The 854988-nt window shown below is 41.6% G+C and overlaps 2 protein-coding genes, 3 long non-coding RNA genes and 2 pseudogenes across 51 annotated transcripts; 4 read left to right on the forward strand and 3 right to left on the reverse strand.

Annotated features, from left to right (window-relative positions):
• Positions 1 to 34170: 34170 nt before the first annotated feature.
• Positions 34171 to 221592, reverse strand: VPS41 (VPS41 subunit of HOPS complex). 6 transcript variants are annotated; one of them, XM_070059751.1, is made up of 31 exons: positions 221525 to 221562; positions 210303 to 210341; positions 196853 to 196885; positions 195352 to 195399; positions 185034 to 185141; positions 177046 to 177123; positions 140755 to 140829; positions 131346 to 131408; positions 127114 to 127179; positions 106119 to 106238; positions 104332 to 104478; positions 97005 to 97071; positions 88924 to 89021; positions 85438 to 85567; positions 83853 to 83968; positions 82137 to 82193; positions 79455 to 79516; positions 77650 to 77731; positions 75773 to 75865; positions 74712 to 74839; positions 73208 to 73352; positions 71005 to 71046; positions 70554 to 70604; positions 67930 to 68067; positions 59790 to 59844; positions 55048 to 55188; positions 53752 to 53888; positions 39021 to 39120; positions 38868 to 38912; positions 36543 to 36622; positions 34171 to 35973 (listed from the first exon to the last, which is right to left on the reverse strand). In XM_070059751.1, exons 5-31 carry the CDS (start codon positions 185049 to 185051, stop codon positions 35893 to 35895), a joined length of 2415 nt encoding a protein of 804 aa, XP_069915852.1. In that variant the 5' UTR covers positions 185052 to 185141; positions 195352 to 195399; positions 196853 to 196885; positions 210303 to 210341; positions 221525 to 221562; the 3' UTR covers positions 34171 to 35892. The 6 variants fall into 6 exon arrangements, with proteins under 6 accessions (XP_069915852.1, XP_069915851.1, XP_008259882.1 ...); XM_070059750.1 differs by having other exon boundaries at positions 195352 to 195410; XM_008261660.4 differs by lacking the exon at positions 196853 to 196885 and having other exon boundaries at positions 221525 to 221586.
• Positions 58424 to 73210, forward strand: LOC103349453 (uncharacterized). Of its 2 annotated transcripts, XR_007922347.2 has the most exons (6): positions 58424 to 58998; positions 66506 to 66758; positions 70692 to 70852; positions 72279 to 72392; positions 72758 to 72827; positions 73006 to 73210. It is a non-coding gene; the product is annotated as an uncharacterized lncRNA (long non-coding RNA). The 2 variants fall into 2 exon arrangements; XR_007922348.2 differs by lacking the exon at positions 66506 to 66758.
• Positions 181936 to 193997, forward strand: LOC127492670 (uncharacterized). Its single transcript, XR_007922351.2, has 3 exons — positions 181936 to 181996; positions 184668 to 184815; positions 188831 to 193997. It is a non-coding gene; the product is annotated as an uncharacterized lncRNA (long non-coding RNA).
• Positions 221593 to 277802: 56210 nt separating the features above from the next.
• POU6F2 (POU class 6 homeobox 2) lies at positions 277803 to 776277 on the forward strand. Of its 2 annotated transcripts, XM_051852905.2 has the most exons (10): positions 277803 to 277977; positions 370681 to 370852; positions 491318 to 491409; positions 495714 to 495942; positions 640476 to 640864; positions 714383 to 714523; positions 744049 to 744255; positions 758318 to 758486; positions 768403 to 768571; positions 771921 to 776277. In XM_051852905.2, exons 1-10 carry the CDS (start codon positions 277873 to 277875, stop codon positions 772423 to 772425), a joined length of 2178 nt encoding a protein of 725 aa, XP_051708865.2. In that variant the 5' UTR covers positions 277803 to 277872; the 3' UTR covers positions 772426 to 776277. The 2 variants fall into 2 exon arrangements, with proteins under 2 accessions (XP_051708865.2, XP_051708863.2); XM_051852903.2 differs by lacking the exon at positions 714383 to 714523 and having other exon boundaries at positions 277808 to 277977.
• LOC127492700 (U2 spliceosomal RNA) lies at positions 307151 to 307321 on the forward strand (annotated as a pseudogene).
• Positions 545822 to 547237, reverse strand: LOC138845810 (mitochondrial import inner membrane translocase subunit Tim23-like; annotated as a pseudogene).
• On the reverse strand, positions 710634 to 781409 carry LOC103349454 (uncharacterized). 40 transcript variants are annotated; one of them, XR_007922154.2, is made up of 8 exons: positions 781064 to 781111; positions 779695 to 779783; positions 779105 to 779168; positions 761316 to 761510; positions 719266 to 719372; positions 716439 to 716624; positions 712702 to 712846; positions 710634 to 712613 (listed from the first exon to the last, which is right to left on the reverse strand). It is a non-coding gene; the product is annotated as an uncharacterized lncRNA (long non-coding RNA). The 40 variants fall into 40 exon arrangements; XR_011383160.1 differs by adding an exon at positions 759359 to 759459 and having other exon boundaries at positions 761456 to 761510; positions 779695 to 781100; XR_011383158.1 differs by adding an exon at positions 759359 to 759459 and having other exon boundaries at positions 779695 to 781100.
• Between the last annotated feature and the right edge of the window lie 73579 nt (positions 781410 to 854988).

The following is an 854988-nucleotide window of genomic DNA, read 5'->3' on the forward strand; positions in this document are numbered from 1 at the left end:
CAAAGAGGAGACTGGTCTTGCACAGCAGCATGGTTTCTGAGACACCACCACCAGATAACCTAAATAGTCCTGGTATCCAAGAAAGATGGTAAGGATCCACAGTGTGTGGATGGGGCAAAGACCTGTTCTCATAGTCTCTCCATTGTCCCAGATTCCTCTCTAACTCTGTGTTTGAAAATAAAATTTCAGGCCGGCACCGCGGCTCAATAGGCTAATCCTCCACCTTGCAGCGCCGGCACACCGGGTTCTAGTCCTGGTTGGGGCACCGGATTCTGTCCTGGTTGCCCCTCTTCCAGGCCAGCTCTCTGCTGTGGCCCGGGAGTGCAGTGGAGGATGGCCCAAGTGCTTGGGCCCTGCACCCCATGGGAGACCAGGAGAAGCACCTGGCTCCTGCCATGGGATCAGCGCGGTGCGCCGGCCGCAGCATGCCTGCTGTGGCGGCCATTGGAGGGTGAACCAATGGCAAAGGAAGACCTTTCTCTCTCTCTCTCTCTCACTGTCCACTCTGCCTGTCAAAAAAATAAAATAAAATAAAATTTCAGTCCCAGAAGATCTCTTAAGCTCATTCTGTAGAACAACAAAGATTTTCTTTAGAGTTGCATGTTGAAGAGTCTGCAGAATTTTTTTAAAGGTTTATTTATGTACTTGAAAGAGTGAGGGAGAGACAGATCTTCCATCTGTTGCTGGTTCTATCCCCAAATGGTCACACTGGCCAGGGCTGGGCCAAGCTGAAGCCAGAGCTTCTTCTGGGTCTCCTGCATGGGTGCAGGGACCCAAGCACCTGGGCTATCTTCCACACTTTCCCAAGTGCATTAGCAGGGAGGTGGATCAGAAGTGGAGCAGCTGGGATTCAAACTGGCACTCATATGGGATTCCAGTTTCACAGGCAATGGCTTTACCAGCTACACTACAGTGCCAGCCCCTGCAAAATTTTAAGCCATAGATAAATTTGTATATTCACCCACAAAATAAGCAAATCTCAGAGGAGGCAAATTTGCAAAGAAATAACTGTGGCCTACCAGTTCCAAGTCAACAACCACCCCATTAAAAGTCTTTCTTAAGTCTGGAACTGTTAGCAGTTCCTTCCAACCTGCTACCATATGTTCATCTTATGGAGTACAGTAACCACTCAGCCAGCCACAGATCAAAAATATTATTAAAAATAATTTCATAATCCTTGCAAACTATGTATTTCTGGTGGGGAAGGAAGTAAATTTGGAACTGGGGCCTTTTGTAGGAAATAACATCTGCAGAAACTAAAACTGCATTCTTTGGGTTTCTATGAAGATTGAGGCTACAACTTCACTAGCGATGTGCCAAGTGTGGTTAGGTATGCTCACAGGTGGAGAGCTACTGGGCTTCTTTGTCTCCTGCCCCCAGAGCAGCCCCTTTTCATCAGGCTGGCTGCTACCGCAGATTCCAGCATTGGAAGCACTTTCTTTCGGTGTTTAGTCTTTGTTCATTGTGAAAATTCAAATTGAAGGAGGCCAACAAGGCCTCATGAGAACATGTATCTTGTGTGCGTGCATCTCTAACCCCTGTCTAGTGAGGACAGAGTCTCCAATTTGCCAAAGGAACAATCATCCATCCCTTAGCCACGGAGTGATGGCAGGGTCTGGGATTCCTCACACCAAACGCGCTTCTTTGTCCCCAGACCTCGGTTCTGTTCGTGGTGGAAACTGCGTTGGAGAAGCATTGCTTTTTCTTGAAATCCGTTACGGTTCATGGTAATGCAGAAAACATTTTGGGCTCCTGCGTTTCATAATTTAGTTTCTGAGAAAAGGTCATTATTTTTAATTGTTAGCTCAGGAGAGTATTTGTTTTTAAAAAGTCTTTCTAAAAGCCTCTGAAGGATAGAAACATTTTGTTTCTCTGATTCTTTCCCAGGCATGCCACTATACACTGAGGATTATTCTGTATACAGAATGAATTAAAACATAAAAGGAAAAATGCATCTGTACAGAATATGTTTTGTTTAAATTCATGTTCTTTGGAAAAAGTCATTGTGATAGCATGTTAATCTTGGGCTAGTTACTTAGCTCCTTTCTGCCTCTGTTTCCTTATCTCAAAAATAATGATTACAAATAGCACCACTTTTGTAAGATTGAATTGGGGATTTAAATAGTTAAACTATGTCAAACCCTTGGGATGGTGCCTGGGTCAATGTCAAAGTTTTATGTTTGTTATCATCATCCTGCATTTCACTGAGTTCTGCCCCTATTCTTCCCTCTCCATGTAGAATCTGTTACTTGGTCAGAACACTCAGGCTGATTTCAATTAATTAAAAATTTAAATGACTTGTCATATTTCCTGTTTACTTTGACCAGTCACCTGAGAGATGTACACTATTTACCTATAAACATGGGTCGAGAAACACCCCACTAGTGTGTCAGGAGGCCAGTACGGGTGGCATCAAATACATCCCTAGCATGCCAGAGAGAAGAAGGTGAGAGCTTTGCCTGCTTTTAGCTAGAGACATTTTGTTTTATGGGTGAAAGCCATACTTGTCATTACAAAGGAGATGTAGATGATGCTGTGTCTATATACATATTAGGAGAGAGTGATAGGTTATCTCTTTTGACTTTAACTTATCAACATGTAAAATATGCTTGCTGCATAAGAAAATCACCCATTACTAGATGAGATCATGGCGGCAACTGAAAGTACCAAATATGTCTACCAAATCTATCCCAGTTTTTTTTTAAAAGATGTATTTATTTATTTTGAAAGAGTTAAAGATGGGGAGAGACAGAGGTCTTAAATTTTCTGGTTCACTCTCCATATGGCCAGCACAGGGCCAGTCTGAGGCCAAGAGCTTCTTCCAGGTCTCCCCTGTGGGTAGCAGGGGACCAAACACTTGGACCATCTGCTGCTGCTTTTCCCAGGACATTAGCAGGGAGCTGGATCAGAAGTGGAGCAACTGGGACTCAAACTGGCACCCATATGGGATACCAGTGTCACAGGCAGTGGCTTTAACCATTAGGCTACAGTGCCCCTCAGTTTCTGTTAATGTTGGCCTTTCACATCCATGGGTTCTCCATCTGTGGATTCAACCAACTGCAAATGGAAAATGATATTTTAAAAGTAGCACTTTTTCTGAATGTAGGTGACTTCCTGTCCTTATCATTATTCCCTAAACAATGCAGTATAAGAGCTACTTGCACAGTGTTTACATTGTGTTAGGTATTGTAACATTGTGTTAGGTCAGTAATATAGAGATGATTTGAAGTACATGGGAGGTTGTATGTAGTTTGTATGCAAATATTATACCATTTTATTTAGGGACCTCAGAATCTGTAGAGTTTGGCATCTGAAGAGTCCTGGAACCAATTTCCCACAGATAAAGGGACAACTGTATTTAGGACAATGGATAAGTTGTCATCAGCAGGACTTTATCATACTAACATGATTAGTTATCCTACTGATTTTATGCTTCCAATGCTATAGAACTGAATTCGAGACCATTGCTTGACCAGAATAACCAAGCAAGACCTCTTCCACCTGCTCGTCCCTGACTCTCAGTGGCCCTTTTATCCAAACAACGTGCAGAGGAAGGGGCAGATCCGCCTTCCTCACCTGGGCACAGTAGAACAGAGAGGACATCGCAGATTTGCGCAATATTCAATGAAGTGTTCCAACTCAGCAGTGGCTTGTAGCCCAAAGTGTGCCAGACCAGTTAGACCAGCCATTCTTCCTTCCATGAGGTTGAGGGGGGGAATGGATGGGACAGAATATCCCTGTCAGGACTGCACTACCCCTCAACCCCCAAGTCACACACCTGTAGTCAAAGCTCCCCTTATTCCTCTCCAGCATCAGCATCCTTTGCCCCTACATCCAGTCAATGTCCTCTCCTTCCTCTGAGCATACAGGGACTCCACTATACTCTCATTCCCTTTCCAATTGCTGTGGTTCAGCGTTCATCTTCTGTATCCTGAACTGCTGCAACAGTCTCCTCGCTTGTTTGGCATCCATCCTCACCAGCAGAATCATCCTTGTACCTTGTACAGATGTATTTCTATGGTCTGTCTTAGCCAAATATTAAAAATGATATTAAGGGCCGGCACCACGGCTCACTAGGCTAATCCTCCACCTTGCGGCACCGGCACACCGGGTTCTAGTCCCAGTCGGGGCGCCGGATTCTGTCCCGGTTGCCCCTCTTCCAGGCCAGCTCTCTGCTGTGGCCCAGGAGTGCAGTGGAGGATGGCCCAAGTGCTTGGGCCCTGCATCCCATGGGAGACCAGGAGAAGCACCTGGCTCCTGCCATCGGATCAGCGCGGTGCGTCGGCTGCAGTGCGCTGGCCATTGGAGGGTGAACCAATGGCAAAGGAAGACCTTTCTCTCTGTCTCTCTCTCTCTCACTGTCTACTCTGCCTGTCAAAAAAAAAATGATATTAAGGAAGTGGGAACTTAATCTGCTATGATATTTAAAGATGGGGCCTTTGGAAGTGATTGGGTTTAGGTAAGTTCTTGAGGGTGAAGCTCCCATGGTTGGATCCTAGCAGCTTTATAAGAAGAGGGGCAGAGACCAGACCCACAGACATAGCCACATGTGTTCCCCCATTTGGCCATGTGATGCTCTGTGTGGCCTCAGAATTCTGCCACTATCACCTGAACTGAACCAATGCCAGAAACATGCCCTTGATCCTCCGGAACTTTGACCTAAATGGACTTCTTGTAAATTAGCCTGTTTCTGCTATTTTCATATAGTAAACACACAAAAAATACATGTAGAACTCAGCTCTCTCTAATGACACCTCATTATTGATAGGATGAAGTTCAAACTCCCTGGCCTAGAAGATGATGGTTCCCAAAACTGATCGTGCATCCAGGTTATATGGAGTAATCTATGTCTTATTTTTATCTATTCACTCGAAAGGCAGAGATAGACACAGAGATAGAAGGAGATTTCCCATCTGCTGGCTCAGTCCCCACATTAGCACAACAGCCAGGACTAGGCCAGTGAAATCCAGCAGCCAGGAAATCAATCTGGGTCTTTCATGTGGGCAGAGACCCAGTTTCTTGAGCCATCATCTGCTACCTCTCAGGGTAGGCAGGAAGCTGCCATGGAGAGAAGCTGAGACTTGACCCCAGGCACTCCCATGTGGGATGTATCCCTGGAGTAGTCTTTAAGCAAGAGTGATCTCAGCCACGATGAATCCTTGGGAGTGGGATTCAGGAATCTGCTTAGTGCTGTTCACACAAGGCCCTAATGCCACTTTGCCTTCCTGCCACTCCCTCTACCCTGTTGGCACGTAGACTATTTCACATCTTCTACCATGACACAACTTTCATGCAGAGCAACTTTTTATATTTTTTCTAGAGTATCTTTACCTTCCCCCTTTGCCTTAATTCTTCCCAATACTGTAACACATAGCCCCAATAACATCTGCTCTGTGAGATCCACACGTATCCACTGTGAAGAGGTGGTCTCTCCTCATCACTGGTCCTGTTTATCTTGGAAATTTAAGGGATATAGTAAGTTCTAGGTCTTTGCTAGTTTTACACAGAAAGTATCAAATGAAAATAGCAACTCTATTCCTGAGTGGCTGCACCTTGGATGGTGAGTGTGGTCACATGGGCTGCTTACCATACTTCTGTTTGGTTAAACAACCTCCATATGGGCAATATCTACCTTACTTCACTTCCTGTAAGTAGGTGGCAGAGAGCTCAAGTGCATGAGGCAGGAGGGAGAGGCCAAGAAGCATGTCTAGTTTCTCTTCCCAACTTTTCATCAGGTAACCCACTCAGCCTGGTTACCTAGAAGGACAGAGAGGAAGTGGGGAGAAGAGCTTGGGGTTGACTGATAGAAGTTCCATATGGGCCTGCGCCGCGGCTCAATAGGCTAATCCTCCGCCTGCAGCTCCGGCACCCTGGGTCTTAGTCCCGGTCGGGGCGCCGGATTCTGTCCTGGTGGCCCCTCTTCCAGTCCAGCTCTCTGCTGTGGCCCGGGAGTGCAGTGGAGGATGGCCCAAGTGCTTGGGCCCTGCACCCATGTGGGAGACCAGGAGAAGCACCTGGCTCCTGGCTTCAGATCAGCGTGGTGCGCCCACCGCAGCAGCCATGGGGGGAGGGGGGTGAACCAACGGAAAAAGAAGACCTCTCTCTCTCTTTCTCTCTTTCTCTCTCTTTCTCTCTTTCTCTCTCTTTCTCTCTTTCTCTCTTTCTCTCCCTCTCCCTCTCCCTCTCCCTACTCTGCCTGTCAAAAAAAAAAAAAAAAAAAATTAAAAAAAGTTCCATATGGACACATTGGGATTTTGGGGGAAAATGTTCCTAACAGTGCTACGATTATTCTATCATCTCTCCTGCTCTCTGGGCTCTTAGAATCCTATAGATGCTTCTGTTTATTTTTGCATTTCCTCTGCCTCATTAAATATTTGTTAAATAAATACTTAATACTGAAGCATTACTTCAGAGTATGAATTGTAAAGATAGTTATAGCTCAAATTTCTAAACCAGAGTTCTTGGTAGCTTCTACTTCACAACAGTCTGATATAATTCCATGGTTTATTATGTGAAGAAATTGTCTACAAGTGTTATTTGTCAAACATTTTTGTCCCCTAAATAGCCAAGGTTTCCATCTATTTTTAGCTGCTTTCTTAACTTAAATAGGATGAAAGCCAGCATCCAATTTCATGCTGCTGTGTACATGGTTTAAGAACAATTTCTAAATATTTGCTGGCTTCTGTGAGGAAAACAAGGCCTTGTGGAGTTTCACATATCTAGGTTGATTAGAACCAAACGAGCAGCCTATGATCCTTATCTCTGTAACCCTTCTTCACATGGAAAGGAGATGACAGGTGACAGCTGAGAACTGTCCTTCCCGATGAGATGGTAGAGGGAAACTGTCTGCCGAGCCACGCTGTAAACTGATTTGGAAATCAGTAAACATGAGAGATGTAAAGTCCTCAGGCATTGGAGATTGAGTTGGAAAGATTAAAGACTTTCAAGCCAGAGACCTTTGTCTTGGAATCTGGGCTAGTCTTGGCTTAGAACCAGTTTCTTCATCTCTGAAGAGGCGTTAATATCATGTTAGTAGAGCTGTTTCCAATTCCTGAGTAAGGCTAGGCATAGCACCTGGGGGAGCAGGTACCAGTCAGTGGCATCAGTACCTCAAGTTCACCGCATACCAGTGGTGTGGAGTGCAAGAGCTGCTCTGTCAGATCTTGGAGAGAGAAGGCTGGAAGTTTTTTTTTTTTTTTCCTAAGCAAATTTATTTTTCAAAACCTCCTTCTGAGGCATTGCTCATGTGTTCCAAGGTTTATATAGTTTTTTTGGTGAAAATGTAAACACACGTTTGGGCACTTTCACCACATTACCAGTGCTGTACTGTTTACCTTTTTGACTTGAGCACAAGCTGTGAGTTTCAGTTCTCATCTGGTCTACTTGGCTGGGAGGATGACATTTATGCCACTTAGGAGTGGCTGACATTTAAATCTTAGCAGTAACTATTGGAATATTTCCAGGTTAATCTTGGAAAATTGACTTAAATCCAGTTACTTTTTTTTCTCCTAAATGGATTCGTGAGAAACTATTGTCAGTTACTTTTGAGTTAGAGTGGCACCAGGCAGAGAGGTATGGCAGGGGCCTCTTCTGTGACCCATTTCTATTGACTTGCCAATAGAATTAAGCCAAAATGACTATGTCACTTTCAAGATTAGGCTATAGAAACACTGGCTGCAATCTTGGATGGTTGCTCTTTGTCATCTGCTCACTTGGAAGGAAGCTGGTGGCTATGTTGTAAGCTGTCCTATGCACAAGCCCGTGTGACAAGGGACTGAGGAAGACCTACAGGCAACAGACTATGAGGAAATCAGGTCCTCTTCCCATTGCCTCTGAGGGACTAAATCGTGCCAACAACCAAGGACGACCATCCCCATGTTAGTGTACATATGAGACTGAAATCCCAGCTCACAGCTTGGCTGCAACCTCATGACCGATCTGTAGCCAGAGACCACAAGCTGAGTAGTGCCCAGAGTTCAAATCACAGACACTGTGACATAAATCATAGTTTGTTACGCTAAGCTGCTAAGTTTTGGGGGTGACTTATTCCATAGCAGTAGAAAACTAATACAGGAAGAGTAGACGAAAAGGGGTTATAAGAAGCAGCTTTTACCATTTATTCCTTCTAAATTGTGTGCATTTCTAATTTTATTTTTATATTATGTTTACTCTCTAAAATACTGTTAACAGGTGTTATTTAGGTTGATAAATTATGGCAAGCACTGCATATTGGCTCAGTCAATACAACAAGAGCGTCTATTGCCTTCTTTACCATAGTAGCTAGAAGGCATTAAAAAAAAAACCTACATTTCCCAGACTCATATAGCTGGGAACTCATATCTGACCTAGTTTTTGCCATGTAGATACACTGCTGGGGTAAAATGTCAAAGAAGGAAATTAGCAATTTAGAATGGTGGCATGTTCTGATAAATCTGCTAAGAGAGATGTCTGCTGTTCTGCAGTAACTGCCTAAGGTTCCATGCTCCAGATGTAGATGAGACTCTAGTACTCAGCATGGAACATACCAAGTGATAGAGAGAGGTGGCCACAGAGTTTCCGTAAAGTAGCTGGGTTAATCATTTAGTGCCTCTGTCCTGGGTGGTTGAGCAACATCCAAGGAAAAGATTTAACTAAACACTTCTGCCTCATCCGCATATACTTCTTCTCAAATTTTAAATTAAATTACATTTAACTTTCCTTTTGGTATAAACAAGCATTAAATAAAATACATAAAATTGTATCTTTTTTAGTTAAACCAACTTTACTTTGATTTCCCTCATTACAAAATGACATTGTGGGTAGGAGCAAGAAATAACAGGTTCCTCTGGACTAGTTTCCATGAACACAGATGAAGGGTTTGAAGTAGCCTGATCCAGCACTAGCTGAGATGCTGTCCACTGAAGTGTCAGCAGATTTGTAAGAAAACGGTGAAGACAGTGTTATCAGATTGTCTAGTTCCATTCCCGACCCATCATTCGTCTGAGCAGTTGGACCTAGCAAGACTTCTTCCCAAAGACCATGAAATTCAAGAGAATTGCCTTAGAAGAGGGATCTTCAATGGAGGTCCAATGTGTAGACACTTTATGTTACTAAAATGTAAACAAGCATATCCTTAGAAATACTTTAAGAAAAAAAATTACATCTCTGAAATGAAGTTAATGAGCATCATATTGAAAAGGAAGTCGATAATGAGTAACTAGTGTTGACTTGCATTCAGCCTTTCTTATCCACAGGTTCTGTGTTGTCAACTTCTGCATCTTGCATATTCATCCATCCTCAGACAATATTTTTAAAAACATTTCCTGTGTATTGAACATACACACATTTTTAAGTCATTAGCCCTTAAACTATACAGTGTAACAACTACTTAGATAGCATTTGTATTGTATTGATATTACAGTAATTTAGAGATGATAAAGTATGAGGATGAGTGTAGATATTTTCCAAATTCTATGCCATTCTATATGAAGGACTTAAACAATCACGGATTTTGGTGTCTTCAGAGATTCCTGGAACTAATCTCTTGCAGATACCAGGAGATAACTGTAATCTGGTGAATTTGCTGAATCACAAGGTCAGAGACAGTCATGTGATTAGTCACCTACAAAGCTTAAAAACTTAGACATCATCTAAGCAACATTATACGTTAACAGATAATGGAACATCTTTGAGAACAATGCTACCAAAGCATCGTTTGCAGACTGCAGCTTAACCATCACCCTGGATCTTGTTAGAGTGCCAACTCCTAGAGCCCTAACTCAGACATTTTGATGTCTAGATGTGGGGCACAGAAATCAGTGTTTTAAATCAGCCTTCTAAGTGATTATGGTACAGGCTAAAGCTTGATAAAAAATATTCCAGAGTTTAGTAAAATAAACATGGGGCAGCTCATGAATGCTGTACCAGAATAATTTTTCATTATCATGTAAAGGTAGTAGAATCATTTTTTATTAACTCAGGAAATGTATTTCTCATGAGTATAGTGAGGGGAATTGAATGAAATAGTTAAGTTTCACAGTTGATGAAAGCCAGCATCTTATTGAATGGGGAAAAGTTGGTAGTATTTCCACTAAGATCTGGTACCAGACAAGGATGTTAACTTTCACCATTCCTATTCATATAGTTCTGGAAGTTTTAGCCAGAGCTGTTAGGCTAGAGGAAAAAAATCAAAGGGATACAAATTGTAAAAGAGGAAGTCAAATTATTCCTGTTTGCAGGTGACATAATTTTATATATAGGGAAACCAAGGCACTCTACTAAGACTATTGGAACTCAGAGTTTGGTAAAGTTATAGGATATAAAATTAACACACAAAAATTAATAGCTTTTGTATACACAGAAAATTGCCATGGCTGAGAAAACTTGTAAGATCAGTCCCATTTAGACAGAATAAAGAAGACATAAAGATGACACAAAAATAAAGAAGACACAAAAATATGGAAAAATCCATGTTTTTTGGATTGGAAGAATTAATATAATCAAAATGTCCATACTAGCAAAAGCAATGTACAGATTCAATGTGATCCCAATCAAAATACCTAATGATATTCTTCTCAGATCTAGAAAAAACGATGCTAAAATTCATATGGAAACACAAGAGACTCCAAAGGCCTATAGCAATCTTATACAACAAAAAGCTAGATGTATCACAATACCACATTTCAAGACATACCACAGGGCAATTATAATCAAAACAGACTGGTACTGGCACAAAAATAGACATGTAGACCTGTGAGACAGAATAGAAACCCCAGAAATCAACCCATGCATCTACAACCAATTAATCTTTGACAAAGGAGCTCAAATCAATTCCTAGAGAAAGGACAGTCTCTCCAACAAATGATGCTCAGAAAATTGTATCTCCATGGTGCAGAAGTATGAAACAACTTTACACACAACGCCTTATACAAAAACCAAAATGGATCAAGGATCTGAATCTATGACCTTGATACAATCAAATTATTAGAGCATATTGGGGAAACTCTGCGAGATATTGGCCTATGTAAAAACATCTTGGAAAAGACCCCAGAAACACAGGCAATTAAAGACAAAATAGGGATCTATGCTGTGGTGTAGTAGCTTCAGCCTCTACCTGTGGCATTGACATCCCATATGGGCTCTGGTTTGACTCCTAGTTGCTCCACTTCTGCTCCAGCTCTCTTCTAATGGCTTGGTAAAGCAGTAGAGGCTGGCTCAAGTTGTTGGGCTCCTGTACCACGTGAGAGACCAGGAAGAAGCTCCTGGCTCCTTGGCTTTGGATAGGCCTAGCTCCAGCCATTAGAGCCATTTGGGGAGTGAACCAGTAGTTGGAAGACCTCTCTCTGTCTCTCCCTCTCTGTGTCTGCAACTCTACCTCTCAAGTAAATGAATCCTAAAAAAGAAAAGAAAAAAAAAATAGACAAATGGGATTATATCAGGCTAAGAAGGTTCTGCATTGCAAAGGAAATACATAACAAAGTGAACAAGTAACTGACAGAATGGGAGGAAATATTTGTAAAATATGCAACTAAAAAAAGGATTAATATCTAGAATTTATAAAGAGCTGAAGAAACTCAACAACAACAGAATACCCCAGTCAAGATGTGGGCAAAGGACTTGAACAGATGTTTTTCTTTTTTCTTTTTTGACAGTTAGAGAGAGAGAAAGGTCTTCCTTCTGTTGGTTCACTCCCCCAAATGGCCACTACTGCTGGTGCTATGCCGATTCGAAGGCAGGAGTCAAGTGCTTCTCCTGGTCTTCCATGCGGGTAAAGGGCCCAAGCGCTTGGGCCATCCTCCACTGCCCTCCCAGGCCACAGCAGAGAGCTGGACTGGAAGAGGAGCAACCGGGACTAGAACCCAGTGTCCATATGGGATGCAGGCACCACAGGTGGAGGATTAACCAAGTGAGCCACAGCTCCAGCCCCATGAACAGATGTTTTTCAAAAGGTAGACTTGAAATGGCCAACAGACACATGAAAAAATGCTCAGGATCAGTAGCCATCAGGGAAATGCAAATCAAAACCATAATGAAATTTTTTGACAGGCAAAGTTAGACAGTGAGAGAGAGAGAATGGTCTTCCTTTTCCGTTGGTTCACCCCCCCCCAAATGGCCGCTATGGCCAGCGCTCTGTGCCAATCCGAAGCTGGGAGCCAGGTACTTCCTCCTGGTCTCCCATGCGGGTGCAGGGCCCAAGCACTTGGGCCATCCTCCACTGCCTTCCTGTGCCACAGCAGAGAGCTGGACTGGAAGAGGAACAACTGGTTCTAGAACCCGGAGTGCCAGTGCCGCAGGCGGAGGATTAGCCAAGTGAGCCACAGCACTGGCCACCACAATGAAATTTTATCTCATTCCAGTTAAAATGGCTGTCATACAGAAATCAACGAATGATAAATGCTGATGAGAATATAGGGGAAATGGTACCATAATCCACAGTTGGTGGGAATGTAAACTGGTGCAGCCACTGTGGAAAACTGTATGGAGGGCCTGTGCCGCGGCTCAATAGGCTAATCCTCCGCCTAGCGGCGCCGGCACACCGGGTTCTAGTCCCGGTCGGGGCGCTGGATTCTGTCCCGGTTGCCCCTCTTCCAGGCCACCTCTCTGCTATGGCCAAGGAGTGCAGTGGAGGATGGCCCAAGTGCTTGGGCCCTGCACCCGCATGGGAGACCAGGATAAGCACCTGGCTCCTGCCTTTGGATCAGCACTGTGCGCCGGCCGCAGCGGCCATTGGAGGGTGAACCAACGGCAAAAAAGGAAGACCTTTCTGTCTGTCTCTCTCTCTCACTGTCCACTCTGCCTGTTAAAAAAAAAACTGTATGGAGACACCTCAGAAAGCTGAAAATGGATCTGCCATATGACCTAGCCTCCCACTCCTGGAAATTTACCCAAACAAATTAAATCAACATATGAAAGACTGAACTGTACCCCTGATTTTATTGCAGCTCAGTTCATAACAGCTAAGATATAGAATCAATGCAGATGTCCATCAACTGATCACTGAATAAAGAAATTACAATATACATACACTATGGAATGCTACTCAGCCATAAAAAAAAATGAAAGCCTTTCTTTCACAATAAAATTGATGCAACTGAAAACCATTGAATTAAGAGGGTCACCAAAAAGACAAATACCATATGTTTTCTCTGATCTGTGTTAACTAATAGAGTACCAAAATTGTAATGTATAGTGAGTGAAATTGATATTTTGAGCTTCAATGATGGTTGCAGCCCTTGTTGCTACTGTTGAGGAGCAGCGGTTTTTTTTTGTTTGTTTTTGTTTTTGTTTTTTTTTTAGTTCATACTATTTGTTGAACTCTACTTGGTGTAGGTTTAATTTTATGAATATGGAGTGGACTGAAAGTAGATCATCATGGAAATTGAGAGGTAATAGGAAAGGAAGGAGGAAGAAGGTTATGAGCATGGGCAGGAAGGAGGGGAGGGTAGAGAATATCACTATGTTCCTAAATCTGCATACATGAATACATGAAGTTTGTATACCGTAAATAATTTTTTAAAAAGCCAATGAAACACTTCAGGAATCACAACTTCCAGTTGCTTATAGGGCCCCACATGGTTTAATGCACTGCTGTTGTAATTTGAAATTTCTTGATAATTTTCACTGTGCAATGAGCCCAGAAAATTGTGTGGCCAGCCCTGATAATAAACATTAAACTAGTCAAACATAGAATATCATCTTCACAGTACTGAGTGTAGACATTATACCTGTTTATAGAAAAGATACTTAATGTTTAAAATAATAATAGATTCAAATAAAAGTCATGGAACATTCCATCAAAAACATGGAGACGCTGATAGCAGAAGAAAGTCTAAATGGGTGAATTCCCACATGATCCATAGGGAGAGGTAAGTAGATTTTGTTTTGCTAATGAAGTTGACTTGGAATATTCACATTTTAGCTTATTACTTAAAGTTGAAATAAGATCAGTCTTAATAATTTTAAAATTACCACAGGGAGATGAGCAAGATGACCTCAAAGAAAATATAGGCCATGTAACAAAGATAGGAAATGAGAATAAAACTTTGTATAGTAATAACACATATGAATGGGTATTTATACAAATACGAATCACAAAATTTAGTTGAATGTATTAATGTCTTTGGGAGATACAATTAAAAGGTCTGTTAATATCTACAAAAATAAGACAAAATTTTAAATAAAAACAAAATAAAACATGGGCTATAACTCCAGTAAAAGGGAGTGAGGTGTTTCACTAGAAGTTAAAATACTACTTGGGACTCTCACATCATATATCTGGGTGCCTGGTTCAAGTTGGGCTCTGTTTCTGACCCCAGCTTTCTACTAATGTACACCCTGGGAGATAGCAGATGATGCTAAAGTGTTTGGACTTCTCCCACCAATGTGGGAGACCTGGGTTGGGTTTCAGGGTCCTGGGTTCCACTGGGTTCCAGGCCTGGGTGTTGTGGGCAAGGGAAGTGAGCAGGTAGATGGAAGATAACTCCCTCTTCCCTTCTCCCCTTCTTCCCACTTCCTTTCCTTCCTCCCTGTCTCTCTTCTTCTCCCTCTTCCTTTCTCTGGCTTTCAAATATATAATAAAAGAACATTAAACTTGGCTGAAAGTGTCACTTTATATGGATGAAGAGACAGATAGCTCTCATCTTCTGGAATACTCCCTAATGCCCACAGTGGCCAGGACTGGGCTGGGATGAAGCCAGGATCTGAGAACTCAATCCAGGTCTTCCAGGTGGGAGGCAGGGATCCAAATACTTGAAGCATTACCACCACTTCCCAGAGTCTGCATTAGCAAGAAGCTGGAATTAGGGACCTGTGGGGAGCAACTGAGACTAGACTAAGTTACTGGAATTAAGACTTATTCTATGCATCTGCTCTCCCACAATATGGTGCTGGGGAGGAGTAAACAACTTCTACGCAGCTGCCTCGCCAATTTGACTGATAAGCTGCAGAAGCTGATCCTGCTCCTGATTGGAGGAGAGCAGCGTGCTCGGCGTGTGGGCAGCAGAGCATGGATTGGCGGAAGAGGACTATAAAGGACGAGAGAGACAACATGCACCAGGAACATCTGAGGAACCCCTGAGAGCCGGCCGGCGGTGTGCCGCTCCTCTGCGGAGGTGGGGGGGGGGGCAGCAGCTAACCCGGGATGGCATCGTTCCTCCGCGAATGAGGGAACGGCAGCTAACCCGGGAAGAGCCGGGCAAAAAGAACAGCGCAGGGTCCGGTGTCGTTCCTCCGTGAATGGGGGAGCGACATAATGGTGCCGTGACTTGGATATGAAACCTAGGAAGGAAGAAGCGGGAAGAAGTGGGAAAATACCGGAGAGAGACTAGGGAGAGCCTAGGGAAAAGCCAGATGGAAAAAGTGCCGGAAGAAGCTAGCGAAAGCCTAGGCATAGACTCTGATACGGACTAGGAGAAATCTAAGGGTGAAAGTGAAAGTGAAAGCTAGAAGAAACAGACTCGGATATGGACTGCCGGGAGAAGCTAGGAGAAATCTAAGGTCTTCCTTTGCCATTGGTTCACCCTCCAATGGCCATAGTGTGTGCCTTGCCAATGGCTATGTTGATGCTGAGTGATGAACAGGAATTTAACAACACTGCTTCTGTGCCCAGCCCAGTGATTTCTTAGAGTGTCAGAGGGAAAGTGAAGCATCAGGAGCAGGGTCTTGTCCAAGTCTGTTATCTGGCTAGGAAAGTTTGTCAAGTGCCTTTCCTACACCGACCTCATCATTCTCTTCTTATGGTATTCTCTGGTCCCCCCAGGGCTCACCTTGTATCCCTCCCTGGGTAGCTGTCAAGAGGGGAGAAGAGCTGGCCCCAGATTCATCTGGATTTGAACCCCAGTCCCTGGGAATCACTTACATATTTGATGATGGATGTTGGGTGTCTTCTGAACCAGCATTCAGAGCCTTTTGGAACACATGGCCTGGGCTTCCTCAGATCATGGTGTGTGGCTCCTGGAAGTGAAAATCTTGGTAGAACAAGATGGAAACCCAGGGGACTTTTATGACCAAGCCTCCATATGTTTGCCACTCTCGTGGTTGAGGCACTTGCATTGTAAGAAACTGTATGAGACATGCTATGATGCACATTTAATCATAAATCTTTTCTCCTTTCTATTGTGTTTGATTAAGTTCTATTACTTGTGAGGTACTTGAAGAAATGCCCCAATATTACACTGGAGATCACTGCTACTTTGGCTTTATTTCAGTGTGTCTTTTTTTTTTTTTAAGTAGCTATCAGCGGTAGTGATAAATATACAAATGTTACAGACAGCAAAAAGGGCAAAGAAACTGAGAATTTCCATAGTTGTAACATACAGAAGACCTTTGGTACATCCATGTCTTTCCATGTATGGAGAGCAAAGAACTCCATTTTCCTAAAGACTGATGCAAAATACTCTGTCCACCAACACTCATGCCTGTGATCAGCATTCTATAATGGATAGTCTCTCTTGTTATCAGGTTATCATTCTGTTCTTCAGCAGACTTCTTTTTAAAAAAAGATTAATTTTATTTATTTGAAAGGCAGAGTTAGAGAGAGAGATATATGTCTTTGATCTGCTGGTTCACTTTGCATATGACTGCAACAACTGAAGCTAGGCATAGCTGGAGCCAGGAGCTTCATCCAGGTCTCCAGTGTAGGTGTAGAGGCCCAAGGACTTGGACCATCCTTTGCTGCTTTCCCAGGTGCACTAGCAGGGAGCTGGTTTGGAAGTACAGCAGTCAGGACTTGAACCAGCATCCATAGGGGATGTCAGTGCTGCAGACAGCAGCTTAACCCACTATACCAAAATGCCAACCCCTTCAGTAGATTCTTTCAGGAAAATTCGTCCACTGTATCATGATCTTGCCTGGCAGGTAAAATTTTTAGATTATATTTTTAAAAGAATATAGAAACACAATTTTCTTTCTCTTTTAATTTCTCTTAAAATAGTTGATTTTTTAAAGAATCATTGATCCTAGCTGCTTTCTCCAACATCCCAACACCAATCTTCAGATGCACATATTGAGAAAATGAAATCACGTCTTTCAAGAGAAACCAAGCCAAGTTTTTGCTGCCTTCTGTAAAAAAGTACATCACCCACGAGCCTGATGATATGGCACACAGACAGCTTGAGCTGGCTCTGAGAAAATGCCTTGGAAGATTCGTCCTAAAAGTGTATGTTCATCTTAATAAGCAAGACTACAAAGACAGAGTGGTACCCAAAAACAGCCAGAAAGAAGCTACAGATATCTTACTTTGGTGTCATTAAGAAATACACCAACCAGTGCCACTCAACACAGAGTTCTTTCCAGGTCAGGATGAACTTGGAATTGAACTGCTACTGGAAGAACTGGCAAGACAGTTCCATTTCTTAGTCATAAATTGTGGGAACAACTGTAAATAATAACACATAAAACCATAATGAATATTTTCTTTCACAGGGGTGAGAATCGAGGGATAGAACTTCCTTACTCATAGAAGGAAATTGATAGCTGTAATTCTGCTGATGATCTTTTAACATTTTTGTTATTCCAGTAATATGTATATGTATCTTATAAAACACTATATTAAAACAGTATAGACAAAGCCATAAAAACTTCTCCTCTTTCCCAGTTCTTTCCCTAATGCGTTTCCTCACCTAATAGGCAAATTTCTCCTGGTTTTATTCATACCTATGCCTTTCTATAGGTTGTATCAATCTGATTGCTTTGTTATATTGTGTGTAAGTGGGATCATTTTGTATGTGTTATTTTGTAACATCACTATTTACATGTCTTGATCACTTGAGTATTTGGGTTCTCTAGAATTTCTGTAGTATAACCCATGTAAGCTTTTACTGATTGACATTTACAGTGACTACCATTGGCCATGGTATTTGTGCACACAGGTGAGAACTTCTTTAGGATAGAATCTACAAGTTGAATTACAGGAATGAGGCCATGTGTATTTTTAATTTTAATTATGTTGCCAAATTACCATCCAAGAAACTGAACAATTTGCACCTCCAACCTACAGTATAGAAATGTATCTGTTGTCTGTCTCCCTGCCAACAGCCTTGGCATATTTTATTGCAGTTCCCTAACTGTTAGTGATGGTGAGCTTTTTCTGTGTGCTGTTTTGCCATTTGTTTTTGGTTTTCAGTGAATTTATTTTTCTTACCTTTTCCCTGTTTCTTGCTTGGATTGTCTCTTCCTTGCCCTCTTCCTGACCCTCTCTCCCTCCTTTCCTTTCCTCTCTTACCCTCTCTCCTTCCCTTTCTCCCTCCCTCCTTCTCTTCTTTAAAATTGCTCTTAGTGGTTTATATGCTCTAGATATTTAGAGGAATTTCTAAACATCTGGAAGGCAGGAATCATGCCTTAATCTCTTTTTGTATTCCTTTGGACTTAACATTGTGCTAGCTTGTTCTTGTGTGGCATTTACAAACTTAAAGACTACTTTGGTTAAGTGACACATACACAAAATAGACATAATTACTAGACTAAAAGTGGATGTCCTGGAAAAGATTAAGAATGTGTCAAAATATCTGGTTAGGATATTAAAAAAGGACTTAGAGACATTATGAAATTGGCAAATCCTTTTTAAATTATTATTATTTATTAGAAATCCAGGAAAGAAGAAGGAAGAAAAGAAAGCAGTGTTCAAGGACAGACTTGCAGATGGATTTGCACCATCAGGAAGGCTCCTGCATGAATAGACTCGAGCTCCTGGAGGGGCATTCATTCTCGGTTGTCAGGACAACTCTGTTCCGAGGGACTGTGTCAGCAGAATTCTTCAGTAATCCTTACCCTCCCGCTGCTGGACTGTTCATATCTCCGTATTCAATAGAGCAGGCTTGCACATTGCTGTCTGATTCAGATGCTAGTTCAAGACTCCACCCCCGGGGCGGCACACCCCTCTTGTTGGCCACATAAAGTATTATGCTAAATATTACTAAGATGAAGATAGAGCTTTCGTGATGTTACATAGGCAACGATGAGTCTTACGTACTTTTGGAAATGCTTGAAAACAGTATTTTCAGAGGGCCAAAGGAATCACTTTAACCTAATATGAACATTTGGTTATTTTTTGTAAAGTAATTCAGTCTGTTTTCTCCTTGCATTAAATATTAGAAATAAGCTGTAAAAATTCTTCCTTGGGAGAGGCTTTCTATCTGGCCTCCCTGCCTATACATTTTCATTCCAAACTCTCCTAGAATCATCTTCCTGCTCTCCTGGAGGTACCTGTCACACTTTGCCTACCTTTTGGCCCATGTGTCCCAGTGCTGCGGTCCTTCCTCTCTCGCTGGGATTTCTACCTTCCAAAAGACTACTGTGACCTTTCCAGCCCCATCAGTTTTCTATTTCAGCCCCACCAGTCATGGAAGATCAAGTTCATGCTCTCAGTCACTGCTGCTGGGAGTACAAATGGGTAGAGTACTTCTGGAGGTTACTTCCTCTTTGGGAGGTAATTTGGCAATAAGTTTCAGAAGTCTTAAAAGTCAGCATATCGGGGTGAGCATTGTGGCATAGTGGGCAAAGCCATCGTCTGTGACATGGGCATCCCATATTAGTGCTGTTTGTGTCTCAGCTGCTCCAGTTCCATCCAGCTCTCTGCTAATGGCCTGCGGAAAGCAGTGCAAGGTAGGGTAGCCCAAGAGTTTGGGCCCTTACCACCCACGTGAGGGATCCTTATGAAGTTCCTGGCTTCAACCTGGCCCAGCCCTGACTGTGGCAGTCATTTGAGAGTGAGCCAGTGAGTGAATGGAAGATCTCTGTCTTTCCTTCTCCTCTCTCTGTAACACTGACAATAACTAAAGAGTAAAATCTTTTTAAAAAACTAAATAGGCTTGTCATTTGAGCCCTAACGTTATTTTAAGGACATGAAACAACAAAGATACATAGAAAAGAAAGAGTGTGGAAGAAGGAGATGGGCAGGATGGCAATGTCTCTCCACATGAGGGTATTCTCAGTTTATCTTTTTGAGTAGTTTTTCACTTAGTAGGAATGAAATGATTTGGATATTGGGATCTGCAGTGATTTACAAAGCAATTATACTGTGTATTTTTAGCATTTTCTAAATTTTCTTCAACGAAAACAAAATAAACTATTAAAAATGATCAACAAATATTTTGCAGGGAGAAAAATGGGGAGGGAGGGAGAGGGAAGGAGAAATCTTACGGATTTCTTATTTCTTATGGATTAAAAGAGTTAAAAATACTGACAAAACCATTATGTCAGTATGACGCAAATTTGCCTTTTGATATGAACATGAGCAAGGGGCCAGTGCCATGGTGCAGTGGGTTAAAGCCCCAGCCTGCAGTGCCGGCATCCCATATGGGTGCCGGTTCTAGTCCCGGCTGCTCCACTTCTGATCCAGCTCTCTGCTAATACAACTGGGAAAGCAGTGGAAGATGGCCCAAGTCCTTGGGCCACTGCACCCACATGGCCTGGATGAAGCTCCTAGCTCCTGCCTTCAGATTGGCTCAGCTCCAGCCATTGTGGCCATTTGGGGAGTGAACCAGAGGATGAAAGATCTCTCTCTCTCTGTTTCTCTTCCTCCTCCCCCCTCTCCTCCCCCTCACCTCCCCCTTCTCCTCCCCCTTCTCCTCCTCTTCCTCCTTCTCTCTCCCTCTCTCTCCCTTTCTCTCTCTCTCCCTTTCTTTCTCTCTCTAGCCCTGCCTTTCAAATAAATAAATAAATCTTAATCTTTTTTTTTTTTAAAGATTTTGGGGGAGATCATTGTCATGGCTCAGGGGGTTAAGCTGCTACCTGCAACCTTAGCATCCAATATGACCCCTGATTTAAGTCCCAGCTGTTCTACTTTTTTTTTTTTTTACAGGCAGAGTGGACAGAGAGAGAGAGAGAAAGGTCTTCCTTTTGCCGTTGGTTCACCCTCCAATGCAGCGCACTGCGGCCAGCGCACTGCGCCTATCCAAAGGCAGGAGCCAGGAGCCAGGTGCTTCTCCTGGTCTCCCACGCGGGTGCAGGGCCCAAATACTTGGGCCATTCTCCACTGCACTCCCGGGCCACAGCAGAGAGCTGGCCTGGAAGAGGCGCAACCGGGACAGAATCCAGTGCCCTGAACGGGACTAGAACCCGGTGTGCCAGCACCGCTAGGCGGAGAATTAGCCTAGTGAGCCGCAGCGCCGGCTGTTTTACTTCTGATCAAGCTCCCTGTTAATGCCCCTTGGAAGGCAGTGGAAGATGGCCCAAGTGCTTGGATCCCTGTCAACCACGTGGGAGACCCAGATGAAGATTCAGGCTTCTGGTTTTGATCTGGCCTAGCCGTGACTATTTCAGCTATGATATATATTATGTTATATTTATATTATATTATAGTTTTTAAACAAATTCTTTGAATGATACATACTTCAATACACATGAAATAATATGTGTAACATTTGCTTTAAAACTATCTGATGGTATTGGGGAGGAATGTGAAGGTATAGAAGAAACAAGCTTGACTGCTGGAGTTGAGTGGAAAGTATATGAAGGTTCATTATATATATTCTAATTTAATGTGTGTTTGAACGATTCCATGATAAAAAGCTGTTAAAAGAATGAATAGCCTATTCAGAGCCCTGTAAAATATAGGAGGAATACATATCATTGAGGCGGGGGGGGGCCTGCACTTTGGAATTACACCTCCCCCCCAACCCCAATCCAGTCTTCCTCCATCTCTCTCCTAGTCTCTGGACTCTGGCTGTCACAGTTCATCCTTTGTACCACTCTCTTATGGTACAAGATGGTAATTGTACCATCCATGTCACTATCATGCTTTGTGCCTCAAATTTAAAGCAATCTAATCTGAAATTCTCACCCTTCTTGCTTCTGGACTTAAGAATGATTTCTCTGTCTTGGCAAGGAGTCCACTGGCAAAATAACTTGTAGAAATATTCCTCTGACAGGATGTTGGGGTCCCTCCTCATCTGCTTCCCTAACCTCCTGGACAATCCTAACCAGGCACAAACCAGGCCCATGGGTCTGTTCTCCTATCTCTGCAAGATTGAAATCAACACCTCTCATCCAGGAATTCTAGTAATAGATGGTTTGCATTAGTTGTTTCTCAATCTTCTTGCTCTGTTGGTGTTATTGTTAATGTATGTTTGTATTACAATCCAAAGGAAAATGCCACTCTTTGAAAGGTAAACATTAGTTTTTTGAATATAAGTATTGTTTCTTAGAGTTACTGGGCTTGCCCAAGGGTCTTAGTACAAGTATGATCATATGTTGTCCCATCATCTGTCCTGAAAGATTCTAGGAATTCTCACATTAACTTGGTAGTAGATGTAAGAAATTCATGTTTTCCTTATACATTTTTTTGGTACTTTAATCCTTTAACTTCATTGCAAATCAGAGTAGTTGTGGAGATATAGGGATGGGAGTATTGTTTATATCTCATTTCCTAAGCTTTGAGAAATATGGTATGTCCCCAGCAATGCCAGTCTTGAAGACTTTAAGATGTTCATAAGGACTCTTGTTTCTTGCTAAATATATAGAATTGTCTATTTATAAGTATCCTGAAGTGTAACATCCTGAAGATACATGCACTGTTAAATTGAGTTGGACTGTAGTTTCTCCAAGTAGAGCCAACCTCATGTAGGGTGGGTACCCTCCTACTACTATAGGTGCTCTGGTGAAGGCCCGTGTCTTGCCTGTATAGTTACCAGGTAGGGATCCCTCCTGGTCTAATCTTTCTCCAAATCCTTTCTCCCGAGTAGCTAAAGTGATCTCTCCAGAACATGGCTTAGTCTGGTCATGCCACTCCTGTGTCACATCTTCGAGTAACCCTTCTCTCCCACTCTGCTTTTCTAATGACTGAAGACCAACCTGTTAGGTCCTTCACAGCTCAATGACACATTCTGTTCTTACACTTCCCTAATATGACATCTTTCACACTTACATAAGCTACTCCCTCTGTCTGGTATATAATAGGCAGTTGAATACTTGCTGACTGAAGGAATGACTAGATGGCTGGCTTATATGTATCCTTTCAGAAGTGGCTCAGGAAGTTTCCCTCAGCCCCTGTCTGGTTCGGTAATTAACTTATGTGCACCTATGGAATTTGATGCATCGCCTGTTTTGGAATGATCTGCTTGCACTATGCTGCTAACTTTTTACCTGTTTTTCTCTCAGTCCACAGTTGGTCTCCTGTACTCCATTCTGTGGGGGCTTCCAGTCTGCAAACTCATTTCCTAGCTTCCCTTATCAGCCATATTCCTATTATACCCTGCCAATTAAGAACCACTCCTGGGGCTGGCGTTGTGGCTTAGTAGGTTTGAGTCCTAGTTTTTCTACTTTCTACCTTGTTCCCTGCTAATGTGCCTGGGAAAGCCCCAGAAGATTGCCCTAGTATTTAGATCCCTGCATCCATGTGGGAGACCAGATGGAGTTCCAGGATACTGGTTTCAGCCTGTCCCAGCCCCAGCCATTGTCATGCTGCCTTTCAGATAAAATAATTTAAAAAAAAAACAAAACAAAACAAAAAAAACTCTTAGGAGAGCAAAAGAAAGGCAGACGGAATCTTCCCATGTTGGCTCCAGCAGTTGCTAGCAGCTGCTTCAGTGACAGCAGTGAGGGGTGACTGCAAACCCCAGCAGCTCTGTTGTTGCCAGGACAGATCACATCACAACAAGAGGAGGAGTGCAGATGGCTTACGGTACAAAGGCAGAGCCTGCCTATTTCACGGGCGTAGTGCAGAGCAGCATTGGCAATTTCTTATCTTTGTATATCAGCTCGTCTTTGGATTTCCCTCCCCAGTCTCCTTCATTCTTTTGCCTTTTTTCTTAGCATTTGCAACTTCATTGTCATAACTTCCATGTGTGAAATTTCCTGTTTAAAATCCATTATGGGAGTGTTCTCTTAACCTGACCAGTTCTTTTTTGAAACTCTAATTAGCTCCTTTGGAGTAGAAGCTATCTTATTTTTCTTCTAACCCTACTGCCCACCACAGTATGAGTACAAGGGACACATATATGATTATATAGAGATTACATAATTATTCTTGGGATTTTTTGGTAAATAGGCCTTTATAGGTTAAGTATATTAAGAAATATATTTACCTTAACTCTCCCTCTAATCCCCAGCCTCTTCCTCACTCTTTATCTGTGCTATTTCGGTGAAACTGACTCCCATACAGTGGCTCAGATTGTGTGCATATGAACAGAGCTGGCCAATCACAGTTAATGTAGGACATTTTCTGGAACCACTGGGAAAGGGACTCCTTTTCCTCAGAGTGGTGCCTCAGATGGATTGCAAATGCATTTCTGGGGAAAAAAAAAAACTTAGCTCAACTCTCTTGAGGCCAATGTGTCTTTTCCACTCAGAAACTTCACGATTTGTTACCAGAAAGTGAAGTTTCCATTATTTTTGTGGCCACAAAGAAAAATTATATTCATAAAATTGTAGCCGTGGATACTGCCAGTGACCAGACTGCCAAAGTTATTAAAGTCATTTTTCTGCATTAAATGGATACAAGAAATTGTAGGCACTTTGGGAGGAAAACTACAATCTAATATGTTTCCAATGATTTTGAAGGACTATCCTAACTATGTATTAGGGTGCAGCCTTGAATAGAGGGTCACCCAAAGGTTATGTGGCAGGAAATCACAGATATTTCAGGCAGGACTAAGGCTGTTGTGAGGTATAGGGAAAAAAGCAAGCTGCAAACCAAGTAATAACTTAGTTCCTCTGTGGGCCCTCGATGCTGTGCATTCACCAAAATGGCAGCCCCCAGGAAACTGCCAACTTCATGAACACATTTTGAAGGACCACATGGTGAAATCATTCCTCCACTGTCTGACTCTGCTTCTGGATTTATTTAGCAAAATGAGAGGATTAGAAAGGGCCAGTCCTTAGCACATTTGTGTCAGCTCCCTTTGGGAGCATGTAAATCGAGAAATATATACTGAGAACATATTGTGTGCAGAGTACTTTGTGAGTAGGGGTAGCACAGAACACTCCAAGTTTCTATTCTTCTGTTTTGGTCCTATAGAATGGCCATTATAAAAATGTGTAGTATGTAGTGCTTGGAAGAGTAGAAGTTTGCACAGATCTGTTTGCAACTCTTGATTTTTACCATTTCTAACTTGGGCAAATCGTTTTATCTAGTTGGGTCTTAGTCTCCATCTTTGTAAAATGAGGGTAGTATTTCTTATTTCATGGAATTATTGTAATGATTACATGAGGAGATACAAGGTGACTTCAAAATGTTCATGGCAAATGGAAATAAAAGGGTAAACATTTTAAAGTTGATACCTATGAGAAATCCTCAGAAAGATAATTAAAATACATGCTATGGACAAATTATACATGGATTTCAAAATATTTTGCACCCAAATAAACATGTTTAATTTCTTCTTTCTCACATATTTTTTGATGTACTTTCATATATGCACCCTGAAGATAGAAACGTCTATGAAGGAGCATCCTAAGTATGTGTTGCAAGCACAGCCTTGTATTAATCATGTAACGGAAGACAGAATATAACCCACTATCTTTGGTACCATCATCGTCTTCACGGTTGTTCTCATGCTTCCATAGTGTACCAATTAAACACTTAGCTTTGAGATGTGGCAAATGCTTAAAATGGGCCCTGAAGGACGGGTAAATATCTGGAACTGTGGTGAGGTCAGGATTCTCTCTATCTGAAAAGGAGACCCTCACACAGCCGTAACTGTCAAGATAGACACCTCGGAGTTGTCAGCACAGTTGACTTCACACGTACAATCCAGAGACACAACTGTTGTGCCTAAAGAACCCATGGCTTTTCTGTGGGTAACAGAGCCTTCATTATGAGCCTATCGGAGCAGATAAACATCTTGTGAGAAACTACACCAGAGAAACGTACAAGATGATAGGGGAGCCCAAGCAGGGGAGAGGCAGATTCAGAATTCTTATGGGCCTAAGAGAGCCTGAAAAACGGCTGTCACAAGGAAAGTGACCACCTTAATAGAACCGCCCATCACCCAAGGGTTGCAGCTCACAAGAAAGTGCTGTTTTCACGTGCATGTGAAATTCCTTGACCCCCGATTCTAATAGCAATGTCAATTTCTTCCATTCCTTTTCTTTCTCATCCTTATTACTTTTGCTCCTAGTTCTCCATGTCTTTTATCTTTTTAATCATGCCCTTCGCACAGAAAGGATCATGCCTGGTTCCTCAGACTACCTCAGAACACAGCAGTGAATAATGCTATACCTGGCATTTATAGAGAGTAGGGGGAACCTGAACCAAGATGGTCCCAGGTTTAGTTTACTACAGGGAACAGCATCTACTTCTCTGTCTTGCCTTCAGCTACTTGATTTGTCAGGGCTGACTGGACTGATGCACATTTAACTCACTGTTATCCTGATGGTCAGGGAACACATATTTGGGTGTCTTTTACATACATCTCCAGGTAATTAGTTAGGTACTAGGGCTACACACAGAATAAATAAGATACTCTTTGCTTTCTGGGAATCAGTTCTAATTGGAATTAAATAAATAATTAGTCTGTGGGTTCAGAAGTCTTTGGAAAAGTCTAGTTTGCTTTGAAGGCTCTTAACAAGGCAGTACCTTACCTGGGAAGCCATGTCTAAGTGAAAGGATATGTAGGAATTAGCTAGAAGGCATCACAGGACATATCTTCCCTTTTCTACTTGTCATCACTTCTTCTACCAGTTCAGCCCAGACCCTGCCCCTACTCAATGGAGAATTCAGTCAGCCTCCACCTCCCACCCCGTCCCACTTCAGCCTATACTACTCATATAAGTGAGATGCAGTATGAGAGCACAACTTAAAGTCCTAGATCAAATACTGGTGAACTGCCTGTCTTTATGGCAGGACTCTCCCTGGAAGCCACACACTCTTGGACTCTTCGGTTTATTTCTCTGGATTGTTCATGGAGGTCAGCTGTGACAATTCTTGCATGATGTCAGTTTTGTCTTCTGAGGATGCACGAGGGTCTCCTTTCCATATAGACTGAGTCCTGGCCTCACCAGAGTTCCGGAGACTGAGGCACAACTCCATTATTCATGGGAATTGTATTATGACCAAGCTTAGTTTGAGTTGTTTCTCTGCCACTTGCAACTAAGAATCCTGATTAACACTCTGGAAAAAAAAAAAAGAAAAAAAAAACAACAACAAAACAAAACAAAACACCCTACATGAAAGATCTCTATGAGTGAGATCCCAGTGAAAAGAACAGGTCATCAAAGAAGGAGGTACCTTTCTCTGAAGGGAGGAGAGAACTTCCACTTTGACTACGACCTTGTCTACATATGATCAGAGTTGGTGAACTCAAAAGGCTTCCACAGCCTTGTTAACTCATGACAAGAGCCTAGGGTGATTACTGATGCCATAAACAAGAGTGTCAATTTGTTAAGTCAACAACAGGAGTCACTGTGCACTTACTCCTCATGTAGGATCTCTGTCCTTAATGTGCTGTACATTGTGATTTAATGCTATAACTAGTACTCAAACAGTATTTTCACTTTATGTTTCTATGTGGGAGCAAACTGTTGAAATCTTTACTTAATATATGCTAAACTGATCTTCTGTATATAAAGAGAATTGAAAATGAATCTTGATGTGAATGGAAGGGGGGAGGGAGAGGGAAAGGGGAGGGTTGCGGGTGGGAGGGAAGTTATGGGAGGGGGGGAAGCCATTGTAATCCATGAGCTGTACTTTGGAAATTTATATTCATTAAATAAAAGTTAAAAAAAAAGAATCCTGATTAATAGTCATGTAACTTGATGTTGGCATAGGCACATGTTTTTGTGTAGTACATATTTTGAACCTAAGTCTTAACATTGTGTTTTTAAAATTGGAGTGAAAGAGTCTTGAAGATATCTATGTTAAAATGAACTTCAAATTAGGGTAACATGGTCTATTTAAGTATTTTACTAAGCTCCTAGGAATACTTTGTTTCTGGATGTTTGGAATTAAAAATTTATGTCCTTAAGCCTGTTAGCATTGTTTAGACAATTCCTGCTATACTTTCAAATATACATTTTGGTGATACAGAATCAGAACATGTTATACCTGAAGGAACAACAAAGAAATAGTGCATTTTGGAAAGAGATGTAACATGTGAAGGGCTCAGGAGGCACCCTGGTTGTTGTCACAAGCTCAGAAAGTTGTCTTCGAGACAAGAAATGGTGGCTCATTCCTGTTGGATAGACAGCATCCATTGACAGAATAAGTAATGATCACCTTGTCGTAGTTTGCGGGGGCTGCCGTAACAGAACTGAGTAGTCAGCAGACATGCAGATTCGGGTTCTGGAGGCTGAAAGGCCAGGATGAAGGTGTTGACAGATTTGGTTTCTTCTGCGGCCTTCCTGGGTTTGCAGATGGCCACCTCTTTGTGTCCTCACATGGTCCTCCTTCTGTGTACATGCATGCCTGTATCCACATTTCCTCATCCTTAAAAAAAATCTTTAAGAGGCAGAGAACCATCCTCCCAAACCCCAACACACACCAGAAGAGAGGAATAGAGGGATAGTAGACAGATCCCATTTGCTGGGTCACTCCCCAGATGCCCACAAGAGCTGGGGCTGGAAGAGGGAACTGGGAACTTGATCCAGGTCTCCCACATGTGTGGCAAGGACCCAACTACTTGAGCTACCACCTGCTGTCTCCCAGGGTCTGTATTGGTAGGAAGCTGGAATTGGGTGTCAGAAGAGCTGGATATCAAACCCAGGTACTACAATATGGGACGTGGGCATCTTAACCACTAGGCAAAATGTCCACCCTAAATTTCATCTTATTAGAGTACCAGTTATATTGAGTTAGGACCCATACATTTTACTTCATTTTTACCTTAACTACCTCTTTAAAGACTTTATCTGTACATTTAGTAACATTCGTAGGTACTAGAGTTAGGACTTCAATAAATTAATTTTGGGGAACAAAATTCACTCAGCCAATAACATGCATGCAAACATATTCACACTTATTTTCCTTTCAGGAAAGCAACATCTAATTTTTCTTTTAGAAACTAATGGACTGGCATTGTGATTCAGCAGCAGTGCCCAGCATCCCACAGGGCACCAGTTTGAGTCCCAGCTGCTTCCCTTGTGACCCAGCTCCCTGAAAATGGCCTGGAAAAGCAGTACAGATGACCCAAGTGCTTATGCCTCTGCCCACCCGTGTTGGAGACCAGGATGGAGTTCCAGGCTCCTGGCCTAGCCGTGACCATTTGGGGAGTGAATCAGGGGATGAAAAATTGATTCTCTCTTTCTCTCCCTCCCTCTTTTCCTGTCTCTAACTCTGCCTTTCATAAAAATAAATAACTTTTTATAAAAATGACAAAAAGTTGGCAACTCTATAGGAAGTAGCATTATTATAAGTGTGAGAACATGTTAATCTAACAACAAAGAGAAGGAAGCTGCAAAATAGTCAACTGGGAAAGACAAGACACTCTTGCCTAGGGGAGGATGGGCAGAAGGACCCTGTAGTGATGCTGAATTACAAAGCTGGCCAAAGACGTGGGTATTTAGAAACATGGCTGCTGGGCATAGGATCTGAGCATAAAAATAACAGTGTGAGAGTAACTGATTGGTTTTGCTGTTCCTGATGAAATATGCTGTTTGTAGTAGCATTTACATGTGAAGAGAGTAGCAGGGGGCCTTAGGAGACCACCCAGCATTAGTCCCCAACCTGGACCACAGCCAGCCCCTTTCTCTCCAGGACTCACACCCTACAAGGACACCCTTAATTCTAGCTGGACATCTCCGGATGTTAGAAAGTTCTCCTCTGTTGAGCTCCCACCTTGCTGTAACTGATCGATTAATCTAACTAGATTTCTGAAGCAACATGAAAAGAAAGCTATCTTTCCACTTCGTGTGTGACAGTTCTGCAATGTTAATGTGCTTTTCCATTTTCATGTCTTTCAAATCATGTATTATCCTGTTCCTCCACTTGTTTCTTAAATAGTATAATTTAAAATTCCATCACTCTCTTAGCTATTCCTCTTTATTTGGTCAAAATTCCTGTTGCAAAAATGTCCCAAAGTGCTTTCACCCAATGAAAAATCCTACTTTATGTGACTAGGGCAGTCTATTAAAATGCTGCAAATTTTTTTTAAAGCAATTACTGATGGTTCACATTTGTGGTCAAGTAACAGTAACCAGGCTTATGATTGCAAAGCACTTGCTGTATAGTTTTCTACTGATGCATAACAAATTACCCCCAAAATTTAGCAGCTTAAAACATTTATTACTTCACAGATTCTGAGGCGTGGCTTTGATGGATGGTTCCAGCTCAGTCTTTCATAAGTTTGCAGACAAGTCGTTGGCTGGACTGCGGACCTGAAGCATTGACTGGAATTGGAGGATCACGTCCAAGCTCGCGCACACAGCTGTTGGCAGGGGAATTCTGCTCCTTACCAAGTGGGCCTCTCCACACAGGAGGTTGCCTCCTACAGGGTGAGTGATATCCATCTCCTGTTTTCTATTACCTAAGCTTAGAAGTTATGCACCATCAATTCTGCCATGTCCTATTGGCAGATCAACCCCTGTAGGGTGGGGATCGGGGGGCGACCATCGCAGACACAGACATTTATTAAGCATTTGCTATGTGGTAGTTACTCTTCCTGTGCCAGTGCTGGGTAAGCATTTTCCATGCATCATCTCACTTCATGCTGTCAACAACCTCCCAAGTAGGAGCTATCATCATCACTCCACTCTACATTTGAAGCAAGTTACCCTTAGAAATGTTACCAGAATTGTTGCTTAGTAAGTGATATAGCAGAGATTAAAACTTAGTTCTAACTTCAGAGCAGAATGCTCCTATTATCTTGTCCAGGGCCTCTCTTCATGTGCAGTATTAAGCAAGTGTCCTTTAACCCATACCCATACACATATTTTTTTGGAACATAATTGCAGAATTTTGTATTTTGTCCCAGTTACATTGTGCCAAACTCATTAAACATTACAAGGTAATTTCATCTTTTGATTGTATCATTTGTGATATCCTTTCACCCCTATTTGTGCCATTTACAAATCCTACTTGCACACAGAACATGATATAAACCAGTCATGAAGAACCCAGGGGATGCACACGTGTTTATGAAGTAGATATGCAATATGCTTTTAAGAACTGAAGGTTAAATATGTACTCCATGGCCACATGGTGTCAGTATGGATATGAGTGTGTAATTTGATGTAGCCGAGGTGGCCTACCCCTTTGATGTTCACATAAAATTGGCCAAGATCTTTATCCATTGTTCTTTGGGAAGCCCAGCTGATGAACTTTTCTGAAAATTCCGGAGTTTCTGTATCCTTGCCGTGGCCAGTGCTCTGAGCTCCTGTCCTATTCAACTCCAGCTCTGGCCTGCTGCCGCTGTTCACTTCTTTCTTCTCTTCAGGGCCTCCATGTTGAACACAGCACCCCAGTTTTCCATCAGAACTCCTTACAGATATTATTTTTACACCTACTTTACTGAACATTGGTGGGGGAAAGCATTTGGGAGTGAACCGGAGAATAGGAGCTCTCTCTTCCTCTCTACCTCTTAATAAAAATAAATAAAACATTAAAAAAATTAGTCAGTAGCTTGCTAGAGCCTTAGCTTTTGAGTGCCCCGAAGCAAAGTTTACACCAAAACTGACAAATGTAAGAGCCAGTTTCACTGGGCTGTTTCAACAGGATTCGGCATAGTGAGGAAGTAATTAAGACTAACTTGGATGACAAAACTCTAAATATTTCAGCACTAGAGTCATGGGGTACTTCTTCCAAAAATTTCACACAGGCAGAGGCGTGGCAGGCGCTTGGCATCAGAAGCAGCAGGTTAGTGCAAGGAATTATGACCCCCAGATAGAGTTGCAGACGTCTAAGATGTAGATGCTGGCAGGCTGGCGGGGATGACGTCACTACAGCCAACGCTGGCACAGACAGAAGTCAGTTGATGATCACATACCACATACCCGCTGACCCTGGCGCTCACTGAGAGCATCCTTACCACAGTCTCACATCCAAGAGGCAGAGTTGGAGGAGAGTGGGTGGGTGGGGCCTAAACCCACCAAGAAAAGCTGGATTTATCCAAGTTTACTGTGAACTTCATGCCCTTATGTAGAATTTGGAATCTTTTGTAGTCCTGGGTTGTTGGACCAAGATTATACTTGCTGCACGCACACCTGCCATGTAGTGTGATAAGGGCAGGTGGATCTCTGGGTAATATGAGGACAAGTAAGAGGTCTTATAGCCAGTCTGAGAAGGTCAAGGTCAGTGAGGAGTCACATCTGAGCAGAGTCGTGATGGATAAAGAACAGCAGTGGTTCAAAGGTAAAAGGAACCACAGTAAACTCCCTGTGGCGTTCAGGGAGGGATGATTCTAAGGCTTTGAAGTCAAATGCAATAAATAGGCTGCACAGGTCAAGCCAGAGAGCAAGGCTCTTCACACACGGGGCCTGGGGACTCCTGAGACAGGACAAGTGCAATGGCCCAAATAGGTTCTCATTCCAGAATCACCATCCATTCTGGGTGGATGTGTAGGAAACCTAGGGGAGTGCTCCTCCTGGAGACCCACTTCTTCTTACTGAGAATATCACATTGGTCATAACCATCCTGAAGCCTGCGCTGCATGAGACAAGTGGAAGGCTACTTTTTTCTTTGAAATTATATATTTAGCAAAAATTCCAGGAAGGGGAAATTAAAGTTAATTAGCAAAACTGTCCAAGATTATTAGCCTGAGTCACAATAGCAGAAACTACAAGTGACAGAATTTTTAGCATAGAGATATCTCCCACACATATATGTGTACACAGAGTATGTCTTACATGATGTTCCTGAGAAAGTAAAAGAAATAAATTATATTTTAATGTACACAGCATTAATATGAGGATCGGCAGAGCTTTGCGGTACAGGTTAAGCCACTGTATCCCTTATCAAAGTGCCAGTTTCAGTCCTGGCTGTTCCGCTTCTGAGCCAGCTCCCTGCTAATGAACCCTGGGAGGCAGCAGATGGTGGCACAAGTACTTGGGCCCCTGACACCCATGGGGGAAGCTCAGATGTAGCTCTGGGCTCCTGGTTTCAGCCTGGCTCACTCCATAGCTATTGCAGGCATTTGTGGAGTGAGCCAACAGATGCAAGATCATCTTTCTCTCGCTCTACCTTTCACACAGGTGAAAATGATAAACAGTAAAATAAAAACAAACAAGGACTGGCAAGGCAAGGTGGCCGCAGCCGAGGCTGTGATGGGTGTGTCCTGTGGGACGGCTTTGTAGGTGTTCTCGGAGGTTCTCCCTTTGCTTCTTCAGCCTCATCAATGGGCCTGTGAGCCACTTACTCCTTTATAATACACCCCTTTCTCTTCAAAGAATGGATTTTGCTTTCTAGATATTACTCGAAAAAGGTCGTGTAAGTACTTAGTACAAAAAGGACCAAGTATGCAGTGGGTAAGACCCGATACCGTGCAGGCTGTCTGCCTGGGCGAGTTCTGGCTGTAGCACTGACCAAGTGTCAGCCTTGGGCTTAACTTCATGTGCAGCAGTGACCTCTCAGGGGAAATGGTGGTGTTCACCATATGCCAGCGGATATATGCAAGGTGCTCCTCACAGTGCCTGAGGCACAGGGACTGCTCAAGAGATTTGTTTTTTATGATGTTAAAATGTGTGCTTTAACAGTAGCACAACCAAATTAAACAGTCATTAAGAACATCTTAAAAATTCTCAAGGATGAATATTTACCAGTATGTTTTTGGCTAAAAACAAAAGAACTGCTATGACAAAATAACTTTGAAATGGGTTGTTTCACAGAGAATAGCTTTCTTTAAAAACAGTGCAAAACAAACACCTTGCAACTATGTTTCCTCTTTTCCAACACAAGTGAATTAGGTTGGCTTTTTAACCAGTGTTTTGAAATTAGTCAAACATAAAAAAAGTTCACTGACTTAAGTTTGCCATATTTAAACAAAGAGCAAGAAAAAAATTTTAAAGGATTGTTTGTTCTTTAATAGAATTGTCTGATATGGTTAATTTAAAAAAATTCCAAAGAGCAAGCCTGGGTTCATAAACAATGAAATCTGTATTGTTCAGGAATTTTCCAATGTGTTATTTCTGAAACAGTGAAGGAATATATTTTAAGTTTTTTAAAAATGAAAAAATGGTTAATTATCATCTCTGTTTCTGTACTCAGAATTTTCTTCATGCCTGGAGATAATAGTGTAATTTACCTTTAAATCAAAATGATTTATGGAAATTATTAAATCCTATTAGTGGCTTTATAATCATTTTGGAAATAAACTTGCTCAAATCGTATGAAGTAATGATATAAGTTTAATAATTTAAGCTGAATAATTACACTAAATTGGTAATGTTGAAAACAAGATAGGCTTACTTGTAACATATTTTTGTGAGGCAAGGGTTTCATGTTTTTCAAAACATGTAAATTAGCGATGTAGCAGGAAGAATACCAGACTTGGAAAAAGAAAATGTAAGAAGGTGGAGGAGTACATTCAGTAACAGCAAAGATTCTTCCAATGCTAAATATTTATGACTAACAAACCTGTTGCTTGCTAGAGAATTTTAACCCCAAGCTAAAGAGATGTATCTGTTGTATGTTTGCTTTGAACTTAGTCCAGTGATTTTTTTAAGATCTTTTATTTATCTGAAGCTTAGAGTTACGGAGAGGGCGAGCCAGGACTTGAACTGGAACCTTTATGGGATGCTGGCATCACAGGCAGCAACTGAACCCTTTGTGCCCCAGTGCCAGCTCCAGTCCTGTGATTTCTGAAAGGGAGAGGGAGCCCTGATCTGAAATAGGCAGTCGTCTCTGCCATGACAACATTTCTACATACTGGGTTCTTCACCTGTGACCCGAGGATGTAGCATCTTCTTCCTGGGGAGGTCGTCAGGATCAAATGGATGTTAATGGGAGTGCTGGCGGTCTACAGGTGCTCAGGAATCAGGAGCATCCTGTCCTCCCTAAAAAGAAGGCAGAGAAAGCTGCACTCCCTCCTGCTTACGGGAGTAGGACGGCAGGAATAAGTGTATGTGTTTTTTTACACTTTTATGCAGGGATATCCCAAGACAGATGAGACCAGTGACTGTTACAGTCACCAGTCCGAGTTCTCTCTCTCTACTGTACCTTTTGTTCTATGGAGAGGCCCCATAGAGGGCAAAAGGAACCACGATCAGACCCAAGTGTTGGCATCAGACAGTCTCATTTTTCCTGAGAATCCCCCTCAGTTCGGATGGGGTTGATTCTTTCCTTCCCACCAGAAAACCCAACTATAACCACTCCGCCACCAAAGGGTTGAAGCCCTGTTCTATTCCATGTAAGGCGTTAGACTTCTTGATTGCAGTTGTTCAACCCAGTAGAAGTGAGTCCTTCACAATGAGAAGAGCCTACATTTATCCCACCAACAGACACTGAGTGCCAGCCAGGGCCAGTTACTCTGCTAGCTGTCAGGACACACAGAACACGTGGCTGGTACACATAAAGCCACAGGAGACCAGCCTGTTAATGCTACTCCCAGATGTCACTGGATGAATGACAGTGTCATGGTGATGTTTCATTACATGCTTCTTAAGATGTGAACCACAGTTGATGACATAGAAAGTAAGTCAAACTTGAAAGAGAGAATGCGGCTAGCAGAGTACATGGAGGCGACGTCTGAGCTGTGGGAAGAAGCTTGTGGGAGAACTGCAGCTGGAGATGTTTTCACATGGCCAGGACAGTGATCTGTAGACCACTCAATGGTTGAACGGCTTTATTCAGGTCGAAAAAATCTGCTTCTGACTCTTAGGCTTATGTATCAGTTACTCAGTAATAAGCCAGACAAATGACTACAGACCCAAGTGTTTCAGGGTATGGAAAAAGCCCTAACTTCTGCAAGACAGGCAAAGATGAGGAAACCATATTTGAGCTAACATGAACATGAACAAAGCTCTCCACTACTGGTATCAACAAATAATTCTGTTTTTGCAAAAACAGTCTTAAAAAGAGTCATGAGGAGGGGACTGACAAGCAGAATTGTGCTACTTTTTCATCTCTAAAATTGCACTTCCTGGTCCACGGTTCTTAGCGCTGCAGATGTTACAGTACTGTGCAGGAGAATTCTAAAAATGAAATTAAAAAAAGAACAGGTTAATAAAAAAGCTCTACTCTCGAATAGAAATATTATTGCAGTGTTAGAGGGCGAAGGGGATGCAATGACATGTCACTCCTTTTTCTGGACATTACTTCTGGTTCATGTAGGAACAGTCTAGACCAGATGTTATTCCGTGAGTCAAAGCATACCTTGGTGTATGTGGGGGATTTGTTCTAGAGCCTTCTAACAAGATCCCAGGATACTCAAGTCTCCTATATAAAATAGTGGTGTATTTCCATATAACCTACCTGCAGCTTCCTATACACTTTAAATCATTATTAATAGAATACCTAGTCCATAATGTAATTTTCATGTAAACAGTTGTTAATAGAGTATTATTTAGGCAATAACAAGAAAAAGTCTGCACATGTTCAGTACAGATGTAATTTTCTTCCAAATAGTTTTGAGTGGTGGTTGAATCCATGGACACAGATGGTTGTGTACTAGTGGAGCCATAAGGATGACGGTTATAGTTTTGAGTATACTCTGATTGTTTCGGTTTTTCTTGAGTTGTCATTTGCCAAGCTGTCAACTCACCATGCTAGGCACGGGCAGGCACTCCTTGTGGAACATGTGCCGGCAGTGGAAGACCACCACGCTGAAGGGCTTTGCTGCATCTGGGGGCAGGGAGGGGGGAGGAGAAAGGAGAACTCAGTGCCATCAGCAGGTCAGGCATAATCATGACACTGTGTGATTCACAGCTTTCTTACTTGGTACCTCCTATCTGAGCAATGATTTGAGTCCTGACTGCTCTGCTTCCAATCTAGCTTCCTGCTAGTGCACCTGGGAAAGCAGCAGGGGGTGATTCAAGTGCTTAGGCCCCTGCCACCCGTGTGAGAGACTTGTCTAGATTTCCAGGCTCCTGGCTTCAGTCTGGCCTAGCCCTTGCTGTTGTGGGCATTTGGGGAGTGAATCAGCAGATGGGAGCTCTCCTCCTTTGTCTCCTCTTCTCTGCCTTTCCAATAAGTAAAACAAATCTTAAAAAAAAAAAAAAAAAGCCTTCCTACATTTGCCAAGACCATGCATTGAAAAAAAAATGTATACACACACATTTTTTTCATTTAAGAGACACAGCTGGAGTTTCCATCTTCTGGTTCACACCCCAAATGCCCACAATAGCCAGGGCTGGGCCAGGCCAAAACCAGGAACCAGGAACCAGGAACTCAATCCCAGTCTCCAGTGTGTGAGAGGACCCAAGCACTTGAGCCATTATCTGCTGCCACCTGGGGTGTACTTGTAGGGAACTAGAATTGGGCGCAGACACTATTAATGGCCTGGGAAAAGCAGTGGAAGAGGGCCCAAGTGTTTGGGCCCCTGCTACCCATGTGGGAGACCTAGAAGAAGCTCCTAGCTTCTGGTTTTGTCCTGGCTCACTGCTGGCCATTGTGGGCATCTGGGGAGTGAACCAGTAGATGGAAGGTCTGTTTCTATCTCTCTTTGTAACTCTTTCAAATAAATAAGTACATTTTAAAGAATTGGGAGCAGTCAGGGCTTAAACCCAGGCAGTTTGATGTGGGATATGGTATCCCAACTGGTTTCCTTAGCACTAGCCAAATGTTTACCCCATGACCTTGCATTTAATTCATTCCTGCTTGGGCATGTCCCACCATTGGTTCCTGCTGTGTGTGGGCAGCTTATTTCTGGGAAGAGCCAGTACCCTTAGCAGATGAAATTGGTCAGTTGATTTAACGGCAGTGGGATACATGTGATCACTTTCTATTAAAACACTGTGAAAGCTCACTTGCTGGGTGAACATTGTGACACAGTGGTTAAGACGCTGCTTTGGATGCCTGCATCCCATACTGGAGTGCCTGAATGCCTGAGATCAAGTGCCATGTTCACTTCCAGTCCAGCTTCCTGCTTATGCATACCCCGAGGGGCAGCAGGGAATAACTGAATAACCTGGTTCCCTGCCACACATGTGTGACACCTGGAGAGAGTTCCTGGCTCCTGGCTTTGGTCTGGCACAGCCCTGCCTGTCATGGGCATTTGGGGTATGAACCTCTCTGTCTCTTTGCCTTTCAGATAAATAAAAAAGGGAAACTCACTTCTTTCCCTGCACCACTGCAGTTTTTAACAGAAGGTCTTAAAAACCCAAACCCATTACCTGTAGACAAAAGCCTAAGTGGAAGCACTTCCCCTGCCCTACCATACAACCTGTTCCTATGATGCATATGCACGCCACCATTTTGGGATGTCTCTATACTGAACTTACGTGCATTTCCTTTTCTCATGTCATAATGATCCCTAAGTAAAAGGACACAGTATCTACCAAGAATCATAAGTAAACAAATGCTCATGTCTTGTAAAGGGTTACAGAGTTTCAATTAGATGGCAACTGTTAGGCTTTTGTGAGATGTGAGATGATTTGGATGCCCAGAACCACGCAGCAGAGGAAGAGGTTTAGGCACCTACACAGTGCTTCCCAGCATACACGTGTGCTTACCCAGTGTGCAGTTTAAACGGGCTGCTGCTCAGTTTTTGCTTGGTTTTCTTTTATGTGAGAACTGTAGTTTTCAAAGAATGCCCCCTAAGCCAGGAGTGTCACCATCCCCCGGGAAATGGTTAGAAATGCAGGTCAGCAGTCCCCATCCTGGATCTTTGCCATCAGAAACCCAGGGTGAGGCCTGCAATGTGCATCTTAAGGAGCTTGCCAGGTGATGCTGACTTGCCCTAGGCCTTGAGAACCACAGATCTCAAGAATGGCAGCACCAGCATTTACCGAGGGAGGGACGTGGGACTACGCTAGATGATTCTGAAAGCTGTGGCAGTCCACAAATAGTAATCAGCTACTCAAAAATCCCAATTCCATCCATCAGTGATGTGTGTCTGAGACTATTTTCCCCTTCCCGCCCGTCTTACCTGATGGCAGAATAGGGGAAAGGCACGATTCGCAGATATTCTCCTCTGCAAGACAAACGCACACATTTTGCATTATGCACTGCTTCCACCTGCTCTGCCTGTTCTGAAAGCAGGGCACACCGGAGTTCACGGGATTATTTCAGCTTTACCCACCATCAACCAGAACACCTTTCATTTGAGTTCGGTGCATTTTCTTCAGCAAGGACAAAGAGTCAGCTACGAGAATCTTCTTGCAGCCTTCTCGAAGCAGAATCTAGTGCACACATTTAAAAAGAAAGGCCATCTTAAGTAGACTCAAATGCTGGGGGGTGGACCGTGGGGTGCGTTTAATTGGAGATTCAGAAAGGTGGTGTGAAATACTGCACCTACTGCTTCTCCTGCCCGCAGTACCCTCTTCCCTCCGACCACTGCCAGACTGACCTTCGCAGTCACGATGCAGTCATCATGCCCTGTGGTTTTTTTCTTGCAACCCCACACAGTGCCTGCTGTAGCATTGTAAAATCAACCACAAGTTCTAGAGTCTGGCAAAGAAGGCCCTACATGAACTAACCCCGTTGCTGCTATCTAGGGAGGATTTCCTCATGTAGACTCTCTAGCAGGTTGGTCACATCACGTCCTCTTCATTCCAACCTTCAGATCTTTGCTGAGGATGCAAAACCTGCTATTCCAGATCATTCGTTTGTTTCATAAACCCACTGACTTCCCAAATGCATCCTGGGTCGCTGTGATGTCTAAGGCAAAACCAAACAGATGTGATGTCCATTCGATGTCTCCTCTCGGCTGCAACTTGCTTTACATTCTCTTCTAAACCCAAACCACTTAGCGTAGTGCTGTGAATGTGGCATGTGCACGTGTGCAGTGGTAAATAACCACCTTAGCCCTCCAGTATGGGGACCTGGGCGGCTGACAAGTGAAAAATGACCATAAACAGCAACATTCTGTCACAAGGCCCATGCTCCCATTCCTTATCCCAGTAATGCACCCTTTGCTGCTTTATGCATTTTTCTTGTTGCTCTGTGGGCTTTCTATTATTTGCTCCTCCCCGCCTGGAGGATGCTGAGAGGAGCACAGCACTTCAGCAGCCCAGGAACATGCGGCCGAGGATGAGGCCATTTCAGTTGGTACCAGACTCATATTTATTTCAGCACCAGGGCTACGACAAGTCCAAACTGCCCACCTTCTTTTAGGCAGGGGGCACAGAAGGGAGAGGCGATATCTTCACCTGATAGACACTCTGGGCCACAGAATGAGCTTCTACCCTTTGTTGGGTTTTCTTAGGTAGTACTGGTGTACTGGCTGAGTATGCCTTATCTCTTCAGGCTTTGAAACATTTGCATGTACACAATGAGTTACCTTGGAAAACGTCTCAAGTCTAAAGCAGAATGTATGTCTACTTTACCTACATCTCACACACGTGGCCAAGATCTGTAATGCATCTCTATTCTGACCGTGACTCATCACATGAGGTCAGGTGTGGAATTTTCCATTTGTCGTGTCATCTTAGTGCTCAAAAGATTTTGGATTTCAGATTTTGAGATTAGGGATGCTCCATCCATATAGGAAACTGGGAGGGAGGACATGCGAGGTGTGGTAAAGTCAGAACTCACGGAACTCAAGGCCTAAAGGACTGAGACACCTTGGAGCTATGCCAGTGGCTTTCCTCTTCAGGAGCAGTGTGTCACATCACATGTAGCAATGTGCAATTTTATGTCCCTCACGTGAAGACCCGGCTGCCTCACCACGGTGCAGCCCTGTGGTTGTGCAGCACGTGTCTTCCAGTGGCTCTGGGGCATGGCAGGTGTTTCTATTGGGGTACACCTTGACTGCTCTCAACTCTAAAGCGACAGGGGCACTTTGGTCTCACAGGTTCCCAATTCCTATCATCAGGGAAGGGGAGTAGGGAGCAGCCAACAATGGTGTCTCACGCCCAGTCTCCTACAGCAGCACCCGTTCCTCTCAGATCCCAAAGAGCACGGGCTCCGAGTCAGCCAGATGCCTTTCCCTGGTAATGGTACACAGGCAGATGTGTAGGAAAACAGATCTGATGTCCAGTATATACCTATCCCTTCTGCTAATGAATGGAACATCAAATGATTTTAACGTCCCTACACTGAGAAACTGCCAGTGTAGTTTTTATCCTTTAAACATGGAGTCTTAAATTCATTTTAAAAAGACATTAAACTTGTAGCAGGCACCATTAAGGTATACAAGAAGAGGTGAAAAATAACAAGACAGACATCTAAGAAATACTGATGTCAGAAAACTAAGGAAATGTATAAGCAAACATGTAAAGCTGCTTAGCCTGCAAAACAAGGGAACAAAGAAACCTTAAGAAAAATGGAGTCCGTCACAACACCACAGGTGAAACATTTCAAAAAGGACTGGCTCTGACCCTTCGTGGGTGTTTGATGCCCACTGCATGAATAATCCAGGAGGGAGGGCAGAGCCAGCAGTCTAGACAGAGGCCACTATGTCTGCAAACTAAAAAGGAAAAAAGCAAACCCTGCAAACCAAGATGGAACCATCTCCACCGTAGGGCTGCATTTTTCTAAATAGGTGCCATCCATCTACCTGCGCAAAGTATGTTCTAGGAAAAATGTGAGCAAGCAGAGGCAGCCAGCCAGGCGGAGAGAAAGCATCCACTGCTCACTGTGTCACTTTCTACTTCAGCTGACCAAAATCCAAGCTCCAAATCAGAAAAACAGGAAAACGGTGTAAGCTGCCTTTGCATGATGCAAGGCAGGTCTTTCGAAAAGTGAGCTGCTATCTGTAGAAAGGAGTTGTTTATCCTGTAGCATCTCTAATAATTTGAAGACAAGGGTGTGAAAAAGGCTTGTGCAAGATTATCCTGTGATGTCATAGAGGCACTGTTTTCAGTAGCAGACATGACAAGATATCAGGTGGACTATGATTTCCCAGGAGCCACATCAGTGACTCATGAGAAACGTGCTGTTGATGACACTAATTTCACCCTCAGAAGTTCATATTTGGTACTTCCCACAGATGCCTTTATTAGACACAGATGGTTCAAAGTCAGACACTGTAGGATATGGCGTAAGTAGGTCATCTTCGCACTCATGATTTCTGTCTACTTTCGTCTTCCAAGGTGAGCTTCCCAGCTGGGGGCTGTCACCTTCCACCCGTCCCCAGATTTGATGTTCTTTTACCCTCGAGGCACACACACACTATTCCGGTAGCCAGGTTTTCAAAGACCAGAATGGTATCAAATCCACTGCTGCTCTCATTCAGTACTCTAATTACTTTATGCCATATTTTCTAAAATATGAATTTTTAAAAAATAGAATAATAAATTTCTAAGTTCCTACTATCTAGATACAAATCTATTAATACTTAGCCATGTGAGTCAGCTCTTATTCCAGAACATGAAAGTATTTCACAGGTGACGCTTGCACACCCCAGCTCCTCCTACGTCCTTACAAGTACAACTCCAACCCTATTTAGTGTGTGCCCACCTCAAATCTATCACTGGCTGCTATAACATGGATCCTGGGAAACTGTCCCTTCCAAATCAAAAAGAAAACTTCATTAGGAAAAGTCCCTTTGCTCTCCCACATCTTCCTGCTTGAAATGTAGATGTGAAGCCTAGACAGAGAGCATCTACTTTGTGACCAAGAGGTAGCAACTTGGGTACATTCTCCTGTTGAAGGACATTTACGGCTGTTTCCAGGTTAAGCTATTAAGGATGTAGTTAAGGGCCGGCGCCATGGCTCACTTGGCTAATCCTCCGCCTGCAGTGCTGGCACCCCAGGTTCTAGTCCTAGTTGGGGCGCCGGGTACTAGTCCTGGTTGTTCCTCTTCCAGTCCAGCTCTCTGCTGTTGCCTGGGAGGGCAGTGGAGGAAGGCCCAAGTGCTTGGGCCCCTGTACCCACATGGGAGACCGGGATGAAGTACCCGGCTCCTGGCTTCGGATAGGCACAGCGCTGGCCGTAGCAGCCATTAGGGGAGTAAACCAACAGAAGGAAGACTTTTCTCTCTGTCTCTCTCTCACTGTCTGTAACTCTCTCTCTCACTGCCTGGCCAAAAAAAAAAAAGGATGTAGTTAAAAATGACATTCTTGAACAGACCTTTGGATGGACCTGCTTTTCATCTCTTACATAAACATACCTAAAGGTGAAAATTCCAGGTCAGGGAGTAAGTATATGGTTCATTTCCTGAGTAACTGTCAAAGAGTTCTCTAAACTGGTTTATTCCATTTTAATCTATCCTCCTTATTCTGCTTAGACAAGTCTTAGTCTTTCATATTTTATATAGACCCTGGGACCAATTTATGAATTTCCATGACAGATTGTTTTGGCATTTTGATTAGAATTTTTTATTCAACATATAGCTTATTTTAGAGAGAACAGAAAATATATGATATTAATGTACTTTTAACAAATAAATGGCCAAATTCAATTTATTGATTTTCTGCTAAAAAACAAAGGTGCAATCATACTTTCCTCATCCTGTCTTTGCATAATGCTGGCGTTAAGGTTGTCCCAGCACCCAAGGAGGAGTTCACGATTGTTTCCACTCTTTTCTCTGGCAAACTCACGTAACACAGAGATGCACACTTTTTAAAAGACTTGATACACTTGTCTTGAAATGTGTCTATCGAATAGTGCTTCTGCTGCGGTAATATGCTCTGACTACTAATTGAGCTTCTTTGAGTGAATGATGGTAATTTGTATTTTCCTAAAAAACTTTGAGTTTTCAAAAATTGATATAAACTCATATCCTTTACTTATTTTAGGTGCTGAAAACTTAAATCGGTCTGCACGGTCTGTCTTTTCTGTGTTTATTCTGGTTGTGTTTCCGTATCTTTTTCTCAGAATTCATGGAAGTTGCAAACACATTCTGTGATATTTTCAGAGTATTTGTCGACCACAGAAGCTTACATGTATGCGGTTTTAAGAAGCACATCTTTCTCCCCTACAAAACTGTTTCTTGTTGAGCAAAGTATGCCTACTGGCCTTTCTCAGATGAACTCAGCAAAAAAAAAAAAAAAAAAACAAAAAACAAAAAACAAAAAAAACAAAAACAAAAACAAAAAACTCTTGTCAGTTTCCTCCTCTTTCACTATTCTTTATGGTGGACAGCCTCGGATATCACTTTCAGAAATTAAAATCAGTTTGAAGCATCTTGTTATCCATGAAATGTCTCCACATAATACATAAGACAGTACTACTATTCTTTGCTTTGTAATCTATATTTCTTATTAGAATTTCATGGGGATAAGCCACAGTCATTTCCTCAGTTTCATAACATTAATTTTCATCTCAAAAATATCTGTAGGCATTGCTTAGACAGCACAATATTATCTTTCAGAGATTCATTTTTATTATGGGACTCTCCTGGTTTTTTTTTTTTTTTCAAAATTACACAAATCTGTGGGGTTAACTTCTTCCCACATCCTCTTCAACCATTCTTCTTTTCTTAAAATTACATTGCTTCCTTCTGTAGTTCTGTTTGTCTGAATTTTACAATTTATTAGTATGATTTTATTCTTTCCTCTTCATTTTTAAGACAACCAGGTACAGCTTCTATAATCAGTTTGTTGCATGCACAGTTTGTGCTATTGTAAATTTAAATAGGGACATGCTGGAAACCAACTTGACTTTAGATTTGCACTGTAGTTTCCCTCTTATTTCTCTGCAGTTCGTCACCATTGATAATAAAACCTCAACCACAAGCAAAACGCCAGACTCTGAGACATTTTATAAAGCAGTAAAAGAACTGTACGTCAGCAAAGTTATTACGGTTCATTAGAAACAGCTGCCGTGGGAAAAATATCATCAAAAATTGCCGAGTTTCTGGAATTTTTATTTTAAGATTCTTTGAACATTGAACTTTTTGCTGACATCATCTTGTTCATGCTTAAGTGCTTAGCATTAGAATTGCAAATGACAAACGGCTACCTGGTTTTATAAGCCCCAATATGATACAAGGCTGGACCAAGAAATGTTCCCCTCGTGTAGTCCTTCCTTCAAGCCACGGTGCTATGGGACTTGATTCTATTTGAAAAAGCTTTGCTTTTGATGGAGTTACTATCAGAGATGATGAGCTGCAGAGAAATAAGAAGGAAAAGATAGGAAGATTCCCTGGTCTTGTGTTGAGTTCAAACAGTCTTACAAACACAATGGTATGTAATGTTATAAAGCTTCTATATACCAATTAAAAAGAAGCTACAGCTGTTTGTCATAGGTACCTGTCATCTAAAGGCTGTCATGAGACTACTCTGAAAGAATTTGAAAGGAAAAAAAAAATCTAATGTGGTCTTAAAAGTTTATTTCATGGATTTATAAATTTGAAAGTCATCTCTTACAAGAAAATTAAGAGCTTATATATCATGAGTCACAAAGAAACTCATGTGGGCTCAAAAAAGGAAAATGAGAAAGAAGTCACTATCTTGTCTTAATTCATTTGTTCATAGATATCAAAGTACAGAAATATAGGAAACAACAAAGAAGTAACAGTCACTGTGCAGATGCGAATAATGCGGAAGTAACTTTGGAAGGCAAGCAGTTGTCTGGAGTCAGTTTGTGTGTGTGGAGATTAACGAGGAGAGTGTTACAGCTGTTTCTTTATCCCAGAAACACTCATTCAGGTCAGGAGCTGCTTGGGAAGGGGCAAGTGTTGCTCATCTGCAGCTCAGTGAGACCAGATGTGAGGGCCTGTTCCACTGAACACACCGTCTGACACCCGAGACACTCAAATAGGCAAATAAACGTGTTTGTAAGCCGTCAAACACATGGTATTTTAAAGACAACTGCACCTGGAGAGATCAAGAACTTCTACAGAAACTCCACTGAGGAGATGGCCGTCAGGGTCTGAGCGGGGTGGTCCTGGTGCCCAGCCCCAGCCACGGTTAAATCTCAGAAGCTGCTAGGAAGAGGACTAGAAACAGAAGGGAGCCAAGGAATGAACTTCTTGTCACTTTATTCATCTCTGTGTGCAGATCACTTTTTTTTTTTCTTTTTTTCTTTTTTTTAATTTAAGAGACAGAAGTCAGAGCAAGCCATTCAAGAGAGAAATGAGAGAAATGTCTGCGGCCGCCAGGGCTGGGCCAGGCCAAAGCCAGGGGCTGCGAACTCAATCCAAGCCTCCCATGTAAGTAGCAAGAAGCCATTACTCCTGGAGTCCGAGCTGGAGCTGGGAATCAATCCCAGTACTTCAATATGAAATGTAGCTATAAATGTCATTTGAAAAAAAAAAATGTTTAAAAGGTAGAGAAGACAGAGTGAGATCGTCCATCTGCTGGTTCACTCCCCAGATTGCTGCAACAGCTAGGGCTGGGTTACACTGAAGCCAGAAGCCTAGAGCTCCATCCAGGTCCCCCACCTGGGTGGCAGAGGCCTGAGTACTTGGGCCAACTTCTGCTTTCCCAGGCATATTAGCAGGGAGCTAGATGGGAAGTATAGCCAGCTGGGACTTGAACTGGCACTACGTTACAGGATGCTGGCATTGTAAGGGGTGGTTTAACCTACCCCTAAATGTTACTTTTTCAGGCAAAAGAAGGAACTATGCGGAAAAAAAAATCTTAACAACATATCCCCAGAAATCTAGGCAACTTTTTTATAGAATCTAGAATCAGTATTGTGGTTTACATTAAAATATTAACAGTAAATATATAGCTATATTAAATATATAAAAATGACTCTAATAGGAACTCAGAGACACGATACCTTAGAACTGACATTGCTGGGTGCCAGTTCATAGGCTAATGCCAGACAGATGTGTAAGATGTATCAGGTGGTTTAAGGACCTGTTCCTCCCCAAGAGGTCCTCATCCAGCACATCTGGGCTGGTCCCTGAAACTCTGTAATTTAAAAAGGAATTCAGATAATTCTTGTGTGTCACTAGGCTTGGCAAACAGCAACTGAATTTAATGGAAGAACTGAGATCCAGAAAGTGGAATTACCTTCCCAGAGACCTCATGGGCTTGTTAAAAACAGAGCCAGGGCTGGAGTCCAGGCTGCAGCATCGTGTCTGCTGCTCCTTAAAGCACAGCAGGCTGATTGTTTGGCGTGCGAGCCCTGGACGTTTCCCTGGTGGAAACAGTGAAGGCATCTGCGGACACCAATGGGACATCTGGAGCAGCACTATACACACAGTTCATTTTCCCCGGAAAACATAACATAAAAGCAGCACCGCAAAGCACACACAAAGCACTAAACAGGCCTGACTAGACTTAGAAAGGGGGATGAGTACCCTGACCATGACCCTGGAAGCATGAGCACCAAAGAAAGTCTTACAAAGAGAGGTATAAAAATAAAAACACAGCCACAATCGCTATATTTAACTACAAAGAATGGCAAATCTCCTCCAGCCAAGCTTCCATCCCAAGAAAAAGGAGAGAACAGAGCGAATGCTCCTTTCCTCGTGAGGTGGCGGCGACTTTTTCCCCCCTGAGCAGGGATTCCACATTGGCACCATTTTTGAAGGCTGAAGGAAAAGAGAAAGTTGGGCAATACCTCTCTCAGGCTGGCAGCTGGGTAGGGAATTATTTATCCATGAAAAAGTTTCACAACCCTCTTCTTGGTTATACATGCAGGCAGAATAAAACATAAAACAGTAATGAAAAGCATAAACTATGGAAGAAAAAATAAAACCTCCAAATCATGGAGGCAGGGCAGCACAGTCGGAGTGGAAGGATCTGCATTCCCGGCTCCACTGCACTGACTTGGGCTGCTCGTTTAGGATCTCATAGCGTCAGCTTTCTCATCTGCAATGCGGGCTCGTGGTGAGGACATGTTAACACACATGGGAGACTGTCAAGTATAAATGGAGGCACCCATTTGGCCTGGTGGCTAGGACTGGTTGGGATGCCAAGCATCCCATGTCAGAGTGCCTGGATTTGATATCTGAGGCTTCTCCTGATTCCAGATGCCTGCTAATGCAGACCCTGGGAGGTGGCAGTGACAGCTCAGACACCTGGGCGGCTGCCACTTACAGAGGACACCCAGCTGGAGTTCTCAGCTCCAGGCTGCCATCTCAGCAGGGGGCCATCGTGGCCATTTCAAGCGTGAACCAGAGGATGGGAATATGTGCTTTCTGTCTGCCTTGCAAATAAATAAATAAAAATGTAAAAGGATAAGTAGATCCAAATGCAATGGTCAATCAACAAAACAGAACAAGTCTGGAGGAGCTCATTGCTGTGTCCATCTGTTAAGGGTCAAGCCTCAGTTTCCAGTGATTCCTGAAATCCTGTAAGCAGGAGACCCAAAGCAAGGCACCAGAGCCCTGTTTGTCTTCCAAATCTTGCTCTAGACAGAAATGGAGAGAATCCTAGTAAGGCAGGTGCTGGCCTAAAGGCAGTTCAGCTTACATCACTGCTTCACCTGCAGCTAACCTTATGAATTTCTGTATCTCCTGCAGCACCTAAACTGACGGTTTACTCCAGCTGCAGCCTTTCCTTGTCATTCTGGGGGAAAACAGAGGTTCAAAGATCTGCATGACTTGTTCAGGATCACATGCTCATTTACATGCGCCTCAGGCTCACCTCCGGGACCCGGGGGCTTAGCCTGTGCTGCCTTTTTAGGAGCGAGTTAAACATGCTTATTTTATTTTCTCCAGAGTTGTTACCAACAATGAAAAAGTGAGAATCTATCTTAATCAGCATACTTCTAGGGTGTACTTGTGGTTGTAAGAGCTAATGTAGCGGTGGGTATGAGGAACAGAGGTTGAAGACGGTGCCTGGGATGCCTGCGTCTCATATCAGAGTCCGTCAGCTTCCTTTGCAATTCCAGTAAAGCACAGCCTGGGAGGCAGCAGCGAGGGCTCAAGTAGTTGGGTCCCTGCCACCCCTGTGGGAGATCTGAATTGTGTTCCAGGCTTCTGGTTGTGGCATGGCCCAGCCCCAGCTGTCATAGCACTTGGGATGTGAACCAGTGGATGGAAGGTTGCTGTCTGCATTTCAAATAAATAAAAATACCTTAAAGTATATATTTATGGAGAGGGAAACAGATAAACACACACTGAGACTGCAAGTGTACAAAAGTCGCTGTGGGTGAGAAGGTAGATTTAGTCAAGAGAACCTGGCTGGGTTCAAACCCAAGTCACCACCTGCCCAAACTGGCAAATCATTTATCTATTTGAGAATCAGTCTTCTCATCTATAAAATGGGGATGATAGTTCCTACTGAACTGCTATAAAGATGGATTATTTATGAAGTGAGACAATCAATAGAAAAGTGTTTTAAGAGCAAAGATGCTAAAATTCTTAAGGAAAAAATAATAATGGAAATGGTAAATAATGCTAAGTGTATCAATAAAATGTTTAACAAATAGAATGTATAAGTATTAAAAATATAAATAAATTACAGCATTAAATAATTTGGAAATTGGTCAGTTTATACTGAGGACTGAAAAATTAACACTATCTTATTTTGGAAGCAATTTATGTCAAAACAAATGGTATCTGTCCTTGAAATCAGGCCTAGAGACATTTTATGTTTCTAAGGACACAGGACACTTTTAAACTTTGTTGAGTAATTAAGCTACTGTTTGAATATTTGGGGCCCGTGTGTTACTGTTCTGCTCCTGAAAGTCTTAGGTTAATGATACCAAGAGGGTGGGAACCTAATCCAATTATGTGTTTGGAAACGGGGCCTTTGAGAGATGGTTAGTTTGACAGGGTCAAGCCCCATGGTTAAATTCTGGAGGCTTTACAGAACACCACATGACACAGATAGAAACATGCATGCTCCTGCCGTGTGGTGCCCTGTGCTGTCACCACAGGCTGGATCCATGGACCCAACTGATCTTGGGCCTGTGGTTCTCCAGAACCACCAGCCAAATTAAACTTCTTTCCTTCATAAAGTTAGTCACCACATGTATTTTGTTGCAATGAAAAGTTGACAAATTGTAACAAGCTCTAAAACCATTAATAAAACAAACATTGATAGTATAGTTGATACATCAATTTTTTAACTTCAGTTATGTCATAGGTATCATGCTAAATAATGCTAAACTTCAGTGAGAGGTTACATTTTAGAAAACATGACTATAAAGCTGAGTTCATGTTTTTTTCCCACAGCCTTACCCTCTCTCTTTCCAGTTAACAATTGGCTAATAAATGACCTTCCAAAACATTTTCAGTGCCCAAAGAAGTTTTAAAACTGTATCATAAATAGACTGCTCTATTGTAAACTCCCCTTAGAGATTTCTAGTGTATACTAGTAAGAAGTATAGCTGCCTAGAAGACCTGGGGCAGCATTTTTTTGTTTAACAAATGGTTCTTAAAATCCACTGGAATCAATATGCCATCCCACACAGAGTAGGCTTCAAATTCTTGGAAATTCATGGACTTGCAAAATTTTCCCCAAATTTTGAGGATTACTGGAGTTGTCAATTTTTTATTTCACTAAATGAGACCATATGAAAATCAACTACAGTTTTACGATCCAAGTAAAACTAAAAACAATCAAAACCATGGACGCAAAACTCTTGAAACTGCAAGGGGCTCTATAGATTGGTTTATTTTCATAGCGATCCCTAATAGGTTGCCTAAAGAAACAAAATAAATGGCTATTAATGAAAAAGAACTGTCTTGCCCAAAAACAGAAATCTAAACTCTCCATTGGTTAGGTAGGAAGTACCCCCAGAGACTCTCTGAGACCTGTCCCAGTAGGCCATCTTCTCTTGGACTCTTCCAACAAGAGAACTGTGCTTCAGTGCGGCCTACAGGTGTGGCAGTTTCCATGCTGCTGCACCTGCCCTCTGGGCACCACCCTCTCCTGGGAGAAGCCAGTCCTTGGCAACCACAGCTCTCAGGGCTCACTGACAAACAATTCTGAGCCTCCTTAACACATCACCCAGCTGCACACTTCCATGTTGTGAGGGAAAGCTCTCTGTGTATCTTAAAATACAATTCAGATGATAAAAATATTGATTTAGCAGCTGTTTTGGTGGGTGGTTTCTATGTTAGGCATTCATTTTGCATCTAATAGTAATTTTATTTTTATTTCCAGTTGACTCAGACCTATGCAAATGTATTCATTAAAAATGAATGGGCAGTGAGACCACAGTGGTGTCCATAAGCCTGGTTCTCTGGAATAAGAGCCTAGTACGGGGATTTATTAGGTGATTCTGGAAGCATGTGGAGCCTGGGAGAAAAGGCAGGCAGTTTTCATCCCAGAGGCCGAACGTCTGCACTGGGGCTGAAGGACAGAGGGATACGTATTTCATTGCTTCTCTTGAGGAAGAGTTGTTCAGAGACAACTAAATGACTTATTTGCAAATGTGGATCTGAAGCTTCAAGCACATCCTGGCTTACCCAGGGGTAGTCAGGGCCAATGAAGTATAGGTCATTATCAAGCTCATTTGGAGGTTTACAAAAAAGACTATTTTCTCCCAAGCCCAAATGTAAGTATGGGAATTATCAACTTTCCTACCTGAATTATCTTTCCACATTTCTAGGGCACTGCACAAAATGCAAGCTCCTAACATCAGTGTTCCTCACCTATCAACCCATTCCCAAATTTTTACTTCCTTCTGGCCTTTCTCATTCTCACTCCTGTAACCACTCTGCTGAGTCACCTACAACCTTCCAAGCCCAAGTGGAAGTGAAGACCTGCAATATCGTTAGGATTTTAGCAGAATAGGGCCTCTACTTCTGTGGCTTAACTGAATACCAGTTTCTCTCCTAGGAAGCCAATTACCCACATGCTCTCTTGAGTGAAGGCTCTTTGAACTCTCATATATGCACCTATAGGAAAAATCTCTATTTCTTTAAAGTTGTGTTACCCACTCACGCCACAGTCTAGGAGGACTGCAAAGTTAACAGTCCCGCTCAGTGACAATGCTGGAGCCTGGCTTGTGAGGCCCCCATCTTCCTCCTATTCCTCAAAGTCCATTTGGATGAATCAGCAAAGGCTGTGGCCTCAGCTCCTTAGCCAGTTTGACTCCAGTGACCTTTACCTTCAGCCTGCCTTTTGAAAATGGTCACACTGCTGCACTTGGGAAATGTTCATGGCACTGTAACCCATTCCTGGCCAAACCTTCCTCTGCATCTCCTGCATCAGTTCTGGATGCCAGGGAGCATCTCTCGACTTCTCTTTCTCACTCTGCCTCTGACGGAAAGCTGTCACCCTGACAGCCAGCGGCCCTCTCCTTTGTTCCGTTCACAGTGTCCTATGCATTCTTATTGCACTGCTCCTTTTCTTGCAACCTGACCTTTTGGCTTCACTTTTTTTTTTTTTTTCATGGAACTTACTTTTTTTTCTTTTTATTTAAAGATTTATTTATTTGAGATTCAGAGTTACAGAGAGACAGAGAGAGTTATCTTCCATCCTCCAGTTCACTCCCTAGATGGCCAAAAACAGCCACGTTGGGCCAGGCCAAAGCCAGGAACCAGGAGTTTTATCCAGGTCTCCCACATGGGTGGCAGGGGCCTAAACACTTCCTAGGCCATTATCAGGGATCTGGATGGGAAGGATCAAACAGATGGCAGCTTTACCTGCTACTCTACAATGCTGGCCCCAGAACTTACTTCTTAAGGGAGAGGACAAATAAGATAAAGATATGCAATTTCTAGTGTGCTAAAAGGTCATCATGCCACAAAGAAAAGAAAACTTGGTAAGAGGCCTGAAGTTATTTTAAATAGGATTGTCAGATAGCTGAGTGACTTAAAGTATATTGAGCAGGGCAGGAGGTGTGGATCTGCAGGCATTTGGTCTCACTGCCAATGAGCCTCCAGTTTTGGTCACTTGGGCACCAACTACAAAGCTCATGTGGGACTAGTCTCACAGCTCCCCTTACTTAATTTGTCTCTTACTCTTTTTTTTTTTTTTAATGAAGTGCAACTTTTGTTATTGTTGTGGCTCCCCCCCCACACCTCCCTCCCTCCCGCAGCCCTCCCCTCTTGGCTTTACTTGTAAAACCTTTATAGGAAAGCAGTTTCACTCATTGTAACAAAACTCATTTTCATGTGCATTAAAGACAAAATTAAGAGTCTGAATTTTTAAAGAAGTATGTTTTCAAAATTTGCAAGTTCTAAAGAAGCTGCTAGCAGCAAAAATAATCGTTAAGTCTTTTTAAGGAGAATATTAGGATGTTTTAGTGTTTTCATATTAATTATTTATATGAAAATAATGGGTTCTATTTTTCTGATCACAGATTCTGTATTAACAGAGATAATGAGGTTGTAACATTTTAGAAAACAAAGACAAATAGAATACTATATTTTAACATGTTTCAGGCCATGGATTACCAACTGACTTCAAGGAAAATTATTAAACTGTTTAAAAACCTTTCTTTTTAATTTTCCCAAATGAACACAATATTTTTTCACCTTGAAACTATCAGAACAGCTGATTTAGCAGCCAGCTCTACTCTTTTTCTGTCTCTTTTTTTTTTTTTTTTTTGGACAGGCAGAGTGGACAGTGAGAGAGAGAGACAGAGAGAAAGGTCTTCCTTTTGCTGTTGGTTCACCTTCCAATGGCCGCTGCGGCCGGCGCGCTGTGGCCGGCGTGCTGCGGCCGGCACACCGCGCTGATCTGATGGCAGGAGCCAGGTGCTTTTCCTGGTCTCCCATGGGGTGCAGGGCCCAAGCACTTGGGCCATCCTCCACTGCACTCCCGGGCCACAGCAGAGGCCAGCTCTACTCTTACACCTTTCAGGATGCCATGCTGCTACCGTTCCCACACACACGTCACAACGCCTTCTCAACTCCAGGGGACAATCCAGGGATGGAAGGGCTTTCTTCACGGCTGAGGTTGCTAGTCTCTTTTACCTGAACAGTGTCCCAAATATCTGGGCCTAAATAAAATGTAACTATCATACTCAAAGATTTTGATTGATTTCCAACACAATCCCTAGAAATGTTCATTCAGCAGTCGGTCAACTAGCTGAGCATGCTGCTTTGTCCAGGAAAGGATACTTACTTGCAAATTGTAGTCCTGGAGAATTTTAACCAAGGAATCTCTCAAATTGGGAATCTCCATTCCTTCTTTAATACGGTGAATCAGCAAAATTGGGTCAACGTGTGTGCCAATGTTGTTTAACAAGCCGGTAATAAATGCTACAATATACCGCATAAAACAGCATGTAAAGCAAATGCACTTAATTTGTACATAAAGTAATTTTAGATAAAAAATAACAAACTATCTCCTTCATAGTGTTAATATAACTATTTGTATTTCTGAACTCTTAAGAACTAATCTTCCTTTAAGCTCAATCTGCTAAATTCTACAGAACTAACTTCCTTTGAAATATTAAGGAGAAACTAAATGAGTTTTAAAAGCAGCTGAACAAATGACCTGGACTTAGTTTTCAAAATGGAGTTTGTAATGTTGAAGGAGGGGAGCAACTTCTATTTCCTGAGGACTTAAATGGCTCAACTGTTACCCACTTTTCTCCAAAACTCTGCAAGGTAGTAAGGTCATGTATCCCCAAGCTACAGACAAGGGCAATGGGGCCTCATGTATCACAGGGCCTTCCAGTGAGGAGACAGGACTCAACTTCAGGATGTGTTCTCTGTAGTCTCCCTTATCCATGCAGATCCTCAGACCCCCACTTAATTATGCTAAATGCGATTCTTTACATTTTCAAGAGAACACAGTCATTAGAGATTATAAATCACTATTGCTAGTTTCTGAGTCATTTGTATCTTCAAAGGAAGACTTGGGTTACTGTTGGGTGACTGCTTTTGTTTGTTTCTTTCCAAAATGGGAGGCACAACACAAACGGCCAAGCTGAGAGTCAACAAATGTGAACTCCTAGTGCTACATTGATAAAATGGGGTGGGAAAGGAAAAGACTAAATACTACAATGCAGGCACCCAACTATGGTCAAAGTCCAGAAACAACATGTTTCCATAAAAAGAGACTGGTAAGGGCTGAACGTCTCTCAATAAAGGTCTCATAGAAGCAAAAAACAAAACTAAGCCAGAGCAACTTGGAGGACATTTATTCAATGTGCAGCAGGTAAAAATGTGCCTCATGGGCCATGGCTGAGAAGCTGTGTGGCCACTTGTTGATCACACTCAGGTAGTGCAGAGTGATGAGGCTCCAGGTTTCCCTGCACAGGAGTATCCGCTATCAGTACAACATACCTGGGCTTCCTCTACTGTAGATATTTTGCCATATTTTTAAATGAATGTATCGAGATAATTCTTACTCTAGACATAACTGGCTGTTGAAGAGAAAAAAGTGAAAATCGCAGGTAGTTTTTCTGCTTACGTGGTTTGTCAATGGAATATAATATCAAATCTTCCCAGAGTTCTCCATCATCTTGCTCCTTGGCAAATTCGATTGCTTTATCAACATCATGTAACTCCTCCATAATCATCTTCAGGGCGCTTCGGCTATTTCCCATTCGGCCTAGGTGGTGTGAGGAAGTGAAAAAGACTTCATTATTTTTTTAAAAAAATTTATTTGAAAGGTAAAGTTAGGTGTGTGGGGGTGTGAGATATTGATCTTTTGTCCGCTGGCCCACTCCCAAATGGCTGCAGGGGCCCAAGGACTTGGGTCATCTTCTGCTGCTTTCCCCAGGCCATTAGCAGGGACCTGGATTGGAAGTGGAGCACCTGGGGCAGGAATCAGTGCCCATTGTGGTGGTGTCTTAACCTACTATGCCACAATGTCAGCCCCAGTTTATTTTAAAAATAAGAAATAGAGTATATCTTAACACAGTTTGAAAGCCAAAAGTATATTTTCTTATGTGATATTAGAATTACTGTCCATCAGTCTATTCAATAAATGGTGCTGGGAAAATTGGATTTCCACATGCAGAAGCATGAAGCAAGACCCCTACCTTACACCTTACACAAAAATCCACTCCACATGGATTAAAGACCTAAATCTACGACCTGACACCATCAAGTTACTAGAGAACATTGGAGAAACCCTGCAAGATATTGGCACAGGCAAAGAATTTCTGGAAAAGACCCGGGAGGCACAGGCAGTCAAAGCCAAAATCAACTATTGGGATTGCATCAAATTGAGAAGTTTCTGTACTGCAAAAGAAACAGTGAGGAGAGTGAAAAGACAACCGACAGAATGGGAAAAAATATTTGCAAACTATGCAACAGACAAAGGGTTAATAACCAGAATCTACAAAGAGATCAAGAAACTCCACAAAAACAAAACCAACAACCCACTTAAGAGATGGGCCAAGGACCTCAATAGACATTTTTCAAAAGAGGAAATCCAAATGGCCAACAGGCACATGAAAAAATGTTCAAGGTCATTGGCAATCAGGGAAATGCAAATCAAAACCACAATGAGGTTTCACCTCACCCCGGTTAGAATGGCTCACATGCAGAAATCTACCAACAACAGATGCTGGCGAGGATGTGGGGAAAAAGGGACACTAACCCACTGTTGGTGGGAATGCAAACTGGTCAAGCCACTCTGGAAGTCAGTCTGGAGATTCCTCAGAAACCTGAAGATAACCCTACCGTTCGACCCAGCCATCCCACTCCTTGGAATTTACCCAAAGGAATTTAAATTGGCAAATAAAAAAGCGGTCTGCACCCTAATGTTTATTGCAGCTCAATTCACAATAGCTAAGACCTGGAACCAACCTAAATGCCCATCAACGATAGACTGGATAAAGAAATTATGGGATATGTACTCTTTAGAATACTATACCGCAGTAAGAAACAACGAAATCCAGTCATTTGCAACAATATGGAGGAATCTGGAACACATCATGCTGAGTGAAATAAGCCAGTCCCAAAGGGACAAATACCATATGTTCTCCCTGATCGGTGACGACTGACTGAACACCAAGAGGGAAACCTGTTGGAGTGAGGTGGACACTATGGGAAATGGTGGCTTGATCAGCATAGCCCTGACTGTTAATGAACAACTAAATACATTATCCCTCTTAGTAGTTTTTTTATCTGTTCTACTTAATATGACTGGTTTAGATCTGTAATTGATGCACAGTTATTCTTAAGTGTTGAAAATTAACTGAAATGTGATCCCTGTTGAACATGTTGGTGGGAATGGGAGAGGGAAGAGATGTATAATTTGGGACATGCTCAGGCTGACTTGCCCCAAGTGGTGGAGTTGGAAGCATACCAGGGGATTCCAATTCAATCCCATCGAGGTGGCATGTACCAATGCCATCTCACTGTTCCAGGTGATCAGTTTCAGTTCACAGTTGGTCATGGTGAAGGGACTGGGAGTCAAAGGGAGCACATAGACAAGTCTAGTACCTGCTAATGCTAACTGATGGAGTAAATAAAGGGGAGAGTGATCCAACATGGGAAGTGAGATACTCAGCAGACTCATAGAATGGCAGATGTCCTAAATAGCACTCTGGCCTCAGAATCAGCCCTAAAGGCATTCGGAGCTGGCTGAAAAGCTCATGAGAGTATTTCAGGCATGGAAAGCCAAGACACTCTGGCAAAAGATCTCTGCGAGTGAGATCCCAGTGGAAAGAACAGGCCATCAAAGAAGCAGGTACCTTTCTCTGAAGGGAGGAGAGAACCTCCACTTTGACTATGACCTTGTCTAAACAAGATAAGAGTCGGAGAACTCAGAGGGCTTCCATAGCCTTGGAAACTCATGACTGGAGCATAGGGAGATTACTGATGCCATAGACAGGAGTGTCAATTGGTAAAGTCAACAACAGGAGTCACTGTGCACTTACTCCTCATGTAGGATCTCTATCCTTAATGTGCTGTACATTGAGATTTAATGCTATAACGAGTACTCAAACAATATATTTCACTTTGTGTTTCTATGGGGGTGCAAACTGTTGAAATCCTTACTTAATGCATACTAAACTGATCCTCTGTAAAAAAAAAAAAAAAAAAAAAGAAAGAAATTATCAATTCCCAACTTGACTCTCACTGGGATTAAACATGACAATAGGTCTGCTCTGATTTCATCATCATTTAAAAAAATCATCTATTATTTTTCACTTTATGTTTCTGTGTGGGAGCAAACTGTTGAAATCCTTACTTAATGTATACTAAGCTGATCTTCTGTATATTAAGATAATCGAAAATGAATCTTGATGTGAATGGAAGGGGAGAGGGAGTGGGAAAGGGGAGGGTTGTGGGTGGGAGGGACGGTATGGGGGGAAAGCCATTGTAATCCATAAGTCGTACTTTGGAAATTTATATGCATTAAATAAAAGTTTAAAAAAAAAAAAAAGAATTACTGTCCATAACACAGTGAAATAAATAGTTCCTATTTTTGGTGCTAAGTACTCATTTAAGTGTTTTATATGGCTGTACTCATTTAAATCATCATTAAAATCCTATGAGGTATGTTCTACAATTTTCTTATTTTACAGAGGAAACAGAAATGGTCAAGATCATACAGCTACTAAATGATTGAGCTGGAATTTGAACCTTGGTCTGATTCTGACTTCCTTTCAGTAGGGGTGTATTTTTTGGGGATGTTGATACCTTCACACTCAGATACAATTAAGACTTTAACAGGCCTCAGTGTCATTCAGCCTCTTTAGGTAGCTTTGCATATTGCTCCTCTGTCACAGTTAGGACCAACTGCAAACTCATTTATCAGAGGACTATTCTACTGTGCTCTTTTGCAAGTTTAGGGGAAAGCCCTTTCCACCGTCCTCATGACAGCAAGTATTTACCAACGGGGCTTCTACTAGCTAATTGTCTTTAAACACATTACTCATCGATCTATTGGCATTTCAATGGTTTTAATAATTTCCTGGGTTTTTAATGGAGTACATATAAGAGAGCCCTACTCAGTGGAGGCCCAGCTTTCAGTGGAGAGATGTGGAATATAATCCCTACCCCTGTCCTTTGCCCTGCACAGGAATCGGTAAAGTATCTTGAATCCTCTCACCACGGGCAGCCAGTATCAACTGACAACAGGGGGCTTCTGAATAAAATGACATCTCATTTGATATCCCCTCTATTGCTTTTCCTGCAAATATTCTTTCCAGTTTATGTCTCTAAAAAGTTAACATTTTAAAATGTGTAAGATTTTACAATTTTTATGAAATGAGGCTATGTCTCCCTTTAAAAGTTCTCTACTGCTTCTAAGACAATATGATATTGTGACAAAATTTTATTCCAGCAGATTATTTTGGAAGAACAGTTCTAGGTCTATGCTGAGTACTCATGAACCTACAAATGCCGAAACAGGAAGAGATTTGGATAAGTTTTTCAACAGAGGCTAAAGAAGCCAATGAGGGTGAGTGCTGTATGAGGGAAGGGAAAGTGGAAAAACCCTACTGGGGTGGGCAGCATCCCACGGGGCTCCATGTTGTATGCCACCGACACCTGCACAGAGATTCCTTTCGAAATCTGTGATAAAACCACATTGTTCTTACACGTGTGGCTCCTGTGGAGACATGTGAACAGGTAAGCGTTCTGGGCTCTGGGATGCATGGTACAGGGCTATGACACATGCAGGACTGACAAATACAGCTAGAGAGTGTTAAAAAGTTCTCCTCTTTCGAGAGCGCCATCATCAACTGCATTTCCTTATTTCGGGTGTGAATTTTGAAAATGAATATTATTTGTATTCTACTAATATGATGATAACCTAAGCTATCAACCCATCTACAATTTATTTCCATATATGTTGTGAGGTATATAGGACAGTTTTACTGTTCCTTTTGTTTATCACACATCACTAATACATTATTTCAACAGTATTTATTCAACAACTTTTCCTGCTGTACTGTAAGTCTCCCTTTTCATGTGTTCAATTCTCAAGCAAAATAGATTTGAACTTCTGTGATCCGCTGCACTAAAATCTAGGTTCATTCTTAAGTGAGGAAGTCTTCAAAGAGCATGTGGGAAATTGTATTATGGAAAAAAAAAAAAAAAACTGCATAGAGATCAGAATTTTCCCCCACCCTCCAAAATAAATTTATCCTTTGATTCCATTTTTTCCACAACTTTTTGAAATTTCCACAACTTTGACAATTCATGGCATACTCTTACCCTTTTTGAGCAAAATGAATAAAAGTTACTTACTCAGAAGATAAACTGTCTCTTCTACAAAGTTCCTCTGTTGACAGATCTCAAGAGCCTGCAATTACAGCAGGGTAAAAATGTTACCATGGCATATGAACCAAGAATAAATATCAGTAGAATCCGTAAGAACTTCCAAGTTTTGCCATTGCCTTCCTTTAAAAGTTCACAAACAAAAATGAATATCCCTGCGTCTTCCTGGTGGCTGTCCTCATGCACCTCTCCGAGAGGTCCTGGGGTCTGTCTCTCTACAGTTTAACTGACAACATTTTTGAAGCAACTCCGAACACTCTGAGCATTTTCCCAGTATTTAACACATGCTGTATTCAGTGGTATAAATGAATGAATGAATTTACTGGGAATATTTCTATTGCTAGCTCACAGGGTTTAAAAAACTCTGCACAAGGATCTGTCAAAAATGAAGGAAAAAACATATATGCTGGGAAAGAAGAATCAAACAGGTGGAAAACAAGTGAAATTAGGGGCCAAACAGGTGACAGCATTTCCAAGGGTATAAAAACAGACATGCTATATATGGGGAAATAATTTTACATGAACTGGCCACATCTACCATATGCTCTGTCTTGGGCACTAGGAGATCAGATTTGCTAGAGATACACAAGTGACAGTGATAAAGATGGCAATGATAATGACGCCTAGGAGGTGAAAAAGAGCAGGAGGAGAAGAGTTAGTAGAGGCAGAACCACCATGAGTTCACTCGAGGGAGCTCAAGGTCCAGGAGGGGTGACAGAGCTGGGACATCACTCCCCTGCTGTACTGTGAAGTCTCCCTTTTCATGTATGAGCAAGGGAGGGCCATGTGCACAGGCAGGGTTGTGTGCATAGGAAGGGACACTGAACTCATGTGGTTCTTTTCTGAAAGGTTCTACAGGAGAGGTGGGATCTAAACCAGGTACAGTTCAGAGGGAAGCCTGTGTAACCCTCTTTCCTAACCTTTCTCAATGCCTGGACTTAAAGCCAAAATCCTTACCATGCTCTGCAGATATGCAGGCCGTCCAGAGTCAGGCTGTGCATTCTGAGTGGTGTTCATCTCTCCGCTGTATCCCTCCACCGGAAAAGCTGCCCTCACTCCCTGTACCCTCCACCTGGCAAGGACTTCAGACAAGCATTCCCAAGGACCCCACTGCAGAGCGGGTTCCAGGTGCCCCATCCTGCTGCACCTTGTACACGGCCCCACAGCACTTCACCGCTGGAGCAACCAACTATTTGCCTGATCAGTCGTTTCATTTGCCTCTGCTGGGACCATGCACATGTTGAGTCCTGTGGGTTGCACAATGCCTGGCCCACTCCAGGTACATAACACATGATTTTAAAATAAAGGACCAGGAAGAAAAAGGTTCAGGAGGAAGCTTGCATATTTAAAACAACCTTAACTGGTTGTTTTAAAAACAAGAATCAGAGAAAAAGAACAGCTCAAGTTAATTAGCTCTTTTGGCTCAATAACCTATCTTGGAAAGTAACAGCAGGAGCTGGTTTTGATATTTTGAGTTTCGACTGAAAATGTTTCTGTAGGCTTTATGTTTTAAATCAGCTAAAGGGCAGAAAAAAAGGCTGATTACAGAGAACAATGCAGCAAAAAAGGAAAAATAAAAGCCACATATGTCAGTTATATAATGGAAAGTCACAATGAGGAAGAAACACTTAATTGTATGACACAAGATTTAAAAATTAGGTAGCAGAGCAACTAGCTGTCCCCAATATCCTCTTCCCATTCCTGTCATGGCAGTAAGACACTGAGTGGATATGGGGCTCAAATTAAAGAGCAACAAAATCTCCCAGTTTTCCCGGGGTGGGGGAGCCACTTGTCTGATGTCTCCAACTGAGCAGCAGAAGAAAGGTGGGAGGAAAGCTTCCAGAATCTTCCTTTAAAGCACTGCGTTTGAACCCCAGGGCTTCCTTACTTGTAGTCATGTCATCCAGTCTGCTTTGGGAAACTTGGATGTAAAAGATGTGCAAAATACAGGATCAGGAGCAAAGAGCCCTGGTCTCTGACTTGTGGCAGGGTCACTCCACCAAGACACCCATCGACAGAGAATTAATCTGCTACTCTCTTCAAGCCCCCATTATTTGAGGATTTTCATCATTCCTGGTTCAACCTAACCCTAGCCAATGCCTAGAAAATCATTATTTGCTTTTTTAAAAATATGGTTTACTGATTTCTGTATGTCTCACCTGTCAATCACCATTATACACAGTGGCACATGTTATAGTTTCTAGCAGTAGCCTAAATTATCCTCTTCTCACAAATGAGGAAGTAGAGACTTTAGAGATCTCCGGAAATTCTGAATAAAGTATTTCTAGTACATCGAATTTTTCTACTATTGACAGTGTTTGAAAAACCATGTTTCCTCATTTTAGATTTCTGAATGTTTCTGGACCATGGTGCTCCCTCTAGAGGGAAAAGTAGGGAACCTTAAGATTTTAGTAGACACTGTCTCGTCTCATCTGTCTCTCTCTCTCTCATACACACACACACAGTCAAAACTAAAAAAAGACAGACTCATGAAATATTGAGTACAACACTATGCAAAAATGATTTTTAATGCTTCTTTTCTTGATTTACTACAAAGGTAAGAAAAAAAGCTAGGTATCTGGGCCAGTATTTCCAGGCCAGTGTGTGGCACAGTGATTAAGCTGCCACTTATGATACCTGCATCCCACGTGTGAGTCCCGTAGATGTTATAAAACAAAGAGTAAATTTGGGGTAACCATCAGGAACTTTAACTGTAGATTAAATGATGATTTTCTACCAAGTCTTTATTCCTATCATTTTTTTAGTCTTCTCTTTACATTTCTTTAATGAAAATATATGAACTCTGTATCTTTCAATTTTATTCCTCTAAATTCATTAATACTGCCACCTTGTGAATGCTAGTAGATATGAGAGATCATAAATTCAAGTATAAATTAGCTATTTTTAAAAAAACCTATAAAGTGGACACTCCTCTTTTAACCACTCTAGGCATAATCAAATCAGATGTATAAAATGAGCACTAGTGTCTGATGACTGCATTTGAAAATAGGACAGATTAGCAGATTAAACATCTCTTTCATAGTACTAGCAATATTTTAAAAAATCTTAGTTATTAATCATCTTGTTAACCTAAAAAATGATTAATCATAATAGAATATTGGGGCCTGATATTAAAGAGATCCACGGTCCAAGTGTTGTTCCTCAACTTCTTAGCTCTAGACTGGTTTAACTCCCAAAGATTTTGCTTATCATGCATAAAATCACACTATCCACCAAACTGCAATACTTTAGAGACTGGATGAAAGAATGTGAAAGCACAGCACATATCCTAAAGCAAAATAGCAACATAAAGGATTCTGATTCTTTTAAAATTACTGTAGATATTATAAATTTCTATGAATTGTTTCTCCTATAGAGGGAACAACTTCATAAAAACCTGAATTTAAGGGCTGTAGTGATTTTGAATCCTGACACTCTGGCCTTTATTTTTTCTAAGATTGATTTATTGGAAAGTAAAATTAGAGAGAAGACGAGAGGTGGTGGTGGGAGGAGAGGAATCTCTTCAGTTTACTGGTTCACTCCCTAAATGGCCACAATGACTGTGGCTGGTCCAAGCTGAAGGCAGAAGCCTGGAACTCCATCTAGGCCTCCCACAAGGATAGTGGGAGCCTACGTACTTGGACCATCATCTGCTGCCATCCCAGGAACAGCAGCAGTTAACTGGAACAGAAGCAGGGCAGCTGGAACTTGTATATGGGACACAGGTGTCATAAGCGGCAGCTTACACTGTGCTACAACATTGGCCTGGAAACTGTGGCCTTAAATAATGAGGGCCCTAAACGGCTTCTGATGTGATGTCAGGGTCTCTACAAAGTTTCTGGACAAATACTACTGACTGTGGGATTTCAGTCCATTAAAGTTGGGAGCCAGTGTTGTGGCATGGTGGGTTAAGTCCCCACTTGCAGTGCTGGCCTCCCATATCAGATTGCTGCTTTGAGTCCTGGCTACTCTGCTTGAATTTCAGCTCCCTGACAGTGTACCTGGGAAAGTAGCAGGTAATGGCTCAAGTACTTGGGCCCCTGCTGCCCATGTTTGAGACCCACACGGATTTCCAGGATCCTGGCTCTGACCTGGCTCAGCCCTAGCTGTGTGGCCACGTGAGGAGTGAACCAGAACCAGTGCATGGAAGAGTCTCTCCTTCTCTCTCTCTCTTTCTCTCCCTACCCCCATATCTTTTTTTCCCCCTCCCCTATCACTCTATCTTTCCAATAACAAAATAAATGGTAAAAACAAAAAAACAAAACCTAGAACCTTAAAATTTCAACCAGTTTCCAGTTTGAAACCACACCTCCTTTCAACAGTTACCAACCCCATGGGGCCAGCGCTATGGCACAGTAGGTTAATCCTCTGCCTGTGGCGCCGGCATTCCTTATGGGCGCCCGTTTGAGACCTGGCTGCTTCATTTCCAATCCAGATCTCTGCTATAGCCTGGGAAAGCAGCAGAAGATGGCCCAAGTCCTTGAGCCCCTGCACCTGAGTGGGGGACCCAGGAGAAGCTCCTGGCTGCTGGCTTCAGATAGGCCCAGTTCAGGCCATTGGGGCTATTTGGGGAGTGAACCAGCGGACAGAAGACCTTTCTCTCTCTCTCCCTCTGTCTGTAACTCTGTCTCTCAAATAAATAAATAAAATCTTAAAACAAAAACAAAAACAAAAAAACAGTTAGCAACCCCAGAAAAGGCAGACAACCAGAAACGAAGAAGATGCAGCTGTTCTTCTGCCACAGTGAATTATAAACAATAGTGGATCAACACACTCTGAATAATGCCTTTTAAACTTAAAACACTTCTCATTTAAAATAAAAACACAAAACCCATCAAGTACCTATAGGGCCAACTCATCTATAACTCTTCTAAGTAGAAATTTCCTTGGGGAGAGGAGGCATTAGAATTTTCAGTTCTTAATTTTTTTTTTAAAGATTTTAATTTGAAAGGCAGAGTTCAAAGGGGAGGGGGAGAGGGAGCATCTAGACACTGGTTCACTCCCCAGATGGCCCCAAAGGTTAGAGCTGAGCCAGGTAGAAGCCAGGAGCTTCTAGGTCTCCCACGTGGTTGCAGGAGCCTAAGCACTTGCGCCACCTTCCATTGCTTTCCCAGGCACATTAGGAGGGAGCTGGACTGGAAGTGGAACCCGTGACTTGAATCAGTGCCCATATGGGATGCCAGTGTTCCAGGCAGTGGCTTCACAGGCTACACCACAACGCTGGCCCCAAGTTCTTAAGTTTTTTAAAAAGAAATTTTATTTATATGAAAGCCAGGAGCCTAGAACGCCACCCAAGTCTCCCATATGGGTGGTAGGAATCCAACTACTTGAGTCAGGATGTCCCCCTTTCCCCAGGAGTGTACTAGAAGGAAGCTGGCATCAGCAGCAGAGCAGGGACTCAAATCCAGACACCGCAATGTGGGATGCGGGGGTCCCTACTGGTGTCCTAACTGCCGCACCAAACACCTGTCTCTCAGTTCTACAATGAAGATTCAAGAGAAAAGGAGACCATGTATCCTATGAATCTTTCTTGAGACAAGGAAAGTAAAGCTGTAGCCCATGACCTTCACTTCACAACTAGCATGCTTGGGATACATTGAATGTGCAATCTACCTTGTCATTCATGGTTTGGTATATACTTTTCACCTTACAAATAAATATAAAAGGATTTCATTTTTAGAATGATTAGGTGCATGTAGAATTTTAATTTCTAAGGAAAAAAGTAAGATAATGCAAAAGCTTTGGGTACCTGAACAAAGGTAGAATAACATGTTTTTTGCAAATACATGGGTTTCCCACAATGGGTCCTGACAAAGAGATACTCTCTGATGATGAAATCCCAGTAAAAGCCCATTTAGGGAGCTCTAAAAGTGTGGATTAGTAACTTGATTATTTTACAATGGCCCATTTTTTTTAATTTTAATTTTTTATTTTAACTTTATTTAATGAATATAAATTTCCAACGTACAACTTTTGGATTATAGCAGCTCCCCCCCGCCCCCATAACCTCCCTCCCAACCATAACCATCCCATCTCCCAGACCCTCTTCCATTCCATTCTTCATCAAGATTCATTTTCAATTATCTTTGTATACTGAAGATCTACTTAGTATTTACTAAGTAAAGATTTCAACAGTTCGCACCCACACAGACACATAAAGCATAGAGTACTGTTTTAGTAGTAGACTTACCATTAATTCACATAGTACAACACATTAAGGACAGAGATCCTACATGGGGAGTAAGTGCACAGTGACTCGTGTTGTTGATTTAACAACTGACACTCTTATTTATGACATCAGTAATCACCTGAGGCTCTTGTCATGAGCTGCCAAGGCTATGGAAGCCTCTTGTGTTCACAAACTCTGATCTTATTTAGACAAGGCCATAGTCAAAGTGGAAGTTCTCTCCTCCCTTCAGAGAAAGGTACCTCCTTCTTTGATGGCCCGTTCTTTACAATGGCTCATTTGTACAATTGCTGTCTGTAACCTATTTTATTCAAAATTCTCTTTCAGTAGAAACAATGAGATAACTTGAAAAAAAAAAAAACTATGCGTAAACATAAGTAACTGAGTTATTTTTATATGCAACTTGGTGCTTTCAGTGGGTTAGAGAGAAAATTTCTAAATGTCTACAGAATCTGAGTTCTATAAATTACAAGTATGATTTTCTGCTGCTTTCCTTCAGGTACATCAGTAGGCTTTCAACTGGATACTTCTAGGCTTAAAGTCAGACAGGCTGCACGTGTGTAAGAAACATGACCTGCTGGGATCTCCATGCCCCGTGCTTCACGAGTGAGAACGAGCCAGGAATGGCTGCTCATCCCCATGCATGCATGGCTCGGCCTGAGAAGCCAACTGGAGCCATCCAGAGACAATCACATGCCCTCTGCAAACACCGGACATTCCTCCAACATGGAGATGGGAGCACTGATCAAAGAGTAAGGGTCTCGCTCTAATTCCAGATGCGAGTTTCCACCGTAGGAGAGGAGGACAACATCTGCCCTCATTTCTAGAGCATGACGATGCAGTTCCACATGTATTCTTAAGAAAATGTTTCAGGGCCCCAAGTATAAAATGGTAAAGCTTTTCATAGTTTTAGCGTATTGGCCAGGCATTTTTTCCCAACTGACTACAGAATTTAAAAATCCACTGAGCTGAATTTGGTTCAAAGTAAATCTAATACATTTAATCATCATACAACTGTAAGCGTTCTAGCATAAACTGTAGGTTAGCTACCAACTTCTTTCTACTTATCTCTCACAGGTCACATATGTTATTTTGTTGATACAAAAAGCCTACTAAAACGCAATTGTTGTCTGGCTAGCTAAATGCAGTAAGATATTTGTAGATGTCCGACAGCACTGGATGGGATCAAGAACCATGGTAAACAATACTGTCAGCCTTAAGATTGCCCAGTTACTAATACATATAATATTTAAAGTATTATAGCTTATTTTGAAACAACAGTCTCATAATACGAGTTCTTAATTAGTCCTAAATAAAACTTGTATGTATTTAATTCACTCATTCATCTACTCACTCATGAAGCCACAGACCATTTAGTAAATGTGTTTGTAACATATACTGGGTACGAGTTTACTAGAATGACTAACATAAACTCTTTGTCATTGAGGAGTTTACAGGCAGTGGAAAAGAGAGACAAGTAGCACGATGAGTTGAATGGAATGGAGTGCGGGAGACAGAAAGACAGGAGGAGGGCATTTAAAGCAGACAGGACCATCACCCTTGACTCAGAAAAACTCGGTTCCTGACTGAAGCAGCTGCTTCCGTCTTGCACCATCTGAGCCTCTCCCAGTTCTGAGGTGCTACTCTAATCCTGAAACAGACTTGGGCTCCTGGTAGTGTGTTTTGCTTGGTGGCTAACAGAGTCTTGGGCTCCTCCTGTCACAGAAATGCCTGACTGCCTCAGCAACATCAAATCCCACAGGGCCTCTTCTCATCGGAATGACCCAGCCAAACCTAGTGCTTCAAGAGAGAGGAGCAGTTTTCAACAGGTGGACAGAGGAAGGCAGATGAGGGTGGCACCCAGCCCAGGAACAGGGACAGCTTCCTCACCTGAAGCATCCAGACGGGGAGCCTGGGCCTTACCTTTTCCAGGGGGCAGTGCGTACTGTCTCGGAGGAAGGGCAGTAAGTTTGGTCGATCATATTCAGCGTAAAGGCTGATCTGTTTCTCGTGGTAACGCTGCCCCTTATGATGGTCCCTCTTGAAAAGCTTATGCAAATACTAAAAGGAACAAAGGATAAGCCATGAATATTACAAGAAGAAAGCAATACCTGGTCAACACTGCCATTTTTATGTCAGTTCCCATGGAGAGGCTGGAGAGAGAGTTTTCAGGAAAAATCCTAAATGATGAAGAAGTAGAAAGAATGCCTCTTGGAGAGCAAGGGAATTCTGACATCTTCCAGAAGGGCCCTGAATGGCTTGGCTGTGTCCCTTACCAGCAATGTGGCCTTGGACAAGTCATGACCCTCTCTGTGACTCAGTGACTTCATCTATGAAAAATTTCATTGGGTTGTTTTGAGGTTTAAATGAATTACTGTTTGTAACTCACTTAGAACCAGACACACTTGACATGTACTGAACACACCTGAAATGTTAAAGTGGTTAATACCATCATCCTCATCATCTCCACCTCAGAAATAAAATGCTTGACTAATGTAATTGTTTCTTAGATCATAAAAATTCTTTTACGTGAAAGGGGGCAAAGTCACGGGACAGGTGTATATTCTTGAACACTCAAGTAGCAGGCACTAAATTAGCTCTCATATTTTGCAGCTTTTCTCTATTAAAGTATTATTGAGAACTGTGTGTACAATGAAATGCTGCCTGTGTTGGTGACATTTGAAACAAAAATGAAAAGTGAAAAGCTAGTTTTCAAAACTGATTCCTTGCCCTAGCTGACAAAGTTGATGAACCCGGTCAAAGGAAGTGGGTAATTCACTTGGTTTTACTCTCAGGTAAGGTGGAGGCTATTAACAGAGTACTCAGAAGTTGGAAATCTATGTCCAAGGCTTAAACGTACCTGTAAACAAAACCCTCGCAGTCCACTGGAGCTGGAAGACTTACTCACACAAAGGACAGTCATGACATGAGGGGCTGTTTCCAGTGGACAAACCACTGAGCATTCACACAGCCAACCACAGAGCATCAGCTTGCCCCCTGAAGCTGCAATGCTAGAGAAGCTGATGTTGACGTTTGTGGCGGTACAGTTGCCTACAAGCCTAACCATGACACATGTAATCACCTTAAGAATCACTGCTTGGGCTTACTGCTCCTCCCAAGATGGAGAGCCAGCAGCATTGAGACCAAATCCATCAATAGGCCCAACGTCTGACAGGGAGCACTGCTGGTAGACTGGCACTGGGATCAGGGTTGGAGCTGGGATGTATGGTGCCATCTCCCAGAAGTGCCAACGGGATGGGAGGCTCTGTCAGATTTATAGAGATGTGTCTGGCAGGGGAGAAGAGCCATTCCAATGTGGGCTTTCCCACTGTTGTTCCACTGCACTAATTGATTACATTGTCACACAGAGCTGCTACCCCTAATCCTGTCTATGGCTTAAATAAGCAAGAAACCACTACGTATAAACAAATCCCTACAGTGGTCAGCAGCATGGTGACTTGCTTGGGTAAGCAGTAATGTTGAGATTTCCGATCATGAATGATATAGCCAGAGCAACTACACAACCCCTCAGTGCAAAAAACAAACAAACAAAAAACAAAAATCACAACAAAAAATACCAGAGACCAGGAAACATCTCACATGCCTACCTGCAGTCTTCAAGAGTCTCATATATAAAGCTGACTTACAAATAAAATGCTCCCAGGTTCTGGTCCTGGGATGCAAGGTGATGGGCAGAGATGTAAGTGTGTTCTTTGTATCTGATGCCCTCAGTTCAACTCCATAATTGCTATCACTTCTGAAGCCTTTTCTTACACTTCTATTCTTTGAAATTCAATTATATTTATTTTTGTTATATAGAATCAGAGAAGCAAAAACCAGTACCAAACTCTAATAAAACTGATTAATTTGGCTGAATACTTTTGCATGCATTAACATTCTAAATTAAAAATAAACACACATGTCATATGAAATACAGAAGTCAGTTTTTTAAAATGTTAAAGTACTAGCACATAAATGATACAGTGGTTTCCTTATACAATTTTTAAAGGACATCACTCTTGCTCTACTCTCATGATGATGCAGTACACAGAATCCAAGTAGCACTCCCCCAGGAAATCTAGAACAACAGGTCTTAACAGCACAGACCACACGAGAGAAGAGGGACTGGCTATTATCAAGGTGAAAGAAAGCTGAGGCTGTGCTGTGATTGCTCTGTGGTGCTGGACACAGCGAGGCTGTGTGCTGTTTCCCCAGCAGAAGGCGGCAGCGTGTGCAGTACTCCTCAGAGTTTGCAGTGGTTTCTGCCATGACTCCAGTCAATGGCGACTAGAGTGGGAAAGTGCTTACTCCTAGGCACAGTAACAGAGTGACACAAAAATGAATTGAAGTCTATATCACAATTCAACTGTAAGTCAAAGTTCAAAAGTCTCATCTGCATTTAACCTTTAGCCTTGGATTCAGAGCATATGCCCCATTTTAGGAATTAAAAAACTTCCATAAAGAGTTCACTCCAGCATGTTTGCTCCAGTATTGAAAGGTGATCTGCCCACCACTCAGTTAAGAAGGCAAGAGACTGTCATGCTTACCACATGCTGCAGTTCTGGTCGGTCTTCCAATTCTTCTACTACCTTTTTAATCTATAAAGAAAAGAACATTTTGAACAGAGTTATGAGGACACAAGTGCAGCTGATAAATTATCTGATAAACATCTCTCCTCTTTGTAGCTGAAGTGGTTCCGGACAGTCAACTGGTAACCAGTAACACATTGCTATGGTTTGATAGTTACAGAAGTGCAACTCCTGCTCCCCCGCTTCCTCTCTTGGGATGTCACTTCTTTCTTCTGCATGCATGCTGCTTGCCTCTCACACAAGCTTCCTGTCACCAGGTAATGCCCTGTGTTGCTTTGGGATTCTGCCTGCAAGAAGGCCGTCATCAGATGCAGCCCCCAACCTCAAGAACTATCAGACAAAACAAACTTCTCTTCTTTATAACTCTCCCAGATTATGGTATTATCAGCAGCATAAACTAGACACTTACTGAAATTTTGTCTTCATTGTCCAAAAGCATGTCAACAGCTTTCTGAAACAGAAATAGTCATGGTCATTGAAATCCGCTGTACAAGATGGGAATACTAAACTTAATATAAGGCATATGCTATCTCAGTTAAAGGTTAAATATTATTTTCTGTATTTCAGGAGGCCCTTTGCTTTTCAATGGCCCTTATTTAAAATGACATTTGTAAAAAAATGCATTTTCAAGAAGTCTCAATCTGAAACCTGTGTGCTTTGCCTACTATTGGCAAAGTGTCTTGCTATAACTCACCAAATATAAAAAAAAAATCTCAGCTACACATATTTTAGCCCTCTTCATGTCAAAGACATCACTATAAGTTCTTATGCAACTCTTGGTAGTTAATGGAAAACATCTCATTCCAGAACCACAAAGATGAGCGTTACTTGTGACTACTGGAACCTTGACTAAGTCTCCCTATGAGTGCCTACAGACATAATAAGGAACTGGTCTTAGGCAGAAAATATTTGAAAGAGCCAGAAAAACAATAATACACCTTTAGTGTCACAAAGATATAAGGTTACTGACTTTTAGAATTTACGTTGGCCACCCTTAACATTAATGAAACGTAAATTAGAAAGCTTACAAGAAGTAGCAGGAAGACAGCCCACCAGCCTGAGGCTTATACAGAGTTGCTGAACCCTGTTTCTTTTTTTCTAAGTTAATTTATTTCACTTGTGTGAGAGGTGGACATAGATAAAGCCACCATCCGTTGGTAATGTCCTTAAGAGCTGGGACAAGGGCACACTAATGCCAGGGGCTAGGAACTCAATTCAGGTCTCCCCTGTGGGTCAAGGATCAAATTACTTGAGCCATCACTGCTGCCTCCCAGGGTGTGCATTAGTAGGAAGCTGGAATTGGAAGTAGAGCTGGGACTTGAATCTATTGGCATCTTAATTGTTAAGCCAAATAGCCATCCTTGGGTCCTGTTCTTGACTTCACTACTACCTAGCTGGCTTCTCCAAACCTTATTTTCATTCTCTGAAATATAAGGATGCTGGGATAGATTATCCCTAAGTTCTCTTCCAATCAGAAATCTCTATGATTCCTTAATTTTGGTTCACGTTCCTGAATAACAAATGTGTTTTGGTCAATTCATTGTTTTTCTACGGCTACGTGTGCAAAACTAGGCTCTCAAGACACATGAGGGAAAGAGGATGGGCATGAGGAGAGCCTGGATGTGGGGAAAATGCAATTAATTTTTATTTAGGCATCTCATTTTCTTAATTATTCTCTGTCAGAGAAGCAGAGCCTTTGTACCTGAGCTTCCTTGGAACCCCCTGCTGCTTGGTGGATCTGCGCCTCTAAGGACGTGAATCATAAAAAAAGGAGGCTACCGCATCTTTTAGAGAAAGGTAGATCTAGCTCCTATCTAAAAAGTTTGTTTGTGGAGATTAATATAACACGTAATAGCGCTAATGCAGTAAAACATCATTAAAAATGCATGCAGCCCTTAGGGTTCTACTTTTTGATTTACCTAAAATTTCAATTTTCTGAATAAAGAACTCTGTTTTTTTTTCTTTTTCAGTCTTGTTATTTCTGTCACCAATACTTACAATTAGATTCCTTTTTATGAACTGGTGAGTGTGTACGTGTGCATACACGGTGTGTGTCATTTACAAAGCCACTATGAGCTGTGGAGGCTGAGTCCCCTCATTAGTCAAGTGAGTCACTACTCACATCTGCCCAGCAATAAAATAACACATTCTGCATGTCCTAGACCTGAGTCTCAGCTGAAACCAGTGAAGCTGCTCCTGCGAGATCCGTGAGAGCTCAAGAATCAAACAGCAGTAAGTGGATCAAAATAGAAGTGTATTTACAATTTTAACTTCTGAACCGAGATTAAAATGTTAAGTGAGCCAGAGCATATGCCTGGTTTATTTGTTTCTATGAATTACATGAGTTTTACAAACACACACACACACTCACCCCTTTAAGTTTCTTATCAAATTACATTTTCTTTTGCAGAATAACCACATCAAGGAAAGGATTTATGAATGCAAGCTATTAAAATAACAACATCTACACCTGGTAGAGTGCTTCCAGCATGATCAGCAGATGGCAAGGCTACCTGACTCTTTCACCAATCCAGCATTTGGACAGATATCTAACTAGTACAAATTTACAATAATACAGCTAGTTTATCCAGCACAAATAAGAAATATATTACCTCTGAATCAAAATCCATTAATAAAACTATTTTATCCTTGATGGAACTGAAAAGATTATGCTTGTGGATCAACTGGAAGACATCTTTATGCCTTAATGTAAGGTATATTTCCAGAGCATTGCCATAGTTTTTGTCATAGGTGTACCTGGTAACGCAAAAGTTTTGAAATTAATAGTCTTCACTAGCTCTAATTAAAACATACATATGCAGATCATGTTGCATAATATTAAAAATTAAAACATTTATTCAGAGGGGAAAAATTTATTGCAAAAAAAATTCCTTGGGAATAAACTACACATGACCAGTAGGTATCTCATTCTCAGAACCTTGTCTTTCATTTCACCACAATCTCAGAAAATTTGTAATATTCAAGTAATAAAATTTTTTATGGGGGGGAATGTTCAATCTCAAAAGTATTATAGAAATCTGTATACCAGAAAAATAAATTATGAACCAGTATGAAAAATTCTCAATTTAGTAAGAGAAAAATCAGCAAAATTCCTAAGCGTTGAGCTGAAAAATGGGTTATCTTCCAAAAGCCTATGTGTAAGTGGGTTCTACAGAATTGAAATGCGTTCTTTCCCTTTAGATTTTTCATGTTAAGTTCCTAAGTCAGCTTCCGAATGCCAGCTAAACAGGAACTGTATTGCTAGTTCTTTATTAACAGTAGTGCCAAATCTAAGGGACATCTAGAACAAGCTTTCCAAAGGAAGATGATAGGTGTTCTGAGTGAGAATGCGGGAAACACACCCCCTCTGCTGAAAACCCGAGGCAGTCCTGAATTCTAGGCCATTCTGGTCAACATCTGTTAGTTTTGGGCGAAAGCAGTAAGAAGATGGGGCCCCTGAGGGGGGTGGGGTGCTGAGGAAGAGCCAACAGGATGACTTCTGGGATGGACCCACAGTGTCCCTCTTCCTGCCCTAGCCTGAGGCTCCCTGACGGCATGAGTGTGTATCATCTATCTCTGCCTCCCAGGCATCTGGCACAAGGCTTCCTGCACCAGAAGAGTGCACAACAGATACGGAAAATAGCAACCAAGCTTCCATTCTGAGGCCAGAAAGTTGGGTACCACACTCGGTGCTCTAGTACAGCATCTCACTCAATGCTTAAAACGATCTCACGAAAAAACCTGTAATGTACAGATACGAGCTGATGCTCGAGAGGTTAACTGACTAAGTTCTAAGGATAACAGAATCCAGAGCCTTGCTCACTGGCAGACTGTTTTGCTTGCCTGATCTAAAACCCAGCTGCCCTTCTGTTGCCCAATGCTGCCTCTTCCCAGTGCTGAGGGCTGGGGTACTTCCTCCCTCTGACAACACAGCTGCATAGTTCCACACACTGTCCTTGCCTTCTAACTGTTATTTGAGATTTATGAAAAGTTCTTAGTAAAGGTAGAAAAATAATATAAGTGGCATCTTCCTCATTCAGAGTTTGCCCAATCTCCAGAATACAAAAGTTTACAATGAAGACCGACTTAGAGAAAGAAGTCCTAGAATGTACTCACAGTTCGGCCAGGGTTTTCAGTAAAGTCTTGTTCTGACTATCTTTCTTCAGGTGGTCCCGGACTGCTTGAACTATTACCGAATTGTTATACAGATCTCCAGGCCATTCTCGGATCAACGTGGCAAAACCCTATTTAGAGGGAGAAAGCAGAGAAAGACGCTCTTCAAATCAGACTTTATGAAATAAAAATTGGCTCCTCCCAGCACACACAACTTTTATAATAATCCTTGGAGTTTCCACAGTGACTTGTGCAGGTAGTGGGCTGAATGGGGGCTGGGGCTCTGGAAGATGAAAGCAGGATTAGGTGGGTGGGATTTTCCACCCCTCAACCTCTGGAGAAGGGACAGCGGCTAAAGGCTGAAAAGATCCCCCAGTGACTAATAGGTCAATCAATCATGCCTAAGTAATCAAGCTAACATACAAATCAAAGGACAGGTTTTTTTATTTTATTTTTTGACAGGCAGAGTGGACAGTGAGAGAGAGAGACAGAGAGAAAGGTCTTCCTTTGCCGTTGGTTCACCCTCCAATGGCTGCCGCGGCCGGCGCGCTGCGGCCGGCACACCGCGCTGATCCGATGGCAGGAGCCAGGAGCCAGGTGCTTTTCCTGGTCTAGCATGGGGTGTAGGGCCCAGGCACATGGGCCATCCTCCACTGCACTCCCTGGCCACAGCAGAGAGTTGGCCTGGAAGAGGGGCAACCGGGACAGAATCCGGCGCCCCAACCGGGACTAGAACCCGGTGTGCCGGCACCGCTAGGCAGAGGATTAGCCTAGTGAGCCGCGGCGCCGGCTAAAGGACAGGTTTTGTAGAGAGAACATGGAAGCCCTGAGCCCCTTCCCATATGTCTTGCCCTGCGCATCTCTCCATCTGTATCATCTGTAACATTCTTTAATAAACAACCAGCAATGAAAGCGTTTCCCAGAGTTCTGTCAAAGCTGAGGCCGGGGTTGTGGGTGGCCTAACTGGCATTTTAACCGCGAGGCGAACTGCCTGCCTCTGCTTTCTACATGTCTTAAACTTCCCATTGAGAACAAGTCAGTATGTCCACAGCAGAATGCCACACCTCATAATCACTTTCCAAGAATTCATGTAAGATCATTTCGTAGATGAGTGGCTTCAGAACTGGATCCCCTCTTGGCAAATAAGGACTGATAGCCTAAGGGAAAGGGAGAAAAAAGAAAAAACCTTCAAAAAGCAGTGAAATGAACCTATATCATAATTATGCACAAGATATAAATGTACATTTCTAATTTAAAAATTAACAAAGTGAACCTTTATTTCTCTGGTCTTACTGAGGAATTAATGAAAATCTAAATAATAAGAGAGAGAATGTCACAGAGATTATAAAAGTCAACTTCTTAGGTAATCAAGGAGTATAGGTCATCTGATCACCTTTCTTCAGAAACTGAAATATATTCACCTTTAAAACTCACAGTCGTCTTCTGAATTTAGGAAAAATACCTCTTGTATTCCTAGTACAGTATTTTCAGTGTTGTGTTAGAAGTTAAATATTTCAGTACTATTCAGTTACCCTAGAGTGCCCCCTACACACCATGGTCGTGCTTTGGGCTTGGGACATGAACGAGGGTCATTATCGCCCACCAGCTCAGAATTCCACAGGCAGACATCTGCACAGGTAACTGTGCCAATCTATGCTGAGTGCTGCAGGAAAGGCGGTAACAGGACTGTGGCAGCAGGGGAGAACCGTGCCCACTGAGGCTGGGGTCTGTGAGGCAAAGCAAGAGAAGGACATCTGGCAGGGGAAAAACAGTAGCAAAGGAGTGCAGCCAAGGATGTGCATCTGTGCTATGGAGGCCCGACAGACGTGAGACAGGGGTCACTGAAGGGAGATGAGGCTGGACAGGAAAGAGATGTGGGGCCGTGCAAGCAATCCCAATTTTATTCTATGGGAAGAGGGAAGCCATAGGTACTAGGGAAGTCACAGATCTTTCTGAAGGCCCTTCCAACAGCTCAGGCTGATACAGGAGTGGAAGGGCAGAGCCCAGTGGGGCTGACATGGCAACGAGGTGGAATATGAAATAGAACAAGAGGTAAGATGTTCTCAAGAACAGTGGCTTTGAGCTGTCGAGCATGGGGGAATGGGTTTACTGTGTGTGATAAACACAGACTGAAAGGAGGACAAATTTTGGAAGGAAGTAGAGTTACATTTAGCTGTCATTATCAGCAGTATAAACAAAGAGAAGTAGCCATCACACACAATTCCAAAGAGAGATCTGGGTTACGTAGTCATCCGGGTAAAGAGGGCCACAGGACTGAGAAAATCCTTGAGGAACAGCCTGGTAAACGCCGTAAGAAGTTTGTTGAGGGCCTCTTGGGGAAGAATAAATTTATGGGACTAGCACAGTACAAGTCAGAGGGTTGAGGAACTAAATAACCATGATTTTAAAAAATTATACCATAATTCCAAGAGAGCATTCAGAAGGCCCACAAATACTGAAAAAATTTAAAAACATTTTAAACTCAGGAATAACTGATGATTCATCTGGATGTTGCATATTGTTGAAAGATTTAAAAACAAATATAAAAATTTTATTAGTGTTACATTGTCAAATTTTTCCATTTGTTTTCCAACAGGTAAAATGCTAATTAAAAATATATTATTTCTTCAGCAAATTAAAAAAGTCCTATGTTTTACAATGTACTGAGATTATACCTATTTTTCAAAATCATTAAAAAGAACATGAAAATTCTATCTAAACACAGAGAAAACTGCAAATAAAGTAAACCTATCATATGCATAATATAAATGTTTTATAAACATAAAATATTATTTTTATATTTTAAAATTTCTACAAGTTTTTCTTTCTTTCCAGCTGGGATAATACTTCTCAATAAAGAACTATTATTTTCAGTTTATTTCCATCTCAATATTAATATGCTATATGTAAAAATAAGGAGTTAAAATAAAGCTTTGCTTACCTTAAGCTGTCCAATTTCTTTAAATTTATAAACTTCATATTCCCAAAGTGTTGCATTTTTTCCAAGAATCTTCTGGCATTTGCTGGTAATAAAAACATCCCAGAGAGGAAGAAAGTATAAATAAAACAACAAACAGAGATGAAGTAAGTGGACATTTTCCTCTGTGGTTTAGATAAATCTTTCTTCCCAGAGTTTAGACAGATTTCTACCTCAAGTGCCAATGGACATGAGGGAATTACTGTTACTCACTTGGTTGCATAACAAGTTGACAAATACCATAAATACTTCTAAGTAAATACTTGCAAGTAAAGATGAACATATTTTAGAAGATGACTGGGGGCTTCTCCCTAGCCTGAGTTTCCTATTTACCCACGTAAGCACTGCTGGTTTTGAGATTTTTCTTGCCCTGAAGAAACTAACAGACCCAAAAGTGCTGGATCCTTCCTGGGTGGTTTTAAACAAGGACTTAAAATCAGCCTTCAGAAAACTACAAGGCTCTCACAGTGCAGAATCTGGATGTGTGACTTTATACATCAAAGGCATGCACTTTCTCCAATGATCTCAAGCTAGTGAAGCCAGACCTGCGGGTCATCTTCCAGGGCTGCCACATGGTCATGCAGGTGGGTACCAGCCAGAGCCCTCTCACTCACCCACAGGCCCGCTATAGAACACTTATGCTTTCACTTGGGACCCTGGGGTCTGACCACTTCCATTGGTCTGACCCTCTTGTTTGGAAACAATTCTCCTTGAACTGTGAGTGGAGGCACAGAATCATGGACTACCTTCCAAGGATGCTTATAAAGCAAACAGCCCTCAAAATGAGAGGATCCAGGTAGGGCCTCCCTCGGGAGCAAAGGGCAGGTTTGATTACTGTCTAGAACAAGAAAAGAGCTCTGTGCTTCTCAGGCAGCCCTCCAAGCAGACACCCTAAACTCAGGATTCCTCTCCTGTAACACTATCCACAGCACAGGCAGAGTCATCTAGGTTACTGTGTTGTTACGGGAACTGGGGAAAATACTGATATTGCAGTTAATACAACTGGTGTAATAGTACTTTGGCCACTACTACTGGTGTACTTGCATGCTGGTTATGATAAGTGCTGAGAGAATCCTTTAGCTCCAATCCAGGCAACTCCTGTCTTCTGTTGGCACCCATGAAACTGGCAGGTTAACTTGTTAGTTCATAAATAAGGTAAACTCTCACATACTTCATGGTTCTTTTCACTTCTCATAAACTAATGAGAAAAATAATTTTCCTTTGCTGAAAATGTGATAGTAATTGGAGGGATAATACATATGTTAATCCATTTTGTGGTTGAAACCATTAATATTCAAAAATTACCTTTGCTAGAAATACATGAAAAAAATGTTTGCTACTTAGAATTGTCATCACTGGCCAATTCCATGTATCTTTTTTTTTTCCCCCAAAGATTTAGTTATTTATTTGAAAGGCAGAGTTAGAGAAAGAGACAGAGAGAGAGAGAGACAGAGAGAGTGAGATCTTCCATCCACTGGTTCACTCCCCAAATGGTTGCAATGACTGAAGCCAGGCCGATCCGAAGCCAGGAGCCAGAAGCTTCCTCTGGGTCTCCCATGTTGGATGCTAGGCCCAAGGACTTGGGCCATCCTCTGCTGCTTTCCCAGGTGCCTTAGCAGGGAGCTGGATCAGAAGTGAAGCAGCCAGGACTCGAACCTGTGCCCATATGGGATGCTGGCACTGTAGGCTGTGGCTTTACCTGCTGTGCCACAGCGCTGGACCCCAATCCCATGTATCTTAACAAATAATTGGGAACATGTCATTACTACCGTGCTGCTGTGTCATATTCTCCTTTCTCCACCAGGTGATTTATATAGGCCAAGCCAATATCCTAGAGAAAAATGAAATGAAGGAATTTTTAAAATTCAGCTGGAACAACTGAAGTAAGTCCCAATTTCTGAGCAGACCATGACATTAGGGTTCTGTGAGCACTGTTTATTGCCACCTGTTTACATGTCTTGTAAATTTGCTTTATGTAATTATGGTTGCTTCTTTTTTATGCACATTATAAAATTCATAAGTTTTCAAAAACAAATGTGACTATTTCAAAGGTTCCTAATCTACTTCCCTCTAAGAGATCTGCTACACAGGAAATCTCTGATACTAGAAACTTGACCCAATAATCCCATGTTGTCCCTGGATATAAAATTCTGGTTCTTAGGCTTTCATCAGGAAAGTGTGAACCACCTAACTCCATCCCAAGGCTAAAGCAGTGCTGTAAGAAATGATATAATAAAATGCTGTAATAAAATGACAGACTTATAAAATTTCTTCTCAGAAGGCAGAAACAGCAGTAATTCATTTCTTCTTTGGATGTCTGGTATAAAATCATATCATGCTTAGAGAAAAAATTTTGTGCACAGTTAATAAATAGGGCACACCCATTTCAAGAGTGATAGGAAACTCCCATAGTTTTGATTAGCTTATGGATTCTTTAATGAGTACTAAGTGGAAGATGCTATTTCAAATCTACAGGAGCTCAAACGAAAAATGGTACCTACTTTATTTCTCTGGAAGCAGCTCACAGCTCACAGTGTTTTCCGAGGGTCTGCCCAGTGTCAGAGAAGACAGTGTCTCCCTGCAGAGCCAGTCCCTGCGGCACTTCCCCACACATCCATGCCTCCTCACCGTGGCGTGCTCAGCACCCCCGTTTCTCAGTATGTTTTTAATGCCAACACTATTTGAGCTTTTTTCATTTGGTGTAAGCATGTTTAAATGTCTCTTACACAAAATACCAAATCCCAACAGTCACCACCACCATGCCATGATGTCACAGCCTTGCTAACACTTCACAGCTAACCTGAAAATCTAACTTCTACTCTACTTGATCGTCTCCTTTTCACTTCTCACTCCCTGTAACGTGGAAAATAAGTAATGTACTAGTTACTTGAAGGTTAACCAAAGCAGTCAACAACTGACCAGCTGAGCTTGTCTTATCTTTTTGACCCAGTAACCTCAACTATTTAAGCATGAAACCCTCTTTAACCCCAAAGCTCCCATGACCCAGTCTTCTTGCCATTCCAGATCTGCTTTGAATGTATTAACCCCTGAATCACAGTGTTTCTGATGGTTCCATTTACGGCTCACCCTGCTCCCTGATGCCATACACCAGTGCCATGTGGGCTGATCCAAAATCACAAATCCCACAGACACTTGTAGCTGGTAATTCCCTTGTCTATTTTTGAATCCAGATGGGATGTCCTGTCGATGCGTCAGACTCGATGTGGTGAGAACAGAATTCAGTTCCACCAGTCCTCCCCACAAAGCCCAACTCTCTGTTAGTGAATGGCAGCACAGTCCAGGCAGAAGCCTGAGATCCACCCTGGCTTCCACTCACTCTCTTGTTCACAGTGTCTGACACCACACTCCAAAGAATCAGGGTCACTGTATCTCCCATCAGCCTTCATTTTGCCATTGCACTCCCCATTTAGATAACCAGCTGGCCTCCCTCTGGCCCACGGTCTCCATCAGAGAATCTTTCTAACAGGGAGATCTGAGGTAGGACTTAAGGCTCAAATTGCAATCTGCAGCTCCAAGACAGACCCCCGTTCTTCAGGGTCTACCTTTGGTCCCTCAGCTACGCCACGTAACCAAGCAGACCAAAACACCTCGTTTCTTTGCCCTTTCACCTGCACTAAGGGCTGGAATGCTTGTCCTTTTGTTTTTACAGAATCCTTGCTTATTCTCCACAATTTTGACTGAAAAATAAAGATGCTGTGGTTTGCTTTGCGCCTAGTATTCCCAAATCACCTCGCTCACACCCAGTAGAACGAAGGCTTTTATGTGGAAGTTTACAGAAGAGCTTCAGGTGAGGAAAGTGCAGGAGAAGGGATTTGTCCTGAAACCCACGCAGCCATAAAAGACTGACTTTCCCGTTTTCATCCTTAAAGCCAGGGCACTGGGCTGGATGCTGTCTAAGGACCCTTCACACCCAAAGGACATGATTCTGCTCTCCAGGCGCGCATTCACTGTCACAGTTAGCAAAGAAATAGGCTTCCAGACACTCGATTTTCCTGGAGCCCGAAATGTAATAAAAATATATTTGATGTCCTAGATTAGTCTCCATAACAAAATCAACCGAGTCTGTTATTATGGAGACATTGAAGCAATCTAGTTTTAAGAAACCATTCTTTTGATAAATTTTGTGGTAATGTGATTTTTACCTACGATTTAAAGAAACTTCCACAAATATAACTGGAAAGCTATGGATTTAAAGTGTATTTCACAAATATGGTTTCCAGATTATCTACAACTACCTCCTAGCAGGTGTTAAGTCTCTTGTTTACAAGCAGAAGCTGATTCAATAAAATGAAGTATTTTGACCTCACAGGCTAGAGAATTAGTTTGAAGTAAATTCTCCAAAGGACCTGTTCTTTTCAAATTATTTTCAGTCTTGTTATGACTTACAGAAACATAAACTTTTATTTCAAATAATAAGATTGTACACTTACCAGAATCTTATGCCTTTTAATGTTCTTTTGGCTAATTTCAGCTGCCATCAAAGCTTCCTTTGTTTACAGAAGCACGATAAAAGCAGTAGAAAAGGAGGGAGGGAAAAAGAGAGAGATTGAGGTTATAAACACTACATTTATTATGTTTTAACATTCTGGACTACATAAATAAAGCCCCATTTTCCCTATGGCTTTTGCTTGAAGCACTGGAATTTTTCAATGCTATGGTTGAATGAGCCTCACTAAATTCAACCTCAAACACAAAGGCAGTCAACCAAAATGAAGACTTCTCTCATTTCCATTTGAATTCCACATTATGATATTGGAAACACATTTTAGACACAAATCAAAAAAAACAACAAAACTTCCAAGGCTCCAAACAAAAAAAAGGGCGCCTATCATTCTAAATATGTATGAAATACACTGACAAAGAGGCACTTCTCCTGTGTGTTTCAATAAAAAATAAACTATATGCTTGTGTTTATGTCCATCTACAATGAAGCTTTTGAAAATCTGATTTTACTTTGGAGATTTTCCTAGTAATTCTCCAACATAAATGTTTGATTCATAAAATTATGTCTTTAAGAAACTATTGCGGCCGGCGCCGTGGCTCAATAGGCTAATCCTCCGCCTTGCGGCACCGGCACACCGGGTTCTAGTCCAGGTCGGGGCGCCGGATTCTGTCCCGGTTGCCCCTCTTCCAGGCCAGCTCTCTGCTGTGGCCCGGGAGTGCAGTGGAGGATGGCCCAAGTGCTTGGGCCCTGCACCCCATGGGAGACCAGGAAAAGCACCTGGCTCCTGGCTTCGGATCAGCGTGATGCGCTGGCTGCAGAGCGCCGGCCGCAGTGGCCATTGGAGGGTGAACCAATGGCAAAAAGGAAGACCTTTCTCTCTGTCTCTCTCTCTCTCTCACTGTCCACTCTGCCTGTCAAAAATAAAAAAATAAAATAAAATAAATAAAAAAATAAAAAGAAAGAAACTATTTCATCTAAAGCAATAAGGTGAAATAACTGAGTTAGGAACTGGATAGTAATACCTGCAATCTAAAGAGTTCATGAATTGAAAAAAAATTGTTTTCCCAAGTCTTTCCAGGTAGTTACAAACTGAGAGCAACAAATAGTGGACATTTCATTGTTGTTTTTAATTGATTAGTATATAGGCCTACTTACAGAGTTTCTCTAACTAAACCAACATCATAATGCCTTTGCAGCAACTGAAATAGAAAAATGTTTTCTTTTTGAGAAAACATCATGCATTATTTACTCAAGTCCATCTAAATCAAGACCTAGTGAAGTTGAAGACATTATTCTATGCAAACCACCCTGAGTATTATCAGTTCGATAGCTTTACTTTTACATAAGAACTAAGCACAGAGTGATGGATTTCACTAAAATATAAAGGGGACCACTCTGAAATACTAGCTCCATTTAATTTCCTTGGGGAGAAAAAGTCACAAAATATGAACTCCAAGAGGCTGGGTCTAACCTACTCCCTCCACCCTTCTCCATCCCCCCCCCCCCCATTTATTAGCAAAGCAAGTGAATCTTGCTATAGTCTCCTTGTCCCCCAATTTCTGCAGAGGGTATTGGAAGCCTACTAGCCTTGCACAGATTTTTGGCTCGGGGCAAACTAATTGAAAGATTTACTACAAAAATCTTTTATTCTTTCTATGTTTCAGTCAGGTCAATACTTTGAAGAAAATAAAACCCAAACTACTTCATATTTCTTCTTTTCAAGGAGCCAGTCGATGTGGTCATCTTGGTCTCGTTCCTTGGCCACAACGACATCTCTCGGACTCACGATGTAAAAGAGTGATTCCCCTTCCGAGGATTCTACAGGTAAAAGCACAGGGAAGACTCGAGTAATTCAACAGCAGGAAACGTGGCCAGGGTTGCAGGAACCTGGCTACTCAATTTAAGACTGGAGAGAAAGCTTGTCTATTCCTGTAGCAAATGTGTTGGCTCTGCTGAAAGGGAAGAGAGGTGAAGACGGGATAGAGGATGACAGAATATATACCAGTGTTTGCAAAGAATGTAGAACTATTGAAAGGGAAGGGATGGAGGCTGGAGAGGAGGAAGGGAGGGAGAAGCAGAAGAGGAGAGAGGGGAAGAAAGGAGTGAGGAAAGGAAGGAGGCAAAAAGGAAATACCAAAAATTTTTTTTAAAAAGGTGAGTTTAAGATTCTGCATTTAATACATTAACATTCTGACTTCAGCTGAAAATAGTGTTCAAAATTCTCCATGCCTATTGCATGTTAGAATCCATCTACTGTATATAAACTTTCTTTATGGCCATTTATAGCACAGTTCTATTTTTACAGAACAATTACACCCTACAGTCCGCAATAAATGTTTCCTCCTCATCAAGGTCAAGGCCATCTAAAGCATAAATGACGGACGCCCAAGCCCTGGGGACATAATCTATCATTTCAGCATGCTGTGCACAATGCCGATCGCAAGGGTTTCCTGCAGAATTCAATTATAGAACCTGTTCTGAGGGGTTTCCAAGTGTGCGGCAGAGTTGGCTCTGAGCAAAATGCCCAGACTGGACACTTGCGCTCCGGGAGTCACAGCTGCTTTAACCACGTCCAGAATCCACGTCTGCAGCTGCTCAGGAATCACAGGACAAAGTTCAAACGTGTGTGGACTAGTTCTTCATTTCCTTTGACCAAAATGACAACCGCAAACGTTCTCAAAAGCTGTCCATTGTTTTTAATGCAGAAAAGGATTTCTAAAAAATTTCACTCTTCTGTTCTCATTAATGTATCTTACAGGGGTATGATGCCACTCAAGCACAGGTGACCGCGGCGTGACTAAACAGCAATGATTCCCCTTTGTTTCTCAGTAGTGATTGGTATATTCATTTATTCACACAACAAACGTTCGCCAAATGCCCAGTGTGGGCTCTGAGCACCTGGTCACAGACAGAGAACTTCTCCACTGTCCCCGTGCAAACCTCCCAGGGACACAAAGCTGGGAGTGATACGACAACCACAGAGTCACGCTGTATGACATCAGGTTGAATGGCGCTGAAGCTGTTAGCACAGTAACTGAAAAAGTAAGGCACCAACTCCTCACTTCAGTCCTGGCCACGTGTCTAGTCTTCCCTTGTTGCTGTAACTCAGGCAGGTTCCATGGTCCAGATACTCTGGGCCCAGAAACCGTCATTTTCAACATAAAAGGCCCACCAGATACTAAGATGTTTTCTACACCTGGATTGGAATTCCCTTTTCTATGAGTAAAGTAGAAGGGAGGTAAGCAAAAGTACAGAAACCAAGTGAGCAGATCTTTACCAAGTCTCACCTAAATGATAATCTCTGCACTCATTCTCTTGAAAGCCTCGGACCGTCAGCGCATCCGAAGAGATCTCCTCGCATGTCTCGGAAAGTGGCTGGATGATGTCCAGTCTGGGCCGGGCACAGTATTCTCTTTCCTGGAGACAAAGCAGGAGGGAGAGGCTTATTTAATTACATTTTTGTAAGTTACACAAATTCACACTCGCCGGAGTTTAAACATCTCGGGACACAGATGGCCTTCTAACAGCCTGCCACGGACACCCTCCAATCACTCTTACTTCCTGCCCTTTTGCAAGAGATAAACAGGACAGGTACCGCTGTGTCAGCTCCCAGGGTACAGGTAGCACAAAGACAGTGGCCTTGTACTTAACCAACTTTATTACCGCTCTTCCACATGAATGGAAGAAAAGATAGTATCACAAACTGCAGCATTAGCCAAATCATTGCCAGTACCGTAAATTTCCTGATCAGGGTGAAAAGCCAAAGATTCAAGCTGCAGTCTAAATTGGAACTTCCTGGATGCTGGGAGTGTTCTTACCTGCATTGCCTAACGTGGCAGACAGTAGTCACAGGTGTCCCATGAACACATGAAACGTGGCCGATAGAACTGAGAGAGTGAATTTCACATTTTGTTTCATTCTACTTAAATGGCCACATTTAGCTAGTGACTATAGCTTTGGACAACATGGCTCTAGAGCAATATGGAAGGGCAGTGGGGGCTGGCATTCACTGAGAACCTGTGACCCGTCAGCTCGCCTAGTAGATGATCGCACACAGATTCCTCTGACAGATTTCCCAAGCTAACCCCACCAAGTATTATTGCTCCTAATTTCACAGATGAAGGAGCTGAGGATCAAAAAGTAAACTAAGATTAAAGTTATGTAAGCAAAGAGTAAGATCAGGATATATAGCAAAACTGAAACTTAGGGTGAGCCTTGGATTTTAAATTATTTTACTTTAAAGTACATGCTTTTTGAGTATTCTGCATACAGACGTAAAATGCACACTTGAATCATTTTCTAAAACAGTATGATGCTGGTATGGAGAAGACACAGATGAATAAAACCAAATGGAAAAATACCCAGAATTATACTCAGATCTCGAGGTTTCCTAAATAAAACAGTACATCTAGATTTTTCTGACCAATTTCGTTAGGTTAACTGAGTAGCTTTGTATCTCATATTGGAAATATTTCAAAAGTAAAATAGCAATTATTATTATCAGAAGAAATGAAAAACTTCTCAGTTTTTAGACAACAGAAACAAAATGGAGAGGGAAATTCAGTGACTTGATATTTTAACAAGTGACTGCTTTTAATTGTAACAAACATACATAAAAATCAGAACAGTAGTGTAGGAAAAAAATTAAAATAAAGTTGAAACTGCCTCACCATATCACGTAAAAAAGCTGCTTTATAAGAAAAGCATCAGTCATGCAATTCACCTTTTGTTCCCTGACCAAACAGCTCCACTTATCTGTTAACTTCCTAAGAGCAGGGACTTCCTTTTGTTGATCTTTGATCCCCAGTGCTTACTGCAATTTTTCACACTCCTGCGCTTTATTAACGAGTAAAAGAAAAGTAAACATGGGGGGAAGAGCTTAATAAATTAAAGTATGTCAATCAGAAGGAATAGTACACAACTACTAAGCGTGATACTGATGGAGACTGCACATAAATATGGAAAAACAATGGAATAATGTTCATTATAGGGCAATACAGAATAGCATGTGGCTAGGACTACAAGATGTGACAACACGCATGAATGGAAAAAGCATCACATGAAGACTATCAGGGGGATAATAATGCATGATATAAAAATGGATTTTATTTAATGGAGTTAAACCAGCTTTTGGATATCAGAAAACAAAAGGGGGCAGGATGCTACAAAGCTTCTGTCTCTATTCTTTTTATCTTAATAGTTTATTCTGTATTTATGGATTTAAGATGCACTTACTTGGTGTTCTATAAAATGAATAAACACTGGCACACATTTTTTTCTTTTCCTGGTTTAAAAAAATTTTCAACTTAATATTTATTAACGTATTTTTTAATTTGCATTACAGTGAAATGCTTAATGTCACTTCCAAGACCTTCATTTTCTTCTCTGAAAAAATTCCATTTTCTAACTTGCTTTTGTATTGGCCTTTGCTTTTTATTCCTTTTCAGTACTGTCTGTTATTAACAAAGGTTTTCTCTTTCTTCTTTTCTTTCTTTGGTCAATTGTTTATTAGGCTTTCCTTTTTCATTTTACTGCTTCTGTCTTTACTTCTTTTCAATCACATTCTCAAGCCTCCCCACATTCCTCATCAAAAAGCATTGTGTTTACTCCCTCAGGAGCCACTGCTTTTCTTTATTTTCAAAAAATAAATAAAATAATAATAAACTGATGTCCTGCAATAGGCCTAGAAGCCAACCCTATTGATTTTAGTGGGTTTGAGTGTTCACTTAAGTCTACAGCGTTGCATTGCCTAGCAACATGGGCACCCAGAGCTTCAGGTTACTATAGTGATGGCTTCCTAATGCAAGTGTGCTCTCAGAGAAACACTCAGGAGCAACTACCACTTCAAAAAAAGGGCTCCCAGGGTTTTCCTCCCCCATTTTATTCCTTACCATTTGAAGAGTGGGGTGGGGTGGAGGAAGAGGAGACAAACAAGAGAACCCACTTACTCACTTACTGCAAAGGGCTAGAGAATCAATTGCAATTTCTTTTATGTACGGCATCCAAAAGAAAATCCTCCACAGTGAGCTCTCCTGGTTTATGTATTGAAACCTCCCATACCCCCTTCCTGGCAGGACCCCTGGACTCTAACAATAGGGACAAGCTGGCAATGGGGCCTGCCCTGGGTTTTCAAGGAAGACCAGTACGTGCCCCAAGCACAGGCCAAAGACAGAGGTTTCATTCCAAAGTCACACACAGTGAAATTTAGATCACCTGCTACTTGCCATTAGCCACACATTTCCAGGTACTGTCATCTGCATGAACAACTGGGAGACAGCGACAGTCCTTTTCAAGGCCGTAATCAAGCTGCTCACAAGCGCTAGGCCACTGGGAAGCAAACACATACGTCTGGACCAGAGGAAATAATGAAGTGCCCTTTCTGTAATTCCCTCTGACCACAGGACCCCATTGTACAGCCGATCAACTCCACTGCTGTCATTTCTGCTAATGCACACTGTCAGCTCACATTCCTCGCCTTTCAGCAAGAGGAATCCTTCACTCCGTTTGGCGCAAGTACCAAGAGAGATGGAAAAAACGGGAAAAATGACTCTTCCTCGCACAGAAGGAGGAACAAAGGCAGGCGAGGAGTGCGGGCTTTTGAGAGGCAAATACGTTAGGTCTACAGGGCAATCTCTGCTGACCTGATTTTATAGGTCAGAAAGTCGCGCTTGGCATAGAGCTGATGCCTCTGACAGCAACTTCATCTGAGTATAATGCTGAAAACGAGCACCCCCGCCCCCACCACCCCTTTGTATAGGGGAGAAAACAGTTACCGATTTTTCTGAAACCTCCTTTACGTAGGAAAGTACAACAAGCTGATCACAGAGAGGTGCCAGTCCACTGATGTAGAACTCCGTTTCAAACTGAGACACTGCAGACAAAAGGGAAATAGGAGCCACCATTAACAGGAACCCAAGGCAGTGACGATCAGAGGGCCACGTTAAATCTGAATGCTAGATGATGCTAGATGGACTCACTTTAATCAACGCTAACATAAAGGGGGCACGGATGAACATACTTTCCCCACTCAGCACTGAAGGTACTTCACAATCGCCAGTACTGGAGAAGTAGGAAGGAACCCAGCCCTAAAAATTCCCATCCCGAACAAGACTGGACCCAGCAGTAACGGCAACATGAATGGTAACCCGGTGCTCAGGTAGCTTAAAAATGACATGGGTAACTCACGTGAACCTACTCTGTTAATAACACGCATGGCTGCGTGCAGGTTTCTCGCGGTTGGAGCATTACTGTGGTACACATGTCAACAGAGATGCTATTTGCATGAGGGGTCTTCACAAGGTTCATGTCAAATGTGTATTAGGAAAAAACTACCCTTGGATTTCAAAATTTCCTCTAAGTAAACTTACCTTCTAATTCCATTTTCCATGAACTTTTTGAAGTATCCCCATTGTTATGAAATGCTGGTTTTGTATTAAATATTCTATTTAAAGATCTTGAGTTAGAAAAAAATCATGTAAATACAGACATTATGATGAGATACCAGAATTTTTTTTTTTTTTTTTTTTTTTTTGACAGGCAGAGTGGACAGTGAGAGAGAGAGACAGAGAGAGAAAGGTCTTCCTTTGCCATTGGTTCACCCTCCAATGGCCGCCGCTGCAGCCGGCGCACCGCGCTGATCCTGGCAGGAGCCAGGAGCCAGGTGCTTTTCCTGGTCTCCCATGGGGTGCAGGGCCCAAGCACCTGGGCCATCCTCCACTGCACTCCCTGGCCATAGCAGAGAGCTGGCCTGGAAGAGGGGCAACCGGGACAGAATCCGGCGCCCCAACCGGGACTAGAACCCGGTGTGCCGGCGCCGCAAGGTGGAGGATTAGCCTATTGAGCCACGGCGCCGGCTCCAGAATTTCTTAAGTAAAATAAATGTCAGAAAAAAATAATAAACTTTTCTTTATAAAAATAGTTGATTTAAAATTTAGAGGATGGGCAGGCTTTTGGCGCAGTGGTTAAGATGCTGCTCGTGATACCACCATCTCATACAGATTCAGTCTCTGGCCCTGATTGCTGACTCCAACTTCCTGATAATGCACACCCTGCAAGGCAGCAGGGGATGGCTCAAAAACTTGGGACCCACCACCCATATGGGAAACCAGACTGGGTCCCTGGCTCCTGGCTTCAGCTTGGCCAATCCCTGGCCAAGTGGCATTTCCCAAATGAACCAGAAAATGGGATATCTGTCTCAATAAATTATTTTTTAAAAATGTATAAGAAATATTGTATTAAGAATACAATACAGATATAATTGCACTAGACCCAAAAGATCTAGTAGAGAACTCTTGTGGGGAAGTACAAATATTACTATTGTATGACTGTAATGATTACCTGCTGTGAAAAAGAAATGATTGCTACCTCCAGATTAAGACTGAATTCAGGCTGGGCCGCGGCTCACTAGGCCAATTCTCCACCTTGCGGCGCCGGCACACCGGGTTCTACTCCAGGTCAGGGTGCTGGATTCTGTCCCGGTTGCCCCTCTTCCAGGCCAGCTCTCTGCTGTGGCCAGGGAGTACAGTGGAGGATGGCCCAAGTGCTTGGGCCCTGCACCCCATGGGAGACCAGGAAAAGCACCTGGCTCCTGGCTCCTGCCATCGGATCAGCGTGGTGCGCCGGACATGCCGGCCATTGGAGGGTGAACCAACCGCAAAGGAAGACCTTTCTCTCTGTCTCTCTCTCTCACTGTCCACTCTGTCAAAAAAAAAAAAAAAAAAAAAAACCAAAACTGATTTCTGAGTGGCCTGTTACACAGCAAAATCCACCTGCTACAGCAGAGGTACAGGCCGACATTCTTCCAGGAATCACATGCTGTACTTCATGGATTCATCTGGAAGTAAACTCTTATTTGGACTCGCAACATTTTCTAAGAATTTCTTGATTCAGATCTTCTCCACAGTTCTGGGTATTAGCTACAGATTTAGTTAGTTTCTATGATGAAATTTCTTTTCTTTTCCCACGTAGGGGAACTCACTGTATCATGTTGGAAACAATATTGAATGTCAGGTCAAGAAATCTGGGTTATAACTTCCACTAAATTGATCTTGGACAAGTCACTTTAACTTCTATGGGTATAACTTTTCCCATCCACAAGATAAAAGAATGGGAGCAGAACTAAATCCATAATATAGATGAAATGAGGGGCTAATAAAATTTTTCTTCTTTCTCCACTCTCCTTTGCAGATCACTTAGTGTTCTTTGTTTTGCCAGTCTTCAATGCTTGTCCATAGACAACTGTTTACACAATTTTCACACCAAAACAAGACTGAAGATGACCAAAAAACTTGTGAAATAGCAGTATAAACTTTTAAAAGGGTCACATTTTTCACACTTTGTCCTTAGGTAGACTGCATAGGTGGTTATCTTGGGAAGAACCAGAGATGAGTTCAAGGACAGGTGCTCTTGTCAAAGTTTTGCCACTTAACACGTTTTTTCTTTTCCTCTGTGGGCCTGAATTGAGTATTTTTATCTAGGCACCAAAAAATCATTTCGGTAAAGCAGTAATGTGATGAATGTTCACCACGGAGACCCAGCTTCAACGCAGTCCAACTCTAACACGGCTGTACATGCAGAGACAAGTACCCCCAGCAGAGCCGGGCTGAGGAAGGTTCTAGAGAAGCTCAAGGCGCTGGGGCGGGGGTTGGGGACGCCCAGGAATGGGAACACCTGCAAGTATGAGATGCTGCTGAGCACGATGGGGCCACACAGCATCCAGTGATGGAAGAAGCTGCATTTTCACCTTCTACAAGACATGTGGGCACATTAACAAGAGCTTCCAGCTACTCCTCAGGTTGTTAACTCTGATTGGTAGAAGTGAACTTGAGTTCTGTTCTACAACAGCACACTGCATTGTTGAAATGCTACACATACTAGTCCCTCACCAGCAACCGGGGTGAAGAATAGAGACTCAGAGATCCCTCAGACACTGTCCTCGCGGGACCCAGAAGGAGGCTTTGCTGGGTTTCCCTTCCATAGACACCCACGAGAAAATACCACCGAATGGCAAAGCAGCAGTGGGTGCCAAGGGACTCTTCCCACTGGGGGAGCCAGGTGGGCCACCTGGACTCACTGACTGGCAGCAGCACACAGCTCTCCTGCAGGTGGATAACTGTGCCTGAAGGCTGCTGCAAGACACGGAACAGAGAAGCCAGAAGGAATCCTATCCAGATCTTTCCTCCTCAGTATCCTGATGTTTTGCTCCAAAGCAGCTTGACCAGTGACACAGAGAATTTTCTGTTTTCTCATTAAGGACATGACAGAGTTCTAATGTGCTTAAAGGAAAGACTAAAGAAGTACATATCTCTATTTCACCTCTCAGCTCCACACACTACAATGAATATTTACTAACAATAAATCTTACAGGACTTTAGTCACTGATAATTAGTAATAATTTAGAAAAAGACTATATGCAGTGGATAAATTATAAAATGACCCCAAAAATTTATGAAGAAAAATTTTTGCAGTATACATAAACACTGTCAAGATTTTCAGAGGCTCAGTTAATCAAATTACCAATGTGTATAAAATTGGAACTAAATCATTCTTTTATTTTTGTTAGAGTAATTTCTCAATAAAAATTTTCTTACAGAAAACAAAATTGTAATAACATCCAGTATGATCCACACATAAAGAGTCCCAAATTAATAGCTTTATCACTCAGCAATTCATCTGCATTATGACCACTAGAAAGCATATCATGTGAAATAGAACTCACTTCCTTATCTGAGTTGCTGATTTAGGAAAATGTCTATAGCTGTTCTTAAAATAAGACATTTGAGAATGAACACTGGCATCTTATTTTTCCATAATTCTACTAATGTAACAAAACATGACTGCTTTTGGATGTAATATGATTCAATGTATTCTTTATATTAATGCTGAGTCCGGGAAGGGTTAGCCAGAACCAGTGTTGTCAGAATAAACAAGATGGTATAAAGAATACTACTATGATTTAGAGAAAGAAATGTTGAATGGCAACATTTTTCTTCCAAAGAGCATACATAAAATATGCAAAAGTTTATGGGCTTTGTGAAATATCTCCAAGTAATTACTGGCTTTATACTTCAAACTCAGAGTGGACCAACAGACGGTTCACTTTGTTTTTCCTGAAATTACATACCAATGACAAATCATTTTGATAAAAAGCTTTCTCTTTTGTCCTAAAGGTAACCCAGTTGGAATATAGGTGGCTTAGTGGTCTAGAAGCATAAAAACTCATCTTTAAGGCAATCATTTGGAAAAGATAAACCACAAAGAAAACAAACACAAACTCTATTGCATTTACAGAATATAAGCAGAAACAGAAAGCAAAAGCTGCTGGGCGGGGACCCCGTTTCCAGAGGGAGCCACAAGACACAGCTGTACTTCAGACCCAGGAACGGGTCCAGAGCCTTGCAGCGCATGCGCTGTGTTCGCACACACAGTGTTCTGATGAAGACCAGCAGAGGGGGCGCTACAGCTGCCACGCAGCCTTCCGCATCCCGATGCGGGCGGAAGCACTCCGCACTCTGGTTATTCAGGGGAAGGCATTCCTAGACACACTACAGGAAGTAACTCAGAAGCCAGCTGGGGCACCAGAGCAGCAAAACGGCTGCACCTGCTCAGTCTTCATCTCTTCACAAAAACGTCAAAGAGTTTCTGCACCAAAATAAATGCAACTCCATTTTCCCCTGACTTTTAAAGGGTCTGAAAGGTCGGAGGGTTACCAGCAACTTAGTTCAGTAAAGAGCGTCTGGGCACCCAATTATGCACGAGGTTCTCTTCCAGAAGCATCAGGATGCAGAAGATCTTGGCCCTGATGTATGGAAGAGTTTAAGCCGGTGTATTTACAGAAATATGAAAAACACCTCATGCGATCTGCAAAAATGGAAACAGGTATAAAGTAATAAAGGGTGCAAGGCAGGAAAAGGTACTTCCTGGAGAGGTGTGGACAAGGGTGGAATCGGTGTCAGCACTCACAACTATCAGCCTGTTAGCGGCACTGACAACATAAGACAAAACCACCTCTGTATTTCACTTAAAAGAAACTGTAATGTGCATTAGATTGCAAATGCTAAAAATCAAGGTTTTATTTAAATAAAAAGATCACCCCCAAATAACTTGCAAGTAGATTATCTCACTTAATATTCTATGTTCAGACTTGTATGAGATGACACTTTAGTCAATATCCTTAATACTTATAACTCAGTCATATTTAGGCTTGTAGATATACTTTATTGAGAAACAAAGTTGTGAAATGTATTAATCACTTCAGAATATTTTAGTAAACTCTTGTTTATATCTTCCCCAGATTCTCTTTCAATTACTTTTATTAAAAACGATAGTTTAAATAAAAAACCACTTTTTTTATTAATAAATGTCATGATGTACAGAACAATGCTGTGTTGAGAGGCAGTGTGTTGAATATTTTACATAAAATATTTCCTTTCACCATGACAACCTTGTCCTCACGTTAGAGGGCCAGAGAGAGAGGTTAAGTGATGTCACTAATGTCACTTAAGGAGAATTTGGCAGACCTAGGACTCTGAAGCCTTTTTCCCAGACACAAGTCACTCTAGAAAACGGTGTACAGCGGGGTGCAGAAGTGCTCTGATGAGAAGTGTGCAAGTGCTGGCCACAGCAGAGTTTTAAAACTTGACCTCTCTGGGGATTGTGTTGCATGTGGCCGGGGTGCCCCAGCCCGCTCTGCACTTGAATTTGCAAAGGCACAGCAGAACATAGAACTTGTACCTCTGCTTTTTACTTATTTTAACCCTTTTGATCTCACTACTGGTCCCAAAATGCCCATCAGGTAAATGCGATCCCCACCACCCCACTCCCTGCCATGTTCAGTGAATCTCTCCATAGGTCATAACTCTTCAATAAGCTTAATCGTTATCATTACTATTTTTTACTTACAAGAACAAATTGATAGCTTCTTGACAACATTAACTTCTGTGTTGTTTCTGAGATTTTGACTTCTAAGAAGAGTTGCAAACGTTTTGGCTTCTAAGAAATGTATGGTCATAGATATTTCTTTAATACCAATGCCATTTTTACCTCGTTTCCGAAAGAACAGAGGATCACACTGTTCAGGATTAAAGCAAGTTGTAATCCAGACCTCCCAATATTTCCCCTTTCCTTTATCCTACTCAAATACTCTTGTACAAACCACTGTGCCTCCCACTGTGGAAATGGTTTCTATTTTTTAAAGGTTTGCTCTCAAGAAGGGAAAAAAAATGGTCCTCCACCACGGACTCTAGTAGTAAAATGTCAACAATGCAGTGCTGTTAGGAACCATGCTCAGTCTTTGTCATACAAATTATATTACAAATAACTGCACTTTAATAATGTGATGCCAGGGCTGTGGGCTATTGCAGCCACTGTCTACACTTGGGGCAGTTGTTAGCAGTCACAGCGTTGAGACAGAAGTGTGCACGGTGATGATACCCACCATGATTTAGTGAGCACCTACTGTGTGCCAAGTGCTTTGTTAGGCACGTTACCCACGTTCTGTCTAATTCTCACAACCGCCCTAAAAGGTAGGTATTAGTGCCCTCTCTTGACAGGTGAGAAAAGTCTGGCTGAGGAACATTAAGCAACCTTATCAAGATCTTACATGGGCAAATGATTTATTTCAGCTTCACCTTATTATAAATTTATATTCCTCATCCACCATAGAAATAGGCAAATGAGCTTGTTACCTGACGTACAAAATGCAAAACTGCTTTTTTCTCAGAACAATTTTTCTAAAGTTAGTTACAAAACTAAGTAATAAAATTCACAGTCTGCCTCCCGTGGCTCATTTCTCCTGAACGGTCGTTTCTGAGTTACTGATTAATTCAACACAGGATTACCTAGTGCCTACAGGCCATTCATTGCACCAGGTCCTTAAGATCCACACAGCAACAGAAACCATGCTGGGCGTGTGCTCCCAGGTAGGTGATGGCCTGGTGGAAGAGGAAGGCAGCAAGGACACACACAGCCACTGCAACTGAGCCCAGTGCTGGAGAGGGGAGCTACACAGGGTTATCCGTGCCCACACAGGAGGCCTTGACCTGGTTAGGAAGCTGTGGGCTCTCCCAGGAGAGCCACACTGAGTGAAGGATGAGTAGAGAGGATGAAGTCAAGGAAGCTGAAGTGGGAAGAACATTCTACACAGGACAAGGAGGAACGAGGCTGGCTGGCAGGAGGCCTGTGTGCTAACACTAACAGCCCAAGAACCCAAGGACAGAGGAGCTGGAGAGGCAGTGCGAGCTGTGATCTATGCCGGCGAGTTTCCCCTGTATCCTGAAGCCGGGAAGGAACACAGCCCGAGCTGCTCTGGGCTTCGACTGCACTAAGACTGGCTTAGACGCGGTCACGGCAGAAGGAGATGAAGTGCTAAGGAGGCTGCTGCAGCTCTCCAAATAAAAGAGCCACAGCAGCTGGGGCAGACCTGTGAGGAGGAGCATGAGTATTTAGGAAGTGCGAGTGGGCAGGACCAGCTGTCAGTGGTGTCCTAGGCGCACGTGTGCATTAGCTTAAAATTCTCACAGCCAACCTGTGAAACACGTGCTCCTTCCCGCACTTGACAGGTGAGAACACGGAAGCCTGCCGAAAACTGCCCGAAGTCCAGGTCATAAGTAACAAAACCAGAACCAGACCCGTCGTTATTTGACATCAGAGACACCTACAAAATCACTGTGTGGAAATTAGACTATATAAAGGGTCTCCGGAGCCAAGGTTCAAAACTCAAAGGATTCTTGAACAATATATTTCATTAAGGTCCCCAGGAAGGAGCCTTGACAAATGTGGCCTTAGGTTTCCACTTAATCAAATGGGAGCTCTTTTGAAGTTTGACACTCGCGGAAGGCAAGCGGTGGAGCCATACCTATTTCAACATAGCGGCTTGGCAAATCCCTCATTTCACTGGCATGTCGTTCCTTCACTGAGCATATCTGGAAAATAAATTCACAGGTTACTTTATTCACCTGATGGAATATTCTTCATACTGTTTTATTCAATGTGCTATTTTTGTTAAATTAACCATGTAGCACTGAAGATGGAGTGCACACGAATTGAGCCTATGACTTCAATGATAGAAACTAATTTGACTGACATACAGCAGCCACTGCTTATATCCTCCACCATTGTTCTTCAGTAAAGTCTTAGTCAAAAGAAAAAAAAAAAAAAGAGGAGGGAACTATGATATCCTTTGAACATATTTCTAATGACCCATTCTCTAGAACTCTACTATAAATGTTACAATCAATATCATACACGATGATGGTCCCATGAGATTCTACTGCCTAGTGACACTGTGGCCAGGTTAGTTTGTGCATATACATTTTATGATGTTTGCATAATGACAAAAATCACCTAACTCTGCATTTCTCCGAACATAGTCCTGTTGTTAAGTGACACATGGCTGTATTTCCATCACTATCCTTTATAAAGCTGTACTGGGAGCCACAGCCAACAGCGCCCCATGGTTAGTGTGACCAGTGTTCCCATTAGACCTTGGGTTTCTGACTACATATTAGAAAATATGTTGATAAACATACTTTGCAAAAGTGGCACATACTTTTCTCATCTCAGTCTAATATGATCAGTATGTAACATGAGTTACATCATAGCCTGGCCCTTAGCCTGATTTTGTTATAGCCTAAAAGAATAATTTTCACATTTTTAAAGGGTTGCAACAACAAAAGAAAGAAGGAAGGAATGACAGGGGGCAGGAAGAAAAAAGGAAAGAAAGGAAACAACAAGAAACAGTAGAGATAGTATGTGGCCTACAACGCCAAAAACATTTACCAGAGCTGTTTTTAGGAAAAGTTCGTCAATCCTTATTTTAAATAATGTACACAGTTTGGGTTGAAACATATCTATGAGGGGACTTCAAAAAAGCTCATGGCAAATGGAATTAAGTTTATTTTGGTGCAAAACATTTTGAAGTCCACACATGCAAGGGTCTTCACAGTTTACGGAAAATGCTTATTACAAAAACTAACCAGAGATTTCAAAAAAATATTTGCATCAAAATAAACTTGTCTTTTAGGCTGATTTTTCCAAAAATTTTCTGAAGTGCCACTGTGTGACCACACTCGTCTGCCGAGTATATCCCCATCTATCTGTACCTGCCCAGCCCTCTCACACACACACAGGCAGCAAGCGTGTATGCTGATCTGGTTTCCGTGGGGGAGGGAGGTGATATTCTGGGAATAGTTTCTATTTTCTTTGCTTCGTTTTCTGAAGTAAATATATTCTCCTCTGTAATAAGAAATGAACAATGCACATAGATTCAGCTATCCAGGTAAGACTAAACCTGAAGTCAGGCTCTAACCCTGCGTGGTTCTTAGCGGTCAGGTTGCTGTCCTTTCCCTTCAGACGGTGTTCCCGAGAGCTGCTCTCCTCGACACAGCTACTCGCAGGCATCGCAGGAACACGCCAGGGGAAATCAACTCTACTTCGTGCTCCAGCACGAAGAGAGCATCATTAACAATCATCACTTCTATACAAGTTCCTTTTACTAACCTAACAACTTACTACAAATCATTTATTATTTAAATATTCTTCCATAACACAACTCTTAGTTGTCTTTATACTATTTTAAGAATGCATTTTAACTCATTTCATCAATCCCCCTATCATTAGTTGTTTGATTCTATCTCTAGTGTAAGCAATGGTGCACCTGACATACTTGTATAGAAAAAGGCTAAGATTTTTGTTTCCTTAGGATAAATTCCTAGAAGTGCAATTGACAATCAATGAGCAGGTTCACTCTCAGAAGGTTTTTTGTTTGTTTAACACACGTGACCGAATTGCTGTCCTGCAACACCTCAGCAGGCCCGAAACTGCACAAAATGACCCTGGTTCTTTACACAGGACTTGAATCCACGCCTGTGGGAGCAGAAGCTTCTACTCAGACATGCCCAGTTATCTTTTTCCTTGATTCTTTTTTGTCATTTCTCTCCTGTCCATCTCATACAATTTTCTGTCCATTCCCCCAATCTTCCTCAATTTCCTTCTCGTTTGGAACTTACAAGGTATCTACTCTCCTCTCCACACTTACCAGGAAAACCACAAAATCATCAAACAGTCCACAGTGCCAAATGGACAACTGTTTTAACTTGCTGATAAAAATGAAGAGGAATATTTCAAATGTTTTGAACTATAATAAAAAAGCAAATATAAGAGCAAAATTAAGTAGCCCTTTTTGAGCAACTACTTGGCAACAGTCCCAAGGATTTTTGTGAATCATAGTTATTAAAATTACAGTGCAGTCCTCTGGCCTCAGAATCAGCCCTTAAGGCATGCGGATCCAGCTGAAAAGCCCATGAGAGTATTTCAGGCATGGAAAGCCAAGACACTCTGGGAAAAAACAACAACAACAACAACAACAACAACAACAACCAAACCCTAAATGAAAGATCTCCGCGAGTGAGATCCCAGTGGAAAGAACAGGTCATCAAAGAAGGAGGTACCTTTCTCTGAAGGGAGGAGAGAACTTCCACTTTGACTATGACCTTGTCTAAATATGATCAGAGTCGGTGAACTCAGGGGGCTTCCATAGCCTTGGCAGCTCATGACAAGAGCCTAGGGTGATTACTGATGCCATAAACAAGAGTGTCAATTTGTTAAGTCAACAATAGGAGTCACTGTGCACTTACTCCTCATGTAGGATCTCTGTCCTTAATGTGCTGTACATTGTGATTTAATGCTATAACTAGTACTCAAACAGTATTTCCACTTTGTGTTTCTATGTGGGTGCAAACTGTTGAAATCTACTTAATATATGCTAAACTGATCTTCTGTATATAAAGAGAATTGAAAATGAATCTTGATTGAATGGAAGGGGAGAGAGAGCGGGAAAGGGGAAGGTTGCGGGGGGGAGGGAAGTTATGGGGGGGGAGCCATTGTAATCCATAAGCTGTACTTTGGAAATTTATATTCATTAAATAAAAGTTAAAAAAAATTACAGTGCAGTCAGAAAGACACACAAATAAGGCACTTGACTAAAGTGTGATGGGGAGGCAGGGGTACCACGAGCAGGGCAGGGAGGCTCCTTGGAAGAAGCTGCATGTAAGCTGAAGCAGCAGAGACGGGACAAGTGCACAAGACAGCACGATGATCAGAGCACAGTGAACAGCACGAGCGAAGCAGAGTGGAGGAGGTCAGGTCTTCAATGGGCAGTGAAAATCCTCTGAGGGCTTGGAATAGGGCACTTTCATCATCTGATTTGCAAGCTAGAAAGACTATTCTGGCCGGTGCCGCAGCTCACTAGGCTAATCCTCCACCTGCGGTGCCAGCACACCGGGTTCTAGTCCCGGTCGGGGCGCCGGATTCTGTCCCGGTTGCCCCTCTTCCAGGCCAGCTCTCTGCTGTGGCCTGGGAGTGCAGTGGAGGATGGCCCAAGTGCTTGGGCCCTGCACCCCATGGGAGACCAGGAAAAGCACCTGGCTCCTGGCTTCAGATCAACACATTGCACCGGCTGCAGCGGCCATTGGAGGGTGAACCAAGGGCAAGGGAAGACCTTTCTCTCTCTCTCTCACTGTCCACTCTGCCTGTCAAAAAAAAAAAAAAAAAAAAAAAAAAAAAGACTATTCTAGGCTTCCACAGCCTGGGAGGCACACGTCAAGAGCCTCTGTTGATCACTGAGGTCACACATATAAGAGTGTTAATGGTTAAATTAACAACTCGAGTCACTGTGCACTAACTCCCCATGCAGGACCTCTGTCCTCACTGAGTTGTACTAGGCGAATTAACTGTAAAACTTGTTCTCAGTTTTTTTATATTTTGTGTGTGTTTTGTGTGTGCAAACTGTTGAAATCTTTACTTAGTACAGAATTGGTCTTCTGTGTATAAAATTAATTGAAAACGAATCTTAATGGAGAATGGGATTGGGAATGGGAGAGGGAAGAGGAGGTGGAGTGAGGGTGGGAGGGTGGGTATGGTGGGAAGAATCACTATATTCCTAAAGTTGTACTTATGAAATTTGTACTCGTAAATAAAAGGTTTCTTTGGGGAAAAGAAAAAAAGAAAGAAAGGCTATTTATTCTAGCTGCTCTGTTTATGGTGAAATTAAGGGGCAGGGTGGAGTGGGGAGGCCTGGCAGGAAGACTGACAGCAGAAACTTGAGAGATGTTGAAAGGAACTGAGAACTGACTGGGTTTCCTCCAGGCCTCAGACACCCTGGAGGGGGACGTTATCAAGTCTAACCTGGAGATGAGACCATGGGTGCTCCGAGACTTCCCCGAGACCACGAGGCCACGGTTAGGACTCACACTGAGGCCTGCCCATCCCTCCCTAGCCACATCGCCATCTCTCTCTGCACTACTGGCAAGTAGTCATCAATTTGCCCGTATATGTATGTGGAATGCTAGAACACATGGTAGGTTCTTGGTGAATGTTTGCTGGGCAAATGGCCGAGTTAATTAAATGGCTAGCTCCACTGGCACACTTCATCACCCTGGATCTTGTTCCTTCCCAGTATGACCGCCTCCTGAGAGAAGCCGACGTCCTTACGTTCTCTTTGCTCCACGGAACTAAGATTCTGAACTAAGAAGTGCTCAGCATACTCATAAAGCGGAAGAGAACGAAGCGCCAATAAAATGAACCGTGCGACACGAACATGTTCTCGGAACTGGATGCTAATTTGGGCGTGGTGAAAGCGCATTCATTTTTCTGGCTGCTGTAAGAGACTACCATGAACCTGGAGGGTGCAAACACCTGAAACTTATCCTCCCACAGTTCTGCAGGCCAGGAGTCGAAGGTCAGTTTCACTGGGCTGAAACCAGGCTCTGCAGAGCTGCACTTCCTCCACAGGCCTAGCAGACTCTGTTCTTTGCTTTTCCAGCTGCTGGTGGCTGCCATGCTTCCATCTCTGTCCCTGTGCGGGAGGGGCTTCTCTTGTGCAGGAGCACTGACCTCGACCTCCCTCCCAGAAGTACACATGCACCTGTATTTAGAGCCCATCCAGATAAGGTAGCATAACCCCCCATCTCACAACCCTAAATTAATCACATCTTCTGTCCTATACAGTAATATTCACTTTTCTTCCCATACATAGGGCTCCAGGAAACAAGACCTGCTGTCTTTGCGGCCATTATCCAGCCACTAGAGACAGTACACTGGTAGCAATCAGAGAACCTCTACATGTCCCTACAGGCTCATTTTCCTTGTCTTCCATCCTAAGAAAGTAAGAGTTGAAAAAAAAAAAAAAAAAGAAAGAAAGAAAAAGAAAAGCAGAGAAAAGTTACCTGGTCCATTTCAGAAATTTTTTAAGTATTAAGAGTGTTAGATTATTGGCCGAGTAACTAGACACATGCGTTAGGGAAATGAGGGGACCAGTTGTTTTATCTTAAACTACTCTTAGAAGCACTTTTCTTCTTTTTTTTTTGTTTTTAAAGGTAGAGTTAGACAGTGAGAGAGACAGACAGAAAGGTCTTCCTTTTCCGTTGGTTCACCCCCTAAATGGCTGCCATGGCCGGTGCGCTGTGCAGTTCCGAAGCCAGGAGCCAGGTGCTTCCTCCTGGTCTCCCATGGGGTGCAGGGCCCAAGCACTTGGGCCATCCTCCACTGCACTCCCTGGCCACAGCAGAGAGCTGGACTAGAAGAGGAGCAACTGGGACAGAATCCGGCGGCCAACCGGGACTAGAACCTGGGGTGGTGGCGCCGCAGGCAGAGGATTAGCCAAGTGAGCTGCGGTGCGGCCAGAAGCACTTTTCTTCCAGTTACTCTACATATGAATCTGGCTGTCTTCATCTAATACATGAAAAAAACTACCCATGTTCAATTCAAAGGAAAGGAAAGAGACCCTGAATAGCATTATGGTAAGGGCCTGGAGGACAATGCAAGTTTGTTTGTTTGTTTGTTTTTTTGACAGGCAGAGTGGACAGTGAGAGAGAGAGACAGAGAGAAAGGTCTTCCTTTGCCATTGGTTCACCCTACAATGGCTGCCGTGGCTGGCGCACCACGCTGATCCGATGGCAGGAGCCAGGTACTTCTCCTAGTCTCCCATGGGGTGCAGGGCCCAAGCACTTGGGCCATCCTCCACTGCACTCCCGGGCCACAGCAGAGAGCTGGCCTGGAAGAGAGGCAACCGGGACAGAATCCGGCCCCCTGACCGGGACTAGAACCCGGTGTGCCGGCGCCGCAAGGTGGAGGATTAGCCTAGTGAGCCGTGGCGCCGGCCGACAATGCAAGTTTTTAATAACAATCATAGCGTTAGTAGTTGGTATGCTTTCCTCTTCTCCAAGGAAGAGTTCACTCTAAATGGCCAGGTGTTTTCCCGACTGCTCTAGAATTTTAGGGCGCACTGCTGACAGCGAATGTGTACTGAGTAATTGCAGAGTGTTGGCGCTTATGCTCAGCTCTTTATAAGAACCATGGTTTTGCAGGTGAAGACAGTGCGGCTTGGCGAGGGCACAAGAAGTAAATGAAGACGTTGGAGCTCATCCCAGGTCTGTCTGATTTCAAACCTTTGAGTTTGGCTGGGATACCTCCTCATACCATTTTTACGAAAGCTAATTTTTAGCTGATTTTGTTTCAATTCAGCTATTGTTTTTTAAAGGGAAGCAACCCAACTTCTGGCTCTGACTAATCTAATCTAACAGAAGCACTGGGAGGCAGGAAATGAACGTGAAGGAGCTGGGGGCCCTCCCGTAGATCAGCTGAGTTTCACCTATGCAGGTCCATGAGGGTCAGGTATCACATCCCAGGAAATACTCCCCAATGTTTTTATTGATAATAAGTCTGGGTCTTCCCTGTGAAATTTACCCTGCAAACGGTATGATTTAGTGTTAACCTTCTTTCCTCACCATCAATAACCCTAATAAAGAGGCTAAAGGCCAAAGCCTAGGGAAACAAAGAAGACAGACAAGAAGATCTAAGCAACCAGCGAAACTAAGCACGAATTCTATAAATAGCCAAGGCTGCCAGGGTTGTGGGAAATTAAAAAAGGCCCCCCCCCCCCCAAAAAAAAAAGGCAGCACCAAGCTGAACGTGGAGAAGCTCCAGAGCGACTTGCAGAGCATGGAGAAGCGCCTCCTCCCACTCAATGTGCGCGACAGCATTAGAGCATGAAGTGGTTACCCCACACAACACTCAAGTGCAAAACACTTAGGTTCTAGAGGCCGTGCAAGAGCTCACAGTCATCTGGACCACTCCCAGGGGACCTTTAACTGCACAGACTCAGGATAAAGACCAAGCGACAGCACCTTGACGGAAGTGCCCCAGCCGATAATCAGGGTCACACTGTCCTTCCAGCACAGGCTGCAGGGGTACATGTCTGGCCGGAGACTTATGTCATCCCGGGGCACGTTGGTGATTCTTTGCTTTGAGCTGATGTCAAAAATCTTCACACCCTGGAAGATAAAATAGCATAAAGAGAACTTTACTCGGAACCCCAGCCGCACAACACTGATAACCCCCACCATAAACTTCTGTTTATTGAGCACAAAGCCACATGAAGGCAAGATGGCCCTGCTCCATGCAAACCTTACTGGAATGAAAAATACAGGAAAACCTGCCACCTTCTTTCTGGACAAAGAGATGTTAATACTGGCTGCACGGGTGACTCCAATCCAACCCAAGTGTGAAACGTGTACATATCAACAGCCGCATTTCCAGAGTGACAGACGAATAACATTTCTAATTGCATTGTTCCACCACAAAAAAATGAGGGCTGTTTTCCAAGAAGGCTTTGAATCTGAAAAAGCACCTATACAAAGAAAACTGCATCTGACATTTTAAAGTTCTCACATGGAAACAGCAAGCAAGCTGCAAACTAAAAAGGAACCTAGAGGCCTCAGGTTTGTTTTCTTTCACTGTGACCTAGGAGAAGTAAGAAAAGTTATGAATAGCAATGTAGATTCTGGGGAGATTTCTACCATTTGAAGCTGGAATGAACTGATTTATTAAACTGTACTTTGAAATAACAAAAGATAGGCCACATGCCAGAAAGGTCACTTTCAGAATTGTCTACTAGCTCCAATTCATACCAAGTAAACTTTAAGTATTGCACTTAAAATTACTATTCACTTTCCTAAAGGCAGGTCTAGGGGCCAGTGCTGTGGCATAGAAGCTAAGCCTCTGCCTGCAGTGCTGGCATCCCATTTGGGCATTGGTTCAGGTTCTGGCTGCTCCACTTGTAATCCAGCTCTTTGCTAATGTGCCTAGGAGCGCAGTGGAGGATGGGCAAGTCCTTAGGCCCCTATACCCACGTTGGGAGACCTGGAGGAAGCTCCTGGCACCTGGCTTTGGCATGGCCCACCCCCAGCCATCGTGACCATTTAGGGAGTGAACTAATGGAAGATCTATCTGTCTCTCTTTCTCTCCATCCCCCACCCCACTTCTGCCTTTTAAATAAATAAATATATATATATATATTTTAAAAGGCAGGTTTATGTTTTTGCTTGTAATTATACAGGACATAAAAGGGAAACAGCAATAGTACTTGTTTCATATCAACTGTTACTTGCCCTTGGCCAATAGGCAAATAGTATTTTCAAGACCACATTTCTAATGCAGCCCCTCATCTATTATGGTGGCTTTTCATTTTCTAGGCTACTCTCCACACCTCAGGTTCAGACTCTACCCAAATATGCTGGGAATTATGCTATTATAAAAGCCAAGAGCAGTCTAATTACTTCAACCTTGGAGGTATATCAACTGCCATGCCATCTTTTATAAATGACTCCACAGTGAGTGTTGTCTCCACCCTGTGTTACAGTCCTATCATTCCAGCCCACTGGTACCACTGAACAAGAGGGAGGAGCTGGCACTGTGGTGCACTGGGTTAAGCCAACGCACTGGAGACACCTGAATGGAGTTCCAGGCTCCTGGTTTCGGCCTGGCCCAACTCCGACTGTTACAGCCATTTGCAGAGTAAACCAGTGGACACAAGATATCTCTCGCTGTCTCTTCCTTCCTCTCTGTAACTCTGACTTTCAAATATATAAAATAAATGATGGGGGGGGGGACTTAGAAGGAAATGTGGTTTTACCATGTTATTGGCCCAAGCAATGAGATGGCCTCTCCACTTCACGTTCCTTATGTTTCCTTCCCCTTCGTGCAGAACGGAAGACTTCCATCTGTTCATCCACGACCGCTCAAACAGCAGCAACTAGGGACAATGAGCGTAAACATGGAATTTTAGAAACTGACAGCCATACAAGTGCACTCGAACCCTTAGTTTTTTGCCTCCTATGGGACTAAATAACAAACAAGTCATTCTTGACATTCTCTAATGTAGATTTATAGTAGTAGATGGTTTACATTTTGGGAAAAATTCCCAGCATATCTTATCCTCCGGGAGACAGTTTTTAAAACAGATTTGTGTAATGAAGTCACTGCAGAGACAAGCCACAAGATGGCACCAAAATACCAAGATTCATGGAAAACAGCACACTGCAGTTAATTCCAACGACTTGTATCACAGAAGTTTCTTCAAATGTTACCAATAGACTACTTTACTTTGTAAATTGGAAAACACAAACCATCTATGATTTTCACTGCAAATAAGGTATCAGTCACTTATGAAACTGCAATAGTTACAAACAAAAGCTCACATTTTTCATTCAACCCAGGATAAGTAGTAATTTCTGAGCAGTAACTCTTATCACAAAATAGGAAAAGCTGCTTCAGAATTAAGTTTATTTTAAAAGTTTATACTAACTATGGGCTTTTATTTTTAAGGGAAGAATCTATAGTTTAAAACATTTGCTGAATAAATTTTAATGAAAAACATAACTGTCCAAAGACATAGACTTTGATGAAGACATAGTTCTGGTAATTCATGCATCACTAGAGTAAAACAAAAATATTTTTCTTGATATATCAAATTTAAATCCTTTAAGGAAAGACATTAATACAATGCATAACTGAAAGCATACAATCCTGAAATACATTTACTCTTTAAGAGCAAACGCTGCTAACAGATTCCTTAACAGTATTTTCAAAATTCCTATCACTAGAGGCAATTTCAGTTCACCTCAGTATATTTTGTGTCCTCTCCCCACCCGCAGAGATGGAAAAAAAATCACATTAACAGCAGAAAGAGAATACATTCACATCCGACTTGTGTTTCCTATGTATCTTTCTCAACAGGTCCTATCGGCAGAAGGAATGTAAGACAAAAAAGCCTAAAATAAAGTACGTATCGTCTGCACAAGGAAGCTAAGTATAGTCACTTTCAAATGATATCACAATTTGAAATTCTCATTACCCATGGAAAAGCAACACAGCCCTACAATTTCCACAGTGGAGACTGGAAGCAGGGATTTTTATGGAACACATTTGGCTCAGTCTTTCCCCTGAGCTATGTCCTACCCGCTCATGACCTTTAACACATCGTGCCCTCTCCTATCTCAGGTTCAAATGTAAAAATCACTATTTGTGGAGCCGGTGCTGTGGCGTAACGGGCTAAGCTTCCACTTGTAGTGCCGGCATCCCATATGGGTGCTGGTTCATGTCCCAGCTGCTCCTCTTCTGATCCAGCTTCCTGCTTATGGCCTGGGAAAGCAGAAGATGGTCCAAGTGCTTGGGCCCCTGCACTGATGTGGGAGACCCAGAAGAACTCCGGCAGTTGCGGCCATTTGGGGAGTGAGCCAGCAGATGAAGACCTCTCTCTCTGTCTATAACATTACCTCTCAAATAAAAGAACAAAATCTTTAAAAAAAAAATCACCAGTTGATAGGCAGTGTTGTGGTGCAGCGGGTTAAGCTGCCGCTTGTGAGGAAGACAGCCCATATTGTCGTACAGGTTCAAGTTCTGGCTTCTCCACTTCCAAACCAGCTTCCTGCTAATGCGTCTGGGAAGGAATCAGATGATGGCCCAAGTACTTGTGTTCTTGCCACCCATATGGGAGAACAGGATGGATTTCCTGGCTCCCGGCTTGGGTGTTGTGGCCAAATGGGAGTGAACAGGCAACTGGAAGATTTTCTCTCTCTCTTTGGCTTTTTCAAATAAATACATAAATAAAAATTTTTTTTAAAAAAATCACCACCACATTGTTTTCCTGCTCCCCTAGTGAGAGAGCTCAGCATGTGTTCTGTCTGTGATTCATTCTCCCTATGCCATCTCACAGAGAACAGAGCCCAGGTGTTAGGCCAGTATTTTGTCAGAGGACAGATTTGAAATTTAGGAAAGGAGCAGAGAGAACTTGGAGATCCATTCCTGTTAGAGAGAAGAACACACTCCATGAAAACTATACAGCTGGAACTAGCGTTGCGATGTAGCGAGAAAAGCTGGTCTGTGATGCCCGCATACCATATGGCCGCTGCTTCTTGCCCAGGCTGCCTCACTTCTGACCCAGCTTCCTGCTAATGGCCTAGGAGAAGCAACAGAAGGTGGCCCAGGCATCTGACCCCCTGCCACCACATGGGAGACCTGGATGAAGCTCCTGGCTTCAGTCTGGCCCAACCGTGGATATTGTACCCATTTGGGAAGTAAACCAGCAGATGGAAGAGTGCTCTCTGTCTCTCCCTCTCTCCATATATAACTCTTTCAAAATAAATAAATAAACAGATTTCAAAAAAATAAAAATAAGGGTCTGGTGCTGCGGTGTAATAGGCTAAACCTTCGCCTGTGGTGCTAGCATCCCAAATGGGCACCAGTTCATCTCCCGGCTGCTCTTCTTCCGAGCCAGCTCTCTGCTATGGCCTGGGAAAGCAGTGGAGGATGGCCCATCTTCTCCATCCTCACGGGAAACCAGGAAGAAGCTCTTGGCTCCTGACTTTGGATTGGTCTAGCTCTGGCCGTTGTGGTCATTTGGGGAGTAAACGAGCGGATGCAAGACCTTACTCTGTCTCTCCCCTCTCTCTGGAACTCTACCTCACAAATAAATAAAAACTTAAAAAATAAAATAAGTAAACACCCACAACTAATAAAAATTCTTTTCAACATGAGAAATACACGAGACCCAACTGCTGATCCTAAACTGCAGCCCGGGTCTGCTGGAGAGGCCGCTGAGCAGGGGCCGGGCGCAGTGAGCACTCACTAACCACCTGCTGGAAAGAATGCTTGGACGGCCAGGAGAGAAGTGTGGTGGAACGCTGCAGCCAATCTCCCCTCCCTCACCGATCCCCACCCGGAAACAACCAATGCAGAATTTAGAGAAGAAAAGTGCGTGTGTTAGAAAAATTAAATATACTCCACATTTGAAGTTAAAAATACTGTAGAAGATGCAAAAAAGAAGATCCAGGGAAGGCCGCTGATTTCACTCATTTCCAGAAAAAGCCTTCCTGGGAAGGAGTTGGTGGAGTGGGTACCAGAATGGGCAAACACCTCCCCGGTGCAGCATGATGTGGGCTGGAAGTGAGAAGACCCTGTACACAAAGGCTTGGGTCAACTCACGTAGCTACTAATGTTCCAGTGTCACCTGGCAAGCACGGTTGGGGAAAAACGCAATTTATGACAAGAACCGGAATTACCCGGAAGAGAAATCTCCAGCTCCTGGCTCACATGCAAGTAAGACACTGAAAAACCCAGAACTTAAAGAAATGTAATTCTTCTTACCATTCTAAGGTAACAATAAAATTCAGCAAGAAATTAGTACTGGAAGACAAGAAAAATAAAGCAGGTCTTAAAAAAATACTCTCAGTCCTTGGGCAAAAGAAGAAATTGTATTACAAGCAGAATACTTGGAAAATGAGAATATAAACATGACAAACCTAAACTTTAGGGATGCAATCAAAGTTGTAAACAGGGAAACATCTAGAGATCTGAAAGTGAGTAGGAACAAAAACAGCTGTGCACACACTCACTGAATGAACACTTGAGGGATATAAAACCGGATCTGAATCCATGGAAAGCTACTTTGTGTTCATGGACAAGGCCCCAAATCCTAACTGAAGAGCTGAAGTCACTAAATTCATCTGTGATTTTAATGCAAGCCCTCAGAAAATCTCCAAGTATTATGTCTAGAACTCTTAAAATGCTAAACATTCATTTGGGGAAAGGAGGATGGGAAGAAATGTGTTTTAAAAAACTAAGTAATTTGGGGGGGATAGGGCGGGTTTGCCCAGCGAGATGGCAAATCATTTTATAAATTTAATGAGCAAAACAGCAGAGCAATGGTCCTAGAATTGGTAGATAAAAGAAAAAGAAAAGACATGACAAAGATGGATCAGAGTGATATTGTCAGGCCTGGAGGTGGGGAGGGAAGGTGTGCGGGAAAGAGCTGCCTGCAAACTACTGAGCAGGAGGATCTGCGAGCACGGTGGATTCGCAGCCTTAAAAACGATCCTGTAGGTCCACGCCTGTGTGTTTATGCTAAGAACAGATCTGCGCTAAGACAAGTAAAGATGTATGCAAAGCTATTTATGACAGTGAGGAACAGACTAACAACCAAGGCGTGATCAAGCACAGGGTGCTAAGGCAAGGTAACTGTAGAGCATGTGTCTATTTTTAAACAACTTTCTCTGTGTAGATGCATGAACCTAAGTAGATGCTCGGGGCATATGCAATTAAAAAACAGATTACTAAACAGTACAAGATATAATATCCTTTAAACAAAATATGAATGTATATTCACATATAAATATTATGGGAAAATATGAAAATTGTATCACAAAGATATCATAATTACAGAAACGGATTCCAGGAGATTCAACATTGATTATTTGTATTTTATAGGTATTCTACACTGAATATTGTGAATTACAGTATAATGCTAACACATTAATGGGGATGAAAATCCATCCTCTTCTTTTCATAATCAGGATAATTTAGGGTTATACTTGAAACAATAAACAGTAACAAAAAATTCCCTGTTACTTGAGGAAGGAATGTTTGAAGAATATTAAAAATGTGTTGGAACTAATTTATGTAAACCATACCTACTTTTTAAATAAAATATTAACTTCTTTAGAAATTTTTAATAAAATCTTGTTGCAATTCCGACCACAATTCAAACTCGCAGCTTTAAGTCTGCTTGCAGTCGTGCAGGGAGCTGCGGCTGGCTGGACTCCAGCTTCCCTTTGTCTCCTGTTCTGGCTCCTAGGAAATTTTCCAGCAGAGGGCAGGAAGAAAAGGAAGAATTCTGCATTCAGTTCATCTCAAGGCTGACTCCAGTAAACCTTGTGGATCTCGCTCTGACATGGACTCGGAATAGCAAAAAAGCTTCTCGATGTTATGTTTATGGTACAGACAGGTCCATGCCATTCTATGCAACAACTGCTCAAACAAAAATGGAATATACTAACTTCTGTAAATGAAACTAAGCTTAATGAATTAACATTATAATTGGAGACAGGACTCCTGTTATTTTTGTTATATTTTCTCAAACAGCAGGATAGCTTGAGTATATGAAATGCTTGAAAACACAAGAGTTTCAGATTTCAGAGTTTTTGTGAATTCTGGAATAATAATTGCATATACTGTACCAGCTGAGCATCCTTAATCTGAAAATCCAAAATCTGAAATGCTCCACATGGTTCTTTTCAACGTTCTGGATTTTGGATCGCAGATTTTTGGATTAGGGATGCTAATCTTATAATTCCAAATCACTTTACCTTTAGGCCTTATGTTTGAAAAATAAGAAATTATCTGTCAAGAAAGAATCTTAAATATATTAAGGAAAATCACCACTTAGGGGAATTCTTTTGTAAGTCAAACAACTTCCTCTGAATTCTTTGGTTCTATATGCCTTTTATGATCATGCTGGTTTCAGCAGAGCACAATGAGTATGGTGCTTTATCTTGGTGTTAAATCACAAAGATTTGTGTGTCACTTGCGTTAACTTGTACTCCCTTTCCAACAGACTGTCCACGCATGGCAGAAAGGGACCATATCTTGCACTCATATTTTCCCAGACACATCAGGCATAATAAATATTAGACAGTAAGCAGCCTTTCCTACGCCTACTAATCCTAATTGTTTACTTCTCTGCCCACACACAGGAGGAGCTGTGGAACTGCCCAACACTCCAGTTAGCTACTCAGTCCACCATTAGTTAGTAATGCCTCTAAACTCTTTTGAACAACTGGAATCTGCCCTAATCTCGATATTTAAAGGAAAGAATCCTGTGACCAATTTATACAATTAACACATTTTCACTTTTACAAAGGACTCACTCACTCACACTGATCCTATGTCCAATTCCCATCATGTTGGTTTATTTTCCTTTGCTCAAGGCCAGGGGATATAACTTGTCAAAACTTTCAACATTATTTTTAAGGTCAGTCTTCCTCTACTCACTTTCAGTAACTGCGGTTCCTTTACTTCAGGGACAAATTACTGACCGTGAATTTGGCCTGAACAGTGATTTCTTTGTGTGCCCTTCTGAAGGCTGTCTTCACTGACCTGGTATCTACTTCTCCCAGCTCTTGCACCTGCCCTCATGATACAGGCCTAGCCCCTTGGAGCATTTGTTTCCGTCTTGCCTCTCCATCCCTTTTTTATTCTTTGCTCATGAGCTTAACTTTCCAATCCATGTGAAACCCTAAGTTTCAGCTAGTAATCTTGAAGTCATTCTCATTTTTGTTCTCTGCAACTCTTGTGTGGAAATTTATTTATAATATTTACTCCATAGGATACAGAGTATCCTACAAGAGGGAGAAGAAATGATCCACTCTCCATTTGCTTTTTAAAAAAAAAAACAAAACCCAATCTATGGGAATTTCAAGCAGAAACACATTTTCTGGCAGCAATGCCAAGGAAAGTTCTGCTTTAGTGATTTAAGAAAAGATAAACTACTTTTCTTAAAAACATTCTACACTAATTTAACTACCACAACACTATCTGCCTTTATTTCACTGACATTTAATAAAATCCATTCCTTTCTTCTAGTCATAAAACTGCCTAGAGACCTACTGAGCACGAATGTTCTACAAAGCATTTTAGGGAGTGAGCCATTGAGCGAGCTACCCTTAAAAGCAGCTGGTTAATTTATTTGGTTCATCTTCCGCATCCTGTAATATTGAATTGTCATTATCACAATACTGAGAGCAATTTAAGCTCAATGGGAGCTAAGTACAGAGAGAGCAAAAGCTGTTTCCAAGAGGTATATTTTTTTGTTGTTGTTGGAGAAAGTATTTTAGGGCTTTATTTCCCATAAATCCACATTCTGGCAGTCAGCACTCTCAGTACTTATATTTCAATAGGAGTGCTCACATCCTCAGCAATATACTTTATTCTCCTATGTTTTGTGCTGATAAATCTATCTAATGCTTCGCTACACTATAGAGTGGCGTAAGGATGCGCAGCTCACAATCTCCCACACGTGTGGCGAGATTCCTATCACGATGTAATAAAGCCACAGCCTAATGCCCGTCATTACCCATCACTCACTCCTCCCTGATGGAGGAAAGGGGCATGATTGGCCTTGTTTTAATCACCCTGTGATCTTTCACGTTTATGAATCACTTGGCTCCTTCAGGCTTCTCCAGCGCCAGTAACTCTGCCAGCTTCGGAGGCAAGCAGGAAAGTGAGGCGTGGGCAGGGAAAGTCTCAGACGCTGCGTGTCTGACAAAAGTCTTCCAGACCATGGGGAAGTCTTGGGTACCAACTGGGTTCCTACTGGAAGGTTCAAGGGGCTTAAAGGAAACAAGGATTTCAAAAAGATCACTTCTCTTAGGTCAGAGAAGGTGCTGGGATGCTCGAGGTAGAGATTACAGCACACCACGCACGACAGGTTCAGCAAGAGCAGACGCGGGGCACAATGAGGGGTGGGGGCGGGCACTTGTCACAGGAGGATTTGAAAAGCTGAGATTAAGAAAGATCGTGAAGGAAACTTAAAAAGTCCAGAAGGCGAGTGAGAAAAAACACAGGGAGGGAAAACATTAGTAAGCGTGGAGAAGGCCTGGGGCCATGACCGGCTACTGACAGCAGGCAGGAGACTTGAATCTTAATGGAGGCAGAAAGACAGACAGAAAACTGGGGAGCACAAGTGCCTCTATTTTGCCTCCTGCTTTAGCTCAGGACCAACATTTAAAACACACAGCTTTTCTAAACACCACCAACAGGTTCACAGTCTGCATCAAGAGAGAACTCAACACATGGAAAAACAAAGATGGAAGTTCCCCAATAGAATATTGTTTTAAATGTGGTGGCTATTTTCTGGACGAGCAATGATCCTCCAATCTCCTTTCCCTACAGGTAGTCTAACATGTCTAAAGAAGTTAACACAGACCAAACAGTGCTACCACAGAAAGTCTCCACACTCAGGGATGCCCAGAGCCCATTCCGACAGGCAGCATTGGAGTAAACACCGTGACCCTGCAACACAGACTTGGGACAAGTCTTTGAATTTAACTGATCTTGTGAAAACTACGAAAATAGAACTATGCTTTGAAACTTAAAAAATACCATATCAGGATGAGGTCACAGTCAATTTACCAACCAAGAAATCTACACTTCAGGTTCCATGGTAACAAGGGAAGCTAAACACTAGAGGTACCATTTAGGAGCAGTTTCCTTTTTATTAAAAAACTAGGGATGGCAGATAAAGATCTAAGAATCCACCTATCCATCATACTGCTTAGCAATCAAGCCAGTGCATGAAGGGTCCTATTTAAACTAGCAATTGCAGTGTCTGCACATGTAAATTTATAACTGTGAATATCCTTTCAGAAATGATTAGGGACACTTACTAAAAATTTTACCACTAAAAGAAAATCTTGTACGTGAATCCTGTGGACTTAATAAAGCTGGTTAATGCCAAATACACTGTGTTTCTTTTCTAGTTTGCTACTGTGTAAGGATCCATTTCTGAGGCTGGGCTCAAAGTTGGACCCCTGCATCGGTAGGGCAGAATCAACACAAAAGTCATTCAGTGGGTGATTAAACTTAAATTAATGTTGTGTGCAATGAACAAATATTTCTGATTTTAACTAAACATCTCAATGATAGATGAATGCAGAGACAGAGATTCTCTCATGTAAGTACATGAAAGAGAAAGACACAAGTGGCAAGTCTTGAGTAAGACAAAAAGTTACCTGAATGTACAGGTTTATGATTTAAATAAGCCCTGAAATCAATTCAAAGTGAAGCAAAAGGGAAAAAAAAAAGAGAGCGATCAGGACACCACCCGCAAAAGAAACCAAGTGACATGAACCTGCCTTCATGCTTTATAATCTACCCTCTTACCACCTTCATAAAAACCTAGGGTTAATGGGGCACGTGGGCCAGTCACTGATAGTGTCCACCGAGGTGGCAGAACTGATGGCTGTTGGGTAGACTCACATCCACCTGGCAACAGATATTCATCCTCTCTATACGTACTTCAGTGTCTACTCCAAAGTCGCACTTAGCCTCCTACATAATGCCTCTCTGGGCACACGAATAATTATTCCAGATTTAGCCAAAATTGGAGAAAAGGCTGCAGGCTATTCAGTAAGCAGCAATAATTTGTGCTCAAACTGACAATAAATATCAAGTAGACAGTCTTCATTGTCCTAGCTTCTACGGTAAATATTAAAAACTGCCTTGAGCAAAAAATATAATCAAACAAATCACAAAGGAAGATCTAAAAGTGACTAACATAGATGCTCAAAATCTCTTAATAATTCAAACATATTACAAAACAGAACAATTGAATACCTTTATATATCAGATTGGCAAAGATGTGGTGAAATACATACTCACACATATCTGGTATAAATTGATGTAAGTTTTCTGGAATGCACTTGCACTTGATAAGTATTATCAAATGCCTAAAAAATAATCATGACTTTGACTCAATCTTCCAATACTAGGAAAACAGTCAGAAGAACAGATCAATGTTCACACCCAAAGGTTTCGAGAGTCATTGCAGCATGCTTTATGACCAACACTGGGTACAACCTAAAGGTTCAATGGAGAATAGTCAGGAAAATTATATAGATCTGCAAGATGGCTGGAAGAATAGACTTCAATAATGTAGGGAGTTTCATACGATGGGGCATTAAGTTAAAACAAGATCTGAAATAGCTGAGGAGAGGGTGTTCAGCCTAGTGGTTACAATGCCCACATTTCACATCAGAGTGCCTACGTTTGATTCCCAACTCTGGCTCGTGATTCCGGCTTCCCGCCAATGCAGACTCTGGGAGGGAGTGGTGAAGTCTCAAGTAACTGGGTTCCTGTCGCCCGTGTGGGAGACCTGGACTGCATTCCTGGCTCTCAGGCTCAGCCTCAGTCCAGCCACAACTGCTGCAGGCATTTGAAGCAGTGAACCAGCGAACTGGAGCATTGTCTCCCTTCCTGCCCCCAAATAAATAAATAATCCAAATAAATAAATAATCTAAAAAAAATAAATAAAACTTTAAAATAGTGAAGACTACTTTATACCTTCTCATTAATTTTTATTATACTAAAAGTAATGCATGCTTACTACAAAAAAGAAGAAGAAATACCAATGAAGGTCACAGAGAATATTTACAATTTTGTCATAAACTAACACTGGGGCCGGTGCTGTGGTGTAGTGGGTGGGGCCTCCGCCTGCAGTGCTGGCATCCCATGTGAGTGCTTCTCCTGGCTGCTCCACTTCCCATCCAGCTCTCTGCTATGGCCTGGGAAAGCAGTAGAAGATGGACCAGGTCCTTGGGTCCCTGCACCCCCAAGGGAGACCCAGGAGAAGCTCCTGGCTCCTGGCTCCAGATCAGCACAGCTCGGGCTATTGCGGCCAATTGGGGAGTGAACCAGCGGAAGGAAGACCTCTCTTTCTCTCTCTCTCTCTGACTCTCCTCTCTCTGTGTAACTCTTTCAAATAAATAAATAAATCTGTAGGATCTCTGTCCTTAATGTGCTGTGCATTGAGATTTAATGCTATAACGAGTACTCAAACAATATATTTCACTTTGTGTTTCTATGGGGGTGCAAACTGTTGAAATCTTTACTTAATGCATACTAAACTGATCCTCTGTAAAAAAAAAAATAAAAAAAATAAATAAGTAAAAAAAAAAAAAAAAGAAATTATCAACTCCCAACTTGACTCTCACTGGGATCAAACATGACAATAGGTCTGATCTGATTTCATCATCATTTAAAAAAAATCATCTATTATTTTTCACTTTATGTTTCTGTGTGGGAGCAAACTGTTGAAATCTTTACTTAATGTATACTAAGCTGATCTTCTGTATATTAAGATAATTGAAAATGAATCTTGATGTGAATGGAAGGGGAGAGGGAGTGGGAAAGGGGAGGGTTGTGGGTGGGAGGGACGGTATGGGGGGGGGGGAGCCATTGTACTCCATAAGCTGTACTTTGGAAATTTATATTCATTAAATAAAAGTTAAAAAAATAAATAAACTAATACAAATACTATTAATTGTTTGTTGTATAGCCCTCTATGAATATCTCTATATATTTCTATAAAAATTACAAACAGATAGCATACGTTTTGGTAAAATACCTTAAGCAGAAGCGATCTACCAAAAGCCAGACATTTTTACTTTTTCTTCCAACTGAGAAAAGAAAAGCTGACATCTCGAAGCTGGCCTGGCACTCACAGCCAGGCCTTGGTGTTCTCTGGGTGAATATCAACAACTGCACAGGATACCAACAACAGACAAGGCCACTTCATGACCATGAAGGATCAGGACAAAAACAAGATCACTCCATAATCACATCTGAATGCAGTAAGTTTATAAGACAGAGAAATGAGCAAACATTCTGTCCTGGATAAAATAAGAGGCTGCTGCTTCTTAACCAGTCATGACTTCGGCCCTGGTTTAGTCTTTCCTTCTTTTAGGTAAGATTTCTTAACCCACATGTGGAATTGCTCTCTGTTTCTGACAGCATCCAATGTGGAGCCACGCCCTGCTTGGCTGAACTTCCCTTCAATCACCTCACACCAACCCCAGTCCTATGGTATCTCCTCCCAACACCCTCTTCCCAACACCCCGTGAAGATCCTCCTGGTGACCTTGGCAGCAGGGCAGGACAACTAGTTCAACAGCGTTACACATTGAACTCATTCCAATCTCCATTGTTGGGAACATCTAAGAACACTGGCTGAAACTGAATTAGAAAATTAAAAAGAAAAAGGCAAATGGGGGCAAGGGAAATCCGAAATGCTTAGAAAAAAACGCAGGGTTGTGGCCAGCGCTGCGGCTCACTAGGCTAATCCTCCGACTGCAGCGCCGGCACCCCGGGTTCTAGACCTGGTTGGGGCACCAGATTCTGTCCCAGTTGCTCCTCTTCCAGGCCAGCTCTCTGCTGTGGCCCGGGAGTGCAGTGGAGGATGGCCCAGGTCCTTGGGCCCTGCACCCCATGGGAGACCAGGAGGAAGTACCTGGCTCCTGGCTTTGGATCTGTGCAGCGTGCCGGCCTCAACACACCAGCCGTAGCGGCCACTTGGGGGGTGAACCAACGGAAAAAGGAAGACCTTTCTCTCTGTCTCTCTCTCTCACTGTCTAACTCTGCCTGTCAAAAACAAACAAACAAACAAACACAGGGTTGTAAAGTTACCCCAGGGTGACATGTACCTAAGCACATTTATGTACACAAATACACGTTTGCATTTTCCCTTATCATAAGGCTTGGAATATTCATTTTCTTACCAAGTCACCACTCAGATTTACAGCTTTTTAAACTGCATTTCACCAACACTGTGCCACTCATGTGCTTCTGAAAACCTGCTGTCGTCCTGAAACCAGGACACTACATTTGCACAGCACCTACCATGAACCCTGACGTAAAGCCCTGTTCAAGAAGCAGATTCAAGGCAAATACATCCGTGGGAGGACTGGGTTTAGTTTGTGCTGATGTTGCTAGTTAACAATGGCTGCGATCAAAACCTATGGCGTTAGTGGCGTTACACAGCCAAAGAGCAAAAAATTTTTGAAGCAATCAAGATTTCTTTTTGGGACTAAAAAGGATTTCTTTCTTGCTTTCTTTCTTTTAATTTATTTGACAGGTAGAGTTACAGACAGTGAGAGAAAGAGACAGAGAGAAAGGTCTTCCTTCCGTTGGTTTACTCCCCAAATGGCCGCTATGGCTGGCGCTGCGCTGATCCGAAGACAGGAGCCAGGTGCTTCTTCTTGGTCTCCCATGTGGGTGCAGGGCCCAAGCACTTGGGCCATCCTCCACTGCACTCCTGGGCCACAGCAGAGAGCTGGACTGGAAGAGGGGCAACTGGGACAGAATCTGGCACCCATATGGGATGCCGGCGCCGCAGGCAGAGGATTAACCAAGTGAGCCATGGCACTTGCCCCTAAAAAGGATTTCTATCTTAAGCATTAGGTTTCTATTTTTAGCCTCTACCAGTCCAGCATAAACAGAAAAACCCACCCAAGTAAACTCCAACAATAATGCTATTTTACAACTTGGTTTTACATGCCTAAAAAGAAATGTCTGCAAAGGTTACACTGATGTTTTACTTCCTGTACGTTGATTTTTTGTTGTTGTTAATTCTGGTATTTGACAGCATGAAATGAAGTTCCAGGAGTGGAACCACAATTTATTACATAGTACCCAGAAGAAATAAAGGTATTTATTCATTGTAGTTTATATGTAATTATTAGAACAAAAATTAGCACTTGCTGATGGTTGAATACTGGATTGACTAAGAAGTCTTAAGCATATACAAGCACGTATGATTTAAGAAAATTTTGGGGGGCTGGCGCTGTGGCGCAGTGGGTTCAAGCCCCAGCCTGCAGCACCAGCATACCATGTGGGCACCGGTTTGAGTGCCGGCTGCTCCTCTTCTGATCCAGCTCTCTGCTATGGCCTGGGAAAGTAGTAGAAGATGGCCCAAGTCCTTGGGCCCCTGCACCCACATGGGAGACTCGGAGGAAACTCCTGGCTCCTAGCTTCAGATCAGCTCAGCTCTGGCCACTGTGGTCGTTTGGGGAGTGAACCAGTGGAATGGAAGACCTCTGTCTCTCTCTCTGGTTCTAACTCTCTCTGTAACTTTTTCAAAAAAAAAAAAAATCTTAAAAAAAAAGGAAATTTTTGAACCAAAACAAACTTCTTTCAACTCCATTTTTCACTAGACTTCTGAAGTACCCTCCTATTTTTAATTCTGAATATGCTCAGAGGCGGCATGAAAGCTACAATGGAAAGTAGCGCGTGAGGGAAGTTCCCACCTAGAAGGCTGCTCATGATCAAGCAGCTCCCAGCCACTGCACAGCAGACAGAGAGGGGTAACCCACAGCAAGCCCCTTCCAGCCCTAGAACTCCGGCTGCCATCTGACCCGAAGATATGCAAATCAATCAGGAAGATCACTCAGCATTTCACATCCAGTGATCAGAGAGAGATGCCCCATGGGCGGCAGTCAGGAGTGGAGGGAACAGAGATCCTGCAAAGGCTTTCGGTGTGAAGATGAGTGACGTCTGGCAATCTCCGTACAGGATGGTGACTGCAGTCACTGATATATATTAGAGACGTGAAATTCGCTATGAAAATGCGTCTTTAGTGTTATCACACAACACACACACTATAACTGCATCAGGCAATGGATACCATAATTAGTTTGATTGTGGTGGCCATTTCACAATGTACACATGTATCAAACCGACACCTTGAACAGCTTAAGCATACACAATTTTTATTTGTCAGTTATGTCTCGGTAAAGCAGGAAACGATAATCTTGGAAAACTATGAAGATTTTCATTTTTATACAAAACTGCTCTATCGAATCCTCTTTCAAAAAGGACTCAAGGTGCAGTCTGCTGTTTGCAGATCCCCAGCGGAAGCTGACTGCAGCTGGCTGATGCTACCTCCTCTGTCCTTCCAGAAAAATCTGCCACATGCCTTCAGCCCTGCGCAGCGAAGCGCTTTTCTTCATTTCATTCACGAAGTCCTCTATGTATGCTGACTGACACGTTTCAGCTTACAAAGCAACCTGTCCCTGCGGTGAGGTCCCTCCTTCTATCCCAGAACAATGCCAAACAGCTGACGATCTCGTTTCTAAAAATGAACTCCACTGCAAACAGCATTGCGACAATTTAATAATTTGTCAAAGGAGGAGCACCAGTCATTATGAAGTATATTTCAAAGTTCAAAGGTCAAGGTCATATGAAGCTAAGGCTTATCTTGCTGACAGAGGGGGTTGGACAATAAAAAAGAAAAAAACACTCAGACCAGATCCACTTGGCAGATTCACTTCTAAGTAAGAAACTTCATTTATACGCTCATACATTAGAAGTCTTGCTACACTGGAAGGTTACACTTAAAAACATTTTACCGGTTCATGTGTTTGGAAGCTCTCTCCAATGGTACTTTTAAAAGATTTGCTTTTCTGTTCCCTCTTTCTTTTTCTCAACACGGAAACAAAAGAGAATTTAGAATAAGCTTTTTATGCTCATGTGTCAAACAGAGCAGTCCATAAATCCAGCTATGGCATTCAACTACTAAGAAACTGCCTTGAAAACCTAAAATAAAAGTTTATGCCAGACAGAACTATAGGCTCCTATTCCCTATTCCTGGTCCCCGGTGGGCAAGGAGCTATCTCTAAAGACTGAAGAAGCCAGAACTTTAAAAAGCAAAGACCAACAAATGTGTCAAACTACAGTTGCAGGATTTCGCCTGCTGCACTGCTATGCTTTGCAGCGCTACTTTGAAATGTAGGTTGCAATTAAAGATTTCTTAAAGGAATCAAAAATGCCTACTACATTAAAACAATTCAAATACTGACGTAGACATCTCTCAACTTTTAAGAAGAGCATCACCAACATCTTAGCGCAGGACAGCAGTTGCCCTGTTCTTTGTGCCACTTTAACTTCTTGCTCACGGGAGTTGGCCCATCATTCTGAGGATTTCACAGCTGTCACAGTCTGCAGATCATTGTTCATAAGGGTTAAGAATCTTTATTCCACATTACAGCGTCATTTGGCAGTCTTAGCCCTACTTTTCTTGCTGAAGATAATTTTAAAGGCAGAAGGTCACAACCTCTCAGGCGCTATCTGTCTTTACTCTCTTTCCCTTCATACTATCTACAGTCTGCTTTAAACAGACAGGTTTTGATATCCACAACAGATGATTGTTGCAAGGTTATCACCATTTGCTAAATGTTGGGCTCTTCCAAGTTGTTCTACTTATTTCTGGTGCTAGTTTCAAATTGCAGTTGAAATGATCAGAGTTGTGATTGGGCCAACACAGTCTTTGTTTTCCTCCCTTTCCAAGTATAAATTTCCAGGACTCAGTTACAAAAAGAGCAGCTCCTCCCAGAAATTAGCTTACAGGTTCAAAATGAAAGTCACCAGTGCACAATCATCCTCCTTTCTGAACGCCACCTTATAAAAGCTTTTTTCTTAGTTTTTGAAATAAAAGATTAGAAAATTAAATTAGAAAAACACTTCTGAAATATCCTCAACAAAATAAATCTGCTTCAAAGCAAAATACACTGATGGGAAAGTCGTGTAGCATAAGTGCACATCTTACACATACAGAAGGAAGAGACTCTCGGGACATTTCTGCCAGCCAAGACAAGCTGGTGCACATTTTTAAAATCTCTACGTAACCAGGTCATTATAGTCTATCAAATAAATGCTACTTTTTACTATTTACTAAATATTCATGCATATTTGTATAATAAACCTTAATGGATCCAAAGAAATCAGCTAATAGATTGTATGTCAGAAGTCCCTAAACAGAGGACATACTGAACGTTTCTAATGTAAGTAGGAGAAATCAGAATGGCTTTTTAAAGGGAAAGAATCCCAAATAAAAAATATACTAGTTACTTTATCATCTCTTACATAATAATAGAAAAATTAATGACTCAAAAAACCAAAAGAGGTACTGGCACAAATAGATATATAGATCTAATAGAATAAAGTGCAACATTATAGTTAACTGATTTTTTTTTTTTTTTTTTTTTGGACAGGCAGAGTGGACAGTGAGAGAGAGAGAGAGAAAGAAAGGTCTTCCTTTTCCGTTGGTTCACCCTCCAATGGCCACTGCAGCCGGAGCGCTGTGACAAGCGCGCTGCGACCTGCGCACCACACTGATCAGAAGACAGGAGCCAGGTGCTTCTCCTGGTCTCCCATGCGGGTACAGGGCCCAAGGACTTGGGCCATCCTCCACTGCACTCCCAGGCCACAGCAGAGAGCTGGACTGGAAGAGGAGCAACCAGGACAGAACCGGCGCCCCGACTGGGACTAGAATCTGGGGCGCCGGCACCGCAAGCAGAGGATTAGCCTACTGAGCTGCGGTGCCGGCCTAGTTAACTGATTTTTCAAGAAAGAAGCCAAGACAATGGGGAAGGAATAATTATTTTGAACACATGGTGCTGGTTCAACTGAATACCAACATGTAAAGCAAGGAATCTGGACACAGCCGGTCCTGCCACCTAACAGTATATACAAAACTGAACCCAAAGTAGTTCCTAGATCTAATTGAAGAACCGAAACTACAAAAGTCTTACTAGAAAACATAGGTACTAATAATCAGGACCTTGGATTACATAATGATTTCTTAGAAACAATTCCATTGCCTTGCACAAGTACTGAAAATAAAAAAAGATAAATAGGACCGTATCAAAGTTAAAAAAAATTATGTGCTTCAAAGAATATATTTTATAAAAATATAAAGAGAAAAGACAATTGATAGGCTAGGGAGAATATCTATAAATCAGGCATCTGATAAGGAATGTGTATCTAAAATAAAGTGTACAACTGTAGAATAAAAATGGGCAAAGAATCTGAATAGATACTTTACCAAAGAAGAGTTATTCCTTTTTGGTCATGAAGTGCTGAGATACACTACACGTGGATATACCTAGAAAACTAATGAGAAATGCCAGATACAAAGGCTACCTGTTGTTCCATTTACATAAAATGCCCACAAGAGGCAAATTTATAAAGAAACAAAGCAAATTAGCGGTTTTCCAGGGGTAGGAGGAGAGAAGAAAGTAAGATGGGTGTGACTGCTGATGGGCACAAGATTTCTCTCTGGAGGGATGAAAATGCTCTAAAATATGATTATACTGATGGTTGTGCAGTACTATAAATATACTAAAAACCACTGAGCAGTACATTTCAATAAACTGCTAAACTATACAGTGCAAACTATGTAACAATAAAGCTATTAAAAATTCCATTGAAATATTCACATGACTCTTTACTTCAAAACATCACACATGTAATTTTATCAAGCCCAGAATACTAAACTTTGTATATAATATACTAAGTCCTTTAGTCTGTATGTTTTTTTTTTAAAGATTTATTTTATTTATTTGAAAGAGTTACACAGAGAGGTAGAGACAGAAAGAGAGGTCTTCCATCTGCTGGTTCACTCCCCAATTGGCCGCAATGGCTGGAGCTGCGCCGATCTGAAGCCAAGAGCTTCTTCCGGGTCTCCCACATGGGTATAGGGGCCCAAGGACTTGGGCCATCTCCCACTGCTATCCCAGGCCATAGCAGAGAGCTGGATCGGAAGTGGAGCAGCCGGGACTAGAACTGGTGCCCATATGGGATGCCGGTGCTTCAGGCCAGGGCGTTAACCTGCTGCGCCACAGTGCCGGCCCCTAGTCTGTATGTTTTTTTAAAATAATTTTAATCTGGAAACTCTAACTTAATAGTAGCATCACTTTCCTATTCAATTTTTCACCAGATGATCTGAAATGTTTGTATTTTACTCTTATTTCATATGAATGTAAGTATCTTTTTGTGTTGGAAAGAAATGTCCACATATGTATTTCTAAATAGGAAAAATGAGAAACTGGAATTCTTTTTCATAGAAGACAAACTTCCAATTAGTCAGTGATAACTAAAGAGAAGTACCAAACCCTGATTTCTCAATTGTCCAGCATTTGGTGAACCTGACTTATTTTATTGCTTATCACAATGTCCATCTTTCTACAAGCTCTACCCACATTGCCTCACCAACACAAAGGTGACAGATTTCTCTGATGTTCCTGCAATGTTCATATATCTACTCAACAAACTCTGATCTGAACCGCTCCATTCACATTGTCCTTCCTACACACGTTTGCAAATGGTGTCCAGGGCTAAGAAGAAGGACAAAGATATTATAGCAGTTAGCCCAGGCACCCTGCAGATAGATATAGTAACATTGATGTAGCAAACTTGATGAGACTACAAGTATCTCTCCCAGTGAAAACAAGTATTACCTTTCACTGATCATTAAGAACAGAAACTAACACAGGAAAATCTCACCTCCCAATTTGAGACATCAAATTCATATTATCTGGGAAATCAACATTGTTATTATCTTTGGCATCTTCCTTTATTCTAATACTTTCAAGGAACAGGGGACAACTGTGAAGTCCCCAGTTCCTGAAATTGGAAACTGTAACTCACAACTGCATCACAAACTTGTGATTTATGAATTGAGTACATGGTGGATAATTATTAAGAAGGGAGAAGACGACTTAGAAGCAGACTGCCAGCCCCAGTCAAGCCTTCAATGACCACAGCCGTAGTCCATTTCTTTACTGTAGCCCTTATGAAAGACCCTGAAGCCAGAACCTAACAGCTGAGATATTCTCTAATTTTCAAATCAGGACATAATAACTATTTGCTTTATTATTTTTTTTAAAAAGCAGTGACTTACCATCCTTCATCCTTGCTAAATTAAAAAAAAAAAAAAGAACCACAGCTGAGAGTTAAATCACAGCTTTGTCAATTTATACTACAGTACATGCTGTTTCCTAACCAAAAAAGTCTTTACTAAAGAAATACAAGAGAGATTCTGAAGTTAGTCCTTCCTGGAGCTGACAGAGATAAGCAAGGTAGTCACTTCTACAAGAGCGGAGCATCTATAGCTCTAAGCTAGAGGCTGTGAGGCAAAATCAGTAATTCCCACTGAATAGCCCCACGATGCTGAACACGAGGTGGACAGAGCGAGAGCCTGTGGTCAATGAAGGGCTGAGAGGTAGGCGGATGGGCCTAGCTCTTCAACAGAAATCTGAGCTGCTGGTGCAGCACTGGCTTCATGCTGGGGAGCGCAATGAGGATCCCGGACCAACCAAGACAGCCACAACAAGGAGCGAGGGGATGCCCAGGACACTTTCCCACACCATCATTCCGTGAACTTCCAGACCAAGGGAGAAGAACCCGTACCTATTATAAGATATTAGAGACCCTTTGGTATCTGGGGCTCAAAGTAGTCATCCCATGGCTTTGCGCTCCTGCAGAAATAGCCTCCTTGTCACTGGCTCCAAACAGTATGAATCACACTCAGTTTCACCATGGTGATGATGTTTTGATGTAAAAATGGTTTTAAAATACCTCTAGTTCGTAAAAATAGAAAAAGACTGACTTCTATATATATAAAAAAATTCATTAATTTGAGAATTTACCATACCTATAAACAGAAATATATTAATATAAAAAGTTTCACTCTTTTATTTTTAAAATAGCACCGAGACAATAACATGTGCCAGGAAGATGTCAATAACAAGTAAAGATAATTGTACTATGAGTTTATCAAGGCCTGTAAGAGATTTTCCACAATGGGGAAAGTGTCACTAAATATTTTTGGTATTACTATTATTATTGAGAGGGAGAACAGGTGAGGGAAGAGAGCGAGGGAGAGGGTGGTAGGAGAGAAAGATGGAGAGGGAGAGGGGAGAGAGGGAGATACTGCTACCAGCCACTGGGTCACTTCCAAACGTCTGCAATGGCCAGGACTGTTCCAAGCCGAAAGCAGGAGCCAGTGTTTCAGTCTGGGTCCCTCACACAGGTGGCAGGCAGCCAACTACTCAGCCATCACTCACTGCCTCCCAGGGTCGGCACTAGTGGAAAGCTGGAGTCAGGAGTCAGAATTGGGAATCGAACCCAAGTACTCTGACATGGGTGCTGGTATCCCAACCACCAGGCTAAATGCCCACTCTGCTCTTTTGGTATTTTAAATGCAGCCTCTTTCCTGTGGAATGGAGAAAGTTTCAAATTTCTATATGGTATTTCAATTATCCTTTATCTACTTCACAGGAATACTGTAAGAAACACTGAGGCCAAAACTTTCCCAAGACATGATGGTCTAATGATTTCATTACATTTTTCTTTCTTAAAATTTCTTCTATAGTCAGATGTTAATAATATTAAGGATAAATTAGAGATCAGACAGAATACCCACAAAAGGTACATGTCACGATAGACACACACACAATTTACCTTTTTCCCTCCGGTTACAAACTGCTTGCAACTGGATCTCACAAAATGTGGGTGCACAGCAATGATCTGTAAGAGAAAGTTAGGAGTGATGGTGAAAGCACGGAATGAAACCCTTTATGCATTCCAAACAGTGTGACCTAGGCACTGTCCTGATGTCCTGGTAGGAAGTATTATATTCAGATAATATTCTATAGCAACTGACGACATCTGAGTCTTGCTTTTATGAGAAAAGATTTCAAATCTTCTAGGAAGCCAGGCCAAAACTCAAAAACTAGAATGAACTTGTTCTAGTGACTGGGGGCCTCTGAGTCAATGTCCCCTCTTTAGAGGTAACAAGAAACCACAACTGTTTGTAACTAAATACAAACCAGAGAAGAAAACTCGAGAAAGGACCTGATGACCTCTTTACCCAAGGTGCTGCCCAATGGATGGCACCAAGCAGAACAGCACAGCAACATCAAACCCCATTGGTGAGAGACACACAGAACCCCTGGGCCCAAGAGCTGCAGAGCAAACCATTCAGGAGTTTCCCTTTTACTACATCCCAACCTCCTACTCCTGTGGTTGTTATGTGCTTTCCACTCTGTCAGTCCCTTTCCTGCCCATTTTTTGCACAGCTTTCCCCCAAGGCTGTCCCAACACCAGGTTACTATTTCTGTCATTTGCCAGTGGCTTCATGTTTATATGACATTATTAACTTGGAGTAGGGCTGCACAGTGAAGGCAACAGTGAAATTCTAGAGGCTTTCCTCAGAGCAGCTTGCATCTGGGCTCATGTGTTACAGCTGTAGTTCTGCATACACTCTGCTTCCTCGTCACTTCATCCTCCAACCACCCATGAAATCACCTACTTAACAAATTTTATTTCTAAACCCACTCAAGGAATATTCCTAGGAATAAAAAAATGCACATGATTATACTTTTATAAACCTTCAATTAAATATGCTTTATAGGGCCAGCAACACAGCACAGTGGGTTACACTGCCATCTGTGATGCCAGCATCCCAAATTAGCACTGATTTGAGTCCTGGCTGCTCCACTTCCAATCAAGCTGCCTGCTAATGTGCCTGGGAAAGCAGAGAAAGATGGCCCAAGGGCTTGGATCCCTGCACCCATGTGGGAGACCTGGAAGGAGTTCCATGCTCTTGATTTCCACCTGGCCTGGTCATGGCCATTGTGGCTAACTGGGGGAGTGAACCAGTAGATGGAAGATATCCCTTTCTTTCTCCTTCTCTCTCTCCTTCCCTCCTCACGCTGTCACTGCCATTCAAATAAATAAATCTTCAAAACTATAGTTTACATTCTTATTAATGAACTAATACATTTCCCTACTCCACTGGAATGGACTAATAGATTCCTCTTCCTAAGTTGTCTTACCACCCTTCATTTCTCTAACCATTCCTTCCCCTCAGGTTAGCCTTTCTTTCCCTCAACACTTGCCTAATCCATCCTAAACACCAATATTGAAACACTTATACATGCTGCTGTTCTACATTCTTAAACATCTCCCCAACAGTCTTTTTAGCTCTCTCCTAATGGGTAACTCCAGATATGTGACAGTTATCCAACCATCTTTTCTGTTCCTTAATCACCCTACAAGTAGCCAATGGAACAAAATGTAGTGAAAATATGGGGTTGGGTATTTCCCATAGCTTTTAAGACACTGTCTGGAACATGGGCATTCCAATGTCACATGCCTGGGTTCAAGTTCTGGCTCTACTCCTAATTCCAGCTTCCTGCTAATGTTCACCCTAGAAGGCAGCATATGATGGCTCAAGTAGTTGGGTCCCTACCACCCATGCGGGAGACTGGGATTGAGTTCCAGCTCCCAGCTTCAGCCTAGCTCAGCCCAGGTTACTACAGGGATCTGGGGAGTGAATCAGCAGATAAAAATTTCTTTCTCTTTCTGGTGTCAAGTAAAATTTTTAAAAAGGTTGTTTTTAAAAGAAACACTTGTTTTCCGTGAACTTCATGAAGACCTTACCCCTCCCCCCTTCCTTTCCTGTCCTTCAGGCTTAAGGAAATAAAGCCATCGATGCTGCTGATCTTCGCTGCCTGATTCTGCAGTCGCTGGGCTCAGCCTGACCGCCTTCATGCCTATCTTGTAGGCAGAGGGCCTTGCCCTCTTTTCCAAGATTCTACACCCTGCCTAAGCTCTGGTCTCATTGCTTAGCACTGCTCCATTAAGTACCCCCTGTCTTCTCTACTTAACCTTTCTCCCTTTGTTGATTTTTTACCATGGACCAGAACTGATCTGTAGGAATCTTCCCTGGATCCTGCCCCTCAACCTATCAGATGACCTCTTTTCTTTACCACCATATGTCTTGAAAGTAGAGCCTTTACTGGTTCAGCTTCCTTGCCTCCAGCTTCCTTCTGGATACATGTGAGTCTCCTGCACTTGAAACTCTCCCCATCACAGAGGTTGCCAGACAATTCATAATTACCAAATAAAATAAATAATGCCCTCGTTCCAGCCCTCCCACCACCCATTCTCCACACTGCCTGCAACACCGCCACCCACCTCTTCCTCGTGGAAACCCACTCTCCTAGGGCTCCCCCCACACACCGCTGCTCTGCTGCCTTTCCTCCAGCCCCTCTAAGTGCGGCTCCTTTTCCTTACGCCCCCTGAGTCTTTGGAGTGCTCCAGGAATCCACCGTCAGTCCTCTCCGCTTCTCACTCTACGGCTTTAAACTGGATGATGTATTTTTTTAAAAGGCGTCATCTCACTCAACTGTGGGTAGTAACTTTGTGTTTAAGAAACAATCCCTGGGCCGGCGCCGTGGCTCACTTAATTAATCCTCCGCCCGCAACGCCGGCATCCCATATGGGCGCTGGGTTCTAGTCCTGGTTGCTCCTCTTCCAGTCCTGCTCTCTGATGTGGCCTGGGAAGGCAGTGGAGGATGGCCCAAGTGCTTGGGCTCTGCACCCGCATGGGAGACCAGGAGGAAACACCTGGCTCCTGGCTTCAGATAGGCGCAGCGCCAGCCGTTGTTGCCATTTGGGGAGTGAACCAGCAGAAGGAAGGTCTTTCCGTCTCTCTCTCTCACTGTCTAACTCTATCAGTTCAAATAAGTTTATCTCCTAAAAGCTGTCCAAATTCATGTCCTCCATTCTGTTTTGAATACTTGCAATCACTTTTTTTTTTTTAATTGAGATACTGAAATAACTTGCCTGGAGTGTCAAATTAGCCTTTTTTTTTTTTTTTTTTTTAAAGATCTATTTATTTATTCAAAAGACAGAGTTACAGAGAGCCAGAGGCAGAGGGAGGGGGAGGAGGATTCGGAGTGGGAGAGGGAGGGGGAGAGTCTTCTAAATTGTCTCTTATTCCCAATCACTCTCCTGTTTAAATCACTTTCCATTTTTACAAATTAGGCTTTCTGAAACACACTTCAGACCCTATCTTTCTTTTACCTGTTGGTCAATAAATGTCTGAATAAACAAGTGAACAAAATGAACAACCTATTCCTGTTACAACTATAACACAGTTTAACTACCATAACTATTACCTCAAGATAGTCCTTTTGCCTCATTTATCAACTACCTCTCCAATGTATACAGTAGACAGTCACCATATTAATTTTCCAGAAGTTTGTTCTAGTCTACATGGCTTCTTTGTTCTTGAACATTTAATAATTCCTCCTTATCTACCAGATGGAGGCTAAATCCTGCAGCTTGAATACAGAGCCAATCTAGTCTGCCTATAAAGTTCTCTCACCAAATCAGTCTTGTACGCACCATCTAGACAAGAGTGTTGGCCATTTCCTGAATGCAATTGGAATTTTCTAGCCTCCCAACTTCTATTATGCTTCTCTTCCCCATTGAAAGCCAGTTTTTCTCTCTGCACCTGTCCATTTATCAAAGCCCAACGATCATACCATCCATGAAGCTGTCGCTAACAGAACAGCTGGAAGTGACTCCTTTCACTTGGGACCATCTCCTAAATGCTGTGACTACCTCTTTGAACCTTCAATCACAGACTGGGAGAGTGTGTGTGTGTGTGTGTGTGTGTGTGATCCCACCCACCATACCAAAAGCTCCCTGAGGACAGACTGAGGTCAGTCACTCAATATACATCCTGGACTCCCTCATAGTATCCCAATGGTATCTAGCACGTGGTTAATTTTTGAATTCTTATTGAAAATATTAGCATAGAACTAGTACTGCTCACATTATTATCTTTATTGCTTTAATTGAGAAAATCCTTAGGAAACTAAAACTTGCAGAATACTTACTTTAATGGGGCAGTCAAAAGTCTCATGAAATTCTTCTCCAGAATACAGTCCAAATACCTGCACCTACAAAGTAAATGCATTGTGTCAGTTCCCCACGAAAGCAATGGAGAAGGCTGCTAAGTCCATAAGAACATGTGTAATCATTAACAATCATAAGGCATTCAAATAATTCTAAAGTCCTTTGACCTCTGTTTAATATCCAATAGAGGGGCTGGGCCTGTGACATAGAGGGTGGGGCTGCCACCTGCAATGCCAGCATCCCATGTGGGCACTGGTTTGAGTCCCAGCTGCTCTACTTCTGATCTAGCTCTCTGCTGTGGTCTAGGAGGATGGCCCAAGTGCTTGGGCCCCTGCACTCACGTGGAGGACCCAGAGGAGTCTCCTGGCTCCTGGCTTTGGATTGGAGCAGCTCCATCCATTGCAGCCAGCTGGGGAGTAAGCCAGCAGATGGAAGACCTATTTTCTCTCTCTACCTCTGCCTTCCAAATAAATGGATAGATCTTAAAAAAAAAAAAAAAAAAATCCAATGGACACAGCTCCATCAGGGTGAGAGTACTTCATGGCAACCAAGCTGTGAGAAGCCTCTTGTGAATACAGTTCCCACTAGTCACCACACTTCTGTTTCATTAATGGATGCCAATTTATTTTTTTAAGATTTATTTATTTATTTGAAAGACAAAGTTACAGAGAGGTGGAGGCAGAAAGAGATATTCACCCACTGGTTCACTCCTCAAATGGCTACAACAGCCGGAGCTGGGCTGGTCTGAAGCCAGGAGCTTCTACTGGGTCTCCCATGCAGGTGCAGGGGCCCAAACACTTGGGCCATCTTCCACAGCTTTCCCAGGCCATAGCAGAGAGCTGGATTGGAAGTGGAGCAGGTCTCAAATCAGCACCCATATGGGATGCAGGCACTGAAGGAGGCAGCTACACCACAAATATCCATGAAGAAACTATCTTTCATTCCTGAAAGGAAAAGGAAGCTTCTTTTTAGAGATCTCTCTCTCTTCCTCTCTCTCTCTTTCTCTCTCTCTCTTTCTCACATACACACACACTCACGTAGATATCAACCACACAAATCAATGTGGGTAAGATTAGGAGATCTTCATTTATATATGCTGAATCTGCGCAGAGTGTAAAACTGAAATATTTCAGTTCCTTCTTACCACTGCTCCCCATTTAAAGTTCTTTAAAGCTATTTTACTCATATTTTTTTCTGAGTACTTAACAACAATAGAACCAAAAGAGAGCTGGACAGATATACTCAGATGCATACACATATAAATAAAATGTGAAGGAAATAGATCATCCGTTTACAGATTAACAAATTCTTTCGACATGAATATACCTCATACCCCTGTGCAGCCAACACTATCAAGAACAGAACCCCAGATGCTCCTTCCTCCTTTTCCAGTCAGTATAGCCTCAAACTAACCACTACCCTGAAATCTACCACTATGAATAACTTGTGGTATCTAGATTTTATACAAATGTACAAGATCTGTCTTCTATCAATATTCAACATATTCTTCATGAGATTTATTCATACTGTTGTATAAAGCAATAGTTCTTTGTCACTGGCATGTAGTTCTTAATTTTTATTTATTTAAAAAGCAGAAAGACAGTGAGAGAGTTGGAGCACAAGAAGAAAACAAGTGTGAGAGCAACACACACACAGAAACAGACAGGCAGACAAGCCAGACAGAGATCTCCCATTTGCTTGTCCACTTCCCAAATTCCGCAATGTCCCCTGGCCAGAGCCAAGGCCAGGAGCCAGGAACTCAATCCAAGTACTTGAGGCACCACTGCTGCTCCAGGAGGTCTGTACCGGCAGGAAGCTGGAGTCAGCAGCTAGAACCGGGTATCAAACCTAAGCATGTAACATGAAACACAGGCATCTTAATGGGCACCTTAACTGCTGGCCGAATGCCCACCTTGGTGTAGCAGTTCAGTGCATGCATCTACCACAACGGACGCATTCCTTCCACTTGTGCTGTTTCCAGATTGGGGCAATTAAAAATAATGCTGCTGCAAACACTGTTTATAAATAATTTGGTGCACTTCCATACACATCTATGAAGACTATCTAAGCAGGAACAGAACTGCTGAATTGTAGCTTGTGCGTATGTTCACATTTAGTAGACAGCCAAACCATCTCACAAAGGGGTTTAAACTAATTTGCACTCTCACCAGCAGCACATACAAATTCCAGGGGCTCTCAAAGACGTGGAGCTAGCTAGCAATTTGAGGCCAATGGGAAGCGTGTCCCAAGACTTCAGATGTGTTCGTTTCCTAGTCTCTTGGGTAGTGCTATTATTTCTTCTTTCAATTCTTAAAGAAATTCACTCAGTGAAGCCATATGGGTCTAATGTCTCTGCTATAATCTGATGTACGTGCCTGTCCCAAATTCAGATGTTGAAACTTAATTCTCAACGTGATGGTATTGGAGGTTATTAAGTGATGAGAATAGAGCCTTACTGAATGGCATTAGTGCAGTGAAAAGAGGGCTCAAGGGAATGAGGCAGACAAGTTAGATGACAGCATTTGTCCCCTCCATCAGGTGAGGACACGGTGACCAGGCACTATCCTGGAAGCAGGCAGGGCAGCCCGCACCAGCCAGCCAATGCAAGCACCGTGCTATGACAGCGGCCTTCCAAGGCTGTAGGACAAGGAAGAAGAAATTTTTGTTGTTGACAAATTACTACAAATGGGCTAGGACGGGCTTCATTGTAAGCAGGTTTTTATTTACAAATTCAGTTTTTAAATAGATAAAGAACTATCTAAACTTGCAATTTCTTCTTTTTGTAATCTTGGCAAGTTAATGAATGGTTCATTCCTTCAGCAGAACATTGACCTGTGTCATAATTTTTGGAGACAGATTTGTCCACTTTAACATACTCTGCTCACTTTCTGACTACTCTTCTCATTCATTTGTGCCAGGTACATTATCTGGGTTCCAAGAACAGCACATGATAGAGTAGAACACAGAAGAAATTTGATTTACCCTGAGGTTGTCTCTTCCTATGTATTCTTGACAAGGCAAATACATGTGTGCCCCATCACCTCCTTGCTTCTCCTCATTTAAAGGGTACAAAGCCAGTACTTTTACAAAAATGTATAAGCATAGGCTGTTCTTCTAATACAATGGTGGTTAAAACAAAGCATCCATATGGGAGACCTGGTTGAAGCTCCTGGCTTTGACTTGGCCCTGTCCTGGCTATTGTGCCCTTTTAGGGAGTGAACAAGTAAGTGGAAGATCTCTTTCTATATATCTCTTCTCTAACTCTGCCTTTCAAATAAACAAATAAATCTTTTATTTAAAAAAACCATATAATTAAAGGTTACAATAGAGGGCTCCTTTTGAAATTGGCATTCCCTGCAGACCTGACAACTTCCTTGAATTTGCCACAAAAACACTTAATGAGGAAAAGAATTCGAAACTGTGGGCCTCACAGTTAATCTGCTGCCACGCCTCGAGGCATCTCCATTAAAAATAAACCCAGAGAGTCATGAGCACCATAGACAGTACGTGATGTATTTTAGTACCTGAAATACAGAGACATTTTCCCCATGAGAAAGTGAGGAAAGTGTGTAATCCTGCTCCCTTTGGCATGGAATCTACAAATTTATCACTCAGAACACGGGGCAACAGCCCCCGTGATGCAGAGGAATCAGGACTGAGGTGGCCAGAACGTGATCCCAGCCCCCAGTTAGTGTTTTCCTCATAACAGCCCCTCTCAAACATCCGATCAAAAAATAACAAGTCAAGAATTAGAATGGGGACAGACACATGAATTGCCATTACATGTCAAGTGGCAGTAAAAAGGACCCAAGGGGTTGGTGTTGTGGTGCAGAATGGTAAGCCAATTTGCAATGCCAGCAATCCCATATCAGAGAGCTGGTTTGAGTCCTGACTGCTCTGCTTCCAATCCAGCTTCCTACTAATGCACCTGGGAAGGCAGGAGAAGATCACCTAAAATCTTGGGCCCCTGCCATCCTTGTGAGAGATCCAGATGGAGTTCCTGACTCCTGGCTTCAGCCTGGCCCATCCTGGGCTGCTGCCAATTAAGGAGTGAGCCAGCAGATAGAAGATCTTTTTCTTTCTCTGGCTCTCTCAGAGGGACAACAGTAGGGTACAGTATTAGCAAAAAGGGGTGATGACAAGAGAGGCTTCTACTTCCCCCAAATCTTCTCATTCTAAGGTTTTGAAGAGGATGATTCTGCCATACCCAACATTATAATAACTAGGGCCACACTGCTTCTGTGTGATTACTCAGGTTCAAAAAGAACTCCTCACCCTGTTCTGGAGTGAATAAAAAATTTGTTTAAATTAATTTTTTCAAAAAGCAAGCAAAATTATATACAAGGTCTGTTTAAAAAACTGGAGTTGGCCGGCACTGCGGCTCACTAGGCTAATCCTCCACCTGCGGCGCTGGCACACCAGGTTCTAGTCCTGGTTGCTCCTCTTCCAGTCCAGCTCTCTGCTGTGGCCCAGGAAGGCAGTGGAGGATGGCCCAGGTGCTTGGGCCCTGCACCCGCATGGGAGACCTGGAGGAAGCACCTGGCTCCTGGCTTCTGATCAGTGCAGCGCCAGCTGTAGCGGCCCTTTGGGGGGTGAACCAACAGAAGGAAGACCTTTCTCTTTGTCTCTCTCTCCCACTGTCTAGCTCTGCCTGTCAAAAAAGAAAAAAATGAAATAAAATAAAATACTGGAGTGGACACTGTGGTGCAGTGACTTGTGACTGCCAGACCTCATTTCACCACAGGTTGGAGTTCCAGGTCTGCTTCCAACAGAGCTTCTTGCTAAATGCACCCTGGGAGGCGGCAGGCGACGGCTCAAGCCCTTGTGTCCCTGCCACCTGCCACCTACGTGGGAGACTTCAGTGCAGTCCCAGCCTCCTGGCCTCATCCTGGCCCAGCATCTGCTCCTGTAGGCACTTGGGGAGTGGACCAGAAGATAGATGATCTTTCTTTTTCTGTTGCTCTGCCTTTCAAATAAATAAATAAACTTTAAAAATTACTGCACACCACCATTCCAAACATTCAGAGCAAGGGGGAGAAACAAACATGCTTTTAAAACTGTGTTAATAATAACCAAAGAAAAACTATAAAAATATTTGGCAACCTCCTAAGAAGTCAAAGACTTCTAGAAACCTGGAACAGAAAAATAGGGTGAGGGTGATAATGATTACAGAAATAACTAACAACTACTAAGTGCTTTTCTCTTCTAGGTACTATTCCAAACAATTTATATGTACTAACTCATTTAATCCCTTCATAATCAATGAAGCTGCTGCTGGTTTCCATCCTCACGTTACAGGGAAGGAAACAGACTGAGGCACACAGAGGTACAGGTAACCTTCCTGACGCCGCGCAGGAAAGGGTGGCAGGGTAACTTCACTCCTCATCACCAGTCCATACTGCCTGAGACTTTAGAGGCATGGCATGAGGTTATACATTTTTAAAAAATTAAGTATTTATCAGGCTGATATGAAAATAGGAAAGATTGATTGCAGGAAAATCAGAAATGCCAAACGGAATAAAAATCTACCCCCAAACTAAAAAGGGATGACATGGATGTTGGAAGAAAAGCACACTGGCAAAGAAAATAAATAAGTACAGAAACTGTCCCTGACTGCAGAGAAAGGAGAAGGCAGAAAGAATGAGAAAGCAAAGAATGCACGTGGAGCAACACGCAACGTGACCACTTGTCTACAAAAGGAGAAAGCAAACACTGTTTGTCCACTCTCCCTCTTACCTTGAACAATAATGGAGGAGGGGAAGAGCCAGATTGCAAAGGATTAGAGATGAATGGTTCCAATAGAAACAGTCAATATGTAATACAACATCTCCATACAGGCGTCCCACTGTGCCCACCACCCAGCTGAGTCACTGGGGGCACTGGGAGGCCAGGCAACAAGCCACCTCCACAAAGCTGAATGCCAGCCCCAGCAGCTAGAACGCACAGCTGTGCTCATGGCTTCTAAAGCAATACTGTCTCCAGCCTTAAACTACTGCTGGAATTCTTTGAAGAAATGAAAAATGGAGCTGAAGCAATAATCAAAATTATAAGTGCAGTCAACTTTCCTGAAATGAAAATAATACTTCAGCATACAGATCAAAAGGACCTGCTACGCTCTAGACAAGAAGAAATTACAAGAATATCATTATTATTTCCGTGTTCTAATTATTCTAAGTCCAAGCTCCAGTGCAGGATGAAAAAAATATATAATGTTTTATAAAAGAACAGAAGTAGGCTGTCCTTGGACATGTCTTAAAAAGTGAGAAAAAAAGAGAATGACATCTCCAAAATTTTAGACAGAAAAATATTTCAACCCAGGACTTTATACTAAATTAGAGTCTAGTTTATATACAAAGGCAACATAGGCAAGAGGTCAGAAAATAAACTTTGTATGTATTTATTCTGAAAGTTAAGTGAAAATACAAGCTAACAAAATGAAACTGCATGCACAAATGATATACTTGTGTATTTCTCAAAAATGTAGCACTCAAGCCTTGAGAGGTCATAGGCAAAAAAGACTGGCAGTGAGTCACAGAATTACGACTTGAAAATTGAGTGCAGGGGCCAGTAATGTGGCATGGCAAGTAAAGCCACCACCTGCAGTGCCACATCCCATATGGCCGCCAGTTTGAGACCTAGCTGCTCCACTTCTGATCCAGCTCTCTGCTGTGGCCTGGGAAAGCAGTGGAGGATGGCCCAAGTGCTTAGACCCCTGCACCCACGTGGAGGACCCAGAGGAGTCTCCTGGCTTTGGATCGGAGCAGCTCCAGCCATTGTAGCCATCTAGGGAGTGAATCAGTGGATGGAAGACCTCTCTGTCTCTGCCTTTGCCTCTCCGTAGCTTTGTCTTTCAAATAAATAAACAAATCTTTAAAAAAAAAAAATAAGTGAATGCAGGAGCTGGTGTTGGGGCACAATGGGTTGAGCTGCTGCCTACAATGCCAGCATCCCATTCGGGCACAATGTGGAGTCCCGGATATCTCACTTCTGACCCAACTTCCTGCTGATGTGTCTGGAAAAGCAGCGGAGCATGGCCCAATTACTTGGACTCCTGCACCCATGTGGCAGAAAGGGAAGAAGCTCCTGGCTCCCAGCTTTGGCCTGGCCCAGTCCTGGCTGTTGTGGCCACTTGGAGAGTGAAACAGCGGATGGAAGATCTCTTTCTTTCTAACTCTGCCTTTCAAATAAGTAAATCTTAAAAAAAAAAAAAAAAAACTGAATGCAAATACCAAAGATATCCTTTCTTTAATACACTAAAGAAAGAAAAACAAATCACAATCACCACTTAAAGATTCATTAATCTGGATATCTGGAGTGTATCCTTGTAGACAACTTTATGTTTTTATCTTCACTAACCACTATACCACATCATTCTAGACTAGCATTTCAATGTTCACAAATGGCAAGGTGTACTGTAAGATTTATTTTCAAATCTACTACTGCTAATAGAATATATGAGAAAGTCATTTTTCAAAATATACAATGATTCTGCACCAAAATATAGCATTTATAAATTTTACCAAAATAGAAAAACAGATGTGTCTTCCAAGAAGTATACCGTGAGATATTTCAGGGTCTTCTCATGATCCACCAGAGCTGGCAGTTAAAATATTTTGCCCCAATACATTTAATAATAATTCTTCAACATTGAAAGCTTTAAAAATTTCTAGACAAATACTTAGTAAAAATTCATTCCCAGTTCAAAAAATAAATATTCTCTGTGACCAAACAGTTTAATTAACTTGATATCAGCCCAGAAAGAATCCTTTGCTTTAAAAAAAATGAAACCATCTTTCTTTATAAATACAGGAACACAAAAATGTTTCAATAATGAGGCTAATTCTTCTCAATTTCTGCACAAACCAACTCCTTCCTCATCTCTCACAACTGCTCATCTCAGAATTTTAGAAAGCACTGCAAAATTTGATGGTGCTTTCTGGAAAGCAGGAGTGTTCCAATTACTGTTTTAAAAGACTCTTTGCACAACATTAGCCTTAGATGTATGAAATGCATTCTTGTATGTCAAGAGGACTCCATATTGCTTTTGTTAACAGATTAATGGGTCTAACATTGTTAGCAGAAATAAATGGGCATATTTCTTTCACACTTAGTATTGTTTTTAATTTATTCTTGCTAATGATCCATTGAATTTAGAGCACATGAAAATACAAAATTAGTTGGGGCCAGCACTGTGGCGTAGCAGGTAAAGCCATTGCCTGCAGTACTGGCATCCCATATGGGCACCAGTTTGAGACCCGGCGGCTCCACTTCCTATCCAGCTTTCTGCTAAGGCCTGGGAAAGCAGCAGAAGATGGCCCAAGTCCTTGGGGCCCTGCACCCACATGGGAGACCCAGAAGAAGCTCCTGGTTCCTGGCTTCGGATCAGTGCAGCTCCGGCCTTTGCGGACATCTGGGGAGTGAACCAGCGGATGGAAGACCACTCTCTATCTCTCTGCCTCCCCTCTCTCTGTGTAACTCTGACTTTCAAATAAATAAAATAAAAAAGTTTAAAAAAATACAAAATTAGACTAGGAAATCGCTATTCAGTAAGGAAGATGTAGGTTATATAACAATTCTTAATGCACTCTCTTCTTAAAACTGTTACCTTAGAAAAGTGGCTTAAATACACTGTGTGTTAGAATTTTATCATCACACACCAACAGTTAGAAAAGACTTCCATCGACTTAAAAACAAAGAAGACATTCTTATAAGTGGAAAATCAATCACCACAACCACTAAATGTCGCAGCTCAACATCAGCAAGAAGCACTGATAATTGTTAGTTATACACTGCACCAGTGATGTATGTCCTCGGTCGAGGAAGTAGGTGCCAGATTTTTAGAAAACTGTACATATATTGATTTTACATTTATTTAATGTGGCCATTGTAAGACACTTTATTTTGCTGATAAACTATGATTGCTTATCAAAAGATTCTATAATTCAAGAGAAACATTCATAACTTGTGTGTGAAAATGAAAACCACCAGCCCACAGAAATCATGCCCACAAAATCCAATTTTGTGGATTTATGGCACAGAGGCCCTAAACTACTGTCTTGCAAGAACTGCAGACTAGTCACTGCAGTAGAAGTGGCACAGCAGTAATGACCGAGCTGACACATCACCATACCACAGCTGTTAATCAGCTTCATACCAGTTACATTATTGACATTCTTGTAATTACTTTTCCTAAGGCACATTTGTGCAAAAATATATTTTACTTTAATTATGAGCAATCGGAAGTAAGTCCAATACTCAAAAAGAATAATCAAGGTCTCCCTAACGCAGGTATGTCGTAAGCAGAGTGCTTTTCCGATCACCTGAGGTCAGGTAAAACTGTAGCCCTCAAACTCAGAGTGCCACCTTCATGTGACCAGGCTGTCTCCTTACCTTGCCATCCTCTGAACACACACCCATGTGTTCTCCACTTTCATCCAGGCTAATCTGATTTATCTTCACAGGACTCTATAAAACACGAAGAGAGGACATACAGAACTTCAGAAAAATGTCTATCAATAAACAAATGTCTGCTCATGTGAAACTGACGTGGTAAGGCCAGAAACCCAGACTCTCAGCCCCTCAGCCACCCCTGCCCTCGGAAATCTATTTCATCTACCTGACATTCTGGCGAAATATTAGCTGTTATGCTTATATGCCTTTTTAATCTGTTCTGTTGCATTTATTCCACATTTCTAAATTTCTTTCCCCACCAAAATCCCTTAAAAGAATAAGACAAATGAAAGCCAAAATAACAACCATTACGTAAATAAATGAAAGTTTTAGTTTGTCACATCAACCAACATATTTGTTCTTCTAATTATTTTTTATTTATGCTCAGTATTTTCTGGGGTAACCTAAGGGCCTACTTGACATTAACTTTGTCAGACCCATTCTTTTGAGTTATCTCAAATTTAAAAATCTGCAAGGATAGGAATCAGGCTTCTTACTTTGCATGTGTTTTCCAAAGAGTAATCACACAATTGTATTTTAAATATTTTTACACTTTGTTATGTATGCTTACTAAAATATTCACACAGATGAATTTTTCTAACAGAAGAAAAAAATCAGTGAATACTAACATTAAAAAATAGCAAGCTTCTTAAATAATGACAGTTCCCAACTACTTTATACAAAGCACTGCAGGAACAAACTAACCGTGAAAAGAAACATATGCCTATAGCAGTTACAACATGAGCATGCAAATAAGTGTTGTTTGACTTGCTTCAGAAATAGAAAAAATGAAATGCTGAGTTCTCAACTAGAATGTATCTCCAAGCCAGGAAGCAAATGTCAAGACAGACTGACACTCCTAGACCTTGGAAAGGCCACTGCCTCTTGGGAGTCACTCCCACGTAAAAGCTGAGCCTGCTGGCTACAGAAGCCATTTTCCCATTAATTTCCACATGTGACACCAACAACATTCTTGGGATCAGTCCATGAAAAACAAGCTAGTTCCATAAAAGCTCCTAGACTGTTAGAAGAGGCAAGTGTCTGATCAGTTCCACAGGAGGATACACAAAGCCCATGGCACAGGAAAGAGCAGAGCTGCACCCTGAAAAGGAAGACACAGAGATGTGTACTGCACCGGGAATCTGGTGTGGTGCAGTAAGGAACCCACAGAGTCAAAACCAGGGAGCAGCGCTGTGGCACAGCAGGCAAAGCTGCCACCTGGGGCACCAGCACCCCATATGGGTGCTGATGTGAGTCCCAGCTGTTTCACTTCCAATCCAGCTCCCTGACAACACGCCTGGGAAAGCAGAAGAAGATGGCCCAAGCACTTGGCTCCCTGCATCCACATGGGAGACCTGGAAGAAGCTCCTGACTTCTGGCTTTCGACAGGCCCGGTCCCAGCATTGTGGCCATTTGGTGAGTGAATCAGCAGATAGAAAATTCTCTCTCCCTCTCCCTCTCCTCCCTCCCTCCCTCCCTTCCTCCCTCTCCTTCTCTAACTCTGCCGGTCAAGTAAATAAATAAATCAAAAAAAAAAAAAAAAAAAAAAAAAAAGACAAAGTGGAACTGGGAAGTACAAAGCAGATTATAGCTGACTGCTGGCTAAAGTCTGTGTGTCCAGCTTCTAAATTCCTCAAATTGAACATCTCCTGTTAACAGCTTCCTTATTGTTTTGTTTAAACAAAATTTCAATATCCATTTTAGTAGGAACAAAAAGAAGTCTTCAAGCACATAATGAAAAAATGATGCTTGAATTCCAAAATTTTTATACCAAAACAGACTTACCTTTTAATTGCATTTTCCATGAACTTTTTGAAGTTCCCTCATATAAACCACACATACCTCTAATTATAATTTAATTGTAACCTGGTTATAATCAGCCTCAAATTAAAGTTTAATGGATGCGTGCAGCCTAAGTTTCCTATCCTGTCCAACGCTGTACAACTCACATGTGACAATTTTAAAAAGTTAATTAAAAGTAAGTAAAATTAAAAATACAGTTCATCAGGTACACTAACACAAGGCAGGTGCTCAACATCTGCTGTGTTGAGAGAGGCTACTGTACTGGGAAGCAGACGGGTCACAGAACATTTTCATTAGTGAGGAATATTCGAGTGGACAGCACTGTTCCCGCACACACAAAACTGAGACCCAATGCTGAATGCAATCAGGAAGCCAAGCCTTCTATTAAGGCCCTTCTTGACCACAGTTTACATTTAGAAGTATAATTCCTTTCATATATATGGCAAAATTTGTCTGACTAGTTCTTGGACTTTGGTACTGTCCTAATAGTAATCACACTGTACCATTTCTAATGGCCTCCTGTATACACATGATCTGGAAATCTACCAGAGAATAAAGCAGTCTGCTAATAGTGGTTACCTCCACCTCAGAATGAGGAAAAGAACTCAAGAGTTTATGTGAGTCAACTAAAGCCCACTTAGGGGCAAGGCTGCACAATGTATCCCAAGCACAAATAAACCAAACTTTTCATTACAATGTGTTTCTCCCTGAACAGAAATTATGTGTATCATCACATTAGTAACATCACAGGGGGGAAAAATCAGACCTAAAAATTGTGAGAATCCTCTTTCTTTCATAACTCTGCTAACAATAAAAGTGGTTTTTTTTTTGGTTTCTATCTGCCAATAATCAATATTCATTGATTCACTTCCCTAATAAACTTAAACATTTTTCTTAAATCTCTTGACTAACTAACTTGCATTTCTGTAAACTGCTTGTTCACATCTCTCATTTTCTCTACTAAAATGTCTATTGCCTTGGCAACTTATAAGAGCTCTTTTACTACTTTTAGGGGATGAGGCATAATATTCACTCAGACATTGCATAGTGGCATATTTCTTTTAAAGGATAGTTATTGCTTTAGTTCTTTAATTAAGTCTAATCTTTTCAGGATTCATTTGATTTCTTCCAAATGAATACCCAATTGGGCTACCACTATTCATTTAGTAATTCATCTTCTGCTCTTAAAGGAACTATGCTTATTGTATAATGAATATTTATATACACTGTGCTGACCTTCTGAGTTTTCAGTTATGGCCTCCGTCACTTCTGTATCAAGTCAACATTGATTTAATTATGAGGAGTGTACAGAACACTCTGATAACTGCCGTGACAGGTCCCAGTTACCAGTGTTCATATTTTCCTTGGCTTTTCTCAAATATTTGTTCTTCCCTGTGAGTTTTAAGACAAAATGACTTGGGGCCAGTGCTGTGGTGCAGAGGGTTAATGCCATGGCCTGCAGCACAGGCATCCCATATGGGCACAGCTTTGAGTTTCAGCTGTTCCACTTTCAATCCAGTTCCCTGCTAATGCGCCTAGGAAAGCAGGGGAGGCTGGCCCAAGTTCTTGGACCTCTGCACCCACATGGGAGACCAGGAGGAAGCTCCTAGCTCCTGGCTTCGGCCTGGCCCAGCCCAGTCATTGCAGCCATGTTGGAGGTGAACCAGCAGATGGAGGATCTCTTTCTCTGTAACACTGCCTTTCAAATAAATTAATCTTAGACAAAAAAGCATAAAATGACTCTACCGTTGCCAACCCTAATGGTCCTAATTTACCCAGAGACTGCAACACTGCTGATAACCCCTTCTCTTTGCTTCTGGCACATCACACTTCTCGGGTCTTTCTTTTAGACTTCTGGCAGCTCCTTCTCAGTCTCTGCTGTGCCAACACATCACCCCCTGATCTCCAGACACCAGAGTTCGGTCCTCATACCTCCTCTCTTTTACATTTATACTCTCAACATTGGTATTCTTTCCCAGGTCATGGAATGACTCCCAAATTCTATAACCCCACTCTGGACAGCTCCCTATTCCAAAACAACATAAAGACTGTTTATTTTATATAAACTCACACGTCTGGTAACATTTCAGTAAAAATATATCCAAAGCCAAGGTCCTAACTTTCCCTTCTGAAGGGCCTCCTCCTTCTCAACTACTGACGCCTATGTTCTGCCAGCTGCACAAGGAAAAACCTTGCACCCACACTGGCTCCTGTCTTTCTCGGTCTACAGGGGACTGGTCAGCAATTCCCATCACCTGGTAAGACAGAATCTATTTGGACTTGGACCACACGTCACCACACCTACAGCTTGCGTAATGACCCAAGCCATCACCATTTTTATGTTGTTTTTCATAATAATCTTCTGACTACTTATCCCCCTGCTGCCCTAACTCTCAGAAATCTGTTCTCAGCAAGTCAACAGAGTGATGCTGTTGGCAGATTTTTAAGATGTTGCTCCTTTGTTTAAAACCTTCCACTGGCCTCTCTTCTCAGGATAAAAGCCAAGGTTCTACTATGACCTCACAGGAATGATCCAGCTCCAGCCCTCCGTCTAACATCTGACCTCATCTCCTCTCCCCCTGGTTTTCTCTATTCCTGATGACCTCTTGAAGGTTCTCAAGCCATTCAGCCTTTTCTTTTTTGTTCGCCTGATACCAGGAATGCTTGTCCACCTGCTCTCCCCCAGAAATCATGACTCACTGGCCCACCTATCTAAAATTTTAACATTTTACCAAAACATTTATAACTCCTCACTGTTTTTCTTATTTCCTCAGCCCTGATCACTACCTATCTTACTATGTATTTTATTTATAATCAAGTTCAGTCACTAGAATATTAACTTCATGAGAAAAAATTCAAAGAATACCAAATTCCAATCATACATTAATTCTTCCAGGGAATGGAATTAAAATGAAACACTTCAAACTCATTTTACCAAGTCAGTACACTCTTATAACAAAATTCAGTAAGGATGAAAAAGAAGATATAAGCAAATTGCATTCATTAACATAAATGGATAAATCCTGAAGAAGCTATTAACAAAGTCAACATATAGAGAAAAGCCAAAAATTGATTACAGAAACACAAGGCTGGCTTAACACAGAGGAATTAATCAATATAATTTTCTATATTAATAAAAGAAAATTCATAGGATCATCTCAAAGATGCAGAAAGTTTTGTTGCTGTTGTTGTTTTATGAAACTCAACCCTCATTCTTGGCAAAAACTCTCAGCATGCTAGGAGATAAATTCCTCAGTATCATAAAAGGTATCTTTGGGCCGGTGCGGCGGCTCACTAGGCTAATCCTCCACCTTGTGGCGCCGGCACGCCGGGTTCTAGTCCCAGTCGGGGCACTGGATTCTGTCCCAGTTGCCCCTCTTCCAGGCAGGCTCTCTGCTGTGGCCAGGGAGTGCAGTGGAGAATGGCCCGAGTACTTGGGCCCTGCACCCCATGGGAGACCAGGATAAGTACCTGGCTCCTGCCATCGGGTCAGCACGGTGCGCCGGTCGTGGCGGCCATTGGAGGGTGAACCAATGGCAAAGGAAGACCTTTCTCTCTGTCTCTCTCTCACTGTCCACTCTGCCTGTCAAACACACACACACACACACACACACACACACACACAAAGGTATCTTTGGCTAACAAATGTAATGGGTAGCAAATGCACCTGCCTGCACTTAATGGCAAAATGTTGACAACTTTCCTTTTGTTATCTTGACAATTTTGATACCTCTAATACATAAACATGGCTCATTCTTCTATTTATTTGGGTCTTCTTCAATGTCTCCAAACAAAGTGCCATACTTTTCCCCTTAGGGGTCTTATCCTTGTTTGACAGTTTTACTCTAGGAGTAAATGACTTGGAGTAGCAATGACAGTAAGCATGTTTGCCTCATTCCTGACATATAATTTGAAAAGTTCATGGAAAATGGCATTAAAAAGTGTTTCTTTTTGGTGTAAAAAATGTTGAAGTCCATAGTTTTCTTGTAGTATGTATTTTCCATAAACTTTTAAGGATATACACACACATATATATATTAATATGATTATTAATACATATTAATATGATTTAAAAACTCTTAAAGATTTATTTTGAAAGTCAGTTACAGAGAGAGGGGAGGAAACAGAGATCTTCCACCTGCTGGTTCACCTCCTCGATGGCCACAACAGCAAGCACTAGGCCAGGCCAAAGCTAGGAGCCAGCGGCTTCTTCTAGGTCTCCCATGTGGATGGCAGAGGTCCAAACACTTGGGCCATTAGCAGGGAGCTGGACTGGAAGTAGAGCAGCTGAGACATGAACTGGCACCCATATGGGATGCTAGTGTCACAGGCGGCAGCTCTACCCACAAAGCCATAATGCTGGCCTTGGGTTTCAACACTTCTAGCATGAAAATAAACATGTTTTAATCCCATTTTTTAATGAATTTGAAAAAATGTATGTATTTACTTATTTGAAAAGCCAAAAGAAAGAAGGAGTCCTTGCATTCACTGGATCACTCTCCAAATACCTTCAACAGCCAGGATTGGACCAGGATGTAACAAGGAGCTGGAAACTCAATCTAGGTCTCCAAAAGAGTTCCAGGAACCAAATTAGCCGGGCCATAACCACTGCCTCACAGGCTGGGTATTGGCAGGAAGATAGAATCAAAGGCCAAAGCTAAGGACCAAACTCAGGCACTCCAATGTGGGGTAGAGGTATCTTAATCAATAGACTAAATGCCAGCACCACCCTAAATTTTTGGAATTACATATAATATGATCTCACTTATACAACAGACAAAAATAGGCTAAACTATATCACAAATACAAGCAGTTTTGTTCTTTTCTTCTTGAATTTAAAATGAATTTTTGACTTGGATATTAGATCCCATATAAATTTGACATTTCAAAGGGTATAACTGCTATTTTTTCCTGTTAGCTTGTAAATGTAAATACAGCATTATATGTTCTCTGATTAATGTTCTTATTGCCTTAATCTTCATCACATATCAATCACCATCACACTGTTTTCATTTATAGTATATTTTTCTCGCCTCTTACTTTTTGCTTCTATCATTTTGTGGAATGTATGTCCTTCAGAGCTAGACATCTTTTAAGCAACAGTATCTGCAACATCAAGCCTTGCCTTAGTTGCTATGTTATAGTTTTTCAAATTATATTTCCTCATTTCATATTTATTTTTTTTGCAACACTGCTCAAATTCTCTTTTCTATTCAATCTACTCTTATTTTACTAGTGATTATCTTTAAATTATTATAAATTATACTTGAATTATATCTTCCCCCAAGTCAATGCAATCGCAGGGACTGACTCATTGAGAAAATGAAGTAGGCAGTACATGATGATTTACTACCTCCTTCCCTTCTTTGTCTTAAAGTGAGAGTACAAATATTTTCTATCTCTTGGGTCAAATTAAATACAACTGAAGAGCAAAGCTAGTTAATACATCAGTAAAAACCCTAATCTTAAACTGTAAGTTTTAAGCATGAATCCTGAGATAGAGTGTTTCACTGCTGGGAGACATGTAATTTTTAAATTGATTCAGAAGTCATTAAAAATGAAGGCTATTTACCCTTTGCTATGTAAAACACCAATGGCTTTGGAGTTTATTGCACATCTTAGTTTTCTTAAGAGTAGTTTATGAAGAAATTCGAATTTTTTACTCACTAAAATCAAACCAACAGTCAACTCACAAGAAAGAGAGTAAAAATTATAGGTAAACAAGAATAAGAGTCTGGGGTAGGCATTTGGCCCAATAGCTAAATCACTGCTTGGAACATCTGCATCTCATATCAGAATTTCTAGTTCAGATCCAGCTTCCCACTAATGCACATCCTGGGAGGCAGGCGATGATGACGCGATTCTTGGGTCGCTGTCACCTACACAGGAGACACAGATGGAGTTCCTGGCTCCTGGCTTCAGCCTCGCCCACTCCTGGCTGTTGTTGGCATTTGGAGAGTGAACCAATAGATTATCTATGTTTTTCTGTCTTTCTGCCTCTCTTTCAAATAAAATGAAAATAAATCTATTTTTCAAAACAAAAGAACAAGAGTCAATCTCACTAACAACAAGCACATGTAAACTAAAGCACTGAGGTATTTGGTCTATGGAATCAGTGAAGCTTTTTTTTAGGCACCTAGTTTTAGCCAGGATGCACAAAAATGGACATTGTTCTTATACTGCTTCAAATTTGAAAAATGTTTCTGAAGGGTATCTTTATTTTCAGTGATAACATCACTATGCATATTCTGATTCTATAACAGCTCTCCACAATGTTTAACAGAAAACAAAAATGTAAGAGGTTTTCTATTACAAGTATTGCATGCAATAAGCATGCAACTGGCCTGGCATCCACAGCTCCCCTGCTCATAAATATGCAATGGCTACATATACCTACCGCTTTTTTTTCCTCCCTTCTATTTTATTCTTTAGAAAAATTTGACACATAGTAATTACAGATATTTATGGATTACAGTGTAAAAATCTGATTCATGTATACAACATGTAATGATCAAATCAAATTAACATTTCCATCTCCTTAAACATTTATCATTTCTTGGTGCTGGAACCTTCGATCTCCTCTCTTCCAGTCCTTTACCGGATATAGTGAATTCTCTTACACTATAGTCACTGCACTGTGCTGCAGAACATGAGAACTCACTCCTGCTACCTAACTGCAGTTTTTTAAAGGTTTATTTATTTATTTGAAAGTCAGAGTTACACAGACAGAAGAGGAGAGGCAGAGAGAGAGAGAGAGAGACCTTCCATCTGCCGGTTCACTGCCCAAATAGCCGCAACAGTCAGAGCTAGACTGATCCAAAGCCAAGAGCCAGGAGCTTCCTCCCAGTCTCCCACGCGGGCGCAGGGGTCCAAGGTCTTGGGCCATCCTCCACTGCTTTCCCAGGCCATGGCAGAGAGCTGGATCAGAAGAGGAGCAGCCAGGACTTGAACTGGCGCCTATATGGGATGCCAGCACTGTAGGCCGGGGCTTTAACCCACTGTGCCATAGCATGGGCCCCTCTAACTGTATTTTGGTTCCTCTTTATTACCCCACTTCCCTTTACACCTGCTTCCCCTGCCTCCACTTTCTTGTGACCACTCTTAGTCTTTACTTCCATGTGGTCAGCGTCTGCTTTCTGCAGATGAGTGTGAATGTGTGACAACTGTCTTTCTGGGCCTTTTCTACTCCATTTCTATATACTAGAAACCAAGATACAACAACAGCAAAAGAAATAGGAAAAAGAGAAGGGGGTAGTGAGATTTCCTCAAACTTGGGAAGGAAATGACGAAGTGGGACTCTGGATTTCCCAGTGACTGATTTTTCTTTACCTTTTCCCAGAACAGATGATGAGTAGAAGATGCCCCATCTAAAGACCAGCTGGCAAGTGTGCCTGCAGAGCCAGTGGACACTGGAGTAAACGTGGGAAAGAGAAGGGCACAGGGAAAAGAAGACCAGAGAAAAATGGTCTCAGATGCATTTTCCATTAGCTACAATTTTATTCCTAATGGAGGCATGTTTGGAATTCTGGACAATATAAGTGAATTTGTTCAAAAATCAATAATGTCAAGCTGACACTATAGAACATACAAAAATGTTTCCTTAATGGAAAAAAAAAAAAAAAAAGGTGAGTACACAGCAGGGGGCAAGGACCAGCACACACCTTCTAAATCCAAGTTCACTACAGGAAGCCTCATGTTCTTAAATTTAAAGAAAAAGCAAAATTAACCAACACGTACACCTCATGTGATAATCAATGACCTAATGTAAGATGCTTGAAATAAATACACTTAGTATGGATTATGTCAGCACTTCAATTAGGAATAAATTCATGGTCATTTGGAAAGCTGCTTTTAATGGTGTTCTTTTGTGGCAACTTCTTTTCCCCTGACACTCCTCGTCATCCCACCTTAAGCTATCGGTCCCCCAACAGTGAACCTAAGAAATCAATCTGCTAATGTAGAATTTGTAAGGCTCCTCTGACTAACAAATGGATAATTGATTCCTTCACAAATGCTGCATCCCCATGGACATGGAGTGAAGTGAATAAGAAACACAAGACGGGATTTTCCTTTCGGTCTCTCGGAGAGCCACTGGTTAGCAATCCCAGCCTCGACTCGGCTGCCGACGCGGCTTCATGGTCTTTAGCCACACTTAGCAAGCAGGCCACACTTACAGTCCATGTGTGAAAAGCAAAGGTCTGTTCTTGCCTCCGTGGGGAAAGCTCATCTTGTTGCTATTTTTTCCTCTCCACTGATACCACACTCTGGAGTTAAGCAAGAGCCCCATCCGGATTTAAGCACACACCCCTAAATGGCAGGTTTTCTACTAATTTCAAACACCAGCATAGAACAAACCCAGAACCAAACACTTCTGTTCTCACTGACTTATTTCAAAGTCAAAATGGCCTAACCTTGAACCATAAACTCTCAAATCTTCTCAGCTATTTAAGATTTCATCCTTAGTATTAAATCCTTTGGTTCAAGACAGAGAATACAACTATCAACAATCTTGAAGTTGGAGAAATTCTGCAAAGCTTTCTTCCAAGTCCCAAAATATAGGTTCTAGAAGAACAGAAGAGAAGATAGAAGGGTTCCAGCCAAGTCCTCAGGAAAGCCACCCAGTCAACGCTCCCCAACCTCATCTCTCTGTCACTGCCGATTGTCAGAGGAACTGGATGCAGCCCACCCTCTGCCCCCTGCTGCCAGCTGCTCTGCCCAACATTACCAACATTACCAAGAACTTCCTGAGGCCGAAGCAAGGTCTTCCAGCCTAATTTTACTTGACTGCTTTGGAACAACTGACCCTGTGGACCATGCTTCCCTCCAACTCTCTTCCCTCTGCAGTGACAAGGGTACTTGCTCTCTCTCTCTTTTTTTTTTTTTAATTTGACAAGTTGAGTTATAGACAGAGAGAGAGACACAGAGAAAGGTCTTCCTTCCATTGGATCATCCCCAAAATGGCCGCTATGGCCGGCGTGCTGCGCTGATCCAGCCAGGAGCCAGGTGCATCTTCCTGGCCTCCCATGCAGGTACAGGGGCCCAAGCACTTGGACCATCCCCCACTGCCCTCCCGGGCCACAGCAGGGGGCTGGACTGGAAGAGGAGCCACCGGGACTAGAACCCAGTGCCCATATGGGATGCCGGTGCCGGAGGCAGAGGATTAACCAAGTGAGCCACAGTGCCGGCCCCATAGGGGGTACTCTCTAAAACTGAACCTAGCACAGTGAGCTAAACAAACACTGCGGGGGGCCAGCATTGTGGCACAGGGAGTAAAGCCACCACCTGGGATGCCAGCATCCCTTGTGGGCACTGGTTCAGGTCCCGGCTGCTCCACTTCCAATCCAGCTCCCTGCTAACATGCCCAGAAAAAGCAGTGGGAGATGGCCCAAGTGTTCGAGTCCCTGTAACCTATGTGGGAGACCCAGAAGAAGCTCCAGCCCCAGCCATTGTTGCCATTTGGGGAATGAACCTGCAGTTGGAAGATGTGTTTGTGTGTGTGTGTGTGTGTGTGTGTGTATAATGCTGCCTTTCAAATAAATAACTGTTGTTCAAAAAAAAAAAAAATACTGCTGGGGCCGGTACTGTGATACAGTGGGCTAAGCCTCTGCCTGCAGTGCTACCATCCCATATGGGCACCAGTTCATGTCCTGGCTGCTCCTCTTCCAATCCAGCTCTCTGCTTATGGCCTGGGTAAGCAATGGAAGATGGCTGAAGTCCTTGGACTCTGCACCCACATGGGAGACCCAGAAGAAGTTCCTGGTTCCTGGCTTCAGATCTGCTCAGCTCCAGCTGTTGCATCCATTTGGGGAGTGAACCATTGATGGAAGACCTTTCTATCTGTCTCTATGTGTGTGTGTGTCTCTCTCTCTGTAACTCTGCCTCTCAAATAAATAAATAAAATCTTAAAAATAAATACTGGTGAGTAAGATAATAAATAAAGATGAACTCATTTGCTCTTGATGGCCCCAATAGCAATCCTCCCTAGCACATTAGGTTCCCTCCATTCCCAGACTACAAAAACAGGGACCTACTGCATATTGTCACGAGTGACATTACAGAATGACAGTTACTACAATATGCTTCCCCTTAAGCGAAATGAGAGGAAACTTTAAATCTCAAAAGAGCAAGGATGACAAAAAACTGGAGAGGGAGATTTGAAAAATTTCTCTAAGAAAATGAGAGATACCCTCCTCATCTGGCTTCAAGCAGCATTAAATTCTAAATATTATACATTCGAAATGCATGAAGATAAAAAAAATCTTTAACAACACAAGGCCCCAGTCATGCAAGGTAGCCAAAGGACAGGCTCTCTAAATCCTTTCATTCTTTGGGTCCATTCATGAACACAAGCCGTCTTCTGCCTGACACCACCAATGCTGCTCAGGGGAAGGGCACCAATCCCTCCCTCACTTCACGCCCTTTGGTCCTCAAAACGTCCTGGTATCTGAATTCTCCTCCATTGCTTCCAGTATACCCACTTCTCATTCCCTTCCTGTCTTCCCAGTCATGGTCAGAGCCATGTCCCTCCAGCTCTGGCCTCACTACATAGTTGTACACTCACATTCAACTGCTGCATCGCAGCTGCATATCCTCTAGTTCTTTCCAGAAACAGTGTCTTCCCCGTATTCTGATTCACCGAATGACCCTCCGTCTGCTTAGACATCAGATAGCCACAGTGATGAGAGGCATCCAAGACAATTTTTCTCCTGCACTATTCTCCCTCACACCCTACACAAGCAACCAAAGGTCACTCAAGTTCCATCCCACTCATTAGCTCTCAGATCTACCCTGTTCCCACTGCCGGAGTGGACACCACTTTCCCAAACTAGCCTCCCATTCATGGATCCTGCCACACTGTAACTAAAGCCCTATTCGCCACATTAATCGCAAGGTCATCCTTCCAGAAGCAAAGTATACACATTGCTATCCTGTTTAAAGCACAAATCCCTGAACATGGCTTTCAACTAGAGTGATCAGAATCTCAGTTCACCCTCATCTGTGTGTCTGCATATGATTGCTGTCCAGGGTTAACTGCTCGTAGTTCTCCTTTCACTTCCAAGTCCTGTTCTGGATAAGAAAATATGTGGGGCCAGTGTTGTGGCAAAGCAGGTAAAGCAGGTGCCTGCAATGCTGGCATCCCATACGCATGCTGGTTCATGTCCTAGCTGCTCCAGCTCCCTGTCAATGGCCTGGGAAAGCAGCAGAAGATGGTCCGAGTTCTTGGGCACCTGTACCCATGTAGGAGACCTGGCAGGAGCTCCTGGCTTCCACCTGGCCCAGCCTTGGCCATTACAGCCACCTGGGGAGTGAACCAGTGAATGGAACCTCTCCCTTTCTCTCCCTCTCACTCTTTCAAACAAATAAATAAATCTTAAGAAAGAGGAAGGAAGGAAGGGAGGGAGGGAGGAAGGGAGGGAGGGAAGGAGGCAATCCTACTGGAAAGTCTGTTCTTTATTACCTTGTTCCACTTATCATTCTAGGGTCATTTCCAGCCAGACTCAAAACTTCCAGAAGATTCTAGTCATCTGATTTTTTTTTTTTTTTTTTTTGACAGGCAGAGTGGACAGTGAGAGAGAGAGACAGAGAGAAAGGTCTTCCTTTGCCATTGGTTCACTCTCCAATAGCCGCCGCGGCTGGCGCGCTGCGGCCAGCGCACCACGCTGATTCGAAGCCAGGAGCCAGGTGCTTCTCCTGGTCTCCCATGGGATGCAGGGCCCAAGCACTTGGGCCATCCTCCACTGCACTCCGTGGCCACAGCAGAGAGCTGGCCTGGAAGAGGGGCAACTGGGACAGAATCCGGCGCCCCGACCGGGACTAGAACCCTGTGTGCTGGCGCCGCAAGGCAGAGGATTAACCTAGTGAGCTGCAGCGCTGGCCTCTAGTCATCTGATTTTAAATGTTCTGTTTAACTGTTTCTTTATCCCAGAATAGGCCATACACAATTCCCCTCCCTGACTTTCCCTCTCAAGCCAATTCCTGCTCTTTTTGTAAGAGTCAATGCAAATACCTACTCCTCTGTGGTGGACAGAACAATCCTTTGCTGTGCCCCCACATCTCTCACTCTCTGAGCTACTTCAATAAAATAACTCATTGTGTGGCTGTCTCTGGTGCTTCACTGTGAGCTTCAGGAGAGCAGAAACTGACTTTAAAGTCAGCAGCCGGCTCAGAAAAGCTCAAGGAAGCTGCTGAAAGGGTGAGCGCCACAGTTGTTCACAGTCTGAGGCACATCTCACGGAACCAGGGTACAGGTAAATGCAGAGAGAAGCAAAAGCTCTACAAGAGACAACAAAAACGCAGAATGGGCAAATACGGAAACACGATCTTGTTAATGTCATTTCCTTTAAAATAAGAAAGGGTAAGGTGGACATACCCTTGCTCTTTGGGGACCTAGCATTTTTTCTTTTTATAAATAAAATATGCTTTTAATTCTTTTGTTGTCAAATTCATCTTTTTTCAAAATTCTGTTTAAGTTATAAAACTTCCATATATTTCATTTATGCAGATTTAGGAACACAGTGCTACTTCCCACCCTGCACTGCCTCCCACTCATGCTCCAACTCTTCTTCCTCCTCCCTCTAGGATCTTCAATAAGGAGACCCAGGGCTGGTAGCACACGTGGTATGAAACCTGTCTCCATGATGCTAACTGTAATCCGCAGTTAAAACGAACATGCAAGAAATGTGTCTTCTTACGAGGTTTTAAAAGCTATTCTGTCTCTCCGAGGTTAACTAACTACATTGATTTGAGGATCCTGAAGGCATGAACCAGCTTTGAACACAGCTGCTATTTCTACAATGGGATAAAATGTTTTATCAGTAACAATCCATTCTTCCTTGGGAAATAATTAGGAAATTTCAAGAGCTACAAAGTCATTTTCTACTTTGAACAAACAGGAGGAGTTAGTGGTGGAATGTACCATAACTGACTACACAACATATGAAAAATTCTATATTGGGGCCAGTGTTGTGTGCAGCAGGTTAAGCTGTATGTTGTAACATCAGCACCCCATACTGGAGCATGGGTTCCAGTCCCAGATGCTCCGCTTCCAATCTAGTTCTCTGCTAATGAGTCTGGGAAAGCAGCTGAAGATGAACCAAGTACTTGGGGCCCTTCTACTCAAACGGGAGACCTGGATGGTGTTCTGGGTTCCTGACTTTGACCTGTCTCAGCCTTAGCTATTGCGGCCATTTGGCCAGTGAACCAGCAGATAACAGGTGAAATACCTCTTTTTCTTTGTGTCTCTCCCTCCCTCTCGGTCACTCTATTTTCCAAATAAATAAAATAAATCTTAACAAATTTTTTTGCATGATACGGTAACTGAAATGTCCTTTTATTCCACAATTAGCTATTGGATCTCCACTATAAATTTATACTTTCAAAAGGTAACTGTTTACAGAAGCGAAGCTTATTTCTATATATAAATTACTTTTTAACATTTTATTTCAGAAAACTTTAAGTTACCAAACAAAAACAGGAAAGTGGTAAAGAGTTCCCAAATGCCCCTCACTTCATTTTCCCTATTAATATCTCATATTAGTGTCTGTCACAATTAATGACCCACATTCAGCTTCCCCTAATTTTTTTATACATAAACCTTGTATCCTACCCACACCTGCCTAAGTGAAAAGAATTTAAGTTACATGATAGTTAAAACCTTGAACATATCAACACTGGTATTTCAATAATATGAAAGAATGACATGTCTATTACTTAAGGCTATGACTTTTGCTCTCCTAACACAGAAGCTCCAAATGCTCCCCAAATATCACAACCCACTGAGCTGCAGGTGACTTTGACCCAGGGACTATGAACCTGCTGTGGTACTTCATGGAGCTTTGTGGTTCCTCAGAGCTGGCCCCTGATGCTACAATACTGATGTGAATAATACGGTTATTTCGAGGAACATAAAGTGCACTATTCACAAGTATCTCCAGATGGTCCCAATAAATATTCTCTAGCTTCCTCAAGAAGACTTCTTGCCTTTGATAGGAAAAAATAAATGGGTTCGCTATTTTTAAGTAGCCACTTGAGCTTATCTTCTATTCCAATGATCTAAATATCAAATTAATCTATCAGCAAATAAATGCCCTTGATTTAAAACTCTAGTATCCTGAAAATAACCTCAAAACAAAACTCATCTGTGAGAAAATGAGAAAAGGTTTTGCAGAAGAGTCATCTTATCTGAAAAGAGTAATTTTGCCTATTCATTGAGTCATCATGGTTTTTAAGTTAACAATGGAACCTTCTTCAGCATTATGAGAAAGCTATGAATCCGTTTTTGCTGGTCATTAAAACATTCCTAAGTACCCTTTTTTCTTAACCTAGCTTTTAAAGTATCCTCTAATCAAGGATTTATAATCACCCCCCACAAGAGCAGATGCAACTTGGATGCTGCCAACTCACAGGACCACAGGCAATGACCATGAGCAAGCTCTTCTGACCCCTAAAATCCTAGGCTGCTGTCCCTACCCAGGGCTTGAGACCAACTGCCCTGCATGCATGGCTGCCCGCTAAAAGGCCCAGGCTTCACCCCACTGCTGTGCCCAGCCAGGGCGGCACAACCTCAGCAGAGGCCAGGGGCACGGAATGGCCTTTCTGCCGACGGAAGACTTATTAGACAGATGCTCGTTTTCTAAATCCTGACAACCTTTAAAAGCACAGGGAGGATTTGGAAGGGATTGCCTCCTAAGAAGCTGGCATACTGCTGATTCCTAGAGCTGTTTTCCTTTTGTTAAACTTCATCTTCTGCCAGTGCCTGCCTCCTCCCCATGAACAATGGCAGGAGGCTGGCTTGCACACAACACCAGACAGCAGTCGTGTACTCCAGGCAGTTATTCACAGCCTAGGCCCTGATTAAAAGCATTGCTCAACAGGAGGAAAAAGAACGGGCTTTTGGTGCACATTCCCCCTTTCCCTTGCATGTCAGAGACTGGGCTGGACACCAGGTATACAGTGGTGAACCAAGTAAATGTGGCCCTTGCCCTTGTTAAGCTTGCAAATTACTGAACTACTGCTCAAGTTTAAGAGGGTCCCCTTGTGGGCTGCTACACACCCTGCAGTTGTCCTCTGCAGTGAGACAGATCAATAGTAAATCTAGACTCGTGGCTCATTTGCCACAGAACTTGCAGTGCCCACATTCTATTGTTATTATAAGAAAGTCAAATTTCCCTAATAGTTTAGATGAACATCTTGGATAAGTTGCATTGTGGCCTTCCCACAGTCTTGAATGGTTGTCTATCCTGCGAAATTTGGCACAAAAGTCAGGAAAACTAACAGGGCCTCATACTTAACTCAGAAGTAGTGTGAGGGCTGGTGCTGTGAAACCAGCAGTTAGCCACGGCCGACTCGTGATGCAGGCATCCCTTTTGGGAGCAGTGCTTTGAGTCCCAGATGATCAGCTTCCTACCGGAATTCCTGGCCCGAGTATTTGGGCCCCTGTCACTCAGGTGGGAGATTCAGATGGAGTCCTAGGCTCCTGGTTCAGCCTGGCCCAGCACCAGCTATTTTAGTCATTTGGGTAGTGAATCAACAGATGGAAGATTTTTCTTTCTCTTCCTCTGTCTCTGTCACTCTTTCAAATAAATCTTAAAATAATGTGTGGACCAGTGTTGTGGTGTAGCAGATAAAAAAGCTGCCACCTGCATTGCCAGCATCCTATATAGATGCTGGTTTGTGTCCCAGCTGCTCCACTTCTGATCCAGCTCCCTGCTAATGGACTGGTAAAAGCAGCAGAAGATGGCCCCAGTATTTGGGCCTCTGCCACCCACATGGGAGACAGATGAAGCTCCTGGCTCTTGGCTCTCAGCCTGGCTCGGCCCTGACTGTTGTGGCCATCTGGGGAGTGAACTAATGGATGGAAGATCCCTCTATTTCTGTCTCTCCCTCTGCAACTCTGACTTTGAGATAAATAAATCTTAAAGAAAAAAAATCAGAGTGAACACCAGCATGAGGAGATAACCAATTTTCTCTTTCTAGTTTACATACTTTCAATGAAACATTACTGAAGACCTGCTGTAGGGCAACCAGTGCACTTGATTCTGAAGCCATTAGTGAAACAATCCATTTCACTGAACACCACTGTCAAAAGCATAAAAATTTGTTTCCATATACAAATAACCTGAAATGAAATACAAGTAATATTTTCAAGATGGTGACATAAAACTAAGAAATATATTTAATATTATATTTAATGTGCATTTAATAATGTATTTATTATTAAAAATCATTTGTTAAGGGGCCGTGGTTAGGAACACTTGTAACACCGGCATCCTACAGCAGAGTGCTGGTTTGAGTCTCAGCTGCTCCATTTACGATCCAGCTTCCCTTTAAAGTGCCTGGGAAGTCAGTGGCAGATGGCCCAAGTTCTTGTGTCCCAGACACCCATGCAGGAAAGTAGCAAGATGGAGTTCCTGGATCCTGGTTCTGGCCTGGCCCAGCCCTGGCTCTTGCGACCTTTTGGGGGAGTGAACCTACAGATGGAAGAACTCTCTCTCCCCCTTTCAAATAAATGAGCATTTTAAAAAAAGCCTGTTCTTAGACTGAGTAAATATTTTTACTTGTGTGATTGCTTACACATGTATCCACCAGACACCAACGAGAGTAACAGAAAGCACAGTTATCAAATTACCACAGGGAATACTGAAGAACAATTCACTACTGATTGCACTTAACAAAGAACAGCTAATATTATCAAATACCACAGGTGATACAAAGAGGATTCAACAAAAATGTGCACAAGCAAGGCCTGCCTTCAAGTCTGAGATCCTGGCACCCTGAATACCCCTCTACTTTATAATTCAGCACAGAACCTCCCAGATCATGGCTTAAATGCCGAACTCCATGACCAATTCAACCTGAGAACAGAGGCTGTGTTTTATTAATCTTTTATCCCTTCCATATCCTTTGAGAGCATTTGTTGAAGGAATGACAAGCAATTACTGAGAGCATCAAACAAGCACTCTTGTGCGTGGGTCAGCAAGGACAGGGTCACAAAGACGGAACGCTAGAGTATTTCCATTGGCAAACACAGGAAAGTGAATTCCACGCAGGGCCAAATGACAAAGTCTGAACACAGTGTGTGCTATGACATGGAGAAACTGTCAAGGGTGAGCAGTGCACGTGCCAGGTGCAGTGCTGAAGAGCCGTTCCATTCACCCAGTGTCAAGAGTCACTTGAGTGTTTTCAGGGAGGGGAGTAACAAAATCCCAGCAATACTTTGGGAAGATTACTGGGGCAGCTTTGTGAAGGACGGATTAGGAGAGACACGAGGCAGGGAGATCAGTTGGGCTTTACTGCAATAACCCAGGCGAGATTCAATAAAGACTTGAACAAGAGTGGTGGCAATATAAAGAACGAGTGAAGGGAAGCCCGAGCTAAAAGCAGCATCAAGAGGATATACAGGGAATAAGAGGCCGAGGAGGGAGGATAAAGCGTCTTGGAGATGGAGGTAAACACGGAGGAGCAGAAGAGAGGAGGGCCTCCTGGAGCGGCGATAATCACCAGCGGCCCGGAAGAGTCTGGTCTTTGCAGCCAGGCACAGTAAATTTTTCTTGGCTGCAGTATTTAGATCTAGAAACAGTGGGTGAGTTTACCTTGTCTGGTGCACTAGACCTCACCGAAAAAGAAACCAGAACTTTAAGAAGATATGCTGTCTGCTTACGAGGCCTGACCCCTGGCAGGGAAAAAGTTTAGAGCTGTCAGCCAGAACTCAGCAGACGAGGTACGGTGTTGTCCCTTTGGCCCCAGTAGTAATTCGTACAAGATGCAACCCAACTAATCTCAACTACTGAAAATACTCCTTGTGTACAGAAACAAACTCTCATGTTTTAACATACAAACAGGTTTGGTGACAGGTGGATATGGCAATTACAGTGCCCTCTGCAGCTGGTCAGACCCCCAGTCCCAGTCTGCAAGGAGTCTATCACCATAGCTCCATCAAACAAAATTCTTCTGTTTCCAGCAAACAGTCCAAGAGAGTGCAGTAAGTTTTTTTATAAGAGTAATGCAAGAGAAATGGGGTTAGCACCCTGAGACCACAGAAATAGAAAAAGAAAAATAAGCATATGACTATCCTGTAAAATTAAATCTTACAGAGTGATCCCTTAGGCTGTCCAAACCCTACAGATCTGCTATGACACACCTCTGAGGATAGACCTCATTAACAAATGCAATTCAGGAAAGCTAAATGCAAATCTATGATGGTTGCAAAGGTATTTGAAAATCCCACTAGGGCCCACAGATATCTAATTTCTCAATTACAAGTTAGCAATACTATCAGTGATAAAAGAAAATGGTAAGGAATAAAATGTTCTTATTTATTTTTCTTATTTTTATTATTGCCTTAAGGAGCAGCAGCAGTAATGTTCATGTACTGTTATTTATCTAAAAATTAACATTTGAAAAATAAAGTTCTGGTTTTTCACAGATTAGAAAAAATTTATTATCTAAAAAATGGCAGGAAGTACAAATAGTATAAATAATTGAAATCAAGTTGTTAACCAAAAAGGAAATGCCTAATTCACTTTTCCTTACATAAGATAAAGACAGCTTTAACACTTCACAAATTCACCTGTACTTTCACCACAGGAATTATTGTTATAATGTTCTCCAGTGTACAAACACCTCTTGATCCATTTCCCATTAAATTCCCTCCCAAGTAGACTGTCTTCTCCCAAGGTTATCAAAAGAAGCACCTTGTAAACCAAGTTTCGATGTCTCTTTACATTAAAAAGAAATCTCTGGGGCAGGCACCTTGGCTCACTTGGTTAATCCTCCTCCTGCAGCACCGGCATCCCACATGGGCGCCGGGTTCTACTCCCGGTTGCTCCTCTTCCAGTCCAGCTCTCTGCTGTGGCCCAGGAGGGCAGTGGAGGATAGCCCAAGTACTTGGGCTCCTGCACCCTCACGGGAGACCGGGAGGAAGCACCTGGCTACTCCAAGTACTTGGGCCTTCTTCCACTGCTTTCCCAGGCACATTAACAAGGAGCTGGATCTGAAGTGAAGCAGCTGGGACTTGAACTGGTGTGCAAAAGGGATGCTGGCATCATAGGTGGCGGCTTAACCCACTATGTTGCAGGGCCAGCCCCTATGGATCCCAGTGTTAAGCCTGGTGAGGTGACTTCAGAAACTTTATTATTTTTCTTTCTTTCTTTATTTGACAGAGTTATAGACGGAGATAGAGAGGCAGAGAAAGGTCTTCCTTCCATTGTGCCACTCCCCCCTCCCCAAATGGCCGCTATGGCAGGGGCTACGCCCATCTGAAGCCAGGAGCCAGGTGCTTCCTCCTGGTCTCCCATGGGGGTGCAGGGCCCAAGCACTTGGGCCATCCTCCACTGCCCTCCCAGGCCACAGCAGAGAGCTGGACTGGAAGAAGAGAAACCGGGACTAGAACCCGGCGCCCATATGTATGGGATGCTGGCGCTGCAGGAGGAGGATTAACCAAGTGAACCACGGCACCAGCCCCTACAATGAATATTCTAAGGCTGATCATATGAAAGAAATAAAAATAATAATCCTCCTTTGGGAAGTGTGAGAGCTCCTGCAATCAGATGAATTGGCTTGATTTACCTTCTAATAAAAGTTAACATTTACTGAGACTTGCACTAGCTATTTTACATGTATTAGTTCATGTAACCTCAAAATTGTTATATAAATCAGGTGTGATTATGACGTACATTTTACAGAGGACACTGAAATAGAAATGACCAAGCTAAGGACCATGGGTCAAAGACAGGAAAGCAGGAGTCTGACCCACAGCCTGACCTGTGCCCAGTGTGAGACTCACTCACTCCTGTCTCAGAACCACACTCGCCACCTACCAAACCTGCCAAGCATCCTCCCACCCTAACAGTACTCCCTCTCTAATCACTCCATCAACAGTTCTCTCTACATCCATTCCGCTCACTAAAAGTTACAGTAAGCTATCTTGTTTTGGACTAAGCTCCTGTACTACCCCAAGAGATCAGACTAAAAATCAAACTGGAGTCACTCATGATAAAGTTCACAGTTACCAAACTGAAACCTTCCAAGAAATCATGAGAGAGATAACAAGGAAATTTGTCAAAAAGCTAGTTTTTTATTTTTTTTTTGACAGGCAGAGTGGACAGTGAGAGAGAGAGACAGAGAAAAAGGTCTTCCTTTTGTCGTTGGTTCACCCTCCAATGGCCGCTGCAGCTGGCACACTGTGCTGATGCGAAGGCAGGAGCCAGGTGCTTCTCCTGGTCTCCCATGGGGTGCAGGGCCCAAGCACTTGGGCCATCCTCCACTGCACTCCGTGGCCACAGCAGAGAGCTGGCCTGGAAGAAGGGCAACCGGGACAGAATCCGGCGCCCCGACCAGGACTAGAACTCGGTGTGCCGGCGCCGCTAGGCGGAGGATTAGCCTATTGAGCCGCGGTGCCGGCTCCAAACAAGCTAGTTTTAACTGGCATAATAACATAGTTCCCTCTGACTTAATCCTTAGCAAAAAAAGTAATGGCAGTAATAAATATTACCCAATCAGAATCCCATATAAAGCCAATTAAGCTCTTTAAACTGAATTCACTGTAATTTTATCTTTTAACATACGATATTGGATTTCCAGTAATGCAACAAAGTCAGGGGCTGAACTGGGGCTAAGAAAGGCAAACAGGAAAACAGCAGATTCAGGAGGTTCCAAAATTCTGAGTAGTTTTTTTTTTCTCATCAAGGCAAGAACTTATGTCTCTACCATAATATCAAGGAACAAATCCTTCTTCTCAAGCCAGAGCTAGAACTTTCGTCTTGAGGAAAAGTGGAAGTTTAATGTAAAACACAACAATTTAAAACTTTTAGAAGAAATGATAATGTATCTTTCCAACATTATAGGTGCTAAAAACAATTTCCTGGGGTGGGTGTCTGGTGCAGAGGTTAAGCCATTGCTTAAGATCTCTGCATCGCATATCAGAGCACCTGGGTTCAGTCTGGGCTCCACTGTTTTCCAGCTTCCTGCTAATGGGCACCTTGAGGGGCAGCAAGTGATGGTTCAGGCGTTCCAGTCCTTTCTACCCATCTGGGAGCCTGAACACCGTTCCTGGCTCCTGGCTTCAGCCTGCTCCAGCCCCAGCTGTCACCAGAGTCTGGGGAGTGAGTAAGCAGATGGAAGCTCGCTCACTCGTTCTCTCTCCACTTTTCAAATAAATTCAATAAATAAAAGTTAAAGATTTTTCCCACAGAAGACACACACACAAACACACCAGTTTATAAATGAGAACACTGATATTTACTGAGTTAAAATCAATCATTTCTGAGTTGAAAGGACCATAAACGGGGAACTATAAACCAGAGGCGGGAAGACATTTGCCATTCTGGAAACAACGAGCTGTGTTCTGACTGTGAGTGTCGCCTGGCCTGGAGGAGGGCTCCTAACTCCCGGCCCTACACTGGAGGAGGGCTCCGAACTCCGGACCCGGCACTGAATGAGGGCTCCTAACTCCCAGGCCCAACCCTAGAATCCGGTACTGAGGAGACACTCTGCTGTACAGACGGGTTAGACGGGCACCTTGTTTGTCCTTGTTTTACTTCATGCCTCCCTGATGAGATTCCTGCAGCAATGGAGCACCCTTTCACGTGGCTCCTGGGCATCCTTGCTCCTCTTTGGAGAACTACCTGCTGATAGTGTCTGCCCAATTTCATTCTCGGTTGTGTGGGTTTTCCTTAGAGATCTCTAAGAGTACATTACATAATAACATCTTAACAAAAATATAGAAATCCCAAAAGCTTAGGACAAATACCTTATGACTGCAGTTTTTACAACACTTAGAAAGAATGCAAGTACACAAGAATTCAAGTGCACATGGAAGCAACTATACAGTTCAGATTTTAAATATTAATTTACGTAAACCTGGGTGTTTACCTAGAAGTGAATCATTAGTGTTGTATTTAATAGTAGAAAACCCGACAAATATTAAATTTGATTTGCTGGTGACTTAATTTTTGCTCCATCATGAGCTACCCTGAATAATGTTACTATTGCAGGGTCATTTCTGTTTGTAAATAAACTTTTTTTTTTTTTTTTTTTTTGACAGGGACAGGCAGAGTGGACAGTGAGAGAGAGAGACAGAGAAAAAGGTCTTCCTTTTGCCGTTGGTTCACCCTCCAATGGCCGCCGCGGACGGCGCACTGTGGCCAGCGCACCGCGCTGATCCAAAGGCAGGAGCCAGGTACTTCTCCTGGTCTCCCATGGGGTGCAGGGCCCAAGCACTTGGGCCATTCTCCACTGCACTCCCTGGCCACAGCAGAGAGCTGGCCTGGAAGAGGGGCAACCAGGACAGAATCCGGCGCCCCGACCGGGACTAGAACCTGGTGTGCCGGCGCCGCAAGGTGGAGGATTAGCCTAGTGAGCCGCGGCACCGGCAACAATAAACTTTTAAGTTACAAATCAATTCAGAACTTTTTACACATAGGGCGACAAAACATATAAACTAACAACTCTCTAGAGTAAACAGCCTCATTAATAACAAAAAAAAAATTACAAGCTAAATAAACTCCCATTTCTAGAAATCTAAGTGGCAACGGATTTGTTAATGATAGCATCCATGGTTGATGATGTGCTAGTGATACACTCTCAAACAGTGCTGGTGGAAACGTAATTCAGTACAACCTAACTACAAGGACACGTGGCAATCTGTAGTAGAATCTTCACAGTGTATACAGCATCCGATCTAAGTGATTCCCTCACAGAACTTATTTAAAGGAAAAAATAAATGAGTCACAAGATTCTACACTCTAACCAAAGATATCCAACCCAGTGTCATTCCTGCATTTGGCATGAATCATTTGTGTTCGGGTATTGCAAAGTTGGCATGGACAACTCCAAGCAGCACAGATGCAATTTTTTCTCTGGGAAACTTCTACACGATCAGCGTGGAACTCACCCATATTTCTGTCATTGTGCAATTGAAAGCACAGATATATTTTATATATATATATATTTTCTACTACAGTAAAAGGGAATATGATTGTTGGACTACTTCACAAAGCATTTAATTTTCTTCCTCTGGAATGAAACTCCAGGCAACTACTAATATTTGTGTCACTACAGATTTCTTCATATTTTCCTAGAATTTAAGTGCAATCTACAATGCATAACCTTTTGGGTCTGGGCTTCTTTCACTTGACATGATAGCCCTGAGATGCATCCATGTTGTATCATTTTTGAACTCCAAGTATATCAACATTTTGTTTATCCAGTAACCTGCAGATGCATATGTAAATGGCCTCCAGTCTGTGACTATAACCAACAAAATCGATGTGACCATTCATATACAAGTCTTTGTATGAACACACGTTTTCATTTCCTATGGCTGGAAAGGCTGTAGCATATGGTAGGTGTATGTTTAACATTTTATAAATGTGCCAAACTGCTTTCCAAAGTGGTTATACTATTTTACAATTCCACCAGCAGTGCAGATTTCCAGTTCCTCTATATCTTCACCAACACTTAGTATGGTTAGCCTGTAACTTCAGCTCATTCAACAGGAATACTGAGTGACATGTGTTATGACATTTTATTTACTTTTAATATGATTTTCCCCCTTGCTATCAATTAAAATTTAAAAAGCTAGTGTGTTAGGATAGTTGCCCCCAAATGTTTCAAGTTTCTTCTTACAGGAAGTATAAAACAGGGGCAATCAAATGAAAAAAATGTTATGCAAGAATTTCATCTTGATTGAAGTGATGAAAAGTACTCTTTAAGGGGCTGACCCTGTGCCACAGCAGGTTAAGCCCCAACTTGGGACACCAGCATCCCATCTCAGAGTGTCAGTCCAAGTCCGGTTGTTCCACTTTCTATGTAGCTCCCTGCTAGTTCACTTGTGAAAGAAGTAGATGATGGTCCAAATTCCTGGGCGCCTTCTACCCACATGGGCGACCTGGATAGAGTTCCTGGCTCCTGACTTCAGCCTGCCCTACCCTACCCTAGTCATTGCAGCCACCTGGGAGTAAAGCAACAGACAGAAGCTTTTTCCCTTCTTTTCTCTCTCTCTCTCTCTCTCTCCCTCCCTCCCTCCTTCCCTCCCTCCCTCCCTATATTATTCAAATAAATAAATCTTCTTTAAGAAAACATTTTAAGTGTTCATATATCCTAATATATCATGATTCTATTAAACAAAGAATAATTGATATAATTATAGCCAAAGAAAGAATTTATAGGGATGGTTAATAAAACAAAGCTATTCAAACAGAAAAGCAGTTTGCTTAAGAAAGAAGTATACACTATGGGAAAATTCTGACACACACTAACCAGGTTCTCAGAGACTAAATAGTCTGTTATTAACAAAACCAAGGTATAAGTTACCTGCTATTGAACTACACACAAGACACTCGTACTTTATCCTTACTTAAAGCCCCTTGCCTCCACGGCATCTGACTTACCGTCTGGTTTCACTTAGTTCCCTAAACACTTTGAACTCCAAAGGTAGTCATCACAAAGACAATTCCCTGAAAACATTCCACTGTTTTCCCTCTGGTCCTGTGGCCAAGCTTACCAAATAGGTCTCTGCATTTCACCATCCATTCTTCCCTCTCCACCCCCCAGTCACGAGCTCCTGGAGGATAAACATAGCGTCTATGCACGTTCAAAGTCTGCGATAAATGCTCCTCACTCTTTGGTGACTCCCTGTTTCACAGGAATAAGGGATCACCCTGTGTCATGCCCAATCTTAAAAACAAACAGGTAATTAAATAAATAAAATTTGCTTTATTTGAAAGGCCAGTAACAGAGAGAAAGAGGTCTTCCATTGGCCGCAGCAGCCGGGACGGAGGCTGAGCCAGCCAGGAGGCTGGAACTCCATCTGGGTCTGCAAGTAGACGGCAGGAATTCAACTGACTTGAGCCATCATCCTTGGCTTCCAGGCACATAAGCAAGGAGCTGGAACAGAAGTAACGTAACTGGAACTTGAACTGGCACTCCCATTTGGGATGCGGGTGTCCCAAGCAGGGCCCAACCTGCTGTACCTCAATGCCTGCCCTTAGCCCCACTTTTAACAACCTAAAACAAAGCATTTATCTTTCAGGTTTCATCTTGAAATTCACTTTCTATGGGTTCCCCATCTCCACTTGTAAAAAGGTAACCCCTCTTCCTGAGTTTTCACCTAGTTTATAATCCTTTTAATGCACTTACTTTGAGATAAGTGCCTCAGTCCCAAAGAGAACCACGCACACTGAAGGTATACTCCACTAACAAAATGAAACCCACAGGCTTCAGGCAACTAAACCCAGTCTACTACCCAGTTCACAAGTCATGTTCCAAAAAGTTACAATGATTCAACCCTGACTTTTAAGTAGGTTCAATGCCAGTATAATTTCCTTCAGTGAATAAATATTTTAAATTTTAGCCGTTTAAAGATACTTCCCCAAATGCAGTTAGCACTAACAGGTCAGGTATCACAACATTCTGTTAAGTATGACACATAAAGTGAGAAAGGCATCCTTAAGTCTGAATATATTTTCTTAGCCACTTTGGTACCTAGATGCCACCAAAGTTATCAAGCTACCTATAAATACTTAATCCACAAACTTGAGATTATTTCTTAATGCAGAAAATTGGAAATATGACTTTCCTTGGCATCATTTATCAGAAGTTAGAATGATTTCCATTTAAGTAATTCTCAACTCATTTGACACATCTCTTATCACTCAAAATACTGAGTCCAAAAATAGAAAATGGGTTCTTTAAACATACAAGAATCTGAGACCTGTCAATCAGTCTTAGACAAGAATTATAGGCACTGGCACATTTGAGCCAACAATGTACCACTTTGATCATATCAAAAGATACATGCCCTGCTTCCCAATTAACGGTGCTGCATCTGGAATAGCATACTACAGATGGCATTTGCTTCAAGTCGATAAGCAAGGACCGTTAGACCAGTAATAGAGTAGGGTTTCTCTGCTCAAGAAAAGATTGCTTAAGTTTTTAGATCTGCTCCAAAGATTCTTTCACTAAAATCACCCCAATATCACACTGGCCACATTAAGAGTAAGCTCAAAATAGCTGGGCTGTTCAGGGGGATCATGAAGGTATGGTATCTGTATTAGCACTCAGATAGACAGCCATGTCCATATGGTTTCCCTTAATTTACAACATAATAATCCTAATATGGGAAAGGAAAGTAAAAAACTTTGATTATCTGGAGAGCAGTCCAGACACAGGGAACTTTTCCGATTTGGAACTCTTCGTTCAGCCAACCTCCACGAACATCTCCCTTCTATCAGTTCACCAGCCTTTCTGCCAAGCAGAGATACACTCTCCTCAGATGCACTCCTCCATGGGAAAAGGACTCCATGGCACAGAACCTCAACAGCTGCAAACCAGATGCGTAAGAAGCAAAGGTTACCCAGAGAAGAGGATTAAGCCACTTAAGATAAAAGAGGTGCTACTGAATATTAAAAATGTAATTGAAAAAGCTAAAGGAACTCTAAATTGTCAGGATTATATTGGGAAAGAGAGAGAAGAGAGGGAAGCTAGGCATCTCTTTTACTGAAACATGAAAGGAGAGATGGGCAATCCCCAAACAACATTTATATGTCAATACAAAGGGAAGAGAAAAGAGGAGCTGATTTATTTTAGTGATAAATTCTTCTAAGCCAAAGAAAGCAACAAAAGGTCAGGGGTACCGTCTAAAAGATGGCCAAGTCCTGAAATTCAGGGAGAGAAATGAAACTATCATTCACAGACAGGAGCCAGTCACAAAAACATCCTTTTTAAACCTGGGTTAAGGAAGCGACCTAAGAAGAACCGCCTCATATGTGAGGAAGATCTTGAATGTATCAGGAAAGAAGTGTAGAAGAGTAAACAGGCATGGAACCCATTTCCCAGAATATGTCAAGCCAAATTTCCTTTACACTTCCCTAATTGGCACCTTTTACATTTGGCATGATTGTGTAGTCTCCTCAGCTTCTAAACTTGGATGACTTCCGGAATTCCCCAGAGCAGCTAGGAGAAGTCTGAGTATTTATTGAAAACATGGCAGAGTTTGCTGAATAAAAGGGTTACTTCCTAGAAGCAGCATTTAAGGTTCAGATTTTTTTTTTTTTTTTTATTAATCAGCTTGCAATGCCATACAAAATCCCATAGACTGAGTGGCTTAAGTGACAGCATTTTTTGTTTGCTGATAGTCTTGGAGGCTGGCAGTTCTGCTGGATGTTCAGGTTCTGGTGAAAACTCTCTTCCTGGCTTGCAACTGCAGCCCCCTCACTGTGTCTTCACATGGCTGGGGTTGGGAATGTGTGGAGGGACAAACTCCACGGTATCCCTTCTTATAAGGGCATTAAGTCTACTAGGAGTTCCTATTCTCATGACCTAACAAAAACTGAATTAATTCTCAAAGGCCCTCTCTCCAAACACCAGAACAGTGAATACCTATGAATGGGAAGGAGAGAAGATACGAATCACCCTACAGCAGATCTCAAGATAAAAATTCCCAATTAAAATCCAACGGGGGGGGGGGGGGCAACGCTGTGGCACAGGTTAATCCTCCGCCGGCAGCACCGGCATCCCATACAGGCACTGGTTCTAGTCCCGGCTGCTCCTCTTCCAGTCCAGCTCTCTGCTGTGGCCTGGGAAAGCAGTGGAAGATGGCCCAAGTCCTTGGGCCCCTGTACCCATATGGGAGACTGGGAAGAAGCTCCTGGCTCCTGGCTTTGGATCAGCACAGCCCCAGTCATTGTGGCCATTCGGGGAGTGAAACAACAGAAGACCTTTCTCTCTGTCTCTCTCTCACTGTAACTCTACCTCTCAAATAAATAAATCTTTAAAAGTAAAAGTCCAATGGGGAGGTGCTGGCACTGTAGTTACCTGCAGCACCAGCTCCCCATATGGGCACAGATTCGAGACCCAGTTGTTCCACTTCCGATTCAGCTCTCTGCTAATGGCCTGGGAAAGCAATGGAAGATGGCTCAAGTGCATGGGCCCCTAGACCCACATGGGAGACCCAGAAGAAGCTCATAACTCCTGGCTTCAGAATGGCCAAGCTCCAGCTGTTGTGACCATTTAGGGAGTGAGCCTGTGAATGGAAGACCTCTCCCTCTGTCTCTCCCTCTTTCTGTGTGTAACTCTGCTTCTCAAATAAATAAAATCTTTTAAAAACAATTCAATGGGGAACTGAGGGATGAATAATAAACAGGAGAGCAGAAATCTGGTTCCCAAAGAACCTCCTGCAAGGGGAAGTAATGACAGAAAAATAAGCAGCTTCATGAATAGGCCTCAAACTGATATCACCAGCGAATATATGCTTACTAGCAACCAAATGGCTGACAAAAAAAGACAGAGGGGGACTCAGAGAGGAGTAGTGCAGTAGGAAACCTGGCTCCTGTCCTCTAAGACCTAAAATTTGAAAATGAAGCTGCAACTGACACCACAAGGAGCCACATTACAAGTCAAATGATTCTGATGATGAGTTCAGAGAAAGCAAATAACCATCAGGACAACAATCCAGGGGAAGAATATCTCAGAAAGAATGGAACTCAGTGGAAGAAGGGCACTACAGAGAGCAAAGACGTGATGGGAAGTTTAATAGACACGAACGCCCTATGCAATTTAAGATGGTGAGTGGACCAAAAGGAGTAGCTGTGGAGCTAACTGATTTGGAAAGGTTTTTGGAAATACGGCTATGGCCTGGAATGTTTATCTAAAGAGTTAGGGATGGGGCCGGCATCGTGGCTCACTTGGTTAATCCTCTGCCTGCAGCGCCAGCATCCCATATGGGCGCCAGTTTCTAATCCCGGTTGCTCCTCTTCCAGTCCAGCTCTCTGCTGTGGCCCGGAAGGGCAGTGGAGGATGGCCCAGGTGCTTGGGCCCCTGCACCCCATGGGAGACCAGGAGGAAGCACCTGGCTCCTGGCTTCGGATCAGCATAGCTCCAGCTGTATCAGCCATTTGGAGGGTAAACCAGTGGAGGGAAGACCTTTCTCTCTGTTTGTCTCTCTCTCACTGTCTAACTCTGTCAAATAAAAAAAAAAAAAAAAAAAAGAGTTAGGGCTTTATCTGGAATATAATGATTAGACTGAAGGGTGAGGAGGGTGACCAGAAACAAGAGATTTATTTGGAGTGTGCTAAAATACTACAGTGTGAACAAGTTACGTCTAATAGTGATCTGGGTTTTTAATAGGACATGAACATGAAAAGTGAAGATCAGCAATTTAGGAAATGAATCTATGAGTTTAATCCTAAATCAAAAGCAAGAACAGAAATACTAGACTCTGGTACCTGGAGTTCAGAAAAAACCCTCAACTCATCTCTTTCTCAAGAGATTAATTCCAAAACTTTTCTTTTATCTTAACATAAAACTCCCAGTAAATCCTTCTTTTGTCTTATTTTTTTTCTTATCCCTCTCTTTTTATAAGCATCCATTTTATTTCCCTAATGTCTTTTGCCATTTACTATTCTAGCAAAGAAAGAAAAACATATAAATGTAAACAGCAGTAATCTGTGTTTGATCAGTGGCATTTTCTGGTCTTCCACTCACACACTTAAAAGAGTGCTTAAAACATATGGCTTATTGCTTCAAACTAGTCAGCAAAAGAAATGGCCCAATAATTTGCCTGTTGCTTCAAAGTAAGTACTGTTAATTAGTAAGTTTTATTAAATTTTGTTTAAGGAATACAACTTCATGCATATAATATATACAGATTTGAGAATGTGATGATCCCCCCAACTTCCTTCCCACCCATACTCCTGCCTTTCTTCCTCCTCCCTCTTCCTTTCCCATTTTTATTTTTTTACAGAGATCAATTTTAAGTTTTAAATTCATCTGCTAAAAGTACAAGCTCCTAAAGAGAAAGTAATGATTTATAGGCATAAAAATCATGTGGGGATTTAAAGGGAATTTAAGATCTTCTATGAATTTTGAAGTCATATATTATACCCTATATAAGCAATTAAGACCGCCATTATTCACAGGTGCATGGCCTGATCTGTATTAAAGAAGGCAATTTTCTTAGCAACTTGGATCATTTTATATGACAAGCTAGGCATATTTTAATTTTAATTTTACTCTGTTAAGTAAACTTTATAAATGAAGTGGGAGTTAACATAAAATCTAAAATTTATCTAAAAATCTCAAAAAAGACAATTTGTGGCTGAAGCATTTTAATTCACAAGTACACGGAGTATTCTTTCACATATACTGAAATCTGAATATCAACATGCACAAGGAAAGCATCATTCTAGCAGCGGTCATTCTCGATCAACGGAATCACAGCCACAGACAGCTACAGAACACACAATTCTATCAACCACAGTTCAGTTTCACCTTTTCTTGGACATCATTTAGAGGTTACTATATAGCACGTGCACATTTGTGTCTGGCTTTTTTGAGCACTAAATCTATAAAATGCATCTATGTTGTTGTATGTATGGATGGTTTTTTAATTACTGAGAAAGCATCATAATTTATACATACATTCTACTACTGACATATAATTGGGTTGTTTCTAGTTAGGGGACATTATAAATTGAAGTACTACGAAGCTCCTCTACATGTTTTTTGTGGACACATGCATTGTATGCATTTTTCTTGAATATGAACTGCTGGGTTATTGGGCATAAATAGTCCTGACTTTAATTTTATATCTAGATGAAAATAATTTAGACAATTTAAAATGAGATAAAATAGTAATATGTTATATTTGCATAAGAATTTTTATTTTCCCAAGAAATATTCTTTCAACCCATTCATTGCATGTATAGTTTTCCTTCTGATAATAAAAGTCATGTAGCAGTAGCTCCTAACCTTGACTGATCAATAGGGTTTTTGTTGGGCAGAGAGTGGGACCATCAGGGAATCACTATTTTAAAAAGGTCTCCCAGGTGCTTCTGATATTTGAGCTGGGATAGAATCATCATACTATAGGCTGTCTAACTTTACATTAAATGCATGTGTTATAAAAGAATAGCTAAAATCATTTTGTATTTTGAAGAGATTTATTTCTCCATTAATATATATTACATATTAATATATGTATTACATATTAATATATATATTAATATATACATTAATATATATATATTAATGGATATATATATATCTATATCCTCCCCCTCTCTGTAACTCTGCCTTTCAAATAAATAAATCTTTTTAAAAAAAGAATTGAAAAAATTCCTTTTTAGAGGAATGATATGGAGCCAGCATTGTGGCATAGCAGGTAAAGTAACCACATGCGATGCCAGCACCCCATATGGGCACAGATTCGAAACCCAGTTGTTCCACTTCTGATCCAGCTCCCTGTTAATGTGCCTGGAAAAACAATGGAAGATGGCCAAAGTGCTTGGGCCTCTGCACCCACATGGGAGACCGAGAAGAAACTCCTGGCTTCAGCCTGACCCAGCCCCAGCCACTGTAGCCATTTGGGGAGTGAATCAGCAGATGGAAGATCTTCCCTGCCCCCAGCGTGCCTCTTCCTCTGTTTAACTCTTTGAAATAAAAAAATAATAATAATAATAATAAATAAATAAAAAGACAAATGATACAAAGCCCCACAAAGTAACTGCATCATCAGAAACAGGAAAATAATACAATAAAGGAAAAAAAATCTCCCCAGAGATGAGGACCTGAGGCAAGGATCCTTTCAGAAGGCAGTAACAACCTGAGAGTTGTCACTTGAAAATCATTTACCGGGGCCGGCGCTGTGGTGCAGTGGGTTAACGCCCTGGCTTGAAGTGCCAGCATCTCATACGGGCACCGGTTTGAGACCCAGCTGCTCCACTTCTGATCCAGCTCTCTGCTATAGCCTGGGAAAGCAGTAGAAGATGGCCCAAGTCCTTGGACCCCTGCACCCACGTGGGAGACCCGGAGGAGGCTTTTGGCTCCTGGCCTCAGATCGGTGCAGCTCCAGCCGTTCCGGCCAATTGGGGAGTGAACCATCAGATGGAAGACCTCTCTCTCTCTCTCTGCCTCTCCTCTCTATGTGTAACTCTGACTTTCAAATAATAAATAAAACTTAAAAAAAAAAAAAAGAAAGAAAGAAAAGAAAATCATTTACCTAACACGCTAATGATCATGAAGAGGTCATGGCCTTATACCACAGCAGACTATCAACTTCTTGGAGAAGATAAATAAACCAATAAAAAGTGGCACCAAGAAATCTTCCTCCCCTGACAAAGAAAGGTGCAAAGCTACATAGAGTTTAATGTTCAAAGATATCATGCAGGGAGGGACTGAAAGAAAAAATGAGTAAAGGTTTGGGCAAATGTATGAGTGATGTTATAAATTACCTCAATGAGGAAGGATGTAGGATATATCTGACATAAAAACATCAGAGGGGTCGGCGTTGTGGCATAGCAGGTAAAGCGGCCTGTTGCAATGCCCACATCCCACATGGGTACCAGTTCCTGTACTGGCTGATCCACCTCCAATCCAGCTCCCTGCCAATGGCCTGGGAAAAGCAGTGGAAGATGGCCCCAGTGCTCAGGCCCCTGCTACCCACTTGGGAGACCTGGAAGACTCCTGGCTTCGGCCTGGCCCAGCCCTGGCCATTGCAGCTATCTGGGGAGGGAATCAGAATACAGAAGATCTCTCTCTCGATCTCTCTCTCTCTCTCTCCACCCCCCCCCCCCGATCTCTCTCTCTCCTCCTTTCTCTCTGTAACTCTTTCAAATAAATAAATAAATCTTTAAAAACAAAAGAGAGAGAGGACACAGCTGAAGGCTTATACTGAGTAGAAACAGAGACTGCTTTTGGCAATGGAACAAACAGCATGTGCCCATGAATCTTACACAGCAAGCAAACACTGGAATTGTTATATAATATTGAACAGATTGCCTTAGACCTAGAGTGTCAGAGAATCATTAAACTAGAGCAAGAGCTGTCAGAGGCCATGCAGGCAAGCTCTTCCTTGAAGGTGAGGAGGCACTCATGAAGAGAGCAACAGCCCAGCATCAGCTACACATCGCAATGGAAAGCAATTCAGACCAGATACATGGGCCATCAAGATGCATATCCCAGGCTGGCTGTACAGCCTAGCAGTTAACACACAGTTATACACACATGTCCCACCCACACTGACATGCCTGCTTTCCACTCTCAACATGGGTTTCTGACTCCAGCTTCCTGCAAGTACAGACCCTGGGAGGCAGAGGTGATGACTCAAGTAGCTGGGTTCCTACTAACTACATGGAAGGCTTGGATGGAGTTCCTGTCTCCCAGCTTCAGCTTGTAAACCATTTGGGGCATTTGGCAAGTGAAATAGGAGTTGAGAGCGCTCTGTCTAATTAAAAAGATTCATGATCAGTAGCCAGGAGGAGGGTGAAGAATGGTCAACAGTACATTCTTCTTGCCTGGAGAGGATGCTAAAGCAAAACAAGAGCCTGTAATTCACCTGACCTATCAGTGTGATTAGAGCTCATACTTCCCATTTCCAGGCTTCTCCAGAGCTCGTTCTGTGGTCCCATTTCTTATAAGCAAATCAAAGCTTCACTTCTTTCACACCCAATGTGTCAGTTTTAGAAACTGCAGCCTCCTTCATAAACAACATCATTATTTTATGGGATGGAAGTGCTGATGCCTTCTTCAAACTGTAGTATCTGCCTCCCAAAATCATCTTTCCAACCCTATGTGTTCATCTCCACACAAATACACAAGTTCTCGATACTTTCAAGGTACACTGAAAACACCAAAATCAAATTTCAAATTTAACATTTCCTTCATTCTCAATGATTCTAAATAGCAATTAAAAACATTAAAAGCCTGGTTCTTTGCTTTCAATCAATATAATCTGACAAGAGCCCAAGTATCAAAACAGTCACATAAAACATGTTAGCTGTATATTTAGAAGAGATAAACGGATCCAGCAAGGCTATCAATCAATTTTCAATTACATTTGGCATCTCAATAAAGATGACAGGGCACATACTTACAACTCACATTAGTTACCAAATGAGGGGTTCATAGTTTAAGGATTAACACAAACTCCCAGAGTACACAGCACTTGTGACATTAATCACTAATAAAAGCAGTATTTTTCCTCTAATAACGATTCATCCAAACATCCTATACTGTTACAATTTAAAAAAAACACACAAAGGAGTATTCTAGATGTTCCATTTAAGGTCAAATGGGTAACTACAATTAACTAAAGAATTGCAAGTACACAGATTTATTAAAAAGATTTTTACATGGAGTTTGGGTACAAAAGATACCTAGTTCAAAATGGATAATTTATATACATATATATATATATATATACACACACACACATATATATATGTACACACACACATACATATAGATCTTTTTCCTAAAATTTAAAATTGTACCATATACTATTAAACCAAGATTTATACTCTTAGCACTCTGATTTAGTTTATAAAGATCCCTTCTTTACATTATTCAAGCAAATTGCTAAAACTAACATTCTAAAGTATGAAGTCTTAGCATGGAGTTCAGCTCATGCATTATTTTACACCATATACTTACTACATCAAACTTCTGAGTGATGTTTCCTTGGACGTCAAGTAAGTAAACCTTGCCATAATGTGTGCCCAGTGCAAGAAACTGTAAGAACAACAGAGGGGCAGTTAATTAATGTACTATTAATACATCACTAACAGAGCCATTTTCAAAGTCAAGTTGCTTAATGCATAAATGATCGGCAATGTCTCAGAAGATGTGCATTCCTTGGAGAAGCCTTGTTGCCAGCTTCAGGGAAAGACCAGAACAGGGCCTATTTTATTGTGATAGTGCAAGCGAGCTGTCAAAATGACTCATGAGGTCCCTCATCTACTGACAACTAATGGTGTGTGTGCAGTCTGTACACAATGCCTGATGGACTGAGGCCGTAAATTAAAAATGCAGCTGGGAGAGCACAACCACCCTATAGCTGAACTCAAAGTCAGAAGGGAATGATTAAGAAACTCCTCCTAATTTATGGCAAATGTGTAAATCTGTGCTGATATTTAACTTCAATGCACACAAGCAAAATATTGTATTTTAAAACAGAGAATATATGCCATATTGAGGGATGAAAAAAAAAAAACCTCAGATGAACAAAACCATCAGTTAGCTCTGGGATGTATCTATAACAGTTAATGTATAATACTGAATGTAAGTATTTATATTCAAAGGCAAAAATGTCCTTTTCTGTCACCAAAGAACCATTGAACTACATATTCATTTTATGACATAGAACTAGTTCATAACTCTGTTTCTTGACTTCTTTGAACTAACTGTAAACAACCAGAAGAAACTGTAAGACTACCTAAATCTCACATGAGATTCTTCTTCCTTTTTATTTCTTTAAGCATTACTCAAACAGTCCAGGATGCTCTGCATCTCATTCCAGGTGATCATGCTTCATTGCAACCTGTAATGAAATGCTCAAATTTACAGGCGCTACTAAGCATTTCAGTCAAGCAGCACAATCTTTAAAAAATAACCTTACAGAAAGTCAAGATTCAAAAGGATTTATCAAAATGGAATTGCTTAAGATGAAATTTCAGCTCAGGCACTTAAAATATGAAGCTACATTAAAGAAGAGTCACAAAGAGGGAAAGAAGGGGTTCGTTAGAAATTCATCCCCTGCAATGCCTTTCACTCCTGCAAGGTTGCCTTTTTTCAGGAAGAAAAAAGTCCCCCGGGTAAAAAAATCAATACTGGTTAATAAAACATCAGGTGTGCAGACATAACTAGGTATGACGACTCCGCTGCACAGGCCTGCCTGAATGCACCAGGTGCCATGCCGATTAGTCACCCAGGGCAGACAGCAAGCCCGCTGCAAACAGGATGCTTGGGTGCTGCCTGGGTGAGGGGGAAGAGGTAATTCTGGGGGGAAATTAGCCTGAATATTTAAACCCAACAGGAATGCTTCCTCCCAAGTCAAAGAACATTTCAACAGAAATACAGGGCTCAAGTGGTTGTAATTTTATCTCTACAGTGACACTTCGACAATATTTGAAAAGAAAAACACCACTTAAAATACTCACTAAAACAAACGATACTCCATTCTGTGGCCATCTGTGGTGAAGGAATGGCTCTTAAAAGCTCACTGCAACCCAAGTATCTCACAGTATTGATTCCCCTCATAAATAGTGTATTTTGTTTGTTAGGAAACTAAGGGAGCCAGGATCCTTAAAATGCTTTAATACTGTGTCATTATCTGACACCTAGTCAGGGCCATTTTTGAACTTCTAATTATATTCTATCTCATGGAAGTTTTAGAGGTTCTAGGCAGGACACTTCAACCAAACATTAATTCCTCTTCTGCCTTTGTTTTCAAAAACTAGTATTATTTGTTCAATACTTAAGGTTAAAGAAATCGTAAAATAATTATTTTTTGATTTTACAGTTTCAACTTATAACTACAATTGCATTAGAACATTTTTTGGAAAAAATGTACAGTTATTTTTATGGCAAGGCAACTTGTTTAGGAAAATATTTCATCATTTAGATTAAATTATTGCTACTACAGTTTAGAAATAACTATGCAATCTTCAAAAACAGTGTAATAAACTGATCATATGTGTTTAACTATGAAAATTACAGATAAGTCACATTTTCATTTGTGAATGCTTTCAACTATTTCAATACAACAAAAAAATGTAAAATTAGCCACAAATGTGACAGAACATAAATGTAAATCCTTCAAATTTTACTCTTCTTCCATTCACTGTCTTGAGTTTTTATAACCACTGAATTTTTTTTGCATGAAAGTACTTGAAATCTACAAGAAAAGAAAAAAATACATTTTTGCTAGCCCTTTCAAGTTTAATTACAAACTTAATTCATTTTTTTTTTTTTTTTTGACAGGCAGAGTTAGACAGAGAGAGAAAGAGAGAAAGGTCTTTCTTTTTCGCTGGTTCACCCCACAAGTGGCCACCACAGCTGGCGCGTTGCAGCCGGCACGCTGCGCCGATCCAAAGCCAGGAGTCAGGTGCTTTCCTGGTCTCCCATGCGGGTGCAGGGCCCAAGGAGCTGGGTCATCCTCCACTGGACTCCCTGGCCACAGCAGAGAGCTGGCCTGGAAGAGGGGCCAACCGGGACAGAAACGGCGCCCCAACCAGGACTAGAATCTGGGGTGCTGGCGCCGCAGGCGGAAGATTAGCCTAGTGAGCCACAGCGCCGGCCCAAACTTAATTCATTTTAAAAGATATCAGATTAGGGATCACAGTCTTTGACTCTACAAGGCATAACTGCCTTTACTTTGAGTAGACTGTACTTCCTATAAGTATGCAAACAGAAGAGGTAGTGATCAGTCCTTAAAAATCAAAAAAGAGAGGCGAGCACTGCAGCATAGTAGGTTAGGCCTCCACCTGAAGCACCAGCATCCCATATGGGTGCCGGTTTGAGTCCTGGCTGCTTGGCCTCTGATCCAGCTCTCTGCTATTGGCCTGGGAAAGCAGCAGAGAATGGCCCAAGTGTTTGGGCCCTTGTACCTTGTGGAAGACCTGGAAGAAGCTCCCAGCTCCTAGCTTAGATCAGCCCAGCTCTGGCCCTTGCAACCATTTGGGATTGAATCAGCGGATGTCTGTCTGTCCTGCTCTCAGTAACTCTACCTCTCAAAAAAAAAAAAAAAAAAAAATCAAAGGGTTGGCGTTGTGGGTAAAGCCACTGCTTGCAGTGCCAACATCCCATATGGGCGCTGGTTCAAATCCCAGCTGCTCCATTTCCAATCTAGCATTCTTCTATGGCCTGGGAAAGCAGTGGAAGATGGCCCAAGTGCTTGGGCCCCTACACCCACATGGGAGACCTGGATGAAACTCCTGGTTCCTGGCTCTGGATATGGCCAGCTCCAGCCATTGCACACATTTGGGGAGTGAAACAACAGATGGAAAATCTCTCTCTGCCTCTGCCTCTCTGTAACTTTGCCTTTCAAATAAATAAATAAATCTTTTTTAAAAAAATCACAAAAGAAACAAGACAGAGGATATTTAAAATTTGGTCAGCTGTGCTGTAGAATCTACCTTTCACATAGTGCTTTACAGTATCCAAAGCATTAGAGCAGAAAGTGCATTCAATTTACATGACAAAGTAAGTTCCAGAAGGTGATGAGACCTCTCTGGAAACAGTCAATGACTGCAAGAGTTAGGACCAGAATTAAGAACTAAGATACTCTCTACTGGTCAGAATCCTTTTACTAGAAACAGGAGCGCCAAAAGTTGGCACTGATTACTATTCTCAACTATTAGGTTCTTTGGCCAAGTGAGTTTATCATGGTATTAATACAGTTTGAGCTCTGGGCAAGCAAACTCTTCTCCAGTTCATTAATTTACTGGTTCATCAACAAATAAACATAAAGCACTACAATACACTTAGATGGTAAGTGTGATTCAAAAGGGTTGTGGTATAATGACAGAAGTAGATTATAAAAAGTTACCCACAATTGCACAAAAAGAGCATGCTTAAAATGGAAGTTTCTCTGAGATTCTATGTAACACAGGAAGTAGCACCATGAACTTTGAAGGAGAAACAAAAAGGAAAAAAGAAAAAAAGACAGGCAGATTGAGTAGGCTTGTGGTAAAGACCATTTTAGGCAGAATGGATACAACTTGCTCAAAGGCACGAAGTCAAGAAATTAAAAGCAGCTTTATTTTAGATGGATGAAGCATCTAATTCATGCCCAGGGGAAGAGACAGGTGATGAGGTTGGAAGGGTTGGCTAATCAGAGGTGTTCAAATATTTATGGAGAGATGAAAGGTAGAAAAGCAGAGGAAAGAGGAGTGGGTAGGTCCAAATCATTAAGGCATCAGGAAGCCAATTAAGGAACCTAAAGCGGAGGATTATGATCAGAGTGGGATTTCTGCAAGAGTACTTTAGCAGAGGTGACACGAACAGGCTCCAGTGAAAGCAAATCTGAAGGGAAATACGTACTAAGGGAAACAGTTCACACTGTGTGTATTAGCTACAGGAGAAATGATGAATGCCTGAACTAGTAGATGAAAAGGGCTCAGGATGGGAGTGGATTCAAGCAGAGGAGATGGGGCTAATATTCAGATAGAAGCCAAGTGTCTCTGCCAAAGCACCATTTTTGGCAGAAAGTGGTAACAAGGCTAATTATTCATAGGAAGCAAGACCTCTGAGGGCCTTACATACCATATTGGACATCTGAGAGTTTACTGGTAAGTTGATGAAAATTACATAAGGGTTATAAAATTTGTACATTTCATTGATCAATCTGGCAACCAGGTGGTAGATGGATTTAAAGTGGAGATATTAAGGGACACAAGAGATTCCTCTATTTACAACTATAGGCAAGAGAAGATGAGACCTACACTAGAACAAGTGTAGTAAGAAAATCACCAGCACATACAAGGAGTTGCCTTTGGCTTAGGTAATAAAGGAAATGATGATGTCACTAAATGGGAGAAGAATGAAAAACAGAAGCAAGTTTCCAGGAAAAAGATGAACTCATTATGGACATGCTGAGGTTCAGGTAAAATAGAACAAATATAGAGATTTTTAGGAAGTACCTACATAAATAAGCATACCATTCTAGTGAGGGTTAGTGGGTAGACGGTTACAGAAATCATGGTATCTAAAGCTAAGCAGTACAAATTCATAACTGGTGCATAGGGAGATTACTGATGCCATAAACAGGAGTGTCAATTGGTAAAGTCAACAACAGGAGTCACTGTGCACGTACTCCTCATGTAGGATCTCTGTCCTTAACGTGCTGTACACTGAGGCTTAATGCTATAACGAGTACTCAAACAGTATATTTCACTTTGTGTTTCTATGGGGGTGCAAACGACTGAAATCTTTACTTAATGTACACTAAACTGATCTTCTGTAAAAAAAAAAAAAAAAAAAAAGAAAGAAATTATCAATTCCCAACTTGACTCTCACTGGGATTAAACATGACAATAGGTCTGATCTGATTTCATCATCATTTAAAAAAAATCATCTATTATTTTTCACTTTATGTTTCTGTGTGGGAGCAAACTGTTGAAATCCTTACTTCATGTATACTAAGCTGATCTTCTGTATATTAAGATAATCGAAAATGAATCTTGATGTGAATGGAAGGGGAGAGGGAGTGGGAAAGGGGAGGGTTGTGGGTGGGAGGGACGGTATGGGGGGAGAAGCCATTGTAACACATGAGTCGTACTTTGGAAATTTATATTCATTAAATAAAAGATAAAAAAAAAAAAAAAAAAAAGAAACATGGATGATGGACCATGTTGGGAAAACCAACACAAAACAGAAACATGTAGTTAAAGCAAAATGAAAGAAACAAAGGAATATCAGAAATGGTAACAAAATTAGTAAGAGAATGGTGTCATGATGAGAAAGTTTTGAGAAGCAAGGTGAAACCCACAGTTTAAATCAGTGAAGGATCTATCAGCTGGTGAATGTAGACAAAATGCAGGGTGGCCATGCAATAGATATGATTCAGCAGCAGAACGGAAAGAAGGCCTGATCCTGCCATGTCAGGGGAGCTCAAGAACATCATGTTAAGTCAAAGAGTCCAGATACAAGTGATGAAATGACGCATGATTGCACTTACCTGAAACATCCACAATGGACAAATCTACAGGGCTGGAGGGCTGAGTAGTGGTTACCCGTGTTCCATGACGGAACAGGTATCTCTTGGGGAGAGGGAGGAAACACGATGAAGAGCACAAGTGGACAACCAAAGTCCTGAACTGGTGGAAGGAAATGCCCTGTGGGTAAGGATGGGTATGGACTCACACAAACTGGGAAAGAAGTCAGGAACTGAGTCTGATCATGCCTCATGGTTTCAATTTTCTTTAAAAAAAAAAAATATTATTTATTTATTTGAGAGGTAGAGTTACAGTGAGAGGCAGAGACCGACAGAAAGGTCTTCCATCCACTGGTTCACTCCCCAAATGGCCACAACAGCCAGAGCTGGGCCTATCCAAAGCTAGGCGCTTCTTCCATGTCTCCCACGTGGGTGCAGGATCCCAAGGACTTGGGCCATCTTCTACTGCTTTCCCAAGCCATAGCAGAGAGCTGGATGGGAAAAGGAGCAGCTAGGCCTAGAATCGGCACCCATATGGGATGCCGGTGCTGCAGGCAGAGGATTAACCTACTGTGCCACAGCGCCCACCTCCTTGGTTTAAATTTTCTTGAACAGATATAACATCATCCTCTGAGAGTGAGGGGACAGGAGTTAGGAAGGGAGACTGAGGACTAAGAAATGATGAAGGACAAATAATAGCAATTGTTCATGGCATATTTACCGAGGCACATGAGTGTGTACTAAAAGGTGGCTGCCTGGGTCATTAGAGTGCTGAATCAGGGTGGAGAGTATGGCTGAGGAGCACAATGCAAAGACAGGAACAGAAGATAGCTGAAGACACCAGGAGAGTTAGGGTAATTACCCATTTCATAGACACAAAAAGTAAAAGAGAAAGAAAGAACAGATTACAATCTGGTACTCCATCAAGCCAGAGAATAAGGTCTATGTACAGAAAAAAAAGGGGTCAACAAAGTGGTGGTGGCTAAAGATCTTCAAGTCCCAGGTGCTGACACCACCCACAGTGCAGCCTGAGTACAACGATGAGATGAGACAGGGAAAGGGTGGAAGCCCTTGGAATTGAATTAGGTTGAAGATCTGCAAGCCCAGTCTTCAGTAAGTGCAGGAAATGACAGACAGTTGGGCGATGACAGCAAGGGGAATAGGTCAATGGTGTTGCAGCCAAATGGAAGAAAATCTAAACAGGAGGCTTTCTGGTAAAAATGGGAGAGCATGCATTCCATTAGTGCTGAGTGAGTACAGAAACATGTTTACAATAGAATGAAATGTGAAATAAAAAGGTGTACAGGTGGGAGGCAAGGGATGGATGAGAGGTGGGGAGTTCGCCTTTTGTGACAGGATCATAGTCTCCTAAGGAAAAAGAGAGCAATGGTTCAAATTCCCCCTAGTCCAGTATTCCAGAGAGAACACCTGCTCTTGTGGTCCAAGAAAAGGTTAAGGGTGTTATCCAGTACTTAGTCTGGACTCAGAAAGTTGGTGAGGGCTTTGTCATAACAATGACCCAATGTTGAATATAGTCAATCATCCATACAATGTATACATAATCATTTGGGGTACTTCTATCTATTCCTAACATTTCCAACGTCCTTTCTTCTATCCTTAGAAAAGCACTGAGCTCCACACTGTTCTAATCGAACAGGTTTCTAATCTCATCATTACGGCCTGAGGAACTAAGTGATAAGGTTTCCAAAATTGCTTCACAGACAACTTTCACTTTGACCACTGGGCAAGCTCTACTTGATATACCCTTGGTGGGTGTTGCATGTGTGCGTGGGAGAGTGTGTGACTATACACATAAAATATTTTGGGTCATCAGTTTCGTTTGTTTGTTTTTCTGGTGAGGAAGAATGGCAGGGAGACACAATCTCTATTAAAAAACAAAAACAAAAACAAAAACAAAGCCACTGCTGAGAGGAGCAGAACTCTGACGTTTAAACAGAGGTACATCAGAAATTATGTAACCCCTCACCTTGTCATGGACTGTCATGCAACTCGCTGCACCCTTCTGAAGAATTTCAGTGACTCCATTGGAAAGCCTTTCATACTTCAGTTTGGGCTCCTCTTCACTCTCTTCTTCCTGCATGAAAGCAGAGAAAAATGACAGCCATTACAGATTTGTTCTGGAAAACACAAAACACACCTCTTAAGAGGGAACCATAGACAATTTATTCAAGGATTGTCAATAACTATAACCATAGATAAAGGTTGTTTTTATAAAAAAATTATTTTATTTATTTGAAAGAGTTACAGAGAGAGGTGGAGACAGAGAGAGAGGGATCTTCCATCTGTTGGTTCACTCCCCAAATGGTTGCAACGGCAGAGCTGAGCTGATCCAAAGTCAGGAGCCAGGAGCTTCTTCCAGGTCTCCCACGCAGGTGCATGGGACCAAGGACTTAGGCCATCTTCTACAGCTTTCCCAGGCACATCAGCAGGGAACTGGATTAGAAGAGGAACGGCTGGGACTCAAACCAGAGCTCATATGGGATATTGGCACTGCAGGCCGGGGCTTTAACCACAGCACCTGAAGCACCTGCCCAATAGCTAAAGGTTTAGATCTGAAGTGACACCCTGACAGTAGGAATGCCATTTTAGAGCACCGAGACTCCATCTTGAAAAAGCACCCCCACCAGGAGACCATAATCAAAACTAAGACAATAACCATACACATTCTGCTTGACAGAACCCAAAATCCCCTAGCATGATCGCTCAAGCTTAAAACAGATAGGTCGGCACCTGGACTAACTGGTATTGTCAAGATTATAACTGATATTAGTTTCCTATATGCTTTAGGTCAGCTTAGCATTAGTAACCATGTATTGCACCTGCCCTCCCTGTGGTTTTTACCTCTATAAAATCTGTTGCTTTGAGCTTTGGGGTCAAGAGTTCTTTAGGGCATGAGCCCACTGGCTAAAATAAAGGACTCATTCCAAATTCTCATTGTGTGGCATTTCTCTGACTTGCTTCCAGTACAACAGATCTTCACATTTCATTTTGCCAATTGGGAGTACAAAAGGCTATACCTCCACCAGAACAGGTTGAGAAGTTGAAAACAGGAGTACTCTACTTTGTTGTATCATCACTAACTTTATTATGCTCAACCTAACAGTGTAGCTCAGCATCATAAGCCATTCTTAATCCTCTCTGATAAAGAAGAAAGTTTGTGAAAAAATAAAACTATTGGGACTGCTACAATTTTCTCTACTTATGTCACTGAGGATTCAATAAAAAAAAATCACCAGGTATGCCACAAGACAGCACCAGATGATGAAAAATCAAGGGAAAAGATCATTAAAAAATTGGATAACCCAGATTTTGAAGTTACCAGAAAATGACTTTAAAATAACTATGTTGAAAATGAATGAAAAAGGAAATTCTCAAGAAAGAATTGTAATCTGTAAAAAAAGAATCAAATGAACACTTTAGGACTCAAAAATCTATTTGAAATTAAGAAGTCAATACATAATTTAAGAGTAGTAAAACAAAATACAAGATTAGTGAAATTTTACCAAAACAGATTAAAAAAAAAATCTAAAGGTAAGTCCAGAGAAGAAAAATACATATACAGAAAGCAATGTACGACACATGTGAAACAAACTGAAAAAAGTCTAACCTAATGTTAGTTTTTCTTTTTTATTAAGTTTAAATTTATAAATAAAAATTGCGAGGTAGTAAAACAATGAGTTCCCATGTACTCTTCACCCCATTTCCTCTAGTAACATCTCATATTAGCATATTTGTCACAAGAAATGAACCACATCCAGCATCCCCTATGTTTTTAAATCCAAACTCTTTGGGGCCCGGTGTTGTGGCGCAGCAGGTTAAAGCCCTGGCCTGAAGCGCCAGCATCCCATATGGGCACGGGTTCTAATCCCAGCTGCTCCTCTTCCAATCCAGCTCTCTGTTATAGCCTGGGATAGCAGTAGGAGATGGCCCAAGTCCTTGGGGCCCTGTACCCATGTGTGAGACCTGGAAGAAGCTCCTGGCTTCGAATCGGCGCAGCTCTGACCATTGCGGCCATCTGGGGAGTGAACTGGCAGATGGAAGACCTCTCTCTGTCTCTTTCTCTGTAATTCTTTCAAATAAATAAAATAAATCTTAAAAAAAAAATCCAAACTCTTTTTATCCCTTCCACCCACCCCTAGCCTCTAGTAATCAACATTCTGTATTCAAATTGAGTTTTTGATTTTTGTTTAATTTTAGCTCCCACATACATGGGAGAACATGATTTATTTATGTGTCTGGCTTATTTCACTCAACAAGATGTCCTCCAATGCCAACCATTTTACTGCAAATGATAGGATTTCATTCTTTCTTATAGCCAAATAATATTCTTGTGTGTGTGTGTGTCTGTGTACCACATCAGGCATTCATCTGATGACAGACACCTTTATTGATTCCATGTTTTGGCTAAACAGTGCTGCTCTGAACATGATGATGCAGGTATCTCTTTCATGTAATGTGTTCATGTCTTTGAGGTAGATACCGAGTAGCAGGACTGCTGGATCATATAACAAGTCTAATTTTAGTCTTTTTTTATTTTTTTTTTAAGAAATCCCCATACTATTTTCCACAGTGGCTGCACTAACATACATTCCCTCCAACAGTGTGTAAGAGTTTCCCTTTTTGTGTATCCCCTCCATCAATTGTTATTCTTTGTCTTTTGGATAACAGCCATTGTGATGGAGCAAGGTGATTGTTCATTGTGGTTTGGATTTGCATTTCCCTGATGTTGAGCACTTTTTCATATATTTATTGACCATTTGTTCTTATCTGGAGAACAGTCTATTGAGATCCTTTGTCCATTTCTTCACTGGATTTTTTTTTATTGTTGATTTTTTTGAGTTCCTGATATAGTCTGAATATTAATCCTTTGTGGATTAAGTAGCTTGCAAATATTTTTCCCATTTTGTCAGCCACTTCATCACAATATTGAGTGTTCCCTTTGATGTGCAGAAGCTTCTGAATCTGATATAATCCTATTTCTTTTGCTTTTACTGCCTGTGCTTTGGATATCTTACCCAAGCAGCTACCACCTACACAAATGTCTTTTTTTAAATATTTATTTATTTGAAAGGCATAGTTACATGAGAGAGAGGAAGAGACAGAGAGAGACAGAGAGAGAGATCTTCCATTTCTTGGTTCACCCCCCGCCCCCCAAAATGGCTGCAACAGTTGGAGCTGGGCTGGTCCTAAGGTAGGAGCCAGAAGCTTTTCCCTGGTCTCCCACATGGTACAGAGCCCCAAGCACTTAGGCCATCTTCCACTACTTTCCCAGGTGCTTCAGCAGGGAGCTGGAGTGGAAGTGGAGCAACCAGCAACTGAACCAGTGCCCATATGGGATGCCAGCACCATACGTGGGAGCTTTATCCGCTATACCACAGCACTGGCCCTATTCCCCTACAATTTCTTCCAGCAACTTCATATTCTCAAGTCTTAAATTTAGGTCTTTGATCTGAGTTGGCTTTTTTATATGGTGAGAGGTAGGGAATTAACTTCATTCTTGTACATATATACATGTCAGCACCATTTATTGAAGAGATTATACTTTCTCCAATTATTATCTGGGAACTTTTGTCAAAAATCAGTTGGCTATATGTACTTGGATTAATTTCTGGGCTCTCTATTCTGTTCCACTGATGTACCTATCCGTTTGTTATGCCCATGCCATGCTATTTTAATTACTATAGTTTTGTAGTATGCTTTTAAGTTAAGTATTGTGATGCCTCCAGCTTGCTTGTTTGCTTGCTTGCTTGATTTTTTACTCAGGATCACTTCAGCTATTCAGATCCTTTTGCGATTTCACATGAACTTTGGGATAAGAAAAGATGGAAAGGAAGAGGAACAACATCCAGAGAGATAAAAACTGGGAATTTCACAGAACAGATACAAACATCAACTCACAGATTCAAGAAGCCCTGCAATCACAGCAGGATTAAATATGAAGATAATCACACTAAGGAAACTCACAGTAAAAAGTAAGTTAGGTGGAAGAAAACTGTCTCTTGCAGAACAGTAATTGCTTGCCTCCTAGAGATTATGAGGGAGCCAGGATAGACTAGGCAGAGACTACCAGGTCAAATGCCCACAAAAGTCATTACCTCTGGGACAAAGACCTACATCTTCACATGCAAAGAGGCTAATCTGTGGATAAATGGAGACAATGGAATATATCCAGGATCACACTAGTCACTGAACTCTACTAACCACAGAGGCCTCTGCAATTTCTATGCCTACAAGTAACTATAAACTATGTGATAAATGGAAAATGTTTTGAAATGTGTTTACTTAGGTGTGTTAGTTATCTTTTGCTGCATAATTAATTATGCTAAAATTTACTGTAATACATTTGCAGCAATATATCTGTGTTACTTCATACAGTTTCTGTGGCTAAGCAATGGTTTGCTGGGTGGTTCACTCAGGACCTCTCAAGGGATACAGGCAAGATGTCAACTGGTTCTGCAACCTCTGAAAGCCTTCACTGCAGTTAAAGCAGCGGCTTCCAAGATGGCTCACTCGAGTGACCGGCAAGTTGGAGCTGGCTATTGGCTGTTGGCAGGAGGCTGCAGTTGCTCGCTCATGGACTGCTTGACTGTCCTTCCAAATATGGCAGATGGCTTCTTTCAGACTGAGTGATCCATGACATCGGAAGGGAGAAGGCCCACGTTTTATCTGACCTAGTCTCTAAGACTGTATATTGGCTTTTCTACAATAGTCTGCTGATTAGACAGGTCAGCCATGACTTGGTGTGGGAAAGGAAGACATAGGGAATGGGTGACAGGAGGTAACGATCATTGGAGGCCACCATGTCTGCTAGCTGCAAGGACAGTAATCAGTCTTTAAGAGCAACAAACTCAGTTTTAAAAGATAAGTATTCCATATCAACTGATAAGCAGCTTAAATTTAATCCCTCTACCATAATTAACAGTTCTTTTAGAAAGAGACTATTAATATCAAAGGTGGTGTACCTACTATTAACTTTCCAAGAATAACTTTTTAAAAAGCAATAAAAGGTAGTACAAGAAGCAGAGTAATCCTAAAGACCTACACATTTCTATAAAAAGGTATCTAATGATAATCAGCTCAACCCAAGGAGCTGTTACACTCCAAACTGACCTATTTTCAATATAAAATATGAAAGAGCTAATTAACCAAGTCTAAATAAACTTGAAAGAGGAAAACTACAGAAAGCAATAAATAAATGCTCCTTCTTATGTATCTATAAGCAAGAAACAGAAATGATTACAAAATTAACATTTAAGTGTAGCACAGATGATGTGTGCATTTTGAAGTAAATGTGTTAAATACAAATTGAATCCTGAGTGTTGGTCTTTATAATAAGATGCCACATGTTGCTCAAGTCTGGACATCAAATGTGCATCCAATGTGAAAAGTTAATTCTAGCCTCTCGACTGTTTTGCATAAAAGCACTCATCCACGGACCATTAGATAAAGTTACTGTAAATAAGGTTTGCCAGTCTTATTTAAGTGAAAACCAAATAATTTCTCTTACATAAATATACAAAAATAAATACTTTCACAACACAGTTCACTGAAGCATTCGTGCTAGGTTTCAAAAACCATAAATAAAATGAAAACTCCAATATTAGGCACTTGATGTACCATTTCATGTTTTTCTGACAGGTATCCTTTATGTTAAGTTAAAGGCAGACTAAAGGTGAATTTTTAAGTTTTTTTTTCCTTCTGTCATAAACAAAGAAAACAGAACGTGATTCAAAACTACAATTCACAGAGATTATACTGCTGTGGCAGACTCCATAATACATTTTAAATAAAAACATTTTTAAAAATCAAGGAGATTTAATATAGAGCTGCACTTTTTTTAAAAATTTAAACAGAAAAAAAGGCTTCCAAGTGCTGGAACTTCCATGGTAAACAATCCAGCGTTAATAAAAGGCAAATCAATAATTTTTGTTAAATTTTAATAATCCTACAAACCTACAAATAAAACCATCAACAGTGTGAGGTGAGATGACAGTTAACTGCGTTTCTATGACAACCTAGTGGAATAGTACAAGTCCTGACTTGCAGCTAAGCGAAGATATGAACAGTGACATTTACCCATACACGAAAAATTTGCAGCTTTCCTTTAAAAAGAATCAATTCTTCAACTAACATGGATTTTTACTAACTGTATAGTACTTTTAATTAAAACTAGTCCTTTAAACCACCCTACAGAACTCTAGAACACTATCGGAAAATAAAGATCCTATCATGCTCATTTTCCCAGAGCTTTGTTAAAAGGGGAAAAAAATTATTTTAAGGGGACAACAAATTACAGCAAATACTTTTGACTGAAACACCGTTGAATCATTTATTCCTGTATTTTTCCTGTATTTCCCATCTGTATTATTTCTTACTACCACACATGAACCTACAATTATCTCCAAGTAAAATGTTTCTTAAATGTGTTAGGTGGTCATTTGGCCTAGTGGTTAGGATTCTGGCTAAGATAACTGCATCCCATATGAAAATGTTAGGGTTAAATTCCCGGCTCCTGCTTCGGATTCTACCTCCTACGCAGGCGGCAACAAGTGATAACTCAGGTAGCAGGCTATGTACCACTGATACGGATGATGTGGGCTGTCTTCCTATCTCTGACTATGGCCTGGCCAGGCCCAGGCCATCTGGGCATCTAAGGAATGGACCAGCAGATGGGAGTGCTCTCTCCCTGTCTCTCTGCCTCTCAAATAAATACATAAAATTTAAAAGGAAAAATAATGTGTCACATGAATTCTAGGGGTTAATAAAAAGATCACTACATTTTTTATTTTTAGTATTTATATGAAAGTTAAAATTTTATTTTTGGATACTATTTATTAAAACCCAGTTCCATTTTGTGTCCACAAAATAAAATGATACTAGAAAACCACAGAGGAGAGGGAAAATATTTTATAAAATCCAAATTAAGAGAGTGGAAAATACCACCAGTTGAGCACCCTTAGACCATTCTGCACCTCACTCTGTGGAGATGGGCTTTATCCTGGCCAGCTTCAGCTTTGAGAACGACCTCAGCTGAACTGCCAGGAATTTTAATACGATGAATGCTTTACTCGGTTTCATGTCATCAACTACATCTGACTAGGGGCAAAGCCTTTTAATAAATATCCAATGTTTTCAAGCCAGATACAATAGGGAAACACTAACATCCTCAAAAGAAATCTTCACAGTTTAAAAAAAAAAGAAAGAAAAAGAAGAAGCTTTTATACAGTTTGAACTTGCAGAGTAAAGACCAGGTGTTAATAAAAGCAAATCAATAATCAACAGTGGGTATGAAGGTATGAAATAAAGCTTTCTTCTTCTAGAACACTCTGTCTAGAACTCTCAATTACCTTTAGGAGAATGGAAATGGCAAAATTGACAGTCAACATTTCAAGTTTAATATATAAAAATAGCTATTAAAGTCCAACATTATAACATTTGAAGTTCAGAAAATATACATTTAAAAATTACCTCTTTTATAGAAGCCCTGCAATGTATTAAAATATTTCTTTTCTATTACTATTGATACAGGAAGAACAGGGAAAAAAAGGCTCCACACACAAATAAAAATTTAAAAGAACTGAAATACTATAAATCAATCAAAACATGTCTTAAGTATCAAAAACATAATATTTTAAGGTAAAGAGCAAGTCATTATCACATGGTACCATCAAAAAGGCAACATACATAGATAAGAGCTATATGTTACCACACATCTTTATTTGAAACTATAATGGTATCACTAAATGTACAAGCAAAATATAGGTCATATCTAAAAGCATCCCATGGCTCTTTAATTTTTTCCAGAGAGGGTAGGAGAGATACATGATGGGGGGGGGGGGGGCGGATATTAAAAACCTCTGAAGACCAAAATCAATCCATGACTAATGACATTAATTAGTTTGCATTGCCAAACTAGCCCCAATCACACACAAAACAATGAAAACAATGAATACTACTTCATTAAAAGGGCAACTGCTACCACTAGTTATTGTATGCTACAGCTCTATTACAGAATGATCATTGTATTTATACAAAAAGATGACTGTGTGGTAGGAAAAAAGGCTTTCAAGTGTCAAAACATATCAAGAAAACTACATAAACAGGCAGAAAGAGTAACTTTTGGTTTCCATTAATAACACAAGGTATTATAGCTGCCTCAATGACCAAACTTTTTAAGAAAGTGACATGGAGATAATGGAATTCATCTACAATAAAACAACAGTGGTCAAAACGCCCGGGATGCTTTTCATCACACGCCTCTGACAGATAAGCAATTACATTCTTATATCTATGCAAACAATGTTGTTGAATTTTCAACTTTCAAGCAATATTGCTATTATGAAAAAAATACATTAATAAAAACATAACTAAAATTAGGAGTTAGTGTAATCTGGATGGCATCAAATAGAAAATTAAATTCTAGTCATATGCATAAATCATTTTTTAAAGCATGAAATACATATGGTTAAATAAATGGTTTGCAATTGGAGATTATGTTTGGCAATATGTGGAGTCGTTTCTGCAGTCACAGTTGGATGGGGTGGGGGGAGGTACTATCTGCACCAAGCCGGTAGAGTCCAGAATGATGCTAAAGAACCTACAATGCACAAAACACTTCCAGAGGAAAGATCATCTGGCCCCAAATGCCAACAGGGCCAAAGCTGAGAAATTTCAGGCTAAATCGATCTCACAAGACAAACTAATACACAGTGAACTGTTTCCAAAGATACCTGAATAATAAAGGGACATGTCACAGTGTCTTGCTAAGTGAGAAAGTCAATCACAAAACTGATAATCCAGGTTTGATTTAAGAAATTGATATGCACAGGCAGGGGGAAATTAGAAGCAGCAGCAACAGAGTAACACCTCTTCGGCCTTAGTGTCTTCATCTGTAGAACAGGAGGAAGGGCTAGCAGGAGCCACATCCCAGTGTTGCTGTGACCGCTAAAGATTACAAACAAAAGTCACTATTGTGGGACACACACACACTATATTTTCCTAAATTTTCTAAAAACAAGCCCGTGTTATGCTTAGTGTAAAAATCAATGCTATTTTTAAAGTCAGCATTCAACATCATCTTCACAACTTTCTAACTACTGAACTAGATTCGTATCTCTTAAAGCTGTTTTCCTTACCGTAACACTCTGACCAGGAAAGTGAGAAAAAGTTGAGCCTCTAATAATTGAAGAGCTCTACTTAAGATTCACAAGATATGCAGTCTTCATAAACCCTGGTCTCTCCTTTGCCCTGTAGTATCAGAATTTCATGTCCAATTCAAGGAAGAAAAAAATAAGGTGAAGGTTCCCATGCCCTAAGCCACATCCCATAAACAGGATCAACTCTCATCATTTATTTTATATTGGGAAAGCGATAAGAATATATAGAGGAGGGGAAAAAATGAGAAAAGCAAATAAGCTTTTCATTTCCTTCCAGCCATATGGAATAACCTCACCAATCTCCAAGATATGCCATTCAGGTGGACAATTTCCGCCACTAAAGCCAACATAACCCTCTTTTCCTTTTTTCCCAATATCCTTAGGTGATCACAAGATCCTTCGAAGCAGGGTTTATGCCTTTTCATTGTTCTGAACTTCACCTAACAAAACTGTGGGGGCCTAATAAAGACCAGGGAAAACGAACATGCCTAGGAACAAGGGACCGAGTTTAGTAAGCAGCTTTCCTAAGACATTTTCATTTAGATTTCCACACAGGAAAATCCAAATCATAGCCTATCAATCAAAAGGACCCTCAGAGATCTTCTAAATCACGTGTTATTGTATTGACACAGAGGGGGAACACCAGGGAGCAGAGAGGTGACCATATAGAAGGAAGGAGATGGCTATTTGAACACATGTAAATTGCAATTACAGACGAATTTACAGAAACGAAGCTCTATCATCTTCTAGCTGCAAAAGCAAACAGAAGCCATGCAAACTTAATTTTCAGAAAACCTTACATTTCTAGTATATACATCGTTATATGAAAAAAGAAAATGTTCAAGGTTTGAAATGATTTTGTTTCAAAGTACCTCCCAAGCATTTGTAATTGCACGATCCATAGTTCAAGTACACAGGAGAACCTTGTTAGACACCTTCACCAAAGCCTCTTCTAACCTCTCGATAATTTCAATAATATAATTCCCGTAAAGAAATGGTAAAAGCAAAGATGAATTAATAAACCAGAAAACAAAACCAAAATGAATCCAGGCATTAGTACTTCTTAAACAGATAGAATTAAGGCAACCACAGAATAAACTGAGAAAGCAAAAGTCGTCCAAGTAATACCTGATCCTGCAGAAAGGCACCCAGTCCAGGCCATTTTAGCAGCAAGTTCTGTTAGAAACCTCCGAAGAACCAAAGAACAGAAAATCCTTTATTTAGACTGTCCTATTGTAGGAAAACATAAGAACTTCTTGATTTTTTTTTAAAGATTTATTTATTGATTTGAAAGGCAGAGTTAGAGAAAGAGACAGGCAGAGGCAGGGAGACAGAGAGAGGGAGTGGGAAAAGCAGAGAGAGAAAGGAGGTTAGAGATCGATCTTCCATCTGCTGATTCGCTCCCCAAATGGCCGCAACATCTGGGACTGGGCCAGACCAAAACCAGGAGCCAGGAGATCCATCAATGTCTCCCATGTGGGTACAGGGGCCCAAGGACTTGGTTCATCTTCCTCTGCTTTCAGGCGCATTATCAGGGAGGTGAATTAGAAGTGCAACGACCAGGACACAAAATGGTGTCTGTATGGGATAACTGTACTGCAGGTAGCAGCTTTACCTGCTATGCCACAATGCCGGCTGCCCCAAAGCCCCCAATTCATTTTAAAAGGTAGAATTATCAGCAGCCAGCACTGTGGCATGGCGGGTAAAGCTGCTGCCTGCAGTGCCGGCATCCTATATGGGTGCCAGCTGTAGTCCTGGCTGCTCCACTTCTAATCTAGCTCTCTGCTATGGCCTGGGAAAGCAGAAGAAGATGGCCCAAATCCTTGGGCCCCTGTGCCCTCATGGGAGACTCGGAGGAGGCTCCTGGCTTTGGATCGGCACAGTGCCAGTGGTTGCGGCCAACTGGGAAGTGAGACAGTGGATGGAAGACCTCTCTCTCTCTCTCTGCCTCTGGTTCTCTCTCTGTGTACTCTTTAAAATAAATAAATAAATCTTTAAAAAAAAAAGTAGCATTATCATGATATCTAAACACCCTCAAAATCTGTCATTCTGCCTTTCAAATAAAATAAATCTTAAAAAAAAAAAAAAAACCTCCCAAAGAGTACAGCAAAGGAAAACATCTCTACATGGTTCAGTCATCTCATGTAAAAACTGCAAATGGAACGTCAGAAGTCAAACTCAGCATATATAAACAGAAAACATTTCAGATCAAGTATTGCAGAAATGCAAAGACTGGACATTAAGAAATCTGACTTCATCGCTTGATAGAGAAAAACCATAGGAGTATCCTGACAGACACTGAGACAGCATTTATAAACTTCAACACCCCTTTCTGATTAAAAAGAAAAAAAAAACTTTCATGTAAATGAGATTTCTCTCCAGAAGAGCTGAGAATCAATACCAGAGATGAGTACTAGAATTCAGAAGCCAACATGGTACTGACCAATCAAATACGAGAGGCATCCCCATCATCAATGGGAAGCAACCTTACAGGTGCCAACTATCACTTCTGTTTTCTTAGAAAGCAATTCACAAGTTTTAGCCAAGGCAAAAGACAAGAGAATGAACAAGGTCACAAATACATCATTGCTGGGATGGCAAACACAGTGTCTGGCGAGACAGAGCTTACCTGGGCTGCTGATGCTCTGCCCCCAAATCAGCCCTAGAGATGTGGTAAAAATGAGAGGAAAGAAGGATTCCAGAAATTAACATTCCCAAGTAAGACACTCTGGGGGTGACTGGAACCACCCAGAAGGTGGGGGGAGGCCCTTGCAGCTGGGCAGTAGCAGCAAGAGGAAAGCTGTTTCTATCTCGCACAGTGGCTTCAGGAGGCTTTGCTGCCCATTCACTACAGAAGCAGTGGCAGCAGGCCAGCCCTGGCCAGGGGTGAGGACTGACCAGCTGCACTCACTCCTCCATCTTGTACCTTCCCTGCCAAGTGGAGATGGTCTCATCCCAAGGATGCTATCCTCCAAGGACTTACCTAGAGGGTACTTCACAAAACTCACAAGAGTCACCCCCAAATGCCCACACTGAAACACAGCTTTCAAGAAAGTATCTAAAATAATACAAGACAAAATTAGGAGATGCTGTAAAAAAAATATGAGGATCTTGAAGCCACTGCTGTGTCACAGTGGGTTAAGCTGCCACTTGAAGTGCTGACATCCCAGATGGCCCACTTCCAATCCAGCTCTCTGCTAATGTGCCTAGGAAAGCAGCAGCAGATGGCCCAAGTGCTCAGGGCCCAGCAATCACGCAGGAGACCTAAAGAAGCTCCTGGCTTCTGCCTGGCCAAGCCCTGGCTTTACAGCCATGTGGGGAGTGAACAAGTGGATAGAAGATATCTCTCAGCCTCTGCCTCTCCCTCTCTATAACTCCGCCTTTCAAATAAATAAACAAATCTGAAAAACAGAAAAAAAGAAATATGAGGATCTTAAAGATCATCAAATATCTTGAAAAAGTTCACTAATGTTATTTATTTGAACAAGGATAAGAGGACAGAGAAGGGAAGGGAGAATTATCTAAAATCCTCCTGGGATTCAAGCTGCCAATCACAAAATGAAGTTTTTTATGCCAGCTCTACCACTCACAGCCCTTTTACACTGGGAAATTACTTAAAACCTCAGTTATCTTGTCTTTTGCAAAAAGGGGATGATAATACATAGTTCGGGGGACTTCTGTAAGAAGTCAGTGTAATAGATGCACCAAAAGCATAAAGCCCAGTATCTGGTAATATCCACGGAATCCCAGTGACTAAAAACATTACCCTTATGTGTATTACCACCTCAAGTTTAAACTGTAGAACACATATCCTCCCCTGTGAATTTACTTCCTATCACATTCCCAAAGTATAAAACCCAGCAATCACTAACATTTCTAATCTAATTATCTCTTTACATTACTTTTGGAAAAGAAAAAAAAAGACATTACTTTTGCTTTAACCATCATTTAAAAATGGTTTCCCATATCTAAGTGTGAATCTTGTTATTAGTGAAAATACTACCATCTCCTACTTAAGCCAGCAGCTTCTTCCAGATGTGTTTCATGAGCAAAGACAGCCCAAGACAGGTTCACTACCTGAAAACTGCCCAATCATTGGCAATGGAAATGATGACAACCCACTAAAACCTTGGGTTTTATCAGGGGGGTCCCTCATTCCCATCCCTCGATCATACTATTCTGAGAGATTTATTTAATCCATAAAAATCTCTGGAGAAAACAGGCTTATTCTAAAGTAAAGAACCAGGATGACATGGTTGCCTGTGAATCTCAATATTTACAATCAGGTGCACTAAAAGTAAAATAGTCCATGGGTAAAAAGAAACCTACCTACCATTTATATTTACTAGAGTATTTCTTGAGCCTACAGAGAAAGGAATGCCTTAAAGTCTTGACAGTGGAAAATCAGGCCCTCAAGTCCCAGTCATCTAACTAAATTATTGACTGCATTAGTGTCCGACTGCTGCTGTAAAACACACCGCAAACAGAGCAGCTTGAAACAACACCACAAACTCGTTTTCGCACGATTCTGTAGTTTAGAAGACCAATCCAGATTGCTGGGCTAAAATCAAGACACTGGCAGTGTCGCCTCCCTCTGGAGGCATTCAGGGGGAACTCCCTCTCCTCGACCTTGCCAGCCTCCTGTGCTGCTGACCCCTTCTTCCACCTTCAAAGCCAGTGAAGCAGACTGAGCCCTCCCCACCTCACATCCCTGACCTTTTCTCCCCACTCCTGTTCCTCTTACGGTTACACCAGCTCTGCCCAGACAACCAGGACAACCTCCCATCTTCAAGCCAATGGATTAGCAATCTTCATTCTCCCTTGTCCTGTGACATGACATATATTCTCAGGTTCCGGGGGTTAGCAAGCAGCCATCTTTGGGGACCATTTTTCTGCCTGCTACTAAGAATTGCACAAGGATCACAGGGGAAGAAAATGATGGTGGACTATGGAGTGGGATGCCCCCAGCACACCCAAGGCTAAAGGACAGCTCCTTGGTGCTTGTTCCTTAATTAAATCACGATTCCTCTGAGGACACAGCTTGAGATAAAACAGTTCTCCGTTTGAGAGAGGCCAGGGGTGGTCCTTGATCCTGTGTACTAACGGGCCCTCTCAAAACCCTTTCCCACCAATTCAAAACAAGGACACAATGGCAGCTTCACATAATCATGACAATTAATTAAACCAATCAAATTCACTCACTCATTCATAAGCAGCTCTGCTAGGTACTGGGGACAATCTCTGCCTTCATGAGCATGCCTGGCACAGACATGAACAACAACAAAATAACACAACAGCAGCAATGGCAGCACACTTCCTAAATTCCTTCTAATGGCACACAAAGGGCAAGACACAGGTTCTTTACCAGTCACTTGATAAATGCACTCCTCATCTCATTCCATATTGCATCATTTTGTAATACACAGGTACAACAACTTCTGAGAACATCAAAGAGCTTTTGTCAACTCAACCTCTCTTAAGTGCATTCCACCCAGATCCCACCAGGAATTGCCATAAGAGTTGTCGGATCCAGCCAGCACCGTGGCTTACTTGGCTAATCCTCCGCCTGCGGCGCCGGTACCCCAAGTTCTAGTCCCGGTTACTCCTCTACCAGTGCAGCTCTCTGCTGTGGTCTGGGAAGGCAGTAGAGGATGGCCCAAGTGCTTGGGCCCTGCACCTGCATGGGAGACCAGGAAGAAGCACCTGGTTCCTGGCTTCGGATCGGCACAGTGCGCCGGCTGTAACAGCCATTTGGGGGGTGAACCAACAGAAGGAAGACCTTTCTCTCTGTCTCTCTCTCTCACTGTCTAACTCTGCCTGTCAAAGAAAAAAAAAAAAAAAGAGTTGTCAGATCCAAGGGTGAACCCCTACACCACACGTATTCCTCCTCCTGCAGTGACACAGCCACCATGCCCTTCCTGTCTTGGCCCGAGGGCCACCACATCCCACTGGCTTTCCTCTTACCGCACTGCTACTCGTGCTCAGTCTCCTCTGGTGATCCAGCCGCACCCACCTGATCTCTAAAATGCTGTCACAGCCCTGGGGCCCAGGCATCAGGCGTCATCTCCATTCTTCTTCATGCCCTGAACGATCTCACTCAAGTTCATGATTTTAAACACCACCTAAATGCTGCCTCACAAATTCTTACCTCCAGCCCAGGCCTGAATTAGGGTTCTTTATCCAACTGCCTACTAGACAATTCCACTGGGATGTCTAAGTGACATTTGTCACTTAAAATATTCAAAATGGAATTTCTGATCTACCACCCACCACCACCACCTCACCCTCAGCTCCATACTCAGCTCTAGCCAGTGTCTTTCCCTCTCTTGGTTAACAGCAACTACTTCTTCCTAACTGGTCAGGCCTGCATTCTGTTCTTTCACTGACACCTCTACATCCCAGTCAGGAAATTTGTTGATTGAAAAATAAAACAGCACCTTAAATCCTTCACCACTGACCTGTGGCCAGAGTTCAACCAAAGCCTCCTAATCCACCCCAGCCTCCTGCTTATTCCTTTCAGACTTCTTTCAAAACAGCATCCCGAGTAAGCTTACTAAAACAAAGCTCCTCCAATAGGGTTCCATCTTACATTAAAATCCAAGTCCACTCATTGCCTATAGTCTCTTCTTCCTTAGCTTCCCATGATTTCTCCAACATCACTTTCTGTCATCCTGTAACAACCATGCTCACTTCTCAAAGCCACCAAGGATGATCCCACTCCAAGCACTAGACTTGCTCTTCCTTTTACCTTGGAGACATTCTCCTCGGATGCTGGCTCACATGTCATCAGGAAAGACGTGCGTTCTCTACCATCCAGGATACAATAGCAACTCCTTGGCCCACTCCAGTTTCCTCTTTACTCAATGTTATTTTTTCATTCCACAATACTTACTATCACCTGAAATATTAAAGTGTTTTTGTTTATTGCCTACCTTTCTCAGTAAATACTGGCATATCCTAGCATCTGGCTCACAACAGTATTCAATAAATATTTGTTGAATGGATGCAATGATCAACAATCTTGGACTGCATAAAGCAATTTTTCTCCTAGGTGGTGAAATTATAAATTCTAGTCAAAGATACATCAGGCCAGAAGGAGTCATGTTCATCTTTTCAATTTGTAGCAAATGGCAGAAATATACCTCTAAAAATATTGTATCTAGCAAGTTTTATTAAGTTTCTAAACATATAATTTTTATAATATATGCTTCAAAGGAATGTTTATCCATTCCTGGATGATGCAATAATCAGCAGAACTTCTTAATATTAATAGCTTATTAAATGAAAGAGCAAGTTTTTAATCCAAGGACTGTCTGGAAGGATAGAACATTATAACCTCATGCTCCTTTTTTTTTTTTAGCCATCAATCTTAAAATAGGCTACATTACCATTTTAGCTACTAGTTGGTTTAAATTTGTTTATTAAAATTAATATATTTAAAGAATTTAAAGTTCAATAAAAGATTCATAATGCTCTATCTACTAGGTAAAATAGATAAATTATTTTTGTGGGATACATTTTCTGATTTAAAAAGCCATCTCCTGATTTCTCTCAATGACAGCTTTCATTTTAAGAAAAATGAAACAGAACTTGCCTTGTTGCTGGGGCACCCAGAAGTTGCATTTTATTTTACAAAAATTTCTCATTCAACGTAAGTAGCACACAGGTTTATTTTAAGTAGCTTCAGCTATTTATCCACTTGTTTTATTAAAATTTACATATCTAGCATATTCAAGGCCTCCTAATTGTGGTACTTGGAGCAACTAAACCAGATCTAAAAGCACTTCTATTTAGGAGGCATGTTTATTAATAATGGTAACAAATACAAAGACAAAAAGGTAACACTAACTGCTCTGTTATTACATGCCCTGGCCTAGATGCTGAGTAATGCAATGTGCCTGCAATCCTTGCTTCAATGGAACACACTGAAGGCAGAATAGACCTCACTTTAGTTGTTCAGTTGCATTTACAAATCGCCAAGGGTCACTGGAACCCTTATCCAATACAAAGCAGACACCAATACATTTCAGCTTCCATTTGGTGCTCTTCTCTTACCTTGCCACCCCTCTTTAGTCTGATGCTTTTCCCCTTCTTATTCTTCTCTTTGCTTTTCAAGAGTAATTTTTAAAATGTTGGAGTGACAATTTGATGCTTCTACTGTAAAATTCTTTGTACAACCCACTAAGCTCTTCTGAGAAAGTAAGATATACTTCTAGGTACATAATGCACCAAGAACCCATTCAAAGTAAACTGGATTTGAGAAAAAGAAAAATCTATCTCTGTCAGGCAGAGCTTCTTTTGTTTCCAACATGCTGTTCATGCTCCAGACACACAAAAGAACCCAAGGAATATGAAGTCATTTCTCTAGTGTTGATGCATTTGTTTCCTCTCCCTGCATCACTGCTTCCACCCACATCTGTGTCATGTTAAAGCAGTACAATTTTGAAACTTGTTACAACAGCATAACCAGCCCTTCTGCCTAATACATACTTCCTGGTAGGATTGTGGGTGCAGAGTAAATGAGATAATCCACGTAAAGCACTCAGTACAACATATAGCACATAGTAAGTGGTCCTCAATACTTCAGTTTATACATAGGCAGGACTTCCAAGGAAGATCCATCCTTCCTTCCTTCCTTCTTTCTTTCTTTCTTTATTTGACAGGTAGAGTTACAGACAGTGAGAGAGAGACACAGAGAATGGTCTTCCTTCTGTTGGTTCACTCTCCAAATGGCTGCCACAGCCGGTGCTGCACCGATCCCAAGCCGGGAGCCAGGCGCCTCCTCCTGGTCTCCCATGCAGGTACAGGGACCCAACCACCTGGGTCATCCTCCGCTGCCCTCCTGGGCCACAGCAGAGAGCTAGACTGGAAGAGGAGCAACCGGGACTAGAACCCGGCACCCATTTGAGATGCTGGCACTGCAGGTGGAGGATTAACCTAGTGAGCCACAGTGCCAGCCCAAGATTTTCTTCTTTTAATCCTTTCCAATTCTGCAAAGGTACAGTGGAAGAGTCTGACATAACTAGCCAATCACAGTGAAGCTAGAGTCGGTGTAATCACAGGTTAGGAGCCCAAGCTGTGGGGTCAGGCTACTGGATTCAAATCCATGACAGTCAGGCAACCTTGTGCAAGTGAACATTGAGTCTTGTATCTTAGTCCATTCTGTGCTACCACAGCAGAATAGCATGGGCTAGGTAATCTGTAAACAACAGAGGCTTATCTGGCTCACAGTTCTGGAGGCTGGGAAGTCCATTATAGAAGGGCTGCATCCACTCAGTGCCTTCCTGCCACACCATAACATGGCAGAAGGCATTTCATGGCGACAGAGCACATGTGAGAAGGGGCTGAACTTGATTTTTAACAAATATAGCCTCTCAATAACAGCATGAATGCACTTGTGCTGACACAGCCCTCATGACTCAGTCACCTCACCACTGTTGCACTGGAGATTCAGTTCCCAACAGGTGAAATCTGGGGGACATGTTCAAACCATAAAAATTTGAAAAGTGGAAGCAACCATTATAACCAAGTCAGAGGGGTAATGAATACACCAAGAGAGTTTACCAAGTACAGAGCTCTTTCTACACTTAGAATAATCATCATTATCAGCATCTCTGCTCAAAGGGGGCTCACAACCCACCTCAAGAGCAGTGACTTGTAGGATTTTTAACAGTAAAATAAAATCTAGAAATTAGTTTTCTCACCTGCTTTGTTTGGAAATGTATTTAATATGGAAACATATTATTTGTTTCAATCTATTGAAAAACTATTATATAAAAAACTATTATAGGCCAGTGCCATGGCTCACTTCGTTAATCCTCCGCCTGTGGCGCTGGCACCCCGGGTTCTAGTCCTGGTTGGGGTGCCGGGTACAAGTCCTGGTTGCTCCTCTTCCAGTCCAGCTCTCTGCTATGGTCCAGGAGGGCAGTGGAGGATGGCCCAGGTCCTTGGGCTCTGCACCTGCATGGGAGACCGGGAGGAAGTACCCGGCTCCTGGCTTTGGATCGGCGCAGCACTGGCCATGGCAGCCATTAGGGGAGTGAAATAACTCTCCCTAATTCTGTCTGGCAAAAAAAAAAAAAAAAAAAAAAACCCACCTATTATAAAACTATTAAAAAAGGACTTTATAGGAAAAGAATGATAGACTATAGAGAAATCATTCTTTAGGTTTAGAATTTAGGCTTAGAACATTATTTTTTTTTAAGTCTTGATGCTGGACTCAGTTTCCCACAACACAGCTGAGCTAATTACTCTGGAAACATCTTACTTCCCCCACATAGCTCATCTCTCACACTTGATCCTACACTTCCTCCTGAATGAACTGCGAAATGATCACCTTGACGGTGGAATCCTCTTTGCCTTCTGCTGTTGTCTGGCTGACACTCCTGCATGAGGACATACATAATAACCACTCAAATGCTCTTCCAGGGTCTCTTTCTAGTTCATTTGTCATCAAACCTCACAATCAAGCCTTAGGTAGTTCTCTCACAGCCACAAAATCAAGTCCATGATGCCTGCTTTGCTATATTAGATGTTTTACAATCTCATCCAAATTTCCTTCTCCAGCCTCATTTCCCACCTTCCCCCTACATCCAGCTTCACTGAATGTCTCAAGGTTAGCTGAGTATAAGTGCACTTGCATGGCCCAATCCCTGCATGTACACTTCCTTCCTCCCAAGAACGCTCAGCTTCTCTGCTCGGTCTGACCTAAGGCTCTAGACATACTCACTCTTAAAGATTCCAAATGAAGCCCTCCTCATCCACCACACTGTGCTCCTACCTAACTCGGCTACCACTTACATCCTAACAATCAGTTCTTAACATTGAAAAAAATCTTAGTGCTTTAAAGGTGGAAATGAAATCTTTTTCTATAATAATGGACTTCTTTGTCACACCTTTCATAAGTAAAATACCATAAGAAATTGTCCAGTTCATCATCTCAAGCTGAGATGAACAGTATACTGCATATTTAAAAAAACTCCGGCCAGTGCTGTGGCTCAATAGGCTAATCCTCCACCTTGCGGCGCCAGCACACCGGGTTCTAGTCCCGGTCGGGGCACCGGATTCTGTCCCGGTTGCCCCTCTTCCAGTCCAGCTCTCTGCTGTGGCCCGGGAAGGCAGTGGAGGATGGCCCAGGTCCTTGGGCCCTGCACCTGCATGGGAGACCAGGAGAAGCACCTGGCTCCTGGCTTCGGATCAGAGCGATGCACCAACCGCAGCGTGCCGGCCGCAGTGGCCACTGGAGGGTGAACCAACGGCAAAAGGAAGACCTTTCTCTCTGTCTCTCTCTCTCTATCCACTCTGCCTGTCAAAAACAACAACAACAACAACAACAACAAAACTCCTAAACAGGAACACCAGATTAGTTAACTTACAAAATTTGCCAAAACAAATTAAGTATTAACATAAGTGCTAGTTCATTAACTATGTAAATGACACACTTACTTATTTTAGTTACAGTATGGTTTTGGATTTCTACTTTAACTGCAAAGTACGAGTTATAATTGTGGAAGTTTTACATAATGACATATACATGCTTTCAATTATACTACACTCAGCAATTTCATTTCATTTGGTTGCAGTTGCCAAGATCAGGGAAAACAAGTGGGCAAGTTTTGGGCAGGCAATATCCTTTTGTCAAACATAAATAAAAACTTCAGATAAACCTGGTAAAACCACAATGGAATACAATTTGGAGATACCTCACAAATCTGAATATAGTCCTACCATATAATCCAGCCATCCCATTCCTGGAAATTTACCCAAGGGAAATGAAATTAACAAATAAAAGTGTTATCTGCACCCCCATGTTTATTGCAGCTCAATGCCATGGAATCAACCTAAATGCCCATCAGATGAAGACTGGATAAAGAAATTATGGGATATGTACTCTATGGAATACTACACAGTGGTTAAAAAAATGAAATCTGTTCATTTGCAACAAAATGGATGAGTCTGGAAAACATCATACTTAGTGAAATAAGCCAGTCCCAAAGGGACAAATACCATCTGTTCTCCCTAATTTATGATAACTAATAGAGCACCTAAAAGGAAATCCGTAAAAGTGAAATTGACACTTTGAGAAGCAATGACTTGAATAGCCCTTGTCTTGACTGTCAAGGAATAGTTTTTTTCTTCTTTTTTCTCTTAATACCATTGGTTGAACTCTTTACTTAACATGGAATTAATCATATGTGTATAAAGTCAGTTGAAAATAGATCCCAGTAAGAAATAAGAGTGGGAATAACAGAGTGAAGAGGAAGTTCTTAACTGTACAGCTGAATAGTTCTGCATACATTTCTCCAGACTTACTTCTAAGGGTACAGCTAAAAACTTCCCATGGGACTGAAAATCCCATTAGTTGGGTGGTAATAATGATATCTTAAGTGTTAACGTGATCATATTAAGTGTTAAATTGATCATATAGATAGGATTAAGTATTAAAAAGATCATATAAATCAGATCAAGTACCTGGTAATAACAACAGATAGAATTAAAAAGGGGTTCGGACATGGGAAGCAGTCCACACAACAGACTCATAGAATGAATGACAATCGCTCTAAATAGCATTCTGACCCCAGAATCAGCCCTTAAGACATTCTGGTCTGGAGAGCATTTCAGGCATGGAAAGCCAAGACACTGTAGAAAAAAAAAAAAAAAAGTCCTACATGAAGGATATCTGTGAGTAAGACCCCAGTGGAAAGAAGGGGTCATCAAAGGATACACTTCTCTAGAGGAGGAACGAACTTCCACTTTGCTTATGGACCTATCTAAATACTGACAGAGTTTGTGGACTCAAAAGGCTTCCATAGCCTTGGCAGCTCATGTCAAGAGCCTCGGGTGATCACTGACATCATACATCAGAGTATTAATGGTTAAACTAACAACAGGAGTCACTGTGCACTTACTCCCCATGCAGGACCTCTGTCCTTAATGAGTTGTATTATGAGAATTAACTATAAAACTTATTCTCAAACAGTTTTTTATATTTTGTGTGTGTGGTGTGTGTGTGCAAATTGTTGAAATCTTTACTTAGTACAGAATTGGTCTTCTGTGTATAAAGTTAATTGAAAATGAATGTTAATAGAAAATACGACTGGAAATAGGAGAGGGAGGAGGAGGTGGGGAGAAAGTGGTGGTGGAAGAGAGGGTATGGTGGGAAGAATCACTATATTCCTGAAGTTGTACTTATGAAATTTGTACTCATTAAATAAAAGGTTTCTTTGGTTAAAAAAAAAAATAAGAACTTCAGATAAACCTAACACAATGCTTCTCCTGGGATAATGCAAAAGCCTACTTTATTTGAAATGCATCAATTCATAAAATCATAAATGGTTATGATACATGTTTGAAAACACTCCACATTATTGTTTATAGAAATGAAATTGAGTACTTGAATAAAGAGGTAGAATGTATATATGAAACATGGTTATATATTAACTTGACAGGAATAAACATAATGGAATGAAGGGACACAAGAAGAAGGGGAAAGAATAAAGAAGAATTCTTCAGCCAATTGAGTGGTGTCTCAAACCAGGAGGGGGCTTCAAAAAGTATATGGAAAATTCCCATTTTCAATTCATCAATTCATTATATTTTTCCACGAACCTTTTCAAACTCTTGTGTATCACTTCTGGAAGGAAAAAGCTATTCCAAATGAGTAAAGAAACTCAGAGAAAACTCCTCCAAAGGCTGGACTATAAACAAACTTAGTCTATTTACCAAGTATTACAAAGTCTAAACTTATCAGCAGTCTGCCTACATGGTCCATGTACTCAATAGAATCAAAAGTATCTGGAAGAATAACTCATTCACAGAGCTACTGGGGAGTTTCTCTAAGCACAAAGGTTGAAGCACCAAGCTAGACAATGAAGTGCCACCACCCCCACAGTTAAATACCAGCTGAAGAGCACCAATATTTACAGAGGGATTTCTATGTGCTAGGGACTACAGCACTTACTTGACAAACATTAATCTTGTCCAGTCCTCACAGCAATCATGTAAGGCAAGCAACAGTACCCATATTCCACATAAGGACACTAAGGAACAGAACTGTATGAGGGAGAGCAGATGCATGGACCCCAGGGTCCAACGCCAGTCCTTCAGCTCTATCCCAAGCAGAGGCACCTAAGCTAGATGGTGAAAATGATGGAAACAGCTGGTGGCTACCATTTCAGCCTGGGACATCAGATGGCCCACCCTGTGGGTCTGTTTCCTCAGCTTAAAATACCTACCTTCTTCCATTTCTTTTCTTAATTTGATTGACTCTCATTTCCTAACTTCCTAGGCTTTTTTGTTTATTTTTCTACTCTGAGTTTTTGAATTTCCAAAGTAAGGTCATTTGTCATATCTGCAAATATTTGTTTAAAGATTTTCAACTCATGATTATTACAAATTTCTACTGCTGAAAATTATTTCACTTTGTTTTAAATTTATTTGAGAGGCAGAGAGAGACAGGGAGAGACAGACAGCTCTCCCAGAAGCAGTCCCATCCAACACCATCACCTCTGGTCCCAGGTACATTCAAACACCCTCCCATAAATTCCCCAAATCCACCAGGTCTCACATCTGCTCCCACACTTCTGTACTCTGTGCAGCCATCCTCTAAGGATGATTTTTCTTAATGCATTATTTTTATTTATTTGAAAAGCAGAGAAACAGAGACAGAGATTTTTCTATTCACTGATTCACTCCCCCAAATACTCCCAATAGCAGGGTGGTACCAGGCCAAAGCCAAGAGCTAAGAACTCAACCCAGTGTTTCCATGTGGGTGGCTTGGACTCAACTATATGAGCCACCACCTGCTGCCTCTTCCAATGCATATTAGCAGGAAGCTGGATGGGAAGCAGAGACAGGACTCGAACCCAAGCACTCTGATACTGGACCGATATGGAGCCTCCCTGGGGCTCAGCCACATTCTCTTCACTTCTACCAGCCTCCATCTGACGCTCAACTCCAGAGCCAACTCTGCTGGCTTTAGATGTTTATTTCCCTACTCATACTGAAGTCGTAGTTCTCCCTGCCTCCTAATTATACTGGAGGCCTGGATTATGTATGCTTTCACTTGTTCTCCTTGTTGATCTGTTTAATATCGGCACGATATGTAGAAAGACTGAGATTTAGGTAGCTGCCAAAATCCCCCTTCACTGTGAAATGAAATTCCTGAACAGACGCCTAATACCCTAACTTGACTAACATGACCTCTACCACCCCAACATGGCTCTGCACAAGTGATTCCATGAACATGGGGATCTCAGTGAACTTAAGATCTCCAAAAATAAGAATGGTAATCTGAAATGGTTTGCAATACTTTATTAGAAATTTAATATATATTAAACTACCTATATGTATCTCAGAAATGCCTTACCAGTAATGGAGATGCTAAGTAGTGAAAATGTTAAGAAGCAACTGCGAAACAGAAAATGCTTTCTAGCAGAATATGAATAAGCCCATTTTTCCCTGAAAAAAGCAAATAAAATCAAACCATACAAATTTAATAGACTATCGTGACTACAGTCATAAAAATAAAGCGTGATACAGTTTATCAATTTTATTCACAGATTAAGAAGAAACACAGTTTTTGTTCATTTTCCTATGTTTATTTTGAAAGAGTTACAGAGAGCATGGGAGAGACAGAGAAAACAAGATCTTTCATCCACTGGTTCACTCCCCAGATGGCCACAACAGCTAGGAGCCACGAGCTTCATCAGGACTTCATCAGAACTCCCACAAGGTTGGTAGGAAACCAAACACTTGAGCCACCTTCCAACACTTTTTCCAGGACATTAGCAGGGGCTGGATCAAAAATGGAGCATCTGGGACACTCACCAGCACCCATATGGGAGGGATGCCAGTGTTGCAAGTAGGGGCTTTAACAGCTATACCACACACCGGCTCCTGTGTTTATTTTGTAAGCTAATCCATTTACTATTGTTAAAGGCAACTACCACGGCTCAATCACGTATGGCCCTACTTTATCACCCCATCACCTCCCACCACTAGGGATAATGCCGCATTGAACAAAGCAGAGCAAGTCCAAGACAAACTAACACGGTTACCTTCAAATTCCAGGGCCTTACCTCAGACTCATCTGTGGATTCCTCAAGAGACCCAGATTCCTACAAAGCACAGAGAGGGAAATGGTCAGAAGAGATGACAAAATAAAAAACACTCGCGAGAGGAAATGATCCCCGAGTCCCCACCACCAACACCCACGTGCCGCTTGTTGGAAGGACTGCGCAGGCCCTGACTCCTAAGTGCTCTAGCGACCCGACATGAGGACTCTGACGTCATGGGATCCACGCTTCGGTCGACCTCCCACCAGCAGTCAGCCAGTGAACAAATCACCACAGCAACTAGTCAGCTGATCACCTGGAAGAGATTCCCTGGCTAAAAAGGAAAACCCATCTGGCAATGTGGCCTCCTTGAGGCCTTTGTTTTTCATCCTTGAGGAAACTGCCACTCGAGGTATCGGCAAGCCAATTTTTATACTGAAAAGCTCTTGTGCTATTAACTGTGATGCTATTAATCTCACTGAGTCAAAACGATTGTCTTCCCAAAAAAAAGAATCCTCCAGAAGTGGTCCCCAGCCCACCCTGTGCAAACAAGCTGTGTGATTTACATGCAGTCTTTAAACCATTAACCCTACGACAAATTCTGCCGTTTAACACGGTTTCCCGCTTGCTAGACAATGAATCTCGCTGCCTTGGGTGAAGCCAGGCAAAAAGGGAAAAAATACACTAGATCCTGCTAATCTCTCATCTGTCCACGGAAAGACAGAATCTGCTGATGCCATGCATCCTCAAGGAGGTCAGCAAAATGAAGATTTACTTAACGTACTTATAGATATCAATAGCAATAAAAGCTTACCACTAATATGCTGACACTGAATGTAAGCATTTTACAGCAATCCGTGAGATAAACAAAGAAAGAACAACAACAAATGGGGCAAGGACAGTTTAGATATAATAGTTTTCTATGAGAAAATGAACATGTTAAAGACAGTCAGATGCATATACTTGTATTACTCAAGACAAGCTGACTACCAGGAGGAATGGAAATTTGGTATTTAGAAACACTTTTACTTCAGGCACTGAAAATCAGTAAGAGCCTGTTAAGTGGCAGGCCGCTCCTGGTCAAAGGTCATCTTTAAACTGGGGATAAATGATACCTATAATTGAGAATTTTACTGTAGTTACCTAATTAACCATGATGAATATTATAATCTGCTCTACATTCCAATATAGCTGGCTGAACTCAACATTAATCTTTAGTCTTAGAAAGCGCTCATTAGTTTGCAGTTACAATCCTCTACAGTAACTTTCTGTTCTTTATACCATTAAGACACTTAAAAAATCCAAATCTACTACTTGACGGTTTTCCTAGGTAGTTAATGACATGGAGGATACTACGTTCTAAACCATTTCTGCTTTGCACTAACCACCCCAGTTCCTGGTTTTACTCTTCTGACCATCTCAATCCTTCTCTTTTGGACATGTTCCACTTCTAATATTAATATTCACTAACTCAAAGAAACAGAGAGTCCAAACACAAATCCAAACTTATACGGTCAACTAATTTTTGACAAGGGTATGGAGAAGACACAGTGGGAAAAGCAGTCTCTTCAATAAATGGTACTAGGAAACTGATCTCCACACATGCAAGAAGGAAACTGGATCCTTATCATACGTCACATACAAAAAGCGACTCAAAATGGAAAAAAGACCTAAACAAAAGACCTGAAACTGCAGCACTCATAGAAGGAAAAATCGAGGGAAAAGTTCCCTGATACCATCCATGATAGTGATTTCCTGGAGATCAGACCAAAAGCTCAGGCTACAAAAGCAAACATAAATAAATGGAACTATATCAAACTAAAAGGCTTCTGCACAGCAAAGAAAACAATCAGCAAAATGAAAAGGCAACCTACAGACTGGGAAAAAACATTTGCAAACCACCTATCCGTTATGAAGTTAGTATCAAAAATTTATAAAGAACACAATTCAATAACAAGAACACAACCCAACTTTTTGACTTTTCTCCAAAAGAGACGTAAAAACAGCCAATAGGTACATGAAAAGTGCCAAACATTGTTAATCAATCAAGAAAATACTAATCAAAACCACTATAAGATACCACTTCATACCCATTAGGATAACTATGATCAAAATGACAAAGGAATGGGCAGGTGCTATGGTAAAGTGGGTTAAGCGGCCACTTGGTACACCCACGTCCCGTATGAGTGTCTCAGATCAAGTCCTGCCTCCACTTCCAATACAGCTTTCTGTTAATGAACCTAGTAGACAGCACATGATGGCCCAAGTGTTTGGGGTCAAGTCACCCATGTGGAAAAACGAGACTGAGTTCCTGGATCCTTGCTTTGGCCTAGCCCAGCCCCATCTCTTGCATGCATTCTATCTCCTCATCTCTTTCTGCTCCTCCTTCTCCCTCTCCCTGTCACTTTTCCTTTCAAATAAATAAATAAATCTTTTAAAAAGGCAGATGTAAGTATTAGCTTGGTGAGAGTGTGGAGCAAAGCAAACTCTCATTCAGTATTGGTAGGAACAGACACATACAGTCATCATGAAAAACAAAGATTCCAGGGGCCAGCGCTGTGGCACAGCAGACAAAGCTGCGGCCTGCAATGCCAGCATCCCATTGTGGGCACCGGTTCGAGTCCTAGCTGCTCCACTTCTGATCTAGCTCCCTGTTAGTGCACCTGGAAAAGCAGCAGAAGATGACTCAAGTGCTTCAGTCCCTACCTAGTCCAACCCCAGACATTGCAGCCATTTGGAGAGTGAGACAACTGATGGAAGACTGATATCTCTCTCTCTCTCTCTCTCTCTCCCCCCCCCCCTGTAACTCTGCCTTTCAAATAAATAAATCTTGAAAAGAAAAAAAAAGTCCTACAAAAATTAAAAATATTGACCTAAACTCTATCTTCTGGGGATATAACCAAGGAAATAAAATCAAATCACTACCATGTTAAAATATCTGCACTCCCACGTTCAATGAAGCATCACTCACAATCGCAAGATGCAAAAACTACCTCAGTGTCCATCCACGAGTAAAGAAACTGAGAAATACTCACATGCATGAATTTCAAATGTTTTTGCACCAAAGTAGACTTAGCTTTTAATTTTTTTCCACGAAATTCCTGAAGTACTCGTGTGTGTGTAAACATGTATACAATATACATGTACACATACACCTGAAAGCACATTTAAAATCTACAGTTTTCTTAAAATATGCATCTTCCATGAACTTGTAGAAGACCATTTATTTGTACGATTTCAAAATTGTTGGCAGCAAAAAAATTAATCTTTTAATTCTATTTTCCACAAATTTTGTAGCCATCTCATACAATGGGATATCATTCAACCTCAAAAAGGAGGAGTTTCTGCCATTTGCTACAACATGGATGGCCTGTGGAACATTATGCTAAGTGAAATAAGCTGGACACAGAAAGAAAAGTATTACACAATCTCACTTATTTGTGAAAAACTTAAAAAAAAAAAAGAGTCAAACAAATACAGAGAGACAGAGAATAAAACATGGTAACCAGTGGCAAGGCTTGAGGAGATACAGGTTAAAGGATGCAAAGTAGCAGAGATGTGGGATGAATGGGCCTAAAGAATTAACGACCACCTTAAGTACTATAGTTAATAAAAGGGTACCTTATACAGGATTTTTGCTGAATGAGTAGATTATAACTTGTTGGTTTCAATCTGAAGCTTTAAAATCCATGGTTATTTCTAAATCCAAGCCTTCTTTCAGAGCCCACGCTAGATCTCACTTCCTTCATAGAATTGTCTCCAGTGAGCCCAAGTCAAAAGGTCCAGATCTGGCCTCCAGAGGCCTTTGTTTTTCCCATATCCTCAGCTACCCCTACAGAAACTGCCTTGTTCTAACAGCAACCATTTTAAATACATTGTGGATAAACCCAAAGGCTGTGGCCTTTTTGTCTCCAGTATTCTACCCAAAGTAACAGCTCAAAAACAGGTTTGCTGGTGAAAATAAGAAATCAGCTGCTGATTTGACACAGGAGAATCCTGCCCCCTCCATGCTTCCCCAGTACATTCCCTTACCATGCAGGAGCAACATCAACTGCATTTTCTCCAGGCAGGCGCTTGAACGACCCGCTCATGCTACAGGACAGTTACAGAACAGGCACTGGAACAAGGCAGCTGTACATGACGACACAGCAATTCAAAGAGGACATCAGTGAACTAGCAGATCTCTCAGGAGACCTCTCTAGCACAGGCTTGCAAGCAACCCCAGCCATAATCCTACCATCAGCATGGGCCCCACGACAGTGGTCTGGGAGAAGACAGCATAGCTGGCCTCAGAGGCCACAGAAGGGTTAACTCAGGAGAGAGGGAAGCCAGGACCATCCTCAAGGTCTCAGAATTTTCCAAGGGCACACATTGTTTGCTGGCAAAGAAAAACAGAATTTAAGGGGGAAATGGGAGGCTGCAGTCTTAAGATTGCACCCTACTGTTGAAATCTTTACTTAATGCATACTAAACTGATCCTCTGTAAAAAAAAAAAAAAAAAAAAAGAAAAGAAAAGAAACTATCAACTCCCAACTTGACTCTCACTGGGATTAAACATGACAATAGGTCTGATCTGATTTCATCATCATTAAAAAAAATCATCTATTATTTTTCACTTTATGTTTCTGTGTGGGAGCAAACTGTTGAAATCCTTACTTAATGTATACTAAGCTGATCTTCTGTATATTAAGATAATCGAAAATGAATCTTGATGTGAATGGAAGGGGAGAGGGAGTGGGAAAGGGGAGGGTTGTGGGTGGGAGGGACGGTATGGGGGGGAAGCCATAGTAATCCATTATTCGTACTTTGGAAACGTATATTCATTAAATAAAAGTTAAAAAAAAAATTAAAAAAAAAAAAAAAAGATTGCACCCTAAGTTTCGCAGGAGTGCCGACCTGGGTCCATGCTTTACAAGGCTGGCATGGTAGCACAGCCAGTTGAGCCGCCACTTGTGACACTGGCATTCCATATCAGAACGCCTGTTCGAATCTCGGCTGCTCTGCTTCCAATCCAGCTCCCTGTTAATGTGCCTGGGAAAGCAACAGATGATAGCCCAAATACTTGGGTCCCTGTCACCCATGTGGGAGACCTGGATGGAGTTCTGTCCCTGGCTTCAAGCCCTGGCCAGCTCCAGCTATTGTGGCCATTTGGAGAGTGAAACAGTGGCTAAAAGATGTCTCTCTTCCTCCCTCCTTCCCTCTCTGCCTTTCAAATATATGTCTTTTAAAACAGAAGAAGCAGACCCAGGCCCTGAGAAATCAATCTGCACCTGCAGAAGAACATGAAGCATTCATCACCGTTGTGCAACGTTCTCTCCCTTCCTAACAAACCAAGAGCCAGCAGACCTTAACGGGAAGGAGGGTTGGGCAGGGCCAACAGTGTGGTGTGGGCATGGGAAGACATATCTCACGATATGTTTGATATCCCTGTGTCACAGAGCCACCATTTCATTACTGTTATTGTATTTACTTGAGAGAGAGATGGAAGACAGAATGAGAACTCCCATCCACTGGTTCACTCACCACATGCCCACAATGGCCAGAGAAGAGCTGCAGCCAAATGCCAGAAGCTGGGACCTCAATTCAGGTATTGCATATGCATGGCAGAAACTCAATTACAAGAGCTATCACTGTTGTCACCCAGGGTCTGCATTATCAAGAAGCTAGAATCAGGAGTGGAGCTGGGATTTGAATCCAGGTACTCTGACATGGAATGTGGGTACCCCATCTAGTATCTATTTTGTTTGCTTTAAACTTTATCTTCATTTATATTTCAAAGGCAGAGAGACAGAGACAGAGACCATCCATGTTCAGGGCCACTCCCCAAATGCTTTTAAGTCAAGACTGGAACAGGCTGAAGTCGTAAGCTCAGAATCAATCCAGAGCTCCCAAATGAGTAGGAAAGGGACCCAAGTACTTGAGCCATCACCTGCTGCCTCCTGGAGTCTCATCAGCAAAAAGCTAGATGTGAAGTGGCATAGCCAGTACTTGAACCAGGATGCTGGCATCCCAAGTGGCAACTTAACTGCATCACACACCTGTCCCTTAACTGGTATCTTAACCTCTAGGCTTTATGTCTGTTCCCAGACCTTCGATAGCAAAAAGCTTAAAGGAGCTGTGGCCAGTTTTATGCATCCAGGGACTGAGATGGCTGGTAGAAAAGGATACCTGAGGATCTGGCAGGAGCATGGGGACTCAGCTTACCAACCCCATTCAACCCACTGGGCTCAGCTACTACCCTCATGCTGCAAATGAGAAAAGTTTGATGTCTGCCCCAGAGTGGGAAAAAGGGACAAGCTCAGTGACCCAGTCAGCAGTCTGACTATGCACGGGAATCACCTATTCTCAGTCTAGGGGACTAATAGTCACTATTATACACCATCCTCACAGACGTTGATTCAACATCTAAAACAAGAGCCTGGAATCACAACAGTTGTTAACAAATTCCAGGGGGGAGTGGTAGGTATCAAGAAGCAACAAAAGCATCTGTGATTCAGCAGTCATGAATGGGGAGCTGCGTGAGGCACAGGCCCTGGTATATGCCCCTCTCCAAGGTGGTAATGTGGTATTAGAGAGACTTCTAGTAGGGCACAGCAGTGAAGACACTTCACTGCTGTTGGGATGGCCACATTCCATCCTGGAGTGTCTGAGTTCACATCCCTGCTTCACTTCTGATCCAGTTTCCTACTGTCATGCACCCTGGGGGGCAGCAGATGACAGCTGAAGTACTAGGGTCTCTGACACCTGCATGGAACGAACAGATGGAGTTCTGGGCTCCTGGCTTTGGCCTGACCCAGCTCCTGCTGTTGCAGGCATTTGGGGAATAAACCAGCAGATGGAATACATTTCTCAATCTCTCTCTCTCTCTGGGTCAATCTGCTTTTTAGATAAATATAAAATTCGAAAGATTAAAATGAAAATAGCAAGATTGCTAATAATCGGCTAGTGACATCAGCCTCCAACCCAGACAAACCCTAGTGGAAACAACAATGACAAAGCAATAAGCAAGTGTCACTAAGTTAATTTGTGAGTGCACTTTACTTACATGATAATAACGAATGAGCCCTCTAAAAATTCATATAATGCTATGCTTTTGGGACTTCTTGTTTGAGCTTTGTTTTTCTTTTAGTTATTGGTAACACTGTTTCTAAAAATCTTAGCCACACTGTAAGAAAACAGAAAGGGGAATACCTAACCCAAGACCAGGTTTAGATGATTAATGGTTGTCCTATTAACAAGACAATCATTTCAACCTACCCACTTAACCGTATTTTATTTCACTGCATGCTCACAGGGATCTCGGGAAGTAAAGTTCCCAATTTACAGGGAAGAAAATGGAGGCATTCAAATGTGTTGACTTTTATTTTATGCATAACACACAGGGTAAACACAATGCATATACAATCCATAACAAAAACAGAATTTTCCTGATGTCTAAAATGTACAAGGGGATTCAAAGCAGAAACATTCCTATAAGTTCAAGGGATAGATAATTTGATTGCTCAAACATTTTAATGGACCAGGCCTGGGGCTGTCTGAGTGGGAGAGATGAAAGGGTACCAGGGGAGCAGACAGGACTAAAAAACATAGGAAAATCTACATTAATTTGAATTAATAACTTTTAAAAATTTCAAGAAGGTCAAATAATTTTAGGAAGTTCTACTGAACCTAAGGATAATCTGACAATTCAGAAGACTGTGCCTCCCTAGTAAGTGCATTTAAGTCTTTTATTACTGAACACCTGCTACCTGTGAAGCAGCAGCCCTGTGGGAGATACAGACAAGAAGAGGCTCTTGTCCTTATTCTTGAGAACTCCGCAATCCGCAGAAGAGATAAGACAAATACACCAACAAGCAGACTTCAGCAGAATGCTATTGATAAGACAGGCATGGACAAAACTGTTGGGCGTCTGTGATGATGAAGGGCAACTCTCTATTATTTTGAAGCTACATAAAACTGCCGGTTAGATTTCTGGGAAGAATGGAGTTTTAGTTCCTTTGGTGAACTGTAAAATATATATACAGAGTAGTTTTACAAAATTTACCATATTTAGCCAAAGTAAGTCTTTTTAAGTTCCAATAACTTAAGATTTTTTTTGTTAGATCCAAAAAGTGATTTTTAGCTTTATTCAGTAAACTGTTTCATATTAACTTACTCACTGCAAAGGTCACCAGTTTGGTTCTTCCCCAAATTAAGGAGGAACAAGCAATCAAAAAAGTATACAAAGCTTAGGAAAGTTTTAGTTTTGTGTTGGCCATCTTGGAGGGCTGTTTTCATTTACAGTACATGATAACCTGTGATTTATCATGGTGCTGTATTTAATACACATCTCAATGGCTAACACATTCAGGAGGAAAAGACTGTATCATGATTTTCTAAAAAGCTCAAGGTAGCAGAATAATACAATTAGTAAATTTATTTACTTTTGTGTACTTTTAGCCTTCAAGAAATTGTACCATCAAGGCCTTATACTTCATCCGATTTTAATAGCTTCCTATAATGAAACACAAATGCGCCAGTCAAGCGGAGTGAGAAAAGTCTAACCACTTTTCATCAATAAAGAACAGACATTATTAGTGCAATTATTAAAAAAAAAAAAAAAGGACCAGTTATCTATGTTGGCTTCTTTCTGCCACTGACCGTAGACAACCAGCCTTTGTAGGGAAGACACTGACACCACTGGGAAGGCAAAGTGTTTTAGTGAAAAATCGGGAGTTCAGAGACCTAAAACTAAAGATTTATTACAGATACAAGCTTCAAATTATTCAAGTTGTCTCAATTTCAATTTGCTTATGTGTACAATTCATTTAACATTCATTTATTAAGTACCAATTATTATTCTGGGTGCTGGACATACATACAGCAGTGAACAAATCCTTGTTATGATGGAGCTAAACATATTTAGGGTGACAGTACACAAAACACACAAAAAACTAAACAGAAATATTAAAATATAACATATCCTATGGTAATGAGCAGCATTATATCAAAAAATAATGCAGAAGGAGGTTTCACAGAATGGTCAGAGGGTCCAGAGCTGTGGCACAGCAGGTAAAGCTGCCGCCTGTGGCACCAGCAACCCATATGGGCACCGGTTTGAGTCCCAGCTGCTCCAGTTCTGATCCAGCTTCCTGTCAATGCACCTCGAAAAGCACAGGAGGATGGCCCCTGTACCCACGTAGAAGATCCGGAGGAAGCTCCTGGCTCTGTTTCAGCCCAGCTCTGGCCATTGTGGTTATTTGGGGAGTGAAGCAGAAGATGGAAGCTTGCTCCCTCTCTTGCTTGCTCGCTCTCTGAAACTCTTTCAAATAAATAAATACATCTTGCAGAAAATAAAATTAAATAAAAAAGAATGGTCAGAGGAAGTCTCACTCAAAAAGAACACCTGGCCAGAGACTTAAAAGAAGTGCAGGGAAAGACCATAAATAAGATCATAAAAGGGAGCCGCACGAGTAAAGCCCCTGAGGTAGGAGCTAGACGAAAGCCAGGGTAGTTGATGCATTCTGCCAGAAAGGGAGGTGACGGTAGGGGAAAATGAGGTCTGAGGAAGGTAGCGAGGGTTGGCTGGGACACAGTCCTGCAGGGAAACAAAGTTATTGGAAAGGCTTTGACTTTCCTCAGAGTGGGATGGGAAGCCACGGGAAGATCTGGAAAGTGGGTGGTATTTGACCTGACTTATATGACAAGTCTATAGGAAGTGAAATTAAAAGATATGTTTATGTAGGTGCAAAAAATTTGGAAATCCGTGCATACATATCAAAACAAACATTAACTTCACAGAATGCTTTTGCAAGGACCAAATGCAATGGGAAAAGGTGCTTTACACTGGAACGTGCAGTACAAATTGATGCATTCGGATTACATCCCTAACTTTCTACGCTGCTTCCTACACCAGCTTTGCCCAACACTTCCTCAGCATAAAACAGCAAGTACTAAGAGCAGTTCCTTGCACTGTATTACAGTGTATCTAACAAGATGAGGAATTTGGCTATGTGCTTTAAAACCAAACCACAAAACAACATTTCAACATGAAATGAAAATAAACAACGCAAAAAACATTCTCACCGCTAATCAAACCAGGCAATCACAGTCATGAAATGATAAGTCCTTAAGGAGCATCTTCGTTGAACTGCCCAGAAAGGAAAAGAGAAGCCCTCATATTCAACAGGAGATTCTCTTGTTATCACAACAACCAAGGAAACTCAATTTCCACCTGGTCAAATGTCTTAATTATTGGCCTAGCTACAATACATTCAAAGAAGATTTTCATTACGAAGTGAAAATAAAGCACCTTACAAATGGTTAAAACAAAAATAGCGAACCAGGTAAATGTCTCTTAGGACCGTCAATATGCTCATCCTCAATCCACTTTTAACAGGACACACGGCAACCGAAGGCCCAGCTACTGTGTGAAGAAAAGCTGGGTCGGAAAAAAACTGAAAGGGCACTGGAAAGAGCAACTTCAGCGATCCGCCCCAGGTTCTAGCCTCGATCTGCTTCCTCTCCTTGTGGTGGTTGTGTCGACTCTGCCATTTCACCTCCTGGGTGGCTTTCACTCTGGCCATGTGAAAATAATTCAGATTCCCACCATTAATTTTAACACCCCACCGCCAGTAGCCAGCCACAGATAATCCCACTTAACTTTTACCGAGCCCAACAGTTCTAAACACCAATTTTGTGCCTTTACTCACTCCATCTTAGCAATGTGTTTGAAAGTTAAAGGGGTAGCCCAAAGTCACTCGTCTAGTGGAACCACACTGGAGCGTAAGCCTTCGGACTCCGGAACCTGAGCCTTGAATCCCCGCTGCGCAGCAAGTGTTCGCCTCAGCCAAGTTCCCCGTCTGCTACCCCTCCCCTCTCGCACAGCACTTCCCACAGTCCATCCAGCGGAAAACAACTTGAACTCCAAGCACCTGCACTCAAAACTCGGGTCATCTCTTTCGGCCCTCACAGGCAGTTCTGGCGGCAGCTCCATCGGTCCCCACGCCAACAGGTCACGGAGCACAGGCCACAGCACCCGACCCAAGAAAAGGCCGACTCCGGTACGGCGGTGTGTCAGGCGCTCGGCCCCCCGGCCCTCCCAGCAGCAGGCAGCCATCCCATTCCAGCTCTCTGCGGCCCGACAGGACCGTTCATCGCCACGCCCCGCGGAGGATCTGCCTGAGCCTCCAACAGCCCCGCACCTCCCACCACGCCCGGATCGTCTTCCCTTCCCTTAAGCCCTGCACCACCGTCACAGCACTTACCTGCTCCTCTGCTTCCGCCATGGTGCGGCCGTCGAGTCACATGACAAATCCGGAAGTGAGGAAACCCGGGCTGTGTCCGGGCCATGCTGGGAATTGTAGTTTCAGCTGCATCTGGGCCTGGCCATCTGGAATAGATGGTGAACTTAGTGGGACTCATATGGGCTGCCAGCAACCCAAATGCAAGGGAGTTCTACTTTGGAGAATCTGAACATAACCACTGTTAATGCTGTAATTTTCTGAGATGATTGTAGTGTCTATTAAATGCTTACTGTATTCCAGAATCTGGGTCTATATTGTGCATGCATTATCTCGTCTAATCCTCCCAGCAACACCCACTATAACTCCCAACAGTGAAGAACATTGTAACTCAGAAGTCACCCACCTAGTAGGAGACACAACTAGGGTTAGAATGTAGCCCTGTCTGCTGTGATTAGCAAATACTGCTTAGTCTACAAACTTCTTGCTATGTTTTTAAGTATATTAAGGGAATATAAAAAAATATTAGCAGTGGAGAACCAGAGAACAATTTATACTCCAACAAATATTATTTAGCTCCTACTACTTACTACTTTATTTTGACATCTGGCATGTTAACATTGACTTTTTAAAAAATTGTCATTTAATTAACTCACTGGTTAAGATTTTATTGAGCGTGTTCTACAGGTAAATATTTATGGCTGAGTATACACCTGTCAGGTCCAGCCTTGTGGCTCAATGGTTAAGCCACTGACTGCAATGCTGGCATCCCATATGAGCTTTTGTGCAAGTCCCAGCTGCTCCACTTCTAATCCACCCCCCTGCTACTATACCCTGGAAAGCAGCAGCAGATAGCCCAAGTACTTGGGAATCCAGGCTCCAGGCTTCAGCCTGGCTCAGCTGAAATGAATAAATAAATCAGGAAGGGAGGAAGGAAGAATATACAGGTGTGGTTAGTAAAATCTGTGAAACTACTGAATTCCTCCCATCTTAGAGTGACTAACCCCCTTGCCATATTTCTGAGCCATGATGAACTGACCTCCATAATCTCCAGGACTCTGTCTTTCCCGAAGACAGGCATTTTCTTCTTTCCATCCACGTGGGCAGCTGGTAATGGGCCAAGGGCAGCGTGTGCTGGATGTCTCCGTGCTCCTCTTGGCTCGCTCTGCTGCACCGACTCACACCTACCAGGAAGTTGTGGACTCAGCTCTCTGTGCATCCCCCGAACTCCAACTGGAACTTTCTTAGCCTCTGGGTTGTGGCATCTCTGAGACAAAAATAGATCAAACTCAAAACATTTTGGGGTCCTTAGACAAGCCTCCAGGGCTCTAAGTATCAACCTGTCCGATTCAGTTATTTCTAAGATCTCTTGCAAAGCAGTCCAGGACCAGACCTTGTTTGTGATGGATTCTGTGTCCCAGAAAGACCTTGGACCAGAGAGGCTGTTGAAGCTCTGAGTTAAGCTTCCATAGCAGACAGAAATAAACCTAACCTTCTAGTTTTCTGACTTTCCTCACACACTGTAATTTTCCCTTTTTCTATTATGAGCCAGACCTACAGCCTCTCCAAATTGGCAATCTCTTCTGCTTTGGCGAAACACAGATGTGATTGGGATGAGGAAGGAAAATGGAGGATTATTACCACTGTCTTCTCCCCCAGGGTGTTTTTGTTTTATTGTTCAATTTTATTCTGGTGAGAAGGCAGACAGCACCTCCAGAGAAACCGTGATTAAAAACTGGGAAAATCACAGCTGAAATCTGGAACAAAATCTTGTTCTTGTTCTATCCAAATTCTGTTTTTCTTTCCCAATAGTGTGTAGGCCTTATGTACTTATTTATTTATTTATTTATTTATTTATTTATTTATGTGAAAGGCAGAGTGATGAGCCCTTAACTCTTTGAGACCTTTACAACCCAGGGAGGTCACAGCTTCTCTGTTTCTTCCAGGCTGGCAGGCTTCCTCTTAACGCCTCCCAGCCTGGAGGCCAGTTGTGCTGTGTCCGTTTCCAGGGCGCAGTAACTTGGCCCTCTATTGATGTTAGAATCATGTGTGGAGACCGGTGGAAAGCCTTTATTCAAGGGGCCCTCTGAGAATCCCAATAAGCCCCTTACCATGGTTGCTCCCTAGTTTCATTGCTGATTTTACTACTTTCTCAATTCTTGACAGCTGGGACTCCCTAGGTTTATATGCTGCTTAAGTTCTTCACGAATTCTCCAAGGGCCACGACCATTTCACCCAACACACTGAATCTTCTCTGGAAGACCTCTTGGTGGGAAACACATAATGGCAGAGCAGCCATCCGCTCTGGCCCTTCCAGGTCCCTCTAGTTTCTAGGATGAAGAATGCTCAGCCTCTCCTCTTTCCCTTTTTCAAAAAGCATGTTTGGGGCCTGACTGAAGAGGCGGAGTTTGCTACAGAGTTCTTTGCTTGTTCAACCTCAGACTCAAAATCCCCAACTCTATTCCCATTCAGGATACTGTTTTGACTATAATAAAATACGATGACAATTAAATCCAATATTGTCTCCTTTTGCACACATACAAAAGCTGAAGAAATATAAATATGGAAAGATGGAGTACAGGAAGAAATCAACTATGGCTTGAAAGTTCAATGGGCAGGATAAATTCAGATGTGGCCTTCCAGCCCCAAAGTTTTGTGGGGAGCAACTCGGACTAGACTGTTACTGGAATTAAGACTTATTCTATGCATCTGCTCTCCCACAATATGGCGCTGGGAGAGGAGGAAACAGCTTCTACACAGCTGCCTCCAGTTCAACCAATAAACAGCAGGACCTGCTCCTGATTGGAGGAGAGCAGCGTACTCGGCGTGTGGGTAGCAGAGTTGGGATTGGTGGAAGAGGACTTAAAGGAGGAGAGAGACAACATGCACCAGGAACATCTATCTGAAGGAACACCTGAGCAGCCCCCGAGAGAGCCGGCCGGCGGTGTGCCGCTCCCCCGTGGAAGTGGGGAAAGTGGCAGGGGGAACCGCCCTTCCACGGAGGTGGAAGGGTCAGTAGCCAACCCAGGAAGAACCAGCAGCAAACCTGGGGAGGGCCGAGCAGACAAAAGAACAGCGCAGGGTCCTGTGTCGTTCCTCCGCGAAGAGGGGGAGCGACATAATGGTGCCGTGACTCGGATAGGAAACCTAGGCAGGGTTTAGTGTTGTTCCTCCACGAAGAGGGGGAGCGACAAAGTTTCTTACGCAAAATGGGAGTTTGGGACTCCATTATTGTGGAGGTCCTGTAACCTCGTACTACTCCAAGTGTGGACCTCAGATCATCTGGAGGTTTGTAAGAATTGAAGAATTGGTGCCCCACCAATGGACCTATTAAACCACTATCTACATTTTTAATTATATCCCTAGGTGATGTGTGTATACATTGTAGTCTGAAAAGTGTTCAGCCTGATGGGTATTGGCCCTATGTCAAATCAGCTATTTTTTTCTTACAAAATCATTACATTAGTTCACTCTCCCAACTTCAAGCCATGAAGGTAAAGGTAAGATTCAACTTCTCCTTCTCTGTCTGTAGGTCCTTAAATTGTTAATAGGCTTCAGAAAGCAGGTGTACTAGCTCACATTTGTAGAGTGGTTTGTTGTTTTAAGGATCTGTCTCATAAGCTTGTTGTATAGACCTGAAACTGTTTACTCAGTCAACTATCACCATTTTAGTCATAATAATAACTTTAGGTCATTGATAAATGACGCAGTCGCCTTCAATATTTTCCATTGTAAAATAGCATTTATGAATTTAGGAAACTTGAAAAATCAACGATGTGGAAAGATGAAGTTAAAAAATATTCTGGGATGGGCATTTGGCTCAGCAGTTAAGACACTCCTTGAGATGCCCTCATTGCATATTGGAGTGCCTGGATTCGACTGTGCCTGCTTTGAGTCCTGGCTGCTCTTCAGATTTCAGCTTCCTGCTAATGCACACCCTGGGAGGCAGCAAGTGATGGCACAAGCACTTCGATCCCTGCCACCAACATGGACGGAGTTCCAGGCTCCCAGCTTCAGCCCCATCTGTTGCAGGCATTTGTGTGTGTGTATGTGTGTGTGTCTGTCTCTGTCTCACCAAATACAAATAGAAAAATTTTTAAAATTTATCCTCACAGCCCTTCTAGTTAGGTATAGCTTTATAGATTCCTTTCCCAATCTGTAGCTTTCATTCCTTCTTAGATTTCTACTTTTTCAGTCTAAAGGTCCTTCCTGGTTGACAGCCAATGACAAGCAAAATTATACCACATCACACTACAGACTCCAAGCCCTAATCTTACCTTTGCTTTAATTAACTTTATCTCCAAATAGGTAAAATAATATTGATGCTATCTTTAGTAATTCTGTCAAGGCGCAGCTTACTTTGCAGGTTAGTTTTTCAAAAACTGTACCTGGTGAAACCTGTTGCCATCTAATATTAAAAATGTCATTTTAAGAGATGGCTTATTGGAGAGTTACCTGAGCAACTACACTAGACTTTTTAAAGACTGTTCTCCTGATCACAAAAATAATGCAAGTACATGATAATTGGAAAAATACAAAAATTACCAAATAAAATCCAAAAGTCACTCAAAATTCCTCCGTCTAGATCATCAATGTTGCTTGCATCAGGCAGAGACCCAATGGAGGCAGAGTGGGAAAAAGGAATGACTTCAGGTGTATCCTGATTGGAAGGCGTGGCCTGGGAAAGCTGTAGGTGGGCTCATCAGAATTGGGACCTATGATACAACTGTTTAGGGCTACATATTTAGGTTTCTCTGGTATGTTCTAAGTTGGGAGTAGGTACAACAGCTAGAGAACTTGTTCACCAGTTATTAGTGAAGTCCTAGTCATCTGGGGCAAATTATTACAGAAGTTAAGCGTCCTGCATCACTACTAGAAATAGCAGTCTGACTTCTCACAATTTATTTAGAGCAGATTGGCCTCCTGGGCAGCGTGTTGTAGGTAAAGGGATGGTTTCCCAGCAGGTGATCGCAGGTTGTGGGCAGGGCAACCAGGGCTGGGCTGAGTCTGAAGCTGGAAATCAGGAAGTTGTAGGCCAGGGCTGCATTATGGGTGACAAGGATCCTATTATTTGAGCCAGCATCACTGTCTCCCAGAGTCTGCATTAGCAGGAAGCTGGAGTCAGAATTGGGAGCCAGGAATCCAACCCAATTTAGGACATGGGCATGTTACCCAGCATCTTACCCAGTAGGCTAACTACCTGCCCCTATCTTTTTTTTTTTTTTAATTTTTTTAGTTTCATCAATTCAGTTGGAGAAAATAGTATTTTACTTCTAGTTTTAATTTATATTTCTCTGATATCTGATGAGTCAATACATTTCATAAATTTACTAACCATTTTCAGTTCTTGTCTGTGTTGTTGCTCTTTACCCATTTTTGGTTGGGAAATTGATTTTCTTCCTTATGGCCTTAAATAAGAAATATCAAGCAGCTAGCAGGTTATTTGGTTTTGAAGCTAAACTGGATCTAGTGCTGAAGACAAATAGTCTGATATTTTCAGCAAGTAACAGATATTTGAAGTATAGTATAGTGGTATGTATAATTTTATAATCTACAGAGAATCTTTGGGAATATATAAATTTCAGGACATATTGAAGGGCTAGAGTTTAGATTCACTCTGATGGTTCTCCTGCTATGTTCCTATGAAATCAGTGTGTCTTGACTTTTGCACAACAGTTATTGATAAACAGTCACTGCCTTTTTCTAATTCACAGAAATTAATTAACTAATTAATGGGGAAAATATTCTATTTAGGGCTTTTTTCCATACGTGTTTTCTTGGAATCTTTTATTTTCCCTCTTGCTTAACTACAAACAAGCACTGATACATAAAAACTTCTTTTAGTAATTAATTATTGTATTTAATTAATATACTTATTATTTATTAATATAAAGTAATAAGTTTTATTAAATATTAATTGCCCAATATTATTAAATAATAATAATTTAGCCAAACACAGATTCAGAAAGGATCTCTCATACTTGCTATGAGAGCCTCTTAGTTTTAAATGAACATGGGTCAGATCCACCTATAACAGTGCCTGAAGTACATTAGAAGCTTAATAGCATATTTAAAAAAATTTATGAGAGTAGAATTAAAAGATAAATTTAGTGCCCAATTTTTGAAATCCATGCACAGTTTTTTTCATAATGTACAATTCCCATGAGCTCTTTGAAAATTCCTAATATGCATAGATTTCAAAAAAATTTTATACCAAAATAAATTTATCTTTTAATTCAGTTTCCACAAGTTTTTGAAATAGCCTCACTTTTGTTGACTGAATCAGCCAACTAATTTAATATAGTTAACATATCTGCATTCCATGATGTTTGCCCAAGAACTATCCTATTTGGTGCCCTGCCACCGAAATAAGTTTCCTTTCTGTTCTATGAGAAAATAAGACATGGAAGATTTAGAGCAGTGGAATGACTTGACCAAGGTGACATTTGAGAAGTTTAAGCCAATAGTCATGTGAAGTCTCAAAAGTGGAAGTGATCAAATCTGAAAGATCAGAAATGACTTCGTGGAAGAAGGCATGTCAGGGTGAGCAAAAGGCTGATGGCAGCCAAAGAAAAAGGAAGATACAAGTAGTCCACATAGAGGCAACAGTATGAGAAGAGACATAAAGATGCATATAGCTTCCAAAAAGTCAGATGTTAAGAGACTTAGGTAGGATGATGCTAGAATCTCTGCATGCCAGAAATAAATTTGTGATAATTTCACGGGCAGTTTTAGCAGAGATTGATAAATGCCTGCCTAGTATCCATAAACCACTACTTCATTAGTAAAAAGAACTTCTATAACATTGGGGGCAGCAATTTGTTTAAATAAAAGACTGCTTTCCTGGGCTCCATGACAGATGGGACTATGTGATTTAGTTCTAGTAAGTAATGTATGAATGAAGTGTTGTGTGGCTTTCCAGACTTTTTAAGGAGGACAGACAAGCTGAAGGTACCTTTTACTCTCCCTGTTATGATGAACCTGATGGAGGAAACCCAATTCTAAGGGATGAAGCAGAAAGGTAGAAGGTGCCTGTGTTCTGATGATATTTTGGAGCTACCAGGTGCCTCTTCACTTCCTACCTCCAAGCTCTTTTTGAATGAAAGAATAGGGGCCGACGCTGTGGCACAGTGGGTTAATGCCCTGGCCTGAAGCTCTGGCATCCCATATGGGCACCAGTTCAAGACCTGGCTGCTCCACTTCCAATCCAGCTCTCTGCTGTGAACTGGGAAAGCAGTGGAAGATGGCCCAAGTCCTTGGGCCCCTGCACCCATGTGGGAGTCATGGGAGAAGCTCCTGGCTCCTGGCTTCGGATTGGTACAGCTCCTGCCATTGCGGCCAATTGGGGAGTGAACCATAGGATGGAAGACTGACCCCTCACTCTCTCTCTCTTGATCTGCCTCTCCTCTCTTTGTGTAACTCTGACTTTCAAATAAATAAATACATCTTAAAAAAAAAAAAAGAATGAAAGAGTAAACCCTGGTGTTACTGTGGCTTGCCTAACACCAGTTGACAGACTAAATCCTAACTGATACCCTGGTGGGGAACCATTTGAGAATAGGAATGACATGATCAGGAAGCCATGCCCATGAGTGGAGGGATCACTTTTCTACTTGAACACCTGAAAGCCAAAGAAGCAATCCTCTGCTCATGTTGCAATAACAAACTTTTCCATTTGGGGAGCAAATTTGCCTTTGGCCCTTTCTTTTTCATTAAGAGCTTGGGGATCTGATCAGGATTCAAATATTCTGGATTCCATATGACTATAGAGCTTTATATGTTAATAAACTTTTCCATTGAATTGATTACCATAATTTATGTTTCCATTCATTTGTTTTTGAATATTTAAGTGATTTTAATTTTTCACTATTATAAACCCCATTGTGAATGAACATTGTATCTTGTGCACTTGTCCAATTTATAATTATTTCCTTAGAAAAATGTGTAAAAGTGGACTAGCTGGGTCATTGAATCAGCCTTAGAGGTTGTCATACAAGGTCTTTGGAAATAGGAAATGCAAAAAAATAAACAAAAATAAAACTTCTTCAATACTCTATTTTGAATAATTTCAAATCTTTTATTCATTCTTTGGGTTCCTATTATATGTCTTCCTAACGAATAGTTCAGAGACCATCTGTTCGAGTTTTCCCCAGGCGTGGACTGCTCATGTGTGATCCACTTACTGAGCTTCTTTCAGATTCTTGACAGAAAAAGCACAAAACTAATTTTTTCAAACTTAAAGCATGAATTCAATCTGTTCAGAATCCAGGTGTTTAGCTGTGTCAAGAAAATGTATTATTTCATACAGGCTCTTTCATTTTCAATCAAAATTTTGCAACAAAATTCTTAAACACACCCTGCCATTGGATCCAAATATCATCTGTGAAACATCCATTTTTCAGCAAGAGTCCAATTTCAAGGTGTGTTTGGAGAGGAAGAGCCTTTTCTTTCTATAGATCTTGAGTTCATAAAGACATGAAACATTGAAAACAAATTGGGAGGAGAGACTAGAAAAGAGGAGGAAGAGGAAGGGTTTGCTGTAGAAGTGTTATCAATGGCAGTTCCAGGTCATGTTCCAAAATATAGCATAACTATTATGTTAATTGGTTGAAACTTATTATTTACTTTTTTACACAAAAGGTAATATAAATGTCTTTTTAGGGAGCAATCTCTTTTGTCTATAATACAAGTAAGTACATACATGGTATTACTTCTGCGGTTATTGGTCATTAAATTAAATAAGAAACACCATGATGTTGGCTTCATAATTTTTTAAATTTTATTTAGCTATTTTCATCTAATTGAAAGAGAGAAAAATATATAGAGAGAGAATATCAGTCTTCCATTCACTGATTCACTCCTCCAAATGCCTGCAACAGCCTAGACTGGGTCAGACCAAAGCCGATATTGGAGGACTTCCTCTGGGTGTTCAGTGAGACTGGCAGAGGTCCAAACACTTGAGCCATCATCTGCTGCCTTCTGGGCTACATTAGCAGGAAACAGGATCAGAAGTGGAGTAGCCAGGACTTGAATCTGCATTTTGATATGAGACACAGATATCCAAAGTGGCAGCTTAACCTGCTGCACCACAAGGGCTGCCCTGGTTCATAGTTCTGTACTTACCTCAAACATTAGTTCACAAAGAAAACCAAACCCCATCAGCACAGGGTTTTGCTTCTCGGTTTATTGTGTTTCTGCTGTACTTCAGTCTTTTATTAGAGTAACTAGGATGAAGTGTGATAGCTGGGACCTTATCCATTGTTTGTGGCATTGTTATCATAGGAAAACACCACCTTTGTTTCAGAAATGAGATTCAGGGTTTCTTGATGGTTGCTTTAAGGAATAATTCTAACCATCACTAGCCCTGTCCCCTCAAAAGGGAGCATACCAAGTACACTGCAAGAATGGAAACAGTTCACAAATTGAACTAGGAAGTTAACAATGCACATGAAAATAAAGTCAGATACAGGTCTTCAGATAATCTTTGTTACATAGTTGTAGTTTGACTATTGAGAGAAAAAAAACACATATTCTCATGGAAACCAGAACCCAAAACCTCTCATCTCCAACTAAAATAGCATGAACTTTTTCTCTGACATATAAATGGCCAGAAAGTACTGGAGAAATTCCTCCTTCCCCTATGATCTTCCAAGTCCACCAGAAATACTTTTCCTTTCAAGCCTTTCCCCCATTCTGGTTCCTGCAGATTCTGCTTCCAACTGGAATGTTCTGGCCTTGCTCTGCCCACAAGCCAGCTCCTACTCCTTGTCACTTACTCTATTCTAGAAACGTTGACCTTCTCTTCATTGTACTTCAAAGCCTGTCATTGGTGGAGATGAGTGGAAAGAGGGAGGAAGAAAGGCCTGGCCATGGAGAAGGAAACCCACCTGTTGATACAGATGGCTTCTCTCTGAGAAGGCTGCCCCTGGCATTCTCCAGCTCAGATCTATCTGTTGCACCCAAGAAGGCCTCCTGGTCTAGCATATTTGTGATGTGTTGTGCTAGGTACTGACTGCATCATCATTTCAGCACCCTTCTCCTATCTTTCCACCATTCCATGTCTCCAGTCCACCACCCACAGGAAACCTACAAAGTCCTTTCATTTATTGGATATGGTTTACTGATCTTCCTTTCCCTGGGATTTATGGAATGAAAACTTTTTCCTGATCCTATGGATTCTGTTAGATATCATTTTTGTTAAAACAAGTTCAAATTACTTTTCTGGGGCCGGCGCCGTGGCTCACTAGGCTAATCCTCTGCCTAGCGGCGCCGGCACACCGGGTTCTAGTCCTGGTCGGGGCGCCGGATTCTGTCCCAGTTGCCCCTCTTCCAGGCCAGCCCTCTGCTGTGGCCAGGGAGTGCAGGGGAGGATGGCCCAGGTGCTTGGGCCCTGCACCCCATGGGAGACCAGGAAAAGCACCTGGCTCCTGGCTCCTGCCATCGGATCAGCGCGGTGCGCCGGCCGCAGCGCGCCGACCGTGGCAGCCATTGGAGGGTGAACCAACGGCAAAGGAAGACCTTTCTCTCTGTCTCTCTCTCTCACTGTCCACTCTGCCTGTCAAAAAAAAATTACTTTTCTGATGGTTACAGTCAGAATCCTAATTAATGTATTTACCACCCCACGGCCAAACACATACACACTGACTTTCTCCTCTAAGCAATCTTTGTATCATATTCTTGCCTTTTGCTCCAGTAAGTGGGCTTTGGTAACCAGAGAAACAGTCTTGGTTCCCAGGCATAAGGGAGTAAGAAAAAAGTATTATAGAATAAGAAGAAACAGGGCCAAACTCCCTGCCCACATGCAATCATCACTCCCACCGTTAGCTTACAAGAGCCAGGACTTTGCCCCTTCTGATGCCAGCTGAATCTGAGCCGGTAACTGATTTTACCATGGCTTCTTTGCTATATTTCAGATGACCAGTTACAGATAGGTCAGATTCTGGACCAGGAGTCTCCTGGAAGCCAGTTTCAAATTCTGGAAAAACTCTCATAGTGAACTCCTCATAGATATGGGCCTGATTGCCTTGTTCTGGACCTAGGTCAGTAGAGTCCAAGCACTGGGTTCCCATTTCTGGCTGATCTGGATATGGGATGACTGTGAAGGATAGAATGTTCAGGGAAATCCTGAGGCCAAGCAAGCAGTCAGCCAAAACCTGCCTATAATGCCATGGTACTATTCTTACTGTAATAACTATTCGGTCTGTTAAAAATGATATATCCCTTCTTGCTGATCAGGAGAAAAGATTCCTGCTTTTAACAAAAGGAATAAAGTACTAAGCAATAAAACTTAGACATGATTTTTGCAATTAACCATACTTCCTAAATAAGACACTGTCTATTCTCAGAGTATTTCTTTGAGTTCCCATATGATAATGATTAAAAATCTCACCTCTTTCATAAACAAACTGAAAGAAATTACAAGTTTGTCTCAGTTGGCACTCCAGTCCACAATTTGCAAATATTATATAAGACTTTTATGTTAAACTATAGAATGGAAGAAAATCTTCACACTTTACCAGTGATAGCATTTGAAGATCTGGCATAATTTCAATATAATTTCATACATGGCAAAGTGTTCACTGGTGACAGAAATAACCTGTGCTCTAAGTGCTACATTGCTGCAAATGACTGGAGTTCAGCGCTTTCTGTGTGTCTCCAAATCCAATCATTTTATCCTGTAATGGTGGCCTTTCGATGTTTGCCTGTGCTTCAGTCTGTAAATCAACCTAGCCTCAATGAAACTCTGAGAAATCATGCCACAGTCACTCCCAAGTCTACTGTCCCTGCAAGACCCATGTTAGAGTGTGCAAACCATGTTTTTTGACCAGAAATCCCCTCTAACTTTAAACAGGATGTGCATTCTTGCCAAGTATAGGACATTTGGCTCCTTGCTTGACACCATCCCAACTTAGGTTTCAGGAAGTTGAGTCATTAGCATTCATGTACACGAAGACTGGTGATACATAGTTAGTACCGCCATACTAAAGTGTGCTCATGGGCCTTTCCTCATTACTTATTGTAGGAACATTTCTGGGAAGATTTTTGTTTTGCCTATGCAAAGGGTTATATAAGGCAGCATGTTAGGAACCTTCATGAATTAATTCTTAGGCCTTTCACTGGATTCTTTCATCCATGAGATGTATCTAACATCCTGGTTTCCCTTTCAGACATATTAATAATATACTATTACTATGTAATTCATTTTTTTCAAAAGACATGTTGACTTCTGCTCATCTGTAAATGAGCATGTAAATGAGCTAATTTAACAATTAGCAGGTAGAAGGTAAATAAATGAGCCCACAGGTTACCAGACAATTCCACTAAACACAGTGCAATGATATTCAACTAAACTCAGAGAAACAAATTGATTGTGGCCATTTCTGGCTGGAAGTTGTTCTCCTTGCCTTTCCCCTTTTTGAGGATAAGTCCCAAACCAGATCTGTTCTCTTCTCCAAAACTTCGCCCTCTTGAATTTCCTTTCTCCATGATTGGTGCAATCCATTTCATGTTGCTGTAGCAGAGCATCTAACACCAGGTAACACAGGACGTCAAGAGATTTGTTTTGCCTCACAATTCTGGTGGCTGGATAATCCTGATATATGGTACTGGTGTCTGATGAGGGCTCTCTGGTGATATCACAACATGACAGAGAAGTAGAAAGGCAACTCACTGTGTGTCACAGGCACCAAACAAGTGGGGTGGACTTGCCTTACAGCAACACAATCTCTTGAGAACTAATCTAGTCACTTGAGACCACTCCTGAGACCAAGTTAACCCCTGTGATAGTAGTGCCTCTGTGATTGAGTCAATTCCCACTAGGTCTCGCCTCTTTACTGTTACATTAGGAACTCAGCTTCAAGCACATGATCTTTGGGGACACAAATTCCATCCAAACTGTAGCAGTGCATGAGTCTAAAACCTGGGAGGCATCCTTGATGCAATTGCTTCCTCTATACGCTCAGATTTCAACAAGTCACAAAGTTTTGTTGAGTCAGCCTGTGAACCCCCATCCTTGTGTGTGTTTGTGTGTCTGTGTGTGTACACCTTTCTCTCCATCCCCATTGTCTCTCCTACTTCAGTTCACCATCAACCTTCACCTAGAACAGTATCCTGACTGGTCTCTCAGCCTCCATTTCCCTCCCTTATTCTCAGTGAGCCAGGGCAATATTTTAGAAAGAATGTGTGGTTGTAAAACTCCTTTACCTAAAGCCTTCATTGGATCTCCATTGATCATGGGATAAAAATCTCATTTGGAATGCCCTAAGTGCTCCAGTCTTTCAAGTTCTTGAATTCCTGGGCCTTTGTTTTATCTAAGAGAAGCTACTTGCCCCCTGTCCCTGTATACCACCATCATATTTGATTATAAAAGCCTCAGGCTTCAGAATTGTCATTCATTATTGTCTTAACAACAGCAATAAGACTTGTCTATTAATCGCTTCCAAACAAAATATACTTTCTATTTCTGGTTTGTATTTGTAGCAAATACCCTAGAATTTTAAGGATCTCAAGTTTCCGGATTTTTAAAATTTTCTGGATCTCCCATGCAAGTGCAGGGGCGCAAGCACTTAGGCCATCCTCCACTGCTTTCTCAGGCCACAGCAGAGAGCTGGATGAGAAGTGGAGTGGTCAGGACTCAAACCAGCACCCATCTGGGATGCCAGCACTGCAGGCAGCAGCTTCACCTGCTACACAGCAGGGATAGCCCCAAGCATACTCTTAATTCTTTGGGAGATAAAATTAATTCTACTCAGCACTTAGAAGAATTAGCTACTCCTACTAAGAAATCAAATATACCCTCTAAATGTAATGCTTTTATCTCAAAAGAATTCTATACTCTTTGGCCATGAAAACACTTTTTAAAAAAGTTGTGTGGACATACTGGTAAGTTCCAATGGTTTCAGTGTTCTAGACTTGATATTGTAAACTTAGGAAACAGAACCTCAGAGGAAGTCCACAGAGCTGGTTCTAGAACAATTATAAAGAGCAATTGTAAAGAGCAAGTAGCACCCTGCTTTTTCTAATGACCGTGGAGCTGGAGGAAAAGCATCTTCAATATAGATCTTTCAGTGAACAAAAGATTCAAAAAATTAATTCAAAGAATCAGAGTTGTCTTAAGACCTAAATTATTTTACAAGTTTTGCTAGGATATATAGTGATATATTAACTTGTTTTCATCATCAAATGACATCCTGGAAGGGAAGAAAAGTTATTACCGACAACATTAGACACTGAAAGAAACTTGCTAAACTCAGAGTTGAAGTAAATGATTTTCTGTTTATGGAATGATGCCATAGTGCTTTAAAAGGGACCTGGTTCCTGCCACCAGATCATCTCAGGGCGCCGACCGCAGCGCGCCGGCCGTGGCGGCCATTGGAGGGTGAACCAACGGCAAAGGAAGACCTTTCTCTCTGTCTCTCTCCCTCTCTCACTGTCCACTCTGCCTGTCAAAAAAAAAGGGGGGGGGCTCTAGGTCCCCAGGATCCCTAATTCCTTCCCAAGGATAGAAGGACCATCTCATGTTTGCAGAAGTTATAGTTCCAACATAACCAGGTATAGATAAATTGCAAACTTGAGGGACAAGTGCTGTGGCATAATAGGATAAGCAACTGCCTGTGGTGCAGGCATCCCATATGGGCACCAGTTCAAGTGCCCGACTGCTCCGCTTCCAATCCAGCTCCCTGCTGATGGCCTAGGAAAGCAGTGGAGGATGGCCCAAGTGCTTGGGCCCTGGCACCTGCCTGGGAGACCCAGAAGAAGCTCCTGGCTTCTGGCTCCTGGCTTCAGATCAGCACAGCTTTGGCCATTGAGGCCATCTGGGGAATGAACTTGTTGATGGAAGACCTCTCTCCCTCTCTCCTCTCTCTTTCTCTCTCTCTCTCCCTCCCTCCCTCTCTGCCTCTGCCTCTCTGTAACTCTGCCTTTCAAATAAATAAAAAGATCTTTAAAAAGAGTATACTTGAATATCTTGTATCTAGATGGATAGACTCTGTGTATTTTACATTTTTTTTACCTTCTGCAATATACAGTAAGAAACTCATTCTACAGCATGATCTTGATATTGATATCCACATATTTTAAGGGAGCACACACACCTGAAACCACATTTACATAAAATAATATTTACCTTTAGCATGAATGGTACCTACTGACATCACTGAAATTCTCTATTCTATTCTATTCTATTCTATTCTATATTATCCTACAGTATTCTGGTCACTATTCATGAAGTTGATTTCATTATCATCAATTACAGTATAACCTGAAATTGGAAAAGTATTTGCTTAAAATTTTTTGAAAGATTTATTTATTTATTTGAAAGGCAGAGTTAGAGATGGAGAGAAAGAAAGAGAGAGAAAGGGAGAGAGAGAGAGAAAGAGAGAAGGGAGAGACAGAGATCTTCCATCTGCTGGTTCATTCTCCAAATGGCCACAATGGCCAGAGTTGGGCTGGTCAAAAGTCAGGAGCCAGGAGCTTCTTCCAAGCCTCCTACATGGGTGCAGGAGTCCAAGTGCTTTGGCCATCCAAACACTTTCCCAGGCATGTTATCAGGGAACTGGATCAGAAGTGGAGCAGCCGGGACTCAAACTGGAGTGCATATGGGATGCCTGTGTCACAGGCAGCAGCTTTTCTTGCTACATCACAATGCAGGCCCCACTTAGATTTTTGACAATAAGAAAATCACAAAGAAAGTGAAATAGACTGGGGTAACTCCAGATTTTTTACTTTCTTGTATATTTTTCCCAACTTTTTTCCCTTTGATCTTCAGGTGTTGCTGGTGGTGCTCAATAACAGGAACTTCCATGTCATCTTCACCTTCAGCATGCGAGCAAGTTGGGCCAGATCTGAAGTGGAACAGCTGAGATTGGAACCAGCCCTCCCATGTGGGATGCCGGGGTTGTAAGCAGCAGCTTACTCCTCTGTGCCACAATATGCACCCCTGAGGATATTTCAAGTATTAATCCATGCATCAGTAAATTTTTCCTCTGATACTCCCCTGAGGGGTAACAGTTTAAAAACCCCAGAATAAATGATGCACACAATAGCCCCGAGTAGATCACCCCACCCCACGCCTGCACACAACTCATCAATAGATTCCAGCAGAGGTACATGGGACCCATTCTGTTGGCTGCAAGTGTTTTCCACAGGGTCTAACCCTAACCAGATGGCCACTTCCTTCATCACAATTTCCACTCCAATGCTGGTATCAATTCTCTCCTTTTCATCGAGATAGCCTGCCCTTCCTATTGCCTCTTTCTCCCCATACTCCTTCAATAATTGACACTAACCCAGAGCCCTGAAGCCCAGATGCTCACCCTCGGGCAGCCCTTGATTACTGAGCTACAGAGTGGCTACGTCAGCCTTCAAGTCCTGGTCTCTTCGCTTCAGCTCAACGCCATTAAGTGGTGCTTGAGAGAGACTGCTTAAGTCCATGGCTTTGTGGCGGTTTTTTTTTTTTTTTTTCTTTCCCTTACTTCTTCCTAGTGACTCTAGATCTAAAGAAATACATTTTGAGGTAAGAGCTTCTTCCAGGGTGGAGAGTCTATTTGTAGGTTTCAAGGAATTAAAAACCAGGCCACCACCTGCCGAGAGAGTTAAAATGGACCCAAACAGCTCTCCGGGAGGAGGGGTCTGCCCTTATTAGGGAAGTGACTAAGTTTCATAATCCACCAAACAAATGAATTTCTCAGTAAGGGAAGAGACCATCTAGAAAAGATTAGGTGGCATTCCAGAGGTGTACACTTGTAAGCAGAGAATTCTAGTTGGGTGAATGCATTACCAAGTAAGTTAATAACCGAACTGACCATGTCCTAGTAATGGGCAAAGTATTTCCCTGAAAAATAATTTTCCTGTGTTCTTTTCATTTTGTAGACTCCGTCATAAGCTTTTGTGAACCCATGACCCGCACTGAGAAAAGCTCTCATCACTCATACTGACCTTCCCTAGTAGGCAAGACTCACTTCCTCCTCACCCCCCAATCCCAGATGAACTCCAAGGAATAAGATGTAGACCCCAGGAGCTGCATGCACTGGGAATTATAACTAAAGGCTGATACAACCTTGTCACATTTGTGGCAATAAATTAACTAGTTAGATGTCATATTAAGTGGAATATATTCCTGTTGATTGTCAAAGACTAGATATTGAACTTATTTGAGTGCCATTGTTGATTTATATTTGCTTTGTAGCAACACAGTATGGGTGCCTCTCCTTTAAGACAACAAAATTAACCATGTAATTCTCTTCACATATCTGGCAGCAACTTTATCGCATTGATAGGTTCCAAGGTTGGCACTGGAAAGAATTTTCAGCTGGGGAGGACTGGCTGCCCAGCCCTGGCTGCCTTCCTTGGCAGAGGCCATTTTTCCATATCAGTGTAGACAGTTCTCAAGCTTTTCTTAGAATCCAAGACAAAGGAAGACATGACTGGAGGCAAGTAAGGCTTACCCATGGTCACTGATGAAGACTGTTTCTTATTTTGTCCCAATAGGACATCATATTTGAATACAATTTTCCAGTATCAGAATAAGAGACACAGTGTGTGAGTTTTTTCTCTACATGCTCACCTATGATAAATATAACCATAATAATTTATATGCATGTACCACATTCATATATGCCTACTTCTTAAATTATCTTAATATTCTTTTGAGCAAGTAATGACTGTGCCCTGTCCTTGTTTAAAAATATTCTAACTCCTTGTTGTGGATTGAACTGGATTTGGTGCCCTAAACTCATGTAGATGCTTAAACTCTGATGTATTATGCTAATGGTTGGTGGATTCATGCTAATGTTTGATGGAGCAGGTTAGAGGCATGATCTAATTAAGGGTGGGGGAGGCTTGGGAAGAGACTGGTCTGGATTAGCTTGCTAGGATGGAGCCTATGATTGCATCCTGATGGCATTATAAGACAACACCACATAGAAGGAGCGTGCTCCCTGTCTCTCCTTCCTGGCTCGCCATGGGATTATTACTCCACACACGTTCTGCCACTGCCAACCGCCATCAGATACCAGTCTAATGGGGCCGCCCAATCTTCAACTGTGAACCTCCAAACCATGAACTGAAATAAACCTTCTTCCCTAAGAAGTTCCTCTCAGGTATTTGTTCTGGTGACAAAATCTGTCTAACAATTGCTGTTTGATCTATGAGATGAAGTCTAAACTCTTTAGCATGGCATTCAGCTCCCTTCAAGGAGTGGAGCGAAAACCAAAGGCTCAAAGTTGAACAGCAGTATAATTTTTCATCTTTGCCCATTTCCCTTCCAAATATGTGATCTTCAAATGCATTATGGACCAGTTTTTTTCTCTGCCATTTTCCCATCTGTGTGACTTGAGGGAAAAAAACTCAATGGAAGCTGAGTTTCAGGAACACTAACTAGTTTCTTAATGGTTACACAGATAAGAAAAAAAAATGGCAGAGATGAGATAGGGACCCAGTCTGTTTGACACCAGGGCCCGTCTCTTCCTGTTATTGCCTGTTAGGCCACTGAGTCCTAAACCCCCAAACCCAGTAATCTGGGACACAGATAATCCAAAAGCTAGTGAAATGTTTATTGCTGGGGGAAGCCCTTCACTAGGGCCATTCCAAACTGCGGAAACCACACACTGTAGACTTATCAATGAGCCTTCTGCATGTCCCCCACCTACCTTATCAGGGCACACGTGGACTTCTGTATCTCCCCCTGTAAGCAACCTAAAAAGGGACTTTGCCTGTTGCTCCAGTAGAATGAAGCCTGATTTCAACCCCCTGCCTTCTGTCCAGGCAGGCTCCAGCCCCACTCTTCACCCCCTAATTGGTCCCTCCTGAAATAAAGTATTTTCTACATTAACTGGCTGCCTCCTCACCTTCTTCGAACCCTAAAATCCAACACCTATATGTTTCCATGAGGTAAGTCATTGATGTTCATAGCAATTGAGACATAGCATAAGATCCATCCTAGCTTACTGTTACTACTATCAGTTCCTTTCCCAGAGCACCTAGTAGTGCATTTGTTACATAATTAGCATCCCATGGATCAGGTTAATGGCTTTCATTTCTCAGAGGAGGAATGTGAAACTCGAGGTGGTTAAATAATGACCTGCACAGTCACAGGGGAAGAGGTGGCAGAGTCAGGACTAGAATTCAGATTATTTGATTCTTAGCTCTGTGTTCTTGCCATGTCACCCACTCACACACTAATGATCTATTTAAAATGCATAGACGGAGAGATACAACTGAGAATAAAATCATAAATACTAAATTTTCTGAGACGAGATTTCTTGGAGAAGAATCTATCTCACTCGTCTATTGGCAGGTTTGAAAAAAGTATTGTTTTCTTAAAAAACCATTGTACTTTCTATTTATTTATTTATTTATTTTAAAAATATTTATTTATTTGAAAGTCAGAGTTACACAGAGAGAGGAGAGGCAGAGAGAGAGAGGTCTTCCATCCTCTGGTTCACTCCCAGATGGCCGCAACAGCCAGAGCTGCACCGATCCGAAGCCAGGAGCCAGGAGCTTCCTCCCGGTCTCCCAAATGGGTACAGGGGCCCAAGCAGTTTGGCTATCTTCTGCTGCTTTCCCAGGCCATAGCAGAGAGCTGGATAGGAAGTGGAGTAGCCAGGCCTCAAACCAGCGCCCATATGGGAGGCCGGCACTGCAGGCCAGGGCGTTAACCCACTGCACCACAGTGCCGGCCCCACCATTGTACTTTTTAAACAGAATTGTTTAAAAAGATGTATGTATTTATTTGAAAGTCAGAGTTACATAGAGAGGAGAGGCAAAGAGAGAGAGAGAGAGGTCTTCCATCTGATGGTTCACTCCCCAGATGGCCGCAATGGCTGGAGCTGCACGGATCCGAAGCCAGGAGCCAGGAACTTTTTTCTGGGTCTCCCACATGGGTGCAGGGGTCCAAGGACTTGGGCCATCCTCTACTGCTTTCCCAGCCCATAGCAGAGAGCTGGATTGGAAGTGGAGCAGCCGGGTCTCAAACCAGCGCTCATATGGGATGCCGGAGCTTCTGGCCAGGGTGTTAACCTACTGTGCACAGCGCTGGCCTGAAACAGAATTTTAAAATAAAGCCTATGCTTCCCTATAGATGAGTTAAACCAGATTTTCATAGGTAAGCTAGAAGGATTTAGAAGCATAAGACACTTAGGGTAAACATAAAGGAATTTTTTTTTATGCAATGCTTAGCATATCAGAAGGAAAGTCTATGTGTGTACTTAGTTCTAACTACTTCTGTCCAGGTCACCCTTTTTGAAAATACAGGGACAAGTCCAGAATCTAGAATAGATATTTAGCATTTGATAGAGGAAAGCCACAACTAAAAATCCAAGTATGGCCTTAGAAAAAGCAAAACTGTTAGGTTTTTCTGCCTGCCATTCTTTTCAAAAACTGTTAACTCATCCAACTCTGAAAATGAGTACAGCTTTAAGCTAAAAGAAAAAAAAAAAAAAAAAAAGGAAAAGGAGAAAATTTCTTCCTCCCCAGAGTTTGTAATACCCTATTAAAAGCTTGCGAATAAAACTTCCTTCCCTATCAGTGTTGTTTTTTCCCATTAAGCAAATATTGATTTCCCCTCCCCCTTTTGATACAGAAGTCCAAATTACCATGACTCTTAGGTTTGCTTCCTTCTTTGTGTACTAACAACAAAGCTGCATGTTTTGTGAGTTGCCTGCTGCTAGGCAGCCAACAGGGGGTGCTCACTGCATATTTTGATGAGGGGAAAAAAAAGATTGATTCAAAATAATCTTCAGTTTTCTTTTGCTTTTACTTTCAATAAAAAGTAGACTATAGTTCTTTTCACACACAAAGGTTTCTCAAATGTGTTCAAAAGCTCAGCGAGGGAAATGCATAGATCAGTGAAGAAGGAGGCCTTAGGGAGAAGCACTGTTTACACATGAAATGGGCATTTGAGGTTCCAAGGGACTTGAGTCCCTGAATGATTGGGCCATTGATCAATTACACCTAAATTTTCTGTGCTATAATGACTACATGTATTGGACAATTTATCAATTTCTTACTTTGTGTACATGGACACAGAGTGAATGGTGAGAAAATATATTCTAATTTTGCTTTTTCCATGTTATTATTAGCATATCTCTGCTCTTTTTTATTATACACTTTTTTGGGATACAATGTAATGCTTCACTTCACATACACGGTGTGTGGTGATTTAAGTCAGTGTTGGCAGAGTTAGGACTGGGCAAGTGCCAACTCCTTAAACAAAATTTTTAAAAGTTTGGATAAACACATAATAATAGTACATATTTCTGGGGTACAGTGTGACAATTCCATACGTGTATACAGTGTCTACTGATCAGATCAAGGCTGCTAACATTTCTTCCTCTTTATCCTTAATTTACGTTTGGAGTCATCAATTACTCAATCCTAGTTACGCTTTAATTACATAATAGGTTATTGTGAACTATAGCACACTCTTAGCACTCCATTTCTGCTTCTCCATGGATAGATTGCAGAATGGGTGTCATGTATTTCTGCTGACAGTTTCCCTATGAATAAACTTCTTGGTGTCCAAATGGCAAATGAAAATAATAATAATGACACTTTGGTATACAAACTTTTAAGAACAGCCATCCATTATAAGATTAACAAAAAACTGGGAGGTGTTAGGATTTGAAATGACTTCCTTAGAATGCAGTTCTGTTTGAATTGATAAATCCTTCAAAACAAAAGAACATGTGGCATGTTCAAATATTTTCTCATTGTAATGTTTCAAAGGTCAAGCTTAAACTTGAAAGGAGATTAAAGAGAAGTTGCTTGGACATCAGACAAACGCAGGCAGAAACAAGTTATTTTGAATCATTTGCCTCTGAAGACAGATGAAAAATATCAGAGGTAACAAGCTCTCATTAGAAGAAAATATAGTATGTGGCAAGCCTTATAAAATTTATTAGGATTATCATCAAGAAATACTGAAAGTTAAAGGTCTATATGGGAATATTTAAAAATATTGAATGTTGCTTTCTATTTATCAGACTAATAAATATGATTTCCTATATAATTTTTAAAGGGTCTCCTTTGATTTACACAGCAAAGTCTTCAGGAAGAGTGATGGGCTTGCTCATTATTCAACAAAAACCACAAGGAAAAATGTACATCTTAGAAACATACTTTGTTTTCTCTTTCTGGAGTCCAAACAACTTCCAGCTAAAAGACATATTTTGATTAAGATAATATTTTTCCCTAATCAATACTTTTTACCTCTGGGTTATTACTTCCTTGAAGGCTTCTCTGCCTTTTTTTTTTCCTTTTCTAAATTAGTCCATGTAGTTTATGAGAAATCATCAGTACTGCCATACACGGCCGTTTACATTAAATCTTTCCCTTAATATTTACTGCTGGGTGGCAGGGCTTGTCTCCAGCCTTTATGGTTTGGCATCGAATCTTGAAATGTGTATTTTATACTTAATTGGAGTGGGGATAGGAGCACAGGAGCAGAATTAACCATTAATGAAATAAGATTCCGGCCGAGCAACCTTCACGTTTACGACTGGCGGGGAACACGCCTGAATCCTCTTGGTGTGAAACCAGCCCAGGGTGCTGGGCTTGCTCTACTTCTGTGCCTATGATCCTGTGCGCTGCGGTCTGTGGCAGACTGCAGGGAAAAGGCCCAGTCTGGATTTCTGTATTTGTCTCATTGCACACAGTCAGCTCTGGTCTGTGAACCACATTGTGAGGAGTTTTGGTCTGGGTGTTGAGGAGTGAAGGGGAAAGTGACCCCTCTTCCATTTTATGAATTCCTCATACCCTCCCATGTCTTCTGCTTCTCCAAACACTTAAGGGCTGCACATCTACATGCCTCCCAAGCTCACCCCAGTGTGTGTGCAACCACACACACACACAATGTAAGGACCAAAATTGAGGTTCATTGTTATGTGCTATGCTAACATATGGTAAAATTAGGACAGCCTTCAATGGCATAATCCAAAGCTCTTCTCCTCATTCTCCCCACTGATAAGATCCCCTCCCAAATAATCATCTTTATCCAAGGACCTGGTGCAGTTCCTGCACAACAGGTTTCAATTTCTTACCCAAACTACAGAATGACCCAAACAAGCCAATCACATCTTCCCATGGGAACCAGGGGGCACTTCTCCTGCTTGATGCTACAAAGCCTGCTTCTCAGAACCCCTGGTTGGTCACTTTGTTCTCATGCACAACCCCTGTGTGGTATTTTGCTCTCTACGTTCTATTTGTGGTTAACAAATTGCTCTCAATATCATCTGCCCCATGTTGAGTGCAGTGTGGTTGGCCATCCTCATAACTCCACAGCAGGGGTTTCATCAGTCACCAATGGGGTGAATGTAAATGGCCGCATTTATAACACACACACACACACACACACACATACTTACACACACACATACACAGGAAGTTTCACCTAAGCCTGAATTCCTAGGACAATGCCTTAAATCATGGTCCTGTTCCTGGGGTTTGCACTCGAAATGGGGATTGGGAGGGTGGGGCTTGGAAGTGGGAGTGATTGAAATGAGGGTAAAGAGGCTGTGGATCATGGGAAACGGGATACACAGCAGACTCATAGAATGGCAGATGTCCTAAACAGCACTCTGGCCTCAGAATCAGCCCTTAAGGCATGCAGATCCAGCTAAAAAGCCCATGAGAGTTTCTCAAGCATGGAAAGCCAAGACACTGTAGGAAAAAAAACTGACCTAAATGAAAGATCTCTGTGAGTGAGATCCCAGTGGAAAGAACGGGCCATCAAGGAGGGAGGTACCTTTCTCTGAAGGGAGGAGAGAACTTCCACTTTGACTATCGCCTTGTCTAAATAAGATCAGAGTTTGTGAACACAAGAGGCTTCCATAGCCTTGGCAGCTCAGTACAAGAGCCTCGGGTGATTACTGACGTCATAAATTAGAGTGTCAATTGTTAAATCAACAATGGGAGTCACTGTACACTTGCTCCCTATGTAGGATCTCTGTCCTTAAAGTGTTGTACTATGTGAATTAATGGTATAACTACTACTGAAACAGTACTCTATACTTTGTGTATCTGTGTGGGTGCAAACTGTTGAAATCTTTACTTAGTATATACCAAGTTGATCTTCTGTATATAAAGATAATTGAAAATGAATCTTGATGAAGAATGGGATGGGGGAGGGCGTGGGAGATGGGAAGGTTGCAGGTGGGAGGGAGGTTATAGGAGGAAAAGCCACTATAATCCAAAAGTTGTACTTTTGAAATTTATATTTATTAAATAAAAGTTTTTTTTTTTTAAAAAAGAGGGTATGGATCTCCAGGTTTAGAATCACAAGGTCTAAGATGAAAAGGAATAGAATCAAGAATGCCTGGGCATATTGTTAGCACAATGTGCACTTTCCTTCATTCTTTCCATGGATCATTGTGTGGTCCAACATGATTTTGGAAGTATTTTTGTAACGTGTTATATTTATAAAAGGAAGTAGGTGGTTCTTAAAATGATGGTTAGCTAATAGCTACTGATTCACTTCCCTCCGTTCTGCCACTAAAGTTCCATGACATTAAGCAGAAGAATGAATCCCTGAACCTGTGCTGGGCCCAGGGCAATGTTGCTGTCCTAACAGAAGCGGAAGCTGTGGGGCCTCTGGGGAAAGCAGTGGGAAATCTCCCCTGCCCCTTCTATTCTCTCCATCTTCATTTATCTTCCCTATAAACAAATTTTAAAAATTACCTATGAAGTTTACCATCTTAACTGTTTTTAAGGGCACAATTCAGGGGCTGGCACTGTGATGCAGTGGGTACTGCAGTGCTGGCATCCTATGTGGGCACTGGTTCAAGTCCTGGCTGCTCCACTTCTGATCCAGCTCTCTGTTATGGCCTGGAAAAGCAATAGAAGATGGCCCAAGTGCTTGGGCCCCTGCACCCATTTGGAAGACTGGGAAGAAGTTCCTGGCTCCTGGCTTTGGATTGGCACAGCTCCAGCCATTGCGGCCACATTGGGGAGTGAACCAGAAGATGGAAAACCTCTCTCTCTGTGTCGCCTTCTCTCTCTATGTAACTCTGACTTTCAAATCAATAAATAAAATCTTTAAAAAAAACCAGATTTAGAATGATCTTCTTATACCCTTTCCTCATCCATTCTAAATGTGTTATAAAATCCAACTTGCCTCTGTCTGCAAGAAAGCATGCTTTATTCTACCCCTCATTGGTCTCTATAATCTTATTTCATTATTTTTCATTTTGGAATTGCAGTTGTGGGCACAAAGTATCACTTACAAAATTTTCATTCAATGAACGAAACTTCAAGTCTGAAACAAGACTATTCACCAACTGAGTATCTCCAAGTAACTCTTCTCTAATTATATATGTGAACCAAGTTTTCCCCACTAAATTTAAGGCTTCTGATGAGTAGGGATACAATTTTGATGCTTGTTTTGAGTAGACCATAAATAAAGAATAATGCAATGCTTTTATGATAAAATGAACAGTGAAAAATGTGGTGAACAGAATAATACATTCTTAGCTGATGAAAAAAGATCACTTAGAACACAGAAATGCTTCCCCGCTTTGTGGTTCAGACATTGTGTTTATCAAAAGTGTGTACCAAAGCAAGCAGGTTGTTCGTGAAGGATCTGGAAATGAGTGTTGTGCTACCTTGACACTGAAAGGTGGTTACATGCTGTTGGTACCAAGGCTAAGCCAAGGGGATGCCATATTGACTACGTTTAGCATATCCTTAGAGTCTATATTAAAGCTATAGCAAAAATTACCTGAACTCACATAATGGACCCAGGTCTGCAAGATTCCATGGTAAAAAGATTTAATGTGTACCTTTCCTAGAGACAAACATAGTTTCAAGACTATTGGAACTTGCCAAGAGGGATAGGGATCCTGGCCATCAATTGTTTGCTCTTGTTAACCTCATCCCTAGTGTAGAGGTAGATAAGATCACACAGCATAACCTCTTTATTAAATGCTTGATTTACTGGTTCATTTGCTTAACACCCATACTTCCCAGGCAATTTTCTTATTTTGACATGTTTCTTTATTAAGGTTTTTTTTTAGAGAGATTTCCTATATTTTGGCTCTCGTGATTTTTATTTCTTATTGTAAAGCAACAAACTGGCAACTCTAGTGTCTAACTTAGTCTTCAATACTTCAGTGTTGCCAAAACCATTTGTTGAACTTGATCTCCTCTGTGTGCTGACAAGAGTGTCTAACTCAGGGGCCTCTCTGAGAGGTCCTCCTCTGGTCTTGTTAGCCTGGCTGATTTCACTTCTATCCTGTCCATACAATGGACAAATGTCTTCATGACCCATGAGTCAACATTATCCATTTTCCTCTTCATTCTTATCTTCCACAAGTCTAACTAGATTTAAAGAATAGCCAGTTATTCATTCACTCATCATTTATTATGCATTTACTACATGTACAACCGTTTGCAATGTGCTATGGGAACAGGTGTTGATCATGCCACAGTTGAATTTTGGCTACCAGAAGGTTTTGAATCCATTTGAATCAATTTATACATATGCAACTATTAGGTTCTTTTTGGTAGACACTGGTAGTCACTAAAAATCAAAGCTCCTGTGGTTAGCTAATCCTCCATGATCTGTTCTTAAAGAAGCAAAGTCTCAGAACAAATTCTGTCTCACATACAAACAATCATTGGATAAACATTTTTAGCAAGCAGGCACATAAACCATCACACAACTCATTCTGTGAGTTCCAGGAAGGCTTCGGTTCTTTCATGAGGTCTGCAAACACCTGGAATTGAAGGTTCACTTGACACACTGTAGTAACAGTCCAACAAAGAACTTAGTTTACCTGCTAGCTGGCAACAGACAACCATTAGTCTTTAAAACTGAGCCTGGAGTCGTGCTCCTGACGCTGCCTTGAAGGCTTGCAGATGCACACAACAGGGTATCTAAAGTAAGCTCCTCAGTCCATATGTGGTATCTCCAATGCCGCTTGTTTAACTAATTCAACCATTCCTAAAATTTTTTCACACTTATCATCAGTCCAGTAATTTCACTAATCAAAATCCATTTCAAAACTCAATATATAAATTAGCAAAGTTTCCAATTTCCATACCAGAAAAAGATAACCATAGCTTTCAGATCACTGTTGCCTTCCATGTGAAATGCCAGCTGATCCCTGTTTGAGTGAATTCCTGATAAGGATAAGTAACTGCCTTTAGGGTGTAGATCAAAATTAACACACATTCACTTATATTGTGCTGTCTTGTACTGAAATATAGAGATCACACACAGGGCTATAAGATATTTATATGGGGTCTTTAAAAAGTTCATGGAAAATGTATTATCTTTTAATTCCATTTGAATGAACATTTAAAAATGTATGAATTTTATTTCTTTGAAAGGCAGAGTAACAGGGAGATCTTCCATCTGCAGATTTACTCTCCAAATGCCCATACCAGACAGGGCAGGACCAGACTGAAGCCAGGAGTCAGGAATCCCGTTTGAGTTTTCCTTGTGGATGACAGGGACCCAAGCACTTGAACCACCACCTGCAGTCTGCCAGGGTGTGCATTGGGAGGAAGCTAGAAAGCAGAGTGGAGTCGTGATAGCACCCAAGCACTCTGATAGGAGATGTGGCCATCCCAAGTGGCAGCTCAACGGCTGTGCCCAGTGGCCATTCACCACCCCAAGCATGAAGTTTTTGAAGTATAGCTTTAATAACCTTTCAGTTTCATCCAAATAATATTCAAACCAAGGAAGAGTTTTGGGAGAATGGAGTTTAAGCTCCTCTGGAATAAGCTGTTTTAAAAAACGCTTTTTAGTGACAACTCTTCCAAAAAAGGGAAAACGTTATTGTAGATGTATTTATCTATTTTTCAGTTTAAACTTGTTGGAGTGGGAGACAGAATTCCTCTTGGGGTAAAAGCTCCTTTTTTTCCCCCCAAAGATTTATTTATTTATTTATTTGAGTGATGGAGCTACAGACAGAGAGAAAGACAGAAAGTTCTTCCATCCATCAGGTCACTCCCCAGATGGCCACAGTGGCCTGAGCTGGGCTGATCCGAAGCCAGGAGCCAGGAGCTTCCTCTGGGTCTCCCACATGGGTGCCGGTGCCCAACACTTAGGCCATCTTCCACTGCTTTCCCAGGCACATTAGCAAGGAGCAGGATCAGCAATGGAGCAGCTGGGACCTGAACTGGAGCCCTTATAGGATGCCAGCACTGAGAGCAGCTTAAGTCGCTGAGCCACAGCACCACCCCAAAAGCTTAGTTTAGTTCAAGAAAAAAATTCAATTGGAATTTTTCCTCTTCAATAAGAGGAGTCATTATTAGGCTGTCAGCTTAGCGTTCAAGTAGAGAGCAGAAAGGGAGGAATGGGAAGCCGTGTGATGGCTGAGAGGAAGGACCGAGAGAGACGGAAGTGCCTGGTGTCTGGAGGGAAGAAGGACCCACACAAAGCATCTGTGCTAAAGGTGACCTTCGGATCTTAGCACACTGACGCTTATACTCAACTTTATGTGGCTGCCAATTCTAACCTGTCTGTACGTATTTCACTTCTTTTAGCCTAAGCCTTCAATAAAATGTTTGCTACACACAACAGCTGTGGTCAGTGGTCCTTTGAGAAAAGGAAGGAAGCAAGATGGGGTGGAGGGTGGGGTAGGGAAGGTCAGAGAGAGGACAGCAGCCCAGGCCTTGACCATGGCGTGCAGTAACTGAAAACTCAGAGAAATGTAAACGCAGACTGGGCGCTGACCACTGAGCTGCTGACGCCCCTCCAGGAGATCTTGGGGAAAGGTTGAAGTTCCTGGGATGCATGTTAAACAGGCTAGTAGGATCTTAGTTTAGATATTAAATGGAAATGTGACTCTAGGACATTGGAAGACATAGGGACATCTAGACCAAAAAACTAGTGTTAAATTAAAGTAGATTCAAACCTAGAACACATCTCTTGACATCTCTTTCATCCTTGTTTTTTTTTTCTTTTCATATTTTGGTTTGAATAACTAAGCAAGTTGAACTTGTAGTAGAATTTTAGGAAAAGCTTCACTCCATGTTGACTGTTCCCAAATGCAAGGAGTTCATCTATGGATTCTTTGCTATTTAACTGAGAAAATGCATTTTTTTACACATTGAAAATTTTCTTTTGTTTTAGAGGGGGCAACATTTTATATTTTCAAGTATATTCTTCAAATATTTTCTGATATGAGGATAGCTTGATGTTTAAAACAGTTTATAACCCAAATCCTAGCTGTTGTGTGTCTACACCCCACCCAGTACCATGGCTCTGGCAGTAAATGTGGAAAACACACAGAGAAAGAGACAGCTGCTGCCGTGGTCAGACTCCTGCCAGCAGAGAGGTAAACGCTATGGAACTGAATGCAGTGTGCTTACCCTTTATCCAACCCAAGCACCCTTCCAAAGTGGGACGACTTAGAGGTCATAAATACACATCCCTCCAAAATGCGTCCTCCAAAACTTGTTTCTGCTATGGATAGTCTGTAAGGACCAACCTTAGATTCGGATGCTGAGGAGGCCATATTTGCCTTCAGGACTAAAGTTTATTCACAAATCATTTCTGGGCCTCCCCCCAGTCCCCAAGTGTTGTCATTGTTTTATAGATCACTGATCATCTTGAGCTTTTCCATTGATCTTCGTTGAGTTTTAACATGCCTAAAACATGAGGCCGACAGTGTCTGCTTGCTCTTTTATTTGTAATACTTGATGGTTTTGAATTTTTATGCACATTCAAGATTCATTCCTATACCTTCAGCGTGCAGATAACATTAAAAAGAAAGGAATTAGAAGTGTTTCTGGGTTTCTGACATGTGAATGATGTAATGCTAGTGATGCTAGAGTAAGCTTTATTTGTGGAATCGGGGTGCATTGAATGCGAGGGTGTTAGTTAAAACATGGAGGACAATTTTAGCATACATAGTCTCAGTCTTTAGAATTGTGGTCTTTAAAACAGAAACAGACAGCCTGAGAATGATTAAGGAAGAAACACGCTACTTGTGAATTTATATGTGAGTGGCTGTGTTGGAGCAGGGCATGTAGGCGAAGACAATGCCAAGATTCTCAGACAAAAATGTGAGTACTAGGAACAATTTTGTTCTATACACTCACCTACAGTTTGTAATCTAGGCCATTCTTTGATGCCTTATTTTCTGTCTACACCATCTGATCATTGTGGATGAAAAATCATTGTGGTGAATATTGGATTCAAGAGTAAGATTTCAAATTCAAAATCCGTTACTACCAACTAATCTCTCTGAAAACATGGTACCTCTTTTGGCACGAGTTCCTCCATCAGTAAAATTAGTTTTATAATTTTGTCAAATGGAAAATCTTGGTCAGAATTACTGCGTTTCATGGAACATGTGATTGACTGTAAGACACACAATTATTTTATGTACAGCTATGGAAAGAAAAAAATCTCCAAACTATAATATCATTGACTGGAAGATGCATTGTGAGTCTGGAGATGCTAAACTATGAAATCTTGACATCAATGAGATATAACAAATAAATATTTACTTTTATAGAGTCTTGTAAGCCTTGAAGTACTATACTATTGTTACTTATTCATGTATTGAAATGTAACATAACATGAACTTTATGGATTCTGGTAAATTACAGACTTTTATCAAAGCCTGGCACATGAGAATCAATAGCTTTCCTTTTTTTTTTTCTTTTGACAGACAGAGTGGACAGTGAGAGAGAAAGAGAGAGACAGAGAGAAAGGTCTTCCTTTGCCATTGGTTCACCCTCCAATGGCTGCTGCGGCTGGCGTATCACGCTGATCCGAAGCCAGGAGCCAGGTGCTTCTCCTGGTCTCCCATGCGGGTTCAGGGCCCAAGCACTTGGGCCATCCTCCACTGCACTCCCGGGCCATAGCAGAGAGCTGGCCTGGAGGAGGGGCAACCGGGACAGAATCCAGCGCCCCGACCGGGACTAGAACCCGGTGTGCCAGTGCTGCAAGGCGGAGGATTAGCCTGTTGAGCTGCGGAGCCGGCCTACCTTTTTTTTTTTTTTTTTTTTTTTTGAAAGAGTTACAGAGAGAGGTAGAGCCACAGAGAGAGGTCTTCCGTTCTGTTGGTTCACTCCCCAAATGACAGCAATGGCCAGAGCTGAGTTGATCCAAAGCCAGGAGCCAGGAGCTTCTTCCAGGTCTGTCATGTGGGTGCAGGGGCCCTAGGAATTGGACCATCTCCCACTGCTTTCCCAGGCCAAAGCAGAGAGCTAGATTGGAAGCAGAGCAGCCAGGCCTTGAACCAGTGCCCATATGGGATGCCGGTGCTGCAGACTGGGGCTTGAACCCACTGCACCACAGTGCCAGCCCCAGTAGCTATCCTTTGAATCTTAATAGGGTAGTAACTTTATGAAACATCACTTTGAAGTTTACTTAATGAAAGTGACAATAGGTTCAAAAGATAAATGTGTTCTTACGGAGTCATTACATACAATGAAAATTACATATGCTTTAGAAACAAATGCCTGAAGTTTATTACACAGAAGATCATGCGATTCCTTTATAGCTCTCCTTTGTAAGAAATGAAGTGGCTGGCTTCTGAGCACAGATAGTGTTACCTTTGAAAGTTCATTCTGAAATAGATGATGAAATTAGTAAAACTAGCACTTAGTCTTGGGGAATTCTAGGTAAAATTCCATGTTACCTTTCATAGCTTGGATTGTTGGTACAGCTTCATGTGGAAAATATTCTGCATCTTTTGTTTTGCTAAGTGAAAGGGCAAGCAAATTTTAGCAATGACACCAGAGAGTAGAAGTAGTAGGTGACTTAAGGGCCACCTAACTGTCCTAATTTCACTGGTGGTTAACTATCATGTAAGAACTTCTCCTGGTCAAAATGTAGAAAAGAAAAAGGGGGATTTTCCAAAAATTCATGTAAGTTGTATATTATGCAAACTGCATAATTTCATACATTTTTCCACCAAAGTAATCTTTTCATTCCATCTTTGACAAACTTTTTGAAGTATGCTTATAATACAAATATAAAGAAGTATTTAGGGAATGGAAAACTTACTGAACAGTCTGATAATTTAAATTTGTGTGTGCACTTCTTCTTGAGCATTGGAGTGATACTGATCCCACTGAGAGACTATCCAAGTCTAGGTTAGGTTAACTCATAGAGTATAATGGACATAGGATACAAAATGGTTTCTAATATCTAAAAGATCCCTTACATATATTTGCCTTTCACTTGTATCAGCCAGGATGCTTTGCTATGCCTGCACATCACCAACAGCTCAAGTGTGTTCCAAGAACTGTTCTCCGCAAGACTGAAGGGTTCTCTGGTTTCTTCACTCTGATCCTAACTATTACAAAGCTCCTTTTTATAGGCAGATTTATGGCAGGAGGCATACAAAATGATCACTTTCAGCATCAGACTAAAACACATAGCTTAGTCTCAAATATCCTGTAGGTCAAAAGTATGGCTTGAAGATGAAAGACTTAGTACTTTTCTAAGTCTGGACTTTTTTTAATGGACATCAACTCAAGGTGATTAGCATATCCATCACCTAAAATATTTATTATTTCTCTTTTTTGAGAACATTCAAAAGTCTTCTCTTATATAGCTATCTGAGATATACAATGCATTACTATTAGCTCAAGTAGCACTACTGTGCAATAGAATGCTAGAACTTAGCCTTCTGTTACATTGTACCTGTTGCCCAATATTTTCCCATCTCCCCTTTCCCTATTCTTTTCAGATTCCAGTAACCTCTATTCTACTCAACTTCCATGAGATCAATATTTTTACATTCCGTGTAAGAGTGAGATCATGTGGTATGTACCTTGTGGTGCCAGGGCTCATTTCACTTTTTTACCAACATGTTGACAGGGTCATAGCTGAGCAGGATAAGTGGGGGAGGGCCAGGGACTTGAAGGTGGCAGAGCTCTGACATTGTACTCTGCATTTTAAAGCAGTCAGTATCTTCAGAAACTCCTGTTTATATAATTTCTTTAAAACTTATTCTTTCCCTGATAAACAGGTATGGAGCAAAACTAGAGAAAATTTTTTGTTGATATAGCAATCTTAAGTGTGTAAGCGCTTAGTGGAACTTCAAAGTATGTAGAATAAAAACTGACGGAACTGAGAAATCCACAATTACAAATGGTGGTTTTGGCAGTCATCTCTTAAAATCCTAAGTAAGAAATTAAGATGAATAAAATTGGACAACATCATAAATGAATCTAACATAATTGAGATTAAAGTACACTCCACAATGGCAAAACACATAATTTTCTTTCTTTTTTTTTATTTGACATGTCGAGTTATAGACAGTGAGAGAGAGAAACAGAGAAAAAGGTCTTCCTTCCGTTGGCTCACCCCCCAAATGGCCGCTATGGCCTGAACTGTGCCAACCCAAAGTCAGGAGCTTCCTCCCAGTCCCCCATGTGGGCGCAGGGGCCCAAGCACTTGGACCATCCTCCACTGCCCTCCCAGGCCACAGCAGAGAGCTGGACTGGATGAGGAGCAGCCGGGACTAGAACCCGGCACCCATATGGGATGCTGGCGCCGCAGGCGGAGCATTAACCAAATGCGCTACAGTGCTGGCCCCTAAAACACATAATTTTTCAAGGATACACATAATGCTCTTCAAAAGAGATGCTAGGCTATAAAACAACTCTGAACACATTAAAGGATTGAACTCATATAAGGTATTATCCATTAGTCATAATATGATTAGAATCAAATTAGAAGTGGTAAAAAGATATCTAGAAAAATCTTTAAGCAATATACTCCACATAGCTCATAGGTCAACAAAGAAGTATAAAGGAAATTAGAAAACATGTTGTATTAAATTAAAAACACAATGTAAGGCTGGCGCCGAGGCTCACGAGGCTAATCCCCCACCTTGTGGCGCCGGCACACTAGGTTCTAGTCCCGGTCAGGGTGCCGGATTCTGTCCCGGCTGCCCCTCTTCCAGGCCAGCTCTCTGCTGTGGCCAGAGAGTGCAGTGGAGGATGGCCCAAGTGCTTGGGCCCTGTACCCCATGGGAGACCAGGATAAGTACCTGGCTCCTGCCATCGGATCAGCGTGGTGCGCTGGCTGGCGGCAGCCATTGGAGGGTGAACCAATGGCAAAGGAAGACCTTTCTCTCTGTCTCTCTCTCTCACTGTCCACTCTGCCTGTCAAAAAACAAAACAAAACAAAACACAATGTAGGCCGGCGCCATGGTTCAATAGGCTAATCCTCTGCCTGTGGCACTGGCACACCGGTTCTAGTCCCGGTCGGGGTGTCGGATTCTGTCCCAGTTGCCCCTCTTCCAGGCCAGCTCTCTGCTGTGGCCCAGGAATGTAGTGGAGGATGGCCCAAGTACTTGGGCCCTGCACCCCATGGGAGACCAGGAGAAGCACCTGGCTCCTGGCTTCGGATTGGCACAGTACGCCGGCTGCAGTGGCCATTGGGGGGTGAACCAACAGAAAAGGAAGACCTTTCTCTCTGTCTCTCTCTCTCACTGTCCACTCTGCCTGTCAAAACAAACAAACAAACAAACACAATGTAACACATTTTGTGAGATTGACATAAAGCAATCACAGGCAGAAAACTTATACTGGCAAAGAAAGAGAGATTAAAATCAATTATCTAGGCTTGCATTTTAAGAAATGGTGAAAGAAGAGAAAATTAATTCTTCCAAAAAATAAATAATATTCAAACATTACAACATAAATGTTAATTAATTGAAAAAATAGTAGAGAATCAAATCAAAATGAAAAGTTGGCTCCTTGAAAACTTTATAAACTTCTAAATATACTGATAAATTAACAAACACATGAATTATCAGTATCATGACTCAAAGAGTGCTATTTTCCAGTAAAGAAATAGGAAAATGCAACTCATAACTGAGGAAAGTATACTAAATAGAAACATTCTCAGAAATAGCCTGTGTGATAGATCCAGGAGACCCTAGCATTAAGGCAATCATTATAAATACATGCCACATGTTCAGGAGGATGGAGAAAAACATAAGTGAAAGCTACCAAAACAAAATTTTAAATTTAATAAGGTATAATACCTAAAATTTAAAGCTTAACTTGGATAAGCTTAACAACAGATAAGACACCACAGAACAAAGAACTAGTGAGCTCATAGACAACCACAGAAACAATTCAAAATGAAGCACATGAATTAAAATGGGGAAAATTGCACAGCACATTGAAGAGCTGTGTGATGATGTCAAGCGCTCTAACATATATGTATCTGAAGTCCCAGACAGTGAGGAGAAAGAAGATAAAACTTAAAGAAAAAACTTTGAAGACGTAACCTTCAAGTAGAAGAAACATGAAGAAAACGACACAAACACATATCACAAGCAATCGACTGAAAACTAGCAATATAGAGAAAATCTTAAAAGCAGCCAAAGAAATAGGACATCTTAGGTACAGAAGAACAAAGGGAAGAATGAGTAAACTTCTTGGAAACAACAATGGAAAAAAGGGAGAGGGGAATAAAACAACTTTGGAGTACTGGGGGAAAAAACTGTAACCTGGGAGTCTACATCCAGCAAAGTGTTTTTGAAAAAGTAAGACTTTTTCAAGAATACAAAACACATCAGCACTATAAGAAGTGCTAAACAAAATATCCTTTAGGCAAAAGAAAAATAGAAACACATGGAAATTTAAACCCATCTAAAAGAATGAAGAGCATGAGATATGGTACTTAAGTGGTAAATATAAAAATCTAAAAATTAAAATATTCTGTTATTTCATATCTATAATCTTAAAAACATATCTTTTGATTATTATATGTGGTACGTATTAAAGCACTTTATAAATATTATGAAATGCCTTTAATGCGCATGTAAATAGGTATATCTTTGCAAAGTGTGGTTTGTACTATGAAATAAAGTACAGAATATAATGAAATGAGAAAGAGCCTACTTTGATTCCCTGCTTTTTGTAAAAGAGACGTTGCAGATGAGACGTCAAGGATGATAAGAAGTTAGTCAGGCACAGCTGGGGAGACAGAGCAGGCCCTGAAGAGGGCCAGGTGGGACAAGTTCTTGGCAGAAAAGGTGTCAGCACTTGAGAGGCCCACATGACTGCAGACCAGCGAGCAGGGAGGCAGAGTTATAAGACAGGACATTTCAAAAGCAGGCAGAGAAAGGTTTTTGGGTAGGGAAAAGTTTGGAGTTGGGAATTATTATGAAATGGATGTGTCCCTCTCAATATTCATTTTGAAGCCCAAATAACTAGTACTCATATCTTCAAAAAGAGCCCGTGTTTGGAAATTAGCCTTTATAGAGTTAAGTAAAGTAAAATGAGATCACACAGCCCTAATTCAATAAGGCTGGTGTTTTTTATAAAAAGCAGGAGACTGGGCGGCCAGCAGACACAGAGGTGAGGCTCCCGTGAAGGTACAGAGCAGAGTCACCTGCAGGTCCAGGAGAGGCCCTGAGAAGAAACCAAGCAGGCCCACGCTCTCATCTTCAGTTCCAACTCCAGAACTGTAATGACACAATTTCTGTTCTTTAAGCCTCCCAGCCTTCGGGCCTTTGCAATGGCAACCTTAGGAGACGAATGCAGAGGCTTGACATACTGGGATTAACTTCAACACATTTACTGTTCATTACCTTCGGGTAATGATGTCAATATTCAAGTATGTGTGAAACAGACTTCTCAGGGGTTATCTCTGGAAGGTAGTTCAAAGTGGCTTTTCAGTCCTCAATATTGAGAAATACCAAATGAGAATATTTCCCTGTGCCCTTAATCATGGATGAGCTTGATAACAAAAATACACCATCGTGGCATTTGATTTTCTCTGCTCTGGGTTAGCTGTTTAAACTGTAGTTCACGAAGCAACAGTAGTTGGGAAAGTTATGGGGCCAGGTGTGATACTGGGTAGCAAGTTCTAGCTGATATTCATGGGTGATTTCAGGGTGTGGTATTTTTCTGCTCTCGTATCTAAAAAGGCATCCTCCGGTAACATCAACCCAACCTGTTTTGGAGACGTTGGTTTGAGTTATCTCAACGGTTTTCTTCAAACTTAATTTTAGGGAATTCTACTGCTTCTTAATCTACCCTGTTTATCAAGTTCAACATTAGGGGTACTTGAAATAGCAAATATTTTCTTGTGTTGGAGATACTAACTTTCAGGTACTCATGGTTATAGACAACTACTATTGTCCCTGTTTAGCTGTTGCAAAATTAAAGTCTCTTAGCATCTCATTTGCTGCATTTCTCTGTTAAAATAGTACTTCTCTTTGATGCACTCCAAGCCTGCTGTCAGTGAGACATAATTGTGCCCATAGAGGAAGATATGTTACAAATACTCATAGCAGGATAGACTTAAAAGTAACTCAAGTTGAATGCAATTACATTATTCAAACTGAAAACCCTGTAAAAAATTTGTTTCAGAGCTCCTTAACAAGGCAGATGTCTCATTTGGAGGCATGTAATAATGACTTGCCGTTTATCTAAAAGTATGCCTCTTATATCAATAATTGAGTAAAATAGATAAGAGATGTCTTAGAGCAGAGCTTTTCAGAATAGCATCAGCATCTTCAAATGCAATGTTATACTTACTTGCTCTGGCTGGGCCACAAGAAATATCAAAATATCAAAGGTTCTATTTTGATTTTGTGGTTTCCAGCAAGGCACTGAACAAGCAGTGGATATTCAGAGTTCAGGAGTAGAGAATCAAAGACGAAGCTAAGAACAAGTAAACAGCTTGAGTTTTGGAAGGTTCTGAGCAGTGGATTTAGGAGAGTGCAATATAGTCTAAAGGTCAAGATTAAGCATCTCAGGAATATTCTAGTCACAATAAGAACCAAAACCAAAAGCTGTTCAGCAATAACTTGAAGAGTTGCGGAGAAGTTATAACAAGGAAATTATAACATTTCATTGAAACCTAAAGTGAACATTTGAGAGTCACTTTTTTTTTTTTAAGGTTTATTTATTTGAAAGGCAGAGTGAGAGACCAAGAAATGTCTTCCGCCCTCTGGTTCACCCTCAGCAATGGCAGGAGCTGGGCTGGTCCGAAGCCAGGATCCAGGTCTCCCACGTGGGTGCAAGGGCCAAAGGAGTTGGGCCATCTTCTACTGCTTTCCCAGGCCACAGCAGAGAGCTGGATCAGAGTGGAACAGCTGGAACTTGACTTGGCACCCATATGGGCTGCCGGCAGTGCAGGCGGCAGCTTTACCCGCTATGCCACTGTGATGGCCCCAAGATCCACATCTTAAATGGGTGACTGCTTATAGTAAAGATGTTATTTACCTGCAAATAAGTATAATTCTAATAGATATATTAGTGGAAGGATTCTGGTGACTTCTGCTCCGTGGTTGTACTTTTCTAGACTATTTTATAAAGAGCATGTATTCTTTTCCTTAAAATAAAAAAACTCAGAGGAATCTCCCATCAACAGGCTAAATCCTCAGATGTCTGCAGTAAAGGCCAGGACCAAGGTTGAGGGCTGGGAACTCGATGCAGGTGTCCCTCGTGGGTATCAGACTGAAGGACATGAGCCACAACTATGTGAACCATCACCTCCTGCTTCCAGGGAATGGAGAGGAGTGGAAACTGGGGCTCAGGCTTGGGCACTCTAAAGGTGAGATACAGGTGCCCCAAGTGGCAAGTTAACTGGTAGGCCAAAAATGCTAGCCCCTATTTTTTTTTCCAAGACTAAGCTATTAAAATTATACTGATAAGTGCTGAAAATACTTCTGCTGAGTGGCAGCCTGCAGTCGGTGATGTGGGGATCCACTGTCCTCGGTTTTGACTGTGGGGCCACTGGATTGTGCATTTCTAGGGGGTCCGTTCTCACCATAGCCGCTGTGATTAACTCTCTGGAGTTGTTCAGTACACAACTTAAGTTACACAAGGTGACCCTGAAAACATGAAGATAATTTCCCTAAGAATTGGGGAAAAAAAGAAACTTCTTTTTTTCTAAAGTTTACTTCTTTTGAATAAGTAATCTCTTACCGGAGAGATCACATCTTAGAAAACTCAGCCCAAGTGCCACATTACCAAGTTGTAGGAACCCCATGAAACTGAAAACAGGATTGTGTTAAATCTCCGGTGTCTTGACTCTCTTCTGCTTTAATGAGACAGCAGCAGGGCGCTGAAGATGTCTGAGTCCTAGCTAGACCTCCTCATTTGACTGTTGGTGCATTGGAAAACCGGTCCCTAGCTGTCCATCAGTCAGCTGACTGTAGTGAGGATAGCAACTGTGATTACAGTTGGTGCTGTCAGAAGGACAGATTTTGGTTTTAAGAAACTCAACTAGGGGCGGGCATTTGGCCTAGCGATGAAAATGCAAATTAAGACACTGGTGTTTGATACTGGGGGAGGGGGTTGGGTCTGATAGCCTGCTTAGCCTCTGGCTTACAGCACCCTGCTAATGCAGGCCCTGGGAGGCAACAGTGATGGCTCAAGTAACTGACTACATGCACCTGGGTGGAGGACCCAGCCAAGTTCCTGCCTCCCAGTTTTGGCCCAGTCCTGGGGAGTGAATCAGCAGATGAAAGATCCTTCTTTCTGTTCTTTTGCCTTTGGAATAAATACATAAAAATGTTTTAAAAGGCCAAAAATCACTGAGTGAATATGTGATCCCATACTCATTTGCAAAAGTATCTAAATATGTAATAAAGTACAAAATATGTAACCTAAAATAAATAAACCTGTATCTGAATATGTGAAGCATATAAGCATTCAACTCAAGAAGTTAACAACAAAGGAAAAAATAAGGGCGGTGCTGTGGCGCAGCAGGTTAACACCCTGGCCTGAAGCACCGGCATCCCATATGGGCACTGATTCTAGTCCTGGCTGCTCCACTTCCGATCCAGCTCTTTGCTATGGCCTGGGAAAGCAGTAGAAGATGGCCCAAGTCCTTGGGCCCCTGCACCCGCATGGGAGACCTGGAGGAGGCTCCTGGCTTCAGACTGGCGCAGCTCCGGCTGTTGCAACCAATTGGAGAGTGAACCATCAGATGGAAGACCTCTCCCCCCCCTTCCCCCTCTCCTCCCCTCTTCCCCCTCTCCTCCCCTCTTCCCCCTCTCCTCCCCTCTTCTGCCTCCCCTCCCCTTCCCCCTCCCCCTCCTCTCCCCTCTTCCCTCTCCCCCCTCCCCTCTCTTCCCCCACCTTCTCCCTCCCTCTCTCCGTCTTCTCCCCCCTCTCCCCTCTCCTCTCCCTCCCCCCCCTTGGTTTCTTGCTGGCTATTGGTAGGAGGCTGCCCTTCATACTTTAACACATGGACCTCTCCAATCACCACAAGGACACTTGAACATAGTAAGCAAGCAAAAAGAACCTGGAAGAGTGACCATGAGACACAAGTCAACGTCTTTTATACTTTGGCCCCCTATGATACACTACTGGGTCTACCATATCCTATTAATTAGTAATTAATTAGTCATTAGGTTCTTCTCATACACTCCAGTGGATGTGGATTGTAAGGGTCCAATTACTCAGGGAAACACTTCACAAGTTGCGTACCACAGAACTCAAGGATATATGCTTTGACCTCTAAGGAACCTACATGAAGATACTTAAAAATATTCACAGAAAATAGAATTAACAGATAAGATTTTTTTGGTGCCAAAAAATGTAAACCTATATATATAAGGGATCTTCAAAAGGCTCATGAAAAATGCAAATTATGGAAAAGCAATGCATGGATTTCACAAACTTATAACCAGAATAAACTAATTCCATTTTTGATGAACTTTTTGAAGTAGCTTTATGTTAGTTATTAAAGATTAAAGGTCTCATTGTTAATTCCAAACATTTTAGTTTCCAAAATAATTTTCTTTGACTCATAATTTATTCAGTGTATTTTATACTTCCTGATATATATTTTCAATGTAAATTATTTTGCTTGTATTCACAATGTATTCCTTTCATATTTTTTACTTTCTTGTCTCCTATGAAATGCACTGTACTTAAAAAAATTTCATCTGTTAACTGGCTGAGAAGTTGTATTACTATTTATCAGTGATTACTCATAAAAATTTAACATGAATACTTGATTTCTAGAGATTATCAATATTTATACTCTTCTTCTGAATAATAAAAGACCTTTAAATATTTTAACCACAATCTCCAACCTTCCCATTTTACAAATTATTGTTAGTTAGTAATTTAATTCTACCTTATTTTTATCCCTCATCTCTCATTAATGATATTTTACCTTTTTGCCTCCCAGACTCTGCTTTAGATACATCCACATGGTTTACCAGATTTTTCCTATTGTAGTTTAAGCTTTTTACAAATTATTTCATTTTTTTTATCATTGTTTTTGAATATGTCTAAAGTTTTCTAAGAAATTTGAGAGGCAGAACTGCAGAGAGGTAGACAGCTTCCGTTCACTAGCGCTAGATGACTCCCCAAGTGTCTACAAGTGCCAGGGCTGATGCCAGGAGCCAGGAACTCGGTCAAGGCCTCCCACATGGGTGGCAGGGACCCAGCTACTTGAATCACCACACTGCTCCCAGGATCTGCAGTACTAGGAAGCTGCAGTCAAAGGCTGGAGCTGAGTGTTGAACCCTGGCATTCCAGTATAGTTGTTGAGCACCTTAACCTGTGTCTTAAACCCGGGGACAACATCTGCCCTGGTTCTTGATATTTTTTTTTCTAACTTTATTTAAGGTATACAAGTTTCATGTATTTTCTATATAGAGATTCAGGAACATAGTGATACTTTGCACCCTACCCTCCCTCCTGCCCATGCTGCCACACTTCTTTCTCCTCCCTCTCATGTTCCCATTATTTTCTATAAGGATCTATTTTCAGTTAACTTTGTACTCATACGATTAAGCCCACACTAGATAGAGAGTTCAACAAAGAGTATGAAGAGAGACACCGTTCCTCAACAGTCGAGACAAGGGCAGTTAAAAATCCTCGCATCTTGAAGTGTCAATTTCACTCCTATGGATTACATTTTAGGTACTCTGTTAGTAATCATCTTGGGGAGAACATATGGTATTTATCTTTTGGGGACTGGCTCACTTCTCTAAGTATGATGATTTCCAGTTACATCCATTTTGTTGCAAACGACTAGATTTCATTTTTTTTCACTGCTGTGTATTCCATGGTGTGCATATCCCATAATTTCTTTATCCAATCTTCAGCTGACAAGCACTTGGGTTGGTTGCATATTTTAACTATTGTGAATTGAGCTGTAGTAAACGCGGGGGTACAGGTAACTCTCTGATATGCTGATTTCATTTCCCTTGGGTAAATTCCCATGCATGCGATGTCTGGGTCATATGGTAGGACTAGATTCAGATTTCTGAGGTATCTACGTATTGTCTTCCACAGTGGCTGTACCAGTTTACATCCTCACCAAGAGTGGATTCGGGTACCTTTTCCCCTACATCCTCGCCAGCATTTGTTGTTGATTTCTGTATGAGAGCTGTTCTAACTGGGTGAAGGGAAACCTCATTGTGGTTTTGATTTGCATTTCCGCAATGGCTAGGGATCCTGAGCACTTTTTCGAGTTTCTCTTGGCATTTGAATTTTCTTGCAAAATGCCTGTTCAAGTCCTTCAATCTGAGGTCATTTTCTTCTTAGTGACATATACCTTTTAGTACCTCTTTTGTAAGAGTTCTCATGTCGAGCTCATGTTAGGCCTTTTTTGCTGGGCTCCACATTTCTTAAACCCTTCGTGTAGCTTCTATTCTTCTAACTCTTTGAGCTGCATTCTTGTTAAAGTTCCTCAGACCCATACTTCAGTTCACCCACTCTATCTTCACTTGACTTTCTTCACTTAAACTTCTCTATCTAGCCAACCTTTGAGTTTTGATGTCAATTTTATTTTTTACTACTAGAGGATGTATTTGATTTTTTGACTTTTCTTATTCATTGCTTTTTTTCCTTAATGTTTAGTACTTTTTGCATTTGGTTAATTATTAGAATCATACTCATCTTACAATTTTTAGAGTATGTGAGATTTATCCCCTATTGTTTCTGATGCATATTCCTCTTGGTAGACTGTACTTCTAGTTTTTTTTATAACCTCATAATTTTTTTAACTTTTATTTAATAAATATAAATTTCCAAAGTACAGCTTATGGATTACAATGGCTTCCCCCCCAAACTTCCCTCCCACCCGCAACCCTCCCCTTTCCCTCTCCTTCCCCCCTCCATTCACATCAAGATTCATTTTCAATTCTCTTTATATACAGAAGATCAGTTTAGCATATATTAAGTAATGATTTCAACAGTTTGAACCCACATAGTAACACAAAGTGAAAAATACTGTTTGAGTACTAGTTAAAGCATTAAATCACAATGTACAGCACATTAAGGACAAAGATCCTACATGGGGAGTAAGTGCACAGTGACTCCTGTTGTTTACTTAACAAATTGACATTCTTGTTTATGGCATCAGTAATCACCCTAGGCTCTTGTCATGAGTTGCCAAGGCTATGGAAGCCTTTTGAGTTCACCGATTCTGATCATATTTAGACAAGGTCGTAGTCAAAGTGGAAGTTCTCTCCTCCCTTCAGAGAAAGGTACCTCCTTCTTTGATGACTTGTTCTTTCTACTGGGATCTCACTCGCGGAGATCTTTCATTTAGGGTTTTTTTTTTTTTTTTTTTTTTTTTTTTTTTTTTGCCAGAGTGTCTTGGCTTTCCATGCCTGAAATACTCTCATGGGCTTTTCAGCCAGATCTGCGTGCCTTAAGGGCTGATTCTGAGGCCAGAGTGCTGTTTAGGACATCTGCCATTCTATGGGTCTGCTGTGTATCTCACTTCCCATGTTGGATTGTTCTCTCCCTTTTTTATTCTATCAGCTAGTATTTGCAGACACTAGTCTTGTTTATGTGCTCCCTTTGGCTCTTAGTCCTATCATTATGATCAATTGTGAACAGAAATTGATCACCTGGACTAGTGAGATGGCATTGGTACAGGCCACCTCGATGGGATTGAATTGGAATCCCCTGGTATGTTTCTAACTCTACCGTTTGAGGTAAGTCAACTTGAGCATGTCCCGAATTGCACATCTCTTCCCTCTCTTATTCCCACTCTTATATTTAACAGCAATCACTTTTCAGTTAAGTTTCAACACTTAAGAATAACTGTGTATTAATTACAGTATTCAACCAAAAGTATTAAGTAGAACAAACAAAAAAAATACTAAGAGGGATAACGTATTAAGTTGTTCATCAACAGTCAGGGCAAGGGCTGATCAAGTCACCATTTCTAATAGTGTTCATTTCACTTTAACATATAACCTCATACTTTACCTATGGGAATTCCATAAGTGAAAAATTGTTAGTCTCGCATTTATTTCTGTTAGATAATCCTAAATCACAAGTGCTGGACCAATTTTCATTATAAGTGCAATATAAGCAAACAAACAAGGGCAAATGCACAATGAAAACATATGTAAGGAGTAGGTTTGCATCTAAACCAATGGGGTTAGGAGTTAAAGAAGCTCATCTCTAATTCATATCAACTACTGCCTGAAGGCCTCAATTCTTTTCCTCACTGGGCATTAAAATAAGACTTTCTTCATAAACAGGCCTAAAAGCCCATCTCCCATGTTTTCATATCAACCTGAGAACTTACTGTGTTGGTTTTCCACTTTGTTTCCCAGACATTCCCCTCTGTTGCTGATGAGTCCAGGTTTACCTTTAAAAATGTACTCTTCAATAATGTTCTGTTCCCTGTGATTGCTGCTTCCTATTTAGTTTGAAGTGGGGTCTAGCTGTCAATTATTTGTTCAGTAAAAGGCCTGCAAGTTTATTGGGACTGCTACTTCTCAAACTCTCCCCTGCATCAGGACACTTAAGTTTTGCAGGTACTGATAGCTAAACTTAGACTGTGTGGCACCAAAACGGTTTGTTTATCCTCAAATCCTGCAAGATCACTGGGCTTACATAAATAGTAACTGCAACAGTGGGAAGGGGTGCTTTGTTGAAATACAGCCCCATAAATTGTCCAGCTGGGCTAGCCAAAACATGCGTAAAGTCAGAGGAAAAGGGTAACAGATTAAAAAATATAATAGATATTAAATATGAGTAGCAGTTTCAAATCATTTTTAATAAATGGAAAAAAATTCTCAAAGATGGAAAACCTAAACTACGCAGAAATGAAAGAAAGTCATCAAAATCACTTAGGTTTTTATGATTGATCAATAAGTAGATACATTATAATCAAGAGTGATATTTAATTTTATGAAAAATTTAATATGCATTCCAGAACAAAGCATGCATGTAGTTATATTAATGGTATTGTAAAGTATTAATCAGAAGCGAAAATAGATTTGAGTTACAAGTATAAAATGAAAAAGCCAAGAAAAATCTTTAATTTCAAATTTTGAATTGAAAATATAAGTGTAAAGAGGTTTTTTTTTCTCCCTTGTGAAAGTTTCTATTTTTCCTTGCTTTGACCACTGAAATGATGTATGACCAGTGATTCTAAATACCATTGTTTTCTAAAGAAAACCTGGGACTGGCAGAGGAAATGAACAAAAAGATCCTGGAACATGTTGTTGGCACAGAGAGCAAGGAAGCTATCAGAGGCTAATGGGATCATGTCAGAGTACACACAGCCAGCTTGATGGGCTCCCCTGGCACGGGATGTGACGAGCTGAGCTCCATGAGAATAATGATTGCAATTGGTTAAAACTCGCTGAAAATATCAAAATCTATGAGTTATTAGTGATAATAAAAAAGAATTAGAAAGAAATAAAACATAACTCATCACCCAATACTGGAGGTTGCTAGGGCACAAACACATTGCTCTAAAGATGGATAATGAAGCAAAAAGAACTGCGTGTTCCTGCCTTTGCAGCATGCACTGTGTTTCAGAGGAACCAACGATACACAGCAAAGGAGTTTCTCTGAACAAAAATTGCTAATAAATGCAGAAGGAGTTGCAAAAAAGACCATTTTGTACCTTAAAGATAAGTAACAACTTTAGTAATTTTTAATGGACTGTTAAACTATTAGATGAAATCAGTAGAAATTTATACAATCAAAGTTACAGGTTTTTAGCACATAACTGTGGAAGTTTCTTTGCTCTAAAAGTAAAACATGGAGTTAGCCTTGTTGGTGCAGCCAGTTAAGCCACTGTCTGTGATGCCAACATCCCTTATTGGAGCACTGGTTCAAGTTCCGGCTGCTCTGGTTCCCATCCAAATCCCTGCCAATGAAGCTAGTAAGATGGTGGAAGATGGCCCAAGTACAGGGGTCCCTGCCACCCATGTGGGAGACCTGGATGGAGTCATAGGCTCTTGGCTTCTGCCTGGCCCCAGGCCTTGACGTGGTGGCCATTTGGGGAGTGAACCAGCAGATGGAAACTGTCTGTGTCTCTGTCTCTGCCTTTTCTGTGTATAAAAAAATTGCAGCTCAATTAAAATTAATAAAAACCAGATACCCACAAATGGGAAGTTTGTTATAGAAAAACTGATGGAGAACTTGAGTCCATTTAACGACAGAATAATTCTAAATAGTTGTGCTAATAATTGTTATACAACATAATGTGTTTCTTATTTAATCAATGATTTGGGAGGCCAACATTCTGTTCCAACCACTTGCTTTCCTTTAGAGTATTTATCATAGTTAGATTTAGACATTCATTGGCAGAGTGAATTGTTTAAAATCTGACTCTACCATGAGTCTGGAAACTAGTTGAGCAGGGATCAAGAAGATATTTTTATGTTTTGTCTTCAGTACAATGTGTACTCCAAATCTAACAGTTCATGCCCTATAAAACATACACAAATAATTAGTAATTTTCAATTTAGTTAATCCTCAAAGGTGACCATATGGTTGAGGAAGTTTTATTTTTGACAGTTTTACTGAGGTATAATTGAAACACAACACTGTCATATTTATAGGACATAATTTGAAATGATTTGACATAGGTATTCCATGAAACAACCATCACAGCCAACATAATCCACATATCACCCCTAACAGCTTTATTGTGACCCTTTCCTGACCCTTAGCCATTCATGCTGTATTGTATAACATCAAAAATTATCATAGTACATTTTAGGTATGAGGGTAGTTCAAAAAGTTCATGGAAATAGAATTAAAATGGAATTTATTTTGGTATAAAAATTTCAAAGTTCATCAATAGTTTTTGCATCATGGAGTTTGTCCATGCTGTGAAATTTCTGTAAATTTTTGAAGACCCCTTTATTTGCATGAATTTCAAATTTTCTGCAACAAAATAAACTTTTAACCCTTTCCATGAAATTTTTGAAGCATTTGCAAGTCAATTCACTGTATATCAGCTATGTTCTGATATGCTTTCTGTTGCTATATACTGTACATTAGTTTTCATATTCTAGAATGTTTTTGTAAATGGAATCATACCCCAAGTTCTCTTGTCTGGTCTCTTTTACTTGGGGCAATTGTTTTGCAACTCATTCATGTTGTAGTGCCTAACAACAATTCAGTTCTTATTACTAAAATTTTTCCCATTTTATTTGAAAGGCATAGAGACATAAACAGAAAGAGTGGGCAAAGAGAGGGGGAGGGATCTATCCTTTGTTCTACTCCCCAAAAGCCTGCAACGATCAGAGCTGGGCTAGGCCAAAGCAAGGAAATCCAAACTCCATTCAAGTGGGTGACACGGACCCAAGTCCTTGAGCCATCAACTGCTGCCTTCAAGGATACACATTAGAAGAAAGCTGGATTGGAAGCAGAGTAGTTCGTACCTGAGCCCTGCAGTATGGAAAGCAGCTGTCCCAAGAGGCACCTTAGGTCACTGCCCCAAATGCCACTCCCAGTTCTTTTTTATTGGTGAGTAATATTTCATTATTCAAATATATACAAATTTTCTACTTCCCTATTGAAGAGCGTTTGGGTTGTTTATAATTTGGGGCTAATACAAATAACGGAGCTATGAACATCTGTGTGCAAGTCTGTATGGACATACGCTTTGATTTTTTATGGGGAAATACCTAGGAATGGAATGGTTACATCATACAGGAGATATATAGTTAAATTTTCAAGATATCCAAACTCATAAGAACTTTGGGTGATCGCTGACATCATGAATAAGAGAGTCAATTATTAAGAGGAGTCACTGTGCATTTTCTTCCCATGAAGGACCTCTGTTCTTAATGAGTTGTACTATGAGAATTAATGGTGAAACTAATCTTCAAACAGTATTTTATACTTTGTGTCTGTGTGGGTGCAAACTGTTGAAATCTTTTTTCAGTATAGTTGATCTTCTGTATATAAAGATTATTAAAAATGAATCTCAATGAAGAATGGGATGAGAGAGGAAGCAGGAAGTGGGGTGGGAGTGGGAGGGCAGGTATGGGGGGAAGAACTGCTATATTCCAAAAGTTATAGCTGTGAAATTTATATTAAATAAAGCTTTCTATAACAAATGTCCAAATGATTAAAAAGTGGTTCTAAGATTTTCCTCTCCCACAAGCAAGGTAGGAGAGTTCCAGTCCCTCCACATCTCTGCTAATACTTGGTGTGGACAGACTTCTTAGTTTTTTTTTTTTTTTTTTTTTTTTTTTTTGAGAAGAGGTGTACATAGTGCTTTTCAATTTACCACAGGACCATGTCTCAAATGAACCCAATTTAGAAATCACGAGTCAAATGCTCTTAACCTGCTGAATATCATATCTGAACAACGCAATACACAGTGCAGCAGAGACAGAGGAAAGAGGTTCTGATGGCAACATTTTGAAAGATCTGGTATGTTCTTCATGCTGATGAGACAATTCCACTTAGAGATGGAAACTTTGCCCACGTGAAAGAGAAAGAGGGTAAGAACAAAACTGTGGCATAACCGAGGGGGGATGAGATCTTGTGCACAGTGGCAGCATCCTTCTTACCCAGGAGCAAGGACATTTCATCCACTCCAGACTGGAGAGGCAGAGCCTTGGGTACAAATGCGTGCAGACTGCAGGACTTGGTTGTAGGAGTGAGTGGGATTTCTCTGCTTCTGTGCCTTTGGGGAGAGCAGAAACAAGGTCATCATTGAGTAGGACTGCTCAGGTTTTGGGAGGGAGTGGAAAGTGTAGAATTGTATACTGGGCAAGTAGGAAGTGATTTGACCAGGGAAATGGGCTGATGGCCAGGCACCATGAAGGACCCCTTTGAGATTAATTTTCTTTTCAAAAACAGAGTTATGGAGTGGGGGGAGGAGAGAAGTCTTCCATCCATTGAGTTCACTCCCGACGTGGCCACAGCAAATAGGGCTGAGGCAGGCTGAAGCTAGGAGCTGGGAGCTTCATCTATGTCTCCCACATGGGTCATCTTCCCCTGTTTTTCCTAGGCCATTTGCAGGGAGCTGGATCAGAAGTTGGGCAGCTGGGACTTGAACTGGTGCCCATATGGGATGCCAGCGCTGCAGACAAGCAGCTTAACCCACTGCGCCATAGTGCTGGCCCGTGAAATGCCTTCTATTGCCCAGCAAAGTCTGAGTTTGGTTTTCCATTTCTTGTATGATAACAGACACTACTTTAGATTCTGTGTCACTTCTTCAGGTTCTGCCAAATATTTGAACTCATTCCATCTCACTTTTCTTAGCTCTTCTCTTTTACTGTGGCTGTTGACTCAGATGCAGAATTCATGTGCATTTCCCTGAAAAAATGTCCTTCACACAAGAATTTGAGTTAAGATTTTGCTTAAGGTTTGGGAATGAAAGTACACGTAAAAAGCAGAGAAAAATAAAGAATAAGGGCCAGGGTTGTGGTGTAGTGGGTTAAGCCCCTGCTTACAATGCTGGAGTCCCATATAGGACTGCTGGTTTGTGTCCTACCAGTTGCTCTTTTTCCCATCCAGCTCCCTGCTAATGTGCCTGGGAAAACAGCGGATCACAGCCAAAGTACTTGGACGCCTCCTATTCCTGTTGGAGATGCCAGTGGAGTTTCAGGCTCCTGGCTGCAGCCTGACTGAGACCTAGCCATGTGGCTGTTTGGGGAGAGAATCAGTAGATGGAGGATTGCACCACACATGCTCGCTCGCTGTCTTTCCATTCCTTTCTGTCTCTTAAAAACAAAAGAGGCAATATTAACAACAGTATATTTAGTTAGCATTGGCTATTGCCTATTTCTTCATGTAAGAATCTCTTTACCTCCTGGGATGTGATAGGGAATGTCTCACCACCTCCTACATTCCTGGATGCCTGTTCCTGACCTGTGTGGTCTTTTCTTCCTCTTCCCTCCCCTCTGTTCTCCCTGGCCTCTACTTCTATTTTATTTAGCTATATCTTTATTACTTTGTTTTTTTTCCATTTGAATTTGGAGCTTCCTGGTTTGATGGTATATCAAATATTTTCCAGAAGAAATAAAACCCTCTCCCTAAGAGGATAATCCTGAATGTCAAGGCTAGATAACTGTGCAATTATATACATCCTGTTCCATTTCATGAACGTCATTTGTTTTTTGTCCAATGCTTCAGCTATCGTTAGACAATGAAATGCTTAAGAATTGTAGATCTCAATCTTCAATGTTCTATGTAGATCTGGCAGACTGACATGAGGGTTTGTCAGTTACAAGATGTTTTCACAGGAGAAAGCATTAACAGGCCAACACCTTCCTTCTCTGCCAGTGCCACAAAGGAGTTCCCAGGAGCGCTGGGAGTAGCATCAGAGCATTCTTGGTCCTTTGGACTCTACTTGGAGGCCTGTGACAGTCACTAGAATACCCTTGAATCCCTGGGACACAGATCTGATGATCTCTGCAGATGAGTATTCTGTAAAAAACCTTTAACTTGATGATTTTATTTTTACAACATTACCATCTAGGAAGCAATGCTTATGTTGCTTTACTCTTCTATATAAAGTTATTGTTTTAGGTGCATTTTTCTTGGAGAACCTGTTTGTAATATTCAACACAATACTGCCATTGGTATGCTCATCTATAAAATTATGATTTAAAAACTACCTTTTGGGGCCAGCATGAAGATTAAATATGTTACTGTAAGTAAAATGCTTAGACTAGTGGCTGGCAGACAGTAAATGCCCTCCTGTGTCCACAGTTCTAAGTTTTCAGTCTTGGGACCTCAGTGTACTCCTATAGACTTAAGATCTCAAAGTTTTTGTTTTTACGGGCCATGTTTATCAATGTACTATATTAGAAGTTAAAACCAAGAATACAAAAATTACTAATTCATTTAATACAGCATAAATAATAGGTTTGAAAAAACTAACTTGAATTTCCCCAAACAACATCATTAGAAGAGTGGCACTGTTCTAATTTTTTTTCAAACTTCATTGGTGTCTGGGTTACTGGAAGACACTTGGAGCGCTGTGCCTACTCCTGCATTTAGCCTCTTTGGAAATCGCACATCATGGAGCCTCGGGAAAACACTTGATATATGCTCTTCCAAAAGTGAGTAAAAAAAGAAAAATCTCATTTTAGTACTGTTAAAGTTTTTGCCCTCACCGACCCCTGGAAAGGACCTCAGAAACCCTCAGGAGTCCCTCAGACTACCCTGAGAACTACTCCGTTATTTGCTATTCTTAGTGATTCTGTTATTGATGGTGATTACAGAGAAATCCGGACTAGCAATGGGTTTTCTAAAGCCAGAGCTGTGTGTGGTGAGGTTCCGCAAATGAATCTGGTTCTGTGCAAGAATCCATGAAAAACTGTTTGTCTTTAGAACCAGGCAAGTAGGTCTAAGTGCCGTCAACCTATCCATAAGAGAAATGGAAGGACCGTGGAATTCGGCTTTCTCAGCCATGTGGAGCTGTGACTAGGGAATAAAGAAGAGTAACAGTCTCCCCTGTGTACTGTGGCTGTAAGGAAACAGTATGGGCCTGTCCTGTGCTGGAGAATTTTCATGAGAAGTTATGTTACCATTTGGGCTTAGACACCAACACTGCCAAAACACAGGGAAATTCAGGATAATTTCATGTGCCTTCCCCAAGCATATGTAGGCAGAAGAAATATTCTAGAATATCAAAATACATCGCTGTAAAGAAAACATTTCATGGCAGGGAGACACTTGGCTCCTTATGCTGGCTTTTTCTGTTTTTCCCCTGGTAGAAAAGATGACAAAGTCGGGGCGGGGTGGGGTGGGGGGCAGGTAATGCATTGGTATATTCACGGGTCTGCCTTGTCCAGAGCCAACAGGCTCTCAAACTTCTCAGCTGTTCATTGAAACGGCAATATCTTGTCACTGTTTCTCAGGGGAAAACCACTGCTCCCAAACCCTGCTGTAGAAGAAAACTGTAAATCATGGATCCTCGGGAATAGCAGCGTCGTGGCTCCACATTCACAAGCTGCTCTCCGCTCTGCAGTCCCTGGGTCTTAGAGTGGCCACATTTCTCTCCTCTCCTCCATTCTCTTTTAAAAACAATCACTTTGCTCTTGGTACTTTCCCTGTCGTCACCTTCACTAGAAATATGAAAATAACAACAGCAAAAGATCCCAGGGTACAGATTAGTAGTACTCATCAATGTCCCGTGGAAGTAAAAGCTGTCTAATGCCGCCTCTGAAAACTGATGGCGGTTGAAAAGACCATTCCAGAGCGATACTCTGCAAAACTGGAGAGTCTAGGCACCAATGTAGTGAAAACAGAAAGCCATGGATCATTCCAGAGGCTCGTGGTGCCAAATGAAATTCTGGGGGGGAAAAAAGTGACCTTGAAAAAGAAGATGGGAGCAAAGTCAAGTTGATCCAGCCTGAAAGGTGGATCAACACTGGCTACCTTGCATCTTGTCCACCTGCTGTCTGGTCCCCACATCAGCCTTAAGCTGTGCAATGCCAGTCAGCTCCATGGTGAGCCACACCGTACACAGTGCCTTGCTGTGATGCGTCCTCTACGTAAAGGCTGCAGTCAGCTGGCAGGGGGAGGATATGGGGAAAACAGGAGTTGGAGGAATGGTCATGTTAACCTTCTAGAAACCAGGAAGGTGATAAGTAAGAAAAGCGTGAAAACAAGGAGTAGTTGAAAAAAAGGCAAACAACAGTAAAACTGAAAAACAAAAGGAAAAAAAGCAACTACAAGAGAATGGGTCTTGGAGAGGAAGGCAGGTCATATAGAATTGAAGTCAACCTATGTGTTTGGATGACACAAATGGAAATACAATAAATCCAGTAAAAGTGCATCTTTTCAGCATCTATCCATTTTTTCCTGCTTTTGATCTTCTGCCACAAGAGGCATCTAGCTATATTATCTTTCCTTACCACTGGACATTGTATGATATTTACTGGATACAAGCAAAGACAGAGGCGACAGCACTTCTACTTTATCTTGGTTTCCAGTGCTGCCTTTACCGCTCAGTGTCCTAAGGCTTAGTGTTCAAAACCCAAGAACACTCCTATCATAGAAGTTGGGGTCTGGAGTCGGGGCCGATGCTGGGGCCTCTTTGGTCTGATTCACGCCTTACATTCAAGGTGTTCTGTGTTGGGAAAAGAGCATGCCTAACTGCTTTGTGTTGCAAGGAGGGGGTCTTGCATGGTCGTAAGAAGGCATGATTTTGCAGCAATTTCACAGGAAGATGAGAAAGCAGAAGAGACGGACATTTGACTTAAGGAATTCCCTTTCCTAGCTCCTATTACGGGAGTGAGAGTAAACACTAGTTGACATACCCCCTGATCTCTCCCATTTGTTTTCCATTGCCCAAATCGTGAAAGTCCCTGCCAATCACTCTGATGGAGAACAGATGGCTTTGCTCATGCTGTTCCCCTTGCCTTGAATAGAAGCTGCCCTCAGTTTCCATCACAACCAAAATTCTTCCACCATCTCTCTGGAGTCTTCCTCAGTCCCCCAGCAAAATTCCTCTTTCCTGCCTGTCTGCCTGTAGTCCTCCCATATGGGAAAATAACTAACATTTGCTTGGTACCTACAGAGCTTGTAATTGAATAAACTCTCACAAAACATCTCCCCAAATCCTTACACTACCCACGAGGGCATATTACCTCTGGGATAAGAGAAAACATAATCTCCTGACTCCGAAGTTGCTGCATTTCCCAAGGCCATGGCCTGTCCCAGAGAAGGGATCAAGTCCACCAGGACCCAAGTCTGTACCATGATAGTGCCTAAAATAAACACCTCGCATCTGCAGGAATCAAACAGTCCCCTGAAGAGAAATCTATGAAACATTTGCTTTATTCTTGTTTTAAAGCAATCTGTGCTGTTTTGCTGTATTTCCAGCAGTTAATAGGGTACTTGTAACTAGGACAGGCTCCACACGCACTTGTTCATGCTTGGTATGAAGATGACCGTTACTCCGTTCTCTGGTTTCATGCCAACGTGAATTGCCTTGGATTCAGCAGAAGGTTCAAATTGTGTCCCTGGTCATCTTGAGCAGTGATTTTTTTGAGCCTGATCTGTAAAATGGGAATAATCCTAGCAGCCTCGCTGAGTTGCGAGGACTGAGTGAAGGCGCTTCCTAAGAAGTGTCTACACAGGGCCTGGCCCAGGGCCTCGTGGGTGCTGGCGAGTAATAATTTATGGCCGATACCGGCTGGGTAGTCTCGGAAGCCGCCGCAGTATGAGCAAACAACTCATCGTCCCTCTGCGCATCTGACCGCCATCATTTGGGGAGCGGGGCTCTCAAGGGGGTCTTCAGTTGCATTCTGCAGCCTGGCTCCCTCTCTCACTCGGACCTGCATCCCTGGGGAGTTGTCCAGAACGCCTGGGGCTCCGGGCAAGTGGGGTGTCCAAGGAGGCTGCAGCGGCCCGCAGCGACCCCACCTCGGAGCGCCCCTCCCACGCCGAGACCACACTCCCAGAGTCGGAGTGGGCACAGGCAGGGGATGCTGGATGCGGGGGTCCCCCGGGAGGCGCCGCAGCCCAGTCACCGTTCAGGGCTTGGCGCCAGGCTGCTGCTGTGCTGGGCGGAGGGCCCGGGGTCCTGTGCACCCCTCCTCCGCGACTTTGCATTGGCCGGGTCTCGGGGAGCAGCTGTAGGGCGCCGGCAGGAGCCGGGTTCCGAGGGATGACGCACGGAGCAGGGACGCCCCACCTGCTCTCTGTGAGCCCGCAGGTTCGGGCAAGTTTGGCTCGGTCCCTGGGGGTTCTCACGGCGGCCCGACCCCCGATCTTCCTAGCTCCTCTGTCCCTGCGCTCCGCTCCCCGGCTTGGGAGGCGATGACGCGGGTCGGGGGTCTGGGGCGACAGAGCGGTTGGGGATGGAGGGTCTGACCGAGGCCCTGTCCAGTGCCGGGTTCCCCGGGGGCGGGTGGGGGGTGGTGCCCAGTCAGCGTGCGTATGCTTTTTATTTGCGGGATGCTGTTGTGCCTGTATCTATTTTGTGAAGTCACTGCTAATGAGAAGACTGAGACTTCAAGCTTTCCTTCTTCCTAAAACTTAATTAGTATTTTAAAAATTGCTTTTTTCTTTACCTGTAGTTCCTTTTGATTTTCAAGACATTATGTGATACTACATATAATATATGCAATAGTATATATTCTGTATTAAATATTTCTCCTCACTCTCCGGCCTCTCCAGATTAACATCAGCTTTGAACCTTGAAAAACATCTCCGTTCTAATGACAGTTTTCCAGAAACAATTTTTGTAAAGTGAGGGAGAGTTCATTTGTGAATGGGTTTCATTTTGGGAAGTGGATGTATGCAAATGTTAATGAACTGAACGTTAACTGCACAAAGCTGTTCCATTCAGGGCTTCTGCAGGTGGCTTTGGGTGTCCAGAGAGCAAGTTTGCGGTATCTGTAGGATTGTCCTGGAAGCCAGGTTTGAATGTTCATCCTGAAAGGGTTAAAAAGCCCCTGGATTACATGCAGGTCTTAGAATAACTGGCCCATGACGCATGCATCAGCAAGCTCCTAGAGCATGTGGGATCAAATAGCTTAAGTTACATGTAAAAAGTTAAAATATTTGACATCACGTTACATCAGTTTGAATGAGCTGCAGGTAAATCATTTTCTAACCTTTTAGAAAAATGAAAAGTTTAGTGACTACTATTTACACACTTTGAATATTTTATGTTGAGTGGTCATCACAGTTCACACAAATGGTTGTATATCCACTTCCAATCAACACACACCAGGGTATCTGTTATGTGACAGTTAACATTTCAAGCTCTTCTATAAAGGTGACTTCATATAAAACAGCAGAGATTACTGTGTATTGTCAAAAGGTCACTTAGAGATTTTGAAAATAAAATCATTAGCTATAGCTTAAAAGAAGTATGGCAATGAATTATAATTTGAAACATGCATATGGTGGCATAAAAATCAAAGCTTCAATTACCACTCCCATGAAATAGTTAATTTTGTTTTTGTTTTTCTCCTATACATAGATTTCTAGAGCATTTAAAAAATCCTCATAGGTTTGTTAAGCCCTTAGTGGAAGATTACAGCCAACGTTTTGTCTTTGGTGAATAGCTGTTTGTCTCACTTTATTTACTTGGTATTGGATATTTGTCAATGTCATTTCATATCTACAGAAAATTCTTACGCTCCATGGAGGTAGTGAATGTGTGTGTGCGTGTCTGCCGGAGGTCACATGACGGTTTCATCCTATTTGGTGGAGCAGCCTGACTTTTTTCCCCCTTGCTTTTGGTGATGGTTGTGAGTGCAGAAGTTGATTGACAGATGCATGCCAGAAACCCCCATTCTCCTTTTCAAAGACAACATATGATGGATTGCGATCTCTCAGCGCAGCAGGACACGGGGACCATGCCAGCTGTAATTGGTCAGGTATGGAGTCAGCCATTTCTCAACTCTCTTTTTTTCCACAAGGGTCTCACCATATGATTCACATAATTCATATTTACTGTACCATCTTTCTATCTGTATCTTAAGCTACCTGCCAGTGTAGTGCTGAAAGTGCGGAAGGCAAAAGGCACCCATTAAATCTGGCCAGGAAACCTCCGCTTAAAACTTCAACGTGCTGCCGTGAAACAAAACCTAAAACCACCACCCCCCAAAAAATTTTTTTTGAAGAACAAGTCTAATGTATGATTTGATGTGGGTGTTTAAGAAATTATTGGGGGGATTTATTTTCTGTTGAGATGAAGTGTGAGAAGAGAATAAAGTACATGTTTCCTAGGTAGGAGTGAACAGTGTTTCTAATGCTGTCCACTGTTTTTATTTTGGCTGTGTTGGTCCCTCTGTGCCCCTCTCTCTTCCTAAGGAAAATATAAATGTATGAATGTGTGTGCCTTTACTTCTACCCCCAGACAGCGTGTGACTGAGCTAGCTGAATGCAGTGGGAGTATTGGCTGCTGTGGAGGGGCAGGCTGCAAATTAAACACTGCCACAATCGGAAAGGTCCAGGTGGTCTGCTGGCGCGTCCTAATGCAATCTAGCACAACAGCTTTAATAAACAGCTCTATTTAGTTCCTCCTCCTGGTATCCAGGGAGGTGAGCCGGTCCGGGGCTGCGGTGATGAAATGCCAGAAGAATCTCTCTCAGAGGCCTCACCAGCTGGTTCTTAGAGCTTTTCTGTTTTGTCGTCTTTGTCTTCCAAATGGGTCAGTGAGTCTTGCTCTTTCTGTTGGGTGCTTTCTGGGAAGTCGGTAGTTGATGCTTGTGTTCAGAGCTTTGCCTGGTAAGCGGAATCAGGAGAGGAAAGGATCCTTGTCTTTTCATTTGCCTTCAGATAACTGAAGTGGCGAGAGCGGGAGAGTTGGCTGCCGCAGAAGGTGCTTTCTCTGACTGTGATGGGGGTGGGGGAAGGAGACAGGGAGTGCACAGAAATACATGGCTCCTTGTAATTATTTTTGGGATTGTATTTTTGACTAAAATTTGAGTTATCTATGCTTACTTGCAAATTATTAACTCATCAGGCAGAATGTGGTGACGCATATTTATGAACTCTTAAAAGTTTTCTTTTTTTTCCTACACTTCCCAAATGGAGACAAGCTGGCAAGGTGATGACATAAAATTTGTTGGCTGTATGTTAATAGCATGGTGGAAAATATACCATCTTACTCTGTTTTCAACAAAATTACAGCGAAGCACTTCAGGGTTCTGAAAGCACATGGTTTATTAATACCAGTGTGCTTCATAATGTATTTTTAGATGGAAAATGTCAGATACATAATGCCATGTTTCCATGGGCTCATACTATTTTAAAAGAAGTAGATATTTGCTTCCATAGAAAAAAAATATTTTTAAAAAACTTTCATGTTGGTTTTTGTCCTACCGACAGGTATAGAGTGAAATCTCTGGGCATGTATTTAACAGAAGAAAATATGTAAAATGATTTTATGTTCTGTTAATGCCTGTTTCAGTGTACATGTTTGCTGATAAGCAAGTGTGTATTAAATAGAGCTAAAAGAATCGTAGTGTAGGCAATTAAATAAATACCTGTTAAAATAGATGGCCTTTTGGTATGTAAATAAAACTTGAGCCCTTGATGACTGTCTTGTCCTGTTTAATGAAACTTTCCTGAGAATGCCCCTTCTATGTTTCCAATGGCATGGGTATAGGACTTAGCACTGTGAAAATTAATCTGCTTCAGTCCCAGATAAGAAATAAAATTTCCTTTTGAATATATTTCTGGTGATGAATCAGAGATCCTTCTAGCTTGCCATTCAATAGCACTTACTGGAAATCAATTGTAAAGGTAAATACTTTTAAAAGGTTCAGATGTATACATTAAAAAAAATCTGTGTACATTTTACAGATCCAAGACTCAGTTTGTAATTTATCAGGACTTAAAATTAGTTTCATTACTTGCTCTCTGTATTTTGTGTGTACTCTCTAATTTTTAAAGGCTCCCTAGTCCAGGAACTCTGCGTGTTAATGATTTGTTATGATACTTAGTACATAGTTGCCTCAGAGCAACCATATGTTTTCTGAAAATGTTCTTTCTCATAAATTATTTGTTTAAAAAACTCATTGTCAAGTTAGCAAATTCTAAAAGCAGTGATTCTGAAGATAAAATTTGTCTAGGCTAAACATGTACAAACTAGAATGTTTTTTTATTTGACATTGAAACTATTAAGTATTCAAAGGGAAAGAAAAATAACATGTTATGCTATACACATGGCATAAATGTCAGAAAATCTAAAATGCATCTTTAAATATAAAAAGGCGGCATATACATTTAAAATTAATTCACTTTGTACAGCATGGCTAAGAATCTGTACTCAAATGATTACTTCTAACAATAAGGAAAAGAACATGAAAATAATTTTTACTATTCTGTAATCACTCCTAACCAAAAAGGAATGTTTTATTCTTTAGCTCTTAGCATTTAACAGGTATGGACAGTCTCACTTGAGAATGCAAATGTTTGTGTGTATTCTTTCTAAACTGTGTATTGGAATCATAATTGGTTTTGCCCATTTCCTTTCTTCCTAAATGGCTTTGGGTTGAGGAGCAAATACCTGGTTTTAGTGATCTTTTCTGTTCAGGACACAAAAGATTCCCATGAAATATGATCCAGAGGATTTTTTCATTCACCTCTGGGATGAGTATCCACAGTGGCTTCCACTGGGGGAAAGGGAAGACTTTTCTGTGTTGCCAGCCATGAGCCAGCCTGTGGCTTCACAGAGTAGATATTGCTCATATGTGCCTTTCCCCAAGGATTTTCCCTCCCCCCAAGCAAGCAATTAAGCAGTCTACTACTTGCAAGAGCAAACTCCCTGCCAGCTATATCAAGCTCAAGAAACTCGGTTCATTCATACAGGTTTTGGAAATCAAACCAGATTTTTGTTAGCAGTTTCTGTAGGAAGCTTTCTAACCCCTGGAACCACAGGATGGATTCGTATCTTTCAGATGACTTTCAAATCAATTCAAACTGAACAGTGAGACAGCTCCTGGGCCGTGAGTTTTGAATATCATTTAAAAATGAAGACTTGTGTTTCTACCCGTCGTGTTCATTAAATGTTTATTGCGTTTTTCTTTCTGGGAGACCTGAGCTTGTGAGTGACAGATTAGTTTGTCAGTATTACAGACCTCCTGTTTTTTTTTTTTTTTTCCTTTCATCTCCTGTAGAGGGGTAACCATGTCCAATATCCCCAGAAGACCTGGCCATCCTATCATCCTGATGGGAAGGCTTGAAGGTCCAGGCTGGCTACACATGTCTGTAGATTCTCTCTTGCAAATATTACAAAGCAAAGAATATTAAATTACTTGCTAATAAAAACAGTAGAGGAGGCACAGTGGATAGAAATATTTATCAAGCACATAAGAGTTTACTGGGATTGGGGGTGACAACCAGATAAAGTGCTCATGAGTGCACTGCCGTTTGACATTGCTAAGGAACCAGAAGTGAATAGACCATGCATTCCACAAGGGGTCTCATAAAGTTCATGGGCAATGTGTATTATGAAAAAAAACATGTATAACTTTCAAAGCTTTTTTTTTTTGCATTAAAATAAACTTTTAACTCTTTTTCCACAAACTTCTTTCTTGAAATGCCCTCGCCTATTCCAATGGTGTTAAAGTGCAATTGAAAGTTTTTTTCGATTTTCCTTTCCCGAAGAATGGGTCTGTTTTTCAATGTGGATTTATACAGTCTGAAGTGCTTTGTGGTTGTACATTAGAAAGCCGACATAGGTGTGTGAGACTGGGCTCAGTATGTGTGCTAATGAGGGGACTGACTGCAAGCAGCTATAGTGCTTTTGGCTTAACCAGATCTCGGTGCATGTTTTCTTATATGGATATTTTGAAACAAAAAATGATTTCATTGCCTTAGTATCAAAATGATTAATTTTATATTTTGTGCTTAGTTACACCCTCTTGTTCCCAAAGGTATTCAATGTAGTTTTAGCATAATTTGCTTACCTGGAACATGTGGAACTGATGTGAGCCGCAGGTTGCCTGGGGAGAAGGAGCCCCTGCAGAGCGTACAGGGCACCCTTGTGGATTGTGCACAGTCCTCTTAGACTCATCTTCATGCCCTCCAGAAAAAATGAAAATCGGGGACTTAACCCTGTTTTACATAGGCCAAACATAAATTTACTCCAAAAAAAGTTGCTTTCTGGGTATGAATGCTTGTGTCTTGAAACTAAGGTATTGCTTCAGTGAGTTTATCTTTCCAGGGTGGGACTTATTGCTGCTTAAATTTAACTGAGAATGCTCTCCCCCAAGTCATTACAGAGGGATAGGTACTGGGTAAGACAGATTAATTAAAGGGTATTCTTTCTGAGTGTACAATGGTGATTTGGTAAGTGCCAGACTCACTAGGGTTGAGTTTGTACTATGTACTTCTTTTTTTTTTTTTTTTTTTTTTTTTTTTTTTTTAGTGCTGATTCTTTTATTTCAGTTCTATGACTTTGTTTTTTTTTTTTTCTTTTTTTTTTTTTTATCTTTTATTTAATGAATATAAATTTCCAAAGTACGACTCATGGGTTACAATGGCTTCCCCCCCCATACCGTCCCTCCCACCAACAACCCTCCCCTTTCCCACTCCCTCTCCCCTTCCATTCACATCAAGATTCATTTTCGATTATCTTAATATACAGAAGATCAGCTTAGTATACCTTAAGTAAGTATTTCAACAGTTTGCTCCCACACAGAAACATAAAGTGAGAGTTTGTACTATGTACTTCTGATTGACCTTAAACTCTTCACTTAATCCTCTACTTCGAGGAAAATTTGATGTTAGGTTTTCCAATACTTTATTAGGTGTAGTCAGTTTGTTACCTTTAGAATATTTTAAAGTTGAAGTAGGTATTTAAATTGCAAAACTGGGGGAGTGCGCTTTTAGTCCAGTGGTTAAGATACTCAAATCCTCCATCAGAGAACCTGCCTGGGTTTGATTCCTGGCTCTGGTTCTGACTCCAGCTTCCTGCCATTGCAGACCCTGGGAGACATCAGTGAGAACTCAAGTCATTGGTTGCCTGCCACAGAGGGGGAGACTTGGAGGAGTTTCTGGATGCCAGTTTTGGCCCTGGCCCAGCCTAGGTTCTTGCACTTATTTGAGGAGTCAGCCAGCAGCAGGAAGCTCTCTCTCCTTCAGATAAATAAAAAGTATAAAGTAAGCTTTTTTTTTCACTAAAATAAAATTCAACAACATGATAATACTACACAATGATGTTAAGAATATCAAACAACCAATACATAAAAATAGCTTTTTTATTTTTAAGATCAATTAATGGAACTATATAGTCAAGTATCAAGTTAATATTTAAGAATTGAAAGCTTTCAGGTTCCCACACCTACATATGCAGTGAGGTTGCTGTGACTCTTAAAATGCGAATGCTTGTGAGAAAATTTGCATGTAGTAATTTTCATGTGTTTAGAATCTATAGTCTTCTTCTGAAGTTTAGTAAAATAAGGCATTTCTTTACTGAATTTTTTGTGCTATATAAAACTACGTTACTGAATACAGTATCTTTCTCATCTTTGTTTACCAAAATTAGACTTTAATATACCTCAAATATTGAAAAACTCCACTTTTCAGTTGTTCTAACACTTGATCATGTAGAAAGTTGTGAAATAAAATGCAAATATAAAAGGATCAGAGTCGAAAAAACAATGTGCAAAAAGATAATTTGATTACTAAAAATCCAAATTACAAAACTTTTTTGTTTGTTTTCTTTCTTTCTTTTCTTTTTTTTTTTTTTTTTTTTTTTGACAGGCAGAGTGGACAGTGAGAGAGAGAGAGAGAGACAGAGAGAAAGGTCTTTCTTTGCCGTTGGTTCACCCTCCAATGGCCGCCGTGGCCGGCGCGCTGCGGCTGGCCCACCGCGCTGATCTGAAGGCAGGAGCCAGGTGTTTCTCCTGGTCTCCCATGGGGTGCAGGGCCCAAGTACTTGAGCCATCCTCCACTGCACTCCCTGGCCAGCAGAGAGCTGGCTTGGAAGAGGGGCAACCGGGACAGAATCCGGCGCCCCGACCGGGACTAGAACCTGGTGTGCCAGCGCCACTAGGCGGAGGATTAGCCTAGTGAGCTGTGGCGCCGGCTCCAAATAACACAACTTTTAAATTGTCTTATAATCAATCACTTCTTGAGAGATAGTAGCTGCTCTAAATATAATCTCAAATATTCACTTACATTTTTCCCCTCTTTCCTCTCTTTCTTCTTTCTCTCTTCCTCCCTCCCTTTTTACTTTTTATAGGTGAAATGCGTGTCCAATGAAGTAAATTACTAAGTGAAGCCTCATTTTGTGAGCAGATTGCTCTGTTGAACTAACTTGTCTTAAGCTGGTCCAAAATTGTAACCACGATCTGTGCCAGTGTTTTTTTTTTTCACACATTTCTTCTGAATCTTAATTTGAAGATAGGGTTTGAGTTATACAACATTCCAGTAGGAATTTACTTTTCTATTCTCTTGTTCATCTTAGTTCTACAGGATGAGCCAATTATGGTGAAAATTGCTTAATTTTTATTTGAGAAGTTTGTTCCTAGTTTGCCCTATGCGTATACGACTATTTTTATACCCATCTATAAATGATCATTACTCTAGGCTAACACTACTTGTGAATCTAAAATCATTGTATATAAGTAGCAACAGAATAATTGAAAACCTCTTTGATTATTTATAAAGGGAAACTAGGTTTTAAGACACTGTATTTTTCAAGTTGGCTGACTTTAGGAAAGAGTGTTTTGTTTGATCACTAGCTTTACCACCCCCATGATATGAAGGACTTTTTCCTCCAAAGACAGAGATTAGCCGCTGATACCTGCACTGATTCCAGGTGAACTACAACCCCATCTCCTTCAGCAGTGCTTTTGTAATCATAAGATCAAGGGAAAAAATTGAGGATCAACAGAATATTCTAAATTTCACCTATTTTCAGTTTTATTCCCTAGGGGGTGGATTATTCGAGTAGGAAAAGGTGGCCACACAATTTCCAGCTATCCTAGGGTCAGAGATGCAAATAAATATGTTGACACCTGTAATAAAAAGGATGCAGCCCCTCAAATGCACCTCTTCCTTCACTGTCATTTGTCCATCAGCTTTTCTTCTCTTATCCACTGAAATCCAGAGGCGGTTCGATGAGTAATAACTGAAAAGTGCATCTTTGTGGGCTGCCCAGGCAGCAAACGGCAGCAGAAAGAGACGAGACCTCAAGCAAAACAGTAGCAGAAAACTCGCCAATATACTTGCTTGTTAGTTTGTATTTCTGCTAAGTTATTTTGTAAGCTTACTTCATTTCACCTAGCGATTTAGATCACACAAACAGAAAAAAAAAATCTCAGAAAAAATTAATCAAATCCAAAGGCAAGGGGAAGGAACCCTTCACCGTGCTTGTGCTATTCAAGGATTTTAAAATTAAGGAATGCTTTTCTTTTACTTAACTTGTTGAATTGTTTTACACGAGTTCAGTGCTATGATGCTGTGAAATAGCATTTTTGTTGCAACAGATATTTTAGGGCTTCATATAATGTTGACAGTGTATTTTATGAAGAAAATATTTCTGATACCTGAAAACTTAGAGAAACAAGTATACTTGAAAAAGATTACCTGTGAAATGGTGATTTTGGCATTGATCAGAACTTGAGCAAACGTTTTTTAAAAATTTCTTCAAAAGGCAGAGTTAGAGGGAGACACACACACACACACACACACACACGGAGTTCTACCCACTGGTTTGTTCCCCAAATGGCCATAACAGTTGGGGCTGGGCCAGGCTGAAGCTCCACCCAGGTATACCATGTGGCTGCAGGGATCCATGCACTTGGGCCATCTTCTGCTGCGTTCTCAGGTGCATTAACAGGGAGCTATATTGGAAGTGGAGCAGCCAGGACTGGAACAAGCACTCCTGGGATTCCAGCATTGGAGGCAGCAGCTTAGCCTGCTATGCCACAGTGCTGCCCTAAGGAACCTCTTCTTAAGTAGAAGAAAGTGCACAGTTTATAGGAGCTTAGTTTTCCATGTAGAACTTACATACAGTTTTAAGAACTATTCAGTAGTTTGAAAGGTAGAATGACAGGTTAAAGAAAGATCTTTCATCCACTGGGTTCACTCCCCAAATGGCCATAATGTCCTAGATTGGGTCAGGCTGAAGCCAAGAACTGCAACTGGGTCTCCCAGGTGGGAGTCAAGGATTTGAGTACTGTGGCCATCATCTGCCTTTGCAGGCATATTAGCAGGGAGCTGGACTGGAAGTGGAGCAGGTGGGACTCAGGCCAGAATTCTGATATGGGATACCAGCATGCAATGCAATGGCTTAACTTGTTGCTCTACCATGCTGGCCCCCATATACACTTTTTTAAAAAATGATTTTCTTTGAGAGGTAGAGTTAAACACAGAGGGAGAGATAGAGAGAAAGGTCTTCCATCCACTGGTTCACTCCCCAAGTGGCAGCAACAGCTGAAGCTGGGCCTATCTAAAGCCAGGAGCCAGGAGCTTCTTTCTGATCTCCCACATGGGTGCAGGGGCCCAAGCCCTTGGGTCATCTTCTACTTTTTTCCCAGGCCATAAGCAGAGAGCTGGATCAGAAGAGAAGCCAGGACATGAACTGGTGCCCATATGGGATGGTGGTGCCACAGGGAGAGGCTGAGCCTACTATGCTACAGCACTGGCCCCTCCATATACACTTGTTTAAATAAAACACTTTACTGCTAAGTTTAAGAGGCAAATATTGTTCCAACATGAGATCAGAGACACTGTCTTCCTTAAGTGATACTGAATGATAATATTTCTCCATCTTCAGTTCTATTTGTCCAAAATGGAAGCCCAGCCAGGGCAAAAATGGAGCCAGACACACAGCACTAGACTATGGCAGGCCAAACTTGCTTCAGACAGCCCTACTTAATTTTGTAAACCTGAAATAATGCTAAAAAAAACCCGACAAGGCTCTTTCAACCTTTTTTTCCAAAAGGTTGAGAGTTGGGACAAATGTAAGATGCTGCTTAATGTGCACGAATACAGCCAAGAACATCCAACGCGTCTCACTTAGTGTCAGTCCTGATGATTCCTCGCTGTGGTCTGGGCAAACTATGGTCTCTGGGCTGAAACAATTTTATCCAGTTCTTTATAAAAAACAGAATGTTCCAGCTTGGATCTTATATCCTTAGGGTTACGATATTGAATTCTGAATTGGGAAACTTAATCTTGCAGCCCGATTTGACAAGATGCTGCTTGAACAGCAAGCAGAAATGATTGTGGGATGAAACGCCCTGGGTCAGAATTTGGGAAGAAAGAGATTTTGTGGAAATTTGGCTGTGACATAAGAACCTCAAGTTTGAAATTTTCTTTTTATTTAAAAGTAAATCTTTTCTGTATTTGTTTTCTTTAATTCTTTCCTTAAAGAATATACGTTCTCAGGTATATTTCTAGTAAATTCTGATGTAAAAGATGTGTGTTGTAATATTCAAAATATTTCTGGGACCAAAGGATAGCATTATTGCTCAAATCCAAAGCAATTATACTTTATTCCTTGATAAAATGTTATTATTAAACACAAAGATGAAAGTTGTAGTTTCCCATTTGAAAACTTTTTCCATTTGTAAATAAATCTGTATCTTGTTTCTAGGGGACTAACAAATCTAGAATAAGAATGAAAAAGCAGCAAGCTAGTCATTTGTGAGCACACAAACACACTTTAAACATTTTAGAAATACTTCATTATTTAACTTACAAAAATCTAAAAATAGTTTGTCTGTTTTCAGGTTTAGTACATGAAAAAGTTTTGGTAGATGTTTTCTTGACTCCTCTCAAGTTCGAGAGCGTGGGAGAAGACTTTAATTTTTAAACATCAAGATTGTAGAAATTTGTGTACACGGCTGGCAACTATATTGCAAAGGGATGAATATTACTGTTGCCTGCTTCCAGAATCACGAGCTGTGAGTTTTGCAGTGTGCTTCCAGTTTTTGGCTGCTTTGTACAAATGCTGTGACATCCATTGGGATCAGTTTCTCTCTTCCTACCATTGCCCATCAAATCGAATTTCAACAGTTAGTTCAGGCAGAGAGAGGAACATCTGAGCAAAACCGACAGAACATGAACACAAATCTTACATGCACATGACTGAAGCAAGCTGCATGGCAGACTCCTGTGAATCTTTGAATTTTTTATTAAAAATTATAAAAGCCATGTGTGCCTATAGCAAACAATTTCAACAACACAGAGCACAAAGTGAAAAGCGAAGAACCCTTCATTCCATTCCCTGCGAATAACTGTTAATTTCTGGAAGGCTGTATGAGAAATTGTTATCTTTCTATGTTTAAGCATAGAAAATATTCATAATTATCAAGTAGCTAAGTACTATATATGGAGTTCTGCAGCTTCCTTTCACATTTTCAAAACATATCTAAGCATGTCGTGTTCTAAGGAACAAATCTGTATCTTTCTATGTAGTATTCCCTGTTACAGATGTATAATGATTTATTTAACCAGTTCTGCCTTGTAGAACATCTAGATTTGTAAAACAAATTACTCTCTGCAATTAGTCTGAAAAACAGATACTTCATTTCTAATGCAAGGTTCCAGCACTCCATATGGAGTTTGCTGTCCTCAAGGAGCTTATAATGTTAAATGCTAAAACTCAAAATGTTTAATGTTAAAAGTGAAGGGTAGCTTTATGTGCAGAGAAAAGGTGTTTAGATGCATTATGACTTTAAAACCTGTCTGTTCCAAGCTGAACAGACAAATGCACAAAATGTATAACTTATTTTCTTTCATGGGCCTCAATGTTATTTGTTAAGGTAATTGACATAGATGTGTGTTTCCAATGCCTGATTCAGTTAGTATCCCTAGATTAGTGAAAAGGAGCCCAGAAGAAATTCATGGTAATTAATGTCACTTAAATTCCTGTTTTCTGTATTTCATGTTGTCAGACCAATCCTTCAACCCTGATTCGTAGGTTAAATAATGCAGTCAGGAGAAGAGCTGAATCAAAGCTTTGGCTTTTGAATTGTACTAATTTAGGGTTTTGATAAGGCATGCAAAGTGTGTGCTACTTAAATATTTAAGAGAATGTGAGAAGTTATGTTTTCCATTTCTTCTGGGACATGTCTCTGCTCATTCCTCTTGATCATATTATCTCATATACACTAAGAAGAAAGTGAAGGGGAGCAGTAATTGATATCTTGTATTTGAAGACAACATGAAAGTTTGAGCTGACTGTGACATTTTTCCCCCGCACAGATGTTCAGAATTGTTTCAATGGGTGGGTGGATAATGCTTTTTTCCTTCTCTGATCTTTCTTCCGGATGTTAGGATAAGCATCCTAGGAAGCTATCATGCTTCGTGCCTGGGTTTAAAAGTCGTGGGCTCCATCACCTGGCTCTCACGGACAGGTTGCAGAGCTGCCTTTGACAGTAGTGATCTCATTTCAGAGCCACATCTGCAGAAGTGGGTACCAACCCATCGGTCTCCCTTCATGGATGTGGAAGCTCCAAGTGGTCGTATTTATAAGGGTCTTATTTATAGCCTTACTGTTCATGAGTGGAAAAAGAGATTTGAACCCAGATATTCTTTATACAGATTCACTGTTTCCTCTACCTTTTTTTAAAAAAGATTTATTTATTTTATTTGAAAAGCATCTATATGTATCTATCTATCTTGGGCCATCTTCTGCTGCCTTCCTAGCACATTAGCAGGGAACTGGACAGGAAGTTGAGCTGCTGGGACAAGAACCAGCACCCTCAGGGCATGCGGGCACTGCAGGTAGCAGCTTGACCTTCTGTGTTACATTGAAGACCCCTTTCTTCTACCTTGTAACTGGCAGCCTTTCAGAATTCCTAGGGGCAACCTTTAACAGTCTACTTACGTGAAGGACTCATCCCCAGACATTCTGTTTCACTTGATCTGAGTAGCTTCAGAGATCATTGCGAGCTATCATAGCACCTCCTAAACTGGATGATTGTTGTTTTAAATAATAACAAATGAGGCAATGATGACTGAACACTGTGTCCCCCCAAATCGTAAATCAACAGAAGAGGAATGGAGGGAATGTAGTCTGGTGTTCAGTGTGTGTGTGTGTGTGTGTGTGTGTGTGTTTCTCTGGGAATCTTGTAAACTTTGAATATATGCAGTAATGTTTAATAACACTTTTTAATACAGAAAGTGCCTAAATATTTAGTCAGCCCCGAAACAGCCACACTACTAATAAGCCACCAATTAGTGAGCGCTTACTAAGTGCCGGGCACTTCACAAGCATAATTTAATCCTCGCCACAGGTCTATGAAATAGGTTCTGTTGTCTCCAATTTACTGAGAAGTTGAGACTAAGGAAATGAGGCAAGTCATGCAGACAGCTAAGTGGCAAAGCTGGCATTTGACCTGAGAATGTTAGAGGGCAGGATAACTCCTTAATCACACTCAAGACCACAGAATTGAAACATGGCCCTGCGTGTTACCTGTGGAAAGTGTGACTCCTAGTTTCCTCTGTTGGTGCAGCGGACTTGACAATAGAAACGTCTCTAGTTTACTCTTTCTCCTCCCTTTTCTGCATCTCTTCCTCCCAAGAATCTGTGGCTCATTCATTTCATGCACTGTATATGGGAAATTTATTGTCATCAAAGCACGGAGTCTTCAAAAAGTTTGTGGAAGATGCATATATGGAAAAAATGTGCATTTCAAATAATTTTTGCACCAAAATCAGCTTATCTTGTCATTCTATTTTCCATGAACTTTTTGAGGTACCCTCATATCTGTTATGATTGGGCTCCCTGTGGTAGCCTGGAAGATGATTCTTTTATTAAGAATGAAACAACAGATGGTGAGTGGAAGATGGACGAGGTCTGTGTTCTTTGTTAGCTTCCATCCAAAGAGCTGCTCCCAACTGAACAAGGAGTTAGCCTGGCCTGAAGGAGTCAATTTCCTAACACCGCATGGCCATGCAGCCCTTCAGTGAAGTGACCAGTGAGCACTGTTCTGCGTACGAGGAATGCACTTCCCACACACGGTGGTAGGGAAGGGCTGAAGACAGTTTTTGCTGATGGATTCCCAAGGATTTGTGAAATTTATAACCTCAAAAACTTGTTTTCCTTTTTTTTTTAGTCTTTTAACTGATTAACATTCTGTCTTCTATCTCTGTCCTTTAACTGATTAACATTGTTGCCCGAATCTGAAGGCAGAGTGTTAAATTTGCAAGATCCATCTTTCAATCCATCTTTTTTTTCTTTAAGATTTACTTATTTGAAAGGCAGAATTAAACATAGAAGGAGAGGCAGAGAGAGAGAAGTCTTCCATCTGATGGTTCAGTCCCCCAAATGGCTGCAACAGCTGGAGCTGCCCCGATCCGAAGCCAGGAACTTTTGGGTCTCCCATGCGGGTGCAGAGACCCAAGGTCTTGGGCAGTCTTCTATTGCTTTCTCAGGGCATAGCAGAGATTGGATTGGAAGTGGAGCAGCCAGGACTCAAACTGGCTCCCATAAGGGATGCCAGCACTGCAGGCGGCGGCTCCACCCGCTTATGCCACAGTCCCAGCCCCTCAATCCATCTTTCACAAAACCTTAACTAGATTGTAATCACTTGTAGATTCATCAACCCTTCTAAATGCATTTTTATGAACTAATTATTTTATAATTAAGCATTATAGTGATGGGAAGTTAGGGATTCTATTAAAGAATTTCTTAAATTTTGGAGAACCTTCTTGTAACATTGATACTTCGATTTCCATGAATTTTGAAATTGAATAAACGGTGTCTTTTATCTTGCTTGCCTATTGTCAAGTAAATTTCTTCCTATAAAATGGCATTTTAAACTTTGGTGGTCTGGGGGTAGAAGTAAGGTTGATAAAAAGTCTCTTCTCTACCTAGTAGTTGGAAATTATCACCTCTAAAATACTTCAGATTTGATCCTTCAATGTGCATGTCCATTGAAGAGGGACATGTCTGATATTCTGAGTGTTTTGGAGCACACTCTTGGTAAACAAGGAAAGTAACATGTTCTCACGGGTTTGAGCTCTCCCTCTAGAGGCAGAATTTAGCTCCAGTCCCTCCTTAGTACCTTTCATTGCTCTAGGTAATATCCATTTTATCATTTCTCCTAGAAGTAATTTTTCCACTTGGTTGAACAAGCTTTTCATCCAGCTAGTCTTCAGTCTCTAAAACTAACAAAAAGGGTAAAACTTTGCATTTTGTTACTGATACCCTTTTTCTGTTATTTCTAATTTACCTATATTAATCAAGGTTTGGATAAATGCCATATCATCCCTTCCTAAAAGAATGGGAACTCTAAGCCGTGGGAGTGTTGCATGGATGGGGCAGAGTGAAGCAACAACCCGGAAATAAGTTCAGGTGCCAGAGTGGGATGGGGAGCCACACAGTTGGTTGGAAAAGCCAGGTGGGTGAGGCAGGGATTCCTTAAGAGTGTTGTACGCTGGGGGTATAAGGACTAGTACCTGGCAGGCCTCAGAGGAGACAGGAAAATAAGGGCGAGGGAGAAGTATCAGAGGGCTTGATTCTATAGGTGCTAGAGAAAGAAGGAAAGGATAATCCTGCATGGGACAGCAAGGAAAATCTGGTTAACTGGACAAGGTTGCAAAGTGAATTCAGAAACCAGGTGGCTGCCTATTACCCCAGGGTACAAGTACAGAGCAGGACCAGAAGGCTGACATGTGAGGATATGTAAAAAACATGGAAAATGGAATTAAAAATAAGTTTATACAAAAATTTTGGAAATACGAGACAGATCTTTAAGTTTACAGTAAAGTGTATTATGAAAAACTATGGATTTCAAAATTCTTGTGCCAAAAATAAACATCTTTTAGTCCCATTTTTATTTCATGAAACTTTGAAGTCCCCTTGTGTGTGAATGCCATTTAGATCACCCATATGGTGGTGTTGAGCAGAGCCTGAGGCAGGCTTGGGTGCAAATATACTGAGCAGTGGCCTTCTGAATAAAGAATGATTGCACTTACTCGCCATGTAGGATCTCTGTCCTTAATGTGTTGTCCAATGTGAATTAATGCTATAACTAGTACTCAAACAGTACTTTACACTTTGTGTTTCTGTGTAGGTGCAAACCATAGAAATCTTTACTTAATATATACTAAATTGATCTTCTGTATATAAAGATAATCGAAAATGAATCTTGATGTGAATGGAATGGGAGAGGGAGCGGGAGATGGGAGGGTTGAGGATGGGAGGGGAGTTATGGGGGGAAAAGCCACTGTAATCCAAAAGCTATACTTTGGAAATCTATATTTACTAAATAAAAGTTAAAAAACAAGAATGGTTGTGTACTTGGAGCATCCAGCTGACTCCATCTTGTTTCCCACATTTCCCACTTTCTCCACCACTCCCATTCCTCTTCCTGGTTCACCCCCTCTTTACTTCATGCCTGTACTCTGTCTGTTCTTTCAGTTCCCATCCAATTCTGATGCCCTCCATCTCCACATTAACCCTCATAACCTACCGTTTTGATCATATCATTCGTTTGCTCACACTCCACCTGTGTTGTTGATATTGTTCACTCTTATTCCAGGTGCTGGTTATTCACCTTAGAACACAGCTTTGAGTGTTTTGTTTTCCTGATGTGCAACATTCAATGGTTCATGAACCTCTCCCAGATTTGCTTATGTTCTTTCACTCCCCCAATTCAGATTCTAAACTCTGGTTTACTCAAACTAGATTACTTCCTTTTTCCAAACACCTGAAGTGTTTTTTTTTTTTTTTTTTTTTTTTTTAAATTCCAGACCTTCAGGTTTCCATCACAGTTTCTGTTTACTTAAATCCTGTCCATCCTTTTGAGGCAACAGTTCCTCTGGAAGTCCTTCACCTGCCTGCCTGAACAAGTCTGGCCTCATATGAATCCTCAGAGCGTGGTTTTGTAAAACTCTGTTCTATTTTCCCACAGTGGTGACCTCTGGGGTTTAATCCTTTGTATATCCCTTTGGTACCAAATATCTCTCGTGCTTATGCTAAGGTTGGTTAAGGGCATGACCTAGGATCTAGATCCAGTGAGCAGAAACATTTTGTAGTAATGGAAAAAAAAATTCACTCAACAATCAATCAATCATTGAATAAACTTATTAGTCAAGTTTTGAAGCCTTGGGGATAGAAGGTCCCAGCCATTTTGGAACTGAGAGCAGGAATAAATTTATGTAAGCAAATATGATCAGGTCCTTCTAAGAAGAAACGTGAGTTTCATCTAATTGTAGAAATTGTACAAGAAAGAGGTCATCAAGTCCAGCTGACCCAAACCAAAATTTAGCTCCATTCCCTCCTTAGTACCTTTCATTGATCTAGGTAATACCTATTTTACCATTTCTCCTAGAGATGAACTGATTTGATCAAGGGTGATGAGAAACCTGGCTGAGACCCTATTCTCTGGGCACTTACTTCATAGCTATCGGGCCACCCATGAGTGGATACTAAGTATGAGCTCTTGTTTTTTTTTTTTTTTTTAAGATTTTATTTATTTATTTGAGAGGTAGAATTAAAGATAGCAAGAGGGAGAGACAGAGAGAAAGGTCTTCCCTCTGCTGGTTCACTCCCCAAATGGCTGCACCAGCCGGAGCTGTGCCGATCCGAAGCCAGGAGCCAGAAGTTTGTTCTGGGTCTCCCATGCGGGTGCAGGGCCCAAGGACTTGGGCCATCCTCCACTGCCTTCCCAGGCCATAGCAGAGAGCTGGACTGGAAGTAGAGCAGCCAGGACTCGAACCAATGCCCATATGTGATGCTGGCGCCATAGGTGGAGGATTAACCTACTGTGCCAAGGCACTGGCCCCAAGCTCTTGTTGATTTAGATTGAAGGAACATAGATTTATTCTTTGCAAAGTTGTCTTTACATGTGTATCTATTTTCTCTGGCCATTTTTGTAATGATTAAATCTTTTCTCTTTCCATTCTTCCCTTTTCATCCCTTCCAGAGCCCCTATCAACAATCATGTGTATAAGGTGTGAGTTATATATTACTCTCCTATTTATTCTAGTCATAAATTACTTGTGACAATTCTTAGACCTTGAAACTTCCAGAGATTAAGGGTGGTGGAGGGAATCTTCTTCCACGTTCTTCATCAGGTACAGTGTAGCTTGAGCTGTCCTACATGATTATGATGTACTAGAGTGAATTTTGACCACTCATGAAGATGATGCTACAGTACCCAGCTCAGTGAGAGAATTTACACTGGATATAATATGATCTCATCATAAAAAAGTATACCTATAGGTAGATGTGTATATATCTTGATATTTATGGGATACATGTACACCAAAAATAAGTATATATACTCTAAAACACATAAATAATTATAGACATTTCTAAAATTTATTTGATAGGCAGATATTTAGATAGATAATCTCCCATAAGCTGGTGCATTTCTCAAATGACCACAATGTCTAAAGCAAGGCAGGGCTGAAGTCAGGAGCTGGGAATGCAATCCAAGTCTCCCAAGTGGGGAACAGGAACTGAATGAGGTGAGCCATCACTGCTACTACCCAGGGTCTATATTGGAGAGAAGTTGGAATCAGGAAATAGAGCCAGAAATCCAACCCAAGGCGCTCTGATGTGGGACATGGGTGTCTTAACTACTAGGCTAAACACCTTGTAACATATTTTAGTGGGAGGCAATTTTGGGAAAATTTAAGTTCTAAAGATTTTCTTAATGCTGATTGTGTTATTTGTTCAAATGGTGTGTTGGGAGAGGGCACAGGGAGAAAGAACAGGCCACCACATTACACTTTAAAGCCCCGCAGCAGAAAATAGCACAGTACATTAGAAAGTTAGTTTTAAGGGACAGACACTGGAGTTGGAGTAGTGGGTATTCAGGAGTGGATTCTAGTAGCAGTTCCATCTTATAGGTTTCCTCCATGTATCATTTGAAAAATGTGAAATCTATTGTTGGCCACAGAGGGCAGAATTTCCTCAGTGTTTTGGAGAACTATAATGTCCCAGCGCATGTATTTCTTCATAAACTACATGAGGCAAAGGCCATATTTTCCCACTGTTTCTAGCACAATGCTTGACACATAGTAGGCACGCAATAAAGATTTGTCAAATGTATGAATGCTCAGGGTTTCCATAAAGGCAGGATCCAAGACTGCAAGTGGTTCGTACTCCATTTTTATCGCCATTTAGAACTTACAGCTCCCATAGCAACAATAGCTTGGACCCCTCAAGCGTGTGTAGTATTTAGTACTTTGGTATGTGGTGTCAACTTCCATGTCATAATAAACTGTATAAGGAACTGATTAAGTTACAGTTGTTGTGGGAACCACTGGCTTTTTCCCATCTCAAATAAGCCCTTGCCAGCCATGCCATCCTTGTCTAGGCTGTGGCAACCTCATACAACTGTTTCATGCCAACTCTCTCCCCTGGTCCTGGCCCCCTCTTTCATTGACAACATCCACTTTTAAGCTTATGTACTGATTATATGGCAATTATGTTCTTAATAGTATTTTTACCATAACACTGTAATATTAATATTTCTAAAGCCCACTTTTACAGTCATGATTGCTTTGTTGGAAATATGTGCATTTGGCAAAGGGGGATCAATTCAAGAAGGTCTGGTTATGTGAGATATTTTCAGTTCAGTGCAAGAGAACAAATATGTTTCCTACCAAGGATGGAATCTCATTGCTTTGTTTCCTTAAAGTAGACATGGTAACTTTTCCTTTTCTGTTCATAATCATAGATTTTTGAAAGTCTCTTGAAACTTGGAAAGATAATTAAACCACATTTTAGCTCTACTTGTAATTCAGTTTTGTGAATGGGAAGACAAGAGAAGGGAGCAGTGTATGGGTGAGTGTGGGGAGCAACTGGGAGCAACTCGGACTAGACTAAGTTACTGGAATTAAGACTTATTCTATGCATCTGCTCTCCCACAATATGGCGCTGAGAAGGGAGAAACAGCTTCTACACAGCTGCCTCCAGTTCCACCAATAAACTGTAGGACCTGCTCCTGATTGGAGGAGAGCAGCGTACTTGGCGTGTGGGTAGCAGAGTTGGGATTGGCGGAAGAGGACTATAAAGGAGGAGAGAGACAACATACACCAGGAACATCTAAGAGGAACATCTATCTGAAGGAACACCTGTGCAGCCCCCGAGAGAGCCGGCCAGCGGTGTGCTGCTCCCCCGCGGAAGTGGGGAAAAGTGGCTAGGGGGAACCGCCCTTCCACGGAGGTGGAAGGGTCAGTAGCCAACCCAGGAAGAACCAGCAGCAAACCCGGGGAGGGCCGAGCAGACGAAAGAACAGCGCAGGGTCCTGTGTCGTTCCTCCATGAAGAGGGGGAGCGACAGGTGAGGAGTGGGGAAGTCAAATCAAGTGAAATGCTTTTCTTTTCAAGGTTTCAGCATATTTGGGGGTAGCTGAATCACACTGCTTAAGCAGGCTGGCCTTAGCAGAGAATTCTGCTTGTGTTAAGTGAAGCTTGGAGATATTCTGGGGGATTTCCCTTAGGGAGTATATCTATGACTTAATAAATAGGGAGACCCTTATTGTTTAACAACGATTTACTTATAAGTCTTTATTTCTAGTGACCACTTGTAAGGTCTACCGAAGCGAGCTCAATATTTTACAAATGCTTATTATACATCAGTGCCAGTATCAGACTCCTCTCCACTGTATTTCTTCTGTTAACCATGCTCTTTGTTCTCTCTCCTGCTCTCCTTTCCTTCAACACACACCCATGAACACCCCAACCTGTAACTAGATGTTAATTTTACTTTGATGCATTTGTAATGCTGTCAAGACTGAGCACTTTGGATCTTTGTTTCTCCCCATAAGTTACAAATCGCTTAACTCAAATATAGTTGTTGAAGTGGAATAAAAATATTGCCAAATTTTGTTCATAGACTGTCTAAAAAAGATCAAGGCTGATCTTTCCCACTCAAGCCTTGGTGTCTTTCCTCCTCCAGGTATTGGGTCTCCTGTGCAATGTCTTGTCCATTCTTAACAATGATATGACCTTTATTTTTCCTCCTATCTTCCAACACCTCAGTTCTTGGCAAGCCAAAATTACCTGCCAGGTGTTCTACAAATATCTGTAATTGTGTTCATATATTTATGTGCAAATTATCATGAGGTATTCACATTTTACATTTTTCATACCATTATAGAATCTTAACCTGAAAGATTGAGTGGTAGAGATCTCACATTGAGCAGGTGAGAGATGCTTTCTAGTGAATAATTCTTTATTTCCTCTCAACTCACCCCTCCTATCAGGCCACTTTTTCTGCTCTTATGCAACACCTGTTCTTGATAGTGACCATATGGTCTGTACACCATTTGAAAACAACTTCTTATGGGCATAGCAGCACTAAATTTCCATACTGAAACAAAATATACTGGGAAGATCATTCTTTGTCACAATTTTTTTTCCTCTTGCATTAGGTTAGAATTTATAACCAAAGAATTCATTGCAGGTGACAGATTAATTTCTGTTGTTTTTATTTGAGTACCTGCTTTAGTCAGAGAATGTATAAGGTACTAAGGACAGAATAACTATGATAGGTATGATTCCTGTACCCACCACCTACTTTGCGTTGCAGGCAAAGAAACAGATGTGAAACAAGTAAAGAAAACAAAGAAAAATCCCACCTGGTGATAAGCATTAGGAAATAAACATTACTAAAAGGATAAATTGTAACTGAGGATGTGCCATAGTTTAAATACAATTTGAGTGTGTTCTCCAAGGGTTCGTGTGTTGGTAGCTTGGTCCTCAGTGTAGTGATATAAAGAGATGGAGGACCCTCTAAGAGGTGGAGCCTTGAGGGAGACAGGCCGCTGGGGGTGCTGCTCTAGTGAGAGATCCATGTATTTCTCTACTGGGGCAGCACTTGGTTCCCATGAGAGTGGGGTGTTATTAAAGAACAAGAATGGCTCCTCTCCGCTCTCTTGCCTTGTGATCTCTTCTGCAGAAACATCTATTGTGATGCCACCCATCAAGAAGCCCTCACCAAAGACTGAGCCCCTGGGCTTTCTGACTTGAAGGTTAGCCCCTAAGACTGTGAGCTGAATAAACTGCTTTTCTTTTCCAATGGACCACCCTGAGGGGGTTTGTTACTGCTCAGGTGGATACTGGGAAATGTGGGAAGGCCACGATTCAGCTAAGCCCTGAAGAATGAATGATCAACTTGGGGAGAATGGGGAAAATGGATGGTGATAATGGCATGGTGAAGGTAACGGTGTAATGATGATGGTAGTGATTATGGTGGTGGTTGGGATGGTGGTGGTGGTGATGTGTTCATAAATCACATGAGGTTTAAAATAACAGGGCTATATCAAATGTTACTCTTTGACACTTTAACCCAAGAAGACCTAGAAATAATAACAAATAGGATATTAAATAAGTTATGTTTGCCTTTTGTACATCTTTCTTGAAGTATGTACTTAGTAGCAAAGGAGCAAGCAATGCTTCCAGAGCTATGCAATTATCTTTGGATAAGGAGTTCTAGAAAAACTAAGTGACTTTGTTCTTCTTTAGGCAAAGTCTAGGGATTTTGAAACTGATTTCTTAACATAATTCTGGTTTTGTTTTGAGATCAGTAATTTAAAAGTATTAAGGTATAAAAAGGATTGCTGACTTGCTACTTTGGTCAGTTTCTTAGCAATACAGCTGTTTGCCTTTTTTTTTGGGGGGGGGCATTTCTGGATATCTCCTGATGCTCATCTCCTCCTTCCCTGCTGTGTTCCTCCTGTCTTTCCTTCTGCTCCCTCTCCTGCCCAGTGTATCCTTGGCATATACATGTGAAGGCTTCCTGAAGGATCAGATATTAGTGTTAGGTAAAGAAGAAGACGCTGTATTAAAGTTTGCTGAACTGCTAGTAATCGTATTCCTCTTCATCCATAATCAATGGGAGAAGACTTGTGGAAAACCAACCCTAATTACTTATCCTCACTCTTGAATTTGGGAGACTTCATGACATGGAAAAACTCTCCGTTATTTAGTTAACTGGAAAAAGCAGGTTATAACACATTATGTACTACATGCTTGGATTTTATAAATAATACAAACATGTAAGAGGCATATCTAAATATTTATGTATGTGTACAGAAACCCATCAAGGTTACACTAAAATATTAATCTCTTACTTGTGGCATAGTTTGAGAGTTTATTTTTTATTTTCTAAATTCTTAGAATTTCGGCAATAGAAATATATTTAAAATAACCCACAAACATAATAATTTGTTTTGATCTTTGAGCTAGTTGTAATTCTTCTCTTTTTAAAAAGATTCATTTTTTTTTTATTTGAAAGGAAGAAAGACAGCAAGCATGAGAGGGAGAAGGAAGGGAGAAAGGAGAGAAAGAGAGACAGATTCAGACAGAGAGACAAAGGTCTTTCATCTGCTGGTTCAACCTCCAAATGGTCAGAATGGCTGGGGTTGGGCCAGACTGAACCCAATAGCCTGGAACTCTCTCCAGATCTCCCACACAGGTTGTAAGAGCCCAGAATCTGGGCCATCTACAGCTGCTTCTGCTGGATCTGAAGTGAAACAGCTGAGACTCAAGCCTGACATGGGTCGTGGATTGCAAGTGGCCACAATGCCAGTCCCAGTAATTCTGTTTCTAGGAAACACTCTGAGATCTGCATGAAGAAATTCTGTTAGAACTCATACAGAAAAGAAGCTCTAATGTCTTAAAAGAGGGGAATGACTCAGTATTTTAAGGTAAATCCATAGATCATATGATATTAAAACTGTTTTCTAAGAAGTTGAATGACCTGGGTATGTGCTTATAATATGTAATATTAGGTGAAAAAATGGTTTATATGGTAAGGTACTAATTATTTAACAAAAGGTATGTGTAGAAATTAAAAAGATCATAAAGAGTAACCAAACTTTTGGTTGTGATAATTTCTAGGTTCTAGGAATCATATTTCTTTACTTATCAATGAACAGGTGTTCCATTTAAAATGAGATATATAAATGTTTAATATTTTTAAAGGAAACAGAATAAAATATGTAATGATTCATTCAGATGTTTTGGTAATAATAATTAAGCAGGCCTAGAACACATTACTTTTCTACATGTACTTCTAGTGGCTTAAGGAAAAAAATAGCCTTGAATTTCTAGGATATTTATTACAAACTGAGTAAACTTTAGTAAATACAAAGAAACCTAAAGTTTTAGGATTGCACCAATGGATTGTACAAGGGGTCTTCCAAAAGTTCATGGGAAGTGCATAGAATCACAAAGCTATGCATGGATTTAAAAATGTTTTGCACCTGAGTAAACTTTTACCTCCGTTTTTTTTTTTTTTTTTTTCCCTGAGCTTTCTGAAAGTTCTCTCATCTGCACAGATGTAGGTTGGAAATATTCTGTCAATGTGATTAATAGAAAGATTGTCAACTCTGCTTAGTTGGCCGGGACTGTTCAGAGTAATAGTCAAGAGATGAGTTTTCTTGCATACTGGCCATTTGGAATGATAATTCATTCTACTAAATTGGTGCCCCTGTGAAGCTCCAGGACAAGCCCAGTATGGATGAACTGACCCAACTGCTTAAGCATCTCTGGATTTCTGAGGAAGGGGAAGAAAATTGTGCACTAGTAGCACTGCCTGTGCTGAGAAGCCCTCAATAAATCAAGGAAGGGCATCTGTGGTCTTTCCAGGTGCCATTTGAAATTTTAACTGGAAAGGCAGTACTTTGTGAATATTTATTTACATGCCTGATACCTGTCTGGGATTAAAAAGTAAAACAAGAGGATTAGTTGTATTAATAGTAATAAAAATACACCCTACATCACGGCTGCCAATTATTGCGCACCTGCTGCTGTCCCGGGCCTGTGAGAGAGAGAGAGACGCTGGCATTTGGCTCCTCATTAATCAGGATGCTGCCCTTGATTTACTGCAGAACATGCTCTTTCCTGAGGATGATGGGATGCAAAAAGACACAGTGGCCAGCTCAGCACGTGTGGTCTCTCAGGCCCAGCTTCCCACCTCCCAGTTTTTGGTCTGGGCCCTGATGATTTTCCGTCTCTGTCTGAGGAAGATGAGCTTCAAGGTGAGAGAACAAATCCCGTAAGGTAATTCTGTCACTCACCTCATCTTCATAATCTTCCCTGAGCTTCCTGTGCTGCTCACCCTGGTATTGATCGTGTCACAGGCTATAGCAGACCAAGGCAGGGGGCTGAAAACCTTTCCTCGCAACCCTGGCTGGTGCGCCTGTTTCGGCTCCGAGAAGAAAAGCCTGCTGTGAAAACAATCAGTGCATTTGCTTTAGATCTAAGTGATTCCAACTAGGTCGATGCTTCATGCTGATGTGTTGAAAACATTTAAAAAATTCCTCCGAGTTTGATTTCCACGGGAACGTTGTGGCATGTGTCTCAGTGTCTGCGGTTGTTATTTTTCATGATCGCAGCCAGCAACTGCTTCCTGCCACAGCACACAAAGCAGTAGGGGAAGGGAGGCTTTTGTGTCGATGGATATTTACTAGCGATGCTTTTGGGGAATGGAGGGGAGAAACATGTGTGCAGGTTTCATTGATGAGCACGCGCTATCTTGAGCCTGCAGTGGTAGGGGTCTCTGTTTTTGGTCTTTTGTTTCACTCTCAAAGTGAATATGACCAAAATACAAAGCAATGGACTATTCTCTGGTCTGGCTTTGAGTTTTGACATTTTTCCCAAGGCAAATCGCTTGTAACTGTGCCAAGAGGTGCTTAATCTAGGATCTATTTGATCTCTGAAGGTTTATGTTTATATTCAGAAACACCTTCAGCTCTTCATCCCATCTTGGCACCAAGTGGTACCATAGGCATTACAAAAAGGAGCGCTCTTCACCCAAGTTAATATTTATGTAATATCTGACAGTGACTCAGGACAATATTTAACTGTAGAATCTAATATTATGAGTTTTCCACCAAAAAGTAATCTCCTAAAGGAAGGGAATGCTATGCCAGCATTTATTTTTAATTCTATCGGTTGGTTCACTTCCCTCCCCAAATGGCTGCAAAGCCTGAAGCTGGCTCAGGCTGAAGCCAGGAGCTTTGTCAGGGTCTCCCATGAGTGTAGGTGCCCAAACACTTGGACCATCTTCTGCTACTTTCCCAGGTATATTAGCAGGGAGCTGGATTGGAAATGGAGCAGCTGGACTCCAATTGGCACTCATATGTAATGTAGGCATCACAAGCAGTGGCTTAACCTGTACCACAATACTGTCCCCAGTGCCAGCATTTATATTGTTCATTGTTTTTTTGAGAGGTCGTGATTGGGAATATGGGTTTCAGTCTAAAATTCTGAGCATGAGGGGCTTGCATTAGCCTATTATATCTGATTGCACATCTCTCGCTTTTTTTTTTTTTAAAGTTGTTTATTTGAAAGTTATGAAGAAAGAAAAAGATCTTCCATCTGCTGCTTTACTTCCCAAATGCTGGCTACAGTTGGAGCTAGGCCAGGCTGAAGCCAGGAGCCAGGAATTCCATCAGGGTCTCTCATGTGGGTGGCAAGGATCCAAGTATTAGAGCCACCAGCTGCTGCCTCCCAGGTTGTGTGTTGGCAGGAAGGCTCATTAGAAGCGGAGCTGGAGGTGGGACTCCATCCTGGGCACTCGCATATGGGCTGCCAACGTCCCAAGTAGCAGCTAAGCCTGCTGCATCACAACACGTGTCTCACCTGATCACGATTTCAAGTCCTCCATCGTGGCTATTAAGAGTAAAGTCCAGGATTTGTTTTACAACAACAGAAAGCTAATCTATAAGCCATACCTTCAAAATCACATTTGTTTTCTTTAAAAATGAAGTCAGTAGACTGACCTTAGGGTTTTTTATTTTCCATGCAGCTCCATGCCAGATCAATGACAATATCAGAGATAGAACTTGGTTGTTTGGCATTTCATCTTCCGAGTACTGCAAAAAGTAGGTGTGTCAGTTCAGCTGAGTTTCTTTGTGATGTTGTCATATCAGTAAAACGTTAGGGTTTTCTGCTAGGCATGAACTCTCTTGGGTTGTGTTACCCTGTTTGCTGCTTACTGTCAAGTTGCTGAAAGAATGTTCTTAGGATGATCTGAGAGGTAGTGGCAAATGAGTGCTCTTCCTCAGGTATTTTGCTGATTTTTCAGAATGCCTACTAATAGGGAATTTCAACAAAACTGTAATATGTGAGAGTGTTCTATAAAATCTGTTCTATAATGTTTTATAAAACATTTCTGTTCCCTTTAGTTTGATGTGGGAGAGCCCCTTTTGCATAGATTTGCTGCTCCTCCAAGTTAGATTTAGTTTCTGTCTGAATTGTTCCCTAATTTGTCAACAGTTCTCACCTCCGGTGAGCTCCTTACCCTTGGGTGACACCGTGGTTTATATTTCTGAACACTTCCATTGAGTTCACCTCTCTTCTTGCTGTTTAGAATTTGTTTTCTAAACACAAACTGCGTATCAGTGATGTTTTATGGGACTTTTATATCATTAAAAATAAGACAGATATGATCCGGCTTTTAGAGATGCTCTACATCTTTGAATGCTACCTGACACTTATCTTTCCATCTATTTGTATTGAGAAGCTCTAAATTATTTAGAGGATGTTAGGTCAGTAATACTTATGACTTCCTTATGAAGAAGAAAATTCCATTGAACATGCTTTGTCTTGAAGGTGGATCTAGGTTAATGATGAATACAGCAATGGAATGTATCCCCAACTTTCTGATCTCTTCCCTTTCTATTAGATATATGCCTTTTAAAAACAGAGCACCGTTTTGAATGCCTTGGTCTATGGAGCCCTGGGGACAATGTAATCAATTGATTTTCCATGACAATGGTATTTCACAATGTTGTACAGCATGAAGATGGTGGCATTTATGTAAAGCGGGTCCCTTTCTTTCCAGTAAGAGCATTTGAGCACACTCAGGGAGTGGAGCTACTGTAAGTCGACGAGTGAGGAAAAATAATTCTAAAATGTCATCTCTCTGGCATCATTTCATTCATTTTAAAAATGAACTCCTTGGGTGTGCTGTAGAACTAGTATTTGTACTTTAAGTGTACTATCAAGAGCCCTATTTGTAGAGAATTTATTCACTTAATTTATGTACTCAGCCTGTCAAGTTACTTTGTTTCTGGATTATGTTTTTTCCTCCTGGAGCACAGGGAGAGTCCAGAAGGGTTGCAAAAAGACAAACCGGAGGCTTATAATAAGCTTATACTGGCTCACGTGTGAAGCTTAGGCTACTATAGATTTTCCAGAAAATCAAATATGGATGTGACGGAAATATCTTTTCTAGCTAGGAGAAGCGACTCATTATGGGACTGTTAACTGTGCAACCCCTGCGAGTGTCTTTAAGCACTTAAAAGCTGATGCGTAGTGGCAGGAGCTCCAGAGGAGCAGAACCTGATGCGGCAGTCCCAGAGGACGGCTTTACAGTGAGTGCTTCCCCATGGGAAGTGGCTTCACATGGGCCCGGGAAGATGGCGTGTGGACAATGTTCTCGTCCAGCTAACTGGAAAAGCACATTTCCAGAGAGTAGAGTCTTTTACTAAAAAATTGAATGTGGGGCTGGCGCTGTGGCATAGTGGGTAAAGCCACCACCTGCAGTGCTGGCATCCTATATGGGTGCCCGTTCTAGTCCTGGCTGCTCCACTTCCTGTCCAGCTCTCTGCTATGGCCTGGGAAAGCAGTAGAAGATGGCTCAAGCCCTTGGGCCCCTGCACCCACTTGGGAGACCTGGAAGAAGCTCCTGGCTTCGGATTGGCAAAGCTCCAGCTCCAGCTGTTGTGGCCAATTGGGGACTGAACCAGAGGATGGAAGACTCCCCTCCCACACACACTTTTCTGCCTCGCCTTCTCTCTGTGTAACTGTGACTTTCAAATAAAATAAATCTTAAAAAAAAAAATTGAAGGTGAACGTGCTGAAAAATATGTGGATGCAATAAATTTTATAGAAATGAGACAAGGTCAGACATTGTTCAGCTTTTAGTGTTAAAAAGTCTGTCTCCTATGCCTTGGTGATGTGAAGACAACATAACTGAGGAGTTGTAGGAGATGCCGGTGTGCGGGACAAGGCTGAGTTCACGGACTAATCCAGTAAAATACCAGACTCTGCTAGAGGTGTTAGACTTCCTCACTCTGTTCTTTGGTCACTCTCTTTGTGTTGCCATTGCTTAAGGGAAACTCTGCAGGGTTTCTTTGTCCTGTTTTTGTCCTGATTTCTTCCTGACTTGGAGTTGTGTGGAAACTTCTCTCTCCCACGTGGGAGAGCTCTTTTTCACAGTGGGCAATGAAAGTACATCCCTGGTTTAATGCATGAAGGACCCTCCCTACTTCTCAGTTTTCTTTGGCAAAGGCTGAACTGCTTCCACAAAGCCTTGGCTGCTTCTTCCTATTGGTGGTGGCCTTTCTTTCCTGCTAGTCGGCTTCGGGGGCCTTTGGACTAAAGGATGGTGTTTGGGCACAGATTATTGTCTTCTTTCTTGTGGTCTCCATTGAGATGACCACTGGGAATATTTAGCATTTTAATTAAGGATTTTTTAAAAAACTTTAAGAAAAGTTTTTAGTTTATATAAATGAAATAAATTTCATGTATTTCTTTCATATCACTTTAACAGTATAAGGATACTTGCCACCAAACCCTCCCTCTTTCCATCACTCCCACTCTCCCTCCTTTCCTTATTTTTCTTTTTATAATAATACACTTTTAATTTTTTTATAATCCCAAGTTTATAATCCAAAATTAACCCTCTGCTGAATAAAGAATTCAACAAGCAATGAATAGAAAAACCACTGTTCCTCAAGAATATAGACAAGGGCTATAAACAATAAATAATCTCAAAATGTTAATTGTGCTTGTATACATTGCCTTTTTGTACTCTGTATATTACCACAAATTAGGGAAAACATGATATTTGTCTTTTTGGGACTGGCTTATTTCACTAAGCATTTTGGTCTCCAGGAGAAAGATCAGATTAGTAACTGTATGAAAACATTGTTTTATTCACAAGCCCAAACTTAAAAATATTTGGATACCTAATAATTTCTTGCTCTTGGAATTCATTTCCTCTTCCTGTTTTAAAAACATAACAATCATACCTATAGGTTTGATGTTATGTGAGTGTATGTATATTTATTCTACATCTCAGAAGAATTAACAAGTGGAAATTGGTTTTAGGGAAATGTTAATTTGTTTAATCATTTGCTCATTCATTTACCTCTCAACATCTCTTCTCGGCCTTTTGGCTAAGATCAAGTGTAGTATCTGTTCTTACCATTCACCTGTCAACAGATAGCTGTTCAGCCTTTTTTCTATGGCAGAAATTTTTTTGCATGCTGAGGATGAATGTAAAAGCATACATGGTTTTTGCCCACAAGGAGCTTATGCTTAATGTAAAAAAATGTCAGGGGCTGGCTATAAGGTGCAGTGGGGTAAAGCCACAGGCACCGGTTCGAATCAGTGCTGCTGTGCTTCTGATCCAGCTCCCTGCTAATGTGCCTGGGAAAGTGGTGGAGAGTGGCTCAAGTACTTGGGCCCCCATACCCGTGTGGGAGGCCCAGAGAAAGCTCCTGGCTTAAGGCTGACCAATCCCTGGTTGTTACGGTCATTTAGGGAGTTAACCAGCAAAGGGAAGATCTCTTTCTCTCTCTCTCCTTCTCTCTCTCTCTGTAACTCTGCCTTTCAAATATACAGATTTTTCTTTAAGTCAGTAAATACTCTTAATGTAATGATAATGGGTTTCATCCATCCAGCTAACACATATTTATCAGGTCTCTGCTGTGAGACAAGCATCTAGGAGTTGGAAATAAGATATGAGCTAAAAACAGTGCAATCCTAGTCTCTCACAGTATAGTGGAAGAAACATGAGTTAACCAAATAGTCACATAAGGAAATATAAACTAAACTAGCATGACGCGTTACCAAGGGGAGGCGAGTGGTGGGGGTTTCATGTGGACAATGAGCTGGGGCAGTCGTTCATGAGTAAACTAGGGTCCCCAGGGAGGCAGAAGAAGAGGGAGGAGAGAGTGCTGCTGGTGGGTTGGACAGCATTTGCACAGTCTAACTGAAGGGGACAGGGTATGCCAGGGTCTGAGGACCTAGGGAAATCTGAAGGCCACTGTGGCAGAAGCACAGTGATCCAGACCATACTGGCCTTGTTGAAGACCTCGGCTCATCCTAACAGCATTGGGGAGCCATTGTGTGTCGTGCACACCATGGGGGCAGGAAGGGCCAGAGAAGGTGCCCCAGCACGCTCCTGTGCTTTCATGGTTCTGCTGTTCATGTTGTCGCTCATGCGACCCTGAGCTCCTTGGTGCGGGAACTGTGTGTGTCTTCTCTCATAGCTGAGCTTGTGTCTAACCCACAGCTGCTGAGCTCCACTCATGCTTATTGAATCAATGAGTGGGGATCATTTTATAACTCTCAAATCTTCTTTAGACATGAATGAGGACAGTTTTTCAAAACAACAGGTAAGACACGTGCACGTGTGCATTTGTATATTTGTTAGTCACTTACAGTCTCTCTCGGATCTGAAAACCGTATACCAACGCCATTGCTCTTACCTTGGCCTGAGTTGTCATCTTGTGGTGGTGGTGGTATGTGGATAATCACAATGGTTTCCCAACTGTTCTTTTTCTTCTCACTGTTGATTGTCACACAGCAAATAGGGGAATCCAATGATAATCAAACACAAATTATTGTAGTCCTAGCTTGAACTCCTCCTCTTGTGGGTCTCCATGATACCCAGAGAAAGAATCCCAAGCCGTTATACCTGCTCCCAAGACCTTGCCAGGTATCATCATCTCTTATCTCATCTCCTGCCACATGTCCCCTAGTCCACTGTGTGCATCCACACCGGGCTTCTGGCAGTGCCTCAAATGTCTCACGTATGCTGCGGCCTCAGACTGTGTGCTTTCTGTTCCTTCTGCCTGGATAACTTTCCCCCCAATATTTGCATGACTTCTTATGTAGCACATCCAACTTTTTCATTAAGATTATTCCTAGATTTGTGTATGTGTGCATGTGTGTATAAGATCCAAATGTTTTCTTTTTCAGAATTCTTATATTCTTTTAGTTGAGAGATTCTCTTCATGTTAGCCACAAATTTATTTCTATTATTTTTCCTAATAGTTATACTTCTAGTTTTCCTCCCCTATAGTATTGGCTAACATTCTCATGTAAATTTATTAAACCCACGGTGACAGCAGGCATCTTTGCTTTCTCTCCAGCTATTGAAATGTGCTTGTGATTTGTCTTAAATGTAGAATTAGACTGGACTCTTTCAGTTACCAATGTCAGAAACTCAAATAATGCTATGCTAAGCAAGAGAGGGCTATTCCAGGGATAGGACGGTTTCCAGGCAGAGAAGGATGTTGAGGTTTACATAATTCTATCGTGGCTATGCCTCTCTGTTGTCTTCTCTCACCATTGTTTTCCATTGTAATGGCTTATTTTCAGAAATGTTCTAAGCTGGGCTGATCCAGAGCCAGGAGCTTCTTTTGGATCTCCCACAGGCATGCAGGGACCCAAGGACTTGAGCATCTTCCACTGCTTTCTCAGCCCATTAGCAGTGAGCTGGATCAGAAATGGAGCAGCTGGAGCTCAAACCAGTGCCCATATGGGATGCCAGCACTGCAGGTGGCATCTTACCCATCATGCTACAGTGCTGGCCCCTTGCTTCTGTTGAGGTCACAAGTCTGTCCTTCAGTTCAGTTACTATGTCTGGTGCCATGATTGGCTATGCTTGAGGCAATGACCTGAACTAATATGGTCACAAAATCTGAACTGAATGGACATGAAGTCGGTTACATTTTTTTCTTTCTGTAGAAATATTAACATTATAGTTAAAAATGTGCTGGCAGTGTTAATCTGTAATATAACTATTGTAGTATCTGCAAAAAACTTCTGAAGCTGAGCTTTTGTTCATATTTTGCCCCAGTGTACTCATATAAGCAGTTGTAATCCCATATAATTTGTTTTCTCTATTTATAAGGTGGATATAAAAATGCCAATATATGAAATATTGACTGTAAAATAAGATAAAATGATTCATAGCTTAACATAGATGAATTTTTTGAAATTAAGTTATTTGAAAGGGAGAGAGAGAGAGAGAGAGAGAGAGAATGAGAATCTTCCATCTGCAGGTTCACTCCCCAAATGGCTACAACAACAGGGGCTGGGCCTGCTCAAGCCAGGAGCCAGGAACTCCATCTGGGTCTACCATGTGGGTGGTGAGAACCCAAGTGCTTGAGCTGTCAGCTGCTGCCTCCCAGGCACAATAGCAGGAAGCTGGATTGGAAACAGAGGCAGGCCATGAACCCAGGAACTCCAATATGGGATGCAGGTGGTCCGCACAGTGGCTTAACCTGCTGTGCTAGAACACTCTCCTGGACATAACACTCTTATGTCATTGAACCAGTGCCATTTAAAGTAGAAACACAATTAATAAAAGTTTAGAAGTGGGGAGAGAGATGGAACAGAGCATTTTTTTTACTTTTAAGTATTCTGATATGCCTTTACCTTTCATCAGGATGATTCAGTTTTCCTCCAAGAAATTTATTACTCAGAATTCACTGGTTTCTTGGAAACACTTCTTAAAGGGCATTAGGACTCTGTTCTATTGCAGACCTGAGTATCCCAGACAACTGCGTGGTCATCTTCCTGGAATTTCCTTTAATTTTGCTTCTTTGGTCTAATGTCTCCTAAATCACATTTCTTCACTTGTGGATTCCATTTTTTGGTTGTTGTTTGTATACATTTTGAAATATTTCTTTAAGAACAAATCCATACATGGAAAGTTTTATGTCTGAATAGGACTTTATTTTGTTTTGACTCTTGATTGAGAGCTAGAATTCCAGGTTCAAAATAATGTTCACTGAGAACTTTTGAAGGCATTGCCATGATGTTTCCTGGCATCCAGCATTGCTTATGTAATGTCTGAAACCAATTTGGTCCTTCTGCTTTTGAAGATAAACATTGTAATCTCTTTAAGAGCTTTTAGGATATTCTTTAGAATCCCAGTGTTCTGAAATCTTATAAGAATGTGTTTAGATTTTTCCCTAGCACCAGATGGACTCCTCAAAATGAAGTCTCGCATTCCTTTCGTTGGTTTAAGCTTTGGATAATTACATTTTATTATTTCTTTGATAAATTGCTTGCATCCCCTTCCTTACTGACTTCCTTCTGAAACTACGAGGAGACAGATGTTGATGCTCCTGGACTGATTGTGCTGACATTTTTCACATTTTCTGTATATTATTTTTTTTCTGGAGTCTGGAAAGTTTCCTTGACTTTCCATCTAGTATTCTCTCAAGCTTTCAGATGTCAGGAATTACATGACTCATTTTTGCTAACTCTTATTCCCCTTATTATTGCAACTGTTCTTGTTTTACGGATAAAATAACTTGTTGAATCTCACCATAGAACCCATTTCAATTATTTTAAACTTCCTTTCTCTCCCCTGAATTAGTTCTGTTTCCTCCAGCTTAGTGAATTAACTTGCGCTTTTTGACTGTTCTGATTTTTTGGTACAATTTTTCTCAAGCATCTTGTTGCAAGTCTACTTACAGTGCTCAGCAAAGCCATGGGATAATTATTGAATGTTTCTGTCCTGGGTTTCCTTCCCAGCTTTCATCAGATGTTCATCAGATTTCATCTGTGACTTTGGGAACTGGAAACAGGTGGACAGATAGGGTGTCCTCTGTCAGACCCCAAAAGAAATGTGGCCTCTAGTCTAGAAACCAGGGATTCCATGTTGAAAAGCTATTGAGGAGGTTCAGAGGAAACTCCCTCATTTGGGCCTTGATGGAACAATGCAGTCCTCATTAGACTGAAATGGAGTTTAATGAAAATTTCCAATAAAATTGGAAAAAATATCCAATCAAGATACTCAAAATCTACTTCAAGATGTTGTGCAAGCATCATAGAGCCCACATTGCCTTCTCATTCCTCTGTTCACATGATTTCTTTCATTTTCAAAGCCCATGCAGAAGTATTCTATTCCTGAACTACAGCATTGAGGACAAAGTCTAGCTAATTGGCATTCTTTAGAGGAGCTGGTTGAACTGGTCTTTGCAGTGTTAGCCGTGCCTCCTTTTCATTACTGTTCCATGAACATTTGGAAAGAATACACATCCTACATCTGTAACATACAAAGTTTTCCCCTCACTTCTTCTCTTCCATAAATCAAACTCCTTAATTGTGTTATTCAAGTACTCTTTTTCAAATACTTGATCTGTCACATTCTGAAAGAGGTTTGTTATCTCCCTTAAGACTGCAGTTTGCCAATTTCTCACTGTATTTCTAAAAGTTCTTTTCCTAATGTGTTTTGAGGTTAGTTTTTTTTTCAATTTACAAAGTTTTTGACATACCTGTTTGGCAGAATGTAACTTTTATAAATATGAACTATCCCATTTAATGCATTTTGCTCGAGCTATACTTTGCTTGTAATATTGCCACCTGCCTTCCTATTGTTTCCATTTACTTAGGTTTTCAACTCTGTATTTTCAACCTTTTCTTATGTTATTTAAAATCCTCTTTTAAACAACAGCCTTTGACTGGGTCTTGCTTTTCTTCTCTAATCTCGATTTTAGACCCTTTGCCATTTAATAGAAAAATTTAATTCATTCTATCAGTAATGTTAATTGATGTGTTTGGTCTTCGGCATCATCTGTTTTACAATTTTAATTGACAATAATTGTATGTAATATCAATTTCTGGGGTATAATGGGATGTTTTGATCCCTGTTTATTCATATCACGTCGTGATTAAAATCTTGTTTTAGGCTGGCACCGCGGCTCATTTGGCTAATCTTCCGCCTGCAGTACTGGCACCCCGGGTTCTAGTCCTGACTGGGGCACCGGATTCTGTCCCAGATGCTCCTCTTCCAGTCCAGCTCTCTGCTGCGGCCCGGGAGGGCAGCGGAGGATGGCCCAAGTGCTTGGGCCTTGCACCTGCATGAGAGACCAGGAGGAAGCACCTGGCTCCTGGCTTTGGATCGGCGCAGCGTGCCAGGTGTAGCAGCCATTGGGGGGTGAACCAACGGAAGGAAGACCTTTCCCTCTGTCTCTCTCTCTATCTAACTCTGCCTGTCAAAAAAAAATTCTTGTTTTAGTTTATGCTTTGTGGTTATTTCCTTTTGACTGTAATGATTTTTTTTTTTCTTACCAGCTTGAAAGTTGTACGTGTATGTCTTCTAGTTGCAGGTTACAATAATTTTTGTAACAAGCATACTTGACTAAATTTTTTTAAAGCAAGATATATAGACTGTAACCTCTCTCCATAACCCGCAGGTAAGATAAGAATCTTAGCATTGGTTTACTCCACTCTAATTGTCCGTGTTTTATTTAAAGTGACCATTTTTTATCTAAAGCATCTGAAATTTTAGTTCTAGAATTTATTTTAAAATGACTTTATTAAGAATGACTTTAAAAGTCTTTCCTTCATAATTGGTATGTTTCAAAATCATTAATCCCTTAGGCTTAATATTTTACAGTTTTTATTTAAAAATATTTCTTATATATTACAAACTTTTTTATTCTACATATCTTCATATCTATCTTAAATAATTTTAACAAAGGGTACATCCATGTCATATTATTCAATACTTGCTTTAAAAATTAAAAGTGATGATTTACATGGGAATGAAATTGCATGAAAATTGTTTTTGCTCAATGTTTCTTGAAATAATACTCATATTCTTGCAGTATATGAAAAAGCTTTGACTTCTCTGCAGAGAAGTGAGGAAATAAGAACAGTGTATATATTTGTATGTGTGGGGGGTACTTCTAAAAAGTTTGTGAGAAATGGAATTACAAGATGTTTATTTTGGTGAAAAAATATTGAAATCATTCATAGTTTTTTCATAATGCAATTCTCTGTGAACTTTATGAAGACCCCTCATATTTCTGTGTAGCGTTATTTTTGAATGATTCCTGGGTTTGATTTTGACATTATCTTTCCTCCTTTTTGATGGTAACAGATAATGGCAAAGGTGGATGATGGTATCTTGTTTTTTTTTCCTTGTATAAATAAAATATGACTGCCACTCCTAAAAATTTTGAATAGGTTCCTAAGATCCAATTCTAGGAACCTATGATTTGAGCACTTTTCTTTGAAAATGATCTTTTTCTTTCCTTTTTGTGCATATATTCAGGATTTTATCTTTATCCTTAGGTTCAGAAATGTGAAGATATGTCAGAGAATAGAATATGGGGGAAAAAAAAAACTTTCTACTTCCTAAAAAAGACCTTTAGATACAAAAACTTGGGACTTTCTTTAGCTCAGGAAAAAATTATTTTATGAGCTCGCTCTCTCTCTCTCTGATTTCTTTCATTCATTCATTCATTCATTTGAAAGAGTGACAGAGAATGAGCCACAATAGCTAGGGCTAGATTACACAGAAGCCAGGAGCCCAGACTTCGATGTGAGCCTCCCATGTGAGTGGCAGGGACCCAAATACTTGAGCCATCACCTGCTGCCTCCCAGGTGCATGGTCAAGACGCTGGACCTGAAAGAGGTGGGACTCCATCACTGGCACTCCACTACAGTATTCTGGCAACCGAAGCAGTGGCTTAACCCATTGTGCCACAACACCTGACCCTTTCTTGTATGTTTGAGTATTTTCCTTCCATTTTCCCTCTTCTGTTATTTTTTGCCACCATCTCCTTGGCCTTCCAGTTTACAGTTGATTTTCTTTCTCATTTTTCCAGTTGCTCTATTTTGATGCTTATTTACTAATTTTCATTTTTTTTATTCAGAATAAAATATCTTCTTAGGATAGGCATTTGGTATAGCAGTTAAGATGTCACTTGTGATGTCAACATCCTATATGGCAGTGCTTGAGTTGACACCTGGCTCTTCTTCCTATTCCAACTTCCTGCTAATGGACACCCCTGGAGGCAGGCTCAAGCACTTGTGTCCCTGCCACTCAGGTGGGAGACTTGGATTGGCTCCTGACTTTAGCCTGGCCTCACCTTGCTGTGAACATTTGGAGATTGAACCAACAGATGGAAAATCCCTCTGAAACTGCCTTTTTTCGCCTTTTTAAATAAATAAATAACATTGAAAATAATCTGAAAAGTCTTTCTTGAAATTTACTGAAATGACTTGAATATGAGGGATCTTCAAAAAGTCCCTAGAATATGTGTATTATGGAGGAAAAAACTATGCATAGATTTCAAAAGTTTTTGCACAAAAACAAAATTTTAATTCCATTTTCCATAAAATGTTAAATTAGTTTGTACATAAAACATATTTTATATATTTGATTTTCTCCAATTTCCTTCATTCTCTGTGCTATCAATATTAATTCAATATTGCATGCCGATTATCTCCTCTACATAAATTTTTTTCAGTTAAACATGCAGGTGGACACTTCTTACAGTACTGAGGCATGTGCACAGCCTTGGGGACACCACCTCAGCCACTCCCTACGGCACATTTTTGCACCCTTTACACCTCATAGGCAACTGATTTTTTTTTTTTATTTTTGTCATCATAATTTATGTTTGCTTTTCTAGACCCTCCTATAATTAGAATCCTACATTGTGGACTCTTTATATCTTCATTCTATAAACCAAGAAAGCAATTTGAGACACACAGAATATGAGAATAAGAATTTATTTCAGCCAAAGCGAGGATTGCCACCTGGGAAGATTTGTATTTTGGTTGCCCAAAATAAGTGCTCTGGAGTGGGCAAAAGGGAGGAACGGAGAGGGGCTTGCAACTGGGTGGTTGTTATAATTACGTTGGTTAATGAGAAAAATACAGACTGTTGGTGGCTACTGCTCACTGCACGCTCTATGTTTCCAGGAAGAAAATTGAGATACATGAGAACAAGCTTTACCTGAGTGCTTTACTACTCTTAGGGTGTCAGTTTGTTGAATGGTTGAAATGACACAAATCTGGGGTTCTGACATGTATGACTAGGGCCTCATAACTCATGTCTCACCAGTCTAATGGTTTTAGTAAGCCTTAGTCTTGCCTGATTTCAAATCCTATTTCAGTTCTTTCACTCTGTATACTGTCTATGAAACTCATCACACTTTGCACGTGTCAGTACTTTTTCCCCTATGTCTGCCTTATTCTAGCATTATTTCTTTCTTCTTCCGTCCCTCTTCCTTCTTCTTTCTTCCTTTCTTTTCTTTCCCTATTTTCTCACAGGGATATACCACCATGTTCATCCACTCATCTCTTGGACATTGGGGTTACTTCCATTTATGAGCTCCTGTGAATGGTTGCTATGAACATTTTTATGCATGTACATATATGGACGTATGCTTTTATTTCTTTTGGATAAATAACAAAAGTAAAATGAGTAAGTCACTGGGCAGGTATTCCTGTAACACGATAGGATGCTGCTAGCTTTCCAAGTGTATGTAATATGTAACACTCACAGCTGCAGTGTAGGTGAGACCAGCTACCCTATATCCTCATCAGCACTTGGAGCTAGTAACTTTTGTCTTTTTATTTTAAGATATTTTAAATAATGCAGAAAAATATAAATAATAAATCAATGAGCATACCATATTTAATATTTTGCCACATTAACTTTGTATGTAAATGTTACACTACCTCTAGCCATGCTAACAGATTGTAGTGATATCTTATTGTGGTTTATGATGTGTTTCTTTTATGACAAATGAGGTTGAGACCCTTTATATCTGCTCATTGACTGTATATCTGCTTTATCAAAGTATTAGTTCAAGTCTTTAGCTTAGTTTTCATAATTAGGTGTTTTTTTTTTTTTTTTTTTTGAGAGGCAGAGTTAGACAGTGAGGGAGAGAGACAGAGAGAAAGGTCTTCCTTCCGTTGATTCACCCCACAAATGTCCACTATGGCTGCCGCACTGCTCCCATCCGAAGCCAGGACCCAGGTGCTTCTCCTGGTCTCCCACGCGGGTGCAGGGCCCAAGCACCTGGGCCATCCTCCACCGCACTCCCCGGGCCACAGCAGAGAGCTGGCCTGGAGGAGGGGCAACCGGGACAGAATCCGGCGCCTCAACTGGAACTAGAACCCGGTGTGCTGGCGCTGCAGGCGGAGGATTAGCCTAGTGAGTCATGGCGCCAGTCCAAAATTAGGTTTTAAAATACACCCTCTTATGGGAATTTAAAATACATATGCTAGTCTTTATTGGATGTATTCATTGTAGATATTTTGTCAGTGTTTAACTTGCCTTTTCATTTCCTAAACAAAGTGAAAGAAGTTTAAAATTTTGCTAGCGTTCAGTTCGTTACTTTTCTCTTTTGTAGCCAGTGCTTTTTATTTAAGATGTGTTTTATATAAGATTCCCCTCTCCCTTCCCCACGACCTCCCCTAGGGAAATATGTCTGGAGACATTTTTGTCACAACTAGTGGAGAGGAGGGAATAATTCCATGTATGGATACAAGCCAGCGATGCTGCTAAGTACCCTTATGTACCCTAAAGTACAGGACAACCCTCCCACAATGTAGAATTATTCAGCCCCAGATAACAATAGAGTTATGGCTGAGAAATTTTGGCTTCTATTTTTCTCATTGGAGGGATCATATTAAGAAGTCTTCTCCAATTGATTTTAATTTATGAATTTATAATAAGGTCTTATATTTTCTTATATCACACTATAGCCACTGCTAATTGAGCATTTACTATGTCACAGGCTCCATTCTATATGCTGTGTTTTATTTCACTTCATTAATGCAAGAAATTGAGGCCAGAAAGGAAAAATAGGTATATCCATTTGGCCAGCCAGAGACAAGATTTCTATACAGGTCAGTAGTGCTAAACTTTGTTTTATGTTTATTTTAAACATTTAATCAAAATTATTAGTGATAGCACTCCAATCTGCAAATTCACTCCCCAATTGTACCCTGTTGCTTAAGCTGGGAACAGTAATTCAATCCTGGTTCCTTACATGCATATTTTCATCTCCATCTTAGAGATTTCTTAATGAAGAAACAGGCCTCATCTGATAGCCAGAGATGCATTTAGGCAATTGATTGCTTTTCTGTTTTTGTTTTCTATTTGACTGTCAAGGCTTCTGATGATTGAAAGTGGTATTGAGTAGGTTTTGCTTGGGATTAAGATTAATAAAAGATGTAAATAATTTTTTCTGACTGTACAGAAAACAATGTAATTAAACTGTTTATGAAGATTATAACAAATTTCCAGAAAATCTGAATGAGTAATAAGAAATATACTTACTGCTATGCATTGGGCAGGTGTTTGCTAAAAACACTCAGTAGGCATTCTGTCATCATCCAAGCACACTGACGAGATGTTTCTCTAATGCAAAGTACATTGTGATACTACAGAACTGGGCATACATTGCCCACAAGGGTTTTCTTTATTTTTTTAACCCTTAAGAAAGCTTTGGAAGCACTATTACACAATGGATAGGGAGGAGGGACTTCAGGCCTAAGACCCAATTCCAATCAGCAGCTATGTTTCAATGTATTTTTTTCATATTCGAAATTCAGTTTCAAGGGCTTTAGTGATTTTAGAAACGCTTGGTTACGCAGGGCGGAGTACAGACTCTGGCACTGCAAGAACAGCCCACAAGGAGCTGGTCATTGGTCAGTTTTGCTAATCGTGTCTCCTTCCTTCTCCCATAAGCATTTGCTTTGTGCTGCATCCATGGAAGTTTGTGCAGTTCTCTGAAATGTTTCGGAAGTATCTTAGGTTTTCATTTCTCCATCTCTTTGTATGTACTGAATTTTTTAGATTTTTCTTTATATTTCTACCTGGGATACAGACACATTCAATTTGAAAAGAGCATACAAATGTATATTTCAAATGGATATACCCACTTACGTTCCTTTTTAAAAAAAATTAGTTAAGAGATTCTGTAGACCACACTCTCTCCAATACTTGATGCAATCAAATTATCAATTCTTCCCAAGCTAAGAGATATAAATTGTATCTCTTCATTCTCCAATGGCATTTTCTGGATTATTAATGGGATTATTAATGGGATTAAGGATCTTTTTATATGTTTACTTGGCATTTCTGCTTTCTCCTATGAAAAGCCTCTTCATGTTTTTTCCTCATATTTACTATTTTTTTCCTCCCTATCTGTGCCTTACATATTTACTTTTTTATATTGCCTTTTGGGGGATGGATATTTTAATCTTGGTGCAGATGAAATGAATTTTAAAACTATTTTATATTTCATATTTTTAAAGCATTTTAAATTTTTTCTCTGCTGTCTAGATCACCAACACTTCACAAAAGTCTTGATGTCTGGCAGGCCAAGCAACCCAATGCCTTGTTGAAATTTTACTTTGAATGTGTTGATATCTTTTATAAAATAAATAAAAATAAATTTGATAAATTTGAGGAGAATTAACATCTGTATGTTACTGAGCCTTCTAATCCATGATCATGGGATACCTCCTCATTATAGGCATTCTTTAATCTCTTTCTATAATTGCTTATACCTATCCATAGAAAGTTTATACATTCCAAGGGATGATGTTGTGGTATAGTGGGTAGAGACACCTCCTGTGATGTTGGCATCCTATTTGGACAATGGTTCATGTCCTGGCTGCTCCACTTCTGATCTAGCTCCCTGCTAATGTCCTGGGAAAAGTAGCGAAAATGGCTCAAGTACTTGGGCTCCTGCCACCCACATGAGAGACCTAGATGAAACTCCTAACTCCTGGCTTGAGCCTGGCCCAGCCTTGGCTGTTGCAGTCATCTGGGGGAGTAAACCAGCAGATGGAAGATTCTCTTGCTCTCTGTCTCTCTCTCTATCCCCCTCTCTCCCATCTCTCTCTCTCTCCCCTTTTCTCTCCCTCTATCTCTGTAACTCTGACTTTCAAATAAATAAATCTTTAAAGAAAAAAAAGCTTATGCATTCCATCTGTATTGGTTTTCAGTATCTTTTCCGGATATTTTCATGGTTCCTTTATAGTTTTCTCGATCTTCTTAACAGATATTTTCCAACTTTTTGTACTCTTTTTAAGATCGCTTTTATAACTATTATTGCTGGTGTGTGGAACAGATATTTGCATATCAATCATATACCAGCCATTTGCCAGGATCTCAACTTCCAATATTTTGTTTTATGATCTTTTGTTTTCTGTGCAATTACAACATAATGAAAAATAGCACGTTTATTCCTTTTGTGTCCTTTCTACTTTTATGTTCTGTTAAACTGGTTAAAATATTGACTCAATATTTTACATAAAAAAGTGGCTTTTCCTTCACTGTCTGTTAGTTCATTCTGTTGTCTTTTTCACTAATTATTTAGATAAATGCTCACCTCACTAATATTTTATTTTCTATTTGTATTTAGCCTTGTAATTTCTCCAGAAAAACTGCTTTTTTCTGTGTCTCAACGTTTTAGTTTAGAGCGCAGTATATACATTATAATTGAGATAAGTATTTTAAATTTCTGTTATGATTTCTTTGCATGGGTTATTTACTGGATTTTGTAAATATCAGCAAATACAAAGATGTCAGAGAATGTTGATATTGACTTTTACATTAATCGTATTTTGGTCAGACAATGTGATATGTTTAAAGTTGTTTCTTTGAAATTTTTTCAAATTTATTTTAGAACTTTGCATAACTGTTGCATGGTTTTTTTTTTTTTTTTTTTTTTTTTGACAGGCAGAGTGGACAGTGAGAGAGACAGAGAGAAAGGTCTTCCTTTGCCGTTGGTTCACCCTCCAATGGCCGCCGCGGCCGGCGCACCGCGCTGATCCGATGGCAGGAGCCAGGAGCCAGGTGCTTCTTCCTGGTCTCCCATGGGGTGCAGGGCCCAAGCACCTGGGCCATCCTCCACTGCACTCCCTGGCCACAGCAGAGAGCTGGCCTGGAAGAGGGGCAACCGGGACAGAATCCGGCGCCCCAACCGGGACTAGAACCCGGTGTGCCAGCGCCGCTAGGCGGAAGATTAGCCTAGTGAGCCGCGGCGCCGGCGTTGCATGTTTTTGAGAATATTTATTTTGTTAGTACTAGGCAAAGGTCCTATATGGGTTAATCAGCTCAAGTTTGTTAATTATATCGCTCACATTTTCTATATTTCAACCAATTTTTATACATTTGCTCTCACAAAAATACAGAGATATGTGAAAATCTCTGAGGATTTTGAAAAGATCTCCCAATGCCTGCCTTATTTCACTTACCACAATGCCGTTCAGTTACAGGATTGTGCCCTTTTCTGATCATTACACAATTACTGATTTTTTAGATTTTAATACTGTTTCCCTTGACTTTATTTTTTAAAGACTTCATTTATACATTTGATTCTCAGGGTCACAGGAAATGCATAAGAAGCACTACAACACAACTCTCTCCCTTTCTCATGTTAATGTGATAGTAATACAAAGAGAACAGATTCAATGTAGTTTGTAAATACATATGATTTCTCCTCCCTCTGTTCTTTCCCTCCCTCTTTTCTTTCATTCTTGTTTTTCAAATAACAAATTTTTAATTTACATTATAGTTGAGCGTGTATGCTCCACTAAATAAATGGTTCAGCAAGTAAAAAATAAAGGGCTATAAATAGTAATCAAGTGAAAAGCGGCCCATTTCACTTATATACAGCAAATTTTAAGATAATCAAAGAATTATATTATTAAACTAGAAATTAAAATCTCTACAATTCTATTTCTAATATTTTTGGCCTCTTTTGATTAGGTATGTGTAAATTTAATATTGCTTTAGCTTCCAGATGAATTAACTTATTTGTCATTATGTGGCAATTATCCCTAATAATAAATTTTGTCTTAAAGATTATTTGTGTGAATTAATATAATCTGCCTTGACTTCTTTTGATTAAAATGTGTCTGGTACATATTTTTCCACACTTTTCTTTGCCCTTCTTATATTCATATTTATGTCCTTATGACTTCTATGTGTCCTTTGTAAACAACATGTAGCTGATGTTTTGGAAAATGCCTAACCATCTATTTATCCCTTGATTTACGTTTGTAAAACCATCCATACAATCATGAATATTTCTTCTTTTTATTTTCTACAGATTTCACATTTTCTCTACATTCCTTTCTGTTTTTAACCTTTTTTAAAAGTTTGCTTTTGAGAATTCTTTGTTTATTTCTTATCTCTTCTTTACTGTCCCTCTTTTGAGTTTGAATTTTTACATTCTTTTTCTGTTCTTAAATTTTAATATTTTTACCATGAATTTTTAACTTTAAAAAAATCTGAAGTAAACATTTTATCTTCTTTAATAAGTAACAAAAGAATGTCTAAAAAATCTCTGTTCACTTCCACTGCTAACTCATATACTACTGATATTCTACATTTTAAATTCATTTTTAATACTCTTCAAGTTCATCATCATTGTTTGCTATAGATGATATTTGCCTGGATTTACTAGCATGTATAACATTTTATCTGATTACCATATGTTTTTTATTTCAATTCATTTTTCTTTCAAGATTCCAACAGTAAAATATGTTAGGGATATTTGTAATTAATCTAAAATGTCTTTTTTACCATTGTTCTTAGAATATAATTTTTAGATACAAAATTCTTTGTTTTGCAGTTTCACAACTTTCCATTTTGCATTTCTTTTTGTTTCAGAAAATATTGTATTTCCTGAATCTGTAGATTCATGTCTTTTATCATTTCTGGAAAGTTTTCATTTGCGATTTCTTCCAATATTCCCTTCCGTGCATTCTTTCTAGCCTCTCCTTTTGGGATCACATTATGTTGAAGCTTATTATGTCCACTGTGCTGCTTTATCTTCATGTTTTTCTTTGACTTGTCACTCCATATTGAATCCTGGAACACTTCTTTGGACTGGATCATGTCTAGCTTTTAGGCCATTGTAAAGATTTTGGCTTGAGAAATTTACCAAAATTAAAACAATTGACAATACTCAGAGTTGTTAAAGGAAGATGCTATTGAAATGTAAGGTGCTTAGGTCTTTTTGGGAAACAATTTGATAACTTTTGTTTTAGTGATCACAATTTGACTAAAATTCTTGAAATTATAATTTTAGGTGTAATAATTTTTTTAAAGATTTATTTTATTTGAAAGAGTTATACAGAGAGGAGAGGCAGAGAGAGAGAGAGATCTTCCATCTGCTGGTTCACTCCCCAATTAGCAGCAATGGCTGGAACTGAGCCCATCCGAAGCCAGGAGCCTCCTGTGGGTCTCCCATGCAGGTGCAGGGGCCGGAGGACTTCGGCCATCTTCTGCCACTCTCCCAGGCCACAGCAGAAAGCTGGATTGGAAGTGCAGCAGCCAGGTCTCGAACCAGCACCCATATGGGTTGCCATTGCTTCAGGCCAGGGCATTAACCCGCTTCACCACAGCGCCAGCCCCAAGGTGTAATAATTTTTAAATTTTCATATTAGAAGCTATTTTATGGAAAAGGAGACCCAGAGAAAATGTTTAAAATTAAGCTCATAGTCACTTTAAATGTTAAAATGTTAAAAATAGCTTGATATCCAGCCATGGACAACAGTTTTTTTTTTTTTTAATATTTATTTATTTATTTGAAAGAGTTACCCAGAGGAGAGGGAGAGAGGGAGAGAGAGGTCTTCGATCTGCTGGTTGACTCCCCAATTGGCCACAAAAGCTGGAGCTGTGCCAATCCAGGGCCAGGAGCTTCTTCTAGGTCTCCCATGCGGGTGCAGGGGCCCAAGGACTTGGGCCATCTTCTACTGCTTTCCCAGGCTATAGCAGAGAGCTGGATCGGAAGTGGAGCAGCCGGGACTAGAACCAGCACCCATGTGGGATGCCAGCACATCCAGGCAGTGGCTTTACCCGCTATGCCACAGCACCAGCCCCGAGACAGCAATTTTTAAAGCCAGTTTAGTGGTATTGTTGAGTAATAATTGAATGACTTTTTGCAAAATGGAAACAATAAAATCTTAAGTGAATGAAGTAGGATAGTAAATATACCACCTGATGCTAAATTTAAGTGTGTGTGGTAAAGAACTATCAATAGGATGACTATGGGTTGTACATTTTCTAATGCATAATTTTATAATTCAATAAGCAAGTGCAGCTGTCAGGCAGTAATATTTCATGCAAAGAGTTCAGGAGAACAAAATGAAAACAAAAGGAGTAATACTCTCAAGACCTTTTCAGTCAGTTTAGGACTATTTAGGTGTTAAAGGGACATTTTCTAAAACTGATACTTCGACCATTCTTCTCAATGATCCCCGGAGTGCAGGAGTCATTTCTCTTTAAACCTCAAGGAAGTCATCTTCAGAGACACCCATAGAATGATTTTCAGTGCCTAAGAAAATCATTTGGATCACAAATTATTTCTTTGTACCAAGAATGTGATTTATAGTATAAATGAATGTGCAGAAGAAATACCAGATTCATCCAAACCTTGATACAATGGCTACACGTAAGAGTGCATAGCTCTTGATATTGTTCAAGAAGTGATGCCTTTGGCCCAAACCTACTGTCAGTTGATTTTAGAAAAAAATCTAAGTATTTTATTAGACACTTATTAAAGTATAATGATTAGGATCAGCAACATGCATATTTGATACTAATTTAATACTTTTGATAAAAGCATTTAATACTTTGCAGATTTGGAATTCAGTTCTAAATATTATTAGAGAAAACATTCCAATTTAAGATTACATGTAGGGGGCCAGCACCATGGCATAGTAGGCTAAGCCTCCATCTGTAGTGCCAGCATCCCGTCTGGGCGCCGGTTGGTGTCCCAGATGATCCTCTTCCCGTCCAGTACTCTGCTTGTGGCTTGGGAAAGCAGTGTAAGATGGTTCCAGTGCTTGTGCCCCAGCACCTGCGTGAGAGAGACGAAGCTCCTGGCTTTGTATTGGCCCAGCATTGCTGGTTGTGGCCATTTGGGGAGTGCAGCAGAGGATGGAAGGCCTTTCTTCTCTCCCTCTCTCTGTAATTCTGCCTCGCAAATACATAGATAAAATCTTAACCAAAAAAACTAGTCCCATAAGTTTCAGGTTTAATAAAGATTCTATGTGAGTATGAAAATGTCAACCTCTGCTCTATAATTCTATCAGTATGTTATTTACTAAGTGGCCCTTCTTTCTCCTTTGAAAGGGAGCCACCTTGCTTTCTTTTTACCATTTACCTTTCTTAGAATTACATTTATTTTATAAGACTCAGGATTCCATTCTGTGATAATATCTCATGTGGAGGAGTTTGAATTTTCATGTTTCAAAGTTGTGTCTCAGGTGTGAATCACAAAGAATGCCACTCATTGCTTATAAATCAGGGCTGTGTTCTGGATACTTAAAAAAAGGCATATTTCCTAAAATATTTACAGATCTTGAGAGCTCTTGTTTTGTGTGCTAGCCCAGGGGGTGTTTCTGTTGCAATTTGTTTACTTGTGAGCTGTGGATGTTGGACTCTGTAGAAACTTGACCTTGCTTCTTAGAACTCTTATATCTTTATTCAGAAAATCATGGAAGTGACTGGTGGAAGACCATAATTGTAGTGAGTCCTTCATGCCCAAAGAAATGACAGTCACATGGCCGGTGCTGCAGCTCACTAGGCTAATCCTCCGCCTGCAGCGCCGGTACACCAGGTTCTAGTCCCGGTCGGGGCACCGGATTCTGTCCCAGTTGCTCCTCTTCCAGGCCAGCTCTCTGCTGTGGCCTGGGAGTGCAGTGGAGGAGGAAGGCCCAAGTGCTTGGGCCATGCACCCACATGGGAGACCAGGAGGAAGCACCAGCACCGGCCGCAGCAGCCACTGGGGTGTGAACCAACGGAAATAGGAAGACCTTTCCCTCTGTCTCTCTCTCTCACTGTCTAACTCTGCCTCTCAAAAAAAAAAAAAAAAAAAAAAAAAAGTCACTGTTTTGTCCCTGAGTGTGTACCATTGTAGCATTGTTCAGTTAAAAATGGGGAAAAGCTCTGACATGCAGCCCCCATCCCTGGACCGATACTTGTGAATGTCCTCTCTAGAACCCGTCTTACAGGAATTCAGGTGAACTAGGATTGCATACCTGGATCACATCTGCTACAGTTGAAAACACACCAAACCATCTTCTCCCTTTCTTTGTCTGAGAATGGTAGGCATTACAGTACTGCATCCCATGGAAGAGGTTTTCTTTCCAAAGGAACTCTCTTAAAGTAAATTCTGGCATAAGCTTGCAGAAGTGCCAAGACATTCAGATGTAAGCCTGCCAACTTGAGTGTTAGCTTTGTCTTTTTTTTTTTTTTCTTTCTCCACAAACATCACAGCACACATGATCTTCAGCGTGCTCTGAGGCCCTCGAAATGCCTCGCTACCACACAGGCCATATTTTTTAATAACCACTTTAACACAGAGCAGGGGAAATCGTAGCCACACACAGCTCAGAATGCTGTAACCCAGGGCCTCCCGGGAGCAGTCGGGCCACTCCCAGGCTTGTTTCCTCGTGACACACATCTTCTGTCTAAATTCTTTAGCGAGGATTCTCGGGCCTCCGAGAGAAGAGCACGAACTCGCCAGCTGTGAAACAAACGGCGAATGTGTTTGTGGGAAGAGCTGGGAGTTGCAGTAGTTCAGTGTCATCCAGCGTATGTGATAAAAACCCTGAGAGTTGCCTCGTCTTTGCCTAAGGGGAGAAAGAAGTATTCCTAGAGGGGCTATTAACATCCCATGATTCTAAGCATATCACACCCTAGCTGTTTTTAAGCATCAAGAGAATACACACATGTCGAGATGAGTGGTTACCTGAAAACAACACAGGCGTGTTGGCTGAGGGATACCACAGTCACATCACGGGGCTGCCCAGCAAGCTGATACAGTTACAAACATATATGTGTGTATGTCTATAATGACATTTCCTCGCACCGCATCTCTCAGGTTACAAGCAGCTAATAATTTTCTTTTCCTAGTCACAGCCAAACATTATAATGGCACAAACCATAAATCAACATCAACATGGAGCATTGCTTAGCAAATATAAATGTATGTGCATTGCAGAATGATCTGAGACTACAAAAACACATCAGAAGTCAAAAGTAGCTGGTGGAGAAATGCTATGTCCTTAGTTTATTGAGATTGTTTGGCGCATCCTAATGCACTGTCATTGAAAGTATAATTTTTCCTTTACAATCTACTTAGCAAAGATTTATCGATCCTCTCCCCCTTCGTCGAGAATTACTGATCCATTTTAGAAAATCAGATTTTCACACCTTTCATGAGAATGTGCCCAGCGCAGTTCTCAGGGGACTGCCGGGAAAGTTGACTTTGACACGCAGTCCCTTGGAACTTGCACATCACAGCCTAGTGGCTCGTCGCTGATTTGTTGCACCAGGCAGTAAAATACTTTCCTACATTTATAGAGAAATGATTGTACTGCAAGGACTTATTTTTCCATGCTAGTGGATGTATTCAGGGTCCTGTTATTTTTGTAAACAGCATTTTTCAGATGTGGCCCTTTTTCTTATTCTCTTCTCCTCTGTCTTCCCAGCTGTAATGTTCTGAGCAGTAAGGTAAGATAAAAGTTGTTGAAATTCATGCTGCAAAGCACTGGATGCTGTGGAATTTTTCAGTGTGTGTGTAAATAACTTTCTTTGAGGCATACACGTCTGCTCTACCCTCATTATGGAAGTAACCGAGGCAGCTAAGCCGCCGACATGCTATATTGAAGTATGCATCATAATGAAGGTGATTTATTATAATTAAAACAGTGTGGAGAGGAGCTTTGTATTAGACATATTGTTCTACAGAAGAGCTTAATAAAGAATGTTATTATTAGTTATGGATTTGGGTGAAGGATGTTGTTTACTGGGAGTTACGTGAATATTAGTCAAAGTCTGGAGTTGCTTTTTGAGTTCTTCTGTATCGGGAGGGAGGAAACATTCAGTGAAGGAAGAATTGTTACTGCGGGAGGCTAGTGTGTGTGCTTGCAGACAAGAAGAAAATGACGTGCACCTGAAGTGCTCTCTGTAGGAGCAGTTCTAGAATACTTTATTACGTATCTGTGGAGGCAGTGACATGGACTGTAAGTAGCTCCTGTCTCTTGATATAATAATGCACATAAAGTCGGGGTCAGATGGGGTTCGTTCTGGGCTTCGATGCCGAGGGAGGTCACGAGGGGAATCGATGGACCAGAATGAGCCTTGAGTTTCATACAATCAATGCGATTTGTCTATTTAAAGTGGACAATGCGGGGTGTGAGTCTCAAGGTTCCAATGTGGCTCAGCTTTTCAGATCAAGAGTAGATTGCAATGCAAATAGCGTGTTGATTATCATAATTGAGATGACATGGGGAATGCAGAATTGAAGAGGCAGTCTGCAAACTCTGCCTTCAAGTTGACTGTAATTTGGGCAACCAGATTTGGAACCACTGGCTTGCTTGGGGATACTTTGTTTCCTGTTTATTTTCCCAGTTTTAATGAGAAATAAAGAAACCCTTTTGAACTGAAAACACTTAAACTGTAATATTTTAAAATCTTCTGTATATTTAACCTGCTTGCTTCTCCATCCCATTTATCCATCATCAGATGTTGTGCATTGGAAGGTAGATGGAAGAATCCTCTAATAAGTGTATGTTTTCAGTAATAGCACTTATAAAGTATATATTTTTAAGTTTTCTCTGGCTGGGAGGTAAATAGAAGATTTTTTTGACTACACACAAAACAGAGTTCTGACTATGCGCTGGCGCTTAAAGCTCTTAACTCTGTGTGCAAGCAGATCCTTATTTCAAAGGACAGCTTAGAGATGTGGTTTCCCCACCGAAGAAAAGTTCTGGAGCTGCTAACGGATCTTTTATGGGTTTCTGTTCATCAAGTCCTGCTGCCCCTGAGATACGCTGTATGTCATTTAGGGAAACGGATGCCAGAGGGAAGGCGCTGCCACTTTGTTTTGGGGGAGAGGCAAGTGAGAAGAGACTGGGGTTTATAGAAATATTCTCTGCGAGTCCAGGAATCCCTCCTCTTCTGCTGTGCCCCAGTGACAGAGACAAGTACCTGGCAGATCCTGAATTTTACTTTGGGGTAACGTCACTGCTTCCTGCAAGCGGGGCTTCTACTGCACTGAAGAAAACAGGTGAAGGAGATTCCCAGACACAGAGGGCGAGGGAGCTGGGGGAGTTAAGGAATCCTAACCTCCATTAAGCCCACACACATTTGCCCCTCAGTAGCTACTTGATGGGTTCTTTGCACTCTGAAAGATAACATTGCTGCCTAAGTTTTAATTTAAACTTAATTTAATTGGAACTTCCAAGATTTTAATTTAGTAAAAGGAGACAAGAGGAAATAAGTTGACCTGTGGCTGACACCCAAGTTCATGCTCCCGCGCACAGGCCCTGGCAGCCTCGTGCATTCAAATCAACCGTGTTTTACAAAGAACGAGTTGAGTGTATTTGCAATAGTGTGTCACAAATATGGGTCCAAAGAGGTCTACATTTACTTGCTGCAACTGGAACCCCCACCCCCAGAGGGTAAGTGTGCGAGAGAGTCCTTTTGCCTATGGGGTACCTTTTTCTGCCTAGGGCAGATTTTTATAGCATTATTCACAGTCCACTCAAAATTACCAAGTTAAAAATTAGCCTGCTGTGGACCTACTGAATTTCGAGTTCCTCCAGTGGGTGCTGTGGCAGGGCCAGGTCTGATGATTCGGTGAGCCTATACAGCCCGTGGGCTGGACGTTCCCCACACTGGCCCCACAGGGTGTTGTTGGTGGACATTTGCAGGTGGGACTGGCCGTCTCTTGCCTGGATGGCTGGGTCTTTTTGAAACCCAGTTGCTGTGTCTGGGTTTGTGTTATCATCCTCACCCCTCATGATTCTCTTTAATCATCTCCAGGTTTTTGTGCAGTAGGAACGATTGGAATTTAGGATTTGTTTGATTACAATATTCTCCAAACAACTCAGAAACAAGCTACCGAAATAGCATTGTTAGTATGTTTCCATCGGGTAAAAACCTTACATTTCAGGAAGCTGAAGTACTTTGCAAACACCTGCAAGGTATGGCAAGAATGGCATGATTATAATGAATGACACTGTACACATTGCATCTACATAATGCTAATTACAAAACTTGTCTTTAAGGGCAGGATGATTATTTTCTTTGCTTTACCAATGACTCCATACGACACTGCAAGATGTGTGCCATTTGGAAGTGAGAGGAAAGAACTTTCACTTTTGCAGTTGTGATTTTTACTTCCCAGAATAACTTTAATTGTGAAAATAGTAGGATACTTAAGCTTTCTCTGACAGACTTTTTTTTTTTCTAAATCATGTTTTATTTTCTATGGAAGAATACCTGGTAAATGGAAAACGATACATATCTTGCCAAAATGAATTTACAACATGCATCATTTTATATTTTGCAATCTCTCATGTGACATTTGAGACTCTTATACATACTATTGCCCTTATATTTATCATTATTATTTAACTGACATTAATGTCCTAATATTTTATTTAATGTTAATGTCCTAAGATTTTAACTTGTGGGTCCCTGGAAAAGCGACAGAGTAGCCCTCATTATTATGATTTGTAAGTTTTTCTTATGTAACCCTCATTTGAGAAAGGAAATGGAGACTCAGTTGCTGTTTAAAGACCCTGTGGCCTTATGGGCAGGGTGACTGAAGACTGCTGGGAGATTCTTCTTCCTCTGGAATCACTTTTCCCTCCGATGAGGATCCTGAGCTAATGGAAAATCCCTTAATCTCAAGAGCATCCCTGAATGTGCCACCCTGAAAATTAACCTCATTCATCCCTTTCCCCCACCTTCAATTTTTTTTCTTTTTTGAGATCTCAGAAAAATTGAGCACATAAATTAAAGTGTCCCCTCATCTGCCCTAACTTACGCAAACGGCATTTGCTCAACTGCACCCCGTGTCTCGGGGACCTTGGCAACATCACACGCTCATATTTCCACCCAGACGGACTGCTCAAGAGCGATTTTTTTTTTTTTTTCAAAAGATCCCAGAGATGAAGGTTGCTGCCTTTCCTTTCTTAATTTTTTGAGACACTGATTGTGGCTGTTTCTGGGAAAATCCCACTTCCCAGCTGTGTTTGCTTTCTCCTTTGTGTCTCCGGAATCTCGTGGAGCAAGTGAGGAGTCCAGTGTTTCCTGCCTGCCTTCATGGCAGGAGGCACCCCTTCCGTGTCTCCTGCACCACAGCCCTCTCAGTCTTGTTGCCTGATCTTTCTCAGCAGCTGGTATCGCTTTGGGAACAGGTTCTATTGAGGATACTCTCTAGAGGGATCTTGGGCCCCATCACCCCGATTGCTTAGAGATACCAGGGGTTGAGGTTGTTACATCCTTTTATTTTCTGAAGTAGAGGAGTAAGCAACACACTTCTCCCATCATTTATCACCCCATAGTAGTAGAGGCAAACAAGAAACGTGCAATAAGCTATTTCCCATGAATCTCCTGTAATTCAGACATGCCCTAGGTTTACGTCGATGGTCTTGGACAGGGGAGTCCTTGTTGGAACATTTTGCTCTCCAAGGCAGTCTGCTGAAGGGGCCAGCTGAATGAATGCATGTGGTCCACAGAGCTGTAGAGGCTGCAGCTAGCTGAGCATCCAACATTTAAGGAGGAAAGCGAGTTAGCAGCTTGGGAGGCCCTCTAAGCACAGGGTGATCCTTCTACGTTTACGAACTATCTGGGGAACTTACTCTGCGCCACCAAGAGATGGGCACTATTCACATTTTCTGACATATCCTTTTCTTTACAAACAGTAATTCCTATATGTCCATGGATATTGGTTGCAAGTCCATTATTTGAAATGGCATAGTGTTTACATGTACCGTTAATACACACAATCTTTCTGCACACTTTAAAACACCTCTAAATTACTTAAAAGCCTAATGCAATATAAATGTTATGTAAATAATTGCTATAAGGTATTGTTTACAGAAAAGAGGCAAAAAAAAGGTCTGTACATAGTACAGTTGCATTTGTTTTCTGAATATTTTCGATTCATGATTGCTTACATCCATGAATGCAAAACCCATAGATGTGTGTTGGCGGCACCATACTTTTCCATGATTTTGGTCTTCCAGTTCCTTAGGGACACTAAATTTTGCCTTTTTTTCAGGGAAAAACTGAGACGGCTATTTCTAAGGAATTTGAACTTCTATGAACATTTTAAGGCCTCTATTTTTTCTTTTCACCAAAATGGTAGCTTTATTTTAACAAGAATAAATATATTTGAATCCCAGAAGGTTTCAGTTACTTTTAAAGAAGATAACAGCAGAGATTCCCCCTCAAAACAAAAGCAACATCCCGAAAAATATAGCCTTAAGGCAATTTGAATCTTACAGAAATATCTTCCCACTTTTCAATATGCCTTCACTTTATTATAACTTTGGAATTCAGAGAAGTGTTTATTTTGTTTTATATGTCTCTTTAAAAACTTCTTTAGTAATCTTACTAAACTCCAAAGAAGCTTTGCCTTATTCTCTGTGTGCTCATCAGCTTTTCCTGTTGTTCTTTAACTCTTTGTCCTCTGATTAAATCTTGATGCATTTAAACCACACTGCCAATAACACTCTTTAGGCTGACCTCAGCTGTGTTTTTGTGATTTGTCTTGGGCCCCTTTGTCCCCTGTCTCTGCTTCTGCTGGTGGACAGTATTATGTCACCACAGAGACTCAAGAAGGGGGAATTGAAGGTGCTTAATAAGGGTAGAAGACAAAACTGCTTATAAAATTCTTGCAGTTCCCTGGAAAGAAGTGATATAAATACATGGACTAAGGGCATGGGTTCAAGCCAGTTTGAATTCACATAAGTTTTGCTGGACAATTGTATCACAGTATTGACTGAAGTCCAGATTAGGGCCTCTGGGGTGTCTCTTTCTCTACTGATTTGCAGTTTATTGGCTCCACGATTCCATTATTCTCTATCTGATTTTCTCAACATTTCTCTTGCTTTTTATCATGGTCAAAGTTCTGTTTGGGTATGGCAGATACAAGAGGTTCCAGGATGCTGGTATCACATTTAATTTCCCTGATTGTTGGAAACTTTGTTCTCCACAGTTTATTAAAGGAAGAAAATCAATAGTTGAGAAAATTCATTAGTTAATTCCCATTGAGATATGACTTTTGGGGGGCCATCAATGTCCTCTGAAGCCTAAGTCTGTAATTTTATAAAACACAGATGAAACCCTTTATGGATGCATCAACTAATTGCATTCACTGAAATAAAGAAACTATTTTTTTTTCTTCATTCACTAAAGACATTCTCCATAATTGCAAAAAAGAAAAGAATGGTACAAAGTGATCCCATGTGATCCTAATTAGTTCAGTGGACATTTGGGCTCTATCAATTACTTCAATAACTTAGGAGTGGGGATGTGTTGGGTACAGAACCCTCAGAATGAGTTGAAGCCAAAGTGAACGCACGGTTGAGACACAGATAACATCCCAGACTCTGATCTAATACTCCTCTGTATGTAACACCATGAAAAAGACATGTCTGAAAATTTGCATTTGTAGTTGGTGAATGATGGAGAATGCATTTGAAAATTAAACTGAAACCAGAAGTTTGTTTGGGACTCGGTTTGATGTTGGATTAAGAGTAGAGCTGGATGCAATGACTTCAGATCCCTGATGAGTGCAGGTGTCTGGAATCCTGGGCTTACGAAGGTTGTACTGAATTTGCTCACCTGCTTTTTATCAGTGGTTGCATAGAAAGATCTTCATTATTTCCTAAATGTCTGAACTGGCTCACTTGTTAAGGTGTGACATTTATATACAGGTATAGGTATAAGCCACTGATGCTCTATCATTTAGTCACCGCCCATTTCATCATGCTTTTGTTTTATTCTTGGTCCTGCTTTCTCTCTAGTCCCTCTTTACTTCCTGACATGTGTGAACCCCTTCTTATTCCTTCATTTGGAATGAGCTCGGTCAACTTCTAGTGTTTTTATCTTGCAACTTTTAAGGAGTCAATGCTTTTCTTGTATGTAAAATATATATGTAATAAAACATACAAAAATATATTAACAGCATTTCTTTATCTCTACTGCTATACAAACATATCTATGTGTTTCTTTTTTTTAAATTTATTTGACAGGTAGAGATATAGATAGAAAGGTCTTCCTTCCGTTAGTTCACCCCCCAAATGGTCGCCAAGGCCAGCACTGCTCCGATCTGAAGCCAGGAGCCAGGTGCTTCCTCCTGGTTTCCCATGCGGGTGCAGGGCCCAAGCACCTGGGCCATCCTCCACTGCCCTCCCAGGCCACAACAGAGAGCTGGACTACAAGAGGGGCAACTGGGACTAGAACCCAGCACCCATATGGGATGCTGGCGCCGCAGGTGGAGGATTAACCAAGTGTGCCACGGCGCCGGCCCTATCTGTTTCTAACCTGAGACAAAATTGTGTTTAATAAAGTTCAGGCATTTTCTCTTCAAGATCCATTTTTCAATCTTTTTTTTTTTTTTTTTTTTTTGACAGGCAGAGTGGACAGTGAGAGAGAGAGAGAGAGAGAAAGGTCTTCCTTTGCCATTGGTTCACCCTCCAATGGCCGCTGTGGCCGGCGCGCTGCAGCTGGCGCACCGCGCCTATCCAAAGGCAGGAGCCAGGTGCTTCTCCTGGTCTCCCATGGGGTGCAGGGCTCAAGGACTTGGGCCATCCTCCACTGCACTCCACTGCACTCCCTGGCCACAGCAAAGAGCTGGCCTGGAAGAGGGGCAACCGGGACAGAATCCGGCACCCCGACAGGGACTAGAACCTGGGGTGCCGGCGCCGCAAGGCGGAGGATTAGCCTAGTGAGCCGTGGCGCCGGCCTCCATTTTTCAATCTTACCTTCAATAACTAATGTCTGTTTTAAGATAATAAACAACATTACTTCTTAGGGAAATAGACAGGGAGTCAAAACATAACATAAAATGTAAACTTGGTATCAGAAAAACCCAAAGCTATGTTTTCCTAGGGAAAATACGTCAAAATGACTAACAGGAGTGTTCTTGACATGAGAAGTTCTATGAATTTTTAATTTTCTCCTTCATCCTCTGACACCTGTAGGGAAGCTCCTGTTGCCCTTCCGCATGCAGAGAGCAGCCTATGCCCTGGGGTGGTCTCTGGGATAGGCCTCTCACCCCCACCCCGGGTGAATTTCTTAAGGAGAAACAGGTTGGGGGGGCACAGTGTAACCCTAAGACAGCTGTGCTGGGGAACATGCCCAGATGTTTTGACTACAAACAAATTGTGCTTGTTTACTCAGGTAGCATTTAACTCTGGGCACCATGGGAAGGCAGGGCGGGATACTGACCAACCAACCGGCCACCTTCAGTCCCTCCTGTAAGTAAAGTTCATGGCTTTCCCAACTGGACTTCCGGTGGTTTCTTTGGAATGAATGAACATATGTGTTAGCCCTCTTGAACCTGCTGTAGCGTGATAGTAATAAATGATTTTTGTATAGTAATCATGAATTACTTTTGTAATGTTTCAATTTTACCTTAAGAAAGCTATTAAATAATACTGGTAATGGAATGAATTCAAACAACACTGAGGTAGGAAAAGGGTGATGTGGGAGTGGGTGTTTGGCCTAACAGTCAAGACTTGTTGTCCCACATCAAAGCCGGTGCATTTGAGGCCCAGCTCCATCTCCTGACTCCAGTTTCCTGTTAATGCAGACTCTGGTCGGCAACAGTGATGGTTCAAGTACGTGGGTTCCTGCCACCCATGTGAGAGACCTGGTTTGAGTTCCTGGTTTCTGGCTTTGGCCTGACCAGTGGCCAATGAGTGCATTTGGGGTGTGAACCAGCACATGGGAGCTCTTGCTCTCTCTCTGGCTATTTGCCTCTCAAATAAATAAAATATTAGCAGATGCCTGAGAGACCACTTCAAATTAAAAAAAAAGAGAGAGAGAGAAGAAACAAAAGCCTACAAAATGATGAGGTGGTGCTTGTCCGCTTGTCCACTGTGGTTCTGCTGGGGTTTCAGTGACTCTTTCTGACGCTGTTTCTGTGCCTCTACACTCCCACACAAACACATGCTATATACCTACTTACATCCTCACACATACAACCCCATTTCATTATCAAAATAGGACCTCACAGAAGCCAATAGACTGTTTCAGGCTGGTTAGAAAGGGCTGGTAGCCTGGATGCAGTGGTAAGAATGTTTACCCCATGGAAATCAACAAACACTGATCAAGGCTTCCTTGTTTGATTGGGGCTTGTTTCCCAGCACAACCACTGGACTTAATATTTTATTCTGTAACTTGCTGTTTACTTAGCAGTTTATCACAGACCTCGTTCTAAGTCAGCCCTTAAAGCTGATTAAATGATGATTCTTATGATTTCCTGATCTTCTATTACAAAGATGTAATTATCTCTCTGTTGATGAACTTCTGTTTTTTCTAAGTTTTGATACCACAAACAATACTCTGGGTGTATCAGCCTTATGTCCTTTGATATATTTGTGTGAGTCTTTCTGAAAGATTCCTGTAAGTGGGAGTTCTTGGCCATAAGACATACACATTTAGAATTTAACTAATGCTTGCAAATAGCTGTAGTTTATACAACAACCAATTCCCCATTTTGTGGTCACATACCTTGACATTATCTTTTAAGTTCTAATTTTATAAGCAAAACAATTAGTACATCATTTATCAGTAAAAGTAATCATTCTTTAGTGATCATTTTAATACTTGCTTAAATTGATTTATAGATATGTTAGATACTACATTTTTGATAGGTTCTATAAATATTTTCTTCCAATTATATTTTAATCTTTAAGGCTTATTTTGTCTCTGTAATTAATACACAATTACTCTTATGTGTTTAATTAATGCTATAATTAGTACTCAAATAGTATTTTACACTTTGTGTTTCTGTGTGGGTGTAAACTGTGGAAATCTTTACTTAATATATGCTAAATTGATCTTCTGAATATAAAGATAATTGAAAATTAAAACAAAAGGCTTATTTTGTCTTAATTAAAATTTTTCTTGATGACATTTAGGTTACATGTCAAACTTGCAAAGGCTTTTCCTAAGACTATAAAATGATTAGATGATATCCTTAATTTTCTTCAACATGTTTTTATGGGAAATGAAACTTCCCTTCCTATCTAAAGACCCAGAGAGTATTGAAATGATCTTTTTTTTTCTTCTGTGTCTTCATTTTTCTCCATGGGAAGAATTATTGGTAATATTTATTGGATCAGACTGAGAAATGTGTGGCCAGATTATCAAACGTTGTAGCTTCCTATTGTATGGTCTTTTGTTCTCTTGGACCCATACTACGAAGTACAGAGAAAGGGTGAGCAGGAGAGGGTTTGGAATAAGCAGAGGTTGTTTGTCCTCCCTGCATACATCTGTGTAGGGCTGCCTGTATAACACTTTGAAATAGGTATCAGGAGCAGTAGAAAATAGGCAACGAAATCATCAGGCTGCAAAGTATGCACAAAGGTAAGTGAATGGTGATTTCTATGAAGTTACTTCAAAAAGTTCATTGAAAATGGGATAAAAATATTTACTTTGGTGCAAAAGATTTTAAAGTCCATACACATGCAAGGTCTTCAAAAAGATTTTTGGAAATGTATATTATTAAAAATCACAAGATGACCTCATTTTTTTGTACGAAAATAACTTGAATTGCATTTTCCATGAACTTTTTGAAGTCCTCTTGTATTATGCTACTCCCCGTTGTGGCATATGTTCCTAGTGTTTAGTTTCCTACATGACATTCTCTGTGCTTTTGGAGTTAGGGAGAGCCGTCTGATGAGTTCTGACCAGTATACTGTGGGGAGAAGTCACGCGTGTTACCAAGCCAGAATGTCCTGTTGGGGCTTTGAGACCTGCATCTCCAGTGATCATGGAAGCATGTGTACAGTAAGAGCCTTGGTTAGCAGAGCCTCTGGCTATGATGAACAGAGCCCCTGCCAACCTATGTTTGACAAGTAGCAAGAGCAAGAAAACTGTGTTGTTGCACCTCCCTGAGATTGTGAAGTTGTTTGTTGCCTATTCGTCACATTTGTCAACAAGTAGGGGGAGGTCTCACCCCATACTCATCTTCTTTAAAGTCCGCCTCTTTGGAGGGGCTTGCCTTGCACTGTCAATCTTCAAGTGGTAAATGGATCTTAGCACAGTTTGCTGGAGATCAGTAAGGGACCAGCTTTTCAGTTCCATGTGGATGGTGAAGTCATGCCTTCAGTGTCCATTCTGATCTGTTTTTAATTGGGGCAGAGGGAATAGGAATCTCTTAGTCTGTCTTTGATGCTGCATCTTCCAATCAGAGGTCTTACCTTCTGGGATTTGGAGATAGCCAACTGGACTTGGATAAAATTGGCGGTTTGATCCTCACTGGGCTAGTGGTTCTTGAGAGCAGGTATGTGGTCGCTAAGCTGGAACCCAGAGGGGATAATTGGAGTTAGTATTGCTAATGCCTCACAAAAGACATCCTCTATTTTTATAGGAATTTAATATTTATTTCATAAGAACAAAGTTCTAACAAGTTGTATTTTTCACATTATTGTGTTTAACATGATGCATTTCATTCAAGAATGCTGTTCTGAATTCTACCACCTTCTCATGAAAAATGGCAAGAAAATGCATTGGGGAAAAAATGGAACTCTTGGAAATTTCACTGTCTGGCCTGGGAATGGGCAGCAATACTGCAAATAGCAAGGACTATTTGTGAGAGCAATTTGTGTGGCATTATTCTGCTGTCTATAAATATGTCCCTGATGCAAGAAGACCAAGGAGGGGGGAATTCTCCTTTAATACTCACTTAGAGAAGTGAAGGACTGCTTTCCAAACCAAGGCAGTGCTGCTGCAGTAATGGGGCATCAAACAGGCAAAATTGTATGTGTTGTCAATGGCTACAATGTAATTTTATTGATTTACAATGTTTAAAGTGAGGACATGATTTCTAGTTTATATAAGGTGTCACATTGGAGTAATTGCACACCAACTGGATTTTATGAGCAGAAAAGAACATGGTAATGCCCACATAGATTCTACCGGTGCCCAGCATTTACAGTTGCTCAGTAATCAGGGAGTTATTATTAGAAGTTGTCCTGCTTGAATACTCATAGGAGGCAAAGATGTTACCTGACTTGAATTTGATGTCAATATACTTATACATGGCCCCCAGCTTAACAGTCACTCAATTTATAGATTTTTGATTTTATGATGATGCCCAGGTGATCCTCATTCTGGGGAAACCATGTGTGGAATTTTCAATTTGGATGTTTTCCTAGCTTGCAGTGTGCAGTCCCATCTTCTCTGTTGATGCCAGGCTGTGGCAGCCCCGTTTCCCTATCAGTTCTGTCTTCACCAGGGTTACAGATGACCTTGTGATGTTCTGTGTTGCCAGCATCTTTGGATACAGGTACTCAATAAATTAGATGAGATATTCAATACTTGAATATGGAATACTTTGTGTTAAATTATTTTGCCCAACTGAAAGTGTCTTCAGGCTATTTAAGGTAGGCCAGACAAATTTATCATGTCTAGAAGGTCAGGTATAGTAATGCATTTTCCAGTTACAATGTTTTCATATTGTAAGATGAGGAGAAACTGTATTTGAATCATCTGAAAGAAAGCATCTTCCAGCTACTTTCTTGGCTTAGTCTAAATCTCTTCTGTCCTTGATCCTTGACTGTCCAGGATTCCAAAACTCCACACACTGCACTCTCTGGCATATGCTTTAAATATCCCAGTCTTAAGCACAAAGACTTTGGGAAATAACAACTCCCTTTAAGCAGCTCACTACAGTCTGGAGCAGTGATTCCTCTATGACCTACATCAGAATCACCAGGCCCTGTCTCAGACATATTGAAGCAGAATCTCCAGGAATGAGGAGCTAGAAAAGTGCATATCATACAAGCATCCTGGTGGGTCTGTATGCACAGCATAATCTGGGAGGCTGGAACTGAAGAAAGGATGTGCCTAATCTATGACCCATATGACGCTCAAAGAGAATGCATGGAGCTTATTTTAATGATTTTTGGATTACACTTATAAAGTGCTTTTATTCAGAAGTTTACATCAACTTTCCGACTGATTTTCATGTAGTTTTAAGGCATATCACATTCAAAATTTATTGTGTAGAAGAATGTATGCCCATACACACTTATGCAGAGATTATAGATATCTTATGTAAATACCCTATCTGGGATATATCTATTTCTCTTTAGATAATGAAATATTGCTTTGAGATATTTTGAGAAAATTCTGTTTCATACAGGAACAGATCATAGTATTTTTGATTTTTAAATGAAAAGATGTTTTCTGGAACTGATACAAATTTATAAAGCAATTATCAAAATATTGCCACTTGTGTCATAAAATAATGTTGTCCAAGATTGACCACTTTTGTGATGTGATTAAATTAGAGATCCATTTCTGTTCTTACTAGTTGTAGTGGGTTGACATGGGTTGTTATTTTGCACAGGCTAAAAATTGCTGACTGACTCAATGAGTAAGTTGATAAATATTCTCCCTAGAAAGAAATATGCTCCAGTTAGCATTCAGAAAGAAAAGATGCTTTCCTGTTTTAGAAGATGACTCTGGTGTCTTTTGTAATCTTGATTAGTTTAGCTGGGAAACCTATTAACTGGAAGTCACTTTGAGTACTCTTGGAAGGCACAAAAGGTGAATTCCTATCTGTGATCATTCCAGGGACAGTGTTTGGCCCCTTTCTGAATTCTCATCAGATGTGAATCTTGCCTGACCTATTCTGCTTTGTGGAAGACACAGTGGCACAAAGAATATTTGACCTAGTAGTTAGTGACTTCTCTGGGCACTCAAGTATACCCCTTTTTGCAATGACATTGCTTAAGGCTCTTTGGGATTGTCAACTATGTAGCTGTGACCTGGTCCACACGTCTGTCAGTTTCATTCCTCACAGCAACAAGCATCATGAAATCATATCTTGTACCATCCTGAGTGGAGAAATTGTCAGCACCTTGGTTAGCTGCAGGATCAATGGGTGTGAGCCAGAGAAAGGATCATGGATTCCAACTCTCACCTTAAAATGTCCTTGAAGCTTTTGGGCATGAAACGAATCTGTGCAACCTTAATTCTTATTCATCATAGGGAGATTGAAGGAGGAGTTTCCAAGCCAGGTGTCTTTTCCAAGAAGTTTTTTCCTAGGCCAATGTCTTTCCCAATATTCTCCCCCGATAATTGTTGGTATCAGGTCGTAGATTTTGATCTTTGTTCCATTTTGAGCTGTTTTTTGTATAAGGTGTGAGGTACAGGTATTGTTCCATATTTCAGTATGTGAAGATCCAATTTTCCCAGCGCCATTTGTTGAAAAGACTGTCCTCTCTTCAGGACCTGATTTTAGCTCCTTTGCTAAAGCTAAATTGGTTGCAGTTGCATGGGTTGATTTCTGGGGATTTCTATTCTGTTCCACTGGTCTACATATCTAATTCTGTATCAGGACCAGACTCTTGATTATAACTGCCCTGTAGTAGTATGTCTTGAGTTCTTGTATTATGATGCCTCTGGCTTTGTTTTTGTTGTTAAAATTGCTTTAACTGTTTGGGGTCTCTTGTGTTTCCATATCAATTTTAGCATTATTTCTTCTAGATCTGAGAAGAATGTCATTGGTATTTTGATTAGGGTCATATTGAATCTGTACATTGCTTTGGTAGTATGGACTTTTGATGATACTCTTCCAATCTACATACATGGAAGATTTTTCCATTATTTTGGCATTCTAATTCTTCAAAATTTAATTTTGTAATTTTCATTGTAGAAATCTTTCATCTCCTTGGCTAAATTTATTCCAAGGTATTTCAATATTTTTGGTAGCTATTGTGAATGTGACTGATCTGAGAAGTTCTTTCTCAACCATGGCATTGTCTGTGCATACAAAGGCTATTGATTTTTGTGTTAAATTTATATCCTGCAACTTTACCAAACTCTCTTATGAGTTCCAACAATCTCCTGGTGGTCTTTGTGTTCATTTATGTATATACATACATATACATACATATGTATATATAATTAGATCATTTGCAAACAGGGATAATTTGACTTCCTCCTTTCTGATTTATATCCCTTTGATTTATTTTTCTTGCCTAATGCCTCTGGCTAAAACTTCCAGAACTATATTGAGTAACAGTTGTGAAAGTGGGCATCCTTATCTGTTTGCAGATATTAGTGGAAATGCTTCCAACTTTTTCCCATTTAATATGATGCTGGCTGTGATATCATAGCTTTATATTAAGTTTTTAAGCCAAATAGTTAATGTATATTCCTCCAACTTTGTTATTCTTGAAAGTTATTTTGGTTATTCTAAATTCTTTGTATTTAAATATAAATTTTAAATATTGATCAACATGTCAATTTTTATATAAAAAAGTTCCTGTTGGAATATTGATAGGAATTTCTATCTATAAATTTTGAGGACAATTATTTTAACAATATTAGGGGGCAGGTGGAGCAAGATTGTGACAGTATGATCCTACATCCTTCACTGTGCATACCCTCACAGGGTCACCAATTTGAACAGCTATTTAACAAATCAGGCTTCCTTTATAAGAGCTGAGGAAGTAAACTGAGAGACCACAGTGCCTGATTTTCATATCATTTAAAAGAATGTTTGTTCTACATAAGACCACTGGTTGAACTCTGCAATCAATGCACAATCATTCTTAGGCATTTAAAATTAACAGAACATTGATCTCTGTTAAACATAGGAGTGGGAATAAGAGAGGGAGGAGATACATAGGACGGCACATGCTCACTCGGACTTACCTCCAATGGTGGAACTAGAAATGTGCCAGGGGATTTCAACTCAATCTTACCAAGCAGGCAGGTACCAATGCCAGCGCACTTGGTAAAGTGATAAGTATAAATACACAACCGATCAAAAAGATAGGGTAAGTGTCGAAGAGATCACACAAATAAGACCAGTGTAAGCAAATAATGAAGGATAGAATTAAAAGGGAGAGAATGATCCTGCGGGGGAAACAGGACACACAGCAGACTCATAGAATGGCAGCACTCCTGCCTCAGAATCAACCCTTGGGACATTCGGATCTGCCTAAAAGGTCCATGAGAGTCTCACAGGCATGGAAAGCCATGACACAGTGGCAAAAAACAATCTAAATGAAAGATCCTGGTGAACAAGACCCCAGCAGAAGGAACAGGCCATCAAGGAGAGAGGCGCCTGTCTCTGAAGGGAGGAAGGAACCTCCACTGTGATACGGCCTTGACTAAACAAGTTCAGAGTCGGTGAACTCAAGGGGCTTCCATAGCCTAGACAGCGCATAGCAAGAGTCTTGGGTGATTGCTGACATCATAAATAAGAGTGCCAATTGTTAAATCAACAACGAGAGTCACTGGGTACATGCTCCCCACGTAGGATCTCTGTCCTTAATGTGTTCTACTATGAAACTTAAAAACAACACTACTAGTCGAGCAATACCCTATACCTGGTTCAGTTGTGTGAGTGCAGCCTGTTGAAATCCTTGCTTAGTATATACTAAGTTGATCTTCAGTATATGAAGGTAATTGAAAATGAAACTTGATGACGGGTGGTATGGAAGAGGGAGTGGGAGAGGGGAGGGCTGCGGGAGGGAGGGAGGTCGGGGGGGGCACAACAATACAAAAGTTGCACTTAGTAAATTCACATTTATTAAATAAAAAAAACTATATAACAAACAAAAAAAAAAAAGAAAAAGAAAAGAAAAAAAAACTTAATACTTTACCCTTTTAGTAATTTTTTATGTTCTACTTAAAACTATTGGTTGAACTCTGTAATTAATACACAATTACTCTTAGGTGTTTAATTAATGCTATAACTAGTACTCAAATAGTATTTTACACTTTGTGTTTCTGTGTGGGTGCAAACTGTGGAAATCTTTACTTAATATATGCTAAATTGATCTTCTGTATATAAAGATAATTGAAAATTAGTCTTGATGTGAATGGAAGGGGAGAGGGAGTGGGGGAGGGGAGTGTTGTGGGTGGGAGGGAAGTTATGTGGGGGGGGAAGCTATTGTAATCCATAAGCTGTACTTTGGAAATTTATGTTCATTAAATAATGAAAAAAGAGAATAGGTATACTAATGAGGGCAGGAAGGGGGGAAGAGTTGCCTGCATCACTTCTCCTCTGACTCCAACTCATTTATTAGAAGTGAGTACTGATACCTTTCATAACAAAAATGTGGAAGTATAAATTACAACTGTAGAGCAGATGCACAAAAAAGGAAGAAAATGCCTGTGATTTGTTATATATTTAGTTAAGGTGGGTTTTTTCTACCTGTATTTAGAACTATAGTTATGTAATTTTTATTTCTTATACTCATTGGGCTTTGATATCAAGCTTGTGTTGGTCTCCTAAAATGAACTGGAAACTGTTTGAGCCTTCTACATTTCTGGAAAGAACATAAAATTGTGCTATTATTTCTTGGGTAAGTACTTAGGGTGGGCATTTGATCTAGTGGCTAAAATGGTAGCTAGGATGCTCACATCTGACATCAAAATGCCTGGGTTCAATATTCAGCTCTGTCTCCTGATTTGTTTCTTGCTCACGTGACCCTGGGAGCAGCAGTGATGGTTCACGTAATTGAGTTCCCACCACCTGTGTGGTGACCTTGATTGAGTTCCCAGTTTCTGATTTCAGCCCCCCAGTCCCTGCAGGCTTTTGAAGTGAACTAGTGGATAGGAAATCTCTCTGTACCCACTTTCATTTCTGTTTCTACATAAGCTGTAATACTTAGAAACTATAATTTCCCTTGCCCATTTCAGTGATAGGGCACTTCATGTAGCCCAACCTAGCGCTCTATGATGGACTTCAGACTTTTAGGAGGAAAAATTATTTTTCTTTTTTGTATTTTATGCAAATGATCTGATAGTTACTTGGAGTGGGTTTATGATAGGCCCAAGTTCTACAGGCAAATGAAGACACCAGTGAGGAAATGGTACCAACCTACAACAGTGAACACAAACAACTCATTCCCCATTTTTACCTAAGATCAAACCGTAGAGCTGGCATGCTGCCTTGGACTTTGTTGCATATGCTTGAAAGGAATTTGGAAGACAATTGTGGTGAAGGCCAATGTTCTATAGACTACTTGTTATTTTATATGCACATAATATACAGGGCCTTGAGGTATCTGATAGGAAAGCATAAAAACATTTGAGGAATGATCACTTTTCTGTACTTGTGCTTTTCAGAGATACCCTACAGAAATATTAATCTTGAAAATAAAAAGCCAAAGCTCTTGGTGTATGAATTGAACAATGTTTGAATAAGGCATTTAATAATATTCTTTCAGACTTTATATAAGTTTTTTTTTATCAAGTTGTAAGATAGTCCTTTCATTTTCATGACCATCTACTCCAGGAAAAGGAAGATTCGTCTGTTAAAGCAGCTGCTAGGGCATGTTCTCAGAAGAAATATGGATCTAGTAGGGGAAGGAGTGGCCAGGAAATTCATCAAAAAGAGTTTGACCCAAGCTCCTTATTCAAACTTAGTGTATCTAACACTGTTTTTGTTTCTCTGTGGTTCAATTATTTTCTTCTTGAAACTTGGGACATCCTTGTGGTAAACAGTAATGTGATGTTGGGAGTTGTGTTAGTTGATATACTTAACCTTTGGTGGCTCCTCACCTGTAATATTCTCATGACTGTGAACTGGCGAGGTTGTCTTCTACCAAAAACTGTGGCAGGTGATGGTGGATGACTTGGTTATTCATGTGTTAGGTGATGCAACCCTGAAGCACATTGCTTACCGGGTGGCATATGCAACTTCAGAAAGTCTTGAATCATAGCAGAAAATAAGCATCACTTATTGTTTCTGCAATGTAACAAGTAGTGGTCTAGGCTGGTTTAAAGGTCATTATTCTTATTCAGAGTAGCAGCATAAGATAGATACTGTGACTACAATAATCAGGCCCATGGAAATTAAATGATGATACAATACCTCTTGAGCAATAAGTAGGAAGGCAAGATTTGAAACTTGATATATATCTGGTTGCAATGCCTGTGTTCCTGGGTGCTACACTATACTGCTTCTTTGATCACAGAAACTTAGAAAATTTAGACCATAGGATATTTAGCCAAAAACAATGTCACTCCTTCATTTGTTCATTCAATACTTATGAGGTTCCTACTATGTGCCAAAACTGTGCTAGATCTTGGTTTTGTCCACTCTTATATGTCTTTTTTAAAAATTTATTTATTTATTTGAAAGGCTGAAAAACTGGAATGTATATCAACAATGAAGATATATTACATTTGTCAGAATGGCAAAATTCAAAATAGCAAATGGTCATGAAGCTGTGGTGTGACAGAAACCCACATTCATGCTGGTGGGAGTGAAAAATGGCACAGTCACTATGGAATATAATTTGGTAGATTCTTGTAAAACTAAACATAGTTTTATCATATAATCCAGCAAACATACTCCTTGGTATCTACTGAAATGAACTGAAAATGTGTGTCCATACAAAAACTTGTAAAAAAATGTCTAGAGCAGCTTTCTTAGGAATTGTCAAAATTCAAAATCAATCAAAATTCTTCAGTGAGTAAATGCATATATACAGATTTTGAGTGTTCTCACGATAAATAAATCTCATGTGTTAATTAGCATTTTTTAGTTTTTGAAATAGCATATTTACATTATAGTAAAGACGCTTAATACTTCATTGAATAAGTTTTACAAGGAAAAAGCAAAGAAACCTTAGTTTAGTGGGAATATAGACAACAGCTATAAACAATAATTAACTGGAAAAATGACCATTTCACCTACATATAGTAAATTATAAGTAATCACAGATCATTAAAACTACAGTAGTTTTTAGCTTCCACATATAAGAGAGAACATGCAATATTTGTCTTTCTGGGTCTGTCTGTCACTCAACATGATGTCAAAAAAGAAAAAAGTGTGTCAGTATTGCTGCAAATAAAGTTTGTAAAAGTTTTATACCTTTGTCAAACCAATGTTTAGGAATGTTATACTGGGGTCCAGAGCTGTGGTATAGAATGTTTAGCCTCTGCGTATAGTACCAGCATCCCCTATGGACCCCAGTTTGCACCTGGGAAAGCAATGGAAGATGGCCCAAGTGTCTGGGCTCCTGCACTGATGTGGGAAACCGAGAGGAAACTCCTGTATCCTGGCTTCAGTCTTGTCCAGCACTGGCCATTGTGAGTATTTGGGGGAGTGAACCAGTGGATGGAAAATCTCTCTATTTCTGACTCTCAAATAAATAAATCTTTTAAAAAAAAGCTATACTGCAATAGTTTTAATGATCTGTGATTACTTTAAAATTTACTGCATTTGGGTGAAATGGTCATTTTTCCATTCAATTATTGCTTATAGCCATTGTCTGTGTTCCCAATAAACTAGAATCTTTTCACTTTTGACTTGTTAAACTTCTTAGTCAGTGAAGTATTAGGCCTTTTTACTGTAATGTAATTTTAAAATATGATATCTCAAAAGCTAAAAAAGAGAAGGAAAGATGGTGGGAGAAGAGGGAAGAGAGAGGGAAGGGAAGGTCTATATGTTCTTGGAAATGTATCTACAAATCACACTGAATCTGTTAAAAACTAAAAGAATATAAAAGAGAAGAAGAAACTATAGTAATATAACATTCGTAATCATTGGCTTGAAAGAGATATAAAAGTTTTGCAAAACTATATTTGCAGTAGTATTGATACATACAGTCATTGCTCTTTTATTTCCTTTTTTGGTGGGGGGGTGTTAAATTTTAGCTCCCACTTTTAAGGGAGGCTGTGTGGCATTTGTCTTCCTGGGTCCAGCTTATTCCACTCCACATGACGTCCTCCAGTGGCATGTGACTATCTCAGTGTTGATCATGCTGGGCCAGTTCTTCCTGGAGCGGAATGGGTTTTCACAACTCCGTAGCCAAATCCTCTTTATTTCTATAAAATGTCACTATTAAAGCATATTTTATTTTATCTCCATATTCTAGTTTTCTTTTTCTGGCACTCTTTGACTCTTTTTTTTTCTCCCTAGATTGCTCACTTAATATTTCTCTAATTCTTTCATTTTATTTATTTGCATCTAATTTTGTTTGATATTCTAATCCAGCATATTTTTAACAATGTCTCTCTTGCCAGGTGCTATTTCACTTTTGTCTTCATTTTTGTGATGTCTGCTTTTCTTTTTTCCTGAGTGCTGTGAATTCTTACTTTCTCTGTGATCTTCCTGCCTTGTGTGAGATATTGACTGATTTGTATCCTTGTTTTATAGAGTTTATTGTCACATTCAGTTTAAAAATGTGTAACAATATATTTGGAAATGTTCTTTAGGCTGCCTCATGGCAAAAGCTTATCAGTGACTGTTACTTTCCTGATGATTTCATTTTGAAGTTGCATCTTCATTTTTCTTATTATACTATATTTATAAGAATAAAATGATTAAAATTATTACTCCAGGAACTCAGAATTTTTTAGAACTCAGCACTACAATGCAACAGAAACTACATATGTTGTGTGTGTATGTGTATATCTCTGTGTACATGAGTGTAGGCGGTACAATACTGTTTCCATGCAGTAGAATTTTTTAAATTACAGTAATATGCAAATGAGGCTGTTTATGTAGACTTTAATTTTCTTAAGTCAAGTGAGAACAGCACTGCTGGTTAACTCCCAAGCTGACTGAACGGCATTGTTTTTCAACTATATGTTGCCTATAGAATGAGTTGTCTCTGTCATTCCTCTCATTGGAATCAAACAAGATCCAGAGAAGACTGATATTTCTATCAGTTCCTGTCCCCTACTTCTATCGTTGAAAAGTGATGATTGTTAGCTGTGAGCTCAGAGTGTGCTGGTCGTCTTGGAGAAGGTGCATTAATAGGATTTTCTGAACTCTGTAGTTGTGTCTTCCCCTCTCAACCTTTGGCTTACCACTTGCGTCATTACTGGTTTCCTGTTTAAGGTTTCCAGTGTCTACTAGTTTTCTTAAAGGCAATGTTTGTGTTTCTATTTCTTATCCTCCTTCATAGTTTTGTATGCTTTTAAAAGGCGTAACTGGGGAACGTTTGCACATTATCATTCTAAAATGAAGATGATACATTTAAAAGTATATATATTTTAATATGAAAAGAAAAAGTACATCATAGTTTTAGCCTGTTTTATTTTCTTTAATACTAAGTTCATATTTTAAGTTTATCTATTTCTTTGTGCTTTGCTTTTTTATCTTAACACTATTTAATACCATGTTTTGTCAATTTGCAAAAGAACATTAACGCAATGAATGTCTAGTTTTGTTGCTCTTAGCTTCTCATGTGCCTCCTAATTGTTCAGTGTTTTCACAATTAGAAGTTCAATAGTTGGTATACATCGGTGTATTTTCCTTTGTGCTTTCTCCCAATGATCACTTCTTAGAAATAGTTCCCTGTCCCCAGGCTATTTAATTCTCACATTTTAATCCCCTCCCCCTTTATTTTGTAGCTTCACTTTCTGCATTTAGCTCTGTTCCACTTGAGGCGAGGTGTTTTAGTTGACACGCCTCCGCGTAGTTGCACTTGTCAAGCTCCTTGACTGGGAAATCTTGTCCTTTCCCAGTGATGGGTGAGTCTTCTGTAGTAAGTATTCTGTAACACAGTCTATTCCTCACACGATGAGAGTCCACACTAGGCATTGGTTTCTTCCTCCAGATGGACATGAATATTGTCTCTAGTTTTCCTCTGACGCACCTGGCTCCTGGCTGACCAGTGAGGGTAATGAGGAGAACCTGTCCAGCTCCGGTGCCCAACAGGGGCTCTGTCTGTATGCTCTGAGAAATTCAAGTTCGTTTCTTTCCTATTCCTACTCATAGACTTTCTCTCCACTCGGTGAAGCCAGAAGCAGTAGCTATTCCCCCTCCCCCAACCCTTCCATTTACATGCACCAACGGGAAGGCAACGCACTTCCCTGTGTCTTCTGGTCCAGACTAGCTATAGTTTCTTCATGTGACTTAGCCTCCCAGCTTCCTGGTGACATCTGAACCAGGTGACAGCTAGGTGAATTGAGAGAGAAAAGGGGACTCCGGATTCTGGTGGGTTGGAGGCTTAGGGAAGAGCAAGGGTCTTAGTGTTGAATGCCTGTGGATCCGGAGTAAGGCCAAAAGGCGGCTCGGACCCACCCATCCCCCATGCAGTGCAGAGGGTCCGTGCTTAGAGGACGCATTGCTGCTGTGTTCTCATTCATGACCAGTTACTGCTAATGTTGCTGAACATTTCTCGTGGAATGTAAGGATCTCCTTTCAGCAGTCTGCATTGTTTCTAGCTCTGATGGTCTTCATGTTAATGGTTTTCATAATCAGAAGTTGGAAATGAATGAGATGATTATACTATTTACAAAGCATCAGGAGAATAAATTCTTTATAGGATTAGATGTACAAATAGGGTTTACTCATCAATTTTGTTTATGTAGTTCAAATGATGAAGGGAATGTCTGCAAAATCTGAATCATGTGTCATTTGTATTTTGGTAAGTTTTATTCATTTGAATATTCACATCTGCTGATTTGAATATTCACATCTGCTGATTCTAGATCAACAGCCAGATCTTCGTCCTATTTTTTAAATTTATTTTTGTTAATCTAGATTTTATGAAAACTTTTAGTTGCTTGACAAAGTAAATACTTTCAAAGACTACAGAAATATAAATTCATACCTATTAGATGCTGTCACAGCAAATAGACTCTTGAAGCTTTTATATGGTGTCTTTTTGGTATGCTAACGCAACAGTGTGGAAATCGTGAAAGTGCACGATCATTTTTGTAATGATGTATGTATCAGATATATTATCAGATAAATCAGGGCTCAGACAATACCCATACAATCTTCTTTTAAAAACCACCAAAATCAAATGATGAGTTCAATGAAATAAATGGGCACTTGTCACCCTTGTGGGAGAGCATTTCCCTCTAAGGACCATTGTTGTGCTAAAGATTATGCATCTATTAGTTACAATTAAAATGAAGAACTGAAGAAAAGGAACTTAGGGGGGCCTGGCGCTGTGGCGCAGTGGGTTAAGGCCCCAGTCTGCAGTGCTGACATACCATAAGGGCGCCTGTTCAAGTCCCTGCTGCTCCACTTCCCATCCAGCTCTCTGCTATGGCCTGGGAAAGCATTAGAAGATGGCCCAAGTCCTTGGGCCCCCGCACCCACGTGGGAGACCTGAAAGAAGCTCCTGGCTTTGGATTGGCTCAGCTGTGGCTGTTGCAGCCATTTTGGGATTGAAACAGCGAATGAAGACCTTTCTCTGTGTCTCTCCCTCTCACTGTGTGTAACTCTTTCAAATAAATAAAATAAATCTAAAAAAAGAAAAAGGAACTTGTGAGGTAGATGGGTTGTTGGAGCCAATTAAATACAAAGTGGCCTGAATAGTGTAAATCTAGTTAATTGAATCAAATACAAAATATTAAAAGAAAAAATTTCAGTGTAAAATGTTTTTATAATACTAAACTTGGTGTAAAATTCCAAATTAAAGATCTAGAATGTGGTATGTATTGGTGATTGTACAAGATATGTAAACTCATTACTTTTTAAAAAATACTTTAGAGAGTATTAAATGATATCATTAAATTCTCAATTATGATAGACAAAAATCAAGTCAATTTATATTTTTAAATGGTAGTAATCAATTGAGGATCTAAAGCAGGCTATAAAACTTCACAATTTCTGTCAATAGTTAGCACAAGCACACACAAATGAAACAAAAAACCCCTACAAATAAACAAAAAATTCTAATATAAAGGAAACATAATTACTGAGAAGGAAAATTGAACTAAAATTGAAAATAGTAATAAAACTAAAAAAATTAAGGTAATCACATTAAGATAAAATATATTATGAAAATGAAACGGTTTAAAATTTTTCTATATAATATAAGCTGTAACTTTATTTTTGGAACTTTCCAGCTATCTTTGTGATTTTAGGAGCATGCCTAAAAGCAAGTATTATAAAAATGGTGAAGCAAAGAAGCAAATACTTATTGGTAAAATTCAATGAAACAAAGAGTCCAGAGTAAATTCCAGACAAGAAACAGTAAATGATAGAGTTCTCTATTTTTTCATGGCAATAGAATAAACAACTAATTGAAATATTATACTTTAAGGCAGAAATTCTTGGACAATGCAAAGTGAGTCAAATAAGCATTTGAGAAATATTAACATTTTTATCAACTTCAGGTAGACTGAGACATAAATAATGAACATAATAAACAATTGACATAATTTTAAATGCCTAATTTATATTTCCAGTTCTCTGATATCTAAAACTTAGAATATATGTTGTTTTTACATATTTGCACATGCATAGGACATTTATAAAAGCTTGATCTTAAGGTATGACACAAAATTACCCTCAAAGAACTCACATTCTCTGCCATAATACATTAACACTAAAAATTAATAAAATATTTCAGAAAATGTTCATTAAACCTAAAACATCTCTAAAGTTACTAAGTAAAAGAATAAATCAAAAATCATAAGATGAATTGTTAACAAAAATTTAAATGATGAAATGATATTTCAGAGAATATAACAAATATATAACCTTTTATTATCTCATTTTTTAAAGTATCACAGTGTGAAAATCAAAGACATTGGGTACAAAGATTATCAAGATAAAAGAAGAAAATAATTTTTTAAAATTTGATACATTTATTCCTTGGGAAAAAATAAAAATAAACATTTGATCAATTTAAATGGCAATGGAAAAATATAGCAGCACCAGTGAGATGAAACAGGGATATGAGAGATTAAAATTATAAAAGAAAATTATATACAATTCCATTTAGATAAACATGAGAATCTTGACAAAATGGGTGAATTTACAAGGACATATGAATTATTCAAATTAACTATAGAATTTATGGGTACTACAACAATAAAATAAATTATTTTTAATTTCCTCCAAAAGGAAAAAGAAGAAAAGTGACTACTTAGCACAGATAATTTTACTAGAAAATTATTTCAAATTTTAAGGTACAGATATATCACCCCTATTACTTCAGATATTGAGAAACATGAAAAGCAACCAGAAGCATTTTATAAACTGTCTTCTTGGTACTCAAATAGACTAGAGCAATTGGTTTATTTAAACAAATTATTTGTAATAGATACCCAGGGAAAATATCCAATAAAGGGCTCTACCGCAACAGTTGATTTAAGAACTCAATATCACTGGATCCAAAGAAACTTGACCATGAGAGATTTACCTGCATGAGACTTCACACCCTTCATTTTTGAAAGAGAAAAAATTGATAAAACACAACTATTGCCAATTTAAAAAAAATCTTAAAATTTGTTAGTATAAACCTAACCTCTCTTAAACCAACCCTAAACATCCTATAATATCTTAAGTGATGCAGTAGAAACATCCCAAATAAAATCAGTATCATTCATGTTATTTCCAGTTTTCTTAGTGATACAAAATTCAACCATAAATAAAAAGGGGACATTCTGTGATAGATAGGAAAATATATTCACAGTCCTAATAGAATACTCTGAAAACTCAGTAGATCTTCTTTAGAAGTAAAAAACCATATACAAATTGATTATAGGAAGGGAAGTTGATTTTTTGTTTACAATAGAAACAAAACATTGGAAAATGTTAGATAAAAATATATTATTGATATGAAGAAATTTGGACCATACCTCACTGATAATAATAAAAGAAAATGTAAATAAATGGAAAGAACAAGCAAATTTCTTGCTGGTGATACTTTATATAATAAAAATGATATCTTTCTCCTCCCACTTTTAGAATTTGTCAATGATTTTGAAGTACATCTGAGAAATAGCTTATTGCATTTTTGACAGAGGAAGATTGTGCCCTATTATATGTATAAATATGTGTATTTGTGTTTACATATTTTATGTAATGAGTCGCATCTTATATTACATATAAATTATGCATATATTTAATATCAAATGTTTTGTGTATATAGCATGTTTACATGCATATATATGCACATACAGAACACATGTATATGATAATATGTTTCATTAGACAACAATGGTCTCAAACCAGAGGAGATTCCATTACTACTTAATATTTTTATTAAAAACAAGAAAGCATGTCAATGGATTATTTAATTATGTTCTAAAATTTGTTTGGAAAATGTAAGATTTTTAAATTAATATCAGATACCTGTATACATTCCAGATAGAATATAGAATTACTTTAAAAATTTAGAAAACTTAAAAATTGGTGAATATGACTTCCCATGGATAGGGAAGGGATTTCTCCTAATAAAACAATAGAATAAAGGATAAATATGACAGAATAAAATATTTTAAGATCCTTTTAAAACCAACATTAATAAAAATAAAAGGAAAATATAAATCATCATAAAAAATAGGGATGCAAACAGTTTAGAATCAGGAAGACTGCCAAATTATTTAGCTTCATTTATTTCATTGTCATCATAAATGAAATGAAGAAAATAGCTCTCCTGGCTGTTGGGAGTTTAGAAATAAAGTGTATATTTATAGCACAGCAAATTCTCAACACATTGTGTCATCCATTATTTTTCTAAGTTTTACCTATTTTATGTGGATACAAAGTTTCAATAAGAAAAATATTTAGACCCCCAATAGGAAGACAAAGGAAGTGATTAACTTATAAAAGAAACTTAATTAGGTAATAAAGTTGATAAATTTAACCTTGTTAATGAAATGCAAATGAAAATATTAATAAAATGCCACTTTCCATCTAATAAAATAAAAAATTAAAAATATGAAAGAGGTTTCTCAAATCCTGGGAGCATAAATTTTCTGCCATCTGATCTTGAAGACAATTTGGCAGTGGTCCATATTCTTTTAACCTGTAATTTCACTCTTGAGAATGTATTTAAACCTGTCAAAATTTTATTTTCATGTGAGTAAGTGGACATATCTTAAATCAAGGGACTCCATGATTTTTTGATAATCCAGCTTTATCAATGAAATTTTTTTACATGTAGCTTAAGGTTCTTTTTATGATACATATTTTTACCACTAAAAAAATACATGACATAGAATTGAAAAAATTGGGGTAGAAATTCCATTACTTTGTCCCTGCACCTCAATGCATTGTCTTGTAACCACCCCTACTGTGCACATATCTCATTTTAAAGACCACTGTCCAGAATGCTCAGCAGTTAGATAAGAGTTAAATAAATCAAGGCACATCCATCAGGTCAAATATTATGCAGCTGTTGGAAACCACAATTTCAGATGTTTAATTTTGAGAACATGGTTACGATGTCATATAATAATGTCTGCGAAGGCAAATACAGTTTCTAGCTGTCTTGCCATTCTAAGCCAAGAACTACCTAGGGGCACATGTTGGGTCCTTAGCAAATATACATATATATTAAGTGAAAAATAAATTAAGAAAGCAGAATACTATCTTGCATGTACAATGTGATTCCAAAATATTAAGATATATATACTATAAATATATGTAGGTATGTATACATATATCAACATTTTCTGAGTTCTGTATTACTAAATTAAAATTCAAGGCAGATATGGCTGAAAAATAGTGCTTAAATGTAATATGACTCTCAAATTGAATGGTAAATCTTGAAAGGATAAAAGGTAATATCAGAAATAAAGGGAATATGAAATAAATAGCTCAGAATCCCAAATTTTATAACTCAGAGGACAGAATAGGAAGAAGTTGTAAAAGGGCTTCTCTTATTGAAAAGCTATTATAAATCTGTGTATTGCTATCATATGCTTCCTTCTGAAATACCAGGAAATCTTGATAACTCTTTTTTTATTCCTCAGCATTTACCTTTATGATAGATGTCCTCATACTTTAGTGTTCATAGGAATTTTCTGGAAACTTGTTAGAGGTGTATTTCTGAGCCTCATCCTCTGAGATTCTGCTTGGACAGGTTTGAGGACGGGTCCAGTGACTTTTCTAAGACTTGATAGTGGTGAAGCATCAAGAAGAATGGGCCTTGGTGGCTGTAGGGACTAGCTCCTCTCCTCCCCTGGCTGCTCACACCCAGGGTGCACTCTGCCACTCATCCAATCAAGCCCAACAGGTCGACAGATCATGGGCATTTCTCTTTGTCTTCATTCCCTAGACAATACAGTAGAGCGCCGGTTTAGGTTACAGTAGATATCCTAAGTGATCTGGAGATGATTTGGAACACACTGGAGGCTGTAGATGCGTTATATACAAATAGACACCATTTTACACCAGAAGCTTGAGTATCTGCAGATTTGGGGTGTGGGGTCCTGGAACCAGTCCCTTGCAGATATGAAGGGATGGTTGTACACATGACACACTCACCCCCTACCCTGCATGATCCATATGTCTATTCACAGCAATGCGTGGTTACCCAATAGCATGGTGTTTGTTTGGCCTTCACCATAATTTCAGCTGCAAGAAGGCCCTGGTCTTGCTCTGTCTTGTTCAAAGAGTGTCCTCTTCGGATGGAAGAGCAGGTAGCATACATTATTAACTTGATACATAGTTGTTGAGTAAATGTCATTAAATGAGGAGAAAAGGATTCCAATACTCCCTATGCAACAACACATCAAACTATTTTCCACTGGACTTCAAAAAGGTATTCCATGTTTAAAAATCTGTTGTAATTGGTTATCAGCTTTTATAAATCAAAAACATGGGAATTCATTTCTTAGTTTGTCTAGATACTAACTTAAATTTACTTTCATGTTTACCTTTAATTTAAAAAAATTTCATAATTTCTCTGATTTTTGGAAAATTCTGCAGGTTGGATCATAGTTTTGTTTGGCATACTAAGGGAATGAGTGCCCACAGGTGGTCCCCTCAAGACCAGAAAGCCAACGGCAAGCCTTGAAGGCACAGATGAAGTCCCACAGGGCATCCCAGCAGGTGCCTCTTTTAGTAGGAATGAAGGAAGGCAGACACATGGACCTTGTAGTCAAAATATGTGAGAAAGTGAAAGCCAGCAGTATTTCATTTCTCATTTGCTTTGTGCAGATAAAATACATGTATGCATGGAGATTCAATTGAGGCCACTTAGGGCCCTCGTATATTACTGTCATGGGAGTAGATCCCACTTATGACATTTGGATTTGGGATGGTTCAGCCATGATTGAAGTTGTCTTTATTCAGTCTGTGAAGCATGTGTCTAAGCAAATTTATGGTAGAAGGTTGGGAATGGCATAAATGGAGCCTTGTAAACTCACCGGGAAAAAAGTCACTTGTTTACAAAGAATTTAGCAATCTGCTTTTATGTGCCTTTGTGGATGCGCCTCACTGATCTGTTAAAATAAGTTTGTTCTCCTATTTATAACAGATCAGTCATTCTAATTAAGGCATGTACTTGAAGATATTAAGCCAGAAATTTGATAGAAATAGTCATTGACAAACAGCAGTGACCTGGACTTTCGTCTGCTCCATGTGACAATGCAGGTCTTCAATCCCAAGGACCCTCTAGGTGGCTCTGTAGACACCTTGCTTCCATGTGTGACTTTCAGAGTTGAAGCTGGTGGGTCACCAGCTGCCAGTTGTCTCCCTAAAATCAGGACTGAAGCCTAGAAAACCACAGTTAAAACTCTCTGGGTGGAACAACCTATTCATTCCTTAGCAGACTTCATGGTGTCAAAACCATGCTTCAAAGACAGGGTGGTGTTTGTGTGTGTGTTCCTATTTCTCATCCTTTGGGACAGTGTCAGCATTCAGATTGGGAATGCCAGGAAAACGTGGCTGAAATTCATACATGCTTTTTTCATAATATGCATTTTCCATGAACATTTTGAAGACCCTCGTGTATGTGGATTTGAGTTTTTTGCACCAAAAAAATTTCCTTTAATTCTATTTTTCCATGAATGTTTTTAAGTACCCTTGTATGGAAGCACACTAAAGATGTTGAATACCTTTCCTCTCTTTCCTTTATTGGTGTCTATTTAACGGTGAAATTTTTGAAGGTAGAAAATGCTTCTTTTTTTCTTTCTTTCCTTTTTTTTTTTTTTTTTTTTTTTTTTTTTTTTTTTGACAGGCAGAGTGGACAGTGAGAGAGAGAGACAGAGAGAAAGGTCTTCCTTTGCCGTTGGTTCACCCTCCAATGGCCGCCACGGCCGGCGCGCTGCGGCTGGTGCACCGCACTGATCCGATGGCAGGAGCCAGGTGCTTCTTCCTGGTCTCCCATGGGGTGCAGGGCCCAAGCACTTGGGCCATCCTCCACTGTACTCCCGGGCCACAGCAGAGAGCTGGCCTGGAAGAGGGGCAACCAGGCAAATGTTTCTTAATCTTTCCATTCTCCATTGTCCCTGGCATAATACCTTGTACATGATGAACTGTCAGTATGTATTTCTTGAATTGCATCAGTTTTTCTGAAGTAGACCCTCATTCGGAGCTGTCATCAATCCCTGCAAACTAAAGAAAACATAAACATGAATCAAGGCTGGCCAGGTTTTAAAATGGCCTCCAATGTTAAAGGCTGGGGATGTAAAGAAATATTTAGGGGCTGGTGCTGTTGCATAGTAGGCTAAGCCTCCACCAGCAGCACCAGCATCCCATAAGGGTGCTGGTTCGCGTCCCGGCTGCTCCTTTTCAAATCTAGCTCTCCGCCTATAACCTGGGAAAGAAGTGGGAGATGGCCCATGTGCTTGGGCCTCTGCACCCAAATGGGAGACCCAGAGGAAGCTCCTGGCTGCTGGCTTTAGATCAGCCCAGCTCCGGCCATTGGGGCCATTTGCGGAGTGAACCAAAGAAGACTTTTACTGTCTCTCCCTCTCTCTCTAGCTCTATCTCTCAAGTAAATAAATATTTAGATGAGCCCCTGTTTATGATTTGGGTTAGACACAAAATTGCAAAATATTTAAGTGTTAATAAATATAGCCGACAGGGTGAGGAGAAACCATAGGAAATAAACCTCCAAGTACACTTATTCGTGAGAGCCCAAGTCCCCAGGAAGGAGAGATTCAGCTGATTTTTCCAATCACATTCTCCCTTCCTCCCCACCTCCATCTCCTTGGAATTATTATCTGTGCTCCTCTTAAAAGCTCAGAAGCCTTTTGTATTGAAGCAGCATTCAAAGGACAGTCAAGGGTCACATTTGGAATATTAAAGGGGAGTGGATTACAGATAAAGGCAGGCAGGGAACACCCAAGGTAGAAAAGGAGAGGAAAAGGTCCCTGGAGTGGGAAGGCTACCTGGACTGCTGGGAGGGACAGGAAGCCAGAGCAGAGCCACCCACAGGAAGCACTTCATAGCGCGGAGCCGTCCACAGGAAGCACTTCCATAGCTCCCAGCTGCCCACAGGAAGCACTTCCATATTGCCTTGCTGCAGTTTGCAAGTGGAGGGCAGGAAATTGCATATTAGAGAAATCAATTAAGCCTTTTGAACAGAAGTAGAATGACTCCTTTAGAGAATGTGCAGTCGTGAACCTTGTGGCATTAGAAGCCCAATGCTGTTTTAATTCCACGGAATTTACAGCTCGCTGACAGTTACTTATTTCTTAAAATAATAAAGCTTGAGGATTTATAGAGCAAATTCTTTCTCGAAAGACTTCTGAGTTATTTAGTTCTTAAACATCTAACAGTTTTTTGACCTTTCTTCCATCTTTTATAGATATCGATTCTTGTTTTTGTTTTTCAAACGAAATCAATGGGTATTTAGGGAGGGTTTATTATATGCCAAGCATTGCCTTCTTCTTTGGAGGAGGATACAAAGACAGGTGGGGCTCCGTGTGCGCACGTAGGGGAGAGGGAGGATAAGGGAAGTGACTCTTGAATCCCTTTGGAAATCTGAGGATGGCTGAGGAGCTTCTCAACAATAAAACACACAGAGGTTCACACTTGTGGGAGGGTCACAGAAAGAGCATGGAGCAAGCAGAGAGAAATCTCTTCTTGCTGTTATGCCGCCAACCTGTGCCTAGCACCATTTGTGAATTATTTAATCTGCAAACCTATCCCATGAGACACTGTGCTATCATTATTAGTCCCATTTTCCTCTTAGGGCAGTGGAGGCTTAGAGATGCAGTAAGACTCTTGCCCCAGGCTTCTCTGTGAGGGCAAGGGGATCCCAAGAGCCTGAGGCCAGGCTCTCTGGCCCCAGTGCACAATCCTCGCTGCTGGCACCATGGGACTAAGACGTGGCAGGTCACAGGTGAGGGATGGGTGTGCGGGGTCCCGGGTCCCAGATGAGGCTGGCCGCAGTCAGCCCCCTACGGGCTAAAGCGCTTCAGTGAGTACCTTAGGCCAGGCAGCTTTGCGCTACTTTATCGCCGTGTGTCAGAAAACCCTCTGAGCAAGTTAGCATCATTGTACTGTGAAGAGCACATTCTGTGGTTGTGCGTTGCCCAGCCAGACATCGTGGTGGAACAGAGGGAGACTTGGGTGGGGCCAAGTGTGTGGCCCTGGTTTGTCGTAAGCAATAGTTTGGATCCAGTTCAGGAGATACTGTGGACACAGTCAGCTTTGGAACTGTCAGCAGGGGGCAGAATGGATGTTTCTCTTTATTTATGGAAATCGGAAACTGTAAGGAACTGGATTTTTTTTTTTCTTAAGGAAAAAGCTTTTCTCTTTAACTGTGCATCCTTTGTTATACAGAAAGAAAAGATGGAGTTAATGTGTACACATATTTAAGTATTCATTTAACTATTTTCCTTTAAGAATAAGTGATAGAATAACATCTTATTTCCACTATGCTGTGTGTGTTTGAAGATACAAGCTTCTGAATGGCTTCTGCTAGAATTTTAAGGTACTAGAAAATAAGCTTTTCCCAAGACAGAAATTCGATGTTCCCTTTTTGGAACTCTTAAGCAAGCATACAAACTGTCAAATATAAATTCACTTTACCATGAGTTGTATTCTGATTAAATTCTGATACCTACTTGAAAGTATCAGATCACAAAGAATGTATGAATATAGGGTATGTGTATGCTTTGTCAATTCTGCTGTATAACCCCATTACCAAAAGACCAGATCTAGATGAGCCTGGATTGAACTCTTATTGATGCTTTTTCACAAAGGCAGCAGAAATTGAATTGATGGTGTTATTAGGTTGTCAATACCAGTGTCTCCCTTTCTTCCCAGATAAGTATGTGTGAAGCATCATCCCCACAGTCATTTTAACCTCCTGAGGGCAAAGAAGCTATGGAGGTTCAAGGTGCTGTCCTGGATAGGTGTCCAGCTGTATACAAGATGCTTTGTAGAAAGTCCAGAATGGGCAGACTGTCTGTTAATCTACAGGTTTGTGTTGCTGTTGATGAGTTGTTGTCCTTATTTGCTTGTTTGTATTTAAATACAGCTGCATCAAATGTTTTCATTTTCTCTGGAGTTATCTTCAGAGTATAAGCAGAGTGAAGAGGATGTGGGAATCATGGTTGAGACCTGGAGAGGGATAGAGGCCTTAGGGGAGAGGGAAATTATGCACTTATCTGAGGTTCACCAAAAAAGACAAGACACTCTCCACCTGGGCTCATATGTTCCCTTTTATTGTTGGTAAATGTGAAACCAAACATTTTACTATCATTGCTTTCTTCCAAGATGATTCCAAACATTCACCTTCACCAATGTTTCCCTAGATAAAGTATGGCAGAGCTGGGGCGGGGGTGGGCAGCAAATAGTGTAATTTTCCCAGGGCACCTTCTGAGCAGGGGCTCTTGATCCTATTTCATTCTGTAATGACTTTTTCTGCCTCTAAGACAGTGTTTAACTGCAGGTCATTGCCCAGAAGAGTTGGTTGTGTTGCAGGTGGCCTAAGTGAACATGTATGCAAAACCATTAGGTTCTTGTTGGGAGATAATGATATAAGTGGTTAGAGATAGGAAGGGTTTGCACATTCTTAAAGCTTCTAAGTCTGGTTATGATGAAAACAGACTCTCAGATCAAGAGCTGTCACATATTTAGATACTTATTAAACAGACTCTTATTATCAACCATTCCAATACAGCTTGCTTAAGCTGTTTGGTAAGCTTGAAGTTGTAGAACTTTGTCATTTTAGGTGAATCTTTAACCTTTTGCCTGGAAGATCGACTAAGGAAGATAAGGGAAAGTTCTAGAAGCAAGATCGGTTTCTCTAACAGTTCATACCAGGCAACTAATATTCTCAGACCCAAAGGCTGGGCGTGAAACAGTTTGCAAATCAAATTAGTCCCCATGCATATACACAACAAGACTTGCTAGATCCTCAGTACTCTTTAATTTTATGCAAGGGTAGAGAATATCTCTAAAATATCTTAACCAGTACAATTATATTGAATACGACTAATTTAACCAATAGGAACTCATTTGTAACCTCCATTAATGCTGATCAACATAGCTTTAAGTCTACCCAAATTCAAATAAGTTGTAACAAACAGCAAAATGCAGAGTGAATGAATGGTGAACAATGAATAGAGGCGAGATAGCCACACAGTTTGTGATAGCTAAACTTGGAATATGATCTTTTTTATTAAATTTTTGATCATAAATATTGATTAAGGCAATTGAACCAAGAATGAAACTTGGGTGTGGACAATTTTTTTTTCTGGAAAAGGAAAGATAGTAAATATTTTAGGCTTTTCCCAGCAAACTTTTAAAAGGATCTGTTGCTGAACATGTGGCTCTTTCTCTCCATCTCCTGATCTCTGTCTCTTGATCTTTCTCTCTTATGCTCTTCCTCTCCCTCTCTTCCTTCTTTGCCCCTTCCCTCCAGTCTATTGCGTTTCCTCCAATAAACCCTTTCCCTTAAAAAATTTTTTTTAGGCTTTGCAAGCCATAAGGCAAAATGCAGCCTACCTATTTAGAAGGGACATAATCTTGGGGAAGGCAGCTCTATTCAGCTCAGGGCAATTTGGGGAGAGAATTCAGTTGTGAGCAGTTGGGGACTGACATTCTTGGCTTCGGGGAAAGAGAGTGACTGGGTCTTAAAAGGATCCGGGTAGAGCACCCCAGCATGCACTGTGGTATACATATGTGTCTTCTACAATGTAATGGTTTAGTGACTCCTGCTTCAAACTGAAGGTATGGAGAAAAAAGTAACCCACAGTCGGTTGGATATCTTAATGAGGAAGCAGTATTATAGAAAGTCGTCAGTCTGTATAATACTCTGTCTTTCAAAATATATTCATATGTGTTATCTGTACATTATCTGACTGAGCCTCACAATTTTCCCCAGGAGATAGAGAAAACCATGTTGATGGGGAACCAAGATGGAAGGGGTGACAATTCATGTTTAGTCCTGTATAGGATTAGTGCTGAATAAGGGACTGTGAAGTCCTTTGTAGTCTCTTCAATCTTCTCACTTTATAAACCCAGCATTTGTTTAAAAAAATTTTTTATAGATTTATTTATTTACTTGAGTGGCATAGTTAGAGAAGGAGAGACAGAGAGAGGTCTTCCACCCACTGGTTCACTCCTGAAATGGCCACAACTCCTAGAGCTGGGCCGATCGGAAGCCAGGAGCTTCTTCTGGGTCTCCCATGCAAGTGCAGGGGCCTGAGCCCTTGGGCCATTCTCTACTGCTTTCCCAGGCCATTAGCCAGGAGCTAGATCAAAAGTGAAGCAACCAGGACTTGAACTGGTACCCATATGAGAAGCCCGGTACCACATGCGGATGCTTAACCTACCACACCATAGTGCCGGCTCCTTGTTTCAAATTTTGAATGCTGGGTTTGGGCATTTGGCAAAGTCATGAATTTGCCACTTTGAACACCTGTCCCCATATTGGAGTGCCTGTGTTGGATTCCCAGCTCTTCTACCCATTCCAGTTTCCTGGTGGTGAGCACTCTGGGAGGCAGCAAGTGATGGCTCAAGTAATTGGGTCCTTGTCAACCATATGGGAGAGTTGGATCAAGTTCAGTCTCCTAGCTTCAGCTTGTCCCTATTCTGGCTGTTGTGGGCATTTGGAAAGTGAACCATCAAATAGGAGATCTCTCTTGATTTGTCTCTGTCAAATAAAACAAAATTTTAATGCCCTGCTTGATTATCACAGGATACAAATTTACTTATTTTGGGATACAGTGTAGCTCCAGCCATTGCAGCCAGCTGGAGAGTGAACCAGCAGATGAAAAACCTCTCTCTCTCTCTCTCTCTCTCTCTCTCTCTCTCTCTCTCTGTGCCTCTCTTCTCTCAATGTAACTCTGACTTTGAAATAAATAAATAAATAAATATTTAAATAGAATTTCTACTACACTACGTTTAAGTGATATGGGGGAAGAGACAGCTGCTGGGAATATGGGATTGAGGAAGAAAGTACAGGTTGGGATCAGCACTTTGCTGTGAAAATCTACTTTGGGACAACCAAGGATATATATTAAAGGTCCTTAAAAAGTTCATAGAAAATACGTAGTCTGAAAATTATGCATGGATTTGAATTTTTTTTTTACCAAAGCATCTTTTAACTCAACTTTCCATGAACTTTTTGAAGTATGTTTATAAAACTTTGTAAGTTCATTACAATGTGACCTTCTATTTGTTGACTATTTGCTACAAATGTAGGACTTTCTGCTTTTTCCAAAACAACTCTTGTTTTTGGTCCAAAAGTAGCATTAAAGATAAACTAATTGGGTGAATTTATGGTATTTTAGTGTCCTTTGATCTTCCTAAATGTTCAAGATTTTAAGCACTAACTATGAGGAAAATTTAAAAAGTTGAATTGAAATTAAAATTAAAATTAAATTAAATTTAAAAAATTGAAATTAAAAGCCAAGTTTATTTTGATACAAAACATTTTGAAATGCATGCATATGAACAATCTTCAAAATTGCATTGAAAATATGTAGTATGAAAGAACTGTGTGAAATTAAAATCTTTTCAGCAAAATAAACTTGTTTTAGTTCCATTTTCCATAGACTTTTTGAAGTATCTTTATATACTTATATTAACAGAACAAAAAGTACAAGATTAATATAGTCTTGTTTTAAAATATTAAATAAAATGTCTTTCTAAAAGCTTTTCAAAAGCTATTTATAGAAACAATAAATATTGAATGATGAAACAGTATACAAAATTTTTATAACTTTTTGGAAAACATTCTGTGAATTAAATATATTGAACTAAATACTCACTACTTGGTACTTGGTAAAAGAAAGAACTGTGCCTTTCTTCATGGCTAAGACCATACACTTCACACTTAAAATTATCTTTTCCCCAAACCCACTGAGGTCTACTTTCTTGTAAATTATTTGTTATTTTGATTTTTACCACTTCTCAGTTTGAGAAACTGGACACAAAATATGATACTGGATGTACATGTTAAATGAGTGGTAGATCATTTGCTTCTACCTTTCAATAAAATTAAAATGTGGCATTTTAAGAGGGGGATGGTCCAAAACATTCTTTCTTTAAAATACAATTTTTCTATGGAGTTCTAGAAATAGATTCGTTGTGGATAACTTGACCATTCTCTGAGACTTCACAACCAAATGAGCTATTGCCTTGGATTTTTGAAGCCTGCCTATCTTGTTTACATTTTCCTCAAAGTCACTCTGCTGGTGTATTCCATTGTTGGTTTGTGTGTACATAAAAATATGCTGGACCTAGTTCAAGCTCAGTTTCAAGGCTGTTGGGTATTTTCATGGCGTGGCTGCCGCTAGACATGGATGCTTTGCTAAGTTAATGATCTTGCTATCTTTAGTTTTTCTGATTATAAAATGAGAATGATTATGCTTATAAAAACTCTATTGGTTAAATTATTGAAGGCTGTGAGCTGAATTATATCTTTGTTTTAAATCTGGTATTATTTTTAGCACCCTAATAAAAGCCCAAGTAGAATGCTCCTTTTTAATACACTGCCCTATATCTACTCTTCAAATAAAGGTTACACAAGAGAAATACCTTGGGACATCTCTATTTAAAATTATTTTAAAGATATCAGAAACAAATGAGAGTACACATGGTTAGTGCACACTAAGCCCTATACAATTGGATACTATCTGCACATAAATGAACTTCAAGGAATGTTAATTAAGTAAGTTAGAATGTGACAAGTACTAGGCAGACACATACTTAAAGGAGTCTTTTAGTCTAACATTATAGAATCATACTTTAATTTTGTATTTAAATCGTACTTTAATCATACTTTATACTTTAATTTACTGGTAATTTAAGCTGACATACTCTAGATCTATTAGATAATACTATAATAAGGGATATAAGGAAAAGCCCTCCTACGATTAGATTATTTGGGGAGATGCTGGTTTAATTAGTTAGATTGTTTTTAATAGTTTATCTTGCTGTATTTTCACATGGGTATGACTGCAGAACTCTTTCATTGAACAGCTTCTGGGACATGTGTTTTGTGAAGTGCACATTGGAAAATATTATTTTAGTCTTACATTTTCATTTTCTAGATGAGAAAACTGAGGTAGCTAGCTGCTTTTATCTAAGAGTGAGACTGAACTCAAGATACAGATATTGGACACTATTTGATACTCCTTTTTTTTTTTTTTTCAAGATTTTATTTATTTGAGAGTTAGAGTTTCAGACAGCGGGAAAAACAGAGAGAAAGGTCTTCCATCCGCTGGTTCACTCCCCAAATGACTGCAAAAGCCAGAGATGAGCTGATCCAGAGCCAGGAGCTTTTTTGGGGTCTCCCACATGGGTACAGGGGCCCAAGCACTTGTGCCATCTTCTATTGCATTCCCAGGCCATAGCAGAGAGCTGGATTGGAAGAAGAGCAGCCAGGACACAATCCGGTGCCCATTTGGGAAACCGGCGCTACAGTTGGAGGCTCAGCCTACTATGCCACAGCACCAGCCCTGATCTTCTTCTGTTGACACCATATTGCCCCATAGATTGCAGCCCAGTAGTGCAAGCTAGAGCGGTGTTTTGTACCTTGATTCTGTGGAGAAGATACTGCCACACATCATGCTCTGGAAATCGGTTATCCAGGTGCTAACACCCTTCATTAGCACACTGGCTCTGTTGCCCTTAACCTGAGATTTTTGGATACCTCCTGAATGACTAAGTCTCTAAGTCTTGGCTTTTTCATTGAGCACCTACTGTGCAGTCTAACATGATAGCAATCTTTGGAGATGAATGGATTAAGGTAGAAAGTGCGGCTTTACCACTTAGGTGTGTGTCTTTGGGGTAAGTCACTTTGCTTCTCTGAGTCTCAGTCCCTTATCCATAAGATGAAGTTAATATCCTGTATGGTTTGGGTAACGTTAGATATCTGAAGAGTCTGTCTAGAAAATTCACCCAATAAATGGGGCCTATTTGTATTTTGTAACAGTCCCTGTAATAGATAAATAATTACATTGTAGTTCAGATCTTTGTCATAGTCTGTTCCTCATGGGACACGCTGAACATTTTGGTCGAGATTTTGCTAGTAGAAGCGGTTTTTCTGGTTCTCCCTTTTTCACTCTTTCTTGGGTTTCCCACGGCCTTTGTGAGTGTCCTGCACTGGCATGTGCCATGTTCTGATACTGGACACATTGGACACTGCTCTACATTCCATCAGTGACTTCCTTCTTCTACTAGGGTTGAGAAGCCAGGTGCCAAGACTGTTCAACTTCTTCGGCCGTGGTACTAACAACTCTAGGTTTTCAAGAACAAAGTCTTACCAGCTCACTTTTTCGAGCTGCACCAGCTGTTTGTGTTCCTGGTTGCTGCTGCGAGATGCTTATACAGAGTGAAGTCGCAACTCTTAAATTTCTGCAAGTACCTATGCAGGTTCACGTTGGAAAATCCTTTCTTCAAGCCAGCAGAAAGGATTTCACAAACTGCCATAGCACTTGGCAGTGAGAGAGCCACTTGGAAGCCGAGTGCTACTAGAGAGAGGCAGTCCCCCACCACTTACGAGACTGTACTCAGTGGTGACTGCTTGTGACACATTTTCAAATGGATCCCCCAGTGGCCGCAGCTGTGATTAAAAGCTGTCTGCTCTCTGCCTCACTGGGGGTTTGCTGTTTAACCATGTCATGCACATATATACGTGCACTACAGCTACAGCGTGGAAAACGTAAACTCTTTTGTAGGATGAAAGATCAGATGAGTACCCGAACGACAAACTCTTGCGTTTTCTGAGCAACTGAAAGGCACTAGTTGGGAACCTAGCCAGGTAGGAGGTACATAAAAGTAATTGAAGGAAGAAGAGCTAATGGTCAGTGAATATATGCCATCTGCCAATACATGCTTTGCACACAGCAGCAACACTGAACATCTTAAAGATTTAAGTGCACTTGAACTTAGCAGCTGCATTTCAGCTCCTCGGTGTGATTTGGCATTCAGTTTGACCCCTCACAAAGAAGGCAAAAGCACAGTTTGTTGTAAGTCTACCCACATAAGAGTGCCATTCTCACACGGGTTGACTATTAACATTACCTTGAAAATGCTCAAGTGAGCAGCTCAGCCACAGACACAGGGTGCTCCAAAGGCACAAGTCATCCCCCTTCCTTTAGATGAGAGAGACCGAGTGAGTATTTAACCTATTGTAAAGAGAGCCTATTAGAATTTAAACCTGGGCTTTTTACACCACGTGACAGGTGTATGGGGATACTTCAAAAAGTTTGTGGACAAATGGAATTCAAAGGGAAGTTTATTTTGGTGCAATTTTTTTTGAGACCCATGCATAGTTTTTTAATATGCATTGCCCATGAACTTTTTAAGAGCCCTTCCACTTAAGAATTCCATGAGGTGAAGCAGTGTTTTTCCCTTCCTACCCACTCCCACACAACTGAATTGGGAGAATTCAAGCACGCATTTTTTCTGGATATACAGGACGGAAATTTGTGTGCGTTTAGAGAATTGTGTGTGTCCTTTCTCCCCTGCCTGCCTTTTCCCCTACCCTCAAGTTTCAAGCACTCTAAAACCGGGTGATCAAACCCAGTAAATGAAATGCTCATCTGTCACCAGCAAATTGAGGCTGCCAATACGGTGAATCGACCACATTGATGACATTGATTATATTTCAAATATTTACAATATGGTGAGACAAGCCTAATTTATTTTCTAAAGAGTTCAAGGTAGGTATCACCATTTCAGAAGGGGGAAACAATGGAGAAATGTTTGTGGTTGCTATCTGCAATAATCTGATGTTGACAGAGAGTAGTATTTTATTTAGTAATTAACAGTGTAAAGGGGAGAGGAGCTGTCATGTTGGTTCTTAAGCTGGGGAATGTGATGAAAGATGATATCTACGATCTCATCCTTTCCACTTGTTTAGGATTGTCAGGATGAGAAATGTCAGCATTATGAAAGCCCGGCTCTGCTCTTGATATGATAAAACCCTTCAAAAGCCAGTCTTTCTCTCTCCCTCGTCCCCCTCCTTTCTGGATCTCTCTCTGCTCTTGCTTTTTTATTTATCCTGTTTTGTTAGATGGCAGAAATATAATTCTTTTCTTTCTTCCTATTATAAGCCACCATTTTTGTTTTATTATATGTTTCACAACCCCTAATGCCCCACTGAAAATTACCTTGTTAAATGACAGTGTTTCAAAGCCATGAATCCTTTCCACCATTCCCTCAGAGGTTTGAAACAGTCAACAGACTGTAAAGAATAAATAATAAAAAAGTATTGATTATTTTGATGACTGTGAGATTCAATTAAGTATTAATTTTGCCCTCCAGTGGACCTATCAAGGTATTCAAAAGGGAGGATTCGGCTCAGCTAAATGCGTGCTGAGTGCTTCAGCCTTAAATAGGGAGAAAATGTGTTTACCTACAGTATTTGAAGAAAAGTGCATTGATGCACAGAGTCCAATATTTAAGTGCTGTGCAAATTAAGGCCTGGCGACAGTGACATTGTTTTCAGTGGTATGAGTATTGACTAAAGAAGTGCATTTGATGACAGCTTAAACTATTTGTATTGATTAACATTTTCATAGATTATCATGTGTCATATCAAATTCACTTTTCAGGCATGAATACATTAAAAAAAAAAAAAACCCACAGCAGACCACAACCAATGTAATGATGGGATGGGGCATGTCGCCCCACCTGCTCCTGTGCTGGTCACCTGTTTCCTGCTCAGGAACCATTTAGCCATGAACATGGCAATAAATACCTCCCAGATCACGCAAAAGGGGCACTTCTTGCTTTTTTCCTCCTGCCTCGTACTTGAACCAAAACAGTATTATGCATCTTAGTTTGCAAATGGAATAAAAAGGCTATACTTGGAAAAATAATTCTGATCCTAACACGCCCTCCTAAATGAGCTGAAGATAAAGCAGATCTAAATTATTGGGGGAAAAGTTTGCCTTTTTTTTTTTTTTTCTGGAGGTGGTTTTTGTTTTTCCTTTAATGCTCGGGGCGTATGATGCTCTAGGTATCTGAATTATTGAACACAGTTTGTAAGTATTTTCCTGATTCCTTTCTATAAAGATTTAAAGCCAATTTTTATCTATTTTGTTGTGTACTATTTTCTTTAAAATGTTCGTTTGATTTGGGGTTAGCCTGGGTCCTGGTCCCCATTGTGGAGCCGGAGAAGTCAGTTTCTAAGGGAGCTGAGAGAATTTACATAAGAAATATCTGTTCTTCCATGGAAAGCGTCTTGAGGTCTCTTTTCTCTGCTCTTGGGATCAGGTTTAATTGCTTCTCCCCCAGGGAGACCGCTTCTGAAATTAGCCGGCGGTTCCTCCATAGGGTGCTCCTGCCTTTTCAGTAGGTTGCTCAAGTACAAGCCTAGCACTTTCTTTTTTCTTCCCGCACTAAAGACAGAACAAGGTGTAAAAACACTCGCACAAAAGCACACCCCACAATTAAAGCTGTGTTGCTTAGGTGGCTTTCAAAGAAGTTTTTTTTTTTTTTTCTTCCGCCCTCCGAAGCCTCCTGCATCTCTCACATGCTAGTTGCGCTTTAATAGGGTGGGGAGTAATGGAGAAGTCATCGGATCTGTAATAGCTCTTCACTTGACTGCAGCCAGCAATAACAGCGGGAGCAGCCAGAGATAAGAGAGGGAGAGAGGGAGAGAGAGAGAGAGGGAAAAAGAGAGAGAGAGTGAGAGAGTGTGTGTGTGTGTAAGAGAGGGAGAAGAGAGAGGGCGAGGGAGAGAGAGGACACGCACCCTAAAGCTGCCACTTTGCTTTCCTCCCCTTCACTCTTTCCCCATCCTAGGATCCAATGATAGCTGGACAAGTCAGTAAGCCCTCGCTGTCAGTGCGCAGTGAAATGAATGCGGAGTTGAGAGGTGAGGACAAGGCTGCTACTTCAGACAGCGAGCTGAATGAGCCCCTGCTTGCGCCTGTGGAATCAAATGACGGCGAGGACACTCCCAGCAAGCTCTTGGGTAAGTCTGTCTAGGTATTTCATTTCAGTCCTCCCATGTTGTCCGGAAGAGCAATCCAATCCGCCCCCCCACCCCTCCCTCCTTCCCCCGCGCCGTTGTTCATTCCGTTTTCTTGTACGGACTAAAGAGGAGCTTCAGTCTTGGAGGTGCTAAGCCGCAAAAGCCGCTTCCAGCTGGCTGGGAGGGTGTCCTCCAAACTTTGAGCAACAAGGAACTTCCTCGCTGCCCATTTTAACTTGTCAAAGCTTGTGGGCGTCCCCGGGGCTGGGGATTGTTTCCCAAAAGAAAATGGTAATAATAATCAGGAAATCAGTTCCATTGTGAGAATTGGTTAACATTTATTGAATACATATCGACTCAGTTTCGGGTTGCTTCGCAGCCTTTTGTGAAGGGGAAGGAGAGTGAGAAGTTATTATCTGTAGTCAAAGGACGGGAGAGGAGAGCTGCAAAATATCAATACAAGTCGCGCTGCGCCAGGTAAACAAAGGTGCCGACGAGAATTGCTCCCAGAAATAACGTTTTGTCATCACGATCAGGGTGAATCCGTTTTTCTCTTAAAAGGGTGATGAGGACGCAAGCTAGGTCCTGGGCAGCCCTCACCTAGACCCTGTTCCATTTGATGTTGTGTTTAGAGCCTCATGCTAAAGGTGGAGGCAGCCCAGGACCTTTCAGGAATCCTCGTTTCGTACACAAAACAAGAACAAGCAGCGTGCCACTCTAGCAGAGACATCTGTCATTCAAACAGATGACACTCTGTAAGCCAACTCAAACAACTGTGATCTCTAATCAGAAAGGGGAGAGGGTGTGGAGGCGCGAGCCTGAGTGATAGATGTTGATGGATGTCTCTGCTGGAGAGCACTTTGTGGTTCAGAGTGACATTAGTTTTCTAGAACAATCGCTCCTGAAACACTTGCTTTTAATTATTTTCAAGTGTGTGTACACACACACACATACTAACCTGATCTGTGTGTATATCAAGCAGAGCACTCTTTGGTCCCAGGAGGATAAAAACAGTCATGTTCATGAACTCCAAAACATCCCTTGCGTAGACCACTTTGTTAAAGTCTTTAATTCAGTTTGAAAAATAGGCTGTTGGTTTGTTTTCTTAACCTGCGGAGAGAAAGCTGCCTTGGCAGTGTGGCAGCTCTGGGCCAGCTTCAGAAGAGAGACTTTTCTCTAATTTTATTGGCAACTTTGGTCAAATATTGGAGGGTGGTGCAGAGAAACTTGGCTTTGCTGATTTTTCTGTTGGTAAAATACTGTAACAGACTTAAGGGTATAATAGCTTCCAGTTTCAAGAAATACCGATATTCATTGAAAAGTAATTTCACCTCTTACATAAGATTTTCAAACCTAGGCTTTAGAATTTGTACTGTAAAGAAGTTGTGTGTTTTTTTTTTTTTTTTGCCTAAGTTTTTATCCATATAGGGAGAGTTAGTTCCTAACACAGTCATTTCATTTTAGGGGGTTAGTGAGAGAAGTTGGATGAAATTATGAATTGCAGTAAGGCTAAAGCCATGTTCTACTCTGATATTGAGTACACTAAGGAAGGACTTTGACTTTTAAAAGTAATCAACTGTGAGTTCAGCATAGCTGCAGATAATAAATTATTTGTTCCTAAACTTTGTATTTTTTAATAAGTGAATGTCACATAGACTTTGACCAGAGAGCTCCAACTTGTTGGCTTTCAACTGACAAAAACTGATTAATTCAGCTTCTTAACACAAATTTAGATTTCTCAGTGTTGGAAATTGTGATGGATTTGTTATGTTACCTCTTAGTGACTTACATGTGTAGAGAAATAAGCTCCAAATGATTCTGAGAGTCGGAGATTTGAATTAGTTCATTGAAAATAGATTTTGGGCAGAATCTTTATAGGTTACCATTTATTAAGGAATAACCCTTTAATTTGGAAATCATAGTGGGGTTTAGAAGGTACTAGCTTTCATTTTGATTTTCACAACTTCTGAATTTTTGAGGGGGGAACCCAAGAAAATATACATTCTTATTTTATATCCCTTTTGTATATCCTACTTTTTGCCTTTGATCTCTAAAATATTCAAAGCAGTGATCGTTCCCAGTTAGGTAAAGAGGAAATCAACACATGAACCACTTTTAAAAACTTGTTGAAAAAATTAGAAGTGATGTGAAGCACCCCAAGATTTTTGCATGATTTCCTCAGCCATTGGCTCTGTTACGCTTTCACTTTTTAATATGAGAACTCAGCCTTAGAAATTCTTGTTTATGTAACTTGACTAAAACTTTCTGGAATAATTGTCTCCCAGAATGTTCAGCAACTCTGGGGACACAATTTAAGGGACCATTATCTTCCTTGACATGTATACGTTCAAGTCTTGCTTTCTCATCTTCAAATGTAGAACAGATTAGACTCCACTTGATAATGAAGAATTGCATTCTTTCTGAATCATTGAGAGCATCCATGTTTTCCTTTAAACAGTGATTGTCTAAGGTTCTCTACCTCTTTCTGGCACAATCATTCTTACAGCTTATAAATCGTATTATTGAAAACTGTGCTTCTTTAACGACATGGGAGGATGAAGACAGATCATGTGCAGCTTGATCTGTTTAGATTCGTGGAGAGACAGTACCCAACAAAAGACGACGAACTCTGTCTTTTATTGTACCTGGAATTTCAGTATAAATGGATTTCTTTGATGCCTAGTTCCCCATCTGTGTCTTGTTCAAATTAGCAGTCTGGAGGACAAGTCTGTTTCTCTCACAGTATGGTACCTTCAGCCCAAAACTGCAGGAGAAAGGCTAATACTGATGCCCTCTATGGATAAACAAAGGGAATTCCAGGGACCATTGGGCTTTTTATGCCTCTCCTTAAATTGCACCTCTGCACTTAACAGCATCCAAAGGGAAACATACTGTGCAGAATGTGTCAGTGCTTGGAGCAGCTCGAGCACCCGAAAGAGAACAGTGAAGCCTCATGCCAGGCTAAGTAGAAAGTTCAGAAAAGGGCCCTTGTGTTTCATAAAGTAATTACACAGGAGGTAATGTTTTGCTTAACTTGAGCCATGGAAATGAAAGTACACTTAGGAGAGATGAACCCACGTTTCATTGAGAGACACGCGGTTAGGTAGTTCTGTGATGTCATTAAGTTGTGCATATTTATCCTTGTATAGCCTGTAGAGTAAGTATCTCCTCTTCCAGTTCTTGCTTTAGTATTATGCTAAGTCTGAGCCCTAAGAAACCTTGTAGGGGGAGAACAGCCTGTGTGTCCAGGCATTCCTAGGGGAGCTAGGTACTGCGTCTCATGGAACTCTGGTGGCATGACCCAGTGAGCGATGCCACATAGAATCACTCCTCTAACATGTGACTAGGGGTGTGCGTATTGGAAGTCATTCTCAGAACTGGTCTGTGGCAAACAGTGTCAAAGGGAAGAGGTTGCCGTGTTTTCTCTGGAGACATTTATAGCTCTGGTGTCAATGTGGTACTTCACTTTTAGCTACACCCATCAAGAATTCAGTGCTCCACATTCAGTCAAGTTGGATGCTAAAATTCAAATGATAGCATCAACAACTCGGGCAGGAAAATGGCCGCAGAAAGGATAAAAGTAATATATATCCCTGGAAAAATATCTGCACTAAAGTTTTCCCCTGTATTCTCAGTCCGAGAAGTGAGACCTCATAAAACATGCCCTAAATATTTCCTCCCATATATATTTGAGGCTTGGAAGATGATTTATTAACAGTGTTTCTCCTGGGAAAATTTTTATTGTTTCAAGTCAAACCTCATGACTGCTTTAAGTCCCAACTACCTTGGGTGGCTGTCTCAGTCTGAGGGTGTTGCCTCTCAGAGAGTCCTACTGCACTGTAGCTCAGAGCTTTGAGAGGACATGAAAGCACAACACCAGGTATCAACATTGTACCTGAAATTAAAAAAAAAAAAAAACAACAACAACAACAAAAAAAACAAAACCTTGCTGTTGCTTTTCCTCTCATAATGGTGTGTGTTGAAAAATCACATGCAGTGGTGCTTGTAAGAGTGTATATTTTCACTGTCCTTCATCTGTGAACTACTAGAATAGAGTTGAAAGTTGAGTCGGTGTGTTCTCTATGATAGAAAATATACCATCTATTGCGGGTTTCTTTTTCCATTCTGTAATCTTTCTCACAGAAACATGCATTAGGAAATTTTTTTCTTTTCAAATTGCCATCCAGTTTGACTTGATTAGAATTTATGACACTGGAGTCGTTTTCAATGACACAAGGATAAAGGACTGAATTGTCTGTCACCCCTTGAGACAGTGGTCTCTGCGGGTCAGTGTGGAGGTCATGGCAGGGCATTGCAGGGCCTGCACTTGGGGGTGATGCTGCCTCTTGCCTGTGCATGAGTGGAGGCCTTCATTATGGGATCACTGTCTGTGTTACTTGATTCAAACATCTCTCTCAAGTCTTCAATACCTTGGGTATTTGTAATAGTCTGATATAATATGCTAGAGCCAGTAATCAGTGCATAAGACTTAAGCCCAAGAGAGATTTAGCTGGGAGATGATGAGAAAAATTCTCTAGAGAAATGCATTTATTTAAGCATATGAATCGGGCTTCTACATTTTTAAAAGTTTCTATAATATATCCATTGGAAATTCATTCTATGTCGAAAGTGTTCTGCTGGGGAAATATTTAAAGCAGCATTTTAAAAATCAACTAAATGATTTAAGTAATAGGTTCTATGTGAAAACAGTGATTCAAGAGAAAGCAGTAGAACCTGCATTTGCGTAAATAAGTGGAATGTGCTATAAGGTATTTGTCAAAAATCATTTATGGTTTAATAGTCAAACAAGCCCTTGTGCTGCTATCTGACTACTTGAGGGTGAAGGTGCACGTTTAGATACGTTTCATACATGTAAGAAACCCTAATGCACTAAGATATTTTAGAAATCAGTGAGAGGCTGTGTATCTCTAGACACATTTAGTTTTGTGGCTCCCCCACCCCAACCTGGAAAACCATTGTAAAGCTGTGTTGATAAATAAATCCACTTTCAATACCATTAATGTGTAAGCTTTGATATGAAATTAAATCCACAGAGAGAGGCATCATGATCAAACTTTTCGCCTTATTCCTCCCCATAAGCTGTACTCATTTCCAGGTGCCTCTCGGTGGAGGACAGTGTGCAGTGAGAGGCAGACGATTCGGTGGGGCTTTCCTAGTGCCTCGTTTTCTGTCTCTCTGCCATGCCTGTGCGGCTCAGGTCAGGCCTCTGTCTGCAGCAGAAAGTTGAGTATTGCAGCATCCAAGGATGCTACGTGGTGGTGCATTAGCAAATCAAAATGCTGGTAGAGGTGCACTTTTTTTTCCCCTTACATGTTGGTCCCTATGGTTTTTCTATTTTGTGATTGTTGTTAAATTTTCCTATAAACAATTGGAAATAAGACAGAGTGTTAGAAATCTGATTGTTCTCTACACTGTTACTCCTTTAAATGATCCCATTTTAGTCTTTGCAACACATTGAATGTTTTCGACTGAAAGGTTTGTGTGGCATTAGGTGTTTTTGTAGTTCACCTACTCCAGTTTATGTCATAATTAATAGATAGAGGTGCATTCCAGATTCAAACTCCCAAGGTTCAGCCCTGAAATATTTTGCCACCTTTCCTAATTACCTGGCTTAATTATATAGTCAGCATGATTCTTTTCAAGAATTGTCCAAATATACTTTTTCTCCTCATTTTGAAAATGAGGTTTAAGTGGGTGGATTCAAGCAGACTTTGAGTTATTAGATAGTAAACAGATAATTTGTGAGAGAACTGGTACTTTCTTTGATTGACGACCTTGCTGGTTTATGTTTGGGGATTAATAATACATCAGACATTCGCACATTAAAAAGAAAGTAGATGTGAAGAGGAAGGGAGGCGAGGTGAGTCCTGTTATTGGGCTGCTCCTGATTAACCAGGCCTCCCTTTGGAATGCAGAGGCAATCAGACAAGCGGGTACATTGGCCCAAATGTGCACCTGGCTCCACTTAACATGTGCCTTGATTTTTTTTAATGCAAAAGAAAAGATAGTAAAGTGTTTATACCAAACTGGCACCCTGTCAGGGTGCAATCTGTATAAAGTTTCCTGCTGTCAGGTTAATAAATTTTTAAAAAATATCCAAAGGCAGAGGTAGAGAGAGAAAGCTCATAGTAACAGTTGCCCCTCTCCGGCAGGTGGGTTTCTCTTTAATATCCAATGTGGCTCTGAATTTTCTTGTTTGTTGTCTTCCTCGATTCTATATTTTGCTGGTGTGTCTGTTCAGCTTGCCTTTCACTTCTATATATTTATCATTTCAAATTTCAAATATCTTCAGAAAGAAATGGGGGAATGTAATTTGTTTTTAATTGTATATAATATTTTACAATTGAACTTAGACTTTTCATGCTATGACTCTGAATGAGATTCTAAGTCTGTCAACACTGGATTTTTCTCTGAGAATACCTTCATGTACTAATTATATTTAAAAAGTCATCCATCAAGGAGTAACTGGGGTCTGACAATGTGGGGGCTTTGAAGATCTCTGATTATTAAATAAGTTGACCTGACTCTTAATCTTTAAATTTAAATATCCAACCGTGTAACTCTGAGTCAGATTTCCTAAAAATTTGAAACAAGCATGGACTTGTTGAGTGACATTGTGTACTCTATGTTGTGACATTGCTGGAAGTGCTCAGCCATGGACCAAGCTTCTTAGTGTGAATGGACAAATCAGAACAAATAGCATTGAATCCCTTCTGGTGAAAGAAAGTTTATCATTCTTAGAAAAAGGGAATTTAACTTTGTTTTATAAGATGATTTTTTCCAAACTACCTAATTAAGATAAATACTCATGAGGTCTTTTTAATACTTACCAGCTAGTTTATAAATTCCCAGTGTGACATATGAATTTTATTTGAGATTATAAATATATAAATAAAAATAATTTGAGGATATGATGGAAAAGCCATGCTCAAGCTTTTCTTACAGGCTTTTCTCTTTAGGTACATTTAAGGACTTAGATGAGATGAGAACATACCATGATTTTTTTTCCATGATTTTTATAAATTAAAAAATTAGCCACATGGAGCAACATTATGAATATAGTTTAAGTCACTTTTATTGGAGGACTGTACTGCCATCAAAACCGTTTTTAATTATGAGGAAAATTATTGGGTTATAGTTAGAGAAACTACATAATAAAGTAAGTGATTCAGAGGTTTGCTATACTGAAGACTATCGGAAATAGGATTAGATAATGAAACTTGGCATTTATTACATTAAAAATCATCTTAGTAAATAACCAAGAAAAAAAACCCATTGGTTTAGTATGAGGATGAGGGAGAAAATGAAAGTATGCAGTATTAGAACACTTATTATTTAGCATGGAGAGCCAACCTGAACTGATTTAACAATTTAAGGAGTATGTCTTTCCTGCTATATGTACTTGATGTTTACAGTTTTCCTAATATTTTATCTTTTGCTGTGAAAGAATCGGTATTTTTCTGAATGGATATACTTTCCAAATACCTGTATGACTTTAATTCATCCTACTAATTAGGGGGGAAAAAGCCATGTTTATGTGACCAAAGTTTTTGCATGCCAGGAAATCCATACTTAAAGATGAACAAAGTGTTTTAAAATTACATTTTCCACTTATCACTCACATACTTTATTTTTGTTTTCCGCATATTTTCTTTCTCAGGCAATATAAATACACAGTGAATAAGTGTGGTACTATCCATGTAAAACATTTGTGCATTCTTACGTAAAGTTTTCCTCTTGCTCTTCCTCACTATTCATACAAGGCTTCAAACTGTCATACAAAATTCATGGTGTTTATGTATTTTCTCTATCATAGAATTAATAATGGCTAATTTACATTAGCAAGCTTTTGTTTAGTTCATGCCATCCACAGATTATTTAAATGTACTTGTCCCATACTTCTGTGCACTGAGAAAAATGGTTCCGACATAAATTTATCAACATGAGTTTGCCTATAAAGAGCAATTAATCATATTATAGCATTCTAATATAGTTAAGTAGTACTCAAGTATTATTATAGTATCATTATGTTTCCCAGTGTCATCTTGTGTGCTGCTGTTTGTTGAGCAGGGGAGACAACAGGATTCTTCAGAATTTGTGCAGTTTAACTTAGTGAAAAAACAAACTGGGGAGTATCTGCCGTTTGACTTATATGTGGATGTAAGACATATATGTATGTATATATTTATACATGTATCTTCAATGCATGCACAAGTTACCCAAGCTAGGGAAGACTGTTGGTATATACATATTAGAAATTAAATATCCATCTGTTTGTGGGATATGCATCTATTGCAATATAAATTCTGTCCCTTTTTAAGTAAAGGGCATTTGTTAAATACTGTATTTTTTGTAAGTGCAATTTTCCCTTAAGAATTCTGTGTGCCTAGATATATTTTTATGCATGTATATGTAAGTATATATCAAAGTAGAGTGGTACACAATCAAGAAATCACATTATAAACATTTACTATTCAAATAGCAAAGTATAATTAATCTCTGTTTTGCCATTCCTGATGGTCACATATGTGGTGATTTGTTTGTTAACACTGATGTGGCAAGATTTGTTTTTACAAACTGACGGTTTGGGGTTACTTATTGCAGGAAAGAATCATTGCTGTTGAAGTAGAAGAGAGGCTAAGGGATTAATTTGATTTAAAAATGCAAACATTTGAAGCTGTTTAAAAAGCATGAAAACTTATTATTGCAGAGTGACTTTTTGCCAAAATCAACCAAGGGTAGAACAGAAAAGAAAATCAAATGGAAAAACACATTTTCCTGTATTAAAAAATGTACAGATGTGATGGTGGTGGGGAGTGAATTACACTTTATTCAGGATGGGCATATTTTCTTTTATATATCTATTTCCTTTAAAAAATTTTACAAAATACATATCAAAAAGGAAACAGAATTTGCAAAGGCACATGAGAGAAATATCACATATAGCAGAGATTTTCATGGCTTGACTTACTTAATCCATATTTTGCTCTGTGTTCAATGAATGGATAAATACCCAGGGCAGGGATCATCCACATTATGTGGAAAACTTTCGCAAGCTTTCGCACAGAAACATCCCTCAGTGTAATACAAAGGTAGATTTTAGTCTTGAGACTAACTTAGGAAATTGTTGGAGTTTTCGGGCAGGCTGGTCCATTTCCTGGCTCTAGTTTACAATCTTTACTTTTCCCGTTGCATTCTGATTGCATCATCATGTCCTAACACACCCATTGGAATCTGCAGGCGATCAGAAGTGTGTTAAAAATTATGCATCATGCTTTAAAAGGGAATAATATCTCCAACTGCCTCTTTAAAAAAAAAAGTCAGATTGGAGATTGCTGCTGGCATTGAGATGGTTGTACTAGCCTAGAATGGTAGCTACATGTCTTGTCATCTGTAGTGTATCCATATGTTTTTATAATGATACAATAACCTGAACCCTGTAACGGTTTATGGTCCTTTTGAGAATTCTTATGGATTCTTAGAGTGACGGAGGTCTGAGAAAAGATCTTGAAAGCTCTCACAAAATCTGGCTGGGTGACAGAAAACTGGCATGACTCTGATTGAGCTGTTAAGGAATCCTATTGACTGGGAACATCGTTAAACTTTTAAGTTAAAACAAACCACAAAGCAAATGGCAGACGTGAAGGCTAAGGGGTACCCAGAGGGATGGCAGAAATTAAAAAGTACTGAAGAGTGTAGAGTAAGAGGGAAAACACAGCAACCTCGCTGTGATCTCCATCTCCTACTTAGAAATAGGATTTTGTTTTTTATGTACTGTGCTGAACATTGCAGTGTGCGTGGAAAAGCTGTATCCGGGCATCTCCTTCATGGAATCTGTCAGAACTGATTGTTGCTCTTTCATTTTCCTTGGCTATTTTTAGTTGATGGTAAATAAATAACTTGAATTTTGAATCTGGCACTGGTGAGATATAAAACCAGAAACAGCAGGAAATAGCCATGATGAGTGCCTTGACATCAGGATCCTCTTAACATTTGTAATACTGCTAATTTCTATGGGCTTTTTAAAATACACTTCCACATGAGCTCTCAAAACCCATAAAAATGTGGCATGTAAAGTAAATTGTTTGTCACTTGCCGACGACCTGCCATATTTATTGTCAGGAGAAATGGACATTAGTGGGAAAAGCAGTTGTTAAAGGCCAAACAATTTTTAAAGATGGCAAAGATGTGCGAGGGTTTTCCTTTTTCTAACAATGAGCCACCCCTTCAGACATCAAAAGACAAGATAATAAGACACTTCAAGCACAATTCAAGATTATATTCAACATCTAAAGGCTCATCTCTTGTCAGTTTGCATTTACTCTCCCAGGGAAGTGATGCTTCTATCATCTTGCTGTCAAGAGGAGTCTGGCAGAAGAAGCGAGGGCTCTTATTTCACACACTTAGGGTTTTCTTTTTTTTTTTATCAAATAGCCCACACTCGTTCTGATTCAGCCAAAATGGGGGGATAATTTGAAGAAGGTCATGCACAAGTACAAAAATCTCATATTGATTTGTGTGATTAGAAGGCATTAAAATTGCACGTTTATGTTAGTTGCTGAGATGTTTCGTCAGTTTATTTGGTAATATGTTTTTGCAGCCTAGAGAAAAAAATGACTTAGAATTTTTTTAAGAAATACATGGCTGGAAGCTGAAAGTGTTTTAATGTGGCCATGTTTGAACATTTAACAAGTGAACGTAAAAATAATTGAGTGCTTTTAGTTGAATGATATTTGAAATGACTTATTTCATGAAATACTTCATGCAGCGGAAAAGCAAAATAGCACAACTGTGCCTCTTAGGTGAAATAAATATATAAGTGGAACTATTTTTTAAAATACTTTAAAAATTGATTTCATGTATTTAATATATATATAAAAGGCAATGACATTTTTCAATATAAATTTAATTATGAGGCTATTTTACAATAGTTATCAAAGTTTTTTTTTTAACATTTTGTACTCTTTGAAATTACATTGTCATTATATTGTTCATGTAATGCCATTCTTAGTATATATACCCTTTTCCTGAGAGGGTACTAAAGAATAAATAAGAGTTATTATTATTCTCTGTCAAAATTCATCCGATTTTCCCTTTCTTTCTCTGATAGTCGCAAAGCCACACAAAGAAACATTCTTTTCTGGTTTTGGTGGTGGTGGGGGGCACATTTATAGAAGTGAAAAGAACTATTTTTTTCCTCAAAATAAAACAATTGATGAAAATAAACCCATGATATCCTGGGATCCTATCTATATTGAATCTTTGAAATTACTTTTCCTAGGAATTTTCATCAACTCTGTGAGTCTCCACTACTTATATTTCTCTGCTTTGCTGGGAAATATTTTGAAGCTGGCTTTCCTACTCTTGTGCCACTTTCATGTATCAAAATAAAGGAGCTGTGCACTCACACAGTGGGGGGACAGAGTGTGGAAACCCGTAGCTTATTCTCCTTGCTGTATGGTTGTACTCTGCACTGTTTAGTTTATGCATTCAACATTGAAAGGTGAATTCACCCACTAACAACTCTGTTGCGGACTTTGTCTGTAACAGGGACTGTCTGGGGACCTGGTGGAGACTATATACCAGTCTTCATAGTCTTCATCACCTAGCTGACCCACTAAGATGGCTACTGATGATGTCAAAATGAACAAGACATGATCACCCCATGCTAAAACACCCCACAGCTGGCATGATATATTGATGCTCTTTCTGGTACCTCTCCAGGAAATTATAATCTTCAAGGTCATGCATTTCAGAAGTTTTTAGTTGACTAGAATCCTCATGTCAACATTTTAGAAAAAAACACTATTATCCCTCAAAAATGGGGAAGAGGAAGAGATTATTACATGATTTATGACAAATTACATTTATAATATTCTTATCAGAGGGCTTGGTGTATATAATGTGAGGTACAATTTCTATTCTTTTAGTTGTGTCCAAAGGGAGAACAAACTAGATTTATCTTTTCTTCTCTGTCTCTCCAGCTTTCATTCTTCATGTCGACTTTTTTCCTTACAATGTAGAGTGCCTCAGGGCTCTGGAGTGGGGTTGTTGAAAATGTTGGCCTGGCTCTGCCACTTATTAGCTGCCTGGGCAAAGGACACAGCATGTTGGATCCTCAGTTTGCCCGACTCTAAGTGGTGGGATGGATGGTACTTGGCATGGCAGGCTTGAAACACAACTTGAGCCCTATAGATTACCTGGGTTCTAACCAGCCCTCAAGAAATACCACACTTTATTATTCAGAGTTGACAACATACTTGCCATTTTTAGAGACTATTTGAAATCCAACAATAGAAATCTGTAACCTTTGGAATTAGCCATGCTTCTCTGTAAAGAAGCAACAATCTCTAGGGCCCTCCTGATCAAAGCAAAGTTCTGGGGATCTTTCTTCCTAATGACAACATCCCTTCCTCCTCCGGGTACATCTGCCACTGTGTTCTCTCCAAGTCCATTCAGGAAAGGATGAAGTCTTATAAATGGATAACCGAGATTCCAGAGGGAACAGTGACTCACTTTCTTGATCTTGGATGGGTGGGTGGGTGAAGGGTGCAGGAGGGGCAGTTACTTATCTTACTCTTTAAAAAGGTGGGGTCTGTGCTTCTGTCCAATAATAGAGATTTTAAAAATAATGTTGGCATTGAGAAGTGAGATTAAACCAGATGTCTGTGGGTGGCAGCAAGCACGCCTCTAACTCGTGGTTGGTTTGACACCCTGGTAGCAACTTGCCTTTGGGTGAAGTTCCTCCAGGGCATGTTAGCTCTCTCCCAGGGAGTTTTCCAGCTTCCAGGCCTGCACCTGTTTTTCTCTGTCTTAACCACATTGCTGCCAAAATTAAGAATATAGTATTTGCCTCCAGTTAAATGCCTTGAGATCTTTCAGAAAATGTTTTTGTGATCATATCAAAATGAACTATGGAAATTTCAGAGAGAAGCCTCACACTGAAGTTGTGTGAAGATTTGAGAAGAGTGCAGTGGAAGGATTGTAACCCAGGTTCAAATTGTCTCTTGATCTAGGCAGAGGGGTATGAGCTCTTCTAGGGCCCTATTTCTGTTTCTGTGATATGCAAGTTAGAATATGCTTCTGATGGGGTGTTGAAGACTATGTAAAACAAGTAAAGTGTCTTCACATGGGGGTGTTTGATTCACGTGAGTTCCTTCCCTCCTATCATTCTCAGCCTGAGAACTGAAGATCACTCTGTTGGGGGCACGCTATGTGGATTCGATATTAACTGTTGGGTAGGTATGGGTTTTTATGAGGTTGGTTTTCCAAGTCAATCCTTCTCCATTAAAAGCAAAAAACTCAAGCTAGATATGAGAAGAAGGCTTGATTAGGTTGTAGCCTTCTCTGTCCTGGGGGAGTTCTTTCCTGTCCCTAAAATGAAGCCCTTCTCAAAGTGTTAGTCATGTATCAGGGCTTGGAAGACTGCTCTAATTTGGAATCATGATGTTCTCCTACTTTAGGGAGTTTTAATAGCCAGTGTTTAGAATTACCTGATCTTTGTTCCCCTGAGGAACAAACCAAAAGTAACATTGCAACCTCAGTCTATCATTGCAACAATTCTTAGAGTTGAACATTCTTTGAATATTTAGTAGCTGAAATTGACCTTGGAATCCATATTTCGGGGGAAATCTGTCCTTAGGATTACAGGGTTACAGATTTTGGTTAAGACTAATAAGACCTCATTCCTCTCTTACATTCCAAAATAGGATCACTAACAGAGCATCTTTCTTTGTTGTCTTCATTTCCATGACAACCACACACATTTTTAATTACATATTCATGCCCCATGCACATTTCTCAGAAATTATTGGCACTTTTAAAACAACTTATTTAACACATGTCAATTCTGATTAATGTATGATTATAATGAAGCATATTTGATCATGCTTTCAGATTGAATGTACATGTTCATATAATATTAAGAAGAGACATGCTCTCCTTTGAGCCAGTGGCAGTGACTATCACCTTCATTTGATGTGTCTGCTGCACAGTTTTGCCTTTATTCCCTAAAAATGCAGGACATGTTACCCCTTGGACTCCCAGATGTTCTTGCTGTCCCCTTTTGGTCTTGTCTTTGGATAATCAAACTTATATCTGGCTCCACATGGCTGGACCACTGGGTAGTGTTAGTGCAGAAAGGATAATGTTGGGAGAAGACAAGTACGGGTTCTATTAAGGTGAATATTTTGTACTGAGGACAAAAAACCACAGCTTGCTTCTGTAGGATGGGGTGGATCCAAACATCTTTACAAAGTGTTCCCCAGCTCTGATGCATCTTTCTCACACCTCCTTTCCAGCTGCCACCTGAAAGAGCCTTCATCAAGCACCATACTCTACAACCAGTTTCTCGTAGTTTTATAAAAGTTAACTTGCATTCTCAATCAGTCTTGACGAAAAGTCAGTGCTTACAAGGAGAGTTCCTTCTTCTAGGCAAGATTAAAAAAAATCCCCCCCCCCCTTTAAAGACTTTTATTTATTTGAAAGTCAGAGTTACACAGAGAAGTCTTCCATCCTCTGCTGGTTCACTCCCCAGTTGGCCACAATGGCCAGAGCTGAGCTGATCCAAAGCCAGGAGCCAGGAGCTTCTTCCAGGTCTCCCACATGGGTGCAGGGGCTCAAGGACTTGGGCCATCTTCCACTGCTTTCCTAGGCCATGGCAGAGAGCTGGATTGGAAGTGGAGTAGCCAGGACTCGAACCAGCACCCATATGGGATGCTGGCACTGCAGGCAGCAGCCTTACCCACTAAGCCACAGCCCCAGCCCCAATTTCCCTCTTTTTATGTTTTAAGGTGGTTTAAAAACCGAATTTCTTGCTCAAGGTTCTTAAAACTTTCATTATCTTTGACACCACTAAGAATTTCCAGGCTAGGAGAAGGGGGTGAGGAAAAAGGGAGGTAATGGTAAAGGGTAGAAAGTTTCAGTTTGACAGGGGAATTTTTTAGTGATCTGTTGCACAGCATGGTAACTATAGCTAACAATAATGTATATTTTGAAATTTTCAAAGGAGTTAAATTTTAAGTATCCTCTCCACAAGAGTAGGTGGGAGTGATGAGTGCATTAATTAGCATGATATTCATTCCACAGTGCATGTATAGAGTATTAATATATTACACTGGACTTCATAAATATATAGTATTTTACTTGTCAATTAAAAGTAAGATTTACATAGAATTTGTACCTTATAATTGTGCATGTTTATATATACATGAATTTGTATATAGTATGTACTGATAAAATCACAGTAGCTAACATTTTCATGTCTTTTTTTTTATTGCTTTATGTTTGGAGAAAGTCAAGCTCCTTTCTCTTAGTTCTTCATAAAATACATGACAGTTTATTGAGAATTAGAGACCCACTGTGCTCAAGAACATTAGATTGTATGCCTTCTACCTGACTTAGGTTTGATATTTGATATTTAACCTCCTTCAAGAACGCCTACCTTCCTTTCCAATGTCTAGAAACCACTTTTTGTACTCAGATCAGCATTCTTTTAGCTTCTGTATATGAGACAATATGTACTCTTTGTCCTTTTCATCTGGTTTATTTCACTTAACATAATGTCCTCCAGTTCTACCCATGTTGCTGCAAATGACAGAGTTTTTCTTTTTGGTTGAATAATATTCTATATTGTGTATGTATGCCATATTTTCTCATCCATTCACCCATCACTAGGCTTGATTCCATATCTTGGCTGTTGTGAATAATGCCACAATAAACATGGGAATGTAGGTATTTCTTTGAAATGCTGATTTTGTTTCCTATAGATCTATACGTAGAAGTCGGATAGCTGGATTATATCATGGATCTATTTCTGTTTTTCTCTTTTTTGAGGAAATTCCACACTGTTTTCCATAATGACAACACTGATTTATGTTCCACAAACAGTGTGCAACACTGCCTTTTTCTTTTCCTTTTGTCTCATTAGTTATTTCTTGTCTTTTTTATAATAGTCATTCTAACTGGAGTGATATGGTATCTCTGTGGTTTTGATTTGTTTTCATATACTTGATGGCCATTTATATTTCTTCTTTTGAAAAAATTTGTATTTGAATCAATTGTCCATTTTGAAATTGGATTATTTGGAATTTTGGGGGTTAAGATTTTGAGTTCCTTATATATTCTAGATGTCAGCCAGTTATTAAATGAATAGTTTGCAGATAAGCATTTCCTCCCATTCTGTTAGTTATCACTTTGATTGTTTCCTTTGCTCTGCTGAAGCTTCTCAATTTGGTGTAATTCCATTTCTCCATTTTTGCTTTGGTTTCCCTGTGCTTTTTGGTATCTTTCTTATAAAAAAAAATCATTGCCTATAATAATGTCCTGAGGTATTTTACTCCTATGTTTTCATCTAGAAGATTCCTGTCTTATATCTGGGTCTTTGATCCATTTCGAGTTGATTTTTTGTATATGGCGTTAAATTCCAGTCTTCTGCATATGGATGTCCAGTTTTTCCAGCACCATTTATTGAAATGCTGTCCTTATTGCAATTTATGTTTTTGGCACCTTTGTGAAGAATAAGTTGGGTATAGATGGGTGGGTTATTCATTCAAAATATTAAAATAGGCTTTCTCATTCTAAGACTTTCTTTAAGGTGATTTTCCCAGGAAAATGGCAGTATTTTTATTCTACCTTTTAGAAGAACACCTTGGTCTTATCTATCAGAGATGGATTTCCCCCTCAGCTATCAGCCTTTTAGAGAAAAATCTATAGAATCTATACAGCAGTACATTGTTAGCCAATATTACTTCATTTCAATTAGGTGAAAGGGGCCAGGTGCAAATAACCGTTTACTATCTTGAGGTCTCTCTAAGTTGCTTATAATGAGCTTACTGAGAGATTAATTTATTCAAAAATTAACACTTACTCAGTGTGCCCCAGCTTCCTTTGCCCCTTTTCTGTGTTGAAAATATTTTGACCAAGCTTCTTTATTTCCCACATTACAATGAATCTTGCCTTCCCTTGCTTTCCAACTATTCCCTCATTTTTTACCCTCTTTTGCAGTCATTTCCAGCGTTTGCCCAGTATTATAATGACTTGTGCATTTGTCTGCCTCCCTTGCTGGGTAGCAAGCCCCTAGAGGACAGATAATAGATCTTGCATATATTAAGTGCCAGATAAATGTTTTTTGAATTGAACTGCTTCTGAATTGAATGTTTCTGGACATCATCCACACTTGGTAAATACTTACTGAATATTAAGAGAAAATAGACTCTCTCCACAGGAGATAGTCTTACCTAGGGACAGAAATAAGTGTGTGTGTGTGTGTGTGTGTGTGTGTACATCAAGTTAGTTAAAAAATAAAGAAATGATTATTCACCTGTTTTTTCATTTAGTACTTTTGGGTTAAGTATGTATTAGTTGCTGAGAATACAGTGATAACTTAGACAGAATTAGTCTGTATTCTCACAAACTTTATAGATAGTAAGGGACTCAAATACTAAGAATCACCATCCAGAAATTCAATCATTTACCATTGTGAGAAATGTTCTGAAAGAAAAGTGCCAGAGCCATGGGAGTAAACCATGGGGCAGGAGGGTGGCTCGGCCAGGAGGACCACTGTTGTAGTCAACAATGAATGGACATTATGTGAATATTACTCTGGCAAGTTACCTTTCTCCAATTGGATGCAATGTTAGTGAGATTTTCAAACACAATGTTCTATTTTTTCCTTGCACAAATAAATGTTATATGCTTCAAAGTAGATAATCGGGTGCTTTCTTCTGAGAAGGTAATTCTTAAACAGAAGGCTCAAAGACTTACAAAACACCCAGAGTGCTTCTAGATCATGGTGCCCCTGGATAACATCCACTAATTTTTACCCCCTTGATTCTTGGAAGAGTCTTTGTTACTGTCTTTTCTAAGTACTAGATCTTTAACATCTTCCTTGGACTCTGTGGACCACCCTAAATAGTTACAACAAATTCTATTTTTTTGCTTAAGTAAGAATTGTTTCATATTACTTGCAATTGAATATTCCTTGTACTTGGATATTCATGATCTTTGGGTTGCATTTAGATGAGCCATTTTTCTAAAATTTAAATCTCAAAATTAGAACAAAGTATGCATTTCAGGTTGGGTGAATAGAAAAACAAAGTGAAAAGAGCTGCTCACCAATAAATTGCTCTAACAGGAAGTAAGAATTAGGTCTTTGTAGTATGACAGATGCTAAAGTCTGAGTTCTGACTATGCAAACCTGGGAAAACTCGATAGAAACCACAAAGGTTCAAAATTCTGGAGCTGCCATTCATTCCTGTTGCCTAGCCTGGGACAAGCAGAGCACTTACCACCTGCTTGGAATGTCCTGTATTAAAGTGTCACTCGAAGTATAGCTCATTCTTAAAATACAAATACTCTCATCGTGGTTCTGTGGTTGTTGCCATTATTATATAGTTAATGCCAGTATTGTTGCAGTAAAACACCCTTGTAAACTCATAGGCTTACACAATGCCGACATTTGTTTTGCTCACAAATGTCCTGTTTGGGCAAACTTGGTAGAGATGGTGCCTTTTTTTTTTCTTTATTTTCTTCTTTTTAAGCTTTTATTTAATAAATATAAATTTCCAAAGTACAACTTTTGGATTATAGTGGCTTTTCCCCTCATAACCTCTCTCCCACCCACAACCATCCCATCTCCCACTCCCTCTCCCATCCCATTCTTCATCAAGATTCATTTTCATTTATCTTTATATACAGAAGATCAACTTGGTATATTCTAAGATTTCAACAGTTTGCATCCACACAGATACACAAAGTATAAAGTACTGTTTAAGTAGTAGTTTTACCATTAATTCTATAGTACAACATATTAAGGACAGAGATCCTACATGGGGAGCCAGTGTACAGTGACTCCTGTTGTTGATTTAACAATTGATACTCTTATTTATGACGTCAGTAATCGAGATGGTGCCTTTCTCTTCCACTTGATGTCGACTGTGGTTATGAAAAGATTGGGAGCTGGAATTATCTGAAGACTGGTTTTCTCATTTGGGGTGACATGTACTGACTATTGATGGGAGACTTAGCTGGGTTGGTGACCAGAGTATCTGCATGTTATATATGCTTCTCTGTGTGATGTGTGACTTGGGCTTCCTCACCATGTGGTGGCTGAGTTCCAAGAACTTGGAGAGTGAAAGTGAGAGAACACACACACCAGGTGGGAGTGTCTGGCTTTAATAAGCTAAACTTTTCTATTCTGGTCTTAAAAATCAACAGCATCTCTTCCACCACTTTCAATTCATTAGAATTAAATTATTAGGGGTGGGCGCCGTGGCACAGTAGGTTAATCCTCCGCCTACAGCGCTGGCATCCCATATAGGTGCTGGTTCTAGCCCCCACTGCTACTCTACTGATCCGGCTCTCTGCTGTGGCCTGGGAAAGCAGTGGAAGATGGTCCAGGTGCTTGGGCCCCTGCATCCATGTGGGAGACCAGGCAGGGGCACCTGGCTCCTGGCTTCGGATTGGCATAGCTCCTGCCGTTGCAGTCATTTGGGGGAGTGGGCCAATAGAGGGAAGTCCTTTCTCTGTGTCTTTGCTTCTCACTGTCTATAACCCTACCTGTCAAATAAATAAAATCTTTAAAAAAAAAGAATTAAATTATTAACCTTTCCCTATCCAAAGAGAGCAACTAAACTCTATTTGATGAGAAAAATGTCAACAAATTTATGGATGTTTTAAAATTACCTTAAAGGTAACTTGAATATTACATGTACATATCTGTTCCTTTTCTCTCTCATAAGTTAAAATAAACAAATTCATTTTGGAGGCAATGTCCTTTGATTAGTGAGCCAGATATTCTAATGGATCGAGTTTCTTGCCTCAAACAAGGTTTGAGGCAAGGTTAAATGAGGGATAATGCTTGTAACATTTAATGAGCAAAGTTCAGCATCTTCTAGATACTTGTGTATTTGGTTCTACTGAAAGTTACCTTTCTTTTAACCCTTTTATTTTCTTTATAGAGATTACCGGATTTAGTTTAATTTCTGGAAACTGAATTTTTACTCAAACATGAAAACATAAAGGAAGTTGTTTCTCAGGGTGTCAGGGGTGGGGAGAAGATAGAATCTGGAAGTGGAAGTCTCCTCCATCCACACTTATGACAGACCATTGCTTACAGCAAATGAAAACAGATTTCCCAAACCCAACATATTAAGTTCCGTACATTTCTCTTTGGTAATAAAAGACAGAAATTTCAGTTATAATAAACCATTTCTGAGCCTTTATGTCTACTACTCGACATTCTGAAGAAAGATGAGCTGGTAAAGGAGAGTTGGTATGTTTGGATGTATTTTATGCCTTTACTGGTTTTAAGAATATCCTCTGTACCACACTTCCTGAAAGTATTTAAAATTAATTAAGCCTACATTTGAGGTTTTATTTCAATTTTTTTTCCCACTTACATGTAGGAGACTCCCTCTTCAAGCATTTTGAGTTCCCATAAAACTTTATTCTGCATTTTCTTTTTTTTATTATTTGACAGATAGAGTTAGACAGTGAGAGAGAGAGAGAGAAAGGTCTTCCTTCCGTTGGTTTACCACCCCCCAAATGGCCGCCATGGCCAGAGCTACGCCGATCCGAAGCCAGAAGCCAGGTGCTTCTTCCTGGTGTCCCATGCGGGTGCAGGGGCCCAAGCACTTGGGCCATCCTCCACTGCCTTCCTGGGCCACAGCAGAGAGCTGGATTGGAAGTGGAGCAACCGGGACTAGAACCCAGTGCCCATATGGGATGCTGGTGCTGCAGGCGGAGGATTAACCAAGTGAGCCACGGTGCCGGCCCCATTATTCTGCATTTTCTAACTCATGATAATTTCTATACAGAAGGATCATTACAGGCAAGGATGAGTATTGTTGGAGTTTTAGACCAAGGAGGACACAAATACATATCTGTAAGGATCTTGATGCCTCTGTTGAGGAAAGTAGGGGAGAAGAAGATCTCATTAGAACTCAGAATTAGCTGTAGTTTTTTTTTTTCTTTATCTCTTTCTCTCTAAATGCTTGCTTATTTATTTTCATCTACTTGAAATAATGACAGAGTGAGAATAGTGATAGACACTCCATTGACTAGTTCACTCTTCAGATGCCTTCAACAGGAAGGCCAAAGGCAGGAGCCTGGAACTGTATCTGAGTCTCCCATGTGGGTGACAGGAAGCCATGCACTGTTCCCTGGGGAATGCCCAGAAGGCAGGACGGTCCTTGTTTGGTGCCAGGCTTCACACACAATTCTGTCAGGAACTGCGCCTCTGGAGGAAGAGGTATAAGTAGTGATCTGAACGTGTTGAGCTTGTTGCTTGTAATCATTTGCGTAGGTCAGGTTGTGTCACAGATATGCAAAACGAAATACCAGTCTGCAGAACTCTTCCCCAAAGCTCTTCTTTTAAATCCAGTTAGAAGAGCTTCCTTGCCCTATTTAATATAATAATATTAATAATTGGTTGAACTCTGTAATTAACACACAATTATTCTTAGGTGTTTAAATTTAACTGAAAAGTGATCCCTGTTAAATATAAGAGTGGAATAAGAGAGGGAGGAGATATACAATTTGGGACATGCTCAGTCTGACTTGCTCCAAATGGTAGAGTTAGAAATGTGCCAGGGGATTCCAATTCAATCCCATCAAGGTGGCATGTACCAATGCCATCTCACTGGTCCCAGTGATCAATTTCTGTTCACAATTGATCATAATGATAGGTCTAAGAGTCAAAGGGATCACATAAACAAGACTAGTGTCTGCTAATACTAACTGATAGAAAAAAAAAGGGAGAGAACGATCCAACATGGGAAGCGGGATACACAGCAGACTCATAGAATGGCAGATGTCCTAAACAGCACTCTGGCCTCAGAATCGGCCCTTAAGGCATTTGGATCTGGCTGAAGAGCCCATGAGAGTATTTTAGGCATGGAAAGCCAAGACACTCTGGCAAAAAAAAAAAAAAAAATCTCTGCAAGTGAGATCCCAGTGGAAAGAACAGGTCATCAAAGAAGGAGGTACCTTTCTCTGAAGGGAGGAGAGAACTTCCACTTTGACTATGACCTTGTTTAAATAAGATCGGAGTTGGCGAACTCACAATGCTTCCATAGCCTTGGCAACTCATGACAAGAGCCTAGGGTGATTACTGTCGCCATAAACAAGAGTATCAGTTTCCTAAGTCAACAACAGGAATCACTGTGCACTTATTCCTCATGTAGGATCTCTGTCCTTAATGTGTTGTACAATGTGAATTAACGCTATAACTAGTACTCAAACAGTATTTTACACTTTGTGTTTCTGTGTGGGTGCAAACTGTTGAAATCCTTACTTAATATATGCTAAATTGATCTGCTGTATATAAAGATAATTGAAAATGAATCTTGATGCGAATGGAATGGGAGAGGGAGCAGGAGATGGGAGGGTTGCGGGTGGGAGGGAAGTTATGGGGGGGAAAAGCCATTGTAATCCATAAGCTGTACTTTGGAAATTTATATTTATTAAATAAAAGTTAAAAAAGAGCTTCCTGATATAACATCTATCCATGTATATATTAAAAGCTGAACTTTTACTGTTCACAGGCATTCTTTAATGATGATGATTGCATAGACTAGCATTTTCAAAATGTTGTTACAGAAACAGATATTTGCCAGCGTGTAGTTGCTGGAACTCAGTTAGTACAGAGTTTATACTGTTGTTAAGCATTGTTTTTCTCCACTACTTAGAGCTTTGTGGTGGCTTCCTATAACTCACAGGATAAAGTTCAGACTTCCATAACATAGTTTTCATGTATCAGATATTGCTTAACAATCTATAACCTAATGCTATAATCATTCTGTATAAAAATGGTTTTATAGTTTTTCCATGTTTAGCTTGTTTATATGGAAATGATAAACATTTTTTTCTACCTATGTAAATTTTTATAGCAATGGTTTGAATGACTGAGAAATATTTTATCATATAGATATGCCATAATTTCTTTAATTAATCCTCTATCTTTGAATAGTTTGATTTCTTCTGTTTTTTTAAATTGAACAATTTGTAGAGAAAATTTAGTTCATATTGTTAATAATTTCCTTAGGATAAATGAATAGATGTAGAATTATTAGATCAATAGAAATGAACGTTTTAAAGCGCTACAGAAAGGATATGCAAATTTACACATCTGCCATGTTTTGAGTCTCTATGTTCTGATCCCTTCACTAATTCCGATTTTTATCATTTTTAGTCTTGGAAAATTTCTAATGTTCATATCTTTGATTTCTAATTTAACTTGAGTGGTCTTTTTGTGATTTTTGGCTACTGAGTAATTCTGTGAATGCTTCTGTGATGTGTGATTTGACCTCATTTATCAGGGAATCTTTTTCTCTTGCTGTTTTACATGAATTTTTTTTTTTAAAGATTTATTTATTTACTTGAAAGTCAGAGTTACACAGAGAAGGAGAGGCAGAGAGAGAGAGAGAGGTCTTCCATCCGCTGGTTCAGTCCCCAGATGGCTGCAATGGCCAGAGCTGTGCCAATCCAAAGCAGGAGCCAGGAGCTTCTTCCAGGTCTCCCACGTGGGTGTAGGGGCCCAAGGACTTGGGCCATCTTCCACTGCTTTCCCAGGCCATAGCAGAGAGCTAGATTGGAAGAGGAGCATCCAGGACTAGAACCGGCGCCCATATGGGATGCTGTCACTGCAGGCGGTGGCTTTACCCACCACGCCACAGCGCCAGCCCCGATTTTTAATATACAAAAGATACCAGTGCTGGGGCAAGGGTGTGGTGCAGTGGGTTAAGCTGGTGCTTGGTTGCCTACATCCTGTATCAGAGTGCCTGGGTTTGAGAACCACGTCCCATCCAGCTTCCTGGTAGTGCACACCCATCAGGCAGCTGACGATGGCTCAGGCCCTTGAGTTCCTGCCGTTCCTGAGGGAGATGCAGAATACCTTGGCTGTTGTGGACGTTTGGGAAGTGAACTAGAAGATGGAAAACCTCAGTCTTTCTCTTCTCACTGTCACTCTGACTTCCAAATAAACAGGAAGTGAATGTGTTTTTACACTGATCAGTGTTAATTGTCCAATGTTACAAACTTTCATAACTGTTAGGTAAGAGCAAATAAAACCATTAACAAAAGTATGGTGAGAAAGCACTTTATTTTGAATTGGCTAATTATGGAAAGACCACCAATTTGTTTATACATGACAGAATGACCCTAGCTAATTCAAACTGGGTAACTTGAAGAAAGTTTAAAAATAGTACAATTTAACAAGAGTTTGGATAGAATACAGGGAAACATAAGGGATAATGGGCCCCTCCCTGCCGGATTAGTAACACGGTGACCATATGGTCCTTGAGTTCTTGCCCTTTTCCCTGTAAGAAGAGGCTCCTGTGGCGAGGACCACCTCTGAGGGGGGATGCAGCCATCCCAAGAAGACCTCATAGGAAGTGAGACAAAGGAATAGATGTACTAATGTTATTTTCTTTATCCATTGACAAAATCCAACTGGAAATGGGAGAGCGAGAAAAGGCTTTGAATTAGTCTATGTAGGTGATATATACTTGTCCACAGAAGGCAGAATATAAAAGGACAAGTGGTTTCAGCATGATGGAGTATGACTATGGCCCTGAAATCAGTCTTGGTGCCCTTCCTATTTTTAATTCCTCAGTTTCGTAGACTTCAGCTGCTGTTTGATGTCTGTGAATCTCATCTGTAACATGAGGTTTACCACCTTACCGACCTCCTAAGGGCAGGGTGATAACTGAAGAAGTTACAGCACTTGGTACAGCCTTGGAGTACAGTGGATATGTAGTTGTGAGAGAGAAGAAAGGGCCCAAGGAGCTGGGATGTTTTCTTTCCCTTTCCCCTCTCCTTTAATACTCCTCACTGTTCCGTGGTTCCTAGTTGAGATTCGACTGGGTACCTGCAGTGTAGAGGGACCGATCCTATTCATTTCCTCAAACCTCAGCTGGAGAGTTCATTGCCACGGCTCCCCCCCAGTGCCCAGTCCAACCTTCATCTGCTACCTCTGCCCAGTGACCTTGAGAACACTCTGGAATCCTGTGCCCTGTTCCAGACACTTGACCGTATCTCACCAGCAGAGGCACTTTCCAGTCAGCTCACATCCACCCATGGAGTCTCTCCCAAAGGTATTTTCATTTTTCAGAGAAATTATAAAATGAATACATCTCTCTCTCCCTGCCAAACCTCTTTTTCTCACAATAACCAAGGTGAGATGGGTCTTCAGTATCTATCCACAGATGTTAAATGTTTTCTTTCTAGACTAGAGAAGGATAAAAACCGAATCATTAACCCAACAAAAATAGATATGTGGAGGGGCTTGTGTACGCCATAACACATAGATTTATGTGGATGAAGGATATTCAAAAATTCATGGAGATGCATGTTATGAAAGACACTATGCATAGATTTAAATTATTTTTGAATCAAAATAACCTTTTCTTTTAATTCCATTTTCCATGAGCTTTTTGAAGTATACTCTTGAGTTTTGTTTTGCTTTAGGTAGTAATTTACAACAAAAAGTATTCTGGGTGGGGGTTTGGGGCAGTGTGTAAGCCACTGCTGGTTATGCCCACATCCCACATTGGAGTTCTTGGGCTTGAATCCTGGCTCCACTTCCGGTTCCAGCTTTCTGCTTATGTGCACCTTGGGTGGCAGTGGTGATGTGCTATGTGGGAGACCAAAACTGGGTCCTGGGCTCCTGGCTTTGACCTCACCCAGCCCCAACTGTTGCTGACTTTTAGGGGAATGAATCAGCAGGTGGAAGATTTCTCTACCTCTCTCATTCTGTGTCATCCTCTCTCCTTTGCTTTCAAATAAGCAAAAATGAATGTTAAAATATATCTTCTCTTGGAGGATTAGTAAAAGAGTTTCTCAGTAAGAACTAGACAAGAACTTCAAGCATAGAATTGCAAGGAAAATTACTTCCTGGTTGTCTGTACCTTGGGGTTTCTAATCCTGCTGTTAATAATTACTTTCTGAATTAATTAAGAGTAATTCCATATTATTACCATTTTACAACTAATAGACATAAAATTGTCACATTTTTGTTGGTATTGATCGAAGGCACAAGTATCTGGGCTGAGATGGTATCTGAAAGGAATAAACTTTGCCTGATGAATGTTAACATAACATAACCATGCATACAATGAAGTAGTCCTTCCATGTGCTTGATGGGGTTTTCAGATGAATATGAAATTATTTATAGAATTTTTTTTGACAGGCAGAGTGGACAGTGAGAGAGAGAGGCAGAGAGAAAGGTCTTCCTTTGCCGTTGGTTCACCCTCCAATGGCCACCATGGCTGGCGCGCTGTGGCCGGCGCACTGCACTGATCCGATGGCAGGAGCCAGGTGCTTCTCCTGGTCTCCCATGGGGTGCAGGGCCCAAGCACTTGGGCCATCCTCCACTGCCTTCCCGGGCCACAGCAGAGAGCTGGCCTGGAAGAGGGGTAACCAGGACAGAATCTGGAGCCCCGACCGGGACTAGAACCCGGTGTGCCGGTGCCACAAGGTGGAGGATTAGCCTAGTGAGCCGTGGTGCCGTAGAATTTTCATATTGTAAGAAGTTCTTATATATGAATTTACAGTATTTTTATAAGATTGGTAAAAAATTAGTTTGGTAGAGTAATTTATATTGTTAAATTTATTTTATTTATTTGAAAAGTAGAGCGATAGAGACAGAGATCTCCTATCCATTCCTCAAATGCCAGCAATAACCAGGGGTAGGCCAAGCTGAAGCCAGAAGCCAGGAACTCAATCTGGGTCTCCACATGAGTGACGGGACCCAATGCCTTGATCCAGCACCTGCAGCCTTCCAAGATATGCTTTGGCAGAAGCTAGAATCAAAAAAAGAGGTCAGACTCAAACCCAATCATCCGGATAAGGGATGCAGGTGTCCCAAGGGGCATCTTCACCAATGTACCAGAGATTTGTCCCTATATTATATTTTAATGACTTGACAAATATTAAAAATCTAGATATGATACATCAATTATGTAGCAAGAAATATCACATAGATGGCATTTGATGAAGTTATTTTCACAACACTTTGAGTGAAGTTTCTCATTTGAATCAATGATTCCAGAGCTCAGAGAGGAATCTTGTAGGTCAAGTTAGCTATTAAAAATTTGAATACCTATCTAGGTCTATCACCAGTAAAGTGCTACAGCCAGCTTATGGTGGCTTATCAGAGACAATTGCTGTATTTTCAGGAATTTTGTGAGCTAATTATTAAACACAGATATTATTAAGAACTAAATTATAAAATCTTACATAAATTATACTAAAACAGGTAACAGATACTCAAAACTTGCTGTTTTCCAAACATTTTTATTATCATCTATGCTCTTGAGGTTATTCACATTGATTCTATTGGCAAGAGGTAAACACTACATAATGATGTACTATTGTGCTGCTTTTTCCAAATCTGATATCATGTTGGGACCTTGAAATTGTCCATGGAAGAGAGTATTTATACCATGGAAATTGGCAAATGCTTCATTTGTTATTTTATTGATTGCCTGAACTTAAGAAAGAGATGGAGAAAATTCTGGCAATGTAGATTAATCTTTAAAATATATATTACCTCTATAGATATTATTAGTAGCATGACAAAATGGGGAAATCATTTTCCGGTATTCAAAAAGTATTGTAAGATTCTGCAAAAGGAAATCACTTATGTCATTGAGAGTGAGTGAATTTCCAAATACTTCTTTATTATTTCACTTTAGCCTTACTTGTTAACATGAATGAAAACATCAGTTAACATTCAATCAGAATGTTTGTCAGTGGCATGAGTGACATTTTGCTGAGTAGGATAGTAATCAAACATTTGTAAGTTGATTCTGTGACACTATTGTTAGAGAATTATAAAAACATATGGATTTCTTAAATAAGTTAGAGGATAGGCATACAGAATATAAACAGTATTGTATATTTGTGTTACTATTTGTAACATTCTTTGTATCGGTTATGATGAATGATGCACCCATATATAAACATTTTCCCTCCAGGAGGTTAGCTGTTAAACAAGTACCACCACCCAATTCATGGGATGCTGTTAGTTCTAGAAACATGTCTGAAAAAGTTTGCTATCTTTGTCTCAACACACTTGATTTCTTTTTAATTCTGACTGACACATAACACCTGTACCTGCTGTGTTTTGATCCATGACTGTATTGTGTAACTAGCATACCAGTTTGGGGTTTGTAAGGACCCACAAAGACATTCCTATAGGATTATTGCGGTAGCATTTTTGGTTCCAACTGAATTTTTTTTTCTTAAATGGTTGGCTAATGATTTTTTTTTTTTAATGTTTTTGACAGGCAGAGTGGACAGTGAGAGAGAGAGAGAGACACAGAGAAAGGTCTTCCTTTGCCGTTGGTTCACTCTCCAATGGCCGCCGTGGCCAGCGCACTGCGGCCGGCGCACCGCGCTGATCCAATGGCAGGAGCCAGGTGCTTCTCCTGGTTTCCCATGGGGTGCAGGGCCCAAGCCCTTGGGCCATCCTCCACTGCACTCCCTGGCCACAGCAGAGAGCTGGCCTGGAAGAGGGGCAAGCGGGACAGAATCCGGCGCCCCGACCGGGACTAGAACCCGGTGTGCCGGCGCCGCAAGGCGGAAGATTAGCCTAGTGAGCCACAGCACCGGCCGATTAGTAGTATTTAGATTTCAGTTAAAGTAAAAAGTTTGATCTCTATTCAGATTAAAACAAATATAGCCTTTTTAATCATTTAGACTTTGATTAACTTTGCATACAGAATTCAAGAAACACTCAAAAAATAAGTGCTAGCTACCACATCCTGCAGCTGTATCATTATCATATATACGTAAATGCTTTAGTTATAGGTACTGATGTAAATATAGATGTAGATATTTATGCAGAACGACCAGAACGGTATGATATCTTCACGAAATTGAAGAGCATTCTGTTGAGACAGTGGAGAACTGCAGCCCAGTCCAATGAATGCTCTGGAAGACAGAGGGATTTCCAGCCACGTCACACAAGGACTGAATAATGAAACAAAACCGTCAACCTGCAGAAATGAAAACTGAGAAGGCCATAGGAGATGTCTGCAAATAGTGGGGAGTTTCCAAAAATATTCTAGGAAGACTAGGCTTACTCTGAGCGGTTTCAATAGGTTTGAAAAGCCTTAGTGGATGGAAGTCACAAGGAGCTGGGTTCCGCATAATGCAAGAAGCATCTGATGGCTAGAACTGACCACAGTCAAACCTAGGCTCTTAGGCAGAGGTGATTTCTTCATCATTAAAGTCCTTCAGGCTGAAATTAGTCTTTCAAATGTGGGTAATTAAAAAATTCACATAGTCCTCTGCTACTTTTAAATGAATTCAGGTAAAACCCCAAGGGAACTAATACTCTTACAAAGAAGTGTTTTCTATTAAAAAAAAGTTTCTGTATGTGGGAGGTGGAACTTAGCACAAACACTTCCTGATCAGTTAATAGTAGGTAATGCATTGTTACATGCTTGCACTGTGGATACTGTGCCGGACTTCAGATCCTACTTGTCCACTCTTTTTCAGTGTAGCTTTGTAGCCAGAAATAAGGGGCAAGGCAGAGGGGACGCATTCAGAAAAGCTGATTAAAATGAGTTGCCACTGGCAAGCTCTTTCAGGAAGTATCCACATGAAATTGCCTAGAGTGTAAGAATTGAGTGGTTTTTCCCCTTCTACTTTTAAAAATGTTATCCTCTAGAGGCCAATTATATTCCTCCCAAATCAGTGTTTCACTTAAAAAATTCATAGATCAAATGAGCAAAAATGAAACTTGACTGGCACTCTGGAATATTAATTAAACTTGGCTACATGTGTAGCTATATAATAGTTATATGCTGAAAAGATTTGTGTTGATTAGCAATGCTAATTAGATTTCTAAAGTTTCTGTTTCCCTGAGAAAAGAAACTGCCATCTTAAGCTATTATAGATTAGATGTTTATATTTTTAACCCCCAATTAACTATTCTTGATTTTATAAGCTTGTTGAATATTTTTAATTTTAATTTTAATTTTATTCTTTCCAAAAATATTATTCACAAAAATCAGAAAAATTACATAGATAGTCTGGTTTTATTCTTGAGTCAACTTGGAATATAAATTAAGAAGAAATACAAGTTATAAAAGGAAATAGGTGGAAAAGTTTTGAAATACATAATTTTCCTGCATTTAAAATCAGACACTATGCTTAGAAAAGAACCTCTTTGTACTCATTTTATAAAAACATCTCAAATAATATTGTTTGCAAAAGTCTAGGGAGAAAGTATCCTGGTTTTCTTTTGTTTTATTTATTTTGTAAGCATAAAAAATAGAAAAAAACAGTTTAAGTGAAATGAATGGATTAAATCTGCTAGAATTTTTAAAACAATACTATAAGTATTTAAAAACAATACAATAAGTAATTTTATATTTGGGTAAGGTGAACTGGCTCAGAGATTCGTGGCAGCATCAGATGAGGTTAATATGTGGAGCAGCCCACCAAGAGAAATAAATATATCTTCTCTCCTCAAATCAGTATAAAAAGGGTGGGGGATACACAAGGAGAAAAATAGTTAAGGAAAAAGAAAATTATCTCAATGTTATGTAGAGGAAATCAGAGCTGATATAGGCAGAGACAGATGCAGGGCTCCTAAAGATCTAACCCCCTAGTCCAGAAGATCTAGACATACGAAGAAGTGAGATTGGTAGGATGGCATCTCTCGCCTACATTTGTTTCTAATGATTGCAAATTAGTTCTTCAGGAACTGGTTTTTTTTTTTTTTTTTTTTTTTTTTTTGACAGGCAGAGTGGACAGTGAGAGAGAGAGACAGAGAGAAAGGTCTTCCTTTGCCGTTGGTTCACCCTCCAATGGCCGCCGCGGCCGGCGCACCGCGCTGATCCGATGCCAGGAGCCAGGAGCCAGGTGCTTTTCCTGGTCTCCCATGGGGTGCAGGGCCCAAGCACCTGGGCCATCCCAGGAACTGGGTTGTAACAATAGTTCATCTAGTCTGTAATCAAAATCCAAATCCTTCAAAATCTTCAAAATCCATCCTAATCCAAAATAATGTGTGGATCACACGAAGTTGCTTATAGTGGAGATTCACATGAACACATTGCTTCCAACATGGTGTACTGCTGTTGGTCACAAGGGTTGAGTGAAGGGAAGAAGAGTAGAGAAAAAAGGAATATAAATGCTTGCCATTACTGGTGAGAAAATTCAAGGAAAACACTCTTCTGGCCAAATCTATAGCATGTTTTTTCAGGTAGAGCTAAGTAAGATATGAATCCTAGGAATGGTTTGATTGAACACTAATTTGGGTAACATCAGGATTCTAAGGAATAAGGTTTACAAAAAAATTCATTAATCCTTAATGTATAGAGAGATAAATATGATTGAATGTGGGTATGAAATGGCATAGAAAAGTGCCTATATTACACACATACAATGAATGGATCCAAATTTCTATACCATTTTTGTCATTGATAACAGCCATATGATGGTGATGGTGACAGTGGACATGATTATCACCTTCCAACTGATGGTAAAGATCATATCTGCCTTCCAGTAATTTAAATAAGAGTCATTTCTCTTTGGCAGGGCTAGAATGAATATTTGACTGTAGGAATTTAGCATTTACCCTTCATGGGTCAATGGGTAGGTGAGTCTTAAAACCTCTTTAGGTAGAGATTATTCTAATGGAAACTTCTCCCAGCCCCCTGCTTTTCAAAGGCCCAAAGCAATATTCCATATTTCTTAGAAGAAATAAGGTCAAATGTGGGGGGAGTACAGATAAACAGTATCATTCACATGGAAATAATCACCTCCCTTTAATGAAAAGGTGGTTTTTCTGGAAAAAAATGGAACTGATTTTTCATGGTATTAAAGGCAGGAAATTTTATTTTATAAAGGTCATTGGTAAGATGCTGAGTTACAGTTTTTAGACCATAAAAATGAAATTGTTAAATCTTACAAAAATAAAATTGTTCATCTCAAAAGGGGATTGTTGTGTTTCAATGTTTTAAAAATTTTAAGAACTGTGAGCATCAAGCTATTAATTCCATAAATTACTAAATGGATCTTCTCTGCAAAGGAAATTTAAGTGTTATAAAGCAGGCATAACAAATTACATCCAAATGTGAGTTCATGTACTGATAGGTGGTAGATACACAGAAATGTGCTTTTGTGTTTGCATTCATTGCCTAGATTCCCTTGATTTATACAGGAAAAATCACAGGGGTTTAGGTAGCCAGGCTACATACATATTAGCAGTTAGAATATAATTAGCAGTTTGTTTTCAGCAATGGAAAGACAAGAGACACCTCATGATCATGGCAGCCATGGTAAGCAAACCTTTAGACAAGAAATACCAGACTCAGACTGGTGCCCATGATGCCACACCCACTGAGGAGGGAGTCAGACCAGCCAAGGTTTCAGGAGACTCTCTGCAGTATTTCTAAGTTCTCTTATGCAGTGTGATGTCAGCAAGTGTGAAGTGCAGTCATATCTCTCTTAACCCGCTTCAATTTCTTTTCACTCTTCTAATAGAGCTCAACCTTCCTTAAATCCTTCAAAGTTTGGTTTTTGTAGGCACCTTCCATTGACATTTCACTTGATCCTCTTCTGTGGCCTCTTTTCCGGGAAATTGATCTCCAAACAAGCTCATTTCAATTACAAGTGTCTCCTGGCAACCCTGTCACTGTTCCCTGTGCCCTGTAGAGTCTGCCACTCTGCTTTGTGTGGACAACTTTATGACTTGAAAAGCCAGACTAGGACATGCCTACGCCTCAAAGCCTTGCTGGACTCCATGGAAAGCTTGGAAGTGAGAGCAGATGCTTTTCTCTTTCCTGAGACAGAAACCAGAGGAACCCTTGACATGGGCTGGTGTTTTATTTTAGGGGGAAAAGTGGGACTTCATCAGGTCAAAGCTCCTGGAGAAAAGGCACGTGGCCTGCTGTGTTAGCTTTCTGGGTGCCGCCATTTTTAACAGGCAGTAGAAGTACAGTGTTTGGCAAAATGAAATGAAATATGATTTTTTCTTCTTTATAGGAATTCTGTCTTTAATGTAGGTGTGTGACTCTTACGTGGCTGCTCTTAGCTGCATTGTGGAAAGATTTGATTACAGACCAAATTCAAGTTTGGAATGCCTGTTTTCATGTGCAGTTGAGAAAGTCAGAGTTTGCTCAGAGATTAGGTAACTCATTCACTGTCTTCCAGTGGATCTGGGCAAACCTACCTAGCAGACTAGCATCTCCATCTGGGCATTTTCTTTTTAGACTAACACTCTCAGGGCCAGCTCTAAGAGAGACCATGAAGCAAGTTACCATCACTTTCAATGTCATCGCCAGCTGCTGTGGCTCATCATTTATGAGCACTTTTCATAAGGGACCCCATTTTATCCTTACCACCCTCTGAAATAGATCTTATCACCCTTATTTTGCAGATGAGAAAAATGAAGTGGGAGGCTGTTTAATATTACAGACAATAACTAAGGAAAGTTAGATTTGAACTTGCAGCTGTCTCACCCAAAAGTCCTCCTTTGTACGACTAAATTGCTGATCTTTGGAACTACTCTGTGAGGGTGTTTTATGTGTTCTACTCTCTCTAACCTCTTTCCTCTTCCTTGAGACAACTTTCTGTCTTCCCTCCAGTGCCACGTACCTGGTAATCTCCCTTTAAATACAAATCATCAAATTGAAAATGTACACTACCATTTTCATGTGTTAACACCTCCTAAGTGAACTTGCACACCAACTATTTATTAAAGAAAGGAAAACTTAAAGCTAGAAGTAGAGTTTTAGGCAATAAGTCCGACAGATACTGAGATTCTGTGAGTGTGTAGTAACAGCCTGTTCCAATTTCTCTGAAATGACATTATGTAATAGCCACCTTCTTGTCAGTATGGTGAGTCTGAGAGAGCCCTCCTTTTTTGAAGTGAATTACAGCCAGGAGGCCCACGCTGTTGCATATCCATTTCATATATTTTGAAAGATTGGAGTTTAATTCAGCACTGTAAACTCAGAAAATTACTTAATAGCAAATGAATTATTACATCCCTTGTTATGTAGTAAATCATTATGATAACAAATCTCCTATGTGGTTGTTGTGCTCTTGGACTTGAGTGTGTAGAGCAAGGGAGAAGTTAGCATAAATGACTCTCAAAGAAGTGCAATTGAACCACAGAATTATTCTCCCCGGGAACTAGCTCCCATATTGATACCACCAAGAGTTGGATGAACTAATAAACTAAAGCTAACAATATTAGAGAGGACTTTGAAATAAAAAAATATTGAATGCATGTACTTCTTTCCACTTCCTACTGTAACCTAATAAATAGAACCATAAAGGAATCTATAAAGGTATAAACCTACAAGAACAAGGAGGATCAGGAGCAAGACATGGCAACAGACTTTTCAAGGGGGGAAAACAGGTGAGTAATCTCTGACTTGGCTTGAAGAGGAAGGTGGGCCCTTACTGTCTGGATGAGGAGAAGTTGATAGGTGGGGAGTTAACCCACAGGACCTGGGGCACCTACCTCATACAGGGAGTGCTGGCGTGAGCTGAGAGCAAGAGCTATAAATGGCAATGAAGACCCCAAGACATCATCTGTTCCCTCCTTAGAAGATATCTCCCCCATCCAGGAGAGACATGAACCTCACTCACTGGGAAAACTGAGTCAGAAAGGTGCTGATCAGAAACTGTCAGGGGCACACAGCCACGAAACAGATTGTCTACAAGACTGACCTCAAAGCCACTACATGAGAATTGGACATACAGATATTATACCCTTAATTCCCTTTTGCTGCTCAGTGTCTAAATGCTGATGGCCATATTTATACTCATATAGCAGCACCTCTACCCGCAGGACCCCCATAGCAGAAGATGAGATAATTCTTCTCTGGAGAAATAGAGTGGGCCAATAGAGGAGACCCCCAGCTCTGATATTGAGCATTCTCCAGCAAAATGATGCATTCTCAGCTCTTAAATCCCAAGGAAACAAACCCAACCTATGCATATCATGTGCAAAGTCTTTTTTTATTGTCCTTTTAAATAACAGCTGATAGTGAAGGATTATTAGATGTTTGAGAAAAGTCTTCAGTATGAAAGATACATAATAAAGAAAGATTGGGAGGAGGAACTCTGAAAAATAGAAGCAATGAATACACCTAACTAAAACTGGGGAAAAAAATTTCTCAGCAATCCAAGGTACTAAAATTATTTAAAAAAACAATGCTACAGAAAAGGGACAGAGATCAAAAAATAGTTCTTAGAAATTAAATATGTGATGACAGAAATAAAAATTTCAATGGAAAGTCTAGAAGAGATAGTTGAAGTCCATCAGTTGTTTTCATGCAATACCTAGAGAGCAAATATAGGACGGAAAAGATCAAAAAGAAAATTATAGATAGAACCAGGAAACGCAATATCTGGTTAATAGGAGTAATAGAAGATGAATAGATAAAAGGGAAAAGAATAAATTATCAACACGCAAAATAATTTATCATCAATGAAGAACTTGGAATTTTTGAATCAACAGGTCCCACTGAGTACCTCCAATGCATTAAATGAGAAAAGATCACAACAAGGTAGTCATTGTGAAATTTTAGAAGAGTCTGAACAGAGAAACAGCCAAAGGAGTTGGAGTGGGATCTGTTTTCTCAGTAGTAATGTGTGAAGATAGAATTCCAAGCATTGCTCCATTGTCTTCTAAGACAGCCTACACAATAAATGATAGTTTGCATTCACCTGTGTTCATTTTTCAAAAATTGTATTTCCCATGCACTGCTTCTTGGGAAGCTGCTAAGGATGTGCCCCACCAAAATGAGAGAATAATCCAATAAAGAAGATCTCAGAGCCATAAAAGGGGCTGTGACCCAGGAGAGAGGGAGAGAGAGTCCCAGGAGTGTGCAAGGCCTTGGGAGCAGCTAGACCTGCTTGGGACAGATTCCAGGGATGTCCTTGGTGTGTCTAAGGCTACAGAGGGCACTGTTCAATGTCTGATGCACTCAACAATGTTGAGGGCATTTTGCAAAGAGTTTGGGAGAAGTAATGATTCATGGATGGAAAATGCCAAATTTGATGTGGTGATTATGAATTACCAAAGAAGTGTTAAGAAATGAACTTAATCATTGCACCCTGTCTCAAGTGTGAACAATAAATACACAATAATGCAAACACCTTAGAGTGATGTACTTAAACATAATGTAGTTATTATGGAAGAGAGTCAAAGAAGGATGGAGGGAAATACCTTTCCATCTTCCAGAAGAGAAGCTGATGAAGAATGGCGAATCTAGAGAATCAAAAAAGAGCATGAGGAGCCTATTATCCAGAAATACAGGTGTGGGGGATAAAATACAGTGAGGAAGGATGGGGTCAGATGAATAATTTTCCCTGTGAGATTTGTACCATTTGATTTTTATTTTTCATAGATTGATTCATTTGAGAGACAGTTACAGAGAGAGGAGAGACAGATCTTCTATCCTGTGGTTCATTCCCTCAAGGGCTGCAATGACCAGGGTTGGGCCAACCTGAAGCTAGGAGCTTCATCTGGGTCTCCCATGTGGGTGGTAAGGGGTCCAAGCACTTGGGTCATCTCCTGCTGTTTCCCCAGGCATGTTAACAGAGAACTGGATCAGAAGTAGAGCAGCCCAGACACAAACCAGCATCCATAAGGAAGCAGCTTAACCCAGAACACCTGCCCCCCATTTGATTTTTAAAATGTGCTGTACTGGAACTGGCGTTGTGGCACATTGGGTTAACACCCTGGCCTGAAGTGCCGGCATCTCCTATGGATGCTGGTTCCTGCTCCACTTCCAATCCCGCTCTCTACTGTGGCCTGGGAAAGCAGTAGGAGATGGTCCAGTCCTTGGACCCCTGCACCTGCATGGGAGACCTGGAAGAAGCTCCTGGCTTCAGATCAGCGCAGCTCCGGCCATTGTGGCCCATTGGGACGTGAATCATCAGGTGGAGGGCCTCTCTCTGTCTCGCCTCTCCGTATGTAACTCTGATTTTCAAGTAAATAAATCTTAAAATAAATAAAATGCTTTATTTATAAAAATTAAAAATGAATTTAAAACCCGAAGACTAGACCTAAAGAAAAACTATTCCTATGTAATACACTAAATAAATTAATAATGGTTTTGGTTTCTTATGCCATAATTTCTCCAGAGTAATAAGAATATATGTTATAAATGGCTAAATACAAGGTAATATGTCTAAACCTAGCACTATGAATTCACAAAAGGAAGAAACCTGTGAAAAACCAAAATTCTTAGAGTAAGGAACTTTCAGGTCCCTTATTTGATGCTGTGCAAAATGGCATGAAATAAAATCCAAGCCAAGTTAAGGTGCAACATGGTAGGAAAAATTATAAATATTACTCTATAGAAGTTTAATAAATATCACACAATACTTACTGACTAGATGCTCATTAACTCCATGCCAATGAAAATATTTTATCAGGTGAATTCAGACATATTAAACTCTTTCTATATATATAGTTATAATGCCCTGTATATGTAAATAACTATAACACAGGAATAAGACATCAACCAATGCAATATATGAGTATAATTGCCTCTCTATTTCATAAAAAGTCAGAGCTTGAACAAAAAGCAACATGATACTGTAATCTATTTCTGGGTAGTATTTCACCACATTTAGCAGTGAAATAAATGCATTTTCATAGCTACCTCTTGATAGAAATCTAGGGAGAAGGCTACAATTTTCTAATTTATTGACAACTCAACAGGTGGCCTTTCTATTAAATATATTTTTATTCCACTTTTTTCTATTTCTTTTTTTTTTTTTTTTTTTTTTTTTGACAGGCAGAGTGGACAGTGAGAGAGAGAGACAGAGAGAGAAAGGTCTTCCTTTGCCGTTGGTTCACCCTCCAATGGCCGCCGCTGCAGCCGGCGCACCGCGCTGATCCGATGGCAGGAGCCAGGATCCAGGTGCTTTTCCTGGTCTCCCATGGGGTGCAGGGCCCAAGCACCTGGGCCATCCTCCACTGCACTCCCTGGCCATAGCAGAGAGCTGGCCTGGAAGAGGGGCAACCGGGACAGAATCCGGCGCCCTGACCGGGACTAGAACCCGGTGTGCCGGCGCCGCAAGGTGGAGGATTAGCCTATTGAGCCACGGCGCCGGCCTTCTATTTCATTTTTAAAATGCCAATTTCTATCCAGTGTCATGAAATCAGTGCAATAGGTAATAATAGCATCTATTTTTTAAAATAGAAGATTTCAGAATATTATAGAATGGAATATAATATTTATGGCTCATAATTTGAAAAATACTGTACTGTCCCATAATACTTTCTTAATTGAATCCCTTTCCTTTCACTATACCTTTTAAAGTCCTTAGCCCTCATTGGAATCTGGTACAGGAGGGGCAGGACTAGCGAGAATCACTGAAACTGGAGAAAATTTGCGAAATAGCAGTTTTGGTGTCTGCGGCTTTTCGAACTGATACATAGTATTCTACTGGGCCACTTGGCTCATTTTTCAATCCTTGAAAATGTTTTGTTTTACCATGACCTGCAGTGAAAATATGTCAGCATAGAAGTTGAGGGTAGGTATTGTTCTGTAAAATTACTGAGAGGGAGGTTGGGGGGAGGGGAGAGAGACATTGCTATTGGGAAGGTGAAAAAGTCACAAGAAGTCAAGACCATGACCTTGATATTTGCTAGCCCTAGGTTTGAAGCCTGGCTGTACCAGTTATAAACTGTGTAACTCAAGGAAGTTGCTTATTCTTTTTGAATCTGTTTCCTCATCTGTTAAATGGGATCACTGTATCTGCCTCGTGATTCTCTCTAGGATTGAGTGTGACCATCCTTGTTACCTACATTTCCCTGTTCTTGCCAGGGAGCAAGCCCTGAGTTGATGCTGACTTTCCTTATCAAATGTTTCCTATGCAGACTGGTCTCTCTTACAAGTGGTATAGTTCGGCCGGCACCGCGGCTCACTAGGCTAATCCTCCGCCTAGTGGCGCCGGCACACCGGGTTCTAGTCCCGGTTGGGGCGCCGGATTCTGTCCTGGTTGCCCCTCTTCCAGGCCAGCTCTCTGCTGTGGCAAGGGAGTGCAGTGGAGGATGGCCCAGGTGCTTGGGGCCTGCACCCCATGGGAGACCAGGAAAAGCACCTGGCTCCTGGCTCCTGGCATCGGATCAGTGCGGTGCGCCGGCCACAGCGGCCATTGTGGGGTGAACCAACGGCAAAGGAAGACCTTTCTCTCTGTCTCTCTCTCACTGTCCACTCTGCCTGTCAAAAATAAAATAAAAAAAAAATAAAAAAATAAAAAAAAATAAACAAGTGGTATAGTTCAACTTGACAGTTTATATATGAATTTCCCAACTGGACTGAAATACCGTCTGTCAAAATTTGTGCTCCTTGTTATTCTTCCTCCTTTGCTTCCTGACCATAGAAATGTAATAATGAGTTTGCTGTCTGCTTATTTAATTACACATTTAGTCAGAATATCTTTGTTCAGAAGGCTATATATCCACCCAGGAGGAAAAGATTAATGTGCATTAACTTAGCGTATATGATAATATCTACAGATAAGTATATAATAACCAGGTTTAGGTAGTGATGTGATCATTGATTACACATCCAGGGTGAGAGATCTGATTCCATTTCCATTCTCATACCTAATTTTGATGTAACTTTGAGTCTATCATTTGAGTGCTTTTGTAAATAGCTGTTTTATGAAATGTTCATATATATTTTCTAGAAGGATTTTGAACTTCCAGAAAGTTCTAATGCAACTTACCTTTAAAAAAGTCATGAGCTTCCCTGGTGCGTTTAAACAGTGGCTAATTTATATAATTCATGTGATCCACTTGCACTGGAATTTGGGCCCAGCAAGAGGAGCAGCATGACAGAGGAGAAACAGCACGTGCTGTGGTCCAGGCAGAGTACCTATCAAAAGCTCTCTTCACCCCTCCCTTGAGAACCTGGGAAGACTCCCTCATCTACCTGGATTTCAAAATTTTTTTTGCCCCCAAATAAACTTATTTTTAAATTCTGTTTTCCATGAACGTTTTGAAGATCCCTCCTACCTGTAATTTGTCCTGCTGTCTGAGTCATTGCCCTGCCCCTGGAGGTAACACAAAGGTTTCTCATCTTCAGAGAAGTAGGAAAATCCAAAACACTGACCTCGATTAGAAACCGAGGAAGCGGGTGTTCAGGAAGCTGGTAAGAAATAAAATGTTTGGTTAGATGCTTATAAAAATATCATCTTCAATATTTTTTGGTTTGGGCCTGAATTAAAACATCCACTTCTAAAATGTAGTTCCATGTAGTTGAATGTAATTCTCTCAGGTATTAGAGAGTCAATTGCTTGCTAGTTTAGGGCGTTTTTGAAAGTATTGTGGAGCTTCTGTTGTCCTTTCTGGTTTGGCAAGGATTCAAAATACAGTAACACCACTCCTATTATCTCTTGCTCATTTCCAGACTGTCCTGGGTGTTTTTAGGGCATCTGTTAGGATTGTACTCCCTCATAGCAATGACTCCTCAGTTTCCTGGAGAGGGAGGTTCAGCTTTTCTTGGTCTAACCGCCGCTCTATTTTTTCTTCTTTATTTATAGTTACACATACTGACATTTAAGTGACGTTACAGATGTCAAGAAAAGTATCTGCTTTTGAAATTTGTAAACTAATAATGATAGAAGTATCTATGCATATATAAGTAAATTGTATATATGCATACTCAGTTCTTGCTTTACCTTAATTTCCTTCTCTGGGGGCTGGTGCCATGGCTCACTATGCTAATCCTCCGCCTGCGGTGCCAGCACCCTGGGTTCTAGTCCCAGTTGGAGCACCGGTTCTGTCCCGGTTGCTCCTCTTCCAGGCCAGCTCTCTGCTGTGGCCCGGGAGTGCAGTGGAGGATGGCCCAAGTGCTTGGGCCCTGCACCCACATGGGAGACCAGGAGGAAGCACCTGGCTCCTGGTTTCGGATCGGCACAGCGTGCTGGCCATAGCAGCCATTTTGGGGGTGAACCAACGGAAGGAAGACCTTTCTCTCTGTCTCTCCCTCTCTCTAACTCTGCCTGTCCAAAAAAAAAAAAAAAAAAATCCTCTGTAGAATGGGCTGCCCATGACTTACATGAATCTGGTGCAGATTAATGAGTTAACATCTATGGTATGTTTTACCCTGAACATTTTGGGAAACGAGCAGCAGAAATAAAGAACACTTTAATTCTTGATTAGTTTGCTATGAAATTCAGTCTACTATTAAATTTCTACCAATGTAAAAATTCCATTATCTTTGTGCATTTCAGAAATGAAATTGCACCATGCAAAAGCAGTATTTTGTGATCAATGACAGTATTTCTTATGGAATAGCCAGTTGTATTTTGAAATGAATAAAAATGACTTTCCAGATAGTGTAGAGACTCTTACTACTGTCATTATAGTACTCAGGTGACAATAGTGACTTCCAGAAACATTGGAGAGTTTAATTCTCTGATTTGTCTCTTCCTACCAGGGGCTACTGAACTCCTGGGACTTGGGGTGAGCCTTCATTCCCTAGAAGCAGATTAAAAATAAATAACAGCAGCAACCACCACCAAAACTCTTTGTTGAAGGCTGTCTTGTAGCAAAACAACCACAAATCTTGGGTGGATAGACATTGTGTGACTTGCAGAAGAATGCTCTAAGGGTGGAGGTGCATCACAGATTTCCTTATCTCTGTAAGCCTTACATGTTTTCGGAAGTTGAGTTTGCCTACATTTTGTCATGGTGATTAGCTGAAGCAAAATAAATCCTCAAGCTTCTGGTCACACATCTTTTCATTTCCTTATTTTTCCCCTACATGAGTGTTTGTGTACGGTCAAAGACAAAGCTTGTATCGCCTACAGAAATACTGATAAATTTGCCAAAATAATGGAAGTGTGTATGAGGCTCAATGTTAGATGTCTATTAAAATGTCTATGTGGTATGTAATTTATATAATACATAAAATTATAGATCCTGTGTCCTTCTATAAAAGTCTGTCACAATTCCTTTTATTTTTTTGCTTTATTTTTAATTGCACTGCGGCTTCCATAGAAAATACTTTTATTCCCTCAGCAAATGAAAAAATACCACATTGGTCAACCTGAAATGAAGCACTAGCCCAGCACTTATCTTGAAACTTTGAACTATGTATATGTGAAGTAGACACTTATGTATCTGTGGCACTGTGTTAAGAGAGAGATTCCTATACAGTTGGAATTCAATGTTAGATGGTATTTTTTAAAGCTGAAATTAGATTCTCTGCTTTGATTATTCCATTGTGGGTCTCGGTTATATTTTAGTGTCCTTCACCCTTTCTCCTTTATTATTTATAACTCCTACTCTTTGAGCAATGACCAGTACTAATCTGTAACCTTCTGTCCTTCTGCCTGATTCGCTGCCTTTTTTGAAACTCCGAGATTGAAGCATATATTCTGAGACTTTCTGTTAAAAAATATATTACATTTTTTCATATTTCGGAGCCTGAAATAAGAATTGGTCCTGGGTTTGCTCGTCATTCATTTTCAGCAGGGCAGCCTGAAAAAGAGAGAAACTATAAAGAAATCACATTTTTTGTATTCATTACGCTATAATATCTCTCACATGAACACACAAATACACTTTTATTTAAAATGTTTTGTGTTGCTATCTTGATTGCTATATGGATGCATTGGGTCTTTCTATCTCCCCATCTTCTCTACCTCCTGTCCCCAGTAGTGGAGCCTAAATAATGATAAAAACAAAGAATAGTGATTCACTTGTTATTCCTGTGCTTTAAAAAGAAGTGGGGCATGAAGCGGCATTAGCTGCAAATTCCCTGAGGACTAAAGACTCCCACCGGTTCCAGTCTCCTGAATGGTGCTTGACCCTCCCTTCAGCTAATGACTGAAATGGGATCCATTGCCACTGGGAGCTTTTAATTTCTTTACATTGTTTGGGTTGCTCTGATGCAATTCAAAGTGACAGCTTTCATTCCAGGCTGGCTCATTATCAGTTCTTCCACCAGAGAGCAAGGACACACATCTTCATGTGCCCATTGGACCTGACCTTCATCACCAAGTCAACTGAATTTAGCTTGGCTAAGGTGAAGGAATACAGTAAAATGGGCAAATCATCACGTACCCAACGGGATCATGGAAAAGAAACAAAACACGAAGGCAAGGCATGGTTTCTGTAGGATTCATAAACTGGAGAACTGTTTGATTAAGAGCCTCCCCTTGAGTGCAGGGACACTTCCAAAGTAGTTCCAACTATGAGAAGGTACAGAAAATTAAGGTGTGCATCTGGAAATGGATGCGCCATGTCTTGGTTCACTCTTGTGTCTACTGTTTACCATCCTATTTGGCTATGAGCACTTCTCATTAGGTAGGATGTTGAGTGATTCCATGCTACTTAAGTGTGAGTTTTCTTTTCTTTTGCTAATAATAACTGCATAAACTACAGGAAAGTTCATGGATTTCTGCCATGCTTAGTCTACATTCAGAAAGAAAAAGATCAAATCTACTCTAAGATTTCCCTAGGCAGACCTAGCAACAGTTCAGCTCATAAGGTACCATGGCTGCTGACACCCGAAGGGAGGGAGACACTGAGTCTTGTGGATGTCTGGGCAAAGTTTGTCTCAGGAAGCACTTGCAAAGGCCCTGAAGCAGGAAGGCACATTTCATTTGATCCTGTAAGCCACCATAAGGACTTTAAATAAGATGGAAAACCAGTGCATGACAGATCTCTCTGTATGTTCCCCAGAGAACAGCAGTTTAGGCACTATCACATATATGCATAAGCATTTATATTTTTCTTTTTGTTGATTCATTTCCCTGTGTTAACCATATCGTCTCTCCAAGATTAAATTCAATATGGGGCAAAATGAGATTTCTGAACTCTACTCAAACGATGCTATTACTAACCAAGCAACTAACGACGAGATCTGCTCCCCAAATATAGAGAGACTGAGTCAGAGGCATGAAGTACATGTTAGGAAAGGTGCAGAAAGTAGGCAGTTAATCTAAACATTAGCAACTGGAATATGTGGATTGTTACATGTAACTTGATTGCAGTAGCTAAATATATCTGATTATCAAGGGGTAGTGTTTCTGCATATGACTGTATGTTTGGACAGTTTGGTGAATAAATACAAAATTCTAGTCTTCTGTCAGTTTGCACAGAAAAGTCTCATTATCACCAGTGAGGGAATGGAGTTGATGGTATTTTATTCTTATTCAATGTTTGTATTACTAGGAAACAAGAAAGAAAACCAAAGATACCCAGTTGCTTGGATCTATGATCGCCATGTGTTCTCAGGCAGCCTGGTAGGCAGATATAAGCCATTTCTTATCTCTTATTCGAATCACAAGTTATTCCTGCTCTCTGATTTAAGTTTTCTGCAGAGTGAAGAAAGTACATTTGCCTCTGAAAAGGAATTCAACTGAAATTCTGTGGGAGTATATTAGGCTCTAAGAACAAATCTCCTGCCAGCATCCTTATTTAGTAAAAGACTCTCTAAATGCAGTTAGGATGAAATCCAGGATCAGGATAAGAGTGGATATTGCTTTTGGAATATCATGGTGAAAATAAACATATCTGAAAAGACAAGAATGCCCCTCAGGGGTTCAGGCTGAATAAAAGGCCGGCGAAGGATTCAAAGGGGAGCCTCTTTATCTAGGTAATTGGTCATTTCTTAGTGTGGCCAGAAAAATTGTCTTTGAGTTGTGTCTGCCTATCATCTCTCTGCTTTCCTAGGAGAATGGCTTTCTCCTTGGGAATTTCAAGGTTTAGTAATACAGAGGAAGCCAGTTAGAATCCCATACTCTGTGGGGACAGAATTGTGTCTGTTTTGTTCACAATGGCATCTGTATTGTCTAGAGAGGTGCTAGGTATGTAATAGAAACCCTATTAATGTCAGTTAATGGAAAATCAACCTGAACTGACTTAAATATAAATTATTCTTTAGGAAAACCTTTAGAAGTACAACTGATGCCCCCCTCCCCCGACTCTGGCCCTCAGTGAATCATCAGTGGACTAAGGTAATTTGATTTTGAGGTGAAGGACACTCTTGACATTTAACCCTAGTGGCTGTTGGCAATGGCTCCACCATACTCAAACTAGTAGAACATTTTGTGTGTGCATCCAGATGGCTGCTAAATAGGTGATAGCTCTGTAGGCAAACACACATCTGATTATTATCACTATAATATAGATTTTATTGAAAGTATATTTTGTTTTTAATTGACACACAGTATACACATTGGGATACAGTGTGACATTTCAGTATATGTATATAATATGGAATGATCAGATCAAAGTAATTGGCATATATCTCACCATGGACATCTATCATTTCACTGTGTTAGAACATTCAAAATCCTCACTATTTTGAAATATTCAATTAACTGTTGTCAATCATAGTTATGCTACTATACTATAGAATAATAGACATTGTTCCTGTGATCCGACTGTCTCTGTACCCATTTACCAACCTCTCTCTATTCCTCTTTATACATTATTCTTCAACACAATTTGAAGAATTCATTTAAATTTCTTTGCAGCATATACATAAATAAAATATCATTTTTGAAAAGTATAGAAATCTGTATGTATTTGTATGAGTGTATAGGTGAGTGTGTTTTAAATTTTTTACTTTCTGTAGGGGATTCTTTATTAACGGTGGGAGGAAGTATATTTCATATTAGATGAGTGAGAGTAATTAAATTCAATTAACTCCCCACTGCCTGGAAGGCAGGGACACACAGTACCTAGAGAGTTGGACACCTGCAATTTTCCTTAAGGATTTTATGCTTTAAAAATAGGATGCTTGATTTAAACACCCATGGACCACTCTTTTTGATTTTGTTGACAATGCCTAGAACTGCATCATAGCTGTAAAACTTCACTTGAGAGAAGTCATGTAGATACAACCAACATGCTGAGCTAAGTGCACCACTCTGGGGATTTTCTGACTTAAAGTGTTTCCTTATATTCCTGTACAAAGGTAAAATGAAACTGCATACAGCAAATTAGGGAATACTTCATAGACTGTTGTTTAAAGTAGTTTCACGTGCACATAAAAGCTCTTCAAAAAGTTCATGAAAAAATGAAATTAAAAAATAAGTTCATTTTGGTGTAAAAGACATTGGAAATCCATGCACATTTTTTTTTCATAATATACATTTTCCATGGACGTTTGGAAGACCTCATAAATGCAGAAGTCACTTAATGACATGAAATATATTATTCAAAACAACTCCAGAAGACTGCCTTCTGTTTCTCAAAGAGTAAGAAAATAATTTCAAAAACTGTGATCTCTTCTGGACTGTGTCCGTAACGGCTTCTGAAATGTTTAGATGCCACGCAGAGCCTGGGTGGGACTGTCAGTCACCCCCAGTGAACAAGTGGTATCTGAAAAGGTGCTGTTTAATGAAAAGGGCACACTTGGGATTTGGCGTTGGCCTTGAGGAGGAATCTGCTGCTTCCTTCCGCGTTCCCACCTGCTGCCCAGCACGGCAAGCCAGCAAGCTCGTTCTCCGTCTCTCGGCTGCAGGTGAACCCGGCGCTGAACCACTTTCACAGTCCAGAAAGCATGACATTCCTTGTTACCAGTGGGAGGAAAGGCTAATTGAGAAGTGTGTATAAAGGCTGTAATGAGTAGCATTTACATGTATTGATTAGAAGTAGGGCCACCGTTTCTCATTTATCACCACCAGCAGCTGTGAAATTTTCCCCACGTCGATTGGCACAGCTCATATTCCCGCTCCCCTAGGCCTTTATTGCTTTCCCCCTCCTCCCCTCCTGAACCGGAGTGCTGATCCACCAGCTGGAATGGCCTGGTAATTACTCCAGCTCCTCCACCAGCTGCCACAATTGCCAAACCGCTGGAGTGAAAAATTCCATCCCGCGTTTCCGATTTTTTACATTACCATTGCATAATCATATTTGACGAATAATTAACCTGGGTTAATACTTCAGGGAGCCATTTGCAAGTAAATTGATAAGCTGAGTGCTGCCACGCTCTCGAGGGCCGAGGCCTCGGCGGTGGCGTGCTGCTGCCTGGCCTCCCTGCTTTCTGGGGAGGGTTCTTTCAGGCCCCCGGCGCTGATCAAGGCTGCCCATTTTTAAGAAAACCCCTTGGACCCTGACTCAGTTGGGTCAGAGGAGCAGTGACCTTAAATCTGAGGTCGCCATGAATGGTCAGGGTCCCCTTTTTCTTAAAGGGATAGCCTTACTGTCCACATCCTGGGAGTGGGATGGCTATTGAGAAATTTACTTCCATGATTGTGGCTTGAGATTTAGGAAATGATCGGCCTTTTTTTTTTTTTTTTTTTTTTTTTTTTTTTTTTTTTTTAATCTCCAGATCTTTCGCATGGACAATGGTGAGGCTCCTTTTGCTGGATGGAGAGGGATTTTGCTTCCCTTTCCCGGAAGGGCAGCCACAGTGGAAGCGACCTGTGACTGGGATAGAAAGAATTGGGGGAAATAGTACATAAGGATTGTATTTCTAGGTCATAAAAAATGTTAGCCCGCCGTTCTGGAAAACCATAAGACTGAAGCAATAGAGGATTAGCACAGTCTAACCATCTCAATTCTAAGTTGTTCACAATCCCATTTTCTGTACCTACTAGGATAGCAACTTTTTTTTTTTTTCCAGTTGCTTATTTTCAGCACTTCCTGATTTCTTATCTGCTCACCTGTTCCTTTTGGGCCATGGTCTCTTTCATAGCCAATCAAAGGGATGAATTTTGAGCCTGTGATTTCAGAAATAATATTTGTACTGCGTGGTGGGCCTTGGTATGGTGAACCAACTGTGCTTAAAGTGGAATCTGGATGCAGGGGCACAACAGAAAGTCAGCACTTGGTATTTGTCACTGTGTGAGGTGTAGGCAAGGAAAAAGCTGTTCCTTTCAGACTCAACTGTAGCACTAAGTGAAATCAATGGCCAAACAATCTAACACAATTGGTCACATATTGATAGAATTAAACACCGCTGTTAACGTGACTTGTCATTGATCCGACAAAAAACAGAGTTCAGGGTCGGAGTAGTCTGACGCCTTCAGATTCTGTTTACAGAAAAGAGGTTTGGGGTGGAGAATGGGAAATGAGAATTATTTTGCTCCATCTCCTTGAAGTCTGCATTTTTGTCTTCTCCACTTCACTCTGGAACACACTTTTACGATGGTGACTTATTTTTCCCATCAGTGACATGGAAGAAGGAAGTAGAGGTGCCTCACTGGGAGTTAACATATGATGTTATACTAATATTTATGTTGAAAACATCTTCCTGATGGTGTGTGAGGTTACTTCTTTGAAAGAAATCCTATCAATTCTTGTGGATAGTGAGACAGATCAGTCTAGCTCATAGAACATCCCATGCAGGGAGGTGTTGTAATGCACTGGGTTACGCTGCCATTTCAGTGCTGGCATCCCATGTTGGAGAGCCTGCTCAGAGTCCTGGCTGTCTCACTCCTGATCCAGCTTCCTGCTAAAGTACCACAGAAGGCAGTGGAAGATGACCCAAGTGTTCAGTCCCTGCCACCCATGTGGGAGACCAGGATGGAGTTCCTGTCTCCTAGCTTAGGCCTGTCCCACACCTGGCTTTTGGAGCCATTTGGGGAGTGAGCCAGCAGATGGAAAACTTTCTCCCCCCCCACTTCCTGCTCTCCCTTTCTCCCTAGCTTTCTCTCTCTCTCTTTCTCTCTCCCACTCTCCCTCTCTCCCTGTCTCCTTTTCTCCCTCTCTTTCTTTCTCTCTCCGTCTCTCTGTCTCTCTCCCGCTCATTTGTATGTATGTGTTTGTCTCTCTGCCTTCCAAATAACAGAAAAGTCACATTCTATTGTGTCCCATAGCTTGCCTACAAGCAGGGATCTGCTCATCAAATAGAAGTTCTGAAATCCTTTCCCTTCATTTGCACGCAAATACCATTGCAAACTCTGAGGACCAGGAGAGCCTGGCTGTGTCATTCCTTGTGACACCTTTGAGTATTGTAGTCAGCTGCTGTTGGGGCTGCTTCTATCATAAGCATTGCATATGACTAATAAAAGAATGTCCCCGTCAGAGAAAGTCGGCTGTGGAGAGTCGCCTGTGTGTTACGCTTGGAGTCAAGAGCACCCACATCGATTGCTTGATTTCTGAAGTGCTGTGTAAGAGGGAGCAGGGCTGTGTCGGTGCCTTGTCTCTGCTGTGAATAATCAAGAGAAGGGATGCATTTGAAAGGCTGAGTCTCTTTCCTTTCTGAATATATTCAAGAATGAGAAATGAAGTATTTTTCTGTATGGTACAGCCCGTTTAGTTTCTTCACAGCATTCTCCTTATTTTGTACATTGTTTCTTGCTTAATATAGGTTTTCTGCCACAGAAGGTATTCTCCCTAAATATGATCTTATCCTATTCTGCAGAGAATCAACCTAGTGCTTACCCAGCCTGTGGCTTGATAGATGATGCATAACTCAAAAGAATGATGTGATGGTGAGACTGCTGGTGATAGACGATGCAGATAACAATATCTCTTTCCTCTTCCTCATTCCACCTTTAACAACGGAGCTCCAGAGTTATTGTCCTAAAGTTGGGTCTAAACTTTAACCCTGCTACAAACTGCTGAGTGCTCCTTTTATCTATGGCACAAAGTCCAACTCCTTTGATGTAATGCTGAAAGCCATCTGCCAACACTGAGAGTCACCTGTCGTTCCTCTCTACCCCACCCAAGATGGTGTGCAGTCACAGCATCTTGGGCCTCAACTCTGGCTGTGTGTCAGGGTCACCCCTGGAGCCTTCAGTGGGGGCCTAGGCCCAGTTCTAGAGATTCGAATTTGATAGCACCTGTGTGAGCCTGCCTTTTTTTTTTTTTTAAAGCTTCAAAATCACACTAAACTACCAGTGGATGGAATGTGAGCAAGATGATAGCCAAAGATCAGTTCATAATTCCACAATCTCATAAGTGAAGAATGAACAAAAATAACCTTAAAAATTATGAAGAGAATAATAACATATATAGACTGAAATAAAAGTGAAGAGTGAAATTTAGTAAGTTAGACAACTAAAAACAAAGACAAATTTAGGAAACAGATTGTGAGGAAACAGACACAAGCATCTGATAGTTTTATGAACAAATAAATGCCAAAAAAAATGAAAACCTTGATCAAATCGATAATTTATAAGAAAGTAATTATGAGCATTGCTATAAAAACTTAAAAATATCAGCTATGTTCTATTAACTCAAGAAATATTGATCAGTTGTTTGCTCTGTTTGCTATGTTCCAGCTACTGTCCTAGCAGTGAGGAAAATAGGCAGAACCCAACCTCTGTGAAGTTTATTTTCCATAAACCTGAGCATCTCACATAACAACCCACGTGAAGAAGACAGTAAACCAACTTTGTACATAAATAGAGATGGAAAAATGTTAAGTATAAGGCCAGGAAACTATATTCAATAGTACCTGAAAAGAATGATTCATTGATATTCAACCCAGGATTGTATAAAACTAGAAAATATACTAATATAATACATTAAAGCAATGTCTGCTAATTTTAAGAATCTACATTCTATTATCATAGATGCTGAAATGGTACTCAATAAAATTAAATACTCATTGCTGATTAAAAACAATCTGTTGGCAAACTAAGAATAGGAGGGTATTTCCTTAACCTGATAACAGATATCTGAAACCCAGAGCGATTGTTGTACTTCATTGCAAGACAATAGATTCATTCCCATTAATCCAAAGATGCGAGATGGATTCTCACTGTCAGCACTGTTATTTAGCATTATCTCAAGTTTCAGGCAAATATAATAAACCATGAAAATAAGAATATCTATAGAAAGGAGGCAAAATTACAGTCCTGTGATGACAGTATGATTAGACATACCTCAGAATCCAGGGCAACAACTAAATAATGTTTTGAATTAATAAGCAAGTTCATCAAAAGTGAATGGCTGCAGGATAAATATACATGAATCAATGACATTTGTCTATAATGGCCAGGATAAATATAAAAGAATCAATGATGTTTCTCTATAACAGCAAACATGTTAGAAGATAGAATGGCAACTAAAACTATGAATTATCAAGAAATATGTGATGTCTATGTTGAGAAAATAACAATTTTGTGAGTACCTTTAGAAGATTTAAATAAAGTTTTGGATAGGAATATTGCAACGTAAAATATTACTAGTTCTCAAATTAAGCATCATTTCAGTCAAAATTGATAAAGCACTACCTGGTTAGCTGGACATACCACATCTAAATAAAAAGCTAAAAATATGAAAATTTGGAAAAATAATTTGCAGATAGAACTTGCCATGCTAGATTCTAAAATATTTGAAAAATTTTGTGGAAGATGGAATTAAAAGACGTTTAGGTGCAAAAAATTTCTATAATCTGTGCCTGGCATTGTGCAGCAGGTTAAGCTGTTGTTTGTGAGCGCCATCCCATATCAGAATGCTGATTTGAGTTCTGGCTGTTCCCCTTTCAATCCAACTTCCTTCTAATGCTCCTGGGAAGGCAGCAGATGATGGCTCAGGTCCTTGGTGCCCTGCCACCCACGTGGGAAACCTCATCTCCCTCTCTCTGTAACTCTCTTTCAAATAAATTAAAACAAAATTTTAAATTCTGAAACCCATACCTAGGAGGAATCATTCTTTTTTTTTTTTAAACTTTTATTTAATGAATATAAATTTCCAAAGTACGACTTATGGATTACAATGGCTTCCCCCCATACCGTCCCTCCCACCCACAACTCTCCCCTTTCCCACTCCCTCTCCCATTCCATTCACATCAAGATTCATTTTCGATTATCTTAATATACAGAAGATCAGCTTAGTATACATCAAGTATGGATTTCAACAGTTTGCTCCCACACAGAAACATAAAGTGAAAAATAATAGATGATTTTTTTTAAATGATGATGAAATCAGAGCAGACCTATTGTCATGTTTAATCCCAGTGAGAGTCAAGTTGGGAATTGATAATTTCTTTTTTTTTTTTTTTTTTTTTTTTTTTTTTTTTTTTTTTTTTTACAGAGGATCAGTTTAGTGTACATTAAGTAAGGATTTCAACAGTTTGCACCCCCAAGGAATCATTCTTAACTCCCTTTCCCCATATATATTTATATGGGGAATCATTCTTAACTCCCTTTCCCCATATATATTTTTAAAAATTTCCTAGTATTATAATGATATGAAACCTGAAACAATAAAATCCTGCTTCAAGACTTAAAGTTCAAATCAATTAAAGATACTTCTGAGCCAAATCCTAACATATGGGATTGATCGAGAGAGTGGATTGGAATGGCATGTACCTATGTCCTGGAGTAGAAATATATAGATATGTTGGAGCCGGCGCCATGGCTCACTAGGCTAATCCTCCGCCTTGCGGCGCCGACACACTGGGTTCTAGTCCCAGTTGGGGCACTGGATTCTGTCCCGGTTGCCCCCCTTCCAGGCCAGCTCTCTGCTGTGGCCCGGGAGTGCAGTGGAGGATGGCCCAAGTACTTGGGCCCTGCACCCCATGGGAGACCAGGATAAGTACCTGGTTCCTGTCATTGGATCAGCGCGGTGCGCCGGCCGCAGTGCACCTGCCGCAGCAGCCATTGGAGGGTGAACCAACGGCAAAGGAAGACCTTTCTCTCTGTCTCTCTCTCTCACTGTCCACTCTGCCTGTCAAAAAAAAAAAAAAAAAAAAAAAAAAAAAAAAAAGATATGTATAGATATGTTGAAGAACTGAACTCCAATGTATCTAGTTGTTAATAAATTTAGCTTATATTACTATACACTTTTAAGAGAGCAGTTTTAAAATGCTTATAAAATAGGCAATTTAAAATACATGAACAAAAACCCTTTTCTGACCCAAATATACTTCCTCAAAGAATTTAAAAAAGGGTGTAAAAGGGGCATGGTAGGCCGGCGCCGCGGCTCACTAGGGTAATCCTCCGCCTTGCGGCACCAGCACACCGGGTTCTAGTCCCGGTTGGGGCGCCGGATTCTGTCCCGGTTGCCCCTCTTCCAGGCCAGCTCTCTGCTGTGGCCAGGGAGTGCAGTGGAGGATGGCCCAGGTGCTTGGGCCCTGCACCCCATGGGAGACCAGGAGAAGCACCTGGCTCCTGCCATCAGATCAGCGCTTTGCACTGGCCGCAGCGCACCGGCCGTGGCAACCATTGGAGAGTGAACCAACGGCAAAGGAAGACCTTTCTCTCTGACTCTCTCTCTCACTGTCCACTCTGCCTGTCAAAAAAGAAAAAAAAAAGGGGGGCATGGTAGTTATTATCAGTGTAAGTGGGCCTTACAACATTGTTAGTAGTAGCATTGAAACTCAAAACAACTTAAATGATAAGCATCAAACAGCATGCCGAATAAAGCATGGCACTCCCACAAATTGGAGTATTTTGAAATGTATGATTTGAGTAGTCCAAATATATTGTTAAAAAGCAAGATTCAAAACTATATTCAGTATATAATTCCATCATTAATGATTACCCATGCATGCAAAATATGTATCAAACTGTTACCAATGATTACTTCTGAGAGGGTGAACTTGTGGATTTTTTAAGTTAAAAATTTTTTAGTTTTTCAAATTTTCTAGTTAATTGTAACAGAAATGAACTTTACTAAATATAACAATAAAATAAACATTAAAGATTTCTTTATTATATCCTGCTATTCATTTCTGTGAATTTTTAGGGAATTCACTAATCAACAGTAATCTTACAAATTCTGGGTGTCTCTTTAAAACCCTATATGATGTTCCTAGCTATGTTATGATTAAATGTATGCAAAATGACCTCCATGGTTTGATTCTAAGCTTCTAGGGGGTGTAAGCATTGACTAAGAAGTTTCTGTGAGAAACATCACACAGCCCTGGAGAGAGCTGTCTGTACGCATTCAGTGATGTGAAGAGGCTGCAACTAACCTGGAGACTGAGGGACCTGAGTGCAAAGCATGCGCTCTCAGGAACTGGGAAGCTGCAGTTTTTTGCCATCAGTTTCGGTGATGATGCTTATCTGCGTATTTTTGAATGTAAGGAAACAGTTTAATGTAGTAATTAGAAGCAAGGCATTCAGACATCAGGCCTTGGAAACATTAACCTCAGCTTTTCTATATAATGAGGAGAGTACTGTTACTTCCAAGGAGGTGGTTGTGAGAGCTAAATGAGATGATTAAGTTTACCAACAATGTCTGGCCCAAAATGTTAGTCTATTATCTAACATAGATATTATGAGCAGAATTTTGTATTTACGGTAGTCTCCCTTGCACACCCCATCTGTCTCTTTCATATGATGGAGACTTGAGAGTCTCTCCTCTTCCTCCTCCTCTTGCTTCAATGCCTAAACCGTCATTCATAACTGATAGGAGAGGGAGCTTTCCATCTCATTGCGTGGTCAGCTTCCATGGACATGAGACATGAGCAGTCATGCAGACCCATCACAGAAGGACTTACTCTCAGTCTGATGCTCTGCTATTACCATCTTGAACCTTTAATGTTTTTAGACAAAGGGCTCTGTGTTTGTATTTTGCAGTGGACCCTGCTGTATTTAGTAAGTGGTTCCATCTTATTGATCCCAGAGAAAATGCTGAAATTTATGCTTGTCAATGGGACTATAATGGTTCCTCAAGTATGGAGGTGTTAGGTATATATGACTGGTCTTCCTCCACTCGACTCATTTATATTGCAAGAATCATCCTTTACCTAGAGAGACAGCACCTTTGAAGACTGGGTTTAGGGGACCACTCTGGTGCAGTTGATTTTATGAGTCTCAACTTGGATCTCCTGTGCTCTGCTTCCGCCATCTGCCAACCGAGTTATTTATAAGAGCAGCCACTGCTCTTTTCTACAAAACCTAATTACTACGTATTTTATCTTAGTTTTCATAAATTACTAAGAGTCACATTGCTCCTGCTTTGGTTGGCCTTGGCTGGTTTCCAGTCCTGCTTTTTGGGCAATGTTCCATAAGCATGGAAGCAGCTTCTGCAGTCATCCGAGCTGGGCTGCTTCTCAGGTGGTGTCTAGTTCAGGAGCTAGACTGGGAAGGCATTTTGAGGGAGCACTTTGGATATGCAAACAGAAGCAGATTTCTTTAGATTGGGGCAGATTTCTGGGTGATTCCATGTTGCTTGAGAACCTAGGGAAGATGGACAGGAAGTATGTAACACATGGTTGTGGCTTGGTCTATGACTTGTCACGTCTTGGTTTGCAGGCTGATTCTCTTGCAAAGACATTTGGGGCTGCCTTGTACTTAACACCTGCTCTGTATCTAGGAAAAACTTAAACAACCAGTGGGTAGCTGATTTGTATTATGGGTGAAAATAAGATGCCTATTTTGTTTTATTTGACACTGGAGAAGGCAGAAATTCATAATAGAAAAGCAGTAGAGACAGAGTCAGAGAACTAATATTGTTGCTAACCAGAAGCCATCAGATATACTCTCTGAGGGTCATAAAGGTTACATTGTTACTTACCCTTCATTACATCATTGGGTTGCCATAAGGATCAACTGGGATGAGGTAAAGTCCTTTGTAAGCTACGGAGTGCCACAAATGTACCCAAGCTTGCTTTGGATGCAAAATTTATATATTGGAGACTGAATCTCCCAAGTTGTATGTTAATGCTATTGGGAGATGAGACCTTTGGGAGGTGACCAGGATTAGAGGAGGTAATGGGAATGGAGTCCCTGTAATCATATTAATGTCCTCATCAGATGAGGAAGTGTGCCAATTCTTCATTACTATAATGAAATACCTGAGATGGTAACTGTATGAATAGAAAAGGTTTATTTAGCTCACAGTTTGTAAGGTTAAAGTTCTGAGGTCACTGGTGCCAATGGTTTGTCCTCCAGTGAGGGCAGAGGATGGCAATGGGATAGCATCACACAGCAAGCCAGGAATCAGAGAGAGTGGCTACCCCCAGTGCAAGCTTTCATAACAACCTTCTCGTGAGATTTCAAGAAGTCACCTGAGAACTGGCTTCCTGCGGTAGTTCCACCACCTCCAGAGAGCATCACCCTGGGAACTTGGCCTTTAACTCAGGGTGCTTTGGGAGATGCCCGATGATTATCTGAACCATGGTAGGAAGGGAAGCCAGAGCAAGCACACATGGTCTTTCTCACCATGGGCTGCCCTCCCTCATGTAACTGATCCAGAAAAGGTCCTATCCAGATGCTGCAATAGTGCATTTGGACTTCCAGAACAATGAGCTAGATAGACCTCTTTTCTTTATAGGTTACCTGATCTGTGGTGTTCACTTACAGCAACAGGAAATGGACTGAGATGAAGCTCTAGCCTGTGACTTCTGTTTAACCAATCTAAGCACAGAATCCACATTTATTTCCTTTCATGGGAATCTCCCAGGAGAGGGATAGCTTGTGGTAGAGGCTAAATGCTCCCACTTTCAGGGCAACTACAAATAAATCCAGAATGGCTGCGGCATGGAGGAAGTTGGAAGAGTGTGTTCATTTCCTTTAAGAAACTACCACAAACCAGAGGTTTGAAACAACAGAATTCATTCCCTCAAATCTTAAAAGCCAGAAATCTGAACTCAGGTGGGGGCAGGTTGCATTCCCTCTAGGGACCCTGGGGGACAACGTGCTCCTCGACTCTTTTGGCTTCTGGCGGCTGTTGGCATTCCATGGTTTGTGGCCGGATCGCCAGAATCTCTTCTTCTGTGACCTATTACTTTCTCCTCTGTGTGCTAAAATCTTCCTACACCTCCTTCTTTGTAAAGCTCATGTGGCTAATCCAAAATATCCTCCCCATCTCAAGATCCTTAGCTTTATCCCATCTACAAGGACCATTTTTTTTTTCTGTAGCATTCACTCTTTGTGGGAGAGAGTGAAATTATTCTATCATGGGGAGGGGCATGAGGAGATCTCCAACAGCCACTTAAGTCTCACGCAGGTGTCTGATATATCTCAGTTGCTGTGGGGGTCACTAGGAGTCTGTGGAAATGGGCTGGAAGGGTAGGAGCAGAGGCAGGGAGCCCAGTTAGAAAACTGCCTAAGTACCTTGCACACAGGGTGCATGCCTGGGTGCTGGAGGGGTCCTGTGCCAGCTCCTTGGATTGTGTAGGGTCTGTAGCCCATGGAGAATCTTAAAGTCAGAAGTTACTCTGAGAGCTCCCTGGGCACCTGGGCGCCCTGAACTGCTCCACACCAAGCCCAGTGTTCAACCTACCTGTTCTTATTTCTTCCTTTTCTTTGGAAATGCTTGAAAACATGTGCAAGGTGAGTTGATCTTGAATGCAGAATCTTTTCTCAGGAATGTTTCTAATTTGAGAAAAAAAAGGCTTACTGAAGTATCTTGGTTGGGATTTCAGACTCAAGCAGTTGGAGAAGATGAATTTTCTCTTCCACAATGGCAAACTTGATCATATTCTTAGGGTTTTTTGAAATTCCAGTTCAATGCAGACATCTGTGCCATCTCACAGTTTAAGATACAGGATAAGGAAAACAGGGAGGCCAAAGCCTAAAACTCTGTGATTTCTTTATTCTGCAGGATGCTAATGGACTCATTGACTCAAGTTTTAACCATGCTTTTTATAAGTATTTAACACAGAAATGCAGAAATCATTGGTGTTTTCAAGTTCTATCCCTAATGTTTATCCCACATTCCTGAAAGCATGTATTTTAATACTGCAAATAGAAATGAAATATTATGGTCTTAAGTTTCTTTTCTCAATCCCACAATAATTATCAATAATATAATGTTATTCCAAAATGTTCTTGGAATAATATAATTAAAATATAAGTTTAAGTGGTTTTTGTTAAATGGTGAGAATTTGAATTGGTCCTCCTTATTATAGTATTGAAATTAAGTCTTCCTAATTTATCAAGACATGTTTATGCCCTGATTTTATGTACTAGTATCTATCAATATACATTGTGATACTTGAAAAAATGAATAAAAGATAAATTTACTTTGCAAAATTTTTTGAAAACTGCGTAGTTTCTTATTGATATATATATATATCAACTATTTGAAGATTCCTCATATGCATGGGTTTCAAAGCTTCTTTGCATAAAAATAGACTATCTTTTTAAAAAGATTTATTTATTTGGAAGGCAGAGTGACAGAAAGGGAGAGACACAGAGAGATCTTCTATCCACTGGTTCACTCCCCACATTGCCGCAATGGCTGGGGTTGGGCCAGGCCAAAGTCAGGAGCCTGGAACTTCATCCAGATCTCTCATGTGGTTGGCAGGGACCCAAGCATTTGGGCCATCATCTGCTTTCCCAGGTGCACTAGCAGGGAGCTGGATTAGAAGCGGAGCAGCTGGGACTCGAACCGGTGCTCTGATAGGGGATACCAGAGTCATAGGCAGTACTTAACCTGCTGGGCCACAACTTTGGCCCTAAGACTTATCTTTTAATTCCATTGTTCTACAAACTGTTAAAAGTACCCACATCATCATAATGTTTTTATTGAAAAAAATGTTTTAAAATGAAACTTTGAAAACAGTGTTAAAAAATATTGTCACACCAAGCTATAACTTGCACTCCTAAGAAAACACCAAAGTGTCTTCCAGTATATGGGTCAGTTCTTAAATCTCTTTGAAAAGCAAATGGTGCCGGCGCCGTGGCTCAATAGGCTAATCCTCCACCTTGCGGCGCCGGCACACCGGGTTCTAGTCCCGGTCGGGGCGCCGGATTCTGTCCCGGTTGCCCCTCTTCCAGGCCAGCTCTCTGCTATGGCCAGGGAGTGCAGTGGAGGATGGCCCAGGTGCTTGGGCCCTGCACCCCATGGGAGACCAGGAAAAAGCACCTGGATCCTGGCTCCTGCCATCGGATCAGCGCGGTGCGCCGGCTGCAGCGGCGGCCATTGGAGGGTGAACCAATGGCAAAGGAAGACCTTTCTCTCTCTGTCTCTCTCTCTCACTGTCCACTCTGCCTGTCAAAAAAAAAAAAAAAAAAAAAAAAAAAAAAAAAGAAAAGCAAATGGTATAAGCCAAAGTGTTGAGGGCTGGTCTGGTGGCTGGCAGCTTGTATCCTGCCCTTACAGAGAGCTATGGTCTACTCACCATTCTCAGAACACAGTATGATGAGCAAGTAGAAAACAACATTCCTGTCATTTTGTATTGTTGAGTTTGTTCCTTCTGTGGGCAGGAGAAGTGGGTTAGGAACTGCTGAAAGCTGTTTGCAGGATTGTAAGTGCCCCTGTGTAATTAGCAGCAAGTCTGTACCAAATGAGGAGAAACATGCACACTGGAACTGATGGAAAAAAACTGCTTCTTGGAAATAAAAATATTATTTTACAAACTGCTGCATACAATGAAATAGGTTCTCTATGAAACTTCATAGACCCTTGATTTTGTTTCTTGTTGATGTTTGTTGTTGTTGTTCTTGAATCATAAAACTCTGAGCTATCAGAAATACATGGATTCTTGGCCTAGAAGGACTTTGCATTTCCAGTTGAAGACTTCTTTATTGGATTATCTCTTTTGCTTTGTAGAGAAAAACAATTATAGCACCCTACCTCCTTTCCTCTAACTCATCTCCATGAACCAATGAATATTAACAAGTTTGTATGAAATCTTTTATGTTACATGCCTTGGAAAACATTTAAAAATGTACTTATAAGAGTCACAAACATAAAAGCATATAAATGAAGGGGCTTCAAAATGGAAGAATGGAATTAGAAGATAAGCACATTTTGGTGCCAAAAAAAATTGAGTCCTTGTAGCATGTTTCCATGATACACATTTTCCATGAACTTTCTTTTAATTTGTGTGGAAGGATTATTGAACAACTACTCAATTATTGTAGCCTTCCTTAAGATTCCCTAACAGAAGGAAAAAGCAGAGTTTCTGGGAAGTCTTCAAAAGATTTCAGAAATTGAACCAAGGGGGGGTGGAGGCAAGTAGGTAAAAGAAGCCGACTTATGGAGGGAGTCCCTGTATGAGGGTGACACTACAGGTCCAACAGCTGAAACATCAGGGTAGTCCTTCCTTCCTCCTTTCTTTCCTCCCTCTCCTCCATCATTCTCCAAATACTTCGGAAGCACCTAGCACATGCCAGGCATTGAGAACCTGAAATTGAATGCAACTTGGATACTTCCTTTAAATAATTTCCCTTTAAAAAAGATTACTTCTTTTCCTTGTTTTTGAATAAAATCATAGGATACATACGTGAACTAACTCATTTCTGATACAGTATTCAGACCCTACTGCCATATATTTGAAATAAAACCATGGATCAAAAGAGTCATCTTTTTAAAAAATGTTTATCATGTTGTATAAGTGGTTAATTCTGAAAAACTGTAGGCAAGTCTAACTACTTCAAGATAAGGTCATATTTCTGTTGATTTGCCTTTGTAATTTTTTCAGAGCTCTATCCTTTTTTTTGTTTGTTTTTTAAAGATTGATTTATTTGAAAGGTAGAGTTACAGAGAGGCAGAGGCAGAGAAAGAGAAGTCTTCTATCTGCTTGTTCACTCCCCAAATGGCCGCAATGGTCAGAGCTGAGCCAATCCAGATCCAGGAGCTTCATCCAAGTCTCCCACATGGGTGGAGGGGCCCAAGGACCTGGACCATCCTCTACTGCTTTTCCAGGCTATAGCAGAGAGAGCTGGATTAGAAATAGAGCAGCCGGGATATATATATGATATAGCTGTTAGGACAAACCCTTTAGAGTTTCCCAAGGCTCTGTTATTCTTCTCGGATGCTGGATACATTGCAGGGGCACAATTTGGAAGGTTGGCAGGGTTCTCCCTACTTCTCCTGGGGTCCTTTGCCTGTTACAGCCTCTTTTCTCCAGTGGAGCTAAATGGTCTAGGCCACTATTCACTGACAGCAAAGAGTCAGATGGCTTTATGTCATGAAGGCTTTAACTGTCTCACATAGCAATGTGTTTGGTCACTTAAAACGAGCATTCCAGGCCAGCTGTTCAGTGCACCTTGTTCCAAATTCTCTCTCCATCTAAATACAGTATTTATGGGGGAAGAAAACAAATTTTTTGCTTCTCTGTAATGATTTTTTTAAAAATTATTAAATATCAAAAACAAAGAATTTATTCTATCCATAAGTTGACAACCAATATATTCATTATAAAAACTGTGGTGAAACAAAATATTAAACACATAGAAATCTATTTGTTCATTTTCTCATTCTTTATCTAGAATATTTCGTATTTTAAAAATATATATAATAGGGGGCAGTGCTATAGCTTAGTAGGCTAAGCCTCTGCCTGAAGCACCAGTATCCCATATGGGCACCGATTCAATGTTGGCTGCACCACTTCCATATAGCTCCCTGCTCATGGCTTGGAAAAGCAGAGGAAGATGCCTCAAGTGCTTGGGCCACTGCACCTGCATGGGAGACCTGGCGGAAACTCCTGGATCCTGGCTTCAGATTGACCCTGCTCCAGCCATTTTAGCCATTTGGGGAGTGAACCAGCAGTTAGAAGACCTTTCTCTCTGTAACTCTACCTTTCAAATAAATAAATAAATAAATAAAATCGTTATGTGCATATATATATGATCAATAAAAGTATAGTTGTACTAAAAGAAAATTAAGCATTTTTTATAATCTTGAAATAGAAGACTATGTACATGTAATATTAAATGGTCAGAAAAACAACTAAGCAAGAAAGGTTATAAAGGTAAAAAAGAAATGAGAAGTTGAGTAAATACTTACAACATTACCAAAGATTAATATCCTCAATATATACATAATCCTGATTAGATAATAATCATATATGTGTATAGAAAGAAAAAAGTATTACCTTGGGGAGAGCGGTTGCAGAAAACAATTACGTTGCCATTTTAGATCAGACTTGAAATTGGTGGGGATATTACAAATGAGAGAGAGCGAACCATATCACACATTTTTAATCATTCATTCAATTCATTTAAGAGAGGGGTGGAGGAGACAGCCTTTCTGCTGGCTCACTTCCCAAAAACCTGAACAGCCAGGACTGGACCAGGAGTTGGAAGTTCAATCCACACCTTGCCCTTGAGCCATGACTGCTGCCTCCTAGGGTGTGCATTGGTGGAAATCTGGAACAGGACGCAGGAGCTGGAACTTGAACCCAGGCACTCCAGTAAGGGATGTGACAGACACAAGTGTTGTCATATCCAGTGCACCAAATGCCCACCCCTAAACCACAGTTTTGACCAATATATGTCTATTATAAGTAGTGCCAAATCCCTGCCTAAGCAGAGAGAAATAACTCCTTGGTACATTTATTGAGCCTATTTGCAAACATGTAGAACAGAGAGATCTACATCACAACCTTTCTGCTTCAACATGGCAAGGTTTTAACAGATCCTAATCAAAGTAAAATGACTTTAAAAAGGTTTTGCAAGTGTTTTATTAGCTCCAAAAGATTCTTAGGCATTGACTGCAGAGAGATGATCGGGTTACAGCATTTTTATTTCATTCGTCAGTTGTTAGAGAGAGGACCAAACCAGTCGAAAAATTAATGCTCAGACTCGGAAGCTGCTTTGTATATTAAGGAGGTGGCATTGTGCGTGATTTTTTTTGAAATTATTTATTTGAAAGAGTTACAGAGAAGGAGAGGCCAAGGTAAATGGAGGGAGGGATGGAGGGAGGGAAGGAGGGAGGGAGGGAGGGGGAGAGAGAGAGAGAGGGAGGGAGAGAAAGAGAGAGAGAAAGAGAGAGAGAGAGAGAGAGAGAGAGAGAGAAATCTTCCATCCATTGGTTCACTCCCCAAATGGCTACCAGGGCTGGGCCAGGCCAAAGCCAGGAGCTTCATCAAGGTCTCCTACGTGGGTTCAGAGGCCCAAATACTTGGGCCATCTTCCACTGCTTTCCCAGGCACATTAGCAGGAAGCTGGATCAGAAGCAGAGCAGCTGAGACCCACCCATATGGGATGCCTGCACTGTTTGGGATGGGAAAACAGAAAAAAACATGATATAATTTATTTCAAGGTGGGGAGGATGCATGTGATTATCTTTTGCTGTAGGTTAAATAGGGATGGGCTCCTTCTGGAGAGGGGGGAGTGGGTGTGGGAGAGTGGTTCAGGTGACTAGCAGGCTGGTGCAGCAGCTATGCCAAGAACCAAGGCTTACAGAACGTGCTGGTGTTGAGGAAGCTGTCAGGATGCAGTGGAGCAGAGGGAGTCAGGGTGAGAATGAGCCTGGGGAAGGGGGGCACTGCAGCTCAGCACCTCTTTGGAATCTGGCATGGGGCCACGGAGGGGCAGTATCAGAATGATGTGATTAGATTTGACTTTACAATGAAAGCAGGAAGATAAAATGTGGTTGAAGGTAAGGTGAGTACATGAAATCCAGACTGGATGAGTGCATGCATTTGAGAGTGAGCAAACCAAGAAAGTGCCAGGCAGTGAACATGAGAGAAGTAGCTCAACCCCACATAAGAGGCTGCAAGAGCCCAGGAGAGCTCTGTGCCAAGTCATGAGTTCCTTCCAAGGAAGGGCAATGGTGCCTTGGTAGAAGTCATTTTATCAACTACTCATTTTGATTATTTATCTATTATTTGTATCACTCCTCGATCAAGGCACAGGAAACTGAGATCCAGAGAGGTAAAGTTGTCCAAAGCCACACAGTGTATCAGTGACAGAGTGGACTCCACCCCCACACAGTGTATCAGTGATGGAGAGGACTCCACCCCTACACAAGGATCTTCCCACCAGGCTTTTCTTCTGAACCCTAAGTGATCACTTCATGCCATTTAAAGCAATTTTATAAAGAAATTATTTGCCTTAGTATTTTTAAATTATATATTATTTGGTTAAAGGTGCAATAAAAATGTTGAGTGCAAAAGAAAAAAGAGTTTATGTGAATTCATTTCCAAATACAGTCAGGTCTCCATGCACACAGGTACCTTACCCACAGATTCAACTGACTGCTAATCAAAAATATTCAGAAAAAATACTGCATCTGTACTTGGCATGTGCAGGCTTCATAACACCTACCTACATAGCATTTACATTGTGTTAGGTAGTATAAGTAATGGAGATAATTTAAAGTACGCAGGAGGATTGGGTAAGTTAAAGGCGAATAGTAGGCCACTTTGTATAAAGGGTTTGAGCATCACTGTTATCCATTTGATGGGGGAGAGGTAATCCTAGAACCAATTCCCCAGGGATGCTGAGGAATCATTGCATTTCTGACTGTGTTTGTGCATACACATAGAAACATGGATGAGTGTACATTGAAGCATTGTTTTGTCTGATTAGTTCTATAAACTTTCCTATGCTTAAAATTTCTACAATGAAAATTATTTTTGAGATTATTAAAATTCCTTTAAGTTGTCAATACTTTCATTTCTAGTGAATTTGACAGTAAAATCAAAAATAGCATAATCAAGTAGCTTGTACTTTAAGTTCAGCCCCCAAATGTGAGTATTTCATAGTAAGAGACTGTGTGTGCTACTGGGACCTGAGCATACAGAGTCCAAACATTGTAGGAAAATGCAAACTTAGCCTGTATGGGAACTGAGGTTGCTTGTAAGCTAACAGACGATGAACAAGGAGACAGATTTTCATTTGTAAACAACATACTTTGAAATGAATCAGAGTTTCAGGCTCTAGTCAGCTCTCTCCATTCTCATTTTCTCTCCTTTATTGAAAAATACTCCAGTGTTTCTGCATCTTAATTTTTTTTCTTTAAGCCCTCAACTTAGAGAGGTTGGAAGGACTGAGTTATTGAGGGAACCTGGGATGCTCTGGAAATTTCAGAGAAAAATAAACTGTTCTCAAGCAAGAGGACAAATGGGCAACCTTGGGTGGGGAAAAGGGGACATTTGATGCTGCAAATAAGTCTCCAGTTGGGAAGCCCACATCCCATGTCAGAGAGCCTGGTTCAAGCCCCAGTCCTCTGCTTCCAATACAACTTCCTGCTAATTGGCACCCTGGGAGACTGCAGGCAATGGCTCAAGTACTTGGGTCCCTGCCACACACATAGGAGATCCAGATTGAGTTCCAGGCTCTTGACTTAGGCCTGGACCAGCCCTGGCTGCTGTGAGTAATTGGGAAGTGAACCAGCAAACACAAGATCTCTTTGTCTGTCTCTGGCACTGAAAAAAAAATCACCTTTTTGTTCTATACCACCATTTCTGTGCCTCCCGGGATGTACATTAGCGAGAAACTGAAATCAGAACAGAGCGAAGTCTTGAACCCAGTTACTCTATTATGGGATGCCATGAAGTGTCTTGGCCACTATGCCAAATGCCTGCCCAAGAAAGGGATTTTTATCCTGCCTGGAGTCTGGCTGTCCTTTGCGTCAGTGGGTACTTTCACATAGAGTGGTAGACAGTGACTTTACAAGTTCAGGTTGCACTTCCCTGAAAATCAAGTGGATGGAACCTGAGCTCAGCTGGCGACTTCAGTTCAGAAGCAAATTCACCTCTTGATTATATTCTGATCTCTGGTAGCCCCTTATTCCATACCCACTTCCTGGGTTCAAGGCTCTACACTTTTCTTCCTGATTTCAATGTGATGATTCCTAGCTATCTCTGGCACAACTGTTTGCTTGGTCATTGTCTTTTCCTTGATCTCAGAACCCTCCCAAGGAATAGTACTAACCATGATGATGATAATTTTCACTTATTGCATGCTTTCTATGGAGACATCATGAATTCATCTGGTCTTCATGGCAACTCTTTGGGGAATACTCTTATCATTCCATTTATAGCAGAGAAACAGTCTGAAGTTAAATAGCTTGCCTAAATTAACAGAGCTTGAGAAAAAGCAGGTCTGATATTACACACATGAGGCTGACTCCAAGATCCTTCTTCATCCAAACTGTTGTGGGAAATCTTGGCGGGGGTGGGAGGTGGAGCAGTGATTGGGAGACACTGTGAATGCAAACACTGAAGAATTTTTTCAGTAAAGAGTGGAGGGAGTAGGAGGGAGCTTGTTGAAAGTAGAGATGGCTTGTTGCTTGATAGTAGAGCCTTGGGTGTATTTATTTGCTGAGGGGAGAACACTAGGAGAGAAGTTGAAGATCCAAGGGAGGAGGGGATCATCAATGAGGAAGGATGCTGCCGAAGTAGCAAAATGGGAACTGGAAGGAATCGGAGTCTTCCTGGGGGCACTCTCGTTGGCTCTGTCTGATGCAACCCATTTGCTTCTCTCAGGACAAGGTGTGGGCCCTGCTATGGACCATCTGCTCTAGGACCTCCACTCATTCACCAAGGAAAATTAGAGTCTGTGTCCAACCACAGGCTTACTTGCAGGGGATTTTATGGCAAAACTCTCATCAGGATACATTTTTGAAATACTATATGAAATAATTTCTAGCATATGGGGAAAATTTCTCATTTGGAAGAATAACACTTTTCCTGTTAGGTAATCGTTTGTTTGGAGGAATCTGGAATAGGCTCTTCTCAGCCTTCATAGAAATCTTCCATGAGAAGAAGAGCATTCCCACCATGATCCCGAAAACACTGCTGAAATGGCATTGTTTTCCTTGCTATTAAACATGGATTTTCTGTTCTTCTAGAAGGAACTTTTCTTTATGGAGGTCACCAAGCTGCAAGGTTCAGCAATGATTGATCCCAGTCTTGTATGGCATTTTACAAAGCTGAAGTAGTAACAGCCTGAGCTATCACCCAGTAAAAGTGGTTTTATGTTTCCGATGCATGTCCTGAAGTAGCTTTAGAGGTCAACTTTAATCAATAAATCATTCTGATCACATGTATTCTCTCGGGGGGCCCATTAGCTGGTGGTGATAACTTAGTCATCTCATCACAAGCTTCCTTGGATCAAGAGTCCTTGGGATTGCAAGCTCAAAGCTCCTGGTTCTCCTGCAGTAGATAAATTGAGCTTCAGAGAGTTTGTTATACAGAGATTTTTATGACACATCATCTGCTAGCCAGTGGCAGTACTATTTTTTAAACTTTTATTTAGTAAATATAATTTTCCAAAGTACAGTTTATGGATTACAATGGCTTTTTCCTCCCCATAACTTCCCTCCCACCCACACCCCTCCCATCTCCCGTTCCCTCTCCCATTCCCTTCACATCAAGATTCATTTTCAATTATCTTTATATACAGAAGATCGATTTAGTATATATTAAGTAAAGATTTCATCAGTTTGCACCCACACAGAACATAAAGTGTAAAATACTGTTTGAGTACTAGTCATAGCATTAATTCACATTGGACAACACATTAAGACAGAGATCCCACATAAGGAGTAAGTACACAGTGACTCCTGTTGTTGACTTAACAGTTTGACACTCTAATCTCTCTAAGCTCTAGTCATGAGTTTCCAAGGCTATGGACGCCTCTTGAGTTCGCTGACTTCAATCTTATTTAGACAAGGTCATACTCAAAGTAGAAGTTATCTCCTCCCTTCAGAGAAAGGTACCTCCTTCTTTGATGGCCCGTTCTTTCTACTGGGATCTCACTCGCAGAGACCTTTCATTTAGGTTTGTGAGTTTTTTTTTTTTTTCCAGAGTGTCTTGGCTTTACATGCCTAAAATACTCTCATGGGCTTTTCAGCCAGATCCGTATGCCTTAAGGGCTGATTCTGAGGCCAGAGTACTATTTAGGACATCTGCCATTCTATGAGTCTGCTGTGTATCCCACTTCCCATGTTGGATCATTCTCTCCCTTTTTTTTCTGTCAGTTAGTATTAGCAGACACTAGTCTTGTTTGTGTGATCCCTTTGACTCTTAGACCTATCAGTGTGATCAATTGTGAACTGAAATTGATCACTTGGACTAGTGAGATGGCATTGGAACATGCAATCTTGATGGGATTGTATTGGAATCCCCTGGCACATTTCTAACTCTACCATTTGGGGCAAGTCTGATTGAGCATGTCCCAAATGGCAGTACTGTTTTTTAAGAAGACGGTTAAAGATCCTATCCTTGTAACTTTTCATCTGACTCTCAAATAAGGCAGATGATAGGTTCTGAAATGCCTGGGCTCATTTAATTCCTTAACATACAAGTCATGACAGTGTTGCCTTTTGTCAACAATCCAACATGTGTTCAGATGCTGGGAGGGCTTGAAGATTGAGGGTCTCTAACCCAGTGTTTCCTAAATGACAGCAGCAGATTTGAGTCATGAATAAATGAAGAATGGCACTGTTAACTGTCTTGTGAAACACAGTCCTGTTTCTTTCCTCCTTGGGCCTTGTGGCTGGTAAGCTGAGCAGGGTGGGAGGAACGTACCGATGCCTCCTCTTCCTCCTGGAGCAAGGAGGGCACATGGTGGAGAGCAAGGTGACCTGCTGGCCCCAGGACAGTGTGTGTTGACATCTTCACAGGGTGTATTGACATGTGTACTGATGCAAGTTGGGAAAGGCAGCTAAGCATGTGTTTTAGTTGAGTATGTTATGTCTGAGACTGTAGTCCAAAACTGTCAGGAGTATTCCTTTCATTGAGAGGGCTGGAGTCTTTTTAACGTGCTCAACTGATTTTCCTCAAAAACTTCCTACCAAGTAGTTAAGCAAGGGATGACATTTGCTGGACTTGTTTGTGGGTGACCTACCAGTGAACCACAGCTGGTTGCAAGGGATTGACCTTGGCAGTAGTTTGTTTCACTGGGCATGAGCAAGTTCCTGTCACCAGAGGCTCCTATATCAAGGTGTTTTCCTTCCCTGTTGACAAAGCCCCCTAGGAGGTGGCAGGTGGGCAAGGAAGTGAGGGGTACCAGCCCAGGAGATCTGGTCTTCTCCTTGGGGCTGGGCCTTCTGAGATGGCCAAGGTCACTCAGTGATTTGCAGGCAGAGTGGAAATCACTTCTGTGGTCTCCCGACTCTGCATCCTGCTTCCCATCTGTTAGACCAAGCAGCCTCTCACTGCCAGCCAGACACACTCAGGACACTTTAATTTCAGAGTTTGATTCTATGTCTATTTTTCAGCTATTTGCTGCAACATTCTGGGAAAGTAAGGTTTAAATTTCCTACAATCCAAATCATTTTCTAGTTTACTTATAAGTGATTCTGAAACAGTTGGCCCTGGAAAGCTGACAACTTGATAAAATGTATCTTTCAAATCAACCTAGTGCTGCCTTTATATATAGTTAAATCATCCAAATCCAGGGTGCACAGTTAAGAAATGGAGATCTTCTGTTCCCAGGCTGCCTGTCACTTTGGGTAAGAAAACACACAGTTATGCTCACTTCTGCTTACTCAAGTGTGGTCTCTTGGGAGAGAAATAAGCACTGACTTTTGGCAGGTTTACCTGCTTTTAGCCAATAAGAATGGTTTCTGCAGTGATATGCATTGGACAAAGGTGGTTTGGAGAGACTTAGTGTCAAAAGCAGCAGCCAATATAAGGTTGATGGAGAAAAGAATTTATACATATTATGAAGGTTAGAGGGTTGAAGAGCAATCCTGAGCATTCAACACCAATGATGGCAGTTTCTATTGCCTCCAAAAATTGATCTGTATTTGAAGTGAAGTGGCATTTATTCATGACAACCAGCTGGGAATGATGTGACACCCCTAGCCCCTTCCCTGCCCCGGACATGGTGGCTACTCTGATTTCACTGCAATATGGTTACATCCCACCCTTGGGGAGAAAAGAGGGTCCGGAGCATGAAAAACAGTAGGGAATCATTTGAAACTATCTACGTTTATATCAAGAGATTCTGGATACCAACAAAAGAGTTCTGAGGCATTTCTGTCTCAGGGTAGATCTGTGAAATGAAATTGATGTGTCCTCATGCCACTGCTATATTTGACAATAAGGATTAACTGAAAGAAAGGAATAGGTACAGTGATTAAACTGATCTTTTTCTATATCAATAGGTCAAATAAATTTGTAGTGCTAATTTCTCAGGAATTATCCTTGTTTTTCTCGAGGGTAGGAACATAAAAATCAGTAGTTTTGTCCCTTAACCTCCTGTCAAGAGAGTGAAATACTACCATCAGCCTTTGTGGTGTCCATCCAGGTCACTGGGAGGGTAAAAGATGAGATAATTATCCTTGCCACCAGTAGTAATGATAAATAAAAGCTCATTTAATATACTCTGCCACCAGAAAGTTAAAACTACTCTTAAGTATGAATAGTATCTGATAGAAATTGGGATGTTCCACAGTGATGATCAATTTTAAGAAATGGAAGAATATTCAGATGTTGGAGAGCATTTGTTAGAGAACGCAATGAATATCACACAGGATTTGTGGACACTCTAGCCCAGGATGTCAAAGCATAAACATTAATCTGGTGAGTCATCTGAAATCAAATTCAAAAGCCTGTATGCATTACTGTCCTTAACTGCCCAGTACTTTAGACTCTGCTTGCTTGGCCCAGTGGCTATGCAGGTGTATGAGACGTTGGTAAGGGCATGGGTCTCAGATAATGGCAGGCTCGCATTTGCAACCTACTTTAATTTGCTTTATGATGTTGTTATATAGGTTTCTTGGCCCCAAAATGATTTCTATAGAGTTAAATGAGTAGAAATACATATAGTTATTACTGGACAGGAAGTGCTCACTTAACAGCAAGCACCATGAGTGTTATATGCTCTTTAGAAGTCAGCACCACATCCTAGTTCATTAACATGGAAGATTCTTAAGGGCAAGGGTTATGCCTTGCTCTTCTCTAAAGTGCTTTGCATATTGGTAATAGTTAATATGTTTAATGGGAATTAATTGAATTAGAGATTACAATAATTGGTAGAGTTTTTTCAAGTGCTAGTGACCCTGAGTAAAATATGCATTCTTGTTCTTCTTTAGTGTGAAGGTTATATATGTACAGGTGTGGTCTCTTGGTCAAGGTGAATGAAGATGATGGCTGGAGAACAGAATAATTCTACTGCAGTGGATGGACTGATGGCTGTTTTGGCTCCTGGCATGGTGATCATGCCAATTTGTTTGCTGTGTTTCTATAGTGATCTCAGACCACAGAAACAGGAAATAGTTCAACACATGCTGTCAAACTGATGCTGTGTGCTGATTCATGCTTTCTGGCTGTAGAGCAGCTGGAAGTGACACAGGAGAGTTGGCACTGTGGGATAAAATGACTCCAGTATGCAGGTTCACCTCTTTCCTTTCCAAAAGAACCATACCTGAAGGTAAAAGTTGAGTGGAGATTTCCCCAAACCTCGAATGTGATGCAATGGGTGATAGATTAAGTGATGACATACCCAAGTAGGTAAAGCAAGATCAGACCGAAGATAAAGTGGTTGGGGGTTTCAAAGGAATTCAGCAACTTTTGAAAAGAAACTGTAATTCCAAGACAACATTTCTTCTATTAATTTTTTTGAGGTATCAAGTACTGAAGATTTTGTTTTTTTAAGTAGTGAGATTGAGTGACTTTTTGTACAAAGAAGGAAATGAAGGGAGTGATAAGGAAAATTTTTTTCATTATAACCAGATGACTTGCTTCCCACAGTTCCATGAAAATGGTATAAAGTGTTTTTCATTTTTAGAAAAGTGGTTGAGTTTTTGAACACCACTCAGGAAGGGTATAATTTTCATTTAGAAAATGTCAATTCACAAATTTCAAGGTCTGAAGTTGAAAAAATCCTTTAAAAAACTTTGTTAGCAAATTTACATCAAATGCATTCTGTAGAATGGATCTTAAACTAGTCTTATGTTTACTGTAATGCTTTATACTTGTGACAACTCTAACGTGTATCAGAGAATGCATTAAATAAGATACTCAATTTTATACTTCTCATTACTAATGATCTTAATTTTTAGTTTTTAAAGAAAAAGGACAGACTTGCGAGAAGAAAATATATTTTACACCTTAACCTATTATTTAATGTAAAATTAAATATAAAAATCAGTTTATACATTTTACATAAAACATGCAAATAAAATTGCAAACACTATTCTACCAACCACCACCTATATTAAATAATATTACGTGATCTACAGTTGAAGCCCTTGAGAAACCCTCCCTGAATAAATACTCTTCCTCTTCAAAATATAACACTTGAATTTGATAGGTCACATTATTTTTTCGTAGTAAAGAACTATTAGACAGTTTCCCAAAAATGTATGCCAAATACACATTTAAGCTGAAGCAGGGACACAACAACTTAAGAATGTACCCAGGCCGTGCTCTAAATCACCAAGGAAAATCCAGGTTGTGAGTTTCTTGCCCAGCTTGTAGCACAAATAATGAAGGGATGCATAAATGGGCCTCAAAAACTTTATGAACAATTTGCGTTATTCTTTTAGTTCTATTCTTCCATGACCTTTTTTGAAGCCTCCTCACATATGCTGTAGATAGGATCAGTAGATTATATCCTGATAGATAAATATGCATTTTGGGAAAGGCCATCTTAACCACAGACACCATTAAGTCATTTGGTGAGCAGAATGATTTTGAAGTATTCAATGGCTACTGACACTATTCTATTTTTTTTTATTTGTTTCAGGTGATTTTTTTCTTTTAATCCTGTTACTTCATTAAATCTTGGTGGTTTATGTCTAATACAGTGCTTTCTGTTCATTGAGATAATATCTAAAAAGAAGTTAAGAAACTATACCATGAAACAAACACTACTATAATTGCTATTTTTCTTAGAAAGCAGCCATAAGTTTAAGAACTGGAAACTATTATACTAAGTAAAATAAGCCAGTCCCAAAAAGACAAATACCATATATTTTCCCTGATCTTGCTAACAGAGTACCAAAAATGTAATGTATAGGAGTGAAATTAACATTTTGAGATTCGTTGATTGCTTACAGCTGCTGTCTCTACTGTTGAGAAACAGTGTTTTGTTTTTAGGATTTGTTGAACTCTTTATTTAGTGTAGGGTTAATCTTATGAGTATAAAATAAACTGAAAGCAGATCAATGTAAAAAAAGAGAATAAGAGAGGAAAGAGGAAAAAGGGTGGGAGTGAGGGTGGGTAGGAAGGTAGGGTGGGAAGTATCACTATATTCCTAAATTTGTATATATGAAATTTGTTTACCTTAAATAAAAAAGAACTGCTAGTTAAAGGATAGTGGGAAAAAGATATCCAAGTGGGCGTTGCAAATTCATGTTACACATGAAGGATTTATTCTTAGGCTTTTGGATTTTCATAACTGGAAGAAATTTTCAAGACAGTCTAATTAATCTTGTTTATTTAAAGATGGAAAATTTAAGGCATACAGAAGGTCAAATTCATGCAAGATCATTCAGGAAGATTCAGCACTAAAATCAGTGTTCCCAGCTGTTTGTCCAGTGTGTTTTGCTTTTTCTTGTTTACCTTAGCAAGAAAGGGAGAGGGGATGTCTCCAGATTTTGTTTATGTAGGTGCAAACCCACTTTTACCTTAAGTCAAAGTACTGCTTTTGTGTCGCTTGGCCAGGCAGCACAAAACAGAACAGCTTTTTTAAGCATCAACATTTTAAGGATCTTAGCATTTGCCAAATACTCTTCCTTTGTTTCTATTTCAGACAAAAGAGTCGGTTATCCTAGTACCACCAGATATATCCTTAAAACTTTGTATTTATTGTTATCTGTGAATATTGTTTTACAACTTGTAAATTAGATATAGAATTGAATACTGTGGCAGAGCACAGAGTGTTAAAAGTGTTCAATTCCAGTGGGGGAACCAGTGAGCGGTTAAGGCCTGGTGCATATAATGTTAATATTACATTAAGTACTATGTTATTGCATGAGATGCTTATTGTTAATGTCTGTGGGGAGGATCCATTCCAAAGATTTCAATTTCAATAAACAGATTATACAGTTCTACCATATACAATTAGGGAGGTGGTAATGAAATGGTTATAAAGTCCCTTGTGGGTCTGTCATCTTTTTTTTAATTTTGTAAATAACATCAGAAGGATTCTAGAGGGAAGTGCTTATGCATTTATTTATTATTGATTTTTTTAAAAATACATTTAACATTACTAGTTATTGCAAATCCAGTCTCAGAGAGTTAAAGAAGATAAGCTGTTTCTAGATTATTAAATGCTGACTGTATAGGGAATTGTGAAGTGATATCCTTCATATAAATATATTAAAAATTAAAGCATGGTGATTGCAAGAAATTAATTTACAGTGAGACTGACAAATAAAACCCTTTCAAGGTTTTGCCCTTTTGTTGTACACAATGTATGTTTTAAGTACAATCCTTTGGTGAATGATTTGGATGTCTACTGGTGATTCCGGCCTACAGCTGGAATCATGTACAACCACGGAGTATCAAGTTCGATTAAACATACACTCTTCCAATAGGCAACTAATTATTGGAGGGATGACCTCAATGAACTGCCAAACTTTTTGAAGGATCTCTAGATTAACTGTTCTTCCATTGAGGACAAAGCAAAGCACAAAATGAATGCTGGATGGTTGGCAGCCGATCTATCTCCTTGAAGCAAGTCACTTAATATAGTGGATAAAAATTCAGGATCCTCGCCATTTATTCAGGAAGCCACACTACTGGGTCAAGAGCAAGCAAGTTTTCCAGATTCTTTTTTTTTTTTTTCCAACTTCAGCGATTTGTTTAACTTCTCTGAGCCTCAATTTCTTCACCTGTCAAATGGGAGTAATAATAATATATCTTCCCAGGGTGTTTAAAGAGTACATGTTTAGCATAAAAGTGTATTGCTTTTAGTACTTCATTATTGTTACCAATTTTTAAAAAGCATTCTTTGCACATACATTCAGTAATTATTAAAAATTCTGTTTGGCAGGACTGTGGACATAGTGGTCAATCACAATTCTTAAGGTTCATGGATTTTGCCAAAATTTTTTAAGTTAATTTTTTGTTTATTTGAAAGGCAGAGAAAATGAGAATGAATATCTTTCATCTGTTGCTATTCTCCTTGAGTGCTTGCAACAGCCAGGGCTGGGTCAGGCCGAAATCAGGAGCCAGGAACTCCATCCTGGTCCCCCATGTGGGTGGCAGGAACCCAAGCACCGGGGCCATCATCTGCTTCCTCCACATTCTACATTAGCAGGAAGCTGGCTCAGACGCAGAAGCAGGGCTCAACCCTACACACTCTGCCGTGGAATGCAGGCATTTCAAGTGATGGCTCAACCAGCTGGGCCATAACACCTGCCCCAGATGTTTCCAAAGTTGTGGATACAACTGGAGACCCTCAAGGAGTTTAGACACTGTATTAATTAGAAACAAAACCAATAGGATATATTGAGGTACACATGAGAGCAGATCTGCGAGGTGAGTCTCGTGTTTGGCCAGTCTCGCAACAGGCTGTCTGCAAGCCCGAGAACCTGAGAAGCCAGTAACATGGCTTTGTTCGAGTCCAGGGGCCTCATTACCAGGAAGTTGACGGTGTAAACCTCACTCTTTGGCTTGTGGCCTGAGTCTCTTGGGGGCCTAAGTCCCTGAGTCCTAAGGCCAGGGAACCTACTGAAGAGCAGGAGATGGCTGTCCCAGCTCCAGAAGAGAGAGAGCAAATTTGCTTTTTTTTGTTGGTTTGTTCGATCAGGGTGCTCAGCAGTTTGGGTGATGCCTACACACACTGGGTGAGGCTTGCTCTTTCTTGGTTGGTCTACTGAATCAGACAACAACCTCTTCTGTAAAAAGCCCTCCAAGGCATACTCAGAAATAATATTTTCCCAGCCTTCTGGGGTTCCCTTAATTTAATTGAGTTGATACTTAAAATGAACCATTACAGTACCCTCGTCCAGCCAAAAAAAATAGAACCTCTTAAAAATAGTATAAAAACTTTCAATGATTCTTCTGTTACCACTAAGCTATGACAAACTCTTCAGCAACCTGCTAAAGAGGGCCATGGTGTGTGTGTGTTGTCCCAGGGTACGCCACTTCTTCATTTGTTACTAAGATTCGTCGAAAACAAGGCCTCCTGGCTTCCTGATTTTGCCCTTTTACTGTAGCCTGTTTCCACCCACTTTAGACAAAACCTTGCCTATCCCCTTAGCCCTATTTAAAGATCAGCCCATTTCATGAAATTCTTTGCTGGTTGAGTCTTAAGAATTGGGTTTTTCTAACTTGCCTCAATGTTCTTAAAGTTTTTATAATTTTCTAATTGATACAGATTCGTGAACCCATAAAGTGCTCTTTGCTAGTTCTTTAAAAAATATTTATTTGAAAGGCAGAGTTATAGAAATGAGGAGACAGAGGCAGAGAAGGAAATCTTTAGTCTGCTGGTTCACTCCCCAAATGACTGCAGTGACCGGGGCTGGGCCAGACAGAATCCAGGAACTTCTTCCAGGTCTCCCATGTGAGTTCAGGGGCCATCTTCTGCTGCTTTCTCAGGTACGTTAGCAGGTAGCTGGATCAGAAGTGGAGCAGCTGGGACTTGAACTGGTGCCCAAATGGGCGGCCAGTGCTGTAGGTGGTGGCTTAGCTCGTTTATACCACAGTGCAGGGCACCTTTGCTAGATTTAACATTAAGCTCACTGAGTGTTGATTTAACATTAAAACACTAAAAAAATTGTCAGTACCAGAAGATAATCTTCGTCAGAGAATTGGACAGTAAGAGCATTACCTTTTGCTGTGCCTTTTTTGGTGCCCAGACAGGGTCCTGCACATAATAATTATGTAAACAGATGTTGAATTGAATTCAAGGCAGTCACTTAGCTTTCATTAGTCCTTTACTCTTCAAACTTTCTGCAAAAAAATAATAAATTCTGATAAAAATTCTGGGTCAGACTATCAGAACTGTGAGCTTTGGAGAAGCAAACACAAAGGGCTACATAGCACAGAGAATATTTATTACATCTTAGTTGTCTATTCTAGTCTGTCACCTAGTCTGGTCGTCATCTATTCCTAAACTCTTTCTTTTCTCTTATTTTTCCCTTTGTTATCTGCTGAAATGTATTATGAATCTTTTCATACGGAGATAGTGTAATACCTTATACTTAATATAGTCAAAAGTACTTTAAAAAAGCTCATGGAAAATGAAATTAAAATATGTAAGTTAATTTTGGTGCCAAAAGTTTTCAAATCCATGCATTTTTTCATAATACACATTTCTGTGAACTGTTTGAAGGCTCCTTGTGCTCTACATTTTCAAAGGAACATTCACATGCATGTCGTTGAAATTGATATGCTACTTGAGTCATCTTAGTCTGCCTTGAGTCTATTTCTTTGTTCTAACTTGGTCTCATTTCTGCAAAGGTCAGTAGAATTGTAGTGCTGAAATTTAGTATTTCCTTGGTTTTCAATCTGCCAAAGACAGCTATATGAAAAATATGGTGGTTTAGGTATTAACCTTTCCAGGCGGATCCTTATTGGTGTCTCTGTTTCATTGCCGAGAAAACAGGGGCCCAGAGAGATCTAGCAGTTCACTCAATGTAGCTGACTTCAGAATGGCCAGTGTGGACTGACAAAGGGAACTTTTAAGTCCTTAGCAGAAAGCTGTAAGAGTAGTGCTCTCTCATGGACCTATTGGTCAGTGACAGGTGCCTTGTTTCCCACAATTTCATTATATAAAAGCAGTACTATGTAATTCAGGGAGCAAGGGGGAATGACGAATAGAAAGAGAAAAGATAAACAGATTATGCAAGATGGGAGATAGGCTGGCCTGTACCTGCTTAAGTCTGCTCTGTCATGCCTTTAAGGACCAAAATATGGGTGTCTTCTTATATGTGCTCATCCAGTGTGGTGAATTGATCCTTGTCTTTAATGTTTAACCCGCATAGTGTAGCAGTGCTGTCCTTCAATCAGAAAATAATGTTTCTGACCTATCATTCATCACATCACATGCTCTGGGTGGGTTTTTCTTTTTGTGGGCATGTCATTCTGCTGATCTATCTCTCATGGAGTTTCCATGGTGACCAGGAGGCATTTTTATAAAACACATGGTCAGGGCCTGTGTTTACAGTCTGTGGCTGCAAACGCAGAGAAGCTAAGTAGCAAGACAGAAAGTTTGTAAATGAATCCATATAATCTTTTTTTTAAAAAGCTATATATATATATATATATATTTTTGACAGGCAGAGTGGACAGTGAGAGAGAGAGACAGAGAGAAAGGTCTTCCTTTGCCATTGGTTCACCCTCCAATGGCTGCCGCGGCTGGCGTGCTGCAGCCGGCGCACGCGCTGATCCAAAGGCAGGAGCCAGGTACTTATCTGGGCCATCCTCCACTGCACTCCCTGGCCACAGCAGAACACTGCTGGCCTGAAAGAGGGGCAACCGGGACAGAATCTGGCGCCCCGACCGGGACTAGAACCCAGTGTGCTGGCACCGCAAGGCGGAGGATTAGCCTATTGAGCCACAGCGCTAGCCTCCATATAATCTCATGGAGAGAGCTCAAAGAAGGGCAACAAAGTGCATAATAAGATTTAGTGAGGGGCATTTAAAGTAGTTAGGACTTTAAAACATTTTAATTTCTAATAGTTGTATGCAGGCCTGATTGCAAGCCAACTTGAAAAGGTTTATTACTGGTAGTCCTTATTACTCTGTGTCAATAAATACAATAAAGTCCTACTTCCTGCAAAGTAGTTCATATCAAAGGAATAGGTATTAACTTATATTTCATTCACAAAATGGTATTTTCTTGTATCTGAATTTTGTTTACTCCGAGGTCAGATAACACCCATTCAATGAGTCAGATAATCTTCATAACACAAACTTGATATCACTTCTATGGAGCCATATTTCCCAAAGTGTGTTTTATGAAGCACTACTCCTAAAGAATATCCACAGGGAACTCAGAACTATTGTTCCATGGTCAAAGAAGTTGAAGCAGTCTGGCTTTCTCAGGGTCATCGGGTCATGCTGCCCCTAAACTTGTCACTGAATGGGTAAATTTCTAAGGGACTAGCATTCATTGTTTCCTAGACTTTTTAATAAATAAAACATTTTCCCTAAAGCATACCTTAATCACTCAGAAAGCTAAGGGGTTGGTTAAATGCTGTTACAGAACCTGTGTTTTCTAGGCATTTGTGGCATCTTTTGCCACATCAGTAGAGGGACAAGTGAGGCAAAACAAACTGGAACCTAGTAAGCATGAGTCTACTACTTCCCTCACACTCTGCAGGACCTTGCTTGGCTTTGAGATGTCTGACTTGAACCCTGGGCCGGAATGAGTTCAACCCTGTTTCTTAATCAGAGACTATCATAAATGCGATGTGTCAGAGAAGTGTGATTGACTAGAGGCTGACGGAAGGGAAGTGAATACCAAGCTCACATCTACCTTTTAATGTGGACTGCACAATTAATTGAATCGTTTCTGAAATGCTCCTAAGAATTGTGTCAAACCCATTAGTATTGACATACCTGAGCTACTTTAATTCCCGCCGTTGAATCTCTGGAGCCCACTGGGGTTGAATAAAGTTGTGAAATCGTTTCTAGGAATACGTAGAAGTGACAGCCTGGAGAACAAGGCTTTCTGAGCTGCAATCTGTTAGAGAGAAGTGTGTGGGGTGGAAATTCAGACTTGGGTGTCTAGTTTCTGCTTTGACACTTTGGTGACGACTTTTACTAAGTTTCTTAAAACCTCTCTTGGTCTCAATTTTACCTGTACAACACAATGGCTAAACTCCTAGGTCTGGATATATATCCAAAGGGAAATCAGCATGTTGATGAGATAGCTGCACTCCCATGTTTGTTGCAGCATTATTCACAATAGCCAAGCTATGGAGGCAATCTCAGTTTCCATCAACTTATAAATAGAGAAAATGTGGTACATATACATGATGGACTACTATTTGACCATCAAAAAGCAGGAACTCATGTCATTTGTGATAATACAGATGAACCTGGGGGACATTAGTTAGGTGAAATTAGCCAAGTGCAGTTTACCAGAGGCTGTGGTGGGGGCTGTAGTGGACTGGGGGTGGGGAAAGGGGAAATGTTGGTCAAGGTATACCAAATTTCAGTTAGGAGGAAGAAGTATAAGAGATCTATGGTACAATATGGTGACCATAGTTAATAGAAATGTTTTGTATACTTGAAAATTGCCAAGAGATTCATATTCTTATCACACACAAAACATAATTATGTGAGGTTAAGCATATATTAATTGGCTTGATTTTGCCATTTCACAATGAAAGTATCTTTTAAAACACTATAAGCATATGAAATTTTAAAAAAATATTATTGTGTTTTAGTTGGAGAGGCAGAGCAACAGAGAGAAAAAGAGACAGAAAAACAGACAGGGGCCTTCCATACATTGGTTCACTCCTCAAATGCCCATAACAGCCTGGGCTGTGCCAAACTGAACCCAGACAGGTCTCCTACATGGGTGACAGGGAGTCAACCACTTGAGCCATGACCTGATGCTTCTTTCCAGGATGCACATTAGCAGGAAGCTGGCATCAGCAGCAGAGCTGGGACTTGAACCCAGGCACTCTGATATGGGATGCAGGCCTACCATGCAGCATCAAAACTGTGCCTAAAGCCCACTGCAAATATATGCAATTGAGTTTGTCAATGTAATATAAATTAATAATAATTTTAATGTGCTATTGCTAAACTATTGATTATTTTCTCCTCTTTTCCTTCCTATACCCATTCTTTTTCAAATGAAATAATTCCTATAGTCAATAAAAGCATATTTGCCAGGATTGAAGTAGGGCTTAAAGTGTTACCCCATCACTCCTTGGAACCCCCAAGCAGGCTTATGTGGAGCAAGGTGTGAACCCCATTGCTTCCCATGATCCTTATAGCCTAGGGCTCTGCTTGCTAAGTCACAGGCTGGGTGCAGTCAAACCTGAAGGGAGACCGAGGGTGTATTCATACTATCCAGAGCTGCAGGTACTCAGCAGTGTTTGCACTGAGGCAAGCCTGATGTTCACAATAGGGTGACGGATTCACATGGCCCGATGTGATGTAGTCCAATGTGTGGAACAAGGAACAGGGCCCATCCACCTTAGGGGAGTAAACAAAGGAATAAAGATGAGAAGGAGAAGCTGGAGGCTCCCACTCCTGAAGCTGAAGGTGGGTGTGTCCCAAGGCCAAGGCGGTATCTGGACCTGATTCTTTATGCTAGTTTTCCAAAGGCTGGTCAGTCCTGTCCTCCCCCCCACCCCATGACCAGGAAGTTTCTCATCCTAGTTAATGGTTAACTCAATTCCCAACTCTGCCTCAGTACAGAAGGGACTGTCCTGCTTTTCTTTCTCATTAATATTAACCACCAAGCGGCCCATTCTTTCTTCCTTTGAAGTCATTCTTGGCCTATTTATTTTAATTATGCAAAGGGTTTTGTGTTTCCTCAGATTACAACTTCACTAGGATCAGTGATGGTGTCGCACTTCCCCGGGGGATTACGCCTGCCCTGACTGGCAGGCACACTCAGTGTTTTCATAGAGCTTTTCCATCCTGACTATAATCTAATGTACTTTATTAAAAGGCAGCCACCCTCCTCTCCAGCCCCTTGTAAAGTGGTGCCCCAGATGGGACGATTTCTTCCTTTGTTTGTTAACCCTTTCAAGGCAGCTTGTGGCTGTGCGTTTGGCAAATTAGGAGGAATGAAAACTCATTGAACTTGAGGGCCCGCAGACAATTTAGAGATTATATAATCTATCCCATTCCATCCTATTTTGTATGAGAGAATGGAAATCAGAACTCATCGAAGCAGAGGTGAGAAAAGTGACAATGATAACCAGGGAACTTCAAAAAGTTTGTGGAAAAGAGACTTAAAAGACGGATTTATTTTGGTGCAAAAGTTTCTTTTAAATCTATGCATACCTTTTTCATGATATGCATTTTCCATAAGCTTTTCAAATGTCGCTCATAAACCTTTGTAGTACACAGTGGGCATATGCAGTAGTGCTTTGTATATTATCCTGTTAGATCTCATAACAACATTGCCAAAAGGAATTGGTGGCCTTATTTTGTAAATGAGATCTTTGAGGGCTACAATGCTTGGATGACTTGTCTAATTTTTACACTTACACACCTAGTTATGAAAAGTGGCTGCATTTGACTAAATGCTCTCTGTCTGTTTGATGCATATTCCTTCCCCAATGCCTGATACTCATTTCATTGCCTATAGCTCTGGTACTTAGCCTGTTTCTGGGTTCTTGGCACATTTTTGTATGCTGCACTTCTTGTTGGCTCACGGTTTTAAAAACATGGTTGCCAGTGAAACATCAACACACAAACTTCCTAGAGCAACTGTATTCTTGTGGCAAATTATGTTGTTGTCCCAATAGAACCCTATGCCCAGAGGATAGTCTGTCATGGATTCATATATTTCTTGTACATTCAATTAAATAGGAATTCTGATTTTAGGTTTTATATGCTACCTTGTACTCACAGCTATCCCATCATATTCTAAACCTTTAAACTTCTTTTCACTTGTAAAATAAGTAAATGATATCTTAATCAAAATTTGGCAGCTGAGCCTATGAAGGTTTGTGATACATTGGTAGGTCACAGTACCTATTAGAGTTGTTAAGATTGAACCTTTAGTTCCTGAATTCTGGTTGAGCAGTCTCTCTATTATATGTTTACTAGAATACACATGCCTTGCAGATTTTATTTCTCTTCAGTATCAGGCAGACTAGTCCTTTCCTTTGCTTCTCATACCTCTAGCACTAAGATCATGCTTCTCCATTATTTATTGATTTTAAGATGACTTTATGAATAATAGTATTTTTGTGCCAGACACCAATAAAACAATAATAGATTGCTTTTTGGGGTTTTAAAAAAAATGTATGTCATTTTGATAAGTATTTCTCAACACCTGAAATTCATCCAGTGCTATTTTTAGAATTATAGAAGAGGGCAGAGGGCTATAATGCATACACAGTCCTCAAGTAGCTTATACTTTTCATGAAAAAATAAGAACTATTCCCACGAAACCACTTAACAAACTAAAGGCACAAATAATCATGGAGAGTAAATGCTTGGAGTTGTTCAGAGACAAAAATATCTGTGAGTTACAGGGGCGTGAATTGGCCCTCCAATGCTGTGTTAGACTTTGACAAATGGAAAGAGGGCATTCATGGTCTACAAGTGTGTAGGCAGCCCAGCCAGGAATGACTAAACAGGTGGTGGCTGGATGTTTACTCTACAACCGGAGCAGTCTGACAGGTAGCAGTCACCTTGAAAAAACCAGTCCAGAAGCTGGGTGTGGGGAACCAGCAATTACTTTCAACCTTTATGCCTTCTCCTGGGGGTAGTGAGGAGCATGGGAGAGTTGTGAACCCAGGAAAAGCTTAATGGTGGTAATGCTTGCTAGACATCAGCAAGAGGCAATGGGTAGGGGACACACGAGCAAGGGGGCACTCAAACCAGCAGAGAGCAGTTCTGTGCTTATTACAGTAATTCAGGCATAATATAGAGGAAAACCTGGAGTAGTTTTTGACAGTGTGAATAGAATGGGAAGGCTATGAGATAGTTTGTGAAAAGAAGTTAAAAGTAAATGATTAATTTGATATAAAATGAAGAGAATGAATTAAAACTGGCTCCAAGTTTTCAAACCTTGGTGCTGATACAAATCCTGATTTTGAGGGAGAAACCCAACATTTATTGCCAATCCATTTTATGCCACACACTATAATAGAAGTTTTATATGTATTAGTTCATTCACCTTACAGATTGCCTTGAAAGTCAGGTGCAGGGAAGCTGTGCAGGGAAGTTATGCACATAGTTCAAGTTCATACAGCTAACTGAGCTGAGAACTCCGAAGTCCACATCCACCAATCTTTACTACACTCACATACTACATGGGATTACCATGAGTTGACACCCTTGTGGCAAAAGCTAATGGACCCTTCTCAGTTTTCCTCTTGGCTCTCTGCCATGGTTGGTGTTTTGGATCATTTCTATCTCTCTTCTTAGTTTTGTAGCACCATTCTGTTCTAGTTCTTTGAATTGTCTTATGGTTTCTTCTGTTTCCACTATATTTTCTGCCTTTCCCTGGTGCTTAATCACAGGCATTGCCCAGGATTCTGTCCACACTCCCTATGCTGTCTCCACTAGTTCTAAGGTTTCATTACTAAATATACTAATGAGTCCAGTAGTGATTTTTCTATTTTGAACCTCTTTCTGGAGTGCAGAGCTCCTATGTATCTAAGCTGTCTCCAGACTCTGAAGCTGTGTAGTCCAGAGATATTGAAAACTCAGAAATGGACACATTGGCTTCTTTCTTGGATCTCTTGTTCTTCCTGTTGATATTGTTGTTCCTGTGTCACTGAGCAGCACTGCCATCTGCCTAGTATCCCAAACTAAAATGTAATTGGTTTGACCCATCATTTCATAGGAGAGAAATATCTTACCCTTACCTTTGTAACTCTTCCTTTTCTTCCTTTATTATAAAATCCAGAATTTGAAGAAATAAAACCTATTTCCCAGCCCCAACTCAACCACAGGCAGAAGCTTTTTTAAATTAGAAACTCCTAATTTAATTTAATTTATATTTTATATATTAAAAAGAGCTGAAGCCAGCTAGATGATAAAAATCAAAGCAAGAGATGTGAAAGCTTTAAAGCAGTGATGTTGGTGTTTCCCAACCTGGAATGAGAAAGTGACGGAAAGGACTAAACATAAATGTGCCTCAAGTGGCCCCGTGTGTGGTGTATGTGTATTCTGCAACCTTGTGTGTGACTGAGTTTAATCACTTAGAAATTCTTCATGTGACTGCAAGAAAAGTACTAATTCAGAAAATGATAGCAGTTCTGAAAAACCAACATAGCACAAAAACCTATAGCTTGCCTCATCATGTAGAAAATCCTTGGTAATATTAGTAATTATGAAATATAAAGTGTTTATTCAAGATCAATTTTTAAAAAAAGCTCAGAGTACCCACCTCCAGGTACATACTGAGTAAAGAAAATCCTAGAAAATAAATTACTTAAGCCTAGAAAATAAATTACTTAAGGGTAGCCTTGTCATACAAATATATTCAACTACCCAAAGTTGCTTTTTTACCCTCAGTCCCAAGTGAAGACTACACAGGAGAATTTACTTCCATTAAAATATAAAAGGTTAAAATGAGACCAGTTCCAGAATTAATTGCCTAAGACAGTGATGCTTGACATGAGTCCCTGGACCTCTAGGGATTCTGAAGGCAATAATGGCAGTTCATTAACCACTTTTACTGTTTCAAAAGCCAGAAAGGAAGTTACTCATAATAAGCAGCTGAGAGGTGGATGCTTTGCCTAGCGGTTAGGGTGCCTGTGGCTCACATCGGAATACAGATTTCAATACCTGGTTCTGATCCTGACTCCAGCCTCTTACTAAAGCAGACTCAGGTAGCAGTGACGGCTCCATTGACTGGATTCCTGCCACCCATGTGGAAGTCCTACATTGAGCTCCTGGCTCTTGCTTCAACCCTGGCCCTTGTGGGCATTTTTGGATTGCACCAGGAGATGGGAATGCTTGCCCTCTCCCTCTCCTTCTCCCTCCCAGTCCCCTTTCCCTTCTTTCTCTGCCTTTCAAACAAGGAGTTGAAGTATCAATTTTTGCTGTTAGTCTGAGACTATATTACTTTTATGATTTAATATACTGACCTGTAACTCTGAAGGATAGTCACATGAGGGTATTTCAAAAAGTTTGTGGAAAATTGGAGGTAATTGCTAAGTTTATTTTGGTACAAAATTTTTTTTTGAAATCCATGCATAGTTTTTTTACAATACATATTTTCTGCAAACTTTTGAAGACAACTTGTGTATAAATATATATTTTTTTAGTGTTTTATTTCTTTTCTTTCTTTTTTTTTTTCCAGGCAGAGTGGATAGTGAGAGAGAGAGAGAGAGACAGAGAGAAAGGTCTTCCTTTTTGCCGTTGGTTCACCCTCCAATGGCTGCCGCGCTGATCCGAAGCCAGGAGCCAGGTGCTTCTCCTGGTCTCCCATGGGGTGCAGGGCCCAAGCACTTGGGCCATCCTCCACTGCACTCCCGGACAACAGCAGAGAGCTGGCCTGGAAGAGGGGCAACCGGGACAGAATCCGGTGCCCCGACCGGGACTAGAATCCGGTGTGCTGGCGCCGCAAGGCGGAGGATTAGCCTAGTGAGCTGTGGCACCGGCCTGTGTGTATATTTTTATTTATTTGAGAGGCAAAGTTAGAGAGGCAAATCTTCCATCTATTGGTGTACTACAGCAGCTGGGGCTGGACCAGGCCAAAGCCAGCAGCCAAAAGCTTCATCTAAGTCTCTCACATGGGTGACAGCAGTCCAAGCACTTGGAACATCTGTTGATTTCCCAGGTGCACTAGCAAGGATCTGGATTGGAAGTGAAGCATCTGGGACTTGAACGAGCACCCATAATGGATGCTGGATTCACGGGCATTGGCTTAACCTGCTATGCCACAATGCCGGCCCCTGTACATATTTTTATAAATAAATATGAATTGAAAATATCATGGTTAAATAAGTACACTTTATTTTGTATAGACTTGGGCTTGCCTCATTTCCACTACCTATTTTATCACTTGAAGTCCCATTTTCCAAACTAGTATTCTGCATACGGAGTAGAAAATTTAGGGTTACTGAATATTTTGAAAGATCTAGAAGAGAGAGGGTTTTACATTTTCTCATGAAAAACAAAAGATAAATGTATGAGAAGATAGGTACACTAGAGATTCTGATCATTAACGGTGCATGTGTGTATAGAAACATCACACTGTGTCTCAAAGTTCTACAGTTACTGTAAGTCAGTTAAAAACAAAATTGTTTATAAACTTGGTTCCACAATTAAAAATAACGTGGGGGAAATGCTGTATAACTGTAACGCCTTTTAGATATTCATAGTGACGTTTGCATAATAAAGACAGCTAGGTTTCTCTCCAGGCTAAATTTTGCTTGACCTAGTACCTCCCAGTCTTACTTTGATATTGAAGACTCTATCCTCCCAGTAAATGATTGTTTTGCAGGACAATGGGAAACAGTTCTTTGGAGAAGCAGAGAAGTGTGTGCTTAGGATGAGGTATACTGGGTGTCATTTTTGACAAAGCCTGTGTCAGCCTGACCTAACTATTACTTGAGAAAGCTGGAGCACATCACTGTCTGTTGGAAAAATCGCACAGAACACACACTGTCAGGCCCCTTGCTGGCATTTTCCTTATCCCATGATCCTTGTTTGCATTAATGAATCCTTGTTTATGATGTTCAGCCACTAACCCTGCTATGGAATGAAGCGCTGGAACATTCGCCCCATCCTAGTGAGGCAGAAGCCTCAGGAAGGGTCACTTCCTGGGAGGTGGAGAAGGCATTTCATGACCAACACTGGCCCAATCTTGAGCGAGGTTTCCCTACTGACTAATGTGCAGTTCAGATTTCAATAGAAAGAGAAATTTAAGATCTTGGGAGATTTTTGTGGGTTTCGCTGTTAACTTGTTAAGAAATGATATATGTTCTTCGTAACATAGTCAAATAATTTATACATTTTTCATCATGCCTCACACTCCACTGCCTCATAAATATTTTGAGTAGTCTGAAATTCTGTAAGACTTTGTGCATATTCAAAACATATTTGATATCTATAGATAGATGATATGTAGTATGTATAATACCTGTAGTGAATATCTATATAGGTATATATAATCCATACAATCTATAAATATGCAATTTTTTTTTACAAATTAGGCTCACCCCATGCATGTTATTTAAATTTCCTCTTTCCCTCCGCAAAGTGTCATTAACATCTGCTCATGGATCTGTTCACTTTTTAATAGCTGTATGATGATTCATTATTTACTTGAATAATGTTCTATTGATTTGCTTGCCATTAGGTCGTTTGTAAAATTTTTACCTATATACACAATGTCGCCATAAATATTTCTCAATGCACGTCTTTGTACTAGGTGGTTGTCAATGTAGGAGGCACAGCTAGAAGTGGGATTTCCAGGTGCCGTGCATGGACATCTTCATGTCAGCAGGAACTGCAAACTCGCCCTTCGTGAAGGCATTTCACACAGTTCTGCAGTTACTAGTGCTACCAGAGTATTTTTCCTTGGTTTATTCACTGTATTTTCCTCATGGGTTGTGCATTCATATCTTTTGCTTATTTTGCTACAAGATTACCTTTTATTATTGGGAGATATAGCTAATGTTACATTTTATGAATGTTAATGTTTTGAATATTATATATATGAATATCATATACAAATTCTTGATGAATTGAAAAGTCATTTGTTCCTCAGAGAAGGTATGCACTTTTATGGTCACACACATTCCACTGTTCCACTTTCCTCCTTTTGGCTTGTAGATTTTGAGTCATGCAGAGTGAAGCCTTTTTGAGCTCAGGCCTAGAAGACCATTTCCATCTTTTGATAGTTCCTCAAATTTAATATGTTTATTTACTAATAGATATTTAATCTGTAATTTATTGTGTGAATGGCATATCAGGAATTTTTAGATTGAGAACACCATAAAAACATATCTATATAATTCATCCTATGAAATATTTTTAAGTCTTAGAAAATAAAATAAAATCATAATCTAGGCCAAGCATCACTCAGAATCTGTGTTTATTTTCCCGTGAGTCATGACAGTACACCTAGAATTGTCCAGATGATTTCACACTGGCTTCTGTTTTTCAGAGTCATTAATAGCTAGCTTGTGAGGTAGGTGGAGCAGGCAGTATTAGCTGTTTTAAATGACTTATCTAAGGTTTGTTTTTTTTTTGTTTTTTGTTTTTTGTTTTTGTTTTTGTTTTTTTTTTTGACAGGCAGAGTGGACAGTGAGAGAGAGAGAGAGAGACAGAGAGAAAGGTCTTCCTTTGCCATTGGTTCACCCTCCAATGGCCGCCGCGGCAGGCGCACCGCGCTGATCCGATGGCAGGAGCCAGGTGCTTCTCCTAGTCTCCCATGGGGTGCAGGGCCCAAGGACTTGGGCCATCCTCCACTGCACTCCCGGGCCACAACAGAGAGCTGGCCTGGAAGAGGGGCAACCGGGACAGAATCCGGTGCCCCGACCGGGACTAGAACCTGGTGTGCTGGCGCTGCAAGGCGGAGGATTAGCCTAGTGAGCCGGGGCGCCGGCTAAGGTCTCTAAGATAAGTAATATCTGGATTGATTCAAGAAACCAGTTCAGTTTACATTCCAGGATTCTTTCTGCTATTATTATAACAATCATAACATTTACACCAGGCATTATTCTGCACACAGAAAAATCCCAAGGCAGGAAGTCTTGACTATGATAAAAGTGAGAGACTTGAGTAAGTTAAGCAATAAAGATTTGTTAAAGCCACTGGTCCCAAGGCTTTCCTCCCATTTCTGGCCTGACATAAAATGACCGTGACTGAGTTGCAAACCTGCTGGAAATGGGTCTGGGGTGGGTGCCCACACGGCCCAGGCTGGACTGGGGAGCTGCAGATTGTGCCAGTGTAATTCCTAATACAAGACAGTGAAAATTGCTAGCCCAATTGAGAGCTGTTAACACAATAGAAAGGACGCTGAAGGAAAACCTGATGTGTGTCTCCTGCATCTTTTTTGTCCCCACTGCCATTTTCTGAGGGGATAAAATGAGATGACGTTGGGAAGAAAACTACCACACCAAAGCCAGCAGCGATTGCTGCTTTGAATGCTGGGCAGCTGCGCCAGTGCGGCCAGATTGATCCATTTCAAAGCAATGGTCATTATATTGCGTTTTACTCCGAAAATGCAGTGCGTTTCTGTTTCCCGAGTTGTCTGTTGTGATGGATGGTGAGAGGCCTTACCTCAGTACATTATTTTATGTTTAACAATCCTGCATTGTGGAATTAACTGAGGTGCACATTTCAGTAGAATTCTGAAACAGTCTGGACTAGGAAAAGCGTGCAAATGATGGGAGAGGAAGGGTAAACAGGAGGTAAGGATTCTGTTTTGCTCCAACAAATGTGGCTTAGGTCCACTGAAGTTCCTCACATTCTTACGCTACTATTTTAATGACTACTGATTTTATTTAGAGAAAATCGCTATTTGTAAAAGAGCTCATTTGAAACCCCCTCAGTTTCTTTTTTCTTAAAGATTTACTTCTTTGTTTGAGAGGGAGGGAGGGAGGGAGAGAGAGAGAGAAAGGGAGAGAGGGGAGAGAAGGGGGAGAGAGAGGGAGAGGGAGATGGAAGATCTTCCATCTGCTGGTCCATTCCCCAAATGGCTGCAGAGGCCAGAGCTGGGCCCATCTGAAGCCAGGAGCTTCTTCCAGGTCTCCCATGTGGGTCCAGGGGCCAAACACTGGCACCATCCTCCACTGCTTTCCCAGGTGAATTAGTAGGGAGCTGGATCAGAAATGGAACAGCCAGGACACAGTCCATCGCCTATATGGGATGCTGGCACGGCAGGCAAAGAGTTACCCTACTATGCCCCAGCCCCAACCCCTTCCCCTCAGTTTCTTACTGTTTTTTACTTTAATATGTTAAAAGCATAATGTATTTGAGAATGAAAGTCTTTGAAGAACATCATTATTTTCTAAGCATTTGCATGAACTGAGTCATAGTTATAAATTGTCAAAGCCCCCCAGAATCAAGAAGAATCCAACAGCAAAACAACAAAAACCTGTTGAAGTTTACATATATCTTAGATACATTTATAATATGTTTGCATCCTATAAGTTCTTCTATAAAATTACTAGAAATTACACAATTTTCCTTAGTCAATATATTTTTAGTGTTTACACTTAAAGGCAGAATACTATTTCTTAAGTGTTAAGGCACATTTTGATTTGGGAAATAAATCTGTAAATTGTAAGACTTATCTCATTTAGATTGAGATTTACCTTAGACATCTTTAGCAAGCATCTCTCAGTGTTGTATTTGTCCTCTTTCCCCCCTCCCAATTTGATCAAAAAGGGAGAAAAGATATTGGATTAAAAAAGATACTCAGTTATAAAACAAAAATAACCCTTCAGTTGGTTAGTGGTCATCCTTAAAAGGCTGCAACAAGAAATCCAAATTTCAGGGTCTTCAGCCCTGGTACACCCATCTTGGTTTCTTCCCTGAGAGTCTGTACAGACAGGGACATCATCCTGTCCCTTGTCCTGGCGCATGCGCAGCACCATCAACTCAGTCTTGCATTTGAAAAATCACTGAAGTCTTTGACACATTCAAATGTTAAAATCTTTTACAGTCAGAAGCAAAGTCCCTCTAACTTTCCTCCTTCATGCTTAACAGTTTCAGAACTGTTGAAAGGTAGGGCCATCTGGCAATTTTTGCTTTGCTTTTTTGTTTGCTTGTTTATTGGTTTATTATTGGGAGCAGAGAGAGAACAAAGAGCATCTGGAAAAAAAAAAGTGATTGACTTGGCTAAAGCATCACTTTTATAAAAGCAGCAGCCATTCCTTTTAGAGAAATCAGAAACATCAGAAAGGTGTAAGGAAATTCACTTAAAAACAATCATCCCAACTTCATCTTCCACAAAACATAGTTGTTCACATTTTATTTCACATTTTAGCCTTCCAGAGTTTCTCGGTATATAGGAAAGTACTTCAGAAAGTTCATGGAACAATGGAGTTAAAGACAGGTTTATGTTGTTGCAAGTTTTTTTCAAATACATATATTTTTTCATAATATGCATTTCACCCGAACTTGTGCAAGGTCCTTTATATAATAACAGTAACATTATACATTTAATATTTGATTACAAACACCTCCCAGCACTGATCATCATAAAGCATCACTTTAAAAACTAACATTACATCTCATATTTTCTAATTTAATCTATTAAATATCTATTAGATATTTAAGCTGTTATAGTTTTGCGGATAATGAAAATTAGACCTGAACTTCAACATCAGTTTAATTCCTTGGGCACATAAGGAAAAAAATGGCTTGCTTCATAGAATTTATTGGATTGCTTTATAGAAATTAAAATAGTAAAGTTGGTTCTCAAGTAGGATATAGTTGTGTTCAGGTATTTGTAACCCAGATAGTATAGGCTAGTTATCCTTGAGGATGAGTTTCTATCCACTGCCTCCCTACTCTTTTGTTTCAGAAGATATTGAAGATAGGAATTACCAAAGTCCTGTCCCTTTAAGTTCTTTTCAGTACAAAACAGAAGGGATGTCCAATAGAAATATTATATAAACCACAAATATAAGCCACAGATATCTTTCAATTTTCTGGTAGCCACATTTCAAAAGTAAAAATAAACAGGAAATTAATTTTGATAATCTACCTGATCCAATGTACACAAAATATTTACCATTTCAGATCTGCAGTCAATATAAATATTACTAGTGAGATATCTTATCAACAGGTTTTCATAATAATCATAGTAATTCTTAGAAAATTCTGTATGTATTTTATATTTATTTATTTATTTATTTTGGACAGGCAGAGTGGACAGTGAGAGAGAGAGACAGAGAGAAAGGTCTTCCTTTGCCGTTGGTTCACCCTCCAATGGCCGCCACGGCCGGTGCACCGCGCTGATCGGATGGCAGGAGCCAGGTACTTATCCTGGTCTCCCATGGGGTGCAGGGCCCAAGTACTCGGGCCATCCTCCACTGCACTCCAGGGCCACAGCAGAGAGCTGGCCTGGAAGAGGGGCAACCAGGACAGAATCCGTCACCCTGACCGGGACTAGAACCCGTTGTGCCGGCGCCGCAAGGTGGAGGATTAGCCTAGTGAGCCTTGGCGCCGGCCTGTATTTTATATTTAAAGCACATCTCTTCAGCGTAGCTACATTTCAAGGGCTTAATCAATCCCCGTAGCTGTGTGCCACCATATCTAATAGCTTGACTGTAGAGAGAGAGTAGAGAAGTAGACAGGAAGATGTATTCACCTGAAGTTTGAGCAGGCTGTCACTCAGCTAACCTCAGCCAAGTTACTTTAGTTCTCCGTGCATCTGTAAAATAGGCATGCTACCACTACTGTGTAGAGTTATGAGATAATCTATGAAGTACTCCATAAATGTCCTATATAGGAATCTTGAGACAGTGTAGCTAGTGACCCTATTACAATTGTTTTCCCTACCCTATGATCATCTCCATTAATCTTGCCACTATTTTCCTAAGAACGAACTGTTTAGAATATTATTACTGTTCTCAAGCTCTAGCCTGGACAACCAAAGCAACACAGAAGCATGCACTTCTTGGTTATGTTTAATCTGTCCAGATAATGTTCCTTTTCCACAGCTGCTGCTCTTTCTCCAGCTGGGTTCAGAAGCACTATTTCCTCGTGGCCTGGTTGGATGAGGTGTTCTGCACTCCTCCAAGTGGTGCGTGGAGATGTAGAGTGTTGTTACTGTAGCTACATGCCCTGCATGGCGGCCTTCCTGGTGATTCAGGGGCTTGCTCAGTAGAGATTCAGGCCCCTTCTGCCATTCTTCTCAGCTTCTAATATTCCAGCTGAAACAAGCAAACTGAAAAGAGTTTGCAGAGATTGCTGAGCCGGAGAGCTTGCATATGATGCTCATTCAAGTGTATGTGCATCCGTACTTCCGCCAGGTAGAGAGAAACCTCCTGGCACAGATCAGCTGGCAAATGCAGGTGGAGAAGTCTCCCTCCGGCTGACTCTGGAGGGGGATTGCATTTCTACATGTGAGAGAGCCCTGGCTGTAATCACAAACTCTGCACTCAGAAAATGTGGCCGAGGCAGATAGAAAATGTTTTCCTAAAGACAATCACTTGCTGACCAACAGGAAAGCCCTCTCCAGGCAGATTACAATGGGCAAACTTCACCCCTTGTTGAATGCAAACGACATACTAAAGTAGGAACTTGTAAGTTGCCACTTCTCTAGATCAGCTCTTGAGTGTTCAAAATTGGGATTTAGCCCACGGTTTTTATATTGTGAGTGTAATCAAGCCTGCTTTAAAAGTGACCACGTAGATGCTCCTCAACACAAGTGAAGCAGTCCTAACTGAAACTTGCATTTACTACATCTAAGCTACTGAACACCCTGGCTTAGCCACACAGCACACTGTAGGCGACAATTAGCTCTGCTCAGGATCACGGGGCTGACACAGCTGTGTTCGCTGCTGCAGCCCAGCATGGAGCAGGGGATCAGACTGCAAAGCACGAGCCCAGAAACAGATCAAAAGTCAAGGATGTTTCTAATGAATATCATCTTTGCGTGGTGTAGAAAGTATAAGCGGGCCGAAGAGTGAATCATGAGGCTATGGATGAATTTTGTGGCTTTCTGTGGTCTTTTGTTTCTGAATAAGGTCTATTCCTTCCAGTGCTGATGAAATTAGTGTTTTAATTATGCTCATTGACTTTTACTCTAGTGGGCAGCAATGTGTTCCTGGGTTTTAGCAAACTGAGACCCCATTTATTCATTTCTTTGGCTCAATATTATGGGCTCATCTATTATGTTTTCAATGGTTATCTGGAAAAATTTTACTGTTTTAGAATATGAAATATGTTTTTTATTGTTAACAAAAGGTTTGTGATGTGGTTTTTTTTTTTTTTTTTTTGACCATTCCAAAACCAGGATATCGAAGTTGAGATAAGTTACACATTTGTGGAGCAGCATGACCAAAGAAGCACATTTTGGGAAGGTTGGGAAGGGAAGGGCTTTCTCTGGCTTCCAGCCTCATTGGCCCACTCCATGGAGCAGACGCCAGTTTGCCAGATAACGTGACAACAGCAGAGGTTTGGTGAGGCTGTTGAGCAACTATCCACACAGGCAAGGTCTGGGCGCTGCATGGAATCCCTTTCTCATTATTTATGACATTAAAGATAAAACTAACATTCCTTAGGGCTGCGGTTTATCTCAAAATCCAATGTTAGAATAGTCTAGAACAATGTAGGGCTGCTTTGGCAGTTGAGACAGGCTCATTGTCCCTCTGAATACAAAAATCTTACCATCTTCCCTTTTATATGCCCCAATCGCCCACTCATATCCCACAAAAATCTCTCCTTTATATGTGTGTCAAATAAGAAGTAGTTACTGAGTTTTACATTTTATAGTTTGATTGTAAATGTAGTCTTTATTTTCCAAGCACCATGTAAGTATAATAAAAAGTATATTAAAATATGTTAATTATACTTCTAAACCACCCATGCAGAAATTCTCTCAGATGAGAAGTATATCCTACTCAGAAAGAATGTATTATTTTAAAATTTAGTTAGTTGTCATTTTGGTGCCTGCAAACTTTATGATCTTGATAAATATAGAAGCCTGTCCATGAAAAAAAGTGGTACCTTGTAAACCAACAGAACCATAGTCATCAAGTTCAGCAATAGCAAAGCCAGAGAAGACACCCCATAACCGTGATGGTGGTTTGCAGGTGCCTATTCTGACTTCCTTCTAGCAACGTGCCCTCTATGGTGGCCCTTCGAGACAGTGCACCCAGGTATGTACTTTGTGTACTGCTAGTTGCCCTTCTACTTGCTGGCTGTCATGTAAGAAGGCCAACTCTGTCTTAGATATTTCCATCAGATTGGAGTATTTCTTTCTGTACCCTACACAAGCAGATCAAGTGTGTGTCCACGGGTAAGGCATTCTCAGTTGAGTTTTATTAGCTGAATCAAAACTGCTCTTTGATTTGAAGAGCTTCAGGGTCTGCTCTGAGCTCTTTTGGAAGCCTGTGTTTCCAGGGTGCTGGCCTCCTTGTAGCTGAAGTCATGATTTCATTGCAATAACTGTGATTGTATTCCTCTTTATTATAGCATTACTGGTCAGTGAAGGAATGTAAAATCACTGCTACCGTGTCAAGACTATTGTCTTAGTGCCATGGAATGATCCAAAAAGACAAGATTCTTTAATTTTATCACAGAGGTGGAATAACACAATGCTTGAGCACACCTGTGTTGGTGCCACACTCCCTGTGTTCAAATCCCAATTCTTCCCACTTTTACAAGTTTGGGCAGTTACTAAATCTCCAATGGCCTTGCTGTTGTCACTTGTAAAGTGCAGATTGTAGAGATATTCTCCTCCCCACAAGCTAGGACTGCCATGAGGATCCCTGAAGTTAGTGTTTGTCGCATGTTTAGAAGAGTCTGGCACTGATAAGCCCAAGGGAGTCTTTGCTGCTGTGGTTATGATCCATGAGACCAAGCAGGATGGCACATGTGCACACATGCACGCACAGACACACGTGTGCACAGACACACACTACAAGCTCTGATGCATAGGTCTGGAGTGCTCTGAGATTCTGCAGTCACTGCTGGCCTGCCGACCCCACTGGGGGTAGGAAGGAATCAAGAGAGGATGAAGAACAGTGCTTACAGAAAATATTATCAAGAGTAGAAAATTAGCAAGGCCCCATTAAAATCACTTCTTGTCAGCTTGAAGGTTCCTACAGATGGTGTGGAGCTGATGGGATTCAGTTCTGGCTCTGACCAGCTGTATATCGTATCACTTAAGGCCTCCCACTTAAGCGTGGTGTATTTCATTTCTCCATCTTCCAAATGGGGATAATAATACTTGCTCTGCCTACTTCACAGGATTGTTGTAAGGGTCAAATGAGAAAATGTATGTGAAAGCTCTTTGAAAAATTAAAAGTGCTACCCAATTGTAAAGGGATCAATAGTAGCAGAAGGAGGGTGAGCTGGGGGATGTTTGGCTGGTAATGGAGAGCTCCCCAGAAGAGTACATTGTGAGCTGAGGTTTGAAGGAGGCTGGAGAGACAGATTGGCTTTTAATCCAATGGAGAAGTAACTGTTAATGGAGGAAACAGCACAAAGGCAAAAGCAAATAAGCCCAGGTGTGTGTGCCCATGCATGCAGAGAACCAAACCAAATAACGTACTTTCTCAATGGAGGGCCCATCCAGAAGAATTAAGGAGATATTAGATGATTAAAAAGTAGCTGGGGAAAAAGAGCATGGAGTATACGTAAAACCACTTCGCCTGCAATCCCAATGGAAGCATTCTGAGTTGATGCAAAGACAAGAGAGGAATTATTGTACAAAGCACTTTCAGTGTCACTCATTTAGCAGACACATCCCTTCCCTGTGTCAGGCACACAATACAAATGAAATCTCCTTACACCTGGCCACTGATTACTGTCTTCAGGGTGTGTGAACAGTGTACAGTCACCGGGCCCCGTGTTTGGAAGGGCCCCATGTTTACTTAAATTTCTGCTATCACTATTGCAAAATGCTTAATGATTTTTGAACAAGGGACTCTGGCTTCTCATTTTGTACTGGGTCCCAGAACTGGCTTTGGTTTCTCTTCTCTCTTTATCAGTTACCCACTGCTAGTCCTTCTGCAAACCTTTCTCCTTTGCCTTCCAGAACTCCTTTTCATTACAGCCTTTCCCCTACATGGTTCTCAGTTGACTATGGGTCCGTATTACCTGAGGTGCTTCAGATAGTTCTATTATCTCTGTCCCAAACCAGACAATTAGAGCAGAATTAGTTGGGTTGGGTCCCAGGTATGCACATTCATGGAGTGGTGTACATGCAATTCTAATGTGCATCCATTGCAGGGTTTAGAATAACTGCCCTGTTTACAGAAGGCATCTTCCTCCTCCTGGCCCAAACTTGACTGATACCTGTGAACTTGGTTTTCTTTGCAGTCCTTTCAAGCAGAGACTGCTTCTTCTTATCCACCCTACACCATACCATCAGTAGGAAGTCAGCACTGTCACATCCCAAATGTGTCTTCCTTTGAGAACACTACTCTTCTGCGATATGCCACATCTCTTGCGCCTTGCTGAAGGCAACTGACTGCCTCAGCTCCAGTGGTCTTCAGTTTCATCCTCTGGACTTGCACTTTCTGGCCTAACTCTGTTGTTACTCAGAACTCTTCCACTTTGAAAATGATATGGTTGGCCCTACCTATCTCTATACCACTTCCCAGTCCTATCTTTGCTCCTACTATCCCTATTTTCTGAGTCTAAATAGGGGAACATTCATTTGTTTTAGAGATGAGAATGTGAGTATATCTTTTGGCTTGCCATGCTTAAACTCACTGTACAAACTCATACAACTTTGCAGATTGGAGCTGCAGAAAATCCATGGTCTCCCACCTCTTCAACCAGTCCTGTTACCTGTTCACGAAGAGCTCCTGTTCCCACTCCACTCAATGGCTGGCTGAAACATCACCAATCACTTCCCTCAAACTTGAATCATTCTTTCTTCTTAGAGCAATTAACTAGCTTCCATCTCTTAGAAAATTGAAGTCATGGCCGGCGCCGCGGCTCACTAGGCTAATCCTTCGCCTTGCGGCACCAGCACACCGGGTTCTAGTCCCGGTCAGGGTGCCGGATTCTGTCCCGGTTGCCCCTCTTCCAGGCCAGCTCTCTGCTGTGGCCCTGGAGTGCAGTGGAGGATGGCCCAAGTCCTTGGGCCCTGCACCCCATGGGAGACCAGGATAAGTACCTGGCTCCTGCCATCAGATCAGCGCAGTGTGCCGGCCGCAGCGCGCCGGCCGCAGCGGCCATTGGAGGGTGAACCAACGGCAAAGGAAGACCTTTCTCTCTGCCTCTCTCTCTCACTGTCCACTCTGCCTGTCAAAAAATAAAAATAAAAAAAAAAAAGAAAATTGAAGTCATTAGATTTCTTCTCCATTGGCTTTCTCCATATATACTTACTCCCTTTTCTAACTCCCAAAGATAATTTTTCCTTCCACTGTAAAACCATCTCCTCAGATGAGCTCTGAGTCCATCTCTCTCACTTCTTTTGGGGACTTATTCTATTAGACGTACCAATTTTTTTTTTTTAACCAATATCTCTCTTAACTATCTCCTACTCAGATTATACAAGACTCTAGTGTCTACCTCCTTAAAAATAACCAAAATCAACAACAAAGATCTTGGTCCTATACTATCTTTTTCTACTTTGTAATCCAAAGGATTTCAGTTTTTAACTTAAACTCATGATATAAAACACATTTCACATTAACACACTATACCCAAAATTTCTTGGAATAGTATTTATCCTTAATATGTGTTAAGTACTCTTGTCTCCATCTTATTTTATTCCATTCTTCTATTTACCAGCCTATATTTTAGAGTACTGATTGCCACTGACAAACCTTATTTCAAAACCCATTAATAGACTACAACTTTCAGTTGGAAAGTCATTCCAATCTATCCTTGTTTAAACATATAGTCTATACTTCTTCCCTTCCTACACAGATCACCTCTCACTGCAAAGCAGTCTCAATCACCATTATTCCAATGAAACTTCTCACACTAGGGTTTATTCATCCAAATACCTGTTTAGGTGCTAGTTTGTGTCAACACGTTAACACTTTTAGTGAGTGTCTTTCTCTGCTCCTCTGACTTGATCCCACTAATGTGTTTGGGAGGGCCAGTTCTATTCTCCTGAAAAAACTCTCCTTCCATGGCTGTGGGACAGTGGCGAACTCTCTGGGTTCTTGTCTGATTTCCTTGGTTTAATTCTTGGGCTCCTCTTTTCTGCCACAATCTTAAATTGTTGGTATCCCTCAGAACTGTATCCTGAAGTCACTGTTCTGTCTTCCTGCAAATTCACTCACTCTTTGGTTTTAAACATCATCTCCTGTTTATTGATTGTTCCTGAGCCTGTGATTCCACTAGTCCCCTCTTCCTTGAGCATCTGGTGTTCTAGCAACACCTCACACAGAATCCCATTGATACTTCATGCTTATTCTGTCCAAACATGAGCTTTTTATTCCAGCAAAAATTTCGTGAGGATAGTCACGATTTCTGGAAACTGGGTTGACAACAATTGACATATCCTCTAGACCAATAATTTTCATATTTCCTTAGCCCTGCTGATGTCAAGAATTCTTACAGATGATCTTGTCCTATATGTGTACATTTGCAAAAGGGGAAATTTTAAACCAACTGTGTTCACGGACCACAGTAATGAATATATTTCCTTATTTTAACAGAGAATGCACTATGAAATTTGAATTACTGTGTCATGCCCCAATCAAAGTACAAACATTCTCATTCTCAACATAAGCCACTGAAAATCTATTATTGCAACAACCTGATGAAGGTCACGTAAGTCTAGGCTGACAGCTGCATTTCCTGTCAAGCCTTGCAGTGCTCTTTCACCAAGAGGCCTATTTCTGTGTTGTTGTTGTTGTTGTTTTGTAATTTTTTATTCTCATTTTATATGAACTGCAGAGAGACAGAGACAGAGTGATCCCCCATCCACTGATTCTCTCCCCAAATGCCTGCCACAGCCAGGGGTAGGTCAACATGAAACCAGGAGCCCAGAATGAAGTCCAGGTTCTGTTTTGATAGCTGATGAAGAGGGACAAATCCATGTATCTGCTCCGTGGGAGAGAACTAGCTAGTGCTTGCAAATGGGTCGCTAAATCATGCACTTATTGGCATGGCAATAGAGTCATCATGAAGATTAGGGTGACCCAATCTGTTAATTTTTCTCTTTCTCTATTTTAGTTATCTCTCCCCCCTCAGGTGCAGAGAAATTTGGATTAAAACCAACTTGTTTAATTGGATTTTTAAAAAATAAGCACAAAAAATATCAAGTAGTCCTTTTAAGCCTTTTGAGTGAGCTCGACAAGGGCCAAATCAATTAAGCAAATTGCTTTAAAAAAAAAATAACCTACCCACTCCAAATAAGCCTCTTCCCCACTTGAGGGACAGTAGATGCCAAGGTTTGTGCATAGCACATTTTCCAGCTGAATTGCCCACCTCTCAATACTGGGGATTTACAGAGGAAGTGCTGATCCAGTCAGCCATGGTAGCAAAATGCTGCAGCCCTACTCCGGCCAGGCCATTTTGACAGCAGTTATGGGACAATGTAATAGTGACCTGAAGGTACTCTCTAAGCGTGTGGTTCTCATATGATTTGCTTATGCCTTCCATAGGGGGGTTCATATGCAAAATATATCCACTCTGACTTATAAAACCAGACTCTTTCCTGTCTGCTTTAGTTTCCTTAAATAAATATATGTGAAATCTGAAATACCAAGTGGATGAGGCTGTAGGAGTTTTCTTTGTCCCTTTGTTTGCCAGCTTCCCCCCTTACCTACCATTTAATAAACAGTAGCACCAGAGCTGTATTTTCTTTTGAGCAGTAATATGTAACCAGAACAAACAGAGGACATAGGAAAGGTGGAGAAAAGTTAGATATATAAGCAAGAAAAAGTGAGTTATTGATTTTATTGACTGGTCTGTTAACTTCTGACATTGCAATAAAGTCTTATTTATTTGTATACAGAAGACTCAATTACATAGATACATATCATTTTAACAACTGGGTTATTTACAGGAGAATTGCAGCTTCATAAATAATATAGACCTGGAATTTCTCAAGCTGATGTTTATCCATTGTTACCAAAGGAAGTTGTGATGGCGTTCAGTGCGAAGTCATTAAGACAGCCTTGCAATACAGGGTCGGTGGCGGGGGAGAGAGGAAAGGAAAGGCCAGACAGCAGCGTACTAATAACAGGACTGCTCGGCCCAGCTACGATATACAGTGGATAACCCTGGCGTGGTCAGATCTGGGGCAGAGTGGCTAAATTACTTTACCTCCTTTTTTTAGGAGGTAGCATGACAACCAGGAAAGCCATATATAGAGAGAGTTGGGTTTAAAGGATCCAATTTTTTTTTTTAAAGATTTTTATTTATTTATTTGACAGGTAGAGTTACAGATAGAGAGAGAGACAGAGAGAAAGGTCTTCCTTCCGTTGGTTCACTCCCCAAATGGCCGCCGCAAGCTGGAGCTATGCCGATCCAAAGCAAGGAGCCAGGAGCTTCTTTCCTGGTCTCCCATGTGGGTGCAGGGGCCCAAGCACTTGGGCCATCTTCCACTGCCCTCCTGGGCCACAGCTAGAGAGCTGGACTGGAAGAGGAGCAACCGGGACAGAATCCGGCGCCCTGACCAGGACTAGAACCCGGTGTGCCGGTGCCACAAGGTGGAGGATTAGCCTATTGAGCTGCGGTGCCGACCACCCCTTGTTCTTTGACTTGATCTTAGCCAAAAGGCCAAGAAGCGATTACCCTTTGTTCTTTCAAGGTCCCCATGCTCTTGTACAAGCAATCCCCTGAAATAATTCTTTGCATACCTATTAATTTTTTAAAGATTTGTTTATTTTTTGTTTGAAAAGCAGAGTTTCAGAGAGACAGAGAGGAGAGAGGGAGAGACACAGAGAGGTCTTCCATCCACTGGTTCACTCCTCAAATGGCCACAACGGCCAGAGCTGCGCGGTCCAGAGCCAGGAGCCAGGAGCCAGGAGCTTCTTCCCACATGGGTGCAGAGGCCCAAGAACTTAGGCTATCTTCTGCTACCTTCCCAGGTGCATTAGTAGGGAGCTGGATTGGAAGTGGAACAGACAGGAGTCGAACTGGTGCCCATATGAGATGCTAGCACCACAGGCATTGGCTTTGCCCGCTATGCCACAATGTCGTCCCCTTAACTATTAATCTATTAATCTAGCTTCTTTGCTAGACTATAAGTCTCAGAGACCCACTGAATATACACATGATCATCTTTCAGTAAACATGTCTTGAGAATGAGTGAATTAATTAATAAGAAAAATGTTTGTGTCCTTAGTGTCTTGCAAAATCCCCTCTGTCTAGCAAGAATTCAGTAAATTTCATGTGTAACAAATGAATAAGCGAATGAATGGCTATCATATGAGGAGACTACAGACCAGTCAATCCTGGACTTGAAACTCAGATTCAGGTGTTGGGGGCTCAGAATCCCCAAGGACCACTCCCCGCCCCCCCACCCCCCGCAGGGTAGGAACCAGAGAGCTACTGGGAAGCAAGTGCAGATGATCAGTAGCTGCAAGAACCTAGACTGCAGGCTAGGCTCTGAGCAATCTTTTACTACCTATGTGCCCGTGAGTGCTGTCACCACCCTGCTTATCACTCTTGTATACCTAGTCCTTATTTATTTGTTTAGTCTTTATTTTCAGAGCCCGCCTATGTACGTACACATCTGTGCTTAGGCTGCACTAAGGGCCTGAGTTCTTTTTGAATTAACATTCAGAGACCATTTCAACCCATGGATTGATTCTTAGGCACCGATGGAGTCATTTTTGGTCAAAGTTATCACTGTCAGAGACTGCCCTAAAAATTATGCCTCTCATGCCGGAACTATAATTCCTTGTATTCTTTACCCACTGGAGCTTGCCATGGCTGCATGTATTTCCTGTCTCCGCTGTGTCTGAATGAGCAGGGCCTGTCATCCCTGCTTCTCCCGGCCAGAGTCTTTACAAACCACTTGGGAAGATGCTGTCAGGCGCTGCCCTGTCCTCAGCTTTGGGTCCCTCTCTGACACACCTGTGGGCTCTTCCTGCCCCTGAGACATTGGCGATGTTTGAGGCCACTGCTCAGAATCTCTGCTTCTTGTCAGATCAGGCCTCTGTGAGCAGGCTCCCAGGTCTGCTGGGTAACACACCTGCTAATGCAGAAGCTGGGGTGGGCTCTGTCTCCCTCCCCATGTAAAGGAACGATAAGAAAGCTCACATTTGCTGAGTGTTTACTATGTGCCAGAAATGGTGATTATGCAATTTATTTATGTGGATTAGTGAACTTAATCCTCACTCTATGAAGGAGCTGCCATTTTTGTTTCAATTTTACAGATGACGAAACTGAGCAGAGAAAGATGAAGCAATTGGCTTGAGTATTTCCCCTCTCCCAATGCCTGTAGGTGGTGGGGCCAGGCAATCTGACCGCTGGGTGGGGCTCTTCACCTGGGGCTCTGATGTGCTGGCGTCTGCTGTGGACCATGTCCCACCGCAGGCTGTGTCCTTGCCTGCCCAGTCCGCTCCAGATCCTTACTGTCCCCTTCTCCTGACTCGGTTTGCTGTCTGTGGACGTGTGCAAGGCTCACTCAGGTGCAGTAGTGGCAGGTCTTTTCTGCAAGTGTGGTGTAGGATGGACGGCGGGCAGGACAGATAAGCAGAGCAACTGTGCTGTGGTCTGAGTCTCAGAGAGGGCCCTGAAGTAGCCCAGGGAGCAGATGTCAGCCATGCGGGGATGCAGGATTGGGATTGGATGGCTGCTCCCTCGGGGAGTGAAGCTGAGACACTAGATAAAGGGAATCTAGAGATTTTTCTTTTGGAACATGTGATTAGAAGGACAAAGGCAAATTATTGAAATAAAGTAGTTAAGAACAGGAGCTTTGACAGGGAAAATGCTGAATTTTTTGGACATGTAGCACAAGTGCCATTCAGAGACACTGGGCAAGATCTCAGTTTTACAGTATCTGGATGAGATTTAGAAATCATCCTCATTCGTGAGTCTTCCTGAATTTGTCCCAGAGCTTAATTCACCCTCAGCTATAGCCCACCTGAATCCTTGATTTTCCTGGTTTGTCCCAAGTGCTGCCTTCTTAGAGAGCCTCCTCTGTGATGGCTGTGTTTTCTTTAATACTTATCTCCTCCCTTCTTTATCAGAACAGTGTGCTATCAGACGACTGTACATTAATGATATTTGTGACAATATTCTAGTAATAGTTGGCAATGACAGTCAAGGCTTGCTGAGCACAATCAGCAGAACAGGCAGAGTGCTAGGCTCTTTTTCTTCGGTAATCTACTTGAATCTCACAGCCACAATGCAGATGCTATTCTCCCCTCCGTTTTGCAGTTGAAGGAACTTAAGACAGGACAAGTAACTTAGCCACAGTCACACGGTGGTACACGTAGATGCAAAGACGAAAACACAAGTCAGTCTGACTCCACACTTGTTGTCATGTGAGTTTTAAAGGCTTGGGCTCTCTTCTTTTTATGGATTCTGTAGGATTACTTGGGTACAATGTGATTTTCTGAGGGCTGGATGCATCTGACTCTGCCTCACATTCACTTTCTTAATAAATCAACCACCTAGGGATATATGGTCACGTTTTCCCAAAGATCCTCTTACAACGATACAGCCCTATTGATCAGAATTAAGTCTACACTCAGAGTACCACTCTCTGCGTCCTAAACCTGACAAATGAAACTGTCAGACAGGCCGACCAGAAATTGATCAGATGTTCTCCTTTTAGCTGACACTTCCAAGAGAAGCTCTTCATGACCAAATATATTTTCCTGTGCAAAGATTTTATAATTAGCATCAGATAGCATAGCCTTATCTCCCATCTGATTCAGGGTCCAGCTTATGCCCTCAAAAGAAAACTTGCATGGAGGGGCCAGTGCTATGGTGTAGCAGGTAAAGTGGCCACCTGCAGTGTTGGCATCCCATATGGGTGCCGGTTCTAGTCCCAGCTGCTCCACTTCCGATCCAGCTCTCTGCTATGGCCTGGGAAAGCAGAAGATGACCCAAGTGTTTGGGCCCCTGTACCCACCTTGGAGACCTGGAAGAAGCTCCTGGCTTTGGATTGGCACAGTTCTGGCCATTGCAGCCACATGGGGAGTGAACCAGCAGATGGAAGACTTCTCTCTCCCTCTCTGCCTCTACCTCTCTGTAACTCTGCATTTCAAATAAATGAATAAATCTTTAAAAAAAATGCTTGCTTGTAAGTATTTATAAAAATTTATAGAAAAAGTGAAATTAAAATATTATTTTAGTGCAAAAAATTTTGAAATCCAAGCATAGTTTATTCATAATACTCATTTTCAACACACTTTTTGAAGAGCGTGTGCACATGGATTTCAAAATTTTTTGCATCAAAATAAAGATCCATTAATTTAGTTTTCCATAAACTTTTTGAAGTACTCTCATATTCTTGAACTGAGAAAGACAATAGCAGTCCTTGACCCCTCACGAGTTGGCCAGATGATCACAACTGGCCTGGGGTCTTGGTGTCCTGCTGAGCTCAAACAATCCATAGAACATCAGCTTCAGACAAGGCCTTTCTGACTGTGATGTGTCAAGAGAAACTCAGGATCACTCCGCAATCCTGCCTAGAGACCTACAAAAACAAGAGCATTAACACAGCCACAAAGTGATCAAATCATCACCCGTCCTTGCCTGCTATAAGTGGATACCGTTTTTTTTTTTTAATTTTAATTTTTTTAACCAATTACAGCTTTAGCCTGGTTTGTTTTTCCTATTTTCTCCAGAAAAGAATATTAAAATGTTCAATCACAGGGCAGATGCTTGGCATAGCTATTAAGAAGCTGCTTGGGATGCCTGGATTTGAATCCTGGGTCTACTCCTGACTCCAGCTCCCTCTAATGCACACCCTTGGAGGCAGAAGGCGATGGGTCAAGTAGTTAGAGCCCTGTCACCACCTGGGAGACATAGATTGAGTTCCTGTCCCCTGGCTTCTGCCTGACCCACTCTTGGTTATTAAACTGGAAAAAATGAAACAGTATAGATGAGAGACCTCTGTCTCTCTCTGACTTTCAGACGAGAGAAATAAATAAAATTTAAAAATAAATTGTTCAAGTGTGAAGTTGCCCCTACTTTGAGATAACACCCAATCCAGTCAACCCACACACTTTAGGACCCTCTCCCAAACCTCCTGGTGCAAACCCAAAGGTTATGAACCAGGCCTTCTAGCTCCTCTGACTGAGCACCCAAGCTCCATGTGGCATGTGTACTCCTTCCTTTCAAGGACTCTCTAAATCAAAATATGTTCTACATAAACTGTAGGATGCTATGTAGCTGACATACATAGGCAAAACTAAAGACTCCTCATCATAAACACTCATAGATTTATATGCAATCCATCTGTTTGTATCCAGTGCAATTTGGGATAGAAAGAACAGAAGAATTTGATCAGACTCGGGTTTGAATCCCAGCTCCTTCTCTTCTTCCTCCTCTGCCCCATTTGCCCTTTTGTTAAAAAAAAAAAAAAAAAACGCAGTAGCAGCTATGGATTTCAGTCAGTTATTTAAATTTTCTGAATATTAATTCTAACATCACAGTATTAGTATAAAGCTTAAATGAGATTGCAGATGTAGAATCTTCCAGAATGTTGACAGACTCTCCCCTGATGCCCTGTGACAGCGTCTTTCCCCGATCCTTTCTTGATTTGGTTTATTTCTTCTACATAAGTAATCTTATCCAGCTTCCATATCCAAGTCATAAATTCTCACCTACCAAGTTGTAAGGATATTCAGAGAGTGTTTGTAAAGTTTCCAGTGTATCCTATTCCTTATTCTTTGTGCTATAAGATATTGATATATAAAGGTCAACAAGTATTAAGTGCTAATGTATTTGATTCATTCTGAGATACCCAGCTTAACCTCCCCCCAACACACACTTTATTGTAATATCATGAAGGGAAAATTTGGAGATGAAAATTGTGATATGTGTTACAATCAGTGATGTGTCCTGGTTTAATTGGCAGTGGTTTTTTTTTTTCCTTAATGAACCATAAAATGTACCTGAGTTTTATGTCTTAGTTTTGATGGAATATGTTATGTATTTTTAAATCACTGTACATCTCCTCTTTTCATTATTGTATTTAGGAGTTTGCTTTATTTCTTAGTTCAATTCTGACCTTAAAGTTCTAAAGTCAAATATAAACTCAAGAAGCAGATTTGAAAATATTTAGACTTAAAACCAGTGCATTTTAATCAGAGTTCAGGTCATGTGCAGTAGATATATAAGAAGGGATCTGACACAAACCCCCAAATGCATTAATATAACAAACAGAAAATACCATGCATTTGATACTATCATGTAACAGATAAAATAATGATAAAAAATAACCTGAACAAGTTCTGCGAAGCTTTTGTTCTATTTGACTTTAAGCGGAACAAAGCCTCCAGAACAAGACGACAACAAAATAATGTTCTGATAAAAGGATAAAAGAATCTGACCTAAGTCTATTAGTGATATAACACTCCATGAATGCACTCAAGTTAATAGCATCTTTTAGCAATAGATACTTTTTCAATTACAGTAATGCTAAGAAATAAATAGACTAAGTGAGAGAAAAATGGTCAGAGACACTTGAATTGGACCAGTTGTTTGGCTGTTTGTTTTTTTAACCACCTCTCGGAAAAGAAAAAAATCTTTTTAACAGTCTATAGATGCAATATTATTGTGAATTTTCATATCATAAGCCTAGTTATTAGAGATGCCATGGTTTGTCACTCCACTTCTGAAGGAGGTTTGGTAGCCCTTGGTGGTTTTTTCACAGTGAGTCTGTGATATCCGTCTCTTCCTGAACAATTTTGCCTTGCCGTGCTGTTAGAGGCTCCATTACTGTAAAGGTTGCTAACTAGGTGTGATGCTACAATTTCATGCAATGTAATTCCTCTGGGGGTATTTCCTTCCTGTCCTTTGCTGGGTTCTTCTAAATGACCCTACTTTCGCCAATCTTGAGTTGCACGCAAGAGTGATTGCAAATGCTACCCTTTTGGAGTGTCTGTGGAAATGCAGTTTTATTTCTGCTTTAAGGGATTTAAAATTTTTATTCCCCTCTTTTAAAGTTGTTCTCTGCCTCCTTTTGCAAAGAATGTAGTGTTCTGAGAGCAAATAACTGAAATGGATAGGCCAGACTCTTAGCTTCACAGCGCCTCACAAATGGAAAGGGACCGATATGGGTATGGAAGGAGAAAGTGGCCAGGCAAATTGCCATAAATCACAGAGCAACGATATTGCACTTGATTTCGTGTCTGTTTTGTTGTTTTCAAATGGATAAATATGTTGCCCTTTAAGAACGTGGGACCAGCTCTTCCTGCTGTGAACCTCTCACCAGGTTCCGTGGGGGAGAGAAGTGGCCCTGCATTGTCCCAGGGATCCAGCATGTTCCCCTTGAATATATCCTTTCTCTACACTCTCACTCTCCCCCTGCCCCTGACTTTTGTAGGATAGGATTTAAGAGTCTATTGCAAATGTCTGATAAAAGTTAGGAATTTAGGTGCATGTATGCTTGAAAACTACCCAAGTTAGTAAGAGGGAAGGAGGGAGTGGGAGAAGAAAGCAGGGAGTGAGAAGCTAGAGCTTCTCACACTTGGCAAAGGGCATGAATCACAGTGGGAGTCTGTGACAGTGAACGTGGCGATGCAGAGGACTGCAACGTGGGTGGGCTGGAATCTAGGGTCTGCCTGGAGCCAGGTCCCAGGTGATGCCCCTGCTGTGGACCCAGGATCACGCCTTGATTACAGGGACCCTAAACTAAGAATGCCACTGTTGTTTAGCCCATTGTTAACATTATCTTAAGCCCATTATTAACATTATCTTAAAGACCTGGGGATGCGAGCTCTTAGGAATTTGGCCAAGTCTCCCTGAGAAGGAAAACCTGGAGCACAGGAAACGTGTGTGACTGGTAGGGCCTGGCCCACCCTGCACCTTCCTCCCATTATCAGCCATTTCTCCTTCCTGGTCATTCACTTTCAAGACTGGGGACCTGGAGTGCTCTGGAGCCAGGTTCAGTGGGTGCAGAAGAGAACTCCTATAAACAAAACTGCAGTCATGGTGTTGTTGATGATTGCAGTCTGTCTCCCTGAGTTATTTGCGTTGGGTGCTCGCCTAAGGTAGTATAGTTTTGGAGTCGAATGGAATTGGGTTCATGACTCACTAAGATCATAGATGAGTTATTTAACCCATCTAAATCTTTGTCTCCACACCTGGAAAATGGGAATGGTCATTCTGATAACACAGGGCTTCTGTGAAGATTAATTGAAAAAAATTACATTTAAAATCCTGAGCTTAGTGGTCAGCACATAGTAACTACTAATAAATGCCAGTGATTCTAAAATATTTCAGCAATAAAGTAGCTTAGTGATAAAGATGCAGGCGTTCCAAAAATCAGAAAGCCTAGATTACAGTCAGCTTTCTTTCTTTTTTTTTTTTTAATTTTTTTTGACAGGCAGAGTGGACAGTGAGAGAGAGAGACAGAGAGAAAGGTCTTCCTTTGCCGTTGGTTCACCCTCCAATGGCGCGCTGCAGCCGGCGCACCACGCTGATCAGATGGCAGGAGCCAGGTACTTTTCCTGGTCTCCCATGGGGTGCAGGGCCCAAGGACTTGGGCCATCCTCCACTGCACTCCCGGGCCTCAGCAGAGAGCTGGCCTGGAAGAGGGGCAACCGGGACAGAATCCGGCGCCCCGACTGAGACTAGAACCCGGTGTGCCAGCGCTGCAAGGTGCAGGATTAGCCTAGTGAACCATGGCGCCAGCCGTCAGCTTTCTTTCACTCTCTCACTGTGCATAATTGACAATGCCTGCATCTCTATAGAATTTAGTTTCCTATAGAAATGGATATAATAATCATAAATACCTAATATGATTATTAGAGTTGATTAAAGAATATGCACAAAGTAACATGACTTAGCACATGAAAATTTGTGTCCATAAATGAAATCATGTTCTCCATAAAAAATGATTTAGGGAAAAGAGGAATTATTTATTCAAAAGAAGAACCATTTTGGAAGTATTTGGTCAGACATTTCCTGTGCCTGGAGGAATAACAGGAGTGAGCACGCTGGGATTGCTGTGTTGACAAGAAACTCCCAAATGCTCTGTGGCACACCAGTGTCCACCTGCAACAAGCCAGTCTCTGGTCAAAGGGAAAGTGGAAAGAGAACGGTACAGTGCGATGAGATCTTCATCAGACTGAATTTCTTCCTTGGCATTGGGGGAAAGTAAGCAAATGCATGCAGTTTTTAAAAATAGTTTTACTTGGCAAAATTAAATGCTGATACCCTTATTCTAGTCACCTAGCAATGAACATTCTCCTTTAACTTGGCTGCTCTGTGAAATCTCAAGGTCTGGGGAAGTCACTGGTCTGTGATCACACAGTTGCCTGCCCTTTGCATCACAAATGCAGCCCCTGCAGGTGGAGACCCCCACATTTTCCGTGCTGGAGGTCTCTGAGATCTTGTGCTCTGTGCACCATCAGAAGCAGCTGAACCCACAGGCCATCATTTTCAATTGAAGTGGTGATTTATTCTGCAGTAGCTCATGGTTAAATCATATTCTGAATGTCACATTCGTAGCCTCTTTGCCCCTGAAGGGCTGTGCAGAGCTCAGACCTCTGGAAGGCATCTAGGGTCTTGAAGGAGGAGAGGACAATGATAGATCACTGTGGTTTCCATGGTCTGAGAGCTTCTCTCTGAGCCAGGAGTTCGGGCTCCTGTCACCATGGTGTAGCCGACTCTGTCTGACCCCGTCTCCTCTTCAGGCCTGGGTCTTCATGTGGGGCTACCCAGCAGAGAGTCTCAATGGACTGAAAACTGTTAAAAATCTCAGGGGCAGATGTTTGGCCCAGCAGTTAAGACATGGGTTGGAAGCCTGTGTCCCATGTCAAAGCACCTGAGTTTTCATCCTGGCTCCAGGCTCCATCCTGATCCCAGCTTCCTGCTAATGTGCACCCTGGGAAGTACCAGCTGATGGCTCAAGTACTTGGGTCTGTGCCACCCATGTGGGAGATGTGGGTTTGCTCCTGGCTTTGACCCTGAGCCCAGCATCTGGGGAGTGAACCAGTGGATGAGGGCGCACTCTTGTGTTCTTTCTCTCTCTTCCTCCCTCCCTCTCTCCCCCACCTTACATAAAATTAAAAATAATAAAAGAAATAAAAGCCATGAGGAGACTTAAGATAGGGTAGCCCTTGGGTAGTAGGGCTTCCAATAGAGCCTTGTCGGTATTAGGAAAGAACCCAGAATGTGGTTGGAAATGAGCTTGAGGATGGGATGTTGCAAAGAACTACAGCTTCCTCTGTCCATGGCAGTTGAACTGCAGTGCTGTAACACAGGTGTTAGGGAAGTAAAAGTGGCCAAGTTTCCCTCCCTTCAGCTTCACCTCCCCACCCCCAAAACTCTCTTTTCACCTAAACTCCAAGAGTTTCCAAGATTACTTAAAAGCTCTGATCGCTCTCCAGACACATTTGAAGTTAGTTCTCTGTAATTCTTGCCAGTTTATTACGGGGAGGTAACCTGGCAATCATGAGGAAGTTGCGGCCCTTTGGGTTCACCCATCTGCAGTGGATTGGGATGGTGACCCCGAGGAAAAGGCGAATGCCCTCCCAGCCCCAGCGCAGGGGTCTGCATTGTGTTTGCACTCAGACCTACAAATTACAGGGCTGGTCCTGGCACAGGGTTGAGCAAGGATGAGAGGTGAAACATGAGAGGTGGCTTCATAATTGGAAGTAAAATCACCGGAGCCATGACATCCATGGGGCACCAGAGTCCCACTGGTCAGAGAGGACAAGCCTGATTCAGGGATAGGGTGTGATGTTGAGGGTGCGCCTCAACAGCAATGACCTTGTCAGAGGAGGTGTTCATTTCCAGGGAGAAGTGTGTTCAAAGGGGCAAAACTTAGATTAAAAAGCACTTGAAAAGTCAGGCAAACCCAGTTACAGGTAGCCTGGCAAATGAATACCAGTTAAGACGCTGCATCCCATATCAGTGCCTGGGATAAATACCTGGCCCTGGCTCCTGACTCCACCTTCTGCTAATACGGACCCTGCAGGCAATGGTGTGGGCTCGAGTAACTGGATTCCTGTCACCCACCTGGGAGGCCTGAATTGAGTTCCTGGCTCCCAGATTCAGCCCAGGCCAGACACCTGGGGTTACTGCAGACATTTGGGGGGCGAACCAGCATATGGGAGCATTCCCTCTGTGTCTCTGTCTCTCAAATAAATACATTTTTGAGCTGAAGAAAAATCAGACAAACTGTTTTCAGATGGCTTAAAGTCTGTGTCTGGGGACATCCACGTTGCCTGTCAAAGTGCCTGGGTTCGAGTCCCAGCTCCATTTCCAAACCTAGCTTCCGGCTGGTGCACACTCCAGGGGGCACTAGTTGATGGATCAGGTGGTTAGTCTCTGCCACCCACAGGAGAGACCTGGATTGGCTTCTGGCTGAGCCCAGCTCCAGCTGTTGCAGCTATTTGGGAGAATGAAGCAATAGATGGGTAATTACTCTCAGTCTGCCTGTCTCTCTCTCTCCTCTCTGTCTTTCAAATAAAAATAAAATTAAAAATCTGTGTCCAAGTGATTCCAGCTCACTTTGAGACATAGCTTCGTCCTGTTAAGAATGCCAGCTTGCTACATGACACACACATACTCACATGCATGTGGACATACATACGTCCGAATGCACAGAGCTGGCCTGCAGGAGGTGCAAAGGTAGGCCAGAAAGAGCACCCTGAAAGGAGTTACCCTCCTGAAGAGACTGCAGGATTTGAAGTGCAACCCCTACCCCAGAGCTCTCTCTCTGCCAACAGTCTGGTGTGGATTTTGTCACAGTGTGTTTGACAACTCTCTTTTTTTTTTCACCAGTCTTTGAGAGGAAGCACTTAGAGAAATCAGGACCTTTATTGGCCTGGATGTCCCAGGAGTCCAGCTCTGTTTTATTACATGGATGTGAAAACATGTGACCAAAAAATGGTTGGAGGAAGAAGGGAGGGTGATTTAGTAAATTTTGAGAAAAATGCTTTAAAGCCTTCTGTGGCACACGTAGGCCTGCTCTGCCTTTGGAACTAAAGCGCTCATTGAAGGATTTTGTTAGATATTACAAAATCATCTTCAGATGTTCAAATAAGGAATTTGTAGGATTTCTTTCTGTGTGTCAGCTGAATGGTCCAAATCCTCCTGTGACTACTTGTGTATGTATGCACCCTTAAAATAAAGGTCAGCATTCAGAACCACTGGGAACTTAGATCTCTCACTCAGAAGAAGCAGGCGTGCCCGGCTAGGAGAACCAAGAAGTCCATCTTTCGCTTTATTGTCATCAGCATCCTCTGTTCTGCAGGTCTCTGTGGGTGAAATTACAAGTACCTGATGCCATCATTTACAAAAACACATAAACCCTCATGTGAGTGAATGAATGTGTAATTTTCAAGTGTGGCTTCTAGAATCAGCCTTATTATTTTAGAGTCTTGAATTCCACCGGAGGTCTGTAGAGTGTGCTGTATATAAATGCATGTGTGGCCAGTATCATAAAGAAATCCTGACTGGTAATAAAAAGTGGCAAACAGTGGCAGTGGCTCTGAATAGATTTTTATAGACACCTACACTCCCTCCTTGGCATTTAGTAATCTTGAAGAAATTGAAAGAAAGGGAAGTTTAATTTAGAGGGGACTTCTGCCCTGCTTAGCTGGGGTTCACATGCCCAACATGAAATAATAATGCATTCAGCTGTCCGTCTTCTGATAAGTAACCTTTGCATCACCTCACTCGCTGGTGCAAACTGCAAACAGTGGGTAAGAAAAGCATGACGACCAGAAAAAGCTGAGGGGTCTCTGTGACCTTCACGTGATTATGTTTGTGTTAATGCACGGAGGACAGAATTCCAAACTCCCATGTCCTGAGGAGCCCAGCCATTAAAAATGCATTGGTTGTTGCCAAGGGAATCTTAGGCACTGTGTTTTGGAGGGATGGTCTGCCCGTGGGAGAAAGTGGAACTGGTTTGGGCTGAACAATTCATATTTGCAATTCCACTTCCTTCTCTGTCTGCCGTGGCTATCATATCCTCTGCAAAGGTAGTGGGGTAAGTCCCCAGCAAGGACTACACCTTCCCAAGATCAAAGAATAAACTCCAAAAAGGAAGCAAAATTCAAAACTCTCTACTAGAGTCTATATCTGTCGAGAAGCTAAGGGATGCTAAGCCTGGTTTACTTTAGTTAATGAAAATTCATTATAATCAAAGTTTTCAAAAAGGGTGGAACTGAAGGGCATCATGTTAAGTGAAATGAACCAGACAAAGAAGGCACACATCACATGTTCTCTCTCATATGTGGAGGCTAAAAATAAACATATAAATCTGTCCATCTGAACACAGAATGGTGATTCCTAGAGGCTAAGAAAGGAGTGTGGGCATAGAACATAAAGGGGGTTTGGATAATGGGTACCCAATCAGAATTAGATCAAAGAAATAAGCTTCAAGCATTATACATCTTAGTGGGGAGACTATGGTTCATGATAACCTAGTATTGTATGAGCAAATAGAAGGAGCGCCAAGCCTGCAATCATAAAGCTATATGATAGCAGGAGGACCGCTGGTTAACCTGTGTTGATCACTACCCGTCGTATACATGTGTTGAAATACCACACTGTAGCCCACAAATATGTGCAATTATTGTTAGCAAAATTTAAGAAGGATTTGCAAAGCAAAAACAAATTTGCTGTGAGGAACATGATGACAGGAATTAGTAACGGTTATTCAGGAACTCAGCTTGAGCTGGGTGGGGAAGTGGCATTTGGGAGACTTCACTGTTACCTTTAACTCTGAGATCACTCCTTCCCTCCAGAGTGCAGAGATCCACTCTCTGTGGGCTTCGGGTGTTAGATCACCCCTGGAAAGACGGTGTTGATGGAACCAATGTCCCGTGGTCACAGAGGCATTTTGATGATCAAAATAAGTTTTGATCAAGTGTGCCATTCAAACTCCTGATTAGTTTGAATGCCTTTTGCCACTTCGGACCCATCTTGTTTCTAACAAATTGAAATTAGGCTTCCTTATATTTGCAGAGAATTAACTGGTATCATATAGCTTTTAAATTCTATGTTATGATTGCTTTAAAATCAGCTTTTACATTCCTTGAACTTCCTAGGAACAAATCTTGGTTATGAAATAGGTATATCTGAGAAGTTCTTCCCTTTGGTAAAAGGGTCATGGATTACAATGGAAGAATGTTCCAGGTGAGGAGACCTGGAGGGCCACGGAAGTGATGCTGATGGATGGCCCCTGCCTGCCTGGGCGGCATCGAAGCCTCTGGTCTCAAACATGGGGGTGTCGTGCAGCACCTAAACATGTTTGCTGTCAGTACTCACACAAGGCATGTGAACCTCTGGTCAAGCTCCACCAACGTTGGTCAGGCCTAAGGAAGACCACTGGGCTAAGCCATGGTCTGCGTGAGACTCGGAAGCTTCTCGGCGCCACTGTTTTTCTGTATTTCCTGATTAGGCTACCATGGACTAAAGGAAGCACCATGCAGTCGGGTTCAAGCTACAGTGAATAGATAATACTTAGAAAAACAAAATCTGTACTGAACACGTACAGTTTTTATCCTGGCATTATTCCCTAACCACTAAGTTGTAACAACCATTTACCTGGCATTTTCACTATGTTAGGCACTGTAAGTTATCTAGAGATTTACTTAAAGTAAATGGGAAGATATGAATAGATTGTATGTAAATACCATATCATTTTATAGAAGGAGTGTGAGCGTCTGGGCATTTTGGTATCTGTTGTGCATCTTGGAACCAATTTCCCACTGATACTGAGAGAAGATACCCTAAAACATTGTTGGTAGGAATGTAAACTAGTACAGCCACTTTGGAAGACAGTGTAGAGATTCCTCAAAAATCTAAAATTAGAGAACCACATGACCCAGCCATTCTACTCCTGGGAATTTACCCAAAAGAAATGAAATCAGCATATGAAAGAGTTATCTGTACCTCCATGTTTATAGCAGCCCAACTCACAATAGCAAACATATGGAATCAACCCAGATGTCCACCAACTGATGACTAGATAAAGAAATCATGGTATATATACATGATGGACTACTACACAGCCATGAAAAGGAATGAAATAAGCCAGTCCCCGAAAGACAAATATGTTTTCCCTGACTTGTGGTAACTAATATATAGGGTACAAAAATGTAATGTATGTGAGCAAAATTGACCTTTTGAGATTTGATTATTATTTATAGCCTTTGTCTATACTCAAGGAATAGTGGTTTTTCTGCTTACTCCTTCTTGAATTCTTTATTTAGTGGAGCGTTAAACTTGTAATTATAAATAAAATTCAGAGTATGTCATTGTAAAATCAGAAAAATAGAGGGGGGGGATGTTGAAGGAGGGCAAAGTGGGTAGTATCTTAGAACTGATGTATGTTGCAAAGGGGCAAATATCTGGGGAAAACACCTGTCGGTTTAGGTATCTTGTACTTTGGCTTAATCATAAGGCTAGCTAGGGGCTAGTGTTGTGATGCAGCAGATTAAGCTGTGCCTGTTACACCAGCACCCCACGAGTGCTGGTTCAGGTCCCAACTGTTCCACTTCTGATCCAGCTCCCTGCTATTGTGCTTGGGAAGACAGTGGAAGATGGCTCAAATGCCTGGGCCCTGCTACCCGTGTGGAAGCCTAGGAAGGAGCTATAGGCTCCTGGCTTTGGCCGGGCCCAGCTCTGGCTATTGCAGCCATTTGTGGAGTGAACCAGTGGATGGAAGATTCCTTTCTCTGTCTCTCCCTCTCTGTGTCATTCTGCCTTTCAGATAAATGGATAAATGAATCTTTAAAAAAAAAAAAAACTTGTAAGTTGGCTAATTATGTCAGGATCAATGCACAATTGAAGGTGATTGTGTTCAGTCCGTTGTCACTTCTGCCTGACTCCTGTCTTCATGGAATATGAACTAAACCTCTATCTGTAGCCACAAACGCCCCAGTGCTGAACCTGGGTGAGGGCAGTCCTGGAGCAGATGTGGGGGCCTCTGTGACACCTGCCCTGGGTTGATTTGTTGGTCTCCTCAGAGGGTTTCAGTGGTGGCTTCTCCTGTGGTCAGGTCACTGGGAGGCTGGGTCCAATCTGTCCTTTCTTTCACTCTGATTAGCTTCATTCTGAAGAACTTGCCCCAGCCTTCCACAGACATGGGTCAGCGTGAGAAGACCAGTTTCTCCGTGTGAGACTGATTGAACCTGGTAGTATGGGTGCTGATCTTGGTAGAAAAATCACTCTCCTTCTCATGTCAAACATGGAGGGCATGGGAACCCACAGCCACTCCCGCCTGACACATACTGGGTTTTTTCAGTTGGGGACCCATTGGCATCACTGGGGTAGCCAGCTAAGAGGGGTCTGATCTGTAGCTTAGTGGGAGATCCTGCCTGCTCCGGGTGACTCAGAGCTCCTGGGCAGCTGGTTGAAGTTTTGTTTATAGTGGTGCTGCCCACTCACCCGACACCCCCCACCCCAGCCCTATAAAGCACTCCACCAGGAGGCCCGACTTTGGGTGCACAGCACATGTTTAGGGTGAGTGTACAGTGGCCACCATAACTGGGGTACAAGGGACTGAGGACTGCACCCCAAGGGCCAGGGATATGAATTGATTTGGTTTGAGGCAGGCAAAAATTATGGTCAAATTAAATATTAATAGATTAAACACAAATTAAATCTTAAGTAATAGTAAGAAAAAGAAATAGCACTTATAGGGCAAGAATGTACTGTTTCAAGACGTGCCTGTGTATATATTCGCTCATTGAATCCCCACAGCAGCAGCCCTGTGAGGGAGGTACTATTACCGTCCCTGACTTTTACAAGAGGAAGCTAATGTGGAAAGAAGTTGGAAAACAAGTCTAGGTCCGTGCATTTAGTTAAGTGGTAGAAATTAACACGGAAGCATCCCTGCTGCTTACCTTCATAGCAAAATGCTTTTAATATCTAAATTGCAATTGAGGGGGAATTTGCCAAGAAGCTAATCATTCTAAGACATTTTCAGTGTTTATGTTAAATAACAGGAGAGTCAAGTGGATGCCTAGATCGCTCTTAAAGGAATTATCCCACTGCCGAACTATAAGGCAATCCACTGTTTTATTGAGTGCATATTCGAAAACTGAATGAAATGCCTGCACAGCCCCTGACCCATGGGCTCATGGCTTCTCTCTATTAAACTCAGGCCACTGGCTTCCCAACAGGACACAGGGTGTTGCTAGAATCCCTTTGTCTGCAGGAATGGTGTGTGTTTCCCAGGCTCCTGGTCGGAAGGAACCCACCCAACATATTCAAGTTTGTGTTTCGATGTTTGTAGCCGTGGAAATACAATCTACCCTCAAATTCTCTGCTAGCGCATGGCTAAGTGTTGCTTCAAATCTCTCTGCAGCCTTTAGCCGATGTCATTTATTCATTCTGACTGCTGGATTCCCCTTCTGGCTCTGAGAAGGCCCCTGATACGGGAGCCGCCTTCCGACCAGACAGATTAGTTTATGGTCCTACAAGGTTAAGCGTGATACATGTGTTTGGGGGAGATGGAGATGCGCATTAAGAAGAAACATTACTTTCTGATCCAGGCAGGAGAGCATACATAATCTCCTCCAGAGCCTGTGAAAGACTTCATTTTACACATGAAATTGTGTGGAATTGCCCCAGACTGCCTGGAACACGGCTTTTCAGAATAACTAGCCTCAGAACAAGCTGCTGAGCACCAGTTAGGGCCTCGAAGCAACAGGGAATAAACGTAAGCAAATGTAATCTGGGTACAGTTACGGGGAACACACACGCTATCTTGTTGACACAGGGCCTGCGTGGGACCAGACCTAAGCCTGCAGTGACACGCGTGAGGACCAGTGGCAAAACATGGGCCTGGCACACGCCAAAGAACCGGGAGACAGAGGGGCCTTGGGTGGATGGAAATCTTTTAATAGTCAGCTTTTTACATCGATTCCAAGGACTTTTCTGTCTTTCTGTGTGTTGTAAAATTCTCTTTTCACCATTGACTGGAAAGCGCCATGTCTGGTAACCAAATTATTGGAGAATTTGGCTAATCTGAATATTTGACCAAAATCATCATTTTGGGGATCTAGTGAGTGTTGCAAATCCATAAAGCTCGGGTGAGAATTTTAAGACAAAATAGGAACCAGATACGTATGCTCAGAGACTGTAAGATGTGAGCTGCAGAAGGCGCCTCCCAGTTTAAAATGCCCTGCTTTTCAAGCATAATAAGTAAATCACATATAAAAAATTTAGAAGAAAGGTCTTCTGCACATTACAGGGAAATTGTTGGCATCTTCTGAAGGGTCATCTTAGCCTTGTTATTAAATGACAGCAATCATTAAAATGCCAAACATATTTTGACAGAATTCACTTTATAAAATGTCAGCAAGTCTGTGTTTTTATTAGTTTGTTCCAAATCAATTTAGAAATTTCAATAGAATGCTTGTAAGTATTCCCCAAGCAATGTCCATTCCTGACTTTGTGTGCAAAAAAATATTACAAATTAATCAGATTTTCAGATTTCTGCATAATAGCTTTGCACGTTTATTGCTTAATCCTATTATAAAATGCTGTTATGATTGACACATTGCTGTGGAGATAGAAGTCAATTGAATAATATGTAGCAGTCAATTTTATTTGTAGCTTAATGTGCTGAAGTGTTTTTTCCACATTTCCATTATTTATAAGTCTGTCCCTTTGGAGAATAAATAGAAGAATTTGTTTTAAATGAGCCAATAATACCTTCTTTAAAATTTATAAGTGTGACAGAATCATATCTTTTTTTTTTCTTGGTCGTTCATTGCATGCCAGTAAACGGGATTTGAATTGTCTTCCACTTGCTATTCATAGGACAAACATCAGGCAAGAGGATCTTGTTAAGGTTCACTTGGAATTGGATTTCAACCACCCCATTAGAAAACTCCAAGAAAACAAAAGCTACCAAGTAGAAACCCTCAAAAATCGCTGCTCCCTTAGTATATTGGTTTGTTTATTTGTGTGTTTATTGTTTCTGCCACTATTTTTCTGGTGTGGCTTGTCCTGAGACAAAGCACATAGCATGCATAGACTCTCGTGTTAGAAGGGTTTGCAAGAGGCACTGTGATGGTGGAATCTCTGTTTTCAAGCTTTGCCCAATGGGCAAGGTAGTAACTTGGGTTCTGTGCTTAGCATAGTGGGGCTCCCTGGAGTTAGGGTGGGATTCTTACTGCTTCAGTCAGCATCCAGGAAACTTGCTAAAGGAGATCCATGTTCTTTTTGGGCTGGTGCAAGGTTATGTTAAAACTGGTTTTGTTTTTAGGAACGCACATTCCTGAGGTCCGGTGTCTGCAGCATGAACGTAGAAGGGCAGGAAGTGTGAAAGGGTTGGGGAAACAGTATTGGGCGATCATACGGACGGACTTGGTCATATCTAAAATCACGTGCTGTTTGGCTTTGGGGAATTAGATTAGCTGTTGTTTCCCAAGCATAAAGAATGCAGTTTCCTGCACATTGGCTGTGCCGGTGAATGCCACGCACATGGCTGTGTAAAGCAAGCCCATTGGCACAATGGATGATAACGTTACTTTGCTGTGCTAGGCTTCTACCTCCTAATGACTTTGGCTATCCCGAATGTCCCTTAGCGTCACTGATGCAGGTGCTAAATGATTTGAGCTCTGAAACAATTGATAAGTCACTCTCGTCATATCATCTATGCCTCATTATTCTGTGATGTCAGGTGAGCAATCCCCAGGCAGATCTTCCATGAACGGAGTCTTTCTCTTTTGAATTCCAGGGGCCAGAGGAAGCACGGCGCTCTCAGAGCCAGGCACGCCCGACCAACACCAGGCCAGTCAGACCCATCCCCCATTTCCAGTTGGGCCACAGGTCAGTACGTCTCAACTGCTTTCCGTTAGGCAACGCTGAGGGTGATTTAACCAGATAAATAACCAGATAAATAATAATGAGTTAAATCCAATTAACTCCAACAGAGCAAAGATGGTGATAAATTTTTGTATGGGAAACTGTATGAGTACATTATTTATTAAACATCATCAAGAAAATATGTGTCTGCAAATTCCTTTCTCTTCCTAAAGGAAACACTGGTTTTAATCATTTGGAAAAATATGTATATTGGTAAAGTACCACAACTGTGCTGTTGGTTACCATGCAGTTTTCTAGAAAGTAAAACTTTAATGACTGGAGTGTGAAGAAAATTAAGTTATTTCAACCTTACTATAGCCATTTTTGAAATACAAGATGTGATTTAATATAAAAAAGTTAATGCAATTTTAATGCAAGTTCAGCTTATTGGGTTTGACAATACTGTACATCACACATAGCTCTTGCATTAATAAAGAAATACATTCATTATTTTTTAAAGTCCAATATTTGTTTTTTGCAGCCTGGTGTGGGTTATATGGAGATGTAGAACACAATTATAAAAGCCTGGGATTTTGTGTGTGTTTTTAACCTCTATTGTTTACAGTGAAATTTTGGGGCTTCATCCTGCTTTTATGGAAGAGAAACCGATGCTTGGGCCTTTCTTTCCCTACTGGTACCATTGTTCTCGGAAGTCAGTTGCTTTCAGCACAAGTTGAGAGCGTGGGATGCTCTTGACGCTCTTGGTCCAGTTGCCACCAAGTGTCCCTGTGGGCTTAGATTCCGTCGTCTCTCTGGGAGCACAGATAACTCCGTGCTGTGCACACGAAACCTGGGAGGCCATCTGAGGAATTACAGAAGCCTCAACAGGGGCTTCCTAAGCATCTCAGGAGCAGGCTTCTATGTGTCGTCCCCCTTCTAGGTTGACTCTTATCACATCCTGCCTGTGTGTGTGCACACCTGTGGCTATGAACAGACCAAGGGCAACACACTCAAATGCCTCCAGGTGAGGTAAGTGATGTCACAGAACAGGGTAGTGAGGGACAGTGGCACTGTGACAAACTGGGGGGGGGGCATGCCCTGCTCTGAGCCTGCAAATCCAATTTGTGAAGTGCTACTGGCCAAAAACTCCCCGTGTGTGACCTTTTATATGATCTGAGGAGCACCCATTTGCCTTCCAACTTACCATGCTCTTACCATGGGCCGTGATAGCACACTAGGACACCACTGGGAACTGAGGGCATGCTTATAATTTTGTACTTAGTCCCAGAGTATGTTTACATTGCTCTTCAGAGTAACTTTGTATTTTTTTTAAAGGGAAGCCCTGCTATTCCATGTGAGATGTACAAGTACATTAGGAGCTAGAGTAAGTGGTCCAAAATTAGGCTGTGCAGAGCCTTTGAGTCTTTTAATGGCCTGGAGGGGACTTTGTAGGGATGGCCAAAGAGTGGGCTCAGCCCTCTCCACCCCTCCCTACTTTCTGCAGAGGAAGCATTCTCTTCTCTCATCTGTTCTTTGATGGAGAAGGGCTAAAACATGGATTCCGGGGCAGCCTGCCTGGACTTAAACTTGAACAGCACACCCACCTCCACACATTCTCTACTTGGGACTTTGAACAACTCATTAACCTCTCTGCACCTCATTGGTAGGCTGACTGCGGCATCAGAATCATGCCTGCCTGTTAGATGCTGGATTTTGTACCATGCCTATACTTGATTACCTTTTCCTTTAGAGAATCATGACAACTTTTTGGCTCTTTTTAAAAAATATTATTAATATGAAAAGAAGAGATTTCATGTATTTCATAGGTGTGGTTCTAAGAAGATAACCATACTTCCTTCCCTCCATCCCCCTTCTTCCTCCCTTTCTTTTTTTTCTCTTTGATTTTTGTAAAGACATAATTTTTTTTTTTTGACAGGCAGAGTGGACAGTGAGAGAGAGACAGAGAGAAAGGTCTTCCTTTGCCGTTGGTTCACCCTCCAATGGCCGCCGCGGCCGGCGCGCTGCGGCCGGCGCACCGCGCTGATCCAGTGGCAGGAGCCAGGAGCCAGGAGCCAGGAGCCAGGTGCTTTTCCTGGTCTCCCATGGGGTTCAGGACCCAAGCACCTGGGCCATCCTCCACTGCACTCCCTGGCCACAGCAGAGAGCTGGCCTGGAAGAGGGGCAACCGGGACAGAATCCGGCACCCCAACTGGGACTAGAACCCCGTGTGCCGGCGCCACTAGGTGGAGGATTAGCCTAGTGAGCCATGGCGCCGGCCCATAAAGACATAATTTCAATCCACTCTATCCACAGGCTTAATTCACCACTACCCATAATATTCAATTATGTTGTAAATATTCAACCATAATATTCAACAAATAAGAAGTAGGAAAAAAGTCAAAATCTCCCAGATAAGAGCTTTGTATTGGTTCCTCTAGAAGAAAGCTTGATGTGGGGTTTTGCTCCACACTGCTCCTGGAAGGGTGGGGCGAGCGGTGGGGTGCAGGGCAAGCCCGGGATAGAGCAGTCTAGGATCAAATGTGTCTCATCATCTTGACTCTGCCAGGGCAGGAATCTGCCTACATCTGTCTGCCAAGGAGGACACACCATGCCCTCAGACAAGTCTACTGCTGCTGTTCCATGTCTAATAATGGCTTTTGGATCAGCTGAGGACATAATCATTGATTTTTGTAATATTTCAATTGGGCAAAGAATGTTACAGTAATAAAAGAATTTTCAAAAAGAATTTAAACTAGAATTAAATATTTTTATCTGTAAAATTCCATTTCTTTAAAGATTTCATTTACTTATTTGAAACAGAAAAAGGAGAGAGAGCGAGAGCAAGAGCAAGAGCGAGAGCGAGAGAGAGAGAGAGAGAGAGAGAATCTCCCATCTTTTTCAAATGGTTACAACGGCCAGGCCTAAGCCTGAAACTCCATCCAGGTCTCTCACTTGATTGGCAATGGCCCAAGCACTCAGGCCATCTTCCACTGCTTTCCCAGGCACATTAGCAGGGATCTGGCTGAGAAGTGCAGCAGCCAAGACTTGAAACTGGTGCTCACATGGGACGCTGGCATCACAGGCAATGACTTACCCACTGTGCCATAACTGTAGCTCCTACAATCCATTTTGGATCTTGTTTTTACACATTTATAATTTTACTATCTTAATAATAACCATTCATATTTCATTAGCGATCACCCATTTTTAAAATGTATGTTCTGTTTTTATAAAGAGGTGTCATAATAATCCATTTTAATGCCAATGCAATATCTCATCAAGTTTAATATTGTAACAAACCATTTTTCAACACTGATGTATTTTTAACTGCAACACATTTTCATGCATTTATCACTTTTCCTTTTGGATTATATCTTCACACTATGTCCTAGAAGCATGTTCTGAGTCAATAAGGAATGACTATTTTTGCAGCTCATGATATGTATTTCCAAGCTGCTTCCCGAAAGGATTATGCCAGTGTGCTTGTCCCCTAGCCATAGAGCTGCATAATGGCACACTGTAGACTTTTTCTAGCATTGAGTTGATCTTTTACATTTTTTTTTAATTTTATAACTGAAAATATTATTTCATCACTTTTTTAAAAACCAAAATTTCACTGATCCCAATGAATTCTTTCTGGAAAAACACAGAGTACATTAGATGAGAGTCTCAAATACAGCAGGGTAGGATCAAGTGAAAGTTTCTTGAAAAAATAATATACAAGTGCAAGTTGTTACTTCTAAAGGTACTTAATGGGACCAGTATTGTGGTTAAGCCACCTGTTTTGATGCCAGCATCCCATATTGCAGAGCCAGTTTGAGTCTCGCTGCTCTGCTCCCAATGCAGCTCCTTGGGAATAATATGGGTAGGAAGACAGTAGAGAGTGGCCCAAGTTCTCAGGCCTCTGCCAACCACGTGGGAGACCTGGCTTCAGCTCATCTCAGCCCTGGCCATTGCAGCCATCTGGGGAGTGAAACAGCAAGAGGGAATACATTTCTCTCTCTCTCTCTCTCTCTATATATATATATACACACACACATATATGTATAATCTTTCTCTATCTCATCTCTATCTGTCACTCTGCCTTTTAAATAAATAAATAAATCTTAATAAAGATATTTAACTCCTCAAGGAATGACTATACCAAACAAAATTTTCCAAAGAAATAAAACATGGTTTCACAAACATTCCTTTTCTCCAGTCTTTTTTTCAGGGAGAGAGCACGATGCTTTGCTACTTCTTCTGGAGCATTCAGGCCCCGCTTAAGTGGCAGGAAAGCATTTAAAAGTCCACTGGAAAGTGAGCTCCGTGTATCTGTTTCATTGCAGCCACTTCTGACCGCGCAGCAGTTAGCCTCTGCGGTCGCGGGCGTGATGCCGGGAGGACCCCCAGCCCTCAACCAGCCTATCCTCATCCCCTTCAACATGGCGGGACAGCTAGGCGGTCAGCAGGGACTGGTCCTCACACTACCCACAGCGAATCTCACCAACATCCAAGGGCTGGTAGCCGCAGCTGCAGCTGGAGGCATCATGACTCTGCCATTGCAGAACCTACAAGGTAAGCAGGTGTCCATGTGCTCTGGCCACTGCTCCTCGCAGTAGACCAGAAAAGTGCCCTGAGTGCTTCCACTGCAGAAGACAGGGCTGGGTTTTGTGTAAGAAGCAAAGCTTCTCGTTGTCAGTGAATCCTGAGCTTCCTCAAGCCATCAACGTCCTCAATTCTGGTTTCTTAACATCGATATCAAAACCTTTCAGGCTGTCTGATAACAGTTATGAGCAATCGCTGCACAACACTGAAAACCTTGAGTGTTACGTCAGTGGGATCTCATTTGAAGGTCTGAGTTACAGTCTCACAAGTTCTGCAGTTGAGCCTTGCAAAGAAAGGTTAGGACCGACTTGGTACTCGGACAAATACTGCTACTTGTTTGTGTGTGAAGGGGCTGGAATATTTCAAATGCAAGACATTATTTGGAATAATCAATTTAATGTAATCATTTACATTTCACTTACTAAGGGTATTTGGTTATAATTATTAAGCACTGTATATTTGATCTTCTCTTTTGTCATGAAAAAGAGATTTGTATGTCAAAACTTTATTCCAGGGGCCTAAACCAGAATTGGCTGTAGTTTTACTCAAGAAGGGGAGTTCTGTTGAGGTTCTGGGGGCTTTGGCTTTTCTTTAAAAGATTTGGTAACCACGACTGATATATTGATTTTCAAAAGTCTCAGGGGCAGAATTATTATGGAGAAAAATGGCGTGAATATGCATAGGGTGCCTGTTAAATAGAAAATAGACTTACTTTGAATTAAGTCAAAGGATGTTTGTTTTCACTATTTAGAAAAATGTTAACAATTTTTTTCCAGAGTAAGAGTTTCACTGGGTAAGTTATCAGACAAATAACTTAAAATATTTTATTTGTTGATCAAATGTCAGGACTGCAGGTAATGTATTAAATTCATTAGCACATCAGTCCAAAGAGTAAGAAACAGAACAATAGTGGTTAATCCTTGACCTGAACTTTTTATGGGCTGTGTTCTATCTCACCCATTGTTGCCACTTCTTGACTTTCATTTTAATGTTTAAAACAAAGTCTCTCTTTTATACCATTAAATTGTGCCAAGAAACCTGCTGTTCATAAATCATGCATGCCCAGGATACGCTAATGCACAAACTTTGCTTGTTTCAAATTTGAAACTGCCTGGAAAGCCAGGAACTCAAGATTAAGCAAATAAAACAGGAATACACAAGGTGAAAGCAGAAGCAACAAAGTGTAGGGAGAAGCTTTTTAATGTAGGTAGATGATGAAATCTTAATGAAGAAATGGGCATTATCAAAATGCAGCCTTCCATTTGGAACATTTGTGCTTATGGGAATATTGAATATTATAAATAAACATAAGCTCACTGGGCTCCTAGGCCATGCATTAATCCTGCTTGTTTAAAGTGGGTGCCAAAGTCAGAGTCATAGCAACTGGCCTGTTATATTTTGATTAGGATTTGGTATTTTTAGATCACAGAAGCTGTTTTTCTAAAGAGTTCAAAGTGAATGACTGGTCAAATACGGACTTGGTCCATCGCTATTGTAGGTGTTGCTGTTGTTGTTTTTAAGTATCAAAGTTAAGTCTAGTTTATAGTTTGGAATTTGTTTCTTTTGGCATTTTGTTTCAGAAAATCCATCCCCCAAGTTTTATGACCTGGTTCAGTGGGGACAACAAAAGTGCTAGCACTCTACCTCTTGGTGTGTCTGCCATAATTTCTGTATCATTGTAATCTTCAGAAGTGTTTTGGTGTAGACATTCAAGCTTCTGTCTACGGTATAAGCACAAGCAGTATTTCCCCCTTTGTCTCATCTTTGAGATTTCGGTGAGGTTTGCAGGGAGATGACAAAATTATTAAAATAAAACACATCCCAATTGCAAATCAACTAATTTCAGGAAGAGTTTCCTAATTCATCTGAGCATGAAGCCCCTCCCTCAACACCTTCTTCTTTAAATATCTTTGTAAGTCAATCCTAGTTCCTATGTCACTGTCAGGATTCAGGATTCTGGCCTTTCATATCTTCCCACCTGATTCCTTCATCACCCAGACCTCACTAGTCTGAGAAAAGAGACTGACCATCTGGGTTTTCTGGAGACTGGTAAATTCCCTGAGAACTTAGAACTGTCAGTGTTAAAGCAGGAAAGTCCCGGATACACTAGAATGAGTTGGTTGCTCTATGAGAAGTCCACAGGAAATGATGATGGGAATCAGAAGTCTCCAATCTCTAAAGCATCCACAGCCAGTCACCCCCAGCTGAAGGACACCACCACCTTGTGATCAATGCACCCCAGCCAACCCAAGGTGACCTACAGCCACCTAGACAATTGCCATTCGCATGTATGACTTGCATAGCTCCTCAAGCTATCTCGTAGAGTTATATTGGGACTCAGGATGGAATGTGGGTGATTGAGAAGCTAAAAAGTCATCTACAGGGATCATAGCTTTCAGAATGAGCCAGTCCTAGCTGTGCTCCTTTCTCATCCCCTCTCAAGGGTAGCAGTTTTGTAAATGGGCTGTGTATTCCTCAGGAGGAATCACTACATGCATTTATATATTGACCATTCCTGCAGAAGGCTGTTCTTCACCGTTCTCCAGCCATTGCTGTATGGAAATACAGTTAGCTCAGTCCAAGTCTTTTCAAAATCTTAAAATGACTAGTAATGCTCATTTACAATAGACACTCCACCTCTCAGTGACTTTAAAAACCAAATGTGATTGGTCAGAGAGAGGGGGGAGGATTTAGGTGTCACACCCCTTGTCCAATGTAGGGCCTGATTGGTCAGTATTAAGGGGGAGCATTTACACACCTAGTCCAATATAAAACCCATTCCCATGATGCCTGGAGTTCTAGAAAGGTTCCTTTTTCCTCAGAGTGAACCCTTAAACTTTTATTCATGAAACAACTCAGCCAACTGAAACTGTCTCTGTGTTCCCGTCTTCCTACCCAGCCCACCAGCCTGTCAGTTCTTGTAGCTCTAAAGCTGCAAATGTTCTAAAAGGTGAAAGAAAGTGGCTGATATCAGTTCCTTAATGGTTTGGAATTCCGGGAGTTTTCAAATATTTCCATGTTACTAAAATGAGAGGTTCATCATTTACATGCCCTACCAAGTCACATGGAAGAGTTCTCAGGGCCTTGGAGGCCATGGTACACACGTATGTTTTAATGAGCATTCATTCATGGCACTAAGCTACACTGAGAGCGGCAGTGGGGGTCATGGCACAGTCTCGTCCTCAGAATGTGGTTCTCACATTGCTGCCCACTGAAGAGAACGTGTATTTTTCAAAGAGCTCTGGAGACACTTATGCACAGTAAAATTGAAGACATGCTGGTCTAGGGTGCCTTTCCAAATTTCATTTTCCGACTCCACCTGCCTCAGTATGTTTGGGCTTCTATAACAAAAATGCCATAAACCAGCTGATTTATAAACAACTGACTTGCCTTCTTACAGTGCTGATGCCTGCGAAGTTCAAAATCAAGGTGCTGGGAGATTCAGTCATGAATATTTTTCATGTGTATTCAGTCAAGCATATTTTTTTCACAATATGCATTTCCATGAACTTTTTGAAGATCCCCTTATACATATGGATTTAGAAATTTTTTGAGCCAAAGCAAGCTTATCTTTTAATTCTGATTTTCTGTGAATTTTTTGAAGTACCATGTATTGTAAGATTCTAGGAACAGCTGTATTCATTCCGATCTATGAGGTTTGGGCCTTAATGCACCCAGCAAACCTCAGGCTGCAGGCAGGTATCTAACCTCCACTCCCCCAATGACTGGTGATCAATATCTCTTGTATTTTTCTGCTGTCCTCAGGACATTTTTCTGCTGCATTGGTTGGCTTCTGGCTAACCCATACTCAGGCTCCACTTGGTCTCCTGTGAGTACATGCTTCTTTCTAACCAGCCACCTCTCAGGAACTCTCCAGTGCCATAATCCTCTTCATCATGTTTATATTCCTCCTTATCTCTGTATCTATCTGAAATTCGGGTTATCCAGGAGAAAATGTGCTTATTGGGTTGAGACTTTTTACCCTCTTAGAGCACTGTCAGGCTGGGGGTTGACTGCCCCACACGGAAGTGTCCATTCCTGTCCAATCCACTGTAATGTGGCAGGAAGAGGGGCATCCAGAATTACGTGGAACGTGGCCAACACACTTAGAAAACCCACTAGAGCTCCTCTGAGCTGATGGGGTGGTGAGGAGGGAAGTCTGGATCTCAGCCTGTGCACTGGGAACTATTTATCAGGAGTGCATCCTATGGGCAGGGACTGAGAATGAGCCAAACTTTGAGGATGACAATGGTGGGGTTTAGGTTCTGACTATTTTAAGGGAAGTAATTGGAGTTTCTGAATGGGACACAAGTCTAGCAACAATCCATCCAGGGCTTTCAGGTAAGACCTAGAATTGAGCTGCTGCTCAACATCCTGTGTCTCTATGTAAACCAGGCGAGGTTTTGTGCCTTCTCTTACCTTGCCTCTGCCCTTCCAGTTACTTTCTATGATCTCCTCCTCCTAGCCCATCCATTCCTGTGTCCTCTGTGCCAGGCTCACAGGGCTATGGGTCCAGGTGTCCATAAGCAAGGTCCCACCTGGAAAATAAGTCTAACGATGACTACAAACACCAAAGAAAAAAATTACCAAGGTTGCTCTGTCCCATACTTCATAAACTCCTTGAAAAGTCAGTGTCTTCCATTTAACTTCTTGTGGAACAGAGAGAGCTGTACTAAAGATATAATATGCTATGGTTCTAGGGTGGTGACAGAGGTGATGATGGGGTGTGGCAAAATGAAGCTTCTTTGTAGAATTCATTTAAATGTGTAAGAGCCTTTGCCTTTTTTAAAACAAGCAGAAAAAGTAAATACACACAGCCTGGATGTGAGTGACAACAAGCAACAAAGGGTGAATGAGGCAGCAGAGATGAGTGTACTTCTAGGACAGATAAGTCAGGTTAGTGACTGGATCTCCTAGCATAGGCCAGAATGACCTACTAATCAGTGTAGGCAACATAAATGGAGAATATAAATGTGCTACACAAGAGATTTATATCGAAGTGTGAACATTCCAGTTAAGTCAAGGATAACATTTAAATTAATGACCAAAAATACATTAGAGAGTGCCGCTTAACCTGAACACGGAAAAGCAATTAGGTTCAAGACAAGTTAAAAAAAAATTAAGGCCAAGGATGGTTTTCTTGCTCTTAGCTCTGGCTGGAAACCTGCCCCTTTTTTCTGTTACTCCCAAAATTAAAGTCTATATATGATAAAATATGTGAAAACAGTTTTGGGGTTAGCAATTTCATGTGCAAATTATATTAATTTCCTTCCTGTTTGTGGTGTTATTTTCCCTGAAATGGCATCTATATACAAGAAAATGCATGGACTTTGAGTGCTCAGCTCAATGAGTTTTGATGGTTGTATACCGTGATGCAGCCTCCATCCATGGCAATCAATACATAAAATATTTACTTGTCCCCCAAAGATTCCCTTATGTCCTTTTGCAGTCAATCCCTCTCTCTAACCAAGAACCTCATTTCTGCTTTCTGCTGGCATCAATTAGTTTTGTCTATTCTAGAACTTCATACAAGTGAATTTACATAGTATATATTCCTCTGTGTCTTGCATTTCTCACTTGACCTAATGGTTTTGGGATTCATACCTGTTGTTGAATATATCAGCATTTCCTTTCTTTTAATCACCAAGGAATGTTCCATCATGAAACTACACCACAGTTTGTTTATCCATTGCCCACCTGTGTCCTGGTAGGTAGTCATCATGGAGGTGTTCTCCACTGGGGCTATGAGAATTTCCTCAACGGTCTGGCTAAGGAGGTACCTTTGGCCCCTGTTCTCCTTGGCCCTTTGCTATGCCCCTGGGAGATTTTTCCTTGGCACAGTTGGTGGAGAAGCTGAGGAATAAACCTCTCTTTGAGGAGTCTCTCAGTCCATGTATGGCTTATAGAAGCTTAAAGGCAAAAGGTTGTTTCAAGTTTCCAACAGTTACAGATGTTGGCTTCTTTGTGAAGATAGTTCTTTCAGAAAATAGATTGCTTCTGATCTTTTTGCTTCCAGTGGGTTCCATAAGCCAAAGGTGTTTTCTGAGACATACACCTTGAGTCTAATTAATTTTGCTTTCTCACCATTCCCTTCATTCCTGTTTTTCAATTAGTCTTGGTGCAAAGCACTCAAGCCTCCTTGGCGCTTTGTGAATGTGTTCCTACCTCAGGGCCCTTGCACAGACTGTGCCCTCTACCTGAAGCACTCTGACCCTAGAAAACATCCGTTTCCTGTCCTAATCTCCCATGCTCAGAAAACCAGTCCCCCTTCTCTGCTTTTTTATTTCCTTTTCTTATAACTTATTACCCTCTATAACATCTTTTTCTCTTTGAGTCTTTTTCTTTCTTCTTTTTGATAGTGTCAAGTCCTGCCTGATGTAGCCGTCTAAGGCAGTGGCAGCAGCATGGCGATGCCGGCCCCTGGTGCTATTGGAAGAGAATCTCTGTGTGTAATAGACTTACAGTGTGTGTTACTGCTGTCTAACTCTGCCTTAGGATGGAAGCTCCGTGACAGTTCGGTTCAATGATGTTGCCCCAGTACCAAGGACAGTGCCTGGTTTGCTTGAGATCAGTGTGTGAGGAAAGGAAGGAAGGGAGGGAGGGAAGGAGAGAGGGAGGGCAGACTTTCATGGATGTTAGCCAAATGAAGAGAAATAGAGAACGTTCCATGTAGGGAAGACATGAGGATAATGGAATTTGCCAGGCTCTATGAACAGTTCTGACAGATGTTAAAGTCAAAATTGGAGAGATGACATGATAGCAAGAAATAAGACTGTGGGTTCAGGAAGGAGGGAATGTTGGAGCATGGTGTATGCCTCTCTCAGTATATGAAAGAGTAGCCACCACACAGCCTGATATATTAGAGATAAGCATACTTAAAAATAATGCAATTGTACTATGATATTTTCATGGAAACATGTTTGCATTTACTTAGTTATGCCGGGGTAATTTCGAGGATTTGAAGTAGCTTGCAATATAAGAAGCACAACAGACCAAGAGCTTTTTATTAGTCAAAGAAGAAAACTAGGGTAAGATTTGGAACCAGAAAACAAGTCAAAACTATATGTCAAGTTAAATAGTTTTAATTATCAGATTACAAAAAGAACCATACACGGTTTGAGAAGGAACAGATTTCTTTTTTTTTTTTTTTTGCTATCTTGAAGTTTATTCATTTATCAACTACTTATTAAAGTCTCATAGCATACTAGGCTGTAATCTAGATTTGAGATACAATAAACAAACCAGACAATGCTTTCAGACACACATCTGCTAATAGAGGTTAAGGAAAGTAGAGGTGTTGAAGGGTGAGGGGAAGGGGACATGATGTGTTCTCCCCAGAGCCATCCATCATGATAGCTGCACTGCACAGAAACCCAAAGGATGCAAGGGACTAAGCTGTACAATATCTGGGGAATAATGTCTCGGGGAGCAGTCCTAAGTGCTAAAATTGGCTAATCACGCAGATTCTAAATGCAGGGATCCTCAACAACCTGATGGACTGATGACTGTATCATTTAGCTCTCCCTGGGTTATACTACCACAGCTAACAAGCACAAATTTCTGGCTTCCTCTAACAATAGAGGCGTAGTTGCTTATTTCATGCTACATGTTAGCTGCAGCTGGCCAGTGACTCTGCTGCACATCTGTGGAATTCTAGGCTCCAGGATGAACAAGCAACCCCTGACTGGAGCACAGCTCTCTCATTGCAAAGGGAACAGGGAAGGGCAGGATCATAAGGGGCTCAGAATAATACACATCATTTTCATGGCATCCATGTGGCAAGTCACCTGGCCCTGCTGCCGGTGGCTGAGGGATGAAGATGAGAAATTCTAAAGAGAAGGCAGGAGGAGCACATGCTTTCTTCTCATTAAAGCCAAAGGTCATATCCAAAACCTCGTCACTAGCATTGCCAAAGTTAGATCTGTGTGTCTGTGGACCTCCTTCCCACCTTGTATTAAGAAGTACATTTCAGTGCAAAATGTATTAATTCCCAAATTAAAAACATTGCAACTCCAAAGCAGTTCTATGCATTCACTGTGTATGAGCAATATTTAATATTGATTAAATTGCCTTTAACTCTGCTTTGTATTGGTTGAGGACTCTATTGTTGATGGGGCATGAGTGGGTGAGGGCAGAAATAGGTTCCAAACACTCTGGCAACATTCTTGAAGAAGCAAACAGCTAGGTGGCCACGTGCTCGATGTTTCCTTGTGATTTATGTTTGTGCTATTCTAGTGACAACCACACTCAAAGTTGCATCCCCAGGGACCTTATGAACATGAGAGTGGAGACCTAATACCACACACAGGAAAAGGCAAAGCAGTGCCTGCCGCAGGAGTGAGAAGAAAGGACTCTGGTTCTTGGTATGCAGTGATACATGATTTGCTGTCACCAAGTCCAATATTAAAAATATGTAGTGCATAAATTCATATTGGCAGGGTGATTCTGAAGAGCCCAACATGTCACAACATACAATAATCCCAAATCCACCAGAAAGAAGTTATGAAAAGTAGTTGCAATGTGTCTTACTTTGGCAGTTTTCAAACCTCTGCATCTCCAAGGCTTCAGACTTTTTATTTAAAATACTTGGAGAGCTTGTTCTGCAGTACATTATCCTTGAAGCAGGTGTCACTGAGGCACTGGGGCAGGGATTAAACTGGAAGCACATGAATGAGGAGGGTGACTAGTATACTGCGTATTTAAGAGATACTGTCAACGGAATAAAGCATTGTCAACGGATAATGGTTTCCAGCTGCCACATAAATGTCAAAGCAAAGCCAAAGCATTTATTTTCAAAGCAAAAGGCAGGAAGGTAATGTGATCCCCAGTTTGCACATAATAAGGCTGTAAATCCATCAGGGCTTTGGATTGCATCTAGTAATGTGTCTACACCAGGATGTGCAAAGTAGATTAGATTCTAAGGTAGACATCAGAGTTGGCAAAAGAGAGTTGTTCTTTTCCAAGATGGCAGCCACTAGACTGGCACTGATGCCTGCACAGACAAGGGGAAGAGTGCACTTGAAGTGCTTCTCAGTCCCACCCTGTCACCAAGGATGAAAAGGGAACTTGGATTATTTTCTCATCCTTCCTCTGGAGCCAAAAGAAAGAGATTGTCTGCATTTGAGAGAGTTGCTGGTCCCTAATTCCTATATGCCCACTGTGTAGAGAAAGGAGACCTAATGTTCTCAGGAAAATCTCTTATGTGTGTAATTCTTGCAGGACAGATTCCCAAAAACAAGTCACGGCTATTATTTTTTTTGCTTCCTCTAGAGAGAAACTAAACTAACCTTCATCTCCTCCCAGAAACTGGGCCCAACGATTGGCTGATCCGTTTCACAAACACTAAGCATCTGCTAGTTGCCAGGCACAGTGGTAATCCTCGCAGTCCAGTTAGAAAGTAACCATAGTAATCCAGGGAGAAAAGGTCCTGATGGCAGGAAGGCAGAGCTGAGGACTGATTTAAGTGGCTTTGATAAGGCTTGCTGATGGTTTAAATATAAAGATAAGAGCAAAGGAAGGGCAGATCATTCATTCATTTCAACATGATTTGTATCCAGTGGATTAAATGGACATACCAGTCATCAGTTGGAAATGCTTGCATCTGGAACAAAGAATGGGATTTGTGCTGGTGCTTCTGCACATATAGCACCGTGGCTGAAGTCAGAGACGGAAGAGTTCTGAAGGAGAAGAGGTTAGGGAAGGAATCAGACAATTACCACCTTAGGAGAGGAAGAGGCAGGCAGAGCAGACACTAGGGAATCATTGCAACATGTCTGATCACTTTGCACCTGGTTTTGCTGAAATGCCTCTAATTCTCTGTTTGGATTCTTTTGCATGGACACAGTTTACCATTCATATTGGAGCTTTTGATTATTGCTTCCCCTTATATAGCTAGAGCGCAACAGAGGAACCAAATATATATATATATATATATATATATATATATATCCATCAGTTCGCTTTTTAATCTTCTAAGGACATGCCAAGTTTCCATGTATAAAGCTATTTTAAGAGCTTGTACATAAAAGCTTCAACAGTGTTTGCTCTTTTGCTGAAAAGTAACTCAATTGATTTAAACCCATTATTTAAAAAATGTAGTTGTAGCCTTTGAATCTAAAAATGAAAATATTTGAGTCCTTTTTCTCCTTGTTTTTTTTTTTTTTTCTTTTTAAGACCCTTTGGGTCATGCCTGCCATAGTCAGTAGGACAATGGAAGTAATGCCATTCTATTTGGCAATGGTGCTATAGAGAAAGCTATCTGTGCTTTGTAAAAGCTTTAGCTTAAATAATATCGTAATAATACAGTTTTACTTTTTTTGAAATGATTTACCTTGGGAAAGTTGTTTTTTCTCAAAAGTCCAGAGCTACAGAGAGAGAGGGAGAGACAGAGAGAGGGAGAGGTCTTCCATATGATGGTTCACTCCCAGATGACTACAATGGCTGGGGCTGAGCCAGGACAAAGCCAGGAGCTTCCTCCAGGTCTCCTATGCTGGTGTAGAGGCCCAAGCACTTAGGCCATCCTCTGCTGCTTTTCTGAAGCCATTAGCCAGGAGCTGGATCAGAAACTGGGACACAAATCGGCACCTATAAGGGATGCCAGAGTCTTAGGTGCAGGCTTTACCCATTATGCCACAATGCTAGACCTGGGAAATGATGTTTATTATAAGAAAAATTCACCTCCAGAAATCTTTTGGTTCCATGTTAATGTTTTCCATTAGATTAGTATCATTTTCTCCATAACTGTGTTAATCAACCGTGCATCAATGTTATAGCCAAAATTAAAAAAAAAAAATTACTGTTCTCCATTTGTCATTCTGTAAGGATTAGCACAAATACACAGGTCTATTAGCACATTTTTATGCATCTCAGTTCCCTTGTGTGCCATTATTTTAGGAATTCTTAGCAGAACATATATATATATATTCAACATTTGACATAAGATAATTTGAGTTTGCTGTGTTTGGAAAATAACTCACATGGGAGAAAGTTGCATTAAATAAATAATAGAGATAAAATTTATACTTCCATATATTTCAAAGCTAATGCTGCTAACTTACAATGGAATGGTAACATGAAGACACAGTGCTATAATTTGATTGATTTGTTTTGACAGCAGCCAAATAATTGAGAGTGAAAGGTGTCAGCACAGATGAAATATTGTATAAGCCACATTCAGAAGGCAGCCCCAGCAGCAACAGCAACTGCAGTTTTATTTCCTTTGATTTTGTATTGTTACTCACTTCTAGTTTATTAGGAAACCCTGAAAGGTGCACACCTTCCCCAACCAGGGACGCTTTTACAGGAAGGATGGAAATAGTTTGTCAGATAGTTGAATAATGGATATAGACACACGTATCCAAGACAGCAATAACTGGATTATACCAGTCTTTTCCTTTCTTTTGCAAGTTGCTGCTCTCATGCATGCATTTTGTCTAATTTTGAAGTGATTCTGAGTCAGAGCAAATATTAGACACTACTTCCCAGCCCTTTGACAAGAGATAGACAAAGGAGAGGTGTGCTTGGACCATCACTGGGTGCAGATAAGGGCTTTATCCATCTGAAAACCCAGCTACCTAGTGAAAGAAAGATTTGAGGGACTCTATTTATAAAAAGGAAGCTACAAGGTCGGGAGAGGGTCAACTAGGACAAAGCTCCTGTCCGTAAACAAACATTAAGTATGGTGGCTGATGGAGTAGGCTGTGGATCACACCAAGTTTAGCTCCAGCCCTACTGGCTGTGGGACCTGGCAAAGCAACTTGATGTCTCAGATTCACTTTCCCCAGCTATTTTCTTCAACTTTATTTTCATGTTATTTGAAAGGCAGAGAGACACAGACAGATCTTCCATCTAATGTGCATTCTCTAAATGTTGCCAACAGCTAGGGCTTGGCCTGGCTCAAGTCAGGAGCCAAAGTTCCATTCAGGTCTCCCATGCAGGTGAAAGGGACTCAAGTAATTGAGCCATCTTCTTCCTCCCAGGATGCACGTGAGCAGGAACCGGAGTGGGAAGCAGCGTAACTGGAACCCCGAGCAGGCAGTCAGATACAGGATATGGGCATCCCAAGTGATCGTTGAAACTGCTGTACCAAGCCCCTACAATGCCTAAGCTATTTTTTAAGGAGGTTGTCAGGACTCTGAGTGATACTATATGGAACACATATAACATTTCGTAGCTTCTCTTTTGTTGTTCAGGGACATCTTGGGATTTTTATTTATACAGAGAAAATAAGATGCAATTTTATGAGTAGTTTTCATTTATCATAATCTAAAATCTTTCCTCTTTAAAAGTTGAACATTTTACTTTGAAATATGTTAAACATAGAGGGAATGCATACATACATTATACATACATAAATATGAAGGGACTTCAAGAAGTTCTTGGAAAATGGAATTAAAAGAATGCAAATTTTCCATGAACTTTTAATTTTTAATTGTTTTATTTTTGAGAAAATGTAGATTTAATTTGTTATAGTCAAAGACTTAATGCTGCACTAAATAGTCCATGAACTTTTAAAAACTCTCGTGTGTGTGTGTGTGTGTTTATAATAATCTGATCTAGAATTAACAAATGTTAACATTTTGTCAAATGTGCTTCAGCTCTTTCACCTTAAAAAAATGAAACCATAAGTAATGCTAAAATCTTCCTCTCTGCTTCCCCTCTTGTGTAAATATTTATAATTTTACTACATGCAGAAGAAACATATAGCATTATTTTTGGTGTACTACGGTTTTATCTAATAGCACAGTTTGGATGTACTTTTATACTTTTCATTTTCCTCTTGTAATTTTGCTTTTTGAGATTTATGCATGTCAGTACCCGTAGATAATGATATATTTGAACTTATTTCAATCATTTTATTTTGTTTTTTAATCATGCTTTTTTTCAGCCATTTTTCTCCTTTCATACATCCAAATGGATTTATCAAGTTTTTCCCATACACTGGATTAGAAGTTAAACATCTATTTTTCTTCTCTTAGCCATTATTCTTTTATTTTGAACATGTGTTTGTCTCCAGGAGTCTAATCACTACTTTCATTTTTCTTCCCAAATAATGACAGCAATTTATCAATTATCTCCTCTCATGTTCTATATGATTATTGCCCAGCTTCAATTATTCTTAGCATGGCTGTATTTTCAAGTTCACTTCGCTTTAATTACATTGTGAAATCCTGTACTTATCATTGTGTCATGAATCTCAGGCCCTCCATCCAGAACTTTCTGATTCCTTAAGTAAGGTCTCTGAGTGTTTACCTTAAATGGGTCATTTTAAAGACCATATTTTTGTGCCGGCATCCTATATGGGCTCCGGGTTCTAGTCCCGGTTGCTCCTCTTCCAGTCCAGCTCTCTGCTGTGGCCTGGGAAGGCAGTGGAGGATGGCCCAAGTGCTTGGGCCCTGCACCCCATGGGAAACCAGGAGGAAGCACCTGGCTCCTGGCTTCGGATCGGCGAAGCGCCAGCCATGGCGGCCATTTAGGGGGTAAACCAACGGAAGGAAGACTTCTCTGTCTCTACCTCTCACTGTCTAACTCTGTCAAATAAAAAAAGAAAAAGATTAATATTCTTCATTTTTAGAAGTTCTGTTGAGTTCTTCTTAATAATTTCATTTGTTCTTCATTCTCTTTAAGCGTTTTGAATGTGCTTTCTTTAAAATCTCCTTCAGGCTGCTTTTTGGCTTAAGGACTTGCAGAGCTAATTAATTATTGCTGCTTGTCTCTTCCTCATGGCAAATTAGTTCCTTGTGTGGTGAGTAACGTTTTATTTTGAACTCACTTTAAGTGGAGGTTGTTTGTCTATGAAATCTTTTAACATTTTTGCCTGCGTAGATATTGCTAATAAGAAGCTTTTCATTTGCTTCTGCCACATTCCCTGAGGATTTCACTGAATCATCTCTGTGCTTAGCGCTGTCTACACTAGGCAGAGGATAAATGTAGACCCCACTCTACGAAACAATCAGACCTGGGTTACGAATTCTCACAGCCACCTTGCCCTTGCAAGAACACTGATAAAGACAAGCATCTCTGTTAATGCCCCAGGCTAAACGGGGTTTGCCCATCTCCTTTCACCGTCAAGCCAGCTCTCTCAGGGTCCTGGGACTAATCATTGCCTGTGCCCAGGGCCCCAGACCCTGTCTCGATGTGGATGTCCAGACAGCGTATGCGAGCCAAGCCAACACTCATATCTGCTGTCAGGACAAAGCAGTCACTCAGTGGGCTTCCTGTTCTTGATTTCTGTTGCCTAGGGATTTCCCTGTCTCTATGTTTAATTTTGATAGATTTTAATATAATTTCTACATATTGGAAGTAGAAAAGATGTGCAGGTTAGGTCAATTTATTAGTTAGGGTTCTCCAGAGAGACAAAACTAAAAATGTGTGAAAATGAGTGATTGAGAGGTAAGAGAATTGGCTCATGAGATTATGGAAGTCCTGTGACAGGCTGTCTGAAAGTGAGGACCATGACTCAAGGAGCCAAGTCCTCACATCCAAGGATGCTAGTGATGCAGTTCTCAATACGAGACCAAAAGCCCAAGAGCCTGTGGGGCTGCTGGTACCAAGCCCAAAGGCCAGAGAACCTGGAGTTCTGGTGTCTCAGGGTCTAAGAAGGGTGTCCCTGCTTCAGAAGCCAGAAAAGAAAGAATTCTCTCTGCCTTTTGTTCTCTCTGGGCCTTCAGCTAATTGGGTGGTGCCCAATCATATTGGAGGATGACTCAGCCCACTGTATAAAATGCCATTCTTCTAGATACAGCCTCACGGACATATCTAGATATAATGCTTTACTAGTTATTTGGGTATCCTTGGTCCAGTCATACTGGATCCAGTCATACTGTACTTTAAAACCATTTTACAATTATAACATTTTTGTTACACTCCCAGCTTTCATTTCTCGTCCTCACTTTTTCCTTCTTTTTAATTGTGATAAGCTAGATGTAACATAAAATTTATTTTAACCGTATTTGGATATTTATTCCTTCTTGTGCAACCACTGCCACCATCCATTTCTGGAACATTCTCATCTTCCCCAACTGAGACTATGTACCCATTGAATGGTAACTGGCCATTCCCCCACCCCAAGCCCCTGCCAGTCAACTGCCATTCTGCTCTCCGTGTGTGTGGAATTGACCACCCTAGGTGCACAGATAAGTGATTTGTACAGTGTGTGTCCTTTGGTGACTGGCTTGTTTCTCCTAGCATAATGATTCAAGGTACATCCACAGAGTAGCTCATGTCAGAATTTCTTTCCTTTTTAAGAGCAAATAATATTCTATATATATACAGCACATTTTAGTCATTTATCTGTTAATAGACAATTGAGTTGCTTCTACTTTGGACTCCTGTGAATATTGCAGATACAAATAGGAGTACACAAATATCTGTCCCTGCTTTCATTTCTGCTGGGCATATAATCAGAATTGTGGTGCTGGTTACATAGTGATTCTGTTTAATTGTTGGAGGAGTTGCCTCACTGCTTTCCAGGGCAGCTACAGCTTATGTACTACCAATTGTACAGAAGGATTCCAGTTTCTCCACATTCTTACTAACACTTGGTATTTCTTTGGTTTTCCTTTTTTAGGCTTGTTGCTGTTGTTGTTGTTATTTGATAATAGCTTTCCTAATGGGTGTGAAGTGACATCTCATTGTGGTTGTAGGAAATTTGTTTTTACCTAGAAGCCTTTTATTTAAGGCATACAAACTTCATGCATTTCATAAATATAAATTTAGGAGCATAGTGATTCTTCTCACCTTACCCACCCTCCTGTCCACACTCCCACCCTTCTTCCTCTTCCCTATCCAATACCCATTCTTATTTTTTACAAATATAGATTTTCAATTAATTTTATATATGTAACATTAACCCTACACTAAACGTTCAACAAATAGTATAAAAAAAGGGGAAAAAAAACACTGTTCCTCAACAGTTGAGACAAGAGCTGTTCAAAATCATCACATCTCAAGTTGTCAATTTCACTTCCTTAGACTACCTTTTAGGTGCTCTATTAGTTACCACAGACAGGGAGAACATAGGGTATTTGTCTTTTTGTAGGAAAATTTTTGAGACAAAAATTACCTAGTGACTTATCTAATATTGCTTAATCACATGTAGGAACGGAACCAAATTTTTCAAGAACCTAACAAGAATGTACACATTGTGAGTCACCCGAGTTCTGCTTCATGTCCTTCAAATGGCAAAGATTGCTATCGTACTTATATAATTGTTGTTGGATCTATGTCTTCAGATTTACATAAATGTACTACATATACAAACACTAGTAAATTTTGCTGTAAAAGAAATGTTGCAATGCAAATCTTTTAATCTTATTGATTTCCAGTACAATTAAAGATTCCACTAAATAAAAAAAAAATCTGTGGATAAGAAGAAAAATTTTCTTGAAGATTTTCATTTTTTAAGAAAAAAAATACTTAAATTGAAACAGCTACAGAGAGAGATGGAGAGAGGGAGAGAGAGAGAGTGCACTTCCATTCGCTGGTTCACTCCCCAGAAGGCTGCAATGGCCATCGCTGGGCCGGATCGAAGCGAGGAGCCTCTCCATTCTCCTCCAAGGGTGGTACGGCCCCAAATACTCGTGCCAGCCTTCGCTGCTTTTTCAGGAGTCTGCTCAGTGGAATACTGACTGTGAAATTTGCCAGAAAACTGAAACAATAGTTGTCAGTTTTTCCAACCTTGAAATCTTCTCTACCTTGGAGAGCTCTCTAAATCCCTACCTGAACCATAAGCATTCCTTCTATGCCAGAGTAGCCCCTTATTTCCTGCTTCGAATGCCAAAAATATTTCTACCACATTCATACATCGGTCTAGGGGAGATGATTCTCTAGACAATCCCAAGCAGAACATTGACTTTTCCAGTAAATTCCATATTCTAGTTCTTGTTTTACTCTAGCCTAAAATGTGCCATTAAAGACTTCAAGATATATAAGTCAAAGTAATTTGGTTCTCTGCTTTAGCTTTTCTAACTGCTCTGATCTGTTTTAGACTTTTCTCATGCATTTTTTTAAAAGTTTACATTTGCAATAAGTGATATGGTTGAAGTCTGGTGCGACCCGCAGTTGGTGGAGGTACATATCACCGGCAAGTGTTTTACATTTTCATAATCTATACAAGCTGGGTTCTGTTCCATGCTTTGGTTGAGAGAAGAATGCCAACAGGATAAGGTAGCCGGGTAATCTCAAAAGAAAAGAGTCGGTTCACAAAAGCCCCTCAAAATCATAAAGTCATTGGTGCTCACAAAATATTGCACACGTTTTCAGGAGAGTAATGAGTGGGTCATAAAACAGCATTAATTTTTGGCCAACTTCCAGTGAGAAAGGTGTTTCCTAGGCAGAACTGCTCCTCCTGCCAAGGACTTGCTATGACGATATTTACAGTTAAAACACAAATGTCATATTTCTTCACAAAAAAATAAATAGGGGTGGGTGTTTGGCATAATGATTAAGATACCACCTGGGTGCCTTCCCCCCTGTTTGAGTGTGAGTTGGAATCCTAGTTTCTCTGCTTCCCATCCAGCCTCTTACTAATGTGCACCCTGGGAAGCAGCAGGTAATGGCAGGAAAGGGGTTTCCCTGACACCCGCTGTGGGAGCCTTGGATTGAATTCCAGGCTCTTCACTTTGGCCTGGCCAAGCCCTGGCTGTCACCAGCTTTTGGGAAGTAAAGCAGTAAATGGAAGATCTCTGTCTCTCTTTCTCTCTGCCTTTCAAAGAAAATGAAAATAAATAAATGAATTAAAAGAGGAAACGTAGCTTCCTCAGCAATCCGGTATCTCTGCCCTGGTTCATGCCTGGTCATGCTTTTCAGCTAAACATCCCCCATTCCTAGGGAGTGAAGAAGAGGCAGTTGGCTCAGAAAGCTGATGAGGGCGCTGGATTCCCATAACATTCACATCTGAGAAACACATGGTGGCCTTAACTTACCCAATTAGCAAGCTTGGAAACATACTGTATTGATCTCAAGAGAGATAGTATTGTGAAATACCAACCAACCAACCAGTCACTGCTACTAGGGGAACAAAAACCCCCACACCAGTTTGTCAGCCCCTAGCATCCCTGTAATGATGGGAAGCACATTCACTCACACAGAGGACACAAAACAAGAAGTGCCTAATCACCACCACAGCTTTCCAGAAAGTTGGGGATGTTCAATATATGTGACTTACTTGGCCAGTGTGGTTTTCTCTAGGTACCCTGGGACAGCACGCCATGCCAATGCTTGCCTCCCAAATGTCCCAGAATACATGTAGTCATGTGATTTGCTGACTTGGAAACACCTGCCAATTCTATTTTAAAATTCAAGTCACTTCTTACCTCAAATATTTCAGTACAGTATCATATTCACATAGGAATGCCATTTGTGAATTTAGAAAAAAACAAAACTTTAAGTTTCATAGACTCTTGGGAGAAATCAGGAATAGGACCAATTATAAAATCAATTCAGAATAACATTAAAATAATGAACTCTTATATAAGGAGGTAAAACTCAAAAAGAGACCTGTTTAATGATTTTTCGGTCCATAATTGCCTAATCCTTTCCCAGTGTGAAGTTACTTGAATCAGACTACTTTATATTTCTTCCCATTACAATAGCATGAGGCGTCCTTTTGTGTCTGAACTATTAGAGAAGACCTGGGTGTACTGAAGTTCAACTCCTTCATCCGTCATGAGCAGAAACCTGGACTTCACTCTTGTGTTTCCATCAAGGCAACATATCCACATCCACAACATTCATAGAGTTAATGGGTGTACAAGAATACTTCAAAAAGCTCATAGCAAATGGAAATGATAGAATGAGTTTATTTTTGTGCAAAAGAATGATTTTGAAATCCATGCACGGTTTTTTTTCATAACAGTTTTCAGTGTATTATCAAAACAACTTTTTGCATTCAAAACCATTTTGCCCCAAAATAAATTCATAATTTTAATTCTATTTTCCATGAACTTTTTAAAGCTCCCTCGTAAAAGATTTTTTATAAAATCTTATATTTAATTTTGTTTTAAACAAAGCTGTAAATATTATATACATATTACATGTGTATCCTATGGAATAGTTTTATGCATGTGTGTTTTTTAGTAAATGTGCTATACTATGCTGTTATTAAATGCTGTCATACTTGCTAATGTCATCGTTTGACCACATATGATTTTGTGCCTTAGGAATACAGCTGTATTTTAGGGAGAAAATAGGATGGCTCAGGTCTCATGGCAGATTTTAATGTAGAATTAATTCCTTTAAAAGTAGGGTTTTTTTGAAAAAACAACATTTTTCTAATGTACATTAAAGACGTTGGAGAGTTCACTGAAGCATACGCTCTGAGCTTTCAGGAGCAATCTGTAGTCAGGCATTTTAAATGAAAATTGATTTGTGATTTACATGGTCAGTGGAAAGAAAATTAACTTATGGAAGGTTGTAATGAAATATTAGACAAGTAAAAAAGTAGATGGTGATCTAGTGGAACTAAAAGTCCCATCTGGAAGAATTCTGTGACATTTTTACATTTATCTGTGTTCTGCATGAGTTGTAATGTTAGTGGTAATTTTATGGGACTGAACTGAAATGAAAAGGGTGTTATCACAGATTGCCTACAATATAGGATTGTGCTCAGTGGAGAGGCCTGTATCCTTTTCTCCATTTTCCTATAATATGACTCATTGCACTGTTTTCAGCGACTGTTGTTGAATGCATTCAGCCTTTTACTTGAGGTTATTAAAGAAGAACATCAAACGCTCACAAATACAATCCAACTGCACATTTAAAAGCAACACCGCGGCTTCTCCTTAGTTCTGCATTGTTTAGGTAATATCCAAGAAAGAACCTTCCAAACACACATGCAAGAAGCAATTGCATTGAATATAAAGCTTTTACTTTAAATCATTTTTTTTTTGGTCTCAAAAGTGTGATTAACACCTCACCAAAACCTATAACGTGCTGATGGAATTGTAAATTTATATGTTCCCACATAAGAGTCATTCAGAAGTTTTCTGCTTTTCTCCCTTTTAGTTCTAATTTTGTAACAGCAATCACAATTGTTCCTGTGATCACAAAAGTATATTTTAGGCAAAATAAGCTAAGTCTTTTCTGTTTGGTAAAAAGGAATGTCTATCATCTTTCCATAGTAATGAGCTCATGTGAATTTTGAAAGGGAGAATGAGTAGGAGGTCTAATTCCACGTGCTGTTCTTTCCCCCCTTCCATTTCTCATATTTGACAGATAGGCATGACTTTCTGAAGTCTACAATTTCTGAATTACTATACCTTAAATATTTGAGTTAATGTAAATACTTTGACCTTGTACTAAAGCATACAACATGAAATAACTTGCCTTAAAATGTTAAAAATCTGTGCTTTCTCTTTTCTCTCCTTTTATCTCTTCCTCCATGAACCACAGGTTAAATATAGGTACAGCTTCCAAAAAATTCTAAAGATTGATATCATTGGCTAAGGTTATCCTTGTGCTATATTTAAATACATTTCTTACATTAAATGTGAGAAATGTTACTTTTAGGGTTGTTTATGTGTGTGTATGTCTTTGAAATTCCTCTTGTATTTTCTTTTTTTTTTAAGATTTTATTTATTTATTTGAGACATAGAGTTACAGACAGTGAGAGGGAGAGACAGAGAGAAAGGTCTTCCAATCCTCTGGTTCACTCCCCAAATGACTGCAACAGCCAGAGCTGACCCGATCCAGAGCCAGGAGCTTCTTCCAGGTCTCCCATGTGGGTGCAGGGGCCCAAGCACTTGGGCTATCCTCCACTGCTTTCCCAGGCCACAGCAGAGAGCTGGATGGGAAGTGGAGCAGCTGGGGGTTGAATAGGAGCCCATATGGGATGCTGGCGCCACAGTGGAGGATTAACTCACTGAGCCATAGTGCCAGCCCCTCCTCTTATATTTTCAATTACTTTCATCAATATTTGTTAAATTTTCCATTTTTATTTTTTCATGCTTTGCTCTAATAAAAAATGCTAGTTGTTTCAGTAACTTAAAATTGCATCCTATTCACCAGTATCAAAGGTCTACTTTTCCTGTGTGCAGCTTTTATGTTCCAAGAATAATTATTTGGTTTGCAGTGTTTGAAGTTGTGTTTTTTATTTAACATTTATTTGGTATTTATTTGTTTGAGAGGCAATACTAGAAAGAAAGAAATTTGCCATCTTCTGGTTCATTCATCAAATATTTGCACTATCCACGCTGGGCCCAGCCCAACTCAAGAGCCAGGAATTCCATCCAGGTCTCCCACATGAGTGGCAGGGGCCCAAGTGCTTGGGCTATGATCCACTGCATTCCCAGGTACATTAGCAGGGCGCTCAGCCAGAAGCAGAGCAGCTCCGGCACTTGGACCAGCTCTCCCTCCAATGTGGGATATTGGTGTTGTGTGCAGAGACCTAACCCAATGCACCATGATGTCAACCACGGGTTGTGTTTTTGAGCTATATATACAAGAATACTTCAAAAGATTCGTGGGAAATGGAATTAAAAAGATATGTTTCTTTTCTTGAAAAAACCTTCTAAAATCCATGAATATAAGAGTTATTTAAAGCTTATGAAAAATCCATGTTATATTAAAACTGTGCATGGATTTGAACATTTTGCACTAAAGTAAACTTATTTTTAATTTCATTTCCCATGAACTTTTTGAAAAACCCTCATATACAGTCAGGTAATAGATTAATTATTCTTGTTTTCAAGTCACAAGCCCAAAATATACATTGCATTCACTGCTTTTTATGTTTGATAATTTACATTGGTATTTTTGTCCCACTTTAAAATGAAATGTTTCAAAACTTGCTTCTGAAGGCTGGCTAGAGGCATCAGGCTTTGTAAGCAGAGACTGGCTGAATACTGCCATTTTAGCTGGGTTTTTCCTTATTTTGTTCAAATAGAGAGCAAGCACCAAAATGTCCTCTAACGTCAGAACCCAAGACTGTCACTGCGAGTGCTGACGTAGCATTTGAACAACAGTTTGACATCCATCCCTCCTGTCATTTCTGCCGTGCACTCGGTTCATAACATTTCTAGGGAAAAGGTCATGGATCTGTCACCAGCAGTGCTTGTGGCACTCAGAAAATAAAACGGGGTGGTTGATGATAGCTGGGGCAGCCCGCGTAATCACAGGATGCCGCCGAGGTCAATATTCTGTATTGGCTTTCCGTCCTGTCCATCTGAAACAATATACTGTAGTAAATATAATCAGTAAGTGGCCACAAATGAATCTTTTAGAGACATCAGCATTACAGAAACAAGAGATTCAAGAAGAGATGCTAAGTGGGATCTTTAGGGTTGTAATTGCAGCCCAGGGAATAATTACCTTAATTAATCGCTGCTAAGCCCAGGACCCTTGCTCCCAAGCTCATGGATGAGTTCACAATTACTGTTCTGGGAATGTCTTCTGGGCTCTGCAGAAAGGATCTGTTGGGTAAACAGACCCCAGGGACCAGGCTCAGGCTTTGCGAGTGGTCTGACCCCATCTTTCCCTAACCACAAGTACATCCATGGTCATGAGATAGCCATCTCATAGACCACAAAAGTGGTGAGCTGTGGTTCTAGGGTAGGGTGGGGAGATCCATTTCAGCACTGAGTTCCTGTGCAGTAAAGAGAGCCCTCGATGTAGCTGCTTCCAGTGGATTAATAGCTCTGGTTAGAATACAGAGCCCTCTTGACATTTGCCTGTGAATATATCAAGAGCCCCAGAGGAGAACATATTAGGAACAGCTTCTGTCTGTGCATCCTCCAGCTCTGCTTTAGCAGGCTGCCTGGAAAGGCTGCAGAAGTGTCTGAAGGGTCAGCCAGAGGCAAAACTGGGGGCAAGTGTGATTCTCAGCCCTCTCTTTTGCCCTCTCTCCACCTCTTTTCCAGCATCCACTGTCCATGTCCCTCTGCCCTCTCATCTCTATCCAAACCTCCTCTCCAGCAAGATCCCCAGTATAGCTGCTCATGATAAGGTACCATCTCCCACTAATGCTTCCCAAAACATTAATAGAAAAGCAAAGACTTGACCCAGGCAACAAAGACCTAGATTTGGGGATTATTTTGGAAGGAAGAAAAACCATCTCTGCTTCGCATCCCCATCAGGTGGTCTGGTTAGGATCACTAAAATGATACTAGTGTCTGAGGCCCCGATGATGTCACTGATTCATTCATCAGTGTACTTGCTGTATGTATAAGCTGATGTATGAAGAACCAGCCACTGCTGACCAAAGATTTTTCAGCAGTGATCCAGATACTCACACAAAGATGCTGTTCAAAAAGACAGGTGCTTCACAATAGCAGCGAGTCTCTCCGTTGATCTTGCAGCCTTTGCCCTAAACACCCGGAAGGGGAGGTCCTCATTCAAACGTTCTGAGGGTCTTCCTGCCAGTGCAGTGACTGAAATCCATTTCATGTTTATTGAGAACATAGTTAAGTGTTGAGCACGTGTAAAACGTCTTAGTTCTCACAAGCAGACTGAAATGGGCATTATCTGCCTCACTGTTTATAGTAGTCAACCGAGGCACAAATGTGCTTACGGTATTTTCCCCAAATAACACAACTCGAAAGCAGCAGAGCCCAACTCTGAACTCTCTGTCCCTTCCATGACTGTAGTAACTTTGGAGTCACATTCCCCTCCCAGTGATGGTGAACACTGAAATGGTGCCCCAAACCTTCAAGGTGCTGTGGTTGGATTACATCATTCTGGTGTGCTAAGATAGTAATAGATGCTCAGTGAAATTTGATGAATTTTGATTTTCTGGAAAAAATCTCACACTTATGAGTATAGTATTTCTCCTTAACACGGCAAGAGAAGAATTTACAAATAAATCCAGAAGAAGGGATAATTATAAGGGAAAAGCAAAGTATTAGTGATGATTGAAATAGTTTCTGATATTCTTAAGCAAAGGGGCAATGCCAGCTGGTAGTGTCAGTATACTCGATGTAGCTTTTGTATATATCTCATGAATATTATTGTTAAAATTTTAATTACAGTACAACCCACTGAAAATAGATCTGTAATTCAGTGGGGAAAGAAGATGTTGGACAAAAGATCAGCACAGCAGTTTTTATCTGGGGCTGATTCTTCCTTCCACTTTCAGGGAGCATTGGCAATGTCTGGAAACACTTTTAGTTGGCATAGTTGGTGGTGCCAGCGGCATCTAGAAGGGAGAGATCAGGGATCTGCTAAGCACCACTTGAGGAACAGAACAGCCCCATGCCAAAAAATTTGTCCATACCTGAAGTCAGTTGTGCTGAAGTTGGGAAAATTTGGATTAGAAAATTAATATTAGGGCAGAAAAATATGACAAGGTAAAGAAATCTGATTGAATTTATAATCTCAAAGTGAAATTGTATTTTGGCTAGGAATTGTGATGAGAAAAGGGTCTTAACATTGTTAACTTGATTGAAAAATTATTTCAGTGTCTTTCACAATTTAATGGGATTAGCCTTATAATAAACTTCAGAGATGGAGTTAAATTCTGGGAAAACAGCAGTGGTAATAGGTAGCATATTTTGACCACCTATTGTATACCAGACATTTACTTTATGATTTATTAACATTATATTTAATCACTGTAATTCTATGGAGTATGAATTTTATACTCTTAAAATATGATGGATTTTTTATTGTAAAAATTTGAGTAGTTGTGTCATGGATAGTTCTGTGATCCCAAATGCCATTCCCTTTTCCTCCTAGTCATACAAACTTTTTCATCCTTTCTGGTTTTTTTTTTTTTTTTTTTTTTTGACAGGCAGAGTGGACAGTGAGAGAGAGAGACAGAGAGAAAGGTCTTCCTTTGCCGTTGGTTCACCCTCCGCTGCACTGCGCTGATCCGATGGCAGGAGCCAGGTACTTATCCTGGTCTCCCATGGGGTGCAGGGCCCAAGTACTTGGGCCATCCTCCACTGCACTCCCTGGCCACAGCAGAGAGCTGGCCTGGAAGGGGGGCAACCGGGACAGAATCCGGTGCCCCAACTGGGACTAGAACCCGTTGTGCCGGCGCCGCAAGGCGGAGGATTAGCCTAGTGAGCCACGGCGCCAGCCTTCATCCTTTCTTATAGTTAAGTAGGTCTCTCTGACTGATCCTGGCCAGTGGAATATAGATACAGTAGGATATACTCTTCCAAGATTGCCTCCTAAAAATATTCCCCCTGCAGTCCCTGCATATTCTATCTTCTCTAAGATGCAGATGATCCAGTGAACTTCAGGAATGTTCTGGATACCTGAGTGACTATGTGGAGCAGATTTCAACTAATCTCATTGGACATTGAAGTAAAGGGAAAAAATTACTCTATTTAGCTGCTAAGAATTTGGGATTAGTTCTTGTAGCAGTTGGTTTGCCCTAATTAATACAAGGTGGACTTTCAATCCATGTTTTTTGTTTTATCCCAAAACCTCTGTTTATGTCTACTACATTCTGTTACAAATAATTACTAATCTTTTCAAAAGAAGGGCAAATTATTTTTAAGAACCAGATATAAAAAGATACCTATAATTTTCTCTGTGTTTCTTCTGGATGAAAAAGTCAAAGTATATAATTATCTTTGAATTTTTCTCATTATGAAGACAAAATTGAGATAAATATGTCCCTGAAGTGTATAAATGTTCAACAGCTTTAGAAACAGATTTAAAATGTGTATTTTTATGATTAACGTATATCCAGACACTATTCTTGCATGTTCTTTAGATGTTAACTGGGTGCTTATTAGTTATTCTTCTTTCCAAGCATGAAGCCTAAGTAAATAGGAGAGATCCTCAAAAAGCCCATGGAAAATGTGTGTAATGAAAAATCCATGCATAGATGTCAAAATTGTTTCATACAAAAATAAGCTTGTATTTTAAATTCTACCATGAATTTTTTTTCAGTATCCTCATAAACTATGAAGATTTCAAGGGTAAAGAATGTCAAAAAGATAAACCAACTGTGGCTTCCCTGTCCCTATTCCTAATCAAAATAAACCAATGACTCTTAATGAATCGTCAAGGTCATCTACTAGAAAGATAATCACTGCATTTCCCAGCTGGAGAACAAAGGGAAGCACCTCTAAGAAGACTATGACTCATGGTTGCTAGATTGAAAATTCTCCAATAGTAAACATCCAATCTGATAACAATGTGGATTGCTCCTCCCAGCACACTGTAGACATTAAAATACTGATTGGATGAATCCGTATAGTACTCTATTATTATAATCACAAAATCTAAGCAGAATGAACACATACTAAAATTGTTTGTAGGTTTTCTTTAACTTCTTGCCGGCAATGATTGCATTGAACTCCATGTCTTGAGCAAATATGAGTATTACTGCAGTCATGATCACTTGCTGTTGCGACATGCTAAGATCAGAAGTAGTTATGGCCCATGTCATTTGCTTGAAATAATGCACATCCTAAAGGCAAGAAATCTTCTGGTGTGGGATCAATTTTCATGGCATTAAACTAAGGACTTGCCCATGAAATGAAGTTTTGTGCTCTCTCAAGGACATACACAAAATCTCTAGATTTCTGAGTGTGATATTTCCATTCTTTCTGGAATTATCTTGTGAGTTTTAAACTTATTGGAAATAATATTTTAGCTTATTATAGATTTATATTCTTCAGATGTTTTCATACAATTATGTGCAACTTATTTATTTGTCAGATGTTTTATTAACTACTTATCCTTTGCTGTGCTCAGGGATACTAGCTCTCTGGCATCTTGACCCATGTTCTTAATATTATAAATTGCTAATGTAAATAACACAAAAGTCATAATTTAGTGGGAAATGCAGATCTGAAAACAGATAATTTGCTAAATAATTTCATAGAATATGGACATGAAATAGGAACTAAAGAAATTATCTTTTCTCTCTTACCAAAAAATTCATTTCTATTCAGTAGTATTTTCTGAATTCACTATTTTGTTTTTCCTCAAAAATACCATTACCTACCTTCTTATGCAATTAAGATGTCATTACTATTAATAGTTTAGTGATAACTTTCTTGGGAATATGTCACTGCCAAGCTTCTTGCACTACTGTCTTCCCATTTGCTAGGACTGATAGGAAAGTCCCATGCCAAAGATGCTCTCAACTGCCCCTTGCTGTACAGGAGGGAATCCTGTCCAGAGGGCTGGGAGCTGATCTGGGTTATGGCCATCCTGAATCAGAGCTTCGTCTTCTAGGGCTCCCTCCACATGGCCACACCACCAGTGCCAAGAGCCAGTGTTGTGTGAGCAGTGGCCATCTGCCAGAAGAGAGTGTGTGTCACCCCATGCAATATGTTACATTACCAAACTTCCTAGTGACTCATTTTCTCCCACACAGTAGAATCTTAAAAAAAAAAAAACAAAACAAAACAAAACAAAAAAAAAAACCCATAAAACTTGACAAAACTTGACGGCTTTAATTATATGCATCCATCTGCTCAGATGTCCCGCACTTGTGTTTTCCATGCTCCCGGTTGTGAAACCAGAGCATGTGAATATTTCCTTTGAGACTTTTCATTAAATCGTATTCAGCACAAAGAAAGGCATTGTGAATCTTTAATGTTCTGCAACCAGTAGATGTCTGGGCCCCCGTTCTGTTTGTTTTAGCATAAATTTTCCAGAAACTACATCTTGAAGTCCATGTAAAGTGTGCAGTACCATAAGAGCCCCATTCTTTAGACAACAAGCCTGGGGTATTGTAATTTCCCTGTTAGACAAAATGCATGTCTCCATTTTAATGATAAATCGGCCCATTCAAATATTGAATAGCATGGTACTCTAAAGATTCCTTATGATTAAGATTAGATTAGTAAGGCGGAATCAAAGAGTCTGAGTGGCAAGATGTCCTGGCTTCAGATTAGCACAGGGGATCTGGGTACCGCCCTGGGAGCACTGTTCTCAGGCAGTCTAAGTGAATGCCCTCTTTCCTCCGCCCCAGAGAAACAGTATGGGCAGTGCCATGGATACTGGGCAGCGCAGCGGCTCGAGTGCTCTTAGTCTTGGTCTCTGTGGTTTCTGATGCACAGAGGATTCATTTATATTATTATTGGGTCTAGGGCTGTCTGTTCCTCTCCAGGAAGGAGACTGAGAGTAAAGGACCGAGATCACCACGTGAAGCTTTGGAAACGCGCATTTCCTTGTGTTACTGCTGGTCTATTGTTTGTCTCCAGTGCACCCTCCCTGTAGTGCGGAAGCCACTCCTCCACACTCCATAAGAGCCAGAGTACTACTTAACCAAGACTTCGCAGGACATTTGTTTCCTACTGAAGTCTGTATTTTTGCCAACACATTGGATTTTCCAGGCATCATTAATGCTGTTGTTCCTATCCATCTCTGTTCCACATAAAATTTTGTAGAATTTAAACCCTTTGATATGGTGTCAGTCAACAAAATAAGAGAATACTTCCAAAAGTTTGTGGGAAATGGAATTAAAATATATGCCTATTTTAGTATCATAATTTTTTGAAGTCTGCTTATAGGTTTTTTTAATAAATTATAAACTTTTTCAGTATCCTTCTTATGCAATGATATCAAAAAGTTTGCACCAATGTAAATTTATCTTTTAACACCATTTCCCACAAACTTTTGCAAGTGACCTCCTAAATTTTCATCAACTAATTGAACATACACTGTTTTCCGCATCACTCCCTATGCTTGGTTTTCATACTGTGTGCGAAGACAATTCTTCCAGCTTAGCCCAACAGAGCCTCGGCCTGCCCACTTTCAACTCGTGCGTCTCTAACTCTTTGTAGATTCCCAACTCTGCTGTCCTTGGGGAGCCAGGTTCTGTACCACCAAGGTGGTGACTCTGGGTCAGCACCTCGCGCTCTAGGATTTGCCACTTTGGCCTTCCTGTCTTTTCCTTTCCTTGCCATGTAGCTGCCTGCTGGTCACACAGTCACCGCTCTCAGCAGTTTTCCTTTAGCTGATGCAGTTCTATAGCCCCTCGTGTTCAGAAAGGGAGGAAGCAACGATAGCAGTGTCAGAGCTGTGTCTGGGAAGAACCTAATAAAAGTGGCTCCCGAGTACCCTGTGCTCAGGGCTTTCCTGTATTATCACAATGACTTTGTGAGGTGGTTATCTCCATCTCACTTGTTCAAGGTCACGGAGCTGGCAAGCTGCGGTGCTGAGGCATTAGCCAAGGTCCTTGGTACCTTCACCCTCAGAGCACACCCTTCCTTTTCCTTACAATGCAGAGGGTTGTCTCCCCTGAGAGTTAAAGTTTCAGCTGCTTCCCCTCTGAGGTCCTTGGGTTTGACAAGGCCTCAGTCTAGATCAGATTGTGTTTTTCTCCTTTATTCTCTGGGCATTGTTTGCACTGAGCTTTTTAACATATAAGCAGTTCTTCCTTAGAACAGCTGTCACCTAGGCCTATTGTAATTTACACCTATTGACACTTTGCTGCAGGTAATTCACCCTTGCAAACTGTCACTTTCCACTGTCACCAGAAGTAGCTACCAAAGGGAAATCGTATGCATGGTGCCCATCAACAGAGGACCTCAGTGACACCAGATGCAAACATGCAGCAGGGACGGGAGCCTGTGTCTCTCGGATTGCACGTCTATCTTCTTTCCGAGCAAGAAATTGGTTGGATGACTTTGAGGGGGTCAGAAGAAGGAAAGGAGGAATAACTACTAAAATGGGATTGTTGTTGAAATAAAATACTGAACAGGCACATCTGCATTGTCTGGAACTTCTCTCAAGTAGATCTTTTATTCTTGGGTTAAGTAGCAAAATGCCATTGCAGCATTCTCTCCAGGCACTATTAACGTAAGATGTGATGGAAACCAAACTGCCCTAACTGGTTCCCTTTGAGAGCACAAAGATAAGGATCGAGGACCACAGAATTTCCTTCAAGTGAAAGACACTTTAGAAATTATTTGTCCTCACTCTATTTAGCAACCAAAGAAATTGAGATACAGAAATACTAAGAGACTTGCTCAAGGTTGAACGTGATAAAGACTTATCAAGGAATATAACTGAAGAGCCTTTCTCAAATTAATATCAGGGCACTTACACACATTTCCATACCCTGTACTTTTCTCTGCTTCCAAGGTGTTGGTATTAATGGAAACTTATTCCTGCCTTCAGATGATATTTGCATCTTTTCCCCCTTCCTTGTGGTTTGAAACAGTTAAAACATCAGCCCAACCAATATGCACTTGAATTTGAAATTTGCTGTATGATGTGGCTGCTTTTCATTTTTTACCATTTCACACCTTGTCCGCATCTTGAGCAAGCTTGTAAGTTTCCAGCGCATACATTTCTTGTGATGATATATTGTCCTGGTGGAAAATTTCATTTACTGGCTGTGCCCTTTGCTGAACCTGTTGCTAGTCAGGGAACATGATAAGCGTATAAGTAGCATGCGACTTCATTTATCATACATCGTTCCAGACACTCAAATATCTCATATACAATTCTGCATTTTACATGGAGGGGGACTACCCAACTCAAAAAAAAAAAAAAAGGATCTTTGAATAAATTGTCAGCTTATGATATATAAGTATATCCTCTTAATAAAAATTAATCATAGTTTATACTAAGTCTGTAAGTACCCTTTATTTTTCTTTTATAACCCTGCTAACCACATGCTATCAAACACTAATAGAAAGTATCTGGCTTTTGTGATTTGGTGTATAAGAGAATGGGAAGATATAAAAACGCTGTCTATTTTCAATAATTGAATTACATTGTGAAATAAATCAGAGCATTGGGAAAATCTGCAGTGTCTCAAGGGCTGTCTGGTGCCTCTCCTCACACAGAGGAGCACTTCAGCGTTTTCTTCCTCTTGCCTTAAGTGAAAAGTACTGTAAGTCACAGCCAACATTTGGATAAGTTAGAATTGAGCTGGAGAGCAAAGGCGCACACCAGCAAGGAGAAAGCAAGGAAAACAAAGCACTAAGCATGTACCTTAGAAAATCTTTTCTTTAAGGGTTATTTTCTGAGGCCGCTACAGGAGGTCAGTCCTACCTAATTTCAGTAACTTTTCACGTATTGATTTCTGCTCTCCCCCTGCCTGTCATTACAATGTTTTACTAGCACCTGTGTTTTATGTGGAGCATAAAAAATCTACACTCTGTCTGAATGGGGCCCTGGAAATTTTGAAAGTGAAACTTGATTTACATTAAACACTGCTTAGACTAATTAGGACCTTTCTGGAGGGAATTGTGAACATGAAATACAGCTAACAATTATATGTTCACTGTCCTCATGTTCTTTACAGTCTAGAAGGTACTTGAGCTGAAAGAACCCACGCAGACAGGTGAGGGCAATAGGTACTTACAGAAAGACGTAAATATAGGCAGAGGCCCAGGCATTCTTTTCTATATAGGACTGTTGTCCTTCAAAACCAACAGTGGAGCCAGGCCCACTTAACTACACATAAATACTCCAAAAATCAGTGGAGAATGGAATTAAAAGGTAAGCTTATTTTAGTGCAAAAAAATGTTGAAATCTATGCTTATGAAAGATCTTCAGAAAGTTCGTGGAAATGTGTAGCATAAAAGATATGAATTTCTTTTTTTGCTGTTTTTATGGATGCAAGGGTATTTCTTAAGTTCAGTTTTAAAATTTAACAATTTGTAACAGTTCGCCACATTCACCTTATATGCAAACATTATATACATATATTTAGTATTTTTTCTTGAAAACAGATACTAATATCACAAAAGAGGGATTCATGACGATGATCATAATGTGAGAGAAAGAACAGTCTATTCTCATGTGCGTGGTACCATTCAGTGAAGCAATATTTATAGCTGTATACCAAAGGATATGACATCCACACAACTTCTATACTCTGTCTACATATTAACCTCCACAGATAACACATGTGGTATTTGTCTTTCTGGATCTAGCTTATTTTACTTAGCATGAATTTCAAAATTTTTTGCACCAAAATAGACATCTTTTAATTCCATCTTCCCACAAGCTTTCTGAGGTTGCCTCTTCTAACTAGGCTGGACCCTGCCTTGCAGGGGGTGCCCACACAAAAGGGAAGATGCCTCTCAGATGATGATTCATTTCTTGTTTTATGAAGGATGCCCCTCTCTGCTATATAGGAATAGGATGCAGAATTTAAATGCAACATCACTTCTGGCCACTGAGAAACGCCTTGACTAGATAATAGGCACAAATGACTTGATTTTCTCCATTTCTCATGTTGATAAAACTCTCTGTAGGCCTTGGTGCTTTCTGCTCTCCGGATCACGATGTCTTTGAGATGCTAATGAAAGCTATAGATCTTCACTGCAGAAAGTCGCGTGTGCCCAGCAACATGTGGATGTCTACATAGAATTTCCAGAGGTGCAAATATTCTCAGGGTCACTCATGGATCCCTGAATGCCGTGAACACAGAGCTGGATTCAAATCACTGGTCCCAAACCAGGGCAGGCTGTGAAGCCTCTTGAACTCATGGTGGGTGTCTGGGAAAGGAAGCATCCCTGTGCCAACTGGAGGTAGAGAGCACCGTACAGGAGCAAACTGGTCCCTGAAGCTGCTTAGAGTGTCTGCTCCCTTTCCTTTCCTAGACTCACTTACCAGGTAGCTAAGCACACACTGGCAAGCACAGCCTGCTGACCAAAACCCATCCCCATTCTGTTTTTCCAAATATGGGGGAATTCAGAAACTTAGTGCAAGGGAATAATTACGAAAAAAAAACTATGTATAAAGTTCAATTATTTTCTTTTGTGCTAAATTAAACTTATCTTTTAAATCCATTTTCCCATTGACTTTTTAATATATTTTCTGTGAACTACATTGACTCTGTTCTCTTTGCATTAGTATTATATTAACCTGAAGAAGGTATCAGAGAAAAAAAAATAAAATAAGAATTCATCTGAAGCTATTAGTTGGTAGAAGCAAATATGTTCTAAAGCATTATATTTAAGGTAAATTATGATCCTAGTTATCTAAGCACATGCCTTTGTAATAAAGTGTACACAAAATACTGACATTGGGTCCACTTTTTAGAATTCTATGAAAAATAGAGGTTCAATGAACACATTCCAAGATGAAATAACTGTACCAAAAAAAGAGAAAAAGATAGAAATATTCAATTACAAAGGAGAACTTGGGAAGATTTTTTTAATACTAAAAACTCTAGCAATTTATGTGGAAATAGTCATTAAACACACAAGTATAAAACACCAACTTTTTAACTGACACTTGTCAAGTTTTAGGGAAACCCAGTCACATCCATTCGCTTATTGTTTGTGGCTGCTCTTGTGCTACAATGGCAGAATTGAGTAATTACAATAAATATGGCATGTAAAACCAAGAATGCCTGCAATCTGACCCCATAGAGAAAAAGCCTGCTGACCCCAGTTCTAGAGCTATGACCACAAGCCAGGATCATTTTCAGTCACGCCCCCTTGATCCTGATTGGAGAAATCTTTTCAACCCATTCAAGTTGCCCCAGTGGAACTTGAATCTGGGGTAGAAACTGACAGTTGGTGGCAGGAAGATCTGATAATAAAGACTCTAGCTCCAAACAGGAATCAACTCAACTATCCACCAGGAGGAAAACAGACAAGTACATTATGATATAATTGTGCAGTGAAATTAGTGCATAATAATAAAAATAAAAAACTATTGCTACACACATTAGTAAGGATCCAGGGAAGGAAGCTGGAAGTGGGAAGGCGTGTGCTGCATGGTCACATGTATTTAAAGTTCTAAAACATGCAAAACAAATTCATTGTGATACAAGTCAGAATAGTTGGGTTGGTGCCTGGGAGGGTGTACATGGGAAACCTGAGCAGATACATGTCCTGTGCCTTCATCACTTAGCTCATGATGGAGTTCCTTATCTAAAAATTCATTGAGCTGCATGTTCATGATCAGTACATTCGATATATTGTGTCTGAATTGAAATACTGAGAGAGGAGAATGCTCTGAGCTGAGGCCATCAACAGACTTAGGGGAGATGTTTGCATGGCGCCTCAGTTTCCTCAACTGTAAAATGGCCAAATGGTTGTGTAAGTCTAAATTGCCTTTTCTAGAATTCTGAGAAACAAAACTGCTTTTATAATTCATTTGGTGGCAAAACTTACATTAGCATTGGGACTTTTGCAATTTTGAGTCCAATAGGTTTTGTAGAGAAATATTAATGTGTTTGTGGAATGCTGCCACCCACCATAGTAGAAATATGCCGTGTTATGTTTCCCATATTTTCTAAAACATAAAAAATTCTGAATTGCAAGACATCTGGACCAAGAGCTTCAGGTAAAGGGGTGTGGACTTACACCTGCTTTATGGAGTTTATGAAGACGAAAGTACACCTGAAGAGCAGTTAGAACAATGCTTTCGCCATGCAAAGCACTCAGCAAAAATTAATAACTGTGGTCTCTGCCCCCACTCCAAGGAAACCTGTGACTTTTTTTAGGGACTTTGTAAGCTGTTTTTGTTTTGTGAGCTATATGTGCCGAATTTTTAAGAACTATGGTCTATAAACTTTCCTTTGAGTGAACTTTATGGGAAAGAGATGGAAAAATGTAGTCTCTTACAGGTGGTGAAGCCATGAGTTATCACAAAGGAAAACTTCACAAATGGAAGCCTCTTAAGAGAGGCTGTTTTCCACCACATCTCCAAGTGGCTACTACTTCCACTTAGACCAGAAATTGCTAAGTGTTCTTGAACAGGGTATGAGGTTTCTCTGAAGGACCAGGAGAGATTTTATCTAGCGCTGATTCTGAGTTTAAAAAAAAAAAATACAGTTTCCAGCATTCCTGCTGGGCTGTACCTATAGTTAACCCTTCATTTAGGTGAGCTCTGGAGCTGTGAATTCAACCAACAGCAGACTGAAAATGTTCAGAAAAAACTGCATCTGTACTAAACATGTACAGATTTTTTATCTTCTCATTATTTCCTAAACAATGTAGACAACAATTCCATAGCATTTACATTGTATTAGTATTATAAGTGAGTGATCTAGAGATGATTTAAAGTATCCAGGAGGATGGACAGGTTACATGCAAATGCAATGCCACCTAATACAAGGAACTGGAGGAGCTGTGGATTTTTGTTTCCACAGGGGAATCCCAGAACCAATCCCTTTTGGAAAACAAAGCGCTCCACAAAAAATAATGGCAGTGTTGCTGACATCTCCATGCTGGGATTTAGGTGGCAGCGAACAGGGAAACTCCACCAGGTTAGGACAGAAGGAAACATTAATGAGAGAAGTAAATCACCTAACTGATCCTTCCAAAAGGTCCTTAGTATCTGCACGTAAGCAAAAGAAAAGATCTCTGCTTTAGTAGCAAGGGAATGTCTACGGGTACCAAATTCTGGTTCTTATTCTACCATTGCTCACTGGACAACACTGGACAAAGCACTTAACGCCTTCAGGGCCAGGGCAGACATTTAGCTTAGAGATTAAGAGTCCAGTTAAGTGACCTGCATCCAGTATTGGAGTGTGCTCGTGCTTGCTCGCTCGCTCGCTCGCTCTCTCTCTCTCAAATACATAATCTTTTAAGAAGCTCTCTGTGTCTCAGTTTCCTCATCTGTAAATTAAAGGGATCTTGTAAAGTAAAAAGTGATTTTTAATATTCTTCCCAATTCCATTATTCTGATTGTCCTGATTTTGGAAGGTTGGAAATGAGTTCTTACAGATCACTTAAAAATCATACACTTGACATGACCTGAGGATCTATAGAATGAAGAGTGTTACAAAAATAGGATTGGTTTAAAACACAACCCTAGTCTGTGGCATGGCCACTATCTAAAATAATACCTGGCAGAGAGTCGGTACTCAAGAAGTGGACATTTGGTGCAGCAGTTATGTCACAGTGGGGACTCTCACATCCCATGTCACAGTGCCCAATTTTGTCCCCACTACTCTTCTTCCAATTCAACTTCCTGCTGATGCATACCTTAAGAATCAGCATACGAGTGTTTGGATCTCTGCCACCCATGTGGGAGACCCAGATGTAGTTCCAGGTTCTTGGCTCTGATATGCTCCTTCCCTGGCTGTTATGGCCATTTAGGGAGAGGATTAGCAGGTAGAAGACTTCTATCTGTGTGTGTGTGTGTGTGTGTGTCTGCCTTTCAAGTAGAATGAAAATAAATACACAAATAATTTTTGAGAAGTATTAGTGAATGAATGATTATTTTAATGATCTATTTAGGAAGAAATAGACTCCTTGATAAATACCTAGTTTATGTTATTTAAGTACTCTGGAATTTTCAATCATACAGAAAACTGCAACTCAAAGTTATTTACAAATCTTATGAGAATTCAAGAGACAGAGAGCATCTTTAATAGCTTGTTCAGGGCTCAACAGTGTCACAAAAAAATTTATTCCATGTTCTGCCCTGTTACCTTGGGTACATTAGCTTACTTGCAGCTGGCTCACCTTGTGCTTACAAAAATTCTGTTACATGTCCAAGTGTTGTGGCACTTGTTCCAGGTGAACTCAGCCGATTCCCTCTCATTTCTTACTGTACAGAGCTAGGTCTTGTGCTACCTTTAACATATTACTGGCAAGACGTCTGGGATTCTTAATTGTTTTAAATAATTTTGGAAAGATGGTCACCCTTCCTGACAAAAATAAGCGTTCTCATAGAATCTAAGAAGCAGGTGAATAGATTTGTACAGCCAATAATGATTGTTCCAGTATTAAATAATTTTTAATAAACATCTGTTCAATGAATGAATGAGTGAATGAAGAGATAATGATATCAAGGTAAAAAGCCAAATACTAAAATATTGAATGAGTGAGATGAGAATAAGCGCTGAAAACATTTTTGGAGAGATCACTGTGAACTGGTGTGAGTAGGAAGGAGGTAATGGCCTATGGTCTGCACTTGAATCACTGGGACATGGGTCAAGACTTGTTGAAGGTATTTGACTTGTGGGGACAGTGTGACCCAATGTAGGGAAGAAGAAACACATATTTCACTTATTGCTAATAAGTACAGTGAATGAAGTGAGGACATCAGTTAAGAATAAATTTGGAAGAAGAGATTTGATTAATTGACTAATTGAATAGAATGCATTCTGTTGGTAATAGGAAAGATTTTATTTTTAGAATATCGAGCAACGCTTCACGTGAAGTAAAATCTGCTCTTTCAGATGAGAGTTCTGTGAATTTTGACAAACACATACAGTTGATGTAACTGGCCCCATATCAAGATAGAGAAAATGAGAAGGCTATGAATGTTTATGGAAATTTCATATCTTAATTTCATTATCTAAAACATATACTCATACCCTCTTTTAATTAACTCCTTTTGACTCCCTGCCCCTGGCAACCACTTATCTATTTTATGTCTCTAGTTTTGCCTTTTCTTGAATGTGTTGTAAATATAGTTAAACTTTTGAAACTGGTTCCTTTCATTTAGCATACACATTTGAGACTAATCTGTGGTGTGTATAGAAGCAGTTAGTTCCTTTACCTTTGATATGGATGGTTTGTTATTTTTTTTTGCAATTATGAATAAAAGCACCAAGTATTTGCATACAGGTTTTGCTGTGGACATAAGTTTTCATTTCTATTGCATAGATACCTAGGATAGGATAACTTGTGCAATAAGTATAAAACAATAGTCAAACAGTTTTCTAAGTGGTTGTGCCTTCCATAATCGCACCAGCAACATATGAGCACTCTAGTTACTCCACATCCTTATCAACACTTTGTGTTGTTGGTTTGGAGCTGATTTCTCTCTCTCTCTCTCTCTCTCTCTCTCTCTCTCTCTCTTAGTTTAGCCATTCTAATAAGTATGTGGTGGCATCTCATTGTGGCTTTAATTTTCGTTTCTCTAGTGACTTAAAATATTAGGATATTTCACATACTTATTTTCCTTCTATATTTCTTCTTTCATAAAGTATCTAAAGAAAAATGTATTATGCTTTTATTTCTGTTTGACTCATAATCTAGTAAAAATCATAGCTTTAGAGAGAGAAATCTGGGTCTGGAATGAGAGATTTTGGTGATTTGGCAAGGAAAAATGGGGTTACTATATAAGCTAAGTATCTGGTGTTAAGAGGCATAGCATATCTATAACCAAGCAGTATATTTGCTTGAACAAGCAGATATTGAACATAGAAAGCATCTTGCATTCTGTCAGTATACCAAAAACTATTACTAGCATTTATCATACACAAACAAGCAAGCATAAGTGTTCACGTCCCCTGCACCTGTACCCCAACCTGGCCAGTGCATACTGGAGCCACTCACTGAGCTGTATGCGAGCTGTTTCCTCTGCATATGTCACTGCTTAGGAACACTTACACCTCTCATGGGCATGGCCTGGCAGCACCCACCTTTGAAACCATTTCTGCAGAGCCAGAAAGATGGGGGAAAAAACCAAAAACGCAACAAAAAGGCCTTTATCCTTTTTCATTACTTTCCTCCGCTCTAGGAGAATTACTTCTCTGAGTTCCCCAAGAACAGATAATAGGTGCTGATTGTAATATCAATAATTTAGTCTAGGAGCCAAGGAAGTCTGTGCTACTAGAGCGAAATGGACACATTCTTAGCGATGTTATGTTGTGGGAGTGTGAAAAGCACAGCTTTGTCAGGACTGTGCACTAATCTCCAGAAAGAAAGTCCCAGGAATCCATCTGATTTGTCTCTGTCTCTCAGGAAACCCAGAATTTGCCTTTTATTTTTTTGAACTAAGTGCCTTATTGGAAAAAAAAAGTGATACTCTGCTCTAGCAAAGATTTCTATGTGCCCTTCCTCTCTCTGCCTCTCCTTCTCTTTCTGTGTAATTCTGACTTTCAAATAAATAAATAAACCTTCAAAAAAAAAAAAAAAAAGGTCGGCGCTGTGGTGTAGCGGGTAAAGCCGCCGCTTTCAATGCCAGCTTCTCATATGGGTGCCAGTTCCAGTCCCGGCTGCTCAACTTTTGATCCAGCTCTCTGCTACGGCTTGGGAAAGCAGCAGACGATGGCCCAAATCCTTGGGCCCCTGCACCCGCATGGGAGACCCAGAAGAAGCGCCTGGCTCCTGCCTTTAGATCAGCATGGCTCTGGCCACTGTAGCCAATTGTGGAGTGAACCAGCAGATGGAAGACCTCTTTCTCTCTATGCCTCTCTTTCTCTCGCTATGTAACTCTGATTTTCAAATAAATAAATAAATCTTAAAAAATATTTCTATGTGCACAAGAAAGAGGGGAGAGGTTACACAGGTCAGGCCTATCTTGGTGCAGAAAACTAACAGTCAAGACCCACAACATCAGCCTTCAACTTCTTGAAGTTGAGAGATGAAGGAGATTTGGAGAAAGCTTTTGGTCAAAAACGTAATGGAATTTGATAAATTTCCATTAATTTCTGTAAACTTTCCCTACTAGTATCCATTATAAGTTTAGAGATAAGGAAAGGTTTTGGCTCACCATATTTACAGATGGAGTAGGACTACAAAGTAGAAAGAAATCCAATTAAAAGTGCATATGAGGCCAGCGCCGTGGCTCACTAGGCTAATCCTCCACCTTGCGGCGCCGGCACACCGGGTTCTTGTCCCAGTCGGGGTGCCGGATTCTGTCCCAGTTGCCCCTCTTTCAGGCCAGCTCTCTGCTGTGGCCAGAGAGTGCAGTGGAGGATGGCCCAAGTACTTGGGCCCTGCACCCCATGGGAGACCAGGATAAGTACCTGGCTCCTGCCATCGGATCAGCGCAGTGCAGCGGAGGGTGAACCAATGGCAAAGGAAGACCTTTCTCTCTGTCTCTCTCTCTCTCTCTCTCGCTGTCCACTCTGCCTGTCAAAAAAAAAAAAAAAAAGTGCATATGAAAGGTAATTTGTGGATGTGACATTATAAGAAATCTCAACTAATGTCATTAAATTTAGATTGTGATGTGTCTCCTCCAGGCTTAGGCCTAGTTTACATTGTTTCCAAAAAGTAGAAAACAATTTTCTCCCTAACGTGTACCCATACTACAGAAAATCTCACATCGACACCTTCTGGTTACGCATGAGAAGCAATCTGTTTCTGTGGCAGGAGCTGAACTTGGGACCACTCACTGCCTGTGACCACGAAGAGTTTCCTTCTCTGAGATTGCATTTCCTTACCTATAAAGTGGGCAAAGAACATCTGTGGTGAGGGCTGTTATTGAAAAGATTAATGTGTGAGAAATACCTGGAACATAGTAGCCACAAACTTACCAGTAGTACTTTTCTCTAAAATTTTAATATGAAATCACAAGGAATCCATGTAAACTAGTAATTCATTCCTGTGTGCACATCGTGCGTGTGCACACACACACACATTTCATAAAAGCTGTAGAACATTCATATAGAAACAATCATAGCATAGTCTAAGGTTATCTACCCAAATTCCAAGTCGGGAGTTAAAATCGTGCTTCCCATCTATACTTCCCGTGAACAAAATCACCATTCCCACCACAGAGGATCAAAATTTGCCATCTCTTCCTCAGTTTTACTTTTCAGTTCCCCATGCCCAGAAATAATTCTTCCATGTAAAAGAATTAGATTCTATGTTTTAATGAACAAGAAAAGTAGAAGCCACAAATACACCAAATAGCCTTTAATATTTCCAAAAAAAATTTAAACTCTCTGAACTGCACAGCAGCTAATGAAAAAAAAGAAGCTCTGAGAATGTCCAAATTCTATGACCTTGTAGTATTTCATAGAAATAGTGTGGGCCTTAGAACATGAATTACCAAAGTTAAGAATTTGATGAGTGAGTTACCATCAAGCAAGGCTAAAGTCAGCTTTAGTTCTGTAAATCACAGAAATAAATATCTTCAAAGATTAAACCTGCTTGAGGAAAACTTGTTTCCATGCTTTAAGATGTTTAGTTGATGATAATATCAAAATGAATTCAAAAGTGAGCAGTTTAAGGAAATTTGACCCAAGTAGAGTTTTCATAAAGACTGATGAATTCTCCTCTAGTTCTGAATTCTGAAAAATGCAAATGATGTGTGATTGTCTATACCTCCATTTTCCCACCAAGTCGTCAGGTCTCTGTTTATGATTCACACTTGATGGGAAAATATAAGCCAAGCCATTAGCCCAAGAAGTTGTCTCAGTGTAATAGCTGCCACCTTTAAAGGAAAGTCTTTCCTTATGATTTGTTTTTAATTGATTGTTCACCTTCCTTTTAAATCTAATAGCAAGAAACTGCTGTACCTGACATACCCTTTCATTGAGTGGGCAGTCTCTTAGTCCTACATGCTTGATTAGAGTTGAGCACTAATGCAGATCTCTTTTCACCTAAGAGGATCTTGGTTTGTGGCAGAAAGTCACGTTATCATCTCCAGTAGAAACCATGGTTGTCTTCCATACGACACACCACTCTATACAAAATTCCAGCCAAGTTTTCAATAGAAGGAAACCATGGAGAAGGAAACAGCCCTTAGAAAGTTGAAATAGAACCAAATAATTTGACGAACCAGATCATGGCTCTGCTGCCTTTTGTTGCTGTCTTCACCACTCTTTCCAATTTTTTCCTACCAACATGTTTCAAGGCACAAAATTCAGATAGCATTTTGAGATAAGAAGTAGGTATATTAGGTTGTGTGTGTGCATGGGTGCAAACTGTTGGAGTCTATGCTTAGCATGGCGTTGGTCCTCTGTATATAAAGTCAAACTAAAAATGAACCATAATGAAGAAGGAGATGGGAGAGGGAGAGGGAGAGGGAGGTGGGATGGGAGTTGGGGGCGGGGGGTGGTGGGTATGGGGGAAAGAACCACTGTGTTCCTAAAGTTGTATCTATGAAAAAATGCATTCAATAAATAAAAACTTTTTTTAAAAAAAAGGTATATTGGAGAAGCAGAAATATTATTAATGATTTAGTTTATTTCATCCCCCCCGACTATTTCAGAGATCTGCATTTAAGTGAGTCTTAAGAAAACTGCTAAGAGAGAGAAAGAAAGAAACAATACTTTAATCTGATGAAAACAAGACCCAAGGCTGCTCTGTCCCCTATTGACACCCTTTAAAATTATCCCATGGGATTAATGTTGGTCACCTTCCAGAAATGGGATCAACGAAATCATGCTTGTGTTCCATCAGCAAATGTGATTGGAGCCCCTCCTGTGTTCCAGGCATGGTGATAGGAACTGAGACCAGACTATGAGACCAAAAAAAGCCTGATTTCTAAGGGGACATTCTACTTGGAGGGCAGTCATTTAGTCAAAAACACACAGAGTGATATGGTGTGGATATAGTTTGTCTTCCCCAAAAGTTTCTATGTCAGGGTCTTGGTCCCCAGCATGGGAGCCAGTGGAACCATTAAGAGGTGGGGCCTCCTAGGAGGTCCTTCGGTCAATTTGGGGGTGTTGCCCTCAGAAAAGATTAAGGTATTTTTCGTGGAACTCTGGTTAGTTCTTGTGACAGTTTTGTTACAAAACTACGCCTGGCCCTACCCAGCTGTCTGGCTTCCTGTATCTATATGTTATCCCTTCTTCCCCCATGCACCTTTGCCATTTGCCATGAGGCCCTTACAAGAACCTGTGCCATGTGGTATGGCCTTCTAGCCTCCATAGTTGCACATTAAATAAGCCTTGCTTCTTTATAAAGTTAGCCTGTCTCAGGTATTTCCTTATAGCAATGAAAAATGGACAAATACACACAGATGGCACATAATTGAAAATTGTAATAAGTACTACAAAGGGGGAAAATCCCATGTCAGGATAGAGAAAATAAATGGGACACAATGTAGATTGAGATGGTTTAGGTTGACCCTGTCCTGAAAGTCACATTGCAGGAACGTTAATGGAAGGTGGCATGATGGAGTGGTTCAGCCAGGCTGCCTGGTATTGCATGTCGACTCCAGCCCCACTCATTCGACCTTGGGAAAGTTACTTAACCTGTCTGAGCTTTGGTTCTCTCATGTAAAATTGGGATGACAAAATAGCCTATCTTTCAAGATTGATGAGATGACTGAGAATGAGCTAATTCCTATAAGTGATCTAAAATAAATATCAGGTATCATCAACATCTCCTTCACTGATGTGGTTATTACCAGTAGTAATAGAAGTAGTAAGCTGAGACCCCAAGAATCTCATGAATCAGGACCATATTTTTCACTCTGTATTTCCTTAGCCAATTGTGACATGGACATTTCTAGCCAAGAACAGAGATTGAAAGTCATCTCTGGTTAGCCTTGGGACACATTCCAACTCATCCCAAATCCACAATAACATTTTCAGCCTGTAATCACTTTAATTAAGGAACAAGCATGTCTATAGTGCTTTCTGTAGCCCAAGCTCTGTGATAAGTGCTGGCTTAAAACATGTTATCATTTAATTCATAACCACTGTTGGCTAGAGATGATTTCCACTCCACAGATGGAGAGACAGTGGCTCAAGTTTTGTGGGTGTCACACTGTTAATAAAGGACAAGGAAGGATTCAGATCGAAGACTCCAACCTCAAACCCAGTGCTATTTCCACTCTAAGATAGTCATAGAGGCATTTGCCTGTTCATTTTTGCACCAGTTATACATAAACACCTATTTAACGAGCAACCTTGCTTTTATAAGAGACTATGAAGGAATTCCAGAAACCACCCACTTCCGCAGGCTGGCATTTGTTTTTAACCAAAATCAAGTGGTCACAAACTTCAAGTTAATGATCACCTGTAACAAAAGGCTCCAGAGAAGCTAGTAGGTGAGATCGCTGTAAGAACCGGGAAGGTTCTGCTGTTTTCTGAACACCTCTACAATCTTCTTATTTTCCACTGCAAAAATTTCTGGGTAAGGATTAAAACTTTCTTGACCATCTGGGATGGATCCTTTTCCTAAGAAATTATAATGCTCATGTAAGTTTTTAGTATATATCCCATGTAGAAGCCTCAAAATACACTCAATATTTTTAAAGATTTATTTATTTTAAAGAATTACAGGAGGGGAGAGAGAGAGAGATCTTTCATCTGCTAGTTCATTTCCCAAATGGCCAGGGCTGGGCCAGGCTGAAGCCAGGAGATGGGGACTCCATCCAGGTGTCCCACACGGGAGGCAGGGACCCAGATACTTGGGCCATCTTCTGCTTTCCCAGACACATTAGCAGGGGGTCGCATTCAAAGTGGAGCACGTGGGACTTGAACTGGTGCCCATACGGGATGCCAGCATGGCAGGTGGAGGCTTAACCTGCTGCACTGCAATGCCAGCCCCCAGAATACACTCAATATTAAAGATTTAGTGGTTTTGATAGGGATCACACTAACTGTTTCCTTTTCTAGGAGAAATGAACAACACAGCAGCATTACCACTCTGGGATACATGGACATATTGGCCTAGTAAGCGATATTGTTGACGTTTCAAGTGCCAGAAAGAAGCTTAACAGGATATGAGGTTCATATAGTATTTCTGGCCCATGACTTCACTTTCAGACTAAGCCTCAACAACAACGAAGTCGCTAAAATAGTACAAGCATATTTCAAAGTGTTTTTGGAAAATGGATATATGGATAAAATTCTTTGGTGGATAATTGCTGTGGAATTCAGCCACAGTACATGCTATATCCTCATTTCAGTCCTCAGCAGAATAATCATTGAGTACTCCCAGCTGTTTGGGGTTGTTCTGTTGTTTACCTTTGGAACACAGAACAACCTTCAAATCATTAGTTTAAAGCCTGAACTCACTTGCCTTGGTTGTGTCAGTGTAGTTAAGTGTCACATGGGTGGTGGGGACAGATTAAGCACTGTTAGTTGGCGTACAGGAGGTCTCCCATCCCCACGGAGCTGGATGAATGGTTTCAGAGCCGAAAACAATAGAAATCTCCTTGGGGCTGAGGCTGTGGCGAAATAGGTTAATCCTCTGCCTGTGGCGCCAGCAACATCTATGAGCACCAGTTCTAGTCCTGGCTGCTCCTCTTCTGATCCAACTCTCTGCTATGGCCTAACAGATGATGGCCCAAATGCTTGGGCCCCTGCACCCTCATGGGAGACCCAGAAGAAGCTCCTGGCTCCTGGCTTCAAATTGGCACAGTTCTGGCCGTTGTGGCCATTTGGGGAGTGAACCAGCAGATAGAAGACCTTTCTCTTTGTCTTTCCCTCTCACTGTCTGTGACTCTACTTAAATAAATAAATAAAATCTTTAAAAAAAAATGGAAACCCCATCTTCTCCAGGGATGACGCAGAAGTACCCTTTTCCGTGTCTCTCACCAAGGAGCTATCTCATGCCACGTTTTAACCTCCAGTTCCCTCTTAGGATGACCTATTATCGCCCATGAATTTTCTTTTCTACCTAGTGTGTATTTGTTCTCCACACTGGCCTCCGTATTCCACCCAGCCACCTACCACTCTGACATCTGGGCCCCAAGAGAGCTCACAAAACCTCCACTGCAGCAGGGTTTGAAGAATAAGAAGAAATTTCATCTCTGTTGTTGCTGACTGTTTAATGTGCTGTCACAACATGTCTTTGAATTCCTTTCTCACTGAATTAATTTCAAGGATTGTTTTTTTTTTCCTTCATCATTAAATGCCAACTTGTAAGCCTCCCTAAACTTCCATTTAACAGATGCTGTTAACATTTTAAACCTAACTCCAGAGCCCGACCTTTCTCCCGTCTTCTGCAGCACCTCTGGAATGTGAGCTCTTCCCACACAACCACAAATGCTGTAACGCGTCTCTTGCAAAACGTATGGAACCGACTGTATGTCTGCTCTTTCGAAAGCCAGGTCTGGGGAAACTGAGAAGCTCCTTTTGAAGGATTACATTATGGCTTTGATTTTTATTTATAAAACATAAAGGACTAATATATATCAGTTAGGACATTTTGCTTCCAAAGTGCATTGTAGCAAAATAATTGGAAGGCAGTTGCGGTGTGAAATATATGACAGCTTTACAGGAGCTTTTTCTTTGTAATAGTGTAATTGCCTTAAACCCCACAATCATAATTGTTATCAAAAAATAATCCCAAGGAAAGGCTAATATAAGGTGAGCAGACTATTACAAGAGCTCTAATACACTCGATTCCTTGAACAGCAAATGCAGCTCTCAATCTCTGGGTGCTTTTAGTGTCAGTCAGAGAGTACTCAGTCATTTCTGTGCATCAAGCCTGCAGTATTGATTTTTCCACTGACTGAAACAGCCATATAAGCATAAATTTTGCATGAGCCTTTCACTTTGTAGACTCTCCTTTGGTCAGATGACACATGATGTGAACATGAAGACTGTATAATAACAATGCATGGTCAACCTGCAGGCATTAAAGCGTGGGCTCTCGCAGCTCTGAAGGACAAAAGCTGGATCGAGAGAATGCCGCCTCGCCTCGCCAGGGCCAGGGAAAACAAATAGCATCTCCATCTTGGCAGCTTGTGTGCCATTTTATTTTCTACTTCTCTTCTGTGTTTTCACACTCCGTTTGCAGAAAACCCCCACCATACACACACACACACACACACACACACGCATGCACACACATGTCTTATTTCTACCTACTCCAGGTAAAACTCAGCTTTATGGAAAAGAATCACCGTGATGGTAACTGCAGCCCACCCAAGCCTCTCTCTACACTGCCCTCGCTTCTGGTTTTCTCCATGTTGTTTTGCCGTGTCTGCTTGTTGATGTCATTTCTTTTGTGGCAGCCCTGGAGACTAAACTGTGTAACAACATTTGATAAGATCTGGGATCCTGCTGAGAAAGTTTTATCTAAAGATGTGGCTCATTGATACACAGGTACAAGAAAAACCAACCTGCCTTAATAGCCACACTCCATTTAACCTACTTTGGCCCTGTTTGAGATCTCTTTATTCATTAATAGTTCTTTATCACATCTCTTTATTATAGAAAATGTTCTGCTTGAAGTGCAATCATTCTGTTATGAGATTTTTCCAGTGGAAACGAAAGGGGGGGTCTAATCCTACCCTACGGGTCTGATCCCACCTTAATCCCAGGTGGCATAATTGCTCAGTCACAGCATCTCTGCTCAGTCACATTAACTTTGGCTATTTCATGTAATTAATTTATATCATGATATGAGGAATTTTCAAGATTAAGTTGAATTGGCCTAGGGGGAAAATTATCTACTTAAAAAAACGGTCCCTCTTGGCCACATGGAGTTGACCAGAAGGAGAATCTGATTACCATTTTCTTTTAAATATAAATCTTGGTGCCAAGCAGTGGCTTGCTTTAATGAATAATTGCAAATCCATTCACTTTTTCCATTTGTGTAACCATTCGGAATAACAATAATAACATTCACCTTGAAACTTGCTAACCTGGAAGAAGAGAGGTGTTAAAACCCAGAATAAAGCACTTCCAACTTTTGCGGCATCTAATGAAAGAGCTGAACTTCACACATAGACATTAGTTTGTGTACATCTAAGCGTGATGTCTGTTTAAAGAGAGGAGGCCCTGCTTTCACCTGGAATCTCTCTGTGGCTCAGAAAGGAGAAAGGGACTCTCTCATTTTTTTAAAGATTTATTTTATTTATTTGAAAGATAGAGTTGCAGAGAGAGGTAGAGACAAAAAGAGAGGTCTTCCAACTGCTGGTTCATGCCACAGATGGCCGCAACGCCTGGGGCTGAGCTGATCCGAAGCCAGGAGCCACGAACTTCTTCTGGGTCTCCCATGTGGGTGCAGGGACCCAAGCACTTGGGCCATCTTCTGCTGCTTTCCCAGGCCGCAGCAGAGAGCTGGATCGGAAGAGGAGAAGCCGGGACTAGAACTGGCGCCCATATGGGATGGCGGTGCTTCAGGCCAGGGCTTTAACCTGCTGCGCCACAGCACTGGCCCCGACTCTATCACTTTTAATTTCTTTAGTGTCTCCCCTGTCTGGAGGAGGCTATCTGCTTTCTGTGACCAGCTTCTTTAGTGCTGCTCATTGTTTGAAAAGAGTTTCGGAAATTATTCTTTTTATTTCCAGTTGATGGCATCAAAGGAGATATTTCTACTTAAAACCAAAGTTATTATAGCGAGCAGTGCTCTCTGAAATGAGTTTTGGCCAAGGAGAATGAGCAAAACGGCACTTGTGTGGTTAGCTCAGAGGAGAGCCAAGGCTCCAGGCTGGAGCGGGAAGGAGGACGGCCGCATTTGTTTGTTCTTTGTAGGAAGCTAAAAAGCTGCAGAGAAAACGCAATGAACTTTCTTGTGGATGCTTTATTTGCTGGCCTATTACCATCAAAAGAAGCTTAAATACCAGTTGGGCAGAATGGGGCTGTAGGAGTGTTTAGTGTTAAGTAAGAAGATATAAAAGCAGGAAGTGAACTCCCTAGCCCAGCCAAGTTTATGCTTTTTTTTTTTTAAAGATTTATTTATTTATTTGAAAGGCAGAGTCACACAGAGAGAGAAGGAGAGGCAGAGAGAGAGCGAGAGAGAGAGAGCGAGAGAGAGTGAGAGCGAGAGAGAGAGAGAAGGAGACGCAGAGAGTGGGGCGTCTCCCATCCACTGGTTCACTCCCCAATTGGCTGCAACAGTTGAAGATGTGCCAATCTGAAGCCAGGAGCCAGAAGCTTCTTCCAGGTCTCCCACAAGGGTGCAGGGACCCAAGGACTTGGGCCTTCTTCTACTGCTTTCCCAGGCCATAGCAGAGAGCTGGATCGGAAGTGAGCAGTTGGGACTCAAACCGGTACCCATATGGGATGCCGGCACTGCAGGCAGTGGCTTTACCTGCTATGCCTCAGCACCGGCCTCGAGTTTATGTTTTTAAGGTTCATCTGCTCATGCAGTAAATGCAGTCTCTACTTTGGGTTTCTGGGGACTGTTGCCCAGAGACAAGGGTCCTCTCATACACTAAGAAACCAGACTCTTCTGGCCAGGCAACCAGCACGGGGTGAGGGGTGTTGGGGAAAGATTGCCTCTTCGTTTTTGCTTCTATTTTTAATTCTTTCCCTCCATTCGTCACTGCCCCCTCCCCTACTGCCACTCGGAAGTTTAATTATAACCAGGGGACAAAAATAAGGAGACACAAAGACATAAAAATGCTGGTAGCAGATTCTGCAGCATTCACCTCAGTGCCTGGTGCCTCTAATCCATCTTTGTGTCTAAAAATTGCTCCTGTCCCCTCAATGGCTTATCTGCAATGTGACGGCCAGCTCTACATCCTTCTGAGTGTGTTCTTGTCATTTCTCTCATTCTCCTCAAGTCTCCATGGAAAGATCAGCTCATAATGGGGAAGGACAGTAAAGGAGTTGACAGCCGATGTGTCCCTCAAGCTCCTGAATGGTTTCTTTTGGCTGGGACAAATACTTCTTCCTCATTCTGAATGTGGGTACAGTTCTAACTGAGCCAAAGAGGACCCTGAGGAGATTGGGATAATCCTATAGATCCATAGTGAAGTTTAGATCCCTAAGCTTTATAGCCTTCCCAGTCATCATCACATCTCTCTCTCTCACACACACACATACACACACCAGGAATTCTGAGCAGCCCTGGAACTTTGCTAGCTCATGCGTGCATTTAGGAATTGACATCATTGTTAGGTGCAGCCAAGGCAGCCTCCCAGAGCTGCTTCTGATCCCAGACATGATGTGTTTGTGTGCGTGTGTGTGTGTGTGTGCACACGTGCATATGCTATGGTCTAAACAGGATTTGGCTCCAAACCTCATACAGATGTTTTATCTTCAAAATTAATGGCTCTAGGAAGGTAGAGACTTGATCCAATGATGGTGGTTAGGAGGTGCCCATGGGGAAGTCACTGGGGGTATGTCCTTGAAGGTAGTTCTCCTAAGAGGTCTGGTTATAAAATTCTAATTAGGCCATGCCCCTCTCTGCTTGCTGGCTCACCGTCTGGTTTCCCCTCTGCGTAGGCTCCACCGTCACCATCTGCCAACCTCACCAGACAGCTGAACCAGTGGGGCCTGCCCCACTGTGAACCTTCAAACCCATGAGCCAAAATGAAGCACCTTTCTTCCTGAGTAGCTTATGTCAGATATTTTGTTGTAGGAAAAAAAGTTAACTGATTGTGTGTGTGTGTGTGTGTGTGTGTGTGTGTAAGAGAGAGAAGGAGGGAATGAGGAAGGAGGAGGCAGAGGTGGAGAAGAGGGAAGACTTGTTTATGTACAAGGCAGAGAACTAGGAATTTACAAGTGTTCTGTGTTTTGATCTTTTTGTTATGTTTCCACACTTGTTATTTGGAATACAGGGCATCATTAGAGTTTCAGATCATTAAGTGAACAAACTTGGTGATAGAGTGCTATAGCAAGCAGGACCTGAACTGTGGGAATAAGTGGCTTTCCACTTGAGGGAGTAGAAGAGAGAATCGTTGTAAGATCTTCTCCAAAGGAGAAGAGAACCACATTACTTAGAGCCCCACCAAAAGGTTTTGGCTTCAACTCGCTAAGGGCAAGAAGGAGCATCAGTCGTGATCAACCATCCACGATCGTAATCGCACTAAATCAGAATCTCCAGTTTTTCAAAAATAATTGTAGGTATAAGACAGAACAACTCTAGACTGACCCACAAACTGATCTGGATGACTGGGGAGGTGTCTTCCTTTCATGAGATGGCAACATCTTCAGAGCGACTGCTGGAGCAAGGAGCCTTTTCTGTGCTCCCAGTTACTACACAGTGCACAGAGCCTGGGAAGAGTTAGTCCGGCCAGACCACCTTGTGCTGCCCCTCGAAGACCACCTGTGCATTTACACAAATGCCTGTCATGCTTCTGGCTGTTACTGTGTTCAATCATCTTCTGCCCTTCATGTTTTCTCAGTGATGACACCAAATGCACTATGGAGCATCCTAGAGTATGAGCCCAAAGGGCCCCTTGCCTAGTCACCATATTCAAAATCTGTGTTTCTTGGTCTGGACCAGGCCATGTTCTGGGTTTCCTTCGATCGTAGCTGAAGATTGTTCACTCCCCCAAACGTGGACCTTGCCATGCAACACCCCCAATGGTAAAGGCCAGTTCGAACCTGCCCTGGGTTTTATTAGTTCCAGTTGGTAAAATAAACTCATCCATATCCTGCCGGAGATACTATGGATCCACATTTAAATAAGGAGAGGGCTCATAGCAGTTAGTAGGATGCGGGCCAAGTCCACGTGCGAGTAACGTCCAGCAGCTCTGAAAAAGCCGGCCGAGAGCCTTGTGGTTTTGTTGCTGCTTCCTCTGCCAACTTCCATGTTTTCACAGCAACCTCCTCGTCTGCTTCCCATGGCTCCCGTGGACTGGAGGCTCCTGGGTCACAGCGGGGAGACCACGATCCCACTCTGTTTTGCTCTTTAGAGTTGTCTTTCTGACATTCTCTTTACTTTCTAGATGAAAATCTGAGGTTTGGGGGAGCCTTGTCCCTGCAGGCTGAGCTGGGTGGTAAAACTGACCCTGGCTCGAGTGTAAATACTGAAAAAAATCCACATGGCTGCCAGCTTTGAAATAGAGGGGTCTTTGCCAGCTTGCAATGAAAAGCATTAACCCAAACCATGTTCCATGGTCCGCACAGCTTTGTTACCCCATGGAAACGATCCCTGTATCATTACAAATGAGCTCCCCGTTTGCAGAGGCTGTACACTTGTTTTGGAGCTGCATGCAGCCTCTGTCTTTATTCCTGCGCGTGCAGAGTCTTTGTGCTTGATCTTCCTTCACAGGGGCTGCTGTTCCCTCAGATGGCCACAGGGATGCTCACCCCTCCAGGGCTCTGCTGAGGGTGCTCTTCAGGCAGAGCATCTTGAGCCACTGTGTAGAAAGTCGCACCCCTAGATTCTCAAGACTCCCCCAGCACACCTTTTCCTTTTCCCTGCTTTATTTTTAGCCATTGTCCTTAACACCATGTGATGGGCCATACATGAGGGTACTTTAGAAAGTTTGCGGAAAATGGAATTAAAAGATAGGTGTACAAACAGCCAAATACCATGTTTTCTCTGATATGTGGTAGTTACAACAGAATGCAAAAAAGTATATGAATGAAACTGACATCTTACAATTTGATTATTGTTTTTAGCTCTTGTCTATAGGAACAGTGGTCTACTTTTACTTGTTGAACATTATGGTTAGTGGTGCATGAAGCTTGTAATTATAAAGTAAATTAAATTATGTTATTGCAAAAATTAAAGGGGAAAAATAGAAAGGAAGAAAGGAGGGGGACTGAGAGGAGAGAGAAGGAAGGAAGTATGTTATCTTAGAATTCTGCCTACGAAATACATGAAATCTGTTCTCTTTATATTAATAAAAATTACTTTAAAAAGTGTTATACAACATTTTTTGAAATCCACACATAGTTTTCTGTGTAATCTGAATTTCCATGAACTTCGGTAAGACCCATCATATTTGCCTGAGCATTTGTTCATGTTCTGCCTCCCCTGTGGGAGGTTAGGTCCAGGAGGGCAGTGCCTGGGGTGGTCCCTGCAGGCATCCCAGCTCCTGAGACACCGTGCAGAATTGGCATTCTGTGAGCATCCCATCCAACCTACAGGACCCACGTAGATCCCTGAGATGATGCTCCAGGATGTCGGAGCCCAGCAGAAGGGCTCCAGGGAGCTATTTGGAAGGGTGTTTTGGAGGCTGGAGAATTCACTAGAAGACACAAGATGTATCTGTTGCTGCCTTTGCTGCATGCGACTGCCCCAGGTAAAGAGGATCTGTGTACTGACAGAGGCAGGAAGCAGGTACAAAGTTTTCTGATGGAGTTACTGGGGAGCACCTGGTTAATAGAGCCTCTATCCTATAAATGTACACAGTGGCTTGTGATAGACAAGCTCTATAAAATAACAGCAATAATAGCCTTTATTTAATTTTGGTATTTCTATTTTTTTGTACATTGCCTTTGGGCAGTGTGCAGCTTTAATAAATAAGCACACAGCATCTAATGAGGGAATGAAATTACAGAATTGCTACCAATCCCAGAACAACAGCTGATCACCACCACCCATCACCTGAATGAGAAGCTTGAAATGTAGGTCACAGTATCGAGAAGCCGGGGACCCCAGGACCACGCAAAGTGGTGGAACAGGGAGAGGGAGGCACAGAGGAGGAAGGGACGAGGCCCAAAGAAGCCTAGAGCAAGCACAGAAAAGGGAGCGTGGCAAAGAGACTTCTACTTCCTTTTCCTTCTACACTTACGCTGAAGTTATTTAACTGTTTGTTATCTAGTATGCTTCTCCCTTACAATGACGGAATCATTATTTTTTTCTCTTAGAGCTTACTCATTGTCTACATTCTGCCTCTTTTTATCCGGACCCATCTCCATGTATGTGATAAACTACAGAGAAGGGCTCTGAACCCATCTGAAAGTCAGGACGTGCTTGAGCCAATAGAAAATCATCCAGGAAAGTGTCTGTCGGCCTCGACTCCCCTCTGTCACTGCACTACTTTGAGTAGTAGTTCCTCACTCCATGCAATCTCCCAGCCAACACCCCAGGATGGACAGTGACAGGCAGGCACTGGCTTACTCTTTTCCAGTCTGGTAACCCCAGCACAGCCCCTTGCATCTAGTACAGCTCTGCAAAAAGATGGAAGACTAAATAATTCGGAAGCCAATGACAATAAGACTTGCTTCTTTCTGTTTATAAAATGAATCAGCTTGAATGAGCACATCTTCCAGTTAGTATGAGAAGCAGAGAACCATTCATGTTGCTTTGGGTAAGGGGGTTTCCATCATAAATACTAAAGAGGGCACCCCGAGTCTCGAAGTACACTGCAGGACAGTGAGTCTCAGGGAACCAACAGGGAGAAGCCGTCTGAACTCATGCAGACCCCAATGTGCCCTGCTCAGTCTCTCTTACAGCGTCCCAGCCTCTGCCCTTCCCCTCCCTCATCAAAGGGTAGGGTTCTGATTCGACAGGAGCGCTCCATCCCCTGGGCTTCCGCGGCTGTGGTGTCCCCTTCAGTCTGCTCTCTGGCCTCTTACTGCCGCTGCCGCCTCAGCGCCCATTGCCAACGGTCGCTCAGCTCCTGATTTCCAATTGCAGACAGAAATGCTCAGTCAGTAGAGGCACAACACGTATGTGCGTTCTGCAAAAGGTTAATGAGAAGGAATTAAAAGACAAGATTATCGCAGTGCAAAACCTTTGAAATGTGTGCATAGCTTTTCCACAACATGCATTTTCCGTGAGGTTTTTGAAGATCTCTTGTACCTCTTCTAAGAGAGAACTAATTGGGAAGGGAGTACCTGGGAGACTTCTGGAAAAAAGTGGGTCTGATTCAGGGCCCCAGCAGCTGCATGAACTCTCGACACAAATTGTCTTAACGTCTTGAAATTCTACCCAATCCATCCAGGTCATGTTGCAGCCCAATGCTAATCTACAGAGAATGCAAATAGTATTGTTTGTTTATAATGAGTCTACATTACTTTAATAGTATAACTATGCCCTTTGAGGTATAATTAAGTATATGAAGAGCTAGTGTGAAACACTCTTAAAAATGAAATTTTGGTTTTAAGCAAACGATCACAACTTTTAAAAATTGTTTCTTACGAGTGACCTTCTCACTTAATGATAAGCATTTACTTTTATTAAAATTATTTTCATTGAGTATCATATACTGGGAATCAGAGAGCAGCAGCTATTAAAATACTGAGAGATCTAAACTGGAGAAGCTAAATCACTAAAGTTTACCTTCACGGGCTGGCTGAGCATATGCTCTCCTAAATGACTACCATGCCACATGGAAAGAGAACACTTTATGCTCATCCTGTAATGCAGGACAAAGCAGCACCCCTTTCCATCATTGTGTGTCTGGTACTGAGTGAAGAATCGGACACTTACTTGATGGGTCACTAAATGTCTGGGGAATTAATAATAAATGACTCCAGTTTTAATATATTTGGGAAATGAAACAGAATGTAAACTGCTTGGGGAAGTGTGAATGTTTTAAGTTTTTTAAAAAAATTAAATCTGCTAAATGCGTGGTTGGGATTAAGCAACTGGCAAATAAATCATCATTAGTTGGTTACCTATCTAACTGCAGAAGTGACTGTAGCAGACCAAGGCAAGCAGAGACTCGGGCCTGGCTGTCCAAGCTGAAGGGAGATCCTGGATGACTTCATTTTAGGAAGTTTCTGTTCACAGCTCTGTCTCTTCCAGCCCCTGAACAACAGCATCTCTTTCTCCAACTTCAGGCTGTGGGCTCCTTCAGGAGAGCAATGACATCTTTCTGCCTTTCAGCCGACAGCTCACGTTTGCTGAATGAATAGATTACTCCATACAAGAACAAAATTAAAAGTCCTTGGGGGGGGGGTGGGGTGGGCATTTGGCATGAGAGTCTAGTGTAGCTGAGACCCTGACTTCCCATGGCAGAGTGCCTGGGTTCAAGCCCCAGCTCCCAATCTCAGCTTCTAGCTAATGTGCCCTTGCTATCAGGATGTGATGGCTCAAATAGTTGGGTCCCTGCCACTAGTGTGGGAGACCTGGAGTGACTCTGTATATGGAGTGCTCAGTGTGCTTAGCTACTTCTTCATAAAGTACCTGGCCTTGCACACAGTAGGCCTTCAATATGCACAGTAATGTATCACATAATAATGTTTTGGCCAATGATGGACCATTTATGTGACAGTGGCCCCCTAAGATTAAGTCATTCAATGCTGTCATGGCCATTTTAGCTTGCGTATGTATACTTTGGTATGTTGGCACAATGATGAAATTGCTTAAGAATGCATTTCTCAGAATGGATGCAAGTAGTTAAGGAATGCATGACTATACTTGGTACAAGAGGCCTGGAATCCGATGGAAGCTAAAGAACAACATGCTCTAAGGCCACCGAGTGAGAGAGAGAAAACCTGGATATTGGTATCACATGTCATAAGCTAAAGGAAAAGAGAGAAGTTACTAATCTTTAAGGCAAGGGAATGCATTAGGAAGATCAGAGTAGAACATATTTCATGTCCAGCTCTTTGCTCCAAAGAGGTCCATATCCTATGAATACACTGTTATAGGAAAAGGCACATTATGGTTTCAAGTGGAATGAAGATGCTAATCTGCTAACTTTAAAATAGGGAGATTTTCCAGGATTATTTGGATCCAATGCAATCACTATGGTCCTTAAAAGCAGATGAGAGAGGAAGAAGTCCAAGTTAAAGAAAGGCAAGTGATGGTGGAAGCAATTCCAAGTGATGCAGTGAGAAAGCCTTAAGCAGTCATGGCTGGTATTGAGGAAGGAGGCAGGAGGCCATGAGCCAAGGAATGTGGGCAGCTAGCAGCAGGAAAACACACAGAAATGGGTTTGTGCTTGGAGCATCCAAGAAGACTGGAAGTTTGACTTGCAGGAAGTAGGAGAAGGAATGTGTGTATATGTTGCAAAGTGTGTGGTAATTTGTTACAGAGCAAATAGCCAATGAGTTCACCCCATGAGAGTCTATTATTGTGGCCAATAAACATCTGATAGTTTACCTGCTCTCCTATGAGGAGCTCCCATCAAGTGAAGGAGAAGCCAAGCTGGGCCCACCGACCACATGTATTTGTATTTTGGGAAATTTAGCATGGATAACAAGGGAACCACAGGTACCCAAGCGAGAGTAAGGGCAGAGACCTTGAGACTGTCTCCCTTCTACATTGTGACTAACAAACATCTGACCACTTTGGGAGCTAACCTGTGTTTCAGGAAATAGGAATAACTGAAGTTCTGAGAAACCTAGAGAGTATTTAGCCATTGTAAAGCCTGGTCGGAATATCAAATAATTTACTATGCTAGAAACCATGAAATTCTAAGTTGCTATAGGTTTCATTTTTTTAAAAAAAGTTTTATTTTACTTTATTTTCATCTATTTGAAAGGTAGACTTAGAGAAAGAAAAAGAATTCTTCTACCTGCTGGTTTACTCTCCAAGTGCCCACAAGAGCAGTTAGGCTAGACCAAGCTGAAGCCAGGAGCTAGGAACTCTATCCAGTTCTCCCACATGAGTAGCAGTGTCTCAAACACTTGAGCCATCATCTTCTGCCTCCCAGGCACATAAACAGGAAGTTGGATTGTAAGTAGAAGGGTCAGGATTCAAACCAGGCATTCAATAAGGGATGCAGGTATCTCAAGCAGTGACAATCTGCTGCACTACTGAGCCCAAACCCTGTTGTTTTCTCTATTTTCTGTTGCTCGTCTGAAAATCGTTATGTACTATCCAGTAACAAAAACTGAACCCAACCTCCTTTAACCTCCCTACATGACCTCTTCCCAAGATTATGTGCCCACAAGCCAGCCCCAAATGGATATGAAAGGCATGAGCTCATGTTCCATGCAACCTAGCCAGCTTTGGGAGGATGACTACTTAGAGCAAAACTAAGATGGGGAGAGAAATGGGCTTAGACTAGGGCATTCAGCTGCAACCCCAAGTCAAAAACACCAACAATAAAAAGGCAATATTTATGCATTTGAATAAAAATCACATACAGCATCACGATTTCCTCTGGGAGAACCCACGCTCCTGAAGCTCTTGAGCCTACGAGGCGGGTGCCCATGAGAAATTTATATGTGCACTGCACCCCCACGCTTGTTCTATTTTTATTCTTTCCCATAGATATGTTTTCATGCATATCAAAGCTTTCAGACATCTATAACTTTTATGGAAAAGCAACAAAGAATTCTTCAAAGAAAGCATCAGTGCTTAATACTATTTATATCCACAATTTTGAAACTAAATTATTAGGTCCACTACTGTTTCCACCCATTTCATACTGATGCCAGATTTGCTGGAGAGAAAAAATGCGGTATAAATTGAAGCTAAGCATACGTAAGAACTTCACAAATTCTCAGCTCTCATATCCCTGGGTGGTGGAATTAACTTCCAGATGATACCACATAGATGATTTGCTTATGATTGTAACACACGATGGAAACAATAATTATATACCTTTATTTTTCTATTTGTTTTCTCAAAATAGGAAAAAAAACACTCAGAGGCAATTTCACTGCACTGTACTCTGAGAGATTTGCAAGTGGCAGATCTCTTATTTTTTGAGCACAGTTACTGGGTGTAGATGAAAACAATTAGCAATTTCACAATATCTTTATTCTCTAACTTATCCAGCAATTTTCGCATATCAGCTTTTCCTTATACTTCCCATCGTTCTATTCTCTTGATAGCAGGCAGGAGCCTCAGTTTCACCTTTTAAGAATCTAATGCCTAGATCCTGTAGATAATAAATCAGTTGGCTTACATTTTTCCTGTGTTTTCTTTCCATGAAGATCATTTTAGGACAGCCTGTAGTGTGCTAGCACAATTGTGAATTGCTCTCTTCTTTCTGGCCTCAAATTATGTTTAGCAGCTTTTTTGACATCCCTGGTGTACAAGTCATCAATCGGCAGAAACTGTTTTCTGGTTGCTTTGTGTATCCTTAGATGGTTCGCGAAAGACCAGGGGGCTGTTGTGCAGTGGGGTGGGATGGGGGTAGTAGGATTTGTGATGTTCTAAAGTGGTCCAGGTGGACAGGAAGTCACCATCTTTCCTCATTTCACCTGGTGAAGAATGCGAAAGGTAAACAGGAGGCAGGAAGCTGAAGAGAAAGCAAGCTAATTGCAGGCCATTTGTAACTGTTAGGAATGAGTAAACATATCACCCTTCTCCCAGTATAACATACCGTTCTGGTGAATTGCATCTAATTTTTTTCTTATTATGTCATTTGAAGGACAAACTCATTCTTCACAGAAATTGCTTCAGGGCCTGAGGGCTCATGTAACTTGTTTAATCATGATTGTTATTTGATAGCATTACCTGGTAATCACTCTATCAAAAGTTGGATGATTATCTAGAAGCCGCATTAAGCAAAGACATTTAAAGGCTATAGATTGATAGAAACCCGGCTGTGCCTTGCAACAATACAGTCCGTGAACTTCAGCTGCAGCTGATTTTTGCTTTCCAGTCTCAATGTTGTCCTCTATTGAGAAAAAGAAATATAAAACGGTGGAATAAAACGGTGGACAGCTGTTTTCAGCCCATCTTTATTCAGAAATAATACTGGTGAGAAGTTTCCCAAATCTCAGCAAGAGAACATCCTGAAATGCACACCGTCACAACTTGCCCTAGAGGAGGGGAGAAAACACAGTGCCCGTGGGGCCATGGCCGGGAGTGATGAGGCAGCTGAGACAGGTGTCAGCAGGCAGAGGCAGACCTGCTGCGTGCGAGGACAGCCAAGTGCCCTGCCTGAAAGCTCAGGGGCCAACGTCCCCTCTAGGACTGTGCAGGAGCAGCACAGATCTTCTGGGGTTGTTCCATGTTTGCAGGCCGTGGGGACACAAAGTCTGTGTGTACTAAACGTGTCCACCTCTCCTCTGGCTCCTCTACAACCTCCTCTGCTCCCTCAGCTTGCTTCCCTGCCCCAGCTCCCAGCTCGGCTGTAGACCATGTGGAGCGTAGAAACCCAGCTGCCCCATCAGGAGCACCACTGCTGCCCTCAGGTAGGTGTGTGTGCTCACATACCATACCACATGCATGCCATGTGCATACCAGACACACCACGCACATGCCACACACACCACGCACATGCCACACACACCACGCACATGGCACATACACCATGCACATGCCACATATACCACACACATGCCACACACAGCACATTCGCCACACTCACACTTGCACACATGCTGCACAGGCACATACACACCAAATGCCACATTCATCACATAAACCCCATATATTTGTATGTCATGTGTTGCAGCCATCATGTGCATACTACATACACCCAACACACACATAGCAAACATAACACACCATACACAAATACACATACACACAGATAACCACACATGCCAGAAATACATGGCAAATGTGTGCATGCACACATACACACACACACAATGCACACACCACCCGTGGAACAAATCTGTCTCCTGCCAACAACAGACTGATTCAGACAAAGGCTGTGTGACCACTCACTGCATATGACTGGTGCATATGACCAGGACCCAGAGAAGCCACCCTGGGATTCTCTACCACTTCTATAGCTCTTCTCCCAGCCCAAGCCATCTCCAGAAATGTTAGTTCTTTCCTCCCACTTTCTCTGCTAATGCCTTACATCACTTACCTTCCAGTGGCCAAGCTATAATGTGCGTGCTTCGAGTTGCTTGGAACTAGCTTCCCACCTGTGTATCCTGAAGAGCCAGATCTTCTGGTCCTCACTTCTCTGTGGCATTGTTCTCATCAGCTCCCCTAAAGCATCTCACTGATATCCCCACCATCCTTGGCCAGGGCTGCTATTAACCCCATTTTAGAGCTGATGAAATTGAGGCCCAGACTGCTTGGGTAAACTGTTCCAGACCTCACAGCCAGTAAGTAACAGATACTGGATTTGAACTTGAACATGACCATGCTACTCCACCCCATCATTCCTCCACTAACAAACAGCAGAATGGAGCTCGCACTCCCCCAGGCCCTTTCCATTACTATCGTTCTGTGATTTGTTTCTTACTGTGTTGTTCAGTCAAATGAGTTTGTGTTTTTATCATATTTATGCAGATCGGCCTAGCCAGAAAATTCACTAGTACTTATGTCTTTGAGAAGTCAGGGTGAATGTAAGGGAAATGAGCCAGTAAATCTAAAACCCATCCAATATTTTCTGTCATCTTGACTTTAGGCCTTGTGGGAATCAGGATGCGAGGAGAGCTTGAGTTGTGTTTTGTTTTTTTTTGTTGTTGTTGTTTTGTTTTTTTTTTTTTAGATTGATTTACTTATTTGAAAGGAAGAGTGCTGGAGAGAGTGGGTGAGAGACAGAGACAGAGAGATCTTTCATCTGCTGGTTCCCTCCCCAAATGCCCACACCAGCCAGAGACAGACACACAAAAGCCAGGAGCCAGGAACTCCATCCAGGTGTCCTACGTGGGTGGCAGAACCAAGTACGTGGACCATCACCTGCTGCATCCCAGGCGCACATTAGCAGAGAGCTGTATTGGAAGCACAGAGTAGCACAGACTTGAACCAGGCACTCCATATTGATACTGTCAACCCAAGTGGCAGCTTAACCCATTGTGTCCCCAACACCTGCCTGAGATGTGTTGGCCGGTGGGCTGCTGTGGAAAGCAATGCAAAAGGGTGGAAGAATGCTGGGAAAGGGGTCTGGGATGAAAAAAGGAAAAGTCATTCAATGGTGCCAGTTTGGGGAGACCTGTAAAGGCTAAAAATCTTGATCTTCAATGAGATTATAGCCATATGTAAGCTGTGTGCCTTGCATAATTAAGCTGAAAACACTGGCTCTGGTGATTTCTGTTTGCCACATGAAAACAGGGTTGCTCTGAGGTCTCTGTGGGCAGTCACAAGAAGACTCAACTGCCAGTGGTCAAGTCTAGGTTTGGTATGGCCCCTGAACTTCTTTAGTGCTCTGTACCCACAGTTGCAGCAACTGGAGGTTCTCAAGTTCAAGTCCCAGCAGAGACTTGTTAGGGTCCAAGTTTAGATTTGTTTTCTTTTCCCCAATTGTACCTTGAGACCAGTAAAACTTCACGGATGGAATATGCACTGCATTGCTGTTCAACTCTCATTCCACAAACACTAACGCACACAGTTACCATCCAGCTGCGCAGAGCAATTAGGCGCCCCTTCCTTTGACAAATGACTAGGTGTATTTGTTTAATATTTAAGGAAAGCATAATAATATTCTGATCAACACCACACTGGGAAAACTTGTAAGTTATCAGCCTTGAAATGTACAGAATTCTCATATCAAAAAAAAAAAAAACTTTCCTTTCAAATCTTGTGGTATATATTTTACTTATAGCATAGTTGCATTTTTTTCAGCCTACATGAATCATGGAGTCAGACTTTTTTATATAAGTATGAAATGCATTGGAAACTATAACATATACTTAACAAAATTACCTGGTACAGTTTCTGTGAATAGGACCCCACTCCCTTTCTCTTCTTTTCTGACAGCAAGAGTGCTATTGCTCTGAAAATCACCATTTCCCGTCACTTTTATGTGACTGAAAACAGACAAGTTGTTTCTATGGGTTTCCTAAGGTACAGTGTTTGGCTCATCTGATATGAGATCACGTTGGAGATGATTGTGGCAATTTGTTTCTCTTGTTGTGAAGCCACATGCTGTCCCCAGAAATTCAGGCCATATTTTAGAGACCTTTTTTTGTGTGCTTTTTATTATTATAAACACATGTATGCACAATTTTAAGTGCAAAAAATTCAGAAGAGTATTAAACAGGAAAGTAGTATCCCTTCCAATATATCATGACATTAAGGCAAATGTTTTCTGGTATCTTTTCAATTTAAATAAACAAATGTATTTTGGAGTTGGCATTGAGGTGCAGTGGGTTAGGTGCTTGGGTCCCTGCCACCCATTTAGGTGACCTTAATGGAGTTCCAGGCTCCTGGCTTTGATCTGGATCAGCCCAGGCTATTGTGGCCATTTGTAGAGTGAATCAATGGAGAAAGATTCCCATGCCCAACCCCCTTCTCTTTCTTTGTCTCTCCCTCTCTGTTGCTCTGCCTTTCATGTAATATTTTTAAAAATGAAATTCAATTCCTGGGTTACAGTAAAGATTTGAGAAAACCTCATTGACCACAAGAAATGGGCTTGTAGCCTACAAGATTACCACCCAACTGTATGGTTTTACATGGGGTGAGGAGCCCAGGTTGTGTGGAAACTATGTTCACCTCTGATTCTGCCATGCCACCTGGCCACAGCTGAGGGACCTACCGGTGAGGCCTTGTGTTATTTATACATTGGTCCCCCTCTTGTGGTATAAGCCCACAGCTCTGTGCCTACCACCTGTTTGTGTTGAGTAAATGTTGAATGAATGAGTCAACAAATATTAGGCTCAACAGTTAATCTGGATGCTCAGACTATATCTATAACACATGTGTGTACATGCATATACATATATAAACACACATGCATTCATCCCTACGTATCAAGGGGGGCGGGGAGTTGGTTCCAGGACTCCCCTCCAATACCCACATCTATGGGTGCTCAAGTCCCCTATGTAAAACAGCACAGCATTTGCATATAATTTGCACACATCCTTCCATATACTTGAAACCATCTCTAAATTACTTGTTACAATAAATACTGTGTAGGTAATTATTACACTGTACTTTTTAGGGAGTTTTGACAAGCAAAAAAGTCTGTATGTGATCAGACAGGCACAATTTTTAAAAATACTTTTGACCCACAGTTAGGTAAATCTGGGAGCCTTCAGACACAGGGGGCCAACTAATGTGTATGTATACCTGTGCCCAAAGATGAGTGACTGTGTGTGTGTAGGTGACTAATATACATACTCTCTGCAGACCTTAAATAATCATTTTAAAGAATAAGTCCCAGAAGATAGCCAAAGTTAAGTGGACAACTTGTGACTATCTCTGCAACAGTAAAGAAGTGTGGTTACTGACAGGTGTGGTCAGAGAGGGTGGTTAGGCCCTCAGCTGAACTCTGAAGGAAAGGGAGAGTGTGGCCAGGTGGAAAAATGTCAGCCTGGAGAAATGCACACAAAGGTCAGTTTGTGGACCACAGGCAATTTTTGATTTGCCCTCGCCTGCCCCTCCAGCCTAGTACAAATTCTGGGACCCCCTGGTTCTGAGTGTGCAGGATAGTACAGGCAGGCCTGTGGGGTCGGCTCCAGACCTGGGGTCGGGCATTTAAACTGCTGGCCTTGCCCCCCACCTATGCAGAAGCAGCCCTACCTGTCCAGAATTTGGGGAGCCAGGCCAGCACTGGCGAGGTCTCCAGGGGTACTACTGACCTCCAGCCTTCCTTCCTTCAGGAACAAAGCCAGTGCTTCAAGAACCCCAAGTCCAAGGGTTTTCTCCATAAACTCTAACCCACACTATTATTACTTACATTTAGTTCACTCAAAAGTCAAGTACATAGTTTCACACTTGTTCACATGTATGTTTCAAGAAGAACAGTTTCCAATAAATTATTTGTATTGTTAGAATCATAATAATCCATGCTTAGAACCCAAACTCAAGATTGAAGTGATAATGTGTTTTAATCATAATTTATTTTAATAGGTAGTGTTTTTTAATTCAGCACTGTACTTCCAGATTCAGAGCATTATGCTGGAAGCCAGCATCTCAGGCCGGCTAGCGGGACTTCCATCTTGCGTTGACTCCATTAAAGTAAGCTTCTATAAACAGACATCAATTACAACCAGTTTTAAGGGTTTTAAAATGTAATCCAACAGTGCTGCTTAACTAAATGAATCCCAGGAAGTGATCTTGCGCGAATTAATAGAGCAGTGTGCAGACGACTCACTATGCGTCTGAGTTAATGACTGAAGAAGATCAAATTAATTACATGTGTCTCCAAGGAGTTTCCAGGAAGAATTCTCCCTTATCAGTTAAAGTCCATTTAACCCTTCACAGTCAAAGCCTGTGGCTTCTCTAATTGCTAACAGAGTAGGGAATAATGGGAAGAGAGAGGCTGGTGTGCCTTCTCCTGGGAAGTATAGGTTTTCTCACTTCCCTGGAAAGGGAGGTTCCCTTTTCAGAGACTGAAATCCAGCTGGGTTTGCCTTTGACTCTTCAGCTGAGTTCCCTTTCCCAAATCTACGGGAGAGTTTAATGAAGTCTTCATGCTTAAAAGTGTCCAAGAAAGACATTCATATTTGAAGTTGGAAGATATTCCTGGCAACAGAGATCTGATGAGAGATCAGGATTCAAGGTCATGATCAACATCATTTTGCACCACAAGGGTGGAGTACAAGTTGAGCATCCCTCATAAAAAAATCTGAAAGCCTAAATTGCTCAAAAATTCCAAGTTTTCTGAGCACTGACATGACACCACAAGCAGAGAATTCCACATCTCAACTCGTGACAGTTCAAAGTCAAAACACTCCTAATCTCAGACTTTTTCAATATGTAATTTATCTCTAGTAGAAAGGTTTCCTGTGCCCAAGTCCTTTGTCTGGAAAGGGTTACTGAGGTTGATCCTGTTTTTTAACTTTTATTTAGTAAATATAAATTTCCAAAGTACAGTTTATGGATTACAATGGCTCCACCCCCCATAACTTCCCTCCCACTCGCACCCCTCCCATCTCCTGCTCCCTCTCCCATTCCATTCACATCAAGATTCATTTTCAATTATCTTTATATACAGAAGATCAATTTAGTATATATTAAGTAAAGATTTCATCAGTTTGCACCCACACAGAAACATAAAGTGTGAAATACTATTTCAGTACTAGTTATAGCATTACTTCACATTGGACAACACATTAAGGACAGATCCCACATGAGGAGTAAGTACACAGTGACTCCTGTTGTTGACTTAACAATTTGACACTCTTGTATATGGCGTCAGTAATCTCCCTAGGCTCCAGCCATGAGTTGCCAAGGTTATGGAAGTCTTTTGAGTCCGCCGACTTCGATCTTATTCTGACAGGGTCATAGTCAAAGTGGAAGTTCTCTCCTCCCTTCAGAGAAAGGTACCTCCTTCTTTGATGGCCCCGTTCTTTCCACTGGGATCTCACTCGCAGAGATCTTTCATTTAGTTTTTTTTTCCCCCCAGAGTGTCTTGGCTTTCCTTGCCTAAAATACTCTCATGGGCTCTTCAGCCAGATCCAAATGCCTTAAGGGCTGATTCTGAGTGCCAGAGAGCTATTTAGGACATCTGCCATTCTATGAGTCTGCTGTGTATCCCGCTTCCCATGTTGGATCGTTCTCTCCCTTTTTTATTCTAACAGTTAGTATTAGCAGACACTAGTCTTGTTTATGTGATCCCTTTGACTCTTTTATTTCTCACAGTTCTGAGGTCTGGGATATCCAAGAGTAAGATGCTGACAGATTCAGCACCTGGCAAAGACTGAGTCCCCAGCAGACTCAGTGTCTGGTTTGCCTGTGACTTCCTTCTCTGCTTTGGGGTCGATGCCTGTGGCTGTGTGCTTACCCATGGGAGGGAAGGAAGGGCTGAAGAGACTGGGTGCTTCCTTCAGTCTCTTCCAGGTCCCTACTCCACCCCTAGACCTGCATCACCCCTTAAAGGACTTGCTTCTTCATACTCTCAGATTAAGTAAGTTTCAACAGTTGAATTTGCAAGGGACACATAATTCTACCACTGTATCCCCATTTACAAGTGACAAAACCAAGTCACTTCTGAGAAAAAGTAAGTTGTCAAATGAAATGCAACTTATGGGTTAGGGAGTTCATATTTAGGCACTTGGAAGCCAGAGTTTGGGTGTTTAAGGAAGTGGTGTAGGATAGTGGTTAAACTTTTCTTTGGGGAGACTCTGTATGCTTAAAAGTAGCCTATTATCTATATTTACTGTACTAAAATGGTAAGAAGCCGAATTAACTGCAGGGATAAATTCCTCTACCTGTAAAATCAAGTACTTTTTTTTTTAAATCACTGTTGGACATTTTGTATTTTTTAATTTACTCTTTCAGGGACTTTAACAGTTCTTTTTCAAAAAATATTAATACACAGAGAACAGATTTCAATTTCATGTGTTTCATAGATACAGTTCTAAGAAGATAATCATAAGGGATGCCCTGCAGCAATGTTGAGCTTTTCTTTAAAATTTACTAATGCCAGGGAAGCATTAGCTCTTGGTGACGTTCTCAATTCCGGCTTCTGAGATAATGTGCCATGCTTTTATGTGTTGTCTGCATACCGAGATGCGGCTACAGAGTGTGAAAGTCACGGAGTCACGTGCCCGGCGCGACTGTGATTTTGTTACTGCTGTAAAGTCCATCAAAGATAATGGAAAGTAGATAAAATGAAATCACATTGCCCATTCGGCACCCACCCGAGCTAGAGTTTCAGTAGCGGGACACTAATTGGTGCCCGTTTAGATCTGCCTGATGTTATCTTTATGAGTGTTCGTACTTTCGGGCCAATCATACAAAGCCTGTCAGGGTGATGGCTTACACTGGCAAGAGAATGGAAGCACATCAAGTATGGAGGCGAAAGGTGCTGATGACTTTCAGTGGGTTGTTAAAGCATAGATGGAACTGTTGGGAAGTTGCTGAAGCACAGGCGTCCACAGGCACTCTCAGCATCGGGGTTTATAAAAGCTCCTTTGTCACTTTGCATTCCATAGAATAATAGGTGAGGGCCCGAGGAGCTGACTCACGGGCCAGCCTTGCACAGTGAAGCATCGCCCTGATCCAGTGCGACTCTCACGTGCACTGCCAGACATTCATGTTCATGGAAACATCTTTTGGATGATTTGAGCTGAGAACCTTGGAACTATTTTACATGCAAATCCAAATATCTTTTTGTACAGGGATGATACATGTTGAGTTTTCCAGGAATGCTGCCACAATTGATAAGGGTGGGCTGAACTTCGTTGTGCTCAAGTTTGCCACCAGATTGCTTTAAGAAAGTCTGAAATTCTAACATTGCTCATGGTGTTTAAATTGTGAATCCCATGTCCCTGAAGAATTCTAGTAACTATAATCCTCATGGAATTCTACCGATAAGTACAAATATCCAATGACTTCACTCTGTCTTTGAGTATAGGCATGCCCTCGCATTTACAGGTGGAAATATTATTTTATCATAAGTTATCTTCATTTCTCCTTTATGTTATAGTTGAAGGACTATTTTGATTTTTTGAGAAAGTATGTGCATGGGTAGAGTATACTGTTTCAATTCAGGCTAGTAAGGGAATATTATTAAATATTGTAGGAAACCATAGGCCTGGGTGTGATGGAGTTGAGAAGTACTAGCCCAGGGCAGGAGAAGAATTTCAAGCTCTTGTGTCTGGAGCGTCCACGTGGTGTCAGGCACCGTTCTGGTTGCTCTGAGTATATGGATCATCTCATTTCTATGTGCTATTGACTTTTCCTAGACAAGTGCTCCCCATATGAGAGTGTGTTAGTTTCAGGAAACAAGAAGAAGGCCTTGATTCTCTCAAGGTGACAGAGGCCCCTGACAGACACAGATGGTACAGCGTAGCCTTGACACAGTGGACAGTCACATGCAAGCATTTCCTTTTAATTGATCATATATTCTTTTGTTCTTTTAAAAATTTATTTCATTGTATTTGAAAGGCAGAGAGACAAAAATAGGGACAAAGATGGAGAGAGAGATCTCTCATCCATCGATTCACTCCTCAAAAGCCCCCAACAGCTGGGGATGGGCCAGGTTGAAGCCTAAGACTCAGTCCAGGTCTTCCAATTGGGCAAAAGGGACCCGAGTATTTGAGTCATCATGTGATGCCTCCTAGAATACGCATTAGCAGAAAGCCAGATTGGAAGCAGAGGAGCTGAGACTCAAACCTGGCACTCTGCTATGGGATGCAGGTGTCCTAAATGGCATCTTAACTGATGCCCCAAACGCTCACTCCACTCGCTTCTCCTTTCTTCATCAGCTCCTTGTAACCCAGGAAATCTACCCCCCAACATACACACACACACAAATGGCTCCTCTTTTGGACTTTGAGGCAACCCTTGGTTGCCTTGGTGGCAGGACTTGGTTGTTTGGTATATCTTCTGCTTGGGAGCCCCTACCACTTGAGTCTATTGGAACATAGTCTGCTCAGGCTTTGTGTTGAGTTCTTGGTGCAAAGCAGGAGCTTGTGTTGTGTTCTTCCATGTATTGCTTATATGGTAAAATAGAGCAACAGATGGTGAAAGTCATACACTCACAGGCCATAAGGATTTATTTTTGCTGCTATGGTAAACCCCATCAAAGAGAAAACAAAATTTCACCATCCCATTCCAGACTCACCAAAGCTGGAATTCAGTGTCAGAACCAAGTCAAGATAAGATCTCAGTATTTTTCAAAAACGGGAGTTTTATCACTGTCATAGTTAAAACAATAATTTTTCAGAAAGGTCCCATAACCATGTACTGCAGAGCACTTGGGGTGTCCCACTGTAGACCTTGGTTATTTATCCCTGTCTTTCCCCTCCAGGGCAACAGGGAAGCATCACAGGTCAGAGGTCAGCAGACCTGGCTTCAAACTCCCATGAGAGGACCATGGACAAATCACATGCCCAAACCTCGGGGTCTTTCTGTGAGATACATGATCAATATGACTTGTCTTTGTGAGCCATTCTGAGAATGATAGGAGGAAACAAACACATGTAACACACCAAGCATTATGTTTTACACTCTAGGTACAGACACACTTCATCCCCAAAACACTCTGATCTTACAGAAGAGTAAACCAAGGCACAGAGAGTCAAGAACTTTCCAAAGCACCTTGGGAAGAATGTAGGATGATAAGACTGAAAGTCCAGTGCAGGACTTCAGAGATAGGCTTTTAACATACTCGCTGTGTCACCTCGAGGAAATGGTTAATAAGTGGTCACCACTACCATTGTGACTGCTCTTTTCATTCTCTTTACCCTCCGCTCTGTAGCATAAGGGAGGGTGCACAGACTCTGTAGATGACGAAGTATAAGTGGGTCCTTCACAGCATGCATGGCCCAGACATTGACTCTGTCAAGGTCGTCGGGCTTTGAGGTGACATGCATCCTTGTTGGTCACTGAGGGTTGCAGGATTCCCCATTGCCTCCCAAACTTGATTTTCCCATCAGTTATCTCACATGTCCCTGCAATGTGGAAGAACAGAAACACTCCAAGACTAGGGAGTCAGAATGCCCGCATTCTGCTTTCAATGGTTCACTTTTATTTTAGGTCAACTTGTTAACTTCTCCAGGACCCACTCACTTCCCCAGGCTTTACAAGGCTGTTTCATTTCAATGTTTTCCAAGAGCCCTTCCCCTTTGAGGATGTCAAGATTCTCTTCTAGACTCTGTGTTCAGTTACTCTCCCATGATACCCCCCAGGAAGCAGAGCAACCTCTCCCCCAACTGAGGGCCAGCACCCCCCAAAGCTGATTGGGTACTGTGTCCCTTGTCCCTTGTATTAATCCATACCAAGTGTTGCCCAACTATAATGATGGGCTTCATCCAGCCCACCAACTACTTTTGTATACAGGCAACCTAAGGATGATTTTTACTTTCTTAAATGGTTGGGGGGGAAATCTAAAGAATAATCTTTCATGACACATGCAAATTATATGGAATTAAAATTTCAGTGCCCATAAATAAGACTGTGTTGGAAGCCAGCCTTGTTCACTCATTTATGTCTCTGGCTGCTTCTGTGGTATAGACTATTCAACAGCAGAGCTCAGTAGTTGCTACAGAGACCATACAGCCTTAAGGCCTCAAATCTTTGCTATATGATGCTTTACCAGAAAAAAATGTGCTGACCCTAAACCTACATGAATAGCAAGAGGAAAGTCTTCTAAATCGGTTTCTTTTGTTTTCGGAGGAAATCCAGGTAGTGTCCTGTGTTAAGTCAGTGAAGCAAATAACCCCTGTGAGCAGAGAGCAGTTGCTATGGTCAGGAAATTATAGAATACCCAAGCGCTGGCCCTGGGCCTGCAGAAGTGGCTTCGGCAGATGTGTGAGCCACGGGGAGTGGCAGATTATCGCAGCAGCGTGAGCTTTGCAAAATTCCCTCCTTGTGGCCGAGGAGATTTGCTGGATGCGCCACACTTTCTATCAGTCACTTGCCTAAATGCTCATTTTCAGACATCATCTCTGCTAGGGGGCATAATTGGCTGTAACGTGGCGGTGAGACATCGAGGAACAGTTCAACCAGTCATTCGGTTTATTTTGTTCTCTGTTTTAACTAAAATGTCCTGGAAATGGAAATGTTTTCAGCAAAACCAATTGGCTTGAAAGGATAAAAATGGGAGATTTGGTAATTTCTGATCAGGTGGGAGGCTGGGTTAAACAAGATTCTCTACATTATGAATAGGCTGAGGAACTGGTCTGTGTGTATATGTGTGTATATGTGTGTGTGTGTGTGTGTGTGTGTGTGTATTAGATGACAAAAGAGCTAAGGCTTTTGAAAAACATTTAGGCAACAGATTTAGGGATAAATTTAAATATTAAAATAGTCACATAGTTAATTCGAGGTGGGCAGAAGTTTGGAGATAATGATATCTCCAAATGATAGGGAAGAAAGTGTTCTGTGTTTTCTTAATACAACATAGCCCTTGGTAGTTGCTCAGATAAAGATGAGTCATGAATAACTAGGAATTTATTAATGACTAATCAGTTTTTGATGCATTACAGTTTAGCTGATGGAGCCTCCCAGCTGGCTCCATCTAGCCTCGTCCTCTTTGGCCAGGGGCTCTCCTTCCTTCTCTGCCAGTCTGCAAGCCCCCCAGATGTGTTTGGGGGTTTTAAAAAATATTTATTTTATTTGAAAGAGTTAATGGGGGGGAGGGTAGGGGGTAGAGAGATATCTTTCATCTGCTAGTTCACTCCCCAAATAGCTACAATGGCTGGGGCCGGGCCAAGTTGAAGCCAGGAGCTTCATCTGGATCTCTCACGTGGGTGCAAAAGCCCAAGCACTTGGGCCATCCTCTGCCGCTTTCCCAGGTGCATTAGCAGGGAGCTAGATCAGAAGTGGAGCAGGTGAGACTCAAGGCAGTACCAGTATGGGTGCCAGTATTGCAGGCATATGCTTTACCCACTATGCCACAGCACTGGCCCAAGGGTCATGTTTTATTCTGTAGTGAATACAAGGACAACTTTCAGGATCACAGCCATAATACAGACTCAATCAATTTGTGCTGAACAAAACCAAATACCTTCTTAGCTCCATTCGGAGGACAGAGAGGAACATCTTGTTGAGTTTGGAGCTCTCTAAAAATAAATTTGCTAAACATTAAAGCACCAACCATTGTTTTAAAATGATTTTTTATTTATTTGAGAAAGATGAGGAGACAGATCATCCATCCACTGGTTCACTCCTCAAATGCTAGCAACATCCAGGGCTGGGACAGGCTGAAACCAGGAGCCTGGAACTCAAGCCAAGTCTCTCACCATGGGGGCAGGGACCCAAGTACCTGAGCAATCACCTGCCGCAGGTGTACCAGGGTATGCTTTAGCAGGGAGCTGGAATCAGGCACTTTGATGTGGGGTACAAATATCTCAAGAGGTTGTTTAACTGGTATGCCAAATTCCCACCTCCATACCTTCTATAAACTTATATTCCAAGACCAATAACTTGTTAAATTCTTATCAAGAAATATTTAGCAAGTTGCTATGTTGTATTTTGGGATCCCTACTTACGGATTTTTAGAAAGATCATTTTTTGAGAGGAAAGGACAATCCATGTATAAAGGTGGTTTATTTAGTGGCAATACACATCTCCCAGTCCAAATTTGTTCCAAGTAGGAGAGGACTTGGCACTTAGATTGTATTTACTGAATAAGCAGTAACTCACCTCTAAACAATGAGAACATTAGAGCCACTGATCTCCTTCCAGAATTCCTTGATAATGAAAAAAGGCAACATTAATCAAACTATAAACATTTTAAGGGAAGAAAGAAGGAGAGATGACATGGGGGGAAGGGTGAAAATATGGCATATTACAGAATATGAACCAAGAAACACTAAGATACTGACTGGAGCAAGTCAGAGATAGGGAGAAAATAAAAAGGAGTCTCGAAACTTCCTTGAAGAGTTCCACATAGCACATATGAGGATTCTCCACCCTCTAGAAGGTGGAACTTTTCATTTTCCCCATCCCCACCTCCCAGGATGGGCCAGACTTTGTAACTTGTCTCTAAAGAACTGGGTATGGAAAGGAAAATTACTTGAAGATAAAGAACCCAGCAGACAGCACCTTAGCCAAGGGATAAAGATCAGCACCACCTGTAATGTCGTGGGTGTCACGTACCCTCTCATCAAATGTGATGAGAAGGGCACTTTGCCTTAACCCTGCTGAATCTAGATTAAAAACACCAGGTGGCCGCCGGTGCCGTGGCTCACTTGGTTAATCCTCCGCCTGTAGTGCCGGCATCCCATATGGGCCCCGGGTTCTAGTCTCGGTTGCTCCTCTTCAAGTCCAGGTCTCTGCTGTGGCCCGGGAGGGCAGTGAAGGATGGCCCAAGTGCTTGGGCTCCTGCACCCGCATGGGAGACCAGGAAGAAGCACCTGGCTCCTGGCTTTGGATGGGCGCAGTGCCGGCCGTGGCGGCCATTTGGGGAGTGAACCAACGGAAGGAAGACCTTTCTCTCTGTCTCTTTCTCTCACTGTCTATAATTCTACCTGTCAAATAAATTAAAAAAAAAAAAAACAGGTGGGGCTGGCATTGGGGCGCAGTGGGTTAAGCTGCTGCCTGCAATGCCAGCATCTCATATCAGAGGGCCTGTTCCAGTCTCAGCTACTCCATTTCCAACCCACCTCCCTACTAACACACCTGGGAAAGCACTGGAAGATGGCCCTAATGCTTTAGTCCCTGCCACCCATGTGGGAGATCTGAATGGTATTCCAGGCACTTGTCTTTGGCCTGACCCAGCCCATAACTGTTGCAGCCTTCTGCTAAGTGAACTAGCAGATGGCAGATCTTTCTCTGCCTCTGCCTTTCCCTCTCTCTCTCTGTCACTCTGCCTTTCAAATACACAAAATAAAATCTTAAAAATAACACCAGACAACCATAGTCTAGGGGACCTTCTACAGGATACCCATCCAGTACTCCTCAGAACTAGAAGGTCATGAGAAATATAGAAAGCCTCAGAAACTGTCATAGACCACAGAGCCTGGGGAGGTATAACAATTACATGTATCACTGTACTCTGGCTTGTAAGAGAGCATCAGTGGGAAACTGGTAAAAGCCAAATAAAGTCTAGAGCTTATTTGTAAACAAAGAGGTCATCACGGGGAGAGGAAGTAGTAACGAGTTATCTCCTTCCTTTGTCCCAGTGGATCGCAACTTGTCAACTGTGTTCTCAATGGAACACCTATGTTGTTCAACTGTTTAAATGTTCTCAGTGGAGCACCTCAGTTGTTTTAGAAAAGAGAAAGGAGCAACAAAATGATAGTGAAAAAGCATTAAAATGTAAATGAATAAAAAGTTATATAGTTAAGATACTTTTTGCAGGAAATTATAAAAGATAAAAACTCCTGGAAACTGTAAGTAATAACCATAAGAATGTGACTTTGTGTGCTTACTGCCAACAAATTTAATTTACTTAATGTAAACTAATAGCCCCCTTACTTTAACCTCAAACTTCTCACCAAAATATTTATTGTTGCCCACCAGCATTTAATTTGAAGCAGCCATATATAAGATTCTTTTTCAAAACATAGCTAGCAGCATTGTGCTTCTGGAGAGGCTGATCTTTGAATTGGAAAAGCAATAACTAGGATTTAAGAAACGGTACGGATTCAAGGAAACAAAGGCAGGTGGGAAGTCCTCTGGTTTTCAAAGCCCCTCCATAATAGATCAGCATCGTCAGAAACACACATATTATTGGGTCTTGACACACCAGAGCATTGATTTCAGCCCTGGGGGAGTGTGGAGGGTCTGGGATCTCAGAATCTTAGTCATCAACTGCTCAAGAACAGAGCCTAGGGAAGAGAAAAGACTGATGCGCTGGCCAACTCCCCCTTCACACACGGTCAGGAGAGTGTGGTTGGAGAGAGTCTCTTGGGACAAGCATTGAGGCTAAGCTGCTTTACAGAAGGGAGACAATTTTGGAAGAGGGGCTGCTCTGTCAGCCCTTCACTGCTGGAACTCTGCAGAAAACCAGAGAAGGGTATTTCATTAAAGCTCCTGAGATACGAAGTGGAGGAGATTCCAGCATGGCTGCTGTGACAGTCTCACAGCTGGGTGGCTTCATACAACATTCCTCGTCTTTGGAATACAAAATCTAAGTGTGTGGGCGGGACCAGGATCGCTCTGAACACTGCAGAGGAATCCTGCCTGGCCAGTAGTGGTTTGCCAGCCACTCGTGACATTTCTTGCTTTGTAGATGCATCACTGACTCTCCGACTTCACAGAGCTATCTTCCCTGTGTATCCGCGTCTGTCCAAAGTTCTCCTTTCATTAGACCCTAATTGCTTCTCAGTTTTTTGGCTAAGATCAAGTGTATTAGTACTCTAGTTTATTTTGGGACCTCACTTTAACTTGATAGCCATGTAAAGACACTCTAGTAAGGTCACATTATGTGGAAGATCAGGCCTTCAACATATCTTCTTGGAAGTACCTAATTCATTCCGTAACAACTAACAAATACAAATCTTTGGTATGTACTAAACCTATGCTTCCCAGTGTGGACAGGCGGCATACTCGCTCTACTCTCAAGCATAAACTTTTGGTCTAACAAGAGATCAAAGATGTCTGTTAAATCAAAGACAGACAATGACAATTGGTACTTCCCTTTTTTTCTTTCTCTCCTCCAAACATTCTCATCTGACCCCATACGACACCTAGAACCTGAAACTATGCCAAGTAATAGAATACAAGCCTAAGAACTGATATTCAAACTGTGCTTCTGGAACTTACTCTCCTTTCAACTATTTCTGAAAATTGTTGACGAGGTGATTATAGTCGGTAATATAAATAATTATGACTACTCTGAGAGTATGTATTTGATATATTCCTCATAGGTAATTTAAAGGGGCAGAGAAGTAGGGTAGATGGATTTTTACCTGGAAGCTCACACTAGATAATTGACCAGCATAGTGGAGGAAATTATCTAAGGCAACCAGGATAATGTGTAAGGCAATGCAACCAAGAGAACATGAGTTAACATACTGATTGTTTTTGGATTTTGCTAGACTGTCCCAACTGAAGCACTGGGGAAGATCCATGGATTAACACATCTTCTGCTTACAAATTAACTAACAGATGGCATTTTTCATGTCTATAAAGTGTGATCCTCGCAAGTGGACAGACATGAGTGAGCATCCCAACATTCATGAAATCGTGGGAATCCAGAACACCTGGTGCAGTCTCTTAGAATGACACTGAACAGCACTTTGCAAGATGAGCACATCTTTTAAAGTTTTAGTATGTAAGACAGGAAGGTACCAGGAAGATAAAGTTCACTTCCAGGTCGTGTTTTTTTATTTTTAGGTTCTTTTTTTTTCAGATTATAAAATAATTATTTTTAAAGATTTATTTATTATTTCAAAAGCAGAATTAGGGAGAGGGAGGGGAGGGGAGAGAGCATGATCTTCCATCTGCTGATTCACTCCCCAAGTGGCTGCAACAGCAGGGTGGTGCCAGGCCGAAGAGGGTACCAGGAGCTTCTTCTAGGTCTCCCATGTGGGCACAGGGGCCCAAGTACTTGAGCCATCTTCTGCTTTCCCAGGTGCATTAGCAGGGAGCTGGATCAGAAGTGGAATAGCCAGGTCTCAAACCAGCACCCATATGGCATGCTGGCATTTCAAGCAGTGGCTTAACCCTCTACGCCACAATGTCGGCTCCATTTTAACCATTTTTAAGTATACTGAAACTCTGTAGTCATTAAACAAAATCTCCCCATTCCTCCCCTCCACCTACCCAGCACCTGGCAACCTCCGTTCTACTTCTCTCTGAATTTGATTATCCCTGACACCTCATAAATGAAATCATGCAGTGTTTGTCCTTCTGTGACACTTCTATTTCATTTATTATAATGTCTTTAAGTTTTATCTATGTTGTAGTGTGTGTCACAATTTCCTTTTTAAGGCTAAATAATATTCCATTGTACTTAACTTTGCATGTCGCTTATCCAATATTATAGTGGACACTTGGGTTCTTTTCACCTTTTGGTTATTGAGCAAATCTGGCCTTTTTATGAGAGGTCAAACCAGGGATAGATGGATGTATCAGCAGGAAGCTGGAACCAGAAGCCGGATATTGAACTGAGGCACTCTGATGTAAGACACAGACATCTTGATCAGCATCCTTACCAATCCCAGTCATGACTTTTTAACCTTACTTTGATTTAACTCATTGCTAAGACTCACAGATTTTGTCCACTGAACATGGTCAAAGAAACGATTTCTGGATAGCTCAGCCAAAAAGCAATTCATTTTCCTTCCTAACTTCTTAAACACTTAGCACCTAAGCTCCATCAAAATGCGATGTGTGCATTATTGTTGCAATTACCGCACATGAGGACGCAGAAGCTCAGGCTATTTAGGTGACATGCCCAAGCACACATCGAGTAAGTGATAAAACCAGAGTGCAAATCCCACCTGTCTACCCCAGAATTTGAGCCCCTGCCCTATTTCCAAGCCCTAGGTATATTATCAAGTTGCAGCAGTCTTTTTTTTTTTTTTTTTTTTTTGACAGGCAGAGTGGACAGTGAGAGAGAGAGAGACAGAGAGAGAGAAAGGTCTTCCCTTTGCCATTGGTTCACCCTCCAATGGCCGCTGCGGCCAGCGCGCGGCGGCCAGGGACCACGCTGATCTGATAGCAGGAGCCAAATACTTATCCTGGTCTCCCATGGGGTGCAGGACCCAAGGACTTGGGCCATCCTCCACTGCACTCCCGGGCCACAGCAGAGAGCTGGCCTGGAAGAGGGGCAACCGGGACAGAATCTGGGGCCCCGACTGGGACTAGAACCTGGTGTGCCGGCGCCGCAAGGCAGAGGATTAGCCTAGTGAGCTGTGGCGCTGGCTACCTTGCAGCAGTCTTGAGAAGTGGGAAATTCTTTTGCAAAATAGTCTTAGTAGTAAGATAAATTTTCCCAATGTGCACATGATTTGAGATAGATCCTTAGCATATGTATAGAAGATCTATTTGTGCCATTCAACAGATCCCAGGCTAGGCTGGCACAACTCTACATCTACACACAGATATTTGTAGGCCAGAGTCTTCGCAGCAGGGAGTAAATGTACAAGGAGTGGATACAATAAACTCCTGTGAGCTCTGGACTTCCTGTGAGTTTAGTTACTGAGGTGGCTGCTGTCGACAAGATAAAGGAATCTGGTGGGGTTGGAAAAGGCTGCCATGTTTACCTGTATTTTCTCCAATGAATGTGCTGTAGGAAATACTCCTGACAAGTTATTATGCCTGCTTTTACGTCCATATGACCAGCTGTCTGGAAAACAGTTCAAATTATGAACTGCTCATAAATATCCTGACATTCTTGGCAACAGCATATTGTAGTGCTGAACATTTCATTTGATCTTTGTTCTTTAAAATAGTGATCTTTTCTTCTGAGTGGGAGAAAGGTATTATATCCTTTGGAAAAATACATATCTCCTTTCTGGGTGCTGGCTTCCAAATTCTGCTGGGGAGTTGAATGTGCTTGACATTAAAATCATAGCAGGTGTAGGTTTCTCCATGCCACTCAAGTAATAAGAAATGGCTTTTTCCTCCTAAAATTCAGTTCAGTTTTGGTAAGAACAAAGTATTAGTCATTTCAGGGGCTGTCTCCTTCTTCCTTGACCATAGAAGACTCCCTGGACATATGTAGCCCCCAGCACCAGGGATTGTCTAGATTGGTCTAGGCAGCCACTTTCTCAAAGTCCAGGCCCAGAGTATATCCACTAGAAATCTGGAAACTTCATTTCCTCTGTGCCACGTTCAGCCATGGTGGTCTCCAAACAGTTCTTGAGCCTACAATGTGCAGGTCTCACAGTGGGTAACCTGCATCTTAGAAAAGAAACTGGGGTTGCTCCAGTGGCTTAGCCTTGGCCATACAGAAAGTGACAAAGCCTGGATTTCACCCCAGGACTTCAGATCCCAAATTAACATTTTTTCTCCAATTTCTCACAGTCATATTTGTTGGATTTTTCTGCCTATACATATTATAACTCATCCTCCTGTAATGTACCCCTTCTCTGAAGATATATTTCCAACTATAAATTCTAATGCCATGGTGGGTTATGTGTACAATGCACAGATTGACAAAGAGAATATTTTTCAAGACTGTTCCAGAAACCTAGAATGTATAGCCACCATATCCATTATGTCTGGTGTATTAGTCACCCATAGTTTCCTGACCAACTGATCCAGTAGCAAAAAGACAATCTGAATGTGTGGTTGGTTTTCATAGCCAGTAGCAAAGGGTTGTGAATTCTACTTGGGAATACAGGCAGAGTTGTCACCTTATTTGGAAAAATAGCATTTGTGCAGAACTCATTTGCTACCCAGTATTTCTAAATCCTGAATGTCAAATGCATGGATCTTGATGTTTTAGAAAACTAAAGTACTTCCTTGTTAAGAAATAGAAACTTTAAAAACACATTTAAATCGTGTTAGAGTTTAAAAAAATGTATCTAAACCACCCACAGAGAAAAGGAATCTGAAGTTGTAGGAAATGCCCTAACAGGACTGACCCCTGACTCCTAAGGGAGATGCTATCTCAATGCCCTTCTCAGCAACTCCACATTCTCCTCTCTGGGTAGGTCCTCTGCATACCTCCCCCTCTCAATGTCTTCTTCCCCATCCCCTGACCTAAACCTGTTTCAGGAATGTTCCTGAGCTCAACATATTTCCTGAGGGGAGGAAGCATATAGTTCCCAGATACAGTTTCAGCATGGAGCACACTGTGATGCTCAATACATGTTGACTGGTGGAGTGAATCAGTGAATGAATGAATGATAGGAGTCCATAAGTTCCTCCTCCTGCCAGCATCTATACTTGAAACCTCATCTCCACTTGCTGACTGGGCAGCTTTTCTCCTAGGAGACTTAGTCCCCAGATAGCTGATGAATTGCCTGGGGAATGGAGAGTGGAAAGGGAACTTGGAATTATAGTTTCTCTGGGCACATATTCATCTTGCTTACCTTAGCCCTGGGTCTGGGGACTGCAGTTACAGAAATTCAAAGGCCCTAGAGCTGCTACCCAGGCCGAGGATTCAAGCAGGATGGCTGGGATACATATGGTTTCTAAGGAGAGGACATACTGGCTCAGCAGTGAATCTGGAAGAATTTATTTACTTACAGTCTTTCTATAACATGATATCCCAATGTCACTGTTTTATTGCTGTAGTATGGTTTAAACTTACTGTGAAATTAAGAAGCCAAATCAAAAAGACCACATTGTATTCTAACACCAGCCACAAGTTCTGGAAGATGGTGTGCCTTTCCAGATGTGCTCAACTTTCTCAGACTTTACTGTCCCTGATTCATCTGTTGTACAAAGTGTGTATTTTTCCAAAGTACCCAGTTCTACAGGGAATTAAGAGGTATTATTTGTTTAATGGAGAGAGAGATTTTGTGGCCATATAGGAATGAAATTCTCAATTTAAAGGATGCCAAGCCAGCCTGCCGGCCAAGGACTTCCCAGAGCCTTGCATAGCCTAATGGATACTGTGAATCTCTATGAGGAATGAGCACAAAGCACTCTCGAGCTCATAGCAACACATTTCCCCCACAGAGCATCTCTGAAGACATCTTAATAGCCCTACAATGTTTGTAAATAGTTATCTGAATAATCATAAAATAAATCTACCTTGCCTCCTACATAACAGTTCTTCGATATCTAAATGAAATTATAAGGAAGAGAAGTTCTAACTCCAGGCTGAATGTCCCAGTTCCCTAAAGGAGTGAGCCTGTGATTGGGAGTGCATGAGTTCCTCCTGCCACGAGAATCTCTTCTTGAAGCTTTACTTGTTGACTTACAGTTTTTCTCTTGTCGAAGGGACCTCACCCCATAGAGGGCTGTTAATAAAATTACTTCAGTGCTTCTGGTCCTTTTCTCCTAGATTCTTCCCTCCATATGAGGAACCTTTAAAAGGTTCATAAAAATGTATCTTATGAAAAGCTATAGCTGGATCTCAACTACACATGGATCTCACCAAAACGAACTTTAATTCCATTTTTTCCATGAACATTTTGAAATTACCCCTTGCATTATTTATCCTCTAGCAACGTGTTAAAGCCAAATTCAAAACTGATAGTTGCTACTGTGTTACGCATTCTCTCTGTGCCTCAGTTCCCTCACCAAAAATCTGGAAAGTTATAGTCTACCAACTCTGAGTCATTTTGGAAACTGGTTTTGTAAATATGTGGAAATTACCATTCCAGTTTAGCTAGGTGCTATTTTTCTATATTTAGGGTCTATTTCTTTTTATATAGGTTTGGTCTTGCCTTGCACATTTAAGTTACAGAAAATGCCTCCAGAGAAAAACATCAGTATTACGGGTTGATCTGGATCTCACCTGCCCATGATCATTTTCTGGTTTCTAAGAGTTCCTCCAAGAGCCCCTGGAGGTTGGTTAGCAATGGAAAATCTCAGACTCCAGCACAGATCTACACCTGGGTTTTCTCAAGGTTTCTCCATGGGTGCATGAACTGACAAGTGCTGATCTAAAGGGAGCAAATATCACCCAGTCTAGCATCAGTGTTTACTAATTGAACCTGCATAAAACCTGGTAAGGAGGGTGGATTGCTGACTGGAACATTCAGGAGTCAAAAGATTCCCGAGAGTTAGATGGGAAGGGCTTGCCTCAGAGCAATTACCACAATTAAGATTAAAGAGCAGATACATTTTAAATGAAAACCAATTAAAGACTCAGCTTTCAAATTATTTTTAATTGTTTTTAAATTATTTAATCTTCTTTCAATTATAATCAAAGACTATAAGAGATAATGTTAACAATTCAATGATCTATTTACCCTCAGAGGCTGGAAGGTGCAGAATCAAGACCCTCATCTTTGCATTGAGACAGACCTGAGTTCCAAGCTCAGCTCTGCCTCTTACTAGTTACATGACATAAGGCAAATCACCTCGCTTGTGCCGGGGCCTAATGATGCTTATATCAGAAACCAAAGAAGGGGAACCTAAAATAGAGCTTCTAGCACACTGACCCACAAGTAGCAGGCACACAACAAATGTTGGTTTGATCCTTCCTTACTGTGTATCAGCTTTGTTTTGTGTGTGAAAACCTAAATGAAGGGAAAAACTGAAATGTGCTTTCGAAATATAACCTCCTGGTTCACTGGATTGCAAGCCCATTATTGCAGCATGAGTCATGAGTCATCTGTCTTACAGCACCCCACCACTGTAATGAGCAAAGAGCCAAGTTTGTAATATATTCTCCAGTTATGGTCAACAGAGGCCACGTGATAAAAAGATGGCTGAATCAGCATATCATGTGATGCTGGCAACCCTGGCTACTTCATCACATCATAGTGCCGCCATATGGGTGATACTCACTGTATGTTTGTCAATAAGCCTCATGGTTAGTCATACAGCCTCAGAGGACATAAGAGGGTGCTTCAAAAAGTTAATGCAAAATAGAATTTAAAAATTTACTTTGGAGTATAGAGTTTTTGAAATTCTAGAACCCAGCTTTGTGGCATAGCAGATTAAGCTACCACTTGCAAAATCAACATCCAAAATGTGAGCACCCATTCTAGTCCTGGCTGCTCTGCTTCAGATCCAGCTCCCTGTTAATGCACCTGCGAGGCAGCAGATGATGTCCCAAGTACATGGACCCCTTCCACCCATGTGGGAGACCAGGATGGAGTTCCAGGCTCCTGGCTTTGATCTGGCCCAGACATGCCATTGTGATCATTTGAGGAGTGAACCAAGAGATAGAAGATCTTATTCTGTCTCTCCTTCTGTCCTCTGCTTTTCAGATAAATATTTTAAATTTTTTAAAAGATTTATTTATTTATTTGAAAGTCGGAGTTACACAGAGGAGGAGGAGAGGCAGAAAGAGAGACAGAGAGAGAGAGGTCTTCCATCTGCTGGTTCATTCCCCAATTGGCTGCAATGGCCAGAGGTGCGCTGATCCAAAGCCAGGAGCCAGGAGCTTCTTCCAGGTCTCCCACGCAGGTGCAGGAACCCAAGGACCTGGGCCATCTTCTACTGCTTTTCCAGGCCATAGCAGAGAATTGGATTGGAAGTGGAGCAGCCGGGACTCAAACCAGCGCCCATATGGGATGCCAGCACTGCAGGCGGCAGCTTTACCCACTACGCCACAGCACCAGCCCCAATATTTTAAAATTTAAAAATATTTGAAATCCATGTATGTGAGGGATCTTCAAAAAGTTGATGGAAAATGAGTATGATTAAAAAAAATCAATGAGTGCGTCTCAATTTTTTGTATCAAAATAAACAATTTGATTCCATTTTCTCACACACTTTTTGAGTATGCTTGTACAACTGCATTTTGGTATCCTTCTATAGAGAGTGCTGGCCTCGTCTCTGCCTATACAACCTGAGCAGTAAGTGCTCAGTGATTCTCAAAGCAGCACGTTTCATCCTTCCCCTCAGATTAGTAAGCCGGTTCATATTGAGCCCCAAGCCTACCTTCATGTAGCTTCCACACACTGCTCCTGATCGTGCCAAAAACTAAAGCTACACTACCTAAACAGAATCCTATTCCTTCAGGAGAACATCTCGAAATAAGTTAGATCAGCACTGGCACGGCTATTTTCTGTCCATTCTATACATCTTATGATCCTTTCTATATTGGCTGCTGCTCCCTGCTCCTGATAGCAGACCCCTGACAGCTCTGCCTTGGCCACAGGCATTAGCCAGCATTGCACAGGCCTCACCTGCAAGCAGCTACAGGAGCTCCAGCACTGGAAACCCCATAGAAAGACCCAGAAGGTCTGGTGTATCCAAAATGTGGACTCCATTGTAGCCATCTACCGGATGCATGACCATCTTATAGCGATGTCAACTTCTTGAGTTGTAATCAACTAAAATCTTTTGTTTGTGACATATGCAATTCTTATTAATCCAGATTTTCAAACTTAAGTTGTTCAGCTTTTGTTTTCCTTAAAAACAAGACTTCACATTTTTTCCATGAATGCCCACTTTAAAAACTGTCCAAGTCCTTAGCATTTTGATCTAACTGTGAAAAACATTAACTATCATCTTTCACAGATATATCTGACGGTGATTTCATTCTTGGCTGTTTGCAATTCTAGTGTGATTGTTAATCATTAAGCAACATCAAAATGACCTTTTAAAATAAAATGTGTACCATCGACTTTTAACAGTTTTCTCCAATAATCTGAGGTTATGCTTCAATATTGTTGGCCCTCGTTTCAGCAGTCCCAGAGACCAAATTCATAGCCACGCAGTATAGAATTTAGATTATTTACAGTCAGAAATCTTACATTTCCATTACTATTTGTAGTTTGGGGTGATCCTCATGGGGCTTATTATGTCATCTGTCGATCGTGTTCCTCCCTGCATTTGCCGTCAGTAGCATTAGCAGTGTTGCAACCAAGCCGTCTGGACTCAGGCTTCAGTTCCCATCACCAGGAAGTCCCAGGAACATAGAGAAGAGGCATGAGATAAAAGTGTAAAATCATGTCCTTTTATTAGAAATTAAGAGTACCAAAACATGGTTAGATGGAAGGAATAAGTTACATTGTTCTACAGCACAGTGACTGTCATTCAGAATAACCTATTACGTATTTTATGAATACAAAAGAGGAACCCAGAGGTGTCAAATAGCAAGTAATGGTAAGGAAAGGGAAACATTAACCACCCTGATTTGATCAGTACACATGGTATACATGTATTAAAATAGCATACTGTATCCCATAAGTATGTACATTTACAAATGAAAAATGTCTTAAAGAATGTTGAAGAGAACAGAAACTAACTTGACCATCACCCATTTGAATACACATATCCAATTATCACATGGTACCTCCACAAATATATACAATTAAAATAACAATTTTAAAGTTTTTTTATTTTATTTAATGAACATAAATTTCCAAAGTACAGCTTATGGATTACAATAGCTTCCCCGCCCCGTAACTTCCCTCCCACCCACAACACTCCGCTCTCCCACTCCCTCTCCCCTTCCATTCACATCAAGATTAATTTTCAATTATCTTTATATACAGAGGAACAATTTAGCATATATTAAATAAAGATTTCCACAGTTTGCACCCACACAGAAACACAAAGTGTAAAATACTATTTGAGTACTAGTTATAGCATTAAACACCTAAGAGTAATTGTGTATTAATTACAGAGTTCAACCAATAGTTTTAAGTAGAACATAAAAAATACTAAAAGGGTAAAGTATTAAGTTCTTTTTTTCTTTTTCTTTTTTTTGTTTGTTATATAGTTTTTTTTTTAATTTAATAAATGTGAATTTACAAAGTGCAACTTTTGTATTGTTGTGACTCTCCCCCCCAACCTCCCTCCCATGGCCCTCCCCTCTCCCACTCCCTCTCCCATCCCGCCCTTCATCGAGTTTCATTTTCAATTACCTTCATATACTGAAGATCAACTTAGTATATACTAAGCAAGGATTTCAACAGGCTGCACTCACACAACCGCACAAGGTATAGGGTATTGTTCGACTAGTAGTGTTGTTTTTAAGTTTCATAGTAGAACACATTATGGACAGAGATCCTACATGGGGAGCATGTACCCAGTGACTCCCGTTGTTGATTTAACAATTGGCACTCTTGTTTATGACGTCAGCAATCACCCGAGACTCTTGCTATGAGCTGTCTAGGCTATGGAAGCCCCTTGAGTTCACCAACTCTGAACTTGTTTAGTCAAGGCCATATCACAGTGGAGGTTCCTTCCTCCCTTCAGAGACAGGCGCCTCTCTCCTTGATGGCCTGTTCCTTCTGCTGGGGTCTTGTTCACCAGGATCTTTCATTTAGATTGTTTTTTGCCACCGTGTCATGGCTTTCCATGCCTGTGAGACTCTCATGGACCTTTTAGCCAGATCCAAATGTCCCAAGGGTTGATTCTGAGGCAGGAGTGCTGCCATTCTATGAGTCTGCTGTGTGTCCTGTTTCCCCCGCAGGATCATTCTCTCCCTTTTAATTCTATCCTTCATTATTTGCTTACACTGGTCTTATTTGTGAAATCTCATCGATAAATATATACATCCACAAATATATACGATTAAAATAACAATTTTAAAGTTTTCAAAAGAAATTATAAATCATCATCCTAAGTTAGAAAAAGACTTTAAGAACACATATTTTTAATGTTAACACTTAACAATTTTATTTCAGCTCCTTTCTTGCATACCCAGGTTGTGAGATTTTTAAAACCACTTCATATTTCGGGTTTCCAACTTCTTCTTTGATGTCAATCTGTCTCCTCATTGAACAACTGCCTGAACTGTTCCTCACAATTCTTGTTCCCAGGACCACCCATCCTCCCCTGTCCCCTTTTACAATCCAAATCTCAGCCTCTCAGCTTTCACCTTGAGAAGCTCCCTAGAGCAGTGTTCGAAGCTTCAGGCTGCCTGGGCAAGTTTCCCCACCAAGCCACCCCCTATAGAGTTTGCTCTCTGATCTTTCTGCTCTTAGACTCCAGATTCCAACCATGGCTAGGCCATGTTCTTTTTAATCAAGTTCTTCAAGCTGAACCTGATTGCAAGTGCCATTTTTTCAAGGGCCACACATACTGTGCTACAAAATCAATACATGCTCTATTCAAAGTTGATTATTGTTTCTGAGTACACTGAAATTAGCCTGGAATTTCACTGAAGGTTTTTTTGGTGCCATCATTATCTTTCCTCCTTAAGGAGATCATGTGTTCAACTGACACATCCCCACCATGCCCTCTCTTTGAAAGCTCTGAGCTGCTCCTCGGGACTTTCTCTGGTTAGTGCCCTCCTCCAGGGACTGCCGGCCTGGGATCATGAAATAGAAATAAAGCAGAACTCACTGACCCATATAAGACTTCAGTCACACCATACAGTGGCCAACCAATAGGAATGAGATGGGCTAATGAAAATTATAAATACTTGTAGAGAAGATCAGACAATTGGTCCAAAGAATGTCATGGCTATAAGGAAAATTCTAATCTAGATTTATCAATCTGCTTTCATCCAATTTAGAAGCAGAGAGGACACAGAAAAAACCAGCACAGTTTACAAAATAAAACACTCATCACCATTGCTTAAACTTTGAACTTCCAACTGCTATCTAGCTGTGGATATAAATTTGTATATCTCGAGTTACCACTTTTAGCTGCTAACTTGCAGCATTTGGCCAGTCTGTGATTAACAATTCACAAGTTAATTCCCATCTAACTAATCATCTTTCTCTTTAGCATAATTAAACATAAGCTTATTAGATGAATCTTACTGGAGGTGAAATTAGTTGATAACGTTAACCTCCATTTGACCCTCTGTGGATGGCACATTAGATTCTAAGCATAATCGATGCATTAGTTTAGGTTTTTGCATTATGCTTTTGTGGCCTACTGTAATTATAAGGGGAGATTTGTTTTCTTTATTTACAACACATGATTTTAGATGGCTTCCAGATATTGCCCCTCATTTCTGTTTTCCTCTTTATGAGATGCAAAGATATTGCCACCATCCAATTACATCGCATCACAGGCGTCCCATCTGCTATGATTTAATTACATTGTTGTTCAGCCAAACGTTTCTACTTGGTGTGTGTTTTCAAATCACTCTCACTGGTGGCAGTTTCCCCTTTGGCTGGGGGAGAAAATGGCCTTTGAAATGGTGCCTTCGCGGTGGTGCTGTAGAAAAGGAGGCAGCTCAAGAAGAAGAACCGGAGAAGAGGAGGGCCGGGCTTGAAGCACGGTTTCATTAATACTGGATGGCAGAAAAGGAGCCAAGTCCCAGATAATGAGGAAGGAGTTGCAATTTTTTTTAAAGCTATCTGGTGACAGGGAAAACAAAAATGACATTCAGCTGACGAATGAGCGGAGTTTGACCTAGCCTTTTGACCCTTGACAATCAATCTTACCTGCTACTTCATAAAGAATTATAGCTCTGCCACTCACATTTGACTCTGTATTTTTACTATTCCCTTTACCTTTTTTTTTTTTGAATACATGGTCCAAGAAGATAAATGTTTATGTTGGATAGAGCAGAGAAGAGGAAATATGGGATACTCAGACGGGGAAAAAAAGCTGAGAAAAAGAGGAAAGAGCAGCAACAAGACCAGCAGCCATCAAATGGTTTATACATGCAATTCAGAATTGTCAGGGATATCTTTTATGTAGCTGACCAAAATAGCAAGTGGAAATAACTGATGACCCTGCTACCCACCTTCCACCTGACACTGGGCTGGATGCGAAACCGGGAAGAGTAGGGGTGAAGTCTGAACATCTTCCCAGCTGCCTCGCTGCTCCTCACCTCCATCCACCCCAAAATGCATGCAATGAATTCTGATAAATGTGTTTCCTGCCCATGATAACCACATGCACCGTGAAAGGTTTTGGTGTCATCATTACAGGAAAAGGACAGGGAGGCAAAATGTCATAGGAAAATGAGGTGGCGTCCTCTTTGTCAGTCAGGATGCTTTGTTTTTATATATAATGTGATGATGTGGTTTGCCTTGAGACACTAAAACCCAGGGTAGTCAGTAAGAGCAACTTCATAGCACTCACTCGACACAAAGCTGACCATGTGGAGTTTTTCTTGCCTTTATATAGAGTTGGGATGCATTTAAGACTGTACTGGAGACCTCAGCAAAAAGTCTGTCTTCTAGAGGCACAATGCAATTTTTGACCATCTAATCCACCCTGGATCACTGGGAACTCAAAGCTATTTTCCTCATCTAACCTGAAATAAGAGAATCAGGTTGAGGGCTGGAGGAATGGATGGTGTCTTGCAGTAGTTGGCAAAATAGGAGTGGGCTGAACACAAATTTGCTCTTTCCGTAGCACATTCCTAGACCTGAAGCAGACATCACAGCTGCCTCCCTCTTACTGGAGAGAGAAGGCATCCAGGCAAATCCAAGGAGCCCTGGCCATTGCATGCAAAGCCACAAATCTACCTTTACCACCTTTCTCAAGAAGCAGGGATTAAACTCTGCTCTTGGCTGCTTCACAAACCTCGCCTTTGCGATCGCCCTGCCCACCTGCTACTGTGCCAGGTGCCTCTCTCTGGACTGCTGCCACTGGTCAGCTGGCTTCCCAGGCACTACCCTCTCTCTTTGGAGTGCATGACTTCCAGAATTACGAGGCTGACAAGTTGTTTATGTTTCTGGGCTATGTGTGCCTCAAGAATCTCCCCTCAAAATAGGGCAAGCTCGTTAACGGAGGAAGTGAGGTCAGTGTGCTTCTGACAATCCTAACGAGATGACAGAATTTATGAAGTGCTGGGGTAGAAAGATGTAGTTATCTCCAGTCTATTCATATAATAAGGCCACTTGGGGCCCGTTGTTACTCTCCTTGAATTTGTTTACCTTTCTTCATCCTTTTTTGTTATCTGTATCATCTTTTGGCTTTCCTCTCTGATCCACATAGAACCATTATCACTTTGGACCCCATCTTAGCCAGGGTCATGGGTCCCCTTCCTCAAAAGACTGATGGGCCTGTTCTCTGGCCCCTATGCCAACCACAGTGACAAGGGAGAGTTCTGTGAGCCATTTCTTTGGGTCAGCTTTGTGTAAAATCTAAAGGTAATAGCAATAGGTGGCTTCTTAACATCAAGTTAAAATTTCCAACTCAAAAAAATTGTTTCTTTCTATAGTCCAATAAATGATGACATCTCACGTGCCACCTCTCTTTAAAGCAGGGTGAATTGTATTGTACCTTCAGAAAAGAGGTGGGAACCCTCCTGACCTAAGTAATCAGAGAAGACTTCCTAGGAACGGTCAACCTTGTCTGTACAGCAGTGGACCAAAGCATTTGAAAGAAGAAATGATAACCTAAAGTACTGTTAAAATTAGGAGACAATTTGCTAATAGCCTAACTTGGTTATAAAAACAAGGATGAGCTAAGTAGATGAGTAATAAGAAATCAAATAGTGCCTCATTTAAACTATGGGAACCAGAGCAAATGAGATAATTTCACTATGAAAGCAAAAATGTCCAGAACCCCACAGCTGCGATGGCGGCGGCTGCCTCGGTTTTTACACTGCCTCAGGAGTCCTTGTCAACCATAAGTGTTAAGAGTGGTTTTCCCAGCCAAATTGTTTACAAGACATGTCGTATGTTATCATCCCTAAGAACAGAATTTCATAATTACTGGGGAAAAGGGAAAGTAATAAGAGTTGCCCCAGATAAGCAAAATGGAAACATAAGCGTATGATTCTTTCTTCTGTCTATCTGGACCCAACGAGCTATGAAAAAGCAAGTAGACCAAAATTATGTCTGACATTGAGCAAAGTTTGGCTTTCTATGATTAAAAGAATCCACCTTTGCTCTGAGTCTTATGGGCGAAAAATGGTGTTTGACCAGTTGCTGTGCCATTGGTATCCACCAATTAAATTGATTGCTTCCAGAGCTCAACAAAGAGACAGTTCTTGGGAAAGGCATATCATCCAGAGACTGCGAGGCTTGCACCACCTGCATCACAGGTGGCAATATTTCTCCAGCATGATCAGGATGCGATGGATGTGATCGCCTGACTTGCATTTGACTCCAGGAAAGACCCGTTTGGGGGTTCATGTTGGATAGGGCCCCTTGCATAAGCATATTTCAGTTTTTGTGGGATTTTTGTCCAAGGATGCTCTAGAGTAGGAGCAGAGATTGTTTTCAGTTTGGCAAGTGGTACACAGCATTCCACAGTACCTCATGAATTCTGAGGTAAGGATTATAAAGGGCTTTTATTTGGGGTCATATTGCAGACTAAGATCAAAAGACTTGATTTAAGACTCCATTAATGAGTTGTCATTCTTGTAGTCCTAAGCAAGATTGTTTTAACTGCTTTCTTTTCTTCCCAAAATATTTATTTTGAATTGTCTTTTGCACAATTCCAGTACAGTTTATACTGACAATATTCCTGAGTTAAACATCTAGGTTGCATGCATGGTTGAGTTCTATACGCATCACATAAAATCAGACACACTGTGTTCTTGGAATTAATGGTAGAACTGTGAGTTGACGATAAGAAGTTGGATACAGAGAAGAAAAATGATAGTATAAACAATATTTAGAGAACAGCCCTGTGTGTTGTTGGGTGCTTGTAGTATAAGGAAGTCTGTACCACTTAAAATGATCTCTACAAGCTTTATGCCAAGCATCTAAAACTCATTCCTTAGAAATATGTTATTAAACATGTTCTTTAAAGCGCCAAGAAATTAGGTATAATTAACCCAATTTCATTCCATATCAAAAATATGTACCAAATACTACACTGGGCATGAGGATGTAAGGAGAGATCTTGGCTCCTACCTTCACAGAGCTGCAACTTACTGCTGTCAGCCCTTTACAAGTTAGTGGAAATTAACTAGGAACTGGTAGTGCTATTATCAGCCCTTCACACCTGAATGAGTTAATTTATCACATATATGTCTTCTGTGATAGCTTAATGAGAACAAAATCCATCATAGATTTACAGAAATTGAAAACTAAGGATATTAAGCTAGAATATTCTATTTAATAATGACATAGTGGAGTTAAATTTTCCCCACAAATTCCAGCTTTGTATTCTCTGAAATTTTTTAAATTTTATTTAAGGTATACAAATTCCATGTATTTCATATCAACAGATTTAGGAATATAATGATACTTCCCACTCTACCCTTCCTCCCACCCCATGCTTCCTCTTTTTTTCTCTTATTGCTTCTCTTAATTTTTACAATGATTAATTTCAGTTTATTTTATCCTCATAAGATTTACCCTAGGGGCCAGCACTGTGGCGCAGTGGGTTATGCCCTGGCCTGAGGCACTGGCATCCCATATGGGCACCAGTTCTAGTCCTGGCTGCTCCTCTTCCAATCCAGCTCTCTGCTGTGGCCTGGGAAAGCAGTGGAGAATGGCCCAAGTCCTTGGGCCCCTGAACCCACGTTTGAAACCTGAAGGAAGCTCCTGGCTCCTGGCTTCGGATCGGTGCAGCTCTAGCCATTGCGGCCATTTGGAGTGAACCAGCAGAGAGACCTCTCTCTCTGTCTCTACCTCTCTCTGTAACTCTGTCTTTCAAATAAATGAAATAAATCTTTAAAAAAAAAAAGATTAACCCTACACCAAGTGAAGAGTTCAACAAATAGTATGAAGAAAAAAACACTGTTCCTCAACAGTAGAGACAATGGCTGTAAATAATTATGGAATCTCAAAATGTCAATTTCACACCAATACATTATACTTGAGATACTCAGTTACCACAGATTAGGGAAAACATACGGCATCTTCTTTTGGAGACTGGCTTATTTAAGTATAATGGTTTCTAGTTGCATCCATCCTATTGCAAAAGACAGGATTTCATTTTTTTTATAAAGCTGAGTAGTACTCCCTAGTGTATATATACCATAATTTCTTTATCCAGTCAACAATTGATGGACATCTGGGTTGATTCCCTATCTTAGCTATTGTGAATTGAGCTTCAATGAAAATGAGGATACAGATAACGCTTTCATATGCTTATTTCATCTTGTTTGGGTAAATTCCCAGGAGTGGGATTGCTAGATCATGTGGTAGATATATTTTCAGATTTCTGAGGTACCTCCATACAGTCTTATTGTAAAATGGCTGCACCAGTTTACATTCCCACTAACTGTGGATTAGGTTACCCTTTCTCCACATCCTTGCCAGCATTCATAATATGTTGATATCTGTCCAAGAGCCATTCTAACTGGGGTAAGGTGAAACTTCATTGTGGTTTTGATTTGCATTTCCCTGATGGCTAGTAATCCTGAACATTTCTTCATTTGCCTGCTTGCCATTTGAATTTTCTCTTTTGAAAATTTAAGTACTTTGCTTATTTCTTACCTGGATTGTTTGTCTTGTTGTTATTGAGTTTCTTGAGCTATTTATAGATTCTGGGTATTAATAATTTATCAGTTTCATAATTTTCAAGTATTTTCTCCCATTCTGTTGGTTGTCTATTCACTTTGTAGAGTGTTTCTTTTGCAGTGTAGAAGCTTCTCAGCTTGATGTAATCCAATTTGTCAATTTGAATTTTGATTGCCTGTGCTTCTGGGGTCTTTTCCAAGAAATCTTTGCCTATGCCAATGTCTTGCAGAGTTTCCCCAATGTTCTCTAGTAATTTGATGGTATCCAGTCATAGATTAGGTCCTTGATCCACTTTGAGTGGATTTTTGTATAAGGTGTAATGTAGGGGTCTTGTTTCATACTTCTGCATGTGGAGATCCAGTTTTCCCAGCATCATTTGTTGAGGAGACTGTCCTTGCTGCAGGGAATGAGTTTAGCTCCTCTGTCAAAGATAAGTCATTTGTAGATGCAGGGATTAATTTCTGGATTTTCTATTCTGTTCCATTTGTCTATAAGTCTGTTTTTTTCTGCCTGTGCCAAGCTGTTTTTATTATAACTGCCCTGTAGTATGTCTTGAAATCTAGTGGTATGTCTCCAGCTTTTTGTTATGTAATATTGTGTTAGCTATTCAGAGTCTCCTATGATTCCATATGAATTTTGGCTTAAGTTTTTCTAGATCTGAGAAGAATGTTTTTGATATTTATTAATTAATTGAGATCTCATTGAAACTATAAGTTTCTTAGTGTGGAAATTTTTATGATATTCTTTCAATCCATGAACACAGAATACTTTTCCATTTTTTGTGTCTTCTACTTCATTCTTTAATGTTTTGTAATGTTCATCAGAGATCATTAACATCCTGGGTTAAATTTATTCCAAGGTAATTAATTTTTTAGCTATTGTGAATGGGATTGATCTGAGACAATGCCATGGCTAAGAAAGAACTTCTGTGTACATAAAGGCTATTGATTTTTGTGTGTTGATTTTATATCCTTCCACTTTTCCAAACTCTTTTATGAGATTCAATAGTCTTTTAGTGAAGACTTTTGATTTCCCTATATATGGAATCATGTCCTCTTCAAACAGGAATAGTTTCAGTTCCTCCTATCCAATTTATATCCCTTTTAATTCTTTTTCTTGTCTAATGGTGAGGGTGAGCACCCTTGTCTAGTTTTGGATCTTAGTGGCAATGCTTCCAACTTTTTCCCATTCAGTAGGATGCTGGCCATGGGTTTTTCATAAATTGCTTTGATTGTATTGAGGAATGTTCCTTCTATACCAATTTGCTTAGAGTTTTCATCATGAAAGGGTGTTGTATTTTATAAAATGCTTTCTCTGTATCTATTGAGATAATCATATGGTTTTTCTTCTGCAGTTTGTTAATGTGGTGTATCACATTGATTTGCGAACATTGAACCATCCCTGCATACCAGGGATAAGTCCCACTTGGTCTGGGTGGACGATCTTTCTGATGTGTTGCTGGATTCCTTAGGCTAGTATTTTGTTGAGGATTTTTGCATGTGTGCTCATCAGAGATAGTGGTCTATAGTATTTCCTCTGTTGTTTCTTCTTCTAGTTTAGAAATTATGGTGATGCTGGCTTCATAGAAGGAGCTTGGGAGGATTCCTTCCCTTTCAATTGTTTTGAATTGCTTGAGAAGAATTGGAATTAGTTTGTTCGATTTCTGGTAGAATTCAGCAGTGAAGCTATCTTGGGCTTTTCTTTGTTGGAAGGGTCTTTATTACTGATTCAATTTCTGTCTTGGTTATTGGTCTATTTCAGTTTTCTATGTGTTCTTGACTCAGTTTCAGTAGTTTATGTGTCTAGGAATCTATCCATTTCTTCTGTGTTTTCCGATTTGTTGGCACATAGCTCTTTATAGTAATTTCTGATGATTCTTTTTATTTCTGTGACGTCTGTAGTTACATATCCTTTTCATCTCTAATTTTATTGACTTGGGTCCTCCCCCTCTTTTTGGTTACTTGGGCTAGTGGTATGTCAATTTTGTTTATTTTTTCAAAAAACTAGTTCTTCTTTTCACTGATCCTTTATAATACTTTGTGCTTCAATTTTGTTTCTTTTCTAATGTTTTCTTTCTTCCTACTAATTTTGGGTTTGGTCTGTTGCTCGTTTTTAGATCCTTGAGATGCTCACTTAGTTGGTGCCTTTCCAATTTCTTGGTGTAGGCACCAATTTTATAAACTTCCTTCTTCACATGGTCTTTGCTGTTTTGATATGTTGTATTGTCTTCATTTATTTCCAGAAATTTTTTTTTTTTTTGATTTCTTCTATGACCCACTCACTGTTCATTTAGGAGCATGTTGTTCAGTGTCCATGTGTTTGCATATGTTCTTGAGATTCTTGAGTTGTTAATTTCCAGCTTCAATCTATTGTGGTCAGAGAAGATGCATGCCATGATTTCAATTTCTTTTAATGTGCTAGACTTGCTTAATAGCCTAGCATATGGTCTTTCCTAGAGAAAGTTCCAAGGACTGATGGGAAGAATGTGTATTCTCCAACTGTGGGATGAAAGGTTCTATAGATATCAGGTCCATTTGGTCCATGGTGTCAATTAGCTCTGTTGTTTCTTTGTTGATTTTCTTTCTAGATGATTGTGCATTGATTAAAGTGGAGTGTTGATGTTCCCAATTCCTATTATATTAGAGTCTATGTCTCCTTTTAGATCCATTAACATTTCTTTTAAATAGCCAGGCACCCTGGCATTGGGTGCATATACATTTATTATAGTCACATATTCCTGTTGAACTGATCCCTTAATCATTACATAGTACCCTTCTTCATCTCTTTCAACAGTTTTTGTGTTAAAAATCTATTTTGTCTGATATTAGGATGGCTACACCTCCTTGTTTCTGCTTTAGCATGGAATATATTTTTCCATCGTTTCACATTTCACTATAAGTCTGCATGTATCTTTGTAGGTGAGGTGTATTTCTTGCAGGTAGCAAATAATTGGTATTATTTTTAATCTATTGAGCCATCCTGTATCTTTTAGGCTATTTACATTCAAAGTTACTATTGATAAGTAATGATTTGGCCTTGTAATTATATAATATATATGTATATATTCCTATTGTTTGCTTTGGATTTACTTTCTACTTTCACTGGGATATTTTCTGCCTTCACATTCTTTCATAATGATAACTATCTTTCTGTTTTTCTGTGTTTAGCACATCCTTAAGCATCTTTTGTAAGGCTGGATGACTGGTGACTAATTCTTCAAATTTCTGTTTGTTCTGGAAGGTCTTTATTTCACCTTCATTCATAAATGAGAGCTTTGCAGGATATTCTGGGGTGAGTTTTTTTTCCTCTTAAGACTTGGACTATATCTCTCCATTCTCTCCTGGCCTGTAGAGTTTCTGATAGGGCTTAGCTGTGAGTCCAATTGAAGTTCCTCTGAAAATAACTTGGCATTTCTCTCATGCACATTTTAGAATCTTTATGTTTTACTGTTGAAAGTTTGACTACAATGTGTCATGGTGAAGGTCTTTTTTGTTCATGTCTATTATGAGTTCTATATGCCTCATGTACCTGTACATCCCCTTCTTTCTCCAAATTAGGAAAGTTTTCTGTAATTATTTCACTGAACAGGCCTTCTAATCCAGTCTCTTTCCACACCTTCAGGAACTTCTAAGACCCATATGTTGGGTCATTTGATAATATCCCATAAATCTCCAATACTGTTTTTAATTTTCTTTCTTTTTTTTAATCTGAAAAATTTCCAAAGATTTGTCTTCTAGTTCAGATGTTCTTTCTTCTGCCTCACTAAGTCTGTTGTTAAGGCTTTCTACTGTATTTTTTATTTGACTTATTGACTTTTTTATTTCTAATATTTTGATTTCTCTTCAAAATTTAAATTTCATGGAAAAATTATTCATTCATGTCACATATGGATTTCTTCAATTTGTGGATTTGCTACTCATTATTTCTGAGTAATCCTATGATTAATCTTTTGAATTCCATTTCAGGCATTTCATTAATCTCTTCATCTCTACATTATAATATTGAAGTATTGTTGTATTCCTTTGGGTGAGAGGGTCATGTTGTCATCCTTATTCTTGTTTCTTGAATTTCTGTGTTTATTTAGGCATTTGTGGAAATACTTGCTAGTTTTTTGGTTTTTTTTTTTTTTTTTTTTGTCTCTGATAGCGTTTATCTTGAATTATACCTCTGTGGCTTAGTGGAATGTCTGCTCTTTTAGTGAATACCCAGAGGTGTGTGCTTGGTGGGGCCAGGAAGCTCTGGTCAGTGTTCCAGGGTGGGAACAGTGGCATGGGCTGCTGCAGTCTGATCTCACCTCACTTTTCAAAGCTGTGTATTGTATCCAAGCTTGTGCTGCACTTCCACACTTTCCACAGAAATCAATGGCATCCCTCTTGCCTCCATAGAATTTCCACTGAGGTTTTCTCTCTAGCCTCTCCCCTGAGAATGTACTTCCTCCACATGTTTGTTTGTTTGTTTGGTTTTTGTTCTTTAACTTTAGCCTAGAACAGTATGCCCTTTCCCTATTCCACCATATTGTAATCATATTCTCTGAATTTATATCTTTTGTGGGAACTCAAGAAAATAAAAGAACTATTTGATACTCATTAATTATGAAATGTCTAAAATTATTTTCCCTACCAAATTTGTCATATTGCTGGCAGTAATTAAAAGTTTGTGATAAGAGTAAAATCTCTAATAAAAATCCCATTTAGTATTTTAATTATTTTAGTAGGGACTTTTACACACATATACATGCGTACACACATACACACATAAACCTTTACTTATATAACCACACTTGCACGTGCACACACACTTTTCCCACAGGCAGTCTGAATTTGGTTCCAGAAATCTAGAATTCTGCACCATGAGATGATAATTATCATTAGTTTCCTGTTTCATTTTGTTATCAGCATAAGACAAAAATCACTTGAAATTTAAAAGTGAAATCATGGGCCATGTAATTATAAAAAAAGAAAATGGTTAAGTACCGTCTCCAACTTTGGACAGTTCAGTGTACAGTTTTTCAGCTTGACAGTGGTACAAAATGGGTACACAGTCATTGGAAATGTGTCTAAGGTGTGATGTGTGGTAGGTTAGGGGCATTGATTGCACTTTTGTTTCATATTTCTAGCTTTGATTGCATTTTTGTTTCATATTTCTAGCTTCTAAAGGGTTGTAGGACAGAACCCCATCTTAAGTCAAGGAGCATCTGCTTTGCTCTAGACTAATCTCTAAGCTAACCATTGCTAGAACCAGAAAGATGGAGGAGCAGAATCCCGTTGCTTTAACATATAGAAGCACGGCCTGAATTCATTTACAAGAACACTGTGACACGTGCTTCCCCCTTTCCAAGTCCAGACCTAAATAAAAATATGTGTCCTGACAGGTATGTGTGCAAATTAAGCTATTCTCAACTGCGTTCACAGCCTGGTCTGTCAGATACATGCAGGTTTATTTTTCATTGCTTACTTCGTACATTTTTTTCATCTTTTTGAATAACCAGACAGACAATCTTATCTGTTGACCCCTTGGCTACTGCTGTGTATTTCATCTATCTTGTAAAGATCTGTTTGGGTCCACTTAGAGAGGGAGTCCAAATAATTAACAAACTCAATTCCATGAAGTGTGCCCACAGCATTTGTTACTGCGGAAAGACACTGAAATAAGCAAAACAAAAACAGCTAGAAGTGTGTCAATCTCACAGTGGGCTCTGAAAACTACCCTCCCTGCCCAGCAGAAAACAACTACTAACCAGGCAATGAAGGGCTTGAATTATTTCTACTTTGACAAAGTTCTCATTCATCATCGAATGTTGACATCTAAAAATCATGACAATTAAATGCACTGGATTTAAGGAGGACTTGCTTAAAAATTCAACATTCAGATGTCCCCCATCTCCCTGGCATTTGTGCTGTTTCTGCACATGGGGCCTCACTCAACTCCAAAAGGGCCTCTGTTGATGTCAAGTTCCCTCGGGCAGAAGAGGCTCGGGAGAATTCTGGGGCTGGGGAAGAGTGATGAGCCCCAACTTGATGAATGTAGTACTTGGGAACTTGCCCTAGGCAGCTTCCTGCAGGCTATGCTTTTTGCTGCCAGCCTGGCAGAGTTCTTTCATCCCACCTGCCAGGAGACAGGGCCTCCTTCCCCGAATGCTGGCTGCCTTTCGAGTGGTCCCAGAGCAGCCTTGCTGACTTCCGGCTGCAGAACCAAAGACAAGCCAGGCTTAGACAGGACCTGTAGCTTGCTGTGTTTCCCAGTATGCTTCACCTGCAGTCACTAATGCAATCCTCAAACCCAAGTGTCAAAAACGGTGACTGGGTGGGTGTTTGGCATAGCGGTTAAATCTCTGTCCCACATGGGCGAGTTTGGCTCCTGGCTCCACCCATGACTCCAGCTTCTTGCCAAAGTACACCCTGAAAATTGGTGGCTTGATGCTGGTCATTGCTTGCTGCCTCCCTCTTCAGACTGAAGCTGGATTGAGTTCTCAGCTCTGGGCCTGGGCCTCAGAGCACTTTCAATTATTGTGGTCATTTGGGGAGTGAGCTATCAGATGGGACCTATCCGTGTATCTATCTCTTAAATAATTTATGAAACCTGTGTCTTGGGGCAAGAGTTGTGGCACAGTGGGTTAAGCCATAACCCACAGCACCAGCATCCCATATGGGTGCTGGTTCAAGTCCCAGTTGCTCCACTTCCAATCCAGCTCCCTGCTAATGTTCCTAGGAAAGCAGCAGAGGATAGCCCAAATGCTTGGGCCCCTGCACCCACATGGAAGACCTGGAAGAAGCTCCTAGCTCCTGGCTTTGGCCCGACCCAGACTGGGTCATTGCAGTCATTTGGAGAGTGAACCAGCAGATGGAAGATCTCTGTGTCTCTTCCTCTTTCTCTAAGTATACCTGTCAAATAACAAAATAGAGACCAGCATTCAGCTTAGTGTGCATGGAATGGAGACATTCCAAAAAATAGGATCCCTGAAAACTAGGATGGAGGGAATGGAAAACTGTTTGAGGAGAGATGGGGGCCTTGGGAGGTGCTTTGAAGTACTGAGTGCCTCATAGGGAATATAATGTCCTGAAGGAGAGGCCAGGCCCAGAGCAAGGACAAATGCCAGGGCTGGGGGACAGCCACCGTCTTCAGCCCTTGCCTCTCTGAGTTTGCTAGAGTTGCTGTAACAATGGCCACAGACCAGGTGGCTAAGACCCAGAAATGTGCTCTCACAGTGCTGGACATTAGGAGTCTGAGGTTGAGGTGTCAGCAGGGTTGGATCCTTCTGAGGGCCATGGAAGGAAGGCTCTGCCCCAGACCTCTCTCCTATTACAGATGTCATCTTCTCCCCAAGTCATCGTGTCATCTTCCATCTGTCCCTTGGCTGCCTCCAGATTGCCTCTCTGATGAGGACACCAGTCATGTTGCATTAGGCCCCTACCCCGATGACATCATTCCAACTTCATGTCCTAGCACCCTGACTCCAAGTACAGCCACTATGGGTCAGGACTTTAGAATGCAAATCTGGGGTTGGGAGGACAAGTCAGCCCATAACAACGTGACTGGAAAGCTTCTCAGCACTTTTGAAAGTAATCTTCCCTGGAATGCTAGTTTTATAGGGAAAACTGTGCCCGATCTGTATGTTGATGAAGTGCTGTAGAGTCATTGTGCCTTTGTTATCTGCAGGCTTTTAATATTTCAGTCCTCGGTGGTGATGGCTGTCCAGGAGGCCAGCTGAATGCTCAAGGTGCTTTTCAGTGTCTATTTAAAGAGTTTGTCTACCACTTTTGCATGCCATTGGTGAAATCAGAATTGAAACATTTCTAGAGGTTTGTTTTCTTTATCTCAGGGTCTTCCAGTGTCACGAAGAAACAGTAGAATTCTACTCAATGCCCCTTATAAGCCACAGCATCCAGAACTGAACACACTATCCCCCTCTTGTCGGATCCCCACATGCAGGGGATTTTACAGCCTTTGTTCCAGGCTGTTCTTTTACTGATCACATAGGCTTGGGCCAACTCCACCGTTCTGACTCTATTGTCATTCATTGTCAATGTGTGCTATTGTTACTCACAGATGTTAGCAAGTCTGCAAAGGCACCTGCATGCTTTAAAAGATTGCTAACTTTTTCTTCATTAGACTGTATTTTGTCAGGCTTGTTTCCAGCCTGTCATGAATTTTTGGGGACCCTCATTCTGTCAGTCATTGCCTTCGCAGTCATTCTGTCTGTGCCTTTATTCCAGCCACTAATGAAAATGCTAAGTAGGAAAGAGCCAAGGACAGCTCTCAGGGGCAGAACATCAGAGAACTCTACCCGGGCTGCCACTGCCCCATTAAAAGGGCCTGTGGATTTGCTTGCTCAGTGATTTATGAACTTTATGAAGCTACCGGTAGCCTACATTTTTCCAACTTATTCATGTGGACATTTGAGAGACTTGTTGACTGTTCTGCCTAACTAACTCAGAACAGTTTATGGTTTTCCCCAAATCTGCAAAGCTTATGAGTTTCTTGGGGAAAATGGTGAAGAATTCTTCCTCATAGTTTGCTTATAGTTAAGGTGTGCCATCTCTCTCATCAATATTGTCCCTTTTAAGCAGTTGCAAACTCTTTCCTTAGTACAGGAACTGTAAGTTTTCCACATCAATCGTCTACCTCCACACTCCACAATTTTGGAAAATCATTTTCTCCCTTTTGAAAATGTTCACATTTCCTCAATTCCACATCCCATTCTCCTAGGCAAATTCGAAATTTATGAAGTACATTTTGTTCAAATAAGCTTTGAACTAGAGTAACCTTAGGACACTCAAGAGAGGGTAGTAGCCACAGGGGATATCCATCCCACCTCAGAAACAAATATCGGGGGCCGACGCTGTGGCATCGCAGGTAAGGCCTCTTCCTGTAGCCTCCCTCTTCTGCTTTCCCAGGTGCACTAGCAGGAAGCCGGATCGGAAATGGGGCAGTCGGGACTCAAACCAGCTCCCATATGGGATGCCAGAGATGCAGTCAGGGATTTAACCCGCTGCACCACAGTGCCGAGCCCTCCTGCACATTTCTGATTCTGTGGATTTTGTTCCAAAGTCTAAATGCTTGCATAAAACAGGCATTTGAAGATCAACAGAGTAGAGGAGAAACTCTAAGTGTTCTATTTTTGTGCCACAGAATTTAGTACAGAGATTCCCAGCTTCCTATGGTCCACCTTGTGACTTTGTGGCTTTATAATGGTGCGGATGTGAGTTGCTTTCAGCAGAAATAATACTTCAAATTTCGAGTTGTGATCTTTTCCTGGGCTAGTAATAATTGGGATAATTCCTTCTCAAAGGACAATAGCAACAAGTGCAGCTCCTCATCAGCTGGGTGAACACAAAGAGAAACAACTGACGCTCTACAACACACGGTGTTGCTAAGCTAGGATGCCCACTAGGTTAGGTGTGGTGGGTGGTACTACCTCTTTACCATAGATTTATGGGGATGTAACCCTTTCATAAGTAAAAAATCATGTATACATAACTATATTCTCCCTTGGTGCTGCTGCTTCCCCACATGGTTGATTGGTCTTGGTGAGACTGTAAGATTCTAGAGGGCAGAGCAGGGTCTTATCTTTCCCTCCGATCTCCACAGTAATTAGCACAGCAGTGGACACAGGAAATGTCAGTAAGTACCAGGCATCTTGACTTGAAAGAAACAGTGAGAGCCAAGAAATGAGTAAAACTGCAATGATGTATTGGTTAAGTGACCTACACACCTGCACCCCCTACAGCTTGAGCATTTACCACAGAGCTGGTCACAGACTGAGGCAAGAAGGGCTAGTAGAACTGAATTCATTGCAGGTATGTAACAATTATTAAATGATGATTGAGGAAGGATTATGTGAGATGCAGAAGTGAGGTCTGATTAGTCCACTGCAGAAATGCTTGGAGGACTTGTTCCTACCCAGAGTTTTCCATCAACATTTGGCAGGTCTCTTGGGCATCTGAGCAGTCCACTAACCTCAGCCCTCTCACCATGGCGGATGCCTACTGAGCATGTATATTGGAAGTACGTTTATTCCAGGATCTCTCCAAAATTCTAACCCCAAATCAGAGCCAGAAAATTGTGTACAACATGGCCCATTAAAAATAGACAAGACTGTGAAGGACTGTGGGATGTTCTTGACTGTATCATTTTTGCAAGTTACAATCCCTTCTTTTTTAGCAGGTATGTAAACCACTAATAAATGCTGTTTTAATTCCCTTTAAAAAATAAATAAAAATAGACAAGAAATCAAGAAATGACTTTAAACCCAGCTCTGATGAAAGTAACCAATAAACAGGCATAGGAAAAGAAAACCAACTCTGGTGCAGACAGAACTTCCCCCAGCCAAAGATACACATAAAAAGGAGCCTGCGAACACACACAAATGGTAGGCATTGGTATGTGCACAGGAAGTCTATGGGCTTTTTGGTATCCCGCAGAAAATTCTAAGTTCTTGGATAATTGTTGCTGAATTCAGTAAGATACTTAGGTTATTAGGTAATAACCACAAAATCGGGTTTAGGACTAATAATTCCTGAGAAAATACATGCCAGAGTTTGGCAATAAATTCTAGAAAGTGGAATCACACAGAGCATCCCCTAGTTCAAAGTCCCAGTTAAGAAAGTTTTGTTAAAAGAGGCATGATTTAGACCTTCAGGCTAATCCTTGCCTAGCCACGTTCATAGCCTATCTTTTTTTTTTTTTTTACTATTTTTTATTTAATAAATGTAAATTTATAAAGTGCAACGTTTGCATTATTGTGGCTTTTTCCCTCATAACCTCCCTCCCACCCGCAACCATCCCATCTCCCACTCCCTCTCCCATCCCACTCTTCATCGAGATTCGTTTTCAATTATCTTTATATACAGAAGATCAACTTAGTATATACTAAGTAAAGATTTCAACAGACTGCACTCACACAACCACACAAGATATAGAGTACTGTTTGACTAGTAGTTTTACTGTTAATTCACATAGTACAACACATTAAGGACAGAGATCCTATGTGGGGAGCAGGTGCACAGTGACTCCCATTGTTGATTTAACAATTGACACTCTTATTTATGACGTCAGTAATCATCCAAGGCTCTTACCATGAGCTGTCAAGGCTATGGAAGCCTCTTGAGTTCACCAACTCTGAACTTATTTAGTCAAGGCCATGTCACAGTGGGGGTTCCTTCCTCCCTTCAGAGAAAGGTGCCTCCTTCTTTGATGGCCCATTCTTTCCACTGGGATCTGGTTCACCGAGATCTTTCATTCAGGTCGTTTTTGCCACAGTGTCTTGGCTTTCCATGCCTGCGAGACTCTCATGGGCCTTTCAGCCAGGATCTGAATGCCCCAAGCATAGCCTATCTCTTAAAACTACAACAAACCAACCAAAAAATATTTTCTTCAATTATAATATACAAATTTACAGGTTAACATTTTTACGTTAAAGTCTAATATGGATCTTCTAGGCTAAAATAATAATTACTACTGTTGAACATCTAGTACTGAGATATGCTCCTTTGACACATTATTTAATTTAATCCTAACAGTAACTTTATAAAGGTTTTCTTTCTCTACTTCACTCCTGAAGAAGCTAAGCTTTAATGAAATCAAGTAACTTGCTCAAGGGCATACAATCAGCAATAATAATGTTCCTAATTTTGTACTTCTTCCTCTATGATCTATGCCAAATCCTATCTTGATATTTTCCAAAATGTGTTTACCTCCCAACTGCCTTTCTTGTAACTTTTAAAGGGTAAAAAATTATCAGAAGAGAGCAGCACTCTCACTTTGTATGGATTTATTCACATGCGACCAAGATAAGTCAGATTCTCACAAGTCTTCATGCTGCAAGCAGGATGTGTATACAGATGTGTGGCCAATGTCGGCATCCCCCAGATGTTTTTGGTTTCTTAGCATTTTTAGGAATTGTCTTTCGGGTGGGGACCCATGTAGAAGCTTTTCTTTTGCTGGGCATTTCCAGCAAGAACATACAAGTCCAACCTGAAGGGAAACAGTTGGCTCAAACTGGGGATATCTTAACTCTGAAAATGTGAGATGGAAAACCTTTGCTAATGTTCTTCAATATGCTTAGAACATCTCGAAGCCTGGTACCTTGATTGGTCATGTATGAGATTTCCTCTAAATATTTGTAAAAGAAAAGAGCAATGCACTGAATCTACTCTTAGAAAGCTTCAATAAATCATTTTCTTTTTTGGAATACTATTGTAAATTCTTTACTCTGGACTATCCCTCAATTTCTGTTCATTTGAGAATAACCCTTATTACTATTTCTTTTTCTTTTCTTTTCTTTCATCTGTAGTTACTTAACTGTAGGGAGAACTAGATTTGCAACTTCCATCTATGGAGTTCTAGATATATGAACAGTATTTAAGATTTCCATACTTCCAACAAATAAAAACCAGGTTTGCAAATCAAGAGAACCCAACATATTAAATCAACCAGAACAGCCAGACATCGGTAGCCAGTAAATCAGCATTGTTGAAAATAAAATCATACTTGCTTATCAAAGCAGGGATTCTCAATGAGTGTAAGACTGAAATTCAAACATCAGTGGTGGCATAAACCCAAAAAGGGAATAGTGGCTATCATTTGTTGAGTATTTACTGGTATCCACACATAGTACCCACAGCATTGAGTTTATGCTTTCTAACTTCCTTGCAGGTGGGTGTCTCTAAGCTTTCTTTATCGATGAGGCAACCAAAGCAATGAGAGATTAAGTAAGACAGCCAAGTCCATGAAGTATTAGAGATTTAAACTCAAATTTCCATACCCATGCTCCACCAGACTACACCATCCCACCCGTTACTACATTACCAAGGTGCCAACTGAAACTCTTCTGATTCTGCCTTCCAGAATTCATCATCACACTCTGGCACTTATTATAATCATTGCCTTGAGGTTTTTAGCTCAAGCCTGTTTCTGTGGTCACTACCTAACCTGAATGCCTACCTAAATTCAGAACTGACCAGGAATTGAGATTTTTCTGCAGAAAATCAAAAGCCTAAGGACTTCCTTTCCAAATAGAAAAGGATGCTTTTGTGCATGTTCTCAGCACATGGAGCATCCGCTTCATCAGTCCACGCACTGAGAACTGGATTCAGTGGTTTCCATTTCCTGTGCTAGAAGGCAGTGCTTATTGGCTGTTTCCATCTTGGTTGGATTACTGCCTGTTGATTTTCTTTTCTGTTGTTTTCAGTTGGCTTTGCCATTGCACACTTTCAGCTCTGATTTGTTTCAGGATTTTGCAGGGAGTTGTTAAAGAGGTTCTGTGGGAGTCAGTCATTGACGAGATGCTGCAGGATAGCAAATGCTCAGATGGCCAAGGAACCCAGGAGGTAATTGCCCAAGAGATGTTGATTTGAATTCCTGAGCGCCCTCAGCAGACTGTTTCTGCAGTTAATAACATGAGGGACGTCAAGAAGTTTGTGGAAAGCAGAATTAAAAGATAGGTTTATTTTGATGAAAAACATTTTTAAATAATCCATGCATTACTTTTTCATAATATGCATTTTCAATGAACTGTTTGAATAACCCTTGAGTCTGCATGGATTTTAAATTTTTTTGCACTGAAATACTCTTATCTTTTAATTCTACTGTTACTTGAACTTTTTGAATTAGCCTCATACCTTTAAAATAATGGACAGCCAGTTGTCACCTTAAACTTTTTGCTAGGTAAATATTTAATGCATCAGAATATTCTTTCTACACAAGCAGGTCTGGAACTGCAGAGACTAACATATTAAATGGAGAACTGTCTTTAAGAAAAAAACAAAACTAAGTATAAAATTATATACTAAAGTTCATTTTTTAGAATGAGAAAACATTACATACAAAAGTTGGAAAATTCATAATGAACATAATGAAATCCACAAATATGTGATATCATACTCTCTACTGTTTCCTAAATTTTTGGTTAATATCTTTCAATCTCCTCTTCATTTGACAATCATTGTATAATATCAATTTCTATAGAGATTACTGCAAGGTAATTCACTGTTTCCTCTGTCATGGTTAACCTTTAGTTAAAGTTACTGATATTTTCAAACTTCTTAGAGCTTCATTTGTTATTGGTATTATGAAATTTATCACTGTAAAAATTGTAAGATTTGGAAGAAATTTTTCCCAGATTAGCTCTGGCTTTGCATATTTTAACTATTGTCTTTACGACCTATACTTTTAGGGCTGGGTACACTGAATAAGGTCCCACAGAGGTGCTATCCCTGTCATAAAGATGGATGGCAAGAATATTTCTAGAAGCCCTTCTTACACCAAGATATCCAGTATTAACTGCTCATAGAAGGAACTGAAAACCACCTAAAGACATCACACTAAACCAATATATTCTCACCTCAATTTCCCCACAAATGCCCACAACCACTCCAAGCATCACTAGACCAAAGGGCATGTTGGAGGTAGAGACAGGAACGGAGCTCAGAATGGGACACAGCCAATTGCAAAGTGTCTCAGTAAAACACATGGTCAGGTGCACGCAGTGCTAGGGCTTCTTCGAGTAGTTTTGAAAGTGTGCCTACACATGTGCTGTTTTCACAGAGTTTTATAAGGGTATGTTATTGCTTGCAGCCAGCTCTTAAAACGTACCTTCCATGTCACCTACCCACCTGTTCATGTTTCCCCCTTTATAGATAAAAGCAAGATACTCCTGGCTGGAAATAAGAACAAAGGGAAGGGAGTAGGGCACAGGCTGTAGGCAACACTGCCTTTGAGAAAAATCAGGACTCGGAGAGGGTTCGAGGAATTTCCTTTAAGGAGCAAAACATGAGTTATCTTCTTCATGAGTGAAAAGATGCGCCAAGGGTTCCTGCCCTACGGTGTCCCCGCTAGGAAGGACCAAGCTTCTCTATCTGTCCTCTCTCCTCCCCTCTAATGACCCAGGAGTAGACTAGGCAGCACAGGATGGGGCAGAAAGCTCCTGGAACTAATGAGGGAGTACAGAGGTGGAAGAAGAGCCCCAGCAGTGGCCATGGCCATGGGGCAGCTGCTTCCCACGGCTAGCCATACAGAAGACACAGGCTAGAAGGAGAGGCCTTGCTGTAGACACACTACAGTTTAAAAAAATCCTCAGGTTTGCAAACTGAAGGACATTTAAAGAAAACTGAAGGGCTAGTATGTCAAGGTTAACATTTTAATTGCATAAAATACGGAGAAAGCCTACGCTTGTCATTTTTACAAGGTTACCTTTCCTGTACAATGGAGGCTTTTATCCAACAACTATATATGAGTTGGTGACATGACATAGAATGTGACTTACATAAGTGGAAGTGTTCACATTCTTTTTTTCTATAGAGCTCCTCCAGAAGGCACAATCAAGTAGCTAAATTGTGGCCTTTTAAACCTTTATCACAGATGAGAAATGCACATATATGTGTCATTTAGTAGTTTTGAATGCACAGGGCCTAATTCTCCTGTAGTATGTCTGGCCCCTTGGTGCCCAGAGCCCCATCAACTTCAAAGAGGGTTCTGCAGGTGGAATGGCAGATAAGCGGTGGAGAATTTAGCTCTTTTGGGCGATGTGATCACACAACAAAAGGCTGCTGTAACCCTGCAAGAAGGCAAAGGTAAGGTTACTCCTGGAGCCTTAACTCTGAATTCCCTGAATGTAGGGCAGTCCAGAGTCTATAGCCCTACAGCGCAATGCTTCACAGTGTTTTACAATGAGCAGAAAAAGAGAAAGGGGAAAAATCTTGCAAAGGGGAAGCCTTTCAGATCTGTGCATTGGATCTGACGTTAAAAAAAAATAACTTTCCAAAGCTGAAAAGTAGCTGAAGCAAGTTTCACCCCATTACACACACTTAGGGAAATAACGGCACTGTGTTAAAGGGTGGAAGGAACCCTTGTTGGTTCACACACAGATGTCTGCTTAAGTTTTCATTTCATGAGACTCGGGAACACAAAGGAGTTGTCATACACAATCAGTCCAATTAAGAAAAGATCTGCATGCTCACAATCAATTTTGAGATAAAAATCCAAATCCTTGGGTGTTGGTAGGAAACACTGGTCACTGCCCCAAATATCAAAATGAAGATAGAGTCCCCTTAAACAGGTCTTACTCTTTTTAAAAGTAAGCTACCACCTCTACATATCCATTCATGCTTTGTGATACTAAAGGGTAAATTACTCATGAGCCACTCACTGGTCTTGTATTATCAGCCTGGAGAAGTGGGAGACCACTGTAAACACCCGGAGGTGTTTTTTTGTTTTTTTTTTTAAGATTTATGTTTATTTGAAAGTCAGAGTTACACAGAGAGAGGAGAGGTCTTACATCTGCTGGTTCACTCCCCAGATGGCAGCAATGGCTGGAACTGCACTAATCTGAAGCCAGGAGCCAGGAGCTTCCTCCGGGTCTCCCAAGTGGGTGCAGAGGCCCAAGGACTTGGGCCATCTTCTACTGTTTTCCCAGGCAGAGAGCTGGAGGAGCAGCCAGGACTTGAACCAGCACCCATATTATAGCAGGAAACTGGAGCAGAAGCAGAACAGCTGGTATTAGTGTTCTGATATGGAATGCCAACATCACAGGTGGTGACTTGACTTCTTGTGCCATAACAGCCCCACATATAGGACTCTATTTATTTTGATTTTTCTTCTTTCAGTATAAATTCCTTACTTTTTTCATGGTTTGTTCTCTGAATGTAATTATGGCTTTAGCTATAATGATAGCCACTGAGACCTGTATCTTTAAACCTACACTTGCTTAACTATATCATTGTATTATTGCTGTCTTATCAAATGTGGTCACATAACTTATCCATGTATTAATTAACTAGTTAATTCCACAAGTTATTTACTGGACATTTAGTAAATGACAGGTACTACTCTGGGTACTAAAGATAATCAGGGATAAAAACAGACAAAATCTCTACTCCCGTGGAGCTTACATTCCAGTGGAGGGAGACAGAAAGGAAACAGTAATAATAGGTAGGTTCATTAGATAGCATGTTAGGCAACATGCTAAGTATTATAGCAGGCTGGGGGGCCTAGGAGTGCTTTGAGCAGAGGAGTAATATGACCTGGTGTTTTGTTTCATTTTCTTTATGTATTTTCTTTCTTATCTACCTCCCTCGACTGAAATATAAGTTCCCCAAGGACATGAGTTATCTCCTTTGTGTGTTTCTTTATACCTAGAACAATGTCTAGAACGAGTAAGCTTTCAACTATTTGCTGAGTGAATGAACAAATCCTCTGGAAATATAAACCCGCCCACGCCATCTATCCTCTGAAAATTTTAAGCCAAAGTGAGCACAGCTCAGGATGAGCAGTAGGCTAGGTAACTTAAAAGCCAAATATTGCTTAAAAAAAAAAAAATCTGATGATTTCTTAGCCTTTGTGTTAACTGACCTTAATGTATTACAAGGAAGGTCAAGAAAGTCTTTTCAAGTATTGCTACAAAAACAGGAAGTAGACATTTACAGAGAGGCCGAGTTCCGGTTTTCCAGGACACTCATCTTACAGTCAGAGCTCACTATGGAGTCAGTCTTCTCATGAGCATTGAACCGCTCTGCCAACGGAGACTGAAACAGACGTCGGATGTTTTCTCCCAGAAACCTTCGAGAGAAATTCTCACCCCAAGAAGGAGAATCTGGAGCGCTGCCAGATCTCGCCGAGCTTTGAGAGTCTGTGATGCTGTGCACAGTTGGCAGCTGCAGTTTCCAGTGGCCTCTCATGTGCGATGATGTTTTGCAAACATATCTATTTGGGAACTGGACTATTATGTCTACAGATCCCTGATGGCCTCACCAAGTCCCTGCTGGCGAGGGATTGCACTGCAGCACACCCAGTGGGCAGAAACCCAGCATGGTTGGTTGACAGGCCTTTCTTAAAAAAGATTCACAGTTTAGCAGTAATTCCTACAGGAAAAGTCTATTTACTATCTATAATTGAGTAAGCAGGTCATCTCCTGTATCTCTTGAAAGTTGTCATCATTAATATGATCTCCAGGCAATGTCTCCTATACATGGGTAGGAGACATTTGTGGAAGCAAGATTCTGTGTTTCCCTTTGATAAAGATAAAATGCCTCACGGTAAGAAGCTAAACATTCTGAAGAGACTTAAGTTTGTTCTGGTCATTGCGGTGAGAGGGTACATTCTTGCTGGGGACTTGAGAGGAAGCACATGAAATGTATGTTTCTATGCCCAACAGACAAGGTATGGAACTCAGGGTAATATTCAACCCAACAATAAAAATTTAAACTCTTATTAATATATGTATATTAAACTTACTTGGCCTGGAAAGTTGAAACCTAAATTAATCATGATTTCATGATTACAAATAACAGAGATCTGAGGCTTTGAGAAAATAAAGGAATTATTCCCAATTATTCTTCAGAAATGTACCTTCTTAACCCCAAATGATGGCAGACAGTCTCCTGGATTGTACAATAGAAAACTGTTGAAAAATTCTTTCACCTTAGAACCCTAACAGTGATGACCTTGCTAAAGATAGCCTGGATAAAGCTATAGGTGATCAAAATTAAAACAACAAAACAACAAACATCTGTGGTCTTAAGTGTCATATTTCTCTATTTTATAGCACTTTTAAGACAAATTTATGGCAGTGTCCACTTTAATGTCTTTTTTTGCAGTCTTAGATTTTATTTGCCATTCCTTCTTGAATGAGAAAGAGCTACATATAGTTTTGGACTTTGGGGAGACACTTGCTGTTCTAGTTCTGTGTAATGCAGGTTTTCCAGGAAGTATACAGACTCTAGGATCACTCCAGAAAGGACTCTGGTGGCCACCATATGCACAAATGAACCAGCAGGGATCATTTGTACAGGTGGTGGGAGGTTAAGTGTGGTCCATGAAAGAACTCAACGAATGATATGTAAGGATTCTGATTGTGTTAGTTTGCATTTGCAGGCTGGTGATTCTGCCTTATTAGAAAAATCAATGCCTACTGGTTTATAGACAGCTACTGCTCTCTTCCATCCTCTGGTCAGGCAGCTTGCCTGTCTCAGTGACCTCTCATTGTATCTAGGGAAGCAATGCAGACCTGCGGTCCAGGGGACTAAGCTTCCCTGCATTTCTTTCTATTCCTTTACCCTTCACCTTCCAGTACCTCCACTTGTCTTACATACCTCTCTTTTCAGAGCCTGTTGGGATCTCCAGTAGTGGGGATAGTGGTGGGCTAGCGAGACAGGAAAGGAATGGAAACTTTCAAGGCTCCTCTTTCAAGACCTGGACCAAGGAACTTTACATATGCTAATTCACTTTAGGACTATAAATGCATGTTATAAAGCTAAAGACCTAAGACTTGGTAAAATAACTTGCCCAGAATTGTTTCATAATTTTTATATACTTACCCTGTGAGAAACTCTTACTAATTAAAGAGAAAGAAGTTGGTTGAGCAGTTGGTTGAGGTCTTCATTGAATTCAAGTTCTAGTTAGCACAGTATTCTAATAATAATATCAACAACAAGAGAAGTAGCAGCAATGAACGTAGTATAGTAGTAATGACAGGAAGCTGGAATCAGGAGCCAGAGCCAGGAATCAAACCCGTCTACTCTGATATGGGAGGTGGGTGTTGTAACCATCAAGCTAAACCCTCGCTCCCAGTAGTCAAAACCTTAGAAATGGTAAGATTCTTCAAACATTTTGTGAAAAAATGGAATTGGAACATAAGTTTATTTTGGTGCAAAAGAATTCAAAATCTATGTATAATTTTTTCCTAATACACATTTTCCATGAACTTTTTGGAGGATCCATGTATGTCTTATTCCACCGGTAGGGTTCAGTATTCACCTTGCTATCTTTTCATTATTCCTGTTTTAAATGCTCAAGCAATCACTGAGCCTATATGTTAGAACATAGCTTATTGCCTGTCCTGTGCGTTTTGATTTACTTGTGAATTCTAACACAGTGTAATTGTGATTCTTATTCAGAGCTACATCCAACACTCTTGCCCACTGGATCCAGACACTCGAATGACAAGATCTGACAACAAAATGTTAGGGACTCAGAAATATAACCAGCAACTAAATTTGGTCCTGAGAACCCTTGAACACAACCAGGATCCCCTGGTTGCCATAGGAGTCAGGGCTGGCATGCAAAGCAGTTCTCAACCTCCCAAGTTCTCTGTGCTATTTTCCACATAGGACTTTGACTTGGAAACCCCTAGGTTGTCCTGGCGCTCAGTCATCTGTGAATAGTCTCATCTGACAGACTGTAGGTGTCTTAATTATCTTCCTAAGTTTGGCTCTGCAGATATTCCCAGTCTATATTTCTAAGATAAAGCCGTAGATCCCTCCACTGGGCCATGCCTGGAGGAAAATGAAATGTTGCTGTAGTTACGCACTTCAGAATAGAATTTGATTTTGTTAACTGCCTAACACAAGACAAGACACTGACTACTGATATGGATGTGGGTTATTTTGAATATCCTTTCTCTTTTAATGCTTTCACCTGAAAGATGAGGTGGTAAAACCAGAAGGCAAGCATGCAGGCAGGGCCTGAGGCCACAAAAGCTTCCCAGAAATGTGGGATTGTCTCTGGCTGAGAGGGAGGACTCTCAAAGGAAGAACCAGGAGCTCACCTTCTTGGAACAAGCAGATACTTTATTCTGGAGAAGTAGCATCCTTCTTGAATCCCACCTCCTTTACAGGAAGTCATCCTTTATGCCAGACAGAAGCAGATGTCACTGAGTTGCTGATCGTGCATGTATTAGAGGAGCAGCACTTCCCAGAGGATTCCCTAACTCAGAAACTTATACAGGTGAACTGGCTGCCTACATAGCTGGCACTCACTGGTGGTGTGTCAACACCCACACACCCGGGAAAGCCTCAGTCCTTTCTAACAGGAATATCTCTTTAATATTCCACATTTGCTTGGAAGCCATCATGGGGCTTGGATTTTTTTATAGTAGGCACTCAATCAATGTGTTGCCTGAACAAATGAAGGTAAAGACACAATGCAGTTTTTATGTGCATGATGTATTTCAGGTTTAATAAATTTTTTGTTTGAATATGTATTTTTATTTTTTAATTTAATTTAATTTTTTTTTTTTGACAGGCAGAGAGGACAGTGAGAGAGACAGAGAGAAAGGTTTTCCTTTTACCGTTGGTTCACCCTCCAATGGCCGCTGCGGCCAGCGCACCACACCGATCCGAAGCCAGGAGCCAGGTACTTATCCTGGTCTCCCATGGGGTGCAGGGCCCAAGGACTTGGGCCATCCTCCACTGCACTTCCGGGCCACAGCAGAGAGCTGGCCTGAAAGAGGGGCGACCGGGACTAGAACCCTAGAACCCGGTGTGCTGGCGCCGCAGGTGGAGGATTAGCCTATTGTGCCACGGCGCCGGCCTGAATATGTATTTAGGTTTACAAGTAAAAGATTTCTTTGGGCTTACTAATATATAGTCAAAAGCTAAAATATAGTTAATTATCATGGGGATTTGTTTTTCACCTTCTTGTATTATCTCAAGTATTTCAAAAGAAATTTTGGAGGTCTTTGCGATTATTTCACTCATGTAATCACATATTTCCATGGATTTAGATAGAGAACCACCTCTAGAAGTCTAAGGCAATCAAAGACCCCCATTGGAGCAGGCAGCCATTGATTCACGAGGTAGCCAAAATATACAAATACACAATCTTCCATTGCCTCTGAGCGCACTTGAGCTAATCATTTACTATCTGTGGGTCTCATTTCCTTATTTCTCTAGAGTGCGCTTGGGTTTGGTGAGCTCCAGGGACCCTGCCAGCTCTGATTCTTACACATTTGGCCGAGTGCTGGCAAAGGAAGCCTCAACTTACAAGTCACTGTTTCAGGGAGCTGCAACTCAATGATCCCTTTCTCCCCAGCCTGACTCTCCCACCAGTGGAATAAACTTTTTCTTGGCACCTAACCATGCCTACATTTTCTCTCCCTCTTCCTGCACTAACCCTGTAGCTATCTCATGGTTGGAAATACCTCTAAAGAAATATGTGCACAAATATGTCAACACTTTACAGACGATCCTCAAGGGCCACCAAAACTGTTAGGTCGCTGAGGGTTCCTCATGGCAACCTCGGCACCCAGCACAGAGCTGTAGGAGTACGAACCAAGTTCTCCTTGCGTCAGAACCTTGTTTAAAGGGTGCCAATTCTTCAGCCCACTAGAGAGCTGCATAGTGGAGGAGAAGCCCTAGAACCGGCAGTTTTATAAGCACCTAAGGTGCTCCCTCTGTACCCTGAGGTCTGACAGCCTCTGCAGTAAATAGTGAATAAATAAGTATCAAATGCTGAAGGAATGATTCCAAACAAAGGGCAACTTATCCTTCCCTTCCATAGGGGTCTTAGATACACAGGGCAACACCAGGGAGAAAAAAAAGACAAGACACAGAAGAAAACACCGTGTACACAACGATCCAATCTGATCTTGATGAAAAAGACAAATTAAGCCTTGGGCCTCTAAGGTTAGTTAAACCATATAAAACAAACATAACTTAGGGCTGGCACTGTGGTATAGCAGGTAAACCCACCGCCTATAGTGCTGGCATCCCACATGGGTGCTGGTTCGAGTCCCAGCTGCTCCACTTTTGATCCAGTGCTCTGCCATGGCCTGGAAAAGCAGTGGAAGATGGCCCAAGTCCTTGGGCCCCTCTACCCTCATGGGAGACCCGAAAGAAGCTCCTAGGTTCAGATCGGCACAGTTCCGGCCATTGCGGTCATTTGGGGAGAGAACTAGTGGATAGAAGACCTCTGTCTCTCTCTGTCTCTAACTCTGCTTTTCAAGTAAATAAATAAACCTTTAAAAAATGACTTGCTCAACTCTCTTTCAACCCTCACTGTCAGTTTATCAGTTTAAACTCCTTCAGTGGGGCTGGTTCTTCCCTTGTCCCCTAATGACAGCTCAAGGAAGCTCCACAGCCTCTCCAGTCACTCCTGGGTGACACACACACTCCCTCACTCTAAGAAGTGCAATGAGGACTGGTGGGTGCTTGCACAGCAGATGGTTGTCTCCTAGCACACCACATTCCATACTGGAATACCTGGTTTGAGTCAGCTTCTCTGCTTATGATTCGCTTCCTGCTAATGCACACCTTGGGAGGCAGCAGATAATGGCTCAGGTACTTGGGCCCCTGCCACCCACATGGGGACCCAGATGGACCCACATGGGGACCCAGAAGGATGAGTTCCTGGATGTTGCAGGCATTTGGGAGGTGAATCAGCAGACAGAAGATCTTGATCTCTCTTCCCTTTTCATCCTTTCAAATAAAATAAATTTTAAATGAGTACAATGTAAAACTCCAGCTTGATTTGAAGCTACTACAGTCCCCCTTGCCTTCCACAACTTGCAGCTCAACCAAGTTGCAAACAGAAAGCCTGCCACTGGGGAAAGGGTCAGTCAACCCCTCCCAGCTCCTCCTCCCCTATCTTTAGTATCCGGCTGTTTCAGAGGAGAAGAAAACACAGTGTTCCTGCTTGCTTGGCACCACTGTCAGCTGGCTTCATGCTCACTGGATTTGGAGATATTTACATCTTTTTCTGAAAGATGAATTTCATGGTTTATTGGAAACCTCCCAATAGAGACACCTTGAGGTGAGCGATGCACTGCCTGTAGGTTCTCCATGCTATATTTGCTCCTTCTGGGGACCCCTCAGACAGGATTTAAGATGATCCACAACAGCTGTCAAGCACAAAGCCCATACCTGGCCTTAAGGAAATTCTCATGCAAACCACAAAAGCCAGCCAGCCATTTGAGCTCCCATCTCTCCATAGCATCTCCATTAGAGCAGCTAACTAGCCTGTCTTCTGCCTTTGACATTTTCCAACAAAAGGCCAAACCAGGTCCCCTGAGCCACCCTAATGCAAGGGCACAAACACACTCCCTGTGTCATTCCATGGAAACCTCCTCCCCCCTTTCCTGGCATGTAGTGAAGAGGAAGAGCCCCTGCTCCTGATGGGAGTGAGACTTGTACAACACCAACAGCTCTTGACAAAAATACTTCTGAAAATCCTATACCTTATAAAGCCTTATAAACATAGACAAAGATTTAGAAGATCTCCGCCTAGTTCTCAGGCAGCCTCTATAAAAACCTGCATGGTGTAACAATGCATAGTGTTGTCTGATATTTGCCACCCTAAGGTCACCTTAAGCCCCCGTAACAGAATGAGACTAGAATATGTAACCACAACATTAGTAAAAGCTCAGAGAGTGACCTCCATTGGATAGTCTGGCTTATATTTGGAGCTCACTTAAAATCAATCTGTAGGTGGCAGAGTGCATCCTTGACTCTTCCCATCTGGGAAGTCTACAGCATAGCAAAGAATCCTGAAGACCTAAACTATAGGGATAAAACCATCAGGGGGCCAGAGTTCCCTCCACCACAGTGGCCTACCTTCTAAGCTTTGCATCGGTCAGAATATCTACTTCTTGCCATCAATGGACACCAGCAAGGGCCACTCATTTCAGAGAAAGCCAAATGCCTTTCACCTGACCAATAGCCTGATTTCCCAGGACAAGTGCTCATCTGGGGCTAAGTGTCTCTGGGTTTCAGTGGAGTCTGACATCCCCTGAAAATTTGTTAAATGTGCAAGTATATACAGGAACAGTTTATTTCTATCATATTCTCAAAGGACCTCATGATCAAAAAAGGCTTCTCTTGGCCCTAGAGTATCAGCATAGCCTGAACAAGGACAATAGTGCCATTCATGAAACAACAATCAATGTGCATAACAACTGCAAGATATATGCACACCATAACCAGGGTGCCACTGCATTGCACTTCCTCTGTGCTAAACAGAAGAGGCTGCTTAGAAAGGTAGCATAGTTATTAGGTGCTACATTACCATACAACTCAACTTCTCATCTTCTGCACAATTTTTCTGTAACCTATTCCAGTTTGGAATTGAATGTTCCAATTCAAGGTGAGTAGAAAGGAACTGCACGTGTTTTACCAGTGCTGTTAGTGAACATACATTCCTCTGTGCTGTACTTTTGCACAGTTTCCTTTATGAGCAGAGCATGCGTTTGCTGGTGTTGAGGAGTGGACGTTGGCCATGGAAAGAGGAGATGGGAACTGACCCGTGGGGCCCCCACATTCGCATTGCGTCTCTGCCCTTCCACCACCCGCTCTCTCAACAGGGCAATGTGTTAGTTATGCCTGGCTGACTTTCACATCCTGCCAGCCGAGACATACTAAAAACCTGACCTTCAACTCAAACCCTCTTAATCCATGTGCTCTGTTATGTTTCTCCCCAGATTGACTGGAATTTGGGTCAGCCTGGGCTGCGATGACATTTTTCACTCTTCTAAGATTATGATTTAATCTGTCCATCTCAGACCCACCTGAAGCACTTTTCTTTTTATCCAGATAACCTTTCAAGGCTCTCTAAGACTATCCTTTCACCTTTGACCACATCTTATATACATATTTCATGTTGCATTCCCATAGCACACCCCCAAATCTTGAATCCTTAGATGTTGGGTATAAATAAAATTACCCTACAGAAATTTTAGGGTATTGCTCCAGATATATCAGGGTAGATGCCTTTGCCTATATAGTTGTCGAAAATGAACACAGGTATTCAACATTTTAAATCAAGTCTGTAGCATTTCCCAATATTGGTTGCAGCTCTTGCATGCTCAGAGGTCACATGACTTTCATGCAGTTTCCTAGAAACCTGAGTAGGGGGTCTCTCTCACAATAGCTCTCCTTTTGTGAACCAAACCAGATGCATGCTAGGTAAGAAAAATAAGCTAAACTTAACACCAATCAAGTTATAATCCCATTAGCAGGCCTTTAGTCTAGCTGTTAAGTTGCTCACACACCATGTGAGTACCTGGGCTCAAATTCCTGCTCTGACTACTGACTCCAGCTTCCTACTAATGCAGACACTGGGAGGCAGCAGAAGATGTAATTGGATTCTTGCCACTCATGTGGGAGACCCAGACTGCATTCTTAGTTCCTGCTTTGGCCTCCAGGAAGCCCCAGCCATTGTGCTCATTTGTGGTGTTAGCCACATGAGAGTGAGTGTGCACTTTGTCTCGTTTGCTTTCTCAGTATGTGTGCACATCCCCCCAATATAAATATTTTAACAATCACAATTCCTTACAATGATCATTTTTAACTACTTACTGAGCATCTATTACATGGAGGTTGCTGAGAAAGGAAGAACAAAAAAGACCTGAATAAAAAATGGTTACCTTGGGGCCGGAACTTTGATGTAGTGGGCAAAGCCACTGCCTACAGTACCGGCTGCTCCACTTCTGATCCAGCTCTCTGCTATTGCACGTGGGAAAGCAGTGGAGGATGGCCCAAGTGTTTGGGCCCCTGAACTCATGTGGGAGACCCAGAAGAGGCTCCTGGCTTTGGATTGGCCCAGCTCCATCCATTGCAGCCATTTGGGGAGTGAGCCAGCTGATGAAAGATCTCTGTTTTCCTCTCTCTGCCTCTGCCTCTCTGTAACTATGCCTTTCAAATAAATCTTTTTAAAAAATGATTACCTTCCTTAAGAAGTTATTTGGTAAAAGAGGCAACCAGGATACATCATTAATTGTAGTGCAAGGCACAACATGATGCCTACATCACATGGGAGTGCAAGAGAGAGCATTCATTCCTCCTACTGTGGGTACCAGTCCTATCTATGGGCTGCTACTACTCAGCTCTGGTTCCTATAGAATTATCTTGCTATAGCTTCTGGATTTGAAAAGGGGGGAGGGGAGAGTGAGAGATGGGAAGAGATCGTCCGTCCACTGGTTCATTCCCCAAATGGCCTCAGTGGCTCCAGTCGGGGCTGGGCCAAAGCCAGGAGCCTGGAACACCATCCAGTTCTCCCATGTGGTTGACAGGAATCCAAGTACTTTGGCCATTACATGCTTTCCCAAGCACGTTAGCTGAGAGCTGGATCAGAAGTGGACCAGCTGGGACTCAACCAGCATTCATATAGGATGCCAGCATTGCAGGCAGGGATATATGTGTTTGTGGCACACTAGACCTTGGATTTCTGTTTCAAAGAAAAATAGGCAATGTGTATTTTATAGAAGCCCTTCTGATTTTTTAAAATACTGATTTATTTACTTGAAAGGCATAACAACAGAGTGAGGGGGGAAGAGAGAGAGAGAAATATCTTCCATCTACTGGTTCACTCTCCAAACAGTTGCAAGGAACCAGAAGCGAGGAACCAGGAACTCCATCCAGGTCTCCCATGTGGGTGGTAGGGTCCCATGTACTTGAGACATCTTCCTCTGCTTTCCCAGGGTGAACATTTTTTTTAGTGGGAAGCTATTTTGGAAGTGGAGAGGCCAGGACTAAAACAGACACTCTAACTTGGGATGCTGACCTTACAAGTAAGGCCAGGTACCACACTACCTGTCCCATGTCCTGACTTTTTTATTCTTGTCAATCAAGTTCAACTTCTTATATCCAACTGATTCCATAAGAGTGAGAGTGGGGCATCTTTGCTGGTGGTGTGCAGCTCTATCCCAGCTCCCACTTCTAAACTGGAAATGAGGTTTCTCAGAAGAGATTAGGATGTGTCTGGAAAGGCAGATGAAGCCAGAGGACCCTTCTTCAAAATCAATCTGAGTACTATGGCTGAATGCTAGACTATGGAGACTATCATAATTCCTTTTTTATATGATTAGTAGGATAAACACTCATTTGTTTTAGAAAGAATTCTGGTGGCAAGATGGGCACTTGGCATGTGACTTGATAATAGTTGATTAAATGAATGGGAGAATACAAATGAATGAACATGGAGAAGGTAAAAGAGTAAAACTCAGTTAGTAGGCTGTTTCAATGACCCAGGCAAGGCATAATGAAGTTAAACTGAGGGAAAGAAAATAGAAAATGATTACAGAAACCATCAGAGAGCCAAGTGAAGCCTTTGCAGAGGTCATTAATGCTGTTCACCAAATGTTTCTCAAACTCCCCTCTCTGGGAGTCGATAGTATACTATTTCCCAATCTCCTCATGTCTGGTGGTGCCATGAATGGTGAAAGCCAGTGATGGGGTCAGTTCAGAGCCAGATCATGGAATTCCCATTCTCCAAAGCTGTCCTTGTAGGGTCTGGCACTGTGGCATAGCAGGTATACTGCCAGCTGCAGTGCTGGCATCCCATATGGGCACCAGTTCAAGTCCCAGCTACTCTGCTTCCAATCCAGCTCCCTGCTAATATGCCTGGGAAAGCAGCAGAGGATGGCCCAAGCCCTTGGGACCTTGCACCCACATGGGAGACCCAAGAGAAGCTCTAGGATCCTGGCTTCAGATCAGCCCAGCTCCAGACAGTGCAGCCATTTGGGGAGTGAACCATCAGATGGAAGACCTGTCTCTGCCTCTCTGTAACTCTGCCTTTCAAATAAATAATAAATCTAGCATCACCTGAGGAATGTTCCAGATAATGACAGCTCCATCAGCTCAGGTACCTAAGTGACTACAGTGAGCTCAATTCCCCTGCCAACTTATGACATATAAAGAAATAAAGTTTACTGGGTTAAAACACGGAGATTCTAGAGTCGCTTGTTACCACCGCATAATCTAACCTAATTTGTGTTTGCCTCTCTTGTCCATACTTCATTACACAAAGTGAAATTAATACTGTTTTCTTTCCCATAAGCAATATCAAGCAGCCTGGCCAAATCCATGAGACACTTGCAGAAACACTTGCAGGTGATGTGTAAAGCCTGTTACCATCCCTGTTTTTCATGAATTATCCCAGGATTCTTTTCCTGATGACCATTTTCTCCCAATATAATTTATCATTAATGAAGTTATTTCATTAAAACTATTAGTTACCCTTTTTTAAACTCTGTACATATGAAAGTTTTACAATAAATTACATAAATTAAGTGACTAATTCATCCATTAATATAAAATAACCAAATTACATATATTATTCATCATCCTACTAAAGAATTCTGTAGATGTAAAAACAGAAAATGAGAACTGGAATAGTAATATCTATGAATAACTTTTAACATTCATTAAAGGTATCATTTTGCTGTACAATTAAAGTCATTTTGTGATAGATTTTTTTTCCCAAAACATCTGAAATGGAATTGCAAATCTGGCATGCATATATTTTTGATTCCTCTTCTTAAGATATCAAAATAAATGTAGCTTAAGAGAAGTATTATTTATTGTGCAAGCCGTGTGGTCTTAGAATCATGCCTTAGATTTCTTCATCTGTAAACTGAGAGGGAATATATACCATCTCCCCGTCTCGAGAAGCAAGCAAGAACCAATGAAATAAGATCTATAAGGCTTTCTGGTGACCCTTAATTTGTTGTATAGGAATTAAATTGAATTCCCAGTTTCAGGAGTTTAAGGTTCAGCCTAGATCAGGAAGGTTTGCAGTGATACGGGAGAAATTAAAGAGAGAAGAACATAGTGAGATTCTTAAGGAAATCTCTTGCTCTACACTCCAGCTTCCACAGCCTTCCAAAGGAATCAGCCACTGCATCTTTGTCACTTAACTTTTTTAATCTGAACTGACAGATCACTGGAGAATAACTGTAGGGAATAATCCCCACACTGGCAGAAGGGATGGATTAAATCAACCATGAAAATAAGCACTGGCCCATGTGTCTATAGCCTAAAAGAAATTTGAGTGAACATAGTGCTGTGTTTAAACCAGGCATGGTAGCCACTGAATTGCCTGTAATGTTTTCTCCAGTGAATCTCCATTTGAAGGAAAAGGCAAATGCTGATTCTTTGAAAGTGAAGGTGCATCCTGCTTTGTCTGCTAAGCATAAAGAACTGTCTTATGATTTTATTAGCATAGAAACATATAATGAACACATTTCTCCCTTTTCCATGTAACTGTAGTCTCATTGTTAGTGAATGTGTTTTCTCTTCTGCCTTATTTAAAAAGAATTTCCCTTAAAAAAATCATGCTCAGTAAATACTAGCTGTAATTTTAAACCTTTTAAGTTCCAGTAGAAGGTGAATTGGCTTCCTGAATGAGGTCACCTAGCATGTAAATAAATGTTTTTCACATCCATGGATGAAAAATAATGGGATTGGATGTTACACGAGCATTTCCTCAAGCTGCTTTTATTTTTCCCAAATGCGTTTTCTGTCCTTAAACTCATACAGTATCAAGAGGAGAATGAGGCAGAAATAGGGATATGCTGTGAGCCTCTGGCTTCTCAAACAGCACTCCTGCATCTACAGAGTGGAGACAGGCAGAGCACAGAGCAGTGACTGCCAAGGCCAGCTCTATCGTCTCTGCCTCATTCTTCCACCAAACTTCATAAGAAAAGGAATCCAGTTATCGTGCAAGGGCTGGGATTTTCTGATGGATGAATTCGATCTTATCTGCTGAGCAAAGGGACTTCAAGTCAAGAATCAACAGATTCCCTGACAATTATGTAAACATCAATCAAGTGGAATCAAGGAACACAGACTCTGTCCACTAGAATCCAATGCAAATACAAATTCAAATCCAGGAACTCTAACTTCACATTGTATTAACACCTGAAGAAGATTTGATTATTGGGTGGAAAAAGGCAGGAGGGGGGTATTTAAATACTTTACTTGAGGAAGATATTATTTAAGAGCTTAGTATTGATAGAATTGCATTTTCTTCCTTTAGTCATGCTATTAGATAACTTATTTGAGGAGCTGGCTACCCATACTAGGTTTCTGACAGCTAAAAAGCCACAGCAGTGATGCTTCGCCAGAGCCTGGTAAGAGTCCAGCAAGGTGCAGGTTGTCTGAGCTGGTCATAGAAACTCCTGCTCCAGTTTCCTGCCCTGGCACCCTCTAAAGTTCTTTATTTTCTTCCCCTACCTTGACCCACTATCTGAAATATTTTGCCTTCAAGAAAATTGTCTTTATTAAAATATGGGTATGCACATACCTCCTTAACATGTTTATGTCTTTTATCAATTAAAGATGCTGATTATACTCAAAGATTCTCTTCATTGTGAATTAGCTGGTTTCACCATACTGGACACGTTTTATGATCATATTAATTCATGCAAGCCTTATTCTTAGGGATAAACTTAAGAATTTCATTAGCCTATTTTATATTCAAAAGAGCTCATCACTTCCTCAAGAGACCCTGACATAAAAACTATAAATCACATATTTAATAATAAATATAATATATATCTACATATAAGTATACAATTTCTTCATTTATAAAATTCTGTTGACTACAACAGCAGAAACATCTTCAGGTTATTTTAAGTGGCCTCCTCACAAAATTAGTTTCATACATATGCATGAGTTTGTGTCAAAAAATGCCAAGTGAATTTGCTCATGTATGAAAAGTGTTATTTAGGTTTCTTTAATGCTGAAATTCTCATGATTAGCATTCTAATGCTCACTATGAATTTCCAAATAGTGGATATGGTATGTAATATCTCCCCAATTTTTTGGCCATGGAATACTTTTTCGTGGAATATATGTGGGTACTAGCATACTATGGAATTGTCTTTGGGGACATTTCTTGGACTATCAAGAATGTCTATTGTTAACTTTTCAAAAGAAAGTTCATGCTACAGTTAGTGTCATCAATAGAGCTAAAGGTGAATTTGATCCTAAATCCAGGGTCTAGACCTCAGTCCAGGGAGCTAAAGAAATTCAATCTAATTAGTGTCCTAGAAGATACCAGAATTTCAAAATGCTGACACAAACCAAAGATGACAGATTGTAAAGCCAGAATGTCTGTTTTAATTTGCAAAGAGAAATGTAGTTGTCAAGGGGACCAAATAAGATTGTCCTTTGGCCAACATCTTTTCTACTTGTAAAAGACAATTTCATGGAAATCCTTATCTTGTCAGAAGGGTTACAGATGAGTACAAATAAAGAAATATGTATGTCAATTATTCAAAAATACAATGGTCCCATGTATCTCCACAACAGCATGTATGTACCTGCCACCAGCCCCGACACACAGTAGCCTCCGACTACCATCCAAGCCCAGAATTGGTCTCTGTGGTGCTTGTACTTCCAGTAATGTCTAACCTCCATCTGATAGACTCTTCCATGCAGCTCAGTATACTATATGATACAAGGTGCTTCCAAAAGTTCATGGAAAGTAGAATAAAAAATTTGTTGCAAAAAGACTTTTGGAACAGATGGGCAGTTTCTTTGTAACATACATTTTCATGAACTTTTTGAAGACTGGATATGCATAGATTATAAATATGTATATTATAAATATATAAGAAATACTTGTTTATATGTCTATACAAATAAAATCTCCTTGTACATGTATATACAGAGAGAAAGTTGTCAAGGGGATGTGATATATGACTGTGCTTCGATTAGCCCATTATAGGTTAGCTCTGTGGAAATTCCTATCTTGTATCACTGAAGGCAAGTTCCATTTTTTTATGAGTACTTTAATGTGACCTGTTACATAGTATAATCACATCTGATAGTAGTTTTAGTTTCAAAACACTGTACTTTGGTTCTTGGGAAGTTATTTGGGTCTTGGGCTTGGAACATACTTTCAAATCAGTATATCTGTTTCCTCAAATATTTATCATTTCATTTTTAAGATTTATTTATTTGAAAGGTAGAGTTAGAGATGCGGGGTGGGGGAGGGTTCACACCCTAAATGGCCACAATGACCATTGATGAGCCAGGCTAAAACTAGGAGCCAGGAGCCTCATCTGGGTTTCCCACACGGGTTGCAGGGGCCTAGAGACTTGGGTCATCTGCTGCTGCTTTCCCTGGTGCATTAGCAGGGAGTTGGATTGGAAGTGGAGCAGCCATGTCTCAAACAGGCGCCCATATGGGATACCAGCACTGCAGACGGCAGCTTAATTCACTGTACCACAGCAACAGTCCCAAATATTTATCAACTTTCTGATAAAAACGTTCAATATCCTTTTGGCCAGTTTTTTTTAAATGTTATAAATAATGAAATTTACATTATTATCTATAGTCACCCTTCTATGCAATAGAGCACCAGGACTTCTTATGTCTGTCTAACTACACCTTAGTACCTGCTAAATAACCATTCCCCATCCCTCCATTCCTCCTACTGTCTCCAGCCTCTGGTAACTACTGTTCTACTCTCAGCTTTCTTTGGATCAATGTCTTTAGGTTCCACATATGAATGAGATCATGTGGTATTTATTTTTCTGTGTCTGGTCTGTTTCACTTAACATAATACCTCCAATCCCACTGATATCACTGAAGAAATCATTTCATCCTTAGTATGGCTGGATAATATTCTAGTGTTTATTTATCCTACATTTTCTTTATCCATTTATCAGCTGATGGAACTTGGGTTGATTCCATTTCTTGGTTATTGTGAATAGTGCTACAGTAAGTATGGCAGTGCAGATGTCTCCTTGACAAACTGTTTATTTCCTTTGGATGTATACCCAATAATAGTATTTCTGTGTCAAATGGGAGTTCTATTCTTGATTTTTTGAAGAACCTCTTATACTGTTTATCATAATGGCTATACTAATTAACATTTCCATCAACAGTGTATAAGCAATCTGTTTTCCCTACATTCTTGCAAGTTCTTATTATAGTGTGTCTTTTGTTTTTACTATAGGCATTCTAACTGCAGTGAAGTTATGTCTCACTGTGGTTTGAATTTGCATTTCCTTGATGACACTGATGCTGAGCACTTATTTTAATCATAAACCTGTTGGCCATTTGCCTGTTTTTATCACTTTTATTGCAAACACAGTGTTTTGTCAAACTTTGTTTTAAATCTTTGCCAACCAAATTATGAAGAAGTATACACTATTATAGTTTTAATGATCTGTGACTTTTAAAATTTATTTTATATGAATGAAGTTGAATATCTTTTTGTTTGATTGTTGTTTATAGTCCTTGCCTATAGTCCTACTGAACTGTGGTCTTTTTATTTGTTAAACTCTTTATTTGGTGGAGTATTAAGCCTTGACCATGATGTAAATTTAAAATGTTATCTTAAAAGATAAGTAAAATATTAACTTGAAAAAAGTATTTACACACTCAAATGGAATTCACCCCAGGGATACAAAGATGGTTCAACGTATGCCAATCAATCAATATGATACCCACATCAACAGAAAAAAAAAAAAAGAGAGAAAAACCATGTGATTATGTCAATACACACCAAAAAAAAAAAAAAAAAGAATTTGATAAATTCAACACCACTTTTATAAAAAAGCTGACCAAATTTGGTATTGAAAAAATATACCTCAACACAATAAGGGCTATATAAAACAAGATCAAAGTTGACATCATATTGAATGGGGAAAAATTGAAGGCTTTCTCTGAGATCTTCACCAATACTAGGATGCCCATTTTCACCATTTTTATTCAACATAGAAGCCACAGTAATCAAGCAAGAGACAGTGTATCCAAATTGGGAAAAAGGGAGAATGTACCTAGAGATTCCAAGATGGCACGTAAGGGAACAACACACTGTCCTAGGCTAAGGATGAACAGTAAGAAAAAGTGTAGAAAGTGCACTCTCACAGGAGAACTGGGGAGACAACCACATTGGAAATCCTACGAGAGGAAGAGGAATGCTGTGGGCCTGTGTGGAAGGTACAGATGTGCAGCACAAACACAATCACGAGCACTACTACAACAGCCAGGAGCCAGAGTGGAGGCAGCTTGGAGATAGAGGTGAGACCAGACTGCAGCAACCCATGGTGATGTAGCCTGAGGGAGACCACTGCGTGAGTCTCGACTGGAGCTCTGGAGCTAGTGGTTGCTAGTGGTTGCCTGCGGAGCCAGTGGAAATAGAGGGGGCACATGTATCTCGCCCCAACTTCCCCTCAACAGTTCCTGCTGCCTGGCTGAGAAAGGGGGGTACCATTTTGGGTTAGGGTGGGAGCTGCAGAAGACTTTGTGTGCGCACACAGCATCTAGCTGAGAAAGAATGCCATCTTCTCAGTAGTATTGGCAGTGCTGTTAGAGAGACAGCAATATTTGGCCACTGACTCTTGTGTACGCATGTGATCCAGTGATTCTAGCGGAGGGAAAAATCCAGTCCCCACTGACTTTGAGCCTGGCTGGGAAGTGGCAAGGCAACCCAGTAGGATGATGAGGTACCTGCAGCCTCCCAAGAGCAAGACACGTAGGCAGAGATGTCTCAGGGGAACATCTGCCTCTCTATTGACTGGACAGCCTAGCAGGGTAGAGAAACCTATGCACCCAGAGCCTGTGGGAGCCTTGTGTGCTGAGACCACGGGGACCCAGTAGTTACCTGAGAGGGTGCAGGGGATAGCAGGGTCTATGGTGAAATCACTGGGTGCAGCTCCACACTCTTGGAGCTCCTTTGTTACCTGCAGCAAGTCACTGCAGCAGGAACAGTGAAGACTGTGCAAATCATTTGTGTGATTCATATGGTGGCACAGAACACACTGGGGGCTAACAACCAACTTGGGTGTTAACCTGGATACTCACCCACCCACCCCCAAACACTGACCAGAACTCCCTGGCCACACCCACCACACACCTCTTGGTATTCACTCAAAGTACAGATATTCCCTTAAGCCACAGAGGCATAGCTCAACAATAAATGCAATCAGAGAGGGAGAAAATAAAAAAAAAAAAACTCCAAAAATGCTTAAAAACAAATGCAAAAATTCCAGAAATAATACTAAAGACACCATGACCCCCACCAAAGGAACACAACATTTCAATATTAGAATGTAAAGATGAAGAGATTGAGGAAATGACAGAAATTGAATTCAAAAAGTAATCATGGGATTACTCAAAAGCAATCAGAAGCAAATCCACAAACTAAAGAAAACCATATCTGACAAGAATGATAATCTTTCCCATGAAATTGGGATTTTAAAGAGAAACCAAAATGAAATATTTAAAATGAAGAATTCAATATATCAAATACAAAATGTGGTGTAAAGCCTTAACATCAGACCTGGAAAGAGAGAAGAAAGAATATCTGAACTAGAAGACAAATCTTTGGAAATCTTAGAGTCAGAACCACCCCCCTCCAAAAAAACAAGAAGAAAATAGAAAACTCAAAAACAATGTTGGAGATTTATGGGATTCTATCAGATGACCCAACATATAGGTATTAGGTGTTCCTGAAGATGTGGAAAGAGAGAATGGGCCAAAAGGCCTATTTAGTGAAATACTTATCAAAAAATCCCAAATTTGGAAAAAGAAAGGAATGTCCAAGCAGAGGAAGCACATGGAACTCCTAACAGACATAACCAGAAAAGATCTTCACCATGACACATTGCAGTCGAGCTTTCCACAGTAAAACATAAAGATTCTAAAATGAGCTTGAAAGAACTCCAGATTACTTTCAGAGGATCTCCAATTAGACTCATAGCTGACTTCTCATCAGAAACCTTACAGGCTAGGACAGAATGGTGAGATATATTCCAAGTCTTAAAGAAAAAACTGTCAACCCAGAATACTGTACCCTGCAAAACTCTTATTTACGAATGCAGGTGAAATAATGACCTTTTATAACAAACAAAAATTTAAAGAATTTGTCACCACTTGTCCAGCTTTACAAAAGATGCTTAAGGATGTGCTACCACATACACACAGAAAGAGAACCATCATTATGTAAGAATATAATGCAGAGAATCCTGCAGTAAAAGTATAAAAGAAATCAAAACAAAAATAGGAATATTTATGGGGAAATGACAGGGCAAAGTTGTCACTTATCAATAGTCGTCTTGAATGTAAATATCCTCGACTCTCTAGTTAAAAGATACAGACTGCTGCCAGCGCCACAGCTCACTAGGCTAATCCTCCACCTTGCGGCACCAGCATCCCGGGTTCTAGTCCCGGTCGGGGCGCCAGATTCTGTCCTGGTTGCCCCTCTTCCAGGCCAGCTCTCTGCTATGGCCAGGGAGTGCAGTGGAGGATGGCCCAAGTCCTTGGGTCCTGCACCCCATGGGAGACTAGGATAAGCACCTGGCTCCTGCTATCGGATCAGCGTGGTGCGCTGGCCGCGGCAGCCATTGGAGGGTGAACCAACGTCAAAGGAAGACCTTTCTCTCTGTCTCTCTCTCTCTCACTGTCCACTCTGCCTGTCAAAAAAAAATTAAAAAAAAAGATACAGACTGGCAGAATGGATTAAAAAACAACATCCATCTAAGTACTGCCTATAATAAACACATCTCACCAACAAAGATACATGCAGACTCAAAGTGAAAGGAGGGAAAAAGATATCTCATGCTAATGAAAAGCAAAAATGGGCAGGTGTTGCCATCCTAATATCAGACAAAATAGACTTTAACATAAAACTGTTAAAAGAGACAAAGGCACTATGTAATGATAAAGGGATCAATTCCACAGGAAGATATGACTATAATAAATGTATACATAATTACAGATGCCTTGCTATTTGAAAGAAATGTTAATGGATATAAAGAGAGACATAGACTCTAATACAGTAGTAACAAGGGACTTCAACACCCTGCTTTCATTAGTGGAGACATCAACTAGAAAGAAAATCAACAAACAACAAAGCTAATCAACAATATAGACCAAATGGGCCTAACTGATATATACAGAACTTTTCACCCCACAGCTGCAGAATACACATTGTTTTCATCAGTGCATGGAACTTTCTCTAGAATAGACAACATGCTAGGCCATAAAGCAAGTCTCAGCAAATTCAAAACAATTGAAATCATGCTATGCATCTTCTCAGACCACAAAGGAATGAAGCTGGAAGTCAACAACTCAAGCATCTCTAGATCATTTGCAAACACACAGAGACTGAACAACATGTTCCTGAATGAACAGTGGATCACAGGAAAAAGAGAAATCAAGACATTTCTGGAAACAAATGAAGATGATAATACGTAATATCAAAACTTATGGGATACAGTAAAAGCAGAGTTAAGAGAGAAGTTTATAGAAATCAGTGCCTACATGAAGAGATTGGAAAAGTACCAAATAATTAGTTATCAATGCATCTCAAGGACCTCGAAAAACAATAACAACAAAAACAAAGTTAGTTGGAAGAAAGAAATCATTAAACAAAATTGAAACAAAAAATTATAAAACATCAGTGAAATAAAGAGCTGGTTTTTCAAAAAAATAAATAAATAAAATTGATATACCATTGGCCCAACTAACAAAACAAAAAAGAGGAAAAAGATCCAAATCAATAAAATCAGAGATGAAAAAGGAAGTATAACAAGTAGCACAGAAATAAAAAGAATCATCACGAATTACTACAAAGAGATGTAGGCCAACAAATTGGGAAACCTAGAAGAAATGGAGATATTCCTAGACAAAACAATCTACTAAAATTGAGTCATGAAGATTTGGAAAACCTAAACAGACCCACACCTTACACAAAAATCCACTCAAAATGGATCAAAGTCATAAATCTATGACCTAATACCCTCAAAGTACTAGAGAACATTGGGCAAATTCTGCAAGACATTGGCAAAGACTTCTTGGAAAAGACCAGAGAAGCACAGGCAATCAAAGCCAAAATTGACAAATGGGATTACATCAAGCTGAGAAGCTTCTGTGTTGCAAAAGAAACACTCAGCAAAGTGAAGAGGCAACTGACAGAATGAGAGAAAATATTTGCAAACTATGCAACTGATAAAGGATTGATGCCCAGGATCTATAAAGATCAAGAAATTCAACAAGAACAAAACAAGCAATGCAGTTAAGAAATGGGCAAAGACTTGAACAGGGATTTTTCAAGAGAAGGCATTCAAATGGTCAATAGACACTTAAGAAAATGTTCATGATCACTAGCCATCAGGGAAATGCAAATCAAAACCACAGTGAGGTTTCACCTCACACCAGTTAGAATGGCTCTCATACAGAAATCAACAAACAACCAATGCTGGCTAGGATGTGAGGGGAAGGTACCCTGGTCCACTATTAGTGAGAACATAAACTGGTGCAGCCACTGTGGAAGACAGTATGGAAATATCTCAGAAATCTGAATATAGACCTACTAAATGATCCAGTCATCCAACTCCTGGGAATTTACTCAAACCAAAAGAAATCAGCATATGAAAGAGTTATCTGTACCCACCATGTTTATTGCAGCTCAATTCACAATAGCTAAGATATGGAATCAACGCAGATGTCCATCAACTGTTGATTGGATTAAAAAATTACGGTATATATACACTATAGAGTAATACTATAAAAAATATGCTTTAAAAAATGAAACCCTGTCTTTTGCAAATAGATAGATGCAACTAGAAACCATCATACTTAGGGAAATAAGCTAGTCCCAAAAAGACAGATATATTATTTTCCCTTATCTGAGGTAACTAATAGAGTACCTGAAATGTAATGTATTGGAGTGAAATAGACATTTGGAGATTTGATGTTTTTTTAATAGCCCTCGTCTTCCATTGATGAACAGTGTTTTGTTGTTGTTGTTGTTTTTTCTTCATACTACTTGTTGAACTCTTTTACTAAGTGTAGGGTTGACTATATGATTGTTAAGTAAACTGAATGGGAATTTGAGAGGAAGGAAGAGGAAGGTTTGGAGCATGGGGGGGAGGAGGGTAGGTGTCGCTCCCCCTCTTCATGGAGGAACGACACTAAGCCCTGCCTAGGCTTCCTATCCAAGTCACGGCACCATTATGTCGCTCCCCGTCTTCGTGGAGGAACGACACTAAACCCTGCCTAGGCTTCATATCCGAGTCACGGCACCATTATGTCGCTCCCCGTCTTCGTGGAGGAACGACACAAAACCCTGCCTAGGCTTCATATCCGAGTCACGGCACCATTATGTCGCTCCCCGTCTTCGTGGAGGAACGACACAGGACCCTGCGTTGTTCTTTTGTCTGCTCGGCCCTCCCCGGGTTTGCTGCTGGTTCTTCCCGGATTGGCTACCGTCCCTTCCACCTCCGTGGAAGGGCGGTTTCCCCTGGCCACTTTCCCCACTTCCGCAGGGGAGCGGCAGACCGCCGGCCGGCTCTCTCGGGGGCTGCACAGGTGTTCCCTCAGATGTTCCCCTTAGATGTTCCTGGTGCATGCTGTCTCTCTCCTCCTTTATAGTCCTTTTCCACCAATCCCAACTCTGCTACCCACATGCCGAGTACGCTGCTCTCCTCCAATCAGGAGCAGGTCCTGCTATTTATTGGTTGAACTGGAGGCAGCTGCGTAGAAGCTGTTTCTCCCTTCTCAGCGCCATATTGTGGGAGAGCAGATGCATAGAATAAGTCCTAATTCCAGTAACTTAGTCTAGTCCGGGTTGCTCCCCACAGATCCCCCTTTCTTTTTATTTTTGGCGTTGATACGCGCCTGTCTTCGGTGCCCCATGGCACACACTCTGCTCTGCTTGCTAGAGTTGCCCACAGGTTCTTACAAGTCCTATCAATCAGGCAAACCGAATCCGGGTCCTCTCTTCGCCATGTTGTGAGGAGGTTTTTAGGCGCTGATGCATGCCTGTGTTCGGTGCCCTGCAGCGCATGCTCTGCTCTGCCTGCAGGTGCTTACAAGCCCTAGCAATCAGGCAAACCAAATTCAAGCCTTCTCATTGCCGTATTGTGGGGAGACTTATTGGTGTTGATAACGTGCCTGTCTTCGGTGACCTGCGGCGCATAAGCTGCTAGCCGCCCGCAGGTGCTCATCGCCTCACTAATCAGGCAGACCGAATCCAAGCTCTCTCATTGCCATGTTGTAGGGAGGCCTTTCTATTTCTCTATTTCTCTATCTCCGGGCATTCCTATTTCTCCCATTTTACTTCTATCTTCCAGCATTCCTATTTCTCTCATTTTACTTCTAAACTTCTGTTTCTCTTATCCCTGCGGCTTCCTGGCGCCCGCCCCGAGGCTGCTTCTCGGCACCCGCCCCGCGGCGGCTTCCCGGCTCTGAGCCGCTTCAGCCCGCGCCTCTCTCATCTGCGCGGCTTCCCGGCTCTGCGCAGCTCAGCTTCGCGCACACACGTTCCCTATCTACTTGTGCCCCGCACGCTCTCTCTGCGCGCAGCAGCCTCCGCGAGTCACACAGCCCCAGCTCACGTCTCCGCCACTAGTATTCAATCTAAGTTCCCCGGGCTAACCTGGCGAATTCAACCTAGCTCACGCGTCTGCGCCTTTCGGTCTGGCTTCCCGTCCTTTGCTCCTCAGGCTAATCTGACGGATTCCAATCTAGCTCATACGTCTCCGCCTCTAGTTTTAGATTTTCGCCTTTTGCTCCCCGGGGCTGACTTGACGAATCCCAAGCTGGCTTGCGTTTCCGCCTCGGCCTGCCCCCGCGGCTACATCCTCCCTAACATATTTTTCTCTACCCGGTATGTTTCCCTAAGTTTTCTTCCAACAATATTCCTCCCTCATTTCTCCTGGCCTCTCCCCACAGTCCGTATCCAAGTCTAAGTTTCTTATAGGTTTCACTTTCACTTTCAACCTGCAGTCCGTATCTGAGTCTAAGTTTCTTCTTGCTTTCACTTTAAATCCTAACTTCTTTCCCACAGTCCGTATCCAAGTCTATGCCTAGGCTTTCAATAGCTTCTTCCGGCACCTTTCTCGTCCGGCTTTCCCCTAGGCTCTTCGCTAGTCTCTCTCTCCGGTATTTTCCACTTCTTCCCGTTTCTTCCCTCCTAAGTTTCCTATCCGAGTCACGGCACCATTATGTCGCTCCCCCTCTTCATGGAGGAATGACACTAAGCCCTGCCTAGGCTTCCTATCCGAGTCACGGCACCATTATGTCGCTCCCTCTCTTCGTGGAGGAACGACACTAAACCCTGCCTAGGCTTCATATCCGAGTCACGGCACCATTATGTCGCTCCCCGTCTTCGTGGAGGAACGACACAAAACCCTGCCTAGGCTTCATATCCGAGTCACGGCACCATTATGTCGCTCCCCGTCTTCGTGGAGGAACGACACAGGACCCTGCGTTGTTCTTTCGTCTGCTCGGCCCTCCCCGGGTTTGCTGCTGGTTCTTCCCGGGTTGACTACCGTCCCTTCCACCTCCGTGGAAGGGCGGTTCCCCCTGGCCACTTTCCCCACTTCCGCAGGGGAGCGGCAGACCGCCGGCCGGCTCTCTCGGGGGCTGCACAGGTGTTCCCTCAGATGTTCCCCTTAGATGTTCCTGGTGCATGCTGTCTCTCTCCTCCTTTATAGTCCTTTTCCACCAATCCCAACTCTGCTACCCACATGCCGAGTACGCTGCTCTCCTCCAATCAGGAGCAGGTCCTGCTATTTATTGGTTGAACTGGAGGCAGCTGCGTAGAAGCTGTTTCTCCCTTCTCAGCGCCATATTGTGGGAGAGCAGATGCATAGAATAAGTCCTAATTCCAGTAACTTAGTCTAGTCCGGGTTCCTCCCCACAGGTAGGGGGATAAGTGTCACTGTGTTCCTAAATCTGTATATATGAAATACATAAAAGTTGTATAACTTAAATAAAATTTTTAAAAAATTGGAAAGAAGGAAGTTGTCACTGTTTTCAGATGACATGATATTATATAAAGAAAACCTCAAAAAAGCCTCTACCCCAAAACAATTAGAATAAACAAATTCCACAAAATTTCAGGATACAAAAATTAAGACATAAATCAATAGGGTTTCTATAACATTAATAGCAAATTATCTGAAGAGAAATCAAGAAAGCAGTCCCAGTTTCAATAGCTCCCCCTCAAAAATACACCTAGGAATAAATCTAGCCAAAGAGGTAAAAGATCCCTACATGAAAACTATAAAGCCTTTCTTAATAGATCATTTGCACCCAAATCCTTGGCTCAGGGAATCCAATTTAGAAGACATACTTTTTAAGGTTAAGAGAAGCTAAGGAAAAAATTAATCTCTAGTGTGTAGAATAGTGTCTGGCATAGAAGAATAAGCTGTTGCCATACAAGATGTAGCCAAGATTTTGAAGCAGATTTTTCTTTAAATTTTTTATCAAAGTAATACATGTACGTGGTTAAAAATCAATTCAATACAGATAACTTATGAAGACACTCTGAGTTCTCAGCTACACTCCTCTCCATTATCAACATACTGCCCCAGGACAATCACATTTAACCATTTCTGACTTTGGGAACTTACAGATTTACTTTCATATTTCTAAATACTTCTAATTTATCTCTACTCTTGATACACTAACTTTATATATCATCTTTTCATTTCCTGCTGTGATGCATGAGGGTTTATCTCACTTATAGCACCTTCTACTTTCTCTTCCTAGTGGAAATATGGCAATATTTAGTCAACTTCATAACTTTAAATGGCAAATTTAAGTCCCTGTAAGTCAACTATGGAGGCATCTTTGAGTTCTCCATTTAGCGCACTGTTCCTCAGTTCTTCCCACCAGACTTCTACTTCTCCATGGTCAAGGATGATAGCTTTTGTGTTCTCATTTCATACTTTGTTTCCAGGTTCTTCTAAGCACTGAAGGCCTACAAACACTCTTAGCTTTCATAAAGCTACCTTATTACATCCTGCAGAGCCAAGAAACAGGCCTTGATCAGAAATGTTCTTATCCTGGATCTAGCACCACTCAAAGAAAATTTCCAATGAAATTTTGGAACTTCACCAAGTGCTCAAAACCATACCAAATTTTATTACATAATTGGGTCACATTGTTTCTTTTATTGTATCTTATAAAGCCATATATTTTTTCTTGCATTTATTTTGCCTGACATTTCTTGTTACTCATACTTTATGAGAAGAATAAATGTACACATTCTTTAGGAAGTGCTTACCATCTTTTAATTTCTTTTCCTGTTACATTGCATTAATCCAATTTTTCTTCTTGATGTTCATTTGCTTCTTATTCTAATTTGTAACATCTACTTTAAATCTGGATTGTGATTTTCCCAATTTATATTTCTAGTAGTTTCTAGCTTCTTTATTTATATTCTCAACTTCTTCCAAAATTTCAAGTATTTTATCATTTTTGTGGAAATTTCATTTTGCAGATATTTTACCTAGAGTCATCTGCCTTCGTACTCCAATTTGTACTTGCTATCTAGAACTGCCTGACAGCTGTCATATTGGATTCCCTGGTATTGCTATCTTGGGTCACACCCACTGTTTCCTAGATTTTAAGGCGTCTTCCTTCTTAATTTGCAACTATGTTTTTTGCTTAAAAAAAGAAAAAATAAAAAAAACTTTATAGGACAAAGTATATAAGAAAAGGAGTCTAACTCTTTGTAAGTTCCAAATGGACCTTCCTCTGCCCTTGTTATTGCCAGATAAGTTGAACTAGGAATAAAATTTTTGGTAGGACATCGTATTCCACTGGAACTTTGGAGGCACAACTCCTCTAATCTAGGTATATCATTTTGCTAATAAAAAGCATGATACGCATTTGATTTCTTTCTAGATGCCTTTTAATGTTCTCTCAAATATTTTAGTATTTGAGAAGATGTTTGTTTTGGGTGTTCTACAATACCATAAGAGGGTTGTGGAGTCTTTTTCCTCTCATCTCAGTTGGCACTCAGAGGAAATGTGGAAGGACTCCCTAGGGATTTGGAAAACGTGAAGCATAGCTCAGCACTTGGGGAGAGACCATGGCCCGACTTTTCTCTTTAGAGTCTGTGAATGGAGAAGCACTTTGGGGCACTTTATCCACATGATCCTAATCTACCCCTGACCATTTTTTTCATTTTCTTTGAAGAACATTTTCATTATGTTTCTGGGATTATAGGGCTAGGATGGGACATTGTGCAGGTAGAGATGTTGAGGCTTCTCCATGAGAAGAGCTCAGCAAACCCTCCTGGGAATTCAAGGGGGCCTTGCCACGTTAAATGCCAGCCTCTCTGATGCAGATGGGCACGTATGGTCCCCCTTGGGATAGCCCTGCCACAACTCCTTCCCTCTGCATTTTGGGGAACTCATTTTTTCTTTATTATCTTTCCTATTTGATGAGACCTCTAAAAGCTAATGTTATGTCTCGGAGTGAACCCTTGTGAAAATACCACCAGAGTGCTCTCTAAAATGCCAACAAAGGTAATGGTGGTGGGTGAATTGCCCTACTTTCCAAAAGTGGATGCTGCAGAATACTGAGAGGTTCTAGTTGTGTTTTCTTTTATAAAACTAGTGAGTTTGCTTCTATATAGGCACCCTTGGAGTAATTCTTTAGAATGCAGATTTAGCACTACTCTTTGAAATTCACTTCCTCCCTAGCTCACAGCTAATTCCCATCCACAGTTGGAAGTAGACTGCTTGAGTCGGTGAAAACAGTGAACAGAGAAGGAAAGCGGGTAGCTCTTTGGGAAATCCACGGACGTTTGTAGAGATGTTTTCATTGGAAGATTTTACTCTTTGTTTTCCCCTGACATCTTAAGAGATACTTAGGTCTCTACCTTAAATGCAAAAGAAGCAAAAAAGACCGATTAAGTACATGTGTGGCAGTATATCTGGCGCTGATAACACCAGATGCCAGATATCACATCATAACACATCATGATCTTTGAGGCAGTTAATTTTGCTTGTTTCTGACATTGTTGCCAAGAATAAAGGCAGATTTTCCAGTCAGTTTCACCTTCCATACTTTTTCAAAATCCCCAGTCCTTGACTATTTACTTTTTTTCCATGTATTTTGCAAAACTTTTTGTCCATCGGGGCAGGATAAGGATGCCCTTAATGACAGTACCAGAAAGGGTTCCTGGTTTGCATCTTTGATCAGCTACCTTAGAAACTGTTACTTAGGGGACATGTGTGGATGTCTGGTTTGCTAACTCAAATTCCTTCTGTTGGATTGTCCCAGGTGCCATCTTTTTTTCTCCTACAAATTTTACTGCACAACGAAAGTGAGTTAGGAAGGCAAAGGCTGTCTTAGAAACCAAAGCTTTCCTTTCTGGTGGCACATGGGCCCACTGATTTTTAAGATCCTGGTTGATCTGGGAGGTGCTGCCTGCAACAGAGGACAAATCCCGCTGGAGAACTCTTAGCTGCGCCCCTGACAATCCCGCAGAGGTATTGTATCACAGATGCCCATGGCTGACATAAGGGCCTCATCACTTTCTATAAAATGGCACCAACTGAGCACAGTGCTACTGCACCCTCTGTCTAAGGCTGCAGGAAACCTTGTGGTTTGAATAAAGTACGCCCTGGCCCTTCCACATCTGTGCTCTCTTCATAGCTCTCAATACGCCTCCCTGCACCCCTCAAGTCTCTGTTCCTCACAGGGACTCAAGGTTCATACTCAAGTTAACATCTTCATGCCCATAATGCAAATGTACATTTTGTATCAGCAAACCTTTAAAAAAGGAACTTGCCTATAGCAGGGCAGATACAGCTGCACAGAGTTTCCCCAGAGCTGAGCAGTGCAACACTGAGCAGACACCCTGAGTGCACGTCTGCGACCGGGTACTTGAGTTGTTCTCAAGAGCACAGCCATCGAGGGCATCTCTCCCAGAAAGCAGGTGTCTCACATAAACACTGAGGGGATTATAGTCTGCCCTTAGGAGGGAAGCTGGAGAGTCACCCTGATCTCTCACTGGCTGTGTGGACTTGGGAAGATCACTTAATCTTTGGAAGCCCAAGCTCTGTGCATGGCACCTGCCAGTGATATCATTGTCTGGAACAGCTAATTCTCCATATTCAGTGAGGGTCCTTTCCAAACGACAAGGCCCTGTCTTACTTTTCCCCTAAATAGCCAGGACTGTTCTGTGCCTGTGCACACTGCTCAGCTTCCAAGTCTTCCCAGAATTCACCCAGAAGCCCCAAGAGTGTCTTGTGTGCAGTTAGGAGCAAGTCCACTGTCTACCTGAGGGTAAGCCTGCTGCCCTTCCCTGCTAAACTTGTGCCTTCCAGTGGGCACAGCATGTTCACCCCTGTCCATGATTCTTCCCAGAGATCACCACGGCTTCGCCAGCAGAGCCCTTGCTGGGGGCCACCCTGGCCGCTCAGAAGCACAAAGCCATGCAGAGTAGATCAGGAATTCATTCTTCGCTCCAGGCTTCTGAAGATAGTGTGGTTTAGTCCACAGTGTATGAATGCAGAGGAAGATACACACACATACGTGCACACGTATATATGCATATATACATACACACACAAAGCTACATATAAGATACTCATAATGTAAGAATTTCCTTTGTTAACCTTTTTGAAGTGCACAAGCCAGTGGCATTAAGTACATTCCTGGTGTCGTCCAGCAAGACCACTGTGTAGTACTACTGTCTAGTGTCATCAGCCCACATGGAAACCGTGTGTCCCTCAGCAATTGCTCCTCATTTGCTCCTTCCCTCAGACCTCTGCTTTCTGGCCCTGTGCGTGTACTCATCCTGGATATTACAAACAAATGGACTCGTACACTCCGTGGCCTTCGGTGCCTTGTGTTTGGCATCAGAGTTGCAAGGTTTTTCTTTCTGTTTTCACTTGGTGCTCTTTCTCTCCCCAGAACCAGGCTTGTACCAGGGGACTGGGCTAAGGGTGGGACTGGATAACAATGACCACCATGCTTTCGACACAATTCCTGGTCACTTGCAGTGATGAACCCCTCCTACTTTCTTCCTCCTTGGCTTGAGTCCTCTCCCTTCATATCTCTATGAGGTCGCTCTAGTTCCCGGGCATGCCCAGGTATGTGGAAACATCAGCAGTGAATAATAGCTTTACTCCTCCCCAGCAGACTGTCAAACCCAGCCCACCACTTTGCCACCCATGCCCACATTCATCTGAATCCAAAAAGCCCAAGAAAATGCAGAAGTGGAGATCTCAACTAGTGATGATAGTAGTAAGACATTATGCTTTGGCATAAACTAGGCAAAGGTATAGCTAACCATCACACCTCTTTCAGCACTGAAGGACCACTATTCTTTTTGTACCTTGCTAAGTACAGAACACATTGCTATTTCTCTAGCATCTTCCGTAGACTGCTTTTCAAATGAATACACACACACACACACACACACACACGATGCTTCTGACTATCCACTCCCTGCCTTGGGATTTAATCTTATGTAAACTCCATTGATAGACTTGTGATTCTTCTGAAGGTGTGATGTTATATGGGTCAAAATGAGAAACTGTCTCTAATTCATTGTTGATATGTAAAAAATGAACAAATAGAGAAATTAAGAAATGGAGAAAGAATGCAGGATTCTTCGTGGCTTTGTTATGTGAAATTAGTTATTGGGAAGTTTGCCACAAATTCCAAATTTGATGGAATTTTGTTTTGTGTTTCTTTTTCAAAGCTGTATGATTTTAACTCTTTGAAATCATGTCTGTGCATCCCTGTTTCATAGCTGCTGTCACTGGAGTTAGATTTTACATTTGACATTGGCCTGTGTAGTATACAGTAATGTAGAGGAAACAGTCATAAAAGGACATAAATATCAGAGAAGGAAGTAAAATCTTTAATCTTCCAAGCCTAAGGTCAGAGTTTTACCCCAACAAGCATCATTTTATCCACAAACATTCTTTGTAGTTCAAAGATGTCCTTGAACCTTCCTAACTTTATCTCATTTCCTTTATTCTTCTGAGTCTCTGCTTCTCTATCCTTTATACAATGAGCCACTTAGAGCCACCATATTTTCACATTTAAAAATTTTTCGTTTCTCTATTGTTGTGTAGGTGGCTTTGGCTGTGTTTAGATCCAAGTCAGGTTCCTATACACACCCTCATGCATGGCTTTTCATCCCATCCATACTTGGACATATTTTGTTTTCCATGATTCTTTGCTTGCAGATCCCAAATTAGTTTATTTACCTAGATGTGGTTTTGCTTAGGTTTATGCCTTTTCTGTCAAGCTGCTATTATGGGAAAGAAACATCCAAGCAATGTGAACTCACCAATGTAAAGAAACAAAGACACATTTGGGGCCGTGTCTCATTAGTAGGTTAGGGTCCGCTGCACCTACCCGTCTGCCAATATCTACCTGCCAATATTCCCTAGTCTTTCCTGTTTCTGAGTGCTGATTTAGATAAATGCTTTTCTAACCAAAACGAAACAGTATGGTATTTAAGTCAACCATGAAAATAAGCACTGGCATATGTGTCCCCATCCGAAAGAAATCAGGACAGGCTTGATTTGAATCAGGCAGGAGGCCAGAAGCAATCAGGTTCCCAAAGTCTGTGACTCCACCAAAAGGAGAGATCAGGCCTCACCTCCCCCAACTTCCAGATTGCAGAAGATCTTAGGGACTCAGAATTAACATGGGCTCCCAGATTGCCAATAAAACATGATTTTGAACAAAAGGAGGGAGGGAGAAAATCTAGGCCTTTCTTTGGTAATCTAGGCCTTTCTTTTAAAGCTCTGATACAGGGGATGATGACTGGGTCCTCACTCGCCCCCACTCACACACACCACATCTTCCTGTAGAGTCATGTTACACACCCAGAGCACCATGCAATTTGTGCAGGACACACACTAGACAGTTTGAACTGACCTAGAGGAATCCGATGGCCTGGTGAAGATTTGCTATCCTAAATGGCCTATCATGGAAGCCCAGCATGGTACCTGCAATCCCGAATTGGCACTGGTGGCCCTGGGAATGGGCCCACTAATACATGGGATCTTCAAAAAGTTCATGAAAAATGCATATTTTCATGAAAAATTTGCATGAAAAATGCATATTATTAAAAATGCATGGATTTCAAAATTTTTTGCACCTAAATATAAATTTACATTAATTCCATTTTTCCTTTTTTTTTTAAGATTTATTTTATTTATTTGAAAGACAGATTTAGAGAGAGAGGTAGAGAGAGCGAGCGACAGGTCCTCCATCCACTGGTTCACTCTCCAAATGGCCTCAACAGCCAGAGCCAAGCTAAGACAATCCAGAGCCAGAAGCTTTGTCCGGCTCTCCCACGTGGGTATAGGGGTCCAAGGATTTGGGACTTTGACCATCCTCCACTGCTTCCCCAGGAGCATTAATAGGGAGCTGGATCAGAAGTGGAGCAGCCAAGACTAAAATTGGCACCTACATGGGATGCCAAGGCTGCAGGCTAAGGCTTTAACCCTCAATGCCACAGCGCCAGCCCCATTTTTTTAAAGAAAAATTATTTGAAAGGCAGAATTATAGATAGGCAAAGGCAAAGGCAGAGACAGAGAGAAAGAGTTCTTCAATCCACTGGTTCACTCACCAGATAGCCACAACGGCCAGAGCTGCACAGATCCGAAGCCAGAAGCTTCTTCCAGGTCTTCCATGCAAGTGCAGAGGCCCAGGGACTTGGGCCATCCTCCACTACTTTCCCAGGCCATAGCAGAGAACTTGATCAGAAGTAGAGCAGCCAGGACTTGAGCTGGCACTCATATGGGATGCCAGCACTGCATGCAGCTGTTTTACCCACTATGCCACAGTGCTGGCCCTGTCCCGTTTTGTTTTGTTTTGAAATTCCATTTTTCTAAGAACTGTTTCAAGTCCCTTTATATAGGTTTGTATGTTTCAAATGTAACTGACACCAAAGGTTCCTGGGGAGGATCCATTTTACTACCCCTCTTTACCAAACAGGCTCTCCACCTTTGCTAGCTTAAATTCACTTCCTAGACCCTCGGCTCCAGCAGTCCATTCTCCACACCTCCATTCAGAAAGGCCACGTTGTCATCTGGGTGTTTCCCCAACCTGGAAAACCCTCTCTTCCTGCATTTACTTGCACCTCACACCCATCATGAATGCTGCCTGCGCCTCTCTAACCCACAGAGGATCCCCTCCCAATTCTCCTCGCCCTCTGGGTCAGTTTTACAGTGTTGGCCACTTAGTCAACTGACAAATGTGTCAAGCACCCACTGTTAACATGATTCTGAAACAGGTACCTACAAACCTAATTGTTTCTTATGAGTTCATCTTATTTCCCCAAATAGAATATAAGCTCCTCTTAAGACAGGACAGTATCTCATTTTTAAATCCTACATATTAACTGGCATATAACTTTTACAAAGTGATTCTCAAATTGATTTTAAAAAAAAAAACAGTCACTAGCAGATTTTCTTACAAAGAAAATTCTTCCCTCCATGGTCAAGGACCATGTATTTTTTTCAAAAATGCATTCGTTGTGTGATGGCAGGTGTATCACAAGTCACATTACAGAACTAATAGATATTTTAAATGAATATTTTCAAAGGCAGAATTTAATGTTGCTAACAAGAGTTATTACCTTTGGAAATCTTGACTAGTTCTAGATAGGAGAAGAGCAAAAAAAATACTGTAGCCAATGCATAGTGGTTCAACACTGAACTTTACATTCATTGATGGATTTCTTAGAAAACTTCTGGACTGAGATTCAGGCAAAGGAAGTGAATGTGTTTTGTTTTTTTGTTTTGGTTTTTTTTTTTTTTTTGACAGGCAGAGTGGACAGTGAGAGAGAGAGACAGAGAGAAAGGTCTTCCTTTTTGCCATTGGTTCACCCTCCAATGGCTGCCGCAGCCGGCACATCGCGCTGATCTGAAGCCAGGAGCCAGGTGCTTTTCCTGGTCTCCCATGGGGTGCAGGGCCCAAGCACTTGGGCCATCCTCCACTGCACTCCCTGGCCACAGCAGAGAGCTGGCCTGGAAGAGGGGCAACCGGGACAGAATCTGGCGCCCCGACCGGGACTAGAACCCGGTGTGCCAGCGCCACAAGGTGGAGGATTAGCCTAGTGAGCCATGGCGCCGGCCATGAATGTGGTTTTTAGCAGTACTTTTCTCTGGACTGTTCTTTGGTCAAAATACCTGACTTCCTGCTGCAGGTATTGTTGAGGGCTGGGCTTAGGAGAATAAATTCTGCATGCTCAGTGCTAAGACAGCTCCTCCCACCATTGCTACCTTTTCTGATAACAAGAAAATCATGGAAGATGATTTCATTTTCTCAGTTCCTTGCCCGCCCTTGAGTTACCTGTGTATTTAATCACCATGTCCTACAGTTCACAGTCACCCACTACATAATTCCTCTCATTTGGGTCCTGTCCCCTTGATCAGCAGGCCAAAAATGCAGACTCGGGCTTTTCACACTACAAAACCAAGAAGTACTATCTTTAAATTAAAATAAAACCACTGTAGAAATGTGAAACTGAGACGTGTAAGCACATTGGTGGAGATCTGAAGTGGCAAGTGAAAATGATACCATTAATGGTCATGGCAGTAGATAGAAAGGAAATTACACACAATTTTGTTTTCTGTTTGTAGCCCCAGTCAAGCATTTACCAAAGAATTAAACTGATTGGCCTTCCAAAGTCCAAGTCAAATCTTGAAAGCATGAGTGTATTTCCCAAGCAGTAGGAAAGAGAACGTAATGAACAATAACCCGCATTCTTCTCTTAGTTTCTACAGCACATTAACTTCAAAAGTCATGTCCAACCTGTTACGTCCTGGTCCTTGCTAAATTGTAAAATTTCTCCACCATCTCACACTCTTTTTTTTCCTTCTTTCAAACGATTTATTCATTTGAAATGCAGAGAGATAGGGGTTGGGAATGAGGGGGAAACAGATCTTCCATCCACTGGTTCACTCCCCAAGTGGCCCATAGGAGCCACATCTGGGCCCTGCCAAAGCCAGGAGCTCCTTCCTGGTCTCCCACATGGATGGCATGGGCCCAAGTATTTGAACCATCTTCCACTGCCTTCCCAGGTACATTAGCAGGAAGCTGGATTGGAAGTGGAGTATCCAGGACTGGAGCCAGCACCTCAATATGGGACACCTGTTTCCTAACAACTCTTAAAAACCAAAGAGCTTTAGGAGCAGAGGGCAAACCGTGTCTCAAGGAGACACTTCTCAGCTTGCACAGGACAAGCTGTCATGACAGAGCAAGACAGATGTTTTGTCGAGTTGTCTGACTTCACGTTCACTCTTTCCTTGTAGCTACCTCATCCTTGAACTCCCAACTCCAGCAGCTTCAGCAGCTCCAGCAGCTCCAGCAGCAGCAACAGCAGCAGCAGCAGCAGCAGCAGCCACCTCTACCACCACCCAGCCAGCACCCACAGCCCGCCCCGCAGGCGACCTCGCAGTCACAGCAGTCACAGCCCCAGGCCACCCCACCCCAGCAGCCACCACCAGCCTCCCAGCAGCTGCCAGTTCCTCCATCTCAGCTACAACAGGCGCCTCAAGCCCAGCAGCACCAAGCCCTCTCCCACTCCCAGAACCAGAACCAACCATCTCCAACCCAGCAGAGTTCAAGCCCCGCTCAGAAACCCAGTCAGTCTCCAGGACATGGCCTTCCGTCTCCGCTCACGCCGCCCAATCCTCTGCAGGTATGCTCCCCATCCAGGCCAGGGGCACAGAAGACCCTCTGTGGGCTTGTGCCCTCCCCAGAGGCAGAGGGCCAGCAAAACTTAGCATCCAGTTCTGCAGCATCTAATTCAAATTGATCTCTTAGAGGCAGGGAAGAGGAAGCAAATGGCTAGCAGCTGGGGATACATGTAAACGAAACAAATAGAAGCCCATTGATGTTGCCTCCAAAGGATAAATGTTATCTGTTTCCCTCTGTGAGAGGCCAGCACTCTAAGTGCACTTGTAGCCTGTAATAATTCCATTTTATGATACTTTTTGAAGGCAGCAAAGATAGCATCCAATTAAAATTATTACTAGCACAGTTTTGTAGCCCCGTAGAGAACGGCATCTACTGTCCATGAGGCATGGTGGTTATTTCTCTATATTATGAATACAACAGTGTCTTACCTTAAGTACTTTGTGCTCTTTTGTTTTTATTTTTCTAAAGACTCTCTGGGGTTAGAAGCACAAAGAAATTTAGCCCCAGTCTTATGTCCCAGATTCCAACCATTACTCCATAGACTAACAAGTACTCTAAATTCATGCCGAGCACCTCAGAAAATATGCATCTTTATAAAATAATAAAGCTTCTATATATTTACTTTATGACCGTGAGGCTGAACACATCAAAAACGGGTCCTTCAGGTTAGTGGTGAAAACCCATCTTTAACCTACTATCGTTGAGGAGGGATGGATAGGAGCATTCAGGAATAGATAACTTTGAACTTCAGAAATCTGTTCTTGACTTAGAGGCCTTTAAAATAAATTAGCTTCCACACACGATGACTGTGATGGAAACACATTAAATCAGAAATTAATAGCTTAGCTAGGCCATCCGTTCTTTGACTTGTGTAAGTGTTTTCCCCTCTGAGATTTCAGGCGACTTAGTTTATTTGTAATATGGTACAAAGTCGGACGGAGCAAGCAGCCTATGCCCTCATTTCAAATTCCAGCTCACACCCTCCTTAGTGTTAAGTGCCCCTCAGTCAAGCCAGCCCTCCCCTGTCTGAGGATGACATGAGCAATGGCATCCTTGGCCCCTAAACAGCAAAGTACACAAAGTCAGTGGTAGGTTGGTATCCAGAGAGTAAGGCAGTTGGACTTGGGACTTAATAGTTTAGAACAGATTTAGTTTATTGTCCTACAGATAGATGCCTCTCCTTGAAGTTGGGTTCTCAGCATGACCCAAAGCCTTCCTGGAAATAAAAACATTTGGGGAGATGAATAATCATGTTTTCCCAGCACTCGGGCCAGGGCTACTTGTATTCTGAACGTTCTCCTGAATTAGGTTTGGTGATGTCTTTTTTATAACTCTTAAAAGGGTGAGACAAGCTAGTATGTTTGAGATGGGATGGAAATGAACAGAGGCAAAAACAAAAATCTTCATTGTACTGTTGACATCTAGGGAGAAGGTAGGTATTATCAAATTTACGAAGTGCATGAGCACAGTAATCCTAGTGTTTTCAGCATTTGGAACTCAACTCTTATTATCCCCAAGAATGAGTTCATTGCTTTTTCAGCATCATTAAATTAGATGTTGCCATACATTAAACATTTCCTCTGTCTCAGGCACCATAACAGGTTAAATTACCAAAGAAAAAATTTTCCCGACCTGAAGAATGAAATTACTTTGCCCTGCTCTGGTTGGTGTAGAGAATTCTTTCTCGCTAAGTGAAAGCTTGGAGGGAGCTCTGTGGACATCAGCCTTCCTTGAATACTGTCAGCATCTTATAAATCTCTACTGGCCAGTGAAATCACAGTGTAGACAAACCCCATTGACTGATGGCTGGCAGGGCTATGGATGGATGAGGTGAACAGTTCGTCTCATGGAAATAAATTCTCTTAAGGGAATTTCTAAAAGTTGTCCTAACAGACTCCCAGGGAAATCCAAGGACTGTTTTGTTTTCACAATAAATGAAGGCTCAGAGCCACTAATCTTGCTTTATAACCCCAAGAGATTAGTTTTTGCTGTTGAGGTTTGAACTTATAAACTTAATATATTGAGTGTGGTTATGGATATAGAGTGGATACTGTTCTAGCTTCTTCTAGTGGACCTAATGGACGACCACAAAAGGAGTGAATTGGTGCAAATTGTTAAAACATTACTGGGCACATAAAGAAATAATTTTGAAAAAAATCTATGTCAGTAAGGATAAAAGAACTATTTCCTTTACAATAGGAATGTGTAAAGGAAATGCGGAATCTTGTGGAATAAAACTTTTCTGTGCTAGCCGCAGCATTTTTGAGTTTGTGGGACATGGGATATTTGAGCCTTATAAGAAGACAATTACTAAAAGAACTGCAAAGATATTTAACTCTCTAAGGTAATGATCTGTATGAACGAGAATAAAATATTTTTGTTTGAGGATTATTAAGGGAATAAAGATCAACTAAATTCTTATTCGACAGCCCAAATTTCATTTTACAGTTATTTTCATGTGGGCTTTCACATTTTACATTATTTAAAATCTGTCTGAGAGATATTAGTTTAGAACTATGCAATGAAGAATATCCAAGAAAGCCAATAAATCACAAGATTTTTAGGAAAAAGAGAAAACTTTGGAGAATGACAATTATTTCTAAACTGTACAGGTGCTGTCATGTCTTCAGAGAAAAAATAATAAATGAAAGTAGTTTCTATAGGTATATTTGGATGAGGTCATTTCTCTAGTTGGAAAAAAATTAATAGTGCTGGCAGGAAGTAAGACTCAAGACAAAAATTCTCCAAGTAACTCCTGTTGGGTTCCTCTGTAATACTGCAGTGTGATTTTATTTAACCCTTCCACTCAATTTCATGGAATGGATTGCATTTACAAAGCTAGGTTGTTGCTTCAAGACAGATGTGAGTCGAAACATTATCAAAGAAGCCCAGATAGAGGAATGACTTTGCTCATTCATTTGGATCACACTGGGTTATGGGAGGTCCAGTAGCCTAGAGTAGGTGCCAGGATTGGCCTCAGCATGGCTGTTTTTACATTCCACACTGAAGCAAGACAAGTCCCCTGCCCTACACACACACACACAGCTTCATTCTTTCCCTGGAGGTATAAAGAGAGCAGTTCTAAGCAGAGTGTGAATCCAAAAGTGTTCAGGGGCCAGGCAAATAGAAAGGCTTGGGCATACAACCCCAAAACCAAACTTTGGAAACAGTATGTGGGATGAGCAAAATGCACCTGTGAGCTGCATCCAGCCTCTGGGTTCCAGGGTGAATGTGGGTCTGGACTCCTGTGTTCTGCTCTAACCCTCTGGCCACAAGCTGTGCCAGAGTGTGAAGTTAGAAATACAGCATGTGCTGATAAGGAGATCAGAGGCACACACGAAGCAAGCTTGCTGGGAACAACACAAGATCTAAGCCATCCTGGGTAGGAGAAAAAGCAATGAACAATTTTAATTTCAGAATATATAAAGGCCCCATAAGTATAAAAATGGTGAATGAATAAATGCTGCCTCTCTGTGATTTAGAGATGGCTTTTCTTGAAAGCTAGCTGAGTGGTGTGGAGGTGGACTGGGCATGGCTGGTGCCTGGGCATGGTGTGTGGGAGGAGGGCAACTTGAGGGTTCACGCCTTGTTCTTGATCTCACAGTCTCCAACTAACTCGTAACTTTAAACAAGTGAGTTTAGTTCTCTGGACTTCACTTTAGTAATCTGTTAAGTGTGTGGCCTGAATGATTGCTAAGGGGTTTTTCAGGCCCCGGAATCTATGATCTAAATATTATTCAGCCTCTGGAATTTTATTGGTTGTTGAAACCCTGATGGTTTTGGAGATTCTCTGAGTATTCTTCAAGGTCAGGTTAATTTCTTCCCACTCAGCTGGGTGGCAGAGTGGAAAGAAAGTGGGGGACAAACATAAGTGGGATAATGATAGCAGAAGCAGATTTTATCCTAGCCAGAGAGTCCAAATTAAAGTCAAGTTTTCATCCTCAGAGAGTCACCGCCATAAGCTCTGATCCCAGATTGCTTTTCCACACCTATACATTAGAGGAGCTTAAGAAACCAAATGCTGCATTTAACCTTGGCCTTCTGCTTACCATCGTGCGTGGCAGGAAGCAGGATAATCTTCTCCTTTTCTTGTTGTATTGCACATTTTAATACAAAGCAGAGGGGGAGAGAGATCCATGAAAATAGAGAAAACAGTATCTGTGCTTATGTGAGGAATGTGGGGCACGGTCACCTCTTTGGAGGTGAAGTTGCTCAACAGATTGTGAACTCTAGTCTCTGCTTCATGCATTTGCTGATGTAGAAGTCTAATTACCACTAACGGACAATGGAGTAAAACCACATTGCAATTTCACCTCCATTATGTGGGGGGCACAGCCTTCCCATCTTATTTGGGGTGTTTTTCCACTGGCAAACTTAGCATGAATTTCCCAGGTGTGTCTCTGATGGGACAAGGTGGTACACTTACATTTGTTAAAACAAAGAGTCCAAACCCTTGAGGATTACTTAGACCTAAGTGACTTTTATCCTGTTTAAATCCGATGGTCTCCAATCATGGATTGCCCACTATAGAAAAGGGCTGGGGTCCGGGGCCAAACCTCCTCCCCTCCCAGCAAAGAGTTTTAATCAATTTAATGAGATATTAATCAAGGCCCCGTGAATCTGAGTCTTTCCATCTGTAAAGGAAGAGTAAAACTAAATTCTCTGGAGAATTCCTTCAGTTCTATTTGCAGTTTTATGTTACAAACCCCTAAAAAGAAATAGTGACAGGTGATCTAGGCAGGCACACTTGTAATTCCTCCATGTGGCCATGTGAGTTTTAACAGCACTCAGCTATCTGTACTTCTAACCAGGGCTGAGCCACCGTGTGGAGTTCTCCTGGCCACAACTGGGACTCAAGTGGGCTGAGCCACTCATCTCAGATGCAGAATTTAAGGGTACGTGCAGGCAAAGCATGCAGTGATCAAGATAGATAATATTTTAATGCAGCATTGCAGCATTTTTAAAACTCAAAATGAATACCAAAAATCTATCCTCAACACAATTTCAGTAACAGTGTTGAGTCTGACATATTAGAGCCCAAGGCAAAAAGGAAAAAAATTAATAATTTTGTGAATCATGAATTTTTGGCATTCATTTTTCCTTTTCAATATTGCATTAACTGAGTGTCTCGTTTGCCTCACCCTTGTCCCTCCCAATCTTGCTGCCAGCTTTGTAAACTATTTAAACAGCAAACATTTTCCAAAGATAATGGTATTACATTCACTGTAAATTTTGCCCAGGTTCTTGAATCCCACTTTCTGAATGAATTTGAAAACTGCACCAAATTTCAACTAGTAGAAAAATAAATCCATGCAAGATAACACATTGAGGCAAGGAAGTGGTGAAAGGGAAAGTGGAAATCCATCTATAGTTTTATGGTTAAATTTGGTGCAAATTATGGAGTATCGCCATGTAGGCAACAGCCAAGCCATGAGGAAACTGGAAGAGTCCACACAGGGCGAGGTAAGACTTCCTCTTGAGCTACAGAACCAAAGAAATCTTCGTTAATATGGATGAGAAATCTATCCTGACTCAGAGTGATCATGAAGATTAAATATAACATATTGATGAAATGCATTGTATGCTATAAATTTGTTAAGCAAATGTTGATTAGCCCAAAGAAATGAAAGAGTGTGAATTTATTTCTGTTTATACCACCATCCAGAAAACTGAGGGCTTCATTCATGGTTCACTCACTTAGCAAGAGATCAGGAGGGAAGTGGGAATCCCTTTACCCAACCATATTAAGCACTGAATAAAATAAACAAAACACATTTATCTGTATACTCTACAAGGGACAATTTTTCCTTTTATGAAGGAAAGAAAATCTTCTTAAAAACACCCCTCAGTTCAACATTACTGACATTTCAAAGAATTTATTACAAGCATTTGAGATCCAGGAGGAGCTACAAAGTTTATATTGCTTTGAGAGTGGCAGAGGGAAAAATTAGTTTACCAAGAATACACTTATATAATACAGTGCTTCCCTGCCATTGTCTAGATTTACCATTCCTGGATAAAGCTCTGCAGATTAGTGAAATTGTGTAGAAAGGGGTTGAACAAAGCAGGCAGCATGTTCACACAGCTAACTATGGAAGCTCTGGTCAAGTAGTAACAGATGGAAGGGATGTGAAATTCGTGGGGGTGGGAGAGAGGTTGAGGGGAGGAGAAGAGGGACTTTCACAACATCTGAACATGGCAAGTTAAAACTTCTCAAAGAAGACAGACAGGATAGGTGCTGGGGTTAAGACACAACTGAGAAGCCTGCATCCTGTATCAATGCCTAGGCTAGAATTTCAGCTCTGCTCCCAGTTCCAGCTTCCTGCGAATGTGCACCCTGGGAGGCATTCAACCCTGGAGGGATTCAACTATTTGAATCCCTGCCAACCACATGGAAGAACTGAACTAAGTCTGTTTTGCCTTAGTCTAGTTCTGGTTGTGCAGAGCATTTGGCAAGTGAGCCTGAAGATGGGAGCTCTCTGCCTGCCTCTGTCTCTTTACCTTTCAAATAAACAAAGAAGGAAAACCACTCAAATCATGACAGTGGGGCAGATCCATGGTCTGTCTTGAGCTCAGCCAAGACTTGGAGCAGTTGACACCATCCAGTTTCATCACTGTCTGTTGGAGGGTGGCTGATAAACTAATCCCAAAGTCTAGTTAAGAAGGCAGCTCGTGCAAGTTTGCTTTTCTGTGCATAGGTGAAGCTTTTAGTGGTAATTTGAGATGCCCAGAAGGTGCTGGCTAGCACTTTGCTCTGAATGAGCCAAGCTTAGCCAGCATTTATGTGAACTTCATAGCAGTATGCTGGAGATTTCATGACCACATGTTAGTCCTCACCTTTTTTAGTCTCAATTCATTTCCCACAAGTTTGAGGTCGATTTTTTACAGGCATTTAAACTGACTTCTAAAGCACAGACTTGCAAGCACTCTCTAGCTGATAAAGAAGGTGCTTGTATCATTAAGTACAAACATTTATTGAGCACCTATGGTGTGCATTGTGATCTTAGGGAAGGTTTGCAGAGCAGACAAAAAAGGCCGGCGCCGCGGCTCACTAGGCTAATCCTCCGCCTAGCGGCGCCGGCACACCGGGTTCTAGTCCCGGTCGGGGCGCCGGATTCTGTCCCGGTTGCCCCTCTTCCAGGCCAGCCCTCTGCTGTGGCCCGGGAGTGCAGTGGAGGATGGCCCAGGTGCTTGGGCCCTGCACCCCATGGGAGACCAGGAAAAGCACCTGGCTCCTGGCTCCTGCCATCGGATCAGCGCAGTGCGCCGGTCGCATCGCGCTGGCCGCGGCGGCCATTGGAGGGTGAACCAACGGCAAAGGAAGACCTTTCTCTCTGTCTCTCTCTCTCTCACTGTCCACTCTGCCTGTCAAAAAAAAAAAAAAAAAAAAAAAAAAAAAAAAAAAAAAAAAAAAAAAACAAAACAAAAGGAGAGAGCATGATTTTTAGAAGCAGACAGACCTAGGTTTGAATCCTGACTGCTAGACATGGGTCAAACCAGCATATCCTTCTGAGCTTTGGTTTCCTTGGTGGTTAGAGTTTCATATGGGAATCAAATTAAATGATTTATGTGAGAGCACTTCATCTGGTTCACAATACAGAGCTAGCATTCAGTATTTTTCCTTCCTTTACTACAGGTATCAAATATAATCTAAGACAGAAGACGGGCCAGTGCCGCGGCTTACTAGGTTAGTCCTCCGCCTGTGGTGCCGGCACTCCGGGTTCTAGTCCCAGTTGGGGCGCCGGATTTTGTCCCGGTTGCTCCTCTTCCAGTCCAGCTCTCTGCTGTGGCCCGGGAGGGTAGTGGAGGATGGCCCAAGTGCTTGCGCCCTGCACCCACATGGGAGACCAGGAGGAAGCACCTGGCTTCTGATCGGCGCAGCGTGCCAGCCATAGTGGCCATTTGTGGGGTGAACCAACGGAAGGAAGACCTTTCTCTGTCCAAAAAAAAAAAAAAAAAAGACAGAAGATGACACAAACACAAAGTCAAAAAGAAAGCAAATGGTCATGAGGATATAAAAGTACTATGTACACAATAAAAATAGTCACTGCAAACTGTATTGCCAGGGTAAGGCTAATAATTGCACATGAACTTCTGATGCTCTAAAGAAAAGTGAGGAAGATTCTTGAAGAGAGAGTCTGAGCAGGGCACACGCTACAGGAACAAGTCTGCTTAAAAGAAAGGTGTGGCAGCCCTTCCCCCAGGGCGAGCTTCCCAGGACCCTCGCTCCTCAGCGCCACATGGGTTACCCGGCCTGGTAACACTGAGCAATAAAGTCTTTAAATCCTTCCTCCAAGGCAGGCCCCCTAGGGGAGGCTCCCCAGTCTGACAGCACTCAGCAGGGAGACCTTGGGAGGAATTTTCCCTAATTCACACTCAGCAAACCCTTTGTCCTGCAGGAGGGGAAGGAGGGGAAGGAGAAATGGTGGGAAGAACTGGACCCCTTTCCCTTATAAGCCCCAAGCTGAATACAGACTGTGCACTCAGCTCCCAGCTCCCTGCTGAGCTGCCCCCTGGCCTGCCAGGTGTGTTCTCTCCATTTAACCACGTGGCCCTGCTTTCCCCAGCTGGAGCGACTGGGCTCGCTCGCTCAGATTCTGTCCCATCCGTTCTGACGGATGCCCTACCCCCAAAAGCCTTGCTACCTTGCTTACCAAAAGAAAAAAGAAAGGAAGGAAGGTGTGGTGCCTCCAGAGGAAGGAAGAGAACCTTAGCTTGGAGAATCCAAAAATTGCCTAAACATGGAATCTTAAAGACTTCTCACTTAAACCCACAGAATCTGTTTTGTCTTCAGTGTTAAAGAAAACAATTATTTTCCCAAATCCTCAAAGTTGTGGATTTTCTTATATGGGTAAGGAGGAAGACTCTTGATTATCTCCATACTGGCACCAGCTGCAGGAGCTTACGCAAGTAAACTAATCTCCTTGGGACTCACTTTTATCACTTATTACTGAAAAGCTTATCATAGATTATCTTTAACTCCTTCCAAGCTCCACACTCTTTTATGAAATAACACCAATAAGGTGGTTTGAAGCCTATGGAAAGAATTAACTACTTATGTACAACACCATAACCCACAGGCCATACACAATAATCAAGAAATACTCCTGATAATGCTTGGCTAATGTTTGAAGTGTGTTTTGGAATTTTAAAAAGCTAATTTTATGTATATTATTTAATGCACTGGCCTCATGGATTGGCAGTTCTAATTAGAATAATCACAATTATTTTCAATCTTTCATTTTATCCTCACGACAACTCAGAAGAGGCAAAGATTATTTTCATTCAGACCCAAAGAAACTGAGTCTTGGGAAGTTGAAGAAACTTCCTCAACCCCACTAATAAAAAATGACTAAAATGAGATTCCAGATCAGGTTAAACTTCAGTGTGTCGCCACTTATAATTTACCACCTCTGCAATGTACACATATTTTGTTGCTGATGTAATATATATTCTTATGTCTTATCTGGCTTCCAGCATTTTCCAAGACAACAGTTCCCAGAGTACTGTGTGAAAAAAAAAAAAAAAACTAATCCAACAAAATTATATTAGAAGCCAATTCCAGTGGTGGAAGGAGTAGATGCTGCTTACTGATTATATGCTGCTCCTGGAAGCATCTCAGTGAATATTAGAAGAGGGAAAGCTAGAAGGCATCCTGAAGTATAGATACCTAGTTAATCAAGAAATATCCAAGTCACTGGACCCTTCGTTTCATATAATGCTAACTAATAGCCCAGGAAAATCCCCCAGGAACCATGCCTGAAGGCTCCCTTCTGTAACAGTCATAGGGCTGGCACAACAAAAATAACCTTCCATCTCCCAGAGGAGTAGGTAGAAATCTACAGACTGGATCTAATAGATGGGACAGTGGAGAAAAATACGGAAGAACGAGAACAGAGAGGAAGGGAGAACTCAAAGCCAAATAAGAGCAGGAAAAGCCAAAACCAAGGATAGTCCTTAGAGTTGTCAATAAGCAAATCACTGGATAAAAGAACCTAACTAGGTTGCTCCTCGAAACAGCTGCAGTCTTAAAAGCCTCTTTCAGTCTTTCTTTCTTCCTCTACTTCATTGACAGTTGTTTCTCCTGCTAGCACACCTGGGTCATGCCTCCTCTCACCAAAATGTAAAAACCATGGGCAGGGGGCCACAGGACCACACAGCCCTAGGTCAACCACAGGACTGGCAGTGGGCACGCTCTCCTCACCGACACCCTCCCCATCTTTTGACTAAAGAACTCCCAGTTCTCGGGAGCTACCTGCCCCTTGACCACCTCGCTCTCTACCCCTGTGTTTTACCAGTGTTTAGAGTCAAAACAATAGGCCAAGTCCTTCTGAAAATCTGCCTGGCGAGCTAGACATAAATCATGTCAGGTGCCAGGCTGCCAAACCCCATGCCTGTGGGGCATTAGGCTCCCCATTCTGCTCTTTTTCCATTTCCTGTTTCTAAAAAAAGTGGACTCCCATAGGCACTGGTTTTTCCTTCTCTTTCACTCCCCACTGTTAAGAACTAAATTGGACATTATAGCTTAAAATGCCAATACTGGAACCCCGTGAGCACAGGGACCAAGCAGAGAAAGGAGAATACCAGCTCACTGTCTCTTCTGTCATGTAAAAGAGGAGCCCACAGGGCCCAAGGTGCAGGTGCTCTGCTGAGGGGCTGTCTACTGGAAAGGGCTTTTCTGTGTCTGTCCTTGGTCACTCAGTGGGGAGGCCGCTGAGACCACAGAAGTGAAGGGAGAGCCCAGAGTTTGTTTGCTCACAGCTCTGTTCTCAAAACAGGAAGCTGTACCGGAAAACCCAGCCAGGCTCCAATCAATGGAACCTTCACAACCCCACACACTCTGTCTGCACTGTCATCTGACAGGGATCATCCCAGCACTAGCACTTAGTCTTCTTCTAAACCAGAAGACATTTAACTGTTATTAAAAAAAATAATAATAATAAGAAGTAAATGTAGGTACCGCCTCCTTTTTCTCAGCTGGATTCCACAGCTTCCCAGAGACTGGCTGCTCTTTGCAGAGTGGAATTCTCTGTTGTCGTATTGTGAGGTTGGCATTTGAGGAAAATAAAGCAATGTTTAGGGGTTTGGAGAGGAGAAACCCTCTCACTGCTCCCTCCAAAGTCTGCCCTAAAGAGTCCGGGATGCTTAGAAACTTGTATTTTTTTATCAGAAGGGAAATGATCTTGTACTGCTATCTAAGGATCTAAAAGGTAACATGCCTTAGGAAGAGTCACCACCTCCATCATTCTGCACTGCATGGAAGGACATTACCTAATCTAGGGCAAAAGCCAAATGGTTCTTGGGGTCAACCTGGACAAAGCAAAAAGTTATCAAAAGTAGAAAACAAAATAGGATCTTCACCAGGCTCCCTGTCTACCCATCACAGTGAATCAATTTTAAGCACCTTTAAGACAACATACATATAATTTCATTGCCAGTGGGCTGCTTTCAGTGATAAGATGGGTATCTGATACCAGAAAGTAGGGCCTGCATCTCATCAAATGTTATCAGAGCCACTGTGGCCTTGTGTCTGCCACCTCTTCTTGTCTCACCCAAGCAACACCACCTGCAAGGAGCTGAAGCCACACCCACCCTCTTGCACTGTGCTTTTCTTTTAGTAAGGTGAAAAACCACCGTTCCTCAAAAGAATAGACAGGGCTATAAACAATAATCAAATCTCAAAACGTCCATCTCACTCATATTAATTATATTTTTTGTACCCTGTATATTTCCACAAATCAGGGAAAACATGTGATATTTGTCTTTGGGTACTGGCTTATTTCACTTCCTAACTGTCTCCAGTTGCATCTGTTACAAAAGACAAGATTTCACTATTTTTTGTGGCTGAGTAGTATTCCATTGTGTATATATACCACAATTTCTTCATCCAGTCATCAGTTGACGGACATCTGTGTTGATTCCATACCTTAGCTATTATGAGTTAAGCTACTAAATCCCATTTTCTTCTTCAAGAGAACAGTTCCAAAGTCTGTGGCAAAGGTTGTCAGTGTTGGCTATATATTGGGGTCATCTGACGATTTTTTCCCCCAATACCAATGCCTGGGAATCACTCAAAGAGTCTCATTAAAACTGTGAGATGAAGTGTGAGCATGAGGATCTTTTTTTAGATATATTTATTTGAAAGAGTTACACACAGAAAGAAGGAGAGGCTGGGGGGAGGTGTCTTCCATCTGCTGGTTCACTCCCCAAATGGCTGCAACAGCTGGAGCTGCGCTGATCTGAAGCCAGGAACCAGGAGCCAGGAGCCTCTTTTGGGTCTCCCATGTGGGTGCAAGGATCCAAGGACTTGGGCCATCCTCCACTGCTTTCCCAGGCCATAGCAGAGAGCTGGATCAGAAGTGGAGCAGCCGGGACTCGAACCGGCGCCCATATGGGATGCCGGCACTGCAGGCAGCGGCCTTACCTGCTGTGCCACAGCACCAGCCCCAAGCATGAGGCTCTTTACACTTCCCAGGAGATTCCAATGTGTAGCCAGGGTTGAAGCTAACTATCTATGGACTTGTAAATAGTCTGCAAATTATTCATCTCTGAAAGAGCAAATTCCTGGACTTTATTCCTACAAAATACTTTTACCTCTACTGTGGCTGTATTAAGTTAGTGCTCACTTCACTTTTATGACATAATAGGAATATGTCTTCATTTCCAAAAAGAAACTGGGCATCCTAAGCCCCAGTGTCTCAGAATACGGATGTATTTGGAGATGGGTTCTCTCAAGATGAAATCAAGTCTTCATTTCTAAAAAGAGTGACCTGACTTCTGCCCTACCCTTTTCTGCTTTCACATCCCATTAGGGAATGAAAACTATTTGGCCTTATTGTCAACCCAGAGCCTCTCCCAAACTCTGAAGTTAGGTTAACAGCCCAGTGTCTGCAGAAAAATCTCAAACCTAGTGATTCATATCTAATACTCAGAATATAATTGGGGAAATAAATACTCCTTTCACAAGTTTTGGCATCTTCTCAAAACAAGAGCAACTGTACTGAGAGCTTATCGATGCCCTGCTGGCTACTAGATGTTATTTCGTCCTGTCTGTGAAAGGGCCTCTCAAACTTTTACTTGCTTATTAATCCCTTGGAACCTTGGTCACTGTAGATTCTGATTTGGCTGTTCTGGGCACAGCCCACCCCAGATTCAGTGTTTTAACCAACTCCCAGGAGATAGTGATGCTGCCAGTCCTTGGCCCATGCTCTGAGTAGCAAAACTCTACTCAGGGAAACTTCCAGTGCCTCTGGCCTCATTTCACAGAAGGAGGAGTTAGTTGTAAGGACCTCTGAGAGACCAGAGTCAAAGTGGGGCTTACCTGACATCAAAACCTTGTGCCATTCTACCTCTTTTTTCATTGCAGGATTTTCATCTTTATAAAGAAATCTCACTTGAATCAGATGATTATTCCCCCTGCACATGAAGGTAGAGGTGGACAGCACAGTTATGAAAAAGACATTCCCTTTCCCACCTGCTGCTCTTTCTTGTAGTCTTTCTCCTGATCTAAATCTCGATCTTGTCTTTGCTCAAGGATCAGTTACCTCTAAGGTTGGGAATTAGTACAGGGCCACAGATCCTTTTCTTTCTTGAGTAAATAGACTAGTTTTGTTTCCAAGAAATTAGAACCAAGTACAGAGATTACAGATATGACCTCCAACTACATTTGAGCTGAGATAGAAAACAGCATCTCTGTGAAAAGTAAGGTCTCATACTAATCTTTGGGCCCCAAATCACCTTGCTGCATGATTGCAAAGATCACACCAGCTAGGTCCCCACCATCTTCCAAGCACTGATGAAAGTGGCCTGGAGGCAGTCAGCCTCAGTAAGGGGAGGAGAAGGCTCCTCTGACGCCATCATTTCTACTCTGCTTTGAAGGAGCAAAAGTCAATGCACAAAACAGTGGCAAAATCATCCTCAATAGAAGGAGGCCATGCACAGAGTCAAAATGTGATTCTTTCTGCCCGATTTCAGGTCCTATAATGGTACTTTGTAAAATTCTGGGGGTGGGAATACTACATACTGAATAACATTCAACTTAAACACTTCAGCATCTTAACACCAGTTCCATGTCTGTTTTTAGAAATAGGCATTTCTGTCAGAATGGGGAATTTATTTTATAATCATGGGATATGGTGCCATAACTGTAAAACAATATTTTCTTGATAAAATCAAAGGACGTTCTTCCAAAACACCTGCCCTTTTGAAGTTCTTGGCCTTTTTGTATTTTCTGCGAGGAGGCATGTGGACCCAGGAAGCCTGGCAGATCTTGGACACTCACCCAGATGTGACTGCACAGGCAGGTCCTAGCGATTGGATGGCTTTGGGGAGAAATCCCAGCAACACTTTTATTTTCAACAGAAATGCAACAGGACTTAAAAAAGTATCAGTGTCAGGATGCACAAACGAGTACCTAGGATGACCAAAAAAGAAACAAACTGGAAAAATAAATTCTTAAGCCCTTGCAACCCAAATCCAATATGTGTATGTCTGTGTATCTGCATTAAAGGGTTGGACTATATGTGTACAAGGGCTCTTCAAAAACTTCATGAGAAATGAAATTAAAGTATCTTTATTTTGGTGCTAAAAACCTTGAAATTCAAGTATTGAGAGGTCTTCAAAGAGTTCATAGAAAAATGCATTTTATGAAAAAACACTGCATGGATTTCAACATTGATATACACCAAAATAAACTTATCTTTAATTATCTTTTCCATGTACCTATTCCATTCCCTCATATACGAGTTTGTAGGCTGTCGATCTTCATACTTACGTGCCTGTGTATGCAATATCTGTGTGAATATATTTGTGTTTGACGTGCATATGCACGTTTATTTAAAGTCTGTGTTAGAAACACCAACTCAGGGATTCTGAAGAGTGTCCACTTATGGGGTTATCCATGTAGTTTGGGCAAATCGGTGAAGTGTAAGCACAGGAGGAAAATGACATTGTCTGGGGCTTTTCTTTCCTTCCTTTTCTGCCTGGGACGTTTTGAGAGAATGACTAAGCAGTGCTGGAGATTATGAATTTGCTTAAGTGTGAATGGTTGATTGCGAGTGCCAGGGCCCGGCCCTCCTGGAAGGTGATTGACTGGGGCTGCAGGTCTTCACACTTGATGCCTGGATTTGACTCGGAAAGTCTGCCAAGTCTTTTACTCGGAAATTTATCTTAATTAGATCTGAAAGACCTGCCACAGCAGAATAGTCACACCGATTAAAATGAAAAACAGGAGAAATTACTGATCAAATTAATCATAATGTCGGGTTACAGCTGTAGGTCTGATGTAATTTGCCACTCCAGTGAGTTACATCGGCCCAGGCCGGGGAAAGGAAGCTGGCTTGACGCTGATCCGTAACACCCGCCCGCTCTAGGCGGCCCGGCAGGAGGCTGATTCCATTCATTTTCCTGGCTTGCTCTGACCTCTCTGCTGCAACTAGAGACGAATCAGGCACCAAACAAATGCAGGAGGGGGTGCATGGAGGGTAAACAAGAAATACTCTGGCACCCCAGCCACTGCGCTATTATATGGCCTCAAAGAGGTGCGCTCTCCACACTTGGCCCCATGGGCTCCGGGCCTGCGGCTTGTTGGACATAGTGCTTTGGGTGTCTCCACTTAACCTCCTTTAGTTTTACTTGGGGTGACCTGACATTGATTAGATGCAGGATGGGAATCAAAAGGTCAGAGAACAAAGCCTTTGGCTCTGAGCGATGAGGGAAATCCTTTAGAAAAATCTCCTTGCCAGCATGGATGTACAGCCAGGGCATGGATTGAAATCATCTAAAGTGTCACAGCCGAGGAGGAAGAAACCGAGGCTCCGATGTTCCAGGATGGGTGTGGCCTTTGATGGTCTTACTTTTAAATGAACAGTAAGAGCTCTTGTCTGACTGTTGAAGAACAGTTTTCTTCATACAATTAGTGGAACTCTTTACTTAGTATAGAGTTAATCCTATGTGTATCAGGTTAATTGAAAATAGATCATGGTAAAAAACAAGAGTGAGAATAGGAGAGGGAAGAGGAAGAGGGGTGGGAGGGCAGGTGTGCTGGGAAGAATCACTATATTGCTGAAGTTGTATTTATGAAAAAATTGTTATACATTCATTTAAAAAAATGAACATCACGCCAATGTATTATGTGAGTTCCATGTGTTCAGGGGAGTTGGGTGGAGATTAAAAAAAAGCTAATCAGAGCCTACATCCTTCTTACTGGATACTCTGACTCTGATTATGGTACATTTAGTGTTTACCAAACTTAACCACTGTTAGAGTTACAAAGAGGGGGACCCTAAGGCTACCCCAGCGTACACAGTCAATTGGGAATTCTCAGAAGTTAGAATTTAGGAGCAATGTAATTACTCTCTACCCATTTCTGCTTGGTTGAGGAAGTAGATAAATAATACGAAGTCTTTCCTGGAGGAAATCATTTTAAAACAGAGGTTAGTAGGAAGAACAGAGGAAGGAGATGTCCTTCCCATCTCAAGAATTACTGGATAGCTCTGCAGAAGTAAAACCACCCTTTTTGAGCAGACAACAGGCTGCCCAACTCCCATTTTCTCATCAGTGGACCAGGTGTTTATATGCTCTGCCCTGGGCTTCAAATCAATATATGAATGATCTTTAAAAAAAATAGTGTGCCGCCTGCAGTGCCGGCACACCGGGTTCTAGTCCCAGTCGGGGTGCCGGATTCTGTCCCGGTTGCCCCTCTTCCAGGCCAGCTCTCTGCTGTGGCCAGGGAGTACAGTGGAGGATGGCCCAAGTGCTTGGGCCCTGCATCCCATGGGAGACCAGGAGAAGCACCTGACTCCTGGCTTTGAATCAGCACGGTGCGCCGGCCGCAGCGCGCTGGCCGCGGCGGCCATTGGAGGGTGAACCAACGGAAAAAGAAGACCTTTCTCTCTGTCTCTCTCTCTCTCACTGTCCACTCTGCCTGTCAAAAAAAAAAAAAAAAAGTGTGAACTTTGGGGCCTTATGAGTTTTGGAGTTTCAAATTAGATACACTCAGCTGGCAAAGTCTATGCAAATATTGCAAAACTACAAACACTGGAATGCTTCTGCTCCCAAGTATTTCAGATAAGGGATGTTCAAACTTTTGGTTTGTTTTTGTTGTTTTTTGTGCGTAGCTTTTGATGAATACTGAAATACTAACAAACTAAATATCATGTCTGGGGCTGTTCCTAAAATGATATGGAGAAAACAATGATATGGGTAGAAGTAGTTAAGCAGACAATAGATGAAAGAATATTAGCCATGAGTTGATAATTACTGAAACTGAGTGAGGGATCCATGGGTGTTAATTACATTATTGTGTCTTCTTTTATATATTTCAAATTTTCTATAAGAAAAAAGTTTTAATTATCTGGGGATTCTTTAATAATATAAGTTCCCCTTCCCCAACTGAAGAACTACAAAATCAGAATCCCTGGGGTGGAGCTAATGATTTGATATCCACAGGATTTCAGAAATAATGCCCTACAGAATTGTAAGTAATTTATTCGATCAAGATAGGTTAGTTAAGGTGCAGGGGCAATACAAAAATATGATTAATGGGTTGAGATACAGTATCTTTAGAAACCGGGGTTCTAAATTGAAAGATTAAAAAAACTAAAGATGACTTACTGAGGGATTCTAAAGAATGGAAAAGGAACCAGACAACATAAAAGAATAGAAATCTTTCCAATTCTCAAAAAATATGGAGGACTTACTATTAATGGGATACAATGCATGAGTGCACTTATCTCAACCCCTCCTGAAATCCTACTAGAATGATACTAGAGCAAAAATTGTTTTAATACAGTACAAACCTAAAAGGGTAAAGTAAAGTGAAGAGAAAAAAACAGCAGACAGGCAGTGGGAATGTTGGGAAGGCAGATGGAGGAGTTAGCTGAGAAAGGTCATTGACAATGGCAGTGACACCATGAGAACCTGGAACTTGCGAGCGTTTCCAGGGTTGGAGGCACCAGCTGTGGGGAAATGGGGAGGGGAGTGGTGGTGGTTGATATTGCTGAAAACGGGGCAGTTGGTTACATGACTGCACCATGAGCGGGTAGCTGCTCGGCACCCACCCACCCATTCAGGCAACACTCACCAGTGTGCTTATTCCTGGGAAATGGAATGAAGTGCTCTAGGCCTGGAGACAGAAGGTACAAGTGGATTTTAAGAGAGCTCCGTATTGATGACAGGAGGATCTAGGCAAAGTCTACATCCTGAGTGACGAGACCTGGCCTTGTTGGGCCACTCAGATCTGTCACAGGTGTTCAAGTATGCAGCCAACCAGCCCTCCACCCTACCTCCTAGATCAGAAATTGCCAGATTCTTCTCAGGAGAAACTCCCACGCTGACGATAGAGATTCAGCAACATATGCAGGCCCCTGTCTCATATAAGAGAAGACAGCAAAGAATGACTATTTGAGAAAGGCCTTTGTATGATAGCAGAACTAAAACAAACCGGATGTGGGGAGGAATTTATAAGAAGTCCACACAACACAAGAAAGAGAAAACCTTTATAAAAGCTTATAAATTAGCATGCTTCCAGAGACAAAAGAGGCCTAGACATCCACAAAACATGCAACAGGTGCTGTATATAAAGAATACTTAGGAAACAATTCAGAGGACAGTTAGGTAACATTTCAAGCAGTAGAGCAGACAAACAATTCAATAGATGGTTTAGAAAATAAAGAAACCTAAGGAAGGAATGCCAAAGGAAAGAGAAGAAAGAAAGGAGAAATAAGTTTAACAGAGAAAGAAAGACCAACCTGGGAGGTCCAACTTCTGTCTTGAAGAACAGAAACAAATGGAGATGAATTTACCAGATAAAGATTCGGGAAAATTTGCCAAATTGGAAGAATGTCACCTCATTGAAAGCCTCACTGACTGTACAACCTAATGAATAAAAAAGACCCAACTCAGATACACCATTTTCCAGAGAGGAAAAAGAATTAGATGAAATACAAGGAATGCTGGGGCTGGCTTTGTGGCACAATGGGTAAAGCCCCGCATGCAACACAGGCATCCGATACAGGAGCCAGTTCAAGTCCCAGATGCTCCAATTCCAATCCAGCTCCCTGCTAATGGCCTGAGAAGGGCAGCAGAAGATGGTGACAGTGCTGGGGCCCCTCACCCACGTGGAAGACCCAGAAACAGCTCTGGGCTCCAGTCTTCGGCCTGGCCCCACCCTGGCCATTGCAGCCATCTGCGGAATGAATTAGCGAATGGAAGCTCTCTCTCTTTCAAATAAATAAATATATTTTTAAAAATACAAAGAATTTAGAATTTGCAACTTAAAAGCTGGGAGACAAGGGAGAGTGCCTTCAAGTTTCTAAGGGAAAATGACTTTCAATTTGTATTTTTATACTACCAACCTATCTATCAAATGTGAGGGTGTAATAAAGATTAGTATGTACAATCTCCATGGGGCTGGTACTGTGGCATAGTGGGTAAAAATGCTGCCTGCAGTGCCAGCATCCCATATGGTCACCGGTTCAAGTCCTGGCTGTTCCACTGCCAATCCAGCTCTCTGGCCTGGGAAAGCAGTAGAAGATGGCCCAAGTCCTTGGGCCCCTGAACCCACATGGGAGACCTGGAAGAAGCTCCAGTATCCTGGCTTTGAACTGGGCCAGCTCCGGCCATTGTGGCCATTTGGGGAGTGAACCAGTGCATGGAAGAACTAACTCTCTCTCTCTCTCTTTCTCTCTCTCTCTCTCTCACCTTCCAAATACATACAAAAATCTTTTTAAAAAAATTAGGATGTACAACCTCCAGAAAAGTTATTTCAAATGTAGCTGTTATACACCTTTCATCAAACCTACTAGAGGAAGTATCCCACCAGAAAAGAGAATAAACCTTAAAACAAGGAAGCTTGGGGCCAGTGCTGTGGCACAGTGGGTTAAAGCCCTGGCCTGAAGCGCCTGCATCCCATATGGGCGCCGGTTCTAGTTTCGGCTGCCCCTCTTCCAATCCAGCTCTCTGCTATGGCCTAGGAAAGCATCAGAAGATGGCCCAAGTGCTTGGGTCCCTGTACCTGCGTGGGAGACCTGGAAGTAGCTCCTGGCTCCTGGCTTCAGATCGGCGCAGCCATCTGTGGCCATTTGGGAGTGAATCTACGGATGGAAGACCTCTCTGTCTCTACCTCTCTCTGTAACTCTTTCAAATAAATAAAATAAATCTTTAAAAAAAAAAAAAAAACAGGGAAGCTTGCAGCATTACCACTGAACAAGGCCAAAGGAATCTTGGGATGACAGTTACACAGCAGGTACAGAAAGCAATCAGTCTGTCTCGGAGTCGGTATGTGGAGGGTGACAACAGGGATGTCCCTGGGGGAGAGGTGGGAGATGGAAAGGGCGGAGGAAAAACCAAGATGCCACTGGTGAGGCTGACAGGGAAAATGGGATCCAAGAGGTTTGATCACTCTCATGATGAGTGGGGAGCTCTAGGTATAGGAACAAAGAAAACTGAGCACACAAACAGAAAAGGTGGGGATCAATTGTGTGAAGAACAAACCGTTTCAAGAAAGGAAGTTATGTAGGGTATAGTGCTGCTGTAAACAGTCACACACACACACAAAAAAAAACCCATAAATTATATGACAAATTATCTTGGTGAGTTAAGCATTGGGTGCGGCCATTACAACACCACTTGAAATACCAGCGTCCTTGTATTGGAGTGCCAGAGTCTGAGTCCCAGATCCAGCTTCAAATTCTGGCTTCACACTCTGGGAGGTAGCAGCTGATGGCCCAAGTGCCTGGGTCCCTGCCATTCATGTGGGAAACTCTGGGCTGAATTCCAGGCCCCTGGCTTTGACCTGGCCCAGCACCAGCTGTTGTGGAGCTGTGAGGAATGAACTATCAAATAGGAGATCTCAGTATGTCTGTCTGTCTGCATTTCAAATGTAAACACGTACATAAATAAAATTTTGGAAGAAACTATGTAGGAAAGATGAAAGGAAGTAGAAAGAGTCGATGGCAGTGTTTAATCCTCATCTATCTAACTGGAAGTCAGTAGACAATGTCCAAAATGGGCAAATCTAGGAAAGCAATTTAAGCACAGTATTTAGAGATGTGGAGGTAAATACCTAAAGGAACATATAAACAGAACTTAGAGGGGAGCTTCAAAGGCAAAAATGTGGGGGAGAGGGTGATATTTAGAACCCTGTATAACGGTGCTTTAAGGAGTTTCTGGGAAAATGGAAATAAAAGCTGTTTGTTTTGGTACAAACTAGTTTGGAAATCTATGCAGTTTTTGTTTTTTTGTTTTTTTTTTCTTTGTTCCATCATTTTTTTTTTATTTTTTTTAACTTTTATTTAATGAATATAAATTTCCAAAGCACAGCTTATGGATTACAATGGCTTCCCCCCCATAATGTCCCTCCCACCCGCAACCCTCCCCTTTCCCATTCCCTCTCCCCTTCCATTCACATGAGGATTCATTTTCAATTCTCTTTATATACAGAAGATCAGTTCAGCATACATTAAGTAAAGATTTCAACAGTTTGCTCCCACACAGAAACAAAGTGAAAAATAATAGATGATTTTTTAAATGATGATGAAATCAGATCAGACCTATTGTCATGTTTAATCCCAGCGAGAGTCAAGTTGGGAATTGCTAATTTCTTCTTCTTTTTTTTTAACAGAAGATCAGTTTAGTATACATTAAGTAAAGATTTCAACAGTTTGCACCCCCATAGAAACACAAAGTGAAATATACTGTTTGAGTACTCATTATAGCATTAAGCCTCAGTGTACAGCACATTAAGGACAGAGATCCTACATGAGGAGTAAGTGCACAGTGACTCCTGTTGTTGACTTTACAAATTGACACTCCTGTTTATGGCATCAGTAATCACCCTATGCACCAGTCATGAGTTTCCAAGACTATGGAAGCCCCTTGAGTTCTCCGACTCTTATCTTGTTTAGACAAGGTCATAGTCAAAGTGGAGGTTCTCTCCTCCCTTCAGAGAAAGGTACCTCCTTCTTTGAAGACCTGTTCTTTCCACTGGGATCTCACTCACAGAGATCTTTCATTTAGGTTTTTTTTTTTTTTTTGCCAGAGTGTCTTGGCTTTCCATGCCTGAAATACTCTCATGGGCTTTTCAGCCAGATCCGAATGCCTTTAGGGCTGATTCTGAGGCCAGAGTGCTGTTTAGGACATCTGCCATTCTATGAGTCTGCTGAGTATCTTGCTTCCCATGTTGGATCACTCTCCCTTTATTTATTCTATCAGTTAGTATTAGCAGGTACTAGACTTGTTTATGTGCTCCCTTTGACTCTTAGTCCTTTCATTATGATCAATTGTGAACTGAAATTGATCACTTGGACTAGTGAGGTGGCATTGGTACATGCCACCTTAATGGGATTAAATTGGAGTCCCCTGGTATGTTTCCAACTCTACCATTTGGGGCAAGTCAGCTTGAGCATGTCCCAAATTGTACATCTCTTCCCTCTCTTATTCCTACTCTTATGTTTAACAGGGATCACATTTCAGTTAAATTTCAACACTTAAGAATAACTGTGTATTAATTACAGAATTAAACCAGTCATATTAAGTAGAACAGACCAAAAAAAACTACTAAGAGGGATAATGTATTAAGTTGTTCATTAACAGGGCTATGCTGATCAAGTCACCGTTTCTCATAGTGTCCATTTCACTTCAACAGGTTTCCTTTTTGGTGTTCAGTCAGTTGTCACCGATCAGGGCGAACATATGGTATTTGTCCCTTTGGGACTGGCTTATTTCACTCAGCATGATGTGTTCCAGATTCCTCCATTTTGTTGCAAATGACTGGATTTCATTGTTTCTTACTGCGGTATAGTATTCTAAAGAGTACATATCCCATAATTTCTTTATCCAGTCTACCGTTGATGGGCATTTAGGTTGGTTCCAGGTCTTGGCTATTGTGAATTGTGCTGCAATAAACATTAGGGTGCAGACCGCTTTTTTGTTTGCCAATTTCGTTTCCTTTGGGTAAATTCCAAGGAGTGGGATGGCTGGGTCGAACGGTAGGGTTATATTCAGGTTTCTATGCAGTTTTTGATCATATGAGTTTTTCATGAATTTTCAGAAGATTCTTAAGCATGGTTTTCACAGATTCTATGAGTTTATAATTTTTCAACATTTGACTCTGCACTACACCCTTTGTACTTTCTGTTCCCTATGTCTGGGCACTTTTCCTTTAGATATTTAGCTTGCTCCCTCACTTTATTCGAGTCTTCATTTAAATTTTTGCCTTGACAAAGAAGAAATACACCCTCAGGATCTTGGGTTAAAAATACACATGTGCCACCTGTCTTCATCTTTCTTCAGAGACCTTATCACCACCTGACACATATTTGTATAGTATTTGCTTACTTACATTCTTTTTACAACTAGGATGTAAATTTATAGTCATGGAGACTCCATCTTATTCCTGGCTTTGTTCCAGCAAGTGCCCCCAGTGTTGTAACTGGAAACAGTGGATATAAACTCTGTAAAACAGAGTTTCCTGGGTGATCCGTGTCAGGGGAGCCAGCAAGGGACCTTTAGGGGAGAATCAGTGGTCACTCTCGTAGAGGGGAGGTATTGGACCAGGTGAGTTTCACAGTCCTGTCCAGCTCAGAGACGCTGTGGCTAACTCTGAGAATGAACTAAAGGACATGGGGTCATGCTTCTACATAGAAAAACTGGGTATGGCAGGGAGATGCTTTGCTCATCAGGTGAATTCAACTTTGGAACAAAACAATGGAGGAAAGTTGAAATGTCTTGTTGCCAGCACTTCAAACTCGGGCTAGTCTTGTTGCATAGATGGGTTTATGCACCTGTAGGTCTTACTCACTTCTGTACCTTTCATGCCTAATATGGAACCTGGAATATGGCACGAATTTAATGTGGCTGACTGAATGCCAGGAAGTTCTCAGAGTAGTTTCCTTCTGGAGATGATTCTCATAAGGAAATGATTTTTTTCTGGGTTTAATGTGAAAGGAGAAAGAAAACTATTGCAGAATAAGAATCCAACAATGTAGCAGGCAGAATATGTGTGTCTACACACACACACACACACATATATATATATAAAATGTGTGTGTCTATATATATGTATATATGTGTGTGTGTGTGTATATATGTGTGCATGTATATGTATGTGTGTGTGGGTGTGTGTGTACAAAGGATTTGGCCCATCTATACTTAGTTTGATTTGGGGAAAGGAGGTGCCACTTATAAGTTTTGGTGTTGCTTTGGCCTTCTCATTGCTCCAAGTATTGGGCCAGCACATAAACAACCAGCTCGCCCAAAAAGGTACTGCTACAGGTTTAAACATTCTCTGTGTTTATTACAGAAAATATTTCATTATAAAAATTTAGTTTGTGGATTTCTTTACCAGAACTATAACTAGCCTTTGTATAAAATATTTTGTGTAAAACATGTCCTCATCCCTAATTTGTGAAAATAGGTCTCTTGTAGGCTTTGATGATTAAATTATCACATTCCTAGACAAAAGAGATAGGGAGAAACAGGAAAAGCTGGAGAGGAGTGAATCCTGGTTTTATCTTCAGGTACCCAGTCCCTTCTGTGAGAGTTGATCAGGGAGCTGTCGAACACACTGATGAGAGGTTTCCCAAAGTTAATTTTTTCTCATAATACAATAACCAAATTTGCTTTAACACTTGAAAAGGCCCATCCATACTAAAAAGAATCAGTTGCTTAATCCTAAAATTAAAGGTTATTGCATGCAAGAGAAAATAATTACATGCTCAAAGTATGGAAAAAAGAAAACTTTTTTAATATGTAGGTATTTGTATAATTAAAGACTAATCAAGCATGAAGGGCTGCTGACTAAACCAGAAAATGAGGTTGTTGGCAAGCAATATTGTAATGTAAATGCCATTTTTGTTTAACTACTAAGAAGCTGCAGAAATGATATCTTGAACAGATTAAAAGCAAACAGCATTGATAATAAATATTTATCAGATTTCAAATGCAACACAAAGAATTTTTATATTTTATGTGCAAGATTTGTTTGCAGTGAAGTATTTGGGCAGTTTCCAGAGGGGTAGTTAACATCCTTGTTCAGAATTACATTTTCAGATAGCATCTTCCTGCTGTTTAAGTTCATGCAAAATATTTACAAAGGAAAATGCCCCTTTTGAGTTGTGCTGCTCAAAATGCAGTTATCTATCAATTAGGATTTTCTTAATTTGTATTAGTGACTTATTATCAGGCAGACTTTTCAGTGAATATACTGAACATGTTTCCAGAGAGAGAGAGAGAGAGAGAGAGAGAGAGAGAAGAGGTATATGCCATACACACTTAGGAAAACAAAGCAAATAGCAGATGACAAATGCAAAAATAGACAAGATTATATCAAACTAAAAATCTTCAGCACAGCAAATGAAACAATTAACAGTGTGAAGAGACAACTTATGGACTGGGAGAAAATATTTGAAATCTTTACATCCAGTGAGGGATTAACATCCAAAATATTTAAGGAAATTAAACAATTCAATAGCAAGAAAACAATAACCCAATTACAAATGAACAAGGAACCTGAGCAGACATTTCTGAAGGTAACAAATGGCAGCAGAGACCTGAAGAGTGCTCCACATTGCGAATCATTGGGGAAATGATGGAGATTAAAACCACGAGACAGGAACTCATACATGTCAGAATGGCTATTATCAGAAAGACAAAAAGGAAGGGATGGTAAGGATTTGGAGAAAGGTAAAACCCTCGTGCGCTATGGGTGGGAATGTACACTAGTACAGCCGTTAGGTATAAACTGTGTGAAGGTTCTTGAAAAGCTAAAGATAGAACTAGGATATGACCCAGCAATCTCACTCCTATGTGTTTAGCTTAAACATTTGAAGAGATGTTTGCATTCATACTTTCATCACAGCACTATTCACCAATAGCAAAGTTATGGAATCAACCTAATGTTCATTAACAGATAAGCAGATTTAAAAAGTGGTATATTTACACAATAGAGTATGATTCAACCTTTGGGGAGAAAGACATTCTGTCATTTGTGACAACATAGATGGAATTGGAAAACACCTGTTAAGTGAAATAAGCCAGCCACAGAAAGACAAGTACTGCATGTTTTCATTCATATGTGGAATCAAAACATTGACCTCAAAGAAGCAGAGAATGAAGCTTACAGAGGGTCGGTAGCTGGAGAAGACTGGGGAGATGATGTGACAGGGCACAAAATCTCAAACAGGTAGAACAGTTTGTGAGATTTCTTATATGTATTGCAAGGCATGGTACATACAGTTAATAACAGAGTATCATTCATTACCAATATACTAAGAAAATAAATTTCAAGCGTTCTCACTACAAAAAAAAGTATCTGACATGACAGATGTTACCTAGCTTGATTTAATTATTCTACATTGCATTAATAAATCATAACATCACCTTTGTACCTCATAAATATGTACTATTATAAATTGTCAACTTATAGTAAAAAATACTAAAAACAAAGGACCAAAGAAAATACATTTTTTAAAAAGTCTGTAAATTTCAACAATGTAACTAAAGATAGATAGAATGCAAACTTTGAAGTTCTAAACAAACATTCTGAGACTTTCCACATCTATAAAATAGTCCCCAGCACGCTGGCTTGATGTGAGCATTAATGCAGAGAAAGCTCCTTTCAGTACCTAGGATGTAGTTGTCACTCAGTGAATCTTAGCTTTGCTCCCTTTACCCCTCTCCTCTGTGGGCTGCATCCAAGCTCACAATGCCTCTGCCTTTCCCCGTGTAGACTGTGCTGCCCCTGAAGATTCTGCAGTGTAGAAGTGAACAGAGATCCTGGCTGGGTCTGACCCCAAGATGCAAGAATGGTCTAAGGGTACAGAGCCTGGGTTTTTTCACTTACTCCGAGCAAACTCAGAAATCCCACAGGGAAGAAAGAGCATACCACAAAGAGGCAATAGATTTTACTCCAACGAATTCCTCACTGTAACATTTACTTTCTATTTGTATGTGGGGATTCCGCTGCATTCAACTATGCTCAACTCTGGTTTGTCTTCTAAATCAAGATTTGCTGCATAAATGCCGGTCTGAGTTCTGAAAAGCAGACTTCTTGATCCACTGATAGAAGTGTATCCACTGATAGAAGTATGAATGAATGACTCCAAAGCAGATTTTTTTTTTTTAGAAAGAACCTGTTTTTTTAAAGATTTATTTATTTATTTATTTCAAAGTCAGAATACATAGAGACAGAAGGGGAGGCGGGGTCGGGGGTGGCGAGAGAGGGAAAGAGAAAAGGAGAGAGGGAGAGGGAGAGAAAACGAACTTCCATCTGCTGGTTCACTATCCAATTGGCTGTGATGGCCAAAGCTTCTTCTGGGTCTCCCACGTGGGTTCAGGGACCCAAACACTTGGGCCATCTTCCACTGCTTTCCCAGGCCATAGCAGAGAGCTGGATTGGAAGTGGAGCAGCTAGGACCTGAACCAGCACCCATATGGGATGCCGGGACTGCAGGCAGTAGCTTTACTTGTTACGCCACAGCACCGGCCCCCCAAAGCAGCTTTTAAAACTCAAGTGTTGTACTCAGCAAGGATGCTGTTTTCCTCCCATTCAACACATAATTATGGATAAGTTTTCAGGAGAAGAGGCAAGACTGTCATTTTTTTCACCTTCAAAAACAACAGATGATTCCCTTTTCAGTTTCCAAATTAGAATCCATCACTTTGACTGCCTCTGTTTCTTTTGGGTGTAATGTGTATGGGATATAAGCCAGAAGCCTGAGAGCTTGCAGACCTACTAAAATGCATTTGGGGATTTCCAGAGCCGATTATTGAGTGACAATATGATAGCCTTTAGGCTTGCTGCTGGAAATTTTTATTTAACTTATTTTCTCCCAAATGTGGTAGTAACACGTACCTATGTTCTGAAGATTGCTGAACACATCAGCAAATGACAGTTCAAAAAACATTTTAAAGTTTATTCTTTTCCTTTTATGCAACTTACTCTGAGAGCCAGGAAACAGCACTAAAAGGTGTGTTTCTCTCACTGCTTCTCCCCACTCATGCTGTTTGAAGAGGTCATGGTGAAATTGCAAGTTCCTGAGTCTGAATAAAGAACACCTACAAATGTTTGAGCTCCAGTTCTAGAGAGAATGTGAGGTCATTTGCAGAAGTGAGGAGGTCGCACAGAGGGAGGAGCCCGCAGAAAGTGCCTGTCACAAAGAGATAGTGTGTCCTTTCCCACCCGCCAGCTGACAAAGTGCCAGCCACGCTGGACAGCGCCAGGTTTCCTTTCCTGGTGGCAGTGTCTGAGAGCGAGGAGTGTTACTCGGTTCCTCTGCCAACACTGCTATGGCAGACCTTGCTGTCCCCTTGGCTGGAAATTTGCAGCTCCTGTCTCATGACCCTAAGCAAAATTATAAGCTAGTCTTAAATTGCTTGAGAAACACCTTCTACTAAAATACATCTTCAAGTTTCTAGTCCTGGTGAAAATTCAGAGAGTGTGAGTTTAGGCAATGCCTTTTTATTTTCCAGTGAATGGTATCAATGACCAGAAAAAGCAGGAGGAAATAAGGAAGTACAACCATTTTTTTCTAACACATATAACAGTTGAGTAATAGCCTGAAAGAAGACCTGCCAGAGTCCCCATAATAGGTCCCAGAATTCATGGGATCCCAATTATCATAGAAGATTCTGTAGCAAAATGACACAGACCTCATCACCTAGAGACATGGTTATATATTATTTCTTTTGCTCTCATGGTCCTGTTACCATTTTAGATTAGATTTTTGGTAACATTTTAATTTTTGAGTCATTCATTCATTCATTCATCAACTTGGTATTGAACATCTATAGATACTAAACACTATTCTGACCAGCCCCCCTACTCACTAGAATAATCCTCCACCTGCGGCGCCGTTACTCCAGGTTCTAGTCCTGGACGGGGCGTCAGATTCTGTCCCGGTTGTTCCTTTTCCAGTCCAGCTCTCTGCTATGGCCCGGGAGTGCAGTGGAGGATGGCCCAAGTGCTTGGGCCCTGCATCCACATGGGAGACCAGGAGAAGCACCTGGCTCCTGGCTTTGGATCAGCACAGCGCGCTGGCCATAGTGGCCACTTGAGGAGTGAACCAACGCAAAAAGGAAGACCTTTCTCTCTGTCTCTCTCTCTCACTGTCCACTCTGCCTGTCAAAAAAAAAAAAAAAGCCACTGTTCTAGGAGCTAGGGCATAAAGCAGGGGTGCATGCAAATCAACAAACTTATTGCATGTATTCATATCAAATATGAATAACTTCTATGGGGAGTTAAGAAATAGGGTGCAAGCAAAAAACACTGCTAGAGCAGAAGGTTGCTTTTTTTTAAGATTTATATATTTTATTTGAAAGGTAGATCTACAGAGAGAGGGAAAGACAGAGACCTTCCATCCACTGGCTTACTCCACAAATGGCTGCAACAGCTGGAGCTGAGCCAGATGGAATCCAGGAGCCAATAGCTTCCTCCAGGTCTCCCACATGGATTCAGGGACCCAAGCACTTGAACCATTTTCTACTGTGTTCCCAGGTGCATTAGCAGGAAGCTGGATCAGAAGTGGAGTAGCCAGGAATCAAATCAGCACTGCAGGCATCAGCTTAACCAGCTATATTACAGCACCAGCCCAGAAGGTTGCTATTTGACACAGGTTAATCAGAGAGCATCTTTTTTGGGACAGATACATGCTAACAAATTCAGAGAGCACATTTAAGGAGAAGGAACCAATGCAATGCCATGAGGTAGGAAAATGCTTGTCAGGGTCAAGAAAGAGAATAGGTGAGGGAAAGAATGGCAGGACATAGGGCCATAGAAGCAGCAGAAACCAGATCAGTTATGGGTCACTGTAAGGACCTTGGATAGTTCTTAGAAGGAAATGGGAAGCACATGGAAATTATGAAGCCAAGGGACTGCCAAGAGTCAGAAGCATAAACAGAAATTCTATTAGGAGAGCACTGCCACCATCCAGCCAGAGAAACAATGGCTTGTACCTGATTGGATGTGGTGGAAATGGTGAGAAGTAATCACACTCTGCAAGGATTTTGAATGAAAAGCTGGCATGATTTACCAATGGATTGGATTTGGGGCCCAGTAAAAACAGAGGGTTGAAGAATATCTCCCAAGTATTTTGACCTAAGCAACTAGAAGTATGAAGTTCCCCATTTACTGAAATTGGAAGACTGTGGAAAGAGTAGGTTGATAGACATGTTTTGGCTTTAGCATGGCAGTTTCAGAAAGGCCATATTCGAGAGGATTTGTGGAAAAAACAGTTGGGTAATCAAGTTCTGGAGGAGGCCCATACTGGAGGTACAAAGTTGGAATTCCTCCGTGCACCACAGGTATCTAAAACCAGAAGACAACAAATACTGAGCCTGAGGACACGAAGAGTTCCTGAGGAGGAAGGGAAACTGGCCAAGGAGATGAGAGAGACCAGGGAGGTAGGAAAAGGGGGTGTACAGAAACCAAAGTGAGTCACATGTTTCAAGGAAGGGATAATGGTCCACTACTTTGGATAGGTCCAGCAAAAGGAGATCAGAGAATGAACTTTTTGAGCTATCACCTGGAAATAAGGAGTTGCTTTGACAAGAGCTTCAATGGGGTGGTGAACTGGAGAGAATACAGTAGATTCAAAAGGAATGAAATAAGAAGAGTTACAGACTTCAAAAATAAGTGATGCTGTCCAGTCATTTCGCTCTGGAAGAAAGCGTATGAATGGTATAGTATCCAGAAGAGATGAGGCGTCAAGAGAGGTTTTTTCAGATGGAAACTGAAACTTCAATTATAGGTGATGGTAGTGACCCCATAGAAGGGGGACATTTGATGAAACAAATTAGAGGTATTCTTGATTAGGCAAGAGGCATGGAAACCATTGTACTGGAGAGGGTTTATTTTTTAGCAAGGAATTCAGTGTAGGTGCTGTAGGTGGGTATTTGCAGCAATGAAAGGAAGTAGATCTGATGGGTGTGGAGCAAGCTAAGTGGCCGAGAGTGCGAATAGAAAAGGAGGTACTGGAAGTCTAAAGAGAAATAAGTCATAAAACCCTCCTTCCTGGGGTATGAGAGAATGTTGTAGGGTTGGTGGGTGGTGCTGAGGATCTGTCTACTTGAGTCTAATCTTCATGTACTTACAGAGAAGCCGTCAGCATACCCATGAGGTTTTATCCAGGGGCATTAAGATGTGTAGGTGTAGGCACAGTGCTGAATCATAAAATCTAAGCTGGATGAGGAAGGAAGGACTCAAGGGGAGGAACAATGGAGGTGATGGGATTCAAAGATTCTAAACTCCACTGGGGTTAAAGACTTGTAGTTTTCAGTAGCCAATGGAATGAACTAGAAACATAATAGGGAAAGGCTAGAGAGTGGGATGCTTATAACTAAGTGGATGGAAGGTGTGTGGTTATTGACAACGTTAAGCATGATCTTAGGAGGGATGACTGAGGTAGGGCAAAGGACGTGCTCAAAGGACAGAAAGTTAAATAGTAGAGTGACTGGGTACCAGAAGGATCTAAAAAAAAATCATATAAACTTACACATACACACATACCATAGTAGGCTTAATTCCACAGAGAGTGACAGAGAGCCAAGGGCAAAAGCATCAAGGAATACAGTGAGGTGACTTGAGATTACTGCAATAAGGGTACAAGTGGTGCAGTTCAAAGGCATAGACATCAAACTTGGGGTTTTCAAAGAGATGGGAGGCTGCTTGGAATTTACCCAAAGGAAATTAAATTGGTAAATAAAAGAGCTGTCTGCACCTCAATGTTTATTGCAGCTCAATTCACAATAGCTAAGACATGGAATCAACCTAAATGCCCATCAACAGAAGACTGGATAAAGAAATTATGGGATATGTATTCCATAGAATACTATACAGCAGTAAAAAATGAAATCTGGTCATTTGCAACAAAATGGAGGAATCTGGAAAACATCATGCTGAATGAAATAAGCCAGTCCAAAAGGGACAAATATCATATGTTCTCCCTGATTGGTTACAACTAACTGTGCACCTAAAAGGAAACCTGTTGAAGTGAAATGGACAATATAAGAAACAATGACTTGATCAGCCCTATTCCTGACTGTCGAGGGACAACTTACTACTTTATTCCTTTTCGTATTTTTTTGTTCTACTTAATACCATTGGTTGAACTCTTTAATTAACACACAATTATTCTTAGGTGTTTAAATTTAACTGAAAAGTGATCCCTGTTAAATATAAGAGTGGGAATAGGAGAGGAAGGAGATGTACAGTACGGCACATGCTAAATCAGACTTACCCCTAATGGTAGAGTTAGAAACATGCCAAGGGGATTCCAATTCAATCCCATCAAGGTGGCATGTACCAATGCCATCTCACTAGTCAAAGTGATCAGTTTCAGTTCATAATTGATCATAATGATAGGATTAAGTGTCAAAAGGATCACATAAACAAGATTAGTGTCTGAGCTGGCACCACGGCTCACTTGGCTAATCCTCCGCCTGCGGCGCCAGCACTCTGGGTTCTAGTCCCAGTCGGGGCACCGGATTCTGTCCCAGTTGCTCCTTTTCTAGTCCAGCTCTCTGCTGAGGCCCAGGAATGCAGTGGAGGATGGCCCAAGTCCTTGGGCCCTGCACCTGCATGAGAGACCAGGAGAAGCACCTGGCTCCTGGCTTCGGATCAGCACAGTAAGCCGGCTGCAGCACACTGGCCGCAGCAGCCATTGGGAGGTGAACCAATAGAAAAGGAAGACCTTTCTCTCTGTCTCTCTCTCTCTCACTGTCCACTCTGTCAAAAAAAGAAAAAGACTAGTGTCTGCTAATACTAACTGATAGAATTAAAAAGGAGAGAATGATCCAAAATGGGAAGCGGGATACACAGCAGACTTATACAATGGCAGATGTCCTAAATAGCACTCTGGCCTCAGAATCAGCCCTTAAGGCATTTGAATCTGGCTAAAAAGCCCATTAGAGTATTTCAGGCATGGAAAGCTAAAATACTGTGGCAAAAAAAAAAAAAGACCTAAATGAAAGATCAAAGAAGAAGGTACCTTTCTCCGAAGGGAGGAGAGAACTTCCACTTTGACTATGGTCTTGTCTAAATAAGATCATAGTTGGTGAACTCAAGAGGCTTCCATAGCCTTGGCAACTCATGACAAGAGCCTCCAGTGATTACTGACATCATAAATAAGAGCGTCAATTGTTAAATCAACAACAGAAGTCACTGTGTACTTAACTCCCCATGTAGGATCTCTGTCCTTAATGTGTTGTACTATGTGAATTAAAGGTGTAACTAGTACTCAAACAGTACTTTATACTTTGTGTTTCTGTGTGGGTGCAAACTGTCAAAATCTTTACTTAATATATACTAAATTGACCTTCTGTATATAAAGATAATTGAAAATGATTCTTGATTTGAATGAGATGGGAGAGGGAGCAGGAGATGGGATGGTTGCGGGTGGGAGGGTGGTTATGGGGGGGGGAGCTACTATAATCCAAAAGTTGTACTTTGGAAATTTATATTTATTAAATAAAAGTTAAAAAAAAAAAAACAAAGAGATGGGAGGGAGAATGTCCTGAGAGCAGCAATGATAGGTGAGCAGGAGCCACACTCCACCTCCAGGCCAAGACTTTAGGGATGAGTAGAGAGTAGTCACCAGCCTGTGGGTCTTCAGGGAAGCAGTGTCCTTGGGGAAGAGCCAAATTTCTGCTGGGGCAAAAGGTACAGAGAATATTCTGAGAAGATGTTGAAAAGATAGGGAATTTGGCTGAGGAAGAACCTTAAATTCCAGAGGACAAAGTGGAAAGCTCTCAGGGATTGGGAAGGTGAGGGAGCTGAAGGATACAGAGGTCCTAAGAGGGTTCATCTCAGGTTTCTGGGCTTCATGATAGAACACATCAAGGCTGACTCCCAGTGGCCCCCAGGACTACAGTGGGAACCTTGAGAATCCAGAGGAGAGAGGAGTGGAGATTTTCATGGAACACAAACAGTTTGGGGCTTCATCTTTCCTCTCAAAGATAGAAGAAAAAACTAGTCGAGGGGCAATAGTTTTAGAATCACAAGGAGACCATTTGGCAAGCACTACTCACTAGAAGTCATTCATCATAATCACCAATGATAGTTTGGGAATTATTTGCTTTTTGTCTCCATCAATTGTGTTCAGGTACATTTAAGCTTTATTATTTAGAATTTAAATGTTAAAATCTAAAACGAACCCAGAAAGCCATTTGTCTTATAATCTGAGAATAAATGCAGTTTTTGGTTTTTTTTTTTTTTTTTTTGAAGCACAGAAAGGAAAACTATCAGGAAAGCACAGAAAAAACCTGGTTATCCATCACCCCCAAATAAATAATTGCCTCCTGATAGCTGAGGCTTCCCAGAAGAGCTTAAGGGTTAAACCTTTCATTGCTAACATGTAAACGTTGTAAAATGTAAATCTTTTAAAAGCATTTTACTCCCATCCCCTGCCTAATAAAAATCTTCTGTTTGTATCATGTCTCACAGTTTGCAAAGTACTTTTACAAACATTATCTCATATTGTCCTCCAACATCCGGATAAGGCAGGCATTTCATGGGTTTGACAGATTGATACAATGGACGGTCACAGGACTGTAAATGACCCAATGTAGATGAAAAGGGACCTAACTGCAACTTCCTAATGACTTCAGGTCATTATTATTGACATAGATTATAAAGATGTTCCCGGAAGGCAAGACTAATGTGCAATATTAGAGAACATAATGAAGAAACAAAGTGTATAGACAGGCAGCAGGTACACTCAGAGACCCAGAGGGGAGCCAGATGAGGACTAGGAGTATCCAAGAGGACTTCCAGGAGGTGGTAGAACTTGAGCAGGACTCTGCAGTTCTAACAGAATGTATCAGGTCAGAAAGCACCAAAAGATGTGGTATGTTCCTGGATGTGTGAATTAGTAGTAATCATTCACTTCTCTTTTACTACAAATAGGTACCACTACCTGGCCAATTGTGCCCCTTCCCTAGTCTTGCTGTCCCACCTAAATTGGTCCTTGCTATGCTCAAGATGCCAATCTATCAAAATATCGATATAAATACATCAAAATATCAAGTACACAGATATTTGGCCAAGGATTTTCAGGGTGTTTGTGTGTTTTTAATAAGACTAACATATAAATTAGTAAATTGTGAGTAAAGCAGATCACCTTCTGTGGCGGGGTTAGAGGTACTCATCCACTCAGCTGAAGGTCTCAGTAGAACGTAAGAATGACCCTCCTCTGAGCCTGAGAGAATTCTGTAACAGATGGCCTTCAGACTTTAAAGCCAGCATAAGCTGTGTCCTGGGTCTCCAGACTGCTAGCCTACTGAACAGGTTTTGGATTTGCCTCCATAATCATGCGATCCAATTACTTAAAATAAATCCCCATATAAGTATATGCATGGTATATGCATGTATAAAGTATGTGTTCTCAAAAAGAATATATGTATATATAATTCTATAAATAAAATTTATATGTGTGTGTGTGTGTGTGTATATATATATATATATATATCCTGTTGGTTCTGTTTCTCTGGATCACCCTATGAATTTCCAGAACGACAAAAGGGCCACAAGTCTCCTCTACCAAGGATGGACCTGTGAGGGATGAATGCTTACCCAGACAATTGATAGAATCAAAGATGTCCCAGTGTTTATCAGAGGACAAGAAGCTGGACTCCCGGAATTAGTTCTCCAAGTCTGGGATGTATCCAGACCTAGGGAATTAAAGGGCAGTCATCCAGTCATCCTTTCTCCTCTTTCACTCCTGACTGCTCTTCTGGGAGCCAGTTCTGAGGTTATCAAGTCATTTCCCCTCAAGCCAGCTCTGCGGCTTCCCCCAGTATCACCCAAGAGGAGAATTATGCTGGACATGCTGTGGTTGCTCTGTCACTTGACTCCTCTGATAATTCTGCCAAATACCCACACTCAAGACAGACAATCGATCACACTAGCTAGCTAGTTTAGATGTAACCAAAGGCTTGTTGCTAATAGTGCAGGAGTCAGCATTTTATGTGAAGGGGCAAACAGCACATATTTAGGCTGTGCAGGGTAAGAGGCAAAATCAAGGATATTCCTTATGTATTTGCATAAAAAATAGAAGTAATTCTTACTGATGAAATTCAGATATAGTGATAGTAATTGCATAAAATTCTTATAATACAGATACACCAATGAGAAGAATAGAATTTTTGAAGGTTCATACTTTTTTTTTTATTTGACAGGTAGAGTTTTAGACAGTGAGAGAGACAGAGAGAAAGGTCTTCCTTTTCCATTGGTTCACCCCCCAAATGGCTGCTCTGGCTGGCGCACTGCGCCAATCAGAAGCCAGGAGCCAGGTGCTTCCTCCTGGTCTCCCATGGGGTGCAGGTCCCAAGCACTTGGGCCATCCTCCACTGCACTCCCAGGCCACAGCAGAGAGCTGGACTGGAAGAGGAGCAACCGGGACAGAATCCGGCGCCCTGACCAGGACTAGAACCTGGTGTGCCGGCGCCACAGGCGGAGGATTAGCCAAGTGAGCCACAGCGCCAGCCAGGTTCATACTTCTTTAGAGAAACAGAGCCAATAGATCTATCAAGACATGTATTATAAGGAATTGACTCATGCAGTTATGAAAGCTGTCAAGTCCAGAATCTTCAGAACTGATGTCCCAGTTAAGGTCCAAATCCTGGCAGGCAAATTCCCTCTTACTGGAGAATGGACCCACCCTCTGTTCTATCCAAGCCTTCTACTGATAGGATAAAGCCTATTCACATAAAGGAGGTTGATCTGCCTTACTCAGTCTGCTGATTTAAATGATGATATTCCCCAAACCAACCCTCCCCAAGACAGAATAATATTTGACTAAATATCCAGGTTCAGTCAACTTGACATACAAAATTAACCACGGCCAGAGGCTAACGTTTCAATTAGAGTTCAGATTTCGTCTCCTCAATACGTCAATTGTGAGTGTTCATCTGTAAAGAGCAATCTTTGCTTGTGGCCCACATGAAAACAGGCTGTGGGCCAAGAACAGTTTGCCTACCCTGTCTCTAGAATGATATTAATGACAGTTCTAACAATAATGCCCTCCAAAAAACAGAAAGAACCGGTACTGTGTGTGGTTAGGAGATGAGAATAAAGTCTGACAGCTTGGGTCTGAATTCTGACTCTCTCACTGAGCAACTGCTTGACCATAGGCAAATGGTTCAGGCCTTCTCTGCCTCTGATTCCTTCTTTTAAAAAGTTCAAATAAAGCATCAACATCACAAGTTTCCTCTGAGGATTAAATCAGCTAGTATTTGTAAAGTTCTTAGAATGGTGCCTGGTACAGAATGAGTAGCTATGTAACTACTAGATATGATGAGGATGGTAGCATATGCTAAAAGGAAGGGAGAGGGTAGGAGCCCCGAGAGGATGGCAAATAAGTCCTCACGAGGCCAGGACATCGAGTGGTTTCCACGGTTGTAAGCACTCTAGGAAATGGATTTATTGACTTCTGAGCTGACCAATCCTACTAACAACTCAAATGTGAAACTGCCTCTTTTACTCCAAGAACCAAGCATCATGATCTGGTATTATAGCCCAACAATCAAAGTGATTAATGTTCATTTTGCCCTGAAGACCCTACAGCCTAGGAGAAAAGTGAGCTAGGGGAGAACGGAGGGTGGGGGTGGAAGAATTTTACACTTACCTTCTGAAATGATTTAGAACCTAACACACAAGAAACAGAACTGCCTACCTAGTCTGAACTAATGTGTGAGTTTACTGAAGAAGCAGTAATTTTACAAAAAGTCTGGGAATTGGTATCCTTGTTGAATAAAGAATAAGCTTCTAGATTTACTTTCATTGATTTTTCTATCCTGTTTCTATGTTCATCACGTTGAATTTCTTCTTAGGATCCCAAAATCAAGCTATTCAGAAAGCAAATGTGTCTCTCAGTACCTACCATAATGTACATACTCTGTAAATATGGTCAGCTTTTTTATAGATTTGAACTCTTAATTAGACTCATGCCAAATAGGAGAGTTTTAAAAAGAAATGATGGATTCTGAAAAATAAAAGATCTGGCCTTATTGCTTTGATGAAGATTAGCCACCCATGACCCTTTAAATATTGAACTTGGACTATAAAAATATCACTTCTTATTGATCACATGGTTATTAAAGTCAGTCAAATGCTGAATTTATATGTCAAACACTTGTAATATTTCCGTAAATATTAGGGCAAAGGGAGAAGATGATAATGCCACTGTGAAGAGTCACATTAGATTTGTTCAACTTGACGTAACTGAGAAATAATAAAACTGTCATTGGGAATTTCATTATATATGCCAAACACTTGTCAGAAACTGCCATATATCTATTACACACGTGTATATGTCTGTGTGTGAGCCCAGAAAGCATCCAAAGAACATGTGGCATGGAGAACAGAATAAAAAGCAATCTATGTACCTGTCCACCTACACTGTACTTAGGCAGCACAGCATCTGACAGCAGCTGGGGTTGCACAGGCAGCCCCTGTACACAAACACATTTGCATTCAGTTTTTCTTGCATTTCAGTCTACTGTCAGGTGCGGACCAATGATGTGGTCTGGAGGAGAGCCTGGGATCTCCATGACTCAACACATAGTAATCAAGGGTCAAAGGTGGATTCCTAATGTCCTTCAGACTCTGAAAGTCTTCATCTGCTGATAGTCAAGAGGGCTTTGGGGGAGAGGTTGGCACACAGATCATTCGATCTCCTGCTTTCCCCCAAGACACCTTTCTGTATAAGCAAATGCTTTCAAATGAGTAGCAGAAAGGAACCATCTGTCAACCACAGAGGAGTCTCCACTGGCAGACTTGGATGGGCAGCCCAGGTCGGGCCTGTGAAGGGAGGCGTGGGGAGGCATCTGTAATGGCATTTTGATGTACATGCACAAAATTGATGTCGGAAGGATCATTGTAAAGTCCCAAACAGTGGAATATTGAGGACATTTTCAGGTGGCAGTCAGATTCTGGCTGGGTGAGCCCAGTATATTTTCTCATGTCACAGTTGATTAGGTTCACAGGGAAGTGGAAAGAGTAAAAAATTCTCTTATTACTGCAGCAATGCCGTCTCAGCCTCTTTTCCCTTTGAATGCAACATTAGTTTTTGTCCAGAAGTCTAACTGCTTTCTACAGTTTGGGGAATTGTAAAGCAGAAACAATTTTCCCAGCCAGGCTGACCTTCACAGTAATGAGAAATGACTGGAATTTCTCTCTATTTCGCTAACATTTGGGGAGGTTTTGGAAGGGGGGCGGGAGACAGAGGAATATGCTTGTTTTACCTGATATTATGTTGTGGGTGTCCATTTGGCACTTTGAGCCTAATTTTTTTCCATTCAGGGGATTACATGGACTGCTGCTCCATGTGACCCGGGGGGCCAGCCCAAAGTGTGTTGAGAAACGGCAGTAATGCACTTTAAACCTTTTGTTATCACAGCAGAGACGGCATTTGGTTTCAGCCATTAAATGAATAAATATTTTTCTCCTGGGGATGGCTATTTTCATTTATTCACCAGCCTCACCCAGGTGATGAGCAGTGGGGCTGGGACAGTCCCCTCTTCATCCCGAGTAGCACTGAACTTGGAGTCCTCCAGACCTCCCGGGAAGGCCTCGCCAGGAGCCAGCCATGTAGTGCTCTTTGCGGCTCACTTCTGCCCAGTTCTTGCTCAACACTTGCCTCGCCCTTTGCCCAGATGGTAGCACCAATGGCTCACTGCTCCAGGCTAATGCTTTCACCTAGGTTTGTGCAAGGTTTCGGTCCCACCTAGGTTTTGGTGCCTGCTTACCTGGGGAATACAGAAGACAAATTTTTACATAATCATCCCCTCTCTCCACCCTGGGAGTTTAGTTCCTAGAACACACCCTGAGCTGTCCTGTGACTACAGGTTCTGGTTGGCACTCAACTGTAGGAGAGGAATGGGCATTGAGTGCAGCACTTGGGCCGCCACTTAGGAGGCCTGCGTCCCATGTCGCAGATCCTGGTGTGAGTCCTCATTCCTCTGCTTCCAATCCAGCTTCTTTCTAATGTGTACTCCAGAAGGCAGCAGATGTAGGGGCAAGGACTTGGGCTCCGGCCACCCACTTGAGAAACCTGGACAGAGTTCTAGGCTTCTGGTTTCAGCCTGGCCTAGCCCTGGCTACTGCAGGCATTTGGGAGTAAACCCCCAGATGGAAGCTCTCTGTCTGCCTTTCAAGTAAAATGAAAGTAAGTTGAAAATCGCTTTAAAATGTGAAAAATGAACTGCAGAAGATACTTCAGGAAAGAGTAATCTATTCAGGGAGGAGGTGGTTGCTCACTGTGTCTTTGGCCCCTTTCAAGTAAACAATAGAGAATCAGGACTCCACTGATGATCCCGCTCAGCAGTGGGAACTTCAGACTTCTTAAACGCTCTGAACCTCAGTTTCTCTACCTACAAAATGGGTCTATAATCCCTACGTCACAATACTTTTTTTCATTTGAAGGGGAAAAAAATCCACTTGGCATGATGCCTGCATCTATCTCCAATAAATGGCCTCCATAAACTGTACTTTGTATGAGTAACTCCATTCTGTCCATTTTAAGTGTGTTACAAAAGGGCATTAACCTTGCCTATGGTATCCTACAAACCTTCACAGCTAGTCCATTTGCTAGGACGAATGGCAGGAAGTGCTAATGGCTGCTCACCCTAGGACAGCAAATGAAGAGGTACCTGTATAGTTTGCGCACTGCTAAAACTAAGTATGAAAATAAACAGTGTTAGAGGAGTGAAAGTCAAGCAGGGAATGCACAGAGGATCAGCAACGGAAGGGGCCCCTGGGCCGCAAGGAGGTGCCTTCTCCTGGAGTCTCCAGAAAGGTCTGAGTGCAGCTCTATCACCAGCTCAGGGTTGCGCCCTCTGCTGCACGGACGTGGTCCAGTCTGGAACCCACACCCAGGTACCATTCTCCCGTGCTCTCCTTCCATGGCATGGGAAGGTAAAACCCACACCTAAGGGCACAAGCCCAGGGAGTGGACGATCCCTGAGGATGCTTCTGACTCTGCAGGGATGATGCGCTAAGTGTCATTTGTTATTTACAGCTGTCACCATCATATAGAAGAAGCCTCCAGTTCCTAGAGGACATAACTCAAAATGACACTTTAAATACATGATTATCTAATGGTGGGCATAACTTTATATTTAGCATTCTTAATTTTATTATTTTAGTACATTTTAATATTAGTGTAGTATAATATTTATTTAGCACATTTACTTTTTATATACTTATATAATCATGTATTTAATATTTGTCACATTTATACATAGTTATATGCTCATATATTTAATATTTATTAGCATATTTGTTTTTGTAATAAATTTTGTAGTAAATTTAATTATTTATTTCAGAGACAGAGCATGAGAGAGTGTAGTCCCATCCACTATTTGAAAGCCAAGAGCTAAGAACTCTAGGCAGTTCTGCTACATGGGTGGGCAAAGTCCAGCTCCTTGTGCCATCACCACAGCCTACCAAGGTGCACATTAGCAGGAAGCTAGAATCAAAGCCATAGCCAGGAATCAAACACAGGCCTTCCAGAGTGTGGTGGGGTATCGTGGTAACTTAACTGCTAGACCAAGCACTTGTCCCTAGTAAAAGCATATTTAATTTATGTATACTTACAGATTCAATGAAATCATATTTATACATATGTATTATACACTTATTTACACATCAAATATATCATAATACATATGGAGTATCAGTATAATTAAATTTCATTTATATACTAGAATTATATTCAAGTTGTACATTATATAATTTAAATGAAATAGCAAACACATTTGTACTTGTGTTATAGTTACATACAAAATATGTCATTTTATTAGTAAATAATTCTCTTCTTGGGCCCACAACGTCAAGATGCCTTTAAAGCACACAGATAGCAGCAGCTTTATGAGAAAGGTGTGCAGAGCTTCACTTGGCGTTCAAGTATCAGGTACCAGCCTGTTCCCTCAGCCTCGAGACGGAAGAATTCACACACTCGTTTTGCCGTGTGTGTTCAAAGACAGCTTTTGATCTGAGACACGTGGGTGTGATCTTAACAGGTCCCTGATGGGGAGAGGCCTCTGTACAAATGTGGAGACTTGTGGAAAGTAAGCCAAGACACAAAATCCTTACTTACAAAACTACTAAATTTTCAACAACCTACACAAAAGCAGAAACCTCTAAGAAAAGTTGATATAGAAGAGGAAATTCTTTTCCTTCTCCCTCTTGGTTGGAGCCCAGTCTCTTGGCCAAGTTTCTGCCATAGACTCTGGATTCCTCAAAAAATGTTTCCCACTGTTTGGCCCAAAGATCTACCTAAGTGTCCATAACCCAGCTGTTGGTTCAAGTTCCCTGAATGAGGAACTGGCATACCACCTTGGAAGACAATCCATCTCTTACAATAATAAAAATGCTTCAAAGCACAATCTCTGTCCCCAAAACATCTTTGAATACAAACAGCTGATTGTAGATGGAGTCACGCTCTTCTGTCACTTCTGCCACCATGCTAGGTTGCACCTGCGACGTTACATCAGGAGCTCTTAAGTAAGCTCCTGTGCCTTCCACACTACCCTTCTTCCAGTCTTTCTAATCATGCTTCCCCAAATTCCCTCCCAATCTAAGTCAACACCCTCTTGATGAAATATGTTGGTGGTATGCTATCACATGGAAGAACAGGAACCCAAAGCATCAGAGGGTAGAGTTTTCAACAAAGTCCTGACTCCTCTCATCCTTGGCCCTGTCGCCATCACCCAACCTGAGTGTCCCTCCATCTATAGATCTCCTAAAACACCCTTTCTTTCTCCAACATTGCGATGATTATTTAAGGCTATTTAGGTTCTCTCTCTTTTTTTAAAAGATTTTATTTATTTGTTTGACAGGTAGAGTTACAGACAGTGAGAGAGAGAGACAGAGAGAAAGGTCTTCCCTCCATTGGTTCACCCCCCAGATGGCCACAACGGCCAGAGCTGCACCAATCCGAAGCCAGGAGCTTCCTCTGGCCCAAGCACTTGAGCCATCTTCTACTGCTTTCCCAGGCCACAGCAGAGAGCTGGACTGGAAGAGGAGCAGCCGGGACTAGAACCGGCGCCCACATGAAATGCCAATGCCGCAGGCGGAGGATTAACCTAGCAGCATGCCACGGCGCTGGCCCCACTCCCTAGGTTCTCATCCTTGTAACTGGAGTCATTCAGGCAGTGGGAGAAACTCTTCAGATTTTCAGGGGAATCAATGCGAGGTCTGTACAAGGCTGTTTCTGTTTACTGAAACACTACATTAGCCATGCTTGGCAATTCCTGTGAGCATGGAAGTCTCTGAGGCTCATGCGGTGACATTCTCCCCTGTAGGGAAATACGATGGACTGCACTAGAGGTGGACCAAGGAGGATGATCATGCAATAGTCCAAATGCGAAGATACGAGGGCCTTTGCTCGGCCAGCAGCAGTGGAATGGAGGAGGAGAAGTGGGTGCCTCCTCAAAGTCAAAGTGATGAGACTGAGCCACTGATGGAGAGAGAGGGGAGCCAGGCATGAATGACGCAGGAAGTGAGGAGGAGGAGCCTTGGGGAAGAAATTGAGGCCTGTTTTGAACAGGCTGAATTGTAGGTGCTGGGCATGATCACCAGGGAGATACACAACAGGGCCTTGGGATTTATCTGGAGGTAGGGCGAAGTTAGTGCTGGAACCACGGGCTTTGACATGGAATATTTGCGTTAAAAATCTCTCCTGGGCTAGCAGTGCCTTTGCGACTGCGCTCTTTCTCCAGTGGTCAGTCCTCTTCTTTTATACCCTTGGTTTTATGGTCACAAATATATTTTGAAACTGCATATACTTAGCTGCCTATCCCCCAAACCATCTGCCTCTTCATCCTGCACCCACTTCCTCGCAGTCTCACTTCCCTTCCCTTCCCTTCCCTAAGTGCCAAGCCCTCTCATCTGGACGGTAAGGAACGTGCATGAACTGTTTCTGCTTGCCTGTGGCATGACTCATCCAGCAACTCTGCTTCGCTGGAATCCCAGCCCGCTTCTGTGGGCCTACAGAGGAGCCTGACATATACAATCCCTCTCTTTCACTCCAGCATTTGCTTTTGTTCTCTTCTTTCCTTTTCCAAAAACATTTTTTTAAAGATTTATTTATTGGCCGGCGCCGCAGCTCACTAGGCTAATCCTCTGTCTGTGGCGCCGGCACACCCAGTTCTAGTCTCGGTCGGGGCGCCGGATTCTGTCCCGGTTGCCCCTCTTCCAGGCCAGCTCTCTGCTTTGGCCCGGGAGTGCAGTGGAGGATGGCCCAAGTGCTTGGGCCCTGCACCCGCATGGGAGACCAGGAGAAGCACCTGGCTCCTGCCTTCGGATTAGCACGGTGCACTGGCCACAGCACGCCAGCTGCAGCAGCCATTGGAGGGTGAACCAATGGCAAAGGGAAGACCTTTCTCTCTGTCTCTCTCTCACTATCCACTCTGTCAAAAAAAAAAAAAAAAAGATTGATTTATTTACTTGAAAGTCAGAGTTACACAGAGAGAAAGAGAGGTAGAGAGAGAGAGAGAGAGAGGTCTTCCATCCGCTGACTCACTCCCCAATTGGCCACAACAGCTGGAGCTGTGTAACCCAAAGCCAGGAGTTTGTTCTGGGTCTCCCATGTGGCTGCAGGGGCCCAAGGACTTGGGCCATTTTCCACTGCTTTCCCAGGCCATAGCAGAGAGCTGGATTGGAAGTGAGGCAGCCGGGACTTGAACCAGTAACCATATGGGATGCTGGCACTGGAGGTGGCAGCATTACCTGCTATGCCACAGCACCAGCCCCTCAAAACCATTCTTAAACACGACAAAATCCAGGGCCAGCTTCTCCTCCTGGGTCTCTTGTCCTGCCTCCCTCCGTGTCACCAGCACTGACTCCCCTAGGTTGTAGGCAGAGCTGTTCACTTGGATCAGGGTGTGAGAAGAGATTCCTTCTCAAAATGAAAGCCCTTGTCATGTGGAGGTAAAATGCCCTTCTGCACAGGGCTGTGTGACTTCTTGAAAGAGGGCATTTATAGAACCTCAGATAGATGAATCGCTTTCTTTCAAGCAAGGAAATGTGTTTTACTCTTCTTGCTTCAACTGGGATTGGGCCCATTCATTTCATTTCTTTATGCTCTCCTGTTTTATTTAGAAATGATCTATTCATCCCAACCCAATTGAAGAAATATAGATAACTCAGGGAAAAATTGCTGTATTATTCACATGAGAAGTATAGATGCTCCCACTGAATATTTTCATAGCTCCATTTAATTTGAGCTGTATAAACATGGCTACAAAATTCTCTTTTATTTCTTATGTTCTACAAAGGCAGTCCAGGAATAATCCCTAGAGTGAGTGACGCCCAGGTCCTAATAACAGCTGCTCTCACACCCCTTGGCTCTCATGCCTCAGTTCCTTAACCAGAAAATGGGAATAGAATCTATTCTTCAAGGTGTATGCATTAGATGAAGCTTCTGGCACAAACTATGTCCTACAGTAAATGCTATTACATGTATAAAAATCCTATTTTGCAGGAATCTTTTCTTATGTCTAATATTATTGATATATGCCACATGGCTAGCCTAATGGAAGGATGATTTGTTTCACCTTATTTTCAGCTCAACACTGCTTATATTGCAAATTACAAGAAATTTTTAAACTAGAATAAAATCAGGACATTGTGTGAGAATGCCAGATAGTGGTAATATATATATATATACACACACACACACACTCATTATATATTAGACCCTCTTTTACCTATTTGAAATTTTTTAAACATTAGTTTACTTTCATTTTATTTGAAAGCAGACAGAAATCTCCCATAATCTAGTTCACACCCTAAATGCCCACAATAGCTGGGGCTGGGACTGGGTCGAGCTAAAGCCAGGAGCCTGGAACTCAATCCAGGTCTCACATGGGTGGCAGGGACCCAAGTACTTCATCCATCACCTGCTGCCTCCCAGGATGCACATTAGCAGGAAGCTGGGTCAGAGGAGCCAGGACTCAAACCAAGCACACTGAAACATGACACGGGCATCCCAGGCCATGACTTAACCACTTCCTCAAGCATCGGCCCTTCTCTGACCTAATTTGTGTTACTGTATGAGTATGGATCTCTGCCTCTGTGATGCACATCTACACAGAAGCAGTGTAGTTCAAAGTCACTGAGTTGTTGCTACCTACCCTTTAGCTGGGGTCCCTTTGCTGTGATACTTGTCTGCCCAGACAGGTTCCCCTTTCACAATAGGACCCCAGAACCCCATCACGGTGCCACGTCCACCAGACATTCTACTTACGCTCAGCCCAGTGTCCCCTGGTTGAAGCCCTGTGAGATATTCTGGAAAATAATGGGTTTCAAACCTTTGGGCTGCCTCCTTCCCCAGATGGGGTGACCACTGTGTGATGTGACAAAGGGAAAATGTGATCACTGATTCCACCTCCCTACCTCTTCCCTTTTTTACAAAACTATCGCAAGCTCTTTCTTCTCCCCTGGCCAGGGCATCCCGCCTTGCAGCACTTCTCACCAGCCCATGCAAAGCTATTTTAAGAGAACCAGAACACAGTCTTTGGCTCTCTGTTGCACAAGACTGATTGGCATGTAGAGGCAATTTGCAGGATTGCAGGGAGACGACACTCCATTCCAGTTTCAACAGAGAACGACCTAATTATAAAATAGATTCTCTTAATCAGTTGATTAGATTCCTGATTTTCATGTATTAACCCAGTTTATGTCATTAGTAAAGTTATTCAAACTCTCTTAGAAACTTTTTATAGCTTTAAGAAATCTCTTGAGCTAACAGCTACATAATTTCAACACGGAGCATAAGAAAATCTGTTTCATTCACTACCAGGATGACGACTCCCCTGTTGAAAACTCCTAGGTCCAGCTGGCCTGACTCAGGCCTCTAGGTACCCCAGTCACCTGCGATTTTCCTGTATCTGTGAAATAAGAACCTTCTCTAAACTCTAACAGAAACACTGTCTCCCTCAGTAGTTCAGCCTGTTCTTATAGGGACACCATTAAATTTCCTTTGACGAAGCGATCAAAGAGTCCTAGTTAGATTCACTAGTTCTAAGAGCTATGCCTTTGACCTCTGTGTCCTCATGAATAGAAGAACAGGATCAGGACTGAGTTCCTAGAAGCCACCCAGAAATGCTTATCCATTGACCAAAAGCCAGAAAGATTGCATGAAGATGTCCACAGCCCCCATGCAAGCCAGCTCTTAGGGTGCTGGAACCCAGGCCTCTGCAAACTGATCACCATCCACACCTACAGAAGCCACACCATGATCAGGCCTGCTGGAAAGCGGCACGTGTTGTAGCAGTCAGAGCGTTCAGCACCAGGAGGACCTGGCCAGCTCCTCTGAACTTCATTTCTTCACAACTCAATGCCCATCTCTCACACCCCTGTTACCTGAAAAAGCATAGAAATGCTTCACTTTTGGTGGGCCCCTTGCATACATTTTTGAAAGGACAAAAGGATTTAATTCAGTCATCTTCCCACAGTGCTTAATTAATATGAAACTAAGACCCCAGATGGGCATCTTTAGTATGTGGTAAATTAAAAACCACTCAAATATGAGGAACTCAAAGATCCTTGCTCCAAAGGTTGAGTCAATAATCCAAACCACTGCCCAATTAGAGGCCAGGGAGTTGGGGATAAATCCAAACTAGCCCCAGTAGTTCTTATTTGCTCTACTAAAGACTGTAGAAAGGAATTTTATTGGCTGTGCCTCATAAAATAGTAGATACTCCATCCTTAGAAGTATTTGCAATTGGTTTTGGATCAAATGCTCCAGGGCTTGGACCAGACACCATGGCTGGCCTGTTTCCTTTTTTGCAATAGCAATGACAGATTGCCACATTTAAACCCTTATAAAGTTCTTTAAAGTTTTAACAAAATACACTGCAACTCAAAGCTTACCCAGATTAGTGAATATGTCTGAAGACTATAGAAATGTAAGGTTACAAATGAGTTGAAAACTAAAGAGTCCATTGGAATCTGCAGTTGTTTCATGATTCTCTACCAAAGTAAACAAATCTACTTGGTGTTTGGGTATATATTAAAATAGCTAGTATCCAGACAATATCAAGAACAATTATTCTTCAAACCTAGGGCATGTAAACAGCCTTGCTTATTTCTGCCTCAGGGCCTTTGTACTTGCCATCTCCATCTGCAAAGTTCTACATCCAGATATTTACAAAGCTTGCTTCCTCTTTCTCCAAATATCATCTTCTCAGAGAGATCTCTCCTGGCTGCATAATTTAAAATATCTATTCTGTCTGTCCCAGCAGTGTCTCTCACATGCTGTCTCACACTTCTGCGTCTCAGGGAGGAACACTCAAGTCATTGAATCGAGGTGTGAGAGAGTATGTTGAGTTCAAGGAGCACAGTTATTCAGAGTTGTAGAAGTATTAAGAGCTCAGTAAAAATTCCCTAACAAGCCTTGTGTGAGCATTATTGTGTGATGACCTTCATTAAAGTCCCACGGTCAATGCTTTTATTACTACTGGAGGAAACTGAAGCTTGGAGGGGCCGTGTGTCAGGGACACTGTGATGCCTTCCAGACCTCCATTCACTAAAGAACCTGTTGCTCCAGCTGCCTGGGAGTGCTCTTGGCACACAGGCAGCAGCTGTCAGCAGCACGTCGCAGTCTAAGCTCCAGAGATTCCCCCCAGCCAAAGCCATGTCCAAGACTATGTCCCTTTCCTGGACTTGCCGCATTGAATGACCTACTTGCATGTTTGTTCATTCATTTGTTTGTTTTTCTGACAGGCAGAGTTAGACAGTGACAGAGAGACAGAGAGAAAGGTCTTCATTCCATTGGTTCACCCCCAAAATGGCCCCTATGGCCAATCTGAAGCCAGGAGCCAGGTGCAGGTACAGGGCCCAAGCACCTGGGCCATCCTCCACTGCACTCCCCGGCCACAGCAGAGAGCTGGACTGGAAGAGGAGCAACCGGGACAGAATCTGGTGCCCCGACCGGGACTAGAACCCGGGGTGCCGGTGCTGCAGGTGGAGGATTAGCCTAGTGAGCCGTGGCGCCGGCCTGCATGGGGTTCTAAAGGCCCCACTGGGGTACTCTTTTTAGACCAAAGCTCCAAAGCTCCCTGGTGGGGTTAGGAGGGACATCAGGCCTGCATGGAACCTCAACTTCTCTGCTCACCTGTTCCTTCATCCTTCCTTCCTTAGGATTCAGTCTCAAAAGCTCTCCATCATTTACATCCTGCACACTATACTTTCAGAACCTGCCTCCATGCAAGTCCACTTGGAATTTATCAAAGGGACAGGATGGTGGGGCCTCACTTAGAATCTGGGCAATCTGACTCTGCCACATGGCTATCTTAATCTCACTGCCTGACATCTGATGCAGAGTGAAGATGAGGCTAGAATTACAAACCTGGATGAGGCCATGAATGAACTCTCATGCTTCTTCAGGTTACAACCTTTCAAGGAAGAAATAAGAGTCTGTGTTTTCTGATCTTTATACAAAATCCAAGGGAGGGATATATGGGCATAAGCAGGATTAATGTGTATCTGTTGTAAGTCAAATGTTCTACTAGTTTGCAGCAGTACTCCTGTGGAAGACCTAACCAGCACAGGTACACAGAAGGGAGCTTCTGTAGGTATCATCAGAGATCAGATCAATAAGTCACCTTCTTCTAAAAAAAAATTATTCATTTATTTGCAAGTCAGAGTTAGAGAGAAAGGGAGAGAGACAGAGAGAGAGATCTTCCATCCACTGGTTCATTCCCCAGATGGCTACAAGGGCCTGGGATGAACCCAGGCTGAAGCCAGGAACTTCATCCAGATCTCTCATGTGGGTGGCAGGAGCTAAGGGATTTGAGCCATCTTCTGCTGCTTTTCCCAGACACATTAACATGGAGCTGGATTGGAAGAGGAGAAGCCACGACATGAACAGGTGCCCATATGGGATGCTGGTGTCTCAGAAGACTGCTTTACCTGCTGTGCCACAACACCGGTCCCCTCAGTCACCTTGTTCCCATTGTTTGACCTCCCTGTTGGTATCCTTCTTTCATTATCAACATGATTTAGCAGATGGGGTGGATTGAGGAATATTTTTAATTACTTTACACTTTGCAGTTTTAGTCCATAGTAAAATTCACCAGAATGTAGAGATTTCCCATGTGCCCTATAGGTGCTCAGCCTCCCCCACTGTGAAGTTCCCACACCATAGTGGTACATTATTTACACGTGGTTATTGACATTGACAAATCATCACTCAGAGATCATCATTTACATTGAGGTTCATCTTAGTGTTGCATATTTTATAGGTCTGGACAAACGCATAACACCATGTATCCACCAGTACAGAGCTGTACACAATAATTTCACTGGAAGTCCTGATCTGCCTATCACCCTTCCTGTTGCCTGAAGCCCTGGCAACTACTGATCTTTTTACTGTCTCCATAATTTTGCTTTCTCCAGAAGGGCAGATAGTTGGAATTAGAGTATATAACCTCTTCATATTGGCTTCTTTCCCTTAGTGATTGGATACCACAATATAGCTAATTAGAATGGCCAAAATCCAGAACACTGACAACACCAAATGCTGACAAGAATGTGGAACAACAGGAATTCACTGCTGTTAGGAATGCAAAATGTACAACCACTTTGGGAGACAATATGGCTGTTTCTAGAAACCACACACTCTTACTATACAACCTGGTAGTTTCATTCTTTGGTATTTACCCAAAAGTAGTTAAAAACAAAAAACCTGCACATGGATGTTTATAGCAACTTTAAATATAACTGCTTAAACAAGATGTCATTCAGTAAGTGAATGGATAAATAAAATGTGGTACATTGGAAATATTCAAATGGAACATTTACACTAAAAAGAAATACACTATAAACCATGAAAAGAAATAAAGGAAACTTAAATGTGTATTACTAAGGAAAAGAATTCAATCCAAAGGATTTCTAAACAAGGAAAAATTGGCTGTAGAATGACTTTTTAATGGTAAATTGAATTCTCCTGACTTCGTCTTCTAAGAAAAACAAAAGTCACAAAGAAGGAAAAAGTACTTATTTTACTGCCAAGTTCATCTTCTGTCTATTCTGTTAAACGAATGGCTAGTACATGAACCCCATTTTAAATTTAAAGCCATTTCTACTTAAAATAACCTATTTGATAATGTTGCATGATTACTATTTGAATACTAGATGACAAAGTTCGTAAGAGAAATACATTAAAAATGTTTAGAAAATTATAGGATTGTTTCAAAAACTTCCAAAGTGGAATGTAATTTTCACCATATTTCCTGGATTTATATACCATAAGATTATTATTTTGCTTTGGTCAATTTGTGGACCTCTATATTCATCAGTTTATTGACTTCTCCCTCCTCCTGCCTTTTGGAGAAGATATTTGTCACAAAGAAATATATCTAAGTGGGTATAGTGTTACTAACAAAGTCTATAAGAAACACAAATAGTGTCATTCACTTAGCAATATACATGCTACTCCATATATTACGTTTCTGCACACATAAGTAAAAAAAATAAGGGAAAAAAATAGTAGCATATGATTCTATCAGGTTTTGAATACATTCACTTCTCAGAACAGTAAAATTCTACAATTTTATTCAACGTGTTTCAAAACAGTTTTGTCTATGGCAATTTCTGAAGTATAAAACTGGTATATATTAAAGCTGGGGCTGTAATTTAAGACTTCAGATAATTTGCAATGGCTATATTTTGTATGAAAGAAACATTTCTTCCAGAACTTTGAATCTAACCAAAATAACATCGTTGAGTAACTTGCCTTTCTTGCAGTTATGAAGCAAAGCAGCTGATCTACATGAGCAAATTTATCCCCTTTATTTTTAAAGTTAAAAGAAAAACTATAGTCACAGAAACTAAGAGAACTAGAGGACTAATTTGCTGCTTAATACAAAAAGGTGTTTTTCATAATTATATACCCTGTATTTGAAGGGACTTCAAAAAGTTCATGGAAATAGAATTCAAGTGTAAATTGAGTTTGGTATCAAAAAAACAATTGAAATCCATGCATAGTTTCTCCATAACATGCATTTTCCATAAACTTTCTGAAACCCATCCATACATATGGATCTCAGTTTTTTTCACACCAAAAAAAACTTATTTTTTCACTCCATTTTCCATGATTTTTTTTTGTAAATGAAAAAGAATTGTTTCTGGGTTTTATTTGTTAACAAGCAGCACTTTTAAAATTGAGGTTTTTAAAACAAAATGAAAATCTTCATGGTCATGTTTCCCCTCATGTGTAGCAGTTATCTACCAGGATACATATTAAAAGTATTACTCTCAATCCAAAATTAAGTCACTCAAGAGATAGAATTTAAATCTGTAGCCTTTAAAATAGGTACACAAGGATATTCATGACACAAATGACCCTATCCCAACAAACCAGTAAAAGACCATCTCAGTTTTCCCCCTCATAGTAATTTCTTCTCTAACAACTGTGCATGCTTTCCACAGCATTCCATTCCATTTCTGGGATGTAAAAGTTTTTTTTAAAGATTTATGTATTTGAAAGTCAGAGTTACAGAGAGGAGAGGCAGAGAGAGGGAGGCAGAGAGAGAGTGAGAGGGAGAGAGAGAATTCTTCCATCCGATGGTTCACTCCCCAATTGGCTGCAACAGCTGGAGCTGCGCCAATCTGAAGCCAGGAGCTTCTTCTGGGTCTCCCACGCAGGTGCAGGGGCCGCAAGGACTTGGGCCATCCTCTACTGCTTTCCCAGGCCGCAGCAGAGAGCTGGATCAGAAGTGGAGCAGCCGGGACTAGAACCAGTGTCCATTTGGGATACCCGCGCTTCAGGCCAGGGCATTAACCTGCTGCGCCACAGCACCGGCCCCAGTAAAAGATGTTACATCAGGTAGTGAGAATGAAGATTCATCAGACATTATCATGCTCACTTAGTGGTAACATTTTATTTACAGTAATGCAGAAATACTTCCATCATGGTCACTTAATGGTAACAAAGATCTGTTTGTGAATTCTCAAAGCTCATGCGTTTCCATGATACTTTTTAGATCAATAAATTGCATCGTAACCAATTTGCATGAACATTAACTAAAGCACCAAAGAGAATGATTCCCAGATAGTTTATGGAGCATCTGGCTTTGGAAGATATAGTCCTTCCTTTAGATATAGTTGATGAGAATAGCCAAGGTAGATTACATGCTTATTCCATTAGCTCATAGGTTCAAACTGTGTATAACAAAGTAATGTGTCATCTAGCTTGTCCCTGAGTCCTAAACACAGGACACAGTTCTAAGGGATTTTACATGTGGTACTATATGAAAATTGGGGTCCCATGATAAAATGTGCTGGAAGGTGTAGAGTTAAACAAACTGTGCAGGTTTATCCATCTGTAGACAACTTCCTTTAACATGCTGAAAGGCATTATGAATCATCAAGAGGTAGAAGCTGCAGGCAGTGTTTCCCAAACCCTCTATTCTAAGGCACATGGTTGGTACAGGGTTCCACAGAAGATACTTTGGAAATTGCTGCAATTGCCAAAGTTCTACCAAAGTACCACTGGTACAAGCTAAATATACAGTGTTCTAAAGACACCATGAACTTCCATTCTAGTTTGAGAAATTCTTGACAATCACTTTTTTCCTTGTTCCTTGATGGCTTTTTTTTTCCCCTTAAAAGTCATGTAACTATCTTGATCAACTTGTCCAAATTCTGGAAACCAATTTTTTTTCTTTTTCTATTTCTCTATTTTAATAATGCTTCCTATAAAGTAATTCTGTGATCACCTCTAAGTCAATTGCTTTATTTTTCCTCCCTATAGTGCAATTCAGAAACATAAAGAACAAAAGGTGCTCCTTTTCTAAAAGTGATACAGAAAACAAGAACAAAGCAGTGGATATGCTAATCTGAACAATCAAAGAAAATATGAGTAAAGCTATTGTACAGGTTCAGGAATGTCCTCTGCAAAACCCAAATTATTCTGAAGTTTCACACTTAGTTATCTTAATACTAACGCCCAGTAGCTATATCTCTGCCTAAATTTTGTAATAATAACTACATTTTCCACTGCCTTCTGTGGTGGTATTTTTCAGTATACAGCAAAAGATATTCCAGTTCTCAGTCTTCACTATAGTTTTTGAAAGCCTTTGCATGGCTAACTTAATTATTTCTCTTTCCACATCAAGTAATTGACTTTTTATTAAGTCTCCTGTAGATTTAAAATGGGTGCTGGTTCTGGTCCCCGTTGCTCCTCTTCCAGTCCAGTTCTCTGCTGTGTCCCGGGAGGGCAGTGGAGGATGGCCCAGGTCCTTGGGTCCTGCACCCGCATGGGAGACCAGGAGGAAGCACCTGGCTCCTGGCTTCGGATGGGCACAGTGCTGGCCGTAGCGGCCATCTGGGGAGAGAACCAACAGAGGGAGGACCTTTCTCTCAGTGTTTCTCTCTCTGTAATTCTGTCAAATAAATAAGTAAAAATAAAAAATAAAATGCTGGTGTTGTTCCCCATGGTAGAACATTCTACTGGCTCTGCTCAAGCCCCAGTGAAGCCTAAAGGTATTCACTTACCTACTGCTGCTGACCAACTCCGAAGTCAGCACACACCACAATTGTGTTAGAAATTTCCTCTAAGTCCTGACTCACTAAGTGCTTATTTCCAGCCATATGTTCCCAATTGCTAAAACAGATTTAGAAAACTATATTTGGTTGCTATATTTATTTTGTAATTCTTATAGGAGAACTCAAAAAAAAATCACAGCCCTGTGCCAAATTGTATTGCATTTAAGCATCATCATAGACTTCTATCCTTTGAAGAAACCTTAGAGACTTCCCAGTTCAGAGGTTCTCAGACGTTAGCATAAATCAGCAACACCTGAAGAACTGTTAGCACCCGATTGCAGCCCCATGCCCAGCGTTATTTTTGTTGGTTTTTTTTTTGTTTTGTTTTGTTTTTTTTGGACAGTGAGAGAGAGAGACAGAGAGAAAGGTCTTCCTTTGCCATTGGTTCACCCTCCAATGGCCGCCGTGGCCGGTGCACCACGCTGATCCGAAGGCAGGAGCCAGGTGCTTCTCCTGGTCTCCCATGGGGTGCAGGGCCCAAGCACCTGGGCCATCCTCCACTGCACTCCCTGGCCACAGCAGAGAGCTGGCCTGGAAGAGGGGCAACTGGGACAGAACCCAGCGCCCCGACCGGGACTAGAACCTGGTTTGCCGGCGCCGCAAGGCGGAGGATTAGCCTAGTGAGCCGCGGTGCCGGCTGACCAGCATTTCTGAGTGTGCAGATTTGAGGGTGGAAACAGGGCATTCATATTTTTGACAGTTCCCTGGTCATGCTGATGGTGCCGGTCCCAGGAGCCACCGTGGTGGAGAGCTCTTTCTCCCAGGTCTGCTCCAGAGGAGCTGAGCATTCTCAGAACTGACTTCAACCCAACCCTGCAGGGCTTAGGAGGAGGAAGGAAGTATTTTCTTCTCCTGTCCTTGGAGCTCACAAGGGGCAATTGATTTGTGGACCTTTTTGCATCTCAGCTATTTTCATCAGAGACCCTAAAATTGCTGCAGCTTCTCTGCCCATTGAGGGTCGCTGATCTAGTTCAAACTTCTCGACTGTTAAATTATTTACTTATTTTAGAAAGGGAGCGGGATGGTGACGGGGTGGAGGGGGGAGGGAAAAGAGGAAAGGATATCAACATCTTCCACTGGTTCACGCACTCCCCCAAACACCTGCAATAGCCAGGTGTGGGCCAAGCTGAAGCTGGGAGCCTGGAACTCAATCCAAGCAGAAAGCTGCATTAGAAGTGGAGTTGGGTCTTGAACCCACAAACCCCAGCATAGGCCGTGGGCAACCCAAATGATGTCCTAACTGCTGCATCTGCCTGGCCCAACCTGCTCATTTTGCATGCAAGGACTTACAGGCTCAGGAAGGCGAGATGGCCAGGCCAGGGGGCTGCTGAGTCAGGAAGAAAGCCCCGGTGCCCCACATCCAGTGATGCCACATTCCCTCCTGCATCACTAGCTACCTCACTCCTGCCTATACATGCACACCCTTTCACTGCTCAATGTTACCAATATTGGCCAAAAAAATTATAATCATTTTTCTCTCTGCTAATTGGAGAGGTTGGTTTTTTTCAGTCCGTGACTCGCTGCTCTCTTCTCCCTAAATGTGGAGCATTCTGACACAGCCTTGCTTTTGCTCCAGGTGAGATTAAGCTTTCTGTTTTTTAACCTATGTTCGCTTTTATTAATGGGAACTTCCCAAACAATCTATACAACAACTTTTTATATTTTCTTGGCTTACGGCTCCTACAGGTAGTGGTTCTTCCTGTTAGCTTAATGTTTTCAGAACAACCTCTAACCAATATATTTTGTGAACGCAGAAGGATTTTATTTACCTCTGAGCGTATGGATTGTGTTTTTTTGCTGTTTTTGTTTTTGCTTTCTCTTTTATGTACTTATCTTCCCACTTCTACAGAGTCGTATTTTCTCTAATAATTTCACCTGTTTGTTTTTCTTAATAGCACAATGCTGTTTAGGGCACTCGCACTGCAGCACATCTAACATGGATGCTGCTCCAGCTGTTCCTGTAGTGTACAGAGTCACTCTGCCAACCATTTGCCCAAAATACCCCCTGTACTCGTAGCAACCACAGGTTTTCACCCAGGGCTGTATACAGACCTCCACATACCAGAAGTGTGACATGACTCAAATTGTTATTTTCTTCTACCTGGAGTGTTCATTGTATAGCTGATTCTTATCATATGTTCAAGAAAGTAGATACTATGTTAAATAGATGTTCTATGTCAGTGTGGGTCAATGCCGGTCAACAACCAATGGGTTGGTTTTTGCTGATCCTTGGGAGAAAAATAGAACATCTGACTGAAATGTAGTGTTGTTTTGTGGAAAGACAGCATGCCATCTGACTAGCTTTCTTCAATAACAGATGTTCAGTGAATAAGCTTTATGAGGCAAGCCACTATGCATAATAAAATTCAGCAACAGCTGAAACAGGGTTCTTTATTTGCCTGTAGGTTGATAAAGCTGAGATAGTGTACATAACATGTGTTATAAGCACATTTGAATAATCAATGTGACTATTGGGATGGAAGGAAGAAGATGCATATGCTTTGCTTTTTAAAGTGATGAATTGGTTGAATTCACAGAAATTTTTGGGGGTTTGAACAATAAAATAGAAACTATAGAAAAAGATTTATACTCAGGAGCAAAATATCCCCAAAGAAAATAAGACTTCCATCTATTCTGGCAAGATCCTCACAGTCCAAAGCTCTTGTAAAGTTAGTATAGCCCTTCTAAGTTAAAAAATAGTTTATAAAGTCACAGCTCAATCTTAGCACATTCATGGATATGATAATCTATACTTTTATGAAACAAAAGACATCCTGTATTTTAAAAGTCGATGGCTTTGTTTTTATTATTCAAAGCTTAAGTGTTAAGTTTTAGCCAGTCAGATTAGATTTCCCTTTGTATAAAATATGTGGAAGCGTTTTAGATTTGATGACTGGGGCTGTCTCCCAGGCTGCAGAGCTGTTAAGATCTCCTCCACAACACTGCAAAAGGACCCTGACATCCTCTCAGGTGTTTTCACAGCAGCAGCCCGAGGGCACTGGCCCAGGAGGCTCTCTGTACCATGTGAGCAGTTGCACCCCAGTCACACATGTGCATCCTAATTTGTTTCCCACTTTCTTCCTCTGCCTCCAAAACCCAGCTCACAAGTTTCCAAGCTCCATCGTCTGCCCTAAATGTGCTCTGAACGGTCAGAATACAACAGGCTTCCTGTCGTCCCCAGAATCCTATGCTCTTACCCTCTAGCTTCTTGTCTTTGCCAATTTGCATAGCTGATCTGCAGTTTACTAAGGGTTGGGCTTCTGTCGGATCCTGAGGAAGCTTCCCTGACACCCCTCCACTTTCCCACACTGAGCCAGTCAGTCCCCAACACACCTCTGCCCTGCCTCATACCCACTGGCTTTTAGTTATCTGTCTACATATCCCCCACACCCTGGAAGCGCTTTGGCAGAGACCACACCACCATAGCTGACATACACTTGATACTCAGTGTTTTCTGAATCAATGAATGAATGGTGAACAAGATGGTGTTTCTCTGTGCACAAAGTTACCCACAGCTGCACACTCCTCCTAGTTATGGGCGACCCCCTCTCTCTGTCATCCCACTGCCACCTCCTGTTCTCATCTGCCTAAAGCCTTACCCACACCACCCAGACCAAGTCCATCACCCAAGTGATCACTCTCAGATTCTGATTTCATCTCCCATAAGCTGCTATACCAAGTCCTTCCTCCAGAAACGCATGCCTTACCTCTTCATCTGCTGCTTTCCTGCTTCATTCACGTTCCCAAACGTAATCACAAGGGCCAATATAGAGGCTCTACACACACAAAACCCTGTTTCTTAGACTACATCCTTGACCGTGCTGTTCCCAGTGGTTGGAAGCCTTTTCTTCTCCCTATGTCACTTCCCCCCTAAATCAACTCCTAGCCAACCTTTAACACTCGGTTCCAAAGCTGTCCTCCCCAGGAAATCTCCCATGCTCTGTATGGCTGCTGGTGGTCTCCTGCCTGGGCTCCCTGCACCATTTTTTCCAGCTCTCCCAGAGGGTGACTAGACTGGAGGTGTCTCTAGACAAGAGGTTCTTGCTCTGTTCCCCTCTCGATTCCTGGCACACGAGCCATGGTTATCAGGAAACACGCGTGGCTGATGAACAACATTGTCCCAAAGCTCCACAAAGGCAGAAACTGTGCCTCAGCTTCCTTTAAGTCCTCATCCTTCCTTGTTTTCCTTCTGTCCCCAAGCCCCATCCCCCCCCCACTGCCAAACAGCCCCTGTTTTCCTTTGAAGGGACTCAACAGGTATTGGGAACTAACGGAAGTGAATTAGACATGGGCAGGTAAGGAGTACTGTGCTTGTCTATAGCTAGAAACCAGAATAATACCAACTACCTTACCATAAACACAATTTACTTCAAAATAAAATGTGTTGCCTTTTTGCTTTCCTCACAGGAGTGCTCCCAATCACTTGTTTAAACTGGATGAAAGAGTAATTTTGAAATATCAACAAATTCACTGAACTAATGTGCCATGACAATAGGCAATTGCTAAGAGTAGCACTATTGTATGTAAGTAAGAAAATAGCATGAAACTCAATAAAAAGATAGATTTTTCAGGTTATTAAATGGAGGACTAGACAGAAAAGGAAATGAGATGTGTAGGCTTGTAGTAACAGAGTACTTGTCTACATATAACTTGGATAAAATCTGATTTAGACTTGGTGTATTTCCATAATGCTGACCTCTTTACTTCAAAATCAAAGAAATGTATTGGGTGAAATAAAAAGCTAGTTTTTTTCCCTCAACTCTGGACTTGACTATTTTATCAGTGTTTAAAAATTAAAATGAAAACATCCATTTGGAGAGCTTTCTAATAATTCACCACAAAATCATAGTGTGTTGGACATACTTGTTTATTTCCTTCATCTGCCTCAAGTGTTCCCAAGTTCCTAAGTGCAGATCTCATTGATTACCCTGCACTAACTTGGGCTCAGGCCCCTGCAGGACCAATGCCTCTCTACAGCGTACTTCTGGGACACTACCAAGAGGGTGCACTTGTGCCCATGGAATGTCTCCTCTATTCACCTGTAATGATGTCCAAGCATTGTGAAGCCAACCAAGTGGAGCCTCATTTGACCCTGTATCAATGACCTTGATCTTTAGGAACCACAAACCCCTAAATGTCCTAGTGTGCTGACACCCCCAGAATTAGGCTACCCAAATGGAGAGAATGCCCCCTCCTCAACTGATACCCCATTCTAACACCTGGCCTGGAAGCAGCATCACTGTGCCCAGTGACTCAGAGAGTCTTTCCTTACCTGGGCAAAGCAGCCCCTTCAGCTTCAACCACCCACTGTTTGAGGGGCTTTAGCCGAATCTATGAGGAGGATATAGGCTCCATAGCCCAATCCCCAAGTCCACCATCACACTCCAATAAAAAACAATTAAAAGGTCTGTTCACTATCACCTTATCCCTCTGCTCCCAAATACAGCTGTGAACCACTTAATGAGGGGATACATTCTAAGAAATGCTTGTTAGATGGTTCCTTCATTGTGCAAATACAGAATGTCCAGGCAGAAACCTAGATGGCACAGCCTACTGCACCACTAGCCTCTATGGGGTGTGTGAGTGTGTGTAGGCATACATATGGTATAATCTATTCTCCTGGGGCACTGATGAACAAAACATGAGACTAAATCACATACAAGAGAATGACTGCATATTGTTTTACAGTACATTTTTCTTCAAATAAAGAAAATACTCTAACAAGACATACAGTATGAAAGGCCTTCAAAAATGTTATGAAAATGCATATGATCCTTTTAATGCTATTTTTCCATGAACTTTTTGAAATCCCTCATATAGTTAAAACATAAACCAACAACATAGTTTGTATTATCATCAAGCCTTGTGAACCGTACATAATTGTACGTGCTCTACTTTTATATGGCTGGCAATGCAGGTTTGTTTCCACCAGCATCACCAAAATATGGGTTCTCTGTTGCACCACATCACAAGAACGATGATGGCACGAGGATTACAATGTCACTAGGTGACAGGTCCTTTTCAGCTCCATCATAACCTTAGGAGATGATTGTTACGTGTACCTTCCCTTGTTGACCAAAATGTCATTATCTGCAAAAGTCCTATAACTTCCCCACCAGAACCATTCAAGCAATTTCTAGAAATGTCCAAAATCTTTTGGTCCCAGAAGTCCGCAGAAGAGCTAGGACATCATCTTTAAATGCTGCCATTCTGGAATTTCGTACATATTCCCAACCAAATGGTCACAAAGACCATTTGGTGCCCGTTTTGACCTTGCAGGAATCTACCTGCACTGCCCAAAGACTGTACTTGCTGGCCTAATTCACACAATGAATTGACCTCTTAGAGACTACACAGAAGCTGTGAGGACAGAATCTTCCCAAGTTTGAGGTCCTGGCCAATGAGCCCAATTTGGTGTGAGAGATAGTCAAGTGTGCATTTTTACAAAGAGAAATTTAGACAAATTTGCCTTTATGACTTTTATCTATAAATGTTGAAGGATCAAACTCCCACCAAGTTCTCAGTTATGCCTAGATATTTTCGACTCTTTCATATATTCATTCTGTACACATTTATGAAGTATCTACTGGGTATCTAGCACTGTTGAAGGAACCAAAAATATAGCAGGGAACCGAAATTTATATTACAGAGAGAAAGAGAATAAACAAAGAGCTGAATGATATAAGATCAGACTATAGTAAGTACTGTGAACAACAGAGTAAAAGGAAATGTTTGAAAAATGTCTCATTATGGAAAAGCATGACGACATATAAAACTGGGAAAACAGTCTGATCACTCATGAAGATTCAGCTTCTACAAAGGTCAACCCAGGACCTGTCTTCGCACCCCTACCCACCCTCCCACCAGCGTCTATTTTGAAAAACGTCCCAGACATCATATCATTTTCTTACATATGTTCTGACACCAATCTCTAAAAGAAAGAGACCACAATTTACGGTAGGTAAGCAGGAAGGTATCTCTAAGGAGGTGATCTGAGAGAATGAGATACGTGAACAGCAGCGCTGGAGTAGAGAGAACAAACGCAAACATTCTGCGGTGGCTCAGGTATGCAGAAAAGCCAGCAGGACTACCCTGAGTGAGAGGGGAAGAGACTCAATCCCAAAGTCACTGTGGCCAGAGTTCCTGGAAGGAATAGAGTTATACAACTGGACTTCATGGGGATCACCAACTACCAGAAACTCTTCTAGTTTTTCCCACATGCTAACTTTATAGTTTCATAAGATGCCTGTGAAGTCTCTTGCACTAGTCTTACTCCCATTTCAGTAAACTGGGAGGGGTGGGATACTAAAAGCACAGCTTGTTCCTGGCAGCCTTGCAATCTGAACTGAGCCAATGTCCAGTAAGGAACCTGTCTCCTCTTCTACGTATGTACAATGTAGCCAAGCTCCTGATCTCTACACTGTGTGGTTCATCACCAGCTACAACTCACGTTTCTGGGTAACTCTGAGCAAGTCTGGGTAGACAGGCTCAGAAGTGCCCCTTCCAGGTCTAACCCCACACTCCCACCTGCTTCCAGGTCTGGACACTGCTTCCTGGCCAGCTTCCCTTGTCCTGCTTCCCTTTCCTTCCACTAAAATTCTCTTTCTCCATTTGACAATGAGCCTCATCAGAGTGTGGAACATGTCAGTCTGTCACTCACAGTCTGCCCTCACACAGTGCCCAAAGTAGAGTGGGTACTGAATAAATGCCTGCTGGACAAAGAAATTAATGAGTTAATGGGAAGTGATGATTGTACTATAGCAAACAATGTTAGTGTTTAAAGGGATAGTTGTTTCTCTACTCAAAACACTTCTGATGCAGTATGTGTGTGGATTTTTTTTCCACAGCAAGAAATTCTCCAATTCTTTTCAGATACTGAGTGTTCTACTTAATGCAAAAATCTGACACGAACTAGAGTTGTGCAGCCCCCACAAGAGCTCAGTCCCATAAGGTTGCTGCCAACTCGGATGCTAATTGCTGGTGGTAGGTCACCAGGTGACCCACACTTCAGTCCAAATTGGCTACAAAATGGAATTGCTCACTGTTCCCTTCTCATATGCAATAATTTGCTATGGTGATTTATAAAACACAGGGAAATACATCCACCAGTTTATAGTAAAGGATATAAAAAATGCCAATGAACACCAGATGAAGAGATACGTAACACAATTGCAGGAGGCTTCTGAGTACCCGAACTTCCATTGCCTTGGAGCTTAGAGTCTGCTACCCTTTCATCTATGAGTACATGCACCAACCAGGAAGCTCCTGGAATCCACTGTAGAGAGTTCTAGTACATAGGTATGACTGATTCAACCACCGGCCATTGGTAAGTAAATTAATCCTCAGCCTCTCTCCTATTCCCATAGGGCAGGTGTGAGGCTGAGAGTGAGAGTCCCATCCCTATGACATCTGGCTGGGACCCTGGCATCAGACCCTGTCCTCTAAGAGCCACCAGGGTGGCATAAACTCATGGATGGTCAGAAGGGGACTCACATGAATAACAAAAGATCCCTGCTCCTCTTACCTCTATCACCCAGAAGTCCCAAGGGTTTGGGAGCTCTGTGGCAGAAAAGGATACCTATTCCTTAATCTGTCACAAATCATAATGTTCCCTCCAGGTCCCATGGAATTCCTCTTTTCCATGTGTTGCCTCGTCTCTTTGTATAGCTTTCAGTAAGTAGCAGCTGCAGCTCCACTTCCAAGGGCTGTCCCAGGTCCCAGGATCCTTTTCACTCCACAAGCAAAGGGCCAACCATACCAAGGAGTTAACATACTTCATCTTCACCCCAGGGGCTGTTAACCAATGACTACAGGTGTGGCGTGGGGGCCAGCGCCTTTGCCTTAGGGTGGGACAACTGAGGTCAAGTTTAGACACTGGAGCCCCTTGCAGGATCAGGCTTCCTCCTTTCCCTGTCCTGTTTCTGGGATCCCAACACAAATATTGGATATTTTTTAAAATTTTGTTTCCCAGTTCAGCTGCATATGGTCCATTAATAGTAATTATGCTTAACAGTTTTGCCATAAAATAAAAATATAATTCATTTTCTTTTTTTTAAGATTTATTTATTTATTTGAAAGTCAGAGCTACACAGAGGAGGAGAGGCAGAGAGAGTGAGGTCTTCCGTACGATGGTTCACTCCCAAGATGGCAGCAACGGCTGGAGCTGCACCGATCCGAAGCCAGGAGCTTCTTCCGGGTCTCCCAGGCAGGTGCAGGGGCCCAACAACTTGGGCCATCTTCCACTGCTTTCCCAGGCCATAGCAGAGAGCAGGATTGGAAGAGAAGCAGCCCGGACTAGAACCAGCACCCACATGGGATGCCGGCACTTCAGGCCAGGGTGTTAACCTGCTGCGCCACAGCGCCAGCCCCTAATATAATTCATTTTCAAACTATTTCAAAATTAATGTAATTTTACACTAACGAAGGTATCTGAGGGATGTTACAGCACCTCAGAGTCACCACTGAAAATCTCCAGGACTCCTGTTCCAGAGACTTCTCAGCAGTGGTCAACGGAGGCTTGTGGTTGGTTAGCAGGAGGACGGATGATTGGCAGGAAGTTGGATGTTTGCCATCTATGGCACTGCCATCCCTTTAGGAAGTGGGAGAAATCAAGCATCAGAGCTGGACTTGGCATTAAAACTCACAGACCCGGTTTCTGTTACGTGACTTTTATCACACAATAATCATCATGAGGGGCAGCGGGAAGCCTCGTAGGATAAAACCTGAAGTAGTCTGCTGAGATGAACACTCGTCTACTGGTATTTCCCTTGCCTTCCTAGGAGATGAGTTGAAGGTAAGAGTAGAAGTAATAGGCTGGCGCCGTGGCTCACTTGGCTAATCCTCTGCCTGCGGCGCGGGCATTCTGGGTTCTAGTCCCAGTTGGGGCGCCCAGTACTAGTTCCGGTTGCTCCTCTTCCAGGCCAGCTCTCTGCTGTGGCCGGGGGGTACAGTGGAGGATGGCCCAAGTGCTTGGTGCTTGGGCCCTGCACCCGCATGGGAGACCAGGAGGAAGCCCCTGGCTCCTGGCTTTGGATCGGCGCAGCACCCGCCATAGCGGCAATTGGGGGAGTGAATCAACGGAAGGAAGACCTTTCTCTCTCTCTCTCTCTCTCTCTCTCTCAGTCTACAACTCTCTCTCTCTCTCTCGCACTATCTAACTCTGCCTGGCAAAAAAAAAAAAAAGAGTAGAAGTAATGGCTTGTTTAGGAAACAAGAGACGTTTTTCACACATACAGGCAGAGTAAACATCAAGGTTCAACTGAATTTAAATGAACTCAAAAGCCACATTTGCCCTGCTTGTCTCTAGGCGGCCACTGCAGGTCATTTTGGACTTTAAATGAGAAGTGAATTGTGATAAATGCATTTATGAATATGCTCATTTAAAAACAAATGGCACCATAGTCCCAGAGTTCTAAATTGAAAAGTTAGTAGCAAAAAGAACCGCTCCAAAATCCATACTCTATAAAACCCACATAGCTCACAAGGAGAATGATAGAACTATAGATCATTGGCAATTATGCTCCAGAGAAAGGTTTGAGCCTGCTACATTCATAAAGCATTCTTTGAGTGAAGGCATAAATACTGCAATGTAAAACCATAGCTAAAATGCCTTATCTTTGTACATGAGATTTATAATAATAGAATAATATAATCAGCACATTTTCTTGAAAAATATTGTGACTAGTAAACTTCAGATTCAGGAAACCTGAATTCTTTACCAGAATGCAGAATGTTAGCTTTGCAGAGGAAAAGGATATAGAACAAGGCTCAGAGAAGAACTCTCCCCATCATGTAGTGACATCTCCTACAGTGACATCATGTGTCAGACATGACGTCATCTCAAGATGCTCCTTGGGGAGAGTTTGTCAGAGTTTCACTTCTCATCACCATTTAGCGCCCACAGAAGTAAGGAGACTAAACACGGAAATATGGATTTATTCTCATTATGAGCTAAGCACCCAGTATCCATATTGATATGTGAATGTAGAGATAAACCATTACAAATCTTCTAGGAAATTGTTTTGAAAATCTTTTTCCTAAAAGCCTTACCGTCAATGAGCAGCTATGAGATAGACTCATTCACACTATTTTGATGTAACAATTAAACCTGAAATGGGTATCCATTTGGGAACCTAAGAAATGTAAACTAAGTAAGAGGATAATGTACTGTAAATAAGGTAACATCTTCTCTTGCTGTCTGCCACCTACAACCCTAGCTTCAGGATCAAAACGCTGCTTTCTATACAAAGGAACTAGTCCCATCAAATACCAGAGGCCCAAGGTAAGCAGATAAAGCCATGTTTTAGATACTTTTCTCTGGTATCTTCCACTCAAATACTTTTAAACAGCATATTTGCCTTTTTAAATTTTTCACTTATTGTCGCTCCCCCTCTTCGTGGAGGAGCAACACAGGACCCTGCGCTGTTCTTTTGTCTGCTCGGCCCTCCCCGGGTTTGCTGCTGGTTCTTCCTGGGTTGGCTACTATCCCTTCCACCTCCGTGGAAGGGCAGTTCCCCCTGGCCACATTCCCCACTTCCGCAGGGGAGCGGCACACCGCCGGCCGGCTCTCTCGGGGGCTGCACGGGTGTTCCCCTTAGATGTTCCCCATAGATGTTCCTGGTGCATGCCGTCTCTCTCCTCCTTTATAGTCCTCCTCTGCCAATCCCAACTCGGCTGCCCACACGCCGAGTACGCTGCTCTCCTCCAATCAGGAGCAGGTCCTGCTGTTTATTGGCTGAACTGGAGGCAGCTGGGTAGAAGCTGTTTACTTCTCTCCCAGCGCCATATTGTGGGAGAGCAGATGCATAGAATAAGTCTTAATTCCAGTAACTCAGTCCAGTCCGGGCTGCTCCCCACAGATCCCCCTTTCTTTTTATTTTTTGGCGTTGATACGCGCCTGTCTTCGGTGTCCCGCGGCACACACTCTGCTCTACTTGCTAGAGTTGCCACAGGTTCTTACAAGTCCTATCAATCAGGCAAACCGAATCCGGGTCCTCTCTTCGCCATGTTGTGAGGAGGTTTTTAGGCGCTGATGCGTGCCTGTGTTCGGTGACCTGCGGCTCATACTCTGGTCGAGCCGCCTGCTGGCGCTTACCGCCTTAATCAGGCAGACCGAATCCAAGCTTTCTCACTGCCGTATTGTGGGGGAGACTTATTAGTGTTGGTTCGTGCCTATCTTCGGTGACCTGCAGCTCATACTCTGGTCGAGCTGCTTGCTGGTGCTTACCGCCTTAATCAGGCAGACCGAATCCAAGCCTCCTAATTGTTGTATTGTGGGGAGGCCTTACTGATGTTAATTCGTGCCTGTCTTCGGTGACCTGCGGCGCATAAGCTGCTAGCCGCCGCAGGTGCTCATCACCTCACTTAATCAGGCAGACCGAGTCCAAGCTCTCACATTGCAGTGTTGTAGGGAGGCCTTTCTATTTCTCTATTTCTCTATCTCCGGGCATTCCTATTTCTCCCATTTTACTTCTGTCTGCCAACATTCCTATTTCTCTCACTTTACTTCTAAACTTCTATTTCTCTTATCCCTGCAGCTTCCCGGCGCCTCGCCCTGCCGGCAGCTTCACGGCTCCGTGCGGCTTCCCGGTGCCTCGCCCCGCCGGCGGGCTCCGCCCCGAGGCTGCTTCTCGGCAGCTTTCCGGCTCTGAGCCGCTTCAGCCCGCGTCTCTCTCATCTGCGCTGCTCGGCTTTGCGCGCACACTCCGCGGTCTCGCACTTAACCCTTTCGCGTCTGAACCACGGCCTCGCGCCAGCCCCGCGTTCCCTATGTACTTGAGCCCCGCACGCTCTGTCTGCGCGCGGCAGCCTCCACGAGTCACACAGCGTAGCTTACGTGTCCGCCACTAGCATTCAGTCTAAGTTCCCCGGGCTAGCCTGGCGAATTCAACCCAGCATACGTCTCCGCCCCACGGTTTGGCTTCCCGTCCTTTGCTCCCCGGGCTAATCAGACGGATCCCAACCAGGCTTACGTTTCAGCTTCTGGTTTCAACTTTTCGCCCCCTATTCCCGGGCTAACTTGAGAATCCCAAAGTGGCTTTCGTTTCAGCCTCGGCCTGCCCCCCGCGGCTTCAATTTCCCTAACACTTTTCTCTACCCGGTATGTTTCCCTAAGTTTTCTTCCAACAATATTCCTCCCTCATTTCTCCTGGCCTCTCCCCACAGTCTGCACCCAAGTCTGTTTGTTCTAGCTTTCACTTTCGCTTTTGACCTTAGAGATTTCTCCCAGCTTCCCCCCGTAGTCCGTATCCGAGTCTATGCCTAGGCTTTCAATAGCTTCTTCCGGCACCCTTTTCGTCCGGCTTTTCCCTAGGCTGTTTGCTAGTCTCTCTCTCCGGTATTTTCCACTTCTTCCCGTTTCTTCCCTCTTAGGTTTCCTATCCGAGTCACGGCACCATTATGTCGCTCCCCCTCTTCGTGGAGGAACGACACTAAGCCCTGCCTAGGCTTCATATCCGAGTCACGGCACCATTATGTCGCTCCCCCTCTTCGTGGAGGAGCAACACAGGACCCTGTGCTGTTCTTTTGTCTGCTCGGCCCTCCCCGGGTTTGCTGCTGGTTCTTCCCGGGTTGGCTACTATCCCTTCCACCTCCGTGGAAGGGCAGTTCCCCCTGGCCACATTCCCCACTTCCGCAGGGGAGCGGCACACCGCCGGCCGGCTCTCTCGGGGGCTGCACAGGTGTTCCCCTTAGATGTTCCCCATAGATGTTCCTGGTGCATGCCGTCTCTCTCCTCCTTTATAGTCCTCCTCTGCCAATCCCAACTCGGCTGCCCACACGCTGAGTACGCTGCTCTCCTCCAATCAGGAGCAGGTCCTGCTGTTTATTGGCTGAACTGGAGGCAGCTGGGTAGAAGCTGTTTACTTCTCTCCCAGCGCCATATTGTGGGAGAGCAGATGCATAGAATAAGTCTTAATTCCAGTAACTTAGTCCAGTCCGGATTGCTCCCCACAACTTATCTTTATTTATTTTAAAGGAAGAGGGAGAGAGAGAAACAGAAACAGACACAGATCTTTCATTTGCTAGTTCCCTTCCCAAATGCCCCTTATAGCAGGCCAGACCAAAGCTTGGAGCCAAGAACTCAGTCCAAGTCTCCCACACGGTGTCAGGGACCTAAACACTTGAGCCATCACCTGCTGCTTCCAGGGCCTACATTAGCAGGAAGCTGGAATTAAGAGCAGAGCCACACCAAAAAAAAATGACCTAAATGAAAGATCTCTGTGAGATCCCAGTGGAAAGAACGGGCCGGCAAAGAAGGAGGTACCTTTCTCTGAAGGGAGGAGAGAACTTCTACTTAGATTATGGCCTTGTCTAAATAAGGTCGGAGTTTGTGAACACATGAGGCTTCCATAGCCTTGGCAGCTCATGACAAGAGCCTCCGGTGATTACTGACATCATAAATAAGAGTGTTAACTGTTAAATCAACAACAGGAGTCGCTGTGCACTTACTCTCCATGTGGGATCTCTGTCCTTAATGTGTTGTATTATGTGAATTAATGGTAAAACTTGTATTCAAACAGTACTTTATACTTTGTGTGTCTGTGTGGGTGCCATCTGTTGAAATCTTTACTTAGTATATACTAAGTTGATCTTCTGTATATAAAGATAATTTAAAATGAATTTTAATGAAGAATGGGATGGGAAAGGGAGTAGGAGATGGGATGGTTTGTGGGTGGGAGGTGGTTATGGAGGAAAAACTGCTATAATCCCAAAGTTGTACTTTTGAAATTTATATTTATTAAATATTTTTCTAAAAAAAAAAAAAAAAAGCAGAGCCAGGACTCAAACCCAGGCACTAGCATATGGGTTGCAGGTATCTAAAGTAGTATCTTAACTGTTGTGCCCCATATTGGTCTTTTAAGTCATGAAACTTGCCTTATCAAATAATCATGTTATTGGCTAATAGCTTCCGTCAAGTTGCTTTTAAAAAAATGAAATAAAATTCTATAAAGACAGAGAATCGGGGCTGGCATTGTGGCAGAGTGGGTTAAGCCGTACGGGTGCTAGTTTAAGTCTCAGTTACTCTACTTCCTATCCAGCACCCTGCTAACGTGCCTGAGAAATCAATGGAAGATGGCCCAAGTATTTGGGTCCCCGTTAACCATGTGGGAGATCTGGATAAAGATCCTGGCTCCTGGCTTCAGCCTGGCCATTGCAACCATTAGGAGAGTGCACCAGCAGATAGAAGATATCTCTCTCTCTCTCCTCCCTCTCCCTCTCTCTCTCTCCCCTTCTCTGTAACTATGCCTTTCAAATAAATAATCTTTAAAAGAAACAGAGAATCACTATCGTTGCTCCTGTTATTTCCAAATTAAGAGGGTATTAATGGAGATGAGTTCCAATCCTGATAAACTAATTCATTCAAAACTCTGTATGCACAGTATGAGCAGTGAGAGTATTAGCATTTACTAAGAATGTGAGATATGCTAGGTACTGTTCTGAAACTTTTGCATAAGTTATCTCATTCCTTTCTCATCATATACTTACGAGTGCTATTATTTCACACTCACTTGACACATGAGAATTTGAGGTATGGTTGACTAAAAGGCACAAACTTAGGCATCAGGCTGCAGAAATGCCACTTTCAACTGCATTAACAGATGCACGGTCAGGTGATCAGCTGTGGAGCCCTGCCTCACTAAAAAAAAACAATTTTTAAAAACTATTTTGTTATTTAATTCCCTAACGTTCTAAGGGTGAGAAAGCTATGCAGAGAAAGCAGTGCTATTAGTGGATTTTTAGACTCTGTGCATTCTGGAACTCTGGCTTGATGCACTCAGGTGCAGAATCCATTTGGATGGAACACAAGACTTCTAGCCTCCTACAAATCCTTGCTTTGAGAGCTTCCGCATTTATGAACAAGCATGCACCAGACTTCAGTGTGTCTTTCAAATTGCTCTGTTGGAAACATGACCATGTAATACGGTCAGACTTCATTTGGGCCACCCTTGGCCACTTAGGTACATCAGCAGTGAAAGATCTGAAGGCATAAACTCAGCAGCAGCTTCAAAACCCCCAGCTGGTCCTGGAACGTTAACATGCTCATTATGTGCATTTATTGTGCCCAGGATCCCTGCTGTCCAAACCTACCCTAGGTCTCCAATCAAGAGGAAGTCCTGTTAGGAACACTGCTAATATGACATGACTGGGGACAATAGAGAGTGACATGACCCGAGGTGATGAGGAGAACACGTATGGTTTCCTGACCACCCCTCCCCCTCTCTGCCAGTTATCTTAATGCGTATTACATCACTGCCTTGGCAGTCACAGACAGAAAAGCCAAAAGATATTTACAAGGCTGCATCTATCAACACCGCCATGGTCCACTGCAAAGCTGTCAGCTTCCACACTGACTCGTCCCCACCGTACACACCATTCTCCCGGCCAGGAGTCTAACCCCAGCAAGGCATCTGCCCAGAGCCCAAGCGCCTTTCTCAGAGACCCGCTGGGATGCCCGACAGGGAACAAGAGACTCATCCAAGTTGGCATTTGCTCCATAAAGAGGGAAAGACAGCAAAAAAGAAACAAATCAGATATCAACCTAGGACCAGGCTAGAGAGAAAATAAACATTGCAAAGAAACAAAACCTGTACATTGGTGCCTGTGGAAATACTTCTCCAAAGCAGCTGAAGTGTACCCAATGTCTGGCCCCCAAATACCAAGATTCAGAAAAAGGTCACTTTAAGTAGATACTTTGTTTTATATTCAGAATGATTGTTAATCCTCCATGCAATGTCTGAATTTGCAGCAAGTATATGGGACTATGGCTGAACAATATGCCAGTGTTCTACATGTAGGAAACTGTCTATACCACTGTATTGTGTCCAGAGAATAATTCCATAATTTCATCCATGAGTGTCTGATTGACCTAGATATTAGGGAAATGTCTTACAAGCACTAAAAATGCTTTCTCTTCATTAAATAGGAGTAACTGCCTGTCTTCTTCAGAGAACATATTCTATGTAAATGAATTTTTTCACCCAAAATTCACACACAAAATTGCATGTGCAACACTAAAAACAGCACAATCAATTCTTTTTTGAGGAGTAAGGAGCTTATTCTGAGATTGTCCCAAAACTCAGGGATATCATTATCATTTCAACCTGTATTACGTAAAAGAAATGTAGAGACAGCAGTTGACAGCAGTCCAGAGTGACGAACCAGTGGGCGGTGTCTGGGCCGCAGTCTGGGGAGGATGTCCCTCAAACAGTGAAAAAGAACATCATATGAACTTAGGGAGCCAAGTTGAAAACAAGGTGGGTTTTCTCTTGACAGGTACTATTACTTACCTCAAATACACCATGAAACATGCTCAGAAGCCACGAGCAAGGCCACCCTGAATTTTAAATCCCATGATGGTGATCTGCGATAAAGCAGGGAGGGTTCCTCTTTAGGCTGATGAATGAGAATTTTTTTCTCCAAAATCATTGTTGTCTTTTAGGAGAAAGATAAAGGCAAAAGACATAACGTAATGGGCTCAAAAATGGATTTTCATTTCTAAAAGCAAAAATGTGCTGGGTCAACAGAATTGCTGTAGAATTGGTTATGTGAAATGTGGTTATAAATGAATAAAGAAACCAATAAGATAAGGCTATCCCCATTAATGATTAAATTCTTGTCCTTTTTGATCTTGACTCTGACAATTAGTATTTCCTTCCCCATCAGATAATGGAGACTCTAGGCAAATTTCCAAAGAGTTAAGGAACGAGGTATGTTTCAAGGAAAAGAAACAGAGAAGAAGAAAAGGAAAGTGAGAGACAGGAGAAAGACTGAGGCAGAGAATTAACAAAGTAAAGTAGAAAGTTTTTTAAAAAGGTATTTTTTAGAAGAGTTTCCAGGACTTGAATTAAGTATGGCATTAACTTTTTCCCACCAAGTCTTAGTCTTGGCAGGTTTCTGCTAAAACGCAGGAATTTCATGGATGTGGGAACTGGTGATGGGAAAATGCATTATTATACACAACAATTGTTGTACTTGAGAGAAACTATATGGGAAAAAAATAACACCCTAGAATAAATACAAATGAAATTCATGTATCAAAACCAATAGTGTGAAAATAGTTTAAATGTTTCTTGAATTTATATCTAGTCATTAACCTAAATGCAGATTTTAGTTCAAGCCACACTTCTGCCTCATGGTCCAAAGGTCTGAAAACCTGTGGCGTGGAAAATTGGCAGGATAAAGAATATTGAATTGGTCTCCATGGAAAAGCAGATTTTGGCAGCCATAACCTCCTAGCCGAGCAGGTCTCTCCCCCTCCCTTCTTCTTCCTCCCTGTTCCAGTCTTGTCCCAGGAAAGAGGCTGCAGGAAGGCCACGTACTGACTAAAACAGCAAGCGGGGGCAGACCTGACCACTTACCAAGGGACCTTTCACATTGGCCTTGAGCCTCCCGGTCAGGGTGAGCTTCCGAAGCACCCCCGCCCCAGACTTGTCCTCTGAGGGCACGGAGGCTGGGGCTTTCCATCTCTACGGACTTCCTCCTGCCCCACCCAGTGACACCACAGCAACCTACAGCTCCCAGATGGAAACAACAGAATCCTTCCCCCAAATCCTGAAATCTCGATGCCTCTCCTCCCCCCACCCCATCCTGTTTTGCCCCCATATTCTGTCTGTTTGCCTCAAGGAACATTGTCTCCGAGTTTTATTTAGCGTAGAGGACACAATCCAAGGACTTCTCCAAAAATCATTGCTATACCTGGGAAGAGTCTAACAGTCTCGGCTCAGGCTCGTTCCCTCCCGGGCTGGCCTGAAACCCAAGCTCACCTAAGCACCTCCTTCCAGCCTTGGTTCCATCTTCCCCCAACCCCCAAGTCTCAGAGGGAGGATGCACCAACCCCCTCCAGTGGGTCCCAGGCCCTTTGCATGAGCCGATGGGGGCAAGAACGACCTCTCCCGAGTGAATGTTGCGTCCGTGTGCTGTGCCTGTGCCTCTCAGTGGTTTTTACCCTGATCTTTTCTTTCTTTGCAGCTGGTTAATAATCCACTAGCAAGTCAGGCTGCAGCGGCTGCAGCAGCAATGGGCTCCATAGCCAGCTCACAGGCCTTTGGCAATGCCCTCTCCAGTCTTCAGGGGGTCACAGGTCAACTAGTTACTAATGCACAAGGACAGGTGAGTGGGAGATGGGAACAAGAGTGAATTTTTATGGCAGATTGAACTCGGAAAGGAAATGAATTTCTTTTGCATGACAGTGATATGTAACCGCATCTATTCCAGGCAAATAAATAATGTTTACTAGCAATGTCAAGAATAGGAGAAGGGTTGGGAGGTATTTCTATATTTTAGAAGCAAGACTTTCCTTTCCTTCCCCCAGACTGTCAAAGTTTTATTTTGTTTTTATTTCTATACAGTGACTCGTGTTGTGAACTTAATTGAAAGAGCTACCTTTCATTACCTGAACATTTTTTTAATAGAGTCAAATTTTTCAAGTGAAATTGTAATTTTGCTTCTGTACGTTTTGTTCTTTTTCAAAATTTGGATAATGGGGAAAACTGGTAAGTTTCCATCCCTAATTGCCATACAATGTCTAAAGCAGCCTCTATAAAGCCAGTTTCTGAGCGCATGGGAAGGTAATGAAGTCCAGTAGAGCAACAGAGGAACAGGAGGAGTTAGAATGAAACCGAGTGCAAGTCAGCCCCCTGACCGGGCCTCCTGCTGATTGTCACAGAAGCTAGGGGTCTCTTGCACGCTTGTAGATTTCCTTGAGTCTGTCAGAGCCAGTAAACCTTCCTCATGTCAGGTTCCCTTCCGCCACTCATGTGCCCACGACACGGTCACTAAGATAATGACAGCGCTTCTGATGACCCCACAAACCTAAAACCTGCATAGAAAGCACACAAGAGTTGGAGCTGTTGAGGTCCAAGCAGCCTGACTCAGAGCCCAGCCTTGGTGAGTAGGGCACTTGGTTCTCTAATGCAGCTGTTAATGGCCACAAAGCACAGGGGGAAAAGAGCTTGCACCCTGGGGAAGATTTTTCTCTCCCAGAGTTATTCTCTGAGCAGTGTGTTTACATGCTCCCTGCTTGGACTGCTCTGTGGAGGGCAGGAATTGCGATGTCCTGAACCCTGTTTTTATTTTACATAAAGAGTAAACAAAGATGCATTATAAGCTAAACCGTCTCCATCTACGTCCCAGGGAAAAAAAGCTGACCTTGTTATATTTCCTGGGCGGGCGCAGGATTGTCCCGTCAGAACCCCAAGGGCTGAACGATGGAGCTTGTCAAAGAGAGGCCCCATGTAATGAATCATCTGATCACAGGTGCACACCACACATATTAAAGGAGGGTTCTGTGAACACTGTGCCCTCTACAGTAACCTTTCAATGTCTGCTTTAACCCTTGTTCCAATCCCTTTTCATCAAAGGATCATTTTATGCAGCAGGCTCTAAATGGAGGCTCTCAAAAGCCTATTAAGATTTCTGGAGGGATGGGTATTGGTGTGCAGGAAAAGTTGGTTTTAATATCTATAACTCATTCTCCCTTCAGGTCAGTCCTAGAAGCTGCTCCCTACAGCTGTGCTCCCAAATAGAACATCCTGCTTCATTCTTGCCAGGTAGTTGGTCCCTGAGATGTAAATTTTAATGGTCCAAGGTAAAAACACCACCCATGAATGGGTATTTCCTCCCTCTGATTTTGCTGTTCCAACACCCAAATCAAATGCACTGTTATGCCCTACCCTTTGAGTTCCTGTGATGGAGAAAACGCTTTGTTAAAGGTATTATTAGGAGTCTGTTCTGATGATTTCATAACTGATCACTTTGCCAGTTACAAATTCTTAGGTGCTAGAGTTGCAACCTTTGCTTCATGTGGTCTTTGCTAGCCCCTGATCTCATAGATAGCTCTCCCAGTCCATAGGTATCCGTAAGAAAATGGTCTTTGACGTAGATCGGTTATTACTGCACATACAGTGAAAAAGAGATGCTTTTACTTTAAAATTTTGATCTTAGATATTGTGTTATGATTGTTTGATGGATAGACAAGCCTAACGTGGAAAACAATGACACTGACAAATGTATCAGTAATACCAACCCATGAAGTCTTGTCTGAGTTTCAACACATGCATCCAATTGGGGGGAGGGGTCACATCTTCTTCCTTGTGCACAAAGATCCCAAAATTTGCTCACACTTGTGTAGCACGACGACTTGGAAAGGGGTGCGTCCTGCATCTGTTGGCACGGAGATGTCTGTGGAGTTTTTTCAAGTAGAGGTGAGCACCTATGGTCAAGTTAAAGAGGACAGAAGTGGGGGGGGGGTGCGTGCACGTGCATGTACGCTCTTTTGGCTTGTGTCAACCTGGCCAAAAGGTAAAGCGGCACTGGACTCAGATTCATACAATCAGCCCTGCTCAAAATACTACATCAATTTCAATTGATACATTCAATCCATTTCCAATTCCTTAAAGATCTCCACTGAGTTTTCCCCCAAAAGGGTAAGAGATTCTTTCACTGGAATTCTTGACATCAACTAGCTTTTTACATTTGAAAGTTCGCCCAAGGGTAGAAACAATAAAATCTAAGCCAAAGTTTAGAGAGCACATTTTCCTGCTAGCTTGGGGAGCGTAGGTCTGAGGAGCAGTCCATTGTTAGGAAGATCCTGACCTTAGCTTCCCATCTGCTGGTTTCTCTGGAAAGTCAAAGCCTAGTAACTAAGAGCCTCAGCTTTGACTTCGGACCCAGCTGGCATTAGGTTTAGGCTTCGCCTCTTTCTAGCTTTAGAACCTTGGGACAATGCCTTACCCCACCCAAACCACAGCCTAGTCTTTAAAAGCTTACATGGAACCTTTGAGCAGTAGATGCCTGTGGCAGCAACTAGCACTAGAAAAGTAGGGGCCCGAGGTCTGCCTTCGCAGCCAGGCAGTCCCCACTCCACACAGGGAGACATGCCAGAATCTTCCTTCAGGCTCTTTGCCTCCAGCTCTCAAGGGGAACAAGTCCCACCTGGGACTTGTAGTTTTGCATCCCTGTCTTGGCATTTGACTTTTCTTCCATTAACTGGATCTCAGTAAATTTAAAGAGCTGGAAATTGATCTACTAAAGGATATTTTTCCCTTGTTTCTGTTTTCCCAACCAGAAGTTAGGAGCAAATATGGCAGGAAAATGTCAGTCATTTTTATATTTTTCTAACCTTGCTCACTCATGTGCTGTTAATTCAAAGGACAGATACTCTTCAATAGAATAATTTTAACAGAAATATTACTTCCTAAATTCACAAAGCACATATCTCACCCAAGGATATTAAAGCATTTCAAAATTATATCAAACCCATTGTGTCTACAAAGCACATTGAATCTGTTAAAAACTAATTAAAAAATTAAAGTAAAAACAAAATTATATCAAGCCCAACTATACTCTGAGGTGAAAAGGGAGCAAGTACCCTTCAGGTAATTAGGGGCCATGACAATGGCTATGCATGGCATTACTGAAGAGAGGATCCTAGGCCTCTTCACTTACTGGATCAGGAACTCCTGCAAACGTGGGAGTCAAGTAGAACAAGACCTCAGTGTGGACTTGTTTGAACCCCAGGTTGGCCTTACGACCTTCAGCAAATTAAGTTCTCCGAGCCTCAGTTTGGCTAACAATATAACAAGAATATTAAAATCTAATCTCTAGGTTGTGAAGATTAAATAAATAGTATGTTGGGGGGTGTCTACCATGCCATCTGAGTATACAATTAAAGACTCAGTAAGTAGTTGCCATAATTATCATCATCATCATCTTTATTTCAAGCTTTGTCTGAGATTTTCTGGAAACCTGTATTTGGTAGGGATACACAGCAGGTGTACATACATAGGCAAAGAGAAAGGGTGCTGGAGACAACACTGCCGTTCTCCAGCTGTGAGACTTTGAGCAATTTCCTCTCCTCTCCTCTCCATGCCTCAGTTTCCTCACTGGAATAATGGGAATAATAATGGCACCAGCTCCTAGGATTACAGTTCTTAGGATGGGGTCAGGCACATTGACAAAAAAACAAAAACGCTAAAGCTCAATAAATGCTGTTTATCAAGATAATACAGGTTGCACATCCCTAAATCCAAAATTCCACAATCCAGAATCCTTCAAAATCTGAAACTTCCCGTGGACCAATGTGACATCCCAAGTGGAAAATTCCACAGCTGATATGGGATGATTCAATATACACTAACTTTGCTTCATGCAGAAAAATATTTAAAACATTGTATAAAGTTACCTTTCCATGTGTAGTTCATGTATATATGAAATAGAAGTGAATTTCATGATTAGACATGAGTCCCACCCCAAGATAGTTCATAATATATATGCAAATATGACAACCCCCTCAAAAATAAACAGCCCAAAACACATCTAGTCCCAAGCATTTCAGATAAGGAGGGCGCATAAGTGTCGTGTGTATATCACCGTTCACACAACCCCGTCTATGCCAGAGTTTGCATACTGAGTTATTTTAGGAAAACATTATCCTTATGTTGGTCTGGGGTGTGTGTGTGTGTGTGTGTGCACACATGCACATATTCTTCACACTCATTGAGTGGCTATGTTCAGGATTTGCCAAGTAGATTTACCATCGATTTGTTCAGCTTTGGAACTGCCTTTCTTGGGCCCCTGGCAATATCTCCTTATTGGCGTTATTGCAGAAAAGTAAAAGCAAATGAAATTTTGTTTTGTCCTAGAGCAGGAGAAAGCATTTTACATTTTAACTGAACCTCAGAATGTTTCCCAAAGAAATCAAGTCCTTGACCACATGAAATTTTTTTAAGTGACTGCAAGTAAAGTCAAAGACCTCCCTTTTGTCTTTTATGGCTCAGTCATGTAAAAAAAAAAATCACCTAAACAATATTATTTTTTTAATGTATTAAAGAAAAACAAAAATAGAGACTTACCCATGCAGGTTATTCAAAAAATACACCTACCTGGGGCAGGGATTTAGTCTAGTGGTTAAGATGCCAGTGAAGTCTCCTGCATCCCACAGGTTGTCTGTTTATAATCCCTGTGAAGAAGAAATAAACAGTATACAGTTCCTCAAAGTAAATGAGGTTCATTACATATATTTAGCCAAAGCCAGGTGATCGGGAATTTAGAAATCTTCATGTAAATTATTTTATTTCATTTGTAATAATGAAACACTAAATGTATAAAAAATTAAAATATAAGACACCTTGTTTAACCAAGGACTAACCAATGTTAATATAGATATAATAAGTTTCAGTGATAAAACCAGTGAATTCTTTTCATGCAAGTTTTTCACTTTTACTATAAAATATTAATTTTTAAAAAATCAAGATTCAAAATATGTAAAGAGTGATGCTGCCTTTTAAAATACAAAAAAGCAATACAATCGTAATCAAACATGGGTTGTTGAAAATTAAGAGTTGGTATCTGTATGATCACAAATATTATGAACAATCGATCTATGTAATGTGCTAAGCTAATGGTCTGAATCATGTTTTCTAAACTGAAAATCAAAACAATCTGAAAAAGATTTTTTCATTTGCAAATGTCATGATAGGAAGCTTTTCTAAAAGGTATAAGATGTAAATCACATTCAATGAACTGTTATTTCAAGTGGCTTTTTGCTGGGGGGAATGGAAGAACATTTTTAAAATCAGTTCTTTCTGGAGACTGGGAAATGTGTGTTCATGGGGTTAGGAACGTTCCGGGAGTTTTACCCTGGCTTCCTAGGAGTGATGAAGATAAAGCACTAGCAACAATGAACCACTGTGATCTTTCTACTAACATATCTCCCCTTAGAGCCCAGCTCAGCGCTTTCTTTCCTCATTTCAGGAAAAGTAATTGCATTCATGCAGTGTTTCCCTAAGTGTGCTCCTCGAGAAAACACGGAGTCCCTCCTGAAGCTCCACACGCAAGGGTGCCCTGGTCACAGGAGACTTGCATCCTGCAGGCCAGGGCCCCGCAGTTTCAGCGTCACCAAAGGGGCCAGCAGGCAAACCCGTTAACTTTGTCAGTTCATAGTGCAGCAAGTCCTGCACACTGTTTCCGTCCACGGGTTTCAATGCCAAGTGATTATTTTGCAATTAGAAAAGAGATTTGCTTTTTGCAACAGGGGGCTTTGCAGAGCTGTTTTGAGGGCACGCAGCTGCTTAGCACCTTTGTAGAAATGCAGAGTTTCAACCATTCCAAGAGCTCCCAAGGATAGGGATAGGAAAACGGAGGGCAAACTGGGGCGCTGCAGACCTGAGGCCCTGGTGGAGGCGGCGCTCTTTGGTGCTGGGTAATCTACAATGATTGCTCAGAGGTGGCGTCCTGAGCCAGAAGGAGAGAGCAGGGGTCTGGCCCAGGGTCCTTACCTCTTTGGTTGTGGGGCGCTCTGCAGGTCAGTGGTGCCGTGCAGCCCCGAGGCACGGCCACTCCCCGGCCCGGGCAGGGTAGGTGGGCACCGGCAGACTCAGGGCAGACTCAGGACACCGTCCCTCACTGTGACTACAAATTGTTCCACACACCACACTTTCACTGCTGCTCCACCCTTCCACCCCTCCACCCCAACCCCCATGTCTGAAATGAAAGGGTTCATCACATCACTGGCCCAAGGAGCTGAAAATAACACCCCCTTCCAAAATCTTTGTCTTTCCTCCTTCCCCAGCAAAACATCCTTGCAACCTATCAAGTGCAAAAGAAGGGGCGGGCAGGGATATCTCCAGTGGGAAACACCAAGCAGGGGAGCTTCCTATGAATACCAGTCAGAGAGGACCATGGTCTCTCACCCAAAGCACAGCCCTTGTGCCCTCCCACTGTTTCCTTGGCTGCCACGCCTCTGTTTTTATTCTTTGTTTTCCTAAGAACAGGAAAGTGTTTTCTTGAGTAAGCTCTTGAATCAAGACTGTTGTCACCTTCTCCTATCTGATAGGAGAGGGACCAGATTACCTAATAAGCTGCCTAATCACCAGCTATCTTCCTAAGCAGGTAATAAGCTGCTATTTACCTGCTGCTCCTCAGAGCCAGTCTGGCTTCTTCCATCTCTATGTCATTGCCATAGTCTGTGTTCCAAGTACCAAGCCTCATTGTGGCTTTATGGCAAAATGCTATGCCTAACTGAAAATTCACATGGCTCATTTCAGTAAGAAAAGCCCTTTAACCATTTTAATTTTTATAGCAGTGCTAGGGTTTAACTGAGTGTTCCTTTAAGCCAAGTGATTTCTGGGAAACACAATGTCCCAAGGACGGGGTCTTCACTGTGGAGCTGGCTCCACCTGTAATTCCCCCTACTTGAGCTCATTATCTGAGAGTTTTGCAAAGTTGAGTGACTTCTTATAAGTGACAGTCCACCCTGTCATCCTGTCCCACCCCAAATCTCTCCAGGTCAAACCCCTCCTCGTTTGTCTTCTGGCTGCTCCATAGACAGGAGGTCCACACACTCCAGCACCTGCATTTTTTCTCCATCTGCAGATGAACACTGTAATTCCTGCCCTACCAACCTCAGAGAGCTCACGGCAAGATGAGATCCACACACTGGAGAACTGTGAAGGGATGCAAACCTGATCACATGAACACAGGTTGCTTTCACTGACATTCTCACCATTAGCATTGTCATGGATCCAAGGAACCAGAGCAGTAGTCTCAGGCACAGAGACACTCTTGAAAATTCAATCTCAGAACTCCACTTCCTCTTGCCGGAGAAAATTGGCCTCAAGGTGTCATGGCCTGGGGGATCATCTGTCTCCTGCCTTGGGGCAAGTCACCGGAACTTTGCGGAAGGAAGTGCATAGTGTGCATTTCCACAGGTGCACTCACCAAAATCCCGCGGCATCTGCTGTCACTCTTTGCAGCAGCAGCACCCAGAAAAGTGACGTTAGGATTAACTAGGCCCCTGATGTGGTGAGGCCCATATATTTCTAGATCTTCCACAGTTGCCACTCTAAGGAGGCAAGCACTTCTGAAGAAAAAGAGAAGCATCTAGCACTGTATTTGGAGCCTAAGAAACCACAGATTTTAAATTATGCTTAAATTTACACCAATGATTTTGGGGAGAGGGGAGAAAAACACTAGCATGTTAAATACATCAAATGTTGAGGCAGCCTAATTTCACAAACATTAATAATGTAAGAAAAGTACTAAAATGTTGTGATTAAAGGAAGAGTTCCAATTGTAGAAGTATGTTATTTGTTTGATAAATAAGCTTAAACAAACCAATATCAGACAAACTAGTGTGTGTTTAGTAAACAGACAGGAGTAGATGCTAGGTTTTACAACTACAGAATGCATTAAATTTGTTTTTGCATTCATGGGCAAGAAAAGGGAGAAAGTGCCAAATTTGGGGCTAGCATCCCTAGGAAAACATGAGCTCTTTCCATAAACCAGTTTTACAGTTCAACAGAGCATTATCAGACAGGGGAAAACATCCCACCTCCAAAGACAAGTTCAGTGCATCATTTACCACCCCATATGCCGAATAACACACCCAACTTCCTTGCTGATCCACATGATGCACACCCTTAAAGATGTCATCAGCTCATGGGGCCAGCAAGAAAGAAGTGAGAAATAGATCAAGACCAGAAAGAATGGAAAAGTCACAATTCAGTACAGCAAGAAGAGTGAGGTTCAAGGTCAGATGTACAGAGGCAAGCTTTTGTGTGACCCAGTCAAGTCTAATAGCCACAGGATGCTGCGCCAAAATGCCACTTATCTCATCCACTAACCTTTTCCAGTTGTGTAGACGACAATATAAGTAGATCCTGAGAAGTTGCCATGAGGTGGAGAGCTCAGAAAGCAGTGAAGTCAGGACGGGGACGCCTGTATACATTTCAGTAAATGCATTCACCACGCAAAGCCCAGCAGGGGAGCGGGAACTGACACACTCCCTAGATCAGATATTTGCCAATAGAGATTCACAATAATCCAGTCTTGTTGGAGTAACAGAAGTGGGCATTGCAGATATCCATGTATTCACAAAGTACAAAGGACACAGGCTTTCAAATCAGGCAGAGAGAGATCTGAATCCTGACCCTACCCCGACGAAGCTGTCCAATCTTCCTCTGCTACCGTTTTCTTTTCCATGAAATAATGACAATATCTTTCTCTTCAGGTTGTTAGGAGGCTTACTATTATCAGCAAACATCAAAATTATTACGATTTACTGAACACTCTGTGTGCCAAGCCATGCTTAGCACTTGATGGGTTGCACCACCACCATACAAATTGGCTTATCCCCACTGTAAAGTTTAAGGAAGTTCCAAGCTCACACAGCAAGCAATGGCAGGATTCAATATAGTAATACTTTTCGTTTTCTTTACTGATGTTGATGTAGTTCAAGAGGCTAGACTAGCTCCTAGCATGTAGTAAGCACAAATATTGTAATAAAATCTGTGATCTGAATGAATGGCGTATAGTCTAACATGACATTCAATATGCATTTTGCATAAATTCATTGTTCATTTCATTCTCACAGTGATCTGGCACCGTTATATCTAATTTACAGCTGATGGATGAACTGGAAGCTCAGAAGAGTTAGCCAGCTCTCCAGAGCTACAGAGTTAATAAACGACAGAGCCTGGATTTAAGCCCAGATCTGGCCACTTCAAAGCCCAGCTTTCCTCTGAGTGAAGTTGGTTTCAATACAATATGTATAAGTGCCTAATACAGTGCTGGCCAGATAGTAGTTATTCCATAAATATAATGCTTTCTGCACCCACATATATATTTTATCCATTTTGACTGATCTAAAGTAGGGCCTATGTAACATATTAAATTTTTATGTGAAAATGCTTTTAAATATGCCATCTAGCATTACTGTGTCTGATGAAAATAGTAATCATCTATTTACTTACCTTTCTTCAATGTTTTAAATATTTCAAGATTTTTCTAAAGAATGAAAGTAATAATGGATATTAACTACTTGGTACACACATGCTCACGAGTACTAAGCCTACCCTTCCTCTCCCCCGTTGTTCCTTTTCTGTATCTGACTTGAAACCCATGGTCCCTCCCATTTGACGGTTTTGAGTCTCTGCCCACACCGTGAGTAACTGAAGTAAGCTGGATTGTGGGGAGCAATTCGGACTGGACTAAGTTACTGGAATTAAGACTTATTCTATGCATCTGCTCTCCCACAACATGGCGCTGGGAGAGAAGAAAACAGCTTCTACCCAGCTGCCTCCAGTTCAACCAATAAACAGTAGGACTTGCTCCTGATTGGAGGAGAGCAGCGTACTCGGCGTGTGGGCAGCCGAGTTAGGATTGGCGGAGGAGGACTATAAAGGAGGAGAGAGACGGCATGCACCAGGAACATCTAAGAGGAACATCTAAGGGGAACATCTGAGGGAACACCTGTGCAGCCCCCGAGAGAGCCGGCCGGCGGTGTGCCGCTCCCCTGCGGAAGTGGGGAATGTGGCCAGGGGGAACTGCCCTTCCACGGAGGTGGAAGGGATAGTAGCCAACCCGGGAAGAACCAGCAGCAAACCCGGGGAGGGCCAAGCAGACAGAAAGAACAGCACAGGGTCCTGTGTCGTTCCTCCACGAAGAGGGGGAGCGACACTGGATGACCTTGACTCTCTCAGCAGCTGCAGGCGAGGTGATCCCTAGCTTACCTCCATAACATGACCCTATGGCTGCAGGATACAATAGCATCTACTTTTCTCCATAGCAAAATACTATATTTAATCCAAAGGCAGGGCCACAGGCATATCACCTGACAGGTTCATGAAACCATTATTGGATTCCTTTGCCACCCTAGAATAGAAACATTCCTATTTGCCCTCAGTAAATCTGTAAATTACATTAGCATGCTATCCTAAATAACCAGTAGGAAAGGATAAGTGATACATGCAGCTAAACAAACATGTTTTAAATTCACATGGAATTTGAGGATTTGGTTGCAAGTCAAAAATGGGAGACTTTTTAATATGAGGCTCTTTTCAGTATCATTGAGTTGTGAATAAATATTTCAGTTTTTTAATATAAAGGGTGGCATCTTCCAGAGAAAGGCTATGTTAAGGTGACTGTATTAGCCAGTTTTTTGTTAACTACAGTGAAATACCATAAAGAAAAAAATGTTAATTTAGCTCACAGTTTTGGGGATTCAAATCCAAGATCAGGCAGCCCCACTGGGTTGGTATCCAGTGAGAGTGACAGATGGTGATGGAACTTAAGTGGACAAAGGACCACAGGTAAGCCAGAGAGCAGGGATCAGCTGGACTGACTCGGCCTTCTTTAACAATCCTCTAATGAGAACCATCTTCCAAGGGTATGCCCCCACTAAGCTAACCTCCTCTTATGCCCGACTTCTAAACACCCTACTCGAATTAAGTTTCCACCCCTACATACCATTAATTTACTAGTTTTTAAAATCCTACATGAGGACAACTAACAGAGCACACTAAAGGAAACTTGTAGAAGTGAAATTGACACTATGAGAAGCAATGACTTGATCAGCTCTTGTCTCGACTGTCCAGGAAGAGTTTATTATTTTTTTACTATTTTCTTTTTCTACTTAATACCTTGATTGAACTCTTTACTTAACACAGAATTATTATTAGGTGTTTAAATCCAGTTGAAAATAGGTCCCTGTAAAAAAATAAGTGTGAGAAGAAAGAGAGGAGATGTTCATTTTGGCTCATGTTCCCATGGACTTACCCCTAAGGGTAAAGCTAAAACTTGCCTTGGGACTCCAAATTCCACTAAGCTGGGTGGTACTAATGCCATCTTACAGGTTAAAGTGATCATTTTTAAGTGTGTAACCGATCATATAGATAGGAATAAGTGTCAAAGGGATCACATAAACAAGACCAATTGTCTGGTAATAACAATAGAATTAAAAAGGAGAGAATGATCCAACATGGCAAGCAGTCCACACAGCAGACTCATAGAGTGACAAATGCCCTAAACAGCACTCTGGCCTCAGAATCAGCCCTTAAGGCATTTGGATCTGGCTGAAAATCTCATGAGAGTAGTTCAGGCATGGAAAGCCAAGTCACGGTGGCAAAAAATGATCTACATGAAGGATCTCTGTGAGTGAGATCCCAGTGGAAAGAAGGGACCAACCAAGAAGGAGGTACTTTTCTCTGAAGGGAAGAGGGAACTTCCACTTTGATTATGGCCTTGTCTAAATAATGTCAGAGTCTGTGGACTCAAAAGGCTTCCATAGCCTTGACAGCTCATGACAAGAGTCTCAGGTGATCAGTGATGTCATAAGAGTGTCAATTGTTGAGTCACTTACTCCCCATGTAGGATCTCTGTCCTTGATGAGTTGTGCTGAGAATTAATAGTAAAACTTGTCTAAAAACAGTACTTTATACTTTGTGTTTCTGTGGGTGCAAGCTGTTGACATCTTTACTCAGTACAGAGTTGGTCTTCTGTATATAAAGATAATTAAAAATTAATCTAATGAAGAATGGGATAGAAGAGGGAGTAGGAGGTGGGATGGGAGTGGGGGTGGGAGGGCAGGTATGGGGTGAAGAATTGCTATATTCCTAAAGCTGCACCTATGAAATTTGTATTAGATAAAAGCTTTCTAAATAAATAAATAAAAAATAAAATCCTACATGAGGTTGGGAACCAAACCATGTTCAAACAATAGAAATGATAACACAAACTACTTACATGAACACAGAAGGGAGTGACACAGTATCTCAGGAACCTAATAACTTTGATTTTTTAGAACACAATGTCATATACATCTTTTTTTAAATGAATGCAGATTTCATAGGTGCAACTTTAGGAATATAGTGGTTCTTCCCTTGATGCCCACCCTCCCACCCTACATCCTACTCCCTCTCCCATCCCATTCTTCATTAAGATTAGTTTTTAATTAACTTTCATATACATCTTATGTTATTTAAGAAGTAGAGTTTCTGCCCGTTCTCAGCTCACATGGGATAAACCACTAAAAATGAGGATAATATATATGGTGTTGCATATCTAGACTTGTTCCTGCAATCCAAAACCTATAGGAATCAGAAAGAACTAAGAACTTACCCTTCTCAGAAGCCAAATCTGATACTGTAAACATCACTAGAAATATTACAATTTTTCAGAGAAGCAGGTTAGTTTTAATTCTGAGTTATGGATTAAGTTAATGGTTTTACAACCAAATCTTTCTTGTTCTTCAATAAGTATCACTATATGAGCTTATTTAACACCGTATGTCCAGTTTGTGAATGATTCCATCTGACAACACTGTGATATGTGTTTCTGATACGGTTGAACCTCAAAATAACTTTCAAAATTTTAAATTCCAAAATTCATGTTATTGACATTAATTATAAATTATTGTGCTTAAACAGGACACTCAGAACATCATTATGTTAATGACTTATTAGCAATGATAAATCACATTTCTCTAGGGCCAAATTTGAAGGACCTGAGCATTTAAGATTTTTTTTTGAGGGACAGACATTTAAGGTAAGAAACAAAAGACAGTGAGAAATCACAGCTGGAAGAGTACATCAGGTGCTCTGCTTACATCAGTCACAAACTGAGCACTAAGGCTGGGAGCAGATTACTCACCTATGAAAATGGAGAAGCAATAATATGAAGAAAACTCATCATCATAATTTACAACACTTGATCTTAGTCAAAAGGCCAAGAAGCAATTCATTATCATAATTTTAAGGAGTTAGAATCTTTGTTGTGAGAAATGAGAAATTCTGTAGTCTTACCCTAATCATTAAAAAATCATTCTAACAGGAAATTGAAAAAGCAATATTTGTTAGAGTGATGAGGACAACTTTTTCTGATTGAACAAATAGATAAACATTGCATGCGAGTATCAAAATACATTTAATTTTGCCACAACAATGGAAATTCTCTTCACAAAAAGCTCATGCATCATCTTGGACTCATGAAACTCGTTGGTGATAAACAGATTCATTTTTAATGACACTTGCGTGGCTTAACTCCCTATCCATTTTTTTTCTTAGAGGCTTGTTTTGTTGTTTATCCTAATTTAAATTCCGCTTTACAGCCTGAATGCATTGAGTATAAATACAGCACCAAGAGATACTATATATGTATAGAATTTTCTCGAACAATTGCCATTCTCTTCACCAACTCCTAAAAGAATTTGGTTTATTAGAGAGAACCAGTCCCTGATTTAGTTTTTGTTTTTTGTTTTGCTATCATTGCTGTAACTCTTTTTCTCTTTGAGAAGAAACACAAAATAAACAGTTCCTAAGTCCAGAGCTTCACCTAGGAATATTTAATAAACCTTCTAAGGACCAAGGTTTGAGTCAAGGTGTTCTCCCAAGCAATAAATAACTTTAATCTGATTTACTCATTTAATCTGGCATCAACAGGCTAAAGCAGAAATACTTCCCCAAATTCTAGACATTTTTGCTGGTATTAAAACAGAGTCTTAGGCAAAGCCACATGAAGTCTCACAACACTGGTCTTTCTACAAAATGGTGGCTTTACCACAGTTGTGATTCTTTTTTGAAGGAAAAACAAAATATTTCAGCAATTCCACAGTGTTGGTAGCTGCAGAGAAAATGAAAAGGACTCATAGTTTAATATGTTTAAATTGGTGAAACAGAGAACTGAGGATTAAAAATGTTTGCAGTGCATCCTTTAAAATTTATCTTTGTTTTCTGGTACATGAACTATTCTTAAACTTTCTAGTGGACAAATGTAATGAAAATGTAAAACCACTGAAGAGACTTGGAAACTGAAGCATTAGATCATCTTTACAAATATTTTCATTTTCTCCCACTGAATAAGTAATATTCAAATAAATAAATAAAGTGAGAAAAAGAATAAAGAATGGGAGAAACTACAAATTGAAACCAAGACCACAATGGCTTGAAGAATTGGCTGTTGTGAGACATCGCACTTGCCCTTATTATAAATAGCCATGAACTGAGATATCCATGTTTTTATTCTGATTAGGATTCTATACATAGGAAAATTTAATGGATTCATAGATGGCAGAAGACATGAGAGCATGGTGGAACTCAGCCACTGTTTAGCAAATGAGAAATTCACCAGATCCTTACAGAGGAATTATGATGTATGGAGATTATGACTGTGGTGAGATCCTAAGCAGCAACAGTGTCCTGTGCAAAGTTAGGGGCATCCTCCACCATGTGCCTGTCATTGCTACTCTCCAGTGAGAAACGGCAGTTCCAGGAGAAGACAGTCATGGCACTTCTCCACCCATTCCCCAGGACCCCTCCAAAGTCCACTTTCCTTACCCAGTAAGAAGTGAATACAATACTGAGAGCCTCGCTTATTCGGTCTTTGTTGGAAGGATTATTTTGTATCACTAAGTACTTCTCCCTGGTCACAACTGAAGCCATTCAACACTGATCCCCAAGTCATTCCTGTCTTAGTCCATCCAGGCTGCTACGACAGAAGACCATAGACTGGATCACTTATAAACAGCAATAGTCAATAGAATTTCTCATATTTCTAGAAACTGGGAAATCCCAGATCAAGCTGCCTGCCGATTCCACGCCTAGTGAGAGCCTGCTTCTTCGTTCACAGATGCGCTCTTCTCACTGTGCCCTTACATAGCGGAAGCAGTGAGGGAGCTCTCTGGGGTCTCAAAGAACCCCAATCCCATTCATGAGGGCTCCACCCTCCTGACCTAACCTCTTCCCAAATGCCTCCCTTTGAAATGCCATCACGTTGGGGATTAGGTTTCTACATATGAACTTGAAGGGCTAAAACCGTCTACAGCAATATGCAACTGAACCTTGACTACAGAGGAAAATAACATTTTGCAAAATTAACTCTCCCATTTTCATTGTCCCACTTTCTCTTGAGTAAAAAGTACGCAGAGGGGAGAAGGCAAACAGCACCACAGAGAAATCAAGAACCCCTAAGTAATCTAGAACTTGCCAACCAGGTTTGCAGTACAGCTCTACGATTCAGATATAATTTTAAAACATGTGTGATGGCAGGCACCTATGCTGTGTTCAAGAAAATGATATATTTCCTGGATACTGATCACTGCCCACCCGGCCAGCCCTTCAGGAATGGACCACAAAGGCAGTTATAATGACTGCTCAGTTCTCATGTCCATGTAGTATCTTCTCATATAAATTGAATTAAATATTTTCATTATATACTGGATCAAAACTTTTTTCCATCAAGGATTCCTAACAGATGAATAGGTACCCAAACAAAAGAAGAAATTGCCAATCTCAGAATTACAAAGAGTATGATGCACTTTAAAATTTAAGGAAAACCAAAACACCACACCTGCCTCCGTAGTGTAGTGTATGCCAAGTTCAGTTGTAGTTTTACTGCGGTGGAAACTGTCAACTGCTCCGAACAGGGCCGAGGCTGCTAACTTCATTTTGTGAAAGGACTTGAGAAAGATTCAGGTCCAATAAGAATGATCACTGTATCAACTGAGTTGGCTCTTACCTGCGAGGCCTGTCACTTTCCTGAGATGTGGAATTCCTTCTGCAGGGTGTGCTGCTAATGGGCTGCATAACTAAGGTTCGCCCGTGCTCCGTAAGCAGACAGTTCCTGCAAAGTACCTTTGCAATTGACATTATTCATCCTGTCTTACATCATTTAGATCTAGTAGGATCCCTTCACCCGCCTCATCATTTGTATTGGAAAACACAAGCAGACACATTAAATTTTTTTTTCTTTCCCTGACTGAGGACTGTTCAGGAGTGCATCTGGGAGTTTGGGGTAGTCTTGTGTTTAATTAAAGTGAAGAGAAAATGGAGACCCACAAAAGCCCATCTCTGCTAGACTTTATAAATACTGCTGGTTACTAATGTGAATAATCTTGCCAATAGAAGAGTACCATGGAAATAAGTTGATTTGGATGCTAAAAACCTGCAAAGTATCCATATGAGATGTCTTCAAAAAGTTCATGGAAAAGGCTTAGTACAAAAACACAACTTTCAAAAGACTTTTTACATGAAAATAACTTATCTTTCTGGTCTAGTTTTCCTGAACTTTTTGAAGTCCCCTTGTATGACTGTCAAATGGCCAAGTCATAATTGCTCCTGATTCTCCTGACATTTTCTTGGATAGCATCACTATCATCTGCTTCTGTGGCTACTGACTTTCCCTGTTAGCATTTTCAGGTTTTCAAAAGCTTCAGAGGAACTTCAGCAACTGGCACATTTGAATAGTATCCATTTTTAAGTCCGCTGAAACTTTAACAGTGTTATAAATAGCAGCCACAAGCTCTCAGAAATGAACCGAATTCATAGTTTATATGTATGTTCTGCTCATGGTTTTAAATTTTCTACTTCTGGAATCTTGTTAAAATCTCTCTTCTCTCTCCTTCTATAGCTCCTTTTTGCTTTCCTTTTTCCTCTTCCTCAAATATTCTAGCTGAGCAATTCCTGACATTGTGCCCTATGAAACCACTTCAATTCTTGCAATTGACCTTAAGATTTGGGGAGAGAGCAGCCCCTCTCAAGCTTCTCCCCTTGTCCCTGGACAAAAGTACAGGGTCTTACTTCTGGACACACCTGGTCACTCTTGGGCAATATACTCTTCTACGGTCACTCTAAATCACATTTTAAATCTCTCCCCCTCCTTTTCCCTTCCCTATTCCTCTTCCTCGTCTTCTTCCTTTCTCTCTCTCAGTTCATCTTTATCTCTCTCTTACCCCCATTACTCAAACCCACAGCCTCTGATGTTGGAGTTTTTTTTGAGAGTAGGTCCCACAACTTTGAAGCTACTACATTTACTTAGAAACTTTCACCAACCTTAAGGTAAAGAAAAAGCTTCCCATGCCCCACCCCTGGGAATAAAAAAAAACCTGCCCAGAATTTAAAAAATTCTGTCTCCCCTCAGTGTGGGCCCTGAATCCTAAACCAGTCTAGGTGGTCTTCAGAAATCCTTATCAATTTGTGGTCTTGTCCCTATCTGGAATGTTCTGCCTGTTAAATTTTGTTGCCTACACGTACACTTTTTCCATGTAGCATTCTATTGTAAGACAAGAAAGGATAAATCATTTTTCTTGGTAAGGTACTGTTTTTCTATTTCTTCATCGATACATTTTTCCCGTGGTGAAATTACAACATTCAAAATAACTTAAAAAAATTGCAACTTGGTGCTAATGTCCAAAATTTAACACACAAGAATGTAAACAAAATTATGTTACGAATGAACATTACTGACCACCTCTTTAGTTGGTAAGGCACAATGTTGAGAGCATTGCATACAGTAAGTTATTTAGTACTCACAATACACTTCAGAGTTATGCATTTATTCCATTTCACAGATGAGAAGACTGAGGTTTTTGAAGGATTTAGTGTTTTACCAATAACCTCCCACTAGTTAGTGACAAAACCTCAGCTTAAACACAATCAGGACATTGTTTTCTCTATCTACATCTTAAATTCTATTAAGAAGTACCTTTAATGTCTTTAAGAAGGGTTTTCTTTTATTCATTTTTTTATTTTTGACAGGTAAGAGAGAGAGAGAGAGATAGCGAAAGGTCTTCCTTTTGCTGTTGGTTCACCTCCAATGGCCACCACAGCTGGTGTGCTGCGGCCAGCGCACCGCGCCTATCCAAAGGCAGGAGCCAGGTGCTTCTCCTGGTCTCCCATGTGGGTGCAGGACCCAAGTACTTGGGCCATCCTCCACTGCACTCCCGGGCCATAGCAGAGAGCTGGCCTGGAAGAGGGGCAACCGGGACAGAATCCGGCGCCCCGACCGGGACTTGAACCTGGTGTGCCGGCGCCGCAAGGCGGAGGATTAGCCTATTGAGCCATGGCGCCAGCCTAAGAAGGGTTTTCATAGATTTATTTATTTACTTGAAAAGCAGTTACAGAAAAAAAAGGGGGTGGGGAGAGATGGCTACAACAGCCAGGGCTGGGGTGGGACCAAGTCAACGCCAGGAGCCTGGAAGCCCATCAGGATCTCCAATGTGGGTGCAGAGTCTCAAGTACTTGGGCCACCTTCCACTGCCTTCCCAGGCCCATTAGGAGGGAGCTGGATTGGAAATGGGGGCAGCCAGGACTCCAGGTGGTTCTCAAATGGGATGCCAGCACTATAGACAGCAGCTTAACCCACTGCACCACAACACCAATCCCTTTACAAAGCTTTTTCAGGAACAGGATTGCTTTTATGGTTGCTTTGCTGTTATTATGGCATAGGTTTTCATGCAAAATATTCTTCTCGTAACAGGACAGAAAGTGCCATTTGGAAGATCCTGACACCTCCAATTCTTTACTCCTAAGAGTCTGTTTTTAAAGTTGAAATCAAATAGAACACCCAATGGGGATTCTAATTCTGACAATAAAAAACATCAAATAAGTGGGTATTAACAGGGGTACAGTACCTTTAGATACCCATAATGAACACATTAAAATGCATACTTCAAAAAGGGTTAACAGTTGTTCATTTAGAAAATCTGTGCTGTCCATTTCATGTAAATTGGTCTAAGGTGAAATTCTGAGCTTTAGTGAGGCCACCCTTAGGCATACTACTATTCCCTATCCCCAGGCTCAAGCCAGACATTGTTAATCAATCATAGCATGATTTCTTCCTGAACCTTGAAACTTCCAGAGTTCCAGGAATCCAGAGCCAACTGTTGTTTGCAAAGTTAAACCTGTTTGTCCTTGGCTTAATGTCTTCCTCTATTTGGATGCCTTCACCTGCTTATCTCTATGCATTTCCATGCTCTCAGATTCTCTTCGAACCCCATCTTCCCTCAACATTCATACTTCTCTTGTTCCTCATCTTGGACACAGCCCACTACAAGAAGGCACTAGATTGCATCTTGGAATATGGTATTTCCCTACACTTGCTAGAATCAATGTTCTCACTAGAACTGCCAAAATAATCCTAACTGAATTTAACCTTACACCTGGGACACGATGAGCCCAGATTGAATGCAAAATATAAAGAAGGCAAAACCATTACTAAAAGGAAGAGAAGGGAAGGAAGGAGGAGGTGACTGGCTGCTTCCATTCACAGTGACGGCTCACCACCAGTGCCCCTGACTCTCAAATGCTCTGTGCTCTTTGTTTAAGAATAAACAGGCCAGCGCTGCGGCTCAATAGGCTAATCCTCCACCTTGCGGCACTGGCACACGGGGTTCTAGTCCCAGTTGGGGCGCCGGATTCTGTCCCGGTTGCCCCTCTTCCAGGTCAACTCTCTGCTGTGGCCAGGGAGTGCAGTGGAGGATGGCCCAAGTGCTTGGGCCCTGCACCCCATGGGAGACCAGGAGAAGCACCTGGCGCCTGCCTTCGGATCAGTGCAATGCGCCGGCCGTGGCGGCCGTTGGAGGGTGAACCAACGGCAAAAGGAAGACCTTTCTCTCTGTCTCTCTCTCTCACTGTCCACTCTGCCTGTCAGAAAAAAGAAAAAAAAAAAAGAATAAACAAAGAGATGCTAGTGTTTGTTTTGTTTTTGACAGGCAGAGTGGACAGTGAGAGAGAGAGACAGAGAGAAAGGTCTTCCTTTGCCGTTGGTTCACCCTCCAATGGCCGCCGCGGCCAGCGTGCTGCAGCCGGCACACCGCGCTGATCCGATGGCAGAAGCCAGGAGCTAGGTGCTTTTCCTGGTCTCCCATGGGGTGCAGGGCCCAAGCACCTGGGCCATCCTCCACTGCACTCCCTGGCCACAGCAGAGGGCTGGCCTGGAAGAGGGGCAACCGGGACAGAATCCGGCGCCCCGACCGGGACTAGAACCCGGTGTGCCGGCGCTGCTAGGCGGAGGATTAGCCTAGTGAGCCGCGGCGCCGGCCTAGGGATGCTAGTGTTAACAAAAGCCTCTTGACCAAAAAGTGCTGAGGTTACCCGGACATTTAGGAAAGAATTGTCTCTGCTGATGGATTGAAAGACCTGAGGAAGCCACCGATTTACAGCATTGATGGGTTTCCTTTTCTTAAAGATATGGGCGACAGAACTGCATGTCAATTTGACATCTGTAATCACATTCTCTGGAGTAGTTTAACACATATCAGAGGATGTAACAACCTGTGGCCCATCAGAGGCCTAGTCTGGGTGCCCGGGCTCCTGTCATACCTGCCTCAGACTGCTGCCACTGACACCTGTGTGTTGGCAGTCAACACACTCAGGGCACTCACCCTCCATCAGTCATAACTTATCCCTATTGAATACTTCAACCAGACCGAGGTGCGTAGGTATATCATTAGTGGTAACCTGACAACCCATCAGAGGCACATGGCCCTGAATCGCTGGGGTTTGCTATAGTAACAAAATAACCTTTATGATGGCTTCAATTATAATTGCTGCTGAATTAATGATGGTCACATTTGGGTATAAGCCACCCAAATTCTTACGGGAACAAGGATCTGTTAAATATATGTTCTAGTAGCTAGTAGTCATTTGGATGATTTCTTTAGTTGTTGTTGCCACATGAACTTTATTCCTCAGTTGTGATTTATGCTATTAACTCATTATGAACTCATTTTTTGTTTTTTAACTGTTATTTAGTAAATATAAATTTCCAAAGTACAGCTTATGGATTGCAATGGCTTTTTCCCCCCATAACTTCCCTCTCACCCGCAACCCTCCCAACTTCCTCTCCCTCTCCCATCCCATTCACATCAAGATTCATTTTCAATTATCTTTATATACAGAAGATCAATTTAGCATCTATTAATTAAAGATTTCAACAGTTTGCACCACACAGAAACACAAAGTGTAAAATACTGTTTGAGTACTAGTTATAGCATTAATTCACATTGAACAACACATTAAGGACAGAGATCCTACATGAGGAGAAAGTACACAGTGACTCCTGTTGTTAACAATTTGACACTCTTGTTTATGCATCAGTAATCTCCCTAGGCTCTTGTCATGAGTTGCCAAGGCTATGGAAGCCTTTGGAGTTCACAGACATGGATCTTATTTAGACAAGGTCATAGTCAAAGTGGAAGTTCACTCCTCCCTTCAGAGAAAGGTACCTCCTCCTTTGATGGCCGATTCTTTCCACTGGGATCTCACTCACAGAGATCTTTCATTTAGGTTTCTTTTGGTTTTATTGGGTTTGGGTTTTTTTTGTTTTTTTGTTTTGTTTTTTTTTTTTTTTTGCCAGAGTGTCTTGGCTTTCCATGCCTAAAATACTCTCATGAGCTCTTCAGCCAGTTCTGAATGCCTTAAGGACTGATTCTGAGGCCAGAGTGCTATTTAGGACATCTGCCATTCTATGAGTCTGCTGTGTATCCTGCTTCCCATTTGGATCGTTCTCTTCCCTTTTTATTCTATCAGTTAGTATTAGCAGACACTAGTCTTGTGATCCCTTTGACTCTTAGACCTATCAGTATGATCAATTGTGAACTGAAATTGATCACTTGGACTAGTGAGATGGCATTGGTACATGCCACCTTGATGGGATTGAATTGGAATCCCCTGGCACATTTCTAACTCCACCATTTGGGGCAAGTCCGATTGAGCATGTCCCAATTGTACATCTCCTCCCTCTCTTATTCCCACTCTTATATTTAACAGGGATTACTTTTCAGTTAAATTTAAACACCTAAGAATAATTGTGTGTTAATTACAGAGTTCAACCAATAGTATTAAGTAGAACAAAATACTAAAAGGGATAAAGTATTAAGTTGTACATCAACAGTCAGGACAAGGGCTGATCAAGTCACTGTTTCTCATAGTGTCCATTTCACTCATTTAAGGAAACAACATTTGGACACGAACAGCAACAATCAAGGAAGGCTTCTGTCAGGAAATTCAGAACTCTTCCAGGTCACAAACTGTCATTCCAATATCCAGCATGGGCCTCCACCTGGTTAAAGATGAATCCTTACTGATAGAGAGCTTATAGCAATGAGGATCATTGCAAATGAAGCCTAAGCTACTTGTAATGGGATAGATGAGGTAATAACTTCACCCAAAAATATCTGACATTGCAACCAAAGCTAGAGTAGGCCATAATTTTTGAGTTGAAGTGGGAGTTAACCAACCCAGCAACTCTTATGCTAAGGATTCATTGGGTCATTTTGTTTCACACTTGGATGAATGCAGCAGCATCCCAGGAGCTCATCTCCTGGTCTGTAGTCTCTCACTACGTGGGTCCATTCTATCCGCAAGGCCCCAGTCACACCTGAAATAGCTCTGATTCCACACTCCTCCTCACCTCACCCTACCCCATCAAAACCCCTATATATAATGTGTTGAATGTATGTAATCTGACCCTTCTTGGATGACCTGTCACTGATCACTGCCCATGCTCTCACCTTCAGACTAGTCTCCTGGTCTAAATTATTTCTCTGCTTTGCCCAATCCCACCCAACCTCTGTCACCCTGCATGGCCATCATCTGTAAAGTCCCCCTGGACCATCCTCCTCTTTCTTCTTTAGAAGTATCTTATCCGCTCCCAATACCCCTTTGAGAACCCACCGTGTAGGTATAGAGATTTTCACAGGTAGTCCTTGCCCCTCATTTGCTGCTAATCCTTCCTTCCTGTGGATTGTTGGAATCTTTCACTCAACATGGCCGTCTTGTCACCCCCTGCCCTGCTCCAACAGCATCTTCTTGGCATCCTCCATGACACCCGGCACAGAAGAGGATCTACAGTTATTAGGTTACTTTTCCAGAATCTTCAAAAGAGTGTGAAATAGCCTTGTATATTGAACAGGAGTCATAGCCTAGTTGCTGTGTTGGCTCAATGACATGGGAGCCAGGAAATCAAACTGCAAAAGCTAGTTTTAGACTACAACTGTTTCAAAAACATCCTATTTCTACATTTGCTCTAAAACCAAGCCTCCTCTAAGTGATTTTCAAACCTCAGTTTAATTTACTGATTTATTTGAAATATAAATGAACTTTTAAAAAGTTGATGGAAAGTGGCATTAAAAGATAACTCTTGATACAAAAAGTTTCAAACTCCAAGCATAGTTTTCTCAAAATATGCATTTTCCATTTTTCCATGAACTTTTTTATTTTTTGACAGGTGGAGTGGACAGTGAGAGAGAGACAGAGAGAAAGGTCTTCCTTTGCCGTTGGTTCACCTTCCAATGGCCGCCGTGGCCAACGTGCTGAGGCCAGCGCATCGTGCTGATCCAAAGCCAGGAGCCAGGTGCTTCTCCTGGTCTCCCATGCATGTGCAGGGCCCAAGAACTTGGGCCATCCTCCACTGCACTCCCGGGCCATAGCAGAGAGCTGGCCTGGAAGAGGGGCAACCGGGACAGAATCCGGCGCCCTGACTGGGACTAGAACCCCGTGTGCCGGCGCCACTATTGAGCTGCGGCACCGGCCATTTTCCATGAACTTTTGGAAGACTTCCCATGTGTGTATTTTACTTTTTTATACCAAAATAGGTTTATCTTTTAATTTCATTTTCCATTAACTTTTTGAAGTCTCCTCTGTGTGTGGTGCAAATACTTCCCTTGAATTTCAAAATGTCTTTAATTTAAAATACAGTTTCCACTGGTAACACTGACAACTTTTCCTCATGTTGGAAAATCCCAGACCTATGCCTTCTCTGCTTCCTCATTTCCTTACAGCATTCTCTGTGAGGGTCAAATCTGCAGGGGAGTTTTATTAGATAGGTGAGCATGCTAAGAGGAAACAGGGGCAACCTGGGCCAACAAAACAAAAAAACATCAGGGAATTTTAGACAACCTAGTGTGTGAGTCTCTTTACCCTTCAATGAATGGGAACAAATTAATGCCAGCATATGGTGACACATTGGAGAAGATGACAAAATGCCCCACAATGTGCTGCCAAGTTTTTGACATACTGGACTGCTGATCCCAACATCCCCAAAAGAGGAACAAAAATGAGAAACACAGAACTTCACAGAAGGCATCCCGGCTGGAACCGCTCCTGCCCCTGCCTCTCACTTTGTATACAAACTCTCTTGATGGAAGGGCTCCTTCAGCGGAGCCATCACAGACTCCTCTGGCTTTGACACTCCTGTTGTCCTATCCTTGAAGAGCGATGCTCAGGCTTCAGGAAGAAGAGGAGAGAGGTAGGGAGAGACATAAGTGGCCCATGTTTTAGTAACGTCAGGCTCAGTGTGAAGAAGGAAGGCTGTGCTAAGGTAGAGGTTGGTGAGCCTTTTGCATTTGCGCTTTTCCTCTTTCTATGCAGGAAGCTGGCAATGGCTCTCGTTACTATGGAAGCAGCACAGACTCATGTCAATCTTCTGGGGCAAAATGCCTCAATCTACATCACAGTGTGTTCTGGAACTGTCATGGGCTACACCTCACTCTGAAGCATTCTCTCAGGCTACGAATTCCCACCAGCTCTTAAGTATACCAATATCCTGCCACAAAATGCACCTGCTTCCACAGGCCTTCAGCTCAGGCCAATCAGATGCTGCAGGGCAGTGGAGGTCTGAGTCGCAGGGGGAAGCCAGCGTGGTGAGTGGGTTGCCAAGTTTCCACTGTGCATGTGTGGAAAGGTAAATAATCTGATGGACTCTGGGATTGGAGGCCTGCTCCCCAGGCCTTTTTTATATTGCCTGTGGGGGTCACAGGAATGAGCCTTTGAGTCCTAGGCTGTTTAATGCAAGTCCACTCATCAATTAAGTACTTAGGCACTCTGATCTATTGATGTGGACTCCTCCTGACCTTGCTTGCACTGAGGGGACATGTTCATTGCTGATATGGTGCAGCCTTGCTCAGGGAGACTGTAGGCCTGCAAGCTCCCCAAGGGACAGCTGACCACTCTGGCAGTGATTACTTGACCTTAATCAGCATCCATTGACAATTGCCACTGATACTTGATATTCGTACAAGCCCTCCATTAGTGCCATCCCACAGGGGCGCCTGTGGTGGAAGCAATGGCCAGGTGGGGAGGGGTGGGGGTGAGGACTTTCTCCAGCAGGGTCTGGCCCTGAGGGGCATGGTCTTACAGCAGTCCCAGGTGCACCTGCACTCCCAGTAATAGCTGAGTCCAGAATCCATTCACTGAAAAAATACAACATTTACTGAGAAACTACCTGCAAGGCCTCATTTGGGGTTCTGTGGGGGTAGAAAATGGGATTATTTATGAACCTCATCCACGAGCAGCTTACTGTCTGGTGGGAAACTACAAGCAGGATGCTGGATGCTATGCATTTTGTAAGAGCTGGCACCATCCCTCTCATATCTTTCAGGCAGTGAGAGTCAGGGGACGATAGGGAAAAGCAAGCACTTGGGGGCCAGCTCTGTCACCCACAATCCTCTCCATCAAGTGACCTCGCTCATTACTTTACCTCCCCGGCTCATCTCTCAGGGGCCTTGAGAAAGCTCATGGGAATGAATATTATGAAAAACTATTCATGGATTTCAAAGAGAATTTTGTAATACAATAAACTAATTTTTAAATACTTTTTAAAACTCTGTACTCAAAAGGAAAGGGGAGAGAGAGAGAGAGCGCACGCACGTCAGCATGAGCACGTGCTCCCATCCACTGGTTTACTCCCCAAAATGCCAGTGACTGCCACAATTGGGCCAGGACCAAAGCCAGGAGCCAGGAGCCCAACCCAGGTCCCCCCCATGGGTGGCAGGGATCCAATTACTTAAGCCACCACTGACCTCCCAGGATCTGCATTAGCAGGAAGCTGACGTAAGGAGCTAGGGGCAGGTACCCAGTCCAGGCACTCTGATAGAGGACACAGGCATCCTAACCACTAGACCAAATCTAAATGTATCTTCCATTTTTCTACACACTTTTTGCAGTACCCTGGTTTCTGGTGGAGACATGGCTAAACCCAATTCATGGAGTTGAATGGAATGACATCACATGCATGAAAACACCTCCAGATATGATTATTACTGTGTCTTGTGGCCCCCATGCCAGGTCACTGTGGTTCACAGCTAGAAAGCAGCCCTGGAAGACAACTAGTAAGTGGAGTTGCATCACCACACCTATGACGTGTGGAGGAGAAAGGGCATCCACACAGCAGGCTCCGTGACTCCCTTGAGAAGAGCCCACAGCATGGAAACACGTCTTAGTTCTGATTTTTACAGATAAAGTCTGTCCCTATCAGTGAATGAGTACGGTCTGTATCTCCAGGTTCCACACACACCCTGAAAATTTGCTGCTCCTGTTCATGGCCCCTTCCTCCCCAGCCAGGGCCCTCCTGGGGGCAGTCCCCATGAGCAGTCCCTTGAGCAGTCCCCATGAGCCAGTCACTGAAGCCAGTGGCCACCAGGTGTGAAGAGAGCCTTTCTTGTCACCTGTTACAGATACCCTGAACCCCTAACCTTCAGGCATCAGTTTAAAGGACATCATTGAAAATATACAGTTTTGGAGCAGGTGGTTAGCTTAGCACTGAGGATGACCACCTCCCACATGTGAGTGCTAGGTTTGATCTCCAGTTCGAGCTCCTAATTCCAGCATTCCTGCAAAGGTAGGCTATGGGAGGAAGCAGAGGTGGATCAAGTAATCAAGTCTCTGCCACCCACATGAGAGGCCTGGATTGAGTTTCCAGCTCCCAACCCTAGCTGTTGAGGGCATTTGGGGAATGAACCAGCTGATGGGGGAAGCTTGCATCATGCTCCCTCTCTCAAAATAAATAAATAAATTGCACATTTTCCCCCCAATTTCAATCCTTTGTATTCATTGCACCCCTACTTTAAGAGTCTCAAACACAAGTCTTTGGAAAGCTTAGGTCTCTTGACTACCATGACACAACCAGCAGGTGGCAGAGCTGGAAATGACACCTGGTCTCTTGTCTCCAGAGCGGGATCTCAACCACCAGGACCACCAATGGCTTAGTGCATTTCCTGTTGCTGTAACTGAATACCGTGCCTGAGTCCTCCATAGAAAATAAAGGTTTGCTTGACTCATGGCTCGGAAGATTTCCAGGTTCAAGACTGGAAGGCTGCATGTGTTGAAATCCTTCCAGCTGGTGGGGCCTCCCTGCGGAGTCCCAAGGCAGCACAGGGTACCATGTGGCAAGGCAGAGCATCCTGACTCAGGTCTGTCCTCTTCTTATAAAGCCACAGGCCCCTTGGATGAGGGCCCCATCCTTACGAACTCAGTTAACCCGAATTGTCTCCCATAGACCCCACCTCTTAAAACCTCATCGTGGGCCAGCGCCACGGCTCACTAGGCTAATCCTCCACCTTGCGGTGCCGGCACACCGGGTTCTAGTCCCAGTCGGGGCACTGGATTCTGTCTCGGTCTGTCCCGGTTGCCCTTCTTCCAGGCCAGCTCTCTGCTATGGCCAGGGAGTGCAGTGGAGGATGGCCCAAGTGCTTGGGCCCTGCACCCCATGGGAGAACAGGAGAAGCACCTGGCTCCTGCCTTCAGATCAGCGTGGTGTGCCGGACGCAGCCCGCCGGCCGCAGCGGCCATTGGAGGGTGAACCAACGGCAAAGGAAGACCTTTCTCTCTGTCTCACTGTCCACTCTGCCTGTCAAAAAAGAAAAAAAAAACCTCATCGTGGGGATTAAGTCCCACCATCATCTTGGTGGGAGAAGCAATCAGGGTGCTTGAGGCACCTAATCCTGCTGGGGGTGTCAGGGAGTCACCCCTGACCTCGGAAGAAGAGCAGGATGCCAGCGAAGGGAAGGTGGCGCAGGAATGGGTGGAAGCAGCAGGTGGCGTTGGAGAAGCCCCTGGAGCTCAGGGTGTGTGGAGCCCCACGGGGGAGGATGTAGGTTCCCAGGCAGGCCAGGACCTTGAGTGTCCTGGGAAGTGCATCCTCTCTGGGTCTTTTTTCAATTTTTTTAGAATTTCTATAAGGGGAACAAATCTCATGTATTTCATAAATATGATTTTAAGAGCATAATGCTTCCTACCCTACCCCCTCCCCCATTTTAATTTTACAATGACATACTTTCTTTTTTTGCTTTTTTCTCTAAAGATTTGTTTATTTATTTGAATGGCAGAGCTACAGAGAGGCAGAGGCAGAAAGAGGTCTTCCATTCACTGGTCCACTCCCCAGATGGCTGCAACGGCCAGAGCTGGGCCAATCCAAAGCCAAGAGACTCTTCTAGGTCTGCCACAGACACAGGGGTCCAAGGACTTGGGTCATCTTCTACTGCTTTCCCAGGCCATAGCAGAGAGCTGGACTGGAAGTGGAGCAGCTGGGACTAGAACCAGTGCCCAAAAGCGGGCCTGCACTGCAAGCAGAGGTTTTACCCGCTATGCCACAGCACTGGCCCAATGACAAATTTTAGTTTTCTTTATAAACACAAGCTTAATCCTCTACTAAGTAAAAAATTCAACAAGCAGTAAGTAGAAAAATCACTGTTCCTCAAGAATATAGACAAGGCTATAAAAAATGAAATCTCAATGTCAACTTTGCTCATTTATGTTACACTTAATGTTTATTTGAAAGGCAGAGCTACACAGAGGAGGAGAGAGAAGCAAAAACAGAGATAGCGAGATCCTGCCTCTGGTGGTTCACTCCCCAAATGGCTACAACAGCCAGGTCTGCATCAGGCTAAATCCTAAAGCCAGGAACTCCATCTGGGTCACCCATACAAGTGGCAGGGGCCAAAGAACTCGGGCCACCTTCCACTGCCTTCTCAGTCACATTAACAGGAAGCTGTATCAGAAGCAGAGTCGCCAAGGCTCCAACACATCTGCACTGCCCTGGCAGAAATTGTGTGTTCATGCATTTACCAATGCTTGATTTTTGTTTTAAATTAGAAGCTATTGCTTTCCTTCAATGAACTACGTCATGTATACTTCTCTCTTCCTTCCATGTTTACTCCCTGCCCTTTCTCCTGCTCCTACCTGACCTCATGGACCATGCATCAGTTCAGGGTTGCATCCTGTGGCCATCAGGGCACTGTGCGGTTGCAGGTGCATGTGCAAACCCTGAGGAGCCCAGATGCTCACCGCTGGGCTTGTGTCTTGCAGATTATTGGGACCATTCCACTGATGCCTAATCCGGGGCCATCAAGCCAAGCAGCGAGTGGCACTCAGGGCCTTCAAGTGCAGCCAATCACCCCCCAGCTCCTGACAAACGCCCAGGGCCAGATCATCGCCACAGTCATCGGCAACCAGATCCTGCCTGTGATCAACACCCAGGGCATCACGCTCTCCCCCATCAAGCCAGGCCAGCAGGTAAGGGTCCCGGGCCAAGGCAGCCTCATCCACCAGGAGGCTTCCCCTTACCTCCCCTCTCCCCTCTTTGCTCTCAATGATAAGAAATCTTTTCCTTAACTAATTCTAATATATCAATACTTGTAAAATAGCATGTAGCCTTATTTTTCAATCTTAGTGAACATAGGTAATAACTCAATATCTCTTCAAACTAAAAATAGGGATATTTAAATTATAAACAGACAGTGATACAAAATCTAATTGAGATATGTTCTTAGTCATTTATGCTCTAAATATAATTTTCAGATTTTTTTAAGTAGAGTCACAAACCAAGACCACTTATCCCTTAACTGTAAGTGAATAAAAAAAATTATTAAAACCTAGAGATGCCAAGTTGAGGCTGCTGAGACGGCTGCCTACCAATGAGCAGTGAAATACAGGAAGCTCTGCTTGGCTGAACTGTACGGAACCCGCGGTGTTCAGTTCAGTTTTCATCTGAATATCAGCAGAGCATTCCTGATGCGTTTATGCCAGAGGCTGGGTACTCTGCTTCAAACAAGAAAAACATGGCCGCTGACCTGACAGAGCTGCTGCTTAATTGGGTGCTTCAACAAACTTTTTTTGGTAACTGAGTATAAGGCAGTGTAAGTCTGCTAAAGGCTAAGAAACAGAGATGAAGGAGGGGTACTTTATCACTCTTGTAGAGGACACAGGTATAAGAAACACCCACGGTACAATAAAGCCGGAATGTCCTGTGACAGGGCAGGGGTCACAGAGACGGGAGTGGCCAACTCCGCCCAGAAGGTTTTGGTTCCCCCAGAGAAAATAGCTTGGGCACAGGGTCCTGATGGATGAGTGTGAGTTAACCAGGGAAGTGAAGGGTTAACACCATCGCAGGCAGGGCATCAGAAGGAGGAGGGAGTGCTGAGAAACAGGACCGTGCTCCTGCTGCGACTGGAGCACAGAGGAGGCTGCGCACAGCATGGAGGGCTCTGGAGCCGAGCGGAGAAGGATGGACATTGTGTGACCCTGAACACAGGGCACATTCGTTGGGCACCAGTTTCCCCACCTGTACACCAGAGACCCATCAGTACCTACTTCACAGAGTGCTTGTGAGGCATGAAGGAATGAACACAGGAAGCAGCTAGAACGGTACCCAGCACACAGTGAGCACTAATGTACAGTCATGCGGAACGTGGTGATTTACCTGCAGCCCTGGCATTTAAAAGGGGACAGGGTATGCTCAGTTGTAGTTCATCAGGCCAACAACTCTGGTAGCAATACAGACGTTGAACTGAAGCGATGAAACACCTGCTATAAACACAACATTTGGGAGACTATAGCAAAAACAAAACCAAGAATTACTGAGAACCTGTACTTGACAGTTGACAAGTAAGGGTTTGGAATTGTAGAAGAGCTCAGGATAGGAGAGCTAGATCTGGGAGTCAGGAATACATGTGCTGCAGCTGAGAAACAAATGGCCGCCCAGAGAAAGCAGGGGGGCCAAGAGACAGGAAGAAGACGAGAGAAAGTATGAGAAGAGCAACGGAAGGACCCAGAGGAAATGGAGAGGGAAGAAGTGGAGGGGGGATGGGGGGGTCAGGAGAGGAACTCCGAGTGGCGATCTGCCATCCGAGAATCTCAAACATGTCTGAGGCGGACAAGTGTCAGATGCTGCAGAGGAAAGTCAGGTGGAATAAGGGAGACGCACTGAGGCCTCCCTTTCTTTGTTGTAATATTTTAGAGTTTGGGGCGGCCCTGTGTGAGACACTTTGGCCCAGGTAGTGTGTTAACTGAGTGAGGTGGGCAAGGCTAAGACTTCGTGAGAGGGAGGAGTTTGCACTAACAAAGGAGAGGTGGGAGAGGGGACTGATGGAGGTGGACGGTGAGTGCTTGAGTACAAGTGGATGTGGCCCTAGGATCCCGGAGAAGCATGGCAGTGAGCAGGCAAATGAATACAAAGGAAGGGGAGGCAGGAAGCGAGACTCAACATCGTCACTCATCCACAGCAGTGCAGAAACATCATTCCAGAGGCCTCTGCCACTGCCTCCTTTGGATTTTGATCCAACCAGGAAACCATTCTGTTCTTTGGGGCACTCAGAAGCTATGCTTAGAAAATCCATTTGCTTGTTCAGTGAATATAAAAATCTAACTGAAATATTTTTCACCCACAACTGTGTGTCAGGCACTATAGCAGGAAGCCAGGCCAATTTGGTTGGAAGAGAGATACCACACGCCCTACCCTCCATGGAGTTTACGGGCTAGAGAGGGAGATGCGCAGTCATCAAGGACCTGAACAAATACATAGCTCAGACCTGCAGGAAGTGCCACATGGGAAGGGAGTAGGGGTCACCAGAGCACTCCGCAAGGGAGAGTCATCCAGTAAAGGAATCGACATCAGGGAAAACCAAGCCAGATCTGAACACACTTCCTGGACACAGAGCTGTCTTTCTGCTCTAAGTCTGGGAGGTGGGAGGGAAGGTTCCCAACCACATTCTTTCTCAGTTTTATACCAGGCTGTGGGCAGTCCCTACTAAACCCATCTCTAAGGACTTGCCCTTCCCCTATCTTTCAGCTCTACACAATGCTCTGCTTGATTCTCTATCTCCTAAATGGCTCCCAAATAAGACGAGATTCTCTGTTTCACTGGCTCCTTAAATCCTAGTTCTATCTATTCCAACAATGTTCAGAATTTTCTCGGGGTGGGGGGACAAGGGGGAGGGAATCAAAAGATCAGTCTCTTTGTGTACAATCTGCTAAAAACTAATTCTGTCAGCAAAGCCGAGTTGTAAATTGCCAAAAAGGTGATAAATTAACATTTAATATAAAGTAGCTCTCTCACTCTCACCCTGTTTCATAAGCAGGTGTGAATGACAGACTATGCCCATTACATAAAATTTCAGTGCTAGATTTGAGGAAGCATATGTTTGATCCAGAAGGGTCTAACCAAGAAATAGCAAGCAAGAGGCAGGAATGGTGCCACCCCTCAACTCTTTGCCCACAATAGACATCAGCAATCCATGTTCAGTGTCTCTCATGAGCCCCACCACACCTCAAGCGCTTTCTCACCCCTGGTCTGGTGGGCCCCTGGCACGAATGTGGTTAGGACTACAGGAACATATGAAGAAACATGTGGACCTCTGCTGGTCTAATCACCACCACAGTTCTCTTCACTGCAGACCTAGAGACCCAGCCAGCTTCTTGGGAGTGCACCTTGCAAATCCAAATCAGAGCAGCTACAACCAGCATCCCAAAGAGCAGGACTCCCTTTGTCAATACATGTGCATGTATCTCTCAAAGATGTGTGCATGCCTGTAATGCATGTGCATGAGCCCGTCATACATGCACAGCTGAAAAGAGTGATGGGGGAAATATCCCAAATCCCCAAGTCACAGCAGGCACCAATAGGCGTGGTTCTTTTTTGCCCCAAGGCACGAGCCAGGAGTCCATCCTAGCCCCAGAAAAGTCAAGAGAACCAACTGGGAACTTGTTCAGAAACAGCAGAGAAAACCTGGAAATAAATGAATGATTTTATTTTCCCACATAAGCTCTAGTGGAACATGCAGTAAAGTTAACAAGTTGGGCAAATCGACAGGAGATGCACAAGTCTGCATCCCAGATATAAAAGTTGTGCCTCAGAGAAGAGCAGATCATAAAATTCCCAGTCAAAAAGTAAAAACCTCAGAACCAGAGGTATAAGGATAGTGGTCTTCAATTTTTTCTTTAAATATTACCCTTTACATGGAAGAAATATAATACGGACAACCACTAAAAAATAAAGGATTTCTATCATACAGTAGAGAAGTTTCTCAATTTATTTTTTGTGTGATTTATGACAAGTGTTTGATCTCACAAGAGCATAGTCCTAACAATAAAATATGTCATAAATTACAGGAACAGAATTCCCTAACTCATACTCAGAAGCAAGTCCTCTTTTGTGAAGCAAAGTATAGGGCTGTCAGACCAGATGATCTGGAGTGAAAATGTTTTCATAAAATAATTATATCTTTAATCCAATGTTTACATTTGCCTACCATGAATTAAAAGAGTCTGAATAAAATCTAAGAACAGAGTGTCCACTGCTCTTGCTGATGGTGCTGCCCAGTGATGAAAGATTGAGATGAACCTGCAAAGTCATCATCTGAAATAACACCAGCATTTGAAAGACAAAAAGATACACTGAGACCCGATGGCCTTAGATGGAACCTCCACACTATCTCAGCATCCTTGCTGAGCAAGCAAGAAAATAAGTCAGAAAATGGCTAGAGGATAAAAAAAAGACTTAAGAATCCTGATACATATGAAAAACATTAAACACAAAAATATCTAGTGGAGTTCAAAAATAACCTTTTGCTCCCACCATGGATAGGGACTCCTCCTAAAGTCAGAGTGGCCCTTAATCCCTCAGTTTATTGTCTCATATCTTGGAGTTAGTGGTTTCTTCATAAGCCACACAGATATCATTTTTTTATATGTTTATTCTTATTTTGACCAAAATCTAAAGAAAGTTAATAGAAGTGTTTGGTATCATTAAGGGAATAGACGTTTGAAAGAGAAACTGCTGCAAATTATAAAATCAAGACATTGAACTTTTGAAAAAGTTAAACAGCTGTAATACTTAGAGACTGCCATCCATGAAGGCTCTGTTTTTCTTCAAAAAGTCCTCGTGATGCTGACAGGAGGTGGCTTACTTAAGTTAGCTTTTGTGAAATGCCATGTGACTATCCAAATCCATTCTTTTTTTCAAGTACAAAAATGTACTCACCAATTTTTTAAAAGACTTATTTATGTATTTGAAAGGCAGAGTTACATAGAGAGAAGGAGAGACAGAGGGACCTTCCATCTGCTGCTTCACTCCCCAGATGGTTACAATGGCTGGGGCTGGGCCAGGCCGAGGCAGGAGCTTCTTCCAGGTCTCTCATGTGTTTGCAACATATCCTCCACTACTTTCCCAGACACGTTACAGGGAGCTGGATAAGAAGCAGAGCAGCCAGGACACAATCACAGGTAGCAGTTAAATCCACCATGCCAACAATGCCAGCCCTGTACTCAGCAACTTTTAAAAATTAACTTCCCGGGGCCAGTGCTGTAGTGTGGTTGGCTAAGCCTCCACCTGCTGCGGGGCATCCCACATGGGCATTGGTTCATGTCCGCTGCTCCTCTTCTGATCCAGCTCTCTGCTTATGGCCTGGAAAAGCAGTAGAGGATGACCCAAGTACTTGGGCCCCTGTACCAACATGGGAAACCTGGAAAAAGCTCCTGACTTCAGATCAGCCCAGCGCCAGTCATTGCAGACATCTGGGGGAATGAACCAGCCAATGGAATACGCTTTCTCTCTGTCTCTCCCTCTGTCTGTAATTCACCCTCTCAAATGAATAAAATTAAAAAAAAAAAATTAACTTCCCTTCCTAACCATGACCTGAATCACTCATTCCCAATTTTTTCTTGGAGCCACCCAAAATGAGACATAAATTATGCATTTCACTCACACAGGATATAAAACAGGATAGAATTTCTCCATGTGGATGAAAGGGATACAGGAATCCCAATATGAAGGTAGCCCTTTGCCTTCCAGCCTGCACTTGGACATCCCACCTCTGGTCTCCCCTTGTAACACTACCAATTTCAGCTGGTATGATTCATGGTCTCTGCACTCTGTGCCCTGGTCGAAGATGCCTTTCCTCCCTTCCCTGACTAGTCAGCTCCTGCTCCTCCACCCTTCGGGATCCAGATCCACCCTCCCTCCTCTGCCCCAAATCCCTCAGCTGTGAAGCCCCCCTGGATGTTTCTCTCCTCTCTGTTCCCCCGTGCTCCATTCATTTTGTTACACTGTAAGTAGGAGACTACCATGAAAGAAAGGCACAGACCAGGCTGATTCAGCCTTGTCCACACAGTTCAGAAAGGACCCAGCACATGGGTGGATGCTAAGTCAATTCATTTAATTTGATTGCTGCCAAATCACAGTATTTTTTAAAGATTTATTTTATTTATTTGAAAGAGAGAGGTAGAGACAGAGCCAGAGCCAGAGAGAGAGAGGTCTTCCATCCCCAGATGGCTGCAATGGCCAAAGCTGAGCCAATCCAAAGCCAAGAGCCAGGAGCTTCCTCTGGGTTTCCCACATGGGTGCAGGGACCCAAGAACTTGGGCCACCTTCCACTGCTTTCCCATGCCATAGCAGAGAGCTGGATTGGAAGAGGAGCAGCTGGAACTAGAACCAGTGCCCATATGGGATGCTTGCGCTTCAGGCCAGGGCTTTAACCTGCTGCACTTCAGCACCGGCCCCCAAATCATAGTATTTCACTGTCTAAGGCACCAGCATCCCAGATCCACACTTCCGAAGCAGCCCAGCTCAGGCTCTTCTGTGTCTTTTCATTTCTGTGTCTTCTGTCATTTGCCAGTGTACTCCAAATTCACTCCTGCCAGGGGCTTGGAAAGTGCTATTTCTCTCTCTTCTGAACGTCAACCTCTTCCTCTCTGCTCACTGTCCCTCTCCCTTCATTATCTCAACACTCTTGAATCTCATTTTCAGCTCTAAGTCCATCACTTGTTTCTGCTGAAGTCTTCTGTGTTCCGAGCTTGTCTGTGATGCCTTGGTCTTCCGCCTGTGTTCGGACATCTCCACTGAAGCCCTCTCATTCCAGTTCTTCATTTCCTGGTGGTGCCTGGCACAGCGCATGCTGCTTTCCTGTTTCTTGAGGTCACTGGCATTTCCGCCATACTTTCTCCCCTGTAAATAGGAGGTGTCTATAATAGAACTTTCCACACAGGGCTATTCTCCCTCCTTAAAGAGTCTTGGATTAGAGCTAGAAAGAAAACCCAGTAAGTCTCTGAAAACCCTACCAAGAAAATAACTTCCTCCTTGCTTTTTCAAGCTCTCCACAAAGATGGCTAATATCATGTTCCAGATCTGCAAAATTTTTCAAGGTAGATTTTTCAAGGTACTCTCATGGGCTTTTCAGCCGGATCCGCATGCCTGAAGGGCTGATTATGAGGCCAGAGTGCTGTTTAGGACATCTGCCATTCTATGGGTCTGCTGTGTATCTCACTTCCCATGTTGGATCATTCTCTCCCTTTTTGATTCTATCAGCTAGTATTTGCAGACACTATTCTTGTTTATGTGATCCCTTTGGTTCTTAGTCCTATCATTATGATCAATTGTGAACAGAAATTGGTCACTGGGACTAGTGAGATGGCATTGGTACATGCCACCTCGATGGGATTGAATTCGAATCCCCTGGTATGTTTCTAACTCTACCGTTTGAGGTAAGTCAGCTTGAGCATGTCCCGAATTGCATATCTCTTCCCTCTCTTATTCCCACTCTTATATTTAACAGCGATCACTTTTCAGTTAAGTTTCAGCACTTAAGAAGAATTGTGTATTGATTACAGTATTCAACCAAAAGTATTAAGTAGAACAAAAAAAATACTAAGAGGGATAACATATCAAGTTGCTCATCAACAGTCAGGGTGAGGGCTGATCAAGTCACCGTTTCTCATAGTGTTCATTTCACTTTAACAGGTTTCCTTTTCGGTGCTCAGTTAGTTGTCACCTATCAAGGAGAACAAGTGGTATTTGTCCCTTTGGGATTGGCTTATTTCACTCAGCATGTTTTCCAAATTCCTAACAGGGATCACTTTTCAGTTAATCAAACCCATTTTTTAATTCATTGTATTTATTTGAAAGGCAGAGAGACTCCGAGGCAGAGACAGATCTCCCGTCTCCTGGTTCACTCCCAAAATGCCCACAACAGCCATGGCTGGGCCAGACCAAAGCCAGGAGGCCAGAACTCAATCCAGGCCTTCCTGGTAGGTGGTGGGGCTCCAAGTACTTGAGCCATCACCTGCTGCTCCCCAGAGTACACATTAACAGGAAGCTGGAATCAGGAACAGAGCTGGAACTGCAACCCAAACGCTCTGAGATGCCAGTGTCCTAAGGAATCTCAACCACTGTAACAATACTTGATCCAGAAATCAAATTCTAGAGCCCCATTTATACACATATTCCAAAATAAATCAGAAACTCTGAGGGTGGGGCCAGTGATTTGTGTTTTAACAGCCCTCTAGGTGGTTCTCATAGCTCTGAATCCTAAGAGCCACCAATTCTAGCTACTGTAGGTACTCAGTTCTCAGAAAAAAGTGCCAATCACTGTAGGGGACAGGGAGCAAGAACCCCAGGTTTCCTCCCTCCAAATGGTCTGGCTGCTGCTGGGCCATTCAGGTTGAGTTCACTGCACCCACTGCTCCTCAGAAGGGATTCAGCCTTCTGTTCACCATAAGTTCCTGATGGACACATTAACCACCAGACCCCTTCCATTTTGCTTTGGGTTCTTCCCTCTCTAAACAAATTCCTCTATATTGAATGCCATTTGAATGTTACTGGTTTAGGTATTTGCTTTTCCACTTTAGCTAGCACATTCTGCATTTTATTCCATTTTCCAAGACATTTGCCACCCCTCCTTGTTTTAGGTCAATTGTGGATTTAATTAGACTTTCTTCTAGAAATGAAAATATTAATAAGGATATATTGCAGTACACATGGAAGATATATGGGGAGCAGTGGCACCAAAAATCAAGAAAGCCTTTCCAGTGTGCTGTTATTTCTGTCTCTTTCTGTTGAATATATTAAGCATTCTGGGCAGTGCCAACCAACACAAACAAACCAACGAAACAGCCTGTGAGAGCCAGCAGGAAACCAAAAGCTTTACCCACCCCAAATCCTCTCCTGTTCACCATTCCCTGTGCAGGAGGGAAGCTTCCCTTCCTTCTCCAGCTAAATGAACTGTCCTTTACCTGCCCTTGCTTATTTACACTTGACTCACAGCACAAAAAATGGCAAGAAAGTGATACTGCAAACACAGACAAACTCAAACTCTTTGAAGTGGTCTAGCTGGGAGTGTGAATAAATATAAAATATGGTCATCTAAAAAGATACAAAATCGGGGGCTGCCTGCAGTGTCGGCATCCCATATGGGTGCCAGTTTGAGTCCCGGCTGCTCCACTTCAGATCCAGATCTCTGTTATAGCCTGGAAAAGCAGTGGGAGATGGACCAAGTGCTTGGGCCCCTGCATTCACATGGGAGACCTGGAAGAAGCTCTGGCTCATGGCTTCAGATGGGTGCAACTCCAGCCATTGTGGCCAACTGGGGAGTGAACCAGCAGATGGAAGACATCTCTCTCTCTCTCCTCTCTCCTCTCTCCATCTCTCTGTGTACTCTTTCAAATCTTTTTTTTAAAAAAAAGATATAAAATCAAGAAAACTGTTTTGGGTACTATAGACAAGCAGAATTAATTATACCAAACAAAGAACAATCTGTAGGTAACTGCATCTGAGCTGCGTCCCCCACCCCACCCCAAGTGACACTGACATCGTGTGTTTGGATAATGCTCTAGCCACTTGAGAGAACTGTGTGTGTTGTTTAAAATGTGAAACAAACTATTTTTGAGCCTGTAGAGAAGAATTCCTGAACGAAGAATATTTAAAATTTCATATTAGAAACAAACACATAGATGTATGTGCTGCATTCAGATTGGTAGATCTTGATGGCCTACACTGGATCTCATGAGCTCTAAAGTGTCTTCTCCATGATCCATCAGTTTGGACATGTCATTCGTTCCCTCACTTCCCAACTAGAGCACCCTGCTGCTTCCTTGACTTGTAACTGCTCATATCCAGTGATAGCCTGGAGTTGCAGCCTAGTGGAACCAGCACTAGCTCTTTGAGTCAGACTTTCTTGGATCGTTACTTATACTTGCTGTTTGATCCCAAGTAAGTCATTTCATCTTTTGAAGCTCTGTCTCCTCTGTAATGACATCACAACTTCCTAACGAAGAGGGCTATTTCCAGGATTAAGAATATATGTAGGGGCCGGCGTCATGGCTCACTTGGTTAATCCTCCACCGGCGGCACCAGCATCCCATACGGGTGCCGGATTCTGTCCTGGTTGCTCCTCTTCCAGTCCAGCTCTCTGCTGTGGCCCGGGAGTGTAGTGGAGGATGGCCCAAGTGCTTGGGCCCCTGCACCCACATGGGAGACCAGGAAGAAGCACCTGGCTCCTGGCTTTGGATCAGTGCAGTGCCAGCCATGGCGGCCATTTGGGGGGTGAACCAATAGAAGGAAGACCTCTCTCTCTCTCTCTCACTCACTGTCTAACTCTGCCTGTCAAAAAAAAAAAAAGAAAGAATATATGTAAAAGCACATGGGCAGCACTCAACAAAGGGTATCCTTTTCAAAATTAAGTCAGTATAATAAAGTACCTGCCTTTATAGACAATTCTAAGTTTCCGTGTCTCCAGGAAGGAAAAAGGATAAGTATTTTCTTCATGCTTCTAGACACTCCCTCCTTCAATGAGCTATTCTAATACTGTGGCCAATTTTATGATTTATACATGTAGGGCTTTTGCCAGTGATTGTATAATGCAAGTTCATATTATTTGGGCAGTTAAGTTATTGTCTAGAAAACCATGTAATTAAATTTTCCTAATGCAGCTTATTTAAAGTATATTAAATTTTTAATCTTAAATCATGGAGTTATTTTGTGAAGTACCTTAAATCTCTGGTTGGTCTTATCATATATTCTTATATGTATATTTATATGTAAGGATAAAATTTCTCAATATTAACATACCAAACTCATTAGACTATTATAGCCATAATGTTGTTTCGTGCTGTTTACCTGAAAGAATTAAAGGTGTAGCGATGGAAGGTAGCGCAGGTAGTACTTCTAACAATTTTTCTGGTCAAAGAAGTTAGGAAGGAGAAGTAGGTCCTCAGGCTGATTTTGGCATGTATACAGTAGGCTGTTCTCTCTGAATATAGAGGGGAGTCTTCAAAAGGTATGTGGAAAATGTGTCATCTTTTGATTCCATTTTTCCATAAACTTTTTGAAGGACCCCATACAAGTGATTCCAGAATCAGCAAACCTATGACTCCACTGGCTACTGGAGGGAGACACACAAGCTCCATTAAGATGCTCCTGCTCATGTACTCTTCTTGATTCTTGATTACTTTACAATTCTTTAAGTAATAACCTTTAAGAATTTTTATTGTTTTTTTTTTCCTATCTGTTTAAACTCTGGAGGGCAAGCTAGATCCCAAAGTCATTAAAAAAATGATTACTAACTTTGGAAGACAAATATCTTTCTTAGATTCTTAGCAATATTAGATTCTCTCTTCCTTAGATTTGGAACAAGTGCTTAAAAGAGCTATTTGAGTTTGTTCTTGGATTTCTTCTCCTGCATAGCTTAATGCTTAAGCCCCAGCCTTGCTTTGGTGACTTTTAAACAAGACAGCAGCCTGATTTTTTTTTACCAAGTTGTGTCTGAGGAAGAAATGTGTAAAGTGATTATTTTCTTATCCAGTTCCTTGATAGTACTTTACCACACCCAGGTCCAATAAAATATTGATGGAATGGTTGCTCATGATCCAGTAAGTCAAACTGTAAAAAGCTTTTACAAAGTAACTGTATTTAGAAAGACAACTCAATAGGTTAGAGGGGGCAGACTGCCATGCAAATATCCAATCACATTTTATTAAGTAAATTAAAAATAGATTTAATCTTTAATACGTGTCCCTACAGTATAAAATTTACTGGATTCAATTGTTGTTTATGTGCTCAGCAGATTGGCTAATTACCTTAGGCAGATGCGTCATGCACATTAATTTGGGTTCCTGTGTCAACACGTAACTCTCTGGCTCATAATCTAGCCTCCACTTAGTGCAGCTAAGTGAAAATAAGGATATTCACTTGAAATTAATTGCAGGAAATTCTGTAGGAAGGACAGTGTTGCATTCTGGAGAGATCCCTGATCCAGGGGGTGGGAGTCTGGATTCTAAAGTTCAGCAACCCCATGGACTTGAACCTGTCATTCACTTCTCATATCTGTGTGAAATACCATGTGAATCAGGGGAGCAGTTATTAGTTATTACCATGTTGGGACATAAAGGGAAACAGCTAGCTCCTAAAGCGCATTTTCAAAGGAGCCTCTCACAAACAATTGCTTAATAAAATGTTAACTTGATGGCTGAAAACATCTTAGGGAATTAGAACAACCGACAGTACCAAGTGTTGATGAGAATGTGGAGCAACTGGCATTCTCACAACAACAATGCTGGTAATATGAAATGGTACACCACTTTGAGAATAATTTAACTACTTTCTCAGAAATTCAAATCTGCATTCATAGTATGATCCAGCAATTTCACTCCTAGGTATTTACATAAAAGAAACAAAAACACTACTAGACACACAAAGCTGTATGTAGATGTCTGTAACAGCTTTACTCATCATGGCCCGATAATATCCCCAAACTGGAAACAATTAAATGCCCACCAGCCAATTAACAACATAAATGACATATGCAACTACTGTATAAAATTAGAATACAATTCAGTAACGAAATGGATAAATCTCAAAACAAGATGCCAAGTGAAGGAAGCCAGACACAAAGAGATCACATAATTTTGTGGCATCGCGCAAAGTGAGTCCCAGCGACAGAAAGCAGGGCAGTGGTCGCTTGCTACAGAGAACGTGGGCGCTGGACTGGGGCAGGGACTCACCGCAAAAAGGACGGGAATTCTGTGGAATTATAAGAACGAGAACGTTCTGTATTTCAGGTGTGGTGTTGGTGGTTTCACAGGGGCATGTATCTGACAAAACTCTCCAAGCTGTATAATTGAAATGGGTATATTTTATCATGTCTAAATTGTATCACAATGAAGTCGAATAAGAAAATGCATGCGCGCACACACACACACATTAGGAATGTAATATCAACTGTGAAGCTAAAACATGCCATGCTGTAGCTCTTAGATACTGACAATGTGCCTCTCAACGATCAGTGCCTGTTTTGTGGGCGACTCTCCCACTGAAGTTCACGTCTGATGTCCTTCTCCCAGGCTCACTCTCCCTCATAAAATCCCCTGTGTGTGGTGGGAGATACAAAGTCACTCTGTAAACCCAAAAGTGCCACATGTGGTCAGCAAGGGTGGCTGCCTCTGACATTCAGCAGAGGGTCCCATGGCAGCTCCATGGGAGGGCAACAGTCAATGGAGGGAGATCTCGCCCAGGCCTCCCAGTGGACCTGGAACTATATGCAGGCTCCCTCCCTTTCTTCTCCCTCATCTGTGCAGCTAAGCTCCTCTCACGCAGCAGCCCAGCGGTCCTTCTGTAATGAACAATTGGACAGAAAGACAGCCTTTCTCCATACACACAAAATTTCCAAAATTAAATGAATTCTTTGTGAAAATACAACTAAAAACTCGGGCCCCAGCATCAGACCTCTACGTCCAGAGCCCAGCCCCTCCACACCAACTGGATGAATCTATAAAACCTCTTGACCTCTCTGTGCCTCAGCTTCCTTATTTGTAAAGGAGGGGGCAAAATAGTACACAGGTCACAGACTGATGTGAGAATGAAATGAGACAGGACAAGAATGTCCTTAACACGGGGCTGGCACTGAGTAAGGAGCAACTGAGCCTACAAACATGACTGCATGTTTTTATTCTGACTCCCCAACTTCTGCCTTCATTTTCTCCAGGAAATCAGAGCATTTTGTCAACTCCATGGTGATCCACTCAGACTGCTGGGTCTGGGAGAGCAGAAAGTTCTCATATACTCTCAGCCTACACTGGAGCTTTCCCAAAAATACCAGTTACATAAAAGAAAGTGGTACGGCGAAGGCCACACCTTGAAGTTTCATATTCAATTCGATTGTGTTGTATTTCATCTATACAGACTTGAAAAAACCTGTCAAGCATGCTCTAATGGTATGAACAGGTGGAAAGAGTCCAGCCACATGCCACGGCTGAGAAATGTAGAAAATTGGGTGCTGTAGCAAGCCAAGTAAGGAATTAATAATATATTTAGAAAGACTAATAAAATGCCTGTCAAAGCCAAGTGGCAACATGTTAAATATTAAAAAAAAAATCCTGCTTGTATTTGTAGGTCATGGACTCTTCCTGAAGAGTATATATTCTTAGAAATAAAATGATTCAGCTGCAGATAAAACTTCGGTTCCCTGGCATGGTCTCCCACTTTTACATTCATTTGTGTATGTTTTCCATTCCCCTCCCCCGTCCCATGTAGCTCCACCAGCCCTCCCAGACGCCAGTGGGTCAAGCAGCCTCCCAAGGCAACCTTCTGCACCTGGCTCACAGCCAAGCATCCATGTCTCAAAGTCCCGTGCGGCAGGCTTCCTCTTCTTCCTCCTCATCTTCCTCTTCCTCAGCTTTGAGCGTGGGCCAGTTAGTCAGCAGTAAGTATCCTTTCTGGCTCGGTTTAAGTCGTGATGGCCTTCTTATTGCCTATTTGCAATGTATGTGTCTGTCTGTCTCTGTCTCTCTCTCTCTCTCTCCCTCCACCCCCACAGAGCAATTTTCTGGCACCACTAGGCCAGATGTATTGTGATGAAGTCCATGCCCTGGGCCAGATGGCTCCTCAGGGCAGCAGCCCCCTAAGCACACCCTGGCTTAATGCATGTTGGGGGCCAGCTCACATCCATTGCAAAGTGGCTCCTGGTGTTGCTGAGTCAGTCTGGCCACTTGAGAAGGTAGAAACTGATCAGCTTGCAGGGCATGAGCCACATAGCTCAGAACTGGAATAACCAACAACAGGCACTCAGCCAGCGGGTCAAGCTGATTTTCTGTGTGTTTGAAGTCCCCTGCCGTTCTATTTGTAGGTGTCAGAGGAAATAAAAGAGAGCGTGCCGGTGGGCGGGAGGGGATGTGTGCACAATGAGCCGCCTCCAGTGGCATGTGTGGGGAGCTGCAGGGACTCGAAGCAGATGGGAAATCTCTGCACAACCATTCATAAAATAAAATAAGCCTACAAGTTGCCTCCCGGAGCAGACCATCTATATAATTTATAGAAATGGTGTTTGGCCCTAGGTGAAGACAGTATATTCATCATATGCAAATTGAAGCATGTTAAGATGAATGGGACTTATTCACCTCAAATGCAACTTTTACTTACATGTTAAACCACAGAACATTTACATAGACTGTCATTCATCAGGAACCCAAAATCTGGCAGTTACGGGTTTAAAGGGCTAAAGCACCACACAGGCATCTGTGCCACAAAATGAAGATGCACGTGAGTCTGCGTATTTGAACCAACATCACGAATGACCTGTTACAGCAGAAACCATGGGGTCCTCAGATGGTGGTGCAGATCTGGTAGCTCAAAGCAAACTGGAGAGTTGCCATGTCCTCCCCCAAGAAGCAATCCCCCTAAACAGGAAAAAAATCACACACAGATACTTCAAAAGTTCATGGAAAATAGAAATAAGTTCATTTTGTTGCAAAAACAAAGTTTGAAATCCATGCTTAATTTTTACACAATACGCATTTTCCACAAATTTCCTGAAGATTCCTGGTGTATGTACAAGTATACAGATATTCAATTATATGAATAATTCAGGCAAGAAAGATGCCTGTGAGTATGGAAAAAGAATGGTATCAGACTATGAAAAGATGTCAAAATGCCAAGGTACTTCAGTGGAGCAGCCAGGATATTCTTGATCTTAAAGATGGGTCAACACCATAGTGTCAGAATACATATGAATTTCCTACCAACCCAATATTTTAGGTTGTTTAGATTTACAATCCCTCTCCATTTCAGCCAGAAACTTAAGTCTTACTCAAATAAAATCATGGATAAAATTAATTTGATTATAATCTGATTCTCTCAAATAAAGAAACCTCTTATAGGGGAGTTGTGGGAAAAGACTCAAACTTTACTCTTGCTCAGTATTCTGTATAAGTTTCTAGCAAATATTCTTTTTCTAAATGGCAGCAAGATCATAAATTTGGGATAGGCTGCTAAGATTTGGTCCTGAAAGACACCAAAGTCAAGCATCTTAAAGAGGAGAATTAAATTAAATGAGATAAAAATAAAAAACACTCTACTAATACATTATTTTACACCAGGTAAACAATTAGATGGATAGAGAGAAGGATGAATGGAAGGATAGAGAGCAGACGGATGGATGGATGAATTGGATTTTCTCTGGTTAGTTGTTACCAACTGGGTAGGGAAAAATTCACCTTTCTCAGAAATCAGTAACAGAGCTACTTCATGGGCCACAAGGAATTTCAATTGCACAACATATAACTTCTCAGCATATGATAAGCAAACCATATTACATATAATTGGTATAAAATATAAAGACCTTGAAGAGACAAACTCATTTTCTACATATACTTAAAGCAAGAAACGCCAAAGATATATGCAAGACCTGAAGGAGGACCCTATGCCAGCTCCATGGTCTTCCCAGGCAGGCATGAGAGTCTAGCAGTAGCACCAGGGGTCAGACTTTGCACAAATCCATTTCTGGCCTTGGAATTGCTACAGATCTTGAGCATATCAGTTTATCCCTTCTGCCTCAAAACCCAGCTATTGAATGAAAGTGTGATTCATGGATCATATTCCCCTGGTTTGATAATTGTTAATGAAAGGCCACAGAACTCAGGTACACACAGTGACCAGTTTATTATAAAGGATGTGATAAAGGATGCAAATGAACAGCCAGTTGAAGTACACAAAGTGAGGTATGGAAGGGTTTTGAGTGCAGGTACTCTGCTCCCATGGAGTTGAGGTGTACCGTTCCCTTGGTTTGTGGGTGTGTTCACCAGGCTTCATCATGTAGGCATGAGCAATTATTGACTCAATCTCCAGCCTCTCTTCCTCTCCTGGAGGATGCGGGGTGGGGAGTAAGAGGCTAAAAGTTCCAATCTTCTACTGATTGCTTAGTCTTTCCAATGACAAACCCTCATATTGAAAGTATCTGGGAGCCCACCAAGAGTCACCTCATTGGAACAAAAGATGTACACATCACTCAGGAGATTCCAAGGGATTTAGTGGCTGTATGTTACAAACCAGCACCAGTGACCAAATACTAGAACAAAGGATTTTCCTAACTTGCACATTACTTGATAAATTACAGGAGTTTTAGGAGCTCCATGCCAAAGATTCAGTGGCAAATATTACAAACGCATTTCTTATTATCTCAGACACTTTGGTCAAAACTATGGTGAGTCCTCCAAGTCATTGTCAAAGATGAACACCCTAGTGCTAGCCAACTTACCATATGTCAGATTAACTAGAGTATGCAGATCAGACGAACATGGTGCCTCCTCCAGGCAAAGAAATGCCTTAGAAATGGTGAAACAGAATTTTCATATGCAAAGAACACCACACGCAGGCTCAGCATCACCAAATACACACCTTGCTCTGGACTGTCTTGCTCCCATAGTTTTTATGGGCAAACCCCATAGAACGTCTGGAAGAAAAGCCAAACAAATGACTTGACAAATGTTCTAATTGTGTTTAAGAGTTACAGGGTACTGTTTAAAAATAGATTTGGGGTTTTGATTGTTTGCTGGTTTTGTTCCAGTATGCTCCTTTTAAACCCAACTTGTAAGTTTGATCCTGAGACAGCAAAGGACTTATTTCTAGTTCCCCTCAAAAAACAAAACTATTACCTAAAGACACATGGCAAAGGGGAGAGTGTTTGGCACAGCAAAGTCCCCACTTGGGACACTCACATCCCATGTTAAGTGTCTGGGTTAGAGTTCTAGCTCTGCTTTCAATCTCAGCTTCCTGCTAATATGTACCCCAGGAGGCAGCAGATAATGGTTCACGTAGTTAGTTCCTTGTCACCATGTGGAAGACCTATATTGAGCTCTGGGTTCCTGGCTTCAACCTGACTCAGCCCTAGCTCTAATGGTTGCACGCATTTGGTGAGTGAACCAGCAATAGAAGATCTCTCTCTCTCCCTCTCTCCCTCTCCTCCTCTTCCCCCTTTCCTTTCTCCTTCTGTTTCTTTGCCTTTTCAATAAAATGAAAACATTTTTAAAAGATTTACAGCAGTAAATTAAAGCACAGTGAAACCTTGATTCATAGTCCACACCATTTTCCACAACCTGATGAAGTCACCATATTCCAAGTCTGCCATTCTCTCAAATCACATTGAACAGTCCCGAAGGGTTTATTCCTCAGAAGGATTTGGTAAATATATCCATTATTTGCTGTGAGAATAGCACTAAAAAGCAGACTGATGTCAACGTAAGATGATTAATTCGTACTTTTGTCAGCCTTCTGTAAAGATGCATATTACTCCTAACAAAATCCCCCAGGCAGGAATTATAGCATGACGACTGTTCAACCTACTTAGCAACCCTTCATCTGATACCCAGGTTAGCAGTGGGAAGCGACCACATTTGGAAGACAAAGCAGAAAACCATCTTTCCTGAGCATTCAATCTGGTATGGGTCCAGTGACCATGGGCCAGATTCTACAAAATAGGTTTCTTTTCACAGTTTGCATTTAGCTCTCATAAAAATCTTTTTATTTTTCATTGCATGTATTGCAGACTTAAGATGGGAAATATCATCATTATACTTATGAGTCACTGCCAGTTTTCAACATTGGCTCACCCTAAATCCCTGGGCCAGTTAATCCTCTTATAGCGAGGGTCAAATTCAGGGTGGACCCCGGATGTCATTGCTATTGCCTTCTGGCCCCTTATTTAATATACTGCACTGACTTAGTCTGGAGCAAACTTTTATAAAAGGTGCCATTTCCTACTCAGTGCAGAGAAACCCCAGACTGGATTGTCCCTGGAGCCGGTTAAAGGTGCTGGATCCCCCTTGGGGGCAATCTGAAGATTTTCCCTGATATCCCCATCAAGGTGGCCTCAAATTCATCCTGAAAATGAACTCAACCTCCCGAGAGCCAGGAGGACGGAAGACAGAAAGCCATGTTGACCTGTCCCAGGGTAGAACATCAAACTCTGGCCCAGGCTGAGAGCTGAAGTAAAGTTCTAGGAAGCCTGCCTTCATTTCATTTTCCCTCTCCAAGTAGACAAATGTGTTTCCCCTAAGGAAGGGGAACCATTCCAACAGTGAGGCAACCTCAAAAGTTGATGACAGAAACTCAGGGATAAATAATAGCATTAGTCTTTTTGATTAGTACAAAATATTTTACAGACACCATGGATTCTTCCACTGTGTGAAGACAAGCCCCTGGTGTTGCAATCAGGGTTAAGCTAGTATTTGTCCAGGGTGGCCACTTCTTTGGATGAGGAGACTTCTGTAGTCTTTTATAAAAAGATTTATTTATTTACTTGAAAGGCAGAATTACAGAGAGAGAGAAAGAGAGGTCTTCCATGCACTGGTTCACATCTCAGATGGCCGCCAATAGCCAGAGCTGGGCCAATCCGAAGCCAGGAGCTTCTTCCCAGTCTCCCACGCAGGTGCAGGGGCCCAAGCACTTGGGCCATCTTCCACTGCTTTCTCAGGCCATTGCAGAGAGCTGGATCAGAAGTGAAGCAGCAGGACGCGAACCAGCACCCATTTGGAATGTCGGCACCACAGGCAGTGGCTTTACCCGTTAGGCCACAGTGCTGGCCCCACTTCTGTAGTCTTGAGACCAATATAATAAAGCCATTATAATACATTATGACCCTCTGAATTTTACAGAGAAGAATCCCAGCATAAAGCTGAGCAGCTCACCTCCAACAATGAACAAATTGCACAAACAGATGCTAATTCAACTCCTGCCCTTTTATCCAGTAGAGCATTACGGTGTCTGAATCTCTTAAGAATTTCTATCTTAATACCACTGTAAGTAGAACCAGGAGGAAAGACAAGAGTGGGCAATGTGTCAGAGGGAGAAGAAGGAATCTAGCTTCCGGTGTAACTGTCTGCGGGGACCTCAGAGAAAACCTTGGGTTCTGCAGGCACCCATCACCCCGAGCACTAGAAAATGTTGAGTAACTCACACAGCACTGCTCCACGTGTGCGAAGTCAACCTCCACAGCTTTCTTTTCAACTCTGGTTGTTGACAGTGGTCTGGCGAGAAGCCGCCTGTATGATCACATACAGATTCAGCTCCTTGTCTCAAAGAACTGGTGTGAAGCCTGAACCAATAAAGTCCTCAGGAGCAGGGTAGAAAGACAAGGACACATTTACCTAAAATTGCACCCTAATGTGAAAATCTGCCTAGGACTGTGCTAAGTCTCATGGCAGCACAAGCCCCTGAACTGGAACAGATCATGGCAATCCTTTCAGAATAAAGATCAGTCCCTCCTTATCTCAGTTGATTCTTAGAGATCTAGAGATGGGCTATGCAAAAAATTTACTTCCCACCAAGGCTACTCAGTTTTGTCCAGAGAAAAATTCTTTCCTCTACCACAGACCACACTGGCAACCTAACCGGCTAACTCTCAGGCCTTTGTCGTATGCTGGGAGGTGAGGGAGGGGCGGACATATGGTGCCTATGAGGAGCCCCTCCACCCCAGGCCTGCCTGGCCCATCAGTCCTACAGCAGTGACAGAGTAGGTGTTCCATGTAGTGATAATGGTAAGGGGGGGCCAGCACCATGGCACAGTAGGTTAATCCTCCGCCTGCGGCGCTGGCATCCCATATGGGTGCCAGTTCTAGTCCCGGCTGCTCCACTTCCAGTGTGGCCCAGGAAGGCAGTGGAGGATGACCCAAGTGCTTGGGCCCTGCACCCACATGGGAGACCAGGAGGAAGCACCTGGCTCCTGGCTTCGGATCGCAGTAGTTCTAGCTGTAGCAGCCATTTGGGGAGTGAACCAGACAGAAGACCTTTCTCTCTTTTTCTCCCTCTCACTGTCTATAACTCTACCTCACAAATAAATAAAAGATTTTAAAAAAATAATGGTAAAAGTCAAGAGAGACAATGGCACACAGAGGACACTACACCCTGACTTCTCAGGCCAGAGCCATCGAGAAAGATTTCTGCAAATAGGATCAGCAGATGCCCCAGCATCCACACCTGCAGTGCTTGTTCAAAGTGCGCATCTGTAGGCCCCACACCAGGTGACTCAGACCTGCCAAACTAAGAAAAACGCAGGCTTAAAAGCCACATTGTTGAGAGAAAACTCTCTGGCTTCCATTTGTCCACTTTTGAACCTCCACTGCCCATCGTGGCAAAGCTGTCAAAGCCTCTATTCCCTCTCAGGGTCCCAGTCTGTTTCAAGTGTCCTCTCTGCTCTCAAAGGCTCCTCCCTCACACCTCATTGTCCCCGGCAAGGAGCCAATTTAGATTTGGTAAAGACCCTGATTGCCCTCCTTTGCCTGTGAAATTGTAGAACCACAGCCACACACCGCACACCTGCTGTGTCTATGGACTGCGGCCTTTTGGCAAGCCACCACCACTGTACCACCCCAGACTATCTCTGCTGCTCCAGAAGCAGACTCAGCCCCCACCGAGTGTGTGCTTTAAACACAGGGTCACAACACAGGCAGGCAGGCCGCAGGCCCCAGAGGGACTGGAGATGAGGATGAGGAAGAGGAAGAGGAGGATTCCAAGGGGCAGCAGAAGCAGTTCCAGCTGACAGAGAGTTACCAAGGACAAATGTAGAATCCCACGCAGCCAAATCATCCAGCATTTCAAAAGAACGTGGGAAATCTAGATTTTTCTTCAGAAATCAATGTTTAACTGTTGACAAGTCATTTGAAAAACTTTGAAAGCACCAGAAAAGCTGAATTTTCTTTGTTAGCTATTCGGTTGCAACTTCTGCTCTAGGGATGTTTTAATGGAGAAATGAGAGAAGGGGCTCAAGGCTGCTATGTGCATGGATACAACCTCCCACAATTCTTAGCAAAGTCTGCAAGCCGCCCCAGGCTGCGTTGCTAGTGGGATTTAGATCCAAAGGGCAGACTCCACCAGGGATGACCCAAACAAGTATTTTATTAACCAAGTATTACCCGCCTTCCAGGGGGAAATCGGGGCGGGGGGGGGGATTCAGGATGCTAATTGATCCGAACAACCAAACCGATTCTCCAGGCACCCCCGCCCATGCACATAGATCCTCAGTGTGGAACACTGAGATATTCCCCCTCCTATCTTGAGCTTTTACCCTGTGAAGGCCCCCCACAGTACTTGCACTCTTCCCCACGACTGCACCTGTCTGCATGCAGTCCCTACTGAAAACAGCCCCTGCATTCTCTGAAAGCCACACACTGGCTAAGACCCAAGTGATTCTCCCTGCTGTCCCTGATCCCTTCTCTGCATACCTAGGGTGGGTACCACACAACTAGTTCTTTTTTTTAAGATTTATTTATTTGAAAGTCAGAGTTGCATAAAGAGAGAAGAGAGGCAGAGAGAGAGATCTTCCACCTGCTGGTTCACTCCCCAGTTGGCTGCAATGGCCGGAGCTGTGCCCATCCGAAGCCAGAAGCTTCCTCTGGGTCTCCCACGCAGGTACAGGGGCCCAAGGACTTGGGCCATCTTCTACTGCTTTCCCAGGCCATAGCAGAGAGCTGGATTAAAAGTGGAGCAGCTGGGTCTCGAACAAGTGCCCATATGGGATGCCAGCACTGCAGACGGTGGCCTAACCCATTACACCACAGTGCCAGCCCCACAACTAGTTCTTGATTACACTCTGATATTCTCCCTCATTTTTCAAGATTTATTTATTTATTCAAAAGGCAAAATTGCAGATAGAGAAGGACAGAGAGATTTTCCATCCAATAGTTCACTCCCCAAATGACCACAATGGCCAGTGCTGGGTCAGGCTGAAGCTAGGAGTTTCATCTGGGTCTCCCATGGGGGTGCAAGGGCTCAACGACTTGGGCCATCCTACCCTGTTTCCCCAGGCACATTCACAGGGAGCTAGATTAAAAGTGGAACAGCAGCCAGGACTCAGAGCAGCACACATACAAGGATGCCACAATGTCAGTTGCTCTAATTGATTCTTATGTGCTAGTGTCCCCTCTGGACTATTATTAATGCCATAGAAACTGGAACTGTCTCTGTCTCTCTCTTCCCTTCTCCTTCTACTCAGGATTCTCAGGAGTCACTTTGGGGGGGGAAAAAACCTCACAGGCTGTCAATTGCAGGTTATGTCACTTTCTAGTCTCCCCACAACAAAATCACGAGTGGTGACATGCAAAAATGCTACAGGACATTTTCTTAAATGCGAAGGTAAAGGTACAACGTACACCTGTACTGCTGATTTGTTTCCTCAGGCTGGAAAGAATCCTTGTGCAGTAATGGGAATCTATGCAGGAAGCTCTCAAGCTCTCCCCCACTCCCAGATATTAATATTGTTCAAAGTCCCTGAAAAATTGGCACTTCGGGGAGGCGAATGTTTGCTTCTTTTCATAACAATCAGAGTTTCGACAGCCCAGAACCCAGAAGAGTAATACAGTCCTTGGACAAGTCCACGAACTCCCTGAAATGGATGGGCTGTTGTGCAGAAAGAGGGAAGAGAAAAACTTTCCGGCTCAGTGGGAGGAATGAGGGGAAGAACAATAGAGGCTGCTGGCAGGGGAATGGCTTCGCGACAGGCAGGATCGAGCCGCACTTTGAAATCTTCCGCCATCCCCAACCCATGCTGTCTCCAGCTTGGTGTGCGTTTTCATTTATCCAGGGATCAGTAGCCGGGGGGGGGGGGGGGGGGGGGGGGGGGGAAGAGTTTCATTCTCCAGCTGTTGTGTCATTTCCCTCGCTAAGTCCTAAATTGACCGCACTACCCAGCACCAAAGGAGCCTTCCTGGGTAGGCACTGCTTATTATGTGCCCTTTCAGGGACAAAGGCGTCCGTGTCAGTGAGCTGCTATGGGGAGAAAAACAACAATACTATTCTCGCAGCATCATAAGAACACTCTTCTGAGACGCTAACCTGCACATGAGAAATTAGACAACACTACCGTCTCTTAGCCCGAATGCCTTGGGATCAGGTGAAGGAAAACCCAAACTGCTACTCGCTTCAAGGGCAATTTTACCAGTAAAGATTCCAATTAAGACACTCCAAGCACAAGTTTTCCAATTTTCATATCTGATCCTATTCATAGGCAAGCTGGAGCTGCAGGCGTCACAGATAGCCTGCCAGTGCTGGCTGGTATTTGTTAAGCCCTCAGGAGCACGCCCTTGCACTGGGGAGTGGCAGGAGGGAACGGGCTGTGGTCTTACCTGGGACAGAAGCACCTGGAAGCATGACTTGTGTGGGTGTAATGAATGGGGTCGGGGGTGGGGGTGGGGGCGGGGGTGCCTCACCTGGGAGACAAAGAGAAGACTCTGCGACATTGGCTTTCCTCACTGCTCTGTTCGAGAGAGCCACTCTCTTATAAATCGTAATAAGCAGATATCACTCGGTTGTGTGTTGACATATTGATCCTATTTTTAAAAACATCTCCACAGATCCTCAAACGGCAGCGGGTGAGGTGGATGGGGTTAATCTGGAGGAGATCCGAGAATTTGCCAAAGCTTTTAAAATCCGGCGCCTGTCCCTTGGCCTGACCCAGACTCAGGTGGGACAGGCTCTCAGTGCTACCGAGGGCCCTGCGTACAGCCAGTCGGCCATCTGCAGGTAACCGCGCCGCATGCCGTCACCTCCGCTGGCCGGCCGGGACCTCGCTGGTCCTCGCGGTTCAGCTGTTTTCCTTCCGGGCGGGCAAAGCTGGAGGAGCAGAGTGTGGGAACAAGTTTGGGGGTAGCCATGTTGGGGTGGGTGATATTGCTGAAGCAGATTTGGCGGGGGGCGGGGTCTGGCTTGCTAACTCCTGTCAACTCACTATGAACTCCCAAGGCGGTCTCACTGGAAACACTACCCCGGCCAGCAGCCTCTCTTCTGGGCCACCAACTCTGCCTGCACACAGGAGTCGACTCTGAGCAAATGTCATGCTGCCAGGCCTGATTTGTGTTAATACTCCCACTATGGCTGCTCAGAGACAGCTATCAGAATTTTCCAAGAAAATACTCGTTGAAAAAAATATACTTAACCATCTTGCGATTTTAAAGAATTTTTAACCTGTCTTCCTAGATACAGATTTAAAAAGCACATTTAAAAAAAAAATTTTTAAACAGCAGCAGTTGCTTTGAATGGATCAGAAAGGGGTAGTGACAATCTGGTCTAACTGTGCCCAGCCTTGCAAAATTAAATAAATAAATAACAGAATCCAGCCTTGGCTGTGTTCAAGTTGATCCGGGTTAAGTCGTCAGAAGCAGACCCCGTGCATGCATGTGTGTGTTGCACTAATCCCATGTTTATGCATGAGGTAACAGAGGCACTTCGGTAAGAGCTTTTTCCTCTTGGGCACTGCCTTATGAGTCCTCCTCCATCAGGAAAAGCCAAGAAACCAACTCTAAACTCATTTAAGTGGATTTTGTTCTTGGTGATCCATGAAATGCTGTCTTTTTATCTGCTCTTTATACTTTTAATGTATTCCCCAAAGGACGGAAGTGTACTTTTCCTGCAGTTTAAGACTAAGGTTATAAATAACATCAGTATGGGGTAGTAGCTTGCAGCTCACATTTTGCTCAATGATTTTCCATAAAACCCATTGATTGTTGTTAAATACAAAAAGCACCATAGGATCCTCTCACTTGTATGGTCTCCCCTACTGTTTTTTCTTATAAGATACCTCCCTGTAGAAAATAACCTTTATTCAGTCTATACAAGGATACTACTGCTGAGAAATTTGTTTCAAGGCTTGTATATGTTATTCCAAACAACACGTACAGAAGCATCAACACTAACAAGCAGCATCAATGATATGAATACTTCCTTCCCTGTTGGGAAACATTAATTTCGTTTCATCTTGACAGGCTTGTGATAAAGGCAGCCACAGGTTTTTAAGTTGTTGCCAATTTGCTATTGTTGCTAAATTCCTCTTTTGGCTTATGTTTAGTGTTAAAATGTGATTTCCTTTTATTGATTGAAGTGCTACCTAATGTTTTAACTCATACACCTAGTGTTCCTTGGGCATTCCCAATCAAGTATGTTGATTTCTAAAGTCTTGCCCAGGGAAGTGCCAAAAAGGCTGTTGTCTAAAACGAAGAGAGACCTTGGGAATTCCTGGTATCATAGAACAAATCAGATGCCTTGACTTTGAGTCCTTTCTCCAGCTCCCAGAGTTTCAGGAGCTACTTATCAAGGAGGGTAGGGGGGTAGAAATCTTGAAAGAGACCAAGGTCTTACATTGGAAGAATTTCAGCAAATTCAAAGGGTAGGAAGGGATCTGCATTGGAGCAAGTGGCAGCTCTTTTCCCTAATTAGCCGCAACAATGCATAGATGCTACTTTGGATGCCACCAATACAGTGGACATCGCCACCACAAGCTCTGCCGTTATGTGCCATGGCTCTCAAGAGAAGATTATCATGCTATCAAGAATTTAAACTTTGAGACTTTATATTATGATAAATGACAGTAAAATGCTGGACGTGGAGAACTGGAATAACAATAAGAGCTTTTGGGGGAGCTTGTCACAAGTAAGAAGCTCATAAAATAACATTAATTATCAGCTCATTTATAGTGAAAGCAAGTGGAGTGTTTGCCTCCTTGACCAATACTAGAAATTGGGTTTAATAAACTCCTTGAACTCTGCATGGAATGGAATGCTATGGAAATCACATTAAAATTTGATAATGTTTGTGCTGCTTATCACAACGTTCAAGATCTAAAATGTGCTGCCAAAAATAAGATTAAGGCACATAAAGGAAGCCTATCCTTCCCATCCTTTTGTAAGCATCCTTGTAAAATGTATTCTGACCAACACAAGTTCATTGTAACACTATGAGCACAGGCTGTTGTCATCAGATGCAATCTGTTTTTCAACAGCATGGAACACTGTAAAAGGAGAGAGGAATTCTGTGTATCCAAAGTTATACTGGAGAGGGCTGTGCATTTGGATTTAAAGCAAACAAACGCATAAAAGAAACTGGTGCTTTTTTATATTTCATTGAGAGTGGGTGTGAATTGAGTACCAGGATGACCTCTTAAAACACTGTATATAATTTTGTCCAAGATGCTTCATATTTTCTAAAGTCAATGTAGCAAAGAATTGCTGATGGCAATTGATATATAGAAGACCTCATTTACAGAAAATGGTATCATTCAAGTACAGTTTGCAGATATCGCACATTAAACACAGCTTGATGCCCTGGTGCAAAAGTACACCATTACGCTGGCCAGCATTTGGAAGGCATGGGGTGGCCTTAGCACATGGGGTGGGGGTTTCCATAGTAATTACAATGAGTCCAGCTGTTTGAGCGAAACAGTGAAGCAGCAATGGGCTGTGTTTTACCTGGAAAGGGGGCATGTTGTTAACTTACATAGGGTGAAAATTGCTTGTTACCAGACAGAGAGAGAGAAGTTAAAATGAGATACAAAAGAGAGATGAAAGAAAGAAAAGAGCTGTAAAAGAAAACTTGTCCCAGCTGCTGTCCCTGACTATGATAATAACTGCAACATTTTCATACCCAAGTCAATGGGAAGAATTTAAAGCAAACTAAATGTAAAACATACAAAGTATCACTTTTAAATCAAAGAACATGACAACTGTTGTCTTTGATGTCACTTGCCTTAAGGATTCTGAGGGTTGGAGCAATAGAATTGGTACAATTAAAGTAAAAGCTTAGATCTCAGGGTGCACAGGGAAAAGGCATGAGAGTTGCTTGGGTTTCCAATTGTGCTGTCATTCTGGTCCCTTGTGTGCGTGTGTGTGTGTGTGTGTGTGTGTGTGTGGTTTGCATGCACTGCATGCAGCATGCTGGGAAGGTGGGCGCTGGCGTGGGTGGGGCTGGCTACCTTGCAGCTGGCTGCTAATCTGGAGTGGATCTGGCCTGCTGGGCAGGCAGGCAGGCAGACAGGCAGGCAGGAGCCCCACCCTGGCCGAGAACTCAGTGTAAGACTGTTCTTTCTCAATTCTCCCCCCAGACACACCATCCTGAGAAGCCACTTTTTCCTACCACAGGAAGCCCAAGAGAACACTATAGCTAGCAGTCTGACAGCCAAACTGAACCCTGGCCTTTTGTATCCTGCCAGGTTTGAAAAGCTGGACATCACCCCTAAAAGTGCCCAGAAGATCAAGCCGGTGCTTGAGCGGTGGATGGCTGAGGCTGAGGCCCGCCATCGAGCAGGTATGCAGAACCTGACCGAGTTTATCGGGAGTGAACCGTCCAAAAAGCGCAAGCGGCGCACCTCCTTCACACCCCAGGCCCTTGAGATCCTCAATGCCCACTTTGAGAAGAACACACACCCCTCGGGGCAGGAAATGACCGAGATTGCGGAGAAGCTGAGCTATGACCGGGAAGTAGTTAGAGTCTGGTTCTGCAATAAGAGGCAAGCCCTGAAGAACACAATTAAACGCTTAAAACAGCACGAGCCGGCCACGGCGGTGCCCCTGGAGCCTTTGACAGACTCTCTGGAAGACAACTCCTAAAGAGACACATGCCCACCCGCGACCAGAAGCAAAATCCACCGCGACACGATTCCACCCTGGGACTCCACCAAGAACAGAAGTACAGTTACATTTAAGAACAGCCCCAGTCACGTCACCCTTGTAAGTAAGAGACTAAGAAAACTACCAAGTGGACAGAATGGTTTGTACATGTCCGTTGGTTTTCCAAAAAGGAAAAAAAAATGTTTTTTTGAAAATTTTTAAACAAGGTGCACACCACACTCGAGGTGTGTGTACTTAGGATAGTTCCCACCACCTGTCTCCCCAAAGCCAGTTTTTTAAAGCAAACCAAATAACCACATACTTTTTTCTGTAAACTATGAAAATGTGAACACGTTTTAAGGAAAAAGAAAAAACAGAACTAAACCAAAAAAAAAAAAAAACAACAACAAACAGAAACTTGTATCTGTTTCAAAGCGAATACAAGCCTGCCACCTGGAGGAAGAGCTGCATCCTTTCAGGTACTAAGTGCTCATCACTGAACTGTTTTAACCAAAGTCGGAAACGCGGCATTGCCAACGCGATCGCTCGCCTCCTCTTCTCGGCGTGTAAAGTTGTGTTACCGGTTTTTACATTTGTACTAACGGGAAAATAGGAAGCCTGATTCCTCCCATCTTCCCCATCTGTCGTCTCCCCCTCCGGGGCGGGTGCCATTGTCGAAGCCATTCTCTGAGGCTCACTACTGGGTTTGGCGGGGGGCAGGAGGCTTTGTTTCTCTTTCTCTTTCGTTTGGGAGGCAGGGGGCATCCTGGATCGTGTGCCAAAGCATCCGCTGCATTCTTCTCCCCCATGACTCGCGCGGGTGTGAGAAAAGAAAATGGAGCTTTGGAGTCTCCTCTTCCCCCCCGTGTCTCCAGGGGCCTGCTGCAAGGCCAGTCTTTTCCACTCAGATTCTAGTGAAATGCAGGAGAGACTCCAAAACAGCCAGGGCTTTGCTCGATGAACTGTCAACACTGGCATAAGCTGTAATTGTGCTCACTGTCCACACCACAGCTTGGGATTTTGCTCAGTCTGTTGGCCACGTACATGGAGAGCTGACCAAAACTAATTTTGTAATATAAACATAAGCTGCACATTTGGTTCAATACTTACATCTATGTTCTGCTTCTGTGCAAAGCAATTTCTCTCAGAAGTCTGATAGCCAAAGAAATGTCTCAAGGTTTCAGTCAAAGTACACACATGGCGCACACACACCCATATGCACACACACAAAGAAAGAGGCCAGGAAGGAAGAGTGACTGGATCATTCAAGGTCATCATGTATACCCTGTTAGTCTCATCTTTCATCCCCATAGCGATGGCAGAACTTTTTCCGGGGGGTGGGGAGGGAGCCAATTGTCCTCAGGATGTGTGAACAGAGCATAAAGGTGGCAGGCAAATCCTAACCACTGCAAGTAGGGGCAGGGTTCTTGAGGGGAAAGGAAGCGGTAACAGTCCAGTGTCTTTACTGAGAAAACAGACGTTGCTTATCTAGCACATCAGAATCACCTTCACAACTAGAAGTAGAGGATTATTTCATCGTTAAACATAAGCAGCCTCGAAAGATCCACGGGCCACAATAACCCAAGAAACCAGCAGAAGGTGCCGAGATGGGAGGATGGCAGTGCACGGAGCACCTGCAGCTGATGTCATCACCCAGGTGTAGGCGGAAGGTGTTCTGTCAAACCAGCAGGCAAAAGAGAACCCAGAGTTTGCTTGTTGGTGCAGTGTAAATATTTATGAATAATTAATAATCATGCTGATATACTATCTTGAAGTAAATTATGAAAGGAAAAAGAGAAATTCCACCTCAGATTGCCCAATGGGTAAGAAACGCCACCTCCTTCCCCTACCACAATCCCTTCTCCCCTGGGGATTTGATTTTCTTCTTCTGTCATCTCCTTTGCTGGTTGTGTGACCGTGACAGTATAATTGTACCCTCAGATGAGTCATGCTGCAATCAGGAGACCACCAGCGAGGAAACTCTAGAAGAAATCCTGGAATCAGAACTCGTTGCTCACAAGGATTTCTCATTTCGCCATTCTGATGCTAATTGGACCACACTACCCTGATCCTCAGTGCCGGCAACATCATGGTATCCGTTTCACCACCTCCAAATCTGCACAAATGCCAACAACCCAGATACCCAAAACTTTATTGATTAAAACAGATTTTGTATTCTCCTAGGACCTGTTCCAAATTCCATCAAGACAAGCTCCCCAAGAAGAGAAGTTAACAAGATAACGGATGACGGATGCTAAATGTTTAAATATATGCTGACAGCAGTTACATAAGGCCTGCTCAGTTCTGAGATCTATAATTGGAAGGGTGTAACTAGGACAGTGAAAATATAAAAGTAATCGTCCAGAGTGGAACAAAAAAGAAATATATTCATCCCACAGTCATAAAACCATTCATGTGTGGTGATTTTTTTTACAGTTTTATAATTTTGTATTGTTTTATAAATTATTTATAAAGTATTGTAATGCTTCTTATATTAATTTTTTACAGATAAATTTTTTGCTACAAGGCATAAAAAGATGCCTGAACAGATTCTTAGGAATATAAATTATACTGTGTAACTCATTAAGTCTTTGGGAACGCACCTATTGCTTAATTTTATTATGGCATTTCTTGTTTCTACTTGTAAACAACTTCATACACCAAGAGCATTTAAGTGTCTTTTATGTTTCCATGAACTGAAGGTTAAGGTTTCCACCAACAACAACAACAAAAAAAATAAAAGCCACTTTGGGCATATGTGATTGTATTTCAAGCTTCAATATCTTTTTCATAGATTGTTAAGTTAGTGTCATCTTCATTTTCTTCATTCCTCAATGAAAAAAATGACAGTGGATGTTATATTTTACATTTATTTGTGGGTTTCCTTTTTAACCAAAAAATTTTTGAATAGTTGGAAGTTTTGGTTTCTTTATTTTATAACCGCAGATACATACACACACACACACACACACACACACACACACCATGAAAGAGAGAACAAAAAAGCAAAAGGAGTTAGGAAAATAATAAAACAAGTAGAGGCGTATCAAAGAACTCAAGCTATAACCAAAAAGAAATCGTAAAATGCCTTTGCTCATCTTCTCTACGCTGGACCAAAGCTCAATATTTGTAGGTATATGCACATTGTATAGATATGGCTAAATGTTGCTGACAATCTCGCAATACTAAACTGTTCCTATTTTAAGATAAAAAAAAAAAGACATACAAACTGTTCATCAATGTTTTACCTCAGCACTCTACTTGTACCCAGTTAATGACCAAGCTTAAAAAAATGGAGAAAAAGGAAATTGATTTTCATTTCCATGTTTGACTGTAAAATCTGTTTGGATAACATTTTGTAATGAGCTTTTTGTCATGTGATTTGCTTGTCTTCAACTTGCAATTATGTGAGGCACACTTGTTTATTTGTTGTTAAGAAAGTGATTTATTTTTCGTCCTCTGTGCTGTGATCTAGACTGGTCACCAGGGTCACTTATGAGGCACCACACAGAGATCTGCTTCTCCACGCCTGGAGCAGCAGCAGGAGGGAGGGCAGGAAAAATCAGACCGGGTTGTTTTGGGAAAATCAGGATGACAAGAAGTTGACGTGATATACTTGTGACCAAGAAGCCAAACTGGATATTTAAAAGCTCCTTACTTGCTCTGACATTGAAACCAAAGCTGATTTATCTGCACAGGTTGCTTAATGTTTAAAAAAAAAAAAAAAAACTGTACTTAATCTAGAGCAATATCTGTATGGTTGGTAAAGCTGCACTTTGTGTATTTCTTAACAGCTTCAGATCTGTCACTTTTAATTTGTACCATAAGAAAATAAAGAATTGTTTGACATGAGCTTCTAGGCTAAGCGTGTCTTGCACTCAAATACATCATCTAAATTGTAAGCATATAAATATATTTGCAATCTCAAGTGTTAAGGAAAGGAAGGGGCTTGAAACACACTGGTCAGTATGATTATTTTAACTTTTCAAATGAAATACTATTCATTGGGACTCCTTTGATTCCAAGTTCTAGAAATCCAACTCCAACTTGCCTAAACAAAAAGACACTACATTGTTTGACTTTCCTGGGAAGTCCCACTGTGGCCCTCAAGCACAGCTGGACATAGAGTAGCCTCATGGAAGTCATCAGCCTGTCCTGCATGGCTTCCTTCACAGATGGACTCTGTACCCGTGGACATCAGGGCTTTGAGCCTGGTGCTTGTCTCTAAGCACTGGTGCAGGGGGGATGGTGCTCTTACATCATCCATTTCCAGTCATAGGCTCATCCCTGTGGAGCCATGGGGCCTCCTGGTGGCAAACTCATGGGACCACAAGCAATAAAAGAGAAGTCTCCATGAAAACCAGAAGACGGAAGATGGGACACGATAGTGGGCAGACAAAAGCCAGAGTCGCCACTGTCCACTGCTCACGCCCAGGTGTGCAGGTGCACCAAGAGTTCTGCTGGGAGGGAGTGCTCTGCTGCTCTTCAGGAATGTCTGGTGTGATGCAGAAAGTGTACACATTTAGAACGTGCGGGAGCTGAGAGTGAGTGAGGACGGAGTTCATGTTACAGTTTACTAATTCAAAAGGAAAATAGAAGCATCTTGCTAAAAAAAATTACAGCAGAAAACATACTATTTAGAATCACAATTTCAATATTTTCAGTGACCTTTAACAAATATTTCTTATGCTAGATGGAGATCCATATATTAACTTCTTGTTGTGACTGATAAAAAGTGCTTTGAGGAAAGCAGGAGAACCAAAAATCTGAGCACCCATGAATTATAAATGGGCAAAGAAAGGCCAGGAAACTCCAAGATTGAGTTTAAGAGGAATAAAAATATATATATTGATGCCTTCTGACCTCATGGATGGGAAAAGGACAAGAAAAAGTAATTGTAAAGTTTTTTTCCATATAGACATACTCAAAGTATTCTGGGGAAAATTTCTGCCTATGATTACACCTGTTTAAAACGACAACAATCAGAGTGGGCCTCTGGTGCAACAGTTAATGATGCCATACATCTCACACCAGAGTGCCTTGGTTTGAGCGCCAGCTTCACTCTCGATTCCAGCTTCCTGCTAATGCACACCCTGGGCAGAAGATGATCGCTCAAGTACTTAGATCCCTGCCACCCAAGTGAGAGACCTAAACTGAGTTCTAGCCAGTGCAGGTCTTTGGAAAGTGAATCAACAGGTAGATATTCTCATTCTCATTCTCATTCTCTCTCTCTCTTTTCTCTCTCTCTCTCTCTCTCTCACACACACACACACACACAATTAAAATCAACAAATTTTTAAAAGTTTAATAAACACAACTATAACACAATCATTCTGTATTCCACAAATATCTTCTAAGCACTTAATATGTTCAGAAAATTCTGTGTGTTAGACTCAGAAAAAAAAACAAAATCTTTGCCTTCAAGTAGCTCACATTCATTGTACCAAGACCAGCAATATTTCTCTAAAAATTAAAATCATCCCCTATTTCTTATATAGCAAAATTTCACACATAAAACAAATTTCAAAATTAAACTGATAAAAACAGGTCTGAGGCAAACTTCAAAACAGAAGCAAATGGGTAAGAATAACCTAGGCTTAGACACTAGTATTTGTCTTAACTGAATCCAAAACTGTTCCAATAATTTTCTACTAAACCAACCATATACATACAATATAGATAGTGGCAGGTGTAGCAGGACAATGGTCAATGAGTGTAATCAAAAATCTATGGTTGGAAAGTACTCAGAAGCAAGGCTTGCGCCGCGACTCAGTAGGCTAATCCTCCACCTTGCGGCGCCGGCACACCGGGTTCTAGTCCCGGTCGGGGCGCCGGATTCTGTCCCGGTTGCCCCTCTTCCAGGCCAGCTCTCTGCTATGGCCCGGGAAGGCAGTGGAGGATGGCCCAAGTGCTTGGGCCCTGCACCCCATGGGAGACCAGGAGAAGTACCTGGCTCCTGCCATCAGATCAGCGCGGTGCGCCGGCCGCAGCAGCCATTGGAGGGTGAACCAACGGCAAAGGAAGACCTTTCTCTCTGTCTCTCTCTCTGTCCACTCTGCCTGTCAAAAAAAAAAAAAAAACCAGAAGCAGTCGGTCACAACAGATGGATAAAACTGACTCCTCACTCACAAAACTGAGTCTGGACTCCTCATCCATTGTTGTACTCTTTGAAAGATGTACAACCTGGCCGCACCCATTAGCTCACCTATTGGACGTGTAGGAAGCTGTGCAAGAAGGTTTTCAATGTATTGGATGAAGTCACTCTAAAACATGAAATATTCCTGTGTTTTGTTAAAACAGACCATAAACATAATATACTTTCTTCTTGATGGCCTTTCTCCTTCTGTTTGCTTTATCCTTGTTAATGACTCCACCCATCAGCCATCCAAAACAAGTCTAGTAGTCAACTGTATACACACAAGCACATACACACATCACAGAAAGTCCTGGCATTCTGCCTTGTGAATTCCTTTTTTTTTTTTTTTTTATCTTTTATTTAATGAATATAAATTTCCAAAGTACGACTCATGGGTTACAATGGCTTCCCCCCCCCCATACCGTCCCTCCCACCAACAACCCTCCCCTTTCCCACTCCCTCTCCCCTTCCATTCACACTTGTGAATTCCTTTTGAATCCATCTCCTGATTTCCAAGCCCCTGCAGACCCACTGGCCTCTCACCTGAGTTACTAGGATATGCTCTTCCTTGTCTCCCCATCCATCATGTCTGCCACCAGAGGAGTCTCTGTAAAGGACCAGTATGAGCGTATTTCTCTCCTGTTTAAAACCTTTCCAATGTTTACCGTGACCTTCAGAATGAATGTTTATTCCAGCACAGCACACGGTGCTTGTCATGCCTTGGTCCATGTTCACTACTTCATCCTGATTTCTCATTAATTCCCACTTCCTACAATTGTGACATGGCCCTGCCAAACTCCCCAAAATTTCCCCAGTGACCAAAGCACTTTCAGTTCCATACCCTCTGCTTAGAGCATCCACCCACTGCACTACTGATCTAACTTAGTTTCACTGCTTCTTTAAGACTCAGTTCTATTCAATTCCATAAATATTTGCTGGACTCTTGTGTTCAGGTATTGTGCTTTCATCACAGCATTTATCAAGTGTGCAAACTTATTAGCCACCACTTACATGTTACAAAACTACTACATCTCTGAATGACCTATGGACTTGGCTTACAGATAAGTGTAATGTATTTGTAATATATTCTGTTAACTAGCTATCCTCTGTATGTGACAGACGAGCTTCCTCACCTAATATCCCATGTTTGTAGAGTTCTCAAAGCTCCGTCTGTGTATTACTTTGTTCACTCCTGACAGAATCCCATGGAAGTCTGTGCTTCCTATTTGATAGAGAAAAACTAAAAATTATAAAAGTTAATAGGCTTGACCAAGATCCCAGGCAGAGCTGGCACTTGACGACATTAACTACGGTTAATGAACCACTGGAGCACTGAGAAATGGTGTCTACTACCATGATGGCCTTAAATCGCCAAGGAAAAGTACAGTATCCAGGGGCAGACTTGCCATAGAAGTTAACATGCCAGTCAGGACACGCTAAATCCCCTTCAAAGTATCAGGGTTCAATCCCCAAGAGCTCTGGCTTTTGATTCCAGTTTCCTGCTAATTGCAGATCCTGGGAGACAGTATATCCTTGTTTTTCCTTGTGCAGTTAGATTCCTGCCACCCACATTGGAGACCTGGATTTAGTTCCTGGTTTCCAGCTCTAGCTTCCTGTCCAGCCCTGGTTATGACAAGCTTCTGGGGAGTGAATTAGCAGATAAGATCTCCTTCTGTGTCTATATATCTCTCTGCCACGTACATAAAGTGGGGGCTGTATTTATGGCACAGCTGGGCAAACCACTGCCTGCTTGTATCTCATGTGAGCTCTGGTTCGAGTCCTTGCTACTCCACTTCTGATCCAGCTCCTTGATAATGTGTCTGGGGAAGCAGCAGAACATGGTCCAGGGTTCTTGGGCCCCTCCCACCCACATAGGAGACCCTGATGGAATTCCAGGCTCCTGACTTAGGCCAGTTCCAGCCCCTGCTATTGGCAGCCATTTGTAGAATGAACCAACAGATGGAAGATTTCTCTCTTCCCTCTACCTCCGTAACTATGCCTTTGAAGCAAATAAATTTTTTCAAAGAAAAAGAAAACTATTATATAGTACAATATCCAGTCTACAAGTATAGCAGGAATTCAGGGAAGACTGACTTATAGTTGATAGTAAATTCTAATCATCTAATTACCAAGTCCACAATGATTTAGGTAAGCTTAGCCTAAATAATTAGTACTTAGCAGATAATAAAAGACACATAAAGAAATTAAAAATGCCTCTATATGTTGTCAATTCATTATCACTGAGACTTAAGGACTCCAGATAAAAATATGGAGAGTTCCCACCATTACAAAGGTAAATGAGGTAAAAACAAATTGAAAAGTACAAGTTGGTACATCCTAGAAGTTCCCTAATACATTATCAAGTGAAAAACATGTGATGTGTATGAGAGCAGGAAGCTGTCCTGAAACTCAGCTGAATGATCCCCTCTAGAACTTTCTTTGAAGCTCTATCACTCTGAAGAGTTATGTGTGCTCCTGACCATTAAGAACTTTCAACGTTACCAGACCACGGAGACAGTCCTTTGGAAACCATCACATTCTTCCCTTACCTTGTCTGTACCACTGAAGTCTGTGGTCTGTGTAAGAGGGACCATGTCAGCAGCTTTGTCACTGAGGTCACTGTGACATCATCCCTGAAAGAGGAGATGTTTCCAGGGTGTTTGGCTACTGGCATACACACAATGGTAGGAGAATCAACATAAGCAAACCTCCAACACTGGAGTATTTCCTAAAACTGAACTCAGGTCAAAAGCAGGAAGCCCAGACGCAATAACAACATTCATGGTGAACCATTCTACTGAAGCCTTCTGTCAATGTTCTTATTAAGATGCTAGATAGAAGGCCAGCGCTGCGGCTCACTAGGCTAATCCTCTGCCTAGTGGTGCCAGCACACCAGGTTCTAGTCCCGGTCAGGGTGCCAGATTCTGTCCCGGTTGCCCCTCTTCCAGGCCAGCTCTCTGCTGTGGCCAGGGAGAGCAGTGGAGGATGGCCAAGTGCTTGGGCCCTGCACCCCATGGGAGACCAGGAGAAGCACCTGGCTCCTGCCATCGGATCAGCGAGGTGCGCCGGCCGCAGCGCGCCAGCCGCGGCGGCCATTGGAGGGTGAACCAACGGCAAAGGAAGACCTTTCTCTCTGTCTCTGTCTCTCCCTCTCTCTCTCACTGTCCACTCTGCCTGTCAAAAAAGTAAAAAAAAAAAAAAAAGATGCTAGACAGAAGATGAAAACACTGCGACTTCTTGGATACTTGTCATAGGTTTTACTGCCCTCATTTCCAGATTTTGCACTGTTATCTAAGATTCGAGACCTACTTGGACATACTTTTGATAGGAACTAATTTTCATAGAGGAAGATTCACTAAGACTTACATTTAAACCAAACTCTGCAGTTAATGTCACATTAAAGTGGATCACAGGGCATCAGGTAAGTCCACCCTGGATCCATGAACCTTGTCAACATTTGGGCTATATTTATGAACATAAATAAAGGAAAAGATATCAACTGTGAAACATATATCCTTGTTTTTCCATCCAGTTTTGGTTGTTGATATCACTTACTATACAAGAAATCTGTTATAGGAAAATTAGAATATACAAAGAAACAAAGTATTTCCATCTTAAGCTTATTAGTGTTCAACTGCTTTTCTTTATATAGCTCTATTTTAACATTTATGAACTGTTTTAAATGATTGCCCTGGGCACCAAAGACAAAATATAAATTAATAAAAATGGAAGTCACATATCTTGAATCTCATCTCTGTGAAATGTCACAGCTATTAGAGTTGCCAAAATTCAATGACTATTAACCTAGAATCCTAACTAGCCCCACCAGCAGCTCATGTTCAAGGAGAACAGCCCTTGGCTGTCTGAGGAGACATGTGATGCCCAAGACTATTTCAACATAGGCCTTGTCAACTAATCAAGAGGGCGAAAAGCAGGTGTCAGAGATGGAGCTGTGCATTCCTGGGTATTGATAGGCCTGTAGTGCTTTGCTAAGGTGAGATCCTCCACCTTGCAGTCAAAGAAAAATTTTATCTCCAGGTAAGTCCAAACCATATTAATGCTTTTAAAGACCATGTCTTATAGACACTACACATGGAGAGCCAGTCTAAGGTACAATGGGATGGGGAAATGACTTAAGCCCATCCAAACCATTCTCTGCTAATTTGATAAATGCACACGCGTGGGCACACACACACACACACACACCAAACATTTGTGTTGCTTCTTCTCAAGGACAAAGCTTCACTCTTACTTTTTGACATATTCCCACGGTGCCACCAGTATGCAAAAATTTCTACTTCGGTTTTTTTTTTTTTTTAATTGCCTGGAATAAAAGGGAACAGTGTACACAGGCCCCTGGTTCTGCTTCTTGGAAGTCACAGTACAAGTGATCTTGTGAAAAATAATGCATGTGCTAGCATTTCCATGTATATACTCTTTATTTCTGCTACGAGAAATATAGACTCCTCCAGAGAAAGAGAGGAAACATAAATGTATCTGGAAGTTGCAAAGAGTGGAAGAACAGAAATTTTTTTCATTATTCCCCTTTGGAGGAAGCAGTCCTCTCTGAAGGGGTCTATTTATACTTACCGAAAAGAGCAAAACACAGGGAGACGCCAATGCCACCTCCCCTTCCCTTGATGGAGCAACCAGCCCACCCCTGCTTCTCCTTGCTCAAGTCTTTGTTTTCTGTTTCTCTCCATGAAACTCAACTTTGTTCTCATTGTACCCAAAACCAGAAACGTGAGAAACATTGCTGGTTTACCCAGACAAGTCACTTCAGTTTCTTGGACACACTCCCTCCACTTCCTCGGCCAGGGGACTCCGCTTACATTCTGTGCTAATATTCCTTCCCTATGCTCAGATCCAAACCCTGATGAGAATCCAAGGTCCAAATGAAAGGTCTCAGACTTGAATATACCAACAATGGTGAAAGTGACTATTTGGAGCTGAGGTCAAGATGAGAATCTGTCACAGTGACCAGCACATGCTTTCTGTGACTCACCAGAGATAGTCAACAGGTTAGGATTTAGAGGCCATATTCTGCTGCTGTGCTCCCAAAGCAGCCAAGAGCAGTACAGTGGCTGTGTTCCAATGAAACTTCATCCACAAAAGCAGGCAGCCGTCCAGGTTAAGTCCAAACTCTAAAATTTACCTATCCCTGATGTAAGAAGCCAAACTGAGTTTGGAACTCCATAGTCTCCCTAAGCTCTCCATGGGCTGATGTGGACCACCTTCTGGCCATCTGAAGGAATCTTGTCAAAGCTCCTCCCACAACCCCTAGGACTCTCAACCATTTTCTGTGCACCCTTCCACCTGCTTTAAAAATATTTGTCCCTGGGCCGGCACCGCAGCTCACTAGGCTAATCCTCCGCCTGCAGCGCTGGCACCCCGGGTTCTAGTCCCACTTGGGGCGCCGGTTCTGTCCTGGTTGCTCCTCTTCCAGTCCAGCTCTCTGCTGTGGCCCAGGAAGGCAGTGGAAGATGGCCCAAGTGCTTGGGCCCTGCACCCGCATGGGAGACCAGGAGGAAGCACCTGGCTCCTGGCTTTAGATTGGTGCAGCGTGCCAGCCATAGTGGCCACTTGGGGGGTTAACCAACAGAAGGAAGACCTTTGCTTCTGTCTCTGTCTCTCACTGTCAAAATCTGCCTGCCAAAAAATAAATAAAAATTTTTAAAAATTTGTCCCCAAAGTTGTCTACCTGTGACTTTTAAGGGAACTTCCTCAGGCTACTGGAGTCACTTTTATCACAAGAACACAGATCTCCCAACTCCCACACACAGAGCAGGAAGATGATGCCACCCCACCCCCACACCAACCCAGACTCTGCCCTGGGCACTGCAGAGGCTATGCACAATTCAGATGTATCCAGATGGAGGGATCAGGCTGAAGCCACCCTCCCAGGCATCTGTCTGAAACTGCTCACTTGCTACCCTGTTTTTCCACTCGCTTACCAGTGTTTCCCAGAAGCCCTTCTTTAAGAAATCACACTTGAGGTGGGGTTAAATATCACTTCCCACCCCTAGAAGCACAGCCAGGCTAAGATGAGGCAAGCAAGGCCCCAAAGACACAAGAGAAGGGACTGGAGCACACTTACATTTAAACTGGTGCCCTAAAACCTCCCGCGCCTCACCCTTGTCCCTCTCCAGGTGCTGGTCCCAGGGTGCAGCTGGGGGCAGTCTCCGGTCAGCCGCCCGGCAGAAATTGACAGCAGTAAAGTAACAGTGAGGACTGGGGTACCAGGGTAATGCTGCTCATCCAGCCAACAGGGTGTCAGAGCCTTGAGTGTGGTCACACTGCACGGAGGGATGAGAGGGGCTCAGCTTCCTTGCTCTTCCCAGCATAAGCCAGGCCTCGACCCCCCACAGCAGCTCTCCATGAAATTTCCATAGAGCTCCTACTCCCTCTCCTTCCAGTCTTTCCTCCAATCTTATCTTTTAGGTGGCCCACAGAGCCACCCTAATCAACACTGCTACCTGAATCGCCACCTCCCAGCACTCCCTAACCTTTGACCAATTCAACATTTTCTTTCTTCCATAACATTTGTAATCAACTCATATATGAGGGTATCTGAAGTTTAGGGTGGGGTGGACATCAGGTACAGTGGTTAAGGTTCCACTTGGGACACCTGTGTCCCATATCAAAGTGCCTGAGGTCAAATCCTGGCTCTGCTTTCATTTCCAAACTTCCTGCTAATGAGTACCCTGGGAGATAGCACTTAATGGCTCAAGTATTTGGGTCTCTGCCGCCCATAGGGAGGATCTGGATTGAGTTCCTGTTTCCTGGTTTTACTCTGGTCCCTATGCCCAACTGTTGCTGGCATTTGGGGCATGAAGTAGAGGAAGGAAGATCTCTCTGATAAAATAAGTTTACAGAAAATGTAATTAAAAGATATGTTCACTTTGACATGATAACGTGAAATCTAGACATACTTTTTTCAAAATAATTTTCCATGAACCTTTGGAAGACCCCTCATACCGTGCACTTCAATTATGTAATATATATTTGCTGTTTGTTATTTGTCGCTGCCTACTAGAGTGTAACCTCCTCAAAGTCAGAAATCCTTGTTTGATTTACTTTTTGTAAGCCCTCAGAACAGTGTCTGGCATATAATAGCTGCTGCTGTAATAAATGCCTGTTGCCTGAATAACGAATGAAAGAGATTTGGGAGAATATTGGCTTAGGGCTAACAAAGTTAGCAAATAAAAACACAAGGTACCCACTTCCATTGGATTTTCAGATAAACAAGAACAGCAGCAAAAACTATAATATAATATATCCTAAATATTACGTGGTGGGGCCAGCGCTGTGGCACAGGTTAATCCCCTGCCTATGGCACCAGTGGGCGTCAGTTCTAGTCCCAGCTGCTCCTCTTCCAATTCAACTCTTTGCTATGGCCTGGGAAAACAGTAGAAGATGGCCCAAGTGCTTGGGCCCCTGCACCCGTGTGGGAGACCAAAAGAGGCTCCTGGCTTCAGATTGGTGCAGCTCCAGCTGTTGCAGCCTTTTGGGGAGTGAACCAGTGAACAAAGATCTCCCTCTCGCTGTCTAACTCTACCTCTCAAATAAATAAATAAAATCTTTTAAAAAATAAATGGAACATACACACTAAAATAAAAATTATTGTTTATCTGAAATTCAAATTGAACTAGGCATTCTATATTTTATCCGATAAGCATGTACCGATTATAGCCACAGCAATAATAATGTCATTTCTTTTTTAAAAAAAGATTTTATTTATTTGAAAGAGTTACAGAGAGAGGTAGAGAGAGAAAGGGTTTCCATCGTTGGTTCACTCCCTAGTTGGCCACAACTGCCAGGGCTGTGCCGATTCGAAGGTAGGAGCCAGGAGCTTCCTCCAGGTCTCCCACGCGGGTGCAGGGGCCCAAGGACTTGGGCCATCCTCCACTGCTATCCCAGGCCATAGCAGAGAACTGAAATAGAAGAGGAGCAGCCAGGACTAGAACTGGCGCCCATATGGGATGCCAGCACTGCAGGCCAGGGCTTTAACCTGCTGTGCCACAGCGCCGGCTCCATAATGCCATTTCTTGACTGAACAATTGCAGCCTGCAAGTTCCTGTGTTAAGGATTACTCACATTTAATCTATGCAATTCTAGAAGATACTTGCTACTGAAGAAGAAATTGAAGCAGAGGGAGAAGTTCTTGGCCCAAAGTCTCACTGCTAGTAAGTAAGGGAAGGACCTGGAAAACAACAGGTGTGTGTGGATTTCAAGGCCTGAAAGGAAGTTCTCCCTAAGCTAGAAGCCCATGCATGGCCGGAGCATCCACTCACAGCACTCCCCCGTCTTTCTGCCCACCATGACTATGTCCCTCCCACCATCTGCCACAACAGCTGTTTACCCTTCCAGTCTATCCCTAATGGAGCAGAGCTTGGTTGGCCAAATTACAAATGGAAACCTGGGAGCTGCCTGATGCTTCTTTCAGCATTAAATGCTCACCCCATCAATCACCAGCTCAGAGCTCTCAAAGAAGAGAGGCATCTGGCCAGCTCGGGAGACGGTGAATGTCCAGAATCCAAAGATTTTCCACTTTTTCAGGAAAATTATGATAAATCATACAAAAACACCTGGCCTTCCTTTCCAGACCAGTGAGAGACAGAAAAGTTGACCCCTCATCTATGGGCTGGAGGCCCTGTGTCTGAGGTTCAAGGTCCACTTTGGTTCTCTATCACCAGGACACTATGCGGAATATTGCTGAAGAACAGCAATCCCGAACTGAGACTTCCTTTAAATATTATTGGTCATGGGACAAAATGCTACTCATCTGACTCTTAATTATTGCTTTCTGTGAGAAGCACATTTGTAATACATGACACAAACTAAAATGCTAATAAGACTGGCAGATGGTATCTATGAATAAAACAGACCCAGAAGAGCAATGAAAATACTTGACCTCAACACCAGGGATGATAGAGAATGATTGGAAGTGTGCTGAATTGCACAGTGCATGCCTCCTCCAAAGAACCTAAGTCTTACTCCACCAGGACTACCATCACTTTGTGGAAAGGCAGAGGCAACGTTGCCAAATCTCCTAGTTTTTCTAGAAATGCTGGACATCCTTATTTTTATGTGAATTTTCATATTTAATAAATAGCTGTAGCAGGGTTTTTATTTAAACACACAGAGATCAAAGTAAACCTAACCAAATACTGTTGGTTTTTGAAGTCTAAGTATAAAAGCTAAATAATACATGACATAACATCCAACAACTTGCTTACCCTTTAATTTGTTTACAATTACTTATAAATTATAATTGCAAAGCTCTGTAATTGTAACAACTGTTATTTCCTTCATTTTTGAATGTTCAGAACTTATACTGCATATATGATAACACTTCTGAAAGTCAATGGAAAATGTAATTAAAAGATAAGTGTAGGTGTTAATAAATTTTTGAAATGCATCATACGAAGGATTGTCAAAAAGTTCATGAAAATATATAACGAATAAACAATGTGAGGACCACACCAGCCAAGACCCTCCACACCAGCGTTGGAGAGCAAGGTAAGACAAGACTGCAGCAGCCCAAGCCACTGGCTAAAAAGCTGCAGGAAGCGCCTAGAGGGAATCCAGCTTGGAGCCCCGTGGGGGATAGTGTACCCACCAAACTAGAGGAGAAAAAACAAAGCAGAGGGGCATGTTTTCTCTCTCTCTCTCTCTCTGATAATCCTGCAAAGGCATCCTGTGAGAAGCTGACAGAGAGCAGTTGCCATTTTGGACATATGTAACAGCTGTACCAGCTTGTGTGAGTGCCAAGCAACCAGCTAAGCAGAGACTCCTGCATCTGGGTGCTCATAACTGTGAAAGGCTTTTGTGCCAGGACTGTGAAAACACTGAGGCTGTGTGGGAGGACTCAGGGTATGGCTAGGACATTGGGCAATCACTATGGAAGGCTCCACACAATCCCTGGTTACCCAGTGAGAAACACTGCTGGGGAATCTAAGCTTATATGAGAACTGCATGCTCCTTGTGGCAGAGGAGATGAATAATATTCTCACTGGAGCAAACACCCAGGCACTGGTATCCAGGCACTGGAGCTCAGCTGAGTCTATGCCAACAGACAAGAAACCTCCCTCTGATTTAAAAAAAAAAAAAAAAATTATCACGCCAAAGCTAGGTATGTCACCTCAGACACACACTTCACCCTGGAACACTGAACAGAGCTCCCTGGCCACTCCCACCACACTCCCTAAAAGCAGAGACTCCACTAATCCAATCAGACATTGCCCAAAGATAAAAGCCACCACAGCAAAAAATTAAAGAAACCAGATTTATCGCGGAGCCAAGATGGCGGAATAGTGAGGGCGCGCACCGATAGTCCGGGAAAATTTAGTTTAATAAAAGGGGAGTTACGGTAGCCTCAGAAAAAAGAACCAGGAAAATATTGCAGAGGAAACTCTTCTGGATTGAGTGGCCGTGAATCGGAGGACCTACTGGGAGAACAAGGTCACCCACCGCGCGGAAGCCGAGCCGCGAGACCGAGCCAGGGAAGCCGAGCCGCGGGACCGAGCTGCGCAAGCCGCAGGCTCTGCACACCAGTGCTTGAAGGGGAGTGCGTGCCACACAGACAACAGCGGGGAGACTTGGGACGTCCAGGGCTCCGAGTCCACACATCGGCGCTGGAAGGGGAGCGGACCTCCGTGGAAGCGTGGGAGCCCACAGTTCGGGACACCAGCGACAGACTCAACACACCAGCGCTGGAACGCGAGGTGAGCCGAACCTCAATAGCCCGAGACACCAGCAGGCAAGCGGAGAGAGGAGACTAGAGGGAACGACCCCCCGGCGGGGGGAACTTCACCAGGCTAACTGGAAGAGAGAGAGAGGAAAAAAAGGTGACTGGTACGGACACGGGTTTCTCTCTCTCCGCTCACCTCTCAAGGGCGAGCAAGACAAAGAGCAGGCGCCATCTTGGACATACGTCATAAGCAGAGTGACCTCAGGTCTGCACCGGCCCTGAGCCTAGCAGAAAAACCTGACTCTGGGCGGGGCGAATTAACAGGAGATTAGGACCTAGTAAATTTGTGGTGCTACTGAACTGAGACTGTGAAAAAAGAGACGGTGGGGGAGAGAACTCACAGAATTCACGTGAGCACTCTCCAGAGACGCTACAATTCCGTAACTTTGGCAACCCAGTGGGAGACTGCAGGAGAATTTGAGCCCACTCTGAGGGCCGAACAGATTCCCTGTGTGGTCCTTGGGAAAGAGCTTCTGATCTCTGGCTCCTGTGGGTATATCATTTGCCTGCTAACTACCTCCAAGTTCATTCAGCTGTGCAGAATTACTTCCCTTTTGAATCAAAAAAAAAAAAAAAAGAGAGAGAGAGAGAGAGAGAGGTTTACCACGCCTAACCTGGGAGTGTCACCTTTGGCACACCAAACAGAGCTCTCAGGCCACACCCATCTCAAGCCCTAAGGCTCCATCAAAAACAGATAGTCCACTTAATCTAGAGTCATAGTATAACAAGAAAAAGCACCACAGTGAAGAAACCAAATATCTCCAATATGCCAAATAACAAACGCAAAAACCAAGGTAATAAAAACAAGGAAGTCACCATGAAGCCCTCAAATGAAAAAGACACCCCAATTCAAGATTATGAGGATGATGACATAGAAGAAATGCAAGAAGCAGATCTCAAAAAATTGATAAGAACATTAAGAAGTTCTCAAAAACAAATTCTTGAACTACAGAAATCCTTAATGGACAAGATAGAAAATCTCTCTCGTGAAAATGAAATACTAAGGAGGAATCAAAATGAAATGAAACAACTAGTACAACAGGAAACTGGGATAGTGACTGAAGTGAAGAATTCAATAGATCAAATGAAAAACACAATAGAGAGCCTTACAAACAGAATGGGTGAAGCAGAAGAGAGAATATCGGGCTTAGAAGACAGAGAACAGGAAAGGATACAGTCAGACCAAAGAAAAGACGAGGAAATTAGAAATCTAAAACATATTGTCGGGAATCTTCAGGATACTATTAAAAAACCCAACATTCGGGTTCTAGGAGTTCCTGAAGGCATGGAGAGGGAGAAAGGATTAGAAGGCCTTTTTAGTGAGATATTAGAAGAAAATTTCCCAGGTTTGGAGAAGGACAGAGAAATCCTAGTAGAGGAGGCTCACAGAACCCCTAATAAACACGACCAAAAGAGATCCTCACCACAACACGTGGTAATTAAACTCTCCACAGTGAAACACAAAGAAAAGATCCTAAAATGTGCAAGAGGGAAACGTCAGATTACTCTCAGAGGATCTCCAATCAGACTCACAGCTGACTTCTCATCAGAAACTCTACAAGCTAGGAGGGAATGACGAGATATAGCCCAGGCACTAAGAGAGAAAAACTGCCAGCCCAGAATATTATATCCTGCAAAGCTATCATTTGTGAATGAAGGTGAAATAAAGACTTTTCATAGCAAACAGAAATTGAAAGAATTTGTTGCCACTCGTCCAGCCCTGCAAAAGATGCTTAAAGATGTGTTACACACAGAAACACAGAAACACAGTCATCAATATGAAAGAAGGTAAAGGAAGGGAACCAAGGAAGGAAAGCTCACAGCAAAAGATCACAGGGAATTCAAAGCATATATTAGAACTTATCTTTGGCAAATGGCAGGGCAAAGTTACCACTTATCATTAGTCACATTGAACGTGAATGGCCTGAACTGTCCAGTTAAAAGACACCGATTGGCTGATTGGGTTAAGGAACAAAACCCATCTATTTGCTGCTTACAAGAAACACATCTTTCCAACAAAGATCCATACAGACTGAAAGTGAAAGGCTGGAAAAAGATATACCATGCCAACAGAAATGAAAAAAGAGCGGGCGTAGCCATCTTAATATCAGACACCATAAACTTTACCACAAAAACCGTTAAGAGAGACAAAGAGGGACACTACATAATGATTAAGGGATCAATTCAACAAGAAAATATAACAATTATCAATGTATATGCACCTAACTACAGGGCACCGGTTTATCTAAAAGATTTGTTAACGGACTTAAAGGGAGACTTAGACCCCAATACAATAGTACTGGGGGACTTCAATACTCCACTCTCAGAAATAGACAGATCAATAGGACAGAAGATCAACAAGGATACAGTAGATTTAAACGACACTATAGCCCAAATGGATCTAACAGATATCTACAGAACTTTCAATCCTACAGCTAAAGATTTTACATTCTTCTCAGCAGTACATGGAACCTTCTCTAGGATTGACCACATACTAGGCCATAAAGCAAGTCTCAGCAAATTCAAAAGAATTAGAATCATACCATGCAGCTTCTCAGACCATAAAGGAATGAAGTTGGAAATTAGCAACTCAGGAATCCCTAGAGCATACGCAAACACATGGAGATTGAACAACATGCTCCTGAATGAACAATGGGTCATAGGAGAAATCAAAAACTTTCTGGAAGTAAATGAGGATAACAGCACAACATACCAAAACTTATGGGACGCAGCAAAAGCAGTGTTAAGAGGAAAGTTTATATCAATAGGTGCCTACATCAAGAAATTGGAAAGGCACCAAATAGATGAGCTTTCAATTCACCTCAAGGATCTAGAAAACCTACAGCAAACCAGACCCAAATCTAGTAGGAGAAGAGAAATAATTAAAATCAGAGAAGAAATCAACAGGATTGAATCAAGAAAAACATTACAAAAGATCAGCCAAACGAGGAGCTGGTTTTTTGAAAAAATAAACAAAATTGACACCCCATTGGCCCAACTAACTAAAAAAAGAAGAGAAAAGACCCAAATCAATAAAATCAGAGATGAAAAAGGAAACGTAACAACAGACACCACAGAAATAAAAAGAATCATAAGAAATTACTACAAGGACTTGTATGCCAGAAAACAGGAAAACCTGTCAGAAATGGATAGATTCCTGGACACATGCAACCTACCTAAATTGAACCAGGAAGACATAGAAAACCTAAACAGACCCATAACTGAGACAGAAATTGAAACAGTAATAAAGGCCCTCCCAACAAAGAAAAGCCCAGGACCAGATGGATTCACTGCTGAATTCTACCAGATATTTAAAGAAGAACTAACTCCAATTCTTCTCAAACTATTCAGAACAATCGAAGAAGAGCGAATCCTCCCAAATTCTTTCTATGAAGCCAGCATCACCTTAATTCCTAAGCCGGAAAAAGATGCAGCACTGAAAGAGAATTACAGACCAATACCCCTGATGAACATAGATGCAAAAATCCTCAATAAAATTCTCGCCAATAGAATGCAACAACACATCAGAAAGATCATCCACCCAGACCAAGTGGGATTTACCCCTGGTATGCAGGGATGGTTTAATGTGCGCAAGACAATCAATGTGATACACCACATTAACAGACTGCAGAAGAAAAACCATATATTATCTCAATAGATACCGAGAAAGCATTTGATAAAATACAACACCCGTTCATGATGAAAACTCTAAGCAAACTGGGTTTGGAAGGAACATTCCTCAATACAATCAAAGCAATCTATGAAAAACCCACAGCCAACATCCTATTGAATGGGGAAAAGTTGGAAGCATTTCCACTGAGATCTGGTACCAGACAGGGATGTCCACTCTCACCACTACTATTCAATATAGTTCTGGAGGTTCTAGCCAGAGCTATTAGGCAAGAAAAAGAAATTAAAGGAATACAAATCAAGAAGGAAGAAGTCAAACTATCCCTCTTTGCAGATGACATGATTCTTTATTTAGCGGACCCAAAGAACTCTACTAAGAGACTATTGGAACTCATAGAAGAGTTTGGCAAAGTAGCAGGGTATAAAATCAATGCACAAAAATCAATAGCCTTTGTATACACAGACAATGCCATGGCTGAGGAAGAACTTGTAAGATCAGTCCCATTCACAATAGCTACAAAAACAATCAAATACCTTGGAATAAACTTAACCAAGGACGTTAAAGATCTCTACGATGAGAATTACAAAATCTTAAAGAAAGAAATAGAAGAGGATACCAAGAAATGGAAAAATCTTCCATGCTCATGGATTGGAAGAATCAACATCATCAAAATGTCCATTCTCCCAAAAGCAATTTATAGATTCAATGCAATCCCAATCAAGATACCAAAGACATTCTTCGCAGATCTAGAAAAAATGATGCTGAAATTTATATGGAGGCACAAGAGACCTCGAATAGCTAAAGCAATCTTGTACAACAAAAACAAAGCCGGAGGCATCACAATACCAGACTTCAGGACATACTACAGGGCAGTTGTAATCAAAACAGCATGGTACTGGTACAGAAACAGATGGATAGACCAATGGAACAGAATTGAAACACCAGAAATCAACCCAAACATCTACAGCCAACTTATATTTGATCAAGGATCTAAAACTAATTCCTGGAGCAAGGACAGTCTATTCAATAAATGGTGCTGGGAAAATTGGATTTCACGTGCAGAATCATGAAGCAAGACCCTACCTTACACCTTACACAAAAATCCACTCAACATGGATTAAAGACCTAAATCTACGACCTGACACCATCAAGTTACTAGAGAACATTGGAGAAACCCTTCAAGATATTGGCACAGGCAAAGAGTTTCTGGAAAAGACCCGGGAGGCACAGGCAGTCAAAGCCAAAATTAACTATTGGGATTGCATCAAATTGAGAAGTTTCTGTACTGCAAAAGAAACAGTCAGGAGAGTGAAGAGACAACCGACAGAATGGGAAAAAATATTTGCAAACTATGCAACAGATAAAGGGTTAATAACCAGAATCTACAAAGAGATCAAGAAACTCCACAAAAACAAAACCAACAACCCACTTAAGAGATGGGCCAAGGACTTCAATAGACATTTTTCAAAAGAGGAAATCCAAATGGCCAACAGGCACATGAAAAAATGTTCAAGGTCATTAGCAATCAGGGAAATGCAAATCAAAACCACAATGAGATTTCACCTCACCCCGGTTAGAATGGCTCACATCATTCAGAAATCTACCAACAACAGATGCTGGCGAGGATGTGGGGAAAAAGGGACACTAACCCACTGTTGGTGGGAATGCAAACTGGTCAAGCCACTATGGAAGTCAGTCTGGAGATTCCTCAGAAACCTGAAGATAACCCTACCGTTCGACCCAGCCATCCCACTCCTTGGAATTTACCCAAAGGAATTTAAATTGGCAAACAAAAAAGCAGTCTGCAGACTAATGTTTATTGCAGCTCAATTCACAATAGCTAAGACCTGGAACCAACCTAAATGCCCATCAACGGTAGACTGGATAAAGAAATTATGGGATATGTACTCTTTAGAATACTATACTGCAGTAAGAAACAACGAAATCCAGTCATTTGCAACAAAATGGAGGAATCTGGAACACATCATGCTGAGTGAAATAAGCCAGTCCCAAAGGGACAAATACCATATGTTCTCCCTGATCGGTGACAACTGACTGAACACCAAAAAGGAAACCTCCTGAAGTGAAACAGACACTATGGGAAATGGTGACTTGATCAGCATAGCCCTGACTGTTAATGAACAACTTAATACATTATCCCTCTTAGTATTTTTTTTGTCTATTCTACTTAATATGACTGGTTTAATTCTGTAATTAATACACAGTTATTCTTAAGTGTTAAAAATTAACTGAAATATGATCCCTGTTAAACATAAGAGTGGGAATAAGAAAGGGAAGAGATGTATAATTTGGGACATGCTCAAGCTGACTTGCCCCAAATGGTAGAGTTAGAAACATACCAGGGGATTCCAATTCAATCCCATCAAGGTGGCATGTACCAATGCCATCTCACTATTCCAAGTGATCAATTTCAGTTCACAATTGATCATAATGAAAGGACTAAGAGTCAAAGGGAGCACGTAAACTAGTCTAGTACCTGCTAACACTAACCGATGGAATAAATAAAGGGGAGAGTGATCCAACATGGGAAGTGAGATACTCAGCAGACTCATAGAATGGCAGATGTCCTAAATAGCACTCTGGCCTCAGAATCAGCCCTAAAGGCATTCGGATCTGGCTGAAAAGCCCATGAGTATTTCAGGCATGGAAAGCCAAGACACTCTGGCAAAAGATCTCTGCGAGTGAGATCCCAGTGGAAAGAACAGGTCTTCAAAGAAGGAGGTACCTTTCTCTGAAGGGAGGAGAGAACCTCCACTTTGACTATGACCTTGTCTAAACAAGATAAGAATCGGAGAACTCAGAGGGCTTCCATAGCCTTGGAAACTCATGACTGGAGCATAGGGAGACTACTGATGCCATAGACAGGAGTGTCAATTGATAAAGTCAACAACAGGAGTCACTGTGCACTTACTCCTCATGTAGGATCTCTGTCCTTAATGTGCTGTGTATTGAGATTTAATGCTATAACGAGTACTCAAACAATATATTTCACTTTGTGTTTCTATGGGGGAGCAAACGATTGAAATCTTTACTTAATGTATACTAAACTGATCCTCTGTAAAAAAAAAAAAAAAAAAAAAAAAAAAAAAAAAAAGAAATTATCAACTCCCAACTTGACTCTCACTGGGATTAAACATGACAATAGGTCTGATCTGATTTCATCATCATTTAAAAAAATCATCTATTTTTCACTTTATGTTTCTGTGTGGGAGCAAACTGTTAAAATCCTTAGTTAATGTATACTAAGCTGATCTGCTGTACATTAAGATAATCGAAAATGAATCTTGATGTGAATGGAAGGGGAGAGGGAGTGGGAAAGGGGAGGGTAGTGGGTGGGAGGGAAGGTATGTGGGGGAAGCCATTGTAATCCATAAATCGTACTTTGGAAATTTATATTCATTAAATAAAAGTTAAAAAAATACACAGTTATCTAAATAAGATATATAAATAATTAATAAACACATTAAAAACTGAAAAAAAAATTAAAGAAACCAACAAGTATGTCCACAAATGCCAAATAACAAATGCACCAATCCAAGAAACAAAAACAAGGAAGACAACATGACACCCCCAAAAGAACAATACCTCAATACTAAATTGTGAAAATTATAAGATTGAAGAAATGCTAGAAATGGAATTTGAAAGTTCATCATAGGATTACTTAGAAGTAATCAGAAGCAAATGCCTGAACTAATGAAATCCATTCCTGACATGAAAGAAAATTTCTCCTATGAAATTGAGATCTTAAAAAGAAATCAAAATGAAATCTTAGAAATGAAGAATTCAGAAGAACAAAAAATATACAGTAGAGAGCCTTAACAACAGAATTGGTGAAACAGAAGAAAGAATATTCAACTTAGAAGACAAAGCATAGGAAATAATACAGACTAAACACAAGAAGAAAAATTAGAAAACCAAAAAACACTGTTGGGAATCTCCAGGATACTAACAAATGACCCAACATACAAGTTCTAGGAGTTCCTGAAGGCATGGAAAGAAAGAAAGAAAGAAAGAACAGGGCCTTTTTAGTGAAACAGAAAATTTCTCCAATTTGGAGAAAGAAAGGGGCATCCAAGTACAGGAAACACATAGAACCCTAATAGACATGACAAGAAAAGATCTTCACTACAACACATTGTGGACTCTCTACAGGAAAACAAAGAAAAAAATTCTAAAACGTGCATGAGAGAAATGCCCGATTACTTTCAGAGGATCTCCGATTAGACTCACAGGTGAATTCTCATCAGAAACCCTACAGGCCAGGAGAGAATGGTGAGAAACAGTCCAAGTCTTAAGAGAAAAAAAAAAAAGAAAGCTGTCAACCCAGAATACTATACACTACAAAGCTCTCATTTATGAACGAAGGTAAAATAAAGACCTTCCATGACAAAGAATTTGTCACCACCCGTCCAGCCCTGCAGAAGATGCTTAAGGATGGACTGCACACAGAAACACAGTCATCACTACAGAAGAAGGTAAAGGAAGGGAAGCTCCCAGTAAAAGTACAAAGTAAATCCAAAGTAAAAAATAAGGACATTTATGGAAAAATGACAGGGCAAAGTCATTACTTATCAATAGTCACCTTGAATGTAAATGGACTTAACTCTCCAGTTAAAAGACACAGACTAGCTGAATGGATTAAAAAACAAAACCCATTTATTTACTGCCTACAAGAAACACACCTCACCAATAAAAATGCATGCAGAATGAAAATGAAAGGATGGAAAGAGATATTCCATTCTAACAGAAACCAAAAAAGAGCTGGTGTAGTTGTCTTAGTATAAGACAAAATAGACTAACACAAAAACTATTAAAAACAGAGACAAAGAAGGCCTTGTTGCCCATGCCTAAGAGGGTGCCCTCTTGGCTGCCCCACTCTCTGCCTTTGCTTCACTACTTGTGCTAAGCATTGTATCTCAAAGTATCAATTTCACTTCTGTAGATTACCTTCTAGGTACTCAATTACCACAGATCAGGGAGAACATGTGGTATTTGTTTTTTGGGGACTTATTTCACTAAGTATCATGTTTTACAGTTTTATCCACTTTGTTGCAAATCACAAGATGTTTTTTTACCACTGTGTAATATTCCATTGTGTGTATATGTCATAATTTCTTCATCCAGTCTTCAATCAATCCATGGACATGTGGGTTGATTCCAAATCTCAGCTATTGTGAATTGAGATGCAATAAACATGGGGATACAGATAACTCTTTCATATGCTGATTTCATTTCCCTTGGGTAAACTCCCAGGATTGGGATGGCTGGATCATATGGTAGGTCTATATTCAGATTTCTGAGGTCTCTCCAAATTTCTTCCACAGTGGCTGCACCAGTTTACATTCACACCAACAGTGGACCAGGGTACCTTTTTTCTCACATCTTCACCAGCATTTGTTGTTTGTTGATTTCTGTATGAAAGTCTTTCTAAGGGGGGTGGGGGGTGGGGTTTGAGATGAAACCTCACTGTGGTTTTGATTTTCATTTCCCTGACAGCTAGTGATCCTGAGCATTTTTTCACGTGTCTGTAGGCCATTTGGATTTCCTCTTCTGAAAAATGTTTAAGTCCTTTGCCCAAGTCTTAACTGGATGTTTGCTTTGTTGTTGTTGTTGAGCTTCTTGAGCTCTTTATATATTCTGGTCATTAACCCTATGTCAGTTGCATAGTTTGCAGATATTTTCTCCCATTCCATTGGTTGCCTCTTCACTTTCCTGAGTGTTTCTTTTGCAGTACAGAATTTTCTCAATTTGATGTAATACCATTTGTTATTTTTGGCTTGGATTGCATGTGCCTCTGGTCCTTTTTCCAAAAACTCTTTGCCTGTGCCAATGTCTTGCAGGGTTTTCCTCAATGTTCTCTAATAAGTTGATGGTATTGGATCATAGATTTAGGTCTTTAATCCATTTGAGTGGATTTTTGTGTAAGGTGTAAGGTAAGGGTGTTGCTTCTACTTCTGCATGTGGAGATCCAGTTTACCCAGCGCTGTTTGTTGAAAAAGACTGCCTTGCACCAGAGATTGATTTTAGCTCCTTTGTCAAAGATAAGTTGGTTATAGATGCTTGCATTGATTTCTGGCATTTCTACTCTGTTCCATTGGTCTATTCATCTGTTTTTGTAACAAAAATAGGCTATTTTGATTATTACTGACATGTAGTATGTCTTGAAATCTAGTACTGTGGTCCAGGGCGGAGCCAAGATGGCGGAGTGGTGAGGGCGTGCACCGGCAGTCCGGGAAAGTTTGGTTTAATAAAAGGGGAGTTGCGGTGGCCGCAGAGGGAAGAGCCGGGAAAGGATTGCAGGGGAAACCCTTCTGGATGCAGCAGCCGTGAATCGGAGGACCTACTGGGAGAACAGGGTCACCCACCGCACGGAAGCCAAGTCGCGGGACCGAGCCGCAGAAGCCCCAGGGTCTGCGCGCCAGTGCTCCAAGGGGAGTGCATGCCACACAGACAACAGCGGGGAGACTTGGGACGCTCAGGGCTCCGAGTCCACACATCGGCGCTGGAAGGGGAGGAAGAACCAGGCAGAGCTCTCAGGCTGCACCCATCTCAAGCCTCCAAGGCTCCTCCAACAGCAGGCAGTCCACTTAACACGGACACAGTATAAAAAAAAGAAAAAAAAAACGCACAGTGACGCAAGAAGAATTAACTATGCCGAGTAACAAACACAGAAATAGAGGGAGCAAGACCAACGATGACACTATGATGCCTCCAAATAAGCAAAACACCCCAAGCCAAGAGTATGAAGATGATGAGATAGAAGAAATGCAAGATACGGATTTCAAAAAATTTATGATAAGAATATTTAGAAGTTTTCAAAAGCAAATCCTTGAACTACAGAAATCCTTAATGGACAAGATTGAAAATCTCTCTCGTGAAAATGAAATTTTAAGGAAGAGTCAAAATGAAACTCAGAAACTAGTAGAACAGGAAAGTGTTATAGTGAAGAGAAATCAAAATGAAATGAAGAGCTCAATAGATCAAATGACAAACACATTAGAAAGCCTTAAAAACAGAATGGGTGAAGCAGAAGAGAGAATATCGGACTTAGAAGATAGAGCACAGGAAAACATACAGTCAAACCAAAGAAAAGAAGAGGAAATTAGAAACCTAAAAAATATTGTTGGGAATCTACAGGATACTATTAAAAAACCAACATTCGAGTTCTAGGAGTTCCTGAAGGCATGGAGAGAGAGAAAGGATTGGAAGGCCTTTTTAGTGAGATACTAGCAGAGAACTTTCCAGGTTTGGAGAAGGACAGAGATATCCTAGTACAGGAAGCTCATAGAACCCCCAATAAACATGACCAAAAGAGATCCTCACCACAACACGTGGTAATTAAACTTACCACAGTGAAACATAAAGAAAAGATCCTAAAATGTGCAAGAGAGAAACGTCAGATTACTCTCAGAGGATCTCCAATCAGACTCACAGCTGACTTCTCATCAGAAACCCTACAAGCTAGGAGGGAATGGCGAGACATAGCACAGGTGCTAAGCGAGAAAAATTGCCAGCCCAGAATATTATATCCTGCCAAGCTCTCATTTGTGAATGAAGGTGAAATAAAGACCTTTCATAGCAAACAGAAATTGAAAGACTTTGTGGCCACTTGTCCGGCCCTGCAAAAGATACTTAAAGATGTGCTACACTCAGAAACACAGAAACACGGCCATCAATATGAAAGAAGGGAAAGGAAGAACACCTACCAGTAAAAGAGCATGGGAAGCTCAAACCATATACTAGAAAATATTTCCGGGAAAATGGCAGGGCAAAGTCACTACGTATCAATAGTCACATTGAACATTAATGGTCTGAATTCTTCAGTTAAAAGACACCGTTTGGCTGACTGGCTCACAGAACACAACCCAACTATTTGTTGCCTACAAGAAACACATCTCTCTAACAAAGAGGCATGCAGACTGAAAGTGAAAGGTTGGAAAAAGATATCCCATGCCAACAGAAACCAAAAAAAAGCAGGTGTAGCCATATTAATATCAGACAAAATAAACTTTAATACAAAAACTGTTAAGAGAGACAAAGAGGGACACTATATAATGATTAAGGGTTCAATTCAACAGGAAGATGTAACTATTATAAATGTATATGCACCTAATTACAGGGCACCGGTCTATTTAAAAGATATGTTAAGGGACTTAAAGGGAGATTTAGATTCCAATACAATAGTACTGGGGGACTTCAATACTCCACTCTCAGAAATAGACAGATCATCCGGACAGAAGATCAACAAGGAAACAGCAGATTTAATTGACACTATTGCCCAAATGGATCTAACAGATATCTACAGAACTTTCAACCCTACATCTACAGACTTCACATTCATCTCAGCAGCGCATGGAACCTTCTCTAGGATTGATCACATGCTAGGCCATAAAGCAAGTCTCAGCAAATTTAAAAGAATTAGAATCATACCATGCAGCTTCTCAGACCACAGCGGGATGAAGCTGGAAATTAGCAACTCAGGAAACCCCAGAAAGTATGCAAACACATGGAGACTGAACAACATGCTCCTGAATGAACACTGGGTCATTCAAGAAATCAAAAGAGAAATCAAAAACTTTCTGGAAGTAAATGAAGACAACAACACAACATATCAAAACTTATGGGATACAGCAAAAGCAGTATTGAGAGGCAAATTTATAGCAATAGGTGCCTATATCAAGAAATTGGAAAGGTACCAAATAAATGAGCTTTCAGCGCACCTCAAGGACCTAGAAAAACTGCAGCAAACCAAACCCAAATCTAGTAGGAGAAGAGAAATAATTAAAACCAGAGAAGAAATTAACAGGATTGAATCCAAAAAAAAACATTACAAAAAATCTGCCAAGCGAGAAGCTGGTTTTTTGAAAAAATAAACAAAATTGACACCCCATTGGCCCAACTAACTAAAAAAAGAAGAGAAAAGACCCAAATCAATAAAATCAGAGATGAAAAAGGAAACGTAACAACAGACACCACAGAAATAAAAAGAATCATCAGAAATTACTACAAGGACTTGTATGCCAGCAAACAGGAAAACCTATCAGAAATGGATAGATTCCTGGACACATGCAATCTACCAAAATTGAACCATGAAGACATCAAAAGCCTAAATAGACCCATAACTGAAACAGAAATTGATACAGTAATAAAGGCCCTCCCAACAAAGAAAAGCCCAGGGCCAGATGGATTCACTGCTGAATTCTACCAGACATTTAAAGAAGAACTAACTCCAATTCTTCTCAAACTATTCAGAACAATCGAAAAAGAGGGAATCCTCCCAAATTCTTTCTATGAACCAGCATCACCTTAATCCCTAAGCCAGAGAAAGATGCAGCACTGAAAGAAAATTACAGACCAATATCCCTGATGAACATAGATGCAAAAATCCTCAATAAAATTCTGGCCAATAGAATACAACAACACATCTGGAAAATCATCCACCCAGACCAAGTGGGATTCATCCCTGGTATGCAGGGATGGTTCAACATTCGCAAATCAATCAATGGGATTCACCACATTAACAGACTGCAGAAGAAAAACCATATGGTTATCTCAATTGATGCAGAGAAAGCATTTGATAAAATTCAACACCCTTTCATGATGAAAACTCTAAGCAAATTGGGTATAGAAGGAACATTCCTCAATATAATCAAAGCAATTTATAAAAAACCCACAGCCAGCATCCTATTGAATGGGGAAAAGTTGGAAGCATTTCCACTGAAATCTGGCACCAGGCAGGGATGCCCACTCTCACCACTGCTATTTAACATAGTTCTGGAAGTTTTAGCCAGAGCCATCAGACAAGAAAAAGAAATCAAAGGAATACAAATCAAGAAGGAAGAAGTCAAACTATCCCTCTTTGCAGACGATATGATTCTGTACTTAGAGGATCCAAAGAACTCTACTAAGAGACTATTGGAACTCATAGAGGAGTTTGGCAAAGTGGCAGGATATAAAATCAATGCACAAAAATCAACAGCCTTTGTATACACAAGCAATGCCATGACTGAGAAAGAACTGCTAAGATCAATCCCGTTCACAATAGCTACAAAAACAATCAAATACCTTGGAATAAACTTAACCAAGGACGTTAAAGATCTCTACAATGAAAATTACAAAACCTTAAAGAAAGAAATAGAAGAGGATACCAAGAAATGGAAAAATCTTCCATGCTCATGGATTGGAAGAATCAACATCATCAAAATGTCCATTCTCCCAAAAGCAATTTATAGATTCAATGCAATCCCAATCAAGATACCAAAGACATTCTTCGCAGATCTAGAAAAAATGATGCTGAAATTTATATGGAGGCACAAGAGACCTCGAATAGCTAAAGCAATCTTGTACAACAAAAACAAAGCCGGAGGCATCACAATACCAGACTTCAGGACATACTACAGGGCAGTTGTAATCAAAACAGCATGGTACTGGTACAGAAACAGATGGATAGACCAATGGAACAGAATTGAAACACCAGAAATCAACCCAAACATCTACAGCCAACTTATATTTGATCAAGGATCTAAAACTAATTCCTGGAGCAAGGACAGTCTATTCAATAAATGGTGCTGGGAAAACTGGATTTCCACGTGCAGAAGCATGAAGCAAGACCCCTACCTTACACCTTACACAAAAATCCACTCAACGTGGATTAAAGACCTAAATCTACGACCTGACACCATTAAGTTATTAGAGAACATTGGAGAAACCCTTCAAGATATTGGCACAGGCAAAGAATTTCTGGAAAAGACCCGGGAGGCACAGGCAGTCAAAGCCAAAATCAACTATTGGGATTGCATCAAATTGAGAAGTTTCTGTACTGCAAAAGAAACAATCAGGAGAGTGAAGAGACAACCGACAGAATGGGAAAAAATATTTGCAAACTATGCAACAGATAAAGGGTTAATAACCAGAATCTACAAAGAGATCAAGAAACTCCACAAAAACAAAACCAACAACCCACTTAAGAGATGGGCCAAGGACTTCAATAGACATTTTTCAAAAGAGGAAATCCAAATGGCCAACAGGCACATGAAAAAATGTTCAAGGTCACTAGCAATCAGGGAAATGCAAATCAAAACCACAATGAGATTTCACCTCACCCCGGTTAGAATGGCTCACATGCAGAAATCTACCAACAACAGATGCTGGCGAGGATGTGGGGAAAAAGGGACACTAACCCACTGTTGATGGGAAGGCAAACTGGTCAAGCCACTATGGAAGTCAGTCTGGAGATTCCTCAGAAACCTGAAGATAACCCTACTGTTCGACCCAGCCATCCCACTCCATGGAATTTACTGGCCGGCGCCGCGGCTCACTAGGCTAATCCTCCGCCTAGCGGCGCCGGCACACCGGGTTCTAGTCCCGGTTGGGGCGCCGGATTCTGTCCCGGTTGCCCCTCTTCCAGGCCAGCCCTCTGCTGTGGCCAGGGAGTGCAGTGGAGGATGGCCCAGGTGCTTGGGCCCTGCACCCCATGGGAGACCAGGAAAAGCACCTGGCTCCTGGCTCCTGCCATCGGATCAGCGCGGTGCGCCGGCTGCAGCGCGCCGGCCGCGGCGGCCATTGGAGGGTGAACCAACGGCAATGGAAGACCTTTCTCTCTGTCTCTCTCTCTCTCACTGTCCACTCTGCCTGTCAAAAAAAAAAAAAAAAAAAAGGAATTTACCCAAAGGAGTTTAAATTGATAAACAAAAAAGCGGTCTGCACCCTAATGTTTATTGCAGCACAATTCACAATAGCTAAGACCTGGAACCAACCTAAATGCCCATCAACGGTAGACTGGATAAAGAAATTATGGGATATGTATTCCTTAGAATACTATACCGCAGTAAGAAACAACGAAATCCAGTCATTTGCAACAAAATGGAGGAATCTGGAACACATCATGCTGAGTGAAGTAAGCCAGTCCCAAAGGATCAAATACCATATGTTCTCCCTGATCGGTGACAACTGACTGAACACCAAAAAGGAAACCTCCTGAAGTGAAATGGACACTATGAGAAATGGTGACTTGATCAGCATAGCCCTGACTGCTAATGGACAACTTAATACATTATCCCTCATAGTATTTTTTTTTGTCTGTTCTACTTAATATGACTGGTTAAATCTGTAATTATCACACAGTTATTCTTAAGTGTTGAAAATTAACTGGAATGTGATCCCTGTTAAACATAAGAGTGGGAATAAGAGAGGGAAGAGATGTATAATTTGGGGCATGCTCGGGCTGACTTGCCCCAATTGGTAGAGTTGGAAACATACCAGGGGATTCCAATTCAATCCCATCAAGGTGGCATGTGCCAATGCCATCTCACTATTCCAAGTGATCAATTTCAGTTCACAATTGATCATAATGAAAGGACTAAGAGTCAAAGGGAGCACATAAACAAGTCTAGTATCTGCTAACACTAACCGATAGAATAAATAAAGGGGAGAGTGATCCAACATGGGAAGTGAGATACTCAGCAGACTCATAGAATGGCAGATGTCCTAAATAGCACTCTGGCCTCAGAATCAGCCCTAAAGGCATTCGGATCTGGCTGAAAAGCCCATGAGAGTATTTCAGGCATGGAAAGCCAAGACACTCTGGCAAAAAGATCTCTGTGAGTGAGATCCCAGTGGAAAGAACAGGTCTTCAAAGAGGGAGGTGCCTTTCTCTGAAGGGAGGAGAGGACCTCCACTTTGACTATGACCATGTCTAAACAAGATAAGAGTCGGAGAACTCAAGGGGCTTCCATAGCCTTGGAAACTCATGACTGTTGCATAGGGAGATTACTGATGCCATAAACAGGAGTGTCAATTTGTAAAGTCAACAACAGGAGTCACTGTGCACTTACTCCTCATGTAGGATCTCTGTCCTTAATGTGCTGTACACTGAGGCTTAATGCTATAACGAGTACTCAAACAGTATATTTCACTTTGTGTTTCTATGGGGGAGCAAACGATTGAAATCTTTACTTAATGTACACTAAACTGATCTTCTGTAAAAAAAGAAATTATCAATTCCCAACTTGACTCTCACTGGGATTAAACATGACAATAGGTCTGATCTGATTTCATCATCATTTAAAAAAATCATCTATTATTTCTCACTTTATGTTTCTGTGTGGGAGCAAACTGTTGAAATCCTTACTTAAGGTATACTAAGCTGATCTTCTGTATATTAAGATAATCGAAAATGAATCTTGATGTGAATGGAAGGGGAGAGGGAGTGGGAAAGGGGAGGGTTGTGGGTGGGAGGGACGGTATGGGGGGGGGAAGCCATTGTAACCCATGAGTCGTACTTTGGAAATTTATATTCATTAAATAAAAGATAAAAAAAAAAGAAATCTAGTACTGTGATGCCTTTGGCTTTGTTTTTGTTGTATAAGTTTCCTTTAGCTATTGAAGGTCTCCTGTAAATATTTCCATATGAATTTCAGCATTATTTTTTCTATATCTGAGAAGAATGTCTAGGTTTTTTTTTTATTTACTTATTTGGAAGTCAGAGTTACACAGAGAGAGGATGAGCAGAGAGAGAGAGAGGTCTTCCATCCAATGGCTGAATCCCAATTGACCGCAATGGCTGGAGCTGCACAATCTGAAGCCAGGAGCCAGGAGCTTCCACCGGGTCTCCCATGTGGGTGCAGGGGCCCAAGGACTTGGGCCATCCTCTACTGCTCTCCCAGGCCATAGCAGAGAGCTGAATGGGAAATAAAGAAGTAGGGTCTCAAATCGGTACCCATATGGGATGGTAGCACTTTAGGCCAGGGTGTTAACCCACTATGCCACAGCGCTGGCCCCGAATGTCTGTATTTTTATTGGTATTGCACTGAATCTGCAAATTGCTTTTGATAGTATGGACATTTTGATGATATTGATTCTCTTAATCCATGAACATGGAAGATTTTTCCAGTTTTTTGCCTCTTCTATTTCTTTAATGTTTTGTAATTCTCATTGTAGAGCTCTTTGACATCCTTGGTTAAATTTATTCCAAGGTATTTGATTTTGTTTTTTGTAGTTATTGTGAACTGACTGATCTTAAAATTCTTTCTCACCATGGCATAGTCTGTGTATACAAAGGCTATTGACTTTTGTGTGATTTTATATCCTGCCACTTTACAGAACTCTTCCATGAGTTCCAATAATCTCTCGGTGGAGTCTTTTGGATTCCCTATATATAGAATCATGTCATCTGCAAATAGAGATAGTTTGACTTCCTCCTTCCCAATTTGAATCCCTTTGATTTCTTTTTCTTGCCTAATAGCTCTGGCTAAAACTTTCGGGACTATACTGAATAGCAATGGTGAGAGTGGTCATCCTTGTCTGCTTCCAGTCTTAGTGGGAATACTTCCAACTTTTCCCCATTAAAGATGCTGGTCATGGGTTTGTCATAGATTGATTTGTGTTGAGGAATGTTCCTTCTACCCAATTTGCTCAAAGTTTTCATCAAAAAGGATTTTGAATTGTATCAAATGTTTTCTCTGCATCTATTGAGATCATCATATGGTTTTTGTTCTTCAGTTTGTTAAAGTGATGTATCAATTGAATGATTTGCAAATGTTTAACCATCCCTGTGTACCAGAAGATAAATCTCACTTTATCCAGGAGAATGATTTTTTGTCATGTTGTTGGATTTGATTGGCTAGTATTTTGCTAAAGATTTTTCCATCTATGTTCATCAGAGAAATTCTCTGTTGTTACCTTTTTCAGGTTTAGGAATTAAGGTGCTGCTGGCTTCATAGGAGTCTGGGAGGATTCCATCCTTTTCAATTGTTTTGAATAGCTTGAGAAGAATTAGAGTTAGTTCTTCTTTAAATGTCTGGTAGAATTCAGCAGTGAAGCCATCTAATCCTGGGCTCTTTGTTGGGAGGGTCTTTATTACTGATTCAATTTTTTTCTTTTTTTTCTTTTTTTTTTTTTTTTTTTTTTTTTTTGACAGGCAAAGTTAGAGAGAGAGGGAGACAAAGGTCTTCCCTTTCATCGGTTCACCCCCTAAATAGCTGCCACAGCCAGTGCACTGCGCTGATCCGAAGCCAGGAGGCAGGTGCTTCCTCCTGGTCTCCCATGTGGGTGCAGGGCCCAAGCACTCAGGCCATCCTCCACTGCCTTCCCGGGCCACAGCAGAGAGCTGGACTGGAAGAGGAGCAACCAGAACAGAATCCAGCGCCCCAACCAGGACTAGAACCTGGGGTGCCGGCGCCGCAAGCAGAGGATTAGTCAAGTGAGCTGCGGCTCTAGCTCAATTTCAATCTCAGTTATTGGTCTGTTTAGGTTTTTTGACTTCATGGCTCAATTTAGATAGGTTGTATGTGTCCAGGAATCCATTTCTTCTAGGATTCCTGATTTGTTTGCATACAGCTCTTGTAGTGATTTTTGATGATTATTTTTATTTCTGTGGTGTCTCTTGTTATATTTCCTTTTTCATCTCTAACTTTACTGATTTGGGTCTTCTCCTTTCTTTGGTTAATTGGGCTAGTGGTGTGTCAATTTTGTTTATTCCTTCAAAAAACCAGCTCTTAATTTTGATAATCTTTTATAATTTTTTTGGTTTCAATTTTATTTCTTCTTCAATTTTAATTATTTCCTTTCTCTCACTAGTTTTGGGTTTGGTTTGCTATTGTTTTTCTAGGTCTAGGTCCTTAAGATACATTGATATCTCATTTATTTTGTACCTTTCCAATTTCTTGATGTAAGCACCAATTGCTATAAACTGTCCTCTTAATACTACTTTTGCTGCATCCCATTAGTTGACATGTTGTATTGTCATCTCATTTGTTTCCAGAAGTTTGATTTCTCTTATAATTTTTTCTTGACCTCCCATTCACTCAGGAGCATGTTGGTCAGTCTCCATGTGTTTGCATATGGTCTAGAGATTCTTGAGTTGCTGATTTCCAGTATCATCAGAGATGATACATGATATGATTTTTTATTTTCTTGAATTTGCTGAGACTTGCTTTATGGTCTAGCATGTGGTCTACTCTAGACAAAATCCCATGCATTGGTGAGAAGAATGTGTATTCTGTGGCTATAGGATGGAAAGTTCTATAGATATCTGTTAGGTCCACTTGGTCTGTATTATTGATTAACTCTGCTGTTTCCTTGCTGATTTTCTTTCTGGTTGATCTGTCCAAGGCCAAAATTGGGGTATTGAAGTCCCCCCATTACTACTGAACTGATTTTTAACTCACATTTGTTTACACTGGGGTTTCAACAATAATAATTCTCCTTGACAGTGTATGGTGTTCCTATTAATGCTGGTTGCAGCTGTAGGCTTCTGCTTTGATAAGCTGTAATTCTCTGTATCTGCCTGTCTCTACAGCTTTCAGGGCAACAAATTGCCCTGTGACCTCAACTTTCAGATGGATGTAAAAAGAGTTGTTGATTTTCAGTTTTTCAGTTTCACTTCCTTAAAGTGAAGACAAGAGTAACAATTTCCAAGTTCTTAATATATCTAACCGGAAACCAGAAGACAATGTATTCATTATTATTTAAAGTGTATAAGAGTTTCTGACAAACCCAGGGCTCTATTTTGACATAAACTCATACCAATTCAACTATCTGCATTTCCTGGACAACTACCAAGATTAAACAGCAATTCCAAAGTTCAATAAATCCCACACAGATGACATATATGCCTTAATTTCCAAACATGAGATGACATGAGAGAGAATGAGGTTTGAAGTCAAAAGGATTAAGTTCAAACCCTAGCTGTGGAATATGTAAGCTGTGTTATATCTATGCAATCTACTTCTCTGAGGTGATTTGAAGTACAGCTATTCAAAAACTTTATGGAAATGCATATTATGATAAAACTATGCATACAGTTTAATTTTTACATAAAGGTAAACTTATCTTTTAATTCTATTTTTCCATTAACTTTTTGAAGTCCATGTGTAATCATTTGAAGGATAAAATTCATGCAAAATCGATTTACAAATGAAATACCATCATATGTACATCTAATTATTATGAATAGGAGTTTTCTTCCCTAATAGTTTTTGGAATTTTCTTTGTAATGTATCTTTAATTTACAAAGAAATGTTACAAAATTTTAAATAATCTTAAGGAATTTAAGCCTAGGTACTTTTTCAAAAAAATAAATTTTCTCAGAACAATAGAGCTAGAAAAGCCATAACTGAAGATAAAATAGTTAAATGAACTTGTTTAAACCAAATTTAAGTTCACAAGGAAAAAATATATAGAACCAAATACATGACCCCTTCTTCTCCCCAAGTATGGCAATCACTTTGTTTGCAAGTACCCCCACATTGAGCTTTGAGTTGGGAACAGAGCACTATCAATTGAACCACTATTAAGTCAGATTGCACCTTCATGAAGTTGATTTGTGTTTTAATCCAAATGCAGAATTTTGTTGGTTTGGGTCTACCCCTCAGCCTGCCATTTCTCAGTAATGGTTCCATTATTTAACAAAAACATCTGCTTGCTCTAAAAGCCAGAGGCCAAGTTTTGGGAGATCCTAAATAAATGTCTTCAGCCGCAAGTCACCAAAAGCATCACTGACTCTTAAACAAGGGGGGGGGGGGGGTATCAAGAGGGAATTAGAACATCAGAGAATTGAAGTGAAGGGTAAGAAAATGGACAGGGGCCATCTTGTGAGGTCTGAGAAGCAGGAACCACAGTTATCTTTTTATGGGAAGAGTCTCTTAAAGATACTTCCTCCACTACCCTCTGATGCCTGTGCTGTGCCCCAGGACACCAACACTGTCTCCCTATCAAATGAACACTAAAATCCCTTTGTCTTGTTGGGATTTGCTCAAAAGGATATCTGATGGCCAGAAAATGTGGAAAGGAAACTCTCCCCTCATGGCCACTTACCACCAGAAGGGAGAGGCTAGCCTCTACCAATCCTGTCATGATGACCAACACAATAGAAGTTCCGCCAACAGAGTAGCTAGTATTGAGCACTGTGAAGCCAAAAAATATCCAAGTTTAGGTGTGTCATTTTTTAAAATGTTTTAGAAGAGCATGAAGCAGAATTTATATTCAGAGGACATATATTGCTACAGGTAGACCTGTTGGTCATAGCTAGTATCTGTCCTGGTTTGCCAGTGTTGATGAACACTTTGGCCATCATCCTCTAAAGAAAGCCATCTGAAGAAGGTTTAATTAAATAAAATGGATGAAAATGCTAAAAGTGGGTAATTGGGTGAATTTGGGGCCAGTGCTGTGCGGTAACAGATTAAGCCACCATCTACAGTGCCAGCATCCTAATATGGGTGCTGGTTCTAGCCCTGGCTGCTCCACTTCCAATCCAGCTCCCTGCTAATGTGCCTGGGAAAGCAGTGGAGGCTGGCCCAAGTACTTGCGCCGTGCACCCACATGGGAGACCTGGAAGAAGTTCCTGGCTTTGACCAGGCCACCCCCAGACATTACAGCCATTTGGGGAGTGAACCAGAGAATCAAAGACCTCTCTCTTTGTCTCTCCCTCTAACTCTACCATTCAAATAAATAAAAAATAAATTTTTTAAAAAGTGGGAGAATTTCCAAAGGTTATCAAGAAATGGAATTGAGATAAATTTATTTTGGTGAAAAAAACTTCCCTCTACCCACCCATGCATAATTTCTCTCATAATATGTATTCCCATGAACTTCTTGAAGACCCATGTATAATGTTAGATTAAAAAGATGTAATTATTAAACAGTAAAACCAATTTTCTAATGTGATTTACAAGCAATCTAAAAGTATTTCCAAATTTTTTATCTTTGACAGTAGCACTGGAATAAAGAGGCCATGATGAGAGATAAACTGTGTTGCCCTCATTGCTACTGTTGTATGCTGATGCGTGTGTTCAGGAATCTGTCTTTTTTGTGTCCACATTTAACAAACCATGGTTTATGTAAAAAAAAAAAAAAATTGTGACAGACTAGATATTGTTAAGGTAGAAAAGTGAGTTAAAGAAAGGTCTCTCTTAAAGAGTAGTTGGTACGCTTGATAATGGCATCCAAACCAGCAAGAGGGAGTTGGAAGGAAAACAACAGAATGAATGAAACACAAGAGCTTGAATTCAATGGACCAAAAGGATCAGCACAAATTGGAAAACAAACCAGACTCACGAGCTAAGCATTTTTAAAAAGGGACAACCGCTGGGCCCAGAAGGGAGGAGAGGAAAGAAATGGAAGAATTAAAATGAGTTGATCCAAAATATACCAAGAAAAACAGAATTACAGATCTTAGGGACAGAAAAAAAAAACTGACCCTCCAGGGCATGTAACGCCCCTGAGAAGGCAGTCATGCTTGCTACACTAAACCCTTTTTCACCCGCTTGGTTCTGAACACCCAGGAAGGGGCCTCTGTTGATAACTTCTCCACACCTCCCATTGCTAGCAAGCTGGACCCTAGGATCTGAAAAGTTTCCCTCATCCTGATGAGGTCCATTATTCTTGCCATACTTTTAGCTGTAGTCAATAATGTGTCCCTTTTCCTTCCATTATTACTGCTCAGTATTTATAGATGCATCAGTGATTTCTTCCTTCAAAATGTACATATTCAATTCCCTGGATCCCAGCTGCCTTCAAAGTAAATGATTTTGAAAAGAGTGCAAAGGAGAAAGAGACAAGGGTTACCTTTATTTTTTTTTTTTTTTGCATAGTCCCAGTTTATCAATGCCTCCTCCCTATAAGAAAGGCCAAGCTGGACAAGGCATTTAGTCCCCTAAGTGGGCATATCCACCAGCCCTCCCTACCTATTGATTTGTTCATTGATTTTTAAGATTTATAGAAATGTACTCAGTGCCAAGGTCTCTGGACACCACTATGACAGTAACATTAAGCAACATAAAGGAGTGGATGTTCCCAGTCCCAGAGGCTTCCTCTGGCCAGCCAAGGGTTTTCTTTTTAATGCACTTTAAAAAGTAGTCTTGATGTCATGCACTAAAGGTTATCCAAACAAAGTTTGCTCAAGAGTCAAAAGGGACAAGTTCGCAATTCCACAAGTCCATATAAAAACCCCACTCTCCTGCCTTCAGCAATTTTTTTTATAGAGTCCAGGGCAGATATCTAGCTGCAGCAGATTAAGCCAACACTTGAGATACCTGCAACCCATATTAGAATGCCAGTTCAAGTTCCAGCTTCTCCATTTCTAGTCCAGCCGACTGCTAACATGCCTGGGAAGACAGTAGATGATGGCCTCATACTTAGGTCCATGCCACCTACTTGGGAGACCCAGATGGAGTTGCTGGGTCCTGACTTCAACCTGGCCTAGGCATACTGTGGGCATCTAAGGAGCAAACCAGCCAATGAAGGTATCTCTTTCTCTCATTCTGCCTTTCAAGTAAGTAATTCTTTAAAAAAAAAATTCACAGGGGCCAATGCTGTGGTATAGCACCGAAAGCTGCTGCCTGTAGCACTAGCATCCCATATGGACACTGCTTCAAGTCCCTGCTGCTCCAGTTCCCTACTAATGGCCTAGGAAAGCAGTGAAGTATGGCCCGAGAGTTTGGGCCCCTGCACCCATGTGGGAGGCCCAAAGGAAGCTCTGGGCTCAGCTTCAGCCTGGCCCAGCCCTGGCAATTGCAGCCATTTGAGGAGTTAACCAGAGGATGGAAGATCTCTCTCTGCCTCTCTGTAGCTCTTTAAAATAAATAAATAAACCTTTAAAAAAATAAAAAGGAATTCACAGAATTCTATTCTTGGGAAAGATCTTAAAAATCATTGCTGATAGTTCACAAATATTGATCCAGGGAATAGGGTCAGTCTTTTGCTGGGACACACACACACACACACACACACACACGAGGGAAAAGCTAACATAGTAATTTTCCAAAAAGATAACTCAATATAAATAATTAATAATACATATTCTGAGATGTTATTCTTTCTAACTTTGGGTATTAGAATAAACTGCACTGGGGCCAGCACTGTGGCATAGCAGGTAAAACCACCGCCTATAATGCTGGCTTCCTGGCTGCTCCACTTCTGATTAAGCTCTCTGCTATGGCCTGGGAAAGCAACAGAAGATGGTGCAAGTCCTTGGGCCCCTTTATCTATGTGGGAGACTAGAAGCTCCTGGCTTCAGATTAGCATAGCTCCAGCCATTACGGTCATTTGGAGAGTGAACCAGCAGACGGAAGACCTCCCTCCCTTTCTCTCTCTCCCCTATGTCTCTGCCTTTCAAATAAATAAATAAATCTTTAAAAAAAAAAGACTTCATTTTATGATAGTGACAGTAGCTGGTAGTTCTGGTAGGATCTTTTTCTGAAAAGGCAAAAAATTGGCAGAATACCTATGTGGATCCCCAGAATTCCCTTTGAAATTTTACTATACAATAAAATACAATTAGAAACAACCTGTTATCTTATCTATAAAAGAAAACTGAGACTCAGAGAAGCTGAGAGACCCCTAAGGCCCAAGCCAGTCAGTAGCACAGCTCCCTGCCACCTGTCCCAAGCATCCTGGGTTCTGACAAGCCCACTTCAGCCCTGGGCAGTAGGTATTTGTCACTTCTGGATATTTCAGTTCAGAACTTCTTCTCTCTGGGGCAATCTTCCTACTGCTTAGGTCTTGGTGGAAGACAGAGGCCAACTCCTAGAGACACAAGATAGGCCAGTTTCCTTCTCCCCACTCCCTAGCAGCTACAGAGTATGGATACTTGGCCCAGGGGGTGTGACTTAGGTGTTCCCATGTAGGACTTTGTGGCATGGCCTTGGTAATTGGCTGTTACTGAATACTGAGTGGCCAATTTCTAGAACAGAATTATGGATAGAGCCACATGGAACTGAGAGGAATCAATTAGACAATGGGACAGCCAACTTTTTCTACAGAGACAGATATTTGAGGTTTTGCCCACCATATAGTTTCTATCACAACTGCTACTCAATTCAGATGTAGGCCAAAGCAACCATAAATGACATGCAAAGGAATGGACATGTCAGTGTAGCAGTAAGATGCTTACAGAAGTAAGTGTTGGGCTAAATTTGGCCTACAGGCTATTGTTTGTTGATCTCTGAAATTGGAAAGAAAAGAGAAACGTAGCAAGCTTTGAGGACAGTGTACTGGGAAAACCACAGCCCAAACTAGAGAAGCCTGGGACTGACAATTTGAGACGTAAAGTAACTCCATATTCTTGCTGCTCCATAGAGTTCTGTGCTAGGCCCTCTCCTCTGAGTGTGCATTCTTTTCCTGGTGAGCCTCATCACAATCCTTCGGTTGCAAGAAACAGAATCACTTAAGCTAGACTGAGTGCAAAAAGGGGGAATGAATTATAAAGACAGGGGAGGAAGGATCAAAGGCAGTAGGATAGGGTAGAGCCATACTAATTTAGGCTGCTCTGGGATATGAAAAGAACAAAGGAGGGACTGGTGGTGTGGTATAGCTGGTAAAGCCACCATCTGTGATGCTGGCATCCCACAAGTGTGCCAGTTCAAGTCCTGGCTACTCCACTTCTGATCCAGGTCCCTGCCAATGTGCCTGGGAAGGCAACAGAATTTGGCCCACGTACTTGGGCCCCTGCACCCACATGGGACCTGGAGGCTCCTGACTTCAGTCTGGCCCAGTCCTGGCCATTGTGGCCATTTGGGGATTAAACTAGTGGATGGAAGATCTCTCTCATGCATGAACATGCTCTCTCTCTCTCTCTCTCTCTCTCTCTGTGTGTGTGTGTGTGTGTGTGTGTAACTCTACCTTTCCAATAAATTAAATAGATCTTTGGGAAGAACAAAGGAAGGTCTACTTTGCCAGGTGTCTAATGGAAATTGTCAACAAAGTATTAGGAAAAAAACAATGAGGACTCTTGGACAAGAGAAGGAAGACAGAGACACTGCTGCCACCAAGTGCACAGTGCAGCTGGCTGCCAGCTGTGAGCCACCACCTTACTATGTCAAGGTAGGAAGAAATTGCTGCACGCCCCGCCACTCAGTTTTAGCTGAGAGGGAATTCCACACTCACCCACTGACTTTGACTGGGGCCTGAGCAACTGATGGGCTTGGAGCAGGGAAGCTGCCTTGCTTCCTTCTCTTCCTCCACTTCCCCATTCCCACAGAACGCCATACTTAGCAGCATAAAGTCACGTCACATAGGAGCAGAACAGAGGTATCAGTCAGGGCAACATGAGGGGCAAAGGATAGACCTCCTGTACCCCGCATCTGTGGGAGTTTTAGGGCATTAGTCCCAGAGCTATGCTCACGTACTCTACTTGGGCCAGGGGGATTCGCCTTAGCTTCTGGTGGCTAACACTAGCAGCAGCCCATAAAAAAATCCACTCCCACTCTAGGGTATCTGGGTAATGATCTCACTATACCCTGCAACACCAGGACTGTAACAATTCATTCTAAATTTCTCAGTGCCACTAGCATCTACCCAGTTAACATAGGAAGTAACTAGCTGCCGTCAACCTCTCTGGACTCATATCCTCCAAAATTAAACTGCCTATATACTTTGTAGTCACCCTATAGGACTGGAACAGAGTTCAGCTCCTATCCCCTAGTCCTAGCACCAGGGCTGTTGGTATTATGAGCCACAACACCAATTGGACTCTCCTAGCAGGACCTGAGGAAGAGTCCACCTGTATCATACAGTCCTAGGACCACAGCAACTGGTGCCAAAGGCCAGCATCACTCATACTTGCCAGTAGGCAAAAGGGGCGCCATCTTTGTCTCCCTCAGTACCAAGAACAAAACCCTGGCTATCACATTCACCAGGGACAGTGACAATGAATTCTCTGTGGATCAAAAATACACACCCAAGGAAACCTTTATTCAACCCAAACCAACACTCCTATCCTGCGAACTGCAGCAGACTAGACTACTGTGTCATTTACAGACACAGCTGACATTGATAAGATAGAAGTCACTCAGAGACTACAATCCTGGGCTCAAGGAAGCCAAAGCCAAAGCAACAAGCCACGTGATGCTCTGAATTTTAGCAAAACCATAAACTCTTCCAAGAAAACCTACTCCATAAAAATGGGACAAGTACACCAGATGAGATGTCACATGGGAACAGACATGAAGAAGTAGCATGGCACCTTCGAAAGAGCACAATAATCCTCCAGAATTAGGTTCTGAAGTGAAGGAAATCTAAGAAATAATAGATATTGGATTCAAAATGATGATTGTAAGGAAACTCAATGAGACACAAGAGAATACAGATAGACAGATTAAAGAAATGAGGAAGTCAGTGAGTGACATGAATGAAAATACCACTAAGGAGATATAATTCATAAGAACCAAAAAGAAATTTTGGAGATCAAATCTTCAATCAGTGAAATTAAAAGCACAGTTAAGGGGCTGATACTGTGGCACAGTGGGTTAAAGCCCTGGCCTAGCAGCGCTGGCATCCCATAAGGGTACCAGTTTGAGTCCTGGCTGTTCCACTTTCAATCCAGCTCCCTGCTAACATGCCTGGGAAAGCAGCAGAGGTTTGTCCAAGTCTTTGGGTCCCTGTAACCACGTGGAAGACCCAGAAGAAATTCCTGGCTCCTGGATTTGGATCGGCTGAGCTCCAGCCATTTGGGGAGTAAACCAGTGGATGAAAGACCTCTCTGTCTCCACCTCTTTCTGTAACTCTTGTCTTTCAAATAAATAAAATAAATCTTCTTTAAAAATACAACTCAGTGCTCTAATGGAATAGACCAAGTGGAGGAAAGAATTTCTGACCTAGAGGACAAGAATCTGCAAATAACCCAATCAAACAAAAACAAAGAGAAAATATTTTAAAAGAATGAAGAAAGTCTAAGTGATACGTGGGTATTCATATAAACACTCCTAAATATTGAGATGGTGGAGTAGGGAGGGAACTTACTGCTCCAGTCTAGGAGAAGGTAGTTTTTAAAAAAAGTGGAGAGAGTGCAGTCCTAGGGAAGAGTTAGGGAGAAAATGACAGAGGAAAGTCCATGCAAATTAGAGGAGCACAGTGGACCTATATGGAGTGCATGGACGTGCACAACTCAGGACCCAAGCAGCTGAGAGCCTTTGCACCAGCTTTGAAAAGTGAGGTGAACCAGACTGCAGCAGCCCGAGCCCCTGGCAATAAAGCTACAGGAAGAGCCTGGAAGGAATCCGGCTTGGAGCTCTGAGGGGGGTATTGTACCTGACAAACTAGAGGAGAAAAATAAAGGAGGGAGGCACATTTCTCTCTTGCCGATCACACTGCAACAGTGTACAGTAACAAGCCAATGGAGTGGGCACCAATTTGGACATATGTAACAGCTGTGCCAGTTCATGTCCGTGCCCAGCAACCAGCAGAGCAGAGACTCCTGAGTATGGTGAGAACAAACAGAAATTCATAGAATTTGTCACCACCCATCCAGCCTTGCAAAAGATGCTTAAGGATGTGCTGCACAAAAAAACACAGAAACATGGTCAGAACTATAGAAGAAGGTAAAGAAAGGAAATCCCAAGTAACAAATACAAATATTTATAGAAAAATGGCAGGGCAAAGTCATTACTTACCAATAGTCACCTTGAATGTAAATGGCCTTAACTCTCTAGTTAAAAGACACAGACTGGCTGAACGGATTAAAAATAAAACCCAGCAATTTGCTACCTACAAGAAACACATCTCACCAACAATGATGCACACAGACTGAAAGTGAAAGGGTAGAAAAAGATATTCTGTGCTAAGAGAAACCAAAAAAGGCTGGTGTAGCCATCCTAATATCAGTCAAAATATATTTTAACAAAAAAAAACGAGAGACAAAGAAGAGCACTATGTAATGATTAATAGATCAATTCAACAGGAATATGTAACTGTTATAAAAGTATATGCACATAATTATAGGGCACCTAGTTTTATAAAAGAAATGTTAAGGGATCTAAAGGGAGACATACACTCAAACACAATAGTAATGGGGGACTTCAATACCCAACTTTCAGCAATGGACACATCAGCCAGACAGAAAATAAGCAAGGAAACAGGAGAGTTAATCAACACTATAGACCAAATGGACCTAACAGATATCTACAGAACTTTCCATCCTATAGCTTGCAATAAGCATTCTTCTCACCAGTGCATGGAACTTTCTCTAGGATTGACCATATACTAAGCCATAAAACAAGTCTCAGTAAATTCAAAAATATCAAAATCATACCACACATCTTCTCAGACCATAATGCGATGAATTTCTAAATCAGCAACTCAGGAATCTCTAGAATATATGTAAACACATGGAAACTGAACAACATGCTCCTGAATGAACAGTAGTGGGTCATTGAAGAAATCAAAAGAGAAATTAAAAAATTTCTGGAAACAAATGAAGATGACAATGCAACATATCAAAAGTTATGGGATATAGCAAAAGCAGTGTTAAGAGGAAAGTTTACAGCAATTGATGACTACATCAAGAAATTGGAAAGGCACCAAATAAAAGATATCAACACATCTCAAGGTTCTAGAAAAACAACAACAAAACAAACCCAAAACTAGTAGGAGAAACGAAAATTAGAAATCAACAAAATTGAATAAAAAAAAAAAAACAGTACAAAAGATCAGCCAAACTAAGAGCTTGTTTTTTGAAAAAATAAACAAAACTAACACACCACTGGCCCAACTACCAAAAAAAGAGAGAGAAGACTCAAATCAATAAATTAGAGATGAAAAAGGAAATGTAAAGAGACACCACAGAAATAAAAAGAATCATCAGAAATTACTACAAAGAGCTGTAGGCCAACAAACTGGGAAACCTAGAAGAAATGAATAGATTCCTGGATACATACAACCTACGTAAATTGAGCCATGAAGACATAAAAAACCTAAACAGACCCATAACAGAGATGGAAATTGAATCAGTAATAAAGGCCTTTCCAACAAAGAAAAGCCCAGGACCAGATGGCTTCACTGTTAAATTATACCAGACATTTAAAGAAGAACTAACTCCACTTCTTCACAAACTATTCAAAACAATGAAAGGGAGGGAATCCTCCCAAATTCTTTCTATGAAGCCACCATTACCTTAACTCCTAAACCTGGAAAAGATGCAACAGAGAATATAGATACAAAAATCTTAAACAAAATTCTGGCCAGTCGAATCCAACAACACATGACAGGGATCATTTACCTGGACAAAGTGGGATTTATCTCTAGTATGCAGAGATGGCTCAACATTTGCAAATCAAGCAATGTGATGCATCACATTAACAAACTGAAGAACAAAAACAATACGATTTTCTCAATAGATGAAGAGAAAGCGTTGTGTTGTTTTGTTTTGTTTTGTTTTGTTTTGTTTTGTTTTGTTTTTGACAGGCAGAGTTAGACAGTGAGAGACAGAGACAGAGGGAAAGGTCTTCCTTTTTCCTTTGGTTCACTCCCCAAGTGGCTGCTACAGCTGGCACGTTGTGGCCAGCACACTGCGCTGATCTGAAGCCAGGATCCAGGTGCTTCCTCCTGGTCTCCCATGCGGGTGCAGGGCCCAAGCACCTGGGCCATCCTCCAGTGCACTCTTGGGCCACAGCAGAGAGCTAGACTGGAAGAGGAGCAACCAAGACAGAATCTGGCACCCCGACCAGGACTAGAACCCGGGGTGCCAGCGCTGCAGGTGGAGGATTAGCCTAGTGAGTGGCGGTGCCAGCCCAAGAAAGCATTTGATAAAACAAAATACCCATTCATGATGAAAACTCTAAGCAAATTGGGTGTAGAAGGAACATTCCTCAACACAATTGAGGCAATCTATGACAAGCACATGACCAGTATTCTACTAAATGTGGAAAATTTGGAAACATTCCCACTGAGATCTAGAATCAGACAAGGATGCCCATTATCACCATTGCTATTTAATATAGTTCTGGAAGTTTTAGCTAAAGCCATTAGAATAGGACAAGAAATCACAGGGATACAAATTGGGAATAAGGAAAGTCAAATTATCTCTATTTTCAGGTGACATGATTTTATATATAGGGGATCCAAAAGATTCCACTAAGAGACTTGAAACTGACAGAAGAGTTTGGTAAAGGAGCAGAATATAAAATCAACACACAAAAATCAATAGCCTTTGTATACACAAATAATACCATTGCTGAGAAAGAACTTAAGAACAATCTCATTCAAAATAGCTACAAAAAAATCAAATACCTTGTAATAAATTTAACCAAGGACATCAAAGATCTCTACAATGAGAATTACATAACATTAAAGAAATATATAGAAGACAGAAAAAATAGAAAAATCTTCCATGTTCATAGACTGGAAGAGTCAATATCATCAAACTGTCCAAACTTCTGAAATCAATTCAATGTGATTCCAATCAAAATCAAAAATTCTTCTCAGATATAGGAAAAAACAATGCTGAAATTCATATGGAAACATGGGAGACCCTGAATAACTAAAGCAATTTTATACAACAAAAACAAGGCAAAAAGCATCACAATACCAGATTTCAAGACATACTACATGGCAGTTATAATCAAAACAGCCTGGGCCAGCGCCGCGGCTCACTAGGCTAATCCTCCGCCTAGCGGCGCCGGCACACCGGGTTCTAGTCCCGGTTGGGGCACCGGATTCTGTCCCGGTTGCCCCTCTTCCAGGCCAGCTCTCTGCTGTGGCCAGGGAGTGCAGTGGAGGATGGCCCAAGTGCTTGGGCCCTGCACCCCATGGGAGACCAGGAGAAGCACCTGGATCCTGGCTCCTGCCATCGGATCAGCGCGGTGCACTGGCTGCAGCGCGCCGGCCGCGGCGGCCATTGGAGGGTGAACCAACAGCAAAAGGAAGACCTTTCTCTGTCTCTCTCACTGTCCACTCTGCCTGTCAAAAAAAAAAAAAAACAGCCTGGTACTGGTACAAAAACAGATGGATAGACCAATGGAACAAATAGAAACTCCAGAAATAAATCCAAGCACCTATAATCAACTTATATTTGACCAAGGAGCTAAAACCAATCCCTGTAGCAAGGACAGCCTCATCAACAAACAGTGCTGGGAAAACTGGATTTCCACATGCAGAAGTATGAAGCAAGACCTCTGCCCCACACCTTACACAAAAAAATCCACTCGAAATGGATTAAAGATTTAAATCTACAACCAGAAACCATTACATTATTAGATAACATTGGGGAAACCCTGCAAGATATTGGCACAGGCAAAGAGTTTTAGGAAATGACCCCAGAGGCACAAGCAATCAAAATGAAAATTAACAATTGGTATTACATCAAATTGACAAGATTCTGTACTGCAAAACACTCAGGAATGTGAAAAGACAACCAACAGAACTATGCAACTGAGAAAGGATTGTATATGTAATCTATAAAGAGATCAACAATCTCAACAACAGAACAAACAACTCAGTTAAGAAATGGGCAGGCCGGCGCCGCAGTTCAATACACTAATCCTCTGCCTGCTGCACCGGCACTCCGGGTTCTAGTCCCGGTCAGGGCGCCGGATTCTGTCCTGGTTGCCCCTCTTCCAGGGGAGGCTGTGGCCCGGGAGTGCAGTGGAGGATGGCCCAAGTGCTTGGGCCCTGCACCCCTTGGGAGACCAGGAGAAGCACCTGGCTCCTGCCTTTGGATCAGCGCAGTGCGCCATCCGCAGCACATAGGCCACGGCGGCCATTGGAGGGTGAACCAATGGCAAAAAGGAAGACCTTTCTGTCTCTCACTGTCCACTCTGCCTGTCAAAAAAAATAAATTAAAAAAATAAAACTTAAAAAAAAAAAAGAAATGGGAAAAGGACTTAAATGACATTTTTCAAAAGAGGAAATCCAAATGGCCTACAGACACATGAAAAATGGCTCAGGATCACTAGTCATCAGGGAAATGAAAATTAAAACCACAATGAGGTTTCACCTCTCCCCAGTTAGAATGGCTTTCATGAAGAAATCAACAAACAACAAATGCTGGTGAGGATGTGAGGAAAAAGGTAATCTGTTGCTGTGGATTCATTCTGAGAGAAGTACAGTGGGGGCAAGAGGCGTGGAGTCATGACACAGACACTGGGAGTCAGGTGAAAGCAGGCTAGAGGCAAGCGGCTCGCAGACTCGTTTATTTCAGTTGGTGCAGCAGCTTATATAGCCAAGGAAGCCAATTTGGTCAAGGGGCGCTTTATACTGTAAGCAATCACTGCCTGTTACTAGGCAGGCTCCTTTGCCAGATGGGTTCCGAAGCCATCTCCTGAGTAACTGATGCTCGCTCACCAGCACCAACTTGGCACTGCCTTCTCATTCCACCACAGTAATCCACTGTTGGTGGCAATGTAAACTGATAAAGCCACTATGGAGGACAGTTGGAGATACCTCAGAAATATAAATATAGACCAACCACATGATCCAGCCATTCCACTCCTGGGAATTTACTCATGGAAAATGAAATCAGCATGTGAAAGGGTTAGCTGCACCCTCATGTTTATTGCAGCACAATTCACAATAGCTGAGACATGATATCAACCAACATGCCTGTCAACTGAAGAATGGATAGAGAGATTCTGGGATATGTACACCATGGAATACTACTCAGCTCTAAAAAAAAAAATCCAGTCATTTGGAACAAAATGGATGAATCTGGAAAATATCATATTTAGCGAAATAAGCCAGTCCCAAAGGGACAAATACCATATGTCCTCCCTGACTTGTGACAATAGAGCACCTAAAAGGTAATCTATAGAGGTGAAATTTACACTTTAAAAAGGAATGACTTGAACAGCCCTTGTCTTGACCATTGAGGAACGCTTTTTTCATACTATTTTTTGAACTCTTTACTTAAAACAGAGGTAAACACATGTGTAAAGGGGCCAGCGCTGAGGCGTAGTAGGTAAAGCTGCCGCCTGCAGTGCCAGCATCTGATATGGGTGCTGGTTTGAGTCCCGGCTGCTTCTCTTCCAATCTGGCTCTCTGCTATGGCCTGGAAAAGCAGTAGAAGAAGGACCAAGTCCTTGGTACCTGCACCTACATGGGAGACCCAGAAGAAGCTCCTGGCTCCTGGCTTTGGATCAGTGCAGCTCCGGCCGTTGCGGCCAATTAGGAAGTGAACCAGCAGATGGAAGACCTCTCTCTCTCTCTCTGCCTCTCCTTCTCTCTTTCAAATAAAATAAATCTTAAAAAATATATATGTATAAAGTCCCTTGAAAATAGACCTCAGTAAAAAAATAAGAGAGGGAATAAGAGTGGAAGAAGGAAGAGGAGTGGGAAGGTAGGCACAGTGGGAAGAATCACCATGTTCCTAAAGTTATAATTATGAAGTGTATGAAGTTTCTAACTGTAAAGCACATAGTTCTGCATACATTCTTACACTTACTTTTTTATGGTTTGTGACATTATTTTTATGAAGATTTTTTATTTGTTTGATAAATATAAATTTCATAAGTACAGCTTTTGGATTATAGCAGTTCTTCCCTCCATACCCATACCAAACCATCCCATCTCCTACTCCCTTCTTCCATCCCATTCTTCATTAAGATTCATTTTAATTATCTTTATATACAGAAGATCAACTTTATACCAAGTAAAAATTTCAACAGTTTGCACCCACACAGAAACACCAAGTATAAAGTACTGTTTGAAGACTAGTTTTACCGTTAATTCTCACAGTACAACACATTCCTTAATGTTTGCAGAGATCCTACATGGGGAGCAAGTGCACAATGACTCTTTTTATTTTTTTTTTTTAATTTTTTTTTTGACAGGCAGAGTGGACAGTGAGAGAGAGAGACAGAGAGAAAGGTCTTCCTTTGCCGTTGGTTCACCCTCCAATGGCTGCCGCGGCCAGCGCACTGCGGCTGGCGCACCATGCTAATCCGATGGCAAGAGCCAGGTACTTATCCTGGTCTCCCATGGGATTCAGGGCCCAAGTACTTGGGCCATCATCCACTGCAATCCCAGGCCACAGCAGAGAGCTGGCCTGGGAGAAGGGCAACCAGGACAGAATCCGGCGCCCCAACAGGGACTAGAACCCAGTGTGCCAGCGCCACTAGGCAGAGGATTAGCCTATTGAGCCGTGGCGCCGGCCCACAGTGACTCTTTTTATTGATTTAACAATTGACACTCATTTATGATGTCAGTGATCACCCAAGTCTCTTGTCATGAGCTGCCAAGACTATGGAAGCTACAAACTCTGACATTATTTAGACAGGGCTGTAATCAAAGTGGAAGTTCTCTCCTCCCTTCAGAGAAAGGTACCTCCTTCTTTGATGGCCCGTTCTTTCCACTGGGATCTCACTCACAGAGATCTTTCATTTAGGTCATTTTTGCCACAGTATCTTGGCTTTCCATGCCTGAGATACTCTCATGGGCTTTTTGGCCAGATTCAAATGCCTTAAGGGCTGATTCTGAGGCCAGAGTGCTGTTTAGGGCATTTGTCATTCTGTGAGTCTACTGTGTATCCCGCTTCCCATGTTGATCATTCTTTCCTTTTTAATTCTATCAAGTATTATAGGCATACATTGGTCTTATTTATGTGATCCCTTTGACACTTAATCTTATTATTATGATCAGCTATGAACTTAAACTGATCACTTTAACTAGTAAGATGGCATTGCTCCCTGCCAACTTACTGGGATTTGGAGTCCCATAGCAAGTTTTAGCTTTACCTTTAGGGGTAAATCCTAGGGAACGTGTGACAAACTGTATACCTCCTTCCTCTTATTCCCACTCTTATTTTTAACAGGGATCAATTTTCAATTGGATTTAAACACCTAAGAATAATTCTGTTAAGTAAAGAGTTCAACCAACAGTATTAAGTAGAAAGAATAAATACTAAAAAGAATAAAATAGTAAGCTGTTCCTCAATAGTTAGGACAAGGGCTGATCAAGTCCTTGCTTCTCATAGTGTCAGTTTCACTTCTACACATTTCCTTTTAGGTGCTCAATTAGTTGTCACAGATCAGGGAGAACATGAAATATTTGTCCCTTTGGGACTGGCTTATTTCATTCAGCATGTTTTCCGGATTCCTCCATTTTGTTGCAAAAGACTGGATTTCTTTTTTTTTTTCTTTTTTCTTTTTTTTTTTTTTTTTTTTTTTTTTGACAGATAGTTAGACAGTGAGAGACAGAGAGACAGAGAAAGGTCTTCCTTCTGTTGGTTCACCCCCCAAATGGCCACTATGGCTGGAGTTACACTGATCTCAAGCCAGGAGCCAGGTGCTTCCTCCTGGTCTCCCATATGGGCGCAGGTGCCAAGGACTTGGTCCATCTTCTACTGCTTTCCCAGGCCATAGCAGAGAGCCGGATTGAAAGAGGAACAGCCAGGACTCGAACCAGCACCCATATGGAAGAAAACATAGACAACCTAAACAGACCCCTAACAAGCAGTGAAATTGAAGCAGTAATCAAAAGTCTTCTATCAAGGAAAAGTCTGGGATCTGGTTGCTTTATTACTAAATTCTATAAAACATTCAAAGAGGAAGTAACTCCAATACTCTTCAAACTATTCCAAAATATTTACCAGGATGGGACTCTGCCAAACTTTTTATGAGGCCAGCATTACTTTGATACCAAAACCAAAGAAACAACACAAAAAGAAAACTATAGACCTATATTCTTAATGACCACAGATGTAAAGATTCTTTAAAAAATACTAGCGAATTGAATCCAAAACCACATCAAAAAGATCACACATAACAATCAAGTGTGATTTATTCCAAAAATGCAAGGGTGGATCAACATTCATTAATCAATAAATGCCAAAATCACATCAATAGAATGAAGAACAAAAACCATATGGTTATCTCAATAGATGCAGAGAAAGCATTTGATAAGATTCAACATCCCCTCACGATTAAAAAAAAAAAAAAAACCTCCACAAATTAGGTATAGAAGGAACAGTCCTCAAAATTATAAAGACTATATCACCAACAGCCAATATCATATTGAATGGGGAAAAGCTGAAAGCATTTCCTCTCAGATCTGGAACAAGACATGACTACTTCTGCCACTCTTATTCAATATAGTACTGGAAGTTTTATCAAGAGCAATTAGGGGAGAAAAAGAAATAAAGGGCATTGAAATTGGAAAAAAAGGAAGTCAAATTATTCAGGTTTGTAAAAGACATAATGTTGTACATGGAAAACCCAAACACTCTACCAAAAACTGCTAGAACTGATAAGCCAACTCAGTAAAGCTGCAGGATACAATCGCGCGCACACACACACACACACACACACACACAAAACAGCAGCTGCTTTGTATACTAATAATGAACTCACAAAAATAGAAATCAAGAAAGAAATCCCATTCACAAAAGGCACCCCAAAAAGTATTTAGGGATAAATTTAACCAAAGAAGTGAGATCTCTACAATGAAAATTATCAAACATTGATGAAAGAAATCATCAAGGATACAAAAAATGAAAAAATATTCCTTACTTATGGTCAGAAGAATCAATACCATTAAAATTTCTATATTACCTAAAGCAATCTACAGATTCAATGCAATCTCTATCAAAATACCAATGATATTCTTTACATAATTAGAAAAAGCAGTCCTAAAATTCATATGGAACCACAAAAAGACTCAGAATAGCCAAATCTATCCCATCAAGATAAACCAAGCTGAAGGCATCACAACACATAACTTCAAAGCATAGTATAAAGCTATAGAAATTAGCTATAGAAATTATGCATGGTACTGGCATAAAAATCAATACATAGACCAATAGAACAGAATAAAGAGCCCAGAAATTAATCTGCACACATACAGCCAACTAATTTTTGACAAAAGTTCTCAGACCATACAGTGGAGTAAGGATAATCTCTTCAACAAATGGTGCTGGCAAAACTGGAGGTATATATGTAGAATTAAATTAGATCCATCCCTCTCATCATATACAAAGATCAACTCAAGACCTAAATTTAATCAAAGACCTGAATTTAAGACCTGAGACTATGAAGTTGCTTGAAGAAAACATAGGGGAACACTCCAAGACATTGGTATAGGGGACAACTTCTTGGGCAAGACCCCCAAAGCACAAGCAATGAAAGCAAAACTAAACAAATAGGACTATATCAAACTCAGAAGCTTTTGCACAACAAAGCAATGATCAATAGTGAAGATACAACCAACAAAATGGGAAAAATATTGACAATCGGACAAAGGAGTAATATCCTGGATACATCAACAACTTCAAAATTCTACACAAAACAACAAATGCAGTTGAGAAATGGACAAAGGACTTCAACAGAGAGTTCACAAAAGATGAAATACAAATGGACAATATATGAAAAAATGCTCAACATCACTAGCCATCCGGGAAATGCAAATCAAAACAACAATGAAGGCTGGCGCCGCGGCTCACTAGGCTAATCCTCCGCCTTGTGGCGCCGGCACCCCAGGTTTTAGTCCTGGTCGGGGCGCCGGATTCTGTCCCGGTTGCCCCTCTTCCAGGCCAGCTCTCTGCTGTGGCCAGGGAGTGCAGTGGAGGATGGCCCAAGTGCTTGGGCCCTGCACCCCATGGGAGACCAGGATAAGTACCTGGCTCCTACCATCGCATCAGCACGGTGCACCGGCCGCGGCAGCCATTGGAGGGTGAACCAACAGCAAAGGAAGACCTTTTTCTCTCTCTCACTGTCCACTCTGCCTATCAAAAAACAAACAAACAAACAAAAAAAAAACCAATGAGATATCACCCCACCCCTGTCAGAATGGCTAAAATCCAAACACAAAGAGTAACAAATGATGGTAAGGATGAGGAGAAAGGGGAACACGTATACACTGTTGGTGGGAATGTACATTATTGTAGCCACTGTTGAAAACTGTGTGGAGGTTTCTTAAAAAACCAGAAGTACACTTGCTGTATGATCCAGCAATGCCATGAACACAGTGTATCAAAGAGATACCTGCACCACCATCTTTATAGCAGCACTGTTCACAATAGCCAAAATTTGGAATCAACCACAATGTCCATCATCAGATAACTGTATAAAGAAAATGTCTATGTATATATTGGAATATTATTCAGCTTTTAAAAATGAAATTCTACCATTTGCAGCAAAATGGACACAACTGGAAGACATCAGACAAATACCATTTGTTCTCCCTTATATGTGGGAGCTAAATTAAAAAAAAAAAAAAAGAAAAGAAAAAAGGGAAGTCTGTGTGTATCAGTATTGCTTCAAATATAGCTTTTAAAACTTTGTTGTAGGGCTGGCGCTGTGGCTCACCTGGTTAATCCTCTGCCTGTGGCACCGGCATCCCATATGGGTGCCAGGTTCTAGTCCCAGTTGCTCCTCTTCAAGTCCAGCTCTCTGCTGTGGCCAGGGAGGGCAGTGGAGGATGGCCCAAGTGCTTGGGCCCTGCACCCACATGGGAGACCAGGAGGAAGCACCTGGCTCCTGGCTTCGGATTGGGGCAGTACCAGCCATGGTGGCCATTTGGGGAGTGAACCAACAGAAGGAAGACCTTTGTCTCTGTCTCTGTCTCTAACTCTACCTGTCAAATAAAAAATTTTGTTGTATACCCTTGTGAAGCCAATGGTTGGGAATGATATAGTACTATAGTTTTAATGATCTCTGATTACTTTAAAATTTACTGTATATGGGTGAAATGGTCATTTTTCCATTCAATTATTCTTTATAGTCATTGTCTATATTCCAACTAGGGTCTTTTTGATTTTTACTTGTTAAACTTCGTATTCAATGAAGTTTGAACCTTTTATTGTTATGTAAATTTAACATGCTATCTCAAAAACAAAAAAGGCGGGGGGGGGGGAGAAGGGTGGGAGGGAGAGAAGGAGGACACGAATATCATTATTTTCTTAAAATTGCATCTACAAATCACATTGAACCTGTTACAAGTTAAAGTTAAATTTTATTTTTTTTAAGCAGACAGGGAATATTCCAGAACCCAAGAGCTAAAGGAAGTTAGGACCAGTAACTAGAGAGCCATTATAAACTAGACAGCTGCCCATAAGTCAATCTTTCTTTCTCTCGTGTGCATGTCTATGTCTCTCCTTCCCTTCCTCCCTCTCTTTGTCTTCTCTTTGCACATATCTGATCCAGTTCTATCTTTCTGCAAACCAGCATCCTTGCTCTTCTGTGAATATGCTGGAATGTGATCCTCAGGTCTGTTCAGCTATGACCAAACACAACACAACAAAAACTCAGATCCTGGGTTCTACTCTTGACCATGGTGTAATTTAATAACAGTCAGGGGCTGGGTCACGAAACCACCCTACATTACACCATGGCCGTTGCTGATGTGGCACCCACCCACCCAGCCAGTGCCCCTCCTTCTGTCCCCTCACCCCAGCCACCTGCACTGACCTTGCTGCCCTCTTTCATCCCCAAGCCTTCATGCAAACTCTCCCTTAGGCCAAGAAGTATACTTTCTTTTCCCTTCTCCTGGATGACTCCTCCTTGCCTTCCAGGTCCTCAAGGAGGTTTAGTGTCCTCCCTCCAACACATCTTCCAAGACAAAGTTAGATGCTGCTCCTCCATACTTCTACAGCTCCCTGGATAACCACAGAAGTGAGCAGGATTGAATCTGTACTTGTCTGCCTCTCCAGCTCACCTGTAAACTTCTCAAGAGCAGTTTTCCCAGAACCTATTTCTGTGCCTACCCAGCACATTTTCAGTGATCAATAAAAACTTGCCAAATAAATGATTCTTTCAACTCACCAGACTATGTCCTCCTCTGCTCCACCCAGCTGAGCTTTAAAATCAATCATTCCAACAACAGCTTCACAAACTTTCTCAATCCGCTCACACTCTGTATTATTCTCTACCAGAACTGGTCATTCTCCATCTCAAATCAGCTCAAACCTCTTTCTTCCTAAGCTGCCCAACACTGCTGGCCAAATTGTGTACAGAGATGCTGGATGATACCATTTCAATCAAAGGTATCCAGTCTCTGCAGAGCAATGAGTGCAGTTTGGCAATTCTGTTAACTTTCTCTAGTCTGGTATATTTTCCATCCATTAGGCAGTTGTTCTGGAAATTTTCCTGGGGTGGAGTTTAATTTAAGTCTCATTTGCTGCCAACATGCTCTAATCTGTCTGGATATGTTGAGCGTTATCAAGACAGGGTCCTCTGAAATTTGCTGACAAGGGGTCATGTCCATAGCTGGGGCTTAGCCTATATAGTGGGTTGGAGGGAATGATGGAATCTGAAGATCTCTTCAAACAGAACTTTTGAAAAGTTGCACTAGAAACAGCCTTAGTCATTAGAACATAAGTAGGGATTCTGAGAACAGCAAAGTGGCTCTTATTCAAATGTATGCCTATGTCAGTCCTCAAAGGGCTTGTCTGTACAGTCACAGGCCACTTAATGAGCGGCACGTGGGATGGCAGAGGCCGAGAGTATAGATGTGTCCCTGAGCATGTTAAAGACACTCTGGTAACTTTTTTAACATAGAAATCTTTTATTTAGGGTACACAAACTTAACTCATTTCATATATACATATTTAGAAACACACCCTACTCCCACCCTACTCTCCCACCCTCTTCCTCCTCCCTTTCCTATTCCCATTCTTATTTTATACAAGGATCAATTTTCAATTAGCTTTATACTCTTAAGTAAAGAGTTTAACAAATAGTTTAACAAATAGTATAAAAAAAAATGTTCCTCAACAGTGGAGACAAGACTGTTCAAAAACCATCGCATCTCGAAGAATCAATACCTCTTCTACAGATCACCTTTTAGGCACTCTATTAGGCTAACTCCTTTTTTTTTGGGGGGGGGGGGTGATGGATCTAGTGAAAAAGGGGCTGCAGAGATAGAGTGACCTGGCTTACACTTTCCTACTGAACTTCATCTGGCCCTCCCCCTAGGCAATGAATTTGCCTCCCACTAAGCAGAGAAAATAAAGAGCTTGAGATAGTCTTCCACAATTTCTTACCTCACCTCCAAATACCTAAGCCTCAATTTTTGACCTGCATCACTATGACAAGAATGACAAGGATTGGACAAAGAGCACACACGGGAGCTCTTGCCACGGGAGATGCTGGTGGAAAGAAGCACAAGTGGAACATGCATTTCTCAGGCTAGGTTGGATGATCTGTGCGGAAAATTGAGAAAAATCTAAGCATCATTCTACGCACCAGTATCTCCCTTTTTTTTTTTAAGATTTGGTTTTTTTTTTTTAAGATTTATTTTATTTATTTGAAAGAGTTACAGAAAGAGGTAAAGACAGAGAGGTCTTCCATCCGCTGGTTCACTCGCCAGATGGCTGCAACAGCCAAAACTGCACCGATCCAAAGCCAGGAGCTTCTTCTGGGTCTCCCACGTGGGTGCAGGGGCCCAAGGCCACAGCAGAGAGCTGGATCGGAAGAGGAGCAGCCTGGACTAGAACCGGCGCCCATATGGGATGCCGGCGATTCAGGCATTAACCCACTGTGCCACAGGGCTGGCCCCCATTATCTCCCTTTAATAATAGTTCCTTCTTGAGGACAGCAACCATATCTTGGTAATATTTGTGTTCCCATTAACAAGTGCCTGGCCCCTCATAAAAGCAAGGTAAATAAATGAATGGGTAGATGATTTAATCCATCACCTAACTCTGATGATTTGATGTTTTCTAAAAAAGAAATGTAAAAAAGACAGGCTTATAGTTACTATAGTCTGAATGCCATTCAAAATCATTATGTTGAAACTCAATCATCACTGGGATAGTGTTAAGAGATGGGTCCTTTAGAAGTGGGACTAGTCGTGTGACAAAACAGGTGTCAAGGGAGTTTTTGCCTCTCTCCACCCCTTCCTTCTACTAGGTGAGGATGCAACAAGGTGTGTGGATAGAGTTGCAGCCTGCCTTCAGCATAGAGCCTCAGACTCCAAGAGGGGAGGAAAAGCTCACTCAGATCCGAGCTGTGTCTACATCAATGCTTCGCCATATTTTTTCATCCCATGGCCCCTCTGGAAAAGCCTTATTTGCCACAAGTCCTCCAGTGCATGAAGGGTGAGGGTTTGGAGGGAGTGGTTTGCCAGTTGAGCGAGCCAAGCTTTCAACGAAAAGACACAGAGCAAAGCTAGTAAAGTAAGAAGCAGGAGGAAAATAGAAGAAACAGCACCTTTCACAAACACAAAGCCAGCCGGTGGCAGCCACGGGTGTGGGGAAGGGCCTGACAGCTTACTTGAGCTGAGGTTCAACTCAGGGAGGGAGAAGTGTCACCTGGTATCATCTAGTAGGAATTCCTTTTTCAAGCAAATTATTTGATCAAAATGTCCTCCCAGAAATTAATCTTCCTGAGCTTGCAAGTAAGATGAACTAGGATTCTTGTTAAGTCATGGCTAGAAAAGTTGGATTGGATGGCAAAGCAATAACATTAAAAGCAGTAGGTCCATTATTTCTTCTCTCCAGATTGACATTTATCAATAAATATCAATTTCTACCTGGTCTAGACATGTGATATTTAGTTATACATGTCACATTTATAGTGAAAAGTTCACTGACCAAAAAAAGATAAAATATAATGTAAATAATTTAAATATTTTCTTTATTAGATTTCATTTTCCAGCTGTTTTAATGTAATAGAATTTTTTCCCTTAATTTTAAACTATGTAATCCTTTGACTGAACCATGATTATTTTTCCAGCCCAATGGACTTTTTCTGTCAATGGCAATTAAACCCACCAAGATGATTTCTAACATTTTAGATTCTTGTTTTCCCAGCTGCATATCAGACATTTTGTTCAAGTCGACCAAATTTTGTTGGGAAAATTTTATTTGATAATATAGGATCTAAAGTACCCAAATTAAAATGCAAACATCTTAAGGGTGTGCCAATTGCAAATGTTTTATTATGTCATTTCTAAAGAGCTTTGCACACATTGATAAAGAAAAGCAGACCTGTTGATCTTGACTTTGATGTTTTGTTTTATTTAAGTATGTTTTTGTGATTCACATTTTCCCTTGCTCTAATGTAGATCTCCAAAAATTTATTATTTGTACATTTTTCTACAGTATTTTAAATCTCATTATTTCAAATTATCATTCCCCACCACTTAGTGAGACTAGGTAAAACTTTCAGGAAACAGTGAACCCATCTACACAAACAAGAACAAGTCCTACATTTTAAAGTTCTTTTCAAATCATAGAATAGCCCTATGAGAATAAAATACTAAGGTTTGATTCATCCTTTCATCCCTTCTTTAAACTATGCAAACCAATCTGAAGTATTAAGTAGCTTCAAATGGTTTTCACTATGTCACAACTTGAACTATAGTCTTTCATTCCTCTACAATAGGATCAAATTCATTGAAACACAGTCCAAGTTGTGCTACACTTTCACCTAAAATTTCATCCTTTTCTCCCTGGTTTTTTTACTTAGCAATCTAAAACAATTAGATTCTACCAATAAACAATAAGGAGTACCTGAAGCAAATACTGAGAATGAAAATATTAATAAAACTCTTTGTTCTAGAGTAAGATCTCTGTTCTAAATACCCAGATAGAAAAGACAAACCAGCTCATGCTCTGTTGCAGTGGATTTGTTCTGAGAGGAGGAGCGTGGTTGGGGCAAGAGGCGTGGAGTCACCACACAGACCTCAGGAGTCAGGTGAAAGCAAGCCAGAAGGGAGCAGCCTGCAGACTCATTTATTTCAGTTGGTACAGCAGCTTAAATAGCCAAGGCAGCCAATCTGGTCAAGGGGCGGCCTATGCCCTAACCAATCACAGCCTGTTGCCAGGCAGTTTCTGTTGCCAGCTGCCATCTTGGCAGGGCCTTCTCATTCTACCACAGTGCTCTACTAGGCCCACTTCAGGGACTTGGTCAAGAGGAACTGAAGCATCATTTTCCATCTCACTTTAACTGAAGACTGGATCTGAAACAATCGTACTTTTCTTTTGTTTGAACTTTTTCCTTTATCTGAGTAGTCATCCCTGAGTATCCATGGGAGGCTGGTGCCAGGACACTCCCAAAGATATCAAAATCCACAGATGCTCAAGTCCACTGTACAAAAATGGCCTTTTAGAAAGCATGTAGTGGCCGGCGCCGTGGCTCACTAGGCTAATCCTCCGCCTTGTGGCGCCGGCACACCGGGTTCTAGTCCCGGTCGGGGCGCCGGATTCTGTCCCGGTTGCCCCTCTTCCAGGCCAGCCCTCTGCTGTGGCCCGGGAGTGCAGTGGAGGATGGCCCAGGTGCTTGGGCCCTGCACCCCATGGGAGACCAGGAAAAGCACCTGGCTCCTGGCTCCTGGCATCGGATCAGCGCGGTGCGCCAGTCGCAGCGCCGGCCGCGGCAGCCATTGGAGGGTGAACCAACGGCAAAAGGAAGACCTTTCCCTCTGTCTCTCTCTCTGTCCACTCTGCCTGTCAAAAAAAAAAAAAAGGCATGTAGTTATTCCTTTGGCCACATAATGCACATCTACAACACAGGTGATCCTGTAGACATCAAGTGTTGTTCAGAAGGGAATGCCGCACTTAAGGCAATCTTCCCCACCCTGCACCAGGGGAACTATTAGGTACAACAACACGGTGCTGATTAAGTCCTGGGAGGAATTTAACGATTTCCATTCCCATAAAGCTCTCCATCCACCAATATCCCAGAAGAGGAAAGGCGAGAAGAAAAACAGTGGGCCACACGCATATCTATCAAAACCCCTCAGTTCTTTGCTGAGATGCCTGCCTGGTCTATCAGATGTATTCTCTTCATTAAATTTTGCCAGCTCACTTACTTTAAAAAAAAAAAAGAAAGAAAAGAAATGCCCAGGAATGTTACCATGGCAAAAGTAGAAGAGTCTATAATGTTACCCAGTATACCATTGGCATTGTAAACAAACAAGTTACCAGCACATGTTGAGCGCATTAATCTCAGAGCTTAGAAAACTTACTGGAATCTCTGAAGAGAAAGGATCAGAAAATAAATGGAGCCAAAGAAAAAGGTAAGTAGATTCAACCGAAGTGCTAGCCTGCTCCACCCAGAGCAGCACATTTTGTCAGAACCAATGGAAAGCAGCCTGAGATACCGGAACCCATTCTCTAGGAATTCATGGCATAGTAAGTATAAACAAAAATAAGACTTCTGGACTATCAATTTTTTTAAATGAGTGTAGTCTTTGCATATCATCCATGCACATCCTCCCATACAATCTAAATCCTTTCTAAGTTACTTATAATACCTAATGTAAACTAAATGCCAAGTAAATAGTTGTTATACTGTGTTGCTTGGGAGATAGTGACAAGTAAAAAAGTCTGTACATGTTTGGTACAGATGCAATTTTTTTTTTATTTTCATTCATCAGTTGGTCAAATCCACAGATGTGGACCCCATGGATAAAGGGACCTGACTGTATAAGCCCTTCTTTCTCAAGTCTACCACACAAGTTTGGGCAAGGCTATTTAGCTTTAACAAGATTAGCAGCTTCCATTTATTAAATTTGCTGCCAGGAAATGAACTAAGAACTTTAGCAAACAATTATGTTTTTGTATTTGTGTGTATTTAATTTGCACAATAGTCGCATAAAGGAGGTCTTACTGCCTACCTTACAAAAATGATAAAACCAAACTTTAGAAAATGCAACCCAAGAAAATGCCACAGGGAGACGTTAAACCCATGCCCATGTGGTCAGGAGTTCATGCCTTGAATCTTTCCACTCAAGATTCATATTGTATTTATTATGCATGCTCCATTCCTCTAATGTTTGTAAAACAAGAACATGGACCTCCAGTCCCAGAATCACCAATATAAGCTCTTCCCATTCAAATCAATATCCAGGACAAAATTTATCCAAATTTTGAGCTGTTAGAGACTTCCAGAATTTTCCAAAGTGGAAGTGGGCAATAAAGACGATATGTCATGCATGATCCGTGACAATCATTTATTCCCGGGAGTTGAGAGAAAGAAATAACAACAACAACATTTGCCTCTTTGCATACTTCTCCCACCCTGGAGGCTCAGAGGAGCATTAGTGGCTGTATTTTGAAGACTGGTTCCAAAATGCAACTCAACCCACACATATAACAAAATGTTACTATCTTTTGAGAATCAAAGTGGCTTCACTCAAATCTAAATATCTTTCTGCGCAGTAAAATCACTGATATGTTTTTAAAAGCAAGAAAGTTGGACATTTACAGCTGTAAAAAGTTCTATTTACTTCCACAGCACTTGCATGTAATAGAGCACTTTGTAGCAGTACACTGTGAAGGTTGTTAAAGAGCTTCGCTAATACACAGACACACTTTGATAGAACAAAAAAAGGAAGAAAAAATGTAGCACTCTTTCAACTGAACAGAAGTTTTCTTTAATTTGTAACAAAGAAAAAAATAAGAGTTCCTCCTAAAACAACATCTGTGTAAAGCTATGGAATTGTGCTATTTCAATCAGTGTTTCAAACACCAGGGATTTTACATGACCATTTGTTACAACTTATGATTTAACCTCCTCAAATCTCATTCTCTACTGTTTACTTGCTCAAACGACATTTGATCTACTTTTCTTAATTGAACATTTTTCTAATAAACTGAAATAAAAAAGACAAAAGAATCAGGCATAATAATTGTAACTTTCCCAAAGGGGTGAAAGAACTACACAGCTTCCCACCCATAAAGCACTAAGCCATAAAGATGGAAATTTTCAAGAATTTCCAAAGCAGTAATTGATATATTTTGCCCATTTATGAAATTTGTCATTTCCAAAAAATTATTAAACATGAATTGGTATATTTATTGTTCATTTGTGGAACGCATGGAAACAGCTTCTTTAAGATTAGAAGAAAAAAAGCATAGAAAGTGAATTGTCAATAACTAAGTATTAACAATGTCATTGTCCTCAAAAGTTTGAAATTTCGAATTTTCAATAGGGCAAATAAACATTACCTGAAATAGTTTAAGATAAAATCAATTTCCATTTTTTTTATCATTAGCTGAAAGTTTTCTCTGTGGTCACAAATTTATTCCAATTTAAAGGTGCAAACAACAGATTGGTGTAACAGGCATCATTGCACAGAGGATTAAGCTGTCACCTGTGATGCCAGCATCCTATATTAGCACCGATGCCAGTCCTGGCTGCTCCACTACTAATCCAGCTCCCTGTAAATGTCCCCCTGGGAAAGCACCTGAACATGATCCAAGTACTTCGGCCACTGCCACCCACATGGGATATCCAGGTGGAATTCCTGGATTCTGGCTTCACCTCAACAAAGCTTGGCTGTTGAGCAACTAGGGGAGTAAACCAGTAGATGGAAGATATCTTTCTCTTTCCCTCCCTCCCCCATCTTTCCTCTTTCTGTAATTCTGCCTTTACAAATAAGTAAAAATTTTTAAAAATAGATTGGCCAGCATGGTATCAGTGATTAAGAATCTATCAAAGGTCAACACTATACTAATTATATTTCATGTATTATCTCATTTATTGTGATTTTCTTTTGAAATATGACAATACCAATGCCCATGAGGGTAACAGTGGCAGGCAGCAACAGAATATATTGGTAAAACTATCTTTTCGGCCGGCGCCATGGCTCAATAGGCTAATCCTCTGCCTTGCAGCACTGGCACACCAGGTTCTAGTCCCGGTCGGGGTGCCAGATTCTGTCCCGGTTGCCCCTCTTCCAGGCCAGCTCTCTGCTATGGCCCGGGAGTGCAGTGGAGGGTGGCCCAAGTACTTGGGCCCTGCACCCACATGGGAGACCAGGAAAATCACCTGGCTCCTGGCTTCGGATCAGCGCGATGCACTGGCCACAGCGCACCAGCTGTGGTGGCCATTGGAGTGTGAACCAATGGCAAAAGGAAGACCTTTCTCTGTCTGTCTCTCTCTCACTGTCCACTCTGCCTGTCAAAAAAAAATCTTTTTGGTTTGGTTAAGGTAGGTAGTTGTCCAAATAGAATAGTTTTTTCAAAAAAGATCTATTTATTTGAGAGGCAGAGTTACAGACAGAGGAAGAGACAGAGAGGTCTTCCACCTACTGGTTCACTCCCAAATGGCTGCAACGGCCAGAGCTGGACCAATCTAAAGCCAGGAGCTTCTTCTGGGTCTCCCACATGGGTGCAGAAGCCCAAGCACTTGGGCCATTTCCCATTGCTTTCCCAGGCCATAAGCAGAGAGCTAGATGAGAAGTAGAGCTCCTGGGACTCGAACCGGCACCCATATGAGATGCCAGTGCTGTGGGTGGAGGCTTAACCTACTATGCCACAGCACCAGCCCCAAATAGAATAATTCTGTGACTGTCACAAGCAATAACACTCTGATGAATAACCATCTGGTCACAGGGGAAGGTGAAGGAGACTCAAATATTATAGGCAAGGTCACTGTTCAGAATGCAGCAGGATCAGGCTGGTGCCATGGCTCAATAGGTTAATCCTCCGCCTGCGGCGCCGGGACCCCAGGTTCTAGTCCCAGTCAGGGCGCCAGATTCTGTCCCGGTTGCCCCTCTTCCAGGCCAGCTCTCTGCTATGGCCCGGGAGTGCAGTGAAGGATGGCCCAAGTGCTTGGGCCCTGCACCCCATGGGAGACCAGGAGAAGCACCTGGCTCCTGGCTTCAGATCAGCATGATGCACCGGCCGCAGCGTGCCGGCCGCAACAGCCATTGGAGGGTGAACCAACGGCAAAAAGGAAGACCTTTCTCTCTCTCTCTCACTATCCACTCTGTCAAAAAAAAAAAAAAAAAAAAAAAAGAATGTAGCAGGATCCTAAACCCATGTCACATTTCATATGATCTTAAGGTCAACAACAAACAACTAATACTGGAAAAACATTGTGATAAACTTTCCCGCTCCTTCCACTTTGATGAGGACATCCACAAACTCTCCTTGAGTTCTATCCATCAGCAACTCAGGCCTTTCCATCCTTACTCGCTGGGCTGTCTGTCCACCTCCTGCTCAATCTGTGAACTCTCACTTCCGCCAGGACCCAGCTCTCAGCCTCCCCTCACCTGCTACTCCCACGCTGCTCACGGTGCACTTGCCTTCTTTCCTCTTTTTTCCCTTCAGTTACTGCTTAGAATCTTGCTTCCCATCCAGACCTATGAATTCTTCAAGGGCCAGAATTATACTCATCTCTCCAGACGCCTGTTAAATTAGTGCAGTAACGATAATATTATTCTTATTTAGGTTGAAGGCGCTGAACTCAGCTATGATTTCCAGACCACATTAATCTATTAGGGTCCCTGTGATTCAGGAACTCACTAAAGTTGCTTAATGCATTACTCAGCCAGTTTATTGATTCCAGTTTTCATCTGTAATACATGGCCTTGCCTTCTTCCCAAACAATATCTCAGTAAATGTAAGATAACTCAGCCTCACTTAAAACCTACCATTGGTTTCTGTGAGCTATTTAAGCACTTGCTTTTTATGAGCTCATTGCTTTGGGATCCACTGAAACTCTTGCTGTGTATGAAACTTGTAACATCATCACTCTGGGTTTCAGTGCCATTCCTAGCTAAGTAATCCCACCCATCTGTATCATCTATGCTGTGACATCAAATGAACCCAGATTTCTTGGAGGTGCTGTACATAAAAGTTTATGTTTTACTCACATAAAGTTCAGTTTAGTCTTTAGAGAGCAAGGTTGTCCTCTATCCAGTAACTGCAGCAGGGAAAGAGAGTAAAAGAGATACGGAAAACTGTCATCACCCACAAGGGACTTCTGTTGCTGCCACTCAGCCCATTGGCCAGAAATGGCCACACCGTCCTAACCCATTTGCACAGGAAGCTGGGAAATGTACAGAAGCACACATTCATCAACATTTATGACTGACCCATCATCCCGTAAGTTCCAACTCAAACATTTCCTCAAGTTCCAGAGTTTTCTCCCAACTTCCCCCAGACTGATGTGGTCTTATCTTTGCAGCAACTTCTCAGCAGCTAATGACCTATGTCCATGCCTTTCCATAGTTCATATCCTCTGCTATGGATGAAATGTGCTTGTTTTAGCCATACTTGCCCAACCCTGGCCTCCTGGTAGAAGGGAGCTATGTTATATTCAGCTTCAAGACTCCCTTTAAAGCCTAGTACAGCTCAAGAATGTTTGCTGAGTTCACAAGAATCAGATGGGGACCAAGGAATATGGGAATCCAAAAAGTGCCTTTGAGAAAATAGAAAAATATACAAATAAAAAACAACAAAGTTTATTGAAATTCACTCTTTAGAAAACACATCCCCATTTTCTCATGCTTGGTGGACATAGCAAGATGGCATCATTTGAAAACATTGGCCATGACTGAACTATATATAACAGATTTGTTTAATATTGGCAGTTTTAAAAATATATTCTTTTGAACAGTCTCTTCAAGGCATAGCTCTTCCTCCCAGCTCTGCTTTAAAAGTTAGAAGGCAGCTTTCTGTCCATTCCAAATCACCAGAAGTAAAGTATCAAGTCATAAATGCCCCCCAGTGACTGACTGTGCTAGCTGGTGTGTTTTCCCCCCTTCTACTTTGCAGAAAGAAAAGACAGTAAAAGTTCCTTCAGTGAGCTGCCAAGGTGCTCCCAGGCCATTGTGCAGAATCATTGTCAGGTTAAATTAGGGAGTACAGACTCCATGAGTGTAAAAAAATCAATACTTGATGGAAGATTGCTCCCCGGAAAATCTGTTTTGATTCCAGGATTAATTCGCGACCAAAGGCTTGTGCAAAATGACATGCCATTAGTCAGAAAATGAACACATTCTATCCTTGAAATTGGATGGAAATATGTCAGCTGATTGACCCATTCATTCTCCTCACTCTCTGGGCAGAAAGAGTGGGTGTGGTAGCCATGTGAATTAGTGCCCCAAACCTGGCCTATTTTCGAAACAGGGTAAAAAAAAATATTTTTAAGTCCAATGTGAATTGGGAGTAGTCTCTAGGCCATTGTGGGAGAGCTACTGCAAATGTGTTTCGTCAAGGCAAATGCATTTGTCTGGAAGACCTGACTCTCTTGAGTTTTCTAAACCTCAGAATAAACCCTACTAAAAATCTTAAAATAAAACAAAGATTTCCCCCTCAAAGCAGTGACCTGCAATATTAATGGCAACGTAATTTCTTTGTCATATGTAAAGTAACACTCCTTGCACTCTTGTCTGTCAGATTTCAACTGAAACTTTTGCAAGAGGCACATCCCAGTGTCCCAACTGTGCCAACACTATGGGTCTTCAAGACCTTCCCCGACTTGGCAGTTAGATCAACAGCGGGAGTGGATTCCAACTCATTGACTTTATTACATGTAAAAGTCACTCTCTCTTTACCTCCTTCAAGCCAAATTAAATGTGAATCAGATGATATCAGTCATCAGGAGGTCTGCTTCTCCAGCCCACAGTGCTGTAAAGGCCCCAGGAGCTTAGAGCAAAATAGCCAGACCACCCCTCTGTTTGTCCAGCCATGCTGGTCACCACCAATAGCTTCATAACCACACAGTCCCTCAAATGCAGGGGCCTACTATTTTACTCAGGTGCAGAAAAACTCCTTAACCTTTGAGTTTCGGTGCCAAAGATCAGCCTTACGCCTCTGCATTCCACACGTCCATCATCATCTTTCTCCAGCACACACCTCTACCTCCTCAATCATCTCATCATTGCAAAAAACCAACACAGGAAAAGGAGTAGTTTTCAAACATAAATCTTTCTATTCTTTTTGGCAAGAGCAAAATTCCTGCTTAGCTGTTTCAAAAAGAAGAGGGAAATCAAGGGAGGACAAACCCATGAGCATACTGCTGATCCACACACCCACAGACAGGCCTCAAAGGCTGCTTCTGTGATGTCTCCACCAAAGCTTCTTGTCCCTGCCACTTCCTCTCCCACCAAGGCACGTGTCTCATCTCCCTGGGCAGGACACTTTGATCTACTTCCTGATGAAATATGGGCCCACATTAGGGCTCCTAACAGTGTCAAACATGCTGAATGTGTGGAACCAGATGGGGGTCGCAACATTAGATATTTGTATTCACTTTGCCAGGGAAGAACTCACCAAGCTGAAGCTCACCTCATTCTTCTGCAGATCCAGCAAAGGCAGCAGTCACAGAGCCAACAACCAGGTGGTAGGAACAGTCCCAGCAGGAGAGGACTGCAGGGCTGAGTCTCACCACCCATGGCGACTTCATTAGAATCCTTTTACTCAGGCGTAAATTGAGATGGCAGAAGATCATTTTGAAACCTGCATTTAAAAAAAGAAAAGCTTCAAAATTGCTGTGTGGGCACGGATACTCCTGATGCAGAGAACTCCTTGTTATCCCAGCTTAACTGCTCACCCTCCAAACTGTAGCATGTGTCAACAATATTCCACATTCAGGGAAGAAGAAAGGACCTTGGAGAAGAACACAAATGCTGGCACCCAAAGAATGGCACTGCAGCCCAGAGCCCAGCACAGGCACCTAACTCCAACAATCAGTTTACTAGAGCAGCCTAAGAATCTTAGGCACCTGAATTAGTGACTCGGAGGCAACTCTACTCAACTGCTATATCACTACTTTAAATTATTAGAAAATTATTTTGAGTATTCAGTCTTTTAAAAATATGGATTATTCCACTAAATAAACTGAAAGACTAAAGAGTTATATGAGAAATTTTCTTCATTCTTGCTTGTAAATGAAAATGCTTGTAATGAAAAAAATATCAGTCATACTAAATACTAATACATTCTAGTAAAACAGTAATCATGTATATTCTTGTGTCTTGTTATAGAAAATGCCAGGTTTATCATAAAAAGATTTCTGAACAAATGGAAAGACTACTATCAGCATCCAGTTACCTCTAAACATGACAGGACACTTTCAACTGGAATTAAAACCACAATCTCTATGAACTTTTCCTGAGTAAATGAAGACTGAGAACCTGGCATTAAGATTTATTACACTGATTACACACAAAAAAAAATTCTGCATTCATAGAAAAATCTTAAAGTTCTGTTACCAACCATCTCTCTCTGTTCCTACTTTAGAACATTATACTACCATACACCAACAACATACCTAGCCAGTAGACTACAGGAAGTGGAACACTTGATAGGGAATACAGAAACCTATATCCTTTGGCCAAGTCTTCCACTAGCCCCAGAATTCTAGAGTATTCTACAAAGCATGAGATTTTCCCAGCCATAGATAATTGCAAAGATCACATTCTCAAAACTCTTGGTATTCTCTTTTGAATACATCGAAAAAGAGGTATTCTTAAACACATATGTGTGTTGAAAATGTACGATATGGAAGAAGAGCTAGTTAAACCCTGTCATGTGTCCAAATGTGACCCACCTTGAATGGCAAATGACTACTCCAAACAATGACTAGGTCCCCTCCACCCTTTTCATCTCCAATGCAATTTGATGCCAGAATTTTTAACTAATAATATTTGCTCATGGAGCTTAATTAACAGTGCCTGAGCGTACTCTTTGTTCATACTCTGATAACCTAGGCCAACCAGGTTGGCTGTGTTGACAGTGAAAGAGATAGTCAAGATGATATCTGCAATGAATCCACAAGTCTCTTTCCATATTCTAGAAGAACAGAATTCTCATTATGTAATTTGGGAGGAGTAATCAGGAAGTAGAAGTTGTAGTGCTAGCAAGATTAAAAGGTGGTTTATGGAGAAAGCTCATGCTAACTCTGAAGCAATGTCTGTATGTGTCCTCTCAGAGTTACCAGCTTATTTGAATCATTTCCATTCAATCTTCTGAATGATTGGCCAACTTCCACCCAGCCAATTGAATCCAAATGAAGGCAGCAAAACTAAGTAAGGCAACCATAGCCACCATACAAGTCATTTTCTGGTCTGGAGTGTTCCATTTCTGGCACTGCTTTGTGAAGAAGTACAGAGATGTAACTCTACAGGTAAAATACAGGCAGCATGACAGACAACCTAGACCTCCATGAGAACACATCAACGTGCTCAGCTTTTCATTGTCCTCTGGATTTTGGCCACACCCAGAAGGTTGGGGCCATGGAAACCATCAGAAGTTGTGAGGGGTACTGCCACAGAGCTTGCTCTAGGTGTCCTGATCACCCCCCCTACACACACACACACACACACACACACACACACACACAGAGCCAAGGCTCATGCTTTCCCAGCAGTGGAAAGCACAGTCATTACCACTGGCATCAGAGCTGAAAATCCTACCCCTCCCTATCCACCTGTCCACCTCTATTTTGGATCACAGAGCTGAACTTTGATAACTAATTCAGCTCTTAAGTGGCCTTTTCTTTCCTCCCATCTCAATCGTATTCACCTGGCTCACTAGCAGTATATCCATTGAAAATGTTTTTTGGAAATCTTTGCTGTAAGTTGAAGCACGAAATGGTTAGGGAGGAATAATATTTGGAATCAGACTGAACTAGGATCAAGATCTGATTGGGAGAGATGGGCATTTGGCACAGTAGTTAAGATGCCACTTGATACTCTGGCTCCCATATCAGAGTTCCTGGTCTGTGTCCAGGCTCCTATGCTCCCAATATAGCTTCTTGCTAATGCAGACCATGTGAGACCGCAGATGACGACTCAAGTACTTGGGTTCATGCCACCCATAGGGGAGATCCAGATTGAGTTCCAAGCTCCTGGCTTCAGCTTGCCCAGCCCTGGTTGTTGCAGTGAACAAGTGGGTGGAAGATCTATCACTGCCTCTCTTTCAAATTAAATGAAAACAAAAGAATTGTATGACAAGATTGGGAAACCTTGGGAAAATACTTAAAACTTGCTGAGCCTGACTTCCTTGTCTATTAGCCATCTGAAAAAGGGTTCTGACTCAAAGGATGGACCTTACTTAGCACTGGTTCATAGTAGATGTTAAATGTATTTTTTTTGACAGGCAGAGTGGACAGTGAGAGAGAGACAGAGAGAAAGGTCTTCCTTTGCCATTGGTTCACCCTCCAATGGACGCCGCGGCCGGCGCACTATGCCTATCTGAAGGCAGGAGCCAGGTACTTATCCTGGTCTCCCATGGGGTGCAGGGCCCAAGCACCTGGGCCATCCTCCACTGCACTCCCTGGCCACAGCAGAGAGCTGGCCTGGAAGAGGGGCAACCGGGACAGAATCCAGTGGGACTAGAACCCAGTGTGCTGGCGCCGCAAGGCGGAGGATTAGCCTACTGAGCCGCGGCGCCGGCTGTTAAATGTATCTTAACCTCTCCCTTGCACCTTGGTCACTTTTCCATGTACTTACCCCATGCCTTTCCAAATATAGTGTGAGCTCCTTGAAAGAAATGACCACTTCCTCTCACTACGCAGTTCTAAGGTAACGTAGTATGTTCTCAAGTTAAAGAAAATTTGGTTTTAGGGCTGGTGTTGTGATGCAGTGGGTTACATCAGCATCCCATATGAGTGCCAATGCAAATCCCAGCTGCTCACTACCAGTCCAGCTCCCTGTTAATGCGTCTGATAAGGCAGTAGAATATGGTCCAAATGCTTGGGCCCTTGCAACCCAAGTGGGAGTCCTGGTTAGAATTCCTGGCTCCTGCCTGCAGCCTTGCCCAGCCTCAGCCATTGCAGCCACCTGGGGAGTGAACCAGCAGATAGAAGATCTCTCTCCCTATCCATCACTCTCTCCATCCTATCCTCCCTCCCCCATCCAGAATTCTTCCTTTCAAATAAATAAATCCTTTTAAAAAATAAAGACAATTAGGTTCAAATTCCAGTACCTCCCATCTGCCATTCCTGTCCTTTCCTGTGAAAGTTTGAATGACTTGTTGGATGTCGTAGGTCCCAACTTCCTCTTCAGCTGGAGCTATAATAATCATCCCACAGGGTAGACCAGAGAATCAATGACATGAGTACCTAACACATTATAGGCACTTGGTAGGTGTTCCATGCACGAACCATTCCTTTCCTAATAAATGTTCTTCCATTTTGATATACTATATCTAAATAATGTTCTGGTTGGCCCTTAATATCACAAGGGATGGAATTTATTCTTCAAGTTTTTGGTCAAAATTCTCCCAAACTATCACGTCCTCTCATTCACTGAACTCTGCAGGTTCCTGACTCAGAGGCCAACAACTTAGTGACTCATACTGCTGCCAAAAATCAAATCACTGGAGTCATCCATCGAGTAAAAAAAGTCGTTTTCAGGATTTATCTTTAATCCCAATTTCTATCTATCTTTTCTCCCCCAAAGTCATCCTCCATAAAGGAGGCAGCAGGAAAGACAACTTTAAGAAAAAAATCATTCATTTATTCATCGGTCTATCTGTTGAAAGGGAAACAGAGATGAATTTACAAAGGCAAAAAAGATTGGCTGGTGTATGAAATCCCATACAAAGAAAAACTTGATGAAGATCTTGCCCCAAACTAAATTTCCCTGCAGAAGCCAGAACAATGAAACTTTGAACATAATCAAATTTCAGTTTCATTTAGGCATTTCTTAAATGAATTAGTCTGTGGGCCTTCCTACTTCAGTCTTATAAAGGACAGTGAGCATTACGTGTGACTTTCCATCAGAGTTTGCAGATATAGTTCACAGGAGTTAATGACTTTTTTCTCTTCAATTTCACCTAGCAAGATAAAGCAGAGCTGCACAGAGTTTTCCTATAGCAAGCTGACTGCTCAATACCTTGCTACTTGCTCTGTCAATGCCATCAAAATATTGTTTAATAATTTAGGAACAACCATGTAATTTTCTTCCCCAGCAAGAGCAAATTAGGCACTTACTAAATAATTGAGGAAAATACTTAATTCTAGGGATGTCTTGAGAATGTGCTATTATTCAAAAAGAATTTAAAATAAAATTTTCCTTCAACTATACAACATGTTTTGTTTTCACGATATTTTCTTGCCTGGTTCTATCTTAAAAACTATCTCAGAGTTTGTCCCTCCACTCGAATTTCCTTATTCAAAAGTAGTCTACAAAAAAATAAATAAATAGGGGCCGGTGCCATGGCTCACTTGGCTAATACTCCACCTGCAGCGCCAGAATCCCATATGGGCCCCAGGTTCTAGTCCCAGTTGCTCCTCTTCCAGTCCAGCTCTCTGCTGTGGCCCTGGAAGGCAGTGGAGGATGGCACAAGTGCTTGGGCACCTGCACCCGCATGGGAGACTAGGAGGAAGAGCCTGGCTCCTGCCTTCGGATCAGCATAACGCGCCGGCCGTAGTGGCCATTTGCGGGGGTGAACCAACAGAAGGAAGACCTTTCTCTCTGTCTCTCCCTCTCACTGTCTGTAACTCTGTCAAATAAATAAATAAATAATCTTTTAAAAAGTTAAATAAATAAATAAATAAATAATGGTCTACAAGTGTCTATGCAGAGTGTGTGTGTGTGCTCTCCCTGGTCAAGATGATTTGGAAAGGTAGAAGGGGGTCCTGGGGTTAGACAAAACTCTCTTCTCGACATCTGTTCCAACCTGGAACACAAATGGGCACGTCAAGAAGTTTCGGCCATTAGCGTTCCCATTTCAAATACTGAGAGGCTCTCATCACGGACACTCAGACTTGGAACCCTTTCTCCTGGTCACCTGCTGAAGAGGTGCTCACTCACCCTCAGACTGTGATCTCCCCATTCAGTCAGGTCCCCCTTAAATATCCTATTTGCAGCTGTCCAGGACATTTTACTACTAAACGTTCCAAATAGACTTAAGACCTGTAGGTCAGGGCCTACACAGTGGCATAGTGGGCTGGGCCTCTGCCAGTGGCACAAGCATCCCTTATGGGTGTGGGTTCATGTCACAGCTGCTGCTCTTGTTCTGATCCAGCTCTCTGCTGTGGCCTGGGAAAGTAGTAGAATAGTGAGTGCTTGGGCCCTTGCACTCACGTTGAAGATCAAGAAGCAGCTCCTGGCTCCTGGCTTTGGATTGGCCCAGCTCCAGCCATTGCAGCCATTTGGGGAATGAAACAGCAAATGGAAGGCCTTTCTGTCTCTTCTTCTCTAACTCTTCCTCTCAAATAAAATCTTAAAAAAATAAAGACTCATGGGTCAACATATTAACCTCTGACTTTACAAGGATAGGTAAAGAATGAAAGAATAGTACCAGGACTTGTTGCTATTTCAACAGTTACTTCTAGAATGCTATTGTCTCACTGTACTCTCCCCAAAAGGTTAACTACAAGAATAAGACCTTAAATTATTCACATAAGAGCATCCTCTCTGTCCAGCTCCCCAGAATTTCCCCCATTGACCTAACATCAAGGGAGTGGAGAAAGCATCAGCCACCTCCATGTTCTCCTCCTCTCCCAATCTGGACTCATGACCAAGGGCCTCCCTAGGAGCTAACATCTTCCCAGTGCGCATTTTGTGCCAAGTACTTACTGTCTGTCCAGAATGAAGGGTTTCTCAAGAGTCCTCAAACTCTACCCCAGTTATTGGGACCCAAAAGTCTTTCTATGTTCTTCAGAATGATGTTCTAACTATGCCTACCTCTTGGGTTGTGATTCCAGGCAGCATCTTATACAAGCTGTCATGATCATGTGTATGATATAATGTATGTCAGATATATACATTATAGCAATCAAAATACTGTAATTAAGGATTATGTTAAACCTCATGTGAAATTTCTCAAGGAATATTAACATGCTCAGTAACACTTCTGTAAAAGTGATGCCTTTCCTTTCTCAGATATCCTGTGGCTTCAGAAAACTCACTATAAATCTCCTTCTCCAGACTCCGGGTCCCAGGTGCTCTTGGCACCTGTCCCATCCATGCAATTGTTGGCTTTTTTCCCCTTCCCTTCTCCTTTTATCATTCTAGTTTACTCCCTTTCTAGTGTATCATAAAATCCTGTGACCTGATTGACAAATAAAAACAGAGTAATAAATATGAAGCTTATAGTCTCACGAGGGAACACAAACAATAAAGCAAAAAGCTGGAAGCCAAAATTATCAGATGGAGTAGGCTTTCTGATAGATTTAAGTGCCACAAAGAAAACAGAAGATGGTGAAGCAAAAAGGGAAATAGTGAGGAAGAGTAGGGTCCCTGCAGCAGAGGCCGTCAGGGGCCAGCATGGTGGCACAGTGGGTTAAGCCAACATCACACATGGGCACCAGTTCGACTCCTGGCTGCTCCACTTCCAATCCAGCTCCCTGATAATGCACAGGAAATCAACAGAAAATGGCTCAAGTGCTTGGGCCCCTGCCACCCACATAGGAGATCTGGATTGAGTTCCAGGCAAATGGCTTGAGCCCAGCCCAGTCCCAGGATGTTGCTAACAGTTCTGTCTTTCTCTGTTTCTAACTCTGCCTTTCAAATAAACAAACTAACCTTTTAAAAGAAGAGGAGAAGGCACTCAGGAAAGAGGCTTCTGAGGAGAAAAATTTAAAACTGATATCTACATGACATGAATAAGATGGTCTTGCAAACAACTGGAAGAAAACATCCCTAGAAAGAGGAAGAAGATGTCTAGCATTCATTGTAGAGCTATCTCATCTTTAACTTTCTTCTACCAAAGCCCTGAAACCTGAGCATGGCTGAGATGGAATCCCTGAAGGAGGGGCTCTCCTAGGACTGCCAATCTTGACCAATATTCTCTGCCTCGCCTACAGGTATACTGCCCACCCCACGTACCTCAACTGCAGTCACCTGACTGGCTTGAGCTGATGATGTGTTATATACACCACTTCCAGGCAAAAGTGTTTACTGCCAAATGGTGCCTTACCCTGTCCTGTGTCTCCTCCCCCTGCTAGCTCTCCAGAAGTATTCCAGAAAATCACTGCTCTGTGCAACTGGACCCTGAAATGAAGAAGGCTGTGACATGGAACAAAGCCTTCAGGCAGCCCATTTGGGAAGTAATATGAGTAAGAAATCAATCTTTGATTTTTTAATGTTTATTTTTATCTACTTGAAAGGCAGAGTGACAGAGATACAAAGATCTTCCATCCACTGGTTTACTTCCCAAATTCCCACAATAGCCAGGGCTGTGCCAGGAGCCCACAGCCCCATCCAGGTGTTCTACATGAGTGGCAGGAACGCAAGCACTTGAGCCATCACCTGCTACCTCTCAACAATGCCTGGTTGAGGCCGGCGCCACAGCTCACTAGGCTAATCCTCCGCCTTGCGGCGCCGGCACACTGGGTTCTAGTCCCGGTCAGGGTGCCAGATTCTGTCTCAACTGCTCCTCTTCCAGGCCAGCTCTCTGCTGTGGCCCGGGAAGGCAGTGGAGGATGGCCCAAGTGCTTGGGCCCTGCACCCACATGGGAGACCAGGAGAAGCACCTGGCTCCTGCCATCGGATCAGCACGGTGTGCTGGCCGCAGCGGCCATTGGAGGTGAACCAACAGCAAAAGGAAGACCTTTATCTCTGTCTCTCTCTCTCACTGTCCACTCTGCCTGTCAAAATAAAAAATAAAAATTAAAATTAAATTAAAAAAAAACAATGCCTGGTTGAAGCAGATGTGCAGAGACTCAAACTGACACCCCAATATGGTGTATTGGAGTCCCAAGCTGTATTTTAACTGGCTGAGGCACAGCAGCTGCTCCAACATTGCTTTAACCACTCTGTTTGGGGGTTGTTAGTGCAGCGTAACTGCCCAACTTAACAGATACAGAATCCTTGGGCAGTACCCTAAAATATTCTGATGCCTCATCGCAGCCATAATTACTCTAAATTCCCAGAAAATACCACATGTGGTTTCTCAAGGAGTCCTATGTGTTAAGTTTCCCCTGCCTCCTCTTCTCACAGGCCCCCTATGCCGGTCTGACAGTGCCCCCTGCCCCTCCGAGGGTTGTCACCCTCTAGGCACAGCTGCAGCTTCTGCTGGACATTGCCACTTCCCTCCAGGCTGCTGTTCAGAATTCTGAAACACAGGTGGAAAGAATTCCCTTTTCTCGTTTTTTTGCACAAAATTATTAGAACATTAAGATAATGCTGCTCTTTAAGAAAATTTAGATTGATCAGCTTGTTGGGTTGTTGCTGTGGCTTTCCATTCGCCTTTCCCCTCATTGGGGCAAATTTGTGCTCCTAGTGAGCCAGAAGATAGCTGAGAGCTAGGCTGTCTGTTCAGAACCGCTCATCACCCCAACTCACTTGGCCTGATCTTTTTTTTCCATTTGCTAGTTTAATAGGGAAAGATGGATTTTTTAATGTTTTATTTGTTTAAAATCATAGATACTGAGATCCCCCATCTACTTGTTCATTCTACAAAGGCCTACAACAGCCAGGGCTGGGCCAGGTTAAAGCCAGGAACCCAGAATTCTATCTGGGTCTCCAATGTAGCTGGCAGGGAAAGAAACACTCAAGCCACCATCTACTGTGCTGACTCCCAGGGTACACATTAACAGGAAGCTGTACTAAAAATGGAAGTGGGCACATTCCCACAGACCTACCCCTAAGGCTGAAGCTAAAAACTTGCCATGGGACTCCAAATCCATTTAGCTGGATGGCACTAATCCCATCTTATGTGATAAAGTGGTCATATTAAGTGTGGAACTGATCATATACACAGGACCATCAGTCAAAGGGATAACGTAAATAAGACCAAGTGCCTGATAATAACAAGAGAATTACAAAGGAGAGAAAGTTCCAACATGGGAAGTAGTCCACACAGCAGGCTCATAGAATGACAAACACCCTAAACAGCACTCTGACCTCAGAATCAGCCCCTAAGACCTGACTGAAAACACCATGAGAGCATTTCAGGCATGGAAAGCCAAGACATAGTGGCAAAAATGGTTCTGCATGAAGGATCTCTGTGAGAGAGACCCATTGCAAATAAGGGCCCATCAAAGAAGGATGTACTTTCCTCTGAAGAGAGGAGAGAACTTCCACTTTGCATATGGCCCTGTCTAAAATCCAACAAAGTTTCTGAACTCAAAAGGCTTCCATAGCCTTGGCAACTCATCAAGAGCCTCAGATGATCACTGATGTCATAAATAAGAGCGTCAATTGTTAAATCAACAATGGGAGTCACTGTGTACCTGCTCCCCATGCTGGACCTCTGTCCTCAAAGAGTTGAACTATGAGAATTAACGATAAAACTGGTCTTCAAACTGTACTTTATACTTTGTAAGTCTGTGTCAGTGCAAATAGTTGAAATTTGTCCCTAGTAAAGGTTGGTCTTCTGTATATAAAGTCAATTAAAAACTAATCTTAATGGAAAATGGAACAAGAGAGGAAGTGGGAGGTAGGATGGGAGTTTAGGTGGGAGGGCAGGAATGGGGGGAAGAAACATTATATCCCTAAAAGCTGTACATATGAAAATTTGTATTCATTAAATAAAAACCTACAAAAAAAGTAGAGGTGGGACTTGACCCCAGGCACTCCCATAAGGGATGTGGGTGTTCCAAAGGTATCTTAACCAGTGTGCCAAATGCCCAACCCATGACCATGAAGAATATGAATTATTCTTCAAGAATTTTAGTCCCTCTTACAAATAATATTCTTGGCCCACGCCGCAGCTCACTAGGCTAATCCTCCACCTGCAGCACCGGCAATCCGGGTTCTAGTTCCGATTGGAGTGCTGGATTCTGTCCTGGTTGCTCCTCTTCTAGCCCAGCTCTCTGCTGTGGCCCGGGAAGGCAGTGGAGGATGGCCCAAGTGCTTGGGCCCTGCACCCGCATGGGAGACCAGGAGGAAGCACCTGGCTCCTGGCTTCGGATCGGCACAGCGCCAGCCAAGGTGGCCATTTGGGGGGTGAACCAACGGAAGACAGACCTCTCTAACTCTGCTTGTCAAATAAAAAAAATAAAATAAAATAATATTCTAGCACACCTGCTCCACTAGAATAGAACTCTCACTGGTGAAGAAAACCTGGGCTAAAGTTGAGAGGTTTCTCACTCAATATAGGAAGCATGCTTAACCAAAAACTCCTTCTGCCATGCTCTGAAATCCATCATGCTGCCTGACAAAACCATATTCCCCGTGAGTTGCTCCCAGCTAACAACACAAAACAGCAGGAATACTAAGGCAGGCCTGCTGCTGGGAGACGTGACCCTCCTTGAACTGCATGGCAGTCTAGGACATTTCCACTCAACCCTCATTTCTTCTTCACACAGGAGCATACTTGCTTTGCAGACTGATGGTTCTCCCAACTTAAACCAGGGCCTTTCCTGCTGTCTCCCCGTTTTATCCAGGTCATTCCATGTGTTTTCCCCTAAGTCATGAAACTTCCAGTACTGTCCTATAGTTCTTAGACTGTAACATACCCTGAAACACTACTAATTATTTGGTGACAAAAGTAGAACATCTAGGGGCCAGCGCTGTGGCTCCAACTTAGGCTGCCACCTGCAGTGCCAGCATCCCAAATAGGCACCAGCTCCATTCCCAGCTGCTCCACTTCTGATCCAGCTCCTTGCTCAGGCACCTTGGAAAGCAGCAGAATATGGCCCAAGTCCTTGGGCCCCTGAACCCCTGTGTGAGACCCAAATGAAGCTACTGGCTTCAGCCCAATCCTGGCTGTTGTAACCATTTAGGGAGTGAACAAGTGGATGGAAGATTTCTGTGTCTCCCTCTGGGTAACTGTCTTTCAAATAAATAAATCTTAAAAAAAAAAAAGTAACATCTCTCAGTGAAGGGAAATATCACATCATGAATTTGAAATTTTCAAACTAATGAAAAAGATAAACCAGCAATCATTATTTTGGAGAAACAGATATGGCAAATAGGCTCATTGTGATTTGTGTTAGCCTGACTTCCGTTCCTTTAATTAAAATGCCCAAGAAGAGCTTTTTGGAAAAGAAAAGGTTTATTTCATCATACAGCTTAGAGGTTACAGTTCTGTATCAGGTGGTCCCATAGTCTGGCATCTGTGGAGCTGGGTCATGGAGGACCTGGAGAAACAATACATGGTGAGTCAGGAAGGAATGAGAGCAGCTAGGCAGAACTTGAACTACGACAATCAACCCTCTCACAAGAACCACCCTCTGAGGGCATGCCTCCAGTGACCTAAAGATCTCCCAGCAGACACACCTCTTAAATGGCATAATTAGATCAAATGTTCACCCTTAATCCACCAACCATCAGAATCTAAACATCCATGAGTTTTGGAGAGACAAATTCTAAAATAACTGTAAGACAACTGAAAGCAGGCCTTTAATAATGGAACAAATGTAGATTAAAACAATAACAAAACATCCTGTCCCTTTTCTCACACTGGAAAAGCTAAGCAAAGAAAAGGATGATTCAGTCTTGCAGTTTCAGGGAAATAGCACCTTCATCCACTGTTGTCAGAAGTGTAACACTGATACAATGTCTCCAGAAGATAATCCATCAATATCTATCACACGTTTTTAAAGATATACAATTTAACTTTTAGAAATTATCATTGAAAAGTAATTCAGGGGCCAGCACTGTAGCTCACTTGGTTAATCCTCCGCCTGCAGTGCCAGCATCCCATATGGGTGCTGGGTTCTAGCCCCGGTTGCTCCTCTTCCAGGCCAGCTCTCTGCTGTGGCCCAGGAAGGCAGTGGAGGATGGCCCAGGTGCTTGGGCCCT

The sequence above is a fragment of the Oryctolagus cuniculus genome, chromosome 16 (assembly GCF_964237555.1).
Source record: "Oryctolagus cuniculus chromosome 16, mOryCun1.1, whole genome shotgun sequence".
Lineage (NCBI taxonomy): Eukaryota > Metazoa > Chordata > Mammalia > Lagomorpha > Leporidae > Oryctolagus > Oryctolagus cuniculus.

Excerpts from the sequence above, each read along its gene's own strand:
- VPS41 (XM_008261660.4), bottom strand. The coding sequence starts at position 221,545 with ATGGCGGAAGCAGAGGAGCAG. Across the intron at positions 75,866-77,649 it reads AAGAAATTGGACAGCTTAAG|GCTATCAGTCCTTATTTGCC; the intron begins GTAAGCAAAGCT and ends CCTTTCCCTTAG. Across the intron at positions 38,913-39,020 it reads GAAAGGTGTTCTGGTTGATG|AGGAGAATATCTGCGAATCG; the intron begins GTGGGTAAAGCT and ends TTTGTCTTGCAG.
- POU6F2 (XM_051852905.2), top strand. The coding sequence starts at position 277,873 with ATGCATGCCAGAAACCCCCATTCTCCTTTTCAAAGACAACATATGATG. Across the intron at positions 744,256-758,317 it reads CCATCAAGCCAGGCCAGCAG|CTCCACCAGCCCTCCCAGAC; the intron begins GTAAGGGTCCCG and ends CGTCCCATGTAG. Across the intron at positions 758,487-768,402 it reads CGTGGGCCAGTTAGTCAGCA|ATCCTCAAACGGCAGCGGGT; the intron begins GTAAGTATCCTT and ends ACATCTCCACAG.